The sequence below is a fragment of the Ciconia boyciana genome, chromosome 8, assembly GCF_034638445.1.
Source record: "Ciconia boyciana chromosome 8, ASM3463844v1, whole genome shotgun sequence".
Lineage (NCBI taxonomy): Eukaryota > Metazoa > Chordata > Aves > Ciconiiformes > Ciconiidae > Ciconia > Ciconia boyciana.
This window is the reverse complement of record NC_132941.1, coordinates 34,680,096-35,708,772: the sequence shown is the minus strand read 5'-3', so window position 1 is coordinate 35,708,772 and position 1,028,677 is coordinate 34,680,096. Positions and strand designations below refer to the sequence as shown.

Below are 1,028,677 nucleotides of genomic sequence, written 5' to 3'. Positions count from 1 at the left end.
TTGTAACCAGACACCTACTATGCAAAGACTTCATGACTCAGAGGTCTAATATAGCCCCCAGGGAAGGGGACAGATCTTTCTAGGCTTCTCAAGCCCCTCTTCATGCTCAGTTATTTTATGGGCAAAACACATTTTGTAATAAAACAAGCAAACAAAATCCCATGCTAAAATCTCAAACACCCAAATCTCTTTACTAACCTGTTAACAACTACATAGCCATTTGTAAATTCTGCTTCAGAGCATATGTTTATTGCACCATGATATATAATGTACTACAAACAAGTTCTTTTTACATACATCTTTCCATACGTAGCAGCAAAGGCACCAAAAAAAGTGTTTACCTTCTTTTGCATTGGTTTGTTAAACTGAAAAAAGTATATATGACATGCATTTACCATCACAAAAAAACCCCCACAACTTCGTGTTTGGCTCTTGGCTCCATAGCCCTTGCTTTCTCAAGGGAAAATTAAAAATTATTCTCTTTGAATGCAGATAGAGGTATTATTGGTTATTTCTAATCAGCATTTAATTTCCGTGGCAAAAGCATAGTTTCACTATATACCTGTCTCACTATTTCGATACAAGTCTTCTAAAGGCACAACACTTAAGTGGAAGACTAAGAATACAAATAGCTAGCTAACTGCTTCCTTAATTCATTCTTTGATTTGTCATAGTTTATATTCCAGTTGTTAGGTGTTCCATAAAACTTTATAACCCTTGTTCAGCAACGCTGGATAGCATTTCTGCCTTAGAGTGGGAATAGCTAAAATACAGAGAACAAGCAGGAAGGGGAGAAAGTGTTGGCAGAACTACAGATATAAACAAAAAGCTTCTGCTCTAAGGATAAATTTATAAATGTTAAATAATGCTCACCCCTTTCAAGTCATTAATATGTGCAAGACCTCCAGAACCACTCTACTGTATCTTCGCAGCATCCCTGCCTTTACCCTCCAGTTACAAAGAAATTCCCATTACATTAAGGTGGGGGGGGGGGGGGGAAGCATGGGTTCTCTTCTGATAATCAAAAAACCAACCAAAACCACATAATGCACTAGAGTGAGGTAGCTCAGTTTGAACGCTGGTAACAGGTCACTCCGCCCATACACCTACCTTAAAACGTGACAGAAAAACTGATGGTGAAATGGCAGAGAGCAAACACTATCTTTATCTCAATCTTTATCTGAGGAGATGGTCAATAATTTTTCAAAACCATGAGGCAATAGAAGTGCTTGTTTAGTATTCACAGTGGCAAAAAAAGCCATTTGTACAAAGGAATAATTATGCTCCACACAGACACTAGACTGAACCATATAACCAAATTTTTTTTAGTCAGAGGTCCAAATTAAACTACAGCAATTCACATGGATTTGAGTGAAAGTTGCATTCAGCCAGTAGAACTGGCCCAAACCAAAATCAATACATATAGCAACATACCGCTTGAAAAGAAAATGGGTTTCTGATGTCTCACAAATACCTCGAGGGCACATTTACATTAACAGCATTTAGAACCTACCCTAGATGAGGCCACAACCAGTGGTGTTTGGATGATTACTTTGAGGGGAGACAAAACTAACTTGTTGCACTTCAAACAGCAGTTTTCAGGCCTGCCAGTTTATCCAGTACATCTCTTTCTAAATGCTGGTACTGCATATTTTTATGTATTTATTTTTAAAAATGCACAACGAAAGATTGAAGGTAAATTCCCATTGCACTATTCCTTTCCTTCTCCTAGAAATTCACTGTTGTTTTTTTAGTGCCCTTTCTTGGCTCCATTTCAAGGGTTCAGGAGAATGGAATAGAAACAGGAGTAAGATAAAACATGGCAAGTCATTGCTTCATTAGTAAAGACAGTATCACAGAAAAAAGTATTAGGAGAGAGGTTACGTTTTTATGGACTGTGAATTCAGTGCATGTTACCTTCCTATACTTAAATCTTCAGTCGTTTCTGTTAAAAAAAAGGGGGTGGAGGGGGAGCAAAACCCAGAACAGAATAAAACTGCACAGACATCAAGCTGAACAGAGCTAAGCATTAACAAATGGGGATGCTGCTTAATCAAACACTATGTGCTTCTATCCTACTTTCACATGTGTAACATGCCATTTGCTTATCAGTTTAGGACATCTGAAAGGGTCTGTGAGATCCTTCAGGCTGGGTGGTGTGCTAGGAAACTAAAGTGGTAATCTCATTAGGGGCACTGTCATTTGAATGAAATGTTAAACTGAGGTCACTTGTTCCTACTCCTTTGGTTTCTGTCTGTGTCTGCATGAATGTTCAGCATAGCTTGGCACTTTTAAAAAGAAAGTGTAGAGGATATGCCAGTGTCCTGGCCAACATTCCCCTTCAACACAACAGGACCACAGCTCTTTCATGTGCCTGCGCTATCACTACCAGGTGCATTTTGGAGTAAAAATATTCCAGAATTTTCTACCTCCAGGCCTCTCTAAGTCCCTTCCCTCCTGTGTTTGTTTCCCCTCTGCCTGCCTGGAGAAAGCTCTGTGCCTACTAATGAAGTGCAAACAGTAAAGAAGTTCAAGCCATAGTCACGGCTTCATTTGCTGGGGATGCTCTTAGCACAGATCTCACTTGCCTTCTACAGACTTTTAATACAAGCAGCCTCTAAACAAGAAAGTTGGTGATCCACCTAGATGACTATTTCAACCCTGCCCTGTTTTCAAACCTGAGAGACATGGGTGTTTTCACCATGTCAAACATCTGGAGCAAACCCAGGAACTGGATTGGTGCAGCAGGTACAGTGCTATTGCGGCTACCAGAACAAACCTCAGCAAAACCTTCCAGAAAACCTGAGGATGAAATAAACTGTGTGTACATATAGACAACCTCCCTGTTTTCAGAAGCTTGTGATGTTTACATTAGGTTCTAGTTCCTTTACATAACTGCCTGTTAGAATGTTCCAAAAATCATTTTTTGTTTGCTCAAATAACAGTATTTTGTTTCTCTTTGTGTGCCTTCTTCCCTACATTCTCCAGCTATGTCAAAATCTATGACTTGCTTATAGTTCCCTCCCTTCAGAGAGAAGCTATGCTGAGTCACATGAGGTCACTGGTGTAAGGAGTGACATTTAAAGAAAAAAACCCTTTCCAGGAGCAGGGTGACATTTTCTCTACAGGTATCAAACAGAGAGTTGTCCAGAGCTCACCAGGTCCCCCCACAGAGCTGTCCCCAGCTGACTGATGGGAACAGTTGCAAGGAAGCTGGATGGGTACCAGGCTCTACAGCAGAGGAGAGTGCTGCCACCTCCAGCAAATGCCTCGGAGCCTGAGCAGAGCCGTCCTTCCACAGCTACGTCACAGACGTTACACCAGTGGAAACAATTCACATATGCTAGGAGACCATGTTGTATTACAGTGAACTGACTTTAGGAAAGCTACAACTGCATGCTTGGGAGTGCATAGCCATTAAGTGAATGAAATAAAAACCACTAGTGTCAATGCTAAATTAAGGTGGAAGGAAACAAGTAATGGAAATTCCGATTGTTCAAGTTGCTACTACTTCATTAAGCTGGCCACATTACTCATCGGTTGTATTTTAGCTGCAGTGGTAGATGTGCTCATAGAAGAGCCTTGAATTACTGTTATGGCAGCAACAAGGTTGTATCATTTGTATCATGAAGTATTTCAGAAGTAGACTGCTTGAGAGTTTGACTTCTGATCTGCAATAGACTGCATCTTTGGCATATAGAAAGATGCATGCAAAGGTCATGGTTTCAATAACCTTTTATGTTTTTCTTTAGGCAAGTGAAAAAGTTGCCCTGCAGAAGAATAAACTACCATTTCTTCTTTGATAAAAAGATCTTCAACAAGCCGGATAGACATTCCTTTAAAAAGCAATCAGACTGAAATATTGGCTGCCTTTGTTTCAGTCTCCCTCATCTGAGGGAGTGGCAGTACGAGAAGGCAGCATTCAGCTTTATGAAAAACATGTCCTTTTTGTCCCATGGATTCCTGCACTGTCCCCAGTAAGATTATCTACACTCTTTCAAAAGAGTGGAAAGGTGAGGAGAATGGATTGAGCACGTGTGAAGAAACTACTCAGCTAGACGCATGCATGAAGAAAACCCAAGCTTTGAACCAGATGTCTGATACATGCAATCCTAGATTTTTCCAAAATTTTTAATTAACCCAATGTTAATTATATTCCACATGGAATAATGGGGAAGCAACAGCTGTATGTGCAGGCTGATCTTCATTGCAATCCACAGGACAAAATAACACATATTTACCATATATTGGCTAATCAGTGCTGCAGAATTTGAAACTGATACATTCGAGACGTAAAATATTTTTAGCTCTGAATTCCTACCTTGCCAATGTCAAAATGAATATAAAATTACCAAGAGCAAAGATTTTTCCCACAAGTTCAATATTGCTTCCAAAGCAAGACTATTTATTCTACAATGCAAAAGAGCTGCTCATTGCCATCTCCTTTCCTTCACTGTTGAGCTTGGAACTAAGTTGAGCTAATCCTACTTGTACTTTCATGTACAGCTTTGTTTCACCCATTTAACCAAACTCCTTCAATTCTCACAGAACTTTGTATTTCTGAGTTCCTCTTAGTCCCTTTATCAAGTTGTCCTAAGTCCTGTATTTTGATCTTTCTTAAGCAGCTAAATTTTCTATCACACTTGGCTTCAAATTCTGCTTTGTCAACACCTTTCTGGTAATGTGGTTTGCAGGTCCCAACAGAATATAGTATTCCTGAGGAGATATGCTAGAGCAATATAATGATGGAATATTATCTCCCTTCTCTCTAATACAATGCCTTCAGAAACACAGCTCAAACGGTTTTCTGTTTGGCTGTTTGCTGCTGCCAGAGTCACCTTACTGATTAATCAAATTTGCTTTTTACCCTCACCTCTAGATCCTTCACCATGACTACTTTTACCATCACAGAAAAATGACATTTCACACTTTTTTCCCCTGCTAGGTGGCCTTTTTTTTCCTGCCGTGACCTCTTTTCACTACCACAAAAGACTGGGTATATACCATGGTGTAGTCAGACTTGATCTTTAAAAGATTCGAAGATTTTTGGTAACTATGTTAAACTGGAAACCATACCTGTGGAGAGACAGGCTACCGAGGGAAGGGAAGAGGAAAAGCTATCTGTCCAGACTGTTTACAAATACTTTTTTGCCCCTGTATTACAAAAAGACTTAAGTATATGTTACTAAGTTCTCACCTTACTAGCATTTCAGTCATTGTTTTTAAAAGCACCCACTACAGCATGTAATACTTAACACTTCTATGGCACCTACCTTGCCAAGAGATCAAATTTCTTTTTTTAAGGTAAAGAACACCTAAACACCTGTTGTTATTACCATCTCCTTTTTACATATGTTAGCCATAGAGTTTAAGTTACCAGCTTTAGGTCACAAAGTGAGTCAACAGCAGCAACTGGATTAAAATGTAGGGCTCAGTTTCTAATACAGGTACTTGAACCAGAAAGAGGAGGCTGCAAAATATGTCGCTGTTCTGTTTTTATTGTTTTTCCCTGACTCTGGGCTGAAACCAGGGAAGTTTATAGCAACCCTGTGACTACTGTAATTTGTGCCTTGCTGCAGGGGATCCTAATTGACTGTTTTGGCTTACTGGAGGAAAGAGCAAAAGAAAAAAACCCAGAAAAACCCAAACAGACACACACAAAAAAATGGCTAAAGAGGCTATGTGCAGATCATTGTCAGCTCCACATAGACCAGCGACTGAGCTGTGACATCGATGTCACAGGACCTCTACAGTGTTGGATTGCCTCCAGAGAGCCTGAGGTTTGGCACAGCGCATGAACATACAACAGGGCTTAGAAGAGGGATCCTGTGCCGTCAATGTCACTTCTCCATTGCACAGATTCCTCGAGGATCACTACATCACGCTGATGTAGCAGCGTGCCCCTATGCATATGCCCATATGCACAAGGATGCAAGCCTTCATCTTAAATTGAGCTGACTCCCAAAAGTTAGATTTCAGCCAAATGACACCCACTCGTTTCTGCCTTCCCAGTAAAGTCTTTACTGGGTAACATTTTCCACTAGAGAAACTCTTTAAAGCTGCAGGGAGACTTTCACAGACAGCGAGTGGCTCTCACCCTACCGTCGGTTGCGAGCCGTCTTTGGCTAGCACCGCGCCTGCGTTTTCCTGCCCGTTAGGCTTTCTGCTGACCTCTTAACCGGAGAGACTCGCAGCCTGCTCTCTCTACGCAGACGCGGACCGTTGGAGGCTGCGGGACTCGGGCGGCCCCCGCCGCCCCCGGCCCCGCTCTGCGTGACAGAGCTCGTCCCCTCGCTCTGGCGCCGGCGCCGCTCCTTCCCTCAGCGCCGCTGCGCGACCCACCTTGCCCACTTGCAGTATCTCGAGTAGCGCAACCGGCAGCTCTAGGCCGACCGGGAGCCCACCACTGCCTCCGGCCACAGAACGGCTTTACCGTGTCGCGCCGCAGTCGCGCTGGGTGGGTGGGCGTCGGCAGGCGTGGGACGGCCGCTCCGCCGCGGCCAAGCCCCCGAGCGGACCGGAGGGAGGAGGTCCCCGCCCCCCGCAGGAGCCGCAGCTGCCCTCAGCAGGCGGCGCTTGCGGTCACACGCACCCACGGCCATCCCCCCCCGCCGGGCCGCCGCCACCACCACCCCCGCAGCCAGAGGGCGGCCCCAGGGAGGGGGGCTGAGAGAAGCGGGAGAGGCGGCAGCGCCCCTGACACCACCCACTCCCGAGGTGAGGGAAGCGCCGCTGCTGCCAAAGTAGAGCTTTTAAAGCGCCCGCGGCCCTTCCCGGCGCCTCCGCCGCTCGTGGGCGTGGCGTGCCCGGAGCGCCGGTGCCCACCGGGCGCCGCCAACGCCCCGCGGAGGGGAGGCCGCCCGTCAGCGGGGCGGCGGCTTCCACGGGGCCGCCGCGAGGAGGCGCTGTGCGGGCGAAGAGGAGCGTGAGGGGATTTGCCGCCGCGGGCCGTTGCGGAGTGACCGTTAACCGAGAAACCGTTATCTGCGGTGCCCGAACACTTTTAAGAAATCCGTTTTTGAACGGAGATCCCCTCTTGGCCTTGGTGGCAGAGCAGGAAGGTGACACAAAGCTGTGGGGAGCGGTTCGGCTGAGCGCCGGGGGAGCAGGTAGCCGGGGGGCGCCGGGCGTTACGCGTCTGGCTGCCCTTAGAAATGGCGGCGGCGGGGGGGGGGCTGCGCCCTCCGAAGGGACCCGGAACGTTCTGGAAGGCGGCGCGGGAGGCGGGTGCTACCCCGGCTTCCCGGCACTCCCCGCAAGGGGCACTTGGCTCCTCGTCTGCCAACGGTCCGGCGGGGCGGCTGGGAAACTAGAGTCCTGCCCAAGTTCAGGAAACGCTCTTAAGCGTGTGCTTTAATGCATTGCTAGCTTGGAGCCTGTAGCCTTCACTTCCCCCGCCCCCCCCCCCGTTTACTCACCGCCGGAACACATGTGAAATCGGTGATTTCCCCTTAGGAGAAGTGAAGTTTTTTTCCCCTCAGTGGTTCACTGATGTTGATAGGTAATCGTCGTTTTAATCGAGTGGAAAAGTTAAAATGACAGCCCAAGAGGAGAAAAAGGGTTTGGAAGACAGTTTTCAAAAAATACAGAATGAACAACATAATTGCCCATCTGAATTTAAGGGAGTTTTTTCCCTTTTTATTTTTTAATACTTAGCCTTGTGGTAACTTCATGAGACTGCTGAGCTTTGTCAAGATCCAAGCTACCCACTACATACATCCCTCTATTCAGCAGTGCTATCTGAATTTTTTACAGTCTGCTCCCAAAAGTATCTTCCAGAAAGGCAGCTGTTTTCTCAGTGTAATGACTGAGATAGTGCTTTATGAGTTTGTTTTTAAAAAAGAGCCTGTTCCCAACCGTTGAAACACTCGAACCCATGCAGTGCCCCACCTGAGTCGCCTGAGATTTGCACAGGAGGGGAAATACCCTGGGCTGGGGAAGCTCCCGGCCGAGGCGGGAGCTGCACTGGGCTCGGCTCCTGCAGAAATCACGCCTGTCTTCATAGGGCGCAGGGGGAGGGCTGTGGCGAGGAAGGGCGCTTTGCTGGGACCGTGCTTGCGGGTCCCCGCCGGGCGGTTCCCCCGCAGCAGGCGCGGCGGCCCCGTCAGCACCAGGGACAGGCGCCTCGCCCCGGAGCGCGCCTCGGCGGGCGGTGGCTGCGGGAGCGGCAGCCGCTGGCGCTCCGCGGGGCGCGCAGCCGTCGGCGCGCCGAGACCTGTGCGGAGCGCGGAGGCAGGACCGCCCCACTGTGCGCGGGGTCTCGAATGGCGGCGGTTAACAAAACCTTTAGAATGAAGGAGTCCGAAAGAGTCTCACAGGTCATGGTGCCGGAATACATCCAGCAATGGCATCGCTGGAATACAAAACAACCATTTTGAATACGTTCTCAGCGCAGCTCTAGCCTACTTAAAAGAATTTCAGTTGGGGTTTAGTATTTCTCGTCGCATGGAACCTAGCCTATCTTTATTCCACATGTGCGCCATGCCTAAGTACTGACTGTGATGCACATTAAGTGGGGTCTTTTGGTCCAATACACAGGATCCACAGACCAGGCCAGGAAATCATTATCTAAATTATTTCTGCATTCATATTTGGCCAAAGTTCATATTCATATGGATTGTGACTTAATGGTAGTGGCAAAAATATTCCACTGACAAGTCGGCTTACATCCTCAAAGGAAACATTTTGCATCTTGTCAAATGCCTGAATACATTGCTTTTCACGGAACATTAAAGTTATCAATAATTAATACAAGACCATGACATTTATTTGAAAGGTTTGTCAGATCTAAGGCAACCTGCAAATAGAGCAGATCGGTTTTACCACGGATTATAAAACCAAAATCCTTGACACTTTTTTTTTCCAAAAAAAATGACAATACAGAAAATAATGGGATGGCTGCTGGGGAAGGAAGAAAAGCATACCATAGTGTTGTGCACAGTCAGTTTTATAGATCAATTTTCAACGGCATATTAGATATCACTTTTTCCAAAATTCATTCATAGCTAAAATTATACATCTCATTAGGGAAAAAAGTGTTGATGCTGACAGCAGTATATCCAATTTGTCTTTTAATAAAGCAAGCAATTAGAAAATTGGTTATAAAATGGCTCTTTATGGCTACTGATTCCTCGAGCCATGGAAATACCAAAGTATTTTTTTAGAATTGCTTCTTATTACCTGTTAGATTAGTCTTGAGGCAGCAGTGAAATTTTATGGTAAAAGGTAAGAAATTGACTCAAATCAATTTATTTAAACTTCATGTATCTTTATTTACAAATGGTGATGCTAACCAACTCTGATGATGATAGATACTTCTGTATCTACCAATTAATGAAAATAATGGATATTTGCAGGGGCTAACTGTGCAATGAGGTACTTTTCAAGTAAGTGATTATTTGATCCTGAAGTTGGTATAACAGAAGACCTAAATATCTTTTCCTTTTCTGCCAGAAAACATCAGAACTTCAAGAGATATTTCATTTTTCAGCTTTGAATAATGCTTTTACCATGCTGTAAGCCTCCCTTTTGTACAAGTTCATACCCTGTTTGCATCAAGGCTATTTGATTCTCTTTAGGAAGATTAGGTGGGAATAAATGAGCGCAGAATCTGATTTGACTTTCTGTGGCATGTGGCTAAGCACTTCTGTGTGCTCAGTACTAGTTTCATCATATGGTATATGCATGTGCATTTAAAACCCTCCTCAGACCCTCAGTAGCATGTTTAAGGGGTAGGAATTTTGATTGTCAGAGGCTTTTTGCAGTGGGATCTGTGTTAACAAATATCAGGATGAAAATACATGCTTTATTATCCTGGAAGTTAGCTGTAGCTCTTTGTCATCCTTTCAATTCCTCATTGACTCTGCTGTCTCTTAGAAGCTCTCTTTAAATGAGAAAAGCTGCAAAATGACCCGAAGTAGTTCTCCTGCAGATGAGCAAGCCTTGTAAAGTAGCATAATTAATGACGTAGGCTGGAAAACATGATCCAGATGGAGGGAAATTATGTTTATTTTATTATGAATAGGATGATGGTCTGTTAGATTATTCCATTCTACATGTGATAGAAAAAATCAAATTTAGATTTAAGGGCTTATACCTGAGCCTTTACAAGGCCTTCAGCAATCTGATTTTCTGCTCCCTGGTAAACACATCAGCAAGGATGACTGCAAATTGGCCCATAATCCTGTTCTGATAAGTGGCGGATCAGTTTTGCTTCAGAATTTGGTTTTTTTTTTGAATCAGGGTGGTATCCACTAGCTTTTGTGTTGCTCATTAAGTCACTCAAAGCCAAGGAATTTGAAAGTATGGGAGCTCTACTTGCTCAGCACTCTGTAAAAGAGGCTATAAACTTGTTCCCAGAAACTTGTGCCTGTCCTTTGGAGGGACAAAATCCTCTTTTTCTAGCAAGTACTAGTGACAGTATTAAACTTGCATTTTAAATAACATTTCAAAAATACATTGCTGACCTACCAATGGCCTTGGAATAGTTCTGTGAAACACCTTCAGGATCACCACTTAGTACAGAAACCTGAAGACTGAAACTACTCTGGCCAGGCCATCCTGTGCAAACAATCCTATTTGCTTTCTGGAAAGTAGCTTACTGGTAGATTTAGCTGTCCATTTTTCTCTGTGACTCAGTGTGATTTGCTTTTGACCCATGAGTTTCATTCCAGCCTGGGCAATTTCCTTTCTTGGGAAATTTGGATAGTTCTGTCAAGAGCTAATTCTGGGTTTTCCACAAGTCTTTCTCCAAGTCTTTTGTCCTTTCTTCTAATCACAATCCAATCTCCCCAACTGTTGCATTAGCTGTTCAGCCTCAGATCAATCACAGAAAGATTGTTTTCCTCATAAATAAGCCCTTAATTTTTCATAAATTTTTGCAATATGATTTCATTAGGGTTATGAGACATTTTAGTAAGCTGTCTGCACAGTTTAGTTGCAGTAACTGTAAACTGAAGGTACAACTGTCACAGATGGAAACGTAAAAGAATGATTGCTGCCCAGCAAGGCTGGCCTCCTCAGCTACTGAGGGGTTCCTCACCAATGATGGTGTTAGGAAAATTAGCGTGTAAAGTAAATACACTGCAGCACAAAATGTGGACATGCTTTCTCTTGGGTTAATGCTTTTGACATCTGATCTTATTCCCTGCCCAGCTGAAAGGGTTACAGTTCTGAGTTCAGAAATAAACCGGTGATGAGTGTGGCTTCCTGGGAGTCTCTACTTGATTACAACCAATAACAAGATACTACCTTTGGTTTTGATGGGCTGTGTAGGTGTTATTTCTCTGTAGTGACTTTGATGTGACTGTTCAGACAGAAGTGCTGACTTTTAGAGGAGCGCAGATCTGGGGTGCATTTGCACTGCCAAACTATAACAGCTCCAGTAAATGAGGCCTTTGCATTTGTGATTGCTTATTGCTTAGCAGTTCTGACTTTCACTGTCCTTTGCACATGCTATTTGAGGGGGCAGGAGAGTCAGTGATCTGTTCCTTCTGTCTTTAGAGAATGAATAAGCAATTTGCAAAACAACTCACAATTTTCACTTCCCTTCTGGTAAAAGACTGGAAAGAATTCCTTTAAAATTAGGACTATAGATATGTCCAGTTAACAGTCTGATTCACGTGGGATTGTAGCTTAATTTCTGGCATTGTCAGAAAAAGCTACCGAAGGAATCTAATCTTTTGGGTCTTCAAAATAATTTAATTTTGTAGGAATTTTACATAAAATCTTAGGAAAATGTAGCAAGCACAGCTCAGATGAGAATCGTATTTTTAGAGTGACTCTACTTTGGTAATTTTACCCTTGTAAGACAGAGATTTGTCATTCCCATTTTCAGTCTTATCTTTGCAGTTTTGCAAAGTTCCTAATGTTGCCCACATACAAGAGCAAACAAACAAGCAAACAAAATGATCAAAATGGCAAGCTGTTACATAGAGTTCAATAAAACATTGTGAGTTTTGCTCAAACATAAAAAAAGAAGGCTGTCCCTATGGTAACCTCCTTGGACTGTTCCTGTCATTTCCCTGAGCTACATTATTAGCATAACATTCCTAATACAGAGTAAAAACAGTTATGGCAGTAGGTAATTCAAGATGGACTGTCAGCAGGATGAGCCCCAGCAATGCAGCTTGACTCATAACCCAGGCTGCTTTCATATTTGGGGCCAATCCAGCCTCAAAATGTCAGTGTTGACTACGCAATATCCACAAATCCTGTGCTCTGATTTTAGACAGAAGGAAAGCTGGAATTCTCTTTAAGTTTAAACTTGATCTATTTTCAGTTAGTTTGTCTAAATAAATGTTGGCCTCTTAATTCTATCTCACTGTTCAGCTGTAAGTATTCAGTTGTAAATGCATGCTAGTTGTATGAAGGGAAAAGTATTGTGAATCTCTTCCCACCTGTTTCACTCGGTATCTCTTTGCATCTCTCAGTTGAAGGCTGATTAATCCATCATTGCATCTTTCCTAAAACAGGCACTTCTAATCCTCTGTTTGAGTATGGGAAAAAGGTAACATTTTGCAACCTTTATGCAAAACCTTCCTAATTTTGCCTTGCAACACTCCAGGAGTAAATGATATGCCCATTTACAGATAAACTTGGGCACTGCAGTAAATTGAATGGTCAAGGTCACAGAGGGAGTTAATGCCATACTCTGGCTCAGAACTGATTATCTTTGATACTCACCACAAAATAGTGTCAGATGAGCATCAGTCTTGTTCAGTTTGATTACTTGGTGCCTTGATCTGATGATTTGTTCAGTTGAGCCTGTTGATTTATTGAAACAATTTTAACTGTGACATCTGAAGACTAGGATAAACTTAGCTGAGAAAACTGTGAGCCAGTTGGCTCTTCCAAATAAGGGCTTAACTCAAGCACCACTTTTTCCTGAGCACTAAAATATTGTGTGAGCATTAAAATATACATTCCCAGAGCCTTTTAAAAGAGGTATTTACAAAGAGATATATGACCTCTAGATTATCCAAATGAAGAAAGACTGCCCAGGTCACCTACTTTTACAAACCAGAATTAACAAATATTTTGCTCTGCTGCTAATACATTCACTGCATCAAAGCCGTAAAGGTGGAGCAAAATGACCCATACTTTTCTGAGAATTTTTCATTTAACTGTAAATAGAACATGTGAACTGGCTCAGCGGCTTTTCTCACACTGGCCTACAAGTAATGCTTTGGCCACTTTGTAGTTGCAGGTAAACATAATGATTTTAAAATAAACTTGGCAGCCACTGGAGAATGACTTCTGGTATATGGTTTTTTTTTTCAAAGGGTAGCATCTTGATGCCCCACCTTTCAATGTCCCACAGAATTTTTCCTGGCCCTTCAAGCATAAAGTAGATTTGTTTAACACCGCCACCCCAACAGATAACCTGGAGTAAGCTATTACTGTAGCAGTATGTCTGTTAAAAGGGAAATGGAACAAACTAGACTGAATCCTAAGCACAACAGTTTTCATTTAATACATTTATGCTAGCAGTCTGTCCTGCCAGTTACATAAATCTACACAAGGGAATATGTGCAAAAGCAAACATTTGCTACTCAACATCAGTTAGGAGACTGTAGCCAAATGCTCCAACAAAATACAGTGACAGAACTGCTTCAGATGAGGACTTGGCTATTTAATAATGATTTAACCAAAGTCATCTCAGTTTTCATTCACACATTCTTCCATTCCTTTCTTAGTGTTTTTGGTTGTGCTGGGAATAAGGGAGGAACTGAACTCAAAGCAAGAAGGGCAGGGTGAGGGAGCGTGCTAGCTGACTTAGCTTGATTCCCCCCAGTGGTAATTTTTTTCCTGTTTGAAAGGTGTATAGGAATATTGTTTCTCAGTTGAGAGGAAGAAAGATCAGGAATGTCTTGATGGTCAGATGCGAAATGTACAACTCATGTAAGACGGGAACTGACAAATCAGCTATGTAATTTGCACTTGCACAACGTTTTCATGCAGTGAGCAGAATGAAGGACTGGTACAGAAAGGCACACCGTGTAAAAAAATGTTCTTGACTACCCCCGTTCAATCACAATAAATAAAATAAACAAATGAATTCAATCTGTAGCTTTATTGGCAATTTCAATAATAAAAAGTTTGTTTAGGGTCACCCAAGCTTTCCAACTGAGTTTCAGTGGCCTAGGGGAGGACAAGTGGGATACAAATTCAGGATCCTGTTATATGAGTAACCTGATTCAATTCCCCCATGTTTAGAGGAATGCATGAGTTAACAGGAACAGAACTTCCAGGCAAATCAATAGGAATGTCTTATTCCTTATTCCATTTATCTTATTTTGTTCCTCAGCCCTTTCGTTTACAAGTTGGATATTAGTTGTAGAGGGACTGGAATGAAAGTTCCATGAAATGTGTGCTCTGTGATGAGCTTTTTTCTTTTGATGAGATCTTGCAAATTGAGATCAAGTAAAATAATATGTCAAATTATAACTGAAGTCAAATAATTCTTCTGGAACCAATGTTTCTTAAGTAGAACCAAGCCACTAGCTCTTGGAAGGAGGAAGCAAGAGAAAGACAAGTGCCTACAAGTTAGTCATATGTTGAAACAGAAACATTATGGTGTCCTCTTGTCTTTTCAAATCAACCGATATTTTTAGTGTAATTTGCACTGAATATTCAATAGCTGGGACTGTTGCATTAGTACTTAGGCTGGGACTTCAAAAGAGTTTCAGTTGCTGAAGTACAATTGAATACCCCTTGCACAAGCAGGATCCTTTTTCAGATCTCTGTCTCCAGTCCTGAGAGATCCAAAACTGGGGAAGAAATACTAGTATTGTGAAAATCTTAAGCAAGTAGGAAACTAATCACTAAGACACAAAGTACTTAGTAGGGGATGTTGCTGTATTGCCGTGGGACTTTTTGTTTTGTTTTAACATTTTTAACTGACAAATTCAGAGCTGATTTGAGATCCCTGTGAAGTGGTTTAACTGCCATGATTTTCTGTTCAGAGAATCATCCTTAAAAAGTGGAAGAGAAATTACATCTCTCTGAAACCCAGTTTCCATCAGGATCCACCTCATGTGGCTGAAGCATTATGCTGTAAGTCCTTACTGGTATCATGCCATTCCTACCTGTATGGCTGTTCTGGTAAGGCATGTGGCACTGGCTGTCTTCTGGCAAAATAAACACACTGATCTTATCTAAAACCAAAATCCTAGGTTTCCCAGAAATGCCTTCCAATGATGTTGGACAGTCAGCTATGTTATTTTGAAAACTCCTGCAGTAATTTTATTTTTAAAAGCTGGAATTCAGGCAGCTCACACTATTGCCATGTTCATGACCTGATCTAATAAGCAATTGCCTTTGTGCTGTGACCCAGTAAAAATGGAGCAGGTTCAGCTGTGATGGGGATTCATTCTATTTCAGGAGACAGCACAATGAAGGGAAGCTGCCAGATGCAGCCCTCTAACATGTGCTGTGGCCTCCTTAGCCCTGTCTCTGACAGCGCTATGGTCTGGCTCCTACACATGAGAAAACTCAAGGAGGGTTGAGTCAGTGAAAGAAGCAAAGAGAAATCTGACACAAGATGGTAACTCTAAGTTCCTTTGCTGGTAGTGGCCTACAACAGGAGAGAGGAGAGACATGTTTCATATAAAATTATTGTGTTTGCAACACTTCAGGATTCTCTAGCTTATTTACAGTCACTTTATTTTGATGCAGTGTTAATGGGTATGCTGAACTGTGTTTCTTTTTTGCTTCCTTTGCCTTTGGCGATCCTCTACTGTAACAATTTGGGGTAAAGCAAGAATTAAAATGGATGTGATTCATTGAAATGAAGTTTCACATGATGTTTCATGGGGTTTTCATGTTTTTAATTCCTTCAGTCAAAATAAGCGGTCTCTGCAGTGCCCAAAGAGAACAGCTTTTACTGCATAAAACTTATTTCTCATCTGACTGAACATAATGATCCACGACCTGAAAGATTGGTGTGTTTTTTTCTTTTTCAGAGGAATGATTTTCAGAAGGAAACTATGCAGTGAATATGACCAACCACTGAGCTGCCTGTTGCTACTACCTCAACTCTGTCCTTCATCAGATTAAGTTCTCTTCTTACTTCACTGAGCAGCAGCAGAAAGTGAGTTTTAACCAGTGCATCTAGAAAACAGCACTTCAAATAAGGTGCATCAATACACATTAAGGGTTCTGCCATGTGCTTCTGTTACTCAGAGACTTCAGCTGAGGACAGCAGCATGAAGAGGATTCATATTTTTAAATAACAGTTGGAGGATTATTATAAAGCCAGATTCCATCTGTTTACATGCTAAGGTGGAAGCATATGGGGTTTCTTTAAAAACCAGGAGGGGGCTGTGTTTAGTTAATGCTGTCTTTGGCACCTGGCAGCATTGGAGACCGCTTGGAAAGGGGTACTAGAAAAATGTGAAATAGTGAGAACTAGAAGAAGATGGTGACACTGCCGGGAGGCAAGAGCCTGGACGGCTTGAAGGCTGGACTGCTCCAGGACTGTCTCTGGGGTGAGTGACAAGGATCTGCCTGGTAGAAGGGAGCTGAGACCTGAGTTTACGGGCACTCAAGAGATCAGGGTTACAAAGAGAAGTGAGGTGAGAAACAGCTATTTCATGCCAGGTCCTTGGAAAGGGTAAGCGAAGGCCTGCCCTCTGGCCCTGTGGATTAGCTAGCAAGGAGTTGCCTGGTCACTCTCTGCTGGGACTAGGGAAAATGAGAAGAATCTCTAGGATAAGTGGACTGAGCTGAGCAGGCTCTCTGCAGTCTGCACAACAGGATGAAGGTGAGCGGTGGCATTGGGAAAGAACTTCTAAATTCAGATCTGAAACTTTTTGTTAAAAAAGAGAAAACCAATTTTTCTTGGTTTGTTTTTAATCCTGTCTTTCTTATTTTCCTCTTTTTTTTAAGTGAATTTGCGTAGCATGTCTAATATAGACAAATAAGGGGAGAGGTATTACCTAAAACATTGAGGTATATTCTATTCTCTGGTTATGTGTTTACAACTATGACCAGTCTAGTGTATATTAATACCACTCACAGTCTGATGGAGAACTGATTTCGTTGAAGTCACAGCTCAGCACTGGGCAGTTACCTTAGAGAATCCAGTGCTCTGTGATAATAGCCACATGCTCCAGGCACTAGAAATGCTTCTGTAAGTTTTAAAGAATATAGTCGTATTCTTTCCTTCATTTCTTCCTTTTATGGCTGAGCCTCACTGTATTCTTAACACTTGTTGGAGTTCAAACTTTGATGAATTGCCCTACTTTAAATCCTTTGACATTAATGGAGCTCTTTTGTGCATGAAAGTAGAAGTTCACCTTGAAAAGGGTAGCTCATGTCTGGTCAGGACAGAAACAACTATCTGATGTTCAGAGCAGGCTGCACTACGCAGTTTTCTCTGATTTTCATTCTAGGCAATATCCAGGGAAGGTTGTGAAAATCTTGTTGGTTTGATTTTGTAGTGCCTGTTAATGTTGCCCTTGTTTCCTGGATGACACTGCTGGTCAACAACTCCCTTCTTCCATTATGATTTTTGCCCCATTAATAGAGCAGAAAACCCTAAAAATGATTCTACTATCTGTCGGACTTTGCTGATTTCAAGGGACAAACCTTATCTATGAGGCCTCAGCCCTCTTTCAAGGATCCCTCTCTTAAATCATCTCCTGTTAATTAGTTTCTTCTCCCTATAGATCTGTTTCAGCACCTTCTCCACAGATAGTTTTCCTTTTTGCTTATGTACCATAGAGCAAAATTTGATCCAGTGACTTTTAATATTCAGCTTCCTCAAGGGAATACATTATTACATATCAGGTTCTTTGATCAAAGAGTGTACACAATTGCATGATACATATTTTTCTGAGCTACGTTTTACCATTAAAATGCTTCATTCTACTTGATTCATGTTACAGAGTAAAATATACCTGTAAATGATAACTGAAGTCAGCTTGATGGGCATCTGTAAATTATTTCTGTTGAGTAACTCCTATTGAGAAAATTAATTACTATGCATCCCTTATCCACTTCAGTAACAATCTCTGACTTTCATACGTAATAATATAGTTTAGACTTTTTGATAACTGTACAGTTAGGAACTGTACAAAGGAAGAAAATGTGAACAGTGGAAAAAATTATATTTCTAGTTGTGAATCTTGGAACAAACTGCAAAAGCTAGTTGAGAGTAGCCTCATGATGATGAAGAGCATATTATCTCTATTTTACAGGTAGAAATACTGAGATATGAAAAGATTAAGTAATTTTTGCAAGGTCACAGAAAAATGGAAAAAAACAAGAATAGAATCTTGAACTTCTGATTCCAACTTTTGTGTATTTTCTCAGGACTGTTCTTCCTCCTCTTTGTAAGGTTTGCTATACCAAAGTACTGCTTTCTACATCAAGTCGCAGTAGGCCTAATAACATACAGTTTGCAGCCTAGCTCATCTATCAGTATTAACCTTAGCTTTAAAAAATGTGAAACTTAGGAGATTTACTAATGTACAGTTCCATGGAGTTAGCAGCAAACACTAGACTGGAAAAATATTTTAAAAATTCAGTAACTTTTAGTACTGACCTAACATAGTCTTAATTTCAGTTGTGTGTCCTGAAGGGTTATGTAAATGTTTATGCACATGATTAACTTTAAGCATCTGAAAAGCTTTATAAAAATCTATCATACCGATCCAAAGGGTCCATCTGGGCATATGTAATACATCTTTAAGTACTGGGGCTTTTGAGGGAAGTGCTGTTACATTAGAGGTACAGTCACTTTCTGTGTGACCCTTCAGGCATGGCACTGTGTGGAAGGGTATGGATTTTCCATTCTATTTTTCCAGTCAGTGGAAAACATATAGCAATTGTAAGTATGCCCCTAAGTGTCCCACGGCCTCTTCAGGAAATGTCCTTTATGAAACTTTACATGGGAGAGCTTGTGCTATCTAATGATGTAGTCTCGGATTTTTGTGTCTGTTTCTGAAACATCTTCTTGTACATATGTGGAAGTCACAGTGAAGTCTAAATATTGAGGGAACTGAATAATGGCTTTGTTTTTAGATTGTGGGTAAAACATGGTTCGCAAAAGTTCCCCTTAGCAACTTTTTTACATATGTGTCATGTTCATTTTTTTAGTGGCTGAAGCTAATTATTCATAACAAGGTAGAATGCTGAAGTTGGATGATAATAGCGAGAGCAGATTCTTTGTGGGGCGAAAGAAACACAAATTCATATAATGCAACATATACTGCAACTGTGCTATCATAAATTTTCCCATTACTAATGTAGGAGATAACTATCTCCAGGGTAAACTGTAATATTAGAAAATCACATATGACTCCATAAATGAAAACACCAAACAATAATGTACTAAGAGGCACATGATGAGCTTTACTTTCAGGTTATGTCTGTGTTTGATTGTGTGCTGAGACAGTTTAACCTGAGCTGCAGCTCACTCTGCTCTGCAGCATACCTAAGGCTTGACTCAAGCCTGATAAAGTTAAAAAGGGTGTTTCTACAAATTCTACTTATCTTTCAAGTTACAGTCAGCATCAGAAGACCTACTTAGGCCATTTTTGCTGTGAATTTCTGTGCTTCTCAGTCATAGGTCTGATGGATTATGACTGAGTATGTATTGTAGTAGCCCAAATAAAAGTGGTTCTTAAAAAGGTTCTCCCATATAAGGTCTCCTTGGAAAGGGTTGGTAAAATTTTCCTGAAAGTGATCAAAAAAATCTTTGGTACTAAATCTGCATCAATACTGCTGTTTGTGTAAGTTTAAAAATAAAAAAACCCCAGAAGGGTAGGGAGGAAAAGTTCACTGTAAAGAGGGATGAATCCCTTTCCATTCTTCCCAACCACTGGTCCTAGTATTCAACCCCAGTTGCAGGTGAATCTTAATCTTGAGAGCCAATTTCATTGGCAAAAAGTGTTTCTAGGTAATATGCCAACCAACCACCGTGAGGCCAGCTTTGTAGTCTAATGTCACGAGATCCTGAAATCTCTATACACAGTGAGGTGGTATCAGTGTTTGGAAAATGTACTAGCATTTTCCTACGCTGGTGTGACTCTTGCAGCATTTGCTTTGCTGTGCGAGCCAGGTACATAGAATTCCTGTGCTGTGTCTCCAGCAGAACCCTGCTGCTGCCAGGACTGCTGTAACTAAAAGAAGTATTCTCCTACAAAAAAAATATTCTTACTAATGTTTGTGCTTCATATTAGACTCTTAAGGCTAAATTTGCTCTAGAGAAACTTTTCTGGCTTTATTAAGCTTACAGTGATGATCTACTCAGTCTACTGTCCTTAGAAGGGATGTAAATAGGACAACTTTTAAATCTTGACAACTGTGAACTTTGCATGAGTTTGAAAATGAGCATTTAGGCTGTAAATTTGATGGGGTAAGGAAGGTATAGTAATCTTTTTGTTCTACAGGAAATGTTTAGTGTATGGGATTGTGGCCCATGTCTAGGGTTGCTAGGAATGACAGTAATAATAATTTATTTCTTTGATTTAAGACTGCTTTTATGTAAACCTATTTATAACATGGGACTCCTCACATTCCTATGACGTTAACAACTGCAAGGCTACAAGCACAAATGTTTGAACTGAGATACCTGTTGCTCAGCCACTGAAATACCATTGTCTGATACTAACATTGCTTTGCAGATAAGGGCCCTCTCTCAGTAGAGCCCTGTGGAAATAGTAGTTTCAGAAGCAGAGACGGATAGATGCCCTGTCAGAGTTACTGAGATGGTAATAACTTTCATTGAGGGATCAGAGAAGGATGAGGGCCACATTGCAGCACTTCTTGGAATGGCCTAAGTAAGAAATGGCACCAGTCACACTGAGGAAAATGGGAACACACATGACCTACCCATGTTAGGCCCTAAAGAGCTGTAAAAGCAGCCAAAAAGCATTGGAGGTGCCTTTGTTTTTTTCTGAATGTCAAGCTTGCTATTGGTTTTGTGTATGACTTCAAGAAAAATACTCTTTGCTACTCTGTCTTACCTGAGAATGTGTGAAAATTTACTCAATGTCACATGCTATGATGACACATTTTAGTCCACTGGTGGATGAAAAACAGTTTCCAAAAGTATGGAAAGTGAGGCTGTAACCTGCAGAACATAGGGACTAAGATCCCTGGCAGTAGGTGAAAATTGGAAAGTTTGGAAACCTGTGACTGCTGCCTTATGCAGTACTTCAATCTTGACTTGCAACAGCTAGTTCTTGGCACCATCTTTGCAGAATCACCAGTAGTGACCAATTGCTCAGCAGTTTTGCAGAATTGCTTGGATGATCAGACCAAACATTTTCACTTGTGACCCAAGTCTGAATTTGAGCTCGAGCCCATGGAGGTGAAGAGCTTGTCTGTTAACTCACAATACCGCTTGCTATTGCCTTTGTCGGCAGGCTGCTCTGTGAACAGCTGCTGTTGCACAAAAGGCCAAAGGGAAGCGCCCCAGTTTTGCCCTAGTCCTTTCACACCTCAAAGTCACTGGAACATACCCAAGTGCATGGTAAACTACAGGCGGTCTCTCCAGTGCAGAACAGGCTGTACAGTTGACTTTAACTGAAACATGAATCATCTCAGTCCTAAATTATTTTAATCCAATCAGTCATCTGTGTTAAAGGTGTAAAGAGACAGCAAAGCGGAAAGAATGACTGCCAAGTAGAGGATACAGGACACAAATAAAGCTGCTAAGATGAGTTGAAATATGAACTAATAATGATTTATTCCAAATGCCACTGGGGTTACAGTGTGAATCACTTGGAGAGATATTCAGGTGAAATGAATTTTGTAGGCTTTCCCCTGAATGATTTTTATAGTCTCAGTAGAGGTGAAGGGAAGGCAAAGCTGTTAGTTACACAGGGAGCACACACAAGAATTTTGAAGTGCTCCCAAACAAATTCTCCCTAATTAATGTGTGCTTTTCAAGCCTCTTGTAAGTAGATGAGCACGAACAGCTGTAGTTCTTTTTATAGATACAAACTAATCTCTAGTACATATTGGAGTTGAAGGATATAGAGAACAACATACTGTGGATTCGTAAGGCTTTTCTAGCCACGGAATTATTCTTTTTATACCCTCTAAAAGTGGAAGGGAATGCAGAAGAGAGCAGAGTATAGTCTTCAAGGATACTACTTGGGAACAAAATCATGACAAGAGCAAAGGGTCTGGCTCTTAATGACACATACCATGCACTTCTTATTAACACATGAAAGAGCATGTGTGAGTTTTGACCTATTTTCTTTCAGCCTTTTGTGACCCGTATGAAATGGGCAGTATTCCCTAGCATTTCTTCCCAGTTTTCACTAGTGTGAATGGCCTTCATGATAAAGGATGGGAAGAATTACATGCTTCATGTTTTTAAATAATTTTAAAAGCCTAAGCAATAAGTCATAATAAAATTCCTTAGACTTGATGAGTATCTTTGAACGTACTTCCTGTTTGAAGATGATATGTTTTCTCCCTTCTTTCTCCTTATTGCTAGCTGTATATATTATCAGTTTAATATTGTCCTCTGCCTGGAGACAATATCCGGTTGTGGTAGGTGAAGGGAGGAACTGTAATAGCTCCTTTCCATCTCTAATGCCTATGATTTTATTTACATAAAAACACCCTGGATTTTGAACAGTTTGTTTCTTTTGGCAGTTTATTACTAGCCTGAATGGCCCACTTTTTCATGGTCTAACATTTGGCTGCTGCAGAAGTCATTATCACCTCCATTTTTAGTTTTAATAACCTTCCTTTTAACAAATCTCAGTTTGAAGTAAGTTTCCAAAAGTTTGCTTCAAAACAATGCCCCAAATCTTCTGGAAGCCACTGATTACTTTTTTTCACCTCAAAGGAATAAGCTGGTTACATTTTTATTGATTTTGTGGCTTTTTCTGATGTGACATAACGAAGAACTGATTTACTTACTTAGGACAAAATGACTTCCCTCCATTATTGCAACCAAAGGGAGAACTACTGAAGGGCCCATGGGGAAGAACTGTTTCAATAGCTCTTTGTGCCCTGTGCTTTTGGGCTCAGAAGGTATATATCCCCACTGTGGACTGACTATACCTCATAATTCTTGTGATGTAGACTGCTAAGGATTGCAAATTAATTCTGTCCATTTATTATCAAGTGCTAGAAGGAGCACCAGGGAAAAGCAGAAAATCTCTATTTCATAGAACTCTTTTCCTTTCATTTTGGGGGAAATAAATACAATCTCATGGATTTAGTCACTGTGGAAAAAAACCTCAGCGGTAACGATGCTGCTGTTTAGAGAAGAGAAAAATTAAAATGCTAAAGTGGGGATGGTGTGGATTCCACACATCTCTAGAACAACTGTTTTTGGAGAACCAACCCTTCTCCTCCCAAGATTTACTTCAGAAAAGCACATCTAAAGGTAAACCACTTTGAAGTATTAGAAAGCAGATGTATTGACTTACCCATAAGACATTTCAGTACAAATAGTGGTTTGAATTCTTCATTCTTCTCATGAAACTTGCTAAAGGAAAGCTGGAAGGAGTTTCCTAAGACTTTCCTCTAGCTCTGGGAAGGTTAGCTAAGGGTGGCTTAAACTGGCCTCTTAAGTGACTGTTGGAAAAAGAAGCTAAGTATGGAAAGGACCGTAGCCTTGTCCTCAGTGTGATTCCTTTCTCTTTGCCCAGAATCTCAGAAATTAAAATAATCCGAGACTTCAAATTACTGCTCAAGGACATTGCCTTTCAATTGGATTGTAGAAGAAAATGAGGGGAAATGTGTCATTAATGAGAGAAGGGAGTACTGACTGTGTGATTAAGTTTTCATTTGGTTGAGGAACTTCACAATAATGAAGAAACCATCTTCAGGAAGTAATGTACATTTTTCCCCAAATCTCTCAGCTTTAGGTCAGTAATAGCTTTGAAGTTAAACTACACTAAGTGAACAAAGGCCAGCTTTGAATCTCATACTTCCCTTTCCTCTCAAGTTACTTCTAGGATGCTTGTAGGTAAGATCCATGCAGTGGTGGAATATACCTGAACAGAGTAAAATCCAAGTGGAAGAAATTGTTTCATGAGCTGCATAAAGAAGAGATAATAAAATTACAGTGTGACTCAGATCTAGAAGTGAACCACTGGAGAGAGTTCTGATGCTGAAAAGCTTACTCCTCTTGCTTTTATCCTTGCTTGTCTTGTGTTGTGTGTAGGAGCATTTCAGAACAATGTAGGAAGGTATTCTGGATTCAGATTGTCCATAGTTGTTCCAGAGGTATTGGCTAAGGTGACATTCTGGCTTGCACCACTCACTTAGCTGTTTGACTTCTTGTTCTGCTTGTGGCTGTTGATCTTAGGGTACAGGAAACCAGAGTTGTATCCAGAAGGCAGCTCTACTCCTTGGAAATTGCTGTATGTTACTGTAATGCTGGGTATCTGGGCTGCAGGTGGTCCATGGTGAGACTCTCCTTTTCTTTGTCCAATACCATTCAGGCTCTCACCTCTCTAAAGGATGCAAAGATTTAAAAGAAATGGAAAACACAAACATCTACAAGGAGATCAGGTTGCATCATCTATGAAAAAGTGGCATATATTTAGATAAGCCAATCCCCATGACTAACTCAAAAGCCAACTTAAGGGATGGAGGAAAAAGTAGATCTGAACAATTTTTTGAATGTTTCATGAATAACTTATGGGAAAAAAACTGTTAAACAAGTTAATGTACTAAAGCACAGACTTTGCATTTGTTACTTAAGAGCTGGTCTACTTTGGTAGACCAGACTAATGACAGCACATTCAACTATGAACAAAAGTGCAGCGACTACACTCAGACAATCTATGAATTCAATGAAGCAAGGAGTCCCTCCATAAAGGGGGACTGTTTAGGTTCACTGGGGCAAGAGGTGATGTAAAATGTAGTGATAACAGCATGGATAGTTTGAAGGGGGAAGCAAACTAGAGAATGAAGTGAAAACAGGAATTGGGGGAAAGATTAATTAGCCTTTTTTGACAATAGCAATGTTAGCTGTCACTTGCACAAGACCAAAAAATGAGAGTGTTAGGATGAGGCTAGCAATAGTTCATAAGGATCACTACTAACAATAAAGACATACTTTAAGATGTTTATATTACATTGGGGTTAATACTGCAAAGATAGAACTGGCTTGTTTTCACCTGTCAACTCTTTTATTTCCCTATCTGTCGAGAATTAAGGCAAGTTGACTCACTTGTGGCAGATGTCAAAAAAATTTTATCAGTATGCTGTAGCTTTTTTATATGGAAGAAGAAATAGACACTTGCACAACATCTTTCTGAATAGGTAATATGGCATGTTTCAAAAACTTACCTTGATTTCCTCCAAGTTGCATTTTTTAGGTGTTTGGTGCTACCCAAACCAGAGAACATTAAATAGTTAATGTCACTTTGTGCAGCAGTACTTGCCACAAGACTATGGCTGTCTCAGAGGTACAGCCATCGGAATGGCTATCTCAGCTTACTGTGTGTATTATTCATATAAAGATGGCACAAAATTAATGCTTCCATGCTCCGCTAAGGAAATCACAGACCTTATCAGGGGACCTACTGAATTCAAGAAAATATTCAAGTTCCTTGAAGAAGTTGGACTTAAGGAGAACCCTGTAGTACCTGTGTTTTCCTGCTTAGTTTCAGCAATGATCTACCCTTTGTGGTCATGTTTTCTATATTCTGCTGGGAGTATCATGTGATTTTTGCATCTCAAAAAATAACTTAATTTGTGCACAGAGACTGGGATTGTCATTAGTTTTTGTTCCCTCGGTTAGTTAGACCCATGCCAAATATTAAAATAATAATTCTTACAGTAGGTGTAGCAGCGTACTCTGTGACATTCAGTTCCACCATGGATATGTCATCAGCATCTACAGCTGTCTGAAAAATGAACACAGATAAGAAAGACATAAATGACATATAGGTATGTCACAATATTTTACATACGTGAAATGCAAAGTATAGGAAAAAGAAAAAAAGGGGACAGCAGAGGACTGACTGAAAAGTAGTGATATGCTAAAGACAGCCTTGTTTTTTACCTCTCACCCTATGTGTTCATTTGATAACAAATGGTGAGACAACAGAAAGATTGACCAAGTAATTTAGACAGTGAAATACAAATATTACTGAATACAGACTTAAAACCAAACACAAGACAACATATCATTCAGATGCTAAGTTCACTAAAACAGCACCATTGCTTGTCAGAAATGCAATGAAGACAGCTGAATAATGAACCAGGGTGGAAATAAAAAGCTGATGACCTGTTACAGCCTCTTAAGTCATTACTCATTGTGTTAACTCATAGGTTATCCCCATCTCCTTGGCAGGAACCTTCATGATTAATTATGATAAAATGTGCAGATTTGTTAACTTACCAGTTGTCAGAGAATTTAGATATTACACAGTCTATTACCTTCTCACAAATCCCAGAATCATGGAGCTTCAGTTTAGGTTTGGGTCTTACGTCACTAGTTTGAGTTGTGTCTTTACCCGTTTCATAGGAAATCTGTCTGCTAGCAAGTTTGGAGAACATACTGGAGGTATCAGTTTCTGTGTCAGTACAGCCCTAAAATGAATACAGCAAAAACAGTCACACTAGGTTTCTTAGACTTCTGTCCAATTTGCCCCATGAGAAGCAGTTTTACCTAGACAGAAATTGTAAAAGAGACAGACACTGTATAAAAGACATTTCACAAAAGTTATGCCATGTATGACTTCATAAAATCTTTGCTTATAAGAGGTACAAACAAAACTATCAAGTCTGTTGAGTCTAAAATTTGGCTTACTTTTTTTTTTTCCTCTCCACAGGTTGCACTGCAAAATTTCAAACAAAATAGTGTTTTGTTATAGTCTCTTGTTGAAACTTCTCTGATGCACCTCGTAGCTCTGAGGAGACAGTGTTTCCATAGTAGTACCCAACTAGGGAGCACAGATGTTTGGAGGAATTAGGGCCAAAGTTTCCAAAGTGGCTTGGGTGGAAGCAGAAATAAATAGAAGGAAATGTCTGGGGACTGCAGAATCACTGCTTCAGAAACATTTTGTTCCATGAAGGAGCCCTGATGTTATAAACTTTGTTCCAACTAATGGGAAAACAAAAAAATAAAAAGACAAAAATCCCCAACCCACAAGAATTTCCTAGAAGTCAAAAATTCTGTTCCTTTTCCTCACTCTGTCAGCCTTTTTACTACAATGAGGAAGAATCACAGAATTCCATAGACTATAATAAAAGAATGAAACAGTTAATGGGGTTGTGATGAGCAGCTCATGGCAAAATAGTCTATTTTCTGTTTGACAGTGTACCTTGCCTTAAAACAGGGGAACATAACAGTGTGATACACTTCCTTAAATTTTTTTCATGCAGCAAGGGTTTTTCATAAGCAATCTGTGTGCTTTGGATGTAGCTGTCATCAGATGAGAGTATATAATCACTTGAAAATACTCCAAACAATTATTGATACTTTCAATATTTGATACTTTAAATTATTGATACTTTGATAAACTTTCCCCAGGGAAGAAAATAAAAATCAGAGGTGTAGAAAAACATGAACTTTGATGGAATTGGAGAAATTGGCCTGATGAGTCTGTTACTATTAAGAGAGAACACCAATTAGTGATGCTATGCCAGAATTTTAATACATAACAGGTTGATAGTTCTAAGGAGGATCAGGATCATTTTTTCTGTGTAACTGTGGGGAAGGATAAGGGGAACACAGAAGAAGGGGAAGGAAAGATTAATTTAATTTGGATTAAATTAATTGGATTTAAATTAAAGATTAATTTAATTTGGAACAGTGACAATCAAGATTGTATTTTCAGAAGCAGCTTTCTAACTATTGGGGAAGCAATGATGAAGATGAGTCTACAGTGTGAAGTGTCTCCAGACTGAAGTGTGTCCATGGAAGATTTTTCAGAAGAGCTTAACAAAATATCCAGGAGGACAATCTAAACATATGTTTTCCTGCTGAAGCACAAGAGGTTGAGGTAGGCTATTTTCTGGATCCCAGCATTTTAAAAAATGTGTACTGTGCTTCCCATTCCATGCATAGAGTGTATTAACACTTACAGTCCCATTTGATTGAATTTTAAAATGAAAGCAACTTTATTTTCTGAGCATCTGTTCTGGAGCTTGGCTCCTTTTCATTGCAAAGAACTGACTGGAAATTGTTTCTTTAGGATTTTCCAAGGTGCAGAATATCTTTGCATCCACAGGAGGACAAAAAAATTGCACAAAGATAATTTATCAGCTTACAGTTTGATGACCAGCCTTGACATAAAATACATGGCAGCATATGTACTCCTTTTTGAATTGTGAGTGTATGTCTAGAAATCTTATCGCTTAATTGAGCCACATATGGTGCAAAAAACCCCAAAAAAATTATCAGCGAGCATCGAAGCAATTTTATTTGTTTGTTTTAAACTTGAGCCCTTCTTTCTGCTCTGTACTTCAGCTAAACTGAGATTACTTACTAATAAATCAGAGTATTCGGTGGTCAAATCGAATAGTTAAAGGAAACATATATTCTTGTCAGAAAATCTCGACTCTCTCATTGTTCTATACAAGATCCAGACTTACTCAAGGCTTACAGAAAATTCCAGACTGAAGCATGCAAATTGCTTGGAATTTTTTACTTTAGGTAATTTTCATTCTCCATTCCACTGTTTTACCTTGAGTATTAAGAGTTGATTTCCTAAGCAAAAAGAATTGTTGAATTGTTTGTGTGGTTCCCCTTCCCCAGCACTGATAGTAGTACAAGAACACACAGTGTTACTGAAGGAGTCTGTTGTTTTTTTAAGAATCAGGATTCACAATCTAAGAGATGCAATATAAAAATATTCCTTTTTTATTAGCCAGTTTTAAAACCTTCCACCTGAATGGTGGCTACTAGCCAGAAGAATTTAATTTTGATTGGACTGAGAAGTCAAAAGAATACGTAGAGTACAAAGAAATTGAAAGGTCACTGTTAAAAACAACTGTCAGAATTCAGCGCTTGGCTGGATTAGATATACAATTATTACCTTGAGTATGAAAAAGAATCACCAAGAAAATTATGACTTTTCATCTATTTGGAAATTTCATTTAAAACAATTGCAATGAACTAACTAATGTGCTTAGTTAGTTGGTAATGTAACTTTGGGTTGCAAGAGGAAGCCTAAGATTCCAAATATTTCCCTGTTTCCAGCTGCTGTGCAAAACATTTGGTTTCACTTAGACTGGCAGAAGCAAGCTGTTGAGGTCTTCTGTGAGAATGATTCTGTAATGGATTTACTGATTTGCCTAAATCTCATGATTAATATGTTTCCAAATACAGCCCACTTAGCTTTCAGAAAGCATGATCTGTTTCATTACAACCTTGCTTTCCCTAGAGAACTATTTAGTGACCAGTAGTTTCTTTTTTGTGTGTGTCCAGAGTCCAAATCTGTGGTTAGACAAGTACATCCTAGAAGTATGATCAGACTTTCGAGGGTGCTCTGACTCTAAGCTTCCGTTACTTTGTAAAATTCCTGTTGTTCTCTCTTTCCACTCTTCCTTCAGTGTCACAAATCATCAAGAATACAAAGATCTACATCCTGCTTTTACACTTCAGCCTTCTGTCTTTTATTTCACCTTGTCCCTCTACTTTCTTTGGAGCCCTTGTAATGAGCACCATAATGCATTTCATGTAAAGAATCTGCCACTTTGAAGGACTCTATATGAAAATGAATTACTTTGCAATTAAAAATGGATGTATGGGAAGTGTCTCCCTTACTGATTCACTGTCAGAGAGAGAAGACAGTTGCCTTTTTCCTTTCTGCAGCCCACTTAGCTCAGAAGACTGGCTGGTTACGGTCGCTCGTCTGGAGGAGGGATAACTGCTGAAAGACCGTGAGTCTTTAGGAGAAACTCTCAGCAGGGATCCAAGGCAAGGAACATATGTTGCAATGGCTGTTCTAATGGATGAGAGGTAGAACCAGTCAGATTTTTTCTGTTAGCACGAAAATTCAGTCATCATAAACAATGCATTTATTCAGAGAGATGAACTAATGCTGCATGGACTGGAAAATTACTGGGTACAAAAAGAGTTTTCCAGATATCCAATATCTCATATACAATCACCCTGCAAGACTGCTTATTCACAGTGTTCTGCAGAACTCAAATTTATTGCTTGGCAGGGATAAGGACATTAAAGTATAACTCTTTGAACTGAAGGGAGCTATTAAAATGATGTTTTATCTGCTTTCAGCTTAATCAGGGCAAAAATAAAATTCTGTCCCTTTAAACTGAACCTTGCAGAAGTACCATATAATGAATTATTTTAATCTTCCCCTAAGCAGCTATTCTAGCTTCCTCTTACACATCTGTTTGCTGGCTATCTGTAGAGTTGTACAAAGTATGCAGTTATATGACAGTATTTCTTTCTTCATACACAGCGTAAGGAAACTCTTTTGCCTAGCTTTCCTCTTCCTCCCAGCCTTCCCACTTAGATGTTCATGCCCACCTCTTCTCTATCCAGTTCCCCAGTAGGTCTGTGTAAAGGGTAAAACAACAGCATATATATGGCTTTGCTGCCGTCCATCAGATCTCACAGCCTGCACTGAACTTGATATGGTAATGACCCTAGATGTTACAACTCAGAAGAAATATTATCTGAAATACGAAAGCTTGATGAAAGGTGGGGAGGATGCACAAAATAGGGAAGAGGTGGATTGACTTACTGAATTGCATCTCTCACTGGCCTCACTTGTTAATTTAACAAACTGCTATTTATTTGGAACACTGAAAAATGTCTGCATCTCTCATGAAGACTGTTAAAAAATTTATGGTGCCTTCCTTTGAGGTGGGAAGGTCTGTATCTTTTATCATGTAATCTGTAAGTACAGATCAGTATCCATAAACATCTCTAACTCCCATCTGCATAGTAATTTGTTCCAAGTACAAATTCCACTGACATTTTTATGGCATTGAAGAGTTTTCTTGGGCAGGGCAAGGTTGTCTTGCAGAGGTAAAATGAGCAGGTGAAGCGAAGTTTAGGTACTAGTCCTAAAAGCGACAAAGTTACTGTCTGATTTTCTTTGCTATATTAAACATAGCTTATAAGAGTGAACTTACCTGTATTTGGGGTGAGAGATAGCATAAATGATGGGGTTATGGATGACAGAAGCTTTGGCAATCACAGCTGGTATGGAGTTCATGAAGGGTGTTAGGACGTGGGAATACCTAGAGTAATGCAAATGCATTATATACTTAGTATTGAGTTCTATGTCGTCTATGCAGTTATACACTGACAAGACAATGCTTTATTAGTGCTCCAGAGAGAGTAAAAGGGGGAGTTCTGTACCCAAACAGCGAGAGAAAAAATTTTACATCCTTTGCTTGTAAAGATCAACACCAGCCTAATTGCATTTCTGAGAAACATGATTTTCTTGGGGCTTCTCTTGCAGCACTTCACTACTATGACTCAGGATGGTGGTAATTCCCATTTTGTTTACCCTAGGAACAAAGTCAGCCTTCAATAAGTGAATGTGCATTCATCAGTGTATCGATCTGTTCCAAACTCAGCAGATATACTTGCTGAGTAATATGTCACTAAATACCTATGCAGAATGAGGCATTATAGGGAAAGATAACTAATAAATCTATTTTCCTATTCAAAGTTTATTTTTTGCCTGATCTGAACTAAAAAGTGAAGGGGAAGTATTCTTCTGAACTAAAGAGTGAAGGGAAAGTATTTTCAGGTGTCATGTTACGCTCATGTGTTACTGTGACCATGCATATATGCAGGTGATATGACTCTAAAGGATAAAAGAATTATGATTGATGTCCATCAGCCATGCTGCTATCAGCCAGTTAATTTTTTGAAGATAGCTTGAAGTAGGCCATAAGGTCTTGGTCAGAAGAAAGTCAATAGAACAGCTCAGACCAAAATAATAATAACATTTCATAGGCAGTTTCTACCAGGCAAATTCTCCATAGACCTGCTTAGAGGCTATGAAAACCTCTTCCTGCATTGGTAGAAAGAGTTCTAAGTGAAATGGCCCAGTAAGACAGACTTTCCTCCCAAGGATAACATCCTTTCTTTATCACTGCTCTTCTTCCTGAGAAGACAGTCTAAGCTCCATCTTTCAATTAGCCTTGAATTCCTATAATATTAAGGGAGAAAACAGGTTTTCCTCTCAATCCTCTCTCAGAAGAAGGTCTCTCATATGAGTGCTGCAAACAAACAACAGAGGATTGCATAAGTAGGTGGCAGCTCATCTTCCTGGTGAAGAAATTTTTCATCATACTATGGGAATATTTATGCTCTGTGACGAGGTGGAAATGGTTTGCCAATGGTAATACAGAAATTATTTTGTCAGCCGCCTGAATGTTGAGATGCCATTTCACCTCTAATTTAAGGCTTTTCTCTGATAAGCATGTTCTCCGTATACAATTTTTAACATGGTTTCTCCTAATCATACTTTTAAAGCATTGGTTAGAGGTGGAATTCTTCACAGAGTCTGGAGAACACACAACAGTACGACCTTGCTGGAATGGAGTTTTTGACCCTGAGATGGAAGAGAGAGTGCTTTGGTAAGACTGATGGAGAGTTCAGCTAACAGAAACAAACAGTGACAAAGGCTTTTGTTTAAGCTAACCATTCCCAGAAAATACAACCTGTAGACCAACAATATTAGTGAGCATGACTGTGTGCTAGCTCAGTATTCCCCATCCAAAATATTTTCTAAAGGAATTAAGGTTCTTCCTTCATTTTATGTATATTGTTGCTCTGTCAGATGAGTTGTCTCTAGTCCAAGACTATAGCCACAGACTCCATGTCTGCCTCCCATATGTGGCATGCAGTGATTTTATCTGAGTTCATTGTAATAAAAGTCCACAGAAGGCCTCGAGGCTTGGTCTATTAATATCTGAAAAATCCCAGAAGGATTGCCTAAAAGGCATAGTTCAGAAATGGAAAAAAAGCTGAATGAAGCTGTGTTGCTCACCACATGTCTTCATGAGCAAAATTTGCAAATGCTCTTTTGTCACATACTGTAGAGTTAAAAACTTGTTCATTTGTTCACATTTTTGTCAGTGTGAGACATGGGCTAGAAGTCAAGTTCAGCAGGCACTTGATCATCCTAAAGTAGATGTTGAATCGTATGGGACAGCCTGACAGTTCTACATAGCTAAAATGCTTAGCTTAAAGCATCTCCTAATATTTTTTTTGAGGTATCTTAGAGCAAGTAGTGCTGCAAGGTAGCTGGGCTGCATTTCTTTGTCTTCTTGCTCTTCCTCTGTCTCTAGCTGGTCACATATAACCAGTGGTGGGTGTCCAGTACCTAAGTCCCGCTGTGACAGGAAATGGGACACTGGGACACATCCTAAGGATTCACGTTTCTGTGTGAGGAGCCTGTTTACCTTCATGGAGAAAATGTTTGCTGCTGCGTTGAATTGCCCCTCTGGATACAAAGGGAGAGAATCCTCTTCTCTTAGCATTTTTAGTTCTGAAGCGTAAGATTTTAGAAATGCTGTGTTTAGGAAGTTGCCTTTCTAAGCTGTTTGAGAAGAGGCCCTGCAGTGGCCTCTTCCTTAGGTGTGTAACAAATATCACCCCTGCCTCCCAAAATGCTCCATCATAAGTAAATTTATCCTGTGTGTCAATTTTAGGAAAACCTAGTTTTTATTTCTGACTTGAAAAATACAAATAAAAGTGTTTTGTACTGTCATAGGAGTCTTCCACTTGAGGATTTGCAGTTGACAAGACTTTCTAAAGCAGATAGTCACACCCATTTTACGAAGGCTAAACTGAAGCACAGGAAAATTCACGTTAACATGGGAGAAATATCCACATGGAGCCAAGGCATCCAGATTCCCAATCCGTTACTTGTACCTGGATTGTATCAACTATAGTCTGGTGTCAAGCTATGTACAGATACTGTATTAACAGTATCATGCTTTTGTTGAATTACTGTATAAAATGCTGACAATTACATAGATGAAGAACATGCTTAGATGATTTATATTTACCATCTTTTATATCCAGCATCAAAAAGCTCCCCAATGCAAGTAGGTACTAATTTTGAACTTGCTTATACATGTAAGGAATTTCAGCAGTTTGATGTAACACAAGAAAATGAATAGACTTTTGTAAGTAAAAGAAGTGGAGAAAGAAAAGAGAATCAACCCTTGGGTGGATCTTTTTGGGCCCCTTATTTAGCATTTTGGTGCTAAATAAAGTTCAGATAGTTCAAATATCCTAGCATAGAGAATCTGCATTTAGAAATCATCAGCACAGTAATGTTATGTTGCCAGTAATAACCCTCCTGTTTTCTTTTTTTCTTTCTTTTTTACTTTTTTTTTTAATAAGTCAAACTAAGAAAAAAATCACAGTCAGCATGTGCCTTTGTTAAATGTCATTCCTAAATATGTGAATGTTTTGGATGTACTTCAGGCATTAAACTTGACAGGTAGCTTTGACTTTCATCTGTCTTTTACAATTTCACACCTTTTGCTTTCACTGAATATTCCTTTGCTGATACATTCATAATTACCCAGCAAAAGCTACCAGAGCAACAACAGAGTATGGTGACCAGGAAATGACATAAAGCAAGATGACAATCAGTGCAATTTTGGCCATCTTCCACTCATTTTTCATCCTCTGATACTGTTTCTGGAACTCTTTATTTCCATGTTTACATCCAAATGTCTGAATAGACCTAGGGGAAATAAACATACAACAGCAAAAAAAGGAGGTAGGGAGTTGAGCAAATAGTTTCATAAAATGGGCCTACAATTACTTTTATGCTAGTTTATGCTAAAAGTCATGCACTTTTAATGTGTTAATGTATGTATGTGACTGGTCCTTCACAATTCAATGCACTTTTGTTGGACTAATCAATGGCAAAATTCACATGTGCTTCAGTGAAGAAAATAGTCCTGTACCAGAAGAATTTCCACATAAATCAGGTATTGAAGCCAACTGAATAATGCTATACTAAATGTAGTTAGAGAAGTCTTTGCTTCCCTGGGTCCGATTTTGGTACCTTACTCTTACTTGGTACTTCTGAGCTATGTGACTACATATGCTGATATCTACAGGACAGATATCTACAGATTACAAATGTAGTGGCAGACATTGGCCTTTATTTTTACAACAATAGTTTTTGTTTCAGAGACCTGTGATTAAATGGTTTACCTCTTTTTCACCCTTTGTCAAACATGGAATTTGTAGTTTAATTCCATCTGTTTTTCTGTGGAATAGTTGTTGACACACAGTTGTTAGGGGTGTCTGATGTCCCTTTAGTATTTCTTTTGGTTGCTAATTTCTGTAGTCCTTTCTCATCCTTCAGATTTCTCTTGCTGCTACTCATACCTTTTTCTGCATCATTAGACAATATACTGAACAGCTCTGGCTTAAGTTCAGGAATGGCCCTCCTAAGGATCATACTTCTTACCATGTTGACTATTGACAGAATTCTTGCTTAGTTTCCTGTCTCAGTCATGCATACAAATTAAAAGTGAAAAACTTCCTAATTTTCTTCTGTTATTCTTTGTTTTAAGGAAATAAGCAGTCACTTAAACAGAAGGATAAAAACTTAAGACTGTTGGCTACTTACTTGTTGGCCTTCTTGATAGCCTCAAAGATAAAGACATAGCTGTATATGATAGCAATCAAAGGAATGAAAAAGACGAAGCAGAAAAGCAGCATTGTGTAGGCACGGACTGATGGTGTGAAAGTCATGTAGTCCCAAGAACAGGAAGTCAGCAGACCCTCGGGAATATATGCACCTAGAAAGAAAGACAGGAGAAGGCATAAGCCATGAAGTTGTTCTTACTCTGAGTGCAGAAGTTAGAGAAGGATGCTCAGAATAACATGGGATTTAGTCCTATTCTTTTAGAGGGAAAAAGAGGTTAAAAGGATACACGATTCTTCATTTAAAGAACTTATTTTTATTTTCTTTTACTCTGTTGCCCTATTGTATTTATGTTTAGCAGTCTAAGGCTTCAGATTGGAAAACTGAATAATTTTGTTTCAGTTCCTGAATATTGTTTAAAGCTCAACATAGTCAAAGGGCATCTCTCCAAATACTTCAGTGGGTCTTGGATCAGACTCATATTGTCTTTAAATATCTCCATTTCCTGTCAAATTGCTGTCTTCCCAAGGAGTGAAATGAAACTGATAGTTATAGCTACCACTTTTTTAAGCTTGTGCAGATGAGAGAAGTGTACTGTGCAAAGGAGAGAGATTTATTGTGTAGATCAAATTAATTTTGTCGTGAAGTAAAGTTGAGTACAAGTAAAAAGAAAAATCATACATACATAATATCCTGCCTGAAATAAGATATAATCTCCTTAAAGGAACTGTGTCAAACTGTTAACCAAAGAAATTGTCAACAGCTATGTCTTTTTACCTTTGTATTTTAATTTTCACTGTTTACAGTGATATTTTGTGTTGAACTCTTAAAAATATTGTACCAGATGTGCTCAGATGCATGGGTACTATTAGAGTCTAATTAGAAGATAACAACACCCTTCAAGCATTTATTCCACCTTCTCCAATTAAGAATCTAGAATCTAAGACTATATTGTCTTTTTGTTGTTCTAACAGCTCCTTATTCAACTAAAGGCTGCTGCTCCCAGTATTGCAGTTTGCCTGCTTAAACATGCTTCGTGTTTATGGGGTACCAGAATGACAATAACAAGTCAATAACAAAAATCTGCTGAATTTCTACTCAGGAACTGAGTTGGTTGCAACATCCCTTGGGAAAATCAAACATTGCTATGTTCTCACCTCAGTTGAGCTGACACATTCTCTTCTGGAATTAGGGAGCACAATAATGGGCTGGGGTTTTGAATAATGAGTTCATTCTAACTTATAGACTGAAACTGGTGACTCGTAGGAAATGAATGGTAGTGAGGCGGATTCAAATGAGGAAGAATAACATAAACTCTCTTTGTTACAAGTTGCAGGGATCAAGACGCTGTATGTGTATTCCAATTTGCAGGTGTAAAATTCACATTTACAAAAACAAATTAGTTAGTTATTACTAAATGCCATCCTTATTGGAAGCCTTAGTGAAGATACCAATGGCTGAATGGAGCATGTGACCAACACCTAGTGCAATTTGCCCATCTAGAACACAGTCAAGACTTACTGAAGATGTACTTGCACAAAATACTCAGACTGTATTCCTGTTTTACGTGACTAAAGAAATTTAGATTGACACTACTATCAGACACTACTAAACAGCACCTTTGAGGAGGAAAGAGGTCATCAGAAAAAAACACAAATAAATTAATTTCATTTTTATATTGTTGAATTTGGTTCAATGGAAGTAGGTAGGGCATAATAGGCAGGCGCATCCTTCATAAATTTTGGCCTTGATTTTATCTACTGTTCTTTATTCAGTAAGTAATGAGCTTAAGGAGAAGTGCCATTATCATATAATATGCTGTAATACCCACTGGATTTTTTTTCTTTTGATTAGAGATCTTCAGTTTCAATACGTATTTTATCAGTTTTCTTCAAATTTATTTATTCAAGCCTAATATGCAAGCCATTAATTCAGCCCTCTTCTATACCTGTAATCGGTCTTTAATCCAATGCTGTAGGGAAAAAAACTTTTATTCCATTTCACTTACTCCATCCAAAGAAGGGTGGGAGGCTCCAAGCCAAAGAGTACAGCCAGACTCCTACCAGGATGATTAGGGCCTTCTTCTTAGACGTCACTCCAACAGAAGCCAGAGGTTTTGTGATGACAAAATATCTGTCCAAGGCAATCACCATCAAAGTGATCATAGATGTAATGCCAAAAAGAGCTCCGCAGAAGGCGTACAGTTCACAGCCTTTCAATGAAGATGAGAAAAGTAGCAGTGAAATTAATCTACCCATGCTAATTAATTTCTGCGAGAATTCAAATCTGTGTTTCTTGTGAACTAATGTCTTCTGGAATTTGTAAAGCAATGGAACTTCAGTTTTCCTGCAGTTGTAATGCTATTTCAAAGCTGCTGTCTGTCTTGCTAATTACATTATCCATGGAGATAAACTTCAAAGATTTTGTTTGCTTGAATTGCTGGAGACAGTGATACTTAACATATTTGCAGTCATTGATTTCTAATGTTTCTAGTGGGATCATTTCAGCAGTCCATTAATATCTTGTTTAACTCCAGTTTTACTGCAGCTCCCATAGAAACAGCTGTTTTGCCTAACAGTGGGTTATAGCTACTTTGATATCGTGGAACCATTTATATCTCAAGGTCAGCATAACTGGAGTAAATATGCAGAATATGAATATATTAATGAGTGATTTTAATTATTCAGACAACCTAATGATTAGAAGTAGGGGTTTGGTTTGTTTTCTTATTTTAACATGTATGCAATTGAACACTTCATGGAACTAAAATAAATGTGCTTTTGGTCATCAGAGATCAAAATAGCAACATTACTTCTCTGACCTTCCTCTCTGTCAATACCTGTTCAAGAGGCAAAGTCTAGTCTTCCTCTTACTACAGTTACAGAGGAAGAATGAAAGCACCTTCATACCACGTTTTCTTACTGCACAGGAAATGTTCAGTTAATATTTCTGTTGTGAAAACTCACTTTTGCCAGGCTTTCTTGCCTCGCTTTGCCAGGTGCAAGTCCCAGAACAGGTTACTTAGAAGAGCTGTTAAGCTGGTGTGTTGGGAGGTGGTGCTTCTTTGTCATAGGACTGTGCCAGTAACTTAAGTTATGAGATGATTGGGGAAGAATGCTGGAAAGAAGACCAGTCCTGTGCCTTATGTTGCCAATGTCGCCTTTGTATCTCATACACGTAATTTTCCTCTCCAAGGTGGGAATGTATTTATTGCACACAGACAAAAATGTTCAAAGAAACATTTGTGTCAACATTGAAACAGTGTTGAGAAATGTTCTCCACATTGCAAGTGTACCCGAGGATAAGGAAATAGTACATTAACTGCCACTATGGTAAGAACATACTTAGTAATTTATTAGAAAGAATATATACAAACCTTTCTCACCAAAAATCCAGCGTTTGTGGAGGCTGTTAGTGAAAAAAACTGGAGACTGCGTAATGGACATCAGGAAGTCACTAATAGCTAGATTGATGATGAATATGTTGGCTGGAGTCTGAAGGCTCCTGCTCCTACAAAGATCAGAAGGAATGTTGCTAAACACTGCTGCACTGTTAATTACGTTGTTACTCTTTCCTGTGAGCCTTGGCAGCTTCACAAATACCCAGGCACACTACATAGCAAGCTAGAGCAAAGTGCTTCTCGTTTCCCTCATGAGAGAACATAAGCAAGGCTCAGTTTTACACATTTATACTCCTATGTGCTTTAGAGGATTGTTTTGATAACCAGCTCAGTGATGGGGATAAATCATAATGTTCTTTAAATATTCTGACCCAGTGCACTGCATGTCCATGATTAACAGGAAATTAAAGTTGATGTACTCTATGGATTTGCTGCATCTGGGTTGTGTTAAGCAGGGGGAGAGGAGCGCATTTTCAACTGCTGATAAGATCAACAGTGACTTCCAAATACCGGGATTAAGCAAACTTGCTATGTACTACATCAAGCATTTTGGTTTACATCAATTCTTCTTCATGACACTCAATTCACTGGCCCAGACACACAGACCAATAGCCAGCCTTCAGTGTACCCTGCCTGTATATGTTATTCATAGTATTACAGTACAGTGTTTTAAAGAGTATACATAAAAGCTCAACTGAGAGCTCCTCAGTTTGGGGCTCAGTGTAACTTTTTAGCTCCTTTCTCAAATTTTCAGTCTTAGACACAATTGAAAAATACCAGAATAAATGATGGGTTCTTTGCACTGATCCAGAATCAATCACTAGGACTACTGTCCCCTATCTGTCAATTTAGGAGCAGGGAGATATTATTAGTAGATGCTTGTGGGCCACTTATATTTGTTCAGTAGACTGCAAAGTTACTGAACATATTTCTGTTTCAGGCAGCTGGCTGTCTTACAGTTTGCCATTACTTGAGACTGCTTTGTAGGTATCTGATGTGTTCTCTGAACTTCTGATGTACTTGTTACTTTGCTATCAGTATCGCTTTCTGTCTTCATAACATCTTCAAATGAAGGCAAGCTGTGTCCTCCAGTGGAACTGCAACTGCCATGACTGGATTTCCTGTATGGGACCAGCCAAACAGCTGAGCTAGCTCATGTACTTCATCCTTACATGTCTGGTCGGTATGCCAACACCTTTTCTATTCTTAAGGCCATGTCATTCACACTTAAGTGTTGGTATCTACTCTGAATGCACATACTGAAACCTACCGTTTAATGCACCACATATATATAAGCTCAAGACCCAGACTACTTTAATCCACACTCCAGTGATTTAAGTTGACATAGCCAAATTATCATATAATTGCTATTATTTTGGTTTATTGCAGTAGTGCCTAAAGACCAAACATGAAGTAGAAGCTCAGTGGCCTGGACATCATGCCAATGCTCTGCCCCAGTATGACAAAACAGAAACACGAGTGAACAGGTATGGTGAAAATATCACATTGTTGTCAGAGATCCAATTTCCTTCAGATATAAAAGTTGGAACATGGCTTTAGTTAAAAGCAAGTAAGCCAAGCCACCCGCCTCACCGGGATGCCGGGGACCCCTACCCCACCCCTTTTATATATATTTTTTTGTGTGTGTGAAAATGTGAAAGCAAGAGACATGGCCAGTAAGGAACAGAGCGGAAAAAGGAACTGAGTAGTAAGCAGCAGGAGGAAGGAAACATCTAAAATAGAGAAGATATGTGGGAGACACAGGTGGGAAACATCCCATCAGTCCAGTGCAGACACAGTTCAGCCAGCAGAAAAAAATTCACTGAAAGGTTTCTGCTTTGGCTGCTTTTCTATTGCTTGGCATATCTGTGTGATTCTTTGCAATTTTGCTAACAGTTTTGCTGTGGCTATGGTTAATGGGAAGAAGTCATAGGGAAATGGCAGTTTGCCACTTTTTTTCTTACAGCAATGTCTCTTGGTGCATTTTACTATGTCTGCATAGTAGTCTGATCGTATGCCTGTGCTGCATTTGCAGAGCACAGTCAAGGTACTGTTAAAGTTCATAAATTTGGGTATTTAAAAAAAAATCCAAAAGAAAGATACCTGCAGAAAGCATAGATAACCAGGAAATTACCCAGAGTTCCTGTGATCCCCACTATAAGAATGACTACTCCAATTGTATAATGGGCATGGTCTGGGACATCCACTGTAGGAAAGGCACCAGGAACATCTTGCACTGTCATCTTCTGTGGAGTAAACAAGAGGTCATAGGTATATTGTCAGACTTTACTGAATAAGCTGGCATATGCTTCTCTAGAAGAGGAAATGGTCAAGAAAGCAAAAAGCAAGCAAAAAAAGTCAGAATAAGCTAACTGCTTTCAAATTACGTTTAGTGTTGATCATCTTCAGGGGATAAATATGCCATCAGAAGTGCCAAGGTCCAAGGGTGGTTTATATGTTTATTGTTGATTTAGAATTTTGGTGAAGAAAAGCAATCTATTCTCTCCCAAAAGAGATAAGGATATAGAAGAGAAAAAGAGAGACAGGAAGGGACCCTTTTTATTGCATCTGACATCAAGTAACGCAGTACTTAACAACAAGTAAGTTTTCTGTAGTTTTCATTTCAGGAAAGTTTCTGTACCTATGAAGTATGATTTCTGTTGTCCTCTGACATCACTGGCTAGATGTCTCTAACTAAGTAGAAATGATCTTCTATGGATAAACATGCATTTATTCCTTTAGTAGTATGACTGTTTCATTTCTCCCACTGAATAACACTGAATTGCCCTCAAGACTTAGTTTACCAAAAGCCTGGCAGCATTGAACATCTTCTGGAAACTAAATTAAGGATCAGAAAAACGAAAACACAAATACTTTATACCTTATGCCTGGTTTCCATACCAGTTCTGTTTTCACTCTGCACTGAATGAAGGTATTTTGCTCTCTGTGAAGTATGTGATAAAGCACTTGATGAAGGTATTTGTGTCTTAATCAGCTAATAACTCATAGCAAAATTCAGTAGCCAAGTCTGAAGACTACAGCATTTTAAATAATAATTTAAAAATATTTTTTAGTTAAGTATCAGGAGCCACAAACACATTTTAGGCCAAGTGACCCCAGATTAGTAATGAAGCAAACAATAAGGCTGCACCCAGGAAGCAGGATGACTTGATAGAAATTGAAGAGGAGGGAAGAATAGCTGTCCAAACTGTCACTGTTCTGCTGCCTTTTGATATAAGGTCAGGCAAGGAGACTTAAACACTCACCTCTGTGCAACTGCCACTGTCCTAAACATGTTTTGGCATCAGCTTCAAACGGCTAATGTAGGCATGAAAAATACAAAGCCCCATCTTCATTCATCTGCACGGACAGATCCTGTCTCCATAGCCAGGCTTTTCTCATCAAGGGTGGCACTCACTCTGGAATGACATGCCACGACCACTGCTTATAGCTCAAGCCTGCAAGCTGCAGCCATGGCATTCCTCAGCTACTGAGCTACGAGAATCATACCAGGGTTGAGAAAAGCCCACGAAATATTTTGAATTCTTTGTAGCCTGCCTACGGTGAATACTGTCAACCTGGCTGTGGCCTAGGATCCAGGACAAGGGAATTGCCTGTACCGAGATCTGTGCCTGTACCAAGCTTAAATAATGCTTTGAGGCTGGATATGTTCTTTCCAATCACAAGTTGTGGCAGGTGGTGGTACAGCTGTCATATGCAGTCATTCCCTCCCAGGAAAAGGAAGGTTGCTGGTAGGAAAGGATGAAAGTGTACAGAGGTAGATATGAAGTTCTCCCTTTTATGTTACAGTTGTGTTAGTAGTTGGCATTCACCGTTAGAGTGCAATTCAGAAATGCCTTTGACAACATCCCATTTATCAAAGGAAATAGGTATTTTCAGACAATAGGGGCAGACATTACTTCTAAATACATCTGTGAGATTGGGCTGAAGTTATTAGAGACAGTGTGTATTTAAAACCAATGTGCCAGCAGCAAGAGGTGAACCCCAGGAGTGTCTGGAATTCTGGAAGAGATTGTCTTTGCTTGTGTTCTGAAGATCTGCCCACAGCAATTCTCAACAAGTAGAGTGTGCTCCCTGGGTTTCTACATTAGCAGCAACAAAATGCTGGACAAATACTCTGATCTTAGAGAGAGAAAATGTAGCTCTGGCTGTTATTATAATTGGAGCAAAATGTTAAGGTTGATACTCTAACTGAATGACAGTATCATGACATTTATTGTTCAGGTTCCTGCAGCAAAGTGGAAGCTGGCATCACATCATGAGCATCAGTGAGCGTCTTGCCTAGGTAGAAATTGCTGTGCTTAACACACTGCCAGTAAAATAGCAAAAAAAATCCCATACTAATAACAAGAGGGGAGGGGGAGTCTGGGATAAAACTATTTTAAATAAACAGTTGGTTTGTTGTTTTTTTTTTCTCCTTAGCCTTGTGGCTAGAACATTTTTTAACTGCTGTTCTACAGAGAGTTAATGTTGATTATTAATGGAATGGAGATTTCTGATGTTTTTCCCTGTAGCTATCCATTTAATCAGAACTGGATCGAGGTAACAGAAATGAAGCAACTAAAGGAGTTTGTTTTGGCTGCAAAGAACAGATTAAAATGGCTTTAATTTGAATTAAATTTGTGGAGGACTAAGGACAAGGAAAAATTTAAAAGATAAATATAAATACACAGAGAAATCACAAGGGAGGAAAGGTTATTTAAGGGACAGTAGAAGACTTTACAATGACTTATTTAGGAATGAAAAAAGTTTAGAGTCAATAAAAATGTCAAATGTGAAAAAATAAAGGAATAATATTTATATTGGAGCAGTGATAGGACATATATAATACTAAATGTATGGGCGAAGAAAAGGTCTGTGGCAAAGAGGAATAAATTCACATTTTAGTGTGGTCTTCCTGTAGGCCTGGGATTTTTACCACAGGGTCCAACTCTGGCTGTTCTCTAAGAGGAAGAAGTCAATTATTTAAAAAAAGTAATTAATTTCACTGTTTTTATTGGAAATACAGATCTGATTCAAAGCTTCTTTAAGTCAAAGAAAGGTACTAGTTGACCGACAAGACATTAGATCAGGCCTAAGCACTTCAAATTCATCACTAAGTTGCATAGATACAGCTTCCTTACTAGAAGATGAAAACACATGCTTGTATCAAGGTCAGCTCTAGATCTTCTAAGAGAATTGTAAGTGAAAAGAAAGGACAGGGAGAAAAAGATAGCACTTGAGGAAATCAGGTCAGCAGGATAATCAAGAAATCAGACAATTCCCAAAGGTTTTCTCTATTCAGTTTCTCCAGCAGATTAACCTTTCTTAGTCTCTGTCTTCTGTTGTCACCCCGTGGTATGAGTACTTGGTTGGCAGGGGAGAATAAAAATCCCACTGTTGCAATCCCCACGGTAGCAATTGTCCTTTGAGAATACTCGGAACAACTATTTCAACTGCATTGGTAATACATAGCATTGTTGCCTTGCATGCTTTTCTGTTCAGCCTTCTTTCTATAAACACCTTGTAATGAAGATAAAAATGAACAGGCAAAACCAGCACTTCATTATTTCTCTTCCAAGCGATATGACAACAGTTTATTTAATGTAACATGGTTCAAAACATCACCAAATACACAAAGAAACTGAACGAGAAGCTAAGAGGTTGGACATTTTCCAGTGGATGGACAATGAACTACAGCTTTCCAGAGTCAACAAATAAAAGATGCTAGTACCTGAGGCTCTGGACCACTGGGTGCCAGTATACCCACAGGCCTACTGTGCTGTGGGTGGCTTAGATTAGTATTAATTCTGTAGGAAACAATTCATTGGGAAGCACCAACTTCCTGACAGTCGGTCAATATAAATGTTGCACATTTCTGAAGCAAGCAAACAAAATCATCATGGAAGCTGTGGAGGACATCAGGGTAGTAACTGTAATGTAACAAAATTTCTTCACAGTAAGTACCGAGGGTCAGTTGGAGAACATATCTTCTAGCCAAGGATGGCATTTTAGTCAACCTTAAAAGCAGGTTTTGTAATATTGTTTGGGTGTATATGAAAACTGGCCTTTTGCTAGAACTGTAAAAGAATTTGTGTTTTTAATCTCTGATAGGCATGTCATTTATTATTTATTTACACTATAGGTTTGCAGAATCAGATGGATAATTTTGGTCTGGTAAGGAACTTGGGAAGCACCACACAGATTCAGACCAGCATTCCTGACAAAACACTAGCCTGCCTTTAGCCATGACTGGGTGTTTCACAGAGCTGTGAAACATGCATAACAAACAGTGATGTGGGAATTTAATTTTCAGTATAGAGTCTTAGCAGTTGGTTTGTACCCTAAAACAGGGTTATTATCCCTTTGAAAATATAATCTTAGTGGAGGATGTTTTTATCCTCCATGTACAGGTGTAATCCTTTTCTAAATCCTACTCTATCATTTGCCTCAATAGAGTCAGTGGCAAGAAGTTATGAAGTTGCTCTGCGTTAGTGTATTTCCTTCCAGCTGGTTTAAGTGTGTCCTTGTGGAAACACTAGAATAGAGGGAAAGAGCTAGGCTTAATGCAGTCTGCCTTCTTAAAATGCTCATTGTTCTCCCTAAAGGAATGCTTGTCTACTGCCTACAAAACAGATAAAACAGAACTGACCGTGTTTCCAGTTGTCAATCAGTAAACTTGACTGAGACAAACTTGAGATGCTTTTTGGGAGTTCGGAGAAAAGGAAATATTTGATAGATAAATATGTCTAAATCCCTGCTGGTTTGGCCTTGTCCGTGGAGGCTGCAGCACAACATGAAGCCTTGTTATTCTATATTTATGGCCTGCTGCCACAGCTGGTTACAAGGGAGGCAGAATTCTTCCTGCAGGGCCAATCTGAGGAGCCAGCCTGCTTCTTCAGGAAGAGAGCAGTGCACAGTCCCTTCTGCTAAGGCTTGGTGCAAGCAGAGAAGGGGTAGAAGTGAATCAGCCACAGAGAACATCAGTGTAGGGCAGAACTTGTATTTCACCATGAAGTTTGTAAAGAGCCTGCAAGACACTGGTCTGAAGAGAGTTAAAAAGATAAAGGAATTCCTTTGCAGTCCAGGACAAAACCACGATTCCTAAGTGATTTGCCCAGGTTAGAATGAAGTCCAGATCAGATATAAAACCCAGGAATATTTGATGCTTGCATGTGTTCTGTCTTGGGAATCTGTTTATTACACATATTTTCCTAAAGAGAAGGTTTTCTAAAAGTTATTTCATAATTGATTAAAAAAAACCCCAAACCAAGCAAACCAGCTCACTTCTGAATCACTTCTGGTAGAAGACATACCATTTTCGAAAGTCCAACCCTCCCATGCCCAGTCTCATGCCAATAGCATGAGAAAAATATTTGTGTATAAGTGAAAAAAAGGACAACATGCAAAGAACACAGTTCAACTATTATTGGGGAAAAAATCTGTTCTTTTTCAGAGTAAGAAAAAAAATTGTATCGCCAAATTACTGTTCACTTGGAGATGTTGATTACTGGGATGTTTGTACTGACGTCCTACTAAAGCTAACAGTGATGATGGTAGGAGCAAGGCCATGCATGTAAATACTTGTAGAGAATATAAATCATATTTGATATAGCCCACTCCTCCCAATGGCAAGAGTATAAAACAAGGTTTAGATTATACTTATAGGGAAAGAAGAAATCCTTATAAGGTCATTTGGGGATTTGAGCAGTCCCACATTGATTCTGGCAATGTATCCGGTTTCTTTGTTCTTAATTTTCCTCCAAACACAGGTAATGAGGCTGCTTATTTACACAGTATGACTTACACAAGCAATGGTAGTGTTAGGCCTTTTACATTACAACAAACCGTATAGTTTAGAAAAATTACCAGAACAGAAATACCGTAATTTCTTAGGGTTTCTAGGTACAATGTTTGTACTGCCTACCTACAAGAGGCCTCAAACAACTGATAGCACTTATTTTTCTTCACAGTTCCTTGCTCTGATTTCTGAGCTTGCCTCTGTAGGCACTTGCTCTGTGATGACGGGCAGCACAAAGAGGAGTGTAATCCCACCTCAATTATGGTTTCAGCAGGGTGACGCCAACTGCTAAGCCCTCTTTCCTGTAGGCAGCAGGGCTTTCCATAGATGATGTTTGTCCTGTTGAGCAATTTGGATAGCAGATTTTGTATCCTGTCTTGGGGATTTAATCTCAACCACAAGCAGCACATATTGCTTTCAGTCCTGAAACTCTCTTAAACCAATCTTTGTGTCAAATTAAAATGCAAAAGCTTGAAAATACAGTCCCTTGACCCAGGGAGAGGAAACGGACAGCTAATTACCTCTTCCAGCAGGATAAGGAAAAAATCCATTTTTAATTTTCCACAGTAAATCGCTCTGTCCCCAGCATCCTTTTCCATTTCACCATGCGCTCTCCAGTTCCTCTTCTCCCTCCCTGCTGTGTTCTGCTATCCTCTTTCATATGTTATCCATCTAATTTAGTTTGTAAGCGCCTTGGCTCAGGACGCTTCTCAGTTTATTTTCCTGTAATACACTGCGCACATCCAAGTTTTATTAAAAAAATAAATAAACAGACTGCATTTTTACTATGCAAATAATAAAATATTTACTGGTCCTTCATTGTAAATTAGGATCAAACTGAAACACCCAACCCAACATCCTATATGCATAAAAACTTTTGGAGTGTTTGAAACTTGCACACAATTTTTAAGTGTCCACTGTGTTATGTGGGCCATGCCAGAATACCTGGTGTGACCACATCAAGATTTTAAGTTGAATTTCAGATTTTAAAAACTTTAAAAATTAGCTTGGGTCATTTTTTTATTCTTTACTTTTAAACAGACTTCCGTTTAAACAGCAGGTAGACAAAACTTTGTAGTCCTAATACTATACTGAGATATACAACCAGGAAGAGGACTTCTGAACTCCTTTGGTTTGGGTTATGGGGTGGGATAGAGAATATTTTTAGCATGCCCAAATAAAGTCCATCCTGAAGTGTCATCAGAACAGATTCTTACCTTCACACTTCTAAGGAAATTTTCTTTCTGTTTAGTATTTAACAGCTAAGAAAGAGCTTTGATAGAACTTACCTGGGAAAACCTTCTGAACAAACCTTCTGTTTGGGTAACCACAAACAACTCTTTAACATTTACATAAGCATTCCACTGCACTTACAGACTATTAGAGAAATGATGGGGATTTCCATCTTGAATAATAACACAAGAGAGCATTGTGTTTGAACTGCTAAACAGCTGTTTAATGCACAAGAACATGTTTTGATAGTTTGCAACATATTTGGTGTACTGTGCCATTAGACATTCCTCCCTGTCTTCTGCCCATGTAACTCTGCTGAAAAACACTGCTTCTACAGTCCTTTCTGCAGTAAATAAATAGTTAAAGAAATAAAAAGAAGATTTTTAAGTTTTCATTATGTTGTTCATTATTACATTACAGCATTAAATGTGTACATGGACCTTAAATGGCCATTTACAGTTCTATAAATGCCAGCTTTGCCAGCAGAACTACTTGCTACAGCTTTTAGTGACAGAAAGCACTTACTGTTGGGGCTCTAAGAGGCAGGTCCATCAATGTGTAGGCATTGGCTTCCGAGTCATTCCATGCATTGAAGGACTCCACAATTTTCGTGCCGTTGGGGTCCTCAGAGGGACAAGAGATCCCCCTTTGAATGGGCTGATTGTTCAGATGAACAAAATCTAAGCAAAAACGAAAGAAAAGCTCTCCTCTGAATTTAAGTCAGCCAATTTACCTTTTTGTATGTGTGTAAAGCAGACTGTCAGGTGCTCTGGAATAAGGTGAGATCCAGTGCAGAGTTTCTCACTAGAGCTTCAGATTGCTTAACTCCATCTTCAGCTTAGCAAAGGGCAGCAGCAGCGGCTTCCATTTAAATACAGGAGATGGCAGGGTCCGCACATGCCCAGTTTGAAGCTTGTTCCATCCAGATTCCAGTTTCACTTTAATGACAGTATAAAACTGATGCTCACTGAAAAGTGCTGTTATCTTTTTTGCCTTTGACAGATTTATGTCTGAATTTTAATGCTATATCCACATTATCCCTCTGTGAAGACAAAGAAGTTAAAAGGTTGACTTCACTATCTGTCTTAATAATTAGACCTTGCTGTTCATTTTCACTGTATTGGTGAATTAGTTTTTTGTAGTCTGCTTTTAAAGAAGATGTATGTGTACAGTTCTGCTGAAATTGTCCGAACTCTAATAGATTCTGAAATTTAACAATGTGCTTGCATGCGGTTCTGTCTTGTAGAATTTAGGTCATGGTTATTTGTTGGTCCACTTCTAAAAATAAACAAAAAAATAGGGATAAAGCCCACTGACATCATCCTTTCCTGCTCTTCAGTTAAAAAAAAAAAGCGCACACAAATACCTTAGGCAGAGAACAGCAAATAACCACTTGTTTCAAGAGATGTCTGCTTTTTTTTCAGTTGTGTTTAGTTAGAGTGTACATGAGCAGATTCTTATTCACACAAATCTTCCTTTACATTGCACTGTGGAAAGAGATATGAATTGCTGTATTCCCAGTTGAAGGCTGGTTTTCACTGTCGTAAAGTGAAATTTAATTGCAATAGAGAATTAGGCACAGTGTGGAAAAGCTGTTCTAGCAGATACTGCAGCTGAATATCACAGAGTTTAGGCCTTCCACCCACCGTGGATGACCCTAATGCAAGCTATTAGCTTCATTGCAGTTAGTAATAAAAATAGATGGTGTGAACTGTTTCTGGAAAGCCTTTGTGAGAAGGCTGTGATAGTAACGGTGGGAACTGTATTCCCTCAGCTCGGCACGGATTCCCCTTCTCACGTACCTTTCCTTAAATTAGCACTTGCAGTACCTAACCTTAAACTGAGGGAAAAGGGATCATAGTTCTTGAACAGGAGCTGTGCCTTTATATCAAAGGCACTTATCTATAGTGCTGCAGATACCCTTTCCTTGATAGTCATTTAAGGAAGGTAGCATTTACCTTGTGTCACCAGGCCACTAACATTAACCAGAGGAGACACTCTTAGACTCTACAGGCTCTCAAACTGTGAGACCTTAAAAATAATTGTTAGCAGACCTGTTGTGAAAGGCAGAGAGATTTCATCGAGTATCCCTGCCCTGCAGTGCTAGGTGGACACAACCAAGCCAGATTTAAAGTAGCTGTGGCAGAACTGAGCTCAGAGATGGCTAATCACCTGACAAATTTAACTTTGTCAATGTCTGAGATTCTATGGTCATTTTCTAGGTCGTGCTCTTCCCCTGTTCTCTATGTGTGACAGCAGACACATGAATATCAGGGCAATGGTGGATGTGGTATTAATGGTAAGAACTTCAAAAGACACTGATGTGAACTCCAAATCCATCACTCTGTTCTTGCATACACAGTGCTTGCATGCAGCACACTGTAGGTACAAGGCAACAAGCAATGGTGTTGGACATTTTGAGGGACAGAACCTTTTTGGAAGATAATTTTGCATTTTACTACTAAAAAGGCAGGAGATGTCATTACAGAAAGCCACAATGTGAAACTGGCAAAAGCTCATACTATCTTCAAATAAAGCTTATCAAGGGAGTAGAGCAGAAAGTACATTTTATTGATTGAAGTGGAGAGAAGGGAAGGAATGGGAGATCTCCCATTTGTGTGAACTTTATGTTCAAAGAAGTTGCATACAGTTACATCCTGCTCTTATCAAACTGATAAGACATAAAGTTTGAGACCTATAATCTTCAAGGAGAGGCATAAATACTAGATCAGGAGTGTTCTTTGACTCAGTATTCTAATTTTCTTTACTCAAATCCTCTTAGTTTTCTGCTTTATGTCTTAGTTTTGTGCAATGCCAACACTCAATCGGTTTACATACAGCTTGTACATTAAGTTTTCCTTTTCACTGGGTCACAGATTACGTTTTTCTTCCTTCTTATTTCCTCTCATCTTAGTATCAAGTCAATACACTGAAAATGTTTCATTTCCAGTTAGCCTGGAAGCATCCGATTCTTTGGCATTTTTAGGGAAGCCCATAATATGTTTGGAATCAAATAATGGAATAAATGTAGTCTTTTTTTAAGTAAGTCAGACAGTATAGAAACGATGTGTCTTCTTGCTTCATTAGATTTGGTGTTGTTGTACTTGCCTTTCCAGATAGATTAATTTGATTAGTTCAGCAGCTGCTGAGAATGTATTATGAAAGAATATGCAGTATAAAGGAGAGGAAGAAAGTTTTCCCAGTGAGAAGTGGATGCTAGTCCAAAGAGAGCCATGGATTTGGTATCCTTCCTTAGCCTCTGGGGCCTGCTTTTGTGAATGCTAAGCACTTGCAAGCTAGGTGAAATTATTTCTGAAAATTGGACCCTAGCACTAAGGTTCATGTCCAATGGAAATGTTCTCACATGATTACAGTTGTCTGATCCTGTGTTATAGCCAATTGCTAGAGGCGATTCAGCTGACCTATTTTATATGCAATGCCTCAGCTTCCATGGAAGGAGAGGGGTCATGTCCTAGAACTGCACAAGGTGTGAAGTATGAGGTATCTCATTCTCTGTACCCAGGGCTTAGGAAGTCAGACAAAGACATATAATAGCAAATCATTCACAGAACTTTTTTTTCTCTCAGAGTTGCTTCTGTTTTATATGTAGTATTAAACCAGAGAGAACAATTCAAAGTATTTTACTGAGCGATAATTGTTTTTCTTTATAGGTAAGGCTTAAAGTCATCAGAAGGCTACACTTATGGATCTGGAGGGAAATTTGCCCTCTGTCTTTCCCTTGTTTATTCTCCACCAAAAGCTTACCTCTGTTGTATCCCTGGGAAGCTTCATGGAGAAAATGTATCAGCTCATGACCCCAGGTAGTTTCTAAAGCCATCCTGCTCATCCTAAAGTTTTCAAACATTTCTGTCACAGTTTTGTGTGTGAAACATGCCAGAAGCCCACCATGGCCCAGGTCTGAATTGCCCTCCAGTCACTTCTGGAGAAAAGAAAATCTGCCCAGAATTCTTGTCTCTGAATTCTGTCACATTGAGGTATGGTGAGAACATCCTTCCCAGTTTTAGAGTCCTGACTTTCACCTGCACCTCTTGCTACTGATAATTAAGTTCTGTTCATAGCTTTTTATAAACTACAGGCATGAACTCTGGGGCCCTCCCATGAAACTGAGAAAATTGTCTAACAGAACGAGGGAAAGACAATGCATGGGTAAAATTTAATTAAAGTCCAAATGAGCATAGGAGTTCTTTCACAATGAGTGAAAGGGAATAGTGTCCTCTTCCTTGGCTGGGAGCTCTGTGTGGAATTAGGTTTTAGTTCATCTGCAGGAATACCGAGTGGACTGAAAGAACAGGTATCTGCTGCTTAGAAGATAAAGACTGCTGGTGGGAAATGCCAGGAGTTAGACGACCAGGGGTATGGTCAACCAGGCATTAATGTCCCTGAGATATATTTATGAAAGCTCACCTGGGCTTCCTTAAACTTTACAAAAGATCACCTAGGTTTCCAAGGCCAGCATGAGGAGAGAGGAATAGGCTACTCAGTAGTGGGAAAGGTAAAATCCCACTCTTCTTTGAGTGCAGATACAGTTCTGGTATTTGAGTTACCACAAATAAGGAATACACAAAGCAAGGAAGTTGGGTGATTTTTTCCCCTGTTATGATGGGGAGAATGATAGTGATAACTCCTGTGAAACATCTTGGGGATAACAATGCTACCCTCAAAATATGTTCTGCTTGCCTTCTAAACATGCTAGTTCTTTCTGTAAGTGACGGGATAGCAGGAGGAATTATTGATTTTTCACTTGAAGGCCTATCCATTTTCAGTATCTGCCTTTCAAAAGGCAATACCACACTATGAAATCTGAGTCCATAGCAGCCTTCCTTACACGGTCCCTCCTGTATAGAAGTTGAGCCCTGGGTATTCAGTCTGGTATTGCTTGTCAGTGGCTGTAACATCTGAAAACACATTTCTCTCAGAAGCGTTTTCAGAGGCCTACTTTTGTACCGGTACCTGCAACAAACTTATCTGCTTTGATATGCAGCTGAAAACTGGTTGTTCATTTTATAGAAATCTGGTTTCAACCATCTGTGTTCTTTTTGCCTTTTAACAGCTAAGATCTGTCAGGTAGGAACTCTCCCAATTCCTAGCTGTTCCTAGACAGCATACTGCAATTTTGTCACCCCAAAAAACAAAGCAGGGAGAGAGTTGTGTAATATATATCTTTGTGCTCTATTAATCATAGAAATTAAATTTAGTTCTTCATGCCTGGAGTAGCTTGTCAAGGGGACATGGAGGCAAGAACACCCTTTGTAAATAAAATTGTTAAGCTGAGTACAGAGTTCTCTATGGCCTTTTATGGGAGCACACTGTTGGGACTATCCAAAAATCAATAGACAAAATAGAAGACAGTAAATCAAATCAATGTGGTTTCTGCTCAGCTGTAGAAGTGAATAATTCACCTCATGGGTCGTTCTAATTTTATAGGGTAGCGAAGATCTACGGTGAACAGCAAAAGCACAAACCACTGTGTGCAGCCAGCAAGCATGTAACACTGCAGAGCTGTTTAGCCCCACAGCAGGAGAGTGAGAATCCCAGGGCTGGACTGAGTACAGAAGGGCCAGACCAGAAAGGACAGTTTAGAAAAGTCCCTTCAAACACAAGTTTTTATCTAAGACTTACCAAAAAAAAAGGTATTTTCCACTGAGATGAAAAGATTATAGCAGTGATCTCTTTAACAGTATGAATTTAGCTCTGCAACGTAGCATTAGACTGCCACTCTATGGCAAGACACAATCCAGCAAGTGCTCTGCCTTAGTTTCCCCAGTAGTATTTCCAGCTTGCTCTAGTGGCTTATGGCTTCAAGGCCAGGTAGCTTGAAAAGGTCAACCCACCTCTGTCCCTCTTGTCCTTCCTCACAGAGTCTGAAGACAAAGTAGTCACACAAAGAGCTCTCCAGACCAGTCAAGTTGGATTTGCAGTGCCTCCAAAAAAAGCTTGTTATCTTGTTTTGTGGGCTGATCTCTCAGATTCATCTTTCCCTGTTTCCTATGGTTTAACCTCTGTGCAAAGCCTACCCTTCTCCAGGGAACTCTGGTTAACCAAACTCTTCTCAAATAATTTCAGCTGGAAGCTTCCCTACTTCCAGTTCCCAAATAAGAGCTCTCACCTTTCCAGCCCTTCTCACATGTGTGAAATAAAGCTGATTGTGCTGGTGCAGTTTAGTGCCTACTGTAGGCAGGGACAAATCATATTTTAAAAGCAATAGAAAAGTTGCTGTATCATTGCAGAAAGAACAACTTCCCCATCTTTCAGGCAATAACTAGATACAAAACTTAAAGGAAACTTCCCTTGCTATTCTCTTGCACATAATAAATCAGGTCTGCTCAGTCTGCAGTGGGCTGAAAAGTGGGCTGAAGCGTGGAGTCAGCACATGGTGGTCTCCAGGCTGCCTTGTCATCTTTGCTGGAAGCAGACATTATGAAAGATTTGCTTATGCAGAGATACAGCAGAATAGTGTGTTTCCCAGCTAGGGTAGGACTCAGATAAAAAAAGAATTATTGGTAGAGAAGGAGTGAGAAATAAAATTGCAGATAAATTCTATTTATCAAGCATTTTCCCCCAGTCAAGTACTGACTGCCATTAGAGGTGCACACAGTGGCCAGCGACAGACAGCAGTGCCAGGTTTGGGTCAGCAGGAATAGAGAGTTTGTACTGCTTACAGGAAGAACAATCGGTACCATTTGTTTTTTGATTGTTTTTTTTTTTAATCTGCTTATGTAGTAGTTACTTCTGAAATAGAAAGAACTCAGTGACTAGAGCCTATCATGAGGAGGGTTGCATAAATATCTTGATAGGTAAGACAGAGGACAGTAATGGAGAAAGCCAGGTCTCTGATGAAACGACTAAGGGTAGAGGAACAATAAGAAGCAATTTGTACCCACACACAGCAATCAAAATGAAAACCCTGGGGTTTGAGAAATAATAGTTCATGATAACCAGAAGGTAAATGAAGTGTGGTCTCATTTGATATTAAAGAATTGTCATCTTTCTCCTTAGATAATAGCACTATTGTCTTCAAACGATCCGCAGAGAATACATATACTGCCCTGATGGTTATACAAGTATTTTCCTGGCACATACTGTCTTGTCACAGCACATCCTTGTGAAAGAAATCCTATCCTTTTTAGAAATACCATCAGTGATTCTGTAAAAAAAAAAACAAACACACACACAAAAAAACCCCCACAAACCATGATCGTCAATCCACTGGTGGGAGAAAATTATGTTACTGCACTAATAAGCAGACAGCTTTATCACTGACTGCAGCTTAAGTCTCAGCAGCTCACAGCTATTGCAGGTGCCCTGTGCTTTGCTGTTCTAGCCTGCGCTGTGCCAAGGGCTTTCAGGAATTTGGGCAGGAGGAGGAGGGAGAAACAGACCACTCACTAACCTCACTGAATTTTCAAAATCTTGTATCTGAATTGTTTCTGAAAACAGCCTGAAGAGTGAGTGCAAGTTAAAAATACCAGAGGATATTTTAGCTGGGTCTGCAAGAGATTTCAGTGACAAGTGTCCTGCCCAAGACAAAATGGGCAGCAGTACCTGAAGCAGAAGCAGGATTTGGCTCAGATTACAACAGTGTTCAAGATTTGGGAAGGATTCTGTCATGACCATTGAGAATAGAGACATTATGAGTTTCTCCCTGCTGCAACTTGAAACCTTTCACACAAAGTCCAAAGATCAAACAGACCTAATGCTTAAGCTAGAAGTTCTATACTGCGGTTCTATAATCAGAGCTTCTCAATGTACAGAAGTGTAAAGCCATATGCCCATTTCTTTATAAACTCTTCTGCTAGGGCTATCATCCAGCCTATCATCACCTTGGACTCTGATTTCCTAAGTGTTCACATGAGGCCTCTAAATGAACAGAGATTCTTCTTTGTTTAACTCTGCAGCGTGGCCCTTATTAATACCTACTCTGCTAAATGCCTACTCTGGATCCTCACTGACTTCTGTTTCAGTTGCTATGACATCCTTTTTCTCCAACCTTAATTAATGGAATGTACAGGGCAATTATCACAAGGCTGCAGACAGGATACAAGTGTGCTAGTGCGGCTATGTCCACCTCAGTCTAAGTCCCTTTCATCTTGATCCTGTCCTTTCCCAGCCCATTGCTTTGACTATTATTGCCATGTATCCCCTTCTTTGACTCCCCCTTTTCTGTTAGATCAGATATATATTGCTGGTCTTCACTTCCAAGGGCCTTGATGGATTACCTATCTCCAGCTTACCTATCATCTTTCAGACAGCATTGGCTTGCCAGCTCTCACATCCTGTCAGCCAGTGATGCTCATTTCCATCATTCACTGCAGTTTCCAACATGCATGGTTTTCTTCCCTTCATGCAGTTCCTCATGCTGGTGGCAGCAGCAACAAGGGACATTGACAATAGCTAGGCTGCAGGCACACAGAGCCTGCTGGCCATGTTGTCAGCGCTGACCTATATTGTCTGATTGTTACCTGCTACTTTCCTGCCAGTATGCCTCCATTTCTTGTCTCCCTATACTTTGATAACAAGCTCTTTGGAGCAGAGACTTTTTATTCTGTGCTGGTATAATGCTTTGACTTGCCTAACATTTCTAGGCATAAGAGTAATGAAAACATTGTGGGCTTCTATTCCCTGGTAGTGTCATGAATTTCCTTAACAAACATACTCTGCTTACTTTTTTGGTGATGAATTGGTAAGTGTGATTACGATAAAAAGTCAATTGAAGCTCAGGGTTTTGTTTTAATAAAAATGTGGACTGCTGTTTGAAGATTGTTTTCAGAGTTTAAAAAGCAAAACAGAAAGCTTTCTGAATAAACAAACATCTCAAAAGTAAACCTATATGAACTAAAGTGATAAAAAACAGTGGCACTGATCCTCAGAAAGCCAAGCTATTATTTCTCACTTTACATTTATAATTCTGCCTGCTTCCTACAGAACTGGCATTCCTGTTCATGGCTTGCAGATGATGCTGCAAATCATGAAAACGTAGTTGGGTAGTAATTTTGCAGCACAGCAGACAAACATGTCATCTCTACTTACCATAAGAATTTTTCGCTGAAAGAATATCCTGAGATTCATATATGTGATTGGGAAAGCTAGGCACTGTATTCTTTCTGCTCTTTCTAGATGGCTACAAATATGCTTGAAATGCCAAAACACATTAAAAACATGCATCCTTGAATATGGACTTAATTTCTGGGCCTGATTCCCCAAGCAGTTGAGCTATTTTGCACACCACCACACAGTTTCCTTCTTGTACGAACTGAAACTTAACAATGTCACCAGTAGGAAGTGACTGAACTCTCCCTGTATAACAAAAAAGTGGATACCATGAAGAGGGACATCAGATTTAGACAAGCCTTATCTCATTTCTGAGTGAATGATTCAGCTACTTCTTTTCCTAGTAAGAAAATCAATGTGCTCTTTTCTAAGCAGAGTTTCAGTAATGGGACTTAAGACTGCAGAACACCTCGATAAAGAATGGACATTTAGAGGCATTTTTCCCTGATTACAAAAACATTTTATTTGCATGTTTTTACCCCTTTTTGCAGCATTTAGTAACAAAATGTAATTTACTAAGAGTAAAATTCTCATCTTCTCCTTGCTTCCCCCCAAAAAAACCTCTACCCAGCCAAAAAGTTAAGCCTTTGCCCTTACTACATAAAGAATATTTTACTAAACAAATGCATTGCTGCTGCCTTTGACATGAGAGGTGAAAATGCTACATTTTTTCAGTGTTTATTTATAGTAACCAATTGTCAGGGAGAAGAGGTAATGAGACATACAGTCACTTCTGTCTTCACAAGTGTAAGTGAAGGTAACTTCAAAAAATCCTAGCCATGCAATCAGTACAAACTGTTACTATTATATTGCTGACTATGGACATACTTAACTGTCTACTCAGTCTTTTTGTTTTCAAATTCATTGACTTGTGGTAGAGTTACTTTCTTGGATTTCTTTTAAAGTGAGAGAACAGGGCTGTTTACTTTGCAGTTCACAGAGAAACATCCTTGTGCAGCAATCAGAACTAATTACCATCATCAAACAACTGCAGTGATCTCAATGTGCTCTAGTGTCTTGCAGACAGCAAGTCAACAATAATCATGTTGCTTACTCAATAAAAACAACAGAAAAATAATCTCATGGCAGCATGCTGAAGTTAGGTACCAGAGAAACTCAAACCTTTCTGAGCATAAACATTTCACATTTAAGGAACAGCATATCTGTTAGGACTCAATTTTACTGTGCACCAAAATAGATGCTCCACAGAACATATAATAAGCTTCCAGGTCTAATCACCCTTACAGAATTAACCAGTTTTGTACTTTTATCATGGATCTACTCTTCAGATAGCATAAGTCAATGTGGCTCTACTAACTCGGTTCTTATCTGAGCTCCCTGTTACAAAGCATAACTCTCAGCTCAAGGATCTGAGCTCCTCATTACAAAGCAACTGCAAAGCTAGTATAAGTTGCCCAAGGAAGATTCTGCCACAGAATGAGTTGCCAAAGCATGTTCCCTTCCTAGCAATGCTTGTTACCTGACAGTCTCCAGTTTCTGGACAAGCTCTCCAGAGCTGCTTTACAGTGGGAAAACAATGGAGGTTTTTTTCCATTCACTCTGATGATTCAAACACTACGGAACTTCATTTTCCAGAGGAACTTCTTGACAGTTTAACAAGTGACTTGGTTCCACTGCAACTCCAGTTCAATTCCTGTAGAGTAGAAAGAGTAGCATTTCTTTTTTCCTCAGGATGTTTTCAGATGATCAAACAGTCAGGTGTTCAAACACTAAAGCAAACAAAAATGTAACTAAGAATAAAGAAAAGCAAGAATTTAAAATTAGGACGTGAGTGTTAGACTATGTTGGGGAACAGCAAAGGCCAGCTGCTCTATGGAGGCCAGGAAGCAGAGGACAATAATAAACCAGAAGGGCAGGAGCCTCCCCAGCCAGGGCACCATCCCACAGCATATGAGTGAGGTGAGCCAGGCAGACCTGGGGGTGGTGGCCAGAATCAGCTGAGGGTCTGGGCTATCAGGCAAGTCCATGCCAGAGAGGCAGGTCTGAGGCAAAGCTGGGAGCAAAAGGCAGCAAATCAGGGTCAGTGACAATACCCAGGGCCAGATCAGTGGGGTCCATGGCTAGGTACAGGCACAGCTGTGATAGGCTCAGGAAGGGAGCGCAGGGCCAGGCCTAAACTTAAATGCAGCCCCTGGCCCCATGGGTACAGGGGGTTGATGGGGGTGTCAGGTGAGGCTGGTCAGGGCAATTAAGACCTATTAGTGCACTCATGTCCTTGACAGACCCTGAGTCTCAAATTCTTATTAAATTCTCACTACTAAATTAAATTCTTAATAAATGAGCACATTTTCTCAAATACAGAGTCTTACTACCTTGCACTGATGTTAGCCTAAATACCTGTTTACTATCTGGCCATTTATTTAGGATCTTAAATTTGGATTTGGAATCTTCTGACATCTTGGAAGTTTAGAGCAAGAGATCTCATGAGGGGTTATTTATTTATTATTTTAAATCATCTGTTGCATTAGAGAAAGATGTTGTTATTTAATAAGTATCTCTAAGAAGAGTATGAGAATGACCATTCTGTGCAAAGGTCTGTCTAACCCAACATCCAGTGGCTAAAAGCAGCATGCCAGGAAAGAGTGCAAGAATATGGTGAGATTTCCCTTGGATACTCTTTCAGCCTCCAACAGTATGCAGCTCAGCAAATCTGTGCTTCTCAAACCATATTTCAGTGATCTAAATCAAACATTGATGGGGCTTTTGTGGGTTTGTAAAAGGATTCTGGATGTAAGTAAGAATGTAGTTTCAAGTTGTCAATATAAAAGTCAGGGAAAAGAAAGGCTGCAGTCCGAACCATGAAGTTATTTTGGTCCATGCCAAATTACTCTTTAGCTTGAGCACAAGCACAGAAATCTGAAAGCTAATGCAGCCTCTCTTGGAAAGCTTTGTATAATTTAAAACACAGTCATACTACAAAACCAGTTTTCATCTCAGCAACTCCCTTCATGATATGCAAGTGCCTTTCAAAAAAGTTGCCAGAACAAACCAGCTGAGATACAAGCTCCCTTTCCCTCCTTTCTCCTAATGATCGGAAGAGAAGCCATTCCTCTTAAAATGAGGTTTTGGTTCAAAGATTTTAATGCAACATCTTTTTTTTTAAAAAAAAAGATCCTAAATAGCCTTATTAAAAGCTCTGATTTTCAAGGCTTGATGATCAGAACTCTGAAGATTCGCATTCCAGAGAAGTGCCTGCGACTGAAGCACCCAGAATGACTAGCTGAAGATTAAGGAACATGTATTTTGTATAAGAATTAGGCTTTAAAAACTGAGAGGTTGAATAAAACCAGAAATCTAACAGAGTAATACAAAATTAACATTCGCTACGTTGGGAATAGTTTCTAATCAGCTATTTCTCAGGCTCTTCTTGTGGTACTTTGATGGTGCTTCTACTAAATTTCTTACCTCTGCTCATTAGGCATTACTGCAGTAAAAGGCTCTTCCTGATTCACTGAGCACAAAAAAATAATGGAGGGGAGACTTTAAAAAGAGCAACTGTTGTGCGTTTTCGAACCATTCCACCAGGGCCAAGTTCTTAATTTTTGGTAACCAGTAGAGTTATGAATATATATGCTCCCAAACTGGAAGGTGTTTTGCAAGTTTTGCTTAATGATCAGTATTGAAAGGTCATATTAGAAATCATTCTATGAGAAATATTCACCCACAGGGAGCTGGGTGTTTTAGTCCTTTAACAATTATCTGTGCAGGTGCATTTTGGAGCACTGGTTCTGGAATTTCACCTATACACTTGTTGTGAGGTCACTTGATGCACTTTGCTGAAAGTGCATATGTAGGACTCAAAGATGCTGATGTTCTTTTGTACAGTGTACTTATCTAACTAAACTCTGAGGAATTTGGAATTTGTTTTTAGTTTTGAAAGCTGCTGCTTTTACCTGCCTTGCCAACTTGTTACCACACATTAATTTGTGTGTGTCTGAAAACTATCTAATTTTTCCAGTTATGCCAGATCATCTAATGAAAGATATTTATCTACAGAGCTTGCACAGCCTGTCTCTACACCATAAGTGTTACAGCAAAGGACCAACAGAAATAATGCCATGTTTTCCTGACTTGACAGCATCCCTCCCCAAAATTCATGGAACTACACCAGAAACATAAAATACAGGAGTACCATCATTAAAAACAAAGTGTGTGTCATGTGGAGAAACAAAGGAAAGGGGCGGCTGTAATCCAGCCCACAGATATCATTTGCAGCTGATTTTCCAGTGTCAAAAATGAATTGTTTCTCTATTGAACTTAGGCCAGCTTCTGTGGAGGGACATTAAATACAATAGTAGGCAATGCGTGTGACAAACAGGGTAAAGCACAAACCATTTGGCTCTCTATAAGAATAAATGTTTATGTTTCAACAAAATAATTCAGAACTGGAAAACAGGGCTTTAGGAGACTTGGGCAAAAATTTTGAAAAAGGGAAATTCCAGCTTTACTACAGAATGGCAGATACTCCATATCCCAGTGATGGTACATTTTGCTGTCTGTCATCTGTTCTAGGTTTTACAAATACTGAAGTACTTTGTTTCAGTTGAGTCTTACAAATCGTATCTGGAATTCAGCAACTGACCTGAATTATTTAAGGTTTCTACCATTTCTCTAGGAATAACAGTTTTCAGTCCCATGTAGGTAGCAACTTTTATGATGATGTATGAGCCAAGATGAAACTCAGCAGTTTTCCTTGATCATGCTGGCTTTGTACTGTTAAAAGGACTTCAACTATCAGTACTCCTGTTAGCAATTTACATTATGAAATGTAATGATAACTGTGGCATAAAAATGCTCTTTTAATAGAGCTTTTTTTTATTTTTCCTAACTATAAATGTTTGAAAAATAAGTGGTGTAAAAGATTTTCCCTACGACATACTAGTGACTGGGCAGGACTGAGTACCAAAAAAGTCTGTAACTCATATTTCTAGCTGCTACTGAAAGTCAAAGGAACAGACACCTTTACCATATGTCTGAATAAACATGCCATTTTCCCCACAAGATTTCACCTGAATATTTGTGTCGATAGTCACATTATTATAAAACTATACTAACCTAATGCTTCTGAAGAACTAGACTTAACTTGGTTGAAGGCATTTGATTGTTTAGTACAGCTGCTATTGAGATAAAGTCAGTACCAGAACAAATATCATACAATGAAAATCTTGTTTCAGACTTTTTGCTTTAATACAAAGAATGAGATAGACAGGACAAGAGGCAAAGGGCACAAATTTAAAACCAGTAACTTCTGTCTGAACACAAGAAAACACTTTTTTACTGTGAAGGTGGTCAAACATTGAGACAGGTTGCCCAGAGAGGTTATGGAATCTCCATCTTTACAGATACTCAAAGGCCGACTGGACACAGTCCTGAGCAACCTGCTGTAGCTGACCTTGCCTGAGCAGGGGGGTAGACTAGATGATCTAAAGAAGCACTGTCAAACCTCAGCTATTCTGTGACTCTCTGACTGTAGGAAGGAAAGTGAATTCTTCCTTGTTGACTGGGGTCTACTAGCCAGAACAGCAGCAGGAACATAGCAGGGGTCAAAAAGTCTAACATGGACATAATATGAAAACAACCGTTCTGCACTCTGATGAGCTGAGAATGCAGGTTCAAGGAAAAAAAAAACAAACCAAAATCAAACAAACTATATCTTAGGGAGATGAAAGTCTGAAAAATCTCTCTCCTATCCCAAAGAACCTAACCCAAAAGTGAATGCTGACATGAGGAGTTAGCCATGAAGATATTCATTCACAGACTACAAACTCATTTAATACTTTTGGAATAATATAACTCAAAATTTGATAAGATTTGGTTATAACTTGTTGACTTTGTAGACATGAGCAAATGGTAACCAAAGTATATTTTTCCCCAGAATACTCCCATATACTAATACCTTCTTTGTTGAAATAGATATATACTATAAATCAAATTAAATAGGTTTTCTTTGTCCAGCCATTTGCAAGTTATTTTCCTGTTCTCGTACTTGAGTAATAACAACTGAAGCATTTTTTCCCCACACCTGTTAATAAAATCCAATTTTAAACTCAGTTTTGTCCATCTGACAGAAGAAAGATTTTACTAGTTAAAATAAATGCTCATTGATAAAATTAATATTCTGAGTTATGGGTAGTATCTTTATTGATGTTCTGTAGTCAATAGCCATTCCTCTCCTCCTCTACATAAAGAAATATATATGCATGTATTTTTATAGTTTTCTATTACTAAGCAGTTCTACTAGAAATTTATTTTGTTGATGTTAGCAAAAATGTGATTATTTTGGCTGCGGTGTGTTATTCTGGAACAACAAGATTGTTGGCTGCCTAAGGAAACTCCTATGATGCTAAGGAAATAGCCATGAAACTTCTGTGTGCTTTCAGGGCATATGGGGCTCATTTACATTGCTTTCATCAAAATAACCATGTCTGCTTTGACTGAAGCCTTTTGGCAGTTGACACAATGTGCAGATGTACTTGGAAGCACGTGTGTCCCTATTCAGCTGAAGACAATACAATAATTATAGCATGATATTGATTTAAGATTTACTATTTTAAGACAAAAAGAGTAAGAGTATCCACATATTGGACTTGCATAGCAAGATATGTAAAGTAAGAGCAGTGTAATTCTTGTGACAATTTATGTGCAGATCAGCACTTAAACTGTGTTCACTGTCAAACTGAACCTGAATTTCAGGCAGGTGGTCCTCCTGCAGCACCTGGGTTCCTGCAGGCAAGGAACATGGCAGCCTGGCAGTTTGGACTTCTCCAAACCAGGTCCACACAGCCCTGGCTGTGAAAGAAAGTTATTATCTTCCCAGGCCTTTCATCCTTCTCTGAACTATTTCTCTTCAGCATCTGATGCTTTTGTCTTGATTGAACAGGACAAGGAAGCCCAGTTCCCCTTTGTCTTTCCGTTCTTCAGGAAACAGTCACAGGTCTTCAATTACACAATAGTCCAACTGTTTAGAATCTTCTCTGCGTTGGAGGGTTGAGGTAGAAACCTTTCTTCAGGCTAGACTGCAGTATCTAGAATTCTACCAAAGATTTTTGTTTACAACAGATGTTTGTCATGTTTTGCCAGAGGCTTGAACAGTTTACAACTTTCCTAAACATCAATTGTTAGTACAAAGAGCAGGTACAGAAAAGCTGACATTTCATCTGTCCTTTTTCAACAAATTGGAGTAAAGAATATTATTTGTCAGCTATAATGTGAATTTCTTATTTCCCCTTTACTGAATGTCAGAAGCAAAGTACTGTGTTGAAATTGAAGTGGTCTCCAGGTAAAGTATCTTTTGATAAAATGGTGGTGCTCTAAATACAAATTTGGAATAATACTAGAGGGTTTTCAACTGTAAGTTGGGCAATTTCTCACCAAGCCTAGATGATGGTTTATTTCTTTGCAATATGTTAAACAGTTTGTATTAAACAAAAGAAAAGCAACAGGGAAAGTAATATATATCACACAAGATAGTGCTTTCTCAATCTCTGAAGTTGTTGTGGTCAGATTTAAAGATCTGTTTTTCCTCTGTCCTATTTTATACTTTATTGTCAGCAAATTTGAAGTCTTCTGCAAATTAAATAATTTATGTCCTTTTGACGTAACTGACCTCTGTATTGTAAGAAAGTATTGTCTGCCAAATACTGCTCATTCAGTTTTAAGCTTGTCTGCAAGCTGTAAAGAGGCAAACATTTACCTAGCTCATGAAGCTTTCACATAGCTTCATTTTTGTCTGTCTTATTCAATGGAAGAGTAAATTTCCAGCTGGGACCAGAACAAATGCTGATATCTGATACTATGGAGCATACCCACTGGAAATTCCAGAAAAATCAGCTCTCAGGCCAAAAGAATCTGTATCCATATTAAGGATAAATGACAGAAATGTTTGGACATCTCCTAGGGCTCCTGTAACAGCTTCCTGGCATTGTAAAAAGAATTATAATCACAAGGGATATAATTCTTATGATTGACAGGAAATTATTGTGCACAGATAACATAGACCTTAGAAAAGTGGGTATTCCTTTTAAATAGCCTCAGCCATTGCAAACTTAGTTGTCTCTTCTGAACTAGCTGTGTGCCCTCTTGAAACACCTCAATCCCAACTCATCCCATTCTGAGATAGGTGGCTAAGATTAGCCAGAACAAGCCACCCTCTAGGGCTGCCTATCTGTCTCCACACTACAGAGAGGGCATAGATGACTAGCAGAAACAAGGTGCAAAACTCTTGCTAAGGTTAGCTGAGTTGAATCCACCCTCAGGACATAGCTATGGGAGAAATACAGCACATAGAAAAAATTTCATTATGCTGGGGTCTGGATTTTGTTAACATTTTTACTTTTTCTGTTCACTAGTACTAGTGGACCCAAAAAACAGGACTTTGAATTAGTCTTGAGCTTTCCATTATTATTTGGACTACTTCACATATCACTTCAACAGTAGCCTCTATTACTTAAATGTTGTACATTCAAACCATACCAGAGACTGTGCTCTGTGTATTGAAAGAGATTCCTTTTTAAGAAACAGTGTATTAGAATGCTACATTAAAAAGCAAATCTCTCCTTAAGTACCTAAAAATCTCAGTCTTCATGATGGGACAGTGCCAGCAACAATAGTAAGGGACTTGCCACTGTAGTGATAGATAATGCAGGAAAATTACTGCATCTATTCCTAAGGTAATCTTAAAGAACCTTCATGTCTGCAAGAAAAACTAGTAAAAATCAGCAGTGCTGGAGCTAGTGAAATAATTTCCAAACAGTTCCAGTAAATAACAGCATTAATGCAAATACAGAACCATTGCATTGTGTCATTTGAAAACGTTCCTTGCTTTCACTCTGTTTTCATGTTTCTGTGATAGCTTATTTCAATTGTTTATCTGTAGGAATGTGGTGCTACTGAGTCTAAAAACAAGAGCTTCTACTGCTGGAGCTAAAGAATGAGGTTGATTAACTTTCAGGGGCTAAGCCAGGCTAGATATTAGGGAGGAACAAAATGACCTGTCATAACTGGCAATGCAGTTCTGACCTGGTGCATGTTATTAGTAAACAAATGTGCAAACAGATCACTTTTCATAGAAGCCCTTAAATTGCCAGAGGTACTCCTGTTTTTTAACTGTATCTCTATATCTCCTATTCATGGTCAAAATCAGTCTATCTTTAGCAGGAGACAGGGAGGACAATTTCATACTTGAGTTTTCCAGAGGTCAGCAGAGGCGCTGGGGTACAGCTTTCCTGCTCTAGAAAAGGACAGTTCACCATGTGCTCTTCAAGAGACCACCACAGTCCAACATTGAAGGTCTGACTGAAGGTCTGACCTGAAGGTCTGACTTTCATTTATGGTGACACTGTCTTGTCATAGAAGGGGACAAACCAGGTTTGAATGGGAACAGATCCTTGTATTCTAGCCATGCTACAGAACCCCTCTGCTTGACCAAGGAGGAATACAATGTGACTGGGAGAAAAATCAGAAATTATATTTCAAGTGGCATTTTCTTTGTGGTTGCTAGGACAGTGATAGAAGGAAATAGGATCTTTTGACTATTCTTTTTGGTTTGCTAGTAAGTTCACAGCTAGAAATCCTAAAGCTTAGGGCATACATTTTTCTATAGTTATTTTCCTATAGTTATATACCTTCTGTAGTTATTTTCTATAGTTATTTATTAGCAAATAGATATTTCCAAGTTAATATTGCTTATGTATTCATATTAATATAAATTAATGGCATGTCTATCTTGAAATCAAAGGCTTGTTCTCATAGGTCTGGGGGATGGAGTTCAAGAGACTTTGCACTGATTATCCCCAACTTCTTGGTTTAGGATAGGCGAAGGAAAGCAAGAAAGAAGGAAAAAATACTCCTGGAGGAAAGTCCTTGTAGTATTTTAAGGTTGTTGGAGTTCTGAGGTCCAAAATGTCTTGGGCAAATGACAGTTGTATTTCTAACCATACACCTAGAAATATATTGCTTTGCAGCCATATAGCTCTGACAGTACACGCTAAGTAGCTTGTGTACTTAGAAACAAAGTAGTTTTAGATGGCAATCTCTCATGGGTTGCCACTTATATGGGAACAGGGTGCCTAAATGTCCTCCTGTGTATTCTGAAATCTCTTGTAAGGTCCAGAAGCTGGGGAGATAACCAACAAGGGGAAAAAGTTAATGCTAACAGAAATCAGATAACAACCACTCTGCCCCTTCTGTCATGTAATGTACTATCATGAGTTGATGAGTGAAAGAGAGGGTATTAGTGCCAAGGAAAGAATGAATTAGCATTGTATGAGGCAGGAGACTGACACTGTTTAAATTCAGGATACAACTTTATACTGATTCATTTACCAAAGGATAGATATTACTGAGTTGATTTAATTTCAATCTTCTTCCTTCACAGACATTACCAAGAAAGCCTTTTTAACAACCTATCCCCATCTGAGGAACTTTCTGCTCCACTTCATACAGAGTGCTTGGCTCTGAACCTCCTTGCAGGAAAATAATGGCTATTAGGTGACAAGGTCTAACAGAAAAACACCACCCTGACATGCGGAACCAGGTACATTTAAAACTTCTATTCTATAACTCTTCTTTTACAGCCACCTGCACTATCTTTAATATACGAGTCCCAAGCCTTGATTTACATAGGCATGTGATCTTTGTATTACTCTGTCCCACAGCTGATGGAGGTGGCACATTCTCATTTTTGAGAATTAATTTAGGTTACTAATTCTTACAGGCATTTGATAACCTGGTATTAAGTAAGATCTTCCCCAAAATACCATTTAAGTACTAAAAAAACCTGGCCTTGAAATATGGCATAGATTATCAGTGCTGACAGCCTGATATGAAGTCTAATTATTATAGCTGTCCAACAAAAATTGTGAGGGACTTAAAAGTGCAGATGATGAGTTAAATACTATACTGAGCAAAATGTCTGTGGTCTACCAAAGACATAAGCTATCAGACACCTGGAGAATAGCATGCAGAAAATAACCAAAGATATATAATCTGTACTGAACAGAGGTGCTAATGACTGAAGTATATGTATTCAACATATCAAGTCAATCCAAAGCGCAGAATAGGAGATGATAGCTAGAGGAACATGTACAATGTACAAGTTACTAGTTAAAAAGGTAGGAGCTGGAGTTTGTAGCCTTTAAATTCAAGAGATTGAAGAGCTGGATCTGGTTTTATGGGGCTTGGTCACAAACCCAGAGTGCACCATACTGCCCTGAAACGTGAGAAATCCAGTACTAAGTAAACCCACATACCTGGGCACCACAAAGAATCTGGAACCTGAAAGTGGTGGGATGAGGAGCTGTTGCAGTGACTGAGGAGCCTCCACAGTGCCAGCAGCAGACTGTGGTCCCTGGAGAGCAGTAGCAGCCAGCGACAGAGCGGCTAACAGCCAGCGACAGAGTTAGGCTCTGGAAGGAGCAGTGAACATGAAACACCACCCTGTTACCTTTGAAAAAACACTGTTGCACATGCATGAGTGTTCCATTTTTGTACTACCTTGTACTTTCCAAAGTTTAGTGCAAATTCCTCTTACACAGAAGTTGGACAGAAGGCACCTAACATTTAACTGAGTATTAGAAAAACATAGTAAATGGGAGAACAGTACAGTGGCACAGGGGACAGACAAGAACAGAGGAAGGGAAAGAGACATAGCAAGGAACTGACTAAAGGAAGCAGTAACATACCATTCATCTAACAACAGTAACAAGAGGTGCCAGTCCTTTACTCTCTAGGAGCAGAAATAAATCTACTTACAGCATTAATCAGTAATGCTTGAAATCAATAATATATAACAGACTAATGGATCTGTATAGTCATTAGTGGCATGGAGGAAGCTTACATCCTAAAAGTAATCTGCATGAACATTAACATTAGAGCTAGTCGGAGAATGGATAATCTTGCCTGTGCAAAAACTGATATTATATCTTCAAGTGAAATGAAAAGCATAAATTCTCATATTTGCATGAAAAGAAATGTCAAAATAAGTCTCTTGGTAGGTCCCTTTCAATATTTTTGCATGAAGCTTCTAAACTAAAAATGTTTGTTTCAGAAATGTTGTGAAAGAATGCAGATATTCAGGGTTTTTTCAGGATTACATCAGTAAAATTACTGGTAAAATATCTAGTTGAACTGCCTTTTGCTAAGGGACAACTATTTAAATTTTTTTAAGTAAAGTTCTAACTAGCACCAGAAGTTAATGATGTGAGAAATAATGAAACACAGCGACTATGCCATCTTGCTACCTTTTCCTTTAGCTAGATAAAAAGCCAAATAATGTTATCTATTGTATCTAGACAATAAAAGACGGTTCCATTACAGGAATGTTTTGTTGCAGAGTTTTTCTTATTCTTTGGACAGAAGGAAAAAAGCTGCAAGGGCCATGATAAGACTAATAAGTCAAATGTATTTTTTATAAGGAATATCTACTGACACCAAATATGTTGATCTTGCTAACGGTTCTGGCATATCATTTATGTGAGAGGATTACAAATTTGTAAAGCAAGTGTGTCACAGCAATCATCTGTTCAAAGGGACTCCTCTGAAAGAGCAGCTGTACTTAGACAAGAATGGCCTTTGAATGTCCAAGGTAGATGAAAAAGGTCCCTCCCAGTCTCTGCTTACCAAAAGACAGATATCACTATTAACAAGTAGCATAGAAACAGAATGGGAGGAAGTATCTTTCTCATTCCCACCACCCATGAAGGGGGAAAAACTTCTAAGATGATTTTCTAAAAACAAATTCTGGAATTCTGTATGAAATATTTTTAAAAACAACCAGCAGACATTTGAGACCTCCAAAAGTTAACACAAATGCTAATCATATTACTTTCCTCCATACTCTAAAGGAGATTTAGTAACTTCAGGCCCCACTGCTAGTTTGCTTTCCTTTGTTTTACCCCTTTGGCCCCTTTCTTTTCTTTCTGTTTGTGCCTAGAAGTTGCTGTTTCCTTGAAAGGCAGGTTAAAAACTGAGTGTGAGCTCTAACTGGAAATAACAAATGAAGTTAAATTCACTTCTGAAGCAAATCCTATTAATAAAACTGGATTCTGAAAACTAAGCAAGTTTCCAGAAGTGTTTATAGATAAAAAGGTATAAAATAAGATTGCAGGTCTGTAAGAACCAGTGTGATAACATAATATAACTGGAATCACTTAACCTCTATCAAACCTGGTAAGGACGTGAAGCTTATGGTAACTAAAACTAAAGCATATGCTAAGTCATATTGATTTTAATGGTGTTTTAAGTGTGTGGTAGATTAAAGCATGGTTAGCTTTAACAGCCCCTTTGCTGGTTAGGAAAGTATTGATATGCCCATTTCACTGACTAACATAGATCCTTGCTAAACAGGTAAATAATTTACAGCACTCAAACCCTAGGGGTCTGGCTGTAGTCCACTGAACTGGACTAAAGCATGCTCTGGTAAAAGCAAAAACTCTCAGGTGAGTTCTCAGTCATAAGAGCTCCAGCCACCCCTGAACACACATGTGTTAAATCCTGTAATGGTAGGGTTGTGTTCTTTCAGGAGTTAGTATATGAACAGAAGAATCAGTTTATATGGTGTTGTACTTACCAGTCTACCAGTTCAGAAGATGTCATCCTAAGGGTTGGAGTCCTGTTGAACAGAAATTGTGAGTATAACTAGAAGAAACTAACAGTAGGATGGCCTCAAAAAATTACACTCAGAATTATTTAAGTAGTGTTCTGTGAAAGCTTGAGAGTTCAAGCAACAGTTCATTTACCCAACTTATGCTGTTCTTGTTGCACTATAATATTGCCTTAGTCATGAAGTAATTTCTTTTCACACCTTTTTCACCTTACTCAGTTCTTTCTCATCCCCACCCAACTTACTGTTCTTTCGTTTTCCCCCCACCCTTCATTTCTTCCTTTCTCCCAAGTGGTGTATCTCATTCATTCTTCTCTCTTACTTATCTTTCTTCATTTTGGTATCTTTCAGTCTCTGTGGAAGAATAAATACTAAGTTTTGTAGGCAATTGGAAAAGCACAAAAGCAAGCTATTTTTCTTAACAGGGAAGTGGTGGACCATATCTGCAGCAAACTGATCTCTAGGAGTCTAACTGTCATTGCTTGGAATAATTCAGTTTCATATCTGCCAGTCCCAATCTAATTTTGTGTTCAAGTGTTCTTCACACACCCAGCAAGCTAACAAGTACACAAATTTTGTAACAAGACCTTTAAAAAGCTTTTACTGCAATATTTGGCACAGACTTAGGGACTTTTTGTTAGCTACTGAAGGAAGCCTCCATTGTAGAGGATGACATTACTTAATAAGATGAAAACAAGGAAACATGGTTTTCCCCCACATAGTAAAGGCATATTACTGCATGTTGCTGCATATACTGCACTATTACAATCATTTGGAAAAGCCTACACTTACTCTGAAAAATAACCAACAGTTTGAAAAAGGTCCACACCCAGTGCTAGAAGAATATAACTATACAGAAGCTATTTCATAGACACAGCTGTTTTGTTAAATAGATATTTACCTGGTTATTTGTAAACTAGTTCTAAAATAGCATCATTCTGGTTTTAGAAGCCAGATAAGGAGAATTGAGGTATTTTCTTTTAACAAATACCATTAAGTTGAAGGGACCTTTGGTGATACTTAGTGAACTACTACAGAATCTGTTTTACAGTCCAATACAGTCTGTTGAACACTAAACAATGAAACTAGATTTGTGCGCATTGTTCCTTCATTTGATTACATTGTTCAAGCAAATGCAATCACAGCAAGATTAACTACCTTCTGAGATAAGACACAGGGCTCAGAGGCAGCTGTTAAAGTTTCATATCTTTCACAAGCAATTAACTGTTTTCAAGTAAGCAATATCTTATAAGGAAGGGGTGAGAGGTAGCTGTTCTGCATGAAATAAGAGGACAAATTCTGACTTCTTTGAATACAGTTTCATTTGAATAGCTATTAATTTTTAATTTGAAAGCATTGACAAGGCACAATACCTTTACTTACAACCTATTTTATCACATGACAAAACTACAGTGCCTTGTCTTCATCTCTTCTGCAGCAGGATATTCAGTGTACATTTGTTACATTATAGCAAGTATCTGTTTTTAAGTGAAATGATAGCTTCAATTAAGAAAGACTTTCTGATATAGTACAGCAAAAAGTATTTTGGCAAAGAGCCCAAGTCTTTAGAAAGACTTCTTGCCTACTCATTCTTTTGTTCTAGATCTCATCCTCTGCAGTCACCTCTCTCCTTTCTTCGTTATCAGCTGTGATGAAAGACATACAAGAACCTTCTATATCTATAGAAAAGTAATGTTCCCCTGTTGGACCTGTCCTTTCCCTTAATGGAACCTGTGAAGGTCCATGTTTCTCAAACTTCTCTCCCTTGCTTCTACTTTGGAAGTAATGTTTGATATAATCTCAGTTGTATACCTCTTTATTACCCTAGTATCACTTGTTCTGAGCAATTCTCATTCCTTGAAAAGCAAGTTACACCATGACTTACCTACCATTCATTAAGACAATTAGATATTACCTGTTAAATTATGATTAATCATTAAGTAGAGCTCTAGGAAATTTAATTTTAAGAGAAGCACATACTGTTTCTGTTACTTCTTCAAGCCACCTGCTCTAGCGCAGCTGGAAATAATTCAGCTATTATGAAACAATATCATATGATCACATGTTTTTCCTAGCCAGCTCATCAGTTTGATTATAGCAAGAGGAAAAAATAGCAGCAAAATAATTTCTTAATTTTTAGAGAAAAGATTGAATATTCTGACGGTACTGATCAGGAGAGCTGGGACAAAAAATATCTGAAACATGAACCACCAGTGAGGAACACCATCTCATAATCACTGCCCTTTAAGGAAGTTCCTCAGCTGGGAATTGCAGCAAGATTCATGACACCTTTATGGACAGTCTGGTTCAGTAGAGAAAAGCTGAGAACCATTGCTGTAATACACAGTAAGCATCAACAATTGTTTCTAGTCCTTCTCATAATATACTACAGTATTGTCCAATTTAAACTGTAAATTTTAATTAGCAAAGAGAGTGCCAGTTAGTCTGTTTGTCAAGGATCCTGGGTCACTGTCACAAGACTAGACCTATAACAAGAGACCAATTCATGAAGAATTAAGTTTGAACAGGAATAGCCTTTCCTAAACAGGACTTTATTGCAAGAGCTCTGACTTTATCTCAAACAGTAGAAGTAATTCTCAGTTGCATTTGCCAGAAGCAGTTTTTGGATGTGATAAATCAACGCAAGATAACATACATCAGTGGTTCCTGCTCCATATTTGTCACTTAAGATTACAAGTTGAGAAGACTTGTACATACATAGTGAGCCCCATTACCTTCATATGAACCCTGAAATTCTGAGGCAGTGACTAACTCAGGGAGAGCTTGCTTCTTCCAGTCTCTGAAAGCCCAAGGATCACAGGGGATACTGAGGATATTACTGTGGTGCATATAACAGGATGGATGAAATTGTTTATTTACTCATCACTTAATAGTGGATACCCTTGTTTTAAGTTACTACAGAATTAGTATTTTATATGTAGGAAAAGGATTAACAGCAATTTGAGTGCAGTTGAATCAAGTGCAGTTTATACAACAGTGATTTCTAATGTGAATAAGAGCTTCATAGATATAAAGAGAGGAATGCTTTGCTAATGTATTATTAATAGAATTGAATATGAGGCTTTAAATGAAAATGGAATTAGTATTTTTAACAAAACTGACTACAATAGCCTGAATTAGTCTCCAAAGACCCCTAGAAAAATAGCAGAAGTGATAAGCAATCTCACAGGATCAAGCTCTTACTTTTCACATAGAATGTTTTTAGACATGGCTCACCAGTGGTAGTTTTATTGAACTAAGCCCATTCATAACAGTCTTATCAAATTAGTGCCATTCACTTACAAATGTAAGAGAACTGGAGAAGTACTTAACTCAAAGTATGATTTTCAGCAAGTGAAATTAGTGCAAAAAGCTTTCTGCCAGGGAACAGCAAAGACCAGCAGCTCCCTGAGGGACTGGAAATCAGACATGGTAGCACAGCCAGGAGAAGAGGGCTTTCCACCAGCCAGGGCCCAGCCCCACTCTACCTGAGAAAATCAAGCAGGACAGGCTGAGGAATAGCAATTAGGAGTCCAGATCCTTATGCATGCCCCTGAAGATGATGAGGCAGACCTGAAGTCAAGTTGAGAAGCTATATCAGGATCATCATACTGACGGTGATCAGGGCAAGGCATCTCAGGGTCTAAAGTCAATCCAAGAAACCAAAGCCAAGACCAAAAAGACACAAACATAACAGGGCTAGAACTACAGACCAGCAGCATACCTGCAAAAATTCAAGCAGAAAGTAAGCATGCAGGGCTGAGCTTCAGTAGAGCTCCTGGGCAGAAGGAGTGGGTGGAGGCAACAGGTGACACTGGTCAGGGCAATTAAGGCCTGTTAGTTCACTCAAGGCTCTGACAGTTGGAAAGCACTCTTGCTTCCCCTGAGAGCAGCTGATTTACTAATATCTACATAGCTATTCTTTTGGCTTTTCTTGCCGGACTTGCTAAGGTAAGAAGTTAAAAAGAAAGCATCTCTTTCAAAATTGCAATTTGATCACACAAGCTTGAATTACTTCCCCAAACATTCTTCATGTCGCATTTAAGTTCATGGTTTCTCTTCAAGTTCCTGAAGTGAATGATATCTAAGTGAATTTTAGCTTCTCTTTTACTCTCTATAAGTTGGACTTTAACAAGCTGTCAGATCAAATAGACATGAAGCTGTTCATGTTTCCACTCATTTTATCAACAGAGCAAGCATACTCTGAATCAGGGAGAGAACAGAGGGCATGTCAACACCATACAATGAGCACCAAGCAGAGATGCTAGTTTGGATTTCAGAAGCAGAATGGAGACATCGGTATAACACTTCTTCCCAGCTAATTACTCCTGCTGAGCATTGCTTTTCAGTAATGTTAACTATTCTAACCATAGTGCTGTGCTAACTTTGTTCTGTAACCTCTTTTGCTACTACTAGCTTCTTTGCACAGCACAATAGCATGTGGTATAGGCACACTAAAAATAAATAAATAAAATAAAACAGATGGGGATAATAGTCAAGAATCTGCACCACCTTCTGCTCTTGGATGTCCCTATGTTGGATACATAAAGATCCCTGCTATGGGGAAGGTACATGTGTAGCATGTTCTGCAAGGCACTTTGGGATTTCTTTAAAAGAGTAGTTGGAGGGAAAGAGAACTGGCCACTGATTCAAGGCACATGCTGCGGGGCTCCTGCCGTTTTCCAAACAGTAAACCCAATTGCTGCAAGTGAGCACAGGCAGGGAAAAATGTTTTGAGCTGTCACAAGGCTGTGAGGAATGTGATCACATGCTGTGCAGGCACAAGTCATGTGCAGAGCCAGATGTGCCAATAATCACTTGAAAATTACATTGTAAGAGCAATGGGGCCTGTGTAGCCTTTAATACCTGTTTGAGATGGTACAATTCTTCCAAAATATCCTTGGTTTGTGCAAATACAGTACTTGTGTAGCTGTGGATTCTCTGAAGAATTGTGTTGCGCTTTTTTTTTTGCTTAAGATAAATGAATTAAATGTGTCAGCATCCTAACTGATTAGGCCTTAACAGCACTAATCAACCTCATTTGGGACCCTCACCCACACCCTCTGTCTGTGGGCCCAGGAGCTCTACTTAAACTCAGGTCTGAGCCTTCAGTATCTAAACTTTACTGTAGGAATGTTGGTCTCTACCTTAGTGCTAGTCTTATCTGGCTATTGATTCCAGGCCTGACCTACTGGCTTCCTTTCTAGCTTCATCTTAGGTTTGTCTTGTTTCTGTGGGGTTTGCTGGGCACTTGATGAGCTGTGTCTGACCCTGGCTGCCCTTACTGGACCAGATCAGATCTGTAGATCAGTTTTTTGGTTTGACCTTGGACCTGTACCATTGCCACAACTTGCTGGATAACCTGGATACTTGATCAAATCTGGTTGTGCTCTCTGGGTCTGCCTTGCTTAGGTACTCTGGGCATTACCAGCCTTGTTACTGTGCCTCGCTCCTTGTCTATTAGGGAACAGCTGGTCCTTGCTGCATCCTGACAAAATAAAGCTTAGCAGCTATAGAACTGATCTGTATGGCTTTCAGGTATCTTCAGTGACTATACTTCTATTCAATGTAAACTTTCTTCTTAATGCTACTATTAACAATGCCTTACAACTCACAGAAATCTCTCCATTTGTTCTCTTCAACTGCCCTTCAGGCTGTTCTTACAGTTTGTCATTTATGTAATGTATTTTCACATTACTTCCTAAAGGCATGGTTCTTCTTTCCCATGCAATGAGCCAGTTCAGAGAACTGAAAACGAAGTGCAGCAGAAGTGAATACAGAAAGCTGATGGAAGCTGAGCATGAGAGATGATAAAGCACTATTCTGGTTTCTTTAGATATGCCCATTAAATTACTTGTATTCTCTTTCCTAGCTGTGCAGGAGTCAGAGCATGGCTTTGGTTGCTTTTACTGCTTCTGAAAACAATTGCAGGGCAATTGTTTTAGTGAAGATTTCTACTTTATTTGGTGCTTGAGGTAGCCCCTGTTGTCAAATCCCAGAAGTAAAATAACGACAGGACAATCCATATGGGGCTGGATTACTATGTGAGCATTTTGACTTTGTTTGTCTTATCTTAAAAATGTGAGAAGGCAAAGGTTTGTTACAGAGCACCATGGACCAAACTGCAACTCAAATGTGACCGCTCCTGTTGTATCAGTCAAGTCCTACCACACTTTACAAGGGAGGTCTGCCAGGCCAGATGCTGTTCTCATAAAGCAGGCTACTGAGGAAAGGGAAGTAATAACATTCCCTTCTCCCCAGTGCAACATTTCTCACCACAGAATGAACTCTTTTTAGTGAGAAGCTGTAAAAGGCTGCAAGGGTCAGCAGGTTTGCATTCTAAGAGTGTCGAAAAAGGGGATTTCCTCCCACCCAAAACCACACAGAAGAAAGACAAAAAAGACAAGAAGGCAAAAGTAGTATCTTCATCTTGTAGTTCAGAAATGGGACATGAAGTAAGAGCTGTATAAAGCCATTCAGGAAGTCCATAGCAGAAATATAGGCTGCCTGAGTCTCAGCCTTGTTTAGAAGACCTGTCTGTCCTTGCTTGCATGGAAAGCTATGTTCATCTAGAAAGAAAAAAAATTTCTTTCTGCCTGATGGCTACTACCAGAGAGGATGTAGGCTTTTCAGTAGCAGAGTCTGTATTTGTGAGTGTGAATTTGCTGAGGGATGAAAAAACTGAAGGCAGAACTATAGCTGCTGGTTATAACTGCCTGGTGGCCTGGGAGAGGTCCGATGTGATGTGGCAGCAGGTACAGCCTAATCAGATTGGGCCTATGGCAGCAGAAACTACCTCAGAAGCATAATTATGCAAAACAGAGCAGATGCTGTTTACAGCATCTGGAAATTATTTATTAACTTTCAGAGATACTAGTGATGATAATCTTAGGTGCTGTTATAGGAAATATTTCAAGTGATTTAGTCAACCCTGTCTGACTCTACCAGGTACCCAAGAGAGGAAAGTTGTATCCTCTTCTTGCCTTCCAGAGATACAAGAATCTGTTTGCAGTGTAGGACTTACGTATCAAGTTAAGTTTCTTTTGCATCAGTGTAGAGGAGGATCCTGCCATTAGGCAGGAAAATTACTTTCCCCCCCCCTCACTTCTGAAGTTCTCACAGTCTCGACATTCTTCCACCTTCCTTTCCTGAGAGGCTGTCTGCATTTGGTTGCTAAATAATTTTTGCCCTACAAGGAACTGCTTGTTTCACAATGTTCTGTATACTATTTACATGATAAGTAATTTATCATGGAACTAGAACATGGTCATAGGAATTGGCGTTCAGCCTGAATCACCAGTCTTTCTAGTATGTCAGGCTAGTGTATCTCAAAGGATACTGCCTTGCACTTAGCCTTCACACTGTTCTCTAGCTTCCTTAGAGCCTTTTTTCAACCCTTACATCCTTTTAAAGGCAAGCGCCTCCAGGGCACCAGTGGCCCTTGGTGCTTCCCTTAGGGAGGCAGTGCCACAGTCTGTAAATGATCTGTTCACCTGCTCTCAGAAAGCTTTAAAGTCTTCTGCTTTGTGGGAAACACTTTTCTGGTCCTTTCTCCTACTACAGTGCCAACAGTCCTTGGCAGAGCAGGGCCCTGGCTTCTCTTCTCATGCTTTCAGGCTCCAGTGCCCTGTGCATGGGGTTCAGAGGTAAACACAGGCTGTGCAAACCCTAAACGGTGCGTGGACATGACACAGCCTTATGAAGCTTTATGTGGAAACACTGGTTGAGGCAGGAGGCACTGTAGTGAGACAACTTTCAGGCCTTGCACTAGCATGCTCCGCTGCACCAAATTAATGTACGTAGCTCTGTCATAACAGTATCAGAAGGAACAGTCCTGCACTGACAAAGAAGATTATACATAGAAGAGTTGCAACTTTTTTACGTTGTAGAACTTTAGGTTACAGGTTTCCATGTTGAGTTTTTTTTCCAAGGAAGGGTGACAAGAATATAAAAGAAAACAATAAAATACCTGTTAAGGAATGACAAGTTGGGTATTAACTTTGGCTAGTAGTTTTTATTTAAAGTGTGTAGGAAAACCTAAGCTAAAAGCGTGTTATTTTGTCTTCATAGCTATTTTCATCTGAATTAAGAACATTTCTCTTTTTTTTTCTAGTGCAGAAAAACCTCTAGATTCATGTTTATCTTAAACGCTCCTTAATTACTGATCTATTGTGAGCTATCAAATAAATACTAAATATACATAGGGTTTTATATAAGGGCAGACACTTGCAAACAGTGGAAGCGGTAATATTCTGGCATGTCAAGGCCTGTTTAGGGTAACTCTTAGGTACACTTGTCTAACAAACAGAGCCATTCAAACCTACTGAATAGAAGTAATTCCCACTGATATTTGGAGCTGTTATGGTTTTATGTCAGGACCTACATGGACGTTTTCCAAGCCACAAATTATATAACTGAAGAGGTTGGGAGCAAGCAGTGGATTTAGATATTCAAAGTTATCATGGCACAATACACTGTTTATAAGGAGATGACTGCAAATGCACTTCTGTAGAAGAGGATTGACTGTGCTCCCTTTTGAAACATAATTACTTTAGTTAACTCCTCTCCTGAAAGAGAAATCAAATGTTTGTGGGAGTCTTTTGGAGGTGAAAAAAGGAAGTTTTTTATTAACATAGAAACGTATTGTTATAAAATGTATATATTTTTTGAAAGTATAAAGTAATGTTTGACTAAGTTGCATTCATCTGGTGAGGAATGCCTTCCCTGAGGGCTGTTGGTGGGAAGGTGTAAACTTGATTTGAATGATTGGCTTGTATGAAGCCAAGCAATGTGGTGGTGTTGCACTGGGATAGTCTTTTGCTGCTGGGGATTTGCCTGTAAGGAGGGAGCAAAACTCTTAGTCTAGTTTAGTTATTCACTATGTTGTGCATGCTTCCCTTTGAAAGAGCTGAACTCCAGTGCCTTAGAAAAACCTAAACTGTTTCTACTGATTTAGCCAAAGAGCAAAGTTGTATCTAGCTGGATGGAAGCTAAATACAGTGATGGAGAAACAGGATAGTTGCATTATTGTGCCATCCTCTCTAGGTCCATCCTTTCTCCTCTTAAACATGTCAGAGAAGCCAAGGTAGAAAATACAGCAGAAGTAGGAAAGGAAGAGAAGGAATGTGGTAAGGAGAGATGGATGTGGCTGTAAAATGCCAGAGGAACAGTGAGCAGATGAAACAGACTGAATGAGGAATGATGATGGAAAGACTGCACACTTTGTTTTTGCCTAAGAGTAATGGAGAAGTGTCTGGTTTGCTAGTTTTCACTCCCTGTCTCCATGATAATTACAGCTATGACTGTGCAGAAGGACTGACATTCTGCAAGATGCTGTATGATCTGTCTTCTATAGCTGCTACTCATTGAAGATACATATGCTTGGCTGATCTGGGAGCCTGTAGACTATGTCTGTAGTTGCTGTATATGATAACTGTTTGGTGCTCTTGAACCTGTGCAACTGCAGATGGACTTTGTCATGCAGTCTGAGGAATACCTGTGTCAGCTGTACTCTGAAGCCTCAAGTGAGACCACCTAATGTCTCTGAGTGGCTATCCTACTCCAGCACAAGTCCCCAGAGTCCCTGCTTGCTAGGCTCAAATGACATCTTTTGTAGCAAGTGATTGGCTATTAGACAGCCAGGTCTGACATACGGAAAAGTAGATCCCTTTTTGTTAAAGAACAGCATCTGCAGAATTTCCTCAAGTAGGCAAAATCAGGTGTATGCCTTACACAGTTCTTTGCAGGACTACATCATCTTTATGATCAAATCTTTAGAGTTTTGAAAAGACAAACTGTTGCACGTTAAAAGGTGAGCATAGGTGGCCAATCATCATGCGTTGCTCTGGACTTGCTGCTTTTACGAATTTTCTTATCTCTGGTAGTCCTTTTGCTCTGTGTGAGAGCTGCGAGTTAACTGAATGTCAGGTTTTATTGAATTGTGTTGTGTTGTGTGGTGTATTGGCAAACTCTACAGTGGAGTGGGACCAATGGTGCCAATACAGCAGTTCCCAGTGAAGCTCTATTTGCATTCCTTGTGAAGTGCCACTGCTGTCTCTGGATTCAATTTCCTTTCTACTTTTATATAATTTTCCAAGTCTGTAGTTAATATTAACTGACAGGGCCAGCTGAGAATCTTGGGATTTCCTGTTACGGATAATTAAGGAAAATACTAATTCATGTACAGACAGATGCCTTGTGGTAAATTGCACTGCATGAATATCATTGCCTTCACTGCTAATTCTGTTTCCTACTGATTACCAAATCTGTCTTCTAGTATAAGGTGCTAGAGGCATACAGCAGGTTTTCCAGCAAGCAGACATGTAAAGAAAGCTACAGAGAAGCTCTTATTCTTGTTTTTTTCTGAAGTGTTGCTTTTATGGGCCAGTTGTCCTGAATCGTTCTGTACCTAGAATATGTAAGAGCTTGCATTTTATGCTTTCTTAATGGAGCTTGGAGAAGGACCTGGGAGGGGGACTTGCATTCATCAAGGACTTTTCCAGTTCACCTTAGTTATTACCAAATTGGTGTATGGTTCTGTATTAGGTTAGAATCGAGCTTCTGGTTTTGTTCAAAAGAGATATTGCCATCAGGGAGCAGCAAAAGTGGGCTGCTTGTGCAAGGTAGGCAAGCCAGGAGCTGAGGATGACAGCAAGGCAGGCAGAGGAAGTGGCCTCACCAACCCCACAAGACTTGTGCAGTAAGAGCAGAGAAGGGCCAGTGGCAGTAACCAGGGGTGGCCACAGTCATCACTAGTCAAGTCTATAGCAATGAGGCATGTCCAAGGTCTAATGGGAAAGCGGAGTCAGGATCCGGATCAGCAAGGCACATCACACATCGTGAGGCTTACCTACAACATAGCTCAGGATTAGAGGCTACACTTCAGACCTGCTCAGCCAGATCAATGTGAGGGTCTGATCAATGCAGCTTGAAGTGAAGCCCTGATAAGGCTTCTCACAGCTCTTGCACATGAGCCTGACCAAGTGTTGCAGCTGCACTGTATCTGAGCTGGCCTTGAGCACAGGGCACTCAGAGGTAGGGGTGGCAGGTTGCACAGCCTGTTGGTGCACTCATGCAGCAGTTGTAAACTCCTACATGCTTGCCCTGTTCTTGAGCTATTTCCTAGACAGGAGGCAGGATATTGGGTTAGATGGATCTATAGTCTGATGTGGTGCAGCCATTGTTATGGTAACGTGTTAAACCTTTCTGGCCTCAAAATAATCTTAATTTGGACATAGAAGAACAGGACTTCAAAATTGAACTGAATGAATTGCTTCAGGATGAGCAGGTTTGAAGTGTAATACTTTTGTAAAATAGTATTTCCTTATTAGTTGTCAGCATAAACATATAACCAAGTCTTTGAACAAGCAGGTAGCTGTGATCAGAAGTACAAAGCTGGCCTCTTTAACATCTTGTGGAATAGATCTGTTTCCTGGGAGACTGGCTGTTTATCTTGTCAGTGAAAAGGTCTAATAGTTTAATCCCTGTTCTCTAGGAAGGAATGCGCTGGAGTCTCCTGACTCATAACTTATCAACAAGCAGAAGGGTAAATGTTGATTGTAACATGTCTGAGTACAATGAAACATGAGCAGAGAGGAAGGAGATCTGTGCTTGCCTTTTACCTTCTCAAGTGTCTTCTGCAGAGGGATATGAGAGCAGCTTCACTGGAGTCACACCAGTTTGCTCTCATCTGCCCCGACTGGGTACCAGCAGCAGGGACACTACGGCAGGTCTGGCTTTTACAGTCCTCTACCTGATGAAGAGCTAGTTTGAGTGTGCAGTACAGGTGTAGCCCCCAACTAAGTCAGTAGAGTTGCTACTTTGGGGAAAAAAAGACTTTCCAGTTGTAAACAGATCAAACATCATCTGGAATCAAGGAGACACACAAGTATGGCCTGAAGCAAATCAGAGGTTACACTTCAAACCTGCTTAACCAGAGGCAGTTCATTCAGTTGAATTTTGAAGTCCTGTTCTTTTATGTCCAAGTTACCAATCTGAGGGCACTTCGGATGAATCAAAGCTACTAGCAGGCATGCTTAACACTATCTTCCTTGTGCTGTAGAGAAAAATACAGACTAGATTCCTGGAGTTCCACATGAAAGATAGGAAATCAGTGCAAATAAACAGGACATAAGTTTAATATAGCATGAATGTACTTGGTTGAGGTTGCTGATTGCCCGTTAAGACAAGGACATGGCAAAGCTCAGTAACTGGATTTTGATAGACTCCGTTGCAACAGCTTGCTTTTCTAGCCCTGTTGTGTCTCTGCTTTTATCTAATTCTATAAGTTCATATCTCAGCACAGTTAACCCTGATTATGGTCATTCTGATATCTATTAAACGAACTGCTTTTTACCAAGCTTTGTTTCCAAGACCCTTAAAAAAACCCAAACACTAGGGTTTGCTATTAATTAATAGAACTAGTGGCAGAACAAAGGCAATCCATGCACCTCCAAATTGCTACTAATTCTTTATCTCCTCTCCCTTGGAATACTGCAAAAACAATGTTTAGCCACACACGCTTTTTCTACTGATCTGAATAACCCAGTGAGTGCTGAGACTTGTATTTTCTATTCATGCACTGCAGCCACCCTAACCTACAGCGTTGGTGTTACAGAGAATGAGGTATCCTTGAGCTCTAATTTAAGCAGCTAATATTATAGAGAGATGAATTTAATATATTTTAATGTATAGGCATTAGTGTGTGTATGTATATGATGCCATTTTCAAAAAGCATATGGATCACTTGGCACTTACTTGGATATGTATTTTACCATAGAATCATAAAATAGTCCTGGTAAGAAGGGACCTCAGGAGGTCTCTTATCCAACCTCCTACTCAAAGCAGGGCCAGCTCTAAGGTCAGACCAGATTGCTCAGGGCTTTATCCCGTTAGGTCTTGAAAACCTTCAAGAATGGGAACTGCACAGCCTCTCTGGCCAACTTGTTCCCCTGCCTGTCTGAAAAGGTTTTTCTGTATCTGCAGTTGGAATTTCTCTTGTTATTACAACTAAATCCATATTGTAAAAGAAGTATATTGGATTGTAGTTCAACTGTTTAATTGGGAGTAATGTCAGATGCAGAGCACAACACTGAGAACCTATATGTAGGCCATAGGTGAAGTGCTGCTGACAGGGACAGAGGCTGATGTCTGTAAAATCTATGCTCCAGTAAGGATACAGGGGCCATACTCGTGTGGTACTTAATTGCACATGGACCTCAATGTCTGAAACTCAGCCAGAGTAGAGGCTGTTACAGAAGCAGTGCCATGACACCAAAAGTACCACAAAGTAAAAGATGCGTTTGCAAAAGTTGTACTGACTGGGTCTTCCATACCTTGTTTTCCTAACAAGTTTTACACATCTTCCCCCCCTGCAATCTAGGCATGATTCATGTCTGTGTCTGCTGCTGCTCCTATCTTTGTAGAGCAGCAAAACCAGCATGAAATTGATGTGATCTTCTTTCATTGCTGCCCAAAAGGTTCTGAATAGCAGCCCTGGAACAGAGCGGGCTTGTTGACTTCATTCTGCAGCTGCATGACAAATCTGCCTCTAAGCCTGCAGCTTCAGGAAGACAGCGCAGCATCTGTTCACATGAAAGATAGCTTTTGGCTTGTCTTTTTTGAAATAATGAGAAATTTAAACTATTGGGTTTAAATGGAAACTTAGAAACAGGTGACTTGGGCTTCCCTCATTTGCCAAGAAAAGCTTCCCACTTATCTTTGACAAAGGACTGGGTGGATTATCCTCAATTTCAATTAAATATTTTTGCTCCACATGTGGAGAAATTAACATCTAATTTACAAGAAGCTTTAATCCTGGTATAATAATTATATTCTATTATGTGAAGCTCTGTTTATTCAAGGTATGAATACAAAGTCTCTTTGATTTTTTTTTTAATGGGTTGGTTCTTTCTATATGCATCTCTTTCTGTATGCATTTGCGTGTCACCATGACAACTTCCTATCAGTCTGTCTGACACTGTGCACTTCAGAGAAGTTACAGTTACCCAGGGCCTGAATGCAGAGTACCAGGGAGTAACATCTGAGCATCTGATTTCCATGGGCTCATGCATAGTTCTGCTCTGCTGAAGTCTGATGCATCCATCATGCATGTAAGTTTAAGAACAAAGAACTACATTCTTTCACCAGATCTTCAAGCTACAACATACTGCAATTTCTCAAATATCTTTTCATTCTAATTATGTACATAGGTTTGTAAAGCCAATATTATGGACGTGATTGTAAAATCAATGTTTAACTATCACTTAACAGATTTATAGCCTGACTTATAAAAATGTCTCTGCATTTCCTTTAGAAATTATTCTCTTTATAGTCTAGCTTAGAAGTTTTTATTATTCAGTACAGTCTAGCTTAGAAGTTTTTATTATTCAGTACTGGGATCAGTACTTAATTGGCAAGTATTCTACTATAGAACTAAGTTGCCTTACACCTGTCTTTATCTGGTCTCCAGTAACCTAGAAAAATGTTCCTGCCTGTGCAAATCTGGCTGATCTGCTCTGTCAGGAGCAATTTTTCAACTTAAACTTTGGTACTCAAAAGATCCGTGCATTCTTTGATCTGAGATGCCTGGGCCGATACTTTGTGGGCTGTGCTGATTTGTGTTGCTGGGTGGTGGTGGGTGCTCATTGCCATGCTTCCTCACCAGTCCATACACCATTTTTGTTGTCTTGGGAGAGTTTGCACTGAAGACTGGCAGACTTTACCAAAATAGGCTTTTGGACAGGAAGCTTCAGTTCCTTGAAGGACGGACTTGCAGGACAAAGAGTTGAAAAATTTATTTGGAGCATGTGGCTTTGTTCAGCCATATCTGAAAGTGCCTCAACATTAGAGCTGAAACTGAGACAACTCTAAGCCTGACAGAGGTAGTAAGGGCAGAGTTTCCTAATGAAATGTGAATAGCTAGACCTCTAACAGTGATGTTTATTGCTGATTATTTGGCAAGACTGTGGTTTAAAAACCTTGCATATGTTATTTCCCTGTGAACCTCAGAAGAAAACCCTCAATCACAAATTGTCTTAAACAGAAATATTCATGCCTGCACACTGAACTAGCTTACATAGTGGAGCCTAATGGTAGATAGAGAGATTAGTCTGCTGCACAGGGCAGTAGTACTGCTTTTGCTTATTGCACTGATTCTGCATGTTCCAGCTGGCAGCTGCTGTGTCTCTGAATGTACATCATGCATATTACATCCATTTTCTGTGTGTAAAGCCTTGCATCATGTTTGGTTTTTTGAAGAGTTGTAGTGGATAACTTGAAAGATGCACAGGAATATTCTCTTTTCCTAAACAAAATACCTCAAGTATCTAAAAAGGAAATTGGTTACCCTTGGCTGCATTATCTGATCAGAAAGGCATGTAGAAATGTGACAACTATAAGTATTTCCACCATTGAAAGAGCTGCTTGTTCCAGTTTTTGCTAAAAGGCCACTGGAAGTACCTTATTTGAATCATGGTCCTGGAGACAGGCTATTCCTTCTGTTTTGCCACTGAAATAAAGCCTTCCAGGGGGAGCTCTCTAGACCTCATCATTATAAAATCTCACAGTAAAAGGATAAGAAATTTGAGTTTTGTATTGCCTAACAGAAAAAGAAGGCACAAAACACTTAAGGGGGTGGCGGGGAAGACTCCCATCTGTGTCTTAGGGAGTTTATTTGTATTTATTCTTTCACAAATGCTGGCTGAAGTTATGTTCAGAAATATCTTATGATCTACAAGACTAATACAGCAGTGACAAACCAGTTCCGCACTACAAACAGCAGGGATTTGTCAGAAGCAAAACCATTATCTCAGCTGGTTGTGCTACTGATGATATTTTGACTTTTGGAATCCATGCTAAAATGCATGCAATTGAAAGCAAATGAAGATGTATTAAATTTACTTTTTTACTATAGTTATATTAATGAAATTACTAAGGAAATCGTTGGAGACATGTCCCAGTGTACTCTAGTAAGCCAAAAATCCACTGGACTATTTTAATGTACTGCTGCCAATAGCAAAATGTATGAGTTGACAATATCTTTAGACTGATAAAAATGCAGTTCCAAGTAGTTAATAATCAGATGGAGTCAAAATCCTATTTTGAAAAAGAAACACAAAATGTTTCATTAATTATAACACCAAATTGTAACATTGTTCTTAGCCTGAGCTGCCAAAAAAATAATGTATTAGTGATCCTAAGGGCAGGTGCATAAATTAATGCTTCTACATTTTCAAGAAATGTTTGGTAACTTCTTTATTTACCAGTAGGTGTCACTGGAGTCCAGCAGAGAGCTATTATTACTTTAAAACATCTTTTCTGCTTCATCGAACCTTTATTTCATTGAGAAACATTCCGTATTTGTACATGTCGACGTACGTCCAATAAAAATGAAGAACTGCAATCAATGCCCTTTCAAATATGTTTTTTCCTGTCTCAGCTACTGATAACTGTTGGTGGATAATTCAATGGATTGAGAAAGAATTCTGAATTTTTTTTCTCTGCAGTATCCCTGAATCTGGTCCAAGCTGATAATGAACAAAGTGATTATTCGATGCAAACGTGAAGCCAGTTAGCAGTGCCTATATGATTACTCAGCCCTTGCCCAATCCTCCATTGGGGGGGGATGAGGGGGAGGGATGGAAAATCAAGCCAAAAGACCCAAATCTTAATTTTTTTTGGCACCTGTGCTGAAAATTACAGAGAGTCTGAGAACTGAATGGGACAGGAAGGACCTGTCAGCCACAGAGCAGCTCTCTGCAAGACTGAGAAAGCATTTAGGGAGGAAAACTAGTGGAAGCTCCACTTTTGGTGTCTGTAGGTACCTACCTCTGAAAATAAGCAGTACGGTCTTACTGATGTCAGATGTGGTTTTCCTCCAGTCTTAAATGTAAATTACTTCTAAAGAATACAAAGAATCTATATAATCATGTGTCACTCGTTTTATGCACTTGTACTTTATTATATGGATGCTTCTCTGAAGATCTGGATCTTGCTTCCTATACCTTGCATTAGAAGACACAGCACTGTGCTGAACAAGACTGCTTAGGACTGAGCTGAAGTACAGCATGGAATTATTTTTTTCTATTTTAATGAACTGTAGTTCTTGTCTGCTATGTGTTTGCTAGACAGGTGATTAGCAAAGGTATTTTGATTGAAATGCGCTTTCAGGTATGCTCAGGTATTTGCTATCTGAAAGGCACAAAAAAGCACCAAGTAGACACCTGTGGTTACTACATAATGTTCAAGCCACTTGATATCATACATCAAAAGATAAAAGGGGAGTTAGGTTTTGGTTTCCCCAGATATGGTAAAAGGCTTATTCTTTATGAAAACCACCAGAGAGACATTTTGAGTTAGCTGAAGCCATCTTAGTTTGAGCCTAAGCTCTTGCATCAATACATTCCTCCAATCTCTTTCAAATGTTTACCAAGAAATGACTGTGCTACACAGTAAACTTTTATCTCAGAAATTCAAGATTGTACATCCAGTAGAAAACCATGGCATAAGGAGGCTGCTGCAGGCCAATGTATTAGGATAATAATGCGCTTTCGGACAGTAAATGCACTGCCTGTTCTGTTGCCCTTACATGTGGCTAGATCCAGTAATGAGTCATTTGTTTGATATGTCTAAAGAACCAGTCAATACACAGGTTGTTTTTAGCCTTTTGTTATCTTCTTTAAATACATTTCTGAAGTACTCTGCCACCACTCATTAACGGGCTCTCTATTGCATGCTGTAGGATGATCTTTGACCATTTCACTGAACATGGTTGCACTGTACGCAGTGAACCTTGTTAAATGTGGACAGGATTGCAGAACTGGCCCTGGATGTACCAGGGTCTTGTGCAACAGGCAGAAGACATTGCAGCTGTCTTCGTGGTGCTGCATTGTTATTTGAATAAAGGTGAAAGTAATTTGTTCCAGGCTGTATTCTGGCAGGAAACTAATGAAGTCACTAACTGATATGTTGTTGCCTCCTACCTTCTCATGAGGAAATAGTCATTTAATTATTTTTTAATTTTCATTTTATTAGTAATTTGCTAGATAGTACATTAATTCTGCCATGACGTTCAGGGACACGTCCATCCAGTCCACCTTAGTCCCACAAGTTTTAATTCTCTGTGGATTTTCTTTTCCAGTTGTAGTTTATGTTGTTGTTCTTTGTATCATTGCACACAGCCCTTGAAGGCCACACATATTGGTCTCAGTGCAGCAGCTTAGTTGTTTGACCTGATATTACTGTAGTTTAATGTTTTGTAACTGCTGTAGAAGTGCTTAGTTACTGGCCAAGTTCTACTCTTTCTAAAAAGTAGAAACAAGTACTTGGGAAATACAAAGGTGAAAACAAAAGTCCTGTAAACAAAAACTCAAAAGGGAACTGAGTGATTATAGCGTCTGAATAGAAGAGCCACACACAAACCTAATAATCAAAACTATGAGGACAAAGGAACATAATGTGTAAATGTTGGTCATGTACATGCCCTTTTTAACTGGTGAAGGAAGCAAATTAGCAAAATAAGCAACAGAAATGGCTGCTACCCTATTGCTGGAACAGGAATAGAATAAGACAATGACAATCCCGCCAATGAACTCTCTTATAAGAACAATTTAAAGCACCAATTGCTTGCTGCATTCCCATGTTTTTCTTTCCCCAACAAGCACTATGTTGGTGCAGTTTGGTAGCTTTCCTTGAGGGCTGCTGCCATGAAGACAGATATAAATTTAATAATAATGTGAAACAATAAGTTCTTAAAAGAAGAATTAAAAAAGAAACTTCAGGGAGAAGATAAGGTTGGTATTGAATCTGGTCCTCCTATAAGGCTGCAGCAGATCTCAGGCATTTGAGAGAGTCAGCCCCCTTTTATTCCATACCAAAAGAATAGAAAAACTTTACCTGACCAAAGAACCTAGACTTTCCTTGCTGCCTTTAAAGTTAGGCTGCATCCTCACTGCAAGTGAGGGGTTTTTTTCCTGAAACACCTTGGCATGTTGTAAAATCTTCATGGGAAACAGCACAGGTGGTTACTTTCTCAGCAGAGCTTGCTGAGATAAATTGCATGGCAGAATAAAGTTCTGACCTTGACAGTTATAACAAGGTGAAAGCTACTCTGGGCTTTTCCCACTGGTATTTCACCACAGGTTTTTCCAGTAGACTTACAGGCTGATCACCTAGGGAAAAAAACTGCACAGAACAACCACTGAGAATTTAGCCGTAGGTGAATGACTACTGTTGGTTCATCGAGTAAAACTAGTCTTTCCAGAGGCTTTTACATTGCAGAGACGATGCTGCCTCTTGCACGATTGCAACACAGGGGTGTGTGGGCCAGAGAGAAGGTGGAGTAGCGCAACTTTTTCTGCTAGCTGCCCAGGTCTGATTCATTAGTGCTACGATCCAGGGAACACTTTTTTTATCACAGAGAACTGGCCCTTTGCTGCGCTCCTCTAAGTGTTCCTTTGTTCTGTCCAGTATGCTTGTTTTAACCTTTCAGTTACTACACTTAATGCCTTGGTTTGACCACCTCATATGAGGACACAGCTGCACTATGATGTAAATACTGAAAAATATGATCCAAAACTGTAAAAAGATCCCCTATTTGAATGCCTTTCAGTCTTTCTTCTCAGGGTTCAGTGTCAGAAATAAGCAGTATGCTATCCATCGGAAATACCTCACTAAGAAAAGCCATATTCTTGACAGAAATCACACTTCCTTGTCCACTGGGTTGCAGATCTTCCCTGCCTCCCCACCCCTATACGTTCTGCTTTATGGTCTGCTCTGATCCAGCTGCTGCAGCTCTCAGTGCTCCCCGGCTGTCCTCGCCCACTCCCATGCTGCCGCTGGTGGTGTTGCTGAACTTCCTCCAGCACGCATTAGGAGCGATACTAATGTATAAATGACTATTTTCAGAGCTGTTTCAGAGAGGTTGACTAAAGCATGGTAATTAGTTACTTAATGTGTCTCTTTACCCTCCCTTCATCTTTGATATGCAAATAGCAAGGGGGAAATTCTGGCCCCCGTGAAGCAAAATGGCAAAGCCCTGAGTGCTCTCACCCATCCATGCCGCATGACACTTGAAGGACAGGAACAGGAGGAGACTGACATTTTGCAAAGAAAAAGCAAAACACATTGAAATGTTTAGCATTTTAAGTGGCACTAATTGGGACATGAAAGCACTGCAGCAGCTGTGAGTGCAGCAAGATCAGCAGGACATCCTCTTCTCCCTCATCCCTTCCCACCTGGACAAGAGGCAAGGAAGGAAGTACTACAGGAAGCTGGAGAGAACTTGGGAGGCAAATAGTGACTAGGCTGGGACATAGAAGGACAGGGAAGAGGCAAAGGAGAAGATGCTGAGTGGAGTGAGGGGCCATTGGCTTTCATGGTTCTGAGGGGAGTGGTCTGGGCATGAGGAGTAAGGGGGAGAGCCTTCCTGTGAGTTACTGTTTGCTTCTTGGGCAGTGCTTCACAGGGAAGCGGGGAAATGGGTTATTGAGCTTATTCTCCTTTTGTGGGAAAAGGAGTGGAGCAAGGATGTATTGTGCTGTTAATTCATGCACTTGATATAAAGGATACCTAGTGCTATGGTCCTTTAAAAGTCTGTTTGTAGCCTCACTTTAAGCTAATATTACTGTCAAATGCTAGTTTTTGTCCATGAGGCAGCACTGAGAAACCTTCCTGACAGCTTCTGGAAGGATATGGCTCTCTTCATCTCCCCCCCAGAGTATCTGCTGCGTGGGAAACCTTCCATTTTCTTACTGCATTGCCTCTGTTTTCTTTTGGAAGAAACTGAAACAGTTTAAAATGTTTTAATGGCTGCCTCAAGACTGAGTTATGTCAAGGGCTCCATACTAAGCTACAGCTCATTTTGAAAAGTCTGTGTTATTCCCCCCACAGAGATCTCAGTGCAGAACCTCAAAAAGAGAACTGGGAGGGTTCTAGAGTGTATTAAGATGAGATGTATCCACATAACTGTTCTGTCCTTATATGTTCCTTCTAGTGGTCTACTTTTCTCTCTCATCTCCAGTTTTGATGTATTTGAGCTGTGTTTTTCAGTGCTTTCTGACTTTATTATGAATAGCAAAGACGCTAGTTTCTCTTGCAGGGGGAGTAATGGAATGCAATAGGAAGCTGTAGGACTCACTTTGGCTTTCCCAGAAAAGTTTTTAAGACGGAAAAGCTAAACTTGTAAGATGGCTGCTTACCTCCCACTGCTGTTCTCATGGAGGCAAATGCCAAACTGGAGTGTTTTCTGTGCTGCTTTTTTGTGAAGGGTTTTGTTTCGGTTTTTTGTGAAGGGAGGTGGCAACTATCAATAATAGAATTCCACAAAAAGCATGAGATGCCTATTGAATTCCACCCTCTTTGAGAATTAAAACTTGCCTACTGCCAAACATAGATGGGATTTGGCTTTTATTTGCTCTGTCTTGGTACTTGCATATTTGAGGTAAGCGAGATGAAAATGGAAATAGCAAAGTTTAACATGTTAATTGCCAAGGTTATTAAGTTACAAGGTGTAAAATTTTCAAAACTATCTAAAGTAAGTTAGGTGCAGAAAGATTGGCCCATCTCTGTTGTTCTTGAACATAACAATGTTTGTTTTCCATCATCATCTAAGAAAAAGGTTTTATTAGACTTATAGGCTTCTGCTGATACCCAAGATAGGATAGGCAGTACATACATTAGTTTAATTTATCCTCTGTTAGTCATGTGAAATTCCATCATGACTATGAATCTGCAGTGGTTTAGATTTCTCTGTATGGGGATTCTACAAAGACTGAAAATACTGTTGGAAATACGAAGCTAGCCCAGGGGGTCAAGGGTGTGTGAGAGCTTTCAAAAGACATCCAATTACTATCACCATACTGCAAAATTCTCTGAATTACTGTTTGACTTACCTAGCCCAGGCTTTAAGTTCGAAACGTATTTAATTTAACTTCAACTCTTAACTTTATCTCCAAATAGAAACTATTTCCAAATAGTTCCTTGGTGTCACTTCCTTACTCTGGCCATATTCTTCACCTTTTCTGGTGCTCAGGACAAACTTTTTTTTATGTTGTAAAGAACTCCACAGAGCCTCAAAGTGTTTTGAGCTCTCACAGTACTGTTTTTTCCTCTTTGTCTAACATATCAGTTAGTCGGAAAATAAGACTTTTAGACTTGCACTATAGTATGCAAAACTCAAACTGGTTTAGCTATCCATTTTACTCTGATGTTTAAACAAACTAATTAGTAGCTCTGATAAAAGAATACTCGCAGGAAAAAAAAATCTTCTGACTTTTTGTATTCAGGTTATGTATTTTAAAATTTGTAACCTGTTTTCAGTAGCTCTTCAACAACTGAGTCAGATATAGATAAACTTGTAAGCCTTCTTTGAAACACAACACAGACCTCAACTGTATCTCAGATCAAGCTTGTACAACTCATCACAAGGCCCAGTCTATTTTATCTTCACTTTCTCTAGCCCCAGTTGTATACTGGCTTTAGAGAGCACATTGAGTGTGTTTGTTCTTCAGAAGTAATACCTAAAAGCTACCAACATATCAATAGGTACCAGGTAATGGCCAAAAATCGATTTACTTACAGGATCACTAAACAAAACCATAGTCTTGCATCTCTTTATTGAAAGCCAGTAATTTTGCATTGGGTAAAGCTAAAATTAAGAAAAAAGTAATGTTTCTTAACTAGAAGTAACGAGACAACTCTAACATCTTCTGTGCAGTGATATCAGCATCTTTTTAATTCTTTTTTTATTCATTTTGCATTTGGAACCTGTACTTTAAAACCTTTCCTCCAACAACAGATGACTAGTATGATCACATGTGTTGTGAAACCATTTTAGGTTCCAAGGTGGCAGAGGTGTTTTTGTTTTGCTTTTGCTTTTTTTTCTTTTCTGAGCTCCTCACTCCTCTTAAAAATTACCAAACTACATCTGCAAGTATGATGTTCTTTTTTAATGCACTGCTTTTCTAGTAGTGCATCCTTAGTTTTCTATTCCACAAGCATTTTATGAAATACTGCTTACAGAATGTAAAATAGTGGATTAGATGGTTGTTTGATGCCTCTGCATGTTTGCTGTATGACACAATCTCCATGGAGTATTTTTTCACCCTACACAGAGTGTATCATTAATTAAAGTCTCAAAGGTGTGCATAAATACATGTATGTGGGTGGATGTAACTGCTTTGTATAAGCTAGTGCTTGTGGAAGTAGGAGCACGTGAAAGCCACTGTTTCACAGTCTGCACTATGTTCATTTCATGGGACTTATCTGCAGAGCATGTTTCCTCCCTGGAGCAGATGTAAAGGCCGGGGACTGTGCAACCACTGTGAGTACAAACGAAGTGCTGCAGTGCGTGGAAGGGGCTCGTTTCCCCTGGGCGAGGCTGCCCACTGCTGCTTGGCATAACAAACTTTTAATGGAGTCGACGTAGGGCTAGTTCAGTGCCCGCCGCGTTCCCAAACTCCTAAGGGGGGTTTTGACCTTCGCTCGGGGGATTTTGACCTTAGCTCTGGCCGCCCCGGCTCCTTCCTGCCGCCGGGCCGGGCCGCAGCCCCGCCGGGCCGCCCCGCAGCGCGGGGCCGGGGCTGCCCCGGGAGACCCTGGGCCCCGCGCGGGGACCCTCTCCTCGAGGCGCGGCCTGGTCGGGCGCCGGGGCCGGGCGCCACTGGGGCCGGGCCGGGCCGCCTGCGGCTGGCCCCGCTGCCCCCGCCTTCAGAACCCCAGCAGCGGCGCGTCCCCCCCGGGGGCGCGGGCCCGAGCGGAGACCTCCGCGGGGAGGCGGCGGGGTCCCGCCAGGCCGCGCCGCGCCGTCCCGGCCGCCTCAGGGCGCCCCTGAGAGGCTGAGCTCCCGCGGGCCCAACGCAGCGCGGGCCGGGCGCCTGCTGCCTCGGGCCGCGCCGGGGCCTTGCGGCGCCCCGCGTCCCCCGCTCGCCCCCCGCCCGGCCCAGCCCGCGCCGGGCTGCGAACTACAGCTCCCAGCAGGCTCCGCGCGGGGCGGGCCGGCGTCAGCGGGGCGGGCGCATGCGCGGCGGCGGCGCCGTCGGTTGAGTAAGGCGGGGTGCGATTGGCTGCGGGCGGTGGCCGGGCGTGGGACGCGCAGTGACGGAAGGAGCGGGGCAAATGGCGGAGAGATGGTCCCGGGCCCCGTCCCGAGAGCGGCGATAATCCCGGCGCGGAGGAAGCGGCGCCGGAGGAGGCGGCGCCGGGGGCCCTAACGCCCGCACCACCCCGGGAGGGTGCCGCCGCTGCCGGGGAAGGGGCGGAGGCGTCCCGTCGGCGAGCGCCTTTCGCAGGCGGCAGATCGGCGGCCAGAAACCGCGGCGAGAGCCACATCCGCGGCGCCGCCCGGAACGCGCCGGGCCCGCGCCCGGGACCCGCCACCCCCCTGCCCTTGCCGCCACGACCGACGCCGAGGTAGGTGCCGGCAAGGAGGCGGCCGGGAGCGGCCGCCCGGCGCCCGAGGCCTGTGCGGGCCGCGGAGAAGGCCCCGGCACCCCGGCGGGCAGGAGCCGCCGGCCGCTGCCCCCAGCGCTGTCCTGCTTCCGGGGCGGCGGCGGCGGCCGCCTGGCGGGGCGCGGAGGACAGCCGCGGCCGCCCCCGGCCCGCCGGGAAGTTTTCGGGGCGGGAGTCGCAGGACTTTGCTCGGGGGTGAAGTGCGGGCTGGGGGCGGGGGGGGGCGGGGTGTGCGGCTTGCGAGGCCGGCGGGCTCTGCCGTTCGGCCCGGGTCGCGGGAGGCGCGGGCTGTCCCGCGGCCCGTGGACTTGTGTAATGGGGGTTGGTTTTCCTGCGGGGCGGGGGGAGGGGGCCGGGGAGGAAGGGAAATGACATCAGAAATCGCCGGGCGTGCACGGTGGGGTGACCCGGTTCCGCTAGCACCCCCCTCCCCCCCCCGCCGCAGGGGGAGGGAGGAAAAAAGAAACTGTCACCGTGGGATTTCATCAGCTTCTTCTGCCTCCGTGCATTTAACCTATTTTTCTTTTCTTTGATTATGTAAGAGGAACGGTGTAGAGAGGAGCAATGAGTAGGGATGGCTGATGGGCTTTCTGGGGAATTACTGGGTTTTTTATGTCTAGCTGGTCTGCCGAGTTAGCTCTGGGAAATACGGGAGAATTATGTTTCAGTGTTTTGCTTGTATTTACATTTCTTGCACTGCTCCAAATATCGCGTTGCAATGCAGGAGAGAGAGGCAGGGAGTGGAAACAGAGTGAAAATGACCAAGTTTTTTATTTCACACTGAGTGAAAAGCAAGGGAGAATTGTAAGTAAAAAGTAAAAATCCCATTCTGTTGATGTTCTCGTGTGAGGAGGTACATATGTATTTCCTTATCTTTAATCTCAGTCTAAGATATGAGTTTATGGCATAGTGTATTTATATTTTCCTGATACTCATCTTTTAACCTGTTTACATCATATCAAATATTTATTTGAGGTTTGATATTTTGATTCAGAACTCCTTATGAGATGATCTTACTTTTTAAACTTATAAATAGGAAAATGTAGATTGAGGAGCTCTACTTTCTGAAAATGAAGTCCTCTTGACTACGGGAATCTTCTCTTTAAAACTGCAAGGCACAACTCATAATTTAAATCTGCTGTTATTTTTTCAGACGCTGCAGATGTAGTGTTGGAAATACTTATTTGAGTCAGGGTTTAGGGGAGGAAAATGTGCTGGTGGTGAGTGAAGTGATTTTTTTTTTTTTTTTCTGTAAGAGTTGCATAGAAACTGAGATGTTAATAAATATTTCACTTCAGTTTCTATAGCTCTAAAAACTGGCCTTTTTGGTATAAAATATTTTGGTTACTGTTATAAGTATTTTCAAGCATCAGCAAAATAAAACTAGTAAGTTGGATTTGTTCTGCTGTTTGTTTTCTAAAGTATGTGGGGAATTTTTAGTTTCACTCTTGGATGGAAAATAGAAAATTAGAGCTACTTACAGGGGAGCGAAAAAAAAATTGGCAATGATGTGTCTGGAGCAGCACAGAGTAGGCTGATGACACCGTGGGGGAAAAAGAGGGCGGAGATGGGGTTGAAGAGTAGCATCTACTAGGAGCAACCAGAAGCAGTCTGCAGAATGCTGTTTCACAGCAGAATTCTGGTCAGTAGATAAGCACATGCCTTTGCCATCCATCTGCTAAACTGCTGGGGAGAAGAGTGTTTCCCAAAGTGATTGTTCCTGTATCTCTTCTGCATTGCAGCACCATCTGTCTGGTAAACTTCTAAATTCAAATTTGATACTGTTAATTCACTTAAAATTTGGTCAGACATAGATGATCTGATGAATTGCTCAGTTCATATGGTAAGTGAAGGTTGGCCTGGTCTGATAAAGGGAGACTGTTATTAGTGAGACAGTCTTGCTAGAACAAAGTGATAGAATGACATTTCTGGAAACCAGTCTGGCAAGACTGGCAGAAGCTAGTCTAGCACTTCAGGTTGAGAAACTGTGAGTGTTGAGATGAAAACTAGAATATGGAAGAAAGACAGTATACCACATATTCAGGGGAATAATAATAAAAACAGTTGTCTCGAACAAATAGATCATGTGATAAGTTTATTAACAACGATTTTAAGTGCTATTTGTCATATACTTTACTATATACGAAGGCAGTTGACACACTTTAAAAGTTGAACATCTTTGATTCTGTAGCTTAAATAAATGCCCCTCTTTTTTAACGGACTTTTCTCCAGTATGGAGAGTAATTTCAGAGAGAAAGATGGACTTGATTAGATTCAGGCTGACTATAAAGAATTCCAATTTCCTATTCATGTTTGGGCCAAAAAGAAAAGAAAGAGAGAGAAATATGCTGGTTTACAAAACAGATATGATCGTTTTGTTTTTATGTTGTCATTTGTCCAGTAGTTGAAGTATTTGTTTTGGGAAAAAGAAACAAAGTGGTCTGTCTTCCTTCTTGAGTTAAACAAAAGTAGGAACAGAACACACGCAGGGAACTGTTTAAATGTGTTCCTGTTTAATCTGTTCATATTTAAACTTTATTCTTCTGAGAGAGCAAACTGTGAATCGGGCTACTGTTGTAACAGCCAGTAAACAGTCACGATTTATGCTGGTCTGCATAAGGTGTCCTCCATGTTCTTAGAAATGGATTGAGAAGTGTCTCTTTGTTCCTGTCCCTTGATCAATCGGGTTTACTCATGGGGGATTGCTGTATACCAGTCTTGACCATGGCTGTGCAGACAGCATAAACCACATCGTATTACAGAATAATATGCTCGCTAAGTAAGTCTGAGTGTGCGAGAAGAACATGGGGTGAAGTTGTCATTGTTATTTGTGACTAATTAGTATTTAAAATATCTATAGCAACTTGAAATATTCTAACAGGTTTTTTTATTTAACTACAAAGAGTCTTTTTAAAGCCATACTGTGTTATTGGACTCTAGCAGAGAGCTGTGTGTTCAGATGTGGTGAAAATATTGTTTAGTTTTCTGCTGGTGTTTCATGAAAGTAGTGGCATCTATACTTGAAAATATAAAATTAGAGCAAAGCAATACCAAAAATAATGTATTCATAGCAGATTTTTCTTAAGGATCCATTGTGCCATTGTTTTATAAATGTGCAAGTAACTGAATTTCGAGTTAAGTTGGTAGATGCGTTACTTATTGCAGAAACTTTTGACATAATGACATTCACATGTAAATGAGTTAGTCTATAGAAAGAAGCAGATGATGTATCTGTTGCTCGTGTGAAATGTACATGCCTGGTGCTCGTAGGCCCAATAAAGGATGGAAGTACAATCATTTGCACTAAAAAGTTGGTGAATTTATGTTTCTTCTTTCTTTTCCAACAGAGAATATGAAACAGGAGCCAAAATGACATCCCGATTTGGAAAGACCTACAGCCGGAAAGGGGGAAACGGCAGTTCCAAGTTTGACGAAGTATTTTCCAACAAACGGACCACCCTTAGTACAAAATGGGGAGAAACCACCTTCATGGCCAAATTAGGACAGAAGAGGCCCAGTGTCAAACCAGATATTTCTGAAGTTCCTAAAAAACCCAAAGTTGAAGATGAGGTAACAGAGGATCCATTTGGATTTGACAGTGATGAAGAATCTCTTCCTGTGTCTTCAAAGAATGTGTCACAGGCTAAAAGCTCCTCTCAGCTGGAACCTGGTGAAGCTGCTCAGTCTGAGGACTTCAGTCCTCTACTTGAAGCTAACAGCAGAATTAGTCAGCCAGACAGTGGAGAAAACGTTGCACCCAGCAAGTGCATCTCTTTTGACAATACTGTTCCTCTCTTAAAAGAAAAGAGCACAAGCAAAAACATGGAAGATGGAGAATGCAAAGGCAGCAGTGCTAAACTTGGAATTGCAGGTACGTTTACTCAACTGTCCAGATGGTTCTGTTCTCCTCTGATTTTTACTAATCTACATTTAGACTTTGTTTTTTCAGGGGTTGGTTAAATGTTCTAATAAAACTGTGGGGCAATCAATTCTTAATTGTAAGAAATTGTAAAGGATACGCTATTTAACTAAAAACACCAGGAAGCATTCTGCATTTTTCTCTGTCTGAGATCCTTGGCACGCTTATCATTATGTCTGCAAATTGAGGTACAGTGCTTTAGATTCAACGTAGTATGTTAGTCCACCTCGAATAGAATGGAATAATAATCTTCCTTTTCTAGAATTTGTTCTAAGCTCAGTGCATTTCTGTTTGTTTTTTTTTTAACGTGTAGTATTTTGAAGAGTGATGCGTTGGTAATAATAGAATGCTTTATTCTTAAGTTGGTGGCTTGAATTTAGTGCGGGTACATGGTTACTACCATGCAAGTGCAGATACAGCTTACAACCTGCCTTATTTAATTATTTGGATGGAAAAAGTAGTTTTCTGAACTTCAGTTGCACAAAGGGATATATTTTTTTTTTTTTAATTAGCACATCTTTTTATGTACGCATTGATAAAGCTTTAGACTCATGAAACAGAATTCTGTCACATGTCTTTTAGGGGCCGTTGTCAGGCTTTGAAGTGTTTGTAAAATATCTTAATACTTTTGAGAGGGAATTCACAAACCCCATGGAGCTGAACATTGCTGTAGTTTTGTTCAAGTCATTCTTAGACAAGATCAGATGTTGTTGTACCTTATTAGAAGTTTTTGTATAGTGGGCTGATTAAACCGCAGCTTCTAAAATTGGGCAGAAGATCACATTAGATGAACCTTGAGGAAGGTGATACCTACTGACTTGCTCTGGGTTATCATAAACAACTTTAATGAGAAGAACTTACATAACTTTGAATTCTCAGATATAGTTAAGTTAGCCCAAGGATCAGAAATCTGAGTGGACTTGTTCTGTTGTAATACAGTGGACAAGAAGATACTGAATAGTGGAAGATATGTGTAGCTCAGTTATTTGCAAGATAAATTTTTTAGTGATATAATACAAAAAAACCAAAAAATGTTGATTTGAACCGTAGTTTGACAGACATATTGGTGGGACGTGTAGTTGTCTTTTGATCTTACTCTTATTTTTGCTGCTGAAATATTTCTCGTTTTCATATGGTTTTCTGCAGTCTATTTATCTGTAAGTATGATCCACCTTCAGTCTGGAAATGCAATTTATGTTTTGCTAAGTTTGAATATAGTTTTCATAAGAGATTGAATAGATTCATCCCCAAATATTTACAAGGAGAAGAAATAGTAATGAGTTTCCTTGGTTGTTAATGAGAGATTGTAGTAGAGCAGGTTTTACAGTGAAATGGTTTCCACGTAGAAAAGCTTTGTTAGAACAGTATTTTTCAGGTTGGAAAAGAAAATGAGAGCTGTGGGGAGAAAATGTGATGGAGCTCTGAAAATCCATAGTGCATGAAAGGCCAAGAGGAACATTCTTCAGCAGTTTCATTGGTGCTTCCTGGTTCCAGTATTGTGGAAAACAATAAAATACAATATTTAGTGCAGAAAAACTTTTTAATTTGATGCTTATTTAAATTCTAGAACTCCTTGTTAGACAATACTATATATACCATAAATATAGACAACTCTAAAAGGAATGAAGCTGATGAATCTTGGTGGATAAGTGTATCGGTGGCTGTTGAGTGTGGTGGTGGTCTGGATGCGGAGGGGGAAGTTACTTAAACAACAGTTTTAAGGAATTCCATTCTTGTGTGCTTTCCTGAAGTATTTATTACTGACTGCAATTCAGCCAGAAGTAGTGAAGGACAAGGTGGATCTTGATCTGATGATACTGTTCTTTCAGAATCTATTACATTCTGTTTACACCCAGTCAAATGAAGATAAAACCTCATTTCATAGCTTTCTTCAGAAATTAAATTCAACTGAGAATGAATCTTTGCAAAACATACTAGGAGGGTCTTTAAGGGTAAGGAAACCAAGACTGTAGTTTTGGTGATAGTGTTTATTTTGGACAGTTAGCGTAAATGAAACTTGGATGGTTTAAGCAGCTATTATGCTTGTGTAGACTGATCCAAAATAAATAAAAATTGTCTCTTGAGTACGTCACTCAGAACATTGAGCAATTAGAGATAGTGGTATAGTTAGCCAGTGTCAATGTAGGTACTTCAAAGGTTTCTTTGTTCTGTTGACTATTAAGTAAAGTTTGATGGTATGAGGCTGTCTTTCAGAACTGGAGAGAGTTAATTTTATTGATTTGGGGTTGGGGGCATGGGTGAAGGTGGAACTTGGGGGAGAAAAACTGAGTAACAATAAAAAGGTTGTTTCTTGTTGTGTGATCTCCTAAGGTATAGTGTATGCACTTCTTCTGCTTACATGTCCTCACCCTCCCCATAATCATTTTCCCCTTCTTGGTGACTCTTGAACTCCACCGGGTTCAACCAGATTTGTTCAAAGGGCTTAGATCCTTGAGGCAGCAAGCTCTACTATTCCTGAAGAGGAAAGAAAGGGGGCAGGAGGAAGGCAAGCAGATAGAATGATATTAATATTCCCAGTGTGAGAGACACTGCAGTGTGAGCTCAACCTTAACCCACATACAACAGTGTATCTCTAGGCTATATTGGTACTGATGTTCATGAAAGTGCTTGTTAACTTGTTTTAAGTGCAATTTGCTAGTCCTTGTCCTGATACTGACTAGACAGTGCATGAATTGAGGTCTCAAGACTTACTGATAGCATGTGCCATCATTGTGTCTTAATTCTTAAGCTAGGTGAAATAAGGTTAAGAATTAGAACAAGGTGAAAACTGTGACTTAACATGGCTATGGGCAAGCTGAGAGCTACAGTTTAGCCTGCTAGTTCTGCTCCAAATGCATTATCCTGCCTCAATGTCCGTTTCTTTGGACATTAAAATGAAGGTGATGCAATGTCAGTTAACTTTAACTAATGTTTGGCATTAAGAAGCAGTTCATTTTTTGGGTTGTTTTAATAGTTGTGCAACTGTCTAACACAGTTGAGGACCTGTATCTTTCATTTACAATGGTATGACTTACTGGTCTCTCTGGGGTTTTTTCGTGGTTTTTTTTTTTTTTGGATAGCCTTCAGCTAGTGTTTGTAACAGTCTCATTTTAAAGGCTTTGAGAAGCTCTTAATGTGGAAAGCTTCTTATAATCTTACCCTAATGTTGCTTGATCAAGACTTAATACTGTCAGAAGAATGTTCATGAGTAGTCCTGTACGTAACAGGTAATTTACAGATAGCAGGAGTTCAGGTAAATTAGAAATAGCAAAAGAGTATTCGGTATTAACAGTTACTGTTAGGTCACTTTTGTTAAGGTAGGAGGACTTGGTGGCTAGAAAGTAAGTCAAGTCATTGGAAAAACATTATACTGGTAATTCATATCAAGCAAAAATGCAACAACTTAGTAGTTAGAAGGTGAGCTTTTTTATGAGAGAGTCTTACAGTAGGATAAGGTGAAAACCCACAGAGCAATACTTACTTGTATTTCTGAAGCACCTTGGTGGGTTTTTGTTTATTTGTTTTTTAAACTGTTAAGCTTATTCTGTAAGGCATAAATCCAAATAGTATTTCACACTAAATTCACCTGCACACAAACTTTAATGTAAAAACACTTACAGCCTTGCAGAGCAAATTGTGAGGTGCTAGTTTTAAAAAAATTTCTAGTAACTTTGTTCTTAGAATATTTATGTTAGCTTGTGTGTTGAAATTAGCGTAGTATGATTTTTCAGATGAAAATTAAAGTCAAAGCTTGATGAATTTTAAAGATGGTATGGCATTCCGTAATTATATTAGTGTATGAATACGTTTCAGATTGGATAACTACTTTCCCTACTCTGGCTATTTCAGTCTAGGGAAATACTACTGGCATTCTTATGTACATGTTTGTGTTTTGACTCTGGATGTCATGATGACCTGCTGTCTTTTGCTTGTGTGCCCGGTGCTGAGCTCTGTAACTCAGGCCTTTGGAGGGTCTAGTCCAAGATGTTGATGCTGTTCATCTGAGAAGGCACTTGGGTCAAGAGATGTCTCAAGTGGTTGGATGATCTCTCTCATCTTTGCACACCTCATATTCCTGTTTGTGGACTATGAAATAATATTACTTATTTACATTAATTCTAAGTTAAAGCACTAGGTATTTAATGATGCTTTTAACTGAGAAGTATTTTAGTTGGGCATGGATTAAGTCTGATTTGTTTTAAAGCCTCTGAGTTTATTTCTTGAAAATATATTTTGCTTGCTGTGGAGAAATAGAAAATAGAATGGCTTAAAATGTCTTTTCGGAATACAGAGCAGTGTAGGAATAGTATCCCTTTCTGCTGTGTTGTGATGCTAAGTACAGATTTTGTGGTTATTGCCTCGGCAGTGCCCTTTGAGGCTTTTTAAGATTAAAAGGACAAATTATTGCATGTAAAGTATTTGTGATACTTGCATTTTTTTTCTCCTAACATTTAGAGTAATATGAAAATAGCTATTCTGCATCTTGTCATTTGTTGCTAGGTACTGGTATGCAAACAAGTCTTTGTTCTGGAAGTAGTTTTGCTCTTGATGCTGTAAGGAAACATTTACCTGTTGTTTGCTATTCAGTTCTTTTGTGTTTCTGGGTAGTTCTTAATGCCCTAATTTTTCACTTGGGGCTCATGCACATATCGATAGCACATCAAAATGGCAAATGCAATCCTTCATAATAACTTATGCTTATGCAATGCAGGAGTAAAGGGATACAACTGTGCTTAACTACTTCATGACCCAATATGCAGAATCTAGTCGTGTTTAGTTGCTTGAAAAGCATACTGAGTGAATAATTTGCAGAAAACGGTTGCCCTGAAAAGAAGATAGTTCAAGTCATCAGGTCTGTTCCTACCAGACTATCCTGATAGTACCGTAGTGAATGTGTCTGCAATGCCTCTGCATCCTGATTATGTGGGTGTGGGAGCCCTATCTTTAGAGTTAAGTTTCAACTTCTCAAATGCAAGTTTGTTACGTAATTACATTTGACAATAAGATTTGCCAGAGTATTCCTTTCAAATTGTTTTAGAGCTTCTATTTTGTGTTTAATGGTGACATGGATATTTAAGATAATACTTAGGTCTGAGCAGTCGTACCTTTCTTCCTCTGCAGAGCTGTTGAGTGCAATTTATTTACCTCTTGAGGAAGAATTTCAGTTTAGTAATTTTCTGTCCAAAAATGGAGCAAAAAGTTTGAGGTCTGAGCATTTGGCTCTCTTAAGAGACAGCTGGCAGCAACCATGATTAAAAAGAACTGCAGCTGTGCTCTGGCTGGCTCAAAGTGTTAAGAAACTGATAGCAGAGAAGGGTAAAGGTCTGCCAGAAAATATGTATGCCCATAGAATTTCAGTGTTACGAGGTTTATTTAGATGGCAGTAGTTATGCTGAGTATATAGATAGTTGGGGTTTATCCACAAGTCCTCTCTTCTTCAATTGTTTTTGCTATGTTTCCCACTTTTAAAGATACCCTTCTCCCCTTACACGCAGAATTTTCTTGCTGTGTCAGTAGCCCAAGTTCAAACTAGTGTGATAATTGTTCTCAATTTTTTTTTGCTTTGGTATTACTCTGATACTGCTTTGAAGATTTGGTGTTGGTTTTTTTCTTCAATGTTTTTCAAAAGTCTGAAATGACTGAAGTTCTGTTTAAATTTCAGTATTTATACTGGTTTGCTAAAATAGCAATACAGGAAAAAGACCCCAGTATTTAGGAAGGAATCTTCTCATTTCTGCAACATATTTTTCCTAGTGACAGGGAAATGCATACTGTGTATGTCCACGTACAGAGCACACAAAACTTTTTTCCCTCAATCTGTAACTCCCCTTTCCCAAACAACAATGAGATTCTCAATACCTTTTTTGGAATGCATACTTTTAAAATAATTATTTCTTTATGATCTTGTACAATGAACAGTTGGTTTTTAAAAGGTCAAACTTTTGACTGCTTCTTAACTTCTTTCATGTTAAAAAGTTGAAATAACTTTGCATTCAAAACAGTTGGTCAGTACTTGTAGAAGAAAAAAACCTGTTAACGTGCATGCCTTTTAAGCAGGCCAAAGCATGCAGGAAAGCAGAAAACAGTTGGTAAGGAAGCCATTTCAGGTTCAAACTGCCGAGATCTTATTAACTGTATGGAAAATGTTTTTCAAGTTCAAACTTAGCTCACATTTTCTTTTAAGAAACTGCTACTGTATTCAGTAGAGGGTTTCAACATATCTATGAGTAGTGTCTGAATTCAGACTGACTTAGCCGAAGGATACATTTATTTTGACAGTTATTAGTGCTGCTATGTTATAATATGCTTTAATACCCTTTTTCATAAGGGCTCATACTACAGAAGTTGGTGAAAACAAGTTGTTTTTTTTTTTGGCATGTGCCAGCCCCTTATGTTGCCCATGACACTTTGTCTTGTTTTCCCTACAAGGGCAAAGTAGTTAGCTTCCTGGGTCAGCTTTCTCCTGCTGCTCTGAGCAAAAGGTGCCCTTATGAGCTACCAGTGAGGAATAATGTGTCTCTTTCACTGGACTTTCCATCAGAGGTGAACACATGGTACAGCTGGTTCAGGCTCTGACAACTCTTGTATTATAGAGTGTAGCAGCTCTTCTGACTACTGGATTTGATGTTGCACAATTTCTTGTCTCTTCAGGACCATTTTATTTTTAGATTTCCAACCAAGTAGTCTTGCTTGCAGTGTTGTAGAGTTCTTCAAAGCTTAATTCTTTGCTGGAAGACAAAAACTAGTTTTCTTTCTGTAGGAAGGGGGTTTAGCATTGTTTACTAAAACTGCAGTTTGTCCTTCATTTGAGAGTTATGGACTTTGCATGCAAGTTGGGTGTGGGCATTGATAACATGTTGCGTGGTTTGTTGGGTTTTTACATAATATCAGTGTCTGTAGAGTCACATCATAATTTATATTGTTATGAATGTAGATAGATACAGATGTGAGGCAGTGTTAAAAAAAAAAAAGTAATGTTTGTCTTGTAAGTACTCACCAGAAGAAAAACTGACTTTAAATGAGGTTTTCAGAATGTTGTAGAAGAGTTTTAAGCAAGATTAAAAGGAAGAGTGAAGGAGGAATGATAGTTATTCCAGCTGTGAAAGACAAGCTATAAGGCTATAGGTGCAAATTGGACAAAAATACTTACCGGGGAAACCAAAAAGGGTCGAAGTGCAAGGGAAGTTATAGGGCTTTAATTTGATAGAAATTGAGAGGCTGGATGTAGCTGATGACAAGCAGCCTAGGTTAATTTTTAGTTATATTTTAACTGGAGGAGGAAATGCCTTTAGTAATGAAGGAGTAAATTAGTAATTTTGAGGTTTGGTGTTTTTCCCCAAAAATGTTTGCTGGGAAGGCAGTTGTGCTGAACACAGCACTATGTGTGGTTTGGCCAAGTACGTGTGTATAGATTGGTATGAAGGTGGTATTGAGATACGCAGTGACTTTAAGATACAATGAAAGATCAGTGATCAGGCAGAGTATCTGATGATTGCTAGCTGAAGAAGTAGAAGAGGAGGGGGAAAGCAGCTAGATTGTTACTTCAAAAAACATCTTCCCATACCATTGAAAATTGTGCCTGAGATAAAGGCTAGTGATTAGCTCTGTGAATGTTTTCTGCACAAGAGGGAAGGTGGTCATGTCAGCCTACACCCCCGTGAACGGCTTCCATTTCCATTGAAATACAAGGACTTAAAAAGCTGTACACTGGCTGACAGGAGGTGTCATTTTTGCACCAGTGTAAGACAACCTTTCAGAATGCCTGCTGGTAGCACGTTTTCCCAGTGGAAAAAAGTCAACAAGGAATTACTTCTTATGGCTTAGGGGTCCAAGGTGAGAAGCAATAATGTGGTGGTTAGAGTTCAGCCTTTCATAGGGTGGAGCCATAGCATGGTGGGGTGTTGTGCTAACAGCAGCAGCAGCAGCAGAACGTTTCATGTTCTGAAAATGTGAAAATCTGTTGGGTTCATGGAATGAAAATAATGGTTTATTAGAGATGCTGAACACTGTGTTACCAAACTGAAAGGCTGCATCTAGGTGATTTGAGAGAAGAAGAGGTGTCTTCTGTCTTCCAAGCTACATGTTTAGAAGAATAGCTACTCTAACTGAAATGATGTAATGTGATTGAGAACTTGTTTCATACATAGTCTTAATAAATAATAAATTCAAACTTTTCTTATAAATTGCCTTAGAATTTTGATATTCAGGGTGCTGGAAAGGAAACAAGAAAAGCAAACTATTCTTAAGGAAAATAATTCTGTGATGGCAGTACATTAAATCTCATCACTTTAAGGTTTTCTGTGGAATTCTTCTGCAAAAGAAGATGCCGCTTAAAACATCTGCAGAGGCAAACAGTGTCTATCCAACCTGCACGTAAACTTGTTGGGAACTCATTTTGATTCAAAGAGAGTAAAGAACCAGAATTACTTAAGAATTTGTAATCATAGCTATGGATGTGGTGGTTCTATAATTTTAGCTATTTTAGTGATCGTCAACCATGAAACTCGTCTTGAGAGTCTAATCTTCTGAGGCTCTTACGCTTCATATCTTCTGTTTATGCCTGCTAACGGGCACTGCTTTTCAAGATCTTATGGGCATCAATGGATAATGATGGATCTAAATAAATTTTGTCCATTTCTTAGAATTGTGTATTTTATATCTGTAAGCATTTTCTGTGTTTCCCAGCTGTTTGATCATAGGCAGAAAATGGATCAAAGGAGTTTAGTCTGTAACCTTTTCTCCTTACCAACCAAAACATTTCCAGTGTAGAGTAGAAGAGAGAAACTGTAATGAAATTTTTCTTATTTGGAGAAAAAGCATGGCTTCTCTGCAGTTGCTGGTTTTCTGTCCAAACCAGAGAAGACACTGTGTGTATGTCTCATTTGGGCTCTCTTCCCAGAAATGAGGAATCTGATACAAGCACCTGGTAAAGATTCGTCTTTCCCTTTAGCTTGGTCAGCTTCAAGTTGTAGAGTAAAGTGGTGTAGCTTTATGCTTGGGAACATTGGTGGTGGTGTAATGGAGCTGTAATAAATGTTTCCGAGTGTTCAGGAACATCAGGCAGAGCTGTAGCTCATAATGAGCTTAAAAAACTGTTTCCTACATCCTGTGTCAGTGGTCTGTTCATGAGCTGTAGCCTGTTAATGTATGTGCCCTCAGTAGCTGGAGGGATCTGAAGGCCCTGGATACATTTTTTTTTTTCTTACTGCCTTCTTTTCCTTGATGTTTTGTTTTTCTTGCTTTTCCATCTGTCTTAGTAGTCAGGTGTCTATTTAAAGAGGAAAAAAAGAGGAATATAAAATTGGCATCATGCCACCTGCCTGCCCTTTTAAAGATTTCATTGCTTCTGACTAACTTGAACATTATCTATACATTCGCAATGAATTCTGTGAATTTGTATGGCTAATACTAAAAGAAACCTAGTTTAAGCTTATAGATTTGTTTCCTGTGTATAATAATTCAGTCATGCTCCTTTTGGTATTAAAATGAAGGCTTCTACAGCTGGTTACACAGCAATGAAGGAGCATCAGATCTCATGCTACAAAAGCTATAGAAGGCAATATGTCTTTTGTTTGTAGCTTGGAGGATGCTTTTGTTAGCATTCATCAAGAATTGCTACAAATGAGAGAAAACTAACCTGGAGTTCAAGTTAGTAGGGCTAACATTTAGTACTGGCAACTCTTCCATGAGTAAATAGAAGAAATAAGCATTTATATTGCATATGTGATTATAGTATTTTGACATCTCAGCATGTTTTCTTAGCATACCAAGGCTAATATTGACTGTCCTTTTGTTTTCTTCAATTTCCTAATAACGTTTGTACTTGTTAACTAGTTCTGATCAAACTTTGAGTGGTAAGGAGAGATTTAAAAGATACAATGCTATTTCAAGTGCCATGAAAAATGGTGAAGTGAAAAAACTGACTTGAATTGATTCATCTGTTCCCTTACCTCTCTCTTGTCTGCACGCTGGTATGGAAAATGTGGTTATAACTGGGTCCCTAATCCATTTGAAAAGGCAGCAGCAAGCCAGCTAGCCAGCACATGTTGTGGCGCATGATCTGCAGTGTGTGCTGTCTGCTGCCCAGTCAAGCAGGCTGGTGTTGAGGAGGCTGTGGGGAGGCAGTGGTTGAGTTGTGGGGAAACGAGCTTTGTGTGCTCTGTGAGCCCTGAATCTGTTCAGGACAGAAATTTACATTAAGAGACATTGTTCTCACAGCCTAAGAGACTGCTCTGTGCTCCAAGTAACTTAAAATAGCAAATAAGGTTCTGCGGCTCTATCACTGAATTGTTAACAAAAGCATATAGTGTTTGACTTCAGGCAATTAGTGTTAGACCATTAATGATGATTTGATTTTTATGGAGCTGAAAATATTTTCAGACTTGGAGCCAAGCAACTAAGTCTTGTAAGTTAAATGGAAATGAAATTGAAATGGGGACTAGGCTGGAGGATACATTTCTGGATGGTTGGCTTGGATTATGGTCATTTTTTTGCCAAGAAGACTGTTTGGTTTCCTAAAGGATTTTTTTCCTTCACTTAGTTTTGGATTCCATCTTGGTATGTGCTGTACCTTAAGGATCAGGGTATGAAATTGTTAACTCTTGCAGCTTCAGTAGTTGATGGAGAGAGTGGTATCTTTTCTCCAAACTTCAGTGTTTCCTCTTTAAGTAAAAAGGCTCTGTCAAACTTTTAATCTCCTGTGAGAAATTATAAGAATTGTTTTTATGGTTTCCCCTTTCTGCATTAACCTGCTCACTGCTTTTAGCCCCTGCCTGGAGCAGGTTTTGACCAAGTTTGAGTTAATGCAATGGTAAATGCCATTATGATGAACCTTGAGCAGGAATGAGGATGGTTCTTGTAATGTGTACCCAAATGCTAAAAGTCTAACGCTAGGTGATCAGTCAATCATATCAATATAGTTTCATTACTGTAAGTATTCTAGTATGTCATCAACGATGATATGAGAAAATACCAGTTTGAGCTGTCTAAAAAATTCTCTGAGGAATCTGTGAAGGCTGTCCAGGCAAAAAGATAAGTAGCTCTGATTTGACAAAACAGAGCAACTCTGGCAAGATGTATAACAAATCCTGGAAAAACACTTCAGGCTTCTGGGACCACTGGTGCAACCTCTTAAGCTCCTGTCCGTCCCCCCCCAGACATTTACTTTCCCCTCCCGTCTCCCCAGGTACTTTCAGGTAGTTTCTAGTATTCTCTACCTGTAGCTCCTTTCAAAATCACCAGTAGGAAAACTTTGCGTTAATTACTCATTGAACTGTTTCTCATACTAGGCATCTTTTCCTGGCCACTCTGGACTCTGCTGGCCTGTTGCAGCTGTAGGTAATACAGCTGTGTTTTGCCTGTTCCTTTTGGTCTCTTGATGCTTATTTCTAGCTCCTGGGATCATGCTCACATGTTTCACAGAGCTGCCTTGTACTTAGAGATCATGTTGGTCAGTGGCTGTCACAGCTCTCTGTTGCCTGTACCAGTAAATTCTCCTTATGTGTACTTGTCATAACCAGAGGTGAGAAAGAAGTAATTAATGTGTTCCACACCACTCCAAGCAGTGGGGGATGGTCAATGGTCAGGTTTAGAATTACTCTTATTTTTGCATTTTTAAATCCTTTATGCATTTGTCTCTATGGTTCTTTGCCATTTTGTGTACAGTATAAAGTGACTGGAATCACTTAGCCAATTGTGGAGATAAATTGCCATATGGTCTCTTTATTGGTTCTTCTAGCAATTTCTTTTTCTTATTTCATCATCAATCCAGAAGTGAAGTTTTTTGAGCCAGGTGAATAGAGAGATTCCTTAGAGTCCCTTTATGTTCACTGCCTGTGCTAGAAGGCAGCTTGAATTAGTACCAGAGGTCCTGCTCAACTGGTCTAGTGTGGCTTTTGCTCTGGAAAAACTATTGGCCTTCACTTTTTTTTGTTCTTTAAGACAGTATATAGCTAAAGATTGAAGGTAGGAAGCATATTGGAAGTTGTCTATCTTCAGTTAGTAACTTGTTTTCTTTGTAATGTTCAGTTTAAAAGACTTATTTTATGGATGGCATACAATTAAAAAAAAAAGAAAGTGATTCTTTTCACTCTGGCGGTTTCTGAAAGCCTTGCAATTTTTTTAGACCTTTCACCATCTCAAGTCTGTAATTACATGGTGTCTTTTATTATTACTGTGATCAAACTAAATATTTTGTGGGTGGGGAGGTATTCCTTCCTTTTCTCATATAGTACAATGAAGAAATAGTAATGCTTCTGAGGGCTGTTTGAGAGCGCATTTTCAGGTAGACATTAGTTTCTTAAGAAGAAAAACCTTTTAAAATAAGGGTGAGATGTGTTATGGGTACTTAATGAAAAAATAAAGCTGAAATCTGAGACATCCTAACGTCAAAATTATCAGAGATGTCCAGCTGAAGGATGTAGGTGTCTTATCTCTAAAGAGGATTCATTTATCTTTTTTTTTAATCTTTTAAAAAATAAATTAAGTCTAGAATTGCATTCTCCCTTTTGTACATGATCTTAAAAATGAAAAGGCAAGAGGTAGTCCCACTATGGCTACTTGTGCTAGCCACAAGGCATTTTCCTTTCTGTTGGATATGTAGAATAGCATTTGTTCCATCTAGTAAGTGAGTGCTTATATTAAATATGTATTTTTCAAAAAGATATTAACAGAATATTTATGTGCGTCTAAATGATGTAAGTTGTCTAGATGTGTATTTGTTTAATGTTTAAAGGTTTATTACTGAAAAAGCAAAGGTTTATTACTGAAAAAGCAGTGGGATTTTGAGAACTGTTACATTCCCACTGTTTGAACACTTTCATATATCTAGAGGAGTATAAATTATTATCTTATATAAATTTAATATCTTGCAGTGTATGAACTTGAATTTTTGTCTCTAATGGTTATCTTACAAAGGTTACTTGGGATGATCATTATAATCACTTAAATACAGCTTTGCGAAGTTTGGTTGTATGCATCTCTGGGGAAAACATGTCAATGGGTTTGGTGGGAAAGAGTAGAAGTTTCACTTTTTTTTTTTTAAATTCATCAGCAATACTTAAGACATCCCTGTTAAAGCAAGAGGTTTGTATAAATGTGTGGGTGTTTTTCTTTGTCAGTTAACGTTTAATTTAGACCTGCCAGTCATTTAGATTGGTTCTCTTATACTCTGGTAATTAAGTTCTAGAGATTTAAACAGAAAGCAAATAATGATTACTAAAAAAGATTGTTACAGTTCTTAGGAATATTGTGCTAGTACCTGGGGAAAAAAAAGACTGGTGAATTATATAGTTATATGCTATTGCTGATCTGAAATTACTTGGGAGACTTATTCTGGTATTTGAGCCCCAAAAGAACCTAATTGCAGTTAAAATTGGGAGGAGAAATTACATGCCTCTTTTGAACTACAAATATCTAATCATTCAAAATGAGTTCATTTTCTTGTATTTTCTCTGTGCTTTCTGTATCTGTAAATAAAATTATATGTTATATGTTTCCTACAGTCATGCTAGCTTCTGCTGTAATAGTTACTACAGATAAATATAGTAATTTTAAAAATCAAGGTTATTGGAATTGCTGGTGTTGTACACCTTTGGACAATTAGCAAGTGATTTGCAGTAGTTTCTGTTGTAGAAGCTTCAGCCTGACAGCTATTCACCCACTGATGAGGTGAAAACAGTGGCTTGACAAAGTATCCTTCGAGGAAGTATTCCTCTAAATGTCACTGCTTAGTTTTCCACTAATGCATTCTGATGATCCAGTTTTAAAGCCAAACTTTCTGCCTGATGTACAGTAAATGGTTTACTGGTTACATTTTCCATCAGCCTTGCTTATTATTGGAGATGGGAAAAACCTCCCTGCTGCGGTTACTAAGACTTCTGAAGAACTGGGTGGTTTTAAAATTTTGGTGTCTGATACGTGCAAAATTAAGGGGGAGGTTAACTGCCACTTATTTGCTGTTTAAGAGTAACCTTGTATGCTGTATTAAATTACTAGCTGAGAGTGAAAAATGAGATGTAACATTTTGTTGATACTTGTGAAGTTTTTTCAGAGACAACTCAAAATTTGAAGTTGCTTATGCACGTGCTTAAAATGATGCATCGCTTATACAAAGGCAACAGAAGTCCTGCTGTGGTACAGAAGAGCTATTAATGATGACTGTTTAGCTTTTGAGATCGTTTCTTGGAAGTGTAGTAAACCAAGCATCAATAAAGCCGTTTGACTGGGATAGAATGCATTTGTTATTTATTAGTCAGCTGAGCTGACTGGAGAAAGTGATTTCACTCACATTTACAGATGAAGAAAAACAAGGAATTCAAGGCTGGAAGGACTAAATGTATGGTGCTACTGCCTTAACCCAGTCTGATCAAATTTTACTAATATGAAAGTGTACTAATGCCTTGAAGTACCTGTGCATTTTTGGTGATTCTCTTAGAGGTGGTGGACACTGGCATTGAGGAATTAATAGCTAGCTCAGTTTCCTCAGTTTTGTACTTGGGACTGTTTGGAACGAGCACGAGGAGAAGAGCAGGCAGGCTGGGTAAGTGTGAAATTGGAGATGAGAATAGGAGCCACCCTGGAAAAAAAAAAAGTGTAACAACCTCAGTGCAGCAAGTACAAAAAAAATTGAAATGGAGAAAATAGGTGTGAAAAAGGGTTGTTGTGTCATGATGCGTATCTCAACTGATGCTTCAGTTTGTCCAAATGAGGCTGTTGCAATAAAAGAGTAGAAAGTTTCTGTTCCCTTAATAGGTCACAGATGACTAGATGGGACTGTTGCTTGCTCAGAGTCCTACAAATATTAGGCTAATTTTAGCGCATTCTAAAATATTCTAGAAAAATTTGTAGAACAGTTTTTCAGTGTATGTAACTGCATCATCAAAATTAATATTTTCATTAAGAGTGAATTTTAGTTACCTGTTTGGATTTATTATTACTTGGTGAAATATCTAATGCATGTTAGAAAAACTTTTAAAAATAAACGCAGCACTGTAGTTGATATAGGTGTCATAGGATCATCTTTCTTACAAAGACCTAGTAGATTATGCCTTTAGCTCTTGGTTACTGACAGTAACTTCCTGGCAAGGGACTGAAAAGTAAAGTGATTTCAACTGTTAAACAGTGCTTCAGAACTGATAAATGAATGGAAGAATTCAGGGAGTATGTTTTACATGAAGTGTCCTTAAGTGAAAGACTTAAATATGCACTCCCTGAATATATTTGCTTTTTGCGTATTAAAAATCCGGAGTTTTAAGTGAACATATGTGAAAGTATGTATTATAGGGTAGTCATGATTTCTGTGATGTGCTAGTAGCAAAGTGTAAAAAAAAAAAAAAAAAACAAACAAAAAACCACCCACAAACAAACAAACAAAAAAACCCAAACCACAAAAAAACCAACAAACTTTGAGAATAGTTGATTAATGTTTCTTTGGAGACAGATTCCTTTGTAACTTTTTTCCATTAATTTTTTGTCAATGCTACTGATATGTATGAGGTATATATATTTTTTTATATCTTTGGCCCCTTCAGTCTGTTTTCCAGGCTTGATGTGTTGATCGCCTTTTCTGCTTGAGAGTACAGACTGTAGCTGAGATGATAATGATTCAGGCTAAGACAATGTAAAATTATATTTCAGCTTTTTTCATCTCAAAACAGATTCCTGAATTATTTGACTCTTGGGCTGTAATGTGCATATGCACATGTGTATTCTACTGCTTCCCTGGGAAGATGAGATGTGATTTGGTCCTGGTATGAAATGTGGCTCTTTAAAATCCCGGACTTCCTTAGGATGGGAAAATCATTCCCTTTCCAGATATGCATACTGAAACTTCTTCCTAACAATTCAGTATTGTTTAGTAAGCCAAGACAGGCGTATTTATAAATGTACTTTTTAAAAATGTTGTTTAGACTTTATTAATTCAAGTAAATACGTACTCAGATACAGAACAGTAGTGGTGAGGCTGCAAAATAGTGTATTTTAGAGAGAAAGTCTGGAAATTTTTTGAGTTTAATTTGTTGGGTTTCATGCCCAAGTATTATGGTAGTCTTCAGTTGCACAATAATATTAAACAGATGGGGGGGAAAGGAGCATATTTTACACTGTCAAACTCACTCTTTGATTATAGAAAGGTTAATTCGGGTTGGGCCTCTTAGATTATCACAAGCATGAGATAGAAGTGGGAATAACAAGATTTCTTGTATAGTATATTGATACTGAAAAAGAGTAAACAAGATTCCATCACTGAGATGGCTAGGACTGGTGTTCTTTGGGGAATTTAGTTTTGCATTTCATACATTCTGTGAAGAGCATTTTTGTTATTTCTAGCTGAGTATGTAAACTTCTATGGCAGACCTCAGCTGGACTCCCAGAAAACTTAGATGCCGTTTGTGAGACATTACTTGTCCTGTCCCCCTGCGGAATTTCAGCTAGGATTAAACCAATTTCCTGCAAAACTTGACTTGGTAGTAGTTTCTTTTACTAGAATTTTCTTCTTGCACCTTAAAGTTCTTTTATAAACCGTATGTGCAAGGATGGCATTTAGATGATGCCGTTTTAATTTGAAAAGACATGACCAAAAGTCCCTGGAACAGTACTGATGCTCACTTTCCGCATCAGTGTTGTGGTTTAGCCCCAGCCGGCAGCTAAGCACCATGCAGCCGCTTGCTCACTCCCCCCCGGTGGGATGGGGGAGAGAATCGGAAGAGCAAAAGTAAGAAAACTCGTGGGTTGAGATAAGAACAGTTTAATAATTGGAACAAAATAATAGTAATAATAATAATGAATTATAATGAGAAGGAAAACAACGAGAGAGAGAGGAACAAAACCCAAGGGAGGGGAAAAAAGGGGGGGTGGAAATGATAATAATAATAATTTAAAAAAAAAAAAGTATACAACTACTCACCACCTGCTGACTGACGCCCAGCCAGTCCCCGAGCAGCGATTGCTACCCCCTGGCCAACTCCCCCAGTTTATATACTGGGCATGACATCATATGGTATGGAATAGCCCTTTGGTCAGTTTGGATCAACTATCCTGGCTGTGCCCCCTCCCATTTCTTGGGCACCTGGCAGAGCATGGGGAGCTGAAGGAAAAAAAAAAAGTCGTTGACCAATGTAAACACTGCTTAGCGACAGCCAAAACATCAGCGTGTTGTCAGTATTAGTCTCATACTAAAATCCAAAGCACAGCACTATACCAGCTACTAGGAAGAAAATTAACTCTATCCCAGCTGAAACCAGGACAATCAGGAAGGTTGAAACTTTTTGGTCAGTGCTATGAAACTTCTGTGCTATTTGGGTAAATGGTAGCTGATGAAGTTTAATGCAGTCAGGACTAGCGCTAAAGGATGATAAAGCCTTCATTTTACTGATGAGTTCATAAAGCATTTGCTGCCTAACAAATTTGAACCTTAGGGGTTGCATTCTGCCAGTTGCATTCTGCCTCTTTTATTACTGTAACATTCTGCGCCTGTGTCTTCTAAGCATGTTCTCTTCTAGCATTTTTTTTTTCCTACTTGTTCCTGTCCCTGTTGCTTCTGTTTCTCCAGTGCTACTCTTCTATGCATCAGTGTCTTCTGCATGCCAGTCAGACTTCTTATCTTGCTTCTCCTGGCCCAGACAGCCAGTACAGCGAGTGTTGATGGTAATGGCAGGCACCCTGGTTCCTGTGTTTGGTTACACTGCCTCAGAAACTTCAAAGAAATTTCTGCTCATCTTGTTTCCAGGAAATAATACACTCACATTTCTGGGTATCTTTGTGTGTGTGTGAGGTGTAACAACAGAGTATGGCAGATGCAGATGCAGTCTTCATGAAACGCTGGTACCAAATCCGCTGAGCTTTTGTTGGTATTCAGGAAAACCAAAGGGAATGGTTTTCCTACCACTTTAGAGGACAACAGGTGGAAGACTTAGTATTGTCTTTCCTGGCATTACTGTTGTGTGGATACTGGTCGACTGGAAACAAGTCTTACAAAACCTGATTTCTTATAGTGCAATTTGTGCTCTTTGACAGCATAAGATGCAAGCGTGGCTACGGGTTGCAGAAGTGCAAGACTAACTTTTGACGGCAGCTCTTCTTCAGATACGTAGAAGTTCATTGTAAGAACCTGCACTTCAGAAGTTATTTAATTTAAAATTGTGATGAGAATTGCATTTTCTGTATTTCTTCTGGAAGTCCAAATATTGTAATTTGAAGCAGCAAAATAAAATAACAGCTGCTGAAGTTGTGTGCCGTTCTGCTGAAGGTGCATTGAAAATTTATGATACAGTTTGTAAGAGGGACTGTAGCATTTTTAGTACAGATATGTTAGTGGATTACTTTCACTGGTTTTAGTAGCTGTACGGTTACTGTGTTAGGCAGTGAATTATAGGATAATTTTCAGCAAATTTATTTAACTTCATCGGTAGGTTCTGTGGCCTATGCTGATTTTCATTTCTACTGTGGTGATGCCTCACTACTATGTAGTTCTTAGACCAGAAATATCTTAAGGAGCAGGTGTTACCTGCCCATGCATCCCCTTTCCTAACTATAGTAGGCTACTATAATGCATCTTGTAGTATTAAAAATGAGTATGTGCAAACTTAGCTAATTCATTGATCCATACGTTTTGTGTTTCCAATGATATTACCTGTTCTTTTCAAGTTCTGTGCAAAAGCAAAAAGTACTTAAAGTAGGGCATCTGAAGCAAATCAGACACTAAAATCTATATCACAAAACTTTCATTTGAAACACTAGTGTAGTTGCAATAGCTTGATGTAAACAAGGATGGGGGGGTATGTTTACATAAGAATAAAATACGACAGTCTTATAACCTATGTACAGGAAGGAAATTTTTTTCTTATGTAATTAGAAAATGCTTTATAATCTCTCTGTCTCTATTTACTGTAAGTCACTTGTGTGTGAAACATTGAACGATGATTGACTTAACTGAAAATTTTGCTGCAGACTTTCTTTTTTTGTGTAGGTTGTATAGATAAATAAGTGGTTGTATTTAGGGTTTACTATTGTTTTTTTCATGATGCACATCTTCTCAAAGCGACGCTTATTTCAAGTTAGTGTATATTTTTGCTAGAAATGGTGAGAATTCTTTATTATAGCAAAAAACTGGAAGGCTTAAAGTATAAACCAGGAGGATAAGTACCTCTTTAATGTTTTCTGTCATTGAACACTGAATATTTGCTGTTGTAATGTGACATTTTAAAGTTGCCCGCAAGGATGATTATTTTTTTTTTAATAATGCTTTTTAGTAATACATTTATCTTTTCTTGTAGATAAAATACAGAATTTGAATGAAGATAATGAGAAGAACAGTCACTTCATCTATGAGAATGCTGAAGACAGTAACAAAACCAATGCTGAAACTACAGACACTTCTGGATACAACATTGAAGCCAAGGACTTGCCTGATTCTTGGGACTCCCACATTGGAAAAACAGCAGAGTCTCCATCAGAAACATCTCAGATGAAGGGGCAATTAAGAACTCACTTGTATGAATGGGAGGATGAAACTGAAGACACCAGAACTGGAGAGTATATATTAGATTTTGACAATGAACATCTCTCAGAGGTGAAGAGCAAGGATGAGGAGTGTGATAAAGAAGATACTGAAAATCCAAAGGAAGCCATTAGTGAAGAACTTGTGCAAACTATTCCTAGGCCAAGCAACTGTAGGACATATTGTCGATCCAACAAAGCAAAACCGCAGGGGGCAACAAATTTTGACAAGCTAATGGATGGTACTAGTCAGTCTTTATCCAAAGCAAACAATGAGTCAAATAATGATGGTCTGAACCCAACACGAAAAGTTTCTTTAAGTAGTGGGACCAGTTTTAGAGGGACGGTTGGACGGACTAGAGACTACACTGTTCTACATCCATCTTGCTTGTCAGTTTGTAATGTTACTATACAGGATACCATGGAACGAATTGATGAATTTACCACAGCAACCCCTACTGACTTGGGAGAAGCTGGACGCTTAAGAAAAAAAGCAGACATTGCTACTACAAAAACTACAACCAGGTTTCGACCAAGCAATACCAAATCCAAAAAGGATGTCAAATTAGAGTTTTTTGGGTTTGATGATCAAGATGAGGGAGGGGGAGATGAAGGCGCCTCTAGAAGTTCTGGGAGTTCCAATTACAAAATCAAGTACTTTGGGTTTGATGACTTGAGTGAAAGCGAGGATGAAGATGAAGAGTGGCAGATAGCGGAAAGGAAAGCTAACAAAAAACGAAGTAGAACTGCACCATCCTCTTCACTACAGACAACCTCTGACGGCAATGAAAACTGTTCCCAGGATAGCCAGCTCAGTACTAACGCAGGTAAGCAGAAGTCTTCTGGAATACATACTTAACACTTAAATTTAGTTGACCTTTATATTTTGTTCCTTTTGCAGTATACCTAGGAGTTTGTTGAACAGTACTACTGATGTGGAAATCTAAAAATTAAATTTGCTTATTTCTGCTGTGGTCCTGTCTGGTGTTTTGTAGCTGTCTTGAAGTATGCTTTCTACCCCTTGATCTCTTGCCAGAGGTAGAGTTTTTTTATTTTTGAACGGAAGATTCTTACCTTTTTGGTGTGTTGAGCATATAGTGTATATGCCTGGAAGGCAGGTATCTTCCCACAGAAGCTCCGCATTAACGTGGAATTACGGAGCTGAGTGCAGAAATTTAAGTAGCTCTTAGAGATGTGAAATATCCTTGTTGCGCTTTTGAATGCATTTGTAAACAGAACTTTCTCAAGTTCCATCTTATCTGAGGATGCATGGCTTGAGGGAGAGGCTGTGGGGACCCCTGGAGTACCAATGAGATGACTGGCTTTTGGTGTGCCTCTGCATATTGATGTATTTCTGCTTTTGCTTCCAGTTTTCAGATATCTCCATCTTCTGCATGGGTGGTAAGTGTGTGTGTACACACATACATACATACACACACACAAGTAAAACTGTTCACGCAGAATTTGCTGAGCAAGTTCTGGTGTTTGAGTGCCTTTGAAAAATGAGACTTGCTTGGTGGTTGGTTGGGTCCCACGTAATGACTTTGATCTGAGTTGAGGTGTGTTGGTGAAGAAGAAAAGGAATAACTTTGAAAGGTTTCTTTTAGCTTTTTCTTTTTGAAAAAGTCTAATGCCAAAGAATCGTGCATGTTGGAATAAGTATTTCGAAACACTGCCACTGCTCTACGGAACTTTTTGGTCCTCCATTTTGGAGCATGAAGCATGAGAAATTTTTATCCGTTCACTGAAGTTATTACATTTTTTTAAGACTTTGGCAAGATGTATTTAACTGTAATGGGGAGAGGGTAGGACTCAATTCTAGCCTTGCAAATGTTGGAGAAGCTGTTTTTTCCTACAAATAGTTTCTGCTAATGTAATCCAGAAATAAAATTTCATAGGAAAAAACATTCATTTCTCTGTTCTAATTATAGCAGTCTCTAAAAACAGAATTATCTGTAAGCCTTTTAATCGAAGGTAAATGTAACTGTTTTGGTTTTTTTGTAAATTCTAAAAGGGCCAAATTGATACTGATGTTATATGAGAAGATCATGTTTTCAAACAAAAAAACCCTTGATTTGTTTTCATAAAATTTAATTATGATGAGACACTTGCATTCCAGGCTCTTTGGAAAATGGATTTAACTTACAGGGCCGCCTATGAAATACTCCGTCTGAGTCCCTTTCTCTGACAACTCTTTGTTCAGCCATTTATTCCAAGAAAAAAAATCGCTTATACAGTTAATGCAGCTGAGATGCTGACCCATCAAGTAATCCTTTCAGCTGCTGTCCTCTGGAGTCTCAAAATATCTACAGTTTGCATTCAGCACTACATTCACCAAGGAGGCCATTATACTTGGAGGTATCACAGATTATTTCTCTGAAATATTTTCCTAAGAGATTCCCATAGCACAAGTAGACGTAAATTTGTGTTTTGTTAGTTTCTTAATACAATTCTCCACTTCTCAGGTAAGAGCTACCTCTCAGTGCCTCTGCTGAGAGATGCTTCCCCTTTATTTTGCATCTCCTTTGGTCATTTGATTCCTGTTTTGTGCCACTGTAGCCAGGTGAGATTTGGCTTGCATTTTTTCTTCTGAAAATTGAAAGGGTGATGTGAAATTATTTCCCTAAGTTGCAGCACATTCCCTAGTTCAATCCTGTAGTACAGATTACAAAAACAGGGAGTCTGATGTTGCCCTAAAATTTGTAGGACTCCTTGATATATTTCATGCTGTCTTCTGTCAGACCATTGTGAATTTTGAGCACCAGAACAGCCATATTAAGGTCCTTAAATATAGTGATTCTGAGTCTGAGAATTTATCAAGGACTTCTGGATCTAAGCCTGAAGTTGCGGTAAAATGTGACATTGCTGTGAGGTATCGTCTTTACATAATGGAAAAAAAGTGACTTCTGTGTCCATGGAAAATGCCAGTTTTGAATACAAGCCTCAGAAAAAACTTTCAGAACACCTTGCACAATAAAACTTTTTCCTGAAGCTACAAACAGTACTGAGAGGTGCTAATGCTACCTGAATTCTGTGTGTGCTGTTCTTTTTTGTACTAATCAATAAACCCACAGATAAAAATCCAGTGTTCCCGTTCCAGGTTGACAGGTGAGATGCCAGATTGCCTCTCTAAATTCCAGCCCCAGAAATTCCTAAGACTGATTTTGATGTTCTGAGTGTACAGAATGTTATATGGCATAGTCAGTTTTTCAAGAGATTTGATACTTTCTGTTACAGTCTTACAAAATTTTTGCCATAATACTGATTTGGTTACCATAATCTGGGCCTATTTTTTTTTTTATGAATGAAAGCCCCTTTCACTCATGAGCCTCCCAGCTGTAGTCTGCAAGAATGCCAGAAGCTAAAAGTACTGATGAGACTTTACTAGAGCCAAAACGGTACCTGTATCATTTCACTAGCCAGAGTACAGGATGACTCTAGTAAAGAGAAGCTTTTAATACCAGAGGAAAATGACATAATTACTTGGCTGTATTAATCAATGGGGAGTTGTATCCAAGAGAAATCTGAACTAATGACAAGGAAGGGTAAGGCTTAACCAAAAATAACTTTAAGCTTCAGTTTTGAAGAGCAAACCTGTATCTTTGGGACTGTTACACTTCTGGAAATAACTGTGCTTTCAGTTTGTTTCTGTCTTTTTCTAAAGATCCTGCCATGGCTGTTAGTGGTTTGGGTGGTCACTAAGATTTCTAATTAACTTCTGAACTTGTAGTGTCCAAATGTTTTATTTCTCACCTGTTCAACTGGGACACCTAGGACCATGTTAATGCTTGTCTTAACTACATTTCGTTTTGGCCAATGACAATAAAATTATTACAGAAAGTGACAGGCATAAAAAAAAAAGAAAAGAGAAAAAATGTTGACTAAAATTAAACATTTCTGTATCTCTGTGTAGATTGACATAAACAGGATAGAGCAGTTGCCCTGAAACCTTCTGCTAAAGGAAGGTATGAAGACCTATCCTCTCTAACATGCTTATTTTTATTTGATTCACCTCCTCCTTCACTATACATCTCATAAGCAGTATAGTAATGATGAACTACAGTATTCTTGATTTAAATTATAGTAGCAGTTATCCTGTTACTGTAGCGTCAGTATTGCAGCTTAGCCTTTTGCTTTGTAAGTCAGTTCTGATATACAACTTAACCTTTGTGACGTGCATTCATTTTCCTTTCAGTGATCAAGATAAGATTCCTATAATCTTTTTGGATAATAAATTAGCTTTTGTATATCAGCGTCTAGCACTCAGTTAATTTCTGGTGAGCAGGCTTGCCCTATTTTTTTTTTCCTTTGCATCTCCTCAAAAACTGAATCACCTTAATTGGGTAAATATTTTTAGCCAGTTAAGAGTACATCAAAGTTCTCAAAGGCAGAGTCCTGTTTGGACTTCAAAATCTGCAGAATTACCGTCAGGCACTAAAACAAAACTAGGTTGTTTTTCCCCAGGAAATTTACTGTGGTGGTGTCTTCTAGTTGGTCTCTGAACATCTTTCCAATTTTAGCTGAGACAGACAAATTATCTCAAAGATTATAAATGCCTTGAAAATGGTTGGATAGAGGAGGAAAGGCCTTACATGCTCCCATATTGAGAAGAAGGTCAATATGCTCATCTTTTCTGCGAGGGGGAAAAAATATCCATACGAGAGAGAGCCAGTGGAAAACAAGCTTCATTAGTGTCACTGGTTACCAATCTACTTGCGTCTTTGCCTGGCTCAACATTAACAAAAGACTTCTCCCCCACACCCTATTTAGTTTAGATTTGAACATCTGGTAAGGTGTGTATGCAGAGTGCTTTTAGGATACTAGGAGGCCTCAAAGAGCATTGCTCAAATACAAGCATTCCAGGTAATCTTACGAAACTAATCATAAAAGTGTTTGATATGCTAGCAAAATCAAAAAAATGCAAAATTATCCTCTTGTAAGTAGGAGTTGAAATGTTTTTATCAAGAAGTTTCTTTGAATTTCAAATTACCTAATTTAAATGGGGTAGTTCAGGATCACCTAGGAGTAGAATTCAAAGAAATGTAGATGATTTTTGAAATTGTGGCTTACTTGATATAGAGCACTATTAATCATTATTAACCACAATACCAGCTCCAAGTCTTAGCACAAGGCACAAATTATTGTGCTGATTTGGTGGGTGAAAACACATCTTGCCTTTCTAGAGTGACTTGCCTGCTTCTGATTATGTAGTCAAGTGAATTACTTTTTAGCTTTTAATCTACAGTAGGAGGGTCCAGTTCGGTTGGTTTGACTTTCTTTGGGAATTGAATTCAGAGCTTGGCTTCTTCAAAAGTATTGCAGGATTTGTAAGGATGCGTATCAAAGCAATTTGATTTGACTCCTTTAATTGTTAAGTTCCAGCAAAGGACTAAGTTGACTTTTTATATAAAGATTTGGAAGTAGTTTTGCTTTATTTAAGTTAATGAGACTTGGTCTGTAATATTTTTCCTCTGTTAGACTAATTTTATCAAAACACCTTTTAAAGTCAGTTACTTTCAGAGGGATTGTTCATGTTGTGTTCTTAAGCTCTTGTGCTGACATACAACTAAACTGAAAACCAGTGGGCTGGGACGTGAGAGGTTGTTTCTGGTAGGTGCTTTGCAGTGGGCATCCTGCCTAACCTGGTGCTGCCAAGCCCGTTGAAATTTACTGCGATTTAAGAAACTTTTGAGCCTTATTTTAATAATACTTACGTCCCCCAGACTAGATAAGTTTTGTGTCCTTGTGAGTGCCGTTAGAAATTTGCTTGCCTAAATTGCTTTTGATTGCCTCCTTACCTAGGTGCTTGGCTGGTCCTCTTTACTGGATGTGAGTGCACGTGGGATTAGAGTAACTGATCCAACCTGCTTGTATTTTTGCAGTGCAGTTTTCAAATAGCAGCTTCTCTGGAAGAGATTGTTTTTCTAAACTGTTTATCAGATGAAACAGTGCTTTTCTGTGCCTGTCTTTATTTCCGTCTTGGAATTTATGGTAACTTCTGGTTTGTGCCAAGTAAAAGAACATAAGCAGGACTCCAAGGGATAATGCTTCAAATAAAACACAAGCTTAAAGGAAAAAAAAAAAAAAGGATTTAATTAGATCAGTGAATTGCAGATTTACAGTCCAAAACTGAGTACTAGAACTACTGGTAAGGCAAGTATTGAATACATTGAAAGGCCATTTCAGCAGTTCCTTCTAACCAACTCCTTTCTGAGCTGATGACCATATTTTTCTGTTTATAGCAGAATAAGCAAATATAAACAGGCTGCCTTCATGAGAAGTGAAGTAGGATCAATTCTTCAGTCCCGTAATTGTAGTGGGAAGTATTCTTCTAAATCTCTTAATCTCACACTTTTGAAGAACCCCATCTCCTGTTTAATTTGTCTGCTGCTCAGAGTTGTAGCAGTAAGCCATAAGTAGGCACATATAAAAGGTAACCTGGGATTCACAGGAGTATAAAATGGGAAATAATAACTTGAAGCTTACACAATGGGCAAGAGGTGCTATAATAATTGTGATCGTGTACCTTGTAATGTATCTTCTATGTATTATGACAGTCCAGTCAGTAAACCTGAGCTGCATCCAGAACTGTTTGGCTTTAAAGCTGATTTTTCTGATGAAGATTGTTTGTTTATTATATAATTTCAGAAGCTATACATGTAGAAATGTCAGATGCAAGAAATGCTCTAGCAGATCAACAGCTTTCAATATAGTTGTTTCATGTCTATATTTACCTTTTACAGATCTTCTGGAGTTCTCAGAGGATGCATCTGGTGTGCCTGAAGGCAATAAGAAATCCACAAATAAACAAGGTGATAAATCTAAGGAAAACACCAGGAAGATTTTTAGTGGGCCAAAGCGGGTAAGTAATAATACTGAGACCAAGACAAAGTTCTTACTTTAATTAACTCTTCAGTATTGATGTTTCTCCCTATATATGTAACAGGGCTTTTGTCCCAGTTTATATCTGCACTTGAGATAATTTTTTGGCTTTTAAGATTATATGTGGAAAAGTAAAACCTTCAAGTGCAAAATTTTTGTATCAATTACTGGGAATTTCATTTTTCACATGCGACTCTGGGGTTGCGCAATGATAATGCGCAACCTAGATGTATTCCATTCTAGATGATTGTTAAAGCAAAGCACCATTAAATGCTGTGTAGGTGGTTTTTTATTTTTTCTTTCTTTGCTCTCCTAAGAAATATCTGTAATATTATAGGATTGAACCTTTCTGAAAGCTTCAGATTTGACATTGGTATAGTCTTTATATGGACAAGTGCCTTTATTGCATGTGGAAAAGTGAAATTTTCTTCTAGTTATGAAAGTAACTCCCAATCTCACCCCCATGTACCCAGACTATGTAGTATTCAGTATGAATTTACCCTTTCATACTGTGAATGGAGCTTATTCATTTTGTTGATACTAGGTGGGGTTTATCTGACCTGTTATTATAGGTTACTCAGTATTTTGAGGCTTTTAAAAAAGTGCATATAGCAAAAATTGTGTTTAGCTATTAGGTGAAAGTTTGCAATAGTGGGATCCATGTAATCACCATTAAATGAAGTTTTTGTGACTTGATTGTGCAGGATACCTGTTTTTAATGCTTAAGGCCTTTTCATATGCTTTTTGCATAACACGTTCCCATTGCCTGGTGAAAAGAGCAGCTGTCTTGCCATTGTTGCAATCCAGAACTGGTGTAATAAGAGAAAGAGGGGACTGGAGAGGGACATGCATTTGTATTTCTCCTTTCCCTTTGAGTTCTGTAAGTTTTGCAAGACCCAGCAGCTGCGTGTTATAATAGAAACTCTATTTTATATGTGTTCAGCAGCCTAACAGTTCTAAGAATTTTTTAAAAATTATTTTCCTTGTTATTTTTCCTAAACAATAAATCACACTCTAAAATTTCTCATAAAGGTAGCTAATTACTTGTTATATGATAGTTTCATTTAAAGTAATTTTTTTAAGGGTTTTTTTGTCTTCCAGAACCAGAAGATTTACTCTCTCCCCAGCTGTGTTGATATATAATCATTTTCCGTTTAAAAATGTGGATTTATGGGTGGAGGAAGGAGAACAAATTTGTTTTATTTCTCAAAAGATGCAAGGGAATATTTTCATTTGGGAGGACACGTGACCAATAAATACCGTCAGTTGTAATGCTCTTTTGAAAAGAAGTATCACTTCTTGCTGCTTCGTGACTTTGGACAGAATGGGGAGCTCTTAGCTGCTAACTCTTGCCTCCCAAGTTTGAAGTCAGGCTATCGATAAGTGAGGAGGCTCTTTTCAGAACTGAAATAGTATTTCTTGAAGATGAGAGTTCCTCAGCTTCTGCTGATTAAATAATAATTTTTTAAAAATCAGCTTCCTATCAGTGAACATTTTACAATAGACTGAGAAAGAGAAGTACAGGAAATGTAGATTTAACTGTACCTTTTTTGCTCTATTTTTAGCAGCATAAAACAGCTGTGGGTGTTCTGGTAATATGAAAATTTTGTTAATGTTTAAATATTTATATGCTTCAAATACTATTCTATAATAGCATTTTATGTGTTTCTTTAATTTTTATACTTAATATACTTGAGGGTTTATATGAAAACTGTTTTAACTAATTTTGAGTGTATGTATCATGAAATTATGGGGGAGGGGACACACACACACCTTACAGCAATATCATACTGTAGGGGAGAAAATGGTTTCAACTCTAGAAAATTCTCAGTTGGGAATAAACTTAGTTCAAGTGGGAAAGGTGAGAATTAAAGAGCATTTTTGACCCTATAGTGATATAATGGACCTAGAAGTAGAAATTGCTGTAATTGAGATTCAGATTTTAAACTTTAATGTTCTCTAATCATATGTCTGTTACATGGAGTTACTAAAAAAGCTTGTAAAGCTTGTTCTGATGGTAATTAGAGACACTATAATTATCTTCCTAAACTATAGATATAGACTCTTAATCGTAGTTGCATCTTAAGGGAATTTTCATTCTGGGAATAAAAAAAATGAACTAAAAGTATTAACCATAACTAAATGATCTTAAAAAAAAAAAAAAAATCTCTGGAACTTCTTCACTGTCTCATCACCATTTTTTTTTTCCTTGTAGAAACTAGCAGATACAGTATTAATTATTTTCTGCTAGGTGGTGATGTTAGATGTATGGCACTTCGCATCACACTGAGCTGAAAAGTAAACAGTGTTACTCAGGAAGCAACAGGTGGTATTGTTAAACTTCAGTAGATCCAGAAAGCTGAAGTATTTTTTTCCAGTTCGTAGTCAGCTGTACTCTCGCCTGTGTTTGTGCTTTTGAAACCTGACCATTGTACTCTAAAGTTAAAGTCCAGTTCTTGAAACTTTGAGCATATGTGTAAAAAAAAGATTATGGACTTTATTGACGTAGCGAATAACAGTGTTTCTAAAAACTGCTTTTAACATAAGGAGTCTCACTGAAATCACTGACTATTCACACGCATAATAATGAGCATAAAAGTTGCAGTAGCATGTACATTATGGTAGGTATGTAAAGTCTCAACCAGAATTCTGCTTTTAAGTGAATTAAATCTCTTTATCCTGACTCTGAGTTACAGGGGGAATATTATGTTCCGTAGCAACATAATTATGTACTTAGAGTACATAAATATTGGAATTACTTGACTTGCAAATTATGGGTGTGAAGCATACATGAGTAACATCTGCAAAAGTTTGTTTGCAGCTTTTTACAATTTTAATTCAACTGGTTCAGTAACTTGTGCTCTAGCATGTAAGTTTGGGAACTCTGTGGGGCTGTGATATGCCCACCTACTGGTCCCTTTGAGCTTAGTTCCCCTTCTACAGATGAAACTAATTCTCAATTATCAGGTGCAAAACAGTAATGTATACAAGAACTTTTTTGTTGCTATGGTCCAAATCTGCTCAGACTACAGGCTTGAAAATAGGGACCATAAAAATTATTTCCTGAGATTTCTTGCTCTTGCTGCTCTCACCACATATTTGTGCTAGAGTCAGCAAATGAGGAGAATCAGTTTTTGTAGGAATACTCTGGAACAGTTCCCAATGGTCTTATGCAAACTATGTATGTCTCTAAATAGGAACCTGGAAAAAAAACCCCTTAGAAATGTAAGATCAGGGGAACTAGTCTATCCCTAAACTTAATCTTTTGATTGACCAGTCCTCAAAGTTGATGACTCTGCCTGGTATTTTGTGCCAGAGCTATACTGTCAGTTCAGTGTTTCTGTTGTCCAGCATGTCATTAAGAACCACCAGATCCTCCGAACTGCAAATTTTCTGGGGTGGCCCTCTGCTCTTAAACTTGAAATGTATGATAAAGAATGACCTGCAACTCTATGCTGATCCTAGTTCTGCCCGTGGCCATAGGAAGCCAACCTAGACGAGATGAATACTGATTATCTTTGAATATTCCAAGGTAAGAATGTAGAGTTGCAAATCATAATTAAAAGGTATGGGAGCCTTTCAGCTTGAGGGGCCAGGGAGAGGGGGAAGACTATAATCCTTCTGTTAGCAGCACTGAAGAGCACTAAGACCTGTGGGAAGACTTACTGTGTCACATGACGTGGGACAAAGGAAGTATAACAGAAAAAAGCAATGGCTCTTTCAAGTAGACATAGCCAAAAGCAGTGTCCGTGTTATGTTTTCTCAAAGTAGCATGAAATTCAACGTATTAGATGAGTGCTATATCAGGAATTTTTTTATGTGCCCTAGAATAGGTGAACTTTAGAAACGAGTCTTTTGAAATTAATTTCTCAGATGTTGATATTTTTTGCACTGAGTAGATTTCATAAAGCTTCTGTGCTAGTGTCGACAATGCAATTTAGCACCTATAAAAGACTGAAATTTTCTTGAGAGGGTAAAACATATACTTTTTGTGATTGGTAACATGAGGAAGAAAGTACTCACTGCATGGACAGTCTACATTGGTGATTCATGGACTATTGTTCAAACTAAAAACTAACCTGAATGCTAGTCTGTTGCTTGATCACTTCTGATTTCAGTTAAAATTTGTGTATTTCCCTTAACTACTCACTTTTGCAATGAGAATTGAATTTTTATAAACAAATTTAAACTAGCTTAAGTATTTTTTCTTATTCTCTTTTCTTGCTATGCCTGGATAAATTTTTCTGAACTCACTTGTTGAGGTCTCAGCTCTAGAAAACCTGTCTGTTTTGCGACTGTATACATTTCCCCGCAGGTACACAGTGAATGGGAAGAAGAACATTACATCAGTGTGCACTTTTTTTTTTTCATTCTTGTTGTGCACGCATTGGGTTGTACAGGAAAAGGTATGGAAAAACCTCTTTGCCACTAACTTGATTATCATCGTGTTTCCTTTGGGCCACTCACTCAAAGTACTGGAGCACAGAGTTTCCTGTGCAAAGCACTTTCCCTGTTTTTAACAGTGGCATCGCTTGAAAGTTATTCCTCTAGTGTGGAATGCATTTGTCAGGAAAAGCTGAGATCTTCTTGTATTATGCATTAAAAAACAACAACAACAACAAAACGCCCCAAACCCAACAAAGCCCAACCTACTGAAAGGACTGGTTTTGCCTGAAAAAGACAAAAAATACTGGCAGAAGTATTTGGTGAAGCTGCCTTTGCTCTTCTTTTGCTCCACCTGCTCACTCCTGTTCCCTTGCTCCGTCAGTTTCCCAGGGTTGTGTGTTGAACTAAATTGAGGAACCCATCTGTGTTTAAAAAATAACCTACTAAAAGGAAACATTTAACACAAATCTCAGTCTGGTTCACTGGGAGACTGTAAACAATTGTACCCACTCAGTTGAGGGAACCGAAGAAGAGAGATTAAGTCGTCTTAACCTGGTTAAGTCAACATTGCAACTGAGAAATGCTCACTAAACACAGCCGGTGTTAGCAGGATTACATGCATTACTTTGATCAAGTGACATTAATAGAGTTAGTCATGACAGTGTTGAATACATGAATGAAATCATTGCTGAATTCAGACGTGGCTTAGCCAACAGACTGCTTCTGAACTCTGTATCCAAGATAAAAACTTGATCCAGTCGTAACCCTGTAACTATTTATTGCTTTTCATGTTTTATTCAAGTTTTACGAATAACTGCTGTGTTTTGTGCCCAACAAGGTACGGAAATGTGTGCAAGATTTCAAAGTGGTTTTTTTGGACAGATCAGTTGGAGGGACATGTTAAATCACTACTGCGTGAAGAGCACTAATTTCCAGTTATCAAGTGCAGAACCAGCAAAAAAAAAAAAATTGTTTTTTTATTCTGTGTGACTTCGGTTTGATCTGCAACTAGTCCATAGTTCATTATTTAGTTGCATCTTTCTTGTCCTGTAGGCAGGTTTTTTTTCCATGAGTAGGTTCTTTTCACTGAGTAGCCATATTCCTGTTATAAATTTTAGGCACTGTGAGAAACTGTCAATCCTTGAAAATAAAGCTTACGTGTGATCCTGTTGTTCCTAATAGGATTTGCTGTAATACAAGTTTAATGGTATAACCTATGAGATCTTTTACAGGTTGATGTGAGCTTTTTCCACTGGTGCTTCACGCTGACTGGAAAAAGCTATAAATATCAGCTTGAAACAAATGCTGTGTCTAAGTTTACTTGAAGTCCAAGATGAAATACTTGTACCTGATCTTTGAAAGTGTTTTGAAATTGAAGAAGTACAAAACCATGCATGGCTCTTGGTTTGACTGAGTAGTCTTACAGCTAATATGACAATGACGTGTGTGTGGGAGTGGAAAGAAACTAGGCTGCGCTGTGATCTGTAGTTTTCCACTTAGCTTGTATTATACTTTAGAGTAGATGTTTATCAAAGACATCCTGCAAGTAACATTTATTTTTGCTTGCCTGCAAATGGATCTGTATTTCCCCAAATTAATTTTTTTGTTTGTTTGTTTAGATTTAATGTGTGTGAAAGATTAATCTATCTTAAGTGCACAACCTCACGTGGTTTTGGTTAATTATTTCTTCCATAGCTTATTTTAAGTAAATAGTCTTGGAAAAGCAGTAGTGGAAGTGTAATTCTAAAGTTTTGCTAAATCAGTTGTAGCCTTTTCCATACGTTTAATGGTGGGATAAGAGTAGACTGGTTGGAACTAATTTTAAAAAGAACTGCTTGTCTTTATCTTGCATAACCTTTAGGAAAAGAGTGTCCTACCGAAAGGATGAACAGTTATAACAAAGCAATTTTTCAGTGATACTAAAGTGCTCATACTACACACAGTGAGCTGCTATTTGCATCCTAATTTAGGATGTCAAAATTGCCTTTTTTTTTTAATAGATTAGAAAGATTATTAGTTGACATTTGCTATTTTGACTCTGTTGAGGAGTTGAGCTGAATTTTGACAAAATATTCCGTGAAATCTCTGGCTTGTATCAGTTTAGTGCTAAGCCAGCAGTCTGTTTCATCAGCAGTTTGACAAACAGTGGTGGTCAGATCTGACAACCTGTGACAGCATGTTGCTGCTTCTGCAGTATGTTCCTTTCATTTACTGGTTGGTGATTCTGGCAGATGGTCTGCCAGGTCCTGAACTGAAGTGGTTTTTTGTGGGTTTCTTGTCCAAAAACTATTTGTTGAAAGATGCACAAGAGATGAGCTGTTCTAAGTGCTAACCAATTATAAACAACGTGTGTATTTTAAGCAACTTTTATATTGCTGGAATAAAAATGAATTTTAAAAAAAGATAAAAGATGATAAAAGGTAAGAATAAATCTGTTTCTTAAATAGTTGATTTGCTAAAAACCAAAGCTTCGTATTGATATGATTATTTCACTTAACCTTTGCAAAACTAGATTCTTCCGTAAGCATATTTATTTAATACTGGCTTCCTAGTGCTTACCATTTAGGGATTTTTTTTTTCTTCTGTTATTAATGTAAATAGACCAAAACCAATTCTTAATTTTTAAGTTAGTAAACAGGATACTAATCAGGACTGGCAGGTTTTTAGATTAGTCACCTAATTTGAAGAGTAAAGTAGCCACTGTAATTTTACTGAATTAAGTTGGGGCATAACACCTTGAAGCCATCTCAGAGTGAAAGCAAATGTCAAGAGTTGGTCTGTTAACTTCAAGATAATCATTTGATGCTGATCGAAATTATTTTCTTCCCACTCCTTCATATGAAACTGTGGTGAAGAAGGGTGTGTTCTGGTAGATGCCAAGCTGAGATCCTTCCACCTGGCAAAACTGCTTCCTCATCTGTCCTCCATATGCAACTGTTAGGTAGAACTGTGGTAGCAACGTTAGTTGGAAGTGCATTTCTTCTCCTATGCAGTGTCAAGAAAGATGTTATCAGTTGAGACATAGCTTTGTTCTGAGAAAGGTGGGAATGCAGAGTGCAATGTGAAGGTAACAGGCTAAGTCCTCATAGAGGCAAGAGGAACAAATGAAAAATAAGCATGGAAATCCTTCTCCCCTTGTGTGTACTTGTGCTTTTCAGGAAGTAGAGAAATCGAGTTGAATGGCAAATGTTTAATGTCACAGTGGAAACTTTTGTGTTTTATACTTCCAGCTCCTACTGGTATTAACTCTTAGGCAAGAAGCAAACATGCATTAAAACATTTTTGAAACCAGATTGTCTCTTGCATCTTTGCATTTCACCCCCCTCCCCCATCAGTTGCGTAGTTCCCAGTAATTAACTCGGTGTTTTAGTAATTAGACAACACAGGATAACTATGTAGGATAAATGTTACATTGCATAAGGCCTCAGTCCTGTAGAAAGTTCTAAAACAGGAAAAACGCTCAAAGAGATTAAAATATACCAGTTTCATTTGCCGGTGAGAGCTTAATTTATATGCAGATGAATATGCAAAATTGTCTTCACAGCTCCCATGTACTATATGAGTGTGGTTGGTTCACTCAGCTCTGTCTGTGACTTTATGTACATTAGATAATAGTGCTATGCAACACGAGCACATCTTGAGAGTGAAACAGGTGGTGTTGAGGGCCCAGTGTCCCCACTATACACATCTAGAAGCTTTTACTTTTGAATTAGCTTTATTCTGGTCTGCTTTAGGGAATACGCCTAGCTGGCATGAGGTAGGCGCTCTCTGGAAGAGCATCTTCAAGTTTGGTTTCATTGGAAAGGAGTCACATAAGCATACTCAGAGACTCGGTGATGCAAACCACAATGTCGTAACTGAGGACATCTGGGAGATTTATTTGAAAAATGTTTTGCTGATCCAAATGGAAATGCTTATGTGGGTGTGCATGCACATACGTGCACCCCGACCATATGACCTCTGGAATTTCATTGCTGTTGCAATTTTGTAAGGCTGTCCTGTTAGTAGATTGATACACTTTGAGTAGATTAGGATTAACGGGGGGGTGTGGGGGGATGTGTGTGTGTGTCTCTGCCTTTACGTAGCAACAAAGAGGGCAGGAATTTTGTCTAAATTTTTAAGAGGATGTGTTTGTGCCAGCACAGTTACTTGCAGGCAGATGCACATTTTTCTCTTCTCTTGGTTGAAGTGATATGTTTCCAGTATTGTGGTGATATGTCTAAGCTATTGTACCCTGTCCCTTTTAATTAGATTTAACATAGGTTTCAGGCCAACTTAGTGACCGTAACCATATGGCTTCTGCTTCTGAGCTGACCAGTTTTGAGTACACTCAAGTGTAAGCAGCATACAAACACCATTAGCTATTTCTGTTAAAAAGTGAATCTCACGTTTATCAAACTGTCCTGTTTCTTCAAGTTAAATTTTCGTGCTTCACTTGGATGTTTGACCTATTGTCTTGTTCAGCCCTGTAGGCCTCCTTTTGAGCTTTGAGGAAGAAAAAACATTTTGCAGTTCTTCTGAATTCTGATGCAAGAAAAGCTTTAGTGACATTTTTTTTCCCCTCTGCTCATTGTGTTGTCATCTGCTGATACTCTTCAACCTTGTCTGACTAACAACTGTAGTTGTCTAGCTGTGTGCTTGCAAAATGTTTTTTGTGTACTGCATTAAATGGTATAGGAGCTCACGATCAAGTGGTCCATGGCACCCAGAGGTGATTTATTGGCATTAATTGGCTTCTGCGATCCACATAATGGAGATTTGGTTCACATTTTAAACACTGAATAAATGACTTGGTTCTGGTTTGCTTCTGGTTTTTAACTGCTGTTGGAAACTGCTGTCTTATCTGGATTCCAAATTAACTTTTTTTGTGTTATATACACATGGCTCAGCCTGCGCTGAATTAATATTCCATTTTCCTGTTTTGAAGTGTAATTTCTTTTTCTTTGCTCTAAATGGATGTTCATTCCTTTCCCTTTTCATAAGAAACAGTCTATTATTAATAGTTCTGTGCTGCATAACATACTTGTTATCTTTTCCTGTTCAAAGTGAGATATGCAGGACAGAGTAGTACTCTTAATGATTATGAATACTGAGCGGTAAATAATCACATATTTTGGGTTATTGGGGTTTTTTGGAACTTACTTGTAGTTTTGATGAGCATCTGGCACACTCTTGCTGAATGCCCTTCAGATACAAATAATGCATTTATCAGGATACCTGTTAAAAATGTTTTTGGGTTTTCTTTTGCCATTGTCTTCTACCTTGGAAAGTGTTCTTGCCTGCAAATAGCTGCTGTCTTTCTTGTTTTGCTGGTATTTTCAGCATGACTCATGTCCCTGGCTCTTATTTTCTGCTATTCTTATATCTGCGAATGGCAGTCAGCGCTGCATCAGTATGTGCAGAGTGCCAATTCTTGAAAATGTCAGCTTTGAGGCTTTCAGGGGTGGGAGGTTAAGCATGACCCATAGTTTATGCCATTTGGAGATGATCTTAAAAACTGACAGCCCTGTGCATTTTGTAAAATCCCTGGCATTAGTTCTGGTTTTGCATCTCAGTTCACGCCCCAGAACACATGCAGAGTCCCACAGCACAATATGCTTTATAACCTCACTGGAGTATTTGCAGTCTTTCAGACATAGATCTGTGTGTAAACAGCTGTCAGTTCTACACATACAAAAAAAGGAGACTCTTCTGCTATTCTGCAGAAGCTCTTACAGATTATTAATATTGTGGAAGTTATTGCCTTAAGAACACAGAATTCAAAGGAGTGATGTATTTCCACTTGCATCCCTTCTACGTTAATCTTGAGAGGAAGAATTCTTAAAAGTCTGCATTATTTGAATAATCGCAAGGCTGTCTTTAAGAGAAAGGAAGTCAGTTTCTTAAATTACTGCTGCTTAAATATCAGTGGTGCTTCTTCAGGGAAGCTTGTTATCACAAGCATTTGAGTTGCCTTAAAAAACAAAAATAAAACCAGACAGACCCCTTTGCTTTTGTGATCAAGCCCTTCTGAAAAGTCTTTGTTCACGAGCATTCATTTGATCTTTGATACTCTTCCTGGCTTCAGTTCTGTCACACAGTAATCTAAAGCAAGTCTACACGGTGCTTACTGATTGATCAGTATTGGTGCAGGTTCTTTGCAATTGTTTCAGAAATTCATCTTCGTTTTCTGTTGCAAGGGGAAATGTGAAGGTTGCTTTAAGAGGTGGTTGTAAAGGAGGGATGCATTTGCCATGTCCACGTCCATTGAGTTGCAAGAGAGGCTCCAAAGTCTCTGCGCAGTGTGTTAGAACTGATTAGAACATATTTCTTTGGAAAGCAGTGTTGGATTTTTGCAGGTGTGTGATGGTTGAGCTATGTGCAATCAGTGTGAGACAGGATACTGGACCAGATGGTAGGTATGCTGGGGAGCAGTGTCTACTGTCTAATGAAATACTGCTGGGAAGGCATGGAATCACAGGCAAAAATATTTGGATCTAAAAGATATTACAAGGGATAGTGGCTAAAACTCACCTTCTATAGGTATTTGAGGTTTTAAATAATTACCATTTTCAGTTACAGTTTAGATTCTGTTACAAGAGACCTATTAAATGAAGACGTCGTCATTTCTCAGAACAGGCATTTATTGGTGGCATTACTTGATTTCTTACATAATGTGGCTTTTTTTGTATATTGTATTGGTAGTGCCTCAGCAAGCTGTCAAGTGCCTTGTCACAAAACACTTTGGGATGCCCTAACTTTTGATTTAGTAAGGGATTAAGGAAAATCAGGGAAGGAAAGCCCATTTTTGACTGTTAAATAAAAAGGATGCCATTTTTGACTCGAGAAGCCTCTGAGCCCTGAGTATTTAGAAGGAATTGTCTTTATCTGTTTGCCCTGTTGAACTCTTTCCTACGCATCAGCTGTTGCTCTCTGCTGAAGAAAACACACTAATGCTGTGTGGACCTTTTGATTATGCTGGCACAGCTGTTTGTATACTTTGCTTTTATTCCATATTGAAGCACCGAACTTGATCTCTGTCATCTGTGCTTCCTTGCTGTACGTATGTGCATGCAACAGAGGTGCTAAATTTTGGAAAGCCAAGGCTGCAGATGCTCCTGTCACACGGTCAGCAAGAGCCCGTCCCAACTGCTGTCTCACTGAGTAAGACAAGCTTGAATGCCAGGTGACTGCTCCCCCTGCGCCTGGCAAGGGCTGTGTTTGGTTTGTCATGGAGCACAAGGCCTGAAGAAAAAGGAACGTGCAGGTGGGGCAGAGGCTTTATGTACCGGGGCAGCGAGTATGGTGTGCTCTTCCCTTAAACTTCATAAAAACGGGAGTCCTGCAGCAGCAGCAGAGCATGCCTTGGTCTGTGCCCCTGTTGTTTCTGCGTCAAGCCGAAAGAACGACAGAAATCTAGGATCCTGTTGCGTGGGTTGCATCTCCCAGCAGCATCTCCCAGCGGGGTATGCTGAGCCTGACCCTGCTGTTGCAGAGACCTAAAAAGCTGCTATGCAGCAAGTAGCTCCCAGACAGGAAATTCAGGAATATTAATATATTAGTATCCTTTAAGCAGGGATAGAATACTATTTCAGACTATAACTGAGATTTGGGGCTATTAATAAAGAATATCCTATGTTAATAGGACTTCTGGCAGCTGTAAGGCAGGATGCTGCTGTCAGAACTGTAATAGTTAAGCTTCCCTGCAAGGTTAAGAAGAATTATGCATCAGCTGAAACTGATACTAAATATATGCTGTACTTCCATGCTGGTTACTTGATAGAGTGCATTATTTCCTTGAATTATCCCGTGTACCAGGATACAGCACCCAGAAACTTATACCCTCTCTTCCCAGTCTTAAGTGTGCACTGAGATAATTTGTGGAACAGTTGTGAGTAATTCAAGAAAAAAAAGTGAGTATCTAGAAAATACTCAGTGGTTCTTTTCCATTACAGACATTTGTGAAACATTGTGTCTTTTATTATTAAAAAAGCATCTTTGTTACTATGTTGTCCTTGGTTTGTTCATCACAAACCCTGAGTCACATTGCGGGTAAGAATTTGCTACTCAGAAATGTATAGGAGAAAAGAGAGTCAACCTTTTAACCATTTTCTCAGCAGTTAACTTTTTTCAAATAAGGATCTGTATGATACTGTCTTCCTATTTGTGGACAGAGATGTCCTCTCGTAACTGTAGCAGCATGAACTTAAAACTGGTTTCTCAGTTTAACTTTTTGAGCTTGGTGAGATTGTCAGGAAAATGGGCAAGTTAGTGCTTCTGTAACTTGGGAAAGTTAAAAATTGAAATTATCAAAAATCTTATTTTGGTATTCCTACATGTGGCCATGGTGGCTACATGTGGCTGCTGAAGGACTTTGTATATCCATCACCTGCAAATGTATTCTTTAAAAGAACTTTATTGGAAAACAGATAAAACTGTTAAGATGATGGCCACTGTATACTTGTTGCTGAATGGTACGTGAGCACTGCTTTAAAAAAATAATTTAAAAAATCCAACTAAGTTACGTTTCTTATGACCACATCAAAGCTTACTGTAGGAGGGAAAGAGGCTTTTCTCTTGTCTGGAAACTAAAAAGATTTAGTGCTTGACAGGTCTTTTGGGCTCTGAGAAATCATAGCTGAGATTTTCATTCTGCTAATATTCTTTGAAGTTTTGTTAGTCAGGGCTTTCTCTTCTTGTAAAGAATGGAAGGATGCAGCACCGTAGAGTTTTAACAGTAATACAGAAACTCTGGACTTACAAAATCTACTTTCTAGCTTTTGACATGCCAAAGCCTTGTTACACTTCATAGAATGGTATTCAATCCATAGTTGGTACTGCTAGGTTTGCTACACACAGCCCCTCTGTGGGCTGTACTTGAGCCCATATCTGTTTTAAATAGTTGATACATTATGTTTTGACAGAAAATTATTTTTAATGCCCAACTTCTTTTTATTTTTTTTTCATGTTTAAAATGCTATAGAAGTGCATGTGAGGAGGCATGTAGTTATACAGTTTACACAATATGTGGCATGTTGGGAAACTGTGAAAATTGTAATGGTATATTAGTCGGGAATGTTGTTATGCAATTAGATTGGTAAACTCTGATGCTAGAAATATAATTCTGTCTTTGCTTCCTCTAAGAATTATATTGTATTTCCCAAGAAATCAAGGACAGTAAATTTTGATGCATTTTGATTTGCCTTGACACATTTTTGAGCAGGAAGGAAACAAGGCTTCTTAATTTATTAACATGGATTAAGGCATTTCATTTGAGTGTTTTCTATTCCTGCAAGTGTCAAAGTCTATAGCAATTCTCCATTTTGCTTCTAAACTAGTCATATTTTCTACTGAAATGATGTTTGCTAACATGTTTTTTCCTCCCATGGCTGTCTGGTTTTGTGTATAGGAAGATTGCAGACCTTTTGTCTTTGAATAAATTTAAAAAGTAGAAAAACTGAAAAATTCTTGAAATATATACGCATCATGTCTTTTGCCATTTGAATGGGTCTGTATGTCTTTAAAACCATCAAGTGTGTCAAAGTCTTTCAGGTTTTCTGGTGTATACGATATTGAGAACTTGTGTTGCTGGGAATACAGGAGGGAGAAAAATGAAGCTCATTTTACATGTTTGGCTACATTATTGCTACAGTAATTTTTGAAGTGTATAGTGACTACTGGTAGATTTGCCTAAAAAATAACTTTTGTTTTTATCTTTTAGTCTCCCACAAAAGCTGTATATAATGCTAGACACTGGAACCAGCCAGAATCAGAGGCTCTGCCAGCACCACCGGTTTTGAAAACTGCCAGTGTCCCAGTAAGTAGACTGTTTGTTTTTTCTCAAGTTTAGTAAATCTCCTTTTAAGATTCACTGATATTTTTTGAAACACAAGTTCTTGATATCTGGTAATGTCACAGTAATTCAGAATGAAGTCCACTTTGATGTGAGCCATTGGGTATTTGATAGGAAAGAAATTGTTAGTGGAAATACTCTAGATTGGGATTTTCCATATTAATTCAATGTACAGATACAAAAAAATACTTCAAGTTATGTTCCCTAATCTGCTGAAGTTAAGCTTTCTAACAGCGGACTCCATTTCATCTTCTGTGAGAACCCCTAGGATTAACTTGCTAATACTCATGGAAATCAGCAAGTTGCAGGTCAAAAAGGAAAAACTTAAAAAGAGATATTTCATTTATTTTTCCTTTCTAATGGAGTACAATATTGTGAATTGCTGACTTGAGTCTTCAGATGCTATGAAAGAAACAAAGTTTTCTGTATACAGCCAGAAATGCTAATGTGAACATACCAGATATAAGCATGTCTACAAAAAGTAAACAAGAGGTGAAAACAGTTAAAGTAACTTGTTTGTTCAAAAATCAGTGATTGTTCCGAGGCTTAAGGTAATTGGTTTTTTAACTCTGAGACCCTGAAAATCCAGGGTCTTGGGCTTATATATGTGTAAATCAGTTGTTACTGATTGTGCTAAGAGAGCATTGTACATCGTCAGTAAACCTCACTTAATTTGGTGCCTTGCTTACAGTACTTGCCTGAGAACAGAAAATCAGAAAGTAGATGTTTTTGCAGCGATAAGTCTTCATCTTTTGTTGTTGTCACCAGTTTTCGGTTTTGTGGGTTTTTTTAATTCCACCTCCTGTGTGTGTTGTTCTGATACTAGCTCCTCTTCGATTTATGATTGGTTTTGATGGCATCCTCACAGTATTCTGAACAGCCTTCCTTCGATGTTAAATGCACTGTCTGGAAAATGCAGATGACTCATTTCAAAATAACCATTACCACTAGTGTTTGAGGAGAAAGCAGAAATTTCAGTCCTGAGTTCCTCCTAAACCCATTTCTCAATTTAAGTTATGTGCATTCAAACCGAAGCTTTTGTTGCTTACTGAATATTTGTGTTGATACTGATTTTTGTGAAGTACTCTGATAGCTAACTTAAAGGCAGATTTTGTCTGAGTCTTCTCAGACAGACGTTGAATATATCCTCTTCAGGCTAGGAAAATGTCTGGCTCATTCATATTCAGACAAGCCATTTTGTCTTCTGTCAAACTTCCACTTCTGTCAAACTGGAACCATCAAAATTCAGAAATATGGCAGAGGTTTGGCTGAACAAACCAGTTAAGGGAAATTTTGTTTGTGTCTGCTCCTCATGTTATGATGTACATCTGGAGTTACTTCAGTCGCTTTTTTTAACCTTGATTTACATGTGTATGATTAAGATTTAAGAGTTACAAGATAAATGAGCCTTGATCCAAATGTTCAGCGGTAATCCCTGCACAGATGATCCTGCCTCTGATTTCTGTAGAAATTTGTTACCTGAAGATCTGGATAAATTTGTCTTAGATTTACGGTGAGAAACCCATGGCATGCAAACTGCTTATGCCAAGTACTCTTTCTTATGGCCTCTCCAAGTTCCCTTGGGATTTGCTTTGAAGAGGAAGCCACTAACCAAGACTTGGATGAGATACTTCAGTGGATCTCCTGTGTTCACAGACTGATAAGACCAAAGTCCTCCAGTATGTGCTCTAAACCAGCTTTTCAGGGTGGTTTGTTAGCATTTTGCCACTGGAGCCTAAGTGAGCAGATACTGAAGTGCTGCTCAGTGATAGAGGCAGCATGTAAAGAATACTCCATTAATATAGCAGGTTGTTTCGGCTTATATTTTAATTTTGACTGTCAATGTACAATGCACAAGAAGGCTTTATCTCAAAATATCCCCTGGAGTGAGTAACAGTTAATGCATCCTCTATGCCTGTATATTAATTCTATTTTTTTCAGTCACACTTTAAAAAAATTCTAATTTTTCTATGTAAGGAAACTAAGTACATGATGTTACATAGAGATTGAGGGTGAGTAAATGACCATGGGCATTGGCACTTGTACATTTAGAGGTCTTTTTCCTGTATGCCTTGTTTTCTGTAGTTTGTCCTCACATCTGAATTTGTGCCAAAGAAGTAATCTGAAGATAAGCTGACACTTAAGCTTATAGTAGCCTCAAACTAATACAGAGGAGTAGGTTGAGGAGAAACCTGTAATACTTGCCTGAGACGGCTGGAAACTTGTCAGTAGTTATTCTAGACCTAACATCAAGTTCTCTACTACCTGTTGTAAGTTCAGAATAGGTTTTGCTGTATTTCGTGCTATAATAAGTTGTTCCTAAAATATTAACAACACAAATATAAGGCCAGTGTGCGGAGACACCATGAATTTACAAGATCATGCTCTACCTGTTTGAGACATGCACCACACCTCTCTTATTTCTCTGTGTGGCAATTTTTTTATGGTGCTACAAAATTTATATTGGTAGTCTTCTACCTACAGACAAAATACAGTTTGGAGTATCAGGTTGGAGAGGTTGGTTTTCTGATAGCTACACCCTGAGTACAGTAGTGTGGTAGCCTCCAGTAGTTAGAGATGAGAACAGTAGGCACAGAGTTTTTCAGTTCAGGCTATGTTGAGACAGTGATTGCTCAATGCTGTGCTCGTATCCAGACCAGTGTACTTAATGATGGTTCAGTATAGCAGCCAACTTAGTCCTGGAAGCTCCAGTGTAAAGGGGTAAGATACTTGTAAGCTTCAACAAGTAATTGTTTTTAAACACTGAACTTGGTTGGTTTACTTACCCCAAAGCTTAAGGAACCAGTGTAAAGGATTTTTTTTTCTTCTTTTTTTTAGTTTCAGAATTCCACTGCAGCTTTCCTGACTACTTAGAACTGTGGTGGTTTTGGGTTTTGTTTTTTGTTTTTAATTTAAAAATGCATGTAATTTCTGACATCATAATTTTTTTTTAAGAGTAGGTACATTATCACACAGCTTAGGTACATCTTGGTAGTGTAAGGCAAGGACTAAATAGTCCCAAAATGTGAGTTTGACAATTGCACACCTGTACTGTTTCCTGATGTATTTAGTGTATGTTTACATGCTCAAAACATCTGCCCATTTTAGCACTTTCTTATTAATAGGTAAGGCTATCTTCAAAGGAGGCAATTCATAAAGATGATGGAGTTTTTAAGGCTCCTGCACCACCTCCCAAAGTGATTAAAACTGTGACAATACCTACTCAGCCCTATCAAGAGATAGTAACTGCATTGAAATGTAGGAAAGAAGACAAAGAAGTAAGTATTCTTAACAAATTTTTAAGATAAAGAATTATTGGTAATCCTAAGTACTGAAGGAACAGTGTCAAAATGAAATTTGGCTTTCCTGTTAAAGATAATATTTTTATCGAAATAGTTGAATGGTCTTCATTAACTTCTTAATGTTTCTTTGCACTCAAAACTGAATAGACTTTAAACTGTACTTGTTAAGGTTATAATCAATCCCAAGAGCAACTTACCTAGGTCAAAATATTTGTCTCTTCCAGTTATACACTGTTGTTCAGCATGTAAAGCACTTCAATGATGTAGTGGAATTTGGTGAAAATCAAGAGTTCACAGATGATATTGAGTACTTGCTAAGTGGATTGAAGAGCAATCAGCCCCTAAACACACGTTGCCTTAGGTAAGATATCTTAATATAAAACACCGAGCTTATATTTAAGAGATACTGAATTAAATATCCATCAATGAAGTCTCTATGGTTTAAAATGTTGTTTGGGTAGTTACCTGGCACTTCTGCTGTAAAGAATAAAATTTGAAAATAATCCTCAAAATGATATATTGTGAATAATTAAAAATAATATGACTAGGAAGATGAAATAGAAAATTGTACAGTAAGAGACTTCAACATACTTGTTTTCCTTGCTATAAATAAAAAAAAAAAAATTCTGATAACTTTTCTTTGTTTAGTGCAATCTTATGTGCGATGTCTGTTCTGTTTTTTAATGCAAAATTCGATTCTAAAATAAAATCCCTAAGACTGGAAAGTTTGCTGGCTATAACTAGAACTAATGTAATATTGAGATACTGTTTAACTCCAACAGCCTGTTCTTTATCTTCTGTTGAGAAAGAACATAGCTAGCATCCACTGGAAGTACTGTGCCCTCAATTTTAATTGGAAACTTCCCTAAGTTGTCTTGAACTACTCATTGCACTCTTGAATATTCAAGTTACACATTATTGTGAAGTTAGTATCAAAAACGTTAGTCTTGTTTTGAAAAAGTTTATGACTTAATATTGTTGTCCATTCCTTGGACATAAAAGTAGTTAGAATGATGTTCTGTAACCATGTAATAATCTTTTTTTTTTTAAATACTTGTATATTTTCCTCTCTGTTCAGCAAAACTAAAATGGTAGAGAAGGAAAAACTTGAATCCACAGACACAGGTGATGAGGACGCTTTACTTGAGATTTGACTGTAGAAAAGAAAAAGCTTTATACGCTTTTAAGAGAGCTATTTTAAAAACGTATTCTTCGTGCTCCTCAAAAACGAGCAATGAATATTGTTGCTGGACTATAAACACAAGAAATCTATTATCCAGTTTGTATGTACATTATGATAAGAATAAATTAATGCTGTAATGACAGTTTAGGAGTGTTTTTCATATTGAGTGCACTTAATTTGCTCATATGGCAAGCTTCCTAAGATCTTAAACTGGCTTTTTTACTTTCCAAATTTATATAAATGAATGTAACTTGTATAAATGCCATAAAAATTTTTTCTTTCAGTTAACAAATTAAAAGAAAAGTATTTTTCCAAAGGAAATCAATGTGTAAGGATAGGAATAGACGTAAAAGAATCAGAAACTGGTAGGTAAGCTCTTAACTGGTGCTGTTGTGATTGGAGACAGAAAGACTACTTGTTCTTTAAAGACCATACTGTATGAGTCTTTTATAAGATTCCTCAGTAGTCATGGAAGACTTGATTGCAGAATCAATCCCACATTACTCCACATTTAAAAGCAATATATTTTTAAGTCTATATGTTGCACTGTGCTAGCAATGGCATACAGCTTGCTAATAAAACTAGGGGAAGACTTTCATTTTTAAAATAGAACTGTTACGCTGATCAGTGATTAGACAAATATTTGTCATATTTTTCCTGAAATCTGTAGTGTTTCCATCAACCATAAATGCAGCAATAAATATTAAAAATGTTTGGGTTTTTGTAAAAGTATTGTCAGGCATAAGTGGGACTAGTCAGTCAATTAGATGGATAACTGTTAGATAGTGCTGGAAGCTCATGTTTATAATTTCTGATAATGCCTTGATCCATAATAAGCTCTCCTTTGCCTCTAAATCAGAGCTTCCTGCTTAATCCATGAAAATTTTACTTTCAGTTTAACTATTTGAAATTATTTCAACTTTTGTTTTAAAGCAGCAAGTTCAGGGTACCCTTTCAAATCCTGCTTTTAGCCAACCTTAAAATAAAGCAGACATAGTTTGGTGCTGGTAAGCAACTGTTGAATAAAACACTGCTCTGTTCACCAATTACAAACTTGCCTTATACAAATTTTAGAAGGAACGTACCGACAGAGTTTGTCAGGGCTTGAGGTATATGTAGTAACGTTTTGTAGACTTGTTTATCTGCCATTTTTGTAAATGTGTTCATTTCAATTGTTCTAATCCAGAATTATTTTTCTCTAGTGTAATCAGCTTGGCGACAAAGTGCGCCATGCCCAGCTTCCGAATGCATCTGAGAGCACATGGGATGGTAGCCATGGTTTTCAAAACACTGGATGATTCCCAACACCATCAGGTATGGATACATTGTGTATTTCATTAAAGTTTGATACCTGTTTACTTTGTATGAATTTTGTGTACACATAATTCAAGGTCAAGCATCCAGTATAGTGTGCATCTGGGAGAAGTGGCTCCATTTTAGAAATCTGTAGTGAAATGAAAAATAAGAGCACCTGCATTCCAATGACAAATTCCCCTTCCACTGATTATGTGCTTCTGGGTTTGGAAATTCTTTTAAAAAATCATTTAAGCTTTTAAGAACTGACTGTGCTTTGGATTGCTATTTTATATTTTCTCAAGCTTTTAAAAATTATTTTATTGTTGTATTTATAATTTCCTTCAAATAAAATACATTTGAAAGGAATCCTTTCTCCTTATATTTAAGGATGGCTCTAAGTGCTCATCTCCAGACTTGCTTGTATGTGAATTATCACCTTTTCTGTAGCTGTTGTGGGGCATTTTTCATATCCTGTCTTGTCTTCTTGAGCAGTGCTGTAATTGCCTTGACTATGTGCAGTGTTCTATGATAAATCTAGGAAAGGTAAATTTTAACTACTTATGGTAACACGACCTGAGAGTTAAGAACTGAAGCAGTTTGGGGTTTCCTTCTTATCAACTTTACAAGTTCAATTCAGCTGTAATAGAAAACACTTCTTGGGGGTGATACAATTTTTTCCAGCAGTTGGAAACTGTGCCTCTGTAGGGCGTCCCTTGAGGTATTGTTACAAAAGCTGAACATAGGAAATGTTACTTCAAGTGGGTAGTAGATATGTACATCCAGTCAGGTTTATTACTTTTATTTAACAGCTCTAGAAGAACAACATACTATGCAGAAGGAAACTTTGCACCCACAGAAATAGACATTTAAGAGATGGTATTTGACATCTTACTGTGGGTGGGGGAAAAAGCTGGAGAGCTTTAAGTAACTAATTTAGAATAATAGCTTATTTTCCATCGCCCTCAAAAATTAGCAATGGCTAACTGTAAAACATAGGAACCAAGTTCAATGCATTCATTATTTTGTGAGCTGTCAAAATTGTGCCAAGTGATACTAGAAATAAATAAAGTATAGTCACGCTACTTAGGACAGTTGCCACCACTGAGTTGCAGGAGATCTGCAGAGGACAGCTACAGTTGCTTGGAAAATGTACAGGCTTGCTCGGTGTATTTTTGGCTGTCTTTTAACAGTTACCATTATTCCTTCATTTTCAAAAGAACTAGCACATACAGTTCAAAAGGAAATTGCATGCTATTATTAGTCTGCAGTAACAAAAAGCATTGATTATATTCACTATTTTCAGTATATTTGAAATGCTCCCTTTTGTCAGGGGAAGAAAAAATTGGTAGTTAATGTTTTAATACAGTTACAGTGCATTCTTGGTACAGGTTATACAGTATTATAAAATTACTGATTTATCAAACTGCTATTAATAAATGCTAAAATATATGCTCTAAGTACTGACAGTATATGCTTCACCAATGACCTTCTCTGTATAAACTTGCTGTCTTTATATACTACCCTTTCATTCACTATTTCACTAAAATTTTAACTTGTTCAAAATGAATAGAAATTTCTCCACTAAATCTCAGTGCAAAGTAACTCAAGAATAACAACTCACACTAGGCTTTGCTTGCATGGCTCAAATCTATTTAAGATTAATAAGGACTGGGGAAAAAAAATACAAATATTTTGTTAATATTTTCTTTAAAGTATTTTGGAGATGGGAAAACTGCCACAATGACATTGCTAATGGAAACAAATATGAGTGTATACTGCATTCATTGTACTGATACAATGGAATAGACTGAGAAAGTAGAGGACTTTGACGTTTCCATAAGAATATAAAATAGCAGTTGCAGAGGTATTTTTTTTAATCAGTAAGGAAAACAAAATAACCAGTTATCTTACTGAGCTATGCCCCAAAATATTTACATGAAAATCACTTGTTTCACTGAATTTTTCTTGTAGATTTGTCTCTAAGCTACAGTTTCAGTTTTTAACTGACTTTGTCTCTTCAGCTATGCTCTAAAGGTTTTGGAGTATTATTAATTTTAAAAACTATATTTTCATTATAGCTGTCAGTAGTTAAGCACAGAAATGTGGTTTTGTAATGCCTTCAGCATGTGAATAATTAAAAAAAAACAAGTGCATTAAATGTAGTGCCGAACCCTAGAAAATAACCATCTGTTCCTACAAGCTGGAGTATAAATAGAACAAGCAAGGGAAGACAAGGATGAGAGTGGGTGTAAATGGTCTGCTGTTTCTGGAGTATATGTTCAACTAGTATGTTTTCCTGAATTCTGTAGAAGTATGGAGTGCAACTCCATAGTTAGATATGCCCTAAAATTTCTGTCTAGAGCAAATTCTATTTATTTTACTTTTTTCTCCTCTCCACATTTGTTTGGAAACAGAATGTGTTTTTAAACATGTTGAGAAATAGAACAGGGGGAAAAAAAAAAAGCCCACCCAAAAACCCAGCTTCACTACTGCGAACCATAAGGGTCAGATTTTGAGGGTTTGATTGGGTTCTTTGGTTGTTTGGTTTGTTTTTTTTAGGATATTGATCAAAAATGAGTTGCACTAACAATTTTCCCCTCATTCTCAATTCAGAATTCTGTGTATGGTAGGGCATGAGAGAGCTTTCGGACAACATGGTTAACTGTTTCTAACACTTACAGAAGATCAGAGCAAAATGTAGACCTATATTCAAGATGAAACCAACTTGCCTATAGGGACTAAGAAAAATGAATTTTAGAAAACCTTTATCACTGGCATGTATCTGAAGCAGCTTTGTTTCACATTATAAGTACCATTCAGATTTGAGGTCCTTACTTTTGCAACATCACTATTTTCCTGTTGCACATCAGCATTTGGAGGCTTATTGGCCTGATTGCCTTCCGTATATTGCCTTCTGTATACCCACTGTTGCAGAAACGTAGTTCTTGTTACACATAGCTACTCCACTCCTTTTTGCTTTTCTGGCAGTCCTCCTCCTGCCTGAAACCTTCTGTATAATGTCTTAGTCCCCTGCTTGGGTCCCTTCTGATCATATTTAAGTATCTTAAAACCTGGGTGGAAGGTCCAAAGGGAAGTGTTGCTATAAGTGAGCTTATATGGAGGGAAAACCATTACTCTCTGCATAATAGGAAGTCGGTTGGATTGCAAAGAAGGGAGCCTGGGACAGGCAAGGGCTTGATACAGAAGCTTACAAAACGAGTGTGGTTGTCCTTGTCAGACTTTGGAGTATCTGTAAAGCATTTCTGAGTATTGACCTAAGAACAGTCTCTGAATTTTTGAAATGCCTAAATATTGGCAGCCCAGATTATAAATTCAGCAGTTTCCCTCTATTAACTGCTTCATAGTTTCTAGTCGATAGAAATTCCTTTGGGGGCTTAAGCATTTTTTTAGCAGGAAGCTCACCTAGATAATGCTGGTCACTAAAAAATAGTTCTTCATGGATGTTGCTTTGTTAGGTCCCACATTGGCTGAACAGCGGTTAGCGGAGTAACCTTTGGTTTCTCTGGAAAGCATGTGCTTCTGTGTCCTGTTTTAATAACCGCCATTCTGAAGGAACAGAGTCTTCTTCCAGGAACCTGAAATTTCTTACAGTTTAAACCAGTTGCAAGTAAATCCAGAGTAAACAATTTCTGTAATTAAAATGATAAAATTGCAAGGTTTATTGGAGAAAGTTAATAGAAATTAAGGGAAAGCAATTTATACCCTGTCTATGTAGACAAGCTGCATAGATTGCTTTCTGCCTTACATCTGACAAGGCTGGAGTAGTGATATTCACAGCTAAGGTTTTTTCTTTTTTTTTTTTTTTAAATCAACCCTGTGTCTCGATGTTGTATTCGCGAAAGGAAATGTAGATTTGGAAACTCTTGCTTCCTTCCTTCAGTATTCCAAAAATATCTTTGGTAGTTAGTCAGATTAAAGTCTTTATTCACCTGAGGGTTTCCTTGACTCGGTCAGGAAGGAGTTTTAACATAGCTTTTGATAGACTGTCAGCTGCCTAATCCTGTTTTGGAAATGCTGATACTGCTTAGTATGACCAGGTATGATTATTACTTGCTTCTAAAATAAATAGAAGCACCTAATGATTGCTTTGGTGGTTGGCTGAACTCTAAACAAGATGTTAATCTGCTATGACACAGAAATTCTGCTCTTTCCTGTTGAGCTGTACCACATTCACATCCCAGAATTAGTTTGTCTCCATTTTTCATTTACCTTATACAGAAAAAATTGGAGTAAGTGCATGTAGCATGTTGACTCTTGGGAGATGAACTCAGACACACACATATCCCATCCCACCGTGCCCCCCCGCCCCCCCAGCTATTTTTTCCTCCAGATATCGTCAAAGGTTTCTGAAAGTATTGTTCCCAGCACAACTCAGTTCTCCATGAACATTTCTCTTCTTTACCATAACTTGGAGCTCGCCTGGATAGATGAGTCTCTTGGTGCAAGTGCTGTACTGTCATTTGTCCCTTCCTGATAGTCACCTTCTGCCTTTGCTTTTCTGGATCCTCATGAAGATGAAATTTAATTCATTCTTGAAGAAGGATTAAGTATTCTTAAGCCAGTAAGAGGTCCCTATACACCAATTCTGTGTAAGATAGGGATGGTCAAGATAATAACATTTACTTGTTAAGGACTGATGGTGACGGGGCAGGGGTGAAGCTGGTTTGTACTCTGGCTACTTCCAAAAAGCAGAATTCTCCTGGCAATTGTATGTGTTTATGCTGGAGTGGTTTGGGTAAACTGTTGACTGACAGACGTGCTTGGCAGAATCAGAATGTATGGCATCAGGTGCTTTTTTTTTCTTTTCCCTCCTTCCCCCTCCTTTTTCCGTTCACATGCAAACACTGTCCCCATGATCTCTATTTTCTGGTGCTGTCACCAGCTTATCCCATCGAACCAGGATGTTCACCTACCTTGCCATGTACGCTGTGCTTTTTCACTTTGTTCCCGTGCCATCTGTCTCTTCTATAATGCTGTGTTACTGGAGTTACTGTTTCTTATTCTGTCTGCAGCACTGAGTCCCTTAAAAGTAGAAAATCCTGCTTTTCTACCAGGGTTTTGTAAATGTATTAAGTGATTTATGTCTCAGTTGTATTGGTTAGGAGAATGGATTAGTAACTTGCTAGAAGGAATCAATGTACAACAGTAAGTACTCATGCAAGTGCTAGCATAGACTGGGACTTGTCAGGCTGCTTCTTTCGTAAATCTTCAGCTTGTTTATTAAAAATTGTAAAAGGTCTGCCTAATGTGATTACTAAAAACTAACTCTTTTTTCTTTCCTCTCCCAACCCAAGAATTTGTCCCTTTGTACAGCGGCTCTAATGTACATCCTGAGTAGAGATCGTTTGAACATGGATTTAGACAGAGCTAGTCTAGATCTGATGATACGGCTTTTGGAATTGGAACAAGATGCTTCTTCTGCCAAGCTGCTGAATGAAAAAGACATGAATAAAATTAAGGAAAAAATTCGGAGGCTGTGTGAAACTGTTCACAACAAACATCTTGATCTCGAAAACATCACGGTGGGTATCATGCTTTTATTTGAAAGCCTTGGCAGTAGTGGAGTGCTTAATAAAATGGAACTTGTAAGCATCATCCTTAATCTCATATCTCCCAGCTAAGGAGTCATGACATTTTGTCTGCCTTCTATAGATATATGACTGCACTGCAAGTATTTTCTTCTTTAAATTTGAAATTTCCTTTCTAAAAGGCTGCTAGTAGGATAAAGTTATGATGATCTTCAGCTATCTGATTCACCATTCGCTCCTGCTAAGGGTAGCTAGTTAAAGGCAGCAATTAAAAACAAGTAACACTTTAAATACCCATGTGTTTAAAAGCTACATTTAGGTTATTTGACTGTGTTTCTTTGCCTAAATTTTATGTAGACATTTGCAAACAATAGGGGTTCTTACATGGGAGTAAGAGTATGGTGTGTTAAATTGAAAATGTGGTGCAGGTTCTCTCATTTAAAAAAATAAGAATCTATCCTACAGAAACTGATTCCTCTCTACCCAAAGTGTGGTGGCAGATCTGTTGATTACCATAAATGGGGATGAATTTTTTTTTTCCTTTCATTCTCAAATGTACTGGTTTTTATGAATGTGTCTTCAGCTGCAACAGAGTGAACTGATTTTGTTTAAAAATAAATTTGGGCATGGTTAGATGCTAGCTTGAAAAATAAAGGCTAAGTTGCAAGTCTTTTAAAAAGAGTGTATTTAAAGAATTGATGACAGATTGACTAGATGAGTGGTCATAGATGGCACAAATTAGTAATATGTTTTTGCTTTCACCATATTTCAGTATAACAGATGTTAGTATGAGCTTAATTTTTTAACATCCTGTAATACAATCTTTTAATGTTTTAAAGATTCATACTAGGCTTTTGCCATTTTTCATGTAATACTTACACCCGACAGGAGAAGCTTCTGATTTACTGTTTATGAATTGAGCTTTTTAGAGCTTTACCTCTGCAAGTAATGTTTCGACTCCTGCCAGTAATCTTCAGTTAAGATTGTATTCTGTTTTAGGTTAGATTAAAAGGTGATATGCCTTGTTGAGCTGGCATTTTCTTTTGTAGTTTTTGTGACTTTTTTGTTGTTTTAGGAAGGGTTTGGTTTGGTTTTTTTTCCCAAAATTCTAGCTATGGAACAGATAGCTGAATTGGTATGAAAAGTCAGTATTATGTAGCAGTAGAAAGAGCTGAATTTTGGGGGAGGAAGATAATATTGATGACATAATTCTTAACCTTGGCAATCAATTTGTGGTGACAAAGGAGAATTGTCTCCAAGTTTCAGTTTTAGGCTTGTTTCCTACAAACCTATGAAACGTGTGGGTAGGGGGCTCATATTAGTTTTCTGGCCTTTGAAATCTGCAAAGGAAGAATGAATTTGAGATTATTTTCTCCACTTTCAGCTTACTCTCTGAATTCACATGATACAATCTGAAGATGCCAACACAGAATGGAATCTGTTCTCTAGGTGGTGATCAGCTAGGAATTGGTATAATCAGTGTCTTATTTCAGTGCTGTTTTGGCACCGAAGGCAGCTCACGTAGCTCACAGTCTGTCAGTGCCAGGATATCTTTTGCACTATAAAATGTAAGACAGCTCCCTTTATTAAGTATGGAACAGCTGGTACAGGTTCCTCATTGCTAAGGCATCCAGCCACACAGATCACTGTCTCCTGTTTGAGCTTTTCACATTTTCATAATCTGAGCTAGCCTGATGTTTTTTTATGAACTGTAGTTCTGTTCTTGTGTTTTCTTAGGCACGGGTTTTAAAGGGAGATGATATATTAAAAGGGACTCTGTCTTGTGAGGAAGTTGTCCATGAGTAAAGAGTAATATCACAGGCCATCAGTTGCAGCTGTTTTCTTTTTTTCCTGAGGCATCTCTATATCTTAAAATTACGTCGAGCTGTTGTTGCAAATGTGTTGAATACTGTAGTACCTCACATATGGAAACTGGTTCCCTCCCAGCTGCACCGTCTAGAAGCAGAGACTATGTAGTGTTTAGAGAATATATGCAAGCCAAATAAGATGATTAGGTTCTCTTCCAATTTATGATAGTAGCAATGGTAAGTTGAGACAATAATGAACTTCGTATGTAGAAGATAAAGTTGCTTTGACATATATCTCTATCATGAGATATAATAAGTAATCTCTGTTTTGTACCAAATGACAGGCAGAAAACGCTGACAAAAATGCAAATCTTCTGGGGGTAAAGAAAAGATCTGTGCTTTTTCAGACTCAGACATATCCACTGAGAAACAGAAGGATTGCAGCAGATGTTTTGATAACTCCTGTTTGTGCCTAACCGATTACACCTTTGGTTTTTAAATCTTGCACAGATCAAATGATGAGCAATACTGCCTATCTCTTTCCACAGACAATGTTGTTTGTGTGACTTTCTAGAAATTAGATTGGACTAATTATTGAGTACTCAAACAGGTATTCAAAGGGTTCTGTTTTCTAGACTGCTCTGAACACTAAAAATGTAAACCCAGAAATTGAAAAGGAATTCTCTGGGTTGAATTTGTTCCAGGGTTTTTTTGCTGGCTTAGAAGATAAAATCTGAAGAACTTAGCCTTCATGTTAGCAAATGGCACTTGCCTGTCAGTCAGCATAGCCCTCTGTAGCTGATGCTTGCAGCTAGCTCCTCTCTGTTGCATCATAACAAAAACCTTCAGAAGTGACTTCTCTTTTCAGTTGGTGAAAGAGGTTATTCTGTTTTTCACTCTGCATAAGGCTGAAAGCTTAAGGGAACTATGTTTTGAACCTTTGGTGTCAAAATTGCATAGTAATTGACTTAAAAATTGGATAGAATGGATTACTTTCCTCAAAAGCAAAAGGGTTACAAGGTTTGATTCATTTTATTAAAAAAACTAAAAATAAAAAATTGAAAATTGTGTTCTTATGCCCAGTACTATAAATATCAAATTACATTCTGGAGTTTTTTGAAGTCTTATTGCCCTTTGGTGGAAAACTAAGCCCTATATTTTAAATATTGTGTGGCCTTTGAGCTTTCATGGTGAAGGTATTTAGGAAGTTATCTAAATCTTTTGTACCCGTTACGATCTCTAAGGAGAGTTTTTCATCAGCTTCTATCAATCTGGTCTAGCTTATGCATGATTTCAGATATCCATGTTACAGTATTTTCAAGCTCAATCTATAAAAGTGAAAGGAATCATCTGAAGAGGATGGGAAAGCTTCAGAGAGTTAGGGATCTGTCAAACTGCTGTCTCCAGCTTCTCGCCCTTCTTCTCTCAAAATGCTTTCTCATATGTTTGGCTTCAGAAGGGACGTTCTCCATCCATTGCTTAAAATATTCTTGTCTCCTTTAGCATTATGTTTTTAACTTAGAGTTTTTAAAAGTGTGAGGTTTTGGGTCTTATATCTCCCAGTGATGAGATGAGAACACTCTGTAACCAAGTGTGTTTAGTTTCCCCTCCTGTGGGAAGACTCGATTAGTGGCTGTTGGCAATTAAAGGTAGTTAGCAGTTTCCCAGGTGGTGAAACAGTTGCAAGAGTAATGCAGCTTTTGTTTTTGTTTCCTCTGTGATGGGGAAGTGAGGTGCTGCTGACTTGGGGAAGAATGACCCATTGTAGATTTGCTGCTGTTTGTGTTCTCTTGTCCCCTACAATACTGTCATGACCCAAGGACACCTCCATTTACACTGGAGAAATGCTGTTACTAACTATATGCTCATCAGTGACAGTGTGCTGCAGAGGTTGCTCCTACAAAAAGGAGATCACTAACTTTGGGTGGTAACTCTTCTTTATCGAGATTAATCTTCAACTTTCTTTTCCTCCTTGGAAATCAGTATTTTGAAAACAAGGAAAGCAGCTGAAGCTGTTGGGGGGGGTCTCATACAATTTATAATTTGGTTTTCCAAGACAGTGGGGTGTTTACTCAAGCCTGGTGAGTACTGTTATTCCCAGGAGGTGCTGAGGTTTGAACATCTTGGAACGTGCTGCATAGCTCAGAATAAGCACAGCCCTCCTTGAAGCGTTACAAATCAAATGTGTCAGGGAGGGAAGATAACTTGAGAGTAGTCAAATTCAGTTGGCTTTAATGAGATCTTACGGCTTTTTCTCTGGCCTATCATTGTTGTATTTATGTACCATATATTAAATTATTAAGCTTATAGTAGTCCAGATTTGCCTGTGTGTTTTCCAGGTGTTACAGAAGTCTATACTGGTCACTTTTGTGTAGGTGTACATTTATACGTGTGTATATGTTTTATTATTAACATTTGCCTTTTATTAGAGGCCTTTGGAAAAACAAGTTATAGTCTTGACTTTATAAATGGTGTTAGTTTTGGTTAAAAACATTGCAGGGGATTATCTAAGATAATCACCTAAAATCTCTTCATCTTCCATTTGCAGAGAGTAAACTTATCTTTGCTGTCGTTGACTTTTGATATGTATTCTTTTTTTTAAATAAATCAGTAAATATAGTAAGATTTTTCTACTATATATTCTATTTTATTATAATTATATCAAATATATTATTGGAATATAATATATATTATATTTTACTATATTTATATTTTTACTATATTTTTGTTTTAGTTTAATTGCTATCTTCTATGAATTTAAAATTAAAAACATGGAATACCTACATTAGAATCAAATGTATTCTACAAGCAGCAGAGCCACTGTATCTGGGAGACAGAGAAGCAGTGTTCACTGTGGCTTTTCTTGGGTTTTTTCCTGCCTGGCTGATTTGTCCATTTCCTTCCTCCACTTGTTTCTTTTGATAACAAGAGAAACAGATGAAAGGAGGCTGCTTAGGTTTTCTAAGCTATTAATAAAATCAAGAAAAAGTTGAAAATGCAAGGTACCTTTTTATCAGTACCAAGTTGGTTTTTTAAGATACACATTTTTCAATCTGTTCTTGCTCCCTCTGGTGGTTCTTCTACTCGGAACCTATAACTTTGTATGGTTTTTATATGACGTATATTTGTATGATTTGATATATTGGCTACAGCTGCATATGATGATTTCACTAATTCTGGAACCTAACTCTTTCAGACCGGGCATTTGGCAATGGAGACATTACTGTCTCTCACCTCAAAACGAGCTGGGGACTGGTTTAAAGAAGAACTGCGACTTCTAGGTGGTCTTGATCATATTGTAGATAAAGGTATATTGGAGATGCTGCTTTGACAGTGTGAAAAATTAGTGAATCTTACTAAGATGTTTGCTTTTCTTAATGTTCATTTTCTGTGGTTAAAAATAGAAACATATTTTTCTCAGCAATGTTAAAAATAAAGTACACAATTCGATATCAGGTCACTGGGAAATATTAGTGACTTTAATCTGTTGCATGTGGGATTGAAAGTAGTTTTAAGGTTAAACAGAATATGTATAATGTTGCATATAATGTGTGAGATTAAATATGGCTTATCGTAGCCAGAATACAGATTACTGTGTTACATATCTCTGTACAGCACACAAATACAGCACACTTTTCCTAGAGTAAAATCTCCTTTACAGTCTTCTAGAATTATTTTCAGGCCTGATATTTTTTAACTGAATATCCCAGAGGAAGAAGAAATGGTGGCTTTTTTTGTTTCCTTATTTTTTTTAAGAGAAGTCTTGGTTAGTTTTTTTGGATCAGCATCTCACAGATAGGAAAAGGAACATTTCTAAAATGAATTCTTGAGCTGAATAAAGCTTGGTTTTAAGTAAGCAGGGGGGTGTACAAAGGAACGATTGAAGAGATGAAAGCGTTCAACTTGCACATGGTTTAAGACTTGTAAAGTGTGGGGAGAGTGTGCGTGCTGTATCTTTTTTTTCTCTTCTAGAAAACAGTGCATTACAGTTAAGGAACATAGTCATGTGCTGTACAATCTCTTCATTGTCAGTAGAAAATAAAATACGTGAATAGGTAATTTGTGGCAACAATCACCAAGTTGTAAAGCCAAAATTGTAAGCGGATTTTTTTATTTACTTGGAGAAATGAAAAATTTTGGAATGCTGATCATGTCTTTGTGATTGTTTTCTAGTATTAGGGTTTTGCAAAGTGTAAAACAAGGTTGATAGCAACTCTCTGAGTAGCTAGTTAGTTTGTACCCTTGGCTTTTGAAGACCTCTTACTGATAGTGGAAAACAACTTCTTTTTGTTGTTTAGTTAAAGAATGTGTGGATCACCTAAGCAGTGATGAAAATGAAGAGAAATTGGTTGCTTCGTTATGGGGTGCAGAAAGATGTTTACGGGTCTTAGAAAGCGTGAGTATGAGCAGATGCATTGCATTTCTGAAAACCGCTTTTCCTCTACCAGACCTTTTCAATGTTACATTTTTTCAATACATGGTTATATAATAATGCTATAATGTTGATTATTTTTTATAGAAGATACTAACTTTCTGATGTTTATCAGTGTTCATGGAATGTTTGTTTGAAAATGTCTTAGCATTCTCTAGGTATGTACAACGTTGCAAGTTTATTTTTGGCAAGAATAACTGAATGTAGCATGATGCTTTTTCTTAAGTTCCTACGAAAAGCTGCTGTTTATGGACGTTGTTTTCGAGGCATGAGTTTGACACTCTAGTGTGTGTCTAGTAGTAATGGATCATTATAGAAGCAGTATTTTCTTAGAAGCAATAAATCGATGTATATTTTAAGAATTGCTACTTTCAAACATCAGCTTGTTAAGCGCTGAAAGAGAAAACTGCCCTGAAAGTCAGACTAGTCCTGTAATTGGTTGAGCATGTATATTGAGATGGTAGATATTTTCTTATGGGAACTATGAACAGAATTAAAATACGTGGTACTTCTGTAGAGCTTAATTGACAGGACTTGTGAGTGTATGCTTCTCTACAATGCCTTGTTTTGCTGAGTTTCATATTTGTTACTAGTGTTACTCTTTTTGTATTGTGATATGGTAAGCAAGCAGAAGAGTGTTGTGGTGTTATAGCAATACGTCTCCACGCATCAGAAAGTGATGCTCGGGTTCAGAGTACAGGTCAATGAATCTTAATGAACACCTTAAACCCAAGTTAGAGGGCAAATAGCTACAGCAGTAACTTGTTTTCTTCACTAAAGTAATAGGACAAACTCAAAGATAGTGTAAAAGTAAGCTAAAAGCTGAGAAAGATGAGCAATTGCTGAAGTGCTAATTCAAGGGTGCCTACTTAAAAATTAATGGCACCTAGCTCTTTACCTGCCTTCTAAACAGGGGGAGAAAAATTTTCAGATCCAGTTTCTGGTTTTATATCTGATAGATGGAATTTCCAAGCAATGGTAGAAGAGCCTTGTTTAGTGGTAGAATATTGAAATTTGAACTTAAGGGTGGTTTGTGATGTAGTAAGATCCTTAGGAACTTGGAAGAGATGACAAAAATCAAAACAACAAATAATGCAAATTTAAGAGAAGAACTTTTACTGTTTCTGAAAACTGATTCTGAATTTCAATCAGGGGAGTCAAGGAAAAACTTGATTTTTATGGTTGGATGCATAATAAGCTATCAGAAGTGGAGTTTATGTCAAGTCCTAAAAATAACATTATGTATATAATTGTATTCTGTGTTATATTTTTATATGTGTATATATATATATGCATACACATATATACATACACACTTGGGACAGCGTAGTCCCAGGATATAGATTCAGGGTTCTGCTGCGGCAGAACATTCTGCCATGTGGTTTCTGTACTTCTGTATCAGGGAAGATAGTTTTGTCTTCAATGCCACAATTTTGTGTGATTAATTACAAGGTGAAAACTCCAAGGAAATATTGGACAATGATAAGTGAAATTTTACACTGGATAATAACCAGGAAATGTGTAACTAAATAAAGTGGGGTGGTAGTGGAAGGGAATGCTTCTCTTTCAAAGAAAAAAAAGTCCTATTTTTAATATTACTTTCTCCTCCTCTTTTTAGGTAACTGTGCATAATCCAGAAAATCAGAGCTATCTGATAGCATACAAAGACTCGCAACTCATAGTCTCCTCAGCTAAGTAAGTTGTAACAGAAGACATTTTTGCAGAGCACTGCACATAATAGAGGAAAAAAAAATTATTATACCAAAAGATTCTAGGGGGAAAAGCCCCACTATTTCCACTGTTGCTTTTCATTAAGTAATACTTAAGTTAATTTAGAGGAGGGTACAGGTAACTACCTGAGTACTGCCAATATGTAGTGCTGCTGTTGTTGGTTCTGCAGAAGCTGCAAACTGTGGATTCAGCTCCTTCTGTACCAAGTTAATAGGAACACAGAAGAGGGCAATTGGGAACTACTTTTATTTATTGTGTTTTCGCTATGCATAAGTGTTTACTGAAATGGAGCATAACAGAATTGACAGTGTAACTAAGAATTAAAATAGTGAAATTCTGTTCTTAGCTGTTCTCCCTGGTAAAGATGCTCATACAAACACCTCTAACCCATTTATCAATCTGGGTGAGGTCTCAGTTGACTGGCAGAGACTGTATCCCTCTTGTACTGCTCTTCATAAGAGAACAAATTAAGCTGAAAATTTGACTCTGCAGACCTCACTGGAAACATAATTTCATGGTTGTAGGTTAGATATTTTGAGTATTTCTTTAAAGTAAAAAAAAAAAACAAAACCCACACCAAAACAAACCACAGCTTACTATGCTATTTAGACCAATATATATTTTTGACATTTTTAGTTTTGTTTGTAATTGAAATCAGTGTTGTCAGTTTAACGTCAAACTACTTTCATGCAGTAGAATCATGCCTGTGGTCCAGAGATTAAGATTTTACTGCTAGGAAGTCACGTGTCATTTATTTATTTCTTACAGAATGGAAATAGCTCTGAGGACAGAACAAGAGAACATTTAGATAACATTGTCAGAATAATGTTTTGCCTTGATGGTCAGAGGATATGAGAGGCTGGGTTCATAGGGAGAGGAGATATCTTTTGTAAGACCATGTGATGAAGCTGCAAAGAAAAATTAACTTTTGCTCTCAAAATCTCAAGCTGATAAAGCTCTAAGCCACAAAGCTTTCCTGGTTTTTGTTTTCACAATTTCAGTTGAGCTCATAAAAAATTTTGTAGGTGATAAGTTTATTATCTCTCCCTACAGACTGGGCATCTGAGCATCAGAAAAATGCTGCATAAGCTCTGTATTTGAGTTTTTTTTCCTGGTGCAACAAGTATAAAGGTGGAATGTCCTGTATGTTGTGGAGGTAATTTTGTTCTGCATCTTCTCCCTGCAGAGCACTGCAGCATTGTGAGGAGTTAATCCAGCGATATAATCGTGCTGAAGACAGTATCTGTTTACCAGACAATAAGCCTCTGCCTCACCAGAATGTAACTAACCATGTGGGTAAAGCAGTGGAAGACTGTATGAGGGCCATCATTGGTGTCTTGCTCAACCTGACAAATGATAATGGTAAAACAAAACAAAAATTTTTTTTGCATATTCTGTGTTAAAGCATCAAATAAAACATTAATGTAAACCCTTTTCTTATACTGATTATGGTTTTCCCATGTACAACACAATAAAGCAGTTATGTATGGTAGATGCTTGCTTTACAGTAACCAGTAATTTGTCTTTGCAAATTGGATGAGTAATTTCAAGTATTAAGTGTTAAGATGCATGCTTTGGCTAAGAGGGTCCCGTTTGTCTTTAGGGCCAAAAGGTTTTTATCAGTCTGCTTGCAGTTATGAAAATGAGTATTTTCAAAATTGAGTCTCTAAACTTTTTTTGTTTACAGAATGGGGTAGTACAAAAACAGGTGAACAAGATGGTCTGATAGGCACAGCTATGAATTGTGTGCTTCAGGTTCCAAAGTTCCTACCTCAAGAACAGAGATTTGATATTCGGGTGCTGGTAAGCTATTGTATTTGTTACATTAACATAAAATGATTTGCCCCCTTCTTGTGCATTTAACTACTCTGGTTCCAAATTAAGGAGCAGCCTCTATAGTTTTCATTGACCATGTATATACTGAATGAGGTACTTAAAGAAGATTTCTGTAAGGATTTTGTGGTTTTGAGCTCTAACCATTTTCCCTGTGTTTGGTGGGAAAAAGTGCACTGCTAGATGAACAAGAGATTTAGCTAAATAAGTCTGTGAATTATCTAGTTTTCAAATTTCTTTTCAACTTCAGAAATACGGTGGATGTTATTGTTTGAGATAAAGGCTTCGTCAAATTTACCCCAGCTTATGTAAAATGGGTCTGTGTGGCTTAAATAGCAACAGTGCAATTGTGTATGTGAAGGGTCTTTTAAGAATATAAGCTGAAGGTTGGACACCTGAATTCCTTATCTATAAATGAAATCTCATCTTTAAAAGTGTTTTCGTGTTCAGAACTGGAAAAACAGAGATTCCTGCATACAAGTTCTAGTATACAGGGATTTCAGTTTTGCCTCATATTTCTTTAAATCCTGATCCCTCTGTCTATCAAACTGTTTCATAAAGGTGTGTTAGTAAGTTATGTATCCTCAGAAAGATAAGGCCTAAAGATGACATTTATCTGGATAGGTGTGTTTTGCTAAATTGTCCTTTTCTAATGTGTGTAATCCTCTGACTCTCCAATTCTTGCAGGGATTGGGTCTGTTGATCAATCTAGTAGAATATAGTGCTCGGAATAGGCACTGTCTTGTCAATATGGAAACATCATGTTCTTTTGACTCATTCTGTGCGGGAGAAGGAGATGATAGCCTAAAGATAACTGGACAGATTGATGCTGTTCAGGCTTTAGTGCAGGTAAGAAATGCGGTTTTCCTGTAATAGTTACCATTTCTCATTATCAGCCTGTCAAGGGGGAAGGGAGAACTCAGCAATGAAGATTTGTCAAATTTTTTTCCTGTTTAGTATTTTGAGTACTACAGCATAGTGGGGGAAGAAGGGTGCAACTCACAACTTTGCCTTTTTCAGTACTGTCCATTACAGAAACAGCTTTTCTGGTAAAAGACAGTGGTATCATTATTACAGATGTCCAAAGGCTGCTCTCATGCTCCATAAAGCTTTCTTGTTCCTATACGGTTTATTTCTAGTTTTCTTGTTCCTAAATGGTTTACTTCTAATTTTGTTTTAAACAAGCTGTAAAAATTGTAAGCTACTCTTGTCTTACATACTTTGCTTCCATAGATTTTTTTTTAAGTGCTATCTTTATGGGAGTTTGCGACTTTAAAAAAAAAAAGTCATGCTTTATAGGAGCAGTAAAATATGGATGTAATGAATATGGATGTGAAACAGTGTTCTTAAATGTTGTATTGACTAACTTCTTAAGAAAAGAAATCCACCGGTAATTTTGGTAAACGAGTTCCACCATGCAAACTAAAATAAAAGAATTGAAAGGATATTAAAGTACAACCTTTTTATTTTCAATTGAGATAATTTTATGGATGCTTTTAGCAGTTCTTCTAATTAACTATGTGAAATAACTGTTCAGCAGCAGACAAAAAAAATCAACAGTAAAAATAATAATATTAAATATCTTAACATATATACCTTGGCAAAGCAATATTTAATAAAACTGGTGGTATTATGGTTTGGGAAATAATTTGCAAGATATAAGTGCACAATATGAGATTGCTGGTTCAGTCACATCCTTGAGTAATTTTAAATTACTTTTTCAAATTTTTGCTTTTTACATGTCAAGGGAAAAGCTAAGAGAGCGAAGAGGGGATAGCTAGCATGAAAAGAAAATAAGGATTGGTAGAGGAGACAAAAATGGACAGGAAAATATGGCAACTTTCAGTCTTCAAGCTGTGTCTCAAAGAAAACGACTAAACATTTACAATGCCCAAGAGGAGCCTGGCAACTTGTTCAACACTGGGGGGGGAGGGCGGCCTTTTCTGCAGAGCACAGCATTAGTGTTGGGGTAAATTGTATTTTCCTTTGAAGAAGAAAAGGCTATTGTTAAGAAAAGTATTGAAGACTAACTGTATTAAGGGGTGAATTGTGAAGGGTAAATAAACTTTCAAGTATTAATTCAATGTGTTTAGGGTTTAATTTAGAACAGAAATTCTCCTGAAATTTTCCCCATTAGCTATTTCTTGAGCGTGAGCGAGCGGCACAGCTGGCGGAGAGCCAGACAGACGAATTGATTAAAGAAGCTCCTACTGCTCAGCATGATAAGAGTGGGGAATGGCAAGAAACGAGTGGGGAGATACAGTGGGTCTCCACAGAAAAACCTGATAATACTGAAGAGAAAGATAAGAAGGAAGAAGATGATGAAGAACTTGATCTTAATAAAGGTACGTTGCCTGGTTGTGATGAGCTCAGAAAAGGCAAAGAATTCTGTGATCGCATAAATTCGCACCCCATCCTCTGCTTCCTATCTACATGCAGTCTCTTGGGCTGAGATTTCCTCAGCGTACTCCCCAGGTGAAACTGTTGCAGATCATAAGTAGGAGCAGTTTAGAGCTGAAACAACAGAAGTGGAAGAAGTTATGCTACTTTTTATTTTCTTAATAGTACTTCCTATCTGTTCCTTCTTTAAAAAAAAAAAAAAGATCCAAACCTTTTTAGGGACATTCTGTGTAAGAAATATTCTGGAAGTGATGGCTTTTAGGCCTTTATCTTGTTCTTCTGAAACAGTCCTTGAAAGTTACCTGCCTTAATTTTGTTTTCCAGGGTATCATGACCCGTTCTTGTTTCATGCTACTCTTAGGTTTTGGTGGTTTTCTTCCTCCCCTCCCTATTTGCATGTGTGCTTCTTCTGTCCCCATCTTCCTTGTGTCTGAGTTCTTGTCACTCCATTGGTGGTATCTCAGGTACCTGTGTAATGCCTTGATGTGCTGCATCTTTGGTAGTTTGTTCCAGGAATTTGGATATCTCTAAGCTGAGTTATGTAGTTTGTGCCTGGAAAATATATCAGGTCTGAAACATCAGTCCTTGTTTAATCTCCTAATAGTACGTGGTGTGCATTACTTCTAATAGCGTTTTAATCTTCTAATAGTAGGTGTGGTATATTACTTTCTCCAACCTTGCTTTATATCCTTCCTCCTTTTTGTAGCTCCATCAGCTGGTGGCTGCAGCTATTTGTGGTTTGCCCTAAAATGCTGTCATTAGCAAAAAGTGCTATATCTGTTATCCTTAATACAATAAACTTCTTTTGGTGGAAGTCTTACTGGCTTATAGTATCACATGAAACATTTATATTTGTATGTTGGTGTGTTAAGCATACAGTTTGCACATTAAAATGGCAATTAATAAAATACTATAAAATGTAATGAATTGGAAGCGAATGAACACCGTTTTTCTGTTCAAGAATATGCTGCTGAGTTAGTAAGTACAGAGTCTGTCTGATTCTTGCCTCTGAAGTCTCAGTCCAAAAGCTCATTTTGTTTGAGAAAAAAGAATTCTGAAAAGTGATAATGAAAGATTGTATCTGAAGCAGTAAAAGATACCAGCTGCTTAGAGAATACAATACACTCGGTTGTCTCTCTTTACAGCTCTTCAGCATGCTGGGAAGCACATGGAAGACTGCATTGTGGCCTCATACACAGCATTGCTTCTAGGCTGTCTCTGCCAAGAGAGTCCAGTAAGGGAATAAGTCAATAACTTGCTCTTAAGTCCAATACAATTTTTAGTGAAGTAATAATTTGCAGTATTGAAATGGGTTTATTAAATTAGTGTTCAATGTGAGCTAGTACGTTGATGAAGCTATGCTGATGTGTATAGTTTTGTGAAAAGTTCCCAGAGGTATTCCATCCAAAACAAATTTTCTGAACATCACTATGTTCATCAAAATCAGTTGGAATTGAATACTTAACCTCTTCCGCCTCTCTCCCCTTCGCTGCTAGTCTTAGCCAACGAACTTACTTTGGAAAGGCAAAGGAAAATTGGCTCACCTGTTCCATAATTAGAAAAGCTTGCTTTATTTTTCAGTAGTTTCAATAAGCAAGTTAACATCAGATTTGTTTGGTTGGTGGTTTTTTTTCAGTCTGCTTTATTTTTTCCTCCATTGAAATTGCATGAAATTGTGTATGTCCATATTAGTTGAAGATGATTGCCTCAGGTTGGAAATACATAATAGAAAGCTGAAGTTAAAACTTAATATGGAAGATGGAATTCTAACGGCTGAGAACTTCATAAACTCTCCTGTCAAATATATGCTCAAATGAAAATGAGGTTGAGACCTGCCTTCATGCTTGTCTAAATTTACCGTGACGGCAGAAATGCTCTTTAACATCCTGTTCTGTACCTTTTGACTGATTAGCTTCCATACAATTTTAGTGTTTGGAGTGATACTGACAACAAGTTCATTAATTCTCAACCCTTAACAATTATAAAGGGAGATTCTGTCCACGTCAGGAGAGTAATCTGGTGGGGTTTTTAGTTCTTGATAATCTTGTAGGTCCTGGGGAGGTCTGATGGTGGTAATGATCTTTAATGAAAAAAAGAAAAAATAACAACAACAAAAAGAAAGATTTGAGCAATTGTTTCCTAGAAACATAAATGCCATGAACATATGAGTATTGCTTGAGAGACTTAAATCATAGAGATGACAGCAAAAGCCATCGTAATAATGCTAGCTATGAATATACTTGTCTTATTGCATCTCACATGCAGAGTAATATAGTTCTGTGTCGGAAAAATATTTCCCAAATTAAAATACATTGTTTTATTTCTTAGATCAACGTGACTACTGTGAGGGAGTACTTACCTGAAGGGGACTTCTCGATAATGACCGAAATGCTCAAAAAATTTCTCAGTTTTATGAATCTTACTGTAAGTAATATATATATATTTTTTTAAATTGATGTGTGTAGATATTTTTGTGATTGTGTTTTCTGTTAATAGTCCATACATTTTTAGAAGCATTTAACACTTTTCAGTTTGTGTCTTTAGAAGAGCACAGGATGATTTTCTGTTTTTAAATACTGAAGAACCCATTTGTCTGTCATTATTTTGGTAGTAAATGGAATGAAACTACTTTCATTCCATTTGATTGTGACTGGTCAGGAAAATATTTTTGAATCCTCTGCCTGAACCTAATTGCTTTTCCTGGTATGTAATCCTAAATACTAAAATTCTGAAATGAGCATAGTTCTCAAATATTTTAAAGACTTACTACAAATGCTTGTTTGTTACTTCTGTTTTCTATTACGTTTTCCAGTGTGCTGTTGGAACAACAGGCCAGAAATCTATCTCTAGGGTGATTGAATACTTGGAACACTGCTAGATACTTAACTTCCGCTGCAGGCACTCTAATGCTGGAGCTACCCTTAGACAAAAGAAGAAGTCATGAAAGAAGTCCTTGAAGGATATACCAAGAGCATTCATCTGTATCATTCGTGTTCGGATTTTTAAGGCTACCTGGTCTCTTAACCATGCATTCAGCGTTTTCTAAAAGACAGTTACTACATCAATCTGCAACTATCAAAAATGAGGGGAAAAAGGTTCTGAGGAAAATAAATAAAGAAACCATGCTGTTTATGATGCAGTGCAGTATTTAAATATTTTTTGGCAGGGTTTACCCTCCCTATCTTTTTTCTTGCTTTGTTCGTGACAAGTTTCAAGGGGAAAAACTTGCTGCTGATAGTGCAACTGCTGTTTACTGTTGAGCCACTGTTTCATGCCAGCCAGGTGCAAAGGCAGCTTAGCTACTGAGGTATCAAACAAATGTTCTAATAAAGAAGTTCTGGACAGCAGCACCGCTCCTATTTGAGTTTAATTTGCTCTTGCTTTTTTAGTACTAGATTATTCCAAAATCATAAAATATAAATTTTTAAATACTTTTGTGATTTTAACTACTGTCTATATTTAAAATTTGTTGGAATCCAAAGAGGTGAGGATTGGATAGTTTATTTTTTATACTGGTTTGATTGAAATTAGGTTGTTGAACTATTTCTCAGTTCTAAAACTGTCATGGCCCATGTACTGTAAAATGAGAGACCATAACACTTTGTAGTTCCAAGAAGCATGCAAACCCATAAACACACAAAGCCATTTGAGGGTATGTTATCCACAAAAGAAATAGTAACTGTAAAAAGTTGTGCCCTGTTTAAAAAAAAAAAAAAAAATTTAAAAAAAAAACAACAAAAAACAACTCAATCCCAGGGTAGTTTACACTTCTAACAAGCAAAAACTTTGAAATGCTGTTTTAATTTGTTTCAAGGAAGCACTCAAGATGTATTTTATAATGCTCAGTACAAAGAATTTGGATGTTTTAGGGGGAAGAATTTTAAAGAAGCTAAAACACCAATGGGGATTAATGTTTCCAGCTGACATAATCTTTCTATTTCATTCTTCTGTAGTATGACAAAGTTTAAATGCATACAACACAAAGCCTTAAATTGCTGATATAGGTAAGATTTTGTTCAGTCTGAGGTCTAGTTCACAGCAAAGCATTGTGTTTGAAGACTTAAGTGGAACAAAGAATCCCAGAAAATACATGACTTTTTTTAACAATTTTTTTCTTGCACTCATTATTCAGACCAACAGAATTGGTAATTATTTTTATTAAGCTGGTCTTGAATATTTGCAGACTGTTCTGAGATCTGCTTCATCGACATTTTTAAATACCTGTATAGGTGGTTACATCATGTTATTCCATTGAATTTGTAAAACTTGAAGCCATAAAAATATTAGTTCTATGTATAATGAGGGGGAAATAACAGGAAATCTAACCTACTTTTAGATCTTGTGTTATCTCCATGTATAAAGTTAAGAACTTGTGCTTTTGTATCAGTGCCAGCTGTAAATTTTTTTACATACAGTGGCTGCCTTCTATGTCTTCCTATTTTTGATAATGCAGATTGTTGGGAATTCTGTAAGGAAGTAACTGATTAGCGGCAAAAATCCTATGTTGGTCATACTTTTTTGCGTTTTCTCTCATCACCTTCTAAAACTTAGTGTATCAGTGTAACTTAGAAAAGTTTTTGAGGTTGTATTCCCCTTTGTTTAAAAAAACCTCAGTATTGAGAGAGAGAGAGAGAGAAGTTGTATGTAAATGAGCTACATCAGGAGGAAATTCTTAAATATTTTGCCCATCTAGCTTTCTGATTTTAGACGTTTTCACTTATAATGGGATTTCAAATTGATTATACAGTTTTCTGTGGAGAGTTGGCAAGAGAAAATAAAATACAGATTTAATGATGGGGGAAAGCAGGGACAATTACCTTTCTTTGTTACACTGGTAATTGTTTGGGAATTGATTTACCTCAGTGTTTAACAGGTTTTTTGGTTTGTTTTTTTTTTTTAAATGTAACTAATTGTCAAGCACTGACAAATGCAGAATTTTTTTTTTGAGGGTGGGGGGAGAAATCACCCTGTGAACTGCAGTGCATTTTTGTGTGTTAGACCCTCAAATAACTCTGCATTAAAGGGTACTTGAGGCCAACTTGCAAATTAAAGTTTTAAAGTAACTTTTTTTCCATTGTAAATATTTGTGTAAATACTCTCAATTGGAAATTAGAACAGTAGAGTACTTTTCTGAATCCAATCCTATTTTTATTTTATACAGTATTTCTCAGCTGTGATCTTTGGAGCAAAAGCCAACGGCAGGAAAAATAGTTTGTACCAGTTTCATGAAGTATGTCTTTGGGTTTTTGTAAATAATTTTAACTCAAATAAAATTGCTACTTTCAATACATATCTTGTCTTTTAACATGTAATAAAACACTCCTCGGAGTGATTGCAGAAAGAGGCAGTGTCAGGTAAATTGTTAAAAGGGGTGGGGGGGAGTGGAGGAGGAAAAAATAATAGAGGAGCATCCTGAAGGTAGTGCTCCATTTTTCGTTGGTGTGTTGGGACAACAGAATTCAGTGCCTGGACCTGAGGCTGTGGTCAGTCAAAAGGCTTGAAGTTTTTTGGAGATGATATACTCAAATCGTTTTGGAGTTCTCCATGCAAGTTGCTATTGATCCTTCAGCTGAAGGGGCTCGTAACAACTCTGAAGAGCTGTAGTTAGAATAACAAAGATATGCTAAAGCATAGGGGAAATGGGGCAGTTCTTGTTATGGTGATACTTTTCACATCATGGGGGATGTTAATGGCTTCTTTCTTCAGTGAAAAATGAGAAAATTACCATGAGCATTGCTCTGTTTCTCTGTTAATATGAATGAATTTCAGGATGGATTTTCTCCCATGGATTTTTTCTTAATTGATACAACTAGCTACAGGTACAATATGCAATAATTCATGAGCTGTAAAGCGAGTTGAATATGATGTGTTGTCTCTTGCCACTTCAACATGCATCAGTATAATGTAACTTTATTTCTGTGCGGTAAAGGGATGTTACTGGAGTTTGAAATATGGAACAGTATGTTATTAGTATGTGGCACTGTAGGAGGCAAATACAGCTTTATGTAAGCAAGTGTTTTCAAAAAAAAATTTATAACATCCGGTAAAAGTATTTCCTCTTGGTTATTTCATTGGTAGATATGTAATGGAAGCATTATGTGTGGATGCTTTGAGATGACATCAGCATTTTCAGATTAACAGGACAATTGTGAAGCTTCTGTAGAAGATTTGGGAGTCATAGCCTTTCACATGATTATTTCACTTTTGGACTGTTTTGAAATGCATGATTTGCATAACAACAGTGATCTGGCATGATCTGTACAGCACTGATTTATCAGAGGCTTAATGTAAAAGCAGGTGGTAGTGCTGCAGATGATTTCTCAAGCTGGCCTAATGGAGTTGTTTTTGTGCTGTCAGCAGATTTAGTCTCTGAGCAGAAGATTGGACAGTGATCACAAAGGTATAAAAGCTTCGTTCTTCCCCCTGAGCCAAGCATCTGTGCCAGGCGTGCAGCTGGAATAGTGTGGTTCTGCTAGGAACTGAATAATCGCTGCATGGCTGCTTCTGGGTGGATGAGAAGATAGTGGGAATTCTCATACCAATTTTAGGGTGTTACATTTTTTAATTTTCTCTGTAACAGAGTATTCTAACAGGAGTTCTTGCTTTTAACCATGTTCTCATGCTCAAGTTCCTCACTGAACTGATAAAGAAGTTTTTGGTGTCAAACGCGCTAGCAAGTATTCTGTCCTCCCTCATTTTTCCTTTCTGGACATCAATAATTCCTCCTTTGAGTAAGCAGAAGTCAAAGCATACTCGGTTAGCTGGGGCCTGTTACCACGCAAGCCCACATAGCTCTTTCAGTAAAGTGTGTTTTGTTTTTGTTTTGTTTTGTTTTTAAGGTGGTACTTTCCTTGTTTGAATGGCAAGGAAAACAAAAATTGTGTGTTTGAGTTCAAAAGATAAAGAGGACTTAAGTAGCTGCCATTCTTCTGCATCAAGCCCTTCCTTATAGGATGTCTTGTTAATTGGGTTTTTGAAGATAAGAAGATTGGAATTTGCCCTGAATCCTGCTAGCTGAGTGTTTTCAAAACCAGGCCAATGTAATTCTTGATGCTGCTGTTTCTCCTCTGTGTAATATGTTAATTTGTCTTTGGGTAAAGGACACTACTGGATTATTTTAGCTATGTGGAACAGAAGCCATTCATACACATTCTTTTTTTTACCTGCCCTAAAGGTCCCCTGTCTAAGGGATGGTAATTTATTAAGATGTTTGCAGCATCAGTAGGTGCAGATACTCTTACTGTAAATAAAAGTGAAACCATTATAAATAATGCAACTGCTTGAAGTCCTTATCCAAAGGTAGACTGATTTACTAATGCCACAAGGATCTTTATTCCAACTGTGAAAATCGAACTTAATTTGTAGCTGTAGGTTAAGTGTCAGGTCACCATGCTTGGTATAATGTCTGTGTGAGACAACAGGCACTCTCTGGTGACACAGAGGATGTTGTAAGGAGCCCTGGAAAAAGCACTCCTCATGAGGGGGGAAGGTGAACTACACTAGAGACCGCCTTAAATTTGAAAGACAGACATGTTCATACCTTTCACCTCCTATCTTCCAAGCTGTATCTCTAAGTCTTCTAAGCCCCAATTTTTGCTACTCCATGTTGAACTTCCATTTCATCAGCTTAGAAGAGTAAAGGCCAAAGAATTTTTTTGAGATGTGTGGAAAGCTAGATTACTTAATAATAAAAAGAGTTGTTTAGGCAGTATTACCTATTTCCTTTTATGCCCACTGCATAGGCTCAAAGTTCTCATCTGTTTTAGGTGATCCAGAGTTACTTAGAAGAAGGTTCATTGTTGGATAAATATTAATAGTAGGGTAAACTTTTGCAGGGTAAAATTAGGTGACATGGAAAAGAGGACTCCCTTTGGAGTAAAGGAAAGAATAACAGGAATTTTATTTAGCTTTACTGTTTAGTGTGGGAATTCTTTAAGTTTCTTGTATTACAACAGAAGAATTAATTGTGTGTCTGCATCTAATTTTTTAAAAGTGGGCAGAAAGAGTGTTAACCTGGAGTGTGGAGTGGATTAAATGATTTTCGTTCCACTTGTAAAGCTGACCCTGTAATTGTGTCCTAGAACAACAGTTCAGTGTTGGTCAAGTGAGTGAGTAATAATAGTTTGTGTGTGTGTTGCTCTTTTCCCTGAACTTCTTCAACAGGTTCTTAACTTGAATTGTTTTCTCCTTCAAATTCACTGATGTTTAATCAACAGAAATCAAAACTTGAGAAAACTTACAAGGGCTACAATTTGAAGGAAATAAGAAAACCCCACAGATACTAGAAATAAATACATTTTCTTTGGTCAATTACTGGCTGGCAAAAAGTAAAATTAACTAGCCTGTTTGGTGGGAGAAGGACTTCTGAATGTGGCTGTGATATGTCTAGTGACAGTTGCTGCTGTTTGGTTTCCTTTTGCATTACACAGTGTTCTACTTGGTGGAAAGCAAACCTTGATGAAAAATATGTGGGAATGTACGTATGTGTGTGCACCACCCACACATATATATATCTGTATATATAGTTATTTTGTTTCTCTGCTGTTACCAGTACCTAATGCATGAAAGTCAAGGTGAAGGGCATTTCTGCAGAAGTTTGAATGAGAAAGGAAAGAAAGGAGTTGCTTTTGCATGAAATGAGACCATCCAGGAGCTATGCACACAGACCTTACTGCCTCTGGGAATGATCCCAAAGTTGTGATACTTGGGGGGGGGGGTGTTTCATGGATGTGGTGTTGGCCTCTTATCCCAAACATGTGGCTCTTGAAAGCATTTCTGGGGCAAAAAGTTTTAAAATACCCGGTTTATATTTTTTTCTAGTCCACTGTTTAATTTATAGTCTCTGTTTGAATGGAACTTACGTACAAACCATAAGGAAAACTTGCAGTAAGATCACTTTGTGTCACAGCTTTACTCTGAGGCATGAATTTAGGTTCAAAAGGTTGATATTCAGGTTACTAAGCCTCAAAAAGTAGTTTAGTAATGTGTTATGTAAACTGCTGTGTTAACATCTGGTGTCATTTTGGTGGCTCGTATTTTGAATTTCTGTCTTCATTCAACAAGGACTTTTAAGGCAAAGCTAGCTTATCCAAATTAAAAACGCTATTGTGTTTGTCTAGGTTAAAGTGCTATAATGAAATTATACTTTAGCAGCAGAAATGGAGCATTGTAAATTAAATAGAAGTGATGCCATTATTGTTTGTAGTCTCCTTTGCCCTAATTGTTTTTAAAACCTGGCAATAAATTTTTAATAAGAAAAATTTAATCTTCCTAATGGAAAAGTCCGATTGGAATTTTTGTGCAGAGTATATTCATGCATATCATACATCCAGTTTTAAAATGGAGCTTCATCTTGCAAAACAACTTTTTTTATTTGTGATACCTTAGATTACAATGAGATTCTTATTGAGGATTTAGCAAGAACAAATTTGTAGCTATTTTATCCCAGGTAATCATAAAATTTCCTCCTTCCTTATTTGGTGTAGGTTATAATGGTATCATTTCAAATGTGAGACAAAACCAAGTATCATATAGGACTTCAAATGTCATTTATGTGTTCCTGTAGAACATCAGTTAAAATTGCTGGGACAAACCCGTACTCTAGAATGATTTGCTAGTCTATTATTCATCCAGTCTGAGACTGTAAATTAAAAAAAGAAAAAAACCACCAAAATATTCTGTTGAGAGAACTAAATCAATTTTTATATTCCTCACAATAAGACATCAATATATGGCTATCCTAGTGTTGTCATACAGTGTTAAGAGGTTTATACAAAGATGAAATATACCACAACTGTAATTGTATTTAACACTTATGATTAGCATTCAGAAGTTTTCAGGAGAACTGGTTTGTGCTGTTTGATTAACATACATAATGTAGCTTCAGCTTTTTTAAATCTTACGAAAATCACTAAGAATGTGCTTTGGTTTTTGAACTTTGCTAGCTGGGACCAAATGAAGTGGGTCTTGAATCACAGCTGTCTATACACAATCCTACCCTTCTCTGGGGATCTTTACTGGACACAGTTTTCAAAATGCTGAATTCAAAGCCTGACACTGTTAACCTTAGTCTGTCCTGCATTGTGCTGATGTTCATTAAAGCTGAGCTCAGTTTTATATACCTTTTTCTAGGAGAAACGCTCAGCAAATGCTCAGTACGTGCCTAGTTCTCAGCAAGATCAAAAGTCCTCCTAAGTCAATGTGAGCATGAGGTCAGACCTAGAGGAGGTTGGCTTGGGGAGGCCCATGTGGCTAAGCCTACACACTTGAATTCCACTGAGCAGGGGCACGACATCAGATACATCTGAAGAAGTTGGCATGTTTATAGGGGTTTTGCTGAGGTCACTAGAAGTGGCTGTCTTGGGCTCTGGCCCAGGAACTCAAGCTGTTCAACAAGGAAAAGTGTAAAATGAAGTGGGAGAGGGTACCTGCTCAGGCTGTTTCTGATGAACACCAGGGTTTTTTGATACTGGAGCCCCGCTGTGTGTTTCCTGGGCCCGAATTCAAAACCCACCTGGTTGCTGAGCCATTGCTAGCATCATTCCAGCGAGAGGAGCACGTGGCACCATCAGAATGTACTCTCTCTCCTGGGTCTGGCAAAAAAATCATTGCACGCAGATGTTGGAAATGATACAACCAAAAGACCCGAAAGAGTTCTATGAACCCAGATTTCACTAACTACAGTCACACGTGAGATTCTACTTAGACTTTGTGAGTATGTGGCTTGACTTCCCAAACAGGAGTTGTACTCTTAGAGAGGTGGAGATCATGTCCCTTTCAAACAGGATTTTAGGCATATGTAAGACAAGGATATCCAAAAGAGCAGGATTGTTCTGCACAGCCTTAGTCATTGTCTTAATTGATGATGTTTCCTCAGCACCAGTAAATGTCAGATTATTTCAGGAGCATGTGGAATTGTTGATGTCCTGGAGATTAAATAAGAATTCTAGAGATTCAGATTTGTGAAAGAAAATAATACTTGTTAGCATGCTAGTGCTGAAACTTACCCATCTGTGACCACTGGTGGGGACAGAGAATACCCTTAGTTAACAAGCTTTCCCTGAAGATGAAATCAGAGAGACAGAGGTCTGACAGGGTGAAGAAGCCCCATCGTGCAAGCTATGACATATCAGAAGCTGGATCAATATCTGGGCCTGGCATGTGGTTGCACAGCACTTCCTGTTCTGAAGTGTCAAGTATTTCTTGTAAGAACAAGCTGCTACTGAGGGCTTTGAGGGGCTCCAAATGGGCTAGCAATTAGCCCGCAAGTACCTTTCACTTCCCAAATGAGATTCAAGTAGTACCGCACACCGTCTAGGATTAGGTTACTATGTCCCAGCATATTGTAAAACACATCACCTACAAACAGTTGCCACGAAGATTGCATACACTACTGCACCATAAGCAACTTGGCTGCAACACTGAGAACTTAGCAAGATACAGCTACGGTCAGTATTCTGCCTTAAGTTTGGCGGTACACAGTGTAACATCTGCAAATGTGATGGCAGGCTCCAGAATCACAGTGGCATTAGGCTGCCAAGTGCTTTCCTTGGAAGCTGCTTTGCTCTCTTCCATGGAATGCTGTTGAAAATTGTAGTGCATGGCTAAGAAATCTATGTCATCCCCTCTACCTCTTCCACCATCTCTTTTCAATATCACCACTGAAATAAGATTTTACAAGAGAGAAGGCTTTGTTGGGCAGAAGTACCTGAGAGTTGTTCTTCAGCACCAGGAAGAAACTTTTATTCTATTCTCTTCTTGTTCGGGGGGGGGGGGGGGGGGGAATTCATCCTGATCTACTGAAAAGACTCTCTTAAAATGGCTGCTGTTTCAGGATGCTGAGGTTTGCTTCCATCAGCCTAAGGTCCAGGCTGCTTCATGGCACTTGGTTTATGGCCCAGCTTTCCAGTGCCAGTTCCACAGCAATACTAAGCAAACATGAAGTTACCAATCCTGAATTTTCACATCACAGTAAGGACCAGTACTGACTGGTCTGCAGAGTAGTAGCAGAAAATAGGACCACACAGTAGTAGTAGAAAATAGGAAGTGGTTTACTCAGAAGTGAACTCACCAGCCATGATGTCCAATTGTAAGAATAGATAAAATAGATATACTAGAGTATAACTCTAGTTGTTTGAGAGGCTGTGAAAGGTGTGAAACCAGTAATCTCTTGCTCTCAATGTTTCAGAATAACCATCATCATAAGCATCAAACTGCAAAGGAACAAAAGGAAGATTACAGGTCTTTTGCTCTTTTTACTCTCATAAGGAGAGAACCAGGAGGCCCAGGAACATTCACAACCAGCTTTGAATACAGGTTGCCAAAGCAAGCTCCTCAAGATCCTGAGCTCAAGAGCAACAAGTATTCCTCCAGCAGGTTTCATGCTGACTCTGTTATCTCTGTAGAAATACAGTAACTGTTATAACTCTGCCTCCTCTGATCTCCCTGGCAGCTGGCAATAGCCCCAAGGAATTCTCTTGCTGAGTTTCTGTGGCTCTCCGGAGCACTTGAAGGGTGGTTGAAGTATGGCCGAAGTCCTGTCTCTGTGATGCTGTGCCCTGTGGCAGTGCGGGAGATCTGAGATCTGCCCTGCTATGCATGTATGAGCAAAGGAGGTAAGTGTGTGTGCACTTGGCTCCAGAATGCCTCATTTCTGCAAGGAGCTCTGTAAACGCACCTGGAGCCTTTCACGAGGGATGCAGCCCAGGGAGAGCAGAGGAGTTCATTGCTACTTGGAAGCTGTCACACTGGCTGGGAACTGCTCATGTTACTGCATAACAGGTACCACATTCTGGTCAGACTGCAGAAGTGTTCAAAGGAGATCTTCAGAACATACAGATTGTTGGTGGTAATGTGGGATTTGGGATGGGAATATGAGGTTTTATGAAAGGCAAGTGAAAATAAGGTGTTAAATTGTATCCTATATAGGGTTAAATGGATTATGAAACATGAGGAAAGCCACCACACCTGCTGGAGTTCACAGATGACTTCATGTAAGAGATCCTGCGTGAATGTAGGATATCTTTAGTTAGCTTCCTTGCAGCATTTCTACTTAGACACAATATTTACTAAAGAGACATCACCGCCAGTGTTCTGGCAGACACACAATGCTCTAGTCTCTTACTGTTTGTCACTCTTTGCAAAGGATTTGAAGATAGAGAGCATATTGATTAAAAATAGGCTGCTTGGAAACTTGGTGGAGGGAAAAGTGCCAAGGAGGTGCCAATGTCAAAGCATGAAGTGTATATAAATGAAGAGAGCTGCTTATCAATGACTATCAGGCCCAACTGGTGTGGACCAAGAGCCCTGAAGCAACTTGGCAAATGGCTGTGGTTTATAACATGTCACTTACAGTTGGAACTAGAGGAAAGACTGTGACCACAAGCTTTCAAAAGAGCTTCAGAAATAATCCTACTAACCACAGGCTAGCAAGTTTAACTTCATTCCAAAATAAAATGCTAGAAGTTACATGCTATAATAAAGCAGAGGCAGCTGATGAGGTACTTGGCTAAATGTTGGGGAGAACCAGCTGCTGTAATATTAAGAGAAACCATAAGTAAGGATTGTTCTTAAAATTCCTAAGTAAGCAGACAGGTGTGACACAGTTAATATAAAACCATGCAAGTGTTGGTTGAAAGGAACTTGGGAGATCATGTAGCCCAGACTTGTTCTCAAAGTGAGATGGGTGACCAAGCTAGTTCAGGTCAGCTCTGGCTTTGTCTAGCCCAGTCTTGAAAACCTCTAAGGGTGGAGATTTCATAGCCTCTCTAATCCACACCAGTACTGTACTGCTCTCCTAGTGGAAAAAGATAAGGTGTACTTGTCAAATTTAAAAAAAAAAATTAAAAAATCAAAGTATCTACAAAAGCCGCCTAGGGACCCTAAGCTACGCATAGAGAGAAAAGTCCTCTCTTGGACTGATAACCTTCAATCCAAGGGCTTAAAAGAGAAGAGCTGAGCAGAAATAACAATCCCATCCCCGCGGGAAAGGAGGACACCGCTGAGTTACTAAGGGATGTGGGTTGAGTGCTGCACTGTTGCATGGGTTCATGATTGACTTGACAAGGAGAGTGTGGTGGGTGGGAAGGGTGAGGGACTGCAGGTGTTTGGCAGTCTGTGGGTATTTGGCTATTCATGATAGTTGAATGCAAAGAGCTGCAGAGGCTCTAATAAATGACGGCATGAGGAAAAGCCCAATGAAATGTATGTGAAGGAAAGTAACTCTATACCTACATCAAGTTAGACTACAAATTAACTGTTGTCACCAGGAAAAAAAAAAAGTCTGACTATTCAATTTCAGCAGAAGGCAGACAATTGTAACATTAGGCATTATTAGGAAATAAATAAAAGAAGAAAACAGGAACCATCTTCATATCACAGGATGCATCCATGATGTTGCCTTGTTTTGAATATGGCATGGATTTTAGGAGATAGCAAGACAGAGGCAGATACAAAAAAGAACCTCTTTATCTTTCTTTGTTCTGCTTTATACCCTGAATAACCAGCAATATGGAACAGCGAGAAGAGGTTAAATAGCCCAGATTTCTTTAGCTTGAAGAAGAAATAATGACTCGAGGTATACGATTGGGAAGAAAAAACTCAAATACGAGGTGGAAAAGGTAAATAGGAAATGACTGTTTCTCCCAGAGCTCTCCTTCATTCTTACAAGAGGGAGCCCATTGCAATTACCAGGTAACAGAATTTAAAATAAGCAAAAGGAAGTACACTTTAACACAGCACAGAATTAAACTGTGGCACGTGCTGCCTCACAGTACTGGGAACTCTTCACTCTGAACCTTTTGCTACTAACCATTAGCCTTTGCATACCAAGCAGCTAAAATTCACAGCAATGCATGAGGGAATAGTGGCAGGTGTCACTGGTGTCTACAAGAATCATTCTCTCCTTTCAAATTTTGCATCAGTCCCCCTACTCTGTACTGCACTGTTCATCTGTGGCAGTGCATACGCTCTCCAGTGTGTATATGCAGCAGGAGCAGCTTTACTTGGAGCCTCAGTTACCCAGCAGTGCCCCAGACACCACTATGCTTCAGGATTAGCTGGGCTTAGAGTCATGTCCCTGGCTGACAATCCTAGAGTGGCAGACTGACCAGACCCTGGCTCCCCCGTGGGGCAGGGAGAGGGTTTCCACTCCCACTGCTAAAGCATTCTCCTTCCTACAGAAGGATTTCCTTGTATCTGCTTGGATGGTAGCACAGGTCTATTCCCGTTTCTACCATACTTTTGGTATGTATTTTCCAGAGCTGACTGTATACCCATTTATCCCCTTCCTGCCTCTCTTCTAGCTCTAATTTCTCTTCACCTCCCTGCTTTCTCCCAGCCTCCACAGGCCTACCAACCCCTGTATAAATAATTTGTAGTCTTTTAAAAAATAGTTTGAGTCCCCTCTGAATAATCTGCTGCACTCAGATTGCATTTCCAAAAATACTAAACAAATACCACAGCCAGACAGACATGCCATGGCAGCAGATCTTGCTCACATCTTGACCCTGGGTAGAGTTCCAGCTTCTGATGGCTGGAGATGGCTTCAGTTCAGTTGTCATACATATCCCCTTGAGCTGTTCAGGTCACATGAAACCAGGCTGGCGAGAAACCTCCTTACCCAGTCTTTCTGCTGCTCACTGCTTGGCACATCACACATGCCTTTCAGGGGAGCTCAGCTCTTTCTTTAATGCTGTTCTCCCTGTGGCTTCCTCGGAGTGACAGGGAGGGAGCTGTGAGATGGATGTCCAGCCATGGAGATCAGTGAGAGGGCAGGCAGAGCTGCAGGCACACTCCCATGCGCCCTACAAAATGCTGGTCTGGGGGCTCAGAGCAGTCTGTACACTGAGAACAGCAGTTCATATCCCCATAAAGTGGCAATGCTGAGCTCAGCCCCTGCACTGTCACACACCGCTTGTTCTGAGTCCATCCAAGGATGCATGAGGGCTTTAGCATAGTTAGGAAAGTCAGCCTTTAAACAGGACTCCCTAAACTTAATTGCATATGGAAGTGATACCAATTCAAGGAGCAGCTCTCAGAAATGTATACTGCTCTGGTGTAAGTCCAGCTCTGTGTTAATTATTAAGGAGTGGTATTTTTAGTTAGCATTTGCAATAGATTCCACATATCTGAAACTTTGTTCCCATGAAAGTTCATCACAATGACAAGTATTTAATTAATTATAACCTTTATTTTAAAGGTGGTACTGCAATTAGTAGAAATATTTGTAAAAACCTGTTTGATTCCTTTCCTGCCGCCTCCCCACAGGGAAGGCTAAACAATCGTATGAGTTTTAGTCATGCTTTCTAACATCACAGAGTGCCAAGTTCTCCCAGGATATAAATATAAATCTATAGAAGGGGGGAGGCAGGAAAAGTGCGTTTACAAGAACACAGAGATTCTTTCAAAGAAATGTATAAATGTCTTAAATTCAACAAATAATCTGCTATTCTGCCAATAAGAAATGTATACTGTTTAAAATAAGTAAATTAAAAAAAATAATTGCAACACTTGCAATCTTTCTTACAAAAAACCCCACAACCCTTAAACAGTTGGCAGCTCTTAGTATCATTTGCCTAAATTCATAGACTAATTTACATTTAAGAGTACATTACCGTGACAACTTTTAAGTCTTGCTAAATTATCTTCTTACTACTTAAATTTTTTTTTGCTGTGCTTTCTTCAAGAAAAGTGATCTGTAGTCTGGAACCTCCTCCACATGCAAGGACCTTCATCCTGCATCTCTAACTGTGAGTGCACTTTGAGTACTACTGCGACAACGTAGAGTAGGCTTAAAGCATGTTACCTTCAAAATCTTGTTTATGAAGAAAGAGGAAACATATATATATATATATATATATATATATATATATATATATATATATATATATATATATATATAAAGCCAAGAATTTACTGTTAGTATAACTGAAATCTTAAGTCTAATCTAAGAATCATTATTAGTCCAGATCTAATTATTACAGAAAAAGAAAAAAACACTTCTCTACAGAAAGAGTTGCGATAATAATAGAACAGTACAGTTGAAACTGTTATACTCACACTTCCTAGCTTCTTCCCCCCTTCCTGGTGTTACGCTCACCCTGCCACTGCTGCTTGCAATCTTCAGGTTGGTGCCTTCACTCCAGGACCCACTTGGGGTCTTTTTTATGTTTGCCAACAGGCTTTCACACCTTGCTGTTTCATCACTGATTTGCAACTCCACATAATATCCAAATTTATGATGTATCTTGCATATGCTAGAAACTTTTTCTTTGTTCTGTTATCCATAAAAAGGTGTTTTTGTCTAACTCTAGGTCTGTATTCCTTTTAAATGGAAAAAAATTGCTGATTTCTTTATAGCTATGGGGTCTCCAGTGGCAAGGCTGTGCCTCGTTGTTTGTCATTTTGTGCCTGTACTCTTCCCCACTGCATCCTGTGTCTCCACCTCTCAAGGCCTCTGCTATCATCCCAGGCCTGTATTTCTCCATGCTACATCATTATACTGGTTGTAAGTATCTTGTTCTGCACAGAACAACTACTTGTTACTCCTGTCTGTAAGCAACTACGGTGGTACCATACAAGGATAAGCAAAAGTAAAAACAAATCATCGGTAACCACCTGGTCAAAATAAAAAATGCTGTTACAGCTGAGCCAAGTTAAAAGAAAACTTGCAGGCAGGTCAGCAAATGTTCAGCCAAAGCCAGCCTGGCATGACTCAGTGCTGAGGCCTTGCAAAGTCAGTGCGAAGCACGTGGCCTGTTACTAACAGTGGCAATGTCTGATACAGGGCTACAGGTTACAATCAGGCAGCTGCCACATCAGCAGAATGCAGTAAGCGATGCAGTAAGTAATGCTGCTGTGTTACATTCCAGCTGCAGTTACAGCAGTGCCTGCTCCACTGACAAAAGTAAGGCTGTACAGGTGCAGAGCAGCAACATCTGGGATCTTAATTATGGCTCATACAATAAAAGAACCCAGCCTGGTGTTATGGTCTCGCTCCAAGTTGGCTGGGCAGATGCTTGAGTGGAAAAATAGTTTACTGGTGAGATCAGCCTGTTCAATCCAGGCAAGTGAGAAGAGCAGCTTGTTATTAAAATAGAAAGCAAAATGAGGCAATTCCTCTGCCTGTCAAATAACTGGGTAAATCTTCTCAGAGTCTTTGCTCCATGTGCTTTGTTAGATTTGGTTACCTCTGTCCTATGACAGTAAAAAATTTTTGGCAGGGGAAATGCTGCTTTCACAAGTACTAAGCTTTTTCAAAATTAATACTTTGTTTTTAGAAAAAGGTTGTTGAAACAGCCCAAGTTTCAGACAGCTTTTAAATAATACTTTGCATATTTTCAGGAACAATGCCTGGTTTTCACTAGAAGCACAATGAGGCTAGGTATCTCTCAATAGCTACAGACAAATTTGTTCTGTGTAAACAGGGAAGGGAAGTGGTAGTCCCTGGTGTGCCTCCAGCCAGGAGGGTTCGAGGTGTAGCTTGGCAGTTGGGAGACGGTGGTTTGTGCTGGGCCAGAGGCCTCTCAAGCACTTCGACCAAGTGTCCTTTGAAGTTCCCCACCCTGAGGCACTCCAGAAAGCTCATCCAAGTTAATGAAAGGCAGGCTGCATCAGTTAAAACTTCATAAAACCTGCAGAATGGATGCTAAGCCCATGCTTTAGTTTAATTCACAAATGGGATTGAGTAAAGCATTTGCCAGCTCTCCCTGACCCAAATCCCCAAAGGCTCACTGTGTTCACTCACGAGCTGTGAGCTTAAACGTCTCTGCAATCCTGCTTCTAGGCCAGGCTGTAAAATGAGGATGCATGTGTTTCCCTGTCGCAGTGACTGGACCTACAGGCGAGGCGAAAGGTGTTCTGGTGGCAGCCTGCCTTTCATCGCTGCCTGCAGACAGCCCGCGTACCCCAGCAAGCACAGGCCTTGCACCATCCTCGCTAGCTGAGCGGCTCTCCTCTTCCTTCTTCTCGCCTTCCCACAGCGAGGCGGAGCCGGCGGCAGCCGGGGCCCCGCCCGGCCGCGGGTGACCGGCCTGCGCTCCCCTCAGCGCGGCGGCCATCTGCTGCGCCCAGCCCTGGGCCCTTATCCTGCGCTACGCGGCGCGGCTCCGTCCGGGAGCTCGGCTGAGCGCCGGCTCTCGCCGTCTCTGCTGCGCCTGCAGCCTCTGTAGCCCCCGGCCGTCTGCACCGCCCCGCCGGGGCCGCGGCGTTGCTGAGGGACCCCGAAGCTGCTGCCACCCGGTGGCGGCGCGGCGCCGCGCCGGGCGGGGGCGGTTGGTTTCTGTGGCAGATGGGGCGCGAGGGGCGCTCAGCGCTGACAGGAATCCCTCCTTCCCCCTCCGGCCGCGCCTCAGCCGTGAACTCCTCAGGGAGAGATAAAAAGAAGCTGAGTAACTCGTTGGGGAGAGATGAAAGGAAGTGTGTTGAATACATTCGTTCAGTTTGGGTTAGTTTCTTGCCTCTGCTCTCCTGGGTGTGATGCCAGGAGTTGGGAGGATGTTACCCCGTAGCCTGAGGGGCCACCCGAGCCCCGGGGAAGAGGGTCCTCACCAGCTGCAGCCTCCTCTCATCCCAAAACCTGTCCCCGACAGCTCCCCTCGGAGTTCCTCCGGCAGCCCAGGCTGCTGCATAACTCTGAAAATCGAGATGCGTCAAATGCCTCAGATGCCCGCAGCACCCTGAGGCGACCGCCAAGCACCTGCAGCGTTTGAGGCTGTGGCATCAAATGCCTCGGATGCCTGCAGCACCCTGAGGCGACCACCAAGCACCTGTAGCATTTGAGGCTGTGGCATCAGATGCCTCAGATGCCCACAGCACCCTGAGGCGAGCGCCAAGCACCTGCAGCGTTTGAGGCTGTGACCCTGGGATGGCTCTGAGGGATGGGGCCGTGCCACCCAGAGAGGCTGACAGCCAGCCCAGCACTACGACAGCATAGTGCCAAGTCCTGCCAACAGCCCTCAGGGCTGTACCCACAGTCCTGCGTGGACCTGCTGCTCCCCAGTGGCAGCGGGGCAGTGGGAGCTGGAGGCTTCCAGAAAGTTCCTCATGCAGGTGAAGCAGGGGGGGCCCTCGCTAGCCCCGCGGCAGCACTGGTGCTTGCAGGTGCTGGCTGGTGGATTCTTCCCCTGGGTTTTGGGGAGAGGTGACAGCTCTATGCCAGCATGCAAGGAGGAAACGACTTTGTGCCACCATGCTTGTGCACCCTGCCAGGATGCATGGCCATTGCCCTGAGGAGGGCCTTGTGGTCAGCACTGTGTGCTAGGCTCACCCCTTGGCCTCAAAGGCTTAAAAAAGCCCAGGTGTTTCACTGCTTTTATTTGCTTTTAGTGACAACCAGAGGGTGACATGCTGAAATTTTAACTTTGTAACTACAGAATTGAGGCATTAAATTCTTTAAAGGTTAGAACTCATGATAAAATTCTGCAGGTAAACAACATGTTTTCTTTTGTGAGCTATCGATGAGATAGCCACTCCTCTGCTGCTCTCTAGGGCTGTGTTTGGGGCATAATAACCACAACTAGTTGTGAATTTCCTGTGGAAACCTTTTCCCTCATGGAAAAATAGTGATTTGTTAAAGTTGAAAGTGTAGGAAAATAATTGTGAATTCTGCATTTTTCTGATGTGAAGAAAAAAAAAAAGAATTAATTTGAATATAGTTGATGTATCCAGTTTCACTAATATTTACAGGAATATATTTATTTAATTTACCCTTCAGTTTGGAAAATTACATTCTCCTTTTTCCTTAGGAGACCAGACAAAATGAGTAAAACATGTTTCTAAATGTTAACATCCACATTCTGAAGGTGTGTTGTGTCTTCTCTGCCCTAGAGCGAGACTGTGGTCCTGTATGCTGCTGTGTCATGCATCTCCCTTCAACCCTGCCTACCAAGCCATTATTTACCCCACGGCAGCAGTGTTTGATGCCACACAATTTACTTCTCCCCACTGTGCACTATGCAGTCCTTTCATCCCAGTTGCTGTCCTGTTTGCCAGCTCATGATCTGCTTTCATTCTATGCAAAGCCTGAGGCTGAGGCTTATGTGTCTGCAGGAGTAGCCCATGGTAGGACCAGGATGCCTGTGGAAAAGCTAGATGTGGAAAGTACTGAACAGTACTGATGGTTTGCTGTATGGTGGAAATTGCTATAGATCGTGCTGATGTGAAACAGATCAGATTTTGAGTAGCTGATGTTGAAGACTCGTATTTCTGTAGAGATTAGAAAAGAACTTGTGTGGTCATTTTGGGCATGATTGGCTACCCACAGTAGACAGTTATGAAAGCTACTTGGTGTCACATGTTACTTGGGAGCTTATCAACAAGTGGATCCATGCTTAGTGACATGATCCATTCAGTTGCAGTTACTTCAATATTGAACACTGATGTGAATTCTGTGTGAAAGGACATAAGCATCAAACTGCAAACTACACTTGAAATAGACCCTGGGCCCTAGGGATGCACCAAGGCTGAGGAAAGCACGTTCTTCACCTCGATGAAAAGGAAACAATAAAATGAAGGTTAAAATGTTACTATTTGGGCCTTTAAAAAAGATTCTTCATTGCATGTGCGCAAATTAAATGCTGGGGTACTCAAAAAACCCCAATTAGTAAGTAGTGATCAGCATGCTTATAACATTAAAGATCTTTGCATAAAACAGAAAATGGCCTAATTTCACACTGCAGGAACTAAGCAGGTGATGGCTGGAGCTTAAGCAATTAGTAATTAAGAAGCAGGAGACAGAAGATACTACCTGAGAAGAACACATGCTGTGTAATGTAGAAATGACTGCTGAAGTGTGAACACAGTGAAGATGTGACTTGGATACTTTGTTCCTGGGCAGCATATTGTCAAAATACCACTGCGTTGCAGATTTAAGTCTCCAGTGCAATATAGATTCATAAAAAGGGATCACTCTCATGAAACTGTGTAAGCTTAGGAGGTTTTTGGCTTCTTAAGGAGTTTCACTGCCAAAAGCACTTTCTAATTCCTATGGTTAGACAATAACTTAGATGGAATACATACCTTGTTTTGTGTTTTTTTTCCTGATCTTGTCCATTACACAGGGAATGAAAAGGGCTGTAAGTGGTTCCTTGCTAAAATCCAGGCATGCAGTTTCTATTTTAAAACTCAAGTGTATGTTTTTTATGCTGCAACACTGCTGACTTTGCTCTAGCTATACATAGTTCCTTGCCCTCTGTCCAAGCCATTTTTAATGCCACTGTTCTGTTTTAAAGAAAACTGAATTGGAGAAGAAATATGCTTCTAATTCAGCCTTTTTTTCTAACCTCAATGGAGATGGAAATCAAAGTTGCTCTTGAGGGAAGAGTAGTAGATGGACCAGAACTACTCAATATCAGAGTCACAATTTATGCTGCTCACATCTTATCATAGAAATACAAATTGTACTGTTCTTGACATTTTAATGCTTTTTTTCCCCCATTTAAAACAGGGATTCGATCTCTTAATTTTGGAAAAAGAACTTGGTGTCTTTGTTGACTTCACAGTACAAAATCATCAAGCAAAACCTGACTTCTCTGAGGACTATGAGGTAAATGTTAGCTTGATAGCAATAATTAAAAGCAGAGGTTTTGTTTCTGCTGAGTCACTTCTTTTCTTATCCCATGTGTTTCTAAGTAATAAAACAGTTTGTTACTAACTTTTTATATGTACTTACAAGTGTAGGAAGGCTTGTGAGTAGGCTGTATTTGAGGAATTCAGTTGCAGCTGAGCCAAGTTCCTAATGATTATATTTAATTGTTATGATCATGGGCCCATCCCAGTTGCTGTGAACTTTAGATAGACCCTGCCCAGTGGCAGATCCTCAGTAGCCTAGTGAATTCACTAGGAGTTCCTCTTCTAGTGAAACTTATGAAGGTAAAAAAAGGAGGAGGTCGTCCTCTTGCGGATCCATGTGTGCCAATTGTACTGCTTCCAATTGTTCATTGTTGCTCCCTGGCTATACTATCTTGCCTTCACAGCTTGTTATCCATTGACAGCCAACTGAGTAGTCCCTGTACAACTCTAGTTCTATTTCAGAAAAAAATGTATCAGATTCATTGTGGCCTCAACAAGGCCAACAGCTGATTTTGTCAACTCTGCCCATCATAGCTAAGATGCTAGAGCTGTGCTCTTCTCCCTGTTTTTAACTGACATAATTATGCTGTCAAAATGTTGTGTAAAACAAGCTGCAGTGTGTTTGCACTGTGCTAACGTGGCTGATCTAACACTTCCTTCTAATTACAATTTGCATATTGGAATTCTTTAAGCTGAAGAGAATTAGTAGGGTAAGCAGAGTTGCTCCTGGCCTTGGAGCTAAAGGACATGGCTTCACCTTCCACCCAGCTCCAGAGCTGTCTCAGAGGCTTTCTTCATGGTAGAAGAGCATACGAGAGCCTTCTTAGGATAGTGGCTGTCAGGCTGGATGGATGTGTATGTGGCTAGGAGGAGTATGATGGTGGTGGAGACTGTGGTGGGCAGAAGAAATGACAGTATGTGGACCCCTGCGAGAGGCAGTACAGTTTCTTAGCTGCTTTCTTACCCAGCTACAAAGATCCCCCAGAAAACTAAAAAGGCCTCTAGAGCAGATTATAGTAATGACTGTGTTCTGAGATTTGTACTTCAGCACTTTCTGAAAATTTGATGCAGTACAGTATATGAGGCAAATACTTCATCAGCCTTATAGTGGTCATCAAAGAGATTCCTTGGGAGTGGTAGGGAAGGAAAGAGGTAAATACTTTCCCAGACAAGCTTTACAATTTCTTTTGTGCCATGTAATGCACAGCAGACAGAGGAACCAGACGTTTTTCTGTGATAACCATAGATTCTAAAATGAGAAACAGCAGGCAAGAAAATTCAGCCAATAAAAGATAGGAATATCTAGTCACTGTAGCAAGCTTTTAAGCCTTTCAGTGCTATGTCTTCATAACTGAAGTGTTACCATGCATTGGTGGTGTTTAGGAGAGATGTAACTCAAAGAATTTTTCACTTTTATAATCCAGACTGATGTTCTGCAACAGAGAATGCTGGGGTAGGGAGCATTGACTTTGATTCCTTTCTGCTTAGCTCAAAAATCTGCAAAATTTTTACATTGTTAAGTGACTCTCAAAATTGTGAGCATCTACTAGTATTAGGTTCCATAGCAGACTTGTTTCTTCTTTCCTAAACCCCTCTAAATTTGCAGTGTATAATTTTTCTAAATCCTTGGTCTAGATCTTTATCAAAACTTAGTTGGGGAACTTTAGTAATTTTTACTTGCTTTGGTACATGACCATCAACTGCACCTCTAAATGCAGTTATCCCGTTGAAAGCAAATGCCTCAGTCCTTCCACCACACCCCCCCCCCAATCCCAAAAGGCAATATCCAGCTTTTATGATCAAAATAAATGACAATGTCCTTCTTCAGAGCAAAGTCGCTGAGAACTATCTGCAAACACGCATTTCCTTCAGCATAAATACAGTGTGGCCTACAGTTCACAGAGCAGTGGTAGCTGCCTGCACCTGTGTCCTCGAGGGTTGGACAGCTCCTCACTAGCTCACTTTGCTTCTCACCTTCCCGGTACAGGCCTACTCCTGGGGAAGTCAGGCAGATGTTCCCTAATGAGATCTACTGGAACAAGAATGGAGATGGTGCAGATGTATTTTTGTGTGTCTCTGCCTCTCCTACTTTTCACCTCTTGTCTCTGAATTGCTAGCTCCGGAGCATAAAAACAAGTGATAGTTTTTATAGGGAAAACAAGATACAGAAGTGATGCTAAATGAACAAGCTCATTGGTAACCTGTTTGTTTGGAGCAGATATTGCAAGACTAATTGGCAAAGAAGCATGAAGCAGAACTGGCTGGCAGGAAGCCCCATAATGCCCTGCACCATGGCCCTTTCTGCCTCGCTTGGAAGAAAACATGGTAACTCACATCCGCAGCTTTGGAATTAATCCTATTAGGCACTCTTCTGAAAAAAAACCAAGAGGCATACAGCTTTCCACTTTGATTAATCCAGTGTGAATCTATTGTAAAGGCATCCTCTCCCATTATGCCTCACATTTCCACATGCTCTTGAATAGAAATGAACTCAAGACTGTTGGGAGCTTCAACTGTTTCAGAAATCTAGGAAGACAGGAAGAGGCTGTGACAGCTTGGTCTGCTTTGCTTATTCTATTAACAGACCATCCAAGGAATGGAAAAGTTACGAGAGAACAAAAAGGAGATGTCCCTGTCCTTGGTGTCCCCTGGTGGGTTTCAGGATTTCATAGGAACAAACCATTTGCTTCTGGGGTGAGGCAAAAAACCCCTTTTCCATAACTGAAACACCCAAGCAACTGTTTGTTCAAGCGTGTCATCCCCTTCCTCAGACCCTTCCTGAAGCAGGTGGATATTCATGGGAATCTCTTCTCAGGTACAGATGTGTTATTACCACCCTTCAGGATGGACACCAGTCTTGCAGTACTTTACTTTTCTTCTCTGCATTAAAACAGAAAAGCAAAAGGTGAAGTGAAAAACTTTGGTGCCACTCAATGGACTGGGAGGGGGTGGAGCTTTTCTTAGTGAGCTTCCTGGTATTAATGCTTTTAGCTTGAGGAAGTGATATGTGTGCTATTGCACTGTCTGTCTGCTCGATTCTTCTCTACCATATGAACCCATTAATCACATTGAGCTGAATTATCTCAAAGATAGAGTTTCTGTAAATGCCATGGAAGCTGGTGGCTGAATAAAGGGGAGAAATGCCCCAATGGGTTCTTCCACAGAGGCAATACTAACAGATTTCAGGTTGTCTGTGTTCTTTTCAGCATCAGCCAACTGTGCAGGCAGCACAGGCTTAGGCCTGCACTAGCTGTCCCTTCCTGTGGAGTTATCACAAAAAAAGATGGAGCTGCTGCTGCCGCTAAGAATGAGGATAGTGGTGGTGGCCCCAAGCCCATAGGAAATGACACGTTGTTGATCCCACTGTTCTTGTTGTTTCTAAGGGGGCAATAACCTATTTTGAGCTACTTGATTTGAGAGCTCAAAGTACCTTTAAATCACCCATGCTAACAACTTGTATGTTTTCACTGTCTAACTCTCCAACACTCAGAGACTTTGGAAATTTTAGTTTGGTTTTTTTTTCCCCAATTAATTTGTTATGGCTGTTGTATAAATAAGTCTTTAGTGTTTTAAATTTTAAAAAAAAAGAGAATAACATGAGTGAAACAAGCACCTTTGAAACACACTCCTAAGTTAGAGAAACCCCTGCAACAGGAGAAAATACTAAAGAGTAAAAGGAAAATAATCAGATTAGGAGGGGAAATGTTGCTTCAGTATTACTGCACTGAATATTAGTAGTGAGACTTGCAGAACCTATGTGTCATTGAAAAATAGCAATTTTTAAAGGCAGAATTGTAGCAACCTCATAGACAAACTCCACTTTTGCAACAAAGTGAGAAAAATTATTTGAGGTCAAGGAAAAGGATCACAGACCCTGCTATATCTGGGAGGTTTTCTGGCAGCAGAAAAAATGAGATTCTTTTACTTTATGTATTCAGCAGAAGTGATAAGAAGTGGGTGTATCTGCTGGATTTCAGTCCATCCTCATTAGCTCTGCTCCCATTACAGTCCCAGAAATATAGGGCTTGGGAGGAGGCAGTGTTTGTGTTTCCTATTGCCCTCTACAGGGTCTCAGAAGTAAAACACCAGCTTAAAAATATGGAAGAATGTTGTATTAAACATTAAGTAACTGCAGTGTGCACAGTATAAGGAAGAAAGCTGAAAAGAGGTTAACAAGCATTATTTACCTCGGAACAATACACTGCTGCCTTTTATGCCTAAGCTGGAAAACTACATATGTAAGTAACATCAATTAAAACAGCTTTCACATAACCACAAAACTGCACAGTGATCCTTGCTACTTTCTGTTATCACTGGGTGTGCTGCAAACCCAGTGATACTCCGTGTTTTGTGAGGCTGGAACAGGCTCAGATTGCTAAAATTCCCCTCTCTCCCCTGGCCCGAAAACAGAGTTCTTGTTTTTATAACATTGCCATTTGAATCTACACAATTTTTGGGAAATCAACATATTCCTATCTGTCAAACAGTGCTTTTTAGTGTGAATTTAACTCCACTTCTGAAGAGCCAATAACATTTGCATGTGTTCCAATTTCCATTGAAACTCATGCTTAGAAGTTTAGTCAGGCTGGAAATCTGCAGAATAGCCTGGGTTACATGAAAACAAACATTACAGCCCTGAACAGGAGTACCTTAAAATCAATGGGAGACTTTTCTATTCACTTCCATGGATCCTGAGTCTGACCGTTATTTGCTCTCTCTTTGGACAAAAGGTTTCAGGCAACTACTTGCACATTCACATTTGTGTAATGTTCAATATGTCTCTGCTGGGCAGTTATAAAGATGGGGCATGACTCAGCTTTGCCTCAGCATTCTTATAGGCTGGTTCTTTTTCCCAATATAGGTAGGGCTGGTATTACTTGCTGTTACTTACACCAATTTCGGTTACAAGAATACTTGTTTAGTGGTTTATAGCTCAAATAAAACATTTGGTCTGAAATTTTTCATACTGGTGATATTTTTTTTTCCTGGTGATATTTTTTTTTCATACTGGTGATTTTTTTTTTTTTTGAAGGGGGTAGTAATCTCTTAGTTTGGAACAGAGTCTAATACGGTAGGAATGATGCTTCATATCAGGGAAAATTCTTTTACTCTGTACCCAACTTTTAATGAATTTTGAATTATCAAAACACTGGAATTTATACGTGTTTCGGCAAAGACTGGCTGGAGCTTAACAGCTAAAATTTTTACCCACATCAAGACTTAGTTTGTAAAGTAGCTAGTGAACAATAAATTCACACCCTCCTCATTTTGTGCTAATATCCTGTGTAATCAAGCCCTGAATCTGCTGTGAATCATGTTGCTTATGAAGAGAGGTCAGAAAAAAGTGTATTGGAAAAATAAAGAAATGAGAACCTTTAAGCAGTATGATGCAATGTGATATGTCTGTTGGCACAGGACATTTTATTGCTAGATATTGCTATAACATCAGAAAACCATTGAAAATCAACACTGAAATCAGATCTGATTCCTACCTATATGTTCTTTTATGTTTTGGACTTGAATAACATCTGGCCATTTTCAAAATGAAAATTGGTTGATTGGTGGTTTTCTTAAGGCAGTTTTCCTTTCTCACATAGATGAGTAATTAAATTTGTATGTGCTTGTTTCTAAATCTCTCTGAGCATCTTTGTAATACTTCTTGTGTTTTGACAAAAGCTACTCATACGGGCAAAAAGGAATAGTACCCATCAAAATAACTGTATCTATCATGTTGCATCATTAAGAGAACAGGCTGATAAAATGTGTCAGTCTTATACTAGACAGTTATGTAGATAAATTGCTGTTGACCTCCTATCACTTTCAGCCATCCATCCTTCTTTTAGGAAAATGAGTAGGTGCAATTTCTCTTTCAAGAAAGATTTATCGTCACGTAGATGAGGGGCAGGGAAAATGTGAACCAGTCTGTTGCTACTTATTCCCTGGCTGGTTTCAATCCTTAGGCCACTCTGTATTGGCTTTGTTACATCTGTTACTGACAGATATTCATCATAGGATTTATTTTTCCATTTCAGTCTTCCTGAAACTGTGGTAATGAGTTTATTTTACTACTTTAATGTCTTCAGGACACACAAGTTTAGAACTTGCAAGTATGTAACTCAAGATGGTTTCAGAAGAGCAATGAAATTTTCAATTGTAATTTGCAATTGTACAGTACAGGATTCTTGTATTGTAATAAGTAAATCTGTGACACAAATCTTCATTTCTATGTCATAACTGTATTGGGAGTGACATTGGAGATACCATTCAAGTCCAAGTAGTCTGTAATGCTGAAGTTCAAATCTTAGATGTCAGCTATGATGTCAGGCTCCTAGCATTACTTTGAGTATGCTGTGATAAATTAACCTGTAGGTTGAATTCCTGAATCTACCCCAATTTTGTCCTTTTTTTGACTTTTAATGGTAGAACTGTCTATAGCTGCTAAACCATTATTCCTATAGTATAAGCGACTCTGCAAGTTCTGTTACATTTTGTTCCTTTTATTGACACACTGGTTACCGAAGCTAGCATATAGTGAGAGCCACACTCAGCTCCTGCCCTCATCTATAATCAGGAAGATAATAAGGCACCTTTAAACGCTTTTCTTTCTTTTCCCCTCTTACAAGATGAAAGTAGATCAATAGAGAATTCTATAGCAAGCCGAGCTGGTTTTGTAATCATAATGGCTACCAGTTGAATCAGGTAAAATTAATTCACTCCAATTGCTTATCTATTGCGGTTATTTTTAAGAATTCTTCTTCACAAAATCTCTCTTCACATGAATATATTCTAAAGGAAGTATCACAAATTATTTTGTAGGGTAAAATGGGTTTCTTTGGCATGCGGGTGACAGCTGAATGCCGTAATGAAACATTTGATAACTTCTTGTAACTGGGGAAACCCTGGTGGTCCCACTAGGATAAATTACCAAGTTTGGGTCATTTGCAGATGAGTGGCTGAGTAAGTAGTTAATTGGGCATGTACACTAATAATAGGAGACCTCTGTCTCCCATAGGAGACTGAGGGTGTATAGAGGGCCTTGTCCCACTTGAATAGCTCTTCCATTAGAATGACTGTATTACCAATTAGATTCCTCTAAGCTTGTTTTCTCTTACATCAATATCCATTGTGTTTCCCTTGTCTTTTAATGACCTTACAATTGATCTATGATCTCTTCGATCATGGTTAGCTGACCAGGGGCGGGTGGAGGTGTGTGTCAGTGTTCCATTGCAGTCACCTGCTTGTTGGTTTTGCTTGCTGATAATTTCCTTAGATTCATTGTTACTAATTTCCATGGATTTATTTTAAGTTAGGAGATTAGAAACAGAGTTCAAAGTCAAATCTTTACCAGTAATTAGGAGGATGATGGAAAAAGAAAATTCAAGTTGAGCTCACACGAGCTGTAAAAGGCAAAATACAAACTGTGACCCTAAAGTAAGAAAAGATTTTATTTTTAAAAAGCTTACCAATACAAGTTGCCATTTCAGGCTTTGTATTTTTTTTTGATGCTGCCAGATGAATTTGTTTCCCAGACTACTCAGAGATGCTGAATTAGTTCTGTTTAGCCTACAGAAAATTTAGACTTTAAGAGAAAGTTACTAATCTGATCATCCAGTTAATCATTCCAAAAGGTAGGTGATGATGTAGGTATTCAGTGTGTATTCATAGTGATTCATTTTGTAATTGAATGAATGAAGGCTCCTTAGGCTGAGGTACTGGAATATATTTTTACCTGCAATCTTTTGTCATCTTTGCTTCTTTTACCTACCCTGTGTATAATTTTAACTGACATAGGGCATAATAATTCTTGAATAAAAAACCCCTTAACATCTTTCTCTTGAAAACTAACTTTAAGTTTGCATACTGTTCTATTGCCTAAAATATTATGGGAGAGGATCAATAGGAGTTGTTTGCAATAGCTGAATAGCTTGCTGAGTTGTGATTTTCTAGGCTCCAATGACTGTTGCTTCAGCAGGTATATTTCTGTAACACATTTTTTATTTTAACCCTGTTGAGTTAAATGAATAATTTGGACAGTTAATTCAATATTTTTCTAATAAGTGACTTTCAAACATTCACAAATGTACAGACTGCTAGAGGATGTTGATTTGTTGGAGAAAAACACAATTATGTGTCAAGGAGGGGAAATTTTAATCCTTATAGACCTAGTCATGAGCCTGGATATGCCAGTCTAACTGAATTCAGTGAGTCTGGGCTGAACTCTGTCAATCAATTTAATTTTTAAACTTGAGACACAAAGGAATGAAAGGCTTCTTCATGTTCCACGCTGGGCATGCTGTGTGAATGGTCCCACTTGAGATCTTTCAGGTTTTCAACCCCACCACACCTGGTCAGTGTTTAGCCTTGTGCACTGATGCCACAGCCTTACTTGGTGAGCACTGTAATGTAGGAAAGCTGAAAGGTAAGTAAAATGATTTGGCCTTTTCCAATCTTTTGTCATTCACCTCACCTGCCTCCTCTGTATTACTATTCTGAAATGCTCAGTAGAGCTGAGGAATTCAGTGTGTTCAGTAGGGTAAATTTGATCCAAAATGCTGCCCCAGTGTGTCAGGGAATAAATTGAAAGTGGCTAATACTTTATTCCAAACAGTTCAGTTTCCTCTAATTTATGAGTGGATATTTAAAACTATCCAGTGAAACATTTCTCCCACTCACTCTTGGCTTCTGCTGATCCTTCAGAGTCAGTTTCCTGAATTCTAATGTACCTATGTGTGAGCTGGGGCAGCATAAGATGAATAAATATTCTGTCGTGAGTGCTTATGATTACCTTACAGAAGACAATGAATTTTATGAGTATTCTCCAGGGTTCCTTAAAATGTGCTGATCAGCAAATATGCGTGCCTGTAAGCCAGTTCAGTAGAACAATTGTGAAATAAAAACACAATAGAACACAATGCAGACTTATTGTAGGACTGGGGTTTTAGAGTTTTGAAAAGCATCTAGAGAATTTTGGAAAACAAATCCCATTGAGAGTCAAAGGGATTTGTACAGTTAAATCCTTCAGACATTTTGGAAAAACTTCTCCTAAATGAATAAATATAGTGAAACTGTACAACAAATTGGTGTATTCACTCCCAAAGGAAGAAAACAAGTTCAGGAAATATATAGACTTCACATGACAGCAGGCAAAGCTACCTGAAAAATTACAGATGATGGAAGAAAAAAAAAAGACTCCCAAGTTTTTTTTTTATTTTTTTAAATATGTATTTTTGCTGTTTGTTTTTTTAAGAACCTACCTATCCTAACTGATGGCTAAAGGCTGGATTGATCCTAAATATAACTGCTGTGACTTCAGATGTTCAGATTTCACTCCTGATGTTTTAGTGAAATAGATTTGGGGCTGGCTGGCGTATATAAATCTCCATTGTCCTGCAGTGGATGTTGTCTCCTTCACTGCTGCCTTTCATTTAAAGACTGTATAACACCATGTTATATCCAGCACAACCATATAAATTGCTTGCTTGGGAACATGATGTTTGCATAGGCTGGTGTTTGCCTGCAATCAGTCAAGTAGGGTCTAACTCAGATCATTTGTAGTATGATACATACGTACCTTAAATCCAACTGTATAGGATGGAGCCTTAAAGCCCAACTGAAGCCCAGTCAAATGACAGTTCACAGTAGGCACCAGGTATATTTCTCAAAAGTACTTTCTGCTGAGATGATATTTCTGTTACTGTGTTCAGTGCTGAAGCAACAGTGTGCTCACCACTCTGAGTTCAAATGCTGATAGTAGTGTAGGTATGGACATCCATCCTTTATACATTGTTACCACAGTGCTGGTAATTCTTCCCCAGTTCAAATGGGTAAACCAATAGAAGTATATTGTATATATTCTTGGATTATTTTTAAAACAAAACAGCCATTTTTATTGTTTGTATTCCAAGAAAGGTCTGAAGAAAAGCTGAGATTTAAATATGTATCTTAGCTTCTCTTTCCATGCTTTCTGAACCTTTACAATGTGATTGCTTCATATGTTCAAATCTTGTCTCAAATACAAGGGGTTTAATTTATTTTTAAATAAAGGGCAAGATTTCTAATGCATAAGGATGTAAGAGAAAAAAACAGTTAAAAAGATGAGAAATCAGGATAAACTTGTCATTCTCTCTGCATACACTGGTGAAAGGAAATATTTGGACTTATTTTTTGCCTTCTGCACAAACATTGCCCTTGTTACTCTTGTGGTAGATAACCAGATGATGGCTAGTTTTGTTGGAAGCAAGTCCAGTCAAAATTATACTAAGAGTGTATAGATCCCCAGTGTATTATTTTTTGCATGGGGTGTGATGTTGCAGCATAAGAGATCAAAAAACTGATTATCAGGACAGCTAACTATTAGCAAAGTTTAAGGGATATTTTGTGCTCTTCCCTCCTCCTCACTGGTGTTTGAATTATTTCTGCCATCTTTTGCTAGTAAGAGGGATTATTTTTTCTAGTGCTCTGATACATTCATAATTATTTAGCTCATTTAATAGAAAAATGAATAAGCACACACCCCAATTAAATTAAATTAGCCTTCCCCAGCAGTCCCTGAATCCTAAATATCTACAGAGCCAGTTGAAGAAATACTGTGAAACAGAAGACAGGTTCTTCCACCCTTCCAGTCAATACACTAGTAGAAGATATATCATATGGAACAGACCACTCATTTTAACAACAACAACAACAAGAATATTTTTTATAAATTAAAAATATCCTATTCCTTACCTCCAGAATAAATAAAATCAATAGAATTGATTCCAAGATCAGCAAATCTAGCAGTGTACTGAATGGGGAGCTCTGACACTGTGTAGCCCTCCCATACTGAAGAATAAAAGGTGGTGACAGAGATGGAACAGGGTTACCTTGGTACCTTCCCAGGCATTTACTGCTGAGAAAGCTATCCACCTCGCCTTTTGAATTTTAAGACAGGATACCTGGCTGTAAAACATGAAATAAAATAGGGCAACTGCTGTCAGAGCCCAGTAATAATAGGAAGAAAGGAATTTTTGAGAAAAAGTTGTGAAAGGAGAAGGGGAAGGCACTTTCAACTCTTGAAATGGGGAAATTGTAACAAGGCAGTGAAGTTCTTTAGGACAAGCTGTAGTTACATCAGCCTGGAACTGGGACGTTCTGAGGCCTGGAGTTTGTAGAAGGTCTGTAGGAATTGCAGGCAACAAGAAAAATGGAGGAAAAAAAGCAGAGGTGTAAATGCATCACATCACCCCTCTGAGGGAGAAAGCTGAGAAAAGATGAATGTTTTGAGTGAGAGACAGACTAGGATTGGGGGAGGATCTTTCAGTCTCTTTAGCTCAAAGGGCTAATTTCACTCTGAGTGAGTGAATGACGGACCAGAGGGAGGGCATGGTGTTCTGGTTTGAGAAATTGGTTATGAACTTTTAGAAAGCAAAGAGACAACAGGAACAGAAATTGTCATCTGGGAAAAGATAGCTCCTGTTTTGAGGCCTATGAACTTCCCTTGTGACTGGGACAAAAAATATAGCAGTTTCTGTGCTAACTCAGAAGAGATGGAATTTTTAGTTTGGGAAAAGTGAAAACTGGTCAGTGATTAAAGCCACAGGACTGAGCCACTTGACTGTCACAGAATTACCTCTGTATGTGCTCCACGATTTTTGTTCTATCTGGATTTTCATTATGCAAGAAAAATTTTCTTTAGGACCTGCAGAAGTGTGATTCTGTAAAGTCTCACTTTCCTACACTGAGACACTTATCAAGAGCAAGGAGACCAAGGGAAATGACTGATTTTGACATTATTGGGGACAGATATGGTTGAGGAGCAAAATTCTGCATGTGCATGTGGCTGCCTAACTCCACTGTAGTACAAATTTAAAATGCAGCTTTTCACTGAGATGGACAGCTTTGAATTTGTGAGAGGGAAAGGCTTCAAAATGTGTTCTGGACAATTAATTTGGTGGTACTGTATTTTGAAATGAGCTGTTTATCCGTGTGACAGAGACAGCAGAAGCGTTAGCAGTACAAACTACCCTGCCTGCATCTACCAGTATGGCCTTACATTACTGTAGAAAGTGAGAACCTCTCTGGAGGCATGAGAGCAGTGAGTCTTCAGTTCACTCTGCCATTGGCAGCCCATCTGAGACAACCAGAAAGATGCTAACTAGTGCCAGCTGTTAGTCCTGAGAGTCTCTTCAGATCAGGCACCCTACAGCCAACATAAGGGCACTGCTTTATTTTCACAGTAGTAGTTCTCAATATATTTTCATTCATGTAGAGGGGACAAAACTCCATTAGTTATGCCAAGAAAAAGAGGTGCAAGGAGTTATTTATCTAAAATTCAAAGGGAAGATTATCTGAATTACCATCTGGTAATGGAGGCACACAGAATTAAAGACAAAGGTACATGCCTGTGTACGTCAGACCTTTGACTTTCTAATCCTGCCCAATTGCTGCAGTCAGGATCATAGAGATTATTTTTGTGAGCTATCACTCAGCAAAAGCAAAACAGATCAACCTTAGTTTGTGGAATTAGATCAGCCCTGTCCTGAGGCATCAAGCACAAAATACAAAGCTTCTGGCAAAAATAGAGAGAAATATAACCAACTCGCCCTCCTTAAATCTAAGTGAGGAAAGTGCATCTGGTGTAGCCATAAAATAAGAAGTGACTTGTTTTAAAAGGAAAAAAAGCATCAATTTGTCATTCTGGAGCTACGTTTTTTGCAGTGCAGAGTTGCTGTAGAGATCACAGCAGGCAGGGATAAAGAAAGACTGTTAATTGAGTCCATTCCCCTGCACTTATGGACATAATCCCCTGATGCAAATACACGGTTTATTAAGGTTGCAGTGTACTTGCTATGGGAATCAGACCTCAAATAACATCATCCCTGGAGCTCTGGAGGAATAATGCTCCTTCTCTTTAGAAGTGCTTAGAAGTGCTGCAGATAGTTGTGCACCAATGCTATACACTGGTAAAAGGAGTAGACCACGGAAGTGAACACAGAGCTGTAAGAAAGGCTGTTTGAAAGGAAACACTAATGTTCAGGTTACCTGCAGGCATTAAGTGCTTTTCAGATAGGTCAGTATTTGATGAGAAAAGTGAGATATGTTGGCTTTAGACATGCTTAAATTCTCTCAGTAGATCTTGAATTTCAGCTCCTATCCTCGTACACTTCAGCCTAGAGGGGAAAGCTGTGTTGAATGCCGCAGAAAGTCTGAAGGACAAGTGTGAGAAGAAGATAAAAAATCCTGGTACTATTGGAATCTCCATCAAATAGCTAAATAAGAGTCCAAAAGAATAATTCTAGCAGCCCAGACTGAATGCAGGGAAGAGACTTATAGAGCTAGCTAGCTTTATTGTATTTATTACGGAACTTAATTCAGTAAAGACTTTTGCCGAGTTCTCTGTCGTCCTCTCTTCTCTGTGGGATGTGGCTTTTGGTCTACAGTTTAGCTGCTAACAGCAGAGTTGGAAATACAGCCATGTTGTACAGATGTCTGTGGTTGTATCTGGCCCAGAACTTCCTTCCTCCTCCCCCTACTCTAAGCTTTTTCAGCTGCTGCTATCATCTATAGCATATATATTGCCTCATCTATACTAGTAGACACAATGGTAGGAGCACTAGGATACATAAAATGATGGCTTTAAGCCACTGTGTTTGTATATGGCAGTGCACGTTGAGGGACTAAGTTCCAAAACCTGGAGACAGCACAATTGCATAAGTATCTAACTTGCATCACAAAAGTGAGCTTGTGATACATGCCTCATTTTTAACTGAGCTGATGTTTTTTATCACAAGAGATTCAGTTAATCACAATAAAATTAATTCATCCTCACTTGCCTGCCAGATTCTCAGGGCTGCTTCATTTTTTTTCTATTGTAGGAGATGATGTCTTCACAAAGACAGTGGAGAATAGAATTGTTGTTTACCACCTGTTGCTTTATGAGCTCAATGTAGCATAGGTCAATACAGAAGAGAAGCCCTGAAATCAAGGCTATTGGTTTTCCTAGGATTTTGGTTGAGGTTTCTGGAACTTGTAACTCACTCTGGGTTTCAGTTTGACTTGCTGCCAGGGTCCATAATCCAGGGAAGAAAGCCCTGACCCTCAGAAAACAGCTCCTGGTGAAGACGTTAAGTTGGTCATTCAAAAATCAAGACATTTAATTGCTGATGAGTTTTTTAAATATCAGCCTTTGGTTTAAAGCCTGCTGCTAATTGCTCACCCATGCATACACACACAGTGCTAGAAATTTTGGATCTGAAATAGTATCACTTTAAAGCTTAGATGTTCACCTTTTAGAAAGTTAGTTACAGCCATTTTTCCCCTTCCTAAAATAAATGTGAGAGGAAACATCAAATTAATCAATGATACAAAGGCTGCCTGTAGGGAGGTAGCTCATTAAGCTTCCTTTTTCCAAGCTCTGTGTTTCTTTCAGAATTTTAATCTCTGTAGTATTTTTCTTTGGTTGGAATGTGTGTAGTATTCTGCAACAACAAAATGCTTTGCTGGGTCACTTATCATCCTTTGCCTTGGGGAAAGTCTATACTATAATTATCTTTGTGCTTGTGTTACACTCTAAAGCTTTATAATCCAGGTGTCTGCAGGCTACTGGAACTTGTGTAGTGGAAGATGCACATTAGAGAAAATGCATCATTGCTTCTGAAAGCCCATCCTTGGAAGTTACATAGTTACATCCCCTTACACAAAGTAAACTATTTTTCCATTGCTGTTCTCTGGCTTATAGCACTGTCTACAAGTTGCTTTCAAATTGCAGATGCAGGCTGATGATCTTTGCATGTTTGTGTACCCTCTTCCATGATGTAGCTGCAATTGCCCACTCTTCCACAGCCTTGTGAGAGCATCAATGACTTCAGCCATAGCAATTTGCTGCTGTTAGGGATACTGTGGCTCAGTGATTTCGTGTGTGTCTTGGAAACCACTGAACTGCATCCAGTTGCGAAGGTCAATACAAGTCCCTGCATCCCATTTATTCTTCAGCTCTGGATTATAATTAATGAGGGAGGAGGAGGAGCCACAGAAGGGAGTCTTTGTTGGCACTAAGTCTTTGTTTGTCTATATGCCACAACTTGGTAAACTAGTGTAAAAGGCAGTAATGGAAGATCAGGTCCAAAGACAGTCACTATGGGCAACCAAAAGCAACCTTATTATTCCTTCATCAGATGGAGCTTCATGCTAAACCATTGGGTTTTTTTACTTCCACCTTGAACTCTTGTCAGTTTAACAAGTTTTATTATTTAGGTTTTGTGAGAGTGAAATTAGTCACACTTTGACAGAGGAATAACTGAGCTGCACGCCCCAAATACAAGTAAATTATTGCAATGGCTGTAATGGCTTTGGTGGAGTTTTTTCTTCCCTGTCTTTCTCAGAGCACAATATTACTCATGTACTTTCATGGCACTATGTGCAGTTCAGGAAATGTTTATCTGTAGCTCTGCTGTCAGTTAATCCCTCTCCCCAGTGTAGCTGACAAAATTTTGCTCCAGTGAAAATTGTGATGATACCGTTTATTCTTTCATTTTTGTTAAAAAGAAAGGATGTTATTTGTACTCACAAAAATAAAAGGCACTTACCAATATGGATGCACTCTACAGCTATTGGAAAAGCTCACACACTGCTATTGCAGCTGCTGTAACAATAGAAAATGAAGCCTGGGTTCACACAGGTTCTTCTTGCTGTTGTTAAGCAGAAGAGGGAAGAGACTATTCTGTTCCATTTGAGGAAAATATTGTTTAAATTGAAAAACTTTCAGTATGCCCTTTAGTTAAACCTATGTTTACTAATTTATCCAGTCGTATTAATTACGGCTTGTTTGATGTATGTTCATCTAAAACTTCTTCCACAGCATCCATAATGCAATCCCATTCAAATTCCTACTGGTTTGATTTGGGTGACAAGTCTATGAGACAAAGAAAATAGCTGGTGTGAATATTCCCAGAAAAGCATAGGCAAAATAAAAATAATAATAAAAAAATATTCCTAGCAAGAGAGCGCATAATCTTTCAATGTAAAAGGAACCATTAATTTTCCAAGTGTATTACTATTAGCAGTGGGTAGCTTATCAAAAAGGATTTCTCTGCCTGGGAGTAGTTCTACTTCATCACACAGACATGAACTTCCTGACAGTTACTGACTCCTGCTAGTAAACTTCGAAAAGCATACTGATGAGCTGCAATTCTGCAGACACTTTCATCTTATTTCTCCTTCCCTCACTTCATTTTTTTATTGTCAAATACTTTTGCATGAGGATGGGATTCAGTATTTGAGAATTCATAGGCTTCTGTTGCTTCTTCCCTGAGTGAAGTTATAATCAACTTGTGACATCAGAGATGGCTGTTTGTGCTGGTTTTGGCTGGGATAGAGTTAATTTTCTTCATAGTAGCTAGTATGGGGCCATGGTTTGGATTTGTGCTGAAAACAGTGTTGATAACACAGGGATGTTTTCGTTATTGCTGAGCAGTGCTCACACAGAGTCAAGGCCTTTTCTGCTTCTCACCCCACCCCACCCATGAGGAGGCTGGGGCTGCACAAGAAGCTGGGAGGGGACACAGCTGGGACAGCTGACCCCAACTGACCAAAGGGCTATTCCATACCATATGGCATCGTGCTCAGCATATAAAGCTGGGGGAAGAAGGAGGAAGGGGGGATGTTTGGAGTAATGGCATTTGTCTTCCCAAGTAACCATTACTGCTTTTCTGGAGATGGCTGAACACCTGCCTGCCCATGGGAAGTAGTGAATGAATTCCTTGTTTTGCTTTGCTTGCATGTGCAGCTTTTGCTTTCCCTATTAAACTGTCTTTATCTCAACCCACAAGTTTTCTCACTTTTACCCTTCCAATTCTCTCCCCCATCCCACCAGGGGGGAGTGAGCAAGTGGCTGTGTGATGCTTCCTTGCCAGCTGGGGTTAAACCACTACACTCTTGTAGAGGTGGTTATGTCATAAGAATGTGGTGTCAGGTGGGGAGAATAAGCAGTAGGAGCAGAAGAAATGTCGAGTAATTATACAGGTTTCATATTAGCTACCATAGTAATACAACCAAAAAAACCATCTCCTAGTCTCAGCAAAGAGGCAAAATTGTTTCTAAACTGAGAATAGCTCAAAAGTTTTGCATATCACATCAGGTGTTCTTTTGGATTCTGTTAATTTGACAACCAGATTACCAACTGGTAGACAAAAATGATTGGTTTTACTAGTGTGTATTGAGGGTTTTACAGAGCTTTTTATTATATGTTACATATTAGAGAGGTGGATTTTTGCAACATAGTAACAGATGACAACTCTAGTCCAATAATTTTAACAAAATCTGTTACCTGCGAACAGTGCTTTAGTTGTCTGTGGGAACAGCTGTAATAATTACGTAATTCTTTCTTTTAGCAGGATACCTTGTTGTCATGCAGAAAAGAGGGAAGGCCAAATGACAGCAGAATACGAGATATGGAAGCTTAATTACAAGGAAATCAAATGAGGGCTTTAATTTTGGGGTTTAAGATGCTGGCAAAGCTTTCTACAGAGCCTCTGCTGAGTCAGTCACGTCAGGAGGAAGTCTTGTGCTGCCCTTGCACACATGACAGTTTGCTTGAACAGAGTATGTTTTTCTGCCAAGACACCCTCCTTTCCTCCCCCCCTCCTTATTAATTTCAAGGAGAGCAATGGAAGTAGTACGCTGAGGCCTCATTTAGCCCAGCATCTTCTCTGTCCAATTAGCAAATATCCTGCATCACTGATTTTAAGAATTAATGTGACCATAGTCCTCTAACTAGTTACAACATATTGACTTAATATTGAACAGTATCAATTTCCAGTTATCAGGGAATAATATATGGAAATGCTAACAAGAAAGATTTCCTTGCACTCTTCTCCAACTGCTCTTTAAATGAGGGCTCAGTGTTGCAGGTTTTGTCCCATGTGATCCCATCTTATTGCTGACATTGATCTACTCGTATTGCTTAAACTGAATTACTGCTTGTGCACCTTGCACGGACATTGTGTTCCCAGCAGAGTTCTTGAGTTGGTTCCTTAGCCTGAGTTTGGGTACATAGACCTTGTCATAGCAGCTGGGAGCCTTTGTTTGCAGGTTAAGGAAGTCCAATTAACCTGGATCCTAACTCAGCCACCAAGCACCTCTGTCCCCTTGAGGGACTGATGTACTCTGCTCCATGTCTCAGTTTTCCCTCTGTAAATGAGGGTAGAGTAAATCCACCCGTAAGGTGAGGCATACAAAGGTATAAATACTTCAGCAGATAGGAACAGCATCCACTGAAGCCTCCTTCCTTAATTTCCTTCATTCTCTGGGAAGAGTTAAGCTTGAAGGGAAGGTGGACTTCTGAATCTTGTCAGTCACTGACCTCATGTATGTGTCACTCCACTGGCCCTTATGCTACTTCCTATGAATCTTCTGATAAATCCATCCTTCCAGCTGGCTTTTTGTGTACTCTTCTAGAGAAACTATACGTATCAATTACAAATACCCTCTCCTAATATTTCCTTATTTTAGTGTTAACCTAACAAAGGTTTAGCCCAGTGGGAACTCAGAGCAATATCCAACTTTAGCACCTGATACAATGGTCAGGATCAGACCATTGATCCTGATTTCACAGTCCCCCTAAGTACATTATGAGGACACTTACTTACCCCTTTTTTTATGCAGCAGCATGTAACTCTAGTGATGGGGGTTTCACAGAATGCTATGTTCACATGCTATCAATTTAGTGATCCCACCTGCAGTACAAGGTCTTCAGTTCTATTGCTTTTATTCCTACCATTTCTTGTCTTTGGATATCATAATTAAACATGGGATGGTCTTCCCTATTTAACTGTAGTAATAGTAATAGTAATCTCATAAACTTCTTGCAGTTAAGATAAGAGTTATTATCCTGCTAGAACAGATAAAATGTCCTGGGTATTGAGGGCAAGAAAAGTTGTACCATAACTTAATTTTATTCCTTAATAAGTAGAAGGTGAAATAGGATGATCTCAGACAGGCTGAGCCCTCTTCAAACTTATTGGACTACTGCATTTGAAATGGAGAAATTATTTTATTTTTTTTTTTATTCTTGCTCTCCAATTTAATCCAAGCATTTGAAAAACTAGGGAGATTTTTTTTTTTAAGTATTCAGTATCTTCACTTTGGATTTCAGGAAATAGTTCCTACTGTATATTTCTGGTTTATGCAAGTCATCTGTAAAAAGTGTGAATTAATTATCCATCCGAGAATCACCCTCCTGTATGTATCTGTAGCTTTTCCTTCCCTGGACTTATGGGCTTTTTCATGTATTTGTGTTACCTTTTTTTTCTGTACCCGCAGTTGCTATAATTTCTCAAAATTGCTTGATAGTCACGCCTTTGTCTATCTGAGTGCATTACCCCTCTGATGGTGAGATCACCCACTAAGCTGACTCCATCCAAAAAAAGCCAAATAAGGCACAGATAAAAATTCCTGGTTTCAAATGTACTTAAACAAAAAAAACCAAAACACATCTTTAGAGAGCCTATGAAAAGTCTTGGACTGCTTGCTTTCCTGCAGAGAGCAATGTGTTTTGAAAAATAATATATATTTCACTACTTCTACTCTGCAGCCCATGTGTGGGATGCGGGCAAAATCTGAGAATCACTGAACATATTCATAGCTCTCTGTGCATGCAAAATCTGAAAATCACTGAACTTATTCATAGCTCTCTGCCCACAAAATCTGCAATCAAATTGGCTATCATCATGCCATCAGGTTCTCTTCTATGGTCATGGCTGACTCAAATGGCTAGTAAAAGCTGGCTTTGCAGCTGACTTCTCAATCACAAAAATGCTGCTGTCCTTGCATCTAACTGTTCTTGCATAATGCAGGCTCCCTCCTCCCAGAACTCAATTTCACTGCCACTGAACCAGTGATAAAACCTGAGCACTGACAGCACGAACAATTTGCATTCTTAAAGGTAAACATGAAGGCTTATCACTTGGCTGCTGCTGCTGCAGATTGTGATAGGGAGATGAGTGCTGGGTAGTGACAATTCAAGATGAGAGATTGCAACAAAGGGGGAAAGAAAAGTCTCTGTACTGATAATGAAACTACTTAATCGTTCTGACATATATAACTTTGGGCAAGTTACCTCCCAATCAAATTGTCACAATTAAATACATTTCCAAACTGCTCAAACAACATAAGAACTAACAATATTTTTCATTTTCACCTTATATTAGCTTGGATATTTTTACCTAATGGCTGTAAACACTGTGAGTTTGACAAGAAGGGGATGGGCAGGAATTCTAAATGATACTGTATGAAGGGGTTGTGTTGAACTCTTCCAGCTGTTTCCTTTGCTTAGAAGGTCACAGGTGCTAAAACTTGAGTATTTGAGTGCGAGTTACCTTGCTTTCTAATGAGATTGGCCTATCCTTTGCTCCTTGATTTTTGTTCATAGTTTCTCCAGCCCTAGAAAATCTGTAATACTGATGATCAGATCTGAGGCATACTGGCAGTGCTAGCTATGATATTAGGTATTTTTTTTGTTTACCAATATACCGTGTTTTAGCCTGTACAGGCACTTGTGTTTGTGCTCTCCATAGAGCTAATTATCTCAAGTGCAAATTCACTCCTGTGCAATTCTGTTTCTAGTTTCACATTTAGCCAACAGGACTCCTCATCTCCGTCCACCACAAAATCTGTGCTCAGCTGCTGCTTAATCCTGTTCCTGCTCATGTTTCAGAGCCATTTGCAGCTCTGAGCTGTGCCACACATGAACTGCATTAGAATTTAAAACTGAGGATTCTCTGCTTCTCTTGCCCGGGCAGTTGATCTGACAGGCATGCCTGAACTTTGCTGGGGCCCTCCCTTCTAGCCAACTCATTTGAGATGTTCAAATCTGTGGTATGAGTCAAAGCAAAGATGAGGAGCAAGGACGTTCCCTTATTTCTGCAGGTGAGTGGTATTTTAGCCATTTGGGATTGGAATGAGAGAGTCATTTCCTCTCTCTGGCCTACTGAATGTTTGAATACTTTTATGGGGTGGACCAGCTTCTATATAAGAAATCGAGAGCATATGTCAGACTATAGCAAAGTAGAGTTTTAGGATACTGCAAGTTGGGGCTCAACACAAGCAAAGGGAAGATCTTAATTCAGGTTCTGGTACTGAATGGAGGTAAGGAATCTAATTTCTTTTCAGTATTCCCTAGAGGTCAACACCCTAAAACCTCTGAAATATTTATTTTGGAACCCACCTCCTGTGCAGTCACTGTAGAGTCATTTGGGAACTTGTGAATTCCAGGCGATCCAAGGTTATCTAAAAGTTAAGTTTTGTGTGTTGTTGAATCTATGCTTAGTCTTTAACTTGTGACAGAGAAGAAAAAAAGAGAAGAGTAGGCATGAATGCAAACCAACACAAAGAAGTAAATAAATCCTCCTTAGTACATTGGGAGTTCATAATCTAATTAGCTGGCAAAGTCCCCTCAAATTCTTACTGGTACGGGATTAAATATTCTGCCCAGTGACAGAGAAAGGAGATCACAGCTATCTTCTAATAGGACTGCCACTCCCTATGGGATCTGCAGTGGGTAACTGTCAAAGAGGGTAGTTCAGACTTGCACGGTGTCTTCTAGATTTTACATTATGAAGCTTTTTATCATGAAGACCATTTATTTCCTGGCCAAGCAAGGGTCAGGTGGATAAATGATTGGACATATGCTGCATATCCAGAGCTTAAAAATATCTCTGTGAAACTGGAAAAAGGCAGAGATACTCCTCATGAGGGAAGGCAGAGAGAGTGCTAATTGCATTTACATTCATCACTTTAGGAGTATGAGTTGCTGATAAGGTGTTGATAGCTGAGATAACAAGCTGCATCCCCACGTAGCATCCCATTTCTACTTGTTGTCTTGCTTCCTAAAGCATTTGTACAGTGTGTCCCTGAAGCAGGGTTTCTTTCTTGACCTGCTGTTTGTTTGTATGAAAAAGCTAAGGGCAAGTATAGCATTAAAGCTGTTTCCTCGACTTTAATAAAATATCAAGTTTCTGTCAAGGGCAGTAGCAGCATTAGCACAGGCTGTATCCCAGACTTGCTTTGCCATTGCTTGGGATGCCTGATGCTAGGATGTGCTCCGTGTAAGATCCCTTAGAGCAGAGTTGCTGTATTTGAGGCCCTCATGAGATGTACCCAAAGGCTTCAGTCTTCCTTTGAAACATCACACTATTGTCTTTACTGTGAGTGGCTCCTGCTGCTGTTAATTAATGTGGGTTAAACCTTATTGTTTGCCAAATAGAGACAGCAGTGTGAAGAATTCTTGCTGCAGGAATACCTAGGTAATGCACTTTTGTTTTACTGTTGTTGTTTGAGGGGAAAGGGACTTCTGACCTGTTCCCCTAAGAAAAGAAATAGTGTGTTAAGCTTGAAATTATGGAGGCTTATTTAGTGTTCACCTTTAACCTATGCCAGCCTCTGGCATAGAGAGCCCTGGTTCTTACTTTGAGGAATGTTTTACCTTTTAAAGAAAGTCCAGCATTGACTAAAGCTTCAGGTGGGTTTCAGTTACAACCTTTTTTTAATCACACTCAGTCTGGGAGGATGGGACAGGTGGGATTGCTGTCCAGGGTTGAAAATCCAAAGGAGAATTTCTTAAACTGTTCTGGGAAAATCTGTAACGGTTCCTCATCTTGGAATGGGACCCAGTACATGTAGGAGCTCTGTGCTGCTTTAGGTAAATTCTTAAAAGGCTTGTTTACATTGATAAAGATATTTCTTAGGTAATAGCTGGCCAACTCATATCTGGAATATTGGGGTATCCGTTTTCTCTCTCATTCTGTTTTTTATGTCTCCTATATTTAAAAAGCACTGTTATACCAATGTGAAATGAGCTTTTCACTGCATGGATTACAAGGTGCTAAAGAGTGAATAGTTTTCCCAATTCTGCCCTTTTGAATGTTCTTTACAGTAGTCTTCAGGTTGATAATTATGTTATATTAAATAACTTTTTTTGTTTGTTTAAAAGAATTATGCTTTCACGTACAGAGCGTGGCAGCAGAACAGACAATGAAAAAGAACAGACTTTTTTCCATGTTCAGCTCTCTCTTTCATGGTGTATTCATGTGCCTATCTGTACAAGCTTAATAATGCCTTAACCTAGTTTTTTGCATTCACTATGAAATAAGGTTCACAGAGGTTCATGATCGCAACCTCTGTTTTGAATCAGAGGGGGAGAGGAAAACGCACCTTGAAAATACTGCTTTAGACAGTCAAATGCTAGATTATCTGGAGTAATACAGACAAACCCTGTTTAGCTCTTCCCAATGTGTGTGACTATTCCAGCAAACATAAGCATATAAAATAATCACTGACTATTTGAGACACCTGACCAGATTAAAATGACTTCCAAGTTGCATTGTCACATTGTGAGCACAGTTGAAATGTTACCTGAGTGTGGTAGGGAGAAGAGACCTGGAATACAAGCTCAATTCAAAATTCTTTGGTGATGTGTATTTCTTTACCTCAGGAACAAGAGGTCTAGTTTTGAACTTTAGAAATAGAATGCATGAGGACCCTGAGGAAGGTAAAAATGTAGCATCTTCATAGCTGGCAGATCTGCTTTTGTGTGAGATGATAAATACAGATGTTTCAGTTCTGCAGTACAGACAGCAGGAACAAATAGCTGCTGGAGAGCAAAAGAGATTCTCCTTGGCTCTCTGCACAATCAAGGGGTCCATTATCAGAGGCTCCATTGCCAAAGGATTGCCTGGAGAATGATATGTACTGTAATGAACTGCAGGGAGCCACATCTGCAGATAATAAATTATAATGAAGGAGTATAGCTTAATTTTTGAGACCTCGAGTTGAATTTGCAGGGCCACAGCTAAGAAAAAAAGCTTTTTTTTTTTTTTTTATAAACCAGACAAACCTGGTCAGTAAAACAGTGAGACAGAATAAATGTGTAACCTCACAATGTTTTACTGAGTCACTTTTCAGAGCAGAACACCACTTCGCATTCACTTTTGACATTTATTTATCTCTGAGGGATCCTACAAAAATTGAGAGAATAAAAAAAAAAAAAAGAAAAAAGTCTCCCAGAGCTCTCAGATGATGTAATTTTCCACAACATTGCAGAAACAAGAACAGAAATTGACCTCCGGGTGTTCAAAAGCAGTAGTCAAAGCTGTTTTACTTAAGCAGTGGAGTTTATTAAAGTTAACTCTTGTATGGTTTTGTCACAGATCAGTTTTGTCAGTGTGGTAATGTGACACTTAGACCGTTGAAAAACTACTGCCAACAGAATGCAGCTCATTCAGAGCCTCATTTTCCTATCACAGGATGGTTGAATTTGTATCCTAGGTGAATAATAACATACTCAAACCTCTGAAATTAATAAAATAGCTCCTAAGAGTATAATTCTTCTCCTTCAGTCTCCATGCAGATTATTGGGATATACTCAGCGGCTGCTCTTCATGTGAACAACTATATCCATATAACTTTTTTTGCCTCTACTCCTGAATGCAGAAGATGATGATGAAAACCCCTTCTGAACGGCCCATATGTATGGGAAAAGTGTTGCTGAGTTAAGTCTTCAGATGAGTCTCAAATATGCCATGAATGTCTAAACCATTCTGTTGATTTCATGTGTTTTCTTATCAAAGTCTCACTGAAAACATGATCTCTGGAATAAGAAATTTTGGACAACTTAGAAAAATATAAATTTGCAATAGTTGGTGGCCCCCTTCTTCCTTCCTCCCATCATTAAAAAGAGCTGCCATTTAGAAAAAGTAATTTTATACTGAATATCAATGAACATAAAATAGTGCCTGGCAAATAGCTCTCTAAACTTACAATATGCAAGAGACAGCCAGAAGGATACGATGCTGAATGCTGGTACAGACCTAGTCTCTCAGAAGGTTGATTTAATAAATGCCTTAAAACTTTATTTTTTTTAGTAAAGTTGAGATAATTGTTAATCAGGCTTTAAAATGTGCAATAATGAAAAGGTAAGCTAGATTTTCTTTCCTTCCTTCACCTTTTTCCTTGCAGGAGGAAAGAAATTTTCCTTATTTCAGAAGCTGCTAAAAACACCAATTCAGGATTTGTACCTGCAGACTCTGGGAAGTACATGTGAATTGTTAAATTTTCATCCTCTTAAAGGCTGATTGAGAATAATTTTCTCAGCCCCTGAGCATAGGCTGAAACAGAAAACATATTGGGCAGATGTTATGCAGTACTTTGTGTAGATATTCTCAGTTCTGAGACTCAAAGCACTGATGAAAATGTCTTGGAGATACAGACTGTCCTGAAGCAAGTGGTATACGCAGGCCAAATGCCAAAGTTAGCCAATTAAGATGGCTAACTTAGTCACAGAATTACCCGGATCTGAGGTTTTCCTTGAACTGAGAATATGAATCACTCTTGAGTATTTGAGTGTTTTTCTGTTTGAATTATGGGGATTGAAGTATAGGATAGGATCTGAAGAAAGAACAATGGCATTTTTGCATGTAATGTGAAGATTAATTATTTCGCCTCCTGGCTCTGGAGAGGAGTCTGATGAAACAACTGGTAGCACCATAAAAGCCTATCACTGTTATGAAGATTTACATGAGAGGACCCATAGGCACCTAGACTGTCATATCTGAAATCCACTGTTATCATTTCCCACCCTCCAGCTGGAGCAAACATAATTTTTTTTCTGGATCCCTCTTTTAGCTGAGACGTGAGTTTCTTTTAAATGAAAACCAAAAGTTGTATTTATCATTATGAATTACACTCAGCAATTTTTTTTTATTGTTTAAATACAATTGGATCTTCTGTATGATTTCCTTCCAAGTTCAGAAGTCTTTGCTCTGAGGTTCTTTTTTTCTCTTTTCTTTTTTTCTCCTTCCTCTACAATCTTTAACATTTCCTGCGCCTCATTTCAGTTTATCTTCTTGCCCAGATTATGACCAACATTGGATGTGAAACTGACTGGAGAGCATGTGAATACAGTGGCTGTGAGGAGGTTTCTCCACCTTTCCATTCAGAGCAGAGGCTTTTGGGGGTTTGGGATCGCAGTATTGCTCCCACAGTACTACTCTGGTCTTTGGCCCAGGTTGGTGTTCATCACTTTCTCAGGGAAATGAGCCCTAGATTACTGAATTACTGACTACTGGTAGTGAGTTCTGTCTGACTGAGACTAATTATCCACTGTGCAGATGGGTACCAGATTTCAAAGTCTTATCTCCTTGCACAGTAATTCCTATTTCATCTTTCATCTAGGATGTCTCTTCTGGAATGTTTCAGTGTAAGAAACAAAAGGCAGCCAGGAGAATTGAAGTATTTATGTGGACCCTAACTGGGATCACCTGTGATTGGCCTGTCACCATAGGGAATATTCTAGACCATCTTCTTCACCTTCATTCTCCACTTTTGGATTTGCAGAGGGTTGAGAGTGAATAGGGTTTTTCTTGTTTTGTTTTCATTGGTTTTTTGGGTTTTTTTGTTTGTGGGGTTTTTTTCCCCCTCTCACTGCATTCTTCAACTCCATCTGCATCCATACCCTGAAGAACAGTGAAAATTAAGTCAAAACAGACACTTGATCATCTGCTGTTATGAACAGATGTGTTTGGAAAAATTTCTTGTGTATGCATGGGACTTGTACTCCACTTAAATTTCTTTTTGCCCCAAACAAGGATAAAATTAAAGTTTGAAAGTAAAGTTTTCTGGTTTGCTAAATGGCAATTCAGCTTTTGCACTTGCTGTCTAGTTAGTTAAGACCTTAGGAAATTATGCCATTCTCACTAATGGATTGTTTATTTTGAATAACTCTGAAAGGCACTCCAGTATTGTTGGATAGAAATGTTCTGCGTGGTGGTACATTTTGTGTAAAATACTTGACATTTTAAAATTTGCTTGGAAAGGTAAATGGATTAAAATGTTAATTTGTTACAATGGGTTTCCATGATGAAAAATTCAAAAGGTCTCCTGCTCACATTTTCAGGTCAGGAGAGAGTTTCAGTTTTACAAGTCAAAATAAAAGGGATTTCTACACAATGCATGAGTGATATATAACTTCAAAGCGAACTTTCCTGGAGCAAAGTTTCAGTCTGTCCTTGCCTAACTTCTCTTTACTGCAGGGGGCAGGTGATAAGGGAATAGGCACATTGGGTTGCTTGAAGGATTAGTAAAACAGTAGAGAGACTTTCACTTCCATGGTAGATTATCAGTTTGAATCCAGCAGAACTCATCGCTACTGACCAGCTGTTCAGTGGTCTTTTGCTGATTACTAGCTGTTTTTACCAAGAGAGTGATGATACTGCAGTGAACATCAACTTGAGCTTGAGACAGAATGAAAAACTGAAGTCAGTTTACAAAACTTCTTGATCTGAAGACCTAGTGAGTTTGTGATATAATCTGTGGAGGGAAATATCTTTTTGGACCATGGGACTGAAGAGGCTGTTGAATTTCAGCAGCTGTGTAATACTGTCCTTGCAATAAACTCAGACTCCATTTTAGAATGAGTTAGGCTGGGTCTCTGCCCCTTCTGCTCCTGTTGGAAGGCTGCCCCAGGTTTCTGTAATGGCCCTCTTTCCAGTCTGCTCTGGGCTGACTTTCCTGCTCTAGACCTAGGAGCGTCTTTGCCCTGCAGGGCAGACCTGGGATCCATGCAGAACAGGTTGCCATGCTGTGTTTGAATAGAGAAGTCCAGTGTCAGTAGCAAATGCTATGGCCACTGAAAGACATTGAACAGACTGTTGACCCTGTGTGCATAAAAATAGTCTATATGTGGTTCCAATACCTGGAGTTCTCTTCAACTTTAGGAAAGCGGGGGGGAAAAAAAGCATGTTTTTTGTTTGTTTTGTTTTTAAAAGGTGATGCCTTTGTAATAGTTGTGACCAAGTAATTAGTTTTGAGTTGTTCGACCTCTGTTTAAATTTAAAATTAGAATCTGGACATGTCTCAAAACACAAAACCAACAAAAAAAGAAAACCTTTAAGAAACCAGAAACCAGTTAAGAAATCGTTTGATGGATCTTAAATTTTATTTTTCTGCTCTGACAGCTATTGTGTCAGTGATCATTCCAACTCTGTTTAAAAGAAATTCAGTTCTAAAAAATAGTTGTAAGATAGCTTCATGTTTCCTGGGGACTGGGAATCATGCATGTAATTTTTCAAATTAATGACAAGACTTGGATGGAGTGTGTACTCTTAGAACAAAACTGTCTTGTTAAAAAGCACTGTGTTTAGACAGCTTGAAGCAAAAGGAGATTAAATTGCTGGATTGGCCTTTTATATGGCTTGATTGATGAGAAAACTATGCTGCAGTATGCATTGTTTATCAAAAGCCACTCGGCCAGTGGCACTAACAAAAACAAATATTTATTGGATGCAAGATGAAAAAAATTATATTGCAGAAATGTGTGACTAGTTATGGTAATGATTCCTATATCTCTTCTATAGATTCCTATATCTCTTCTTATTCTATATCTTAACAAAAAGTTAAAATATGTGGAAACAGTAATGAGAGGCACTGTGCAATGTAACCAGGGAGACATCAGGCAGTGCCTCATTCATAGAAAAGAGGTTCTTGTTCGTGATCTCTCACTGAAGGGCATTGCAGGAATAACCTGCATGTGTTTATAAAAACAACTGCTTTTTCCAATTGCCTTCTCTTCTCCCCTGTTCCTTTCAAAAATAAACAACCCCAGTCCATGATGGATGTCCTTTTATTGTCACTCTTCAGATGTAGCTTTCTCTGTGATGGGTTATACCTGTGTATTACAATTTCTATCCACCTAGCTGCAGCACTTCTATTCACAAGTGGGAATGGGAGTTTATTCATACGATTATCTGGTTTAGGCATCATACATGTTTTGATTAGGGCGGTGCTGTGGGCCATGTTATCAGAATGAGTGAGACCCTGAAAGGTGGATTATCACAATGTTAACCATCTAGCAAAAAAATAGTTGTCATATGGTGACAAGTATATTGTGGATGTATTTGATATACTGTCTTTTCTCCCTGTCTGTAGAAACGGATTTAGCAAACATTGGCTTTTTGGGTTTTTTTGTGTGTGTGCAGTAAGAACAGACTTGGGATCCTATTTCCTCTGTAACTGCACACCATGAATAATAAACACGTATTACCTGTTTATTTAAGGGGATCCTGTATGTGTTTGGTTTTGGTTTGGGTTTTTTTTTTTTAACACACTTATCTAAATACGGTGCTTGTAAAAATGAGTCTCATATTAGTTGTAGGTCAATGTAATGTGAAAGACATGCTGGGCAAACATCCTCTAGCCAGTCTGTCTGGAAACAGCTATGATCCGTGAAATGTAATATTGGCTAGTTTACATCATTTCCCAGTGAGTCAGTTTGAACTCTGTTCTTTTATTGGATTATTATTTTTTGGAAGGTAATTCTCAATACATTTGTATTCATGAGGCAATTGACAGTAGGTAATTTAACACCTGCTATCTACGATCTCTGTCAGCAAATGGCCTTCTCCTAGTGGGATTTATAGTTACTTCATGTTTGAAAGGCGGAGAATTCAAATCCTGTTTAGTTTGCTGTGCTGTGAGCAGAGTTACGGTATGTGCCTTCTTTCCCACTGCTTTTTAGTCTGTTTTTAAATTAGCACTGCTTCTTTTATTCCAAAACGGAGAAAAGCTAAAACTTGGAGGGGGTTAACGATTGTTTCATCCCGTCAAGGTCTTTTTCCTCTCTAAAATAGGAAAAGGTGGGAGTATGGGGAAGAAAACTAAGGAAAAATTAACCCTAGTCCCACTTTATTTACTGTGAATATTTTGTAGCCTTATTGTCTTAGTCTCTGCATTGTGTTCTCCTATTGATTTTTGAGGAGGAAGAGTCTGCATAGGGGTGAGGCAAAACTGAGGTCTAAAGCTGTAATCCCCAGAGGTAAGGACTGTATATTTGTGTCTGCATAGTTCCTGTTGGGAGGTCTGACTTAAGGTCCTTTGCATATCCCTTCAGACCTGTTACAACTTCCAGTTCTGGTTTCATTCAAAAAGTGTAGAGAAAGTGTAAAATGGGAGGGGAGGAGATTTTAAGAGATACTGGTATATCTCTTATACCTCTCATTTGAAGTAAGGGAATGCACTGTTTGGGACTGATTTTTCTGCAGTACCTAGTCTGTAGAAAGGGAGTATATGCCACGTCCACCCTACTGCAAAAGCCCTGTGTTTAGGAGATCATTCATATCAGCAGTGGTTGCTCTAATGTTAATCAATAGGAATAAGCTAAACTCTACTACATCATTTCAAAATGAGAAAAGTACCTTTTGCTTAAAAAAGTAATCAGCATTGCCTGGTAGTTAATAGAGAATTATTGCCTTCTCACAGCAAAACTCTGCATAGAAATGTTCACTCTAGCTGGCTAAGAGACTGTTAAACTAGATTGAGTATTCTCTGGTATCTTGGCCCACATGATCAACAACCTATTGTTGATTTCAGTCTCTTGCTTAACAGGTTAAGAGTACTCAATGTTAAGATGAATTTTATCTCTTCAGAGAAGGCAAAAATGTTTGGGGAGGAGGGTACCTCTCTTCCCGGCTTCCCCAGGAGACTGTGATTATTTACAGTGCTTATCAGCCTTTTAAAGCTGTGTAGATGGAGTATGTTATAAAGCAAACCCTCCCTCTTCTGACTATGCATCCTGTTTCCTTGTTCAATCTGTTGGACAGAGGAAACTCTCTCTGTGCTCTTTTTAGCATTAGAGTAAAAGCAACCTTTGCAATCTCACCCTAGATTTCCGTCCACCTCCATAGCCTGTGACTGGGCTGAGGAACGGAAAGCCTGCGCTCTTGACTGCATGTCCCCAGTTCAACAAGGACAAGTTTTAGATGTAAATGGCAGAGTATGCAAAATAGAGACCTAAAAGAGCCATACTTTAGAAAGGCAGAGAAGGATGCTCTTTCAGATCAGGCTTTCTGCTTGAAAAGTACCAGAGAGAGTGGGAGTTTATCAAAGAGCATGCTCAGTATGAGAGAGGGTTGCTAGCTGCCTAAGGAGGAGCGGTCGTGCACAGTGCCTGCGTTGAACACTGACCGTACAGGAAGATTGCTAGTGTTGGGATGTTCACACAGAAGCTGTAGATAACCTTGGAGACTGGGGAGAATAGCTGCTTCTGCAGGAGAAAGCCTGTACCCTCACAGAAGCAGGAGGATGAAGCAGCTGAGGTGGTTGGACTGAGCTGTGGAGTCAGGTTATGCATTGTTGGCAGGTCTAGTGGAACAGAAGAGTTTAAAAGACATCCCAGAGAGCTGCATCTTAGAGAGATCATGCAGCCAGCCCATGAGTACACCAGAAAAGCTTGATTTGGATGCTGGAGTACCCCATCTCTTTTAGCTGTGTTCCTTTGGTAAGGTAGGCCATGTCAGCAAGCTAGTGTTACTTCTGTCCAGGTGAAGGCTGTCCCACAGACAGAAAGGACATTGCTTTGGGAGCATGTCAGTCTAGCACGGCTGCAGTGCACTAAAGCACACCTCCAAAAGATAAAACCAAACCAATAAGCAAACCTCAAACAAACAGATTCTTGGATGATATATAAAATAGAGCTTCAGCTCTGCTTTACATTTATAGAAGCAGATACAGTTTATGGCTGGTTAGGTAGGGGCTTTCTGTTACCATCTGTTGAATCTTGCAATTTCTCTTCCCTCCTGCTCTAGCATCTGTGAGTCTCAGTAGCAGAATCGTTGCTTGGGAACTCAATTGTCTTTTTGCATTTACTGGTAGAAAAGAGTGCTCAATTTCAGTAACTTGATTATCATGACTTCTGCATAGATCTAAAACTCCTTAGCAAAGGCAGTTTCTTAAGTGACAGGCTAAATGCTGCAGATATACAGTGTTTAACAGTGTTTTCAGCAGGGGTGGCGTTGTTCTGATGTGAACATTTGTTAGTATCATAATTGAGGCATAAAATAAGTTACATGGAAATGAACCTATTGTATATGTGCCAGTATCAATGTGCCATTTCTACTCCTTTATTTTTCTGTGGAGTAGAAAACCACCTATGAGTATTCAGGTTGCCATCATCTGACTGTGGGTAAATTTGGTTTGTTTGTTTGTTTTTCTTAAATCTTTTGTTTGCTAAACTTTAGTTCTTCAGTGTACCCTGACAATTTATTTTGTGTCTTCTGGAGAAGTCAAACTTCTGATACCTATCAACTTGTGGTAAAGATTCAGTCACAACATGTTTCTATGGTGTTAGAAGAGAACACAACAGCATATTGAATCTTTTTGTACAGATAGACTATTTGGAGTTAAGTTTGTCTGAAAGAAAAGAGTAAGTGTGTTTTGTGACTCATTGTATCTAATCTCTTGATTCAAACTGCTTAGGAAACAGACGCTTCCTCCTATTCCTTGAGATTCGTATTCCTAAGTTGAAAAACTGATGTCCGGAGGCTCACTCTCTGATAGGTTCACAAATAGTATGTTTGATGCTGGCAACTGCTTTTTTTTTCCCCACACATGTTTATTTAAATAGGTGTGTAAGTGCCTTGCTGAGTGTTTGCCTTAAAGGACTCCTGTGGCACAAGAAGGATTTTGAGTTGAGGAGAGTTTAGGAAACAGTCATAATATCAGGAAGCCTGACATGACCCCCCACTTTTAATTTTAAAGTTGGTCACTGTGACCTTATCTCGTATATTTTGGGGGAGCAGGTAGAGAGGAAAGATTCTGAATTGCTTCATAACATTCTTGGTCAAATTAATCTTCTTGCTTTCTGTTCGAATACATTCTTTCTCAAGGGTTGTTTCTCCATTCCCCCCTGTCCTTCAGAGGCTTCTTTGAGAATGAAGTTATGGATGGATGTTCACAGCTTGGCAAGAAGATTTTTGCAGGGGTTTTTGGTTTGATGGAACACTTGAGTTTGGTTTCTTTGGGACTATTCATTTTGAGGGTTTGGTTTGAAGGGAGGGAGAAGGAAACAGTGATCATTGCCTTGTTTTCTGGGTTGTTTGGTTGTGTGGTGGGTTTTCTTTTCTCCCCTCTCTGTTGCCTGAAGTAACATTAATTTCACAAACCTTGTAGAATCAATACTTAAACTGCATACTAATGTGTTTTGGAGAACTACAGAGAAGATAGGTGGATGGAGAACATGGAGTGACTCTGTTCATAGTGTGGTTTGAGAGAAAAATAAACAGAGCTGCAATTGCCATCTGCAGTTATGCTCAGGATTCCCAGCATCTGAAGGTGGATCTACCAACACAAAGAAAGCTTAAGAGGGCTTTTGTTTTTATCGGCATGTGAGTTTAAATATTGGACCCTATGTTGTGTGCTCCAAAGTCATAAAGAAGAGATATTCTTGACTCAATTTCCAGGAGGTATCACACGGACTGAAAACTGAGCTAAATGCCAGAGTAGGCTATATGAATTGTTAGATCAATACTTGGAATTTGCACATGTAATGACAGCTTTGAAACTGATGCACATGTGAGCATGATTGATAATTGCATTGAAAGCCTCTTAAGAGAAGCTTGGGGATTAATTTTGTTTAAAATGGAAGGAAAACAGTATCTATACAACACTACATACTACGCTTTATGGTAAGTGTTACACTTGAAGGCTTCAAATGGTATTTAAGTGCTTTATGCTATTCATTATCCTCAAGAGTAGTATTAAAATTGGCATTCTAGGTTACAGAGCTTGTGGGATGTACTTTCCCTTAGGATGGAGAGGGATGCTAGCTTGTGTGGTTTGGCTAGTGCTTGGATTCCTTTTTTTCCCTCTATCTGTGAGGGGATTTTCATTAGCAATTATATATATCTGGACTTAAGAAACATCTATCTAACATGACATGAACATAAGAATTCATACATTTGTGATGCGTACTTCTTTTAAAGGCTGGGTATGCGCTAGCAAGCATCACCACTTGTTCAATATTTCCACATCACACCTCTTGTAAAGCTTAGTGGCTTTGACTTTATTGAATGGACCATATAGGGGGCTGAAAGTATGGGATGATACCAAGGTACTTACTACACTGGAATAACAGGGGTAATTCAGAAGCCTAGGCTGTTTGCACTCCTGAGAAAGTGATTTGGCAGTGAACTGGGATTGTAAAGAGTAAAAGGAGAGCAATGTGCTGGTTCAGTACTTTGCCATAAAGGGCTATTCTTGTTTTCTCACAGAATATAACCACTGAAAAAGACTTATAGCTCCCCAGTTGGGGACTAGGTTATTGTGTTCCATTTGTGGCTTGGATGTTTTCAGCCAAGAAGAGAGCAACCTCCTTTTTATTTTCAGGATTTGGGGATCTTCACTATTGGACCCTTAGGCTCTTTTACTGCCATCTGAAGTTATTTATTATCAGGTAGGAGGTAGGACAACAGTTGTTCCTGCAGAAGGCTCTTGCTAGACTTTGTGCTTAAAATTGACCTGCTAGAAAAGATTTTGTAAACAATGTGTTCCCAAGCACTTTTCTCTATGTTGTTCTAACTTCCCACTGATCACTTGGAAATTAATTCTTATGATTTAGTGTTGTGTTGTCTATAGATCTTTTGTTCTTTTAAAAATCACTGAAGTAGTGGGCTGAAAGTTTGCTTTGGCAACTTAAGGTTGCTTTGGCAACATAAAAATGAAGATGACCTACCGTTTTCTGAAGCAGTTATTGCTGGAGGCATTAATTCAGGTGTGGTTTTAATGACACCTGTTGTTTGGATCTGCTTAGCAGTCTGACTTCTTATTGTCTGAGCATGTAGCTAGGTTGAAATTGGCCTAAATGAGGTTAACTGGAAAGAAGAGAGCTGCTGTTGGCATGAAAGAGAGGCTGTAGAGAGATGAGTCAGCAGAGGTTTAAAGCAAAACCATGACTTGCTGAGAAGTGCAAGCAGCAAACTGTGAAGTACATTCATTAAATGCTAGTAGTGAGCAGGTGGAGGAGACCGCATGTAACAAGACCGGAAGTTATGTAGGGTTTAAAAAAAAAAAGAAATCTAAACAAAACCTTAGGAAATAAATCAGTTGCTTTTTTCATCTTTGTTCCCTCACCTAGTGGTAATCAAATTTAAAAACAAAACAACAAGAAAAAAACACACAACAAAAACAAAAAAAACCCCTAAACTTTCCCTCCAGTCCAGAGGGCTTTTAGGCTGGTCTGGAGTTTCCTAAATCTGAAGCAGCCCCAAACTCCTGTTGTTGGCATAAGATGGGGAATGACAGTGCCACTGGCCAAGGCAGAAAGGTCATGCTTGGAAGACTGGCTGAGACAGCATAAGCACAGATGTAACTCTGTGCTAGTATCTTTAATGATACAAAATGGGGGTTCTTGCAAACATGATATTTTTCAGGAGCTGTAAATATTTCCAGCTGGGGCCAACAGATACCAGACTTGAAATGTTGTGATGTTACAGGTTAGCAGAATGATTTGGATGCTGGGTGGGAAGGGTTGCATTTTTCTTTCTACCTTTTTATACTGCACATTCACATCTAGAGAATGTGCAGTTAAATCCTTAACTTTTCATATGAAGCCTTGAAAGATCCTGTGGCACTTTACATGGGAGTAATATGACTGCTGTGAGGGGGTTGGTGTTTGCTAGTTGAATCTGAATTGTCTTATTCTGTGATGCACATTTTAAAAATTCTTTTACAAACTTTTTGGTAGCAGAGAACAGGCATTTTGTTCTTCCTTTTTTAATGCTGCTAGTAGATTCTGGGGTAAGAACTCTTATTTTCTGTTTTCTGGAACAGAATCTGTGGTTGCTAGTGTGATACAAGTATTTTAAAGATGGAACATAGAGAGGCACATGCTATACTCACAGGATATTTTACTCTTCCTCGTGCTCGTTTTATCTTGACATCTTTTGAAGGCTAAGTTCTCTGCCAGCAAGATTGCTTTAGTTTTGAAGGAAATCATACTGTTTGAGAACTGGCTTAAAGTAGACCTCGTTCTACCGAGCGCAAAAATAACAGTATTCTACCCAGAATCAACTGAGTGTGGAAATGAATTGCCCATATAAAATTCATATGAATGTTTCTTTAGGAAATACTTTTCTTCACTTTTCAAATAACAGCAATGAATATGTAACAGGAGATCTGCTGAAGAGGTTCTGCATTTTACCTTTCTCTGCTGAAACATTTCTTCAGTTTGCTAAGGTGGTGGAAATCTTTAGGGTGTGGGTTTTTTTTGTTTTTAGTGGTGTTATGTACATTAAATTAACCATGGAAGATACCAAAGAAGAATTTATATGATCCTGGATCCAAATGTCACTTTCGTACCACTCCAATTGTTGGAGGTTCTATTTCTAGGGAGTAGGAATTAAATCAGGTGCTTTGGAGAAAGTTGTTTCAAAGTATCCTAACTGGACAGAGGTAAAGGCCTTCCATGCCTTTGCCAGCTTTAGGGTAATTTTTTTAGGCACACCATGACTCACAATATTGAACTAAGAAAAGTTGTATTTCCATGTAGGCCTCAATTTTATGTTTTCTTCAGTGAAGATGATGATTCGGCTGCTTGTGATCAGAACTGAAAAAGTAAAGGCCTCTTGTAAGGGAAAAAATTCTTATTCCGTATCTCAAGAAATGGTCTCTTTTCTGTGTAATAACCACCAAGTATGTGTATTTTGCAAAGGAACCCCACATGAAGAAGAAAGCCTCAGAACTAAGTGGGTAGTTCTGTTAACCTGGTGGAAATAGTTTGCTGTTTCTTGGGTCCAGGACATAACTTGGGCTTCATCTTGTTCCTCAGGGAGCCCAAGCTACAGGATAAAACTAAGTCAATTTTCTGTATGTTAGAGGCAAAATCTGTGTATTTTCTTAGTATAAGATAAACAAGGCTTCCTATAAATTCAGTCTAGGAGTAGGGGCACTCACAAACATGACATCAGGAAGCCTTTCTCAGGCAATTTGGTAAAAGTACTAAGACTACTTCTATCTAGCATAATCCTACTCCAAGATTATATCCAAAACAGAGAGGGAGCTCAACAAGACAGTATCTCTTCAAAGAATGGATGTAATTTCTCTAGTAAAATGAGTATTTCTAACAGCATCACCTGGTGACTCCCGTGATAATATTTCCTCATTAAATTACAACTGATGAACCTGCCTCTTTGGGATAGGTGACATACCTAATTCTCAGTCATGTTGGTCTGTCTGTAGTTTTCTTGCTTGTGTATGACTGGTTGTTGACTTCTGTTTATTTCAGTAGGTTGATCTTAAATTCTTGCTAGTCTAAGACTTTCCACAAAGCCACTTGCTACTGTGAGTTTTTACAGAAATTAAAACCAGCTGTTAGCTAAAGATAGTTAACTCAAGATAATTGCAAAATATTTGAGGAACAAGAGATCGCATCAGCCTTCACAAAAGGTAGAGATGACCAGTTATCTCTAAGGCAAAGTTAACTACTGTGTGCTAACTGGCAATTTATTAACTCTAGAGGTTAGATTTTGTTTTGTTCCCCCACCCCCAGCTTCTTTTGTGGAATGGCTCTAGCTGTTAGTTTTGATCACAATAACCTGTTCACAACAAAGCAGAAGCTGACTTGCTTAGTCCAAGCTTAGATAGATTAGAGAGCTATCAGATGCTGTTCCTAATACAGATAGGATTCAAATAAAATATTTCAGGCTTATGAAAATAAGAAATAAGATTTCAGGCAATGTCTGTCATTTTTATCACATCCCCCATGTAGTTGCTTTATGAGCTTTGAGCTAATACCAGCTGCAGATTGAAACTGGAGCATTGATAGCAAGTTGAACCTGGCATGCTGGCTGGTTATCTAGAAGATCATTTTACTACAAGGATCCATAACCACAAAGAAGAAAGCTGAGGTTTCTTGGAAGTATTCTAGGGATAGCAGTGAATGAAGAGTAAGGCTTCTTTTCTGCTTTTCCTGGTATGCTTTTCTTCTGTTGCCCTGAAGAAACATGAAAAGGAGGTGTGCAACCTGGCTTGGCAGGGATGACCAGGCCCCAGTGAAGTCCCATCACTGGTCCCCTCAAGGTGAGGCAGTGTAGGTGTAGATAAGCCAAGGGAGAAGCAGTTCATTGACATTTCATTTATTCCTAATGAAGCAAGGGATTCACAGGGCAGCTGCATAAGAACTGCAAAATCTGCAGTTATGTTGCAGCAGCAGTTTCCCAAGAGACAAATTGAAAGAGGCAATACTTTGAACTCCAGTGATTTAAAAGGCTCTAGTTCCCTCTACTTGTTCAGTGGAAGTGACCATAAGAAAGATGATATGAAAAACACAACAAAACAGACTTGCAGCTGTTTTAAAGATGGTTTCGAATTCTGTTGATCGAAACAGGGTAATCAGGGTAAACAACCTCTGAGATCTAAGACTTAACATTCCCTTAAAGTAATCATATGGTAGCCTGTACTAGAGGATCGATAGTGCGTAAGAGATAAGACTTCCCTCTCTTTAGAAGGTAGGCCTGCTCTTGGTTTGCAGGACTGATTTAATATTATACTGGAAGAAGAGAAGATTGGAGGAGGCTATGAAAATGGCTCTGGGTTTACTCACACTTAATTGAGATATGCTTAGGAAATCAGAACTAATAGTGCAATGTACTAGTTGTGTGGCATGGGTATTTTTGGTTTGGGTTGTTTTTTTTTTCTCCTTGCAAACATGGATATCAGCATAGGATTCTTTTAAAAAATTTTAATTTTATTTTTTTTAATCTTCAGAGAAGGAGACACTTGTAGATGGCACTTAAGTTGCTCCTAACTCTAGCAAAGAATGATCGGTTTGAATTTCTACTGCCAAATGCAGGGAATTCGTAACTGTGCATGACTAATTTCATGGTCAGCTTGTTGCTTAATTTCAGTTTCTTCTTGTTCTTGTCCTATTACTGTGGAAAGGATGAAAGTTAGCATCTAAAATAGACAAAAAAGAAGGGGTCAGAGCAAATGTGTCCTGCCTTCGCCCTTAACCCATGGAAGTCCTTCTGGGAGTCCTGTAAATGAAAAATACTATTTGCTAATGTAACAGCATCCAAAATTCTGGGGAGAAATACCTTTGGGCATATCTCTGACTGCTTACTCCTAAATTTCTTTGGACTCTTGGTTTGCGTTGCAATGTTCCATTCTAATTTGTTTTTTAAACTATGTATGTTGAGCTGTGAGGTGTTATAGCTGGTACAGTGCTTGGACATTTAATAATAAGTGCTCCTTGCTTCCAGTATAAACAGGAGTGGACATGCAAAATAGTAGTATAGATGAACAGATTTTCTTCAGGTTTGTCTAGAAGTGTGTGGGAATTTCCTCCTTTCTGCTTACTACAAAAAGATGCAAATTGCTTTCCCTCCCCCAGACTGCATGCTGGATAATATCCTGAAAACTCAGTTTAAATATAAAATTTGTGGAATCTCTTGCAATTTATTTTGACACACTAGAAAGAAACTTCTTTCAGAACTTAGGTTGTACAGTGAAATTCCCCAGCAGCATTACTACGATGCAGTGCACATAGCATTCATGTTGCTGTTCTGTAACCTTCCGTCTAGATACAGCAGGCACTGGTGGAGCATTTTAGTCCTTGGCTTTTCCGGAAGAGAGAAAATGATTTTTGCAGACAGGGGATGGCACTGTTGCACTGTAGCTCCTCAGCCTTCCATCCAAAATGTCTCTATTTATAAAAAGGGCCTGGTATTTACCAGGAAGGGAGCAGATGAACCAGATGCATTACTGCAAGATTTTCTTGAAATAGTTCTGCATAAAATATCAAATCTGGGTTACCAGGAATTTTATGTTTTGATAAAACCCCCAAAAGAATGCGTTAGCATGCATCTAAATTGGATGTTAGCAGTAGACATAATTTAAGGCACTCTTATTTGTTTTAGATTTAAAATGAAACACCTGTGTGAAGCTCTAAAAAATCATTAATAACACAATAAACTCTCAGCACCATGGCAGTAATCATTTCAATAAGAATTCAACCAGCAAGCACTTAAAGAAACTCCTTTCTACCTTTCCATTATTCTGGAAAATGCAAACTTCCTTTCTCCAAAGCCTTAATATATTGTTGTCTTCCACAGTTCAGCTGGAAATTCCCTAGGGCAAGAGGCCAGTTCCAAAGGATGCCTGGTCCACATGGGCATGCACATGTGTGGGTGTGGAAGCAGCATTCAGCTTGCTCATCTTGGCTCACCACAGTCATAGGAACATGACAGATGGACCAAAATTATTTATTTTGAAGAAGGCAGCTTTGGCTTTGTAAGGCAGTAGAGATCTTGATCAGCACCTTCAACTTTAGCCGCTAGTTGAGTGCAGTCAGAGCTGTTACTTGAGCACTGATATCAGCACATGGCAATGAGGTATCTAACTCTGCTTCAGTCGTCTGATAATTCTCAGATGGAGTCCCATCTGGGATGTGCTGTTAACAACCTCAGTCTTGAGGTGATGAAAGTGTAAGTAATGATGGAAAAGTCTGCATTCAAAATACAGATAGTAGGAAAAGCTGACTAGGCTGTTGCTGTAATGTGATGTGAAATTAACTCACTGATTCAGTCCCTTTTCTTGGAGGAGTACAGCTACCTCTGACTGTCTTCCACCAGTCCACTGTGACCCCCTTAGTTTTACCTGAAAGGTGGCTGTCTCACTTTCACCTGCATCTTTATTTCAGCAAGGCATGGACACTAGTCCTGAGCTGCACTGTGCAAGTCGGATGAGGTAAAGCTGACGTGAGTAAGTACACAAAAAACACTGGCATTTGTGTGTCCTGCCTAGGACCCTTGTCACTGACCAGGCACTTCAAACTGGTGGTGTGAAACCTCTAGTGGAAAAAAAAAGGCCATGCTCATGACTATCAGCAGAAACATCTGAAGTGAAAAGAATGAAATATCTCAAAAGAAAAGTTAAACTGCACCAAAGTCTTTATTTCTCTCCCCCTCCCCCCCCCTTTTTTTTTTAATTTTCCCCTCCCTTGAAATACATAACTGAAGCAACTGAAACAATCTGTGTGATATGACTTCATGTAGTTTTTTGGGGAGGGAAAAGATACAGATAATTTTGGTCAGACCATTTCATTTGGCACTGCACTTTAAAAAAAAAAAAAAATTGTTTCAACATGGCATTTAGTTTCAAAAGTAAATACGAAATGTTCACTAGACTTAGTTCTGGGACAAAAAAAAAAATTATTCAACTTGAACTCACCTCTCCCCATCCCCACCCTTCCTGCCAGCTGTGAGAACAACTGAGAGAGTTGAGCAGCTTTACTGGAGCTTGATTTCTCACTTGAAGGGCAGGCCCTATTGCTGCCTGCTGAGGTGTGTAGGTGACTCAACTCTGAGGCCTTCCTGCTCTAAGGAAGTCAATTTATTTTCTGGACAAGATAAATCAGATTAGAGATAACCTGTATGCTTCTGTGACAGTACCAAAGGCAGCCCATCAAGCTAATAATAGCAGCATTATTACAAGGGGTCTGATTCTCATCCATCACTAGAAAGAGATAATTAACTAAGAAGTCCTTTGGCTTATTCTAAGTCCATACCTAGATTACAAGGGTCAAGTGCATGAAAGGCATATATATGCTAAAAGCAGTCTCGCAGTTTGCCTCAGAAAGAGGAGGTGAAATGTTGGTTAGCTATTTTATGATACCCTGGTGATGATTTCTGGAATATGCTGCTTTCAAAACTATATTCAACCTGTCTTTCCTGAATTGCTGACTATCATTGCTGACCAGGAGTTTGATAGTTGTCCTTAGGACTCCTTTAGAAATAGATTACATACGTCTAGTGGAAAAGGTGCTAAACTAATCTTTAAATTTTTTTTTTTCCCTAACACTCTTTGAATTTTAGTGAGCCAGTAACTAGCTGGAACAGGCTAAGGGCCAGCAGAATAGCCAGGGAGTGGTCTCGGAAGATTCCTCATCTACCTACTGGTCATGCAGTGCCACCACAGTCATGTTCATGGTAGCCTGGAAATAGCATGAATAGAAATACACTAAAAATGTCTCAGCTTTGTTTCATTTGGGGGCTTGCATAGTAAAGGTAGTAGTCTTTCAGGTGCTGTTTTGAACAGAGTCCTTCTCATTCTGCCTATTGTTTTGGTTTGGTTTTTGAACTTAGAAGAATATTCCTTCTTCTTGCTCAATACAAAATGTGTTGGAGCAAAGCAGATTTTTCACATTTAAGCTTCACCTGATCATGCTATGCATGTTTGCCTGTATAGTTATGTGATTACTCCTTCCTGGGAATTAGGAATGGAAAAAGTGAACCTTTAAAGATAGAAGCACTGTTGGAAAATTATTTCACTTGAAGTAAATGGCTTGTCACCAATGATGATGATTTAACTTGAAATAGGTAAAGCTAGACTGGAAAAATCATTGAAATTATATTGTAAACCTAATAACAATGCAGTAATATACAAATAAATGAAGAATTTAGAGGACAAAATAGTTGTCTGTATTTGTAATGCCAAGCACTTTTTGATAGGTATTAACATGATTAAAAATAGAGGTATCATTATTCTTGTTTCAGAAAGGGGAAACAAATGCACAGATGCTGAATGACTTGTTCAAGTTTACTCACTGCATTCCTATCAAGGCCAGGACTCCTAATAATATTAGAATATAACATTACCTCTGGGAGTTAAAGAAGAGCTAAACGTTCTCACTTTTAAAGAATTATTATCTTAACCTAGAAATTCAAACTGACCATACATATTAGAAAGCATTCTATGGAACGTCACGCAAAGCTCCAAGTGGTTTGCGTTAAGAGCAAGCCAAGATACTTGATAATGGTGTTTCTCCTGCACTCTTTTTTTCTTTCTTTCTTTTCCTGACGACACCGAAATGTTTCTGGAACATACTATCTGAGCCCCAAGTGTTTTCAGCAAAGTTCTGTCTATCATTCATGATGAGGAATGTCTATGTGAAACTAATCTAGGATATGTGGCACTTACACATTTATTGCTGCTGAAATTGGGCTGTGACTCAAAATGTTGATGACCTACCATGCACTGAAATGAGGCGGCTGATGCGTAAAGTGGTGAAATGTTTATTTCAATACTTAGCTGATGATGCACTATTTATTTTAAGACTATTGAACTGTGTAGTTGTAATAAGGTTTTGAAAGGCAGTTATGAAATGTCATGATTGTATATCTGCCACAGCTAAAGATGAATCTGAACTCTGGAGGCAAATACTGCTGGATTGCAATTGTTCAATATCTAAACTTGGTTCTAAATTGCTATAGCTTAGAGATATATGTCATTACATGGAGGCATGTATCTAATCACATAGAATATTCCATTACTAAGCATCCTGGTTTGGACTTTAAGATGTAAACTCTTGCAAAGCTCTGTTTGGATAGGGATTTTGGACATAGACCTCATAATGTCACTGTTGGAAGGTTAATTCCAACTTATTTATTCCTTTACAGAATGAGTATTCACACCAACAAGATTAGGTTGTGGATTTATGGACAAGTATTCAGAGTTTTCCTTCCCAACATCCTTGTGTTAGTGTTGCCTCATCCATTTAAATTACAGGCCTGAAATCTTAATATTTTTTCCTCCTCTGGAAGTAAATTCCTTTAAATTGCATAGCATTTCAATGCAGGAAAACAAAATAAAGGACACTTCCTTGGGAGGCATTAGGTTTTTAAGCTCTGGATCTGTGACTATGAAACCTACCTTTTCATAGTTTCTCTAGGATTCTACAGATCCCTTTGTGCAGAACTGATGTTTTCCTGGGGAATGCAAGGCTTCCCTGTGGGGCTTCCCTGGAGAAGTCCATTCTAGCTTTCTGCCTAGTAGGTAGTCCAGCACATGGGGTGAGTAAAGTCATGCCTTTCTTTAAAGCATGTGTTTGCTACACGCATCAGAAATCTGAGGGTAGTTTTCTTTTTTTTAATGTTCATTGAATAACAGAATTTGTACTTGCTAAAGGGTTTAAAAAAAGGCAAGTGAAAAGCTACTGGCACTGAGTGCATAAGGAGCAGAGCTGGTTTTGGATATGCTTTATGACTAGGAATAGTTATTTGATAACATACTTTTACTATTAGGAAACAATCTATCAGATGCCCTCTTTTTTTTAATTAGGAAGTTTTTGCATTGTCTTCTGAAGATTTTTTTTTTTTCTTTTGTGCTAGCTGTATAATATGAAATTAGGGAATTAATTTAGAAATTCTCTGATGTGCTTTGTGAACTGTTTCACAGTGGAGTCTAGTGTGGCCAAACACTGGTGGACCATAAGCCTACTTACTGCATCTAGATCCAAGAGCCATATAAAAGGTTCTCTCTGTTTCTAGGATCTGTTTGACCACTGTTATGGAAATTGTGCTTCATAGCCTCTTAAAGAATTTATGTTGGTGACTAAAGTACCTAACGGTATAAATTATTTTACTTGTTAAAGTATGTATTATAAATGAAAGGTCTATTTCAAGGAACTGGTTGAGTGATCTTGTTTTCTTCTCCCATTCAGTGACTTGGTATGCCACGTTTTCTGAAGGTATCAACAGAAACAAATGTCTCCCTATGCAACTGTGATTTAAACTTGTGAAAATAAAGTGTGAGTGATGGTCACATTAGTACTGGTTTTCAGGAGAACTTTTTTTGTAAAACTGTTACAACTTGCAAATAAATAAGGGCTTTCTTCAAGCCACTTTACTATGATCACTTATATTTTGAAAATAAGATATGCATTTTTCACTACTTAGGATTGGAAGTAAGTGCTTTAATTATCTTTTCATTCACCTTAGAGTGTTTGATCCACAGTTAATATTGCTTACACTAAAAGAAGAAAAAAACTTGACTTGTGTATTAAAGGTCATAGAGTTATAGAGGCCCATAATGAAACTGTCTTTGGGGATGATTAAAGATGCCAAGCAATAGTGGCTGTCAGCACTGCTTGGGCTGCTACATCCCTGCATCCTTTCTGTTTAGAGCAACGGATCAAAGGGAAAATTTACAGCAAAGTCACGTTTTTCAAGCCGAGAGGTCTAAGGGATGGCAGGTTCCAAAGTGTAATGTGCAGGGGCTGAGGGAAAAGGATGTGTGGGAAGGAAGTGTGTTAACCAGATGGCTCTGCTTTACTGTTTTTGGGAGCCCTTGAAGGGAGTGAGGGAGAGATTAAGACAGCAAGTTTCTGCCTGAGCAGAGTTTCAGCCAAAGGGAGCTCTGCGTGTGCTCTTCACCTCACTGGTTCAACTCAACAAGGCTCAAGGTATACCCTGTAAATAAACTCCCTCGTACTTTACTTTTTCATCTTTCCAAGCATGCTACTGTTGAATTAGACACTCTGTGTGGTATTAATGGGCATCCTCTTTCTTCCTTGAAATGTACAAGCCCCTATTTGCCTTTCCATTCAGATCAATTAAAAAAAAAAATCCAATATTTATAACTGCTTAATTACAGGGCTCCTGTTCATTAGAAGTTCCAGGCAATGGGAACCACTTGGTATTTGGCTCACTGATGTCTGTGTGCCCCTTGGTGACTTTAGAACAATTTAATTAAAATGACCCAAAATACCTCTAGAGACCTGTCTCTCCAGGCTAAGGATGGATAGTATCGTCCTCTAGGGCTCCATTTAGAGAACTCTGTGTCTTTTTAAAGATAAAGCATATGGGGATTCTAGGCTACTGCAGAAACACAAAGCAAAATATAGGAATGAAGAAATGTTGCATAATCTGTAACATTGCTCTAACAAACATACAACTAGCTACTACTGAAATACTCTGTGGTAAATAATATAAGAGCAGCCTTTAATCTAATGAATGAGAGGAGGAGAAAAAGAGAAAGAGATGTTATTAGCAAGCATAAGCTGAATCATGACTATATATTCTCCAAAGAGGTGAAAACAACATCTATTTGTGCTTCCACTTAAGGCAGATTTCAACAAGAGGGTACATTGATTATTTATTTGCTGCATCTAGAGATAACCACCATTCATGTAAATGAGTTTGAACAAACTTTAAGTAGTGGCATTTAAGTAAATTACAGGCAATGTTTTTCAATTTTCATTTTAGAATTATTTGTGCCATCTGAAAGCATTTTAGTTCCTCATCTCAGCTCTTCTTGATATTATTCATTGTTCCTCTGCTTGTTACTGCGTCACATTTCATAAACTAAGTGAAGTTGCTGCGATTCGTGCCGACATGGTTTACTGAATTGACCTGATCTCTTGCTAAACTTGTCTGTCATTAACTTAAGACTCTCTGAATTTTGTAAGAATATCTTGCTGACAGTGGATTGCCTAGAAAAACAATATGACTTCCTTCATAAGGCATCTGTAGAACACAAATAGGAACTTTTCCATAACCACTTCAAAGGCAGTCCATTTGCACTTAGTCTTGATCTTCTGGCCAAGTTCCAGTGTTTCCTGTAAACTGTGTCTCTGAGAGAAAGGAGAACACCAGTTTGCTTTTTGGGTGCATCACTGAAAAGATCAATATTGGAGGTTGTTTGGTGCCCTTTCATGAAACAACTTTTTGTTGTTTTTGTTCTTGATGGCCTTTCTTAGACAGACTGAGTCCAGGCTATAAGCAGCACATGCTGTTCTTTGTGTATCAAAAATGCAAATGCAAAGTTATTGTAAAAAATTTTTCAATTTCCCTCAAATACTTATGACAACCTGTCTTAACACTGAAAGCTGTGAACAGTCAAACAGCAACCTCATTTTTGGTAGAAATGCAGCGACTTCTACCATCTGTCTAACCTCCAAGAGGGAAGTGAATCCTGTATTCTGGGATGGAAGGCATTATAATCCTGTTGGTTCAGACATCAGGCTGCTTTGTCATAGTGCTGTAGAGAAATAGCAAAGAAGACAGCTCCTGTCCTGGGCAGCTGACGCTTCCAGTTATCTGACAGGCTATGATAGAGGAACACAATGAAGAACTGTGGCAAGGCAGGGATGGAAGACTGAGGCAACAGCAGAGACTACAGTCGAGGTGAAAGCAATTGAAAGTGGAAACGAAAATTGTATGTTGATATCCCTAAGAAACTGCCAAAGTATAAATTGTTCCTGACAGAGCTTAGCTATTTGTTCCTGTGTTTGCTTGCTCTATGAGCAGCTTTGTGTTTATAGTTCCTGTTGGAGTCAGTAGTCCTAATTAGACCTTTAGCCAGCGATATAACCTCCTCCAATTTATGCTGATATGAATACACAGTGACCCATTTTTTTTTTTAAAATCAATCACAATTTCATTAATTGCATTAAAACCAGCAGTTTATGCTCAAAGGGAAACTAAGCTCTGGATATTTGGCTATTTGGTGACTTAATTAGGTATAGAAGTCAATGGCAGTCAAACTTACAGCTGATACATTCCAATATTAACCTTCATTATGAGAGCTTTATTTTCATAGTTAATATGTAAGAAAAATGCATCCTTTAGGTACTGAAAAATTTAATGTAGATATATCTGATTCTAACTCTCTGTGCTTTAAGAAAGATTTTTTGGTTTTATGCCTGTGTTTTTCTTTTTTAGAGGAAAAGAGTAGTTGCTGCTTTGCCTGTAGTAGTTTTAGATCTCTGTGAGTTCTCATGAGACACCTTCTCTTGTGGAGATCAAAGAACAAAATCACTTCTATTACATTTGTGGATCATTGCAATATATCATTTTGTGTGTGTCATGCTATTGGAATGACTGATCGAAATCAATTACATGAAAGTGTAAATTGCTTTTTAAATAGATTAGCATAAGAAGACAGGAGATACACTATTCAGAATACCTATCCAGCCTGCTTCTTGATGTTTAATGGCTCAAGTTCTCATAACCAAAGGCTTTAGTATTACACGTTGTAGCATTATCAACACTGCAGAACTGCAGCTCCTGAAGTCAGAAATCCTATACATTAAAAAGAAACCAACAGATGGCATTTTATAAACCCCATGTTTCATTGTCCTATAAATAGAGATTATCAAATGCATAATGAGCACCCGGCAAGAATAATATTCCTTCTCTGTTAACTACTTTATTAATCATAAGCAAGCAACTAATACGTTTTCTTCCCTCTTGATGGTAATTCTGTTCATAATATACATGGTGTTATTATTGTAAGGCTATGCTCATCTGTGAGTTAACATTTCAAGTTAGACACTGAGAACGCAAGTGGCACCCACTTTTTTTTTGTCTTCTGCTAATCATATTCCTGTAATGTGCATATACTGGCATTATGATTATATTGTAGTTTACAGTAAGGATGGATTTCAAACGGTTGGAAATCAGATTTTCTTTTTCTAGAAGGGAGGGTGGTAACTGGCAATTAGGTTTAACGTAAGTCTTAGTTGAAAGGAGGTGAAAGAAATTGCTTTTAAAGTAATAATAATGCCAGGTAGACAGAGATTGCTTATGGATGGTGTAACCAGCTGTGCAGGAGAAATGTCAAAAGATGGTTATGGGAGCATTTGGAATGTAGAAAAAAATCAATCTAAAAGGGTGTTACATAAAAACCATACATTTTATTACTATGTTGCCTTAAGACTGTTATCCTGTATCCTGTCATTATGAGATTCTTTCTGTTGTAAAGTTACTCTACCTTCTCTCATATAACTCCCTTAATGTTATTTATTGTCTTTTGCAGAAGGAAAGCAATGTGCTGCTTTTAGTCATGTAAGAAATAATGAACTAAACCATCTTGTTAAAAGAAAATAGATCAGCAAATCAGAAGTGTGCTTTGGAACAGAGAAGGTATTAAAGAGAAAAGAACCCTTATTATTTGGTTCATCTCCTTTCTTTGTGCATTTGAAGTCCTGTCAGCTTCTTTAAGGCCTTGTTGATGCTACATCCGTGTAAAGGTTTTGGTTTTGCATCAGCAGTTGCTAGTGATTCCTTGGCAGGGATTCATCTCTCCCAAGATAACAGGTCATCTGAGACTTCTTCAGCTCTCAAGAAGGAAGATGGTTCCTGCCAGCATTTCTTTTGGTTTGTGGCATTCTGGGGTTGATTTTTACACATAGAGGGTGGTACTTATTTTGGATGTTGCTGTATTTTTATTCCAGAAAATACTTATTTTTGTAAAGAAAATGTCTTGCAAACATACAAAGGGAAGCTTTGTTCTTTTGTGAATTGTTTTGCATTGTTTGTCAGCAGATAATGTCATGAAAGGAATAAAACTGTCTTTTTGTCTTAATGAGGAGTGAGACCAGTGGCCTGATAATAGTTTCATTAGTAGCTGTTTGTCTATTAGTCAAAATGCATAAAGAATGATTAGAGAACTGGGATTTGGACCTGTGGACATGAATGGCTATTTATGGGTGGAACTTGAGCTTCTACTCCAGTTTTCATGGTGCAGCCACTCTGCTGCAATAGGCTGGCCCTGCGAGCTGTCTTGGCTTCTCTGGATCCCTCCCTAGAGCCAGGGGTTGTGCTGTGGCTGTGGAGGACGACCACGTTAATCCAACCAGGGTGGTGGTGGGAGGAAAAACAGTCCAACGCCCAGGCTTAAAACTATCCCCAGGATGAGTCCACAGACTCAGTACTTGCGCAGTCAACCAGTTTGTTGCCCTTGTCTATGAGGACGATCATTAAATCGTAAACAAGGGATTGATTTTTTTTATGTTCCTGTTGTCTTTTTAGAGCAATGAGATATAGGAGGCTGGATTCTGTTCTAACTTACACATCATTATCAAAGTACTAGAGGCAGCCACACTTTCTGCAAGAGTATTCCTGATAAACTTTTCACTGGTGGGAAAATGACAAAGAAATGGAGAGGTGAAAATTTGAGCTACTGCTAGGAAGTCAGCCTGCAGAAATGTCATGCATTTGAAACTGGCCAAGATTTTCTGGCTACTGCGTGAACTAGAGACCAAGAAATAAGGCATTAGAAAGGTGAGCTTTTAATTTTTATCTCTTGTTTCTAAAGGGAGTCCTCTATATTTTACTTTTCTGCCTAGTTTTGTAAAAAGTGGGAAAGGTTTGGGTGATTGCAGTGTATGTGTCTGTTTCAGTCACTTTCCCACCTCTTCTTCAAGCATTTAAAATATAAAAAAACCAACCAAAAACTAAGTTCCATGACAATGGACGTGCAGGTAGAGAAAAGAGGCCAAAATGAATAATCCTGCTGAGAGAAGGCTACACTGTAAGTTTATAAACAGTCTTGCCAAGTTCGGTTGTGTACAGAACCACATGTTGCCTTAGTGGGTGTGTGGAGAGACCACCTCAAAAAATTTCCTGAGAGGAAATGTAAACACTTCAGTGAATTAGTAGATTTTGAGGACTAAGCAGTAAAGCTGAAAAGCTACTGTTAAAGGTTGTCTTTTGGTTACTGTAAAAGAAGAATTAACACTGTGCAGTAGTATATGATAACAATGAAGGATAAGTGGGAAGTGACATTGCTGTGAAGTCCAGTAAGCACAGCCTCACTGGTCAAGAACCAGGGGATATCACCCCAGTGTTAGGAAACTTCTCATGGCTTGAGTTTGAGGTCAGGCTTGCTGCTGGCCACTTGGCTTTGTTTCCTCACCTATATTTTACTGTCTCTTGAAATCTGAAACAGTATACTGAGCAGTTGCTTGTGCTCCTCGCCAGCATGATTTATGAACTACATACAAGGTAGTGCTGGCTGTGGCCTTGTGTTGAAAGGGACATGGCTCTTCCTTTAAATTCTTTCTGTATAGCATTAATCCAGAGCAATTCATTCTTTTTCCTGTGAGCTAGAAAGCTTATTCTTCTTGTGAGCTGATTTGGTTATCTGTTGCTGTATTAATTTAGTGATCTGATCCTTTGAACCTATTGATATTATTGTAACTGTTCACTCAATTTTGTTCATTGCATTATTCCATCTTTAATTAGTTTAGTAAAAGTGCATAGTGAATCAGCTTAGTACAACTATGGTTATTTAAATGTTTTTTTTTTCTTGTTCAGCCTTGAAATGAAATCCATAAATGCACAGAACAGATTTATTCCACTACATTGCAACAAGATAAGCTCAAGGTTACAGAAACCAACAGATGAGAAATTTGCTTGCCTCTTGGTTGTGTTTCCTCACCAGTGTTCAAGAGTCCCTTTTAGTCTCAGACAGTATCCTGAATGTGTTTCCCCTCTATAAGCAATATAAAATTTGATTGTGTGCTAATGGAAAATCATTTGAGGTGGTGTGTTGCCACCTTCATCAATAGAAGGGTGTTTTCATCCTGTGCACAGAAAATCACGTGATTCACTCCTAACTGCAGATAGTGAGAACTTCCGCTCTGGCATTTAGAAGTCTAAATAGAAGAAATCATTCACTGTGGTTTTAAAATGCATCCTCTCAGGCCGTATTGGCCAAAGCACAATAAAATATGATGGGATTGAACAGACAGGCTACTGCCACTGAAAATGAGAGAAGCTACGGATTTGTGCCTGTGTACCTGATTAGCAGGTGTCACGCAGGAACCACACACACAGCTTAACCTTGGTAGCGAGAGGGGCGGCTTGCACTTTCCATCTCTTTAACACCGTTAGGCAAATTTCTAGGGTTGTTCTCCATCTAGTGGCAGTTGACCCTGTGGTTGGCCTACATAGCTAGAGTATGTATCCACATAATGGAAACTTCTAATCTTGTGATTTTTTTACTAGTAATGATCTAGATAAATACGAGTGCATGATTGTATCATGATCTGTGACTTTGAAGGACCTGATAGATTTTTATTTACGCTCATGTGGTTATGTAGTCAGGCAATGATGTGGGTGGGTGGGCAAAAAGGAAAGGAACGATGTCACTGATGGAGGGCTTCAGCTTCTGGGGCCAGAAATGATGCTGCTGAAAACAATGGTGAGCCCAGATTATAATGCAAAGTTACTCATCCCAGATTATTACACAAAATCCATGCATCCATATCCACTTTCAGTTTGAACAGGGAAGAGAAAAATTCTTCGTTACTAACATATATCAGGCCTTGCCAAAAATTTGTTGAACTGCATGTCTTGGGCATGCTGGGGTGAAAAGAAAAACACTTGCAGGAAAAAATGTCTGTCTGTTAAATCAAGTACTGCACCTAACAATTACATATGCTTGTCAGGTTTTAAGAAAAACAAAGTTGTGAGGTTTGTTTTCGTAAATGGATGAAAGGATATAACTGTGAGTTGGTAAAGTGTGCCAAGAAGCATGGTTTTGCAGGGATATGTTTTGTTATAATTGTTCCGTACTATAATAGCATTTCTCTTCAATGTGGAATTAGAGGGAGGTAGAAGTTCACTAAAAGGTGTCTGTAATGTATTTATTAAGAGGCTTCTTTTATGTGTATAATGCAAAGGTAGTCGGTAGCTAATTTGCAGTAAAAGGAACCTCTGAGCTTTCAAAAGAAATGCAAGTAGGTGGCAACAGAGCAGCGGGAGAAGATCGAGTGGCTGAAGCAAAACCATCCAGCAGCTCTCCACGGTATAACAGTGCTGAGAGCAATTGCATTCCGCTGGGTGGAGAAAGGCTCTGAACCACCATGGCAGTGAAATGAGGGACCTGTGGAGAAGTGACAATTTCATTGTGGTGATCTTAGAATCTGATTTTCTTCTCTTATTGTATGGAAATTTTGGTTTTGCCCCATGCTGAGGGAAGGGCAAGTCACTCTGTTGTGTGGACTGTTCTTAAATCAAATGCAGAAGGTTTTCAGGGTTCAGGAGGACTATGGCACTTGCTGCTGGTCCTCCTGTGCCCCTCTCTCTAAGCCCTGTTAATTCAGTTGACATAGACGAACGTGGTGGAGCAGCTATGGCTTTTATTCATTTCTTAGGATTGGTTTGCCCTTAATTAAGGGGAAATCCAAGAATGCGGGTTGGAAAGAGAGGCTTGGAGTAAACAATAGGGCTTAAGGGTGGCAAATGCTGCTCTCTCACCTCTCTCTCCTAAATGCATTTTACTTGGTAAATTATAGGAACTATGTGAAGTGATTGAATAATGGGTGCATCTTCAGTCAGTGTTTCTGCTGGATTTCTTTGGACCCTGACTGTAAATCTGCCCCTTGAAAGGGAAATCTGTCTTACTTAATAAGCCCAAGTCAAGTGGTGGAGTCAAAGCTCTCTGAACAAACCACTGAGGAAAGTAAAATGTAATTTATCCATAATGGTAAGTCCATCAAAAGCATGTGACTAATGACAATTTAGAGGTCAATCTCCAAACAAGGCTCAGAAACAGAATCTTGCTTTATTGTAACACATGACATAAAGGTCACTGTGTACTTCAGGTTCTTATAGTCCTGGTGTTTATAAGTCCTGAGCGTGAAAGGAGTTGTTTGTGGTAAGAAGGGTAAAGCCTGACTGTTCTTGGGTTTTCTCCACCTACTGTGTGAGGAAAAGGGTGTTTAGCTACTTGGGTAACAGGTTTTGTGGATCTGCAGATAGACCAGCACAGGTGAAGGCATTGATGCACTCAATGGCCTTCCCAGCAGGAAGAAGCCAGAAGTGGAAAAATATGGTCCTTGTGCATTATTGCAGGAAACCCACTTTGCAAATTGGGATTAAGCTGGCAAAGCAGTAAGATAACTAGGAGATTTTTACCAACTTGGGAGCCATTGAGGATATGAGAACAAAAGCACAATCTGCATAGAAATCTTGGAGAGGTATTTAAAAGTTATTTTTGGAATGGAGTAAGCAGCACCCCAGGGAAACTGGTCAAGTAATGATATGGTGGTGATAAATCTGGAGGACTTCTTGGGAACAGGAAAACTCTGTAATGATTTTATACCCTCAAGTATGTCATTTAAAATATAACTGCAAGGATATGTTTTGGGTTTGAGGTTGTGTTGTTTTTTTTTTTTTCCCCTTCCCCGGCCCCTCCTGGGTATAATTTATTTAATGTAAAGTGTTCTTCCAAGAGTGGTTTGCTTACTTGCTTGTAGACTCTTGCATGACTCAGAGCAGTATGTGAAGAATCTGCCTGTGTTTCCAGGGAGCAGAAATCCCTACCTAAGTATGATCTAAAAGGTCAAATTAATTTAATAAATTTATCTCTCAGGAAAACAAGCATCTTTCTTAGCTGGTGGGGAAAAAAAAAAGGTTTTGCATTTAAAAAAAACCTAAAGCATATTATAGTTGTGTAAATGTGAAGTGCTAAAGCTCGTATTACTGAAACCATACTGGTGTAAATCCTCAATATGTGTTGGAGTCATAGCATTACTCATAATTCTATTATATAGTCTCTGTAAGGAAAGGAGAGCTGCTGGGAAATGTAATTCAAATTTGGTCTTAAAGTACTTATCTAAGGGCTGTATCCTGCCAGTACTTTTAAAATAAGAGTTGTAATCAATGCCATTGCTTAAAAATCCATGTTGCCTGGTACAGTCATGTGTGATAACGCAGCACTGCAGCAAACAAAGCTATTTCAACTGCAGACTTGCATTCAGCTGGATAGTGCATAGCTGTAGTATAATATATTGCTGTATAATGCAGCACAGTTTAGACTGGAAGCATGAGAGAGTGTATTTAATGATATTATGAAGATATCACAGAACTTGGGAGCTTTAGAAACCGTTGGTCAGTGAAGTTTCACAAGGGTGCTGTGACAGGGACTGTGACTCATGGAGTCCTGGATGCTTAAAGTGGCGCCTGTTTTTTATCCTCCCTGCCCTTTACATAAACCCTTTACCACAATATATCTGAGTTGTCAGAAGACCAGAAAAAATATTTAAGTCTCTTTATATTCTTTCTCTCAGAACTGGTGAGTGAGGTGTGTAGAGTAATAATTTTAAGTTAATTTCTAATAGGAATCAATAAAAAGAGGTAATTGTTTCCAGTGTTTTCAGGTGTTGTGTACCAGGAACTGAAGTGTTTTGGAGCTCTTAAACAAATTTGTATTTTTTTCTGTGGCTTAAATGTATGTACTATGGCAATAACACCCAAGTGGTGCTATGTGGAGTGCTACAAAGCCGTGTGGTCCTGGCTTTGTAGCCATATTTCCACTGGCCACACTATAAAAACTACTGCAAATGTATCTATGATATACATTTGTGTTTTCACCACAAGTTTTATACCGAGGCTGTGTAAATGGGAATGGATAGGTGGTGAAGGGATGAGACGCCACTAAGATGTGGCTTGTGTGACTTAAACCATTGGAAAGGTTGTGAATGACGGTGTGTTCATAGGCAGGACTGTCCATGGAAATAGCTGCTTTTCAGGGAGCAGCATAAAATGCCCACAGAAAATCAACCTGACATGAACAAACTTCTTGACACAGGGAAACCTGGGTTAGAAAGCTCCTGCTCCGTTTGTACACACAAATGTCCTCTACAGTGTAGAAGTAGGAAGGAAGCGATGTGCTTTTCTTTTTCTCTGCTCTCCTCCTTTCTCACCAGGCCATATGGAAATATTTCAAGGTGTTTCTTTTTTTTTCTCTCTTTCTTAAAAGAGGTGTATATTCTTCCCCCGCTCCTTCCCCAACACCTAGTCATCAGGACACCCCTTTCTCAGGTGGGAGACCTAGTTCGGGTGCCTACTCTAGCAGAAATGAAGAAGTGACTTGAATGTAACCAAGAGGTGAGTATAACCGGCTTGTAGTTCTGGGTGGGCTTGTCTCTAGAGCTTTTCCTATCTGTCTCAATATAAGGTGTCATCCCCTGGCCACTTCCCCCCCCCCCCCCCCGTCCCCGGTTAAAAAATTGAAAGAAAAAAATCATAAGACAGCTGAAGTCCTATCACTCAGGTCAACAACGGAGCTTGGATGCTGAATGTTTGCATCCAGACTCAGCCACATGGAATGGGCTCGTCCCAAGGACCGCACAGAGTATTTTCTTTTTGAAATTATTTTAAATATAAGAAAACTTTTTCTAGTCTCTGTATGATTTACAAACTCAAAATTACTCAGAATTACCTGTTTGACCAGCCAAAAATAAACCTACCGTGTTTCCCTTATGCCTCCTAGAGAAGTAGGACAGCTGACTGAGTGCAGTAACTGAGGAAAGGAACTTGATGTTCTTGTTCACCCTTAAATTGAGAACTGAATACAATGTTCATGCAACAGTCCACTCAATTAGTCATGAAATGAATCGGTGACTGTGGTGGGAATGGAGCCCAGGAATCATGGTCCCTCTGCTCCAATGGCTGGATTGCACTGCCTTTAAAAAAAGATCCCCTTTTTTGAGTAGGAAATTTAAGAAATACCATGACAGTTACCCTACTGGTTGGCTTGATTTTTTTTTTCCTTTTTTTTTTTCCTTTCCTCTAAGAGACAGAAATACAATAAGCAAAGGCTTTGCTAGGTTAAATTTTGAAGTCAGGCATACAATGAGAGTCAAGCTGATGTTTCTGTTATAAAATCTTCATTTCATCCCTTCCTGGAAACATGAGTATGAATTATGAACTCCATGACTGGCAACCTTTTCCTGAAGAGAACATAGATAACTGGGAGAATATATTCTCTCCTGCTCTGTGTGTGTGACTACCATTAATGCTAATAGAGTCACTCAAAAGGAAAATATGCCCTTGTTTGTACAAATGGCTGGGAAGTAGATGTTGCAAAAACACACTGGGGAAAAAAAAATACTCCATGACACAGCACTGCAAGTCAAAAGAGAGACCTTACCAGCTGGGAGAAGTGGCCCATTGTGAGACAGTCATTAAATATAATGTGGTTTAGAATGGACTGTTGAGAAAGACCAGGTTTTCTTAAAGGTGAAATTAGTTTCCACTTAGAGTACTTTCCATTGTGAGGCTTTTAAAGGGCTCTGCACATACAAACTGCATCAGTATTTAGTAGCGGCAAAGGACTGAGTTAGTGCAATTGGAAAGGTCCCTATTCTTTGCCTGAGATGCAGCAAAGGGCAGTGTTCAAGTTCCTGGCTTGTAGTAAAATCTTTCTGCTTACATCACTTCTCAGTGGAGTTTGCAGTGAAGTAGGAACAAACACAAGATCAGTTACTATGTCTTGGCTGGAGGGCAGAACTTTTCAAATGTATGTGTTCAGACTTTTCTGGCTATCTTCTTCACCATGCAGCAGCATCTATTTTACTGGTTTTGTTAATGTCTAGATGGATAAAGTGAGAAGTAGCAAGAATATGATTTCTCCAGAGTCTTCAGCCAACTGAAGTGAACTGCAGGATAACTTCTAGTAACTTGCCTTTTCCTCTGGCTGACATACACACCCTGCAGTTTCAGTCAATTCTAACAAAGCACGGATATATTCTTACGGTCAAGTGTTGATAAGTTTTATAATAGTGGGAGTACTGGGAAATGTATTCACAATGAAGTATCTATCCAACGTTGGTGTCATTCTTGGCATCTTATTACCTGAGAAAGTGTGAGATCAGTCACTATGTATTTATGGTTGTTACACAAGTAATGAGATCTGGGGGTTTTCTTGTTTTGGTTTTCCTTTTGAATTTGCCTCTTTGGGTTGCTGTGAGGCAGAGGACAGCTGTCTTAGCAATGTCTCATCATCTGTAATAGGCAGGTCATGGACCAGCTTATGAAACTGGACAGTATGTACAATGTGGATGGATCAATAAGAGGCATGCAAGATGTTTTTGAATAACTTGTAACCAGTTGGACAATAGATGCAGTATAATTTCTACTCTCTTGTCTGCCTTAACACCCGGGAGCACGAATTCCCCTGGAGGGAATTTTATCTGTTTGGTGGAGAATCTTGTAAATTTTTTTCCCCCTCAGATGAATGCCAGTGAAGTTAGTTCAGAGATTATCTTGATATGGGTACTATTAAATTATGAATAATTAACAAACATTTTTACTTGGGGAGCTCACATCTTTATGTATCTGTATTGTAACAAAGATGGCAACCATACCTACTTTGTTCCCTTTTTTAAAAAAAACAAAACAAACAAAAAAGGATCCCTGCTCAGGAAAACAAGCTTACAGAGTTTAGCCTTTTCCAGTCAGTGTCCAGTGGATATAATGACAAGGAGCTTGCTTAGCAGTGAAGGAGACAGGGTTTTTCCTGTAACTATGAGTTACACTTGCATCCCAAATGGTGATGGCAAAGGATTCTTTGGCCACCTGTGTGTTAGAGCTCTCCATAAAATACATATTGGTGGTATTAAAATGTTGTGAATAAACAGATTCCTTTTGAGTTTCTTCTGAATCAAAGTGTTTATTAAATACAAATGCCAAGATAGAGCTTAAATTTACCAACACTGATACAGCTTGACTTGGATTACATTAAGAGTGCATTTATGCAACTATGAAAATGTGGGAGGCTGGAAAAGCCTATATAGGCTCTTGTCTATTGTAAAGAAAACTCCTGTTAAAGAGAAATAGGGCGTGAAAAGGCACAGTTGGAAGAGAGGAGTAGGGAAGTAAATATGAATCTTATCAAGATGCAACAGATATTGAACTGATGGAATTAAGTGAACATAAGTATGAATTAAATCAAATCTAGGCTGTGTGTACTCTGCTGAATTAAATCAGGTAAAATCTGGAAATAATAGTGCTTTGCCTTCTTCATGGCATCTTAAAAGGCATGTCAATCCAAATAAAGCGTTAACTGTAGCAAAGCTTCAGATTGTCGGGAGGCACATAACAAATTAATCAAGAATGTCAACTGTCCCACAAAGAACTCTGTAATTCAGCAGCCTCTTCTTGCAGAGAGACTCTAGTCCATTACTCCTGGAAAATTATCATACTATGCTATCAACCATGAAAAGAGAAAAGAAGGTTTCAATAAGCTAAAGGAAGCTTCAGTAAAGGAACTGAAACCTTGGGCTGTCACCACAGGAGAATGACAATCAGATAACTTTTTAAACATAAACACCCACAAAGTTAGAAATGTATAGTAGGTTTGAGTTTTTGCATTACTATTTCCAAACAGAAGCAGAGCTGTTAAATTTCTTATTCTAAAATGCAATGAAATTTGACCTGTGTGTGTGTTAACTGTAGATGTCTTTGGCTATTGGGGAAGGAGGGAGTGTTACCATGCTATGTGTTAGAATCTTTTTTCATTACTTTTTGTTTTCATTCTTCCAACTCCATAGACTGAGCAACTAACAACTGGAGATATTTGCTGCATCTTTATATCTGTATAATTGATACAGAGGAGGAGTTCCATTCACTTTCAGAGGGAATAATAATCATTGCTAGATGTACACACGCAGACATATACACACATATTTTAGGCACTAGCTCTTATCTTAGCTAGGTGTAAATGCATGGGCAATTATGGATTTGTGCTGTCAGGGGGACTAGAGAATCACCACCACCCCCCTCACCCTGCTACAGATAAAGATTCTTGAGAAAACTCTAGGGGTAGCTTTGGAGAAGGTTATTTCCCCTGTCGAAACTACCCAGACTCTGAGTCGTCTTTCTCTTCTTCCCCTTCCCAAAAAAGAACTGTAATTTCCCTACAATGTTTCTCACACCGTTTTAAGCACTTAACATTATCCCAATTTTTATGTGGGGAAGCCTCAGCTTAGCTATAGTAAATGGGTGGAAGTTAGAAGAAGACAGGTGAAATGCTGAATCTTAAAGCACGCCATTTATTCTGAGCATAGGCTATGATATGGTGAAAGTCTCAATGTTCTGGTCTCGCAGAGCTCCAGCTTACAAAGCAGCTTTGTAAATGTTCGGTAAACGTGAGGGGCTTTCCAGATCCAGGCATATCCTGCAGCCATAGTTCTGGTGATGTCTTTCAAAATGTGCTTCGTTCTTGTTGTGGCAGCACAGACGGACGGAGCCCTGGGTGCAAGGCTCTGAGCGTGGCAATGCACAAGCCTTTCAGTTCACCTTTCTAGGATATTCTATGTTTCTGATTGCAATGTCATTTTCAGAGCCTTGCTCAAGCCATTCTCTTGTGGTAGCAAACCCCATTCGGTACAGGTTTCATACCACGTTCATTCTGACAACAGAAATAAGCACAGCAATAGCTCATGATAGGTTAGCTTAAAATCATCACAGTGGTTTGCAAAGGTAATAGAGCTGTTAGAGATGTGCATAGAATTGCATCTGTTGCCACGGAGTTGAACTTTGAATAGTGACTGTCACTGAAGTTGGGTATTTACCTTGCATATTTCTAATGAGATGTCATTCTTCCATTGGTAGTGTAAATCCAGTGGTACCTTATGTAATAATGTGTAATGAGTTGTTCCCTACACAATGATGATGGAATATCATGGTGACTTATAACACTCTTAACACCCAAAATGTTGGCAAATGGATTAGCCCTTTAGTGCTGACTGCTGCATCTAAACAATGTACACCCACCGCAAAACATCAGCGCTCTTCCAATTGCAAACGATGAATGGCAGAATTGAAATGAGCGCGCTCATTTATACTTAGAAATGCAACATCGGTAGCTTTTTTGGGAGGACAGAAATAATAGACGAAGGAGTAAGTATTACAAAAACATAATCTAAGCTAAAGTTTAAAAAAAAAAAAAAGAGTAGAGGGGGAAGAGAAAGAAAAGATAATGCAGATAATGTGAAAGAAAAGGTGATGCAGCCTGACTTAAATCAAGCTTAAAACCAGACACAATGAAGTTTTGATGCTGCAACTCTCCATCTTGCAGAGATACTACTGAAGTTGCAGTTCTTCTCTTTGGTGTGGTGGATCCATTTAGATCTCACTGTACTTTGCATGTTACAAATTGGGTTTTATGGCATTTGAGATTTCTTCTAGGCACTTTCCTCATTTGCTGCTGTCCTCTGGCTGTGACAAATAGCTTTCTGCCCTTTTTTGGGGCCTGTTTCGGCTGGTCTGTTTTATAGTATTCTGGGCTCCTGTCCTTTTTTCCCTCTCTTGTCTGGGACTGGATCCTTTTCTGCATGCGGAGTGTTTGCTCATGCATTTCACAGGAAATTTTGTAACTTGTCCAATTCACTGGGTTTAGATTATTAATATTTTCTATTACTATTTCACTATTATTAAAACAGCCAGGGGCGTCCCAGCTGAGGTCAAGACCTCACTATACAAACTTAAGTAAGAGGCAAGCCTGCTCCCAAGTGCTTGGCGTGTAACGGACTCCAAGGTGTTTGGATGCCTGCATAAACCACAGGGTTAATAGCCGCATATGTCTACAGGTTTCAGGCTAGGATGCCAAAGCACTTTTCAAACACAAATAAATTTAACCTCCTTTCCACTATGGAAGTCAGAAATTGGTTCTGTGGTAACACTTCCCCCCCTCTCTAATTCCCACACATGTACTTGTTACTGACATATATATGACTGTGGTCAATATAGGTGCTTAACTTCTTAAAGAGCCTGTGTAAGTCACTAAGTGCATATTGATTTGAAGCAAATGTAAATTAGAATTAATTTTGACTTGCTAACGTAGTCAAATAAGGAACATTTCTATTGATCTTTGTCCCAGAAGCCAATTATCTGGATTAGGTGTTTTTATTACAAGAAATACAGCATACAGTATATATCATTCTGTATTGATCGGTGTAAAATGGCATATTTAAGACAAAGACTGTAAGTAAGAGTAGTTAACAAGTGATTTATTTTTAAAGAGTATATCTTGTTTTATTTACCCCCTGCTTTTCCCTGTTCAAAAGCTGTGCTTGTAACTACCACTGACTAGGAGGCTGTTGACGCATGTGGATCAACAGGGATTCTTGTTCATATCATTTCCATTTCGGCTTCCTTCCCTTTCACTCTGCTCCGTCTATACGGTGTTCCCTCCCCTGCCACGGTAGAGCTTATCCATATTTGCTGCTCCTTAGCATTAAGCGGTTTTTGCCGTACTGGGCTCTGCATGAAAAAAATGTTTTCTCTGTTAAATAATTACATTGCAGCAATCTCTCATGCAAGCAAGGACGGCAAAGTAGCTGGAGTGTTTAGTAGCGCATGTACAGGTGATGGTTATAAAAAGTGCGCTGAATTTACGTGGCAGTGCTGGTGTAAGGACAGGGGAAAACTGACCCTTCGGGCATTTGCCCCGGAGCCGCCCCTCGGAAGCCCTCTGTGGCCTGACTCCCGGGGTTAAGCAGGCGGTGGCCTCATCCTTCCCCCGCCGCGTCTCTGAGCTCTGGCGTTACCTCCCCGGGAGCAGGAGCCGGCCCCAGCGCTCCGTTACTAGACAGACTTGCGCTTAAAAGACGGCGACCTCCAGGAATCGCTCTGCCTCCTGTCCTCCAAATGCTGACATTATCTATATGTACCGCTACGGCGGTCCGCGCCTCAGCCCCGCAGCAACTTCATAAGCTTGGTCCCATCCTGCTCTCAACTCATTTTCTTGGCAGTATTTTAATTACGTTTCGGGCTCCTGAATGAATTTGTTTTCTCTGGATCCTTGGTATATTGAGACGCTTGTCACGTTTGGATGCCTGCAATCACTGATGCGTTTGTTTTAGGGGATGAATTAGTCTTCTGAGCCTGAGCATGTCCAATCTATGAATTAGATTTCATTGAAAGCTAGAACAAAACAAAACAAGAACCGGTTTTGCTGTACCGCTTTTCTCGCCCACCCCCTCGCCCCCAGCGCGGGGGTAAAAATCTCGCCTTTCCCTTTCGCTCGTCAAACGCGGATCACGTCCCGGGCCCGAGCGTGCGGAAGGAGGAAGGGGCATCCCCCCCACCTCGGCGCGGTGTCCCCGCGCCGCCCCCGGCCGCCGAAGTCGGGCGAGCGGCAGCAGGCGCGGCCCCGCGCCCTTACCTCCGGGGGCGTCCCGCCGCGCCGCGTAGTGCCGAGCCGCGCCGCGCCGGTCTCGCCCCGGGCCGGGCGGGGGCTGCGGGAGGCCGCGCAATGCAGGGCGCCGGGCGCCCTCCCGGCAGGGGCTGCCGCCCCGCGGAAGAGCCTGCGCCCGGCAACCGAGGAGCTGCCGCGCCCCCTCCTCTGCTCCCTGCGCTTGGAGCGGCGGCCCCTGCCCCTTTCCCCCGGGAGATATACGCACGTTATATACATATGAAAGAGATATCTCTCAAATTCTGGATCTATCCAGATATATTTAATTGCAATTATTGTCCCTGTTCTCGCGCAGCCATCCCGCTTCCTCGCGGAGCTGCCAACTCCCCTCCGAAACGCCCGCCCGGGCGCCCCGCTGCCTGCGCCCGCCGCCGCGCCGTGCCCCGGCGGCACCGAGCGCCGAGGCTCCGCAGTCACGTGGCGCGGGGGGCGGGCGGCGGCGGCGGCGGCGGCGGGGGGGCCGCTCCGCAGTTCGCGGTCTGCCGGCGCCCCGGCACACACCGAGCGCTGGAGGCTCCGCCGCGCCGCCTGCCAACCCGGGATCTACCTCCGTGCGGCTCTAGCCCCGGCTTTTTTTTCTCTCCCCATCTCCCGTTTTCCTCAATCTTGGAAGATTCTTGGGGTGCTGGGGGAATCTGGGATTTTTTTCTAAGGGGGGTGTCTGGGCATCTCCCCCCGCGCCCGCTGCCTCGCTCCACCTGCCCTTGCGCCTTTTTTCTTCTTTTCCCCTGTCTGTCTCTCCACCAAACCCGGGCTGATGTGCTGTGCGAGAGGCTGGAAATGGAAGTGTTGATGCTCTGGCTTTTCCCCTGGATATTTCAGTGCCTTTCGGTGCGGGCGGACTCCATCATCCACATTGGTAAGAGAGGGAGCGGGGGGGTTGGAGAGGGACGCGGTAGATAAATAAATAAATGAAGGGAGCGCCTCGTTTAACGGCGGTAATGTCACAGGCAGCGGCTGAACCCAACTCCGCGGAGAGGCAGGAGGAGGGAGGGGAGAAAAGCAGCTGAATCCCCCCCGATTGTAAAGTTAGGGGCGAAATGCCGGCCGTGCGCCGGGCCGGGCCGGGCCGGGCTGCGGAGCCGGGAGCGGGCGCGGGGCGGGGGACCCGCCGGGGCCGCCGCTGCGGTCTCCCGTGTGGCTGGGGAGCCTGTGCTTGGACCTGTTTGCGTGGAAAGGCTTTCTCCCCCCGCCCCCGGCCTCCTCGCCACCGAAAACAAACAACCGCCCCCAACACCCGAGCAGGAGAGAGGCATAATCTGAACGTGCTCGTAGGGGAAACTTTCGGGGAGATAATCCCCTGGTTTCCATCCCCTGCCGTAGCAGGTGTCAGCCGAGCCGGAACGCGGCGGGGGGGAACTTGGCTGGGAAAGGGTTAGAAAGGCGAGATTTGCAGCGGCTCCGTGTGTGTGTGTGCGCGTCCGTGCGCGCAACTGTTGTGGTTTGAATAAGATCTCATTAAAACCCCTGGGCAGCAAGAAGGCTGGATCAGCAGTGGGAGGAAGAGGGATGAATAAGAGGTAAAGGAAAGGCTGATGTGAACTTTTATGGCTTCTGGGAGCAAGGCATGGTGATGTCCGCGGGAAGCCTGGCAAGCAAAAGCGAGGCTCTGCAGTCACCTTTTGGCTGGTGTTGAAAGGTAGCAGCAGGAACAAAAATGAGGATGTTTAGGGGCGGAGAGGGGGGAGAGAATCACTTGTGGAGGATGATGGAGGAGGAGACGGGAGTACGGCCGGGAAATGAAGAGCCGTAATTCCCACCAGCCTTTTGGGGAGGATGGGAGATCGAAAAAAGGAGGGGGCCGGGCGGGAGCGATCCTGGCGAGGGGAGGCACCGCGGGGACGGGAGCAAAGTCCCGTGTCGACCCGGGGCGGGGAAGGGGAGAGGGGGACCGGCCCTGTGACAAGTTTCCCGGCAGGGGCGGCAGCCCCGTGGGGCGGCTGCAGCGGCTCCGGGGCCGGCGGAGGAGGCTCCGGTCGGCGCCGCTCGCCTCCGGAGCCTGGGGGCGCAGCCAAGGCAGACAGCATTGCGGAGCCATTAAGGAGACGGGGTCAGCCCTGACCGCAGCGGGGGACTCCGGCCCGGGCGCGCTCCCCAGGGCCGGGCAGAGCCCAGCGGCACCGGGGCCAGCCCCGCGGGGAGGCAGGGAGGCGGCGGGGCCGCCGGGGGGCAGTACCCGGGCCGGGGGGCGTGGGGGGCGGAACAGCCTCCGCGGCTCTCCCTCTCGGCCCCGCTTCTCCTGCGGGTGGACGGTGTCACCTCGGCTTCTCCGCGCACGAACTTCAGCCCGAGTGGTGTTCGCTAACTAACTCCTCGCAGAAATAGCGGTCCGGTGGGCCGGAGGGGAGAGATGCTGCGTGCAGAGCTGTGATTCCACACGGGCAGTGCACGGAGGCTCCAGCCACAGGCACGCACAGTGTGAATCAGCAGGACTTCTCCAGGCTGGGAGATAACGTTTTCTTTCCTCGTTTTGCTGCCAGCACTAAAGATCTCCCACCGCGGCGTAGAGCAGGGCAGTAAGCCTGGCGTGGGCACACACACGCTCCGTAGAGAGGGGATCTTATGTAACACGCATCGCCAGATGTTTTCACGTTAACTGCATAAACAGGACAGTGAAATTAAAGCTTCCAGGTTACTGGACGCAAATCCTGACTTCACGTTCGTGTGCACGCGTGAGCCTCAGTAAAACCGCTGCCCGAAAGGCAGCAGCCCAGGCAGCGGCGAAGCAGCGAGCAAAAAGTTGGTCCAGTTCCCACACCCGCTCCCCTTCCCGTCACTGGCAAAGCGAGTCCCTCACCCCGGCCTGGCCCCGGTTCAGGGCTCCGTAAATGCCGGTGGAGCAGAAGTGGCCGGGAGGAGGGTTGCGCTTCCCCGTGCCCGGGGCGAGGCCGCGCAGCCAGCGGCGGCCGCCCACGCGTGGGTCCCGGCCCCACGGGTGCCTGGTGGCCCCGGAGCTGCCCCGCCTGGCACCCCTGCGAGGCGGCCCAGGCTTTGCACGGCCCAGGGAGGAGCGGGGGTTCTGGTGCGGCGAGCGGGCGGGCCGAGCCGGTGAGAAGCGGGGCCAAGCCCTCCTCACCCACTGCCGCCTTCCTCCCCGCAGGTGCCATTTTCGAAGGCAATGCTGCCAAGGACGACGAGGTGTTCAAGCAGGCGGTGTCGGATCTGAACCTCAATGACGACATCCTCCAGAGCGAGAAAATCACTTACTCCATCAAGCTCATAGAGGCCAACAACCCCTTCCATGCGGTGCAGGAAGGTGAGCGCCCCGGGGCGGCACCCACGGCGCGGAGGGGCTGGGCGCCGGGACGGGACGGGGCTGAGAGCCGCCCGCCCCCGGCCCGGCCCGTTGCGGGGGAGGAGGCTGCAGCGCCGGTGGCAGCCCGGACCTCTCCTGGCGCTCGGCTGGAAACTTTTCTTCGGTCGGGGGTTGGCGCTGTCTTACAAGGAAAGGGGAGGAGGGCGCGGTGCGGCGGCTGCGGCGCCGTGCCCGGCCCAGCCGTGCCCAGCCCAGCCGTGCCCAGCCGTGCCGCGCAGGGCAGCCCAGGCTGGCGGTGGCAGCCGCGGGAGAGCCGGCAGGGCAGGGGGGCTCCAGGCCGCTGCTGGATCCGCAAGCGCCTCCTCTCTCCGCCGCTGCGGAGGGGAGGCCGGGCCCCACCGCCGTCCCCGTCCCCCCAGCAGGGCCCACGCGCGGACGCGGCGGGGCAGGGCAGACGCGGGGGTCCCGCCCGGAGGGGCCGGGCAGGAGGACTCGACGCTTGCGGGAACGGCTGCGGGAGGTGGCGGGGCACAAGGCGGCACCTCTCCCTGCGCGTCCGCCCCCGCGCCTCCCAAGGGGAAGCGGAGCTGGGGCGGCCGGCGGCGGCAGCGCGGCCCCGAGAGAGCGGAGCTCCCTCCCGGGGGGCTGGGGAGAGGGTAAGGTAGCCGAGTCGCCGGCTGAAAACCCTCCCGGAGTTTCCAAGGTCTGACAAGTAGCTACGTAGGTAAATCATTTCAATTAGATTTTTGCAAAGGAAAACGTTTAAATTAATCAGCTTGCCTTTACACATAAGACTTTAAAAAGATATTATTTGCGATTTAATGAAGCCAAGGTTAATTATGGCCTAGGTTATTTCAGAAGCTGTGTTTTTCAGTAGTAATCATTCTAGAAACAGAGAGCTATTTATATACCCAGACTAGAATATTTAAAAAATGATTCATCACCAGCCTTACCCTTAGTTTTACAGAGCACAGAGTGAATCTTTCCCTGTATGAAAATTTGCATTAATCCATATGTATTTATGTCTAAGTTGTGTACATGCAAATTATGGCTACCACATGTTAATTTTCATGAACTCTGAGCAATTTCTTCTGCTATCTTTTTTCCTCAGAGGAGGTGCTAGTTAATATCATGCACATTCAGGAGAAACAGCAATATATACCTTTTCAAGGGCCTGATGCCATTAACAATAGGATTCCTCCTGCTGCTCTGGAAGCTTAGCAAGGCAGTATGAAGCAAATCTTTGTGAAAATGGGAAGAAGGGGACTTTAAAACAAAACTCCACCCCCATAGTCAGACACCAGAGGAAAATAAAAATCTCTAAATAATGGCAGTTGATTTATTGGCAAAGATTAACTCTGAACAATTGGATCTTCTTACATTTGCAAAAGCTCAGTGTCCTATATTGGAGCTTATTCATATTCATGGAAGTGACAGTAGTTGGCTGGCTGAACAATTGCTTTCAACAATGTCTCTTCTCAGAAGTAAAACTTTATGAAACTATCCAGAATGCCCTGGGATCTGAGCTGACAGTCTTGTGGACAGAGTCCTTTTGCTCAGTTTTGTTGGAAAGCAGAAAAGCATGACTAACTGGAGGTTTCTTCTTGACCTAGTAGGATTTTTTTTTTAATTGGTTTATTTTCTAACCTTGAAGATTAATATTGCATTTATGAAGACTACCAAGAAAAAAAAAATTCTCTGTTGCAAATCCATGCTGAAGCCACAGAAAAGACTCTGGTCAGGTTTTTAATCTTTTTGATACAGAATCTTTGTGCTACCTGAATGTATGTAAATAAAGATGTGTCTTCCTATCCCTTCCAATATGCTCTTTCAGGGCTCATGTGTCCATTGCAATTAGAATTGCTCTTTGATGAACTGATCCTACTCTGGAGAATTAAGGAAACGGTTGATGAATGTTCTCAATTCCAAAGAGAAATTATTCTCTGTCACTACTTCATTAAGGCATATCAATATGTCTTCTTTTGGGAGGACTACAAAATGATCCTATCCGCGAGTAAAACCTTGCCACAGTGCGAGAGCTAAAAGAAGAGTATCAGACTTTGCTCAATTTCCTGGCTTGCTTTGTTGGTTCAGGTCAGGTCTTTTTTTATTTAAGATTTAATTTCCTACTTTTGAAACTGTTATACAACATACTGACAGAATGATCCACGGGACGTACAAGTTGGCAGGCTATTCTTACTGAGCAGTGCCTCTCTGCCCAGTGTTACTTGGTGTCATTCTGACTATTCAAAAATCTCATTGTATCTCACTGCATGGATGTCCTGCTCATTTTAGTAGAATATTGCGTATAGTAGTCCAAACAACCTGGAGCAAATCCGCTGTCCTGACTGCTTGCAGTCTTACTGCTGCTACAGAAAGTGCCCTGACATCCACATTATTCTTCTGCATTGTCTTTCCAGGCAGCGCCATGGAAATCAATGTTGCAAGCATTAGTTTCATAGCGATGGAACTTTTTATAGTAAAAACCAATCTGGAATAAAAATAGACCATTGTGATACTACCACCAGAATAGTTCATGCAATCAAACCAATCACAAATATTGTTTTTATTTGAGCCGTCTTGTCCACAGTCTTGTGAGATGACATTGTAAATTATTCCTTCAGTCCTTTTTAAAGAGTGCTGCAAGCAAGGACCTTCATTTCAATGATACTGTGCTGGTAAAATTATGGAAAGCCATCCCTCCACGTAACAAGGTCTATTACACAGTAACAAGACTTTAATTACTGATGGAGATAGTTTTTAACATGTGTTTGACCTGGCATTTATTGTGCAGTTAGAGAACTTGTGCATGGGTAGGAAGCATGGAAGAGTAGTAACTGTAGGGTTTTCTCAGTAGGGGCAGTGCATTTGCAGAACTAAAGGCCAAGCAAAAGATGCCTTGCCTTTCATAAATGGAGTAGTTTTCAATGCTGGAAGGTGCTGGGACATGTCATAAGATTTTGAAAAAAAGCTTTAGGGACTTTGCTTTAGAGAGAGAAGGGCACTATTGTGATAGTATCTGGTGAGTGAAATAGGTGAATAAAATTCAGAGATCCTTTTTCTTCAAAGACTTGGTGAACACTCGTGTTAATGGTTGTGTCGGGTGCCAGAGAATAGTAATTAACAAAAAGTGTAAATTGTGTTCTATCTTTATCTTTCATTTTCATGTACATTGCAGAAACAAGATCCTGCTATGCTGATAAGTAAAGAGATTGTTTGGCCCCATCAAACTCATATTCTATAACAAAGTGTGGCAAGTGGGTGGCAGGGGTTCCAGTGACAACGGATTTAACAGTAAAGAATAAACAGACTCTGGTGTACACATAAAATAGGACTTTGTTGTCTGTTTGCGCTTGCAAGCAGTTGTCGCATTTTATAGAATATTGCTTTTATACATGTGGCAATTACTTGAGGGAAAAATTGTTTTTTCACTGACTGTCATGGGAGAAAATATACATGGGGAATAATTGCTCTTTTCATATGATTTAAAGAAACGAGCTCAAATCACAAACATGGTGTTAAATTATATCCTTGCTTCCAAAAGAGCTATGTGCCCAGTTTCTGTTAAGTGATTGAGATGTGAGATAGGAAGCTCTTGTTTGTGTGTGGTGTGTATTTAAGCTGGTATTGTGGTAACCCTTTTGTGATTCAAGGATTCAAATAAGCTCAAAGGTATGAGAAACACTTTAAAGCTTTCAGTTCAAATTGGGATTTTTGAGCCTGCCATTGGTGTTGAAAAGGGATTTCGTGTATGACATAGGGGTGGCAAACAAGTTTCTAGCTGGGCTTGAAAACATGGTGGCATGGTTAAACTAAAAACCAAACAAAACTAACATGTAAGTTTTTAAAATGTTGCTTTTGGAGGGGGAATAGTTAGCTGTAGGTCAAAACTGGGGCATAGGAAAGCTAATACTTAACTTTTGTAGTGCTTTTTGGAGAAGGGATCCAAAGGAGATAGTTACTCAGAAACTGTGAAACTTAAAGCCCCTGTTTCTCAGTGGATGATGCTTGCACATCTATGGAACTTTCCTGGAGCTGAAACTTGCTGTTCTCTCTGCATAGCAATTTCAAATGAATTGTTTCTAATTTGAGCAGCCTTGTATGTGTGCTTGTTGATGTTAAAATGCTGTCAGCTCTGGAAAGCAGAACAAATTTGGAAAATCAGAATGTAATTCAAGAGCAAGAACGGTGTTCCATAAATGGGTTTATTGTCAGTCCCGTGTATGTTGCTGTGGTTTCAGGGCAACTCAGAGCTGCTGATTTTTTGGATGTCTGTATTGCATACCGTTGAGTGAATCTAATCTCTTATTATATAGTCTGTAGGACTTGGTAACGATACATACTTGGCATAGTTCTTGAACTATCTTGGCTTAGCACATATATTTCAAATTACTACCACAGTTGCTTTCTAACAGTTTTATTTGTTGAGAAGGTATAAGCAGATCAATGTGTAGATAATTAAGATGAAATACAGACCTGGAGAATGGAACTCAGCAGCTCCATTGCTATTCTTGCATTTATTTGCCTAGCCAAAATCCCAAGCAGAGCTATACTTGTATGCACATTGCCCAGTGGTAGGGAACTGTGGAGTAGTGGAGTGACTGTATGCTTGTCTGTGTGCATGTGTCTTGGGATTTTTAGATACAGCTCTTTTTGCAAACCTGGGACACTATTTCAAGGCAGTGGAAGTGTCCCTGACTAGAAACCCACAGATCGGCCAGAAGCTGCATCCTGGTTTTGGCAAAATACAGAATTCAGGCTTCAGGTAAAGGACTGTTTTCTCTGTTGGGAGAATTTAAACTTAGGTGGCTATTACATGTAGAAGAGGAAGACCTAACAACAACCGTGAAAAGATACCCCTGGGTCGTGGTGATAACTCTCCCCTTGCCATTGCGTAAGCCCACATCCAGCACCATATAAAGCTACGTCAAAGAGGTGTTTGTGTAAATGCGGAGTAAGACATTTTATTTTGTTGAGCTATAGTTTCACATGCCCTGGAAGTGAAGGTTGTTGTTTTTAGAGTTAGGATGTTTTAATACCAGAATGGAAGAGTAGAGAGAAAGGACAGGGAAGCATAACAAATGCAAACAAAAAATAAGATGAAAATTCATAAAATATTGCATATACAAATTATTAGTTTTTTCAAAAACAAATTTTTATTGATTTGACTGCATTGGATTGGGGAATTTGGTGCCTAGCTAGAAATCATAGGCTGTACTTAGAGTTTTAATGCAAAACATAAAAAAAAAAAAATTCTCATCTGCCAGAATTGCAAAGGATTGATTTATATCAATATAGTATCAATTAATTTTTCTCCAATGGTTTCTCTTGAGTCTTTCATTGCCACATAACTTTACCTTTATCTGCTCTTCTGCGGCTTGCTTGAACACAGATTTCACACAGTTTTCACCAGGAATACAGGGTCTTGTTTGGAAGTTTTTGACAGGTGAACTCTGAGCTCTCCAGAAAGGGCATAGTTACATAAATTTATTCTAGTTTTAATCTGAGCTTTCAACACTTGTTAAAAAACAACCGGAGAGTGTAGGTAGGGGTTCCCTCCCATGGTCAGAGAGGCCGTGCTGTGCAACTATACGTTTTTTCTACTAGTCTGCTGCAGTTAAAAGCTCAGTGGGGTGAATGTGCTTAGTTTTACCTCCTTGTGCCCTCTGAGACCAGACCAAGACTTGTTAAGGACCACCACAGTGAAGACATCTGTGACACTATCATCTCATTGTGCTTGTGTTTTTATGCTCTATAGTTGCACGGCTCGGTGTATTATAAACCAGAGTGTTTCACAGAGCTAAAGAAAACAGCAAATTAAAATGTCCATCTCTTCCCATTCTTGTGTTTTTGTTATGCTGAAAGCAGGGACCTGCAGATGTCTTCAGTGGGAAGGAAAGGAGTCAATAGCCCATAAAGGAGACCGTTTGGTGCTGAGGATGAAGGCAGGCTACAGACTGTGGGCAAACATCCAAATACACCTTTTTTTTTGTTGTTCCATTCCGCTTGTGATTTGTTACTTTGTAGGCACAGCTATTCAGGTTCTGGTCACAGTTTAACTGCAGGTGCAAAATATTTTGTACTTTTGGGAGGCAGTCCTACTCAAACACATCCCTGCTACAGCTTGTTTTTTTTTACAGGATGTACTGGGGTTAATTCTACCTCAGCCATGTTCTCTGCTTTTGCATTTCAGGCTGGGGCTCAGCTGCCCGGGGAGCGAGCTCCAGACAGTGCCATGCATTGGGGTGCAGCAGGCAGTGAGGAGTCAGGAGAAGGAGGTCCTGCTGTGGGCTCACAGCTTAGCATCCCAAGGTAGTAAGGGTTTTTTTTTGTGGAAACACCGACAGTGTGGATGGGACCGTTTGGAGCACAGAGTCCAGCCCCAGGTCTGCGGAGGCTGGTGACAGGGAGGTGGCATGCTCAGCGTGCCACAGGAGGTGTCTCAGCCCCCACTTGCTGTGGGATGATGGAGAATCCCTTGTTGTTTTCATGCTTTGTGGTTAAAAGGTTTTTATTTTGTCTGAAAGATTTTTTTCACTCCTTCCATCTGCATAGCAGGTTAAGCTCATTTTTTCTCTTTCTTCTAATACGCAGACTTGCTAATACCTTTATTTCCATGTTGGGTGTGAGTCACCTGTCTGTTTTAAGGGTCTCATACACAAGAGCAGCTGCAGGTTAGGCTACAATTCTTTTTCAGTACCTAATGGTCTTTCCCACTGATCCTGCTGCCAATCCTGCTCATTTATCAAGGAGCTGCAGTTGGGTTTCTTATTCTAGGATTTTGTGATAGGAAATATGCTACAACATTAACTAGCATGCTAGAAATTATCCCAAAAGATCAGAAATAAGCAGTGTTCATAAAAACATTAGCAAATGTGTTTCAGGGTTAAAGATTTTCTTTCTGTTTCTCTTTTTTGATTTTTTTTCTCTTGAAGAAAATAATTTTCTGAGTGCTTTGTTTGTCTGTGGCAGCTTTTCTCAGTCATTACTGTGGAGGAGGATCTGTAAATGTGAAATGAGTATACAAAACCGCCTCAGCCTGATCTAGTTAAAATAATGGGTAAAGAAAATGATCCTACATTGTGAAATACAATCTGTATATGTGCAAATACATATACATGCATGCCCATATACAGCATACAAATAATTTAATTGCTAGACTTACTGTAACGTGTCCAGCAGGGAATATGCCCTGAGCCTTTCTGTGTTCAGAATCTTCCAGCCACAGATGATTAGAGGATTGACTGTCTAAGTGTTACATTTTAAATTACATCTTCGTACTTGCAGAATTAGATGAATTTAATATTTTGATGTGATTTATCATGCTGTGGTTGAGCCATACAGTGAAAGGAGTAAAACTACACATTCTTTGAAGAGAAGGGATATCATCATGTTTATTAAAACTGTTCATGGCTTACCATAGTTATTTACTGGAAGGAAAACAAAACAAAGCCTCGAAGCCTAGTTATACAACTACAATAGTGCCTCACCACACAACTACAGCGCACTAAGACTGTGGCTGAAATAGTTACTTCAGATTTAACTTTTTGCCATTTCTGAGGAACCATAGTCAAACTCTTCTTTATTTTTTAGGCAAAGATCAAAATGTTTTTTATACTTTTATTAATAGTAAATTCCTTCTGAGGGGAACTCCTGCTGTGTCTTTATTTGTCTCTGTCATCTTATGCTTAGAGGTGTTTTTTCATTTTACCTAGAATGCATTGTTGGAATCATACTGCTGCATGAGTCTTATAATTATATGAAATTAAACCTTTTTTTTTTTTTTTTTAGCAGATGTCTGTGTTTATCTGAAAGTGCCCTGCTAGAATGAAAATGGACCACACAGCTATTGCTTTTCTGGCAAGAGATTTTTCCATAATTTACAGATATTTGAGTTGATGATTTTGAAAAATGGCTTACATGTTCGATTTTGCATTTTGACAGTGATTTTTCTTACATACAGAAATGCTGTGTAGTTCTTTCCATTTGGAAACCTGTTGAAAGCGGATAGGTTTCAGACCAAGGAAGGAAACATTTTATACACAGGGCACATACAAGTTCTGTAGACTACCTTACACAAAAATGTGTCAGCTCTGAAGTTGAAATGTAGGTGCCATCCTGAGAATCCTTTCCATTTCACTCTTCACTGAGGAAAGGGAGCAGCTAATGCTGATCCTTAGTGTAGCTCTTTGGTTATTAGGATTCTTGTCTATGAGAAAATTGGAGTGAGACTGCTAACTATCATGCAACATTTGGAGAACCTCATTTTATATCATCTGTAGATCTGTAATCATTTCAAAGGCAGATCATAATGATATGCTAATATGCCAAGATTCCTTTCATTTACATAACTTTAAGGCAATAAATATCTGAAATGAGAAATATGTTGAAAGGGTTTCTTTTATGTTTTCCCTAATAGCTTGCATTTAATTATAATTTGAAGACCTGATTGCTGTGCTTGAAACTGCATTCAGGCTTGTGGGTTTGGAGTGCTTTTTATAGCCTGAAAGGTTTGTCTTATCAGAAAGAGTCTGTCTATCCTGGCCCTGCTTTTGTGAAGTTCTTCTCTTTTGACCCTGTTGCGGCATCTTGATGCCTGTCCATTTTTTTCCTTTTGCCTATTATATTATATATTCAGATATGCAGTAAGAATTAATACTGGAAAGCACTAACAGCCAGTGCTTAAAGGTAAAAAGAACCAAGAGGCATTAATTTCAAGTGGTATTTGGCTGCATTAAAACACACAGCAGGGTTTCTACTGCCTGACCTTACTGAGAACCATTCCCTTAGCAACCTTTCATAGATGGAGTAAAAGGACAGTAAGAAAACAATTTTTTTTTCCCTAAATTCAACAGAATCATATTTAAGAAATGACTTTCTCTCTTAAAAAATACGAGCTCAAACCAAAAACTCCCAGTGGGTTCAAGCTCTCATTATATATCGTGTTTCTCAGTCCAGTCATTTAATCCTCTGCTTTTTAACTTACTTATCTGAGTCTTTGAGATTTTAACTAGTAGCATTGCTGATGGAATACTTTCAATATCCTCAAAATCTCATTGACAATCTGGTTTGTTCTTATTTAGAAAGAATTTAGAAAGAATATTTAGAATAAAAGGATTTTCCATGTAAGCGAATGTTTGTAAAGTTAATGAGAATTGTCTTTGTCAGCAGGTAAATTACTCTACTTTATACCATTACTTGATATTTAGGAAACACCAATTATTTGCTGCTTCGTAATACTTTCAGTGGAGAAACTGTATAATGATCTAGAGCAGCATTTCCATAGTCCTTTGTTTTCTTAACCTTTCTGCTCGTGGATAAAGGTAAAACTTGGGATGGCGGAAGGAGGAGCTGGTTTACCGGAGACAGAGCCTGTCAGTGTCTCTTCCGTGTGCTTGCAAACCCTTGACTTAATTTTACATTTATTAAAAAAATGCTTTAGAACTGCAAGGAAAACTTTGGTATAAATTGAGCATTGTCTTGTGGGTAATATTAGCTGCATTTTAGTCTAAAGGACCAATGCTTTGTCCATTTTCTATCCTACTTGAGGATATTTTTGGAATGAGAACAGTTATCTGAGAGGCTCAGAGAAAAGGAACTTAGGATGTGGTGTCTGCAAGGGTCAAAACACAGAGGGCTAGGATGTTGAAGTGCACAAAAAATAAAAAGGAACAACCCAATTATCTGCTTTAAGTTTATTTTTACTGAAGCTTTATTTTTCTTTTCTTTCAGCTTGTTTTTGTCCTGAAGTACTTCAGTTACTGTGGAAGTAACAGTGGTTTTGATATAGGTAGGACTTAGTGACCCAAACAGAAACAGAAAAAGCTTGCACTTCCTCTGGTCTGAGCGAGATGCTTTCACAGTATGGGTCTGGATTTTTAAAGAGGCTGGAGAAGGGCAGGGGTGCCACAGCATTACCAAGTACTCAGTCTGCAAATAATCAGCCTGTGGCAGGCATTTCCCTTCCCGAGAGAAGAAAAAGCATTTCCAAAGTGTGCTCACAGGACAAGATGGGGAAAGATATGGTCTAGCAGAAGTTGAGGTTGACTGAACCTCTGTTTGTAGAAAGTCACTTGTCCAGGGCAGCTTGAAATGAGAGTGCCTATATCTGGATTTAAGCGTTGTACAGTCCACATGGACTTTTGTTTTTCTTTTTAAAATACCTAACAAATTGTAAGGGAGCTGATGGACCGTGTGCGGTAACTCTTAGGGAACACTTGGGAGGAAGGTCTTGCAGCAAGGCTTCTAGACAAACTGTGTCCTCAGCCACGAGTTAGCGCACCCATTAAATATGTTACAGTGCTTTGGCAGCCACTGGGGTCTTGCCTTGCCTCTAGATGGGTACTCACAAAGTCAGCTGCGCAGGCAAGCAGAAGCGCTGTTGTCAAGCGTGATTAGAGCCAGCCTTCTTAAAGCAGGTGGCTGGGGTCATCTTTCCTTCCCTTCTCTGCCCGTGGCAGTGGCACTGGTGTGGCAAGACTGAGTCACAAATGGGTTTCTAAAGGCTTAATGCCTTGTCATGTGTTGAGGGCAGTTTACATTTTTGTGACCATGGCGTGTCCTCTTTGCTTTTACACCATTGCTTAAGAATAAAACATAATGTCAGCTAAAACTCAGAGTCATCTGGGTGATGCAATGACTGGTGATGCCTGATTTTTTTTTAATCAAATCTGCAATCCTAGTTCTCAAAAGGCATTTGCTGTCTTTCATTAGATTTTTTTGCAGTAACCTAATATTTATCTCAGGAAGGGCTTCCTTCTGTTATCCATTTGGTTTGTTCTGAGTGTCTTATTGCCAAGTTGGGGACCATACAGTTGTAGCCAGTATCTTTATGCCTGGAGTTCTTCATTAAAACTCACTCTCACTCAAACAGTTTCTCAAAGGCATCTAGCTGGTGAGACATATACTTTCCTGTCTGTGGTTGTCCTTTTCAGAGCCACCTCCTCACTTCCAGCCGTGCCCCATTTTATATGGACAGCAGATTCACTAGGAAGTAGAATGATGAGGTTTGTAAATGTAAACTATTTCTCTGAATTCTGATGTCTTTTTTACCTGCCTTCTCTTGTTCGGCAGCATGGTGTTCCCCCCGTACTCCCCTCTTCCCTGCCACTGCTCAATGCAATAGATTTTATGAACATGCTTTTTGTGATTTGCTGGATTATTCTATTTCCACTGCATTTTAATCATCATAATGACAACATCTGTTGGCAGCAGTACACAGATGTTTTTTCAGAGCATATTCTAAGGTTTGTAAATGGTTGCTATATCTACATGAGAAAACTAAGGTTTTGTCTTTTCTATTTACGTTAAAAGAAGTGGAACTGCATTATGGAAATGAAATGTGGGTCTCTGGGAGACTTTTACCTCCTTCCGTTGACCGCCAGTGGAAACCTTTTAAGTTTCATGCAGCTTCCTCTCTGTTACCTGCTGCAGTGAGCCTGGGGTTTGTATTACAGAATTAAGTCTCTCATTCTGCTTTCACTGATATGACGGGTAATCTTCCTCTCTTTTTTGTTTTATTTTAGATTTTAACCTTTAAAGCTGTGTGTATCTGACATAAGGAAATGGAGAATACACATGGACAAGAAGCCAGAGGTGCTCCTCGAGAGCATCACAGTAGCTCTAAAGAATGGTAAAATATCAGGAATGTAAAAAAGTAATTACAACAGTGGTCAGTTATATTTGCTATAGTGCATTCTGGCAATGCTGGCAGTTAAATGAAGTCAGGCTAAAATTGTAACTTGATCAAAAAATACTTCATAAAATGTCCACGAACTAGAAGGCAGATTACGTATTGTCATAATTTTAATACCTTTTTATTTTCTTTCTTGTGCTAATTATCTTCAAACAGATGTCCTTTAGGCAGCTCAACATGCAGAAAAGCACCTGATGGGTATGCAAGAAATAGTTTGTTGATCAAAGATGGGAGTTCACGTCCTGCACTCATGGTGGCAATGGGGCTCTAAACTGGATTTTGGTAATCTTGCTAGCTGGTCTTTTATTGTTGCTGGCCTCTAGGGAGACTATTTGTAAACTGGAGTCTTGTCTGTTGCCCTGAGAAGTCATGGGTGGTGGTGTTAAGTCAGTGGAAGTGGCACATCTCCTAAAGGATGTTATAAGAGGAAGGCTCGGAGCAGGACGTGTGTGATGTTTTGGCTCTGAAATTTATTTTCTCAGAAAAAGAAATGAATAAGCTGTTACGTGGAGTAATTAATAGGGAAATAAATTATTTGGGATCTCTCGTGTTTGTAAAAAGAGAAAATGTGCTTTAAAATGTTGATGTTCTTTTGGGTTTGCAGGGGAGAAAAGCTTACAGTCTGTAACTTGTGACAGACTTATAATGTATAAAGTTGGGTTTATTTTATTTTTTCAGAAATAGTACTGTTTTTGCCCAAGGGTGTAGTTTACCCCTGTACAAAACCTGTACATGGAGTGTAAGTTAACTGTAAAATTCATACACTGTAAAAGGCAGCACATGAGACCGGAGAACTACTGTACAAGGCCCTAGAGAAAAATATGTATCATACATACACACAACACTTTACCTAGTTAAATTCAAGTTAAACTCGGTCACAAGATGATCAAGGGACAGGCAGAAAAAGGAGCGAGCCTGCATCGCTCAGTTCACTTCCTGGGACAATTCGGTGAACTAATAAGCTTGAAGGTTGAAAGGCTCTGAGGTTGAAGAAGAAATAGGAAGAGTTTCTGTGAATGTAGAACAGCATAGTGACAGCTGGAAAGGCTCTGTTGGCTTCAGTGCCCCTGGAAAGTGCCTTAAGGCAAAATGAAGGCTTGTGTCAATTTGCCGTTTAAATCTGCTCCCAACTACTTTGTTAGTGAGGTGTATTGGACTTAGGAAATGCAAATAAATATATGGATTTAGAAAGTTCTGTCTTTTAAAGATATATCTCCATCTCTTCAGTGTTACTTTGAATGTATGGTTTGCAAATAGCTTGTCAGATTATCAGATTAACTGGGAAATAGTCATAGGTCCTAGGGCCTTTTGGAAAATGCACTTTGAAGCTGAGAATTTTAAGTGGGATCTTCAAGACTTAGCATGTTATTACAATGTTAATAAATAGCTTGAGAATTGATAGAAAAACTCTTGATACCGTTGATAAAATGCAAACCAGCTGAGGAAGCTGGTCTAAAGCTCAAATAAGCATTCATGAGGGAAAATGAAATAGCTCCTGAAAAAAGGTCTGTATATACGTGAAATTTGCAATTCTTTTATTTTTTTTTAATATTTCTGTTGATGTTATATTGATGTTTAAAAAAACCCCAAACTATGTCAAATTATTTTAGCTTTTGGCCAGAAAGTTTTCTAACAGATATGACAAAATCATTATCTTCATGAAACCTTAGAGACAGACAAGTGCAGATATACTTTGGTCGTGGTCTCATAAATCTAATTTTAAAAAGTCCTTTGAGTTTCTTAATGAGAGGTTGTTAGTATGAAGTGTGTCTGTGTTCTTTCCAAAAGATTACAAGTTACCTTTTTTCCCAGGGTATCCATATTTGCAAATAATGGCTCGCATGGGAAAAGTGTGGCCATCAATGTAATAGAGTGTTCACAGTGCTTTAAAAAAGTGTGCCTGCAATGCATTCATCTGGAATAATACTGAGATTTAAACTGAAGATGGGAAATATTTGCTGACAGGACTGGCCTCAAGGCATTCTTTTTCCTTCCTAAATGTTGATAAAATTGCTTGAAATGTTCTAAAGTATATTGAAGGTTGTCTCAAGATGGATATATTAGCTTAAAAAAGGATTATTCCATTCTCGCCATAATTATATTCTCTTTTTGATGAGATTTTACAGGAAAGTTATTTTGTCTCTTTTTCTATAGAAAAATATTAATATAGGAAGTAAACTTGTTGAGAGTATTAGTTATCTTGATACAGAGAAAGGTCAGTTGATTTTCTGGATGCTGGTCCTGGATTAAGTTTTAAATTGTGGAAGTTTGACTCTAACTCTGGTTGCTAGTGAATGAGAATTACCAGGTGAAGAGAAATGGGACTCCCAATGCAGTTTCTCATGTGCTTGCCAAGCTCTGATGTGCATAGCATGGTAAAGAAGACAAAAGTTTATGTTTGTGACCTCTGTAGGTGTCCATGGGATTGGAGTTCCTCTTCCCAGTGCTCATGTAGTGTTACCACATACTTCATGCCTCCTTCTGACCTGTCCGTAGGGCCCAAGAAGGGATCTAGCTCTTGAAGTGTAGCTTAAGGTACATGGTAGTCTTTTGCTTCATCCCTTATTTCCTTCCCTCCCTTCTCTTTGCTGGCATCCTTTGATCACCCAAAGTACCAGACTGGCCAAAGGAAGCAATGAGATGTTTGGTATATTAGGCTGATACACCTATTATCGGTTAATTCTGTTGTTGCTAAACTGCATTTGCTTAAACCAGAAATGGGTTGAACTAGATGTGGACTTGTGAGGGAACTTTTCTCCTGGTGAGATAAGTGGGGACCTGCTACTTACTTAATTTTTATTCTCTGTGCTATGTGGGTTATGATCCAAGCCTCAGGATTTTCTGAACTATTTGACATAACACATTTCTTGATATTGTTGGGGCCAGCATGACAGCCTGAATTTCCTCTGCTCTTGAGTTGCATTGTAGTTCTGGCCTTTGGCCTCTTACTGTAGACTTTGGGATGGCTGTAGGCCAGTTGTTTTCAAGTTTTTTTCAATTTCTATACCTCTGAAAAAGTTCCTGGGAGGGGTGATAATTTAAATCTACTGACAACAGACTTTATTTTTAAAAATTTTTTTTATTGTCTAGATTGGTCTCTGAACCACAGGTTGAAACCAATGGTAGAAGATTTAGGAAATAATCTTTGGTGTTCACAGGACTGATGCGGTCTTGACCCCTTGATTGTATTTTCCTGTGATTGCAGAGAATTGGAGTCAGTGACCCAGATGAGCCTTCCAGCTTTGTCCCACAGATGTGGAGCATAAGTATAGAAACAGAATCATTTAGGTTGGAAAAGACCCTTAAGATCATAGAGTCCAACCATAAAATGACAGTATGCTCACTGTCATTAACCTCATGCTTATGTTTATTTTCCTTAAAATGGTCTGTTAAATCTTTATTTGAAGTACTGAGGGTTTGTCTTATCATTAGCCAACTACAAAGACTAGAAAAATTGACTGATGTTCTTGAATGACAAGCCATTATCTGAGTGCTGACAAGCAGATGAACAACTCCCTTGAATTTGCTAGTCTCAGTTGTTTTCTGTAGGGAAATACAATGTGAAGGAGGAGAACCCTAGGTTTTTGGAGGTATAAGCCTCAGAGATATAAAATGAACATGGGAACTTGGGACGTTTGACAAACATAAGCTCAGATATTGTCCTGTTTGCCAAGCATGACTGTGCCACTTCTATAATGCAGACTTGAAATCTTTAATAGCTGTACTTCAGTGCTTGTAAACTAGTGAGTGATTATTTCATCTTCTGTTTATACCATTCATCAAAGCAGTCTGGGCTGACAAGGCCTGGAAAATTCTCAAGGGTTTTGCTGCTGTTAATGCAGCATGCTACAATGGGACCTCTCTTGTACAACAATGTCGCTGAGTACTTCTAATATCGTAGTCTATATTGGCACTAACTCATTGAATCATAGGAGTTGCATATTCCTACCCATCTGCCTCATTTGAACTGATTGCAACAAATTCCTTGGAAGTTCTTTCTTCTGTATATTGCATGTGAACTTTTGAAGTTGATTATGTTTGTTGCCATTAATAGCATAGAGTAGCTATTTGATGATTTTGTAAAAAATCAGGCCATTTACTTAAAATAAAAAATAGAAAGGATTATTTCTGTGAGGATTTTGAGGAACTTAACTTTTTTTCAGAAATATGAATAAATCTCTCCAAGAAATCATTGTAAGCGGTAATGTTTTACTGCTCTAATTTATTAAATTTATTAAATGCTTCTGTAGCCTTCTTCAATTCATAGAAGCTTAGTATGAGGACCACAACCTGCTTTCTTTCTGTTCATAGAGACCTGAAAGCATAACCTTATAATTATCAATAACCGTGTGAACTTTTGCCTGGCTTAATCCTCAGACACATTACAGCTGAGGTTCTAGACCACATGTAACCCCATGGCAACTCCTTGATTTTAAATAGTGCAAATCACAGTTATTTTTTACAAGCAGGCTGAGAATTTGTGCATAGAAAAGCCTTCCAGGCCCATATACATTTAGACCTGACCTGCGACCAATTCAGTGTAAGTACTGTGAACATGAACCAGATCCAGTCCTAGGGATACCTATAGGTACAGGATGCAAACTTTATCTCCTCTACCCTGCCATGTGTAGTAGAGCTTGGCATACACATGAGAATCTGCTTTCGGATGCATATCTTTTCTTCTTTCCTTCCAAGTTAGCTTGGCTCTTCAGCCTCAGTGAGTGGGCATCTTATACAACAGAGCAATTAAATTGGTATATTGCTTATGCTTATTGCAGTTACTTGAAATCTTTTGCAGGTATTTGTGAAATATGATACTTGATCCTTCCACAGGCAGATCCTGCACATGGGAGGGACTTCTCAATGCATGGGATTAAAGGCAGGATGGCTCAAGGCACATGCAAAACAGGTAGATCTGGGGCAAGTGACAGTATAGCATCAACTTTAGTTCTAGTGATGAATTTGCCTGCTCTGTGAGGCTTGCCAGCATTGCTGCTGCCCCATGAGAAGGGTTGGGACTTGGGAAAGGCAGCTGTTGCTGGGGGCAGGGAAGCAGCACCACTCCTCATATTTTCCATTGTCTCCCAACAGATATCAGGAATAATAGGATCCACTCACCTGAGTGCACCACTGGGACTTGACCTGTGGTTTTTCCCTTCATATTTATTTCCTATGGCAGAAGCAGCCTGGACTTGGCCAGAAACAACCTCTTATCCTTGTGGCATCAAAACTCAGTTCTGCCTAAACTGCTGAGATGATGTGAGCTGTCTCTGCTTAACAGTCTGTACGATACATTGTCTGCTTTGCCTGTGTGGGAACTGAGTCCATATTTCTGACAGGTACAGCCAATGGGAAAATAATTTCAAAGGCAGAGCTGCATCATGAGCAAAGTTGAAGAAATACTGAGTGTTCTCAAAGTTACACCCCTTTAGCTCAGACACAGGCGATCATCTCACAGGTGACGACGGCATGCTTAGCTGGCTAGAGAAAGGCAACCAGGACTGTCACTGAAGTGACTGCTTCCAGCTGTCGTGAGTCACAGCAGACTTGACTGCTCTGTAAAGACTTGAAGTGGTTCATTTCTAAGAGGAAGAACTGCAGTCTGATATATGCTATTCAACATAGGCACAAAAATAAAGACTATACTGGAGGAAGTTATTTGTTGAAAATTATTCAGTTGCCTCTAGAAGAAATAGGCAATAAATCTGCTTGACTGTCTTCATTAAACCCAAAAGCATCTGTTGCAACCCTTGTTATGGTAACTGGAGTAGGTATTAAGTCTGTCTGTAAAAGTTATAGAAAACATAGCTTTAAAAATTCATTGCCTGTTTTATTAGTTGTTGGCAAATAATTCCTAAAAAGAGGCTTTAAAGGGTCTGATCTGTGGAGTTCAGAGTTCTCAAAGTCTTAATTTGGGTTTGAGAGTATCTAGCTCTTTCAAGGAGAGTCTGTTAGCAGATTTACGATCAGTATCAGATATTTTTCTAGGCTCATAGCCGACTATTCCACAGAAATGAGCAAGAGCTAGCCAAGTATGGATGATGGGAGAATGAAAACAGAAAATTCCCTACAAGGGTCTTCCAGGCCCTGGTGCCAGCCATGCAAATGGAGCTTGGTATCCCTTCTTAGGAATATCCTTAAACTGTAACAAGAGAAAGGGTCTACTTCCTCCAAAATGCCACACTGCATTTACTAATTTAGTGTTGCTTCAGAAAGTGAATCTAGAAACAGATATGGCAAGAGATATGGCAGAGCTGTAGCTGCTGTTACTGGATAGTACAAAACATACAGAAGATAAGAGTTCTGAGCCTATAATTTTTTAATACACAAAAATGGCTACATGTAGCACAGAATGTATTCCCTAGTGGATTAGTGATCCATCATTAGTTTTTAAGCACTTTCAGCAGCAAAATATGAGACCGGTTCTTTGAAAAGGCATGTAGGCATCTTTGGTCCTTTATAATCCTTCTGAGAAAATGTAAAACAGAAAATGCAAACAAAATTAACCCCCTAACTGTTTTTTTAAAATTAATTCCATGAGATTTGAAACAGCAGTTGGAAAAATCTTTTATTTCATCTTTGGTTTTTTGAAAGCCAAATAGAATGCAGTTTTTCTGTTACAGACTACTTATTAAAAAACCGATTCCTGCCTCAGAATGTGTAATTTTTTGTGACAGTGATGTTTTCTGTTACCTCTACCCAAATAAAATCCAAGGAAACCCTTGCTGTCAGTGCAGATTCTTCTTGTGGTAAGGAATATTGTTGGTCTGAAAACTAAGTAGCTCATCAGGCTTGGGCAGTGGCAGTCCATAGAGAGAACCACTGCCTTTTTTTATCCTCTGTAGTTCCCTTTGTTTCATATCTCGAAAATATTTGGGAGAAACCCCTAACTAAAATAATCTCCAGGGAACTGTATATGCTTTTAGTGGAACTAGATGATCTGACAACAAAGCATCACTGTATTTTAGAAGACTTAAAAACAAATGGAAAATATGTGACTTTTACCTAAAAGATTTAGTGGGCTTTGCCTTCCCTGTAGACAATGATTGCTAGGTCCAGGGCTCGATGAGGCACACCCGGTGCTGTCCCACCGCCGCAGAACTGCCTTACACCCAGCTGGTGTTCCTGCCTCTGTGCAGGCACTCCTCGTGGGAAGGAGGCAGAAGAGTGGTGCAGCTGGGTCTGCTGCCTGGGGGCTGCTGAGCCTTGCAGACAGGCAGTCTTCAGACATCTCTGGTCTGACTCTGTGGGCTAGTCACAAAAGGTACCTAACAAGCTGTCCTTGGGACTTTTTTATCTAATGAGGGAGCAGGATATTTTGGGTTGCTCACGACCGATCGTCTGGTCTCTTTCTCGAGAATTGTCACTGGAGTCTGCGTATGTGAGCAAAATTTCCTTTTAACTTCAGCAAGGAAGGTACCAACGGAGGCAAGGAAAGTCCTGAAAGCTGGAACTTGAACCAATCAATTGGCCTGTAGTTCTCCCACTTCTGTGAAATTCATATATATGTGTATATATATGTGTGTGTATATAAAATAGCTGCTCACCATTAGGTAGGTTATGTACATATTAGGGAACACTTCCTTTTCTTTCTGGGAGCCTTTTTCTGCATTCCCAGCTGTGGTAAGCAATACACAGAGAAGGATGTTATTGTTATGTTATGATAGAGTCACTGTTCTTAGAACTGGTCTTTAGTTTCTACTGTCTCTTATGAGATTTAAACCTGTTGTTTTCATGCAATTTTCTTTTTTTCAGTAAGAGTTTCCTAAAAGATATGTCTTGTTTTATGCTAAAACCGTCCTTCATGGGAATTTCTTCACGAAATCCTTGCAGTTAGGACAGGCTGATCGCAGCCCCTGCAGGGCATTGAACAGTAGTTTCTTGACCCCTTTGGTATCTCCCCTGCAGGCGCAGCCTCTGCCAGGCTGGTCTTGTGCTCTAGATGACCCAGCCGTCAGCTCCCCAGGCACAAGGTCCCCGCAGCACTTGCTGACACATAACCTTGTGTTTGTGTTTGCACTGGAACTCTTCAGTCAGGTACTTAAATAACCATCTCAGTGTCCTTATTTCTCACAGAATATTGAACCCTCCATTTAATATCTCCTTTCATAAGGAAGGACTCTACACAAGCTTTAACACTACTTGAATCCCATTAAGAATTGCTGTGATGCCTAACAATATATGTCTTGTAACTTGCTATAAAGACCTTTCCTGATGATTTGGTGCAACAGAAGGAAGGCATATTTCCATTGAAAGTGCTTTTCTTCTTGCCGTTTGTTTAGCCAAATGCTTCAGAAATAGCTATGGTGCTTGGGTTTACCTTTGCAAGCCTGAGTTTTTTGATACTGAACATTTCCTGTTCAGAAATGACTAATTAGCTAGAGGCTCAGAATAAAATAAGGAGGTGTGAAATATGGTAAGAATATCTAGGGAGGTTGCTGTGTACCTGCACTGTGTGTTTGATTAGGGAACACTTTTAAAGCATGGGAAACAGAGAGGCTGCCATTCTTACCTCTAATGGGAGGCCTCGGAGATGGAGCTGTTAACTGCTCTAGAGAAGGCACTGTAGATTTCCCTTTCAAAATAGTCTTGAGAGATAATCCTCCTTCCCCAGATCCCTGGTGACATGAAGGGCTCAGGAGTGTGTGTCTGACTTACAGCCCCTCAAAGCCTTCTTATCCAGGGGAAATCTTCCCAGGAGTCTCCATAAAGATACTTGAAAAGAACAGGAGATCGCTGCTTGCACCGGCCTGTAAGATCTCATAAAAAGGAAAAGCTTTGCAGAGTAGAGGATTTATCCTTTTCTTCATATACCCCCTAATGACTGAAATTGGTAAAAAAGCCCAAACTATAGCCTGTCACACAGCAAAGGAGGAGGACTTGGGTTAGACAAAGTTTTTAGCTTGATATAAACCTTCTTTGTGTTTTGTATAATAGCCGTGTGTCACTGTGAAGGACTCTAAAAGGGCTTTTATCAAGAAGGATTTAGATGAACACTGAAAGGCAAGGTGATACTAGTACTGACTTGTTTCACATGTAGTCTTTGTCATTTTAGCAAAGTCAAAGTTTCTTATAGCCTGGATGTTTCAGAGGCAGATAGGTACATGTAAAGACATTGACTGTTCAGGATGGTTGTAAGTTTCAGGCTTGTCAAGCACAGTTTAAAAATCTCAGTCTTTATTTGAAGTAGGAAAAAAGGTAGACACTTTCCAGTAAATCCGTATTTTCTTAAACAGAAATATTTTAGCTATTCTAGACCATTTTCTTGTCTATCACTCTATAGATACTGATATGGTGCTCTGTAATAATATAATCTTTCTGCTCTACCTACTTGTGAGGAGCATTGTGAGAATTAATTAACAAGTCCTGATAAGAATATTCAGCACACTCTTAAGTATTTTATTCAGAGATATCTTGCCTTCATTACAAGAACTTGCAGTGCTTTTCTCCATTTGCATTAGAATAAAAGGTCAGGAAGAAGCATTGCAGCGTTTGACCTGAGGGATATGTTTTCAGATGGTGGAGGTGGGGTGGCTGGCTCCACCACTTACGTGAGAGAGTCTCTGAAATTGCTGTTTTAATTGCCTTTCAATGGGTTTGCACCAAAAGTTTTCTGAGTTAGCTGTCCCTCCCCTACTGGTGTCAGACTTTGCCTCTGAAAGAGAAGTTGACAGCACGTCTTGTGAGTGACCAAATTAAATAGAAAACTGGCAAGGTCCTGTTGAAGCTGCAACCACTTGGCTGCATAGCGGTACCTATTTTGAGAATGTTTTCAACTTTGTCTGAGGCTTTATGCAGAGCAATCAGTAATACTTAATTAGTTGATTAATCACAAAAAATAGCAGAACTTCAGTGCATGCGGATCACTTTTACTTAAAATAAGTCTCAGCTTTCCTATTAACTGTCCTTGGCCTATTAACTATCCTCGGTCTTACCATTTTTTTTTTCCTGGCTTTTCTTCAGTTCCCTGAGATCAGCTACAATGTTTAGAAGGTCTTTCTTCATTGGAAAGCTTACTAAGTGCCAGAGGAGGCAGGCTCTTGCATGGAAGGAATTTGTATGATATTGATAAAGGTCTTTTATTTTGTAAATCTTGAGAATGGCAGTATCCTGTCATTTGATGAAAACTCCCTGGCCAAGTCCATCAAGCCTTTCAATTCTTTTCTATCACCTTTCTCAGTCCTTTCTGTTGTCCCTTTGTTTTACGTTTGTCCTGAGAGAGCTATGTCAAGGCATGGTTTGGGCCTTGGTATCTGCCTGTAATTTTCTAAAGGAAAATAAATGAAGACTGCACCATTTCTGTTTAACTTTTAGACTGATCTTCATTTGCTATGTATCTTTGATAGCTACCAGAATGCATTTCCAGCTTCCTCAAAGGTTGAGTTTATCTCTCTTCAGATCTCATTTATGTTCTGCAACTTTACTGCCCTAGGAAGCAAATCTATATATTTCTTCATCATGTTATTGTTTTTTCTTTTACAAACATAGTCTCTTCTATTTTCTCCCTTTTCTGGATGTATGGATAACAGCAGTTTTCCAAAACACTTGCTTTGTATTCCATAAATCACTGCACCACAAACAAGTTATCTTTTTGGATGTATTGATGTCTCTTTGGTCCCTCTTAGTCTTGTCATCACACATTCCTGCATCATGAAGTGCTTTCTTCAGGCTCATCTATTTCCTTCCCTACCAATCCAGACTTTACTCATTTTTTTCTCATCTGTCCCTTTCCTTTTCCTTGCCTGCCTTTACTTTCGGGCCTCCCTTCTCTTCTATTTTTTCTACCAGTGCAGCCAGTGCAGCCACAGTCATCAAATGTTTGTGATGTAGGATGTCTGTTGCTTTAGTACTTTCAGAAAGCTTTTGTGAAAAGAAAAAGAAAGCAAAACTGCACATTGCTTAGAGGTGAGGGAGGCCAAAGTGCAAGGGGTCCTCGCGCCAGAAGAAAATCCTTGTGTTCCTCACTCAGGAGAAATCTGAGGATTTCACCAGAGTGCAAACACTTCCTCCACACTTTTCTATTTTGCCCACATTCTTCTCAGACTGGGTGTACATAAATGTGGTTATGCGGCAAGTCAAAGCAGGAGCCGTGTAAACTGACGCGCACTGTTCAGGTCTCAAAAGCATTACACGTGCATCTTTCCTACAGCACTCATGCTTTCGGATTTTATATACCCTCAATGCATATTTTTTCCCTCTCTATCTAGGCTGTATTTCCTATTGACAGTGGAAGAACTGATACATCTCATCCTTTAAGATTTTTTTTTTCCCCTCTATGCATCAGCACAACTGGAACTCTAAAGGATACACTTCAAATGAGCACTGAATTCTTATATTGTTTGCAGCAACAAACACTACAGTCACAAAAAGACTTCCATTATAGTCTCTAGCTTGGCTCTTGCCTCCCACCAGCACCATGGATTCCCCTTTCATTTCTACTATTCATCTTTAAACAGCATATGTTATCTGCATACACAATGGAGAGACGAGCTCTTCAGAAATGTATGTAATAGTAATCCATTCTGCATGCTATTCAGTGTGAGGTGGTGAGTACTTTGGAATCTGCCCTTCTGTAGGAAAATAGTGGCGTTTCAGCTGAACTTTATTTTGGGGAAGTAAGGTAGGGCAGTGCCCCATTTTCCAAAAGAGTAAGGGAAGTACTACATATTAACCTGGCTTTGTGGATTTTATAAGTAAACATGAAATGCTCAGTTATTCTCCTGGATTGAGATGACTTGAATCTAGTATGTTGAATCAGACAGAATCATGAGGGTTGTTTTTTTATCTGGGGTGCACAGTGGTGAATATCAAACCAGCACAGTGCTGTAGGTTCAAAATCTGCCAGTCTCCAGTTTGCTCATGAACATGGCTCTTGAGCAGGATAGGGAGATATGGGATTTTGGTCTTCCTGAGATGAGTTCCACTCTCTTAGCAAGTGTGGGGATTTCACGCACTGTATAAAGTACATTTTGGGCACAATGATCAGTAAGTGAAAGGAAACTTCTGTGTATGTTGTTAGGGAAAGGAGGAAAGCTTTAGTTTCACTTTTTGTTCCCTCCATTTGTCTGTGCACATTTTGTTAAGTAGGATGAGTTTCCTTAGATATGAGACCAAAGTAGGCACAAATGCTCTCTTCTTAACTGTGTGCTTGGTAGTTGCTTGTTGATGAATTAACTATGAAATTTGGATGTTCACAGTAGGCTGTGGTTCAATTTACTTAATCCAAAGGCTTCAGTTCTCTGTATGTGTGAGTCAAGTTTCCAGCTTTATGCATTCCAGTGACTTTAAGACAGCTAATTTGGAGTCTTTGTTAGTCAAAATGCATGTTTAAAGAAATTGTGGATCTGCAGACTAATGTTCTGTGTTTGATTGAGGCTCTGGAGTCAATGTTTGTTGCAATTAAATGAGGGTCGTTTGCAAGGTCTGGAAAATAACAAGTCCAGACCCATTCAGTCATTGTCATGTAGCTGCATTAAGATATGTGAAATTTATACTGTGGTTTCCAGTTTTCTGAGGATTTGTGTTGTTTCTGCAGGGAACAGCTTATAGTACCTGGTAAATATAAAAGATCTGTGGGAAATTAGAGGCATTGGGAGAGACTTTGTTCCCCCCTCCTCTGGTTTGATTCTCCCTAGTTTTCTGTCTGAGAGGGAAAAATGTGTCCCACATTGCATTACTATAAAATAATTCCTGCTGCTAAACTGTGCAAGTTTGGCATGAGACAGTAAGTATCAGGAGGATTATGATCTGTATCGTACTGTCCCCGAGCGTGCTTCTTTGTATGTCTGTCTTGTTTTTGTTTTATACATTTTTAGTGTCTTCTGTTTCTAGTCTTTCTTTCTAGCAAAAAGAATTTGTTCTTATGCTTTTTGATGAAGGCAGAGACAGGATGGACATAGTGAAAGTTTGTTTTCAAATACTTTTAATAGGCAGTGATCTCTATCCTTTTTTACAATTTAACTGAAATTTAAGATTTCTGAAATAATATTTAAAAAAAATCTTCATGGCACTAGTATTAAGAAGGATAATCAAATAGGCATCTCCTTTAACCCATGCCATTCTATTGGGTACCTTCTTTGGGTTTCCATCAGAAGTTCAAGATTTGTGAATCAGGGATGAAATAGAGTGACAGCTTCTGACATTATGTCTTTTGGAAATATGGGCCTTAAATGACTGTGCATTCACCAGGTTATTTGTAGGGTGTACAGAAGATCCAAAGTGCTGAATTTGTCTCTTCAATTTAATTTTCTTCCATTGTTATAATTAGAAATACGGAAATGCATAAAAATTCTGCGTAATGTTGCAGTACATGGCTATCGAAAAACAGCTTGTGCTATTCATGTGACCTTTTAATTAGATTCTGGTAGATTTTGTACTTGCCAAAACCTGGATTTTTTTGGGGGAAGGAGAAAATAGACAAATTTAGGGTGAAATGCAAGAAATTTTTCACAGAAAGAAATGGCATTAAAAAGGTATTGCAACATTTCTTGCAGTGTCTTTGCATAAAATATTTTGACTTTTTGCTTTTGGAAATGATGTAGTTCGGGGATGAACCCTAACAGTTGTTTATGTCAAGCCATGGTTGGGAAGTTTCTATACCTTTTGCCAACTTTCTTATATCTCCAGATATTACCAACCAATCTATCCCAATTTTTGGCTCTAAAAATTCCTTAAATTAAAAGGAAATATTGTTAAAAGAATAAAAATGCCAAATATGCCTTGCATTAAACATGAGGTCTTTAAGAAAAAAAAAAATTCTGCTTCAAAGAAACATTCTTTTTTTCCTGGTGTTTTGGTCCTGTAGTGGATTTTTTTTGTTTGTTTTTTTTGTTTTTTTTTTGTTAAACCTAGCTCCAGCTATAATTCTAAAAGCTGTAACTGGTAAATAATCATGGGTAAATGAAATATCTCAGTGTATTTCTGCACATGCAGAGAGCCTGGCATTCTAATTTTCCCTTCAGGGAGGGAATACGTTGTGAGAAATCAAGTCTGCAAATTATCTGTCGTAAAAATGCATTATTTCTGGCAAAGCTACAAATGGGGTGCCTGTGTTGATGCATGCCCACAGTGTCATTAACCATGTTCTTTAATAACTATTAATTAGTTTCACTGGAGCTCTGGTAGTCCAGATTAATTGCAGTGGGAGGGCCAAGGGGAACTAAAACACTCCTTCATTTCACTGCTGCTAAGAGCTGACTGCATTTATTGATAGGAGGCTGCCTTTGGTCATTCTATAACTATTTGAGTGATGTTAGTTTCCTTGGATATTTTTACCTGTTATGACTGAAATAACACCTATTAACAGTATCCAAAATTATGATTGGGAAGAGGTGCATTCTCCTCTTCCTTTGCACTCCAGTATGCAGCTTCCAGGACTGCACACAGATAATGTGCAGGTAGTGTTATGGGATTTTCCTTCATCCAAGTATTTTTTCATCCAGTACCCTTTGTTGCAAACTTTGCAGACAAAATGAGGACAGAAAAGCAATGTGGTTTGGCCAGTGCCCTGATGAACACAAAACAGGAATTGCACCAGGACAAGTGATAAGAATCTCCTCCTTTGCTCTTTGAACAAGTTTATTTTCCCATGAATCATAAAGGAGCTCCCATTACACATCAATCTGCTTGAGACAACTGTTTTGGTAGAGAATTGAATCTTCTTTATTTTATCATTTTTAAGAACTAGAAACGTGTGGTTTTTTTATAGTTCTTCAATAACTGTATCACAGGATCAGTTCTGTTCACCCAACTCAAAGAAGTACAACAGATGGATTAGCCATAATAATTGCTTTTATGCGGCTTTGGTTGGGAAATTTCAGTATTTTCTCAAACTTAAACTATTTCCAGTTATTACCAAGCAGTCTTTCCATACAGGAATTAGCCATATTAAAAGTTAAGCTATATTTTAAAGTTATTGCTGAAGAGCAGTTCTTCTTCTCTCATTTCAGAGTATTTAATTCTTTGTATCCATTTCGGAATGGTTATTTCTTGTTCTCCAAGTTTCTTTGAGTGCTGTTAAAACGAGTATGGAAGGCTTACCTGTTGTGCAGTCACTCACGTCTCTGATGTAAATGGTGTGAGGGGCTCGAAGAGGGTATCACAGCATCTCAGCAGAAGATAAAGACTTGCCTGTGACTCCTTACTTGTCCACTGTATTTTCCAAATATATTTTTTTATTTTATACTGTAGTTGAACTTTGGATAAAATATGGTTTAGGATCTTTTACTTCCACTCCCTATGAACTTCTCACGTCCTTTCTCTGAACAAGCATTTCCATGACTGTTGGCTCTTCATCAAACACTCCATTGTTGATACACTGATGTGTTTTAAACAGACATTTGTTAGTTACTGATTGCTTTTTAAATTCTAGTTCTGTTTTTCTCTGATGCAGTAGCGTTAATTTGTCAAGAACACAACAGTCATAGCTTGTTTCTTGAGAAAAGGAATTTTATTTATTCATTTCACAATGTTAAAGTGCTTGTACTAGTTTTAATTCTAACTTCCACGTCACTATCAATGTATTGGAAATGCATTGTAAAGTTTGATGGTTTGTGTTGCTTACAGGTTTTTGGTGGTTTTTTTTTAACTTATTTTAATTTGGAAGGGATAGAACAGAACTGGTTGATATGGTCATCTTGTAATTTATGCAGTAATACTGGAACTGAGTTACAAATATAGGTCTAAAACTGTCAGGTACATTGGTTTAAATAAAGAAAGAAGTTACCATTTAATCTTGGACTACTGCAGATAAAAGGAAACACTGTCTCATTCAGGTTGCTTTCTAATTAGGAAGCAGGTTGGTTGGACTTTGAGCAAATTGCAGACTTCTGACTGTAGTAAAGCACTCTAAAGCTTTTAACCCAGTGATTTCTAATCCAGGTTTTCATACCACTTAGAATCCATATGCTTGAAGAATTTTCGAGCTGTTATTGAGGAGACTAAATAAATGAAACTTGGAGAAATCCAGAGGGAATAGGAACTCCAGAATTACAGCAGTCTGTTTTTAATGGCATTTGCTGGTTGCCTTTAGAAATTCTTGCTGTTTTCTGTGGTGTTTTGTTCTCTGCAGATTTTGTGTATTGACTGATCTTTTCAGAGGCAACCTGCTGGGAAGTGGAAAACTGCCAATTTTTTTTAATGTATTGACTGAGATCTTTAGAGGTGATTCAGAGTGGAAGTGGAGGAGGGAAGGGGATGTGGAGTGTCTTAATAAAATCAACTGCACTTACATTTCTTCAGAATATGTCCTCCCTATACAGGAAGAATTAAAGGATACCAGCTGTCTGTGACAGAGTGATATGTTACTTCATGAAGGCAGTGGGCTTATTCATTGTGTTTTGGGATAGTGATACTACTGACAGTTGAAGTAAATGTGAAGCCTTCTATATAAGTAGCTAGAAAATTATCAACTGTGGTCATTATTAGAAAGTTGACTGTCCTTGGCAGCAGCACAGTAGTATTTGTAATGTTTCTCTATTTAATTTGAAGGATGCTGAACTTGTTTTCTACTCTCTGTATAGGGATAAAAATAAATATAAGAACAGTTATCTCTTCATGTTGCGTTTCTTCTAGTTATATTAAAAAACAGGGCATCTTTTGTTCTAATGCAAAGCACTGATAATACCTACTTTTCCTTGTCATGAAATAAGGCAGGTAATACTGTATTCTTATAAATTGGATAAAAATTTTTATTCTCTTCAAATGGATTACTTCTGTGAGCAACAGAGCTCACTTTGTACTGTGAGGCTTAGGTTGCAACCTTCATTTATATGTGACTTGCTCTTTCTAGACTTTATTTAATGATAGACTGATGAAATTTCAGCCCAATACACAATAGGACTGGGTGTTGACATTTCAGTTTTATTATAATAATTTTGGTCTTGTTCTTTCTCACTTTGAGGTTTTTTTTTATTTTTTCCCTGGTATCCGAAAGAGTGGTGTAGTTATTCTTTTAATATCAGTCTATACATGTAACAAATGCAGGGTCGGTCCACTCTTGCAGCTGGATTTCGTAAGCCAATAAGGAGTTAAAGGTCTTTGTTGGGACTACACCCTCTCTCTCTGTCTGGATGTGGAACCCACTTAAAGTTTATCTTATTTCTGAATAGTTGCTCTTTGTGATTTAAAAAATCAGAGTTGAAAATATTTATTTGGTGAAGAAGATGTAAAGCTATCTGTTCAATTCATGTATTCACATTGCCTAATACTTACGTGAAGTTAAATAAACAAAAAAGAAAAACTCAGGCCTCAATTTTCCATTATTTACAAGGAAGAGATATTGCAGTGTCTTAATAGCAGATTGTCTCTACATGTAAGATTCAGAACCATTCTACTGCACCTCTTAGCTCAGACAGGGCAAGACCTATTTTGTTCTCATTAGATTTATAATCCCAGAATTACTTTCAGCACGGATTGCTTAATGGAATGAAATTATGCCTACATTAGATAATATAGTAGATTTTTAGAAAATTGAAGATGTGAATATGACCAGACTTGAATATATATCACTCAGAGACTTTAAATTATCAATTAACTCCTGGCTTCAGTGATATAAAATGCATATTAGAATGTAGTTTAGTGATTAATCCTTGAGCTTTTCTCTGTTCTTATACAAGGCTTTTTAGTAAAGTTGCAGTCCTAATTCTTTGTACAAAAACGTTGTACATCTGTTGCTCAGAGTAAGCAAGATACTGACATTCCAAATAGATACATTTCTTCAGCCTTATGATAGACATTTACCTGTTTTTGGTTGTAAGGTGTGGGTATTATATGGTGTTAATATTTACCATCTTATTTTATGAGGTACTCATTATGATATTGCAATTTCTTTAAATACTGATAGACACTTGGAAACTGGAGAGGTGAACCCAATCTCAGATGTGTCATCCAACTACAAGGATGTTTTAGATGACAGTTTTCTATGTGCAGATTTGTGGTTCTCAGTTTGTGCCTGTGCCACTACGTTTTACTGCTGCAGGTCAGCATTAAAAGGGAGAAAGAAGCAAAGGTGCAAATTCTCTTCTACTGTGGAAATATCATTGTGTGGTGGCCTCGCCTGGTTCTATGTGTTATTCTGTGCAACTATTATGAAGGGAGATACATTCCAGTATGCTAATGTGGAAGAGACCTAGTTTTTGGTCCAATGGCACATGTCTCTAGGATGTCATTTAATCCCAGCTGTTCCCAGTCTGTAATTCTGTTGTAGCCATGACTGGTGGAGAAAAAGCTACTTGGCATACGGTGGTCTTACTGGGCAGCAAAAATATACAGCCTATTGAAAGAACAGCTTGCAGGTGTATTGCTGTAGGAAAACAGAATTGCTTCATGGCAGAAAAAAAGCAGAAATAATGTATGTCTATTTGGGTTATGCTTCAGTGTGGTGTGTGAAACTGTGTTACTTTGTCACTTGGAGGATGAATCTCAGTGAGAGAACAGATGAAATTCAATATGTGCTGGCTTTTAACCAAATTTTAAAATACGATAGAAAGTTGTAATTTTAACATTTTATTATACTTAATGTTGAAGGAAAACTTAGTCTTTGTAGTCTCAGTAGTTCACTGATATATGCTGTGCAGCTGACGTTAACTTTATCTTGAGGTATACCAATAAAGTCTACAGAGGTCCTAATGAACATTTAACCTGATCCTCAAAACCATGTGTAACCTAACGCTTACAACTGATGTTGAAGTAATAGTTTTTTTTCACTGATTGACTTGATATAGATTTTCTTATTCTAGGAAGTGAGTTTTTTATCTTATCTAAGATATTACTGGGAGATGCAATATGGATTTGATGATGAGATTCATTAATAACTTGCTGCCTACTATTAGGTTTAGTATTGCTTGTATGTTATAAGACCGCTGAAACAATACTCTTAGGTTTAGTGTTGTTGTGAGTATGTGCGAGTCTAAAGGCGTCATTTTGCAAACCGTGTTTCTTCCACACTGGGACCATTTGTGCTGTGTTCAGACTTTACATGTCCTTGTTGAAGGTAGGTGGTATTCAAAGAAAAGTTTGTCTTTTCTCCAGAATTATATGGGTGTCGTGATTTTTTAAATGGGAACCAAAATCCTAGGATCTTTCTCATTTTGCAATCTGTGTGAAATATTTGACATCTTCCTTGAATTATTTGCATTGGTGAAAAGCCCGTGTCACAACTGAAGGATGCAGCCAGATAAGGAGTGAGAGTGAGAGTTGTTGGCACTGTTCTGATTCTTGGAGGTCTGTTGTTTTACTCTTTTTAGGCTTGTCGTAGGCCAAACTGTTTTGTCTGGCACTGTTTAGATATGTCCAAATCCCTTTTCAGAATGCAGTACCTGGAGAATATTTAACCTTTGATCTTTTATACCATTCACAGTAGTAAGCCTGCTGGAAGATCTCACGTGAATGTAATGTAAGGCTTTATGACTGTAGCTCCACTGTGATTACCTTTATAAAAGAGGAGTTACAAGCCTCTCAGTTCTACTGAATTCCCTTGTTAACAGCCCCCATATAGTACAAAGCTTATTATACCTAAGGGAAAACTAATATAAATGATATTGTAGTATGCCATTAACAGGAGAGTGACAATTTTACTTGCACTATTAGTTTCAGGTTAGAATCCTGGAGAGCAAAATATTTCATGTGCACTTGACTATAATTAACCCCTTATGTCTTTCCCCTGTAGTCATGTCATTTAACTAAGCTTCGTTTGCAGTGGCTCAGTAAAACAGCATGTGCTCCTACACATGCAAAGACCACTTCAGTGATTCCTTTCTGCTAGAAGCTGGTTATACTGTAGGGCAACTTGCAGGATTAATTAGTCACTCTCTGAGTTTCTTACTGCTGTTGCAAATTTTAAATACTAAGACAGTAGGCAATTCTGCATTCCTAGAGTCTGTTACTACATTCTGCTTTAGATTCTGTTTTTATGTAAGTACTTACTGCTGGTTGCTTGGTTTGTTCAGTATAACATGGGCACATATAGGACAGTAAATGCTGTTTTTCAGGAGAAAGGAGAATGCTGGTAAAGTTGGATGAAACTGAACATTAGTCATGTCGTAATTGGCATAGAGTTTGTGCGCTATTTATATCTTATATCCCCAGCTGTATTGGGTTTGTGTGGCAAGGTTTTGGTAGTGGGGGGGCTACAGGGTGGCTTCTGTGAGAAGCTGCTAGAAGCTTCCCCCATGACCAATAGAGCCAATGCCAGCTGGCTCCAAGACAGACCTGCTGCTGGCCAAGGCTGAGCCCATCAGCGACAGTGGTAGCGCCTCTGTGATAACATGTTTAAGAAGGGAAAAAAGTTGCTGTGCAACAGCAGTTGCAGCCGGAGAGGGGAGTGAGAATATGTGAGAGAAACAACTCTGCAGACACCAAGGTCAGTGAAGAAGGAGAGGGAGGAGGTGCTCCAGGCACCAGAGCAGAGATTCCCCTGCAGCCCGTGGTGAAGACCATGGTGAGGCAGGCTGTCCCCCTGCAGCCCATGGAGGTTAATGGTGGAGCAGATATCCACCTGCAGCCTGCGGAGGACCCCACGCTGGAGCAGGTGGATGCCCGAAGGAGGCTGTGAGCCTGTGGGAAGCCCGCGCTGGAGCAGGCTCCTGGCAGGACGTGTGGACCCATAGAGACAGAGGAGCCCACGCTGGAGCAGGTTTGCTGGCAGGACTTTGTGACCCTGTGGGGAACCCACGCTGGAGCAGTCTGCTCCTGAAGGACTGCACCCCGTGGAAGGGACCCACGCTGGAGCAGTTCGTGAAGAACTGCAGCCCATGGGAAGGACTCATGTTGGAGAAGTTGGTGGAGGACTGTCTCCTGTGGGAGGGACCCCACGCTGAAGCAGGGGAAGAGTGTGAGGATTCCTCCCCCTGAGGAGGAAGGAGTGGCAGAGACAACGTGTGATGAGCTGACCGCAACCGCCATTCCCCATCTCCCTGCACCACTTTGGGGAGGAGGTAGAGAATTCAGGAGTGAAGTTGAGCCTGGGAAGAAGGGAGGGGTGGGGGAAGGTGTTTTAAGATCTAGTTTTTATTTCTCATTATCCTACTCTGATTTGATTGGTAATAAATTAAACTAATTTCCCCAGGTTGAGTCTGTTTTGCCTGTGATGGTAATTGATGAGTGATCTCTCCCTGTCTTTATCTCAACCCTTGAGCCTTTCGTTATATTTTCTCTCCCCTGCCCTGCTGAGGAGGGGATTGATAGAGCAGCTTTGGTGGGCACCTGGCATCCAGCCAGGGTCAACCCACCACAACAGCACTTAGCTGTAGCATCAAACTGTGTCCTGCACTGGTCTAACGTTGAAAAGGAGGGTGTGCCCCTTTGTCCTTCAGTCAACTTGAGTGCTTCACTCCTCACCTCGTACTGGTGACGGACTACAGAAAGGTAACCCTGCACAGATGGTCCTGTCAATACCAGTGCTTAAGAGAGGCATGTGGCTGGATACTTTGCTGAGTTTCCACCAGACTGTTTTTTTGGACATTGTAAAACGAAGATCCTGGCTGGATCTAACATGTTGCTCACTTGTTACCATTAACCAGGAGAGTCTGAAGTCTAGAATAGTAACTGTTCTTACTGGATTTATGGCAAAGGGTGAATAAAGGTGTGTGACAGCACCTTGCAGCTTATGTTGTTGGAAGTGAAATTGCTTGAATAATCTTTCAACTGCAGATCAATTGCTTAGCTCAAATGATGACTATTTGCATGGTGACTGTTACACTGTTACACAAACGTGTTGTAAGTCTCAGTGCAATTGTAAAATATACTAGATACTTTGTAAGTCAAAGCTGGTGTTAAGAAAGCTAGGATTATTGAATTGGAAGAGGAGAACAAAGAAAAATAAGTGAATTGGATAAATAAGAAACAAGTTTCACTGTTCTTTCCAACTTACTTCATAGAAACATAAAACACATGATTGCATTACCACGTGCAGGGGTAAAATACCTCCCTGAATGCTCTGTTTGCATGTTTTTCTTGCATGTTGTGTAGCATCCTGTAGATTAGATATGTAAGTCCATTTGTTTTCTTCAAGATTTGCATTTGCTATAAACTTGTGCACCCATATTTGCTGAATTGGATCTATAGTAGACTTTGATTAATGGAACAGTAGGTTGCAAGAGCAACACAAAAATCACAATGATGTTTTCAGAAATTTATTTCTATACTCTTTTCCAGTGTTGGAAACTTGCACAAGTGACATGCATTTGAACTGTAAAGTCGAAATATTACTGCATGGTTGGATTAAAAAAATTAAGAAAGAAACAGGACATAGTAAGAATGATCCAAGTTATTTCTATTTAAGATTTTTCTTTATTGTTTAAGAAATGGTATCCACTATGAAAACTAGTTGCACCTACATGTGTTTTTTCTTCTTGATTTCAATATTAGTTTGGAGAGTACTCTACTTCATTTTGAAATTAAGTGAAATGGCCGAAATAAACAAATATTCACAAATCAGAGGTATCATTGAGGGAGCCGGTAAAGTATAGCTGTACACTGGAACCATATTTACTTGTCAGCTATTCAGATTCTCCTGGTCAGCACGGTCTAGACAAAATCTAAAACTATTTTGCGACTAGTCTGTCTAGACCAAATGAGATACTAACCCTCCCTTCTACAGTAGCAGTAGTACTATAAATATGCGTGGGATAGTCCAGGACTTGTGATTTTTTTTCAGTCTAAAAGATTAAATCCTGTGTGGGGAATGGTGTTCTTTATTTAAAGAGCAATTACTACAGCCTCTACCATCTACTTTAGTCAAAATAAGTAATTGATTCCTTTTCTCCTGGTGTGAATCTAGCTATTCAGAATGATATTTTCTGAATTTTCATAATACAAATTCTGAATTGCTTCATCGCTAAGCTTGAAAGATGATAACTGCACCTCGCTGCCTAAAAAAGGTCACAGAGACTTGGATCACAAATTTCTTTTCATCTCTTTCCCAGTCATTTTGGAAAACTATATCCTGCCCAACGGAGTGCTAAATAAAACAGCTGCAGCAGGCATCCTTGCTGCAATGAGAGACATGACCATGCTTCAAAATTCAGGTTTTCGGTCATCTCCACCCTGAAGGGTGATTACACCTCATAAACATTGAAGATGTGTAAACACTATGTACCGATGACTTATTCAGACCTTGTATGTGAAAAGCCTAATGTCTTCCTGCTTGTGCGGAGTTTATCCATGAGAACAGATTTGCCTCTTAAAAAAAGTTGCTGGTGCTGTATGACCTCTGAATTGGAATGAACATTTAAAAGTGTTAAAAATATTGGCAAAACAAATTTGTGGAATAGGTGTTCTTTTTGTATGCTGTGGATTGCTGCATGGTTGATGATGTTGTAAGGAGTTAGTGATGTGAGATGGGAGTTCCCCATTTTGCTGGTGGTGTGTTCTTGTGCATTCCATAACTGCATTTTCATTATGTTTGTGCTCCTATTTTATTTTAAGTAATATGATGGTCACTTTTATCAAGTTCTATGAAGAAAATTAGGTAAATGCTCTTAGAATAAATTTTCAAGATAGATAGTATGAAATTGAAATTAAAATTAATATCTTGTAAGTTTGTACTGGAAAGGAGTGACGAAAATATAATTCTCTCTCTTTGGGTGGTGCCTTTAAATACAGAGGTGCAGAGGAGTTTGTAACAGAATCAGATTCCTGTTAAGTTCAGATGAACATTTCTGCACAGTTTCAATGCCACAAATACTTTTTTCTTCTCCAATATTTAATGCAAAATATTTACATTTGGTTTTAATAAAGGAAGTTAAGTTAATGTATAATTGAATAAACAGACTTTCCTATTTTGCTGCCACTTCCATTTGTGTACCTTTCTAATTGTTCAGCAGACTGTTCTTCTAATATACTGTCTGTATTTTTTTCTAAATAGCAGCCGTTCTTAGTTTTGTTTTTGTAATTCTACTTCTTCTGCTAGCAGCACTGTCTGTAAAACTTGACTATAAGCACCTGTAATCACCTGCCATGAAACAGAAGAAATCTTTGAAACTGGAAAATCAAATTTGGCTCATAAAGTGTTCATATGAGTCACAAGCCTAGTGATGCTTCTGATGTTCTCTGGATTTCTCAGAGGGAAGTGAGAAATATTTCTACCGCTGCCACTTACTTGATCCTACAGTCTCTGTCTCTCTCATTCTGTTGCCACAGTGGGAGGAATGTTTCAGGTAAAGCCTTGGCTAACTGAACCTGTGTTAGGAGGTGGGTGTTCCCTTTTGAGTGAGTTTCTCTTTTTCTTTTGGTTGTTTTCTGATAAGTTATAGGAGATTAGTTTACCTTCAGAAAGGTCCACAATGTGTATTGCCACATCAGTAAAAAGCCACAAATTCTACTACATAGTCAAAACTACTGAAATGTGTTGAACAATTTGAAGCAAGCAAGCATTTCTTGCACAGTAAAGGATACATATCTACAGGTGATTTTCTTCTAAACATAGCTGGAAATCTAAAATGCCATCTTCTGGCTGCAGTCTGTTGACACAGCAGGTTAGGAAGGTTCTTAGCCCTGTTCATGTGCAAACTTGCTTTCATTAAGACTTGCAAGATTATAATAGGAAAATCTTTCTATTTCTCATAAATGAAAAAGAGTAGGACAGTATTTTGCAAGATAAGATTGAGAACATAGTTTACTCAGATGATGAAAGCATGAAACAGAAGGATTGGTTTAGTCACCATCCGAGAAATACAGTACGTTGGAAGAATCCAAGTGGTGTGGTATGTTCATGAAACATGTAAAATGGTTTTTATACTCTTCTGGTTAACAAGCGTGACAGGTACAGTATGTTCTAGTTGCTCAGAGTTACACTATATGAGTTTCTCTTTCTTGTTTTATGACTATCAGATGTTGAGCCTCTAAATGCGTTCATGCATCTAGTGAAAATAAAACATGAAAATGTCTGTGTGTGTTGTTTTTTACATGTATGTGGATCATACTGGCTTTGATTGCAGTAAAACTCCATGACTGTCTGTCATTTGTGAACTGGATGTCTTATGCAGTGTAACAGTTCTGGAAATAAGCGTTGCATATATGCAAAATATATTTTTTTTTCTGACATGGTATTTACTGTCAAAGTTTAAAACATTTATTCCTTTCCCTTTTTTTCCCAATTTTTTGGGGGGAATCAACTAAAAATAAATTATTGCAGGGCTTATTTTAGCTTTTACAGACACAGAACCATTATTAGGTGATTTAAGTGACTGATACAGTTTTAACTTCTGCTAAGCTTCCAATAGTTTTTCATCAGCACTGTCCATTTTCTTCTGAACAGGTATCTGGATTACAGAAGAATTATCAAACACTTATAAAAAGGGGGAAGGGCTGCCTGTGACAATGTTAGGTGCTGTAATGAAAAGCAGACAGTATTTTACTGGCATCTGATTGTTCAGTTACAATAATAGTTTTCATGTCTGCTGCAGTACAGTGCCAAGTCTTGTAGGAGATATGCATTGAAAGTATTTTTTTTGATAGACTAAATAAACTCCCAGAATCCATATTCCTTAAGCCTGGATTCCATTAAATGTAATGTTCAGTTTATTCAAGACTAACTATTTTCTTAATGCTCTGGAGAACCTGAAAACAAGAAAAAAAGCTGGTAGGATTTCTGATGTTTACTGACATGGGGGTGGAGGGAGTCCCCCTAAATGAACTCAAAGTTCTTTGGAACAGCACATTGTTAATGATCAAAACTACGTAAGATTAAGCCTACAAAAGATTGGCTTTATGTAATAAAAAGGTGTCAAGCTACTTAGCTGGAGCTAAGAGAATTAAATTCATTAAAGGCAGTGAAATCAGGTCTCCAGTGAGTACAAGCATCCACTGATCAATGCAGCATGTTAGAAAGTACCAGGGAAGGATCTGTTCAGAATGCTAATGGTGTGCAGCCCGCTAGAAACAACAACTGCCAGCTGGGGAGCTGGTTCATGCTTCTTCATGTGCCCGGTGCATCTCATGGCCACAGAGCCAAGGGGCTGAGCCTCTTTTAACTGCTACTAAACTGTGTGGAGGGAATAGCACAATGGTGGGTGGTGATAAGAAGTATGTTTTTAGTCCTGAGTTCATGTTTGCAGTAAGGCCCTTTTCCAAGTTGGAAAATGCCTTTGTCTAAATGAGACTTGGAGAATTTTGTCTGTATGGCCTCAGTCAGATGTAAGGTGCAATTGCCTTGTGTGGTCAGCTATTGCTGTCAGCCCAAGGAACCAAGGCGTATACCAGCTCTTCTGTGGTTTTACATTTAATTTATAAAAGCTTTCAGGAATAATTTACTAAAAAAGCTTTCTTGACTGCTTAGTCTAAGACTATCTGAAGCCTGATAGTCTGTATGTGATAGGGAGGTATGCGTGACAGTTGAATTATGCAGCTGGAGATTTTCTGCTGTTTTCATACCGTGCAGTAGAATCTGATTATTAAACTGATTATGCAAAATGCTGCTACTACTGAGCAGCCCCTTGCAGTGACAATTGTGAAATAAATACCCCAGTTTATGAAGTGACTCAGAACCCTTGAAAGGGCCATGGAGTAAACTAAGGGAATGATCTTGTAGGAAGTTCTTGCCTGAAAAAGATGTGTCATAGCTATGAGCCTTGCACCCAGCCTGTCAGCCATATTACAGAAGTCTAAAATTAGAGAGAACACTGTTAATAGTGAAAGTTAGAGACAACAAGAGTTATGTAGCTTTTTATTTTATATGTAGTGAACAGGCTCAGAGGCTTCAGTATCATCAGAAAGCTTTATATGCCAATTCGCTGCTCAATTATAATGATTTTAAGTAAATTAATAAATAAGTTGACAACGGAAGTGATAATACACCTGCAAATTCCAGCAGAGATAAGCAATAGGAGGATTTTGTATTTTGCATTTTTCTGTTGGAGTAACTGGCAGGGTGTTTGTTATTTTTGCCCAAGGTAGGTGGGAGGAGGAACAAGATTTTTTTGCCTGGGTGATGACTGCTCTGGTTCTTAAAGAGCCCAAGGTTCAGATCGGAGCATGCCAGTTTAATTATTCTGAACAAATATGAATTAAAGAATTATAATCACTGTACTTGTATTGTTCTTGTAGCTAGAGACGACTACAATAGCCTCTCTTTTAGACTTTTAGACTACAATAGTATCTCTTACTTTTAGATCAGTCAACTGTACAGAATGGTGCTTGTTTTAAATTGCTCAAGTTCAGGGACTCTTCAGAAGTGTGTAGGTACTTGCTCACTAAATATTTCAACATTTCTCTTTTTGTACTTTCATGTGAAGTCATTTTTAAAGAACTTGCCAGTGTCTTTCAGGGTGCAATAAGAAAAATAATAGTGAAGAATTACTAGAAGTATTATTTAAATGCAGGTCTGGGAGGCAGACACTTGTGACATTTAATCCCAGGACTAAAACTAATCCTTCTGTGGCATTTAGTTCTCCTAAGACTCTCCTAATCTTATTATTACAAAATTATTTTTATTAGGAACTGTCAGGCACCTATCTTCAGGCTTTAGCAGTTAATCCCCATGCCTCACTGGACCCATTGTACAGATGGGGGTGCTGCTTTTCTGCATTCCACCATGAACATGCTGTGATTGTTATGGCTTGGATTAAGGAAAAACCCTGAAGTCTTTGGTCCATTTTGTTTATGACTTGAGCTATACACATGCACACATTAACTTTAACTGAATGCATGTATTTTGTCCTGGGTAAGGATTATTTGGGAGGAGAATGGAAGGGGCTAAATCAAACTTACTTTAAGTTTAGTGCCAACCAATGCTATTTCTAGTATATCCTCACAGTAATCAACAAAGTGTTATCCAAGATTTATTCTTTTAAAACTATTTGTGAGGTTAAATGACCAATTGGTTCAAGAGACTGGTTGCCTTTATCAGACTATTCCTTAGGAATGGACTGTTGAGATAAATGTTGTTAATTAAATACAAATCCTTTTCTCGATTGTGCAGAAACAGCCTCGCTACTGGTCCCTCTCCTAATCTTGTTATAACAGTCCCCTGATAGGTCTCATTAGATTGTCTTGTTAGCTGATACAGAGTCTATTTTGCAGCAGAACAGACAGAAAAGTTAATCTTAGTCAGTTGTAATGTTTCTCAACCGCTAAAGGGTTTTTTCCTCTTACTTTACTCACTTTTGTTTACTCTCATCATCAAGTTCCTTTTGTTCTGTTGCCCAAAACAATAGACATGTGTGAAACCAGTAATTTATTTACTTTGATTAGTTTTTATTTAATCTGTCACGGTTTATTGAATTTAATTACTTTTAAATCATTAACTTAAACTGAACAACGTGAGAGAGGAGAGAAAAGCCCTGAGTGTCTTGTACAGTGTGAATGGGACATGCCATGAGCTAGTTCCTGATTTGCCATACTAAAGGAACTTCTTCAGACATAGAGCTTTAGTCAAGGATACCCTTTATTTGTCAGGAGAATTCATGGAAATATTGTCACCTATAATTGCATGTGTGAGATCTTCTGTTTCTTTCGCTGTGACTTTCTCAGAAAGTCAGCTGCAGAGCTGAATCTCAGTAACTTGAAAGATCCAGAAGACCGAGGCCTCTTGAAAAATGACTCTTTGTAAGAATGAATACTTGTGTTAAGTAATTTCAGTATTTGGAGTTGTCCATGATTGTGCTAGTTGAATTCACTGGATGGCCTGTGGAAGGTGAATTTAAGCAGAAGTAGTACATTTTGTATGGAAGTGTTGTTAACAGACTTATGGATTCCTAATCATCAAGAACTCAAGACTACTTGCTCTGGTTCCTATCAAACTCTTTAGACTTGTTGCTGAATTGTTGCTTCTATAGTGCTGTTCATGTGTGATATTTCTTTAAAGAAGTGCAGCTGGCCACCAAGACTTTAAATTAGCAGATATGGTGAGGTGCAAAATCAGAGAAGAAACTAGTAAAACCACTGTAAGAGCCATGCTGTTGACTGGATGCAGTCATCTGGCATTGCTTGGTTCATTTTTCCTCCATTTCTTACAATGATATACCATGTGAACTATCTTTGTATGGGCAAGTAAATCATGGTAGTGCAGGTACTTGCTGCTGCAGAGCTCTTTTCTCTCCGGTACCAACTCTCTGCTTTTCCTTCTTCCAATGTATCCCTTTGCTTTTGAGCCTTAACTCGGTTAAAAATTCTGAGGAGTCAGAGTCTAGGGATTTTCCTCTTCCTGCTCAGAAATCTTTTGATGAAGTGAATGTATCCTAAGAAGCTGATGTCAAGCTAAATTGATCTTCTCCACAAAAGACAGGTACCAATGTGGAGTGCAGCATCAGGTGCACAGCGCATCTGTCCTGGCTTCCAAATCTTCTTCCTTTTTCAAATGTAATTTTATTCTCCTGTCTTTCATGCTCCATATTATGTATATGACAAATCCCCAGCTAGAACTGCCTCTCTGAGGGTGAATATATGTGGAAAAACTGATGGCACTCTTTAGGCAACACTGCACATTCACATTTATTATTCATTCTTGCATTGACACAGTTTTATTCCATTTGGAGCTGCTGCTCTAAGCTTTCTACTACAGCATTTGTAAATACATACGTGACACTGGCTCACTGTTCATAGAGGGAAGGATGAGAGTATCCTTGGAGAACAGTGTTGGGAGTCTTTGCCAAGTAGCTGTATGTTTTAAGGAGCAAAGGATGATTGCTTGGCAGATGAAAAGTGGGTGGGCTGATTTAAGTGTGGGTGCTGGCATGAAAGAAGAAATAAAACTGAGAATAAGTACAGGAAACAAGTGTGCAGGTAGGAGGGACAAGAGAACCATTGACTCAGCAACGTAATAGCCTTTTCAACTCTCAGCGTAACAGAATCACAATGATCTCGGTGGTTTTCACTTAACTGGTCAATAGTCACAAGTTTACTCCCCAAGCCTTTTTAAAATTCAAAATATGTGTGGGTTTGATGGAACTTGTGGCATGTTAAAAGCCGTATCTGGCTACACTGGAGCAAGTTGTGGCTTTTAGCATCAATTATCATGTACGGTTTAATTTGAATTAAGAGTGTTCATACAAGTTTTTTGTGGGTATGACTATGTGGTCCACTATTCTTATTTTTGTTAAATCTGAGTTCAGACCAGGCCTAAATATCAGCTGGCTTCTAGAATATGTGGTCAGGTTTTGATCTTCTAACACTTTTGGTTTTTTTCTGGATAAAGTTTTTCTTTTTTGGTCCAGGCTTTGTGCCTGGGTAAAAGGAATGGTAAATTCTTCCTTGGGCTCTTTTTAGCATATCCAGTTTTCAGAGACCCAAATTCAGCAATATATTGTACAAAAGAGCACCTGAGGAAATGCACTTGAACAATAAAGAGAGCTGGTAAAGCTGTGTGTGTAGTGTAATAAGAACAAAAGGCATGACTGATTACTTATTTTTTGTCCTGAAAAATGAAAAGTCTGTGGGTCTTCAAAGACATCAAGACACACTTGAAAAACAGCCATTCCAAATTCTGCTTTGTATAATGTGGATAGTATGGGCTTGTAGTATGAAAATGGCTCCCATTTCCTTGGTGAGCAGAGCCCTGTGGATATTCTGGCTATGAGCATATGATGAATTAATCTATGGGAAATAACAAATGTTTTCCTCAAGCCCATATTGGATTTTTAACATGCATCTGCTACTTTACCAACAGCCTCCCACATGCTGCCACAAAATAATAACTTGCACATTTTGGTCTTGGAAGCAAATGTTTCCTATAGGCCTTGACTTCTACCTCAGAGTCCCCAAGGATGCTTATAAAATATTTGCATAAATAATTTTTTTATGGGATACAGCTTTTGTTTATCTAAATGATACGGAATGTAGTAATATTCAGGTGTCTTAAACTCCTACCAATGGTAACAATGGAGAATTCACAAGTATTATGGGCTGAATCCTCCAGAAAAGACTATCACTTGCAGGAATACAGTGAGCAGCCCCTGCTGCTACTGAAACCACTTGCATGAAGACTGAGCATTTGACCACCTGTGGTTCCTGAGAGCTGGAAAGTGTTTGGCAACTCTTGTAGACGCAGGCAAGAAAAAATCCTTCATCTCACCTTGCAAAAGTTCAGTCATTAAATCAAATCGTACTTTCACAGTTAGCTAAGCCCCCATAAAATGTGAGTGGCTAAGCTTTTAAAAACCAGTTCTTTCAGTTTTTAAGACATGTAGGTTAGGAACAGAATAGAGCCATAGGTTTAGGAATTGATAGATGCCCCATATTTTAACCAAGAAACACTTGAAAATCTATCCCCCATTTGCTTGCCTAATTAAGTGCTGAGTTCTGCACATCACCCTGTCATTATAACTGACAATGTCAGCAACGAAAGAAGAAGCAAAAACTGTTTATGCTTTCCAGTCATTGCCAAAGAGACATTAAAGAGCAACCCCAAATTTCTTTTGCAAGCTTATGATCGCGGTGGTAAAGCACTAAATGATGCAATGCAGAGCCAGCGCCTTCCAGTGACTTCTAGACCAGATTCTCATGTCTGAGCCTGACCTAACTCCATCTGAATACAATGGAGTGACTCCTCATATCCTCTAATTTTGTGTGAGTATTTTTATGATTTACCTCAGATGTATTATTGCCAGTTACAGGGGAAGTAGTTTTAAGCTGTCAGTGTCTGTTGTGTGAAGCCAGACAGCTACATTGGCTTCCCCAGTTATCCAGAACTTAAATGATTATAGCAACGATTGGAGTCTGGCTGTACAATCCGCAGTGCAGTAAGAGAGGTTAAAGTATAATGGCTAAAGGAGAAATGTGTTGGTTCTTCAGCTCTCAGTGATGAATAAGTCCAGGGGCTTTTGCTGCCTGGTTAACAAAAATGCTTCCATTTGGGGAAGGAGAGGGATTCATATTCTAAATGCTTTTAATCTAAGGGCTGATAGGTTGTCTGATCTGGTCCTACACTTGCAAGCATTTTAAAAAGTAAAATAAAAACATATGCTAAATCACATGAAATTTCAAAGAAAGGTAGGAAGAGATATTTACATTAGTGGACAGTTTTTTTTACTGTTTTTCAGTTTCCTTTTTTTGTTTAACAGATTGTTAAACAGATCCCATGGATCTGTTTAAATTTTTTTCTTGTGATTTTATTTTTTTCTTGGTTGTTTGTCTGTAAATTTTAATTTATAGTGTTGCATTTACATAATGAGCATAATTACATCTAATTATATGTCATCCCTCCACTGAAACTTGTAATTACAGAATTATGGTGTATAATGACATCCATGTTAGATTTAGCGGGGGAAAATATAAAGGAAGACCATTGCAAATTCATGTAAAAATGAAATTATATTGAAATGTAAAAACCCCCACAAACAGAAATAATTGAATTCAACCAACTGAATCTTTACTACTTGGACACATTCTTATTTCAATAGTATTCACTCTTTTTTTTTTTCCCCAGGGAAAATTTTGTTCAGTTTCTTTTTCATGTAGCATTTTACTTTCTCAGATTCAGAGACTAAATTTTAGGGTTTTTCCCTGGCCGATAGTTACACAATGTTTCGTCTAAGCATTTCACTTATGATGTGCAATTAGGTTAAACCAGAGAATTAAAAAGCTGCACACTGTGTGAGGAGTACAGAAATAGATCCAGATTAAAGGAGAAGATCTTTTGTATCTTAAAATCTCCTACATTTTAAGGAGGAGTAGGGCTTTAGCAGTAGTAAATATTTAATCAACAAACCCAAACTTCTCTTAAAAACCAGAAATTACTGCCTTCATTACCCAATTGGAAGAAAGCTGTAATCAAAGGCACAGACAGTAATTTTAGAAGTTGATTTTAGTGTTGCGAATGCATCATTAATTTTATAATTGAGAACCCACAAAAAGATGAAAATTTTTTTAGTCTTGCTATAGATGGGATAGCAGCTAGATACATAAATGTGTAGCAGCTGTGGGCCTTGACAGAGATGTTTGAATATACTTCTTTGTTTCTAGGCACTGTGTGATTTTCATCTCAAGAAGGTGAAGGACAGAACTAAGTGACTCACTGAGTTACTTTGTGCTGAAGGCTGAATGTCTAGCTGAAAAGAACATCTCTTTAGTGTGTTCATAGACCCTCAGGCATCATGTGGGGTACTGAAGTACTTGTGTAGCAGCAGAGGCCTTTGGGAGGGCCACCATGCAAAAGACTGTCCGCCTGTGGAGAGTCTTGAACATGCATTGCTTTGGGTGACGTTGCAGGACTTCAAATAATCTTGGTAAAGAAACTCTGGAAATTCTGGTTAGTAGTCTATGAAGAGGAATGAAGTAGCCTTTTCCAGTTCATCTTGGGCATGCCCTGAATACTTATGGATGATCCCTTAATTATTCTGGTGCCTCATATTTATATTGTTCTAATTGATTTATGCTTGGTATGAGTGAGAAGAGAGACAGGCCTTTTTATAATGGAAAATATTCAGAGCAGGCTTTCCTGAGGTCTTGAGAACAAAGTGCAGTAGGCGAGAGATGGGAAAATCCTGACTTTTGGCACATCAGGGTGAAAACCCCAAAAGCTTCTAACTGTCCTGTGTTGGTAGCTAATCCTTTCAGAAAGCAACAGTTGCTTGCAGTCTTCTAAAGGAAGCTGATCTGGCCCAATTCCACCTTCAAACAACTCCTCTTCTATTGCCTCCTGAGAGCCTCTTTTGCCTCATCAGTGCAAGGTCAACGTCTGACCTTGCAGTGAGTTATCTTGTGACAGATAATTCTGTTCACAGTGCATTCTTTCCGCAGTACAGCCTTGTCAATAGCCTCGTCTCTGAAAAAATGCTTCCCGGGATTCATTTTGTAATTGCCACCCTGTTTATAAATGGGCTTTTTCAGGCAGATGATGGCTGAGCTGAATTCCACCACAGTCAAACCACATCACTTGTAACGTGAAAGGAACTTTCCTCGATAGGCTGGATTTCTGGACTTGTTTATTAAAATACAAGAATTAAATGCTCTACTCCACTTCCCCTCACAGTTTCTTTATGCCCTTTCCCTCTTCTCCATTTCAGTCATTCACAGTAGCAGACTCCTTTACATAACTGCCAGCAGCACACATTTTCCAACTGTACAAATGAAATGAAACCACTGAGCACAGCTGAACCAGAGGCATGATTAAATATATTATAAACTACCAAGAACAGGAGGAACATGCCATGAAGGCATCATCTATCACAACGTATGTGGGGGGAATGAATCTGTCAACTCATTCTATGTTAATGCCATGATAAATTGGTACTTACTTACACATGTGTATGTGTATAGTTGTTTAGTCTCAATGTCTTTGTAAATAGATTGGAGAACAGCTAAATGCCTGTGAAGACCTCTCAAGCTATTGCTCTGAAGTCAGCAAATTCTTGGCTCAAAGTAGCTTTCTTGCAAATGAAGTCTGAAAGCTGTTTGTGTTTGACTGAAATACCATAATGGAGAACAAATGAATGACACATTTAATTACATCTGTGGAATTAAATAAAACACACTGCTAGAACATATGCGTAAGGGTTGCAGCAGAGAGTTTTATTTTCTGAGAAATTAATTGCTTTATTTATTATTCATAAACTAAAATCACACAAAATGGTATTTGATGTATCTGGGCTCTTTGTCTTTAGCGTATTTTCATTTTCTCTGAAACAAGATTTGTTGAAAGAGCTTTTGTCTGTTGATATTTTCAGGAGATACTTTCTGAGCAGCCCTTAAATATTTGATAGTGGCTCTTAGTTTTCCACTTCTTAAATTTTTGTTAAAAAAAAAGAAAGAATAAAGAATATATTTTAATACAATGTGTGTGTGTATATGCTATTTAGCAAAAAGTTATTTCATAAAGTGGGGCAAAATATTCATGCAAGAAATGGAAAAATTGATCATAGTTTCTGTAACTGGTACGTGATCTAACTGAGTGGTGCCCAGGATAGGCAGGGATCTGCCACTAAGTATGTGTGCGCACAGTTAAAATGTCTTGTTTTGGAGTATCCCTGTACTTGTCCATTACAAGCATGGGATCTGGGATTGGTTTCCTTACCTCCATCTTGAAACACTGAGCAGGAGTATGATAGGAAAGCCAGGGTAGCAAGACAGCAATTTATTGTTCGTGATGATTTGTCTATGCAGTGACTCATGCAGCAACGCCGAGCCTAAGAAGTCAGAGCAGTTGGGTCTGCCCAGGTTCTCTTGGAAGCAAGTGGGTGAGGGGTGGAAGATGACATCCCTCTCCTAGGGGACATTTGGGATTTCCTCTTGCTAGCTGTTAGTTTCTGTACTCCATGTGGTGATACACTGTTCCCAGAACTGAGTGTCTCATACAGTTTCATTGCAGATGACTTTTGTTTAGTCATCCAGGTGTTAGGCAACAGTATAAAGCTACCTTGTTTGTAAAGCTACCTTGTTTATATTCAGCCATGAGTATGTGGGCACCAGGCTATACTGTTGATGTATGTTACATGAATCTAGGTGGGCTGTTAATTGAGAAACAGTCAAACATGGTGAAGTTCTAGTCAGAAAAGAGCTAAAGGTAATTCTGGGAAAAAAGCAGGCAGAAAGGCAAACATCACTGCTTCTGTGAATATGGGAAAGGGAAGAAGGAAAGTCCCTTTGGAAGAAGAGAAAAAAGGATGAGGTTGCACCCAGATGTGTTACTTTTCGAAGGCAGCTGCATGAAGAGCGCAAGCTGTGGCTGACAGCCACTGAGAAGCAAAGCAGACCTGAAAAGAACTGTGAGAGATGTAGCAGAGTAGAGGAAAAGCCTTAAGGCAATTGTAAAATACTACGCTGTCATTCTTAGTGAACCCTGGGCTCCCCAAGATGATGCAGTGTGGACCTTCTGTTTCCCTGTCACAGCAGGAGTGGGAACTGTGGTCTTGGAAAGTCACAGGGAAGGATTAGTGTTGACTGCAGGAATACAAATAATGTATTCCGTTCTTTTAGTTCCAAAGCAGCGTAACTGAGGAAGGAAGAAGCAGAGGAGGAAAATACCAAGGCTGATTCCTTTCTCCTCTCTTCTTTTCTTCCCCTCTCTTCCTGTAATCCACTGTATCCTAGCAGCCAGACTGCAGGTAAAACAAGCAGAGTCACAGCTCCAGAGGGAAAAGTAAGATATGGCCATTTAAATACCAGGGATGTGTTCTGGCTGGTAATGCTTGGTTAAGTGGTAGAAACAATATCAGTAGCGAAGCTGTTGATGATTTGATGTTAGCCACCACTGCCAATGGTTGAATTTATACATATTGCCTGGTTTGCATCTCAGCCATAGTCTACAAATGGAAAAGCAAAGAAATATTTTTGAACCTGTGTTATCAGTTCCATTATGAACTCCCAAATAATGTTAATAAAACTCATTCTTTTATATTTCTCATTATTAAAGCTGAATTTGCCATATAATATTTTTTCATTTATAACAAAACAAGGCTTTTCTGTAAATGCTTAGCATGATGATGTTTTTCTCAGATGGCTACAAAAAATATTTGACACGTCAAGCTCAACATGGTGCTGATACTATCTAGGAGAAAATCCAAAGTACATTGAAGTCGATGATGGAGTTTTCAATATGCTCACTGACTGCTAGGACCCTGACAGATATATTTTCTTTGGCTGATTTTCAGAACTAGTTAATTAATGTAATTAATGGAATTTGATGTTACCTATGTTGCCTTTGAATGAAAGCTGATCTGAAATTTGACAGGAGTGAAATATCATGAATTAGTTACATAAAGACCAGGAACCAATAAAAATGGAATGTCCAGTATATGGTTCATGTGGTTGATCAAAAGGCAATTACAAAATCTACAGGCAGACATGAAACTGAAAATGCAAGTTGAAATAGGAGGAATGGATAGAAAATCAGTGAGACCAGATGGAAATTTTTCTTGCATCTCTGTGAATTTAAATTAGGTATGAATGCCTTTAGAATAGAATCTTATGATTTCTTCACTACCACAAAAAATTGACAATTTAAGTATTCGATCTAGAGCAAGGGAATGTTTTCTTCATACCTATCCACCATATGACCACAGTTACCTGTTCCGTTTTAAACAACAGTTTTCTGCAAAAAGGGTGGCTTATTCCCTTTGGGTATTTTGTCAGAGAATAATTATTTATGTGGAAACAAACTAGGGAACATTTTCAATTCTTTAAGTAAAATTCACTAAGTACATATGATCCATTTTAAAAATCAATTTTCTTTCATTCTGGGTTTCTTGTACTCTAGGCAATTGCTTTTTTTGTCATGACGGCTTGGGGTGACTTAAGGCTAACAAATCTTTCAAAATGACAGGGTGCACTTGGTGCTCTGAGGACATAAAATGGGTTCTGTCTATCAGGGTCTTTAGAGAATTATATATATGGTGGAAGTCGTGTCAGAATTTATCTCGGTCAAAGCTAATATTAAAATCACTGTCAGTTTCCAGGCGCCTCTACTGTATTGGAAAGTGTTGCAATTGTTTAACATAGTCATGTTTACTGATGTCAACTTTTGATGGATTGTGGAAGTAAACTGAGGAAGAAAAATATTTAATATTTATTGTACCAGACATCCACATTTCAGTGAACTATGAAAAAGTACCTATGGGTAAAGTGTGTTATCTCTTAAAGTGTTGCTCGTCACAGCAATGTATATGAAATATAAATGTTCTTTTTGCACCATAATACTTGAAGTGAATTTCCCTGGAGGAAAAAATAAGTGTATAGCCATAAACCAGAAAACAGTTTCCTTGTTTGATAGATATATCAAGTTCCATCCGGTAACGAAGACAACAGTGGATGTAAATAGCAAACTTTCCTGATCCATGCATGTTCCAGCATAAATTTGATGTAGCCACAGTTGTCAGAGAAGTCACCTCATGTGTCACCTCATTTAACCTATGTGGAATGAGGCCCCCTGAATTCAGGTCCAGTACTGACTTGTACACTGATGAGGGTAAGAATCAAAGGTGGGGAAAAACAGGTGCTTGAAGGAAGTTTACAAGAGGCAGAATGAGAATCAGGCCTGTTTCATTGGTTGCAAGAGATCAGTTCAGACTAGAAAATGAAAACATGGAAGCTGCTTCTCAGCTTAGTAAAGAGAATGAATGAATTTCACTTTCCAGTGTGCACAAAAAAGCAGTTTCAACATGAGAATCTCATAGGCATACACAAGTATTGCTCCGGTAGCTCATGCATCAACGTGATCATGGGTGTGATACCTGCATTTACATTTCTTTCTTTATGCAATTCTCACTAATGTCAACTGGCTAAATCTGTTACATGCCAGCAAGGAAGAAACTTATCTATATTATCATATATGGTATATTGTTTTGGAGAGCTCCCTTTTCTTGTATACATTAAAATGAATTAAAGTCATATAAAAGTTAGAATTCATATTCACAACAATTGCATTCTCAATGTCAGTTACCTCCATCAACACTGAAGTAGGCTCAATTACAGAAGAAACATATTTCCAGCAATACCTGAGGCCCATTTTAGAAAATATATGTAGGAGTAGGATGTTGCATTTGGCAGCTGTGTTTGATTTCAACATAGGAGATAACTAAAGGGACATTAACACAGTAAGACTGTGTTTTTACTGTGAAAAGGTTTCACTGCGTTCATCCCCACTGACTTTATAGGGGTGTCCAAACACCACTGGTGGAAGGAATGTTTCAGGCTGTTGTGACTGTTGGATGCTAAATTGTTTGGTTTTCAACAAACAGAAGTCTTTGAACCTCAGTACCTATCAGAGCTGGGAACGACACAGTGGATCTCCTGCATCCATTTTAAAAACAGAAAACAGCCTTCACTGTGGTGGAGAGTGGCAAGGGGTTTGTACCAATGAGATATACTCCAAAATATGTACCTCTGGTCACAATACAGAAGCACATGCCCACATCTAAGTACAGCCATACTTCACAAAGATTTTGAGAAATAGTAAACAGTACAGATTTGAAGAATTTCTTCTACATTGAGAGTGGTTTTGAACAAAACTGGCAGAGTGACGGACACATGAACAGCTGTTCCTCATGTGTTGCATTTTGTGGAAAGGATACGTGAGGTTTCTGAGAATACTTTCTGTATTGAAGTTAAGTGCTTGTGTAAGTGAGGGACATGAATTCAAGTACTGCATGAGCTGATTTTGCACTTTTTTCCCAGTGCATCTCCAGCAGTCCAGTCCTAGGCTTTTTAGGTGCAGAAGCTGCACCTTTGTTCAAAAGGAAACAAGGGAGGGTTTATTCCCTTCTACTTTTACAGAAACTTTTACTTCGTCTTTCTTTCTCTCCTTCTTTTTCTTCTTATTGCAAAAATGAGTCTCAGAAAAGCCCACCAGAGATGATCCTACCCAAACTTATGTTCAAGAGAGCCCTGTCTAGACATTTGTAATCCTACACAGTTTCCTGCAACCATCTTGTGCTCATGATAGTTTTCTTCAGTTTCAGGATGCAGCTTCTTAATGTTTCTAAGCTCTTTCTAGCTTCTGTGTTTGAAATACAACATAACTTTACAACTAGTACCAGCTCGCAGAGGTGAGAGTGTTAAAGGGGTAAGGTTCCTCACTCCCAGGTTGCTCCATTTCCTCTGCAATATAGAACTGTTGTTGGCTCCACATGTGGCTTCCTGACATGCTCTTGTTGTGGTGGGGTTCATGACCCTTCCTTTGCTAGGAAGGGGAAGATAAATTGTATTTTTTATGAAAAAAATTATATTCAGGGATTTGGCTTTTTTAAAAATCTGCACATGGATTAGTTTGCTGATTTGAAGTGTTACTATCTACTTTTTAAAAAGGGATTTTGTCACTTACAGAGAGCATAATTAGAACTTAAAATGTATTAATTCTAAAATAATTTAAAGATACCTATTTGCATTTTAGGGGACGTTTTACTATACCTTTTTGTACTCCATTTTTGAGTTGGATGTCTTTAAGTTGTCTTTAATGTTTTAACACTTCTGCGATAAAAGCCATCATAATCCAATTTGTATAATGAGTTAATTGCTAATTGCTAGTAATTGTTAGTAAAAAAACCCCAATTCTGATAATTACTCTGTAGTAAGAACTCTCTACAAAGAGCAGAATTCCCATTCTTGTTTAGCTCCATCATTCATTTGTTAATCTTGGAAAGGGTGGCCCTCTCTTTCATAGGAGAAGCCTCCTCTCTTTTTGATAGAAAGGTGTGCCAACATGATCTGTCATGAAGAGAGACATGTTCCAGGAGAGTACGTGCCTCCCGAGGGAGTTCTGTGGTTTTGCCATTTTATAAATGTAAGTTCTCAAATGTTGAAACGTATATTGCCTTAAATGAGTGTAAAATTGATGAGGTCTTAGAATGGGTCAGGAAGAAAAATAAATGAGTACAGAAATATATTATCAGTGAACTCGGCAGCCTTAACTGGTAAACAATAGAGCTGTAACTATTTTATTTTGATTATATTCACTAACAGAGTAATTATCATTTTAATTGATATGTATGAACAGGTGCTTACACTGAAAGCAGTTTCAAACTGGGATGCGTTATGCTTGAAAAGTAGCCTGGGTGATTGTTCTCATTAGCCAAACAGATGGCTGGACGTTTGCTTGCCATTTTATGGAGAGAGAATTATAATCTGACAATATTTTACATAGTGTGAAGTATTTATAAATCAATAAAAGATGAAATTTATGTGCAGTATTAGTGTAAACGCAACTCACGTGCTGGGGAATGGCCTCTCCATGATAAATATCAAGCTACTGTTCTAATTAACTCTTTTGGAGGGTTTACTTTCATGTGCAATGAGGCTAGAGCATTGACATGCTCAGGAGTATGTGGAAGCAGACCTTATTTTAAATGATGGACTTTAGTGCTCTTCTCTGGACACCATGCATCTATCTGTTTCATCTATTGCCTGGTTTCTAAAACCTTAGGGCTTCTTAGGAGGAGCCTTGCTATGCATCTCTGAATGTTAATTGGACACACTCTAAATATTGGCTTGTATATTTTAGCCTTGTTGAAAATGAGGTTGTGTGGGGATTCCCAAATTTTTAATGTGAAGTTACTTTTAGATTTGAGAATCCTCTTCCATTATCCTCTGTATAGTGTAGGATAGTTCTTTGTAATCTGTGGAATAGTTGTGATGGATATGTTGTGCTCCCTTGTCTGGATTGTAATGTGGTTTTGGTAGTGTTTGCTCCAGTATAATTTGAACTTCTTCTCAATTTGTTACTGTACTTGGCACTGCAAAAATGTCTGACTTTGAACATTTCTATTTTATGTCAAAATGAGTGTTTGTGTGGGCCTTTTGCTCCAAAAATTGAGAGAGAAGATATACTCTGTAAACAAGTGAAGGCAGTCACCTCTAATTTTGGAGTGACAGAACAGAAATGTTTACATTGTCTTTCCATATTCCCCTGAGTTACATAGACACTAGGCTAATAAATGTTCTTTAGTGTACACCTTTTCTAGTCTTGATTCTGGATCCAAAAGTCCTTTTCCAGTGAGATTCACTGAACCTTGTAAAGTCTCCTGAGAAGTCTGGCTTCTAACCAAAACCAATCAACACCTAAAATAACAAATCCCAGAAATCTGCATCAGAGGATTCTTAACAGAGTTTGCTTGGGACTTTTTATTTTGACAGTTACAAGGTATTTTAGGTACAGCTGGTTTGGTGGTGGCCAAGCACCTGTTAAGTCTTTTAGGTATCATCTCCTGCTATGAAAGTCTGCACCAGAATGAATCTTCTTTACTTGGCACTGTAATCATTTCCAGAATGTTAACTGCAATATCTGAAAGAGAAACAGATGACCAGCTTGAGGGATCAGCAATAGCTCTTCACAAACTTAAGAGTTCTTGATGATTGCATTGCTTTAATATAATGTTCCTGTTAATAAATGTCAAAGAAAAAAGAATTATGATACTGTAGCATAAATAGAAAACTTAGAAAAAAAATTCATATTACACAAAAGATTCTAAAGCGCTGGTAACATTTTTTTTTTTTTTTACATTCAAATGCCATAAAAGCTCACATATTAAATTTCCAATTATGGCTTCAAACATGGAAACAGATTTGGGGCAGGGAGCAGGGCTTTTTCTTAGCACTGGCACTGAAACCAAGCTGTAGCTACCTGTCCTTTTTACTTCCCCCTTCTTTTCATGCCTCCATAGCCACATGATGAGCCTTTTTATTTTAGACTTTATTTCAGCCTTGGGATCCAGACAACCCTGCAGCCACACAAACAGCCATGCTGGCACAAAGGCTTAGAGTGTCATAGACTAGGTGGAACATTTGGGGCTAGAGGAAAGCAGGACTTCTCTTGGTAACAGCAATAGCTTTTGCTGCCTTCAAATGCTTTTGCTGCCTTCAAATGTTTAAACTCCTGCTGTACCTGGAGTCCTCTGAGTACCAGGCTTGGTGCTGTCCCAGCTGGTGAGCCCTTCTCTGCAATACACACTACCTGATCAGAGGAAATGCAGCATGCCATCCCTGTTGCACCAGGTGTTACTCTGTTAAATAAGCAGCTGTGAATGTCAGATGGTATTGAGCTGAATAAAAATGATGTTTAGCACTTCCTTGTTTTCCCTCCTGTATGGGGTAATGTCCCAAGTGTACAGCTTCCAATGATTATCACAGATGCACTTGTACAGCCTGTATTTTGGCTAAGCATTTGAAGCTAAGATGCAGAATCTTTCACTCCAGACAGACTGTAACGTACAATGTGTCTAAAATAAGTTGTCTCTTCCCTGGTCCTATGGGGCCAAGTGATAAGGCATTTCATGTTAACCACTGAAGACATTTTTGGTGCTGAAAAGCATTCCTCTTTGTTTGTTAGTGCCAGGGGCTTCAGAGCAGTAAATAACATCAACAGATTTTCTCATGTTTTAGCCATATTGTTCTGCAACCCAAAGACAAGGCAAAAGACAAAGCTAAAAAAGAGTTGTTTCAGTCAAAATATGATGAACAGCACACTTTTCTGAAACTCAGTTACAAATCATTCTGTCAACAAACTGAAATCACTTGGCCTTCCAAAGGGGGTGGTCACCATGGTAACAAAATATACCAGATACTTCATTTTCCCCAAACCTTTATTCATGTCATAAATGGAGTGGGAGCCCATCCTTCTTTTACTGAGGGAACAGGAGAAATATTTTCATCGGTGCTTGCTATCATCTGCTGAAAGATCCTCACCAACTTGCACATTACTGGGAAATGTTTGCTGGGGCAGGTGTTCCTGCAGAGCGTCTGTATGTGCAGAGAGATTCACTTGAGTACGAGTCGAGACCCAACTCAGTAAAACATTGAAATGGTCCATAACGGCTGATGAATTGCCAGGGGATGTGAGAGGAGGAGAGAGAGAGAAGGGAATGTTTGGTACTACTTGTATATAAGTGCTGGAAGATAAAAGCAAACTTTCTCCAAAGCTAGTTATCTTTATTTCCCATGGTGAATTTATCATATTTCAAGGGCCCAGAGCTCATAAACACACACCTGGCTCTTGAGTTGCAATTTGCGTATTGAAGCCTCTTGTTGTGAGGCTGCTGTACTGGAATACGCAAAGTTGTTTTACTATTATTGTAGATGCAGTCGGTTCTTTCTTAATTCAATTTTATAAGCACCTCCACGTATTTTGTCTGCAGCTCTGGTAGGCCATCTGGAGCAGTCTTGTTTTCCTTCTTTTACTTTTATCAGTTCCACACTGAATAGTAGCCCTTCACTTCATAGTTCACTTATCCTAGAGAATATAAGGAACCAGAATGAGTCAGTTCAAACTGAAAATGGATCTTGAGCAAAGTTCCACATACAAGACCATACCTGAGGAAAAAGAACAGGTTTGAGCACTTATTTTGCTTGAAATACTTCATCAGAGTCTTTCACTGGAGTAGGGCACAAAGCTGGAGTAGGGCACAAAGCTGGAGTAAAAACTGATGAAAAATTCAAGTGCTTTTTTTCTTCCACTTCTCCCCCATTATTCTTCTTTGTTACTGCTTTACAGAGAGGCTTCTTTTCTCAAAGCTATTTTGTAAAGCTATTCTTTGCTTGGCCCCAAGCAAAAGCTGGAAAAAGTCCCTGATGGAGTTATTTTATCATGCTACAGATATGTATTTTTGGGAACTATTGTAATGCCAGAAGACTTTGATTAAGAGAACAAGTTTTCTGAAAACATCCAAGCAGTTAACCTTCGCTCTGAGCTCACCTTTCACTAGATATTGCCTTTAGGGAGACAGTCTATTGTTTAGGCTCAGAAATTTGTATAAACAACTATTTTAATTCCCAAATTCCGAGAAGGTTTTGAAAAGCAGCATTGTTTGAAAGTTAGTTTTGGTGTTTTTTTTCCTAAATCCAGCCTATGTGCAATGTTTTGACTGAAACCAATATATTTACTACAAAAATAAACCTGAGGTCCTCTTCTATAATGTAATCTTCATTATAGATCCTGTCTTTATTTTTCATAGTGAGATGTAGAGAGATTTTCTTTCTTTCTCTTCTTTTTGTTCTTTTTATGTGATTCTAAGATGAAACATTGATCTTGAGGTTTCTTGTTTGCAGTCCTTAATTATAATTTAGACTTTAAATTGAAAGTATGGTATTTCAGGTTAAAAAAGAAAATAAGAATGTAGATACATAATCACCTGCAAATTGGCTTCTGTTTTAAGAAGAGAAACTAAATGCTAACCAGAAGGAACTTTGATAGATCCAAAGGAAAATGTTGGCACGGTAAACTGTTCACTTATAAAGGAAGTTCAGATAATTCCATTCCAATATTCAGCTGAACCACAAAACTCAACAGTTCTGAATGTATTAGGAGAGGAGAAGTCCCAACTCTTGTCTATCATTCTTGTGCTTTGCCCTCCATGATGATAGATTGCTACTACCACTTGACTTCTAATGGAAATGTGAGGTTTAGGAAGCTGCTCATATGAGATGTTGCTAAAGGCATTTGGGATGCTTTCAACTATATGCCTGATTCCTATAGTCTGTTCTGAAGAATCAACAAGTGGGCCTGGATGAAAATATTCAAAATTATAAAACAGACTCATTGTTTGGCCATATAGGTCAGTAAGAATGAGAACAGCTTTCATATCCTTAGTCTTTAAACTTTTCAGAGTGCACTGAAAGAATTCCTACATGTATTGTAAGTATCCACATCTAGTGAAGACATCATTTAGGACTATCTGCTGGATTAATTTCACTTTACTTTCTGTTTCTAGATGGTATCAGTCCGGATACAGAATCCTCAAACTGATTCATTGAGTAATCAAGTAAAGTTCCTGATGAATGTTGTTTTCTTTTTGTATTTTGAAATTGTGCTCTCACGATTATTTTCACTTGAATATGTGCTTTCTGCTAATGAGATAATATTTCTAGTGGAATTACTGTTTTAGTTTATTAAGATCCCAACTATTTGCTTTCTTCCATATGTCTTTTTAGTTAGAAGTATACTGTCTAAATTCTTTGTGGAAAACATACAATGAAGTTTGAATGTGTTTAAAAAGTACAGGAAAATATTTTCCTGGCTGTTTTATTGCTAGTACATGATAATATTTAATGTATATGACAGTGAGACTGTGATATACAGTACAGCGTAGTGACACGTGCACACCACAAAGTAGTATGTCAGAACTTTAAACTCTCTGTGGTGCAACTGTATGTCATAGATTCCCCCCCCCCACGTCCCACCCCCCCCCCCCTTTACATGATAAGTATGCATTAAGGCTTTTACTCAAGCTGGGAAAAGAATAGATCAAATGTCATCTCAGACTACTCAGACTATAATGTCTGGTCATGTACAATAGGTTTTGAACTATGTAATTCTTTAAGGTTAGAAATAGTTGATGGAAACTTTAATTTACATCAAAGAAAATTTTAATACCTGTAAAATTACTGGCAAGATAGACTGGTTAGGTCTATGAGTGTGAAAGAATGACACAAATGATATCAAGAATTTGACTGAAGAGATTTCAGTTTAATATAACTTCTTCTTTTTCTGAGGGAGGGGAATACTTAATGCATGATTATCTGTCTAGGGGAAGTATTTCAGGTTATAATATATATCACCATGAAAATTTTGGCTTTTTAAACACAGGTTGATTTACGCATTGGGCAAGGATGGTGTGGGATCTCTGCTGACTGGCTTAGGGAAATAGCTTTAAACAAAGATCAAAGGAGAACATGAGCAAAATACCAACAACCTGGACAAGTGTATAAAGATTAAAAGCCATAATCCCACAGTGCAAGGAGAAAAGCTTTTCATTTTGGTAATTTACAAAAGATTATGAAATCAGGAATCTGGTGAGATGGCTTTTAATTAATGATTTTATAATGACATAGAATACAAGATTTGGTAGACTGAAGCTTAAATAAGGAGGCATTATGGGGGGTAAAAAAGCTGGTGGATGCTCAGCAAAGTCTTGGAATTCATCAGGTTGATTAAGTGATAAGTATTTGTTTATTGATTTATTGTTGATAAAGACATGGCAAAACTGGAAATTATTCAAACAGCCTTCATCTGATCTAGAAGAACCCAGCGCTGAGGAAGTTAGGTTGCGTGAGAACTTCTAGAGGGACAGAGAAAACAAGGTTTTAAGGCGGACATATAAAACTTTAAGAACTCCTGGGGGACAGTCTAAGGAAAACGGAAAGCAAGGTGACCTGCTTTCAAATATATGACATTAACAGCATAATTCAAAATTATCCATGTGCAGAAGAAGGATAGGAGAGGAAGATTATTAAAGACTAACTTGGCTAAATCATGAACTCCCCACTGGCTTTATGTGGAAAAGAAAATTAGTTAGTTTACTAAGAACAGCTATAAAAGAATAACACTGATTTATAGAGAGGTACATAGAAAACCAAGACTCAAAATTAGATGCATTTAGCAAGAAACATTAAGGATGACAAGAAATACTTCTATAATTGCTTTAGGAGCCAAAGGAAAAACTTTATTCCTCTTTATCAACAGAAGGGAGATTTCTCAGCAGATGATGTTAAGAAGGCCAGTATTCTTAATGTCTTTTGAAAGAGATCAAACATAAACAAGGGGGTAGCAAAATTAATGCTAACAACAAAGGGAAGAGATATCTCCCAGCTTGGGAAAGAACTTTTCACTTAGCACTTGGATAGTTAAAATGTTTTCACATCAGCCCAGTAGAACTTCAAGATATGATGTTTAAAAGCTCCTTGAATAAACCACAGAACCAGCAGTAGCTTTCCTTTGGGAGCTTGAGGAGGGTGGCTAAAGTTGAAAGAAGACACAGGTTTGCCCATCTTTAAAAGAGGCTTCTCCAAGAGGAGAAAGAGAAAAGAATTTTTAATTTGGGCAGTTCGGTTCCTACATACAGTTCTGAAACACGAAAGCTGTTTGTAAACGCCTGTGATTTGAGGAGAAGATAAGTAGCTGCCAATCAGGTCAAACAAGTCTGATTTTCTTCTGTGCTAGAAAGATAAGGTATTGTACACAGGGGAGAAGGAGTGGTTGCTCTCTATCTTGGATTTATTAAAACTTTTGCCACAGTCTTATGTGCCCCATTCACTTGTAAGCTAGAGAAATGGTCTTGGTAAGAGCACCTAAGGGGTGACTGCAAAGATCAGAAAATTAAAATGAAGAATTAATCAATAAATACTGTGCATGCATATTGGTTAATTTGTCATACCTTCAACATCTGTATTTTTCCTGAAGGAGGAAACCAACACAAATATATTTGTATACATTTCCAATAACATTGCTTGCTATTCCCTCCTCCACCCCCCCCTTTCATCCTTGTGATTGTAGAATTTGAGTAGAACATCCCTAGAGTCATAAGGTTACACTGCACCCTGGGCATACTCCTTCTGATTTCAGGTTGCTGGTCAAAGTGTTGGAAAGAGTAAAAGAGTGGTGTTCCAAAGAACATCTGTGCAAGGCATGCCCAAACCGAACTACAATAATGTGTGGATATTTGTGAAATGCAAGCTTCATTGGTAACTTCAACTTTTATTTCAACGTTACCATCCCAGAATTTTGACTTGTCAAATTTATAGTCGCTTGCACTACAGTCACTTGAAGTTACCATTTTTATGTTACAGTTAATTCATATATTTATTCTATATTTTAACAGAATTTAAACATGTTTACCTTGGAAAAAATTGTGGTTGGACTGGTTACTTGGATAGATGATGTTTCTCATCCAAACGCTTTTGAACAATCTTTCTGGTAAAGCCAGTGATAAAAACCAACTCATTTTTGGAAATTAATTTTTTAAATCAATTCTTCCATTTTTTTATACAGTTGCATCATATAAAGATGTCAGTACTAGCCCATTATATGAAATAATGAAAAATGTTTTGAAAATAATAATAAAAAAATTTTTGGGGGCAAATTTATAAACTTAATCTTGCTAAACTTTGGAAATAAACAGACTTAATCAGAATGAAAAGAAAAAATTACCTTTGCACAATTAAATGGTACCTCTCTAGTAGAGCGCCTTATTCAGTATTGATGTATACATTAGATGTATAGATACATATAACTTTCATCTTTCAATATTTACTTCATTTTTCATGATTACCTTTTTTAGGAGATTGTTTTACACTTTGATAACTCTCACTATCTTAACCTTCCTGTCATGTGTTAAGAGTACGAAAATATGTCTTCAACACTTCACAGGAAGTTTTTTGCGATTAGAAAGGTGCTATACTCTTCCTTGTGTTTTGCCATTCCTTTTCCTCCTCCATCACTTTGTCAGGAATCTTGTTTAGCAGCTCTTGCCTAATTGTGGCTTACTGAGGCAAACACATAACCTTGTGTTTCTTTCTTCTGTGGTTTCACATCTTACTGGGAATCATGCACCACTCATTATGGTACCCATCCCTCAAAAAATCTGTAATTTGCCAAGAAACATTATCTTTTGTATCACTCTTCAGATACACTTGGTCCTTTCTCTTCTGTCAAGATTCTGTCTTTATCTTTTGATCTGTTGGTTGAAGTAGTTGACAGCAACCAAGCAAGAAACAAGCCTATTTACAAAGAGGCCCCAGAAAGCCTTTTGTTCTATTTATGTCACTGTGTTTGCCATATAACATAGGACTGGGAAACAAATTTGTCAATAGCCTTGAGGAATTTCTTACCTTCAGCTCAATAAAAGAGGTAATAAGTATTAACCTATGTGTCTGTGTTTTTTTGGTGGGGGTTTTTGTTTGGTTTTTTAAACACTTTAACATAGAGTCCTTAAAATAGAGGTTAGTTTTCTTTTAGCAATTGTAAGAAATTATTGATTTGACAGAATTGAGAGGACCACTGACTCTGAAGTAAAGGTCACTGTTTTAATTTAAGAAGTTATCGAGAGTAATGCAGCAAGAAATAAAGGTCTCAAAATAGGCCTTGCAAAATCTGGTGACAAATGAGAACTTGATAGGGTAAAATACTTGTGACTGATTGATTTATAATGTTTTTGTTTTCTTTCTGCTCTCCACCTTCCATGAAAATATAGAGAAATGATCTTGAAGCACTTAAAAACTACTTTTCTGTGAAATGAGTGCAAAGCTACGTTATGCCTATGCTTCATGTGTGGATGAGAAAGGACACTAGTGAAATTTTGATGGTCAAAGTGGATATAACAACTGCAACTGATAGCAACTGTTTGCTGACTGATAATACAGGCTAGAGGAGGTGTGACGCCCTACATATACTCTATATACAATGCTATTTAAAAAAAACAAAACAAAACTTAGCGATGAACTCTATCAAATTCTCTATCAGCCCTAATATCTCTACTTCCACAGCCTTGGAGATTCAGAGAGAAAAGGCTTGTAAGGGAGACAAATATCCTTTTGTCTTTCTATTTATTTCTGTACTGATTGCTTTATAAATTTAGGTCATAGTCAGACTTGTGTTGCGTAGAAAATACTAGGTGACATGAGCATGAATGTTCTCAACAGGATACTTGACCTATGAGGTCATGGAAAGATCCATGTAGCCTGTACCTCTCCTTTCTCTTTCCTCAGGATTTTCATAATTACTTAGGGAAGGGAGAAGAATTGTTCAAAAAGTCTCTTCTCTGCTCCATTTCCTAAGGTCTCATGGTGCCTTGTCATGTGGAAGCATCACGTGTGTTTTGTGGCCAAAATACAGGTGTCTTGCCTTTGGGGACCAAAAAGACAATTTTGTCACAAGGTAGGGAAATTTACTGTCACATGTTGAGCACTAGGTAAAGATGAATGGGAGGCCCAGGCAATCCTCTGTGAATGAGGATATGGTATGGGGAAGACATTCCCATATAAAGTTTGAGTGATTTTAGACTTGATTATGCTTAAACTCAGCTGAGGCTGCTAGTGGCTTGTCCATCCTCTAGAAGCTTCTGCCAGCTGATGCTGCATTTCAGGCCATGCAAGCCAAGATCACAGATTCTTTTTGGGAAAATGAAGGAACAACTCTACAGAATAAAACCTGCTGTCTTTTTTATATTTTATTTTTAACAGTAATTTCTGTAAAATTCAGCAGGCAGAACTAAAACACTGCCAGATATATGGTTTGGTGATATTCATTTAGATGGTTGTGCCAGGTTATTTTGTTAAACTTTTAAATTACGTTATTGTATCTAAATTTTTCCATAGGACCCATACTCCCTTCTATGCACAGTGGGATATGTGGAAGGTTGGTTGACAGCAGCATTTGAACTTAGCTACTTGTATTTTAAGAAACAGAAAAATAAAGTACAAGTACTTTAAACATTCTATTAACTGCTAGTCAATGTTAACCTTTTAATAATGACAATACACGCAATAGAGTTAGACACCATTAAATTAAACTGCATAAGTGCGTAGAACTAGGTATTTAATTTTAATTTAATAGGATAGTAATCACTTGCAAAATAAATCAGTTAGGAACATATATATTATATATATATATTAACCATTGCATGAGAAGTAAATGTCTTATAACTGTTTAATGTGTTTAATATTTATGTATCATTAACATAGTGTGATTAACATACCATTAAATCCTAAAGGATAATGAATTGAATTAGTTAAGCTGCACTCCCTTTCTTCCCCCTCATTACTGCAGCCCTTCACTGTACCTGGTTAGCGTTCATTATTGATACAATAAATGTTGCTAGCCTTTTTTCTCATATAGTATCTCTGTGCTCTTTCCCTCCGTGTGCCCTTGTTCTTCACTCCGTATACATGCTTATGCTGCAAAAAGTGGTTTTGCAAATGCCTGTTAAGTGGTTTTGCAAATGCCTGTTAAGTGTTGTGTGCATGTGCAAACTCCTACCTGCTGGCTAATTACTAAATATATGCATTGTACATCTACAATTTTATATTGGCCTTTCCAGTAAATTGGAGTTACTGACTTCACAGGTTGGAGAAGGATTGCTAATTGGGATATATCCCCTTAAAAACTGAGTAGCTGAAAGTATAATAGGGGATAAAAAGGAGAAAGAAAGGTGGAGATTAACCAATAAGGCCGTATTTGTTAGATCAATAGGATCTCAGAGTCTTTACTCTCCAAGAGGTAAAAGCCTGCTGACGGAAGCTAATTGGCTTTATCTTATTTCAGTAAAAGGTAACATACCCTGTCCCTACTGACTTGGGAGCTCAGCAGAGGCTGGGAGCTCAAAGTGGCTTTCTCAACTGGCTCTGTCAGGCTGAGGCACAGCTATATAAGCACTGTGACCCTGCTTAAGTGACAGGTAGAGCAGGAGACATGCCGGTCATGTCTTCTCTGACACCTCCAGGTCAGCATGGGGCCTCTGCTCCGTTGGGCTTCTCGCTTGTGCTTCCCACTAATGCCCTGGAAGTGGCAGTGGCAGACGAGTGGGGCACCTTTGAGAGCAGTGATGACAGTCATAGTGGCCCTGAGGAACAGGCCATATGCTTTGCTGGGGGGCTGCAGTCCCAGCTGCCCACAGGGTACCACGTGATTTACAGGGCTGTGAAAGTGGCTGGCTTAGATTGCTCTAATTTATGTGAAAATATAGACCATCAGATAGTGTGGTGAGAGCCTTCCCCCGTGCTGTGTGGCTGCTTTGCTCTGAGGACAGTGGCTTATTTGTAGTCAGACCTCAGGTTAGAAAAAGATGTAATTAGGAGGATGGGAAAACAGTGATGACTGATGCCTGAAGAAATTGCCTACTCCAGATGGCAATCTGGGAGCTGAGCAGAAGTGTAGAGATGAAGCCTTCAGCTACTGTAAAGAAGGAAACTGGAGAGTGAGGAGGAGGTTAGTGAGAGCTTCCTCCCAGGCAGAGCGGAAGCTGTGGCTCGTTGTTCCTGGGCGCCCATGGCTGTTCTGTCACTGTGTCCCAGGGATGGATGCTGTGATGGGGCATTGCATATCACCCCACCTGGGACTCTGCTTAGGACCTGTGTTGCAATCTATAATATTACAATGATGGCATGCAGTCTTGTCCCATTATCGCCACTTTTGCAGAGTTTTGATGTTTGGTTTATTTTTCCTGCCCCCTATTATCTCTGAAACATGAACAGATAATTTTGTTTCTCTAACTACTGTCAGCAGTGGGTGATCTACAATTTTATTTCCTCTCTGCCTTTCATCATCCAGCTACAAGAAATCTGTATCCTTTATGTCTCTCTTTCTTTACATTCTTTCATGAAAATAAATAGATCATAGCAGATTTGCGAAATTACATAGTATACATATTTAACTTTCCTGTATTTGGGATGACCAGCCAATAAAATGGGCTAGTGATAATGTCCTACAGTAGTCATACTGCTGTTAGAAGTGTAGTTGAGTTCAGAATTACATTTGTAATTTTATATTATCACATTTGTCATATCACCAAAGAGGCTACTTACTTGTTCTTGTGTTATAGTAACACAAATATTAATTGGTGTGCTTTGCATTAGTGCTGAAGAGAAGAAAGTCCTTTCCATTCTTCTGTCAAGGCAAGATAGCTTCTGGCCTGCTGACTTGTCAAATTACCTTAGTTTTTGCCATGTACAGGAACATTCATTTATCCTATTTTATGGGGCACCCAAAAATGGTTATTCTAGGGGCATAGGAAAAGTAATTATCATTGTTAATGCTATAATGTGAAAGATACAACAAGCATTTAACTTCCCATTACCCACTTGGCAGGTAAATTTCTTGTTGTTGTTAAGGTGGTGTTTCTAACCTGTTTTGTCTAATTGAAGAAATGGTGATATCATACTAACTCATATTTAAAAATTGATAAAACAAGGCATGACCCTTTAGGGTGAAACTTAAACTTTGAGCTATGGCTAAAGGAAAATCAGGTGCCCAATTTTTTAGTTTATTTTTATCAACAACAAAGTTTTAATGTTCTTTTAAAATAGGGCACTCTGACATGAAAAATAAACTATACAAACAGGATTTCATTAACTCAGCATAGGGTTGGCTTTGCTCTTGTATCTTTGATTTCTGAAATTGTTGGCCATCAGTTTGTCTTATCATAAGACATTTTTCTGATTTATAGGAGTGAATATTTTCATTGTCTCTTAGAATCAGAAACTTGTGTATGCTGGACTATTGCTGCCAACAGAACTAATGTGGTTAAGACGTGGAACTTACTTTTCATTTCTCTGGAGAGAAAGATAGAGCTTCATCATGTTTTATAGTATATTGCAGGTTTTATAGTAAAACAATAACAGAAGAACTGTAACCAGAAATGCTGTACGGCATAATGAATAAAGTTGACTTAAATCTGACTGACTTTCTTGCCGGAATCTTAGGTGATTCTTTTTAGTAGATAGGTGGGAGCAATATTTACAGAGGTGGAGGAATGACATCTGTTTTATAGATGCTGGAATAAATATGCCACAGAGGATTAAGACAGTCTTTGCCCAAGGTCATGAAATAATTTAGTCAAACAAGTTGTGAGTAAATATGATATCTACTACTCATGTGTTGAAATGTGACAAACCATTCCCTATTTTTTTACATTCATTATTATTAGGCCTTTCTCCTGTCACTTCAAATCCTTTCTCTATCCTTACTCTTCTTTTCCTTTAGGCTGTTTCTCTTATGACAGTTTTATGGCCACTTTATTCCATATACATTTGTTACTGTGGTGTCTGAACATCAAATATATACATAAATACAGTTGGTCCAGAAAAACACAAAGAGAAAAAACAGTTCCCATCTTTGTGAAATTCTAGGAGTTTATTAAAGTTAATTGAGATTAATTTTGAAAGGAAAAGAATTTATTAATATTCTTCAAGAAATCAAAAACATACTCTCAAAAATTCTTTGCTGTCACTTTAAAAAATTTGTATAATAAGCTATAAGTAAAAATATTAAAATTAACTTTCCCATTTAGAAATTAGAAATTGGTTCTCCCATAAAGCCTTCAGATTTCAACAGCTCAGCAATCTCAGATTAAAAAAATGCTGGAGAATTTGCAGTGGGTAAACTATCATTCTCCTTGCCTCTTCCATCAGGTTGTGTTGCCATGCTAATTTATAGCAATAGTGTCAAAGCATGGAAGAAAGAAACCTGTCCTTCAGGAGGTTAAAGGTGGTTGAACCCTTGATATATAAACAGTAGTAACAGGTTCCTGTAAAGGGGCTGCTGTTCCTGCTGTGTCACTGTCTTTCTTTTTCTTTCACTTTCTTGAATAAATTATGATCTTTGACAGTCTAAGATAAATAAATTTGTCTTGTTTTGTACTCTGTTATAAAGTGTTTTGTTGTATCAGTTTCGCCTTTGTTACACTGGCTGCACTGTCGATCCTATTTTTGCTTTGTGACGTGTCTCTACCTGCATTTTATTATTGTTGACTGGATATTTTTGGGAAATCTGTTAAAGTCTTCGTATTTGTCCTTGTACTGGGATAGTTTTCTGGGACAAGATTACTGTTTGCATATGACAAAATTTTTGCTCAGCAGCATCTTTTGATGGCGTGGCCATGCAGAAGACCATGTTGACTTTTATGCTTCACAAAGGTTGTATGCTGCTTTATTTTCAAGTTAGATTTGCAGTGCAGAAAATTAAAAGATTTATTAATACACTGTGTGATATGTAGTGGTTTTTTTTTTTTTTTATTCATAAGTTTGGTAAGCAACTGTATTCTTTTTCTGTAATGAAATTTTAAAGATTTATTTTTCTAATTTTGATACCAATTTTGTGCTATTTTATCCATGTGGAAAAAATCTTTCAGACTTGGCAATTTTTATTTATTTAATGATTAATCTACAAACTAAAGTAAAATGAAAGAGGTTAATTCTCTCGGGAATGACCTTGAAATTTAAGTTCATATATTTGCATTTAAAACAGTATACAAATTGAGTTTTCTATTTGTACTGCATGCCTGTACTGCATTTTGTCATGTCTCAAGTGCCTGTAACATCTTCCACAGGAGGTGATCCTTGTTACACCTTCAGCACTGAGAAGGTTTACTAGGTTTGTATTTTTTTGTTTGTTTGTTTTTAACTTGTTTGTACTTTCAGAGGCAGGTGCTCTTAGGAAGTATGCCAGTTGGGCCAGTGTCTTCACTTTCTGTATGCTTTCCTGTAATTTGTTCTGCAGAACTAATTCCAAACCAATGTAACAAGGTGCTCTAGAGGAACCGACTAAGACTCTTCAGGGCAAGCACTCAAGGACGAGCTGCAGAGGATACGTTGTATATTCCTGAAGAGGTCAAAGCACTGCTGATACACTGAGGAGCGCTCTGCTTACCAATGTTTTCCTTTGGAGATTTATAAGCTGAAAATAAATTAATAGGAGGGAGTGGATGTTGCTGAAAGGTAGTGATTAATAGTTAGCCCCGTAAGAAACTGCAACATGATAGCTATATGGGTCTAATTTTCCCCTTTGTGCACACATGAAACTCCCACTTCCATTAATGAGAATTACATGCAAGTGTCAAGGGAAGAACAAACCCGGTCTGTAAACCATTGGAATGAGCCTCCTTATTTCTACACAGGAGTGGGGAGGGTAAGACTTACTTTCTGCTTTACTGGGGATAGTTTTACTAAACTAAAAATCACCATTGGCAATACGTAAGTCAAATTTATAGCAAAATGTTACAAACTCTGTTGCGGATGAAGTGAGAGCGCACTTCACTCATAAGAGAGAAGTAAAAATATAGTTTATTGATATAGAACAGGGAGCTAACAAAGTTCAATGCGACAGTGATTTAACAAGATTCGATGGCAAGGTACATTTGATATGTACACCAGGTACACTGCACAGAAGACAAGGTCAGACAAAACTGTCAGGGAGACCCTCCCGTTGAGTCATGAGGTTCGGAAAAGGATCCCCTTGCTTTCTAAACTCCTTCTCAGAGAGGAGTCTAGGTATGGCTAGATCCAGTCCTAGTCCCAGACTTGGTCAACGGTTTATGTTTAAAGGATTATAAGTGCACAATCAATCCTTTATATCACTTAGCTAAGATTTCAAAGCTTAGCATGCTATTAGTCACTTACCAAGGATCTATTGTGGCAAGGAATCTCTTGGCCTTGAGGAGTGACCTTGAGAGGCGTCTCTGCTCAAGGGGAGATCCTGGCGTGCAGCCCGCTGCCGTGCAGGGGAGCTCAAAGGGCTCTTGGGCTGCTCACTATTTATGGGGGTAAGATGATTGACTCATAGTCATATTTGCACACTGACCACAGATTTTAGTTTCTTAGGTGGGCGCATTGCACAATAGGCCTTGGCTATTGTGCTGTTATCTGTCTCCCGAATCCACTTTGAGCCAGGTGCAGCCATCATGACAAGATGCATCCTTTACGACCATCACTGGTAGTTATCACCTGAGCAGGGTTACAGGAGATAAAGGTTGGGGAGGGGGGAAGCACACCATCACAAGCTCTTATACAGGTTTAGGCCTCTCCTTGCCATCAAATTCCTGGCCAAATGTAAGGGAACAAACTTTCCCTTTGGAAAGAAAAAGCGTTTCAAGCATTCTCCTTCATATCCCCTCAGTCAGGGTAGTGATCGCATATATATTGCAGAGCTTACCTTCTTACCTTCTGTCTCATCTTGTGTAGGCAGTAAAGCTGTATGCCACTTTTATGCTGAAGTGCCAACACACTCATGAGCTCTGTTGTATCACTGGAACAGCTGTGTGACAGTGACAAAATTGTGCTGTAAACCCATATAATCAAAGGAGAAGTTGGGAGGTTTGACACAAACCCAAATATTTTAAGCCTTTTCCAGCAAAATGCATTAAATTCTTTACGCACTGTAGGGAGAGTTCTAGTGAGCTTACGCTGACAAAACACTTGCGAGCTCCTAAGTGAAAGTGGGAATTTAGCAAGACCAGCAAGGTTATAGTGTTGCTTGATGTATTGGTTTCTTGTGACACTGAGTGGCTTCTCACAGCTTAGTAACGACAAAGCAATGAGAGGAGTCTGAGTTTTGGCACAGGGTGCCTCTCTTTCATGGTATTTTTTTGAAAGTAGATGGGGAGGGGAAATGTAAGGGAGGACAAAAATATTTTGGTTGTATTTGCTGATAGATCCAAATGATTAGCAACCTAATGATATTGTTGATCTCTTAGTCGCAGCTCCTGTGGGTAGCAATAGTGTGTGGGAGATGAACTTATAGCAACAGAAACCAGCAAAAGTGCCTGTTTGCTGCTTTATTGATTGGAAGGAAAGTTCAAAAGTACTGCTGCATTACAGCTGTAAGTACTGCTGCATTACAGCTTACGGAGCAAGTTGCATTCTGGTGTGCTTCTTTTGGTGAAGTCAAGGAACATATTTATGCTCTGAAGAGTAGTTTAATGTTTATGAGAGATGCAGGGGTTGGGTGGCAGCATACATTATGGTCTCCTTTAAATCTGTTTTCAGAGAGGATTACCCCTTCCATCTTCTGCTAAGTTTCCTTGAGTTCTGTATGGCTAGAAGCTCTCAAATACATACATGTATTTGGGACCCAAACCATCAGAAGTCATAGTTGAATCTTGAATAAATGTGTCTACAGCTACTAATTTGAGAAGCATTTGTATTGAAGCAACAAAATTTCTTCCTTTTATTCTCTTCTGCACTTGAAATCTTGCTTGGCAGTAATTGTATCCAAAGAGAATAGCCATATTTTACCATAAAATACCTGAAAAGCTAAACAATACCAAGGGTAGTGCACCTCTTTTGCCTTCCACAGCTGCTTGCCTTTGGCTTAAATTACAGGGATTAGTTTAACACTGTACTTAAAATTGTATTTGCAGAGAAAATTGGAGTCCTGTAACAAAATGATTGTGAAATGCACTCCTTCCAGTTTTCTTTCTCCATACCTCTCCTACCATGTCGAGTAGCCTTAAGCTTTGAACTGTGGTGGTGGAAAAATGTTATAACAAAGACATTTTGCCCCATAATATACTGCCTATCTCTGCAGTTAACATGAAAGCTCTCCATGGCATGACATGAAAATTTTTATGTTGACCGATTGCTTTTTGATGTATTGTACATTTATGTAACTTAGAAAATAACGATGGGATGATAGTTGCGAAGACTGACTGGACTGCTACTCTGTGGTTCACTCATGAGGGATGCGTTACTTGAAGTTGTTTTTGGTACAATTGTGTTGTATGGTATCTGCCACAACTGCAGAGTCAACTAAGTTCTTCCAAAAAATGAGTTTACTTTTCAGTGAATCAATAAATACTCATGCAAATGTAACAGGTGATGTGCCTTTGACAAAACATTGGTTGTGAGGTTATAGTTTCTAGCTCTCGTGCTCTCTTAGTCATTTGCCCAGTGATGCTGTGCTGGGCCAGTTCTGTTCTGGGATGGGAGACCTTTAGGGACACACCTTTGTGCTAGAGGGGAGTCTAATGATTATGCACCATTACTTGGACTTGTATTGTTCCAATTCTTCAACTTTTCTCTGGCAGCGCTCTTTTCTGGGTAGTAAAGAAAATAGATACTACAGCTACTTTATGGTATTAAAAGTCTCATAACACTTAGTGAGAGCACTGGTGGTTGCCACTTACTTTTAGTGCAGTTTCCCCATTTGCAAGGATATTTCATAATCTTTCAGTGTTTTCATTATAAGGAATGAGTTAGAATACAATTATGCGAGTTTTGTTTTAATGATTATGATAGGCCTCCTCATTTCCTGTCCTAAAATTGCTGTAATTAAATAGCTTATCTGCATCTCAGAACTGGCTGAAAATCAGAGACTAGTGATGTGATTGCCAGTCTTTACATGTCAGTGGTGTGACAGCATTTTGAGGTGCTGGTGCCCTTGTATTTTCCACAGTTAAGTATAGATGCTGGCTAATTCTTGTGCTATGGAGAAAAATCTTACATTCAGCTAAGAAAACTGAACTTGTTAAATTCTCTGCTGCTATAATTTCCTGACTGGCCCGAGAGACAAGAGTTTTGAAGGTCACAAGCCTATTCCTCAGTTATTTTGCAACATGAGTTTATATGCAGCTGGTTGTATTTCAGTGTCACTTTTTGCTAAAAATCCACAGAAAAAGGAAAAGAATAGAATAAAGTAATTGTTCTGTCAAGGCTAATAATATTCATTAAAATCTAATCTGTTTAGTGGCTATTTTTCAGTTTTTTGAAAGGATGTTAGAAATCAGATTATCAATAGTGTGTTATACAAGTCTTTTATTAATGCTGTCAGTTCATCTTTTCATAGAAAAGTACCTAGCAGTCTGGTTATTTCTTCATTTTTTTACTGACTACTGCTTTTTTCAATGGAAAGGCAGAAATTGCAGTTCCATGCATTGCCTTGAAATCACTGTTTTTAGTTTATCAGTTACATTTCTTTATTTGGTCTGATTAATATGTGGTTTGATGGTGAGAATTTTGAAATGCTTTGTTGCCCTAATTTTGATTTATTTATTCTGAAAGAAGAAACCATGCAGTCAACCTTGAGAAAATATAATATAAGATGAAATCTATATTATGTTCATCCCAACCAAACTAATCTTTGGAAGCATTCATCTGATTCCTTTTGTCACACTTGACCCTCCTTGTTATGGTTGATATATGGAAAGTCCTAGACAGAAAATCTTAATAAAGCAATACAAGCAGATGAGTTTGCAGTGTGAAAGTAACTATCAGAATGTCAAATTCTGAACAAATGCCTTTATTCCAAGAATACTGAAGAACACAGCTCACAGTAGTTGAGCAATCCCAGAGTTGTACACAGGAAACTGTCAACATATGGATGGTGGATTAACCTAGTCCTGCTTTGATTTTTTGTGTTGTATAGCAAATATTTTGGAAAGGAAAACAAAGCCAAACTATTTTCCATTTCTGTTAGCACGTGAAAGTGTTCAAAGACACAATTGGTTTGGACTGGCTTTTCAGAATCTGCCCATCAATTTTCTGCCACTTTGTGTTTATATGTAGTTTTTGTGGGTTACTTTCAAGTTCAAGAGAACTTTGTGGCCTCATGGAGCAAAAATCTGTACAATAGAATTAGCTTGAACTGAGAAGAACTTGTGATTTTTACTGAGTTTTTCTATAAATATATAGATCCGTTTCTAGCTTCCTGCCCAGCTTGGGAAATCTGTACAACAGTGGTTGATGTCTACCCATTCAGTAGCTGAGACTTGTCACATAATGTAGGTAATGTCGGCTCACTCTGTCTTTGGAACCATTCACCTTATGCCTCAGATGAAAGAATAAGCAGTTATGGTAGAGTATAGTAAAATTCTAGTAAGATCACAGGGTTTCTTTAATTGAAAGTTTAGCTCACCTAATGTGTGCAACCAAATGGTACATGTTTAAATCAGTAGTGGCACTGTATGTTACCTAGCCAGTGCCTTTATTGTTATTTGAATGGCAATCAAATTTCTTAGTTACCCTTGGGAATACCACCTTCTTCTCTTCTGAAAACCCTCACCATTCCTGCAAATAACTAACAGTCTAGATTTGATACAGCAGCAAAGGTGTAATATCCAGGCCTAGGCCAGTCACAAAAACTGTATTGTAAGAATTTGACTTGATAACACACCTGATTTGAAATAAAGAAGTACATGTACTTTAACTACTTAAAGAACTAATAAACAAAATATTAACACCAAAATAATTGCACTTAGATCTGTTTGTTGTTGTATAGTTATTGCTATTGAGAGATACTCACCAGTTCTTCAGATATTGTGCTCTTCCTTCTTTTTCATTTCCCTCCTGAAGATAAAGTGTGCAGTATCTGCACCTTCATGTAGGTTGTCTGTTGCAATAGAGAGATTAAACAATTGTTGGAAGTTATGGAAAGATTAAGCAACACAAGCACGATGCTCCTCTAAGCTGTATTCGTACTTAAGAATTAGCTATCCTGGCTACAGTTTTTTTCTAAGCCTCCTGGAAGTACACAGATTGTCAGGATATCAGGGACGTTCACTTATAATTCCTCATTTAAGTGCACGGATGTTCTGATTCCAGATATTTTTGTTGTCACTGTCTCTTTATAAAACCAAAAAAATATAAAAAGATACAGGACTTTTTACAGGAACTTTCGGGGGATGTTCCTATTCCAGTTTATTGCTTCTTCAGTTGAAAATTGATGAAAGTTGAAGAAAGAGGTTTGTTTTGGAGAAAGATAGAAATATGATCGAATAGATGTTTTGTTTGAATGTGAATTCCCTCCTTTAAATTCAAATAAAAATGGGATTTCAGTCTTTAAAACGGGTTTGGATCATCCAATAATTTTTGACTTGTTGTTCTATTTTGTAAATATAGAACTCAGAGAATATATTTTGGTCAAATAGATGCGCATGATCTGCAGAGATACTCTAACAGGATGCCAGCGCAAGGCTGTACAGATGCTTGATTAACATTTAGCATCCTTTCTGCTAAGTGATTTTTTCAGTAATTGAGGGTTTTATCACCATGTCTGCAGCTCTCTGTGTTTATCAAACTCTCCCCAGATTCCTCCTCAGTTCCAAGGCCTGCCTCCCCCATCCTCTTCCAGCTCTGGGCTCTTTCCTGACACACTCTCTTCCTTTCTCAATATGCTGCTATTCAAAACACATAGCTATACCTATTTCCACTAGTGTGCAGCTCCCTCTGTCCAGGTCAGTGCTGTCTTATGTGTCTGTACAGTGCCATGTGTGTAATAATAATATAGCATCTTCTCTCCAATGATATTTTCTACACCTGAAAAATATGATAAGTGAATATGTGACCTTATCTCCTAGTGCAGGAATCAGAATTGTTAAGATATATTCACTGATTTTGTGGCCACCTGTAAAAGATTTCTGTTCATTTGGATATAATTAATGTACTTTTGACCTATTAGGGCACCAAGAGCTACAGAGCTAATTAATTAGGAAATTATTTTTGTATGCATACAGGTGCACTCATTTAAATGTCACTGACTTAATTTAATAACACGCTGTGAGTTTGGACATGCTGCCAATTTGATAGAGTTGTTTGTTTCTTCTTTAATTTATACTTAGTAAGATTCTCTGCTTCTTTGTGAATCTCTGAAGAGTTCAGATGATAAATAATTTTCTTCCCTTATGAAAAGAAAACTTTTTTTTTTTTTAAGTTGGTGATTAGACATTTTAAAATGGTAACAATTGTTCAGAAAAAAATTCAGTTTCAGTATTTAGACAAGAAGAAGAGAAAGAGAACTGCGTCTTTCTCAGGACCAGTGCTTTATAGAGAAAAAGTTTGCTTTTTAGAATGTCTTAATAAAGATGGAATAGGTGTTGGTAGGTGAGTTAACATTTCTTGTAAGCAGCTATATAATAACTCAGATGTATATTTTCAAGGATTTTTTTTTCCTTTTTTTTTGGGGGAAGCCATTCATTATACTGATGGAAAAAATAATATTGCAGTGTGTTACATATCTAGACAAGTCACTTAGAACCTGATCTTGAGGCAAAGTATTCCCTGCCATTTATTCCCTGTCCCAGCACAGTTTCCTAGGCCAGGCTTAGTCAGAACAATTGCCTGGCACACTGTGTAAAATAATGATCACTGAAATGAATCCCATTGGGTGTGCTGCAGGTCTCAAGGACCAGGAGGTTGTGTTTTATTCCTGTCCTGAAGAAATCAAACCTTACTCATTGGAAGGAAGGAAAAATGACTTCTTCTGTGTGCATAAGACTGACATTACAAAATCTAAACCAGTTCCGAGATGAAATTTTAAGACAAAAATACAGTCAATGTTCTTCATGTATATATATTGTTGATTTATCGATATTGTTGGTAGCTTTCTTAGAAGTCAGTTCTGGAGTGTTTAGGGCTTTTAAATTGTTCAGAGGATTAATGCACTGCTCTTAACATCTGAGCTAAACATGGTTCAGTTAAGCCATTAATTTGCACAGAAAGATAAAGTGCTTCTCCTTCCAATCAAATTGTACTGAGCTGAATTTCTAGTTGTTTTTCTTAGCAAAGGATTTTATTGCCTACCCTCTTCGCAGAGTGCACAATCTCTATTACACCGTGATCTTCACTGTCTTAAGTTTCAAAGCTTACACACTGTGAGAAGTATCAGGCAGTGCAATGACACTTACTCATATGAGGGAACAGTCCTTGACATTATCAGGGAAGAAAATCTGGGGTGTGGAGAGAAGAAAATCTTGCCAAAGACCTTTCTCACATTAACAGAAAACTGAGCTTTTTCAACAAATATTTTAACAATACTGTAGAAGAATCAAAGCACCTTTTTTCCCATCTTGAAAGGTATTTAAAGTGCAAATCAGGATAAAATGTGTTCAGTTTTGTAGTTTAAATATACTGTCTTTACAATGTCTTCCTGAAAGAAAGTCTCTCAATTGCTTCAGTATCTGCTTGGCCAAATTTGTACCTGAAATATCTACTGAAAATAGCTAGGAGCTATTCAAGTAAGGCACAAATCCTGTCTCTTGTACAGATCCTGGGTGCCAGAGGTGCAACTCCAGTTGGCCTGGCAGGAGGATGGCTGAAACTGGAAGATTCCTGCCTTGCTCTGGACTGCAAAATGTCATTACAGCTCTTCCCTCAGTATTAACTTAGGCTTCACAGCTTAAATATCTGCAACAGCACCAATGCTCATCCTTCTAACCATCAGGGAAGAGCTACCTAATGAAGTCACTAACCCAAAGCTATTCCCAGACGGACAGCTTAGTCCAAATTCCATTGGCGTTTTCTGCTATCATAGTGCTTGTCAAGCTCGGAACCACTTTGTTTCTTCCCAATGATCCTTAGAGTCTCAGCACATTTTTTCAAGTTTCGCCTTTCCAGTGCTACTCAAGTTGGGAATTATTTGTTTCCCTGATTCATAGATTGTTCTCTTTTCCCAGCTGTAAATTTTTTGCACTTATTTCATGTGTCTCTTGTTTTTTTTTTAAAATATTTTCCTACCTTCCTCACTCCTGTTTATTGCACATTCCCATTTACCAATTAATGTCCTTAACCTTTTTTTTCATCCAGTCTTATATCAGATGTTAAGTGATGACAAGATCTAAAACAAATTCTTTTATTATCCCACATGCTTTTCTCCTTATAACTACTTAATTTTTTTACATATTTTAAAATGTTTTTCATCAATGTTTTTCATTAATTTTGAACACAAGTGAGAAAAGTTCCCTTCTCTGAGAAGATATTTATGTAAATGATTAGCTAAACTCAGAGTCAAAATGCTTCCTAAACAAGGTCCTTTAATAAAAAGCAAAACTCTAGGACAGAATTAAGTTATTGCTGTCAAATTATACATATGTTTTGCATTCTTTTTGTCTTAGTATATATCAGGTATTGCATGATACTGTCTTTATGACCACCTGCTACTCGTCAATCTCAGTTTCATTATACTCTCAGCTGAAACTTTTTGTTAGTACTTGTTCTGTTATTTTAACTACAGTAACAATACAGATTACCTTTATTTCATATTCTGAACATTTACTCAACATTTTTTCTGCATTTTCTATTTATATAATATTTTTTCATTACTTAGAATAATATCAGGAGTCACAAAGACATGAAATTTCTTTTCTACATTCTGTAAAACCCTAGCATGTGCAGCCATTCAATTTATAAACACCAGTATTTTCCAAGAACTTCTTATCAGGTCTTCACCAATGACTATTTCTAGACCACTTGTCATATAGCTAAATTGCCATTTTTTTGTTTATATCATGTAATGGAAGATATAAAATTATATGTGTAGTTATTTACTATGAAGTTTCACACAATTTATTATGATTAAGCTCTGATGAACTTAAGGAATGAAAAAGGAGTTTGCAGAATATTTGATTAAATGACTTCATAGCTGATCATTACTGAATTCAATATTCATAGTAAGAGAAAATAGTATCCATGAAACTTTTGCTTTCCTATTTCCTTGCATTTTAGATGTACACGTAACACTGTCATCTTTGGGTTTTTTTTCCTTCCAGTGGTGACTTTGCGCTGTTGAAATAAGCAGGAGTTTCATCTGTGAAAACAGGCAGGACCTTAACGGGCCCACCAACTATCAATGTCATGTTTTGTTACAGTTTGTTTTGGTCCAGGCTTCATGTTGCTGCCAGGGCATGGTGCCCAAAGCCTCCTCCTCTACTTTGGTAGTTTCTTCAGTGTTGTCCAGGAGGCTATGAGGTTGGGCTGTGAATTTTGTACTGAAGCATGCTGCTCTTAATCTCAGATGAGGTAACAAAAAGGGTTGATTTGATTAAGTGCTCTTAATGGAGTTTCTCTTCAAGAGGTTTCCATTTTTCATTATCCTATATTGCCATAGTAAATAATAAGAATTTCTTAAAGTGTATAGAAAAACCTCAAATCTTCTGGAATGACTTAAGAAAGTTTAGGGGAGAAAAAAAGCATTGTGAAAAAGTTTACTGTGTATAGTCTGAGAGCTTGTTTCGTATTAGCATTTGACAATATAAATGCCATTTGAAGACAGAATTAAGCAAAGTGAAATTCAAAGTAAAAAAAGAGCATGCAAGTTTTGCATAGTGGAATAGGCTTCCAGTGGTGGTAACAGCCCTATTGCTTCTGTTGTTCTAAAATCAGAGAGGACACAACTGTCAAGTTTGTTACAAGAATTGGCTTACGTTGGCTTTGTAATACATTGACCACTCTGAAACATGCTTTCACTCTGCTGCAATTTTTAATGTGGTTTTATGTAAGAATTTGACTCACTTAAGATGATAAGCATTTAATAAATCTAATCTAATAAATATGTTTGTGGTGGCTGGTAGACAGACTTGATGCTTTAGAGTTCTATTGTGTCAGCCAGAGGGCAAAGCACTGGTGAAAGTTTTGGTGCTCAAATAAGTGATGTGTACTTCCTAAAAATTGATCTCTTCTAAATTACGTATTAATTGAGTGTCTGTTTACTTTTGGAATATCTTGGCTAATGTAATAAATAAAGGTCTCTGTTGCTGAGCTCTGGAGAATGTGGGGTTATATTTTTACCTTTCATGGGTTATTCAAGGTTTTAGAGGAGAGTGCATCAGTTCTTATTGATCAAAAGATTCTTCCAGGAAAAAAAAGTGAAAGTTACCTTGATATAAGTAATAAGTGAAAGCTCAAAAATCATCTCCTGATACACTTAAACATATACTGCCCTATCACGAATGTTTTCCTTCGCTGCTGAATTTTTTGATGACTCTAAGGCAACTCTCATCTGATGTTACCTGGAGTCCTCAGATTTCCTTTACCCTTTTCAGGCTGGCTTAGGCCTCCCTCTGTATGTTAAATGCCATTTAAGTTCTCATATTGTTATTGATTTCTTCTGGTTAATGGACTAATGCCAGTTGTCTATATTGATTATTTAAACCTGTTAGCAATCTGCAATATCATTGACCATTCAGGAGTATTTGGGTATTTTTAGGACCTCATGTGGATATATGGGCTCATGCTTGAGTAGCTCCATTCCTTTTTTCTGTCAAGGAAGAATTCCTGAGTATGGTATTAGGTAGATTTATTATGCACAGGGAGCTTTGTGGTCTCAAGTGCCACAGGCATATGGCATCACCCTTCTTGCTCAGATCCATTTGTGTTTGAGATCACTAGGGGCAACCATGGGATATTTTGGATTGCATTGCCATAAGGAAGTCGATTATGTGCTCCTCCTCACTCTCTCCATGTCATGAGACTTGAAAGAGACTGTTTGTCATCCAGTATGTGCTACAGTTTTTACCTAATCATCCAGAGTTTTACAGAGAAGAAATAAATGTAATAGGTGCTATGTACTTCAAGAACTTTTAAAAGTTTAAAACTAAATGGTTTCCTGTAGTGATAGTTCTAAGGCAGTGGACTACCACATGTTGTTATTTTATGTAAGAAAATTTGTTCAGAAGTCAGCTGCATAAATAGCTTTTTAAAGTAAGACATTTCATGATCAAAACATTATCTCTAAACATTGTGTTGCCGATTTCAGTATTTGAAAGTAAAGGTCTGTCTCCCAAGAACTATGCTTTGCTGATGGTCATCCTTAACCAGTTACAGTGGAACACAATTTTTTCCTTTATGTCAGTTATTCAGTATTACAGGAAAGTAATTGAGTTGTTTTAAAATAAGTAAATGTCAAATTTTACTTTCTATAAGGCAACAGTGTTTGAATTCCCCATGGTTCAAATTGGGCCACTTGAACCATTGGTGATGACAGTTACTGAAAGAGAACATACACAGTATTTTTTTGTGGTGTTGGGGCTATAAACGCTTGATCTGTGATTTCTGAAAAGCTCCAGGATTGTGGTTAGATTTGTCCCCTGGTGTGCTTCTTGTAACATGCCTTCATAACGATATATCTCTAAAGGAAAGATTATGAGCCTCTAACAATTGAGTAGTCTGATAACCACTTGCTTTTCTTCAACAATCCATCAGTGAATTTGTTGCTTAGGTACCAGCCACATTGGCTAGAGTCAGTTGCTGTATGGGCAAGTTTCAGATGATACTCTGTGCAAGCTTACCCTCAAAATTTTGCTCATATGTCTCAGGCTTGCCTGCAATGCTGGCAGCTATTCTGCATGAGACCAAAGTCTTCAGCAGAAACTGTGAATGGTGTCACATCAGGTGATTGTATTGTGAAATGCTGTCCCTTCATTCTGTCATTTCAGAGTGTGGATTTGTTCCCCAGGGAGTGAAAAGTCCTCAGTATCTCACTGCACCAACTGAGATACTAAATGAGTCCATGTAGTTGTACAGTGAAACTCTACTAGTCTGTTTTAGAAGAGACATGTAGTTTATTGAAAGCCTCACCTCTGGCTAGTCTACCATTCTTTCCTTTGGAGCATTCAAACCAAATTAGAAATAACTTCAAAAGGGGAAACGCTAGTAATGAGTCACTTTAATTCAATAACCTCTGTTGTCAGAAAATTACACAAGTGTTTTAGTTCTTTGCATAGCCAGGGTGGCTTTCATTGTCAGTCATGAGCTTGTGTCCAAGGGCAAGCTCTGTGAGCATTTATAGAAAGATTTCATAGGCATTTCATGCTTACCACAACTCATTTTAATTATCTTGTTTTAAAGAAATAGTTTAGCTTGCAGTAAATGCTGTGCCATGTGTGAATACTAATGTTTTATAATTTAGTTCTTAAAATGTAGTACAGAATATAGATAAGACACAATAGACTGAGGCCTTGAGAAGCCCAATTCCTGTTCTAAAATAACTTCCTCTTCTTTTCTGTTCTCCCCTTCTCCTTGTCCCCTTCTTCTGCCTCAAAAAACAAACAAAAGAAACCACCACCTTTATTTGGAAGAGAACTGACTTCACCTGCCATAGAATGGAAAGAGATTCCGTTCGAAGTCTGGGGGAAATATCGGTCCATGTCATTATTACCTTTTTGTTGTATTACAAATAATACCAATGTGATATTGCTAAAAGCCATGTACCAATATGCAGATATGCTGTTAGCATGCAGTAAATTCTGTAGAGCTGACTAGATTCTCTGGTGTGTTTGCTTTGTTGAAGAGGCGTTTCATTATATGGTGCATTTTTATTTTATTTATTTAAAAGAAATCCTAACCACTAATTATTGTAAGCCATTTAATATATACCATGTGTTTAACACAGGCTGTGACTCTCCCCTTGCTTTTGTGAGCTCTGTGCTAATGGAATGCTATTTCTGACTCTTGTTGACATGCAGCTCTATAAATGGAGATAATTTCTTTTACCTATTGAGACACTAAGTTGTCTGAGCTAGGACTGTCTCCTATGATAAACAGTACTTAAAATGAGGTGACTGTAACTTCAGCTAGTGTTTCTGGGTACTATTGCATACTAATTCATGTAATATACATCAACTGCCAAAAATGAAGGATTTTCTTTTGCTTTAAGGTCCCTTGCTGTCTAGTTTTCTCTCTTCTGTCTTTGTGTATTCCCAAGCCATTTGTGATTTCACCTCCTTTCTTCACATGATTTTGAAAGTTCAGACCTAATATATTCAGTAGTAAAAAGCCCAAGGCACCAATGTTGCATAGGCAATCAAATATTCATGCTCTTTTCAAATATTTATTTGTGTAGTATTAATAAACTAGAAGACAGGAATGTGACCTTTTCCTCCCTGTGAGGGCAGCTATCTGATATAGCAACACCTATAATAGGTCTTAAAAGTGTAATTACATGGATCTAACACTTAGTTGTCTGTTATTAATTTCTTTCTCAGTGGTCATTCTAGTAGAGGGCTCTGAGATTTTCAAATAAGACTTCCACATATCAGGACTTCTCTTACGTATGAGGATTTTGATAGCTTGAGTTTTAGGTTAGCTTCTAACTTTTTGACAATGCACTACAAGTTTTAAAATACAGGAATTACTTTTTTATATATTCCCATGTGTATTTTCATCTTGGATCTTGTCAAAAGATACTTTTTCATGTTTAAATCTGTACTGTTAAGATGCTGTTGTTGCATGCTTGATTTGTGAAGACAGAGATTGATTTGATAATTTAGGGTTGCTTGTAGGATTGTAAGAAGAAATCCAGCAACTCATGGGCATATGCAGCTGTGTAGTAAAGTTTGTATGTGTAATATTTATCCTGGCTCACAGAGCAACAGGAGAATTTTCTTTTCGAATCTGTAAAGTAAGTATTACCAGCTGGAGCTATTTAGGTGAGTACAGACCCCAGGGACTTAAGTTGGAGATTCATTCATGAGGGAAAAGCAGGATGCTGGGGTTGAAATCTGTCATGGTCGGAGATATTTAATAAGTCTATGCTTTGTGCTGAATATAAAGCACAACAAGGTTAGTTCTGGTTCTCCATGGAATATTTGTGTGCTATCATAGTTCAAATACTACTTGCAAACACATTATTCCAAAAGCAATGGAAGTTGATGGAAAGACACTGTATTTCAAACTGTTTTGCCAAAGAACTTCAGTAAATTAAAAATATCTATGAACAAAATCATAATAAGCAGGTTAGTGTAATGGAAAAAAGCAAACACCCTCCCACCCCCCAAAAAAATCCCCATTGAGTCTTCCTAGTTACCCAAAGAGTTTGTTACATAAGCAATTTCTAGTACTTGTAAGTTTAATGAAACGTGGCTGTAGAAATTAACTCAATTCCTGGATTCAGATTGTTTGCTTATTTCTTCAGCTTATTATGCTCAGTTATTTCTTGTATTTATGTTCCTCTTCCAAGTAAGAAAAGTGGGAATTTGAATTTGATTCTTCTAGGAGCTGTGGCTGTGCACATGAATGTCTTCCTTAGGATACAGTATAACCTTCAGGACCTTCATTTGTTTTCAAATTACTATTTTTTATTTCAACAAGGGCTTCAGTTTAATGGGGCCTTATTGGATATTCTGGAAATTACAGAATTAGACAAGAATGGAGCATGTATTCAGGGGTCTTGCAGGGCTTTTTCTAAACCTAGTAAGTGTATACAGCCATAAGTAGTAATTGTTCTAACAATGTATTCATTATTTAGATGCCGAGTCTAAAAAAGCTATATTCATCCAAAAAGTTAGAATATTTGGAGTTTTGTGAGTTGTTGGGAGGACAAAATTAGAGCTATACAGCGATTAAGTTGTGTTCTCTGTTCCTTTTTAAACTCCTTTTCTCTGCAAAACTGAAATAGGGGCATACAAGGGGCAGAAAATGGGGTATACAAGAAATATTTCCTTCCTTCTTCCCCTTCCCTATTGATTTTGGGGAGAATTTTATCAGATACCAAGTTTTTGGAGTATGCTCTCAAATTTTGCAGGGGTGGTTTAAATGTACCAGCACCGTGGAGTGCCAAGTGAGATAGGTGGAGACTGATGAGTGTTCTTCCACTGAAAGTTTCGGTGGCATTGCTGTTTTCTTGTAAAAGATTCCGATTCAGTAAAATTAGCTTTTTCTTAGCAAAAAGTTTTCAGTTTTGGTCAGTTGCCTCTCCTCATCTCTTCGTTTGCCTCATTTGTTTTCGGAGCACCAGTGTGTTTTCAAAGCAGCTTTTCACAATTGACTTATGCTTTCGTTTTTCATTTGAATACTCTTTAGTATGGCTGAAACTTCAGGGTTATGTCAAGGCTTGTTCAGAAGCATAGCAGTGTTGGTGAACAAACCTTGGGGCAACCCTGCCAAATATGATTTGCGTTACTGCAGCCTCTGTATGTTTACGAAGTATTATTGTTTTGACAGTGTCTTAGAGGATATGTTTTTGTTGTAAGGATTATGACCAGGTAGTCCCAATTTACCTCTAGATGGTCATATGTCTGCCCTCCATATTAACTTTTTATTGACAACTACATTTTCCTGTGTGCCTTCAGGTAAAGGATAAATGTCTGTGTGACGGAAGCGCAGTCTAACCTGTCAAAGGAACTATTTGTAGAGCAATATGCAACTCAGAGTAAGGTCATCAAAATCCTTTTAAAAATTATTTGAGATATATTCAGCACTTTAAGTCTATTAAATGTATCTAACAAAGCATTTGCCTTTTGAACATTGATAGTGTATTCACACTGTTTGAATATAAATAAAAATCTTTGGATATCATTTTTCCAGGCATCCTTGAAAAGGGTTTAGTGTAGCTTGATAGGAAAAAATTCTTGGGCATGTGGGGTTTTTACTTGTTTGTTTGGTTGGTTGTGTTTTTTTAAACAGTATTTTATTGTTTCATAACAATACTATTCCTTTTTTTTTCCCTTCCCTCAAGAGTGTCATTGGTGTCTTATAAAATGAAGCATTGTATGCACACTAGAAAAATGCAAATTTATGCAGTCACACTGCTTTAAAAACCAAAACTAATAATAGCTTGTCCTGAGTAGAGAGAATTCCCCATTCCTTCAGGATTGCTCAGGGGTGATATTTTCCCATGTTCATAGAAAAAAAACAGACTTGGTAGCTGAATGGTGAAATCTTACCAACAAACAAATCTTTTGCATAGCAGTGAAGATCTCCTTTCTGTGTGTTGGCTACCAGCAGTTTCATGGGTTGCTACTCTTCACCTGTCCCTCATCCCATTTTGTGAACATTGCTTTTTTTTAGAAAAAAAAAAAAAAAAGAAGAGATAAATGTTGCATCTTCAATAAAAGATGATTTTTAATGTGGTTTGGTGTATATTTCTTCTCCTGATTGGAACAGGCATCTGCTCTGTATATGTTGTTGTCCTGGAAAAAAGGTGAGCTTTTAGTCCAGCTCTGGTGGTAGTGCTGCTTTTCTGCTTGGACTCTGAAGACCAGTCTCTTCCCTAGAGGCAAAGTGACCAGCAATGAGCCTCCAGAGTCAGTCTTACTTTTAGACAGAGAGAGCCTGCTCTCTGAACACAGCAGTGGATCTGTTGTCATTGTACATACTTTCATACCTAACCTAGTAGCTGACCTACTTCTTGGCTTTGATTTAAATCTATTCCTTTCCCCAGCAACTCTTTTTCTTTTATAAGTAGTTACTATAAGTTCATCTGGCAAATCACTGCAGATGTAATCCCAAGTCTTTCTCTTTCTTTGGATTGCATCTGTGTTGTACTGAATCTGGTAATTTAGTCTGAAATCTAAGCTTTATTTTCAGATGTTATATTTTTTACTTCCCTTGCTCCTGCAGAATTGTTGACAGGGAACAAGCAAAAAAAAAGAACTAAAACTAATAGAACGTATCAGAAAACACTAAAGCTTTTAGAAAGAGTAAGAATAATTTAAGTTTATAGCGCTGATGTCTTGTGTAAGTCCTCTAAAATTACATCCTTGTTTTTATCTAGAATATGCTAAGATTATAAAATAAGTTTAGAGAAAATGTAAGGTTCTGCAGGAAAATTCATGTTCCACTTTCAAGATGATTGTCCAAACCTTCATTCCTTTTTCCTCAATGATTTTTTTGAGACAAGCCCACCCCTGAATATACGGGGTCTCAGTGATAAGATATAAACCTGGGAAATGGAAGATTTGGATCAAAAGGTGGATCTAATTACTGTTTATATGTGTGTGTGTGTGTCCTGAGAAGATGGAGGAGGATGTTGAGCTTCCTATGACCCAGCAAAGTGCTATAATCATGTTTTTTTGGAGAAAAGGCATCTCTGTTTCTAGACATCTCATAAACCTTCCAAACCACCAAAATATTTTTCAAGCAGAAGGTATTGGACAAGTTTCCCAATTTCCCTTCCCCCCCCCCCCCCAAGTTATTCTAAAAAAAATCAAAACTGGGAAATAGCTCTTCCAACCTCCTAAATTTAATGTGTGTCATTCACAGAAATGTACATATGTACATATACAAAACTATGTAGTTTCAGAAGACAAATAAACTCTGGTGAACAGTTTATAGCCACTAAATTGCAAACGTGTTATTTCCTAGTATTTCTGTTTTTGAATAGGCAAGGCTTTGTCATTGTTATATTTGTTACTAAATTTTATGTACAAGATTTACAAACTTAACAGGTTAGAAAGCTGTTCTGTCATAGGCAGAAAACACAGTCTCTCTTTGTATACTTACTTGATTCAAATACCAAATCTATTTGTGCCTGAGAATCATATATTTAAACTTGAGTTTTATGCTAATAAATAAAATTCTGCTTATATTTTAATATACATTAATGAAAACAATTCAGTATCTTGTCACCACTGAGAAAGCTGCTTTTAGGAATTTCATTGTTATTTACTTTTCCTTAATGATAATCTACCTAAAAAATAGTTAATGATAGCTATAGTAGTAGCAGAAGCTTTGCTACACTCAGTCCATGCTTATTTATTGCTGAAAAATAGATTGGATGATGATGATGATGATGATAATAAGAAAATAAATAGATACAAAATTAGCCTGGGTTGTGTTTCTGCTCTTACTTAAAGAACGGAGGATTAACTCTCCCAGTTTGCTGGAGTCCATGTGCAGTGCAAGGAGTGATGTGATTTCTGTTAAGCACGTTCCCATGCCTTCATATCAGCTGCATTGCAGTGATCTTGTCTAGCACCACAGAACAAACTGTGTGCGAGGCTTAAATATCACATCCTTAGAGCTGGAAGAGACTACTGAAATGTTGCAAATTGCAGACACAGCGAAGAGCCTTTGATTTATAGGCTTGTTGTTCTTTCAGCAGAGACATGAACGCTTCATTTGACTGAGTTCCGTTTCAGATCATGCAAGTTGTGAGGGAGATAGGTGGCTTAAGAGATGAGGCACTGAAGTTTTTAATCTTCAGATCTCCATTTCAGATTCTGCATGAGTAAGAATAATTGCGAAACCTTGCTACCAGATTGCTGTTTGGCCAGCAGTCCAGTTTCCTGTGTGTTTTTTATCCATGTTACTGGCTTGTCTTTAATAATTAATATGCAGATTAGCAATTTGAGCAATGACGAAAGCCAGTGTAAATATGGAATCTACTTTTTCAAACATAAAGATACCTTTCTAAGTTGACAGCAGTGCAAAATTGGCACTGCAGGAAGCTTGTGCTTCTGCTGTCTTCTGAGCACAAGAGTTTATTATCCAGATTTGTGTTGTGGTTTAACCCCAGTTGGCAACTAAGCACCACACAGCCGCTCACTCACGCTCCCACCTCCCCCATGGGATGGCAGAGAGAATCGGGAAAAAAAGTAAAACATGTGGGTTGAGATAAAGACAGTTTAATAGGACAGCAGAGGAAGAGAAAATAATAACAACAACAACAACATCATCATCAACAATAATAATGATAAAAGAGTGTACAAAACAAGTGATGCACAATGCAACTGCTCACCACCTGCTGACCGATGCCCAGCCACCCCCGAGCGGCGATTGCTGCTCCCCAGCCAACTCCCCCAGTTCCTATACTGAGCATGACATCATATGGTATGGAATAGCCCTTTGGGGAGTTGGGGTCAGCTGTCCTGGCTGTCCTCCCAGCTTCTTCTGCATCTCCAGCCTTCTTCGTCGGTAGAGCATGAGAAGCTGAAAAGTCCTTGACTTAGTGTAAGCACTGCTTAACAACAACTAAAACATCAGTGTGTTACCAATATTATTCTCATACTGAAATCCAAACCACAGCACTATACCAGCAACTAGGAAGAAAATTAACTCTATCCCAGCCAAAACCAGGATAAATTGTTAGGCTGGAATCTTCTATTAGTTTCTTGTGATGAATAATTAGTGAAATCTTGATTATGTCAAATTTGATGTATTTATGTTAAAGTCTGTTAGTTTCTATTTTCTTCAGTAATTTAAAACCATTTGTCTTGACCCACTGCATTTCTCAAAGGGATACATGTTGGTATTCTACTTGTCAGAGCTGAAGAATATGTGGATCGACTTGCAGCAAAGCCTACATAAAAAAACCCTTTCAGGGTGAGAATGGGCCAACTCTGGATGCTCTGGCTCCCTCTGAAATGACCATGTTTGGTTTTGTGCATAGAAGAGATTAAAAGAAAGACGTTTCAGAGAGTCAGATGCTTTCTTGCTAAAGATGTCTCTTTAGAAGTTTCCGTCATGGTAATGTGAGGTGTGGAGAGGCAGCAAGTCCAGGCTGTACCAGATGGAAGACACTGCTAATTGGTTAATTCTGCTTCAGTGCCTGGCCACCACTTGTCACCGTGGCACAGAGAATTTTACATAGATCCAGCAGGGAAGCTTCTGCTTTTTATTATCCTGAAATAAGGAAATGGCTTTGATAACATGAACCTTTTTAGTGAGATTTTCTTTAATTCTCTTTAACCCTGCATGAGTATCACCTTTTTGAAGTTGAAATTAAAACTGGGTCTTTGGTTTTTTCAGTAGGATCTAGTAGTCTTAAGACGGTGGCTAGTGATTATGACAGTGAAAAACTGCATTTCAGTAAATGTGCTAGTAATAGATTTTGCTTATGGCCTGCCATAACTACTGACTAATGGATCTGTGGACAGGATGAGTGCACTCGATTCTACTAATTCAATAAAGCAAGTACCTTTCTGGATAGTGGGACAAATTTATTCTTGGAATTACTCCATACACTTAAACGCACGTACGGCTGAGCTGAATTTGCCCCCTAAGGTCCTATTTGGAGAACAATATTCATCATTTGTTGAGTTATGATCACAAAGGACAGAGGCATCTTTTTATTTTTATTATTGTATTTAAAGATTCTGAGAAGTTCATAGTAACATAGTAATTCCAAGCTCTGCAGATCCTACAATGGGAACTAGATAGCGGGAAAGAAGGGAGTATCCATCTTCTGCAGATACAAACTTACAGCACACAATTTATGATAGAGATGAGAGTTCCTTAACTAGTTCTTTCCTTAACTTGGCCATTCCTTCGGAGCTTTGGGAATGTATGTTTTTATTATTTAAAATGAAGACACAGGCTTCCCAAAGGCTTTGTTAGGAATGACTTGAGACTGGAAATGAAAAATTTTAGAAGAAAAATTTCCTATAAGAGTAGTGTACTTCTCAGCTACTCAGTATACTTATGATAGGCTTGTAACCCTGCCTATTATACTTCAATGAGTCTTGCTAGAAAATAAAAATCATTAGAGAATTGAAAATGGAAGTGTATAGGAACATGGGCCTGGTTAGTTTTGTTCATAACATGGAGCTTGGGATTTGGATTGGATGGATCCTTCTATTTCAGTGTCATTGACAACACTGCTTTCAACAATCACAGAATCATAGAATAGTTTGGGTTGGAAGGGACCTTTAAAGGTCCAACCCTCCCTGCAATAAGCATCTTCAACTAGATCAGGCTGCTCAGAGCCCCATCCAACCTTACAATACAGGGTCCTGACCTTGGATGTTTCCCCATCCCTGACCTTGGATGTTTCCAGGGATGGGATTTCTACCACCTCTCTGGGCAACCTGTTCCAGTGTTTCACCACCCTCACTGTAAAAAATTTCTTCCTTATATCTAGTCTGAATCTACTCTCTTTTAGTTTAAGACCATTACCCTTTGTCCTATCGCAACAGGCCCTGCTAAAAAGTCTGTCCCCATCTTTCTTATAAGCCCCCTTTAAGTACTGAAAGGCTGCTATAAGGTCTTCCCGGAGCCTTCTCTTCTCCAGGCTGAACAACCCCATCTCTCTCAGCCTTTCTTCATAGAAGAGGTGTTCCATCCCTCTGGTCATTTTTGTGGCCCTCCTCTGGACTCGCTCCAACAGCTCCGTGTCTTTCCTGTGCTGAGGGCTCCAGAGCTGGATGCAGTACTCCAGGTGGGGTCTCACCAGAGCAGAGTAGAGGGGCAGAATCACCTCCCTCAACCTGCTGGCCACGCTTCTTTTGATGCAGCCCAGGATACAGCTGGCCTTCTGGGCTGCGAGCGCACATTGCTGGTGCATGTCCAGCTTTTCAACCACCAGTACCCCACAATACCTTTATCTTCTGTACTTTAGCAATGACCAAAGAGATATTGCAGATCTCTCTCCAGTGAGATTTGCTGTTGGATTTTGCTAAAGGAGGCTTTAAAAAAAACTTCAGAGAACCTTTAGCATGGCCAAGTATGTAGTAAGTTGGGGATAATTTTAAAAGGAATAGCATCAAGCATCAAGTATTAATACACTTCTTGTAGACAAACATTACATTTCACATTAGGTGCTTTTTTCCTCTCAGGCATGTCAGTTGCCATACTAGTAGATGATTCCACCTACAATGTATTTACATTTTCTAAAGGCATTCCCATTCTCGGTTTCTTGCAAATATTTTTCTGTTTTGATGGTGGTGGGAGGAAGCAAAGAACCTCTAGTCGTGTGGTGAAGTCAGTTTAAAGATTTAAATAGCAAATTCAAATCAGAAATGAGACACTTAAAGCAACCTTTCAAGAAGAATTACTGTCTGCAGGAAGATATGTTTGTGTTTGTGTAGGCATGTATGTGCACACATTTATGCCTCATTTATATTAGGAAGCATAAAAAAAAGCATACATCAGCTATTAAGAGCTGCCTTTGGCTTGTGTGTCCAGAAATTTTGAAGTGCTCCATATCGTCATGTTAGCCTAGCCAAACACTATCTCTGCATATCATTGCCTGATCACTCGCCAAGAGCTTTATTCATTCTCTGGCATTTGGGAATCCTCTTTGGGAATCTTCTTGCCAAAGTAGGCAGTCATGATAGTAACTTTATGGGGACCATAAAGCTCGTTGGAAATAGGTCATCAAGCACATATTAAGACAACATGCCTAATGCTTTTGCTTAATACAAGATGGGTTCTAATCAGCTATCTAGAAGGTAAACAAAGTTCATTTTCCCATCCCAGTCTGCCAATTTATCTGTTTTTCTAGTGGACAGTTGTGCTTATGTTATCTAGAAACATTTAATTTTTAATTAGTTTTGTTTTGTCTGGTGGTGAAATAGAATGGCATCTTGTCTTCTCTCCATGACGCTAGTACTTTGTGAGTCAATTTAAATGAATTGAGAGAAGTCTCTTCAGTCTAGAAAAGAGGCAGCTGCAGCAGAATATGATAGAAGTCTATAAAATCATGACTGACATGGAAAGGGATCAACTGCTCACTGTTTCTTCTAATGCAACGACTAGGGTTCATCAGGTGAAACTAGTAGGCGGCAAGTTTGAAAGAACATGTCCGTTCTTGCTACATATTTCTGTGGAGGTAACATTTTACTTCGATACAGGGAAATCTGGAAAAGTTAATGAGAAAGAGAAATGCACTGAGAGTAATTAAATGCATAGAAACTATAGCCAGGTCCCTAGTATGAAACCTGTTGGCTTCCTGAGCCATGAGTATTAGGCTGAAGTAAGGAACGAGTTTACTCTTTTCTTATTCTCTTCTGTAGGAATCCTTTTGTGACCCCTGGTGTGGAGAAAGTGCAGATAGTTGAGAGAGTAAGGGTATAGGTAGCAAAAAAAGTATAATTTCTACCTGGAAGAATGATTACCTTATTCATGGCCAACCTGGTGATGAAAAGAACAGATGTATTGACCATATGATTTGGAAGATATTTATAAACTTTAGCCAGTCAAGATTTAAAAATATTTCTGAGATAATAGTGAAGTCAAAAGAAAACAAAAAGTCATTTGTCTGTAACCTGTAATTTCTTTTTCTGTTCTGCAATTCCTTTCTTTTTCAGGAAAAATACAAGATACAAAGCATGCTTTTGCCAATCAGTAATTAAATGCTTTGCTATCTATACCTTCTATATCTGTTTCTGTAGGAAAAAGCAATGGTAGATCGAATTAGCTGAAAAATGCCACAAAGCAAATGATGTTCTAAACTGTTTAGGCCAAAGTATTGCCAGACTGGAAGAGGATTTTGGTTTAGTGGTGTTGGTGAAATGGTGAACATCTGAGTATTTCAGAAGAGAGCTTTAGAATAGCTTGAGTGTTGGAATATGAATTAGGATGCATATTTGGCTAAGCCTTTGGAATTATAAGCATATATTTCAATAGTCAAAATACATAACAATGCTCATGAAAAGTGTGGTAGAGATCAGTAAATAGAGCTGAGATTCCAGTGTAGCACTTGGAAGCCTCTCTGAAGGATGTCCTAACAGAGCCTACCACACATACAGCTGCTTCTGCTTATGTTGTTGCCTAATTTGCAGAAATGTGTTATCCCATTCACATATTTTTTTAATTTGTCCTTCCCTTTGTAACTTAAGGAATCTTAAGAGACATCTGGAGGTCTTTTCCATGCTCAAGAAAGAATGAGGAGGACTCTGCTGCAAAAAAATGTAATTGCTGGTGCAGAAAGTAATCGAACACCACAAGGTGCTGCACAGAGCCTGAAGTAGTACAAAACAAACAGGCCCTGAACAGGACCCTGTCAAAGTACTTGTCTATTGTAAGGTTGTGAAAGAATTCAAATACCAGAGGGAAGAAAGCTTTGAAGAGTAGCTGTTTATCACACATGCTTCTCCTTGCTCCTGTTTAGCGATGCTTGCAGCTACTTTCTGTTCAAGCCATGCAAGATGCATAAAGAGAAGGAGATTGCTTACAGGCTGGTAGCATAATGTTTTTTTTTTTTAGCACAGAGAGCACTATATTAGCTCCCTTTTAATGCTGTGCATGTCAGTACCTTGCCCAGCTAATACTGCCAACATGTTTTCCCTGGAAAGCTTTAAACAATATGAAAAAGCACTTTGGGAAAGCTTGTAAAATTCAGTCAATTTGTCACAATGTTTTATAGTTTTATCACCTTAGTCAGCGGAGACTGAGTGCTGCATATCAAACCAGAAAGTAACAAGTTGGAACCATGGCTGCTTTTACGTGTTCTAAATAGTCTCTGACATGCAAACACCTGTGTAAAATTGACTGTGGTAGTAGATTCATCAAAGACTATGTGGCAGATAGGCCACCTGGAAACAAAGTAAGTATCTGGAGGTGATTGCTCTTATTTATCCTTGGTTTTGAGAGCGAAGATTATTATTGCTTAGGTGAGTCTCTCTAACTTCTTTTAAAGGTAAGCAAAACAAGTTAAGTAAAACAAAAACTGTGATGGATTCCTTTAAATGCACGCACAAACAAATGAGGTGAGATAATGTAGCACTAAGCAAATTGTGATAACCCTTAGAAATAAAAGAGATAACATGAAAATTTTGTTAAATTGGTGCCTTTTGTTTTAATACTAACTGTTTGGCAGACAGGCTCCTGTAGCTAAGAAGGAACATGGAACTGCTGATTATAAGGGCTTCTAGAATTTTTTTTAAAGATGAATGTGGTTTGTATGTATTTATATGAAAGTAGTATCACTTTGATAGCCTAACATAAAGCTACAGGCATGAAGCAAGTGTCATAGTAATTCTCATCTAGAAGAACGAGTATTGAGGGGACACTGTCTGGCTGCTTTTTTCCTATTCTGAACCCACCTTTTCAAGGAGTATTTGGTTTTATCTGAGTCTCAAATGGGATGGCCCTCCTTATGCTTCAGAGTCCCATAAGACCCTAGTGGGAAGCGGCTCTTACTGAAAGTCAAGAAGATAAAAAGGAAGGTGTTATTTTGAGACTTGATTTAGATGAAACAGCAAGATGAAGCAATGCCCAAGGGAAACCCTGAGTGTAGCAGAGTGGTCCAAGGATAGGCTTCAAAATTCAGTATCTTATTTTTGAAACCATCATGGTTCTTATCCTTTGTCTTAGCTGCTCAGAAAACACCCCAAACAACTTTTCCTTTGTTTTTCCCAATAATACTAGCTTTAAAGTAATGTATTGCATCAGATGGTCACAGTATGTTGTCCTCAAATTTTGCTGCTGTTGTGGAGCAGCTAGTCTCCTACAGCTATCTTCCTGTATTCTGACATCCTCTTGCTGTACTTGTCCCAGCAGACCTGAGTTTTCATTTCTTTTTTTCTTTCTTTGTTTTCACACCGGCAACTGTTCTAAGATATTCTGCAAAAGAGGAATGTGCAGACCGTCCTTGACCTTGGCACAGTGACATGTCGGTCTTGGTGTTCAGGCAACGCTTGGGTTGCTCTTGCTCTGCAACTGGTATTCCACTTTCTGTTACAGCACTTGGTCCTCTCCCCTGTCTGTTTTTCAGTAAGAAAGCAACACCTCTGTATTTTCACCATTCTCTAATCCTTTGCAGTTTCACTCAGAAACTGAAATTCTATTTCAAGGCATGAAATGTGTTCATATATGGTAAAACAATATATGCAGGGGTTCATGGCCACAGAGCAGTCTGTTCCCCAGTCAGCTGCCCTATGGGGGTATGCCACATAAGCTGTATGAAATATGGTTGTCAATCACTAATTGATTTACTGATTGCTGTTTTTACAAATAACAATACATTTTCTTTTGTTGTTTTTGTTACAGTTTTGTTAATAACCTTAGCTAGAAGTCAAAGTGGCATTCAGCACAAACGAGAAATCCCGAGGGTGTGGAAGGATGAAGCAATTACAGAAATTTAAAATGTATTGCAGAGATGACAGGTCTGCTTCACTTCAAATGTTGCTTGTACTTTACTCTGAATTTATTATCTGTATAGCAATTGTCATGGAGAGAAGAAAACAGAATGGAGTGATAATGGTTATCAGGGTTTTAAAAATTTTTTTCCATCTAATTATTTATGGTGTTTACAACATAAAAATTAACAGCTCTAAAAAGAAATAATTGATAGGCACTGTCAGTATAATGATATTATTGTTGGAAGCTCAGTGTGGAATAAGTACAACTTGAAATGAATCTGGAATTGGAGATGAATGTGTCAATGGGAGGAAAAAAAATTGTAACTGAATGTGATTTACTAAGTTAAATATTTGTTAGTATTATATTCACATGCAGAATAAAAATTCAAGGATACCAAATCTGAACACTTGCAACATTTCAGCATATTTGAAGTATAATGATTACTGTAGTTATTTAGCATAATGACTAAAATAGTTGCACAAAGTACTTTATTTATAGCAACATTTGTAATTAGGTACTTGAACATTTGTTATTTCAGACAGGAATGTCCTGTAGAGCTAACCCATGTGAAATGAATTCTCCAATTAGTGAATTTACATGTCATGCTTGTTTCTATGAAAAGTAAAAATAATTTTCTTGGCAATTTTTGTTACTATTAATTTTGTTTTTAAGGAAACATTATAATGTAACTCTCCTTTGCCATATTTAATTCTTAAACTCAGCGATTGTATCTTCGGTGAACAAATATCACAATTATTTTCCAGTTGGAACTCCCCAAATATTATAATTACATGGGGATTACTTGATATACATATGGTCATGAAGATGCTTTTTATTCTTATAGCTCTTCTGCTCTTTCCCCTTCCTCCCTCCTCCCAAAAGAAGAAAAACCCAACAGATACCTAGCATAAAAAACCTGGATATAAAAATATTTCTCAAAATGAATCAAGTTCATTCTTTGCAAAGAACTCTCTCCATAAAATTAAATATTATCAGTTCCCTTAGTAAGTTTTCTCTTTCTTTTAGCAATGTTAAATTAATGTCAATTAGCAAATTAGAGATGATCGTGCCTGGTGCACAAGGCATAGTAGGATGAAGACTATTCAAATAAAGTGGCCTAGAGGCTGGTAAAGGTGTTCACAGAACGTAAAAGCTTTGTCTAAAACCTTGATTTAAGGTTGAAGACAACTTCTTTGCCACCATTATGAGTAACCAAACATAGGAAACGAATTAAATATTTAGAAAACATAAAGGGTCTCACGACCTCTACTGAAGTAGTTTCTAACTCCATGGAGGGGCTGAAGTTTTTGTATGCAAAGTTCCTCTCGGTTCAAATTTCTACCACTGTTCATGCACAAGACATTGTCTTGGAGGATGGGAAACTTGTGGTCAAATGCTAGTTCCTCTGCTTGGTTTGATCAGACTGCTGAACTCAGGTTTCCTACTTCCCAAGGGCTGTTGTGATCACTGATCTGTTGAGTTAGAAGGGGTCATTCCTGGCCTCCTTTCTTCTTTTCCATGTGACCTAGCTGAGATACTCTGTAGATTTAGTTCATACCTGTACTCTCTACAAGCCCCATAGCTTTTGTGATTTACATTTGTGGATACTCAAGCTCCTCTTGCACAATCTGAGGAGTCTGGGTGCTGATCACAGGGCTCTGGGTTCCTCTTGGTGAAGGGACAAGTTTGACACTCTGATGGCTGTGTCCCTGGGGAGACATATCTTCATTTTAATAGGAAGGCTTTGTTCACCCTTGGTACAACAGAATATCTGATTTGAAAACTGTATACTGTGGGTGATAAATGTCTTGCTGATTTAAATGTAGTTTGCTACTTTGTATTTGTTCAGATGAGGGTGACTGCCAAGGAAGACCACCACTATTTCAAGCTTTCCTTTCAAGCTCCAAAACACCTCAGGAGAAATAGAGAAGTTGTGAAACTTAGTGCAGGCAGTACCACCTAAGCTCCCATTTACAAACCATTTTGCCAAAAGCGCAGGGATGAAGAATTTGTCACGTGGGAGATAAGAAGTAACTGTGATTCTGGGATCTGATCTGTTGGACTGGCTGCTGGGTTAAGTCAGTGAAACACTGGTAGTGTTCTACTTTTTAATAGATTAGGTTTAGTAGATTAGTATAATTTCAGTAATAATGATAACAATGCATCAGTGTCCTTTATGGCAGTTTGTACGCCTTTATTTAAGGGTGGTAGTGACCCAAGCCAAATTAGGAAAGAAAATAGTATCTGGAGAAGCTCGAGTTTTAAGTATTTATTACTATGAAAACAAAACATTCATGCCCATTAGCACTGATGTTAGGTTACAAAGAGGTATGTTTGACCTTCTGTTTTCTTAACTGTCAAATACTGTTAAATAGTAATATATGCTTCTGTTTCCAAAGATGTTTTATTCCTTTGTAAGAGATTCTTGTTGCTCTTATTTCTCTGAAGAAGCAGGAGAGGTGGTTTCGTACAGCAGTTCACAATTTGCTGGGAAGCAGGGAAACAGAAGCTGTTCAAGTCCTGTATGTCTTATGCTCAGGCAGCTGAAGTGTTTCTATAGCCCCTTAAAAACGCGAGTAAAAGAATTGCTGTTGATCAGAAAATACCAATTTGTTGAAATGGTACCATCAGGAATAGATACCTAGGCCCATAACAGAGTTTCTTGAGAAGGAGATCGATTCTGATTTCAGACAAATGGATAGCCTGCTAGTTGTGTCTAACCATTGAAGGAACCTAGGGCTAGTTTGTTTGCTGTTTTACTGAACACGGGATTTTAAGTCAGGCTATTTCTGGTTGAATACTTAACTGTTTGGCATTGAACAGTTACACAAAGGCTTGGAATCCCTTGGGCAGGGCACTTGTTGGGATAGGAGACCCTGCTGTTCTAAATTGGTCAGAGTAAAGCTAATATGTAGATAGGATTTGAATGCTGTGGGAGATGATCAGGCTACTGGCTGATCTCTGCATGCCTTCGTCTGTCTTGCAGTTGATGAAGGTTTTACTCCCAAAGAACAAAATTCCAAAAGTACTTGGAATATAGGGCATAGGTTTCTTATCCTATCTTATTAATGTGTGAAAGGCTAAAGGCCTATGGATATTTCTTCATGAAAATTTCACATCTGGACCTTTCAATGACACACCAAAGGCAGTGTCATGGTAAGGGGATATTCTTTACTTCTACCTCGTATTCATTATATATGATATGAAACATGGATGAGACTTGGAAAGGCCTCCGGAAGGGAAAATGCCCACAGTCTTTCTCAAGCCCTGCAGATCTTGCCTGGAAAATCTGTCCAGCTCCTTGCAGCATTACTGATCTGGTGAACTCTGCATCTATGGGACTACTGTGGGAAGAAAAGAATCAGGACTGGGCACCATCCTAATACCATACCAACACAGCACACTTCACTTCAGGCTTGAGAGCTGTTTTTATCCTATACCTTGACACACAAATGTTCTCAGTCATTGCCTAGTACCATAAAGCAGCTGCTTTCAGGGCAGATTTTTGTTCTCACGGATTACTTCAATGTCTTAAGAGTGCACTTTTTCAAATATTGGTAAACACGAGAGTATCACATGTAGATTTGAATAGCTAGTATGTCACATTACAGATCAAACAGTGTTTAGAAGCAGAATACCTACCAAGTAAAGGTAACTTCCATGCATCTAGCAGCATAAAAATGCACTTAAATAAGACTTACCTTCTAATAGTGCCAGGAGACTGCTTTTAAGTGCCTAAGGGAATTCAGAGAAAAGGTTGTCTTCTCTATTTTAACCTCAAGCTGTTTCAAAAAAAGCATCACAAGCGTGTGAGAACATTGGGTAATCCCTAGAACTGCAGAAATGGTAGCAAATTTAAAAATTGGAGTGCACCTCCCAAGTAGTCATGCTAATATAGCAAAACAAGGCCGGTGATGGGAGGGGTACTCTGGCTATGGTGGTCTCAAAGACTGTGCCTGGCTAATTAATATTTAGTTATCCAGAGTTTAGTTAGTTATCCAGACATATCAAAAATTCTGGGCTCTGGAGCCAACATAGAACTATACTGGCTCTGCAAGTTCATCAAGAGACATGTAAACTGGTCAAGAAAAAAATGCAAATATGTTTCTGCATTTGTCTTTGTGTGTGTTCCTAAATGTGTGCTGGGAAGCAGGGATTCTTCTCCCTTTCCCAAGGACTCCTGTCTTTTTTCTGTTTGGCAGTCAAGCAGCTACAGTCATTTGCAAACAAATTTATCCTCTGCTGCAGGCCATAGGTCAGCAAAGCCCAGAGTTCAGCTGAAATTAGTAAGGCTTAGAGGTACCGCTAAATGAAACGTTCCCCTGGGTGTTTTGCTGACTATGGTGCGTTTTAATCCTCTACAGTGTCTATATGCCACGTTCCTGTTTTATACACTACACACCAGTATCTTCCTCTTTTGTTTGTTTCTCTGAGTGTACTTGTGTCCCTGCAAGGGTCCTGCTGTGCTGCCCTCGCTCAAATTGTCCTGCTGCATGGGAGAGCAGGGCTCCAAATATGGTGGACTCTTGTTACAGGTGCAAAAGCAGGTTGTTTTACTCTGTAGCTGGCTGAATACACAAGTGTTTTGGGAAGCCAGGAGTGCATGGCCATGTAATAGCACTTGGCTGGACAGCAACTACATAAACAGTAACATAAAAGAAGGATTCATAGTCTGAACCTCTTAGAGGTTTTGTGGTCCTGCACCTCACTAAGGGTTCTCCTTGCCATCCAGCCCCAGGTGCTTTCCAGCTGAAGAAATCCATATGGTTGTTGTCTGCTTTTTGTTCTGTGAATAAATTAACAATCACAATTACTTATATACTTATTCTGGCATCTTCAATACATGAACATGCAGGATGAGATTTTGTGTGTGCTTATGTATTCAGAAGAAAAATAGCTCTAAAGTGAGAGAGATGTTATTTTGGTGAAAAATCTGTCTTTCTATATTAGCATCTATATGGAATAGCAAACCTTAGGAAATCATTTAACTACCTTTAACTCTGTATTTTCATAGTTTGCAAAGGATGCAACATTTGATTTTTGCTCTATACCATTCATACCTCCTGTGTCTTGTGTAGAATTTAAATGCACCTCATTACTGTTCTCAGTTATTTTCTAGAATGTCTTAATTTAATTCCCATCCGTTCTCCCCTGTGGCCTCCAAGGAAAAGAAAATAGGTGGGGCAGACAAATTGGCAAGTAGGAAAATACTGTGTCAGCTTTTCTGATTGTATCAGGTGCACTGCAGAAAAAAATAATCTACTTCATTATCTCCTCATTCAAGTGGAATACTAATCAATATCAAGGACTGAAAGAACAGCATTTGACAAATGCAGGATGCTGCTGACAGTTCACTTTTTAAAAGGATCATTCTTTTTTAATAGCAACTTGCGTTTAGCTATTGTTTTGAATGGTTTTTAAATGGCTAAGTCTTTAAGAACGCTATATTACCACTTATGCCCTTGAAAAGGAGACATCACTGTACTGTCCTTTTACCTTCTTCTATTTCCCCTAAAAAAAAAAAAGCGTTAAAATATCTTTTCAGGATCAGATAGAACAAAAACCTCTCTCTCATGTAACTTGTTCATTTAGAGATCAATCATAAGAAGTTCTGTTATTCTAACAGCTCTTCTTCCTTATGCTATATTTTCCTTTCTGGACCAAGTTTTTCATATGTTTGTATTCATTAGTACATGATATGTAAAGAATGCAGTAGTATTAAAACAAGTTACATAGGACGGATTAGGCAACCTCAGAAATAAAAGACAGTGCAGATATCATCAGGAATATTTTCTGCTTAAGATAGTGTTTTTTACCCTATAAAGAACATTAACTCTCACTCTGGCCTAAAATCGGTAGAAATCTTCATCTCTAGAAAAAGTAACATATACCACCTCACTCCTTTTTGATATGTTCTGAGCTAAATGTGAACTTAAGAGCTCTGTCTTTCCCATTTATCTCTTCTGTTTTCTTCAGCAAGGTTATAATAGGAGTAGCACTGGTTGGATCAGAGATTTAGGCAGGTGACAATCCACGTTCTTAGATACGTTCTAATTGTAAATTTAGTCTCTTGTTTTCAGTACACAGGGGTGCAGATCTTTGACCACTCACTTTCCCCTTCAAGGCACGTTACTGAGGAGCAACGTTTTCAGAGAGCTTAGTACCCAGCATCTGATACTGTGACAACTGAGGTCAGATTATTAGTGTTGAAATACTCCTCTAGGATTTTTTTTTGTTTTGTTTTTAAAACCTGCCTTCTTTATCCAGTATTGGGAAAGAAGATGAACCCGATTTTGAAAATTCTGATCACACTGATCCTGGTAACCTGGTATCATGTGGTGGTTAAATGGAGCACCTGTATATTTTTTGTGGGGCAATGGTATGTAATTGAATTTCCTAGGATAGTACTTTTGTGTGATAGACAATTACTGTCTCTAAATGGTTTCTGTAGCCAGCAGACAGAGCAAAAGTCATGAAATTATAGACACTTAATCCTAGAAGTTATACTGATGCTCAAAATTGAAGCATGTGTCTTTTTGCGTGGAAGTTTACATTCCTTCTCTGCTGGCACACCTGTGATAGCCATCAGGAGGTGGCTGTGGTGTTTGGTCTTGCTATTCCTTTATGGATCATTGCTCAGCTGTAGAAGATCTATGTGCTCCAGGACAACCTTAGAAAAGGAAAAAAAGATGTGAGTGGTGCTCTTGCTGGGTTTGTGTGTCTGTCTGTGCCTGCTTTCCACTTAACAGAGTTGATGCCCCAGCCCAGGATCCCCTGTTACTGACTCTCTGGGGACATGCAGCCTTGGCTCCAGAGCCCATGTGCCCTCAATAGTGCCACAGGGATCAAGCTGGAGCTACAGCTTCTTGTTTGTGGGTGGGAGCTAAGACAGAGCCCCATGTTTCATCGGTGAAGGTGCCAGTTGGTTCAGGAAAACATGAAGTAGTGTTTTTAGTCTTTACTGTGCCTGATTACTTTTTGGAGGGAGGGAGGGGGTTAAGAGAAAGAGAAGAGGTTGAAGGTCTCCTCCTGTTTTATCTGTCCAATTACACTTCACACTGTTTTGTGTTCTTCACCAAAAAAAGTTATTAAAAAGCAGTCAGCAGAGTGTCAGGGTGGTCCATTTACCACATATGTGACTAGAAAGGAGTATAAAATCCATATTTAAATTGAGTGCTTATTGCTCTACATATGGTGATGATGATAATGATGTAAGTTACTTTATTACATAATGCCCTGTTTATGGGCTGAGATTCCATTCTGCCCATTCTTTAAAAATTACCTCAAATTTATATCCTTCTGCATTTTTTCTAGTACAAGTTGCAGCCATGAAGGTAAAACTCTTCAGGTCTCTTCCTGAACTCTTGAAGAGCTCTCTATATAAGATCACTAGAAAAAACAAACATTTCTTTCTTCTGCCCTAGAAGAAAAGATGTCTACCTCCTCCTTCTCAAGGTATATTTTGCGACAGTAAGAGGTGTTAACTTTCTCTACTTTAATACCAGCTTCACATAGCTTAATCCTTGCTGATGACTGCAGCTTGGCTCTGTGCCATGAATCCACCTATGTCTGTAGACTTAAAAAAAAAAAACAAACTGAGAAGAATATTGGAAATCTAGCCAGAAAAACCCTCTTTAACTTCTTTGGCAGAGTCCCTGGAAAGGAAGAGAGAACACAGAATAAAAATAAATTACAGGATTCAGAAGCGCATTAAATTAGCCCTAAGAAATTGCTTTCTCCTTGTATTAGTGACAATTTGAAACACTTTAGCCCTGGTCACTTTGTTATTTTAAAAGAAATGGAAGTAGAGATGTAAGAACAGAAAGCTTGACTAAATAGGGCCAATGGTTACATTTTAAAGTAGTAACATAAATCAAAATGTTTTGGTTAAGAGGAGACACCCTAGCGAAGAGTTAATTTTAAAAGGAGTAAGAGGAATCATAGGATAATTTAGTCTTGAAGGAATTTCTGGACATCCTCTTGTCAATCCCCTTCCTCAGAGCAGGGCCAGTGGAGACAAGGTTGCTCAAGAACTTGTCAAGTTAAGTTTTGAGTATTTCCAAGGCTGCAGATTCCACAGCCCATGTGAGTTTTAGAGGCTGAGGTGCTCATTTCTCAGCACAGATCAGAGAGAGAAGAGCTTTGAACCACAGGTTGCTCACACCCTTTATAGGTGCTTTCCTCACAGGTTTTTATGACAGCAGTGCATTTTAGTTGGTTGGTTGTTCTCCCCCCCCCCAGTTAACAAATAGTATAGGTCTGTCTCTATGAAGAAAGAGAAGTTCAAATTGAAGATGTTCATTGTTTAAATTAATATTGTTTGGCCATTGTTCAAATGGTCCTATCATGTTATTTGTCTTCCCCGAGGACTAGGAATCCCCCCAGAGAGGTTATGTATGTTCAATATGAAGCGACCACTAATAGTCAGTGTATGTGAACTGACTCATCCATGCAAATCTGATCAGGTTATTTTGCTGCTGTGCTAATCAACTTCAAAAATAATTACAGCTAGGAGTTTGAAGCTTGCCTAGTACAAGCCTGCAGAGCTGTTACAGAGCTCTTCTGCATGCAACGATTTTTCCACTAGGTTAGACTGCAACTTCACTTTTTTTTTTTAAAGTTGGCCATATCTATAAAGTAGGAAAAATAATTCAGAAAGGACAATAATTACTGTAGTTTTCTCCATGGCTCAGTGGGAAACAAGACTACATTAACAATAAAAAAATAATTTATGGACTATGCAGCACAAAGGGGATCTCATTTCCTGTAGGTGAAGATAATCCTTTATTTATTGTGCAAATGTATAATCCCAAAGGTAAGGATTTGCTGCAGAAAGTGAAATATTCACCTCAAAGCAGTAAATGAAAGGATTGTCACTCCTCACAGTTTTTATACAATCATTAATCTTGGATTCATTTATAACTGTCAGAATCAACTTCTTTCTGTTTGTGCTTTGCTTGTCAGTAAATGCTTAAATGAAGAGAATTTGTAAGGATGTACCATAAAGGTTTTATAAATGTAATATTAAAGCTTTTATCCCATTGAAACCTGGTAAAGTCCAAGGGGAACAGATTTGAAAAGGACATTCTTTGGTTCTTGTCTGCCGTCTTGAGTATGTGAACTATTTTTTATTATTTATTTATTTATTTATTTATTGTGCCCTATACATATTTCACTGGCTGTGACTATCAGAGCCGTCCTTCAGGATTTGTTTTCCAATATCTATCTCTTTGTCTTCCTTGATGGCTTTATTGTAAGAGAAAGAAGAGGCAGTCTGTTTTCCAGGAGTTGTCTGGATCAGCATCCTGTTGTCTTAGAAGTTGGAGATGTACTGAGTAATGAATGTAGCGATACAATGGAAGAGACAGATGAGCGGTGGTTATAATTTTTTTTGAGCAGAAAGGAATAGTGTAGACATGCCTGTTAGTACTAGGGAAGAGAAATGAGTCTCCAGAGAGTAATTCAAAGGAAGTCTTTGGGAAAGAAAGGTGGCACATTCCCCTATAGTTCATAGGAAGCAAAAAGAGCAGAATTGTTACTCTGTCATATCAGAGAGGATGAGTAAATGGTGAGACCTTACTTCAAGAAGGTCACAGGCTGAGGGATCCCTAGTTATTTATCAAGGATATCACTTTTGTGCAACTATGAATTAGAATTATTATGGTTATTTTAGGACAGTTGTTCTACCCTATAGGTTTTTTCTATAATACATGCTATAATTTATTTTGGTTTGCTTTTTGGGGTTTGTTTTGCATAGAATGTTGCTGGCAATTTCTGCAGCTTGCTAGCCTTTGTAACTAAGAAGTATTAGCATATGCCAATGTAACCCTCAAATAAGTAACTTGAGGGAAGAAACGATTGGAAGTTTGTTTATATGAAAAATAAATGAGAGATTATTTGCAAAGAGATATCCAACATAAGTTTAATTGAATATATTTACATATAGAATGCAAGAGATTAATAACTGTAAATTTAAGAATTTAATGTGCAGTGGTAAGCTGTCTTTCAATGAGAATAATGTGTTGGAGAGATATCTGGAAAAAGAAAGTCTACAAGCATGTTTTCTAGTATTCCTCTGGAATGACCACAATGCTTCCTGCGTTTTGATTATCTTTTATTATAGTTTGCCTCAGAACAAACATCTGAGGCAGAAAAATGCTATCCTTAGCAGAAAACTGTTATCCTTATTTTAAAGCTGGGGAGCTGAAACACAAGATAGACAGTGGCTTTGCTAAGGTGCAGGAAGATGTGTAAAGCAGAGCAGAAAGTGGCAACTCAGTTTCCCGTGTCCCAGGCTGGAATGCTAACTCCCAAATATGTGTGCGTTTGCAATTGCAATGGAATCTGGTTGGCTGGGTTTAAACAAGCTGGCATAGACACTGGTAACAATTTCTATGGCAGAATGAATTTCAGTGCAGTCCAGATTACTCTGCCTCTCATCTCTGTAGGTTATATCCAAGACTACTGAGCTTTATGAAAACTTGGTTTCATATTCCTAGTCTAGCTAATGTAAAGGTAGTTTTAGGGTCTACCCACTACAAGTGTGTTGTGTAAACATACCCTATTGTATAAATGTACCCCATTCTGTGGAGTAAGAAAGCATGCTTTTGTAGGTTAAGTCTTCTTAACTTATTGAGTTACGACCAGGGACTTAATAGTTCAAACAGAATCTCCCAGTTCTGCCACAGATACATGGATGTGTAATGTTGGTCAGGATACTTATTCACTGTGCCCTGCAGTTTTGCTTCTGTAAACTGTAGGCAACGTTTCCTTGCCACTGGACAGTGCCACAAGAATAAATTCATGCTTGTTAAATGCCAGGAGCCAGGGGGAAGACAGTCATAAAAATACACACCTAAGTACCTTAGACCATTGAGGCTTTGCAGCTTTGTAACAGCCCAGACTGCTTTATTGCTGTTAAGGAGAAAATTAATATTGTACAATGTCTACATCCTGTCAATGTCTAGAAATGCAGTTCTGGGAGAGAGTAGGGAAGGATGAAAGTTTGATATTTCTCTCGTCTATTGTTTTGAAACAGAAAAATAAATTTGTTATTATTGCTTTAAAAGTGATCTCAATTACTAACTTCTGGAGTAAGGTTGCAACCTGCTCTATGCCTATCACTGATGTGATTTTGCAGAGATCGAGAATAATGTCAAATAAACGTATTGCTGGGTTTTCTACATTTCATTAAATCTTTATCATTATACTTTGTTGCCTAAAGTTCTTTGTTTCTTCTGCTGCCATAAAAGGAGCCATGAAAGGTTTCAGTGAGTATAATGCCATCTTAATGTAATCACCTGAATGTGGGTTGCCAGAAGGCTGTATGCATGCACAGACACATACGTACACGAATAGACAGACACACAAGTGTCCAAGGAACAGAGTTTTAATTGAGCAATATTCTGCAACCAGGGGTTAAGGTTATGTGACATTTAGTGTTTCTCTGACTTCAAATAACTTAAAATTGAAACAAGTTTGGAACCCCCTTCTCCCTACCTCAGTTAGCTAAAGGCTCCAGGAAACAGGATTTGCAGACCACCTTGTTTTAGAACAGAGTAAACAACCATTTTAAAGGATTAGAGAATGGACAGATTTTCTTCCCCTGAAGTGTTGTTATGGATAATATTTCTGGAGTCCAAAAACCCTATAGAAATGATGGAAAAAATGATCTGTGACTGAATGGCTGAAGTGATTGATGAGAATTTAGGATATTTAATGTTTCTGTCATTTTTCAATCCAGAGCAGGTAAAAGGGTTATGCTCTGACAATTGCTGAGCAGTCTGTGCAAAATAAAGCAGTGCACGTTTTACAAAATCTAAAATCTTTGTGAAGAGTTTAGGTCATGTTTTAGAGCTACTTAGTAATACAAATATTTACTATATTACAATGAGTGAGGGGAATTCTTAGGCCCAGACCTAGAATTAAAAAATACTAGTCTGAAATTGGAAAGGAACTGTTAGTATACCTTATCAAAAAATATTTACACAATTTCTAACAACAAAGACTTAATAAAATAAAAAACTTGGAGAAAAGTTAAAAATAAGACAGACCTTCTGATGTTGTATGAGGAAGTATTTTCTTGCTCTCCCAAGAGATTGAGTTAGTTCATTCAGGAAGCTTTTTCATGCTTCATCAACAGATCTGTGACACTCATTTTGTTATCAGCTTTGTGTTTTTCTAAACTCCACTGAGAAGGAGAATGTTACATCTGAAAGCTCATCATCTTTCATTACAATTTTTGTGCATTATCCTATGTAAGACATTCATTAACCCATAATGCAAGATGCAAATTAATCTAAGAAACTAGCCCATCACAGAGCACAAAAATAACAGATCTCTGTCTTAATAAGCTTAATGTTTGTAAAGTCTGCCAGCATAGGCACTCAGATCAGATTTCTGTGCTGACAGTTGTCATGAATTTCCAAATAGTTGTATAATTAGGCAGAGTCAGCAGTAAAGTTTTGATCATGGTTTGTTTGCTTTATTATTTTTCCTTAATTACTAAGGTCAGAGTAAAAAAAACTTATTAGTAGATGTGATAGGTTTTGTGCTAGAGATATTCTTTGAAATTGCCCACAGTTTGCCTTTTGCATATGTTTCCTTCCTGGCCAAAGGTGCTACGGAGGTGTAGTTTAGGACGCTTCCTCAGAAGTTCACCCTGCAGTGATTTGGGTTTTTCTTCCCCCTTGAATGATATCGGGGAACTTTAAATCCTGGACTCTTACAGACTGATAACAGTATATTTTGCATTTCTACACCTCTTGCCTTGATGTCAATGTTTGAAAGCAAGAAAAAAACCTCTATTAGCTTAATAGGTTTGAAAATGAAAAATGCCCCAAAACAGATATCTGAACTGGAGTTGAAAGCCTTCTAATTACCTGGGCAAGAGCAGAAATTATGCTTCATGAAACATTCAGAACAAGCGTGCTTATAATCTGCTTCTTGATTATACTTTTCAGTTGATATGCGGGAAACACCCTCCTTCCTCAGTTCATTTTGTCAGGGATGAGTTTGTCTGCCAGAACCAGAGCAGAGCTGCTCCTTCCTTCCTGGCTCTGAAAGGTTCATCTTTATTGGTTTGATTCTTTAATCATGGCAAATCTGCAGTTTTTTAATGGAAAGGAAACATGTCATCTTATATTTGTGCATCACTTTAACATCTATCACTATTGATTCTCAGTGAGCAAAACCTATAATTTAGCTTATTTATATTTATATGAAGTGAATTTGAACTTTTGCTGTACTTAATTTGGTGGTGACCTAATTATACAGTTCAATACAATCTAATAATACAGGACAGTTCAAGATTTTTCTTTGTGATTTAGCTGGCAGCAAACACTAATCTTTGTGGCTGTTATCAGAGAAAGACATCTGAATCTATAGCAGTATTTGTCTTTTCCTGGCACTCAATTCCTGTTTTCAGTGTGTCAGAGTTTTGTTTATTGTTTCCGGTTGTTCTGGGCTCCTAACATTCATCTTCATTTCTGTGGCTTTTTTTCCTTCCCTCTGTGACTCACAGCAGTAACTTATTTTCCCCTTAGGTTGGTAAACAACATACTGATGTGTATTCTGAATCTGATGTAGGACATTTCTGTTAGATAAGAAGCATTGACTCAGCTATCTTTAGCCAGCAAGTGGCCAGTTGCTGAGTCACTTTGGCAAATGTCTGTTTTATGGTGAACAGTTATGAATCTGACAGTATTTAAGGATCTCCTGAATAAAATTACTGCTCATTTAAAGGCTGATACAGGCACAACTGGAGGGAGAAAAAGTATGTTTAAAGAGTGACCTTGATCATTTAAAAGAGTACATTCTGTGATATAAAAAAACCTTGGTTGCTATTCCATTGTGAGAAGATACCTAATAAACTGAATTCATTCTTGGCATAGCTGCTGAATAGATAAATCAGTAATGAAATTATCTTGCTTTGCTTTATTACTGTACTTCATATGTTTATATAAAAAGTTACAGAGAAATGCTTCACTTGTTTTGCATGTGTGCATATTTTCTTGATTTGTGGTATAGAATGCATATGCAGTCTTAGACTGCACAAAACCATCCTTTACTAACAAACCTGGACTGATAATTACTGCAGTACGATCTCCCCCCGTTCCTCCTTCTTTCTTTGGCTAGTGACTAAAAAGTGATGAATACAAATCATCAGACTTCACTAGCATAAACCTGTTATGGTATCATTTTGTATTTCTATTCTGCTGTTTCTGCGGATATACTTTAGATGAAGGCCTTAATAACAACAGAAATTAAAATAAAGGGAATCACAGTGACTTCTAGAGACAGATGGTGTTAATTGATTTCATTTTTCCCCTTCACTTGCTTTCTTAAACAGGAAGACAATAATCCTTCCCTATCAGAACAGAATTTTGCTTGTCACTGATATTTAGAGAGGTTAGTCTTAAAGCCTTGTACGTTATAAGATTGTAAATAGGATAATGCTGTAAGTGTACAGCCTTAATACATGAAGATTGGCAGGACTAATCAGATAAGTAGGAATGTGCTTTTTATGCATCTAAGATTTCCACCTGCTTTTCTCCCCCCCCCCCCTTTTTTTTTTCCCCACTACTGGGCCCTGTGCTATTATCAACTTAAAGTGATTTAGTTATATTTAGTCAGATTTTGTAGTAAAGGTAACCTGCTAGAGATGACAAACATTTAAATAGAAGAAGGATTATGTTTTCATTAAAAAACACTTTTTTTATTAAACAAGAATTGGATGTTGTGCTTGGATTCAGGACACAAGAACTGGTAGAGTCAATGTAACTGAACTAAGCCAAAGTTGTGCCATGATCCTGACTTTTTCCTAATTATTTTTTTCTTCTTTATTAAACAAAGTAAACATTTCCTAAAGGGAAAATGTAAGTTTATACTTGGATATGTTTCTAAATCTGTGGCTAGATTATTTGGTCTGCTATACCAAATATTTGGTCTTTCTTTCGTTGCAAATGTGTATTGGAAAGGAAGTGTCATCTAATGTATATAATGTTGGATATGCAGCAAACAGTCTTTACTGACATCTGTTCCTCTTGGAAAAGCTTTTTGTTTAAAGGGAGGAAGGTCATCTGATCTCATCCTTCACAGAATGTGTTGAAAAGCACCTTAGGAAAACTTTGGTATATCACACCATTTTTGAAGCCTTGTACCCTTTCTGAATTACTGTTAATTCCTGAAAGATTTGCAGAACACTTCACAGGGTTTTGCCATTCACACTTCACACACGTTTACCCTTCTGGCTAACTCAGTAACTGTTTTCTTCATTTTCATACCTCTACAATGACACCCCTACTGGACAAAACTGAAAAGAAATGAAAAAGTGGAAAAAAACCCCGGTGAAAGTGATGAAGCATGCCTGTTTGAGTAAGTGCAGCAAAGATCACCTAATAAACCACAAAATAGCTCCAGAGCAGTGGAAGTGTCAAGGAGCATCTTATGATGTCCTTTTCTAAAGTATGTATCTATGGAATCCCAACAACAGAAAGCTATTATAGGGTATAAGAAGTATTCTTTTGCAACGAGATACTATGAGGTAAATATAGTAGCGGCCTGGCGAATCGTGGAAATCTCCAATCTTTACATTTAGATTTTCAGAACTACCTGTAACTTTTCTGGCTACATGTTTTATTTATTCTTAATCTCATAAAAGTGTATGGATAAATAAGATAAAAACAGCATTGCTTGACTGAGAGCTAGTGAATACATATATTTTGGGGAAGTTAAAAAGCAGCGACCAATTTTGTTTAAAATAGTGATGTGGATAATCTATAATTTACTTACTGGTTTCCTTCCATCTTTCTGTTTGTTTGTCTCAAACAGTTGTTTTATCTTGTCTTTCATGTATTTTACTGGCTGTTACACCTTGTGAATGATCTTTGCCAGGAATTGTCATTTATTTTATGTCTGTACAGGGCCTAGCACAAAGAGGACCCAACCTTGTCAAATCTCTGGTTGCAAACAGTAATATTAATAATTAAAAATGGCATGGGAAAATTAGATTGAGACTGGAGTTTGTATGAAACGTAATATTGAATGTAATAAAAGAAAGTGTTTAACATATAAATGGGTTTGAGAAGATACAGAGTAATCAAATTCAACTGCATTTTTTTAGTAGTTTTCATGTCATGTCTCCCAAGGTGCTTTACAGCACAATAATCATGATTAACTCTGGATTTAATCAGTGAACTAGTGCAGTAATCCACAAAGTGGGACAATGAGTTAGAAGAGCTTGATGTTGGTGAGGACCCTAGTGACCACGTTATAATTTGTGAAGAGATGTCAGTGAAACCCATAAAGTTTGGGTGTGACAGAGTACATGGGTAATCAATTCAGTATTTCAGACAAACAGTTGCAACAAAAGACCACAAACATTTCTTAGATAACATAATAATCTGAGGATGGGAGGTTTGGAATGCGTGCTTTGTTTTAGGACGATACTGACAAATCATAAGAGGTATTTATGCCACATTTTCCGATATGCTTCAGTTTTGCTTTCATAAATGTTTGTAAGTGCAAATATCTCTCAAACGTGAACTCTGAATCGCAAGTACTGGTTTCTTGGCAACCACATCAGGACTTTGCTATTTGCAGCTAGAAAGGAGGGTGCCTTTTCAAACAGACTGCGAATTTAGAGGTTTTGGTGGCATTGATGGTAATGGAGGTTTATGGTTAGTGTTTTAATTTTTTTTTAATCTTGCATTCTCAGTCCTCAGACCCCTAAGTGCAATACACCATCAATGTGGTGAGTACCAAAGTAATCTTGAATTACCTAGGTAGTGAAAACCTGGGCCGTTTTTCCTGGTTATTAGAAGACAATTTTGGAAATACAAACCTTCCTTTTAAGGATGTTTCATCACCAGGTGAATTAAATAAACTACTTTTGTAGTGTGTTTCAGATGAATGATGATGGGGACTCACTATCCATGTTACTGAGAGATTATGATGATAGGAGCTGAGTGAGTGTTCCTGCATACATGCCTTGGGAGAGGGCGAAGAGGTTGTTCAGGTATGGAAGGGAAGAGCATGGAACGGGTAAAGGGTATTTGATGCAGTGGTATGACCCAACAAATTTCAAGTATAGTTTTTATCTTCTTTCTACCTCCCTCCTTCATGTCACTGCCTCAAATCTAGGGAAAGTATTCACTATCTTTGATCTCTTGGAAAACACGGAGAAACTGATGGATGTCAGACAGAGTAGGCAATAATCCAGTTGCTAGGGTCCAGATGCCTGATGTGCAAGCAGTACAGCTTCAAGTCTTAAATATATTTTTCTCTGCTATTCTATATGGTTTACACAAATTAGTATTTAAAAGCAATACTGTAGATGAAGAATTCCTGTTAAGTCTTTTATTATGGAGAACAATTAGAATGATTTATGTTAAGACTTTATTGCTTTCGGAGTAAATGAAATTGGTGGTTATGAGAATTGTTTCTGATTTTGTAAGATATCGATTCTACTGCAATTCAGGTGAAGAAAAGGGAAAGGTCACCAAAAGGAGAAAAAATGAGACATTTTCATTCTCTTTTTGTGGATATTGGCGCAGGCTCTAGAATGCATGTTCTAAATGTGTGTTGGATCAAGGTTTTAGACTGTGGACTCTTAAGATTAGAGAGAGTTTTAAAATTATACCATGAGGGATTTATACCCTACTTTGGATAAATGCTGGCTAGTACTAATAAAAAAGCATAATTCTCATGACTGCATCAAAATTTATTATAAAGCTTCTAATTTTATGGCACTGCAATCTAAATGCCCTGGCACATTTAACAAATGTAAATGAATTGACCTTCCCATACCTTCAGAGAACAGGTAATTTTCCTATAGATAGGGAGCTCGCAATAGAAGTTTCTAAAGGAGTTGCCAGGCTTATTGTGGAGTCACAGCTAGGAACCAGATTTTGTTCTTCATTGCTCTGACCAACTTTTCCTCGCTCTACCCACCTTTGCTCTTCTTTTAGCCCTTTCTTTGGTGTTAGGCCACTTCAAAACATGTCTGTTATTTTGATGGCAGTGGTTGGTCCTTTTGTCTTCATCTTTTTTTTTTAATCTTAACACATATTTTTTTTCTGTGAAATAGAGAGAGACCAGTGCTTATATAACCTTCAAGGGGTTTAGTAGTGTTGGCTGGTTCAAAGATGCAGAACTTCTTGAGCCAGGGAACTGGGACTTTACTTATATATCCACATAGGCAAGAAGAAATTAATACCCCCTTCATACCTGTAACTTCTAATGTCTCCCTGGACTACTGATGGATGCAGCCAATGCATCATGTCTTTCTCACGCTCACTTCGCATGAAGTCACATCTACCCATATATTTATTATTTATTGAATGAAATATTTATTATTTTACTTGCTATTATTTTCAGAATCTCTTGACACAAGTCCTGAATTATGTATGCTTATGGATATGTTAGTTTGTGCAGAGGTGAAGACAGTACAGTATAGATTTCAATTTTTAGAGTTAAGTAAAATCTAGCTACATATGAAGAACAACATATCCAGATGAAGTATCTATTATGCTAAAGCAAATGGTGTTACTTTTTACTACTTCCCCCTGGAAAAGGGCCATGTTTTTGAGATGAAATCCAGCATCTCAAATGAATTTTTTATATTACTTGCATGTAGCAAGATTCATTTTCTCCATCATCTAATGGATTGTGTTTATTGAATATGACAAACTCGAAAAGCTGAGCTTTCAGATGTGGAGGGCAAACAACTGCCTGCATTTGTTTGGTGTCATTGATTTATCAAGACTTTCATCTTGTGCAGATGATTATAGGTTGAATTTCCATCCCTTCATTAAAAGTTCCATTATCTTTCTTTAATCTTTAAAAACTAGTATTGAGGAAAAAATTATGTTTAGGAAAACCACCAGAAATATTTAATAGACATTTTATAGGGATGCTATAGAGTAAATGAGCCATTATTTGCTTTCTGTCCATTATTTTGATTCAGTGGAGAGGGAGAATATGACTTCTTGAAGGAAAAGATAGTCTTGATCCTGCTTTTAGCAAGGTCAGTAGCAAAACTTTGCAGTTCTGCCTCTCAAAGATATGGATACTCAGCTGTTTGGGCTAAAGAAAGACATTTTCTTCTGTTGAGAAGAGATTTTGCATCTACAGCAGTTCTGGTTGAACTGTCTGTCTGGTAGTGAAAAGACTGATTACTACTGTCACTCTGGGACAGAAACCTGCATCTTTTCTCCTGATGTTCTCCTTTCTGAACACTGTGGAATATCGCAGCTCCCTGGCAGGAAAACTGACCTTGTTGCATTGAGATCAACAGGGAGAGTTACCACTGACCTCAAGAGGAGCAGAGTCAAGCCCAGAGTTACACAATCCTTTTAGCAGATACCTTGGATCCACCACTGCTTTGTTTTATGATTTCTGTCAGCTTCACACATGCCATAGATATGCAGGGCAGTTATGGAGTACATTTAGGGGCCAGCAGAGGACTCTAGGTGGAGAGTGGAGAGGTGGGCAGGTGTGGGCTTGATGATCAGCAAGGGAAGGCAGCTGTGAGGGAGCCTTTAAAAGGAATTTTCAACACCTGGGTGGGGGTGGCCTTGCTGGGAGCAGGAAACTGGCTGTGCTCCAGAGAGGTGGTGGTCTGCTGAAGGTCTGCCTTTGAACAACAGCTCTCAGATGGGATTTCTGTGTTTTAGAAGTCAACGATATAGCTCATCTATACAGGTAACAAGTAAGGCTTATTTGTTTCCTTTGTGGAGTCAGTTTTGCTTATTGTGAGCATATATATTTGTATATGTTTGGGAACCTGTTTTATATAAGTGACCTAGGCAAGGCATAAAACCCTTCCAGGACTACCCTAGAGCGAGGAGATCAATGTGTACTTGGGGGCATAAAAAGTCAAACATAAGCTAGAAAACTTAGAAAAATATATCCATGCTTCAGACCTAGCAACCCCTTTGGGCAGGGAGCTATTGGATTGCTACTTATCTGTTAGTTAGGTATGTTGGGTGCCTGGGAGTCATAGACAGATAACTTTTGTGCTTGCAAAAGGAAACTCTGTTGTGTGTTCAGTGATTATATATAATATTTTAGGGTATATTTTATTAGATTTGCATATTGATTGATTGATTTAGTGCAGCTTGGCTTTTGCATTGGCTCTTCATTGTTAGTAAACTAGAATGAGATTAAGATTTTTGTGTGTTAGGTTACAGAATTCAAATGAGTGGTACAGATTGTGAAGGATGTATACCAGGAATTACTTTGGATTTGCTCATCTATTTTTATGCTGGGTGGCAGATATTGCACCCTGTACTCTATGGATTGACTCTCTCCTGCTTGTTTTATGAAACCCTTTTCCCCTGTGAAAAGTGAGTGTAAAAGGCAAAGCAGCAAAGTCTTACTTTTAATGGTGCTATGGACATAAGAAATGATACAAGTTGCAAGACAGTACATAGATATGCGTGGTTCTCTTTTTATAACAATACCCCCTTTAGAAAACTAGAGGATGTATAGTTAGGAGGGTGATTGGAAAAACTTGGCTGTGCAATTGCTAATCTCTAGTACTAGGAAACTAAGACCAAATTTCTTCAAGCACCAGCTGAATCCTATCGTGGTTTATAATTAGGTACACCTCTCTTGCATTTTAACAGACACTTCATTTTTATTCTTCCTTTCCTAGATACCTTATTCATACAAATTACAGGAGTTTGAAATGAAACAAGGTGTAGACTCCGGGGCCTTAACGGCTAACTGTTAGTAAACAGTTTTTTATGTTAACTTATTGAGAAGGCTGCTGAGTAACTGTTCTGTGGTATAGTTTGGTCTTGTTTGGGGGGACTATTTCACACTTTTGTGAATGCTAATGGCACATTTTGAATTACAAGGATTTATTTCAGAGGCTGCAAAAACTGTGAGTCATCTATCAGCTGGAAGGAAGCTCAGTGTTCTTAAACTACTGGTGAACTCTTAGATTGTGTTCTTTGAGCTCTGTGAAGTGCTGTGGTGTGCACGTTTCCAGCTGTGAAGGATTACTGTTGATCCCACTAGTTCATCTAGGGAGAGGTTTTTATTTTAACTTGCACTTTGAATGACTGATTCATGTCTTGATGGTGTACATACATAAATGTAATCCATTGATTACTTTATTTCCTGCTATTCATAGGCACTGCTTATACCCAGAGCAGAAACTGAGGTAGCTCCTCTAGCCTAAAATAAGGAGAAAACAAACTCAATTAGTTGAAAAACAGTCTGAGCCAGGGGTTTCTTCTTGTTGCCTCAAGTAAGAATGTGGAGAAGATGCATTTATTCAAATGTTATAAGGTATGTTAGAGAGCTGCTTTCTCTCTTCACTCTTGAATTTTATGACTTACATCTTCACTGGCAGGTATATGCAAAATTTCAAGGTTAAGCATCAGCTGTTGCTGAGGCATACCACAGTCCAACTAGGGCAGTATATTAACAGTGGATTATTGGATATACTCCAGCACAAGAGGTTAGAGATACCAGAAGCTGTCCTGTCCAGAAGTTGTGGCATGACATGCTTGGATGCTGGTATAAACAAGTATTTTGTTTTTCCTACATGCTATGTCAAATAATTTTAAAATTAATAATTTTTTAAATTAAAATTCAAAGTTAAATCATATTTTTAATGTAAATTAATCAGACCTTTTCTTCTGACTCTTAACAAATCAGTCTAAAGTTGAATTTGGTGATAAGCTGTATTCAGAACTCACAGATACCTGAAAATATGATTGATTTCAACCATGGAGCTATGATTTCTGAAGGTTTTCTTGTACCTGCATTATGCATGAGGGAAAAATAATGAAGACATCCCTCTACTTTCTTGAAAAAACAAAACCAATAGTCAACTTGCTATATTCCAAAGAATGTATTTCTACATTCTGGAATCTAAATGTTTTAACTGAAAAAATAATTATGTTGTCTATAGAAGCTCTGGCTGATTTTTTTGAAGATGTATCTATAACAGTCTTAGTAAATTTAAGTCTCAGTATACTTAGTAATTTTAGTCTTAGTATGCTTACACCTTGCAGCTTGTTTTAGCCTTTTAGCTAAAAAAAAAAATATATATTTTTTTTGTTGAATTTTTTTAAATCTGGTTCAGATTGGTTAGTGACTTTTTGTAGAGAACTTAAAAGCAGAGGCCTACACATGGAAGCTGATGTTTATGAGGCAAAGATTGATAGCAATTTACCTCATAAGAAGTTTAAGCTCTTGACATAATAGCTTTTTGCAAGTTAATCCTGGAGTGATTTTATGCTTTAGAAGGTGAGAAATGGCTCATGCCGTGAAGAGCCAGGTGTAGTGTGTGTATGGGCTGTAAAAGCAGCACCTGTGTTTTACCTGCCTTTGAACCAGCTGGGACTGAGCCTCTCCTTTGTCCTTCTCCACACAGGTGAGAGCTTTGAGAATATTTTGTTTCATGTACAAGTGAAGATGGAGATACCATGCACGTTTTCTTGGGTGACCTTCACAAAAAAATTGAAAGCACAACTTGGACTTAATTGTGTGACTATGTATATGTGAGCTTGAATCAGTAGGTTAATTTTGAAACCGGTCCCTGCCCCAGCTACCACCTTTTGTTTTGTGTCATGAAGCAATTTCAGACTGCACAAAACAGGCCTTTTCAGATGAAATCAAACTGGAAGATGCTCTCCAGAAGCATACCTAAAGCTGATAAGGGACAGTTAGCCCACAGCACTGGATCAGCTCTAGTCCCAAGTAAAACCCTGTAATCCTATTCTGTGAGCACTTGGTCATCAGCACCAGCTGGTTCACTGCTTACAGTGTGAGATCTTCTCATGTTGTGTTAAGTTACTTGTTAATATAGATAAAGTGTGGGAATTAATTTATTTTTTTGTGCAGTTGAAAAGGAAAGGGTCATTTGGGACTGAAGCTGAGGAATGGAGAAGTGTGAAGTATCTGTTGGGGTGAACTGAAAGCATCAGAATAGAAGTGCTTCTCATTTAAATAAAACTATTTATACTTGGATTTTTATTATTTTAATGAGGATAAATAAAAATCTCACCTTTCCCACTGTTCACAAAAAACAAGGGATGATTATGACAGCACCGCTCCATCAGACAGTAGTCAGTGAAACATGTAGGGTGCTTTCCTGAGATATGGGAGAAACATCTTTTAATCTGTCCTTTGAGACTTGGACACTTCTCAACTCTTCCAGGAGCAAGGTAAATGCCAGCTTTGTAAGTGATTACAGGAGGGTTTATTTTGCTTTCAGTATTTTCCATGGAGGAGTTCTACTTCGCATGCAGTATGTTTGCTAGACTAACAAAGTGATGGAGAATCTCAAGACCCTGATAATCAGCCCCCAGATCCCAGTCCCTGCTCCAGTCTTATGGTGCAAAATGGGGCAGCTTTAACAATTTCCATTGCATGTGTTGTGTTCTTAATAATGAAAATTAATCTAATTGAGTGCCAGTTTCAGGACTGTGTTTATAAGAATATTTAAAGAAAATGATAGTTTGAATTCCACAAGATTAAGCAAATGCGTGGGGAGGGTAGTGGTGGTGAGGTGAGGCCAGGCCCAAACTCAGTAATTAAGGTTGTGTGAATGTATTGCTTTCATCTTCTCTTCTACTGTTCCAATTTTCATCTTAATCACATTTCATAGATTCTTTTTAATCTGCATCCTGGGTGATATATTTTTTTCTGAGAGATTGTTGTGCCATTGTGACTGTGGGGGATAGTGTGCCATTTCTCCTTTCCTGCCACTATTTATCCACAAAGATGAATTGTGATTTTTGTATGTTGTTTCTAGTTTGAGAGCATGCCAAATCTTTTTATGGTTTGACATGCCTGGTGTCCTTCTGCTATGGGGCTGGACTATGCCTTTTGCAATGCCAAAAAGCTATTTTCCCTAGTGGAAACAGGAATCCAGCATACTGGAAAAATCGCATATGCCCGTGCTATTACCATTTTTCTGTAGGTCTTCTGTAAGAGCTTTCATATCTTAAAGTAACATGAGAACTATGTATCCTCACTAGAAGTTACAATATTGTATTTTCATGAATGATGCATTTTTGATGCAGAACTCTTTTTTTTTTTTTTTTTTTTTTTTTTTTGTCTCATAACATAGGATGTTACCAATTATTAAGGAAGTAAAATATGGAGTAGTGATTCCTGGGCAAAATAATTCAATCTCAATTCCTTTCTGTAAAAGTGTTCCTTTTGTATTTTTTTTTTTCTGATTAACATTTTTTTTCTTGCATGAGACAACTGGGTAACTCGAAGTGTTTTCAGGCTTATGTTTTCTTCAGAGGTGAAATAATTCTGAATAGCCAAAAGGGGGGATAGTGTACCTCATTTTGCCTTTTATATGTGCATATAATCAAAGACATGTATGTTTAAATAAACATACATGCACACTTATTTATATAAATGTGAAGTTTAAGACAATTTTGATGAGAACTTGTAGCATACACAACATAGTACATGTTTCTGCTTTATTACGCTATGCTCTATGCTAATTACTAGGTAAGAGAAACCTTTCACATTACATTTACCATCTTATTTTCCAAAGGAAATTCATTTGTTCTTGCATGTGTATTTCCTCTTCCCTTGTAGTTTCTAGTCTTGTTTAATTTCAGCTGAACTTGGCAGAAGGGCAAAATCAAAGAAAAGGCAGCTGGTTTGGGGAGATCCTGTTGGCATTCCCTGCTGTGAAGGAGCCCCTGCACCTGGAGGAGGTGATCCCTTGTTTTTACCACAGCAGAAATTCTAGACAGGTGGAGTGTCTTGTACGCTTCTTGGCCATGGAAGCCATTGTATTTGTTGAAACAGTTCATGCTTTAGATCCCAAAATCAGCTATTGTCAGGATGCAAATCCATGGGAAATGACACTTGACTAGTTCTGCTGCTTAAAGAACTATTTGTTATACTCCCTCCCCACTCCCCCCCCCCGTCATCTGTGAAACCACCGTAGAACAGCGGAGGCTTACACTTGCTTTCAGAAAAATAAGTTTTAGAAAGTGTCTTCTGTTAAAGCAGTAAGTGGACTGCAACATCTGATTTGTACAGACAGCATATCTTTAGTTAATTAAGCATTTTTGTTGATCATCTTGCTAAATTATTTAATTTCAGAACAATTGAACAACATTCTTGAAGCAATAAAAGCAAATGTGCTAAGTGTTGCTCTACTTCAAAAGTTTTTCTAGGATACTTCAAAGTCTTGCATTGTTGATATCAACTTTTTACAGCTATTCTGTATTTGAACTGTGTGACAGTTTGTCATGGAACTAGATAGAGGGGGTAGAAGCCTTTTGTGGTATTTGATGTTGAATGACATTAGTTAAACTATAAACAAAACAGTTTTGTTATTTGGAAAGGAAATGTAGCTGGAGAAATAGTCTGCATTTATAATAAAGATGATTTACTACTATTTTGTAGTGGACTGGGTTGAAGAGAATGAGGTTTTTAACTTTTTGGAAGTGACTCAAGGAATAAACATTTCTATAGTACTGATGTATTATTCAAGCCAGGGAAAGGCTAACCTTCTCATAAAGCGGTAGGGAAGATACTGAGCTTCTTATCGTTTCATGGAACAATGTATGAGGCAGATTACAAATGTTTCAGAGTGCTAGAGAGTTTTGAATGCTGAATTGTTTGATAAAGTACTTATGGGTTTAACGGAGCCTTGAATGTAAAACATCCAACTGTTATGTGCTGTGAACTGGCATGTTCCAAGTACCTGCAAGCTTTACCTAGTCTTAGTGCTTTGTGCAACATGTTAAGTCTTGGATACGATATTGGAAGCTGAGTTGTAAAGTTCTGCATAAATCCTGTGTTCTTGAGGAGTCAATATTGAGAAACAGATAATTGCAGTTTTTCAACTATGGTAGGTCTCTGACAGTAATTGTGGAAAGAAGCCAACCAAATACTAATATATGCTGTGTGGTCTGGTCTGAAGGAGCTAAGGGTGTTTTTGGATACTACCAGAATTGTGCATTTAAATTTGTGGTCCCTCAGCAGTCGCCATGGAAGATCCTGGCTTTGCAAAGAGTTAACCACTTAGACTACAGTTCTGAAAAATGTTTATCATGCTTCAGCCAGAACATGCTGATATCTGACTGAGTGTGCGATTACATACAGTTATATTGCTGTCTTTTGATAATGCGGTGAATAACCTGTAATATGCGATTGTTATCTTTGTTCAAGGAATATAAATAATGCAAATTTAATTTGGCCTTTTGGGTAATGAATTTATAGGCTTATGTGCTTAAAACTTATTTATCTTTAAACTGAGTGAGAGATGTTTTGGTAGATTGAAGACCTCATGCATAGTGCCCTCCAGGATAGTTATGTGGTATTTGTCCAGTTGCTGAGCAGGCATGCAAGTCATGACCTTGTGTGAAGTCAACAGGAGCCTCACGTCTCTCAGCTTAATGTTTGTCTAGCTATCTTTTTGAAGCTTTCCTAAGGAAAGGAGCTGCAAGTTGCCCAGGGGCATGCTGGGGACACTGCACCACAGTCAAAGTCTTGCAGAGATGAGCTGGGGGCTCCTGAGGTAGAAGGAGCCAACAAGGAAACCTTGGTGGAACACCTTAAGAGAAAAAAGGGGTGTTCCACTAGGAAGGTGACATGGCTGACAGCCCAGATGAAGTGTCTCTACACGAATGCACGCAGCATGGCAACAAACAGGAGGAGTTGCAAGCTACTGTGCTGCTAGAAAGCTATGATCTGGTTGCCACTACTGAAACCTGGTGGGACGAATCCCATGACTGGAGTGTGGCTATTGATGGCTCCAGGCTATTCAAAAGGGACAGGCAGGGAAGGAGGGGCGGAGGTGTTGCCCTCTATATCAAGAAATGGATAGAGTGTAAAGAGCTGACCCTGAAGAAATAACCATGAGCAGGTCGAAAGCTTAGAGACCGAGGCAACAAAGGGAACCTTGTGGCTGGTGTCTTCTACAGGCCGCCCAATCAGGGAGAGCCTACTGACGAAGCCTTCTTCCTCCAGCTACAGGAGGCTTCATGCTTGCAAGCTCTTGTCCCACTGGGGGACTTCAACCACCCCGACATCTGCTGGAAAAGTAGCATGGCGAGCTGTAGGCAATCTGGGAGACTCCTGGAGTGCATTGAGGATAACTTCTTAATGCAGGTAACCCTGCCCGAGGGGATGCAATACTGGACCTGATGGTCACCGATGCAAGTGAGCTCATCAGTGACATCAAGATTGGAGGCAGCCTAAGCTTCAGTGATCATGCATTGGTGGAGTTCATGGCCTGAGGGGGGGCAGGCGGGGAGTACAGTCAGGACCCTAAATTTTAGGAAAGCAAACTTCCAGCTCTTCAAGGAGTTAGTCAGTAGGACCCCCTGGGAAACAGTCCTCAGGGACAGGGGAGCACAACAGAGCTGGCAGATCTTTAAGGACGCTTTCCATAAAGCGCAAGAGCTCTCAGTCCCCAGGTGTAGGAAATCAGGCAAGGAAAGGAAGAGACCAGCATGCCTGAGTCGAGACATGCTGGTCAAACTAAAGAGCAAGAGGGAACTGCACAGGCAGTGGAAGCAGGGACAGGTAACCTGGGAAGAGTACAGGGACACTGCCCGCTTGTGTAGGGATGGGGTCAGGAAGGCCAAGGTACAGCTGGAGCTGAACTTGTCAGGGAATGCAGAGTAACAAGAAGGGCTTCTACAGGTATATCAACCAGAAAAGGAAAGTTAAAGAAAGCGTACCTCCACTGATGAACAAGAATGGTGACCTAATATCAACAGATGAGGAGAAGGCTGAGGTACTCAACAACCTTTTTGCTTCAGTCTTCTCTGGCAACCACTCTCCTCACCCCTCCCGAGTCAATGGACAACATGTTGGGGACCAGGGGGGTAAAGCCCCTCCCACTGTAAGGGAAGATCAGGTTCATGACCACCTGAGGAACCTGAATATATGCAAGTCTGTGGGACCTGATGAGATGCATCCCAGAGTCCTGAGGGAATTGCCTGATGTAGCTGTCAAGCCACTCTCCATGATATTTGAAAAGTCATGGCAGTCAGGTAAAGTCCCTGGTGACTGGAGGAAAGGAAACATTGCACCCATTTTTAAAACGGGTAGAAAGGATGACCCTGGGAACTACCGACCTGTCAGCCTCACCTCTGTGCCTGGGAAGATCATGGAACAGATCATCCTAGAAGCTATGCTAAGGCACATGGAGGACAGGGAGGTGATTTGAGACAGCCAGCATGGCTTCACCAAGGGCAAGTCCTGCCTGACCAACCTAGTGGCCTTCTATGGTGGAGTGACTACATCAGTGGATAAAGGACGAGCTACAGATGTCTTCTATCTGGACTTCTGTAAGGCCTGTGACACAGTCCCTCACAACATCCTTCTCTCTAAATTGGAGGGATATGGATTTGATAGGTGGACTGTTTAGTGGATGAGGAATTGGTTGGATGGTCACATCCAGAGGGTGGTGGTCAACGGCTCAATGTCCAGATGGGGAGCAGTGACGAGTGGTGTCCCTCGGGTCTGTACTGGGACCAGTGCTGTTCAACATTTTCATCAATGACATTGACAGTGAGATCGAGTGCACCCTCAGCAAGTTTGCAGATGACACCAAGCTGAGTGGTGCAGTTGACATGCCAGAACGACGGGGTGTCATCCAGAGGGACCTGGACAAGCTGGAGAAGTAGGCCTGTGTGAACCTCATGAGGTTCAACAAGGCCAAGTGCAGGGTCCTACACCTGGGTCGGGGCAATCCTCAGTTTCAATACAGGCTGGGGGATGATGTGATCGAGAGCAGCCCTGCAGAAAAGGACTTGGGGGTACTGATGGATGAAAAGCTGGACATGAGCCGACAATGTGCGCTCGCAGCCCAGAATGCCAACTGTATCCTGGGCTGCATCAAAAGAAGTGTGGCCAGCAGGTTGAGGGAAGTGATTCTGCCCCTCTACTCCGCTCTGATGAGACCCCACCTGGAGTACTGCTTCCAGCTCTGGAGCCCTCAGCACAAGAAGGACATGGAGCTGTTGGAGCAGGTCCAGAGGAGGGCCACAAAAAAGATCAGAGGGCTGGAGCACTTCTCCTACAAGGACAGGCTGAGAGAGTTGGGGTTGTTCAGCCTGGAGAAGAGAAGGCTGCGGGGAGACCTTATAGCAGTCTTTCAGTACTTAAAGGGGGCCTATAGGAAAGATGGGGACAGACTTTTTAGCAAGGCCTGTTGTGACAGGACAAGGAACAATGGTTTTAAACTAAGGGAGGGCAGATTTAGACTAGATTTAAGAAAGAAATTTTTTACAGTGAGGGTGGTGAGGCACTGGCACAGGTTGCCCAGAGAGGCAGTGGAAGCCCCATCCCTGGAAACATTCAAGGTCAGGTTGGATGGGCCTCTGAGCAACCTGATCTAGTTGAAGATGTCCCTGCTCATTGCAGGGGGGTTGGACTAGATGATGTGTAAATGTCCCTTCCAATCCAAAGCATTCTATGATTCTAAGTGGAAGGATGATAAAGGAGAATGGGGAGATGAGCAAGTACTACTGGGATTTTGCATCCAAAAACGCAATGCTGAACTTTGCTCCCAACTCAACTTAAAAGTTAGCCCTATCTTCCTCTCCCTTTTCTCTCTTGATTCTGCTGGTCATATGAACTGAGGAGGGAAAAGCTAAATCCTTTTTGTGAGCCAAAAGCTATAGAGATTGGCTTGAGGTAGCTTTGTCAGGGTAATGGGTTACCTTAGTTGACATATGGATTCATGAAACTGAGACAGAGAAGACTTGTTTGGGAAAAAAAATCTTGAATTTCTAAATATAATTGTCACTTATATGTTCTATATCTGCTCTTTACGACCCAATTTCCATGTGAGTGGAGGGCAGTGCTTGACTGCCTTGCAAATATTTGGGTTTTGCTGATTATTCTTTTTGAGAACTTGTTGCTTACCTGGCTATGCCAGGACCTTTGTATGTTTTGGTTTTTAACAGTGGTTATGTTACATATTTTTACTAGAGATTTGACTTCTGTTTTACTTTCTTTTAAATATCTCTCTAAATTGGAAATATTTTCTTCGATAGTTTCTGTTGCAGTAAGTGACTGCTCTTCTAGCAGTATGTTTGCTTGTATGAAAGTTAGTCCAGCTTCCTGCTCTTGCAATTGTCACAAAACACCATTTGTGTGAATGTTATTGGCCTATCTTTGGAATAAAGAATGCAATTGCATTTACATATAGTGTAGTTTTTTCAAATGCTGAGTCTGTTTTCTTTTGGGAAAAATATATCCTTTAAAACTACTGTGCTTGATCAGAGATGTATGACATGGGTTAAGCTATTCAATTTAATTTGAAAATATAGCTTCTGAGAATTGTCTGCAACTTCCTGAAAAATGGTTCTAAGTTCTTTGTTTGAAAGATAAATATAAGGCTAAGTTATTACTGCTTTTAAAGTAATAATTGCAGTAAGTACTTTCCTCTATTTAAAAACAAGACACTTTTAGTATGTGTACACTTGAACTGTTCTTTTAAAAGATAGAGATGAAAGCTGTAAAAGATAGAGATGAATGCTACCTTAGTAAAATAAAGTAGCTAGGATTTTAAACTCAAGGAAGTTAATAAGATAAAAGCATAATTTTCAACTACAAAGATTTGTTTGTCAAGATAAAGTAAGTATCTTAAACTGATCTGGAGACTACATGTTATTAATAGTAAAATATTTATTAAAAAATTGTAAAGCCCTCTGAGGAAAATTTATAAGTAAGTCAAAGATCCTAATCTATCAGTGTAGCTTAGAGCTGGTTTGATCAAATTTGAATCTCAGTAGTGGTACTTTATTCTTATTAAGCTGCATAAAGTATATTTATTTGAAGCACAGTAGTTTTTCATTGGTATTTGTCCTCCCTCCCCCATAAATAACCTTGGCTACTTAGTTCAATTATTTAAAATACCAAAGCAAGAGGAGAATAAGAGAGGAACCATTTTAAATATTGGAACAAAGATATTTTGGGTTTGTGTGGGGGTTCTTTTTATTACTAAGTACGAATTTTCTTCTGCGTGACAGGAATAATGTGCGGTACTTTATGGCATTAAAAAGCTTAAATCTTATCTATAATGTTAGGGGTTCAACCTTTTTGTTGAATTTTTAATTCTCCAGAAATTTTTGCTTACCAATTAAAATGTATTTGTTAAACAAAATGTTTGTTCTAAAGTTTTTTCTAATTTGAACTATATACTTAGAATGAATTTTAATGTTGATGTCATATTGTATAACACAGATTTTAAATGCATTTAGAAGTGTCCAAAGGTATCTCGAATGACTAAACATTGTGTCGTACCACACTATAAAGTATTCCCTATAAGCAGTCTCTTTTATAGAATGAAGGAGTTGAAATATTCTACAGTTTTTTTTCTGTTTGTTTTTAATCTGGTAATTTTCTTGTTCCCTGCTACCTATAAACCCTCTCTTCCTTAATAACTAGACTCCAAGGGAGGGGGAAATGAAAACTTATAAATTTTAAAACATCTCATAAAAGCAATCTAAAAAAGCCTCATGATCTATAAAAATGTTACAGATTGTAAGTCATGTATCTGGGGACCTTCCAGAGATAGATGCAAGTGTTGCTGCTTATTGGGCAGTTCCCATTTCTAATTGTGTGGGGTTTTACGATGCTAAAGCCGTAACCTGTAAGTGGAGCAAGACTGAGTGTGATCTTTTTGGAGCTGAGAACAGTATTTATTGATTTTCAAATCTGGGGCTGGAGCAATGGACAAAAATTAAACATTGGGATAAACAAACATTGTAAAAATCTGTTAATCTTTTCAGGGATTAGGAGTGTTAGAGATGTTAGTATGAATATTGCCTCCATTGGATGGTATATATGCAGAAATAAGTGTTATGAGTGTTAACAGAAGCTTAAATGTCTCAACTCCATCAGACTTAGGATTCTTGCCTTTTGCCTTCCTCTGTTGGTTTAATAGAAACTCCTGCTCTCGCTTGCAACAATAGAATCTGATGTTTTCTTTGCAATTATTAGGTCCACTCACCCTATTTCCTTTTACTTATGTTATTTATTAATTTCTTGCTTTATTAGGCTTTTATTGCATTAACTTTTGCCTTCCGTAAAAAGGTCTTGATTAACCAATAAGAAAATCATAACCTGCAAAGCAGATATAGGTGTAATTGCAAAGTTTTGTCATTGAGCTGCCTCAGTCCTTGGAGAATTGCTGCAGGAAAGATGAGGTCACTTATTTGCTGGAGCCACTTGGTCTTTAGCTTCTCTCTGGAGAGCTGGATGTAAAGGTGACAATTATAATGAGGGTGCTTTTCTATGCGTTTGTGCTCAGAGCAGTGAAAATGCAATCACCCACCCCTTCCAGACATATGTCAGAGTAGCCTCTAGAGATTGAAATTGGTGAGATTCTGCTAACTGTCAGAGCTTGAGATCATTTAGCACATCACAAGTTCAGGCATCAGATGGTAACAACCTTTGTGCAGTGTTAACCTGGATAAAATTCAAACTAGTGACCTATAGCAAAAAAAATTATTTTAGAATTTGTACTGCCAAGTTTTTCTCTTTAAAGCTTGGCAATCCTGCTGTCACTATTTGTTTTTGCACTGCAGGAACAGAATCGATCTTTCTCTCGTGTGTGTGATGCAGGAAGGGAACAAGGCATGTGAGATTAGTGGCTGTGCTCTCCAGAACAACATCACTGTCTCTTTTTGGACAGGAAAACTAAAGCTTGAGATGACTAGAGATTACGTGCAATTCAAATCAGTCAAATTTTTGTTAGTTTGAAAAGATCTTGTATTTTCCAGAAGTCTGCATCTGTGTAAATTGGTAGATTCCTGATCATTAATCAGTGAAGATTATACGGTGATGGAGAATAAATTTTCATTTTAACAAGCTTTCTTATGACATTGCAAAAGATTGTCACTCTGGGGGTGGTGGGGGAAAATGGGTGGGAATGAAAGAGGAAGGAGTCTGCATCTATGTGAAATCCTAGGGTTCTCACCACTGGGTGCAATTACAATGTCATTGTTATCTAAGCTAAAAAGGATACTACAGAAAAAAAGGACTCTTCTGTGTTGTGCACTCTGAAAATACCCATAGGAGGTTCTAGATCCCTCTCAGTAAAATAGGAATAGGGTTTAAGATAATTTAGACAAGTGAGTTTCAGTTCAGTTGTTAGAAGATTTTTAGTCCTTGCTTGTTAGGAGACTGGAGGGCTACAAGGAATTCACAGGGGTCTCTTCCATTTTCTTTTCCAAGGAGAGAACTGTTTCTGTGCTATCAAGCTCTTGGCCTTAACTCACAACTGCTAATTATCCCAGCCAACTCTGTTGTCCTGCTCCTTTGGCTGAACATCCAAGGGATCACTTGTCAAGCTGTGGACAGGCCTCCCCAGCCTGTGTGCTGAAGATGACACTGAACCCAAGTACCTAGCTCAGAAATTCTTTGGCTGTTTGTGGTGTTGGTCTTTCCACCTAGAACTGGGGTTGTGTAATGGGTTGTACTCTCAGCATATCACTGTTTGTTGCTTTTTCTTTTTTCTTTTTTTTCATTTTTAGTTAGAACAAGAGTTGGCCACATAGAAGAAAAGTAGTTTCTATTGAAAGCATGTCATGGGAAAACGAAGTGCGAGGGTAGTAATCTAAAGGACTATACAACAGGACTGTATCTTGATATGCTCAGAAAAATGCAGAATTTTGGGGTTTTTCCTCCTTCTGTGATTTAAACAATAGTAGTCTCACTTGGCTTTCATTGCAAGTCTGTTCCTGAATGATAGTCTTCATCAGATTTCTACCCAAAACTCCCTTTGGCTTTTGGTGATCTAACCTATTCTGGCAGTGAATCAGCCAGTTATGACTGATTTAGATTTAAAAAATTCAGGGGATTGGTTGGATAAAAACCTGAGCTCCCCATTTCCAAACACATTGTTACCTCATATAGAGAACATTGGTTTAAAAAAATGGCTATTGCAGCACACTTTTCATTGATAAACACCTGTACCAGTTGCTGAAATGTGACACAAAAGCTCTTCTGTAATAAAGAACTCATTTTTTTGATGGATTTTGCCTTTTGGAAATAGACTGTCTATTCTCACATCCATGCTGGTGATGGTTCAGAACAGGAATATGCTTTATTTTCATCTCCTAGAGAACACTGAAGAATACTGAGCTGATGAAAGTACCAGTACCTTTATTAGTTATTTTTTCATTGATGTGACAAAGCTGCATGCCCAGTTGCAAGCACAGGGAGGCAGAGGAGCCATAAAGGTTAATTACTTCTCATTTTCTTACCCTTATGTTTATTTCAAATGCTCATCTCTTTCAGTGCCTGAAGGTGGCCAATTAATCTTATGTACTTTTGTTTCTACCAAAAGAATGGTTGTGGTGCGTCTCGCTGTTCTTTATAAAGGCATGAAAAGTTCTGTACTGAGGAAGAATACCAAAAAGAATAGAAAATCATTTTGCTTTCAGAAGCCTTTTTGAGGGGCTGTTTAAAGATAAAACTTGTAGTGAACTTGGCATGAAAGTTCTTCCATCAGGAAGATTGTGGATTATGCTTGGAGAGAACCATCGTCTCTACCTTTCTTCAAAGTAGAGTGATTTCATTCCCTGCAAGTTGTATTCAGAAGTAAGGCTTTCAAATAGAAACCCAACACCAGGGAACCAAGCCACCTCCCTTAGTACAGTGTCTGTACTTCCCAGCTTCTCTGTTGTTAAAGGATTTGCATCACAGGGTATTTGTCACTGCATGCTCTGACTCTTCCCCAGCTGTATGGAACAGGTGATGGGGCTCTGCCTGCTATTGCACTATTTATTTTCATAGCTCCATAAAAATAGGATAAATCAGTGTGAGTTTCTCCTGTGGTGCCCTTAAATCTAAAGCAAGCCACGTGTTTGTTTTTTATGCTTATTGCCATCTCTTGTATTTTCTGTCATCTCAAAATATTTTCTTTGAGAAGCGATGTGGATACAAAAAAATTGTCTAACAGTAATTCTTCCTGACTTCTGCAGTCACTGTTAACTATTATTTTATGCCTACTACATCAGAAACAAAAATAACTTATTAAAACAAGTGTAAGAAAATATTTTCTCTCTTTTAAATTCCTCATCCTCCAAAAATTTTTTTACAAATTCCCTGCTGCAGATTAGAGTTGCTCAATATTCAGTTTCACTGTCTGAAAGTTACCTCTTGGCTGGCAAAGAATCAGTAATATATCAGGAAATTTATGTTGAAAGGATGTCAGCATGAAGTCACCATGCAGAAAGTAGAATCAGAAGTTCAGGAAGTTTAATTATTAGAAATGGTGTCTGGCAGATAAAGGCAAAGTACTTAAGCGATGGACCTAAAGACTCGTGCAAAGGGATCTCTCTGTGATCTTCATAATAAAATAATCAGATTGTAAAATATTTTAAGGATTTCTTCCTTTCTTTTTTCTTAATAGGAGACCTCTTTATTTCTGTTCTTCTGTCTTTTCCTTTGCAGTTAAGTATCATTCAAAGCCACTGATGATGCCTCACTTAAGACATCTCCGTGTCCTAAAAGGCATAGCTATAACAGTACTTCACAGTGCTGTGTAAGCTGTGCCAGTGATGTGGTGTTGATGAGAAAAAAGCAAAAGAAGCAAAATAATAAAATGAGCTTTTGATGCAGCTGTGTTGCATTTAACAGGTAATCTAAGCAGTCCTCTCAATGTACCTTACAGTTTATGTTAAATTCAACTAGCTGGTTACTCATAGAAAGTGTTTTTGGTCAACTACTACAAAGAAATTTTGGGAAAAGAGAAGTTTTGTGATGCTCTGAGTGATTCTAGTGAAGCCTCCCTGGATTCATAGATCTATTTCTAAATCTGTCATTGACATTGTGTTGTTTACTTTGTTGCTGGGAAGGAGTGATTTCAGACGAGGGAATGCTGAATTGCTAACGTGCAAGTATCTGGGAAATATGTCTTGCTCGTCTTTGAATAAGATGGAAGGCTATATCTTCAAAATTGAGAAACATATTGTATGGTTACTCACCTCACAAGATGGAGGATATGCTTTGTAGGTTTTTTTATGTTTATCCTGGAGGAAGGATGTGGTGATAACATAACTGTATTGGGCACAGGTGGTTTTCAGTAGTTCTCAAATAAGCAGTGTGCTGGTAGGTGAGAGGCTCTGCAAAGATTTTTGTGAAATATGTATGGTGTAAAAAAGCTATTTATTTTCAAGCATAATATGACCTGGAAAAAGAGTGGAATATTTCAAAATACAATTTTGTTAGGCTTTGCTTCTTGCCTCACTTTTGGAAAGCATTTGTTAGTCTCATGCTGTGATGCAGCATACCATGTAACAGAAGAGTTGGAGAAGAGGCTGTTTCCTCCATTCTTTTACAATATTTGGTTTGATATGTATTTCTCCTTTGTTATTGCACTCTGACAGTTTAATCTGTTAAAGCCTTCCATTAATAAATACCATTTATCGGAGTTACAACATTACAGTAGTGAGAAGTGTTTGGGGTAGTTTAGCAAGTAGAATACCAGACACGGACTCAGGAGATCTCTTCAGCTTTGTCCCTGCTCCTTTCACTCTCCAGGGCATGTCCGGTTTGCTTTGCAATTGCTCAGTTTCTTCCTCTTCAGAGCAGGGTGGTTACTACTGTTTTAAACTGCTTCAAGATCTGTTTGTATCATCTCATACAATGAAGTGGTTTTTTTTTTTCCTCTTAAAGTTCTGGTTCAATGGCTCTTTCTATTGTTGTTTTATTAAAAAAAGACTGGAGGAGTTACAGCTTTTTTGATTGCTTTACCTTTCCAGCCAGGTCACTTCCCTGGACCTGAATTTGATCCTTGGCCTAGAAGAAACTTGAATAAGTAGTGCTAAGAATGAATGATTTGTCTACTTATGAAGTTGTGATGAATGCCCTTCCTTACAAGGCTTGAAAAATACCTAATTTTTAAAATAATTCTCCTTGGATATTTTTGTGCTCATTCTCATTCTGCAGTAAAGGTTAAGATTTGAAAAGCAAGACTTCTCACACCCTTTCTTCCTGCGGACCTCTGGTTCTCGAAGTACAGAGCTAGTCTTTACTGGACAGGATTTAGATTGGACATAATGAAGCTGATGGCGAGTGGTGAAAGATTTCTGTATAAAATAGCAAAAGGAGCAGCAAGAGCATTCATGTGATATAGGGTATCATCAGCCTCACTGTTAAAACAGATCGCTAGCCAAATGAATGAAGAATGGGAACTGGATCAAATCTTGCAAATGAAGTTTATGAAAAAGGAATGATAGTTTATTCAAGCCTCCTAAGTTGAAAATGTACACATTTCCATTTTCATCCTATTACAATTGTGCATAAGTTAGCACACAGAAGTCAGTACATATTTATTGTATAGCTCTTCAACTCCAGTACTTTCTAAATTGCTGTTTAACACACAATAATTATTGTATTCAGCTTTAATTAAATGTAAAGTCATGCATATTGGAAACAAAATTTACACATTTTTTCAGAGTGTAATGATTACAAAATTATTTTTCTGGGCATTTCAAATGTTAGTTATGAAAGTAAGATTCAGTATAATTATTTTGCTTTTTATAAGAACTTGTTCTAGTCTAGCTTGCTTGACCCATCACTCCTCTCTGTCTTCCCTACCATACAGTAGGATTTGTAAGTCTGAAAAACCAAGACTGAATTGTTAAGTTCTGCTACTCTGAAACCCTGCCAGCCTGTACTTGGTAATCCCAGAAAAATTAAGAAAAAAAAAAAAAAAAGGATGGACTGTGTCACATTCATTCTCTTAATTTTCATCATCTTAGCTTGTCATCGGGTCACGTGCTAAAGTGAACAATTGCATAACTGCTAAGGCAGAGAAACAGGCACTGGCATTAAGGAACTGTGAATCAAACATGCTGCTCAAGTATGTATGTGTGCAGCCCCTGGGACAGTGCTAATCACTAAGATCTCTGTATGCTGAAGGTCTTAAATTGTGCAATTGGTGCACACTGAAGTCACTGTGATGCCATGTTAATAATTTTTTTTTCAAATTCTACTTTAATGGCATCAGAAGGGAAATCCTTAAATATAGACATTGATGTGAAACTCTTCAGCGGTACTGTGTAGGTTAAAAGTGTGCTCTGCAGTGAGGAAGCAATTCCACTCCTGTTGGAGACCCTCTTATGTTGTCTCCTTTACTCCATGAAGCATGACCCCAACCCTGTGCACTCTTACCTGCTTGTCTACTGTACACTTCACTTCCCAAGACCTGAGCCTGCATCCTCACCTGGAGGAGCACAGCTGGTATCTGGATAGTGTTGAAGGTGGAAGGAGACTTTGGTCTTGTGCATTCTGAGGATTCATGTACCTTCTGGCCATGCTAATGTGCAGACAAGAAGCCACCCAATGCAATTGTGCAAGCTCTGTGCTCAGGGTGGATTGGCTGTGGCCTCATAATGGGGTGGCAGGAGGGCTGGACTGAGCTCTAGGGATAAAGATGCCCTCAGACTGCTTGTTGTCAGGGTTGGCCTTGCTTGTTGCATTCATTCACAAACTTTCAGGTGTCTAACTGAATTAGTTAGAAGAAACAAAACTGGGGAGACCCCCTGGGAGAAAGGGAAGGGATTCTCATTGCAACTCTGAACTCTAATTATTTGCAACTATGTGACTGTGAACTTCCAGATGGCACATTGCTGTTTTTTTCCAGTGCAATGCACCCTTTGGGGAATTTTCCTGAGGAAGAACGAAACATATTTGAATCTGCATTCCATCGTTGTACCCTGAGAATGCCTTGTAAGCAAGACTCCCTTATCTGGCAAAAAGCATCTGTGAATTAAGAGCAACTTGGGTTAGGAGTCCACATGCCAAATTAACTTAGTTTTGTTCAGCAGCCCCAACAGATTTTATTTAGCAGGCAGTCTGTTCCACGTTTGGATGATCTGCTGACATCATGTGCTTCCTTCCTCTAAATCATCCAGGATGAAAACTGGGATTTTATCATGCATTGAACACATACATTCATTTACTCCTTCTAACCTACTAACACAAGATGGAACCCACCTGTTTTATCTAAACCAGCTCTTGACATGCATACACATAAGTGTCTATAAATACTTTCTTTGAAGAGTCCAAGACACAGAACATATATCAGCATTCATATTTACAAGCCTTCAGGCTCTTATTGCAAAATATTATATATTATGGAATGAGTCTCCTGCTATTGCAAATATTTTCAATTGTGATCTCGTTGTTTAAGCTTCCTTTTCCCCCACCTTTCTACTTGCTTTAGTTTTTCTTCCTTTAAGCTTTCCAGATACTTTTTGTGCTTCTTTCCCCATATAAAGACATAATCTGCCCTGCATTATATCACAACTGGTGATGAAGCTGTAGCTAATTCTGATCTTATAAATAGGAAACTTAGACTTTTTTTAATGGAAAAGGAGCAACTAAACATAAATTCTTTAGTAACGAATAGCCTGTTTTCATCTGTCATATATTAAAAGAAAATGGAAAAGCATAGGAAATAGTGGCAGCTCTGCAGGCATATCTCCATAGATTGCTTTTTTGGTTTATGATGTGAAACCAGCATGCTCTCTAAGAATTTTCATTCCAAGAAAAATCCATGTACAACATCTGCACTCCATAGGTGAAACCTTTAATCTCCAGGTATGCTATCACACTGTAGTAGAGTTGGTTCCCCAGCCATAGAGCGCTCTCCTTTGAACAGAGGCAGTTAAGATTGGCATAGTTGTGCTGTCTCTAACTTTCTCTGATGTGCTTTCCTGTCTGCTTACAGTAGCTGCAGTGATACTTGATTGAAAATTTGAGAGAATAATTTATTTCATGTCAACGTAGCTTTTAGTTTCCTTTACTGGAGTTGGTTCCCTGCTTTAAAAGGGCTCAGAGACCAATATGTTTGTTTCATAATAATACTTGAAGAGAATTCACCTTTTTGTGAGAGGATTTCCAACCCATGTAGTGCTTGGGCAATGGAATTACAAAATTGGAGTTATTGTCTGACTAGCAAAGGGATAAGCCCAATTTAAAATAGAGGATTTGTGCTTGTCCAGCTGTGCATCTACTTTAGGATACCAGTTACTCTGTCAAGTAGCAGGCTTCTTAATGATTTGAGAAAGACGTTTTCGTGGTAGGAGTTGGGTTCGAACTGTCCTGTTTTTAATACGTACAAATGGCTTACCATTTATATCTTTATTTCCACGATGCAAATAACTTCTATTTAAAACAAACAAAACCCCCTGTCACCTTTCAAGGTAAGCTCTTGTCATGAAGGTGAAAACCTCTCTGTTGGTGTGAAGTCACTTTGAATGATGCTGGAATGGAGATGTAAGAATATAACAATTCTTGCTTTTGCTCCTGATCCCCTTGAGTTTTAACAGACATACAATGCCCTCAAAAATCAGCCCAGCCCCAGAAGTTTAGGAGCACCTCTTGGGTGATCTAACTTATTAGAACAAAACCTAATGCTCATGTGCTGCTTTTATCATGTATGCTATAATGTGGGAACTATAGGTGAGAGGCTGAGGTTCAGTTCTGTTTTCACTTGGGACCAAATAAAAACTCTAGAGACCTTTCTTCTTTCCTGTGCCAGGGAGGAGCCGAAAAAGTGTACTGTATGAGCAGCAGGTGAGAGTAATAATCCTCATTACTGTTGAGATGGACATAGTCTCCCAGTGGGGATGTATAATAAAATTATTGTATGTAGGACACAGTAGGTACACAAAGATTCGTCTTTTCTGAACGTGTCTGTTGAGAAATATATGTGGAAGTAGGAAAAAAGACCAGAGTTCTGTCTCATCTTCCTCTGTTTTGTGCAGGAAGGCTGAACAACTGTGCCTTTGGGAAAGGGGTAATGTTTCCACAGCTCAACCTTTCAGTTACTGGGCCAGCCTGTGGTCCATTGGGGATGTGGATTTACTTTTTATCACACCCATGTTTGTCCTGTGATTCTGATCTCCCTTAGGGAAGGGCTAGCAAAGTCCTCCTAGCTCAGGAAGTTGAAACTGCATTGTAGCTGTTGCTCTGTATGTAGAAGTAGACTAGAAAGGGAGGCACAAATATCTTCTCTGTACCTATTTCCCATTTCCTGCTCTCCTCTTCCCCCTCTTCCCTCCCTGCTTTTTTTTTTTTTCAGAAGTGGTTGAACTCTGGCCTCATGCCAGTGGATACTGAATAAAATGAAAACCCCCAAATGTGCTTGCAACTATATTGGTGAAGATTGGCTGATGCTTTGCTCCCTGTGTGATTTATATTGGAACCCATGAGGTTTGATCTGGTTAGGTGACTTAGTCTATTTTTATTTTATGCGTTTTTGTCTGTGGGTTTTGTGGCCAACTGCTGAACATTAATTTAAAGGAAGCCTTATAATCAGCAATGTAAACTATGTATATTTTTCAAAGTTATAATTGAAATGGAGGATGAATGATTAGAAGTATTATCTGCTACCAAAAAGTTTGCCTTACTAGTTCCTTATGCACTAAGTTATGGTAGAACTGCACGAAGGTGGAAGGCTCACTTGGAAGCCCAGCCTCACTTGATCAACAGTAGTAAGACACAGCATTGAGTGGCTCTAGGGGTGGCCAGCTATTTCCTTCAATTCTAGCTAGACACAGCAGAGGTTCGTATCCTCACTGGTGGAATCGGGAGCAGTGAATGTTTCTCCGATTGCCAGTGGTCATAGCAGTATGCTATAAAAAAGACTTTTTTTTTTGACTTGCTAATACCTGGTGACTTTTTTTTTTCCACGTGTAACATTCGCACAAAATCGTGTGTCACTCTGGGGATAAACACTTCTGATTTTGAGACACTTTGTGGGAATGAGTAAATCTTGCAGTTTTCATTTTATATAGATCATAGAAACCAGACTTGCAGATGTGCTTCCAGACTTCAGAAACAAGCCAGCAGGTACGCTACAGTGTCTGCATTCTATAGACTTTCTGCTCTGTCTGTGAAGCGCCAAGGGCACTTGTGACATTGCATGCAGAACAAATGTGGCATAGAAAGCACTTTGTAAATGAAATTACATGCCTCTTCCAGTTGCTTGTACTGAGGAAGAATTTGGGATAGCTAACTAGGAAAGAAAAATTGTTCCTTGGTTGATTTGCATGCCATCCCAAGCAGGGTTCTGCATATAAACAAGCATTACTGCTTAATTACAAGACAAAATGCATGAAAACTTTGAAAATATATAATGCTGTTCTTTATTGCATCCAAGTTCTAGCAATTTTTTTAATAGGCATATTACTTTTGCTGTCACTCATACAGAATGTTTCAATTAATTTTTGTTAAGTTTTATGCATGGTTCATGGAAGAAATCTGCTTAAAAACTGCCTGCAGTTATCAATACTCATCCATTTTATTTTTGCTGTGGTGACTAATGCTTTTGCTTGCTTGTCTATACAGCACTTAAGGAAGGGCCACCGTTCTTAATCAAGATTCTAAGTCTTATCTCAATATACATAATTCAGTAATTATTAAAATTATTTCCTTCCTGCCTCATCTATTTGTTACTGTCATTCACACTTAATAATTTGAGAGGTTGAGAGCTGTTGGCAGAAAGTCAGTGTTTATATGTGTTAATTTACTAGTTTATTACTGGTGTTCTGTGAATTGCAATAGTCAGTTCTGCCCCTTCTATCATGGATTTATAATCAAAATATAAAAACTAATACCCAGTTACAGACATAGATGCTCAAGAAATAAATGAGATGATACAGCATAAACAGTAGTATTAGAATGCTAACCATCCAACTGGATTAGCCAACAGGAATTAAAGAACAGTATTGTGGGAGAGGTTGTTGAAGTAGTAATCCAAGTCCTTACAAATCATATTATTTTGCATGAAAAGAGGTGAATATTTTTAATACCTCATTTATTGTTTGAACCTCCAGCTTCTGGTTTCATTGGCCATGGAGGAGGGAGAATGTATTGGTTCAAACCTCTTGAACACTATACAATCACCCCTGCCTTTTAATTTCAAATTGAAGCATCCTCGTGGAGCTTAGCACGGATGAGGTTTTCTTCTGCTCTTGGAGGCAGGGCGCGGCTGGAATAACTGTGTGCTGAGGCATGGATCATAAAATATACACAGATTATGTCCCTTTTAAAACTTAGAGTAGCCTTCTGTGATCTGTGTAGCTCACATGGTCTTTTTCTGTTACTGTTGCTACGCTCAGCTATAACTGCAACAAATAGCAGAATTGAGACTAGCATGAATGCCTTGCCCATATGAACAGAAAAAATTGTCCTGTGTAAAATAAAAAAAACCACAACCAACCAATGCCTTGACATCTCCTCTCCTCCTCTGGTACTCTAAACTGCAAGCCAACCCCCCTCAGGTTTGACTTGGAAGTAATTTAGCTCCATCTGGCTACGGAGGTCATGTGAATCACTCAGATCAATCAATCAGTTGGAACAGGTTGAATCCTTGAATTTGGAAACTGCTACAAAGTATTTAAAAAGAAAATCAAATACAAATGCTTGCACTGTAGTTGTCATCCTGTGTTGTAATTGGTGTGAAGAACCTTTTGAAAATTGCATGTTCCACCCAACATCTGTTATTGTGGACATTATTTTGGAGGCTGCTCTTTTAAACGCTGAGGTGTCATCAGTTAGAAATCCTGGGGTCCTGCTTGTGAGTCCAGAACTGTAACGCTTCCAGTAGTCATGTGGCCCCAAAGCAGGCTGCAACTCTGGGATAGAAAAAAGTTTTGTTAAGTGTGGTGTGAGGATAAATATTTCAAACTGTTCAGCTTAGATTAATTTGAAATTAAAATCCAGATGTTGTAGGTGTACACAAGTTCCCCAATCCTTCTGATTGTGAGGTGCAACAATTTAAACAGTTTCCTGTGAAAAAACATTTTTTTTTTTTTAATATTGGCTCTTGCTCAAACTATGTAGGCTCAGAGTTTCTAACATATATAGCAGAAATGAGATCATCCAAACCATTTAAAAATACACAAGTTTAATTAGAAATTTTTGCAAAGATAAAAAGGGGACATTTGTAGCTTATCTTAACTAAACTTCTGTTTATTTTCCCATAGTATAAAGCAGTACAGGACAGTATTGCTGATGTATATATGTGATCAGGTGCTGCATTAAAGAATTCAGAGACTTCCATGGTGTTACTCCTAGCACGACAAGGTGGTGGACCCAGTTATAATTTGAGTGTAGAAAAATCTGCAAAACCGCAAAATATTTCAAAATCTTTGGATCCGGATGAAACTGAGAGGTAGGAGTAGAAGTGACTATTATGATCTATGCTTTCCAAATCTCTCTCAAGACGAGTTGATAGGTGGTTGAGATTATTGTAGGATAGAACATGGAACAGTGTTCACTTAAAAACGTTTGAACAGGTTTCCTATGCTTGCTTAGAAAGACCCTTGGGCTTCTGGACTATGCCATTAGGTGCTGGGCTAGCCAAGGGGTGCAAAGGCTTCCTAACTTCCATCTGGAAAGATACTATTTTCCAAACAGTAAAGGGAAGAATGCTCATCTCTGTTTTAGCAACCATCACACAGCAAAGGACCTGTTCTGACATTTGCAGTTTTAAATCTGAAAGAATATGTAAGATAAATGAAACCCACAATTTAAAATAATGAAAGGAGCTATTCAGGAAACTAGTAATGAACTTGGTGGTGGGGCGGGGGTGGGGAGGGAAGTACAAAATCCATGGTAAGACTGTAGAAATAGCTAAAATAAGAAAAGGAGGCTATGGAACAGTGAGTCATTTTGCTAAACGCAGCAGTCTAATATCCATTTTCCATAAGGTCATGTCATTTTCAAAGGGGTACAGCTGCTGTGTAGAAATGATCTGCAGGAAGGCAATATGGTGACAAAGTTCCATGTACTAGACGTTTCCTGAAACTATGAAACTCGTGCGTGTATTTGCATTTGTTTATGATAATGGCAGCTTGAAAATGCTACCTGTCACTGTTAAAATTTCTGTTAGCATTTCAGTTGTGTTCTCTGAAGCTAGCTAAAGGTTAGGGAGAAGAAACTAATTTCTGTCCTATTAATTAGCAGCACAAGAATAATAGCCAACATTTATTTTGGGTCTGAACTTTAGGATTATTTATAAAAGCTGCAGAATTAGTCAAAACTCAGGAGGATATCCTCCTAGGCATAATATTCCCCTAGGATTGCGTTAAAATATATGGATTAGGGTTAGATGCTGAGATTGTCATGACTTCTTGACATTTGATTTGAGGTCTGTTTTTGGAGGGTGGGCAGGGACATAGTGATGCTTATACTGTAAAGTTTTTTATTTAAATAATGCAAAGTAAAGCTCTTTTATTTCTGTCCACATTTCTGAAACAAGAGCGCAAAACTGTGTTTTCAGCATCTATATCTTAAAATGAGTCTTTCTTTTTGGTATTAAAAAAAAAAAAAATAAAAGCAGTTTGGTTACCATAGAGATCCAGTCCATTGTGCTCAGTTTGTTCCATGCCCTGAGGCATGTGGAGCTTATGACTGGACTACTCTTGCAAAGCAACAGGTTTTTGGTTTCCCTTCCTGCTTGCTGTCCTCAGAATGCAGCAGCAATCCAGTTGTTTTGGGATGGAGCTTTCCTTTTTCCCTTTCTTCCCTTGGTCCCTAGTGCTTCTCCACTATGCCCAGGGACTACTGCTTTCCCCGAGAAAAATCCCAGCTCGTGTTAAAGAAATAAGGTGAACTGCTACTATGGCAATATGCAAAGACATTAGAATGCACAAAAGGGACCTAGCATTGAAATGTGAGCGAGTGCAGTATGGAGGCTTGTTTGGCTCCTACAAACAAGACACAGAAAGGGGAGAGTGATCATAATACAAGCAAAAGCCATGGCATAATCTTGTGTTTTCTCCCTTTGTCATCTGTTTAACAACCAGTATCAAGTCAGTGCTTTAACTAATGGCAATTTTAAGATCAGCTCTGGGAAATAAGTTTGTTTGCCTGAAGATGACCATGTGCATTTGTTGTTTGGAATAGAGAACACTCATTGCTGCTTTAGGGCTGTGACTCACTGAGAACATTATTGGGTGCTTTGTAGGTACGGAATGGGAAGCTGGTTTCCATGAAATCCGTAATGACATGAGTTTAGTCTTTGAATTCTCATGCTCTGGAAGAGTTAATCCAAAACTCTGTGAAGTAAATGCAAAGTCCCTAGTGGCTTCTCAGGACTTTGCATCAAGCTGTTGAGCTGAGGAGCCTATATGCTTTTCTACTGACAGTCGTCCATGAGGTGGTGCGTGAGGGCTTGTTTCCTGTCTTGGTTCCACAATCACTCTGCGTTGCTTAAACAAAACAACAAACACCTCACCAAGCAAACCCCAGAGAATGTGTTCTCTGATTGTGCCTGTTTTTACACTGACCAGTGAGGCTCAATAAGGCAAGAAGAATACAGTTTCATCCAGTTCTAGTGTCGATGATGGATGCTGAAGAGTACATCAGAGAAAAACGTGAGCAAAATTTGGTATGGTAAGACAGATACTTACCTGGAAAGCTTTTAGAATGACAGGAGATTTACACCGTATTGTGTGGTGTGTCTTGGACCTCTCTTGAATAGACCTGTTGCAAGCCCATCAGTGTTCCAAAAAATTTTTATCTTTGATAGTTTGCTTTAATTGCCTTTCTGTAGTTCAGGTTAATTGTATACAATTTGATGACAATACGGTGTGTCTACCAAATGCAAATTCTCCAAACTCTTCAAGCAGCATTTCATCTTAATGAAAATGCCATTTGGAAGGGAGAAATGCGGTTTAAAAGCAGAGGTCAATTTTGGTAGCTAATGAGTTGGTGTAAATGAACAGAAATGTCTTGCTAAGGGACTTTTTTTTTTTTCTTTTTAAGAATAGCAAAACATGTTTGTTTTTTTCTCAGTCAGGTCTTGCAGTGACTTAAGAACGTAGGATCTTTTTCTTATGGCAGTTTCTGAGAAGGTGTACTTTGGCAAAGCTTCATGAATCTGGCCTATTTCTGTTACAGATGAGAAGTGCCCCTTTTCTTATAGCCAAGTATCTTGTTGGCCGGAGATGTGAATATAGGGACAGGGGAACAGAAGCAGCAGAGTAAGCAGAATGGAAGCTCATGTGAGTGCTTTGAATAATCCATGGGAACTGAGTAATTATGTATGACTCTTAATGAGACAAAGATGTTGTAATAGGATTTTTCTAAAGAAAGAAGAAAACTGATGTTCAACAGACTAAGAAAATGTAATGTGGCACTGTAGTCCAGTGCTAGCTTTGTTAAAAACCTACAGTGCCAAGTTAAAAACATTTAAGACTTATTCACGTGTCAAGGAAAAATAACATGGACTGAAAGGGTGTTGATTTCCAATTTATCTGTGGGAAATGACCTTACTGCATGCTTTCCCCTCTTTAAAAGGGGGGGGGGGGGGGGGGAATACCTTTTATTCTGCGTGGTTCTTCATCCTGTACTGCTCATTTGATGTTGGCCAGGAAGCAGATAGGATTTGCACATTGACTCAGCCTGGACATAGGGACAACTGTTTTTTAATTACCCAAATGAAGGGGAAAATTTTGTATCCCATTAGCAATCCTCAAAGTGCTTCACTTAACAATGTGTGTCTATAGTATTAAACACATTTGAATGAATGACTTATAAAATGTAATGAATTATGAAAGTGTTGGGGCATATCTAAACAGTGTTTATTTTAAATTTCAGAAACAAACATCAAATAAAAACCAGTGAAAATGGATTTATATGGTTAGTCTCTTCTCCTCTCAGATGGAAAGTAATTTCCTCTTTTGAAGGAAATCTTGTACCATAAGCAGCATATTCAGTGAATACCAATGATATTTAATTGGTAAATGTGTGCAGGAAGATTTTTTTAAGTGAAAAATTATTTTGAAAGAGCATTTGGTCTAATACCATTTTTTCTTTCTAGCTGAAACTGTGGGGTCTGTTAGCAGGAATGCTAGCATCAGAATACAGTTTTTTCTCAAAGAGAACCTTTGGCAAATGATTGAGCTGTGACAGGGAGATTTTTTTTCAAATGCCAAATGGGAATTAGGTGCACAGTTCTCACTGACTTTCAGCATCTAACTGCCATTTGTTCTTTTAACAAATCTTTCTTTTTGATCCAAAGTAATTGGCTTCTGCCTGTATATCTTTATCTCCTTCTGTGAGGCATGTGTGAGGAGGAATGTGTTGTAGGGAGATTCGGACTGTTCATCAAAAAGAGCATCATCTGTGTGCTGGCAGTTAGTTGAATATGACAGCATGCTGAATGTGGATTGCAGAGTGGGAGAAGATGAGAGCAGGATTCACCTCCTGGTGACCTTATTATGCCAGCAACCAAAATGAGTTGCTCAAATATGTGATAACCAGGTAGTGGCTGGATTCAGTGGATTCACTGCAAGCTATGTATTGAGTGCAAAGGCATGGCTGCTCTGGCCGATAATCTCGGACACTGTCCTGCTCCTGGTATCTGCAAGCTTCTTGACTTACATCTGAGATCAGAGGTCTCAATTTTGTTGCTCTTTCAAAACTTAAAACAGCTCTTTGCTGCTTCAGAATGGAGGATACCCCTCTCCCCCCCCAAAAAAAAAACCAAACCCACAAAAACCAACAACAAAAAGCCAACCAAAAACCAACTAAAAAACTCCCACAAAACCCACGAAGTTCTCTTAAGAGCCTTTGAGTTTGGATGTGGGAATGTTAGTGCTGTTACTTGAAGTTAGAATCTTTTGTATTGAAGTTTCAAAAAGACAAAAGTGTATGTAAAGCCTTTTTAGCGTATTTGTTACAAAACTCTAGTGTAATGTTAAGCAAATTGCCTAAACCAAACTTTCTATAGGTTGCTAATTCTACTTGGGTTGTCATGATGTCTTAGTTTGATTTGCAAAACTCCTGATCATTAACAGGTATCAGAAATATGTCTGGGAGCTGAGCTAGACTGTGCAATAGATAATACTGAGAACCCGCGTCTGGGTTGATTTTTATTGGTTTTGAACTGGGTAATCAACGTTTTGTATGTTTGTATGGACACCATCCCATATCTTGTACAATGGGTGCAACGAGTGAAACATTTTTCTAGCATTTAGATGCATAATAAAATTAACACCATAGAAAAATCCTTGTAAGAAGTGAACATTTGTGTTCAAAGGTAAAACACTGAAAAAGAGGTACGCATAGACACTATTTTTCTTTGTTATTCAGTCTGCTTATTGAGTTCCATTTTACTTCAGTGCACTGGATGGCATGGGAGGAAGGCTTATGGGGGGGAAGTAGGATCATATAATTAATGATTGTATAACAATGCAAACAAGGCTGAACCAATTATGGTTAGGCAACCTGTGCTGTGTAACTACATTTTTATTGTAGGGGTGTTTGTGGAGGTGTGTGCAAAGCAAAAAACAGTGGGTAGTTTATAAACATTAATTAAACCATGTGGTGTGTTTATAAGTGAATATTGTTCAATAGCTAGGAATCAATTACTTTTTTTTTTTTTCAAAGGGCATTCAGTGACACAAGATAAGTTGGCACACAGAGAAACTCCCTCTGTTCTTGACTCATAGCCATAACTGCAAGACAATAGTTCTAAGTAATAACTAAGTAGTCTTCCGCTATTTTAAGCGAGGAACATTGCGTTAGGCTTCCCTGTAATTTCTAGGTAATGGGTTTTGAGCACTGTATTATATGGTTTTATATAATTGTACAATCAATTTAATAAAATTTATTTAAATATATACATTAAACTATACAAGTTATGCAATAATTTGTATAATTTTAAATTTTATATAATTTTATAGTACTTGTTGTATAAGCTCAAAATACTTTGTTTTAAAATGGCAATTTTAACTTCTTGACATCATTGATGATAAAGAACAGGATGGGGTGCCCATAGCCCTATAGGAATACCACAGTACATGAAGTGAATCCATCTGCCAGCTGGCTGGTTCTGTCATGCAGGATTCTTACTTCTACCAAGTATAATTAAAGATTATGGGAGGTACTTACACATGAAAAAAAAATCCAAATAAATAGTGTTTTAGGTCTACACTGGGCATTTAGAAAGTTCAAAATTGTATGTAAAAGTCTCTTTACCAAAATGTAGTGGTATAGAGACTCTATGATGGTTGCACTATTTTTATTATTATTAGCTAACTTTAGCAATTCTGAAAATGGGGTAAGAAATCACTTTGGGTTGGCAAAACATGAAAATATTTTAGTGATTTGAAACAGTGGAAAAGGTATTTGGGGTTGGCCCAAATGATAGTTTCATTATATTGATGTATTAAATATATGTCAACAGATGTAATGCATTGTAAGTGGAGCTTTTATTGCTTTAAAATCAGTATGATATACGGCTAAAAATCAATGAAAGGGCTAAAAAAAAAAATTCAATGTGAAGGGCTAAAAATCAATGAAAAATTGAAATGCTTTGTCAGAAAATATCAACAAAACTTTGTCTTCAGAAATGTGCAATTTTATTTTACAAAGACAAACCTGTTAAAACTTCTTACAGCAAAATTGCCATATTGCCAAATCCTGGTGTTACTCTTATGTTCTTTCAGTTTTCTGAGTTGAGAGGAAAACCCGGGCTGAGAGACTTCACCCAGCCTCAGCTTTGTATCCTCTTGAAGTACGCAGCTATTGTAAGATAAAATGCTGTTCTAAGTCTTAAAAGTTCCAGAAAATCTACTTTTGCCTTTGTTAAAGTGGTCTCAGGGTTGATAGACCCTTGGCAGCTATGTAAGTGTGCATGCCAGCCTTTCCCCTTTAGCTGCTTGTACTTGATTTTACTGTTCGGAAATGAAAATTATTTTCAGATAGCGCCTTAGCCCACTTCACAGCTCTATCCACTGTTTGGCTCGCTTGGCTGCCTTAGCTTTAGAGAGGCTGAGAGTGAGATAACAGAAGGATAAGCAGGTTAGGGCTGACCTGCAGCACAGGGAGGGCTCTGTGGGAAAGCAGCTCAGAGCCTGTCCAGGAGACTGGCACGAAGCACCCTGCTACCTGCTGGTGTTTTGGAACTGTCACTTGACTCTCTTCTTCAGAAAATCAAAAACTCCTATAGATACTGATCTCCTAAGATACTGTACAGTCTAACAAGTTATGTACTATGCCCAGGAAATAACCGGCCCACAAAGTATACCTGTGTATTTGGAGGCACTGAAAAACTGATGAGGGACAAAGTGTCCAATATTGCCAAGAGGATAGCTATGATTTAGAAAAAAGGTAAAACATGCACTAGACCTATAGGACTTGACTCCATTGCACAAAAGAGACTTTCAAGCCTTTAAGTTCTTTGTCTAAAGGCTTTGCTATCTGAAGCGCTGTAATGGCTGAATGTCAACTCCTACAAAAGTGGTAGAAATACTTTCAGAATAAAGCTCACTTTGCTAAGATCTAGGACAGGAAGCTCCTGATGTGCAAAAGCCACAATAGGGGAAGTCTGTTGCTAGCGGTGAGAAAGCTGAGTAGGAACCCACTTAACTCAAGTTGAGGAATTACTGCTCTGCTGAACTGGATCCAGGCAAAAGTGTTTGTACCTATAAATTACTTGAAAGTTCTTAAATTTTTGAGGGGGGAAAAGCCCTTTGGTTTGGTCTTGGTATTGGGAATAGGACGTCCTTCTCTGGGACATTCAGACCACTCCTGTAGCATCAGTCTAACCTATTCTGATGATTTTTGTTGTGACGTAATGTCTTTCTTGCTCCACAATTGTCTGCCATTCCCTCTAGGGACCCTCGCCTCTAAGGCAAACGCATCAGGGTATATACTGACTTGTGAAGGGCTTTAGGCATTATGAAAGTTTAGCTAGGAAAAAAAATGACAAAGAACTTCTTTGAGGTTCTATTCCTTGGTAGATGATCTTCAGCTTCAAAACTTTGGTTAATTGGTATTTTGCGGGGGGATGTGGGGGAAGAAATTATCTTGGCATGGGAAACCATTTAGAACTGGAAGTGAATGGCTGTAAAAGCTCAAGAACTGTTTGCAGTTCTCTAGACCACTTGTAATTCAGGGCCCTGATCCTAAAGCCACTCATGCCAGTGAGTAATATTTGCTCTAATTAGTTTGGGGAAGATAGGTAAAGTTTATGCAAGTCAAGTTTTTTCAAGTCTGGATCCATAATGTGGCCCATGCCTGCTCAAAGCTTCCCCCTTAAAACTATTTGCATGTTTTATTGGAACAAAAATTTGTAAATTAGAAATCCGAAGTGGGAACTCAGTCACCAAACTTCATACTAATTTCCCCTTTGTTACTTCCAAAAATGGTTGGACCATGGGAGAGTGTGCTGAAACATCTCTGCGTTTCCCATCTTTATGAGATTCTGCTGACGGACCAGGATAGTCCCTGGGTGCTCTGAGACCTGCCACAGCTCTGCTCCTGGGCTTCTGATGCCACCAGCTCAGTCACCTATGCGCAGCATTGCTGATGGGTTATTGGCTTATGGCTAAGAGTGACTCTGCGGCCAGTATCCCAAGGTCCCTGCCCTAATCTGAGACTTATAATGTCATATTAACAGATAAATATGACTCCTGACCTATTTATTTTCAGAACAGTTTGGGAAGTGCTGTGGGTTGCGTGATGTACAAATCTAAGATTTAGAGGATTACTGGAGAACATTAAATTGTTGTGGCTGGATCACATTCAGTCTAAGAATAAAGATTTTTTTTTTCCTGAAAATTGATACCTAATGTAATTTTATTCTTAGTCATCACAAGCTTCCTGTTTTTTTTAATATTTGGTTTCTTTGCAAAAGCCAATAAGCTACTGACAATTTCTGTCAGCTTAAAAATCACAAAGATCTAAGGGTTCATGAAAATCTAATTCCTACTAAAGACAAAGACTTTTGTTCCCTATCTAGTGAGCATTATCAGATTCTGTTTGACTCGAATGACAAGGGATGCATGGGAATAGCTTCTTAATGTGGCACAGTTCCTTCCACTATGCCTTCAGTAGGCTGTTGGAGAAGTGGGCGTGTACCCATTATATTAATGCAAGTAGCAGCTGGAGGCCTAGTTATGCTGCGACTTTAACTCTGAGTAACTACTGAGCTTAATCACATTAGCAAAGTAAACATTTCCCCAGCATAGACGGCATCTGTGTCTTTAAAGTGAGTAAGGTTTAATGCATAGTAGATAACAAAGCTATCCAAATAATACCTCCCTTTCCAGGTCAGTGCTTTCCTTTAAAGTGCACTTCTGTTCTGAAAGGCAATCAGCACAAAGGGTCTGTTGGGCTCCGTATTACATTAGTGTCATGTTTTCACTTATATATGTTAGAGTGTTATATATGATATTGTACCTGTAAAAGCTGTGCTACAAAAGTTGTCAGGCTTCAGATAACAAAGTGTGCTCTTCCCTCAGGAGATATCACTCTAACTTTAGACATTTGAAAACAGGATATAACAGAAGTAAAGATGGGGGGAAAAAGGTGAGAACTGGATGTATTAGATCAGTAAACATTCTGAATTTACTCAGTAAAAGTGAAGCGCATGGAAAGAAAAGTACATAAAAGAAGGAATGACCTTTGTTAGCTCATCCTTACAGTTGTCAGCATAAAAGGGGATCTGGAGGAGATGTGAATTGGGAGAGTGGAGCAGATGGGTATGTTAAGGGTGTGCTGTAGCTGAAGAGTGAAACTGGGAACAAGAAGTGGAGTTTTCTATGGGAGAAACGGGTGCTCTGTGGAGTCTGATGTGCCAAATCCAAAGTCTCTGAATATTTGATCATGTTTGACTATGGATCTGGATGAAAGAGAGAAAATGTACTTAAATATACAGAGAAGCCAAGAAGGTTAAGGCTAAAAACCAAACTTTCTCTTGTGTGAAGGAAAGAGAATTAGTAGAGGGATTTACATTAGTGAAAGAATAAAGTCAAGGAAATGCAGCTCTTAGCAGCTGTATTTTGTTGGGAGCGTGTCCTTGTGTCTTGGGTGCACAAAATGAGAAGGTTTTGCTAGTCAAATCTGTGTCATGAGGGCCTGGATGAGAGTTTTAACTGTCAGAGCTGAAAGAAAGGTCACTTCCTAGACACTGTGGTCTTTGTCCTTTTAGTTTTGCTCTTAGGGAAAGCTCTAAATGAGGTAGTACAGGATGAATATGTGGCCCATGAAGGGTTTACAGTGGAGAATAAACTGTATTAAATTGAAATATGCATAAAAACTAAATTAGACTAGCTTATAAAGTGAAGTTGAAGCCAATTATGGAAATTAAGCATGATGTAATAGTTAATGAAACCAGTGTAGCAAGCACAGTGAAGCTATGCTGATTGCCAAGAACATCTTGCTTTTATAGTACTTATGTAACTGTCAGGAAAGGCCTCAGAGTATTTTTAATAACAATAAGCCTTTTTAATAACAGTTCTTTTCACGTTTTTCTTTTTTTTTCTTCCCTGTGACATTTTGTTCTGCAGGTGGAGTGGTGGGGGGAGTAAAAAAAATTTTTGTTTGTCATTTTCCCAAGCAGTGTTCCAGGTTATACATGTATTTTTATTGCCATTGTGAGCTTCTGTGAATTGCATGCATGTACTTCATTAACAAGGAAAAATCTGGCTCCTGAGGACTTTTATTGCCCTTACAAGCTGAATGGAAGATTTGTGTGGTTGTTTGCCTTGATTTGTTTCTGTTTTCAGCAGTCCAAATTTAATTTCATTAGAGGAAAGAAATACCCAACAAAACATAAAGCAATATAATATTGTGTTGGTTCCATGATAGTAGCTCTTATCTAAACTTTTGTGCTCTTAAAAAACAGTATAACATGGATCTGAGCATTACCAAACTTGATTTGTCACTTCTCAGAATTTTTCAGCCTTATTTCCTCAATAGAAAACTAGATTTCACTTCACAAATCCTTGTCTGACTAAAGTAATGATAAAATAAGCCTAATGGACAGGAGTGTCCATTTTAAAATAGAGATTTGTTCTAGTATAGGCTGATAATAGATGTTTACCTGCTACAGATCACCTTTTCTTTGGTATCAAGCAGGTTTTAAATTTATTGTGTCATTTACAGATATATAGTAAAAGCTAAACTTATGACTAACATGCTGGACTGGAAGCTGAGAGATCATTTTGTCATGAGCTTCTTATAGATCTTGGTTCATTTAGGTTACACATACCTCAGTTTCCTATGTACAAGAGAAATGTTAAAAACAGAGAGGTTAGAAGGTTTAAAAATGTGTTTTGAATTGTCAAAGCCAAGTCCTTGTAGAAATGCCAGCATTTGACCAAATTTTACCTGAAAGGAGCAACAGTAGAGTAGGACATGTGCTTGGATGTGGGAAACTAAGGTGCTGGGCTCTGCTCTGCCTAAACCTTATTACTGGCAACAGAAGGGAGCTTTATTGTAGTTTTGAATCACAATTAAATGAATATATTGTGGTGCTTATTTTTCAGAATACCCAAAGCATTCATGCTTTTTCAAGTTTAGCTTTTTTTGTACTTGTAAACAAAGAATCCTATGTTTGCTTTAGTCAGTATCTGGAGATTGTTATTGTGGTTACCCCTTCTGCTTCCCTTCTGGCTGAAGGAGAACATATTCTTTCTCACATCATGTCATCTTCTGGCTTCTCCTCCTGCAGCCGACTATCTGTTTCATCCTCTATTTTCCTGAATTAGCCCAATTTTGATGGGTGTTACTGGCTGGAAAACAGATCATCAGAACTAAACTACTGGGTGGAGCAAGGGACTTGCCAGATAGCAGAGAGAGTATATTTAAGTAGTCCATTCAGCTGTAATGCTTGTTTGCCTTAACAGGGCACCATGTCTTAACAGGGCATTAGTCTCATGAGAGAATCTCTAATCATCTGTGAATTAAAGAACCAGGCTGTTAGCCTTAACCTGAAAGGTTTGATTCAAAGCTCCTATCAGTGAGTTTTCAGTGAATTGCTGAGAAATGCAAGGTGGATTAAGTAAAAATTTTTGTCTGAGCCACTGTAGTTTATTTACAAAACATCATTTCTTAGTTGGAAAGTGACCTGAAATGTTGAAAAAATAACAGAAGGAAAACATGGCCCTTAGAGTTGGTTGTCTTGACATCCATTCTCCTGGGCATCTGTACTTGCTCAGTACCTGTATTACGTCAAGTTGTACTCTACTTCAAGTAGAGGAGAATGTCCAAAGAGGGTTGTTAAGAGTTTTGCATCGTTAAACAGGCCATAATCGAAACTTGTGTTAATATTGTGCAATAAAAAGAAACTGTTACTAAGTACTTAAAAGTTCTCAAGTTATGCACATGGTAGCAAGATACACCAGCTTGTACAAGTAGTATTTTGATCATAATAAGACAAATATATTGAGGTGGAATCAAACCCTGGTTTTGGATTACTAGTGTTTAAGTGAAGCAGTGTAGGTCCAAAATAATCAGAAACAGAAAACTGATGGATAAGGCTATGCTTCAAAGAAGTCCAAGCTTTTAAAAGTGAAGTCATACTCAGTTAAAGCTTTGCTCATCCTGGAATTACATGGTAGGCTTTTGATAATGGTACTACAGTGTTTGTGATCCTAGGCTAGCTTTAATTAATTTTTAAAATGAATTAGGTAATTTTCTTTTTTTCTTCTCCCTCTGCTTAGGGAGTTGCCAAAGCAAGTTTGAGTTATTTTGCAAATAACTTCTGAGCTTGAGAGCACTAACTCTATTAGACATGAAATATTGGAAACAATGCAACAGCTCATTGCATTGTATGTATATTTTTCCCTTGTCATATATTCTACCTCATAAATCAAAATTCCCAAACAAAGGATAAAAGAAAGCACAAAAGGAAAGGGAAATAAGACAAGAATAGGAAAGGAAGAAGAAAGCAGATTCATATTTTTCTTTTCTTTCAGAAAAATTGATTATAAATGACAAACAGGTTTCTAAAACACTGAGTATCATTTTCTTTCCCATATTGACCAAACACAATAGTATTTTGTGTCTGCACAGAATCATCACATACAAAGAATTTGATGTTGCTTGTTTCTATAGCTACAGTAAATGTAATTACTAAAGAGTATCTTTTGCAGATTCCATTGTAACTTCAGGTAACTAATGACATTTACTTTTTTTTTAACAGTCTGGGGCAAAACGCTCATTTTGAATTTAACACAAGTAATACCATTTTCCATCTTAGTCAAATACTTTGTCATAAGACTTATCTCTGCAGAGCCTGGGGTTCTGTCTGTAAGCATATTACAAATATTATTGCTACTTATTTTCTGGAAGGAAGATAAAGTACTGTGTGTGTCCAGAGAAGCTTCTCTTCCATTTTTACTGTTTGCTACATACCACTGCAAATTTGGCATGAAATCACTGCAGAGATAATTCATACTATTCTCCAATATCTTGCATTAAACCAGAGATACCTCAGAGACCGTAACATTATCTCTGGGAATACAAACTATGTAAATATAGACTTGTGATGCAGGGTTATGTTAGACTGTGTAATTTTCTTAACAACAAAAAAGAAACCAGGTAAAGAATGTTTATTTTTCTTTTGTCCATGAGAATCAGTTTTTCAGCTAACTGCCTCCTAATTATTCTGGGGGAGGAAGGAGACTTTTTTCTTTTTTAGGAGAGGTTCTTGATGAAAAATGATAAATTCAGTGAAGCACAATTCAGGCTGAACAAACTTTTAAATTGTGGAATATGAGGCATTTAAGGGATATGCATATGAGGGGAGTTTGTTCTGAACCCATAAAGGACACAGTAGCAGAAAATATGTATCTGAGTTTATCTTAGAAGTGTGAAAATTAGCCTGGAAAATTGTATACTCTCAGTTGTTTGCTCAAGAGAGATCTAGTATATTTTGACTCCACTAAAATCAAGGAACTACCTTTTCTCATTTGTTCATGACTAGACATGGGCTCAAACTATCATCAAGTCAGAGACTTTCAAGGTAAGGGGTAAATTAAGACTTCAATTTACTGGACTGAAATGACCACTAGAAGCAAAATTGACCTGTTTAAGGATGTTCTTTTTATTTGAACCAAACTTCTTGACTTTGTTCATCTCTTACACAGTGGAACATGTTGAATTTGAAAATAATATATACAAAAAGTATTAAAAAAGCATTGCTAGTCCATAGAAAGTTTTCTGGGATACCAAAATCTGAGAGAGTAAAAAGTCTATGTAGGCTGCCATTTTGTCCCTCCAGAAGAACCATCTGACTTCAGTGTCCTTCTTTCTTGTGTTCATGAAATGCATCTCCAAATGTTTGTTTGTTTTGCATATATATATGTTTTTATATATATATATAAACTAAAAAAACCTTTATATGTAGCTACATGTGTATATACATTTGGAGGTGTATATATATTTAGTGCTTATACATTCAATCAGAAGAAAATATTTTTTTATTCTAGTACAGACTTATCCTTGTTGACTATCTTGAATGGACTTACTAGTCTTGATTTTCAGTGAGTCTGTTAATGGAGTTTCTCTTAGAAATTAAACTGCTTACAAAGACACAAGTTTATTGGCTTGAAATTTTACTATTTAACTATTTTTACTATTACAAAAATAATAAGTTGAGATTTTATTCTACTACCATCTTTGTCCATGGCAGTTTTTATACTTGCCAGATATTTGCCATTTTGTTCTATTTGTCTTTTGACAGATTTGGAAACATCACATGTGAAATTATTGAGCCTAATTGGGCCAGTATGGAGCATGGTCTAAACTATCTAAAATGAGTCGAGTGACAATGGCAATGAATTGCATGGCCTGACCATGGCCAGCTTTCCTAGCTGTGTGTTAAATCGTATTGTGGCCAACAGTCACAAGACAGGGATCAGATACCTTGTAAAGCTGGAAGAGAGTTCCAGGAGAGTTTCACAAGCAGAACCTGACAGCGGTTCCTCCAGACTTTCAGGATGGAGTTACTGGTGAATGTGGCTTAGCAGTTCCCTGTCGGTTTGCTTTTTTCCCTGTAGCTGACAGCTGGCTAACACGAAAGCAGCTATGCCAGGAAAGTCCTGATGCTGATTCTGTGATTTGCCCTAGCATAAATAAGAGCTAGTGCTTGACCATCTCTTACATTGCACGGTAAGAAAAAACAAGGAAATTACAGGGTTGAAGCATTCAGCGGGCAGGGTTGCTTGCCTGCAGTTCTTTGGGCATCAAAAGGCATAGAACCAAGCTGACAGATTGTTAATTCCTTTTCTTACACATAGCACCCGTTATAAAAATAGAAAAGGAAGGAGGAGGTTTGGGCTTATTCCAGGCAGGATCCCAGTTCCCTCCATTTGGTACATGGGTGGTGTTTCCTCTTCTGGCACTCAAGGATTTGATTGTTTACACAGGTTTGCTTAGCGAGTGCACAATTTAAAAAATGATTTGACAGGAAAACAGACTTGCCTGCATGTGTGCTCATGCACATAGAAATGTATAAGATCTGTATGAATGCATGGTGTAGACAAGAAAGAGCATGTTCCTTTTGACAGTACAGCAGTTGGGAAAGATGGAAGTATTGGGGCATCTTGCCCCATGCTCCGCCTTTCTCCAGCACTTCAGTGCGTGGTGTCCTCCCTGCCAGCTTGGTTTTGCTGGGTTGAGCAGGGAGGTGGATGTGGCTGACATGGTGGCTGGGAGAGAGGACCCAAGAGCCAGAGGAGAATGTAAAGTTATTCTTCAGGACTGGCAATTATTACTACTTACTGTAGGTAGCTGGTGTTTGGGGGACTGAAAGCCTACTGTGGGTAAACAAAAGGAAGACAAAGCCAATGGGGTAACAAAGTGTCTCACTGTGACTTGCTGAGCTGTGTATATGCATTTATTTTACATGCTAGCAATAGCCATTTGTGTATGCACAGCATCTGTATTGCACATGATACAGCAGCTGTACTAGCTGTGGTTTTATTGTTGATAACAATGTAGATAGTTTAGAAAAAACTTAAGAAATGCAGAACAATAAGCTAAAAATATTTGGATATTAATTATGTGCTTAGGAGGTTCTTTCATTTAAGTTCATCAGGACACTCAATATTGCCCTTACATGTTGATGGAGATCTGTCTTCTCTTCAGGTTTTATTGAATACTTAAACTGTACTATTTGAGTATTTTGTATTGTTTTAATGACAGTTCTTTTGAATTAAATAAAATGTGAAGAGAGAGATAAGCTGAATTTCTTATTCACATAGTTTATCTTATGGTTGCTTAGCTTGTGCTTATATCTTCACAAGAAATCCTGAAAAAAGCAAATGCCCAGTTCACACTTTCAAGTTCAATATTAAGACATAATGGAAGAAAAGTGAGTACAGTATAAGAGTTGTAATTGACAGAAGTCTTTTTAAAGCCTGCATAAAGTCTAATGTTATTAACAGTACCACAGTCTTACATAATAGATTGTAAAATCTTTGGGTGTCACCTGTACTGCTGTTTTAAACTTAACTGCCTGTCCTGTGTAGTCATCCTGTTGTGTTATGTGAGTCGTAGACGGAGTGAAAGAAAAGAAAGGTATTACATTATTTCATGACAGCTGCTTCAGTAATTTCAAATGAATCAGATTAGCACTTTCAGTCATCTTTTTCTCAATTAACATTACTCCTTGGTGATACTAATAAAGAAAACTATAAAGGGTAGATTTGAAGGATGAAGTGATAATCGTACAAAAACTTAGAACAACTTTTTCTCCCTTCTTAGTCCAGTGAGAGCCAATGTTGTGCTCATATCATTTTGCATTACATGGATGTGGTAATCAGGTTAAGTAAAAGTAGTGGAGGCCTTATCAGCAACAGGGAAGCAGAGAATATAGTTTTTCCCCTCCAGTTTTTCCCCTCCAGTTTTTCCCCTCCAGTTTTTCCCCTCCAGTTTTTCCCCTCCAGTTTTTCCCCTCCAGTTTTTCCCCTCCAGTTTTTCCCCTCCAGTTTTTCCCCTCCTGTTTATTTCCAGGGATGAACATGCTACCTTTTGCAATTTGAATTCTGCTTCAACAAATTTGGACCAGACACACTTGTTCATTCTTGTACCTCCTATGCTTTTCTTCCCATTTTAACTTTGCTGCCAGCCATGCGTTTCATGCCTGCTGGGTGCTTTCCATATTTCCCTCTTCTGTCTTCCTGATTTCTTTCTATATTTCTGCCTTTTTCTCCCCCACTTACTTACTAATTAGCACTCTTCTGGAAGTTATATTGATAGAGATTCCTAAAACTGATCCGTGTTGATTGTGCAGCCAACAAACAATGGCAGAGCCAGGGCAGTTACCAAGCCCTGGTGTCAGCATTGCTTGGCAATGTTGTAGCAGCCAAGAGCTGGCTGGTTATAGTGGAATATTTTTCTCTTCAGTTTTTCAGAACTGAAAAATATTTCTGTGCAACCTGAAAGAGCCTGGTTTTGATTTTTTTTTTTAAATAAAGTTGAATCAGTAGAACTTTCTTCTAGACTGATCAGAACAATGCCATGTAGTTAGATTGCAATTACAGGATCTGGTTTAACTTCTGGAAAATAACCTTTCAACTGACAAACAACCCTTAAAATAATGCTGTTTGACTCAAAAGGATAAATCTTGGGCAAACCCATCATGGCAAAGTTCTTTCAGATTTCTGAGACAGGCAAAAGACTGTTTTATTCAAGGGTGTCATTTTCTGTGTCGTAGGAATGACAAATGACAGCCAGTGATTAGGAAATGCTTTTGTAGAGTTATTAGAGAGGCATTTAATAAGCAAGAAAAGTAATTTAGAAAATGTCGGTGTACACTGAGGGTATGGTTTTAGAAGGGGTGGCAACATTTTCTGTGACCAATAACCTGTCTAGTGTTGAGAATTCATTCGAAATGCAAAGTATAGGACAGGTCAAATAAACTGGCTATAGCATATCTGGAAAAAATGTGTGGCTTATTGCAAAATTAGCTATGTAAAATGATAAAGAAAAATTACATCTTGATATCAAACTAGCTCATGCATTTCTTTGACTTGAATGAGTGTTGGGCTCTGTTGCAGAGGCAGTTTGGTCCAGCTGAGTAAAACCAGCTTCCAAATCATAGCCATTTCCCGAGTTGGCTGCTCAGTAATGCTTTCACCAAGCTGTGCTCCCTGTTATTGCTGGTCCTTCTCCCGGGAGCTGTACTTCCTGTATTTAATTAGATGAGAAAAAGGACAACCTGTTCCTCTCTTTCTCCCTTCAGGCTCATGTCTGGAGGGTCCTGATTCCAATGCTCAGTAGCACAGCTCACTGACCTGGCTGCTAACCTGGGGAGCCCACCTTCAGTGAGAGGATGTGCTTTGCCTTCTCAGCTTGAGAAGAGTAAATTCCAACTGAAATTGCTCTTGTGTTGATGTTAAACCCAGTATGATACTGATTTTGGGGAAAAGAGAAAGTGGGAAGTTCCCAATACCTTTGTCATTTTGTGTATCTTCATAGTTTTGACTTAAAATCTTCCTTTCCTGCTCTGAGTTACGTCAATATGTGGAAAAAGATATCTTATCTAATTAATGGTGAAATGAGTCCTGGCAAATACAGTCCTCCACGTACCAAGCAGCCAGAAATGGCTCAAATGTTCCAATATGAGGTGACATCAAGCTTGTCTGGAAAAGCCAGCTCTAATAGGAGCTAAGCTGGGTCAGCTGAGTTCTTGGCTTCTCTAAAATGATGTGAAAAGGGTACTAATTAGTACCATCTCAGCAGGCTGATATTTCAGAATCTTCAGTAAACCACCAGTGATGACACTTGATAGTAGCCTTTGCACCAGTCTTGTCAGTAAGGATAAAGGTTCAGAGACAGAGGTTGTAAGGAGATGATATTAAATGGATCAGCTGCATTTGGTGCCTTCCACCCCACACAGCTGGGAGATGGGTGAGAAAGCAAAACTGTACACTTGCTGTGGCCACTGTTTTGTTTTTTTTCTAAGATAAGGCCTTTGTTGTGTCTGTTAAGTGTTCACCTTGTCATTAGAATGAATCTATTGGGGTTACCAGTATTTAAATGCAAGAGGGGTGGTGAAAGAAAAGTTTAGGGGCTAGAACTTATCTGGAGAGAACCTAGGTGTGCCATTTTCCCTACTGCTGTGAGTGACCCCCCAAGCACTTCTAGAGCTGTGGGACACCTACCTCCCTGCTGGGAAGTACCATGGGAGCCCTGAGGCTGCCCTTTTTGTACCCACCCCCTCCTGCTAATCTACCTTCACTACTATCTATATGTAGTTTTGCCTTTTGCATTATAACAGAATAATATCAAATTAAAAGGATATTAACGTACACACACAAAAGCAATTAGTAACAGTAGATAACTACACATCTTTGTTTAGAAAAATACATATATAAGGACCACTTCCCTTTCTAAGTGAATAACTTATTGCAAGCAGTGAGAACAGGACCATGCCTTTTTACACATTGCTTTTGAATTCAGCAAAGTATTGGGGGACAGTGGGAGGGGATCAATTTCATTTGTTAAAGTATTTGAAACTTTTATCTGTTCCCAGGTGGTTATAATCAGTCCTCTGAAAAGCTGTTGTTACAGGGTTCAGACAAAGTTCTGTCATTTTGGTGTCAGAAAGGTCAGATGCTAGAATTTGGAAAAATTATTCACCTCAGACGCCAAATGCAGATTATCTGAAAATAGCTATCTACCAGTTTGTTATGGTGATGTGCACATGCTTGAGCTAGTATGTTACTTTTAATGCCAAATGTCTCTCGATGAGATGGGTAGAAGCAGAGTGTCAATGCAGCGAGTATAATCCATTCTAATAATAGAATGTGGGGCTGGATCCTGAGCGCTGGCCTGCCCTGAGCAGCCCAGCAGTTGCAACCACAGCTAAGGCTGCTCAGGACCTTGATGCTCCATGTGATCAGCATTCACTACTTCTAATTATTTTCTTTCTTTTTTTCTAAGAAGTATGAGTAAAGGACAGCTAATCCCCTCGCAAAATATAGTTGTAGTAGAAAATGTGGTCTAGTGAGAGTGGAAAATTACTGTGTTGTATCTTTATTTATATCAGTTAATGCACTTCTGGCTTCATGGACAAACCTATCCATAGTCATCCTATCTAGAAACTGAGTTTGCAAGTGACAAAAGTAATACCATAAAAAAGGAAAAACAAACAAACAAACTCCAAAACAAAACCCAACCCCCAAACCTCCAACTTTAACTTATGGCCTTCTCTGGATTTGAATGCAAAGGTCAAGGACTTCTGAAAGTGATCTTGTATGTGAAAGTAGCAGTGGCTAATAATGGGGGATAGGTGGGTAGGTAGGTAGGTGAGAAGTGTTACTTTTCAGGATCTAGCTTGCTTTGTTATTAGGAAGGCAGTTTTTCAGAAGCATAATGGCATAATGGGTATCTGTATCCCTCCCCAATCCCTTAGGAAAACCCTGCCCCAGAGCCCTGTCTTGACTTTGAGACGGCAAACTGGGTAAGACTGATAAGAAATGAACTGTTCAGAGCTGATTGCTGCCACCTTTAGGCCAGCTGGAAATCATCTCCCCATGGTTTTATGTATGTCCTCCAAACTACTAGTTGCAAATGTAATTCCAAAATCCCCTGACCTCTAGAGATTTGGAGCACTGATCTAGTCCAGAACTCACCTTCATTGCAGGCCCATGTATTGAACTTGAACTAACCTTAAAAACAAGATTGTACAATAAGTATTTGTAATAAAATTTACAGCATGCAATTGTAAAGAGCATGAGTGCTCATTCTAGCTGACATTAAAATTTACTGTCTCTTGCCTTTGTTTTATTTCAGTAGATATTAACTCCTAATAACTACATCAGCGTTGACGTTTAATTCAGTAGTGTATTTCATAAGATGATAGAATACCAGGCTGGAAGGGACCTCAAGGAACATCTGGATCAACCTTTCTTGGCAAAAGCACAGCCTAGACAAGATGGCCCAGCACCCAGCTGAATCTTAAATGTGTCCAATGTTGGGGAATCCACCACTTCCCTGGGGAGATTATTCCAATGGCCGATTGTTTTCATTGTGAAAAATTTTCCTCTTGTTTCCACTTGGAATGTCCCCAGAAGTAACTTGTACCCATTACCCCTTGTCTTTTCCATGTGACCCCTTGTAAAAAGGGAGTCTCCTTCTTCTTTGTAGCCACCCTTTAAATACTGGAACATGGTGATAAGGTCTCCCCTAAGCCGCCTTTTCTCAAGGCTGAACAAACTCAGTTCTCTCAGCCTTTCCTCATATAGCAGGCTTCCCAGTCCTTTGATCATCTTTGTGGCCCTTCTCTGGACCCTCTCCAGCCTGTCTGCATCTTTTTTGCATAGTGGGGGCCAAAACTAAATATGGTATTCCAGGCGTGGCCTGACAAGTGCTGAGTAGAGTGGAATAATGACTTTTTTTATCTCTACTGGTGATGCCCTCATTGATGCAACCCAGCATCCTGTTGCCTTTCTTTGCCACAGCAGCACACTGTTGACTCATTGAGCCAGGCCCCTTTCCACAGAGCTGCTCCCCAGCCAGGTAGATCCCAGCCTGTGCTGCACTCCTGGATTATGTTTTCCCAGGAGCAAGACCTTACACTTGTCCTTGTTGAACTTCATAAGGTTCTTGTTAGTCCACTCTTCCAGCCTGTCCAGGTCTTCCTGCAAGGGTGGCTCTCCTCTCCAAGGGTCCACTTCCTCACTCAGTTTGGTATCATCAGCAAACTTCATCAGGGTACACCTGATCCCATCATCCAGATCACTTATAAAGATATTAAATAGTGTTGGGCCCAATACCGATCCCTGGGGGACCCTATGTGTGACAGGTTGCCAGTTTGAAAAGGAGCTATTTACCACCACTCTCTGGGTGTGGCCTGTCAGCCACTTCCCCACCCACCACACAGACCACCTGCCTAGATGGTAATGCAATCAATTTCTCTAGGAGGAGGCTGTGGGAAACTGTTCTGAAAGCCTTGGAGTATTTGCTTAATACCCACATGTTAAAGCATAAGAAAAATCTGACACTATTTTCTTTGCAACCCCTTCCTGCTTAGCACTCCCCACCCGTCACATCTGTGTATTTGAATGCTTTTGGTATTTTGGTCAGTTTTAAAAGCATTAGAGGAGGATAAAGGTAGTTCTGTACTTCATTACAAGAGGACAGTTCTGAACATAATTGAAAAATAAAGACACGTTGCCAAAAATGTTTGTTGCTGTGTCTCTGACTATGGTACTTATAGGAAACCATCACCATAGTAACTAAATCTCTGCTAAATAATTACCAACAGATTTGTTCTTTTTTTTCTCTTCTTCTAAGTTGTATAATATGTCTAGCCTTTACTGTAGTTTTAAATACAAGAACTGTGTGTATATATACATGTTTGCACACTGCCTTTGGAAGATAAGCCAAAGAACTCGCTGTATATGATCCTAATTCTTGCAGAAGTGACTTCTGGATTTTAGGTGTCTGTGGCTATTTTCTCACAAATGAAAGAACAGTGCAGAACAGATTTAATAAAGGCAGTTTTAGTGTTACAGTAAGATGTAGCTATCATGGAAAGCCAGGTATCAGTAAAGAGCAAGCATTTTCCAAAAAGCCAAAGCAATTTCTTGAAAGACATTAGATTTGTGTTTAATAAGCAACTACTTCAAATAGCGAAGCAGAATTCTCTGCCTTGGCTGTTCCTCCCACTCCATCAGCAGCACTCGGGCAGTGCCTTACTTTGCAGTAGATCAGTGGTGTTGCATCTTACCTGCCATTTTTTGTTTGTTCATTGTATTGCGCAAAACAAATGTACAAACTTGGTTTGAAGGATTTACTGTCCTGCAGGCTACAATCTGTGTGAACAATGAGCAGAGAAGCCAGCTGCAGCCCAATGGATTTCGGCATCTTCATTCACTTTTTCAGTTGCTGATGACCACTTCTCTGTCTGAACTCTTCTCCACATGCAGTCACCTTCACATTTGCTTCAGAAGCATTGTGGAGAATGCTGGAGTGCTTTACAAAATCTGTGGCTTCTTACGGGGGAAGTGGCCTGCTTCTCCATTGTTTCATTCTCCAGAAATACTGTTTTGTGGGCATATTCTCTTTGTAACCCTATTATTTTTGGAGGAATCTGCTACCCTTTCATTCTACTCTTAGCAGTGAGATAAAGAAATTCAGGGTTTCCTCTGCATAATAGATTCTTAGTCCTTAAAATGTGCTCAGCTTAATCAGTCTGAAGAGATTTAGTGAAGCAGCCATACCTCAAACATGGTCTTGCAAAGCATTGCATTTGGGTCGAATAATGACGTGGTGAACTCTGTGTGCTTCCAGCTGAGCTCACTTTCATCTTGTTGGGAGATCAAATGGGTTTATTTGCTCTAGCAGCTAATGCAGTTTGGTGCTTCAAAGAGCTGGCAACCAAATGATCTCTGACTTCTAGGGTTTTCTTTGTCAGAGAGTTGTTACTCATATTAGAGAGGCCATGAACTATTTAGGACCAGATGTCTGAAGCCAGTAAATTAATTCATCTCTGTACCTGTGCTCACAACAATTAATTGAGGTGAGGCACAGGTAAAACCAAGTTTGTAGAATTGATTGTTCACCTTCAATTATTTGCATTAAAACTCATCTCTTTCTCTCCTGGTGAGGAGCAGCCTCCAGATAACTGATCAAGGAAAAAATTCACCTTGCCTATTTTGGAGGGGGGGGGGGGGGGGAAGGGGTGATGTCAGTGCCAGGTCCATTCTTGACTTGTTCTTGTGAAATTCTGGCACAACTCATAACAGGCTGTGGGATTACATGCTGTTGTTGTAGACGTTGCTTTTGCTTTTTAACATTACTGTGTGAGTTGGAGCTAGTCCAGAGCACATTAAATATTCATCTGTTTGAGGTATAGGCATCAGGTCTCAAGCACAATGTGGGTTACCCTAAAAACAGTAATAGTAGCAAGACCAGTAGCACGGAGGACCCTGTCATGTGGTATTTTGGCATTACCACAAGTAACAGCAGTAACTTTGGAGCTGTATTATACATACCTTTCACCAATATAAAAGCCATTTGTTGCAGTAAAACATGTCTTTAAAATTGGATTTTTCTAAATATGCTCTTTAATATATCTGTGTAATTGTTCAAACATATGTATGGAATGGGTTAGGAGATGAAAAAGTTCAGAGCAGTTTTTCTGTTTCTGTGAATATCATAGAGGAGCCACATACAGACGTGCAGTTTAAACATTGAACTGAATCAATGAGATGGACCTAATAAACAAACTCAAATTGTTTTCCAAGGAATCAAACTTCCAATTTTTAGCACTACCACTCCTTTGAAATTTATAAACTTAAATATGATTCTGAACTTGATGTGGAACATCTCTGCAAAGGAGAAGGTAGATCCACTGAATGTGTTATGAAACTTGTTAAACTTTGGTTCAGTAGGACATAAAATGTACATACGTAGATCTCATTGGCTCAACCCATGTAACATAGCTGTGATAAGTACTTATCTCAATCAGTTATCAACAATAATCTTCTAAAAGGTAGTATGTTCAGATTCCAAATATCTTTATTGGTAAAATAAATGAAAAGGGCTTTTCCACTTCTGCAGGTGATTCATTTTGGGAAATGCCCTTGAAAAAATCTCCTTGTATTCTAGCTAAGGACATGCATATTAAGTCTAATCTGCAGTTTTAAGTTCTGCTGGAGATGAAGATTTATGATCAAGGTTAGACTAAACCATGGCAATATTGTCTTGGTTAGTATAACAGCAAAGTATCTAAGTGAATTTTAAGCTACAGAAAGTACAATTTCTTGTTCACAGTATCTATTCCATTTAACGTGTATCAGAGAAGTCATGGATATAACGTCTCAATCATTATTGCTCTTAACAGACAATTACTCTTCTACTGACTCATGTCCCCTGACATACGGTTTGTTGCTTTTTAAGCCACTTCCAGATTGTTAAATAGCCACACATCCCATTCGAAGTAAGTGTGTGGACTTTCAATTGTAGCTTGTATTTATGCATTTGACTTTTTTGTCAGTGTCTCCCATTACTCATTTTGGCTGGCATATCCTAGTTTCTTTCCTTTTAATGTCTATCAGTGACTTCCTAAAAACATGAATGGATTTAATTTTTTAAATTTATTACTCATCTGAATTGGTTTGGGTAATATGATTGTTACAATAAACCAATTTGCTATTGCATGCTGAGAAATACTGAGCTATATTTCCAAGAATTAAATCTTGCCCAACAACAGTTCTGCATGTTAGTGGTCACTAAATAGCAGTAAGTAGTTTGACGAAGTGATTTTTCCAGTTTCATCTTAAATGATTTGTTTTAGTATGTTTAGTTGGTCATTTGATTCTACTTAATATCACTTGGATACTCGGGAACTTGCATAAATTTATTAACTATAATCCTGTCTATCATAACTGAACTGAGATTTTAATCTACATATGCCTCACAGTTTCAGATTTCAACATCATCATTTCCATTTATGTTCCACCAAAAGAGAGACAATTAGTGCAGAGTCTAGATTTCTTTCAACTTATTATCTGACTTCTGTGCAGTGTAAAACATGAGGTACATAAGGATTAACTAGGTCTGGTTTGTTTTGAAAATGGGATTATGCCATGTATGCTAAATGACAGTCTGTCTTGGGGAACCCCACTGACTAGGAAAACCTAATCTATCTGGATTTTGTCAATAAATTGTGTAACAATCGGTGCGAGTGAACAGCTATTGAGAAATGTGGTTTTTAATAAAAATATGTAGTGTTTATATTGCATAATATTGAACAAGGGAAGCCTAAGAACTTAATGGGGATGAAAGCAGCAACATAGTACAGAACTTTCTCTGAAGAGTCTATAGAATTAAATCAAGTGATTAGTTCTTTTGCATAAATTGAAGTACTTTATCCTGAAGAGTGATTTTCATGGCAATTGCTGAATTCTGTGGAAAAGTTGTTCTTCTCCAATGATCCTGGGCAACCCACTGTCGCTGACCCTGCTTGAGCAGGGGGAGTGGACTTGGTGATCTCCCCTTCCAGCCTCAGCCATTCTGTCACTCTGGAATTAACTGGACTTTGCCCTAAGAGTTAACTTGACAGGACTGGATTTTTCCCATAATCTCTTCCTTTTACAGTTCAAAGAGGTAAATTGAGCTGTATTCTGTTTAGGGTGGCCATGAAATTTTGTGGAGTCAAATTTGTCCTTTGATTAACAACATGAATTGAATAGAGGTGACTGTTGTTTGCTTCTGTGCTTTGAATTAGCATTACAGGAGTCCTTGCTCCTTGAGAGGAAGTATCAGGGAACTCTGAAATGAATGGCACAACTTTAATGCTGATTTTCATTATGCTTAGAAAATAAAACTGCACATAAACAAAATTCATGTAGTTGTCAGCTGAATTCAGCAATTTGCCCGCATGATTTAAGGTTTCTAGAAAATGTTTTCTGTGGTGATTAAATCAGTCTGTGAAATGTGAAGATTTCTAGTAGATTTTTGAAGAGAAGGCTGCAGCAATATAGTTAGAAAAACCTGTAAAAATATTTTTTCCTCAATTATGACGATCTTTACACTTTAAAAATTGAGATGGTTTTACCATTGAACATTGAGTGCCATAAGGGACCTTTAATTGATATTTTCAGATTGTTTAACAGCCCTTTATTGTAACAGTCTTTATTATCATAAGGAATTGATCAACATTTTAAAAATGGGGACTTTGTGAGCTTATAGTGAATTTGAAAATTTCCCCGTGTTCACATGGAAATAATAGGATTCATTTATGTCTTAAATTTTATTACTTATTGCCTGACTGAAATACACGTGTGTCTGTCAGGGTGATACATGTACCTATTCTCTACCAGCTATTCACTGCAAAACCACTAAAATGTATCTTGGTTTAAATTATGGGAGAGGTAAATGTCATGGCAGAACACAGCGCACTACACTTGTTGCCAACTGAAGCTGATTCTAAATCCAAGTTTCTGACTTCCTTTACTTGCTTATTAAAACCATAAATTCTAGTCATTTATCTAAACTTCTTATTCTGAGTGTTCAGTTATTCCTTCTTCCCCTTCACCTTGTTTTGTATAAACCCTCTGTATACACCAAGAGCTTTCCTGTGTCCATATTGTTATTTTCAAGAGCTACAGGAAAAATGTTGTTTTTTCTCTTGTTGAAATAGATAACATGAAAAAGATTCAGAAACTAGTGTCATGGGTATTTCCAAGGACATAACAGTGCTAATGTAACAAAGAACAAATAACAAAATCCATCACAGAGGGATTTCAAGTCTATAAAACACATAACTTGTATGAATATGATAATAGACTGATTGGGTACAGAAGTGACTTGCATTGGTAAAGCTACAGGTCTTTTTTGAAAAAGGTAGCTGAATATTGTTTTCAGTATTTTCATGATCTGAAAACATCACTGTCAAATTCTTTCTATTCAGAAATTCTTATGCAGGAATTGCAAAAAAACTGTGTTCATACGGATAGGTTAGAAATAAAGACAGCGTAAAAGAGGCTACATAGCTGAATATAAACATCTGAAAGTTGGAAAGTAAATTACTATTTTTCATTTTAAATATTTGAAATTTTTAGCAGGAGAGTTCAAGCTTGACATAAAGATATAACATATGATGTGCCTTTCATTAAAGGCTTGTATTGAGCCTTGTACAGTTTTTACATTAGTAAAAGGCGGATGGATGTAAAGCATGAACACTTTGAATTGTTAGCTTTTACTGTGCTGTTGTATGAACCAGATGAACAAGCAGCCTGCACCATGCTGGAAGGTCAGAGCCTCAGGATGGCTTCACACGTACTGGGATGAGATATGCTGATGCTTGGCCCCTTCCTTGGCCATGCTCTCCCTTTCTGTTAGTGACCATGTGTGTAGGCAGATGTCTCAGACATCCCTGTGGTAGAGTGGGATGTCCTTTCTACCACACCAAGAATTGTAGAGTATTGGAGCCCTGATCTCCTGCAGGTTGGAGGCCAGCAGCGCTAGTCGCCCCAGTTGGTGATGAAATATGAAGACATAAAACTTCAAAAGCACTGTAACAGTATGTGTGTGTTATATTTATATACATATTTTAAGACATGATTGTAATTCTTTTTACCACTGTGAGATTGTTACTGATTTATGCTTGTGTAAATGAGAGCAGATTATGGCCTCCTTTCTGCTTATGTGCCAGTGGCTAGATCATGGATATACACTGTAGGCACATAACCTGGAGTTGGGCACTTTTTCTGCATGTGTAGTCACTTAGTAAAGGCATGTGATGGGTGTGTATATATTATATTAAATTTATGAAATGAGATTTCAACCTGATTAAAGCAGGCACAAAATAATTTAACTTGTTTTTCAGTGGTGAATTCAATCCATAATAGAACAAATCAAACAAGAACAATGGAAAAATATTAATAAGAATAATTTTCCAAAGGGGAAAAAAACCAAGAAAAGCTTTGAAGTCAGCCTGAATCACGCCTGCTATAACACAAATACTTAAAAAACCAAAGAAAATAATTATTCTTCAGTTTTAATTCATTTTACAGCTTGAAAACAAGCCTGTATCCTAAAGATATGTGTTCAAATTTTGGTTGCATTACTTGTTTCTGCAGAGTCTTAAGCTAGTTACTTAATCTATATTTTACAGCATTTAATCAGTAAAATACTTTGACAATATGCTTTTCTATTACTCTGTGTGTCATGTCTAAAACATTGTGCTTTTCTAACAGAACTCCCGCTATTGGCTTGACCTTGTTTGGTTTTTAAGTACAGCTGCTTTGCAGTCTACTAATTCAAACATATTTCAGGCTAGCTGAATTCTTACTTCCCAACAATTAGCCCATTATGAAACTCAATTACTTCAACAAAAATATATTCCCATAATATGGAACAATTCAGCAATAGAGTTAACACCTCATTCACGCCTCAAAGAATTTAAATGCTGACTTAAGGAATTTAAGTGCTGAATTCAAATGTGATCTTCTAGCATCATGTATTTTGAAACTTGTAGATGAAAGATCAGTTTAATAGAATCGTGGCTCCTCTTGTCTCACATCTAACAGAATGTAGATACAGATCATAGTATCTATTCAATGTGATATACCTGTACAAAACCACAAAGGACAAACCAAGCCAGAAAAAACATCTTTGAAGGACTAGATCAGCTGTATAGTACACAATCATGAGCAAAATCAGATGCAGAAGGTAACTGAGAAGGTAAAGTACTACACCAGTTCAGGAGTATGATATCAATGTAAACTAGCTGGAAGGTGCCTTTATTTTATGGATGTTGTGTATGTGTCTGATTTGACTGTTGTGCTATTTTCTGCGTGGATTCAGGGAGTTTCTGGCAAAAAAAGGCATAAAGGAGTCTAAAAACATACTAGCAAGTACTTTATTGACTTTGCATTTGATGTCCAAGGTTTTACAGGTCTTCTGGGAAAAAAATAGTTTGGTAAACTTAAGTCTTTGAATTTAGAAGACAGTGGTTTACAGAATTGGTAGTGACCCTAATCCCACACTTGGGGGATAACAGACTTGGGGTTAGTCTGCCTAACTTGATCTAAGCATGGGACAAACCTGCTGGGCATGTTCTTGTGGTGTTTTCTTTGAATGAGGTACTTGATACAGAATCTGCCTGTTGGTTGTAACTGCTGATATGTAGTGGCCTATAAATCTAAAACCTCTTTGCCTTGTTAAGAGTCATAGTTGGCTGCAGACCAGTGATCAAATCCCTGCACGGGCAAGGAGTACAGGCTGCTAGCGAAGAAAGAAGATGCTGCTGTCTGTAGCTGTGCAAGCCTAACAGAGTGGCTAAAGAGAGCTTGGAGATGCAGCTGATGAATATAAAGACAAAGTAAGCCTGGTTCTTCTAGGGCAATTTTGCAGCAGGGAATATGATAGGAATGATAAGCAGGGAAAGCAACTTCTCTTTTAAGAAAACTGGTTGGGGAACTGAACCTTTTTAGACCATCATTGGCAGCTCAGATACTTAGAGCGCTGTGGGAAATTTGATTTGGCTTCATTAAAAGTTCCTGGTGGCAAGGGAAAAGGTTGAAACAGCTTCTTTTCCAAGCTGTCATAGAGAAAATCCCTGAAGATTGCCGCCTTGAATGGAATCATCTGATCAGGCTGGTGCAAAGAGGGGAGAGTGCCATAAATGTACTCCTTGTTTTTGTGAGAATGATGTGAATTGAGATTCCTTTTTGGTGAATCAGTTATTTAACTCCAACTCCAGCTCCAGCATGGTCTGGCAGAGCAAATGACATAAGATAGTGTCTATCACAGATGTATTAGTTGTGCCTTATCACCAACAGTGGGCAAATTTGGGAATGTTTTCAGGACTTAATCAGAAGGTCTCTGAAAACATGTCAGCTCCCACATAGTGAGTTTCTTTGCCTCTAGGTGCGAACAGCAAAGGTTCCAGTGTTACTGTGTGCTGGGCAGCAGTGTAAAATGAACTACCATGTGGGATGCAGCACTAAGGACAGGGAAGCTGTAAAAAGTGCAATTATCTGTCAGGTAGCCACAGGTGCCAGCCTGGCTCATGTGGCACTCGCTGCCAGGCTCTGTATCTTCTCTTTCTAGTTTATAGGTGCTAACCTGGCAAGCACTACATTGCACAATGGTGGGGGATGGGTGCGTATTTGTTTAGATCCCCAAAGTGACCTAAAGCTCTGTCCAAAATGAAAAGCTAAGTAATAGTGCACTGGTCATAGCAAATCCCAGCAGCTGTTAGACAGTTAGCAATAGCTAAAGCTATGGCTAAGTGGTGTCATTTCATTGAGAGAGGCTGTGTTGGCCAGTATGTAAGGATTAATTTCCTCTACATGTTTTGAAAAGAATCCTGGGGTCCTTAATTTCTCTTTAAAAGACACTAGAGATAAGCAAAAGAGACCTTGTTTTAAGTACTTACCTGAAAGCCAGTACTTCTATCAGCACAGCAGAAGCTGTGCAACTTCCCCATGCTGTGTAGCGCACCAGCAGGAGTACTTTAAGTGCAGGTTTTTGCGAGGATTTCCACATATGATTCCCTTCTAGTTCAGCCAGACTGCTGACACCTCTGAGCTGATGTTGTTGATGAAGTGCTTAATACATTCTGTATCTGCACTGCTGGTGCTGCTGGATTCCTAATCTTGAAGAAGTGTGGGTAAAAGGAAACTGGCTTGAAAGACGCTTTTTCTCTGACAAACTTCTTTGTAGCGTACATACAGGTTTTTTTGAATAACAGTACTTGCAGGCTTCACTTACAGTTCATTCTGCCAATTCAGTGCTCAGAATATGATACTGAAAAGGATGTTCAGTCTGCATTAGCAACAGCAAAACTGCCAAAATCTTTATATAAGAGAAACGACAGCGTACTGTGGTGTTTTACACCCTGTTGTTTTTGCAAAAGGAAAACTTAAGGCAGAGATGTTACGTGTGTTCAGAATAAAAAGGCTTGAATACTTGCTGAATGACCAGATTGTGCTTTTGGGAAATGCCATATCTGATGGGTGTGTATGCATGTGCACGCATGTGCTTGTTAGGTATTTGCTTAGGGGTTTTAAGAAGGCTGTGGTTTTGGGGGAGGGGGTTGAGGTATCTGAATTGGTAAAGTTGCATTGCTTTGAATGGAGACGTCTAGTTTTATATTAAAGATACTTTGCTAGAAACTTTGCATGGGCCTGATAATGGCTGGGTTACTTCTGAAATCAAAGACTGAAAACAATTGGGCAGAGTGCTTTTGAATGACACATCATTAAGAAACTATTATTAATGTCTACTATTTGCTCAGGCCCTTCAAGGTGAAAAACTTCTCACTATTAACTCTTCCCAATGTGTCATTAAAACTCCTTGGACTCTAGTTAAACAGGCAGTATTTGAAGAATATGGCTTGTGATTCAGTTATTACTGATTACTTTATCAATTTTTAGTGGTTTTGTGTGTAAGTGTGTTACTCCAAGTAGATAATTTGCAGCTTAAAGAGACCCTGAAGCCTTGGGTCAGTGTTAATATTGAAAATAATTTTTCTTCAGACAGCAATAGGTTTCAGACCCTGATTTTAGGTGTAAATACTGGAAGGAAGATGTATCACTGGAAGGTGATTTTTGTTCTCAAATATTAGAGGCTTATGTTCTGAAATTATGTGTTAGGATTCTGAAGCTCTGGTCCATTTAGGAGCTGTGCTTTTCATCTGGATCAATGTTTTCTGAAAAATAGTACCTAACTGCTTTTTCATTTTACAAGGAAAAAAATAATCTTTTAATGAAAATCCTCTTAGTAACAACTATATAGCAAATAACAGCTGATCATATTGAGCGCTGAACTCTGTCTACAAAAGAGAACTTGCAATTCAGCGGCAGTAACAACAGAGCTCCTTTACTTGAGTAAGAAAATGGAGCTTCCAGCCTACTAGTGCTCTTTGCCCTGCTCAGTGGGTACTTGTTATCTCAGTGGTGACTGAAATTTATGGTAAAGATAGCCTACTTTTCTTTATTGTGAGCCATACTGGTTGTGAGCTCTACCGTGCGCTTTGCTCGCTTTCATGCAGCAGAAGTCCAAGAATAAAATGGTACCCCAGTACGGCATGCTTGGCAGCTTGTAGTGGGCTTGAGAGAGTTCCTTAAAATACAGTCTAAACAGGAAACGGTTGTGTAAAGTGAGAAATAGCCTTAGTTGTCAAAAAGATTTAGGGAACCACCATCTTGCTAGTAACTACAGTCCTATGTCATATGTTGCAGAAACCTGCTAACTCAATTTGGAAGAGGAATTAGTGAATCTGCAGATTTTTGTGCCTCTTTTAAAGCTGTAAACAAATACATTCTGCTTTTGAGAAAAGAAGAAATGTGCTGGGGGGTTAGTCAAGCCAAGTTATTTTTGACTCTTACAGCAGAGGCCAGACTATGAGTTCAGTATAATTGTTACCTGTAGAGAAGGGTGATTTCCACATGTGCAAATGCTTTTTAATGTGATGTGAAGAAAATAGTTTCATTTTACTTGTTGATTCAAAGTTTTTAGACTTGTTGCTTTGTCATTACTCATACATTTTCAGCAGCCAGAGACTTCAGTTTTCAGCCCAGGGAAAAAGGAAATGGAGGAGTTGGGAGGACATGCACCAGCATAGTGACTCCTAAGTGACTCCAGTGACTCCTAAGTCAAATTTTAGACTCTGCTACCTTTCCGCTTTTGTAAAAAGCGGAGCCCAATTCCTTGCTCCATTCAGCCATACAGTATTTTTTCAGAAGAATTATCTAAAAAGAAAAGGTGAGGTGGGAATGGAGATTTTACTGAATTCTAGCGGATGTCAAAGACAAGTCCTTGGTACTTGATTCTCCGCTCTGGATAGCCCCTGGAAAGAAGCAGAGCGTAGGAAGGAGCTAGGTCTGGATGTGCAGGAAAAATAAAAAGGTGGCATCTAAAACTAGGAGGGTAGTTTTGACTTTCAAGATGAAATGATATGAGCTTTCTGGAGCAAGGAGAGCTGTGCTGCAGTGTTCTCAACTCCCTTCTGCAGCTCTGAAAGCATAGCAATGTAACAAGATAATTTTTAAGGCAATTTCACTAGTGGAGGCAAGAAGGAATTAAAGCCTCGATAAGGCTTCTAGCAGAAGCGGGGAACAAGGTAGAGATGAATTTTGGCAACTTTTCCACTGCTGCTCTTTCAGTAGTAGTGGTTACTTATGCTCAGCACCTCTCTTTGCTGGGAATGGCAAATGATTGCTTCTACATCTGGTGTCTCTGACAGATCTGGCCAGCTGGCAGGGAAATACCTCTTCATGGATTGAATGACCCTGTCCCCTTGGAGACTGAATGTGGATGCTGCATCCGCTGACCAAGGGAACAAGGGGCATTCTGTGACTCTCCTCTCAAGCTTACATTTCTCCTGGCTGGAGCAGTGGGAAGGCTCACCACACTATTGCACGCCACGGTTTTGCCAAAAGTGGTCTTGTAAAATCCTTTCTGTGAAGTCTAATGAGCTTGGGGTGTTGCAGAATGGGGGAATATAGGTAGTAAAAGGTCATGTCCCTGGGCCTTGACTGTGCTTATATCAAAGGATATACTTTTAAAGTTGTTGATAATCTGTCAGGAACCATGATGAGATGCAGAGTAAATCAGAATCTCTTTGATTTCTCCACCGGTAAGGTTATCTGTATGCATGCCAGTCTTGTTTTTCTGTTCTTAGCCTTGGGCTTTATACAGCTATTGATTCCCTCCCCCAGTTGTTACAACATTAATGCTTATTCAGGTAAAGATAGTTGTTATTTTCCCAACACAGCTGCACAATTCATTAAGAATGTGATGTGTTCCTGTGTGCTAGTAATGACTGCTTTAATTCCAGCAAACAGGATGCCTTACAAACAGCAGGTTAGATATTCACAGCTAGTTCTGTGGTCCATTACAGCAATTCCTTTTCTTCTTCACTACAGCTACCATTAGTATTCAAAAGCTGAAAACATGCTGGTGGAAAGCTACCTAAATATTTATGGACTATTGCTAGGGTCAGAGTAACAAGGGCAGCAAATGAAATCAAAGATTTACACCACAAAACAAACCGACTTATCAATCACTCTTTGCCAAGTTGCTCATGCTGTTTAAAGAAGAGATTTTCTAAGAAAATTTTTTTAAATGAGTTTCAGCATGAAATTTTGATCTGTAGTTTCATGTGAATATCTGCATTATTTCTTCCAATGAGATGAGCGGGTGGAGAAGACGTTGCACAACTGACAAAGCTGGCTGTTGTGTAGCTTGATTTCATAAGAACAGTACTCCACATCTTTTATCTGAATATATCAGTCTTTACCACACTTTAGGGTCATAAATACTCCTGTGTGAGGAAAGTAATGTGAGAGGAGAAACTGAGATGCAGCAGCCTCAGAAAATTCGTGTGCCAAGTCAGACTTAGGAATAGAAACCAGGAATTGGGCAGACTTTGCATTTAAACTTTGCAGTCAAACCTCAGGCCAGACTGGAAGCTAGCTGTGCTGAGCAGTAAGCAAGCTGAGATTGTTTTGTGATTTTTCTGGAGGGATATAAGAACCTGGATAGCTTGGCATCTGCATTACATGAGAAATGACACTCTTCTGTTTTGTGGAAGCATGACAGAACATACATTTTAAATGGAAATTGCCTTGCTTATTCAAATGAAAACCTCTGAGCACAGAAGCCCTGCTTTCATTATTTTGATTAGAAGCTAAGTATTTTGCAATAGCACGCAGGTAGGAAAAGAGCCAAATTGGAGGAGAAGAAAATATTTATTTTTTCCTTCAAAATACAACTTTTTTGCTGATTTGGGACATGTGAGTAAACTCATAAAACCAAAGTAAAACATGAATTTCTTTTTTGTTCTGAGATAAATTTAAGTGATTATCTAGTGAGGCCTCCATAAGGTGACAGCACAATGTGAGTAAATACATACTAGAGAAAATGAACTGAACTGTAAGTGGCTTTAAGCAGCATGCCAGCTTTTTTTTCTTTTTTTTTTTGGATTTTAGCTAGGGATTGCATAAAACAAAGCCCCAGGAACTGATTTAGCATTAATGCATTTTCTAGTTTTCTCTCAAAGTAGTATCAAGTATTTAAACAGAATAAGGTGGGGTATTTTATTTCATTAGAATAATGATAAATTTTAAAGAAAATTACACTTGTGTAAAAAGTGCATGCACATGTGTAGGATATCCTTTGGTTTGGTTGGAAAATTCTAAGGTAGATCAGAACCTGTAAGAACAAGCGTATAATCTTCCAGTTAAATATTGAAATAGCAATTATTTGCCCTAAGCAGTGCATTGTGTACCAATGTCAGTACAGTCGTGTTGTTTGGAATCAGCATTTGCATTTTGCAAATGAAACTGGTCTCTCTTGATGACTCACTAGAGCAGAGTTGTGTCAATAATCACCCAAAAGGGATTTTGGATACACTTGGAGAAGATACATGCTTGTTTCTACTAGTGGAGTACCTGAACATTAACATTTGCAGATATTTTGTTTGCTGGTAATTTGTGGTTCTTTTGCTTTCTAAGGAAGTAAGACCTCAATGAAGGTGAAAGAAAAAAGAAATCTAAGAAAGGCACAAAGGGATTTTGATTCTTATTATATAAGGCCAAAGGATTCAGAGAGAGGATCTGAAATTTATTGTCTCTAGATGAGGTTGCTGTTGTTTTGTGCTGTGTCCTGTCATCGTCCTGCCCCCTGCCCTGAGGAGTGTGAAGTATCTGCAATTTTACTGAAATCTGCAACAGCTTTAGGCTCAGCATTGCCCAAAATCACATCACTGATGAGGGCTCTAATTCAGAAAGTAACTTTGCATATTTTCCAGTATTGCTAACTGCACTGTGATTTAAAAATGTAATCATTTGCTTAGAATCACAGTAATTCAGAGCCTGGGTATATCAATTATGGTACATAAATTGGGCCACAAGATAAAAAAATTAATATCCTTAGAGATTCAATTTTTGCTGATTCTTAGCCTGAAAAGAATCTTGACCTGAAGAATAGTTCTATTGCCTAGTCATTAAAGAAAGCTCTGACATGTAGGTACTCCAGTCTCCTTATTCTGGCTCATTAATATTGGGTGGATGTTATGTATGCTGTATGGCCAGTGTGGAAATTCCAAGAACCTCACCAGCTTCAGAGCATCCCCCCTTATTTAGCATTCATAGCCATGCCTGTCTAAACATAGAGTCTTTCTTCTGTATTTTACTTAAACTGTATAATCTTTTCCCCAGTGAGAAGGAAGGCGCACACAGCCACAGATGCCCGAGTGAAATATTCCTCTTGCTACCCTGTAAAAAAATTCTGAAAAGTCCCTATCAATTAAGAATTTTAGATGAAGATATTTACCACTAAGGATCGTTAATAATAAATGTTCATGATATTTTTTTAATAAAGGTTGAACGTGTGATATGTGGTTTCCTCAATTTTTGAACCCTGTGCAATATCTAATTGAAAATGTCTTTGTTTCTCCCACCCAAGATGAAAGACATCTAACATTTCACTGCTATGTATTTTGGTTAGAGGAATTAGTTTATTTTCCTTGTGAAATAAATACTTCCTCCAGAGCTTGTCTTTCCCGCACTCTCCATTTACCAGCTATAGTACTGCATGTCTCTCTTAGCCAAGGAGATGCTGACAGCATCAGTGAAATGTTTAAGTGCAAAGAACAAGTTATACAGCAGCTTTAACTAGGTCTGAAGAATGGCTGCAGGGAGTCATACGCTGAATTACCTTGTGGCACTGACCACCCTGAGACATGTCAAGGCACGTTGCAGAAAGATAAGGTTTTATGCATTCAGGTAGTTCATACAGGATCCTAAATACAGAATCTTGGTTTAAAAAAATAATTTGGGGAAAAAAATGATTCCTGATGATGACAGGGGAGTTAGGTATCTTGTAGCTCTACAGTGCAGAATACTGATGATGAGTTGCAGTCTGTCTAGAAAGATGCACGTGGATGCAGAGTGGATTTTCCTTGCTTCATTTTTTAATACAAAGAATAAATGCACATTAGAATACAGTGCTTCATGTATTTTAAAATGTATGCATACACTCTGTTTGCCTATCTGGTTTCCATGGTGTGGGCTGTAGGATGAGCTGTACCTTTCACACTTCTGTCAGTCATCTTGGACAAACTCTTTTCATATGAAAGACTCCTGAGGATTTTTCCTGCTGTTGTACAGAGTTCCTAGGTCTCAGAGATCACTTTTGAAGTCAAAGAGGACTCTTCAACAGTGGATTCCCAGTACGTGGGTAGTGTGTTATATACACTTACACACTGATATTTGAATTAGCTGTTGTCAGAAGAGATACTTTCCTAAGATGTACATAACAAATCTTGCCTATGTGGAAGCTGTATCTACATATAATTCTTTTTTAAGCAGCTTTGTAAGAATTCTGGTTGGTTCCATGTATGATAAACTAAACACAATTTTGGTCCCATTCCCATCCTCAGGTTTCATTTATTGTGAAAACATGTCTGACTTCCCTGGGTTGGTAGATTTGAGGGGGAGAGAAAATGAAGATATATTGAATATCTTGATGTGATACTTGGAAGTACACAATCTTTTTCTGCCAGCACAATTTTGGTTTCCATATTGTGTCTATATTTTTCTTAGCTTCCCGATAGAGAGGTAGTCAGTCACCAGACAAAATGGTTTTACATGGAAATGCAATTCTTACAGGCTGTTGTCTACTAAGGGTAGTTTTAAGCAGTAGATAAACGAATTGTTGTCTGCTATTTGCACTGTGTAGGATAGCTCCCATCGTTTCCCAAGGTTGATGGGGGCTTTCCCATGGGGAACTGCAATGTGGATGAGGCCTCAGGGTATGGATTTTTTTCCCTGGAGTTGAAGGCAATGAAATGTGTGTAAGACTAGCCTAGCTAACCAAGCTATCTCACGTTTGCCAGCAAATGCAGCCTACTGATCAAGAAGACAACAGCAGAGATGGATGGCTTCCTGTCTGCCAACAGGGAGCCTGGCTGTAAGCGACATCTCCAATAACTCTTCAGGAGTTGCCCCTCAGTGGCATTTGGGAAGCTCAGCCCCACGAGGTGCACAGTTGCCCCAGTCTCTGCGCTACATTACTGCCGTGGTTGATTTCCATACCGGCTTATTGAAAGAGAACCAGCTAGAGGCATCATCTCCTGGGGATGTGATTTGCATTCTGTGTTTAATTAAAGCATGACAGTTTATGCCAGAGGATGTTAAAATGTGAAATGGAATGCTCTTTGCCAAATATTGGGATTTTATAGAGAGTTGGAAACTCATTAGTAGAGAATTTTATTCATAATAACTGTGCAGCCTGTTTTGCAGGGCCCACTGAGTTTGGCCTTGTTTTCTTTTGGGTTTCTCCCTCACTGAGTTGTTGTTTGAGCCTCACATAATATTGATGGAAATACTCTGCTCAGTGACAAAATTATTTGAGAAACAGGGCACTAAGCAAAATGTTTCTCTACTAAGGAGCTGCTTCAGGACTATTAATGAGATAGAGAAACCTCCTCCACACTGGGTCATAGGTTTCAATTTGATCATATCAGTCAAATTTTAACCACCTGATAAGCTTTTAGGTGGCTGTAAGAAATGTGGTAGGTATTTTATACTGCTTGTTAGTTTGTTTTTGTTTTTGTGTTTTTGTTTTTTTTTTTACAGGATACCTGCACAAACCTTGTGACCCTGACAACTTGATTGGTAGTCTCAGAAGAGAAGTCAAGTATTAAATAGGAGCAATCATGTGGATAACTGTGCATAAATACTTTGTACAGTGGGTCAACAATTAATAACAAGACACAAATATTTATCACCTCACTTTGTGAATTAGATCACATACTTATCACTTTGAAATCAGCTATTAGCAAATAAATTCACTCAAAGTATCTGTCAGTTTTGATTAAGCATGAAAAGTCATTATTTTTACAAATGCTTAAAAGGTCAGGCTACCTGGAATTTAAATGACCTGTTTTTTTTGTACAAAGATTTACTAGAAGTCTGATAGAATTTACCATTTTCTTAATTATGAGGTGAGGTCACCAAGATGGGGGTTACTTTGCCCTTTTTCTTGCTTGTGTTGTAAGAAATGGCTAACCACGCTTCAGCTGTGTACTGCAGAGCTTCTCTTTGGAGACAGGCTTGGTTGGTCAGTTGGCCCTGGCCATGAGTTATTAATGTGTAGATTCTGAGTTGTTAGAATTGTTCAAAATCCTATTCCTTCATCAAAAATTGAGCTGTAAACCGTGGTAAGAAGTGACATTTTCACGTGCATGAATTGAATCTCTTTAAAAGTCCTTTCTTGATGTTGTCAGATAACCTGCACAAAGTCAGAGAAGACAACAGAATTCACTCTTGAGGGTGAGGGAGCTGGCAATGGAGGTCAGAGATTGGGAAACTATTAGTGAAGTGTTTGTGTGATAGACTTCTCTCATGGTTACCCACAGACATCCAAAACATTACTTGATTTGCAAGGGTTTCGTTTTTTGCAGATAACCCTGGGTTGTGTGTGTAATTATGTTATATTGCTCTCTACTGCCTACCTAATGATGCTGAAGGGTTTACCTTGGAACCAGAGAATGGAAACAAGTCCCCACTCTGCGGACTGTTTGGATTAGACTAATTTATGCTAAAGTACATGCAGTCCTAGGGAAGACAGGAAATGCTGGAAGTTAGAGCAGCCTGGACCATATTAAGCTTCTGTTAGGTTTCAGATAATAAGCAGTGGATTCCACTGTGAGATTCATCATTGAGTTGTTGAACCAAGGAAGTCTGATAAGTTAACAATCCCTGGTATGTTTTATGATCTTGCTTTACTTTGTATGTATTAACAGTTTATAATTTTCAGTCTTTTTCACTTTAATGTTAAATTGTACCTATTTGATGAAGCTGGTTTTGCTGCACAAGGAATAAGGTGTCCTAAAGATGCCACTCAAGGTGACATTTTTCTGGAACGTTGGGAGAAGCTAGACTGGACCTGCTTAAGGAACAAAGGGGAAGGCCATGGAGGGAAAGGCTGCTGATGTTAACTTGTTCTCTTATACTTTTTCCATAGCTATCAATACAGAAGAATTGTACTTTTACAGTAAATAATGCATTTTGCGTGAATATTTTCAGTTCTGTCTGACATGTCTCCCTGACGTTCTGGTAGCACATCCATTCAGTGGATAAGTGTTGGCTATGGTGTTCATCTTCTGGAAGGAAGACAGTGGTTTTGTACTTCATGAGGATTTGTAACTCTGGGCTTCAGTAACTTTCTCCTATATGTGTAGCTTCTATTTGGAGATTGTGATTTCAGAAGGCCTTGGGAAATAATAGATACAGCAAAGGGCTAGGTTTTTCTTTATCACTCCTTGTAGTGAAGGGTCATTCCTTCCTCATCCTTTTAATTCATAGGCAGTCTCCTACCAAGTCTCAGCAGAACACTGGCAAGGCCCTTGCTCTGTGCTCTCTGGCTGTGCTGCTGCCTGGCAGTTTCCATTCTGCAGCCAGTGTGACTGCGGGAGTTTTCAAAACTGAAGCAGGGACTGCAAAATCATGTAGTAAAAAGCTAATTTCTAATGACTTATGTCATACAAAAGAGCCACAATAGCGTTTAATAGATGCTTTAACAGAAAGCTGAGAGGTCCCATCACAGAGAAGTTTATTCTACTCCTAAATAGAGATGATTCATGTTAAGTTTAACTTTGAATTGTTTATTTTTTGACCTAAGGCCTGAAACAAGGGGAGTTATGGTTTTACCTATCATAAGTAGTAAATATTCATGCTTTTAAGTGAATTTCAGATTGTACCAAGGTAATTTCCTTTGTAATTACCACCACCGACGTAGCTGATTTCTTGTTTCATTCCTATACTAGAATTGTCATGCAGTAGATTGTATACTGGACTGTGATTTCCTGTTGATGCTGAAATATTGTAATGTAATGGCCCACTATGCTCGTTCATGGACAACCAGAAATAAATAAATCAAAGGAAACAGTCTGTTAAAATGCAGTTTTGGCATAATTACTAACACTTTATATGAACTACTCTTTGTGCTATTCTTGTAATCAAAAGATATGAAAGATGTGGATTTTAATCGGTTTCTGTGGGAGAGGCTTATTAAAAAGATCTGCAGGGATTAAAGAAGCAGAGCAGAAGAGATTATAGTTGTGTTAGTGAAGCATCTTTTAAAAAAATTTCTTTGTATTTTTATTAAACATGTAGTGTAATCTATGGACACATGACGACAGAACAAACAGCATCCAGAGAATATCCTTTCCAGTGCTGTATACCTATGATAAGACCTTATTTTTTGTGTTGCATCTGGTTATAGTACATATTTCTATGTTGTATCACAGCCTGTTACGTAACCTAAAGCCCCAACAAGGAGAAAGGGGGTGGGGGACTGAGCTGAAGTGTCTGTAATCTAACAGAAATGTGACTGAAGGAATTCAGCAGCCCAAATATTTTTGTGTGTAACTGCAAATGGTCAGAAAACCAGGCAGATTTAGCAGCCTTTGCAGCTGCAGTACTAGAAATTTTCAATGATAGAGCAGAATTGCAAATGAGATATTTAGAAAATTGTTGTATGGGCTTTTTAATAGACAATACTCATAGCATGTATTCAACCAAATTTGAATATAGAAAATAAAATTAGATTCAGATTGCAGTCAGTATTTTTCTGAAATTACATTTTGAAACCATAGATTCTGTACTGCAGCTTTTTTTTCAGAATCAGTGGAATTTCTATAATAATATCTGTTGTTCTAAATTGCCTTTTTTAACTACTGTAGTCCTATACTTCTGGTTCATAATTTAAAATCTGGGTGCCATTTTTATTTATATGGTTAGGTAAGTATGTGTCAAATACTTCTCACACAAATAATTCTGGGGTCTGATCCTGTAGACGTGAACTGCCCTCATATGTACTCTGTATCTCCATTGAAGAAGCATTACTGCCATAAGTGAGACTGATGGAATCAGAGCTTTGAGCTGGCAAAGGACAGCTGGGCATCCCAAAGATTGGTGTATGTGGTTATAGGATATATGCTTGCTGCTTTATTGTGCCATTTAGGTGACAGTAGTTCAGTGTGAATTAATACTAAACAGACAGCACTATGTATTAATTATCGTATTAAAAAAAAATGGTGTTTGTGTGTCTTCTGGGTTGGCTGCTACCAAGGTGTTCTTGTTTACATTGCTACTACCTTCACTAACAAACTTTTCATAATAATTGCAAATAACTTATGAAGCTTTTTCTTTAAATCTTTTATCAAATCTGTATTCTGGCTAGCAACTCATTCACATCTGCAAGAGACACTGAATTCTATTGATAGTACCTAAAAAGGTCAAAACTGTATACCAGCTTGCTCCAGAGACTTGCTGCATGACTTGAGGTCCAGAGCAATCTAATTAAAATACCATGAGACAGACAAGCTCTGAAAATCTTTTAGGCTTCTCTCCTTAACTGGAAGTCCACATGGCTATTTTGTTGTTATCAGAGCTTAGAGATTGAGTTTGGTCATTTTCTCTGTGGTCTGTTATGCTTCAGTCTGTGTGAAGGAAGCCAGAAGGCTTCAGTGAGTCATGAAGCAACTTATGTTACCTGATAGCTTTTTCTGATTCTAGCTCAAGGGTCTTTTATTGCCCAAACTGTAGACTCCTCTGTGTAAAGGAACACCACTGAAGTACATGGAGAGAGCACCTGCATGCCTGAGAGTGTTTGGGGAACTGGTAGGAAGCCATTACCTGGCCTCTTGGTCATTTGAAGTAGGAGACTTAATTCTGATGGATCTCTGACTCAAATATGGTTGATATGGTCATGAGTGAATAGAATCTCCAAAGGGAGCCTAAAATGCTATTTGCCTTGAGGCTTTTCTCAGAAATGCCCAGTTTGCTATAGTCAGGATGTAGTATAAAAGTTGAATTCTGCAATGAAGTGATAAAATTAAGAGTTAGTTTTCACATAAAATAAATGCCCATTGAGAAGCATTTTATTTTGGTTTCAGTCATGGAGAAAGTTGTGCCCACAAATTTCAAGCATACCTTGTTGTTCAAATCAGCAGCCAGGAAATACAGGGTGTGGGTGGGAAGTTGTGGATTAAAACTTCTTGCTACGGAATATTTGTAAATATCATGCTTAGTCCTCTAAATGAGGAGGATTAAGACACAAGCACCAGAAACAACAACAAAAAAAATCAGTGTTTGTATGTGCAAGGCTCTGTTAGCTTAGGGTGGGTATCATGCTATCATGATAAGGTTGAATTTGGCCAAGGTGAAGGACACTCATCTTAAATGTGTAGTGACTGTAATGTTATGGGTGGATTAAAGTACCCTGAAGTCTGGATAGTACCTTGAAGTTTTTCAAAACTGTACAGTACCTTTCTGACTGCAAAACAGCGGTAGGAGAGAAATGTAGTTTTGGTAAAAATCCATCGTGGGAATGTTTGTATTTTTATGAAAAAATGTTTTCATTTTTGTTCTGATAATAGCTAATTCTTTTGATTAATGTTACACTGTTTTGTTTATTTTTATTACAATATGTGGTTTTCTGAAACTAATTTAGCTAATATTTCATGTTTGAGATTTTGATTTACTATTTTACACTACCATTGTATAATGCTGTGAAATGAGTATGACTTAGCAGCCTCAGAGTTTTAGCCTTTTGTTCTGATATAGAAAAAAAAAATGATCTGAAATGTCAGGATTTCCTATAGAATTAAAAATGTATTTTTAGTCTCATTATTTCCAAGTTGCTTGTAACTGCCAAACAGGGGAGGATCTTTTAACATAAGGTGGAGGAGGACTGGAATTCCATTGGAACACTATTTGTCTTGAATCTCTCAAAGGTTTGACTCGAACTCTTATTGAAGTCTTGGGTGATTGCTAATTGTTTGAGCTGTGTTTCTCTGAGAAAGAAGCAAAATTTCAGATTCCTCCATGTGAAGGTGGAACAGAATCACCTTTTTGACGAGAGGAAAAAAGTGAGGATCTGGCCAACTGGAATGAGTTAGGGAGCAAATATTGAAGGAGATAGTGGGTGAAAAAAAGGTGACCAAAAACCCAGGTTGCAGAGGTGAAGACAGGAGAGGATGATGGAGAAGAGGAGTGGGGTGGGATGGGAAGATGAGTGGGAAAGTTTTTGGTGGGAATGATTGCCCAGTGTGCAGTGGAAGGATCTGATGCTTGGTTTTTAGCTGCCTTACCAGGTATGCTGGTACTAGTCTCCCATGTGTGTGCCCGGTCCTGAGCAAGGCTTAGATGTGGATAAATCTCTTCGTTAGCTGTACACACAGCCCTCTGCAAAGGGAAATGCTTCCAAGTAGCTGAGCAATGCCTTCCACTGTGCTGGGGGAAAGCGGAGGTGGTGAGTGTGTCACTTAGAGTTGTTGGGAGGGTGTTGGAGGCACGAGGGGCTGTGCCAGGTGCAGGCAGCTGCCCATGTCATGAACATGGTGCTGTTGGGCTGTGCCTGGAAAGGCCCATGGGATGGCGACTGAAGAGGTCTGCTATGGGAAATTAGGTGTGATAATTCAGACATCTGAACAAGGTCTGTAATATTAGTCAGTATGAAAGCAAACATTAAGAGACAACTGATTGTGTCATTTCTGCTTCTGGAACAGAATACATGCCAGCTTCTTAATTTCTTACTGTTTATTGTGTCATTAATTTTTGTCTTAAGGCTGTGCAGTATTTTATTACCTGCTTTTGCCAATACTTGTTATAAACACCTACTGAAGCTTCATATTAAAGTAGTCTCACTGTTGGCATTCCAGACTAGACTTCTCAATTCAGATTTGCCACAAAATGCAGTTTGTGAGATAATTATATTAGAGAGAACTGCACTCTGCAAAATATTTTAGAAGCTGGAATATAATTAATTATAAAGTGACCTCTTAAAGAGAGTAGATTTATTTCTTTAGCATGAATTAATTTCCTAATAGACATTTTGGATTGCCATCAAAACAGAATTGAATCTGTCAGTGTCTGTCACTATTACCACATCTAGCAGTACTTACCAACTTTGATGTGATGGGAACTCTTCTGTGGGAGAAAGGGCTGCTTGGAGGCCAGAGCTTTCCAACCTTTAACTTCCTTTCCAAGTGCCACAGTAGTGCTGATAACTAGTGATGTGTCTGCTATAATTTACTAGAAACTGTAATGAGATCAACAGCTCCATTCACAGAAGTGGCCATGTGCCAGTGAAGAGGTGTCAGCTGGTTCAGTCTAACTTGTACCAAACTCTGATTAAGACTGAGATGATGGAGGCTTGTACTTTGCTACTGCGCTGCTGGGGGCCATAGCATCAATCAGCATCCTGTTGTCTGTCTTTTTAATTACCTGTGCTGTATCTCTGCAGGAAATGCAAGTCCTTCAATGGATAAGCCTTGTTTTTCCTTTGTTTATGTTTTAAAAATACAGCTTTTGTCTATAAGCTAGCTAGACAACCGTTTGTTTTGGGTATGCTCTCAATTTCTCACTGTAGCTGGTGATAGCTCTGACTGAAGCTATATTCAGCTTGTCCTGTGTTGAGTACTGAACCTTTCAGAACTGCTTGGCAATAGGCAGCTGATGTGGATTGCCCTGTGCAGAGGCTGATGCTGGTTATACTGATCAGTTAGAAAGTCTGATGCAAGGCTAAACAGATCTCTTTCCAATTCATGGGTCTGAGTGATGACTGCAGCCACAAGGTAAGCAAATTGTGGGGAGGGAAGAGAGGAAATACCTCACTGGAATAGAACCTCTTTGGAAATGTATAAAACAACTGAAGGAGATTTAGAAGGCACTTTATTTTTCACCTGAAGCAACAGTTGGCTTGCGCAGCAAGATGGTAGAAGAATGGCTTTAATGAGAGAGTAGGAACAGGCTTTGAAACTCTCCATGTTTTTAGTAGTTTTAGGTTAACTGAGGCAAAGAAAGCTAAAGAGCAAAACCTATTACAAAAATCTGGAAAGTAGGACATAAGAATTAAAGGCAAAAACTGGTCTAAAAATTTGAGTTCTGAGATTCTTTAACAGTGCATCCTCAAGAAGAAACTGGGTTGTGGTTTAAATGTGCAGCATTATAGTACTGGGTTTGTGGAAAATCTAGAATTAATGTTTGCTGATGTGTTAAAATTTAGCCAACCAGAAGCAGCTGTCCAGTCCAGAATGAAGGATGGGCAGTGCGCTGATCCCAGGCATAGAATAGAAAATTGTAAACACTTAAAGAAAACTTGAAGCAGAAAGGCATTTAGAGCTGAAAGTCAGGTCAAGTGTCAGCCTGGCATTTGGAGAAAGAGGAAAAACTGCAGTGTGTAACATGAATTTGCAAGGACCAATAAATGTCCAGATGACAAGGTGGTGATCTTAAAAGTACTCCTTTTAGAAGCAAAGGATGAAAGGATACAATAGAAAAAGAGTGGGACATTTATGAAGTCAATGGGACTTCTACTGACTTTAGGGTAAACGTATCAGTGCAGTACCAGGAAAAACAGTATTATCTAAAGAAAAAAAGCATATGGGTGAAAATGAGGCTTCACAGCAGCCATTTCATCCTTCCTGTAGAAGTAAAGACAGTGTCTATGTAAGAAATAGTAATTTTGTTGTTGTTGTTCTACTGGGGGAGGAATATCCTTTACTGGAAGAGGAAAGAGAATCCACTCATTAGGCCACTCTTATATTTGGCTTGAACTCAATCCCCATTGTCCTTAATTTAACAGGATAACAGAAAACAAGTATGATAGGAAATAAGAAGATGCATCCTAAGATGAGTGCATTTAGAACTGATCATAGAGCTCCAGTAATTAAACATCAGCGCTCACCCTCTGCTGACTTGTTCAGTGGGAGAAATGAATACAAGAACACTTCCCACAAGGTGGAAACTAATGACAGAGACGCTGCAAATTACATCTAGAGAGACAGAAAAGAAAGGCAGAAAAACAAGTCAGTGTTATTTAGGGTCCCAAGTGCTGCTACTACTTAGATAAATGGTTTGCATTTTTTCCCAGATTAGAAACAAGGGTTGGAAACTGCCAAATTATCACAAGGCATAACTCCGTGGCCATGTGTCATTTCAGTGTTGGGCAGCAATGTGAGGTTAACCCATGTGGAACATTGCTTAAAACAAAATTAAACAACAACAAAAAACCCCTAACTGAAACAGTTCCCAAACCTTGCATTTGTCTCGGTCCACCTTATGCTAGAGTCCTCTCATTTCTTTCGTCATCTGCAGGTAATTATTTCTTGTGATATTTTTGGCTGCGCTTGCAATGATAATGGTGGCATTGCACATCAGGCACATGAGCATGTGTTTGTGGGAGAATATGCACTGAAGGAACACAAACCCATCCACTGAGCCCTAGCACAGTGATGCCCTCATTCTCTTTTTGTGGTTTGGTCGGGATGTGCCTTCTGCTTTTTACCATCTATCAGCATTGTATGTATTTTGTTTCCTCTTTCTCTCCATGTTTATATCACTACTTCAATTCCCATGCACAGAATTAGATGTTGTTGCATGGTTTATCTATGCTTGGGGAATTTGTTTGTATCGGCACAGTAAACTTTTAAGTTATTCCTGCGGATAATGGCTTTCTGTTAGCTCCATCACCCCGGATGCCATATACATAATACAAACATTGTACTGTAAAGTGGTATTACAGAGTGGAACAGGTAAGATAATCAGAAGTGTTAAATTCAGAAGTGATGCTTTGGTATAACCCCTGATGATGAAATCAGAGCTGAGCTGACAAAAGAAAATATCCGAGTGACATTGTTTGCAACACGATGAATAGATACAGACCCCTAAGAAGGGACGGGGGAACAGTGGTGATGGCTTGGTAGCTACGGTGCCCTATTAATCTGAGGAGCTGCTATCGATCAGAGGGGAGAACTCTCTCGCAGTCTTTCTTCCAAGACTTTGGTACCAATGAAACTGGGGGTTGTGGTTGTGTGGATCACTTTTTTTCTCCTTTAGAAGGTCAGTAATTTCAGTGCCATCTATGGCATTTGGAATAGGATTTACTCCCTAGAATTTACTCCTTTGAAGTCTAGGTTAGTGTGGTGAGTGATAGTGTTGTAATAATCTGTAACATGTTGAGTAACTGACTATAAGTGAAATCTCATTAGAATTCAAATATCTGGTACTAAAATGGCTCGATGTTGTAGCAGTAGGGACTGGGAAGCAGTTCCCAGGAACAAGGGCTGGATAGCTAAGGACTTTCAGGGACATTGGCAGATAATACAACAGTATTTATGGAGCACTGAACCAGATTATACCTGACATTGTGGCATAGCTAACTTTCACCTTCTGTATACATAAAATAAATGTCTAAACAAAGAGTATCTGTATTTACTGACTAGTCTGATTTTGGCAGGATGCTTTATTTCTATGCTGATCATGTTTGCTACATCTTGTCTGGTTTGTCTGAGCAAGAGACATAAAATAAAACCTTAAACATTTTTCTGTAGTTCATTTTCTAGTGATTTGAGGATTAAAGGAGGTATCTCAAAAAAGGAGAATTAAAAAAATACATTTTTTTCTTAGTAGAGAGCTAAAGCCTTTTAAAATAATAATTGTTTTGAGTTTACATTTAATAGGGATTCTCATAATGATTTAAACTATATTCATTATAAGTCCCTTAATTGTAATATTACTAATCCTGGTGAATACAGCCAGCGCATCATTTGTAAATGTTTTTTTCCATGACTGGCAGTACGTTTACAAAGATTTTTCTGCTCCTAGATTTGCCTCTCTACTCAACCCTGATACCAATGCCAAGTATACGAAATAAGTTTTGTTGTTTTTTCTTAATCTTTTGTACTTTGACAACTTAACGGTATGGTGTCGTGGATGGAGTGAGAGTGCACTTCACTCGTAAGAGAGAACTAAAAATATAGTTTATTGATACAGAATAGGGAGTTAACAAAGTTCAATGCGACAGTGTTTTAACAAGATTCGATGGCGAGGCACACTTGATTATTTACTGCATAGAGGACAGGGTCAGACAAAACTGTCAGGGAGACCCTCCCGTTGAGTCATGAGGTTCAGAAAAAGTTCCCCTTGCTTTCTAAACTCCTTCCCAGAGAGGAGTCTAGGTGCGGCTAGATCCAGTCCTAGTCCCAGACTTGGTCAACGGTTTATATCTAAAGGATTATATGTGCGCAGTCAATCCTTTATATCACTTAGCTAAGATTTCAAAGTTTAGCATGCTGTTAGTCACTTACCGAGGATCTGTTGCGGCAAGGAATCTCTCAACCTCGAGGAGTAACCTTGAGAGGCGTCCCTGCTCAAGGGGAGATCCTGGCGTGCAGCCCGCTGCCGTGCAGGAGAGCTCAAAGGGCCCTGGGCTGTCCACTATTTAAGGAGTAAGATGATTGACTTATGGTCATATTTGCATATCAGCAAGAGGTTTAGATCCTTGCTTCAAAGCAGCCAATGGCTACTTTGTTGCCATTTGTCCTCAAGGTCCAGGATAACTGGATGCAGCTATCAGGATGACTCCCACTGATGGTTACTGCTTGTGCAGGGAGCTGGGGAGCTGGGGGGGGGGGGGGGAGCACACCGCCACATATGGTCAGTGGGTGTTTTAAAAGCAGAAGAAATGGAAGTATATCCTTGAGACAGATCAGAGTGTTTCTCGTTTGAAAAGTGGTTTTGGATGTTTATTTTGGAGTAGTCAATTAAAGCCCCTTTCGAATGCCAGGAACAAGCTACCTTGCACTGCACCCTGGTGTGTGAGCAGCACAGAGAGTAACGTGTACTGTGGCACTGTCAAAGAAAATCACTAGCAGTGATCTCAAATTTAGCCTGTCACTGTGAGGACTAAGGAAGCCTGGCATCATGATTTGGAGCCTGTCACCTGTGCTCAAGTGGAATAGTATCTGATTGCATGAACGCTTGTGCTGAGTGGAATGTGCTGTCTAGGAAGCCATAATCAGAGCGAGGAAGAGCGGCAGCACTTGCCGCACGAGAGCATTACTGCACTGGGCTCTGTCCCAGCCACTCAGCCAAGTGTGCCGCAAAGAGTGGCTTGCCTCTTTCTGTGTCAGTGGTGTAGCGGCTCTTCAGAGACGGCAAATGACTCCCACCTAGCAGCGTGGCAGGAGAAATTGTCACCGAATGATCCACAGCAGTAAAAGCAAAACAAAATGCTATAGTAGGTTATTATCTTGGTCTGGTTGTGTTGTGGTTGAGCAAGGCTCACTGTCTATGGTTTAGGAGGAATCTATATTAAATTAAAGGCCAATGAACATGTTAGTGTTGTTTTCTTTTTTTTTAATGTTTTTTGTAATGCTAATTCTGCTGCAGGGAGCAACTGACACATCACAATGTACTTGACATGTCTTAGCACGAACTTGCGATTTTCACAAGGGAGATGTGTCCCACTGGTGGGTCTGAGGTGATTCTCTCACTAAGGACACATGAATTATAGAGGTCACAAGGAAAACAGCTAGAGCAGAGTGGGATAGAGAACCCAGAGTGCTCTAGAGAAACAGAGGGAACTGTATTCTCATGGATCATTTTGCTTTTTTATTTTTTATTAAAAAGCATAGCATGAAAAGCTAGTAATCTGTACCCAGTAATGTACCCATCCACCCCACCTGGGGATCTGCCTCGCAGTTAATGGGACTTGAAGCTCAATTTGGTTTGCTCATGTAGAAAGTTAGTTGCTTTCAGGAAGCAATTAGCTTTGGCTTGTATTCTTTGTGCAACCACTCTTTATTCTTTTAAAATAAGATGGTCTATACTGGTGTAATTGAGAAGGGGAGTGGAGGATGTATTGATGAAAGTCCTGCACAGCAGCAGCCAGTCTGTGCCTTTGTCCAGTGGTTGTAGCCTGTTGCTTTCACAGTGCAAAATACATGCTGAAAAGTAAACATTTATATCTCTATATTTGAATCAAAGAAGCAGCCTCCAGGTGCAAGCTGAGTGACGGTGATTCTCTAGCCATCATAACATGCATTTCAGAGCCAAGAATGAGAGATGCCAGCAGATGAGAACAGCCATCCATAATTTGTGTCTTGCTTCCACTGTTTTCACAGCTTGACCTCAGAAGCAGCCATGATGTCTGGCTTTGGGAGGAAAAAAAATGTAGCTGGTGTGTGTTTGTTCATTAAAGGACACATTTGTTGTCTAGAATTAATTGAAGTTGATTGCATACAGCTCTGTGATTTGGATTTTGGAGCTATATAGAATTGTACAAATTGTATCAAAGGCAGCTTAATCACCCTAGATTTATTTGTGTGTATGCTGAATCACAATGAGAGGTCAGTCATCTTATGTGGGAGATGAGATTTAAATGAGTTCAGCCTGTGCTCACACAGTAAAGTTTGTTCCACCTCTGGGACCACAAAACTGTTTCTTCTCAGGTTTGCATGTACAGTGGTTCTGCATTTTGCAAGTACAGTGTGATGAATATGTTTTAGTTAGAAAATGTGAAAGTTAAAAGTATGGCGTGAAAGGCATATCAAACTTTATTACCTTTCTGATAGAATTACAAATCTGGTGAACGAAGGGAATGCAGTAAATATAATATATTTGGACTTTAGTAAAGCATTTGATACTCTGTTTCATGAAATCTTACTTGAAAAATTGATTCAAATTGACTGCGATGGAGATGCTGCCGTATGATCTAAGAGTTGGCAGGGCAACTGTAAACAAAGAATAATGCTAAATGGATGAGGCTGGAGCTTTGGGAAAAGCCTAACCAGGGAATATTATTATATGTGTTCTAATGTTTAATATCTTTGTTAATAGCACAGAAGATGAAGAATATAAACTAAATTTTGTGGAGGTACTGAACTGTGGTAGCTCCAACACAGATGAAAATAGTTAAATAATGCAAAAGAACATTGAGAGTTGTTAGAAATGTGGACAAAAAATAGGAAGAGAAGGTGGATGTTGAAAAGCATAATCTGAATCATGGCTGAAGGGAAGAATAATGCATAACAGAAAATTCAGAACAAGCTCACAGTAAAACTTAGGAAATAGATTTTTCCTCTTCTAATTAACTCTAATTGAAAACTGAAAAAGCTTTTCTTTGGACCTTCTGTGTGTTAGGCACAAAGACAGTCAATTTTCTTAAAAAAAAAACCAAACCCAAACCCCCACCAAAAACCTAAAAACACACACACAACCCCCCTGCTTCAAAACCCCAAATAAAAGACCAAACCAAAACAATCTTCTCCTCCTGACCCAACCAGTGCTTGAACTGAAATGTACTCATTGCACATACTGAATTGCTAAATGCAAAAATTGATGGCTACCTGGAAGCTTAAGTATACATTCCCCTTGTCGCTGGTTCTGAAAGTAAGCCTCTTATTTAGGAGGTGAATCCTTGCTGTGTGTTTTGGCTTTTGTTGCATTCATGGCCGTTTCATTGCATGTCACATGCTATTCAGGTAGTGAAATGCTTAAAAAACCGAAAAACCACTGATCCCAAAACAAACCCCCAAACCCCACAAAAAAAAAACCCTTTAAAAAAAGCTTTAACAAAAGTAAGTAATTACCTCCTTAATGGTACTGCTGGTGCTACCTTGTGGTACTACTGATAAAATATATATATATATCCAAATCTACAACAATTTTATTTTCTTCAAGAAATATCAGAAGCATCTTGATATTTTTCTTGAGAAAATAGAAAAGGAGTCTCTTCAAAAACACCTTTTTCTATTTTTTCTTCTGTTATTAATGAGGTCAGTAGTTGCTGATAGTTGTGTATGAGAGAGGCTGCACTTGAATGTTACGCATTTCAGTACTACAATTGTTAGGAGTGCAGATCTTTTCCAGGAAAATGCTCCCATTCTCAATTGTACTCCCATGCGTGAGGAAAGTGATAGTCAGCACCGCTGAAATACACTGCGTAGGAGAGGTGTAGTTATACTCTCCAAAGAGTTTGCCCAAGAGCTCTTACAAGATTTACCACTTAGACTACTGTTTGGAAGAGCCCTATACATGAAAGTGTGACTTCAAAGGCTAAAATGCTATTTGTAAAACTTATTTTTTTAAATCCCCTAAAATGGACTGTCACTATGAAGACTGTCAGTGAAAAAAGAAACATGGAAACTGTTATTAAACCCAAACAAAAAAACCCCTCACCAACAAAAAAACCCCCTCAACGCACCCAAAGGGAGGGAGGAATGGATTCAGCTTTCTAATCTCATTGTTAATATGTGTTTTGATGGTTCCTATTTAATAGAGAGCTTTCTTTTCAATACAAGGACTCTGTGGTGGCCCATGCCTAAACCACTACCTGGCTCTGGCATCGGCCAGTGGTGAAATGTCTCATCTCCAAAAGAGTTTTGGGAAGGCCTGCTTGTTGTCTGAGAGAATTGTATTGTGGAGCTGAAATGGCAGTGGATGCCACAGAAAATCCCCAGGGCTCTGTTTGGGATCCCGGAGTGCTGCTCCCAAGGGCAGATGAGCAAGTTTGCCAGCCTGGCCCCAGGGCACCAAGGAGCACAAACTATGCAGAGAAATTTCAGCCAGGACAGACATAGTAGACTGCTGTATAGCTAGGTATGAGGAATACAAGTGCAAGGACTACTGTTCGCTTGGAATTTTTTTTTTATATTATGGTTGAACAACACTGATAAATATACAGTCAGTAGGAAACAGAAGTAATAAAATAACAAAACAACAGGAAAAAAGCCACCTATGCCTTCTTTAACATACAACTAAATTTTTAAGTTTTCCGTCTCCATAAATGCATCTTGGGATTAACACTTTTTCTACAAGAGATATTTGACAAAGTGGATATGAATAAAATGCAGTACATAAAGTCTTCCTCTGGCAGTTGTACACTTAATCAAATCAAAGAAAATGGCAAGGTCACTGTGTATTAATTCTCTTTGTATTTTATGAAGTTGACCTTTTCCTGTGTTGTATCCTAATTAGTATATGCAGACCTGCTGAGTTGTGACCATAGATTCTAGGAACATGCAACCTTACCTCTGAGGTTTTGGAGGTCTTTGATCATCCTGCAGATTAGAATTTCTATTCACATCCATTCTGAACTATGGACAAAGTGAGTTTGGCATTTCTCTTGCTTACATAGTTTCCCTCTGATGGATGCTGGTGTTAACGAAAGATGAAGCTAATCAGTACTCAAAGTCTCGATATACATAAATCCAGATGTAGAGGGGGAAAATAGTGACATGTTTTCAGTAATTCAGATGCCTACCTGTACATAACACCCTGCTCAGGATTTTTATCTTGGGAGGGTACCGACCAACTGCAGCTTCATTGGACTGGGATAATTTTTAATGTATCAGTAAAGAAGAGTAGGAATCATTAAGAAATGAAATTATATGATAACAGATTGGTTAAAAATGTGAGTTTTCTATATAGTCTTACGTTCTCTGCTCACCTAAATGGAGTGGCATCTTTGATATCAGAGAGTTACTTGTGTGCCTAATAACAAGTTCTCCATAGCTTGGTATGGATGACCTCAACAAGATTAAAAGAATAACTAGGATTTGATAAAAGAAATTTATAAGCTTAACCTTTACTAAGAATTAGTTAACTTTTATCTATCTATTTCTTATTATTGACTATTAGCATTCTACATTACACGTGAAATTTCAACATCTGTGGAGAAGTTATTTTCAGGTAAATTATGTGGGAAATTTCTGCAAATATACTAACTAAAGATTTGGAACTTGGGCTGATATTTAGCTATACCTTACTGGTGTTGCGAAAAGCATTCCTGTTCTGCGATCATATTAAGTGACATGAGCTCATGGTTCTAGGAATATAGGATGTGTAGCGTACTTGCATAACATAGGAATGTATTTCTGAGGAGTTGTGATTTAGTAAACAGTATGGGTCGTTACCTTCTGTGACTTCTAAATTATAAGCTCTTAGAGATTTGTAGCAGCTATGAGAGCAGAATATTGAGTAACAGTAGTAGTACCACTGTGTTACTGTAAACAGTCTTAAAATACAGTGTGGCTCAGTTGTGTGGGCTTTATGAAGGATATGGGCAAGTCACTATGTTCAGTAAAGAACTACAAGGCTGATTTGACATCTGTTTCTCTTGTTCTAAGAAATTAAAAAAGGTTCACTTAGTTCAGAAAAGAAGAGTTTGACAATCTTTCTGTAATGACTTTGAGACAATACTTCTGGTAGTAAGGAGCTCCATGCTCTTGTAGAAAAAGCCTTTACAAAATGGAGAACCTGAAGGTAGGAAAAATTGAGGCTAGAACAAAAGAAACTTTCTTAAATAGTAAGAGTGATAAAATGTTGGATCAGCGAAGCTGAGCATGTGGTGAATCCTAGAACCTCTAGACTTGATGTGAGAGTCATTTGATAACATTTCATGGCAATGTGATGCAACAGCTCAAACTAGACGTCTATAATGATAACCTTCTGACCTTAAAACATATGAATCTTTGTAGTTATTGTAGTCTTTTCTAGCTAGTGAAAGGAAGATATCAAGTTTTTAAAGGGGGAAATATTATTATTATTGTTTTTATGTTGTTATTGTCTCTATTAGATTTTACCAAGTGATCAGTGACAGCTGCATGTTGACATGGTGGTAAATTTAATGTAGCTTATTTTGGTATATATAAATATTACTGAGTTCAAGACTCCTATTGTGGAACCTGGAAGGGAATATCATGATCTCCTTGTTATAATATCATCAAAGTCTTGCTAGCCATCTCCTCTGACCACCTGCATATAACAGCCAGAGATTCGTGCCCCCCTGCCCCCAAGTGTAATTTTTAAAATTTTTGGTGAGGTATTTGATATTTTAAAGACTGAGAACAATGGCATGTGCCCTTTCTAGAGATCTGCTTGAATTTTTGACTGTTATCACAGCCAAAAGTTGCATCTTTGTGCCCACCTCTGTTCCAACCAACACAGAAATGTGCCGTCACTGTGGAGACCGCAGGAACCGGGGATGTGATTATGCCGCCTCTGCACTGATAAACAGCCCTGTCTAGCCCTTGGGTTGTATGTGGTGGCCCAGGGTAACGGTCTCTGCCTAGAGTGTTCCTCTGGGGACGTCTACAGGCTGCAGTGAGCTGGGAGTTTCTCCAGAGGCTTTTAGTTCACCTGCCCTTAATACTGTCACTTCCAGACTTTGAGTGGAAAAATCTCATTTAAAAAATGTGCAGATGACCTCCTGCCTGAATATCAGCTGCTTTTTATGATGGGCTCTAATTGCACTCCTAAAGCTACAAGTTTCTGAAAGAGGTTCAGTTCTGGAAATGTTGCTCTAAATTTTTATTTGCACCAGTATGCATTTATGGATTTTGCTGCTTTTGCTTTGATAACTAGATGATTTCTGCTCTGCTATAGGCAATGGAGTGCTGCAACTGAAATTACTCAGAATCAAGAAGCAGTGATTCCACAAGGTTTATTACATCCTCATTTTACTTTTTTGGTTTACAATATGCTGGTGGGCCCAGTAGCAAAAGGATAATGACTTTTATGGGGGGGAAAAAAAAGCAACAACCCACCCCCCCACTTTATTATAAATATTTTAAAGCAGTAGTTTTAAATATATAATTTATAAGTGTTATTAAATGTTGCTCATGATGCATACTCATAAAAAGCCCATTTAAAAATATTTAAAATATTATTAATGCAAGACTTAGTCCAAATATTACAAACTTTTGAATATGGAAATGAAAGATTTCCAAGCCAACTTAGTTCAATCTGTTTTTCAAAGTCTTTCTTGTAATTTCATTCTAATGTATTCTTTTTCTATTCTTGTTCTTTGTTAGGCCACTTAACAGTGCATTCATCTTATAATGGCTGCTGTCACTTCCATATCATTTCCCTGAACTAGTAAAAAAACTTGCACCACTAATTTTTAGTCAACCATCTGCAGGCTCTTGGGGGGCCCTGGATGACTGCTCAGCCTTTCAGAAAAGGTGGCAAAATGAGCCAGTGAAGTTGCTGTCCTGCCGTTTGTGAAATTTCCAGTGTCTCATCCCTCCACTGGAAAAATCTTCTTGCAAAGATGGAAAACCACTGACTAGGATTAACAAGATCAAGACTTAAAAATGAATGATTTTATGAATAAGTCTTCTAAATATTGATATGAGACAGATTACTACAAGTGTCCAAAGACACACATGCAGTTAGTTAGCAATGGAACTGTGTCAGTTTTCTTGAATAAGGCACAACACAGCTGTGAATGACTGTGGCTTATTGCACAGTGTCTGGAACCTGTGTGAACCCCTGTGCCCTTTGGGCATCACTTATACAGTCTTCATCCCTCCCTGGATAGGAGCTATGGTTCAGCCTGTCTCTACCTCCTGCTCCTCCAGGTAGTGCTTTTTCATACAGTTGCATCTGTAACCCTGTAGGCAAGTATCACCTGTGGGCAGTAGAGCTATAAAGCCTGACTAACTTTTCAGCCTGTTGTTGATAAGATGTCACTGAAAAATGAAAGTCCTGAAAGACAAAAGCTGTTTTCTTCCTGCTTGCCATCTTTTCATTTTTGAAGTAGCGTTGAAGTAAGTACAGGGATATCATCAGTTTGTGATATGAATCAGGCTGACCCCTGATGTAACACATGAGTTGAACTGAGCACTCTTGAGATGCTATTTCAATAAGGAAAACCAAACATACATACAGATCACATTGCTCAGAGAGAGAATTTGACTTTCCTGAACTTTGAATGTGCATCAACTCAGGCTTCTGAAACAAATGAAGAGGTATTTCAAAAATTGAAGTATTTTAAACTCCTCAAAACAATGGCGATATGTGGTTAAGGTTAAAAGGTTGGCTGGAGATAATAAGTATCTCCCAGGCCTCCAGCTGTGGTTGTTAGAGTATGAATTTTTGTACTGCTTGGAAAGTGTGTAAGATGTACAAAACAGATGTACAGAAGTGTAAGAAGTTAATGTTATGGAAAAAACCCTGAAATTTTATGTCTTTGAATCTAAATTTTTCCATTATCTGTTTACAGCACAAGATATTCTGCTTCTGATAGAATCCACTTTGAGGATTAAATTAACTTCTTGGCATTTTTTGAATTAGATAGTATATAAAGGCCATTTAATAGGAATGCTTCAATTGATGAGCAGAAATTGAAGACAACAAGATTACATATAGCCCATTCTTTAGATCCTGCTAGGATCGTGCATCTTCCTGATGTTAAAAACAGGCTCTGTAGTTGTTTGCTGCTGCAGTGTAATTTTTCACTTATTTGAAACAACATGAAGTGTCCCACTATTCTTTTCTCTCCTTTAAATTAACTGTGGATAATGGAGGATTTATGCTGCAAGTACAGATTATAAAATAAGTTAAGGAAATATTTTTTTCAAGATGGTTAGGGCTAAGATAAGCTTTCTTGGTTTCCTGTGCCTTATAAAATGAGTATTACTTTTGGCAGTGCGTAGTTCTCCTTGAGCACTCGAGTTCGTTAGTTCTTGTTTGTGGTTGTGCCATTCCTTTCCACCGTTTGCCCCAGCACTGCCGAATGCGTTGCTGGAGCAAGAGAAAAGCTAATGTAAAGAGAAATCACTCTCCATTTGTGCAAATAATTTGCAGTGGCAAGTTTGTAAAATTGAATAAAGTAGCAAAACAGGATGATAGATGCTAGGAGATGGAATCACCAACTGGAAAACAAAAAAGTTATTGCAGCAGATGAGCAGGTCAGTACAAAGGAACTGGTGATATAGCAGTGCTCAATTGGGTGCAAATGAAAAAACACCCAGACAATCAGAAAACACAAATAGAAAACCTGGCAGGGAAATAACTTCTGGTGCCTCATAATATGCTGTTTGATTTCACTGAGACAGGTAAAGATGTTCACCATGTTTTCTGAAAAATATGAATTTAAATGTAGCACAAAAGATTTTTTTTTTAAAGGAACACAGTCATATTTATTTGCAGTTACTAGAGTTTGAAAGAATTTAATTGTCCTGCATTTCTACAGAATATACTTTATCTTCCCATGTTCCTAACAAATGCATGCATGCCTGCTCTCTCTGGTGTATCTGTCTAGTGTTTGTTAATAGGCATGTTCATCCCTGTTGTCATGTGCACTACTGTTATCTTCCTGGGTTTAGATGGATGTGTTAAAGATACATGTGAAGATAACAAAAAACAATTTTGCAGCCTGGATGCAGAAGCCTCCAGCCAGAGCCTGCACGTGTGCATGCCCACGTGTTGACATGCAGTGTGCTGGCCAAGAGGTCGGTAGGACAACCTTCACCCAGCTGTTTCTTATAATGCCCTGAAAGGGTCTGAAGCTCAAAATCTCATGTGCTACATGCAGCAACTTCCAGTGATCTTGGGGTACTCTGGATCAGGCTGTAAATTAGTCTTGCAGTCCCTATACCCTGTAGGCTTCGTAATAGCTGACGAAGCAACTTATTTACCTCTTTGAGCTGAGGTGCTGTTTCTATTTGAGCAGTCTGAGAGCAGTGACAGATTCCTGGCTACGCAAACAACCACCTGCAAGACACGTATTGTGTGGTGGGAAAAGCATTTGACAGTGACCTGCCTATTAGCTGGTGAGGACATACCTGTGTTTGACTTCTATTTGGATGCTGACCAAACACCAAATGCGCAAATGTGTCCTCCTGTTTTTAGACTGTCAAAAGCAGGAAGGAGCTCCCTCTGTGCGCTTTTATGAATAATCATCTTTTTTGGGGGAACGGACACAGGGATGGGTAGCTGCATATAGTTCAGTTTTTATTTTGATCTGCTATGCCAGATTGGGTTTGTTTTTTTTTTTTTCTGGGCATTTTGTTTTCTTAGCATTGTGGGGCTGTCAAGAAACATTTCCTGCTGCAATATGCTTTGTGTGTTTTTTCTGCACAGAATATATATGTGTACACAGTAGTAAATTCTAAAACTGTTATTACCACTCAGGAAAGAGATCTTGCATCTATTGTGGGTATTTCTCGGAAAACACTAGTTGAATGCTTGGTGGCAGTAAGAAAAGACAAATAAATCTTAGGGATTCTTAGGAAGGAAATGGAGAACAAACCCTCATTTTTCAAGTGTACTTCTGCGTCTCAAATTCTGTGTGCAGATCTGATGATCCTGTTTCACAAAGGTCACAGTAAAACTGATGAAATCTAGAAAAAGGACAAGAAGAATGGTTAAAGGTGTGGAGCTGCTTGTAAGGGAGGAGAAACACAATAGATCAGGATTGCTGCATGAAAAGGTATGATGGTATTATAATAGCAGTACATAAAATAATGGATGGTACAGAAATATGAATAGGGAATGAGAATTACCTGAATTTTGTAACATAGGAACGAAGGGGTGTCCAACAAAAATAGGAGAATATTTAAAATGAGCAAAAGGAAGTACTTTTCTGTGGAAAGCACAATTAAATGGCAGGGCGCATTACCACAAAGTATTAAGGAAGTCAAATTATAAAGGACTTAAAATTTATTGTTTTTTATCAAGAATAGTTCTTTTGTAGGCTACTAAAAAAGTGGATTGGAAGCCAACTCTAACTCAGGTTAATTCTCTTAAGCTGCTGGAACCACTGTGAGTATACAGATAGGAGGGTCACACAATACATGCTCTGCTTCATAGAGCCTTTCTGTCAGTATCAGCTGTTGAGCGTTGCTTATTTACAAAGGAAAAAAAAAAAGAGGAAGGTAGTATTGAACTAGGTGGCTCCTTGTTCCCTTTCAGTATAGTCATTTCTGTGTTCACTGAGTATAGCTCTTCTGTGGTGCATGGCTTTTAGTCTTTAGTCATCATTAGATCTAAGGAGCAGGTATTATTTTATTTTTTTAATTTTAAAAAAATAATGTAAAAGTGGTGCTGTTTAGACATTGTTTTCTAAACTACTGTCCAATACACACAGTTTTTCTTTTAAATTTTTGCTGTAGAGTTTCAGGCTAGGAGAGCAAAATGTTTCCTATGATGTGAATTGACTTTTTTTGTGCCTCTGCTCAGAAACAGAGTTTTCAAAGCAATGGCAGGATACCTAATGAACAGAAAAGCAACTGTCAACACTGCAAAAAATATTTACTGGATAGTCTCAATTTTCTACCTAGTGATACCAGCAAAGCAGAATTCATGAGGCATATTTATTACGAATGGCACACTAGGTCTGCTTCTTCACTTCTATATTATAGCCAGATGTTTTAAAGATAATATCTAAAATTAGATATTGTTAGACAGATGTTGCTACTGTTTCAAAAAAGGATCTCAGGATAGTGCTTTTTCCTATTTTAATCAAAATTGAATGTAATCAATTGAATTTCAGTATGTGCTTTAGGTTTAAGCAAAATTGTGAAGGTTGAATGGGGGACGAATTTTATCATGCCATCCAAGTGTTATTCTAAACGTTTTTCTGAATCATTGCATAAATTTCTAGAGCCTGTGTTTTCATTCAGGTTCTTCTATAATAAGAAGAAAGTACTTTACACTCAAGTATCTAACATTATCTGAAGTGGTCCAAATTGTTAAGCCATAAAGAAGTGGGTACATTCATTAGCCTTTTTTTTTTTTCTGTTCTCTTTAAATCTGAGACTTATCCATTTTTGTGAAGCCAGGTTTTGAGCTGTGACCAAATATTTCGGTTATAGGCAGCTGAGGGAGGAAGGCAGACAACAAGGGTGAGGAAGGATGGGTTTTTTTGTTTTCCTTTCTTTAAAAAAAACTTTCAGGCCATCATTGACCGGTGTAGGAGATAAAAGGTAAAAAAAGATTTGAAGTGTGGTGACTCCTTCCTAACTCAAACACCATAACTTTCTCAGTGATTTCAGGAGCATTTGAATTTCGGATTTAGTGTTCTCAAGTTTTGAAGTAGGGGTTTCTACTAACTGCAAGAAGCTAAAGCAGTCAGCAATAGTTATTTAGGCATACTCACAAGAAACTAAGTGGTAATAGAAGCTGTTGTTTACTGAAGAATATAATGTCTAATGTATTTTCTAAATTTGTCTTAAACCATAGCTCTGTCCCAAGCAAAGACTGCAAAACCTCTTGTTCCCTTGGCTACTTGCTGTGCACGCATTAAAGGACTACCTGATATTTCTTCTGTGTCAGAAAGGGAATAGCAGGGTTCTTTGGAGTTAGTTTAGTTTCTTTGCCTGTAATTGTTGACAGTGGCCACTGTTTGTCCTGGATGTTCACAGCTGGATCGTGGCTGAGTGCACAGCCCACAAATAACCAGTGAATTACTAAAGGTCACAGAAGAGCATTATGCAAGTCAGTCGACTTTAAAATGTACATGTCCACACACACTCACACATATATATATATATATATATATATATATATATGAAAAAGTATTCTAATATAAAGTCCTGGTTTTATTCCAGTCCAATGTCTCTTATTTCAGCTCTGACTAGTAGGCCTGTCTCGACTGCTGTAAGATAAATTAGGTCTGAATTTCTATTCTGTGTTCTCAGAGGTTCTGAAATGGAGAGGGCATTATGACAGTCCAGCAAAGATAATGCAAACAGAAGAATGTTTTGTCAGGGGTAAGCGAATACTTTTCGGCAACATATAATTGGTAGATCAAACAGAGCAAAATCAGCACTGGAAACTCTGAGGTGCTCCTCTTCAAAGGTAGGAACTCTTGATGCTGCAGCAAGGCTCTATTTCCATTATTTGCTTGTTGTTTTATCTGATGATGTACATGAGCCCAGTGATTTTATTTGGTTATTGAGGCAGTAAAATGAAAACTCTGACTGTGATTCTGCTCTCTGGTTCAGAAAAACAACTTTGATTTTTTTTGTTTTTAATCTCCTCGAAGTTCATTCTTAAAAGTTCAGTTTAAGTAGTTAGTGTTCTTCCGTAATGTATTGGGGTAAAATACTAAGGTATGTGACATGCATATATCTCCACACACTTTACTGAACTACAACAAATATTCTGCATGGAAAATTTGGTACAGTCATGATCCAAGTGAAATATAAGATAAAACTTTCTCTAAAACCAGTAGCAGCACTGCAAAAGGTCATGATGCTATAATAAATCATTCACCATGTTAAAAGGGTTATCTGTACGTCCTGAAATTGCATTTCCATTGAAAGTGTCTTATGAGGGTAAAAGAAATGAGTTATAAATATTCTGATGCTGACAATAAGCAGTACATGGTAATTTCTTGCATCTCAGCCACAAGAAGGAACCCTTATTTCCAGTTTTAAGTGGTAAATCCTATATGTGACATGCATAAAGAGAGATTTGTACTGGAGGGAATAACATCCCCTTTCATCTCAGCTGAATAATGGGGTGAAAACCTTGTTGAAAAATTCTGTACAGAATTTTGTACAGAATTGTGAAATATTTCTAAGGCATTTCTAGCTTATGCCTTCAGCCCATGAATTCCACAGCAAGGGTACAGCCAACTAGATCCAATTCAGTACTGAATCATTCCCTTTTTGTGCTATCATTTTCCCAGGAAATTATGTAGGTTTCTAGGGTGGACTCTGTGCCTCTGTTAAATCTTGAAATCCAACATATTTTGCAAGGTTTGTTGATGGAGGGAACCAATGCAGTATAACTACTGCATTGACTCTACATCAGAAACTTGTGAGACTTAACCAGAACATCAGACCTCCTGCCCTACTTTACATTTGTGAGATATATGATGCTTATGAGCTTGCCTGCACTGCTCAGTGCACTGTAGCACAGAAAAACCCAAGTGACTTCAAAATGACCTAGCTCGCATACCAGAAGCTGATGCAGCTGTAAGCTGCATGGTGTAGACAAAATGTAAAGTCCTTTTACAAGTTTATATTGGTTCTGCTTTTCATGTCTTTCTAGAGTTGGCAAGATTAGGCACTACTAAATCTTTAAAAAAGTAGAAGTAGCTTTGTAATCGGCTCACTATTCTTTTGGTTTTGTTTGTCATCTTTTCAAGGAACCAGTATGAGATGTTTTGCGGCAACACTGCAAATGCAATTTCATTAAAATAGAACTGCTGCAATGCCTTTCAGATCTTACTAGGGAGGTTGTGGCTTTTGCTGAAGCCACAACACAATTTCCCAGGGCAGTACCCAATTAAACACATGGTTATAAAACAATGTGAATGTCACCAAAGGGAGAAACATTGGCTCTAAGGCATAGATATTTTTTCAGAATATTCAGACAATGTTGTTATAGGTCAATGGGTTACCATATGGAAAAATCATGCTCTGGCAAATGCTCTCAGAAGTAGTCTGCAGCGAATCTAAGCAGTTTGGGAGAAAGGGAGAATGGATGTGAGAAGCCATCATAATTAGGGAGCTGTCTATGAAAGTGTGTGAGATATGAATGATCAGCACAGCAAAAACCTAATGCTGAGATCCCCACAAGTTCTATACTATAAACAGTGTTTAATATTCTCATCTCTAATCTGGAATTGGGAAGAACAATTACATATGGGTAACACATGTTCAGACTAGAGGAGACAGTAACTTTAGTGACTCCTAACAAGGATAGGTGAATGGCTGGCATAATGGCAGGTGAAACACAGTACTGAGACTTGTGAAGTTGTGCTCATGGAAAAATAATGAATTTCACAGCTGTATTGCAGTTTATGGGGGGGGGGGGGAAAGGGCCCAAGTGTCACTGGAGAGAGGTCAATGTAAGCATATTAAGAATGTCATGCTTTTCCTCTTTCCTTTCTGGCGACCGTGTTTTGTGAAGATATATGCAACACAGGCTTAAGTATTCAGAGGGAAGTAAAAGCTGATTAAAGATGTGGAAAAGAGCAGAATCCTGGAGCTGTTATGCAAAAAAAGAGGATTCATGATTGAAGGAGGGAAAATGGTGATGGAAAGAGAACACAAGTAGGATTTTGTTATTTTAACTCCATAGGAGGCAGAATCAAGGCTTAAAAACAGCAAGAATTTTCTGAACTCATGAAGTTAACATATTGAATGCTTAGGATCTTAGTAGGACTTTTTTATTTTTTAATTTTTTGTAAGGATTAGACTCTATACAGATAGTTAGAAAATGCACAACTCTATTTGATAGGATTAAGAAATTATAAAGAATTTAAATCCTCATACTTCAGCACAAAAGCGAATGAATATGACAATATTCGAAAGAATATTCTCTTACGGGAGTTTGGTTTTGTATATGTCTGCAAAAGATTTTGCAAGCTTTAGTGAGACTCATGTAGTATTGGTGACAGATATGGAAAAGACACTGGCCTAGACAAACCTAGCTAGCTAATATGATAGATTCAATATTGTATTTAGCTTCAGTAAAGGTGTTGCTTACATAAGGAGTGCAAAATTGAACCCTGACAGAGGAACAATTAGAGGATAACAAAAGTCCACAAAAGGTCCCCAAAAGTATGCCTCAAAATAAACTTCATCCTTAACCTATCTTTCAGTAGAACTGACAGATGACTGCAAAAACATATTGTATCATATTTTTAACAGAAGAGAGCAGATCCTGGACTGCACAAGAAATACATGGACAGTAATTTACATTAAAAATAGTTAGGAATTCAGATTTCTGGTCATTTGCTTTTTATAGCATCTGCACTGTTTTGCTTTCAGTAGCCAAAAATAATATCACATGTGATTCTGCTGTGCAGGGCCTGAAATGTCATGACAAGTATGGATTTCTCTTCATGTCATATTAACCACTCAAACAGAACACCATTGCATGCTTCATGCAGGTACTCCAGGAAAACACAAAGAAAAGAAATAAACAGAAATGACCACACAAAGGAAATTAGACATTTCTATCATTCATCTGTATAAATTATCCATGTGACTCCTTTCTGTCTGTCTATGTGCAGAGATCAGAAATAAAGTTTCCCAGCTAAATCCAATTGACCCTGTAGGTAACAAAAGTTTAGTTTGTCCTGATTTGTCTAAGGGGCTTAAAGTGCTGTGCTTATTGTGGCACTTACTGCACTTTAAACAAATATTGGCATTCTTGGTGAAGTAGAAAGCCTGTCATTTTTGGATAGGGTTTCTGAGCAATGAAGCCTGGGAATTGTGTTTGACAGCTTCAGTCACCATTTTAGCTGGCATATACCCAAGGTGTAGAAGGAGCCAGGCAATGCTTTATGCTGGAGGCTTTGTATAACTTGCCCTTGAGATCTCGGACTCTTCATAGCAAAGAACTGAAGCAAGAGGTTGCCAGCTGATGCTCACCCCAAACTGAGTTTATAGAGGCCAATCAGTTGCCAAATTTTTTTAGCTTGCAGACCCTTGAGGAAAGTGACTGTCTTGTAGGCTGAAGTAGCACATGGGCTGTATGAAGTGTCAGGTGTGGGGACTGGTTATTTAACTGTGGCTGAGACCCACAGGATCTCCTGGCTGCTCAGAGGCTCAGGGGTCATGTCAAGTGTGGGTCAGTAACCAGAGGGCTCAGCCTGAGTCCAGTCTGAGTCATGAAGTGGGGAGGGAGGAATGGGGAAAGCTTGATGGTGATAGGAGAGGGACCAAAAGTCTTCTGACCTGGTGAACTCACCTAGCAACTCGGCAAGGATTGTCAGAGCCCGTGATGGCCCCTGGCTGACACGCCAAGCACCTGCACCCCTGGCTGTGGCACCCCAGAGAGACAGTCGACCTGAACATCAGCCCACAAGGAATATAAAGTGCTCTGTGAGAAGTGTACCTGTTCTGGGATTTATGGCAGAGTTTAGTCTGCTGTATAGGCATGTTAAAAATTGGCCTGAAAGGAATATATCTCTTAACTGCATCAACAGATGCTATATGCACGTGCTGGATAGAAAAATCAGTTATGTGCACTTGTGAGTTAGTGTTGTCCCAAAATACACCTATGACAAAGCTTGTAAGTGAAGGCAAGAGAGGTGTTTAGCAATACCGATTTGCTCTGGAAAGATGGGAAGTGTGTTGTGGATGTATCCATATACAGGCATTACTGCAAATCAACATCATATTCGCACGAACTCTTTTCCTTGAGGGCTTCCAATAGAACATGAGCCACTGAACCACTGTTACTTATTTATTGTTTGTGCTGCCCAGTGATGATCCATGGGAGTGCACTGCTGGGATGGACAGGTACTAATGAGATTTCAGCTGTAGCATAATACTATCAGCTGAGAGTGGAAGTTCCAGCAGGTGCGGTATACTTAAACTAAGTCCCCCTGGTTTTCAGTTTCGGAATCAAAACAAAATTATGCATTTATGTTTTATTTTTGCAGTTATTTAGATTGTAAAATAAATAAAGAAAAAAGAGGTGTTACCTGTATTGAAATTTCAATGTTAGATTTAAAATAAAAATGGTTTAAACTTTGTTTAAAAAAAGTTTAATATGTTCTTCATATGAAACTTCTTGTGGTTGATCTTTTGTTTTGTAGAGCTTTATATTTAAATGACTTCAGCAAGGGTCAGTGGGGCAAGAAACTTGTCACTTCAAAAAAACTTATTCTTTTGGGATCAGATCTGCTTTTTAGTGCATTAGCACAGTGTGGCACAAAGACACCATTTAGCTGCTTATCTCATATGGGGCTCTGCATGCATGCCAGCTGCCTGTTGTCACTAGAAGTCTACATTGGCTCCTGGGGCTTTGTGCAGTCCAACTGAGCATCAGCTGGGCTCTGAGCATCTCATCCCATGTGTTGAAAAGGGTATATTCACACAACATGAAAGTTGCCTTCTAATTAACGCAAAACAGAGACAAAGCTAGCTGAGAGCATTGGTAGAAAATATTGCCTTTCCTTTCATTATGAATTTCTATATGTTCTAAAATCAGTCTATAAATTAAATGTTATCCATATGAATAATTTATCAGTTGTCCATGTATCTGAAGTATTATTCTAATATTATGTTAAAGAGTCTTTTTTATTCACAGTGCATCTTTTCAGGGAAAAGATGGGTATGATGCAAGTTGCACATGATTCTCTGTATCACAAGTTATCTGGTTGGTCAGTTTGAAATCTTCAGACTTGTTGGATATAAGATTTTTTTTTTTGGGAGCCTAATTCAGCTACTACCAAGTTCCTACTCTTATTTATGCTCACCAACATGAGCATAAATAAATGACCTGAAAAATGTTTTGCCCAAAGTATGTGTTAGTTGTCAATCTCAAGAGGGAGCTAATGAATAATCTGTATTAGGCCTTTATGCATCCTCTTATCTAATTTGTACAATCTTTCTGTTTTGCAGTCTTTCTAACAGTTTAGCTGATGTATTTGGTTGCTGATCACAAAAACCTTTTCATCCAGTTTTGATGTTCAAAGCAGCTTAACACTTAAGAGTTACCTGAAAAGTTGTGGTCAATGCAGTTACTCTGGGGTATAGTTAATCTGGGAAAAAAAAAAGATAGACTCTCCTCCCATTTAGAACCCCTTTTTCCCCCCTACTTAAACAAGTGCCCCACAACAGTCTCCTGCATGCACAGAAGTCCAAGGAGGTTGGGAAAATCTGAAGTGAGGAAAGAAAATGTTGCATTTCATTACATTGCAAAGAAATGGCTCTTAGACTGGAAGGGACTTGGAGTGGAAGGGGGAAAAATGTTTTTCCCTAATTGTCCAAGTTCCCTGTGATGAAGCAGGTTTAAATGCACTTGACAATCACTCTCACGCTGGCAGGATCCGGTCATGCAGCTGACTTGTAACATCTTGCTATGCTTTGCAGTAGTTACCAGGCCAAGGAAGAGAGAAAGCAATGTGTCCTTACAGTAGATGTTGGCCTTGGTCTTCAGAGTGTCCAGGCTGTGTCTGGTACATGGCAGCCATCCTGCACTAGGAGAGGGCTGTGAGGAAGGAGCATCCATATATGCTTTCATTACACCTAGATGTAATGTGTGAAGTGTACAAGAAGGAGCTAAGTTTCCTCCAAACTTTAAGCTTGCTTCAGGTAAGGGCTTTATTAACACTCTCCATTGGTACTGTGGCCAAGGATGAGGTATTATGCTTTGGGCTGTACACCTAAGGAACCCTGTTATCAGTGGAAAAAAGAACTTTTCTCTTGTAGAACTGAGAAATACTTGTTAGTCTAAATATATACATGTAAAGTAAGACTGATCTACATGGAATTTCAAAGAGTACTAAATGTGCAAGGTGATTGTCTGCCAGGCAGGCAGTCTCAAGATGTAGATTTGGACTATATCAAAATATTCTTATGTAAAAATGGAGAGTCTCTCTGACAAAAAGCCCCTGAGAAATCAGCTGACATTTTATCCAGAAGGTAGTTTTCCTGGTTGCACAAAATAAATTCAGTCTGGTGAGGCAATAAATACCATTTGATTTTAAGGAAGTTGCTTATTCACATGAATCGGGTCCAAAATACAAGTGGTTCATAGTAATGTACGTATGATAAATACTGTAGAAAATGCTCAAGATCTCTATAGAACTCACTGTAGGGCATGTGGGAGGGGTAAGTATGTGCTTTCTAAAGTGTGTTTTACCACAACTGTGCACTTGCATTGCTGAAGAATCTGTCTGTTTATCATGACTTTAGGAACTTTCTAAGCCAAGGCACTGGATAGACCTAGCTAAAAATTCAATTGTTCTGGTCCTAGCTTTAAAATGTAATTTGAGAGAAGATAAGTGAACTGTGACAAAGGTTGAAAAGGGACAACAATAACAGAAGGCATTTAGATAGGCGCTCACATTAGGAGCCTATCTTGGCGATTCAGATCTGTGAGGAAAAGAGTCTGAAACTACCACTTCTGGTATGAGAAAGTAAAAGCTTTCTGGCTGTGTTAACCAATGTAAACTCTTAACATACCTGATAAGAGAAAAAAGAAAGGGGAAAAATAAAGCGTAGCTCTTTCCTGAAGATGAGGGAGTTCTGTAGTGATGAATGATTTACCTCATGGGTAAAATGCATCTGCTCTCTTATTAAGTTCATATGAAAAATATTTTGTGATGCGTGAATCACTTTATTTTGAAACTTCCTTCAGAATTGGCTTATTTACAATGCATGATTTCTTTCCAAGATGGTGAACTTTGTATAAAGATATACAGCAGCTCAAAGTCCACTTCAAAAATGGGTATTCTCCCTTTCTTTTGTCTCTTATTTTGACAGATTTTTTTAGTGATCATATAAAAATAGAAATGGAAAGATCCACAAACCACCTGCGGTTGTGGAAGGCCCTTGAAGCAAGGGTTGGTTACTGTTTATGAAAAAATCAGTTTATTAAGATCAAACTCAAATTAAAGCAGGAAGCTAAGTTCTTAGTGGGAACTTGAGTCAGCTGATGAACAAAGGGTTCTTCACAAAGTTGACTATATTATAAAATTATAAAAGCATCATAAAAGATTATAAAAGCAAGGTCTTTTTAAGGAAGGAGAGATAAAAAGTTACATGTGGGAAGAGACCCTATGGTCCAGGCAAGAAACAAAGGGAAAGAAAAGGGGACAGATGAGTCTTCAATCTGAAGACATCACATAAACCTGGAAGAGTCACTCAGATGAGGCTAATGTTTTCAGGAGACTGGAAACAGAGTGCTAGTGTTTTTACACTATTTATTATGTTAGCAACTACTTCAAAAGCTGTGGTACATATTTTGACTGTCAGAGATCCTTGAATGAAAAATTATAGCCTAGCCTAGTGCTCATGAAATTGGATCTTTGAGGAAGGGTTATTTTAAGTAAATTGTGAAGCTTGGAGAGCCTACTAGTAACCGTTGAGTCTACAGAACCAAGCTACAATATCTGACCTCTCAGAAACTGTACCTTCATGATGTATCTAGAGGGCTAACCTCAGAAGGCAATGCCTTCTGGAGAGATTTGGGAAACTTTAAAAGCCCACAGTGCCAATTGTGTAGGTTATTAGAAATCAGACAAGTGAGATTCTAGAGGGGAAAGTACCACCAGGCCTGGGTATTGATTCCCCTTGACCCTCCCACCTTACAGTCAAGTTACTTTATGAAAATAACTCGGTGATTATGAGAAAAGAATTAAAGGTTTAAATAATGTGGCAATTTAGCTGTTGTATATAGTGTATGTTCCAAATGGGACAGTGATTTTGTAAAGATGATGTACAACAAAAGAAAAAAATCAGAGTAAGTATAACAATCATACAATGAAAACTGAAAAAACCTTACCCCCGCAGGAAATATAAAATAGTTATTGTCAGTATGTCTAGGCTCTCAAGCTAACATTCTGTTGTCTATGGTGCCTTGCTGTAACTTGATTTGTAGCAGTCCTAGAATTTGCATGCTTCTCTCACAGTAAAATTCCCTAATGCTTGGGACAACGTGGGAATCACAAGAAGGCTGTAGCTGCTGTGGCTTTCTAACACTTGGCTTTTGAATTTTTTTTACTTGGCTTATGACTTGAGCATGTGACTACAATATGTATTCTCAAAAAATCTGTATGACTCAATAATTAACACACACTTAGAGATGTAGTAAAAGCCTTTAGTGAGAAGCTGGTGACCTATGAATAAACAAACAAAAATCCTCATTTGTAGTGGTACTTCTGATTAAAAATTCACTTTTCTAATAAGTAATTTATTATTTTGTAACTGGTAAAAAGAGAATTGATATTTGATAGCAGGATCCTTCTCTGACCTATTCTTTCTGACTCTGTATTTGAGGTGCACCTTTTCTTTTTCTTAAACCAATCCCTCTGCAAGCCGAGGTTGGAATTTGGTGCTAGCTTCTTTGGTATGAGGCCTGTCTTGTCAGTTTAAACATTGGCTGTCATTTCCCTTCCCTGTTGCTCCTAGTTTAAAGCTCTTTTCACTGGTTTGGCCAGGCTGGTGGCAAAGATGCTTTTACACTGCTGATTAGATGAGTCCTGTCTCTTCCCAGAAGTCCTTTGTCTTGAAAGATGGTTCTATGGTTGTAAAAGCCCTGTTGTTGACACCAGCTGTGCAATCAGGTATTAAAACCACAGGCTCTGTCTGCTCCTCTGCAAGCCCTTTCTCTTCACCAGCAAGATTGAGGAGCAAAATGTTGGTGTCCTCCTGCTCTTGGCCATTGCTCTCTGAGCCATGTAGTCATGTTTGATATGTTGCAGGTCTCTCTGGCACTATCATGGGTGGCCACATGGAAAAGCAGCAAGGGCATACTGGTGCATGGCTTATGTGTGCTGGGGAGTTGTGTGCAATAGAAGGAGAGAGAGGGAAACCTTCAGAAACTCTGTGTTGCAGTTTGATAAAAACATGAAAAGAAAATGTATCTAGCAAAGAGAGAGACTTGCCCACCTCTGAATGACTCTTGATTTGCCTTTTGGTGTGAGTTTTCTTTTAATTTTCCACTGTTACAGTAGATGTAGCCGAAAAGGCACTCACCTCTACCAAACCTGTCTACCACGCCAGGATACCTTGTTAGTTTTCAAATTGGTGTCTTCCCTAGAGTGACTTTCATGTGTAGAGAAACCTTAGGTGCAAGATGCAATTAGGCCAATTTTTAAACAATTTTGAATAATATGAGATTAAAGAAATATTCTGTATCTGTGCTGGTATTGAGGTAAGCCTGGTTACCTACAGCGTAATATCTGTTTATCCACAGAGGTAGAGGTTAAGATGGTTAAAAAAAAAAAAAACTTAAAAAAAGTAAAAAAAAAAAAAAGTGTAGTCCAAAATGGGAGCAACTTTCAAGGGGTCAGATCTCATTTAAGCATCAAAAGAAGTGGCCTGGTCTTCAAGCAGCCTCTGGCTAAGAGGTGCATAAATGTTGAGACTTTTTGAAAATCTGTCCTAAGGTTCACAGCAGGAACTATCAGGAGTTAAACACATTTGAACAACTGGCTAATTTAATGTATTCTGTTGAGAACTCTTGAAAATTTGTGAGTTTTGATGTTTTTCCCTGATTTGACCCATGCAGAGCTGAAGGGGAGAGAGAAATTCAGAGTAATACTCCAATAATCTAGAGTAGTTTTATTAGGAGTTTAAAAAGTCATGTGTGGAGTCTGAAGTCACTCTAGGGCAACTGCTGAAAGGAAAACTGGAGAATGCGGATTTGCAGTATTTTAATGCCACCCGTTTTGTAGTACTGGGTGGTCATGGGGATTTGAGATATGTAAGCAAAGTGGTTTTTATGTAAGGAACACTGGTGCTGAATGAGGACAGGATCTGTTTCTTAGTATTGAGCAAAAATAATTTGGCATTCATTATGTGTTTCATGGGTGAGGAAAGAAGAAAGTGTTCCTTTTAAAGTTGATTTTAGAAAATGAAATAGCAGCTTTAGGCTGTTGCTAGGCTTGGGATATTTGCATAATCCTTGAATGCAATTGTAAGTATGTGATACATTGCAGAGATCTTTCAATAGATCAACCCCTAAAACTTGTCAATAACTATATGCTATAAATACGTACTGAGTCACAGCTAGATTCATAAACACTACAAGTCTTTCAGCAGTTGGCATAAATAAATGAACGTTGTTGGATAAATTGGCTCCTTCACCATGGGTGTGCTTCCCTGGCTATGTGAATTGATTTCTAGTGTATCGTCTGGCTTATATAATATTGCTGTCCACTTTGCTGGTAGAAGTAACAGCTGTTGGGAGTGGGGTGGGGTGGATCATAGACAGGATGATAAGGATAAGTTTTAAGGATGTGCATTTCTTGAGTTGGTTGTTGGAGGATGGAACTTTTGCTGTCCATGCATGAGGCAACAGTAGCTTTTGTGAATTTACCTTGATTCTCATAACACTTAACTTGTCTCATAATGCAGCAGCCTGATAGTGTTATATATACCCCGGAGACTCCTTTCTAATTCTCCTGCTTAAAGTTCAGGTCAGAGGACATGAAATGCTGCTTTGGAGTGATGTTTGCAGTTGTTTGAATTTGTTGTTTTGAAGTAGGCGTTTTACTGAGGCACAATGGCAGATTGGTTATGGAAAAGAGATCACGCAACAGTGTTTTGGTTTGCTTAAAATTTCTAGGGGAGTAGGAATGTGCAGTGAGTGGTACGTGCTCCTAATGTGCTGGGGAAATGACAGAATAGAGAAATCTTTTGTAGTTAGTTCTGAAGCAATGTTGTGATGCTTAGACTGATGTTCATCCCTCCTGCTTTCAGCAAAAGGCATGATACAAAGGAGAACATTCTAAGGGGGGGAGGCCCCCCCAAAATTGAAGTTTCTATTGGCACCTTTTGTGCATATGTATCATTGCTGCTAATTAGGCAAGCAATGCTAATATGTTCCTTGCTTGTCAATACTGCTCAGAATCCAAATGAGTTTCTCGGTACCAAAGAACTGGGAGGTTTTATCAGCTTGTCCAGAGTTGCTACATTTGACTGCTTTTTGTAAATGGCCAGAGAGTGTTTTCATTTTGTGTGTGCCGGAACCGAGCCTGAGCCACGCTGACGTTAAAATAATACCCAGTGTGTATGTGTAAAATAGTCCCAAAAGAGGCAGCAAAGTCAAGCATCCCTGCAGAATGCTAATGAAGGTGTGAAAAAATAATTATATATTGTTATGATTTGTAATGAAAAGGCAGGTGAAAGAAGCAGAGGGTGAGAAAGTGCAGTTTATTCTGTGCCGAAGGGCAAAAGAAAACATAATTATGGAAGAACTTGCAAAGAATGGAAATCAAATCTGCAGTATTCAGAAAAGCAGTTGTTTATGTCTCTTGAATAATTGAGATGGTTTGCAGTTAATTCTACCTCAGAACTAGTGTTGAAGGGGGAAAATAAAAAAATAAAGTCAAAGCTGGTTCAGTTCTACTTAGTGCCTCAAAATAGTATTGATGCCATTGTGATTAATGTGTAGCTCTGTAAAACCATGCTCTATTCAAAATTACTAGAATCCTTATTCATGTTTTTAAATATAACACCAAGCTATGATTCTGGGAGAAAACAATTACTAATGGAGTTACATTTTGTTGAGAAAACAGAAGTACAGTTATTCTGGAGAATTTCTGTGCTGTCAGGTACTATTTAGCTGCTTTAGGGATTATTATTATTATTAATTAAGAAAAACTAGAAAATGTTTAAATTCTGTGATGTTTCACATCCTCAACTACTTACATTGCTAAACTGTTGTCTAAAAATTTTTTGAATGTTTTTTTAATACATACATTATGCAATCTTTCCTGGCTCCATCTTCCAAATCCACGCAACTGCAAAACCAATAGCAAAACTCAGCTATAAAGCAGATGATTAGCTATAAAGCTGTTTCTGCTCTCAGAGACTCTTACCTTCTTTGGAGGAGCTAGAGAGCAGTGTCAGATCTGTCTTTTGTAAAAACAAGGCCATCTCTTATCTGTCACTAGTGCTCTCAATTAATGCACTTTTATCACTGGAGTATGCTTTGTACTGATTTCATGGTGGTAGCTTTTCCACACAAAATGTAGCGTGTTCAATGAAGATTAACCCAAAAACCTTACTTGGAAAACAACTGGTGCATTTGTTGACCGCTTGATGGCATCACTCAGTTGTATGGAAACTAAACTGCTTTGCCAGTAGAGCAGTTTTACTTGTGTGCTTGGTGTGAGAGGACTTTCATGTTTTATTTTAGACTATTAAAGACTGAAGAGAGCTATTAATACGCTGCCATAAATTAAATGAAAGCCACAACTCTAGTTCTGATAACTGTTTTCCTTCTTTATGGTATATTGCTTACCATTTTGAAATAATTTCTTTATCTGCATAAACACAAACAGAAGAGTGGTGAAGACTGCTCTTCTCCCTGCCCCTGGTTAACTTTTCAAGGATGGCAGCTAATGGTTTATCAGATTGATACTGACACGAAGAATGCTGTGATGCACTGAAATGCCTTTTTGGTTTGCTTTTCTGGGGAAATTGCTTTAAACCTCCAATTGCTGCAGTCAATATGCATTCTAGGGAAAGGATTTATGCAATTTTGTGTGTTCACTATAAGTCCTGTAAAATAAAAGCATTTTGTAACCTTCATACCAAAACTAGATGATTTGTCTCTGTGTCTGCAAGCAAACGTCAGTTTACTGAAAATGCTGAACCAAGGGGGTAATGGAGGAAACAAGGCACAGTGACTATTATTTAGAGGTAAAGGAGAGTTCCGGTAATGTTAGGGGAGCTCTGACAGTTTATACATGCTGAGAACTGGCCCACAAGACATCAGGTAGTAAAGCATATGGTTGAAAGCAAGCAGAAGACCTAAATACTGCTTTTCCTATGCAGCCAGCATCAAAAACTATTAACGAGGTGCCCTGTTAGCACTCTGAGCAGTGACACAAAGGAAACGGAGCCAGCTTCTGATTCCAGAAGAGGTAAACAGGCAGTGTGGGCAAAGCAACACAAGGAAGGTGATATCACCAGTGTGCCTGTCTGTTCTGCGAGCAATGATTAGCATGTTTCTGGGGGGAAAAAACCCCTTGAAAAATATATATAAAAACCTATTCCTTTTTTTCCTCCCCCTATTCCCTCTTCTTGTTCAGCCTAGGCTGCTGAATGCTGGAAAAACAATAAAAAGACAGCCCAAGAGTTGGGGGGGAGATCTCTAATAACACTTTTTCTGAAAATTTTTTGGTAAACATTTCAAAATCTCATGCTTTCCTTAGCTTTTGAAGCATCTTTAGATGCTGCTTTATCGGAGATATTCTGATATACTGGTTACATGTACACCTAAATATGCACAAATACATGTATGTACTGGTTTTCTTGAATCTACGTACTGGTTTTCAGGAATCATTTCCTCATAACTCATGGTCTACTGAAATAATAATAATTATCTTAGAAAATGTAAGTGATGATTCATATCTAATTTTTGGATCACGAAGTGCTTTGAGCTGGCCTGCTGATAATTTTACCTAAGTTGGAGACTAGACTGTCCAGCCTATAGCTGGACTTTACCCATAAAACTTATGATGTTTTTCTAAAAGAAAAAAAAAGTGTTTATCACCTGACTTGCCAGTCTTATTTCAGTTGCTAAGAAAAAACACCTAAGATTCCCTTATCTTGTATTTTCTAAAAAAAAGAGAGATAAAGAAGGATGGAAAAATAATTCAGAAACAGGCTAAACAGTAGTTATTCATTTTTTTCAATACATTATCTAGTGTAATGGTTTTGGTTGGTAGTTATTAGGAGACTAAGTAGCAAAAAAACCCATGGAGGGCTCACAATGACAATTCCACTGCTGGCAAATACTATGTTTCCTCTATCATTGCACTAAAGGAAAAATTTGAGCTTACCAGAGGTCAGCAATGAGCTTCTCTAATTTTCGTTGAGTTAGTGGTAGTCTGTGCCTCACTGGCAGTGTCTCGTCCATGTGTAGATGCTAATGATCCTGCTGCAAGTTGGCTTACACATCTTTCAGCTGTGTTGCTGTAAGTTTGTGATTTTAGGGACCGTGGTCCCAGGTTTTATTGCTGTTGCCAATCACTTGTTAAGGACCTTACATCATACATATTTGCACAAGGGGAAGTATCAGCATCTTGTCCAGAGATGCTCTGGCAATATGGTGTGTGTCAGAATTTGAAGCTCTTCCTGAGCTTGTGAGCTGACAGGAGGTGTGCTTGGCTTCTTGGAACTGGAGAGAGCCCTGCACTGATTTATTGTGAATTCTTCCCAATGTGGGTTTCATGGCTTCAGAAAAAGGTTGTTTTGATGTGAGGCTCTAGAAAACATGGGGTTTGAGAAGGCAGACATTACAGTTTGCTTTGTCTTTGTCTTGGGTACATGGTTCCTTTAGTTTAAGCTTATATCGTGTTTCTGTGAAGTCCAGCAAGAATATTATCTATCGGACAAACTCCAGGCATGTTCTGTCCTCTTTGGTTCTCAGACTAGTTATTTATTTATTTTTATTTATTGCAAGAGAGTCTGCAGTATTTGTCAGTGATTGCATTTGTATTTTGAATGCTGGGATAGTCACAGATGCTCTCCAAGGCCTTTCTCAAAATGCATTATTATACATGAGGAATAATTTCATGATTTGAAATTCTCATTTCTGGTAGAAGACTTAGCATCGCATTTGGGCTCTGAATGCTAGCAAGAGGGGAACACAATTGCCATCAGAAGCTATGGTGAGGCTATGTCAGACTTTCCTGTGGCTTCCAGAATAATGATATCAAGGATTGTGGGATCTAAGAATGCCTGTATCCTAGTCCCAGATACAGAAGAAGAGTTGTTTAAATGAAAGGGAGGAAATATTTATTGTTCTCAAATATTATATCCAAACCCCATACACATCTAAGCTGGGGTAGTTAGGGGGTTTGTTTGGTTTGATTTTTGCATCAAACCAGAGTGGACTAGTTGTGAATTTGCTTTCTTGTTTTAAGACACATTTTGTTTTGATTGAAGGTCTGTGTAATGGATTAAGAAATATTCATCTTCACTACATATAAGGTGATACAGCAATAAAAGTGCTACATAAAATATTTTTGCTGTCTACGTTTGTTATCTTTTTTCTCTATTAGCAGTTACTCTCTGACAAGTAACTATAGCTTTGTGTAGGGTTTTCATAATAAAAATAATAAATTCTTAGTTATTTGAAGAAACATAGTGTAAGTGCAGAACATAAAGGTAAGTAAAAGCCTGCAGAAATGGAACAAACAAAAACATACTTATTGCTGAGTATCCAAAGCAAAGACAACTGCATAGCATGGCGTTAGGTGCCAATGACGCAAATTCATTATGAATTGCCTTTCTCAGTTAATGAAAGAAGCTGAAGAGTAAGCAAACATCATAAAATGTAAAGTAAGGAAAAAAATATTCTTTGGGAAACCCCATTTAGTGAAGCATCAGGTTGAGTGAGTGCTTAGATGACTAATTTTTACTGTAGTCCTTAGTTCACCAATAGTAGGAGTGAATCTTTCTATAGATCAATATTTTTAATAGAAGCATTTTCAGTGATATTAATAAGCTTATTCTATAATTTTGTCTGCCTGATGGACTGGTTTTGCACAAAAGCATTTAAATTTTAAAGGCCTTTTGAGGCCTAAAGAGAATTAAAATATAGATAGCTAATAGTCTTTTGCCATTTTTCTGTGCGACTGAATTAGCTGTAGGTTTGTGCCCCTGACTTCATAGAAGTTTGTCATATACTACAGCAGAAATATTTGGGTTTTGTTTAGATATGTGTGAAAATGCTCACTTCTCTTTTGTGTTATTTTGGTTTTAGCTGAAGGAATTGTATCATCATCCTCTTGATTTTGAAATATTGCTTGGTGGGCTCCAGTCTTTTTCCTTGTATCGTCATCCTTTCTATCTCATCTCAGTGCTCCAGACAAACCTCCCAGAAGGACTTTTTCCATTTAGTTTAAGAATATCTCTATGGATGTGTTTCCCCAAGACCTTACATCTTGATTAAAGATACATTTTATCAGCTTTCTGAACTGATATATTTTTATCTCCTAAGTCTTTGCTATTCTAGTGTTTCACCCAAAACTTTTGTTATGTGTATCTGTTTATATATAAAACTGGCTAATGAACCAAATTGCTGATTAAATTTTGTACACATAAATAATACAACAGATAGTTCCTTGTGTGTTTATTTGTGTATAGCACATGATATTCTACTTGCTAGGCCAGTTGGTAGATTTGCAAACTATGCACTTTCAGCAGAATAGATTACAGGCCTTGATAATCTCATGGAATATTAGGATTTAGGTTCCTGAAATAGATTCCCCACCCCACCCCCTGAATTTGCTATGTTCTCTGGAATGTGATGTTTTAATGATAAAATGATTTATTTCCCTACTGGTTTTCAAAGGCAAACAACGTGAAAAATTAGTTTTCTGTCAGATTGACTGAGACAGTAGTACTAAGGCAAGCATGAAGCCCCTCATCTCAGCAGGATGGTAGCTTTGAAACCTAATTACAAATACTTAAGTGCCAACTTTGTTGTTGATCATTTCATCGCCCAGTACTACACCAAAAATATCAGGTATATGCAGTGTGGCTGGATTTCCATTCTCTTGTCAGATCTGAAGTTGTCTTCCTTCTTTTGAAAATCTTTCTGAGCAAAAAGCCAGCAACCTCTCACTTTTCAAACAGTGAAATTTTTTAAAATACAAGGTATTTGTGATTAGGATGATTCTCCATTTGCAGTGCAGCAAAGAGCTCCTAAGGGTTAGTCAAAGTGAAAAAGAAGAAAAAATTTCAAGTAAAAATAAAAAACAATTCAGAAAGGATTTATCATATATGATCAGATGGTGTCCAAAGTGGGTAGGAACAGCTATAGTGATACACAGAAGTGAGAGACAGAAAGGCATTGAAGTTTGAAGAGGCAGTGTGAATGCCAGTAGGTGGATATATTGTTAGATCCGAAATTACAGTGGCAGCTGGTCTATTGATAATTGTGGAAACAAAGGAACAAGTTTCTACCCTTTTCTGAATAATAGGAAACCACTGAAAGGAAGACTGAAAGATGGTCATATTGTCATGTTGCCAGGAGCAAGATAACAGTTTCTCTTGGAGTATTTTGATTCCCTGCAGTTTGGAGAGAGAGGGATTTAATTACAGAGAGATCTGAGCTAAAGTTCTTAATACAAATATCCCTATGAAGATGGTGCCAAATCAGGACTTTGCCATCTGCACCGGTCTTCAGAAATAGGATGACAATACATGAGGCAATGGTAGAAGAGCAAGACCTTAAATATGATTGTAGCAAAGCAGAATTCTTGCATCATCTCGTATGCCGTGAGGAGTCCCACTGATTAAAAAGGTCATATGGATAAGGTGCAGTCTGAAAAATAATAGCTGCTCTTCCAGACTTAAGTGTGATCTTAATGGGATATGACTAGAGTTAGAGATGTGGGTCAGAATGAGAGAAAAGTTTAGTATCTATTACTATGATGTAAGAGTCAAGTTAGACAAACGGATGTTAGAAGATGCCCAAAATATATTAACCTGTGTTGCTTCCGCCAACATCATGACAGAGATAACATGGAGAAGCTAAATGGAAAAAAACAAGGCAATAGACAGAGAAGAGAGCAGGCAGCATCTTGTGAAACTCTGTAATGGAAATAACAGTTCAAGATGTAAAATGTCAAGCAGATGTGGAAAGGGGAGTTTCTGAAAACAGACTTCAAAAGAAATAGGTTAGGAGAGACATGTCACTGAAACAACTAAAAACTGGATGAATCAATAATTTGGGAAACTTCAATGAAATCCAAGTATAAGCTTGAGCGATTGTCTGTTGATGGAGGACATCACTGATGAACAACTACCATGAAATAATTTCATCTGCTCAAATAGATGAATGCAGAATTTACTCTTTAGGTATGGTGATGTTCATGTTTTCATCATGCTAACGTGCACATTTCTTACTGTATGATTTGTAGGATGTTGGTATCATCTTAGAAATGCAGCCTGATGGTGATGAAGGCATTCAGTATGGTAAACTAATAACTATTGCTATTCATTGTAATGATTTAATCCCAGCCAGCAACTAAGCACCACACAGCTGCTCGCTCACTCCCCCCTGGTGGGATGGGAGAGAGAATCAGAAGGGTAAAAGTGAGAAACCTTGTGGGTCGAGATAAAGACAGTTTAATAAGTAAAGTCAAAGCCATGTGCGCAAGCAAAGCAAAACAAGGCATTCATTCACTCCTTCCCATGGGCAGGCAGGTGTTCAGCCATCTCCAGGAAAGCAGGGCTCCATCACACCTAATGGTTACTTGGAAAGATAAAGGCCATCACTCCAAACATCGTCCCCCTTCCTTCTTCCCCCAGCTTTATATGCTGAGCATGATGTCATATGGTATGGAATAGCCCTTTGGTCACTTGGGGTCAGCTGTCCCAGCTGTGTCCCCTCCCAACTTCTTGGGCAGCCCCGGCCTACTCACGGGTGGGGTGGGGTGAGAAGCAGAAAAGGCCTTGACTTTGTGTGAGCGCTGCTCAGCAATAATGAAAACATCCCTGTATTAACAACACTGTTTTCAGCACAAGTCCAAAATATGGCCCCATACTAGCTACTATGAAGAAAATTAACCCTATCCCAGCCAAAACCAGCACATCATATAGCAGTGAAATCTGGAGGAAGGATTGCTAGAACATGGTGTCTTTTTATCTGTGGAACAAATACTTTAAAAGCATTATTTCTTGAAACTTATCTATGTAAATATATCTACAGGATAAACAAATACAAAAGCATCTTAGTTATAACTGTGAAATTGTTATAACTACAACTATAGTAATTAAAGCTCACTAAAGATCTCAAGATGTTTTGATTCCCCTTTCCCTTATGTTAGTAGGTTGACATGAACTAAGGCACTTCAAATCTCTGTGTTTCAGCTTTAAGGAAATCAAGATGCATGTTATGAAATTGATGTGCAAAAATTGCAGGTTCTTTTGAGTGCTTATGAAGCTGCAACTGACATACAGAATTAATCATTTACTCAGTCACAGTCAGGGATGCTTGGTTGTTGCTGAAAATCCATAGCTAGTATGAAGTAAAACAGAAAATTACACATCTTTTCTCATGTCAAAGTTGTGTATGCAAGAAAGTACAGGCATGTGGGGTGAAAGCCTAAAAAAATTGTCATCAGAGTTTTCTTCTGGGATTGTATAATCCTTGAACATTCTCTTGCTAAGGAATTTCAAGATGTCTTAAGAGTTAATGAGTTTTTTAATGAATTGGAGTCTGTTAGGTAGTTGTTCCCCATTGTGTTACTCATGTAGAAAGTAATACTTTTCTTCTTTATGTGCTAAAAGCTTATTCTCACCCTTCAGTGTAGTAAGTGTGGAGAGGTTGAACTTCCTGGAATCCATTGTATTTTTATATAGTGAAAATCTTCTATTAGAATTATGACACGTTCTGTTTCACATTCTGTGATTTGACTAAAGAAAGCAATTCAGAAAATATGAAACCACTTTTACTTAGTCATTCCAGTTTTTTATTGCCTGCTATACTATTTCAAAACAGAGAGGCAAGAGGAGATAACAATTACTGTGTAGCATATGCTTTCAGGCAGAACATAATCAATTGACAAAATATTAGAATGTAGAAGTGTATTGACTAATTCTTCTTTTTAACCCATTGACACAAACTACAACACACTGGGAAAATGCCTCAACCAAAACGGTCTTTGCTGAGATATTTCAGCTGTGTTTGGTGGGCTGTGCTGGGAGTTAAGGGGGCCCATTTACTGTGATCTGTTGTATCTCTGGTCTTTTTGCTGCTAATGAGTGAGCAGCTTTTGATTAGTGTCAGCTGCAGAATGAAGTTATCTCTTGTTATACAACTGGTGATCAGCTCTGTTCCACGACTAAGTGACTCTCTGAATACAGCTTCCCATCAGAAAGGGCTGCTTCCCCCCCCCCCCTCCCTCCTTCTGTCTGTTTTGCGAGTAAACTGTTCCTTCTACAGACCCATGTGGCTTGCTTCTCTCACCCTTGGTGACAGCAAAGCTTGCTGGTTGGTAATCTCTGCAGGGGTTTATCGCTCAGCTCTGCTGTTCTCTCCCTCTGTTCCCACTTCTCTGTTCCCTCCCCTACTGTGACTAAATAAATTACCTGTATGACATGTTCAGTTTTCTCTGGCAAGAAGCCTGGGAAATCAAATCCTCTCCTGAACCTGGGTCTCCCGTTTGGCAAATGTAATGCCTCCCTGCTGTTAAATCACGTCAGCTCTCAGGAAAAACAAAGAACAATTTCATATAACTATAATCAACACAGAGTAAATTTAGATAATGCAGCTGACATATGTTTATTGTAAAGACCATCAAGCAAATAATTTTCAAATCTTCCTCTGTTGCATTAGGATACATGTTGAATGTTCTGTGCATAGAGAAGATCAAACATTTTTTCTGTTATCCCATATCAAAGTGAAATACATGTATTTTCTGTCTGCTCTAAGAAGATACTTGGTAAAACGTTTCATTGGTTGCATTAGAAACAGTTTTATGTATTTAATTACTGTGGCTTTATGCAATTAATATTAATTGATAATTAACTGTTAATGACTAGTAATTATTCATAAGCTGTCCAGTCTCTTTGACTTTTCGGCCTCTGAAAGTGGAGCTATACCTAAAAGTGTTTACAGGAGGAAAAATAAATCCTTTTAATACATTGTGTTCATTTTTCTACCTTTCCGCTCAGTCCGTTTCCACCGGGGATCGGAGGCAGCAGGTCAGTAACAGGGTGGCAGCATGTCTCTCCTGCGTTACCAGACCCAACACGTGCCCCGGCTGTCCCGCAGCACGTGCCATGCGTGGGCAGCCTGCTCTCCCGCATGCCGTGACAGTCACCTTGTACGGGGGAAGCACCAGCGCGGGCAGCCTCCCCTCTCCAGCTGGAAGCTGAATTTCCTGCTCGGCTACTCTGCATGTCCCGCGGGGGCTCTCAGTTACACCCCAGAGACGCTTTCGTTTATCCACTGTTAGCAAGCTCAGGTAGACTGCAGCAGGACTGTGGCACATCTCCAGTCACCTCCTGCCTGGCTTTATTGTGGCAGGTCTCTGTCCCAGGGAAGCAGAGTGGCTGGTTTCCTTTGGGCCAGGCTGTGCTTGTGCAGGAGGTTTCTCGGGACTGAAACAGGTACTGAAACCCTGAGCTCGCCCCAAGCCCTCCTCAAAGGAGGAGAGGAGGAGGAAGTGCCAAGTGCCCCTGGGGGACCCTCAGGGCTGGTGCAGTGCTAACCTATGAGTGCTTGCTCTGCTGAGCTCCCAGGGGCCAACTTTGCTGCCGCTTACTCAAGAGGGTTAGTAAAAACGGGCATCAAAGTCTTACACAGTCCTTACACACCGCCACTGACTAAATAGCTGCTGAGTTATAGCTGGAGGCCTTGACTGGAAACATTTTCCAACCCCAGCTGAAGATCAGGTTGTCTGTCTTGGAGGAGTCCTGGGAAGAGCGAGCTGTGCTAGAGGCTGCCAGATGTCCTGAGCAGCACAGCAAGGCTGCACAGGGCTCTGCCCAGCCTGCATGGCCTGTGTTTCAAACTCACCTAACACTTCATTCTCAAAAGCAGATGGGCTCAAATGTATATGCTGTGTTTTTAAATGGTACGTGCTTTCCCATGTGTTTTAAAGACAGCTACAGTGTTAATAATTTAGTCATTCACGAGTTGCCTTTGTTCTAACGAGTGCCTTTGTTGTTTCTTCATTGCTTTGAGACACACAGTGAATGTTTTTTCATCAATTTAAAAATCCTTCAAAACTCTATTGTGTAAGACAAATCCTTGAAACTGAAATTGCTCTTTATTGTCCTAAGTCTTCATCCAATGTGCGCAACAAAGATTAAGAGGTGAAGGCAGTGAAGTGGGTTTTAAAAGATGGAAGTTCAGTTCCTGCTTCCACCAGGAATGACCTGAGGCAAATGCCGTAATCTCCATCTGCATCAGCTCCTGTCTGAAGAAATGGCAGTAGTAATGTTATCTGTCCTCATCTTTGTCTTATCAGTACAGATTGCAGATACTGTCTCCTACTGTAAAGGTACAGGACCTAACTCTGAAAGGCTTCAGCTGATACTGTAGTATAAATGATTTCAGCCCTGTGTTAATGGCAAGGGTAAAGCCTGTCTTATTCCCTTCTTAGCATCTAAGTTGGCCAAAGGAATTGTTGAGCTTGTTCTAACCCCACTTTATTTCTTGTCTTCTCCAGCCTGTGACCTGATGACCCTGGGGATCTTAGCCTTAGTGACATCCACTGGTTGTGCCTCGGCCAACGCCCTGCAGTCCCTGACGGATGCCATGCACATCCCACACCTTTTTGTACAGCGCAACACAGGAGGCTCCCCACGCACAGCCTGCCACCTGAACCCCAGCCTGGAGGAGGAGGAGTACACGCTGGCTGCCCGACCACCAGTCCGCCTCAATGATGTTATGCTGAAATTGGTCACTGAGCTGCGGTGGCAGAAATTCATAGTATTTTATGACAGTGATTATGGTAAGTAAAGTGGAGAATTTCAGCCACTATTAAATTGATTTCTTTTTAACTGGGAGATGGGGAGGAAAACATAAAGGGGGGAGGGGTGGACTGTAACTTGCTGGGTTCTTCATTGACAAAAGGGAAAGTGTTTCAAGTGGACGCAGGTCTTTGTGCTGAAGGAAAGGTTGCTGTGAAAACTAGTTCTCAGACAAGCAGCAAAGTTGCTTAGCAACACCTACCAAGACAGCTGAAGTTTGAATCATCTCATACTTTTTCAATAAAATATTAATAAAGTGTTGACGTTGATTGGCAGGGGTCACATAGCTGTTCAAGGAAGTCCAACATGGCCTCTACCCATTCCCAGAAAACACTTCCTATCAAAGCTGAGTACTGTTCTCTAAAAATTAGTTTTCACAATAACTATTACCATTTCTTTTTTCACATGCTTCCTCATGCTATTCTCCATTTGGACTAAATTTCACAGTCCTGGCATTAAACCAAAAGGTAGAGTTAACATTTTCAGTACATCTGGTGCATTTCCTTCAGCAAAATTTTTACTTTGGACTGAAACTTGAGGAAAAGGAGTCTCTGCCCAAGCAAATTTAATACATTATGATGGGTGTAAAGAATCAATGAAAAAATAAATCTCTCATTGTGCCAAGCTCTCAGAATGAAAGGGAACTGCGTGCATAATTTTTTTATCCTGCCCCTCCCTGCTCAACTGATATGAACACTGTTCCATATGTTTCACTCGCAGTATTTTCAGCACTCTCATCTTAGGATATAGGATCTGTAATAGAAGTAGGATCTGTAATGGGGAAAATACATTCTGTACGGTATGTTTTAAAACCCTGCAAAGACTTTTGATTTAAAATGTGATGCGTAAGCTTTTGGTGCCGTGACTTACTATGAACAGAATACAGAGAAAGGAAATTAAGGTTAAATTGCAGTTAGAGAAATAATCTTACATGTATCTGTGCATATAGTTTAGATTTTATACATAGTCTTCCATAACTGCAAAATAGATCTTTATTTGCATTCTCCCTGTATAATGACAGATTTTCAGTGGTGAATCAGAGAGAAATAACATCTTTGGGTTTGAAGTTGGGCTACTCCTGGTTTTAAAAACAAAACAAAAAGGCTATGCTAAAGGGTCCTGAGCTCGAATGAGTTCTGAAAGTCTTGAGTGCAGCTTTCTGTTCCAGTTGTTAGATATGTCACTTGCTGTTTCTTCAGCAGGCAGATTGAAGATGATGAGGGTGATTTAAGTGGGAAATCAACTGAGGCTGTAACATCCTTTTAATTATATAGAATTATTTTAAGCATGAGAAGGCTGCCATGATACTTGTAGAGTTAATCTGTAGACTCAAAAAATCTAGCAACCCAGCAAATAAACTGCCATGTAATTACTGTCCTATGTAATGCTTGACCAGTGAATGCTTTGAAAGCAAAAACCACAAGGTATGTGGTAGGTGTTCTTTTGGTGGCCTTCTGGTAGTGATGAGAAAATTGCTATGTAGCAGAGGATTGGGCTTAAAAAGTTAAAATTATTCTAACAGTTATTTCCAAGAATAAAAAAAAAATTCTTAAAAGGATGTCTTACAAACATACTTTTATAGTTGCTGTTGTTTCTCTTCTGCTGATTTGTAGCTTTAACCTTCCAAAACTGCTTAAGTCAGGGATCTTTCAACCCCTGGGAATTCTGGCCCCGGTAACACCCCAGTTGCTCTATGTGCAAACTGCTATCACCCATTTTTCCTGGTAGCAAACCTGTTTACTGAACTATGGTATCACTTATTCCAGTAGTACATCTGTGTTTCTTTGCCTTTTTCTGCAAAGGGTTAACATCTTGGTATCAAATCCTGAAACCCTTAATTCACATACTCTGTAAATTCAGTTATGATCAAATTTCTCTTTTCCATTTACCGCAGACTGACCTTCAGTCTATACCAGTAAGACAGACACTAAAAGGGGATGGAAAATTGCCACAGGTATTCTGCTCCTTCCAGTGCAGAATATGTTGCGTACTGCAGCTACCCATGCACTGTTTCCTCTCTTCTTCCTCTCAGATGTGACAACCATCTCATACTAATTCCACTAGAAGGATTTTTTTCATAAAAATTTGGTGGGAAGAGTTTCCGTAAAGAAGCCAACTGAACTTTGTCAGGTCTGGGCAGGCATCGGTGAAGAGGAGGGGGTAAATAACCTAGTTCCCAGGATATTGCACGCTGAGCTCAAGAACAGCAGCCTGGCTCCCAGGGCATGCCCATTGCCCTCATGAGCTAACTTCAGTAGACCTGTGCTTACGCATCTCCAGCAACACTTCCCCACTCAATGTGCAGGAGTTGACTGCTGGCCATGAGGAGGGAGGTCACTTGAAGAACACATGTTTATGATTACAGAGAGTTTCCAGCACTGGGCTTCTGTGGTTTACTGTAATAAATGGTCCTTCTCTACCTGCTCTCTGGAAGTTACACTATTCCCTTGAGTAATGTTTTAATTTGTCCATCTGCTGATCTCTAAAAACCAGCCAATCCCTTGGTGTCCTCCTTATGGAAACTGTCAGGTTTTCTAGAGACAAAATCATATTGTACAGTTTAAAGAAGTCCCATGTTTATAGTAATGCTGTGCTATACCGGAGCTGAAAATTATTTACCTCATGAATTACTTGTCCCTTATCAGACATACATTTTTGGATTATAATTTCTACACTGGCTGAATTAAGGAAAAGTAACAGACTTGGCAATTAGAAATACAGAGTAGTCACTGAACAGCCTAACAAGCCCCTTAATATTGTTGTGCTTATACAAAATATACCTTGTTTTACACCGAATCTACAGACAGAAATCTATATTCACAACTTCAGTGAAAGAATATGGTCCTTTCCAGTAAAACGCCTTAAATTCTGTAACAAGAAATGGAGAGACTTCACAGGAAAGATGTGGAAGTTTTAAAGAAAAAGATTGCTGAATGGAAATGGTAGAAGCAGGGTACAAGCTGTGGCGTCCCACTTAACGTGAAACCAGCTTTTAGATTTTGTCACTTGTGGTGAAGAAGTGGATAATAGCAAGAAATGAGTAATAGCTTGGTTCTGGAGAAGTGACCTTTCAAAGACCTCAGACTTGATAGTTGCAGCATTCAAACTCTTCTTGATGATACACTCTTCTCCTACTGAGCAGTACCAATGGGGGAAAGGTCACTTCATACATATCCATACAGTTCTTCTGTATTTGTATAAGAAAAGGTAAGGGTTCATATAGATACTGCATCTTCATGACTCAGCCCTTGTTTTTCCACTTCTCTCATTTATGGTTTGTGCATAATTTCAGAAGATGCATGGAAATCTACTCCCCATTGATCACAATGGGAGCTTTCTGCTGATGAGACTGCTGCCTGATATGAAAATGGTGGCTAGGCACTATAGCAATTCAAGTAAGGCAAAACTAAGATAAGACAAGTCTCCTCTCTTGCTGATGTGTTGTAGAGCCATTGGAGCTCAAGGCCAGAATGAGACAGTATGAGCCCTCTCTCTGTCTCTGCTGTTCTTTGCCGTGTCATCTTGAGAAGGCTTTCTAGCCCCTGTAAGCTTCCCTTTCCCATCTGCGAAATGGAAAGAAAAACCTTCCTCCCAGCGTGACTGAACTGGTGTTTGAAATTTCTTTAGAAATTCTTTAGGCAACAGAATTAAGTGGCATGTTCAGGAATAAGGCAATTCCAGTAAGAGCTCAAGGGAACCAGGGTCATGTTAAATGCATTATTTTACTTTAAATGTCTTTATGAAAATCTCATGCTAAATCATGGTATTTGACATTAATTTTCTGGGGAAAAAGAATGAATTGACCCTAAGTTTATCAATGGCTGTCAGACAGTGCTCTGTGGAACTAGATCTACCCACCTGTTAAAGAACCTGCAACAGAAATCAGATCTGTTGTGTCATGCCAAAAAACTTCAGCTGCGCTGATGTGTTTTGAATTGCTTTTTCCTCTACAGGAGAATCTTTTGTGCCTCTACATAAAATGTATCAGTGTGTAAAGGCCTGCTGGGAAGTTTAATATTTTATTTTGCTGACCTACCGGATGTAGTAGCATCAGTAATCAAATTTTCTGACACAAAAATTGGTAGCGTGGCAAGTTTAATAAAGAATCTTACCAAGCTCTAAAATGACTATAGGTTAAAAGCAGTGGGTGTTGCCCACAGTAAGATGAGGTTGGGTAATAAATAGTTGAAAATGTGCTTCTAGGGTGAGCAAATAAACAGATAGATGTATGGTTAGAGGAAGGATTTGAGAAGGATTTTGGAAGCTGGATGTGAAAATGAAAACAGTGAGGAATACCAAGTCATGTTTCTGAAGAGAAATGTAATAGCTAGGTTTTCACTGGATGAATCTTACTGTTGAAAAACACTTTGTCTCTCTAGTTATGTTAAGTCTCTGCTTTCCTACATATATGCGCACATACCCATATTACAGAATGTAAGACAAAACAGGGCTTTTTTCTGACTCAATTTTGTCAATGAAAATGGTATTAGACCTGTGAAAGGGAGCTATAATATTTTATTCTTAATTTTTGGTGTCAATAAGTGAGTGTTGTCTGGTTCAGAAAAGTGTCATACAAAAGTTTTACAGAATAAACTTTTTGAAGAAATTTTGACCTTTTATCTATCTATGGAGTCTTGTTCCTACACAAAAAAACCCAAACACAAACCCACAATTTATTGATTTATAAATTATTTTCAATTTTAATTTTTTTTTAAGATTACAGATTTTTTTTTTATGATGATCATTGATGCCACATTAATTCTGAATGCTTCCTTGACTAATCTTGCTATGTAGACAGAACTTGGTTTTCAATGTGATAAGTTTCATGGAAAGTTTTGTTTCCTACAGCAATTACATGGCAGTTTTATTTCTGAGTCCTACCTGTCAAGGGCCTCACCCTTGATTTGAAGTTACAGGAATTATGCTATCAATAGTCTTACAATTAGCTATTGATCCTGGAATGGTCTTTCCTTTGTAAAGGTCCCTTTACACAGGCCACTATTTTTGCAATTATTTAATTTGCAAAGGAATATAATAATGAAAATTGAGAAATGCATGCTTTTACACAATCCATGTGTAACACTGCCAATCAGTAATGATGTGCAGCATTGGCTGCCACAACAAAAGCAAAGTCGAACATTTGCACATAAGCTGCTTTCATCTTTCCTGCTTTACTTTGTCTTTAAGATTTCTTTTATTCTTGTCAGTGTAACATAAGTTTTCTGCTTTCTGCATCATTTTTTCAGCTGTCAGACAACCACTTCTGCATCACTAGGGCTGCCATATCTTTCTACAGGCTTTTCCAGTGAGCATGCCTTCTTTAATGCAAATACAGGGAATCTGGCGCTTGAGAAGTGTTGAATCAACTGTACGTGTGTTGGCATGAGCCCGTTCAGCAACTCTGACACTACCAGAAAGTGTTAGACTTTTTCTGCATGTGCTGTGTTGTTGAGTTTGCATGTGTTATTAAAAATACCTGGGTTTTTCAGTTGGTTGGAGCATCCCAGCTGGAACTGTTGCAGAGAAGCTTGAATTGGGATTGCTTCTCTGAATAGTAAAATGTATAGAATTTAAGCAGCCAGCCACAGAGAAACATAACTTCTTTACAGTCATCGATCTGCAACAACAATGATTTAGGGGATTAATCCTTGGACATCTCTGTCATTGGTGCTGCTGTATAAGATGATAAAGGGAGGAATAGACTGGGCCTAAGCACCTTTTCATCCCAAGGAACAGAATCCTCTGAGCATTTATTCTACAGAATTTCTGCACCACCTAGTTATTCATGCATAACTAGGGATACTGGATGTCTAGACTCCAGACAAATATAAAATCTTCAATTTCTACTTGTAAAAAATGAAGACTTTATTGTGAAAAAAGTGTGTCTCATAACATAATGTATAATCAGCATTGCTGCTGCAGAGAATGCCAGGAAAGAAAGAATTCAGCCAAGTTCTCTAAGTCCCACGGGGAGTTTGTGATTCCATGGGGTAGGGGGGAAAAAAAATTGACCTTTTACACTGAATTTGATCTGGAAGCTATTGAAGATATGGCATTGCGTATTCCCACATTTATCCTTGAATCACTTTCTGACTGTAGCAGCACTTAAAGTAATTGGCCTACTTAAATTAAGCATGGATTTTTGTCATTTTTGACAGTATTTTTTTATTTAGTAATGCATCGCAGTATATAACACTAAATGTAATTAAAGTAAGTCAATTTCACTTCAAATTATTACGTATAAATTAATTTTAGTACTTTGATTTTTAAGGTATATGAGTAAGTGTGCTAATAGCAGAAGTAAGACTTCCCCCTCTTTAACCCCCCCCTAATTCCTAGCAGGGTATGGGAGCAGTGGACAGAGGTTGTTTCCTGTAAAAGCTATTCACTAAATACTTTCAGGGTTAATGCCTGATATGATATACAAATGACCTTAAAGTTATGGTAAAGCCTTTATTCTGAATGAGTGCTATCATAGCCTACATAGAAGTTCAGTGGCAGTAGAAGCCAGTCAGAGATCTTTGGACAAACGGTTTGGGCAGTTTCAGGCAACTTATCTTGCTCATAAATTCAAGGCAAGTTAAGGAAATAATTTCAACCTTTCAAATAGTTTGAAAAATGTTTTGCTAAGAGAGAATGCAAGTCCTTTCAAAAAATTCAAAATGCTGTGGAGTGACACTTTCAAAATAGAAGGCTTGTGCTCTTTATTCAAACTAGTTATTTTAAAAATCAATTTGTATTTTAAAAGCCTTCAGAATTTTATATGTGGGGAGATGCTCATGCAAAAATTAAATGAAAGGCTTCATTAGAAGCAGTTTTCCACCAGTTTTTCAACTCAGTCTTCTGGTCAAAAGTTATTATTAATCTAGTCCTGAAAGCACTCATTGTGCATTCTTTACTGTCTCTTTTTCAACTTGTAACATTTTAGTGAACAGTCTCCAGGCTCAACTTTGCAGAAACTAGTGGCTATTGGTGACTCTGTTTTTTCCCCTCTTTATATTCTGAAACAGAGAAATGTTTCATAATACAGCACAAACTGTCTAAAGAAAGTGCAAAGTTCAGCAGCCTGGAACCGGAGGGTGCAAATCAATTCATTTTGAACAGAGAGGTCTTTGAAAATTGTAGATGTCATTTGCAGAAGGTCCTAAGTTCTTGGACTTTCTTTCCCTGACTGATGGTAGTTTGAGTCTCTTGACTTTTCAAGCCACAGCATAAGGCTAGACTGTTTGTTTGGGCATGTGAAAATGACGAGGAGAAATGTAAGGATGATTTGGGAATCTGAGGAACTAATTCCAGAAGGGAGTCTCTTTAATTTGCATTTGTTAAAGAGTGAATGTTTATACATCCATTTCGAAATTGTTAGATAAATGCATAGCTGGACATTGAACAGCAGAAGGATAGAAGTCTGCCCTGGAGGATGTATATAGGGTTTCAGGCAGTAACGCCATCATTCTGAGAAAATGTGTTCAGATATCTCAATATGCAATGAACTTTGGTGAATAAGTTCCCGGTCTCTGTTTTCTCTCATGGAAAGTGGTAGGGGAGAGGGATAGAATTACTACATATACACACACATATATATATTTATGTATGGATTTCAAGGAAAGTGGTAAAGGACTGTGTGTGTATTTACATACACATATGTGTATATGTTTGTGTGTAAACGTATAGGTGAGTTCATATATGGAATCAAGGAAACATATTTCCTCTGCTCCCTTCCTGCCTTTGCCCAGTCCCTCCTAGTAATCTTTCTGATGCCGCTCTGGGCCAGACTTCTTTGGCTTCCTTCCTGGATGGAAATGGTTTCTTTTTTGTTTTACCCAATTAAGAGTTGGCATGGCTTCCCATCACTGCTTTGTGTCTTCCTTATTGAGACAGAAATACCATTCCTTCTCCTTCTCACACTTCTTGTATTTAGATACTGTGTTTTATTTATTTATTTTTCTTATGGCTACCTTTTTTGTGGGTTTGTTGGCTTTCTTCAGCATCCTTTCCATAGGCTGAGGCTAGCGCTTTGGCCAGGCCTATTCCTTTTCTCTGCTGATCGATGATGAACAGTGAATGTACTCTGAAGGATTCTTTTTGTTTCTCCTCTGCTTGTAAAGGATGGTGACTGAGTACATTAGAGAAGAGATAACATTATTAGTTATTGTCTTTATAGAAAGGATTAATCTTGAGGACCACAATGAATGTAAAACTCCTGAAATCTTTTTAGAGGAAAAGTATGGTAGGGAATGTAATTTTTAGAGACCCCTGAGGGTCAAAATGGTTTTCTACATGTTGTGTGGCTATCAACAAATAGGTGCTATTACCTTTCCTGTACAGTATTCATATGCTTGTGATATATTCCTATATTTGTAAAGTGGTAGACTGCTGTGTTTGTATATATATAATGTAGCAAAATTATTAGACAGAACCAGCCTTTTGTTCAACATCCAGGAACTAGAAAGATCTGACCTATGCAATCCAAGATTGCATTGAAATGTAAAGCCACAAATTTATTTTTCTTTTTTTTCCTTCTTTTTTTTTTCTGAAAAAAAACCAAGTTAAGACTGTAAATAGTGTACTGCAGTGATCTTTGTGGAATATGAAATAAGTATTATTCATACTGTGAATTAAAACAAACACAAGGGCCATTTTCCTAGCCCTCTTTTTTTTGTAACAGCAAGCAGGAAAGCAAGATACTTTTCCTTAGCTGCAAAAAAAGGGGCAATGACCAAGAAGGGTAAGCAAAGCTTGGTTGATTTTCAGGTGGAGGTGAACGCAAACAAAGATAAGTTACGTAGTCTGCCTAGGAGGTTATTAAATCAGGATATGGTAGAAAATTAAGAAATGTGAATTCCTGTCAGTCAAACACTCTTGGGATTCATACTGTACGAGTTTCCATCTCAGTGCTCCCTCTCTTCAGGAAGTAGTCGATGTGAAACTGCAAAGACTCCCTCAACCATGCGGATCTCAGAGCACTGGAGTTGTCTGGGCACAGAGCAGAACCCCAAGTTGTACACTTAGTCAATACTGGAGTCATCTGTGTTATACATTACCTTTATGACTTTCCATTACACTACATGTTTAGTGAGGTTCTTTTCTCATCCTACAAGATAAGGTAGCTGTGCTTGTTCCATCGTATAAAAATTGCAGAGACATGGGGAGTGTTGGACCACTAAGATATTTGTGTGGCTATGAACTAGGCATCATATTTTGATTTCAGTAAGGTTCTGAAATTTGTTTTTAATGTCTAGCTAGCTGCCCACAGCTATGCCAGGTTCCCTTCCTGCAGAGGTGGCAGAGTTTTGCTCTTCCTTGAATTGTGCTGTACAGACCTTTTGTGCCGCCTTCATTTATGTTCTGGTGTATTTAATGTTTGGATCTGTTGCTTTGGGAGTTATTTAAGAGTTACTTCAAGCATTTTTAGAAGTAAATGCATCATTAGACTATGAAGAATTAAATAAAAAGCGGAGGAAAAAAGGCTTTGCCGTTTGGATAATTCAGAGTCAGAGCCCATTAGGAATTGTAATCTGGATGTCTGAGTTCCATTGGAGAGTGATTTAGTATTCATTGTGTTGTTATAACATTTGTTTAAATGGAAATAGTGCATTATTTTTTGTGTATGTAAATTTTTGTGAGTAAATAGGATTAGTGTCATTACTGGGGAACATTGAGTCCTATGGAGATCCTTTTTAATACTGGATATTTTGTTTTCATATCTCTTGCTTTAGTAATCAAGACCCAAATAGACTGTTTCTAACAAAAACATATGGGAGAATTGTGGAGGGCTTCAAGAAAGAGACCAAAATTGAGTGGGGATGTCCTTCGCAATAATTTCATTGATGATTCCCTGCAATGGGAGAGCTCTGAATGGAAACATAACTACTGTAATGTTATTTGGAGACAGTAGTTCGGTTCATCAATTCGGAAGGACTTATGGGGTCAGGAACTATTGATGGTCCCCATTTCCCAGCAGCCTATCTCATCTATCAGTAAGAATCAAATCTTTGGCTGCATAAATCTTCAGCTATCGCATAGCAGACATGGAAGGGAACTCAGGATAGTAATTCAGCTCTGGTATATATTATGGCTGGCTTGAATTTCATTTCCGACGTGATTGTGATTTCCTCTGGTCTGCCTCTGGCCACCATTTGTTTATATCATCAGCAAAATATCTTCCTGGCAAAGCACCCATGTGGAGCGAGGAAAATAGAGAAACTATGCCATGGAAGAATGGTTGTTATGTTTATAGCAAAAGACCAAGAAATATTCAGTCCCTGAAATACAAAATGCCTTCCTTGCATAATGGACCATAACCCAGACATCTCACTTGTCCTAATACAACTCCTCAGTGATTTTGAAAGTCATTTTGCTTTGGCCCACTGATACTAATATTTGACATTGCCATTAACAGGAATTAAGATATATCTTGTCTTCTAAAAGCCATATTATGACATCAAGGGAACTTTGTTAAGAAAGGAATAATCCATTAACTAGAACCAACACTTCTCTGTAATCACCTTTATCCTTCAAATGACAGAATCTTTACAGGAAGGAACTGTCTTTCTTCCATTTATTTTTGTCAGTAGGAATATGAATCCCCCCTGCTGTGGAAGAATAATTAAAGGTCAAATTCTGGCATTGTATTAATAAGTCAGCACAGCCTGAGCACCAACACCTAACTGGATACCCCACCAGGCACTTGTTGTGTAATAGAAATCCTGTTGGCTGAAGGAACAGCAGTGTGCTTTAATTTTGAGTGAAGATCTTCCCTGTTGCTCTGCATTAAGGATGTTGTATTATGATTACCTTGTATGGAAGCATATATGAGCTCATCACATTTTATTTAAAAAAAAAAAAAAAAAAGTTTAGACTGCAGGTGTTTGACTCCAAATGACAGTTCTGGTGCCCAAAGTACACTCTCCCTTTAGCAAGCAATATTTGGTGATATACTCTGTCTCTGCTGTACAAAGTCATATCTGTGGGAGTCTTTGTGATGGTTTATATCCTTTATTCTCTCCCATCTTGTGCAGCCACATAAGTCTGGACAAGCTGTAATTAAATGAAACAATATATTATGGTATTAAAATTAAAACAGGAATAACAAGGACAGCCTTGCAGTGGGAAGGGTGGGAGGCAAAGAAAGAGGGACGCTTTAAATGTTGGATTATTGGCCAATTAGTGGGGTTGACTGGGTACTGATGACAGATGCATTTAAGTCTTCTTTCTCAAATTGTACTTATACCATTAGAAAGGAACAAAATTGCAAATCATGGTAGCAGAAGGGGTTGGAACCCCAGAGACAAGTGAGTTTGGCAAGTGCAGCCACCCTCTCAGTAACCACGGACTGGTTGCATGGAGACATTACATTGGTGTGATGTCAGTAATGTCACTAGGAGATGGAAGTGTGTTTTGGTGGAATCTCAAACAGTCCTCTTCCTGTTTGGATTACTATAATTTAGCCAGTTCACTTTAGATCTGGTTTAGTAACTTATGCTGTGCAATAGTAACAGACAGAAAATTAACTAATTAGCAATAATAGAAATCTTGAATGTTTTTTGGTTATGTCAGAGAACAATAAGACATTATTGCCTCTTCAGACAGTTGCGTCAGAAAATCATTTCATCGTTTATAACATGATGTGGTTGAAAAAATTCTTATTAGACTTAAGTGGCAAGAGAGAAAACTACAAAGTTAGCATTGAGATTTGTCTGCTTCCCTTTATGGTCTTAGCTTATGTAGTGAAGGTGATAGAAGAGCTTAATTTCACTAACTCAGCAAATTCATTGCAGTACATTTAAAAAAATACAGTGTAAAACAAATCAACTAAAAGCTTCATTTTTGGGGGGAAGGAGAGAAGCAATTTTGTTTTGTAGACTTAGATCTATTTTCTTGTTTAAGTTAAAGAATCTGGATTGGGTTGGTTTAAATAATAAAGAGTAAAGATGAAAACTTTATTACCTTCTTTTTCTCTAATTATGCAAGAACTGATGTGCCAGTGTACCTTTAAATGAGTGAATAGTCTCCTTGAAATCCAGATATATATGAGTAATCACAGGAAGGGAATTGGAGAATTTATAGCCTATCTAAAATACTCAGAATGACTCCTGAGTTGACATCCTGCTGCAGAAAGGTCTACCTGATGTGAAGAAACACCTGCATGAGGCACTTTTAAGCAACAGAGCCTGATGCCATCCATGCCAGGAGGCTCATGAAACAGTATCGGCTCCTATCCTGCAAAATGCATGCATGTGCCAAGTTCTCTATCTTTAGACAGAATAGGGGGACTGTAAAGGCTAAATATAACCTCAAATTGAAAGACATGCAACTGTTTGCAGAATGGGCTGCCTACATGTATGCAAGGACTGCATTGTTCAGTTTGTGTTGAATTTTACCAGGTTCCTGAAGAAATATGGCATCTGTGATTACACTCTGTATGTGTGAGATCATCTGCCGGTCTGCTTGTGTCCTGAATAATGTTGATCTTGTTGACCAATTTCAAATCAATCTAATATGGCAGAGGCCTCAACCCTTTTCTATAAATTTGAAAAAAATAGTTGGTCAATAAAAGAGAGAGTTCCAAGTTCCTGCTGTGCAAAAGGTTGCACTGTGAACTCAATTGCAAACTACTAGACAGCAAAGAATCAACCCAGCAGCAGCAGGTGCTCGGTTAGGTTCGACATCAGGGAATCCCAAAAGAAAAGGGTCTTATAGTAGGTTCAAGAGTACTAAAAGCTTTAATCAGACATTGTTAAACATGAGGTAATCCAAACATCAGACACAAAGTCACAGGACTCATGACTGCCATTGCTCAGGAAAGGGATTGTTTCTAATGTTCCAGTGTTTAATCCCTTTTGTGCGTTAATTAACCTTCCATGTTTCATCTTCCTCAGCTGATGTCAGGAAGACTCATTGTTATTGTTATATTGTATAATGGATTGGGATGAAGTAAACCATCTCTAAAAGAGTTCTAAAAACCTCAGTCTACAGTAGTCACTGTGCTGTCTTAGGATCTGCTAAAAAATATATTTTAATTTATTCACGGTTAATGCACGATCTACCTTTCTCTTGTTCACTTTTTAAAAATTCCTCTGAAGGTGGCCTTTTCCTTTGCTTGGGACTTCATGAAATTTATTCTTCTGTGTACTGTGGCTGTTAATCACTTTATAGTAAAACCAGGCAAATTTGAAACCCTTCTGCTGCAGAAGGGCTGGCAGTACCACCTGAGGGAAAGGAAAATCCTTACAAAACCAATAATAATCTGGGGCAGGGGGAGTATTTGAGAAGCTCTGACCCTTTGCAGGAGAGGAGTGCACTTTCATTGCAGGTTTTTAATATTAATGTACGAAGAAAGATTACCCTTGCTATCTAGCAAAACAATAGCTAATTAGATCTTTTTTTCTTAGTAACGATAAAAGCTTAAGTGTTAGAACATCAGGAGAACGATCTGGGGATTTTTAACGATTGTTTAGAAAACAAAAAACCTAGTCAAATTTCCTCTTATTTGTGGTCACTGTTGTTTCTCAAGTATTGCTCCAGCAGAACCTATAGGGATGGGTTTTTTTTTGTCATGGATTTATTAGAAAATTAGGAGGTAAGAATACCTATGGCTTTTGTGTGTAAATATGAGTAATTTTGGAGATGTTTAGATCAATGTGTACCTGAATGTTCTTATTTACGTTACCCATCTAACTGAAAAAAAAAATAATCCCTTGGTGGAAATGCTGCTATGAGGAATTGATACTGATTTGAGTATTCTCTTTAGCAAAACATGCTAACAAAAATTAGCAGATAAATGTTTTTTTTGCCTTAATAATCATTTACAGACTGGAAATTGGTGAGCAAAAGGAGACCTGTGGGTATATATGCAAATAGCTTTGTTTTCCCATATGTTTTGGGTGGGAGGATGGCTGCTTTTTATTTAGCTAATTCTTTATGCGCTAAAGAGATCTTTTATTAGGGGAAGATATCCTTTTTTATTATTTTAAGGAAAAAAGGAAAGACTCTGATGATAATGATCTGAAAGAAGGATTTTAAACATTGTGTTTATTGCTGTTAATTACTGTGGTAATTGTATGGAAATGGCAATGTGTGATGTTAATTCCTAGTTTATTTATTTGAAACATGTAAAGACATCCACAAGCAAGTTTTTAATTAGAAAATATTGTGTAGGATGTAGCCATGTTGTCAGATACCAGAATCTCCCCACAACCTGTCATTGTGGGGTGTCTCTTACAGAACTTGACCTGTTGATATGAAATGTCATATATTTAAAACAAAATTAAGCCAAAATAGTCCTTCAACTTAAAGACCACAGAAGCTGGCAAGATGCTTCATTTCTATGCTTCGAACTTTATTTAATTCCCAAGGAGAAGTTTTTGGCGGTCCAATGGCAGGGAGATGACCAAGTTTCAGTGGGTTTTAATGTTATCTAAGTGCTTGGTCCAGTGACTATTTTGCCTTTTGAATATGTTTTTGCTAAGACCTTTTTAAAAAAAATGTAGCAAAACTTAATTTTACTGGAATTTAAGGGAATCTTCCATACATCAGTTTAATGTCTCAGGAGACCGCAGAATTCTCATGGAGAAGGATTTATATATACTCCTACCAACCATGTTTGCATGTCCATGTCCTCGTCAGTCATGTTAATCCTGACCCCAATCAGTCAATCAGACATTAATACATCTTGTTGTTATCAGAGTAGTTTGCACTTGGCCTTCATCAGTGAGGTTTACATGCATGGCCCATAACCTTCCAGTTATCACATGGATTGCAGCAGCCCTAAGTCTAATACTAAGACCAAGCAATGTTCACGTTCCTCTTGCTGTAACTTTTCCACAGCTTTTCTGTCACTCTCAAATGTTCAAAATGTTCAGGTCTCAGGTTGCGTGTGTGTGTGAGTTTTAATTTGTTTGCTTTTTAAAAATGATAAATATTTATCACAAAGGAAGTTGATGGCTATGGTGAGGATTGAGCTGAAGTCCAGTCTCTAATGTTTCTTATTAAAACAGTAGTAACATAAGCCAGCCTAAAATCTGGTTGTTCATATATTTCAAAACAACCTCTTGTGAATTCTTACGTTTAGAGAAAAGGTGGTATGGCCCTACTTTATCATCAGTTTTGAAAAGAAACTCTGATTATTACTTCATAATAGGGGTTGTATTTGTTAGCATTCCTGTTAGAGAAGGCTCTTCCTTCTCTCTTTGACTCTTTGACCCAAAGTGCTTAATAAGGCAAGGGATTATTGAACCAATGGTTGTTTTTTCCCAAAGTACAAGCTTCAGGAGAGGCCTCACTGTACTCACAGGCAGTTTTGTTCTCCTTATTTTAAGGGTGAGGAAGTTAGATCAGTATTTATTAAGTTTGAAGTGGCTTCTGTGTTCATTTGTGGTTCATCTGACAGCTGTGCACTTTGCAGTTAGTGTGTCTATTTTAAGGTATGGTCTTTCTCTCTCTACTTGCTTCACACAGCAATGGGGAAATGAAGCCGCCCCTATTAGAAGTAATTGGTAAGAAGCCATAACTACTGTCACACAGTGAGGCTTATATCTCACTTTAGTTGCTGAGGCTGCATGTCAGAGCCTTCAAAATGATCTGCCTTTCTCCCTTTGTGATCACGTATTGCTTCAGAGGCTTCACTAGAATGTAAATCTTGTGGACTGTGTTACGGTTCTGTCCTCCTTCTGCTTGTGAGCTTTCCCTCCTGACATGAAAAGCTGCGGAGTCATTTGGGTAACATTAATCAGGGGGCTAATCAGGAGCTGGTTGTCTTCCTTTCCCTGCAGTCTTCACAATTAGGGACATGCCTCTTTGATAGTGGCTGCTTGTACTGTGACACAGCAGCTAACAAAGCAGAGCCAGCTTTTTGAGAAAGTGCTGTTTATTTTGCATGTCTGTCCTTACGGCTAGCCACCTGTTGCTGAGACTAATTGGTAACATTTGAGGAGCAGTAAGGGTGAGGAGAAAAATGGGGTAAACCCATATGCACACAACACCCATGTGTGCATACACTATTTCAAAGGGTGCATTTTTGTGTTTATATTCATGTCCTCATGCCGCATATAAGTGTGTAATACATATATACATTACTTATATGCACACACACATACGGAGCAATATACATACAAATGTGTATGCATCTGTGTAAACAAAGAGCAAAGGCAGTTTGTGCTTATACTGATGAACATCAGTTACCTGGAGCCTGTAATTAGAAATTCAGCTTTAAATACAGGGGTAGCATAGAAAAAAACTTGTAGGAGTTTGGCTTGGTGTCATTTAGACACATTAAAAAAGGTGAATCTTCTGGGGAAAAAAAAAAATGCAAATTTCTTTTTTTGCAAATCAACACCTAGCTTTCCAGGTTCCCAAATAAGTCAATGTTACGAAGTTGGAGGGTAGGGACTAATGCATGACGTTCAGGCTTTATTGAAAGCATATCTTTATTGAAAGCATATCTTCAGGCTTTATATGAAAACATATCTTCATTGAAACTGTGTACAATTTCTTGTGCTAGTTCCTTTGTGTGCATGCAAGACAAATGTTAGCTATGTATACTATGTTTGCAAGTATATATAAAAAAAAAAAAAAACCACACCACAAAAAACCCTGGAGATGAGTAGTGCCTGTTTTTGTTAGAGCTACAAAGATTTTCAAGTTATAACTTTGTTTCCATGTAGCCCTGGTAGCTTTCTTTACCATTCTGCTTTCCACTTTGAATTTGTTGTGTTTGGTCTGTCTTCGAGAGTGAATTATTTTGGCAAGGTCAGGCTATGTAGGTAATGTGAAGTTGATTTGTGAACACAAAATACCTGGCAAACCCGGAGGATTTTGTGTGTTTAAGTACTGTGAGCTGACTACCTCCTAGGATTTTCTTCTGTTCTTGCTTTTTCCCCCCCTCTGTCTTTCTGGTATATGAAATGGAAAATCTATGATTGCCATCATACAACACAGTGTACGCCAAGCACTTGGTTATCAGGGGCTTCCCAAGGTAAGACAGTCCTGATACTGCTGTGTTCACCATACAGTGGATGTACGAAGTTTCTTCTCCCTGACTTCTCCTAGTTCAGTCGACACCCTGTTATTAACACATGATATAAAATCGGTAGCACAAGGAAGTCAGTGTTACCTTAGCATTCATGCTTGGACTTTGCTGAGAGCTTCTGAGAACTTAATCTGATGGATGTGGTATTTGAAGTGAGCTCCATGCTTATTATAATTAAAGTCAGACAAGCTGATAAATATTGGAAATGGTTAGCTGTAAATCCTGATGATAGTCAAGGTAAAATATGTTGTAACCTACATGACACTGAAGTAAAATTAACTGAAGTACTTGTCTCAAGGTCAAATTCAACTTCTTTTCAGAGATTAACATATGTCCTATATTAAATTGAAAGATAAAAATTAAATGTGATGTTAAGATGTTTGAAAGTTGTGAGGTAGTAGAATACTTTAGTGTGTATTTAATCACACTTTGAAGGACTTCCACCTGAATGTCTGTACATTAGAAGAATGAGTGCTTGGGAGACAATCCACCTATGAAGAGACATTGCCTTGCTGTGCTGGTCTTCCCTTTTACACAGTTTTGTTTAGTGTTGGGAAGTTTTAAAAAAATATAATAAAGCCTCCCCCCAATTTTCTTCCTGTAATGTGCAGTGTTTCATATCACTATTAAGGCAGTTGACAAAAGGTATACAGGCCAGCAGAGACATAATAAAGTGTAATACAGTAGAACGATGTAATATGGTAGAAGATGGCTAAGCTAGTTGCCACCCCCCAAGATATTTTGATAATTGAGAACTTGTTTCTGCTACCCAATGTGCATTAAAAGGGCAATAATTACAGAACCTCAGTGCTATCATGCCTTATTAATTTTGAGTTCACACTGTATTGGTCTCTGTTTCATTGTACTCAGACACTTATATGGCAAACATTATGACTGGAAGGTAATTCTGCTTCAGATAATACTCTTTTTCTCTAATGTCCTTGTATACTGATGATCGAAAGTTTAATATGTTTACACAAAGAGGTTTCCTGCATAACGGTGATTATGTTTTCTTTTGAGAGTGGGACTTGTTTAGATAGCAAATGTTTAATTAATCTTCCTATTTTCTTCTCGTGATTGACATTTTTTTTAATGGAAGGCATCTATTAGTGAAAGGAGTGAAGAAGGACAGCAGGAAAGGAGGGGTTTTATTTTTTTTGGGGGTTTTGTTATTAAGAGTGTATGAGGGTAGGAATTGTTTCATAACGCTTTGAAGGATAATTTGTTTATTAGAATCTTTTGAACAACATTATGCCTGGACAGTGGGGGATGTGTCTGTCCCTTGGGAGTGAAAGGGCTGTGCCACCACTGACAGTGCTCTGCTGTGTGCTGCAGTGCTGGAGAAATGGTTTGGCATCAGGAGGGATTTGGTTTTGTGCAGTATTGGAAGGCTCCAGAAGGAGTGCTGGCAAACCCAAATGGTAGAAACCAGATCCTGGAAAAATGACTCTAGATCATGGTAAAAAAGGTATCTTTCCCACGGTTCTCCTCTCCTCTGTCACAGATCATTATGAATTACATGGATTCAATGCAAATTGACCACAAAAACAGATAGTCTGTTTCTAGTTTCATGGTGGTAGCCATGAAGAAGGCCTGGGTTTTGGTATTTGTATGGGGCAGTTCTCTGCACCCATACAATGGTTTCTTGCAAGTGAGCGCTGTTGAGAAAACAGCTACAATTTATTTCGGAATAATTGAGACCTTGATCATTTCTAGGCTGCAAAATGCTCTAAAAACTGTTAATATTTTTCTTTCATGAAAATGAGAAATAGTTTTTGCAAGTAATTCCTGTCTACTAGAAATACAGAGACATTAGGGTCTTCAGACATTAGCAAGGAGCTGAAACTCCAGAACTGCTGTTTTTGTTGTGACAAGGCAGACCTGCTGCCAATAAACATTTGGGTCAGTTGGGCCTGCTCGCTCCATGGAAAAAAAGAATTTAATACCTTGATCATGTATTCAAAATATAAAACTGCTTTTATTTTACTTAATTTTTATTTTTTTGGGGACATTTAAAATTGGTTTTGTCAGTGTATACAATAAAGTGCTTCAATGTATATATTTTTATCTTCATTTATGTATTTTTCATCTTTAGATGTAAATATTATTCTTATTGCACACGTGTCTTTCTGGAAAACATTTAGGAGAAAAGGATGAAATTAATTTAACATTCAGATGCTTTTTTGGATATTGATCTTCCCAGAACAGCAGTAATGACCAGTGATGTTTTGAAGGCAGGCATTTCACTTTTATCTCCAGAGCTTTTCTGTGTTTTTAAATACATTAAATAAATTGAAAAGTAAATGGAAAATGTTTATTTTTATCTCTGGAATTATTTTTCTGTAGTTTTCTGTTCGTTGACAGGCAGGCACTTTGTGTTTCATTACTGCACAGCTTCAGTCAGCATATTGATCTTTATATTAAACAGGCACTTAGTGCAAACTTTACCAACATTTGACATCTTTTTCCTTGCTTGTTTCCTTTTAACCCTTGTATTTATTGAAGAGCCCTTTCAGTACATCAAACCCTACAGCCTTATCATGTTTTGCAAGTTCTATGGTACTAATAAAATGGAACTAATCTTTAGCCTTAGAAACACAACACTGTTGATGAGGTTTTTAGGGGACTTAGTTCAGCTAGACTACTAGATCAAGAGCTCATTGCTGACTTACTCTATTTTTTATGTGCGAATTTCTCTTCAAATTGTTATACATAAGTAGAAAATGAAGTATTCATGAAAGATGACATTAAACCTAAGCACTCTTCCCTTTCTACAGATTTGTCCATGTATTTCTGCCCAGTTTGCAATATTTGCTACTTTAAAAACAGATTATGAAAATGTGTTTTCCTTGCATGACTTCAAGTTTTTGTCTCCAGTTTGGAAATCCCAATTTAAGTTGTCTGAATCAGTAATTAGCATTGACTAAAAATTAGCAAAAAGCGTTTACTACAAAGGGTTATTTATTTTATGCTTAGTGTTTTCCAATTTTATAAAGCATTTTGAAATTGCTTTTGTTCAAGAATGCTCCCAGTTTTTCCACACCTTTATAGAACCAATTATTTTAATTTTTCAGTTTTTCAATTAGTTGTAAATCCTGTTGACGTTAGGTAGCCACACAGATGTCCTTTAAAAGTGTTTGAGGAATGCTTGATTATTTACGTGTACATGCATATGCGTGTGAATGTATTTATAAGTAACATGATTTGACATGCGTGTTAAACTCATTCTCATGTTTTTATATTTACAGAAATTATAGGTCTTTGTACACTATTAGGAAAAGCTTGGATGGGACCTGCTTTTTCCATAGTGGTTACATTTGTTTGGTCTGTGGAAACCAATAATTACAGTGATAAGAGCAGCTTCAAAAGTGTTCTGAAGTGTTGGGAGAGATTTATTTATCCATATCGTCAACACAGAATCCAAAGTTTTGGACTGAGTCTTTTGACCTGTGTGCTCATGCCTATAATAGAGCACATTATTGAGGCTAGCAGTCATCCTCCTGTCAGTCTTTGTTGTTAACCTGCTGTTGATGAGATCATTCAGCAGTGGATTCCTTGACAGTTCTTAACTTATGGTGTAAAGAGACAAAACTTATTGCCATAGAGAGAATGAAAGATCACCTAGTATTTTCTCTCTTTAGAGAGTCAATTCTAGAGGGCCACTATGTTACTGCATTTGCTTTTGAAATCAACGTATGTTTCAGTGTGTCATCTGCCACATCATTTCAGATCAGATTTGCGGGGTTGTTAGGCATCATGTCAGGTTGCACCACCTTCTGCTTCAAGCTGACAGTACGTAGCATTATGGGACTTAACGTGACCTGACATAACAGAAATTGAAATTCAGTTAGAGATAGCCTAATGTAGTCTTCATGAGGCGATTCAACAGGCCAATGAGCTATTGGTTTCGTAAGGCTGCTTTGTTCACAAAATAAACTCTGCGAGTTGGGCTGGAAAATGGATGCTCTTGTTTTCTGGTTGCATCCTCTACAATATTCTCCCAAGATATGAAAATACAGTTATGTTAGTGGCAGATGCCTGTTGGATTTAATAAATGGTTGGAAACTGTCTCCACTTGCTTCTGTAAAAGTAATCAACAAGTATAATCAGCAAAGACCAAGTATTGGTATATTGAACTGCAATAATACCTAATCCTTTTTATATCTTCACTCTGGTATTAAAAACAAAAAACCCCATCCCTGAACATAGTAAGCATAGAGAAAGTACCAGAGTAAGTATGGCAGGGTGTTGAAAAGAGTGGGCCAAAGAGCTGCCTGTGGATGTTGTCTGAACTATGAGATAGAATTATTATTGTCATATCAATAGGGCTGCGTTCTTTAAAGTCCGTAGTTCCTTAAAACTGTTTGGAACTGAATTCTGTGTTAAATTGCTAGTTAGCAGAGGGAAGCATTTGATGAAAAAAAGAAAATAGGTAACACTAATGTGAGAACTTAGTCTGTAGAATATAAAATTACAAGAATCCATGTAAATGGACTGTTTTTTGGCTGTGCCACCTGTCCTTTGTGATGTTCTACAAATTACCTATCTGTTTTTGAGCATTGGCATTAGCTGTCAAAGCCAGTCCACCAGTACAGTGAAAACTGAATCAAATCAGAGTTGAGATTTCTAGCAATAATGCAGTACAAATACTTTTAATAATTCTGTGGAGCCTGTGTGTTGTGATTTCTGCACTGAGGTAGTGAGGTGCTTTATGAGCCACGCTATCTGAGAGAAGCCACAGGAAATGCCAAGCTTTCACTCTGGTTGCATTTATACATTCATTTTCAAATGAGACTCTGAACCTGAGTACTGAGATGACATGCTGAAGTGATATTGTTTTGGGGTGAATACTAAAGGACACTAATAGCATCTTTTAATTTTCATGCCTACATCTCAGTAGATTTTGAGAGGAGATATGCAGGAAAACTTATAGTTATGAAATTAATGGCAATCATTTTTTCTGAAGAATATTTTGACTGACTTTCCTTTACAAAAGATGTGGTTTCTTACATACTGTCTGAGGGAACATGGAATCACTGAAACATCTTGGCCTTTCAGAGAAGAGTTCAAAGTGAGGGGCAGAAAGAGGGGAAGCTCCTCTAATTAGTGTAAAGATATAATGAAAGAAAATATAAAAAATAAGCTTGCCCCTCTTGCCCACTCATTTTTTAGGGTGCAGGAGAAAATGGAGTAAACTTAGGGCTTTGTACAAAGTTAGTTTTTGGACAGCCTGTAGTAAAAAATTATTTAATCGAAAAATGTGTGTTTTAACATGGTAATTACTAGTCACTTGCTGAGACTGATTATACTGTAAAGGAGCAGTCTAAAGGCCCAAAGGGAAATATATGAATCAGAAGGAAAAAGTTGTCAGCCACGCATACAATCACCAGAAATAGAGAAAATTTTTACACAACAGGTACAATTGTAGGGTAAGGAGCCAGAAGCCAAGGAACTGTCAGCCTGAAGGGCAGCAGGAAAGCATGCTGTGAGGAGCTACTCCTGACGAATCAGTCTCTGTCTCCATCTTAATAAAGCCATGGGTCAGCTGAAGACCCCCTCAGAAATTAAACTGAGCATTAAAGTTGGTTGATGTTCAGATTATTTTAATTTTAATTTTTTATATATTTTTAAGACCCACTGGAAGAACTGGTTTGAATTGGTTAGTTAGTTGTAATATAGTTTTTCGAATGGCTGGGGAAGGCTCTATGTTTCTAGAAATACAATTTAGAGTAGGATTTTGTTGTACCACAGCTTTTGAAGGTGTATCTAATTTTTTAACGTGATTAGTTCGGATACCAAGAACAACAAAAAGCTTACGAGGTCTAAGTGCCCTGCTTCTTAAGTGCAGTTTTCTCACACTGATCTGTCTCAGTCACAGCATTATTAATATTTGAGCTTGTCACTTGAAAGCTGGTTTACATGTGTCTATGAAAGCTGCAGCCCCACCTTTAACTGCAGTGCAGACAAACTAACGTATAACCACTACAGATCCACCTGCTTGTTGCCATTCACTATCACACAGCATTCCTGTAAGTGGAAAGTAGATAAGCTAAGTTTGTTCTAGCCAGTTTCAAGCTGCCAGAATTGCTTTCTGCCAATTTAGATCATCCCAGCAGCTTTAATTGTGTGAGGAAGAAACTTTCCAAAACAGTTTTCACTGACTGACTTTAGGGGTTCCAAAAACCACCCAGAAAATGGTTGAAATTTGAGAGAGATAAGTCGGTCCTGTGTGTGGCTTGAGTATTTATTTGTTTATGAAAGCAAAGGTCAAGGCACAAATGTTTCTCTCATGTAGAAGGTATTTCCCAGAATAAAACTTTAAAACTCAAAGCTGATAAGTAGATGTAAGGTGGTCTCTGATGGAGAAGTTTGGGAAGAGAGTTAAGCAGTGCCATGATCATCTCCTCAATGAATGTACTTCAGCTTTCCATGATTTATAAATTAAGAATCATACCTTAAAGGTTTCAGTGGGAAACATTATTCCTGAAGTTAATATGTGGGATGTTTTTCTTAATGCTTGGTAGATGAGTTTTGTTCCAGTTGGCATTGTTAGTTGAGTAAAATAAGCCATTTATTTCAATTCTCAGAAAACCCAGTTCAGAACTAGAATTTAAATTAGTGTTTTAGTGTGAGATTGTGGAAGTCTTTCCTCTTTATGTGTTTGTGTAGGTTCTAGGGGCAGACACGTTCTCCCTCAGGTCTGGTCTGTAGGTGATGAGAGCCCCTTGCTGTCCTGTTAGGCACTACTGAGTTTTTAGCCAAAGCTGGAGGAGTTTGTTAGTTCTTCAAGCCTTGTGTTTAATCCCACAGTATGTGAAGGAAGGAGCTGTTTGCCTAAGTCACTTCAAGAAGTGATAGGAAAAAAGACTCAATATATACATGGTTATGTGTATATAATTAAAAAAAAAAAAAAAGGCTTGAGGTTGAGTATGGTAGTTTTGACTAGCCATCAGCTAAGACAAATAATACAACTAATTTTAGTCTGGTTTCATAGATGTCAGATTAAATTAATTCCAAACAGCAACAGAAGTGCCAGAATAGAAAGGAAATATTTTCTTTTTTTCAGGGCACTCATTGCTCATTTTTTTTTTAACTTTATTTCTTAAACGTGGCAGGTTGAGGAGAATGGCTTATGTTGCAGGGAGCTTCAGACATTGTCGAAACAGTCAAGAACTCAGAGATGTTGTGTCACTAGAATCAGTAAGGAAGAAACACCATCTGCTTTCTGTGACTATGGGGGCTAGATATGCTCCAATACAGTGAGAGTCCAGTCTTGGAACCCATATTCTTGAATGTGTGGAGTGTGTGCATTAATAGTCACTTAAAAATACTTTCAAAGACAAAGAAGTGGGAGGGAGACAAAGAGTCGAATGTTAAGGGAGAGGTGTTTGTGATTCAAGGATGTACTACCAGCGTTGACATTAACACTCAGGAAAGAACATTGGCACTTTTTTTTCATATTGTTTTAAGCTTCTTGTCTCTTTTGACCTGGAGGAAGATACTGCCTTTCCCTTTGGTCTCTCTGTAAGAAACTGTAAGAGTAGGAGAAAGACAACAATCTGCCTTGCTCATTGGCCTAAGTGTGAGATGTCTCTGTGGTTTGGTTTTTCAGTTTGCTCATCTGTTCAGTTTCCATCCAACAGTGTCTGGTTCTCCTTCGTGCTGGGTGTGTTGAATGTGCAGAAACTCACATTGGTCTTTTTGAATGCAGAAATGCACAGGAGCACTTCTTGTCGGAAGAAAAAAAGATGATCCTGGATCATTCTTTGTCACACTGGTTTGAAGAATGTAGAAAGTCTGAATCAGCCTGGGGTTTTTTGTTAGTACAAAGCAGGAATGAGAGCCCATTTTAATATAACAAATGTTTGGCTGTTGAAGACTTGCAAGTGTTGAAGTCCTGTAATGTTTTCTGGTTTTACTTTTCAGAAAAAATGTGAATAAAACATGGGTTTAACCATGTCCTCTCCAGCAAACCTAGGCATGCCACAATCCCTATGCACCATCAAATGTGAAGACCTCAAACCCTGACTTTGTACATCACCTATGTTCTGTGTTTTCCTTTTAACTGTCACATTAAAAAGATTATTGGCCCCATTTATTGCACACTTGTATCCACAGGAGCTCAGATCTGTATTTGCAACTTCAAAGGTTAAGTGCCAGATTTTACAGTTGGGATAACTTGGACAGAATGCTAATCAGCAACTCTAGAATCTCTGTGAAGGGCTTGTTATAGTCCACTTGAGGACTTTTCATTGTGAATCGCTTTCTCATGAAAAGATTAATTACCAGAAAGGCATTTTCTACTTTGTAACAGTCACCTCCCGCTTCCTAGTGAGACTACAGACAATTTCAAAGTTACTTTCTTTGTAGCACACGTCATAGAGATATGGACGCTGAATTGGGCTTCCAAGTGAGACATCCACAACCTGGAGTGAATTACACTCTCGTATCCATAAAAGTTCTTGGTATTTAAAGGAATCCTTCCAGCCAAGGATCTCACAACTGTTCATACACATGGATTAATATGGCTGACTTTCACTCCTGAAAGAGTGAGCCTTGTCCAAACAGTAAAGCAATAGCAGAACTTGGGACATCATATTTCCCACCAGGTTCTTTTCTCCTTGCAGTTCTTCCTCCTCTTTTTTTTTCCGAAGTTTGTTTAGATGTAGCTTGTGCTAACTGCCTGTTTTGGTTCATTTGACCACTCTGTTCATACAATGGGAGCACCTTTCTATGTTCAGCCAGCCAGAATTGCTTCTCAGGTGAATGTGGCAATGTAACTTTTGTGAGGATGGAAACACCTATTGCTGACCTGCATTACTTTTTCCTTAAATCATAAGGTCAGTTTCCTGAGCTTGTCAGCCATGGTAAACCTATTTTCTTTCTGATTTTTCTCTCCATTTATAAATTATTTTTCTCTCTAGCTACAGAGTATTTTTCTTTAAAAGACAAACAAACAAAACCATTAAGATAAACCCTTTCTGACAATCCCTATCATTCTCTCTATAGAAGACTATTCCTATTCTTCTATCCTTTAAAAATATAGGATGCAAGATCAAGACACAATAACAAAGTCAAACTGTGAAGAGACTGGACAACACTCAGAGTAACTTTCAGTGCGTTGCATGAAGAAATAATGAAGGGTAACTTTAATATGTACACTAAAAGCTATGGAGACTTCCTAATGGAAGTAGGACACCCCGCACCCCTCCCAACCCCCCCCAAAGACCAGATATTTCATTGCCTTCAGCAAAACTCTCTGGGACTGTTAACAAGTTTAAGAAGCAGCTGAAAAGACTGTGAGTTTTCTGTTTTATTTACATGTTTAAAAAGTGACTGGTGGGTATCACAGATAATCCTTGAAATGTCCTTGAGAAAATTAACATTGACTTTCGATTGAACGGATAATTATCTTACAGTATCACATCTGAACTCATATATAGAGAGTGGGTGGGCTTTTAGGTGTATGTGACAAAGAGCTAATGTAATAGCTTCAGGCAGAATGCTTTGTAATTGAATGCAAGAGAGTTCAAATGTACTGCAGACCATTAATATGTGTCTAACTTCTCTGCTACCTCTTCTGGGTAATGAGGTGGAAATTAAGAGAGATCATTCTGAAAAGTCAGTTGCTAAAGACGTTGCTGTTTATTGAAGGCTTTGTTTCAACAGTTGCTTGGTTTTGGGGTTTTTTGTTGTTTTAGTTTGGGTTTTGTTTCTATGATGGAAATATGTAAACTTCTGATAGTGGCTTCTTTCTCTCTTTCTTATATCTTTCCCCATCTGTTTTTCCTTTTTTTCCTTGTTTACATCATTTAAAATGTGGTTGGTTCTTTATTTGTAGAGAGATGCCTTAGATATTAATGGATTTGAGGAGCCATCTCTGAGAGAAAGGCTTACAAGAGACTGTGCAGGTGAAAGATCAATCCCAATTAGACTGCTGTAAAATGAAATGTCTTGCACAGATAGGCTCTCATACCTGACTTCTTCACATTACTCTCATGCTTCTGCCCATAAGGAGAAAACCATAGTGTTTTGATCCAAGTGCACAGAGAGAAAGGGGCAGAATCTGTGAAGCAGAGCAGAATGTATAGAATTTTACACATTTTTGCTTCTCCGGAATATCAGAGCAGATATTTGGAGCCTTTGCAATATTCTGTTGCTTTTAATTCTAGTTGGGAATACAGTATTGGTACTGTAATGGGGTTCTGTATCCTGACCTCCCGCTACAGGGGACACTTTATGGGAAGGAGCAGTGCTAGAACTGTGGCCAAAGAAAACCTCCACTGATTCAGTGTATAAAGAATCCCATATAAAAAGCAAGGAGAGATTTTTCTGGACAGTTGTGACAGGTGCCTGCACTGTGGTTTGTTTTCTCCCACAAATTATTATTCTTCTCTTCTAAGCACAGCTCCAGCAAAGAATCAGGCCTGTTCTCTCCTAGCGAGAGGATATACAGCTAGCTAACAAACTGATTCTACTTTGTCACTGCCAGAAAGCAAAACTCCTACTGACTTAAATTAAAAACAAATCACCAGAAAAACAACAAAACCCCCTTATGGTGGTATTTCATAGTGCTCCTTTCCTCCTTTGTCTCCTAAGGCCCCATGACACTGTTTCACTGTTTTTCTTCTGAAGAAAATGACTTAATCTCACTTTTTATTACCACTTTTCTTTAGAAACAAAAGGGAGACAGGTGGTAAATAGCCTATTTGCTGATGACAACCTTATCTCATGTTCTGCCATAAATGTGCTTAATTGATGCAATACTGATGAACTCGGCATCGTGGTCTCTTTAGCTTTCAGGAGCTTTAGTCACAAAGGGTTAGATAAGGTTTCCCACTATCTCTAATAATATCAAGGTACTTTAATTAAAACTATTTTTTTAATTTTTAACTTTAGCTTGGCTAGCTAGCACTCTGCTAGTTTTTAGCCCACTTACAAAGACAGTATCTTCCACTGCCTGACAAAGAGTTATAGTGATGGTACATATTTTTAAATCTTATAACATTGATATCCTTAATTTATATTTAAAAATTCTTAGTTGGATAACTCCTTGTCTTCAAGTGAGAACAGAGCTGCTGTCTCAGAATCCTATAAAGCACTCCAAAAGTAATATCTGTAGCCCTGTAAAATTTGGAAACAAATGGAAAAAAAAAAAAAGTTTTCCTTTTCTATTGTTTAAATAGAAAGACCAAATTGAAGGAGTAATATTGGAAGACAAATTACGCAGCATGGTGGAGGTGTTATGCAAAGAAAGAAAGGTCTTGTCAATAAAGGACTGTGCAGTAAACAAGACTTTGCTTCCTTTTTGGTGCATAGCTCAGGAAGTCCAAAAGCAACATGATAGAGAAGTTTGCAAATATATACTAAGATCAGCTTTCATGGGAATGGGATTAACTTTTAAGAATTCTTTATATCTAAGGTTTTGGGTTTTTTTTTTTGTTTTGTTTTTTTTTAAAAAAAAGGTTTTATTTTTATCATAAAATGAAGTAGTAATTCAATCTTACCAGAATATAACCTATTTATTTCTCCAGTGTTTGTGGTGTATAGCTTGGAAATGAACTTTGAATTTAGTATACTGTTTCAGCAGTTAAAGCATTCTACTTACTTTTAGGGACATGGATGGTAAATATCTATTGTCCCTGAATTTAAGGTGATGGAAAAGAGCAAATAATTATCTTTCTTTTTATAAGATTTACTCTAGTGTCTTAGTGTATAAAACTGCTATTATGCAAGTTTCCTTTTTGTGCTTTTTGCAATGGTTTAATTAGCTGTATTTTACATTTTTACAAACTTATGTGGTGGGGTTGATGGAGAAGAGAGTCTCTCTGACTGCATATAAAGACAGTTTATGGAAATTTTTTTTTCCTATGTTTTTTTTTAAAGCCAAGTGTTAATCTAACTGTTGCCCCAAAATGACGAGATGGTAGTCGGGGTCCAAAATCAACAGAAAGCACCAAGTCAAGTAACTAGAGCAGGAAGCGATATCCAGGGTTGTCAGTGTCTGGTTTAAAAAATTATTTGACAACCACAACTTCAGAGCCAAAAGACAGTAGTTTGCATTCTGTCTTGCAAGATATATTGCCACAAATAGAAAAGCAGGCTCGAGTGTCATTGGCATAACAGTGATACAATTACAGTTATAAATTACAGACATGCAAAATCACTGGTGCCAAGGAGTTTTAGTTATCTATTTTTTTATGCCTGTAATTTTTTTTTGCTGCAGTGGTTACTAACATTAGATTACAATATAATATAATTTGGAGGATATTGTACATGTTTGAAAAATGTGTTAACAGTGAATCCAGTGTTTATGGAAAGTAGGAACTAGTGCTTGAACTTGAAATCTTTTTTTCATGTATGTTAGCACCAGTCTGTCTCATATTTTAGCCTTAGGATTCTTTGAAAATCAACAAGCAGAGTACTTTTGTTACATGGAAACATAGGGCACATGAAACCCACCTCGTTCCTTTCTGCTTCTGACATAAATTAGAATTTGCATCAATTTCTTTGTGGATGACTACGGTCTTGAGCTACTAAAGCAGCCTCATCTGGAGCACTGCTTTCAAGCAGAGACTGGATCAGCCCTTGAGTCACTGAACTTTCTGTAGCAGTGGGGTCTTTTGGTCTATAGATGTTGAGGAAACTGTAAGTGATCTGTTGTAATCCCATGTTTTGATTATTTGAATATAGGTGGGTAATACCATGGGCCAGGAAACAGAAATACATGTACTGGCAAACCTGCATTCTCTGTTCATAGATACCTCCAGGAATTAGCACAGATTGCTGCTAGCCATTCATTTATCTCTCTAGGCTTAGCTGTCATGAAGACTCCCTCCTTCGCCCTTTTCAACACCTTTCCCCTCCTTCATGACTTCTGCGTAGAAAAGATACTTTAACGCAGACCTTGAAGGGTGGTATGTACAAGTGGATATAACATCCTTTCATGGATGGATTTGCAGAACTGGGGCTGAAAATATTTGTAGAGCTTATTCCCTCTCCTCCTCCTCTGTGAACCATGATGTAAGAAAAGTCTTTTAGCAACTTAAGATATTTAAAAAACTTCTATCACACTGTGGCCACAATATTTAATGAAGAAAAGTCCATTTTGTGAATAAGGAGACTCAAGTGCTAAAATGTTGTTTCGTTGCTTACTGCCTAATTTTCAACGTGCTGATGATGTTGGGTTGAGGAGCTCCAAATACAAATGGCAATGGTAACATGTGGAATAACAACACCCATGGCTGTCTTGGGAGTTCTGTGTGTTGAAATGAACTCAAATGATGCAGTTGTCTTCTTAAAATCTAAGAATATTATTGTGTACTAACTACTTTATTCTAAGGTTTTGTCTTTTGTCTTATGTTTGAGTAACTGGGTGTTGCACATTTAACTAAATGTGCAATTCTTTGAATCTCAGTTGCATATTCAGTGTTTGTATCAGAGTGCCTAGACGTCTTGCCGGTACATCTTTTTTCTAGTTTTGTTTTGTCTCCTTACTTTATTAAAGGAAACATCATGCAAGGAATCTCAGTGTCAAAAAGGGAGAAAAATTAACGTTATGGTTCCTACAATAGCTGTAATGTAACTTCACAAAGAGATATGTATTTAGGCATAAATTTAAACTCACATAAACTGTGAAACATGAAATGTTCTGGGGCAACTTTCAATGCCAGTAATAGCTATTTTATTGCTATTTTTTGTGCTGGAAGTTTCTGCCACTGAGTTCTGTCTGTGTATCTTAAATATAAATTTTCTGTCATGAAAACTGTAATCTTGTGTGCAATGGACTTTAAAGCAAAATAGCTGTGTAATTCCAAACTTGGACTGGAAAAATCCACTGTCATAAGAATACCTGCTAATTTTGAGAATACAAAAGGTCTGAATCTTTCTTTTGCTCCTTGTGTTTGATTGGAGTTGTTTGTGCTCTCTGCAGAAGAAGGAATACCCTTGAACTTTAAGAAGTGATTAACTGTAAATAGGAAATATTTGGAAAGTATCCATACCCTATTTTTGAAACCTACCAGGTATTATTTAATAAACTATAGAATATCTTCTTTCAAATGTGCCAGGGTATCATGGAAAGTTTCATCCTAAATTTTTTAGATTTTTTTTTTTTTTTTTTTTAGTTAAAACAATAGAGTGAATTGTATTTACTCAGGGTCTTGGAAAGAAAATAATACAGGAAAGTACATATCTATATGAAAATGAGAATTATGTACTTAAAAATTCCTAGTATGTTTACACATTTGTTTTAAAGCTTGAAAACAGTGAGAATTTCTCTGTTACCCTTTTTGAGTTACGTTGCATTATTCTTTAAGTTTTGCTCTACCTATACTGTAACCTCTGCTCATTCCTTCCTTATCTGAGCTTTTTACAAATTCATGTATTTTAAAGCCAGAAAGGATTTATTTTATCTGATCTATCTTGAATATCACTTATGCAGTGGACTGATTGAGTTATAGCATATTGCTTGGAGAGCTATTCACCTTGAACAAAGGATCTCGAATGAAGGAGAATCTGCTGTTTGCCTCAGGTAGATGGTTCTCATGGTGCCACTAGTCTGATTCTCACTTCCTTTTTCTGTCTTGCCTTTTTAAGCTTTGCACTTGGTCCTCTCTTGAGAAGAAGAAGGAAAAAAAAAAAAAAGAAAAAAGCCTTCTTTCTCACCTATTCCTTTCCTTCTGTCTGTCTTTTTCTGTTAATCCCTCTATACATCTTTCATCCTTACTTGGTGATGAATATATCTTTTAGCTTCCTTGTTCCAATAAGGAGGAGGAATTGATAGATATTCATCCCTCTTGGACCTTTTCTTTTTGATCTGCTCTTGTTCTTTGATGTTTGGGTCCATGTGTGTTGGCCAAGGCAGGGCAGCTGCGTGTCTCTTAAAGTTTCCAGGAAGGCATTGTTGAAAATGGTGTTTTCATTGAATCACTTCTGTGTTCATATGTTTTGATCTGAATCTAGGAGCACTGCACAAGGAGAAACAAGCTACCGTATGGCTGGAACCTGTAGCTAAAATTAAACGAAAATGGCATTGGCAGGGATTTTATCGTAAAACCCATCACAATGTGACAGGCTTCAAAAAATTAGTTTGGAAATGTTCTACAAGAACCACTAATGGTGGTTCTTCTAATGGATGTAAAAGCAAATGAATTATGCAAAGGTCGCAAAAGAACATTTTTGGTTCTTAGGCTTATTGCCAAAATTATTGCTGAAAATCCAGAGAGTTGCCTTCATCTTGGTCTTTGGAATATGTATGCTATTGTGAATCATTCTGTTCAGATGCTCTTGTCTTGTGTTATGCACTGTTCCTTTCATGGTGCTTTTATGATGGCATAAATTCTTTTATGAAACTAATGAAAAGTCCTTTCCTGCATTGCATGAACTATACTGAGACATGATTACATGCACAAAGATTTATTAGCAGGGTCTGTAGCTGATGCCATACCTTTATTATAACGATGAAGATTACTTTTGGGGAAAAATAAGAACAAAAGAAATGTGGCAGGAAAGGGTGTTGGATGGCCAAATTAATATTTGTAAATGTTTACCTATCTTCCAATAAAGGTGCACTAGAAGGGACCCAAATATAAAATGTATAAAATACATATGTAAATACTGAGCTAGGGTAGGACCTAGCGCCCCAAAATTGTGACTTGTACTGCACGGGAAAAATCTGGTGAGATATTTCTCCTGTCCTTTCTTATATCTTCTTTAATGTTTTTATTTCTCCTTCTGTCTGCTCTCTTTCTGTTGCTGGTTTGTTTTTTTTATTCTGTCCCGATTTCACTTTTCTCTTTTCCTGCATCAGGTCAAACATAGCAGCTGCTAAGGAATTGCAGCAGAAGCGACAGTTGTGTACACAAGTGCTGTACTGTACGGACTGCTCCAGCTGGTCTGCAGCTGGCTTCTCATATAAAATGCTTCTTTCTCTCAATATTGCTATTTCTACTGGTATTTCCCCCTTCTTGATCTTCCAAAGTGCTATGTGTGGAAGGCTGGTCATCAAGAGATCTGGTGGTTGTAGTGTGCGATCTTTTGAGAAAATGCTGCAGCTTTGCTGCTCAAGAACAAAAGTACAATCCAGGATACCAGTTTCCAAGTTTGGCAGGGATAATGAATTTTCTTTGTCACTAAACATACTCTTTTTCCAAGGTGTCTTGCTCTAGCCAGACCTGTAAAATGCACACTGCAATGCCACAGTTATAGACTCTTACTCTAGCTGACTGCTGTGTCAGATCTGCTATATTAGAGTTTTCCTGTGAGAGCATTCCACTTTGTAGCAGTAATGCTCGGAGTATTTGGCAAATGGTATTTTACATCCTGATGCCTCCTTCAAGTTATTTAGTTTCAACTTTGAAAGTCTTCCTAGCTTGCTAAGAGGAGTAGTAGAGAAACAATACTGTTCCAGTCTGCATGCTGGAAAATATGAGCAGAGTTGAAAATGAGTGAGCTAAATTGTGAGCACCTCTATGAAATATGATTGTCATGTAGACGCCTGATAACTGTCAGTGTTGATCTCCTAGGCCGCTGATGTACAGATTTAGCTGAGATCAAGGTAAGTGTTGTACTCATAAGTTATGTTGCTGTGCACTGAACTGTACAGAATGAAGGAGCTATGCTTTTGAAAGGATAAATGGCTATTACTTTTTCCTAAATATCTTATCATTTATGTCTGCACAAGGTAAAGTATGAGTCAAGAATAGTTTGGTTGGATATTAAGCATTCTCCTGTCATGTCTGTATACTGCTTTTTAGACACTGTTTGTTTGCTTCTATTATCAAAAGGAGTGAATGGGGACTAGGTTATGGTCTTTCACCTGTAGCTTCAAATACAGACCATGCATTTATGCAGGTACTAAGACTTTCTTGATGCTTTTGTAATTAATTAGTTCAGAGTAATTTCATACCTCAGGGCAGTAGAAAAGCTAAGCAAATATTTGTTTAGAAACAAATACAATAGAAGCACTGAATTTATTTGGGGGGGGCGGAGTTTTTTCTTTTCTTCCTCCTGTTTGAGAATCATCTGATTTGTCAGCTGACATTTTCAGTGAACACCCTGAAAACCCTCTGATCTTTTTTGTTAAGAATGAGAGTCAGAGAAACACTAGTTTGTCTACTATAGAATGTTTCTTTAAAACCTAGGTTAATAAATAGCATGAATAGAAAGTGTAGAAGTTTTGTTTTGAAGCGTTTTGCTGCAGAGCCAACATAGCAGGAGGTAACTCCCTGTATTTTTCTCAAGAACAAAGATCAAACACAGTGAGTGAAGTATTTCAGTCTCCTTTAATATGCAATTGCATATAATCGAAGTATCAAAGGAAGAAATGTAAAACTAGCCTTGACCGTGTTTTAATTCAGCACAAAACTTTTGTTTGAAGTAACGCTGAGGGCATCACTGCCCAAAGATTACTAGAAGGAAATTGAAGCCTGAGGCCCCCTGTTAAAGTGCAGAAATTGAGGTGTGTCTTACACTGAGCATCACTGCCCAGCCTATTGCACTAATTGCGTTAGTCCCTTTATGCGATCTGCTAGTGGCCGGAGTCACAGAAAAGCAGCCAGCTGCACCTTCCCTAGAATAGCAGCACTATTTCTGGCACGGCTGGCTGAAGCCCAGGGCACAAATTTAACTGGTGATTGGCCCTGAGCCCAGAGCTTACACAATGTGTTACAATCACCAATCTCCTCCTGAAGTTTTCTCTGATCTTCACATTTTCTTACTTTAAAAGAAGACACGATCTCTTCCTCCTGTCTGTTCATAGTTTTCTTTTTTTTTTCCTGTATCAAGATTGAGAGGATAGAGCATTTGGATCTCTGAGGTCCATCCAAACTGAGAGAAGACAGTAGTTCAAAGTAAATGGGATGTTTTATCCCAAGAAAGGTGACATTACTTTCAAGTCCACTGGACCAAGAAAATACTACTTCAGATTTTCTTCTGGTAATAATAAATGTATTACAAAGGAATTAGATAAAGAAAGAAGCTTAGGTCGTAAGAGAATTAATTAACTGATTTTTAATTAAGTGGAAAGACAAAAATTGGTCTGTATCTGAAGCTCCTGATTTTAAAAGGTGAAATTCTGAAAAGTAAAGTACCTAACTCTCAAATCTTGCTGAACTGAAGAGCTCAAGAACTTGAACACAGACAAGTGTGGTATTTTAAAAGAACACCACCCCCCACCCCCTCATTAACCTAGATGAATGATCACCTTAACAAATGTTGGGAACAAACAAAGAAGGAAAAGATTATGGGTGAAATATCTTACATCTTAGAGGCCAAGTATTTTAGAGATAGATGAGAATCGGCAAATTCAAGCTGAGTTAATTCTTATAAACAAAAGGTTCTTTGGCCAAATAAAAAGAAAACAATGAGAAATGTGAAAAAGAAAAAAAAAGATAATCTAGCTAGGTTCACAAAGCTCAGTAAATATGTTTGTGTTTGGATTTCAATTACTGACCACTGGCAAAATTAGAATGGCTAATGAAAGGGAGGCTAAGGCAATGGGCAGCAGCACAAGTAAAACTGAAATACAGTCTCAAGAGTATGGTATGGTTGTACAGGAGAAACCTGCTAACCTCTCAGCTGGATTTTGTAAAGAACTGGCTTATGATTATACAGAAATACATTTCTGATGATTGTACCTGCTTAGTGGTATTACTGTGTGATTGATGAGTAGCAACCATAATAGTATATTCAAGACTTGTACGTAAGAAATTCATGTGGTGGAGGGGTAGAGGAGAGAGAGAAATAGTAATCCACAGAACAACAGACTTTTTAAGTCTACCTTGAATAGAGAATAAGAATTTAGGGAAGGAGGAGAGGTTTTTTTACCCATTTAAAAAAATAAAACAAGATACACACGTAAAAACATAAAAACAGATGACGTTTCTAAAGGTAAAGTCTGCTAAACTAATGTAATATCTTCCCTTGGTAAGCCCACTAATTGCTTAGGTACAATAAATGCAGTGGTTCTTATATGTCCGGGTTTTAGCAAAGTGTTCCATGCAATGCCACGTGGAAAATTATTGGTTTCAATGGAGATTGATATAAGAATACCAGCAATGTCTAAAGAGGAAGGGATAACCTGTTGTGCTATTAAAGTAGTATGGGTAGGTCAGAGAGACAGAATGGGTTAAGGATTCATTTTACAACCAATCTTATTTTCATTACTGGCTTTGTCCTGAGAGGTAGCATAGCGTGCTTTTATAAATGCAGAATTACATGGGTGGGTGGGTATGTGAACAGGTCCTAAATGCTTAGACTGTCTGTTTAATGGGGGCATCTTTACACTCTTCCTGGTGTTTTCATATTCTGCTGCTGTGACAGTTCACATGTGGCAAAGTGTCACGCCAACATGCTGTCAGTGAACTAATTCTCTTGAGCTCACTTTGCAATACCCACTCCTTCTGCTTCAGAAACCAGGCCGAGGCACCCCAGCCCCTGCAACAGGCAACTTGCCTCCTTCCAGGGGCTTCTGAGCTTCCTCCTGCTCTCAGTCACTGATAATTTCCTGTGATCTTTGCCATTGTTCTCTACAGAAGAGCTGAATGGGGACCAGGATGGTGAATGTGGAACTGACATTTCTAATGAAAGTGCATGGGAGGATCCTGATGAACTTTTCTTCATCACCTGTTTTTTTTGAGATGTCTAGAAATAGGCCTTCCATTGTTTCCTGTGTTGGGATGTACGTATTATAGAGTAAGGAAGTAAGTACTCAAATACATTTTGAAAACAGGGTTATTAATCTCTAATCTTTCTTAAAGGGATATGTAACAGCTGGTATGCTGATGACAATGGAAAGATAAAAATAAACCGGGCTTCATTACAAAAAGAATAATGCTGACTTACTTTCTTTTCAGGGGTTGTATCTAACAAGGAAGCTTTTCTTTTCCGTATAGGAGGATTGTTGCAGGTACTGCTTGCACAAAACCTGACAGCTATTATTAGTGTAAAGGAGTGTTTTTATGTGGTAGGGTTCATAAAGAATGTAGATTGATGATATCTTTTTCTCAGGAAGTTTATAATCAAAAGTGTAATCCCAACCCCCAGGATTTTTCCTTCTCTATACTGCTGATAAGCTCCTGTCTTGAAGATGTTATCATGGGAGATTTAGATGACTGCTCTGTGCTTTATAAGTAGAGGAATGGACAGCAAGGCATTATTGCAATAAATTTAATACATTTTAAAAAGTGGTTATTTGGGATGGAGTGTTGAAGATTCAGTACAATTCAGGTTGTTATCATCAAAGAGATTGTTTTGGTCTTTTCAAAGTCCCCTGTCTTGTCAGCAGTGTATTGTCAAGTTCTGTGAATTCATCAAGAGTATTGTGCTATTTGTTTTTTTCTCTTTGCATTCCAGCTCCAGGAGTTATGACAGAACGTGATTATTGTAACTCTTATTTACTTATTTGTTTATTTAACATGAGTGTCTCCTGTGCCTGATTTTAGGGAGGGAAAAAAATTAATGCTAGGAAATCTAGCTGTGATATAAGCTAAAGATAAAAATAATTTCGCATATCTTTCCTAGCTATCTGCTTTTTTAAAGTAAGCATTACTGATTTTGGAGTCCTTATTTTTCGATGGTTGAGGCTAGCAATACTGACTTTACAAAATCATAAAGCTTAAAAAGATAATATTGGTATTGGGAAACATAGTAAGAAAAAATACCCCAGGGATCTCCTGTGCCTGCAAGTAACCACAGGGTGATGTGACATCATAGGCATGAGGTGATGTAACCACGTCTCAGTGCCCTCTGTTCCATGAGGAGGGAGGAGAGCAAGCAACAAGCACTTTGCTGCGTCCATGGTTAGAAGCCATAAGGCAGGGCCATGTCCGAGAACCAGTGAATCTCAAATAGCTATGCAATGTTTCTGTAGGTCTCTACATTTTTATTAGGTATATGCTTTGGAAGAACGTTCCCCAATGTGAATATTGACCGCAACATTTCTGCTTGTCAGTACCCAATCTGCTCCTTAGGTTCTGCAAAACCCACTGGACAGCTCTGCTGTCTCTTCCTTTTAAGAAGCTCTGAGACACCAGTGGTGTTGCTGGCCACATCAAAAATGCATTCATAGATGTGTGGGAAAGAGGAGCAGATGGCAGGACTCACATGGGCTTTACTTAGACCATAGTTTGGCCTAGTGCTATTAGCTCCTACATTTTTGATGAAATATAAAAAATCCAGTGTTTCCTTGGAGTTACTGGTGCTAATCATTTGTTCATGGGTCATGCTAGCCCAGCCTGTAGATAGTAACCTATAGGTAATGCTAGCGATGCATCTTTCTGCTAAGCGGGTATTCACATCTTGGTTAACCAAGTACACATTACAGTGCAGGCTCCTTTCAGCAGTCATCAAAATGAATTAGAGCTGAGATGCTGACTGTGGGGCGCAGGGGGCGACAGAACCCCAAGATCACTACATGCCTTTGCAGATTCCTCCAAGAAGGTCAGCTGCACTGGAAACTGCTACTTGTTAAGGTTGATATGTATTTCATTTGTAATACCCGGTGGAAATGCACATGACTAACCGCTCCCTCCCTGCCGAGCGCCTATGGAGAGGTTCAGCAATGATTACTCACCATTACATCAAAGTGATTTTATCAATTCCATGGTTGCTCAGCTGTTAACGTTAATTTTACAATTCTGTTCATAATCTACACAATTGATGCCATTGATTGGCACTGAAACTGAGTCATCTGAATATGAGATGTGGAATAGACTTAGCAATACCTGAAATTATTCAGGCAGCAGTCAGCTCTGAGGGGTGAATATAAGATAACTGTGTGTAGACAATTTCAAAGTAGTGAACCTGGGATAGTCAAAACAGTCTGGACTGTGGCTACCTCACTGGTGATCTTTGAAGCAGATATTAAAAACTTGAAATACATGCTGTATCTATTTTCTTTGGGATATTTTTTTTTTCTCCAGTTTTTACAGTAGAGAGAGAAATTTTAACAACTGTGTGTTAGTGAATGAAGATTTTACAGGCAGAGACAATGCAAATGCTAATTTGTATAGAAAAATTTGTTGTAATATGATTTAAGTCTATGAAGCACAAAAATTTTATGGAAAGCCGCAGACTGCCTTTTTATTTTCTCTCTGTAAATAGCAGGATAGTCTACTCTAAGATGTTCTTTTATGTTGAAGGTATGGAAAGGTCATGGCAAGGATGGTGTGGTGTAGTTTTTAATATTTTTCTGCATCAATTTTCTTATGGCACCACCATTTTTTAAAATTCTCTTTGCTTGATTATGACTATTTTCCTATATGGGAGACTAATGCTACAGAAATTGCTCCTTTATTTCTCTTTGTGGAATAGTTGTAATGTGGGTTACAGTGTAGTTAGAGTTGATTTTTAGCTTCAGAAGACTCAGGTAGTAAAATCTGAGTGGAGCTGAGCACCCCATCAGTATAAGCACACATGAGTAGTTTGTGGGAATGAGCCATCATCTCCACCTCTGTTTTCAGTCCACGTGTCACAGCCCATGCTAAGATCCCAAAAAGCACACCTAAGCCACCATGATGGAGGAGGAAATTGCTGCCATGTGAAAGACCAGATTAGGTGGGCTTGCGATGAAAATGAGATATTTAACTATACACTGATGCAATCTCAAGCAGCCGTTTCAAGTGATAACTGGCTTGTGAATGCCCAGAGGCAGATGAGAGCCTGCTACACCTACTGTGATCACTTGATTTCTTGGTTGCCTGGGCTCTGAGATCTGCAAACATTTCATAAGGAAATAGTAAAACTGCTGAATTCATTAAGAATGAGAAGAGAGGTCTCCTTATGTATCAGTGAAATTAAATTTAGAAAAGAGTGTTTAAAAAGTGATAATAGATTTAGACAGTCCTATAATCTGGTTGGAGGCACAGAGCATGACACTATTGCACAGCAAGACCACTGACATTTTTGTTGCGTGTTCAGATCATTTCTGTACTTACTGTAATTGGGTTTCCTTCATGCTTCATTTGCTTTAAAGAACTATATATTTTTGGAAGTGAATACTAATTGTTGCCCTGAAATTTCATGGAGCAGACATCCCTGGTCATATTGGACTATGGACTGCTTTGCCCAGATGTGTCCTTTCTTATTTCTTGAATGTTGTGCTTCTAACACGCTTCACAGCACTCATAGGCTTCCTTTAGAAAGCCAGCCTAATACAAAGGAGGTAGGCGGGTATATTTTTCTTGCAAGCTTGCTTTTTTTTTGTTGCCTGGCTAAAAAACCCTAGCTAGCCTGTTTCTGTACATTATGTATTCTTCCTTTTTTCTTAATTAAGTATCTCTTGATTGAAAAAGCAGCTGCTCCAACTGAACAGCCTGTACAACCTCGCTGCCTTCTCCAGGAAGGACTGACATCGTTCACAAAGCTCCAGTTAAGCTCATAACAGAGCCAATGAAGCAGATAAATAAGGTTCCAGCCTTAACTTCCAGTGGTTTTTGAATATTTTTAAAGCCTGAGTAGAAACCTCTTGAGAGGATGGACTCAACATGGCATAATAGTTGCTATATCAGAAATACACAGCTGAAAGCTCCCTATATTTTCATGAATTTTCCAGGCACAAAATGTTCCCTTCCTGCTCATGCCCAGAAGTGTTCCTGTCTTCACAGAACTGGGCATCTTGGGCCCATGTCAACTTGTGCTCGCTTTGGGATCCCAGCCCAAAACTTTTACAGGCACAGCCTCGCCATTGCCTTGCTTACAGTGCCAGCCAGTGCTGTGACTTTGAGCACTGCAGTGTTCCCTATCACCAAAAGGAACAGAGCATACCTGTGCCTGCAGGCCTGGGGCTAGTGCCCTGCCCTGGGAAGGAGGAAACAGGATTTTTTTGTACTCATAACCACTCATCCCTTTTCTCAAAATAGATCTTTGCCTCCGAATTAGTTAAAATTACTGTGTTTGTGCTTTGTCTCTTTAGATCGATGTATCTTGCCTACTTTTCACTACAGTGGAACAGCTTTGCCAGAAGGGATGGGGAAGAGTTGACCTAAAGCAATAAAAATGAAGCTTGTCAGAGGTGCAAGCAGGCTGAGAAGACTGTTAGTTGCTTGCCCCCCTGCTGAGATGTGTAGGTGTCTTGGTGACTGTACAGTGAAGGAGACAAATTTATTATTACTGTAAAGCATCGGTCACTGCCCTTTGCAGAAAGCATACAGAGAATAGGACTTGCGCTCAAGAATCCAATTACTTAAAGGCCTGATCTGATACCTGCTGAGGGCAATAAGAAGTTTCCAGGTAAATACAATGGATAGTTCTTCACACCCAGCAGTGTACACCAGCTCTATGCTGTTTGGCAGCCAAGGGAGGAGAAGAGAGCATGTGGGTTCATCAGTGCTGTGTGTTAATGAGCTGGATTACAGGAATGGGATTGGGCAGGTATTAAGTTTAGACACATACAAAAAATGATAGCTTTTAGATTGTCTGACTGATGGTAATGTGGACTTCAATTTCTCCCAGCAATTGTCTCTGTAAAAGTTACATAAATGAGCGCAACCTCTGCCCGAGCACTGCAGAGCACTGGGAGGTGAGCGGTGTCGCAGCTGAGACGCTGCTGGTACCCTCCTTTGCAACCTGTGGCCTGGATGGAAGTAAGTGTGCTGCATGCAGTTATCTGTTCACCAAAGAGAGGGCACCGTTTACCAAGTTAATAGTTTATTATTTCTATGGCAACTAGCAACCAGTCTCACTTTCAGAATATTTCCCCAGTATAAACTTTGTGTTTTGCATACCACCTGAATCAGACTAAGGGAAAGAAACTTGTCTGTTAAAGAAAGATAGTTAGATTCTTATTAGACTGTGATATATCATGGTGAAATCCATTAAAGATTTTCTCCAGTCTGTGAATAGATTACTGGGTTCAATTATTTTATCTAACAATGACATTTATGCTGTAAAAGCAAAAACCAAAATCGATGCATTTTAAAGGTCAAAAATCAGTGGTAAAAAACCCCTGCTACTGAGTTGAAAACTATGCTTTAAGAAGCAGGTATTGCTATTAGTGCATTTGCTGAGAAGTTTCTACAGTTTTTAAGGGCAGAGTTTCTCTGGTGAAGCGTATGGAGAGAAAATCCAGTTATATTGTCTCTGAAGACGAATGGATAGAGCAGGGTTCTGAATTTTAAACATCACAAGAAGATATGCTGCCATTATTAATAATGTTTTAGTCTGCATGATTTGATTTGTGATAATCTGTTTATGTATGTTCATAATGTATACATTTTGAATTGCAAATTGGGGAGGATTTGCTAATGACATGGATTTTTCTTTAGGTACTCACTTCTTTGTGCTAAAATGTAGTGGTAGTAATTAAAATACGTTGCTTGCATGTAAGTACAAAATGGCTGGATGGAAAGTTAGTTTTCTGGTGAACAGCTGTCTGTTCGGACGTTGTCATGAAGAGTGAGAAAGAGTTCAGTTGTCTAGGATTTGGAAAATGCAAGTTAATGTCAATTACTAGCACACTGCCTTTTGAGTGTAGGTAGGGCAGTGTTTCTACATCCATTAATGTGTTGAGTTAAAAGCTGCTGAGCTATTTACATAGTGGCTAAAACCTTCCAAATCGTGGTTTAGAGAAACCAGTATGTGGCATTAGAGGAAACTAATCTTTTGTCCCAGAAATAAGCTTATCTGAAAAAATGATGGCTGGAAATGCCCTGCCAGTGTCCCCTGCAGGTCTTTTGTAAAAGTTGACATCACTGTCAATCGAACGTCTTTCTTCTATTCCAATTTTGCTTAAAATTTGTCACAAATTTGTGTGAAGGTCACCCCAAGAGAACTAGAAGCCTGGGATGCTGGAATTTTTAAGGTCAGAATTAGGGTGGATTGGCAATATTGTATAGGAAGAGCTCTTTTCAATATGCTGCCCTTTAGACAGTTCTGCCGCTGCCACACAGGACGGCTCTGAGTTTAGCCTGGCAGCAATTCATCCCGTATTATCCACAGATTTTCTGAGCTGACACATGACTTGTCTTGTGGAATGAATATTGAGAATTATGTATTTCTTGTTCTGAAAACGATTTCAAAAGACAAAGTTTAGCTGATTAGATTAGAAAAATGACCCAGCTGAAAATAGTAAAACACAAATAATGCCAAATTCTCAGCGTGTTTGAATTACTCTAAAAGTATCTGCTCAGACTATCAAAAAGCTTGGGGAAGAAGTACTTTTTTGTGTCTATGATCTCTTTGCTCTCTGACTAGCAGGATTAAACCACCAGGCTCAGAGCTAGGCATTGTTGTTGTTTTCATATATTTACTGTCCTCATTTTGTGCAGATATGCAGATGAAGATGTTAGTTACCTTTCTGTCAGAAATGAGTGCTACAGAGGTACCAGAAGGAAGTAAACAGAACAACAATTGTTCTTTTTCAAGTCAGATTTGAATCATTAAGAAAGTAGTCATCAAAGCATGCAAATAAGACATGACTCTGCTGGGGAAAAAAACCCCACTTAATTTTTGGTTCCAAGAGGCTGTTTTCAATAAAATAAAAAGATTAGCAAAGGATGGCAGCTAGTGATGGATTAAGTTCTGAATGTTCAGACTTGTGCATAGCTTCAAGAAAATTTAGCATTTCTTTTTGTGTCTTTTAGTTTGGTCGTTGTCCAGCCTAGAATATGCTCTTTTCCTCTTCTTCACTGAACAAGAACGTGTTCTTCCTTTAGGAAGAAATAGGCTTTTAGGTCTACACTATCTAGTGAGAAAATGAGAGGAAAGATGGGTCTGTATAGGTGGAAACTGCATGATATGCGGTAGTTACCCTACTTGGACTTGTTTTCCAACTCTTTTTCTTCACCTTCCAGTACTTTTTTTAAAGAGCAGTGAATCTTAGAATGGCAACTTTGCTGTACTTCCTTGTGTCATGGGAGAAATATTTTCCACTTTGGAATCTAATGAAACCCAGAAAGTTTGTACATTTGAGAAACTTGGTCTTTCCCAGTGAGGGAGCAAGTGGGGATGGACTCTTTGTAACTTACAAATTGTACATACAATTGGTTCATTTTGAGACAAAAAAAGTCAATTCATATTTTCCCAATAATTTATTTTCTGCGTATACTTAGAAAAATATTCTGTTATTCTGAAAGTAATTGGAGAACTCTGACTATACCTTACCTTCCATTATTAATTGCCAGTATGTTTTCTCCATCACCATCTTAATTCTGATTTCCATGTACCCTTTAATTAAAGAGTACTTCAAATGCATGAGTAATACCACTGTTTAATCAAGCTGTGACTTGTAGAGTGGAGTTTTGCCATTTGTGGCTCTGTGAACTGAGGTTTTGCTGAACTCAGAATTCTTAATTTGTTGTGACTTTTGACACAAATAACATGTCTTGAACTGGAGGTATGATCTATATGTGGCGGCCTGGATATGGTTTCATTTCAGGGTGTGTTCCTTGTAATTAATCTCTTATTAAGCCACTGAGAGTATCTCTGCCTTTGTGCAAGTGATTGTAGTTCCTAAAGGGTTACTTTGGCATGAGAGCACATTAAAAGTGTTCATGATATGAAGATAAGTTCACAATTGCAAAAATAATTACTGGCCCAATTTTTCTTAATTTTTCTTTTTGCCTTTTGTATGGAAGAAATTATTGAGGTTTTTTTCCCTGTCCCAGAACTACAATCTAGTATTCTAGATCCGAATATTGAATAGTTTCGGATCTGCATTGGAAAGTGCTGTCTTCTACCTGTTGTTGAAACTTGGGGAAATACTGGGCAAGAAGTTGCACCTTGCATAGTGACCCCATTGCTACTCACATCATAGCATGACAAAGAAATCATAACAATTCCTTCTCCACCTGTCCCATGTGAAAAACCATTTCTATACTATGTTAAAAAAAAATAGTCATATGTGCTACTCCTCTCTAGAGGGCTCACAGCTAGAGTACCTTTACAGTGTTTGTGCTTCTACTCACCTCAATCACAAATTTCCTCCTGATGATTATGAAGCTTATCAGTACTTTTGATTTTCCAATAATAAGTTTGAGTATGAAATTCTAAATATATTAAAGATTTACAGTGGCTTCATTTGATTATTTAACAGTCTTCAAATGTTGGTATCGAGTAAAAAGAAAAGATACACGGGTGTGACTGTACCAAAAGCATCTTCCAAGTTTGAATGGGTGGTTGTGGGAAATCATGTAATATGTCACATATGAAAAGTTTAACCTCTGAGAAATGAATTAGTTTTTTGACAATTCTTAGTTACTGTGTTTATGTAATCACATTGGAGTGACTTTTCCTGACTTTAGAAGATGTCAAGGGTATTATGAGTGCCTGGCATTACTATTTTATCAGTCTCTGGCTATGGGCAAAGAAAAGTAAGTAAAGTAAGCTCTTTACTCTTGTTGCATACATGTAAATCCATTTAACATGAGCAAGTAGTGCATGTACTTTGGCAGAAAGGAATAATATATGATTTTTTTATAACTTATGAAGATATGGAGGTAGTGACTATGTACCTAAAAATAGCTGGTTAGTGCTATTGTACGTGCCTGGGGTATCTATGATAGGCCATTTACATTATCTTCCATTAGGCCACTGTAGAACAGGTAGGGGTCACTGGCAGGGCCTGTGCTGTAGCTCAAACGTCATGAGACACCTATTTGCAGGTGTTTGAATTGCTCTTAATGTGTCTGACAACCAAAAGCTTCAGTTAAAGATGGGTAATGGATGGGGATATTCAATTAGGTTTTATTTTACTGGTTTTTGGTGGACATTCATTTTAAAGACTACAGAAAATACTGAATGAGATACACAAGATAAAAAGTCCAAGTAATAACCCATCTGGTTCTTAAATGAGATACAAGTGTATTATTTCTTTGCTCTTTGAGGTGCTCTGGATTTTTCCAGAACATTTAAATGAATGTCTAAGTATCTTCAGAACATGGTTTAAATTCTGGACTCTGAGCAAGCCCAGTTTTTTTGTCTTTACTCCTGATAAAATTGGTGTTTGTACTTCAAAGAAGAAGTTATAAGCTGAGTTTTTCTATGCCTCTTCTGGTGATGGCTGTGCAAGTGGAAGCTAGCTATTCTGTGGACACATTAAAGAAGAAAGGTGTGGGGAGAAGGGTTAATCCTGACATTGTGTGCAACAGAACTTGATTTAATGAGAAAGACCAATGGTCACTTATTTCAAGTGAGTTATTTAAGTGTACAACTACTGATAGTTTTGTTTTCACACTCAGCCATTGCATGACAGTGTCCCCTGCAAGCTCTAAGTCCTGCATCAAAGGCTTTTGTGAAGGATCTTATACCATAGGGATTGAGGTACCTAGCTTAAAAATAACTGACAGATTTATCAAAAATAGTAGTTCCATGACAGTAGATTACATCATACCTGTTTTAGACTAATTCAAGTGTCTGGATCAGTTTTCAATATGACAAGACCTTAGTTTTGCTTTGTTACTAAGTTGGATCCCATGCAAAATCAGTATAAATTATTGCATGATTTGAGAGGAAAGAACACAGAGTATGTTATATTCAGGCAGCATAATCTGGTACTAACCTCTCTCCATGGAATTTTTGTAGCTGCTTACGCTATACACCTTTGGTAGGTAGGGGAGAGGGTGAAGTTTGTGCAGGTCCGAACAGTGCGTTGGGGCACGTAGAGCAGTTTGAGGCCATAAGTGAAAGCAGTTATGCCAGTTGTCAAAGTAACTTCAACTGTGGAAGTTTAGTTGCCTTGGTCATGAAGGGGAACAGCAGAATATAAAAGAATTCTTTAAAACAACAAGGGACAAACACCAAATATTTCCAGCTACAGAATCATAGAATAGTTTGGGTTGTCAGGGACCTTTAAAGGCCAGTTCAACCCCCACTGCAATGAGCAGGGACATCTTCAACTAGATCAGGTTGCTCAGAGGCCCATCCAACCTGACCTTGGATGTTTCCAGGGATGGGATGTCTACCACCTCTCTGGGGAACCTGTGCCAGTGTTTCACCACCCTCACTGTAAAAAATTTCTTCCTTATATGTAGCCTAAATCTACCCTCTTTTAGTTTAAGACCATTACCCCTTGTCTTATAGCAACAGGCCCTCCTAAAAAGTTTGTCCTCATCTTTCCGGTAAGCCCACTTTAAGTACTGAAAGGCTGCTATAAGATCTCCCCAGAGCCGCCTTTTCTCCAGGCTGAACAACCCCAACTCTCTCAGGTTTTCTTCATAGGAGAGGTGTTCCATCCCTTTAGTCATTTTTGTGGCCCTCCTCTGGACCTGCTCCAACAGGTCCATGTCTTTCCTGTGCTGAGGGCTCCAGAGCTGGAAGCAGTAGTCCAGGTGGGGTCTCATCAGAGCGGAGTAGAGGGGCAGAATCACCTCCCTCGACCTGCTGGCCACGCTTCTTTTGATGCAGCCCAGGATACAGTTGGCCTTCTGGGCTGTGAGCGCACATTGTCGGCTCATGTCCAGCTTTTCATCCATCAGTACCCCCAAGTCCTTTTCTGCAGGGCTGCTCTCAATGCCTTCATCCCCCAGCCTGTATTGAAACTGAGGATTGCCCCGACCCAGGTGTAGGACCCTGCACTTGGCCTTGTTGAACCTCATGAGGTTCACACAGGCCTACTTCTCCAGCTTGTCCAGGTCCCTCTGGATGACACCCCGTCGTTCTGGCATGTCAACTGCACCACTCAGCTTGGTGTCATCTGCAAACTTGCTGAGGGTGCACTCGATCTCACTGTCAATATCATTGATGAAAATGTTGAACAGCACTGGTCCCAGTACAGACCCGAGGGACACCACTCGTCACTGCTCCCCATCTGGACATTGAGCCGTTGACCACCACCCTCTGGATGTGACCATCCAACCAATTCCTCATCCACTAAACAGTCCACCTATCAAATCCATATCTCTCCAATTTAGAGAGAAGGATGTTGTGAGGGACTGTGTCACAGGCCTTACAGAAGTCCAGATAGAAGACATCTGTAGCTCGTCCTTTATCCACTGATGTAGTCACTCCACCATAGAAGGCCACTAGGTTGGTCAGGCAGGACTTGCCCTTGGTGAAGCCATGCTGGCTGTCTCAAATCACCTCCCTGTCCTCCATGTGCCTTAGCATAGCTTCTAGGATGATCTGTTCCATGATCTTCCCAGGCACAGAGGTGAGGCTGACAGGTCGGTAGTTCCCAGGGTCATCTTTTCCACCCTTTTTAAATATGGATGCAATGTTTCCATTTTTCCAGTCACCAGGAAATTGACCTGACTGCCATGACTTTTCAAATATCATGGAGAGTGGCTTGACAGCTACCTCAGCCAATTCCCTTGGGACCCTGGGGATGTTAAATAACAAGTGGTTTATTATAGCCATTCAAGTTAGAAAATGGCAAAGACATCAGACACCACATTAGCTTTTTTTTTTAAAGGCAAATGCTGTGTCCTTGTACTGATCTGTTTTCTGTTCAGAATCCCTAGTGTATAGAGCTGCTGGCTGGTTCACTACCTTGTTCAGTCTCAGGGAAAGAAATACACAGAAAACACCCTTTCAAGTGCTACTTGGTCATCATGCCAAAAAGGAAAGGTATGTTTGGAAATAACAGTTCAAATTAGAAAGGAATATAAAATCAGACATTGGCTTTTGAAACTTTTCCAACTTAATGACACTGCTACAAAGTCAGTCATTTTATAGATCACTTGCACACCATAATTTAAATCAAAATGTTGTCCAGCTATTAGAAACAAAATAATTAATCTTGACCATCAACTGTTCTGTATTCACTGGCATGATTTTGAATGAGGCTGAACAGGTATCTTGTAAAAATCTGGAGGGGAATAAAAGCCGGGCAAAATGCTTAGCCCTAGGCAAGGACAACTTATTGCAAGATTTTTACAATGCAGCCCAATAAACTTTTATTTTCATTTGGAATTCTTATTGTGAACAAGATTGTAAGGTATTAAACAAAGAAAGAAGAGATAACACGCCCAAGCACTGCTTTTCTAATAACCACAAAAGAAGGAGAAAATGTGGAGGTTAAAAAATATGCTATTAGAGGCACATTAAAAAAACAAACTAATTTTTTCATCATGTGTTAAGTAAAAATGAGGATAGATGTACTCTATTTTGGTTTTATTTAGAAATGTGGGTATGGTCAGTATTATTTCATGCATCCTTTCATAGTGAAGGTAGACTATCTTAGAGCTTTCTGTTGTCTTCATGACATTTGTGGTAATGTCACGTGTATAAAATGGACATGTGTATAAATAATTGCACCGAAAAGTGGCATATGCTTGCCTGGATGGCAAAATAGAGAATATTTTGCTCTTTGCAAGATTTACATTCCCTTAAGTGAAGAGACATTAAAAGCGAAGGCTTTTGGAGATGTTTCTCTACTGAATGTGTTGGAAGAAGGCTTAGTGCTACGTTGACCACAATAAAGCAAGTTGGTGCATGAGTATCATGTACACTTTTTACAGTGCAACTCAGTCTTCGCTCAAATCTCTTTTCCCTTCATGTTTTAAACTTAAGTTTTCCTAGCAGATCATAGGGACTGGTTGACTTGGTGAAGAGCTATAAGCCAAAACCCACTCACTGTTTTCCAGAACTCTGGGGTATCTTCAAATGGCTTGGCAGTTTCTGGAGAAAGGGAGCATTAGGTTAACTGAGATCTGTGCCTCTTCTCTGCCTTTGAGGCTGAATGGATCCGAGAAGAAGATGATATAAATTAATCTTGTAGGCCACCCATGGATGCTTCCAAAGTCAGATATCACATATGGAAATAGTGCTTTCTGATGTGCCCTGCTCATTAGTGAAATAAATTTTTAAAAATCGTAATGAACCTGTTAAACCAGATGTCCAATTTTGACACCTCTAAAGAATGGAGTAGTGAGTATTCCTCGAGTATTTGAGTCTGACCACAGTTTGCACGGCTCCATCGCAGTTATATTGCTAGAAACTTTTTGCAACCAAAAAGCTGGAATTCTGAATCGTAGGGTAGGAGCATGGAAAATGGAAGTCCTACCTCAACAAGCCACTACCACCCATTCCCTTTGGAACACAGCAGGTATTTGCTGCCATATCTACCAGGGAAGAAAGTGTACTGTGGAACAAGGCTAGTTTGTTAAAGTTGTGTTTAGTTTTATGTGCATATTTTTATGATCACTGCAGAGATGTTCACGCTGTCAGTCCTGTCACTGTCTCAGTGCTTGCTGTTTCCTCAGTGGTGTGAAATCTGATCCAGTCAGCTCTCTAGCTCTGACATCTGTCTTGTTTGCCTGTAAGGTGCCATGCATACCTGGGGTATGATCCAAGTAATAAATAACTGTGACTAGAAGCAGTTATTATGAAATCACAAAATCAATGAATATAGCACAATCTTCTATTTAAGCATTTGCATACACATATAGGGAAGTGTGTGTGTGCAAACACAGATAATCTAATTGATGTATACTTGGTAGGATGTGGAGAGGAACACATTGGTTTGGTTTGAATAAAGAAAAATAAAATTTATGACCGGTATTGTTTGTTTAAGCTCTTCAAACACCAGTTTCATACAATTTGACTTGTGTGTTGTTCACACATGCTAAATATTTATATACTGCTTTCCTAAATACTAAAACATGGGATCACATGTCACCTCTATGTAGAGATCTAATTTGATGCTGATGATGATTTTGAAATGGTTCTTTGATTATTTTTTTTCCTTTTCTCATTTTTATTGGTTTCAGTTGTTTACGTTCAACTTAGTAATAGATACTGTTTTACTGTACTATGAAAACCTTGAGTTAAGCATTGGATTCATATAGATAGCGTACAGGAATCTTCTGATAATTAGGCAAGTTTAGAATAGCTTATACAATTATTTATGACAGTTTTTACAACTGAAGTGGATTGCTGCCTCTTTAAAAAACTGATGTGAATTAGAAAATTCCATAGTCCTCAAATATCCAAGTATCTGGTTTGAGTACTTACATTATTTTTAGAAATAAGATACAGATTCTTAGATGTATGAATGCTTTCTAAATTTTCACTTGCAGCACTAAACATACTATTATGTATTGGCAAGCTTCTTGTCCTTACATGGCAGTGATTAACGCTAACATTTGAAGTACATGACACAAGTTTAATTATACATATTTGAGTTTGGCTTTTAGTAGAAATATACTGGAAATTAACCTGGATCTAAGTATATGTCTGACCATTAACTGAACTGAATAAGGAATACTGAATACTTACCTACAAAATGATCCTTGTGGGTCAAACCTGAGGCATGGAGAACAGCACAGTAGCAGCTTATGTTAGAGCTTTTTATGCTGTATTTATTCAGGGAGTAAGTAGACATCTTTACTCTTTAAATACTGTCATCTTGGTTTTTCCTAGCTGAGATTTGAGGAGCACTGACTGAAGTAATGACTTTTAAAGCAGTCACTTGAAACTCTGTAGTTTCCTCTAATCTTGGACTGCAGTGTAGCACAGTGCAACAGTCACACTTCAACACAGTGGGTTAATGTGAAACTCAAGATCAAGACTAAGTGGGTGGAAGCATTAAAATGGGTTGAAATGTGAAAGAAAACAATTTCTCTAACCCTCTTCCAAAGTTTTGTGCTGATATAATGCATGGCTGCTATTATATATTCCTCACCTGGAGTCATAGATGTCACTTGGTGGCATCATTGGTTAGAGCTAAAATAATGACTGTGCCAAAATACAGGAGTGTAACTACAGGGGAGGGAATGATCATCATCATCAGATTACAGCTTGCCTCTTAAATCAGATAAAATTGTTGTGCAAATGTCCTTTGCAATATTAATAATTTAAGGACCAAACTGTGCTTAGATGCTTGGGGAATGCTAGAGCCCTTAAATATAATTTTAGGTTAAATTGTTTGTTATTTATGGTTCCCTTGAACTGTCAGTAGTCACTAATATATGTACGCTGGTTTGCATCCCAAGTGGAAGAGGAGTTTTGATAAACTCAGTGAGGCCTTTGGTCCTTTGAACTGGAGGAGAATGCTGTGTAATTGAGTTGATGGGTTTTTTTTTTCTGAGGGGAGAGTTTTGGCTGCTTCATGCTGCAGCCTTTCAGACTAGACAGTCAAATGCCATTTCAAGTTAAACACCTAGTCAATCATGACCTTCCCAGCCTCCGAGCTGGAGAGCTGTGTCTGGTAATGGGGGCTCTCATTTTGCACAGTGCAAAAAGGATTTTTCAATCTTTGTTTTAGTCCAAGTGCACCCTGAAAACCTGCTACATCGTGTCCTCAGGAAAGTGGGTGACTCATGTAACCTTATAGACAAGATACTTTGAATACAGTTGTTTAAGACTTTTTATACAAGACAACATATACACACGGTCTTGTCAAAACACAGGAGCTTTTCCTCTGATTGCTTGAAGTGTATTCTGTAGGGGGCTGTCTGTTAACTTCAAAGAATTGGCATATTTGCATAAAAAGAGATCAAGGCAGAGCTTACAAAACTATGTATGTCATTTGTAGTTGTCAAATGGTACGTGCTTGTCTCCTCCTTCTGTTTGAAGTCAGCATTGTTTTTGCATCTTGCACTGTCCAAAAACTAAATGCTGTCAAGCAATTAAAAATTTAATCTAATATATATATGTAATTAAATACCAGTGGGCTACCTACTAAACCTATAAAATTAAATATGACTAACACTGTGGAAGTTTGGCGCTAGATAGGGGTTTCGTGTCTGGTTTTGTTGTGATCTATCATGCTGATTGTGCGAACACAACCAGTTTCTTTCCTTGAGAAGCAAGTTCATCTTACACTGAGATAATAGTACCTGGTTTAGTTCTCTATTTCGGCTTGAGAGTCTTGATCGGCTGTGGGACAGAGATGGGTTGGGACGTGAGTGAGAGTGGGAATATAAGCTGGAGCATGACCAGGAGGGCAGGGTAGGGGGCCAGGAAGCTCTGGAGGGGCAGGGGTCAAGGCAAGGACAGGGCTCACTAAAGGGAGTGGAGGCTGTGCTGACGGGGGCTGGAGATGGCTTCAGAAACTGAAGTCAGCAAGGTAAAATGGTGTTTGTCTCCATGGTTGAGTCTTTATCCACAGATTTCTATGCTGGTTCATCACTGATGAAAAACAACTTCACCTTTCTTTTTGTAGCACACCCCCCTCCTGCCCCAAGACAGGAAGATATGAGGACCTATGAGAGAACTGCAAAATTGCAAGCACATTTTTTGGTGCTCCAGTGTATCTGTCCTCTGCGTCCCTCTGAGAGACAATCTTCATGGGTCTCTACCCACATTTCTGTCTGTCTGAGTTGGTTCAGAGGTTGACCCCTAAGCCTCTGACTTAAACTGTTTGATGTGAAAGACTTGCAAGAGACTTCTCCTCCCCGCCTCTTCTCGATCTGGGAAAATCCACCACAAGGCATGTTCCTTCTAGGGCTGAGGGAACTAGAAAATAAAATTGCTTGGTTTTTCCCCTTTTACAGCATATTTTGCTAGTTTCTTTCTTCCATTAGTTCTCCACGCTATGACTCCCATTGCATGTAATTGAGGCTAGTGCTTAATTGGCATAATTAGTTTGTATACAATAGACCAGAACAAATCGTTGTATTTAAGCAAGCTAGGAAACTGGAAAGGTTGTTTTGTGTCTGGAGCCAAGCTCCTCAAATTAAGTTTATTTCCAACAGCAAATACTATGCAAATACCCTTTGTCATTTCTTTTTTTTAAGATTCACAGCTCCTCTCTTACCTGCGGTGGGTCCTCAGCTGCAAGGTTGCATTATGGACTTGTGTGTTTGTTTTCTGCTGTTGCATTTGGAAGAGAATGATCTGGAAGCAAGTGTTAGGCAGAGTTTAGAAGTAGAGGTCAGACTGACCTTTCCCTGTGTGAGAGCTATCCTTGCTCTAATGTACTGTTAGAGCAGTAATTGAATGGATCTCACAGTGAATAATAGGAAATGAATCATGCTTGTTTAATTTTTTTTTTTAAACTCTCCACTAGCCTAAAAAGAAATTAATCTGGCAGAAGTTTCATGTATTGCCTTTTTTACTTTCTCCTGGGTTTCTGCCTTCCCTGATTACCATGACAGGGCATAAAAATAATAAAGATGAAGGAATATTTCTGAGCTCCTGCTCTGCATGCCACATGTTGGAAGCATGGGAGTCCCACACAGGGAAGCGGAGTGCATCGAGTCAGGAGCATGTGTGTGCAGTCATGCACGTAGGTGTGCTGGGACAGGTAACTGCATAACACTATCTCCCTGTTCTTGAAATGATATTGCCTATTCCAAAGACACTGCAGAGCAATTTGGTACTGTAGATGTTGCAAAACTGGTAATTTTCTATTAGGTCTGACCTGATTTTAGAGAAAGAGACAGGGAGAAAGAGAAGATTGATTTAGTCTCTTTGTGTCTGCCATGTGCTGAGGGAGCATTAATCTGCACCTGCGACGTGGCAGAGGTTGCAGGATGTGGAGCCTGAGCTAGTGGAATGACGGGGAGGAAAGGATGGAGGTTGTAAACCAACTTCTTTAGGAAGACCAGGCAACATGTTGCACTGAAGGGTTAATATAATTTTATCTGTGTTACTGTTATTTACTGAATCGTTTAGGATAGTCTCATTTATCTTTATGACCATGTACTTCAGAGTGGGTGTTTCTAGAATTATTGGGAAGTTGTTACATGTTTAAGGGCTGTTTTGCAGCCAGCAGTAAGAGCTAATGTGGGCAAACGTGATGTGAGCCCCAAATTTTCAAACCTCTGCCTACATTTTTGAATGTACAAGTCTCATTAAAATCAATGGAAATTGTAGAGCTAAGTGTTTGCAAGCTAGTATTGAAATCTTCAGGATTATATGTTTTAGCCAGCAAAAGGAGTTTACTGGTCCAGCATTCATGGAGTATGCTTGAAATAAGCAAAGTAGGAAGGAATCACCAGAGTTTGTGCTGGATACCATGGTGACAAGGACGGCATAAATGCTTCAGTTCAAATCATTAGCTAGTTGCAGAGTTCCTGGACTGTGCAAGGCTTTTCCATATTAATAAAGCTTTTAAGGAGAAATAGTTTATAAAACAACTTGTTAAAGGGCCTTATTAAAAAGTATTTAAACTTTAATTATTGTGATTGCTATTGCCCTTAAACAGAGTCACATCAGTGGTGTGCTCTGAATATTAACCCATACATTTTTTCTTAAATAATTAAATGTATAAATGAAATATGGGGCCGAGTGTGTCAGCAGCAACCTTCCTAGACTAGGATTGCCAATAGATTCGTATTTGATTCTGCAACAAGGGAGTTCGTTACTTGGTGAGGTTGAGGTCATTGTGGACTGTGGCTGCCTACAGAGCAACCCAAGAAACAGAGCAGCTCTGTGTTAGTAATATCTATACTGATTATACCCCTGTTAGGGGAAAGATTTCTTTCCAAGTAGTTTGATGACATAGGACCATTTTCAGGAACAATCCACTTGAAATTTCAGCTGAGCTGAAGTCAGTAAGGTAAAAAACAGACAATAGTTAGGTCTTTCAAATGGTCCAGTTTACCCTTTATTTTTCCTGTTCCATCTAAAATAGGAAAGACAATGAAAGAATCATGGCATCTGACTGAGGGAAGGTTAAAGGTCTTGAGTTTTTTTTTCCTGAGCAGAGAGATATCTTTTTGATACTGTGCAGCATAGTTTTCAAAATGAGGACTGTATTTTTCATATTGCTGTGTTATTTTTCAAAGTGGGTATGTGTAAGCTTTGAAAAGCTAGGATCTCACAGAATCACTTGGTGGTTTTAAGGCAACTTTGATTGGTTAAATAAGCTTTGTGCCACCTTGACACAAACTTCACTGAGTCTTAGAATTGGATGCACTCTTGAGTGCATCATTACTGAATTTACACCTTGCTGAGGGCAGCTCTAAACACCATGGTGGAAAACCATTGTGAGCTTTGCACTACCAAGAATGGCAAAAGCTAAGGGGAGTGTGCTGGGCTATTTCTGGGGTCCGTGATGGTTCAGGTATTTTTCCATTTAGTGCTATGTGTAGGAAGGGAAACGATACCCATTGATAACAGCTGAAATCTGACTCATTATGCATTAAGTGTGACAGTAGCTTTTATTCAACTCAAATTTCTCCTGAGTTCCCAGACATTTAGTAATGGTTATCAGGCTTCCTTTTGAACTTCTTAAAGTAACATAAAAATGTGGGGAGAGAGAGAATGTGTGTGTGTATAGATATAAATAAATGAAATACATGAGAATGTATTCATTTTCGCGTTTCATTTGCATTCGCCTCTGTAATTAACGATGACATTTCTCATAGTCTTCGTGGTGGATGCTGGCTTTTTTGTAAGCAAAGCTCATGTCAAAAAAATGTTGTGGCCTGACAGGATAAAATTCTAGTTGAAGTTCCTGAAAGTGCAGCAAAAGGTACAGGTGTGTAGATGTTAGGAACTTGCAAGCTGGTGAATAAAACTGATGGTTTTGGAGAAGCACGCTCAGGGTAACATGTAATCTGTAAAAGAGTAGAGTGGAAAATGGGGAGGGAACAGCGTGAGGAAGGACCAATTGAGCAGTAAGATAACTAGCATTTTGTGTGAACTGGAAAAGGTGCAGTGGCTGTTACATATTCAATGTCAAAAATAAGAGCTATATCACGGTGTTGACAGGATGGAAAGGAAACAGCAGACAGTAAAAATATTATGAAAAAAGGAGCAGCAACTTTTTGACTGATCCAGTGTGTAGATATCAAAGTATCTGGGAAAGAGAATGGAACTCTACTTTTGCGGTTCAGCCAGAGAAGAGGGGATGAAGGAAAGACCACATGAGAAAGATACTGGAGGACACATTAACATTAGGGCAGGTCAGAAAAGTTAAGGCTTGTCTGAAGTAAAGTATCTTATTAGAATATGCCAATTTGCTTCAAGTAATTTTTTGAGCATGTATCACTTTGGATAACAAGTTTTCTTACAATCATATTCTTATCAAAATGACAAGCACAATTTTTCCAGGACAACCCTTCCCAAGATGATGGGAGGCCCAGGCTCAAGTTGTTGTTTTGTTGGATTCCTTGAACTCCTATTAATATTAATGCTTATTGTGTGCAGTAATTTGAGACAGACTTGAAATGGCATTTAGCCTTCTCATTATGTTTAACTGTGTATTTTGTCTGTGCTCAAATGTCTCATTTTGCATTAGAAAAGGAAGAGGTAAGATGACCTTTATGCAGACAGAGGGTTTGCAGTTCCTTTCTACCTTACAATATAGTAGTGCTCCTCACTGATATATGTACTTGGAATTTGAAGAAAGAAAATCTAGAACAACTAGGCTGGCACCATAATTATCACTGATCTATAGTTTATGAAGGAAAGCAGCGAAGCTGAAATTGGAATTTTAGAACTCTGTTAAAGACTTTGACACCTTACTCTGCCTAGTGAGCTACTGCCGAATAAATACACAATTGAATCTTTTTTTATTCTAGATGACAAGATTTGAAATGAAATAATCATATTTCACTCCTAACTGAATTTTAGTGCTACTTCAGAAGGGAAGGATTAATTTTAAATGCTTTCCTGGATATTCATTTCCTTTAAACTGGAAATTGCTATAATCAAAATGAAAACTCTTGACAGCGAATTTAAATGTTCATCTTCTGTTTCTCACCATAACTTTGTTTAATAGACATCTACAGTTTACTGGAGAAAAGCCATTCTAATTCCTCACAGGAAATGAAAGCATTTCTGTATTAAAATTTCAGCCTGTATAGTGAACGAAGGCTATACTACATACTCCTTTGCTCTGAAATGGTGCTTCGTGATTTGTTTCTCACAATTTATTGCATGGAAGTATAAGACTTCAGATAGATTACATGAACTGTTTGAGCAGACTGTGGAAATTTACTCCAATTATTCAATTTAGATTTATTTTTTGAAAGTGCAAGTGTAAAACCATCCATCCTGGTAAAGTCTTTGCATAAGGTATTTGACTACAGCAACTTGTCTGTGGTAGCTATCCAATAAGAAGTAAAAGGCTGATGATTTACAACAATTAAGACTGTCAGAATGCTTTCTGCATTCTGCAAGATACATGGTTGTAGATATACAAATACTGATAAAAAATATCTGTTTGGAATAGCTTAGCAAATTATCTAATGTGATATTACACACTTAGACTTTTGGATTTTTTTTTTTGTTGGTCATCCATAGTGAGATTTTTCTTTTGGGATAGGCTTTTCTTAGACTAAAACTGTATTATAGATGTGATGTGGATGGATTTTTAACTGAATTCTTGTTTGTAAGTTTGAGTATCATGGAGTGGATCTTTCTTACAAGTTGCAAAATGGGCAAATATCTTGCTTCCCATATAAATTCCATCCCCAGAACCCTTGCTTTCTGAGGCTCCTGCAAAACAGCCCCCAATTATGTTCTGGTAATTGGTAATTTGTCTACCTGAATAACTCTTTCACAGCTTAAACTTCTTCCAAGGTCATTTACTTCCTCTGATAGAGTGGCATATAACATCTCTTTTGAGTAAGCTTTTAATTTCCAATTTGTAAATAATCACTCTCTCCCATGCACCTTAGGCAAAGTAGCTTTGCTTCAAGTGAATCTCTGTGGTGGTTTTCTGTCTTTTTTGGTTTGTTTGCTTTAATTAGTTGTTGTATAAGGTTTTATTAGTTCTGTGCATTCACTCTCAGCTTTTTGTTTGCCATTTACTAACACGCTGTCATGTATAATCTGAAATGCATGTACTGGACATGGCAGCACCGTTCCCACCATTTGCTCTCACATGATTGATTGTAACCATTGAATCATAGCTTTGATTTATTGTAAGTCTGGGCAGTGATTGTGGGTGATGGATCATGACGGTCATGATATTTCAGAAGTAAAGTTCAAATTATATTTTAAAAGAATTTTCCCCTCCTTTGAAGCATTGTATTTGTAGTCTTCCCGTAGAGTTTATGGCAGCAGATGATTATAGTGATTGATTCTTCCAGGATCTTATTAGCCTAGCTTTATTTTGCCAGTATAGCTTTTTAAATAGTGGGTTTTTTTAAATTATCAGCAAGAATTGATTTTTAAAAAGAATCACTGGTAATATTTTTAATAAGTCACTCACTATAGATACTAAATTCCTTCATGTTGGCAGTAAACACTGTAAGGGGACAGATTTTGTCACAGAGTGCAAATGGTTTTAATCTATCCAGTCCCTGGATATTAAAGATTATTATATTGTTTAATTTTAACTTAATAACTGAAATCTAGCTAGCATCTGGTTTTAAAATTGAGTTGGTGGTGGTATTTTGGTTGTCTCTTAGTACTGTCGGGTTGCAAACCCATCCCTGGGTAAATTCTGGGGCTGTTCTAAGAGAGGCCAGGGAGTGAAATGGCAACAAGCAAGGCCAGAAGGGAAATGCAGTGGATGACTTGTGCAGCTGTATGAGTATGGCTGGAATGGAGTTTACTTTCTTCATAGCAGCCCATACAGTGCTGTACAGTAGATTTTGGCAACACTTGCTGATGTTCCAGATTAGATCTGAAATAAGGAACTTTCTGTAAGGGAAAATACTTCTTTTACTCAATTTTAAAACATTTCCAAGTACAGCGCAAGAATACTTGCCCCAGCCCACGAATAGCATAGGTACAGCTGAAACATATTGTAAAATGCATCATTGTACAAAAGGAGAAACATACCTAACTTTTAAGTGGGCTATGTGGAGATATAGTTGATGGACAAGGCAGAGAAGACAAAACTACATATGCGTATGCCTTTTCCCTTACGTGGTTGTCTTCTGTTGTAGAAGACTGCAGCAACATCCTAAAACTTGAGATTTTTGCTCTTTTGTGCCTCCTCTCTTCTGAATCCCAAAGAAAGAGGGTCAATATCTGTCCCCCTGCCAGAGCGACTTACATGGACAGACTCTGAGTACTCCTTTCAATATCTAACAGTGAATATCCACGTAACAGTGCTTTCATATCTTTAATGTCACCCAGTAGGTCTGGTATTTCTAGGCCTGACTAATAAGCATCATCTCAAGTCTCCATCCAGTAACCTGGCAAAATAAAACCAAAATGTTTAAGTCATGTCCACTAATGACCCTTCCTCACTCCTAAATGAAGAGCCAAACAACTTTGTAAAAACCTTTTTTCCCCTCTTACGTGTTTCCATGTGTGAATCTCCTTGCCAACTGCTGCTTTTTCTTAAGCCTTGCCCACCAAGCAGCAGCTTCCAGTGAACCTATTTGTACTTACAAATACCCCTTCTTGCCTGGGTAGGGGAAGAGAACACGAGAGACAAGCAAACATGTCAAAGCTAACCGTCGCTTGGATTAAGTAGGTCTCTGATATTTGGATCTTAATGAAGATAGAATGTAAGGAGTTCCTGAGCCTTTGGACGTGTTTCTTAATGATTTGTTTAAAGTAAGAGAGTATTGCTTCTGTTCATGTAGAATCTGGATAATTTACCCACTTTAAAGTGTTTTGTCCTTGCAATACCCATGTGAAAAAATACTCTTAATGATTTAGATGGGGAATGGGGGCACAGGCATCCAGAATTAGACTATTATTTTCTTTTAAAAAAGCATTAAAAGTATCTAGTTGCTTAACAGTTTTATTGAGGAGTAGTCTAGAAACTTCTGAAATTGTCATGAGGCATATCTTTGCAACATCAGACCTCTAAGTATGCCAATGAATATGATCCTGTAAGACTTGCCAGAAGCCAGAGGTGTGACAGAGACCTGAAGTATTGGAATGATCTTAAGATGGTTCTCCTATGGTTTCTAATGTAACTCTGAAGAGTAAATAATTTTACTTTGATTTTTTTTCTTTCTTCAGCTGCCCTTTATGTTTGGATTTGTAATTCCTCAGAGGAGGAATCCTCTCTCATGAAGTGCTAACAGTACCTATTGCTGGGTACATGACGTGCAAGTTAGGCTTCCATGTGCTGTTATCCCCCAACAAAGTAAACACAGGATGATTTGATAATGAAAAAACATGAAGAGCATTGCAAGATATTTATTCAAATGTGCCTTGCATATTAGGAAATTTTTTTAGAGAAAACTAAATGTTAGATTATTGAAAAGATTAATTTTTCTTCTAGTAATAGTTGGGAATTACATCTCTAAAATCAGTTACAGATATTGTTACCTTGTATCACTTAGGCATTTTTTAATGTCTAAAGGGAGTCTGGATGTCTTCCCTCTTGTTTTCTAGCTCTCGTCCTTCAGGAGCTATGGGTTGGTTTTGGTTTTTTTTATGAATAGAATAATCACATGCCCATTTACATTGGTAATAAAAGTATGGAATTTAAATTTCTAATGCTACAGTTATTAAAACTGATTAAAATTAATTGCTGCCAATGATATAAATCACATTTTAATACAGTTTATATTTTTACATTGCCAGACGTGCTGTGGCTGGTGGCCAAAATATTCAACTCTCTCTACCTGTACCCTACCTGTATGTGATGAACAGACCCAGTGTTCTTATAATTTAAATCATGGGTCTATTCATTTAAGTAGCCCAGTACTTTCAAAGTTTTTCCCTAGAATTCTTTTATCTCTTTCATCATAGCCCAAGCACTTGGTAGAGGTTAATATCAGAACTTGAATATTTATATGCATGATAATACAGTTCCTTAGATGAGTAATAAAAATGTGTGTATTCATCCAGTGTATCAGATTTAATAAGCATTATCATGATCAAAATCTGCTAGTACCAAAAGTCTCCTTGCCAGTGCTTTCTTAATATTATTGACTTTCCAGGACAGTTGGATGATGTTTGCTGGAATTGACCACCTGCAGAGAAGGGCATGTCAGCCTGATGAGCACAGACTGATGAACACAGTTGGCTACAGATTATTCAGGATCAAGGCAGCAGGAAACCATGAAAAAAAAATCTGCTCCTGTATGGAGAGCTGGCATTTCTCTCTATATAAACTAAACATCCCACCTTTATCCAAATGAACTGGTTTTGCCCATTTCTTTCTCTGTCTGGAAATGGTAAACCAAGCTGTCTTTTCTGATCTTAGTCTCTGTCAAGCAAATGGAGGGGGAGGGGAGAGGAATATTGTGCTAAGAACTTGCACACACTGAGCCTTAGAATCCAAGTGAGAGGTAGCGGGTATTGTGCCATCAAGTGTGACGGCGGAATTTGGAAGTGTGCTATGGAATGTCACCTTCCTAACTGCAGCAGTATATAAAAAGAAAATATACTGTTAAACTAAAAAAAACCAAACTCTTTAGAATTAATTCTTTCTTGTAGGGAATAATTCTGGACTGATCCTAATGAGTTCTTAATCCTCTTCATGAGTTTGATATTGCTGAAGTGGCACAATGGATCTTCAGGAGCTGACTGTTCACTTTCTGAATTACAGCCAGGTCCTACCCTACAAGACAGTGGTTCTCCAAAACACCTCACCCAGCCCTGGTTCCTCTTCTTCCCCTCTCTTGTAGCTCTCTTGCCCTCTCGTCCATCCTGCCATCCCCTGCTGCAGCAGCTCTAGGAGGTGGGGGAAAATGAACACTTTAAAGCAGGGGGCAGGGTCTTTTTAGGGGGAAGGGGAGAAGGTGATAGACCATTAATGATTACATGGGAGGAGCGACTGAGAGGTGAGGATGGGGTGAAAGTGAGGGTGCTCTGGTGTAGAGATGAGTAGGTGAGGGACAGAGTCGAGTCCAGAGAATTGCACAAAAGAAAGAAGCGATGTTAAAGACTTTATAGCCACTGCCGTGAAGAATGATAATTCTAATTTTATGAAGTCTCCATTAGTTATATGCACATATTGAAAGCAAAAGTACAGAGTTATCACTTTCCCTGTAGTGTAATCCCTAAAAATTGTATCAGATAAATTTAATGAACCTGCAGGATATGGTAATTTTAATTTTCAGTCTAACATGACTTTCAGCTGCTTTTTGTAGAGGCTAAAAAGAAATTTGGCAACTTTAAAGGGACCTTGACCATTTTGTTTGTGACAGTAATCAGATTATATGAAATCTATTAATTAGAGAACTAATAATAGACATTCAAATTAGTTGAAGTGCAGGCTGTAACAGAAATAGGCACTGGACATCTGATGAGTCTGAGACATCAGACATCTGAGTATGTATATAGACCTTTGGAAAGTCTTTAAGAAGGAGAAAGAAGTAGTATCTGTCTGAAGACAGAATGATGTTAAACCTTGTTTTTTAAATCTCCACAGTATAACTTTTCATTTTAACTCTCCAGTCCTATTATTTATGTAGGAAACTGCAACAAATGGCTACTTATATCTTTAAAGGCTATGTTTGCAGCTTATTTTCATCTTTCCAATGACAATGTCACAATAAAATCCTAAAACCAATTATAAATAGAAAAAAGGAAAGTTCAAACCCTTGTCTTACAAAAACTCTACAAAATATGAACTTTCATTTTGTTTTTTTTTTTATTTTTGATTTTTATATATATATAAAAAATCCTGTTCAGTTGGCTGAAGGGAATTATAAATCAAAGTGACTATTTATTGCAATGGGAATAAGGGATAGGTTAGATAGAAAAAAAAAAAAAAAACTAAGATATGAAACATCAAAGACAGTGTCAGATAAACATCACAAAAATTCATTTGCAGTAGTGAATTATAAAACTGGAAACAAGGAAAAGTTTTTGAACAGTTATTCTGTAAACTTATTCTCCTCATAATATGTGTAAAATGCAAATTTTGATGATTATATAAACTGGTTTTGGTATGATTTATGTAATTCAAACCATATAATACAGGTTTTGTAGGATATTGTCTGAATACCAATGTAGATATTTCTTTTAAATGTTTTTAACTTGGAGTTTTCAGAGTATCTGAGTTTTTCTACTGGTTATTTTAAAATATATATTATTCTAAATAATAGAAAAGGCAGATTTCAGAGTAAGGGAGGAATTAAGACAATAAGTCTATAAAACTTAGTTTTCTTTCCTTGGGATAGATCCTTTCTGGAGTCATGGTATTGTCTGATGATACAGAATGTTATACAGAGGCAACTGATAGTTCCATTTCCTTTCTTCTCAGTTTTGGGTTATTCAGCATATATCCTTTCTTTTTTTTGTCTTCTGTGGTCAAGCTGTGTGAACCCCTCATGCAGATGAGATGGAAATTTCCATGAAACCTTGTATGTGTTTCCCTGTACTCATGCAGTCACCTCCTCACAATGATGCAGCATTGCTGAGAACGTACTTGGCTTTCTGCTCAGATTTATTTTCAGGTTTTTGTTGCTTTCTTACCTTTGCAAATATTTTTTCAAAACTACACATGTTCATTAAATTCAAAGAGTCAAAGACTTAAGACCAGAATATTTTCACTCATTATGTAACACAAGCCATAGAATATCACATCTTTATTTTCAAATTAAGCTTATGAGTTCTTTCAGCTATTGCATATCTTTTAGAAAACTCTCTTATGGGGACTCGTAAACATTTAATCTCAACCACCACATCCCAAGGGAAATCGCTGTAATAAGTTCAGTTGTATTCACTAGTTTAAGAAATGTGTTTTATTTGTTTTCTGATTGTTTTGGTTTAGATTCTGGCTAGCAGATGTCACTCTGCTGTTTTTCTGCTCACTGAAAGAGTTGTCTATCAGAAGTTTTATCCCTGTTTAAATTTTCATTAGACTTCACCTTCTATTCTATAGACAAAGTAGATTGAAGCTCTTCAGTCTCTCACTATAAAGCTCACTTCCCAGACTCAATAATTTCTGTAGATCTGTCCTGGGTTTTTAACATTTCTTTTGAAGAGCGGACACTGGAAATGCACAGGGGTGTTGAAGTAGTTGCTTTCCTTATGCCATTGAGTGAAGTGATGCCACATCTCTGAGCCTGCTTGATATTTCCTGCTTACACTTCTGCTGAAGGATGAACTCCTCAGGAGTGCACGAGTCTCTTTCTCCTTCAATATAATGCAGTAAAGATTGGCCAAAATAGTAACCACTGAAATCCTTTTCAATTTGAAGTTTTCAAACATGATTTAGAAATAATTCTTTACCTTTAATTAATTAATTTATTTTAAAATGATGGTTTACTGGAAGCACCCTCCATAGCAACATCTTTTCTTTTCCCAGCTGTTCTTTTGGAAGACTAGGAAAACAGGATATCTGAGCATAAGAAAGCAGTGACATTCACAGAGGATGAGAGTTGCACTCTGTTTAGTGTCCCCTCTCTGGGAGCAAATACATGATTCACAGATACAGCAGGGATAGGCACAGTGAGAAGGGAAGCTCTGGCCTTGTGCGGGATGGGAGAGAGGAGGAGGAGGAAGAGGAGGATCTGGCATCAATGTGGAAACAGGGAGGTTTGCAGCACAGAGGGCGGAGTTTTCTGAAGGTGTAATTTAACAGGTTTTATGAATAAGATCATCCATGTTGATGGGCGCTTGTCCTGGATAACTGCACATCGTCTGAAATCTTGCACAGTTTAGCTGATGCTTGATTTCTGAGTAAGAGTTTAAAGCAATATGTGTCTTTGCCTCAGAGAGAAGGAATCCAACTGTCCGAATACAAACCAGATGTTATCATGGAGGGGTTATCTCCCTCACATAATGACTGTTACTTTTTCTTTTTAATTTTCTTTGTTAACGGAAAGATCCTTTCCACTTTTCCAGAATCTAAACTTGAAAGCTGTGATGCTGTGATGTTTTGGCTGTTCATTTGGACTATCCTCAATCGGTTTTAGTTTATGGGTTTTTTTGTTTGTTGTTGTTCTGTTGGTTTTGTTGTTTGTTTTTTTTTTCTTTCTTCAGAACCAGGTCAAGAATATAAAAGAGGTAACAGACTTGAGGATACGCTTCCGTTTGTGTTGGTTTTTTCCTTTCTGTTCTTTAGTAGTTGCTAAAAGAATTTGCCTCAATATTCCCATGGCACTCTTCAGTGTCCAGTTCTTTCATTTTCACAGTCAACCTTGCTATCTCTCTTCACATCTTTTTAGCCCATGGGACTATGCACTTCACTAAATCCACTGCAAATTTCAGATGATTCATTCTCTTCTCTTCTAAGTAGATTTTTTTACTCACTGTCTCTTCAAATTGTCATCAGCATACTGCAAAGTTCAAGAAGTCTTTTTTTTTTTTTTCCCTGGTGTGTTTATCCTCAATTAACTGGTCTATATTCATTCTAATATTCCTCCTTTGGGTTCTGCACTTAAATTGTACCATGTTTGCTCAAGGGAAATATTTTTATTGCTTGTTATTTATTGCTATAGCAATGGAGTCCTATTACCCCTCCCTGCCTCTCATACTACAGAGATTTAAACAGCTACTCATGTTTTTGGTAGGACTTTTCCTACCTGGGGCTGGGAAGAGTACTTATATACACATAGGTAAACCTCTCAACAGTGTAGAATCAATAAATCGATCACTTCAGATGGAAATGAATGACTGCTCTAAAATAAGAGAGTAGGGACTTATTCCACTCTTTAAAAGTAAATTTAAATTGTATGTTTCAATCAGTGAAATATAAAATAGAAAATGTAAGATGATATAAATTCATGTATGTATATGTGAACCCATCATACTTGTATAAAATAAAAGAGGATGTGGGAGTTACCATATTGGAGGGGAATGTGAGTATGCAAATCAGAGATACATGAGCCAAAAGAACAGGAAAATGTGTTTTTTGGTTTTTTTTTTTTAACTTGGAAGACTTGGTAATAAGGGGTGAAAGAAAACATAAATCAGGATATAATTACAATATATCCAGAAACTACATAAACTGATATTTTTAGTATAAAAAATGAGAAAAAATAGATCTTGCTGTATAATCAGTGACCTCCTAATGCTCAAGAGCCTAACTTCCAGCTCTCTCTTTTTCTGGTGTTAAAGCACGTTTTGCTGGTCATTCATTCCACTCTTTTGAGCAAAAGAGCTGTGTTCATACAAACACTGAATACTTGTTTCCAGGCAAAAAAAATGATTCCTTTTCATGCAAACAGTAGATAGTGTAATAGAGCCTTGGAGGTGGCTAAGATGTGAGGTTTCAAATGCTGTCACGAAGTACGCACAGCAGTGTTTCTGGGGACATGTCAAAAGAAATGAAGTGTGAAACTGTATCTACAACCTCTTGCCAGAAGGTTTTGAAATAAGGGTGTTTCCAGCAGTTTACATAGCTGTCTCATTCCCTGAAGTTTGCAGCTTTATTGTCTGTGCTGCTGTAGAAGTCATTGTAGTTATATGTCAGGAGATGCATCTAAACAAATATTAAGGGTGAGAAGGAAGAATGTGCAGATGAAATCTGTTAATGTACTCAGTGACCAAAAGCAACCTCATCATAGTGAAAGGAATGATTATATGAGTGAATGAAGAGATTTGAAGAAATACCTGAACTGGAATGAACCTCATTTTTGCTAAAATGAGAAAATTGAGATGATAAAATAACAAAGATATCTAAGCTGAAGAAAATAACTCAGTGTTATTTTGCCTTCCAAAAACTTCCAGCTGGCATTCTTAAGTGGTCTTTCAGAGATCTGGGTCATGTTCTCCTGACAAGAAGTATCTCACCCTGCCCCCCTTGCTCCCCAGTTATTAATTATGTTAACCAAATACATTTCAGACACCGAAGTGCTTGAACATATTATGTAGCATCAAAGCATTATGATTATCATGATTGAACTCAAACCTTAAGACAGCTAAAAGAGGCATTAGCTATACTTGGTGCATGAATGAGCTGGTAGAATGAGAAATGTTAGTCTTTATCTGGTCATTTTATGATTAATTGCAGTACATGGAAGTTATCTTAAAGCTATAAAGAGGCAGAGCTTGATGTGTTGTGTCCCAAGAACAAAAACTTGGGATTGATTCTACCTGGAGTGAGGAGCAGAATAAAAGATAAAGATAAAAACTCTGTATGTTAATCTGAAAACCTGCAGCTGGTTCATCTAGAGTTCAAACAGACTTTCCATGCCTTTATACTAAAATATCACATGATTAAATTGTTCTCATGAACTCCGCAGATTTAGTTTTTTTCTCGGGAATTGGAATATGTAAAAGTAATGTGAAATTACTAGTTATTTTTAATCTTTTATATTTTCCTTTCATTGCATTGTAGTAATGTAATCTTTTCTTAAAGAGAGAGTTCTGTTTTCCCCTCTCCAGCTATTCCATGAGAACAGAAAAATGAGAAGTCAGTAATTATGTTAAAATCTTGTCCTTATGTGATTAATGGATTTTTGGATGCCCGGCAGTAACATATTATCCTGTCCTTTCTGGCACGACATCTTGTTGTCTTCCAAGCCGTTGCTTTATTTAAAGTAACTGAAATTAGCACAGTGTCTGCTTCTGTGAACTAAGTTAAGGTGTGCAGATCTGCCAGCATCCGCCAAAGATACCAGTACCTGCATGGTGCTGCTCAGCCAGAGGTGTTCTTCACAGCCTTCTCTAATGACAAAATTTTTCCTGGTAACATTCAGAATGGCTTAATTCCTTTCCAGTAAATTAGAAGACATAAACTAAGGAATTAAGTTAATTGTGGGGGGGGGAATAGACCTCTTCATTCAAATGTTAACCTTAGGGTATATTGGACTTTCTGACTGACCTTCATATTAATAGCTGTAATCAGTAGATAAAAGCATGTCAGATTTTGGGGGATCAGCACTGAAGCTTTGTCTCAATGAGTCCCACAATCAAATCTCAATTTAAATTTATTGATGCATATAGCTCTCGTTTCATTTACTTATAAATATATGTAAAAGACATGCTATAATAATCCCCAATTTTATAAATATGCAAATAAAAACCTCCCTGAAGTAAACAGAGAACCCTGATTACATCTTGCTTTTGAATGTGAAGTTTTGTTTCCCTTGTCCAAGCACTTAGGTATCTGTGAATGTAGATTTCAGAATAACTTTCTAGTTAGTTGTGACTGGAATTTTTTTGAGATTTACTCTGCTGCCGAACTGGGGATGGTTTTGACTAGTAAACAAAGGACTCTTTTACTGTACTTGACTGCTTTTATTCAAATAAAGGTATTTTAATTAAATTTGCGTGGGACACGCTAATGGAGTCAGAAAAGTCTATGTAGCATTATGGTCCCATTTTCCCATTATCCTTTTCTGTAACAGTTTTTAATGAGGAGATGCTATTTTCCTAAGCCTGTAAATATTTCTCTTTGCTGTTGCTCTATAGAAATATAGTAAAGAGAAGAAGAAAAGCTATTGTTACAGATTGTTGTTAATTTTCAAAAGGAGTGCTTCAGTGAAAGCTGGGCAATTCCTCTTGTGTCTGGGCACATATGAAAAAATCATAGGCATGCTTTTCAAGAGCAAGCTTAGTGTGCCTTCACAAAGGCCACGTATTCAGTCATGGGCACAAGCTGTTAAAATATTAGGGTTGTAGTTTGGAGAGGAGAGTTGCACAGGAGGATTGGTTAAAAAGGTGTGAAGCTTTTTGCTTGGTTTTTATTGCTGTTTTAAGGAAGAAGGGCTTCACATCCAGCAAGGTGGAAGTGTGTTCTTTGCATTTGAAGTGTTTATCTTGATTATCATCATAGGAATAAATCACAGCGTGTGGTAGCTATGTTGAGAGATTTCGTATGTGGGAGGAGACTTGGCATTGAGTTTCCTCACACAAAGCTAAATACACACTTAAATGTTTGTAGGACTAAGGCCTAAAACATCTAATTTTTCAGTCTGTGAAAACATGTTGCTTTTGTTTACAATGTGAGTGGAGAATCTTTTGGCACTAATCTTGGTACAGTTTACCACCTCAGTGTTACCAGTTGTCTTTTGAGTAATCATCACTTGTTATTTTCCATAAGCATAGAGCTAACAGAGGGATGCCTGAGGAGGTTTTGGTGATGACAAAGTATAAGCAGATTCATGTTTTTATTCTCTAGCTGTTGGTTTTGTGTGTTGTTGTTTTTGGGATTTTTTTTGGGGGGTGGTTGTTTTTGTTTTGTTTTTTTTCCTCAGGGATCAGAGTCGTGGTGTTAGAGAACGGAGTACTTGCATTTGCCATTGTACTAAAAGTAGTTGTCATAATGCAAATGAATAATTGGCAATTGATTTTTTTCTGTTTGTTTGTTATTGGCATATTCCTACACGAGGGACTAATTGACAGTCATTATATGTGACAAGAACTTAGTTTTTGTTTTCAAAAACTGCTCCTGCTCCTGCCAAGAGATTTGTTATCTCAGTAGGGATCACTCTCATCTTGCTTTTAACAGAAAACACTGGAGAACAGAGGAGTCTATAATTGATTTTTGTATCCTTTGGCATTTTTGTGCAGTTTTATAGAGGCCGTATTGCAAAAATAAGCTTTGAAAAAAGTAGGAAATTAAAGAAGGATACATAATTTTTCTAATTTTCTGAATTCAGTGTCTATATGAAAATGCACTTAGTGAGTCAAACAGCTAGACAAGGAAATTAAACTTCAGATACCACCATCCTCATTACAGCCTGATGGACATCATTTAAGTAAAATAAAGATTGGCCAAAGGGTCCTTTTTCCTGAGTTCTGAGTTAAAAATATGTACACCGTTGTCTTTAGCTTGCCAGCAGGTGACCAAATATTGGCCATGTAGTTCAGGATGGGCTTGCCAGGGTAGGTGAGCTCTGTACAGCTCACTGCCACGCTCAGGCTCCACATGAGCTGGCGTCTGTATGGTGCATGTGGCGTGGGAATATAGAACCTTACTGATAATTGCAGCCTGGCGCTGACTTGGTCAGAGCTCACTCTGTAATGGTGATAAGACTCAAGACAAGGTGTGGATTCAGTGCCCCTGTACCACCTTGTACTGAATGCTCTGAAAAACTAGCAATGGAGTGAAACTGTGGCATCTGCTAAAGTGTTGTCTAGATTTCTCAGTGTAGAATATTGGAGATAGTACAAAATTAACATCAGTAAGGACTTGATTGTCCAAAATCTGAGACTGGTTGAGAAATAGTAATCTTAAAGAGAATTCCTGTTTCCTTAGTGAAGAGGACTCCATCTCTAGATGGTGACAACAACATGAGAGCTGGAAGCTCTGACAACCTTTCTGCAACTTGTATACCCAGGGCACCTGACTTATACTTGAACCTACAGAAATACTCCAATGGGAGAAAGTTTCTTCAACAGAGAGTTGAACTATTATTTGCTGACATGTAGTTAAGTAGGTATAACAGCAACTAGCTCCTGTAATGTGTATTTATAGTGTATACCTTATTATACTGTACAGGTGTTTATAAAGTTCATTGAGATCCTTAGCTGAAAGGTAGTGTATAAATGCAAGCAATAATTATTGTTATACTTATAAAAGAATAAGGTCTTCCTGCCAGTAGCCTTTCCTCAAGGGGGAATTAAATTTATTTATCTGCAGTAATTTTATTGCAGTCTCTCCTGAGATGGGAATGTGCAATATTTAAAGTTGATTTAAACAACAGGGAGGCTCACTCTGCAATCCATTAAAACCAAAGAGATGTGCTTCTACCTTCTCTTTGCCGGACGCTTCACTATACACACATACAGAATGAATCTCTGTCAAATCCTCAGGTGACTTCTGGTTTTCTCTGAATGAGAAGAGATACCTTTTGCCTCTCTATTTAAGGCATTCCCTTTGTACATTTGGTTTGTTTCAGAATGCCCTTATTTGCATTTGCTTATCCCTAGTTTAGGTTTACCAGTCTTATTTATGAAGGACGTACTTCATGTGCCAAAGTACAATAACCAAACTTAGTAACAGCTTCTTAACAGTTACAATAGCACTTGTGTTAAAGCAGGCAGGCTTACAGTCCCAACATCCTAAATGGACATTATTAATTCAGATGTTCGTGTAAAATCATATGGCTTCAGGAAGGTGCATCTCAGCCCTCCAGAAGAAGAAAGATATATTTTCCTAATGTACTGGTGGATGGATGCTTAAAATTGCTTGTACTCATCCATGACAAATATTAGGCTCAGTAATTTAATGCAATAATTAAAATTAATTTAGGTGAAAGAAAGCTTTTGTTTAAACTTAGGATATATGTCAGCAAAAGCATAGTTTCTATCAATACATCTATTTTTGTCTCATAAGAAGGTACAGCAATAAAACTGCATAGTGTCTTTAAAAGTATTTTAATGTATTAACAGCGGTAGTGAGATGAGAAGCTATTATAGCTAATTTGAGTGGTTTACCATTGGGCAAACAGTTGGCAATTATTGCACTTGGAAGAATTAAATGGATGATTTGAATGGAAATGCTAGTTCTTCAGTGAATTCCCTTTTTACATCAATTGTAGCATATGTCCACATTTTTTCCAACAGTAATGAGTTTCCTGAGGTGGTTTCCCTTGTGCTTTTGAATGCTGAGTGTTAAAATCCAGCAGAAGAGACCTGTAGTTGACCTTTCATGCTAAATGTGAAAGGGCTATTGTAGCCTTTAAAAGGCTTTTGTGCTTCTGGGCCTCCTGGGAAGCTCCAGTTGCCTTCAGACTGGATCACCTGTTTCAGGTATGAAGCATCAGTTGTGCAGAGTAAGTCCTTAATGTTTTTAATAGTGATGTCTGCCTTCTATGATAGGGCAATTCTGAAAACATCTGTTTGTGCATGCAAGATATCTGGCTTCATGGTGTGTTCTGTTCCTTTCCCATCTGTTCAGGAGTGCAAATCACCGATACCTATGATTTGTCTCTATTCAAAGTCCTTTTCACATTTAAAAGCCTGATAACAAAATCGATGTAGGCAGTATAACTGCCCAATAAAAAGATTTCTGCAGGCATTATACAGGCTTCAGCTTTTGATATCGTAAGGTGTTCTGAGTAGACCTTTGCATTTGATTAATCCTGATGCTTGTATCAAAACACATGTGGTAAAGTTTTCAGTTTCTACAGAAAGGTGGTCAAATGTCAGCCTGTGATCTAGATTTAAATGGCAAAACAATGTTCCCTGTATTTTTCAAAGATTACATTTCTGATAGCCTGCTTTATTCTTTCCAGAAATCTCTGATTTCTTGCTTTTCTCTCGTCTCTTTGAGAAGAGGCTATGCAGCTTCTAGGTCTGAATGGCATTATGTAGTGCTTGGTTGGTCAGGCAGTGCAGGTGCTGGTGTATTGCTTTGTGTTTGATCGATGTTAGTAAAACTACCCAGGAGAGAAAGGTGTAAAAAGGGGAAAGGAGAGTCCAATGGGATCCTGAAAATTCCCAGGTTAAAATGCTGAAGGTGAACTGATCTGGATGCTCATAGTTTATGTGGCCTTAAAGGGAAACTGTGCTGTTCTATGAAGGAGAAAGCTGTTGAGGGTTACAGTCCAGAAATACACCTGTGTAGTGCATAGAAATCTATAGAAACCACACTTGCCTGAGGAACTCCCTGCACTACAAACTGTGAATTTTTGGGAGAATGTTAGAGGGAAGTATTGTTGCACAATTGCTCCTGTTTTACACTCTGTTTATCAGAGACAGGTTATGGAGCTTGGCAGAACTTCTCGTCTGGTCTCATCTGGTACAGGTTATTATCTTATATAAGCTGAATAATAAAAAAATCCAAATTAATTCATGGATTTATTGTAGTTGCTATTATAGGTACTTGCTATAATAACTATTGTCTAGTTACTGACTTCCTTCATTTCTTTTAAAAATAAAAGAAGGAAAAGGAAAGAAAATGCGGTATAATTGCAGAGGTGTTACTTTGAGCTCTGGTGTATCTAAAAGCACGCAAGAAGGCAAAGATTTTTTTAGCAGAAAGTTTTTGAAGTGAAACTTCATTAGGAATGAGGTGACAAAATCACGGACATTGTTTTGAAATTGTGAGTTCTAATGTTTGTAGAAAAATTGTCTGGCTGATAGTAATTATCTTAGCAGTGATTGTGGGAATATGGCAGGCACATCACAGGCACATCACAGGCACATCACATATGAGGAAATGTGATGGAGAGAGATGTTACAAGCTTAGAGAGAGATTGTAAGAACAGAGAAAAAAATTATAAAAGTAGAAAATATGCCTTGCTAATATTTCACATTTGCACTGGGATCCAATAAGCATTTACACTCAAATATTAATGTAGTCGTACCTATTGTAACAGACTTTGTTATTATACTTTCTGGTCTAATCACTCTATTTGAAAAGTAAAAATCATATTGTGAGTATTTTAGTTTGAAAATTTCAGTGCTTGCTCAATGTCTAATTCTTCTAGATGATTTAGACAAAAAAATTCCCTTTTGGAAGCATAAATAGTAATCTTCCCTCTACTGTTTAAAATAAGATAATTTTGTTATTTATTAACTTAAGAATAAGAGCTACTTCTGAAGTATGTCCACTTCCAGTTTTCTAAAATACAGAACATATTCAAATCCTTCAAGCAGGTTATTATCTGTAGCAAGGACCCAAAGATGGTAATCAAAATCATTAATTCAGAAAACTTACAATGCAGCAGGAGTCTAATCAAGATGTGCATTTCTGTTTCTTACACCAGTCTTATTATCCTTTATTTCTTATATAAACAATTTGCAGCTGCAAAAATGAGGGACAATAGCCATTGTAAAATAAAGAATGAAACCCATGAAACTGAAGTGGTTTAGGAAACCTCTTTCGGAGTGTTTATTAGGTTATCTTCCAAATCAGCGAATCCTAGAATGTGTATTTTATTCTGTCTTAAGAAATGAAATAATAAGTGGGAAGTCTGTCAAATTTGCAGTCAAGAGAGACAAACCTACTGTAAAGCAGAGTATCTTTGTATTAAAGGTAAGTAATAGTCATTTTTGTCTTCTCTTGGAGCTTAAGTGTAAGGAAAAATGCCTTGATTTTGTCCCTTAAATGTTGGAAAAATTGAATATATTTTTTACAAGTGTATAAATACTAAAATAATGAAACTATCCAAGTGTCCTTGACACTATTCTCACTACTTTAAATATATTGCCAAAATAATTCTCAAATAAATCTAACACTAAAAAAAAAAAAAGTGTGAAGTGTAGAGCCTACAATCAGCAAATGAGAAAACTCAGAAGCTCAGTGTTTCCTGCCTGATTTCATTTTTTTTCATACTTATTTACTTTTCCCTCTTACAAATATACAAGTGAAAGGATTGGTGTAGGTCATTTGAAAATAGAGCTTGGTGACAATATTTCAGTCCTCCCAGAATTTACTTGGTGATGGATAAGAATGAAAGGGTGCAAAATTATTTCTTGGTGCTTCTTTAGCCTTGCCTTCAGCTCCAGCTTGGTACTTCAGTTTGCTTCCAGCTGTTTTCTACCCAAAGTAAAATGTTTCCTAGCTGTGTGCTGCCTCTATTTCTGTCAAGTGGGGTTAGGAACTGGTGTTGAAAAGGCAATATATTGCTCTCTACCTCCCGGAAATTCCTTTCTACAACGAGCCATCCTTAAAGGCCAGCTGTGCCCAACCACATAGCTGTTTCACACGAAAGTAATAGCTTAAAGCTGCTTGTGTCAAGGCCAAGAATCAGACCCTGTAAATTTATGAAAGATGAATGCTATGGTAGACTCTGTGAACTTTTTTATATAAACAAGATTATAGAGAATATAATAAAAATGAATTACTTTGTAGATTATAATAAGCTTTATATATAGGTAACTAATGCCACATTTAGTACTATTCTTTTATGTTCGTGTTCCAGTCAACCAGTGCAGTGACCAGCCTAACCTCCATTATTCCTTAGATTACAATAAAGCCCTTTATTTATGGCAAGCATTAGTTTTGTAGTCACAGTGACAGAATTCATATCTTAGCAGTGCATCAAGGCTTTCCTTCCCTCCTTGTAATAGTTATCCTTGAAATTGTCTCGTTCTTCTGTTGTCAGACCTGAACATATGGTATATCTGTCAGAGTTAGGAAGAAAGCTCTCAGCCACAGAGATTCTCTCTCCAGCCAGATGTAACAAGAGAAACAAAGTTTGTAAGAAGTTTGCTTTTCTTATGAAGCTCTAGTGAGTTAGTTCCAATTCCAACCTGCTAATTTCACATGATTGTGGTCGACACTAGAGTATTATAAACATATCCAATTACTATATGGTTTTACAGATCACTTTTATGAGAAATGCTCACCTAAGTGCATTTTGTACAGTGTCATTTTCCTTGTGGAGTGCAGGTGTCGCATTATCTTCAAGAAACTGATGTTCTCTAAAGAGAAATTTTCAAATATTGTCTCTGAAATTCTGCATGTTGAGCATGCACAAATCAGGTGGGCAATTAGATAATTAAAATAGTACTGTGTGATTTTTATGGTTGAATGTAGGCTACACCCTGAGCAAAAGTAACTAATTGGAAAACTGAAGGCAGAGATAGCTGTAGGTTGTGTAGTTACAGCAAACTGGTCTTTCACTTGTCAGATATTCTAGACAGAAGTGTTTGACTGTGACTGAGTTTGGATTGCTATACTTTTCCTATAAACTATGCAGTAAGTGAGCACAAGGAATTATTTTGTTAGTAACAGTTCAGGATAACTCTCTAATGTTAGAATCTGAACTTTTTAATAAAAAATCACTGTTAAGACTACAAGAGACAGAAATTTTGACAGACAAAAGCATTTATAGAAACTTTTATTTTTATTAAATTCTATGTGAATTTTATAAGACTCCTTTTTAGTCTTGAAGAAAATGAAGGATTAACTGTCCTATATTATGAGAAGTGGAAGGAAATTCATAACTGTTTCTGTGAATATTTCTGTTTGAGCTGCCATGAACAAAGCTCAGTTTTTCTTTTATGTTGCATGGATTTGTGATCTACTAAATGGAGGAAAAAAAAAATGAGGGCATCAAACTCACTTTCTTATGTGATATGTCTGATAAAATAAAGCTGAGCCTAATTCATTATGATTTATAAACAGATGCTCCTGCATATGTGCATGTTTTTGTGTATTTATGTACTGATACATTTTAAGAAATGATTGCCCTCTTGGTAATGATTGCAAATAATTATTTGTGAAAAAACATCCCATTATGTAGGCACCTAAAATTGTTACTCACCTCTGAAAACACTGTTCTTCAGTTCCCACTTCCACCTCCGAATTCCCACCAAGCCTTCTCCTCCTCCCCAGTGTTATGTAGGAACAGGCATATCAGCGTTCGAAGATACAGTCATGCAGTTCTTTCTGATTGCCAACACTGAATAAATTCACATTCACTTATATCTGTGAAAAATTGACAGATTGTGCTTGTACATTTGAGCTTGGACAGCCTCTTCCATCTCAAATTTTGCTTTGTTCTCAAGCTGGAAAAAGTCTGAATCCTTCCCATTTCTGGGAAGGATAGCCTGTTTTCCTTGGGGGAAAAATTTGTAAGGGAATACAAAATACTCTTCCAAGTCCAAATAGTCTTACCATGTGCATCAAGTATTTTGCACTGGTCTGCAACAATATTTCCAACCAGTAGTTCAGCAGGTCAGCTGAAAACATAAGGCGAAAAACCTAGAGCAATATCAGCACAGTTAATCTTTTGTGAACACCTTTCCTTTGTGCAGTGATAACTTTAGATGCTTGCACAAAAAGACAAGTCGTTACTAAACAATAAAAAAGAGAACTTTCTTACTGCTTGTCAAGCACTGCAATAATTTTGAAGGACTAAATGTCATTAAAGAAAAATCTTTGTGTTTCATGTATCACAGACCCATAAAGTGAGCATAGGTATAGTAATGAATGTAGTTTACTGAATTTAAATTAGCAAAATCCAAACTTAGCTTGACAACTTCAATAAAATACTTTAACCTGCAAACAATTTCCTGCAAACCCCTTCCTTTCCTCAATGACTCAGGATTTTGGACAGTAAGCAAGTCTAGCAGGTATTTGATAGTCTGATAAAACTGCTATAGACACTCCAAAGTCATCAGCAAAACCCTCATGAGTTCACCTTTCCTGATGGTGGGGTTGGCTAGAGTGATGATCATGTCAACTAAACCCAAGTTAAAAAGGCAGTAAAGAATCTGCTGTGGTTGGCACATCCCTAGCTTAATTTCTATTCCTTTCTGATGTTTCTCTGTAATTCGGTTGTTTTCTGAAGCTGAATTAATCATGTTAACAAGCATTCCCGTTTGGATAGAAGTATGAAGCTACTTAAGGTAGCTTCCAGTGCTTGTCTTTTGGATCTAATGTTTGCTAGTTATCTTGTTGACCCTAATCTATTGCACTTGTACATGAGCTAAATTCTTTAACTGGTGTATCCTTGCAAGGTGTTACTTGTATCAGGTTTCATACAACGTTTTTTTAGGGGGAGAAAAAAGAAGTTCACGTGTATATGTTATGGCCATGCAACACCAAGATTGGTGGTGGTCTAAGAGCCCACCCAGATGGGGCAGCAAGGAATGCTACTGACTTGAATCAGACTGGTTTTCAGTCCTCTGACTTTAGCAGTGTCTGTGGTATTGATCCTTAGAATTTCATTAGACGTTGGTTACTTCCAGGATTTAAAAAAAACCAAAAAAAACAAAAAACCAAACCATCAGCTATTACAATCTAGTTTATAGAGATCATTATAGTAAAGTTTTCTGAAGAGCAGGTTTTATTATTATGAGAACAATAAATGTACTCTAACTTACACCATTCGGCTTCACCCATGAACTGAAATATGACAAAAGTGTGAGAAAGGAATGTGAGAAAAGAGGGTTAAATACTTTCTTATTCAAGACAAGTTATACATGTTTCAGCTAGAATTAAGGGCTCCTAATGACATGGTACAGCTGTGATCAGGTCACTGTTAATTTTGAGAGCAACCTGGTTCAATATAAGCTCTGACCTTTTTCTTGCTCTAAATTTCACTACAAAATAAAAACCCAGACATTTATTATAGAAAAATGCTGATAGTCATGAAGACAGAGCACAGTTTGAACTAGCAAATTCATCACAAAAATAATATAAAATGTGTGTTCTTCCATGTTAATGTCCTAACAAATGTGGTTAGGCAAATGTATTTTTTCAATCAGCCTGAAGTTGAGGGATAGAGCTCAAAGGAATGGGTTTTGAAGGGGCTCGTTTGCATGATTTCCTCTACTGAAAACCAATATTTTTACACTATAATATATCCTAATAGTTTGGGGCTTTGTGTACTGTTTCATAGGTTTACAGGTTAATGGTAAACCTCTGGTTAGGTAGGTTATCTATAGGAGGGGAAGAGAAAAAAAGGGGTCGAAAGGAGGGCTGTGTATATTCTGGATACTGTAATTTTTTCATGGAAAAAGCAGGCATGATCTTATGTAAGACAGGTTGAGGTAGAAGGAAAGAAGTTTAGGGGTGAGTGATTTATCCCCCTATTTATTTACTTGTTCCTGGATTTATGCATTTAAACTGTGATATTGTTGGGGTGGGACTGTCTTTTTGTTTGTGCAGTGTTAAGCCCTGTGGCTTTGAGGTTCTGAGGAGATATCCACAGCCACCCAAATACATCAACTAGCTCTTCCTAAGAGTCATTCAGAGACTTCTGGGGAAAGGTAATTGATGGAGTTTCCCTGTTACATTGGCTATGACAGGGAGCTGTGGAAGATGGCTGTGTGGAATACTTTTCTTCTGTCAGCACTGCAGTAAAAAAAGTCTTTTTCCACCTAATTAGTGATGCTTGCCTAATAGGCAAAGGTTGATGCAGTGGTTTTTTTTTTTTTTTCTTTTCTCCCCTCCCCGTGTTACAGATATACGCGGACTGCAGGGATTTCTCGATCAGGCCTCAAGACTGGGACTTGATGTATCATTACAAAAAGTGGACAGGAACATCAGCAGAGTCTTTGCCAACCTTTTCACTACCATGAAAACAGAAGAGCTGAACCGCTATCGGGACACATTGCGAAGGGCTATCTTACTTCTAAGCCCACGGGGAGCCCAGACTTTTATTAATGAGGTCAGTGCACAGCTGTTTTTATCATCAGCATTTCAGGAACATATATGATGACTTCTGTGATACCTTGACACGTTTTCTGAAGTGGTAGATTTTGATAATGCTGGTTGGTAAATGTCAAATAAGATTGTCAGACTCTAGTGTTGGAGAATTGAAATATCAGGTACTCCATGCAATGCATACTTTGTGGTTAATGCAAATGGGGCATCATGGGCTGGATGGGCACTTTCAATATCATATACAGCTTTATGGGGCAATTCTTTTTTTCTGTTTGTCTTTTGACCTGGATTTCAACCACTGTCTACAAGTGACCAGAAAATCTACTATAGTCTATTAGAAATGAACCATAATGTGCCTGGGAGAGTCGTCTTTACATGGAAATCTCCAAATTCCTGTTAAAAGGGCATGTTACTGATGGTTGAAAGCTGCATCACAGTGTTTTTATCAAGTGTGAAGTAGAAATTATATGTTTGTCTCTCTTTTTCTTAATGGTTTCTTGAAATCAACAAGGCTAATTAGGATAGGGAGGTAGCTGTTGGGCAAACTTGTAATTAGTGTTGTGCTGTGGGCTAATTTTTGGCATTAATTAGTTTTTTCCAGCTTTTTAGTATTAAATAATGAATTATTTTACAGTGCTTTATGTCAGAGTTGAGAAAGAGAGTTGGATCCTCAATATAAGTTTACGTGTATTCATTACCTAAGAATTTGGCAATGAAATAGGTTTTTTTAAAATTTTTTTTTAACTAACCAGGGAGAACACTGAACCAAGAAATTAAAATGTGGATGAGACCTGTTTCCAATTACTAGTTTTGCTGTATCAAAGCCTGCTAAATTAAAAAAAAAAAAAAATCAACTTAAATTAGAATCATAGAATTGTTCAGGTTGGAAAAGACCTTTAAGATCACCAAGTCCAACCGTTACACTAACACTGCCAAGTCCACCACTAACCTATGTCCCTAAGCACCACATCCAAACGCCTTTTAAATACCTCTGGGGATGCTGACTCAACCACTTCCCTGGGCAGCCTGTTCTAATGCTTGACAACCTTGCAGTGAAGAAATTTTTCCTAATATCCAATCTAAGCCTCACCAGCACAACTTGAGGCCATTTCCTCTCGTCCTATCATTTCTTACTTGGGAGAAGAGACTGACACCCACCTCTCTACAACCTCCTTTCAGGTAGTTGTAGAGAGCAATGAGGTCTCCCCTCAGCCTCCTTTTCTCCAGGCTAAACAGCCCCAGTTCCTTCAGCCGCTCCTCATAAGGCTTCTGCTCCAGACCCTTCACCAGCTTTGTTGCCCTTCTCTGGACACACTCCAGCACCTCAATGTCTCTCTTGTAGTGAGGGGCCCAAAACTGAACACAGTATTCAAGGTGTGGCCTTACCAGTGTCGAGTACAGGGGCACGATCACTTCCCTACTCCTGCTGGCCACACTATTCCTGATACAAGCCAGGATGCTATTGCCCTTCTTGGCCACCTGGGCACACTGCTGGCTCATATGCAGGCAGCTGTCAACCAACACTCCCAGGTCCTTCTCTGCTGGGCAGCTTTCCAGCCACTCTTCCCCAAGCCTGTAGGGTTGCATGGAGGAGTTGTGACCCAAGTGCAGGACCTTGCACTTGGCCTTGTTGAACCCCATACAATTGACCTCGGCCCATCAATCCAGCCTGTCCAGATCCCTCTGCAGAGCCTTCCTACCCTCAAGCAGATCAACACTGCTGCACAACTTGGTGTCATCTGCAAACTTACTGAGGGTGCACTCGATCCCTTCGTCCAGATCATTGATAAAGATATTAAACAGAACTGGTCCCAGTACTGAGCCCTGGGGGACACCACTTGTGACTGGCTGCCAACTGGAGTAAACTCCATTCACCACAACTCTTTGGGCCCAGCCATCCAGCCAGATTTTTACCCAGTGAAGCGTACACCCGTCCAAGCCATGAGCAGCCAGTTTCTCCAGGAGAATGCTGTGGGGAACAGTGTCAAAGGCTTTACTAAATCTAGGTAGACAGCATCCACAGCTTTTCCCTCATCCACTAGGCAGGTCACCTTGTCATAGAAGGAGATCAGGTTGGTCAAGCAGGACCTGCCTTTCATGAACCCCTGCTGACTGGGCCTGATCACCTGGTTGTCCCGTACGTGCCGTGTGATGGCATTCAAGATGATCTGCTCCATCAGCTTCCCTGGCACTGAGGTCAGGCTGACAGGCCTGTAATTGCCCAGATCCTCCTTCCGGCCTTTCTTGTAGATGGGCATCACATTTGCTAACTTCCAGTCAACTGGGACCTCCCCAGTTAGCCAGGACTGCTGACAAAGGATTGAAAGCAGCTTGGTGAGCAGTTCTGCCAGCTCCCTCAGTACCCTTGGGTGGATCCCATCCAGCCCCATAGACTTGTCTGTGTCTAAGTGGTGTAGCAGGTCACTAACCATTTCCCCTTGGATTATGGGGGCTTCACTCTGCTCCCCGTCCCTGTCTTCCAGCTCAGGGGGTTGGGTACCTGGAGAACAACTGGTCTTCCTATTAAAGACTGAAGCAAAGGCGGCATTAAGTACCTCAGCCTTTTCCTCATTCTTTGTCACTATGTTTCCCTTCATGTCCAATAAAGGATGGAGATTCTCCTTAGCCCTCCTTTTGTTGCTAATGTATTTATAGAAACATTTTTTATTGTCTTTTACGGCAGTAGCCAGATTAAGTTCTAGTTGGGCTTTGGCCCTTCTAATTTTCTCCCTGCGTAACCTCACAACATCCTTGTAGTCCTCCTGAGTTGCCTGTCCCTTCTTCCAAAGGACATGAAGTCTCCTTTTTTTCTTGCGTTCCAGCCAAAGCTCTCTGTTCAGCCAGGCTGGTCGTCTTCCCCGCCGGCTCGTCTTTCGGCACACGGGGGTGGCCTGCTCTTGAGACTTTAAGATTTCCTTCTTGAAGAATGTCCAGACTTCCTGGACTCCTTTGCCCTTCAGGACTGCTTCCCAAGGGACTCTGTCAACCAGTCTCCTAAACAGGCCAAAGTCTGCCCTCAGGAAGTCCAAGGTAGCAGTTCTGCTGACTTCCCTCCTTACTTCTCCAAGAATCAAAAACTCTATCATTTGGTGATTGCTGTGCCCAAGACAGCCTCCAACCATCACATTCACCCAGAAGTCCTTCTCTGTTCACAAACAACAGGTCCAGCGAGGCACCTTCCCTGGTAGGCTCACTCACCAGCTGTGTCAGGAAGTTATCTGCCACACACTCCAGGAATCTCCTAGACTGTTTCCTCTCTCCTGTATTGTATTTCCAGCAGACATCCGGTAAGTTGAAGTCCCCCATGAGAACAAGGGCTAGCGATTGTGAGACTTCTCCCAGCTGCTTATAGAATATTTTGTCTGCCTCTTCAGCAGCTTAATTAGCTCATTAAGTTTTTTTATTATATCAGCATAAGTAAATTCTCCACATTTATGTTCATCGATGATTTTTAAATTAATAGGGTAAATTTTATCATAAATAAATGAGGCAAATGGGTAGCGTGGAAAAGACTAAGCACAGGGACAAATTCTACTCATGTTTGTGCATACACACAGATTTTCAGTAGAGAAATGAGGGAGTACTTGTCCTCAAAGTGTAGTAAGCTATACACAGCTCAGTTAGTGGTTTTATTTGCTTCGTAGTAGGCCTCCAGCAAAAATACACATTGCTTAGTTTTCCAATGAGTCCTAACAAAGTATCCAAACCAGGTATTAAAAAGAAATCAACACAGGTGTTTTATTCAGACCCACGTTGGGTAGAAAGTCTGTCGCCCTTCAGTGCGCAGGGCTCTAGAAATGTTCGTAAGAGTTACGTGCGTGCACTGTCAGGACCCTGCAGGTCTCTGGAGTGTAAGGGCTAAAGTATTAAACTATTTTACTACTCACTTCACCTTAAAGCAGTGTGTGTTATAGGCATTAAGGCTAATGATCTTGATATATTTCCAGATCCCTGCAGGAGTTTAACTGTGGGCAGAAATGAAAAGTAATTTATTTGGCAATCTTCCTATATTGAGTCTTGATTGATTCAGAAAAGCTTTATAAAAAAAAAAATTAAATCTTAGAAAGGAACTCTCAAAAGGCTTGAGATGCAAGGTGCATGGTGTAGGGAAGAATCCTTTGCTAGTGGAGGCTGGGCTCACATTTCTTGAAGAGTTACAGTAACTGCGATTCCTCAGTATCTCAGTCAATAAGTGCAACTAATTATCTACAGCACGATTTCAGACAGTCTAAAACAACAAATTTCAGCTTAAATGAAATGCATATTCTTACATAATTTACAGAAATACATCACTCACAATGTGCAGCAGTAAGTGCCTTTGATGGATTTACATACTTCCACAGTCAGTAAATATTTCATGCTATAGGTACTATATAGCTATATACCGACTAGTATTGTTACTAATCTAGCTCTACACCTTGAAGTTGTTTGAGGTTTTGAAACAATTTCCCTTTTCAGTTTTGGGGAAAAAATCTAGGCCTCTAAAAATAAATTATTTGAATTTTCTTCTTAGGGTACTAACATTTTTTTAAATTTTGGGTATATTTATTTTCATCTCTTCTATTTTAGCTCAAGTTACAAATAAGATCCTCAAGTTACAAAAAAAGAGAAGAAATTGGATTTAAAGCTTTGTTTCCATAAATTTCTGGAAATGGAAAATTCCATGTGAAAAAGAGGTTCCTTATTAAGATTTTCAGTTTTGCTGAGTTGATATTTTGTAGCAAGGGAAAAATGTCTGAAAAATTTCAACTAGATCTTATTAAAGTCTATTGGCTAATAATATATCTTCATAGAAACCAGGTGTTGCACACAAACCCTTCTGTGGAATGCAGAACAAAAATAAGAGACTTTCTTGTACAGTGTCTGGATTATAAACCCTGATATGAATGGTTTTTACAAATTTTTCTTAGCACAAGTCATAGATGTCAGCCATTGGAAGCTGGCTGATTGTCATTTATTTTGCCTGTTTTGATATTGCAAGTGATACATTTTTCCTGCTAAAAATATGGATCCAGATTTCAGCCTCGCTGATCATCTTTTGGGTGGGCCAGAGAGATCTCATCTGACTTTGGATACACAGAGTTAGGGGACTTTGACATCTCATACATGAAAAACTTCCTAAATTCTGGAACTCAATTTTAGGATTATTTCTTTAATTTTTTTTAGGCATCATTTTTACTTTACTGGCTTAGCATCCTCAGTGCCTGGTTCTGTCATGTGTCAAACTTACTGCATCAGAAATTACTGGCATTTCATAGGTTTTCAAGATTTATTATTCTGCTATAAAAGTGCTTCTACTGTAAGAATAGAGAGAGGGAGAGAGGAAAAAAAAAATATTTTCAATGGTAAGGTATAAACGTAGAATCAGTCCTTATTCAGAAAACAGAAGGTAAATGTATTTATAAAATGTTAGCTACCCTAGGTTTTGCATTAAAAGGTCACTTTGGGATTAAAACAAACCTAATCTAAAGAAAGTGTGTCCCTCCTTAATAATTTTGAGAAAAATGTTCCCTTCTCCACCTGCAAAAATCCCCGATACATTTGGCCTGCTGCCATTGTTCAGTTTATATGCAAAACCAGGCTCAGTTGTAACAGCTATGCATGTAACAACAGAAACGATTTTATATTTTGAATATTATGTGATCTCCTTGCAAGGCAATATATAGAAAGAAAGAAGAAAAACCAATAATTCAGAAATGGGAAGGAGATTTAGTACTTTCAGCTATTCTGTTAGTCTCTTTGACCCAGTCACAGGATCTGAGACTCAAAAGGCTCCCTCTTTGTGACAGCCAGATTTCACCTGCCTCCTCCGCTTACCAATGGATACATTTTTTTGGTTGCAAGTAGAGGTATATTTGTATGGATTGCTTTTATCATTAAGGGCTCTACACATAGTGACATGAATACATGGAAAAAGGTTCAAAGAGAGGTGACAAAAATGATAAAAGGACAGGAGAGCATGACCTATGAAGACAGGTCTCGGGAACGCACTATATACAGCCTGCCTAGGGGAATATAACTAACAAATACTTGAGAAGAAACATGAGAGGAAGAGGAGGAGGAATTACTTAAGGTGATCATGGGTGGCTTAACAGGAAGTAATGACCTGAAGCTAAACAGGGAATGCTTTCTAACAGGGAGGTCAATTAGACAATGTGAGCGCTTGGCAAGAGAGATCAATGAGGCACTGTTCTTCAGGGTGTTGAAGAGTTCACTAGATAAAACACTTTGGTAACTTAGTCTAGCAGTTTTTCCTGAACTAGTTTGAGGGATGTTCTAGATGACCCAGGGGTCCTTCTGAAGACATATCAGGAAACATTTGTTGTGTGAATAAATTCAGACTTTGTACATTTTGTATACAACATATTTGAAGAGGAGGAAGAGATCTTGTAGTTTAGTGTTTCTCTTAGTTTCCTCTTGCAGATGTGCAGTAACTGTTAGCTGTGGAGGGTTTTTTTTCTTCTTCACAGAACACATGGTTTGTTTGAGATATGTATTTTAATGAGATTTTTCTTTAAAACCATAGGTGATATCAGTTGCTTTATAGACTTCAGTCATCCTACTTTCCCGTATTATTACCTTTACTTTTGAAAACCAATAAAATGGAAGCTGTAACACAGTTGCATGTGGTTATTGATTTGAAAAGAGAAGGAATTCTTGGCTTTACAAAACCTTTAACTCAGCGTTACTTGCTTTTTGGCAGCTTCACTCAAGTGCAAAATGTTTCTGTTTAGGTGCATCTTTGAAAATGATATCTTTACTTGTGAGTCTATCTTATCTAGCTAGTAAGCTTACTGCAATATATATGCATATCACTGCAGCGTACCAGCTGAAAGCAGAAGTCTTTGCATGCGTAGTATAGTAAACAAGTTTTTAAAAAAATAATAATAAAAGAGAGCAGATTAATTGCATTAAAAATTATTGCTAAACCCCTGTGTCATTGCAGCATGGTTATCTGAATCGCTGCAATTCCAATTTGAGCTGAAGCTATAAAATTCCAGAATAATAGTAAGTTTGTTAAACAGTTGTAATTTATCTGTGTCCTGTTTATGTAGTCACCTCTGTGTCCTCACTGGAAAGCAAAGACTGCTCTCTGTTTCGCTTTTACTGTAGTTCATGTCAATGTTCTGACTGGTTCTTTAAAAAAATATAGATACCCTGCTTTTGGTTTAGGCTTCTGGGATCATTTCACACTGATTTGTGGCCTGCCTTCATTCCTGGTCATTGAGGATGCTGAGTACCTTACTCCCAGAGCACTCCCAGTTGGCACTTGTTTGTGAACAATGCTCCAGCCTTTTCTTTTTCCCTTCTGCAGTTGGTGACATGCTATTACTTGACTGGAGCTGCAGGAATTATTTACGGCATCTTGAACAGTCTGCACCCACAAGCAATTGTGTGAAATAGTTTTTCATAGGAAGCAAAAACCTTTACTTTTCAGAATTTAACAGGAAAAAAGTTCAATACTAATTTTCTGGCACTTGGCATTTCATATTGGCATACATCTCTTTATTTACGTTGCAAATGTTCAGCATATTAGTCCGTATCTCTGTTTTATATACAGTATATAAACATCTTGAAATATTGGTGAATAATTTTGGGAAAAAAATATTATGCCTCTCCTGTTTTTAGAAGGCAACTTCTTTGTTTAAAGAGCTGGTAGTGATTTGTGAGTGCTGGTAACAGAACTGTAGAAATAATACTTTCTTCTTTCAAAAGTTCAGGTTAAATTATACCCACCTTATTTTTTCTAAATCCTCCTCTGGTTTTCTGTTTCTTCCTCTGAGCTAAAATCTTGTCTGCTATCGTTGATATTTGTGATACAGTAAGACTCTTTGTGCTTAAAGAGAATAACAATTATAATTAAAACCTAAGCAGACCTCATTAAACTGCTAAAACCTAACTGAAAACTAAGCCTCCCATTTTGGGATAAATTGGCTTAGAAGCAGGTTTCTCTCCGTTGGGCAAAACCCCCCTCAAAACACAAGCCCTCCCGCATTTTGTTTCACTATGATTAATCCAAGCTATGGGATCACCGTGACAATATGTTTGGAACAATCATTTATATATGTTGTTATAGATTTTCAGGCACTGTGAAGAGGAAAAAAAAACCCAAACATAATTTGGTGAATAAATGACTTTATGAATTGTTTACATAGCTTCATGTAAATGGCATTCCTTTTACTACTGCAGGTAAATTTAAGTGACAATAATTTTAGAAATCTTTTTTTTTTTGACTCAACTAGTAATGTTGCATCAGATTTTGAATCTGAATGTTGAAATCATGAGAAACATGAGGCTTGCATCCAATTTTGTACATCTCTAACAATAACTGATAACAGTTTTGTGAGGCTTTGACAGTTAATTGAGGAAAAAATTTAAGGAAAGTGAATACATTGGCAAGAGTTACACAAAGTCCTTATGATTCTGGAAACTGTTTTACTAGCAGTCTTACTAAGTCGATGTCAGTAATAATACGTCTGGTCTGAAGGAACTAGATTTTTCAGCTCATATTTTGAATCTCATGACTGGGCACTTATGCATAGGGGATCATTTATTTTTAAATGTCATTAAATCTGTATGTACAGGAACTGGGCGTTCCTCTTGCTCCAAATGCTTAATCCTCAGTGTACTTTTGGGTCTTTGCTACATTGCAGGTGTTCAGTTGCTAAAACATGACTCGATTCCTAAAAATTTTTCTGCTGTCCACGAGTAAGGATGTCAGGTCTAAAGGAAACCATGCCACATACCTGGCTGACAAAATTGTTGAATGTCCTGGTTTCAGCTGAGATAGAGTTAATTTTCTTCATAGTACCTAGTATGGGGCTATGTTTTGGATTTGTGCTGAAAACAGTGTTGATAATACAGAGATGTTTTAGTTGTTGCTAAGCAGTGCTTATACTAAATCAAGGACTTTTCAGCTTCCCATGCTCTGCCAGGTGCACAAGAAGCTGGGAGGGGACACAGCCAGGATAGTTGATCCAAACTGCCCAAAGGGCTATTCCATACCATATGACGTCATGCTCAGCATATAAAGCTGGGGAAGAAGAAGGAAGGGGGTGATGTTCGGAGTGATGGCGTTTGTCTTCCCAAGTAACTATTACACATGATGGAGCCCTGCTTTCCTGGAGATGGCTGAACACCTGCCTGCCCATGGGAAGGAGTGAATGAATTCCTTGCTTTGCTTTGCTTGCATGCGCGGCTTTTGCTTTACTTATTAAACTGTCTTTATCTCAACCCATGAGTTTTCTCACTTTTGCTCTTCTGATTCTCTCCCCCATCCACGTGGGGGGAGTGAGCAAGCAGCTGTGTGATGCTTAGTTGCTGGCTGGGGTTAAACCATGACATTGAAATATTTTAAATTAACTTTTAATTGTCTCATGAGCTTCATTAATTTTAATTTCTTGTTATTTTTCATTAATTAATTTTCTTCTTTTCATTCTCTTTGTTAATTTTCTCATCCATTATATTTTATCTTTCCTCAATCCCGCTGTTAAATATGGAAGCTGAACAGCATGGTGCAAGGTAAGCCTGTTCACGTGGGAGGGCCCTGAAAAAACTGACATGTCCATACAGTGGAATGCAATGGGATGCGGATACTAACATTCATGTCCTGGAAGCAGGAGTTGGTGTTACTGTAGCACTGGTTTTGGGGTTCATGGATTTCTCCTTCCAGCGTAACCCCACATTAACAGAGTCAGTTCCAGAAGTAGCTCTCTGGGCAAATTTAACCTCAAGATTGGGGGGATTCTAGCTGTCAGGAGGGGCTGTATATATGAGGGGTCTTTTTTGAAGGAAGAGGAGCTATTAATGACTTGAAAACATAGAAATGTTGTACTGGGCCACATGCAGTTCATCTTCCTTAGTACTGTCTAATAGCATCCAGTATTGGCTTTTGCAAGAGCTGAGACAGGACAACACTCCAGTGAGCACTAAAAAACCAAGGCTACCAAAAACTAACCCCACCTTCATCTACTCCTTCATGTCTGTTTTTTTCCAAATTATGTTACTTCAGATTGTTCAACTGACTCCTGGAATACTGTGCAATTTAAAGATAAAGATTACATGAATACGTATTTTTAATGTAGTGGAAAGTTAAATTAAATACTCTGACATACCTGTGGTCATTATAATACATAAATGTATGCAAAATGTTTCTCTAAAATACTGCAAATTTGCAGATGACTTATCATTCCCAGCAAGGATAATTTTCTGCAATTTAGGTATAATTTACCAGAAAGCAGAGATTATTAATTAATTATGGATGATTAATTTTAAAATATGCTCCTGCATTTGCATTTCATCACTATACCAGTGTTTGCCTATTGTAAGACACTAGTAGAAGCAGTACAGGTACATGAGAAAATGTGTTTGCCTTATAAAAATCAGAAAAAAGTAATGGCCATACAAAAGCTATTTGCCATCTTCCAGTTTTACTTTTTCATATAAATTCAGTGCATTGTTCAGCTTACTGTGCTAGGGCAATTTGACTTTGAAGATTATAAAATACATACTGCTAGTATTATACATTCAGTTTTTTAACCTTCAACACCAGTGTGTACACACCATAGCTACGGGTTGACTTTTTCCATGGGCACATCTGCAAGCTTCTCTAAGCACAAGGATTGACTTGGAGTACAAGGTTTTGCACAGTTGGTCAATCATCTCTCCCCTAAAAAGCACTTCTGGACCTGGTGTTCTGGATTAAGAAAATCACTGGCTCATTTCAGTAGTTGTTTCAGAGGTTATAGAAGGTAGCCATTTATCCTTAGAAGGGATGAGTAATGATTGCTAATAATAATTCTCACCTGCTTTGCATCTTTTCACAGGTGAAATAAAATGATATTTACCCAAGACTTATTTTTAGTTTCAAACTAACTTGGAAAATGATTTAAGCCTTCACTAATTGCTTGCAGCACACAGTATAGTGATGTCTGTGTGTGAGAGAAAAGCTTGGGCAAGATTTACCTTGGTTTGAGAAGATTAATCCCGAGCAAGGTGTCTTGGGACTGATGCTCTGTTTCTTTTCAAGTTATTTCTATGTCAGGCAGGCAGTGCACAGCGTAGGTGCAAGGGTTAGCTTTGTTGATGCAGCACTGCCCCGTGTGTAGGAGACAATGCTGAATGTTATGCCCATTTCTTCACGGTTCAAAGTGCAGAGCTCAAAAAACCCCCCTCAAAATAGAGGCTCATGGGAGCTCTCTGGAAATGTAAGGGAAGAAATATTTGGGAACCTTGTTCATGAAGGACAAGCAGTTGGATCTGATTAAATTAAGCTTATGACTTGAGACAGTGTGGTAACTGTGCAATAAGATTGTCTTTTCCTCAGGCAAAGAGTGTTCAGTGTCAAACGAATAGAGTAGTATATCATCAGCATAAAGCATGATGTGTCAGTTCCTTTATTTACCTTTGTACCTTGGAGGGTGGCAAATACTTTAAAAATTAGCAAGGATTTAAGAGTTGTTTTGAAAAGAGAGAATAGTCCTATGTTAATAATTATTTTTTTGTACTGCTACTGTTAGCACTGGTGGTGTTATAACTAGTATGCTTGTTATCCTCAAGTGTCTAGTTATGAACTGGAATGTTGTTTTACTAGGTGCAGTATGAATGTGTATCCCTGAAGAATTTACAGCGTGCAAGAGGTGACAGATAGAGATATCTGGGAAGTAAAAGGGATTGATGATGAATGTTGTTCAATTACAGAAATAGCGTTTTCAATCCAGGATCTTAGATACTAGTGGTTTGAAAATAAGATATAAGGGAATTTAAAGATATTTGTGGAAATATTTTTATAAATAGGGGTAGGTGAAGAAGGTTGATACCAAGGCCAAAATCTTGATGATGAATTAGAGGTAACCTAATTCATTAGGTTAGATTTGAGTAAAAAGTATATGGTGTTGGAAGTGAGGATAGCTAGCATATCTTTGATGTGACAGGTAACAAGGGAGCTATTGAAGCAATGTAAAGAGATGGGTGAAATGATCAAAGCACGTGGTTAGAGATCCTCTTTGTAGCAGAAGTTTCAGTGAGAGATGAGAGGAGCTTGCAATTCTTAAGGTCAGAAAGACGAACTTTGTAGTAATCAGTATGTAATATCATCAGAGCTGGGAAAGGAGTTTTAACATTACAGATGGGTAAAAAGAACTGTTTATTCGAAAGGTTATGTCTAACGAAGCTGCAAGATTTTGGGCTTATCCCAAATGAGAGGCTTCGAAAGAAGTAAGAGTCAAAGATGACACTTGGATTGTAGTCCAAATTGGCAGGTCTGATGTTCTGGCTTTCCATTTTGACTGAGAAAAAGGATTTCCTTTCCCTGAAGGGAGAGGTTTGAGAAATCTCATTATCCACGTGAAGCTTATGAGGGTATCCAGAAAGAAGGCTAACAATTTAGACTGAACAGAATATGAAAAATGTGTCACAGAGAAACTAGATCAAGACTCATCAGCATGTGAATGGCAGTGGATTTTTCGCTAGTTTGCTTTCTGGATGGAGTTAGCATAAAGAGAGGAGATTACAGAGTCAATGGGTGTGGGACTCTCCTCGGGAATTTGAAGAATATAACTGAAAGTATCCCCTGGAGAGACTGTGCTGAAGGAGTGGCATAGGAGGAAACCCAGGAGAGAAGTGCTGGGAAGAGGAGGTTTATCAAGAAGAAATGTGATCAGCTGTATTAAAAACACCTGGCAAGTCAAAGAGAAGGGACTAACAATTTTAGAGTTTGGCTAAGAGAAGTGAATGTCAGTAGGAACAGTTTCAGTTAAGTGCAGAAGGTAGAAACCAGAATGAAGTTCTTAGAGATGCAGTTTGCTTGGTGTGCTGTCCTCCAACTGTTGAAAAGGTGTATATCAGTAGGCAGTAGAGATTTTACTCCCTGTTTTTGTTGTTGTTTGTTTGTTTTACGGAAGCAAACAGCACTGTGCAGAATCCTTTCATATTAGTCTTACTGAGAAAGGAGACAGTTTTCCAGGTTTTTGGATCATTTCCTTTGCAGTGTGAGTGCTAAGGAAATAAAAGCAGCTCTGACAGTGTCCTCTGTGGGGCAGGACATAAATTCTGTGTTGTAAGGACAATTTCTGATAGAGTTTTAGTTTTTAGTAAGTCTTTTTACTGGAAAAATCTTAATGCTGAAATTTTCATAGAAGGAAATATAATCAGGTTTCTGTACATGAATTTGCTGGTTTTGCCATTGTTTTTGTTCACTGCTTGTTCAGGGTTTTGTTAAGATATATTTTCATAACTTTTTCCAGAGATCACTTTTCAAGGTTGATCTCTTTCTGTTGAGGCAGGTACCTAATTATTATCTCTGCAGCACATAAAATGTGGAGGTAAAGGATTATTAGTCCCCTTTCTTCCAGCTGGGGCATGGGGGTACAGAGAAAGTAGGCAATTTACTGAGTTCTCTTGAAATGGGGACTGAACTTCTAAATGTCAAACCAAGAACTTGCCCAAAAGGTCATCCTTTCATTTGATACAGCCAGGTATGTCTTTGCCACCATTGACCCTAGTTGTTTCATTTGACAGAACTGATAGTCCTGTCACTCCAGTGATCCTTTTGTCAGACATGCTGCCTTTAACCCATACACACTGTGTCAAATATTAAAACTCTCTTCAAATAGTGCATGTTGGCTTTAGTTTCAGATAAATAATGCAGCTTGCACATACAGTCCTACAGAGCATTTAAAGAGCTGCTCAGGTAACTTTAAAAATCTGTATTTTATTTATTGAATTGAGCCCTTTCATTGTAATGGAGTTATAGTTTGCTATAGACCACGCTCTGTGAATGAGATCAATTTGTTTGGCACTGACCCATCCATTCAACTTGAAGCAATCAGATTTAAAAGCTTTGCACGTTATTAATGTGTGTGCAAATAGCAATTGGATTCCAAGGACACTCTTTAGGAAAGCACCTTGAGTGATTGGTCCTGATATATAATTCATATTTTGCTTCCAACTTTCCAAAGGAAAAAATCTTGTTAAAATTATTTTTAGATAATATTGAAAAGGGAAAAAAACCAAGCCTGGAAGTATGACAATGACTTTGTGTGCTTAATGAAAGTATATTGACTTGAAAATATTACAAGTTCCCCAACATGTTTTTGCATAAAATTATTAGAGTATAGAGAATATTTTGAGATATGCATCAACACATTTAAAAAAACAAACAAAAAAACCCAAAACAAACCCAACCAAAACCCAAACCCCATAACACCATAATGTTAATTTTCTATACTGTACTAGCATTCAAGATATTTTAAAAATCAATATCAGTTATGAATGCATCTTGATTTAAAGTCAGAAGAACCTAGCAAATACAGCACTTTCAGCCTGGATACAGATATGCATACTTAATAAAAGTATGCAGTTCAAGTCAGATTTATCCCTGATAGCTCGCATAACCAAAGGTGCCCTAACATTGGAAATTCCACCGTGTAAATAACATGGTTGCATCATCCAGGCCAAATAAGCAGTGGAAGTGTGCAATCTGGAAAACATGTGGCATGCAGGAGTGCTAAAAAAATACCAAAGAGACAAAATTGTGGCAAAAAGAGGAACTTAGGGTCTTGTGCCAAGCCCTCTTAAATCTTTGGGGATGTATGGCTGGGATTCTCACTTCCTACTTCCTTCATTAAGAGCCCAAAGTGTGAAACATTGCTGCAAACAACACAACTGAGCTCCAGGGGGTTGTCGTGTGTATGATCGTATGCGTCAGGGCACCTCCTCTGTCAGCAGTCAGAACATGCTCCATCTTCTTTAGAGAAAATGTTCATGTAGCGTATTAATCTCTATAGAATAGAGCTTTGCATTTTTTTTTGGTATTTCTCTAAAGAACTTAATAAAAGAGTTTGCATAGGATTCTTCAGCAGGGTTCATACAGCCCAAACCGTTGGAGAACCAAGTGAATCTCAGGTTCCTGGTTTGGATAACTTCAGTTTATATTTACATCTTCAACTTTTTCTCTCTTTCTCACTATGTTTGTATATGTTTTATATTTTTTTAAAATGTATGTCTGGATTTCAATAAGGATACTATTTTCTGTGGTTAGGGATTAAAAGCCTTTAAAATAATATTACCCATATAGTTGGTTTTTTTTTAAAGAAATGTCTGTCCAAAGATAATTTAATTTTCACCCAAGTAGTTTTTATCATATATATCTACCTAAAAATAATTAATAGTTAATTACTTAATAGAGCTAATTAATAACAATTATATTTAACGCCAAACATGTTTGAGTAAAATATGTATGCTTATGTAATATATAAAAATATGTATGTATTGTCTGTATTATATACACACACACACACAACTTGCATATTATACCATACCCTGGTCAGTCACTTAAGGAGAAATTTGCATGTGCAGAAATATAGAAGACCAGAGAATGAATATTTGTATTCTGTGCAGCTGGAAAAGGAAAATAAAGATACTGGTGCAGAAATGAACCAAAGACTGCAAGTTCCTCATAGTTATTCTGTTTCAGCTCATTGAGAACATTCACATTTCTGATGTGCTCTACTGATATTTGCAAATAGTGCCAACATTTTTCAGCATAAACTAGGTGGAGAACTGTATCTTTAAAAGCTTGTTGGAATTGTTTATTATTTCATGCAGGGGACTTGCAATGCTGACTAAATGGAACAGAGACAGTGTAGAAATCCCACCTCACTCAGGCTCATTGGCACTGAATTTTCTGTGAATGGGAAGACACAAAGAGTAAAATGAAAAAAGGTCAAAGCCTGAATATGAGAGTGAGCAGGGAAAAGCCGCCCCAGTGCTGGCATCCTCGCAAAGCACAGAGGTCTCTTGGGGAACGTGAGGAGTGCTTCGGTGTGAGCGATAAAGTCAGCCAGGCGTTGGTCCCAAAGCACTCCATAGTTTAATGGTAACTTGTGCAGAAGCTGTTATTTGTGATTTCTAAATGAAATTTGTGGAATGTTGCAATCCCAGTTGAAAAGGAAAACAAACCTGAATGAAATGGCTGAGTGGAAGTGTCAAAGCATCAACAAATTTGTGAACAACCTGAGGCTGAAGAGTCCGTTTTGCCATTTCGAGGCTCGTCCTCCTGGTGTCTGCAGAAGAAAGGGCTGATTGGCTACTTGTATTTAGTGGTTAATAAGAAAGTGAAAGGGACTTGCAAGCTCTATAGTCTTTTAAGTAGAAAAGCTATGAACGTATTTATATCAACCTGGCCATACTGGACAGCTTGCATTGCTGATAGCGGCTGCCTTATATGTCAGGAGTATAACAGTCACATTGATGTTCCCACAACATGGTGTACATAATCTTTATCTCTGTTCTGGTTTTTCCTACTTTGGAAAATGAAATTCAGCTTTTCTAGCCAGAGAATTTATGTCTTTCTCTTTGTTCTCTTTATTTTACTCCCCTTTCAAATATTTCCCTTTGTGATAAATTTAACTCACTACTTGTGATAAATAGATTAAGAGTTTAAGAGATCCTAACAGTAAATAATAGTGGTACTGATGTTAAAATGAGCTACATGGGCACTTAATGAGATATGTTTGCACTGTTGCAATTGCTAATCTAAAATTAGAGTTAAGAGTACATATAAATCTTTACAGGGAGGTAATGACCCATGTTGTGGTTTAACCCCAGCTGGCAACTAAGCACCACACAGCCACTCGCTCACTCCCACCTGGTGGGATGGGGGGAGGGAATCGGAAGAGTAGAAGTGAGAAAACTCATGGGTTGAGATAAAGACAATTTAATAAGTAAAGCAAAAGCTGCACATGCAAATAAAGCAAAACAAGAAATTCATTCACACCTTCCCATGGGCAGGCAGGTGTTCAGCCATCTCCAGGAAAGCAGGGCTCCATTACGCATAATGGTTACTTGGGAAGACAAATGCCATCACTCCAAATGTACCCCCCTTCCTTCTTCTTCCCCCAGCTTCATATGCTGAGCATGATGCCATATGGTATGGAATAGCCCTTTGGGCAGTTGGGGTCAGCTGTCCCAGCCGTGTCCTCTCCCAGCTTCTTGTGCACCCCCAGCGTCCTCGCTGGTGGGGTGGGGTGAGAAGCAGAAAAGGCCTTGACTGTGTGAGCACTGCTCAGCAATAATGAAAACATCCCTGTATTAACAACACTGTTTTCAACAGAAATCCAAAACATAGCCCTATGCCAGGTACTATGAAGAAAATTAATTCTATCCCAGCCAAAACCAGCATGACCCAGTTAAAAAATTGCTGTATCAAGGTGCTTTGCTTATGTGTAAAGCTGAAGTCAATTCTTTTCACCTTGACCAAAAATTTATTTAAAAAAAAAAAAAAAATCTCCCCAAACTTCTGAAGCTTTCATGTTGACTGCTGTAATTAAAAGTGAACACTTAGGTCCCATCTGTTTTACCACATCACTGGAGCTGTGAACACTGTCAATGGCCGTGGACAAACAGTTACATCAAGAGGCTAGTGGGCTGCTCTAGAGCATAATGGCACCCCCCAATTTCCCACTCAGCTCATTGATATTGATTTGCAAATGAATCTGCCTGCTTGCTTATTGGAATTGCCATTACTTCAGCAAAGCGTTCCAGCCAAGATACAGCAGCTTTCCAAAGGCTCTGGATTTCGTTGTTTATCACTGTCACTTTCTCGTGGAAGGATCAGGAAAACTAGCTATTGGGACTTGTAATAACAAAAGAACCCCAACTGATGAAACGATCAAACAAACAAAAATGTGTGAGTTAGAAAAGTACTTTGGTACTGAAGTTTTTAAAACAGCTAAATGAAGCTTAAAGAATAAGAATGCAGCCAATGTTTCAACTGTGTTTTAATAAAGATAAAGCAAACGTAGCGTGGGAAATCATAGCATGTATGCCACTGCGTTTGCTAATGCTCATTATTTACTTGTTAATATATGCAGTCCTAAAGCAGATGCTTATCTTCTAGATCAAGACTTAGGGAGAGGGAAACTCTATTTGCAGTAGATATAATTATATGGATATTTCAGGGATAGCTCCTTCCAACTTTCTTTCACAGGAAAAATGTGAGGATAAAATCCAGTAACACTCATAAGACACCAGACATCAAAGTAACGAGAACAAGACAAGCTAAGTGGATGGATAGTTTAGATGACTGGGCAAGTCAGATGTTTGTTGGAAGAGAGTAATGTCAGTGTCTTGGGTTTGAACTATCCATATAATGAGTGTTTGAGGATGCTTTGAAAACCTTTTTTGTTAATCAACAAATTCTTCAGTTATCAAGAATGACCAATTTCCATACAATGTGTTAACATTGGGACAATTAATGATTCTGAAGCACTTCCTTTCTTATGAATCTACCTATTTGTTATTGTGCACATTTTGCTTCAATATTGTGCTATTTTCCCTTGGTCCTGCACAAGAATGAAGAAAAGGGAATAGGGTTTGTCTTTTATAAAGCTGGGCAAACTAACAGCATCTGTATGTGAGACGAGAGAGAGAATGGAATAGCGGAGTGCCGCGTTTGTCTTGCCCTCGTTCCAATAGTGATGTTTCCGCTCAGCAGCTGAATCTTCTAAAGAATGTCAAAATGTTATTGAAGAAAACCCCATGCAAACTCCCTCCAGCGCTTTGGTGCTTTTGACAAGAGTACATGAAGTCCTCTTATGTACAAGAGAACTATATCAAAATGGCTGGTTTTGTGCATTTTCTGCTGCTATTTATTGGCAGGATGGCTTCTGGAAAGGTTAAAGTAGAGTCTATTCATCCAGAATTCTGGCAGCAAAGGTAGCCAGAGTTTTGGTGCCAGTCCCCTCACTCGAGCTTGACCTCGCTTTCCTCTTTGTGCTCCTTGCATACACTGCCTCTGTAAAAATCCAATGTTCCAGAATCCTGGGTTCAGCTGAGTTTGTGTGAGAGCTCAGCCACCTCTGCAATTCTGCACTTAACCTTTTGAGATTATGTAATACTGGAGGAGAAATACATTATTTCTTTTCCTCCCTGGTGGTAAGGTCCTAGAATGGGTGATGTTCCAGGCCAGAATTAAGTTTTTATTTTCAAATACATTGAGTTTGTAGGCTATTTAAAGACTAATCACTTGCACTTTCTTGACTACAACAAGGACTAGCTCCTAAGAAAGATTAAATGTTTTCACTAATCACTCTCAAAAGCCATTTATCGTGAATATATAACAGAGTAACACAAACTATCACTATTTCACAGTAATTGTCTAACAGGCAAAACCAGTTGCTGATTTTCTGTGAAAATCTGGAAAAGCTTCAGTTCTTTCTCTGATATTTGAGTCACGTCATAATGGCATAAACCCAAATGAATACATCTGTTGGAAATAAGAAATTTAAATAAGGGTATTTTACACTTTTGACACAACGTAACTTAATCTATTGATCTGAGACAATGAGCAATGTTAGATTCCCCCCCCACCCCCATATTGTAACTATGCAATATACAATGAAATCCCGTCATACATTGTTATAGGGACAATCCTTCTTTTGATTGTTATTGTTTCATATTGAATGATCACAGACTTCCGATCCCTTTTCAAAAGAAAAAGCTTTTAAATATCAATGTGGGTCAGCCGGATTACCACTGAGTACAATTTTTCCATGGTGTGCTGTAATATTCTTTGCCTTCATTTAAGAAGCTCTTATAAAAGGTATGAACTCTTGCTTTCACTTCATTGGTTCAAATAATCTGCTTCCACAGATGATTCTTGGGTAGGGTGTGTTATTGATCAATACAAGCACAAGGCTCTGACACATTGATGCTGGTGGAAATGGCTTTTGGAAATAAAATTTTGGTTGATAAGTTGGGTTGTTCTTAGCAACGTTCTGTTAGAGCCATGTTCTGGTATTACCATCTTTTGTATTGCAGTACTATTATTATATCATTCTCTTGAATTAAGATAGTGACCTGGTGGTGGCTAGACAACGGACAATTGCTTCTACTGCCTGTTTGCTGAATTGCCAGCCATTTTCTCCAAGGTATTTTAAGTCTCTGAAGGTGCCTGTGCCCTCTGTTCATCCCTTAGGTTCCTATGTTATTGCTCAGGTAACAGGTCCTCCTGTTCAACGCCTTTGCCTGAGTGCCAGAGCCCACAGGGTACCTGTCCCCGAGACCAAGTTCAATCTCCCCAGGTTCACAATGCAGTGTAAACAATTCCTATCCCTAATCACAACAAAAATGAGTTTTCAGTTTTACAGTTAAATTTTTTAAAGGCATGGTTTGATGGATAAAAATGAATATGGGCACCTGTTTAAAAACAAAACCAAAATGAAACAGAAAGGCACCTGTCTTCCCTCTTTTAAATAAGCAACGTGAGAGGTTTTCAAACCTTGTGATAAAATCAATACTTTCCTGTAGCATTGTGTTCCTGCTCAGAGTCTCTGGCAGCGCATGCACATTCAGAAAAGCAGGCTCCACCATAGCACGTCACCAGGCTTCTAGTGTTAAGTGCCCCAGTTAGGTTAAACAAGGTGTAGAATGGCAGTGAATTTCTCAGTGTATCTACAGAAAGTGGAAATTGCCACTTTTCTACCACTTTTCCACCTGGTCTTTATCAGGCTTTTGAAATGCTCTCCATTGCGCTCTTTTCTGAGTGCATCGCTGTTATTCAATGGCAAAACAAGATCTCTATAAACTGGGGTACAGGTGAGGGCTGTCTTCGCCTTTTCCTTCTCATATTAGAAGAAAGTCTAGTCAAAGAGAATTATTAGACATCTATATAAAAAGCCTTCTGGTTGTGTATTCATTGCATTTTCCCTCAAAATAAGAGCAGCTTTTTTTCCTGAGAGCAAGAAAGGAGCTGTTTTTCCTCTTACTCTCCTGACACATTTCCAAACCATTTGGGAGCAAATACTTGAAAAAATTTGACTGTGCATCAAGGATAAAATCAGACCTCATGGGATGGTAGCAAAAGTAAAGATGAGAATTTGCAATGTGCTGCTGAGGGTGCTTTGTGGTGCTTAAAGAATAAATTGAAAGCAGGCTGAGGAGCATCAAGAAAGGCTGCAGGGTCACAGGATTTTGTTAGAATTAGGGGAAATGCCTTTTGGGATCAAGAAACACTTGATCAGATTCATAAAGCTAATATTCATGTTATATCTCATCTCTGTTGAGGAGGTCAGCAGGATTAAATGGGAGGCTAACTGCCTAAACGAGGATAAATTTCACACTCGAGACCTCAGAGCTCAACAGAAGTCCTAAAATGTCGAGACTGAAAATTGGGTGGTACTACTTTTGTGTAGAAGACAGTAACACTAGTACAGATAAAGGAATATTTGGTAACATGCATTGATGTCCAAGAACAAGTTTGTCATGGAGGGAGAGGGTTCAACAAACATCTTGAATTTTCCTAGCATCTGCACCTCCTGTATACTTGAATGTTGCTTGCACTATTGTTCTGCTATATTATATATATATATATATATATATATTTGTTTTTTTAATCTAAAACATTGAGAAGGCATACTTATGATCAAAAGGAAATGCTAAGTTTGGACAGAGAGTGCAGGGATTTATATTTGGTTTTTGGGAGTCTTTTGGTTTGCCTTGCAAGAATCCCATTTATATTTAATTCAAATATTTTTGAACAAATAATGGATTTTAAATGGAATTTAGTGAGAAGGGTTTGAGTTAGCTGCTAGTTCTGCCAGTAAATAGTAAATTCCCTTTAATATTGTCAACTGAAGTCTGATATAAGCTATTAATAATATTACCAATAGAAATCTAGTTAATTAGCTACGTTGCTAAGGCTACAAATGAGTTTCCTCAAACACATAAGCAAGTTCTATATACATGTGTACATAGAACTGAACATCTGGTTTTGTATATTGGCTATAACTGGATATAATGCATGTAATGTATATTGACTTCATTGTAGTTAAATAGTATGAGTATAGGTATATAGTATGAATTTGTATGCATAGACTATAATGGACTACAATATTTATATATTATGAACATATAATTACAACTGGACTCATAAATTAGGTGTTGGACATGTAACTACCCTCTTTGTATCCGAATACTTTACTGTGCATTTAGACAGTTTATCAGTGTGGTTAGAAAGTTGTACAAACAGCGATGTATACAATTTTTAATGCAATTGAAAATAAAGCCTGTATGCTTGTGTTCTGGGCAAAATGCCCACTGTCAGCAAATAAGCCACATTTCCAGACGTCTTCAGTGCATGGCATCTTGCATATCAAACTGAAAAGGCACAAGTCCACCTTAATATTTGCCAAAATCTGGGATTGCAAGGGGTAAGGTGGAAGAGGGGACTACTGGCTGAGAAAGGTAAGGGCTTTAGAGTATGGTTTACCTGGGTGTATGTCTGTTATTACATGTCTGTGGTGGTTCTAGATTTCCTTGGTTTTTGTCTAGGGACCTCGTTATTTGTTTTCTTGATTGAACTTTCTTTGCATTATTCAACCTGGAGACTTCCCAAGCCCATTTCTCCCTGCTTGCACTTTCTTAGTGTACTTGGATTTTTCTATGCAACCACATAGTTTTAGGAAAATATTTTACTTTAGAGTTTTGATAGAGAAATCAATAAATGCAGCCAGTAAAGTGTTCTATCCAACAAAATATATACGTTTTAGTAATTGCACGATTTTATTTTATTTTCTTCTGAAATTTGGATTCTGCTTTACCTTGTTTAGTCTACAGTTATACCTTCTCTGAAATGATCCCAATGTTCACCCTCATTTCCCTGACTCTGCAGTTCTCAACAGTTCTTTCTTTGGAATAATACATTAACAGATTATAACAGAGATTTCCATGTTTCGTTTGTCTGATTGGATCTCAAAATTGGTTGGATGATCCTTATTTATAAGATTAAAAATGGGTTTAGACGTGCAAATGCTACTTTTGAGATAAGTAGACAATTGAAAAATGTTAGGAGCTCCACTTAATGACATGCCTTTCTTATAGAAATAATTTAAGTTGATATTGATTGACTTAAGTCATACTTAGGATGAGATCATATTTTCTGCCACTAGATGTCAAAAACTAGACACTGAACACAAAGTTGTCATATCTGCATTGAGCTACCTACAAAATGTGTGAAGACAGTGCTAGAGACATTTGATAGATTTTATTTTACTGTTTTACTTTAGTGTTTTATCACAGGGTGTTTTTTCTTAATGAGAAAGTTGATAGCTAGATTATACTAAACTAATCTCTGATTTAACCTTATGGTTTGTTATTTCAGCTTCTTCCATGACTCATTAGTTGTTCTGCCTTCCCACAGTAGCTTGGCTGGGTCTCAGGAGAAGCAGATCAATAGAAAATACTTTGATGAACAGTCGTTTACAGATACAGCTGTCTCACATATATGCAATTTTGAACATTAGTGTCTTTCTGGCCTTTCTATCGCTTGCTTGATTTATAGGAGTGCTATCATTATTTCATATTCTTTCAACAATAAAGTGCAGTTCAGATGCTTTATCTGTTTGACAGTGACTGTCACAGGCTTTGCACTGTTTTTACTGTTGCTTATGAGAAATCAGGGAGCTGGACTGTTGACTTAAGTCAAGAGGCCTGACTGGTTTACAACCAGCATTCCTATTGGAACTAGCAACTAGCAATTGGGTTTGTTTTGTAATGCAAAGCCATTTGGTTATTCTGTAAGAGAAATTAGGTGAAATAGGGCCCTGTATTAATAAAGCAGAAGACTATAATTCAGCTACTTCAGTTTGACTATCTTGTGTTGAATTTTTTGTTGGTGCATTCTAGCACAAGCCTAGGTCACATATCAGTTAGCAGATTGGTTAGAACCGACTCCGTGGCATTTAAAATCAACTCAATTTGCCAATCAGAGATAAATGCCATTGGAATAAAATTCAAGGAAATCTTAGAGGAGGGGAAATTCAGACACAGGATGATACCGGGACCTTGTATAACAGAGCAACATCACAAAGACCTTCTTTCTGTCATGTATAGAAAAGAAATAATGGTTACGAGGGTGTGTATGGATGGATTCCTAGCGCTTACTCTGGAGTGGCACATGTGCTTAAGCAACGCTACTAATTTTTGTGATAAAGTTTTTCCTGTGCTGATACCAATGCATCCAGGACTGTAGGTTTTAAAAAATGTATGTCCAGAAAGGGCCCAGGGGAATTCCCAGTGCCATGTTACTCTTTCAGGCTGACTGCAGTCTCAGGGAAGCACTGTATCTCTTACCCTTGGGTCACATACCAAAAGCTTGGTTTTTGTCACAACTGGTAGAGCTAAAAATTTACTTCAACTGTAACACAGGGCTGGATTCCTTTTGGCCTCCAGACCCTGGACATTTCAAGACTTAGGGGTTTCTGCCTCTATCAGGCCATAGGAAATTCCGGTCCTCCAATCTCAGGTCTGTATCTTCACATCTACATCAGCTCAAAGCTGAGACAGACTCCACACCTTTTGCTATGTCAGACTGCATTCATTTCCCAGGGCTACGTTTTCATTCCTAAAAAAGGAGGTCAAATCAGAGGCCATGAAAGTCCTCCTCTTAACTCTTTCCTTCTCATGACTACTCCCAGGCTTCCTTGCTGGTGGTCTTGGTTCCCTGAGAAAGCAAATTCCCAGCAGCAGTGTGGAAGGGGCAGTGTTCCTTCCATACCAATGAGCAAACAAGGTAATTACTTTTTAGCAGTGGGCTGTTTTTAGGCAAACACTTGACAGACTACTGGAAGTAAGTTGGCATTGACCAAAAGTAATTACCTCCTGAGAGATGTTCAGCGTGGCAGGTTGCTCGTGTATGTGAAATCACCCTTGTATTCCCTGGAGAGCATAGAACAATTGTTAAGACCCAAGAAATTAATCATTATGACCTTAGCCATCCCTTCCTGATGGCCTCAGATGTCCTGGGGTGGGTGAATTGACATTTTCGGCTCTGTAGTCATTGCAGTGTAGCAATGGCCTGGCCCACCAGATCTGAGAGATGTGTAATGTGAAATCAAGCTCTGTTAATGCCCAGCACCACATGGACCGAAGGAAACCATGAAAGCTCTGGAGTAGGTAAAACCACATGCTGAAGTTGCTGATAATCTTTGAGTGAGGTCCCATAGCATAAGAATTGCAATCAGTTCCAAAAGGCTGCTTTCTCTACATCATTTGTTGCTCAGTGTATTTTTATTACATCCTCTTTTATTCATCATCTAGCTAAATATAATTTCATCATTTAAATTCTTCTTACTACAAATTTGCCCTGGCATTTGAGAATTTTTATCACTTTGAGTTCTTCAAGTTCTTTTACCTAATATAGAAGTATCGTGGCTTTCTGTCTGTGTTGTCCTGCAAACTGACACCATTGGCTCTAGGAAAGCCATTTCTTTTTTTAAATATACCAAGAAATTGAATAAAGGAAGCATAAAGTATGTATGCAGTTTATCTAATCATGAGGCGATGAAGCAAAGTGGGCAACAATACAAAAGAATATCACTGCTTGCAAATTATCAGATGGAAAGTGGCATAGCACAGAAATGACCTCAGATGAACTTTCTTAAGCTGTCATCTGATTTGAACTGGGAACAGAATGCATTAACCAACCAAAGACAAATTCAAACTTTTTATTAAATACTTTGGCTCTGTTTTAATAACTCTGTAAAGACTGATGGATTCATTCAGATGTACTATTTGTCTTTGGGGCTTCTATCAATGAATCAATGTCCTTTATTTGACTGGCTGACACGTATTTAATTTGGTGTAATATATGATACATGGAAAATGCCTTTCAGTTTGAAACATTAATGACTGATAGTTACCATCATTCAAATTCTGCCTGTTACAATTCAGTTTTTTTCTCTACTCATCAAGTTTACTAATAATGATTAAAGATTTTCTTAGTTACATTGTCTTTGACAGCACTGATGATTAAAGACATGGGCAACTTGTAGTATGGAGCACTTCACTTCTGTCCATCATTGATCTTCCTTTCCGTATTATCTGCCAGTTAGACCTAAGCAGAAGTGTAGAAGAGCAAGGTTATTCAGCACATTTGAATGAGCTATTGATGAGTAGACATCAGTTAACCTAATAAAATATATATTTTAAATCTGATAATCAAGGGAATAATATTTCATGCTTATGAGAAGATTGGCATTACATTGGAAATTAGATACTAGCAATTAAGATGAATAATGTATTACATTGTAATATATAATACAATGGTAGTATATGGGTTTCAAATAATTAAAACTTACACTTCATTTGCATTTTATAACTTTGTTGTGAATTCTCTATTTTGTCACATGGAAATCTCACCTACTTATATGTTTTTGGGGGAAGAAATGCTACTGTTCCTTAAATATAAAGATCTGAAAAATAAAATCAGTACATAAGAAAAAACCCAAAATGTTGAAGATGGTACACATGACTGATCTGGAGTTTTATTTTAGTACTGCATGCCCTTGGTAAGTGTTTGCTGGCTTAGATGATAGGCACATGACTAGACAGAGCTGTCTTGGTTGCTGTTCCCAGCTCTGTCACTCGCTTTCTGGCTGACCTTGGACCTTGGCAAGCCATTACTGTGCTGTGTGCATTAGTTTCCACATTGTAAGAATGAGCTTAATGATACTGACCTCCTCCTTAAAACGTATTGAAGACCAAACATATTCTTATGAACAAGCATAAGCAATGGCTGGTCTTTTCACCTCTATTTAAAAGGAGACTATACCATTTCATCCTCAGATGAGAAGAGTTTTCCAGTTGATCACTGATACAGAAATCAGTGCTTTCTGTTCCAGGCTGTGACAGAAGGTGTAATTTCAGGAAATTACTTTTGTCTTGCTTCTGTTTCTTCTTGCTTCTATTCTTCTATTCCCATCCCCAAATAGGGATCATCACCTTCTTTTTAAAGTGGTTTTGACCTTATAGAAAAAAAAATGCTATAACAGAGATACAATTTACTTGTGCTATGTTTTAAATTTCGTGCCCTAAAAGGCTTAAGTATGCCAATATTTGGGGAGGCTTCATTAAGGGTTTCAGTTGTAAAGGAGTAATTGGATACAAATATTAATTCTTCTTGTGTAAATGAACATCCATCATACACCATTTTTCCCCTGGTTTTTTGCCACTTTGTAATGATAAGTTTCAAAATCCTCCATTAGTTACACTTCTAATCCATCATTAATACTTCCAGTTCAGTAGCTTCAGAGTGACAAGTGTAGCTTTCCAGTTAATGATTCCTGTCCAGTTTCATGTCTTAAAAACCTATGTTATTTTTGTAAGTATGCTTTCTGACAGAATTGAATAATAAATCAGAATAATTTCAGAATGATTTATCTTAAGTAAAATTTGGATATCATCTTTCATATTTTCTTACAGATATTTGAACACTATTTTTGCACGTGATTAATGATTGATATATGTATATGAAAAATATTTTTTAATGTATTATATTCTTAAACATAGTATTTTCATATTAAATATACGTAATCCCACATATTATGCATTCTATAAGATATAATTTATTTAAATAATGTGTATTTATCTATATTTATTGAATTCTATTTAAAAATATGTTTAAAAGATCCCTAACCATGCAGACTTTAGATTCTTGCGATAGAAATAGGTAAAGATTAGCAAACACACCTATGTATTACTAGTTTAGGTATACATTTGTGGTAATTATTCTGCAATCTTTGTTTCTTCCATTTAAATTGACTGTAATTTATCAGAGTGAGCTCTTAAGTCATAGTACAAGGGCATGGGTGCGTTCTGTGAGTGACTGTATTTATCAGACAAGCGTATCTGCTGGCTGAGTATGTAGAAATGTTCTCTTTGCCTTGAGTAATCTTCAAGCTTGAATTCAGAAATTCACTTAGGCCTCTTCCTAGGAATTCACCAGATCTTACTAAATTGTAAAGTAGAATATATGATGATGTCTTCATTTTCTGTTTTTGTTATCTCGTTCATTGATCTTGTGTGTGTCTGGGTCTGTCGTGTAAGGCTGAATACAAATCAGAAGGCTGAATACAAATCAGTCTGTTTTCAGAGTATTCATCTCTTGAGTAGCTAAGCGCTAGGCTACTTGCGTTAACTGTTGACTTGCATAGTTTAGCTGCAGTTCTGACCTTGACTACCTAATACTTCATATGATATGTAGATATTTCAGCTGTTTTTAAACCCATGGAATCATGCCTGGCTTAATGCTTGCTCCTTGCAATGTGAGTGCTGCAAAATGTTTAGAAATGTGTTAATCGTTGATATTCTAGAACGTGCAAAAAAGTACAAGTAAAATATGAGATGTATATCTTACAGATTTTGCCTATGGATAGGAGCAGAAATTAATTGAGATGCAATGATATGTGTTTACTCCACATGCAATTAAGTAGCCCCAACCCTAAATTATTCTTACTTTAGTTTTCTTTTATCTGCAGTCCTGCACACAGTTTGTCACAGCACTGTATGCTCAGGTAGAAGAGTGCTGCTTTAGAAGCAAACATGACCTTTATATGGAAGAGGCAAAATGGCTCATCAAGATAAGACAGAACAACAAAATGAATCTGAAGTATTTGTAATTAAGAAACAAGGTATTTTGTAGACGAGAAAGGAAAGTTTTATTACAACTAAGAATAAAAGCTGCAGATAGTGATAAAATTGCGATAAAATAAATAAGCGAGTTAAAAAATGGGTTTTCAGAAAAATAACAATAATAGTAACTTAAATTCCCTGCTGGGTCAGACCAACATTCCCAGCATTCTGCCTCTGTCGGTGGCAGCAGGAGATCCTAGTTACAGACAGTAGGCAAGTCTGGCCATCCTCTGCTGCCCATCATCTCCCCAGCATCCACGTCCATTGGATTAGGAATATTAAAAAGAATAGGAAGGGATGTATCCTCTAGTATCTTTTTTTTTTTTTTTGCCTGTTATCTGTTAATTTGAACCTATTGGAAATATCTGCCTCCACAGGCTCCTGTAGCAACAAATTCTAGTTCATGACCCAAGATGTAAAGTTCCTGTGGGCGAGAAAGGATACGTTAAAAACATATGGGTATATGATCTTAGCTGTCTGATCCTGGTGCAATAACACCTAGTAGATGAACATCAGTCAGGTTTTTTGGACACAAATGAAATGGAAATATTAAAGGGGGTGTCATCCTGCAGGGACAAAGTTGTTTGGGTTTTGGGAATAAGTGGATTCACAAAATGAAGAATAAAGTCCTGGCAGAAGTTAGTGATGCAGAGGCAGAATAGATTTCAGCAAAAGTTTTCTGCCAAACATTGAATAAGTGCATGCTCAGCTATGAAGATTCAATGAGTTTGCCTGTATTTTGGAATAAACCTCACTACATGCTGTGTGAAGACCAAGTCACATGCTCTTGTCTGTGCTCAGCTACAGCTTTTAAAAGTATATGGCTTACTCAAGCTGATGAAAGATACAGAGACTGAGGGGAAAAGGAAGGATTTGGCTTTTGGGATTTTGCTCTCTGTAGGAAGATTTTAAAATGCCAACTTTTTTGATGAATGGAGCTGTAAATTGTCATCCCCATATAAGATAATTAACAAAACTCTTCGAGAAAATAGTGCCCTCACTTGACCATTGATTGCATGACCAATCTCAAAACAACTATTTTATTGATTTATAGGAAAAAAGCAGATTGCCCAGAATTAGTCTTAGATTTCACTCAGCTTTGTTTGTTGGTTTAAAAGATAGTTCTCAAGAAGGAGAGGTTCACAGCATACACCTCTTTTGTCATGTTACACAAGTAAATAATCCTTATTGTACAGCTCAGCCTTCTGCCGTGAGTAAACTGTAGGGCATTCTTGCTTTAATCCTGGATTTGTCATTACTAGCCTTTTCATGTTGGTCTTTCTGTGTAGTTTAATTCTTTGTTGTTATCAGTTTTTTAGTTGTTGACACTTTTGAGGCATGTAATTTTTGTAAAATGGGATAATGCATGTCAGCTAATTAGGCTAGCAATATACTTATGAAGAAAAAAGGAGAACAAAGGGAGTGTGGCTGGAGACTCCTTCCATAGCTATTAACAGACTTGGAGGAAAACAGATGTTCATTTGAAGATTTTAGAAGAAAAATACAAATGTTTTGAATTCAACTTTAAAGTGGGAGTAGTATTTGACCAAATTAATATGAAGTGATAAAGAACAAATTTATCTTCTGAAATAAAGGCAATCATTTCATTATATTCAAGTGCATCTCCCTACACTAGTAAGGCATTTAGATAATTTGTTCTAATTGCCATTCCTTCTTATATCCAATGCCTAGAATTAAGAAACGTGGATTTTTTCCAAATCTGTTTCCTTATAAATTCATGCTCTCTCCAGCAAACTCTTGAAATAAGAACAATAAAGCCAACAGTGGTTGATAACCTTCTCACATTTTGCAGATAAACACATTTCAGGATTGGGACCTTACTGCTCCCAGCTGTGTTTCAGCTATAACTGCTTGTCTGCCGATATTGAACTCATTGGTCTGTAAAGTGTTTTTAGATACCTTAAGTAGGATGGGCTGTATGGAAAAGAAAAACTTCCATCTTCCTCTGTCTAAATAATGGACAAAAGATTTACTCTGTTGGACTATTTCTAAGTGCTGTGCTATAGTAAAGATGAGGTACGGAGGTAAGATTATATGTTGTAGTAATTAAATGCAGTTAAGTGCTTTCTTCTATTCCACTTGTGTTACTTCTGTGTAAAATTCTTCTGAAAATATATCAGGTTGATGGTCTGCAGTGCAGAGACTGTCTAGAGTCCTTCTTTCCAAATGAACAAGTCGATTAATCATTTTAGCTTTTTGTAGAATAAACACAGTTGTGAAGGGACTGGTCATTCATTGAAGTACTGGGATGGATTTGTTTTTTTGTAAGGACACAATAACGGGGTTCTTCATCAATAAGGGGCATTGTTTGGGAGTTTATCTACAGCAGCAATGAAACAAAACAGCACATTATTTTTCAGGCCATAAACCCCCTTATTCCTGTTTCTACATTTCAGCGGCAGGCTCTGCACTAAACAGTGTAAAAAGGACCACTTGGGCTTTTTTGCATCCCAAGTCTCATGAAAAATTATAAACCTCTTTGCTTAGATATAAGGGAGAATCCAATACTCAAAATACAGTTGTTATGTTGTGTAGTCTTGTCATGGCTTTTCAAACCTGGATTTGTAACACTGATGCAGCGTGGTATGGGTTCAGTTCAGCTAGCTATAAATGGGCTGTCTAGGGTGCAGATAGTTGTCTAGTTGTGTCAGCACTGGTTTCAGCTGGGCCTGCAAAATGGTCAGCCAAGTTTTAGGTGGGGGGTGTGTGGATTAAAAAAAAAATAAATCACAGAATGTCATGTACGTATATAAAAATATATCTATGCATGGTGAAATTATGATCAATGCTTCCTCCTTGATTAGCTCTTCTTTTGGAAGAACTGCTTAATGTCAGCAGCTTCACAATGACCATATTCTGATTTTCCAAACAAAGCTTTTCTCCTTGGTGGTATGTTTCTGCTCCAGAATGGAAGTTTTAGTCTGTCTGGAAGGATGTGAGGATAAATGCTGTTCAAAAGCCACAGAAACTCATGGGCAGACACAGGCCTGTTTTTCAAACTGTCATTATTAGCTTTATTCATGCTATTCCAGGAAAATTGGAGGGAAGTGCAGTGAGTTGCCCAAGGACATTTGCTTGATCAGTGGCAGAGTCAAAGAATCGGCTCTCAGCTGTTTCATCTCAGTCCAATGCAGTAACTGCTAGATTTCCTTGCCTTGTCAAAGAAACCCTTGCTAATTATATGAGAGCTCTTGGCAGACTTCAAGGATTTGACAACAAGGATTTGTTGACTCTCTCCTAGAAGTGGTTACCATGGCTTTCAGTGGGTTTGTTTCTTTTCCTGACAGGTCATGAAAGCTGCTGGTAAGATACTATTCTGCAGGCACCAATGTGTGTTCTTTTAAGTCCTGTTGTTGATGCTGATAACTGAATAATCATCTCTGTTATAACTATCCTCTGAAAAACTATCCTGTTCCCAGGAGACTCTTGTCAATGGGATTGTACATTTTCCTGCTGGAAAGTAAACAAAACATAGAGGCGGGAGTGAAAGATACGCAAATCTAGAAAACATTAAATACCTCAGTCATTTCAGATTATGTAAGATTGAAGTTTATGCACTGGGGAGACTCCAGTAGTTTAATACTGTACTTTCCTGCAGGCTCTGCACAGGCATAGGAATGCTTATGGTATTTCACTGTGACAGGGCACTGTCCTACCATGCAATGTATGTGTGGGTGTTTTCATTATGGAAACTACTCACTTCTTTATGTTAGTTTTTGGCTTTATTGCAAGGCTTAAGGTTTCATGGAGTTTGCTCAAAACTGAAATGAATAAATGGGGAAAATAGTAAATATAGTTCATGTTTTGCAATGTAAAATTGCCACAGGGATTCAGCTGAATGCCCTTTACTCCAGCAAAATATAATGTGTGGGTCCTTGCTTTTAACATCAATTATTTGTCTGATGCACACTGAGCTTTTGAGAGACTGCCTTTGATGTTCAGTGGCAGCTGTGTCTAGTGTGACCCTTGATGCTTCTTCATGGTCAGAGAAAAAGTTGGTTGTGAAAACATGGACAAAATCCCATTTAAGCTCATTATCTTTCTATTGAATTCTATGTTGTCCTTCTGCGTATGGTCATTTGTCTTATAAGAACCACAACACAAGAAAACTAAACATATTTGCATTTCTTTCTTCCTTTTGTGAACTCTTGACTCTTTCACTTTGGTTTAGTCTCCTCTTTACACTCAGCTACCCATCAGCAACTTTATGAGGCTTCATCAATTGATATTAATAAACTGCCTTAAAAGGTTTGGGGACATCACAGATTTTAAGAATTGATTTTGTATCATTGAAGTAAATTTGCATTTTGCAGTGACCTCAGTAGATGAATATTCCTAGCTGAAGACAGCAATGTTTGGGACATGGCATAAAGCCCTACATGAGGAAATGGGAAACTAGTTTCTACCCATCTGCCTTGCTATTAGATTAATAATTTTAAATGAAGCTATAAATTAAACATTTACCAGTATTAAAGTTTTCTGAGTAATAAATCTATGCCGAAGCATATTGAACAATGCTGACACTGGTGCCATACGTTGTACAAACACAGCATTATGAATAGTTGCAACTTCAGCCTTGTAATGAGGTAGCCACAGGCAGCAAAAGCCCTCCCCCTTCTCCCCCCCAGTACTCATTCCATGTCAATATGCCATTGTAAAAATTATTTTTGTATGATAAAGACCAAAATGCAAACTTCCAAAACTCAGTGTGGGTGGCTATCCTTTTAATTCCAAAGGATACACAGATTTGGTAGACATAGATGGAATTGCTTCCCATCCTTTCAGGCAATAGTGGGGGAAATAAAATCAGCTGCAAATAACACATCCAGAGAAGCTGAATGGAAAAAAAAAAAAAAAAAAGGGCAGTTTCATGGCATTTAATTTATATCATGGATTTGTAGCAGAAAAGTAGAAACCAGCCAGTGGACAATGGAGTATTAATTCCCTTTTATATTTAAAGATTGACAGCCCTATCTCACAGCACTCATGAGCTGTATTTTGGAATGTTGAAAATAGAAAATGAACTTCATAACTTTAGATCTGGACATCTTTAGGAGCTCAGACAGTACCTGAGTCTATCAGGAGCAAGACATTGGACAAACAGCTGTTGAGTTCACTGAAAACCTCTTTGCAGTTTCTTTGACTGGCTTCAGTTGAGTTTACTGTTATTTGAAAGATTTTATGTGTAGTGCCCATCGCTACAAAGGTTGGGTTACAGGAGAGTTTAGCTAAAGATATTTTTTAATAGCCAATTTATTATCCTCAGGCTTGAAATGTTATATTTTTTTAAATGCATGTTCCATCTTTATAGATTCTTTTCTTCCTCCTGGGTTGAGTTGAGGTTGTGGTGACGTAGTAAAATTGTTTTCATGCCACAGCTGCATCGGTCACAAGCAGTGATGTGGAAACTGACTGGCTCCATTGCTCAGGGTGTACTTTAATAAGGAATTAGTCTGCAGCCAGCCCTACAGACTGTGAATTTTGATATTTATTTGGATGGAACCTCACCAGTGAGAACTCGGGTACTGTTAGGTAACCATATTCAACAGGTATCAATGGGACTGAAAGGAGACCTGCTGCATTGGCATGTCTGGTACATTATATGAGATTTTCCCTGTGGCACTTCCTGCAAATGTTAAGACTTCAGACATAGATATGTTGGCTAAGTTCCAGTGAGGAACCCTTCAGCCCTAGCACTATTCCTTCTAGCATTGAGTTTGTTTTTATCAGACTTCTCTCTTTGGCAATTGTTCAGGTGTATGAAGGTCTCCTGGAATGCAAAAGCTCCAGAGAATATTAATTGCTCTGTCACAGGAATAAATTGTTATAATAATAAGTTGGTCTTCATAAATACTATAATAAGTTGGTCTTCATAAATACTCCTGTCCCCGAGGGGGGCTGTCACGGTGTCCTGTGGTGCTGTGACAGCCACTTGCACCTGGACTGGCCCATGCATTCACCAGTGAAGACTGAAGTACAGTGTGGACATACTAGAGCAAGGGAGGCAGCCTTGAATATTGCATGGCATTTGCGTAGCTGAGACACCCGAAACAATATGGACTAAATGTCCTCATAAGGGGGGTTTCACATCCAAGGCAAATCTCTCTGCTCCTGTGTTCTCAACATTTTTAACCTGACACTTGAAAAATGTCAGCTCAGGAGTCTGTGCAGTCCCATCACCAAGCAAGCTCAGGGCACAGGGATGGATATCCAGCGAGGTCTGGGAGGGGGTTGCAGAACAAACAGCATACCCATTAAGGAATAGTTAAGATCCCCAAGGAAACACTGTTTTCCTTGATTGTCTGGAAATGTTTTAATCTTCCCTTGTGAGATACAGGAATATACAAGTTTTTGATAGAGTAGCAGATTGCATGTGGTCTACACAGATGACATTTTTACCTTGGGAAATAGCAGTAGAAATATGTGACTAGTGGCATGAAGCAATTTTAAATACAGTCTGAACAATGGACTGAAACAAACAAACACCCCCCCACGAAACAAAAAGCAAATTACAGGTGGATGCATAATAAACTCAGCAAGAATTCAGAGGAAGGTGAGGTGTAAAATACCGTCCCAAGAGACAAAGAGGCGGTTCATTGCAACTGTGAACTAACTAGAGAAATTTGGCTAATCTACCTGCTTAATCTATCTAGACTGAGCTCAGTATGGGGCACAAATCCACGAAAGTGGACATGAGATATGAATCTCAACAAAGATTTTGAAAATCTGAAGGATTTAAAGACACTCCTGTTACCTTTCCTCGTTTGGGTCAGTTAGTTTAGGCATCTTTATTCAGGTGCAGAGAGTATCTGCAGTGAGGATATACTTGACTTGGCTACCCTCCAGTGTACATACAGCTAGATCTGTAACAGAATTATCTCTACGTATAATAAATATCTTCATATACATTTTAAGGTTTTCCATCCTCAGTTTGGGAACCAGGAGTGGCATAAGAACTCTACTAAAAGGACTGATTTTTAGTGAGGAACAAAAAAAAAAACCAACCAAAAAAGTACACACATTGAAAAGGCAATAAATACTTCCAGAGCAACACACTGTTATGTAGGTTTGGGATGTCCTCAGGTAGAGATAAGTACAGAGCTTAGTAACTGTTGGCTTTTATTGAAAGTGAGTCTCTTTGATAAATGTTTTCCTATTGCTCTTTTTGAACAGCTCATGCCATGTTTATTATAATCATAGTGGGGTGAAAAGGTTACATGTATTCTGTTATGCAACTGATTTTGCATACACTGGACGGTATTTGAGTGTGTGAAAAAATGTGTGTGTGTGTTTACATTTATATTTGAAGCTTACCTAGGACATAACCTTTTTGCAAAACAAAACATTCCTAAAATGACATTTGTTTTTCTGTATTAATTGGAAAGAAACTTGTGTATAACATGATGCCAGATGTTCACGACCATCACAAATCACTCCAGAAGAAAAAAAATGCAGGCACAATTATCTAAGGAAATAATGCAGCTAGAAGTTTGGGCGAGTAATTTGTCAGGTAAATGAATCTCAACATGAACTGTATGAGCATGGGATGACACCTTATTTGTCAGAAAGCTGTTACCTATTGGGGAGGACAACTGCTTCATTGCTCTGTTTTTCCTTGCTTGTCTTCCTGGCTTTCCCTTATGCTCTTCCTTACACAAAACACCCATCTTGAAGTAGACAATAAAACTCTGAACATCCAAAGTGACAAGTATGAAAAACTCTGGAGCTCAGTGAAAGAAATACTGATGAAGGAGGAAAGTCATACCCTTATAGCATTACAAAGACTCTGCTTATAACTGTTGAAGAGGACAACATGGCCAAAGCATATTGTTTCTATTTTCTTATTCTTCCTGAAATATTACTCATTAGTAGATGTTTAAAAATGCCAAACTTCACCTAAAAACAGTTGTTTGCAGTTTTATTTCAGGTTCAACATGCAGTTGAACAAATGAGGGGGGAATTCTTGATCTGGAGCCTGAAACAGTCAGATACAGAATTAGATACAGAATCAGTTCAGATTGAACAAAACCATTTTTTTCTGTGGGTTTTGTTTTGTTTTGTTTTTGTTTGGTTTGGGTTTTTTTGGTTTTTTGTTTGTTTGTTTGTTTGTTTTTGTTTGTTTTGTTTTGTTTTTTTTTTTTAAAGAAAAAGATCAGTCCAAATAAATAATTGTGTTTTGCCCAAAATAAAATGTTTTCATCTGAGGTAATTACACGCTTGTATTTAACATTTTAAACAAAAACCCCCATGCTTTTTAAAATGCTAAACAACCAAAAGGAAGTGAGACTATGTGATGACAGCGCGTGTGACTGGTCAGTCTATAAATTTGAACTTGTTGACCTATTTTAGCCAGGTTTGATATTGAAGTTCAAACCTGAGTTGTTACTTTCCGACATATCTTCTGGGAGGGAGGGAGGAAGGAGCAGGGGCATAGCAGTGTTGCTAGACCTGGCCCTTCACTTCCAAAGTTAAAGCCAGAACAAATGCATAACTTAAAAAATATTATTTGCCTTTTTGAGTAAATGAACAAATCAATCTAGTGATAAGGCTATAGAAACATAATGCACTTCCTCTAAATAGAGCACAGAATAAGATGAATCAAAATCTTCATCTTAGATGAATCAAATTACGTTGACTTAAAAATGTAAATTGTTCATTTGTGACAACCTCCTCATTTCCAGGGATTCAGACTCTGGGAATAACATCAACATGTCAGTTAAGCTGCTCAGAAACAGACTTGTTTGAGTTTTAAGTGACTTCCTGTTATTATTTACCTCTTATGTAAGTTGTTATGTAAATAGAAAAAGGTTATTTTAATATACTCATGAAGTATGCCATTCATGTCCGTGCATGCATGCACACACACATTCAAGCCATTTTCTTCTATCCAGCTCCCTTGAACACTGGTATCAGCAAGTGCTGTGGAAGGGTGTTGCTGCTTGTAAGATCTTGATAGTTTTTTCACACTGTTATGCTGTGGCTTCTTAGTGTATAATTTCATGCTGTTGTATCTCAATCAATGCCTTTCAAGCAAAGCAAATGTTGCCCATGTTGAGTTCCTAACTGTGCACGCTGCTGCTGCTCTGCTTCACAGCAATCACATTTTCCCCTGATTTCCCTAATAATAGAATGAACGTGTGTTTATGTACATGCTTTTGCAAGAAGAAAGATGTGGATTTGAAATAAAAGAGGCTGGGATGAGTATTTGGATCTGGGGGTCCAAATATTTTGTAATTAAAAAGAATGTATACACCATTTCTCACTTTCCCCAAACCTCAGAAGTCACTGGAGCAAATCTTAGGAAAGAGTGGCAGGTGTGAATGTAGTGGAGCAGGAATGGTGTGTGGAGAGAGGGGTACAGCACCAGTTCTTCTGGAGATTGCCAAGAATAGAAGATTTTTGCAAAACAGAAGAATGTAATTTTGGGAAATAAGAGTATAATGGGAAGTATTTTGCACTATATGGTACCCATTACTGGAAACAGTGTTTCCAATTTTTCTTTTTAACTTCCATAAATTTATTTGTTAAGATCAAATGTCAGTATTAAACAACAACTAGAGCAAAATGATGCATGCAGTTGTATTTATTGGGTGTTTATGACCTGTTAAATAAATATCATATTGATGGTAAGATATTCTAAATTACTAATGTCACGAATCATAATGTGGGTGTAACTTCTTTTGATAGCCTGTAGACAGTCATCACCGAGAAGAATGAAAGGCAGTAGTGACCAAAACTCACAGCATTAATAGAAATAACAAACTAAATATTTGGATAAGATTGTTCCTTAAAAAAAAAGTAAGTCAGGGAAGAATCAGAATTGGGAAAAGAGAACAAAAGTTTTCAGAATGATACTGTTAATTAGTAGGACTTGGAGCTTTAGCAGAATGAGGATGGGAGGGAGGAGAGAATCCACTTCAAAAAAAAAAGGGATAAAGCTGTAGCAAATGAAAAAAGTTGGGATGAACTCACCTGGGGATCCAAGTATTTTGAAACTTAAAGGAATTTCTTTTTTTTTTTGAGGTTCACTCAAAAAAGTTTCCAGTGCATTATAAAACCACATTGCTAATTGTTTCTCCCACAATGCATGACGCTCAGACTTTTAAATACTCTTTCCAATTACTACCACAAACCTCTCTTTATTGTATCAGTACAATGAAACAGTTTTTACTGCAGCTTGCTATGGTGTAGCAAATAATGTATACTGCATTTTCTGCTTTAATGTATTCTACTATTGAGAGACCCTAGGTCATTTACTGAAATAATGTTTCATATAAGCTTGAGAACCTGCCTTCAGATAAGTCCGTGACTTTTGGAGGCACCGTCCTGCAGTGGCTGTAGGATGCTACCAGTAAAGCCAATATATCTGCGGTCACTCAGGAATAAGGGGTAAAATGATTAGCACATCTTTATGTACTCTCTTTCTCCTCTCCGCTCATGTGAAGGCATGAGTATTTCAGGCACAATGTAGGTCTGACCATAAGCCATTACAGCTGCTGTCCTTGAACTAGCTCTCTTTGAACTGAAGCTTTGCCATTATACGTGTTTTGGGAAATTGCTGGCCTGGCATTCCCAGGGGAGCTCCCCACAGTGCATTGGGTTAGTGCTGCATGAGCAACAAAGGAGCAGGGACCCACCGGCACAAGCACAGTCAGAAGACACAAAAGAATCCCTGTTTCAGATCTTTCTTAATTTCGTATTGTGACAATGTGATGAAGACCGCAAAAACGGAACAAAGAAATAAATGATAGTATAGTAAAAGAATTAAGGCTCATTTGCTCATGTATTCCCAGGAGGAGAGCAAGAAGCTACTGGTCAATGGTGAAATATAATCATTGTTTTATTAAAAAATAAAGAAATCTAATATTTTCTTTGTCCTCTGCTGAGTTCCAGGACAGCCCAGGAATTGGTGTTCATGGAGGATATTGATTAGATTGTGATTTAGCTTCCGCTTTACTCTTCTGTTCGTTAGGGAGGGCAAGAGCAACTGTCAGTTCAGACTTCCTGTCTGATTTTATCATCGGTTTATTGCAAAGGCATCTGACACTTAGCACTGGATAGTCTTTTACAGTTTTTATTGTATACTGCAAGAAATGATTCAAATACAGGATTAAATGAGATACAGAGCACTTTTGCGTGGGCACTTTGAGTGTTAGAGAGGCTCATGAGTTGGCATATAAAAGCAACTGGAGTCTCTTCTGTGCTTACCAAGAAAAGTGGGAGGGAAAAATGACCATCCTGAGACTAAAAAGGCATATGAGCACAGAAAATATGAAAGGCCCAAGATGATGTAGGATGCTCTAAATAGTTCTAAAAGCACCCAAAGCTGGTTCCTCATACATATAGACCCTCCTCCTTCATAATATATTAGCAAGCACTATTTTTATCTGATAAAAATATAATCCAATGGAATAATGTGCAAGATGTCATGCAAGGGATATCTGTTGTTGCCTAGTACATGCTAACATCTGTTTATCCCATATGGAAAGCTTTAGAGCAGTCTCTATAGAAATAATTCTGCTAACTGAACATATTTTGTTTCTCCTGACTCTTTATTTTAAGGACTCCTGTTTGGTAAAGCAGTTTGTTCTTTCTCAAGAGATTCTTCCCTTATTATAATTAATATTTGCCTATATTTTACTTTCATTTGTGAGCTATTTTTGTTCCTACAAAGTTTAACAGTGACGTGCTTGGAGAATGGCAGCTTCAGGTGAGAAGCAGGCAATGGAAATAGTTGAGCGGCCGATAATGCATGGCTAATGGTACAGGGCCTTTGCAGGGGGTGGTTTGGAGGCAGACTGTGCAGTGAATGTAAGAGCTGTTATGGAAACTGAGATTTGTTTCCTCTCTATCACCTATCTCAGCATGATGCTTGGCTGTGATAGCAACAAGCATGTTACAAAACTTGGTCAGTGCTGCTAGACCTTGCTTATGAGAAATTTTCATGCCTAACAAGGTCTTACATTTAAAGCAGTGGAGTAATAGAAGGATAATAGCAGAGAGAGGATTTCATTCCAAGCCTGACCATGTTTTGTGTTAGACATTTGGCTATCTAAAAAGTAAACAGGCAAAAAAGCCTACCAAAACTGCCAGAAAACAGGAGAGGAGTCCCCAGCAGGTCCCTGACCTGTGATGCCCTGTTCAGGCATGTGATAACCTATTTTCTGAGCCTCAAACCATCTGTCGTGGCACGTTTAGCTGCCTGCTGCAAGCCTCAGTCGAGGGCCCTGCAGCCAATGTCAGCAGCTACTTATTCTGCAGGTGCTGGGTCAACTGTGCCCAGGGTGCTACAGGTGCCCTGGGGACACATGGGTGCTGCCACCTGCGAGGACCCTGCTCTTGCCATTACTGCTCTGCTGCTGAGAAGGGTTGTTTGTGTTTACGGAGAGGTATTCCTCCTTCACTCAATCCCAGCATTTTATTATTATTATTATTATTTTTTTTATCTCCACATCAACATGTTATGCCCATTTCCATGCACTCATCCAGCTGGATGCTCTTCTTTATCATTTATAAATGATTTTCCAAGCTCCTTTTCTGTACGTTGTCATGCAGGACCAAACTCTATAACAAGAAATTCTATTACTCCATTGAATGTCTTATTCCTTTGTTTAAAAAATAATCACAAAATATATTTTTGGCTGGAGCCAAAGAGGTCTGGAACACCTCTCCTATGAAGACAGGCTGAGAGAGTTGGGGTTGTTCAGCCTGGAGAAAAGAAGGCTCCTGCGAGACCTTATAGCAGCCTTCCAGTACCTGAAGGGGGCCTGCAAGAAAGCTGGAGAGGGACTTTTTACAAGGGCATGTAATGATAGGACAAGGGATAATGGCTTTAAACTGAAAGAGGGTAGTTTTAGATTTGATATTAGGATGAAATTATTCACTATGAGGGTGGTGAGGCACTGGAACAGGTTGTCCAGAGAAATTGTGGATGCCCCATCCCTGGAAGTGTTCAAGGCCAGGTTGGATGGGGCGTTGAGCAACCTGGTCTAGTGGAAGGTGTCCCTGACCATGGCAGAGGGGTTGGAACTAGATGGTCTTTAAGGTCCCTTCCAACCCAAACCACTCTGATTCTGTGATTTTTCCTTTGGAAAGCCAACTTTTGCCAGCCATTGCCTCTCAGTTATAGTATACAGCTTCTACTTAGGTATAGATGATCCCCTTGTAATCTCTGATTGTTTTGCAGAAGCATTAGAAAATGCTGACCTCGAAGTGGTGACTGCTGTATTTATAAATGGAAAAAAGATTGCTTTAATAAAAGGTTTTAAAAGATTTTTTTTTTTGTGAAGTGTTAGTCTCAAAAAAACCGCACCCCACCAACCCTCCATAAAAATGCAAATACTGTTCTTTGAAGCCTTGTTAATGAATAAATTAATTTGCATGATTAAAAAAAAACATACCTGGAACAAAATATATAAAATATAAAATATTCCTGGTGAAAGTTAGGTGTTCTATAATGAAGAGCCAATTGAAACGCATTTACTAGTTTAGTTTATTGTTTATATTTTAATTAAGTTGTTCCTTTTAATTGTTTGTAATTATTGTAAGAATAATTTAAGACATAAACAATCGTATCTCATACCTTTAGCTGAGTAACTATGTATATTTTAATTTTAGCTCTGGGGAAGTTTTAGGACTGCTCTTTGGCAAATACCTTCTTTGCTAATTGGCTGCCTGGAAGTATTATTATACAAAACAATAGAAAACTAAAGAAACCAAGAAATACCAGACCTTCCGAAAAAGATTTTTTTCTAATTGAGGTGAGCTTGCATCAATTCTATGTGATGTAAATGGAATTTACTTCTGCGTGAGTCATAGGTAGGAAGACGGTGCAAAGAATGAATAGGAGAGCTGTAGTTTTGTGTGACCTGAGTGGAGGAATGAGCTCAAGGAGGACATTTGTAGCACAGGTGCACACTAGAGGGTGCTGGTATTTAGCATCATGACTATCATTTTTATTCTTTTGCCATTAGGAAATAATCAGGGGGGTCTAAAGAGTTTCCTACACAGTGTGGGACCAAACTTTGAAATTTCTGCCCAGTGTTTGCTATGTTGTTCTCCATAGTACATTTACGTTTTGGAGTTCAGTGAAGTATTGCAAGTAGTGTTTATCAAATATTTGTGGCATGATTTGTTAAAGACCCTTCCCTTTATTGCACTTTGCTTGGATTTCAGTAAAATTTGAATCAGCCCTCAATAATTTTAGTAGATTACTTGTGTGTTTCTAATATTTGTCCCCCCAACTTCTCTGGTAAACCTTGATTTTAGTAAGATTTGTACCTTCTAGCTTTTATTGCCCACCCTATGAAAAGTATCATTTAGAAAAGTTGAGGGTTAAAATGCATTTGCCTCAGTGTTAAGAGTATGGAGGAAATGGCACAGGATTTCATCTTTGCTCACTGCCCTTCTCTGCCTCTGCTCTTTCTTTTCTGATTCTTTTCTCTCATAATTTCATCTGTGAGCTTGCTCACCTAGTCTGACACCTTATCTCAGGACCTAATTTGTCTGTCTTTAACTGCTACCTTTGAAGGCTGCACTGATCAATTCTGTAATATCAGAGGATGTTCTTAGCACTTCTGGCAAGAAGTGTTTTGCTTTAGGGAAAGATCAGAACATCAGCACAGGGAAAACTGGTAACCCACCTTATAGCAGAGTTTGAACACATCTGCGTTCGTCTGTAGACCAAAGACTTTTTTTTTGCGGCAACAAGTAATGTCCTTCACTGTAACAATAGTTCTGCTTTAGTTCATGCTATAGGTGGAAGACAGAAGATGTGGAACAAATGAACAAGTGTTCATGTGCAGGTCTACCTTTGGGGGATTTGACTGGTGCTGATCTGGCCTGGGGAACGGAGCCCATCATGGTCAGCATAGTGAAGGGGAGAGACCCTGCCTGGTGCATAGTGCGTGGGGGTGACTAAAGCATGGAAGGGGGTTACTAAAGCATGGAAAGGGGTGCACAGAGCCCTTGTGGAAGAAAAGAAGAGACGATTCTCATAGGCAAGGTTTGGGAGCGAAAGGGTGGCACAAGGAAGATGGGCATACATACAGAAACCCCTTGAGGGACAGTTAGGCATCATTAGATGATGGAGGAAGGAGGACCCCAAGCTCACACAGGATCCTATAGAATTGAGAGGAAAGGGACACAGAAGGTCCTGCTGAGGGATGTTTAAAGAAACTTTGTTTTTGAAGGAAGGTTGCTGATGGCAGTGGGAAGTGAAGGGTCAGTGCAGGACCTGTGATTACAGGGACAGGGAAAGGAGAAATAGAGATCACACACAGTCTGGATGCTCTCTCTATGGGATATTGGAGGGTGCCCCTGACGGAGAAGGGGCAGGCAGATGCTATGGGGGACAGTGGGGTAGGATGTGTGATGCATGACAGGTCTGGTCTGTGACACAGAGCACAGCCTCATTTGTTCTTTATTGTGTTTTCCCTGCCTTTGTCTCGCCTCATGCCTCCCTCCATATTTCCCAATACTTGCTCGGTCCCGCAAGGTTCACCTTGTGCATTTGGCTGCTGGTGGGTTGCTGGCCTCTGCTGTCTCTAGAGGAACCCTCACTCTTATATCTCTTTGTAAATCATTTGCACCCACCGCAAGGCAGCATAGCAGAGACTAGCCTAGAAGCTCGGTGCTAAATGGTCTCTCTGATAAAGCTGCAGGCGGGTGAGGTAGCTGCATTTTTTTCATCTTTCCATTTGGCCTCAGTCACTTGCTATCTAATTACTGAGCACCTTGTGTAGTGAACCATACAACTGATCACTTTTCAGTGATCTTGTAATTCAGTCACTGAATCATACTGACCCTCCTTTTATCCTTTTCCTGATGTATTTATAAACTTGCTATGCTGTGCCTGACATAGCAAAAGTTATAAAATAACTTAAACTTCAAAGATGATGGGAAATTTAAATTTTCAATGATTTTCTTGTGTTCTCTGCAAAAATAAGGCTCATCTATAATTCCACTTTCTTCTACTGCATCACGATAGTATTACATATGAACTGAAAGGAGGACCAAACCTGTTTTAATAGTCTCCTGATTTAAGGCAGAGCTGAACTTTAAAATTTGCTATGTATGTGAAGATACAAGATAGTGTATTATACAGGGAAGTGGTATAGCAAAGCAGCACTGGTCAGCATTTAGCTTGCGCAGGTGTACGTGCCAGCTTTCAGCGTTAGGCACCATGCAATGTGAGATCCGTAAGCTCAGCAGCGTAGGTACTAAACCCAGAAGCTCCAGATAAAACACCTGGTTTCAGAACAGCACTGCTTTTAGTCAGGGTGTTGCCTAAATATGTGACATCTCCTCATTGTGGGTGCTACATATAAATGTTTTTCTCCTGCATATCAGACTGTGGGATTGTTCATTCACAATTCCCCTCTGTCTCTGTGCCTGCCACTGACAGACTTCATGGGCAATTGAAAAGCTCTGTCCATTTGAAAGTCTTTTCCACCTAATTACAAGGACAAATAATATAGTGCTTAAAAATCCATCTATTTTCCTCAACCCAGCAGTCAAAAAGTTAGAGCTTGTCTCAATGAAGAACACTCGCAGTGTACTTATAACTACACTTAAGCTGTTCTCAGTCACCTATTGCTACCAACCTTCAGCTTCTAATGGGAGCAGATTCTTTTAGGGCATTGTCAATTCTTTTCTGCATCAACTTGCTCCCCTACATAACCATTATAAAAATACTTCTCATCTGCTTCTTTTGCTGTTTGCCCTGTTAGAAGATTGTCCTGGTTTCAGCTGAGATAGAGTTAATTTTCTTTATAGTGGCTGGTGTGGGGCTATGTTTTGGATTTGTGCTGAAAACAGTGTTGATAATACAGAGATGTTTTAGTTGTTGCTGCACTAGTCAAGGACTTTTCAGCTTCCCATACTCTGCCAGGTGCACAAGAAGTTGGGAGGGGGCACAGCCAGGATTGTTGATCCAAACTGCCCAAAGGGCTATTCCATACCATATGGCGTCATGCTCAGCATATAAAGCTGGGGAAGAAGGAGGAAGGGGGGGACGTTCGGAGTGATGGTGTTTGTCTTCCCAAGTAACCGTTACACATGATGGAGCCCTGCTTTCCTGGAGATGGCTGAACACCTGCCTGCCCATGGGAAGGAGTGAATGAATTCCTTGTTTTGCTTTGCTTGCATGCACAGCTTTTGCTTTACTTAATAAACTGTCTTTATCTCAACCCTTGAGTTTTCTTACTTTTACCCTTCCAATTCTCTCCCCCATCCCACCGGGGGGGAGTGAATGAGCGGCTGTGTGGTGCGTAGTTGCCAGCTGGGGCTAAACCACGACAAAGATAAAGTGCAATTTTGTGCTGTAGTGACTAGAGGGGTATGTATTATAAAAATACCCAGTATTGTCAGCCTTTCACTTAAAACATAGGTTTTTAGTTGCACGGAAGCAAGGCAGATTAAAATAAAGACTTGGGATTTTTCTGGTGAATTGTGGAACATCACATAGATATTCCTGTGTTTCAGAAGATCTCACAAAATAGGCATCCTTGGGGTGAGGAGGAGGGAGGAATCCTCTGAAACCAGAAGACTGCTTCAATTTACTTAACAGATATTTTGTAACTGCAAAATTGTATCCTTGGAAAAATGTTAACAAATGTGTAGTAAATAGCTAGGAGTCCAAAATGCTCCCCTGATTCATTAACTTATGATTATTGTTTTCCTTCTAACAGTGGTTTTCCCCATCATTTGTATTTCCTTCTTCAGTCCCATTATTAGCCTGTGATTAAATTGATTGTACTCTTCTTTCTGGAGCTCTGACAACAAAAAAATTCCCTCAGCAAAGTATTCAGCAGTGCAAATTTGGGCACTTCGTTATTTTGTGTCTAGTAGTTGATCACAAAGTGTTGTTTGGTTTTTTTTGTAGAAAACAGAAGAACTTCAAATACGTTAAAATGAATGTACTCAAAAATGAAATGCATAACATTATTGTACTAATGGCATCTGCTGTGGGTTGGACTCTGCAGGAGAAAAATGTGAGGAATTCACTTACAATCCCACATCAGATGATGCTTTCTACCCTTTTATCACAGCATCCATCCTTTCTCCCAGATGCATCCGCTATTCCCTCCTACACAGTGTTTTCCCTTTTGGAGGACAGGCACAGCAGTCTGTCCTGGTCTGGGAGTCACATGATGCTGATGTTTTTCTGGTTCAAGTGCTAGGAGCTGCATGTCCATAGAGCTCCTAAGCAATGCCATGATTTCCCTTAGCTGCCTTAAGCATCTCTACATGGCATCTTTCTCTATGTAAAGACATCCTCTAAAGATGATGCTAAGCAGTGATCCTTTTCCCTTCCTGACTTTAACGTGGTCTCACCCTTCTCCTTTTGACCACAGAGCTTTCTCTGATACATTTTCAGACCCTTTTGGAATAAATGTGTGCACTCCAGTCCACACTGCAAGCACTGCTGTTATTACAGGCTGGAGGGTATCTGTTATAGGATGCAAGGAAAGTGTTTGTTGGTATTAGCTGTAAACTGTGAGGCCTGTAAGCATGTTTTTGTAGCTTACAATGACAATTCAAGATTCAAGACTCTCAAGATAATTCAAGAATCTCTCTAGGGCAAGGAGTCAGAATATCTCCCACTGTCAGTAAGGCCTAAGAGTACAAATTAGTTTTACTTTTCCACGAGCAGAGAGGGGTAGTAATAGTATCTATTTGCCCTTCTGATTTCTGGACATAAAAGCAGGAGCCAAGATGATACTGACTTTTTCACTGTGTTTCCAGGCTGCTGGTGACTCCAAAGGGTTGGCATGACTGATGTGGGGGGGGAAGCTGCAGACTGCACTGGGGACGCAGGTTAGGTTGGGTAGTTGCTAGAAGTTAGCTGCTGTAATGGCTGCTACTTGTACTGGGGTTTGCAGGCTGGTGAAAAGGTACTTTGAAGAAAAATGAATTACATCTAGATGAAGCAATATGAAGGTCTTCATGGCCCTCTCTGGCTTTGAATTTTTCATTTTCTTCACTCTTGTACCTGCTTTGGCAGTTTTTTAGGACAGAATTGAAGTGTTTTCTGTCTCAAGTTCTGCTGTCATCCTGTGGAATTTGTTGATTCCCATAAAAACATCTGGAGGCAGCTGTTTGGCAGTCACGAGCTCTTGTAGCAGCACCTGAAAAGTGGAGGGAATAGTGAAGTGTGGGTCCTGGTTCACATGAGGACATGGAAATGGCTGTGCTAGAGCACGCCAGAGGCTTACAAGGATGAGCTGCTTTCCAGTTGCTGGCAGCAAATGGGAGGAAAAATCTGAAAGCAGGTGAAGTGCTAGTCACTGAACACATAAACACAAGTTTTGGTTTGTATGAAGAGATTTGCAAGCATGGAGAGTCCACAATAATCACATCTGATGGTTTTGCTAGTTCCCTCTATGGGTCTGATACAGTGTAGCAAAAGAAATGAGGTGTTTTAGCATTATACTTAGAGAAAAATGTGAGTGATGCCGGATATGACCTGCTGTCCCTCCAGTTATTTTGCTGAAAGATACATATCAAAAACTTTTCTTTATAAAATATTCTGTATAATATAATGAAAATAAATAGAATGCTTTGAAGGCATAAAATAGATTTATATTTCCAAGGTTTACACTGTGAATCACTCCCTTGATTTATATCCTAATAATCTGATTTATACCCATTTATTGTTTACTTTTGTTTATATATAATCTGATGTCTGATCCTGGTTATCTTCTTTTAGAGCTAAGAGAGGATAATAAAGTTGTGATGCAAAGCAACACAAATGCTTAATTCTTCAAAGTCACCATTTTGCATACATTGCAACAAATATAATAGACTAATGCAATAAATTATGTGAGGCAAAATGGTTGTAATTCTTGGCTTTTCATTTAATCATAACAATTGCAATATTCTTAGTTTATTTAATATTTTCTATTAAAATGGAGATTTTCCCCATGAAGCCATACTGGCCCCTTCGGAAAGGAACCAGTAATAATACTCCTTAAGTGATCAATTAATAATGTTCACACTCTAAGCCTTTTAAAATCAGTTATTTCTCACACTACTTCTGGGAGATGTGTGGGTAAAAATATTAAGTCTATATTATTATTATGAAATGTCATTAAGTGGAACTGAATAAATTTTTAAAAAGTTCAATTTCCTAGTAATTTTTTTTAATTTGTAAAAGCTGAAATTTAAAAACACACTGTGTGCCAGCAAATGAAAAATACATATTCCACAAAACATTTCCTTCAATCCCAACTGTGGTTTTCAAACTGGACTTTAGGAAAGCTTTTTTCTTTTTTGTTTCATACAATTCTGAAGTCATTACAATAGAGGTAAAATAGCAGATCACCAGTCTACCAATAAGGGATAGCAATGCTGATTCAAGTGAACATGCTGGTATAGAGGCGTACTAAGTTATTCTATGTAAAGAGCTATGTAGACATCTCAGTATTCACTTGAAAATATTTTCTGTCTTATTTTTATGAATTTGATTTTTTTTTTTAAATGGTATTTTCCTCTAAAAATTATAGGAAGTTTTTATGATCTGCCTGAACAAGCAATAGGGGTCTGCCAAAATAAGTTTCACCTGCCACCCCGTTAGAATCTTCATGTGAATAAAACAGCCAAGAAAATGAAAAGAGAGGCTCACATCTCAGTTCACAGAAAGATTTCCTGCTGTACTGTGGGAAATATTTCATGGAATATCTAGGTTTGGTCTAGTTTACACCAAACTGTCAGCAAAAACTGTCTTGACTGATACAGACCTGATACAAGGTGTTGAGGACCATTTCCTTGGCAAATTACAATGTCCCGACTTTGACTTCTGAAAGAAGAATCAAATTAATAGCTAATCATTGTAATCCAAGTATATATTTTCCATGTGTTTTCACAATTTAGTTGGAAATGCTTAATCTTAGGAATTGGATAGCCAGTTGTGCACATACCAAATATTTTCTGAGTGCAATCTTTCTACCTTTAGATTTCCTCCTTTTCTTTAAACTGAACAACCTGATCAATCAAATCTGTGGCAGAACATGGAAAGAAGATTATAATTGCTTGCATGTAGTTCATGTCACAAGGAATGTCTGACTTCTTGCACTATATTGCTGTCCGGGGGGGGTTGTGTGTTTTTGTGCTTTGGGTTTTCTGAAGAGAAACAGTTGAGAAGAAAGAAGGATTGTGGCAGGATGCAGAGAGGAGCTAAACTGTATAAGAAGTGGTTAATCAGGTAGCAGGAAATAAGAGGAACCCATGGACCTGTCCTGGGTCCTTGCTGGAACTTAGGAGAAGTCTTTTTCTTTAGAGTCATTTCGGCTCCATGCAGCAAAAGGCGCTCTCCTACTCCAAAAATCAGAGCTATGGGAACAAGCCCTTTTCTTGTCTTCCTTAATCACTGGTTGCAGAAGCAGCTCCTTTAAATAAATAAATAAATAAATAAAAGAAAATAAAATAATAAAAAAAATCTCTATGGAGCTGAGAGTTATAGTTCATCTTTGAGAGGGGACAGACAGCAGGTACAGTTGCTCTCCCGTGTCGAGATACCTGTCATGCATTTCAAGCCAAATTGTTTTTTGCTCTTTGCCACTTCTAATGTGTATATTTGCACATATTGCTGACCAGCTGACTTCAAGTTGGAAACAAACTCCTTTTTATGTTTCTGTAGAGGAAGTAAATTTGAGGTTATACAACAAATTGGTTTTATAGGAGACTTTTGGGTAAAGTTAAGCGTATAGAGATGGAACCAATTTTTAATAAAATACAGCAAAGTAGAGCCCTTGGAGTAGGATGTTCCAGCCTACCTTTCCTGTGACTTGAACAATTGGCCTCTAAGACTCTTCACACAACTGATACCAAATCAGCTCATGCACCTCACTTTGCTCCTCGTGGCCAAGTCTCTTTAGTATGGAGAAGCATCCTTCCTCAATGATAGGTTCAGCAGAAAGCCCGAGTGATGAATTGTCAGTTGTATTGAATTATCTTCCCACTCTGAGAAAAGGCTGTGCTTTATCATTGTGGAAGAATACTGAGAAGGAAGTAAAAAGGGAAGGAGGGGAGCGAAAAGTGAGAGGAGACAGTTTGTATTAGTGTTATCATCAGTACTATAAAATTACTGATGGTATTGAGGGTTCTTCCATTCACACTACCTTTACAAATACTAAATTCACTTTAAGTGAGGTGAGTGTTCCCTCGCTGAGCCTTTATATGCTGAGTTTCTGCCCAGAGCACATCTTTATGATTGTTATAAGTACTTAATAAAAAAGTTTCTGCAAGAAATGCTGTCAGAGATTTAACTAGAACATCATGAATAAAGTTGTGAAGGAAAGTGTGTTGAATAGAAAGTCAATACTATGAAGCTTGTGTTGTGTGGAGTAATTCCCCCAATGCTCCTACAGTAATAAAACAATTAAAAATGAGTGCCTCATTTAAAAAAAAAAAAAAAAGGCATGTGGCTACTGGACAGCTGGAAGACAAAGGTGTGTTGGTGCTAATTATATTCCTCTCAGCGCCCATAATCCATATTGTTCATAAGCTTTAGCAACAGGCACGTCCTGCTTAGGATTCAGTTCACATTCCTCTGCCACATTCTGTAGCCATCACATTATCTGCAGAGGCAGGAGCGACTACAAATAGTACCAGAATGGAGCAGCCCAACGACTGACATGGGAGACAACAGCTGTTTGCTGAAATGATTAAAAGAAAAAAGTGCTTACATCCCCCCAAACATCTCCCCAACAAATACACATATTTGGCAGGTTTCTATCTCCTTTTGCAGGAAATCGTCATCACAAATCAAGAAGAGAGGGAAGTGGGGGGAGAGGGTTTGTCTCATCATTTGTATTTCTGTTCTTGCACTCTTTGGAGCGAAGGATAAGTGAATGTGCTCCTTATGTTCCAAAAGTGTAACAAGTAATGATTTTCTATATAGGGATGGCATAAAAGGGGGGCTTTATCCAGATCCATTCACATAAAAGCAGTTGACAATTGCTAACTCTTTTTCATGATTAATACAGGATCACTAATGTTGCAATTATTAATGCTGTATCTGGTTTGCTGAGTTTCACTTTATTGATTTTATTTTGATTGGAGTAAGACTGATTGCCACCTTGGAAAACAAAGTTGTCCTTGAATGACTGTGCTGGTTTTGGCTGGGATAGGGTTAATTTTCTTCATAGTAGCTAGTATGGGGCCATGGTTTGGATTTGTGCTGAAAACAGTGTTGATAACACAGGGATGTTTTCGTTATTGCTGAGCAGTGCTCACACAGAGTCAAGGCCTTTTCTGCTTCTCACCCCACCCCACCAGCGAGGAGGCTGGGGCTGCACAAGAAGCTGGGAGGGGACACAGCTGGGACAGCTGACCCCAACTGCCCAAAGGGCTATTCCATACCATATGATGTCATGCTTAGCATATAAAGCTGGGGAAGAAGAAGGAAGGGGGGGGGATGTTTAGAGTGATGGCATTTGTCTTCCCAGGTAACTGTTATGTGTGATGGAGCCCTGCTTTCCTGGAGGTGGCTGAACACCTGCCTGCCCATGGGAAACAGTGAATGAATTCCTTGTTTTGCTTTGCTTCTGTGCGCGGCTTTTGCTTTCCCTATTAAACTGTCTTTATCTCAACCCCTGAGTTTTCTCACTTTTACTCTTCTGATTCTCTCCCCCATCCCACCGGGGGGGAGTGAGCAAACGAGTGACTGTGTGGTGCTTAGTTGCCAGCTGGGGTTAAACCATGACAGTGATACTATTTAAGTATTACATTCCCCTAAAAATTCATTAAGCCTCATGCTTTAATTAAACCTATGTATTACTGGTAAGTGTTGGAGGTGCTAAAACAGAAGAAGCAGAAACCGGATGTACCTGAGAGCCTTTTCCCTCTCACTAGGAAATGTCTAAATTGCTGTGGAAGAAAGAAGCCAGTGAGAGTTTTGAAGTTTTTTGAGAGATCAGCTACATTAAAATGTGACTTTTTTCCCTATGTGTTTGTTCTTGATGGTTCATAAAACACTTGTTACTTCTTAGAGGGAAAATTTGTTTTGTGTTCTCTTACTGACTCTGTGAAAGCTACTGAGCTTTGAGGCAAACCAGTCTGACTGGTTCCTGTTCTGGATTCATAAGTGTCTTGGTTTCAGCTGAGATAGAGTTAATTTCCGTTATAGTGGCTGGTATGGGGCTATGTTTTGGATTTGTGCTGAAAACAGTGTTGATAATACAGAGATGTTTTAGTTGTTGCTGCACTAGTCAAGGACTTTTCAGTTTCCCGTGCTCTGACAGGTGCACAAGAAGCTGGGAGGGGACACAGCCAGGATGGTTGATCCAAACTGCCCAAAGGGCTATTCCATACCATATGGCGTCATGCTCAGCATATAAAGATGGGGAAGAAGAAGGAAGGGAGGGACATTTGGAGTGATGGTGTTTGTATTCCCAAGTAACCATTACGCATGATGGAGCCCTGCTTTCCTGGAGATGGCTGAACACCTGCCTGCCCATGGGAATCAGTGAATGAATTCCTTGTTTTGCTTTGCTTGCGTGCGCGGCTTTTGCTTTCCCTATTAAACTGTCTTTATCTCAACCCTCGAGTTTTCTTACTTTTGCTCTTCCAATTCTCTCCCCCATCCCACCGAGGGGGAGTGAGCAAGCGGCTGCATGGTGCTTAGTTCCCGGCTGGGGCTAAACCACGACAATAAGGTCTAGGCTCTGTTTCTATTACTTACCTGCTGCATGATGTTGGACAAATAAACTTTGTTCTTGCATTTCCTCTCCTACCCGTTTTGTTGCCATCTTAGTTTCTTTCTAATGAGAACCTTGTCAAGTTTGATTAAGTTTATGTATCATTGTTTTCTTCCTTGTTGTTGTTACAGGCCACTGTGTTTGTTTTGCATGACAACTTGTGTTAACATTTGTAATGGTTTTGGCATGTCCCACATACCTCTGTCAATGACCGCATTGCCACTTCTCACTCATCAGTGAAGATCCACTTCCCTCAGCTCTGCCACACTGCTGTCACCCAGTACTCAGCTCATGTGCAGAAAGAGCTAAAAATAGCTCCTTTTTTTGTGTGTAGAACTTTTTATCTGTAGATCTAGAGTTGTTTAACAGTTCACATCTGATCTAGAGTTGTTTAACAGTTCACATCTCCGTTTCCCGGTATCATTACAGAGGTGCAGAGAACACAGACTGACTTCCCAGGGTCACATAGCCAAGTCAAGGGCAAAATAAAATGCTAGAAGCAATCATATGGTTTGTCCTGCTTGAGAAAAAGTCTGTGTACAGGCAGGTACCTTGAGGTTTTATATAGCTCGTGTTCCCTAGGATGAACAAGACTCTATTTAATAAGAACGCATTTACTTCTGTCTTTGCATGTATATCATCATTGAAAAGTATTTTGCTAATATTTTCTTCCTGATACATCTGTGCCTATTTAGGAATTTATCCCTTCTACAGCAAAATAGCTGTTGTTGAGTCAGCAGTTTCCTAATACGATGTAATAATAAAGAATGTAAGAGATTTTGGCAAAAGAATTTGCTTGTTGTATGCTGTTTTATGATTAGAGGTGTCACCGGGAATGTCAGGTAAAGTGCTTGAAGAATTTAGATAATAAAATACTGTGTTTTGTGCACTTTTGCCTCCTAAAAAGTGACACATACATGTTAGAAGTAGAATAGAGATCTTAAACAACTACAAATTTGCTTTGGTCCAGTGAACTCTGGAAAAAGTAAGGAGATTCTGTCTGTTGCCCTTTATTACTTATCATTGCTCACTCAGGTGAGCAGACTCAAACATTGCATTTTTGGCATTTAATTTACCAACATTGCTATCTGTAGAAAATGCAACAATGTATGTAATGAGACAGCCATAATTGGAATTTGCTAAGGTTTATTAACGCCTTATCAGGACTTTGGAAGGCTCAGCAACATATGCACTCTGCGTTATCTCACTTCATGAAATTTGAAAACAGCCTAAGCTAAGGTGTTCTCCATGGCTCATTAGCTCTTCAGAGCTTTGGCAGAGGGGCATTGGTCAGATAAATCAACAACATGTAATGTTAAAAAAATTTGATATTTAGTTTTTAATAATATAATTGCATTCAGGGCTGGATGCAAAAGCAGTGTCATGCCTGCAGAGGCAATCCATGTTTATAGAATTATCCCTGGGTAATGGCAATTACTGTGTGGAGGCTAAAGGACCATATTTTTTCCAGGGAAGTTAAGCTATGAAGAAGCCATGTATTACTTTGTAGTAACAATTGAGACCGAATTATATGCTAACCACTGTTTGAAATCTGGTTCTTAAAAGACTACAGCAGATATAGCATGGTGTAACTGAAAACAGTTATGATGGTAGCAGGTAAAATACCAAGTAATTTGTGACAATTTCTATTGGTAGAATAATTCTGGTACATACAGAAAAGAGAAAAGACCAAACGAGTTAAGGCCATGAGATAGAATTATCTTACATTACCTTCTTGGGCTATGCTAGATAAGTGTGTTTCTAACGGAAATACCAATGTCCCAGAAAGTGAGCATGGCCTTTGGTATCACAGGCTGTGAATTTTTACCTACTTGCATTTGGGGTGAGTGGAAGAGTGTATTTGGGTTTGGGTCTCTTGGAACTGAACCGTTCTAATGTTATATTTTCAGATCAAATCCCAACACAGACTGGGCCTGCTCTCCCATGCTGACATACCTACGTTTTGGGGAAATTTAATTTCTTTATTACATTTAAGTCATTTTGGACATATCATCTAGTCAACATTTCTACCTTGACCTGGCAGCAAGCCATGGTGTGTGCATACTGTAGAGTGGAAAGCACTGGACATGGTCCCAAGAGGCTTGTTGGGACAGTTCTGGGCTGGAAGCATTGCAATTGCACCCTCCAGGTGGGATTATTCTTGTGTTACTGAGCTGGGGTCTCTGAGTGTGTTAGCTTGGAGCTCTCTGCTCTGCTGTCCACTGTGCAGCATGGGCTTGCCCTTGATTCTACAACTACCTGAAAGGAGGTTGTAGCGAGGTGGGTGTCAGTCTCTTCTCCCAAGTAACAAGTGATAGGACGAGAGGAAATGGCCTCAAGTTGCACCAGGGGAAGTTTACATTAGATATTAGGAAATATTTCTTCACTGAAAGGGTCACCAAGCATCGGAACAGGCTGCCCAGGGAAGTGGTTGAGTCACCATCCCCGGAGTTATTTAAAAGACGTGTAGATGTGGTGCTTAGGGACATGGTTTAGTGGCGGACTTGGCAGTATTAGGTTTGTGGTTGGACTTGATGATTTTAGAGGTCTTTTCCAACCTCAATGATTCTATGATTCCTTTTTTGCAAGGTGAGATTCTCACTCAGTATTGAAACACATCACAGAAATTTCCCAATGATATTAATCTATTACAAAAAAAAAAAAAATTCAATCAATTTGCCCTAATACCAAGGGTTCCTTATTTTAATTGTTCCTTCTACTGCCTGCCTTTATCTAGCAGCCACTGGCCAGAGCTGCTGGCAGTTTTAGTATTGCAGAGTGCCTCCTGTGCCACCCCCTGCCAGCCACTGCTGGCTGCTCTACAATCTAAGTTCAGCTTTCTTAGGAAAATGGATCAGTCAATATTGCCCAGAAACCAGGATCAGTCCAATGCTTGTTTTGTCATACAGGTTTCATTATTCAGGGCAGTGGGGTATTGTTCTGGGTACTATGGCTAGCCAGTGCCCAATGCTGTCCCACCCCATAGCTGCCCAAATCCAAAGAAACCAACTTGCGACTTCTCTAATTTCTACAGTTTTGTACCATGTATCAACGTGAATTACCCCTTCTTCAGGTGCTTTTTATTTGGTTAATTACTTTCTCCATGCCCTAAGCACACATAAGAGGAACAGCACTGTTTTATTCATGCTACTTTTGAATATAATTTTTGGTATTGCCCCATCTGCACATCCTTCTCTCCACAGGTGGTTTTTTTCAGATATTTGTTAGTCTTTGATGGATTGCAGACATCCAACTTCTAATTTTGTCATCTAGCTCTCCTCTTTCACACTCTGAAACTGCCCTGTACTTCTGTTACACAGCTACAGTAACTACCTTAAATATTTTCAGGCCTGCTTTCAGTTATGCCTTGTGCTCTTGGACCTTCTTCAGGACTTGCAACATCCCTTTTGCCTTCTGTAAATTTTTCTCCTTTCCCATATCATTCCCCAGGAGTCAACTTTTCCTTCCTATCAGAGAAAACCTGAGGCTTTGGTTCAAGACTTAGGGTGTATACTTTACAGGTGAACCTGCCTTCTGGTGTATATTCTCGGGCTACCTTTTTAGTCTCTATAGAGTGTTTTCCTCTGTAAGTCTGATTCTGAGCAGCAGGAGGTGTTTGTTTACCTTTTTACTTACTCTTTGCCGTTACCCTTGACTATGACTCCTATATGTACTTATAACATGATTCTGCCTCATTACTTCAAGGCAGATGCTGGGCCTGTGTTCCTTGTAATATCGCAATTTTACTCTATGATATTGCCTAGATCCTGTAAGAACTGCCACTGAGATTTTTTGGAGGCTTTACAAATAGCTTCAGCTGTGCATTAAACCTGAAACTAAGAACAGACATTTACCTGATTTGAATGCAACGCTGACAGCTTAGCATATCTGTGGCCAGTCTTGAGAGAGGAATATCAATACAAATGATTTTGTATTATCAAACTAGTGGGCAGGGATTAAGTCAGTAATACTGAAGTATTGATATTAACTACAGTCATTGGTAGTCAAATCATAATTGCTTTCTGCCTTTCAGTCTTGTAGCTTTTTATTTCAAAGTATGATAGTTTTCCAAAATCATGTTTCAAGAGTGAAGTGAAACTTGACATTAAATTTAATAAACTGCATTGACTTTACAGGAACAAATACAGTCCAGCCTCAATAGGTCTGCACAGCTCTGTGGCTACCACTGTGCTGGGTGACACAGAAGCACATTTGGTGGGTTGCAGAGCACCTGATGGAGAAAGAGGAGCCAAAGCAGAAGCAGACACCTTTGTCCACATCTTAAAATATAATAGATTTAATCTTTTTTCATATCTGTTGCTTTGCATCTGAAATTGGATCCTTCCTAATTAGGTAACCCAAATTCCATGTATGCTGTTTCCTTGTAATTCCTAGCCCTTTATTACTGCATTAAGAGTCTCTTGATCTTCTTTGGCCTGCATGTAATGATTGTATTGACTTAGCTGTTCAGCCTGTCACCCACCATAATCCCAAAGTCCTTTTCAGGAGAAGTACTACCCAGACAGTCCTGGCCTGTACCAATGTATGAAGAACTTTGCACTTTCCTTTTACCTTGCTCTGCCAGGCACCGTGTCAGGTTCTTCCCTTTACTTTGGTGCCACCTGCAAATCTGCTGAGGGTGCTACTGTGTCATCATTCAGGTTGATGATGAAGATAATGAAATAAGAGTCCTGGCACCAGCCTCTGGGATACTTTGCCCAGTACAAGCCACAGTCAACAAGCAGTGGTGAACTGTTGAGTGCTGTCTTCTGAACCTGGTGGTTCAGCACATTTCCAGCCTGACAAACTGCCTGTTCCTCCAGGCCATACTTCTCCACTTGCGAAATGAGCCCGCTGTGTGAGACAGTCCCAGAGACCTGGTAGAGATAGGAGTTTTGGATCTCATAAGTTCTGCTGTTTCAGTATATGTTTAGTTTCAAAATGGGGCAAACCTCATCTTTTTAAAGAATTTTCAGAACATCAGAGTGCCATTGAAGAAATATTAATTTTTCATTAAGTTGAAATATTATAATGAAGTACAATATGAAAAACATCTTTTCCTGATATTTTAGATGTGTAGTCTGAATGAAATGAAAAGTGTGAGGCAAGGGAACGTGCTGGTTTTTAAATAATAATTAAAGTTGAAACATTTCACTAGAGTAGCATCTTCTGGTGGAAAATAATTTTAGCAAGGACTGACCAGTTTAATACATATATAATCCAACACAACTAAATGTGTATCTTTTCCTAGATGAGTTAATACTTTTACTCTTAAGTTTTATTTAAGGAATTGCATAATTTCATGCTTTGAAAAATTTTTAACTATCTTTTCAAAATGTTCTGTCAATCAGAAAATGTTGTCAGTTGAAATGATTGCTGAATAAAAATCTACATTACTTCTCCGGCACTAGAGGAATCTGAACTAAAGAAATAAAATTAACTTGTATTGTTTAGATTGAATTTTACTAATCAAAACTCCAGTATAACATACATAGTTTGAATAATACCTTCTATTTAGGTAACACTTCTAGAATGTTTCAAGGATGTTTGACAGGCTTGACTGAACAAGAGTAAATCAAAAGAATAAATCAACTTAATCATAATTTATATAATGGAAGAACTTATTTTGGAATTTGCTAGGGATGAAATGGCTTCCACTTGTGGAAATTGATGGATATTTCTTTGTGATAGCTGGAGGAGACTAGCTTTGTCGAATAGCTCTTGATGAACTCTCACCAGATCTGATGTGCAACATCAGCATTGTGTCAGAGGGAAGACACAACCTACAGTCTGTCACCAAATACCCAAAAAGTTGTGTCCATTCCAATGTATTTGTGTAGTATAATGAAACTGATTTCAACTGGACTGTGCAGTTGAGGATATGACCTCTCTCGTTATGGATGGCTTTGAGCCTGGCTTGTTCATCATTCTATAACCTTGGCTATTTGATGCATTCTCTTTTTCACTCTCCCATTACTGTTAAATTAATGATAAATAATTCTGACAAGAAAAGAATGGAAGAAAATTAGTCTCTTCTTCCATTTCCTCTTGTCCTTTCATCTGAAGTAAAAACAAAATTTTCCATGCTTTGATGATTGTAAGTGACTGAATAGATTTTCTGCAAACTTTTAAAAACAATTTTACGTGTAAGCAACCTAAGTAACAAAGCAAAAAAATATACAGCATAAATTCTATCTGGGGACTACAATACTATAATAAGCTTTCAGACATAGGCTTTTCTGATGAAAATTACTTTCCTACAATTAGTTTAATGCTATGATTAGCTTTGAGGAGTTCAGTAAAATTAGAATGTTTCGGCTGGGATTTTTGGGTTTTCTTTAGCATGGTTACTTAACACTTTGATCTTTAAAATAACCTTTTGCTTATTGCTGCTTTTAAACATTTGTATGTATATTTATGTCTTACAAAAAAGAAAAGAGCATTTAGCTTGTTAATAATACAAATTCAGCTGTTCATTATGTGCATTTAACACCATTCAGAAAATGTAAAAAGGCTGGCATCCTGTGAAGATAGTTTGAAAAAAATACAGGGGTGGGAAGATTCTGTGATATTCTCAGCTTTGAGTGCTTTCCTCTGCCTTCTCCCATACTGAGCTTAAGTACTTTCAAAGACGTGCTTCTCTGTTGTGCCTTCATCCATTTCTGCATGGTCTTTAAAGACGCTGAGCCAGTGGTTGAATGTAGTACTGCCTTGCACAAATAACGATTGATCCAACCTTCCTTTTTACAACTCTAAGTGGTGCCATTATATAATCTTTAACATACTATTTATGTAAAATTATGGTGCCAAAGGCTAAGTTAGCATATAACAAGTTGATGTTTGATGGGACTGTCTGCATAGAGCACCAGTGGTTATTAAAAAAGTAAATATTTTGTATGTGAAATAATTCTATATTAATATAGAAGACATCCCTTTTCCTTGCTACATTGGGTGTTTACATTGGGCTTGTAGAATTATTTGTATTCACTTACATACACTGCAGACTGGTGAATTTGAAATGCAATTTAGATTTTTTTGCCCTGAGACTTACCACAGCATTTGTGTTTGGTAGATAGAAGAAAAGGTAGTAGGGAAAGCTTTTGAAGAGTGAGAGGTAGCAGACTAGAAAATAAATAGTGAAGTGTATTAGGCTGAAAAATAAATTATGGAATTCATGCCAGGAAGACTGGAAAAACCTGTAGTCACTGGCAAAGGGAGAGTTAAGAAACTGACACAGCCTTTTCTATCTAATTTTCATAATTTTGTTAAGTTTTGAGTGTTTGAAGATTGAGAGGGTTGGTTTGAAGTGGTTAAAAAACTTTAAATGACCACAATTTGTAACTGATGTGGGTTAGTCAATTTCTTAATTGTAATTTACTTTGTAAAATGGAAATGTTGGAAAACTGGTGAGACTAAGAATGGTGTTTAGAAATGTAATGAAACCATTCACTAAGAGATTACCACCAGATTGTATGCACTGCCCTTTAGTAGCAAGTCTTTTAAATTTCATTCTTCAAAAGAAGTAATTGCACCATTTCTCAGGGCTGCTGCAATACTGTAGCAAAGGGCCAAAATCTTTAATCATCATAATGCAGATAAGTGATTTCAAGCTTGTGTTTTTATGATCTGTGCTCAGCTCACTGAATATGAACGTTCCACTTCACTTATTCCTGTATGTTTGTATAGTAACATATCTGCATGTTGATGTTGATTTAGATTTGATAACTTTAATGTGCCTAGGTACAGTGATGGCAGTTATCCATTTTCTAGAGCCCTCTACATTTCAATGTGTTTATCTGCACCCAGGAAATTCTTTATTTGATAAATCGATTTTGCATGTTTCTGCTCCAGTAGAAAATGTTCCTGTGTATTTCACAAAGATAAGTTGGTGTTGGGAATAAATAGCTGCAGTCAATCACTTGTTCTGCAGTTGAAAAGTTTGGATTCCAATTTTAAGTTAACGTGACTGTAGGTTATCCAAAGAGTGGCTGATTGTCCAGCCAGATCATTGCTCATAGCTCTAATATTCAGTCCAAATTTAGGAACATTTGTGGCTAATTTATTTCAGACAAATATTTGCATTGTTTTTCCAGAAACAGAAAGTGAAGTTCCAAATACCCTAAAAGAAGCCTGTGTAAAGACAGTAGAGTTTTTTTGCAATAACTTATTTATGAGTATTCATATCTAAAACTATATAAAAAAAAGTTGATTAAGCAGCCTGTTGGATTTTCCATCTAAGCACATGGGCAAATGCAATTTGAGTGTTGTACAGACTTCGTCCCTGCAAGGTGAATACGAAAGTCTGAAATGCAGTTGCGGTGTATTTTTACTGTTATGGCTTTCTCTAATGTCTTCTTTTCTTCCTTCACATCTGCTGCTCAACTTTCAATGTTGATTGAATGGCAACACTCTCTTTGCTGTAATCAAATTATTCAGTACGTCTTGCTAAAAAGAATAAAAAATAATTAAAATAAAAAGCTAAAACCATTTTGTTGTGAAAATGAATAAATGAATAATCAAATAGGTAATGGTGTGGTTTTGTGTGAACGCTATTTATCAGTGCATGAGTGTGGAACAGAATTTGCAAAATTGCAGTCCAGTATTTTATGTATATTTATAAATAAGTATGAATAAGAATATTCTGTGCAACTCCTCAAAGAAACGCAGAGATTATATTATTACTTTGTATAATTTTTATCCTCATGGATAGCTAGTGAATCTAAGCAGATAGTAATCTCTGATTAAGGAAGCATTATCTCTCCTTTACAAAGGGAACTGAAGCAGAAATTAAATCATTTGCCTAGTGTTTTATATGGATGCTGTTGTACTGATGGAATTAAGTAAATTCATTACTGTCTTTAGATGTAAAAAATGGATTTCACTCTTCAAGGCTAAATACGGAAGCATTTTTCTCTCTTTATATAATTGAACTGTATCTGTGCTGGTGAATTGATCTTTAATAGTGCAATCTTTTTTTTTCCCCCAGATAGTTTTGTTCCATTACCTCGTTTTGTTGCATATACAAAGGTATTTTGTGCCAGGATCTTAGTGTAATGTTTAAATGTAAGCACATGCAGAGCTATGTTGAGGTCAGAGAGCTATTCCCATAGGATGGAAACAAGCAAGGGAGAGATTAAACTGTATGGCAAAAAAACCTTTATGGTGGAGATATATTAGGTTGTGAAACAGTAATTTTAGGGAAATATTAGAAACCTATTCTTCTGAGACTTTTATAACTAGAATTGACAAAACACTAGAAAATGGTCTGTACAGTGAAAGTTGTGGAGTGCAGAGAGCTAGATGAAATAGGATAATGGAACTTTTCAGTCTTGAAATTCAGTGATTTTTGGGATTGTGAGACAAATCACATCTGTGGTATATATTTCAGACTTCCATGTGTTATCAACATATATCTAAAAATTGACCCATTTAGACACTGAATATCTAACTTGCTTTTCTTGTTCTCCCTTGATAGTGGGCTTGAAAGAAATAGTTTGGATAATGGTAGCCTACTCCATTTACTACACATGTAATGCACTATTCATGTGATGGTGCATTAAAGAAAGATTTGTGAAAAGTATCCTTGAAACAATCCCGGTATTGATAGACTTTGGGGTTTTATTGACCTTTTTTTGTTTGTATTCTTACTTTTTACAGTACTGTTAAACTGCCTGTTGAAATTCTCTTTCTTGAAGTCTGGTTTTATGTCCAAGTATAAAAACCTGTTAATTTTCAATGGCTGGAATGCCTCAAACTTAATGAACTACAGAGCTTTGTAGTCATATTTCCCTTACAACTTCATGTTATGCCATTAGATTGTTGAAGTTCCCTAACAATCTTTCGTCAGCAGAATTTCCTATAGTTATTTAATTTGCAGAAAAGCGTAAGATCAAGGCCATTGATAAAAAAGAAATGCTTAGTCATGCAATGATTTTTAAAAATTATTCAGATTATATCTGGGGTGGTTTGGGTTTTTTGGATTTTTTGTTTGTTTGTTTAAAAAAAAAAAAAGAAATTGGGATTGTTCAGAAACTCACAATTTCATCTCTCTTTAGAGCCACTGATCAAAAGTCATTTCAAAAGTGATCAAAAGTCATTGCAATTTGCATGAATTTGATGGTTTTGCTGCTAAATTTACATAAAAGGTTGAGGAAACAGTTCTATAAGTTGTGAAGTTTCCCTAAGCTAAGGCTTGAGATATAAATGTTGTTAAGGCACTTAAAGCAAACTTGACATGCAACACAAATGTCATTTGCCTTTAAAAACCTTTAAAATGAGTGTCCTGAAAGAAGCTCTCTTTAGTTGTGCTTTAGTCTTTAAGCTCACTTTAATGAAAACCTAATTTAGAACATTTGTGTGCTGATGCTATTTTAGTACAAAGCCATGGAATTTTGCCTTAAGTTAAAAATTACAAAAAAGGACTCATTTGACTATTTGTTCTACTTATGTTTTCTTTTGATCCCTACAGACTTTTCTTTTGCAGAACTTCTATTTGCTGCATTTGGCCTTATGTAGTTGAGATATGGGGTCACGTTCTGATACTATAAATCCAGAAATAATAGTAAAGCCCAAGCTAAGGTTATTCTGTTGATACATGGATAGCAGTAAACTTGGGACCTGAAAGTCCTTCTCAGTTTAAAGTCAATGGGATTTCAACTGGTAGAGATGCTGGTTAAATCAGAAGCGGATGGATTGTGGCTAAATTCCTGATGTTACTCTGAAACATATACCTTCCTATTGGAAAAGCAGATTATTTTCAGAATCAGACATATTTTTATGTGTTGGATTAGAAATGAAATCAAGGCCAAAGTTTGGATTTGCCTTCCTACCTGGTGATAGAAATCTTCTGCGATGCTGGGTGACTTTTTCTGCTTAAGATCATAGAAATTGCATCTGAATGTGGTCTGGGAAACGATGCTTTTCTACTGTGGTTGTGCACTGGAGCAGAATTGGATTTAATATTTGGGATTGTTTTTCCAAACCAAGAGAGATTTTGAAGAAAATTCACTTCGGCATGTTAACATGTCTATGTTAAATCTTTCCAAAGAGGATGTAACCAAAAATAAGCTGTTAAGTCAAGGTGGTTTCCCCTCTCCCATCCATGCTTTGGAGAATTTTCACTTTCTATCAGCTAATAGAATTTAAGTGAATACTTGAAGTTCACTGTAGAAGATCAACAATTTACATGAACAAAAATTCATAAGAAGAGTTCAATCAAAAGTTTCCAAAGAATCTTAATATTGATAATTTTTGACACTGAAAAAAGAAAACATTGTTTTGGTAACTGAACTGTTATTTACTGTTTCCTGACACTATTATATCTGTGCTTTGTATGAGTCAGCATGAGCTGTTGCTACCTCTGTATCAACTTTTGTGTGCTCAAATCTCTCCTTAATATTCTAATTCTAATATTCTGCTTCAGAAATTTTGTCTGATGTGATTCTGGGGTAACAACAGCAACAATGTCCTGAATTGCATTGTACATCCTGTCTGTATTGTTCACTTTAGGAGTGCTTGTCATAGGAAAATATTCCCTCAAAGCAAATTATTGTAGGTACTGTTTCTCAGATGGCACTGCATAATATTGTGAATTACTTCATCAACTAGTTACTAATTGTAAAATGTAATTTGTTACATACATTCAGGTAGAAAAGAGTATGTGTACAAATATTATTTCATTTCCTGAATGCTGTGCTAAACTAATTGCACCTTGTGAGCATGATGGTTAATGGGAAATGATTTGTAAAAGGACCACACTACTGTTGTCAGAACAGTGGCTTATGTGTAGGTGTACGTGTATGCACATACAAGTAGTGACAATTTGTAATTTCATATTGATCTTTTCACCATCAGAGACTCTAAATCTTACAGTTATAATGTAGAATTGACGGCTTTGAAAGTTAGGCTGTCAGATATAAATGTTTCAAATGTTGCCCTTGTTTCAATCATGTCCAGAACATTTTTCCAGAAATCTTTCTGCTGCAGGAGATTTTGAAATAGCGAGATTTTTCTCCTGTTAAAATGCTTGCACAGTTCCACTGAAGTTAAGGTAATTACTTGGCTCTACCAAATTAGTGAAACAGAGAGATACCTTTTGGATTCCTATATAGTTTATTGTCTTCATTATTTGCCTTAAAGCACATCGATGAATAATGTAGTTGATATCAAACTGTAAACTTTGAGATTTATTTAATCAGTTATGTAAATATCTGCCAGATATCAAGTAGCTTTTGAGAATGAGCATCCTGTTGATAAAAATTTGAATATTTGTAAATTTGGACAGAAGAACTAATACTGCACTGGCAGCATTTTGCATCTGTTTACAACTTTTGAAAGCAGCAGTTTAAAATGTGCCATCTGTAATCACCAACTGCTTAAAAAGAGGATAACGAATGTTTGCTATTAGCTATTAACATGGATCAAGACATTTAAAAGATCTTGTGAGCCAAGCTATGTGACATTTCTTCATGTAATACTCTACTCCTGTTGACTTGGAATGAACTGTAGGTACAAACTGCATCATCAGTCCCACGTGTTGAGTCCTTTCTCTCCTACAGCATAAATACAGTAACATATAATCTTTTCTCTGTTTTGAATGATCTGAGACCCTGCTGGATTAATTAATGTTCAGTCACCCATTTTTTTGTCACCTGCCCCTGCGTTTCTTGCTGGGATGCTTATTCTCCCAATGGCATTACCCAAGGCAGTTGTGCATTCTCTGCCTTTTTGACCTCTTGTCTGATCACTGAGTAGCAGCTCTGTCTTTGAACACATTCTGCTTCTGGTGGTGTTAAATTGCTGTGGTACCTGTGCAGTTGGGAAGCATGCCAAAACAATTTCTCCATAATAGCAAATAAGGCTAATGTAAAAAATGTGGTCCTTAGCTGAAAGTTCTCTAGAGGCTTAAATTTCCATCTTCTGTAATCAAGGAAGGTCTCCTGAGTTTTCTGGTGACAGAGGTTTGTGAACATCAATATTACTAGATGACGGACCTCAGCAGCTAAAGGAATGTTTAGGTCTCCAAGTCACCGTCATGATTTTACCACTAAGTATTTAATTTTTGCAGAATAAACAAATGTAAAAAGTCAACAGCTTCCCACTGGGGTATACAGTAGCTTTCTCCAATAAACTATTTTAATGGCATACATTTTAATGAAACGACATTCTGTGATGGAGATTTTAAAAATTAACAAACTGTTAAATGATCAGTGCAGTTACAGCAGTGGTGAGAAATTATCATTTTGGCTTAGCAGAGGCAGGACACCTTTTAAATTCCACTGCTACGTATAAGTCTGTATCTTCAAAAATTTCATTTATATGCAAGTATTTTGGAATGTGATGCATACACGGCCTGTCTGTGGCAAAATATATGCGAATCTTGTGGCCAGTGTGGGTATTTTTTTCGTAACTTTAATTCCTACAGGAATTCATAGTAGGTTAGGGAAGAAATAAACTTTAAACTTAGGTTGAAAGCTGAAGAAGGCATGACAGGCAGGTTAAAATAGAAGGAATTTATTAGTAATGTCTTCAAGGAGATCAGTATTTACATACTTTCTATTATAAATCTACAAAAATCACTCACATGCAGGAAAATTTGACTTGCACATGAAGATTTATACCACAGAAATACTAGAGCTTAAAAATAAATGCATAAGACTTGTTTTTGTTAGAAGGTAATGTTTACAGGTATTTGGCTGATGCATGATTGTACACTGTAGGTATGGGAGGTACCTTTTTCTCTAGATTAACGCCAATTATATAAAATACATTCATGTATCTAAATAGACTGCCTTGATTGAACTTTGAAGTGCAGCATAGTAATGCCTGCAGCATGGCAGTCAGTAGTAGATGCAGTGTATGTACGTAAGTAAAATTGGATTTATACACCAAGACATAAATAAAGGGGGAAAGTTATGCTATAAAGAAATCGGGGAAATTTTAAAGGGAATTTTGAAAGGAACTCCAGGGTAAATGATACAAGGCTTTTAAATGAATGGGAGAAGCTTGGAAAAACAGTTTTGAAAGCCAGTAAATTTCCTGGACTTTTCACTGAGAGTCTGAGCAGCATAATGCAGTGCTGTGATTGCCTATCTCCTCATTTTGTAACCCTTTTTTGGGGGGGTTGGGAATATTAATAACAGAAAAGTCCTGGAGAAAATCAACACTGTTGTAAATATCTAGTGGAGGGTGGTTTGCAGTGACTGCTGAGGGAACATGCATTAGATGAGAAAATATGTATTAAAAATCTGGCATGTTCCACCTGGCTATTTTTAACACACTGCAGAAAATGTGACTGATTCCCCTATCTGCTCACACTTTTCTCTTTGAGCACTAACTGTCATATTCCTGTCACATGCACCACATTTTTCAATAGGTTGTCTCTTTTTCACCTTATACCTCCTTTTATTACTCCATTATGAAGATTATAAATATATGAAATGGATCTCAAAATAAAACTACCCAGTCCTATTAACTTTGCTGACTAAGAGTGGCGTGTCAAGCTTTTTACTTTCATCTTGTAATTTTGAATTTGATCCCATATTTGTAGTTGGTTGGGTTTTTTTTAGTTTTGGTTGTTTGAGGTTTTTTGCTTGTTTGTTTGCTTGGTTTTTTAAGGATGAGACTAGTTCTGACTCAAAACACTTTCTGGTGAAAAATATTGACAAGCACAGAAATAAATTGGGTTAGACTTGTCTTTGCCTTTTCATTATGGAGAAAATTTTTCCACTTTTCTAGACTAACTCAGACACCTAGTCTTCAGCCGAGGGAGTGTCTTTTGGTTTGTTTGTGGTGTTTTGGTTTGTTGTTTTTTTTTTTTTTCACAGAAGTGTTTTGGCAAATCATTTATCCAATAGGTATTTGAACAAATAACAAACATTGTTATAAATAAAAGTTATGTGGATTCTGTTTATTATTGGTCATGGAAAACAGAAAATGTTTGCTTATGTTATGAATAATAAGTTCAAATGCCCATTGGATAGCTTCTTGTATTTAGACAAAAACATCTTTAATAGCTTCATTCATCATTGTATGTGGAATGACAATAATATCTGTGCTTTTTCAATTCCATCTCAATATTTACAAAGCTCGAAGCAGTTTATTTTTCCCAGACTGATTTTCTGAAATAAATGGTAGGAAGAGAAGAACTATTTCTTCTTAGGTAAACTTGGCTTTTTTCACTATACTCATTAGCTGGTATTGATTAGTACAGCATACTGAAAATATATAATGTGTCAAAATCTGAGTAAGTCTCATTTATCTATATAAACACTGCTGTTTCTTTAATTTTTGTCAAGATTCAGTTTCACTTGAGAAACGTTATTGTCTGGCTTTAGCTATGATAGTCTATATCTTCAAATATTTTTAAAGCATGTGATCCAAACTCATTAATGCCGATGGAATGGACTTTTCTGTAGGCTTTAACAAGATTTGGTTTAGGTACAGAATATACTGAAAATACTGAAAAATATCTCATTATACCAAGATACTGAACTAGGTTGTGACCCGATTGTGTTTTGAAAAAATAAAAATGCTGGTCTACCTGGAATGAAGTGCCACCACAGCAGAGAAGCTAATTCCAAGTCAACAACCATCTCCTTATCCAAGAATGCAGCGCTGTGGTTTGAGAAGGGGAATGGCTGCACACTAGCATGCATCAGGCAGAGTAGCGCCTTTATGGCTGTTAATATACAAGCCACTTAGATCTACTCTTAGAAGTAGAATTTTAAAATTAGATTTTATCTTTAAATGACTAATAATACCATAATAATAATAATAAAATCTCTGCAGTGTTTCATTTGTCTTCCATTGTTTTCCATTATTCACTAGTAGAGAATTAAAAGCTTTGCTCACTAAAAAGAGCACTTGGTAACTTCTTTGTATTGGATGAATGTTTTACAGTCTAAAAGAATTTATAGTAACAGTGTTCTGAGTTGATTATTGACCATTGCTATTCACTGGGGAAGGCAGGTTCCATAGCAAGTAACTTGTATAATGCTTGTATTGTTATGAAATACTTTTAAAATAAGCATAATCTATAAAAGAATACAGATCATGACAATGGTTGTATGTTTCAGCAATTCTTAAAAGTTATTTGAAGGAAAAATAGTATACATCCACCAGCTGAAGTAAGCAGGGACCCCTATTAGTTTAATGTGTATCAGCAACTCAGAAATATTTACTCATTTTAGAAAATCTGACTTGAGGCCAATCATATTCTGGCTGGTAATGTTACCTGAATCAGAATAAGGTATTATGTACTTTTATTTCCCTTTAATTCAAATTCAATTAGACAGTGATGCTTTAAAGCAATCAAGATTGAAGTAATCATTCAGTGGAGTTAATGTGGTCACGTTTAAGTGAAATCACTCTTTTGATTTCAGATCTATCTTAGGCTGCAAATGAAAAAAATGCAAGTTCAAAAACATTCATGCTGAAGTCAAAGAAAAGGGAGAATGCTGTCAATAATGGGACGTCTGAGAAAAGAAGTCCAGATGGGGAGGGTGATGGCTTGCACCAATTGGATTTTAAAGTGTATGGTGGAAGGAGAATCTTTCTTTTTGTGGCCTCATTTGCTCCCAGGTCAATAAAGTTGTGATTGCAGTGCTTGTGTTCAGGGGGTAGTGATTTAAACAAACAAGAAAAACAAAATGAAAACAATCACATTGAGGTGTGTCACCATTCCCCCTCACATCTGTAACACTTTTTGTAGAGGTAACTCCCAGCTACGCGCAGATGCCATTGGAAGGATCCTCTTTATCTGGGTACTCTCCAGGGAAATGCTTGTGGGCTTCTGTGGGCACCCTCTGTGGACCCACTTTCTCCAGGTGTGATAAAGCTGAAGGCTGATTTCTTAAGTTGACTTCAACATCCCTTTCATTTTGATAGAACTAAGTGTTTGAGTTACTTGGGCAGCTTTGACTTCCTTGGCTAAAAAGTTCAGAATATTGAGCTTTCTATTCTTCCGACTCCTGCATGGTTAAAACCTAGACGGCACACAGCGCCAGGGCACTGACAGAGAAATGTCTCACTTCTGGTTCCAGATACTTCCCAGTCTGGTCTCTGAGCATATACCAGAGATGTAATTCAGACCGACTTGGATCATCCTGGATCAGTCACCAGGTGTGGACAGCAGAAGACACATATGTCCTGTTCCTTCTCCACCCACCCACAGTCATGCCCTACCCATTTTTCATATTCGGTTGATGGCAGGGAGTGTTGAGGAGTTGGCTGAGGCAGAGCAAGCAAGCTGGTCACTGGCCTCAAGCTGCTGATGTGTCTGCACTTCACAATCACCACGGCATGCCAGGAGTAAGGCCAGGTGTGCCCTACCCTGAAGAGCCTTTGCAAGAGGGGCACAGTGAGGAAGTGGTGAGGTCTGCAATGTGGATGGCAGTAGAACTGGATTGGCCTCGGTGGGAGCAGTCTAATGGGGTAGTTTGTAGGTGACTGAGGAGGCTGAGAAGATCATAACTTCCCCTATTAGCTTCTTTTTCTAAAGATTTAAGGCTTAGAAACATGCTATAAAATGACAAATTATTATGATACTCTGGAGATTCTTAGGATAACGGTGACTCTTAAAACACATAATTTTTCCCGGAGCTGCATATTTTCTTACAATCAACCTGCTGATTGGAGAGACATACCTATCATCACATATTTGTGTCAGAATCTGAAAGAGAAGTATCTTTTGGCAAAGTTATAAAAGGAAAACAAGAATAAAATTATTATTTTCTGGGGTTGCAAAACCAGAGAGTAACTCATTCATTTCGGTACGTGTAGCAGACAGATTAAAAATATTCATATCTTGAACTCTGGTACTCATCAGAAAGAGATGTCTTTTTAGTTGCTCATTATAGTTGCTGTAAATTATAGACTTGGAACCTGTGATATATTTCAACAAATGCTTTAGTTACTTATATATTTTCACATTGTCCAGTATATGTTATTTTTAATTGACTATTGCCTCAAAATCTTGATTGATTCTCCTTATTCTTTAATTTAAAACCATTTTAATGAGTATTTTATAACATTCTGAATTTTTTCGAAATAACTAAGTTCAACAGAACTCCATTGAAAAAATCTATCCTAATTATTTCATGGTAGAAAAAAGGGAAATGTGGTCAAGGGGCTTCAGAAGATATGGATCTAGGGTGTATTTCTCTATAGGAAGCAGAAACTCCTGAGGGCACCTGGTTTCTGTGAGTGGATTTCAAGAGGAAAAGGTCATCAGTCATGGTAAAACATGTTTTTGCCAACAAAGAGGTTTGTGTGGATGAAAGCTCTGGCGTTGCTGATGCAGAGGCAGAAGCTGAGAAAAATGGACTCGATAATTCGTGGGCGGGGGAAGACCCTGATGAACAGAGCTTGGGTTATTTCTATGACATATTAAGATAAATATAAGATGTCTTTCTCTTTTGAATTGTTTCTTCAGATTTCTCTGAAGATGCTGCTACCAACACCATCTCTTTATTGCTGAAGTTTATTTGTTGAATAAAATTCTGTTATTTAACAGCTCTGTACTAGGCAACTTTTATTAGGGATTATCAAGTGAGGTTCAGCTTTTGAGAGACTGATTTACCCCTTTTCTTTTAGATATCCTATAGTTTGATGGCAATGTTAACTTTTCATTGTACATGTTGTTTTCTGGTACATCTTTATTCTTAGCTCTAGGAGAATGAATACATAAATAAAAATCCACTGTTCCTCTGCTGTTCTGCTGCCATTTAAATCTCTATTTATCTCACTCCAGGATGCCAGAGAGGAAATTTAATGTTGAGTATTGGTTCAATAAATGTCAAGGAGGGTAGGCAGTTTATATCCTCTTTTGCAATAAACATTTAGTTCTCCTGACAAAGACAGCATCAGAATATTGGGAGGGAAAAGCTGGTATAGTGGCCTCTTCTTGTTTCAGCAGCTGAAAATGCAGAGCCGTAATGGTGACCATGCACATATAGTTGAATCTCTAGAAGTAGTTGATATGCTGTCAGGGATTCAAATGCTTTTCTGATAAAAGCAAGCATTTCTTGTTTAGGATATTGAACTATGTGAGACTTGGTCTTGCAAAATGTCAGTGCAATTTTCCTCTCATCTGTAAGTATTGTGTAGGTTTAAGCTTTTCATGAACATAGTCTCTTTGCACATGTTATTTTTTGTATGCTTTGTTTGCATTACAGTAAAAGACAATTACATCTCTTGCCCATCAGGTTAATGAATAGCATGAGACTTATTGAGACTTGCTTGTATTATAATCCAGGGGGTGTGTTAGTTAGGGAAAAGCAGAAGTACAGATTTAGAGTACAACATCATGCACGTTATCTAAGTGTTGTTACCATGTCAGGTGAGTTAAGAAGACAGGTTAAAGAACTTACTAAGCAACTATTTGGTTTATGCATAGTTAATGCATATGTCCTGTGCATTTTACAGTGAGGAAATTAAGCCACAAATGGAAATGAAGGAAATTTTCTAAAATAAAATATTTATTAGTTAGAGGTACTGAAGTGAAATCTCTTGAGTACCAGTTAATTGCCCTATCAAGATGATCCTTCCCTTCTGCATTCATTGGGAGACTTTGGAGTAACTAAGCTTCCTTTCCAAGGGAGCTTCACTAAGGTGATGAAGTGGTACCATGAACAGACATAAAGACATCTGAACAAAACTAGGTTAAGATTTAAAGTTAAGTCTGTACACCTGTAGGCATTCCTTGATATGCTGGACAAAGTTTGGTGAGATGCAGTATTCTAGAATTTCTTATTTGGTATAAAATGCATAATGGTTTGGAAAAGCTTACAGCATTAGATGTCATATATTGAAAAAGATAAGTTCTACAATAGTTGGAACAATGTAACAGTAATAGGTTTATAATATTTTTAAATCAACTATTAGGTAATATACATAATAAATATAAAATACATAATATATAATACATACATATGCATTGTATGTACATAATTTCCTATACATACATATCCTATAGTGATACATTATTTTATGTTCTTTGCCAATACCAGAGATCCTCATCAATGAGCTTTTTAAATACATATAATTAAAAATCTCTTCATTCTTCAAATCTAATATTTCTCATCTTCACATATCCCCATGACTCTGATATATTTAAGAGTCTTTCCATTTCTTTCTGAGCTTTTCTTATTACCTTTCTGGTTTTGCTTTAAGCTTGTATTTAAAAACAGGAGGAAAAAAAAATCAAAATTAAGCCTGCAAGTTGAATAAAGAATAGAATTAGAAACATACTTCAGCTATAGACTTTCATCCCTCAGTGTGGTGCATCCTTTGTGCTAAAGCTCTTCTGTTTTAAGGCTTGTTTCAGCTACTTGTTAATCAAACTAAAACTGACTTAGCCAAGTAAGAATTTCAGTCCTTTTGTCCTTGATAAAATGAAGAAGTGTAAGCAGATGGCTAACATGACTAAAACCAGTGACAAAACATGACTTTCAGCCTGGAAGAAGAGGAGCAGAGAAAAGTTACAAAACCTGTCTCTCTAACGTCCCCCAGACACTTACCGCCAGGCTGGATGAAATCCCTGACCATCGGTTTATTTTTTTTACCTTGCAGAATACCAAGGCACTGGAGAGCTGAGGACTGGGATATGTAGGGCTGGTATGTCTCAACCAGCTTGTGTCTGTATTTAAAAAGAGGGAAAAAATATTGAGACCAAGTGACTAGATAGATAACAGTCCAGTGGGAGGGATCTGATGCTCGTAGTGTATCACAAACTGAAATGTGCAATTGCAAGAGCAGCAGGTGTTAGGCTGGGAATTATGAACAGCAGTATCACTTGCAAGAGTTGGTGAGCAACTCCTCTGCGCTGCTCAGCACCGGTGACACCTCAGCTGGGGCACTGCAGTACCCCACTGCCCGGGCACAGCCTCGAGGGGAGCAGTAAGAGTGGGCTTTTCTGGAGCACACCCGCCTCGAAGGAAAAAACTGATTCAATAGGATTTATCAACCTTGACTCAGGAAGTCTGGAGCAATAGGAGGACTGTGGTAATAGCATCTGCGCATGTGAATGCCTCTTGCAAAGAAAAAGCGTTAGAGAAAAGGGAGAGGAATGGTGTGACCATGCATTGACACACAGCCAAGCATGGCCACGACGCTGGCTGGAGAGCCCATCCTGGGCTGCGTTAAGCAGGATCTGAGGGTGAGTGCCTGACAGACTTATGCAGGCAAACTCCTTTCTGGACCTGGATTTAGCTGGGGTGGGAATGGCACATCAAAATGGTCCTGAACAGATGCAGAATTTCAAAGCACGGGGAAGCATGAAGGCTGCAGAGTGTGGCTGCTGAGTGCCCCGGGCTGCCGCATGGTCAGCAGCAAGCAGCGGCAGGACTGTGCCTGCAGACTGCCGTGTCTATCTTCTGTCTCTGCGGTGCTCTGCATTCATCGGGTGTTCTTGGATCTGGCCCCAAGCTTTTAGCCAACAGCAGCCATATCCTAGAAGTAACAATCCTATTAAATAACTAGCATGCAAGCATGTCATTCAGGCTGTCAAGAACATGGAGGCCAAGCGTGATCATTTCTTCTCTCCTTCCTCTTTCCCAATTAAAGAGCTTGTTACATCTTTCTGATAGTTTAATCATTGAAAATTGTGGCTGTGAATCTTGACGATATGCAAATCAGGGATGCCATCTGTTGATCAGTGCTGCGATCTCCCTAGGCTCAGTGCTGAGTGGTAAGTTGGTGCTAGGTGTGCTTGCTTTATTTCCCTTGCACACGTGAATAGTCATGGAGGGAATCTGATTCACAGACTTGGAATGAGACGTCCTCTCTTCACCCTCACAATGAATGAGACATCCTCTCTTCACCCTCACATTTCAAGCAGCAGAAATTTCCTTACAGACACCCACTTTACCATAGTCCGAAGAAAAACACACATGTGAAATTACTGTCTGTTCTTCACTCCTGTAACTAATTCAGCTGAAGGTGCTCCCTCTGACTGTCCTGCTGGAGCACACCAGACTGTTTCCCCTTCTCCATCCCAGCGCAGTGCACAGGTAGCCTTGCAAAGGGAGGTAGACACCTTCATTAAAAATTTAACATCTGCTATTCTGAGTCAGAGCGGTGGCCCATCTAGGCTTCTGTGTAAAAGTGGCTGGTAATAGATGCTTAACAACAAAGGCAGTGGGCACGTGAAGAGGTGCTCTCTCAGCGTCTGGTGTTTCACAGTTCCGATACTTCTGGAGCCAGCAGCTGCATGAGAGGTGGAGGCAACCTTTGAGAATGTGCCTCCTCCTTTCTTGAAGGCAGATCTTTTGATTTCTACTCGTTCTTTGGAGGTTAGTTACATACTTTAATGTGCTCTGTGTGGAGAAGTGCGTTTTTTGAACTACAATCTGATAATATCATTTGGCTCTGTCTAGTTCTTGAATTGTGAATAATCATTTCCTATTCACCTTTTCTAGGCTATTTAAAATTTTAGAGCTGCTATTTTACATCCCCTCAGTTGTACCTTTTTCCAGCTGAAAATCTGTAGTCTATTTAGTCTCTTCTCATGTGGAGGAGTCATTTGACTGACATGGCCAACTTGTTTCAAGTTTCTTCACTGAAAAGCCATTGTACTGGAACCGTTTTAGGTCATTAAGGAACTAAGAAAGAGTCATGTTTTATTCGAAATTACTTAAAATATTGTATTGTACTACCAAAAAGGTTGCAAAAATGGTATAAAATCCTGAAAGGCTGCTTTCCCTCTGCCTCGCCCCCCCAAGAAAATGCCAAACCCAAAGAAAGACCTACGTATAGTAATTCAAAAGGAAGACTTATGCATAGTAATTCACTGTGAGGATGTCTGTTCCTTCCAGGACAGATTCGTACAACACGTATTGACTTTTAGCAGAAGATGTTGCTGCAGGTTGAAGCAGAATAGAACACCCCAATTTCATGATAAATTGTTTATGGCTGAAGTAAAGTGAATGTCTTCTATAATCTACCAGAATAGGAGCACTAAAACATCAATTATCTTAACATCACATAATAGTTCAGGCTGCGAGGGATGTATCAAGGTCATCTAGTCCAACCCCGGGCTCAGAGCAGGGTTGACTTTGAAGTCAGCTTAGAACTTGAAAGCTGGATAAGCTTTCTCATGGCACTGGTACACTAGTACATTGACTGCCTTTTATTTTGGGTTGTATTTGCTACTTTTTTTGATTTTGATTTTTAAAAAAGAAAGTTGTTTTGTTTTTTTTACTTACTTGAATAATGACATTTTTACGGTGTATGTTTTCTTTTAAGTGCATTTATATACATCAGTGCCCAAAGGGTGACTTCTGATTTAATTCTTGACTTTTTAAAAAACTTTAATATATATTTCTTATTTTAATACCTAGAGAATTTTTGTCCAACTTTTAAAAACTAGTAAGCCTGTTACTCCTGTTTCCTGCATTGGCTTCTGGTATTAAAGTGAAGAAAAGGAAACCCAGCTGTACTGTTTTTCCTGAGCTAAAGGGCCAAAAGGTTTTACCCTCCCTTTCTGTTACAATGGACTCTTACTAGGTCTGGTTCAAAGTCTCTGCCATGCTCTGCTGCAGCTAATCATCACTGCAGAAGCTGGTTCCTTGTGTCTACAGCAGAATTTGTTTTGAAGCTTTCAGAGCTACAGAACTGCTGTGTACACTAGCATGCATTTTTTATTTGTTGCATCCTCTTTTATGACCTCCTTGACAGTTTGTTTCTTTTGTGCATGCATGAGACTGGTAAGATACCATGTCAAATACTTTCCTGTCTGGGCTGAGAACTGAGTAGAAGGAATTTAGTTTGTTAACTAGCACCTTTTGTTTTTTTAGAAGCCGGATTTTCACAGCATCCCACATGGGAAAAAGTCCTTAGACCTATATTTACTATGGTAGACACAGGGTCCAAAGTGCAGATTCTGCTGATGAAAGATGGGGGATTCATTCTGTGAGGACTGAGTTGTCCTTTGCTACTGTTTTTCAGTTAAAATAAATGCAGTTCTGTTGCAATGTAGAATATGACCAACTATAATATAATTTAAATTGCTCACCAGAAAAACACTAAATTGAACATGGTTTCTGATTAATAATTTTTATGATCGGGTCTCACATACCTTCTAAGTGTCTTGTAAAATAGGATTTCTATGCAGAATGGCTGTTATTCATGTTCCTTTGGAAGCTGAAATTCTACTGATATTAAATGCACATGGTTAATAATGGCTTATAAAGATGCCAGAACACTGGCATCAAAAGGGCCAGCTGTATTTGAAACACTTATACTAAATGCTACTTATGAGCTTATATAACCTACTTTTTCTTTTTCTCCTACTTTGATAAATTGGCTTTGCTGTCAGTTAGATTATATGAAAATTTGGACAAGGGAGTTTCTTGCATTCATTAACGTAAAAAATAAGTATTTTTTAAAGAATTAAAGTTAGTTTATGGAACAGCAGGCACCTGCAAAACAACAGATGCAAATGACAAAACATCAGAGATTTCAGTGGGTTTTTTATATGTACTGGGATAGTGAATCTCTCTAAGATATGTCCAGACTGATGAGACAGATTTTACAGCTATTTTGCCCTGAACATTGATACCAGAAAGATTATTTCCCCCTCAGCATACAATAAATAGACAGTAAATTCATGAAAGTGGACTTTAGGTGATGTAAAAGTTGGACTCAATAAGCATCTTAAAGTTTGTCTGTTTATCTAGATCTCTTTGGTTTGTTTTTCTTGGAGGAATACCAGTATTTTCCTTTGACTAAAATAGAGTGTTAAAGTCCATCGTTCTGGCATTGTTACACTTCTAGCCTTCTACCTAAGCTTAGCTGTTTACCCAAAGAAGGTATATTGCTTTTCCAGAGGTGGTTTCATTCTGCCTCTTATGGATTACATCTTATCTTTTACCAACTGACTTTTTCAATCCTAATTTGTACCATGAATGGTAGTATGCCAGCATACTTCTGATACTGCAGTGATAGTGGGTTGTTTAGTATTTAAGTCTGTATAATACAAAATAGACAAACAAAGTTTATAGACTTTCATTATGCAACATTTACACAGAATATTCAGCTAAGCACAATACCAGGTGCTTGAAGGTATTATTTTTAGTGACATGGAAGTAAGATATGGCCTGCTACCATTACAGTGTTAAAGTATAAATAGGCTTCAGTTCACTCAATATGACACAATTCCCCAGACAGTTGTGTTTCTGTAAATGCAGGATATACTTTTTGTTAATAAAACTGGAGACAATCAGAATAACTAATAACATGTCAACATATCGCTGAAGGTGTATGCTTTGGAGAGCTCAAACTTTCTGAAAAAACAAAGGTGAATAGAAATGTTCTGTACTTTTTTTGCTTAATTTTAAATTGAAACAGTTTGTTTTAAAGCAAATCAATATTCCTGAATTCTTTGCAATCCAGCATAACATTAGAGAAAACCAAACAGAACATAAACATGCCTAATGTGATTAATTTTCTTTGTCAGATACAAGAGCAAGACACAAGGTAAACTAATAGTAGTTCATAGAATGGCATTTATTTCTTCACAGTGTGACTTTTAAATGTCACTATTCTTTTAAATTCAGTTGAAATCAAAGAATCAAATTTACTTTTTCATTATTATTTTTGCATTATGCTATGAGAATTTACAGCTTGTTTATTCTCTTGGTCCCCTCAATTCCTCGCTCTTTGAATTACATTAGAGCTGTTCAGATTGTAAAATGTTCCAGGCAGACACAGTTGTCTTTGTATGCCACGTACAATGTATTTTCTGTATTTCTCCTTATTCTTGCTGTAATTACTAGGAAAATTTCCATGAAATGGGATTTTATTTTATAAGAATTTACCCACTTGTGCTACTAAATCCCATTATAGTGAGTGCATAAATGAGCATTGTCAAGGGCATAAGTAGCAGAAGGTGATGAAATATGAAAAAAGCATTCAATTTAAAATGTACCTAAATATATGTCCGACAGATTTGTAAATTGTCTGCACAGGTGAAATATTGTACCTTTACACCTAAAAAGTTTTCAGTTTCCTTCAGGAGTCTTCACCACAAGGAGTTTTTGTTCTCTTTTATTAACATACTTTATGAGGAAACAAAATGTTCAGAAAGTAGTTATTGCAATATTAGAAGGAACCCATTCATTCTTATTTTTATTTGCTCAGTATGTAATTTCCACATAAAATTATTTTCTTAAAATTGATATGAGCTCCAAGAGAACATATTTCTACCTCACCTTACTTTTAAGGTTGCAAGTCTTCATTCTATTGTGACTCTGTAGGATAAAAAATGGAAAAAAGGAGATTCACTGGCTAATTAACATGAAAATGTGTGAAGTGTTTATGTCCCTCTGTGATTTGCATCTTTGTCTTTTAGCATTGTCCATAAAGAACTCTAAATTCTGTCTACCACATTCATTCTCCTATATTGGGCTACCACCATGAGGATATTCTTATGCCAACATAACACTGACAGTTTGACTGATTGATAGGTAACTTCTTGGTTAACTTGTAACCACATTTCTACATAATGGCTATGAAGTCTGGATAAGAACCATTTATATAGAGCCTCAGAATGCCTTTACGTACCTTTTTAGAAAACTTACAGTTGTCAGGACTTGAGAGAAAAATGACATTTATATAACATTAGCACCTGCTTAGCCTTTGGGTATAGTGCAGAGTTTTAAAAGTGACTTAAATAGTGATACGGGATGTGTTGCTCTTGTTCACTTAAATAAAAACTTGCAACTTGTTAGAAATCAGCAATAAGCATATTTTACTGAGTCAGTGCATTGCTGCCTAGTATTATTTCTATTTGTTACATTTAGTATTGTATTCTGGTTTTCCCTTCCTCATTTTTTACCTTCGTAAATCTTACTTTTAAGGGTCCAAAATTGTTTGGAAGTTTTTCCAGAAAGCTATAATGCAGTAGACATAAAAAAATGCTGAGGTCAGAGATTGTACTCTTTGATGTGCTGGCTATCTTATAATTAAGGTTGACTATTACAATTAATTACAGCGTTTCAATTAAGATCGCTAGTTGCTATGGTAATCTCATTGCTCTAATCTGCTAGCATCCACTGCGTTGCTTGTTGAAGGCTGTGCACTGCCTTGCTGAGAACTAACTTCACATTGCTCAGAGTGACTGAGAAGTTGTCCTAGGGTGATATTTTGCAAAAATCACAGTTACCTAAACAGCACGGGAAAAGTATTATTTATACCTTTAAAACAAGAGATTTTGCACAGTGGAAGAGGCTTAGAAAGAAAAAGCATATCATGTATTACTGCAGAAGAATTCTATATTCTCTGCTTAGAGTATCTGTCCATTAAAATAATTCTGTGCACCCCCCTTGCCACAGGGTCTAAGTTTCTCACAACTTTTTATGTCTTTAATTTCACTGCCTGACAGAGATTCCTGCCTCTTCAACAAGGAAGTAGGGGACAGAGACAGCAAATGACTCCGGCAAAATGAATCACGTAGAGCACATCTGTGTGGATTTGGGCTGCCTTTTCAATCCCAGACCAGCATTCCTTCCCAGCACAGAGAGGCTTGTGGTCACTATAAACAGGATTTTCACAGGACTGCCATATGCTACGGAGTTCTTCCTGCACTGAAGTACTCAGCATCTTCAGAACTGAGTACATTTATAAAATCATGAATACATTCAGAGAGAGACTCTTATCATGCTACTTATGTTCCATCTAAGAAGTGGTAGAGAGAAAAATTGCTATTTCTATTTTTAGAGTACTTTCAGTGAGCTTACACTAAAAAGGTCACCCACGTATTCCTGTGGTGCCTTGTGCCAGGGAATAGGGTCTCTAGGTACTACCATGAAAACAAATAGTATTTCCTAATTATAACAGAAACCAAAGATTGTTGGAGGTGGAGTATGAGTCATGAGTCTCCAAAGTAAAGTAAATGTTATTTAACATTTACTTTGCAAAAGCACTTAGAAACATTTATAAGATTGGGCTCTTCCCTAGACTAGACACATTGCAGACTTTGAGTGGATGACTGTCCTATTTCACTTTAAGAAACTCAGTGAAAAAAAAAACAAAGCAGTCTACACCCTCTGCACAATATAGATCCATTATATTTCCATTTATCAAGGACATATTTGCAGCCTATTTGTAGCCATTTTCTTTCCTGACTGTGTTTTAACTGTATTAGGGTGTTTTTCAGTGGTAGCTGCGATGATGTATGGTATGTGGAGCAGCTGACATGTTTGGCCATGTTTCAGATGCTGTGCTAGCAGGGGCATCAGCCCGGCTGCTTTTTAATAATCTGTCTTCTCATTTGTAGCTGCAATATTAGCAGGTAGTGTTGAAGAATGATTCCCATTCTAGCAGGAAGTAGCTTCTTCTTCATTTTACTGTTAAAACTGCTAGATCCCTGCAGTGCCATTTTTTTTCCTCTCTGCTTTTTTTAACTTGCTAGGCTTATGCTTGTTGTTTGTGTTTGCAACATGATGGTGTTCAATCTGGACTCATATCTCACTATCCTGAAATTACTCTGAGTTGTTTAATCATAAAAGAATCTCAAATTAGTACGAGGGGTGAGGTGGAGAAAGAACTAGTTGGTGGTGCTGTTGATTTTTGTTCTCCAGAGATACAATTCACACCAGTTTGTTGCATGATGCTGTTCCTGACAAGTGTCAGGAAAGCGTGGCCTGAAAGTGTGGCTTTCGCAGCATCTCCATTTCAAATGCTGCTCTTTAGAGTCAAGTGCAAAAGTATCATCTTTCTCGGACACATGCTTTTTCTTGACTCACTCTCTTTGCAGTCCAGAAAGGTGTGTGTAACTAGAAACATTCCAGACTTCATGTACGCATATAGGTGATGTGCAGATACAACAATCTACTTTAAAAAAAAAAAATTCTTTTTATTTTTTTTTCCTGATCAGAGTAATCAGAATTGCCTTCCTGTGAGCTGGATCTGTTGTTAGAGTGAGCTCAGGAGATGTTCTGTTGTTTTTGTTTGGTGACATGATGTTTCTCACAGTGATGAGAAAGAAATTAATCCTCTTCTGACAGGAGAGGAGATGCTTCTTTATCAGCAGCTTTATCACTATTGATGATGCAGTGCTGTAATCTCTCCAGATTGAAAAAGAATATGCATTCTTTATTTCTGTTATCGGTTCTGTTCTTCTGGTACTCAGTAGTTATCACATTTGCGATCAGCATAAGTCACACCCTCACTGTGTAGTTAAGTTGAATTATATCCATTTGGATAAGAGCAGCAGCACAATGAAATTACTCTGGCCCTTCTAAGAGTTACTGCCTTTGTACTGGAAGCATTATCTAATTTGGGCTGTGACCTGTATGAATATTTGGCTGGAGTTAAAAGTCATCTCCTGGAAAAGTGATAGGAAGCAAATTCTGGTACTTTTCCTTACAAAATGCTGTTGCTCTGTGTCCCCTCATGAGGAACGGCTTCTGGCTACTCAGAACTCACACAAAGTGCTTTTCATAGGCTTTGGAGGAAACTAGACAATTTGTCTATTTGTTCTTATCACAAATCTTCTCCTTGGGACAAAAACCTCCTGGTATATGTGTGTGTTTGCCTTGGGGGAGAGGGGGTTCACTGATCTGCATTCATGTGTCTGTATTTGCTCATGCCTGCTAAGACAAGTAGTTCATCCCATACTGCGTACAAAATAATGTATTTGGCACTTACACAGAGGTTTTCAACAAAACATCTCAAAGCCTTGAATCTCAAAGATTTCAAGCATTAAAAAAATTTCAAGAGCAACCTACTGGGAATTAGCAGCACTGTGTGCAACACTAGAGATGGAGGACAATATTCTGATGTCAACTTTTTTATCAAGCTGTGTCATTAAATTAAAGCTGAAACTCTTTGTCGGGTTCTTTTTTTTTTGAAGAATGTCATGCTGGAAAAATAATCGAACAAGTTGTTTTAACATTCGTTAAATAAAGCCTCTTATTTAAAATTAGTTGTTAACTTTTTAGAAAAATAATACTTTTACAAAGCTTAAGAAATGGGAAAAAAGTTGAAATTAATTTTTCATGTCAGATAGGAAAGTAACTTAAGGCTCTAGGATATACATAGTATCAAGGGAGGTAATTAAGGTGATGAGGGTGTAGGAATACAATGTAGTCTCAATAAAAGCTTTGCCTCCAAAGTCTATAACTTTCTCTTTTTTTTTTTGTCTTCCAGTAGCCCTCTAATAAGTAAATTATGATTCATTTCTTTGGCCATACACTTTTGGGAAATAGGTAGTTCCTTGTGATTTAAAAGTAATGCCTGGAACATATATTTTGTAAACAGATTGTCTATATATAAAATGTATGTAACTACACAATTGTTTTATAGTAACAAAAAAATTATTTTGTCACTTTCTGATCTGGTGGTTAAGCAGAACTTAAAAGAAAACTACAAATTCAAGTCTATGCAGTTTGATGCATATGATGCACAGTAAAAAAGCCCTCGTAACACACCCTTTTAAAAAATTACTCAATGAATAATGCTGAATCCCTTCATTAATTTTATATTTGCTGCAATGAAGTAGTAAAGCATTAAGACGTATCGCTCAACTATGTGAAGGATATTTTTAGATAAATACAACTTTTTGCATTTTTTGTGTAAAATATGGGTAGTAAAATTTTGCTGGCATTTATATATCAGTGGGAATCTTTGCTTTGCAAGAATTTGGTAAGGATCTTGACAACCAATAGAGAGCCTCCAGTGGTAAAAACAGTAATTTTTGAACTTCCAGCATAGTAAAGCTTAGCTTCAAGTTAAAGAACACATCTCCTCTTTCTGCTGGTGCCCTGCATGACCTATATAGGACAAGTTATCCTTTTTTAATATATCTGATGTTTATAAGCATAAGAGAGCATCCTAAGGCCCAATAGAGTGGAACGTACCTTTGCCTTGCTCTTTTATTATATCCTTCTGCTTTTTCTTCTACTTGCTTTCTCTTATTTTTGACAGCTATTGTCTTGGCTATCATATCTTTGAGCAAAGAAATTTGAAATACATTCAGAACCTCCTAAATACTACTAGTAATTGTTTTTATTTTATGAGGATGCTTTTAGTACATATAGACATGAAACATAGCTCTGCCTGTTCTGAGATTAGTAAAGCCTGAGCAGGAAAGGAAAACTTCCAATGTTGCTAGTGTTAGAGTTTCCTCTATTGTAGGAATGATGCTAGGAATCCATCACCTGAAGGAAAAGATGATATCAAAGTAAATAATTTTTGTAATATACATTAAAAAGTCATAGCCTCAGCTTTAGTCATGAAGTTTGGTAATTTTTTTTGTCTCATATTTCAGGTGCAATAAAAGTGCTAAATATTAATTTTAATTCTGTATATGTTAATAGATACCACAAAATCCTTCTCTCTGCCACTGATGAACAGGGCTTTTTGTTTATTGCTAGACAAAATGTGATATTTTCTCTTTAGAAGGTCTACATTTTAAAAGGTTAACTCTTGGGAAGGGAGATGTTTCACAGCATTTTAAAGCCTCATTTGAAGAAACAAATGAAGAGATCTGGTCATTTTTTAAGTCCTCAGGTTATAAACAAGGTTATATTGGATAGTGAAATTTGATCCCTGGAAATGATTAAAGCATGAGTACTAGTGGAATATAAGGCAAAACTGTCAAAGAGCAAATATTTACTTGCTATTACTTATTAACAGTTATTCTAGGGTTCTTAAATGAAACCTAGCAGGTGAGAATATCTTATGTAGAGTTTAAAAATTATGCATTATATTATACTTCCATTAAGGAGTTGTACAGGAGTAAAGATCTATAGCACTAATAAGGAGAAAGTTCTGGTAAGCTCTTCTCTAAAAGAATCATTGGCTTTTACTACAGAGCCAACAGTAGTGAAACCTATTCTTTCCTCTCTCCATGTTTTTTGATGATATATTATTACAGTTTTCAGTCATAAATATGGGTCAAAAACTGTATGTTTTTTATCTTGCAATTTTTTTTTCTTCTTGAAGTTCTTACAGCCTAATGAAGTATCAGCACTGGAAATTCACATCTGGCAAGAGAGGCTAAATAAACAAACACATAAAACCAAGGAGAAGATGAAAAAGAGGACATTTAAAATAGCTAAATTTTGGCTTAACTCTTTTGAAGTCTTTAGCAATATCTTTTTCATAAAGAAAAGAAAATTAACAGTAATTTGTGCCAAAGTGAATTACTGGAATACCAGTGCAAAAAGAACAAGGATACAGGCATGAAATCCTGACCCAGTTCAAGTTTTTTAATGCAGGATTAACTGTCCCTTTTTATCCTGTTGTGGCCTGGCCAGGTCTTGCCACCTAGTTCTTATGTCTACAGTTATCACATTTTTAGTTTTCAGCCTCTTGAATAAGAATTGATATGGTTATGCCGCTTACGTTAAGTCCAAAAGTTTTGCTATAGAAGATTTCTACCAATTATCACCCACCCCAAAGTTTCAAGGGCTGAATGCTATATATGAAACTAAATATCAAGGTATTTTTCCTTTCTCACAATACCTTTCTCACAATATCTCACAAATGCTGTATCTCATGAAACTATATATTGAGCCTTGAAATATCCATGCTGCTGCGGTGTCAAATCTGACTCAGCCTCGTGATCTCCCCTTGTGAGACTCTCTGTGCTTTGGTGGAGTGATACAAGGTACAGCCAAACCCAGTGGTGAAAGAATTCACAATGTATACAACATATTGAATAAAGATGCTGAGCCCAGTAACACTGGCATCAATTAAAAGCACCTTCAGAGACAAGGCTGCATGCTGTCTAATACACTCTACTCTCAGGAGAGTTACTTCTTAGTAGCATTTTGATCAGTGCCCTAAAAAATGACACTTCTATCAGAGGTTCTCAGCTGTGGCAAAAGACACATAACTTGTAGTTCTTCTGGGGCTAAAAGGTTGTGCCAAAAATCCCTTAAGTTTACTGACAGAATTTCAACAAAAATCTCTTGGGAGTTACCAGAAGCTGCTCCAGTGCATTACACTGAAGAAATATAAAACATATTTATTATGATGTCTCCCCTCTTTCCTAATGCAGTTAATACTCCAACGTTATGTTGTGGCTAAGCTCAGCACAAACAGAGATGGGAAAGGAATAGGAGGGATTTATCTCACTTTCCAAAGTCCTGTTGTAAGCTGCTTGGTGGACTTTTATAGTGATTTTAATTTATGCGTTAGTTGCAGCTAAGTCAAAGACAGAGCTGTACAGAAGCACTACCTCCAGCCGTTTTCCAGTCTACCCCTCTGCATATAACACAAGCATTATTGGTAATTTCAGAATAAAACAGTGTTGCAGAGAAAAGAAAATGTTTTGACATTTTCTCAATGCAGTATTTTGACTTCTCTCTCATTTCAAAATAACATTTTGTTAAAAGGAGAAAAGAAGCTACATTTTAGGACACAAACAAAAAGTTTTGGTTTGAATGACTTTTGTCAGTTGACCCAAAATTGAATTTCTCATTATTTTTAAAAAGTTTTCATCAGAAAAACTATTCCTAAAAAAAAATTGTTTCAATTAGGTTGAAACTCCGTTTTATGCATTTTTTTAAATTTGTCTGCCAAACCAAAGAAAGCCATTATTAATTGATCTCTAACCAAAAGTATTTAAACACAGGAAATTATAGCAGCATATAACTGGCCTTGCAAGTGGGTATATAAGGCATGTATGTTCATGTATAAAGAACAGATTTTACATCAATCACAAAAAGCATGTTTTTATGAAAGGACAAAGCATTTTAATGTGGCACATAAGGAAAACATTTTATGTTCCTAATCATGTATAACACAACCACCCTCTGTCTTCCTCAGCAAAATCATTTCGGAAAAGAAAGGTGTTCTTTAACTTGTATGAAAGAAGAATTCTACTATTAAATTATACTAGGAATAAATCATGCTGGTTTTTTCTTTTACAGTTACTCTTGAAATAGAAAAGAGTTTTGAAATAAAAAAAAAACCTCCTGAGTTTTCATATGAGTGATTTATTACTCGTTAAAATTTCCTGTATAACAGTGTCCTGGAATGGAAGTATCAATATATTCAACTGGTGTATATAACCTATATAGTTTTTATTTTACGGACATATTATATGAAAAAAGGATTGTATTAAAGGTATGTCATGAGTCATGGTCAAAGTTGCTCTCTTTCTCAAAGTTGTAGCATATAGGTTATGAAATCCTCAAATATCTACTTTCTTGCTGGCAGAAAGAGATACTGTAAACAAGCTGTTGATGGTATGAGAGAAATTGCACTGTCATAAAGTGTCTTTAATCCAGTTTTGCAAGATGATATTTTCTTTTGAGGCTTACATGGCATTGTATTACCAGGTAGACTTTAAATGTTAATAACACCATTATCTATGTATATGATTCACTTTTATTTGTTGTGGAATAGGATAAAAAAATAACACTCTTATCCAAATAGACCTTTGGAAGCATCTATTTTCAAATCCTTCTGCCTTTGCAGAGATGGGAAAGGAAAGGAGGGAAACTGCAGAAAGGTTATAATGTGGAAGGGAAGGACATGTTGATTCGAAGGGACAAAAAAGAAATGAAGTTGCACAGTTCCCTTCACACTACTTCTTGTGTTGTCCCTTTTAGTGGAGTTTTAATGTTAAAGCCTTTTTTTATAACACTGAAGTCTTTCTTCCTTAGTTTTGATTAATACATATTTTACTTCATTTACAACAATATTATTTATTTCTTTTCCTCTAGACTGTTGCATTTTTTATAGCTGTTTAATTTTATATTCTTAAGTGGATGTATTTTAAGTCAGCAAGTATAGAGCCTTTGAATTATACAATATGGCACTTTTAAATTTGTCAGTATTTAATAAGCAGTTTATGTTTTAAAATTTTTGTAATTCATGTTTTCAGATTATATGTTTTTTTGCATTTTCTGCTGTACTAATACATAAATACATAAAATCAGGAATTTCAATCAAAATGTGGACTATAGTTCAGGAAAAGTACCTAAGCGTGTATTTAGCTGAAAATGAACAGAGAGGCGTTTTCAGAAACAGGGCAGCTTTTTTGTGTGTTTGGTTTCTTGTTTGTTTGTTTTTTAATTATTATATCTTTACTTCAACAACCAGCTCTCAGTATTTGAAAATTACAGATTTTTCTACTGTGCATTACAGAAGTACACAAATATCTGTTCTAAATGGTCTTCATGTTTTGTTGCTAATTTTAAGAGACCATTTGGCCCCTTCATTACAAGTCCCTCTAGAAAGTCCCTGGTGTTTGGCTTCTGTTTCCCTTCTGTTAACACTGCTCCCTCGGTCTTTACTGAGTCTGTAACCTAGGGGCTGGGATGCAGAGCCAGAGGTCCTGCCATTAAAAGTAGAAGAAGGGAAAAGAGCCATAATGGAAAGAGTTTGGGAGAACTATGCTTAATACTTCTACTGCCATCAGAAAAGCTGGAAGGGAGATTGTCAACTGCTGTTTCTGAGAGCAGCACATTCCCTCCAAGTCCCTCTGTTGCCCCTCCATGACTACAGTGACCATGAAAGGTGGATTTGACATAGGCAAAGCAGGCTTTGGCTTCACTGCCACTTCGCTGTGGTGGGCAATCTGCTGTTTTCCTTGCCAGTGCTCATGGACGTGGCTGAGGAGCTGAACTCCCTGCACCGCTCCCCCAGTTTAGTTGTTGGACTGGTCATGGCTTGCCAACTTGCCCATCTTGGTTGGAGCATCTCAGACCTATAATAAACAAGAACTGGACAAACAATGAAAAGCTACAGTACTATGGTCTTCTCTAAGCTTATCATCTAGGTTTCTTCTGTAATCAAAAGAAAGATACCTTCAAAGGGTGATTCATTAGACCTGTCTTTAATAGGATAAATTACTCTGGAGCTGTATATCTATTTCTATTGACTTGGCCTTCTAGTAGCTGCTTGGACTAGGGACCTAATTTTACATACATAAAGTTAGCTGAGATAGGTCTCTTAGAGGTGCACAGGAAGGAAAGACTTTAATGTTTCTAATGCTGGAAAAAATTGTTGTTGAAAATAAAATGTTGCTCGTTACCACATTTAGCTTTATTACCTAAATGAAAAGTCATTAAGTGGTGCTGAGTGCAGTACAGATCTCTATAAGGGACTGTGACTTAGCCACCTAATGACATGGGATATTCAGGTTGACAGTAATGATCATTCCATGAAAATTGCTTATAAAAAGCAAAGTATTGGAATCACAGTATCCTAGACACTAAACAGGACTGCATGAAATGCATCAAAAAGCTAATTACGCTTCAAGAAAATATCCTTGGCTTTAGAAGAGGCTTAATATTATGAGTCATTAGTAATATTTGCGTGACTAGTCTTTTGAAAAGTTCCCCCTTGCTGTTCAAGTGAAAGGACATTATTTTCTGCGAACTAGAGAACTGGGCTGTTAAGACCAAAAGGCATTTACATTGTCGTTCAAACTGAATGTCATTTGTTTTTTAAAGCAAACGTTTATGGGTCAGAAATTGGCACTTTGAAATAACTATTTTTAGGGCCTTTTGGGAGGAGTGGTGAAAAAGTTAAGAAAAGGAAACAAAACAAAAATCAAAAAGAAACTTAAAAAACTCCAAACCACTCCATTAGTAGATATAACTGTTATTATTCATATGTCCCACATTGACTGTCTCTGACCTTGGAAACATACTCCATCTCCCCCACCTTTGCCTGTTTCCTTGGCTCCACTGTTACTGCTCTAAATTTCCGTAACACACTGCAGAAATGTAGAAACATTTCAGGATGCCCACAAAACACTATATGTCTATCAAGAAACTGGTGATCTCACTTCATAAAGGGACAGCAGCACAGGAGTTTGGAAGCTGTGTCACCCAATAGCATAAACTTCTGTCCTGTCTCAAAGGCTTCAATTTGTTTTCCAAATTACTCTGCCAACAACAGTAGAGTTTGGTACTCCTAGTACGATGACATTAATGAGAGAGGACCTCCAGCAACACTATGGCAAAGGAACTAGAAGGTTATTCAGTTTTGGCATTGCCTTTTGCTTCCTCAGCATTGACTGGACAGAGTGGGATAACTGGGAGAGATAGTGTTTGAAGTAATTTAAATGTACTTTGTGCCTATTGAAGCCAATAAGCTTGGTCCAGATGTATTTGTGAACTGAAATGATCCCAAGTACCCGAGCACTGAGATACAGTGCAGGAGGTTCACAGAAAACGCTATACAAAGATTATTATAGACTGGATTTCATTTTTATCTGTAAAACAGATAATCCTCAGGTCCCATCTAGTCCTGTCAAGAAGCCTTCATACCAAGACTCTACTGCCAAAAATCCTGCCAGAGGATTTATTTGTTAACGATAAATACAAATAGGTTGTAGATTTGCAGAAGAGCAAGAACTCACACTTACAGGAACATTTTTATATAAAAATATTAATGTTATGCTACAGAAAACCACTTTCTGCTCTAGTAAAATAATAAATGCTCACCTTTTATTGTTTATGGGATAATACTGATAATTTTCATTTTCTCATGTCAAACTCAAGATACTCTTTTCCTTCCCCTGCTGTGTTTCCTCTGATAATGGGAGTGACATGCTGTTATATCCTTCAGTAGTTAGCACCTTTTTTCTTATCTCTCTCTACAGTCTCTAAATGAGGTAAGAGTCTATGCTGCAGAAATAGCTTTTCAGTCTGAGTTTTGGTTTTGTTTATCTTTCCCTACACCCTCTTAAAGCGAAAGAAGAAGAAAGTCTTCTCTTGCCACACCAATCACCAGAAAGTAATAGAACTCTAAAATGTTAAACAGAGCACTTTATATACAACACTATTACACAGAAACATGAGTGTTGCTGTTCATTCCTGCCACTAACTTAGGCTTCCAAATGTCACCCTACAGTGTTTATGTGTTTAGTTGAAAATTTGTTATAATGGTGTAATGGAGTAAGAGTCAAAATAAGTGTGGTGGGTTGACCCTGGCTGGACACCAGGTGCCCACCAAAGCCGCTCTATCACTCCGCTCCTCAGCAGGGCAGGGGAGAGAAAATATAATGAAAGGTTCGTGGGTCAAGATAAGGACAGGGAGAGATCATTCACCAATTACCATCACAGGCAAAACAGACTCGACTTGGGGAAATTAGTTTAGTTTATTACCAATCAAATCGGAGTAGGATAATGAGAAACAAAAACTAGATCTTAAAACACCTTCCCCCCACCCCTCCCTTCTTCCCAGGCTCAACTTCACTCCTGAATTCTCTACCTCCTCCCTCCCGAGCGGCACAGGGGAACGGGGAATGGTTGCAGTCAGTTCACCACACGTTGTCTCTGCTGCTCCTTCCTCCTCAGGGAGAGGACTCCTCACACTCTTCCCCTGCTACAGCGTGGGGTCCCTCCCATGGGACACAGTCCTCCATGAACTGCTCCAGCATGAGTCCCTTCCACGGGGTGCAGTCCTTCAGGAGCAGACTGCTCCAGCGTGGGTTCCCCACAGGGTCACAAGTCCTGCCAGCAAACCTGCTCCAGCATGGGCTCCTCTCTCTCCACAGGTCCTGCCAGGAGCCTGCTCCAGCGTGGGCTTCCCACAGGCTCACAGCCTCCTTCGGGCATCCACCTGCTCCAGCGTGGGGTCCTCCACGGGCTGCAGGTGGATATCTGCTCCACCATTAACCTCCATGGGCTGCAGGGGGACAGCCTGCCTCACCATGGTCTTCACCACGGGCTGCAGGGGAATCTCTGCTCTGGTGCCTGGAGCACCTCCTCCCTCTCCTTCTTCACTGACCTTGGTGTCTGCAGAGTTGTTTCTCTTACATATTCTTGCTCCTCCCTCTGGCTGAAGCTGCCATTGTGCAGGTTTTTTTCCCCTTTTTAAACATGTTATCACAGAGGTGCTACCACCATCGCTGATGGGCTTGGCCTTGGCCAGCAGCAGGTCTGTCTCGGAGCTGGCTGGCATTGGCTCTATTGGTCATGGGGGAAGCTTCTATCAGCTTCTCATAGAAGCCCCCCCTGTAGCCCCCCCGCTACCAAAACCTTGCCACACAAACCCAATGCAATCAGGGATATTCAAATAACAAAGAGAAACTGAAGAATCTTTAGAGAATCTGAAAAAATAAACAAATGACTTAATAATACTAGAATGTAATTTGGGATGTATTTTTCTCTCTTGAAGGCACAATGTTTGCTGTAAATTCTGTGTTGCTCCCCACCAAAGCTTTCAGAGTAAGAAAATGTGTATGTACACAAATACATTAATATATACATATGTAAACAGATAATATCTGTATCGATTTATACTTCTGAGCAGTCAAGCACCAAGTTTTCCATGGTCCTGCAATTGCAATAATGCATCAGTTTGAGTAGCAAGCATACAGGTGGTAAATATTAAAACTCTTGTAAGGTATAAACATTCATAGACCTATTCAAAAGGTGCTCAGCCACAGACCACCACATCTGAGTGCTTACTTGAACAGAGAGTGTCATGTAATTTTTGTCCACTTCCAGATGATGTATCCAAACAGAAAAGTTTTATAGATTATCAGCACTACTTTTTTTTTCTTTTTTTTGCAGATCTTTTTCAAAATTAAGCTGTTAGTGATCCTAATGAGTTCTGCCATTATATACTGTATCAAAACTTCCTGCCCATCCAGTCACTTTTAGATATCAGACATCACCTTTGTGTACATACTTAATTGTGGGATGCTCAGCTTTTCTTTAAAGCACATTGGCAAGCGCTGGAAGGAATGTAAGCTTTGGATCAACTCTGGAGTCAGTCAAGTGTGAATTAGCTATGGATATATGCTGCCAAGTCTGCAGGGGAATACAAAAGGTCTGTTTTAATTTCCTGCCATGAGTAAATTCTCAGGGAATTTGTGCATTCCTATTGGCAAAGAATGACTTGTTCAGATTGTATTTCAATATGTATCAGTCTCCCTCCAGAAGATTTTTCAGGTGTTCTTGATTTTTCTATGAAGCTTTTCTTTTTCAGTAATCCTTATGAGCAATCTTTTCATGAGAATAATATTTTAGCACTGGATTGGAGTACATACATTTCGAATGTATTGGATTTCTAAAAGATCCTTTATTACACATATCAGCTTTCATCCTTCTGACAATCTCTTTGCACATATATAGCTTTAAATGAATGTTCTTAAAGGAGCTTCTGTTGGAACATCCAGAGCAGAAAGCACCCAAATCCCATTGAAAAAAAGACTGCAAATTCATTTCTGAATACAAACTTTGCAGCTGAGGAAGCTCACAAGAAGGGTTCAGTCTGCTCCATAATTTAGCCTTCTTTCAAAATGAAGTATAGCAGTTGGGTACATTCTGAGGAGAATTTTAGAAGGGGGGAAGGAGAGGGTAAAGAAGCAATACTTCCAGCCCTTAACAGGTTTTTTCACCTGTTGTTACTAATTGTTGCAAGTGGAATGGCTTGAGTTGGTTGCTTTGTTAAAAGTGAGATATTTTATGAAACATACTGGATTTGACCAAGCTGTTATTAGGAATATGCTTTAGGTGCAGGATGGAAGTTCTGATCCAAGAAAGGTAAACTATCTCTTTCAGGTCGAAGCTGGTAGTTCTCAAGGCTGTGGTGAAAGGTGGAGTTGTCTTTCTGTTGGTTATTTTGAGGTGCTGGAGATATATCCTTCATGAAAACAAGTTAGAGAAATTTCATTTTCTTTCAATGTGAAAAGGAAAAAAGTTCTGAAGCATATTTTTTGTGAGGAGTTGTTGTTTTACACCAATTCTACTAGTATTTTGTACTACTAGTACTTTTCATCCTTAGTTTGTGTCTAGATGGTCTTGGCTGGGTTAGGCAGCATTTACATACAGCCTCTGTTATGTCCAGGGTTGTAGGCTTCAGAGGTAGACCTTATCTATGCTTGCCACTTAGAAGTTCATACCCTGACACTCACTTTCCTTGTGCAGAATCTGAAGTTAGCATCAGCTTCCCTGTATAACTAAGTCATAGTCTCAGAGTTTTACCAAGGTCCAGACTCACTGGTATTTAGGAAGTGTCTCCTGAATTTTGCATGAAAATTTAAACCACTAACCCCCCAAAATTGTAAATGGATTTTTAAGTGCATTACACTTTACCCATTAGAAATCATATGCAACTGCCTGCAGATGATCTGTGTCCACAAGCAGTGGAGCTTCATGCATTTTCATGATTCAGGATCCTCTTCAGTCCAGTCTTGCTTTTGTTGTAGTGAGCATGCTGCTCAGAAAGGACCTTGGTTCTTCTATGGCTTTCCAGTCTTCTGTGTCTCGTGACTCTTCTGACCAACCTTCAAATGCTATAAGATGATCAGTTTCTGTTAGTGATGGATGATGCCCACATTGTGCTGAGGTACAATTATATGGAGAATTTATAAGGCAAATCATAACAGGAGATATATATTTTTAACTTTTATACATACAAATCTCCAGACTGCTTCAGTTGCTAAAGCCAAAGATTTTTTTTTTTTAATGGTAAGTTTGATTTAAGGTTTCTGTATTTATATTTAAAATGAGAACTTTGTACCCCAAAATATGCACCTGTATCTTGTGTACTTCTCTGGGTTTTGTCCTGATAGTTTCTGAGCCTTAGTAATATTAATAAATTTTACACACACAGCAGCTTTATGATCTAAGGAAGCATTAATATCCTCTTTTATTCTGGGCAACCAAGTATTTGGATATTGAATCACCTGCTCAAGGTTAAAAATGAAATCTGGGAAGGTCAAGGAGTTTAAAACAGCATGTATTAATCTCAGGGTAGTTGCTTATTTTTATAAGGATATACTTTGCTCAAATAGACAAACATTCACAGTAAAAATATTTCAAGTTACTGCTTTTATAGTCCTGATTTTTATTTTTTTCATTTTGTAGGAGAGAGAGATGAATTCTGACACACTGTATGTAGAAGGTAAATCAGAGAGTACTAGTTAGATTTCTTTTTTTTTTCTGATGAATGCACTGTGCTTTGGAATGGAGCTTAAATTTGTAATTAGTATTTTTAAGCATGTTTTTGAATGAACACATTTACTTTTTCTCAAAAGTGTAATAGTCCAACAGAATTCTCTCCCTGTAAACTGCAGCCTTCGTGTGCCACCCAGGGTGTCAGAGACATGGATTGCTCTCGTGAGCAAAACCCATGTTTTTAGAAAAAAAAAATGGCAAGAAGTATCTTAGCAAATGCTGCTTTAAGAGTATGCTGCAACTGGTGTGAATCCAGTAACACCCTTATGCTGGACAGGCAAATGTTAAAGGTTGTGTGGGTTGAAGTATTTTTAACTATCTCTGAGTTTGCCTCAATACTTTATATTTTCACAACATGTAATACTAAAAGGTACAAAAAGATAATCTAGCCTTTTTGGTTATTGCAGGCTAACTTATTCCACATTTCTTCTTATCAGAATTAGTATAATGATAGGGCAAGGGGAGCTAACTGTTCACTAATCCATCCACTGTTTGTTGTCCTAAATCCATATAAAATCTCTATTAAAACATCAAACATTGTATAGTACTAAGCTGAATTAGTCACTAAGTTTAATTACTTCAAGAATTAGTATCAGTAATTTCTGTTTCTGAATTCTACCAGTAAGATTGTTGAAGAAAAAAACCCAAACACCCACACCAAAAAAACCCCCAATATAGATATTCTTAAATATCTAATTATTGGTTGGCCAGTCTTGGATAAATTATTTTATTTTCTTTCCTGAGATGAACATCAGGATCCGTGGTATATAACTCTCTATGTCACCCCTTAATCTTTTTATGTTTTAGAACTGTTACTTCTTTGGATTTTCCTGGGCTTTTTGAGATTTGTTAAAAATTAAAATTACTGGTTTGAACTACCCATCAGTTAACTCCTTTAAGATTCTGTTCTGTCTTTTGTTATTTATTAATAATACTGAAATATTTTTCATTAGATATATTTTCTGAGCTGCTGTCATCTAGTAGATGAAGATTCTTCATTTTTATCTATTAGGATTCCTGAGGAAGGATTACTTTGAACACATTGCCAAACCAATGCATCCTCTTCAGCTTTAGTGGGGTAATGTGTATATACTGTATTTGAGTTACAGAAGATTGAGATGCACTGCCAGAAAAGAAAAGAAATAGTAGTTTCGAAAACCAGTTTTTGAAAGGATGAATTTGTAATATCAAGTAGACCGAGGAGATTTTCCGTTTGTTTGAGCAAGCAAATGAATACAGGGGGGAGAGAGAGTGTTCTCTGATTTATCCTTAGATATGAATCATTTGATATCTTGTAAAGACTTTGCTTCACGTATCTCACTGTGTCTGTTTTTGTCAATCAGAGTCAGTTTGCTTAAGGACCTCAAAGAGGCTCGAGTTTGCATTGTGTTTGCAAAGGAGTATACGATTGCCTTACTGCCATATCAGTTGTCCTACGTAATTTGCATGTGTATTGAATAGACATCTTCTGTGACAAAAGCAACAGGTTGTTTTATTGATTTAGATTGTATACACTCCTTAGCAGAAGTGTGCAAGTAAGGATAAATACGGAAGAAACCATGTTTAATGCTCAGACCTGTTACACCTGCTAATAATACCTTGGTAGTAGCTCAGACCTTGCATAAGGATCTCCAGGTCTGGTAAGAAGTAAACCTGGTTTCTGTGTGATAATTCAATGAACTATTAACAATCTCTTGGGAAGAAAAAGAGCCATCCACTGTTAGCAATTGGTCCAGATTTTCGCTAACGATGGAAAATAAATTAATTTCCAACCTTAGTAATTGTAAAGGCTAGACTTGTGTAGTGATAGGTTGACCTTAGCTGGAGATAACCTGAAACTCTGGGCAAAACAGGAAAGGCTCTACTTGAAGCAGAAGTGTCACCACAACCTCTGGTTGCCACCTTAGAAGGAAAAAGATTTATCCTGTTCTCCCAACCACTGTCTGGGAGGAGGGAAAAGCGAAACAGAAAGAGGAAGAGCTACAGCGTATGACAATGTACCAGAAATCTCAGATTGTCTTAATCTGATTTTGGGGAGAAGGTGATGAGAAATGTCAAAGGATGGTCTCAATTTGTTGCTTGAATATCACCACCATATGTGTGCAATGAGGGTGTGTGACTATATGAATACTTGTGTGGGTGGCTTTTGTCCTTCTATAACACCCAGACATATTGAAGGATCATTGTGTTAACTGCTGCACTGGAAACCATTCTTTCCCCCAAGGGATCCAAGAAGGCTTGAAAATTAGTGTAAAAATACAGAATGTATGAGGGAGAATAAAACAAATATTAGAGCTAATTAGAAAATAATTAGACACCTTTAATGCTTCAAATAAAGAATTTTATTTTGAAAAAAACTCAGTCCCAGCTGTTGTGGCTCATGCACACCTCTCCCTCTCTACTTCCTCTCCCTCTTGGTTTTTTAGGGCAGAGGTGGGGAAGGGATATTTTTCCTATGTGAAAGGAAACACAAGAATGTGGGGATTTGAGTTACAATTTCAACCTTTTATAGAATTTTGTAGATAAACAATATATTTGGAGAAAAATATATTGCTGTATTTTACCATTTAAGATAAAACCATATTTATTTCAATTCTAATGCACAGTGACACATACATTTGCAAAGGATGAGTAAGCAAAATAAATGTCAACTTCCCTGTTACCGGTTTTCTGTTGGCGTTTGTCATGGGTATCATGATAGAAGTGTTAGAAGGGATTTGAAGAATGATGAGATCTTGGTTTTACCTTTACAAAATATATGTGTGTCATACACTTATATGCAAATGAGAAAATTCTGCTGTGTGACAAAAGGAGAAAATTGTGTTGGTGCTTTCTGTTTCGAAGAGGTGTTTGATGATTTATTGTATTTACTGCAGTATATGTTTCAGCTAATACCATGCCTACTTAAAAAGGTATAAAGTCCTTTCAAATTTCTTTACAATGCTTGTGGTCAGCCTTGCATGAAAAGGCCATTTGTTCTTCCCATATTAAAGCTTGTGCTTTCATGTAGTTCTGCGAATTTCCTATTACTGTAAATTAATTTCACTTCATTAAGTGGTTGGGTCACTGGCAAAGGAATAATAGCAGTCAGAGACACAGGAGATTACTAGTTTGAATAATTGTAAATTGGCACCCACCCGCTTTCTCTCTAATATTGGGAAGAAGCTTCTGGCTGTCAAAGCGATTTCATTAATCAAAAAAGCCTATGAATGTGAACTTTAAAGTTAGACAAGATAAAATTACTATCTACACGGACAATATTTTACAGTATGGAACAATGGATTCTGGTCCCTATGGCAGATAGTGACACGATGGTAAAGATTCAGTTTTCTGTGTTACTTTGCTGTTATTTCAGGTCACCAGTGATTATTTAAAGTCATCCACTCAGCAGTGGTACATTATGCATATAGGGCTCAGTTGTGAAGAGATGACTCCAGAGCATGGAGAGTTTATTATTTAGATATTAATTTGTCCTCTCATGTAAATTATTATTTCTTCTGCCAAGGTATTCATTAAAGCTGTTGCAGTAGTTTTCTCCCAGAGGAAAAAATGATAAGGTCTAATGAAAATGTTTTAATGAAAACAGATAACTGGTGTTTATTTCATATTCTTTTTTCTAAGCCTAGCCAAATGGTTATTGAAAACAACTGAAGAGAGTCCCACTAACTTCAGTAGATTTCTGATCAAAGCACTAATCTCTGAAGAAAGCTGAGGGGAGTCATTTTTCCAGCATCGACCTCCCCTTATACTGAATAGAAAGAATGAAGTAGCATAAAAGGCCCTGAAAAGCATCCTCAGTGCAGGTGTTTCAGAGAAGGATGTAAAACTAGCTTTGAGGAGCAAACTGGAAACTACGTGGTCAGAGAGGCTGAATATGGGGTGTTGCAGCTGCGGGGAGCTGCAAACAAATTAGCCAGGCCCCCAGAGCTATTTGAATTGTGGTGGATAGTCCTCCAGCATTTTCTCTGAAACCTTACACAGGGCATAACAGTGGTGTGGAGGGGCATTCCCACAGCTCTCTTCTTAGCCATCCCCACTGCCGCCTCTCTGTTTAAAGAAGGGTGTCCATTTCATATATTGCACTTTCTGCACCAGAGGCAGCTCCTGGTATCAAGTCTGTTTCCTCAGCTTGGAGGTGTACGTGGCACGAAGAATTTCAGTGTCACAGGCTTGGCTGGGAAAGAGAGGGGTGTATTTCTATAACGGGGCCTTCTGGAAGCACTTTGGTGGTGGCAACACATTGTCAGCTCTGTCAGAGGGTGCAGGCTGGGGAAAAGCTGACAGGGCTTGCCTTGCTCTGAAAATACTGCGTGGTATTAACTGTGTGCCTTTGATACATCCAGATGGAAGGACTGGTGATGCTTCGTTCTGAGTTCCTCTTTGTACCCACGCTTGTCATTAGATTACTCAATGAGAAAAGCTTGTTGTAAAGATTGATCAGTAATTTATCATTGTTTCTATCTTATCTGTACCGTATATGATATAGATCATGTAACTAAGGGTGGCATAATTACTTAGATAAAGGATAATTCTGCAAACATTTACATATGTAAATTCAAAAGGGGGATTTGTATGAGCCCAGTTAGTCATATATTTTTAAATCCTATTTATTTAAAAAGTATGCTACTGAAAATTTACACCCATTTTTGAGTCACTGTGACTTTACTTAAAACATTGAAGGAACTTAAATTTTTGCATCAGACAGATGTGTCTAACATCTTTTTTCCCAAGGCTCCTCATTTTCTGTGGTAGTAGTTCAAACAGTGATAAAAACAAGACATCTCAGTTTATTTCAGTTATTACCACAATTATTCATCTGAGACAGGTTTTGAGACTTCCCTGGCAATAGGATGGAATAGCAAAGCTTAGGATTGTATATACTGGTTTCCTAGGCTGCACAGGCATGTAACTCAAGAGCAGGACTTGAGAAGTAATGAGTATATTGAGCAATTAATCATCAATTATTAAATGAAAGAGAAAGTTCAAGTTTGGTAAATTAATTATGCTCAGTAGTCACAGAGAAGGATTCAGGCCCTTGTGAAGCCTGGGAAAGCTGTATGATATCCTAGTTGTTTTTAAATTACATGAGTAAAACTGTTTAAAATCCATCCTGGAGTTATGCGTTTTGGTTGCTCTTAATCCATCATGTAGTAGTGGAATTTCAAATGAGAACAGTATAAGAATTCCAGATAGTTATTTTGGTTGATTTTTGTTGTTATTGTTTTGTTTTTTCAAGCAAGTATAATTTTTCTGATTAATTTATGGCACTTGTCTTGGATGGCAGCTGTACCCTGTGGTAGAGGGTATTTGGAGGGGTATGTATGCACATATGCGTAGCTTTTACACAAATAAGACTATGTATCTGTAGTACTGCTAAATGAGAATTGAGGATTGCAACGGCTAGCTATTCCTGTTTACTGAGACCAAGAAAAAAAATGTCCTCCCCATTTTATAACTAGATGGGCAGATGGGGTAGAAAATAATTTTGCTTGGTTTTTGAAAGCTGGTGAAAACTTGTTTTACATGTTCATTTCTCACAGCACAATTTCAGGTAGTGCAAGGTCACATCCCTGAAGAACAGAGAGGGTGAGAATCCTGTTATTGGCTCCATCCCAAGTATAGAGTCAGAGCTTTCTGAGCAAGAAGGCTCAAGTATGAAGAGAAAAGGTGTTGAAGTAACCAAAACTGAGTAAAAAAGGCTTGAGTTGGAAATTAAAGTCTTTTTGAATATACCTTATTAAGCCTAATATATCTTATTTAGCCAACACCCGGAAAACAAGAGGGACATGTGGCTCAAAATACCAGGTTCTCTCTTTCATTTTAAAAAGAGCAGAAAAACCAATGGTGTAGGGTTTTTGCACAGCTGCTGCAGACTCTTCAGTCTGTCCAGGGAGGAAGAGGAAAAAGGTGGTATAGAGAGAGAGGGAGAGTTTTATGGTTGTAGAGTTTTATCTACAGATGGGGGCAAACAGCTCCATCTGTCTCCTGGTTTGGAACGGAGGAAGTAGCTGGTGAGGGTTTCAGAATAAAGGCTGGTCGAGTACTTGTAATTAATTTGGGAAATAAATCTGAAATAGGGAGTATGTAGTAGCTAAGGGAAAGCAAAATAACAGCATAGGAGTGTGCTGCAGTCTTCTCACTTGACTGATAGTTTTTCTGTTTCAGCTGTGCAGCACAGATAGGTGAGTAATGTCTTGTGCTTATTGAAAGGGGCAGGAAGAAGTCAGCTGACAAAGAGACAGCCAAGACATAGATTTTTGAGAGAATTGCTGAATAGACTTAATGAAATGAAACAGGGAACAATGGGAGGTTAGGGAAGGTGATGTTTGAGCATGGTACGTAGGCTGCTGTGAGAGGCAATTTGCACGGAGCTCAGCAATGTGGTGTCTCATCTGACACAGCTAACTGAACTGGTGAAATGTGTTCTCAAAGGCAGGGCAATAGTAAATCTATTTAATAGTAAATAGTAAGTAGTAAATAGTAAATAGATTTAATAGTAAATAGTAAATCAGGGGAAATGGCTCCTTGCCACTTGTCCCAGAAGTGTTGCCCTGGGTGGGAAAGGCACCTTTCTCCCAGAAACAGACAAATGGTTACAGACAAATATACATATTCAAACCGTTTCAAAAGGACCGCCCTCCTCTGTTTTCTTATTCCTAAAGCCACAGAAGGGAGTGAATACACACATATAGGCAGAAGATAAACAAACTGTGTGGTCTGATGCTTTATATTGATTTCCAGGTAAGTGTATAATTTGACTAATAAATCTTACTTAGGTATAGGCAAACTTAAAAATCAATGGCCAAACCATATGCAAACAACTTTTATTTGTTAGCCCAGCTACTACTACAGTTCTGCTGTTCTTGATGATGCAGGTCCCTGGAACGGTTGCAACAGTGGTTTGCCTACCTGTGTCAGTCTTAGATTTACAACATTTATGCATGTATATATGCATGTATATATCTAAACGCACATATATAATATGGAGTTAGTAATTCCTGTACATCAATCTTGAGAAAATTTGCTCATATTTTTCCAGGAATTTTATGATAAATCCAGGAGTCAGTTTCTCTGAGTCCCTGTTCAGTGTGGTGAGAACACAACTTTGTTTAAAATACCCTTTATGCTTGCAGCTGGATGTTTTGGATGTTACTGCTGGCCTGGTTTTGTTCCCTCCATTTTCCTTTTTCTGTTTGTTTTATGGACCTGTCACCAGACATCTGTGTGGGTATACATATATGTGGGAATATATCCACACAAATGTGTACGTACACAAACACACATGTATATCTACCCAGGGAAGGGCAGAGTGATCTGGATTGTGGCTGGACAATTTTAGCTATGAGCTTCAGATTCATGAAGGAAAAATACTTCTGCCACTTTCTGGCATTCAATTGGAAACAATGAAGCCACAGGCTTTAGGAGCAGCTGCAGGTGTGATGCAATGGGATAGAATTTGCAAGTGCAAGCTCGCAGTGATATTCTTGTAAGTTAAGGTTTTATTTTCAGTTTGAATGCTGTAATGGGGAAAGCCATAAAAGGCACAGATATATGTGCATAGCCAAGAGTACACATCTTTAAAGTACTCTTCAAGTGGAGATACCAAATCGGACAATGGTAAGAATGCATTTCTGGTGAAGGCCTCAGGCACTGACAAAGTATCTCCAAGTGTTTGTTGTCTTTTCCGTCTTCTGGAGCAGAAAGCAGCAGGTTCAGCACATCCTTTGCTGTGATGACTCCTTCTGATGTTACTGAAGGCAAGAAAGGATCCAGATTTTTAAAGCAAGGATTACTGTTGAAGGCCTTGAACAAGGACAAGTGACTTGAGCTCCTTGTTCTGTAGTGTGTTGTGTGCGATGTTTATCATGCACTTGATCTCTCTGCCTTAATTTCCAGTTGCAACAAAGACCTAATAGTACTACATTATTATTTTTTCTTCTCTGTTCTATTGAAAACTCTTTTTATATCATCTTAGGGCTCAGTTTGGGACTGTTACCAGCCTGATTTGAACACCGCACATAGTAAAAGGTGGGTGGGTTTTTCCCCCTGCCCCCAGAACTCTATCATACTTACTTTAATCAAGAAAGTAGAGCCTAAGATTTCTTTGCTTATGTTTGATGTGTATTTGTTTGTAATAGATAGTCTTTTGTAAGGACCTGTTAACTGAGTTACTTTACTAAATCATATGGACTAACTGTCTTTTGATATAATCTTCTAAATTTGTCAGTTTTGGAGGTTTTGAAGCAGTATTTGAGAGCCAGAAGACTCCTGAGGATGAATGCTTGTCCCCCTTGACTTGAATGGAGCTAATGTTCATCCCATATTACATTATTAATTCTTTAATCATATGGTTTCCATGGAATAGCATCATTTTTTTTAATCTGAGTTCTTCAGAGCTGAGGTAATCAGTCTTCTTTTCTCAGCCCTAAATTCAGAAAATAGCAACTCAGCTACCTAAATAGACTTTGAAAAATTAGTTCCTTTTCTTTAACAGTCAAGCGTTAGTAAATAATAAAGATTATGGTAGACAATCCCTATCACAATGGTAAAGGATTACTGCTTTTGTACTTATTGCTTTAAAAAATTAGAACACCTTAATCTTTTAAAAATGATTTAGATTCAGAAAAACAAATTGCATTGAAGCTGACAAGATGCTTGCCAAGTTCCAGGAGATGTAATTTGGAACATCTGAGATATTAAACCTTGAATGCCTGAGTTCCTAATAGAAACAGGGACTCTATATTAACTCTTTCAGCTCTGCTGTAGTCTATAATGTATCAAGTGCACATTTTTGTGTCTTTCTTACAAAACCCAGGAGGCTGCTGCTGGGTTTCTGTACTGTCTCAGGGGTACAAGGTGAGAAATGAACTCCTGGCTTACTTGCTCCTGTCCCCTGAGAATGGAGGCCACCATAATACATAAATATATATTCCATAATCACTTTCATAAACTGATCATGCACTCTCTTTAAAATGAACTGTGTGTATTTTGGTCTGCCAAATACAATGTTGTGAGATGCATTCAGAATCTCACCATAATACTTAGACACCTTTGTATTCTCAGCCAGAATATATCCGTGATCCTACTCGTATCCTTATGTGTTTGTGCCAGCATGGCCATGTGAGTTTAGCAATTGGGATGCTTTGCTTTTTATCCTCCTGAGGTACTTAAAATAGTATTTGAAATACAGCAAGCATATTGTCTTATGGTTCTGCTACTAAACTATCTGAACTTAAACTCTACTCTAAACCTGCTAGTGACTACAGGAGTCTCTCTCTGTTAGTATTAATACTTTCTTACTCTATTGACAAAATTTCAGCTGATATGTCTTAGGGTCTAATTGTTCATGGGTTCAAAAATTGCTAGATCACAGACAACAAAGCTCTAATAACCCTCTGGTGTTTTTCAAACTGATGAAGTCTCAAATAACAACAAAAATTTTTTTTGGTTCTCTGAGTGCATCACCTTATTTTTCATAGTAGTGAATTTCACCATAGAATTGGTTTCAGAAGTCATCATCTTTTTTAAATGCTCTCTAAATACCTCTGTATTTGTCATTCTTCCTAGTTTGTATCATAGTTAATTCCTTAATAGTATTTGTCAGGATCATTACTGATAATATTAAATAACCAACTGAAGCTCTCATGTTCAAAAGGAGTAACTGCTGAGAAAACAGGATAACTGAAAAGCTCAAAATCTAAGGATGGCAGAGGAAATTTGTTATTTCTTTAAGGTCCTCTATTTTGAAGCTAGGAACCTTGTCTGTACTTAGCTTCGTATAACTCATGATTGAGCTATCCAGCAAGATTCCCCCCCGCCCCCCCCCTCTGGTTTTAAGATTTTAAAGTTTATTAAAAGCGCACCACCCCTGCAGAACTTTTTAATAGGTAAGTGTTATTCTATATTCAGCTTTGACTGTAGGGCCACTATCCCAGGAAGTATTTCTTTCCTTTATTATACTTCCCCCACATTACACGGATTCAGTCTGTTTTACCATGATGTCTCGGTTTATTTCTTCGTTGTCTGTTATCTTGCTATAAATATCATTCCATTTCTGACTGTAATGTCATCATATTTGTATTCTTATTGCTATTTTTACATCTCGAACTGCCCTCTCTGTTTGGACGTAGCTGTTAGTATATCTTCATTAGCATATTTTTATAGTCTCACAAATTAAAAGTAGTTTTAGAGACTGTGAGCCCTGTGTGCTCTTTAATATTTAATTTTCTTCTAGTAGTTTCAGACTTAGCCACTCAAGGCCAGTACTGAAAATCTTATCTGAAAGAATCACCTAAGAAAGGTCCGTTTTAACGAGAATACTTTTCAGTATTTACATTTACCGTTTCTTTTTACCACAAGTCTTTTTTCTGTCTGTTAATCTTCATTAGCTGCATCCTACTTTAATTTGCACTGTGCATCTCTCTCACCTGTGTATAAATATTACTTTATCCAGCAGTAACCTTACAATGACACCTAAGTGAACAAAGATTTTTTTTTTCCTATTCTTTCTTATTTCTTTCTGCCTCAAGGCCATGTTTCTTGTCCTAGCTTGCTGACCTCTTCCTTCTGTGCTCTCTGATGACAGGCCAGTCAATTTTTGTCTCATGCAATTCAACAGTTCCTGGGATTGTGTGAATCTCCAATTTTCTCAATTTTATTTTTCCTTTATCTGATTTGTGGTTCCTTCCTACCTCCCCTGTCCCCTTCTCCCTCTCCTTCATTTATGTTTTTTAATCTTTATGTTGTCCTCATCACCCATAGGTCTCAGCCCTTGGATTTTATCTTCCTTTATGCTTCCTCTGTGCATCTGGTCTCTTTTTTTGCTTGTCTGTTTGCTCTATGCAGCATTTCTGTTTCTCTGTGCAGCTATCTTGCCCTTTTACCAACTCTTTCTCTTGCCATGTTTGATCACTCCTCTGTCTTGTCTTTGTGCATGCATGCTCCAGGTCTTTGTGTTTGCAGGTATTTACAACTCACATCATGTCAAATTAATATTTTCTCTTCTTTCCTGTGTGTTCTCTTGGAAAAATTTCCGAATTTCTCCCATGTCTCCAGATGCATCTCTAGTCCTTAGTTCTTCTCTTCCATGATTTCTATCAGGTGATAGTGTTATGCTCCATCAGGTAACCACTTAAGGATGTGTCTTTATTCAGTTTTTTCAGCTAGTAACGTTTATTGTCACATTCTTTTGGGTCTCCTATAAAAACAGATGTAGCCCTGATATAAAAATATGGTCCATTATGATGTCATCTTTTTTTCCTCCTCTCTATCATTACATTTAACTCTCACAGACTTCCCATTTTGACACCTTCTGCTTATTGACTTTCCAAGAGACTGTATTTTTAAAATTTTCCCTAGCTAAAATCTTTTTTTTTAAAGTTTTGCAGTTAAACTGCTCATCAGCCATACCTGCAATATGCTCTCAAATACATGGCCTTTGTCTTACTCAAAAGTTCAATGCACCTAAGTAGATTCTGCAGGCTGGGAAATTTGACCACACCACAGTCTTTATGAACAAAGCTATCATCAACTAATAGACTTGGTTCCTGTTTCCATCTGCCATAGATTTTCCCTCAAGGAGGACAAATTTCATGCCAAATTCCCTGTTCAGCATTATTTGTTGTATTGTTACACAACATGTTGCTTTCACTTTATCTTCAGAAAAATAAATTAACTTTTGTTGGATGCTTTCATTATTAGTCTGAAATCTGAATCTCTTTTCATGGGATATACATTGAAACAATTTTTGTTTTCTAGTCATAGTTTGTCACAAACACAATTGTTAAATTAAAAACTGTGTTCATCCCATAATATTTGGGGACTGTTGTTTTTTTTTTTCCCCTCAGCTGGTCATAAGAGGCTTAAAACATAGACTCATGGTCCTCTATATAAATCATTCTGCATAAATGATATACCATATAGTGTACTTTATTTTTTGTCAGTGAGGTGTAGGCTACTTTAATTAGATGTAGTGGAAGTTTCCATTGTGAATCTTTTCATACCTGTATGGATGGAACAATAGAAATCAGTGGTAAGGGTAGCATATTACAAGTCAAACATGCTCAGATTTTAAAATTAAAAACCTACTAATTTCACTTTTTTCTTCCTCTGGATTTGTATGGAAGCTCAGGTACATGGAAATTCTAACACAAATCTGTGTTTTGTCTAAATTCTACCTCAGAAACAATGGGAAGAAAATTATAGTAGTTAAAATGCTAAAAATTATTTGGTTTCAAGAACAGAATCAAGGCATAATCTGTAATGAATGCTGGTTTTGCTGGAGTCAGAAGATAAGCTGTTGCTCCAGACAATGTAGAAAGGTTCATTCTCAAAAACCCATTTGTCTATAACTTTGCAAACACGGTGTGAGCTTGTGTTAGTTAGATGAAGTGGAAATTGTTTCAAAGGATGAAATATGTATTTTTAAATTAATAACTTTGCCATACTCTTCTGAATAACTGTATGCAAGCATTTAGGAAAAGTAAATATGTTTTCCAGTCAAATCTGCTCATGGCCCCATTACTGTAATATATCTTTTTAATATCATTCTTGCTGCCAAAGATAAAGCTGATAAAGACTGGCAGTAATGAGATAACCACGGGGGCTCCAGTGCATCTCTGCAAGCTTTGAGAAAGTGCGGGTACAGCACATCACAGGTTTTGACCCAAATGGTGAATATTTGAACACCTACTTGGAAGAAAAATCTATGAACAAAAAATGAACTTATCTGTGCCTGCTTCTCATTGGTTTTGTGCTGTATATGTACTCAGTGCTAGGTGACTGCTGCCTTTGCTTACCTTTGTTTAGCCAGTAAGGCTTTGCATAAAGTCATGAAGACTGTGGACATGCAAAGGAAGAGTCAGCCCTTCCATTACCACCATTACTGCTCCCCAAGGGTTTCTTTCCTCCTAAAGCAGCCTGAAAGAGTTATTGCTTGGCAAGTACACAGAAGCCAAGTATCCTCATGTGGTATAAAGAAAAGCAAATATTCTTTCCTCTTGGCGGAGCTGATCAGGAAGAATCTTCTGGTATGAGATGGTTAAGGTGATCTTTAAGGTGTTCTTTAGTGCCTACACAGGCTGTGGCACTGTTTGTGCATGTAAAATGCACTATGACAAGAAGGTCCTCAGACCTGTAAGGATTTTGCTTTATTTATGTATTTATGTTGCAATTTAAAATTAGTGCTGTAGGCAGAAAAGGACTGGTTTGAAAGTGATTATGTTTGAGGCTGAGGCAAGACTAGTATCATCTTCTGTCCTTTAAAACCGGACAGGATTTTTAAGGAATTTAAGAGAAGAGACTGCACGTATGTGAACAGATGAAAAGATGGATAATGGACAGGGTAACCTTTGACGTGGATATACCTTTCCAAGTTCACAGAGTTTAAAAATCTGTAACCTATGTAAAATAACAGCCTTGCAGTGCGATTGGCAACTTTGTGCCAGAGACAATGAATCAGTATTAAAACCATAAGTTCATGAAAATCAAAGTCGTCTCTTGACCCTACAGCTGGTTCCTTCAGTTCAGCATTTATGCCATGATACTTCAGCTATCATGCTATCAAGACAAAACATGTTTCTTATAAAAGAGGAAATTAGGAACGTATAAATTGTACTTTCACAGTTTGGTGTGTGCGTGTTAGCTAAAAAGTTTGCAACTTTCTTTAATGATACAGTTACCATCTGCTGTTTATACCTACCAAAAGATCAAACTCTTGAAAACTCTGTGCAATTTGTATAAAGTTAAACTGAACTTCCAGTACAAGCTGAAGTTGGAGCTTAAGGTATTGTTTCTGAGCAGAACCAGGAGGGCACAATGTGTGAGACTAGTGTTATATACTGAAATGTCTTACACCCTGACTGTGGAATGGCTGCTCATTATAAGAATAGGGAGCAATCATCCATGCTGAAAATAGGTTTATTTACCAAGGGGCTATGCCTGACAAGCCATTTTCAACCTTCATATCTATGTCTAGTCAACCCCATCTAGACATTCTAAACAAACAGAAAACTTAAACTGCTGAATTGTTTGAGGTGATTTCTTCTCTTAATGGGAGGCAGGAGGAGAACCAAAGCAAACCAACCAAAAAAACCCCAAGCTCCAAATGCTGGCCATTTCTGATGAATTTTAGTTTGTTCTCTGTAGTTTGGCTCTTTCAGGAGTACAGTTCTTAACAAAGCATTACAAAATTGTCTCTAATTAGGTGATACATTTTAATAGAATATAGATGTACAAAGCTGTTATCTTCAGAAAGAAATCCAGTGCCTAAGTGAGCAAAATTTGGTTATTCTTTTCAAAGATTTCATTGGGTCTTCAAAGTCAGCTCAGCATGTGGCTTTGGTAAAATTTTCAGTACAAGATTTCTGAGAGGTTATGTTCTTTAGTTAACGTTAGATTTATGTCTTTACGGAAATGTTGCTTTCTGACAGCTGTGCAATTATCTGGTGTCACCACTGTGCCATGTAGTTAAATGGTCAACAGTTACCATGTTTATAAATAGTATGTGACATTTGAGCTTTGAAAAGTAAATCCTTACTGAATGCTTTTGGAAGAGTTCCATATACAGTACTTTAGTTTTATGCATCATTCAGTGGAATATGCATTAAATGGAATGGCAATAGAGATTGAATATAATAAGCATTACCTATAAAATAGGAATAAGATTAAACAGAAATCCCAAGGCATTACATTGAAATTATTAAGGCTAGAACAATAAGCAATGTCACATATATTACAGTAGTTACTCAAGAACATTACAGATGTGTAGCCAGGAGGAGCTGCAGTGTATAGTTCCTCTTCTCCCACTCTTCCTTATAATTTTCTCATCTTAAATGTTTCTCTTGATTAACGTTAAATTTTTATGTAGGTTTTCTTCAGTGTAGTTTTTTTCTGATCACCTATGACCTAAGTAACAGGCAATTAGTGCAGTACAAACTTTAAAATATATTATTAGTATATTTCAGTTTGGGTTATTATCAAATCATATTGTGCAAAATGTCATGTACACCTTCTAATTAGCAATCCTCAACTGTAAGGGTGTGTGCTAAAAGCTGGTGAAGGTTTGGGTCATATTTACTCCTGTTTCCTTGACATGTTTTACTATAGCAACTGAAAATGGAACTCAGTTGTGGACGGTATTTGGGAATTTGTTCTGGGATTAATTTTTCTGTTTTTCCTCTTTTTCTTTTTTCCCCCTCTTTTTTTCCTTTATTAGGTTGAGTTATTTAGCTTGTGGAGGAACTGAGACAGAGGTCAAGAAAGGACCATCTCATATTGTTTGGACAGAGACCACAAATGAAATATTACAGAGTTTGTAGGGAACAAGAACACTGGATAGCTATCCCAGACTAATGACCAGACATCTGAGTAGAAGAGTATAAAGATCTATATGACCAATTTGGCCTATCTTTTGTAGGAGATTCAAGCTGAATATGCCAGGTTTATAGGCTTATACTACTAGAGGAGCGCAGAACAGTTAAAATACCGTCCAATCTCATGATAGCCTTTCAATAATTACTTGTGCTTCATCAGTACCACTGAGGAAAGACTAGCTTTTCTTAGCAGTGCAGTTCTGCAGAATAGTAACAAGGAAATATCAAGCTTCATGTTTTAACGTAACAGTGCATGATAACTTGAAAAAATGTCCCCACTGAGTGAGGTTTTTTAGTAACGTGTTTATAGAGTGTAGACCAAGAATGAAGTAATATGCACAGTGAATGATCAAGAAACGTGGATGTTAAAAGTAAGTTATGCTTCTGGTTCATTAACTACTTGTACAAAGCTAATATGTACCAAGATTCGGAATTGACAGCTTCTGTTCTAAGTGTAGGGAAATTAACTCTATCATTGACATGAGGTAGTGATCACTGAAAGATAAGGACTCACTGAGCCTCCTAAGTGTTTTTTAAAAAGTATGTATGTGCACATTTCTAGGAAGCTGTTCAGAAAAAGGAAGAATATAGAATTTCTGGCAAAACCTTCTTTTTAACCTTACTTTTTAAAAGTACAAATTCTTCATGGAGAATGATGTTCAGTAAGAAAGGGTCAGATTCAATGGATTTTCTGATCTGAAAAAGTTTGTCATGGAACCTCTTTAAATTCCTGTTTTACCATTTAGAGAAGGAAGAATTTCATATTTCACTTTGAAATGACATTTAGAAATTTTAATTAACCTCTATTAAATGAGAAAAGTAAACTTACAGTCCTGATTCAGTTTACTGTAACTGAGTTTTTTCTCTTCCAGATTCTTAGTCCAAAATGTCTTAGTTTTATGACTTTTCATCTAGAGTTGGGAAGTTGTACTGTGGTCTGGAAAATTTCGTTTTAATCCCTGTACTAACGGTACCATTAGCAATTAAGCTTCGGAAACAATATCTGTTTGGAGTATTCTTTAGTACACTATAAGTATTATAAGGAGATTTTAAAAAATTATTTTTATAAATACTTTATTGTGTCTAGTAATGCTTATTTATTTATTTATTTATAATCTATTAAACATTATAGGATTTATGTTTCTCTGGAGATATTGAGCCAAGAGGTATTTATTTAAAATGCAAAGAAAAGAAAGGTTCTAATGAAGTGCAAGAATCTCAGTAACTGCTACAGAGAAATTGTTTTTCTGTGAAGTTCTATTACCTATGCAAGTAACTCCTGGATGTGAACTGCACTATTTTAATTGAAGAAGTTTCTAAATATAAATCAGGTATCTAGGGGGATATAAACTGAACCCATCTGCTCTACCAGAATTGACTTTTTCATATCTTCCGTCTTAACTTATTTGTATCCAAGACATACACAAAGCTTCTCAGATAAACAGGTGCACTTTGATACTATCCAATTAATTACTGTCAGATGTATTGCATTGGAAACTTGGTCTGTATCTCTTCTTTGGGATCTAAACCAGTTCCCTGATTCCTCGGATGTTTTCCTGAGCATTTAAATCAAGAACAAAGCCATTTTTAAAAATATAAGTCCATCTTCTGCAATGAAAATCAGCAGCTGGAGCTAGGTTTGGCTCAGGCTTACAAAATGCTATGAAGATAGCGACTTTTTTTTTCCCCATTGCTGTTTTGTTATAATAGATTTCAAAATGGTTCTGAAGAATTGTTCTTATTTTTTGTGGGGGGAAGAAAAGACAGTAGTTAAATAATTTCTCCAACGATGTGAAGGGGAAAAAAAAAAGCTGCTTTTGGAAGCAGGTCACTGGCTAAAACCTTGCTTGGGACAATAAGCACTGGAAACAGTTTTCTTTTGAAACCTGTCCAGTGGCAAATGTAAAGTGAGCAGGCAATGAATTGTAAGGGCCGAGACTGATCCCTTATGAAAGATTTGCAAAGAGCTGAGATTTAGACATGATTACTTCTCCAAGCCCTTCTTTACTTATACCTTCATTATGAATAATAAAAAAAAAAAAAAGAAAAAAAGCAGTTTATCTGTCATTGTCATGCTGGTTGCTTTAGAAATATGAAGGGAAAGATGACAAATGACCTCAGAAGAACCAGAGATTTGTGATATTTACCTGTGATGAAGGCGTATCTATTTTTTTTACTTATTTCATAGTAGTAAAGCTGACCTTGAGTATTTCCTAACCTCATCCCCCACCATCCTGGTCTCTAAAAAGAACTCGGGTCTCCTGCAGGCTCTTTCTTCAGATGTTCACCAGCTAGCTCGCTCTGTGCCTAGTTTTCTACTGTAAGCATCCTGGGGGCTGGCCATTGGCAGTCTGCCTGGTTGGCAGGGGTCTGCAGTGGGGTTGCAAGCTGGAAGACAGCTGCATAGGAGGACCTTTGTAACAGGGCCTGGTTCCCAGAGCTGTGGTCTCAAGATGGTCAGGTGTATCTGCCGGTGCCTCCAAGGAGCACTCACTGAGTTGCAGGTGTATCTGCTCTCTGCTGCCAGCTTGTAATTAGTCATTGGTTGGCAACAACTTTGGTTTTGTGTTCTTTCGGTATCTCTTTAGGACACTCTTTCCAAATTATTTTCTAACTGTGAACTCCCCAGTTTACCCTCTCATTCTTTTTTTTTTTTTTCTGAAAAGCTATGATGCTCTTTATCCTCACCATTAAGGTAAAGGATGTGCAAGTAATACCCTTTACTACTTTTGATATCCCTCCTAGCAAAACACTCTGGTGGTTCTTTTATATCATGGATTTCAGGGCGGCAGCCCTTGTTTCTAAAAATGTAGACACAACAGGACCATCTGTGTTTGCCATCTGCAAGACATTTCCTTCTAGGATCCCAGGGTTGGTTACAGGGCTTCCAGACATTCCTACTGCCTGTCCCCCTGGGTACACAGTAAGGAGACAACAGGTTTGTAACTATAACACAGATGCATGTAAGCCTAAACTCTTCAGCACATCCTGCTGTCACTGGAACACAGTCTGCCCATGTCTGTTCAAACAGCCACCAACATCTCTCTAAGTTGTGTCCAGCCACTCATCCCTGCATTCCTTTCTACACAACCTGCCTTTTGCTGTTAATACCAAGGTGCTGGCCCTGGCAAAGCAGCCAGATATTGTGGAAAAGAGCCCGTCCCTATTACTAGCCAGCCATTATACACTTGGAAATGTTTTCAGTTTCAGATTTTTTGAGAAGGTCAGGAAAGGATTGTTTCTGTTCTATTTTTTTTTTTTTTCAGCAAGAATTGCTTTATTTCTGAACATAGCAGTATTTATGGCTTACTTTCCTAACTTCTCCTTTTAATCCTGCAACTGCCATTAGATAAAATAATGAACCAATTCACTTATTCATAAAGGCAATATAAATATTTGTTCTCCGCTCTATTCCAATAAAATAATGTTGTCATGGATTATTGCCAGTAAATTATTTTAAGTTATACATTTAAAAGTAAACAAAGCCATACACATGAAAATATCTTTGGTCATTTTTCATGAAGCATCTTATTCTTTTCTTTTATCATTGTTGGTATGAGATCTGAAATCTTAATGCTCATATTTAGATTTTCAGTGTCTCCCTATTTCATTTCTACTGCAAGTGCTTTCTACTGAGAAATTATAAGCAGTTTTCTACATTCACTGCTTCCCTTCCCCTCTTCCCACTCTGGCCCGATTCTGATAATATCATTTATATGTTGTCATTAATAGTGGTCAACTGAGTGAATTATAATTCTCTTGTTTGGGTTCTGCATTTTAACATTTGACTGTTGAAATGTAGCTGGGGAGGAAGAAGGGCATACAGTCTCAAAACCCCCTCTTTTTTCCAAATTTGTAAAAGCTATTTGCTAGTCTAAGAGAAAATAAAGGAACGATGCTCTTTAATTTCCAGTGCAGTTTATCTCAAAAGCAGATTTTCTATTTGATAGAAATGTTGTGAGGCATTACTCCTGAGTGTCAACTAGACCCTATGTACATATGAAGTATATAAAGAACTAGGATATTTTGCACCTATATTAACAATTTTTCCACATAAAAAACCCCTTAACATATTTTAGCACATGAATCCTGCCCCAATAGATGGCAGAGCTTTTCCTCAGCTGCAGTGATCACACAAATTACTAGCCTACTTTCTTTAATATAGGGTACATTTATGAAATAGGCTGTAATAGATCCTTCAGGATGTTTCACAGATTTTTTTTTTCTTTTTGAACGGATGGAGGCACAAGCTTAAACAAATGGCAAGATCTTGAACAGCTTGAATAATTAAAAACTAATTAAAAATGGGTGACCATAATCTCCCAAGTGCTGATAGTTTTTCCTCTTTAAAGAAAAAGGAACTCCATAAGTTACAGACATGTCATTTCTTTCTTATTCCAAGAATTCTGAATAAATTTTCTTACGATATCACAGGTCTCCAGGACCTTGCTCTTCACATTGCTTAACTTCCATGAGCCTCCACCAATACACCTCTAATACACCAGGGCTATCAGAAGGTTGAAACCTCTGAGATGTGTCTTTCAGTAGTTCATTTTAGGATTCTTTAGGACAGCAAGTCTGTAAATATGGTACAAAATCTGAAGCACAAAATGCAAGATGTTTCTGCTTCCTCTCAGCATGTCTGGGTTTAGAATAATGCTTCATGCTATGTGTTGCAGCTCTAAACAGAAGATATTTATAGATATTTAAACCTGCCTACCTACGGTTATGTTTCTAAATACATTTCAAGCTTTTAGAGTGCAGAGCCATTGACTTCTGTAGGAGGTGCTGAATGGTCTAGCACACTGATGACTAAAGATAAACTCTTAGCAACCTAAATTTAGGCACCTCATTTTAAAAAATTTGGCCCAGATATGTGAATCCAGAAGAATGAGTTACAATAATTCATTTCAAATTCCCTGGCTCTTGTGGCTCCCCAGACTTAGCACTTATTCATACAAATTGCTCACTGTTGCGGATAAATCACAAAATGTAGCCAATGCAATAACTCTGCACCTGAGCATTATTTAGTTCTGCTTTGCTAATGTTGGCAGCACTTTGCTTTTCCTCTATATGTTACAGCACCTGGCTATTTTGGCTTTGCCTGAATATGTTAGAGGGGTGAATAGGGAGAAAATCTACAAGTTTTTGCCCTCACTTTCATTACCACTAGCTTTCCTAAAAGCTGCGATTCCTCAGTTAGGTGGTCAGTTTAATTTTCCTGCCAGCTTAAAAGAAACTCAAGGCAGACAATTTCCAAGGGAGACAATTTTTCACTGCATGCTTAGGAGAGGATTATCTTGCTAGAAGTGTTGCCTCTAGTGGTTCTCATCTGCTTTGACACCAGGGATAGTTAATTTCCCATCATGCTGTTTATGATGGTGATGAGAAATACTGTGCCCTGTCTGTGCTGATTTTTCTCTTTCGACTTCTTTGTGGTTTCTCTTTTGGGATTTTTGTTTCTTTAAAGGAGTACTTCACTTTGTGGACATAAGAAATAGATTGAGGTATGAGTGTTGCCCACAATTTTCTCTTAGGTTTGTGTAGGCTGCACAAATGAGTAAAGTTTTAAACCACAGTTACTCAGGCAAGTAATTTATACTTTTTTTTTTTTTAAACACAGTATAAACTAAAAGTAGTGTTAAAAATGTTGGTGTTGTCTACTTAGCCAGTTTTCGGTTTATTTTTTTCTAGGATCAGGTAACAGTACTCCCTTTGCCTATATTAAAGATGGATATCTTGTCATTTCACTGCAGCCTTATAAGTTGTGGGCGTTTATTCTAAGCCAGTCATCTGTAGTCAGTGTCATGAGAGAAGGTGATTCATCCCATCTGACGCTAAATATCTGAGAGGCTTATTATGCAAATGTGTTCTGGAGAGGAAGGTGGTTGATGATGTTCCTGCCCAGCCCAGTGCCGCAGTCTACAGAGCCTCTTTGTACCAGTGCAATTGTTTTTGAGGCCACACACAGGGTGCAGAAATTATGCAGGTTAAAAACCAGTAACTAGAAGTATTTTGTTCATCTGTGTTTGATTTTTTAACCAGGTTCATTTCAGTGATTCATAGAGCCATTTGTAACACAGCAATAATATCTGTTCCATAAATGGGGTCATATTGGCACAGAAGAAGTGGCTGAAGGCAGGGACATTCAAAACTTTGTGTAATGAACTGCCTCCTGAAATACATGTGTGCACTGGGACTGTCCTGTTTTATTAGGTGAGATGAATTCACAATAGTTGTTTAACCATGTATTAAGCAGGACATTAGCAATATCATTATCACTGTAGTGTACACATCTTGATGCTTGATAATGCTTTATTAGACTATAAAGTATCTTGAAGTGAGCTTATCTATGTCAAACAAAGGGGCAGTTAGAAATTTCTATGTATATTGCCAAATCCTTCCGCTGAGGTCCTCAGTACTAGTAGTGCTGTTTGTGCTAGCAGTCTTTCCCAGTTTTAGTGTCTTAGTGAACCATGAGAGTTATATGTGTATGGATAAATATGCTGTCTGCTGAGATGGGCTGTTTCTTTATAATATGTAGTGATTATCCAAGACCACACCAGGAAACTAGAAAAAGTGTCCATGCAAATCATAACTTTCTCTTGGGTTTTATGTAAATATGAAGAGAGGATGATTCATATGGACTTCACTTGAGTGTTTCAGAGTGGTGTTTTCCATTGAACAGGTTAGCTAACGGTTAAACTAGCAGAGTTGTAATGAGGCAGAGGCAGTACATTTTGGGAGGCATACTGAAAAGAAACCCAGCCTACTAGGATGCATTAGATATATCATACAGAAGTTAAATCTCATGAACTGCATGTTCTGTATGCAGTTGTTCATCACAGGATCCCTTATCATGCTCCAGTATGCTTTTGTGGTACATGGAGGGAATATCTTCATGGTACAGGGTACTTTGGTTTAGATACTGAAGTCAGAGGAATGTGACTACCACCGATAAGATACTGTTCCATGAAGCTGTAGTGGAAGAGATAAAAAGAACTATACTGAAACAATGCCAACAGCAATGAAAGCAATCAAAATGAGCTTTATAGTACCTTTTTCTGTAAGTCTTTCTGGAACATGTTTCACATGTTTTATTTATTTTTATTATTATATTTCTTTTTATTTTTGTAGGCTGTGGAAACCAACCTTGCATCAAAGGATAGTCACTGGGTCTATGTAAATGAGGTAAGAAAGTCAAAAGAGACAACATAGCTTGGTACATTGACTCATCACCATCTTTTGTTTCATATGCTTTGACACACCAAACTGAGCATACACTTAGCATTTTTGCTTTTTGAATGGTACAAGATGCAAGCTCTGTGGTGTCGTTGCTTGTCTGTCTCAGTTGAATTGGCATAGGTTGAATACCAAAGGTCAAAATAAAGCTTCCAGTATACCTCATAACAGCTGGGAGACTTTATTTTTACCTTCATGTTGACCCTACTTCATTAACAATTTAGGAAGCAGAGAATAACTCAAAAGAAACCTCAAATGCATGCATCTATATCTGCCAGAATCTCACTCTTCACTGCTATGAAAGCCTGCACTCAGATACCAGGAGAGGAAAGAGCGCTGAGGCTAGTTGCAGGCTTAGCTCATTCGAATATGCGTTTACATGATACACAGGGTTTTTTTCTCTAGTGCAGAATTGTGTTGGTGTTTTGGCCAAGATCCAGGACAGCATAGATTTAAAATGTGATACTTCCTCTCTGCAGCAAATGGTATCCTGTCCTGCTACTATGATTATTTATTTTGCCTTAGCACCACAATGTCCTAATGGAAATCAGTGCAGACTCGTATTTAAAAAACAATGGAAAGCTTGAAATGTTGTACCATATACAATAATTTATAAATCACTGATTGTTCAGGATAAATGGCACTATTTTATATATTTCTGGTTTAAATTATGATTCTTTAAAAAATAGTAAAATATCGAAGTTAAAAAGAACTGTTCACTGTTTTATTTTTATATTATAAATGCATAGCTTCTAATTCAAGAACCAATTCCTTTGTTAATTTCTCATTCCTTTCTTTGCACCTAGCTAATAATTTTGGATAGGCTACTTTTAATAGTAACTATAAATTGTATTGTGTGGCATTAGAAAGGTTCTGTAATTAAACAGGGGTTAGGGAAAGCGAGTGATATGTCTCCTTATAAAGGCTTTATAAATTCTTTCTAGTCCTTGTTACATTTAAGTACCTCCTGATTTGTCAGCTGCAGTAATGACCCACTACAAAATATCAGCAAGATGTCCAGAGAGTCAGTGTTTATAGTCACATAAAGATAATATTGCGCATATTTCCCTAAACGTTTAGAGAGAGGGAGTGTTTGTGAATTTGTTATTGCTGCTGTTATTGTTCAGATGTTAAAACTCACTTCATGAAGCCTGAATCTGTAACATCACAAATAAAAACCTTCAGCACTCATACACAAACATGTGCATACCGACACAAACACATCACACAAGTTGTCAATTCTGCTTTTATTTTGGAAACTTTTATTTTTTCTCTTTTATGGCTAGAGACTGGGTAGGGAAGCTATGACAGCAAACTGGAAATCTAAAGTATTACTTTTTAGTGAAAAATATTAGTTCACATACTTATAAATATCTCAAAATGCAATTAAATTTAAACAGACAATTACAGAAACTTCAAATTTATGAAACTTTGGAGAACTCTTTGCAGGCAAAAAGGGGAGGAAATGTCTTGATTATCCTTTTTTTTAATCGGAAAAGCATTGGTCTTTGTGTGCTTAAAGCTACTGTGAAAAGAAGATACATTAAGCATCCACATGGATGTTTCTGCAGAAAGATGGAGGTTCCTTAGGGCTTGCTTCTTATTTAGTAGCATGCATATGCCCATGCTAGCAAGAGGACAGACTAATTATGCTTTCCATGTATGTGTTTTCAGTTGGTATCAGTGAGAACTGCATGGGTACTTGATGGAAAATATGTTATTCCTTGACTGGATGTTGATTGGTGCTGTGATTTGCAGAACGGAATGAACTTATAATTCCCAACAGTCAAATCAGCTCTTTTTGATGTAAATCTGCTAGCAAGCCAGATGTAGTTCATTCTGTAAATGGACCAAATACTTAGCCAGACCTTTTTTTCTCCCAGGCAGATTGAGGATCCTACGGTTTTCTGTTCACCCTATGGTCTGTGTGACCTAATGATGCTATTGCATGGAAAGAGAGGTATAGGGCTGACTGACCTGAAGGGGCAGTGGTAGGAAGAGAATACAGTGACAATTATTTCCACTGAGGTTCCTTGTATGAAGAGCGTTGGATTGTAAACAGGCTCTTTAGGTCTTTCTCACTTTAAGGAACCATTTAAGGGCCTGGTACAGGTTAGACTACTGAGATATACTGATCTTGAGCACCTTCTCACAATCTGCCCTGTCTCCTACCTCTCATCAAGCCAATGAGGATCTGAACCTTGGACTTATCTTGCTACAGTAAGAATGACTATATAGCACGGTATTTCAATAAGAGATTTTATTATTGTCTTACTTGAATTAAATCTACTTTACTGTCTCTGTATTGACAATCCAATAAACATTTTTTTGTTTGTTTGTTTTTCCCTTGTGCTTCTGTCCCATACAGCAGGATAGGAGTTAAGTTTTGGAGTTCAAACATATTTTATCATTTTAATTTTGTTAGGTAAGCAACACCACCAAGCTTGTGATGAGCTAACTTAAAACTGTATGGCTGGTAAGCTTATTACACAGGAAATGAACAAACGTGGAATATAAGAGCTGGTCTCAAATTACAGAAGTGGACTGTCAAGATCCTGCATTTGCTAGTTTCCAATAACCCAAGTCTCTGTGCTGAGGTATCTGTTCAGTTTGGATGCCAGTTTGGTGGTGCAAAAGGACTCAGCCATCTTTAGAAAAAGGCTAGCCAATTGGGAGTTGGATTCATTGTATGGGGTTGGAAGGCTGAAACATTTCATGGCAAGTCTTTCAGGATAAGAGAATAGACAGGGATGGGTCTTTGCAGGCAATATCATGCCCTCGTATGTCTTCTTTGAAGCCAAAGTCATAAAAACCTTACTGTTTTAAAAATATATATTTGTAAGTATGTCTACTTTTCTCATTCCAGACATTTTATGTTTCAAACTTGTAGAGCTGTCAAAAGTAGTGGAGATTTGAGAGAAAAAAAGAAATGCATTTCTAACCACCATCCTCCTTTTAGATTTATATTTCATCATCTTCACTTTTATTCATCTAGAAATACTAAATCATTCCTTGCATTCGTTTAGGTAGTGATTCTACCTGAATTCTGGGTTAAACGTGCCAAGTAGCTTTTTAAAAGCAAGAATATTTTTGATTTCTGTATAAATCCTTGCAAAAACAAACAGCTCTTCAGAACAATAACTAGTTCATGCCTAGCTTTGTCTCCAGAATAGTCCAAAATACTTTATTACCATTGACTGCATTGGGAGTTACTGATGACCAGCAATTTTGACCCTAAAGAAGATCTTTTAGAATGTATCTGGTGTTCTGCTTGTACCTTTGTTGTTTATACCTTTAAGTGTTGATGAAGTGACCTACCAGCTTTGACAGATGTGTGCTATATTTTCTTGTGGCATGACTGGCACAGTTGTAGATGCCCCCCCTTTTTTTTTGGTGTTTATTTCCTGTCTTTTTTCCTGTTTTTCTTTCTTATTTTTAGTTTTCTCTTACATTTCTTTCTCTTTCGTGCCTGACATCAAGCATCTCTGTCGGTTCCTCCTGACATTTTTCATTCTCCCCTTCTCTTTTTCTGCCTGTTCAGAGAAAATACTGTGCATTGCCCAGGGCATATGTCTATGGGAGAGGCACAAGAGCAATAGTTGAAACTGAATTTGTATGTGGTTGTACTAGGAGCAATGCTCTAGGAGGCTGTGTCTGCTTTTTTATTAGCAGCAGCAGTAGGTCTGGGGGTATAAATAGCACTAGAAACTATGTTTCCCTTTTTGTGGGACTTTTCATGGTTTTGAAATTTTCTCCATTCCAAGGGGAGAGAAAAAGGTAAAATAAATTGTTCTGCAAAACTGGAATTTGGACCAAAAAAATATTCAAATTAAACACAGTATTATATTCCCTAACATCAACATATTTTATTCTAATTCCAAGTTTCTAAACACTCATTATTTTTACATGTAAATCAGTAAAGTACACAAAGCAATCAACTACTCTTCATGGAAATGGAATGGGTACTGTATTTGACTGATAACTCAAATGAGTTGTTTCATCATTATCACATCCTTCCTTGAATTTCTTTTTCAACAAACCTTCATCACTATTCAGAAGTTTAATTGAAAGTTGTAAGACATGGTAGGACAAAGCACAAGGCTACTGGTTGAGATAGGAGATAATTTTTCCTGAAGGACAGGTAGGGATGAAGAGAGGACAACATAGTGTTGCATGTCCAAACCATACATACTTGCTCTGAAGCTAAGGAGAGGTGAGGGTCAAACTTGTTGAATAGCTGAGTGGAAATACACAAAAGACATACACTGAGGAAGACTTTTTTTGAAAGTGCATTTTTGACAGAAATGCCCCAAAGACACGAAATTGAAATAATGGAGGATTTTAATTTCCCTGGCAGTTGAAAAAGTAATGTTGGGACACAGAAAAGGCTTCACAATTTCCTGTGATTGACAATGCTATCCCTACATGTTTAAAAAATTAAGGCAGCTGTCAGCTCAGATTTCATTATGGCTAAGGAAGAATGGGCTAAGGAAGTCAGAAGATAATTGGTGTGAAAGTGGTAGTGAGACGGTAGCATGCACTGTTTGAAGAAGGGGAAGAAGTGAGAAAAGGAGAATAGGGATAATGGATGTCAATAAAAAGGTTGTCCAGCTTCACAAGTTTAAGGAACTGGTAGTGCTTTTGCAAAGTTAATACGATGAGTAAAGGATGGCAAAAGAACTGTGGAGTTCTGTGAAGATGAAGGCATAATAAGGTATCGTTATGGTTCCAATGGGTTATCTTTACAGATCTTGAAATCAGGGAGCAATTCTAAAGAAAAAGTGGTGAAAAAAAAGGCTAAGGAGGAGTGTAAAGGTGTAACAAAGTAAATGATTACAAAATGAGGCTGAGGTGCAAAATGACTCATACCAGGCGTCATAAAAAGCAACAAGAAAAGTTTAGATATAGCAGAAGATAAAGGAAAGCGTAGGGTGATTACTTAATGGAAAAATGAGGTTTTAATTTTTTACTGACTTACTGGATGCTGCCTTTATAGAAATTACTGATTGTAACCAGACTTAAAAACATATTGTAGTACTTCCAGTCTATTTAGATAAATGTGAGGCAGATCACTAGAATGAGATTGTGAATCACTAGATGAGATTCAATATAGAGAAGTGCCGAGTACTTTGGGTGTAGCTACAAAATGAAGTATAGCTGGTGAGCATCTGCAGGAGCAACTTAGAATCCTTGTGGGTAACAAACAAAATATCAATCAATACTGTTGTGGTCTTGCAAAACAAGCAAATCTAGTCCTCAGGTATGCTACTGGAAACATCCTTTGTAAGATAAGGGAGGCAATTATTTTGCTCTGCTTGACATCAACTTGGCCTTGTTGGAACTGTATTGCAAGTTTTGGGTAAGACACTTTAAAACAAAACAAGAGAATGCAGAACAATTTTCAAAATCCAGAGGAGAGCACCTAATATGATGAAAGCTCAGTAAAATATGACCCATGAGGAAAGGCTGAAAGAATTAGGTTTGTCTCCTATGAAACCCAGAAGATGGAACAGAGGTATAGCGGTAGAACAGATATAATTAAAAGAAGAATATGATCACATGTTCACTCTGGAAAGATAAAGGAAATGCAATTTAATCTTCTGCAGTAAAAATTAGATTGAGTATTGGGAAATGGTTTATGATCTAAATATGATAATGAATAGGAACTACTTCCTTGGTTATTTTCTTCCCTCTCATCATCTCTCTGTCTTCACATCTGGTTCTGTTATTGTTTTTTATTCTTCTTTTTTCAGCATCCTACTCACATTATGTAAGTCTGCTAAATATTTTCAGATCTCAGTTTGGAAAGACAAATACAACTGTATTATGAACACCACTGGGTATTTTCTGATCTGCACCTTCTGTTCTAGGTCTTTCCACATACCTTTTTCAATATGGGTATGGCAGTGACAGTTTATACAAATAGTCACTGCATATACTTCTGATCGAATCATTTATTCAATACTTTTGCTGACAAACATGAAATTTATGGGAACTGTGACTCATACTTGATTTCCAGCCAGCATAGAACTTCATCCTTCTCTGTCTACTACTAAGCAAGCTAGAATGATTGTGTTTGATTAGATTCTGTCAGCCAAATCCACCCTTGGGGGAGCCCCAAGCTTGGGGGAGACCTAGCATCATATTTCTTGGTATCAGTCATTTGAAATGGAGGAGTATATTGTAATTGCATGTAGTTTTGATAAAAAGATGCCTAGTAATGAATTACTGGCACTTTCAATGCTTTAAAAATAGATTTAATTATAAGGTGTAAAAAATAAGTCTGAAAACTAAAGGTTATAGCTTCTACTTGACTACAGTTTTCATTTGTTGTGTTTCCATTGACTTGATTCTCATTGATTCAGATTAACCCTCATCAGATCAGATACAAAGGGGTATTTGTTATTAATACAAAATAACTTTTTATTACCCTGATTCTTTTAGTTTTGGAATTACCAAATTCTGTACCATATGGAATAAGAAATACTGAAATTCAAACTATATTCAATTCTAAATTCTCAAACTGGAACTGTGGGAATAGTGGGGAGAACTAGTGGAATTTTCATTACATTAGTTCCTTACTGTCTAAATGATCAGGTACTCTGTAGAAAAGGAATGTACTGGGGGGGGGGGGGAATCCTCCTCACAGGTCAAGTACCAACCTATGTGGGTATTTGTCATGGCATGACACTTAAAGAGGGGAGGAGTTCTTTCTAATAAAGCAAAAGTTTCTTATTTTGCAAAATAACAGTGTTGTGCATTCTTCCATTGCATTTTTCTGTGAACTACTGTAAAGTTTCCAGAATTAAGCTTTGTAAAGGAGGGAGGAATCATACTCTTGATTGTCCTGGTAGATGCACTAGCACAGTTCCCAATGTTTGTGTGTGTTCACGGGGACTGCACAGTGGGTTACTGTATTTCTGTATTGCACAATTCAACATATAGTTTAATGCTATGCAGAGTAGCTTGACTCTAAGGTTGAATAGGGGCTCATTTCTTTATCACTAAGAAAAGCTTGTGCTGTTATTTGTCCCATTTAAAAACAAAACAAAAAAATCAACTAAACCTATGCTGTAACACTGCAGAAAGGTAAGTTGTATTTGTAATGGCTCTTGTAAAATCAAAGATGCTTTTTTATTGATAGAATGTAGTAAGCCAGCTGATCTTCTTGTACTAACCTGAGCTTAATAACTAGGGCTTTTAAAAAGTCATCATAGCTTTATTTTGCTTCCTATGCACAGTGCTAACCATAAATACATTAAAAAAAAGTCAGGGACCAGTTTGTTATTGGTGAAAATCTGTTTTCAAAAGAAATCTGAAATATATAGCATGAAGCTATAGAAATAGAGTATTATACAGATTCCAAATCTATAGGAAAGCAAAGTATTCAGTAGTTAGAAGACAGCTGAAATTCTTGTAAGCTTTAATTGAAAAATAAAACTAAACTCTAATTAACATCCAGAAAAGGGTGCTTTTGTATATTTTCTCTTTTCAATCCACAGAAAAGATCCTGGTTTGGAAAAATTGGAGGCAGTAAGCACAGAGAAACTACTATAGCAATTGCAGCTGTAAAGTATTTGGTTAAATTCTTCCCAACTATGATGATACTTGTCAGAAGAAGCCCTCATAGCTGAGGAGAAGAAGAAGGGAGAAGTGAAGTAGGAAGAAAAGGTCTTGTAATTTCTGCAGGAGAAGTAATAAAAAGATTTGGAAATATAGCAAGAGTACACGTTTCATCAATGGTGAGAAGCCATAGACAGAAAGTTAGAGTGCTAAGGGACTTGGGGTACTCTGAGCCATGTTGAGATTATGTTATCCACATCACTTGAATGAGAGTCAAAACTTTTAGACAGTAGTTGACCTTATTCTTCCTTTTTGGATGGGTGACACTTTCCAAATGATGCTGGTGGTGCTGCCAGGAGATGAATTTCTAGATCTTCAGATGATTAATAAAACTTTCCCAAACTCAACCTAGGTGATCAGTCAGAACAAAGCGCAGAAAAAGATCATTGATGCTTTTTCCTTTCCCCTTTCAGAGCATTCACTCAAAACATGTTTTTGCTAACCTTTTTCTGGACTCTAGCTCAATTCTTTTATCTCTGCTGTTTTCACAGGTGTCCCTTCACCACTGTTTCAGTGTCTGTAGGAGGCAGTTAGTTATATGAGAGATGAGAAAGTGTCCCATCATCTCTTTCCTGGTGTGACGTGTTTCTTACTTTCCATTTCTATCCTGCAGCTCCATTGCTTCTGCCAATAGTTGTTTTCTTTCCCTTCACCACATCAGACATGCCCAGTATATCTGTAGTTACTCATCCTCTTGATTTGAGAATCAAATGGCTTCTCAACTATCGTCTAGGCACTTCTTATTTTCCTCTATAAAATATTTTTCAAAGGTTGAGAAAAATGAACAGAAAATAGAATAGTAATTATTAGATAAAGTCTATCTCAGCAAACTACTTTTTCCCCAAGGGTAGCATGTAGGAAGGTGTTAGATAATGCATGATGATCAGTGTTTTCCTAGGGCTTGTAGAGCAAGGAAACAGGACTTTGGAAGAAAGATCCCTTATGAATGTAGTGTTTGTTCTTCACTTTTGTTTGGAAAATATTTTTCTTTTTTTTCTAGAAATTCCTTTGTTATATGCACTTTGGGTGATCAACAGTTAGACCCACAAGCCTGTGCAAATTGTTATGGCTTCATTTTTACTTGGGTAGAACCAGGCCTGTCTGATAGACTGGAATTCTGCTCAGTCTTTCTCTACCTATGGAAGTGCCAAAACATTTTTTTTAAAATTTTTTTTGTTTTAAAGCATCAGTCTGTCTAATGATGTTTGTGTTTACTCTGATAACAAGCAGTTAATAAATCTTTTACACTTCCCTGTGCCTTATTTTTTTCTCGAGAAAAGCAGAGGTTTTTAATGATAGTTTACGAATGCAAGTAGGGCAAGCATTCTAGGATCTTTTCAAATTATACAAAAATGTACAGACTAAAAAAAGTCAAAAGATTGAATAGAAATACAAGGAACACACTATGGAAAATTTCTTAAGATTTAGCAAATGATACATTTCAATGTGAAACTTAACCATTTACAATTACAATTACTTCCAATTTTATTCCAGGTACTCTATATTTACTACTTGCCCAAAGAAATCTTGCTTCTCTCCTTTTGGCTGCTATCTTTGACACTGCAGAATTTTTATTTATTTATTTATTTTCACAAAAAAAGTATAATTTTCTTATATATGCTTGAAAGGTATACATATACATGAAACTGTACTGCACATGTGCCTGCATTCTGCTCAAAGAAATTTGTAGGGTTCAGAATTGACCTAATTCTAACGCTGTTGAATTACACAGAAACAGTCTTAGTCAGCTAGGAGCAAGGTTAGATGAGCTTTGATGAGTTGTTTTATCAGTGAAATCCACATTAAAATCAATGGTGATTTTTTTTGTTTTGTCCAGCTTTTGATAATTATAATTTTGTGTGCTTTTCTTTTTTTTTTTTCCTGAGATAATTACTTTTGAGTATGGAATAATATTTTGTTAAATCGGAGGATCTTTTGCTGTACAGGTACTCGCTACAATCTGAGAAAGACTTCTGGACACCCAGTGCAGAGTCCTTATATCTAGAAATAGAGCTAATTCAATTAAATTATAAATGCATCCCTGTAGAGATTTTTAGGAGCATCAGGTAAAAGGAAGGCAAGTGAGGTAGTGTTGGATGTGTGGGAGGACAATGAGGATAGGAGTTGGACAGGTGGTCATGCAGACTTGTATTAGAATGTTTTCTGTGCTATGAAAAATGGATTGTGCCCTTGCCTTAAAGGATTAACCTTTATATATATCTGTGTATGTCTGTTCATGTGGGATGCGGAGAAGACAGCATAATGTTAAAGTTGAATAAATCTATCTACAGGGTAAGCTCTCGTGAACGTTTTAAAAAACAGCTAATTGAAGGATGTTTTCTGGATTTTCAACAAGTGAACAAGCATCCCTTTATAGATGTGCATAGTGCATTGAGGGGAATTAGAATAACCCAACAAACAGTATCAATCCTAATGCAAAACATTCCACATAAATCTGTAGCTTGTCTCCATGAGCATCCTTGTCCTCATTGCCATTCAGTTTATTCCTCCACTTTTCTCAGGGATGTGCTTTCTGGAAATCTCTTTTGGTTCTTTAAATTATTAATGTCATTAAAATTTATCATTTTCTGTCATTACCTCTAGGAAAATAGAGATTGTAATGTGAAACATAATTGTCTCATTTTGCAATTTGTGTTATGATAGTTGAGCACAACTAGAGCAGATTTAAATATTCCCCTGAGCAATATGGCTAGGTATTACAAACTAACTGAAGTTCTTTGTGTGCAGATAAATAAATAGATAAATGAATTCCCCAAATGACCAATGTTTGTGTGCAAATAAATAGATAAATGAACGCCACAAATTCTTGAAGAGTCAACTTTGCCATTAATATGCTACATGAACAGAAAATACAGTGTTTAAAGGAATACCCTTTCAGCGTTGAGTCAGGTGGTGAGAACTACTACTAACCTGGGTGAATAGTCAGTCTTACATTTATGTCTGTCTACCAAAATATTTAAGTGCTCCCTGAAATATTGGGAATAGACAAATCCTTTCCCTTAGTAAAGGAAAAATCCAGGATAAGAACACCTAGATAAAAGAACATCTTTTATCCCTGGGTAAAGTGCTCTCCCTCCATCCTCATTCAAAAAATTCAATATTTATAGGTCTGAGTGCAAACTGCTATTAAAGGTGCCAAACAATAGAGAGTTAAGCTCTTTAAGCTTCCTTAAAGCATATCCCTGAAACAAGCAGAAGCCACCATCTATATTAAGTAAAGATTTATCCCATGTTGAAGTAGCAACATCATGGGATCATAAAAGCCAAAAAGTGGGCATGTGATATGGAATTTTGCAAGGAGTGCTTGCCTGGCCAGACCAGCTGATAAGCTCTATTTAGAATACAGCATTCAGGCATGGTATGAATGGTAATTACTGTGTGCTGTCTTGTGCTGTGTAATGATCCAAGAACAAGATTGGAAATCTGGGATACATTTCTTTGGGGAAAAAAAAAAAACCCTAGGACCAAATTAAATTTTTTGCTTAGTTGTCAGTTTCACAGTGTAAGGAAAATTTTCATATCACGTACAGGAAAGAAAACATGTTACTTTTAAACAAATAACTAGATGAATAGACTTTAATTGTAAGATCAGTGTGAAATGTTTTTGTCCCCCTGTGACTCCAAGGCTTAGAACTATTTTTTGGATATATGCTGTTATTCTGATGGGTGTAAAAGTAAAAGCCAACTTCACATATACTTGTTTTTCCTTTTTTGGCTTTTTTTTTTCTTTTTTGTTTTTTTTTTTTCCCCCGTATTTATCACAGTCAGAACACAGGTGACTTTTCTGTGTGTGACATTTAAGGTTTCACGTGCTGCTAAGCCAGGACCGTGAGCTTTCTGGAAACGAGTCTGAAGGGCCTGCCTGTGCCAGGCAAGAGGAAGGTGTGCAGTCCCCTGGCCAGGGAAACCGCAGCCAGGCTGCTCTGGTGCGGGATGGTGGTGACCTGCTCTCCGCTGCAGTTCAGGCACTCAGCCACGCTTTCCTGCTCCTGGACCTGCCCGAGGTGCCCTGCAATGCTGCTTGTGGCTGTACTGGCCTGTGAACTGGCATGGAAAGGCCCATAGTGAACTTTAGCTTTTAGAGCACCAGCTCAAAAATGCATAAACCTTTGGTTCCCAGCTCTTCCAACAACGACTTTTTTTTCTATGCTTTTACATTTCTAAAAAGGAACTCAGTCTCTAAAAGGAATGGATCATTCAGCTGGTCCATCAGCTGAAAAAAACACAGGAGCTTTGTTCCCCTTGGTGTTATGTACCAAACTGGGGCATTGAAGGATTTAGCTAATGTCAAGTGTCCACACAGAAAAAGGTGACACTTTCAGAGTCAGATTTAGCCCAATTTAGGTTCTGAATTTCCCTCCAGAGGCTCTCATTTTTCTTTGTTGGCTGTACAGTAACTAGGCTTTTACGTTCAGGAATCACTCGGTGCCTATAGCTAAGTGGGAAGAACCTGGGTTAATGTGTCTAATATAAGAGATCTCCTCCGCTACCTTATTTCTGGAAATCCCATGGAGGAAGCAGTTCTGGTCTGCTACATATAAGCTTACATGTCTCAGGTCAAGCATTTTGACACAGGTTATGAGACATCTTTGAAAGGCTGTGCATCACTTGGGGAGAACAAAAAATGTGTGTGGTGTGAGGTGAACTGAAGGTTTGGATGATTCGTGATCTTCTTTTTTCTTTTTCCAGCCACTCACCTGAGTTTGCCTGCCAAGGGATGCAGCCTGGGGGGTTATGAGTTAAAGCTATCCTATAAAATTGTCTCTCCCTCAGACTGCAGCTTAGACACCTCTCAGTCCCACAGAAGAGAAATCCAAGGCAGCAGTCTGGAGGGATCTGTAGAGCTTCTGGTCTCCTTTGGTATCTCTCTGCAAGGCTACAGGTGCCGCCCAGCATTTTCTATTAAGCCTCAAAATCTTTGGCTTCTGTAAGAATATATTTATTTTCTGATTTTCTGTTTTCACGCCACACCAGTTGGTCTGTCGTTAATGCAATGAATTTCACCTTCTGCAAAGTTAAAAATTCATGTTCCTAAAAAATGATGGGAAATCGGCAAAGAACTAAATTGAGCCAAAGCTACAGTACTAGTCAACCGTAACAAGTAATTATAATAACCCCATGGTCATTTCACTCACAGCTTGACAGGGAAAATGGCAAGAGAACAAAATATTTTTTTTCTTGAACGTTGAAAGTGCGGGGCCAGGTTTGTTTCTGCAGATGACACATCACAAGGTGTGGGCCTTGTTGAGCGAGTAAGTACAGCAACATGAATTATTTGCGGCCCCCTACCCTGCAAGGGGCTGAGAGCAGACCTGTGCAGGCTGGGCAATGGGTTGGCCCAGCTGTGCAGCCGGTGCAGCCAATGTGTGCTGGAGATGGGCTGATGTGACTTCCAGATGCTGCTGGTGGCAGTGGTAAGGAGCTGGGATGTAAAGCTGCTCCCTGCAGAGGAGGTGCCTGGGGGAATGAATGCAGTCAGCGGTGCCACTGCCTGTCCTTCCTCACAGCAAACTCCTGGCAGGAAATAACTATCACAAGCTGTACCGTTGTTACGATTTCAGGATCAGCTAAGCCCATGATTTTCAAACTATTCATCCTGGGGTAAAAAAGAGGGTTTGGGTTTGTGGCTTTTTTTAAATACAAAATACATAAACCATGTAGTTGAGTTGGCTTCAGTTGCAATATAAGGGCAGGAGATGCAGGCTTTGTCCCAGGATGGATTAGGAGGCTGGGACATGGGAAGGTCTGCAAAGAAGCTTTAGACAGTGTGAAGCCTGGAAAGAAGAGCAGCCTGTCCTTGAGATCTCTTTATATCTTATCCCAAATTATTCTGCGTGCAGAAACTTGCATTCCTAAATGTGTAAATCCCTCCAATGAAGTTTCTCCTATTTTTTATTTCCTAATACAGATAACCTCAAAAGACTTCCTTGAGTCATTATCAGGATTAGTCTGCAGAAATGATCTACTGTTCTTATGGAAAAACTACTTTCTTGTAACGTTGTTCTCAGGTGTAAGGGCCATATTTCCTAAAGATGGTTACATTTTCTATTTGTTGTTTTGTTCTGAGGATGTAGTGAGGTTCTATTCTGTTAAACCAAAATTCCTTCTATATAAATTTGATTTGAAGGCTCTTGTTTTTTACTTAGAAACCTACCGAGACCATCTTGGTGCTTTTCTATGAGGAACTGCCACTGCAGTATGTTAGTATTGCCAAGATAGATGATACTGTGTTAACCTGTTTTCTTTTGTTTCTGATGATGCGTAAAAAAATATTATTGTTGTTATTAAACACAAAATAAGAATATTTGGCCTAGACTAAGCATGTGTGTCTGTAACTTTTTTTCTTCTATTGTCTTTTTAAAAACATTTATCCAATAATGAAAGGAATATATAAAATGTTTGGACAAATATATGTTTTTAAAAGACTGTGTCTCCATTCACAGGAAATCACTGATAATGAAATATTAGAGTTGGTACATAGTGCTCTGGGGAGGATGACAGTTATCCGGCAAATTTTCCCTCTCTCAAGGGACAACAATCAGAGATGCATGAGGAACAATCACCGAATATCATCACTGCTGTGCGATCCTCAAGAAGGCTATCTTCAGATGCTGCAGGTCAGTAGCTGTGCCCAGCAGAAAAGTCCATCTCAGGAATTTGACATGAGATGTTTTTCTGTGACTGTATTACCTCAGAGGAAGAATAAAACGAGTACAGATAAATCTGAGCATGTAAGCTTTGGTCAACTTTCCCTGACTTAATTATTTTTTTTAGATGTGCTTTAGATGTGATGTTATGTCTATGAAATTCCAGCAAGTGGTTGCACTAACTCAGAGCTGATTTTGCATATTTCATTCTCTTAAGAATCCTTCTCTATTTGAAAAAATAAAAAGTTGTGCTATCATAGTCTTGTGGTGTTACTGCTAGCTTGTTATATTTATGCCTATTAGACATCTGTTGTGAAAGAGTTAATCTGGGAGGATAACAGAACTCTGATAGGTATTGGGCTGTGGAGCATTTCATATTTAGTTAAATGGACTGAATCCAGCTGATTTATTCAATCTGTCCCATTTCGATAGTCTCAGAAGTCTTTAGCAGCTGATAATTGTCTGAGCGTGTGAAATATGCACTACTAGTTCAAGTTCCAGATTTTGATAACAGATTTGACTCTGGTGTAAGCAACGTCTCAAGATTTCTTGGCAATTTATCCCAGATATCAGATTTTTTCTTTCAGTAATTCAAATATAATTTTAGGTGCTATTTCCAAGGATAGTGCAATAATTTAGAAACACAGTTCTTCGACTTTCAATGGGATTCCATGTGTTTCTGGTTCACTTTAGACACAGTTAAGAATCTCATTTTTATCACTGTTGGATAAAACTGAAAACTTTAGTAAGACTGAGAATATAAGCTTGATTAGAACCTTTTTATTGCAAATTTAGTCTTAACCTGAGATGGATTGAGTGAGGACACAGTGGTTAAGCCTGTGAGTTGGCAAGTGTGGGTATTGTGTGTTAGAGTGAGTCTAGAAAGGGCTTGGTTAGGCTGGGGGGGGGGGGCTGTTGGCAGTCTGGGTTGCTGCAGCCTGGTCAGGAAGGCAGTGTTGGGTGAGGGATCCTTCCAGAGGGAACTCACATGCTGTGGCTTGGAAGAGCTTCTGAAGAGAAAGCTGTGAGGCTTATGAGAAACCAGGAGAGGTAGGGAGATTCTCAGGAAGAGAAGTGGGTAGGTCAAGATTTTCCAAGGAACATGGATGGGGATGTTTGTTTTACTTATTTGTGTCCTACTGAAAAGTTGTAGCTGCAGAGACTGAAATCCTCTGAGGGAGGAATATGGACCCTTCCTCCTTGAAGACAACCTCTGCTGACTCAGGTCCTGTCATAGTGGGGGCAAAGTTTGGGAAATGCCAATCACATCCACTGTAGTTCTGAGCACTGGTCTGTTCTTTCTGCACAGAGGAAAGTCTATGCCTATCTTGGCTTAGAAAGAAAAGACACTTTTGATCTTTGTTAGTAACTCTGAGGTATGCTGTAATGAGAACAAAGGCCACTCATTTCAGAGGATCAAAGCAATTTCCAGTATGTTGAAAAAATTATTTATCCTGCACCAACAAATCACTCATCGGGGAACAATCTTACATTACAGCAGGATTTTGAGTCTTGCTGTCTATGCTGGTGTATGCATAATCTAATTCAGAGACTCATCTGAAGGGCTCCGACAGACCTCTCTGAGCAAGTTCTTATTTGCTAAAACAGTAACTGGTTTGCTAGCATGAACAGCCTCGTGCCCTGTTACTAAATTTCACTGACAAGGACCCTTTAGGAAGGACCCTCTTCCTGCTGATTCCCAAATGTGGGTTTTGAGAAGGAAAACATTCTCAGTTTCTATCTTCCAGAAATATTATACCACCTTAGAAACTGTCTTTAAGAGAATGGAACAGTAATGCTGTGCTTTGCCCATTAGTTCCTTCTCTATGAATTTAGGAACAAGAAAGAGATATGAAGACGTGCAGAGGTATAAAGTTCACCTTTTGGAAGTTGAGTCCATAACTGTCATGACCAGCCACACCAGAGTGAAATATCATGAAAAGTGAAGGGCACGTGTGAGATCTCTCAAATTAGCTGCCCCCAGTATATGTTGTGTTATCTTTAAGTTTCTACAGATTGAATATAGGAAGTTTTTAGCATCTACAGTTATATCTAAGGTGTTCCATAGCTGCATTTTTTTCATAGGCTTTGCCAAAACATCTTACGTAACACCTTGTGGGCATACAGCTCATATTAATTTCCAAGTATGACTGACGTGTTATTAATGGTCCTGCAATTCAGGCACTTCCAATCTTCTGTTTCCGTTTTCTTGCTTAAAAAATAGTTTTGACCTTTTGCTGTACAGAAGTACATCACTAAATTACCCCTGTTGCCAGAGGCTGCAGTAGCTCCCAGCTCGATGTCAGGCTGCATGAATCCACCAGAGGCAGTGACCACCTGCCAGCACTGAGTCCTTGCGTTGCTTTGAAGTAGTTTGATTAACACCACAGTTTGGAAATCCCTGGCTCATTCTCCCTTGGGCAATCTCATATTAATAATTCTTTGTTGTCAAGGTAACTTACCAGCTATTGTTGGTTAATTATTTATTTAATGACTTTGAGGAAGAATAAGCTAATCTCTGTCAGCCTCTAGCTGCAAGATTTTTACAGGGGAGAATTTAGTGTTTTTAACAAGCTAGTAAAGAAAGAAACATTTACATTGTGGATTATTAACTTTGTTCTGGCTAAATTAATGAAAATATTTTTGGAATGATTTTGTTCTCAATGTCTTTAGTACCGTATCCTGGAAAGTTGTTTTTCACTGGGTGATCATCCCAGTTTGGCATTCTGACAAGGCTTTTAAAGATCAGGCTGTTCTGCAAGCTCATCCAAAAACTCATCTGTTCTGAATGCTTTGTGGAATCCAATCTTATTCTATCAACCCACTTGTCAAAATTTTGCTCATGCCCTTATTTCTTGCATGTATAATATACCCAGCCGGGTTTCTGCTTCAACTGGAGAAAAAGCTTTATAAAGTTTCCTGTCTTGGTCATTTTATTTGACTTCAGAGGACTACATTTATCTCTTTCTTATTCTTCATATATGATTTTCTGTGTCCGTCTCTCTTACTTTTTTGTAAATGGAAAAAAGACAGTTTAGAACTTGCTGTCTTGCATTGGCGATGAGTATGCTGTGGTTTGGGTCATCAGTGTTGTCAGTATTGCCTCACCTGGCCACAGAATACTGAAGCACTTCAGGATTTATAGTTAAATCTAGTTAGTCCTAGATAGACCTAGTATGTATCCCTGCATGGCATTTGAATGGTGTTTAGTGGGATTACCGCTATTAAACTGTTTAGATTATTTCAGACGTAGTCTTACAGAGTCAATTTGAAGAAATTTTAATGCATAACCTGCTTCTTTCCAAAATCTTCCCCTTTAAATATTAGTTTTGAAGCCTGTCTACAAATTTGATTTTTGATGAAAATCTTTTTTCTTTCATCACATTATTCATGATGTGTTCATAAACTCAAAATCAAATTTTTTTCTGTTTATGTTTTTGAAGAAAGATTTCTCTTTAGAAATGTAATTCCCATTACCGTTTGCTTCTTCCCATATTTACCATTTATACAGTTAATAAGTTCAATCTATATGAGATTCTATTCATATTAAAACATACTACAGGGACACAGTGTATCTGAAATCATTAGCATGGTCCAAAATATATAGTAGGATTAAAAAGGCAAAAAGAAAACCCCAGCAAACTGTGTCACAAAATTAATGAGGTTATTCTTCACAGGATTCAAAGTCCAGCCTCTCTACTGAAGAACTATTCCAGGCATTGCTTTGACATATTTGAAGAAGAGATGTTGAGAAGTGTGGGAGGGTATTAATTGAAACAGCTACTCTTCTCCCTGTGTAAAATTTTCATTCTTCAAAGACTTGACCATCAGATATCTTTGTAGGCATCTCTTAGCAGTTGCTCCTACAGAGCTGTGTTTTTATTTATGAACTGTCTTCTCTTCAGGAATGACTGTGATTTAGCTACTGTAAGTGGAGTTATTTTTTGGAGATGTGTTTGGCTGCCTAAACTTAAGGGCCTGATCCCGCAGTTTTGTCCAACTAAATAGCCTTACTCTCATTTGATCTATTTACACTGCTGTTATTACACAGCTGTTAAGTGCTACTGGGGGCAGTAAATATTGATTAAGCCCTATTAAAGCATTTACTTTCTCCCATAAAGGACTGATGAGCCACATTTTTCTTTTTCTTTCATTACAAACCTATATTTGCATGTCTCTTTAGCAAAGTTTAATTTGGAATTTTGGCCAGATGTTCAGTTACAGTGAAACTGTTTCTGAGTACCACAAGAATGAAAAGTATCCTTGAACTGACTTTACTGCCCATTGCACAGCATAATCTCTCCCTGAAGCTTGATGGCATGTGTGTTATACAAGGTGCAGTATCAGAAGAATTGGTTTAAAAAACCCCACACAACCACGGGTGTCCTCTGACCATGTGGGATTTTGTGAGCACTGTGGAGGCTGGAACCCCATGTATGTTCTGGAGTGAGCTTTTCCTCTCTGCTCAGACTGCCTCTTTTGACTACTGGAGTTCTCTGTTTCCATAATTATTTCATTTAATTTTTGTTCAGTGCTCTATCAGGGAGCAGACAACAGTGGCTAGAAGAAAGGGTCAGTTCCTCCAGTTTTCATTTTTTATTGCCTCTGAAACCTAATTTGCACCCATTTTTATTTATAAATGAGGTAGGGTAAAATGATAATCTTATACTCTGTTTTGCAATTCCAGTATTACCTCTTGTCCTCCTGTCTGACTCTCAGTTGTGTTCAGTTTTCTTTATCAAATGTCGCCTGCTAGACTTTCCCTGGACAGTTAGTGTTAGCTGTCCCAAATTCTTGAGACGTTTAGTGAGTGAAGCTAATGCCTACAGCTAACAAGCTTAAGCATTACAGGGTAATCCAGGCCTGGTATTTTTGTTAACATGTTGTTATAAAACATACTGAGTAAGAAAACATTCATAATTATGATAAATACTCATAATAAATAGCTGAAGGACAGTGAGCATTCAGAGAACAGAAGCTATAGGTAGGGAAAAGTGGTGTGAGATGTGTAACTCAGTAAAAAAGGAAAAAAAATTAAAAAGGAAAGAAAAGCTGCTTATCAATAAAAAAAAGATTCTGAGAGTGCAGTCTTCCAAAGAAATCTTTGAGATACTTAAAACTATAATGGGCAAAGCACTGAATAATACACTAGTTAGATTCCTTACTGTCAGAAGGCTTGAATAAATATACAATTGAGGTCTGTTTTTCTGTGGTTTTAGGAAAATTTTATTCAGGCTTTCATTTGCCTCAATGATAATAAATAGCCCTTTGGAAGTTTGAAGCTGACATTTGAGTCTTTAATGAACATTTGTTTTTTGACCCTGGTTTTCTCATGAATACCAGACTGCTGGCTGTGATTTTGTTCTCCATGAGCAGTGAAGCATGTATTTAAAACATAGGCTTTCACACAAAGTCTCACAAACTAAACTTTGCAAACTAATTTAAGAAAATGAAATAGGTCAAACTTGCAGTCTCTCCACTCTAACAATATCCTACTAAGTATGCCGTTATACCATAAGTAAACCATTGACCTTCACTGTTCCTAGTAAGGTGCATCCTGTCATTAGAGACACAAGTGCATAACTGTGTTTGGCAGTACTTGAACTTTGAAAGTTGAAACACAGTTTTAGGGCATGCTGGTTTGTGCATACACAAGCACAATGATATCACTCCCCAGGCAGCAAGCGTTTCTACTGCTGGCAGGCTGAGCTCGGTCTGAGCTCCTCTTCCATCTGCTTCATCCTTGGAGCTGACTGCTGTGGCCACTCACAGGGTGATTTTGGCAGCAGCAGGGTACAGATGCCCAGCTGGGGAATGAGTTTTTGAAGCAGTGGCATCTGAGTGTCAGCTTGTCTTCCCAGCTGGTCTCTTCAGTGGTCTTGTCTGGCTAGACTGCTGGCTCTGCTGGCAACTCAGAAGTTGGGGTCAGTCTTTGTGGCTTGCTGGCCTTCCCAGAAGAGCACTTGTCTGTGATTAGTGCCTCTGAAGGAGCTGAAAGCTACCTTCATATATAACTTTAAAAGTAAAATCACTCTGGAAAATCTTATGAGATTCACATGAAAACCTTTATAAAATGACATTTAATAATGTGATAGGGAGACATTTCCACTCTCATTGAAAATTTCTGCTCTGCTCTACTAGTGTATGGTGGATCTTTTCGTCATTGCAAAATAAAGGTTCATAAAGTCTGGAATACTTTTCAGAAGATATACCAGAACATGCCTAAAAATACTCATGTACAGGGCATACTCTTTAATATATTGATGAAACAGTCACCATCATTCTTATAGCAGATAGATCAAAAAGCATTTCAGTCACAATACCTCTAGCTCTTACAGCTCTCAGAAATGAAGTGAAAGAGGAACTGAAAATTACTGTTTCTTCCTTCAAACAGGACAGAAATTAAATACTTTGTTCTAATCTAGGAATTTTTGTTATATGAAGGGGAATCCCTGCAGGCAGATATATGTACTTCCCTCCTCTGTTCTCCCTGTGAATATATAAATAGGGGAATTAAAAAATGCTACAGAGCTTGGAAAACCCAAAGTAACCAAGTATATTGCCTTGTTTTTTCTTCTCTCTTGCTCTGCTACCAATTCTGAATGCTACCTGAAGGCTAATTTTTAAATTTACTATTTTCTCATGCCTCTGACAGCACTGGTGGAAACAAAGTACAGCTGATCCCTCGGGTATCTCACAAATTCCCTTTCAGTGGTCATGTTTGTGTTCAGAGGGAGTTTGATAGCTGAAAATTAAAACGTGTGCAGTTGCAGTAACAAGTGTATACAGGCTTTGTCCACTGAACCATTTTTCTTTTCACAGTACCGCTATTCTGGAGGTTACAGCAAACTCATGTTGCAAATGCAACCTGGTACATATGCAGAGATTTTGCTGTATCAAAATGAATATAATAGAAAATAAAGGAAATTATTATAGCCCTGGATTTACTGTGAGATCGGGCCAGAATTTCTGTGTCTTGTTTTAAGTAACTTTTTTCTACAAGAAAATGCATACATAATAATGAATTCAGGTAGAAAGTGAATATTATCAGCTACACTCACACAACACTACTCAGACATCAGATTAAACCTGGTTCTGTAATTCTGTTTTCTAGCATAAAGCTAGTTCCCATCTGGGACTAGGCAAAGACATTCAATCTATACTACTCTGGATGTTCAGGAGCTGGGGTTTGCTCTGCACACTGTGAAGGATCAAAAGGACATTATTTTCTAAGTCACCAGGATATTTTTGGTTGTTCTTCATTATTTTTTGCAATTCAAAGAAGTGACTCTTGACCTAGAGGACTACCAAAACACTACTATCATGTGAACATCCTGCCTATTTTAAATAAACACACTGGCTACATGCTGATAACTGTGCAAAACCAGCTGCTTTAAGTCATGCTTTGTAAATTTTAAAGGGTTCTGCTCTTAATAGGGTGGACTTCTATTTTTTGTGTTAATTTATGGCTTAACTAGCAGACTGAACAAATATAATAATTAAAAAAATAATTTGTTTTCTTAATATTACAAATCCAGCCTTGGTTGTGGAGGTTTTGCTGCTGTTTTTTTCCTAGCTTGTATATTTTCTATTCTAAAAAAGAAGTGTTGATTGTGTGAATAAAATTCAACTTACTCTTTCATAGGATATTGACTCTTCAGTGAGTAGGGGGTAAAATGTAGTAATACACACATGTCATTTTTACTGGAGTAAATACTTGGAGTGTGATTATATGAAAAAAAGGAATTTTGCTGATTAAAAAGTACCATATACTCATTTTTTTTTGACAAGGCTTTCAGTAGAAGACAATTGGAGTGGCAAAATACCAGTGGATAAGTATGTACATCAGGACATGCAGAATATTCTTTCCATGACAAAAAGTAGCTTGCTGTGTTTTCTGCAACATTTTCTTCTGCCTTGGCACATACCTCCATATGTATGACAGAAGGAAATAAGTAGTGGGGAAACTCCTCTTATGCAGACCCTTTCTTGCTGTCGCTCAGTTTATATCATTCTTTCAAAAGAAAATAATGAAACAATAGTGATACAAAATCCGTGACAGGTCTAGCTGAACTATGAGGATTAGGTTGGTAAACACAAGATTGTTTTTGTTTTGCTCTGCAACATAAGGTAATTTGAGTTGGATGCATGGCCACGTAGGCTAAGATCTTCAAAAGCAGTTCTCTTAAGCCTTCAGTCCATTATACATGCAGAACTGTGGTGGCTTCTCTAAGAGCATAAAAAGTAGAAAGAGAAGGAAAGCAGTGTACCCAAGTACATCTTATATTTTGCCCTAGAGCTCTCTGCTAGTAAATCAAGCAAACCGTTTTTGGAAATGAGGCTGCAGTTTTCCAGAACTGAAAAAGAACAGCGCCAAACTGAGAGAATGCAAAGCATTTCTGATTTGTGGCGGTTCCAAGGCAACGTTGTCCAGGACAATGAGTTTTCAGTTTAAAAGTGGGGGTGTAAAATCAAATTCAATGGGCAGCAAAGACCATCATGATGGCACATAAGAAATGGCATTTTTCCTTTTGCATGTAAAATCTACTTTTAAGCAAGTGGGTTTTGTGGTGTATGGTTTGGGGTGGTTTATTTTGTGGGTTTGGAGTTTTGTTTTGATTTCTTTTTGTGGAGAGTAGCTTAACACAGAAGAGGAAAAGTACCCTGTTGAATAATAAAGATTCGCTTGGTTGCTTTATTTGAAGTTTGGAAAATATCTGCAGAGTAAGGAGACAAATGCAACTGAGCAGAAGAGACTTAGTTGCTGGGACTCTTATTAACTCTTTAGCTACTTACTTTTCTTAAAAATAGAGGAAATCTGGAAAGTAGCTGCTTTGGAAACTTTTTTAAAAGGAAAAGGACTAACTGGATAAAATAGCAAATACAGGGGATGTGGACTGCTTGTTCAGGAGGGCTGGAAAGAAAAGAAGGGAAAAAAGATGTCAATGCCAGATAGGAGAGATTCTCAGTGATCGTATCTCATAGATTTTGCATTATTTTCACATTAAGGTCCCTTTTTATGTTTAGTCACTTAAAAAAGTGGGTATCCTCAACCTCTTTTTTTTGTATTTTCTTGCTATTTCTATTCTTTCAAAATGAATTTTTGTTTATGTATCTTTTTGTTCAGATTTACTTATACTAGAAGATTTTTTCAAAGTGCCTAGGTTCTCAATTTATGTCAAACTCCAGATTATGGAACATGAAACATTTTGTTTCTGAAGATTAGGAACTTTAAGATATCAGAAGTTTACTTGGAACCAGTGACGCAACAGTAATACATGTTTAAGCTTTCACAGCTGAGTGATATTTTTATAGGAAGCATGCAGCTGCATTAACTTCCACATGTAGCCCTTTCCTGGTCTCTAGGCATCATTTTCTATGGTCAATTAGAGAAATCCAAAAGATAAATGGCAAATTTGTGGATCATCATGAGTAAAGCCTTCAGCTAGGAGAATATATTTTTAATAATAATAATTTAAAAAAAAGCTGTATCTGGCAACTGATGCTAACTGGAGATTTGAGTTTAGTAAAGAGTAAATCATTACTCCTGAATCTGTGCACAGGTTTGAAGAAAAGTGCATGTAAACTCTGGAAACAGGTGGAGAGTATCTAATTATTTTTTTAAAATAATTTCTCTCAGCCAACTTCCACTGCTAAAGTTTTACCACTTGCGGTGGAGACCGCTGCTTGTCAAAGATCTGATCTTGCATTGCTGGCCATGTCTTGGTTTGAAAAATGAAATACATAGTTGAGCATTACTAGTGTGGTGTTCTTACTAGAGCCTTTGTCGTCAATTATTGTTCTCTTTATCTCTCATGTAAATTGAAGAATAAGGAGGCTAAAATCAATAGCTCCAGAGAAAGTAGAATAGTAACCAGTCTCCTGCATATTTGGTGGAGAGATGATAAGACCAAAATAATAGTCATTTCTCCTCCCTCTGTTCTAAACAGTTGCATTAGTATTATATTTTGCTGTGCCAGAAATTACCAAGGAGATTGCTCAAATGAACAAAAAGAACAAGAACTTAATTCCATTCTACCTTTTTCTCCTTGCTGAAAAGACTGACAAAATAGCAGTCCTTGTCTTTCATTGATAGATAGCTGTACTCCTTCTATAGCTTGAGTTTATATTTGAATTGCGATCTCTTACATCTTTACAGCACTGCATTGCAGTGGTAAAGGTAATGCACAGGCAATGCAAGTGTGACAGAGTCCCTTGGCCAGAAGGGCCCAGGTGCCAAGCAGGAAAGAAGGTGGGAGTGAGCACTCGTATTTGTCTGAATTGCCTTGACTGTTGAACATGTCAAGCATACCCAACTTTTAGTTTTTACTTATGTCTCCTTTTGTTTTGGTTTGGTTGGTTTGTTTGCTGTTTTTTACAGTTTCTTTGGCAGGATGCTCAAATAAACAAAGAGGCTCATTCTTATTATTGTTTGCAGGTTTCCAACCTGTACCTGTATGACAGTGTGCTCATGCTGGCCAATGCTTTCCACAGAAAACTGGAGGACAGGAAATGGCACAGCATGGCAAGTCTGAACTGCATGAGGAAATCCACCAAACCTTGGAATGGAGGACGATCCATGCTAGAGACTATTAAGAAGGTGAGAATAGACAAAATACAATCGTGTGAGCAATTGAAAAAGTTGCTTCATTTCTACTTGAGATTAGCTTTTGAAGAAGTTTTTGACCTCTATTCAACTTTTCTTTGATTTATTGCAAGCCATTTAAAACTACTAGGAATGATCTACAGCTATTAAACAAGCGAATGATTTATTACAAACAAATTATACACACTGCAGTGTTGCTCCAGTGGTGTGTGCTCTACTTCTGTTGTTCTCATAGCTACCTTCTGCGGAGGTAGTGTGATTAGGAATAGTCATAAAAATTGATGTGTGCATGCATCATAATAATTTCCCCAAGAGAAGAAGTTAAGGAGCTCAAGAGGCTAACCAGTGATAAGGTTTAAGACTTATGTTCCATTTACTACAGCTCAACTAGCTTCGTAAGTTAGCTGAGTATTGGTAAGTATCTATTTGTGTGCTGTAGCCCAACGTAAAAGGGATATGATTTAGCTAAGTTGTTGCTAAACAGTTACACTGTCTTGCAGCATGTTGAATTACTCAGATATAGACAGTACTGTGGCTTTGCAGATGCATGATAACTTCTTATATGAAAGTTATTTGATCACAAATACTAGTGGAAAAAATACTCATTTTTTACTATACTAACTTTAGCAATTATTTGGAAAAAAACCACCTGTTTCCCCATATATATTGATGAAATCGTTTCCCTGTAGTAAAATGATGCAATTTGATCAAGTGTTATGTTAAGCTGTGACCAGTCCTAATGACGCCATCCTTTGTTACTAAATTAATTCAAACTTTAGTGTAATTTCAAGCTTCTTTGCTACAAACCCAAAATCAAACTCTGTGATACTGTCACAAAGAGGTTTTAATAATACCTAAAATTTTATCTTTTCTTCATGCGTCTCTTGGGAGCACAGTAGGCATAGTCTTTTTTTTGGACCTGGAGTTCATGCCTTTGTATTTAACCCCAGAACTAAGCCTGCTGCCCTCAGTTACACTAAAAGGGCTGTTGTCTCACGGTCCACCAACGTCCTTCACCTTTTCTTTGGGGCCTGTCTCTGTGAACGATGAGGACCTGATGGCTTTCTTCCACAATATACAGTGGATGTGTTAGTGCTAAAGTAATTTTCTCAAAAAAAAAAAAAAAAAAAAAAAAAAAGTCTTTTGTCTGGTGCTGTGTTTGAGCTATTGAAGAACATGTAATTGCCACATTTAAATTCACTGTAAACATTTTCAAAGTAGATTTGGCATACCTTTAATGAAGAGGAGTGTTTATAATGGCAAATTTGTTCTATTCTAAAATTTCTGAAATTTATTTCCTTAGGGCCATATAACTGGGCTTACTGGTGTTATGGAGTTCAGAGAAGATGGTGCCAACCCCTATGTTCAATTTGAAATACTGGGCACTAGCTACAGTGAAACATTTGGCAAAGATGTGCGGAGGGTAAAGATATGCTGTTTCTTTCTCTCTTTCGTTTTTCTCTAAATAATATACATTCTACTTCACAGGAGAAAATGTTATTCTTTAAGAATGAATTAGTGCTACACTGTGGAATAAATTTACTATAAGAGAAATATTTTCTGATATCTTACACGTAAATCCTGAAAGCTAATTTTATATTGGTAGGCAGGAGTCCTGCAAGTTGTTTCCACATGTGCAGTAATGATGCAGTGCCATAACAATACTGTGAACATAATAGCAAAGACTGCACAATTCTGCTCATGTATTTTATTGTTAATTAAGATATAATTGATATAACTGTCACTTGTCTTACTAAGGAAGCTAACTGAGAATATAAATTACCTAAACACACAAAGAAGTTTCAAAGTATAGCTGCTGCAAGAATTTGAGATAAATAAAAAAACTCTAGAGAAGATAATTTCCAAAATGGATGATGCTATGTCATGTAAAGTAAAGGATGACCTATCAATGGTAGCTGGTGGAACAAGGACTGGTGGGGATGAGAAGGCAGTTAGAGTGGTTCTATGGGGTTACTAACATAAATAGTCATGGTCTGAGAAGGAACCCCAAACATGTTCATGCAGAGGGGATGCTCTGAAAATACCTGAAACTCTCAATTGAACAGTGAGGTTCCAATGGACAAAATGTCCCTAAACTGGTCAGCTGGCTGAAATACAGACGTTACCACTGTATGGTCAATGGGTCCTACATTAAGCAGAGCTGAAGAGGATTCCATGAAGAATTAAAATTTATGACATTTTCTATTTTCGTTTGACCATTGGTTTCTGTGTTTTGTTTTGATTCATCTGAATTACATGAGTCTAAATGGAAAAACAAGCAAATAACTTGTGTTTACATTATCATCTTAAATAGCTAAACCTGAGATTCTTTCAGCGTCTAATTTGGCATGAGGATTCTGGACATAGAGCCAAAGGCTTGCAATATCTATTAGAAATTCAACAGAAGGAAGAGAAGTATTTGAAATGCATAAAGCTCCAGGAGATATAATTGAAAAACTTATGTTGCCAAAAAATGTCTCTGAAGACTTCAGATTGGCTAGGCACCCTCCTGTATTGTAATGACCAGAAAAAGCTGTTTCTCAGTCCACTTTCATTTCTAGAAGATTTCTACTGCAAATGAGGAAGTCTAAGTTCCAAATGCTACCTGAATGATGAAAAATTATCTTAATTTTGGAAACAGTGTTGCCTATTTAATAAAACGGAATTGGCTTAGGGGGTCTAGGAAGCAATTCTGGTTCATAAACAGAAGTATGCCCCTCACTTTGTGCACAAGTATGCAAAACAGAAGTATCTGGTGCCATGTGAGATGCTGTGGACTATCCTGCTGTGTTTCCAGCTGCCACTACAGAAAAGCATGAGTGTCCTGTCAGCGCTGTGTTACCCCTAGCAGATGGCTGCCATGGGGTGTTTGAGTTTGGTTCCATTTTGTTACAGAGTTCCCAAGTGACTTTGAGTAAGTCACATAATCGCTTATGCTTCGATTTGCCTTTCAGTAAAATTGGCATGATTACCACTCAGAACAGGTTTGAGGCCTTAAAGTGAGATTATGATATGTGAGTATACATTATTACTTTTTTTCTAATGTACATTTCGAATATGGTAACGCATATAAAAAAGGTCTCACTTCAGTATGTGTAGCACACTGACCAAATTGAGATATAATCCAGATGTGTGAAGCAGAGATAGCTAAAATATCACTCAAAAGGGACCACAAGGCAAATAAACAGGTAAAATGACTAAGTAGGAAAATGACTAAAATGGCTAAACTAATATACTACTGATCACTTTTGATCCCTAATGTGCTACTTTAGGATTAGGTGGTTAATATAGGCAGGCTTAACTCTTTGGATGTTAAATGCAGAACATTATACAGTTCCCAAAATGAAAGGGAGTATAATTCCAAATGGGTAAAAAGCTACTGGCTGTGGAATACTACTCTGAGCTAAAAAGAAGTTCTGAAAATGATCCTTTTAGCCTAATATATATAGAGAGTAAAAAGTCAGCAATATGCTAGAGAAGTCTATAGAAGAACTTGGAAGAGATGATATTTCTTGGAGCAAAATTACCACGGAACTACTGGTATTCAATTATTTAGACAGCCTGACTTTTTATTATTGCAGCAAAATTATGTTACAGCTCAGAATTACTTTTAAAAGCTCAGAAAGTCATGCTTGTCTCATTCATATTACTTGAGTGAGAGATCAATTCTGATTTATTGTCAGTTGTTTCCATATCAGCCTTTCCTCAGATTTAGCTGTGGAGGAACACATTTTTGGTGAAAAACAGAGGGTTCTTTCTGCATAGTTTTCTTTTCCCCTATATGGAGAGCATCTGTATCTATTAGTCCCTGCCCTGACCCTACAAAAAAACCTTTGCAGTTAGGATCTGTGACAGAGTAGGGCAGAAGAGTGTAACATTGAGTGTTGAGCCTTAGGGGGAATCCAGTCAAAAGCTAGTGGACTTTTAATACTCCACATCCCTTAGAAAGTTTCCCAGGGATCATTTCCACCAGAAAGACTCCTAGGAGGATGTCCAAGATAATAATCCAAATCTGGCAGGAATTTTCAGGGCCTTTCTGTAGAGGCATCTTGACTCTTCCCAGTTGCTCTGAGATCGGGTCTTTCTGCAGACAATTGTTCCTTCCACTAGCTGTGGTCGAGTTATAAGTGCAAGTAAATATATGTATTTGCTCGCTTAATATACCTTCTTCTTTATTCCACAAGTCTAACACCATATTTTTGTGCTGAAGACTGATAGTGGCTTTTGTGTATTTTGTGCGTGTGTTTTCTTTTTCCTTTGTTCGGTTGTACTTTAGTAAAAGGGAAACTTCAGAAAATGCTCTAATTTCTTTGGTTTAAACATAAAAGAATAGGGTATGTCCCTTAAGGTATACCACCTTGCTTTACAAAAGGTTCAGGTGATTGCCTTCTATTCACTGTGTGCACATTCACTGTGTGCACATGTTGAGAAAGCATGGTGTGTTCATGCTTAAAAAAGAGATCAGTGTGGTGACTTATCAGGGCATTTGGAAGTTGAAGGATAAGATTGTTAGAGAAACTGAAAAGGCTTAAATGCCTAGTGCTTGATGATTGTCAGTATGATTTATGTTCCTAATGTCTGTAAACACCTTTAAAAACAGCAACCTGAGTATCTGTATACTTAAAAAAAAAAAAAAAAAAGAACTGGATATAAAGAGATAAGGGAACTGTAAAATGTATAAAACATAACAGAATCAATCAAAAAGAAAAAAGTAAGAAATTTTAATAGCTGATGCCACACTAAAGTTTTAAATTGAATGAAATTTGAGTGAAAGAAAGAATGAAAGAAACACAGAGGAAGTATAACTTGGAAAAACAAGAAAAAGTGGTGTAAAGTGTTCAGGTGAAGCGTATGGAGCAGAAGGAATGAGACTAATAGGCTATTATATTCAAAACCTTTTGAGACTTGGGATTTGCATTTGTAGCGCATAAAAAAATCCCCTTTCTTCTCACTTCACCTCTTAGGTCCACCTCCCATGCTAAGGGTGTATGCATCAAATTCAGCACCAGCCTTAACTGCTGGCTTACTCTCCATTGAATCGTCTTCCTCTGAATTTAGAATTACCAATATGCTTCTTTTTTCTCTCTTTTAAATTCTTATTTATTAGTCCTTTAGGAATTTATTTTTTTACCTACACGGATGTGTAAAGCCTCTGTTGTATGTTTACATTTTTGTCTTCTACCTTAAGCTTCCTGAGCCTTTGGTTCATTCCCAGCACTGGCAGTGGCTGGGGGTGATCGTTATGTCATTTTGCTTCGTTGGCTCACTGTTCCCATCTGTAGTATGGAGTTTAGGGTACTTGCCTGCTTTGTACAAAGTTTTGAAGTCTGATAGAAAAAAAGGACTCTAGCAAAAACATTTAGCTATTAACGTTAAGAAATTAAATGAATCATGGTATTTAAACCTGTTTATTCCTAATTGTATGAGAGACCATCCCTTCAGAGCTTGTTTGGCATTGTCAATGGAGAACTATGTCCCACTTCCACAGTACAAGGGACATGAAGTGGGAAAGGAGGTCAGGGATACATTAATTCCCTCCTTATCAACCATCTATATTATTAGTTCTTATTAATGAAAGCCTTGCTGTAACTTTCAGAACTTCTGAGCAGGTTCATGTTTCTTATGTTTCTGCAGTTGGGTGGATTCTGCACAATATAATAGTTTAATGATCCAGCTGTGAGAGCAAAAATAAGGGAGTCAGGACTCCAGGATGGTATTCCTAGCAACTCACTAACTCACAGTGAAAACAATAGGTTTCTATTTGTTCTTGTTTGACCATGTATGCAGAGACTACCATAACAACTAACTGCCCTTGTAGGGATGTGATTAGGCTTAGTTAGATAATGCCTGTAAGGAACATTAAGATTATCTTCATCTTCATCCTTGGCAGGAAGATCCTCTGTAAGTGTGAAATGATGTTGTTATTTAGTTTGTTTTATGACAGGGATCATATTTTTTATAAAGCAATCTGCAATTCTTTCCCAAGCTGGCTGTAATGAAGGCAGAATTAATGGTTTACACACATGCTGTATTTCATAAGAAACATTCTGTTCAAAATGATAACGTTTACCATTGGTTATTCATTTCTGTCAGTTGGTATGTTTTCATTTTTTTAAATTAGATTTTCCTGAAATATCATCTGCTTCATAAACAGTCATACTTGTTTCCTCCAGCACTTCTGAGGCATATTGCAGAAGTCACTGTAAGCAATTTTGTGATATGTTTCACAGTTGTTGAAACTTGATTTTTGAAGTCTGATACAGTGCTTTAATTGGGATTGTTACTTTTAGGCAGAATCTCTTCATTATCATGATGAGAAATCCTATGCTTCTTATTCATTGCAAAAAGGAACTGTATTTTTAGGGGTCTGCAGTATTAAGTGCTTTCATCTGCAATAATATTGCCAAGTCGTGTCATATGCCGCTAAGAGATATATACTGAAGAGAATTATCTTAGGTGGTTACTACTGTAATTGAATCAGTTTTACTCATATGGAAAAAATACATAACTAAATGGCCTGAGTTTAGACGTAAAACAGTTGAGCACTTCATAAACATGCACTTGGGTATAGTAATTTGGTTTAATCTCTGTTGCCAAGGTATCTTTCAACTGAAATGTAAGACTGAAGTCTTGGCTACTTGTGATCACTAAAGATCCCCTGTTACCCTGCAAAGGGAAGGGCTAATAGTCCTCTCATTCTGGGTAAAATACAATTTTCACATATTTATATTTGGTTTAACTTTCTCTTTCTGCTTGAGTTGATTGAGTGTCATGGTGGAATAATTTAGAAAAAGAGTATTGCAATACATCCTATAAATACATTGTGTCAAACTGAAGAAGAATCTGGAGTATTTTACTCAAAATAATAAACCTCCTTCATTTTTTAGCTGTAATTTACTGTTCAAGATGGATGTGAGGAGTAAAAATAAATGCACTCCTTGTAAATTCCATAAGATTAATTATTCATGGTGAAAAATACAGCTGAACATATAGGAAATGGCTATGATCAATTTTTAAACTATAGAAGAATACTAGAGAAGAACCATGATGAACCTGAGTGTTTTTGCTGAAATGAAGTGGGGTCCCTGTTTGCCCAAGTTCTGCAAATTGGGGTTTTTTTGGTAATTGAAATATTTTATGTTTAGTATGCTTTCATTGTAAAATTATAGCTGAATTATTAAACTCACTAACTGAAAAGTAGGTAAGCAAGTTTAGAAATTCATTTTTTATTGCAAATATGTGATACATAGTTCTTTTAAAGTTTTTTTTATTTTATTTTATGTTTTTGGAAAACGTTGCTAATGGGACTCCTGGTTTTGCGTAAACTGTTACTTGTATTTGCAAACACAAAATGCTGTATGTATTTGCAAATTATACCAGTGTCAACCCTGAGTAAAAGGGATGTCTTGCAAATTTTGGTTGGAATTCCTCCAAGCATAAGATCATGCTGGTCTTCTCCTTTGGAAGACCGTTTATATGACATTTTCACAGCATGAAGCTTGAGGCTAGATTTTAAAAAGCAGCCATATCTGAGTTATGAGCAGGGCCAGGATACCTACAGCAATTAGGACGCTGCTGAAGTTTCCACAGCCCACATGCACCACTGCCTGTATGTTTACAAATTCTGTTTAATTCATAAGTCACATACTATGTCATACTTATCAGATTATAATGAATATTGGGTATAAAAATCTTCTTTTTTAACCCGTATGCAATATTGCACAAAATTGGGATGTTAGGAGTGCTAAAACCAGCCTTCTAAAAACAGTTGCAACTTTAATTATGGATTTTTCATCAACGATCCTATAATTTATTGAGGGATCCTAGGAGAGTATTCAGAATGGGATGAAGAGAAAGCCCCTTTCTGTAGCTCAGCTCATGAAGAATTCTGTGCTCAAGTGTGCACACTATGAAGAAAAATGTATTTCCATAGAGAAACAGGTCGAGATTTTCTGAGCTTAACAGCAAGGAAAATAGAAAATATTTGAAAAAAGCTTCACAAATGCTTTTCGCCTTTTTGGACGTCCAAAGACAGATTATTTGCTACTCTCTTTTGCACAGCATCAATCTTTAACAAAGGCAATAAGCCCACTACTCCAGAAAAGAGGGACAGTCTTTTTTTTAATTTCCTGCCCTAAGAAATATCTTTGAATCATGATTGTTGTTTAAAAATCACACCAAAACCAGAAGAACTTTCTGTTGGGTGTCAGACTAGCTTTTTTAGCATAACATCTATTTAGCAAAATCAGTTTGAAAGATATTAATGATAATGCCAAAATACAAGCTCAATTATTTTAACTAACAATTCAAATTGATGTATCTTGGCTTTTGTAAGTACATAAACTAAGGAGTTCTAACATCTCTTCATTTGTAGCGTGATTTCAGTGTCAAGGACAGCTGCAAGTACTGTATGTTGAGGGAGACCATGCACAGTTTCCTTTCTGTAGTGTTTGAAATGCATTTAATTCTTCTAATCGTTGTTGTCTTATATCATTTGGTAAACTGGAAATACATGTAGGTGCCAAGCATAGTTTATGAAGTAATTTATTTCAGCAGTAATTTTAAAATCCAGGATAACTATGTTATCTTCATCTGTATATTGTTCTGATATATTCAGTATGTCAAAAAGTGGATGTTTAAATACAGGTAGTTAAGCTGTTTGGTCATGCTACATCATAGTTTTGTTAAGAAAAATGACAAAATTTTATGGTTTCTGTTTAGTCCTATTAAAATAAACAACAGAAATAGAAGTTATTTAAAATTCCCCTTCTATTTTTGCTTTTATTTCTGCCATTTCATGCCAGATTATATTACTGTATACCAGTAAACACTTTTACGTGCAGGTTTTCAAAAGACAGGTTTAATGGCAAGGTATCTTAGTGGTCAGCCCAAATGTGGAACATGAGGAACTTCTGTGTCACAAAGTGCCACAAACTATCTGACTTGCTTTGGCTTGCTTCCTTAATTTCATTATACTTAAAAAAAAGAATAACCTTAATTCCTCAATTTACTCTTTTGGAAAGATACATGCAAAAGGGCATCAGAGTTCTGATTAAACATCTTTGTATTGGCTAATTCACTGAAATAACAGCATTTGGCAGAGATTGTCTGCTGGTGTTCCAGTTCCTGGTAGAACTGCCTTTAAATTGAGGACTTTCTGTTTTCAGACCACACAGAAAACACTCAGTTTTACTTTAAAATATGTACAATCTATAATCAATGTAGGCATGTGTCAAGGAAAGAATTCTAAAATATGCCTGGTCCAGTACCACAATATCTCTTGCTATAGGAGTGAATGAATTTATATACTTAGGTAAAATACACAGATGTCATAAAATAAAACTTATTTTCTGTTTTGAGACAACATCCTTTTACTGGAATGGAGGCAGTATCAGGCATAGATAATAACTCTCAAAATGGAATATCCTTTCTGAGCATGACGTCTATGTGACAGGCTATCAGATTATAGTATGTCTGTATTTTTAATATGTGAATGAGTGTGATGTACAAATATATAATAGAGCTCCCCCACAATATGATTGCTAACAGGACATATTTTTAAGTTGTATGTTGGCAACAAAATATATTTCTTTAAGGAATATATAGTAATATATGCATATATTTTAAGTATTTTCCAGCATAAAAGAGGTACATGATCAGAACACAGTAATAATTAAAAATATTGAAACTATTTAAAAAGTCAATTGTCGATATGTTGCCGTAGGCTGAAACAGCTATTAAATGAAACAACAAGTTTGAATTCCACTTAGACCTAAGGGGCAAAAAAAACCCCAACACCACCAACTCCTTGAATACTGAAGCTCGCCAGAATCCTCTTTTGATGGAGATTATTGGGAACGATTTCCAGAGGTTGAATCTGTCAGATGAATCACCCTGTTTGCCCTAGGAAGCCACACCCTAGTTATTTTAAATGAAAAATATAATTGCCAGTAGACTGGATGGAAAATGGCATAGAGGTGATTTCTTAGGTGGCTGGATTCCAGGTCATGCAGAGCTTAAAAAAATGTTAATAACCTAAAATGACACCTGAATCTGAAATGGTGAGTAGAGTATCACAAAGAAGAGGTGTACATTGCTGACAGTGACCATACACACAGCTTTTACTTCATGAAGACAGGGCAGGCTCAGAAAGCATCCTGATAGTACAGTGTAAAGCAGACAGAAGCATCATGTAGAAGAGCTGAAGCCTGGTATCTTAAGTGGCAAAATCACCTTTGCAGTCAAAATTCTCTTATGAACAATTATATACCTGTCCTGAAATTATATTGCAAGTTGCAAAAGCATCTGATTGCATGCCTTAAGCCCACTGGGTTTTTATAAATAGAATTGTACAGAGCATAAAGCATGCAGGATGCCAGTAGAGTATTCTGCCTATGAATTTAAGATGCCATGAAGAACTCAGTGGTGTAACTCTCTTTCTGTATTCATTATTAACTTTTGTACTGTGCTTTGAGATCATTGGATGAAGGATGCTATGTATAATCATGTAATTCTTCAAATGCATGAAGTAAATCTCTTTGAAACAGAGTACTTCAATGTAGTAAAACAGCTCCAGCCTGCCAACATCTTCACTTGCAATAATATCTTTCCTATGAAAAGGTAAGTTGCAAAGTCCCATAGAGTTTATTGACAAGGTCTGAAGACCTTGCAGGTATTGGGTTTTGTTGGAAAGCAGATGTAATGAAGAGTTAAAAAAAAAGAATAATCCAGGGACTCTCTGTTATAGTGGAGGAGTTAAGGAGAAATATGCTGCTGCTCATTATTGACTGAAGCAGGTAGACAGATACAGGGTCTCTTTTACAAAAAGAAACAGCATAAAAATAGTTAAATCTGACATCAGTTATTTGCTTTAAAATTGCTTGCCAAGGTCAGTTTCCCTGAATATGACAACTAAGGAGAAGAAAGAGGGCTTGCTTGCTTATAGCAGTAAATTCCTCTCAACTGGAATACCACCAAAAGGTCCCTTCCCAGTGCTTTACTTAGGACAGCGCAGTCCTCTGTGTCTGAAGTTTCTGTGCCGTCTTGCCTGGTCCTGCTGTTTCTTCCACCACCACAAAACGTTGAGAAAACAAGTGAGGAGGCAAATCCTTTCTCCTACATGTGCTGTTTTCTGGGGTAATGTGTCTGTGGTGAAAGTCGTGATGACTGTTTTGTGTTACGTAGTTAACTAACAGACTGGTGATTTTAGCAGCCTGTCAAGTGAATGGTTGGCTTTAGCAGGTTGACCGCTATATCTCCCTGCATTGTTCTTCATAAAGTCTCAAATTCTTAAAATTTTATCCATCGATAAAATTTTGTTACAGTGCTATGAGAGAAGTGGGTATGTTTTAAAATAGTTGAGATGATACCATCTAGGGATAGTATCTGGCTGATATAAGTTCCTGGGTATTTGTTTTGTTTTGTTTTTAAGTAAGGACTGTTATCCAAATATACACAAGGTTGACAGAGTGCAAAAATAGGTATTCTTTCACAAAGCAAGCTAAAGCTTTCCAAAAACAGTGCTTGGGCAGATAGGCGACTGAAGGTACTGAAGCATTTAGTCCCTAGAGCCTTACCAGAAAGTAGTCCTAGACAAGTACAAGAATTGGCAATTGCTTACATGGAGGAAAAAAAGCTAATATCCAGTAACTAGGAGCATGGGTGATATTTAATAATATGAGAACATTTCAGTTTGAGTAGTTCTAGCACCATCTATAATTTTCTTAAAGCTTTATGTGCAATTTATTCTGCCATAAGATTAATAATACAGTAAGGCATAAGTTAGTAGATGCTTTGCAAGATTGCTGTCTGAGCTGTATTGAATCTAAACTGAGCTCTCTCTCATTCTCTCTACTCTCATTCAAGATGCTATTCAATGCCAATCTACAAGGCACTGTAGCTATTTACATTTCAGTAGCACCTGGAGGCTATGGTTTTGTTATACTGAGAGTTGCCCAGGTAGTTAACTATATTATTATTGTGTAATGCATAAACCATGTGGTTGTGTGTTCAGAAACCTGCTATTGTAGTTTTGCCATCCTGACATAAAAATGCTATCAAAATCTAAGTTTTGAGAACATTCAGTATTGGGACTTCTCCAGGGTGTTTGCTAAGACAGTGATGAATAGTTTTGTGGATTGGGTGTAAAGTATGTTTTTCAGGCTAGGTATAACAAACACTGCTGCTCATGGTTCAAACTCGAGAAGGGAGCAGTTCACTTCTGGAGTTGAATCTGAAGTTTTGTCTGCTTTTTTCCTTTCCTCTCTCCTAAGTTTTAAAATATATAATTGGGAGTGAAGTATTTCTTGGTACGTTTTCTGAACTTGCTTAGTGATATTACAAGGTAATTTCACTAGAAATTTTAAAGAGTTGTTACTCCATGTTTTTATTAGGGCAAGTGAGGGCAAAAGAGAGCACAAAATATTTACTTTATGACCATGAGGGAAGTGCACTGAGAGTTTGTTATTATTTTTCATTAACTCTGATTGGTTTCTGAGTGATCAGAGGAGGACTTTTCCTCGATGAACTTACCAAAAGGACATTCAGCATCTAGAGCTTTTTTTTCATTTGAACACAAATAGGAACACAGTAACCAGTGAAGCAGAAAACACAGATTTGCTGGCTGAGCTGGCTTAAAATGAAAGAGTGAATTTGAATCTAGGATACAGCCCACAGAGTATGCTACTCTAGCGTGGCTCTCATTACAGGACATTTCAGTGGCTTTCTTAATTAAAACAAAATGTCTGATCTCTGGATCTCAGGATGAATCTCTTATGTCAGGGGCTTGCTCTCTGAGTTTGCTTCTCTTCCTCTCATGCATCCCCCAGTTTTATCCCCAGCTACATGGTCCTCACTTGTGTATTGCATCCTGCACCCTGGAATGTTCTGTTGAGGACGATCATTTGCCTCCACAGAAGCCACAACCTCCCCTATTTCTGCAAGCAATTCAGTGTGACCCTGTGTGCAATCTGGCTCTGAAAGATTGGTACCTTCCTCTATGCTGCCTAACCACAACTTTTTAATAGAACACAGCATATATTCATACAGTGAACTGAGAGATTAAATAGAAGCCATCCATTCCACAAATCAATATGACGGAGTAGAATTCAAATCAATATTGGTTTCCTCTCTGTTTCTATTTTGAATCTTGATGGAGAGCTTGGGCAAAGACAGATAAATTGTTCCAAGATCTATAACTATGTTATTTTAACTGTGGTTTGATTTAATAAAAAAGTAAGGAAAAAATGTAAAGAAATGCCTAGTGTTAAATCTCAGAAGAAGAAAGGGAGAAGTTTTCATATATGTTTTCATTATTTATGTAATGTATTTCTGTATATTTTGCCTATGGGTGGTATTACAAGACTTCTGTGCATTATCAATTCTACTGTGTCAGCCATGACTTATCACCTTCATAACACTTTATCCAAGATGAGTCCTGTTGAATCTTTTTAATTATCCTGTCCTGGTTTCAGCTGAGATAGAGTTAATTTTCTTTATAGTGGCTGGTATGGGGCTATGTTTTGGATTTGTGCTGAAGACAGTATTGATAATACAGAGATGTTTTAGTTGTTGCTGCACTAGTCAAGGACTTTTCAGCTTCCCATGCTCTGCCAGGTGCACAAGAAGCTGGGAGGGGACACAGCCAGGATAGTTGACCCAAACTGCCCAAAGGGCTATTCCATACCATATGACGTCATGCTCAGTATATAAAGCTGGGGAAGAAGAAGGAAGGGGGGACATTCGGAGTGATGGTGTTTGTCTTCCCAAGTAACCATTAGGTGTGATGGAGCCCTGCTTTCCTGGAGATGGCTGAACACCTGCCTGCCCATGGGAAGTGGTGAATGAATTCCTTGCTTTGCTTTGTTTGCGTGCGCGGCTTTTGCTTTCCCTATTAACCTGTCTTTATCTCAACCCTCGAGTTTTCTTACTTTTGCTCTTCTGATTCTCTCCCCCATCCCATCGGGGGGGAGTGAGCAAGCAGCTGTGTGGTGCTTAGTTCCCGGCTGGGACTAAACCACGACAATCCATATACCATGATCTTTCTCTATTTCTTCCATTCCTGAGATGCAGTGCAAAACCATCATTTATTGTAGCCAGTAGAGAAGAACAAATGGAAAATACAGATTGGATTGCCTTTTGTTAATATATTCAGCTTTTGGTGAGAGTCAGAGTTCATAAGGAAAGGAGTTCAGATTAGATTAGAGAGGCATTTTTCAGAATTAATCAAAATTTTAAGGCATTAAGTAGTTTTGGCTTTAGAACAATTATTGCAATTACATTATTTTTTCAGTATAATATATTATGATTTTTCAGGTTCACAAGAGAGAGCTTACCACAGTGCTAGTGCTCTGTTTTAACAAGCACGCTGCAGGCAAAACATCGCTGTAGCAACGTTCTTTGTGCTTCAAGGTAGTACGTTACTGAACCAGCCATGGCGGCAGGGATACTCAACATCCCAGCAAATCACAGTTTCCCCACTGCCTACTTGGTGTTATCATTTGGGTGAATTTGTTGAGTATAACATAGTTCAATATTGGACAGTCTGATGAGGATATGAGAGTAATTATTATCTGACAGCTGAGTCATCTATGAAAAGTCAGAGCCACCATCACTAAAAACTTTATGTCTGCCACAGAGCAACTCCACTTTGGAAATTAAATAACCTTCATCTTAAGGGAAGCTTTCTAGTTGGAAAGGGTCAATATTGGTGGAGAGAATTAGGATGGACATTCCTCTGTCTGTCTGTCTCTCTGACATACATGAAGCACGTTAAATTGAAATCTGCTGGTACTGCCTAGCATAAAGCAGCAGTCTTCTGTTTGTTATTTGCGTTAATTGGATGCTTGTGATGTTGTCCAATTGCTTTTGTCTTGTTCAAGAAACAATGCATTGCCTGCAAATTTTGTTTATTCTATATGTTCTTTACAGCACAGGTTGGCCATAAAATGTTATAGGAATTCACCGCAATTATAGGTTGAGCTATAGCTGCCCTTATAATATTTTATCCTAATAAAACCAGGAAAAAAATTTCCTTGCTTAGAATACATTGGTTGCCCTTACTATACATATGCTCTGGGTTCAGTTGAGGAGAACAAGTACAGCCTGTTTCTTGACCATTTACAGCACTTCAGAGAGGATCTTAACCTGTCCGCTGCTTCTGCCACCTGCCAGATTATCTTTCTGTGTTCTCACAGATGTTGAGTAAAATGTACTTTAAGAACCTGCGCTAGTTTTGCTGGTGTCTCTGTACAGGAGGATTTGTGGTAGGTGTTTTGAGTACTGATACTGGATTTTGAAGATAAGTTGCCCTGTTTTCTCACCCTTTATGAAGCAAAGAAAAAGAGTCAGTGGGATCTCCTGGAAGGACAGGAGGAACTGGAGCAGCAAGGATGTCTTCAGCTCCCTTCCCTCCTGTGTCTCCCAACGCAGCCTTCCCACATTAATAATCCTCACTGGTCCATGGTAGGTAGGCTGCAGCAAAGATTAAATAACCTTTCCTGTAGCTGAATTAACTTTCTAGATGTAGGTGGTATAAATAGGTACATCAATGTACCTACTGCCTCTCTGGTTTTAATTATTTCAGAAATCCTGTCTGTTTAGAATTCATAATAACTAAGAGTATTTCCAAGACTTGGAAGTTCAGGATCAGACCAACAGCAAGGCTGTGTAGAGGCAGACTTTGCTGTTGAAGGGAGGTGTTATAATTCTGATTTTGAAACACCACTCTAGGATACCTCACTTCTTTAGCTCTGGCTTGCTTTAGTAGGTATTGATTGCATGGTCCAGTCCAGAAAGGCAGTCTATGGATTAATACTGCTCCAGATCAATGAGCAAAGGAAGTGATTGTTTTCTTTCCTCTTCCTTCTCCATTAGAAATTAACACACCTTAAACCCAAAGCTATTTGTGTGTTTGAGTACAGCCATGATCCTGCCCACTGCCACTGCTTCAAATCCTGCGGTGTTCCCCGTGCTTCCTACCACCAAAAACAAGCATTAGCAACAGCTTCCAGGATAGAAATTGGGATGTCTGTTAGTTTGATCTATCTTAGTTCCAGAATTTCTTTAGTTTCCATAGGCATCTCAAAATGCCTTATGACCAATTAAATGGGGCATAGACCCAGGCAGCAGAACAGTGCTCTGTGGGGCAGTGCACCAAGACCACAGGCAGCTAATTTGAGTGAACTCAGAAACCTGGGGATGCAATGGTTAATGAGGAAGGGATCTCCAGCTGGCCTGTAAGTTAAGCAAGCTGACAAAGTCTGTTGAATTAAATACTGGTTTGACTGACAGCTCCTCTACTGAAATCCACATCAGGACTAGTTCTATTGCCTTCCTGATGTATATTTATTCTGCAGTATGCCTGGTCTTGGGTATCTCAGACTTTTTATGTCTCAATATGCTGAATTGCAAATCTAGATGTTCTCCTTTTGTTTGTTGCTGTAAACCATTTACATAAAAACGCTGAGTCTTTAAATTGTGAGAAAGATTATAAAATATGCAAACTCATATACAAGCATACATGCATATATAGATTTCACTGTATCTTAATTTCTTCTGTGGCATATTAGAATCTGCTTTTCTTGTCAGTCACTTAAAAAAGCCACAAGTCAACAAAAAGCAATTTTTCTGGGGGCATTCTGAGGGCTTTATACGGATACATTTAAAGATGGGAAAAGCATAGCAGTGAGATTCATTAGTTTACTTTGGTGTGCTGACTAATGCTGTCAAAAATACAAGTTTTGAGAAACAAAACATGCCCAGTGGAAATACAGGGATGTGAGAAAAACAGCAATAATTTCTAGATAATAATCATCAATAAACCTGACAGATTATATCAGTACTTCCTTTAGCTGATTACAAGCTAGAAATACAATTATGTTTTCCAGACTGTACATTAGGACTTACATTAATATTGCTGTGAGAAAGAGTCTTTCCTTATTTTCTCTACATAATATTTTGAAGGCAGTCGTGCAGTTTCCCTTCTAGTGCTCTGGGCTAGCCCCAGCTGCCTGGTCAGAGTGCAGGCGGTGCTCAGCTCTCGCCCTCCCTCTCAGCAGAGGATCTGAGCTCTGGCACCCATCAAGGTAACACACCTGGGTGACTCCTCGTCAGGGAGAGCAGCCTCACGTCCGCTCAAAGGATGGACAGACATGCTGGAAAATACTATACAGGTGGTGACATCTGGGATGCTTCAGTTTCCTCTAGTAGGGGAAACTGGAAGTTACTGTATCCCTTATCAGCTGATGAGCGTTTGATAGATATTTTGGGGCAATGCCAAAAAATTGGTAACAGGTTTTCTGGTAACAGTCCAGAAAGAGAGAGAGAGAGGGCAAATTTGGATATAAAGAAAACACAAGCTAGTTTAGCACATGAAGAAATATTTCTTATTTAAATCAGATGTAATTTTTTTCAAAATAATAAAAGTTTTTCATAGACTAAGAGATAGTTTGCATTCTACGTCAACTTTTCTCTCAATTTTTCAGAAAGTTAAGAAATATTTTTGCTATCAGTTTCAAGATTTTGATTTTCTGTTTCATGCATTAATTCCATGTAAGGATTTTTTTTGAATGTATGTATATACATACACTAGTTGCTTTCATGTAAAAGATGAAGAACTCAGTCTTGAAAGCCTAACTAAATGTTACCCTGGTTTCACAGATAATAAGCAATTACTCCTTCCACTGCGACTGGCAGGCAGTGAGTACAACCAGTGCAAGCAGGGGTTCTGTTTGCAGAAAGGGAGCACATGTAAGGTATCTAGCTAAACATGCAAAACATATAATGATCCTCTATCTGGTTTTTCTCTGCCTGTTGCCTCTCTTTGCAGCCATTCTGAACACCTTTGATTTGGCTATGTGTCATTACCAGGCATATATATGCCTCAGTTGAGAGATTATTAAAGGCATGTATTTTTTATTCATGAATGTGTCTCTGATTCTAATTTATAAAGTCTACTTTATTAAAATTTACTCTCATTTGGCACTTCCTTTAATTAGCCGAAAGAGAATACTCAAACTCTTTTTTTTTTTTTTTATTTTCCATTTTTCCTTTGTAAAGACTAAAAGATTGATTTCTAGCTAGCTGGATTTTGTTGTCTTTGTTGCTACTGCTACTGTCTTGTCTCTGTAGAAATACTGTCTCCCTAACATTACCTTCATATGAAGACCTTTGTACATCTGCAGATCTTTATTTTTCCTTTAGAGGAAATGAGGCTGTCTTGGAAATGGGCTTTGAATGGATTTTTAAATTCTTTGATGGTCAAAGAAAATAAGTTAATTTGCAATGAAAAGAAGCGTATCTAATGATAAGCCTTTTATACATAAGTTTTTCAAAATTGTTACGTTCTGTTGGTCACGGCACATGTGATAGGACTCCACAATACTACTTACAGCCAGTCACAACTTTTCTGAAAGGATACATGTTGAAGGTTGTTAGCACAGATAACCTGAACAGCAGGAGAATAGCCTTACTTGGCCAGTAAAGTCATTGCCTGCGTGCAGTATTGTGACACTGCATAAGCAGTGGCATCAAAGTTAGCGAGGTAGGGTGTTCTTCAAGGTTCAAACACAGTTATGCAGGCTGTGACCCAGCTGTGGGTAGCTATTAGCTATCTTACCTAGTGAGGACACTGCCAGTGATTGACTGAGTGATGGCTGCAGAAAAGCAATAAACAGTTATGTCAAATGTTCAAACAGAATTCATTAATAATACAAAGAGGTTCATTTTCTGAACCAGCCTCGTACATAGAATGAATATGAATTTCCTTCCTGAAGACCAAGGTGGAGAACAAAGTGCATAGTCACACTGATCTCCAGTGTGCTTCAGGACCCAGACCCAAACCCAAACCACTCCAACTGCCTACAAGTGGCAATAGGTGTTTGGCGTCACTGCACTCTATCAATTTATCACTTTTAAAAAATCTTAGCTCTTACTGTTTTGTAGTAATGTGCTTTTAAAAAAAAAAAAATCCAGTTCTTTGCAATTACAGAAGATGTGATCTGCCTGAACATCTCCCAGCTAGATAGTTTCTACCTCTCTTAATATGTGTGTTTGGAAGATAGTGACTTATATATTTTAACTTATTTAATTTAAATTATTAATTAAATATAGGGGGCCAGGATACAAGTGCATAGAAACTGCCTTGTTTATCAAAATGCTTCTGACCAGTGTCAGTAGTGCATATTGGTTTTGTATACCTGTTTTAAGGGATACATCTGGAGAATATGGAGTGGGGGGTGGGAAAGGACATCCAAGAAGAGCAGCTGCCTGGCTTCTTGTGAAAATCAGGTGCCTTTGAGGTGACCAAAATCAAATGAATGAAGTCCAAATGAATTTGGATCTGATCACAGCATGACTGACCGTGTGGGTCTATCTCTTGTGCCCAGCCTGGTGTATGCCACTGGAGGACAATGCCAGGTTGCTGCCTTGTTAAAGTATTGGACCTGTCCCAAGGTGAGGGCTCACGCTGCTGCGCTGTGTGCACATGCCCTCTAAGGCATGGCATTATCCTTCTTGCACTGTTCCTTTCCTATCCTAGCCTATGTTTCCTTTACATGCATAATATTGGCCATAATCTTTTGCTTAACTTGCTTGCTTGTATTACAGTGCAAATTAGCCCATTTGTGCCTAGCTAGTTTCTCCTTGAAGTTTATTTTCAGCTGTGTTGTTTCTCTGTGTTTGAAGCAGATTCTTAGCTATGTTAGTTAATGCATGATGTGAATTGACTTCTATTGAGGTAAATATAAGCTGTTAGTATCCATCCCTGAAAACCCCCTTGACTTTCTCCCCTTCTCCAACTGTTGTGTACTTTGAAATGATTCACATGGCACGTCTTAAACTGTTGACATTGTGAAGCAGTTGTTACATTTCACCACAGAAATGACTGAATACATGTGCAAAAAGATTAAGGGCCCTTTAGGATGAAAATCGCTATACCACAATGATTATTCTGACTGATGAAATTCTAAACTGTATGTGGTTCTTTTTTCTTCTAAACAAGAAAATAAAAACCATTAAAACACTCAGACATGTTATAAACTTCAGATGTGTTTTTTTGAAATAAAATAGCAGACATCTACCTCAATAAGGTTTTAAACAGTCTTTCAACTTCAGGACTTTGTTACATTATGCCCGCAGGAACCTATTCTTATTATAATTATGATGCAGAGGAAATATTCTTGAACAGTAACACTTTTCTACGGTAATAGCACAGTAGATGTTATACTGAATTGATGATTGTTTAAAACCTTTTGCCAATATGAGGTAGAATGGTCCAACATTTTGCAACAAGATACTAACTTTGGGTTGAATCAAGAACTGTAATAAAGGACAAATGTTCTTAGGAAATGCGTTGAAAATTAGTAGGTTGAAGATTAAAAGACTGAAATTATTAATAAGAGTTTTTCTTTCATTGCACAAGAATAGCTGCCATTTGTGCTGTTGGAAGTTTTGTGGTTAAAATTAAAAGATCTGTGTTCTCTTATCGTTGTTCTCCTGTCACCTGACAGTGAAAGGGTATCATGGGGTCAGTTTCATAACCAGTAAATTCATATGGTTTTGTTAATATTTGAGGTAGTTTGATGAATATTATCAGCACCACAACCATAATAATTATTCTATATTCTAGAACTTGTATTGGAACCCAGAACAGTGGCAATTCCAAATTTGGGAAGATAAGATTGTATGAGTTATGTGGTTAGTTACTGCTGTATGTGACTGCTGTGGGTTTGAGTATTTGTAGTCTTCTCTGATCTAGAAAAGAGTCGAGGCAGGTGAAGGTATGTTCCATTCTGTCAAGCTAGCTTTGATAGATGGCATTCATGTCCTCCTTTTATTTTACTGTTTCTATACTTTAAAGTGCCCTTTTGGGCAAGAAACTAGGGTCAAAACATATGGAAATCAAGGTTTTTGTCATGTTTTTCAGGAAGTATTGAAAAACCTGTCAGAACACTCTCATCTTATTTACTCTGTAGACTAATTTTAAAAGTGGCTTGGATAATTCTGTTAGTGTTTAATGTGGTTAGTATCCTGTTTGATATCAGAAGTGTCTCTTTTGGGGTTTTCATGTATTTCTGACTAAAATGAGAAAAACGCCACAAACCAAATCTCTAAGTCCCAAACCTCTTCTGGCTTTTGCTTGCTTTATTTGGTGTTTTGTGTGTGTGTGTGTCTGTGTGTGTGTGTTTTTCTCCACTTTTAGAGAGGAACAAAGTGCATGAGTTTCCTCTTCAGTTTTTCAACATGAGGATAACTAACAGTTGAATAACTTATTTATAGACATATGGAATATCTATGAGTTCATTTTTCAGGCCAAAGTTAGATGTCTAATAGACATGCTATCATTTTAATAGAGGTTACAGGCCCAAGTGTTTATCTTCAATCCTTGTAGTACAGGAATCTAAATTAGGGTAGTCATAGCAATCTCTTCTGGCCTTAAAATCAAGTCTAATAGCTCCAAAATCTGATAATGGAACTGGCTTTCACAGTTGGTCTCCATCTCAGGGAAAAAACAATGTTTTGGATTTCAGTTGCCTTGCTGGGTATTCTTATTTTTCACCTAAGAGTCAGGTTCGAACCTAGCGGTACAGGGAAATATCTATTAATATCCAAATGCATTTATTTATCTGATACTTTTCACCTTACTAAGAAGAAAGCTTTGTTTCAAAAATAGGTATTCTTTGTACTAGTGTGAGACTGAAAACCCACTGTGAAGAATTTCTGAAGAATACTCGGCTCAAAAACACACTTGGAGCTTGGGTTTAGTAGAAGTGTTTACATTTTTGTTTTTAATTCAGAATTTTTGAATCATATTCATTTCACTTTTTTTCCTTTTCATTGTGACAAAGCAATCTGAAATAAAATAGTCACAGTGCCTAATATATGTACATAAATAGTGAAAACAAAATGTGAGTTTGCCAAAACTTCTTATCCCTCAGACTTCATATATGTCTCTAATTCCACATTTTAGAATGTATATGTAATATTGAAATGCAAGAAGTGAAAAGCTGGTGCATAACCTTGGTCGTGTTTTATACCCTCTTTCAAAATTTTGCATTGTTTTATGTATTTTGAGCTACAGTCATTTTTCTATGTGCTATATCTGCCCTGAATATCTTGCTTTCTAAGAATACATACAGAGGTCAGGTCGTAATATGCCTGGTGATATGCTATTTATATGTAACTGTTCAAAAAGTAAACTTATTTGACTACAGGAGCACAACAGAAGTTGTATTTAAATATGGAGTAAATAGCCTGATAAATTAACTCAGGGAATAATGAGAGAGCAGTGTGGAGGAAGATACAGAAGTGACTGAAAAGGGGAGAACAGAGCTGGGAATAACGTGAAGTTAGAAAACAAAGGATAAGTGGCAAATAATTGTATTTTCATATCAAAATACGGCCATTGTTTGTAACCATTATGATAGTTAACTGAATCAGTGGCTAAAAAAAAATAGACCTGGGGAATAAAAAAAGAAAAAGATGCCAGCCACAGCTGTAATAATTACTGGAATATCGCTTTGATAGACAGGTCTAAAATTAAACTTTCTCTCATTTATTTAGGTTGTAATAGAATGTTTGTCCCATGTCTGTTATAAAAGATTAGGAGACATCATTGACTGTCCTTCCACAAGAAAACTGATAGCAACAATCGCCTGCAAGGGGAAGTTAGACTCCTTTAAACCAGGTGATTAACCTTGTCATATTTCTGCTGGTATAGCGGATAACATTGTCAGATGTTTTTGAAGCTCTTTCTGTATTCAACATGTTTTAATTACTTGAGAAGAGAAAGGAAATCAGTGTGGAATGGAAGGGAAAGACGACCACTAACTTGTTCTTATTTTCTTGGGAGCCTACAGTATGTCTTGAGCAATATACACAGCTGAATAAATATTACATTTAAGACCATATTTGTAAAATTCTTTTTCCTTTCATTTATAAAGCTTTGGAAAACCTCTAGTTCTGTACAGTTAAACATAGTTTTATTTTGTGCTATAGTTCCAAAGTGTAGTTTTCCTATAAATGGAATGGCATGTTGACCACTTCATTACATTAAAACAATTTAAAGCTTCTACTGTACTTTAGGAGGTGTAAAGAGACTGTATTAGTGGTAAGTTAAGAATGACCAAATGAAGCCAATAAAAAGTTGGCAAAAATAAAAAGCTGTAAATAAGATAATTAATCTCTAAGATACCACTTTCACAGAGATTTCTCTCCGATAGTTTGGTGATATAGTCTATGACATGGATGTCCACAATATTGTATTATAGAAAGCAATAATTTAAGAGAAAGTGTACTGGAGTGTATGTTCCTGAAATGTGCCTGTTAACACAGACAGAAAATCACTAGGAGCACTTAGCAAAGATATCACTGGTAAAGAGTCAGCTGGAACTTCAGCTGACATATAGTTGTTTAAGTGCAGTCAAGTCAAGGGATCTTAATAAGAATTTGCCAATTAAGGATCTTGCCTGGAATATTTTTCCAATAGGATTATAACATCTATTTGCTCTGCAGTCTGTGTAATAACAGTTCACCTAGCCATATCTAACCTAGCTTTAAATTAGCTAATTTAGGTATTGCTAGTTTTATTTCCACAGCACCATGGAATTCATACATAGACTGCAAAACCCATTTATGTTTATGCTAAAAACCTTGCAAGTACAGTCATGTGGATGCAGTAAAAGCAATGCAAATTATTGTAAACAGGACTGCTATATTACCTGCTTATATTCATGCAATTTTATGTAACTTTTGGCATTATGCTGATAAATGGGGCTTAAGTAGAAGAATATCAGTGTTCTACTGAAATATTTCATTGTCTTAACCACATTATGTTCCCTCTGAAAAACTTGTCATTGTTTCTTAACAAGTGATTTCTCATATCTGGATCCATCCTGTCTTGAAATGTTCATTGATGTAAAAAATTCAAACACCGTTGATATCCTGTAACTCTTTTGATGTGCTTGAGCAGAGCATCTGAATGCAGTATATGTCTGCTAGATAGGTTACATATGCTTGATTCTGATCTGAAATCAAGAATAAACTGGAATTACATTAGCATAAAATAGACTGGTTGGCTGTCCTTCTCGTCTCAAAAAGGACTTAATTCTATACCAAACAAGAACCCGACTTAGTCCGAAAATCTGCCTTCTAACCCTTACTTAAATGAGTGACTGGATCTGTTGAATTAGTTCCTCTGCAGTTCTTGAATATGGATTTCAGGATCAGAATCTTTATCTGCTGTGTCCAGGTGTAAAAGATGATTAATGGGTTGTTGAAAAATGGATGATCTTGAAGCCTGTCTTGAAAGGGACATTTTTGAAATGTTTCTGTTTCCTTGCACTTTATCTCACCATTTGCATAGAATAAAGTGAACCTTGAGAGGGTGGGAAGTGCTATTGGAAGTGAGGGTGGGAAGTGCTCCTGGAGGTGAGGGCAGCTGCAGGGATGGTGCACCCGTACAGCTATGTAGCCTTTACCATATCATGGAGTGGGGGGGTTCATCTGTCTTACACCTCCCGTGGTAAATTCAAGACTGTGAGAGCTTTGAAGACTAGAAGATTCTGATCTGGCACTACCTTAGGCCTCTCGTGTTCACATTTTACCTTAATCATGGTCACAGTTAGAAAGCATAGAAAGCAGTGGCATACCGAATTCAAAGTGTGGGGTTTTTTTTCCCAAATAATTTTATATTGCTTACAAGATTCTGACTACCCAAACGCAGGTTTATTTTGTGTTGTTTGTTCTTGTCAGATTTCTCTGAGCACCAGGAGAATTATCTAGACAGCTCATGAGAAAGACTAATAATCATATTTATTTGTTATGATGTTTTAAATTTCAAGGAAGGGGTCCTGATGCAGCAGGGCCTTTAACCTGAGTCTAACCCAAAATTCAGAGTGACTGTTGGCATGTTTAAATTCTTTGCTGAATTGAGGCTGAAACTTTGCCCATTGTTAACGTACACAGTTCTTGTTGACTGCAGTGAGAGCCTCATGCTTGTGTCCAAGGGCAGGTTGGCTGGCAGCGCATAAATTCCAGCCCATAGAAGAAATCTGGAGTGAATGCGATGACTGTGTCAATGTACAATGTTGTAATTATCTTGCAAGCTCCTTTCATCAAGTATTGGCATCTCTTGAAATGAAGAGATAATACTGTTTGTGTATGAACATGAGAGAATTTACTGCACTTGTTTATTGTACCATGGATTAAATTATAATGTCAGTGCTAATGTTACAGTTAATAAGTAAGTCAGACATATTCAAACCTGTCTAACATCTCAAAATTCTAAGAAATTAAGGAAAGACAGAAAATGAACAGAAGTAGCATAATCATAACGTATCTCCTGTTTTCCTTTGTATATTTATTCTGCAATAATAAACTGAGATTGTGTAATGTAAATCATAAGCATACTTGCACATGTTAATGCTTGATATTTTATCATGTGGAGTTCTGTTTACTCTGCTATAGAGAAATGTTTATGTTAAAATACAGCATCTTTATCAAGTAATTTGAGGTTAGTCACATTATGGTATCTGCAGAATGGTGGAAGGAAGAAGAGTTGAAGAGGTCTTTATTAGATAGCTCATCAGAGACACAACTAATAATATTTTGCCATGACATCAGAGGGTGTTCTGGGAGGAACAAACAAATGATCCTCTCTTTCTAAAGGATGCTATTTGGCTAATATGCTGATCAGCCTGTCAGGTGCATTAGCAGTTAATGATGCTTCTGGTGACTGCAATCAAGGAAAATAAGCTGCATGTCCCTGCTTGCCTGCCATCTCTTCTGTGCTGTGGCATTCTGTCTACTCAGTCCTCAGTGTGTCTCCTTTTCTCTCCCTCTGTCCATATTCCTCCCACCTCCTGGCCTTCTTGCTCAGGTTTCTTCTGGGCATTCCCTCCTCTTCCTCTCAACCCTCTGTCCCACTGCTCTTTGAGATGTAAACTGTGTCCATACAAACATGCATATTCCTTCTTGCATGTCCATCAGCTACGTAGTATCATCAGGTGTATGAAGTCTCCGCAGACCTCCCATCACCTTTCTTTTCTGGCTGTTTTTGTATTAAAAGCTATATTATTTTCCACTGTTGTTTCTGTAGTAAACTGGTATTAAGATTGTCAGTGTCCTTTTCAAAGAAACTGTGGTTTGTTTTTTTTTTTAATTTTATATATTTTTCATTTTACTCCTCACCTGGGAAGTTTGTCTTACAGCTCAATTCTCTTGATGAAGAATGCTTGATCCCCACTTCTGGGAAGTGACCTAAGTCTAGTGATCTGCACTGTCTTAGAAGAATGCCTCTATGGTGTTGGTTTATAGATCAAAATATAGTTGAAATTTTACACAGTGATTGATTTGAATATGAAGAATATTCAAAATGAATATTTTGATATAAGGCTTTAAAATTATCATGAAAAGTTGACAGGGAGCCTGCAGGAGGAAGGCACATAGTGTGCAACTGAGATTTAACCTGAAGAGTAGATGGCTTTTATACTAGCTGAAGTTTTCATGTCTTTTCATTCTCTGCGTTTAGTCTTGTGTAGTAGAACTTTTTCTAATGTACAGATTGCTGTGGCCAGATCTTTATTGAGGGGAAAGCTGATAAACTAGATAGTATTATTAAGTTCAGCAAGAAGTCAGATAGGACCCCACAGATCTTGCAACTAAGTTAGCTACTATTAGGCACTTCTGCTTCCTCCTATAATTTTGCTAATTTCCCTCTCTTCATTATCGTATACTTTACCTTAGAGAAGAGGGTAAGCTGAACTCTGAACAAAAATCTTGTTTTGCATGCCATTACCTAAACCTTTCGTTTTCTCCCAGCAAATGTATCCGATACCTCTTATGTTTTCCAACAAATATTTCCCTTCGTAGCTCTATGCAGAAAGGAAGACAGGAAGACAATTTTTGATCAACTTGATTGCTTTAAGCAAAATTATAAGGGGTTTTTAATTAGTCCAGGTGTGAGTACATTTCACTTTAACATTGTCAGTCTCTCTTTCTTTAGCCATAAAGGCTAGAAATTTCCTCTTTAAACTTAGAGATATGATGACCTTATAATCATATGACCTCAGCATCTGGAGACTTCAAAGCTTTTAATCAGACTTGCTGGCAACACTGCAGTTAATGTTCACAAACTAATTCATAAACCAGCTAACCTTATACATGATGCATGAGGAGAATGACTACCAGTGCTTGGCACCAAATCTATAGTCTTCTGTTTTATTTTGCCAAATTACTTTGACCAATGAAAAATAATTGATATGCTTTCTGAACAAATTCATGTTCTACCTATTAGATGGCAGATATGTGAAATATGCAGATTTTCTCAGACTTTGCCCACAATGTGTTCTGCCGTGACTTTTGATTCAGTATCACATATGATTGAGTGCTGATCATCCTAACAGTGAAGTTTCCCTGGAATCTCACCTCCAGAAGCTCAGTGGCCAGCATCCTCGGTTGCACAGATGAACCTTGCTGACATTAAAAAGGACTGAGCTTTGATAGTTCAGAGAACCTAATTAATCATGTAGACTGAATGAAAGCTTTTTAACATAATATTTAGAAAAATCACACCTATAAAAATCAGCTGTAGTGGTAGCTGGTTGGCAGTTTTTCATTGGAATGATTTTCTGGTGGATAAATTTGCATGGAAAAGCATTTATTTTGGTAAAAACCTATTAAATTGAAATTTAGAATTTTTTAACTGGCCTGAAGGTTTTAATTTTGACAAGATAATAAAAAAAACCCCACAGTATTGAACTTCTTTAATATCTTCTATCTTGTATTGTTGGTTAGGTTCACTCATATACTTCCTGTACGTGGTGATCCTGAGGGAATGGAGTGCGTTGTAGGAATTTATTCAGTGGGATACATAATATGCCTTAGCAACTGGTACACAGGAAGAAATTGAGAACTAGGATTGCAGTGAATAGAAAACAGGAAAATGTGTTTTAATACTGGAACGGATGAGATCTGCAAAGAATTTTTCCAAGGATTCCACTTTGTCAAAACATTTTTCTTGAATTGAAAATGTCTAAACAAAATGTTTTGACACTGCCCATCTTAGATTTCTCTCTGTGGAAAAGCTCAGCTCTATATGCCATTTCGGAAGGAAATAAAATTGCCTGGTTTCTCCTATGATATCAGTTCCATTTTTTTCTCAAGTGCCTAATTGTCATGCCTCCTTCAAATATATACATAAATTAGTGTGATGTTTCAGATAAGAGGAATTCTTGGGCTGCGTCTGGAAAAGCAAGCATTTTCCTAGAGAAAGGATGATACTTAAATAGTGGAATGGGTTCTGGAAGGCTTCTACAACATACATGTTTTGGGAAGGAGGCAGAAGGAGAAGGCATCAAAGTGGATCTTGTTAAGCATTCCTGCTGGGTTTCTTTCCCATTTGAGTGGTCCCGTGCAGCATAGGTAAATCGTTATGCCAGGAGTGTTCTAATTCAGGAGCATTTTCTAGTGAACTGCTATAACAAAGGAAGACTATATTAAAGTGTGCATTTGGGATTTTGGTTATTATAAATTACGTTCTTTGAAATCTCATTTAGAACAAGGAACTAAAATGATGTTGGAAGGCTCAGAGGATTAATTCTTCCTGAACAATAGACTGTCACTGATCACTCTGTAAAGTAATTATGCCAAATTTAATTATAATACAAGCACATTGTATGATAGTCATAGTGTGCCCAAAAGAGAGTTTGTAAAGGTGCCTCACAAGCATATGGACTAGCTCTGGGAGCACAGTGGCAAATTACGCATGTTGTAATTGAGTACAACTTAATATCAGGCTTTCTTAATTAAAGGTTTGGGTTTGTGTGGGGTGGATTCTAGCTGGCACACTTTGCTTTTCAGTATCATCAGCATAATGGAACAAACGAACTCTTCCCTCTCCATTTTGTAGATTCTGCCCTTATGACTTCCAGTAGCATTAATGTGTTTAAATCAATTCCAGTATCACTGTAGTGGTAAAACCAGGAGTAATCTAATTGTTACAGGGATGGAAAAATAACTGTCCCTCCTTCTTATACTTCAGCTGCAGGAACTGCGCTGTCATATGTTGCTGATCTTTCAGTATAATCCACTCATGCAAACCTAAGGCTCCTACTTCACCATTTCAGTCTTCTTTCCTCAGTTTTCCATCCATCTTCATCTTGGATTTGGACTAGTTATGGAAATACCATTGACCTTTTGACTATAAAATCACGCACTGATCCTTCTTTACAGTTCCACCCCTGTGGTAGACTGGAGCCTAAGGCAGTTGCTAAACTGAGGGAGCCACCAGGATCACAGCCTTAACAGAGCTAGTCCAAATTTAGAGTAGTATTAAGATGTTTGGCCAGAACCTTTTATTGGGAAAAACAAAAGCTGTGTGTCATACATAAACAAACGAAATGCCAATGCTTGGGGAAGCAGTTCCACACCTGGAATGACACGGTGCAGTAAGCCTGAGCTGAAGTTTCATGCTTATGTTATGCTAGGGCAAGTATCTTGGGAGAAAGCTAACAAGATCTAGAGTATGGGTGTCAGGAGTAATGGAGCAGGAATGGTGACAGTGAGAGGTAGATGCCTTTGGTTTGTATTGCAACATAAGGTGTTTACTAGAAAGCAACAAAAAGGGTTAGGACCACAGGTCAGAACTACCAAAATGAGTGCAGATCTGCTGAATTTCCTGGGTTTGTACTCACAGCAGGCTTCAATTTGGCTTTACATCTCAATGGAAAAAGTTAAAAATAGAAAATCTGTGAAGAGCAGGAAAGCCAGTCAAATCTAATATGCCTTCTTTTTTTTTCCTTCTTTTACCTTATTTCTTTCATATGCAACCAGTTTGTTATATAGGAAATCTGGTCAAAATATGAGTCTGGTGTTAGTCTTTCTACATCTAGCACAGAGGCTACTAACACCCTGAATTGTAGGTGCTTCCATACAGCATAAATTCTAGAAATGCGGGGGCTGGTGCCAGCACACGCTCTGCACTTTGCTTCCCCCATTCCTCCCTGTCCCAAAGTGCCTCCGTTGAAAATTGTTGTTCAATAGAACCAGTGAAACTATTTAAACAAAAAAGTAGAGAAAGGTGTTTTCTCTGTTTTCCTCCAGTGTAGAACATTTTGTTTTCCAGTTTGTCTTTACAGCAGTGTTATATTTTCAGGGAAAGTGTAGAAAAAGGTGTTAAAAAAAAGATCAAAAACCCTATGTGCATTTTGGCTACTTTGCTTAACAACGTGATATAAATATTAGCCTGGAACATGTTAATAGCCAGCCTTCTGTAGTAATTTGCACAATCAGTGAAATGTTTATCAGATCATAAGCCATATCTGCCATAGATAGGAAGAGTGGCAGTTTGTTTTATTGAAGAATATTGAATGTGAAATCTGGCATGAGCTGTAATGTCAGCAGTTTTCACAGCATCCACTAGGTGACATGCAACATGTCTGTGAAGAAATCTGTGTTGATATGGTGGGCTGTTATGAGGATAGGAATGACGTGCTGGTGACTGCCATTGTTTGATGTGATTATTGGCCTTTTAGTCTTGTGAGATTCCTTAATCAAAAGTTTGTGACATATTCATATGCAGTCCATTATACAAATAAGCATTAGTTCTCTTTGAATTTCTATGTATACATGCAGCCTCTGCAATGTTGACAATCTAATGCAGACTGAAGTCCTGATGGCAGTCATTGACATCAGATTTATTCATACTAACAGCAAACTCCTGTTTGTTGAGAGGTCCAATATTCTTTCTCTTAACTGATAATGGTATCACTTCAAGACCAGGAGACTTGGTATAAGTAGATAGAAGCATCCCAAAAGAAGAACAAGTAACTAGGTTAAAAAACTATGAAAACTAGTTAAGAATATTGAGGAAATGTTTTTCATTTATGTAAGTTTATTTAAGTTGTAGGTCTCCACAGTGACTGTGGTATTTAGTACTGAAAAGCAATTTAAACTTAGCCACAGTCTTACGAGGGATAACTGCACAGGCTTCTTTATGCATACATATATACATGTCTACATAGATCACATATATCATATATATACATATTTAATGCCAGCTGTATGTTCCCTAAAGGAGAGATGAAGAAATGCCATTTTTATGACAGCCGTAGGTGAATGTAGGGAGGGATATATTTTTAAAGGAGAACATTTTAACTAATTCAGTTATGATCTTAGATGATTCAGTCTGTGTTACTCAGCAGGGTGAAGGCAAAGTTCTTCATTAGAGGAGCTGTCTCTAATCAGGATCTGCCTTCCGATGGACCACCTGAAGAGTTGCGTCTTGTCACTTTTGGGATGCAGGGCCTGTGACCTGGGTACACAATCCATCCAGCTAGCCAGGCTTTTCAATAAGTTTTGGATGAGAAACAGTCAAATCTTTTTCCTTTCCTGGACTCTAAAAGTGAGTGGCTGCTTGTGCTGGTACCAGACTGACGGCCCTCAGTGTTGGAGCTCTCCTTCTGCCTCCAAGCAATGAACAGACATAGCTTTCATGGTCTGAGCTGCCAATTCTGGAAGGACCTCATCTATTGGAGTTTCTTCTTCATCCTTGACTGTGTCCATTTTGTATGTCCATCTGAGCGCAGGTTGTTGACTAACTGTGACCTTGGGAGTGCTAATTAACAGCATTTTAGTAGCATCACCTGGGCTGATGTGATGATGATATTTGTCACCTATTCATTCATCCTTCCCTGTAGTTGCTACAGTTTGAAATCCGTCATGGAGCTAGTTATTAATCTGTTTAATGCAGGCTCATCTAGTTCAGTAAGGGGCAAGTTTTCACTCAAGTATCACGAGCTACTAAATTGATGGAGAGCCAGCAGATTGTAGGGCCTTTCAACCATCAGTGCTTGTCCTAAATCTGCTCCAAAGCAGCTGGGAATATTGTACCATGGAGATGTGGACAACAACCCATAATTATTAACATGCTGTTAATTTTGTTTCCTTTAATTAATTGGATTTGTGAGCAAATTCTGTAGCCTTCAGACATTCTGGGACCTGCAAGGCAATTCTGTGAATTACAAAAAAAAAAAAAATCCATGTTGGCTGGAACATTTCTAGAGGCCTGATGTGCTTTATGCAGACAGAAAAACAGTCTACAGAAATGCTGAAAGTTCAGCAGTTGCTGAAAATTCCCTTTAGCTTTATGAAGAGTTGCAGGCAGCCAAATACTAACAAACAATGTATTTTACTCTGAGCCTAGTGAGAGGAGGGAGATTATTGTTAGCTCATAGCTTTCTACTTCGTGTATGCCACCTTTTGGTTATGCAAGGGAAGGGTTTTAGGAAGAGTTCCCAACTAATACGGTGGAGGGTGTTATAATTTTTTCTGCTGAATGAAAGTTTCTTTTTCCAAGAAACATTAAATAATTCTACATCTTACTGTGCATATAGTAGGTAAGCATTTATTTTTCATTTTCTAAGTATATCTTATCTGAATATATTCAATTTCTATTGGCAAGTGACATTTGCTTTCCACTTTCCTTGTTCAGCTGTGTCTGCATTTTAATGCTGATATATAATGTTGAAGAAAAAGTAGATTTTTAAGGCAACTCTTCTAAGATAATTTTAAAATAAAGGTTTAATAAGTTGGCTTTCCAAAGCCAGTTTTCCAATTTTCCATGGACTGATTTTTGGCCAGTCTGTATTATTTGGATAGGGTTGTTTTTTTGCGTGAGTTTTATTTTTTTTCCCCTCTGAAAAATATATGGAAGAACTAGAAGAGATACAGAGGAGGGAAAAGGGGGATTGGAGATATCAGATTGCTTCTATATGAACAGACTATAGAGATCATAATTCTTTAGCTCAGGAAGAAGACAAAAAAGGGGAGTGTGGCTAGGTGTTTATGAAACAAAGAGATGAAAAGACAAAATGGGAACAATTATTCATTTTTTCTCATAACAGAAACCTAGAGGATATTTAATAAAATGAACAGGTAGCCAGCTTACAAATAATAAAAGAAAGTACATTTTCAGAGACTGTATGCTTATATTTTGGAATTCATTGCCACAGAATGTGTGGAAGAGAGAAGTTTAAATGGACTCAGAAGACCTTAGGAAAATGAATGCCTGATGAGCCCACTGAGGAAACAGTCTTTATATTGCATTAAGGAGATATTTCTCACACTTAGAATTTCATGAGAGGGAATACTGATTTTTTCTTTAAATGTATAAATGGCTGGATAACAATCACCATAGCAACAAAAAGAATATCAGGTTAAAGCAGTAAGGAAGGAATTTAATGAATGTAACGTGTGGTTTTTTCCTCCTCAGATATGTTTGTGGTAATTCTTCACCATATTTCTGCATCCATATTCCTCTGAAAGCATTGCCCATTTTAGCCCTAATGCTGCGTACAAATACTCTGCTGTTTATTGTTGAAAGACTACTTGCTCTGCAGTGACCAAGAGCCATTTACATGGTAGGAATAAATCTTGTAATGTTTTAAGCTAGAGTGGCCTGCAAATGAGATCTGACCGGTGGGCCGTTCCCAGAGAGCTGTTGCCTTTCCCCCGGTGTAGGCTCTTCCTGCAAGGTCAGGGTTTGGTGGCAGATGGGCCCAGACAGGCAGTCGAAGCTTGGGCTGTCACTACTTATCCGTGACTTTGTCTCCTCCCACTGAGAAGTTTGGATCACACATAAATCATGTCTTGTTTTCTAATTTGATCAGGTTTGACCTGTCAAAAAGCTTTCCTCAACACTTTGGGAACATCATAAATCAAAGCATCAGGTGCAATATTAAATGAGCTTTGGAGTAATTACATAAACTTACTAAATTATTGAATCCTTCCAAACATGATGTTGGTCTCTCTTATAAAGCATCTTGGAGATCAGTGTTTAAAGCTGTAGTAAGGAATCTGAAAGGTGAGTCTTTAAGCATTACAGATAGTACAAGGTGTCTTTCTTACCTGCTTTCATTTCTTACCTTTGACTACTTTGCTGAAATTACCACATCCTTTCTAGTGATGGAGTTTTGCTGGTACATGTTAGTTTGTGGAGCTGGGGAAAAGTATTTATTACTGTAATCTTTCTTATATACCCTATGTGCACTGTCTGTCACTGCGTAAAATTGCTCAGAAATTCTGGACTTCCAGTATTTTTTTTTAAAGCTAAGAAGTCTCCCAATATTGGTTCAAAGGAGGGAAAAACAGAGGGAAAAAACTTTGTAAGCAAAAGGTTTGTAAACAGTAACATGGAAAAGTATTTTCCATGCTTACCATGGCTTCTTTATGAAGAATAATCAAAGATTAGCTAAGTGTATTGTTATATTCTTTGTGAATACTTAGCAACTGGTATATAGTTTATATAAATTATAATATCTGTGGATATAATGTTTGCATATTCTCTGCTAATTGGTTTTGTGAGCAAGCTGATTTTATTTGCCTTACAAAACCTGCTCTATGTATGTAACAAAGCCAAAGGGATAAATATATTTTTGAAAGCTGTCTCAATATAGCTTGTTGTTAATTAAAACCATTAAATGTATATCATTACACAGAAGAAAATTCATATTTTCTTTAATGCTATCTACAGTTCTTCTGTTTCTTGGAGAGGTAATTATCCATTATCAAACACCAAGTTATGGTTTTTTTACTCAGTTGTTTTCTTTGCTGTTGAGGAGAAAAAGGTCTACAAATTGTGAAGCCATTCTGTGTCACGTTCTATGAGGAGTAAGGAAAAAGGTGAAGTCATGTTGTAAAGATCAAAATAAGGGAAAGTTCAGTAAAAGTAAGTTAAAAACTGAACTTTTAAATTTATTACAGGAATTTTCAGTGTTCCATAGATATGGGTCTAGATTCCAGTGTCGACAACCAGAGCCAGTCAAAATTCACTTAAACTTTTCGGCAGGGAAACTTTGGCATTTATGGTTGTTATGTATGTCACCAGAGAATATTAGCTTCTCTTGACAGCAGTTCTGATAAAATATTAATTGTTTTTTAAAATGTTCATTTTAAAGTACTAGCATTTTGTCTAAGACTTTGACCTCTTTGTGTTAAGGTTTTAAATTTATTTTATAAGTTACATTTATAAATCTACACCTTTTGAATTAAAATGTGAATAGGGTATTTTTCCACATTTCCACTATCCTTATTGTTATATCAAGGCTGCCACCAGAATATCATGAGGTAATTAGATAATAGCAATGATAGGAAAATGAAATAAAATAACAAATGTGTACAAATTTAATGGAAAATGTAAGAAGACACTGAATCTCAAAGCTTTGCTATTGAAAATTTTAGTAAGAATTTTATTTTTTAAATAATTGTCTACAAAAAAAAGTTGTGGAGCTTTTCAAAAGTATCTGGAGTTTGAGAGAAGAACACTTTTTCAATACAAGATCAAGAGCTAGCTTGACAGGAGATACCAAAGAGTGGACTGAACTTCGTTTTCTTTCTGAGATGACTCAGTGCCATCAACCAGAATCAGAAAGCGAATTCATGATGGCCAAGCTTCAGAAGGTCTGCAGCTGGTGAAATCACACCATGGTCCCTTTCTCACATGACCACAGAGTGGGTCAGGCTATGAAAAGTTCAGTTGCTAGAACTGCAGATACATACAGGTTTCTTCAATATGTAGTGAGAAGTCAAAAGCATTCAGCTCAGACAATATCTAAGGAATCCAGTAATAAATTGCAAAGAAGAGCAGATATTTTGGCATAGCCAGCCAATTGTAGCGTTGCCAGTTAATTGTGTAAGTGCAGAGCTCTCACGTAGAACAACGGGAAAAGACGTAGTTTTCCAGCTGCACAGTCCTCTCTTGCTCTCCCTCCCCAGTAAAATTCTCAGAGCATCACTGCAGGGAGGTATTTGGTTATTACACTGCAAAGCGCAGGAGAAGAACCTGTATAAAATCAACATGAATCTGTATTTGTTGTTAGATCCAACTTTTCAATTATTTCTTGCTTACAAAACAGTCTGATGACTTCACTATTGCATAGATAGCAAGTAGTTCTGCTCTCAAAAGCTAGTAATTTCCCACCAAAAAGCATTTGGAAGCTTTGAAAAGAATCTGTTCTCCATGTGAAATGGATTTGTTTCCATTTTACCCACACATAATGAGTAATGGCAGGGGGAATTTGTTCAGTTTTGTCCAGAAGTGGCTACTCTTGCACTACCTGACTTTCAGTATTTAACAGCAGTGTTCAGAGCATCCTTGGAGTCCAGCACCCACTGTTTCTCACTGGGCAGCAATTTTGTTTGGTTTTAAAACTACAGAAGAAAAATGAGGAGCTTGTTTGTCTTCCAAATAGGTAACTCGGTGGCAAGGAACTCATGCCAGTCACTTGTGACATCTGTTTTGGACTTTATATTTGGATTGGTCTAACTTTTATGATTACTTATCAGTTTTAATTTTATGCTTAGAGGCCTGCTTGTTCATATCAACTGGTAATTTACAACACCCCTGGGAAGTGCCTGATTCAGCAGTATCTTAGGTACTCACAATTTATTCAACCTTTAGAAGAATTGTGTTGCTGCCTGTACATCTTTTGCTATAGCAACACTGCCATCTGATTCAACAGCATTGCTACGTTATAGCATGTTGTTCATATCTTAAAGCCTTGAAAAGTGACAAAACTGCAGATGGACAGGGTGGAGGTTACCTGCCTGCTTTACAAGAGGAAAGCCTGTGAGATCCTAGAAGAAAATAGCTCCAATTTATTTTCAACACTGTTTTCACTGCACTTTGATTTTGTGTTAGGGAAATGAAATGCAAAAATTTGTGGACAGAGTAATACTTGCCTGCACTTTATAGAGAAACCATCAGAGGATAATATTCTTGTTCATATTGTTTTCATCACTCTTATGATTGCTTCATTTAATACTACATCTTTTCCAGTGCCTGTGTTGCTGCAGTGTGCCCCACTAATAACATCAGCATGTTGCAGTCACTGCTCCTTCAAAGACTAGTATTAATTGAAGCAATTTATTCTACCAGAGCTGAAGATGGCCTATTTATACTTTTACATAATGAATATTAACAGGTTACATTTATCTTGTCATGCCCTATCAGCTCCTTTTCCTGCTTCATGTAGATTTGCTGCCCTGTACACGCTTTGCTCAGCCTCGGCACAGTAGGACATAGGTGTTTCTCTGTGTTACCTAAGAGATCAGAGATGCTCACCAGCTATCACAATATGGAAAGAGAAGCAATCCTGAATTGGTATCATTGCTCCTTCATTGACTTGCTGGCAAAATAATGTCTCCTTCTGCCAATTAATGGAGCAATATCTTATTTCAGCAAAAAGGTAATATTCATAATTTATGTTCTTCAATATACTATTATGTGATGTATATGCAATATAAAATATAAAGTATATGGTGCTGATCCATTCCCAAGGGGTATGAGAAGTCTTATAGTGTGTCAATAAAAGCTGTAGGGTTACAGAAAACTATTACTTCAATTCTGCATGAAACTCCCCAGTCACAGTACTGCAGAAAGCTACTGTATACACAAATGCATGTACAAGAATATCTTAGCTTCCTTAATATTAGTAGTGTAAGGCATAATGTGTCTAATCTTCATTTATGTCATAGAGCTCTACTATATGTAAAATAGTTGGCTTTTAATAATGTGGCCATTACACTTAATTGAATGGAGCTTTGGCTAATGAAAAACATAAAGGAAACCACTTCCTCTCACATCAAAATATTTGATATTCTCTGCAATGAAGAACCATAAAAATAGTGGAGCAAGATACTGCTGAGTTATGCTAGGTAAGGTCAAAATTGTTGATTGCAGTGAACAGCACAATTTGTAGAGCAAGAGCTGAATAAATACTTTTACACAGGCTTCTAGAGAATGAAGAATATTAATGCTGAAATACCTCTACCAAAGCTTCTGTTTGTAGTCCTCTGACCTCCTAAACTACCCCCACAGTTCTGGGTTAGGTGTTGTAGTTTTCCCCTCTAGATTTTCCCTATCTATTATGTAGAAATTATTGTAAATGACCTTGAGAAAGAGACTGTACATCCTAGACTCTAATTACTCTCTGGATGATAGTGGTTTAATACTGTAATTGATCTTACATGGTAAAAACATGTTTCTGATACTAATTTGCATTTTGTTTTAATGTAATTTTTATCACTTTTCATTGGGTTGGAGCCCTTTGAATTATTTTGAAATTTTTTTTCCAATTTGTATAAATTTTCTGCTTGTTATTATGCAACTTCTTGCTGAAGTACATTTTGTTTGCACAATTGGAGATTTGTTTTCTTAAATCTTAAATAAGAATTTCATGGGACTATCCATGTGATAGTGACTCAGTTAATGCTACTCTTCTCTCTTAATTGTAAGCCAGTTCCCTTACATGGTTTGAAGGGCATTATGCTACTTCAAGGACAGTCTTCATGTGGCATCTTATTCCTAGGCATTTGCCGTTTATCTTGCTGGGCTTCTCAGAAGACCAGTGGTGTATATCTGTTTCCTTAGATATGTCAGTTCAGGTCAATTGCTCTTTCCTACTCAAATCCCTCCTTCAGTGTTCTTGAACTTTCTTTATTTTCTATTCTAGGTCTATGCTCAATTAATTTTGTATAAGTGTAACTCTCAGGATTCAATGGTATTACTTATGTTTGCAAAGCTAAAGCACAATTGTAAGTGGTTGTAGGCTGGGACCTTAAATTGCCCCTGTGCACTTTCTGCATAGTTTCTCCCTGGCTGAGTTCTAGGAATGGCTTCATTTCAGCAGTGGGGAATGGATTTTTCTATTAGAGATGAAAATATTTGAGGTTCTCAAGTATTCAGGTATTATGCCATTCGTCATAAAGACTAAACCAATACCTTTGACCTTTGTGAATGATAATACGCCCCCCTACTAGCCTTAAAGATGGCGATTAATCCACTAACCTGAGATGTGGCAAACTGATGAGATTCCAGGCTGTCCTGGTTTTGGCTGGGATAGAGTTAATTTTCTTCCTAGTAGCTAATACAGTGCTGTGTTTTGGATCTAGGATGAGAATAATGTTGATAACAGACTGATGTTTTAGTTGTTGCTAAGTAATATTTACGCTAGTCAAGGACTTTTCAGCTTCCCAGGCTCTGCTGGGTGCACAAGAAGCTGGGAGGGGGCACAGCCAGGACAGCCGACCCAAACTGCCCAAAGGGCTATTCCATACCACATGACGTTGTGCTCAGTATTGAAACTGGGGGGAGTTGGGAGGGTAGCGATTGCTGCTCGGGGACTGGCTGGGTGTCAGTTGGCAGGTGGTGAGGGGTTGCATCACTTTGGGGTGGTTTTTTTTGTTTTTTCCCTGTGTTTTGTTCTTCTCTCCCTCTATCTTGTTATTTTCCTTTTCATTACCATTATTATTAATAATAATAATATTATTATTATATTTCAATTATTATTATTATTATTATTGTTATATTTCAATTATTAAACTGTTCTTATCTCAGCCCACGAGTTTTGTCACTTGTGCTTTTCCGATTCTCTCCCCCATCCCCCTGGGAGGGTGGAGGGTGAGCGGGCAGCTGCATGGTGCTTAGTTGCCGACTGGGGTTAAAACATGACACAGGCTAAACCTTGCACTCTGGGACTTGAATCAAGTTGTTCCACATTGGAGAAAAGTATCCTAATCACCTTTGGCTGGGAGCCAGCAGTATGTGAAACACCAGTTCAGTTCTGGTATCTCTGGTGAACTCAGGAACCACTGGGCTGTCAGGCTGTTCTTTGATTTCCTTCATATATGCACTTACTCATATCCTGTATGTGCCAAACCTTTCCTGTGAAAAAATTTTTTGTTTAGAAATATCCAGACAAGCTCTGCCCTTCTATCTATTTCTCATTTCACAGTCTGCATTGAGAATGAATAAATGTTTCTAGGAAGTGGTTTGTATTTCATGTGAAAGGGTCTCTGTAGATTATTAGAAGTTAGCAGCAGTAGTTCTGTTGTCCTACATCTAGTTTTGTTTCTAATTTTCCCATTTCCTAGACATCATTATCTTAGATATTCACAATTGCATGTTTTAGTCTTCTTGTACAAACTGACTCCTCCACCCCAGTAGCAGTTGTCCTGTTCTCCCTTGATTTTCTTTCAGCATGCCTAAATTTTGTTCAGACAGATGCTAAACACAGTATTAAGACTGTATAGTCTTCTCAGCTGTGTTGTGACTGCTCTCTGTGCAGCCTACACCATGAGACCTGTGAAGTCCAAAATCACACTGGTACTTTTGCAGCCATACTGTTTTACAAGCTCATCACCTATTTGCACCGCACTTTCACCCTGCACAATTTTTTAACATTAATTTCTGTGTTTGTTTCTTCAATTGAAGTATCTCTAGTTCTCAGTTTTCCTTTTCATAAGCGTTTGCTTCTAATTATGCAAGATGCATATTATTATTTCATGTCTGGGTTCTTACCACTCCCATTTATTTTTGTCACTGTTCTAGTCTGACATATTTTCAGCACTTCCCAGTTTTGAGATATCTTTGTATCTTAGACATTTTAATTTTAGTAATTTGCTATTTCCTGTTCCAAATCATTAAAAAAGCTATTAAGTAAATAAGATCTTAATATTGACTTGCTCTAAGCTACCTCAAAACTTCTCTCCTCATCTTGATACCTCATTCTTCGTTGTTGCTTAGAAGATAGTCTATAAATTATGTGATATTGTCCTTATTCAGGAAACAAATTCAAATTGTCCTAGGTGAGGTTTCACAAGACCCTGTATGAAACAAAACTAAAATTCAGATACAAGAATATTGTCATCCTTGTTTCAGTTACCTATTAATTCTTCAGTACTATTGAAAAAGCAGTCAAGTTTGTCCAGAATGGCTTGTTCTTTATAAGGTTTTGTTGCCTAATGCTCACCTTCCTTTGATTCTCTAGAGATATTTTATTATCATTTATATAGCACCATAAATTTGCAAAACACTGAAATTAGAATAAGCTGCATTCTTCTCCCTGAAGATCTCACATTCTTAAAGGCCCATTAAAGCAGCAACAGTCACATAAATGTGCTTCACTGACCTGCACAGAAATCCAGGGTCCTGTTGGACAAACAACAGTGGCATAGCAGCCACAGAGGACTTCTCCATTTTTTCTTACTTTATATTGGCTAGTCGTTGCCTTTAAAGGGCTGTTTGCTGAAGTATCGGGAATGGGAGAGAGCAGCTTTCCATGATCTCCCTGCCCTTCTCTGAACTTTTACCGTGCAGATGCAATCCTTGTGTGGCCCTGTAATGGCAAACTGAGCATTTTGAGCATTGAACAGGATGTGATAAAATTTTGACACAAAAGACTGAGAGTTTCTCTACCACTTAAGTCTTGGTTCACAATCCTCCGCTTCATAGTTTTAACATGTTTTGGAGTTCTCAGTGGCTCTGTGGCTATGGGTGCATAGGTATTCCAAACCCACTGTGGATGTTCGGAAGCAAGCTACATCTTTAATACAAACAAATGCAGAATATCAGAATAGAATAAACATCTGGACATAGATGACTTGCAGGTATTTCACTGCAAAAAAGGTTGAGTTATGCTGGACCCCAGACTATAGCTTAAATCAATTCAGCTGGTGAACTTGTCCAGTATCTTATCCCTAATAATGACTATAAGCTTATGCTTCGGAGTAGAAATGTTAGAATATTCCTAACAATTATGTAGCTGTTATAGGAATAAATTGTATCAGTGTTTGGAGTTGCTTCCAAGTATGAGAACTGATACTTTTCTATTTTCCTAATCCTGTTTTATGTAACTATGAATTATACAAATACTCAGTCCAAAACATTTTTTAAATTTTTCTTAATTATGGTCCCATATTTCAAATGACAATATTTTGGTACCTTCAAGGCAACTCCAGGCATAAAAAGGGAAATGCTGTTTCAGGGAATCCTGTCAGTTCCTTAAGAATGACACATAATCCAGTCTGTGAATCCTACTAATACCTTGCTGTGAATGATATTGTGAATGACAGCAAATTCCCTAGATTACTGATATACTGCATTTAAAAAAGACTCCTGGGCTTAAATGTAGATATTTGCTTTATTTACTATTTAAATGGAGTTCCTTTTATTCCTTAGAACTGCAACATGGGAGTGTCCAGTTTTCTCCATTTATTTAATGGGCCACTGCCTTATTTCATATGTCTCCTGTAAACATTCATTTTCTTGTTTACATTTTGTTTGTTTGGGGTTTTTTTGATTCTCATGTTTACTTAAAATCTGCTTTTATAATGTTAAATGTTTCAGTAAGTGTTCAGACATCTCGCAAGACTGGCGAGGGGAATCAGAGGCCCCAACATGCAAAATATGCATATATGGTACAAGGACATCATATTTGATATACACTATGTTGACTTCAAGTTTAAGAAACAAGTTGTCATCGAAGTGAAATCCATTTCAGTTCAACTTTAATGTAAAAGCATTATCAGATTGTGAGTGTCATAGATTAATATATTTAACTCCATGCACAGAACATCTTTCATATTCAGAGAAAATGTGCTCTGGATTGATACAGGTGTCCCTGTCTCATGGCATGAGAACTGCCCACCTCACACTCTCTCTTCCATTTCTTGTCCGTTAGAAGTTCTTCAGGTTTCAAGGCAGGGGTTCTCAAATTTAATTTGTTTGGATAGTGTAACCTTAGCTCCAAAGGACTTACCAGACAAAAGTTTTCAGGTTTTAGTAAGATGCATGGTCTGGATTGATTACAGCCCTTTCAAACATTACTACACATCTGCTGAAAATTATCTTGTTTTATTTCTTATGGGAATCCCATTTTCCCTGAAAAGTAGATCATGTTTAGGATGGCATCATACTTAAAATGGTGTTAGACAGCAGTGACATGCATTATTTGGACAGGAACTGTTGTATCATAAACTATAATAATGTAGATGATCTTATTCACTGTTGTGATATAAACATTAAATATTCACTTTTTATGCTAATGTCAGATTTCAGCTGTATTTACTAGTAGTTTGGGATTCTTTTCATCTCCATTTGTTTGGGCCTGAGACAGATATTTGCCATAGTCCAGCAGTGTGAGCATTCACAGCAGAGTTAGGAAAACTAAATTCAAGTTCCTGAGTCAAGGAATAAGTAATTATTGTGTAGTAGAGCGGCATGAACATGCAGACCTTGCCAACAAACAGATGTGTAACAAATAACTGAGTTTATCATCAGTTTCATCTCCTAAAGGAAGTGGCACGCAGGCTCTCAATCTAATTGATCAAGTTCACAGGAGGCAGTAAATCTTGCAAATCAGTGGTTAATGCATGCAGCCTTGATTTATTTGAGCAGAAGGATTGTCTGCCTCATTGTGCTGATGAGGGTCTTCACACTTCTGTGGAGTTGTTTCTGATATTCTCTGGTGTGAGTTTACCACAACATCTCAATATGATTTCCCCTGGGGAACTAATTGCTCAAGTAAGTGTTGGGCATCCAGCAGCTGTATCATAAACAGAGTCATGAAACTCCTTTGTAGAATTTGGCTTCTAATTTATCGATGGGAACTCAGGAACCCCAAAGTTACATTGACATCAAGTTTTCTTTGGAGATCCTGACAGATGTCGGTACCTTTCAGGACAAAGTCCTGAACATCAGGTTCATGAGATATATTTTGGATGACATCCTTTATCATTTTACATTCCCCGATTGTCTAGCCATGTAATTGTTTTACTTATGTGTTGAGTGTGTCTGTTTGGAGCTATACATTGCTTGTGGAGGTTGAAAACAATGTTAATATTGTGACTTTCTCTCCCCAAGCTTTTCCTTGCAGTTCTGGTTGAAAATGCAGTAAATATTGATAAAGGTCAGAAGCACATCTTGAGTCAGAATTTTCCAACAAATTACCTTTTTGTCGGTATTCCACCATTGTTTTCTCTGGTTTCTCTTTCTTGGATGATTGAACTTCTGGTGTATGGCTAGAACTATAGGATCCCCAGCAATATGGCTATTTCAGAAAGAGAAGCTAGGAAGAAGGTTTAAGTTGAAAAGCTTTAATAAAGTAGCTGTTTTCAAAACTTGAACTCCCATAAACCAGTAACTTGAGAATCAAAAAAACCCCATCCAGACTGCCATTAAATATATGTTCCAGAGACCATTGATTTTTGAAATACACCCTACAAGTGCTGATTCTGCAAGCAGTTGTTTGTTATAATCAGATCTAAAAGCCCTTTATCTCCTATCAGCTGATGGCTGTGCTATAACCTTTGGCTTCAGACTTCTGGTAGGAACATGGTACATATTTCTACAAAGAATGGAACTCTAACAGCCTTATCAAATAACAGCAGTACTCATTGTGTTTAACAGTGCTGGAAATTAGTTTCTCGGGCACTGATCTTGACAGGTCAGCTGTCACAAATTGGTAGATGTATCTGTAAATACATCGGCCCTATAAAAAAAATTCTGTCTGCAAGAAGTGGAAGTTAAAATTGGCACACTTCTGAACAAATGAAATGTTCTGAAGCACAAGGATGCACGGAAAAAAACTCTTCTGGAAAAGGTTTTCCTCATGTTCCATTTATCAACTTTATCTGCATAGTTTGTGCCTCCATAGAGAACACTATGGAGTTCTGTGCTGAAGTGAAATATGCTCCTCCTCCTTGCACCTACCCCTACTGTGTAGAAGAGGGATCCTCCTCTATCTCCTTTTGAATGAAAGGAATAAATTTATGGTTTTGCACTGGCATGTTTCCAGCTCCTTTTAGGAATTCTTAGTGTTAACACAGAATGCAAAATGTAGGGTATTTGAAAAGTCTAAGGCCTTGATATAGAATTGGATAGAGTTTTTGAAAGGAAAAGGAGTGGGAGAAGGAATTGAAATGTCAGTCCACCAGTGATGAAGTAATAAATGAATGTGTTACATTTCCTATTTTTTAATAAATATTTAATCATCATCTGTAGATTGTGCAAATAATTTTGGCCAAAACCTTCCATGTATCTTTATCGTATACTTACTGCATAGGACATCTGAAGAAGGCTTAGACAGTAAACTTTCTTACAGATTTGAGACACAATATATACCACATGCACCTATACTGGTCTTTGAAGTCTGTTGAACCATATTGATTTATGTCAGCTGACAAATTGGTCAATTTTGTTTGACAATAGCAAAAGCTAAGAACCATCTGGACATATTTAAGAGCAAGCATCTACATTCGAATTTAAAAGATACCATGGCTATAGGCATCTACCTGTATTGCTGCAGACACCTTTATGTGCAGAAGCTCATCTGTCACTCCAAACTGGCATCACAGAAGGAGAGTTCTCAATCTGAGATATTTAGCTTTCAGGAGTGTCATTAGAAAGCTGAATATTATTCAGTCATTCTCCTCCTCCATCCTCATGGTCAGCTGGATAAAAGGTGTAGCTTAATTTGTTCCTCTCCTGTGTCTCAGCTTTGAAGATTTAGTTACTATAGAATAATTTGCATCAGTTGTGATAGTTATGATGGCTGAATATTCACTGAATGTCCTGTTCTTTTCTAGTTCCCTGTTTATTAGTTTAGTGCAACTACAACAACAAAAAACTATACAGATCTCTCCCATCACATTTTATTTGTTGGTTTGATTTTTGAGGCTTTAGGATAAAACTGAAGTCATAGAAATAAATCATGTAGGACATCTAGCCATAGGCATTTTCAGTGAAATAAGTTCTTTCCAAGAAGGTTTTGACTTGTTACATGAAAATTAGCTTCTGACAGGAAGAGGCCACATTTCACAGATCTTGGACTATGCTTAATTTCTACAGGGCATGCCTTCAGCTAACAACACTGCTTCCACATATGTGAGCATAGTATTGGTGTGTAAGAGTACAGCTGAAAAAAAAGAAGGAAATAGTTTTTACTTGATACTATTTATGACTCTTCTGAACAAAATGACACCATGGATTCTGTTTGAAGGCAAAAGGAGTGTCTGGCTGCTGCTGCTGCTGCTGAAGAGCATATTTAGTTTGAGTAATCCAAAGGTCACTTAAGATTGACTTTTCTATTGAACCTGTTCTATTGAATTTTACTGCATTTCTTTTCAGAAAATGCAATAAAATCGATTTTTAAAGCGATACATTTAATTGAAAAATAAAATATTTAGATGTAATATTCCAGGGAGATATCCTGAAAACATGCATCCCAGGTACATCTAACAGATGCATGAAGTACTGGTAGATATGAGATGTTTGATCACCAGGAGCCTGGGAACTTGAGGGGCTGTCATTGTTTTACTGATGAGGTAGAAATAGGGCAAGAAGAGAGAAAATGGGACTTAAGATAGGATCTGAAGAAAGTCCAAGAGAGAAGAGGAGGCAGTTTGACACCATAGAATCTGTGTCAAGAATTTATGACCATCAGTGAACAAGAACATTATGCAGCAGGAAAAAAGGTTGGTCTTTGATAAGCAGTAGGGAATGATTTGAAAAGTAGGAGGGCATCTGAGCAGAGAGGGAAATGTGGGATAGTGAGACCACAGACAATCCTGAGGACTGTCAGGCAATATAAACTTACTGGAGAGAAATGTCATATCAGAGTGATCTTAGTGAAATAATATGACACATACCACAGATAATAGGGCAGTTATGTTACAGGCATTGATGAAAACACATTCAGGCAAGGTACTTGTTTATGTCTGTCCTCTGAATCTCACTAATTCTGATTCTGCATTAAAAACACACATATCTCTCTTATCCTTGCTATATCAGTTCTGGATTTGGTCAAGCTGCTGTTAAACGTTTATGTAAATACTGAAAGATTTCTGCCTAACAGTCCTTCAGACTCACTGTACTTTCTGTTCTAGTTGGCAACGTGGGACTCTGAGAAAGGACTGAACGGTAGTCTACAAGAACGACGTCTGGGCAATGACTTACAAGGACTGACACTCAAAGTGGTGACTGTCTTGGTATGATCCTATTTGAGTTCAGGAAACAAACGCTCAAAATAAAAAGAATCTGACTGAGTATTTTGGGCACTTCCTTCAGTATTTTTCCCTATCATTTTCAGTTCTGATTTTTGGATGATAAGTTACATAAGCAAGGAAGATAGATTATGGCCTTTTATTACTTTATGTGAAGCTATGCACTGTCAGAGATACCGAGCATTTGTTTGTTTGCTTATGCTGTTTTTCTGTGTTGTAATTCCTACTGGGCATGGAACCAGCATAGGGCCTGAGTGCACAGGGGTGCGTTCCAGATACCGTACTCTAAACTCGTATATGCAGTTTCCAGCGTTTCATGGATTTTAAGATCAGATGGGCCAATTATGATAATCTAATCTTGGCTCTTGTACACTGCAGGCTGTAAAATTTAATCAAGTGTTTCCTCCATCAAGCTTATAAATTCCCATTGAGATAAACTATATCTTTTAGAAAGGCGTAGTCTTTCCCAAAAAATCATTATGCTTTTGGGACTACTGCCTGCTAGTATCCAGAGTGGTAGCAGAGCTCCTGTCAGCTAAGTGCTAAATAGGGGCAAATTAGGGCTTGAATGCATTCCTGCCTAAAATACTGTAGTTTGTAGCTTGCAGAATGTGGTGTCTTTTTGTGATTTTTATTTCTCTTTTTCTGAATCATGGTATAAATGGGAAGTACTACATAAGATCATTAAGGTAATCCCCCCAGCCCCCAGTTTTCTTTCCTCTGTCTGGCGACAAGCAAGGTTATGCTGTAGCTTATGTGGGAGGTGAGCAGATCCCTTCCATGAGAATGTCAGTACCAGGTTGCAAAGGCGGCCAACTGCGATGGCTGTGCCACCGGCAGCCCCGGTGTTCCCCCACAGGAAAGCCCATGCCTGACAGAGGACATACCACACAATGCTGCGTTTCCTTGGTCCTGAAACATACTTTAATATAAAATACTCTAGAAATCAGTAACCATGAAGGTTATTCTTTGAATTTTCAAAATTTTAAATATTCACAAAATGCAACATTTTTAGCTCTTGTTTCAGTATGTCTCCTGGATAAAAGATTAATCATTGTCTGTAAAATGGGGCTTTCTAGATCTGATATGCTCTGAGATAGATGGACAGTAGTAGTGTTCCTATCTAGGACTCACATGCTTAACTTAGAATCTAAGGTAGGTATCTGTGCCCTCTTTATAGTCAGTGAGAAGAGGCAGGTACTTCAGAGAGCAATTCATCCTGTGGACACCAGGAAGCTGCTAGAGGGGGCTGAATTGTCCTCTGGAGTCTCTACCTCTTCTCATGACCTGTGCAAACCCCAATGTCACGGACAGGACTCGGGTGCTGCAGCACTGGTGCCTGGTTGGGGTGCCTCATAGTATCCTGCCTGGCCTACAGTTTTTGCCTCAGAAGGTTATGAGTGTCTCAAAATCTGTGCCAAGTTGTCCAGAATAACTCAGGAAACATCCTTTTGCCAAGAGAAGCAAACTAAAAAACTTGTTTTAAGTGTAAGTTAAGATATATTTTTGTTCTCAGGAAGAACCTTTTGTGATGGTGGCAGAGAACATACTTGGGCAACCAAAACGATATAAAGGATTTTCCATTGATGTCCTGGATGCACTTGCCAAGAATCTGGGCTTCAAGTATGAGATATATCAAGCTCCTGATGGGAAATATGGACAGCAGCTTCAAAACAGCTCCTGGAATGGCATGATTGGAGAACTCATTAACAAGGTACACAGAGAAGAAGCTGCATTAACAAAAAAAAAAGACTCTTCAGAGTAGGGTGTCAAAGTTTTGTAAGGCGGTTGTTTAAATTCTCCCCTTCCTTCATTCCAAATTACAAGAGAATGAATTAGGATGAAAGCACCAGTGCAGAACACTTCTGAGCTATGGGTGGTTTGAGTGTGGTGTATACTGTGCAATTTAAGACCCTGTACACAGGATAGGAACTACAGAGTCTGTTGTTCTATTTACTCCCAATTGTTCTCAACATAAATTGTATCAGTCTAAATTTGTGTGTTTACATAGTTGTAAGAATAAGAAGAGAGGACATGTAGGTGTGTGAATGAATGAATGACTATAGAAAATAGAGAAAAAATAATGTATTCTTAAAATATTAATTACTATTATTTTAATTTTTGTCATTATGTCTTTGCTACTTTTTTGTAGGCATGACTTTATTTGGGTCACTTTGTGGCAATGTGTTTGATAATGATCAACTGTTTGACTCCAAAACAGGAAAAGTCTCCCTAGTAATATACCATAAAGAAGTGTTTTGAAGGACCAGAATTTAAACTGACCTCAAGATTATTCGTTCATTTGAAACAGAGAGGACTAAATTTATTTTCTTAATTACAGTCTTGCAAATCAGGACTAAGTTAATTGAACTCCATTGAAGTAAATTGGGAAAGTCCATAGCTTAGAATCTCCTGGAGAATGAAATTAGAGTGTATTTTGTTCATGTTCTCACTATCCTGACATGGGACAAATGTTAATCAAGAAGGAGAATCAAAGGAATTAATATTCCATGTTGCTGCCCTTTGTAGTAAAGGTTACTCTTCTGCAGTGGAGTTATTACTGCAAGTGAAAGCTTTGTCATTATCTAGTAAGCAGCCCAATATCTGGTAAGTAGATGTTTAGGAAGAAATAGAAGCAATTAAAGCAATAGCAAACGTGTACATGATAATAGGATATTCTTGGTTGGTGCTAGGAAATTTAAAGAATTTTTTACTTATTTTGCATTGACATAAGCTGTTTGAATTTCATTGATTTGAAAATGTGGTAAGAAATCCTGTTAAATTTGTTTGGAAATTGCTTTCTTTGAAGCAATGAAGTATATATTATGGTATTTTTTAAATGGTATTTCTGCTACTAGCTTTTCCACTGACTCCAAAGGATTTCAAAGCAGACCTCCCTCACCTAACATTTGCTTTACTTTCCCAACAAAATGTAGAGTTAGGAAAAAAAAAGTACGTTCTATTTTTTGAAGAGAACAGGTTTTATTAAGGTGGAAAAATATTCAAAATATAATTGCAGCTCTTTAACAGCTTTGGGAATCTTCTTTATTAACTCCTGTTTTATCTTTCATTGAGTTTGTATAATCTTTAAGGACCCTCTATGTGTAAAACCTACCTGCTTTAAATGTTGAGGTCAAAGCAGTTTCAGGAGCTAAGTTGCCTTTAGTGCATTATTCCAGTTACTAGTTTTTGCAATCACTTTTTTCATTGTAAAAAACAAACAAAATCTTCCCCCCAGTTGTCATATGAAATCCCTTCATGAATATGGGCAGTTGGCAGCTCTGCAGGGAGAACAACAAACATTAGTTCTTTGCACCTTGCCATCAAATACACAAGCTAAATAAATGTTGTTTCTTTCTTATTGCTTGCAGTGCACCATGTTAATATGGTTTGGAGTTTTAGGCATCCTTCAGAAAACAAGAGAGGGATAAAGGTTAAATAAATTGCACTCATTTCAGAGAGGAGTCAGGGTGACGCTTTTTGTTCCTAGAATACTTTGACAGGTTACGTTTCACTATTTTGCTTTAGACCAGTGCAATTAATTAGTGTTCAAATGATGAAACTTATTCTGGTTTTATTTTTAGATAATTTATTTTAATTTGTTGAAACGTATTAAATTATAGATAGAAATTGATGGAGTCACTTGGTTCTTAAAAAGCTTCTCCTTAAGTCTTACGCTGGCAGAATTCATGGTGAAAGGAAGGGGTCTGATCTGTTGCATTTGTCTCGCAGAGAGCAGACCTAGCCATCTCAGCCATCACTATAACACCAGAACGAGAGAGTGTTGTGGACTTCAGCAAGCGGTATATGGACTATTCCGTGGGGATCTTAATCAAAAAGCCCGAAGAAAAAATCAACATCTTCTCTCTCTTTGCTCCTTTCGACTTTGCGGTGTGGGCTTGCATTGCTGCAGCCATCCCTATAGTTGGTGTCTTGATATTTGTCTTGAACCGCATCCAGGCAGTCAGGGCACAGAATGCTTCCCAGCCGAGCCCTTCTGCTTCCTCCACCCTCCACAGTGCCATCTGGGTCGTGTACGGCGCCTTTGTTCAGCAAGGTACTTACTCGCTTATAAATACCACTGATGGATGTTCAGAAATGTTCTGCCTTGGGTGAAGCAGGTCAGGACATGTTAGTCTTGGACAGAACGGTCTAAAGATGAAAGAGAAGGCTTGTACAGGGAGGTAATACATTTTATTAGCCCAGCTGATGAAAAGTGGGAAGAGGTAGGTAAGTTTGGGTTCTGCTTTTCTGTCTCTCAGTAAGTCAAAAAAACCCACTCCATGCAGCCTTTTCCACTTTGGGAAAATTATCGCGTGATAAATAAACTACAGAGCTGCTTGGTGCGGAATTACAACACTTCCCCAACTCTGAAACTGGCACCTTTTCTAATTGTTTAAATTCAATTTTAGAAATTTATGTAGTTTTGAACTAATGTGAGACAGTTTATCTTTTGGTTCTTTGAACTGAATAGGAAAGTGATTTGTAGTCATGTAACTAACTTTACACTCAGTAATCGCTAGGCATAGGACTAATCCTATTGAATTCAGTAGGATTGCTACCATTAACAAAGTTACTTTTGTAAATAATTGTTTGCAAAATCTGCCCACACAGTTTTTGTTCCATATCTATAATGTTAGTACTATTCTTGGAAGGCAGGTTTTGTTGAATGCTAACATATGGGTATGTTGTTAAATTTTTCTACATTTTTTTCATTGTGATTGCAAGCTTATAAAGCTTCAGCTGGAAAATCCTTACTATTGCTATGAAACTTGGTCCCTCATCTTATTAAGGTGTCATCCCTGATGGGTTTAAGTACAGTAAGATATAATCACCACAAACATACGCTGAAGTGACTAGCACCAGCTGTATGGCAACGTTTGGTCTCCAACAATGTTCAAGCATAACTGTGCTTGAAGCCTGCTAGAAAGAAATCTTCACGTTGTTTGAAATGTTGTAAAGAGTAACAAGTAATAACACTAATGCTTCAGTCTTTGCAGATTTAAATACAGCACATATAGTACACCAACCATTGGACAGTTTTGTGGGTTTTTTCTAAATCTAAAATGGTCATTGAAAACAAAATATTACTACATTCTGAACCCTGATGATTTAATTCCTGCATATTAGTCATGTTTCACCATTAAACTTTCTTTATTTAGAATATTTTTCATGTTCTGTAGATTTGATCCTCAATAATTCCCAAGGGAAATATTTTGAAAGATTATTTTCTAGAACATTATCCAGGGCAAGATGTTGACTGGAGAAAATGTAAATTGTCAGTCTTAACGGAAGCAGTGCTTTTCTCAAAGTGAAAGGGCGGTCTGGAGGGGAGGCAAAAATGCAGAAGGGTAGCTCCAACAAAGTTTAACGTAGCAGGGAACACAGAGGGTAATCGTAAATGGAAGCTGCTGAGAGACCCTCATTTTCTCTGTTTGTTTGTAGGGGGCGAATCTACTGTCAATTCTGTGGCTATGCGAATTGTAATGGGAAGCTGGTGGCTCTTCACCCTTATCGTGTGCTCTTCCTACACAGCAAACTTAGCAGCATTTCTCACAGTATCAAGAATGGATAATCCTATAAGGTAAGAGCCTCTTCTTAACATGAAGCTGGAAACCTGGATTTCACAGAAAGGTATTATCCATTTGAGCGCTCATTCTTGCAAGAAGGAGATAACTCTCTAATAAAATACTCTGCCTATTTGCAGTGGCTGATTTCTCTTCTCAACCCCTCTTCTCCTTCGCTCCTACAACCCCCAAGCAGTTTTGACAGGTGCATGGAGGGGACAATGGCACTTTAATTGTGTATTTTTCCAGAAGAGATTGTCTTTCATGTTTATATGTATTTTGCTTAAGTAGAGCTCTCACTGCTTCATCTGTCTTTATTTTTTTGCTGAACATCAGAGAGAACTGTCACCTCTAGGGAACTATATAACATTTCACTTCTCACCTTCAATGTGTAATTTTATGTTCTCAACATTTTGATATACACTGCTTTTTATACTAGTATTTGCATGTAAGGTAATATAGGTGGTCTTTTAAAATATAAATGGCCAAAATATAAATGGCCGGATTCAGTGGCATTATTTGCAGAAAAATCTTCTTCTCAAGGAGGAAAAGATAACCGAACCTGACTCCAGGATAATAGATGTAATATAGCAGTTGTGTTATTAAATTTATATGCAATTCTCTACAGTTGTGTTGGCAATATTGTGATGATAAATTACAGCTTCTGTAACAAACCAAATTTATATTGCACCTTTGACTTCTTTCCCCTGACGTTTGCCTACTAATCCATACCCAATGAGAATATTTTCAATACACCAGACCTCTAAGCAGCTCCAGAGAGCTGCCGGTTGTTTGGTGGCAATTTGTGTGTGTGTGTGTATGTGTGTAATTTGTTTTGCTTGAGAAAAGTTAAAGTCTAAAGAATGTTTTCATTTTTTCTCTCAAAACACGGACAAAATTTCCAACTTCACACTGTCATGGAGTACTGGGAGGGCCATTGATCTTCCCTGGTCAGTGTCGACAGGATGAGAGCCTGGAATCTCATGTTTGGTCTGGTGGTGATGGAGTGGAGAGGTGGCCAGAGGACAGGCAGTGTGACATAGGCGCTCCTCCTAGGAAATGCTGAGCCAAGGATTTTAGGTGCTAGAGAGTGACAGAGTTACTCTATTGGTCTCATTTAGGGTTGCACTGGGAAAACTGGGACTGTAATCTTATGCTCGGCTCCTGAAAGTGAGGCTGGCACTTAAAAAAAGTTGCTTTTGCCTCCTTGTGGTATCAGAAGGACATAAAAAAATGCGTTTCTCATAAACATGAGTTTAACAGTACTTCCAATTTTTAACTTGTCATTGTGTACTTGTAGGTAATGTAATGCTTTGTATGGATATAGTGTAGTAGTAATAATAATAATAATAATAATAATAATAGTAATAGTAATAGTAATAATAATAATACCAGCCCAAAACCATTAAAAGTTTTGGTTTAAAATTAATTTTCTGTTAGTTCGGCCAAAATAAGTGGGTTTTAACAGTAATAGAAATAAGAACTGCAAGTAATTTCTGGAAATAACATGAGAAACTAAACAGAACAAAACTACCACACAGAGTATCTGTGAGGCCTGGCTGTAATGGGAATAAGGTTAAGCTCAATGAATAAATTGCTCTTGAAACCAAAGACAGAAATAGTTATCCAGAAAGCTTGAATAATGGTCTTCTAAAAAATTCTGAAAGTTCCAGTTCCTTCACAGCAGAAGAAATTGTCTGTTTGGTCTACTGAGCACCTCCCAAAACTCAGCAAAGTTCAGAGGAGGACAGAAGTCGGGGTGAAATGCAGTGAGGAATCTGCAAAAAGAGACAGGTTTAAGAGCAGAACTATGAATTATTAGAGGAGGCCTTTGAGGCTGAGCTATTACAACATTTACAAGGGGGTTTGATTCCCCTTCTTATTAAAATGAAAGGACATTGCTAAGAATCTTGAGGGAAGGGGAGAAGATTTTGGGGTAAAGGAGCTGCTTGGCATTGTTTTGGGACTCCAGAGCCCAGGCACCCTTCTACTGTTAGAGATGGCAGCTGAAGCTTTATAATTAAATAGCTTTCTATATCTAACAGTAGCTGCCACTTTTCAGGTTCCCGATATCACATCCCCTTGTACAAAGTGAGGATACAGAAGGAAGAAAGCACTCTACTGTGATCTGCAAACACCAGCAGAGTAATTCAGGTGCCAAACCAGAAATGTCTAAAGTAATTTAAGTTGCCATGAGTTTCACTGCCTGTGCTCCAGCTACTTGCCTGTAAGGGCAGAGGTCTCTATTAGGTGTTGTCAGCCACAATGTGGATTATTCATATTGCCTGGGGTATCTAAAGTGGTCCTGAATGCTTTGGCTTAGGCACCCAAATCATTCCCCAAATAATCTGAAATGGCAGCTGTCAGAAAACTCTTTGATTTGATCACTGGTTGGCATAACTGAGCCAGTTAAGGGACTTGCTTGTCTTGGCTTGTCTATGGCTTTTTTACAAAGTTTGCAGAACTTTGTAAAGTCTCCCCTGAGATCCTGCTACTCTGAAAGAGAGAGAGAGATCTGGACTAAACCCTCTCATCAAAAACTGCTAGTGGCTTAGGGGAGAGGGGATGGGGTAAAGAAATACGTTCTCCAGAAACTGTTGAGCCTTCATCCATTTCTAAGCTATGATGAAGGTATTTTCATGTCCCCACTCTTTAGGAGAAACATCTTATAAAATGTTGTGTCAGATTTAGAACAAATATTTTTCCTGAGAAAGTAAATTGCTGCCTTACATGAATGCATTGTGGCCTAGTGTCTCAGCTCCCAGTACTACTTAGCTTCAGTATCATATGATGTGGAGTGACTATTTTTGCCTTTCTAAATTTGCCACTCAGCTTGCCTGCATTATATCTTTCATGGACCCAGAAAGGAATACTTACTTAAAATCCATTTTCTCCCCCCAAAGAGGCACAATGAGTCATAGCTGAAAATTTGCTCACCAGCTGAGAACTACCAAATCCATCTGTGTATACTTCCATTGTTAAGAAACCAACCCCCCATCCTCTCAGTAAATGTGTGCTGTTATCTCTCCCTTCATAGGAAAGTCCTCTGGTGTTCTGTACTGCTGCTGCTACGTTGCCAGCAGGAGAGACAATAGTATTATGGTGCTGCAGTAGCTGCAACATAGTTAAGATTTTCATTACAAGACTGATTTTCTTCCCAAGCGCCCTCCAAAATGCCTAATAAAAGTTGTTTCAGCATCAAAATTGGCATGTGTGGTCTGTGACTAGCAAAATAGGAGTATGTCTGATTGAATAACTGGGTGTCAATCAACCCAGTGATCCTTACCTCCACAATTTCACTGCAAAACAAGTGTGTCACAGAAATCATAAATGATATTTATTAGAAGGGGTTTGGCGAGACATTCACTGAAGCAAAGTTGAACTGTTGGAAGGCAGATTTTTAGAATTAGCATGTCAGATGAAAGCCTGCTGATGAGGGAATATTTTTTTTTTAAATCTGGTATTGGTAAAACTCACAAGGCTTTTCCACCCTGCCATGAGTTTCAGGGACTGCCTGTGGCTCACAGGAAGGTGAAATACCTGGAGTAGGAGGCACGGCAGAAAGCAGCTTTGATATGCTGCCTGTATTTCTGTATTTCCTGACAGAGACTTCCTAAATCCCAAAGGGGTTCCCAAGTGCTGTGCTGTCCAGGTGCCCAGATCCCATGTAAGAAACGTGCCTATCTTGGAAAGAACAAAAAAATCTTCTCCTTGGATTCTCCCAAACCCTCAAGGGCTTCATCACAAGCATGATAATGGGAAGAGGCACTGGTTTTCTGGTCTGGCACAGCTGCACATGCTGCCTTGCTCCTCTCATGTCCCATGTGCCCATCACTCGTCCCGCTGTGACAGGGCAGCGGGGAGGGTCAGAACGTGGAGTTTGAGACCCAAATCAAAACCTCTGGCCCTTCAGGAGATCAAGGACAGCAGAAAATAGTGTGAACCTTCCCCAGCTGTCCTCCACTTTCCAGTTGCTAGCAGTTGTTACTTCTGCAGCCCTTTGCTCTTTTAATACTGCTTCTCTGAGCCCTCTGTCCAAATTGCCTCTTGTGCTCTTCTCATCTTCTCTCTGCCCCAACCTCACAACAAGTGAACAAAGGCAATGTAGTGGTTACCTCAGGATTTCTGTGTTCGTGGAGATTCACTGGTGGCGTAGCGAACCATCAAGCAGATTTCCTGACCGCCCATGGGCAGAGGAGTGAGATGTTACCTTTTCCAAAAGAGAAGGCATTTTTTGCAAATATGCTGGTGGCAACCACTTTGGAGCTCAGGCTAGGAGGCGGTGATCCATGTTCTAACTTTGTAAATGAGCAATTCTTAATTTTTGTTTTTAAATAGAAATCTAGGTAATGTTTAGAGCCTGTGCTAATCCTTGACAAACTTGTTTAAACCCAAATGATTTGCATTTATTATTCTAATATTTGCCTTCAGAACTGTATGCAGCTGAGAAGTCTTCTAATGGGTCAGTCTGCCAAGTAAGGGCTGAATTACTACATGACAGTTTGTTCTTTCTTTTGTCTTATTACATTTTCAAACAGCCCTTGGATCTGCTGTCTGACCTTCCATTTGTAATTATGAGTTTAATTAGCAGTGACTTAACTTCCAGTTTCATTTCTTGTTAACCAGCAGACCACATGCAGTTCAGTAGCTGCACAGATATTCTGAAGCTCAGGTTTAGGAGAGCTTGTCTGACAAGAGGTTAAGAACCATGGAGGAAAAATAGGACATAAAAAAGTAGTCTATTTGAAAATTCAAGAGAGTTTAAAGTTAAGATTTTATCAAATTGATCCTTAATGTTTGCATGTGCTATGGATGTTTTGAAAGGCATCTGTATATATGCATTCATGGACTGCATACAAATGCATGTTATATCTGCTTTTAAGTTCACAGCTGTTGTTTCATGATTTGGGATTTCCTTATTTGCATTTTAATTCCCAAATTTTATGTGTTTTGGTGACAGCTGAAGATTTACTGCAGCTTAGTTGGGGTGATAGTCTGGCACTTGGAAGACTTGGGTGCAAATTCTTTTTCTACCACAAGCTTTGTTTGATCTTGGCAAGCTTAGCCTCCTCTCTGTCTCAGTTCCCTTTCTGTACAACAGAGTAACAATTTTTTCATATCTTATATGGCACGTTGTCAGTTTAGCTGCTTTAAAGATGATGGCCAGAAATGACCATATTATAATAGCTCTGCAGGTATCAAAAAAGATAGATTTTCTGGGTTGCATACAAAACAGAAAGAATCTAAAAATATTTTAAAAGAAAATGAGGAAAGTATTTTGAAGAAGCCAGCTAAAGGGAAATGAAAAAAGGTTTCATCTGCTGTAGTTAAGTGGATTTGATAGGGTCGGTAGCAAGAACCTCACAGGAATCCCTCTGTGTTTGCAGTGATTTTGCCTTGAAATTCCTTGTGTTCGAAAACAGCCTTTCTGTTGTTAATATCATACATGGCTTTCTAAATATTTCATTGGATTTTCTTTTGTTATGCTTAATTTTGTTATGTCCAATTTGTACTATGTTTTGCAGTATCTGTGCAGCACCTCAAGCACGTTGGCAGGAGGCATGTATGAATGAGCATGATAAAAAATAATTATCGTTATTATTATTTAAGGCCTGTGAGCAAAAGCTTCAATCATTAAATATCTAGATTAAGTTCATCCATAAAAATGAAGCCTAAAAAAGAGTGTAAGAAAGATGCAAGTGAACGAGCAAGAACAAAAATGCAAAACTTTTTTTCTTTTCAGAACATTCTCTGTTTAGACAACATGGCAGAAATGTCATGGGAAATGCTCTGCAAGCTTTGCTCAGGGCAGCAGTGCTCAAGGGCAGAGCTTGCCAGCCATTTGCCTTCAGGCACTGTTCAGGACAAGACACTGTGTTGTTGCCAGTGCTAGAACCCCCATCGTCTATCTTTTCATTTCACTTTCATTGATGGTGTTGCCCAGTGGGTGCTTCTGGGAAACCCAGGGCTTCACAAAGTCTGGAGCCTTTTAAAAAGCTTTCTGAATGTTGGCATATGCCGTTCAACCGCAGTTTAAAATGGATCCTAATTACTCCTGTAATTGAGCAAGCAGGCAAGCATATAAGTGCAAATATTTCCCAAGGACATTTTTCTGGGAAAAATAAGAATGCACAGCTGAAAATCAAGCTTGCATTCCATCTTGCATTCCACTTGCCATTATAAAAATGTGGCATATATTGGAGATCAATGGAAAACCAAGAGATTTGTGATTCCACGCCTTCTTCAACTCTACTTTTACCACACCTATATTATAGCATCTCTTCATTTGTTCTTGTTACTGGGAAATTCTGTGACTTAAGTGGGTTGAGACATTAACATTCAGATGCGCGTATAGTTTAGAGAAGAAAATGATTTTGATAGATATGACGTTATCAAAATCTACCATCTGTGCAGGTAATAAAATGATTTTTTATTATTTTTTTCTTTTGCTTTGGAAGGGTGAAAATCTAGCAAGAGCAGCAAACCTCATGACAGCCCATCAAAATGTACATGGATTGGATCAAATCTGAGATTTTATATGTAGTCTCCTCTTCTCAGCTCAGGTTGAGTCACCTTTTAAGTCAGATTTTCTCATGTTAATATAGGTTATTCACTGGCTGTCCGTAGACTAGAGTAGCTGTATGCTTTCTGCATACATTAAATCTCATTGGCCCCTGACTTCAACCTTCTTTGTTGTAGTATGTGGTTTCTTTTTATTACAAGGATAGTACCTATGGCTTATTTGTTGGGGTTTATTTTCTATTTGACTCCTAAGGGATAAACAATACAAAATTCAGTAACAGAAGATTTTTGCCCTATAGGATATTTCTATTGTTTTTTCGGTAAAGAAGCTGATTTAATGTCTTATATGAACCAGTCATGAAATTTAATATAACAGGATATTAAAAAGGCAAAATAATGATTACTACAGCAATTCAAACGGAGATGGCCCTAAAGCTTCAGACATCTCCTAACTGTAAAGACTACCTCAGCCCACCATTTTTTAAGGACAAATACAGGAGTAAGAAGAAAAAATTCATGGTGAATTCTGTTTTGGAAATGGATTTTGGGTGTGGCACAACCATTAAAGCAGGCTGGCCAGTGTGCTCGAGTATTTGAGTTTCACTTCTGTAAAAGCACTAATATTTTTTTCCACTATATCAGATAGATATTTATTTAACCTACAATGCAAAATTACCTAACTGCTTTTTGCATGTTAATATACTGTTCCATGTGTTTGCCTGCTGGCCATGTTTGCTATGCTTTTGGACAGACAGATACTGTTACATGCCCTTATGGTATATATCTTTGTCAGAAAAGTATTTAAACAAAGACCCTCAAAGTGGGAAGCCAGGTAGAACCTAAAAAAAAATAAAAAATCTTCATGACACTTCCTAGTGAAACAACTGCCTGGAAAAACAAAACAAAACAAAACACCTGTAAAATTACTTGTATTTTATACTATTTATCTGTGCTGGTCAGAGTAATTAGTGTAACAGTGGGGCCTATTATAAAAGCCCTGAAGGTTGTTCTATTATGGGGTAATATAGTGCATGTTTCTGCATAGGTTTCCAAATCATCTGGAGTCGGAAGGTCTCTCTGAAAGCAACCCTGCAGCCAGAACAAGCAAATAAATTGCATTTGCAAAATTACCAATAATTAGTAAGCACCTTATCACAGTAAGTTACTTCCTGTGAAACAATGAGATGAAGTTGAAAGTAGGCGTACCTACTTGTAAGAAGGGAAAACTGTACCTGTTTGCTTACTTGCTGTCAGCTCAGACAGGACATGTATGAGCTTTCAACTTGGTTAATCTGTTGCATGTTTTGGAAAACATTTAATTTGTTTGTGTAAAAAAAAAAAAATTCTTCTCATCTTGCACAATTCCTTACCAACATCTGCATGTGAGCAGCGGTTCTGTCATTCTCGTACCATGGTTGTTCAGCACCAGAATTTCCCACCCTCCTGGCAGCAAAAGTAATTTTCCCACCTTCTGTTCGTTGCCATATATTCAATGTCAGCAGGATGACTGTGAGTATAAGCAACATGCACTACATTGTTTATTTCTTTAGATTATTTTGGATGGAGGGAGGAGAGGGGAAAGAAAGGACGTTTCCGGCAGGAGCAGAGGAAGAACGCTTGCCCAGTCATCCTCCTGGAATAGTGGTTGGTTGGTTAACACTGACCAGTGTCATCATGCTATGGCCAGTCCTCTGCTCCACTTAGATGATCTGTCTTTCACATTGCAAGGTTTGAATTAATAGCCTGCAATAAAAATTAAGTAATGATCATATCTCCTATAGCCTAAAAGTTCAGTGCATACAATCAATTAGAAAGCTGATCTCTCAGAGCAAAGTTCAGCAGCCATTCTTTCAGAGACTAAAGATTGAGCATGCCTATGCTGTAGCTTGTGAGGTTAAGAGTTTCAGTTTTGGTGAGCTCAGTGCACTGTCATCTGTTTCATGTTGTGCTGATGAAATCAGCCATAAATTAAGAAATCAAACTTTGCATGGGATAGCTGGGGTACAGGCACGTGTCGTCTTGCCAGCTCTGCTGTGGACACAGGAACTTCAGTCAAGGGATGATGCAAACAGCTTTGTGCAGTAACATCTTAAATCATATAAGCTAGATTGGTTGGTGTTGTGAGGAGGATTTATTTTTGATTCTCATTTTTTTTCCTCCCATGCATTTTTATGATGCCCATGCATTTGTAGTATCTATGCATATTTAGTCAAATTGTTGCACTACTCTTTTATAATCACTTAGAAAAAAATGCTTTGGGTTTTCTAGGTCCTGAAAGAGCTCTTGCTGACATTATAACAGCTTCTTATAATTTATTCTTATAGGTCTTCATGTTAAGATAGTTTGCATCTGTGTCTTTGATACAGTCTCTTTCAGGAATTGCGAGCCCCTCTGTAGTTGTTTATCCTTTAAATCAACTTTCCAAGAGACTTTATCCTCCAGTTCCTGAAGTCTGTTGAGGCCTGGTCTTTTGAAATTCATTATTTTTGTGCTGTTACTCTTGCTTTCCTCTCCCCTCCTCCCCCATATAGTGAGCTCCATCATCTTGCAAACACTTTTAATCTGGTTACTTTTATCTTTGACATTTTCATTCAAATCTAAAATAGCCATTCCCCTTATAAATGTCTCCATGATAGAATATCATTCTTTCTCACACCTTAAACTCTTCACACTTAAATGATATATAGGATGGTATTTCGTCTTCTGAAATAAACGTTGTTCCAATACATTCTAAAATGTTTATAGACTGTCTTGCAATGAGGTGGAAAACTCTAAACTTGCCATTTAAAGAAAAGGCTTTAAAGATTGAGTATCCTCATAAGGAGATTTAGGAACTATTCCTGATAATGTGAAAAAAAAAAGAAAAGAAAAAACCCAGCAAAATACACTGGAGCTTAGTTTCCCTGGAAACTAAGATGCTACTGTTTATTACCATGAGTGCTTTCCTATTAGTTCTTAGTTCCTGTGTTGCAAAAGATTTTCTGGAGGGGAAAAAACTTTTCTGGAAATAATATTGTGTTGCTAAGGGGAGGATTGCATGTGTTCTTTCCACTTCCTGGGCTCATCTGCCTTACTGAGCAATGTTCTCTTCTGCACGCGTGTCCCCATATAGTATAATACAGAGTGTTTCCAGACTCATCTGGAGATGAGGGAGAGAATGGTGTTACCTTAGAAAAGTGATTTTGATACAGCTGCCAAAGTTCCATTAAAAGAAATGTAATCACATGCTCTAAAGTTGTTTGCCTTCCAAACCATTAAAACCAGCCTAGGAGAATAAGCCACTGATTTAATTTAATTGATTTATGAATAGTCATATCTATCTAAAAAAGAACAGAAAACCATCAGTCAGAATGGGGTGGATGTTAACTACTATGTTTCTTTCATATGACAGTAATGCAATTTCCAAGCTCATATTTCAAGGTACGTAATTAGGCTACCCAATAAACTAATTAATCTCAATATAAGGATCAGCTAGTTGGTTTTGATGCAGTGCTGCCAGTGTTTCTAGTATGAGGTTTGGTATTCAGGCGAGACTTGTGTTGAGGGTGAGGAGAGAGAGGCAAAAGGGTAAGGTCTCTTTTTCTGTTTACCTCATTGTACGTCAGGATGAGGTGGGAAGTACGCCATATACCAAGTGCTTGCAATCTGGGTCCCCTGAGAAACAGGCAAGTGGGCCTCCAGACTTTAAAATATGCATATGTAATGCATGCACTTTAGACATCAATAATAACTAATGAATGCTATATGTGCTTTCAGTATTAATGAAGAGCCCTGTGTTTTGATTTCCCAGGAGCACCCAGCACATGTTCTAGCAATCAAGATGCCTCTTCAGAGTCCTTCTGTTTTCTTCTCTTCTTTCTGTCAATGTTGATAGCTTCTGCTTTACTCCCTGTGGTAAGGGAAGGGTGTGAAGCTGTTTTCCAGCATCAGTTTGTACCTCTGACAGATCTGAGCCATGTGAATTCATCCAGCCCCTCCACCCCAGCTATGAGACTGCTGACACTGGTGCAGGCAGCAGCCCAGAGCTTTCCACACCAAGATCCTCATTCTCTCAGCGTGCAACAGCTCCTGATAAATCAAAAATTAATAAAGAGTTGAGTAGGACTTTATCCCACACTGGGATTTCATGGACTTTAATGGAACTACTCACAGTATAATGATATCCTAACAGTCATGGTATAAAGTACCACTCGCCCTGAGTAAGGACTTTATAAGCCAGAACCAAGATGCCAAGCTTATCTATTCCGCACTCTCTTTAATTAAAAAGCTACTCTTTGTCATCTGAGTGCAAAACAGAACGGCAGTGGTATCAGTACTTATAACACCAGTTGAGAAGGAAGAAAGCAATTTCTTCCCTCTCAATCTTAATCATTAATCTTCATTAGGATTTTTAGCTTCCGAATGTGAGTGGTAGAAGACAACAGTGTAGCAAGCAATTTAAAGTGCATCTGCATAAATAATAGACGTAGTTTGTTATTTTCATTATAGGTAAAAGCGTGTCAGTTGCCAGATGTGTTTGATTCAGACAATATGATTTTCATGCCAACTTTATGATATGTTTGATTTAGATGAAGTGACTAAAACCTGCTGTTGGGACTAAGTTGCTGTTAAACACCAGCTGCAGTTTTTATTTTAATTAATAATTTAAGGAGTAGAGTATCTTGCTTTAATTAACATGTTAACCCTTCAAGGTACTCAGAGAAAGGTCACAATGGCAAAGTGGTTTAAAAATAAAGCAAGAAAATATTCAAAGGTAGTCCAAATGATGTATTTCTTTCCCCCAAACATGCTACGAGCTCTTGAGATGTTTTCACCTTTTCTTCTTTGCATTTTAATTTCCTCCTCACTGTTGAATGGAATATGGAGTGTGGGTAAAGGACCCAGGCTAACCCAGATTTTTTAGCAGGACTGATCATTCTGGAATTGCAGCATGAGCAACAACTGCTCATAGCTGCTCTGAATCCCTTTTCAGGCTTTTAACTGAATCTGAGAACATCTTAGAGATGTGTTGTTGTGCCAAAACTTTCCTTGATCCGTTCTGAAAATCTGCCCAGTCATGTAGTAGTTTAAATGTGGATCTGAGCATACAAATTAAAGCTCCAGCTTTTGAAAACCTGGGCCTGCATCTTAAAAAAAACCTCTAATGTGATTACTCTGAATGTCTCTTTGTCAGTCTACTTCTTTCCATTGTTAAATTGCAAACATGGTGGACAAACCAGGTAATATCTCAAGGGTATTAATTTTTAGAAATATGGAAGAATGGGGTGGTGAAGAGGGGTCCTGTAAATGTCCCTTGTAAATATAAAGGAAAGACTGCCTTCTAACTTCACTCCCTCAATTAGACATCAGATAAACTCATATGTGATCATAAATGCCCAGCCAGGAGAGAAACTTCATCCAGAGATCGCAAACTATTGGATGCCAGTGGATCCAGCTTTGAGATGCAAGTCCTCATAAATTAGCTTCCATTGCTACCACTATTAATGGAGTTATTTGTTATGCTATTTTTTGTTTTTTAAAAACTTTTTCAAGCAAAGTAATCATAACTTCTACTGTAAGGACTATCATGGTTTCTTTCCCATATAATAACAATGCAGAAAATATAGGACATCCAGAAAGAAAAGATTTATTACAAATAAGCAACCAAAAACCCCCTAGTTAATGGAAAAATCAGCAATCTAAGTGACTTTTGCTCTTATTGCTTGGAGGAGGTTTGGAGAAAAGGAGGGTTGGAAGCACAGTTAGAAACATTGGACTGGCAATCAGGAGATGTTTAGCTTATTTCTAGCTGTTTAACAGATTTCTTTATGTGCAGTGCTGGAGCAGAGCCAGTGTCGGCTCCAGGCAAAATGAACTTCTACAATTCAGCGACAAGTCAAGTCACACTTGTGCAGATCACTGCAGATGACTGGGGTTGCCGAGGTGGTCCTGAGGGCATCATTTAGAAATAGCAATGGATAGGAATAACCAGAGGTCTAATTTTGTTTATAGAAGAACCTGTTTTACTGCTGTTGCTGAGAATCCAGTTTGATTTTTGGATCCAAAGTTGAGTCTCACAGCCAGAAAAACTATTAAGTCTTTTTTTTGAAAATGGGCATGTTTCCTAAATAAACCACTGGAGGATATTATGAAGTTCTGTGAACAATGGGACACAGCCTAGTTGTATGGATTTTTGTCCTACATTCCCCATACTTCTTTGACTGTAGCAAAAATGCGGCAGATTGTTCTGAGATCAGTAAAGCAAAAGTGAGATTTCAAGCGATGGTAGTAGAGCATATTCCTGTTGCATCTCAGATTCTTAGAAAAAGTACACAAAGCCTAAAAATGTTTTGCCAATACAATGTGTGTAGCTAGTAATTAGTTACTATTAAAATCATAAACATGACAGTGTATCATTTATTAATAGCTGGACTGTCTTTGCATTTCAGTGAGTATACATATGGTTTGTTCCCTTCTTTTAAAACTCAATTATGCAGTAGCTCTGCAGGAACAGAGTCCCAGGAAAAACACTCAATCTGCAGTGAAAGCGTTGCTGTATCGGGAATTTAGAAGACAGTTTAGTTTAGTTTTCTTGTCTTTCCATTTCCATGTAGGAACTGAAGCTAGCGGAAGTCGTTTTAAAGAAAGAAAATCATTGTAGAGGCTGTACAAGTTCTGTGCTTCTAGTACTTTGTGTACAAATTGTTTGGCTATTTTGTTTTGCCTTTTTCTTACTGTTTATACTTTTGTCTCCTATCCTGGAAATGCTTGAGCATGTGCTTTTGTGTGTATGAATAATTTCACTGATCTCAGCAGTACTGGTCTACCTGTTGGGTATGCTAGGTACCCTAAAAAAGAAATTTCGTTGGGGCAGCAGGAGAGAGAGGGTTCTGATCCTATCTTGGAAGGGTGACAGAACTGTTGCTATCACACGTGGCACAGGGGGCATGTAGCAAACTCCCTCCTTCTGTGGCAGAAATAAAGCTGGCTTTAGCTTCCTTCACCCAGTAAATCCATAACTGAATGTTATATTTTGCTTTTGGATGCACCTAACATAGGGCAGTGAGTCCCAGTCCAGACAAGGGCTCACAGATGCCACCACACTGGCAGCAATGACCATTATTGTCATGAAAATAGCTGCTATCATAAGCAGCTGCTGCAGTGCCATTACCTGCTGAGGAGTTTAATCACTGTTTGTTTTAACTATAGTAAAAGTATGTAGTTGACATGGCAACGTGTTCTGTGACACATGCCAATTGATTGGTTTTTCCACTGGAGGAAAGTCCCTGCTTCTTTGAAATCATGTGTAGCAGCTGTTCCTGCTCCACTGATGATGACAAGCGTATACATAGCCATAACTGTCTGCACTGTTTGTCTCCTTCTGTTATTTGGAAATGTTTAGTCCTGGTGTGAAGGGCTGCAACTTCATTGATTCAGTGTAGTTTAATCTGTCAGAACTTATGGCTTCCCTTGGAGAAACTCCCATGAGGCTTTTTCTGTTAAGGCTTTTGTTTAGAGTAAAGTGGATGGTATTTTTCATGGACGGCTGATGAAATGAGTTTTATATGAACTATAGAATGATATATTTGCTGGTGAAGGACTTGATCCTACAAAGTGTATACTAAGCATGCAAGTACTGCTGCCAATTTCTAGTGGACTACCTCTATCGGTAAAGTGAAGATTTTGCTTAGTGTATTCGCTGAAGAAGCCCATTGCTCTGCACATCACTGCACTGAGGCAGAACGAAGAGCATTTAAAGTGACTGGATCTGCAGTGAAATGGAACAATGCAGAATTTGATCATGTCACTATAGAGAAGTTGGCAATCTAATGATTAATTTAAGAGCTCAGCTTGATTATTCATAATTTCAAAGAAAGTCAAAGAGATGCACAAATTAAAACCATGGACCTAATTCTTCTGAAGTCTAAGGTTATTAGATATGGGGATAAACTTGCTTTCATTTTAATAATCTCTCTGTCTACTGCCATTCTAACAATACTTTGAACAATTTTATTGTTATCACTAAAAATAATCTTTAAAGTGGCCAGTCTTTTAGTTTATGTATCTTACATCCAGTTTAACACATGCTAGTAACATGGACCTGGAACAAATGTTGGAAATTTATAGAAATATGACACATTGCTTTTTTTTTTTTTTTTTTTAAATGGGTATTTACTTTTTAGGCTTGCAAGTGCTAAAGATAGGTCAATTCTAATGTTATCTCATTATTCAGCTAATATACCACTCTTTCCAGTATAGTTGAAGGCTTATTAAGTATTGGCTACACTAATGTTTAGGGAGAATAACTGCTATTCTTTCTTCCATTTTTAAGTGGGCTTGTGCTTTTGTAACTTGGATTCGGTAAGACAGTGAAACTTTTCATGTAAATCTCTGAGTCAATGAGACTATCATCACCTAGTGGCGACTTATATCCATAACAGATGATTTTTATTTTTTTTCCTGGTCTTCAACCATTTAAACTATTCAACTTGGGTAGACTAGCTCTAGAGAATATCTTTATGTGGAAATTTGAACTCATTTTCAGCTGTCTTAAGACATAATATACTCACTCATAAATCTTACTTAAAACTGGAGATCCAAAGTCCAAAGATTGTTCATCTGTGAATAACGGACTAAGGCTCAAATCCTTTGGCTTGCTGCTTCACAAATGTATATAAAAAATACATGGGACTCGGGTCAGGACTCAGGTTCTGAATGGAAGAATCTTCTGCTCATGTAGAAATTATCCGTACCATCACACTACCACCCACAATCTTGATTCAGCTTTGCAGACTATTCCCTCACTGGAGACATATACAAATGAGAAGCTGATCCTGCAAAGCTTGCCTGGCTTCCAAGTCCGTCTCTCAGTGGGTGGACTGATGTGTCACCAGCAATAAACACCATTTTCTCATTTGTTCTCATTGTCTTGGCAAATACATCCAAGGAGGGTGTAGTTGTGAACAATTTTATGTCTCAAAATATGAACGCTTTTCTGCAGTTCATAGTAAGCAGAATTCTCTTTGAACTCATTGCTTTCCACTGGTGATAACTTTATCAAATAAATCTATTTTCAGATAGGATTTTATATTCTAGGTTTCAGCTCATAGGTATTTCTTGGGCTTATACTGGTGGTATAAGGTTGTCAAATCAATACAGCTACTTTTATTTTTACTTAGAAGTTTAGTGGGATTACTTTTTTCCCAATGCGTAAAGCATGTATTTCTCTCCCATATATCCTGTTGAGAAAAGAGTTATAGTTAGGAACTGCACTTATATTTAATTCTGTAGATGTCATTAATTCCTAGCTTTTGAAAAAAAAAGTTTAAAAGAAAATAAAGTAGCTTCAAGGTATTTAAAAATAGAAATTTAGGACCTGTGCCATATGTTTTATGTATGCATTTCTAAGGCTTTATTTAGGTAGAGCAGCTTAAGAAGTCTCATCATCTCTGGGACGCTTTATCTTGATGGCAGCCATTACCTAAAACATTATGCTGTGTTGAGCAAAAATCTCAGGGTACTGTCTTCCTTAGGTAAAAGAAGAACAGAGCTTTCTCTGCCAAATATGGAAAAAGCAGTAAATTTATTTTATTGTCTGTATATGACTTAGAGATTAATATTAATTAAGAAAATTAATTCATTTTAGTTGAGAGGAATTATTTATATTGTATTATTTGACAAAACATACGTAGTGCTGTGAAGGGAGAGATTACTCTGGAGTGTACTCACAACGCGGAAGAACGAGGGTAGAGAGCTGATCACTACTTCTATGTCTAACCTTAAGCCTTATTATTCCTAATGGTATATGTGCAGACAAACGAACAGGAACTAAGCATGAAAAATCTTGCATCATTTTAAATAATACTGTGGATTCAGAAACTGCTGAAATATTATTTTCCCATAAGTAATAGCAGACTGGAAAAATCCAGTTTTACAGTGTCAGAACACGTGCAGTTGTGAATGCTAATGAGAAACTACTCGAAATCAAGGAGCTGTCAGGATTTTCCCATTATGGTTTCTCTAAGGCTGAAGTCAAGACAAAATGTCACGGTTAATACTGTGATCTAAAAGACCAGTACTGCATGACACTACGGTGCCAGCTGATTGGCTTGTTTACGGTCATAGACTTTACACACAGGAGTCCAGGTGTGCAGCTTGCTACAAACTTTAAAAAAAAAGAATGAGGAAAAACCCAATAAGCAAGTATTTTTTGCTTTTTTTCCTTGTTCCTTTGCTTAAAGACCTTCTTTAAATTAAAAAAAAATAATTAAAGTTGCTACGAAAAGAAAGAAAATACCATTTTTTTAAATTTAGAAATGACAGAAGACTGTTTTTTTTTTTTAATTACTTTGATCACATCTGATGGTCCTGATGACTCCAGTTGAGTTAATTGATCAGCAGTTACTTCAAAGCACCAAGTGACAGGTTTAGTCTGTCACTTAGACAAGGTTTGTTTGTATTATTCATCCAGAAAGTCTTGGGTTTATAGCAGTTCCAGAGTAAAATAAACCTATACTCGCAGCACATTTTTAGTGTAGACATCTACAGCTACACGAACCTTTTACTAGTAAGAAAACATCTCCAAAAAGTGTAACTTAACCAGTATTTTTATTCTGGCAATTATTTCTAGACGTCTAATTATAAATGCTAGTACAGCTAATGCCTGAGTGTTTATTCTGCAGCATATGGTTTATGTCAGTATGTTTCTAAAAAATAAAACAAGCAGAAAGTCCAGTTTTCAGTTGACTTTACATGAAGTAATTGCAACCTCACTGGAAATTATGTATCAATTGTTGCATTTACCTAGCAGGCATAACTACATGCGTTAAATATTTTAGCTGGTAATACAGTTTTAAAAGACACCATTTTTGTTTAGATTGACCACAGATACATTTACTTAAATCAATTGGTTTACACATACTTGCCTATTATAGCAATCACACAGTGGATGTATTTATCTATAAATTGAAGTCTGGCTCCTATAACTGTAAGTGAGGAACATTGGCTTTTTCTGCTTTACTAGCTTTATCTTTAATCACACTTACAGAGAGACCTTAATGGGTTGTGAGATCCAATAATTGAGGTGGTAAGGTTAATGGGGCATCTTGTTATGCTACACGTTTTTGTTGCAAATAATTTTATATATTAAATGCATGAAATCTTTGCCATAGGAAAGGGAGCCAAGAATTTGAGTTGCTGAACAAGGTGGGTCCAGCTAATGGCTGGTCGCAAAAATAAAGTCTAAGAATGATGAGAACAGCTGCCTTTAGAGAATGACACAATTGTAAGATACAAGCAGTATCTGAGATGTGGCAGGGAATGATTTTGTCTAGCAATGGCAGATCTAAGGGAGCTAAAATAAAAATGGTTAAAACCTGCACTTGTGATGATCTTACTTCATCCTGTAAAAGCTAGGAGATACTAATCTCCATTCAGTGCCATTTATGTATGTGACTGTACCTGCCATGCCCAGATCTTTTGATCACCTCTCTGGTGATGGAGATGCTGAGCATTGCCTCCACTTTCAGTGCAGAAATACAGTATAGAGACATTTTTTATACCAGCTAAGAACTGTGGTCTAGACCATTCCCTGTCAGGATAATTTCTGAGATAGGTTTTTGGCTAAGTGGTCCATTTGGTAAAGGCATAAGGTTGTTTTCTCACCCAAACAGTCACCATCCTTCTGAATTTATGCTACAGGAACTGCTCACAAACTTGGTTACCTACTGTGACCCTCACTGTGTCCTTTGGTGACCATCTGCCTCTCACAGGATATTTCCAAGGATGGTGCAGTATGGAGAATTTCCTGTGGCAGTGGCTGTTCTTATAATACATCAAATGGGGCACTGCAAGAAAGGCACATGCGATCCTTAGGATACGCAATACTCCATATTATCTCTTCTAAGGACATTCTGCCAGCTAAAGGGGCAGTAGTTGCCTTACCACACCCAGGCAAAGGCTGTGCTTCCCTCCCTGCCACCAGTACTGATTATCTGCTTACTGGGCCAGCAAAGCACTTGACTTAAACCCTGAATTTGCTCACTGTGCACTGTGATGTTTAGAGAATTGAAGAAACTGTGCTGCTCAAAAAGCAAGATGTACTGTGCTTTTGTACAGTACTGATTGTCAATAAAATGTAATTTACCTAAAACAAAAGTACTGATTGTCAATAAAGTACAATTTAGCTAAAACAAAAGGCATATTTCTGACAAAAAGCCTCCACAGCAGCAGAGGCAGTAGAAGTGATCCAGAAAATACTGACGTTATTAAAACTGCAGGTTTAATTTTTTTTTAATATCCAAACTCTCATGTTCAAACTTTCAAACAGACTGGCAGCATGAGCAGTAGGCATTTGTAAAGCTGTTATCAGCTGAAAGCTGTGTTAAAGAACATTAGCTAAACATGTTTCTGCTACCGTGCTTCTACCAAACATGCACTCCTACACATCCTGGAATCCATACGCCAAGCCCGGTGTGAAAAAGGTTGCCACAGAAACCCTCCTGTGTGTATTGAGTACCTTTCTTAGTCATTTGTACATGGCATAGACAGAAATGTGTCTTTTAACAGCCAGATCATCTGTCCCCAGGATGTATGTAATTCCATGAGATACGATGAAACTTATTTTAAAAAACAAAGAAGGAACTAAATGTAGCGTGTAATCATTTAGATCAAGACTGGAGGAAAAATGGTCCTGTTCAATGAAATGTACAGGAAACATTTAGGAAACCAGAATATAACTTTCAGGATTGTTACACAAAGAGAGGAAGAAAACTGTCAGGAATTTTGTCATTTTTCATTAGAATTTTGAATTTCCAGCAACATCCAGGGTGTTCATTTTGTACTTTACCAAAGTGCCATATACAGAGCTAGAGAAATAATAGGAGGTTTGGGTTTTGATGTAACTCCCAGAGTCAGCCCAAATCCACAAGTCTGCAATGTATATAGAAAAAAACTGTTCACACAGTCTTACTTAAAGCTGCTTAACAGCTTAAAATGATAAAAAGTCCTTAACACAATTTAAGAACTTAAACCACTTAAACTGTTCGAAGCAGCTCGTGAGTTTGAAGAGTTTTGGCAGGGATGGGAGAGGCATCGCTGCTGAGATCCAGCTCTGGGGACAGAGCTGGCAGGCTCCCACACAATGTGGCCAGGCAAAGGGGCCCTTTTGGAGTCAAACCTGGGAGGCTTGGAGGTGATGTGACGGCGAAGATGGAAGAGTTTTCTACATATTTTTATGTAGCATTGTGTAGGTACCCAGATTGCTTTGCTTTAAATAATGTGGCAGGGAATCTTACAGGTATGTGAGGTGTAAGCAGTGGCATCCCCCCAGTGAAGCAGGGAAGAGGGTGGCAGAAAAATATTGTCTATGACAAGTCTTCAGCTGTGGAAAACAGCTTCAGCTCATGGGCCAAGGGAAGGCTTCTCACGAGCATTGTGAAGAAATCCTCTGCAAGAGCTGCAAGGCAAAATGTTTTGCTTTTGTGGCTCCAGGAGCTGGAGGCAGGTGGGAGGTGGCATGAGTGGGCCTTTCAGACGTTTTCAGGAGGATTTTTTTTTCTGAAAGACTGCTTTTGAGAAAAAAGAAAGGGGGTGAGGGTGGCAGGGAGGGTTGCTTTAGTCTTACTGATCTCAAACAGCATTAGTCGGTCATATCAGAAGCATGTAATTGTTATTATGGGAAGTTATACATTTGTAAAACATAAAATAAACCATTATTTATAAGATCCAGTTTGGTCCCTGCTGCCGCATGTGGTGGTCAATGGTTGAATGTGTGTTTGTCTGTGTGTATGCTCAGATGAAAAAAATGGTGCCACCGCACAGAAGTGACGTTTGAGGACAAAGGAAGGAGGCACAGGAGTGGGAATGAACCTCTGAAGGTGGGAAACAGCTAGGATGCTTCTTCTGATGGCAGTAATGCCACCTTAAATGTTTTGAAACTTGGCCTGGTTTTCATTGATGCAGGCAGTGATTTACACCCTTCTCTGCAGAAAAGGCTGTAAAACAGGAGTGAATTACATTCTGTACAATTTGAAAATAAATGGTGCATTCACAGCCACTCAGGTTGAGGCCCATTTACACTTCCAGAGCGGTATGATGAGTAAATGAAAGTTAGGCCTGTGTGTGAATGAAAAATGCCTGTTTTACCAGAGGCTGTGAAAAGAGAGAGAGAGAGAGACTTAGTGGAAATTGGAAGCGAGGCTTTTATTTGTTTGTTTAAAACAGTCGTATTGATTTGGAGTCAGATGGAGTATTGGTGTAACTGCAAACTAATTCCACTGAATTCTGCAAGGTATTTCTGGTGATGCTGATGGGTCTGGAAGTTTATATTTATAATCTGAGTTTTTCCTGTGCTCGAGTAAGTCCTTATTGCACTACATTCTTGTGCAAACTTGGCATCGTAAACTTAACATGAATGTTAACTGTCCAAAAAAATTTTACTGGGGTGAAAAAGAGCTCGGGTATAGTTAAATTCATATGATCTCAATACAATTAAATTACTCCTTGGTTTTCTTTTACGATGAGGAAAGAGATATGCAAATATTACTTGGTGAGGCTAAGTGCTTTCTGACTAATGATAGACATAGAAAGAAACCATTTAATGAATGAAAGCTTGGTAATGTACTACATAATACTAATATCTCAGTATCGCTTGAATTTCAGAACATTTCAGGATCTCTCCAAACAAATGGATATATCTTACGGTACAGTCAGGGATTCAGCAGTGTATGAATACTTTAAAGCAAAAGGGACAAACCCTTTGGAGCAGGATAACACATTTGCTGAACTGTGGAGGACTATCAGTAAGAATAATGGGGCAGATAATTGTGTATCGAACCCTTCTGAAGGCATCAGGAAGGTAAGACTGGATCACAGGGGTTTTCATTTAATTTTTGTGCTGTATCAATGTTGTTTGCATGGAGTTAATAATGTTAAGTCACAGGAAAGCAATCACATAGTAATTTAAAAAAAAAATCCCTATCTAAAGTTCCTTTCAGTAACTCGATGGCAGATAAGAATCATATTTTGGGGTCATGGTTTTGAATTTAAGTACCTTAGCTCTGCCTAAGCCTTCAGGATATAAGTCTTTCTTTGGATCTGGCCACAAGGTTTCTCAGTTTCTTGGGAGCTCTGATAATACCATTTTGAATGTCATTCATTATATTATTCAGGTACTAACTCTTGTCCTTTGCTCATTTGAGTGGTTTTTTTTCTGAGTTGATGGATTGAACTTATTGGAAACATGAGTAAGAATCAAGGGATTCACTGAACGTATACTCATTTCTCTTAGAACAGAAATTTAATGCAAGATTTTCTTTGTTTATTCCAAATGTAAAGAAAATGCATATACTCCTTCACATGTCACTATGCTTTCACCTAACTTTTATTTCTCTCAGATATGACTACATGATTTTTTGGTGAAGCTGAGCATTGATGTGGGATTCAAGGGCTGATATATAATGGCTTGGGATCCTACATCCTTGTGCTGAGTCCTGTGATAAACAGTCCTGGTCCACATCATGCAAATAAACATGTCCCCACTTTCTCACTTAGTCTGCCTCTGCTCTTCTCTGCTTCCCGTCTTGTAGCTCAGCAAAAACAGATAGTAAATAACATCAAACCACATGTGTCCAGGAGTACATTATGGCAGAAGGGATGCAGACATGGTGAAAGTTTAATGTGCTGTTCCTTTAGTGATAACTGTCCCCTTTATTTGTCAATTGATTTTTTTCACAAAACAAGCAAACAGCTGTTATTAACGTAGTGATTGTTTGATCAAAGTTATTCTGTTGTCTGAAACACTGATTCTGAATAAATATATTACTAGTTCTTTATGCTTTTGTAAGTGGGAAAAAATAAAATGGTTGGGGCTTGGGTTTCTTTTTTTTCTTTGAATCTTTGAAACCTTTTCTGAACAGTCAGAGGGAAAGCATCCAAAATTTACTGGGTTTTACAGTGCCATAACCGGGCTGAACACAGCAACACAGGCCATCCCATTTCCCAAATCAAAGTCCTTTAACATAAGATTCTCAACTGTTTGTTTGACTTTTGAACAAAATCCTTATACAAACGCTCTTGTCTCTTCTCCTCAGGTCTATTTAGTCAATAGTTTTGGTTCACCCTGCCTTTTCTCCCTCCTCCCAGCTGAGCTTTCCTAAAGCCCTCTGCACTCAGCTCAAGGAGCCTTTCTTCCTTGGTACAAGGTAGAGCTCTGGCAATAGCAAAGTCTGCAGTGTGTTGCTTTTTTTTTTAATCTGCTTAACACTTATGAAAATGAGGCCTCTGTTTTGAGAAACTTTGTTAACATTTAAAGGAGGTAGAAATAGAGACATTAAGTAAGTACTTTTCTATGTACCCTGGCATTAAAACCAATAATAAAACAGTATACACAGAAAAATACACAGTATTTTGTTTGTTTGTTTGTTTTTACCATTCTTATGTCAGTGGATGCTCTTTAGCTGTGAGATTGTAAATGCTCCTATTCTGTAAGCCTACTGCATACTGCCTTTTACGATAGCTAGATTTGCCTAAGCCAGAAATGTTACTAGATTGCCAGGCTGTTTAGAATACCAACTACGTTGCCTGTATGGAGCTGGCAACTCCATCCTATCTACGTGATAATAACTTTTCATATTAAGTTTGATTTCAGTATTGTAGGGTGATTTTTATATAACTTGATCAGCTCATTCAACTAACGTCAAAAATAACCAAATTTACTTCAGTCCCCAAAGCTGACCAAGGCTGCTATTTGATTAGGCACCTACACAAATTGGGCTTAATATTTAATAACATTGTCAACTAAACTGTTGTGTTTATAGTTTAAATGTTGCTGTTCCTAGCTCATTGAACTCTTTGAATAAACAGAGAAGGTTTCCATGTATTATGGCTAGAAATTCTGTTTTTCTAAAGGAGAACTGATGTCAGCAAAGGAAATGGGACTTTCCATCTGTAAACATGAACTGCTGCATGAAAGAAATGTAAATGTGCCTTAAAAGTGTATTTTATAGGAAATGGGAAATCTAAATCTCTCTAGCATAAAAAGATCCCTAACACATTTTTCTGAATGAGGACTTGCCTGACACAGTGAAAAAAAAATCACTACTACGCTTTCTCCTCTCCTTCCCCTTTCCATTTTCTTCAGACAGCATCGCAGTTCAGCTGCAGTTACAAACAGAGCAATGCTGCTTCAATGCAAAACAGGAGAGTGCTGCTTATTTATGGTACAGGCAGGTATTTTAGATGTTTGTCTCTATTCCCTTTACCTCTCTCCATCTCCCAGAGGTTTTCCTACTCCCTTTGACTGGCTAAAAACAAAAGGATAATAGTGGAAGACAGTCCTGAAAGCTTCTGTGGCATTTGGTTGCCATGGCAGAGATCTCTTTTCAGACACAGCGCAGTCCCTATAGCCACAATGACCATCTCCCATTGTCAAGGCACAGCTTTTGCCACACTGGTAGAGCCACGAAAAGGGCATTAATACACTGCAAAGTCACACAAGCGACAGAAGGACATTTCAGAGCTGGAGGGGCAAGTTGCTTTTGTTGTAGTCCCAAGGCAATTGAAAGTGCATTGCAGATGGAAAACGTCCTCCTATTCATAAATGTCTCTACATAGTGTTAAGAGGAGGTTACCAGACAATCCACCAGTCCATACAAAATGCTATTTTGCCACTTGAGTTTTCTGGTACTATAACAGATGAGGATTGACTAACACTGTCATACGGGAAGTGTCTTTCTGGGTCAAGCTGCAGCCCGGATGCCCAAGAAGCATGCAGCTCCTGCTGTCTTATCCCAGGTGGACATTGGCATTGGAATTGCACACGTTTCTAAGCCATTTGTAAAACTCAGCAAACTGTGTGCATAATACCCGGTGGCAATCAGTTCTTCAGGGTAATTATTAGTCACCACAGTATATGTAATAACCTGTGGCTTTTTTCATTGTGGGCAGCCATTTTTGCTTTGAACAAATGAAGTAATATGATCCCTATGTATTCCCATATATATATCTTTTATATATACATAGGAGAATTAAACTGTTATTGTATTTTTTTAAATGCTTTGGTGGAGACTGTTCCCCTGCCCAGTCAATTTGGTGCCAAAATTACTCTGAATCCTTTCTTTTCTTCCTCTATATGACTTTTGATGAAGTGATCAAAACCAGGTACAGTACAAAATGTGCATGTATCATTGATTTAGGCAATGGCACAGTAAGAGTTTATTCCTTCCCTTTTTTGCTTCCTTCAAAAAGTTTCTTTCCCTTAATGAAAGCTAAACATTAAATCAGAGCATTTCTTGTTGAAGTCACCTCTGTTCATTTTTATTTTGAGAGTAAAAGTAATTTACACGTTCAATGAATAGGATTTTTTTAAACTATTTTTTCCAATAATTTATTGTCCACAATTAATTTTATATTGTAAATTGTAATTGCTCATCCATATGTTTTCATGGGTCCTCATGTGGAGTGAAAGCAAATGCTTCCTTAAAGCCTGAATATATGACATCCTTTAGTGACTCCTTAATTATATTAATTTTTAAATCATTTGAACAGGATTAAATGGCATGTTTTCTTTTTATTAGAACTGTGTTGCTTCTCTTAAAGCACTTTTTAATAGATAATAAATGTTACCCAAGCATGTTTTTGAACTATTCCACTAATGCCAATGTAAACATCACTTTTTGATATTTCTGTGGTACCATATAGCTACCACTGTATACCACCCATATAATGGGATGAGCTACATTGACACTCCATTCTGGCAGTAAATTAATGATGAATGTTGCATTATTCTTGCACTTCTGTCTTCAGTATGGTTTTGGATAAGGTTTCAGATAAATCATGGACATACTAGTGATTAATCTGAAATTCATCTTTTTTCAAGTTATTATTATTTCTTACCATGCTTTCTTTGGAAAAACATCATTTTACTGTCAGTAAACCAGGATCCTTTGAACAATATTCTTCTATTTCCCTCCATGTTGAAGAGTGACATTATGAGGTTGCTCACCGCTTTACTGAAGTATTACTAATCTCTTTGTGGTCTTTCTTATACCTAGGAGGCAATCTTCCTTGGCCATTTAATTTTTTATGATTGTGAAGAAGAAATATTTTTAATATAAGTATTGCCTAGGGGGTTCTTTTTTTCTTAAATCTGTTTTCTTAAACCTTTCAACCAAAGATAAATCTGGTGTCTTTGGTGTAAACCATCATAGTAGTTCCACCTGAGTGGAATAAATGAGTGCTGCTTTGGCTGAATTTCTGTTAAAGAGTTTTTTGAATGTTTAACTGAGCTATTTTTGTTTTGTTCTGCAATATGCCTGCATGCTGAGAGTCACAATAAGGCCATAGCAAAGGGGAAAAATATGAAAGCCAATTAAAAGTCTAAAGTATAAATTTTAGCTAATTATTCTGTGTTTCATTTCAGCCATTCTGTATTCAAGCTATCTTACCTATTCTCAGCTGGTATTTGCCACATTCCCTTTTACCACCTCTCTCTATATATTGTCTTTGCAATGAGGTCTGATCACTAGAATATTTTTATTCTATTTTGGGCCCTAAAAGTATACAATGCAGGCTTTAGATGGTTGAGCTGTGAATGCAAGAGCCTGAGGATATGGATCTTTGCTGTATTGTGGTCAGGACTCGGTTGCATAGGTAGGTACATCTGTGTCATATGCAACTAGGGAGCCTTAATATGTTTCCTGCTCATACGTCCCATGGGTTGGTGCCAGGTGTTTCCTGCAATTCTTAGTCTTCCTACCTCCAGTACCCCTCTGGCCTGGAAGCTAACGGGTACACACATGTGCACACATGCATTCTTTCACATGACAAAAATGAAAAGTTTAAACTACTTTTAGTAAGTTTTGGGTTTCTTTTTGGTTGAAAATAAGTGTCAGTTTGATTTTATTTGGCTTTTACTGGTTGCCTAGTGAAGGTGCATAAAAAGTAAACATATCTCAAACACACATATGTATGTGTCTGGTTGTGTGTCTTGTACATACGTTTTTCAAATTCTTTAAATTGAACAAATGATACTGCTTAGTTGTCACAGCAGATATTACAAGGATGGGAAGGATGCTGAATTTAGACTGCAACTAAACATTTGGTCATAAGGAAGCTTTCCATGCAATGAACATTTCTTCAGAGAAGAAAATTACACAAGTGGAAGAAGTTTTGGAAGAGACAAATCTTCCCTTAGAAAAAAGGGATCATTGGAGATTCTGTTTTTGACAATCAGAGAGGGGAAACAGTCTTACATCCAGTATTTCTGGGAGTTGAGAAGTATGCATAACTAAGAGTTGAAAACTCAGATTCCTGTTTATGCTAAAATGACCAGGCTGTTAGAGAAATAATGCTCTACAGATGTCATGGCACAGGATAGAATGATTTATGTCATAAAAAATATAAAATTGATATGAAGAGACCTGATAGACTTTTTTTATTGACCACTTACAGTTGTAGGACATAACTTAGGATAGCAACTTTGCAAATGCAAGAGAAGTAGACCTTGTCAAAAGATCTGCTGTCTAACATTGAAAGTCAATGTACAAAGCTCTTCTATATAAAATAACATACAGAAAACCGAGGCTTGAAAAGTAGAATCAATAATGTGATTTTTCTCTAGACATTGCCTTATAATTGAAATTGAATATTTGAAGAAGACTCTGTTCCTGAAGTATTACTAAGAAAAAGATGAGGAATGTATGACATGTTGTCAGTGTTCTTCTTTTGTAAATTGTAAATTTGAAAAGACGATCTACAGAGCAATTCTGATACAACTATTTAAAACAAACAAACATACAAAAAAACACCAGAAAAATGAAAGACATGTTTTAGCACAGTGATTTAGGCCAAATCTTTTCTGGGTCTCCTCTTTCTGTACATCCATCAGGCAAGTTTTTGTTCTCTAATAACATAGATTTTGAATAAATTCTGTGTACAGTAACAAATGCCATTGTCTTTGGTCCCATGAGTACATATTTTTAACACACTTGAACTTGGACAGTTTTCTATCATAGGTAGTAAAAGCCTGTGTACTATTTACCATAGAACACAACCTGCCTGAGATGTGCAAAAACAGGGCTTTTGATGGTCCTTCCCTGCCAGGAATGCCAGTGGGACTGATGCCCATTGCCTGTTTTCCCTAGCCAGGCAGGAGGCCTATCAGCACCATCGCAGATGTGAAAGCATAAAATGTGAATTGTTAAAGCCCATCACAGGAAGAGCAGAGGGCAAGATGCAGAGATTTGCCACTAACAATGCAGTTAATTATGGGTACATGATCATTCAGAAAATACCTTTGAAAAGCATAATTTAGACTTCCAAGAATGTAGGTTGCTGGCTGAATATAGGCTAGATGCCTTGAGGAATCACTCCCTTGCCATCCTTAATTTTTTACACATCCTTGTGTTGATAGGTTATGAAGCCTTTTCTGGCTGTCGCATATAGTAAAGAGCGATTTGTTTGTTCTTTCCTCCTTTGTGCCACTATTTTCACTTTAGATAGACAGCCAGGGATAGTATTACAATGCAGATGTGGAAGTCTTGCTCTGGTCTGGTTTCATACAGTGACATTTAAGTGAGATATATTTTTATGAACATGCTAGTTTAATAAGTTGTGTCAGCTAAATCAATGTATGATTTTAACAGTGGAATCCTGTGGCTCCTATTTGAATAACTCCTGTAAGGCCCATACTGTAGTTTAGATTTTAATGATGTTTTGTACTAGTATAGCAATAGTTGTCTGAGGCCATATGCATTAATTACTGTAACTCTGAACTGACCAGGGAGGTGGCAAAGGAGAAAGTGGGGACAAACCCACAACGGTGGCATACCCTTAACAAAAAATTATTTTCAAAGTGGTCAGTACAGGCTCATTTAAATCTTACCAAAGAGAAAGGATATAACATTTTTACTCTGGTTTAACTCAGAAGCAAATGAATTTGGGGATCTCTAATTGCCTTGATGCAGATAAAAGGGAAGAGGGGGAAAGAGGTGGATCATGGCAAGAAGCTTACAGAAAAAACAGACAACATACTTTAATCTTTGTTTCCCTGGATTCTGCCCACTAGAGGGTAACTCACCCGTTTGATTTATTGTCATGTTTAAACAACTGTCAAGGACTTCAGAAAGCTATGGTTTATATCAAAGCATGGTGAAGTAAAAGTAGCTTAATTGCTCAACTGAGGAATCCAATACAATAAAATAACTAAGGGAGTCTTATAGGCTTACAGGTGAATTAAAAACTGAGCTTACACAAAAATGGAAAATATGCGGAAGGATGAGCTAATTCTGTGTCAGAGCTGCAGGCATTTGCTAGGGGAGCTTAGTGATTCAGTTCCCATAAAGAAATGTATGCAGGACTTCCCTTCCTGCCTTGCTTTGTTCTGAGCTAAAGAAAGATCTGAAATCACCCTAAGTTTTGTTGTTTTTTTTTTTAAATAAAAGTCTTGGAAGTCTACGGTCGTGACTACTCATTTATTTGCATTAGATGTTCCAGCCCGTCTGTTCCGTTGTGCTCTGTATGCTCACTAGAGACTTAAAAACATACTACTTAAATATATTAGGAAACCAATGATTACTTTAACCAAACAAAATGATGTCTTTTTCTTTACTGAATCCCTATCCAGAGATGTTTCTTACATCTTATGTTAAGTAAGGTGATTTACATTCGTATGCACTGCGTGCAGGCAATGGTTTGAATCCCAATTAAGGCTGACATTTAAGGACACCTGCGTGGGTGTGTGCTAAAATAAAACAATACTTGTCCCAAAACTGAGATAAGAGGAGATGCTGGTGACTCTTGTTACCTGTGAAAAGAAGAGCGAACTCTTTAAGCTCAGAGCATGCCTTTTGTTACAGGACTAACAGGTCTCAGAAGGGCTTAGTTTATTTACACATTAATATGAGGAAACCTGTAAAGTTACCATTTTGGTGACTGTGATGACTAGGAAGCACCACTTAGTGCTCATACAGCACCCATCTAGTTACATGAATGCATGGACCCGGTCACATGCCTGCTAGTCCATGTCTCCTACAAAACATACATCACATTTCATCAGCTAAGGCAATAGCTTTCATTGATAATTACCTGTTATGTAAGCCTTGCCTACACTTACAGTTGGCTATGTTACCCTATGTATTCCTATTAAAAATGGAAGACATTTTAGCAAGGTTTGATGTGGATGAGATACCGCTGGGAGGGAAGAGTGTTAGAAATGTATTAAGATGTTGGAGGTCTATGGATAAACTGTGACCTAACGAAATACCACCATGGTCTAATGACAAGCTCAGGGTTTGTTTGTTTGCTTGGTTTTTTCCTACCTAGAAGTGTAGTTTAGTTTAGATTTTGTTGTGTTCATGATGTATTTACAGGCAAAGAAAGGAAACTATGCTTTCCTGTGGGATGTGACAGTGGTGGAATATGCTGCACTGACGGATGATGAATGCTCTGTGACAGTCATTGGAAACAGCATCAGCAGCAAAGGATATGGGATAGCACTCCAGCATGGAAGCCCCTACAGAGATCTTTTCTCCCAGAGGTAAACTGAAACAAAGCTCATTTTATAGGATTCCTCTCTACAACCAGCAAGGTATCCCATTTGTGGTTGACATTAATTTTGGCAATTATTGAATAAAGGACAGTGAATAAATGACAGCAGAGAGGTTACGAGTTCAGGCTTCAACAAAGCTGCTACTTCTGCTCCACGTGCATCTGCTTAGGGAGGAGGGGACTGGAGGTGGCATGTGGCCTCACACCTCCAGGCAGCACTGCCTCCGGCAGAAAAAGGATTGATGTCCTCAGAGCTTTGTATGAGCTAGGGGAGAGATTGAAGAGAGATCTTTGATTCATGCTACGTTTTGCAGGCTATGAAACAATGTGTTGCTCCCTACAGTAAGCAAGTAATAATGCCCTGGTTTACCCTTTAGGATGGAGAGACAGGTTGAAGCCTCCCAACGGTACAGGAAAACAAGAATTGCTGAGTATTGCATGGGATTGCCAAGACTATAAGACTATGCCATTTAGTGATCTCTGAGCTATCAACTAGGAATATCTTTTTCATGTGAATACGTACACTGAAATGAAGACATGCAGTTGTGCAGGCATGTGTGGCCTTAGCAGAAGGTGAGCGGGTGCTCTGCTCCAGGCAGGGAGCTGAAGCAAGATTTCCTCGTCTCGCTCCTTCTTTATAAAAGGGGTAAAACTCCAGCTGCATAACCAGAGACAAAGCTGCTTCAAGAGAAAAGATTGTTAGTAAACAGCTAAAACAGTTATCAAACCAAATCCAAAATGAATCATTCATGGAGAGAAGGGACACTTCACAAGAGGCAAAACAATGATTAATTAGCAACTGTTAACACAGTAATTCAGGCATGAAGTAACAGCATTGAAGTAAAATCGTTTTGAATAAACTACATTTGCTGAAGCAAATGAGTTGGTCACTGCTTAAACAGATTTGTGCTGTGGCGCACAAATAGTAGCATGCTTAGTCTCACATGATTTTGAAATTATTGTGGGAGCAGTGGAGTGGGTTGAGCATTTCACTAGTGGGACCAGCTGTTGCGGCTGAATGTAGCCAGACCAGCCATGCTGAACTGGAATATGGTGATTTCCCTTGGAAATACTTGTTGCATTGCAGTGGAATTTCTGAGTATCTTATTTTTCTAAAGTTACCCAGTAGAGTTTACCTGCTGCTGTGAGTAGAAAGAAATCCTGGTATAACTGAGTTTCAGATGAAGAATACTACACGGTGGTGGTGGTGGGATGGAATTTTGAATTGTGGGACAGTAGATTTAAGAGTTATGCAACATATGGAAAAGACCAAAAACCTGTGAAAAACTATCATTGAAAATAATACTTGTCTTTTGAAATTTCTGCAGGATCTTAGAGTTGCAAGAAAGCGGAGATTTGGATGTTCTTAAACAGAAATGGTGGCCACGGATGGGACGTTGTGACCTGAATAGCCATACCAACGCACAGACAGATGGGAAGGCACTCAAGCTTCACAGTTTTGCAGGCGTTTTCTGCATTTTAGCAATAGGCCTTCTTCTTGCATGCTTGGTGGCAGCATTGGAGTTGTGGTGGAACAGCAACCGTTGTCATCAAGAAACACCGAAAGAGGTCCATAACTTTTATTCTTATCACAATTAAAAGTAGAAAACACAAAAGAAAGAGAGAGCGAGTGGAAGTTGTGGGATTTTAGGTGCTCTCATACAATAAATTTGATTTATTTTGATTTGCCATACTAAGCTTTGCATATAACTTTTTGGGTGGTTGTTTCTAAACAAATAAAAAAACCAAAATATGTCTTTTGTGCACATGGAAGGTGCCAAACTGACAGCCCTGGAGAGACTAAAGTCCTCTATTTATTTATAGAGCAGATACAGCATGGGCAGCAGCAGTGCAAACTTCCCCACATTGCCCCACCAATGTGCCTCAACCCTGACCTGGAGAGACCACCTTTAGGGGTAAGAGAGTAGTTCAGAAACATGCCCTCGGCCTCTCTGCTGTGAGTGATGGGGAGGCCAGTCCCGGGCACCCAGTTGTGCCATCTGTGGTAATGTTTTATCTGATCTGAGACCCCATCCATCTGTTGTGAGAACCATGCCCATCCTGCGCAGGCTGTGCAGCTGCCAGCAGCTGGTGGCTGTTTTCCCTCATGGCTGACCTAGGCTGAGTTTGAAGAGGTACACGAGCAATTAAAAAGAAAGCAGCTAGTTATTAACTGAGCAAGCCGTATTGCCATGACACTGTTTAAACGCTTCCTTTCTTTTTAAATCAGTTTTATTTCTAAAAGTACGAGCCTCTGAGTAAAACGACCTTCATGTGACATATTTTAGCCAGGAAAATATATCTGAGAACTTCTTGGTTTTGAAGTTTTCGTGCACAGCAGTGAGTAATAGTTAGCAATGCTATGATAGAATAATCAGTCCATACTCAGATCTGTCTTGCATGAAGCCTGTATTTGTTTAGATTAAACATTTAATAAACTAACCTCTTATAACTTTGGAGACACTGAGGCATTTGTAGGTGCTTTCATCTTGGAACGCATGTTTATTACAAGCAAATAATAGCAGCGAGCAGCACTACAGCTGGAAAATAGTACATAGCCCATCAATTCCAATCTATGTTTCTCAGGTTGCCAGGAGTACTGCACTAATTGATGTTCCTATCACCTGTAAGCAATTCTGGCAAATGGGATCTAAAGATATATGTTGCAGTCTGTAATGTTGTGAAATATTTATCAGTAAGATTCCATTCTTCTCAGTTCTCGCTTCTCCCATTTGAATTCGTCCGTCAAATGCTTGGTGATAAACATCTGTTCCATGTTTGTGGGACAAAGCTGCAAAGTCACTTGCCTGTGGCTCCACAACGTACAACAGCTAAAGGGAAATTTTGGTAAAAGGAAGCATGTCTCTGCCTTGCACAACGCAGCACTCCAAAAGCAGGCACAGGGAGAGCACGAGTAGGTACTCTTGCTTATAAAGAATCTTTCATATGAACAGAAGTGCATATTTAATTGCTCTTTGGTTAAATACTGTAGCATTTTGCCCTGCTGCCTTGTAGAAGTCACTCCTTCTGTAACCCCAGAGGCCCTGCCCCACGTTAGCATTGCTAAAGCCTAAACCCTAGCAGCAGACGGTTCACTGCCCACTCTGAAAGCCTGGCAGGGCAAGGGGCAGGGACGTTGCCTGAAGTGTCCTCATGCTGCATGTGCACGAGCATTCCTCTTGCCATACTCTGCAGTGTGTTCCCCTCTCTATGCTCAGGGACTTGCCTTTGTGCATCTTTGTAAAGTGAGATGAGAATATGCCCCAAAAGCAGAGTTTCATCTAGGTAAGGTGAAATAATTCACTGTTTTATTGCAAGGAGTTTTAAATACTCAGTTTCCATCTCTGAAAAAGGATCTGTCTTCCTGACTTTAAATATTTTCTTTTTGCCCATCCCCTTCATTTCTCTTTTTATATCTGTAAGGATTATTACAGATCCCTGGCTACCCCATCCCATCTTTTCTCCCCTTCCCATCCCTCTTCTCCTCCTCTTTCCCTCCAGTGCATTCTCGATCAGGGTTGCTCTGTACATCCTCTTTTGCAGTTTCCCTGACAAACAATAGAATACTTTTAAGCTTCCGTTTTTTGAAGTATAGTAAAGTTACCCATATGGTAAAGCTGTACTTGGGAAGATCACCTGTGTGTGGGGCTGGGTCTGCCCTGAAGAGCGCAGCCAGTCTGCATTAAGGGAGGCAAATTACACTCGGGCAGAGCACACACGAACAGGCTCAGAAAAGGTCAGTGATGTGCGAGCTGCCAAGAAAGAGGGAACAGAGTCAGTGGGAGCCCTGGCGCAAGTAGGTGTTAAGGTTGAACGAGAAAGTGCATGTTCCGGAGGAGAGGGCACAGGGATGAGGGCTTACAGGCCGAGCTGGCCGTGAGGAAAGCATAAGGAGGGCACGTGGGGCAGACAGGATGGAACATAATGAGGGCTCCCCAAAAAGGACAGCTGGGTGCAATGAAAGGCAGGTGGCGAGATGAGATCAGATCAGCCTCTGGATCAGATCAGAGCAGCCGGAGGGAAGGATGACTGCGGCCCAGTGCCAGGGACAGGCAGGGTCTTCAGGGATCCTCTGCTTCACCGTGACACAGCCAAGTAGTGGTTGCGATCTAAACTCACACCGACCGTGACCCGAGCTCCCAGTGCACACCCAAAGCCGGCCTGGCCCCAGCGGCAGCAGCTGCAGGCAGCGTCCCCGGCCGGGGGTGGCGACCGAGCGGCTCCGGTCCCTCTCCACTGGCCGGGACCCCACCACAGCCGGAGCAGGTACGTGACCAGCTGGCCCCCGCCGATGGCCACCCGCCCCGCGGCAGGGCGAGCCAGGGGTGGGCGTAGGGGGCTTCGGTCACAGTGACCGCAACATCCACTCAGATAAATTAGCAAACCAATGTAGCAGCTATTTCTTGGTAGATTAGTGGGCAGAGATATTTTATTTATGCACGACTAGTGAGGAGCGATTGAAGCCGGATTGCTGATGGCTACTGAAGATGAGAAGCCAAGTTTGAGAAGAGATGATGTAGATTGGTTGAAGATTTTCAACGTATTTAGGAGAGCCAAGTTTCAAAACTTTGGAAAGGACAGGATCTAGGAATGAGGCGAGCATTGAGTCCTGGGTACCCCTCTGCTTGAGTCAGGAACAGTGGCAGAGTATTGCTTAGGGGAACAAAAGCAAAAAGAGGATTTGATTTCCACAAGGAGTGTATTTGGGATATCTCATTTCTGTCACTGCGTATTATCCAGCATTTCTACAGCAATAGCCATAATAACAGAGCTATGGCATACATAGCATATACAGAACATTAAAATCTGCCTCTTGGCTGCATCTGATACTCCAGCCAAGTTGTTAGTTCAGTAACAGCTGCAAACCTAAGTCATGCTGCTGATCATCATCTGCTTTTGGGAAGGCTTTGGCAAAACACGAGTATTGTGATATCACCTCAAAATTGTGGGAACTGGATTGTCTCCCAACCATTTGCTTCTGTGAAATGCAGAGCTTGTGGAGGGTCACAGAAGGGGCTGCTTTTCTTGCAGCCTAAGATTAGACTTTGGTGTCACCTCATGCAGAAGTCACCTCATGAGGCGAAGGACAAGGAGGCAGTGTTTGGCTTCTGTGACCCTTACCCTGTTAGGAGCTTTATAAATCCCTTGCAGAAAATTACAGTGGATTCAGGATTGAATGAGGAGTTGTCATAACTTGCAGAGCCCTTGTGTAACATTCTCTCTTTGGCTTGACCCACTTGGAAGGCTGTATCGTGCCAACAATTGCCACTCAAAAACTGGTGTTGGGAAGAAGGATGCATGGCCGCTCTGGCAGATTTATGACAGGATTGGGCAGCCATGCAGCTTGCTGGAGAGAGAGAGAAAGGATTTTTTTAGAGACTATCATTCTGTATGTCGAGGGTTTGTGAAGTCTATGGCTAGAAGAATGTGCACAGCCTTCATTAGCATTGGAGAGATGTTTTCAGCTGGCATTAAGGTTTTGATATTTGCCAGTTCCTTGTCTTTTCCTCTTCCACTTTGTATTTCTTTGGCTTTTGTGGAGGTTAGCCTTAGCCAATACATTGAGGTTTTCAGGGACTCAGATGTCTGTGTGGTGTAAATCACAACTCTTAATTACAATGAGTGTGAAAATGTAGTGTTAACTATGTGACTGGCAGGAACAGGAAGCCTATCTTTTGAAATCTGACAGCGTAACTTGGACTTTGACATGAATATCTGATCTACATTTGGAGAGACTACAGGAAGAGATGTCAGATGGAGACTACTTCCAATTGGAATATTTTTTACATTGTTTGCATATGAAGAAAATCTGCCCCACCTGATTAAAAAAATAGTATTGTTTCTACCCATTAAGTCAGTTCATTAAGGTAAACATTCAGGGAAGATGGACTGTCTTTACTTTCCCAAGAACAGAGTGGTCATTGGTTCACAATTCTCTCATGCAAGGAATAGTGAAATTTCTTGCTAGAAGAGTGAAGGCTGTGTTGATTTTCTTTTTCAGGATGTTGATACAAGATATTTTAATTCTATTTGAAGCAGATTTGTAAAAATGTTTCTAATGAGTTCTGCTGTGAAAATCTTAATGCTATCCCTTTTAATTCTTCATTTAATCCTTATCAAATCAGATTAACAAAAGAAAGATTAGCTCAAACATCAGGAAAAAATGCATAGCTGCAACACCATGCCGCATTCTTCTATTAGGGCTTAAGCTTGTAATCTCTTAAGTTGGGAAGATATCTGGTAATGTTTAAATGCCCTTATTATTTTCTAATTCAGGAAAATTTACATTTGATCATCCTTTTCAAATTAGATTTTCTAGAATTTATAATCATCCTCTCCTAATTATTGTTAATATCCAGCCATTCTATATCCACAGTGAAATTTAGCCAGTTCATACATGTATCTCTGTGTGTTAAAATCTTGAATTTACACAGCTGCTACTCAGCCTGCAATACTGATACGTAATATTTTGACTTTGATAAGCTTCAGAATTTGGAGAGTTGTAAAATAAAAAATGACAATATTTTTTCTGGAATCTCTGTTCAGTCACTCTATGTTCGTTTTGAATAACTGAGCAATCAGATAAAGTTACCGAAACCTGGTACCATAGAAATGTCGAGCTTTCAATAATTATTTCTGGATTTCTATATGTTTTGGTATGAGTCCTATGCATTTATTTCATGATATCAGTAAGCTGTAATATAATTTGGATCATTTAACTGCCAAGGGCTTCGCCACATCAGCAGGTTGTTGGTATCTTTTATTCCATTTGACACACCGAAATACAGTTTTCAAATCTTCATTGTCATTATGATCAAGTGTAGCTGCTTACTGCAATGGACTCCCCAGCATCCTCTGTGCTTTATCAGCTATATCTTATTGCGATGTACTATTCCCCTTGAAGATTATTACTTCTGAGATCTCTTCAGAACTATTAAGAAAGCACTCTTAGTTCATCCACATACTATAGTCCAAAACAATGAAAACTTAGACGCAAAGATAAAATATATTAATCATGGAAAGAAACTTGAATTCTCCTATTTTTCACTGTGCACAAGACCTATTAACTAAAAACAAATTAACAGGCAACCCTACGTCAAAGAAAATTAGTCACTTATACAGGATGATTTTTTTACTGGGAACTGATACTTGTTGCGTCTTCCATAAAAGTTGATATTGATTCACTTATTGTTAATATAGCTCGTGAAAGACAACGTTAGAATAATCTTAAGAAATTATTGGTTTGATTCTTTCTTAGTTCAGATAATATATATTATAAATCAGAAATGTATTTTCTCCAAACTGACTGTGCTACTCCTAGCAATGTGAGCATTTCAGAAACTGTACCCAGTGTTTTTGTGATTTTGTAGTGCATGAAGATTTTGTTTTTTTACTGGTTAAGGAATAGCATAATTTTCCACCTCCTGAGTTGTTACTAGTCATTGCCTCATAACATGTGTCAAATTTATAATTCATTAACAATCACAGTCTTCACAGCTTAGTTTGTGATTTCTTAACTTTCTCATGCTTCTGCAAAATCATTTTATTCAACAGACTCTTTTCACTTTTTATTTTTAGATGATTAAAAGGGGGCAGCAATTCAGGTACTGTCCAGAGTGGGAACAGACTTGTGCACTAGTAACAGCATCTTACTATTCCTGTTTCCTGCTACTCCCAGCTTAATAATGTTTTAAATGTTATTGAATCTCAGAAAGTCTAGACTCTGCAATACTTTCCAGCTCTATAGGATAGTGGGAGGTAGCAAAATTACTGTTAAAATTATCACAAATATCTTGGCAGTATGCAGGATGAAAGAAAGAAAACCTGTATCTCTGGCCAGGGCAGCCTTTTATGATCTGCCTTAAGTTTCCCTGTTTCCATGTTTGATGATATGCAAATTCCAGCCTACCTCAAAAATCCATATTTGCAGCTTTAGCAGTCGTGAAAGTTACCTACTAGGACTCTTCTCTGGCATCTGACTATGAAACCCAGTGTACCTTGGAAGTGGAAATACGAGCTAGCAGATATGAGTCCAGTGGATCAAAATTTGTCATTGCTAAGAATTGTGGTTTGCACCGTATTCGTCTCACTTCAGTTCTCCAACCAGATATTATTCCATGGCAATCGAGGCTTCCATACCTTCAGCACGGTGTCAGCAGTGTTGGTTTTGATTATTAAAGAGTCTTATGCTTTCACCATTATTTTCACTTTCCTTGTCTTTTTCTTTGTCACTTCATTTACCTTGTCTCCTTTGTGGTGTTATCTTTTTAGCTGACAATTTGATTTCCCCCAGGATGGTTCCTTTTGAGAGTGAAAGGAAACATGACATCATCAAACTGATATTTTATTTTCCCTTCATTGCCTGTCCTCTATATTTTATCTTGTTTTTATTTTAAATTATTTTTTTCTGTATTTTTATGACATGTCTGAAATCTTTGTACATTTTTTGCTCAGTTGCATATAAATGATCATTTGTTTGTACCACTGTATTGTATTCTACTTTTCTAAGAATAAATAAAGTTTTTTGGGGAAAATAAATAATGCAAACACTGGCAAAATAATGCATTTTAATGCCATCTAGAAATTCAGTTTCAAACTAGCTTTGAATAATAAGCTGAGAAACTTCATTTAACTAGCATTTTTAAATCAGCAAAGCGGTGTTAGGAATCAGTCATCCTGGAATGCAAAGTTTAATGTTGTTTGATGATGAAGTATAAGCTGGAAGAGTCAGTTAAAGAAAAAAAAAAGAGGAGGAGGATATAATATATAAATTGCCTTGTACAGAAACTGATAGTAGCTGGAAGGGCTTTTTGACTAACTCAGTGCTGGCTTTTTACATGAGTGAAGAAACAAGATTTTCTCCTTAGAGGTCCCTAACAGTGAAGCCAATATTCTGTAATAGCTGGTCACAGACAGTGTGCTCATTGAGAATCCAATGAAATCAGTCAACTCTTGCTATTGATCACCATAGATTTAAGTCAAGGCTGTAATGGATTTAAAAGTGACATGTCATCCCTAAGACTAATGACACTGGGCCCAGGCTTCTGCTACCCAAAGCAGTATTTGAAGTATTCAAGTTTGGTTCCAGCATATTTCCCTAGCTGCAAGGAAGGGATTTTTGTGTTTGCTTTAATTTTTCTCTCAGTCATATAAGAAAAGCCTGCTAATGGGATTCTTAGGGGTATAATCTGGATCTACTCTGCATAAACCTTGGCGGGGTGGGAAATAATTGAACAGAAATAAGCTTAAAAAACGAATGTTGCCATGCAGGGAAGTCAGAAAGAAGCAACCTGTTTAAAGTTCCAGTTTGGTGATGAATTTAAGTACTTGCTTAAGTTGCATTACATCACCTGTCCCAGAGAACTTCTGTGGCTACTCATGTGCTCAGCATGAGCTTATGTATTTTACTGAATTGGAGCCTTAATGTGTCAGATTCTTTTAGATTCTTCACACAATGTTTATGGAGCTAACGTTTGTATATTTTATCTCAGCCTACAGTGGTATTTTAAAGTTGACTTTTTGAGGGGATGTTGAATGTTGAGTAATAACAAAATCAGTAAAAGTTTAAAATAAAAAACATAAAATGTGACTGTTTTCTCAATTTTTTTTTCCATTTTTGTGGTTTATAAAGTGTCTTAGGACTTAATCCAACTAAGCATTTTAACATGTACATAAAATTAAATAAGAGTTTGATCCTGATCTCACCCTGATCACCAAAACACTTCCATTCATTTTAGTGGTGTACAATCAAACTTGAGTTGCTTTGAAACCAGCATGTATAAAGCATAAAGTGGAAGTTACATTTGCATTGAAGTGATTTGCTGAAGATTGAACTTACTGTACAATAATATTAACAAGCAATTTATAAATCTATTTATCTATTGAATTTAAATAATTTTATAATACGTGAAATAATCTGTGCTCAATATTAGCAAAATACTAAAGAATCAAAGGTATTAATATTGTGGGGAAAAAAAATATATATTTTTTTAAAAAACTTGATGGTTTGGTTATGATGTTGCATAAGTTCAGAACCACATTTATAAGCACATATATAGAAAAGACCTACTTGGACTTGCTCAGCATAACAAGTACTATTTTTTCAGAAGTATTCAGTATGCAAGAGTTCTGTTTTGGGAAACTGGTGGCCAGATTTTTATTATGCTGAGCTATTTTAATGATTTGGCTGGCCATATCTTTTCTCATGTCAAAATAGGAGCTTGGGCAGTTTCCAAAATACAGCCCTGAATGGGGAGTGAAAAAACCTTTTCAAAATTCAGTTTTTAATTAAAACATTTGTGGCTAATAGTCAGGAGTAAGAGTTTGCTAAGGCTTTCACATAGCTGGAGTGGAGAGGAGAGGCTTTGCAAGGCAACGATTGCTGGGCATCAAACAGGTTGTAGAAGCAACTCCTTGTGTCTCCTGTGCCAACTGTCTCTTGTACTCCTGGCATAATAGGAAAAAATGGGAACTTTTGAGATTTGAATTTGACTAGGCTGGGATGGTGAAGAAGGATAATGATAGAGCAATCTGTTATGCCTGATGCTCCAGTGGAGTAAATCAGACTGTTAAAGGGTAGCATTGCTTTGCTTTGGGATCAGTAGAATGAAAAATTACATCCCTTATGGACTAGAAAATAATTTAGGATTTAAAAGCTGTGTAAAGCAATATAAAAAATCCATTAATTTTTAGTGAGTTTTGGAACAGAACCTTTGTGAATTTAGTCTTTACTTTCTAAAAGAATAATCTGTCACCTCAAAGGGTCATTTTAGATGTAGTTGAATTGTGAAAACACCACCTCTTCAGGACCATCCTCTTTGTTTGCAGTGCCTAGAATTTGCTATTTCAAACCAGAAGTATAAGAAGTAATAAGCATATGCTTGCTAAAAAGAGTGAAATATTAATTACATTATTAGCCTCACTATCTTGATCCTTTTTTTCTCCCCACATCTTCCTTTCCCTTTCTATCTGGAGATGGCCAATGATGTGAGGTTGGGCCTCAGAAGCATGGTGAGAATTTATAATAAACATACAGATAATTGGTTTGTTGTTGAAAATGCCTGCACAGATGAATCCTTGCTAGTTTTCTGCTCATCTTTACCTCTCCCTGGAACTGCCCTTGAATCTAACCTTCGTGTTGTTGTAAATGCCTGTAACGACAGTATATGCAGTGCGTGCAGAGTAAAGGTTTCTCCATGTGCAAGTTCTCCTTTCTCCTAAAAGGGTTCCTTTGCAGAGACATTGGCATGCTCATCAACCAGCACTCATTCAGTACTGCATTTTGCTGCTTGTGTTGAAAAATGTTTCTTTGCATTCTCTTACTATCCTGTTTATTTTTAACCTCATGACAACTGTGGAAACATCTGTATAATGTGAACCAGTCATTAATTTTCTTTGTAGTTGAGTTACCAGCCTCTAATGCTTGTGAACCAAGGTTGGTAAGGATTTTAAGCTTGAATACCTCAGCATGAGGCTGAATGTCCCCGTTCTTATTGAGTAACAAATGAGGATGCTATCACAGCCTCTTACCTTGCGGGTTTGAGTCTGCTGTTGGTTGTGAGGACTAGCCAGTGTGTCTCTGTGATTTAGAGAGAATCATGCACTTAGTTCATGGACTGTGATGAATGTGGGAGCAGATCACTGCAAGAGACTGGGGCTACATGCTGTCACCTAATGTGCGATGCTTGTCCCATTGGTACGGTGTCCTGCATATTTATTCACACAGTGCCATAGCATGCAGATGCAGTTGAAGAGAAAAAATAAAGCAAAGACAGATGTTTAGCTGGTTTAAATTGGTGTGCATCATCAGCTTCAGTGGCCTGGTGGGGAGCTTATTGTCCGGTGCATTTCTGGACAAGGCTCACAGGCACGGACTATGGGACAGTCACAGCCATCTTCAGAATTAGATCCCTGGCTAGATGTGATTTTAGGTTAGATAAATCCAACCTGGGTAAGGGGGGCAACGTGAGTGTGGGAAGATATGGACTGCTTCATTATGCTCCTTGCTACTTGTAGCAGTTCTGTAGCAAGTCACTGTTACTTGATTGGTCTCTAGGTTTTTGGTAATAGTTTCTTACTGTCACCAATTGTAGATATTTTCTGTCTGTGAGTAGGTGGGAATAAACTTTGGCAACGTGTTTGAAAGAATTTTCTATCACATTAACATCATCTTTGCAGTATTCTGTTATTTCTCACTTTTTTCCAGTTTTACTTAGAAGGGAAAAGAATATTACTGTCTCTTCATAAAGGAATTTCTGCTCTTTGGTGAAGGAGAGCACCTAGTGAATAAGGTGTCCTCTTGTACATAATTTTTTATGAAGTTTTGTTTCTTTGAAGATGATTACACATTGAATGAAATTAATATATTGCAAAACTCTTTCATTTCTTTTATCCTTTCAATTGGATAACAGTCTACTGGACCTCAACCGATGTCAGCCTCAATGCATTCTTCTAACGACTTTTTTATGGATGATAGCTTAGTTAATTGCTAATTTAAAATACATGGTATAGTTTCTACTTATAAGAGCAGAAGCTTGATTGCAGAGTTGGGCCAATTTGTAAAAGTAGTTTTTCAAGTAGACTCTTGAGGTGCATCTGTACTTATTTCTAATAAGATACTGTTACGGTCAAACCGGCATCTAGCAAAGTACAGTTAGAAACCACTCAGCAAATTTTATGTAACATTAAGAGCTATTTGACTAGGTCAGTTGCCTGTGTTAAATTAATGACAGCAAACATACATCATCGCTGCATCTGTTTACACGTCTGTCTGCATTTCACTGCATTGTCGACTGCGGAATCTCTAGAATAATGAGTGTGGCAAACTGAGTCGTATTAAAAAGGGGTTATTTGTATTAATATAACACCATACTGTGTTGTCATTGTTTTGCAGCACATCTGTTACATATATCATCACTGCTTTTTCTTCTTGAGCAAGCCAATTATGTCTGGTTTTGCCACTCTGTCAGAGCCTCCTGGAATAAATTAAAATTACAGCTATACGTATGCAGGAGCTGCAGCTGAAAGTAATGATTATGACCCTGGGTGAATACAGAATTTCAAAATAATCTTAAACAAATGTACATATGCAGAGCTGCTGCTTCTTCATTTCTCCTTAACAAGCTAAATGTTTGAGTCCGTGATGTCTGAAACCCATGGACGGAAGCTGGTAGCTGGGTGGAGCTGTGGGGTTTGATGCTGAGCTGAGAAGAGAATAGCCTGTGGGTACGTGAGCATGGAAACGTCACTGTTTCAGTTTTATTTCTCTGCTTTGTTTTTCAGTTATGCAGTATGTCCGTCTGTGCATGAAGGTGCTTCACAGACTTCCATTCTGCCTACCTGGGTACATGTGTGCCTTCCATCATCTGTGTCTCATGACCGCTGATACTTGTATTTTTTAACATGTGTGTGTGGGTTAAGAGGTGTTTTATATGGATGGTAGAGGGACTGGCATGTGACCTGGTCAAGTTCAGAAGAGGAAATATCTGTCTGAGGCTGGGGCTTGACTCAAATTTTGAACCCCAGTCCTAATCACAAAATTGCCTTATTTTCTTAAATAGTTGTTTCACAGAATGAAAATGTAATATTAACGTTTATGTCTTGGTTTCATTCTCTCATTGAAAGATAATCCTTCATATTGTCACCCAAGACAGAAACAAACAAAACAGAAATGTGCCATGATTGATGATTAAGACTATATTACTTTAAAAGATCTCAAGCATTATTTTCTGCATATCTCCTGAGGCTTATTAAGAACTGCATTAACAGGCTTTTAATACTTGGCACAGTTATCAGCATCAGACCGGGAGGTACCGACACATTCATGATAGTCCCTCAGTGTATGTGCCTGTCGGCCCATATTGGCAACGTTTCTGAATTTTTAGTGCTTGATATTTAGGGTCAGGACCATCAGTCTTTTTCTTCTCCTCTAGTCTAGTGTGGTTTTATTTGCATGTGTGGGATGCAGATGCAACTTTCACAGTTTTGGCATAGTTTTAGCATCAAATTTCTGCAGATATTTGGCCTTCCTTTTTGGGCATTTGTCTTCTTTTTGGCCTTACTGAAACTGCTTCATCAGCTTGCAACATTTTTATCTCTTCAAGTGGCTTCTCTTGAACTTTGTGATAAGATCAGAGAAATCACGAGTAAGAACAAGAGGCCACATTAGTGTCTTTAATAAAAATATTTTTCTCAAAAATCTTCACTTTGGAAAATCCCAGCCATTGCAAGCCTGGCAGCTGAACAGTATTACCTTTGAATTAATTGTGTTTAGTGTGATGTAGGCAATTTATTGCAAACATCAGCCAGTAGCTCCTTTCCGACACTCAGTGAGATGTTTCTCAAATTTGATTATGTTAACTGACTCCAAACCTCCCAAGTAGTTTCATATTCTTTCAATCTGACTACCCACACGCTTTTATTAGAGTCCACTGTCAAAAGTCACGGAAAATAAGCTAGAAAAAAATATTGATTACTCTAAATCATCCTGTCTGCTTTGTATCTTGCCATAATTTCTCTCCACGTAAGGCCAAACTTGGTTAGTCCTTAAAGGGAGTCATAGTTTCTTGCAGGTACAGTTGTGCAGGGTTAGTCGTTCCCAGATAATTTTGGTGAGCATCCTTCAAATCCATACCAACGGTTGCCACAGTGTGCTCCTGCAGTCAGTCATAAGCCATTGAACATGTCACTCATGATCAAGTGCTTGGGACGTATCAGAAACATGGCCTTCATTTGCCCTTCCAGAACTCAAACTCATTGGGGAAGAATGACATTTAAATTGGTATTTATGAATAAGAAGATTTCCTGACCAGAAGCAATGTTTGGTTAGCTGCTTTCCTTGAGCTTGCGGAGCATAAGCCTGTGTTTATAATTCATTTTCCTTACACGTGATATTTTTTCTTCCCTTCACTGATTAATTTCTTCAACTGATCTATTTGGAGTACAACATTAATATTGAAAATAGAATTATGAAGGTAGCAAAGGAAAAATATTTGATCTCCTTCTGGCAACACAAACGTATACATTATCCAGTGTAGTTATATATGAGAAGTGAAGTTGAATTGGCATGAAATAACTGAGATGTGACATAATATTAACTAAGTTTTGCATATTAAGTACAAAAAAAAAAAAGAGAAGAAACCTTTGGTAATGTGTCTGTCACAGACACTGAAGTATTAAGTTTGGGGCTCATTCTTTCAGCTCTTGAAGAGAGCTAAGTGGAGCTGAAGCCAGAAGCCTTTGTGAAGAGAAGCAGTAAGGCTTCCCCCGAGGGGCTCTCCTTTGGGTAAGGGAAGTCTCTATGCTAGGAAACTGGCACACCAGCCTCCACTATGGCTCCTGTTTTTTCCAGCCAGCTGCCAGGTCTGGTGCCTCTGCCATTCCCTAGTTCCAAGCCTCAATTTATTAATTTATAGTAATTTATTAATTTTCTTTCATTAATTTTGTCATAGTGAAACACAAAAATAGAGAACAGTTACAGCATCAGAAAGCTTGAAAATCTTTTGCAGTGCTACATTACCATTTCACAATTAAGGTGACAAAGCCTCAGGAAATGAAAAAAAATGCAACCTAACTAAATGCTTAAAAATTATAACAAATGGCTCATATTTAATGAGAATTATAGAACTAAAAATAAAGGCAAACACTGAGCTGACAAGGGAGCAAAACATCATAACTTTTAAGATTTGTTTTGCTAGCTTTATTACCGTTTAACCCTTTTTCCATTTACCTTGTTACTTTTCAGTAACATATGCTTTGTTACTGAATCTTCCAGGAGAACAATAAAGGAAAAGGAAGATGAGGGTTACAGAATTTACAAATTCTGAAAGCTTGGCTTGTCAAATAAAGCTATTCCAAAACTTTCAGTTCTGGAAATCTTGGGATTCAAGGCAGTCTTCTAGCATGTAACGACAAACTAATCTTTTCAAGGGTTTCTAATTTTTATCTTAGGGGTTTTTTAAAGCATTTGAAGAATCATTCAGCATTAAGATAGTTTCATACAAAGCTTGACATTTCGTTATTTAGCTGCTCTTCATCTAATAAGACAAAGGGAAGAACCTTTAAAAATGTGTTTTTATTATTTCTCAGAGACAGAGTTGTTTTCCTTAACCTTTACAAACATTTTATTTTAACAACAAAAAGAAGGAATAATGTGAACTTCTGGGCTCTTGGAAGCCTTTAAAAACATTTCTGTGATCTTAATAAGGCCAGAAAGTTGTCCTTAATGCTGAAAAAAGAGTTAGAAGTAGGCAAATGAAATCCCCACCCCTACCTCTTAAAAAAATCCCAGGCATTTACTTCTGTACTTACTTCATAAAGTATTCTGTAGTAGACAAAATGTGATGTCTGTGTGGAGGAATTATGTTTTTCTTAATAATGAAAACTTTAGCACAGTGAAACATAAGTTTATATTGTGAAACGTAAGCAACTGCAAATCCACCATTTTTTGAGGAATGCTGTCCCAGGGCTGGACTATGCCTAGTAGAAGAAAAGAGGGCAATTCTGTTAGGCCAGCGGAGGGAAACATTCCAAACGATATAGTCGTTAATAACTCCTCTGGTCTGGACCAGGAGATGTCTGTTAAGAGCATCCCATCTGTCGCTCTTCAAGTTTACATCTTAAAAGAGCTAAGCTAAATATATAACCAGGATTAATTAATCCTTTGAATTTTATGACCTTTTGTGCACAGATGCTCCAAATGAAGAGCACACTTAATTCACAAATGTATTTTTCCTCTGCAAAGAATTAATGACTGCATGTTGTAAATACTGAAACTCTACCTTTCCCTCTGGCTTGGCTAGTTATCTCAGTCACATTATTTTTGTTCCTGTAGCAAAGCAGGATGGAATGCACTGAGGATGTACTTGCAATCAAAAGATACAAATAAAATGTTGATGTATATTTTCACTTGAAACGATGTGAAGAAAGCAGTAGTATTTGGTAAAAGCTCAGAAAAATGCAAATGAGTCCTGAACATTTCTCCAAAGTCTTATTTAGGAAAATTTCTTCTAGTATTTGCTCAGTTCTACCCTGAGTTCTCTACTTTTTTCTTATTTTGTAGTAGAGACTTAGCAAGAATGTGGGTCCCAGATAACTACAATGCCAACCTAGGAGTCTAAATCAAAGTTAACAGCACTTTTGAGAAAAGAAATAGTACAGGGTACCTAAAGAAGCATTATATAATGGGCTTCTGGAAGGTAGGTTCCTTAGACGTGGGTATCATTATACGTGGTGGCAGCTGAAGTTTGTGGATAAGCAGAACTTTGCAGTAAGCTTTTGTTGGCAGACAGCTGAGGAAAACACAGCAGTATGTGGCCAGGCAGCTGTGCAAAAGGAACCTGCCCATGGAGGTCGAGCCCTTACTCCCAACGGAGCATAATCTATGACCACTTCTCACACTTGCCCCCAGTCCACAATTTTACTTCCAGAAATAGAAATAAATAAAATTATGAATTAAATCCATGTAATCCTCTGGCCATTATAACACAAATCCTTAATTTACCTTGCTACAGAGTTTATAAAGGAGCCTCTTTGTTATTGTCAGCTTGGTGTATTGTCTAACTTATTGAATGAAGAGCCTGACAGGTCAGGTATGGCTGTTGGCAAGAAGGACTTAAAGCAGCTGCAGTGGTTATCTGATCAAGTATTGCGTGATCCCTTTCTGCCACAAAAGTTTATTTTTTATTTATTGTCCGTTGATTTTCTCTAACTCAAAAATATCTGATTAGAGGATTTGGCTGAAAAAGCAGTATTTTTAAAAAAGTAGTTTGTTTCTCTGGTGAGGAAGATGATATCCTCAGGGTTCCTGGGAGCTTCATTGGCAGTTTGGTGGTTTTGTGATGTAAATAAAATAGGAATTCATTTTGCACTGATTAGCAAAGGAGGTGCAATGTGCAGCTCAGCCCTGTAATTGTTGAACAATTGTACTCCAGTTGAAATCAATAGGGATTTAGCCTAAGCTAAGGACACAGGTTTGGGTTCATCATCATGTAACACTAATTCATTTCCAAATCCAAGCAGAGATGAGCAAAGCCAATGGTTCTTGAGTAATATAGAAGTGGTATTAAATCACAAGGTTAGAATCAAATCTGTAGTTGGCATTGACTGGAATCAAGGGCTTTGGAGTTGACTTGAATGTCAGTTTACAGGTGAAAGCAAAGTTGCATAGCAGTGGATAGATACCACTGGAATAATATTGTAATTCTCTGTGCTCCACCTGAACACCAGTGGCAAAAGATCATGAGGAGTGGGTGGCAGTGACACCTTATACTTCTCTGTTCCCACAGCCTATTTTTTTCATGAATCAGAGCATCTGTAAGGCTGCTGCTGTTTGATTTAACCAACATCTAAGCACACATTGATCTGTGGGCAATCGGGGATTACTGGAACACAAAAGTTTAAGGTAGTCCTATTTCCTAGGCTGGGATTCTGCTGGTTGCCTAGTGTAATTACAGGTTTCTGTCAGACCAGGGAATTTCTCTAGTTCCAGGATTGTTGGGCTTTTATAGATGCTTTGCTGCTAGTCTGCTGTATGTTACACTTGCACCAAATAACTACAACTGCAGATCATAGCTGTGCTTTATGAAATATAGAGAAATTATATAATATAATACCTTTTTATTGGCAATACAATGCTAGCTATTACAGTTCAGTCATACAGCATCCCAGGTGGTTGACTTTACCCTCCCAGTTTTGTTGCTTTCCAATTTGAGCATCCTGAATGTCGCGCTGAGGTGATAAACAGCCCATTGTAGGTCTTTGCTGCTTCAGGTTTTAAAGACTATTTCTTTGGCCATATCTCCTCATGGAAGCTAAAACATGTTGAACAAGTAGTACTGAAAGTCCCTTGAGGAGACCACTCTGGGACCCTTAGCCAATGCATTCTCAGAAGATGGTGTTGCATTTTCTGAAGACCAGTGTTGCTTTCCCAAGCTCTAACCACAGAAACAAACTTTTACCAGATGACGTGTCAAGGTGACAGACAGTTTGTAGCTGGTCATGCAACTGTTCAAAACACAAATGAGCGGTCCTCTCCCCAGAGCTCACAGAGCAGGTGTCTCTCTTAGTGCTGTTTCAGTAGGTCAATAGTCTGCGCCACGTAGGTGACCCAGGGCTTCCTGCTGGGAAAGGAAGACTTCTTCACCACCACAACCCCTGACCGGTAGATTTTGGCACATGAAGCAACTACCCTGAAGTCAGCTAGGCTGTGCGCAATGTTTTACTGACATGTTCCATAGAAAATTCACTGCAGCTAGATGAGACAGTGGTGAGCTGTCCTGTGATTACAAGATGGTGAGCTACTCGCTGGAATTTGGAGTCCCAACTTGTTTGCCTGCCATATGCTTTTTTTCTGGGCTTGTGCAATTTGAGCTAAGGGCTTGCGGGATGTGCTGGTCCCTGGTGCCAGCTCTTGTTAGCTGAACCGAAGCCATCGGTTTACCTCCAAGGAGGATGATATCAACATCAGGGGCTTTTGCAGGCTGCAATTGAGCTGGTGTTTTCTTCAGCATGTGTTTCTTAGCTGGAGATGTTGGGCAGACCTCGAGGTTTTGCATAGGCACAGATGAAATCGAAGCGATGTAATGAGTGAACAGCAACTCCTGTCACACAGAGGAAGTGGAGGGGGGCCAGATGGGATTGGAGATTGTATTTGGACTGATTGTTTTGGTTTCTTCCTCACTAGGACAAAGAAGTTAACCTGGAGCAGGTCCATAGACGCATGAACAGTTTAATTGATGAAGACATAGCCCACAAGCAAATCTCTCCAGCATCCATTGAAATCTCAGCCTTGGAGATTGGCGGCATGCAGCCAACTCAGACCCTGGAGCCGGTACGCGAATACCAGAACACGCAACTTTCTGTCACCACCTTTTTACCAGAACAGACAACTCATGGTGCCAGCAGGACACTTACAGCTGCCTCCGGCAGCAACCTGCCGCTGCCCCTGAGCAGCTCAGCCACTATGCCCTCCATACAGTGTAAACACAGGTCGCCAAATGGAGGACTATTTCGCCAGAGTCCCGTGAAAACCCCAATCCCAATGTCATTTCAGTCTGTGCCAGGGGGAGTCATTCCAGAAGCAATGGAGCCCTCGCATGGAACATCCATATGATGAAAACAAACAGTAAAACAACCAGCAGAGCTTTTTAATACAAAATTTAAAAGAAACAACAAAAAAAAAAAAAGAAAAAACAAACTCTTACATTTTTCTTGTATATACCTGTAAATAATGAAAGAATGAAGTGGGTAAAAGTGTATTTTGAATATTCCCAATTTTCGAAGTCAGTAAAAAACAAAACAAAAAACAAAACAAAAATGTATGAATGACTTTGTAAATTTTGTTCTATATGAATAAAAAGGCAAACTACTTGTGATCGTTCTCAAGTGCCAAAGAAGACCAGTTACTGGGACTGAGGGCCGTACTTTTTTTTTCTGTGGATTTCAACACTTATTTCCTTACTGTTCCTTTTTTTTTTTTAAGAGCAAAAAAACTATCCGTTTCTTGCTAGAAAAGTTCACCATGCTCAGATCTCTCCTTTCCCCAGAACCCTATTTTATAGTCAAGATGGCAATTCACTCAGAGAATTTAACAGCTGGTATTAGCATAGCAGTAACAAATGTTTTAAATGTGACTTATAAGTAAAATCCAACAAACAATAAACAGAAAAAAAAGATAACTTTTTCCTTCTAACAAAAATTTAAACTTCCACACAGTTTCTAAGTTTAAGCACAGGATTATTGAATTGTGTTTTTACATGTCTGCTGTGCTGTGTGGCTCTTTTTATTTAACCTTCTGTGTTTTGTTATATATATAATTATATTTTATATATATTATATATATGACGTATATATTATATATAAAAATGCTTTGATAAACAGGTTTTAGGTTAAGGGGAAGGCTTTTAAGAAAAACTGATCAGCTCTTTTTTGTCTCTTGTGTACATGACTGAAAATGGGGAGGAACCAATGGCTGAAAGGAGTGAGGCAAGGAAGAGCTTTAACGGACAGGAGATAATGGCATTGCAGTGACTGTGCCCTCTGGTGCCGTCTCTTTCTTTAAGATTTCAAGGAATTTGCTGCATAATGGATGCAACGCGCTCTGTTGAAGTCATATCCCTGAATGGCAAGGCTAAGCTCACGACTATAAGCACAGCTCTGCTTTTTTGCCATTGATTTTGTAAAGAGAAACATTTTAATGGCCGTGTCTATAATCTTGGTAGAAATGGCTGTAAAATGCCTTTTTTTTGTCTGTGAAACACAATAAGAGGACAAAGATAGAGCAACACATATAGCGAATTTAATGTCTTGTTCTGCAAATATTACCAGTGCAATTTCATATGACAAAAAAATCAAAACAAAACCAAACCACATTGTTTCCTTCCCAGATAGTAGTTTGAATGCCCAAGATAACTGATCCCCCCCCACCCCCTGTTGCTAATGGACCATCACTATCTTTCAGAATTGGGATAATTTAGTGTCTTCTCAAATATATCCCTATAGCTACATTGTAATTTCCCTTTGTAGCTGGATTTCTTCACTTTATTAGAACACTGCTATTTGGAAAAGTCTGTAGATCTTGGTGCAGCAAAATCACTGCCTGCAGTAAGGTGAAAAATTATGTTTGAACAGAGGTAAAAATGCATTCACATCCCAAGAAAGTCAGCAGGCAATCTGGGTCAGGTTTTTGGGTAAATAAACATTCCATTGACTGCTCCTAATCTGATTTGCATAATTACACAACAGGTAATTTATGGGATGATAAAAGTCCCCAAATTTTTACGTTTCTAGTTTACGTGGTAGAGAAGAAAAGTCAAACTGTGATACAAAACCAGCCTAATGGAAGAGCATACTCAGCGTACTACTTTTTAAATGAGGAATATTGATGGTGAGCTTACAGAAGGGGTACTCTTGCAGGGATTAATTTGTCTGTTGTCAAGCTGGTTCCTTGTGAAGACAGTGCAATTTTTGCAGCTTGGCACAGATTGCACTATTTGGTTCAAACTAATTAAAAATAAATAATGCTCTAGTCAGCTGACTAGATTTATCCTATTTAGAGACTTGGCCCACACAAGCTTGGGATTTTTTTCTTGCTTCTTTTGTCATACTTTTTCTTATCATTATCTCAACACACCTATGGCCACAGGAAAAAATAGACGTTTATTCCCCTGATTTTTTTTCCCCACCTTCCATGAATACACCAATTAGTTATGGCAGAAATAGCTGCGCAAAAAGACTATGCGCACCTAGGTATCTGTGAAGACACTTAGGAGAAAGCATGCAACTACTTGCATTGTAAAAATTCCTCATTCTTATTACCAATTTAAGATTTTAGCAGCTGCAGAGGAACATGCTCCAGAAGAGGTGCAAGGAGACGTTTGTGTAGCTACAAGGGCGCAATCTGCAAGCTAGGTCTTGGTTGGAGTGGGTACTCCCTCCCTGGCGGTACCAGAGCGAGGAGGCCATCGCCCCTCATCCTGAGCATCCTCCAGCGCACTTGTGGGTGAGCAGCTCACTTGGCCACCTCAGCAGCACGAGGCAATCACCCAGCCACATCCTCACTTCTGGATGGTGAAGAACCGTGGTGAGCTGCTGGTGCATGGCAGTGTAGCCACTGCTGGTGGCTCTGCACCAGCGTTGTAGCAAACAAGCTTGTCAGAGGTTGTCTGAGCTGCTGCCTTGCTATTTCCCCACAAAGCATGCTACTTACTTGCTGCAGCAAAGCTCAGAGCAGGGGATTGAAACCCTCCTTTACTGAGGCATCATTGCTTTCACAAAACATGTTAGATTTTCATATTATAGTCTAAACCACTGTACTGAATAATTTAAACAGAACTGCATTTGTGGCATAAGTTGTGAATATAGTATATTTTGGGGATTAACTTTAATGTTCTACATATTCAGTGTTCTCCTCCTGGCTTAGTCTTGCCACGTGCTGTAAAGTTTGGAAGTGTGGTTTAACTTATAAACAATGTTGGATCTCACTGATTCTTATACATAGAATATGACTCGCCTGTTTGAATGCTCTGCAGCATTACATCTAAAAAGATCAGGATCTTGAAGAATCAAACCACACAATCCTCTTTCAGAAAAGTATGCAAATGTGTGTAAGCCCTATAGAAAGCAGCTGCTTTATGCACAGGTTGAAGTGCTTTGCTCATTAATGATGGAGTTAAAATGCACATCTCAAATTAAATATATGGCTAATTTTAAGCAGATGAGTGAGCTCACCAAACTCCCTGGGACTATTCTGTTGCTTAAAGTTAACAGTCTTGAGTGCTTTGCTGCACCAGGGTCTATACTGTAAAAGTAGGAATCCACAATGGATCTGTCACTGTCTAGTAATTATTTGTTTATATAAAAGTTAGCAAGTCATAGCTTGAGCCCGTCAACCATGACAGGAAGCTGTTAAATCTTTCATGTGATGGTGGTTTGGTTTTAGATTATAAGCAAATCACCAGGTTCTTCTTGAACATAAACAATGTTTCTTTCCCCATAACTTTGTTTTCAAAGTAAATGCAGAATGTATGATTTCCATATTCTGTCTCCTGTTTTATATTTATATCTTCATTTTGACAGATCAAAGCATACACTTTCTAAATAATATGTATTCACCACACACTCATGCATATATATATACATGCGCAGTTACTCACAGAAGTGAGAAATATAATTTCCATGTGATGTAAATGAGCATAAGCTCAAAGCTCTCACAGAGCTGTGCTTATTTACACCACCTGCAGCTTTGACCCTTCACTTTTAACATCTGGCAAGTCGAAGTAGAAAAACTGCAGAAATTCCTGAAAACTTTGAAGATGAAACTGTGCCCTTGATTTTCAAAAGGAACTTCCCCTGAGTATGCTTAAAAAAGGGAATAATGTATGATCCCAAATATTCCAGCTCCTCCGGAATGTTTACATTGCAAAGGTGGTTGTACATAAAATGGAAATCGAGTGCCTATACCTTCCTTTTATCACACTTTTTTGCTGATGAACTTTTGCAAGTGACATCTGTGGCACAGCACTTGTAGTGTGTCTTGTTCTATTGATCCATTAGTTTAGAAATTACTTTATTTTCATACAAAAATGTGACTCTGTTTCTTCTATTTGCTTGCAATCCACGGGCAATCTGCTTGCAACCTGAAGAATGCATTGCTCTTATTTCTTAGTATGTCATGTTTTCCTATTGCAATGGAAAAACCAGTAATTGTGCTTTTTAATTTCAGAGTTGAAACTTGATAGAACTTTTTTATGCTGAGTTACAACTACACGTGTGCAATATATGTCTTGCAAAGTGAAATTCCCAATATCTGCCTTGCTTTGATAACCATTGCTGCACTGTAGATGAAGTCTCAGCAAAACAACTCACTTTCTTTTAGTCTGCTGATAGAATAAACCACTTAAACCTGGGTTCTCACCTGTGTAAATCAGCATCCCTCCAGTGAAAGGGTCAAGCATACTGAGTTTCAGTAGGTGAAGATTTGGCTCTTAATATTGGGCTTGAGAGTACTGTTTCCCATAAACTTGTATTCAGCAATAGCTCTGAAAAGGAAAATGTTTTGAGTGTCTCAAAAACGAACCTGAAAGAGGAACATTTATTACTATTTTGAGACTTAACGTGGATTTGAGTTTAAACTGTATGCTGAAATAGCTTAGAGAACAAATTTATTCTTAAAATCTGTTCCAATTTAGGTATACCTCGCCTCTAAGAAAGGTTAAAAGCTGTTGGCTTAATGGCAAGTGGAGCATTCCTTTCAGAGGAAATCATGTCACTGGGACGGTACAGCAACCACAGTGCTCAGACCTTTTAATTTTATTTTATTTTGCTTTACTGACTTGAACTTATGTTGTGAGCAGCTAAAGAATGACATAGATCTAAACACAACACATTTGGGGGACCCTGTTGGAAATTTCCCCAAGAATCCACATCCTTTGGCAACCCTGGGAAAGGCAAGGAGAAAGTTTAGAAGAAAACTCTGAAGAGAAGCAAAATTAAAGGTAAAAATGAACATGTGGTGAAGGGGGAGGGAGAAAAGGGTGGTTACAACTCATATGTCTAGCAAAGCTGTATTACTTGTATCAGAAGCCTAGATTCCATCATACAAGCAGTCACCTCAGTTAATTATTATTTTTCTTAATTTTTAGGAAACAAATAAAACCAGCACTTGTTCTACCAGAAACAGTTGTTATATTATTTAAGAGTTGGAATTATTTGTTTGGTGATTCTCCAGTTGTTTGGCTTTATTCTCACTCAGCTGGGGAAAATCAGCTTCAATCAGTGATTTGCACCTAAAGGAGCTGTGGGCTGCTTGCTGGATGACACTTCCAATGGCTGCAGATCTGCAGCTGGGAAAAATCAACCACACTCAGCTACCCATAAACCTCTAACTTCTCTGATTTGGGGTAAGAGTCAAGGCTTAGCAGTATCAGCTGCATGTGTCTCTGGATTCCTGCATAAGGATTCTGTTTTGCTAGTGTTCTTATTGGAGGGAAGCGGCACAGAAACTTGGCTTCTCCAAGCTTATAAGGTAACTAATAACAGAAGCAAGTAATGTGTAAGGCTTCAGTCTCTTACTGAGTTTTATTTTCTTCTAAGTTTACTGTCAGGCTTATTAGAAGGATTTTTTTTTAACTGCACGCTTACAGGGTACTACTTAAATTACTTTCTTTTTTCCTATTTAAATTGATATCGGATAGCTTGCTTAGAAATCAATTAATGCTGGTAGTAACTTCATGTCATTGTAATGGAACACTCCCATGAGAAAGTTATTTTGTCTTTTCCTTTTTTTCTAAGTCTCATTGGAAGATGTCTCATCTCTCAGTAACTGTTCAGTTCTTTTGTTGCAGTTATAAAGCTCTAGTTTTGAGGGTGTCAAGGTTTCTATCTGTTTTGGTCTCTATATAATATAAGGAGGGGAAAATAAGTTCTCACAATCATAGATAAACACAGACTTGGAAAGTAGCAGGGTAGGGAAAAAATTTGAACAAAAAAGAAAAAAATGTTTGCACATCTTGCTAAAGCTTCAACTGCTTGGATGACTGGCTGGGACAGAAAATGATTTCTGAATAATATGTTGCATGTGACTGACTGTACTGTAGAAATCATCTGAAATGTTTCTAGGTAGGAAACCACAAATCACAGCTCAAAGTGCCCCAAGTTGTTTTCAAGATAAAGAATGCTTTTTAAATTATTATTGCTAATTGTTTTGTTATAATGTTATAACTGAAGCTGTATGTGAAGGGATATGGAACCAGAGGTTTTAAAACAGATTTAGTTAACTATCAGACTGATTTTGGACTCTGATTCTAAAAAGTCACTTGCTCATTAAAGAAAATATCTTTGAGATTTTCTATATTTCAACATTTTTCTTAATTTCTTTCCCTCTTGTAAAATGTATGTATCTGTTTTCTGATGGAATTATTTTTGAAGTGGTTAAGTACAGCACAAAGGAGCCCAGCGCTTCAGGTGAGAATTGCAGCTTAAAGAATGAAAGAGCATACAACCAAGTTAATGAACTGTGACGAAGAGAGATCCCAGATTTATGTATCTTTTTCTATATAACAGCAGAAAAAGCTTGACTTCTGTTTAATGTACTTTTTATATAATTTATATTGGATCAATCCCATCAAATTAAATACTTACCAGAAGCAAAATATTCTAGCCCACCAAAGTGCTGAAATGCATTTTTTCAAATAAATCTAAGCAGACACTGGAAACGTTTCCCTGTCTTATATAGAAAGTATCATTTTAATCTGCTGAAGTGGGTATGCTTATCGATTAAAGATCTAAAGGACATAACTCAAACATTTGGCAGTGCTGTCCTGCACCCAGGCTTACTGTACCCAGGGCTCATGACATGGTGTAGTGTCCTGCAGCTGTCAATAGCCACACCAGCAGCACAGGAAAATGGGGATGAGACTAGGTTTGGGAACTACTTCTTCATTCTGAGACAGAGAGTTCTCACCCATAAATAGATCTGGGATGACAGTAGGTGAAAATCTTTATCTGCAGTCACAGACCCTTTTTCATCTTGGTACATTATTAAGGATCCCAGAGGACTGAGCTCAGCCCTGGTTGCTGCCCATCACCCCCAGCAGAAGGGACAGGCATGTCCTGCTCTGGGTGAAGGAGAGGGATCTGTCCATGTCTGCTGTCATGTGGGCTTTGCCCATCCATCAGGGTGCTGCTTTCCAGTGTTGGCTATGTTGCTGCTGCTGCGTGGATAATGTGCGACAGGAGAAACTCTCCTGAGAAGTGTTGGGTGTAGGCTGTTGAAAATAAGTAGTTCCTGCATTTCAGCTGGCATTTAAGAGCTGGCCAGGAAAATATATTGCAATATTTTTCTTGATTCTAAAGCCAGCTTGAATTATGGTGAGAACCAATTTTTGGGAGGGTGCTTTGGTCATGAAAGTTTTCAACTTCCAGTATAGCAACCATTAACATGGCAGTAGAGCCCATGGCTCGTGTACGCACCCTGCGGGGACCCTGAGATGATGGCAAAGTGAGTGTGGAGTGAGGCATTTGTCAACGTTTGCTGCGAGCTTCCCAGAGAGCTCGTGCCTGTGTGGCAGTGGTGGAGGAGCACAGGAGAGCCCCAGAGCAGCAGTGGGAGGGGAGCTGCTGGGGAAGGCAGATGTGGGACAACCCCAGAGAGCAGGGGTAGTAGCTGGGGGGGGGCAAACATCTCTGGAGAGGAGTGCTGATGGTGTAGGCGAGGTGCTGGGGTGGGAATTACCCCTCAGCAAGGATTGGTGAGGCTTGGAAATAAAATGGGGAAAATGCTGTATCAGAGTATGAATACCCACCGGGGTACGAACCGTGGACGTGGAGGTTGCTGGATGCCACTGTCATTGTTTACGTAAAGGTTCCTAAAATCCACGTGATGCTAAATGGGGAAACTTGGATCAGACTGATCCTGGCATATGGAGAGAACAAATAGCGATCATATTGGGCTGTGCAGATAGGGCTGTGAGTTACTGTTTTAAGTCCGTGCTGTTTCATTTCCCCTCCTGTTCTGTGGCTGTAGATCGGCTTGCTCATCTCTTCTGGGCTATGATTAGTTGTGCAACGTTTACCCAACCCTCTGACGGGGGAATGTGCTTTTACAACACAAGAACAGTTTCCTCTTGCACATTTGCATTTCTGGCTTTGTCTTGTCATTCATGTCAAAATGTCAAGCAGGAAAACATATGCTTTCAAATGGAGTTTCTGCGAACCATTTGGATCAATAAGGACTGTCTGTCTGAATATTTGTAACATCTGCCATGGAGGAATATGAAGCTCTATCAATTCAGTGGCTTAGTAAACCATATTTTACTCCAGACTGTAGCTTGTTTACATTCAGTGACAGGAAAAAATCGGTGCTCTGGGCATGGCAGAAGTCTATTGTAAAGCAAGTCCTGCTTTTTGGAAAGTAGATGTCTCATCTTTTGCATGCAGCAAATACCTGCCATCCCGACAAGCTAGGGTATTAATCCATAGACATGTCACTCTGAGCTCCTGACAGCTCAATGCAGCTGCTGATCATCCCTGGTCTGCTCCGAAGGCTGGTGCAGGCAATAACTTTGATTATTCTGAGACAGCACCTGAAAAACTGCCAGGGTGTCAGGAGGAGAAATCGCCTGCCTGTGGACAGCCAGAGGGGTTTGGGGGGGGTGTGTGTGGGGAGTGTCTGGCCACAGTCCATGGGAGCAAAGAAGGCGAAGGTTCCCCTGTGCTCTGCCTGGTGGGATTTGGAGGATGAGGTACACCTCTAAGGGCTGAAATATCACAGCCAGAAAATGGTGGTGGAGCACAGTGACAGGAGAGAGATCTCAAAAATAGGGAGAGATGGTGATCTCTCTGTTAACACTGTGTAGGGCAGGTTAAGAGCTTGCTTGGCCCCAGAGCAAAGCTCCTGAAGTGGTGTAGGTATGTTGCCATAAGAAACCATGAGGTTACAAAAGAAGCATCCTACAGTGCCAGCTTGGTTATTAAGCAGTTGGGCAAGTCCCAGACCTCTAGTTATAAAGCCTGCTTAGTTCCACAGTATTAAGTGCCATGAAAAGTGTATTAAACCTTTTATTAAGAACTCAAACAGCAGACAGTGAAAGCATGCAAAATGTAAAGTGTTAAATTAGACCATCAATTTAATTATTCTTTATCACTTAATCCCTTTACCTGTGTGGCTTGTTAAAGGAAAACCCTTCTCTGCCTTTTGGGTTGGAATTGCAGAAGACAGCAGCAGTCCTCTGGGAGGGAAGGAGGAGAATCGGGGAAAGCCGTCGCACAGGGGTGGAGGCAGCCTCTGTTTGCAAGAGGCAGACTTGAGCTTCAGCAGGGCTAATGCATGAGCAGAGAGTGAGAGGAGATGGCCGTGATGGAGAAGACAAACTTGGTCAGCAGTGCACTGGCCCTGGCTTTCCAGTTTGGTGTGGGTGGAACAAGGCGCAAGGCATGGTGCCAGCAGCCAGAAATTACACCACTCTTGAGCTGAGATCTTGGGTTTTAGTTTTACCTGAAGGTGGGGAATGGAAAGTAGTTCTGCTACAATGCTTGGACTGTGTTGGCAGCACCTGTCAGGGTATGCTGGTGCCTTGAGCGATGCTGCTGCAGGTCAGCAGGAACAGGGTCAGCACCAGCTGCTTCAGGGCTGGCAGTGGGTTTACTTCAGCGGTTGTGACTTTGCCTTTCTGGTTTGACCTTAAACTATTATAAACAAGCGTTAAGAAGAGAAGATAGATTTAAAAAAAAAATTATATTTCATTAAAGCCTAAGGGAAAATTCTAGCTTTTTTCCTCATCAATAATGTGCTTATTTTCTCAAAGACAAAAGCTTCTGTATAAGTGGGATTTGATGAGCAGATAACAATGTATTAAGAAAAAAAATAAAAAAAATAGCCTGCTCTGAAGTTTCTGATGCTTCTGGAGTTCTTTTGCATTGTAATCTATTGTTCAGAATTATCTTGAGTGCAATTTTGATAAAAGCTTACATTGGAACTGAGGGTCAGTAACTCATCGAGTTGGGAAATGCATAGGATTTTGTGTTTAAAGTAGTTGGTCAGTATTACACAAATACCAGCAAAAGTCAAAATGAATACTCAGTGAGTTGCAAATTAAAAGTATTCATAGTTATTAAAGACACATTAAAATTTCATTTTGCTTTTGTTTTTAACAGAAGTAACTAATTGGAAATCATTAGCATTAAATTACTCACCTGGCTTTAGTTATGATGGGCTTATTAAGTCATTATTGAGAGATTGAATGGTGGCACATGTTGATTATGTTTAGATGTCACTTGTCTTTGTTTTTTCAAGCCCTAGAAAGAAATAAGTCTTCTGACAGCCAAAAAAAAGGTAAAAATTGATGCTATGGTTGAGTTTAAGACATTTAAAGTCTCCAAACTATTAAATTTCAGTGGGACTTACAAGCTTAACTCCACAGAACCCCTTTGATAGTCCCTGATCAAAGTAGAAGTCAGCTCACCATTATTTTGTGCATGTCGTATCAGATGCATGGATTGAAATTTCAAAGCCATTTCACTATTTTGGATGATTAATTCAAACCCATACCCTAATATTTGTGGAAGGTTTTTCTCTTTCACTTTGATCGGTTTTGAAATTTTCGTTATTTTGAGTATGTTTCCATCTTAATAATTGAAAAACTTCAGACAACAAGTTTTGCATTCCTCTGCCAGGAGAGGAGAATACTGAAAAGAGGACTTTAAATCACAGTTATTAACCAAGACACCCAAAGCACCTGCCATTTCGTTCTGTCTCTGGGCAGAGCCTCATAATGTGGGGTCTTTGGTCATCTGCTGTGATCCTCTCTGTTGTGCTCCTACAGTTGATACAGAAATAGATGTGCATTTGTGGAATTCTGATAATGTAAAAGGTTTCAGATTCATCAAATCTTCAAATACTTAATGTTTACTTATGCTGGTCTTCTATTAGATATTCTGTATAACCCAGCTTTGTGGGTCATATAGACTTTAAGTCCCATGAAAATATCCAACTGTTCAAAAATAAAAACAATACAGAAGTCTTTCAGCACTGTAAGCAGATGTTATTTCACTCCTAATGTTGTATAGAGAAAGTACATTTCAAGGACTAGTAATGCGGAGACCATTAAATAAACTGCAAGTAAATATTGCTTATATTCTATTAATGCTAATGTTGTTTGTATTTTTCAGTCGCCTTTGGTTAATTTAGTTCAATGATTCATGCAGCATCTGCTGTCTTGTATATATTTATGAAAAGAGATTATATTTCTTAGCATGTAAACACAAAGGCAATGTTACCTCTTGTGATGGGAGTAGGAAGGCATATTTATTTTTATCTGTATTTGCTGTATTACAGCGCTCGTATTGAAAGTGCAATAAGTTTAAAAGCACAAAGAATTATCTTGTGCAAGTGAATCCAATCTGGCTGAAAAGCTGAAAGCATTTTTGAGGAATTGGGCACAAAATAGGGTCCTTTTGCCTGGCTGAAAACTTTGAAATTAAAAAGTTTTGTTATTCTCTTTAGGTAGTCTTTTATTTTTGCTGTAAAGTGTGTTTGAAATGTCTTTTTTCTTTCTTCTCGTTGGGGAAGAGACAAAATGTGCAATGTTTCTCTGGCTGTCCTTTGCATGGTTACCTTTAAGGTTGCTGTGATACATGTGGCATACATGGGTTTTTGAGGGCAGAAGGGTGTTTGTATGGGTTGGGGTTTTTTGTTATTTGTTTCTGGGTTGTGTGCATTTTTTGTTGTTGAGATGAAGAAGAATAATAATGTCCCAGAGAAAATGGTCCCAAGGTCTCAGCCTTAACACCAGGGAATTATTTGCTATCTAGCAGAATCTAGTATTTCTAGCTGTCATCTTCATGGCTAAATCATAATCTGTTCTTCTAACTCAGACTTCCCAGAGAACCAAAAGCTTTGATCTATTGCTGTGGCTGGCGTAAATAAGAATAATTTTCTGTGAAATGTGATCTATTGCATAGTGCCTAATTATGTCACCTCGAGGCTTGACCCCTCTTCACTGTGACAGTCACAGTTAGCAATTTCCTCAGACTTCCAAACCAGGATAAAAAACCCCATCTGTTTATAATTGAAGGAAAAGAAAAGCAGTGGGAAAGAGAAGCATTCAACTCGTCCCAATGTGATGGTGTACCTTATTCCTACACATCAGGCATGACTCCTTAGCCAGGTTGCAGGTGGATAATGACTTATTTGTAAGCAAGATTTGCTGGAGCTGGAGGTCTGTCTTATTGCCCCAGGTAGATGATATTTTTTTTTTAACTAGTCTCTTTTTGTCCTTGCCATGTCCTTCAACAGTCCTGACTGCAGATATCCAGGAGAGCTTATCAATGCTTTCTAATTACTCCTTGCTCCTCCTTTTAGGATTTGCCTGCATGAAAGCCTTTTTCCATCCTGAAGGAGTGGTCTACTCTGCATTTGACGTGGCTCACACAAATGATATTTCCTCCACTGAACTTGCCTATTTTTTTCATGGAGTAATTTGGGAACTTAGGAATAGCTATCTTCTTGCTGGCTGATGTATGCTCGTGCAGCTGAGGGAGAGGAAAAACGAGGGGGGGGAAAAAATCAGCAGACAATGAAAAGTAAAATCCTTTTAAAACCTGAATTCCTATGTCTGGGGATAATTCTGTTTAGCTAGTAAAGATTTGAAAGTTTGTCCCTTGAATACAATATACAAACAGTTTTACGTTAAAATAATCACCATTGTGAGCAAGAAGATTTCTCGGCTTGGCCTATATTTATCCTTGAGGCTGGTTTTGTTACCTGCTGTACCGGCTGCTTTTCTGTATTTCCCTGGCATCTCTTGCTGGAGCCTCTCCAGCAGCAGAGCACAGACTTGCCCCCATGTGTTGCATGGGGTCAGTGCTGGATGAAGTGGTAAGCTAAGTTGTCAGGCTTCAAGACATGGCAATTGCTGCTTTATTTTCTTTTTTTTCTTTCTTTTTTTTTTCCCCTCTTAGTAAATTATCTTCTCAGCTGTCACACAGTACCCTTTATTTTGAACACCACCACTAGCAAACTGAGTCCAGGGCTGGAAATTTGGGGGTGCCTGAGCAGAGGCTTGGCACTAGCTGAAACTCTGCAGGACTGACTCATGCCTGGGTGCTTGCTGCCCACTGACCCGGACAGGCACTCGCCTCCCTCACCCCTGGAGGAGAAGCGTTTGTGGTCCGATTTCTACCAAGCCTCCATGTTTCATGTTCCTCGCAGTCTGTCTCTTTTAGGCACTACGAACCTGTCTGTCTTTGTCCCTGCAGATGCAGAAGAGATTACAGTTGTGTTGGGCATCCAAAATGGATCCCATCTGTGAATGTTTCAGTATTCAGCCTGTTATGGAGGATGGGCAATCAGCTCCTATCAACTTTTGAGGAGAGAAGGATGGTTTGAATATTCATCTACCATCTACAACCTAACTCCTCTAATCTTGATATAGTTCTTCTGCTTTTTAGATATTATTGTAAGCACTTATAAGATGTGAATGAAGTTACAGGTTGGGTACAGGTCTCTGTGTTAGCAATTACATGTGCAGCGTAACTCAATCTTGTTTGCACGTGTGGATTTGTTTTAGGCTGGGTAGCTCAATTTGCATGTGTGAAACGCTTAAGTTTTAGTTGTGTGACCTTTTTAATTGTTTGGCTTTTACATGTAAATTGGTTCTATGTCAGCCAAATGCTACCTTAATTGGAAAACAAAATATGCAGCCTGGCACCTAATGTTTCCATTAGCTTGTTTAAGTAGTCTGCAGATTTGGAGTTGGGCCAGATTGTTTATTTAGAATGTATTTTTAATTGGATTATTGGTACATAATAATTGATATATCACTGATCCATTATTAAAATATGGATGTGTTTGAAAGTGTTCTGACACATCCCAGTGGAGTTTAATTGAAATATTTACTCCTATACAGCAGTATAGGCCTTTCTTCTTTCAATGCTAAATAATAAAAAACAAATGGTTTGATGGTATATTTAATATATACCTCCCTTTGTCAAAAATAGATTCATCTTTTGCTCATATTTGAGATATATATTTTGAGCTTTTTTATGTATAAAGAAAGCTACTGTTTTCCTCTAAACCTTCAGAATGGGCATCCTCATTTTTGAAGTAGGAAACCGAAATAAAGACTTGTTTGGTCAGAAAGCTAGGAAATATTTTTTTCTTGGAGTGTACTTCCTTTGAAAACTGACCAATTGTTTCCACTTCTGGGGTTTTTTATCTTTTTAGCAACTTATCTTTTTATACCTGACTAAAACATAAATCCATTCTTAATCCAAGAAAAGATCTCTTGCTATCTCTTAACAACCACGTTGCACTAAAAAGCACTTTTGAGAACAGCTTCGAATGATTTTTTGAAAATGCACCTTTGTTATGTCAACTGGATCATCCTTTGTGACCCTTTCAAAAGGAGAATAGATTTAAGCAGCATGGTTTTTCCCTTCTGAGAAGGCACAGTGGTTAGTGTGGGGTTTTTTGTCTGCCCCTCCCATGCCCAACACCACCCCTACACACACTTGTTCTTGTATAAACCCTGCTGCATGGGCTGTATGTGGTAATTTGGGAGGAGGGGACTGGAAAAAGAGCAAGGCCTGAACATTGCCCTGCTCAGCTATGGCTTCCCCAGCAGCTTGCAGCAGGGCTGCCACCTCTGAGACCCCTTGGGTGCCCACAGAACTGCTCAGCCAAGAGCGTATGGAGTGTCTGAGCTGCTGGCTCTGCTCCTACCCTGGCAGAGCCCAGTCCCATAAGAGCTGCACCAGCTCGTGTTCACCTCTGTCATGATGTTATGTGCTCCTGGACATACTTGCCTGAAGGATAAATGAATAACAAACAAAAATATTGGAAGGGATCCTCCTTATTCCGTCCAGCCGTACATCATTGTGAGTTCATTGCTTTACTTTCAGCCTTTTCCTGGCCATAGACATCTCCCACCCTCTAAAGCTTTTTCCCGTGCTGAGTTACCATCCTTAGAACCAACTGTGTTAGTAGATCCTTTGGAGGTTTCTGGCCCAAAGGTCTTGCTAGCTCAGACCTGAGCTGATGTTTCTGTGAGAGGCGGCTTCTTTCTCAAATCCCTTTTCTCTGTGTTCTTGTCTGGAAGGATGTAATCATGCTCTGTCACTTGGAGCTGCTCTGTATTTTGGAGAGAGTAATGACATTTCGCCACACTTGTCGTCTTGACTGATGTGCTGAATGTTGTGGGGTTTTTTCGGTAAAGTTCATGATAAAGCTAGAACTGTTTTAAGCAGGCATTGGTTTCCAGTAACTGTTACTTGCCCAGCCAGAATCTGATGGATTTGTGGTGGTGGTGTCAGTGTTTTTTGCAAGCAAATGTATAGATGTGTCAGCCTAGTTAAAGCCCTTACAGCAGATTTTGGTAGCTCTTCTTCCAAAGAGATGAGATGAATGTGTGCTAAGGACCGGAGCCCGAGGGAACAGCAGTGTTGCATGCTCTCCCCAGTGCAGTATTTAAACCCCAAACCACAGTCTGAAAGTTTGGGTTGTGCAACTTTGAGGTCAAGATCAGCCTATATAATTGGGGAGAAAATGGATTTATTTTGCATGACTTCAGTGACTGTTATGTTGATGTTTAACTGTATGCTTTTAAAAAGAAAAGGGGGGGGTGAGGAGAGGGAAGGAACGTGCTGTTTTACTGCTAGATGGAGGTCCCCCTCAGGAGCATGCAAGGGTAGTGATCCTTCTGTGTCCCTCTGAGTTTCCAGCTGGCATCTGAACCACACCTCACTTTGCATTGCTGAGTCAAGAATGACTAAGGGTACCAAGGCAGAGAAAATGTCATGCAGCCTATCTGTCCCTCGCTGGTCGTCTTGTGGAAAGAATTTTTGTCAGATGCTGTTGAAAATTTGAGAAGGCTAGAAAGTGTTTTTGTTGTCCTTTTAGGCTGCTTAGGTTTGAAGCTTCTTCCCCTTCCTACCTTGCACATCTTGCAAACTTCTTAGCTACTGACACCAACTATGTGTCTAGATCCTTCCAACATTTTCTTTGTTAATCTGAAATCTTAAATGATTTGTGGGTTTAGGGTAAACTCTTTGTTTCCAGTTTCTAGGCAAAATGTTTTTACTTGTACAAGTATCTAATCAGAGTAATGAAGCCTCTTTTCTTTAATGACACCTATTGCTGAAGACTCACTGCCCCTGCCTGCAAAGCAGTGTTTCTGATGGAAGGAAGACAAAACACTTTTAGTCAAATATAATGACAAGTTTATTCCAGAATATCAGAAATTATCCTCTGCAGTATTGCCTCTCTTGCTTACCAAAGTCACCAGATTCTTCTAGTTTGAGGCATGTCTAAAATGCTTACCCTGCTGTAAAGGTTAATGATGGAGGAGTTGGAGCTGGGGACCATGTCCCACTCAGAACAAAAAAACCAAAATGCCCCCTCCATAGCTTGTTAATTCCTGTAACCTCCCTGTCCTGGCCAGGATAGTCATTGCCCTATCTGCCACTTGGTTTGACTCAGGTTTCCTTCAGCTAGAAATAGTTCATAGCTGTTGCCTTCTCTATCCCAGTGCAGCTCTCTAAAAGCTGAAGCCATCTGTCTGTACACTGAGCGCCCGCAGGTACAAGCTACTCAGTCATGTCTCAAAGCAAGAAACCCTTTCCGTGTTTGAGATGACGGGTCAATCGCTGTCACTGTGGTTCTTGCAATCACAATAATCATTATGGGTGTCACAATTAGCATATGGCAAAGGTGACCCTCCTGGTTGCTACTAAGTCACCATGGAAGCTGACTGTTAATGGAGAGAGATAGATATCTCTCTACATATTAAAAAAAAAAAAAGTATTTTCAGAGTGATCTTGCTGAACAGATTTCCATGTTCACTGTGAAATCTGGGCTTTTATAGGATTCAGAGCCCCAATCAGGGTACTTCCACAGGGTGGGAACTGTAAGAAAGTACAACCATCCCTAGCATACAGATAGCCAGTACAGTATTATGAGTTATCATGGTCCTTAAACATGAAAAAGACTATTTCTCTGTAAGAGCAAAAATGCCCTGGAGGGACAAATAGAGGTTTTGGCTCTTACCAAGAAATGAAAGAATGAAAATTTACCTGACGCAGCTTTTGTTCACATATGGCATGGATTCACTTATTCTCTTATCTGTAGTAGTGCCAATGGTCAATTTGAATCCTGGGTCATTTTAAGACTAGGGAAAGCCTTGGCAGCAACATCTCTAATTCAGCTTGGTATTTCTGGAGGGAACTATCTTTTTGCAAGAAACTTCTTTCCTAGAGAAAGGAGCAGTTAATACCTAATACTCTACTTACATTCCCAGATACTAGTATTCTTATTATAACATTGCATGAGAAATTTAGGATTTAAAAAAAAAAAAAATCACACCGGGATAATGCAGAAGAACAGATACAGTCAGTAGTGAGTAAGGCCACCAGCATGTTTTGGAAATGTAGGGGCAAAAGACAGGGTGGTTTTCTTTTCTGGAGAGAAAAAAAATTATCAACTCTCTGCCTTTATCAATCACTTATTTCCTCTGGAAGAAAAAAGATTCCCAACAATCTTGCATCTCTCTCTCTCTCTCTGGAAGCCCCTATACCTGTTCTTCAGTGAGGATTTACAGTCCTTGGTAGAGTCCCAGTACCAGTGTGCTGTTTCTTAAATGAATCTTAAAGGGCTCATTTCCTTAGTTATATTCCCATTTTATTTAATTACACTTCCTGAAGAGAAGCCATTCTATTTTATGTTTAACACTGCTGTCTGCATGGGAAGTGAGAGGTAGATAGAGCTGGTAAAAATCTACTGCAATGAAGCTTTTTGTGACAGTAATGAAGCTGTGACCATATCACTATGATATCTGGAAAACAGATTTCTCCAGCATTGTTTTATTTGTTTTCATTCTTTGAAGATTTCAAGCAAAGCATTTTATAAAAAAAATTATTAAAACCCATTTTTTAGAAAGTAATGCTTTTTTTTTTAAGGTTATACTTGCTGCAAAATTTCCTCTGGTTCTAACTCCTTTGTCTGAAAAGCTTGAAATGACTTCAGTTTAGCTGAAATAAATCTGTGAATCTGAAAGGGAATTTAATGCTTGCTCCAAGAGAGACTGTTTTTAACCTTTCATTGCCAGTAAGCAGGCCAGTTAAAGGGAAGATAACTGATTTTTGAGGTGCATCACCTCCAGATCCCTTAGATAGACCCCTCTGTCCGAATGGGAATTCGGTGTGAGAGGAAGGGTGAGGGAAAGCAGAAGTCTGTCTTGCTATTTCTGAAATGCCCCATTATGACTTTTGCAACCGTTCTGTCCCCCTTTCTCTAAGGTGGTAGCTTAGCCCTCTCTGTGAAAGTTAGGAGTATTACTGCTTCCCTGGTTTCTTAAGTGTGTCTCAGCTGGGATACAAAGCCAAGCTTAGTGCAATAAACCTGTTAGACTTTCATCTTTTTAGCCAGGTCAAAGGATTGGTATATAGACCAGCACTATGCGTTGCTGCTGTTATATGTAAAAGTGGTTGAAAACTAGAGGTAAAAAGATGAAATTGGTTGTATGGCTGTAGCAGTCGATATCAAAGAGTAAAAGACACAGGAAACAACAGTGGTCTTTACCAGTCAAATAGCTTTTCTGCAGCCTCTCCACCAGCGCATGCTCTTGCTTAATCTCAGTCCTAACAGATATTGATCAACAAAATTGCTTTTCAAGGTCATCGCTCTGGACAGAGCCTTGCACCAGAGATAAGCAGCACCTGCTTTGCAGGCGCGGCGATGCCCAAGGTAGCCCATGAGAGCTGCTCCTCCAGAGCTGCAGGGGCTGTGGCCTGCCTTGGCAATGCCGGAGGCTCCTGAGGGTTGTTCAGATCGTCCAAATGCTGTCTGAGAGCAGCGTGACCCTGTGGCTTTATAAAACTTTAAAAAGAAAATCCTTTGATTATAAGTTTAGTGACGAATGTTTAAAATTAATGGTGCCTATGTGAAGTTTGTCTGTGGATAAGCTGACTGAGTTTAATCACTCCTGGAAGAATTCTCCCCCAATTAAAATGAGGGGCGCATCTAATTTTCTTAGGACGCAAAGTATTGGGAAAATTATTACAAAACGTATTGGTTTGTTCTTGTATTGAGAGTTAACAATGGGACTGGAAAAAAAAAGAAACTTTGAAATATTTTCTGTCCAGTAAATATTACTTACTTCCTTCTAAATGACAAAACTCCTTCCTCACTGAGGACAGCTGAACTACATGGGAACAGACACTGGAGTGATTTTTGGCTACAATAGATTGAAAAGCTGCTTCCTAGTGGATAACTGAATAATGGTAGCAAAACCCTCAGAATTTATTAACTAAAAAGGTTAAGATTTGGGAGTCACCCAAGCACGCTATTTTGGGAGGCTGTAAAATTTAGAGCCTAAACTATTTTCTGTTTTCCCTGGAAAACCACAGTGGTGTCACCCACCTTTGCACTGAAAACCTTGTGAAATGAGTCCAAGCTGCTTAAGTTCTCTTCTGCTCCGTTAGCTGGATGTATAATGAAAATCTCGGGTTAATTATTAAAAAGGAAAATGACTAGGAAGACACCTGATGGATAGCATCTTTTGTAAACTCTGCTTCATTTTGCAGTGAGGGATCAACTGCCCAATAAATGGCAGAGACACCCTTCAGTGTTACTGCGTTATTTTTGGTGGAAAAGGATGGCAAAAAATGAAGGTGTACCAAGTTCAGCCTCTCTCAGAAACTGTCCTATTAGATTGCTGGGTTGGGTTGGGGCTTAATGTGCGAGTAGTGTGTTAAGCCATTTGACAGCCCTATCTCTGGACAGTAACCTGTTTTCTGGGGTAAGCTGGTACATCTCCAGTGATGCTGTAATTTGTATTCACCTATACCGGATGTTAGTGTCTGAAACGGCACATGGAGTTCTTAGGGCCTTCCCAGCATCCCCAAAACAGCTTATTTTCTTTCTGTATGCCTACCCTGTGAACATCAGGGCTAGAGCTGGCAGGCTTGAGTAGATTTTATAAGCCCACCTCCACTTATGTGTGACAGAAAATCAGCCGACACATAATCAATTTATTTCTCTGGTGCAAAGAAATAATAGGTTGCAACTGGTTACCATTTTCTAATGATCTCTGTGCATTGAAAGTGTCATCAGCTTTGTTCCGTGTAATTGCATTCTTTAAATGTGGCTATTTGTGGTAGATTATAGCGTGCAACTACAAATGTATTTGAGCAGACAGCAGATGAAGTCCATTGGTTCTCCTTTTAGCCTTACCCAAGCAGTTTGCTTGGTTTTAGCGCAGTAACAGCTGGCTTACCTCTGTGAGAGGAGGTAAAAGCAATGTCTGAGGTGCACTTCAATTCCACAAAAAAATATTCAGTTGTCTTGGCCTGTCTTCTATTTCTTGAGTTATATCAATATAACTACAGAAACTTCAGTTTCCACTGTTGTGAAATACTCCTTAGAAAACTACAGAATTAGTAAGGAACTTCATGCTAAATATTCAAGCATCCTTATGCACTACATATTTTATACAACATTTAAAATAAAACACGCACACCAAAAAAAAAGACAGAGCCTCCTGTATTAGTATAGAGAGTTGGGGAAGGTCTTTGCTGTCTTCACTATAGGCTGTATCATTCTAAAGTCAATACTGATCCTATTTTCAGTTGCCTCAGATAACTTAGGAACCCAAAGAGTGGAAGTTGCCATTTTTTTAACCATTAGTTCTTATGTAGTGATATAGGCTAGTTAGTTTTTGTTTTTTCCAATTTATTATAAGAATTGAGTGGTAATTTAGTCTTCATGCTAGCTTAATCTTCAGCTCAGTGACCGTCGATTACTAACAGAAAGACATTGATGCTGCTTTAACAATTATGTTTTCAAGGTCAAATGGAAATGAGAAGTGAGTGACCACTCTTGTATCAAGGTGCCCAGGCCCGAGACATGCAGGAGTCATTTCCAAACACTGATCTTGCTTTATTGAAAAAGAGCCATACCCTTCAAACTTTCCCAAAATCTTAATGACTGTCCATCTCTTCTGTTCTACCTCTCCAATACTTGCTTAACCTGTATTTTCATTTTGAATTCCTTTAATGTACTAATGACTCTCATCTGTGTGTCAGAAAACACGCTAGGTGGATGTCTCTGGATGGAAAACATGGGACTGTCTCATAGTGAGACCATGGTGAACTTCTCCCCCAAAAGTAACCAGCACAGTCTTTCTTTTTACCTGTGCACGTGACTCTGTGTGCACACACACAGAGTATACTTAAAACATGACAAACATGGTTATTCTTTATGTAAATGAAAGAAGGTGTGTTCACTATAGAGGAGCTCCTTTTAAAAAAAAAAAAGTGTATAAATGTTGGGCGGGGGGATACTTCCCACGTGGTGTCGTGTTAATGAGCAGCTACATTTCCTAACCCAGTAGCAGTGCTGGATAAATGTGAGCTCCAGAACACGTTCCCACCTGCATCCCTGTGCAGCAAGAGTCAATTGATACACCTCATTTGAAACAACGTCTTGCATAGAGGAAAGAGGAATTGAGCATCTATCACCTGTTGTGGGAAAAGGGTCCTCTCTTCTCCTCACCTGAAAAATAGAGGAGATGGTAAATGAAATATTTATTTTCACATGCCAAGGGGTGTTGACTCCCTGAACCCAGGCATCTCTCCGCATGTTCTGTGTCTCGTTCTCTGATTAGCGTTGATCTTGTCTCACAGTCAGGAGACTTGCCTTTATTCAGAAAGGGAGGCTAATTTTCTACAGCTCTAAAGCAGTGCTCCACTGAAAATCATCCCTATTTTTTGTGCAGGAGAACTAGTATTGCTGAAGGGCAAGCTACTTGAGAATCCAGAGGAAACTATACTAGTGTCATCAAAAAAGAGAAACTCAAAGACTGTGCCTAAGGAACTTCCAAATGTCAGATCCTTATAGGGGGCAGGAGGAGAAACCTAAAGAATGTGCTCCTCTGAGGCCGTGCTCAGTAACACATCGTGCATGGACCTAGCACTCATGAACCACAAATCCTGTTTCTTGAAACCACAAGCCCTGGCTTCGTTTCTTACCTTCAATTTGCTGCCAACACATACAAACATAGATAGCACACGCAGTTTGGTTTTTACGTGATTGTGCTAATAGGTTGTATGAAAGAAGTTACCACTTGCAGCATATATAGGCAATTTAGGAATTTTTACAGTGAAATACCATTAGCAGATGGCAGAGGAATATTATGAGTTGCACAAAGTCCAGCTGTAGTAGCTAAGCAACTGCCTTGCGTGCTTCTTCTCCTTTGGAGAGAGGACTTATGCAGGGGGGAGAACAACTCACATTAGCGTTGGAGCTAATTTGGCCGACTTTCCCATCCAACTCCTTCACGTCTTTTCCCCTGTGGCAGGTACCTTTATTTTACCTCTTCCCAGATCCCCGTGGCCATTCAGAAGTACTCCCTTCATGCCCAAATGCTGTTGGGGGGAACACCACATGGTCCTGGCTGGAGCTGTGCAGCCCTGTGCCGACATGGGCAACTGCAGCGCTCAGGGCTGTACCCTGTCCGCCTACCCCTCCCTGTGCAGTGGCATCTGTGCTTGTGCAAGACAACTTGTCTCAGTAGTTCCTACTCTCTAAAATTTGGTCTATCTTACTTGAAGCAAGAAAAAAGCAAGCAAAATAATTTCTATTTCTGCCTCTTGCTTTCCTAACCCTCCCTAACCCCCAGTATGCTGAAATGCCTGGATCTGTATTTCATGTTTGATCAGAGGGACGTAGGTGTGTTTGAGGAACTTGACTTTAAAAATTAAAAATTTCATTAAAAATTATTCAGTGGGAAGTGACACGGTGGGCTCTCTGTCTGGGTCCTGTCTGTCTGCCAAGCCTGCTGTCATGGGTACTGCTGTGGTCATTTTTGGGAGGCAGACATTAGCGTGAGGTGAACGAACTAAATTCTTGTGGGTCAAACTCAAAGGCCCTTGAGAGATATTTCAAGGCTGTCCATCTGACATGTTTGAAGGACAGCAGAAGAGCAGGAAATGAGATAAAATAAGTGTTGTGGGAAACTTTATTTGCAAACTTTCTTGTGTCAGTCCAATGCTGCTCGGCTCAGCCCAGCCACAGCTGCGTGCCCCCATCCTGGCAGCGCTCCTCAAGGGGGCTGTCCCTATGCCCTTCCCACCCCTTTTGTCACTGTGCAGGTGACCGGCTTTCAAGCCAGCAGATGTTTGGGAAGCCTCTTTTATTTGTGCAGCTTCTGGTGTTTGTACATGAATTAGCCTCTTTAGCCACAATTGCCTGTCCCTGCCAGGATAGCTTGCTTGCCCACCTCTGTGCCTGCAGTCTTCCTGAAGGAGGGTGGCAGGTACGAAGAGGGACCGCAAGAGTTTAAAACTTCAAGCAAATGTGCCATACGTACATGAGCAGCACTGGGAAAATGGGGAAAAAGGTAAACTGGGGGGAAGGGGAAGGAGAAGACTTAAGCAGAAGGAAGGTCGTTCCCTCTGCCCTAGGTTGGGAGGTAGCCCTGCTGCCTGCAGAATGAGCAGGTAACAAAGAGGAGGAAGGTGTCACCTTGGCCTTGCTGTGGGACCAGCTACAACTCACTGCTGTAGCACTGGTCGCAACTTCTGTTATTTGGCCTTTCCTAGTCAAAAAGAGGGGTTTGGAACAGCTGAAGTCAATTAAAAGTGAATGCAGAAGTGACAGAGAGAGCAGGTACCTGCAGCAGCTGGGAAGAGGGGAAGGAGGGAAGGAAAAAGGAGGTGTCTGAAGTGGCTTATCTCCTCAAAGCCTCATTGTTACCCTTCCATTGTTACTCTTTTTGCCCTTCCTCTATTTTTTCCTCTTTCTCTAATTGTTTTTTTCCTTCAGCATTGCTCCTTTTGTTGAAGGTAGGTTGTCTAGTCAGCAGCAAAGACCTTAATATCAGACTTTATGGGACCAGTTGCACAGCTGGTGTGCTGGACATCACCTGCTAGAAGGAGTATCTACTCCAGAAGCTTCCGAAAACACCACAAATATTATGTCATCCACTGTTTTTGAATGTGGTGCTGTGTCAGGAGCTTCATGTATGACTACATGGGTATTTCTTGTGGGTTGTTCAGCAGTAGTCTTGTAGTAGTGAAGTATAGTAGAGGTTTGGTGATTTAGAAGAATTTTGAGGCTTGTCATGGTGTTTAAAAACTTTATAGAAAAAAAAACCCCAACATTTAAGGTTTCCCTGAGAAAACAAAATGTATATAGACAGCCAGCATCTTGGAAAATCTCCAGCAAACCTCACAGAGGGAATTCAGTGAAGCCTTTTCTCTGTAAATATCTATGGTGAATCATGTTATGTGGCTATCAAATTTGATACTGTTCCCTTTTAGTAAGTGGCTAAAGAAATAAAATTAACCTAGGTTGTAAAATCCAAAATTATTAGGGGGAAAAAAATCCTCAGAAAAACTACCCCAAAAAGGTACGTACCGTAGAAATAAATTTCAAAAATGAAGTCATCTGTTTCCATGCAAGTTGTCCTGTAATTTTGCAGTACTAAATCCTTGGTGAAAAGCTTGTACTCATCCTTAGTGCAGGAAAGGAAGATCAGAGACCTTTCTAGTCCGTGTTAAGCATCGCTATTTTTTTACATACTGTTAAATGCTGACCATAAATACTGCATATTGCTTCTAATTATTCATGTCTTGCATCAGCTTCAAAATCAGTGAAACTGTTCTCATATATAATTAAGGAAGAAAGGCTATAGTGTCCCAGGAAGGTACCTCACAGTGCCACTGTCTGCCTTTTCTAGCAAAAGCATGAAGTAGGTAGCAGCCCCTGACAGAGAGAAGCATATCAAGATAGATTACCAAACACTTACAAAATAAATCAAGCAGAACAAGAACTTTTTTCTGAGAAATGCTATATTAATGCTTCACTAGACTGACCTCACTACTGTAGAATATTAATAAGTGAGGCATTATTTGTGGGTGGGTGTGGATGTGTGTGTACATACCTATATATTATAGAAGGACATTTATTTTATAGAAGATAAATCCCTCTAGCTTTCAGAACAGGGGGCTCTTTATAATTGACTACAATCACTTGCCCAGAAATACCCAAATTCCCCCTAAATACTATATGAGATACTTAACTGAGTTAATATTGTAATGGATTGGAACAAAAATTATCAAGCTCTCCAGGTTAAAAAAAAAAAAAAATCTTTATAGTTCAAAACTAACCTCCAGTGCTAGTAGCTGCCTCTGGTGTTTCCTCTTGTCCTAGAGAGGGATGCTCCTGTGGTTTGGGGCATGAAGCAGTCAGTTGCTAAGTGGTGGTATAGGGCTCTCCAACCCACAGCATCTTCCAGATAGCACAAACTAGATGCAGAAGGCTTCTGTAAGTCTTTCCTAAGTGAGCAGATCTCCAGTGTTTTGGATGGCTAACAGGAATAACTTAATGTGTTCAAGGCTTCACTTGAAAGAGATTCACATGCTGAAGTCAGTTTGTCAGCTGCAGCGCTGAGCTGGGCCCAGCGGTGGCTGACCTTGTGATGCTATTCACAGGTGCACACCGTTTCCAATATTTTCCTTTCGGCAAGGAGGAAGGAGCAGACATCAAAACCTTTTTTTATATACATGTTTGACATTTCACAGTGCATTTGTTCATCAAGTGTACGTGATTTATAGGTACTGTGCATTTGTGATGTGCTACTCTTGCTCTATCAGAACGATTGCCTGTAATGCTGGCAGCAGCAGAGAAAACTGTGGCTAATCCTGGTAATCACTCAGACTTGTTTATGCTGTACATATTTATCTATTGTAAATGTATGTTTGATAGGCCAGGAGTTCAATAAAAGTGAATTTGTGTCTAACCTTGTAATACCATAGCTGCTGCCAAATTAGTTCTCGGGAGCAGAGGTCTCTGCAGCCTTAAACACTGCTGGGAGTGCTGCTTACGCAGCCCTGCTAACATTTAAATAAGCCTCCTCCGTGCAAACAACTGTTCCTTACTGAACACAGGGTAGATAATTTGTGGTTATGCGTTGGCAGTAAAGCTTAGGAGATGGTGTGCACCTTGGGACAGTGGCCTGGTGTAATGTATAGCTTCAGCTCAGCCTATGTCCCAGGCTGGCAGCAAACTCTATATTATCTAAGTTGTCTCGGGCCACGTTTATATCGGTTACAGAGATTTACAGCAAACTTGTGCTTCACAGAACTGAGCAGGGTTTTACTGAAGACTTTGTGAGTTCCTGTTAGCTACAATAAGGATATTATTGCTGCTAGTCCCATTATGGTCGGATGAATTACTAATGTGTCGTTCACCATGCTGCAGAGCATGCCTGCAGCTGCAAATGGGACAGAGCTGGCTGGTGGCATCTGAAAGCCTCTGTGGGAGGCAGATAAATGGCAGAAGTTTAGAGCTGGGCTTGTCTTGTAAACAAAGTTCCACCAAACCAAAAGAAATATATGGACTTTTCAACACTTGTTTGTTTGACTTCACTGGAATTAAAACCAGGCACGTGAATGTTCAGAGGCCTGAGGGAGGTCTCCAGAAATAGCACAGGAATTTAGAGCGTCCCAGGGATAGGGATGCTGCATTACTAGCAGGTGCCTTTTTGGCAAGCAGTTTGGGGTTTAAGTTGTGTTTCCACTCAGCTGCATGCCCCGACTTTTTTTGGGGGGGTTGGGGGAGGTAAGCACTGGTCTTCACTTAGAAATGCTGTCCTGAGAAATACTTTGTTCTCCAACTGATATTTTCTCATAGAAAGCTTCTGCTTCAATAAATACTCAGTTTGAAAAGGGAAAGAACAGCAACATTTTATTTTTTTTAGGGAAGGCTTCTGACCTGCTGTATTTCAGAGGATGTGCTACTGCGAAGGCTTGGATATCATAGAAGTAAAGCTCCTGCTATTACTTCTCAACAGAGATCCTAAATCCCTTAGCACTTGAGAGCCGATTCAAAGCTCAATTCAAGTGAGAGTCTGAGGCTTTTGCTACTGTGGGATGTAATGTTTCCAAGGCACCTCACTGTACGTATGGAAGCCACGGGTAAGCTGTGATGGCTGGAATTAAAGGCCTGCACCAAAGCCCAGTGACGTCAATGGGTCCCCAATGAGCCCTTATGGTGTGCTTTACTCTTGGTGGGGAGTTGGCAGGAGGGTCATAAATACATCTGGCTCAGCCTCAGGGAGCTGCTTTGGATTTGGTTCATGTGTGGACGAGTGCTTTCGCTTTTCCAGTATGCTTTCTTCTCTCATAATGTATATAGGATGACCAAAATCTGGGTGCCATGTTTATGAAAATGTGATGTGGGAAGATCTCTTGTGGACAGGTTGGTAATCAAGCCCCGTGCCTGATCTGTTTGGTGAGCTGCAGATCCTTTTATTTGTTATCTGCAGCCCCATGGGAGAGGGGAGTTTATTTACAAGTTACAATGAAATAAAAGCTGAGGAAACAAGTTGGCTAAAAAGACTGCAACAGGGAAGGTTATCAAGCTTGGAGGAGCAGGAGGGTTGCAGTGTAACCAGCCGCTGTATAGTGGTGTTAGTTGTTAAGGGATTAAGCACATTTCGGTAGGCTGATGCAGAAAGGTGATGAGCATCTGAAACCTCCTGTGGGGCTGGAGCTGCTCAGCACCTTCTGGGTTTGGTTGCAACATGTGCATGGTTGGGATATCTGCATGATCAGCACCTGTCTGACCGCTGCTTTGTTATTTACTTGTGAAGTGCAGTAATGCAACATAAACCTTAAGGTTCACTAAATTCCCTGTGCTCTCACAGGAGGTATGGTGAAGGTACAATCTGCATGCACACTGAATTGCTATCTGGACAAAAAAAACCCCACCTGCTGAAATAGAAGCATCAGAAAAATATATGGTTATTTAGGCTTTTGGTTAACTCTTCTGTAGTGTTCAGTAGTAATAAAAAGATGATGCTTTGGGGCTAGGGTAGGTGTATGTCTTTTCTACCAGAGGGAGAGGGGAAAAAAAATCCTCATGTGTTGGTAGCTGTTTCAGGTGAGGAAATAGTCAACATTGCACTAATTTGCCACTGGAGCAGAAATGTCAGGAAGGATTGTGAAAATGCACTGATGGTAGCAATTATATTGATAACCTACCATTCCCAGAAGCAGAGAAATCAATCTTGCACTGACAGGACTCTGACAAATTTCTATGAAAATCAGAAAGGAATCAATATTTGATGTGTGATAGAAATAGCTGTGAGGATTTTCTTGGTTTTCATGGTTTTCCCCTATCTTTTTTTTTCTTCCTCCAAACAGCATGGTTGAAAACACTGTAAATTAGAGAATTAAGAGAAACATTAAAATACAAGTGTTATTAGATATGTAGAATGGCCACCTGACTAACCTGGCTTTCTTTATACTTAATTGTGTGTAGCATTTTAATAGCTTTGACGTTTAAGAAGAGTGCTCTCCGAGTCCCTTATTGTCTGCTGAGGGATTGGGGGGGTTACATTACTGATATTGAGTTTTACACTCCCCCCCCGCCCCGACAGCCCTGCATCAGAGCATTAGAAACAATTTACCTTTTGTCCTGCCATTAGTTAACTAGATGAGTTCATTGCTCTGTTAAAAGGACATGCTCCTACAACTTCACCTCCCTGGCTGATCCTTTACTCACAGCTGTGTGCCAGGCAATAATTTTATTTGGTAGTGAATGAGAAATTTTGATGTTCCACAAACTTGTCTTACCTCCCCTTCTTCTTAGCAGAGATGCTACAAAAACTTACACCAGCTCATGGTCTTCTCAAACTCTGGTTTCAAGCCCTTTGGTGTGTCACCAACCCTACACTTTGCACTGAATTTCATTTTTGTTTTCACACTGTTGTGGATTTTATTTTAGTTCTAACACATATGGAAAGGGAGCATTTGGACCTCAAGAGAGCTTTCCATTTTGAAATATAAGTGAATTTGTGATTGGGAAGCTGAAATAAAAACAAGTGTTTTGAACGCACTGAAATTTTTTTTTTTCAGATTTTTGGTTTGCTCCTTTGAGATGTTTCTTTTTTAACCCAGTTTGGAGTGGGGATAGCTGTAGAAATGTTCTGACACCTGTGAGCTGAAATGGATTATGCAAACTTACAGCGACGAAATAAGGGAATAAAGTTGACTGTCCTACCTGCATTCTGTTGTTTCCTTGTTACTCGCTATGCTGAGAAGAAAGCATAATCTTTGGCAAAAAAAGGTAAGACTAATGGAAGCAATTTGAATCCTACCAGATTATAAAGGACTGCAAAAGATATGAAGGAGATGGTTAAAAGTTCATGAGCTGCAACAAAATCGCATACCAGTAATTGAGAATTTGCCCCTTTCAGCAGTATGTGCAAGAAAACTAGAGGCTTTGGAATATATTAGATTGGGAGCATTAAGTTTAACTAGAAATTGCTAAATGAAATGTTTAATAAAATCTCGGTAAGAAAAGAAAGAACACTTTGCTCAAAGCCATATCTCCTAGGAAATGTATATGAACCCAACAGTCTGGGCAGAGCATTGACCGTGTATTGCAAATTTGTGTGATAGAGAAACGTAATGTGAGTCTGAACCGCTAGAGAGCCAAACCTGCAAAGGTCCAGGCAGGACCAATTTATTCTTGCTGTGAATAATAACCAGGCCAAAGTCGTGTACTGTGTGAAATGCTACATTTCTGCAAAGAGCAGTGAGTGCTAGAGGGTGAGAAGAAAGTTTGTTTTTTCATAATGAGGAAATAATGTAAATGTGTGTAACTGTAGAGGCCTACAAAGGTGTTTGAGGAACACCAAGGGACTGACACTACCTGCTGCCTCTCTTGCTGTGCCTTTGTGAGATGGCATTTAAAAGGGCAGTGAAAGCCCCAGACTGAGCTCTTGCAGGAGTCTCTCAGGGCCTGCAAGCCCAAGGACCAGGAGGTGTCCTGGGGCTGGAGCAGGGGGATGTGGGTAGGAGGAAAGTGCTCTGGTACCCCAGGAACATCCCTGGTTTGGAGGGTGGCTGTAACTGGTGCAGTAGCTTGATGTGTAGTTGCAAGAACTCTTTTTCCAGGAGCAGGGGTAGTTAAGATAACCCAGATATCCAGTATCTGCTGCCCTTTCTAATTCTTTCTCCTTTGTCTTTCTAACAGTTGAAATTTATAAATAACGTCAACATGGGGAAGTAATAGTGTACTGCTGTGAAAGTAGTGCCAAGAAAGGTGGATAGCAAAACCCGCTTTGTTCTACACTAAATGGATTTAAGGGACATGTACTTGCCATAATTAGAATATTGCAACAGTCTTTGCAAACCTTAATTAGCGTCACCAGATTAGGAACTCAAACAAAACTGTAATGCCAGCACCTAACAGGCTTCTTGAGTCAAAGGAAGCTAATCCCAAATTACTCACAAATGACTTGCACACTGTGAACACAGAGCAGGGGAAGTGAATTGTTAAAAAAAAAAAAAAAAAAAAAAGGTAAAAACAATTCTTCCCTTAGAAATGGGATGAAATCAGTTTAGTTTGCCATGCAGAAGCTCGTGTGTCAGAATTGCTCCTTGGGTTCACAGGCTGGCCTGTCTCTCAAAGGTTTTGAACAGAACCGGTCCCATTGGCAAAATGAATCCCATAATGCAAAAGAATTTTTGAAATGAGAAGATTTTTTTTCTAGATCTCAGATTAGCATGAGCAGCCTGACTTGGAAATTTTCATGAGTCTAAAATGCCCAACAGTCATGTAAATCAAGTTCATTTACAGCATTTCATTTCTAATTTCTTTAATTCTAAATTAACCTATCTTCTGAAACAAAAAAGATGTTCTCTTTCATCAAAAGGAACTGTGTTTAGCAGTGTCATAATATCCCATTCTTTCATCCTTGATATATTTTAAAAGAGAACTTGCTGTAAATTACTCTTTCCACAAGTAGCTGAGCTTTAACAAAGTGTCATTTTCTGGTGGAGAAATGTCTCTTTTTAAAAACTCTTGGGAATTTTACACAGTGAATGATGCTCCATAGGAACTAATACACTGCGGTTTGGCATTCCAGTGCATTTTGAATGCTTTCAGCAAAGCAAAATGTGTGGTGAACCAGTCATGTCTGGAATATTCAGTGTCATGTGAGTATTCCTGTTGTGTATAACCATAATTTTTGTCTTTTTCTTGTTGTAGATATTTCAGCATGCTTTGGCACTCTTGCTCTCTTGTTGAATGCACACCAAAACATGTGTTGTGGTTTAGCCCCAGCTGGCAACTAAGCACCACACAGCCACTTGCTCACTCCCCCTCGGTGGGATGGGGGAGAGAATCTGAAGAGTAAAAGTGAGAAAACTCATGGGTTGAGATAAAGACAGGTTAATAGGGAAAGCAAAAGCCGCGCACAGAAGCAAAGCAAAACAAGGAATTCATTCACTGATTCCCGTGGGCAGGCAGGTGTTCAGCCATCTCCAGGAAAGCAGGGCTCCATCACACCTAATGGTTGCTTGGGAAGACAAACAACATCACTCCGAATGTCCCCCCCTCCTCCTTCTTCCCCCAGCTTTATATGCTGAGCATGATGCCATATGGTATGGAGTAGCCCTTTGGGCAGTTGGGGTCAGCTGTCCCAGCTGTGTCCCCTCCCAGCTTCTTGTGCTCCCCCAGCCTCCTCACTGGTGGGGTGGGGTGAGAAGCAGAAAAGGCCTTGACTCTGTGTGAGCGCTGCTCAGCAATAATGAAAACATCCCTGTATTAACAACACTGATCCAAAGCATAGCCCCATGCTAGCTGCTATGAAGAAAATTAACTCTATCCCAGCCAAAACCAGCACAAAATAATTCTTTGTAACTTTAAATTCAGAAGCTGGGTTTTTTCTGTCTGTCTTCCAAGGCAGGCCAATGTTTCTGTCCGTAGCAGCAAAGCTTATCTGGCAGCTGAGAGTGACTGGATATAACACTGGAAACACAACAGCAGCACAGTTAGTTTATTTGCTAGAAAAGGCATCACCAGCTGGGCTCTAAACTTAAGGACCACTGACTGGCCAAGCAGATTGCAAACCCTTTTTATAGAAGTCTTTGTATCTGGCAGAAAAAATGACAAATATGCTTTCAGTGTCCCCATGAGATGCACATATTTCAGCACACAGAACATCTTCACGTAGTGAAATGGGTCTCCGGATTTCCTCAGAGCACTGAGATTCTTTGTGTTCTTTCATGCTTCATTCTTTTGTGCACCTCTTTTGCTTGGATATTACTGCTCATCTTTCTTTTTTTAACCAGGGCTGTTTGAATTCTGGGAAAGTAGCCCTTATATTTGGCCACACCAACTCCTGACATAGGCAGCCAACTGAGTGTATTATATGTAAAGAACATCTTTTATTCTATGTCCATATAAAAACCTAGCATTAGATTTTTTGAGACTAATAATTTATTTTACTACCAAAAAATTCCTTCATTTATTTTACTCTTTCCTAAATACAGACAGTAAAGTTCACTGATGCCCATGCTCATCAAATTGTTAAATGAGTTTGTATGTTAAATATACTGAGTTATTTTCAAAGACAGATGTTGTATTATACTCTTTAGGTTTATTATAGTATCTTTTAAAGGTAAGTTTGGTCTTCCTTGACTTTCAAAGCAGAGATAAGTAATCAAAATAGTGTTGAAAATGCATAGGGTATTTTCTTTATTTTTTTGTTTTGTTTTTGTTTGGGTTTTGTTTGTGTTTTTTTTAAACTTGGCTGGTATATCTCGTTATCTCGTTCTTGTGCACAGAACTCTAAAATTTTTGATTGAAGAATAGAAGGTTGGCAAATACAGAGACATTGGTCTGGTTTGAGGCCGAGGATAAGGCATCTTTTATCTTTCTTTTGCTTTTGCTAACTCTTTTACTATTTGGTTACAAATGATGTTTGGCTTCAGTTAACTTTCTATCAAAGAGAATTTTTTTGGTTTGTGCTGACAGCTTTGTGCTGTTGCTGAAGGACTATTTTACCACTTTACAGACAGCGTTTGAACTCAGGTAAACTAAAAAAAGGGAAAATTTGTAACCCACTGTCTAATCCAACCTCCTGCAGATTCAAATCTGGGTTACAAACTTCACTCCACACAAACTGAAATTTCTCCAAGCTTTTGTGTTAGACCTTGGACTCCACTTAAACAAAGAACTCTCCTCTAGTTTTGCTCGAGCATCTCCATCTAACTTATGGAGCACAGGTATGAAAGCCACTTGATAAGCACTTGCCCATCTGTTGACACTGACCATTTCTGCACTTGTGCAGTATAGGTAGGCTAGTAGCACCCTTTGAGGAGCCACAGCATGTGGTCTCTTAAGCATTAATCTTGAAGTAGACATAGAGCAATTCTCCACATTTTGTGCATTTTTGTATAGCCTTATGATGAAATCTTCCTGCCCAGATTTGGACTAAAGCTTCTTAAATACTTCTTGTTTCCATTTCAAGAAACGGTCATTTACTTTTTTTTCCGAAATGGCTTTTGGAAAAGTCAACCATATGCCTCATTGCTTATAAGAATAATAAATACCTCTGGGCTTTGGCAAATCCTTAGCTAAATGACTCTGGGGTCAATTTTCTCTAATAGACTTAGTCACTTCATGCATGCTAATTTCTGAAGGAAAAAGAACAAAGGTGATGTATATTGAAGAGCAACTTTATAGTGGATTTCATAAAAGTGCAACATCTCGCCATAAATCTAGAGAAGGGGCTCTGAGTCCTGTTTGACTTGCCTTTGCCTGACCCTTCTTAAAAAGGGTTCCTGGAATTATGGCAGATGGTGGTGAATTAAATACAAATGGGCACTAACCGGATTGCTCCCTTTTGGTGTGGATTGCTCCCCACCACAGGCTGTTACCAGTTCTGTTGTGTTTTTAGCCTGGGTGTTGAGGCAAATCAGACCAAGCTCACCACATGTGTCTCACCTGCACCTGAGAGCAGGGTCTGAGCTCACTGTTACCCTTCCCTGTCCCCCTCCTGCCTTATGAAGTCACCAAACTTTGCACTTACCCTTTGGCCAAGGCAAATAAGCATGTGTTTCAGCTGTCTTGTATCTCAGTTATTTCTGCTTTTCTTGACTTGATTAACCGGGTTAAGCCTTGCACTTGCAACTTCTCTTTGAAAGGGAAGAACAAAAGCAAAATGCTTGCTGTTTTGGCTGATGAGCTGATCATAAGGAGAGCAGTGACAAATGGCTGCATTTACTGCAAAAGCTTTCATACTTTACATTTGATGGTGCTGCCAGAGGTTTTGTCAAGAACAACTTAGAGTTTCAAAGGTGCTCGTGGCAGTGATGATCAGCAATTGTCAAATAAAATGGAATGGCAGCGAGCGAGGCACCGCTTCAAAGCAGTCTTTCTTGGGCACAGAGAGATGAGACTCCAGTTGAGGTGCTCCAGAGGTCCTTCAGCTCTGACCTCGTAAGATAATTAGTGATAAAGAATTCAGAATCTTTCCTGTGTGTTCAAACTTTTGTTTCTCTGTCTAAAGGGATACTTTTAGTGAACAGAAACCTAAAATGGGCAGAAGCATTGGGACTTGAGGGAAGGTTTCTGAATGTCTATGCAGGGACTGGAAATATTTCCTTGATTTTTTTTTTTTTGAAGCACTACTCCAGAGGTGACAGCTCCTGCTGAGGTCGGTGACAGTAGGTCAGTGCTTTTGATGCCTGAGTGTCATTAGATCTAGTCCAAAATTTCCTGGTGCAACAGGAGTATGTCAGCGTGTGCAGATTCACTGGGATATAATTGTCCCAGGAAGACTATTTTGATTGATGAGAGGCTGACAGAGTCCTCTCTGGCCTCTTGCCAGTTTGCTTTGCTGTGTAAGACCCCAAGATAATGAAGAGAACCCCTCGGAAGCGTCAGCTCCAAGTCTTCCCAGTCAACCGTCTGTCTGGGTCCTCTCACTCCATCAGTGGGTTGAAGGGGAGACAAAAATCTAAACACTCTGAAAAACAGCATGTCTGGGGCTCTGGGCTTCTGGACCATTGGAGGTTCCCAACATTTCCAAACTGAATAAAACAAAATGCTGAAAATCCCCAGGAATTATCATTCTCTGCACAGCTCCCAGATATATTTAGAAAATTAATTTCAGGCTCTTCTGGTTTCAGCGTTTTCCTCTTTCTTCTTTAAAAGGCCCTAGAGCTGAATTAACTTCCAGGATTTCAGCGTGAATTCAGCCCCTACAGCCGCTGTAATCACCAGATGAGCGCCATGTGAAATGAACCTGTGGTCTCGCATGGGTCTTCTCCTAACAATAGCCATTGTCTCACCTGATGCAGATTTGGTTTTTTTTGGCTGGTGTCTCATTAGAGAGCTATGAATAACAAATGAGTCTGGGAGATGAATTGTCCTTTCCTCCCTATTACAGGATAAGGCTAGGTAGAGACTGAATGTCTTCAATAGGGCAGCAAGGCCTGCTCTCTAGAAAAATAAATTAATTCAGCTTTGAGAGTTGTCAAACCAGAACTTATGACCAGCACAGAATTCAAATAGACCTTTTGCATAGGTGCAAAAGTAAAATAAACTGAGCGGGTATGGTGCTGAACAGTACAAAAAGCACAAGGAAGCTTGCACATTCTCACACAATGGTCTGTGCCAAGCAAAGCATTTCTTCCTCTTCCTCCCATCTCTGAGCTAAGGTTGACAGTGTTATATCTCATAATGGTATTGTAAAGGAGGAATCACTCAAGCGTGCAATGATATGGGAGAACTCTAAAATAAATAATAAAGTATAACACTAGATATAACATCTGGGAACTTGTTTGTTTTAAAAAAGGACAATATTTTATTTCCCTGATTAATTTCCCTCGTGTCTCTGAATTTATCCCTGGTAGGGCCAGTTGTATTAGAAATAAGAGATATGTTCTACTTCTGCTTTCCAGTAACATGTCATATGTAAGTGAAGAGCATTTTCTTGAGAGCTTTTTAGAAGGGAGACGCTGACATGACAGCTTTAGATGGGATCAAAAAATATGTGGGTTTATTTTGTTGGCATTGAACTGTGGTGCCTTGAATAGTCTCTGAGTTGCCTACGTACCTCCATTGGCTACACAGGAAATTTAGGTACCTAGTTTTGAACCTATGCACAGGACATTGCCTCCGACAAAGTGAAGCGACCTGAGCTACCCTATAGTGGTATTGGTATGATATACAACGGGCCGATTTTGATCATTCTCTGTCAAGGCACTGCTGTCGTAGAGGCGTAGAATGGATTTGTGGTTATTTCCTATTATTAAAGATAGGTCATGTGCTACCTTATTTGTATCCCAGCTGTCCCTAGTTGTGGGTGGGCAGAAACAAAAAACTGCAGTGTCTGGGGAGAGGCAGTAGATTACATTGCTTTGATGACCCTCCTGCTCAGGTCAACAGGGAGAATGTTTTCCTTGCTCTGTCTCTTTCTTTTTTTTTTTTTTCACTTTTTCTTTTTTTCCTAGTTTTTTTCTTTTTAGTTGATTTTTTTTTCCTTTTTTGTTTGTTTGGGTTTTTTTTTTCCTCCTCCTTTTTTCTTTATGCTGTTGTAGAGCCTGTGTGAGTTTTGACTTGTAAATCCTTCACCAGCCCTAAAGATTATGGAGAAGGCTGAGGAGATAAGGAAAAGGTTTAAAAAGTGCTTTGAACTGTAACTGGAAGCTACCAGAGCTAATAAAAATTAAGATGAATATAAATGTTTGTGGGCTGGTGGAGCAGGGGTATCAGGGGGTGAGATAAGGAAAAGGGGGGGGGGGTGCGGAACCAACTACCTGGTCTGTATAGAAATACCCCAAATCTAAATAAATGTATAGAAATAGTAACAAGTTCCTTCAACTATTCTAAAAAATGTAGAGAAAACAGGAAAAGTCAAGGGTTAAAGCTAGAATACAAGGATTCCTCAAATAAAAGGCTGAGCCTTTTTATAAATCAAGAAAAACACTGTATACTCAAAAGGCATGCTCATAAAATGATGCACAGCAAACCTAGGTATACTGTACAAAACAAATACTAAAGCATCACTGACTATAGTAATAATTGAAGTAGTGTGGTTCAAAGGAAGCAAAAAGCTGGGGAAGCCAAAGCTCAGCTTGAACTGCTAAAATAAAGGGGGGAAAAAAAAATATAGGAAAGTACAGGGCAAAATAAGGAAGATTACATTTGCCAAATTTAACAAAGAGCATGTTAGTAATTGGCACGGTGCAGCATAGTGCCATGGCAGAGCTCCCAGTCTGCTCCCAGTGAGCTGGCACCCTGGCACTGACCGGTGCAGGGATGGTAGCTCGGGGCTGGGCAGCAGTGCCAGGGCAAAGCAGAGTCCCTTTGCGCAGGCTGTATCCAGCACAGGATTTCAAGGACTTAAAAATGCCCTAAAGGATAAACAGGAGTATTTCTGTGAGAATGGCATCTGGAGAGTTTCATCCCGGGGTAGGCAGAATTTTGCTAGTGATTGCGAGCAACGTGGAGAACCCACCAATTGACCTAGGAAATCACTTGCATTGGGTGTGACCCAGTACTTGCAACGTCAACCAAGGTAGGATCAATCAGAGTTCCCACTCATTCAGGATCTAATCAAATAAATAAATATGTGCCTTGACAGCTGTAAAACGTGCTCTCCCTTCCTGACTCTGCTCCAAAGTTAACAGGGGCAAATGGCTCCAGATGTTGTCTGCGCTGGAAGGAGCTTTGATGTATCTCTATCCATTTTAGGAAAGCAAGGCATCATGTTGGCAAGTAATATCAACAGTGAAGCTTCTCAGCCTCTTAGGCTACATCTTGTAGAGGATGTTAGTCATGTCTTGGCTAATAGATAAGCGTTTCTCAGACATCGTAATGCAGCAGGGAAACAAAGTTTTTTCCTTGTTATTGTGCATGTGGCAAGGCACAGACAGTGTGGCCTGTGCAGAGGTGTAAAGGAAGATTTCTTTCTTCTTTGGATATGCTGTTATTTCCTGATTACATTTAATTTTTATAAGGTTTTGAAATTTGTTGTGGGCCGTATTTCCTCCTTCTTGACAAGAAGCTCCAGGCTATGTTACTGCTTGTGATACGTACATTGCTCACCAAGACTATGATAGTATGTTTTGATCTCCCACTTTGCTCGCAGTTATGCTGTGCTCCTTTGTAGAGGCAGCAGGGTGAGCCAGGGTATGGGGGACTGCTTTTAACCCAGGGCACCTGGGCATCTCCAGGGCCTGCGTAGGGGGAGGAAAAGAAAGACCATGGGGATGGGAGGCACGTGGTGCAGAGCTGCGTGGTTTAACTTTTACTGTAGATAATGTAATGAGGAAGAGATGGCAGCCAGGACATTGGCTACAGAAGTGATAGCAAGACTTTATTAGGGTCCAAAGTGTAGTGTACTGTACTGTGTCAGAAAGTGATTGAACAAATAAACCCAAGTAATGAATTTACCAGAAAAGACAAAGCAGGTGGGAGGACAGGTGGTCAAGTAATTCTTTCTTTCTTTTTTTTTTCCTTTTTCCTTGGTCTACCTTGCTTTGAGTTGTATGTATTTCAGAAATTAATTATTTTAGCTGTTTTGCAAAGCTCAGCGGAAGATGTTTACAATACGATCCATTTCACACTTTCAGCCAAGTCAGGGCCATGGTAAATAAATACATTACTAAAAGCAGTCACTCTTTCTAGATGCCCAAACATTTTATTTGGAACTAACTGTAATATTATATGTAGCTATGACAATGCTCAATAGCACTTGACTACTAGAAATGTAGAGTAAGCTGGGAATGAGAAATGAAAGAAGAAACATGCCAAGCAGTAATATCAAGCAGAACAATATGTGAAGAAATCAATATTTCTCACTTGTGCAGCTCCCATATAGGGAAAGAATGTCAGTGATTTTCTCAGTTATTGTGAAAAGCACAAAAATAATAGTTGCTGTAGTAAGAAAAGTATTTAAAAAGAAGTCATGGGGAAATTCACAATGATGGAAAAAAGCAAGCTTCAGGTTGCTCACTTCAGCTCTATAGGTGATCTGTAGCTAGAATACATTGGAAAAGAGGCTGCCATGCTACTTGTTCATCTTGCAGGTCCCTGACTCAGTCCCCAGCTGAGTCCAAGCTCATTTCTTTCTTATGATTACATGATCAAAGCATGAACTATTTTAGCAAGTTTAACGTGGTGATAAGAGAACATTTGCCACCACAGAGATTAGGTACATTGCATTCCCAGTGAATTTCAAGGATGTTAGTACCAGGGACTGTACAACAGTTAAAAATTAAGGGGGTTTGGGGCTTTGCTAAATTATACACATTTCCTCCTGGATTTCAGTCATAAATTAGTAGAATATAGAATCTGTATATTTAAGAAATTCTAAGAAAGCACTCAACAAAAAAGTATTCTCTTAAAAGGAATAATACAATAGCCTTGTAGAAACTACTGGCAGAGCTTCAGTACAATGGGTGGTCACAGGCATTAGCAGATGAGCTGCAATCAGAACATGGCAAATAATCCAGTGATCTTTGCAAGTGAGTACATCTTAGAATATACATATAAGACAGACAGTAATATGCTTTTCCATGATGTCTGGCTTAGATCCTTTACATTATGGAAAGCTAAAAGGAATATGAGCATTCAGCATTCCAGGTCACCTTTGCAAATCTCTGCTTTTGTTAAAATACAGCAGGAGGGTAAGCAATCAGAATAAGTCACCTCACTTATAGCTTTATATTTTTATATTTGTTGATAGATGTATGAATGCAACCTGGGTACAGAGGAATAATTGCCTAAGAGAAATGCAGCAAGAACAAATATTAAAATTCCATAGCGTGTTCTCTTTTGTATTTGTCTGAGACATATGCAAGTTCAAAAAGTTTGAAACTTGTCTAGTCATACCTTTCTTTACTCTAAACCCAGAAATTCCTGAAAAGGCTCATTGGGTCATGCAAATCGTGAGGAAAAAATATGCCCAGGTGCAGATTTCTTAAAGTTTGCTCAGAGAATGAAGAAAAACAGAGACATGAGAGTTGTAGAAAGCATTTTGACCCTGCCATGCTGCTGTTGGCTTTTGCAGATTCCCAAGTATATAGTAACCATCTGCAAAGACTACCATTTTTGCAGTATAAACTGTTTCTTGCTAGATTAGAAATAAGTTATTCAACATCCTGCCTTAGCCACCTTTGCAACATGAAAGGCATTACTAAGGTGTCTACTTTCTCAGAAGAATTGCACAAACTATTCAGGCTGTACTTAGAGCTAAAAAAAAAAATTGAAAGCACTTATAATGGAAATTAGTTTATTTTTTTCCTCTGCTCCTGGAAGGGCTGTTTGAAAGCACAGCAATCTTGCACTGATGTTCTTGGCAGAGATAGGGGTGGCTAAAGAAATCAAGTTCTTACATCCTGAACTATTACTGAAGTAACATTGATAGTCTATATGAGTGAATGCTTCTTCTAAGAGTCCTATTAATAAAAAAAAAAAAGTGTTTATAAGACCTTACTACTGTTATGTCAAAGAGGAATATGGGAAAAGGGATGCTCTGAGCAGGAGAAGGGAGAGAAAAAAGCCTATTGCACTTAATGACAGCTCTCTGACTACCCTTGAAGGCAACTCTTGTCATGTGCTTCCAAAGACCCTGGCTACAAGCAGAGCTACTGAACACATCACTGTGGTCTGCTCTTAAAGTAAATGCAGAACTGGTGGCAGGGATAAAGGTGCCATTAATTTTCCTTTAAACAGGGGTATGTCTTTTTGCAGCTTTTGCATGGAAGCAAAATACGCAGACTCTTGTTGGCTTTGTCAAGTACAGAAATGCAATGTTGATCTTATGCTCTTGCCCAGGGTTGTTTATGCACAGTGACAGGCTTCGGTAGTCCCAGTGTTGGGGTAATTTCTGCCAAAATGAAGGCAATCTGGTCTGCATGCACACAATGAAGCCAAATTAGGTCCACTGTGCTTTTCTACATCCATTCTGGATGTAACCCACAGTAGCAGGTTGTTTTTTGTTGTGTTTTGGGTTTTTTTGTCAACCATGTACCATTATTAAATTTCTGGAAAAGTGCTATTAGTATAAAAACAACCACATTCGTGTAATTGCAGAAGATGCACAGGTTACCAGTGTATCCCCCAAAGTAACAAATGGGATAATTAAGGAGGGCAGTCACAGAAAGAAGCTGTAGGGAAGGACTTGTCTCTGGGAATGTGTCCCTGAGGCTCTCCGCAGGCTTGGAGGGCCTTGGCTGGCTGCCACTTCTCCTCCTCTGCCATTCAGTTAAATGCTAACACCACCCGAGAGGGTGTTTGGGCTGTTTCTGAAAAGAGTGGGCTCCTGATGCATGGGAAAGGTGTCTGTGCTGAGACCCGGCCCCAACCCAGGGGGTGGAGGTGCTGCTGGTGGGTGTTTTTGGCAGAAGTCCCCTTTCCTGGGCCTGGCCTTTCTGCTCTAGACACTGCAGTGTCATGGTTGTGTTGTTATGACATCACCTAGAGATTAAAGATGAATTGTGGCAAGACTTGCAAAAATACATGGTAAGAAACAGCCTCCTGAAGAACTTGATTCCAAATAAGAAAAACTGATGAAAAGTAAGAAAGGACACAGAGGGACAAAGCCTTGCAAAAGGTCTCACAGCAGGGTTGGTGGCAGAGCTGGCAATTAGAGCTGGTCAGAATAGTCAATCTTTTTCCCAGTGAACATTCTCCTTGAAGGCAAAAAGGGAAATTACAAGAGCTTTCAAGGAGCTTGCTGGAAGCGAAACAGCCTGACTTTTTACCTCCTCAGCTCTCTGTAGTCTCTTGGCTGTTGCAGAGGTATCCAAACCTTGATTAGGAACAAAACATCCCAGTCTGTTGCTTAAAATTTTAGCAAAAAGCATGTGGCAGGAACACTTAGAGCACTGCTATTTATCAAGCAGATCTCTTCACGGATGTCAAGAGTACTCACTGAATACTCAAAATATTGACTGCTGTGTTTAGTAAATCATATGTGTTAGCTGGCTAAATGCATATTTTATTATAGATGAGGAAGTATTTTCTTGCTGGGAACTGACTGGCTGTAAGGTGAGTGAGATTCCATTTCTAGGGGTTTCTGTTGTAGATCTTCAACACAACTGCAGTTAGCACCACCCAGGAGCGTAAGAACTAAACTAACAACATACAGTGACACCGGAGCCAAGAACTTCCCTACCTGACATTCATTAATTTACTCCAAAGAGGTAGAAGAACAAAAGCACTCCAGACTGGCGGAGCAAGGAAATGCACTAAAATCCAGGAAAAGTGCCTCTCTATTAGGTGAGCAGATTTCACCCACCTGAGCTACATTGGGTAATGTACCCCAGCTGAATAATTTACCCCAGCTGAAATCATCTGACCTGCAGGAAGGCTTGTGTGTGAGTTTTTGCCTTAGCTCTCCCCTTTCGGCAGCCTTGCTGCAGCCACCCACTGCTGCTTTGTTACAGCAGACCTTCTCCAACAACCCACCCCACTTGTAGCTGACCCAGTAGCCAGCGCTTTTTGCAGTGTATTGCTGCCAATTCCTCACTCACAGCCCACAGAAGCACCTCTTGCAGCTGTGCCTGGTGCTATGCTTCAGCTGGTTTAAGAATCAGCTTAAATACCCACTACAAACATAAGGTGTTCCTGGATGGAGTTTGTAACTTATTCTCAGTTTCCCAAAGCTGCTGCAACAGATGAATTCCTTTCTGTGTGGGGACTCTGTCCTTCGGAGGTTTTAGGAGGCACTGTTCTCTGCTATGTTACCAAAGGCATTAAGTGACTTCCCCAGGTTGTCCTAGGCTATTGTCTGCCTATGTTAAACAATGATTTAACTTTATATTTTGCTCAGGCATATAGAAACATAACCCTGTAAAAAAGTACAGTACTTCTATCAAAGTCATATTTCAGCTTTTTCTCTTCTTTTATCTTTCTTTTTGCCTTTTGAGAAGGCCATTAAAGTCAATGGTTCTGCTTTAAATGTTAGCTTTTAAAAGTGTCTAGTTTTGATACAGTGTTTGGTAACTGAGATATTTCTGCTAAGGAAGTCAGTGAAAATATTCTTCAGGATGATGTTTCAGGCACATCTTTCAAGCATGATGTTGCACCTTATGCTAGACTATAAAACAATTTCGAATTGAAACCATATTCTGAGTGGTAAAAAGTATACTTTTTTTGCTTGCCTTTTCTCTTGAACATGCTTTGCTGCAAAGCCTGTTCACCAGTCAGGTCACTCCATAAAACTCTGTGCCCACTTTTCAAAAAGTTTATAACAGTTTTTATTGGAGAGCAGAAGAGTTTGCCTGCTATCTTTGGTTCTTGGAAGACCAAGCAGTAACTTACCTCTTCACTGAGGAAGAAGTCCTTGGGAATTTTTATTTTCCTTCTGGTGCTCATCCTTGTTTCTCAGTGTTTCATGGACAGCTGTTCTTGGCCATCTGTTGCACAGTCTGGGGTGCTGCTTGAGCTCATATGGATTAAGATATGGTAGTCAGGATTTGGTGGTTTGAGTGTGAGTCTGGTGCTGAGCTCATCATGAGAACTGCCTCCAGCTGAGCCTTAAGTGCATGGCTGGCAGTTCAGAGCTGGGAGCGAAACATCGATAGATGCAGCTATTGAAGATAACGTGCCGTATCTGGACTAATTCAATGGGCTTTCTAGACTTGAGGCAAACTTTTGATTTAACCAAGATTTCTTTCTACCACATATCTGTATATATGCTCTGCCTTGTGATAGCATGACCAGAGTGTTGCTAGGTCTAGAAGTCTAGGCTGAGATTTGCATTTGGTTTGAAGGAATAAATAAACTGCCCCAGATTTAGAGCAGTAGCAAGCAGAGGCTAGTTGCTTGTCTCAAGAAACATCAGGCAGAGCTGCTGCCTATCATGCCTGTCTCAGCTGGCTCTCTCTGCCCCAGGGGCTGGAAAAATCTTCATGTGGTCTAAAACTGCTGCCATAGATAGGGAATGTATCACAAGTGTTTTCAGTACTTGCCTCCTTTTCAGTGTCCTGTGAGGATTATTTGCACTTTCCTGAGTTGCTTATGCTTTGGCAAGGGTTGCAGGAATCTCTGAAGAAGGACTGTCATTGCTCAGGTCTGACCACAGACTATGATCACAAGCTGGGTCAGGTTAATCTGGCTCAGCTCTTCTCAGTGCACTGCTTTAATGGCAAGGAGGTGGTTCTTTCTCATTAGATCTTTTACTTCTGTTACTTGAGTTCTGGTGCATCAGTAGCTTGCCCTGACAAGCAAAGCAGTGGCTGCCACTGCTGACAGACAAGACTTTCTTGGATTTTACAAAAGTTCAGGGAAGTGCTAAAGCTATGAAGAATTATTTTAGAATCAATGAGTCAGGCAGAATAATTGGCATAAATACAGTCAGTGTTTACAGCCACATTTATATGCAGAAGTTATTTTGGGTCACTGGTATAAATAACAATGGCATAACTAAAATGTTAACATTCTTTCTGTGTTCTCCAACTCGTTTTCCGTCTTGATGGCTACAATTCAGATCAGGGCAAGTAAAGACATAAGGGAAAAGCAGACAACAGTGTGTTATGACTGAGAAACGCAATGCAAGTATCTGGGGTGCAGACTACAACGTAGTTTAGCTTTGAACTTTGAGCCCAGGGTAAATTAGCTGGTGCTGAGCTTCCTGCTTCGGTGTCTTGATTAGTGCCTGGGTTTGCACCAGATCTGTCAGATGAGGCTGGGCGTTTCTAAACTACACTGCAGATAGGATGGCTCACTTTGCTACCCTTCTATATCTGAATGGGAACACAAATAGCAGCAGGAAATGGATGGGGCTGCAGTACAAAGTCAGCGCACAAAAGAAGAAAATTGCATGTTTATTCAGTTTCTTACCCCTGCGCACCCCCATTTAAATAACACAGGTTCAGCCTTGGGAACTTGTATATGTCATATGGCCAGGCCAATTACTGCACCTTTTGAGTTATAATGGAAAGATGTGATGTTCGAGCCCGTGCTCCAAGCATGCTCGGGGACTTTATTACTCAGCTTACAGTAAGATCCTGAGTTACTGGATGAGCTGTGTTTTATTGTGACTATTGAAGAGGTTATTAAAACTAAACAGAAAGAAAAAGCCCTGTTCAGCCTGGCTATGATCTCTTTAAATTGCCTTTGCAAATTCCCAGACCTAGGGGTAGCTGGAGGCCAGCCTGACCCTCTGCAGGCATTAGAGCAGCCTCAGGGCTGCCCCGCACCCTGCCTGGTGCGCTCAGCTCTGCCCTGCTGCTGCCGGCGACCACCAGAGCACATTGGTACCTGGCTTCTGCTCTGGTGCTAGTCCAGCCTAGTTTCCCCCTACCCTGAAAGAGTGGTTTGCTTGCATTTCTTTTTTCTGTGTTATTGAAGTGAGCGGGCTCAGGACGCAGAGGGTAGGACACCATTCCAAATATCAATAGGGTTTTGGAGATAATACCTAATATTTAGGATGTGCAGATATTCTTAAGCTACATCATATGTTTCCTGTAGAATCTGCTTTTTGAAGTTTAGCTGTGTGGTTTTTTGTTTTTTTTTTTACTTAGGTTGGTGGTGTGCACCTAAAAAAATAATTTAAAAATGTGAATTTTTTTGTTTGTTTCCCAGCTAGTGTAAATGTTCTTTCCCCCAGTTCTCTAATTCCCTACTGTTCTCTTCCCACTAACAATTTTTGTACTTCCTGTTTTAACTTCTGTTAAAATCCTGCAACTTGGACACGTTTCATGTTGCTGTTTCCTTCCCTCTGTTTCATGGAGAGTTTAGATGCAAGTACCTAAATTGTAGATGATGAGAGTTTGCTGTGACAGGTGCTTGAAGGAACCTTCTTCCCAGGTGCTTTCCAGCTTTTGCAGTCCAGTGCCATCAAGGCTCTGCTCTGTTCTCCTGTTGTACAGTTCCCTATTGTTTTGCTTCAGCTGGAAATAAATAAAAAAAATTCCTAAAGCAGTCAGCCAGCTTGCTTGTGGGGTGGAGTGTGGCCATCTCAACTGACAGGTGACAGAGATCAAGAGGCAAAGCCATGGGATAAGAGGTCGCAGGTCGGAAGAAAAAGCCCAGGATTAGAGATCACTGTTTCAGAAGAGTCTCTCCTCTGGGAGAATAGCCATTACGAAAATAATGGAAATTACTCCACGTGCTCTCGGCTTGGATGCTGCATTGCCCTGGCATGTTAATCCTGATCTGTCTCCTGTTGCTAACATAAAGGACACACATTGGATTGAAATGATGGTCAGCCAAGATTCATCAAAGCATATAAATGATTGACCATTCAATCCATGCCAATATGCCACAGATTACAGCCAGATTAGTTATTCATAGCAGACTAGATCCTACTGTAAAACTTCCCATCCTCATGTGTACCTGCTGTCGAGTGCTGTGAACTGAACATTTCCTGCTCTGGATTGGGGGAGGATGCTATCAGCTGGCTCTTTAGCCAGCAGCACAGGTTTTCTAGGGCTTAATTGCCTTGTCTGCCTGGCCAGGCTGTCTGACTGTCAGCCTGGGCGGAGGGAGTGCTTTACCAGGTCTTTTATTTATTTAGCTGTTGGATACATCGTGCTCTTCTTTTATTACCTGTCACATCTTGCCCCTTCTTACTTTACGAGGAGCTTGTTGCACAGCAGGACCCTGGGCTCTCTGGCAGAAAGATGGAGGTTTTACTTCCTACAGCAGTCAGGAGAACAGTAGGAGCATGGCGCAGGTTTGGCATTTCTTTCTTTTCCCTCACTGTCTGCATATATTAGATCTTGAAAATCACTGGGCAAGAGCAGAAGACCCCAGTTAAGCATCTCAGTGATTTGCAAGGTAATAAGGCAAAACACAAGTACTGATAGCTTCAGTAAATTGCGCCTGTAAACTTCTTGAGCAAGAATTGCGCTGGGGACGCAGAATTAACAATCAGCAAGGAGTGCTGATGCCTACACCCATGCTCATTGATTCATGGGTATTTTGACAACAGTGGTAAATCTTTTCAGAAATCAACATAGACAAGCAAAGGGTATTTCAGTATTACAACTGATAACTGGAAAAAAAAAAATCACCAGGAAATATCTTTACATATCTAGCAAGTACATCAAAATACGGTCCAAACTGCAGACCCAGCATCAGCAGAAGCCACACCATTGACTGGAGTGCTGCTCTCACTAGAAAGAATATTATGGACAAATTAACTGCTGACGTGCACTCGTCAGAGTCACTGACCTAGCAGAGTCTGAATTGAAAATGTTACCAAGTTAAAAAGTTGTTTGATAACTAATTTTTCATGTGTGTAAGTGGCTGTGTATGGAGCAAATTGGTGGAGAAGTTGGCAGCCAGCGTTAGACTCTGTGGGTTGGATTCATCTCTGCCTGCCTGCAAATGCCCGAAGGGTGGGTGGAAAGCTATTGAGAGAGTCTCTGTTGCCGGTGGGAAAGAAAGCACTTCCAGAGCTCAAATTGTTTACTTCAAATTATTCTATTTTAGGTACTCACTAAGTTCTTATTTTTCTTCAGGAAGGAATAAAAGTATGTAGACAACCCATTTAGATGGAGAAACCTATATTTAGACAAACGAATCGCACCCTGTGTGCCTGCAGCTCCCCTGAAAACAATGCCATTTACCAGCTCCTGGGGATTTGAGCCTTTGTTTGACATTTAAGGGAGAAAAAATACCTGCAAGCATTTAACTCTGAGAAGAATGCTGGACAAATTTGTGTATCGGGAAATATCCTCACTATCGCAATTTGGCTAACTAAAAGTGGAATGTTTTATAGAAAACTCTAATGATTAACGTTCAGAATAGACAATATTTGGTCCTGGATTATTGATAAACCTAAAATTTCTAACTGTGTGACCATCCAGAATTGTACCTAGAAGTTTTTCACCTTTGGGAAAGGGGAAGCTATAATTTTCCAGCGGGACAGCACTTTCTTCAAGCTCCGGTGGATCATGAGTTCTGAGAAAGTAAAAGCTACAGCAGTAAGTTTGAGAGATGTTTTAAATTTTCTATACCTCTGAGCACAGTACAGCATGGCTTATTTTAATTAAAGTCTGGTTTGCAGTTGGAAGGATAGAAGAAATGGTCCCCATAAAATTTTTTAAGACTCTCTAAAAAGTGTCTTGTATAGAGGTTTTTTCCTTCCTTCACATATGTAGAATATATGGCAATCTCGTATAAAAAGGTTTTATTGGCACTTGTTGTAATGACTTTCATAACTTATTCATGAGTTGGCTGCTCTTGAGTAATTTGGTCATCCAAAATACATGTCAATAAAACTTTTATCTCATACCATACTGTCATGTCTTCTACACTTTGGGTGGGTAGATAAGCAGAGGCATACCAGAAGCATGTTGTAGATCCTTTAAGGGAAGAATTAAAATAGGATATAAGTTCAGCTGTGATGAAAAGTGGTTAAATGAAGAGAAGCTGATAAAAGCCACCAAGACCAAAGCAAACATATTCTGGTTTTGACCTGAAAAAATTGATATCGCTTTTTAAAGTGTTTAGGGTTATATGTACTTATGGAGCAGAAGCTGGTGCTTGTGACATTTGCCGCTTATTCTTGCGGGTGTCCCTTCTTTCTGCCTTTTTTTTTTTTTTTTGAGTGAGTGGCAGTGGGACAGTTGTTCTTGTATAACTAGAGCTGTATTACACTGGACTTTTTTATGGCCTCTGAAGGTGTTCAGGAGAGAACACTTTCATGCAGTTGGAGCATAGATCAGATGTAAATCTAAAATCGGGCTGTCTGCACATAGAGAAAGCAATGTCTTATAAATCTAGTTTGACATGATTCCCTATTTTTAGCTCTGTGGTACAGTATCGTATGACTAAGTGCCCCAGGGGTATTCGCTGCTCCCACAAAAAAGGAGGACTCCCACCTCCAGAAGCCAGGCTCATATTTGTTATGCTACTCAAGAAATATAATGAACTCCTGACTAACATGACATTTTATAACCAAGAGAGCTTTTAGGTACCCGAGCTTGGAGATAACGTGCTGATTACCACTTATTTCATTTCTCTACCACTTTAAATCAGTGGCATGAAATTTATCATCTTTGAACCTGTTTTTCTGTCAGACTACTTACGCTATATATGTCCCTTTCTTGCAGTATATGAAGATCTATGCTTATAAACTCTTCTCTAATCTTTTTTTAAAAAAGCGTATACTGTGTGTATTCTCCTACCTAGAGCAGGGTGGATGTCTCCCCTACCTGCCAGCCCCTACCAGTTTCTTAGGCAGAGGCTGTTCCTTTGGACGTGGAGGGGCACGACCATGTGCCTGGTGCATTTGTAGTAAGAATACTGACCCTTTAGCAGCTTGACAGAGCTGGCCCTTCCCATAAAAGCGCAGTAATGGGGAGCATGGTACTTGCTGACTGCCATAAGTAAGGCTGGTAAAGGGAGCGAAAGGGAAGGGCTTGCTTTGGCATGAGTGGCGTAAAGAGGGCTGGTTGTAGAAGGTCTTCCTTCCCAGTTAAATGAAGGAAACTTTTCAGTTTGAGTAGAGAGAATTTTTGCTTAACAAGCTGAATGGTGCTGCCTCTTATTTGCTATGGAGCAAAACCTGACCTGAATCCGTTCTCTTGGAGTGACTGGGATTCACCATCCTAGATATGGTGGAAGCAAGGCCAAGCTGTAAGTGGAATAAAAAGGGTGGGTGAAGGAGTGGAAATATGTAGCTGTAAGGACCTAATGCAGTAAATGAGACTGGTTCACAGATTTTTCTAGTAATTATGACAAGAGGGTAGCTTTAGGGTCACCTAGCCCAACAAGACTGCAGTTCTTCGTTGAAGACAAGCCCTGTAGTGAATATGCCCTTAATTAACAAAAACATTAAGGATTTTTACCAGCTCAAATACTTTAACACTACTTTAGTAACCCAGGAGAGTTACAGAAAATGCCTGGCTCAGTGAAACAGGTGCCTAGGCCTTTGTAAGATTCTCTCAGTATTCAGACTGGCAGTTCCAACTCCTAACGCAGTGTTGTCCATTGAGCCCCAAGTGCGCGTGTGATAGTTGTAGAGGTTTGTAATTAGGTCTGTTTTCTGGGTATTCTAGGGTTTGAAAATGCTGTCTGGTATTTACAATCCTGTTAAATTAGGCTAATTTTATTCGAACGATTTTTCAGCAAAGTAGACCTTGTCATCTATGGTTCCTTGCGTTATTATACAAATATGCACACGTCTACTGTTCCTATTCCTTTTTTTTTTTCCACAGATCTATCATTAACCTTTGTCATTTACAGTGGTTCTAGCAGAGACTGTGTACATCATGTCCCCATTTTACTGCAATCTGAAACACAAGATAAAATTGTATACCAGACAGTTTGCATATGTATACACACCACAACATCCTATGAGTTAAAACTCAGAGACACATAGGTATTAATGTTAACTATTCTTTAAGATAGGATTTTAAGGGACTGTTTAATTTATGTTATTTACTTTTGATTCTCTCTGCTAAGGAATAGTGTGTATCCCTCATGCCCACATGTAGTTACAGCTAGTGCCACTGCACTTAACAAGGTAGGAGGTCCCATCAATTATATTTTTCAATGCATCCCCATGAATGCTGCAGCACTCAGACTTTTACACCCCGCTGATAGCATGGGAAGTTGATTGTCAGTCCTCTAACTGTACAAGTGTCATTTGCAGGTTAAAATGGCTATAAATTAATTATGTCTTTCTGGAGGATGGGGGGAGTGGGTAAAAATGCCTAGATCACATAACTTGTGACAGCTCTCTGCTGTCTGCAAGAAGGGTTATTAATTTTCACCTCCTTGCCTTTCCTCCCTACCTCTTCTAAAGGTCAGTAATGAGGGTACTACTTAAAAAAGCAAAGTGGCTGTCCTGTTCATTTTGTTGCATATATGGGGTTTTTTGCTTTGCTCTTCTGAATATTTTAGATTTTTATAAATGGTGGAGGGAAATATAATTTGAATGATGGTTTTGTAATTTGTGGCTCTCTGGGAATGAAGGATGGGGGAGGTGAGTTTGCCTGGAATCTCCTGGTGGTGTCCTGGGCAGAGATCATACACAGGTTTACCCCAGAGCAAACCTCATCCTTCATTTCCCACCACTTTGTCCCCCTTAGTGGCAACAAAGCACTTATCCCTCTGGATCTAATCTTTATATTATTTAGAGAAGTTGCAGATGCCTTGTCTAATGGCTTCTCTATGTGACAAAGCCTAACACATAAATGAGCCATAATTTGTTCTTCTGCCCCTAACTCTGGACTACTTTAAATTGTGTTGGTGCCCAAGTTCTTCTTAGCAACAATCCCTTGTTATTTACAGTTTTGCTTCAAGGTATGCCTAGAAAAGCCTACAGGCTAGGCAGCTGGAGCCTAAGAACTATCAGGATCTATAAATGCCACAAAACTACTTATTTCCCCTTCAGATCCTGCTCTGAGAAATCCAAGACCTCATTTACAGGACCAGATCCCATACGAAATGAAGCACTTCGGTGCAGTTGCTCACACAAGCCATGAAGACCTCCACAGAGAGCTCTCCTCTGCTGGAGGCAATCTGGGCTGCTGCTTCCCTGCCCACATGTAAACTCTTCTACCATTCAGCTCTGTAAAAATCTGCACTGGTCTTCCCAGTTTTGCCTGTTGAAGCTGTTTTATTTTGTGTGACAGTAGTGGAAATTATGTAGGTCGGGCATATAAAAGTGTGAACATCACCGTGTAGACTAGTACATTTGTCAGGGCATTCAATGAGTAGTTCCTCTGCTGGTGGCTGGGATATCTCAGCATCCACAAACACTAAATGCTCAGGGTGAAATACAGTATTATTAAATTGTTTTTCCACAAACAGCCCCGTTTGCTGGGGAATACCTAGTCCTCTCTGAAAATCAGGCCTAGCTCACTACCTAAATCATTACTGAAAGGGAGTACTTGCTATTTTAAAACATAACTTCATGAAAAAGATGTACTGAGGCATATTAAGATACTGGAAAAAATAACTAGATAATTCATATTGTCACTCTCTCAGTAAGTTATTAAGCATACTTCAGTGGTGTAAGGAGACCAGTTCTTTCAGTGTTTGATATAAACCATATTTATTTATTATCAATCATATCTGTGAAGAGAACAGTATCCTCCTCCTTTATACATGTGGCTGTGTTTGGCTGTAGTCTGCACACCGTGAATCATGGTTGTGGTAGCAATAAAGTTTATTATCAACAACTCATTACAGAATTGAAGTTTCTCTTCCAGAAATACTGCAAGTTTATGCATATTCTTCAGCTGTTACAAATGCTTCTCAGCTGGTGTGTAAATCATTGATAAAAGTGATGACTGGAAAATGTGGAACTTTCTGTAAAAACTTCAGCTGAAAATATTTTTTTTTTAGCTGCAAATCAAAACCTGACGTATTCCATCTGCAAATGAAAAAAATATTTTAATTCTGAATTACCACTGTGTTTCCTCTGGGGAGATGATTTAGGTGTCTTGTGTTTGTCTCTGCCATTCTCAGGTTCTATCTTCAATGATGCATCATGATTTTTCTCTTGTGATGGGACTTACTGGAGTGTGGTGCTAGATGTATGAATGTAATTTAATGGCAGATAAAGAAGAGAGACGAGGAAAAGACATATTCATTTTCCGTGAAGTATTGATTTTTTTTTTCAGAATGAGATATTTTGCTATTTGTTATTTTGATAAGAAAGTGAACTTTACCAAAACAAGCAACATCTTACCATTTAAAAAAAAAAAAAAGTGCTCAGTTAAAAACTCAGTATAAAAAAATGTTGACCTATCATAGTGAACAAGAACACTGATCTGCAAAACTACTGTCAGTATGCAGAACACGTCTTCTGGTCATAATACATATGTATGAGAAAATTATCCTGAGAGGGGCATATAGTGAAGAAATCTTGATTGCTTTCTGGTGTTATTTATATATTTAAATTAGATAGAATTTTAAAATTAGTTTATGCAGAAAACAAATGGGATATTTAGGACATACCAAAACGTTATGATAATACCCTTATTACTAATAATTACTGTGCTGCAAATCTGATACAACTCAATAAAAGTCACTTAATTTACACCTGTATGAAAAAGATGAGAAACAAGATATTTTAATATTTTTAACACTTTTGATACAATAGAGAGATCATCTCTTAATTCTAATTGACTTGGATATAACCGTTGTTACAGCAGGCTGAAAAAAAGATCTTTGGTCCACAGTCAATCTGTATTGTTGGTTCCCATGTATTGAATAGAGTGAAGTTGTTCAGTGCTGACTATCCTTCCACTTAATGGAAAGAAAACCTATGAGTGCAATGGGTGTTAGAGAGGGATCCAAAATGGGCCTTGTGCCTCCAGGCCAAGAGTCCTTCTCTGAAAAGCAAGTTGTGCAAAAACTGAGATAAATGGACAGAACGTCTGCTTTGCCAGAATCGGGCAGGAAATCCTGTATTGTCCCTATTTATTACAGAACAGTAGCTACAATGATGTGATCTTATTTTTTCCAGTGTATATTTGATATTCCTACTTGTTTAACTTTTTTTTTTTGTGCTGCACTTTCTCCTCTTGCTTACATGAATTTAGTCATTTCAGGAGGGGTTTTTTTGAAATCTTTAATCATAATTAAGAGAATTGATTTATACGTAGCACTTGTAATCATATTCAAGCGGATGCAAGAAGGGCTTAGAAAGGACTTTCAAAGTGCCAATTAATTGTAGGATATAGATACTGGATGATGACTTATGGATTGCTGAATAAATCAGTCTGCAACACTATAAAATCAATTTTGCTTCATGTTGTTCATAAAACAATTCATATAAACAATCTGACTTCAAAACTATAAAATCGATTTTGGCTCGTGTTGTTTCATAAAGCAATTAATACGAACAATCTGACTTCAAACGTCTGCTGTCATATAAGCTGCTGGGTCGTTAGTCTTAAAAATATGCCAAGTCTCTGATGATTTAGACTGAATTGCCAGGTGAGGTAGCACAAGAGATCACGTTTTAGCTATTGATGTTTTTATAGGCTAATGAAAGGATGTAGCAAAAAATGAGTCACAATCGAAGTGAGCTCCATTGCTTCTGCTCCACCTGCCCCTGCCAAATTGGGGCCGGTCCCCTCCGTGGAGGGCAATGTCTCCGCCGTGCCGCAGGCACCCGCACGGCTCCCGGCTTGAAGCCGAAGTTTTGCCCGAGAATCTCTGCCTTGGGTTCTGTAGCTGGAAGCCCTCCTTGGAGACTTAGCTTATAATTTCTTATTTCTGAACAACCTAGACACTGTTCAAATAATTTCTTTAGGCTGTGTTAGCAGAGGTAATGTTTGAGGAAAGAAAGTATCCTTACTTTACAATAATTAAATGGATACAAATCAGGAAAAGGAATTCACAAGAATTTGTGGGCACAGAATAGAAATGCTCGCAGAAGGCTAAGATGGTGGTAAACAAAAAGAATTGAAATATTTAATTTCTGACAGATCTAATTTTGTCTTTCTCAGCCATAGCCGTGACCCATTAACAGACAGTTTCTGTAGGAGGGTAACATGTAGGATATACATCTAACAGACTGTAAATGGAAAATTCTTGGAGGCAGAGGGCTGAGTGAAACTTTTTGCATGAAACTTTTCAGCAAAATATGCAAATTTGACAACAGTAAAATGTTTTGCTAATATGTGTTGCTTCAGTATTTTTTTTTTCAATTTCTGAAAGATTCAAAAGTCTAGTTTCAGCACTTCGTTGACTTACGGGTTATATATGACTTATTAAAAGTATTTTCTAATATAACTTTAAAATATGTGAAGTAGAAGAATAATAGAATAGAAAAAACTGCATATGATATTATTTTTTGCAACTATAAACTTGGCACAGATATAAAAACTTTTTTCTCTGGGGTCTAGTTTGTGTCACATTTGGTAGGTGCCTACAGACTCTGCCAAATTATATTTGTTATTCAAGGAACCAACCTAATAGTAATAATTAATTATACAAATGGAAATAAATAAAGGAAAATGCTGATAGGAGAGCAGTACCATGCCTGATCTTGTGTAGTGCATGTTGATACCACATCATAAAAATCTCATCAAGAGTAAAAATCATCAGTAAGTGGGTATATCTCCTAATCATGGTACTTAAGTGCTGCAGATGTCACCACTGGTTCTGCTGATCAGCAGAGGAGCGGGGATAGCACAGGATGGCAGGAGCAGTTAGAAAGTGTTTTAGCTGCTAACTTTGCCTAAAGCAATTACATTAATGTTGGTTTTCTAAGCATTTTGCATGGTGTCAGTAAGTCTGTGCTTACTGCCTTGCAGCTGATCAGGGGTACCCAGGAGTCTCCGACTTTCTAACAGATTCTTCATTCTTTTATTTCCCCTGGAGGAAAAAAAAGCTATAAAGCAGATCTGCCACCGGAAGCATGAGACTCGCTCCAAAGGCTTTTTAGGCACGATGACAGATGTGGCAGTGTGTTCTCGCAGCCCATGGAAAATCCTCAGATGCTGCCGTGGGCTTGCTGAGGCTGCTTTTGCTAGCTCCGGGCGAGGAAACCGGGAGGTTGCTGGCTGGAAATCTAGAGAAAAGGAGAAGGGAAAAAAAGCTCCCCAAACTAGAGTGTGCTTTGTCAGGTGGGGCTGAAACAGCTGGCAGGCCAGTACTGTGCTTGCCAAAGGACTAGACTTTAAAGGGGAATTTTAGTGAAATTTAAGTGCTTAAACAGCTTTTAAAAACCCATGCCCAAGTGTGTATGCAGTTGGAGCGGGCAGTTTCAGGGGCATTTTCAGCAGAGAAGTGAGGAGAGCTGGGAGCACGGCTGCTGGTGCTGGTGGCTGGGGGGTTGGTCCAGGACCCCAGAGAGCTGGGGAGACCTGTCCTGCACAAAGCCCACTACCTCTGCCTCGTAAGAAAGGTCTGCACAGAAAGCTTTATTTTCTGGCGATGCAGGTCAGTGGGTTGGCTAATCATAACAGTAGGCATTACGGATTTGCTGCTTTCTTGTATTTAGGGAAATACATATATTTCTACTTACTTTAGCTGATCCACATCTGGTTTGGGGATTCTTACCATGATCTCCCATTGACTGCTATTCTGGGTATATTTATAGTACAAATTTCCCAGTTAAATATAAATTAATTATCATTTATATTACAATATTATCCTTGGGCCCCCAAGGCTGCTAGTTCTACACAAACTTATACTGTAAAAAATGCTTAATTCTCAAAGAGGTTACTATTATTATATGTAATAATTATATGTAAGACAAAGAATGTCTAAAGAGGCATTATCATCTCCATTATTTTCTCATCCTTGTTTGAGATAGGAAACCTGAAATAGATTCAAGTATTTTTTTCCGTGGGTCTCAGAGAATTTCATACAGGAGACTGGGAATTCGGCCAAAATATCTCAGATTTCAGACCATGTCCATAAACAGTCAGTTATACCAACAGTCCACACAGGTATTGATATTGAGTGTACGTAAATATGTATAAAAATAAAGCAGTGCAGTAAATTATTCTAGAGCAAAGAGATTACAGTGTGTTAATCTGGAAGTCTAGAATCTAAAATGTGCTTTCTGCCGTTTTACAATTATTAAAAGTCAAGTTAAAAGTTCAAGTTATATTTCCTGGGTGGAGATCTGTGTTAATGACTATGTGCTACCTGAAACTAAAACCTGAGCCTTGCAGAAATAGATTACATTCCTGAATTTAGCAGAGTCTTTCAAACTCTTGATGCATATGCACAGTATATGACTTACCTGAAAGCATTTGCAATGATATCAGCTGGTGATGACTATATCAGCTGGTGATGTTAAAAACTTTGTTTTCAGATGTTGCTGTCATTTTTACTAATTATTATTAAATGCATTGGAGATAACTTTATTTTTATTTTTTGTCCTGGCTTTGGGATAGCCTACTGTCTGTATGAGGGACTGGAGTCTTGCTGCAGGGGAACCAGGGAACAGGGAAGCCCCTGTCCCAAGCATTTCACCTCAGGCGGCGGGGGAGAGGGCTCCCGGGTGGGTCCCAGCTGCAGGGCTGCGTTGTCTCCAGTGGGGCTTGGGCTGCGGCACCCCTGGGGCGTGATGGGAGGCACTTCACCTCCCCGGACCGCTCCGGTCATGACTGGCTTTAGAAAGCTGCACAGGATGGGGATGGGAAGCTCCAGTTTTCTGAGGATCTTCAGCTAAAGATAAATTATATTTTTCCTACCTACTTTCTGTAGCCACAGGAAATCTTAAAAGCCCTAGGTTTCAGTCTAATCGGAACAACATCTGTGAAGAAGAATGGGGACAGTCTGTACTACAGAAACCTTTGATCTCAGTCTGTTTTTTATACCACAAATCAGTGTCTTGTTTATAGCTGAGCTGATTAAACTTTACCCATCCATTTTAACAGATCCTCAGCAATAGTTTCACTGAAATCAGCATGAGTAATATATGTCAGGTATGACTCAGGTGGAGACATGCATGTTTCCATGGGAAGAGGCAAGCAAACTCCTGGCTTAAAAATTTTCTTCAAGCAATTTTAAATGCGGACTGTTTATTTTGTTGGGAGGGCAAGGCTGATAAAGACCTGTTCCAGGTTTCAGTTAATGAATTCCTGATTGAAGAGAATCTTGGCATGATGCAAAATGAGAGATGCAGTAAGGCCCTCTGTTGTAGTTTCTGGCATACTGGCAACATTTAATTTCAAATTATGCAACCTATTTCACTCATATACAGTAGTTATCTTTTTACTTTGGGGTTTTCCCTGAGTAACATATGAAGGAAATTATTATTGCTATTGAAGTCTCTTAACAGAAGAGAAGTTAGGATTTGCAGGGAAATAAATTATACTAATCAAGTCCCTAATATCAGATAGAAAATAGCTGAGGTTATATATCCTACAGACCTGCCGAACAGAAACACTTGTTTTGGCTGTTTTTCCCAAATAAAGCTCTAAATCTGGAGGGCTTTAACATAATCCACCTGAGTAGTGAGTCGGTTTCTAACTCTGAAAAATTGTCAGTGAGAAAAAGGGGAACCACCAGGAAGACAATTGGTGGTGTTAAAAGTCACACTTACTGAAAACTGAGTATCTGAAGTCCTCAGAGTCTTCCTAACTCTAACCTGCTGGTGTTGGTGAACTAGTGACATGAATGTCCTCCACAGCGCTGAAATTCAACTATAGCTCTCTACATTTGCTGGACTGCAGACAACCAGCAGCTGCTTTACAGGAGGGCTCTTGCACTGCTTTCCACCCCTTTAGAAACAACTGCCATCCTCAGTGTAAGAGACTCGGTTAGGGCTAATTTTAGGAGTTTGATGAACCATGGTTTTCTTTTCATTTGCTCATAGGGGTTGTAAATTGCTAACGATCTGCAGCAGAAATTAATTATTGCTAATTATTCCCTTTCAGCCACAGCTCAAATCTTCTTTTAGCACAGTGTGTGGATGCAGGTTAAATGAAGTCCAAATCTCATTCCCTTTTCTGTCCTTGAAGTAAACAGCAGATCCTGCTCACTCTTTGCATCCAGCTTGGCTCATGCAGGAATGCAACGGCAGGATACTCATCATGTTTTCAGAGGCAGAGAGGATGTCTGTACTTAAAGCCTAAAATGGGATTAGGGCCTTTCTTTGTCACAGGTTCACTCTTTCCTCTGGGGCTTAATTAGGACAAGGCGAGACTGATATCTTTTCCAAATAAATATCTTGAGGGAGATTCTATTTACAAGGAGAACAGTGCATCTGACTTCATGTGAATGAAGGTCATGATAATACTCCACGTATACTATGCAAAATGATGCTATTTTCTATGCAGTCTGCATATAAACAGTTATGTTGCTATTGAAAAGTATAATTTGAAAAATTTAAAAGATGGAAATTAATTACATAAAGTGACTCCAGGATAACTGATGTTGAACTGGTAAGGCAAACTTAAATGAAATTTTGCCCAGTCCGTGGTTACCTTGCCAAAAATAGACATGTGGCTTTGATCAAGACAGGGGGTGCACTAAAGCCGTGTATTGCCCCTGCCTGTCAGCTGGGTCTGGAGATGGACAGAGAAATCTGAGAACACCTACGAGCAAACCACAGTATTTTCAGGGGACAAAGAGAAATCAAAGTATGGGGGGTTTTTCCCACCATCTCACAAAGTTATTGCTAGTTGGCCTTGTAGTGAACCATCTTTAATGAGGCTAGTGTGTGCTCGCTGGCAAGGTGATGCTCTCCCATGTCTAACCTTGGAAACGCATCAGCTCTAACGGCACTTACTAAACTTTGCTGGCAGAAAAGCAAGTGCCTCAATTTCTGCATTTCATCACATGCATAATTGTCTGAATATTGAGCTATCACTCGTATGCAATGGCAGAGCCCTCTTGGCAGTGAACATGGCACTTTCTGGGGCAGGCCAACACAACATGCTTTCTTCATACAAAGCAGCCCTGTGCTGCTCTCCTTTCATTTAGCAGCCCAGTGCGTAAAGGACTCCTGGAGTTTGCAAAGTTGTTTTGAATGTCATCTCTCTCTGACTCAGAGCTGTGATTTCAGCTAAAATAAGGTAGTGATCTTTGAGTTGGGAAGAGTTCAGGTGGTTTTATTAGTCCGCGATAGAAGCAGTCTGTGATTCAGTGAGTAATTCTGCAGAGGGAAAGCTGGGACCACCAAAAGCCCTGTTTTTAGGTGCTGTCATTTTGAGATAAATTTCCCGTGGTGAATGTAGCCTCCTGTTGATTTTAAACCATCAAATGCAACGCTGCTTCTGCTTCTTTCGCCTCTACCTGGCAAGTCCTCACACAACTCATTTGATGTCAATTTATGACAATTCCCACCAGTGAACATCTTGTCTCCCATTACATTTGAAGTTGCAGGTTAAAAATCATCAGCAAATCCCATCCTTTTGACACCAACTACATAGCTAGAATATTCATTTATTGAAAGGGACAGTGTTATTATCTGAATGATGACAGTGAAAGCTGTTAATTCCCACACACTTCTTAATGACATGTATCTGCTCTAAAGAGTGGTTTTGTTTCTGTGGAGCTGGCTCTTCTTCACTTCACCATATATGTCTGTTATAAAACACAAAGAAAATGGAGCGTGCATTGGTTCTCAGCATCATCTCTTGTAGTGTGGAAGGTACGCGTACCACACTACTTTAGAGGGCTGTTGGGGAGAGCGGTGGGCTTTCCACTGCCCCGTATCACAGGAGTTATCGCTCAGGCTGGTGACAATTAGCTGTATGCTGAGACGTCTCCTCTGTTCCCTCCAGCACCTGCCGCTCCTCTGTAAGAAACCCTAATGATGGCCCTCCTACTGAGGTGTGCTAAAGAGAGTTGCTGTACGTAACTATGTACCTTGAGAGTTCATTTGCAGTCTTTATTACAACAATTACTAAGGATCATTTGACTGTAAATGCTGGCACTCTCTTGCTATGAATCAATCAGTCATTAACCTTAGCAGTATTGACGTGTTCTCACTATGCCTTTCAAGCAGATTAATAAACAAGAGAAGAGTTGAGAGCCCATTCCGCATGCTGCGATGTATTCCTGCATTACCGGATCTGGATAAACACAGTGACGCTTCATTGTACTGTGAGATATTTATGAAGGAACTACAATGTGGGAGAGAAGGGGAAAGAGAGGCTTGTGCTGAGATGTGCTGATAAAGAAGCAAAGCCAGACAGAGAAATGGGAGCAACGTGCATACATGTGCGCATCTGAAAAGCAGGCATCTGACAATAAGCTGACACGTGCTAGGTAGGAATCGCTTTCAATTTCTTCTGTCACATCACTGTGATTCTTGACGACTTTGAATCATTCTGGGAACAATCAACATCAGTATGTTGAAGGGAAGGGAGGACAAGAAAAAGGAAAAATAAAAAAGCACATGCATGAAAGTAGCTCTCTGATGTGTCTTTTTAGGTGACCATAGTTAGGAGCATATTCTTGTGTCTTGCCAAAGTATAGTCCTGTTTATTATGAGGTTCTTGACTATTTTAAGACACTTTTTAATAATTAAAAAAGAAACCCAGGAAACAACTGAGTCATTCAGAAATCCAATTTCTGACAGTGTATAAAATGACTTGGAGATCTCCTCTCCTGCCCCCAGAAAACTTGAACATCTTTTTTGGCCAGCAGTCTTCTTGGCCAGCAGTCCCCAACCAGTGGTACTGGCCAACATGATGCCCATGAGGTTCTTAGATATTTGCTGGAACAATATTCCTGTAAACAGTCCAAGTTGAGGAAATTTGATTTTTCCATGCAGAGCTGTCGTTGCTCAAGATTTCTGCTTGCGACAAGGAAGGGTTGGGGATCTCTGCTTCAGGGCATTGTAGCCCAGTTGGCAGGTGCAGGGAGGATGACGTGCAGTCCCTGGGAGCAGGGGCAGAATTGGCCATTGCTGCTACTGAACAGCTGACTCTCACAGCAACGCTGGCACCTCATCAGGCAGTGAAGTCCGGTAATGGCAGCCAGAAATTTGGGAGGACTGAGAGCAGCCTGTTTTTCATTACTTGATGACTCCTGCCTAAATAAGGAAACAGATGTGACAAGCACAGCAGACGACACTGGGCTCTTCCACTATGGGTTCTGCAGCTGGCCGTAGGAGCAGCCAAACTTTCCGGCTTCGGTCAGCAGAGAACAGGCACCAGCTTTATAGGTGTCCAAAACAGGAGGTCTGGAAAATAATGTCCTTCCTAGGAAACATAAAGCACTTCACTGAGCCTTCTGCCTAAGTGGTAGGACCTGAGTCTGCAAGTCCCCAGCCTGGAGCAGCCTTTGTGAAATGAACTACTTACGCTGAGTAGCCACAGAGAGAGGTGCCCAGATGGCATCTGGAAAACCTGCCCATTTCCATGCCCGTGCACCAAGCGTCCTGGAGCTTGACAAGTCACCAGAGGGCTTGGCAGCTTCATTTTTCATAATTCTTAACATATGTAGAACTTCAGCTATGGCACAATTAATTTAAGCCATTAGCGAGAGCTTGATCAGGGCCTTTGCAGAGCCACATGGCCTATATTTTGTGGTTTAGGAATGAAACATATTCTGCTGCTTCTGAGTGGGGGTTAAAAAGGACTAATCTACATTTGGGTAGATTACATTTCCTCAGCCAACTTTAAGCAGGCCTGTTGCTGGGTGAGGTACCCCACATCCTCGTGACGCTGAGTGCATGTGGGTCTTGGGGACGCTCAGTAGCCCACTCGGGAGTCAGCAGTTTGCAGGCACAAACCCTCTGAAAAATTTCAGATAGGGAGTTATTTCCAAGCAGACTGGTGTAAAGCTCATTGCTTTGTCTCCTTTATCTTTGTTCACCTTTTTAAGCATGTTCATTCAGGTCCCAGGCAAGACTTTATTAATGACCTCCTGTTAGCTTCTATTTTGTGAATACGAATATCTTTATGCAAAGTTTTGCACATTCAGCTTTATAAAAACATGGCCTTTAAAATCAGCAACTGAGGTTGGAAGCTTTAAACAATCTTCATGTATACTAAAGAATTTCAGTTCACTTTTAAAGTTCTCAAATAGTATTTTATATTCTAAATTAATATATAGAAATAATTCTTGAATTATATCCTCCTGAGTTTCAGACCTTCTAGCCAGTTTTATTTTACTTCCTCAGACTATATCTATATATTAGATGTATTTATAGAATAAGTAGCTATTACAGCTGAGTATTTAAATCAAAATCAGTAATTTATATAGATTTTCCACTTTAGACTTCGTTAGAAAGTCATAATTTTCTTTATCAATTCAGCGTCTTGTATTACTTTTACGTAACTATACAGATTGATTTGAAAAAAAAAAAACCAACACAACCCTTCTGTGAGTATCTCAATTTTTAATCAATCTATACTGATTAGTTGAGTTTGGTCGGATGTGTAATATGACATTGTTCTTCTGCTGTGACTGGATGAATGCACAGATAATCACGTTATGAATCACTACATTTGCAAAGCAAAATCCGTTTTCTACCAGTTCACTTCCTATGAGCATTTTTTGTAATGCTAAATTGCTGAAAGGCAATAAATTTGAATACATTGGTCATTTTTAAGTGTGTCTCTTGGGCAGCTTTAGAAATTATTTGCACCTGATTTTAAACGGGGGCAGGAGCTAGGGCTCTGACCAGGACTCCTACAGGTGTTACTTGTCTGAGTCATTGGACTCAAAGATGATTAAGTTGGAGGAGAGGGGCCAACCTGACCTGCCCCATCCCATCCCCTCCTACAGCCTGGGGACTGGCCCGCTCCAGAGAGGCTCCCCGAAACACGTGGGGGAGGCTGGAGGTGTCGCTGCGCACGGGTCTGTGATGCACTCCGTGGCTGCGGAGGCTGACCCTGCACATGCTGTGGAGCAGCAGGTCCGGGGAAGCGGCTGCTCCCCTGTGGCTCCTGAGACATGGCACCTCGAGCAGGTCACCCCTGGGTGCAATGCATGGCTAATAGGGGAGCTCACAGGTGTGCTTCAGAAGTGCTCTCCCGGTTCGGACTAAAACACTCATGCTGCTGTGTCTTTGTAGCAAGTGTTTACGCTTCCGTAAGCGGAGGCACAGTTTAATGAGTGATTTTCCTACTGACTTCCTCATGGAAGGGAACGTTGGGAGTGAATATTCCTGTTTCATCAGTGTTTTCTGCCTGAACAGTTTTCAATTTAGAGGCCTTTTGTCATATGTTTGTGGGGATGCATTTTCCCCTGTAAGTTTACCTTGGCAAATAGCCAAGCTCACAGCCTGAGCAAGCTAATCTTGAACAAGTTTGCACATGGATGAGAAGATGCAGGAATCTGACAGGTACATGATCTCACAGTTACTGCAGCTCATGAGGATCAGGCCCTTTTCAGATGCTGTCTCTGGTTTCTTGTGTTATGCTGGGCACATTGTTGATTAGTGCTTTCCTTCTCTCAGACTGCCTGGTCTGTCTGTCTAGGTTGTCAGATGTGCACAGCAATAGGAATTATTTAGATAGAGCATCTGGTGCAACTGGGACCCAATATCACAAGGTGTCATTAGACACCGTAGTTATGCACAAAATGGCAAAAATACAGTACCAGAGAGGGTTAATGCAGAGAGAGAGAGAGGCACATAAAATGATAGTGCTGATAGCCCTGTGCTGATAAAGATGAATGTCTTGTAGACCTCCCTGAAAGCAGAGAGACATTCTAACTCTTGTAAATTATTTGCAATGATGATAGCATCTAATTGCTGTCTTTAAAAAAAAAAAGATGAGAATTTCTCAGATAACGTTGAGGTTTCCCAGTGCCTGGAGGAAAGAGATGAGAAAGCATTTGGCTGTGAGTACACACAGCGGTGAAATCATCACCTCATGGTACATCCCAAAGAACAACTTCAGGAAACCAAGCACTTGAATTAACACTACAGAAGTGGGATAAGGCTTTTGAAGACCTCATAGGCAGTTAGATGCCTTAACTTCCTATGGCTTTAACTCCAAGTGAAGTACTTGTAGGTTTAAAAAAAAATCCTGCTCTGATCAGGGAGCCAGAGAGATAGCGCGCAGTGAGAGCTGTCCTCTCTGCAGCCCAAGCACATGCTCTGCAGAAACCAAACGGTGAGCACAGGGAGAGAGTTCCTCTGGGCAGAGGAAGTCCTGGCTGAGGACAGACCGGCATGAAGGAGTTCAAGGCACTGATTAGAAGGTTCTTATTCTGCCTTTCATGGAGAACAGCAAAAGGAAAAAACAATTTAAAAACCTCAAGGACTAGAGGAAGCAAATTAAATTACTGTACGAAAAGAATAATCTCTGGTAGAAGTGTGAAGTGTTGATCTTATGTATTTTTTGCACATTGCAGAGATCCTTAAAGGCTGTCAGTATTTTAATTAAATATGACAGCTTGACAAAAGGAGCAGCTAGGTGTGAAACGCATATACTGCTGGAGGGAGGCTTTCTGCACAACAGTGACCTGAAATTGGGAAGTCACTAACTGTGACCTTCGCTGTGCTTTGCGGAGCAGCCAGAGCTGCAGGCGGGGTTGTCAACTGTGCAGTCCCCAAAACTGACACACCACATTCATTACTGCATGAGTCAGGCATGGCGAGAGCACCGCCACTGCCGCTTGCTGCTACTCATGCTTGCTGTGCACAAGTAGAGAAAAGAGCTAACCCTTCCCCTTGACATGGAAGCTTGATTTCTTGTTGGTGCAATGAACCAACTGCATTTTTCCAACCTTCTTTCTGTTGGGGGGAGAAAAAAAAAATCTTAGTTGTAGGATTCTGACACTTAATCTTATAATTATCAGAGACCAGCTGTGACTGTAGCCTGTAACTAAATTCTTTCTACCATTACATGGCTTTTCCATTAAATACTCCCTCCAGTGTAAGGCTTTCTAGCTCAGTAACACTTTGCTGCATTTCAGGCATCTCTATTATTAATTAATTTGCTATTCACTGTAATAAACCCCATCACAATGAATTTATTTAGCACAATGAGGATACTTCATGACTTCTGATTACGCTTCTTTGACTGTTTCAATTGCAGGATTTCCCTGCTGTCAGGACACAGTGCCCTCTGACATCCTGATGCAGCAGGTCCTGACCTGTACTCTACAACAGCAGCTGACTAGAAGAAGACTTGAAACCCACTCCAGAAATGGAACTGAAAATGCTTAAAAATTTTCAGTCCCATTTCAGATTTTGGAGGGCTTGGATATTTCAGGATTTTCAAGATGAGGGCTAAGTCTGTCTTTTTTTCTTTGAGGGCCAAGTCTCTGCTTTGAGAGCAGCCCTGCAGAGAAGGACTTGGGGGTACTGGTGGATGAAAAGCTGGACAGGAGCTAGCAATGTGTGCTCGCAGCGCAGAAAGTCAGCCATCTCCTGGGCTGCATCAAAAGAAGCGTGGCCAACAGATTGAGGGAGGTGATTCTGCCCCTCCACTCTGCTCTGATGAGACCCCACCTGGAGTACTGCATCCAGCTCTGGAACTGTCAGCACAGGAAAGACACGGAGCTGTTGGAGTGGGTCCAGAGGAGGGCCACAAAAATGACCAGAGGAATGGTCATTTGACCATCAAATGATCTCTCCTATGAGGAAAGGCTGAAAGAGTTGGAGTTGTTTAGCCTGGAGAAAAGAAGGAGCTGTCTGGGGAGACCTTATTGTGTGTTTCAGTGCTTAAAGGGGGCTTATAAGAAAGATGGGGACAGACTTTTTAGCAGGGCCTGTTGAGAATAGGACAAGGTGTAATGGTTTCAAACTAAAAGAGGGTAGATTCAGACTAGCTATAAGGAAGAAATTTTTCATGATGAGGGTGGTGAAACACTGGCACAGGTTGCCCAGAGAGGTGGTAGATGCCCCATCCCTGGAAACATTCAAGGTCAGGTTGGATGGGGCTCTGAGCAACCAGATCTAGTTGAAGATGTCCCTGCTCATTGCAGGGGGGTTGGACTAGACGACCTGTAGAGGTCCCTTCCAACCCAAACTACTCTATGATTCTATGATTTTGAGTGACTCTTGGGAAGCTGCAAAAAACAGAACCAGGCAGACCTTGGCAGAGCTGAGCGTACTCTGCCTTGCGAAACTCCCATGCTATCCTGGGTTCAGATTTTAAGAGCCACTGAAGTAACTTCCATGAGCAGTACTGCTGACATTAAATCTACTTCCATGATATATTACATCGTAGAAATGTTTTCTTCCCTGTAATTTATGAAGTAAAACTTGTTTTAGATTCAGAAAAAAATTGGGATTGTTCAAGAGTAGTAAGTTGTACATTAACTTGTAGCTCAGCTTGGTCACTATTGGGAAAACTATTTTAGGTAAGAATATATATTCAGAGAAGACTGCATGTTCATTAACATCCTGAAAAGGAATGAGGGGGAAACTCTGTACAGGAAAACTTAAATAGTGGTTGTACTTAGGTGAATGTAATTGCTCTCTTCTTCCATGGTGCAGAAATAAAATCTCCTGTGCCTCAAAGTAGTTGAAGAGTTCAACTAATTCCTCACAACCACATAATAATTTATGATTCATTATTATCCCAGTGGATTTCTAACATTCATTCTGCCATAATTTGTCCCCCTCATATCCTCAAGCATAAACAGTCATCAGTGTACAAAGACTTGAAACAAATATCCTTTGAAAAGATTGAATTAAACATTACGTATCAGTAACATATGATTTGGTGACACTTGTTAAGGAGCAATAAGTACATTGTTTATTTCCCTACATCAACGTATAAATAAGGTGATTAATGACAAAATCAAATGTTCACATTCTATTCATACACTAATAATCATACCTAGAGCAGCATATGATTTGTTGCTAAACCTCAAAAAAACGGTGTGCAACAGAGACAAGTCCAGCCGTGATGTTGGTGCTGTGGAAATGAGCTGGACAGGGGTGGGAAATGCAGTAGGAGCTTTGCCAGTGGAGTTCAAGGTGAACTGTGTTAGATGTGGAGAACCCTTCATCTCAGAGGGGCTGGGCCATTGCCACGGAAAACAGCAGAAATATTCAATACCTGGTGACTGTCGATCTGGCCCATGCATCCCTGTATCCATTTCAGAAACTTGTACAGAGAAGTAAATAGCACTGTACAACCCAGCATGGACAAAATCAAAACAAAATATGTTTTCAGCAGGATGATTGATAAATGTGTTGCAACGGGGCTTGACAGCTTAGGTGGTCATTTTCTGCCTTCCTAATGTTGAGAGAAATTTTTGGGAAAAAAAACAAAACCAAAAAACTCCCTTTTCTAAAACTGTAAGTAGATTCAGCTTTGTAGTGAAAAAACTGTGCTATTTCAACCATATCAGCTTTTAAACAGTTTCAGGTTATGAATTTAGCAGGTTCAATTCATTTATCAGCATTTTTGTTACTCATTTTTACAGATTTATTGTGCTGGTTTTGGCTGGGATAGAGTTAATTTTCTTCCTAGTAACTGGTATAGTGCTGGGTTTTGGACTTAGGATGAGAATAATGTTGATAACACACTGATGTTTTAGTTGTTGCTAAGTAGTGCTTACATTAAATCAAGGACTTTTCAGCTTCCCATGCTCCACTGACTTAGAAGGCTGGAGGTGCAGAAGAAGTTGAGAGGGGACACAGCCGGGACAGCTGACCCCAACTGCCCAAAGGGCTACTCCATACCATATGGCGTCATGCTCAGCATATAAAGCTGGGGGAAGAAGAAGAAGGAAGGGGGGTTCATTCGGAGTGATGGTGTTTGTCTTCCCAAGTAACCCTTACACGTGCTGGAGCCCTGCTTTCTTGGAGATGGCTGAACACCTGCCTGCCCACGGGAAGGAGTGAATGAATTCCTTGTTTTGCTTTGCTTGCATGTGCAGCTTTTGCTTTCCCTGTGGCTGTGTGGTGCTTAGTTGCCAGCTGGGGTTAAACCATGACACTTATTTACAGGATTACAGACTCTTTCATTCTCTCTCCTTCATCCTGAAGAAGGTGGCCTCTTATTGGGCTTCATGTCATCTGTCTGCTTACACACTGGTCCATTTAAAGCAAGGAATCTTTTATAATGGGTAGGTGATTTTGATGTATACTATGTGCTAAAAGATTTGTGTAATGTCACTGTGTAATTGAAATGCCAACCATGACCTAGTAGTGTTAGGGTATGTACAATAAATGCTAATTCTCCCTATCTCTTCAGCTGTTATCATGACTACAGGTGTATATTTTGAGTTACGATCGTTGTCCCCTTTGGAAAAAGGAACCTAGAAATCACAGGCTGTCATTAGCCTGACGTGAATGCCAAAAGCAATAAAACCAGGTTTTAGATTGCCCCCCCCCCGTTTTTGTTTTACTCTTCTACATGCTCTGTGCATGAAGTTAAACACACTTAGCCATGCTACTTGGGATGATTTCCTCTCTGTGCAGGGAGAGGAGAAATGAAAGAAAGAGTTGAAGTTTACCAGAGCAGCTTTGGATATAACTGTATTTGCAACAGTGGACTGCTGCTTTTGAAAAGATGCTATGTGTTTAACTATGCTGAATAACCCAAGGAAGTTCCTGTTATGGGTGCATTTCTTTGGAAAGGATTTCTCTGGATCTGGGAGGCAATGTGGCCCTATGGACCTAATGTATGTCCTCTATGTACGGACCTAATCCCACTTCTCTGGTTTAGAGGGCAGGGCTCTGTAGTTATGAAGGTCATGCAGATATTTTTTCTTAACTGTGTGTGCCTGCCTGGATTGGTCTGGTGTACAAAGGAGGAAATAGCTGTTATCACAGACAGCTGATGGAAATTGTATCCATCAATTTCCAACTGCTTATACTGCCTTGTATAAGCAGTAAGAGAGTGGTGGGACTCAGGTGAGAGCTTAGGTACTTGAGTTCTACCTCACCCTTCCTCTGGCTGTAGAGGAGTATGCCTGTGAGCCTGCAGTTTCTGTACACCTAGTTAGCTGCGATGTTACTGAACTTACAGTCTGATCTAATTCTCCTGGAAGAACTAGGTTACACTTTGGATTCCTTCCTTCAGCACTGGTGGTTTGCTCAGACTGAAACTTGACACATAACTTTCAACTTCTAAAGGTCATTTCTGTTCCTGTTGTTAAAACACAGTTGAGTCTTTTAGAAAAATAAGAGGTTTTATAATATTAGAACAATGTTATTGGAACAATAATGTCAAAAATAAACTCTATCCACTTTATTAGAAATCAAAACTTCTAAAAAGCTTACCATGTTCATATAGACATCTGAAAATATGCTTCTGTTTTCTGCTGTCTTCTTAGATAATGTTAAATGGTGCCAAGGAACCCAGTATGGTGTTTAGGAAAGAAGACTTATATTTCTTCTGATGTATTTAAAAGCTACTGTGGTAGCATTTTTTGAGTGTTGGTTCTCATGCTGAACACAATGGGTAAAAACAAATGGGAGAGCTGCAACGCCTGTCACAATCTTTACCCCAGAAATTTTTACAATAACCCGTCCCTCTTACCTTCAAAATCTCTCCCATATGCGTTTTCATTTAACAGGAAAGACTACAAAATCTATTTCTAGATGAACCTTAGCAGTAAAGATTAGACTGGAAAGAAACCTGATCACCTTTTTCAGTTTAGAAGGGTATTTTAAAGCAATGGTTGAGCCGGGATTTGCATCACTTGCAAACTGTATCATGCTGCTTGAAATGGTAATTTTTTATCTATTTCTAATTGAGCTGTTTTCTATCAATAAAAAAGTTGGATTTTTTTTTTCAAGATTTAAAGACTAAGAATGTGTTGAATTCAAGAAAACTTTGATGAGGAAAGTTTGAGGGTTTTTTTTTTTTAATTTCCCATTTCATTTCAGTGAGCCCAAACTGCCTTGTAGCATCTCTTCATTGGTCTAATTAATTCTGTTTTTTTTAATACCTGCAGCATATCTGCTTCCTTTTCAATGTGTTCCTGAGCCACAATTTACCTTCCCAACTACCCCATCTTCCATTGCTATGAATTTAAATCATTAAATAAAGATCATAAAGAATAAAAATAACTCCCTTGATTCCCTCATTAACAGTGTCCTCTGGCTTCCCCAAATCACTTTCGATGTGCTAAATGAGAGGGAGCAAGACAGCGCTACAGCTCGCTCTTTCCTCAAGCCCTGTAGAAGGGTATGGGGAAGGAAACACATGTGTTGCATCTCCATACAAGCCATTTTTTGGGCCTTCACCTCGTAGTTCTACAGGAAGGACGGACACGCATGTAAAAAACAGTGGCACGTAGTTAGAAACAGCCCAAGAGCGATGGTTACTGTCGCCTGCACAGTGCATCCTCAGCAAGCACAGCAGCAACTTCTTACTGGTTGCTGCTGCTCTGGGCCCTGGAACCAAGCCAGGAAAATATAATCTTGAAGTGATTTGCAAACCCTGGTAGAGTGCTACTTAGAGAAAAACTGTTGGCTCCAGTCCTGATCTTGCATGAAGCCTCTGCATGTAGCTTGGTATGAGCAAGATATTTTCAGGAGGCTGAGCAGAGTCAGGCTAATTTTCAAGGCCAAGGAGGGAAAAATAACAGATCTGTATGCTCTTGATGGGTGAACTCAACCTTTTGTGATTTGAATTTGACTTCTTTCTTGGCAAGGCTAGAAGTGGTGTTCTTTTAAAATATCAGTTAGAGATTGTATGGAAACTCTCAGGGGAAAGATGGGTCTCAGAGCCCACCTCCGTCCTTGGCCCTCGTACTCTGAGGAGTGTATCTGTGTCGCAGCATACCTCCTCCTGATCTTGATCTCCTGATCTTGACTGCAAGCCCCAAACACCCTTCCTTAGGGAAATTCCAGCTGGGGACAGCTTCTGGTTTGTCCCTAGGGTGATAAACTTATATGAAAGCTAGGGCGATAAACCTGTGTGAAAGCTGAAACCACCTTGGGGAACACTGGAGAGGAACTTGGAGGCTTAATCACCCCCTTTCTTCCCATCTTCTGGTCTCTGTAAACTTGGGGATTTGGGTGGTTCTGCACCTTTATGGTTCTAATCTCAATTTATCCTAAAGCCATGTAATTCACACCAGGCTAGAGGAAGAGCTTTTTCTAAAATATTGAGCTATCCGGGGAGGGGGTTGTTTTGCTTTTGCTGGCAGAAGCGCTTTTTGAAGTTAACTTCTGATGATTGATTTTAATTATTATTTTGTTTTAATGATAGTTAATTAGCAGATGTTTGGCAGTGGAGCTCTTTCTACGCACATTTGTCTGAATACAGATCTCCCAACTCTTCAAGCAAGCCTGGAGAGTTTAACAATAATTATATTTAAGGAAAAAAGCCTCATCTGCTGCACAAAGGTTAAGTACTGGGGCATCTGATCCTCCTACCGCTGCTTCAGCGACGTTTCCTCTTCCAGTGCTGTGGGCCAGTACCTGCTCTGTGTGCCTTGCATCCTTCACCTTCGCACATCATCCCACCCCAGCTGCATTCCTGCGAATGCTTTCCCCTAGCAGCCAAGCCTGGCGTTATTTGCTGCCGGGTGAGTCTTGCTGCGGTGTCCTCTTTATGCACACAGGTAAGTTGCAGGATTTATCTGTGTAGTTTCTCTGTGTCCCGTTGTTCTTCCCACGTACAGCAGAATAATTACATCCTAGCACAAAAAATGAACAGAACCAGAGCTTTTGTGCTTATCTCTTCCTGCCTCCCTGTTTCTGCTCTTCCTATTCAGTCATGTTTGAAACAGAGTTTTCCCTTAAACATTTCAAAAGCCTCCCCATCTCCTCCCCTCATTTTTAATCTTTTTTGTTAAAAATTATTTAAAAAGAATCCCCACAAATTGATTTTTTTTTTTCCCCCTCCAGAAAGACCTCTAGATTTGAAAGAGAGGTCCATTTTGAGGAAAGCGAGAAAGAAACCCTCAGATGTTTGAAATTTCTGTTCAGATCTGCTTTTGGTGCCTGCAGTGCTCTCCCAAGAGTCAGGGCAACATTTACCCCTGAGGTAGCAATTAAAGATGGAAACTTTAAATGGAATTAAACTTAGTTCCCAGGGAAAGTCTGATGCTCTTCTTTGACTAATTCCCCATATTATTGGACAGGTCATTTTGCAAGCCCCATTATTCTGGATTGGTTTTCACACTGGTTGTATGGCTTTGTTAAATTCACCACAGTATTGCCCATTCAACATTCATGAGGATTTTTTTTTTTCTAAGAAACATTCCTTTCTCACTGTCAAGCATGTAGTCATCGCAGTGAGCAAACGGGGGACTTTTTTACTGAGTCCTGTGCAAAGCAGTATGCAATCCCCTCTCCAAAAGAGCGCCTTTCTAGCAGGTGGTCTTAAAACACTCCTGATATGTCAGTCACTTTATAAAGAGGAAAATAAGAGTCAATTATTCACTCAGAAGAAACCTGGGATTGTCTTGAGGCTCATGGCATTCTGTGTAAAAAAAATGGCATTGACACAAGTTCTGGAGGAGGTAGCACTAAATGAGGGACATATTTAAGTTGATAATTTGAGTGGCACAAACAAAATAAAGCATAAAGCTTATTCTGTGTGTGTTGTGCTTAAGTCATTTACCTCTCGGTGATCCTGTTAGTAATGTTCTTGTTAAGGAGTAACCAGAAAATCTGGTAGATTCTGCTGGGATTAGCCCAGCTAGAGTCATCAAATGTTGTGCACTGTATACTGTAAAGCAGAGGCAGCCTGTACCCAATGTGCATTTTGTTTAGTTCCCAAAGAAGCCCCAAGGTATTTGAGATTTAAAGTCCACAGATGTCAGAGGGGAGAAAAAAGAAAAAGAAAAAAAAAAGAAAGAAAAAGCCCCTCACATAGATGGTAAAATCCTACCAAGGACTTTGTGTGATAGCACTAAATGAGTGCACGTGCTCATGCATAGGCAAGTGGAGCTGTTGGGAACGCGATGCAGATGGTGCTATAGTGCTTTGTGCATGGATTCAGACAGCTCCCTTTTCACTTATTTCAGCCACTGCCCAGGCAATGGCATAGTTCGTAACACTGATTTTCCCCCCACAGACTTCAGAATAATTTTCAAAGTCTTTCCATCATTTCTGGTCTATCATTCCTCCTCACCCCTTAATGTATTCCTTCTTTAGGCTTAGTCTAAAGTGCTGAGGACAGAGTTTTTATGAAGAACACTGCAGTTCTGAGTTTTGTTTTGTTTCTTTTCATCAATGCACTTCTTTAAATTTTATATGCATTAAATAGAAATGTCATCTGCTAGTAACCTTCGAGCAGAGAAAAATTTTGGTGCAGTATACTTAGGCTTGCTTTCAGTTGAGGGGGTTAAATAAAAAGTAATCAGCATTTATATCTGAATACTGCTCCAACCCCAAAGCAAGCCTTTCAGGGGCTTCAGGGTTGTTTGGTGAAAGCTGAGAGGCGTTCTGTGTTCTCAGTTTCTGCGAATATCTCAATTTTCTGAAATAGAAATATCAAAAGAGCACGTCTCTCCTTACATGAATTCTGACCTGCCTAAAATCAGCAGCCTGAGATTCAACTGCTGGACAGCTTGTGATACAATCTGTATCCATACACGCTGCCCTCTGCTTTCCAGAGAAAAGGAAGCTGGGTGAGCTTGATAACTATCCAGAGTTTTAGTTGTTTATCTGGAAAGAAGCCTTTGAAATTCATCAGCTGCTATTTGGGATATGATAGAGACTTCTGCTCTGTAAAATACGATGCCACACATTCAGACTTAAAAGCTTTCTTAAAAATCAAATGCCAGAACCTGAGAAATTCCAGGAGGAAAAAAGGAAACCTGGGTGGAAGTATCTTTTACATCTTTAATTGCATCCCCAGCAAGGATCTATTCCTGTAATAGAGGGTATATGATCATTAGCATAAAGAGGCAAACTAAAAGTGAAAAGTCAATGGAGCTGTGTTAAAGAGGGATATAAGTTTTCTTTATACTCAGTTGGAAAGTCCTTTTTTGAAGCGTTTATTGTAGAGTTGTAAAAAATAATCCATAAAGGAATGTAATTTTGCCAGGAAAATGATGTCTTAAAAGCTGTTTTCCACTTTACAGTACATTGCTTGTCTTTTGTCATGATAAAAATGTTCAGCGTGTTTCAGGGTCCGTACTTATTTATCCCTTCTTCTACTCAGGAAATGTCAATAATCCTCAGAATGAGATGGAAATGTCAGCAGTGTCGTTCTTAGCAGGGATTACACATTTCAATAAGTAATAATTTCTGGTATCTCATCGTAGAGACAAACTAGTATCTGAACCCCTGCAAACAACCTGAGGCAGGTTTTTACAGTTACCAATTTGTGTGTGCCAAAATTCAAACACACACAAAAAAAACTTTCTCAATTTTTGTCCACCAATTATAATTAAAGACAGTATTTTCCTTTTTTCCAAACAGTTGGGAAAAATCAAAATGTTAAGTAGCTTCATTTTCACCACAGGGCTCTTTCAAAGGCTTTAAACTGCTGAATAGCAGCCAGATTTTCAGTTGAGTTTTTCTCCTTGTGTTTAGTCCCTACAGCTCTAAAGGCATGAGAAAGGAGTTGCACGCAAGTCCCTTTAGCATGCCCTGCTTGCTTTCTCTGCTGCTCTGTTAGCAAACTTTACTCAAAGTAGGTTAATGTTTCTGATGCACAGCAGGCTCCAAAACCAAAGCTTGGTTTTTACTTTTTTTTTTTTTTTTTTAAAGCTGTCAGCACTTATTCATTCAAGGACCTATTCTATCTCTCTGTTTACCTACAACAGGACATTTTAAAATTAAAGTCTCAAAGACTTAGGCACTACTTTTAGAATTCAGAGGGATTACTTTAAAGATAATCAGCCATTTTGTTTTCTGCAGTGACAATTGTGATTTATCTTATTGCTAAATAAGGCTTTACTTGTGAGAATTTGCATGGGGAGTCATCCAAGAAAAACAGGAGGCAGTGGGACTTGTATCAGAAGGCAGGTGTATTTTTGGGTAGTTCTTGTTTAGCATCTCCCCCTCACCATTACACTTGCTTAAACTTTTCAGGCTCTGCAGACTTTGCACCTGGGCTCTGGATCAAGACTCTGCCATGATGGGGATGAAGGCAGGCATGAGGCTGTTTGTGCTAAAGAGAAAGGGGATGCAGTGTGGAGGAGGCAGTCAGATGTGTATATGTATACAACCTTTTCTTCTTTCCTTTGAAGTCAGAGATATTTAATGTCCCCTTTCCTTTCTCTATGTAAAAGTAACTCAATGCAGGCAGGTTCCCTGGCACTGTGGTGCCAAGGAGTGTGTTGTCTGTAAATTTGTGTACGCTTTGTTGCATGTGCTTTCTGTTACTTGCCAAACCCACATGTGTCCTGGGCAAGTGTTTGTGGTGTTTAGGATTCTTTAGGAAGTACGTATGGAAACTAATAACTGGATTTTGGGAGGACAGGACCGTGTCTCAAACTTATCTTTAAAAGGTGGGCTCATTTGTCAAAAAAGGGAGGAAATAACCAGTGCAAAGTGCTCACTGCAGTGTGTCAGGAGTTAGAAGCTGAAAACTATTAATGCAAGTATGTGGCCTGGAGGAATAAATGTATTAGATGATCTCCTAATGGATGATTTTAACTTTAACTTTTAACTTGGGGCGGGGGAGGAGTTTATATTGCTTATGTTGCTCCGAGTTATTTGCCTGACATTGATGATGAGTTTTTCTCTTTCTTTGGCACTGTAGTGAAGAATAATAGGAAGTGTCTTCATCTGGGGTAGGAAGAGACTTGATGTTTCACATTTTAATATCTCTGTGCTTATGAAATATGTTAAAACTTGGGTGCTTCTCCTGACAAGCCCTAGAAAGCAGCAGAAGTCGTTTCAAAGGCAGGACGAGAGTTAAAAGTACCAGTGTTAAAAAAAGGAATCTGTGTAAACTACAACTTAAGAGTTATGCAAAGCCGTATCTTACCTTGGCCTCATGCCCCAGATTGCATGTCTGTAAAACACTGCAACCCTGCCTTCACACATTTTATAGTATACTTCAGCTTTGAGGAAAATAAACTAGTTGTTAAAATGCTTCTGCAAGTCCCATGGTCTGTCCCATCAGCCTATGGACAAGTGGATCTATGAGACTGTCTTGTGTACGTAGGACAAGAAGTCTTGGTAGCTTATGTGCTTGATGGTGTTTGTACTATGAGTGAGGTGCACTTACTATTCCCAGCTATGATGATGTGTAGCTGTACAGTAAACATGTATTCTCCACTATCCGTCCCGTAGTTATCCAGGTGATTGCAGGTAACCGATGTTACACAGCCTTATGAAATTGCTGCACTGTCTGGTGCGTAGTCTAATCCGTAAGTGGCAGTAGTTGTATCGTAACAACTGCATCTTCAGCTTAGGAGGGGTGCTTGTAAAAGATGAGATCGTCAGCTTCTAGAAAGTAAAGACGGGATCTAAAGCATAATTCATGTGAATAACGATGAAGAACTGATCTTTCACATGCTGTGCAGTTTGCGGTGTCTTAATATTGAGTGCCTAAGTCAGAATTCCTTCAATGGTTATGTACATTTGTAGTTTTATGCATATAAAACATTATAGGAGAATCCTACTGGTGCAGAACCCTGATGCTCTGGCAGGAGACAGGCAACAAACCATGCCAAGTGCGAATGTCTGCAGCCGTTTCCCCAAAACACCCTTGAGACACATGATCCTGCCCACTGTCCTCAGGGGTCTGCGGGTGGGAACCTCCCACAGCACTTCTGCACTTTTACATCTGATCCCAGATGGATCCCACGTTGCACGAGGGGGAGGGAAAATGGAAAGCTAATGAGCAGAGGATCTCAAAGGCAAACTGCTTTTTATCTATAAAGGGCTTGATCCTCATTGCACTGACATGTTTCTTGCAGTGCAAAGGAGGAACTGATGTGTGAATTAGAGCAATTTATGCACATTTGAAGAACTTTATGATTCTGTAATTCGATGGGCATGTCTACAGAAAGTACATGTCAGCAGCCTAAATAGAAAACTGATACATTTCATGTTGCGCTCTCTCTCTTTTAGATCCAGTGCACAGTCCAGCTAAAAGTTTCCCTAGATTTTGTTCCTGTAAGAGGCTCTTACTACAACAGCATCCTATTAAGAAGGACTTTTTATTATTATTTTGAGGGTGTTTGTGTGCACTGGGATAATGCTACTCTATAAATAGAATGCTTTTTTGCTTTGTTTTTAAAATAGTTTTCTGCTTTTAATGAAATAGTTTTTAAATAGTTTCTTGCTTTCAAAAGAGCAAAATACAGCTGCTACTGGCATCTGATTAATGCTTGCTATTTCATGATGACTGTAATTAAATTCAGCTAATTCTCCACTGCAATATTTATGGAAAACAAGGACTAGAAGCTGTAGTTCAACATTTATACTGGAGAGTATAAGAGCACAAGAAATCACTATGAAAAGCTGTAGGGCAGGGGCTTGGGGTGGCTCGCAGGGAGCCTGGAGCTTTCCTTTTGCGTCGTACTGGCTGATGTGGAGCCAGTATGTGCACACCCTCCCTCATAATGTCGTCTTCTTGCCTCCATTTCTTTTCTTCTGCTATGAAGGATGTGTCAGCAGAGAAAAGCAGTCTTGGGGCTGTGTTACAGAAAGGATTGCTTTGAACTGTGCCTCAGCCTTCAGTGCTGTGGAGCTACCCTCTGACTGGACAACCATCAGGGGGATTTACAGTCACCTTTGTCTGCCTTCAGTTTAAGATTTAAGGGAAGAATGGAGAAACATCATTTCCCTGGAGACTCCTCTTTGGTGACAGCTTCTGAAATGCCCGAGCTCTGACAAACGGATGTGGTGGCAGTTCATGGATATGTTAATGGTTACAGCAGTGCCACTGCTCTCGGCTCATCACACAGACATGGAGCAATGACAAGAATGTCTCCAAAACGGGTTTGGTTTTTTTTCCTATGTGGCTGTGCCTGTCCAAACTGATCATAGGAATTCCAGCAACCAGCTTTCCAAATAATTTCCTAACCCCCCCTGTTTTACTCCTCAGTAGGCAACTGTTCTGTTAAAACCAAGTTTTCAGTTTATGTGCCCCCAAAATGGTGGCGTGGTCTGCACAATGGCGGGCAGGTAATCCTCCACAGCTAACGCGGCTGGAGGAACATAGCCTGGCCATAGGCTGAATGCAGGTGGATGGTCAAAAGTGCTTGTACACCACAACTGAGTTGCCCTGGTTTTACTAACACGTTTTATGGAGTGAACACCAAGTACACACAGCATATCTCGAGCATGAAGACACAGACTGTTGCTCAGAGAGCAAATATCGCAATAGACTATTGGGACAGAAAAATGGAGCATTAACCTTGCAAACATCCATGGGGTAAATTTAAACAATACCCTCTCCCCTCTGTCAGCTGCTGTGCTTAAACACTAATGATAGATTTCCCAAGCTCAGAGCTCCAGGGTGTGATTTGTGAGCAAGCCTTTGACCGGGTCTCACCCAAAATACAAGTTTTGTCCATTATACAAAAGATGGATGCATGCCCGGGTTTGAAGTGGGAGAGCACATCATACATTTTGAGGCATATGCCAGAGAGATGTTTATCCTAATATGTTTTCCAGAGTGTGCGCTTAAGTATACAGAGGAACACATCGTTCTGGTTATGTACTAGGTGAATATCTTGCCATGCAGCAGGAGAGATGCCAGGGCATGTGGTGCTTGAAGGTTTCCCTAAGAGGTGATAGAGGCTTCATGGTCTTAAAAGGCTGCTGAAGTAGCCTGTATGGTCACTGTCTTCCAGCTACCAATTCTTTCTTAGTGTTTCATTGATAGTGGTTCAGTGGTTCAATCATAACTTCAGCCTTGGCTCAATACCTCAGTTAAATTTCAGCCTTGCAGTAAACATGTGGGTACCAGTTACCCTGGTGTAAAGTGGGGATTAAAGTAAATCTATTAAAAACATTTCACTAGGCTATTTCCCCATCCAGGCAAAAACATCCTTTTTGGAGGGTAATAAAAACCAACACCAAATATTTGTAATAAGCCTGACAGGTTTAGAATAGATTATTTCAAATTTTAGTTTCAGTCCTAGATGCTCTTTTTCAGTGCCCTACTTTCTTGGGCTTTTTTATAATGTTATTGTGTGTGGCTAAGAGAGAAGAGCTTGCTTGTCTTTCTCAAGTTTATTTAGAGCTTTTTATTGACTAATGCCTTTTGTCACAAGTGACAGTGAAGGACCTGTTTGGTTATAGAGATCAATGGAGATGAAGGTGACATTTCAGAGCAGCATTTTAAAACTAATGCATGGCTATTTATCTGACCGTGGCACCGAGGAACACTGGCTCGCAGTCTAAGAGTATCATGACCCTGTAACTTCTGTCCCTGCCCTCCTCCTCCTAAAATGCTCATTTCCTTTTTCTGTCACTCTTCTCCAACCCAGTACTTTCCCTCTTTGAATTTCTTCTTGCCTCCTCTAGAAAGCTCTTTGTCACTTCTCATGCTATCAGTGGGGTTAGGCGCCTGTTGGCTGAAGTGGGGCTTTACCAGCAACTGATTGGTGACTTGCTTCCCCTGGGTAACTGCACCCTTGCATTTTGCAAGGACAGAGCCTTTAGTGGTGGAGAGGTCCAAGGGCATGAAGGGTGTCACTTCCGAGAAAAGTGTGGTGTTGGCACTGAGCAAATTAAGGAAGTGTGATTTCATGCTCCAGCTCTCTCTACAAGTTTAAATGCACTAAAGATACTTGTGAAAAGTGCTAAAGTGATAGACAGTGAAGAACTTAAGACCACTTTTCGCTTGGAGAAGAGGTACAGCAGAAGCTAATTCTCGTCCTACATTATATACTGCAGCAATCAGCTTTGAGTATACAGTACAGTTCAATTCCCAAACACATTTAGGATTTAATCCATATCTGCTTTGCTAAGAAATCCAGGAAGGGTGGCAGCTTTCAGCTCTGCAGTGATCTGAGCCCACTATATACTCAAATAAGTTTCAAAGCAGCTGCCAAATTAAAGCACTACCAATGTTGACTGGATTTGAGTAAATATTTACTGCCTTGCATCCAATTATTCCTCTCTCTACATGTAAGCTTTACCATCTGTGTCCAGGAGTACTGGCTTTCGTGGTCTGTTTGCTTGACATCCTCCACAGTTAACTCTAGAATAAGAAGGTTAATTCGGATAATACATAATGCAATTACATATAAGACACGATCTCAGTAACTTCTGTACATAAATGAAATTAAAACATATTAATAACCTACCACACATTCTGCCCGGTTGTCTCGCATGATGTCATGGCAATGCATTTAGCACAGACCAAGCAAAAGAAGGATGGATTGCTTTCCCAGAATTAGCTCAGTTAATGGAGAAAAATCCACCCTGATCTAAGCCAGCTCCAACAGCTTCTCAGAAATATTAATGTCTCAAGGTCTCATGCCTTTAATAAGGTAAAATATAATGTTTTTCAATGGAAAACAAATTCTCCATTTCTTCTTTTCTGGCATTTGGTGCAGCTGATAGCTACAGTACTGGTTTTAAGCAGAGCATGCTGAGCTAATTATATTTCTTCTAAACACTGTTGATTTCTTGATTGCTAATGTGGTATTTGAGAGTCAGTGATTCTTAAATGTCAGCTTAAGAATCCATCTTTACCAGTCTGAATCCCCTAAATGCAGGTCTTGTTTTACCAATATTCCCAGTAAAGAATTACTCTCTCTACTGCTTGTCTGGCAAGTGAGACAAATAACAATTTCGAAAGGCTGTATTTTTTTCTGCACCACATTTAATTGGTGGGAGCATGGAGACACAGAAACATTTTCATTAATGCTTCGTTATTAATCAGTGAAAGATGGATGCAGCACTTGAGGGAACCACTGAATGGTGAATTCCCTAAACAGTTTACTGTAGCTTCCTGCAAAGAAGCAGCTCTTTGAAAAGATGGACAGCCCTATTAGGAGGAATGTTGCAACAGCACAATGACAATGAGCTCCCCTTTTTAATGTGCTTTTTATGGAAAGGGAAAAAATCCCAATAACTGGATAACTCTAAACTGTTTGGTAAACAAATGCAAATGTTCTTTTTTTTTCTTAATTTTGCTAAGGTTCTGTGGGCACAGTATTTATACATTTTTTAGATGATGAGTCACATAAATATTACCTTTATATTTTTAGTAAGTTTCCACTTATTCTTCTTTTTACTTGTTATAATACTTTATATGTTATTTCTTTTTACATGTTACAACATTGCAACACAATGGTAATTAAGCCTGTTTTTCAATTCAGATAGAGACATCTCTAGAGGTCCTGCAGTGAGGGTCTACCATCACAAATGCCTCCTCAGAGGAGGAGAGCCTCACTGACTGCTGTTCAGAAAAACAGTGTCTCTTATTCCTAAACTTGCTCTAGACATGCAGCTGAGCAGCGTGCAAGGTTTCTCGAGCAACAATAGCAGGGACGGCAAGGTGCAGAGATATATTAATATGGGAAAAGGGGAGGGAGTGAAAATGGGTCCCTGATTGCTGGCATGAAAGTACATGAAAAAAGTTTTGAAAAGAAATCCGGATATGTAAATTGTTCTCCAGTTCTTGCTACAAATCTGCCTATTTGAATCTGCCTATTTGGGAGTCTGTAAGGATTGGTCATGGCAACAGTGCATGAATTCGGTTGCTCTTGTAAGCAGAAATTTTGATTTTTAGAAGCTTTTCAGAAAATGCCTTTATTACGTACAGAAATTTTTTCTCACTGTGAGGAAAGAGCCTCTGTGCTACTACCTGCAGCAATGCAGAGACTTAGGTAATATGGCATCCTCTTTTAGTGCCTTAGTTGCATTGGCACCTCTAGGCAATAATAGACTGATGGGATGTGACGGATGGAGCTGTCATAAAACGGTAAACCATGTGGGTGTTAATCCTTGTGGTCCCGATGTATGCCAAATCCCCCTGCTCCTCCTGCCAGTTAACCAGCTAGCAGTGTAGCTCCACAGTCTGGGATATAGCCATAGTCTACTGGGGCCAGACAGGCTGAGCTCTGCCTTTTTGCAGGAGGTCATGGCCTAAGTTAGGGTTCTCCTGGCATCACGAGTGAAAGTGGTGGCCAAAGCAGCTCTCCAGCATCTGGTGCACATTATTGGATGCTGAAGATGGAAGAATCTACTCTTCAGTCTCAATTTATCCCCATGCAGCTTCCTGAAACCTTTAACCTGTCTCCTCGTTGAGCTAAATCTCTCAGACACTGCTGTCCTCCTGATTTGCTTGATGCTGCATTTCCTCTTCTTGTGTATCTCTGGTTGGGTGCTATCTGACTTGCTTTATTTCTTCTCAACCGGTGCTTGTAAGCTTTTTGGTTTCCTTGGGAGCATTCATTCGTACCGAGATATGACATGGGGGAAGTAACTCATTATCCTATTGCTCAATCAAGTAATGTTCAGGCATGAAATGCCAACATCTGCAGATTTGTAACCATTTTTACGCCTTTAGATGAAAATATTTGGGAGTGGAGAAACTGAGGAACACAGTTAAATTGAAAATATGGCACAGTATATTCTCATCCAACATGGAAGAACATTGACTGAATGAAAAGAAAATAACACATCTTTTTGCCCACCTTTTCTTCTCATAGGATTTACTCTCAGCAATGCAAATCAAATCAGATACATCCATGAGACTATTTACTGCTTTCAGCTCAAATTGGAAAGGCAGCAGGTAAGAACTGGTATATTTATTTTCTGTTTAACTCTCAGGAGCAAGTCACAAACCTGGGACCTATCATGATTGACATAGCAAGTCATTAGATAATTACATGGAAACCCCTTTTATTGAAATATCTGTGTTAAAATGTGCATGCTAAACAGAATTTTAATAGGCTATGAGTCTAACTCCCTAAGCTTTAATTTGGTAGCAGAGAAACTTCAAGCATTTTCAGCATTATTTCAAAAACACTTTAAACAGATCCCATTACAGGGCAAGAGTTTTTGAAGAGAGGCATTATTTTGTTTTGGCATCAAAGCAAATGTTTGATAAAACGCTTATTATTACATAAAGCACATGAACAGTTTCTAGCTATAATGTCTGTGAGTTTTCTTCAGTTTCAGCCTTCCCCTCCAGTTCCCTCTTCACCCTTCTGCCAGGTCACCAGCTCTTTCCTTTCACTCTAGTTCCTCTACCATATTTTATTCTTTTCCACTGGCTGAAGAGGGATCAGGCCTCTGTGTTGTTATTTTGATGCTTCACCAGGCATTACGCTTCCAGGTTTCTTAGTCAGCGAAGTCCGAGCCTGCAGACCTTGGGTCTTCTCCCAGTCCAAGTCCTGGTCTCTTGGACTATGCTGATATTAGCAAATGAGTACAGCCCAAAGGAGCAGATCTGCAGAGGACAGCGGTTGGTGCAGCTGCTGGTTGGCATCCACCCTGTACACATTTTAGAAGATTTTGCTTTGGACAAGTTCTAGTCTGGTCCTGTGGTGACCAGCTGGAGCACACCTTTCAGTTTAACTTTATCTGAAAGGAGCCCAGTTTGGACGTCCTGAGACTGCTCACTGATGGAAACCGAAACACAGGAATTTGCAGAGGTAGACGAGCAGTCTGAACTAAAATGCTAACATAAATGCCCCCTCACTCTTTCCTGGCTTTGCATTTCAATCTTTGCCCTTTCCGTTATCCCTTCATCTGGTCAAGGGGGGCTTTTTCTATCTCCCAGGTCCTGTTTATTTGAAGGGAGACACTTAATGAGTGTCTCCCTTCCTGACGTGAACGTTCCTGGCTTACACTTCCTTCTCCTCACTGCCTGAGTTCCCACAGGAAGAGGAGGAGATGCTCTTCCAGCTTGGCAGTTGCCAGGAGAGTCCCATAGACCGAACCCTGGAGTACACTTAGCTCACAACAGAATACATTTACCTTACAACAGTGCCCAGCACTGCTTGGCAGATGTGAACTGAGCCTTTCTTCTGTGTTAACTTGACAGCATATAGATAATGTCTTCCCATAAAGAAGTCTAAGCACAGGACTGTATTTCTATTCCTTCTTCAAAATCATGAAGGTTATCAAATCTCTTGATAAAGTAGTTATAAAAAAAAATTAGTTGTGTGAAATAATATTCTTTCCTTAATCTTAAATTTAGCCTGATTTTTTTTTTTTAATTTAGGCTAAATAAGAAAATTTCATCTTGAACTCTAGGAGTTCAGCCATAGTATGAGCCCTGAATGTACAATCCTGTGATAGGACATAGCAGACATCCCTAAATTCAGGTATCACTACTCTTTTTCTTGTGATACTGCACCCTAGGAAGTCTCCACATGGCATAGATCTAGAGCTGCAGTTGATCATATTTTTATTAATGTTTGTGCAGCAATATAAATATGTATTTTTTTTTTCCAGCAATTCAACACACACAACCTTCTCTCTGTTGTAAATCTGTCAAAAGTCCTCAGGAGACCTAGACTCACAAGGCTCCAAGTCTAAGGTGCTTATAGTAAAAGCTTCTTCATGACAATAACTTGAGTGACTAACTCTACTGATGTCTGAGGAATTACTTTTACAAGGGAGAAAATTAGAATGGTTTCATGCATTGGTAATTGATGTAGGTGTCTGTATGAAGTATCTATTAACTTCCCTTGTCTTGTTTTCTTTTTCTCTTTCTTTCTGTTTTTTCCCCCTAAAGTAATACATAAAGTTTTCCAAAGCTATAAATCTAGGATTTTTTTCTTCTCTCACTTTGAAACAAATGCATGATGAAATGTTGCCTCTGCTAGTGTTTGCCCACTAGAGTGAACCTTCCCATGAGGGTATTCTAGCCAGGATCCAAATAGATCTTTTACATGTATAAAATCTCAAGCATCCCATAATATCTATTTATTTTTTGCATATTAGATGTAAACAGCAACAGATGGAGAGTGTAATAGCTACATGAAAATAGGGAAAAAGGTATAAAACATTTACACGTGGCAAGAAGAGTCAAGGATCTTTGGAAATTACGTCTTGTGTGAAAGTTACAGCATCATCATTCTTTCTGGATGACAGTCATATTCGGTTATTTTGCTTTTCAGAACAACCATTGAAATCTTTTGATGCATGCCATATAACAATTTTATTAATATTTTTTTGACTTTAGTTTCCTGGCCACATACCGTACATTTGTGAAACAAAGCTCTTAAACCTTGAAAAGAAATGTCTTCCTTTTCTTTTGGTTCTGCTTGTGGGAATGGAAGATTTATATGCATTGAAGAAACATAGTCTGAAACAGCCATTAAATAAAATTCACAAAGTGGCATCACTATTTAAAACCTGTAGGTATTAAATAGTTTTAATTTATTAAACTATTATAAAGTTTAGTTTGGACTAAACTAGGAGTTTTTTGATGGACTAGCCAATATCCAGAGAAATGAAGGGACAAATAATTAGCAAACACTTTTGGATGGATTCTACTAAATAATACCTTTGACATGAAGAAGAATTTTCTGAATCATTGCTTTCATATAGAGATGCAACCATGAGGCAGTGGTACAAACCAGCAAGTTAAAATAGCCTCTAGCTCTCTGTGTATAACAGAAACCAATTAGAAATATTAAAACTTATCAGGCCTATATTAGCCATGAGACAATGACAATCAAGATAGTCATAGTCAAGAAAAATCTAACACCGTCTTCTTATTAATATGATTTTCTTTACAACTGTATTGATTGTCTGTAGTTACATCATTTTCTCCTTGGCCAAACAGGCAATGAGAAACAGAAAGACAGACTCAATCCTTGTCTCAAGGAGTCTCCAGTTGCAGGTGCTAGGTCTTAGTGTCTTATGCACAGAACTAAAATATCAGGTTGAATTGCTTGTTGTGTAAATGAGTTAACCCCTGGTGAAATCTCTGGGGCAGGAAGGATGCACTGGATGCACCTAGCAGGGGGCACGCACAGCCCAGCAGTGCAGCTGTTCCCCTGTCCACGGCCACCACCCGAGAGTAGGAGAGAGCAAGGTGTGCCTCATGCCATCTCTGCTATTGCAAATGAACTGCCACCTTTACCTCATTTTAATGCTATCCAGGCTGAGTTATTTTTTCCAGTGTCCCCTTCCCTTGCCTTCACATTGCCAGTCTCAGCATCTCAGACACCAAACAGTCTGTGGAAAGAAAGCATCAAGTCTGGTCCACTGCTGCTTGTGCACCGGCTTGTGGAAATATTTCATTTTATCTTGTTTGGTGGTAGGATCCAAGCTTGCCATAGCCAGGTTCATCTGAAACCAAAATCTTTCAGAGTTACCTAATACCTCAGTGCTGCTTCTTTGTTCAACAAAGCCTTAAAAAACTCCCCTCATTTATTGCCCTATATGCTTATCCATTATAAATGTTGTCCCTTAGTAATTCTCCAGGACGAAAATCAGTTGTGCATAAGTAATTTACTCTAGTGAAGTTTTCATCAAAAACTATTAGGAATATGTGAAATGAGCATGGAAAGATGCAGTGGTCCAAGCTGCTCGTTCCCTTGGCATCCCTGTTGGGCCCAGGCTGTCTACCTCTCGGCAGATGTTTTCCTCTGCATGTTCATACAGTATAAAATCAAGCAGGACTTGGGTCTAAAGTACCTTTATTAGCGTTAAATTGGATCATCTAAACTGTTAAACTAACATGCTTAATTTGGCATTTGTGTTTTCCTAAAAGCATGGGTTTGGTTTAATTTGTTTCATTTCATCCTGTACCCAGCTGTCTGTAATTTTACTATCAATTTCTATACTTTTATGGTGACTTAGATAAATATTACTAAATTATTGAGATTTTATAAAAGCCAAACAGGTAATGCCATTAACCTCAGCCATTCAGAAATAATCCTATTAATTTCCAATCAAATTGCCACATGATGAACGTGCAGTCAAATTCACAAAAATTAACCATTTCACTGCAGATCAGTAAATCACACACTGAATATCCATTCATATAACAGCATGTCACCACAGAGCTGTCAACAGCCAGTGGATAGTGATACAAGTGTGCTCTGGTCTGAGGTCCACCTTGAGGACACTGGTGGTTTTTGACACAAGCAGCTACCTGCATAAATACACAGTCACATTTGCACTGCTTGGCTCTGGCTATAGGAATGGCTTCTCCAAAGACTTCAAAGACCAATGAAATATTAATTGAATTTTTTCTGCTGTTTTATTTGCCTTAATGGACACATTTTTTTCTACACTTTGTATCATTTCTATTCTGAAAATACAAGACTTAGATTGATCAAGCTATACCTGGTCTTCTCAAGACTCTAGTAAAGATTGGGAAATTGAATCAGTACAAAGAATTTCCATATGGAGATTTCTATTAACAGTTTTGCATTTTTATTAAAGTGGGATAACTCTTAAAGCCTCAGAAATATTGATGAGCTGAAGAGCTGAAAGAGAAGTTGGTTGGTTGGCAATTTCTGCTTTGTAGGGGTTTTCTAGGGGCTCGCTTCATTCTCTGGCTGAGTTCTGGCTGATTAATCCTGGATCATGGCAGCTGCGCTGTACGACGGCTAGATCCAACTGGTGCCTGTCAGAGCCTCTGAATGATACAGTCCCCTACAAAGTTGTCAAGTTTTGTTTCTTTAAAGCTCTCTTAGGGCTTAACATTTCTTAGCATAATTGGGAAGAATCACAGCTGATATTCATAATGGAGCAATTGTCACTCCAAGCCCCGAAATCTCTGGATGATAGCTCAATGCATCAAGTGACCTTCATCTCTGCATGAAAAATGTGAAGTAATTACCCTGAAGAGAGGTATGTCTGACAAATGTTCTAAATGCTCCAAATGCCCAACCTGGGCAACTAGTGCCTCTTTTAACGAGGAGCACACTCCTGTGTAGTTCACGATTTATGCCTGTGAAAAGCTCTCAGATCTAGGTCTGGGCCTCAGTGTGAGCTTCTCACATCCTTCCCCGCCTCTCACAGTGAACTCTCCTCTCCTCTCACCCCAGGGCACACTCCCGCAGAAGCAGCTGATATGGAGGGAGTGAGAGGCTGAGATTTCAGGCAGCTGTTCCTGCTCTCTCCAGCTTTTTTTCACTCTTCCTAGCAATAAGCAGTTCAGCCCTGAGTTTTATCAGGACTGTCTACATCTCCAGCATCTCTGAAGAAACACAGGAGGGGGGAATACACCTGGCAAAATAAATATACTGGGGAAGGGAACAAGAGAATTGCCAGCGAGAAAATAAATGTACAAGGGAGGAGACGAATGAAGAGGAATGAAAGCATGAGAGAGGATAAAAACAGACATAAAGAAAAAAAAGAAGAGGGGAAAAAATAGACAAAAGGCGAAACAGAAGCACATGCTGGGGAGGGGTATGAGCCACCCAGGAATTTTTTATTACACTGGTAAGGGACTTCAGCAGAGAAGAAAACATGGGAAATACTGACTCAGGACTCTCTCCTCCCCTACACTGTTTATGACACAGATTATCAATGCGCAGATTGTTTCTTATAACCTTTTCTAGCAAGAATATATTTTTATTTTGTCTGTATTATACCTCTGTCTTATATGGCTTCTATTATTATTCTTGTGGTAAGTACTGTTAGTTGAAGACACTGCCATCTTTCCCTTATGAATGTGATTTTTGTCTCCCTCTGATTCCTATTAAATATGCCAAAGTGTAGCTACTATTACTAGTGGTGAAATGTGGTACTTGGTTAACTGTTAGCAGTAAAGCAGCAAAATCTGCTTGAGAGTTGTGCATGCAGAATGAACACACAAGACCTCTAAAATATCTCTCTAGAATGGGAGTTACAAGGAATAAAGCATAGTTTCAATATACTTAAGTAGACAAGAATAGCACAGTACTTTCAAGGTACAATACTATCCATTTAAAGTATACCAAGCAGCCTGTTAAATAAATCCTTTCTTTTAGTACAGAGAGCTAAATGTTGAAAACTCCACAAAACCCCTTCTCTTTTCACAAACTATAAATCATATGCAATATCTCTGCATTATATAGCTTCCATCATGCCCACAATCATGTTATTGAGCCTAGCCTCAGCGTAATCATTATCCAGCATCTGTCTTATCTTTCACTGTGCTGGAAAAACCCCACACACTTAAATTCAGAAATTATTTTATCCATAGAGAAATGAGCAGCTCCAAGAAATGTCACTGTTCCCAGCCATTCTTCTTGCATTTAACCTTAACAGTTCTTCCCTTTCTGGGGGGTATAAAATACTTGTTTTCCTTACAGCAGATATGAGTCAAAAATAAATCTAAGTGTACTTTGTTGGTTCAGCTGGGAAAACCCTGGCACTCAGGGTAGGCTACGTGTACTCACTGAGGTCACCTTTTGTCTCCATCCTCTGCTGATTCATTTTGGAGATGTCATATGGCTGAGCCTGACCCTTCACCTGCTGGGCTGGTGTGCCTGACTGCCGAGGCAGAGAGCTCTCCCGGGCTGCCCAGCAGCGGCAAGACCTGCCGAGAGCATCTCCTCAGTGCACTTTCCTAAAGGTTTGTCCTTAGCCTGTATGACTCTGGGCAGCTGGCCATATGGGAATCTTCATTCCCATCTGATAATGCGGTCCAATGTCATCTGTCTGTCACTGAATTTATCTCCCTGTTGCCCCAATTTCCAAACAGCTGCTTTGACCCTTGAATTCTGCATGGTGGCCCTGAACTGAGTTTCCAGTTTTCTTTCGTCTTTTCCTTCAGAGGCCATGCCATCTTTCCAAAATGGCTGTTTGTTTTTGGGGATGTTTTGCCACTTGGGGTTACCTATATTTTGCTCTTTCTGTTGATATATTTATGGCATATGGTAAATGAAAGGGAGAAGCATATGTTAAATCTGTTACTATCTTATCTGGACTCTAGAGATTTATATTCTGTTGAACCCTTGCTAAAAATTACAAGGTATGTAAACACGGCTGAATAAGGAGCCAATGGACCTCCAAAACTGAGAAACAGATTTGTTCATAACATACAAAGGTGATAGGGAGGAGACACAAACAGGTTCTTAAGGTGCTAAGCTGTCAACTGGCAAAAATCCCCCTCATTTCACTGCCTTCTGATTTTCGTAGAAGTTCAGAATCTTACTTTTGGGTTCATTCCAAGAATGATGTAAGCATTTTGGTTTACTTATTTTTCTGCTTCAGTTAATTTAACCTTGATAAACTTTTTGGCTATTGCAAGTTCCTAGTTTTATACGTAGAATATGAGTACTTTACTCCTTACAGATTTATAAGTATTTTGAAACTCACATATTTAAACAAGAGAATAAAATCTGTCTGTTATCTGTCTAATGCTATAGGAACTGTAGGTGGCTTAATTAAATCTTAGGGCTCCTGATGCAACTGTGGAAAAGTGTAAGGGCCTGACTTCTTGTAGGAGATCTCAGCAAACGAGAGCTGGTGCAGGGGAAGTGCACAGCATCAGAAAGGGATGACATAACTATCTCTTGCTGGAGCTAGGACCAAGCTCATTTATTGCCTGCTTTGTGTACTGCTGTTTTTGGTTTTGCTATAGCTTTCAGGGTCCCTGCCTGACTTCAGGCTTCCCCTTCCTCCAAGTGAACCTCCAGGCATACATGCCTAATCTAAAGAGACAAGCTTGGGAAGAATTGCTATTACAGCCAAGTTAGAAATACAAGACAAGGGAAAGTAAATCTGTTGTTTAAGGTATTATTTAGCTCTTAGTTTTACCTGAGGTGATATATGAAGTCTAGGGCAGAGGAGGGAGATGAACCTTAACCTTCCATCCAAGTGCATTTAACCATAAAACTGTCATTTGTCATAGCATGCATGATGAATGCACAAACACAACCGCTTTCCACATTGCTCTTCGTGGAGGATTTTACAGTCATGACACTGTACAGGGATCAACCGGCTTGATTTAGTTCCCTACATCTGCTGCACAGCCTCCTCAACACGGTGAGGAACCAGCCCTCAAGGCTGACATGCCTCTTCTGAGACATCATAAAAATGCACATATTTGTGTTTGGAAAGCTTTGTGGTGGGAGGATGCCAGGGCCAGTGAGATAAAGATTTTTAAACCTCTTTCTGAAAGCTGCTTCTGGGAAGTCTTTTTTTTGCAGTATTCAAAAGCTCTCTTAAGAAGTAAGACAATCAATACTGGCTGAAATTAAGAAATTATATTAAAGCATATGCAATATTAAAAAAGCAAAACCAAAACAGTTGCCTAAAGACGGAGTTGTACCTCTAAGCTTTGTGTGTTTCGGTTAGACTGGATACAACTCATACCAAATGTCTCAAAATAGTTGGAACCTCAAGGAATCAGGAGACTTTAGTGAGTAACTATGTCATATTATTCCTGTAACCTACATACTTCTTGCCTTTATCCCAGTACTAATGTGAAATTCTGAGCTTCCTGGAGCTGTTTAAAAAATTTCCACTAACTTCAGTGGGGCAATAGTCAAGTTTCCGATGCATATCCTCACTTGCCTGGCATGTCCACTATTTAGGTGAAGGGTGCTCCACAGTGGGCTCATTCTAGGATCCTACCCATCCTGTGCAATTGAGCTCATGCAGCATCTTCCTTGCTGCTCTGAAATGAGGAGGGAGCCATGTCACCCATCCTGTGCCTGGGCCAGCTGGCCTCAGGGGCTGGGGCATGGGGGAGATAGAGAGACCTGATGGCTGAGGAGCCCTGCCAAGAAAGCAGGTGTAGATGAGTCGGATCTTAAGTTAGCAGCTCTGTAAGGGTTTGCTTTACCCCATAGATATAGACACAGTTACCCCAAAGGGTCACCAGTGATTGCTGTCCTCACAACTGAGAGTGATGTGATATGATATATGCAATGCTAATACTTTTGCAGCATTAAAAATAGGGATGGAAATAATTTTTTTTTTTTTCAAGAGGATAGCTAGGAACTAGGAGCGCTGGGTTAAATTGTTAAAACTTTCCAAGGAACCATAATTAAAGAAGCAAACATCCAGCCTACTCTTCACTTGAGATTGGTATCACGTGGGCATTTTGGCTTTAATTGTGTTGGTCCATTTAGTGCTAGTGACCTATTTCTTATATGTTCAATGCCATTTTCTTTCAGATGCTATAGTTTAACACCTTACCACTTCACTTATTGAAAGCTTTTTACATTATCTTATTGTAACTTCAAAAAAGGCAAATTATTCAGTACGTCAAAAGAAATAGTTTCCATCCACTGCAGCCTTGGGCTGAAAGCAAAAGTTTGTAATCTGTCCTCGACTTTATTAAAAAACATAAGGCATCAGCCTTCATGTAGGTCAAATACATTTCCTTATATGGTGACATACCACGTCCGATACCGTAGAATGAACTTGATATGAATTTCTATTCAGTGCACTTAGCATACTGAATATTATTTAATTCTCCAGTGCTGTGTGATTGAACACACTGATCATGGAAACAGAATAGTTGCTCAGCCTTGCGCAGCCTTGCACTGCTTTCCTTTGCTCTCTCTTGGGTTTTGGGGTTTTGGTTTTTTTTTTCTCCTTCCCACATCTGAGGATTGAGCACTGCTCTCTCCCTTCCCATGACCAAGAAGAATTTAATTCTCAGCTCCTGTCCTTGCTACCAGGATTGCACAGCCCTACCTTGGCAATAGCTCAGCAAATGTCTCATCCTATGCAGCAGCCATCTCTCTCTCTTTGTACATACATGCTTACACACATATATATGTATAGCTAGAAAGGTAGAAAAATCAATAGTTTTAACTCACCTGAGATTTCTAGTTTGGGCTCTCCCCAAGGGACTTCTGTGGTGGTAGCATGAGGGTTCTCCTGTCACTGCTTAGTCCGGGGTCTCAGTGGCACCGATGGCTTGGTGACATCCAAGTCTTGTCTGTTGGCTTTCAGGGGTATATGACTTGCTACTCTTGATATCATTAAGTTTTTGATATGAAGTACATAAGGCTAGAAATTTGGGACACCTGTGCCTAGAAACTTAGAACAGATATTCAAGAATTAGGAAAAACAAATTATTTTATGTAATTGGGATAGAAGCTAGTATCAAGGTTAACAAGGAAAATGGTGGGTTTTAGTCAAGCACAAAGCTCTTATTTTTCAAATGAATCTAAGCTATCTGCTTTTCTGCAGAAAATCTCCAACTATGTATATCTGTTTCTAAGACAATATCTGTGCCTGGTAGTATTGGTTTTAGCAGTTACAGCTGGCCTAGGGGAACGTAGGAAATGGACAATTTACAGAGTATCAGTGCCCACGTGTCTTTCAGGTTCTGTGATCAGAAAGTTCTTTTATATTGGAGGATAAAATTTCTGCATTCTATGTCACATCTTCTGCAGATTAAAAGAAAGATAACCTGTCCAATCATCATTATACGCTCAAAAGCATAGATGGAAAAATCCATGCATATCAGTTCTGTAAGTCTCAAGGAAATTTGCAGAGGAAACAAATGACCCACAGTGAAAATGGATAATACTTTACAAAATTGGTACCTGTGAGCCATGTGGCTAAACTAGCAGTAAAAATGACCCATTCTTTTCAACGTGAAATTAGTTCTCTGCTGAAGTATAGAAAAGAGATTTTTAGGCTGTTTTACCACCTGCTCCTCATCCCTGGGATCTGTGTATTCAGTTTTGATTTATGAGGGAAAGCAGGGGGGATCATGTGAATTTTAAATGACATATATCAAGATCATAGTGGTTTGGTCTTTTCTTCCAGGCTACATATTTTTTTAATCCTATTTTTGTGCAATAGCAAAATTTTAACTGCTTGCAAAGCCAGACAATTCTGGGTTACTTCTCTTCCACTGTTTTATCACTGCTCCCCTATCAAGGAATCCTTTTGCTAAAGAGTAAAAGTGAGCTATTTGATATGCAGTGAGGCTAGCCAACAGATAATTTGATCACAGGTTAGATCAACTCTTACAATATCTTTTTTCTTATTTATGTTAATAGCTTGTATGTATGTGTACATATGTGCATATGGGTGTATTTAATGCTCTCAGAAAATGTCAGTCTAACTCCCCTGCATCAGACACACTGCGCAGCAGTGGTGTAATTTTGCTATTGCTCTTCAGTATGTGAAACAGATTATGCTGGACACGTTATAAGGCCCTTCTAAAAATAGAAATGAATAGTTTGACAAGCTAAAAAAACCCCCACATTCAGTAAAAAAGACAAATTGTCTCACCCTCATGGAAAGCCATGAACCTAGGTGTACAATTTGCCCTCAACTTCTATCAAATATCTAAATATCTCACAGAATCAGGCTTCTGTTAGCCCAAAGAGAGACAGTATCATTAAAAAGGACAAATAACTTGCCTGTATTGCTAGTTCATCTTTAATTTAACCCTAGTAAAACTTTGCTTGTTTCACCATATGGAAAAAAGCCATCTTGCTCCTAAAAAAGTAATACTGTGTTGACAATTAATTATACAATTCACTCCAGTTACATCAGTGAATTACACGCTTCAGTCACTGTGGACCAAGCAGATCAAAGTCTATTTGACAGTGCCTACCATGAGACAAAAGTTGGAGGGGTCTGGAGTCAAAGCGTTGCAAGTGGGACCCAATCTCTCCATACAGGAGAAAAAAAAATGCAGAGTTACGTGTAATGTGAGTGTACTTTCCTCTTTCTAGTTGAGAAATTACACATACAGTTTTTTAAGAGAGTCCTTACAATTTCTGGACCCAAGCATCTACTACTGCTGGTTAAGAAGGATAAAAATGGAGATGAAAAAGGCAATAGAAATCAATAGAAAACGCTATTTCTATGGATGTAATTAAATTAGCTGACATCAAGTTATACAACTGATATTTTTAGACAATCTGGGAAATTTGAATATAATTAATATCAGGAATCAATCAGTGGTAAACGCTGCTGGTCTTTGGAGATAAAATTAGGTGCAACTTCTTTACAGAAAACTTTGGGGAAAAATTACTATTGAAAATTCTGCTGAAATATTTTCTTTCTTCTATAACTTTTTCTCTCTTTCTGTTTATTACTAAACCTTTCTTGTTCCATGCTCTTGATTAAAAGTTTATCTTTTCAATTTTCAACTCAAATTGTATGTCGGGGTAAATATCATTCTTTAGGACTTGTGAATACAGATGTCTAATGAATCGTAAGAACAGAGTCTTTATATAGACTTAGTTTTAAATATGGTATCACTGCGTGTTTTTCCAAAAACTAATTTTTCCCACATTAATGCTGTTTTTCATGTTTCTCATTAAAAACATCCTGATGGCTAAAAATTACTCTCCCAATCAAGAAGTCAGGAAACTGAGAGAGCAAGAATGAAGAGCTACTGTCCTGAAGATGCCTCTGTAGGTACTAAAAATATAACAGTCCTCTGGGATATTTTGTGACAAATACCTGCTTTTAAACCTTCTTATTGAAAGTTCTTGTGTAACTCCAAACTAAATGTTTTTTTGTAACTGTGAAAAAAAAAATCTATTTTTAAGAGACATTGTTTTGACTTTTCATCTTTCCATATCAAGAGAATGTCAACTGCATGACAGAAATGCAAATCCAGGGTGGAGAAATATATAAAATTTATAGAAATGCCTTTTCTGGAGAATATTGCCTTTTGTGTTACTCTTTTTTTGTTTTGTGAGAATTGTGATATAGACTAAGTGTTTAAGAGACTCCCTTTGCTAGTGAGTAATTATATCATGGACTTTTATCTTTAAAAAGAGAAAAGCCTTAAAATCATCCAATTCTAAAATTATATCTTTGAACGAGTGTAGAATTCTACCTGTCTTTGAATTTTTACATAAATAATGTCAGTCTTCTCTCTTTTTACTTTTTTTAATATAAGTGAGACCTAAATATATATGCTATTCTTTCAGTCTCTCTAAAATAAATGTATGATATTTTTTGCATATATCTTAAAGCAGAATTATTACGGAGACTGACCTTTGCACTGTTCCTCATATACATCTGAGTCTGAAATTACTGTTATTTAATTACTGTAGAGAGAGATATTTTACTTGAAAAATGACTAAATACCAGAATGTTAAACTACGTTCAAAAAGAATAAATTCTATTTAGTCTGTTTGTTGAGACAGTTATGATTCTGGATGGATTCTTGGCATGGGCAGGGAGTTTACCAAGGTATGAGTTATTGCCCAAGAAGTGTGGATTTTGATCTTGTAGTTCTGGATGTGCTCCAAATGTTAATGTGTTTGATCAGAGGAATGAGCTATTACTTCTAGGGGACAGCTAAGTGTACATAAGTTTCAGGATTAATGAAATATACTCATCTATTTCATGGGTGTATAATTCCTGAATATCATTTGAGAGAAAAAATTAGTTTATACAATAAAACAGAGGTATGTGGATTTTCACAGTTATAGCAAAGGACTCTCTTATAGTCTTTTCACAAGCAGTTGGGTTTAGTCCTGGCACAGCTGTGGTTGTTGGCTTGCAAAGATCTTGTCCTTGTGGAGTTCATTCCACACTTCACCATTTTTTGTGGATGCTTCTGTTCCTATACACCCTGTGGTTCTTCTGGGTTTCTGCTTTTCTGGAGGATCCAGTGTGCACTTTTTCCCATGTACTAGTATTGGCTACGGAAACAGGGCAATACGTGCAGTTGATGCCCTCAGTTTGACTCAGAGCTTCTCATTCACACAAACAGCCTGTTCCAGCTTCCTCAGACTGACACAGGAGTCAGCTAAATAAGATCAAAGTCCCATAGATCCATTTCAGGACCTGAATCAAATCTAATATACTCTTTTATTGATCTGCATTAGGTATAGTTATCTTTAAAAGTCAGGTCCCTATTTTGGATATAAAAACCTCATCCTTCATAGCTTTTCCATCTTTGCTTCTGCTTCTTTATCACCATTTATCTTTATCAGTTTCTGCAGCATTATGTCCAGAACAGTGTGCAACAGAGGAACACATCCAGTCTGTGCTGAGAGAGTGAATATGATGATGCAGGATTATAAATATAGGAATTTACAAAATAATTTGTTCACTCAGTATTTCTCATTTTTAATGTAACGTTTTTGAAGATATTATTTTAAATCTTTATTCTAACCTTCAGAAACATAGTGTTTTCTCTAATAAGGTGAATGTAACTTCTTTTTTTTACATGATACAATGTACAAAATTCATACTATATATATTTTTGTCAGTGCAGTGCTTTTTTTGTTTGTTTGGGTTTGGTGGGTTTTTTTGTTTGTTTGGGTTTTTTAATGTAAACTATATTGGATATTGAAATATTCACCAGTATGAGAAGAATGAAACTGCACACAGAAAGTGTTATAATTCCACAAGCAGGATGTTTCTTTGCTCTGCCCTGTTGCCATTAACATTATGGTGTGCTTTAAGTGCTAATGAATGAGAACTGGAATTTCTAATTGTGATGAGACTTTCATAAAACAATAGGTAAATAGTGGATATTAAAGGAAAAAACAACTGAGAGACGATGTTACATTGCACCTGAAGTCTCCTAAAGGGACAGGTTACTATTATTATTGGGCACATTATTTAGTTCTCATTATCTATCTAGCCACCTATTTTCATTTTCTCAAATGAAAGAAAACTACCTCCTTCAAAATATGAAGAAAAGACTTCTAGGGGACCATGAATATGTAAATACAAAAGAGAGAAAAGACTCAGCATTTTGCATAGCATGTGTAACTACTCACAGATAAGTTTTCTTGAATAAAAGAAATAATGTTATTGGATTAATTAATTTGAGGGTGGTCTTCACTGATCCCTCTAAGTGTTTCCATTAGGGCCTAAATTTAGATTCACACTATGTAACTACGCAAGAAATAAATTATATCCCCTTAAATCTTTGTGCAGACTACGTGGGTTAGGGTTCACTACAGTTAGCGTATGCAGGGCGACACAGACATACTTTCAATATATAGGGGTAGAGAAAGGGAAGGGAATTTGGAGGAATATGACAAAGTCATGATGCTACTTAACTACCAACTCAGTATCACTGGGAGGCTTTAGTTTATTGCTCATAAAACGTGTAGGAAACTGCCAAGCCGCTGTAGGAAATCAGGACCAGGGGGGCGAAAGCAAGGGATTTGCACACTTTTGCTTTTGTGCATCTCTGTACTACTCCTGTCTTAATGCAGTTTATGTGATTTAAAAGCGGCTAAATGTAGCTTCTGTGCTGCCCTGTAATGAAGGCTGGGGCTCAGCCAGCTCCAGCTGATGATCAGGGTAGAGTAAAGTCCTTAAAAGAGCTGACAAGCTAGGAGGTTAATCTGCAGTTCTTGAATGAAAATTGTGTCTTTTAAGTGTCTGGTCCTGGAGTCCTGCAAAAAACCTGTTAGAACTTCTTGCTTTTGAATCTCTCTTCTGCATTTTTTCCTCAGAAGATTTTTTTTTTTTTTAATGGAGTGCCATTTTCCTCAGTCTTTTTGGTTCTTTCATTAGTTGTGAGCACGGTCCTCAGCAGAACTGGAAGTATGATTGCATTCTCTATTTTATCCAGACCATCCATTGAACAAATCTGCACCAAGCTTGATAACATCAGGATAAAGAAACACAGTTTAGCAGAAACATATGCGTGATAATTTTAAACAGAAATCCAGGACAGTCAGATAGAATTGAAATTGAATTTTAGAGTATCCAGAAATTAGAAGCCTGACTTTTTACTATTAATAGATCTATCAGACTTTCAAGGATTCGGATTAAGCACCAGTGCTACTTGATAGCTGCATGCTGAAAGAATAAGAATTTATTCCAGCTCCTCAACTAGAGACATTAGCAGTCTGACAGAAACAGGAAAAGTTTTATTTTTAAGGGCAGGATAGTGAAGGAAGGTGGTGTACATCTAGCACAGAGGGACCAGTCCTGTGTAGGGCTGACAGTAAGCTGGGACAAAGGTTCAAGCAAGAAGCTCAGGGACAGATTGGGCTGGATTCTTGGGGATTAAGACTAAGGCAGAAGCAGGAGATAAGGTTATGATTTAGACAGCGAATAGCTAAGTTAACTACGGGGGGTAAGCAAATAGGCTTGATGCTAGAGCTAAAAGGGAAGAGTTATACACAGCACCCGGGCTAAAGCAGCATCACTACTTTATTACAGCACGTGGTGCCAAAACTTGAGCCAGAGTACAGGGGTGCAGTAACAAACCCACTAGCACAGCACAGCCGTGCCGTTTACATCTGCGCTTGCTTGTTACACTTGGAACCTTCTAATCAACAACCAAAAGTCCCAAAAGACAAATATCATCACTATAATGTACATCAGCTAGCAGATTCCCTGAATAACTCTCTTTGCTGCAGCTGAGAGGATAGAAGAATGGATTTCAAGAGCATTTTTTGGACATCATCACTCTTTCTTCTTCTGGGATAGTGATATGTTTAGAGAGATTCAGAAGATTATATTTACACACTGAAGGAGCTTTTTGATACAAAGCAGTCATGGTAGTATGAACTAAGCATTCAAATTTTTTTTCAGGCAGTTTAAGCTGAAAGTCAAATATTTAAGACACAGAATGTTTTGGTTTTAATTGTGCAACCCAATTAGATGTTTCCACTGTCATAACACATTGGCTAACAAAACCTCATATGAAGAAATGTACAGAAATCAGAATGAATTACCGCTTGTGTTCACTGAGACAATACCTGCCATAAATGCTGCAGTGCTGAAAAGGTATTATTTGTCATTTGGGGGAAATTAAGTTTCGAGAGCAGAAGCTCAAAGTGCATCTTGTGTTTGTATCTGCCTGCTGGAGAGTATTGAGAAAAAAAAGGGGGGGGGGGGGGCAGAATCCTTTTATTCATGAAGGTTCCAAGAAATTGAAAGAGTTAATGGCTGGGTCTACTGTCCTTGGAGTCACTGGGACATTTTCTGTTGATCTGAGTGAGCTGGAGTCAGGCCCTGCGTGATCTACGCATGATACTGAATGGGCCCACTACTGCCTAAAATTGATTCTTGTGCTACTTCTTCCCCTTTGCTGTCAGGGTAAAGGGACAGTCATTTCTAATCTCATTGCCCTACTTCACAGCTTGCTCTCAACCATCTCTGGAAGCCCTGCTTCCCTTAGTTTGCTGCTATGTGCTGCAAACCTAACAATTTACAACATTAATAGTTACAGCCTCCATGTATCACGTTGCTGATGCTGTTATGTTGGTCTAATCACCAAGATACATTTTACTGAAAGCTGACGAAAGTATTGGGTTATTGAGGCTCTATTTTAGCTTTGTCTGTGGATGATTTAATGTAGAAAGAAATCAGGTTAGGGAAAGCTCTGAATATGTATTTGCTAGGGGAAACAAAAAAAGTTTTTTCTCGCCTCCTCTCACTGCCTCTCAGTCATCGAGAGCAAGAAATGATGAAAATGACACATGAGCTTCTGTAAAGCCTAAAAATAAGACAGCTTTTATTTTATATTTGGAAAGGAAGAGTAGTTTGTTCTGTGGCTATTTTTCTTTTCTTTTTTTTTTTTTTAATCTTTAAACAAGGTGGCATTTAAAGTAGACATTCACCATGCCAAAAAAAAAGCAAACAAATTTATTGCATATTATTGCTAGGGTGGTGGATAATGGGAAAGGAAAAGTGGGGCAGAGGGAGGAAAGTGGGGGCACTTACAGGAAAATGCATTTGCGTAGGTTGGGTTTAGCAGTTAGTTTGAGACAGGGAAGTACTTAGTCAAATCTCTTCACATTTACACCCAGAACTGAAGAATAGCCTTTCTCTTAAAAGGAATTACCTATGAGCCATCCTTGAAGCTAGTATTAAGTAGGCAGGCCTGAGGATGCTGCTGGCGGGGGGGCTAAATGTGGCAGTGTTAATCGTGGCCAGACCAAATGTGTAACCTTCCAGTTCAGCAAAAGTAAAAATCCTGAGGTTAAAAAAAAAAAAGAGGACAACTGAATGCTAAGGGATTTTTTTTTTTTTCCCTAAACTATCTCTATAAAATCAGTCCTGATCTTACAAAGAATTTTGACATTGGTCTTAGACATAAACTGCAGAAATAAAAAAATAAAAGCCACCAAGTTCATGCTTTGAAGTTCACTAGGATTAGCCACACAAGAGCAAATTCCAGGAAGAGAAGGTAATCAAAATGCAGGCAAGTCATTAGATCAGCATATTAAGTATGAAAATAGACAGTGCTGGGTTGCATATTAAGCTAGTGCAGTAACCTTGTGCTTCCGGAGCTGCTTGGTGAGGTTACCGTGCAAAGGAGCTCAGAGGACTCACCTCCCAAGGGGCAGATTGCTTTCCTTCAGCTATAATAATCAATACGATGCTGTAAATGTACTTTGTGTATGATCATGGTTAGCAAGTGGACAGCGGGCAGCAGCAAGCCCTGCCCAGGCTGGAGAAAGCCCAGCCAGGTGTGGCGGGCATCAGGCAGGGCTGTGGGAGCCATGCAGGGCAAGCAGCCATGCTGGCAGATCTGGGGGTACTGTTGGACAGCCAGGGTGGATGTGAGACACTTGAGTGATGGCTCTCTTTCCGAATCATTAAATTCACTTTGGAAAAGAAAGAGCAGCAGCCTGGGGAATTTTTTTTATTGTTATTATTGTAGTGGGATTTTACTGCAGTAGAAGGAGCCTATTCTAATTTTGGAAACCAATGCTACTGGAAAAAACTACATTTTTATCTGTAATTATTATTACTAGCTTTTTTCCTTCTCTCTTTAAAATTGAGGACTGGGATTTTCAAACGCTCATGCAGCCGCATTGGGCTCTCCCTGCTCTCTGTTTTTCTTCGCTGGCAGCAATTGCACAACTGGGAAAAGGTCTGGCCATCCATGCATCTTGCCGTTCATCATTGCCAGCATAGTTCATGAGTTTCTAAGGTTAGAGTTACCTTACTTGTAAAGTTTTAGCATAGATCTGCTACCCTGTGTCTCCTGTCCCTGATTGTCTGTGCAGACTCAGTAACAGCCAAATGTTGATAAACCCCATATTAAAGGCCTAGACGCATTTGCTCACCCAGGATCCTAAGTGCTTCTGTTCATTAGGACCCAAGGAAAAAAAGGAAAAAAAGAAAAAAAACCACCACCACCAAAAAAACCCTAGTTGCCCATCCTGTTTTGAGAATGACTTGAGTGTCCAGCGGATCCAAAGGCAAGCCATGAACTCCCAGCTTGTTGACCGAGTTATTGCTTTCTAAAATCCATTGGCTAACTTCACATGGAGGATAATTGGGTGCTTCCAAAGGAGATTTATTCTTACCCCTTCAAGAAAGTTCATTGGCTTTTAGTGAGAAATATGACCACAACACATCTGAGATAATTTGACAGTTTATGTGATATGGCACATACGAAATAAAATAAATGCCACTCTGTCTTCCTGTCCTTCCTGTCTAAGTCCTTAATTTCTCTGTGTAGCTCTAATCCTTCCATTTATAAAAGTGCCTCAAAGATGAGGTACTCATTCATTCAAAGCTTTTTTTTTTTTTTTTTTTTTTTAAGAGCTTGATATTGTGGGAGGGAAAGAAAGTATTAAGAAAAGGGTGGGAAGAATGATCACCTCTAAGGAAAGCAGCTTACTATTTCAGGAGCCAGGCAAAATAATTTTGGATGAGCATCAAATATACAACACAGCCAAAATTTTTTATTTTTATCTTTCTTCCCCTCTAAAATAGCACATTTGACAAAGCTGTCCCTTTAAATCTACTCTTAGCTTTCTCACTTCACCAAGTTTGAATTTGCTGTATTTCTCAGCCCTGTGTGGCCGTGTGGGTGTCAGAAATACGCAGGTGATGTCATTTTTCATTCCCTAACCCAGGGTTTAATTGACAGCAGCATTCCACACACCTCCTCCTACCCTTCTTCCACCTCTTCAGTTTAAACCTTGTTCTCCCTGGTCTTTTGGGTCAACACACTTCAAAAATATGTTACCTTCATTATTTAAAGTCTTCTCTAAGAAAGGGAAGCTTCGTGACTCCTTTTCATTTTTACATCCCGGTTGATATGGATATGAAAAAATATGTCCAGTATGGTTTTACTTTAGTAATCCTATCCAGCGATAATCTCTTTGGCACACAAAATGAAGAGATGACACAGTATCAGTAGTGGAGAGCAGACTGGCCATCAGTATACTTTGATTTATGAAGATTTGTTGCTTTCTTTTTATTATTTTTAATAAACAAAACATACGCCTTATAAATTATCTCTTCTGCATATAATTTGGTGTTGGAATATCAATTTTTTATATAGCTATATTAAATAAATCATGGCAATAAGCCCTTGGGTAAGGTATTTTGTCATACCTTTAATCCACTCAGCAAAGGTTCCAGGGTAAACAGTAAAAGGTTTGCCTTATTTTCCCCAATGGGATATCATTACTAGAGGAAATGCAAGTTTAGAAAAGAGATGGTTGGGAGACATATAAAAGAAAAAGGCAAGAACTTATTTGCATTGACAGAGAAAAGGTTTCAGTAGCCTGGCTCCTCTCTTCTTCAAAGGATCTTCCTGCTCCTAGTATCCTAGAGGCTCTTCTGAAAAGGGAAAGCAAAAGCCCTAAGACCAGCACTGGTACATGAACTGCACCATAGACAAGTGTCCTTGGGACTGTACTGAGAACCAAAAGTCAACCTGTGAGGCAAAGCTCTTCCTCTGCCTTGTCTTCACCCAAGTGAATGGGGACGTGTGATGTATTCAGCTCTCATTTCTTGTCCCCAGCTTCTTCTGACTCATAAATGTAAACACAAACAAAACCACCTACTCATTTCAATGAAGCTGTGACTGTTATGCTGGCTGGGAGGTAACAGGTAACATGTAAACCACTGGAGTAACCCAGGATGATAAGCCAGCCCTTTCAAAAACCGGGCTTTCAGGCTTCTGAAATTGTTAGGCAAAGCCACAGCTTAGCTTGTAGTCTTTTAGCTTAGTTAGCATGTCCCTCATTATGGTTACATTACAGATAGTTGTCTGTGATTACTTACAGAGTCAATTAATGAGATAAAGTAAAAATGTGAGTGAGAGCATATTGGGCAATTCAAAGGTTGAAAGGCTATACTGAAACACATCTGGTCATGATTAAGATTAACTGTACAATTTCATCTGGCCAAACATAATTACTTGCAACTAAATGTATCTCAGCGTAGCTGATTGACACATACGCTATATAGCCATCGCAAGCAAGGGACAAAATTGAGGTGACTTGCAGGAAAAAGTAAAGAGCATGCTTCCAGGAATGGGGGTGGGGTGGAAAAAGAGGGAAGAAAAAAAAAAACACAACCAGTATTGTTGACAATTAACTTGACACAGAGTTTAAGATCCTTTTTTTTTTTTAAAAGGTATTTCCCATGCTAGAGCAAGGTTTTCTTTTAATTTCTTCTGGACTATCTCTTCTGTCAGGTTAAATGCAGGTATAATACACAGTTACAGTGATTACGGTTTTGTCCTTTATTGTGATCAGCTAATGCTATGAATGGAAAAAGTTACTGGAAAGAGGAAGGAAAATGGTGTTTTTAGTGTGTGCATGACAGGATTCAGTAGAAGTGACTGATGGTATATGCAGGAGCTGGTGATTTGCCAGTGCTAAACCAAAGTTGAAGCTGATGATTAGTTTTTGTCTAAATTGGTACCTACATGTCCTGTTGCATAAGACAAGTCTTCTCCAAAAGAAAAAAAGTCTTTTTGAAATGTGATTTGAATAATGTTTGTAGCCACTACTACATTCACCATCTTATCTCTCCATCTACTGTACTATTACTCCAGTAAGTGTTGCAGTTGTGCAGCCATGTGTTTGTGGGTGTCAGGGGCAAAGACTCTTGAAGCCTCACTCCAGAATTCATCAGGAGTTAGAGAGAGGAAATTCTTAATTGGAAATTGCTTTTCACTAAATTTTTCCTTGCCAGGAAAGGCTGACTTCCCACAGATGCCATACTTCATCATGGGCTCTGCAAGGATACCAGTTTTACTGAAAATTAAATCTCTTTACTACAACAGAAACCCAGCTGAGCTGCCACCCATAGCAGCACTCAAGTAACCCAACGCAAATACTGTGTGATTCATCAATTATTGTCAAATGAACTTTTGCTTCTAACTTTGAAAAAAAATTAGACAGAGATGAAACTCACTGTAAGGGCAGCTGAGCAGATTTAGTTGTAACGATGAGAAAAAGGAGTAATTACAACTCAAGTTGTGCAGAGAAACAGCTGGGCCTATGCTGCTTTTTTCTTAAATATTATTTAGACTCCTGCAATTTTGTTTACAGCACATCTCAACATAAAGTGCCATATGGCAGTAGATGAGTGGGTGCTAATAAGAGCACATATGAGACAACTGTGTCTCTGGGTACCCCTTTCCCAGTCACCCCAGGATCACTTGAGGCTTTAGCCTGGAGACAACTGAAGTTTGCTGTAGACTTTTTCTGCCATCAGCCCAGGTGTTTGGGTGCCATCTAGCACATGAATAAATTAATGAATATTAAGACTATTTCAAGCCTGTGTCTTTCAGGAGGGTGTATTACCAGGATGCTTTGTGATTGATACTATTAATTACTACGGAGGACTTGGAGGCTTTGGATCTCAGATCATCACTGCAGGTGATGGTGCAGGTCTAACTACACTGAGTTCCCCATCCACATATAAGCCACACAGCCAATGCGTAGCGATGAGACTGGGCTGCCATCTGGAGCTGTCCCCGGAAAGCCAGCTGAGCATGGGGAAAGGCTGGGGCACTCCGTCCCCATCCCTCCCTGCAGTACAGGAACAGCTGGGCTGCGACTGCCAGCACTGGCCTTTGCTTTTGTTTTGCTTCCCAGTCTTATGCCTCTTGCACAAGAAGTGGTACCTACTTATGGGTACCTACATAAGGGGTCGTGCCCCACACCTTAGTTGGGGATTGTGCTAAAGGCACAGTCTTTTTTTTTTTTTTTTCCTATTCCTCAGAGCCTTCCAGGTGCATTGCCCAAGTGTCACACACGTGTGTGTCTGAGATACTCAACACATCAGTGTGAGAAGGATGATCTCTGTGGCCTCTGCTGTTGCCATGACTTGCTTGAAAGCATCATTTAATAACGTTGATCCAGTTGGAAGCTTTACTGGGTATATTACACACACACACACACACACACACACTCTGTATTTCATCATTTTCAAGGAAGTAAGAGTCTAAAATGGAGATAAATCAATATCCAATGGAACAGATATTGATTCCTTTCCTCACCTTTGGAATGAATGTCTTCTCCTTAGTAACCAGCTATGGAGGGGAAGCCATTGTTCATCTCAAACAAACAAGGCTCAATAAATCTTAATCTTGCTAAAAGATAATTCTGAGAGGAACCCAGAGATACTACAGTTCAGCATCCCTGCAACCAAACATGACAGTGCCTTTCTTTCTCACTGTTAGGTCTATTGCTTGGGCTATATTTTTAATGTAAAGTTGTTTAAATGTGGGATTAAATTATCATTTTAATAGCAAAACTGTTTTCATAATCTTCCATTTGTTCATGTTATTCAGAGGCATTCCACATTTCTTTCATTGAACATCTGACTTTCACCTATCACAGCACCTAACTTATGTCATTCCTGCCAAGGCTGACATTGAGGGTAAGAGCTTCCAGCCGAGTATCTCCATGAGGCTGGACCAGAGGTCCATACGGTCTGGTACTGTTGTATACTGCAAAGTACAGAACAAGCATAAGGGTACTTGTTCTTAATAGTTTCCCCTCCTCTGGCAATGTTCAGGTCATGGGACTGCCTGAGTCAGTTTGTGCATGCAGAAACCCTCAAAGGATCTCCCTTCTGTTAGTCCTGACCCTTGCAAACTTCTTGAGACTGCTGAGACCAGACACAAACCATTTAAGAACATAACTTGGTATTAAATGCAAACCAAAGCAAAAAAGCAAGGACAATACAAAGTATATCTATCTGAAATTTTAAGTTAGGTGGATCTCATTAAACTCAGAAAAAAAACCCCAGATGAAACGCAGAAGGATTTGTCTCTTTGTGCTTACCTAACCTCCTGTAGGGTACTCTTCTGTCTCAGCTGGTGTGAGAAGATGACTGCTGTCAGATATAGCTGCATATCCAAGGTTTCAGTCAGTGACAGCCACCTGGCAGCCCAGAGAGCCTCCACTCTGGCGTGCTGAGAAAGGAGGCATCAGGGTCTGCGTAGCTGCGGTTGCAACTGCCTTATAGAGGGCACTGGGACCAGCGTTTCTCCACTGCTGGTGTTGTGTGACCCTGCAAAGCACGGCTGATATCACGTCAACAAATCAGCTACACAGACATAGAAATAACAAGCTTGCTTCTACGTTTCAGCTCAGCCCTGATGACCCATGTCCTCAGCCTTATTCATGTAACTGAGCTGCTGCAGACCTAGGCCTGTCTCAGGAATCTGAAGATCTGCAATCTGACTGCAATCAGGTGCTTAAAGCTGGAGAAATGTGTCAGTAACTTTCAGACTTGGGCCCCTATTCTACATTCATGCTAGAAATATTTCCCATGAATATTTTACAACCCTTTTAAAATGTATTCATTTTGCTCAAATATTTTTTGTATTTGCTTCCCATGAATATTTATGCAGCTGGCTTTTGCTGTGCAAAATCTGCATGGAAAGGTATTTTAAATCACTCTCTGGGCTACTCGCACTGGCACTGCCTTCACACGCTCCCCATCAGTGAGCAGAAATGGCACAAGGTGCCTTTTGGGATCAGCTGCTTGCTCACTGTCAAGCTGGGAGCCTCGTCAGGTAGCAGCAGTTTCTTCTCTAATGCACATTAAGCCTGTTCTTAATACCCCCACGTCTCCAGGCAGATAGCATCCGAGTTTACCTTTCTGGCTAGTGCATCAGTTGATACAACGGCAAAGAAATGGCATTCAAAACAATTGCAATTGTACATATCTTGGGTTTTTGTGGTTGGGTGTGTCAGGAGCTGCCTAAAAAAGGCTCTTATTTGACGCTTTCTTTTGTACCTGCTTTAAGACATTTGCAATGTGAGACCATTTGTGTTACATATCAGCCTGACACAGGGAAAAATCTATGTCCAGTAAACCACAGTAATTTTTTTCCTGCTGCTACGCAGTCGTTGTTATTCTAGCAATGTACTTCCTAGTGGGCAATTACAGAATGACCTGTGTGAGGAAGAAATTACTTTTTATCCAAGATAATTATCAATCCTGTATACACCTTCTTATTTTTATAAATATATATGATATTTGTGTATTTTATAAATACCTAAGAATACTTAATAATGTGCTCTATTTGTGTTTTTATCTTTATTTTAAATATATGTAATTTAGACCTATAGTTCAACATCTGTAGTCTATAAATTATATTTACTCATATAATTTAAAATTATATAGAGATTACATAGTTATATCTAATATACCTAGGGATTTTCTTCTCATCCACCTAAACTTCCTTTCTTTTATTTCCTCATAAGTCTTTGTTACCTGTGACTCTATATGGCCAAAAAAAATTTGTGGTTAACATAGTAAGTCTGTGTTTGACTATATTTTTAATTTTTTATATATATACACATACATATAACATCATATATTATATGTGTATATAATATATTGTATATATTATACATAATGTATATATACATAATATAATGTATTATAATGTAATATAGTGTAATGTAATGTATGGTATAATATAATACATTAGAATATAATATACAATATGCCATATAACAACATATAAAATATACAACTCATAACGTATAACATATATAACACATAACTTATAGAACATATGTGTAATGTGTGACATGTAACACAACAGGTGACAAGTAATGTGTAACATTTAATATAAAGTATAATGTATGATAAATAATGTCCAGTCAGTGTAAGCTTTACAATTGCTGTTGCCTACCATAATTAAATCATGCTTCGTTTTTTAAAATCTCATTAAAGAATAACTCTCTGAGCACAAGTATGCCATTAATTACTTTGTCTAACAGGAGCTTGTTCTGTCTGATTTATCTCATCCATGGTAAACAGGTACTGTCATTTCACGTTTTCTCCCTATGAAAGTTTTTCTATGACACCAATCATTTTATCTCCATTCTCTGAAGACGTGTTTCTGCCATTCATATTTTTGAGATGCAGTCAGCAGAGCACACTATTCAAGATGAAGGAGGACTGATTTATAAAATGGCATTCTGCTACTTTTTCTGTTAATCTGTATTCCATTTTTAGAGGTCTTAATATTCTGATTGCCATCCAACCAGTGTTGTACATTGAGCAAAGTTGTTTAGGACTACAGGTCCCCTTCCTCAGTGATCACAGTTAATTCAGACTCCAAACGGGAGACAGCTGCTTCAGTGTTTCCTGACTGGTGTAGCTTAGTACAAAGCACTGAATATCAGATTGCCTGATACACCGGGGTTAATTTTTTTTTTTTTTTTTTAATTTTCATTTCAGTCTGCTTAAGTGGCGAATGATTTGAAATAAAGTTTTGTTGTTTTTTTTTTTAATCTGCCTATTTCACAATTTTTGTGGGGTTTACTGTTTTCTAACTTGATCAAGTAACAGTAGCTTTAATAAAAGACTCCTGCGTCTCTCTCTCTGTGGGTTCCCCATCAGCGTTTGCAGGTAAGAAATGCTGTTCCACACTGCAGTGCCAGCTTGTTCCTCCACTACAAAGATGTGCTGAGACCGCTAAGGCCTCTGAGGCAGGAGGGACGGATCCTGTGTGTCTCTGGCACCGAAAGGTTTCTCTCAGCACATCCCTGCCAGAGGCCAAGAGAGACCACAGCACTTGAATATCATGTTAATGGCACACAGAAGGCCGAGGAAGCAACGGCAATAGCTCCAAAGCTGTATTTGCTAACCAGAACAGCAAAATGAAACAAATACTTCTTTGTGAAGTTAATACTGCAATAACTTTGTCACATACCATATTGCTTTAAGAAATGGACCTCAGGGTTCTGCCCCCGCCTCTTCTCCCCCTGCAATGGATGCCAGAAAACACTACTCTCTGTTCAGCAGTGCCAAGGACAGCCTTTACCCATCCAATTTCTGCTCATAAACTGATGGACTGACACAGTGTTTTCATAAAGGAAAGCTGCTCATGTGGTTAAGTTGTCCACTTTAGTCTCACAACATCTTAGTTTGGCTGTGTGATTCAAAGAGGCATCCCTCTGTGTTGTGGGGGATATTTCTCTGCAAATGAGGTGTTATGTATATCTAAGTCTATAGTCTGTGAGGGGAAAAGAAATTCAAGTAATGGTTAAAAAAGAAAACAAAGGAAAAAAAATTAAGCAAGCGCCATTATAGATTCATTTACATATCATAGTGATGCATGGCAGGGAACTTGTATGTGGTTTGAGTCTAAAAGCTCTTGCAAAAAGTAACAAACGCACTGTAGGGCCTTGATTCTGACACCGCTTTTAGTTTCCATGATTTTTACACAGAGCAAATGTTTTGACATTCAGTGCTGAACAGAAGCTAAGCTACACTTTCAAATCAGGGTAAGTATCCTAAATGACCCACCGCCTCCTTACACAGGGCAACCTTAGGTTTACATCACCTGCTGGGAACAACAGTGGGTAAAAATAAACTTTCATTTTCTGCACTTCAGGCTTGCAGACTTTTTGTTGTTGTTCATTTTAGAGAGGGTGAGGTTTTTTTGTGGGATGGTGGGGGTTTTTTTTGTTTTTCTTTTTGCAGAGCGCACATTACTGTCAGTTGGAATACTAATGGACATCAACATAAACATCATCTCCGGGGCTGTTCAATGAAACTATCTAAGGCTGATTGTCTTGAAATTAGCTTGACTCATATCTGAAAATTGCCAGTGATTAGCTGATTATGGTTTGAATTGAACTCAGATTGCTACAAAAAGCTACAAAAAGTCATCCTCAGATATATTCTAGTAAACGATGCCTCGGATGCCTCAGTTGCTGCCAGCGTTTGCATTAGGGATGAAGGTCTATTACCACATCACATTGATGGCAGTCATTTTAAAATATATATCCTGCCTGGGGAGAATCTGTCTCCTGGGGAGAATTCTGTCTTTTTACTTTTTAACCTACTCACTAGGTGAAAAAAAAAAATTGAGACATCACTAATAGCAGAGTAGGTTAAAATATCCTCCCTATGAGAGAAACTTTTTTCTCCTCTGTAAATACAATTATTATAATTACAGAGTGGTTCAATCCTAGTGTCTTACTAGGAATCATCCCTTCTATATGGATAGTATGTGACATTTAAAATAATTTTGAATAAATCAAAGGCCCAGTGCTAACAATGCTGATAGATATCAGGTCTATTAAAAAAAAAAAAAAAAAGGCATTATTTTGTCATAATTATAAAGTTCTGTGAACACTTCTGGCTTGATTAAGTCCTGTGGATTTAAGGACTTTGATACAAACAACAGAAGACCTTATCAATTTCCCTGTCCAAAACTACAAAGACATACATTTGTCACATATGTGGCTGTATTTCTTAGAGTCAAAATAAATACAGTTCAGCTTCATGAAAACAAGCAAGTCCCTCATTTCAAAACTGGTCACTTTTGAGCTATGTCACTGCATGGTTGACAGTCTGCTCTGCTCTCAAGTGCCTAATTTTTTTTTCATCCCAGAGAAATGGCCCTTATGGTCTTTAAATGTGAAAATGTATTTGAGCTCCAGCCCTGCTTGCATTACCAAGCATATTTAGGGAGATATTCTTGGGAGATATTCATACAGTTCATTCATATATCAGGGAGATATTCAAACAGTATCTGCAAGTTAGGAGTCATATTTTATTCACATAAAAGTGGGCAATAGGATACTGCCATGTCATTTCTTAGAGATATTCAATTTAGAATACTTGCAATCCGTACTTATTTCTTTTTTTGGTGCATATTTGTCTTCCCACAACAAAAAATATTGTCACTTGGTATCTCTGGTGATGTGAGAAGATGCTAATGAGAGTCCTGTGCTGGAACTACTCATTTGGGATCTAAGGTTTGGGGTAGGGATTAGGGAAACAACAAAGAACTGTCAGACATGTTAGTGGTAGGAGCCATTATGGGACAAACAGATGAACGCTAATTGCCAGGACGAGGTGGCAGTCACAGACCTGTAGGACACCTCAGTTGGAAGGGACCCCAGGAGGCACCCCTGCTCCAAATCCTGCTTTATGCCAGGCAGCAATGATGATAGACCAGGTTGTTCAGTGGTTGTCACCCACCACAGGAATCCAAGGACGGGGTGTCTGCACACCTGACTGCCATGTGCAATACATAGCTTAACACTGTCCTGGAAATAGAAACTGGAAAATGGTAGGGTTCATGTCGAACTGAATTTTTACCCTTCCTAGGCAAGATCCTGAAGAATAGGGTCCAGTATGACATGTGAGTGTCAGTTTTTACAGTACAGGTGAGGGCTACAGGGGAGGTTTCAGGGACCAGTACAGGCATAACACTGTCATAAATTACTTGAAAAGTAGCTTAACAGGGAGAGGATGACATCTGCTCATGAGAGTAAATGTGGTTCTTAAAGGAGAGGGGCATATGTTCAGGACCACAGAAAGAACTGCTGAGACTTAGTGACTGTTAAATGATTAAAAGAAAATTATTTTTAAGAGATAAAAAATAGCAGAGGAAATTCAGTGATAGAAAAAAACATGGGAGACCCTTCCCACCCCCTCCAGCTTTTCGTAGGAAATGATTATTTCTGTACCGTCTCTAACTGCCAAGAAATGCCATACCTACAAGCTAGCATTAAGACAGCATCAGCACAGTGCTAACAGTCAGACAACAACAAGAAGAAAGGAAACCTGATATTAGGACCTGTGGGCCAGGTACAGAGCAGAAAGAAAGGCCATCATTACGCATTATATAAATCTGTTTTGCCTACATCATGATTACTGCTTGTGGTGCCGCCTTCCTCCCTCTTCTCCACCTCATAAAAGGGTGTAGAGAAACTAAAGGTGGTACTAAGGATGATCAGATATCAACCAGCTTTTCCTGGGAGGACTGAATAAACAAGACCACTCCAAAGTGTAATGTGGCTAAGTAAGGCTTTGTAGAAGATGATAAAATCTGGGCAACAGGTGAGGTGTGTGTCAGGAATAGTCATAGTTATGTCTAATACAATGATTAGGAACAATCAAAGGAAATAAGCAGATGGCTGCTAGTTTCAAAACAAACAAAAGGAAGTGTTTCTTCTCTCGGTATGAATTTACACTGAGAAAAAGCTTTGCTTTAGGATGTTAAATGGCTGCAGAGAATCAAAAGTGAACAAGACACAGCCATGGAGGAAAAAATCCAGTGAGGACAAAGAATTTAAAAGATGGCACGTGTGGCTTAAATTAGCTGCCATGTAAATTCTTGATGGGTGGCAGAGTACTCTGGAAACATCGGTCTGCACTTGCCTTGTTCCTAAGCTCATACTCAGGTGTCTACTGGAGATACGATAAGGGGCATGTTGAGCTAATGCAGCTTGGCCAGTCTCATGATCTCCTTCAGACCCTTGCCGTGGCATAACCAGCAAATGAAACAGCTTAAAAATATTAAGGTTGCTAAAACTATTAACTTCTTCTTGGATGGAATCAGTGCTTGATGATATAAGTTTTAAGAAGAAATATGTGTTGTCTGTGCTGTTAAAAGCACAAGGTGGACCTCTTAAAGGATAGAGTTTATAAATGCATTCATGCTATTTAACACCTAAAACTGAATTCTGACCTTAGTTATGTAGTATATACTCCTTGTCTGTCCACTTGCAAACTAACTACAGTGACTAATTATTTAGGCTTTATGAATAATTTAAAAGACCATTAGAATATCTCCCGTTACATTAAAGAAAATGGGAATGTCGTCTAGTCTTCATATTTAAGAAATAATTTTAAAAATCTTTACGCTTTCTCTACACGCCCTCAAAAGTTTCAAAGTCCATGCAAAAAAAAAAAAAAAAAAAAACAAACCAAAAAGAAGGAAAGATATAGCTGGAATTTCAACATCTGCCTTTAAAAAAACCCCAAACATTTGTTGTGCTAATTAACACCTACACAAAAGGCTTGCAACAAAGATGAATTTGACATTCCCAGGCCTTTCTGTTCAGCACCATGATGGGAATAAACTGATATTTTATTTTATTACTTCTTCATTTCAAATTAAGGTTCTTGAATACATGGTAGTCTTAGTGTCTTAGGACTTTGAAATGGTCCTCGAAATGGTCTACACAAAGAAATCTATAATTAGAATAACAGATGCATAAAATTCACACCTAGCTCCATAAAAATCAAAGAGAGAATGCAATAGTAATTTGACTCTCTTCCCCTAGTGATGTTCCTTCATTATCTTATTAAAGAGTAGAAAAGTGAAAGATACAGACCGAGAAAACTCAGGTAACCTGGAAAAAAAAAAAAGTTTTTATGATGACTCAAATGACCTGCTATTTTTCTCCCTGATTGAAGCCTGACGCCTTTTTTCACCAAGAAGGGAGATGGTGCCATGAGGAGGACTGATGCTTCATCTCAAGGGCCTGGGGAAAGTCTGCAGTGAGCACTCAAGAGCCCCATCTCCTGCACCTGGTGGGTCTATTGAAACCCCGTAAAAACAGCTCTGGGGCATTTATCCGTGTGCCCATGGCACCAGCAGCTAGGCCATTTGTCCTGGACCCACGCATGGAGTGGGAAGAGTTATAGCCCTTAAAAGGGGGTTAATACCCCATTTTGTGCATGTTTGTGTGCATGGGGTGCTCATGTGTGGGTGCAGGAGGACAACCTTGGCTCTCTGAGGCTGTAGCTGGCTCCAGAAACTTGGCTGCCCAGCCACAACACTGCAAACAAGTCTCCATGGAAGTGTCTTGCCCATGCAGTACTGGGGTGCTGAACTGGCGCTCGCAGTGGTAGTGATAGCACTAAGAAAGCAGTGAAGAGTTGAGATCCCCCCAATACTAGCATCCAACTCCAGTTCTGTCAGTACCAATCATGATACATTAACAACTAAGCCAGGATGGCAGCCATTTAGCAAGCTTAAATATTTAATTTAGGAACAATAGCAGGTCATTTAAATAATTAAATTCAAAGGAACACTCAGACAACTCACATCACCATAATGGTTTCTTTTTGTTTGACATCAATGTGTACATGAACTACATTAACTAACAACTGCAGGTGCTCAAGTTACTTCTCCCCACACCTATGCACACACAAATACACCCAGAACAAAGAGCTGTGCGGTGCTCTATCCTTTGCTTTAGCCAGAGTTCAAGAGAAAAAAAAGAAAAAAAGAAGAAAAAAAGAAGGCTACTGCTGTTGCTGTGCCATCTGCTCTTGGAGGGCCATCCCTTGTCTCGGCCCTGGGATTCCTCAGCTGGCTGGAGAAGTGGATGTGACAATTATTGCTATAAGTCACCATCAGTCTGTACGTAAAGGCAAAGGGAGTACAACCTCGGGTGCTGCCTGCTGAAGTGGGCAAAACAGCCCTTGACACTGCTGCCCGTGTGGGTCCTCACGTTGCAGTGCCGAAAGCAAGGGTGGCTGCTCCACCAACAGCTTCTTGGCAAATGGTGTAAAAGTGTCTAGGAAACATGACGAGGAGCTCAGGGGGCACCAGTTTGTGTGAGTGTGCCAACTCTCAAAAAAAGGTTTTTTATTTTTAAAATCCAAACTAAAATAATTAGTAACCAAAATCTTTACTGAGTTTTAGACTCAAATGGATTTGATTTGAACACTGTTGATGTCAGCTGAAAAGTATTATATAAACATAAACTAATTATATATGTTAACTATTTCAATGTGCCTAATTACTATTTCTTAAATAACTATTTGGTCATAGGTAAACAATGTTCAGGAACATGTTCCCTTAGCTATGAAGTAAAACACACACACACTGCCCAGACTACATTGGCTGTGTGGAATTTTGTATCTCTGGCATGAGCGTGGAGCTGAAACATTAGCTACTTGCAGGTCAGAAGGCAATCTTTCGTGCACTCATTTGAAATATTAGCTTTTAGATCAAAAGGCAGCATGAAACAGCTGTGGACTGCAAGTGTCCTACCAGCAACTAATGACAAGCTAAGCTAAAAGCTAATGAAATACCGAAGAGGAGTCCTACGATGCCAGTAGCGAAGCAGCCTGCTGCACGGTAAGATGTCAGTCTGTTCACATCACCTACAACTGCTAGCCCATTCAGACACAAGGACCAGCTTAGCCACTGCTGTCGTGTCCTGCTGACTTTCCCAGACATCACTGGAAAGACCCCAGCCTGGGCAATCCCTGGTCTAGTGAGTCACTGATCTACTGGGTGCCACCCTTGCTACATGTGGGCGACAACTGGGGATCCTGCTCTGTTACAGCTTCATGGCACCTCAAGAGGTTGCTGCCTCAGTGGCCATCTTCACTCATCTGCAATGTTTGCCATTCCCTCAATGCATTCTGCAGGGTGGCCCTTTAATTGTTATAAATGGGCAATGAGTCAGCAGGAAATTTCACACTCGGAGGTACAGTGGGTAAGGACCAAGCACGAGACCTGTTCTGCTGTTTATGTTGCAGAGACAGCAAATTTCACTAAGGCCAGGAGGCAGATTATACCCTTGTTAGCTGTCACAACAAAGTCCAACAGTGAGGCAAAGCCCTAACCTCCACAGCTGTCTAACACATAAAAAGACATATTGTACTTTTAATAAAATCCTACATTAAATATAGCATACTTACATAAACTTAATTCTAAATGCTAAATATATTAATTTTCAATAGTCAAAACAGTGTTGTTGACAGTCCCACTCTGCTTACCTCATTTGCATCTGTTTGATTAGGAAAATAGACCTCCAGCATCTCTGCTGTTTTTTCTATTTCTCATCTTCATGTAATGCTGCCTGAATTCACAGGCAGCCTCTCTGGGACTCCACATTCCTCTCAGATGTCTATCAAGGCATGACAGTTTTAATGCCTAGTGGAGGCTGTCGGGGAAACTTGCCGACTCAGTGCACCTCCTGGTATCATGACTCCTCACAAAGCCCTTGTGCTCCCTTTTCCATCCAGTACAATCTGATTTTCTGCTCCTGGACAGATGCAGCCTGCAAGTCAATGGGAAAGTGAAGGAGTCTGCCTATTTCCCTGCCGCTATTGACAGCTCATAAACACCACACCCTGAGCAGCAACCCTGTCCCCAGATACTTGGCAAAGCCACTTTTAGGATTATTTCTATTCTCTTCCATCAGAAAACCCCCTTTATCCTATCAACCTATTAGCAATTGGATATTTTACTTCACGTTCAATTATGTTCCCAGAGAAAGAACAAGTTATGAAAGTGCCTTTTGGACTAACGTCAAATGTATTTCTTGATGAATTGCAACCTGGCAAACTACTTGGAAGCTTTTGAAACATAAAGTTTATTAAGCCTTTCAATAAAATAATGCTGTAAATTACTGTACTTTTTTTCTCCAAGGATGGCAAATATAATAGAACAATACCTGCTACTGACTGGAGCTTGTATTTGTCGGGGGGTGTTTGTGTTTTCAATCCTGTTTTTCGTGGAATCTCAAAACCCTAATTAAGTAATGATGGAGCATCACTGTGACAAATCCTACTCAAGCAGTCCCCATCAGCCACAAGAGTAAATAGAGTCCACGTGCCATTGAAGGGGCGATCACTAAATACAGCCTGGTGGCCTTGGTTTTAAACACAGCTCACCAAACTCTGCAGTCCACATCTAAATAACTAATAGCGAACGGTTGTCTCTTTAAACTAAGCTGAGCAAATGGACCCATTTTCTGAGATCCCTCAGGCAAGGGCACTCATCCTGCAGGACAGTCCTTAATATAGGTCAGCTCACATCTTCCAGAAACCAGCCACAACCCTGGCTTAAACCCTGATGCGGATCCTGAACTAGAAATACTTGTTAAAGTTAAAATATTGTTTGCTATCAGCCTTAAATATAGATGACTACATATGTTTAAGCCTAGTGTAGCTAGAGGGTGTGACCTTAGCAAGACTAAATAGCTATCAAAAAATTAAGAGCAATTTTCTGCAGTAGATGGAGAAATTAAACTTTGCGGTTTTTCAGCTTCTGTTGTGGATACAACCTTAACGTTAACCCTGATATAGACAGAAAGCAGGAAAGGGACTATAACCTCAGCAGTAACAATTTATCCCTAAAGGATAATGGCAAATGCCCTTAACCTTACTCAACAAAGTCTTTGCACATAGAAGATTTTTTCCAAAGCACCTTATCGTAAAATTAACCATATCGTAACTTTGGCTTCTCCAGCATGAAGAAAAAGAATCCCCCAAAACATCATTTCTGAGGTTCCCTGCAAAGCCTGCATCCTCCCCAGAGGATGCTGCAACAGCTAGGGAGGGACTAAAAAATGGGAAAAGACGTTCGACTCTTTGCAACGTATTTCTGAAAAAGACCTATTTTTTATAGTGCAAGAACCCAGAAATCCATTTGAAATCTATTTTCTCATTCACTATGTTCTGAGATGGGTTGGGAGGGGGTGTGTTAAAACTTTTTGTTTTTTAAAGCACACTGAATTAAAACTGCATTAACACAGAAACTGATAAGCTCTTCTTAGTAGGGGCATTACCCACTGAGTTGTAGAGCTCCCCTATGTTCTCCATAGACTGTATTAACGAGGTCAGTTCTGCCCTTCAGAAACTCAAATCAAGACAAACTTCAGTCATAATCTTTTCTCCCAGAGTTGGCTGCTTTCAGGATTGTGTGCCAAAGATTAATCTTTTCAGATAGCATTCCCATTTTCCCCAAATATATGGATGGACTAATGAATTTTCTGCAATAATGAGCTGGGTAAAGAACACTTCAATTGTGTCACTAAAACTGCTGTTTTCTAAGAAGGTGGGGTTTCCAAGCAACATATGTGCAAGGCTTAGAAACCAACAGCAATAATCATCCTTATGCATAGGAATATAAATGAGGAGTTTGTTATTCAGTAAATCAAAACTTTCTTCTGAACAGGTTAAATCCTTTGAGATTTACATTTGAAACATACCCTCTGTCCAGGGACTCAAACCTGCAGTGGCCACAAGTGAAAAATATCATGCAGGCAGGGTTATAGGTCACTGAAGAAGTTCCCTCAACACATTATTACACAAAGGAAAAAAGAAGAATATATAAATTTGGGTAAACCTCAAAAAATACAAGAGAAAAGGTCATAACAAAATCAAACAATTTTGCAAATAATTATGCAACAATAATCCCCATGAGAATGGTGTTCTGAAAGCAGTTGCTTTATGGTCAACATTAATGTCATCTAATAGCATTTTAATTTTTATTCTGCTTGCATACACTAGCAGTAAAGTAAAAATGGTAGAAAATCAAAGTGTGTTTAAAATTGCTGAGGTCTTTGTGTGTGTGTGTGTGTGTATAATCGTAGATTTTTCTCCTCAAAGTACTGTGCTTCATTTACCATGAACTAGAGAGGATACACATCTATCTATAGACCCTAAGTAGAATCAAGAGGTTAAATCACTAAAAGATCCTTTCTTTGAAGTGGCCAAGTTGTGATCCCCTGGAGACTTCAGACAGGTGTTTTTTTGCTCAAACAGAGAAGCACAGAATGTCATGATGTCATTTTTGCAACACTTGATCTAAAGTGTCCTAGATCAACAAGAGAGTTATGGGAGGATTAAGCAAACAACCAAACAAAACCTCCAAAAATACTACAAGTCATATGCTAAGCCAGGACAAACCAATTAAGAGCTTTTGAAAGCAATTTCAGTTTACACCAGTAAAACTTGAAGAGTCTACAAGATCAGAGACAACAAGGGAAGCTTTAGAGGAGGTCACCATTATCATTTTTGATGACCAGGGAGAAAAAAGGGGGAGGAGTATTCTGCCAAGGTGTACTAGGAAACAGATGAAAGTACAAATATAAACAAAATTTATTTGCATAAGCTTTCTCCTCATCAGTCTTTCAAATGATGCTCTGAAGTGCCTCCAGATCTATACAGAAATTCTTCATCAATTGTAAAGTAGTATCAAACAGAAAGGGGGAAGGTCCTTGAAAAGATGCAACTCTAAAACAGTAGACACCTTTTCACCTGTTTGCCATTTATTTGCTTTCTTCAAAAGAAGATTTTTACAAAGAAGAAACTTGATGGAATTCAGCTATTTACTGAAACCTCAAGGCAACAAAGAGCCAGTACAAATAAACTCTAGAGAGAATTTCCTACTTAACATGTAAGAAGCAGAAATCGATATAGCCGGGTTAGATAGTAGACCCTCAGAATAACTCTTTCATTAAGTGGGGAAGAAAAGCCTTTCTGACTGCACTTCTGTATTTAGGCCATTGTATTACTGGATTTTTGGGTCCACTAATAAAAAATTATATATAACCCTACATATGGTGTGGGAGATAGGAAAGGATGAAGTGGCAGATAAAAGTATCATCTCAGAATTTTATGGAAGTGGATAGAGAACTGGCATTAAAGGCTATTTCCTTGTTACAGTATCTTCTATTATTTATAATTATTGATTTTTTGTTGCCATATTTAGTTATGTTGATGCTCTGTTCTCACATGCACTAAGTTTTCTCCTGGTTTCACTAGCAACTGAAGAAATATGTCCAGGTAAACACACCCTGATTAGAGCTTCAGCTGAGTTAATTTAAAATTGTAAGTATAACCACACCAACCAGGGTTTGCTTGTGCTTTCAACCTTTGCATAAACACTTGGTCTGTGCATACTATGTTCAAGCCCAAGACATAATTTAACTGCTCAGTTAAAATAATAACCATACCCAGGAATGTAATCAAGTCTCAGCCTATGCTTGTGTATGACGGAAATTTTGAAATAGGTATGGCTAAATTTAGCCATTGATGCAATACCAGTTTGCAATAGTGCAGATAATACATGCTGACTGTAATGGGCACAATCTCAAATGCACTAAGTGTAACAAAACAGTTCGAAAAGTGACACAAATCTGAATGACAGGAGAAACACCTCTCAGAGACCCCCAACTTTTTTCCTAGCAAGAAAACCAGACCAGAATGAAGATCCAGCAGATCCCCAGTCTCTCATGTATGGCATCATGATATACATGGACCTTTTATTGTTAAAAACATTTTCAACTTAAAGCTATTTTTCAATAAAGTAATATTTTAAAGGTACTGATCACATCTGTGTAAAAATAAATGTAGAATTAGATATTTTGTAATGAGCAGCCAGGATATCTCCCAAGTTTACAACTTTTGCAGCCATACTCGAAAAACACTCTGGTTTAAATCAAGCACCACATTTTTTTGATACAAACTCACTTTGTCAATGTTGAGGCTTAAATCAATATGAGTAATAGAAAGGCATTATTATCATACAATAAAGGAATGATGTGGAAGTTTTATGCAAGAATTTTACATCAGCTGTTAATTACCAGTTTTGTCAATATAGACATGACATTCTCTTACAGTTAGCATTTTGGAGAAGTGACATGTGAAATACTACAAAAAATATACAGACTAGTTGCTGCCAGCTGCCTGTACTGTAAGAGTATGCTACAGAATACATTTTTTTTAAAAGATTGTATAGAAAGTGAAAATTAAAAAAAAAATATATAGTATGTTCTCCTTGTTTTATCTGCTGCCTCCAGATCAACTTAAGCTTTGCAAAGAGGAGGAGAGAAAACAGTGGTCTCTCCGGAGCCACAGAACATGCTAGGGCTCAGAGAGCCTCCTGCAATGTGGGTGAACCCACCTGCAAAACACCTAAAAGGAGGGGAGAAGCTTGCCACCGTGGGGGTTACACTTACAGCCAGCTGCAGAGACATGGTGGAAATGCAGAAACTTTTCTAAAGGCTTTGGACTAGGTGTATGCTGGAAAGTCCCCCAAATGTGCCAGAGTTTAATAAACAGGGGAAGAATAGCTCTTGACTCTGCAGTTAGAAGTCTTCATGTGGTGGCCAGAAGAGGACTGGTTTTCAGGCTTTCTATTTAGTTCATCTCAGCCATCAACCCAATTTAGAGAGAGTGGCATTATTCTAATTTGTTCTATGGTCTTACCAAAACCATAGCTCTAAAGATCAGAAAGTGCTAGGAGAAGGGCCCGTCACTGTCTTAGTCTTCAGTTGAGTTTGAATTTCTTTAGTGTGGACCACTGACAATTATAAATTATTTTTTAGGAAATCATTAAAAGAAAACACTTAAAAACCAATTTATTTTAGAGGTTAAAGTGTGACTGGTTGTTTTAATTTGATTGGTAGTCTTCAAAGAGGCAACATTTTAATTTAAGGGTCAACTTGTTCTGAAAGGCTAACCAATCATGTAATCTAGATAAGTCTCGGTCTGAATAGGATAAAGATGCCCATGCATAATTAAAGTATTCAAAGGCACCTTTGTCAGTTCACTGCAAGCTTTTGCAATGCCTTGAACCATACTAAAGGAACATTCATTGAAGCAAGTAGTTTAAGAGATCTATCATATTAGTATGGGTACTGAATCCTACTTTATACTAAGAACTGATTTTAATATAATAATCCCTATGTGATGAGAATTTGTAAAATAGATTAGCAAGGTTTGATTATCTCTACTTGAGAAAACTTGAAATGTTCCATGTTAAATTTGCAAGTTTAACTCTTAGTTTCTTACAGCTCTTCTGCTTTTACTTTCCATAGCTCCTTCTCTACTAATGTCACTTAATAAAGCATAACAGTTCACATAGTTCCACCTTTAACTGAACACCAAGAAATATCGTATGCTAGTGAAAAATGATTTATAAGTTATTTTTTTATTTGCTTTTCATTACAAAGTCTTCTTAGGTACTTTGCACGTAAGTACCCTACTGTAATGCAAATTTCCTTTTTTTTCTTGTTATTTCTTACTGAGAAAGCAAGAGTTGCCTTGAAAAAAAAAAAAGAGCATTGAAATTATAATCTTGAGTTGAAGGTCTAAAAAATAGAACTTTATTTACCTCTTCACACCTATAAGCTATTTCTGACAACACACCTATCAACTGATACCTAAGGGATCATATACTTTTTCTGCCCCTCCATCTTTAAGTAACTTTTGAGTCTATTGACCTGTTTCATATGCAATGTGCCTCATTTGCATAGGAAGTGAAGCAACAACTATTTCTTCCTATTTTCAGAAACTAAGTAAGAAACTTCATCCCAGCCCCCTGGCTGGAAGTAGAAAAATAAATACATGCAGTGGATACTTACTGGTTGCACAATTACAGCAATTTGAATCAGACCTCTTGACCAATTAATCTAAGCCCCGGAGCCTCAAAAACTAACCTTAAATTCGCCTTTCTCTCATGAACACAGCAGCAAAGGAGGAGTTTTCTAGTCCTGGAACAAATGACTAGTGTGGTACCCAGAGCAGGCCCTGTCTGATGCTATGAAAGGAAACTGATGATCTAAGAGGGAAGAAGGTTTATCTTCGAGTAGTAAAACGCAAGATAATACCAGAATGAAGACACAACTAGCAAGGCAGTAACCTAGGGATTACCTGAAGTCTTCCCTGTAATTCCCTGCTTTTCCTTTCCAGGCAAAGAGGGCAAGGATAATCTTTACAGGAGACATATGTGACATTTGTGATTAGTTCTAGTGAGCTCATTTTGGAGGCTTACTAAGGTAAATTACCAACACTTAGCCCCCAGTCCCCCGAAGTGATTTTCAGGCTTCCTCCATGCAAACAGAAAACTTTCAGTTCTCTCATGAGGCAGTGCAGAAATAAAGCAAGCTTTCCATAAATCAGAATAATGTTCTGTATTTGCACATAATGCTGACAAACAAACCAGGACCAGACACTTACACTTAAATTCAAACTAAACACTGACCACCTCAGCTCTTTGCTACCCTCTTTCTGATAGTCTGGCTCTATGGCTTCAGAAGAGTGAGAAGTCATGTTAGACCTGAAAACTCAGGTAGTGTAGGCAGACTAAACATGGCCCATATGAAGTGTTGACCAGAGAGCTAAGCCTAAGCTTAGCTCAAGCCTAATCTTATGTTTAACTAATGGATTTAACTTGTGTGAACATGATTTTATACGGAAGTCAGATTCATACGGGGAGGTGGTAGCTCTCATTAGGCCAACTCATACCATTTGAAAGCACAGAAAAAGTGACACAGGTCCTTCTTCAGGTCTGAAAGCTCTTTTCAAGGTAAGTTGAGGCTGAAACCAGGCTCTGACACCAAAGTGATTGTGCTTTATATGTCTCCCTGCCAGTGTTGTTATTTGATGGTGAGCCTAATTACGACAGATCTGGTCCATGGCAGATTTAAGGTACCCGATGCAAACTAAATACTGTAATAATACCAACTCCTTTCCCTAGTGGTCATTTTGGGGACTTCCATACTCTGGGCATACACTTGACAGAGCAAAATTTGTTACAATGAAGGGTTCATATTAGTAATTAAGGTCATTGATATAAAAATAACTACAGTTGTATAACTGAGCTCTTTATGTTAGTAAGATTTATAGTGAGAATTATTAACTCTAACAGCTATCTTATCTAAAGCGATGTCCATGAAATAGGATGACCTTTTGTCTTTTACCTGTTGGTTTTACAGCATCTATGAGTTCTAGATTGATGAGTTTCAGACTCAGGCCAATTTCATTACATGTTCTATTTATACCACACTTCTTTTTTTCCTGGATGATTGTTTTCTCAGGAAGAGCAAAAAAAACCCAAAACAAACCACAAACCCTGACATGTTTATGGCATGCAAACTTGATCAGCTAACTACAGTGGTTATCGAATGCACAGTGACTGAGCCCTTGGACGGGGGAGATGAAGCACTGAACCTAGCAACCCAACAGGTTAACAGTGGTAAATATTGCATTATTTGTCATAACACATTCATTTAACACATGATGAGATAAGGCTCCTGTGATCGAAACTAAAGATGTCACAGGGATGTTTGTAGGCTTTGAAAAGACTGAAATTCATAGAACAACTTTAGTTTATTAAGATTACAACCAGGGAAAATGGTCTAAGCAAGCACCGAAAACTTTCAAAAGTCTTCCTGACTTTCAAGGAATCTTCTTCTCTGTGTGGGTATCACTGCCCAGGCTGCCACATGGCAGTCTTCATCAAAACAAAGACCACCTCTTATTTTGGACCTTAAAGAAACAGCTGGAGTTTCAAAATGCTCAGCACCAGGCAGATCCAATTGGTACTAACTACAATTGTATGGCAATCTGACTGAAGGATGCTGAGCCAGATTAATGGCAAATAACGAGAAAGGGTTACTTTAAACTACATGATGAGGTGGCTGCTAGAGCATACAGAGAAACTGTAACCACTTTGCCATGTTCGCCCCTCAGAATATTGCTCAAGTGCTTTCAAACCTGCTCTCACACCTCTGAAAGTCCAAATGAATTATAGAGTACATCAGTCATACTGTGGTTGAATGGTTTTAAATAAAATTGACTATTAAAATGATCCAGTCCCTCTATTTCTCCTAGAATATCTTTATTTTCCCTCTGAGATCCACAAATCACGCCTCCCCCTGCTTTACTCTCTCAGGCTCTCTACTGAAGTACAAAATCCTTAATTGGAGTATTATCTGATCCTTTATAGCCCCAAAGTTAACTTTTGCTGACTGGCCTCTTAAAATGCTTCAAATGACAGAAACATTGCTAGACATCTCCATGAAATAATTAATAGTGCTGAAATTTGCATCATCATAATTAAACCTTGGGACTAACAGCCAGCTGAGATAACTGAGGCCTTCTGTATTTTTTGTAGATTAATGACTTCATGCTTTCTGTGGGAGAAGATATATCAGCCTGAATCCCTCTGCAGGTGGAGGAGTAGCCTCATGACAAGTACAGCTAGAATTTCTTTGCCTTCTACATAACACTCTGTTAAATAGTGAAAAATTAAGAAGAAAAACCCCATCCAACAAAACAAAACAAACAAAAAACTCCAAGAAAATCAAAACAGTTAAATATTTCTAGAGAATTTGAGCAGAATACGTACAGTGGCATCTGTTTCCCTACAAATCAGGGTTGAAATGGACATTGTGCCAGCTCTGACAGAGGTAGGCTCCAGATCTGCTTATGTCAGTGGTGATCAAAAGCAATCCTATTTCATAGCTGTATCATATCTTTGACATGATAAATTAGTAAGCTCATCCTATCTGTATCAAAGAAATGTTCAAGCTACAAATCCATTACAGGAAAGACTGAAGACAGAGCTGAACAGTGAAAGATGCTACCCATGTTAGTCACTAATAACTGTGTGGGAAGAACATGTGGTGATTAAAACCAAATACACTTAAAAAAAAAAAAAAAGAAAAAAGAACCAAACTTTAAAATTGCAGTGATGTAAAGCACAGCACGAAAGTTAATCATACACACATGCCTAAGCACACATCTCCAATAAATCTTCAGCAGGTGTAGAACAACTCCTACACGCTGTTTCACACGGTAGGAGAGGTTCTGAGTTCCCTGTTAGCCGGGCTTCATGGCAAACCCCGCTGAAGATAGTGGGTGATACCTGCAACATTAGGGCCTGAGCCTACTGCCCTTGGAAGAGGGTGAAAGCTTTGAAGACAAGACCATTGATTTATGTGAGAGGAACACCCGTTTTTCCTTGGGTAGTTGGTATGGGTTATGATCCAATGAAGCCAACTAACAACATTAGTCAAAGAAAAAATTTGGAAATTTTTAGATCATCCCTATTTGGCCACCTGCTCTGAATAAAACACCTCCTTACATAGTTTCTCTTCATTTTTCTTTTCTTTTTTTTTTTTAATGATACTTTTGTCAAGAAAACTGTTTATCATATACTTTACAACAAAAGCATCTAGTAATTCTAACCTGGAAGATTAGCATTAATATTATTATTTTCAGGTACAACACCCCAGTGTGGATATAGCCTAGTGTTTTGCACACACCTGTATTTAGTCTATTGTGACTTTATTTAAGTGCTTAAATAAATGGCTTCATATTCAAAAGTTCTGATTACCTAGTGGTAGCTCGTGCTGGCTTTTGACTGACTTTTAACTTTGTGAAGGCCTTCATTTCGACAATATTTCTTTTCTTTCTAAGCAGCAAATACTAATTTTTACCATCCACACCAGTGGTTATGATTTTATGCACTGATGATAGCCTGCTTTGTTTTAAACCATACCACTGCTCTGTTAAGTATAAAACCATAGAGCTTTTTGGATTACTGATTACTTCCCTAAAGGGCTTCACAGCCTCAAAGACTTCTCTCTTCCTAGGAGATGAGTAGAATCTGCATAATTTGTATTTCATGACAACACAACAGCTCACACTCTGAATTACTAGTGTTATACTCTGATGCGTGTCAGCAATGGCAGTGCAGTGCTGGCTGGTTATTTAACAAAGCTAAATTAATTTGTAGCTGTCAGTCATGTTTGCCAGATTTGCTTAGATTCTGAAATTTATTGACAAGCTATAATAACTGACATTTAAATTGTCTGTTCTTGTAGAAGCAAACATGAAGCATGGACCTAAAATATGACATTTAGTTCTAATCCCTGTTACAAATAGGGAAGAGAAGAGATATCATTTGCTACTTCTGTAATTCCTCTATTTAAAAGGGATATTCTCAAATGGTCCAGCATCCTTTTAAAGTAGCATTTGAAGATCTTAAATTTACGTCTTCCTGAAATATTTATATCTGTTTCTCAAATTTCTTGAATGCAGTTAATTTTATTCTGGCAGACAAGTGCAAAAGGGTACATTCATCCCTCTCTGTGGGCTCATTCAAATCATAATTAGCAGGCAGTTTGATGGTGAGGGGACCTGGCTGCATCACGTTTGCTGCTGCCACATGGGAATGGGACTTTCAGTTTCTTGTGTGCCACTTTCCCCCTCTGCATGACTGCCCTGATGCTCACACGTTCACTGTGATGGGCAGGAAAGGGGCAAAAACTCCAGCTTCTTCCACTCCTCCAGCAAGGTGTTCAAGGGCAGAGAGCACATGCCTTGAGTCAGCTTTGTGCCACGGTACAGAGCGGATCATAACATGGCCCTGATGATATGTCAAGGGCAACTGTATTACTAAACAGTGACAGTAATTCTATGAGCATATTATACAGCAAACTTTTAACAGAAAAAAAACCCCACAAATTGCAAACCTTTTCTCTTCCTCTTTATACCAAATGCTCCCCATAAGAGGAACATCTTGATGAGCTGGCCACTGTCTGGTGTGCAAACCTCAGGTCCTTGCCTGACTTCAGAAATGTCAAGACCAGAAAGGAACATTATGTTCCTTTGCTATTTTAAAATAAATGCTTCACTGCAAAACAGACCGATAATCCATGTTAGAAGTCTGTCCTTCCATACTGACTCTACTATAAATCACCAAACTTGAACATATATAATAGGCAGTATTACCAGTCATTGGCATTGAGGTTTGGCTCAGACACAGACTCAGAAGCTCATTTGCTCAACTGAACTTGAACACCTGAACAACATAATCTCTCATGGCTGTGAAAGCAAATGAAAAATTTCACAGGAATTGAATGTTCTTCCTGGATTTTGGACATTTGGCTTTTATCAGAACCTCAGACTGTGCACACAAAACAAAGGGAAAGAGGCAGACTAAATTGCCCAGGAAAAAAAAATCTCAAATTAGAACTGGGAGATGGGGGGAAAGCTGATGTCTGACCTGCACAGTGCCACCCCTCCACCTGTCTGGATAGCTTTTTTGATGGCTCGGCCTTTCAATCCCTCTGATTGTAACTGCCAGCATGTAAAATCAGCCCTTTGTGTAGATCGCTTTCAGCTGATTATTGTAAAGAGTCTCCACTTCAAATAAGGGGTTAAATCCTCTTTCTGTTAAGTGAGAATGTTTTTCTTCAAGAGGTTTGATTGGCCTGGCGCTCAAACATGCACTCTGTGGAGAAAGACTGGGGCAGTGATTGCAAAAATCACACCCAGCACAGCTCCATTAAATCTACTATTGTGTCAGAACACAAAGAACAAAACTAGCTCCTCATTGCCTTAAAACCTAGAAGTAATATTTTCTTTCCTTTAATAGTGGACACATTTTTGAAAAGCAACAACATCTGATGCTTTAAGTCCTTCACTGGTCCCCTAATGATGACCGACCGGAACATTAGAGCATCCTTGGCTTCCCTTCAGGCCTTTTAACTACTCCAGCTGGTCACTAACTGCTCTGTAAAGAGACCTCTGTGTGACACATTTGTACACAATATGGATCCTGCAGGTTCTCTATCCCCACGGCACTAGTTAAGCAAGTGTTCCCTTCATGTATTGGCTATGCCCTGTCTTTCAGGCATGTATATATATATATATATATATATATTTCCCTTTTTGCCAGCTTCTCTGACTTCTATTTTTAATATACAGTTAACTTTTAGAAAGTAATTATATTCTGCTCATTCTATACCAGCTGGTATTTACTTCATCCTCCATCAGGCATCAACAGAGCATGGGGCTGCAAGACAGAAATATTACTCTGGCAAGCATAAATATTTCATTTTTCACACCACAAATGCGTCGATGATTTATTAATTAGCCTAAAGGCCTGCTGCTTCTGCATAGCTGAGTAGCAAAATAACTCGGCTACAATGACTGAGAAAGTCTATGGCTCACATCCCATTGGAAAGCTTTGACCAGCAGCATGTCTGAAGGCTAAAAACATTTCCAATGGGCCAAGACTAAAATTACCAAGATAAATCTTGGCCATTACAACCTTTGGACCGGCTTTGGTGAAACGCCTTGTCGCATTTCAAGCAGTAGCAGCTCAGATGCCGGCCTCATGCCGCTTCTGCAGAGGGAACCTGTCTGGCTGCTGTCAAACACATTCTCAGCAGAACCGATACTCTATAGCAGCCATAACACTCAAGCAAGCCAATAAAAGCAGGAAACTGAGCAACAGTGTATTATTATTCCTTGGTGTTCATAATTTCAGATCCAGGCTGGCAACCTATCTATCTGGCTTTTTGCTTTAACAAAAAAAAATTATCCTGAAACTCTCCTTTAAAAATTCAAAGGATCATTCTTATGTGTTAATATTACTTTCAGAACAGGCCGAGACAGTGTCTACTTAATTTTATTTAAAACTGCAATAATTTAGAAGTTGATTCTAGCAATCTCTTAATTTTAAATGAAAAGCAGAGAAAGTAAAGATGAATATATCAAAATAATTTATACCAGTTTTAAAGTATGATGAAACACCATTTCAGTTCTGGTAAACATGCCAGTGTCCCCATTTTGATTCTGTTTGCCTTCATTTTTAATTAAATTAAATATAAAAGATAATGATTATATTATAATCACTATAATGACTAATTCTCTTTAGGCATGAATAAAAATCTGAACTGGACTGCTGGGTTCGAGTGGGCAGTGGTTCAAACCATTGGCCAGTTATGAGTCACATCCTTAGGAGTCAATACTGGGGCTGATGTATCTCCACCAGGGACCCAAATAACTGGAAAAAACGCACCCTCAGCACATTTGCAGTGACACCACATCGCAGCGTGCAGAGGATCTATTGGAGGGCAGGGCTACAGTTCAGGGAATGTGGCAGGCTGCAAGGATGGACCCCGGGGAGCCTCAAGGAGCTCAGCAAAGGCAAACGCAAGCCCTGTGCCCTCATCCTGGGCAGCTTTAGCAAGAGGGTAGCTGGCAGGTTGGGAATTAATTATTTCCCTCCACTGGGCACCTGCAGGGCCACATCGCATGCAAGGGAGACACCAATGTCTGCTTCATTCGTATGCTGGCAGCAGGACGCAATTCACAGCCAGGACAGTGGGACGCGGCAGCGTTTTAACCTCTGGCAGGTGCTGGTGCCCACCACCTGCTTGGCCTCCTGGCCAGGGAGAGGTGCCAGTTGCTGCGGCACCCTGTCTGGCAGCGGGGCTGGGAATGGGCTCAGCACAGGTACCAGGCAGCCAGAGAAGGGCTGGGCATTTAAACCTTGTGTCCTGGTTTCGGCTGGGATAGAGTTAATTTTCTTCCTAGTAGCTGGTATAGTGCAGTGCTTTGGATTTTAGTATGAGAATGATATTGATAACATGCTGATGTTTTGGCTGTCGCTAAGCGGTATTTACATTGGTCAAGGACCTTTTTTTGTTTTTTTCCCCAGCTTCTCATGCTCTGCCAGGCGCCCAAGAAATGGGAGGGGGCACATCCAGGATAGTTGATCCAAACTGACCAAAGGGCTATTCCATACCATATGATGTCATGCCCAGTATATAAACTGGGGGAGTTGGCCGGGGGGTTGCGATCGCCGCTCGGGGACTGGCTGGGCGTCGGTCGGCGGGTGGTGAGCGGTTGTATTATTTTATTTTATTATTTTTTTTTTCCCTTTCCCTTTTCTTTCCCTCCCTTGGGTTTTGTTCCTCTTTCTCTCTCATTGTATTCCTTCTCATTATAATTCATTATTATTATTATTATTATTATTATTATTATTTTGTTCCAATTATTAAACTGTTCTTGTCTCAACCCACGGGTTTTCTTACTTTTGCTCTTCCGATTCTCTCCCCCATCCCACCGGGGGGGAGTGAGAGAGCGGCTGTGTGGTGCTTAGTTGCCAGCTGGGGCTAAACCACGACACCTTGAAAAACAGTGGTGACGGGATTCAGCAAATGTAAAAAACACAGATATAAACCCCTCCTTTTGGAGGGTTTTATCCTAAGTGGATTATGCCTTGCAGGGGACTTAACACTGACAGAAAATTCAAGGTCCACCAAGACTTCCCTGGACACTCAACATTTTCTCTAAAAATGTTCATAACAGACTCAGCCAGTTCTGACCATTTTGTTACCAATGTTTCTGTGCATGCTGAAAACAGGGTGAGTGGTTCATTTCAGAGCATGCCCAACATGCTCCCATCAGGGGAGCTGGGGGCCTGCCCTTTAGATTCATTAATTTGTGAGAACAGTATCTTTACATACATTAAGACCATGTTTATTTATCACTTTTATTCTCCACATTTTGAGGTTAGGAAAAAAAAAAGGTTTTGGCCAACTTAAACATATTTTGCTTCAGCGTGGCATTAGCAGCAAGGCTCTTCTAAAAGGACCCCTGACAACTGTGTTTTAATGTAGCAAGGATTGAGTTACATCTGCACCCATTTCCTTCGACACTTTCTAGCCGCTCCTGTCAAATGCTACTTTATATATTTCTATTATTTCACTTTATTGCACATTAATAATGTATGTGTTATTATCAACATTAATATTCAGTGAATAAATGTAGCTTTACTAAATTTTCAATTTGTATTACAATGAATGTACATGTTAATATATCTGTGATTGCAAATGCTTTTTAGATGGACAGTTGTCCACTAGCTTCTTACACAAGCAGTAGCACCACCTCATTAACTTACATAGGAAGACACAGAAGGTTCAATTCCTAAGACAGAAATTTTGATTTTCTTTTGTTTTTTTAATAATCCTGGCAGTTCTGTGCACAATAAAGATACAGAATAGTTGTTGTTGTAAGGAAAGACGTAATGCAAAGTTTCCTGTTTTTTTTTTTCTCTCTGAAAAATTCCAGACTTTTCATTTCAAGTCGCTGCACAAAAATGTCTGAGATCTCACACATTTAAGACATCATCACATTTTCTGCCAATTTTATATTTATGAGCCAGAAGGAAACCAGCATAAAACATAGGTTTGTTTGTTTATTTTTTAACTAAAAACATTAATAAAATATGATAACCTATATCTGAGAAATCTGTCTCTCTGCTGCACACATTCAATATTTTACTCGCTTCTTCTAGGCAAATCCCTTTTCCCATGATGCATTTTCAAATGGTAAGTATCATGGGAATTATCTGATGAGCACCTTTGCCATTCCTGTCAACACTATGGTTGCCTTACGCCCTCAAAAAACTGCTTAAGTCAAGAATTCGAAGTTATTAATTGCCAGCATGCCAACTTTTTGGGCTGCCTTGAGCATGTCACTTATTACAATATACAATGCATTGTAGCTGTGAAATGGAGCACCATAGCAACAAGGACATGTAGGAGAGGGCTATTAAACCAGAGAGGCAGGTGTGACAGAAGGCCTGGGGTTTGTCAATAATTCATACTTTATGGCAAGAGGAAATTGATACAAGGCATTTAAAAAGAGGTAAATCTATTCTATTTCTGTGATCACGTAATACATCCTTCATGAAGATGTGAACTAACACCTCTAATAAAAGGTAAAGGACACACAATTCAGCAGCTGATCACTTTGATCTCCATTTCCTTGCTGTTACACACAAATCAAAATGAAATACTGTCCTTGAAGGCAAGACACGATAAGTAGCTTCCCAGAAAAAGAAGGGACAACAGCCAACATGATAGGGACAAAAATGTTCAGCACTCTTGGTCTGACTCTGCCTCACTGTTGCAATGCCTCCCTCGTAATTCATGCAAACACTTGGCTTCACAAAAGCCAGGCTGAGGGGCCTCTGAGTAGAGCAGGGATGGAAAGTACTGGGGGGACATCAGGGACTGAACAAAACAGCAGACTTGAATTTGGTTAACTTCTGTAATGACATCAGAAATCTTTCCCAAAGATCAGACTGTGTAGGGACAAAGCCAAAACCAAACCAGATATGGCTAGTGTTGTGTATATCCAGGTCTTAAACATTAAAGCAGCTGAAAAGCATTATTTACCTGCAAAGTATGATTTATAAAGGACGTAACTTTGACATTGCTTGAGTTTTTATTGCAGCAGTTGTCTGTTCATAATATTTCATTAACACACCACGAGAAACAGTGTGAATGACCTTTTCTCACCTATTCCAACCCGATCTGGAAAAGTGCCCTTTGAAAATTATGCTTTGGGCTGATTTGTTTCTCTGTTGTTAACAGAGAAGCATATTTCTCAATGTACACAACACAAGGTATACTATCCAAAGAGTATATAGTGGACAGACAGTAAAGTGATGATATAAGGAAATGTCTCTTTCCTATGTACTGCATGTAGGGGTACAATAGTTGCAGGGCCAGGAGAGGGGATGTTCCCAGTGTGGCATTCCCAGGGCAGATGAAGGGAGCAGATACTTACAAGGGGAAGCAAATGATAGCTGTGTCCTGTCAGATGCAGTCAACAGTGACCAAAACCTTTGCCTCTGACATGGCATGACCTCAGCCACATTGTTCTGCAGTTGGATGAAGGATGAAAAAAATGGTTTTATGGAAGGAGGAAAAGCCTTGATGCACATTCCCTGTGTTGCATGTACTTGTTGAAGTTATAGGAAGTGTGGCTGATGCTTTTCTACCCATAAAAATTTCCAAGTCCTCCTCTACCTTAAAAGGAGAAAAAACAGTCTCCAAGATACTGATGTCATCAGCACTGAGGACAAACATGCTTGTTCTGCTCATCAGCTTTTGCAGGAGTAAAAGCACCTAACATTTTGCCAACACACAGTACTTGAGCTTATTGTGGCTGAAAGATTTGCTGTCTTGCAGACATGAATTAATCATGAGTAGTGCTGGAAATAATGGAAATATTTAGGTGGACAAATACTATGATAGGAAGAAGATGGCTTAGTTTAATAGCAAATAATGAAAAATTGTGAAAAAAGTGAAAATATTGAAAGAAATGAAAAATTTATGGTTAAGTGCCAGGAGAATTTTGTAGTTAAAATATAGTGATAAAAGCTCCTCCTATGGACACCAGATTCATAGCTCTTCATTAGAATGTTAAAAGGAAAGTTGAGGCAAGGAAAAAATAAAAAAAAGAAAACTAAGCAAGGATGGATTTAATTAAGAACTTGGGAATAAATGCCTTGGTTAAAATGCATTTCCATTCTTGTTTAGAGCAATATAGTTATCCAGCAACTTCTAAAAGTTTTTCTGAGGTGGTGTTGCCAGTGGTGGCCTTTAGAAGATTTTGAAAAATACTTTAAGACAGACAGGGAAAGGAAAAGTCAACCTAAAATTAGATTATTTGCTTGAGTATATCCAAATGAGATTATGGTGTGAAAAGCGACATATGTTCATGTTTCAATGCACCACTAACTAAAACATGCAAGACTTGCAACATAAAAGTAAGAAGGTGAACAACTGGTGTAAAACAAAAGAATCTTCCTCAAATGTACCACTCAGTAATTCTGTTAGCTGGAAATACCTTTTGCTTTGGTATTTGTTCTGCTTTCAAATCTTCAGTGCATCCTTTGAATAATTTTACCTGTGGTAAAACCCGAGACTTTTATAATAAACTCCTACTAAAAAATTAAATTATTCTAATCTACTGTTCTAATGTAGAACAAAAATCTTTAAGGTCTTTATTATAATCTGCATGGTCAAACAGCTCAGATCTCTTCAATCTCAGCACTGTCTCCTAGCTGATATTGGAGCAGTACAATTATGACCATGTGCTAAGAAACGGACCAAAGCCCATCCTGAAATGCAGTCTGATGGGATAAATACTTCTTTATCCACAGCTTAGGTGCAATATCTGGCAAGAAAAACTTTCACTCTCCAAAATTAATACTGCTGCATGGAAAACCCCTAAATCAAGAATGCTTTGTCCCCTCGCATGGAGGTTAAATATATAGAGATACAATTCCAAGAGTCATAAAAGCTTCTAGAAAGCAGCTCTTGAAGTGTTCTATTATTTCAAGTTATTAATGATTTCAAGCACTATTTCAAAGTTGAGAAGGAGTCAATTTAAGGTCTGTAAGAGACAAAGCCACATGCCTTTTGCAAAGTGCTGACCTGGCTGTAGGCCACAGAGGTGCAGATAGGGGCTTTGCACAGGTTCCCTGAGATTATTTCTGAGACAGAGCTCACTTAGTACACAGGAGACTCAAGGATACACGCAATTGCAAATCTTCATGCGACTACTGAACCCACTTCCTTGCTATACATGCAAGAGTTGGAAAAAAGCAAGGGGTTTTGATGTTATAGGAATGACACAACAATGCTACATTGATACATTTGTCTTAGACCGACTTTCATGACTGAAAATGCCCGTATTTCCTGGCTCTCAAAGACCAGGGATTTCCTGGAAGTGTTACAGAAATAAGGAGTTAGAGAAAGGTGGCAGTTTACAAAACCCTGATGATGTTCAATGCAGCTGTCTATTTTTTGCAGCTGAATGTTGCTAAATAGTGTGGGGAAAAGGGGAAAGGCTTTAGGGAAAAAAGGCAGAAAAATCTTTTAGGTATACATGGAGTCAGCAAAAAACTCCATCTATAATTGAGTTTAAAAGTGAATTGACCCAAGTGACACAAGTCCAGAAGAAAGTTTCATTAGTTGTGCTTGTTTGGTAGATCCCTTTGGGACCAAGGGAGACCTGTTTCTCTGCAATTACGTGTGGTCTCGACTAGCATGAAGGTGAATGGATAGCACATTAGCCTGCGGCACCATTAAGCCTGTATAAGCACATCGAAGCACACAGCTTTAACATAGAAAGCCTTTGTAGGCTTGCTTTTAAAGTTTTGCATGAAGTTACATTTAGATAAATGTTCCTTTTGAATTTGCTGAGTTTGAGCAATGAACAGCTCTCCTCCCTTGATCCCATGCCCTATTCCCCTTTCCAGCAGCCATAAAGATTGTCTGGAAGCGTATCCGTAAATGATGTGCTCAAAATTGGTCAAATGCATTTTCACAGAAAGCTCCCACCGGCTTTTTGCATAATCCTACCGTGTCATCCTTATGCTATCTGAAAGTACCGTGTCATCCTTATGCTATCTGAAAGATATGGTAGCAAAATCCCTAAGTGGAAGAGATTGATACTGATAATACTGAGATTGCTACAAATAGTGCTGCAATATGAAAGTTAACAAGTTCATGACTAGCTCTCTGAGAAAGATGGGCACAAGCCTGCCTTACTGGACTGCATATGAAAGTCATGCAGACTTTCAGAAGTAGCATGCTAAAATGCTATATGTTGCTGAAAAGCTAGCTGTTGTCTTAAGTATCTTATTATTGCCTTGCTTTGTTCTTCTGAATATCTTCTTAACGGCAAATACACTTTTCTTTTTCCTAACACAATGGCCAAGAAGTTCTACTGACAAGGGTTTTGGGAAAGCATAAAGTGGCAGACGCTCCTTAGAGGAGTAATCCATGTTTCATTCTTAGTTTTTTATTGTTTTAAAAGCTGTAGAAAGTTACATTGAAAGACTTTCCTTAAGAATCAAGAGAGCTTATTAAATTATATTCTGACAGAATGGAAGTCTAGAGTACAATTGTCTTCTTCGCAGTTTTTGTTTCAAAATAAATGTATTTTCTTCCATTTCTCCTTCTGTATGCATTTATCATGTTCTTTTCCATAGTATTTCATGTTCAGTAAGACCGCTAACTTACTAGCTATTCTTTTTAATCATTACTCATGGACAAGTTTACATTTAGATTATATATTTTTACTGGAACAAAGGGCAGTAAAAGCACATTTGATATAATGTTTACATCCATATATAAATAAGCATCAATAACTGCTCATGAATTTCCCAAGCCCTACAAGAAAATAAAATGCTGTGTTGTGTCACCTAGCTAGGTCTATAGTATGAAGTAGACAGAGCCAATGTCTGAATCTGTACACTGGGGTAGTAGGTTGAAAAAACTTAGGGTGTTACGAGTTTCACTTCATCCCACAGCACTGCCCTGCCTTTGGAGAAGCCAACCATTCCTCAGCAACTCTACCATTTCTTACAAAGCCAAACGTCACCAGTTTCACCGTGAACATAACCCTTCCTTGTCATAGATAGTCACAGAGTTCTCGGGAGACCGAAATATACCATCCATGAAAGAGAGCTGCAGACACATTTGCCTCAGACCTTCAACTACTGAATGACTCTGCAAACAATAAAATGTCTCTTATCCAGCAAGCCAAGAAAAATTACTGTCTGCGCTAGCTAAAAAGCCAGCTCTGGAACATGAGAATCTCAGTCTCCTGGTTGTTTCTGATTCTTAGTAACCTTTGATATCAAACTACCTTTGTGTCATCTATTGAATATGAATAGAGTGTAATAATTTCCAGAAGCAGCTATAGCAAAAAGCCAAATTCTGCCTGATCATCTTTATGTTATCCACAGAATTATTGAAACTGTTTCCTCGCTAATCATCCAAATGCTGGTGCTGGGGAAGAGTGATTCTCCAAGTTATGTCTTTCACAGCAGCAAATGCTGTGAAAGTTTTTTTTATACACAATAGGTTTCTTTATACACATCTTTTTTTTTTTCCCCACTGGAAAATTCCACAGCAGAAAGTTTAAAAACCTAAACCTTAAAGTTTTCACTGAATGTAATAGAATCATTGATGCTTTTTTTTATATATACCTTTGGCAACCTCACTTTTCAAAAGGACAACTGAAACATGGAAACTTTCCAAAAGCTGAAAAACTTTCTTCATCTGAGTTTCATTTTGGCTACAGAAATGGAGAAGGGTTAGAAAAGCTGCAGAGTAGCAACAGAGGAGGAAAAAGGGTGAGCAGATAAAAATAACCAATGAGGAAGAATAGATATCACTTACTACATACAGTGTGAAAATAGAAAACGTGTGTTTGTGCCTATGCCTTCCCAGGGTTTGCTGGGAGAAAAACATTAAATATTGAAGCACCTCAAGATATAATTTATTTCAAATACTGTGTTGAGAAAGCCAAAAACGATTGCGAAAAACCACCCAAAGAATAAACACAATAAATGTTTAATTCAAATACCTCAAAATGGTAACAACCTCAACCATCTGAGGGGGAAGGTGAGCGGGGAACAGAAGCATTATCGCTTCTTGAACGAGCTTGGGGTGGGTCTGTTATTTCCAGCTGCCAAGGTGAAGGCAGCTGGCTTGTCTTCCATTCCAAAGGAAGGGCAGGTGATGAGCACAGTTCTGCCAGTCTGTGAATTCATATGCAGCTCTACCGTGCACACTGCTTCAAGTGCCACCTGGCAAATAACCTAAATATTAGTCCCATAGGCCCTTTGGCTTGCAGTCAGGGGCTGTGAAAACACAGGTTTGGCATACAGGGGCTGGCAGCCCTGAGGCAGGTACAAGGTGAGGAGTCAAGCCGCAGGGCCTTGTCACATACAGCAGTCACAGCTCGTGCAAGGCAGAGTCAGCCCATGCTGGCCCCGCCACAAGCACGGGGACGCAACTGTGCCGCACGCTAAATGCCTCACAGATACTGGTTTAAGAAGCAGCAGAGGAAAAAGAGAATCCCTGAGGATGCCCAGAGGGAAAAAGCACAGAACAACAAACTACCCATACAGCCAAGTTTATGAAAGCAGCTTATTTTGAGGTTTAGCTTTTGCTGTTGTGCACAGAGCTACCAGCAAAGTGGGTACAAGAGAGCAGATGATACTGAATTATCTGAGCTCTTGTCTGTGTCATGCATGGGCTCTGAGGGCTCTGCCAATGGCTGGCTGGAGACACAGCTCATTTCCTTTGAGCCTGCAGCACTGAGAGGTGAGCAAATCCTATTTTTGACACCCTTCAGGGTACCCTATTCTCCGTTTCTCCAGCCCTCACTGCTCTGGGAGGAACAATTTAAATCCATGAATTCAAAAGATAGAAGAACAACATTTTCTATAATTGGCAGAAGGGTGATGAAACCATCTTTTCACTGCAGTCAGTCCTGCACAGGTCTATTAACTTTATCGAAGAGAAGACCCAGCTGTTTAAAATAATAGCACAATAGCTTTTCTGTCTGTTCTGCCCCAACAGCAGTGTAAATCCCCCTCGGTGCCCCCCCTTGCAGAGCTCTGGCTGCAAGATCCTCCTAGGGTAATGAGTTGTAGCTAGAGAATGTGGAAATACTACTCTACTCTTTGGAGAGGGGGAAAAAAAAAAAGTGGGATATCACAAGGATAGAGAAAAGTAATGGTAGGTTGACATAAGGGAATAGACCATTTTCACAAAGTTTATCTGCAGCAGATTGTAATTTTCAAATGTAAAACCCATTCAGTGAGAGAAGAAATCAAATAGAAATATACTGAAGAACGTAATCCCTGATCTTTTCTCAAGAGAAGGAAAGAAAGTATATTAGAGCTGGTTGAACAATTTGTAATGAATAACGTAGCTGACAAATTCTACCTTTGCTCTGTTTGTGTGTATTGTCAGCAAACACTGGGTTTCTCAACTGTTAGTTCATTATTCAGAAAATATTTGCCAAACAATTCGTGTGCATAATCAGTTCTCAAATACGAAATATGCTCTCAACATGACTACACACAATTTAGGAAAAATACTTGGGCAATGCAGGTATGTTTCATGGTGTGCACAAGTTGCTCAAAGAAAAGCTCGCATAGTAAATTACCATGATTTGTCCCAAGCTGTCATTCAGTGAATAAGGTGGCTGAGACCTGCCTGCTGAGGAGGGCAAATGAAGTACCACAGCCTGGAGGGAGCCTGGCACCAGCCAGCCAGGCCCCCAGTTCTCAGGCCCCAAGCCACCGCTCACAAATGCAGGGAGACTTCTCATGGCTTTGCAGTTAAGCTCACAGTTAAAAATAAAAAAATTACTGGCTTGAACTCAACATACCCACAGCTCTGCAGGGCTTTTCTCGAAGAATATAAGATTAAGTACCCCCTATAGCCACCACTCTGCTATTTTTCATGCTGTGCTCCCCCTTTCTGACCCTCAGTGAGTAAATTAGAGTTATTTCTCTCCCCACTATTGCATTTCAAGTCCAAGCACGTTACAGAGCTAACACATTTTACAGACACTTCCTGAGCTGAAACTTCTTCATTCTTACATTGTCTCCAGTTAGTCTCCGAGTAACTTGCAGCCCACAACACATTAGTGCTCAGACCCTAATGCACTGGGCAATCACCCCCATTCCTACAGCCAAGGAAGATGGGACACAAGGGTTAGGTGCAAGGGTATCTATTTTGAGGACACAGGGATGCGGCTGCAGTGTAGTGAGAAGAGGTATGGCCCAAGCAGGCTGGATTTCCTGGTAATCCTGCCACCTCCTCCAAGAAACTGTGAACTGGTCCTTCAACCACCAAATTTCTGTCAGTTTGTTCAGTCATTTGGACCATATCTACAGTTTACCATTGCTTTATATCACCTCTGAAACATGACCTAGGGCTCTATTTGTGCCATAGTTTAGGAGAGATGAACAAGAATGGACAGTAAAAATTAGGGAAGTAAACCCCCACTTTCAGATCTTTTTTTCAGTGCCTACTGTTAAGCCTGGAGAGAGGACAGACTGAGCCCATAAAAGCCGTGCATCAATTATTTTTTTGCTTTCGTTAAAGAGAATGGTTAGAGGGACAACAGAGCTGGCATGACCCTCCATCAACAGATTTAGCACTTGCTGGAATAGATGAGAGCACCATCAACTCTGATCCCGTTAGAATGAAAGAATGGTTCTCTGCTTAGAAGAGAAAAGACAAATCTCCCTGGATGTGGTTCTTTTAAGAGACACCACAGGCTTCAGAGATAAATCTACCCTGCTGAATAGCAGCATCATGTTGTCAGAGCCCCAGTGGTGGGTAAGGTCAAGAACAGCTAATAAGAGTATAGTATTCCTCCTTTTTATTACTAACATGTAGGAATACAAACCCTTGATCCTACTGCTGAACACATCAAGAGAGAACTTGAAGGGTAGCACAAAGGTACTACAACAGTAGAGGGGTTCATTCTGTTCCAGTCCAAGTCTGCACCAAGCTTTGAGGACGTACAATAAGCTGCTTTTGTGCTAGACCAACTTGATTTGCTAGAGAAAAATCATCAAGTTGAGTGACTTAATTCATTTGGGAAAGAAAAAAAAAAAGATGATTTTGCATTTAGAAGAAAAAGCTTTGTTGGATGAAAGTAGAGGTAGATGCCAACACCAAACTGTTTTAGTAAAGCTGCTGGGATATGTGGGAAAATTAGCTCAAATACATGTTTCATTCAGTCCCTGCTTTATAGCTGTTAGTCTTCATTTCTTGAGCAACTCAAAATACACTTAAGTAGAAATAGTGTTTAAGAAGAGTCATTACACTCTTTTCTACAGCAGGCTTCCACAAGACATGGGCATTACCTAAGTCAATCATTTTTTGCTTCTTTCTCTTGTCTTTGGCTGTGATGGCCTTCTCTGCTCTGTCAATAAAGCTGTTATACAGCTGACAGGAAATTTCCCAGTTGAAAAATATGCTAAGTGCCAAGCAAAACTTGCTGAGTGGTATTTCATCAAGCAGCCACTGTGCCTCTTTACAGTACAAATGATAGACTGAGCCATGAGGCCTCTGAGAGACCCATAGTTGCCTTGGCCTTGAACTTTGTTTGCCTGCTCTTAAAACATCTTGCCCTAAGTACCAACTCTGTCTTTTCTGGGTTGTGGAAGCATGCTTTCTTTTTTTTGTGTGGAATGGTAGCACCTTGCTTATTTAATACAGTAAGAAATCACAAGTCATCATCAGCAATCTACTCTCCTGTAAACTCTAAGATTTGAAGCATGAAGCACACAGTGGTGACTCATTCAAGGTACAGACAGAGGAATAGTAAAGTTGGATAGGCATTTTATAGAAGTTAGGCTCTCAAAACCCACTCCAGGGAAATTAAATCTCAGGGCCCTTTGCTTTTGAAAATTTTCCTTGGGGATAAAACCTGTCAAGCAATTTGCAGAGTAGAGCCACCCCTATATGCCTTCATCATTCAGAAACTAATTAAGTATATGCAACTTTCCACTGAAGGTTCAGGGTGGCCAAACAGATCAAAGATGGATATGAAACAGGATTGTTACCTATTGTTAGACTCTGCTTTTCTATCTGTTCACCCACTCCCCACTGCCTCAGTCCTTCACATGTAAATGCCACCTGTGCCCTGATGATTGAAATTAATACTTTATGTCCCTAAATTCCTTCCACCCTTATGACTGATCTGTACATTTTACTGAACTAAGCCAGTTGCACATCTGTTGGGTTTTGTCTACACTTACAGGAATTGCAGCCACATTTCCCAGTCTCCATTTGTCCAAATTTGGCTCAGACAGAATAACATCTCTGTACAAGCTTAAAAAAGTGGAGTTCCTATGCCCTAAGGTTACAATTTTGTCAAAGTTCACATTCTTGACATAGCTTTCTAAGGCTTTAAAACATTCAAGAGACTGACAACTCCAGACTACATTTGTTCTAGGAGAACAACCCGCAGAAAAGTTACAAAGGTTGCTTTTAGGCATCTAGTTTATATTCCAAACTTGATTTACCCCTGAATGGTCATTTGAGAGCCTTTTAGGTTTCTCATTTAAAATAGAGTAGCTCCAAATTCTTCTGTTATCTAAGCATGTCAGAAATGAAAATTAGATTGTTTTTTCCATTTCTTTTATCATACTAGCTCGACTCCATGCCACACATGAAAGCTTGGTCTCTGCTTTCTTCTAGCAAGAAGCATTTAATCCTCTTAATGGGTGAGTCACCCATTTTACTTAGTCTGGTCAGATAGGAAATCATCTGCGCAGCCAAAGAATTACAAGTATGGAACAACACTGCATGAAATTACCTCAAGGATTTCCATACGGCTCTTGCTGTCTACAAGACTATCCTACCTAATAAGCCCAGGGGATTCAGATAACATTTACAGACCCTACTCTCATTGATTTTTTTACTCTTTTCCTCATTAAACAAGACAGATAGCCAATTTAAAGTCACTAGTTAACAGCTAAAAGCAACTTTTATAGGTTTTGTAGCAAGTAGGAGTGACAAAAACACCTCTTCTATCACTTCCTGTAGGTCAATAAAATATAACATGATGAACCATCTGCTGCTTGTATAATGGGTAAAGGCTTGAATAACACATCAGAACTAATCTAGTCTTTTCAGGGTTGTCTTCATGAGTTTTAAATGTAACCCTCCCACTGGCTACATGGAAGAGCATCTGAGTTAGCTCTGGGACAGCTGAAGGCACTCTGCACTAACAATCTTCTCTGTTTCCGTTCTTATTACAACCAGCTCACCAGGCAGTGACAATATAAATTAAATTACCAAAAGCACCTTTATATATTCCTCACAAGTCCCCAGAACAGACTAGTAGTTTAACAACACAGCCAAAGAGGCAAAAACAGTGAAGGTATAATATTAAAGGGTCAAATCTTGCATTTGGAATGTTGACATCTGGGAGAAAATCACGATGATAACAAGTCAGGGTACTTATATGCTACACAGAGCCATAGGGGAGGTGGATGGTGGGCTCTTGTGAGCAACAGGCAGGGGCTGAAGGCCCCTAATGCCAAGCTGTAGGAAGCTTCATGGTCTTGGCAGGGGTATCTGTGGCAAGGTGCGTGTTATGGAGCAGGTAAGGGACATCCCAGCCTCCTATTTGGCTCCAGGAGTGCTGAGAAGCAGTGCAAGAGGTTCAGTTGGACACGGTAGATAATACAGAGGCTAACACCCACCCCAGACACGCACTTAACCTAGTAAATCTGGAAACAGCCCAGCACCTTGCTGTGAAAACAGCCACCTTTCCAGAACATGTCTGGAAATAATATATGATTATTCCTTGCCTCTCCTCATGTCGTCAGGCTCTGCAGAGAATACACGGTCTATAAAGACGACTGATGGGATTTTCCATGATGCTTTCTAACACTGATCTGTACCCTTCAGCTGGTGCAACAGCAGAAACACAGGAGATTAAACTCCTACTGTTTTTATCTTCTAAAGAATAAGGGAGGGGGTTTAAAAATAAAGAGCTGCAATGTAAAACGGTGTATTCAGTTGTCCTAGCTTACTCAGCAGTTAAAATTACATTTAATTAAGAAAATAATAATCTTCTTGAAATAACATTAACTTTAAACTAAAAAAATCCATGAAATATCTTCAGCTTAATTTCTAAATACTATTAAATAATTACTGTATCTCTTCTGATATCAATTTAAGCAGAAAATTTAGTCTCTTGAGACATGGTGGAAAAAGGCTCAAACATTAACATCAATATCTCCTTGTTATTTCCACAATTATTTATCTTAATACTAATCACTAAATACAGTTTAGGTGTGATACTTCCTCCAAGTCTTAGCTTGCTTTGAGTTTTTGCTTCAGCTGAAATTCAAAGAAAACAAGCAGCATTAATCCAACAAGACAAACAAAAATAACACAACTTCTCCTATTAAAAACTGTCAAATTAACAAAGCAACTACCCTGAAAAGAAAGGGGAATCCCTGCATATGTAAATGTTGTAAGTCACAGGGGTTTTTGGTTTTTTGCTTTATTTCATCCTATGCACAGTAATGGCACACTTTAGCTGGAGGCAGCCTGTTAAACATTCAGTTAAAGTGGGGCTTGCTAAAAGGAGAGATACTCAGACTGTTCTCTTTGAGACATTTCTCATGGTAATTCTTTACTTAATTCCTCATATTTATATATAAACCTAAAATAAAAATATTTTAAATATTCTATGTGTACATATTTTTGAACATAAAACAGAGGAATGACTGAATTTCTCAGTGTTTCTATTAAGAGTTACTGTCTGAGCTCTTCTAGGGCTGCTTGGAACTGAAACTGAGGAGAATTTTTAGAAGTTTCAGAAATTTATGAACTGCCAAAAATGTTAAGTGATTAATATAGCTTTTTAACTCTTCATCTCTCAGAACTCAAGTCTCCCAGAAAAGAGATTAACACATGGATTTAAGAACAGGAAGGTTTGTACAAAAAATTATGGCCCAGATTGATAAATAGCAAATCATTCAAAACGCATGTGAATGATCTTCAAAACACTAATGCCAATACAACACAGCTCAGTTTCTGAATCAAGTTTGCCTAAGCTCAGATGGGGTGATCTCCCACTCATGTAAGTTAATGAAACTGTGGCAGCAAGATGCCTTTCCAAGGCAGAGTCCTAAAGGAGCTGTCCTTTAGGCCTCTAAATGTAAAGTGCCCTGCACATCTGGCAACAGTCTCATTTCAGGGAAGAAAGAAGTTTCCACATTAACATAAGATTGTGGCTCTTACAAAAAGCAGACCTGATCTATCAAGAAGAATCAAGGCGATGATACAAATCAAAGCTGTGTCAACCTGGTGTCACTGTATCACCTTTCTATAGTGAGGTGGCTGCTGTCACCAGAACTGATATGATCTTTCAACTTAGAGCATGCTTTGAACATGACCGCGACTTTTAAGACTTTTCTGTATGCCAAGGGAAGGATGTCCTCTTCGTCGCCTTTTTTTCCATATATCACTTTAATGTTAGACCCTGTCTTTAAGCTATTTAATGAATTCAGCTAAGGGACATTGATCTTGTGTCTCACACTGACCTCCACATTTTGGAAGAGGGTGCATCTCTGTATCATCTGTGCTTACCTGCAATTACATACTTCCCACTCCATTACATTTTAGGGCATCCTTCTATCTTGTGCGGGACTGTCACACATTTCTCCCCTGCCTACTGTGCCCTATGGCATTACCCTACCTTTCCATCCCAGGGGGCTGCAGGGTGTCAGGAGGACCCTGCCCTCAGAGCAGGGACATGTTTTTCAGAGAGTGCAGGGACAACAGGTACCGTGGAGATTGCTGTGGATAGAGAGTACCCTGCAAGGGATAAAACAGTCTGTTGTCAGCTGCTGAGATGCAGATTTCTGTGCAGCATTCTTGCTTTGCAAAAGAAGGTGTTTTTTTCCCCAGGCAGTTGGCAGGCTTGTCCCTCTCAGGAGCCTTCTTTCAGCTGAGGCCAGGCCCTCCCATCATTTTGACTGGTCTTAGGAGAGAACCAATATTTAAGCTGACAAAATGTTGGCTGTCAGACACCTAGAGGGAACCATATCACTGTTGACAGGGTCTCATGTCATACTCTAGTAATAACAAAAATTGACTAATTTTGAATAATTAACTTGTAAACCAATTTTTTGCTAGGAAAGACCTCTTCCTTTTCAGGACTTTCATCCTATTGAATGAAACATGGGTGGGGGCCCCTCTCCTTTCCCCTGAAGACCAACCTTCTTGACTGGAAATAATCTCCCAGTCTAGATAGTTGTACTGCTGCACTCCAAAAGAAGGGGTTAGGTGGTAGGATCCTGTGACGCCCACCCACGGGTGCTCCACACTGAAGCGAAGCTGCCATGCGTTATTCCTATGGCTAAAAACATTTGATTATTCTTCAAGGGTGTGATATGTTGTCCACAAATAATTGCAGTTTTTTTCCTAGAAGTATGTGGAAAGAGCGGCTCAAAGAACACCAAAGCGCAGTTGTGTACTCAAATCCCAACAGCGTCTTAGCTGAGTACCCACATCAACATTAGAAGCTTCTTCCCAGCTCACAGTTTGGTCCTTAGATAAGTTTTCTGAATATTTAGTAATGATGGATATTATCTATCCTAGTAATGGAGATCTGTGACTATGGGTCAGGAACAATGCGTAATACAAAGATTTCTGTTACTGAAGTGAAATGTCAAGGAGATTAACATCTCAGGGCATCCCAGACCTAGCTCATGTATCAGCCACAGAAGAGTCTAAAGTTTGCTACAGCTCCAGCAATCATCCATATACCTGGAAGCATGTGCACCTACCTTGGCTGCAAAAACTGGGCTGAGATCATATGCAGAACATATCACCATCACCCAGACAGTGCAGGAACTAAATGTATTTAATTCAAAGTTGCGAGAAACAGGGAAGACCATCATCACATCATATTTCTTTCCAAACACTGGTATTAAGTGTAAAACCTTTGTTTTACCAGTTATTTTTGCAGGATCCTGTTCTGCTTTCACCTTTGTCACCAATGCTGTTTTACCCCAGTTGGCTGAAATATTCCTTCACTACATATCCTACTGCTTCTTATTTCCATTTTAGACTAGGTTAGCTTTTTTCCCCTCATTCAGTTGAAACATTGATCATGTATATCCACGCCCAAGCTACATAATTCAGGATTAATCATTCCACTCTGCTAAACGTCATTGACTTCTGCTCATTTCTTCTTCAACTTTTTTTACTTAAGGGCTAAGTAAATGGTAATAGTCAAGGATAGCTTTATCCTATACATAAAGGGCACCTTCCTTTTTGAACCCTGAGGACAATCTTATACTGACGTATGCCAACATAATTGAAGCAAACTACCAATTAATATGTATTTTATTTCTGACTTCAATAGTTACTTTCCATCCTCCATTATCTATTTCTTATTTTTACAGCTTTGCAAAGAGAATAATCAAACTTGCTTTTCTAAAAAACGCGAATCCTCACAAAACGGCAAGAAACCACCTAAAACTCTCCCTCAGCAAAGTTTGTGCTTTACAGAATTGGCAGGTGCATGCAAGGAACGTGACACAAATTGCAGTTTGTGTAATGTGCCAGAGACCGAGGCTTGACAGCCAACTGCTGCCTCTGTCATCGGCATCACTGCCTTTTCTTCTCATACTCACAGGCAACTTACTTTGACACTCATCTGCAGTGCCCTGACCTCCTCTGCAGTTTGCATTTTGCACACCCATGATGTTTGTGAAGTAAAGGCATAATAACAAGCAGTAGAGGCAGGGTTTCTGATCAGGGTATGCCAACCACTGCTTTAAAGCGAGTTGCTTCAGGCTTAATACTGGTCTTTGGCTCATAGGCACTTTCCTGAAAAACTTAAGTGGCAAAGGAAACCTGACTCTGCTGACTCTAGCCCTAGTGCCAAGCCAGGGCAGGGAATATCAATGACAGTAGTAACCTGTGTTGAAGGAGAGGGGCAGAAAGGGGCTGATCTGAAAACATGACGGCTGAGTGACATGGCAATGTCTGTGCTGGTGCTCAGGCCTGTGGGGAATTGCATGATACTCTTCATGGTTGTCTAACACAGACAAAGCAAAATAAATTAAATAGGAGTTTCTCTTTGTAGCAAGATCTGCAGGGCCGTGTCTCAAACGATACACAAATTCTTAAAGAAATAAAGCTTAAACATTTTCACAATTTTCCTTGAGCTGCTCAACCCTAAACCAAACAAAGATATCTGCTACAAAAAAACCACTGGCTACAGATACTGCAGTACACAAGAGTCGAAGAGTTTGCTCACGTGCATGTGTGTAGAGCACTCTTGCACAGGACAGACATTTCAGAGCCTTGCTGCTGCCCCCAGCTCTGGGAGCAGGCTAAAATGTTTACAAGGGTTTTTGCATGAGTTGGCAACCTAACCCTGGGAAACGCTACACACCAGCAGAACATCATCTCATGGCTTCAATGGAAACAGGATGCTCAGACCTCCTCAGAGCCACTTATCAAACCAAAGATCAAGTTTAGTATCTTTTCTATGTGTTTTGAAGAAGAAATGTGAAAATATTTCAGAAGACTAGTTTGTTCACAGAAAAGACCCTCACATGCATTTGCCTGAATCAGTCTGTGAGTCTACAACTGGTCAAGCAATTTCAACAGATCAAGGCAGCAAAGAACAGAAAAAAAAATCAAGGCCACAGTTTAGAAACAGTCTTTCCTTTTCTCATGTAGAAATAAGAATTTTGTTTCAAAACTCATACAAATTTACTTCTAAACACAATCTCCTGCTCCCCACAAAGTAAAATACTCACTTTAGGATTAAAATGAATTTGCTAGTTATTTGTAGTGGTTTTGTTTTTTCTTTCCCTCAACCCCCCCCCCCCCCCAAAAAAAAAAGACAACAAACAGAAATTTCATTCCTGTTTGACCCAAATTATTTTTCTTGTCCAAGTCACCACCTGTATGAAACAAACTGTCAAAAACCACCCAACCCCACCACCCTCAAATGCTTTTTTACATCCACATATTCCATAGGTCAAAAGGGAAAACACCTTTTCTGCTTCAGTCTAGGAAAAATAAACTTCCTTGCAACAGAGCACAAGTACAAGTCCTAATCCAGCAGACTTGATAGCCTAGCAGCTGAGGTGGTTATATACCTCCTGCCCTGCCAGGTGTTTTCCCTCCTTAGGATTGATGGATGCTTTTGCAGCTGAACCTAATTAAGGGGTGGTGCAGACCTGCAACACCCAGGTCTGAGGGCAGTTTCTGTACTCCCTGTTTCCCATTCCCTTGTAGCTGTTGTCATGCTGGTCAGTGGTGCAATATGAGATTTAACGGGCTCTCATGTTTGATACCACGTTATGAACATTGCTATTTCAGAGCAAGGCAAGCACTGCTATGCTTTATGCCCCTTTTGAGTCTAACTTGCCATCCTTCTCTTAAAGATATGGAAGGTCTTCTGAAAAGGAGACAGAAGGTCATAAAAACAGATCACTTGTAGATCTGCTTTAGCACTCTTATTGCAATATGAAATTATACTCAAGCCTTGGTTTGTGATTTCAAAAGTAATGCAATTTTCCTTGGAAAGTACAAAACCCTGAGACAGCTGGGTCTCTTAAAAAATTCATGTCTTTTTCGTGTACTTTTTTTTCTTTTCCCATCATTAGTAATTATTTTAACATGTGGTTCTGTTCAGAGTCTGACACTACTGTAAAGTCAATGAGTCTGCATTGAAAACACCAAAATAAAAGCAACAACAAAGAAAAATGAAAACAGCTCATATTACTTGACTTTCCCGCCTACAGTGTTGTGTGCCTGTGAATCCATTGATATTTTGCTTGTTTCTATTTAATATGCAACTTCTACTTTTTAGGTAACACAAAAAAAATTGGTAATTTGTTTTGTTTGGGGTTTTTTTATATATGCTTCTGATTTTTTTTAACTGGGGAATGTGACTTCAACATTTTTGAACATATGAAGAGTGGAAAATGCGTCAGCATTAAAAACACAATGGGAACAATTTTAAAGCTGATAATTTCCATAAAACACTTAGATGCATTTCAAATCTAAATGAACTGATGATGAGAGCTATTTTTTGTTATGTGATAGCAGAATCCTGAAATCCTTGTTCAACCATGACTCTCACTGAAATTTAGGAAAAAATTGTCTGAGTCAAGACAGCAGGACTTGAGTCAGATCCAGGCATTTTTCTGCAAGGCCCTAGGGCCAAATTCATACTTGATTTAAATGAGGCCAGCAGAACTGAAGTCAATAAAATGCCACTGATTTATATCAGCTCTTATTTATTGCTATAGCACACATGCTTACTTCTATGCCCCCATTGTAATCATTCTCCACCATTCATTAGCTGCATATATAAAAGCTGTAACAAAGCACTAGCTAACTGACTGCTCTTTGGAAAACTCCAAAAGTCAGATTTCCCTCATTTACAAAACAAGATCTTGATCTTACTAACGCTGGTGGAAATAAGTATTCCTACAACTCAGCCCCATGCTGCTCCATTGGGATAAATGAGATAAAAATCAAGACTGGAATGCAGAGATTTGAGCTACTGTGAGCATTACTGTTTGCGTTGCTTTGAGGTGTGACATGCAGGGAATTTTAGGGTTGGCTCTTTCTGTGTTATCTTACTCTGGTAACTTCAGTTCTATTTAATAATGTGAAACCTCCTACTACTGTTTCTAGGCAGATTCCCTGTCACTTCCTACTGACTTGCTTTAACTTTTTTCCTTTTGTTGTTGTTCCACAGAGATGGTCAAAACTCATTTGCATCAAAATGCCCTATACTATTATTTATGCAAAGTGACAAATCACTACGCTGTCTGAAGACAGAATGGGGGGATGCCTGGGCTGTGTCCAAATGAGTGGTTTGCTGCAGACCAATTGGACAGCTGTGAAGTGGATCACCTGACTGCCCTTTGGTTTAGTTCTCAGAGCAATTTGGTGCCCCCAGAGCAGATTCCTTTTGGAAGAAACCCAAGTGACAGCTCCATGCCACAAGCCATGTAGTCCAAGAGGCTCCGCTGCCTCCCCATGGCTCTCTCAGTACATGCCTAATACTTCTTCCTTCCATAAAGCTTCAAACCACAAATCCTAGAGGCATTTATCCCCAAGGACTAGATTATATCTCAACTAGAGTAAATAAATCCCACAAGACATATATAACATAGGTATATAACAATTCTGCATGAATTGTTTTGGTCAACCAACCCACTCCTCTTAAACTGAATTACTGCTAATATAGATGTAACCACTCTCCTGTGAACTTTTAGGCTCCTTCTCCAGAACCTCCAGTGAAACTCAGACTTAATTCATAATACCCCTGGTAACATCACAAAACAACAACAAAAAAACCCTCTTGATCTAGAAACCCAGTGTGGGAATTTCTACCCAACTAGGCTGCTATCTTCTTTCATTATCTTAGTGGTTTGTAACAGTACAAAGATATTATTTTAATACGTTGATGATTTATCCTTTACTCTGGCTTCTGCTAATTTTGAAGGAACAAGAATTTGTAAAAGTATAGTGTTATGATTGAAGTCTTGCTTCCCTTTTTAGTTTTCTTAATTTTCCTTTAAGAGATACTACTGAAGCTTCATTCAAAACAGGAAGATCTTGTCTTGTATCCCATTGCTTCACAAAGAATTCTCTCAACTATGCATGATACGCTGTGCCATTTAATTTCTTAGTCATTTCCTTCTTTAAATAAAAAGATCACAATCTGAAAAGTAAATCTAGAACACTTTCAGCCTGAAAATAGTCTTACTTACCTGATAGAGTCATCTTTCACGTGGGCTGAAGCACAAAAGCTTTGGTCTAAGTTCATGAAGTACCGATCATCTTCTGAAAATCGCTTTTTGTTCCATGCTAGCCTGCTTTTACATGAGTAGATCACATTGAAAGATAGGCAGACTGTTTGTAAATAAATAAGTAAATATGACTTTGAGATAGAGGACTATTCTGGTGACTAAGTGCTGTAAATCATGGGAGGACAATGGAAGCTTGAGCTTAGAGAGGTTTTTCCCCTTTTTTTGTCCAACTAGTTGTAGTTGCATCAAAACTACAATCCTCTAGGTGCATTTCAGTATGTGGGGCTTTATTCTGATGAATTAAATCAGCATAAGGATGCCATAATCCAGCAGTTTGCCCAGCAGCAATTACCCGCCAGAATTTTGGACCTGATTGAAATTCCATTGAGGTTAACTTGATTTCATTGACTTCATCATTGATTTCAACTCGACTTGAATCAAAGCATTCATTAGTGCCTTGAGATATTATTGAGTCAAGTTGTTGTGTATAGATACTTTAAAAATTAAGAAACTTAAAAGAATGCCATCTGAGCACAACGTAGCTGGGCTGCTCTTTGTTCTTATTCAGATATGTATCTAATCTTTTTAAAAAAACTTCACCAATCTGCTTGCCTCATTAATCTCTTGAGGCAAGTAATATAATGTATTAAGATGGGTTAATATAAATTTGTTGATTTCTTTGAATGTCCATATCTGTAATGCACTAGGGTAAATATACGCACATACAGCTATGTTCTCCATCATATATATTAAATTGTCTATTTTTTTTTTATTCTGTATGTCCTGTAAATATCAAACTTTACAGTTTGTAAAGTCACTATTATAGTCAACTTAGATGCAGAAACTTCTGGCTGAAATTTTATAGTTCAGTAGTGTTTGCCTGAAATTGAAAGAAAGACATGTAATCTTAATTTAAAGATCAAATCCCTGAACTCCTTGTCCCAGTAACTTTGTATGTTGTGAGACTGCTTCTATGAATGTTTTTCCCCAATAAATGATCTAGATAAAGAAAGTAAGATTAAAATGTGGAAGCTTAAATGAGGCCACTCATCCAGCTGTCTAAATAGGCTTTATATTTTCAATGATAGTAAATCCATATTTACCAACCTGTACATCTGTTTTCTAAGACACTTCACATGCATAGTTCTCACTAAAGCAAACAGAACATGTTGTAGCACATCACTTAAGAGACAGTGTCAAATGAATTCCTCTGTACAAGTTCCTATACTAATCTAGTAATCATTCCTCAAGGAATGATTTCTAGCTCTGCTGCTATATGGTTATCTGCAGGGAAGAACACTAGAGTTGAATTTGGTAGTCAACATTTGATTCATTCACAAGAGAATCCTTCACTGAAACAGATAAGCATATATAGTCAGCGGTCATGATGGTACTGTTATGTTTCCCTTAGTGCACAGAATTGACATCTTTGCCAAGTCACTCACCATGACAGGACTTCCCTCATGAAAAAAGCCAGTCTAGCTATAACTAATTTCTTTACAGTTTGTGTTGCATTTTTATTCTTCTCAAATGACTTCTGCGTCATCACCTCCTCTAATCACCTTAGCTCTGTTAGATCCCTCTTGAATTCCTTAAAATCCTTCTTAGAATTCATAAAGCAAATCAGTGTGTATGGCTGGGAAATGATCCTACTACTCTCATCATTGCAACACATGGCAGAAATTATGTTTGTCATTCTAAACAGCCTGCGTAGTCTTGAATACTTAATGTAGAAAGTCCTGAAAAAGCATGCGGACAATGGCTTGCACTTGAACAGAGGGAATTAAAAGGAACAATGCTATTGCAGAAGGGAGTCAGTCCACAGAAGAGGAGACAGATGTATCAAAGGAAGGGACCAATACATCAATGTATTTATGAGCATTTGTCTGGATGAGGAACGTCAGCTGTGAAAAAAGGGACTGCTCCTGAAAAGCCACAACAGGTGGGCTGCCTACACAGATCAAATTTGCTGAAAACAGGGGGGAAAAAGTCACCGGATGTCACTTCTTCTCTGCAGAAATCCAGCTGAGGGAGTACGGTGCTCCATCTGGCAGAAAAGTAGTCAGACCTCCAGAGGAGGAATTTTGACTGTGATCACTTGGGAGAGGCTGAGACATACGTCTAAATATGAAAATCCTTTCACGAGAAAGATGAAATTTAATTTCTCACTTCTCTTTCCCATTTATTTTTTCCTTCTTTTTCTCATGGGGGTGACTTTTTTCATCATTACTGGCTGGTCTGAAAGCAGTGAAATATCTAGAGCCTTCCAATTTTATCCCTAAGGGTCTGCTATCTCAAAAGGCATTTTATTATCATGATATGTAACTTTATTTTGTCATTTGTTTAGCTCTAATTGTGATATGCATCTTATTTATTTTTTTAATTCTCTCTTGTTAAATTTTCTTGCACATGCTTGAGGTGACCTAAATGCTTCCCATTTGTTATTTCTTTATTTCTACTCTCCAGCAGAATAAGAATTGGAGAACATCACATCCTCTCTAAGATGTCCTGCTCATTTTTTTTCTTTGATGTATTCTGAGTATACCCTTTCCTTTGTCATATGCAGTGCTTTCTTGCAGCAAATTTTAACAACTGTGATTGATTTCTTGGCTTTCCTTTTAACCACACTCTGAAACTTCTTCAGTTTTCCAGCTGCCACCATCCTTCAGTTTCCGTATCTTGACATTTTCTCTAGGAATTTCCTGAATGATTCTCAAGAATCCACATTTTGAAAATTCTTCTCAATGTATCTTTATATACTGTGTTTTATCTATATGTAATAACAAGGCATTGAGACAGTAAATAAAAACTTAACTCAGAATTCTCCATAAATATTAAATAAATAAAAAATACTTCTGCCTTTCATACTGTTAGAGACAAATGCAGTTGCCATAAACACAGGAAGCACATGCTTGGCTTCAGCTGAAATAATACTGGTAAGTCTCATGTCTTCATTCAGATGATCAGCTTTTTTTCTTAAGGAAAACCTAGGGAACAAGGAGGCATTGATCACCAAATGTTATGGTGTCACTGAGAGCACATTACAACTATATAATATCTTCTTGTACTCACAATACTATTATCAGTATGATATTGAGGATTTAAGGCAGTTACCTAGGCATCCACATTTACGGAATTTTTGAATGCCTTTGGCTATAAGTAGATGGAACTGGTACACATGCCGTTCATCTAGAGGGAGACATGAAAAACATTATCTCAGCAAGGCCCATTGTCTCTGATTTTATTCAGAAATTAAAATCCTGCAAGATTTAACAGCATCCCTTTGCATTATCGTCTTCTGTGTGAGTATGCCAATTTACTGTAGAAGTCCAATATCAGAGTAAACCAGAAATAAAAAGCATTACTCGAGACAGGCATGTGCCCAGTCAGTATTGTGTTTCAGTGGTGAACACAAAGGAGGAGCATATGTGAATTGTTCCTTATGTTTCTATTTCAGTCAGGGCAAAGCAGCCAGTGTATCCAGTTTTTCCAGCATCAAGGATGTTAGTCTTAGAAACAACTGTGATATCACAGGAAAATTAGGAAGCAGTTGAAAAGCTGCTGGCAAAGGAGAGAAGTCACACAACTTTCTCATTTGCAGTTTATGTGCCTGATAGGAACAACTTCAGGACAATTCCCAAGATGGGTGAAGCGGAAGTTGCCCCACATTCCACAGGGAATGTTCATGTGTTTTCTTTTTTACAAAAAGAAAAAGAGAATTTCATAAAAATAAAATGTTATTAAAACAGGAAGGTTTATCTCATGATGAAATCTTAATCCTCTTTCTGAATAATTTTGCTGCAGTTTATTTGCATTTTGTGATATTTCACACAAAAGAGGATATTGATTTATTTTAATGCACAACTGAAAAAGGGCAAGGAGAAGAGATGGGGACAAAGAGAATAAATTAATTATGTAAGATAACCCAACCATTCTTTGCAGATGTATAATGCTAAGTACAATGCCCAGGTGCTGGTGATCCTTCATATATTGGATTATAAAACTCCAGAGTTCAGTGAAGATTTTGGATAAGAATAAGAGAGGAAGTGCTAGTTCCTGCAAGTAGTGAGAATGGACTAAGGGAGCAGGATCTCTTCAGTGAAAAGTATCAGCTCCAGAAGAGATAATGAAATGTGGTATTTGTTGACCAAAGAAATACAACTGGTACTTTGCCTTGTCTCAGTTTGATCGAAACCTATAGAGGTGGGTGCATTTAACCAGGTGAGAACTCTTATGTATGAGGTTAAGACTTTAAAAGATAGAGTGAAGGAGTTAACTGCAATTGGCAGGGGTATCTGATAAATGTACAAAAGGATCAATGTGCTTTCTTGTCTCTCTCCAATACTATATAAATCTCAATAGCAGTTGGACAAATCAGCAGAAGAGAAGACCTGAAAAATCAGTTTCTGATTGACCTAGGATCTCCAGGACTTTAGTTCTTTTTGCCTTTAGTGTTATTCAATATAGCCTACTTGAAAATTAATTGTTGGTAAAATTCAATTCTTTGGAAGTTTGAGCCTGATTTCCAAGCAAAAAATGCTAATTTAAAACAAACATTTGCACATTCACTTTTCAGCAATTGGTTGAATCTAAATGTGTGTAAACCCAACACCCACAAACTGAGCTGAAACTTTCATTGTGTGTACAAACAGGAAGAAGTTCCTCACTGAAGACACTGATTTAATTAAATAAGACAAAGAGTAGAGTAAAAGAATATGATTTCTTGCAGAGTGATAAGGACAGGTAAACCTGGAGAATTAGGCACATTGTTAATCACTGCATAGGGAACATCTGAAAAAGCTAGGAATTCTTCAGCGCTATCTTAGTTGTTCCACCTGAGAAATATATTTCTTCTTCAGCCCTGAATTTTTTTTTGAGTCCTTGACTCTGGAATGCCCCTGAAGTCAGGTAAGATTGAATGAACAAAAACCAAGGGAAAAATGTTATAAATAACATTGGCCAAATTAATTATTATTGTTATTATTATCATCTCTTAATCAGGTGAAGTATCAGAGATAGCCAAACCTCAGAAGAGATTCAGTTCAAATTTTGCTTAAGTTCTAAGTACAGAGTGGAGCTGTTCCCTGTTTTACTTAAATTATTTCATAGACTACAATAGGTGTGACAGGTAATCATCCTGCAAGCCAAGTGAGGTGAAGGATGAGAGACATCAGTACTGTCCTGACCCTGGTCAGAAATGATACATGCAGTTTCCATGTGTCTCATGAATCTGTGGGTGCCCACACCACCTTCTTCCACCAACCTGTTATATTGCTCTGCTGCAGCATAGGTGAAAAGGAACTTGTGTAGAAAAATCCTTCTGGAAGAGGAAAGGAGAAAGAGAGCAACTGTATCTGTATTCCTGTGTAACCCCACATATCTTGTGAAGACCACTGAGATAAGTGTTGCAACTGCTTAAAGTAATGATGGCAATTAGAATAATGTGGAGAAACAAGTCATTGAAGAGAGAAAATTTCTATATCATCATCATTATTACAGTTCTTAAGCTCAGCACCAAACTCAACAGAAATTGTATTTCATTTCTAGGAATGTCCATTTGAAAGCATCTATGTTTGAATAATAATGCAAACTCCCCAATCCATCAAATCATTTAAGCCAGTTCTCCTCAGCCTTAAACTGGTGGGATCTTGGACCAAACCATTTACACAAAACCACCAGGTTATACTTCTGCTTATTTTAAAACTGAGAAAAACAGAATTCAGAGACATTAAATAATTTGCTCAGGGAAAAAAAAGTAGTCAGCTACTGAACTACGAAAAAAACCATTTTGCCTAGTCTCCACAAAACAAGATGGCTGTGTTAGCTTTATTCATATAAACTAACTCAGAACACAGAGCTTTGGCCATAACCAACTTTGTACATACAGGAACAGTATCATACTGCTCAGTACATGCATCAGGAACAGTAGACAACAGCTAGCTGTGGTTTTCCAGCTAGCCATTCCACGTTTTTCTCCCTCTGTCAGGAAAAAGGCCAGATCTCTAGAAAAATGGGGTTTTGTATGTCAATATATACAATTTTCTGAGAGAATATGGAAAGGAAATATTCATTTCTTACGCCTCTTTGTCTATACCATTTTCCTATCTGGGGTACTATTTCTATTTATAAAAGTTATGATATCAAATAAGACAATAAAAAGCAGACTGTGTAATGAAGAATCAGCCACCCAAGTGTTGATCCCAAACATAATACAGGTATGAAAACAACACTTAATCTGGACAGTTTGCCAACACTTAAACAAACATGTGTAGTCATAAAACTGTATTGCCATCTTTTCTTGAATGACAAAAAAAAATACCTAAAAAAGCTGATTAGGTTGTTGATGGTTCATTTACAGAAAAAAAGCAAAGGAGAGAGTTGACAAATCCTTTTTAGACTGCTCTGTCCTTGATATCTACATGGGGCAAATTCACTGGCAGACTAGGGGAAAAGAGTCTATGAAACATTCCTCTCCCATAAAAGTTTGAAAAATTAAAACATATGTGTCTATTGAAGCCTATATTAGATTTTCTGACTATGTAAAGCTATTATTTATCAGCTTCCTTTATGTTATGAAATTAGAAGTTTATTTAAACAGATTTTTTTAGAATGTTTTGGCTTTGAACACACACTATCTGATGGAAAAAAAAAATCTTAAAAGTTCTTGAGAATCCCTTCCACAATTTCTTTCTTTCTTATTTTAAAAAAACCCACCAGTTACAGAGGTCCTTCTCTCTCCTTTCTGCCACCACACATCTCTGATCTCTGTGAGCAGAGGCAGGAAAGTAGTAAAAGAAAACCACTGCACCTTTCTCCACCCCTTGCTACTCCGGTCCTGAGAAGAGGAAGATGCTCTCTACTGATACAACAGCCTGTTCCTTCCTCTCCTCAGAGGGGAAAAAGATATGACACCTTTCTGGAGAGGAAAAAGAAAACTAATTCTGCTGGGAGAAAGCTGAAAAAACATAAGCCCTAAACATGAATTCTTAGGAAAAGGAGAGAATCCAAATTTGGATGTTGAATTGTAGGGACTATTGGACAAATCTGGATTTAAAGCAATCAGGAGAAATGAAGGGGCTCCAGGTGACTCTGTCAACAGAGCTATTAATAAATGATGGGTTTCTCAGATGTGGTACACAGAAACAAGAAGCTGCCTGCTGCTCATCTGCACACTGCTGAGAGCAAAGCATATTTGTACAGACCATTTTTGGCACCTACGAACGGAAAAATCTAGGGTTTGTGCTGAAAAATGAAATGCTTTCTTTCCAGATCAGCTGCTGATATCACTCTGTTCTAGCAGCAAGAAAAAGAGGTTTTAAATATTGACAATATTTCTTACATTCTGCATGAGGAGTAAGTGGACACACTCCCTTCTCTCCCTTTATCCTTTCCTATCTTGGCTTTTCCTTTTCTTCACGATGTTTCTTTCCATTTAAAAATTCGGGAAAATTAATGTTTCCTCAGTTGAAGCAATATTTATATCAAATACCTTCCCTGACTTGGTTCACATTTGCAAATTGTCTGTTCAGTTTATCTCCTTGCTTTCAAAATTCTCCATTTTGTTTAATCTGCGGTACACAGGAGACTGGTAGGATTACAGGAAGAAAATGAGCTGTGTAATGCAACCTGAGGAGGGTGTGGCAAAAAGGGATTTACTGACAAATTGATCCAAAGGGATTATTTTTAAGTCATCTTTTCTAAAACTCTATTTTAATGGAATTAGACAGATGTCTGATACGTATTTGATTTCACCAACCTTTTAGAGACCCTTGCTTGCCTATGATATCTCTGTGTTGTAAAGGATACTGCAGCTATGATATCTGTTTTATTTCAGGGTAAATTCCATAGGACAGTAGAGTATTTTAAAGCTGTGCAAAAGATGTCAAGAAATCAGAAAATACTGACATTATGGCTTTCTATATCTCCTCTTCCTTTTTTTTTCTTTTTAGTAATCATTGCAGCTTACAGTTACAATATCTAAGGAAGTGCAACACTTTCTCTTATATGTGAGATTGACCTATTTTATCAGATTTTATGTGTTTCTTTTAAATCTACAGTAATCTCATCTGCATAATGTCTCAGTAGGTTTTAATTGACTTAGATTTATTGGATGAGATCTTGATGCTGGTGAAGCCAGTGGCAAAACTACGATCTCTCAACTTCCCATCTTTCATAATCTCACCACTGATCTTACTCACACATTTTCATCTCAACTTTCCTCATGCTTTGCATACAGCTATGAGATGAAGCTCTCTGTCCTGTTGGTAATTCTCCCTGAATGCAGTTTGCTGAGGTACACAAGGCAATACTTCTGACAATGCAGTTTAGTGAGGCCCCAAAGTTGATGTTGCCTCCATTAATTTAGATTCAAATGATAGATTCAATAGATTCAAGTGTTTACTTCTGCAACATGAAAATTTTCCTAAAGTTGCCATTGACTTACATTTAAAAACAAGGTAAGCTCTTTTAAGAGGATGTGAAGAGGGATACCTCTTCCACCTTTACTAAACACAGATAACGCATCCATGCCAATCAAACAGAGCTCAGCCCTGGGGCCTGTTTTGCACAGCGGTCCAGTCCAGGTGAGTAATTCACAGAGCGCTTAGTGTTAAGCATGACTAGTCTCACCGGACTGGGGCTACCCAACAGAAACACAAATTGACTGCAATTATTTCTGTGTTAAGAGTTAAGTGTTCACTCGAAGTTTTGGCGGATTGGGCCCCAGGGTTTCCAATCAGATAGGGGTCTTGCACCCATTTCACACAAAGAAAAGAATCCAGGCAACTCAGAGGAATATTTTTGTTTATCTCTTTTACTCCTCTCTGAGCACATTTTATACTGTTTGGCTAAACACTATGAGACTTGGGGATAGGAGAAGGAGAAGTGTTTCACAGAGAATGATAAGATTATTATGCAATATCAGAGACAAAATAAGTCTATTTATTTAAATTTTACAGTGTTCCACTTTTTTACACAAGACTGAACTCAAGAGGCTAAACAAGTGGCTCATCCTAGAACAATGGCCTTAATTTACTTCACAAATGAGACACAGGAGCCCCGGAGGCAGAGAGAAAACATGAGATAGGCTGAGGGGAGGTTTCAGTGTAATTAGTTCTGCTTAATGTACTTTCACATTTAGTGTGGGGTTCAGCTCTTCCAGTTCACCTTAAAAAGGTAAAGGGGCCCTTTTTAAGCTGCCAGAAAATATTTGGCTCAGGTACTGAGGGGCCTCCAGTGCAAATTTACTTGTATCATTAGAAAAGCCATTTCCTTTTACATGTAAGCCTAATGAAAGTACACTTAATTTGTAATTTTGTATAATTATAGATCTTGATGAGACAGATGAATGTGAATTCGGTATCAGCTAGTGAGTTCATCATTTCTTGTATCATCCATTTCTCAATTATCTCTAATGGCTGTCTTCAAGAGATTTATATCTTGTCATTTTCCTGCTAACTCACGTAACATATCCTAGCAGAATTGTACCAGTGATTTGTCCTAAGGACAGCAATTTCAGTGTCCTGCACCAAGTTTCTGAAGGTTAGGCTTCTAAAATACTTCCAGACTATCTTCAGATATTTCCAATGTAGTTAAGATTTCCTTCCAGCTCATTGTATTCCCATTGTTTGCTTTCCACTTCCAGAAGAACAGCCAGGTACTCCAGCACTGATGTCTTCTCATCTCAAATTTCCATCCCCTTCCTTCCCTTGAAACCTTGCTCACGTACATGTAAGACCTTAATCATACAGCCAGTTATTTCTACATACACTTCTTTTTTATACATTAGTACCATCTCCTAAATGTCCTGTGGGGTTTTCCAGTTCTCTGCTTTCTTTTTTTCCTTTCCTCTTATGTTCTCACAGATAGTTCCATGGCAAAGTGACCTCCACCCTGGGCTCTGGGCTGTATATCACACAGGCCTTCTGGGTCTCTCATTGCTCCTCTTATTCATAGTAATCTTTTCCTCATAGTCATGTCTTTTCATTTATTTTTTTTAAACTGCTTAACTTACTCCCAGGAGCAATGCTTACAAGAGAACTATAAAGCTTAAAAGTAAAAGAAAATATGAGGCATCCCGGGGAGGACCTGCATCCTTTTCAGAATTCGTTGGTGGTTCTTCAGGGAGCTACATGTATCTGAAAAAAAAGTGTTATAGACAAAGACCAGTGGTTCCTCTTCCATGAATCTCTCATTAGGAAAGAGGCCATCTAAATCATTCAGCTACAAATAAAAAAAAAAAATCCCACATTTCTAATCTCCTTTTACTGTTTTCATTATCATCTCCAGATATTCAAGGCAAGGATTCATTTCCATTTTGAAGTATGGAAAAAGTATTATATTATCACAATTATTATGGTGATTATGGTGACAATATATATCACATATTATGGTGGTTTTTCTGTGCTCATTCATCTTGCTGACTTTCATCTTGAAAGCTTTCAGGATTAACTAAGAACATTTTTTTTTTTTTCATACTAAGGTGATGGAGGCAGCCTTAGTAGAAACAAATCCTTTTCCATCAGAAGGAGAAGTGTTCATAATGCAGCTCTGTTTATCATGCTACAAATAAGAAATATTGCAGCTGCTCTGTCTGCCACTTTGAAATGTTCGGAACCATTTATGCTTTGTCATTACAACACCTACCATTATTTGCTTGACCAGAAAAGTATTTCAGTGTTCTCATGATAAATATTTTGGTTATGAGTATTGTTAATTTTGCAGTGTATGACATAATTGAGTTCCTTTAAACATCCATAAATTGTCAGGCACTCCATGTACCTATCAGCATCCTATCTGATTATGGCAAGGCTTGTAGGTAAGATTTTTTTTCCCCAACTTTAATAAACATAGTTTTATGAAATACATGAATAAGTAATGTTTAGAGATATGCAGATTTGAACAGGTTGGAAAGACATTAATAAAGGTAAGGCAGATTCCATCTTATAGTGCAAGAAACTGCACCTGCTGATCAATCCTTATTGTATTGCAAATGCTAAAGTCATTTTTGTTCAGTTTTATAAGCAATAAGCTGGTTGCTTAAAACTACTTGCTGGGCAAAGATAAGGAAGGGAGAGTGCCTTTTCCAGAACAGAACTACTTGATAAGACTGGCCTTGCACAGTCTTTCTCAGAAAAACTGATTGATGTAATAACAATCCTAGACGAAAAGCCATAGTATCACTCTACACCTCCAGCAGCTGCTAGGAAATAAGGTTTCCTATTCTACTTAGGAATGGGGCAGAAATGATAGTTTTCAGGCTGATAGGATAATAAGATTCCCCAAGGGCTCTCATAACTTAGCTTTACTGCTAAATGTGATTCGTGTTTAGATGGTATTTAGAGGAAGCTCTTATGTGAAGAAATTGTGAGCCCTTCAGTGCCTGACCACCACATACTGACCTGGGTGAGATCTTGCTCTTACCAATGAATATGAACTGGTAAGTGGGTAAAGGCCTGTCATCATGCTCTCACCTGTCACTGCAGCTTGGTTTAGACAATTTCTAGCCTCAGATGTCTTCATTTAAAAAAACTTGTAGTGCCACAAACACAGAAATGAGGCATAATTTGGAGAGACAGAAGTGGAAAGAGAAAGAGTATTGATTAAAAAGAAATATGTATGGTTACATAAATGAAGAATTACTAGAAAAAAAATTTACAGGGAAAGAGTATGAATTTTTTTTGAAGTTTTCATTACAAGGTAGAATATGAATTTCAATGTAGTTTTTGCAAAAATGTATTTACTGCATTGTTTCTTAGCTTAGTAGTAATTCTTGGATATACCTGGCTGAAAATTGACCCTGGAAACCATTTTCAAAGAAAAAACCTTAGGGTCAGGTCTTTGGCTTCTACAATTCCACAATTCTACTTTGGACATCCAAGTCCAACTCACTCCTTCCAGCACAGGATGTGCTCCTCTCCTCTGTTACAATCCTGATGATTAAATAGAAGCAGAGATGGAAAAAAATCTCAAAGAATTGTGGAAAGAGGTGGTATAATTATTGGGAATTGCTCAGGCAATAACAGCAGTACACAAACCTAGATTTGGGAGCTGGATAAACATCCAGCTTCTAAGTGATGTCTCAGTCCTGCAGTAAAAGTGCTACACAATTGAAGAAACATGGAATGAGAAGTGATTTTCCTTAAACTGAGAGAAGTACTACTCAAGGTATAAGTAGATCAGCAGAACAAAGAGATTCCATGAATCACAATTTTCTGGTTTCATCTTTTCCTTTTTCCATTTATAGAATGAAAATATCAAGCACACAGATAGCTTACCTGTGTAATGTTTCATTTCATAGGTTTTTTGAGAGAAAGCAATAGAGGAAAAATATAATAATCACATCTTGCCTGTCATATCATAACCATATTGTAACCTGGAAGATTTAGAAAAGGGAGCAAAAACTGAAATGATTAGAAGATTGCAATGCATGGATGTGTATGTACAAAAGAAACCCTTGGCTAAGAAGTGATGTTTCTCACTTTTCTTTGCTAAAATGTGGTGCAGACAAGGGGATTTCTATGTAAAGCAGCAGCAATAATCCCCATCCCCCCAAAAGCCACAAGGTTTTACAGCTATTTGCATAGTAGGAATTTCTTCTGGATTTGCTGACCTCCGCACAGAGCTCATCATATGGATTTTGGTAATTTTTCATAGCTTTGTTTTAGCCTTATACGCTGTGTTCCTGACATTATTGGCACAGAGCAGCGGCTTAGAAAATAATAAGGTGTTAGTTTTTGCTTGTTTCCATCCCTGCTGGAGTTGTTGGTGTGGATAATTACTGTATTCCTTTCTCTCTCCCCCTTTCCTTTTTAAGCCCATTGTTCCAGCTTCTGGCAATGGAGGAAATGCTCGGGATGCCAATGTCGCCTCCATTTTGCTGTTGCACTGTTCTGACTCTCTTTCCATGAGCTGCTTATTCCATTTCTCTGCTGCCCAAGGAAGATGGCCAGGAGCAGAGGGAGGGATGTGGGAACCACAGAAAATAGCCCTGGAGAGGAAGAACTTCGTTAGCTCATTTGGCCCCATTTTGTGGACAAGTCTCACAGCTTCCAGTGGCTCAGGCTTCACGCCCTCCTGTAACTTTATACTTCAGACTTTACACCTTGCTCAGGTAAAGGCTGGGAAGATCATCTAAGCTGCCTTTAACTTCATTTCTTTAGACAAGGATTTAGGGAGGAAGATAAAACCACCAATTGTTGTTTGCATCAGCAGACTCAGTTAATAAATCCCATTGTGACATTATACTCCTCTTTGCCTTGAAACACACTCTTATTCCTTATTATTTTTTCTTCCTTATTTATTTAGTGCTTGGTTTTTTCTCTTTCAGTATGCTAACAGAAAGTGAAAAAACATTTGAAAACACAGTATAAAAAAGATCAGATATGAAAGTCAAGTCTAGCATGAGATATGACATAATCACTATCCTGAAGTCAGCTTAAGTCTGTCTTTCTCTTGAAATAGCAGGCTCTGGAGAAAGCCCTCAAGCCCCGTATTACTTTTAACTTTTTTAACCCCCACTTGCTTTAGCACTGATCTGACAAACTGTTCTGCTAGTGCTGAACTCACTATTATTGAATGATTGATTGGCAGACTTCTCCCTTCTGAAATAGTGTGGCTGCTGCTGAGCCTGTGCTCCTTCGACTAAAAAAGGACAGATGAATTTGGAGATGCTTTGCTTTCCGAAGAGCCTCTTTATTATCCTCCAGCTCTTCTGACCCTTCAGAAATACAAAGTCAAGTTTTTCCTCTGCCTTTTCCCTATTTGAAATGATTGTTTTATTGCATTTTGGCTGCACAAAGGACTGTAGTTCAAAAGTAGTACCAACTCTGTTATATGAAAGATAGTTGTTAATTTACATCCTTTGGCACTGGTGTACCAGAGCACAAAAGTTCGCTAAGCGATGAAGACTGGGATGGGAATGGGAGTGAAGTTGGACTGAAGATAGATCTTTTACACCTCAAATCCTCAATGAAGCCTTGACAGTGGAACAAAAAGAGGGTGTAGTTTATCCCAACCTGAAAGAAATACTTCATTTACAACAACTGGATCTGGATTGATCTTTGTTGTGGACTTGAGCTAAAACCTTGTTCTGCTTTTATCTCTTTTCTTCCACATTGCTATTGGCATAAACTGTAGTGACCCCAAAGACATGATATAGGAAGATCACCTATGGCACTGGGAAGATCTACTTCCTTTCTTCTGGAAAAACTACTGAAATGGATGCTTGAGATCACCAAATCCATAGATATTTGCTTCCAGTCCATTTCCACAAAGAGCCCTCACACAAATGACAGCTGCTGTATTTGTGCCAGAATGCTTAATAGATTTAGCAGTGAAGCACATACGAAGCGACAGCACCTGAGCTTTTCTGAATTCAATCTAATGCAGACTGTTCTTTATAAACTAGAACATTTAGCCTCTTTGTACCCCCTCCAGAAGCAAAGTATACTAAAATAAGTTTTTTAGTGATGAGAATAATAACTTATGACTAGCACCTTTCATTTCAGAAGCTAGCAGCTACTATTTAAAAACACTTTAAGTAAATATATATTACACTCATATGTATTCAAATTTTACTAACACAGAGCTACTGTCACAGTGGTTAGTTCATCTGTTATTTACATTAGTAACAATAACAAATATTCTTCAGCTTCAGCATAGCCTATATTTAAATATTTTGAAAAGTTTAGCAACTATTAACCCTTACACATATCTGTAAGTCTGGAAGGTGTTATCATCCTCCCCGTGAAGAATATGAATGCCAAATATATTAAGTAATTTATTCCAAAGTTTCTCATTGAGATATCTGATACTTTCTAGCTTATTGTCCTTTCTCTTACATTACATTTTATTGATTTTCAAGAAGCACCTAAAAACTGAAGGTAGAAAATAAAACCCAAGGCTGTTTGTGTGTGGCAGAAGAAAAGGAAAATCTAAGTGAGATGGACTACAACTAAACTGGAGCTTGGCAAGTGAAAGAGGATTGGTGCTCTTCTGTCCCATGGCAATACTTTGATTTTCAAATGTCTTTATCAGATACAGCACTGAGAAACAACACAGTGTGTGTAGGCAGGCTAATTAGTTTGTTAGCAAGGTTAATCATTGCATCAGTATGGCACCCTAGTCTCCTGCTGTTATCTACCCAAGAAAAATGGCTCATTCAGTTAGATGTGGATTCTTTTATATTAGGATACAGCTTTTGCCTTTTACCTCATACTTGAGAAGTCATATTTTAGAGACCATTGGTGAAGAAGGGAAAAGAATATAACATGATGATTTATATATTTAGCACTGTTAATGGTCTTTTCTGGAATCAGGAAAAGAGATCAGAACTGAAAGAAAATTTTAAAAAATGGTTTATGTTGTCATGGTTTTGATAACTGAAAAAACCCCACAATTTTTCTTTCAAATTTTTCCTTGAAACAATGTGGCTGGACATCTCCTTTTGCAGTAACTCCAGCTGCAGTTTATTGTTCTCTGTTCACTTTCTGATTATATTTTTTGGTTGCACGTTGTCAAACTAGGCCTTTTCTGCGTCTTTCCTCACATTTAATGGAAATACACAATTCTTTTCTGTTTTATTCTCCCCCGGCTTCAGTTCTCTGCCATCTTTGCACAGGTACTTCACCCCCTGACACCCCAAGCAGATCTATGACAGGCTGAATGAATTGCAGTCCCCTGCAATGAAGCCCATCTGTGTTATCAGACTCTAAATCTAATTTTTTTTCTTTCTTTTTTTCTTTTGCTTTTAAATCTTTTTCAGGAGAATGGCTGGATTCCCACCTAGCCCTTTTGAATGTTGAGCTCTGAGGTCCTAGACTCCTTTACAGTCTGCTGAGAAAAAAGTATATAGGCATGTTCAACCACACCAAAGATGTTGATATAAATATTTGCAAAAGACCAGAGCTAGAAGATTGAAAGACAATAGGATATAACAGAAATGCCATAACTTTGAAACTATTTTTCAATAAAATAAAACTATGGTTGAACTTCATGTTGGAATGCCAAGGTGCTGTGATAAACGAAGGACTCAATTCTGTTTCACCTGCAGGAAAGGGAAACAAATTCTTCGCGATGCACTTTATTAAAATGCTGATTTTGACTTTTTGCCTATGACAGGGTAATCTGTAAGAGAAAGTAATACGGCAGTGAAGCTTTGAATTTTAACACCTCTCTTCTTCCTCTTCCTTCACTTCATGTTTTTGTCCCCTCCCTTGGCTAGCATAGGATTGGATGACTATGACTCAAGCACATGCAAAATTAAAAGGCTTGTGCAAAATTAAAAAGTTTACCCTTGCCTGCTTCCTTATTTACCCATGTAATTATATACATAAAAATCTCAATAGTCCCAAGTTTATCTGAGAGTACTAATGTTATGGCTACGTGACTCTTTTCCAGAAAATTGACTTAAGTTGATGTTCTTCAGTCACTGTATAGGAAATCCAATCTGAAATTGGTTTCAAATTAAACTCATACCACTTGGTGTAATTTCCTGATGCCTATTTCTTCTTAGTGGCTCATGCTTTGCATTACATGTATAATGTCCTGCAGAAGTGTTATCTAGTGGATTTAGAACAAAATGAGTTAAGAAATATCTCCCACATCGTGTATTCACCAGGTTATTTAAACTGAAGGAATTGATTTTTTTCCTGTCAAGTGTCGTGCTGAAAACAGATATAGGAAGACAGCTGGTGTAAAAGGAACAACTAAACAAACCAACAAAAAAACAACCATGAAGGCTCTGGGCAGAGAAGACTTCATTGATATTAATAATGTTCAATTTTAAGATCACCATACTGAAACTTCAGTGCAGGAATGGAGTATTGTGGCAGAAGCAAACAAAGCAAAAGCTTGTGAAAGAGGAGCATCCTGGGATCTTACAGTCTTGGTTTAGCCAATAACTTGGTGTGCGACCTTGGATAAATCACTTGTCTGATTACATCTCAGGAAATCAGATGGAAAACAAGTATAAGGGCTGGCCTCTCTGACAAGCTGCTTTGAAGAAACTGAAGTGTGCTCCTGTCACATCCCTTATTCACATGCATTTCTTTAGATGGAGGATTGCCTAATGGGTATGTTGGGGGAAGGTCAAAGAATAACCAAACATGACAGATGCAAAATGTACCTATATTAATTTACTGCATAAAAGGTTAGAGTTCCTACTCATTTAAGGCTAACAGCAGTACACAGGATGAGACAACAAAAGACTGGTAGCAAAGCAGATGTTTTTCTAACTTCTTTTCTTCAAATCTTACCAAAAAAAAATCAGATTTGAATGGTTGTTAAAAGGTTCAAAATTCATTTGAATTTTATCCCAACGTGTTCCTCCATGCCAAATGTTGTAGTCTGTATGTGGCATCTTTTCAAAGCATATATCAGATGGACATAACTAGTGAATATGAATCCTCTGGCACACAAAGCCTTACCCACTGTTTTACCCAACTCAACACAATCCCAACCCAATGCACACACATCGCTGACCTTGCAGTGATTCATCACCCTTATTATGAATGGAATATTAGTTTTTGAAAAGACTTGGGAAGCAGGAAGAAAAGGAACAGACATAGTTGATGCTATGGCTGACTAGCTGCTAAAAGGTGTTTCAGAAAATTTGAAAGAAAAAAATGTACCATTTATATAGGTGAGTATATATAAGAGTTAAAAAATCCACAACATACACTATGTTCCTGGTGACTCCTTAAACATTGGTGCTTTACTTTGTTAAGCTCTGCTTCTTGGAGCAAGCATATGCATGCAACTTGGCAGTTGCTAAGGTAACAATCATTGGGGGAAACAGCAGAGTAAAATAGACTTATAAAACCTACATAAAATTGATATTAAATGGCAATGGCTTCCCTAGGCTCACAGTAACTCCTTATACGTTCATAAATATACATATCTAACACAAATGTTTCAATTTCCCAGGACGTACCTAATTATGTTTCTGTTTTGAAGGTGAATGGCAGTGTCACTTGTATTTGTTCAAAAAAGAAAAATATGGGTTAATAATGGAAATGTACTTTTGTCTAAACCCATCATCAGTTAGCACTTTAACACATGAAATATTTACACCCACCTCCTGCCACTGTTTCCTCCCCAAAGGGACATTCCCCAGCACAGCTTCAGGGGCTGCTGAGGGACCTGCCACCTGCTGTTCCCACCCTTGAGCCTGCCCATGCTCTAGGGCACAGGATACACTAGGAGCCATGACAGTCATCTCTTCCTCCCCTGGCTCTTTTTATCATACCCAACACATAACACTGTCATAACCAACTTGGATTTTCTTATGCTGTCTTCTTTTTGTAATCCCATGGGTTTCCCTAGCAGTGTGAGCCCCAGACAATTTGAGTGTAAGTGGATATTAGCATCTATGATATTTGAGATAAGGCACATGGATTCATACTGCACCCCACATTGCCTTCCAAGCTTTAGTTTTATGAAAAAAATATAGGCTTTTTAACTAATGAAGATATTCTGAAGCTGCTTTAGTTAGTAATAGGCCATATAAAGATGTTCCTTTTATTTTAAGTAAAATTTTGCCTATTTTAACAAAACAGAATTGAAAATTGAAGAAAGTCATGAACGTGACTTTCTTGTTTAGGGGTTTGTCATCTTCCCTCTGGGAGCCATCTGACTCTTCCTGTAGGTCTTGTACAGCAAGTCCTACCAACCTTAGAGGATGCTTCACTGATGTCAGGAAATCATTCATTCACCTAGGAAATTTTTTCTTTATATAAGGCACTTTTTTGGTATGTGTGAGATATGCAGTGTACTTAGATGATGATGACTGAGAGCTGAACATCTTTATTAAATCTATGAGTAAACCAGCAAATATTTTTTAAAAAGAGAGAGAGAGGAAAAGGGAGTTTCCTGCAGGTTGCTAACACTTTCTAACAGGCAACAACTCATCACAGTCAAAGCATTTGAGGTGACTGTTCAGCATTGGCTTCTTAAAGGCTTAGTCATAATTTTCTAATAGGAAAGCAGAAAACAAGGGTGGTCACAGCCACATAACAAATCCAAACCAGATAGAAGCACAGATGTTAGCAGTATACAAAACAAGAAAAACAACAAAGCACTCCAAAACTGAACAAAACTCTCTATCCACCCTTTAAAAGTAAACATGTACAAAGGCCTAGATTCCTCTAACCAGAGTCACTTAGGCATTCAGTTTTGTGTCAATAATCAAGGAAAAGATAGGAATAAAACCCAGGGTGAGTCCTCTACGAAAGACCCACCACCCAGAGAAGGAATCCAAGGTGTCCAAGGTGCTGAGACAACTCAACAAGACGCCTCAAGATAGGCATGATAAATTCCAGCCACGATGTTCACTGGGTGCTCTCAGCAGCCCTCAGACTTTAAGCTAAAATCTGGTCATAATTTTCACACTGGTGAAAGATCATTTGCATTGCTGTATATGTTTCATTTTTAGGAAAAACAGAGGGAAAATGCAAGTCTTCAGGCTAAACATTTCCCAGATGTAAGATTGTACTTGCCCATAACGATAAGGATTACATTAGTTCAGATATATTTTGTAAATGTCTGAACCTGTTTGTCTACCTGCAGGGTAGCAAAAAAAAAAAAAAAGAACAAGGCAACTTTCAGCACAGAAAGATGGCCATAGCTAAATAAAGCTTCTCTGAATCCAACTTGTACCCTGAATATCCCAGGGGAATCAAGTTGTGTCTAGTGTTGTCTGTCTTGATTCCATGACTGCCTGTCTGTGACTCTCAAATAGTGATTTCTAAAATGTTAGCCCCGCTGGCAGGCTCTGGCTAAGGCTCCCAGGGAGCCGAGTGAGCAGCTCCACTCTGTTTTCAGCAAAGAGTTGTGCCCTGTGGCATGTGCCCAGCACACGGGAGGAAATCATGGTGGGGAGGGAAAGGGGGCACCCGCTCTGTCCAAGGAAGGAGACAGCAAAACTCCACTTTCTTTAGTGTTTCCTCCCTCTGGCAGTAAGAGCAGCAGCGATGTGGTTTCTGGAGAGAGAGGCATTAACAGTCCCAGTTAGCAGGCACCCAGCAGGTTGCCAGAGGGAAGAGGTAGTTTGGAGATGCAGCTGGGAAAGATCCTTCCTGCTCTTTTTGCTCCAATATCGTGTTTTTTATCCTCATGGATTAGAAAAGTTTGGCTTCTCCTTGTGTTGGCATGAATGCAAATGAGGCATCTGCCTCATGAAAACATGAGGACCCTCGGCACAAAAAAGGCTTTCTTCTTAAATTGGCATTTCCTCCACTGAGAGTGTTTTTTATCTTTACTAGCTAGTGTGCTCAGTGTCCTCCTCAAGGCTTTCCCTATTACGGAGAGAAAGTCCAGGGTACTGCTTGAAACACTTGATTTCACACTTCACAGTGGCTCTCTCTCCCTGGGAATTTACAGCTGCTCCTCATGACAGGCACCAGGCAAAAAAGTGTGTGTGTGTGTGTGTGTGTGTGTGTGTGCGCGCGTATGTGCGCGCGCATCGGACATGCACAGGGCAAAATATTCCAGTCTACCATACGTTGATGAGTTTATAACTGCACAGTAAATCTCAGAGCAGACAAAACCTGCCATTCATTACTCCTATTTTGTCTATAATTTTCTTCATTACATTTTAATACCATTCCTGTCTAAGAAAAGAAAAATTATGGGGACCATTCAAGTACTTTCTTGCCATCAGCAGAAGGGGAAGTCTAGGACACAAGCCAGTGCCCCAGAATGATTTTGCTGTATGAATTAACATGTGTATAAAATAAGAAAAAACACCTAGTTAAAAGTAAGTGATATTAAACAAAAGTCAGCTGACACCAAAATCTGCAAGATAGATTGGTGTTACAAGACCAACTTAGCCCAAGAAAACTGACAGCAGCAGACAGACATTGCTGCAAGCCTGGGACACAAAGTCCTCATGATACTTTCCTGTCCAGGATATGCCCAGGTGGTTCCTCACTCTCTTAATGTTCTCTGAGTCACCATAATAAAATCCAAGTATCTCATTATAACACCACTTGGAGAAGGCCAGTGTGTCCAAAACCACCACAAATTCAGATGTGAATTTCTTTCTTGAAAATCAATGTGTTTCAGTGAAGCGTGTGCTAGGACTCTCAGGTAGGTCTTTCAAAACTTGCCTACCTCAGATAGATTTTTCAAACCTAGAGCTACTATTTTGGAATAGCTTGGACATGGCAATAAATAGTGGAAAGATTCTTAGGGCATGAGAGTGATTTTCATTGTTATCTAAACGTGCTAAATTTTATTTTTAGGACAAATGGGGAAGTGGCAAGAAGAAAAAGTCACACAGTACAACAGTAATTTAGTATAATTTACATAAATAACAAAATGTTTCCTGAAGTTTTACAGTGGCATCTGACAAGAGACATCTACTAGCTGTATTCTAATTTACTTGAAATCTCTCTGTTGACTTAAATGGAATTTTTCTTCCATGAGACAAGCAGAAATGGATGTCCTTCTGAAGGAAAAGATACATTTGTCTCTTAGCCAGGAATAAGTAATGTGAATATTTGCACACCCAGAGAGTCAGGGGAAGCAAATGTTTAGCTGTACTGAAGGTTCTCAGGGTTGTTGCGGATCCTTTCAGCAGAACTGGTTTTTGCACCAACATTTGGCAGCTCGTCCTCTATTTGATGGTGGAAAAATGTACCCTTATGATACCTCTGGTAGGGGCATAAGGTATGAAAAGAAATGGACCCTGTGCTAAACTGGACCTGAACCTCTGGCAAGCAAGTCTGGCCCTCCTGAGATTATTGAATTCACTAATGGGATCCTTCTCTGTGAGGAAGGAGATAAATATCCAGACCATTTATCACAATCAGATTATTAAACATTTAAAAGTGACATTAAAGGGGACGATACTCAGACTAATGCACATACCAGAACTGGCAGCCCAAAAGCACATTAGCAGTCCAAATTGCTAAACCCTGAATCTAGAGGTGCTAATCACAGTGTGCGGGGCTTGGTGTCTGGTGAAAATGAACATCATTTGCCTGAGGCCTTGGTGCTGTAGTTTGTTCAACACCACAGTAAAAGCAGTCAAACAGAAAAAGCAAACCAATATTCAGGAGAGCTCTGTGCAAAAGCTCAGATCCTTGACACAATCATTTTGTTGTGGTATCATCTTTATTTTTAGCATATTTTGATAGAAGAGGCTTTTTCTTTTTGTCTCAGCCTGATGACAGTTAATTAAATAAACATTTCCCTCGATCCCGATGCATATTTTATGTGATGAACTGGTTCAAAGAAAAAACCTGTTTGAACTGCGGTGGGTAGACGGGTGTGGGGGGTGGAAGCCCATACATAAATAATCACATCATTTTATGAATCATCAGTGTTTTTCATCACCTTCTTGCCTCACTCTGATATGCCTTCTCTAGAAGTCCATTCTGTGCTTTGTTAAATTGACATACGAACAAATCAATCTGTCTGCTACTGAGGAAAAAAAAAAAAGAGAGGAGAAATTTTTTCTGGAGTCCATGGAGAAGATTTCTTCCTTTTTTCTGGCAATTCAGTTAAACCCTGAAGGGCCATTCATTAGGTTTTGATGTTGGATTTTGGAACAGAAAGGCTACTAATTGGAAGCACCAAATGCCGTACAATGCCCTGACCTCAAAAGGGAAATCAAACATATCCTTAGAAATAAATACAAGAAGGCAAATTCATTGCATCTCCCACATATTCTGTGGAGCTTTGCTGGGTAATTTAAAGTACAGCAGGAGGCTGACGGAGACCTGGAGTCTTTCTTACCCCTTCATGACCTGAACCCTAAGGAAGGGAGTGAATGTGTCAGCCTGTGTAGCAGGAACAAGCAGGAAGATGTTCTTTTTAATTGTCTTCCTGTTTGCTTATCTCCATAAAGGACCAGAACAGCCCCTGTCTAATTTACTACCTCCAACTCTGTGGCTACTACATAAAAAAAGTAGGAAAGAAAATATTATTCCAAGTAATGATGCAACTGCAGTTCTGTCACTTTTATACTACCTCCCAGAGAAACATCAGTTTTAACATTTTATGTGGCTGGCCATAGAGAACGCAGCAGGGATTTCCCAACTAGGATAGCAGCTAGTAAGGGTGGATTACTCTTTCCTGGATACCAGTGGCTTTTCTCCTGTGTAGAAAACTTTGATTCCTGTTATACCATTATAATTTTTAGTTTATATTAATTATGAATAACATGGGAAGTGGGAGAGGAAAATTTGTGTGACAAAAATGGCAAAAATGCAATGAATGTCAATGATGAGGTAAATGATTCTTTTAAAGAGTCGAAGATTTTAAGCATAGGATAAGCCTCAGTCAGTTTGTTCTGGAAAATTTAGGCCACCAAACTTCACACAGTGACTTCTGTAATGAGCCTAATAACTTAAACTAAGGCATCTATTTTAGAGAAAGTCCAATCTTACAGCTGAGAGAAAATTTACTGCATCACTTGGAAAGTTCTGCAATTACAATTACCCTCATTATAAAAATGTGTTCCTCCTCATTATTTAAGGTGCTGTTGTTGAAAGCTTAATGGTTCACACTCATTTATATGGGAAAAAATAAACAGTTTATTATGAAGTATGGAACTACAGTATAATGTTCTCAAAAATTAGTTCAATTTTAATGAGGCTGCAGGAAAAGTAAGTTATGCTTTCATTTTTGTTCTGGCTAGGAGCTGAAATGCAGCTGTAAGGGCTGTTTCAACCCAAGCAGACAGGCATAGCTGAATTCTCACACAAAACCCTGCCCTCTCAGGAGTTGATGATCAAATTTTCATTAAGACCTTTGAATCTTTCTGTTGAAATCCTTAGGCTATAAGCAGATCCAAAACAACCTACTTTTAAACCAAGGTATTTCACCTTGGGCGGTTTATTTGATATGAAACACAGCTGCTTTTCATTTTTTTAAGTTGATCAAAAACTATGTATTTGAAATCCACCTTGGGCTTTTGAGTTCACATACAGAAGCACTTGGAAATGCAAGTATAGCTCCATATTCTTTTCCAAGAAATGGAAAAATATTCTTGGAAAATATTATTGGAAAATATTCTTGGAAAAATATTCTTTTCCAAGAAAAGAATTCTTTTCCAAGAAAAGTTTACAACATTCAGGACAGCCCCTGAATTTTCACACAATTTCCATTCAGTTTTTACGTGAGCCTTTGTAAACTGCCAGTATTTACCTGGAGAAAACAAATTTCCACAATGCCAAAAATGAAAATGGAACTGTAACTTACAATTGAAATAAACCAAAACGGTTTTCGTGACACTGGAACAAAAAAAAAAAAAAAGGGATTGAGGGTAAGCCAACATTTTGTTTCAGTGCTTCACTTCATATAAATAAATCTGTGCCAGAGGAATAAGATAGCTTAACATCACTGGAAGCTGAACAGATGCTCATTTCTTTATGATTCTCAGCCCATCTCTGTGGTACCTAGATTCCAGATTGATACTAAAAACTGGTACTGATAACTCCTCCTTGCCACTTTGAATTGCACCGCAGGTGAAATCTTCTTTGACCTTCATGATCCCCATATATTACTAGTAAAAATATAAAAAAACAAAGCATATCTGTTTTTCTCACACTGAAGGAGAACAAGAGGGGCTCTTAAAAGACGGAGCCTCCTTTTGTCTGTACATATATATATACACACACACACTTATAGGCCAGCCCTCATAGATTTTCTGGTATCCTGAGTCTCCACTATAAGCCACACCAGCTCAGAGAAGAAACAGGCATACTTCCATTGCACATGTGACATGCAGATATGTTAATCGTGTAATCCATCTTAAGCAGCAAGATGGAAAGATGTAACAAGTTCTAGCTGTACCTATGTTATTCCCCTAGGGAGAATCCTTTCTTCATTTGTACAATCCACTTCCCAAGGCTGTTTTGTATTTGGAGTAAAGTTTATTTGATTAATATGTGAAAATATATTCTTCCAGTTTTCATAGATCATTAGTAATTGCTGCTTTGTGACATATACTTCCAACTGAGATTTTCACAGGGACAATTAAACTTCAGCATCATCCCCTCTGTTCTAAGTTGCTGAAATAACCATCTATTCAAGATCTGCAGTATAAGGAAAATGTCACAAATACTTTGGAGCTCTTAGCAGAGCAGGGCACTGGCTTATAGATGTATTTCTATGCTCCCAGATTTTTTCAAACAGTCCCTTGTAGTCCTGGGAAGAAAAGTGGGACAGATGTTCAAGAGTAGCAGAGAATCTGCAAATCCTACAATTTATGCTTTTAAAACAAGTGTGTCATATATGTAAGATTTATTCTGAATTCTTGCAGCTGACATTGGGTACCTTTTCCTTACAAACCCCCCACAATATGAGATACTGATCAAGGTAAATCAAGAGTCAACATTTACTCAGATTTCAAAACAAAAAGGACAAAGCATCAAATTGCTCTTGAACAGGTAGCAACTTGGGGCACATAGCAGTGCTGCCCTGAGTATTACAATGACTAAAAAAAACCCCAAACCTAAAACCAGAAAGGTTTGCATAAAATTTAGCTGAGTTACCACTTGCAACAATATTTTTCCTCATTTTCATTTGCTATACGAAGTACAATCAAGCAGTGAGCTTGCAATAGATTGGGTTCAGTCATCAAAACACATGGATGTCATTTATGGTTTTTCTTCTTTCCCTATTCCAGGACATGCAGGGATTCCTCTCGGCATTCCCTTTCCTCCAAAAATGCTGATTCAAGAAATCAAATCATACTCCAGATTAATTTTTCATAGACAGAGGTGAAAATTATATGCTTCAAATTGAAATCTAGTGCATAATATGTCAATCATACAAGAGGAACAAACAGGTTCACAGTTTGAATTTTTTTGTTACAGTGGAAACTGAGGCTCCATTTAAAGGTCTTACTTCAGAATTCAAGGGAAAATATTGTGTTTTTTTCTGTTGTATTTTGACAAAATTCAAGTTCTGTGTATATTAAATAGTGTTCCTAATTTGAAGACAGCAACTCACTTGCAGAACAATGTTTAGGTTCTGAAGATTTCCTTAAAGCATTGGACATAAGTTATACCTCAGCAAAGGTCAGCTCTCGCTTTAAGACTATTGAGAAGGTTAATTTGACCAGATGAATTCAGACTTCACTCTGAAACTCAGTTGACATTTTTAGATGAAAAGTGAGTGATGGCAGTAAGGGAAAAAATCGGTCTAAGCTGCTTCTGTTCAGTCACCAGGGGAATCAGAAAATTTTCTATTGTACAGAAGAGTCAACATTAAAATCTCAGACTTCTCAATCATTATTTCCATATGGAAGTTGGACTCTGGAGCTCAACAGATTCAAAGAAGTTTTTTCACACTTTAGTTTATACATTTCTGCTATGCCCATCACCTTGGCACCACACAAAAGATAATTTTTGATCTGACTTTCCCCATCCTGGTGTAGTTTCAGCAGTCAGTCAGGAGCAAGAGGGAAGGACAGGACGGGACGGGGAGAGTGTGTCTTTCCAGGCTAAGGCAGGAACCCAGCTAACTACGGAACAGAGCTGCTGGCCTCCAGTGCAACGAACAGGACTCGAAGTGTGGCTAACAGTCCTTGCTCACTGCACTGACAGTTACAAATGAATGCCAGAGAAACAAGGATCTACAATTTTAAAGACTGTAATTCAAGTAGAAAATAAATGTTGGAAATAATCTATATTTGAAGGAAACAAGAGGCAAATATATCTGTGTGTACACATGCACATACATACATATATATAACATATAAATATATATACACACACACCCATGCATACATACCTGTAAAGGAACTCAACTGAAAATTCCTGAGAAATGCTTGCTTTTTTACCAGACAAATATGAATGTTTAAGTCGCCATTTTCACCTACAGCGCGCAATCCACTTTTGTAGCACCGAGTAATTTTTAAACAGGCACACTGCGGCTTTAGCAGATGGGTAAGAGCACAGCCATGCCAGCGAACCAGCCCGTCCCTGAAGTCTGAGACTCCCTTGCCAGCTCGCCATCCCAAAGTGCTTGGGCAGCATTTGTTGTTTTGCTTATGTGGCTGGCGGGGATGTGTCACTGCCTGAATTTGGAGCATGGATTAACTTTTAAAAATCCCCAATCAGCAGAATAAAATATATATTCTAAGAAGTAAATCCACCAGGGTTTGGATTTTCTGTGAGAGTAAAATAGGAGAACAAGCTACATGAAGTGTTACATGCTACCCTCGATCTGCCAGGAGGCCTCACACCTTCGCTAGGAAGCAGCAGGAATTTTGGAGTTCAGGAAAGGGACATAGCACAAGACTGACACAAGTGCTGCTTCTCCAGCCGCCCTCAGGGCTCTGCCGAGGTGTCCCCAAGCCTCTGGGATCTCACCCAGGACTCGGCAGCCTCCGGAGTGGCAGCGGGAGAACAGGAGTCTGCTATCCCTGCCTTGAGTGGGGCAGGACTCTGCTTCACTAGCATGATCTCTATCCGTGTATCTCTGGTCACAGACCTTTATCCATGGGAAGCTCCTGAAGAGCTTTCTACAGAGCAGCAGTATGACGTTTCACTATATACATTTTTCTCAGCACAGCCTTAGTGCGAGACAGACAGGGTTTGCATGAAGTTCTGCTTCACATAAAAACAAGACACAAATCATGTCTTTAAATTCATTATTTCTTAACTCTTCCCAAATAACCAAAAGCAGTACCAATAGCTGCAGGTGCAAAGACTGAAATTCTAGAGATCACTCAACTGCAACAGGGTTTTTTTGTCTTTCTGATAATGCTGTAGCAAAGCACAATCATTAAAGGATCTGTTAGAAATTACTCCTTGCTCAGAAATTAATTTTGATTTCCCACTGCTTTCACTTCTATTTAAGGCATAATTTTCTGTTGGGTAAATCCTCACCTGCAAGGGGATAACAAAGCCACAGGTAAACTGTTTGAGCTGAAAACTAGTTGTATTTTGTAAAGTGCTGATGTATATAGCTTTGGAAGTGTTTAACTTAACAAAAGTGAAAAGAAAATAGTCAGAATAGTGCATGCACTCTACAAATAAAGCAATTTAATTAATTTTGATTTAACTTTTTTACTGTCAAAGATGCATATGCTGCAAGATGTTTACATACATGTGCATACATGTATGCACATTCAAATATGTATAAAAATATATATACATCCGCTTGTAGCCTTATATTAATATGCTAATACACTCAGAAACATGATTTGGATCTGGATATGTCATAATTTACCCATAAGTGGGCCAGCTGGACAAGAACACCTAAAAATTTTCCTTCAATCATGGCTGTAATTAAGTAGGAAGAAAACTGAAGTGGCTGAAAGTTCATGCTAGAAGACTGACATGATGTCAGGTTTCATAAGTAATAAGATGTGGAAAATGTCAAATTATTGCTGAGGGAGAAAATGTCAAGGATGCACTTAAAATTAGACTTCTCATGTAAGAGTCCCACTGAACAAGAGGATGCAGAAGAAAGATTATGGCCAATGTCCAGATGCTGGCCTTCTGGACAGAGTGATGTCTCAGACCCAAGCGCACAGATCTGATTCACTTCATTGGCACCTGGAAAATATTTCAGTTCTGTGTCTTTTCCTAGCTATTTCCACAAAGAACTCAGCTTCTTTATCAAGGTTAAACCTGGATAGGATATACCTTCCTCGAAATACTTTCCTTCAGCTTTTCAGCTGTTTTGTTTGGCCTGAATTGGCATAGCTCTAGTGGAGTCAGTGGAACTACACCCTTTTACTCCAGCTGAGGATTTGTCCCTCTTTTCTGTTGTGGTTTGTGTTTTTTTAAAAAAAAAACCTTTCAGAATAATTTTAAATATGAAGGTGCATCATTTACTAAACTAACACATTCTGAAATTACATGTCATGCCAAGAAACACTTAATGGCTCACAGGACTGACATGCCCCAGTTTAGGGAAGTCTTCAATAAGGTAGGGCATACTGCAGTCAACCCCCTCAATCCTCTGTGATCAAAGTACTTGAAAATGAGTAGGCAGCTTTTATCAGTAAATGCTTGGTTTTAATTCATAATAGCTATTCAGGTTTCCTTGTCCTTGTTTGTAAATTGCCTACTTTTTTTCCCAAATGTTCCAGACATCTACCAAAGGAAAAACTCTAAAACTTTATGGTGCATCTGAGTGGATGATTAATCAATCTTTGAACTTATAACTTGAGAGCTGCACAGCCACAGAAGCTAGCTGTTAGGAAGCATTAAAAGTATGCAGCTACCCATCATTCAGTACACATTTCTTCTCTCCCAGCCCTGCCCCTAGTCCCTGTTAGAACTTCTGTTGCCAAAATTCTAGTAAATTCTTTACATAAAATAATGCTATTTTCATGTTTTAGAGCTATACCATTTATTGAACAGTCTTTAAAAAACCTCTGTGGGCACTTGTTTTCAAAACTGGGATTTTTCACCTTGTCATGGTTTAACCCCAGGTGGCAATTAAGCACCACACAGCCACTTGCTCACTCCCCCCCAGTGGGATGGGGGAGAGAATCTGAAGAGTAAAAGTGAGAAAACTCATGGGTTGAGATAAAAACAGTTTACTAAGTAAAGCAGAAGCCGCACACGCAAGCAAAGCAAAACAAGTAATTCATTCACTCCTTCCCATGGGCAGGCAGGTGTTCAGCCATCTCCAGGAAAGCAGGGCTCCATCACGTGTAATGGTTACTTGGGAAGACAAATGCCATCACTCCGAACGTCTTCCCTTTCCTTCTTCTTCCCCAGCTTTATATGCTGAGCATGACGACATATGGTGTGGAATAGCCCTTTGGTCAGCTGGGGTCAGCTGTCCCAGCTGTGTCCCCTCCCAACTTCTTGTGTGCCTGGCAGAGCATGGGAAGCTGAAAAGTCCTTGATTTATTGTAAGCACTACTTAGCAACAACTAAAACATCTCTGTATTATCAACATTGCTTTCAGCACAAATCCAAAGCATAGCCCCATACTAGCTGCTATGAAGAAAATTAACTCTATCCCAGCCCAAACCAGCACATTCTCCACCCCTTATTCCATACCATTTACATCATGCTCAGGTCCCACACTATCCAATACATCCTCATTAACTACCACCACCCTTCCCATCCTTTGATGTAATACACAGACATCAATCCCTTAGTCTATGGACCACCCCTGTAAAATGTCTGTAAAATGTCCATAAGTGTCCAGAAAATGTCAATTGAATTAATTTAGTCCATGACTTTGGGCTCCATCTCTTATGGTGGTCACTCAGGACCGGAGAGGAGGTGTGTTGTGTGGAGTTTCAGGGCACCAAAGCCAGCTCAGGTCAGGTCACTGCTGCACTTGCACTGCTTCTTGTAAGGCTTCTCCTCCATTGGTTTGGGTGGTTCCTGCTATAGTAATTCCTATAATATGCAACTCAAATCATGGGTTACAACAATTTAAAGGTATATCCATTACAGTCTCCACCCCTGGTCCCTTTGGGCCAGGTTATAGGGTTTAACATTGCAATGAACTCCTCCCCTTGCTCCTAGCCTGGCTAGCAACAAGGGGTTCCTGCTATAGTGATTCCCATAACATGCAACTGAAATCCCGGTTTACAACAATTTAAAGGTATTTCCATTACAATCTCCACCCCTGGTCCCTTTGGACCAGACCATCGGGTTTAATATTGCAATGAACTCCTCCCTTGCCCCTGCTCCGCCTTGGACTTATCCACAGACTGCAGTCCCTTAGGGGTGTACCTGCTCCAAGTGGAGCCTTATCTATGATCCACAGTCTCTCCAGGGGTATACCTGCTGTGGCATAGACTTGTTCACAGCCACGGTTGCTTTGAGGTGCACCTGTTCCAGCATGGCCTTCTCCATAGGCCACAATGCCTTCAGAGATATACCTGCTCCAGCGTGGCCTTACCCACAGCCACAGTCTCTTCAGAAGTAAACCTACTCCAACATGGCCTTACCCATGGCTGCAGTCCCTCCAGGGGCGTACCCGTTCTGTCGTGGGCTTATCCATGGCCACACACTTTGAGGTGCTCCAGCATGACCTCGTGCACAGCCACTGATGCTTCAAGGTGTACCTGCTGCAGCATGGACTTACCCACAGCCACAGATGCTTTGAGTTGTACCTTCTCCAGCATGGACTTATCCTTGGGCCACAATCCCTTCGGAGGTATACCTGCTGCAGCACAGACAGAACCAGGGCCACAGACGCTTCAAGATGTACCTGCTTGGGCGTGGGCTTATCCACAGCCACAGATGCTTCGGGGTGTCCTGCTCCCATGTGAACTCATGCACAGGTCACAGTCCCTTCGACTCGAGTTCATACTGGAGTTCCAGCCTGTCCAGTACAGCAGCATGGAAACAGCAGCGACGCCCTGGCCATCTGCCAGCCCAGGCGCATGGCCATTGCTGTTATCAAAATGTTCCCAGGCACAGCAGAGTAAGATGATAAGTGGTACAGCAGTACAGCAAGCAGCGAAAGCAAAAAGCAGCCACTAACGAGCGCTAGACTCTAATATACAGTGTGGCAAGCAAGCCCCATGGCAAGCACAGGACCTTACCAATTAACAGCTAAACAGCAGTAACATCTATAAATTTGATCTAACACATTCCAATCAAATCTGTTGTTATCTCAAACCCTTCGTGCCCCACATTGGGTGCCAAAAAAGGACTGTCGTGGTTTAACCCCAGCTGGCAACGAAGCACCACACAGCTGCTCGCTCACTCCCCCCAGGTAGGATAGGGGAGAGAATCAGAAAAGTAAAAGTGAGAAAACTCATGGGTTGAGAAAAAGACAGTTTAATAGGGAAAGCAAAAACTATGTGCACAAGCAAAGCAAATGGAATTCTTTCACTGATTCCCATGGGCAGGCAGGTGTTCAGCCATCTCCAGGAAAGCAGGGCTCCATCACGCCTAACGGTTACTTGGGAAGACAAACTCCATCACTCCGAACGTCCCCCCCCTTCCTCCTTCTTCCCCCAGCATTATGTGCTGAGCACAATGTCATATGGTATGGAATAGCCCTTTGGGCAGTTGGGGTCAGCTGTCCCGGCTGTGTCCCCTCCCAGCTTCTTGTGCACCTGGCAGAGCATGGGAAGCTGAAAAGTCCTTGATCTAGTATAAGCACTACTTAGCAACAACTAAAACATCTCTGTATTATCAACACTGTTTTCAGCACAAATCCAAAACCTGGCCCCCTACTAGCTGCTATGAAGAAAACTAACTCTATCCCAGCCACAACCAGTACGCACCTTTTTTACAATGCTGTATTTAGCTGAATTTCTGAAGTGGAAGTCACAGTTTTCTGACAAAAGGCTAGTATCAATAAACAGAGAACCAGGATTTCCCTGAGCTGCAGAGGGACAGTCACGACATACTTTATTCTGCCTTGTCAAGTATGTATTACGTTTGTGTAACTGTTACGGCACACTTTTTCTGGAGGGTAAAAGAGGGGGAAGGGCCTCAGTGAGGTCCCAAGAATCTCATAACAGGTAAGATTCAGGTGTTTGACATCTGGAAAGCTCTGCACTTGTACTGTTTGTACCCTGAATTTCAAGAACCACAACTCATCTGTTTTAAATTACACTCAACATTTTATTTTAATTTCATGGTGTTTATTCTTAAGACTAGACATATGAGCGCTGTATCTGAACGTAAGTGGTGACACTGGTGATATGTAACACTAACTCCTCTCTGAATGTGATTTGAGTAATTTTGAATTATGTTTTGGGAGGCTTTATAACAGAAAGAACAGAAAGAATAACTGGTTTAGAGAAAGGGCTGTATAATGAAGAGTAAGGCACTCTTAAATATTTTGTTGCAAGTCAGATGATTCTTTCTTATAGCTGAATCTTCAATGTCCTTAGAAAGAAAAAAACCTCAGAATGCCTGTGAAATCTCAGAATATCCCACCTTAGACAAGATTAACATCAATTGGACATTAAATATGAATATATCTGCATTGAAATGGCTGGTATTTGCACTTAAAATCCTTGTTTTACTATGATTTCAATATTCTATAACAATTTTCTTAATGCAGATTTTAGTATTTCAAACTTCAGTGCAGCCTCATCTATTTTTCATTTGGGATAAAACAGTTTATAACCACATCTTCTTCCCTACCAAATATAATTTGAAAAAGATATTTACCAGTAGTTAAAAATATTATTTCATTTTTTACATCAAGTCAAGATTAAATTATCTATATTAATGTAAATTTTCCTAGAGAAAGCAAGGTGTATTGGTGTGATACTCAGTAGGAGATAATTTAGGGTTTTTTTGAAGAATGCCTGGCTAACAGAGAGACACTTTTACTTTTGAATGTATTTTATTATTTAATTGACCTTCCAAAGACACAGAAAAGCAAAAAAGACCCACCTGGTAACATGGTAAAAATATATATATCATGCAATTAATTTTATCTCTAGCATAAAAATAAGAAATTCAAAACAAGAATCCACAAAGAAAATTAACTTTATACCAGATCCCTGGGTGAAGCCTTTTTTCAGAATAGCAATTCAGCTGTTGCTTACCTTTAGCACTAGCTAAAATGTCACTGTAGTTAGCATTAAATACCTGTTTGTTAGACACTTTCCTGTATTAAAATGGGTTTAATGTGCCACTGAACTGGTCTTAAAGCTCTGACCAGCCAGAAGGAGCTTATGAGTCTCCATTGAAGCAAGTTGTGTGGTACTATATCAAATCATCAATAAGCCTATGCATGGAGCTGCTGCATGGTGGAAAGCATGAAGGAGGGTGGCAGGGAGCAGAGGGAATATTGCTGCATTAGAAGGATGTGAAAAATTCATATCATAAAACTGCAGGTTTAAAAGGGAGCCATTTTACCAAGAGAAGTGAGAGGACAGAGTCGCCCCACACCTGCAGCCTCTGTGTATCTGATGTAATTAGCAGGAGCAAAAAAAGTCTTGCTGCTGCTGCTGCCTGGGACATACACCTTCTCTATATGTAGTTGAATTGTCTCTGACCTTTTTTTAGGCCTTTAGGTAAAAAGTTGAGCAAGTAATGTTTTGCAGCTTGTGCTTTGATCTTCTGGTCAGATTATTTTGGTTAGATCAGACTAAGAAAGCCGCCTTACTGCAATCTTCAACTTACATCATGTAAAAAATACACCATCATGTGAAACACACATTACATACATACAAAAGCTGAAAGAAATTCAGGTTCATCAGAAGAAGTAATTACATGAGTGATGTTTAACTGGACATCTATGTGTCACCAGTTAAACAGCACATCATACGCTATAGGCTTACTTAGTCTTGCTTTAACATTAGCGCTTGTAAGTCTATGAAAAAGATGTCCTGAGAGAGTCAGTCTAATAAGTTTGGTAAGACAAAGTAGGAAGGCTATTTTGTATTTTCTAGAATTCTGAATCGTATTTATTTTGCGATAGTTTGGACCAAAAAGCCTTAAAGCGTACACATTCCCACCAACACATACAATTTGACTCCAGATCTTTTTACCTTTATTTAAACTGGATGCTTGCATCCTACTTATAACTTTTGAGTTATTAATCTTCTATTGTCTCTTTATCTTACTATAGTCAGTTCTTTGCTGCTTTGGAATATATGACTGGTCTGTGTGAGGTTTTTTTCCTTTCCTTAGAATTATTGGCTTCATTTATCCCTATCATGTTCACTACCTCTCCTGTTACGAGGTCTGACATTAAGAGAGTGTGGTAACTGGAAAACATAGCAGGAAAGCAAAAAGAAAGAAAGAAAAAAAATCTGCTTTCACTGTAGTTTCACTTAAAGTTTTCACTGTAAGGTAAAAACCAGATATTTCTAAGAATAACTGGCAACCCTTCTTGTGCTGTGAGTGTTATATTTTGTTCCTTATCTTTGGACTGTCAGGAACTGCTGCTGTTTTCCCCTTAGGTTCCTGTGGCTTTAATGGACCTAATCCACATTCAGAGGATGAGACATTAAGCCAAGGAGAGACACCAAAAACCAATGAGCAGCTTTGGCTATTTGATTTTCTTACCATCTTGCAGAGCACTGAGTACTTTTTCCTTGTCTCATTACAGATTCTTTCTTATTAACAGTCTCCTTAACTCTCCACGTTTCATATGCTCATAGTGCCATGGATTTTAAAGAAATCACAAGATCCCATGTTTTACTGATTAAATTATTTACATATCAAGGATGCCAGCCAAACTGCTGGAGAGGGCACCACTCAACGTCTGCTCAATCCTGTTGAGAGGATGCGAGAAAAATACAGGTTATGGATCAAGCTTTACTGGAGTGCCTTGCTGGGATTAATTTCACTAGAAAAAGATTACAGCATCTGTTAGCATTGCTTTCCAATAACAATCCTCTTTGTTGTAAGATTTGAGGATATTATTTCTCCTCTCACTTGGATGAAAATGCTCAGGAACAGTTTTCTTGGGCTGCGTGCCAGCCCTTGCGTACCTAAACCATGGCTAATCTCACCTGTCGAAAAGTTAAATGTCTGGTCTAAGGTAATTGCCTGCTGTCACGGTTCCTGAGGACATGCAACTCACTTGCCTTAGGTACTAAGCTGTCACTGTAGTCACCTCACCGCATGAATAGCTGTGGCAAAGGGTGACACTTGCACTTGTTTTGGGTGGGGTCACTCAGGTGCTGGACTTTCATACGGCTAAAGGTGGGCATGCATTTCCCCACTGCTGACCACCACTGGTACATGTATAACCTGGTAATGGTACTCAGCATTGGTATTTTTGGTGCTTATCTGCAATATAAATAACTAATATTTGAAATCAACAAATATGGTCAATCATGGTAGTTGTAGTGATCCAACTTAACGTAGAGGTGGTCAGTGCACAGTGCCACCATGGAAGATAGAGCTCAAAGCATCCGGAAGTCCTTGGAAAATTTCAATCCCTCTGCTGCAACCAGAGATTGGGATTATACTCTGATCCTTCTATTGTCCTTTCACTGGACATGCACTCTTTTCTGGGCTCTCTTTGGAAATTTATTATCAAACATTTTTTCCTTTTTTCTCTCTCCTAAATGTTCCAGCCACCAAGAGCAGAATACAGAACACGAGCTGCTGCATCACTGATCAAAGCAAGCCAAAATACCTTAGATCTGAATTTGATCCATAGGTATAGGTAAGTAAAATATGGATTGGTGTCAGCAGCTTAAAAGGAATGATAATTAGAGAGTGTTTGAACCTCCAGGTGGCAATGATATGTGTTTACTTATTTATTTTCAGCACGGCACTTTTGTCTAACAAGAAGAGATTTACAAGGCCTGATATCTGGAGACAGAAGTGGGGTTGTCAAGGTAAAAAAAAAAAGAGAAGCAGGGACTTTTTGATAATAGTGTATCTAAAAGAACCATTTTAATTTCAATTTTTCACTGTATTTTATCAATATTACAGAAATAACATTCATGGAGATATAAAGCCCTGAAATTATAAACCCATCTTTGTGGCATAATGTTGTCTAAGATTCACTCAGGCTTCTCCCAAGACATTGTATTAATCTCCAGTGTTCCCTGATTGATGTGCACCTTTGAAGTCCATCTCTTCTCAAACAGTTTCCCAGTAATTGTATCTTTCTGATTTGATACAGATTCTTCCATGCCAGTTGCTCCTACTCAAACCCTTCATGGATCTGATACAGGGAGATGGAATTGTTGTGCATGCTAATTTTGCATTATTGTCAACAACAAACCCATCATAAGCTGAGCTGGTAGACTATTATTCAGAAAATATTTTCCTTGATTAATTTCTCTATTTTGCATTTCACTAATGCAAATTGTCTTCTGCTGTGCTTAACAAAAGAGATCTTTAATAGATCCAAGACTGGACCAAACCTTACCATGTTCATCTCATTCAGACTGCAATGCAGTTAAATTATTTTGAACTCACTCTGAATATAGTTCACTGTTCAGTAGATATTTATTAAATAGACTACTTGGATGCAGCAGTGAAATTCAGCAAGTAACAACATATTTGTAAAAACTTTTTGCTGCTAGTCAATTAGCTCATATATCACAAATGTCCCATGCAGAACAAGAACCATGTGAGAGACACCAGAGATTTCTTCTGTTCTCTGTGAGCCATAAATGTTCTTCCACATCCTAGAACATGGAAAGAACATGAATGCGACTCTGCATGTCAGTGTTTATGGATATGAATTGTCTACTAGGAGTGAAACATAAACAGACCCAAGTCAAAATTTCCTAAAATTTTCTTCCACTATGTGAAATCTACTTCCTACTGTGATATTTAATTTTAATACAGGCAAAATCTCATGCAGACAGAACTGTTTATTTCTAGGTTATGGTCCAGTGTTTCTTAACCTTCTACTATCTGTGCTGGTTTTGACTGGGATAGAGTTAATTTTTTCCATAGTTGGTAGTATGGGGCTATGGTTTGGATTTGTGCTGAAAACAGTGTTGATAACACAGGGATGTTTTCATTATTGCTAAGCAGTGCTCACACAGAGTCAAGGCCTTTTCTGCTTCTCACCCCACCCCACCAGTGAGGAGGCTGGGGGAGCACAAGAAGCTGGGAGGGGACACAGCTGGGACAGCTGACCCCAACTGCCCAAAGGGCTACTCCATACCATATGGCATCATGCTCAGCATATACAGCTGGGGGAAGAAGAAGGAAGGGGGGGACATTTGGAGTGATGGTGTTTGTCTTCCCAAGTAACCGTTAGGTGTGATGGAGCCCTGCTTTCCTGGAGATGGCTGAACACCTGCCTGCCCATGGGAATCAGTGAATGAATTCCTTGTTTTGCTTTGCTTGCATACGCAGCTTTTGCTTTCCCTATTAAACTGTCTTTATCTCAACCCATGAGTTTTCTCACTTTTACTTTTCTGATTGTCTCCTCCATCCCACTGGGGAGGAGTGAGCAAGTGACTGTGTGGTGCTTCATTGCCAGCTGGGGTTAAACCAAGACACTTTTTTAAACTTCAGTGAAGCCCCAATTTACAACAAGATCTTAACCCGAATGAGCAGCATTTCCAGAGAGAGAGTGCTAAAAGGAATATTTTCATTTGTTCACAGAAAACTAGTTTTCATCCAGAAATAATTTAGTTTGGCTTGCCACCTTTCTGCTCAGCTTTCTTCCCTGTATGCCACAGATCCAGTCATATGAAAAAAAATAGATTCAGATATATTGATTTTCCTCCTGATGGCTGTCTGTCATCAGACAGGTGTAGGAATCTCCTACAGAGGCAAATGATTGAGTTTGCTGACAACTTCATGCTGTAGTTTTATTTTCTGCTTTTATTTTTATTTTATTTTCTCACAAGCCATGCCAGCTTAACCTGAAGGTGAGCCGAAAAGCTAGTGAAATGTAAAATATGAAGGTAATTAATTTGGCCTCTGACCAGGCACATAACCTTAGCTGTCTCTATGCTAGTTTGTGTTATACTACCTACTTGTGCCTTCCAGTCCCAGAAATCCTCTTGAAACTGAAAGGACCACTCGTATAAGCAAGCTACTCTCCAGCATGAGGAAGAAGATAACAACCTGTCTTTGTAGGAGGAAGGGCCTATTAGCAGTGTTGGGTTGTTATTCTGTCTGCATCATTTTGAAACAGGTAGAAAGGAAATTATACATTCAACACACATCTAACCCAGGGACATATTGCCAGTAGCTTTTCCAAAAAGTGTTACTGCTCAAATAAAGCTGATCTATGAGCCTCCCAGCTCAGAGAGTTTTACAATGCAGTCAGCATTTTCTCCTTTGTTCCCTTGATTGAGCAGTCACAGATTTAAAACTGAGAGATTTAACCAGACAGCATAAGAAGGAACACAGAGCGTATGATTTAGGTATCCAGAGCAGAGCTATACATCCCATTGCAAACCATGGAAGTCAAAAGGCAAAGACTTTCAGGGTCACCTCCCATGTAAGGTATAGGAGTGTGGGAGAAGGCAGCGATGACTGGCAATGAGTGCTCTCAGGCAAAGGGTACCGCAAGAAAACCCTACCCACACCAACAGCATCCTGACAACCACCGAGGTACCGGGTGGCTGCGCTGCTTCCTTTGCCACGGTCAGTGCGTGATAATGCTGGTGAAACATTGACATGAATTAACCACAGAACCAAATGGATCGATCTAATCCTGTTGTTAATCAGATGTGACTTGAGGTGGAGCAAATTTGTGGCACTGATGCTAAAGGTTGGCCCAGAGGGTTTAAAGTGATAATTCTACATCCCAGTGGTGCTCAGAAAGCCAAGTTCTGAAATAGATGCTAACAATAAAACAGCAATTTCTTTTTGCTTTAAAAGAAATTAATCTAATTTCAAGTGCCTATAGTTGTAGTCTCTGCCGAAGGCTGACAGATTAGAATGGATTGGAACCAGCCAGGAAAGTTCTTTGTAATTCATAACAGGGTAGACACAGTGATCTGGATTTAAAAATAAAAATCAATCTGAACCCTTGCTTGGAAATGAAAGGGAAACCATTCTGAGTACTGAATCAATTAGACTGGCAGCTTTTAACTGCCAGTTTCTGAGATTTAAATTGAATATTCCAACTCAAGTCACAGTGAGTTGCACTCAGTGAAAATGAGTGCAGGGGCTTTAATCACTAAGTGTTCTCACTAGAAGTGTGATCCATGGAAGAGAGGCCCAGGACTTCAGTCTTCTTTGGTGCTTCATATCAGCACTGAATTGTCTTGGTGGACACCTGGGGAGCCAGGAATGAGAAGTTCAAGCCAGGGTGATCAAATATGGACAGCATATCTCCAAGGTACAGCCACGGTACTGTCTCCACTGCTAGGCTGATATAAATTTTTTCCTCTTCTCTCTTTTCTTTGTTTTTTTTTAATCTATGTCTAGTTCTGAGTTTGTGGTGTTTGGGTTTTTTCTTTTTAGCTGTCTTTGACTTTGAAGAGCACTCAATCCCTCAAACTAAGGAAAAAAAATGCCCTGTGAAGATATAGGAGACTCTCTTTCTCCCACTCAGATCAATAGAGAATGTTAACTTTTGCTTTTTTATCAGTCTCTATTTATCTGCTTGCAAGCTGTCATGTTACAGTCTCTCTGTGTGACTTACTGCGCGTGCTCTTTCCCTGCCACATTGCTCATAAACCCATCCCTGCCTCTTTCTGCTCCAGGAAGTCATTAGATGTCAAACACATGAAGTGCAGATCACTGGCAGTTTCCTAGAGAAACACAAATCAGAGAGTGCCCCTGTGCTTTAACAGTTGAATGCCCTTCTCTGGCCAACATTTGGAAATATGTGACAACTTGGGACAAACTCCTGCCCATTGGAGCAATGCTGCTGAGGGGATGCCCAGCCCAGAAGCTCCATGTAGAAGAGGATTGTTCTGCATCTTCACAAAGAGACATGGCTTTGGTGTCATGTTTGCTTCATCACAGTGCCTTCCTGAGGTGGAGTTTTAATGAAGATTTATAACAGTTTTGCTGTGGAGTGGCTGGCCTAGAAAGCTGATACAATCCTATGTCTCCTAGTAGATGGATTCTCACATAGGCCTGTGAGTTTGGGTTCAAAAGCTGCAATTATTTTCCCGTGTTTATGGTGGACTGTAACTGTGAGGAAAGCTGACATATTTTAGTATCACACCTTCCTTTCGACAGGGTAAAAACACTCTGAAAAAGCAAAGCTTGCGTTTTAGAAGGTATGTCTGGATCTCATTTAAAGATACTGTGTCTTAAAATGGACCAGATTAATTTCTGGAGACCTATGCAGAGGATGAACTTGTTCTGATAAGCTCCCCTGAGAAGACCAAGCACAACCGAAGAATCTGCTGCCCTGGGAGGGTGGCAGGAAGGATGGGTCCTTGCTGTCAGAAATGAAAGCTGTGAGATGGGAGCCAGATGCAGAAGAACTGGTACGTTGAACAGAAACAGGCAAGTGCCATAGATTGACTACAAATGCCAGGAACCATGAATCAGGTTTTGCTGCTCATGAGGCAGTTCCCTCTATTGTTACGAAGAAACAGTGGCTTTAATTATGAAGACATTGATATTCTTGTCATTAAGCTAATTAGTCACAATGCTTCTTCTACATCCTCTGTTTTCCATGGAAGTCTTCTGCCCAAGGACTATGATATCTGATGAGATCTATGGATTACTATAGACAGCAACAGGCACTAAGCTATGCCTTTAGTCAATTCAGAATCCTGGGGATGAAATATATTTATGCAACAGTTGGAGACAGGGAGCACTACTTCTTCTCCTCACTGTGCAGACAATTTAAGAGACGTCAACTACTAAAAAATATTTGAAGACAAATATTTACCATAGAGCTGTTACCTCTTTTCTAACATTACAGCCAGCATAAAAAAAAAATCTGTCAATGGTTTAGACATACTGCAATCTCTATTTATGGAGCTAGCTAAGATAGTAGTCTTAGCAGGGTGAGGAACAGTTCTCTTATATGAGGAAGGGCTATGCAGTTTAAGCCTTTTCAATTTGGAGCAGAGCTAAGTGAGGAAGACATGATAGAGGTCTATAAAATCAATGGAGCAATGGAAAAGTGCACAGAGGACAATTATTCATTTTTTCTTCTAATGCAAGGATTAAGGGGAACTAAATGAAATGAACAGATGACAGATTTTAGAAAGCATAAGCAAAAAAAAATTCACACAAAATGCAATTAAAACTGTGGAGCTCATTACCACAGGATGCTGGAGATGTTAAAAGTTTATGAGTTCAAAAAGTAACTGCAAAACATACTGGAAGAAAAATCCACTGAGATTTCTCTCCACGCAAGCACTATACATGTCTCAAGATTTAAGCTGCAATTCACAGGAGGTTCAGAGAACATACCTTGGAAATATCACTCTGTCTTAGACGTCCACTGCTTTCTACTGTAGGAGGGAAGGTATCTTGCCTTAATATACTTTCAAGCTGGCCTGGTGCAATGACCTTATGTCATTATTAATAGATTTGCAGCCACAGAAAGCTGCGAAGATGAGACAAGACCATGGATACTTATCTGTAACTGAAGCCACTGTGACTATTGTTGCCTGTGGGATTAAAGCTTGCACAGGAACACCTATCTCTACTAAATACATGCTTCTAGCGAAGAGCCACAGCAATGCTCTGGTTATCAGCTGGGACATCTCCCATTTTTCCACCTGTAAAGAACTGAAAGAACTGATTTCATTTTAGCTTTTATAATTCTTCAACAAAGCAATCTGAAGATGGAAAATGAACTTCAGTGACTTGAATACTAGAAAAGAAGGTAGAAAATGGCACATGACTTTGACTTGAGTGAGACAGAGAGAGTGCTGAAGAGCTAAAATACTTACTAAAGAATTGACCCTACCTGGGTTAAAGCTGCTACGTATCTCAGTGCAAGTTCACAGGAGAGTGCGCTAGTGCTGGGTGACAGGAAAGCTCACATGGATGCCATGCAGAAACCTGATAGATAGTTATACTATAATGCAGTCAAGTTGAGCAGATCCAGTATTTAGAAAGGCAAATACAGGCTTAATGTGGTTTGATTGTTCAACAAATTACACTGGGATGGAAAAGGTTATGCCCTTTTCAGCCTGCTTTACCTCAGCATCCAATGTGATCAGGTTTTCTCCCTTTGACATACCTTTTGACAAAGAACTTTGAAAATTAGAAAATCAGAACCAGAATCAGCTTAAATCTAATACAACAGAAATTCTCACCTTCCAGTAATAGTCTTCTTGCAGAAAAAGTGGGGATAACTCAGAAATATGATAGTTATGGTATATAAAAACTGTCTGAGTCTTCCTTCCTTCTACTTATTTTTCCTTTGGTCTATTTTTACTCCTGATTTACACCAGTACACCTGAAAAGATAATGAAACGTGGTTTTAGGATTGATAATTCACAAGGTAGGGTCTGAAGAGAGAGGTCTTATATGTGTATTTGATGTGATTTCCAGAGTGGCTGTGGCAGCATGTGCAATAGCACAGTAATCTTTCTGCCACCTCTGTTAGACAGAAACCTGTTGCTATAATTAACTGGATGTGCCCAGTGTCTTTTAATAAGACACAAAAGACATTTAGGTGCTTATTTTATCTTGATTAACAAAATTGCCAGGAACTTCATGCCAAAACATCCATGGCAGCAATTTTAGCCATCAGTCTGGTCTCCCAGTAAACATCGAGTAATCAATTTAAAAAAAGGGGGGGGGGGAATGGATCAGGACCTGGATTATTAATGAGTAATTAAATAAAGATTAAAGATGTATTAACCTAGAGTCTGGTCATGGAAATTTAGCTTCAGATGATGTGGGGGCTGGCTGTTTTGAGGGAATCTGATGAATGCAGGCTGATGGGAAGCTGTCACAATGATGAAACAAGCCCAGCCTGGGCTAATAGATTTATCTATTTCTACCTGGCAGATTATAATAGGATCTGGAGTCATTCCACCGATCAGTGGATATCTGTAGAAAGCTCACCACACAAAGAGTGTCATTAGGATTGAAGAGGAATATTTTTTGGAGGTAGCTACCCAGAGACATCGTCACTTGAAGAAAAGCAGAGAGGGAAGACTGCATGTTGGGGTATAACTTGTAACAGATTGTCAAACCATCTGCAAAGAAATAGCTAAAATAGCTGGTGTGCTGCTGTTGCCTGTTCATGAAGAATTTCCACAGGAGATTCCTTTCCTTCCCATTTCCCTGGAGAACTAACAGTGCTGTACATCTAGTGCTGCATATTTTTGTCTGAATGTGTAGACATTTTGATAAAGAAAGGAGGGGCTGAAATAATCAGTACTTCCAAAACGTCCAGCTGAAATGCTGGACGAGTCAGTTGACTTTTCCAGTTTGCTAAAGATAGGTGCTAATAGAACTCACTTGGAAAGCTGGAGAGAGTATCATTAAGCAGTTGACTGCAATAAAAGACAAGATGACAGCACATGTGATATCTCTACTATATGTGTGTGAAACTAAGCCCTCTTCTGGCAATTGTACTGGAACATGGGGTCGTTCCTGAATGCAAGCACAAATTAACTTCACTTTTATTGCTTGAGATCAGAGTGGTCAGTGCTGAAGAAAGGTGCTGAAGGCACGTCCATGCCGTCTATATGGTATGTCTCCCACATCTACCGAGAGAAAGAAAATACGGAAACCCTCAGCTGACTCCATAAATGTGCATGAACCCACACAGTGGAGAAAATGTCTGCCAGTGAGCAGATTATTCCTATGCCACATCCACACCCAGCCCTCACAAGATTGTCAGTAATGTCTTGATAGTGACTTGGCTTGAGCCAGTCTCAAACATCTCATTTTACACAGTCCAGAGGACCAATCATATTTGTATTAGAGATCTGTCAAAGCCACACTGTTCAAATCCTAATAAAAGTTGCCAAAGCCATTAAGTTTTGCTTCCTTTTATTTTTCATCATTCTATGAATTCTGGAGAAAAAAAGAATGTTTTGTTCCTCTCCCTATCAGTTTTGAATTGCTCCTTGCATGACAGTAGCAGCCATCAGCACCAAAACAGTGGCCAACACAGCCCAAACACAGTCAGGGTCTTTTTAAATTTTTAATATGAAAAAATTAACAACCCGGAAGCTTCTTTAAAACAAAAATTAAAAAAAAACCTAAGCCCACTCAAAAGTCAGTATTTTCAAACACAGATTTTGCATGTATGAAAGGGAAAAGTGTGACAAAAAGATCAGTTTTGCTAAAAAAGAAAAATGTTTTTAAATCGATGCTTTAGGATTCATTTTTGTAGAAAATGAATGACCATGACACTATTAGGAAAAAAGCACCAGAAAAAGCAATTCTCCTTTCCAAGATATTTCAACACAAATAAGCAAAATATATAGTGTATGATGAAATAATATTATTCCTGTTTTTCAAACCAGAAATTTTAAACTGAAGTAGAGCTAAAGGGAAATTGTTATGTACACATAATACTGAAAAAGTCTATAACAAAGCAAATTTTGTGCAAAATTCCTAAATATGACTCACTTTTTCTTTCTGAAGTATATTTATGGTCATGCTGTCCAGTCAAGAAATAAAATGTGCAAACAATAAATGGAAGGCATTTGATTCAGATCTCAACAGCAACAGAGGTCAAGGGCAGGATTTTCAGAAGCTGTAAACAGAACTGATATTTTTAATGGGAAAAAGAAAGTACAAGCAATTTGGAAAGTCCAATTTATCTGCAGTGGCCACTGGATTTCTATTAATATTAAACACAGTGTTGTGATCCACCAGCCTTTCATTCAGTGACAAAAGATAAAAGGTTCCTTAAAGTTGGACCCCTGGGATTGTATATACCAATGGCACCTGACATATAAACATGCAGCTGCTGCCCTCAGTGGGAAAAGATGGTTAGAAAACAGAAAGGCAAAAAAACCCCAAAAAAACTGTGGTGTCAAGGAACAACTCTTCATTCAACTCTTGATCTCTGTCAGTGAGGGTCTGCAAAGACAGTGAGACTACAGATACTTCTGCAAGTACTTCAGACAAGTACTTGGACAGAAGAACAACTTCTTGTCTCAAATTTGCTTCTTATTTAGAGTGCAAAATGCCAGTGATTTATTAAATGGGCAAACAATAAACAGTTTTAGAAAAAATACTGTATTTCCATCTTTCTCCTCTGAGCACATAACACTACATGTTCTTCCACATGCTTTTCTGTACCTGCAATACACCTTCGCTTATAAAAGTGGCTTGTAGTGGAGGGGACTTTTAATGAAATCTCATTTGTCCCTTTGCTAGTGTCCTTCAGAGAAAAATTTAGGATCTTATTGCTCATGTGGGATCTGAGCCAAAACTTCTTATTAAATTCTGTGGGTGTTGGATCAAGAGGCTCTAAAAAATAACAGGAATAAATGGGATCTCCTGGCTAACCTTTCATTTTTCTTTTTAAATAGTATTTCATATGCTTTGCCATTTTATGTACACACCTCTGGCTTTGGACCAAATCCTAGCAAGTGTAAATCAGCCTCACACCACCCAGTACATGCAGTAGAGCTACGCAAGCTAACAGCAAGCCTGGAACTGGCCCACTGCAAATAAGTTATAGATTTACCTGCTTGTGTATCACACTACTAGTTCCTGTTATTGCTTTGTAAAGTGCTTTGGGAAATTAAGGGAGTAGTAGCAGCTACATTAAATTAGATTCCGGTCTAATACAATCTGACCTGTATTTCACAGTAAAAGGACTTCTACTTTTGAAATGCTGAGCAATAATTTTGTATAAAGTATTTGAAGTAAGGTACTTCAGATGGCTCTGTGCTACCCTGTTCAGAATCATATGGGAAAACCTATTGCTGGCATACTGTTTTTGTCTCCTCCTAATTATCATTAATACTAATTAATAAGTGTATGTTAGTTCAATCTCATTGTTACTCCATAACGTGTAGTTAAAAATTACAATAATGAATTCCAACTTCTCCAGCCAAATGTAATAAAATGGTGATTAATATTCCCCAGGGCTGGGATGGAATATGATTCAGGGTAATCTAAAATAGTTGTAAGTGAAAAGTTTGATATCCATCAGTTACTGAAGCTGACACAGTAAATGTAAGGTGTGATTAGCAATGTGGTCAACCAAGTAGGTCACTGCTCTCTGTTCAAATTACGAGTACTGTGACCACTGTGACTTAGTCAAAATTGTTTGGCTGAGTATGAACTGGTTGTGTCCTCGTTTTCCCCTTGTTCAATTTTTGTGTCTCTATTACTCTTGAAATCTGTCCATGTATAATGCATACTTCTGTATTGAATGAAAAAAGCAAACCTCCCACTTCATTAAATAAAAATTATTTTTCCATGGGCCTAGGTAGGATGTGTATAGTTAACAAAACAGAATAGAAATTTAGCATAGTTCAGAGACGTCCAATATCACATCAATGTGTTTACAATCAAAAATTTCGGGCCCTATCCCAGATGTAAGTGCCTGTCGTAGGTGTCATCCACCCTCTCATGACAGTATCACAGAAAAGGTTCATATGCAATGATGCATGGATGGACACATGAAATGACCTTGGTGAGGAACCAGCAGGCAGGTGCCCATGTGAGGCTATGACAGCCGCTGGTTCTGAGGAACTGTTGCAGATGGGCCAAAACCGCATCGCTGAGCCCTCTTCTAGTGTCAGATTTTCCAGACCAAATCTGAAGCTTGTTTGCCAGAGGACATGCAACACACTGAACACTCAAGAATGTACAATGCTTTTATAAAAATGCACATTTTCTGTTATATGTCCAGTACTGCCAAAATGGTATTTACTGTAGGAACAGAAGGAGGTACAAAAGTGGGAGCTCTTGATCTCGCTCTGAAAATAATCCATACAAATTCATGCACCAAAATTATTACTCTACCTAATCCAATTTATACAAACATGTTACTCTACTCACATGCTGCTGTGACTGCTGCAATCAAAGGAATTATATAGATGCAGAACAGGTATAAACCTAGGATGAATCCCACCCTGACGAGTTACCATCTCACACTGCATTGTGCACCTCCATCTCCCTTCAGGTTCCATAAACCGAGACATTTTAGGTAAGAGTAACAGAAGAGATGCACAGAAACCCACCCTTCATTGGAAAATTAGTTTTATAGCTGCAGATAGATCTTTAAAATGAGAACGTACACAGAATTTAATCTCTCTGTTTCAAACACTGAAAATTGAACTCCTCTGTAGGATTTAAAAAAAAAACCCAAACAAATACCAACATACACCCCCCAAACCCAAGAAATGACTGTTAAAACCAAAGTACATGAAGACACGGTAACAGGATTGCCTTAATGCTATAGGAGGAGATCTGACTGTGGTCCTCAGTCTTTCCATCCCTCATTTTCCCAAGTATAAAATGAGAAAACCTTTTTAACAACAACCTTAGTGTAACACAAAATATTTTATAGGTGCTCAGGTGACACAGGGTTGTGTCACAAAGAAATGCAAGGTATGAAGTATCTACAGTGTGTGTATATGTCTGTGTGTATATGTGAAAATATCACAAAGCTGATAAACACTGCCCTATGCATTTTTGTTTCTTTGAAAACAAAAATTTCCTTCTCTCTCTCTCTCTCCATACCTGTACACACAAAATGAAAAAAGATACAGCTGTGTTGCGCTCCCCAAGAGAGTTGCACATCCAGATAATAAAGAGGTGAATTTAGTGAGGTGGTAAGTATTCCTATCACCTGACAGCTCTTAAAACCACACTTCTCTTTATTTTGCAGCACTCCCTGAACCAGCTGGACAAAGGCAGTGCAGATTTCATCCACCCTGTTCCATCACAATCTGGAGGGAAACAGGGAAAGCAGATACAAAGCTCCATTCAAAGATTGCATTCCATTTATCTGTCCTCTTTTTTTTTTAACCCTAAACACTGAATATTTATAAAACTGCTTCACTTACAAGTCACTCAGAGGCAATACACAGAAAGTGCTTGTGTGCTACAGCACAGAAATGTTGAACTGGCTGTGGGAATCACGTTGCTCTGTAACCAGTAGGGTACCTGAGGCCTGTTTACTTATGTATTTTACTCCTGTGTCACCATACTCTTACTTGTATCACCTATGAGACTTCATCCAGGGAAGGAACAAGTGACACTTGCAAACTCACTGCCCAAAGCCCATGTGCTCTCAGGTCGATCAACAAGTGGCAAACAGAGGCTCATGTCTCTCTTGCCTCTGATGGGGCTTGGAAAGGGGTCTCCCTTCTTACCTGAGGAAGGAGGCTACTATTTTGACATTATCTACTTTCTAGAACAAGCAAACAAATGACAATTGAAAAATAGGTTATTGTTTTTTCTAACTGGTAGGAAATATACGTAGAACACTTTATTTAAAAGCAAAGAAACCAGCCTCCCCCTCTGCTCTCATTTTTGCAGTGGTGGGTATTTGCAGTGAACTGGAAAGCTGTTGGAGCAGGAGAGGTGTTACTTGAATTCTAGAGCGCTGTATTTGCTAACTAAGTAAAAAAGTGGGAGAAGTTTCACATGTTATCTCAGAACACGTGAAAGTAAATCGATGCAAATAGGGGGGAAAGAGGACTATAACTTTGTGCAATCATAAGGCAAACTCAACAGTGACAACTGAAGGGACAAGTTTATGAAAAAATCATAGTTTTCTACCACAGGATTTATGATTTATTTATGCTGCAAAACTGCAGACCATAGAGGTTTGGGGTTTTTTTTTTCTAAAAAAATATAAAAATTGTTCAATTGTTTTGGCATAAATTGCCTTCTCTTGGTTTTAAAAAGTGAGAATATATTTTTTCCCTTAATTCACAGAAAGAATCCCTTCCCATCCATTGATATATGAGACACAAAGGAATGGAAGGCTTATAAAGGTAAGAAGAAGTGTTTATCCCAAGTACTTGCTTAAAAAAGCAAACTGGCATGCCTCTAAATGGTGTTAACAACACATCCATAACGCTCTATGAAAAAGCATAACCACACAGATCGAGTTGCTTTCCTGCCTTAGGTGTGCACAGGCTTCCAGAAACCAAAAAGCTCTGAAGTCTCCTATCTGAGCAGCCTCGCCACTGCCCATGCACATCCTATCCAAAGCTGGCACCCTGCTAAACCACAGGAAGGGAGAGGAAACCGCATGTGTACTACATGGTGCCAGCAGCAACTTTGAAAGAGTCCTTGGGATCATGCAATAGTCATTTGCAGAGAAGAGCAGCTTGTTCGGTATTCTGACTCACAAACCACCCTCAAAATAGACACACAGCTGGTCCCTGAGCATCAGGAAGGTATAACAACTTTTCCGAAACTCTTCCACTGATATCTCTTCTCGGGAGAGAATAGAGACTGAAGGAATTCAGGGCAATGAATTTTCAGTGTTTAAGCTTTTACTATCTAAACCTGAAGAGAATACAAGGGAAAGCAAGAACTTGGCCTTAGACAGTGCTCTCATGAAGAATTCCTGTTAGAATGTCAAAGGCAAAGAATGTATTTTCTTTTCTTTGTTGTCATAGGATGGATACCAATGCTCTGAGGAGATGTTCCATGGACGAACAATGAGGTTGAAGATATTTAGGAATATTATATCAAGACTGTTACAGGAGCCAAAGAGAAAAAACTTCATTGGTAGAGAAGAAATGGAAAATTTACATGCTTTTATGTAAGGGCACTTCAAAGGTCACTATATTTGATCATCACTTTACGCAGCTACTTGTCACAGCATGTTTTCCCCATCAAATGCAGGTATGGACACAAAGCAGGTTCTGTCCTGATTCCCCTGGGTAAGATCAGTCACTGACCCCAAATGATTTCCCACAAATGACTATATCATTTTTTTACCTCCAAGTAAAAGCAATTTACAACAATGTGACATTTAACCTCACATTTGAATATATATATATATAAAAAAGGCAGAAGGCTTTTGTTTGTCTGTTTTTACTGAATGATATCTCACCCCAGTTGAGTTTAACACAATGCAAGCCAATAGCCAGTGCTAAAGAAAATTGAAATGTCATTAGAAAAAAAAATTCAGATATAATATCTGCAGTATATCCTCCAGGCAAGGGAAGTCTGCTTCATCATTCAAATGGCACGTGGAAAATACAGATTAGATCTATGTAAGAATGACTGGAAAGAGTGCTCAACAGAAGGTCAGAAAAAATTTGAACAATAAATATTTGCAATCACTCACTATATCTTTCTGAGGTGTCCAGTAAAGAAGTCTGCACAAGTTTATCTGGTGATCTTGCCTGAGCTTGATTTCTTGAGCATAAGAATAACGGGAAGATGCAGTCCAGGAGCACTTCTGGATGCCCTCTACCCTCAGACAGTCCACAGGATCAGACTAGACCTAATTTGAACTGAAGCTCCCTGAGAAGCCTATCGTGTGGACCTCAGGTCTTCAGCACCGATTGATTTACGTTATGAATCTGCTCATATTGGTCCACGCTACCTGCTAATATAGACATACCTGGAAAGACACAAACCCATCCATGTACATCTGACCTGCAAAGGTCACTGGATTTAAGGAAATATTACTTCCTAGTTAGAGACAAGTTAAAAGTTGCTCCTGACAGAGTAAATGGGAAGAGATTTTGCAAGAGAAAACTCCAACCCCTCTGCTCCAATTTTGCTAACACTGGATTTTCTGGTGCTAAAAATGTAATTTGACCATATAAGTTCACTATCATGCGTTTATTATATTTAGGAGGCAATGATTCAGTAACCTACTCAAATAGATTTACCTCCTGCCTGCAAGGCTCAATTCTTAATAACATAAATAGAAAAAAGCTGAACTGCACTTCACTTGAATATTTTGACTTCCACTTTGGTGTGTGGGAAGACTTTAACCAACCAGCTGCTAATGTAGTAAGTAATGAAAACAAAAGTGAAACATTAATTATGGCTTGGAAATTAAATAAATACACTATAAAAAAGAAAACAGAAAAGCAGGGAGAGGCTTTCAAGAGGAAAGAGTTATCTTAAAAACACAAAAGATACTAGAAGCTAAAAGTCTGCATTGGAATACAGGTCCAAATTCTTAAAGTTAACCCTGGTCTGAAAGGAAGGACTTTTTATATGGGAATTCAGTGCTGCTCGATGGAATACGCCCTGTGGAACATGATGCCTGTTTATTAGTTTTATACCAGATTCATTTCTATGCTTTTTATAAGAAGTATTTTTTTAATTAGTAAATATTACTGGTTACAAATGAGAAATTAATGTACTATAAAATATAATATCTAGTTAAAGACTTTAAAGAAACAATAGAATTCGGGATGCTGAGGACAAAAAGGAAACCACTAGGAACTTGAATGATCTAAAGCAACAAAGAAACTACTTTGTTAACCTTGTGAATCACTTCACATCTGGTAGAAACTATGGAAATAATAAACACATTTTTTCCCAAAAAAGTTTTCAGCAAAGTGTCAGTTCAATGTGTGATAGATAACCTAGGGAAAAAAAAAAAAAAGAAGAAAATGCAGAATTTCAATAGAGTATGAGTTAAAATGGATCTCACTCATCACATCTTCAGCAGAAGATAATGAAGGAAAGGACCAGCTTCAGTAGAACCTCCTGCTACTACTTCAGATAGCTTTTCCCTCTTTGCATATCATTGAGCTTTGCTTGTAGTGTAAGCAAAAGAAAGAGCAAGTTGCTTAAACAAAAGTTTTGTGGTAGGGAAGGGAAAGAAGTTGGTTACACTGCTAAAATATCTCTGCATTTCATGTACAGTAAAGCCGAGTGCACATAAGGTTAAGGCTGTCAAGGGAGAACTCATTCTGACTTACTGATGTGCCCTGAGTTACAGCCAACAATTTTTATCTGATTTTCTAACAGAAAATGAGCAGACAGGCAGCATTCGCATGGGTATACATCTTCCTTAAGAGGCTTTCTCTACATAGGAGTGAGAAGCACTACTTGCTGCTCAGGTACCCAAGCCACGTTGCAATATTCACCTCCTATTCCTCATCAGCATTTTGAGCAGATTGCCAGGTGACCATCAGCTTTGCTCCTGCTACTAATGTGACTGACAAACATGGAAAGAAGGAGCATATACATCAGTATTTCAAAGGTCTACCTTCTCAGAGCAGATAGGACACACTGACAGGCAACCACAAAATGTTGTTACCTTTCAGGCGATGCATGGATAAGTGAATGGTGTGCCTAAGCTAGGGTACTCTGATAATAATTTTGTAAAATGGCAATAAGGTAGCATTTCTGGTTTGTGTTTGTAAAGACCATAGCCCAGAGGGGTACTAGTTCACAGCCCTCTAGAATCAATGAAAAAACATAAGTACTTCCACTTTGCAGCTCAGAACGACCACTGAACACTTAGGCAAGATTAAAACACCTTTCTTGGGTTTTTTTAATCCATTTTTTAAAATACAGAAAATTCTTTGTAGCATTATCTGTGTTTCATTTAGCCTTGTTTTTCAATAATAATGAGAAGGGTGTTTAAGGCTGTAAACCCATTACTTTGCAGTAAGACTAGGACAGTAAACCACCACAAGTAGATGCCACAGAAAGAAGTGAAACACATCAGTATACAAACACAGTCCCTTTTTAAACCCTCAAATCTTGTCATTTTCTGAAAGGAGAAAAGCAAGCAAGCATGTGCAAATTAATTTCATTTTAAAATCCTTCATATGTTTCTTTAAGAAGGTGAACCTCAGAGTCCAAATCACTTGTTACAGGGATGGTCTCTCTAAATTGCTTTCCTCTCTGTTCTATCAAAACATAACATTATATTATTTCAGCTACAGATGTAATAAGGTATGGATGTCGGGGGAGAGAAAGTAAAGCTTATGATGTTGTGCATGTATTGCTTTTCAGTGGATAATAATTAAAGGAATTACTCGAATGTTTGATCAAGCTGCAGTTCTGGGAGAGCTGATGGTGGAAGGTGGTAGGTTTGGCATTTTCCCAATGGAGTTGCTGGGAGAGCTCTGGGGGCTGTGTGGTGTCCTTCATTGCCTTGTAGTCCCTGGTAGTGCAAGAAGCCTCCCTCTAATTTTGCAAATCAGCAAACTGTGCAAAATACAGTTGTGATTTCCAGCAATAGGGAAAGATCAAAAGGGAAACTGTTGTAAACTCTCTGATTAAGAAAAAGAGAAATATTAAAGTCATGAAGGACAACATGGTTATTTGCTATGTAACAACAAGTTTGGATTAATCTGAAACACTTCAGACCCTGGTTTAATGCTTTAAGTGAAGAAGCTAGACAGCATTTTCAGTATTGCTAAAGACCATAGCATAAACTGAGACAAAGGAGTTAAATGTTCAGCTGTGAATAAGTGAATAGCACCCTCCTTTCACAGGCCATGCATGTAAAACAAAAGATTTGCATGAGTCCTTGTAGCAGAGGCAGCACCTTTGGCAGGATATTTCACATACTTGCAGTTGTCTGTGTTCTGTGCCCTCCATACCCTCCCAGGAGTGTGCAAAAGGAATACATTTTGAGGTTGCTAATGTTCGCTTATATCCCTTTGTTCCTAAATCTTTTGTATTTATCTTTGTCTTTCAGTGTAGATGAACTGTAGGAAACAAGATGACAACCAATAACCAGCTATTGGCACAGACTACAGGTGCATGGTATATTCAAGACAATAGGTTCAAGAGCAACTGTGGAAGCCCTAAGAGAGAAAGTGGTCTAATGTTTGGGGCAGCAAATCAAAAGTTATTGTGTCTTGACTCAGCATGTGGTTTTGTGACTGCATCGCTTCACAAGGTACATACACTGAGAAGAGGAGGTACAACAGCATGTCAGACAAATGAGTAAAGCTGAACCAAAAAACACCCCTTATATCATGGGTTAGCAGAAACCCAAGATGCACAGAGGTGCATCAAGCATGGCTCCAAGAAAGGAATTATGCTTTCTGTATGGCCATTATGAAATTGTGAAGAACTGAAGACTGCAGATCTTCATGCTGATGCTGCTTTTTAGATGCACAGGCTCTAGGAAATGCAAGATAGGTAGAAGTGGAAGAATTTCTTTTGCTACGTTTAAATTACTTTTGTTCAAAAATATAAATCTCTGAGGAAAGTCAGAGGCTGTTCCTGTGCTGCTGCCTGAAGGAAGGTGGTGAAGAGTTCATTGAAACTCCTACTGGGAAGCAGGTGGGATGTAAGGCAGCACCACTGGGTAGGTAGCAATAGGAAGCCATGCCCTGTGCCAGGCCAACAGAGCTTTGAATGAGGGTTTCGGCTGTGCCACAAGCTTGATGCAACAGTTTGATGGTTTCAGGTGCAGCAAGGGAATCAGGGGAAGGTGCTTTGACAAGCAAATATTTTTAATTAATCTAGTTAGCAGAGAAATATCTACACTAAATGTCTCCCTGTCTTGTTGGCCATACTCCACACCACACACCACAGCAGAGGCAAGGTGGCAAAGGCACTGCGTGCAGCTCCTGAGGAAACACATTACAGTATTTGGAGCTGTGTTTTCAAGCATTGTTGACAAAATTCCCAGGGGCATTTGGGCTTCAGTCAGCCAGTGAAGACTCACAGTCTTCTCTCCTTACTGACCGGAGCATTCCCTGGCCCTACACCCTTAAACACTGGTTGGGCAAAACTGTGTGCATTCCTTTCTTCCCTCTCCAGTGAAGCTTCAGCAGCAAGTGTTCTTTTACAGATAAAGGGTTTATAGACTTAAGACTAGACTGGATCACAGTGTCCTTGAAACCAACCATCAGTCTAAGAGGTAGCAGAACTTCCTCCTGCAGAGAGCAGAGTAGTCTCTAATCAGCTAAAGCTTACCTTCCTGTCTTGTTTGGATACTTTTAAGTGAGAGATATGCTACCTCCTCCTTTGTGCGTTTAGTCCCAAGGCAAATCCCCCTTCACTTGAAATTACTTCTAACTTGAATTCTGTTTCAGCCCCTGAAGTTTAAAACACTCGTTTTACTACCTAACGTGCATTAGTCAATTTAAAATGCAATTACTGTTCTTGGTCATAAAGGCAGACCCCTATTGAGGATTCACAATGTCAATAAAGAATGCTGATCATACTGATTTGTCATTGATCTTCTGGGATTTCCATCGTTGCAAACTCTAAGTCCTGATGAAGTTTCTGCAATATGTATAAATGTGCCTTTAATCCACCTTCTTTGTTTCTCACTCTCTTGGGTTGACAGAGTGCTTGGTGCCCTATGGGAAATGCAAGGAAACAAATATCTAACTCTCATTATAAGATCTTGTAATCAGAGAGAGAATGTAGCTCAGATGCAAAACCTATTGAACTAGACATGAACGCTTCTAAGAGAATCTGCAATCTGAAATTTCCATCTTTCACTTCTTTCTGCAGGATTGTTCCTCTTGTGATGGTGCTCCTTTTAACCAAACCACCTAGCCTCTCTCCCCTTTGACTTACTTCATTTAAGACTTTTTTCCTTAAGACTGTTCTTCTGTGCCGAGAGGTTTTTTGTTATGTTCTCTGCAGAGATCACTATCTAAAAATGAAAAGCCTTATAATGTCTGTCACAAGAAATTCCTAAAAAAACCCAAGTAACTGCATGGTACCTTAGACTCTCTATGGCAGATTTTCCTATGGCATTCTTCCTTCCAAATGCCACAGTCAAATTGAAGCTTTCATATCCCTTTCCATACTAAAGGTAGCATCTGCTTCAAAAGGCTGGATGCAATAGACCTTCACTGCTGAGCTTTCCCAAAGTCTGCTAAATAGCAATGTATTTTTACTGTAGCTAGCCCAATGCAGTATCTTGCAAAAGGCACTAAAAGGTTGGGAATGAGGAGGAGGGCTTAGGTTAACAGCATCAAGGCTGAAAAGTGACTCTCAGTGAATAGCAACATGTCTGCCTCCAGATTGCTGGCAACAGGAATAGAGGGATATTGAGCCTCAGACCATAAAAGAAGATTGAAGACTGCCTTAAAGGCAGCATCTCAAACTGCCCAGTGCTGTGGGGACTTTGGAAACCTTTCATGGAGCCTGATCATCTCTAGGCAACACCCCGAGGAAACTTGCCCACTTTACCACTTCTGTGGAACTTATGTGAAACTGCAATTTGCTGGGCTTAGCCTGACACTTGGACAGGCACACTGCCTCTGACTTGTTCGCTACTGACTTATTTTATTGCCCAGATGCAAAATTCAGGTGGTGAACCATGCAAAAATCAACCCTTTTCTTCCCAAAACCAACGTTCAAAACTGATTTCCATATAGGCCCAGCTGTCCCCTTTCTGAAAAGGACATCAAGTAGAAGCATAACACAGAATCCACAAGAGTCATAATTACTGCTGTCTCCTTTCTTTGCTGGTTTAATGGGATCACGGTGAGCAAACATTACGTGTTGGCCACAGCAAGTGGAATGGCCACAGGCCTGAAGTGCAATCGCACCCAGTAATTCCCAGGGAAGGCAAATTATTCATTTGTAACTAGTCATTCTGTTCAATTACATGGTACTTTTCTTGGGAAGCTGTTTTCTCACTGATCTTTCAGCTGCAATGTGCCCTCCATTGCCCTGAGACATTCAGATACTCTAATAAGCTGAACTTTGTGAAAATAGCAATTACTGTGTGTTGGGGCCACAGAAAGCCTCAGACACAAGAAGAGATCCAGGCCCCCAGACCAGTAAACATTTACTTAATATACTATGCCATCTTCCATCAGCCTCTGTCATGTAACCTTTAAAGTTCATAATTGATTTACAGTAATGTACTATAAAAGATAACTTCTAATTTGTGTTATCATACTGTTGCCGAGTTACTACTTTGTTGCATATGTGTTGCATATGTTGCCTGTGCCGACTTGTTAGATAAGATCTTTTTTAGAGTTTACTGAAACTCAAAAAAATAAAAAAGTTGTTCTACTTCTGAAGAGAGTTTTGTGATTACCACAACTGCATACATAGACCTGTTCCTTGAATAATTCATGTGTTTTCCCAGTACTAACATCTGAAAGGGAAATATTGCAATAAAGAGAGCAGGATATGGGCAAAGTCTAAAGCCAATAGACAACAACAGGAAAATGATCTTGGGGTAAACATATTGTCATTTTGTGACATGTCTGAGGTCGACACAGACCGGATAGATAACCAGAGACAGGTCAGGGGCCTGAGCTCTGCCAGGCCAGGGCTCAGATGAAGCTACACAGCACATCAGGTCAGGATTTCTTATGGATGTATTTTAGGCTGTGGCATTAATCACAATAATCACATCATAACTGTGTCCTGAGGGGAAGCAGATACTCTGCTCTGAGCTGTGTTACTTTAAAAGGAGTAACCATCAGGCTCTGTTCTCTGCATGGCTCATTGTAGGAAAGACAGGCATGAATATCAGGGTGAATTTTGAGTTCTACCCATTTTCCAAAGCCCTGTATATCCTAAAACATAACTGTGGAATAGGGGTAAGGAAGCAGAGAGGGAAGCTGTAAGTAGCCATGATCTGAACCACTTGTGCAAATTGGAGGAAAAAGACCCTGGATTTTGAGATGAACACCATAACCATATCAGAAAGTGCAACTGAGATAGTGAAAAGAGAAATGTGCAAAACAGATTATTCTTCCTTGAAGTTACAGGGAAGGGAGGCCTAGCTAACATCCTAAAATACCTCTTTGACACCATCGTGCAGCACATTGAATTAGATTATAAAACTGCCATTGAACTCCCAGAGATTTGATAAACCTAACACTATCACTCTACATTGACTGATGAGCAGCTCACTTAATTTGCTGAACTTGGACTCTGTTCACAAATCTCAGAGGCAAAAAGTTTCCACAGCACTTGAATAAATTATGACTGACTCATCACAATATTATTACTCACTCTACTCTGTGGTAAATTCATTCTTTTTCTCTGTTTTCCTACATCTACCACAGTCACTTTACAGTAAACTGAAAACCTTTCCTAGTAATTTTATTGTGTTTTTTAATTTTTTTGCCAAGTACCTAATCCTATAAACAAAAACAAAACCCACCCTACAGTATTTGTTACAGCTGTGAGCTTGTTATCAGGGTGCTAGGATACTTTAGGCAACTTTAGGTTTTAAGAACTGCCCAAGACAATATTTATCATGTCATCAGGAAATGAATGCTAAATCCTCTTAAGCTGTTGAGAAAATAGACACTTCTTTTAAAGTATGCTCTCCTTCATCCTCTCACTCTTATCTTTCTAAATTACCACAAACTGACTCTTGGCAGGGCTGGAGTATATTGATGTACAGAAGGAGGTTATGTTTCTGGATTTTTCCTGTGCAACACAGATGCTGTCTTTTCAGCATGGAGATCCCTTTCATAATGGCTAGGAAACAAGTTTTCATTACATTTTTCTTCTCAGATTTATTTGCCAGATTTCACCACCGTTCCAAACCTGGTCATTTTCGGATTGAGAACAGGTTTCTTCCCAAGTATTATTTAATCCTCAAAAATGTAGATCGTTTTTATGAGGGTCAGTTAGAAATCCCATAGGTTTTGAAACCTGTTAAAGATTATAAAGACATAGAAGGCTGGGTTGGAATGTGATGTGCAAGAACTTATCTATTTTATTGCTTCCAAGGGGCTTGTGAGCTTCCTACTGAAACACAGTTCAGTAATTGCATAGTGAATATAAATGAGAATGTAGCTTTTTATTAGCAATAAATGATCAGGTTGATTGACATTAGGGAACCTCTCTATATAATTTAATTGACAAAAGCACATGCTGGAAGGTGTCTCTATTTTCCAATAACACATTGCTATACATAATAAAACAACTCACTACACAGGATTAAGGTATCACATTACTGATCATTTGGAATATGTCTCTATTCTAATTCCTTCTACTAGCCACACCAAAAATGTATTAAGCTATTTTTTTAATTTTACTTAAACTTACTAAAACCAAAAATTACTTATAATTATTTTGTCTATGGTTCTAAGGTTCTCTGAATTAAACATTTCACGGTAGGGCACTCCTGAGAGGAGCTTTTATGGTCTTTTAGGCAAACACATTTCATTAATTCCCATTACATCCCTTCGCATTGCTTATGGAAGTCCACAGTAATCCCTCCCCCTTTCACAAGGAGGTTTCATATTTATATCACACTTCTGAGAACCAAGCACAGCTCAGCCTGAGGCGTGCAGCACCTCATGAACTCACAAAAGAAAATAAATTGCTATCATGAGGTAAAGGGGTCCATAATGGACTGAATTGAAGGTATGTAATTTCAAAACCTTGTTAGGTGTTGATCTAACCTTCCCTAAGAGAGCTTTCAGTGATAAAATTTCTATCAGTTCCTCCAGACAATAATTTCCAGAATATGACTGTTCTCTCCATACATTTTTCCCTATCTACAGAAGTCTTTTACATATTTGTAATGCTATGTCTCCCCTCCTGCATCCCTTCAGTCTTCTCCACAGTCTTCTCTTACCCTTCACTACTTTATTTTCACTCTTTTCAGTTGTTCTTGTGTCTCATGTTTTCTAAATCCTGACCTTTTCTGGTGGTGTCCCTGAATTCTCTGTAATATTTATTTTCTCCACATCAAATAACATACCAGTTGCATATGACTGAAAGGACTGGCTGAGTCCAGACAGAATAGATGTTTTGCAATGTATTTCTTTGTAAGTTTTACCAAAGATTGCACGTCTAGAAATATTGGCCTTAGGCTCTTTGGGACAATATTCAAAAAGAAAAGCCAGAGCCATCTGATCTCTCATCAAGAACTAAATTAAGGAAAACTTGCCTCCAAAGCCTGGTCTGAAGTTTCACAATCTTAATTATTCTTTGATGCTTCAAATTTCAGATGCCTGGGTCAGTCATACAGCCAGGTGGCCAGTAGAACTGAACACCTGCAGCTCCCAAGATCAAAATGAAACTAGAGAATAAAGTAGTAACCCCCAACAGAAACCCCACAGGAGAGTACTGAATCCTTCAGTAGAACCTCATTTACAGAAGACTACAGTAACTCAGTGTATAACTGCTTCTTTCATTTGTTGCCTATGGCCAGAGATTAAGCACAAGATAAATTAATACAAGAAATCCCATTGAAAGGAAAGATAACGTCCTGCTTTGCATAAAACTACATTATATCATGGGAACTACCAGAGAGTTAATATGAGTTGCACAAAGGCAAAAGATTTATTTAAGCAAAAAAAGGCTGAAGCCGGAAGTAGTCCAGTGGTCACAAAACTTTTCCTATGTTCCCATATGCTCTCTAACAGATTAAATGCTTAGATTAAAAAAAAAAAGACGGTACTGATGGCCTGAAATGTACACCATTTGCAAATTCATTTCCAAGATGTGTCTTTTTAATTTAGTAAGTTTAGTTTCCAGTATAAAAATAAAAATTTGATTGAGGAATAGTTTTTCTTCCCACAACAATCTTTTTTTTTTTTTAAGTGGTGCTTAAGAATGCATGAAAAGAGAGTTCTGGGATTTTTAAATCTCTGAAAATACAGAAGTCATGTGAAGTGCAATTGTGATGCATTTATTTGGATTTTATGAAGAATGCAATAGAGTTCATGAAAATTACTCTAAAAACTATCACATTTAATTTTTTATAAAATGGGTGGGAGTTAAATATGAACATTGTTATTGCATTAAAAGCTCTCTTTGGGATTTCTTTGACTGTATAATTTTTGAACACAACATAGTAACATAGCTCAGTCAGTAAAAAGATATGCGTAACTATCTAGTTGTAGGAATATTAGCACTCATGGCAGGCAACCTTCCCAAAGCTGAATTTAGACTAAGGTTTTGATTCAGAAGAAAAAATCTCATCCCTCTTGCTCACCTCCTATTTAAATGCAACGCTACTCAGGGGCAATACATTAACATCTAGGGCTCTTTGCTGATTTGTAAAGTGGATATGTGAAATCATGTACAGCCTAAACCAAGATACTGTTATACATCCCAGAGCCTTTTAAGTAGTTTTCATTCACTACAGGGTTACGTATTGCAAGTCCTTCCCCTTTCTTTGCCACTGAACCCCTCAAACATCCAGACCCGAACATGCAACCTCAGAGCACCCTGTTAGCTAAGATCCCTGGCAGAGCTGGGAATGAGGAGCAAAATCTCCATCCTACTGTTCCTGGCTGTGCTATTGATCTGCTGCTCTCTGAGCGGATCGCAATCCCTCAGCGAGCTGCCAGGTGAAAAAAAAAAGAAAAAAATAATACACTGAACAGGAGACTGATTCTTTTCTGCACAGAGAGTTATCTGACAGAGTTGTTATTTCCAGGAGAAAACAAAAGACTGTTTGTAGTTGAAGCATGCCTTTTTTGTTTTAATTGATTTTATCAGAGAAGCTGCTTTTTACATCATGGCTTTATTTTTTCTTTTCTCCAAAACCTGAGTTGTAGTTGCATGTTCTTCAGAATGACAGAGCTGGTGCTGTGACATGTTTATGTGAGAAGTCTAAACCTCAGAGAAATAGTTGAAATTAATAATGAAAAATCTCAGAAATAGATGTCCAGTAACTCAAAAAAAAAGGCAGAATTAAAGGAATTGATGTAAAATAGGGAGAGTGAGATGGAACTGGTAGAAATGTCATAACAGTTGCTTATAACAGTTGGTGGGATGATTGCTTCTCTGTTCAACTTGTAAAAATCAAGAGAAAAAAGGAGAGTGAAAGAGAAAAGGAGAGGTGAAATAAGAAAAAAAAACGTAAGACAGGAGGAAGCAAGCACTGATAATCAAGGAGGAATAAAAATTATGCCTAAGATTATTAGCTGATACTCTTCTGGGGAAAGAAATGGACATGGACTTACTTAAACTTTATGGAAGCTTTACTCTCTGCTATTCAATCACTGGGGTAGTAGAACAATGGTACTCATAAAAGTGATAGTTAGAGATGCAAGACAGATTTATTGGAAGTCCCTCTAATTTCTATCCTTTTTCTTTCACTTCAAAGTATATCATGAGTTGTTAATGGAAGCATTTCTGGAGAAAGATAAATTTTTGCCCTTTTTCCCAATGATCACTGTAAGAATTCACACACATTTACACAAAAGAAGCCTCAATCCACAACTACTCACAGAAGTAAAACTGATATGAATAAAAAGGCCAGAAAGGACAAGTAACTGATGGCTAGACTCAAATCACAAATCTGAGTTTTCTAACACATTGGCAAATCACTTCTTTCTGTTACTGCTCCTGTCCTGGTAAAGCCCAAGCTGATCCACTATTTCTATCTCTTACATAGCAAATGCATCATTCTCACTCATGTGCTTATGAATATGTTATAAGTTGTGACTAAATGTAATTATGTTAATGATAGTCATTTGTTTGCTATACAGATTAATGTTCTGCTTCATTGGGGTCCCAATATGGAGCAGCAGAAGTTTGAGCTTTGCAGCTGTGCCTCTGTGTGGTGCTGCCTCTCGTCTAAAAATTAAAATGAAGATGAAATTTGTCTTTTACTTAGCGTGAACAAAACAAACCACCCCTGTGTTCCTTATTACATTATCTATTACCTTCTACAGGTAGCAGAATCAGTTGCCTTTCCCAGTGGTGGTAAACTCCTGGGGAATAATTTCATACACCTCTGGCTCTATAATACAACATCAAAGTGTTAATTAGAATCCCAATAATGGTTTTGCTTTTTGTAGTGATGCTTTTTAAAGCTAAGCTTCCTTTATCAAACTCAGACCTGTCAAGAGGCATGAAAAGTAAAGTTCTGCTATGATGAGAAGATTTGACTGATAAAGATTTATGGAAAATGGGTTTCCCGTCCTGTGAAATTTTCTGGCAATTAACAGGTTTTCCCATTTTGCATCAGGATTAATCTGAGAGCTTTTAAGGGTGGGAGGAGTGTCTAACAAAGAAAATATCTTCCAAGAAGTAAATTCTTGGGTGCTCCATAAACTTGCATGCACACATGTTTCCTTTTAAGACAAGTCACACTAGAAATTATGTGTATTGCTGGCTGTTTCTCCTCCCTCTCTAGAAAGTTACCTGGAAAGGTTTTTCTGAAGCAGGCTACAATACTGCTGTCAGGCTGACTGGTTCCATAGGAAGTCCCAGATCTGACTAGTTCTCAAAGTTAGGTAGTCTGCTTCTCTTGTTTTAACCAGTAACATTACATGCAGACTAAACACAGCTTCATGTTACAATAACAGTTCCAGTGCTCATAATACAGTTATCCCAAAGTGTTTATATTCAATTTTCTAATGATGTCTTTTGAATTATGCATGTCTCTACCTAATATAGAAGGTGCAATGTAAGTAGCTCTAGGGAAGAAGGGTAAAAAAATCTGCCAGACATAGAGAGACTTATAAAGGTAGCAGCTAGTTCGTTAAAAGTGAGCCCAAAAGAGATGCGATTCTCTTGCAAAAGTTTCTTTTACTGACAACATCAATCCTTAGACTTGCTGTATAATCACTACAGTACAGCAATGGAGGCAGGAATAGACTGCCTACACACTCTAATACTTTATTAGTAAAAATCCAATATTCAGAAAAAGGAAAATTGTTTCTTAGGGCTCTCTCTTAGGGCTCTTGCATCTAGTAACAATGAAAAAACCTCTGCTGTTCTGCATTTCAGGTTCATGGTGTCACTCAAACCCCTTTCCACGGAATTTTAGCCCTTCATTACTTAATAAGCTTTCTATTAATTACACATGTAAGAAAACTACTAACATTTTTCTATTACTCTTTAAACTATATATCACTGTTCTCCAACCATGGTTACAGAAGGACTAGTTAATAGATGTTGTTGAGAACTCAGATCTCTGGCAGTGCCTGGGGAGACTTGGTGATGCAGAATTGAGCATGAGATGAGTTTGGATCCCCTCTTGAATCCTCTTGGGCCATGAACCTGTGTTTCCATCTGCTCAAGAGCAGCTTTGGAGTGACCCTCACTGTCTTGGTTTTGTTATGAAATTGTGTAGGAGCTCCAAGACAGCAACCCATATGATAGCTGCAACCCATAGCAGCAACCCATATCTTATACTGACTTTCTCAGGTCATCTATTTCTCATTCTAAAAACAAAAATTTCTGTCTACACAGTAGAAAACAGAAAAGTAATTTTGTAGATGGTGACCAGTGTGCCTTGCTGTCTCATCATGTAGCTCTAGGTGATGTAGTAATACTTTCATACCTTAGAAATAGTCACGCTTGTAAATTACTCGGAGCTTCTTAGGTGAAAGGAGGATCTTAACCTGGAAAATAGTATCTTTGATATTGTGTTGAGTTCACAACTATTATCCTTTCAAGTCTTACCTCTTTGAAAGAATATGTCCAGAGTATTTGGAATCTTTAAAAATGCCACCCACGGCAGGAAGAAATGAGTTAAACATTTTTAACATATTCCTGATTGATTCATGAGGATTAACATGCATTATTTCATTACATACATACACAGTGAAAATTACAGGAGGGCAATTCATACAGCATGCTCCTCTTTTATAATTTAACAGAAAACATTCTTTATCCCCATTTTAATCTTCCCATACTTCCATGCACAGAATGATAATCAGTGTACGGAAAGTCTGCCTCCAGCCAACCCAGATCCATTTCTCACAGTACTTGCACGTCACAGAAAAGCATAATTGTATAGCCACAGCGACAGTGACAGCAGACCTGACTCACTAGGATGGCTCCATGAGTGCAACTAACTCAAATATTCATAAAGCTACTAGTTTATGGCAAGTACTTGTCTCCCATCAGGGGTTTCCCTTTGACTGCATGCAGATTCCAAGCTTAATATGTCTTCTTGCAATGCAGAATGGTACAAAATTAATATTTCAGGAAGTGGAAATAGGAAGAGGGAACAATGACATGGCTTTCCATACTTTTCCTAAAGGAAATATTTTTCTAAGTTATTATTAATTGTATGTGTAACTAATTATGGTTAAATAGTTATTTTGTTAAACAGCAATATATTGCTGTTTATTGATTTTTAATCAAATTTAAGTTTTGTGGAAGTAGTTATGCTACTCAAAAATATTTAGTTGTTAATATTATTCTTTGTAAACACTGTTAAATGTCAAAGAATTTTAAGCTGTTATACAATAACGTAATTTTTAATATGTTTGTCACTTCTCATTTCGTTACAAAGAAAATGTGCATTTCCTTTTTTCCATCAGAGTGAAAGAAAACAGTGACAAATGACAGAATAAAACCTAGAGCAGTAACTAATGAGATCTTGTGGCAATAAAAGCCTTTTTTGTCAGAAGATTCCAGTTAAAACTCCATTTCAAAACAGTTGTATTCTAAGGGTTGGCTTGAGGTCACTGGTTCCAATCCTTTCCAGGTTATGAGTTAGGGAAGGTGCAACAGATATTGTAGACAAGAGGTAATCTGTAGTGTGATCAACTAATGTTCAGACTACAAATCCACATATATAAATTAGCATCTTATTTTAAAAAGAGAAAAGAAAAGGAAGGAAAAAAATGTAAGTAGCAGCATTTGGCAGCATGAGAGAGTGCTAAATATAAAGTGGTCATGCACTACAAGTGTTGCACAAGCCAAGCTATGAGATCACAAGCCAGGTCTCTGCATGCTGTCTTGCCAATATGTCTCAGCCCTTCTCTGGAAGGCAAATGGTATTGATGTTAATTCAGTCCTTGGCTGTTCAGCTAAAACTACTCATTCCCCGCCTTCCTCCCCCCAGCATCGTGAAGCAAATTCTTGTCAGTACTTTGGATCTACTCAAGATCAAAAGTCAATGATGCATCTAGAGGAGGCACCTAAGAAATTCTGGTGACCTGAGGTATAATTGACTGCTTTGGCTTCATGTCAGGCTTGGGATCCTGATTCTCAGAAGCTCAGGAGTCAGTTTGGAGAATAAGGCCTTCCTCACAGGGAAGGAAAAGCTTTTTTATAAATTCTGCTAGGCTGACTTTAAGCTGCAAGTATGAAGATATTCATGACAGTGACACTGGCTCATTTTAGTTACTGAGGTAAATCGATGTCAGTGTGAAGAGGCTGCAAAGAAATGCTAAGCTGATAAATGACTTTAGGTCACCAATAAAGTGACGAGTCTGAATGGTCACTCACTGCTGGAGGGCCTATAAGCTTCCCATGGAGTCTATTAGCTCTCTAGTTGTCCAAACAAAACTGCTGCTTCCGTCCGTAAAGGCTCCCAGTTCCCCTAATTCCTTTAAGGCTTGGCTTTGTCTCTTTACCAAACTCCCCATGCCAGTTGTAGAGAACTGTGCTTTAAATGACTCTGGCAAAAGGCAGCTGGAAGTGGTCATTTTACTGTAGAGAGGTTCATGTTATGCATTGCTGATCAGACGTTGAATGAAGCAGACCTCTGTTTGGCACTTTGCCTCTATTACTGGGAGTACAGCAGAGGAAAGCACTCCAAATGGAAACACACAAACAAAAAAACCCTCAGAATAGTTAACAGCTCTGCCAAAGTTGGGGGGGGGAGGGAAAGATGGACAAACCCTTCAACAATGAGAGCAGTGACTAGAGAAGGTTAAAGACCTCTAAGAGAGTCTGAAGAGCAGACTTCATGGCAGTGAAAAGGAACATGTACATTAAAGGATTTGACTTCTTGTGTTTAGGAGCCTAACATAACATTGTACTGGCATACTTTGAGGACTACTGACTCTGCTAAGATAAAGAAGACAAGGTTTTTTCTTTTTTTTTTTTTAATCATATGGTTGATTTAGTAAAGGTTAAAAAAATAGGGAAAGGTTTCTGAAGTTCAGAAACCCATCTTATGAATTTGGGAGCCGACACAATTCCCTAATAAGAAACTTGTCTGCACTTTTAGACTGAGACAGAATATTATTTTAAACTATGAGCACAGGACTCAGAATTAAGTCTTTATGAAGAGATTGCAGTCTGCCAGGAAGTCACCTACAGAGCTCAAAGTCAGGATCTGCGGAAATGGGAATAGCCTGTGTTGTGAATAACACCAGCCAAAAGACTTAATGAAAACGATGCCATGGGGGATGCTAAGGGGAAACAACGGTTGAAAGTACTTGTGATATCAGATGAGAGAGTTCTGCCATTGCTACCTCACACAACGCATCTCAAAAGGGAGGCACATGCAGGTGATGAGCTGAAAGTTAGAGAAAATCCTAGCTAGGAAGAAACAAAAACAAAAACAAAAACAAAAAAATCACACAAAACTAAGACAACTGAGCCCTGAGAAATGACAGAAATGAAACCAACAGAATCACCTTCTGACAATAACATTGTTGCCTAAAGGCTCACCTGTCCTGTATCTCAGAACACATATACCTGGACATTACTAAAAACTGTTCTTAATAGGGTGCTTATTGATATTACTGGTATTATCTTCAGGTTGGTTGCCACTAATATTATACTTAGCTTGGAGAGAAAGTATTAGAGCTTAAAAAAATGACAGAAAGCAGTTAACTCAGTTGCTGTGTCACACAGTGGCTCAGATACTCGACATGGACTGGTTGGAAGCACACTGAAGGAAGCAAACTTCTGTGGCTTTGGGTATTGCAGAGCTACAACCGAGACAAATGATTTTCTAACAGGAGAATGGAGAAGCTCAAATAAATATGAGTATGAAATAAGTTAGGTACAGGAAAAAGACAAAATCAGCCTGTAACACTCTTACTCAAAGTCAGAATTGCAGTCCACTCCTGTGCATGCTACAGGTTCCCTCATTTCCATGGCCAAACCACCTAGCTGTTTACAGAGCACACAATCTGGAAAATTTTGTAGGCACTAACTTGCAAATAGGGACCTCTCTGTTCAGAGGTGTTTTAGTAGGTGATCATCCCTCTCTTCAAAGGCCAGGCAAGGAAAAATACAGTAAGAGTCTGACATGTCACAGCAGGTTATCTCATTATGAACAAAAATGGAAGAAAGTGATCGATGTAAAGAGATCCTAAGTCTACAGGTTAAACATGCTTCAACAGCTGGGATCTTATCTTTCTCCAGTGGGTCTAGCTGCCACCTCTCAGTCCCTCTCCTTGTTTGACTATGGCATTTGCGGCACAGCCAGCCACCATGACCCACTTCCCCACTAACTTCTCAGCATTTCCCTTCTCCTTTAAACCTTGTTTTTGAATCTCTCAGCATGACCTTGCCAACACAAGGGAAGAAGCACCCAGAAGTCCTTTTCTGCCTGCAGCCAGCCTCAGAGAAGAGGACTCTTGTCTGTAAAGGTTGCCTCTGTTCCTCTTTACACACAGTTACTTCTGCCAACACCCCTCTTGCTGGTACTGCTTATGTGGAAAGCCCTTTTATTTACTTGTTTATTGATTATTACTTGTATTAGTATTATTACTTGTTGATTTCAGTGTGTGTAAATGAAAGCCTGCAGGAGAGAAGGAGAAGGTAGATCTTTCAAATTAAATTTGCCCATGGTGCAGCTACTAAATTTTCATTTCATCTATCAGGCTATAAATAAATATTCATAAGCCTATTAACTGAAGCCTTAAGATCTTAAAAATATCTAAATTCTCACAATTCAAGCGTCTTATCTACTCTTCACCCCCTACCTCTTAAAACTATCCTTACTGACAGTACTTGCTTTCCTAGACATCACTACTTAAAAACTATATTATATGCCCCCCAAAATATCAGACAAACATTGATATATGCAACCACATTTTGAACAGAATTTCTTCTCCTTTTAAAAAAAAAAAAAGTATTTTCTTACTCTTTCCAGTAGTAGCATCTTCACTATTCTGATTACTATGGTCTCTTCGTTATTATTATTATTTACTTCCTATTTTACCAAATTCGCCCTGCAAAATTATACTGACTTGAAATACTTGTAGAAATGATTTCCAGGAGTTTACAAGTGACTGGGAAGGACACTCAATGCACAAAGCCTGCTAGCAATGAAGTGAAGATCTTTTAGTTGTTCCCTGGGCCATGAATCATCTCCCTCCCATGGAAGCCACCATTGCTGTCTGTGGGTGAGGATTAGCTTTTTGAAAAATGTCTGGGTGGAAACTCAGGATTCTTAAGCACGGTTAGTGAGCTGATGCCAGACTACTGAACATAATAAGGCTGATCTAAAGCCAAGACAGAAAAACAAGGACCTGATTACATTAATTTGAAGTTATCACAGTGGGTATAAGTACAGTATATCCACTCCTGGCACACAGGCAGGTAGGAGATGTCATTACTAATGAAGCTGCATATTAATCTTAGAAGTATCACAAGGCTTTCATTCTTTGGGCAAGACTGTGCAGGAAGCATTGCTGCTTGTGCCTGGGGATATGGCCATTAGTGGCATCTGAGGATCATGCAGTGGCAGTTGTAATTGCATAGTGTCTTCTCTCTGCGCAGTGGGTGGTTCTTAATGGTTTCTTGGGATCACAGCAAGTGCTCTCTTCACTGGCTGTTTCAGCACCTCAGGCCAGTATTTTCATCATCAGGTGTGGCTACACTAATAGGCGCAATCCTCAGGTGTCTGACATGTCACTTAGATAGATGCTTATTCCCTAACTTCACATGAACTCAACTACTTGGTTACTGAACTCCGGCTACAACAGCTTCCCGGCCCTGTTATGAAGTTTCTTTTCAAAGTTTTCAGAGTTATGGCATTTTATTATAACAGGATCTTTACTGCCTTCCTCTATCCAACCAACTTTCATTTTGCAATGGTTGGTAATGTTGGGAATCAGGAGAGATGTTTGCAGATGTTATTGATTTCAGCATCATGCTCAAGATGTCAAGATGCATGGGTGAAATTCTAACCGCACAGGTGAGGTTTGAATGCTCTGCAAAAACAAGATGTTCAAGATTTTGAACATCTCCTCTAGCCTTGTTCAGGACCTGCTTTACTGGGCCATGGGACTATTTTTCTGCTAGCCCATGGAAGAAAAAACTGAAAACCACTGAAAGTTTTCAGGGGCACATACAGATCCACTAGCCATAATGAAAATGGGACTGCATCTGGTGAATATTACCTGGCCTGAACTCATTACAGGAAATCTCGCCTTCATTGATGCTTTCAGGGCAATTATCTAAATACTTATCCATTTCTTTTGCTGATAACACCTTTATACAGAACAGTTATTGTATCTCATTCACTTGTTCCTTTGAGTCATCTACATTTTATCTTTTGTTCTTGTTTGTTTTATTTTAATCCGTCTGAAACGGTGCAGGAACTGATCTGCTACTGGAAATTCTTTTCAGGACAATATTGCAACCTAGGCTTCACCTTTGTGGCATCAAGATCAGACACAGGAATCTCAGCAATGTAAAAGCTGGTGCTATGTTGATAACATTTTTGTGAGTTTTGTGATACAGTTTAACTATACAGCCATACAATACACACTCCCCCTGCAACACTCTGATACATTTGTGACATCCAGTGACAAGAGCTAAGGACAGAAGAGCTGACATCTGCACTCTTGAGTCAAACGCCACCAGAAAGTTTTCTTGCAAGAATACTTCTCCAGCTACTGCTTCTGAAGCATTGATTTTCAGCATTTTGGTTTCTAACCTCAGTTTTCTTCAGAAAGTCTTCTCCATGTCCCAGTTACTCCTTAAAGATACCCTCACCTCCTGCTCCCTAATGTGTTATAGAAGTGCTATGATTTCTACTTATCTAGAGTAATAGCAATGCTGTCTAATCATTCCTAACCTGATTTCCAAAGGTCAGAAAGAACAGGTAGAAAGAAATGTTGCTTCAAATTGCTTTGTTCTCAGTTTGTTCCAATCCAGGCCAATTACTCCTCTTTCCAGGATGAGACATATGTAATTTGTTTTCTCAACACTGATTTCATTTTTCAGTAGTTCATTTTAACATTCAAGTTCCCTTCATCTGCAACCATACAATTAATTTTATCTTGTGCTTCTTTCAGATCCTGCCATATGCAAAAATGATGTGGTATGGTTTCTGGAATATCTCTTGTGCTGAAGAGACAGCAGAAGACGTTCTCTTGAAATGTCATCTTCCAAACAGGGTTTTGAAAACAATACATTCTTTTCCCTTTTTGTCCAATTCAATCAAATGAAATAGTAGACTCCCAGTTATCTAACCAAGCCTGGAATAAATATACATATTTTTATACTTTTGTAGCTTCCATTTGTTTGGATAAATTCTGTCATTTCAATATATTCACTTTTGAGGATTTTCACAGGTCTGGGTCACATCTATCTTTTCTTTCGTAAAATAGCCACTTATCATCTCACAAAAATTCCTTCATTTCATTATCCTCCTTCACTTCAGGCCTTATTCTTAAGAAGAGCCAGTTTTGTGCTTGGAGCTTTTGCAATGGCCAAGTAGACTACCCTAAACATACACATATCTATGTCACAAATCAGTGATTTAGATCACTTTAAAAAATCACCAAAGGTATTAGCAAAAGCAGTTTAATATGATGTTGTAAAAGTGTGACTTAAAGTTCGATGGCAAGGTTCACTCTAGTTACTGCATCAAAGAAACACACAAAGGAAAATCGGGTTACACTCGAGTTAGAATGATTCACAGAGAGACCGGGGTTACAAAAGGGTACAGAGGACCCTCCCATTGAGTCACAAGGTTCAGAGTTGATCCCCTTGCTTTCTAAAGTCCTGATGGAGCTTAGGTGAGGTTAGGTCCAATCTTAGTCTCAGACCTGGACAACAGTTTACATCTAAGGGTTTATATATGCAAAATTTATCAATTCAGCATGCAATCAAAGTTACCAAGACAAAAATCAAAGTTACCATACTACGAAGTTATGCACGATATCGGTCGCTTACCAAAGATCTGTCGTTGGTAAAAGGTCTCTCTGACTCGAGGAACAACCTTGAGAGGTGTCCCAGCTCAAGGGGAGATCACTACCATGCAGCCACACTGCCTAACAGGGAGAGCTCAAAGGCAGCTCACTTAGGCTGTCATATTTATGGGGTAAAGTGGTTGGCTCGTAGTCAAATCACATGCAATGGAAAGGTAGGCATGAGATTCCTTGTACCCACAACTTTCTTTGTTCCTTGATAAATGAGTCTTGGAAGAGCCTCCTGTTATTTATGCGTTAATCACATGATTGGTGTTCCAAACTCATATGTATTTATGTTTACTGTGTCACATTGTTCCTTTGGGGGTTTTCAGAGAACAGGTCAAAACTAGAGTTCTTGGCCCAGTTGCAGCTCAGGCCTTTACCTCCTTTGGAGCCTGTACCAAACTACCGCTAGATTGGTTAAGAGGTCATGCACATCCATCAATCTAGAAAAATCACATCTTTTTTTCCCCCCACTGCCTTTTTTGTGATGCATGTGCCACATAGCACCTAGCTGGTAACATTTTCTCTCGTGCTTATCAGTGCAGTTCCCTGCTATGCTGAGGAAACAGCTTCTCTACCACATGTCAAACAGATATTTGTGCTACAAGTTGAACTTTCATTGTCTTTCATCTCTGGGATGCAGTTTACTTGTGTCTTGACATCAGCTGAGAACTTTATAGATCAGTTAGAAAAAACATAATTCCTTTTTTTTCCTCATTTTGCTCTATAGTTAAAAACAACTCTTTTTCCATAGCTGCTTGAGCTTGCCTGAACAATACACGCTGCTTTTCTTGCTCCCCTAGAAGCAGTGGTTTGCACTGAAGTTTGACTGGTTTCCCATTTGCAGGTCACTCCCCCCTGCTGCCTGTGCCACAGGTCATGCCTGCTGTGAAAGGCTGATGGCTAGGTCCTTCCTGGGAGCTTTGTGCAGGTCATGGTCAGCTGTTGATGCATACATATGATTCCCGGTTGTACTTCAGGTTTATCAGATATGTCCAAACTGGTTCTAATGAGAACTCATTTAATCTATTCTGTTTTCCCCACACACATTCTTCAGCTATTCTGATGACTTTTTCCTAATATTAAATTGCCCATTAAGATCCCATCCCCCAGTGTACCAATTCTACTTGCAAAATACATTTTCCATTGCTATACTCTTACTGGTTGTCTTGGATATTCCCTGACTGCTTCCTCAGGAAAGTTTATTTTCTATGAAACTGTTATTCTTTGAAAAAAGTAAGCTCAAGTAATCAACAACCTGTCTGGACTTCTCCTGTCTGTTCACATGAGACTGCCACAAAGCACCCATGTTCTGTATCTACCCTTTTCTTCCCTTCCAATAAGTTTTAGAAACTAAGCAGATTTCTTTGAGAGCCTGTCCACCTGCCTCACAATGGTGCCAGTTAGTACCCTTCTGCATAGCTCTGTTCACTGCAGTGCTTTTGGTTAGAAATCCACAGGCTGCACTTGTTTGCCTTATTTACGTGAATGCCACAGTCTATTTTTCCTTCTCATACCACACTATTTTGGTTTAGATGTCTGCCAGCAACAGAGATTAAGAGAAGATAGGATGATCTAAGCCAACTTATTACAACCTTCCTAAACACTTCTGTCATCTGTGCTGCTCACTGCACACCTAGAGATTGACCAAGCTGTTAAACCTTTATATCTCTTAAAGAAGCAATATACCTGTACAGGGACTAACACACACCTGTGTAATGTGCTATTGACTTTATGTCGTTGTGATGGTTTATTAGATCGTCTGCAGTCACTACCCTTGGGCATCTTCTAATGTGAGCTTCTGAAGAGAAACTAGCTTGGGGATGCAGAGAGATGATTTTTGTGTTTCACAGACTTTTTGCTAAATTACAGGTGAAGCACTTCTGCTGTATTTAAAAAATAAAAAATAGAAAGTGTGCTTACACATGCAAATGAAATAGACATGAACAATGATTCTGTTGTTGGCACAGAACGACTGTTTTACGCTTCTGCAGGGATCATAGTAGGTGAATACTCTCATATATACTGATCACTCTTAGTGTTTAACAGATGCACAAGGTCAAAGAACACAATGCCTTGACAAAATATTAAAGGATTAAAAAGAAAAGGTTAGGATATGTCCTTTAAATAGAAAATATGAATTTTTGGGAAACAACAATGCAAAATATTAATAAAGTGAGCAGTATCTCTTAAATTGATAAGCACCTCCTGGGATGTTGCTATGACATAATACATCACTATCTAAAAAAACCCATCCTGCATAAAATCATCCAAACACATTTTATTGCTGCAAATATCAAGGAGCACTTTCTGAGCTGTTGCTGTTTAACTTAGGTACCTAAACTACCAGTCTAGACTCCCTGTGTTATCAGCGATGTTTGCTAAGTGGTGATTCAGAACACCTCAGATAAAAGCTGACTTTTTTCACTGACTAACCAGAAAGTCTTTGAGTTGTATTCTGCAAATATCCATCTTTAACCACCTTCATAAGTGGTACTATTAAACTACTAGTGGATTCATCACTGACATGTCTAAAACTTAATTTCTTACTTCCTCCCCCCCCAAGACAGCTAATTGTGTGAAGATATTTTGGTTTGAATATTTTAATTATAAAAGTTCCAAAACAGAAATGTGATCTCATATTAAGGCTCTGAACTATTAAGGTAAACAGGTTGATTTGAGAAAGCTTCACTATTTCAGAAGTAGTGATTTTAGTTACGTTTGAGCTGATGTGGCTTGTGTGCACAGGAAGCAGGGCACTGGCTGAGGCACAATCTTCCATCACACCAGGTAACACTTCTGCATCTTTTCAGCATTTTTTAGGTTTTTACTGCAAATCTGAGGGACTAGTAGTTAATAGATGAAAACTACAACTCTCAGGCAGGATGCAAGAAACATCAGAGTTTCTTGACTGGAGGCAGCTGTTGGGAAGACCTGTCCTGTTGGCTTTCAGAGTGGCTAACACAGCCCTCAACCTGATTGGCAGGAAAGTAGGAAATGTTCTGCAGTAAAACTTTGGAGAAAAAGATGGCAGAAGGAAAAGCAGAGTGTGCTTGTGATGGAAAGCACTAGAAGTGGGTCAAAAACCAGTTCTGAACTGACAATTGAAATGTGACATACTTTATAGGCCACAGGGTCATGACTAGGACTCTAAATATTCATAATCTTTAACCAGAGACACTATAAATGTTCCAAAAGTGAGGCAGGCAGAAGGAGAAAAATGCTGTGATATTTTTGACAATAGAAAGAGTGACAAATACCTACGTGGCGAAGTTACGTAAGTAATTGATTGTTGGAAGAACAGTGAAAGGAAGTTCATGGAGATAACATGCCTGAGAAACAGGAACATCAGCGGAAGTTGCCACGTTCTAAAACCAAAATATTGGATCGTATGTCCAGAAGAGAATTAGAAAAAAACGAAGAGCATGAATAACTAAATTATAAACAATGCATGAAACAAACAATAGAAAAAAATTGTTATATTCTTTAAAAAAAAAGTGATAACTAGGATAAATTCTCCCTAGTACTGTCAGTGATGTTTCCTAGACAACTGACTCGCTCCTGGACAACATGCCTCTGCCATGCTGTCACTGGAACTCCCTGCTTGCAACTTGGTTAAATCTATGATTTTTCCAGCTTTAACAGGATCTTTAGAAAAGAGTTTCAAATCTTTGTTCCTCCTTCTTGCCACTTTATAGTTTTCTTAGCACACCCCCTACCTGGGGCAACTGCCTGAGAAGTTTCCCTCATGAATGTTATACCATGAATGAGCTTTCAAAGGGAGGAGAATGGAGCTGGCTTGTTACTTGCTACCAAAAAGTCATGTTCACAAGAAGGTATATTGTTTTTTAAAGATCAGCTATAACCTGGAACCTTCAATATCTAAAGGTCTGACTAGATAAATATAGTACAACTGCCTGAAGTGTCTTTTCCAGGGCTCCAGGAAGCATCTAATACATCAAATGAATCATGTTTTATCTGATTCAGTTACTAGCAGAGACAGCTTTGTCTTGCACCTTCCAAATCTACTCCAGGTTACCCATCTAGTCTCATAAAGCCAAGAAGTCTTAGTGTTACTAAATCAGGCAGAACGTGGAAGTTATTGTAGCAGCTATACTTTGCTTGAAGGATCATTTGAGCAACATATTGGCCAAAATGCTACAGCCCAAGCTTTCTCTGGACGTCTCATTTTGTAGGAGAAAGCAAAGCTAAGATAGCAGAAATGTACCCTGGTATCATCATTAAGATCTTTTCTCCCAAGAGGGGTTTCTTCAACTTATGGTCCAACCCATCACCCAGAAGTGCTGGGAGGTGGCTAGTATAGACAGCCCTGGAAACCATTTCAGAGGCAACAGGGTATGCTGGGCATTACTCCTTAGAAAAAGAAAAAGGGAGTTAGATCAAAAATTTGTATTTTCAGATCTGAACAGCTATCTAGTAGGGTTTTATGATCTGGCAATATTCACTTCATAGCAACACAAAGACAGCTGACAAGCAAAATTCCTCATTACAGTTGACTTCAAAGATTTTTCAGTAAAATTACAGTTTCTGTGAAGTGTTAGTATGATGTGCTAAATTAAGACACTTACTTATAATGCACCAGTATTGCTGACTGCAGCCTGGACCTGCTTGTTTGCAGAAACAAAGGAGTCTGGTTGCATTGCGCCTTGAGGGCCTCTGGTGCACAGTTGTCTTTTTTCCAGTGTCATCCTGCACCAGTCAAGCATGTGCTTCTACAGCCCTCTTTGCAGGTGATGTGAAAGCATTTTGTGCTGAACAAATGTTTTACATCAAGCTACTCTCTGGGTTGGCTGGATTTCTATTAGCCCCATCCTCCTGAGAGCGCAGCATGGCCTCTCAGTCACATTATGGCTGAGTCTGCCATGAAAGCCTTTCACCCAGCCAAAGGGAGCTCAGAAAAAGCTGATACAGCTCTTTAAATACTAAAGAGATGTTGCCTAATGAGGAACAGAGAAGGAGGCGGGGAGGGAATCTGAGCTGCTAAACCTAGTCCCCTGCCCACACCTCAAGCAGCCAGATGCATGAGAAACCATCCCATTCGTGGTGTGCTAGGCACAAAAAATGTCTAGGAGGAAGAAAGAGCAGGTGTATGTGAAGCATTTTTAGCTTTTACATCAAAATATGGCTCATAATCAGTGTCCTTAAAAGACTGATTGTTTGAAAAAAGTTATTTTGCTACAAAATTTCATTCTGATATCAGTGGGTGTTTGCATGCTTACATATATGCATTTGCATATTGACACCTCCCTGCCCCCTTACAGCACACAATTCTTCTCTTAAAGCTCGTTTATTAAACATTTTAGCAACCAACCCTTATACCAAAATATACAAAACAAAGCATGCTTATCCCTATTTTCACGGGAATCTTCCTTCTTTTAAACTTAAAATATTGAACAGGGCTTATTTAGCCTTTATGCAAGGAACCATACTGGACAAAAAAATTAGCAGCAGTGTAGCCTAGGCAGTTAACCAATAGTATATTTCTT

At 38.8% G+C, this 1,028,677-nt stretch overlaps 3 protein-coding genes and 1 long non-coding RNA gene across 15 annotated transcripts; 3 read left to right on the top strand and 1 right to left on the bottom strand.

Annotated features, from left to right (window-relative positions):
* Positions 1–24,245: 24,245 nt before the first annotated feature.
* OPN4 (opsin 4) lies at positions 24,246–48,538 on the bottom strand. The gene is made up of 12 exons (XM_072870579.1): positions 48,512–48,538; positions 41,056–41,198; positions 38,929–39,062; positions 37,561–37,764; positions 35,535–35,706; positions 34,470–34,634; positions 31,048–31,155; positions 29,708–29,888; positions 26,374–26,526; positions 25,770–25,838; positions 25,279–25,317; positions 24,246–24,437 (listed from the first exon to the last, which is right to left on the bottom strand). The coding sequence occupies exons 1-12, from the start codon at positions 48,536–48,538 to the stop codon at positions 24,246–24,248; spliced, it is 1,587 nt and encodes a 528-aa protein (XP_072726680.1).
* A 45,350-nt stretch (positions 48,539–93,888) lies between these two features.
* On the top strand, positions 93,889–168,458 carry WAPL (WAPL cohesin release factor). 5 transcript variants are annotated; one of them, XM_072869315.1, is made up of 19 exons: positions 93,889–93,996; positions 98,471–98,994; positions 118,314–119,363; positions 125,280–125,398; positions 139,505–139,600; positions 142,762–142,914; positions 143,163–143,299; positions 145,324–145,435; positions 150,733–150,960; positions 155,971–156,082; positions 157,073–157,170; positions 158,825–158,901; positions 160,124–160,299; positions 160,625–160,740; positions 161,458–161,619; positions 162,908–163,115; positions 164,316–164,404; positions 165,499–165,594; positions 165,983–168,458. In XM_072869315.1, exons 2-19 carry the CDS (start codon positions 98,493–98,495, stop codon positions 166,046–166,048), a joined length of 3,597 nt encoding a protein of 1,198 aa, XP_072725416.1. In that variant the 5' UTR covers positions 93,889–93,996; positions 98,471–98,492; the 3' UTR covers positions 166,049–168,458. The 5 variants fall into 5 exon arrangements, with proteins under 5 accessions (XP_072725416.1, XP_072725418.1, XP_072725417.1 ...); XM_072869317.1 differs by lacking the exon at positions 93,889–93,996 and adding an exon at positions 94,778–95,084; XM_072869314.1 differs by lacking the exon at positions 93,889–93,996 and adding an exon at positions 95,570–95,927.
* A 72,438-nt stretch (positions 168,459–240,896) lies between these two features.
* Positions 240,897–799,651, top strand: GRID1 (glutamate ionotropic receptor delta type subunit 1). Of its 8 annotated transcripts, XM_072870431.1 has the most exons (17): positions 248,418–248,947; positions 251,189–251,344; positions 474,300–474,584; positions 554,033–554,238; positions 671,814–671,867; positions 686,006–686,179; positions 696,648–696,809; positions 698,119–698,238; positions 743,535–743,636; positions 745,168–745,365; positions 747,384–747,708; positions 749,097–749,235; positions 770,381–770,576; positions 779,089–779,255; positions 780,595–780,835; positions 781,096–781,182; positions 798,948–799,649. In XM_072870431.1, the coding sequence occupies exons 1-17, from the start codon at positions 248,869–248,871 to the stop codon at positions 799,374–799,376; spliced, it is 3,120 nt and encodes a 1,039-aa protein (XP_072726532.1). In that variant the 5' UTR covers positions 248,418–248,868; the 3' UTR covers positions 799,377–799,649. The 8 variants fall into 8 exon arrangements, with proteins under 8 accessions (XP_072726527.1, XP_072726532.1, XP_072726524.1 ...); XM_072870426.1 differs by lacking the exons at positions 248,418–248,947; positions 781,096–781,182 and adding an exon at positions 240,897–240,995; XM_072870423.1 differs by lacking the exon at positions 781,096–781,182 and having other exon boundaries at positions 248,419–248,947; positions 798,948–799,648.
* On the top strand, positions 251,357–260,045 carry LOC140655662 (uncharacterized). The gene is made up of 3 exons (XR_012043821.1): positions 251,357–252,068; positions 257,538–257,656; positions 259,136–260,045. It is a non-coding gene; the product is annotated as an uncharacterized lncRNA (long non-coding RNA).
* Positions 799,652–1,028,677: the final 229,026 nt, after the last annotated feature.

Excerpts from the sequence above, each read along its gene's own strand:
- WAPL (XM_072869315.1), top strand. The coding sequence starts at position 98,493 with ATGACATCCCGATTTGGAAAGACCTACAGCCGGAAAGGGGGAAACGGC. Across the intron at positions 119,364-125,279 it reads CCAGCTCAGTACTAACGCAG|ATCTTCTGGAGTTCTCAGAG; the intron begins GTAAGCAGAAGT and ends TACCTTTTACAG. Across the intron at positions 160,300-160,624 it reads CAACCTGACAAATGATAATG|AATGGGGTAGTACAAAAACA; the intron begins GTAAAACAAAAC and ends TTTTGTTTACAG.
- GRID1 (XM_072870431.1), top strand. The coding sequence starts at position 248,869 with ATGGAAGTGTTGATGCTCTGGCTTTTCCCCTGGATATTTCAGTGCCTT. Across the intron at positions 745,366-747,383 it reads TTGGAGAACTCATTAACAAG|AGAGCAGACCTAGCCATCTC; the intron begins GTACACAGAGAA and ends TTTGTCTCGCAG. Across the intron at positions 781,183-798,947 it reads TGGAGAGACCACCTTTAGGG|GACAAAGAAGTTAACCTGGA; the intron begins GTAAGAGAGTAG and ends CTTCCTCACTAG.
- OPN4 (XM_072870579.1), bottom strand. The coding sequence starts at position 48,538 with ATGGACCTGCCTCTTAGAGCCCCAACA. Across the intron at positions 39,063-41,055 it reads GTTATCTATGCTTTCTGCAG|GAGCAGGAGCCTTCAGACTC; the intron begins GTATCTTTCTTT and ends TGATCTTTGTAG. Across the intron at positions 35,707-37,560 it reads CCCACCCTTCTTTGGATGGA|GTGCATATATTCCCGAGGGT; the intron begins GTAAGTGAAATG and ends CTTTCTTTCTAG.